This window comes from Scyliorhinus torazame, chromosome 15, assembly GCF_047496885.1.
Source record: "Scyliorhinus torazame isolate Kashiwa2021f chromosome 15, sScyTor2.1, whole genome shotgun sequence".
Classification (NCBI taxonomy): domain Eukaryota; kingdom Metazoa; phylum Chordata; class Chondrichthyes; order Carcharhiniformes; family Scyliorhinidae; genus Scyliorhinus; species Scyliorhinus torazame.
Window position 1 is genome coordinate 162,872,591 of NC_092721.1, and position 1,133,449 is coordinate 164,006,039.

A 1,133,449-nucleotide genomic window follows, 5' to 3' on the forward strand; every position below is an offset into this window, starting at 1 on the left:
ATATACTCGTGTCGTGAGTGCATCTAAGAGTGTGTGTGTGTTGTGTACAGCATGTGCATATGACGTAACTATTCACATGGGGTGATGTCGGGTGCGTCACATGAACAAGGTTGTACCATAACAGAACATGAATGTGAACGAGAAAAAAAAACTTGAACAGTGGTCCAGTCAGATGATATCTGGAACGATAAACAACAACAGGTTATCATACAGAATTGTGTAACTTGTTAGACATATGAACGGTGTTATAAGTCCAGTCTAATGGGCTTGCGACGAGTTCGGGTTGACCGTCTCAAGGGTAGGTCAAGAACCACCGGCTGATGTGCAAGCATGGCCATGGGTGGCGATGGAGAGGGCGTGATCTGCGGCAGCTCCACAAAGTCATCCTCGGAAGCCTGTTGAGGATCTGGCGTGTGCGTACTGTGTGGCTGCGAGCGTGGAAGTCGGCGAAGGGCGCGCCGATTGCGGCGACGCACTGAACCACCCGGCATGCGAACCAGGAACGAGCGGGGAGCCACACGTCGGAGGACTTCGGCCGGTGCTGACCAGCCACCATACGGTTGATAGACGCGTACTTTGTCTCCAGAGGACAGTGGGGGGCAGGTCCGTCGCTCGTGTGTCGTACTGACTTTTCTGGCGATCACGCTGCATTTGCATGTTTCGAAGAACCGTCTCATGGTCCGTTGTTGGTGCCAGGATGGATGGTACCGTCGTCCTGAGGGAACGACCCATTAGGAGCTGCGCTGGCGAGAGACCCGTGGATAGCGGGGCCGATCGCTAGGCCAGCAAGGCGAGGTTAAAGTCCGATCCGGCAGCAGCCGCCTTGCACAGGAGCCGCTTGGCAATGTGGACGCCCTTTTCAGCCTTCCCGTTCGACTGTGGATGTAGAGGGCTGGATGTCACATGAGTGAAACCATATGCTGCGGCAAAGGACGACCATTCACGGCTGGCGAAGCAGGGTCCATTGTCTGACATGACAGTCCTTGGAATGCCATGGTGAGCAAATGTTTCCTTGCAGGCCCCAATGACTGCGGACGACGTCAGATCATGTAGAGGCATGACTTCCGGGTAGTTTGAGAAGTAGTCTATAATAACGGTGTGATCTCTGCCGCGCGCGTGAAATAGGTCAACACCCACCTCCGCCCAGGGGGACGTCACCAACTCGTGTGGTAGAAGCGTCTCCGGAGGTTGCGCTGGCTGAAACCTCTGACAGGTTGTGCAATTGAGCACCATGTTGGCTATGTCTTCATTAATACCCGGCCAATATACCGCCTCTCGGGCCCTTCGTCTGCATTTTTCGACGCCCAAGTGGCCTTCGTGTAGTTCATTAAGAATCATCTGGCGCATGCTGTGCGGAATAACAATCCTGTCTAATTTCATAAGGACCCCGTCTATGTTGGTAAGGTCATCTCGCACATTACAAAACTGGGGGCACTGCCCTTTGAGCCACCCTTCCGCCATGTGGCGCATCACTCGCTGTAGAAGGGGGTCAGTCACCGTCTCTGCGTGTATGTGGGCCAGACTTGGGTCATCAGCTGGCAGATTTGCTGCTGTCAGAGTCACGTGTGCCTCAATTTGACGCACGAACCCCTCCGCATCTGGTGGTGTGCTCACTGCTCGGGAGAGCGTGTCCGCCACGATGAGATCCTTCCCCAGAGTGTAGATCAGTTCGAAATCATACCTCCTGAGTTTAAGTAAGATGCGCTGAAGGCGAGGGGTCATGTCGTTCAGGTCTTTGTTAATGATGTTGACCAGGGGGCGGTGGTCAGTTTCAACCGTAAATCGTGGCAGACCATACACATAGTCGTGGAACTTGTCCAGTCCAGTTAACAAGCCCAGGCATTCTTTTTCTATTTGCACGTAGCGCTGTTCGGTAGGGGTCATGGCTCGTGAGGCATATGCAACCGGACCCATGACGACGTGCTGTCTTTTTGCAGGAGTACTGCTCCAATACCAGATTGGCTGGCATCTGTTGAGATCTTTGTAGGGCGAGTCATGTCAAAGAACGCCAGCACTGGTGCCGTGACCAGTTTGTGCTTGAGCTCCTCCCATTCCAGCTGATGCGATTGCTGCCAGTGGAATTCTGTTGATTTTTTCACGAGATGGCGCATATTCGTTGTATGAGAAGCCAGGTTGGGAATGAACTTCCCAAGGAAGTTGACCATGCCCAAGAATCTTAGGACAGCCTTCTTGTCAGCCGGCCGTGGCATGGCTGTGATGGCGCTAACTTTGTCTGCATCGGGACGGACCCCTGATCGTGAGATGTGGTCCTCGAGGAATTTCAGCTCCGTCTGGCCGAAGGCACACTTCGCACGGTTGAGACATAGAACATAGAAAATACAGCACAGAACAGGCCCTTCGGCCCACGATGTTGTGCCGAACCTTTGTCTTAGATTAATCATAGATTATCATTGAATTTACAGTGCAGAAGGAGGCCATTCGGCCCTTTGAGTCTGCACCAGCTCTTGGAAAGAGCACCCTACCCAAACTCAACATCTCCACCCAACACCAAGGGCAATTTGGACATTAAGGGCAATTTATCATTGGCCAATTCACCCAACCCGCACATCTTTGGACTGTGGGAGGAAACCGGAGCACCCGGAGGAAACCCACGCAGACACGGGGAGGACGTGCAGACTCCGCACAGACAATGACCCAAGCCGGAATCGAACCTGGGACCATGGATCTGTGAAGCAATTGTGCTATCCACAATGCTACCGTGCTGCCCTTAAGAACAAATAAATCTACACTATATCATTTTCCCGTAATCCATGTACCTATCCAACAGCTGCTTGAAGGTCCCTAATGTTTCCGACTCAGCTACTTCCACAGGCAGTGCATTCCATGCCCCCACCACTCTCTGGGTAAAGAACATACCTCTGATATCCCTCCTATATCTTCCACCTTTCACCTTAAATTTATGTCCCCTTGTAATGGTGTGTTCCACACCATTTTGGCCATTTTGTCGTATGCGGGTGAAGACACGTCGTAGACGATGCATGTGTTCCTGCGGAGTGGTGGACCAAATGATGATATCGTCCACGTATACACGTACCCCTTCGATGCCTTCCATCATCTGCTCCATAATGCGGTGGAAAACTTCAGATGCTGAAATGATGCCGAATGGCATCCGGTTGTAGCAGAATCTGCCAAAAGGGGTGTTGAACGTGCATAGCCTTCGGCTGGCCGGGTCCAATTGGATCTGCCAAAATCCTTTGGACGCATCCAATTCGGTAAATATTTTGGCTTGCGCCATCTCGCTGGTGAGTTCCTCTCGTTTCGGGATGGGATAGTGTTCCCGCATGATGTTGTTATTCAGATCTTTAGGATCTATACATATGCGGAGCTCGCCAGAGGGCTTCTTTACACAGACCATGGAGCTGACCCATGGCGTGGGCTCCGTGACCCTGGATAGGACCCCTTGGTCCTGAAGAGCCTGCAGCTGCAACTTGAGGCGGTCTTTGAGTGGCGCAGGAACCCTGCGAGGTACGTGAACGACAGGGATGGCGTCCGGTTTGATTTGAATCTTGTACGTGTATGGCAATGTCCCCATGCCTTCAAAAACCTCCTGGTTGTGAGCAAGGAGGGAATGGAGATTTGCGTGGAACTCAGCATCCGGGAAGTCGGAAATCTCATCTGGAGAGAGAGACATAATGCGCTGTACCAGGTGAAGGACCTTACACGCCTGTGCGCCCAGTAACGAGTCTTTTGATGAGCCGACAACTTCGAAGGGGAGTGTGGCCATGTGCATCTTGTGAGTTATCTGTAGCTGGCAAGATCCTATGGACGGGATGACGTTCCCGTTATAATCAACCATCTTGAGCCAGGATGGCGTGATGGATGGTTTGACCTTCATGGCCTGGAATTCAGAATATGCAATCAGGTTGGCGGATGCGCCGGTGTCCAGACGGAAGGTGACGCGCGATCGGTTGACCTTCAGGGTGGCACACCACTCATCGGCTGGATTGATGGTATTGACCTTGTTGACATCGATGACGGAAACGCGGAAGGCATCCTGGTCATCTGCATCACTTAACTGGAAGTCTTGATGCGTGGGCTGGACGGTCCTGACTTGTCTGCGAGATTGTCGGGGATGTGCAGGATCCATGGGTTGAGCAGTACGACAGTGGGCAGCATAGTGGCCCATCTTGCCACATCTGAGGCACTGTCGGTTTTTAGCAGGACATTGCCCTTTTAAGTGTACAGCTCCACAATTGCCGCACGTCATGATGTCACGGCGTTCGTTGCGCCACTGCGCATGCGCAGTGCGATCTTACGGTGGGCGCGCCTGCGCAGTGCGTCCCTCGATGTGGCCGTTATTTTTGGCGCGCACCAGCGCGGGAGACCGCGAAAAGCGCGGGAAGCGGCCGCTGTCGTCGGGGCCGCAGGTCGGGAAGTAATCGACGGCCTGGATGCGTTCGGCGTTGTGGGCGGCCTGGCTTGCCGATTCGACGGCTGGGGACCCCCTCCGTGCCAACTCGGACGCCTGAAATCGGGCAAAACGGCAGGTTGCATTTTCGTGGAGGACACAGGCTTCCACAGCAGACGCTAAGGTGAGGCTTTTTATTCTAAGAAGCTGCTGGCATAGGCCACTGGAGGCAACGCCAAAAACAATCTGGTCCCTGATCATGGACTCTGTGGTGCTGCCGTAACCGCAGGACTGCGCTAGAATTCGGAGGTGCGTCAAAAAGGGTTGAAAAAGCTCCTACTTACCTTGCAGGCGTTGCTGAAAGAGGTATCTTTCAAAACTTTCATTCACTTCAACATTAAAGTGCTGGTCCAGTTTGAGGATGACCGTGTCATACTTGGATTGGTTTTCCCCTTCTTCGAACACCAGTGAGTTGAAGACGTTGAGGGCGTGCTCCCCTGCGTAGAAGAGGAGCAGTGCAATCTTCGTTTCATCCGAGGCACCCTGTTTCTCGTTGGCTCGGATGTACAGGTCAAATCGCTGCCTGAAGAGCTTCCAATTGGTACCTAGGTTCCCCGCGACTTGCAACGGCTGCGGTTTGTCGGTGCGGTCCATGTCCAGAATGGCAGGCTAGTTGGCAGGTATCGATCCACTCCTGTACCATGTGGTGTTGGGCGTTCTGACACACAGATGAGCCAACACGGTTGTATATGGTACAACGCTATTTTATTTAAAATTTCTATGTACAGTTTTGTCTTGATACTCTGCACGTGGGGATTCCCTGTTTGTGATGTTGAAACAGGTCGTGTCCGTGTCCTTGTCCCCAGACCTACTGTCCACTAGGTGTCGTGTTCGTGCTTTTATGTGGTTCCTGTCTTTGTGTGTGATTGGTTGTGGTGTTGTGTGCTCTGATTTGTCTGTTGGTGTGTCCATCATGATGTGTGTGTTTGAATATCATGACACAGGGCAGGTGAAGTGACTTCCAAGAAGTTGGCAGTTGCCTACCAAGCACTCTCTGAGAAGATGGCCTCTCATTTGCTCATGGCTGCAGGACCTGAGTTTTATTGAACAAATGGAAACAGGCCTAGATTTTAGATTGTATTTTAGTAGAATTTAGGTTGCTTGCTGAACTTGACTATTTTTCAAGGATTTTAAAACATGCAATAGGCTAACAGGGTCAAGCTGCTATTTTATACTCTTTATCTAAAACAATTTTGTGATTTAAACACCTACTGCCAAACTAGGCAACATTTTAGGATACCAACCACTAGTATGGTAAAGTAACAACCTGTTATATGGTGTTGGTTATAGTCCGGCAGGCCTAAAGAGGTCTTTGTGATTATACGTATGTTAATTCTAATTCTTTATTGACTCCGACAACTATTTACAAATACGCAGTAAAGGCCTCAAGCTTGCAGCTGTCTCCATGTTTGCTGGTACACATGGCTCTGTCCAACATTAGACTGACCCTGGATGTGGATCCCGTGCTCTCTTACACAACTGTGCACGGTACTGTATTCAGTCCCACATTAAGCCTAACCCTAAATGTGCCATACCCTTATATTATAACTACCCCAAGTCTTTATCTAATATAGTTTAAGTGATTACATCAATTGTTTCTGAGAATCTTCATGCGTTTTTGTGACAAATTCAATTTGCTTTTGCCATTCTGGGTCTTAATTTTCAACTCTTCACATCTATCTTCGGAAATTAAATGTTTTCTTCCAAATGTCTAACCATTTTCTTCTGCTCTATAGTTTCTTTCTTATACCTCTTAGCTTCCTTCTGGAATGTAAAACATTCCTCGGTCTTCGCTGTCAATTGGTTCTTCAGTTCTTCGAAGGCCGCAACTTTTTTGGGTGCATTTACTGCCGTATGTTGTAACTGGCTGTATTTTGTTGTTGCGTTTTCCAAACTCCAACTTACCAACAATGGAATTTTGATTTGTTATTTCTTCCTGGTACCTTTGTGACACCTCAGAAATTTGTTTGTTCTGATTTCAAAAGGTTTGACTCATTGAAGACTTTAGTTTATTGTTTGCAAAGGTATATACTCAGCTTGAATTTTGTGTTTCTAATCTTCCAATTCAGCTTTGATGCAAACATTTTACAACCTTATTTTATTGACTTTTTGCACGGTTTGTGAATTTTGGACTTCATCAGTTGGCTTCCTTTCATTCACAGTCAGCTGCTCACTCTGTACTGCCACCTGCTGTCGCGGTTCGTGTAATGTGTCAGCATTTCCAAAAATATATACTGGTAATTTCTTTGCCTCTCAGTTGTCCTCATGTGGCTTTCTTGGGTAATGTCATTACCTTTTTCATTTGCTTTACTGAGGTTTTTTTTTGTCCCTCATTTTAAGCTCTGTGTGCTCCACAACGTGAAGATTAAAACATTCTTCAACTACTTTTAATATTTTATCAAAGCTGGTTGAGGATTCATTAATGCCTAGCATTAGGATTACTTCATCAACAAGTGCACCAGACAGCTTAAAAAGGTAACAATCTGGAAATTTCCTGATTTTCTACTTAAGACTGATTTACTCGGGTAACTTAAACACTCTCTCCCTGAGGATACCACATTTCCCATTAGGTTTGGCCCTTGGATAAGTCCAAATTGTCCTGGATGAGTGGAAGTCTGATCCAGGGTTACATTTTTAATAGTGTAAGTTCTGCTTTTAAGAGCTTTTTGAATTGCAAGACGATGTTGCCGTTTACCTGGAGATAACGGGATTTCTCGTGTTTGCTATTTTTGATGGGCTCCGCGAAAGTGAGGCGTTTGCTCAGTTTGAAAAACAGAATTTCACCAATGGCTGCCTGGATTAACAGCTTGCTGAGTCTTTTTGCTTAGCGTTTCACTTTAAAGTCACAAATTTGTCAAATCCTGGCTTTCTCTTTCTCTCAGCAGAGTTTAGAAGTTGCAATTCTCCAGGATTGTTTAATGGATTATTTTTTTCTCTTTCAGACTGAACTCGAATGCCACACCCACTTGGGGATTGGGTTTTAGCGATGATTTTCTTTAAAACTGTACTTCTGACTGAATTATTTGAAGATTTCTCAGAACATGTTGTAGCCTGGAGTGCCATTGTAGCCTGGAGTGCCGACTGGGCAGCACAGTAGCACAGTGGTTAGCACTGTTACTTCACAGCGCCAGGGACCCGGGTTCGATTCCCGGCTTGGGTCTCTGTCTGTGCAGCGTCTGCACGTTCTCCCCGTGTCTGTATTGATTTCCTCCGGGTGCTCCGGTTTCCTCTCACAAGTCCCGAAATACGTGCTTGTTAGGTCAATTGGACATTTTGAATTCTCCCTCAGTGTACCCGTACAGGCGCCGGAGTGTGGCGACTAGCGGATTTTCACAGTAGCTTGGTTGTAATGTTAATGTAAGCCTACTTGTGACACTAATGAAGATTATAAAATATTTAGTTCACCCTGCTATCTCTACACTCTGGGATTAGAAGCTGGACTGCCAAAGGAGATTCATGGGGTCTTCTGCTGCATTTCTGCCTCGAGCTTCCAAGACTTTCTTTGGAGCTTTTCCCTGGTGATTTTGTTCCTGTGCGTCCCTGCTTCTGGAGTTTCTTTTCAGATCAGACTACATTGCTGATTTTTTTTCTCAGTCTTCCAGCTTTGAGTTTTCCTCTGCATTTTCCATGAGGTCTTGTGTTTTCCATAAGTTGCCGCGCTGTTGTAAGATGTTGATTACAGTTCAGTGGAAGAACTCTTTGTAGTCATATGTGGGTTAATTGTAAGTTTTGCTAACTTTTGGAACTAGTTACAAATATACAGTAAAAGGTTTCAAGCTCGGAGCTGTGGCCATGCTTGCTGGCACACACATCTCTGTTCAACACTCGACTGACCCTGGGTGCGGGCCATATGCTCTCTTACGTTACTGTGTGGGTGATACGGTGCTCAGTCTCACATTAACCCAAAACTAAAAGCAAAATACTCTGAATGCTGGAAATCTGAAATAAAAGCTGAAAGTGCTGGAAAAAATAAGCAGGTTTGGCAGCATCGGTGGAGAGAGAAACAGTTAACATATGCCAGGCCCTTATACTTCTAACAGAAGAAGTACACTAAGTAATTAACCTGGTAGTAATATTTATTTCTGTTTTTTTATTAACATTTCTATCCAAATTTTAAACATGCTGTGAGAGTATTTGTAGGAAGCAATTGCATTATTTCGCTAAGGCCTCTATCAAAACAAACTGTCGTCGACTAGTCTGGTAAGTGCCCCTAATGAATAAGATGTCTGTCCAGTTTAAGATAAAGATTATAACTTGAAATAATCCATTGTCTTATGTTTAAGGCAATTGTTGCAATTGATCAGATCCAATGAAATTAAACTGTACAACATTACTGACCAATTGGCGATTCACAACAATTTTGAATCAAGGTGGAGTGTTACAGAATTTGCTATAAGAGAGGGTTACAGAGACCACCTTGTTTGTGTACACCAAGGGGAGGGTAACTGGTTGTGTTGTATGTTCTGGGGGGGTAGGGCGGGTTGGGAGGGGGGGTGGGGGGGGGGGCGAGAGGAAGAGGCAGCATTCTTGTCAGCATGGGAATTGGATAAAGCTGTATATTAGTGAATCACTGTTCCTGGGGGCAGAGGCAAAATTCCTGTCAGTGCAGGAATCGGATAGTGTTGTGTGTTTTCGGACAGAGGCAGAATTCCTGTCCGCACGATCGCCTTGAAGTCGTGAGGTCTGCTATGTATTCTCGCTAAGTTTTATTTTCTCTTCTCCTCAATAAACTTTGACAATATTTGCAATTTCAGTGTCTTGAGTCTTTGTCGAAATAAAGGAGGTCAAAGGTTTAATTTGAGATCCAGTAATTATGTCGTGCAGAGCTAAATGAAATTAAGTCTAAATTTGTCAAAACACCCCTTTGTAAACTTACACAAAGACATCCCCACTGTCAGCTTCACTGAGGAAGCCTCCCCACTGTGCACTCGCCTCAACTTGGCGAGTTGCTGACAGCTCATAGGAAGTAGGTCCATTGGCTATTCAATCTGGAATCCTTGGTTAAAGAAGAACTTAATGATCTATTTACCTGGACCAAGAGCAGCAGGGGTGTTCCGTATTTGCATTCAAACCCACTCGAGTGAATCTGGAAGTGGGCAGGATGGTATTGGGATCTCGATTGGGCAATACTTTTAGGGGATTGAGTTCCCCCCATGCACCAAAAACAATCTCCCCTTGCCAGTAAAAAAAATTCCTTCCCATCCAATTGTAATAAATAGGTGCTGGACATAAAAAGGCAATGATGACAATAGGCTTCTACTGAAACATATGGGCCGGGATTCTTCAATCCTCCGTGCCAAATTTGCGGTCGGTGCGGGGGCGGAGAATGGGGCATCAGACCTACGATCGGGTCAGATGCCTTCCCACGATTCTACGCGGACTGAAGAGTCACCGCCAGACGTGCGAGCGAGGTCGACGGCGCCGAACGGGGGCCACCGGTTGGTGGGCGTGCGCGATCTGGGGGGTGGCCTATATTGTTGGGGCCAGCTTGCTGTGTGGGTTCGCCATGTTGCGCGGACCCACGGCTGGAAGTGCAGGGCCCCGTATCGGCAGCCGGAGCTGCGTGGAGCACTCCGGCACTCCCTTCAGCTAAGTGAATCGCTGGGCCGCTGAGGCCGGCGTGAAACGCTCCGGTGTTTACGCCGGCATCAACACTTAGCCACCATTTCAGAGAATCCCGCCCATGCTTTTCTGTTTAAACCTGGTGGTGCTCTTAAGTTTTAATGTCTCACATACCTCACTTTTGGAGCATGTAAGGCAGTAATGTACCAAAATGATACCTTTAACTGATTTTTTTTAATGCTGGATATTTTATTGTTTCTTAGATCTGAGAACATATTTCACCCTTGCATGTACCTAATGATAGTAATGCTTGGTCGAAGAGCATCAAAATGAAATTTGGAAATTGTAAGCTTGATAATGCAGTCTCAATGCAGTATCCCTGAGCATGATGGGTTGTTATCTGGACCCGGGAGGAAGAGTGGGGGGGGGTAAGAAAGACAGGAAATCTCCAGCCTTTGGAAAGGCGAGTAATGTTTTTATCGTGATATTTGTTAGTGTAAAGGATTTACAGCAGAAACACATAATGCTGATGCAACATCATATGATTAACAGAGAGCAGGAGGGAGGAGAAGTTCCAACCTCCATCTCAGCCTCCTCCGGAGGACCCAGCATCAGAGGTGCAAGTCTTTATCTAATCCCATTTACTCCAATATCATGAAAATGACTCAAGGTGCTAGATACTGCAAAAGGCTATGGGCCCTGACAATATTCTGGCAATAGTACTGAAGACTTGTGCACCAGAACGTACCGCACCCCTAGCCAAGCAGTACAGCTACAACACCGGCAGCAACCCAGCAACGTGGAAAATAGCCCAGGAGGTCCTGTACATAATAAGAAGGACACACAGTTAGTGCTCCATTTGTCCACACTTGATCATTAGTAAAGTGATGGAAGGGGGCATCAATGGCGCTATCAAGAGATACTTGCTTAGCAATAACCTGCTCACTGGCACATAGTTTTGGTTGCACCAGGGTGAGTCAGCTCCTGATCTCAGTACAGCCTTGATTCAAACATGGACTAAAGAGCTCAACTCCAGAAGTGAGATAAGAGTGACTATCCTTGACATTAAGGCAGCACTAAACTCGTCCGGCCATATAAATACTGAAGCTACAAGGGCAGGTTAAAAGCCAGGAATTCTGAAATGGAAAATTCACCTCCTGACTCCTCAAAGCATGTCCATCATCTGCAAGGTGCAAGTCAGGAGTGAAATGGAATACTCTGCAATTGCCTGGATGAGTGCAGCTCCAAAACACTCAAGAGGCACGACACAATAGAATCCATATAATCTCTATATAGCAGAAGGAGGCCATTTGACCCATTGAGTCTGCACTGACCCTCTGAAAGAGCACCCTACCTAGGTCCACTGCTTGGACACTAAGGAGCAAATTTAGCATGACCAATCGACCTAAACTGCACATCTTTGGACTGTGGGAGGAAAACAGAGAACCCCGAGGAAATCCATCCAGACATAGGAGGGATGTGCAAACTCCACACACAGAGCCACACAAGGCTGGAATCGAACCTGGAACCCCGAGGCAGCAGTGCTAACCACTGTGCCACCATGCCACCCTCCAGGACTCTCCAGGCCAAAGCAGCCCACTTAATGCTACCCCATTCACAAACATTCAATCCTTCCACCACCGACGAACAGTGGCAGCCCTGTGTACCATCTGAAAGGTGCACTGCAGGAACTCACCAAGTCTCTTTAAACAGCAACTTCCAAACCCTCGGCCACTACCATCTAGAAAGACAAGGGCAACAGACGTAAGGGAACATCATCCACTTGAAGTTCTCCACCAAGCCGCTCACCACCGTTCATTCATTGTCGCTGGGGCAAAATCCTGGAACTCCCTCCCTAACAGCACTGTGGGTGTACCTACACCTCAGGACTTCAACAATGCCACTCACCACCACCTTCTCAAGGGCAATTAGGGATGGGCAATAAGCGTCTCCCACATCCCATGAATGGATTTTAAAAAAAAATTGCATGAGTTCCCTAAATGTAGATGGTGGGCGAAATTCTCCCCCAACGGCGCGATGTCCGCCGACTGGCGCCAAAGATGGCGCCAATCAGACGGGCATCGCGCCGGCCCAACATTGAGGGGCTAGGCCGACGACGGAGGGATTTCCGCCCCGCCAGCTGGCGGAAATGGCGTTTGTTTCCCCGCCAGCTGGCGCGGAAATGCGGCGCATGCGCGGGAGCATCAGCGGCCGCTGACAGTTTCCCGGCGCATGCGCGGGAGCGTCAGCGGCTGCTGAAAGTTTCCCGCGCATGCGCAGTGGGGAGAGTCTCTTCCGCCTCCGCCATGGTGGAGGCCGTAGCGGAGGCGGAAGGGAAAGAGTGCCCCCATGGCACAGGCCCGCCCGCGGATCGGTGGGCCCCCGATCGTGGGCCAGGCCACCGTGGGGGCAGCCCCCGGGGTCAGATCGCCCCGCGCCCCCCCCCCAAGACCCCGGAGCCCGCCCACGCCGCCTGGTCCCGCCGGTAAATACCAGGTTTGATTTACGCCAGCGGGACAGGCAATTTCTGGGCGGGACTTCGGCCCATCCGGGCCGGAGAATTGAACGGGGGGTCCCGCCAACCGGCGCGGCCCGATTCCCTCCCCCGCCCAATCTCCGGTACCGGAGACTTCGGCGGGGGCGGGGGCGGGATTCACGGTGGCCAACGGCCATTCTCCGACCCGGCGGGGGGTCGGAGAATGACGCCCGGTGGCTGTAAAATGTCTCGAGCAGCTTACTTTGGGAGAATAGACGTGCCCCAATGAACCCGGACCAGACAATTAAACGTTTCTCCTTTCCAAATGTTTCTTGGGGTTTGTAGTAATATCATAATTATGAGAACTGCAAGGGTTAATGAAATGTCTAGAGTAACCAATAGAGGGAGCTACAGATTCAAGTATATAAGGCATTGATGCTAAGCCTTGGGAGTGAGAGTAGTTCAGGAGTTAGCTAGAGACAGTCAGAAGTATTATTAGTGTGAGTTACAGCAGATCATAGTTTATACCAGTATTAAGACTAGTTGTAGATGAATGTAGTTTATATGTTAACAATCAACTATGTATTGTTTAGAAGTACGTGTCAAATCCAAGTTAGTAATGGTTTAAAAAAAAAATTTAGAGTACCCAATTTTTTTTTTTCCGATTAAGGGGCAATCCACCGAATCAGCACATCTCAAGTTAGTAGTATTAATAAATTTATAGCTTTGTTTAAGTTCAAGCTATTTTTTGGTCTTTGTGAACACTACGCCAACCACCCTGAATTAGGCAACTCAAAGAACACCACAGAGTTGTTGGTGACACAATGGCAGAAGACATTGAGGTTGGAGGCCAAATGCAGACTGGTGAACCCAATAATGAGCAATGAAAAGAAACTTAAGGGTGAGTGGCAGAATCGTTCAGGCTCCTTTTTCGTGTTACTTTCTGAAAAGGATGTGTGATTCTTGGAGAAGAAACACTACCTTACAAGAAAGCAGTGCAATATGCCCAGAAGATGTCAGACTGTGTACAATATTTGCAGAAGCTGGAAACAGATGATGGCAAAGGCAATGTACTATAGTGAACCCTGGTTAGGTAAAACGACATAATGGTATCAAATACCAAATAAATGTACTTCGCAAAATGTTGCCTATCAACCTGTCCCATTTTTAATATTTTCCCATGCCATATAACCTTTAAATGAAAGCAGACCCATATTTCAGCAAGGTGCCCAATAAATTGCAAATAACATTGGGGGGAGCCTTGTCATATGTATGTCTTTTAAGAGTTTTACACATCAAGTGTTGTAACACAAATGTAGCCACTTACTGATAACCTATGATGAAAACCAGATTGTGTATATGGAATTTGTCATGATATCCATATTAACATATCATGGTGCAATCACACACACACACTGATGGACAGGTAGATGGGCCAATCAACACACACACACAACATCACAGCCAATCGCCAGTGAGAGCACACGCACTATAAAACAGGGAACACCGCGGTTCCCGCTCATTCTACCAGGAGATAGCTCAGAGCACAGAGCTCACAGCGTGCCACTCAGACATACACCATGTGCTGAGTGCCTCTCTAAGATAGTGCTAGGGCTGGGTCCACAGGTTAGCTGGTGAAGTACGAACCACAGCCAGAAGTTAATAGTTATTATTGTACAGAATAATAAAACAGAGTTGTACCATTTACAACCGTGTTGGTTCGTTTGTGTATCGGAACACCCAACACGACATGATACCAGGACTGGAAACTCGCCAGCGACTGTGAGACCTACCTGCACCTCTTCAGAGATCCGCCATCCTGCGCCATGGACATCATCAGCCCGCCGCAGCCGCTCCAAATCGCTGGGAATCTCGGCGTCAACTGGAAGCTGTTTAAACAGCGCTTCCAGCTGTTCTTAGAAGCCACAGACAGGGAAAATGCATCGGACACCAGGAAGATCGCCCTCCTCCTCTCTACTGTGGGGCAACACGCCATCCACATCTACAACTCCCTGGCATTCGCGGAAGGCGAGGACAAGACGAAGTACAAAACGGTCCTTCTAAAACTTGAGGAACACTTCAGCGTCAAAGTGAATGAGAGCTTCGAGAGGTACCTCTTCCAGCAGCGCCTGCAGGGTAAGGGTGAGCCTTTTCAATCTTATTTGACACACCTCCGTATCCTCGCGCAGTCCTGCGGCTATGAGGCCACCTCCGATTCCATGATTCGGGATCAGATCGTTTTTGGGGCCACCTCGGACACCCTACGCCAGCAGCTCCTCAAAATAAAGCACCTCATCCTAGCCACCGCCATCGAAACCTGCGTCCTCAACGAAAACGCGACCAGCCAGTACTCCCAACTCCAGGCGGCCAAATCGGCACGGCAGGGGTCCTACGAGGCCGAGCGGGTCCAGTCAATCGAGTTCCTCCCGGCCCGCGGCCCAGACGAGGGCGGCCATTTTGCGCGCTTTACGAGGCCTCCTGTGCTTGTATGCGCCAAAAGAGGGGACATCAACGCAGAGGGACGTGATGCACAGGCGCGCTCTATGCAGGACCACACCGCGCATGCGCGGTGGCGCAACGAACGCCATGATGTCACGACGTGTGGCAACTGTGGATCCGCACACTTAAAGCGGCAATGTCCAGCTAAAACTCGACAATGCCTCCGCTGTGGTAGGATGGGCCAATACGCTGCCTGCTGCCGAGCAGCTCAACCCGCCAATGCTCCGCAATTCCGCCAACCTTGCAGGGACATGCGGGCCATTCAGCCTCCATACACCGAGTCATACCCTGACGACGTACAGACCGGTGATACCGACGACCGGGAACCGTTCCGCGTTGTGGTAATAGACAGGAATTGGGGGCAAAATTCTCCGGTATCGGCGCGATGTCCACCGACCGGTGCCAAAAACGGCGCAAATCAGTCGGGCCCACGCCGGACTAATTTCCACCCCGCCAGCTGGCGGAAAAGGCCTTTGGTGCCCCGCCAGCTGGTGCGGAAATGACATCTCCGGGCGGCGCATGCGCGGGAGCGTTTGTGGCCGCTCACGGCATCCCCGCGCATGCGCTGTGGAGGGAGTCTCTTCCGCCTCCGCCATGGTGGAGACCGTGGCGAAGACGGAAGGAAAAGAGTGCCCCCACGGCACAGGCCCGCCCGCGGATCGGTGGGCCCCGATCGCGGGGCAGGCCACCGTGGGGGCACCTCCCGGGGCCAGATCGCCCCGCGCCCCCCCCAGGACCCCGGAGCCAGCCCGCGCCGCCTTGTCCCGCCGGTAAGGTAGGTGGTTCAATCCACGCCGGCGGGACAGGCATCCTAGCAGCGGGACTTCGGCCCATCCGGGCCGGAGAATCGCAGGTGGGGGCCTGCCAACCGGCGCGGCGCGATTCCTGCCACCGCCGAATCTCCAGTGCCGGAGAATTCGGCAACCGGCGGGGGTGGGATTCACGCCAGCCCCCGGCGATTCTCCGACCCGGCGGGGGGTCGGAGAATCTCGCCCCGGATGTCCCCAAGTAGGACCCACCAGCAGATGCCAGTGTACAGTGTTAATCCGGCCGATGAATGGTGTGCCACCCAAACGGTCAACCGATCACCAATCACATTCCGCTTAGACACTGGTGCCTCCGCCAATTTCATTGCATGGTCAGCCTTCCACACCTTGAAGGTAAAACCACCGATTCGGCCATCCCACTGTCAGTTGGTCGATTTCAACGGTAATGTTATCCCGGCCATGGGGTCCTGCCAGCTCGAGGTTGCACACAATTCATACACAGCCACACTGTCTTTTGAGATAGTTGGATCCTCGAAGGACTCTCTGTTAGGCGCACAGGCATGCAAGATCCTCCACCTCGTTCAGCAGGTACACACTCTGTCTCCAGAAGGCACGTCCGATTTCCCGGATGCAGACTTTAGGGCGCAGCTCCACTCGCTCCTCGCCCACAACCAGGAGGTTTTCGAGGGCATGGGCACACTACACTTACAGAATACGGCTCAAACCGGACGCCACCCCGGTCATTCACGCACCTCGTAGAGTCCCAGCACCACTCAAGGACTGCCTCAAGCAGCAGCTGCAGGATCTGCAGGACCAAGGAGTGCTTTCCCGGGTCACGGAGCCAACGCCATGGGTCAGCTCCATGGTGTGTGTAAAAAAGCTCTCTGCCGAGCTCCGGATCTGCATCGACCCGAAAGACCTGAACAATAACATCATGAGGGAACACTACCCCATACCCAAATGGGAAGAAAATATATTTATTAAAGTTTTTAACACAATTTTTCTCCCTTACAAACAATAACCCTCCCCCCCCCCCCCGTAACAAAAAAAAAAACGAGAAATCGCGCAGAGCAAGATATATACATGGCAAAATGATATATTTACACAGCTTTGTACACTGGCCCTCACCTGTACGTGCCAGTTTCCCCAACCCTTCATGTTTTCTCTTGCTCATCCACCCTCCCAGGCAGTCCCCCCTGAAAGTTGCCACCCAGGTTGAGAGGGTTGTTAAGCAGGCGTACGGTGTGTTAGCTTTTATTGGTAGAGGGATTGAGTTTCGGAGCCATGAGGTCATGTTGCAGCTGAATAAAACTCTGGTGCGGCCGCATTTGGAGTATTGCGTGCAATTCTGGCCGCCGCATTATAGGAAGGATGTGGAAGCATTGGAAAGGGTGCAGAGGAGATTTACCAGAATGTTGCCTGGTATGGAGGTAAGATCTTATGAGGAAAGGCTGACCAGCCTGTCACGTGGAACTTTGTCAATTGCCTTTTAAAAAATTCACTTATGGGCTTTGGGCATCGCTGGTTAGGCCGGCATTTATTGTCCATCACTAGTTGCCCATCAGAAAGTGGCGATGAGTTGCCGCCTTGAGCCGCTGCAGTCCTTGAGGTGTAGGTACACCCACTGTGCTAATAGGGAAGGAGTTACAGGATGCTGCCCCAGCGACAGTGAAGAAACGGCGGTATATTTCCAAATTGGAGTGGTAAGTGACTTGGTGGGCAGTATGGTAGCGTAGTTGTTAGCACTATCGCTTCACAGTGCCAGGGTCCCAGGTACCCGAACAGGCGCCGGAATGTGGCGACTATGTGCTTTTCCCCACCCCTCATCCCTTAACAAAGAACTGTAAACTAGCCTAACCCCAAAAGAAACAGAAAAAAAAAAAAAAAAAAAAAACCCGAACACCAAAAACTCAAGGTTTTTCACAGTACAGAACATGCGCTCCACTCCTCCTCCATCAAAGTTCAAGGTCCTCCTTCTCCTGCCAGTCCATTCGCTTTCATGACGTCCACTGCCTCCTTCGCCAAACCAAAGTACAACTCCCGGTCCATATAGGTCACCCATAGGCGAGCCAGGTATAGTAGTCTGAACTTTACGTCCTTCTTGTACAGGGCCGGCTTGATCTTATTAAAGTTCACCCTCTTCTTCGCCAGCTCTGCCCCCAGGTCCAGATACACACAAATCTCAATGCCTTCCCAGTTGCAACACCTCGTCTGCCTCGGCCACCTCATGATACGTTCCTTATCCAGGAGCCGATGCAACCGTACTACCATCGCCCTCGGTGGTTCTCCCCCCTGGGGCTTGCGCATCAGCGCCCTGTGGCCTTGATCCACCTCCAACGGCCGGTCAAACGTACCTTCCCTATTTCTAAATGGGGAAATGCTTAGGAAATCAGATGCACAAAGGGACTTGGGAGTCTTTGTTCATGATTCTCTTAAGGTTAATGTGCAGGTACAGTCGGCAGTTAAGAAGGCAAACGCAATGTTAGCATTCTTGTCAAGAGGGCTAGAAGACAAGACCAGGGATGTATTTCTGAGGCTGTATAAGGCTCTGGTCAGACCCCATTTGGAGTATTCTGAGCAGTTTTGGGCTCCGTATCGAAGGAAGGTTGTGCTGGCCTTGGAAAGGGTCCAGAGGAGGTTCACAATAATGATCCCTGGAATGAAGAACTTGTCCTACGAAGAACGGTCGAGGACTCTGGGTCTGTACTCGTTGGAGTTTAGAAGGATGAGGCGGGATTTTATTGAAACTTACAGGATACTGCGAGGCCTGGATCGAGTGGACGTGGAGAAGATGTTTCCACTTGTAGGAAAAACTAGAACCAGAGGACACCATCGCAGACTAAAGGGACAATCCTTTAAAACTGAGAGGAGGAGGAATTTCTTCAGTCAGAGGGTGGTGAATCTGTGGAACTCTTTACCTTATAAGGCTGTGGAGGCCAATTCACTGAGTGTCTTTAAGACAGAGATAGATAGGTTTTTGATTAATAAGGGGATCAGGGGTTATGGGAAGAGGCCAGGAGAATGGGGATTGAGAAAATATCAGACATGATTGAATGACGGAGCAGACTCGATGGGCCAAGTGGCCTAATTCTGCTCCTATGTCTTATGATCTTCCCCAAGCAGCTTCTCCAGAACCTTCCCAACGTACGCACCAGCATCCGTTCCTTCGCTCCCTTCAGGTCCATGATCTGGATGTTCTGCCTACGAGAACAGTTCTCCAGGTCCTCCACTTTCTCCTGCAGTCGCTTCTGCTGGTCTTGCATCAGTTTATCTCCGCTGCTATCGAGGTAGACTGTTCCTCATGCTCCCCCGCCAGCTCCTCCAACATCTGGATCACCTGTCCCTGGGCTGCCAGTCTCGTCTCCACGCGGTCAACCGGTCCGTTTGTTCCTAGAGGAGCATGGCTAAATTTTCATCTGAAAAAGCCAAAAAGCTCCAAATTGCATGGTCTTCAGCAAACCAAGAGAGAATCTTTCAGGCCTGCAGTCTTTCAACCGCCATTTTAAGGACCATTTAAAGAAGTGACCTGTTTTCTTTTACTTAAGTAATTTAAGTGCATGTTACATCTTTGGAAATCATCATTTCTTGTGTGTGCTCGTATCTCTAATTTGAGAAGTGTTTGTTTTGATTAGATTTTAGCTGTTGTGATACATAAACATTTATCCTTTCATCAGTTACAAGAAAGCCTGTTTTGTGTCTGTTCTGTAAAGTCACAGAACCCAAGGGGTTATAAAACACTCAAAAATACATCTTGTTGCCGTAAGCCAAGAGGTGAGAGAAGGGGAAAGGTATCTCACATCTCCTGCCTTCCTGAATAGTTTGAGAGGCCAGAATAAATAGAGTTGCAATTGTTCATAACTAACCACCATTACTTAATTGTTCCTCGCCAGAAGAATTGATGTAATTCAGCGTTATGAATCCCAGGGCTCTGTGAGGGCAAAAAGTTTCTTCCTGCCTGAGGTGGAGCATACAACTTGACATTTGCCGAGTGTTTTGATAATCAATAAGTTATATTTTTGCTGTGGTTGCCAACTTCACTAACGCAATATTTATGTTAATGATTAATGATAGTAATGGAAAACCATTTTTTCAATGATACGGTTTCCTCTGTATTGAGAAGTCAAGACGTAAGTCCCAAAACGATTAATGTTTGCAGGGGTCCTGCCACAGAAATGTAGAACAATGCTCCAAAGCTATTAATTCAACTCTCTCTCTCTACACCCCACCCCGTCCCCCCTCCCACCCCCATCCTGTTAATTTGGCAGTTTCACCAATTATCTTTGTGCAGTTATGTCATCAAACCTCTTTTTCTCAAAACAAAAATGGAAAACATATGGAATATAAGATGTCTGGAATGAACTTAAATGAAAAAGGCTAATTTCACCATTAATTAATACCTTCAAAAGGTACAATGAAAATGTACTTTTTTTTTCAATCATTTTTTTTCCCCCAATTAAGGGGCAATTTAGCGTGGCCAATCCACCTAATCTGTACATCTTTGGGCTGTGGGGTGAAACCCACTCAGACACGGGGAGAATGTGCAAACTCCACACGGACAGTGACCCAGGGCCGGGATTCGAACGCTACAATGAAAATGTACTTAAGAATAAGTAGGAATGTTGGAAGGATAATCATAGAAATGCTTGACCAAATACCATTATGGGACCACAGAAATGTCATCTGTGGAATGTGAATGGTCAGGTTTCAGTGATGTAAATCGTAATTTGAGACTGATGTACAGAGTTTTACTTTATTACCTTTGGATGGTCAGGGAGAAATCTCACTGAAATTTATATGCTTTAAGGTTTTACCTATGGCTGGCCTTCTTCCTTGGGAGATTAAATAAATAAGAGATTGAAACCATGATAGGGCTAATAGTATGTTCTCTGTTGGAGGTATCAGTGACTAAATTCTAGATTCCCATTTCCTATGTTTTCAAAGACTTTTTTTAAATACCTACAGAAATGAATTGTTTCCTGAGAAATAATAGGTAGCTATTTATCAATAGTTGGTAAATCTATTTAATCTTTTTATATGTGCAAAGGGAATTACAGTCGCCAACATCTGCAAAAAATCATACTAGAATCTAGTAAAAGGCTATTTTCTTCACAGCAGCTTGTCTGGGCGAGCGCTAGTGCTTTCAAGCTCGGTCTCTGCTGAGTTCATTATCTCTCAAATGGACGGCTTGTAGCAAACAAGTTTGAGATTTAGTGCTATACTTTTGCTTTTATTTTTCTGAATGCTTTATCAAAATCAAAATACATTAATTTTAACACATTTGTTTTTGATATTTACACATACAGTTCCTCACATGTTCAACGTTCTGTTTGTTCTCTACAGTTTAACAGAATAGTTTATTTTGATGGAATCATACAAAAAGACCAACACATAATCACATCATGTTCATGTCAGCTCTCTGGAAGAGCTATTTAGTCCCATTTCGCTGACCTTGGCTCTTGGCATTTATATTGTTTCATATTTGAATATTTAGCTACTTTACTATGGCTCTTGCTTCGCCATTATTTCTGGTAGGTCATGTTATTTTCTTGGCACACTATATGTAAAAGATCTGGGGGTGCATTCACTGTTTGGGAGACTATAGGACTGGATTCTCGGCATCCATCGCCAAAATCGTGTTCGGCGATTGGCCGGAGATTCAAAGTTCCTGACCAAATCATGGGCGGTGTCGCTTTCACGATGCTCCGCCCCCTCCAAAGTGGTGTACTAGAAGAGTACACCGTGCAATGCATCGATGGCCTCAGGACGTTGCCTGAGGCCCGCCCCCGATGCTCCGCCCCCGATTGGCTGAATCCTGACGACGTAGGTCTCTCATCTGTCGGGAACTCAGCGTGGCGGCTGAAGACTCAGTCCATCGCCGCCACAGTTGGGGGAGGGCCGGGGGTCTTTGCCAGGGGCTGGGGGCACTGTTGAGGGGTGGTCTGGGGCGTATGAGATGACCAAAGGGTGGGCACTATTTTGCAGGTCGGGTCCACGAGTGATCGGTGCCATGTTGAACGGCACGGCCGCTGCAGGCCGCCGCCATGTACATACGCGGCCACAGACCCGGCAATTCTCGGGGCCGTATTGGTAGCTAGAGCCGGGTGCTCTACGCCACCTTGCTGCTAGCCCCCAGCCAAACGGAGGATCGGTGGCCGTTTTACGCTATTCTTTCTGTCGTAAAACGCCACCGTTCCCACGCCGGCGTGTGGACATAGCCTCAAAATCGGAGAATCCAGCCCTATGTTCTCCCGCTGGAGCTTAATTGCACCAGTTTTACGATCCCCATGCAGTCATACGACGGGAAGCAATTCAGTGTTCCAGGTCATGCAAATTTATACATGGCGTGGAATACGATGGATGCCCAGGGAATTCCACTATCGGGCTGTCATCTTGAGTGGGCAGTCCAATAGCAAGGTCCCGTATCCGGTACCCCCCACACCATAAATCGGGCACAAACTCCACTGCATGGCAGCCCCCTCACCCCCGGGTTGCATGTGTGCCCCCCCCACCCCCACATATGCTGTTGACCTGGTCCCACCCCGGGATCCCTGTAATGGGGACCCCTAAGGATCCCTGTAAAAGGGGGACTGCCCACAGGAACCCATGTAATGGGGGGTGCCCCACAGGGACCCCTGTAATAGGAGGACATCCCCACAGTGACCTCCTACCTAATAGAACGCCCTCCAAAGATTCCCTCGCTCAAACACAGACCCCCCCCCCTCCCCCCCTCCTCCCACACAGACACCCCGCACACCACAGATGCCCACAGAAATGGGAGCCCTGTCTGGAAGCAGGAGCAGTCCATATGGGACAGAGGAAGCATTATAACTGTAATACTTACCTTGTAGGTCCATGTGTCCATTCCTCAAAGGAGCGCAGCTGTGCCTGCGTCGGTGCCCACAGATCCACTATCTACAGGTTATTCAAAGCTTAGATTTAGTGGTCTGTGATTGACAGCTCATAAAAACCATCTGCAGCTTTGATCCATTCATATCCTTTTGTTTAAGTGGCCTAAGTGGTGAAACCCCATTGTTTGCAAACATTAACCACATCAAAGAGAGGTAAGTATGGTGAAATCATAGGCTTGAGTGATTGGAATGCACTTAGTGCACTTTCATCTCTTTGATGTTTACAAACATTGGGGTTTCACAACTTCCTCCACTGAAGCGCGAAAGGATATAAATGGATCAAAACTGCAGCTGTTTTTTATGAGCTGTCAATCACAGACCGCTATGCTAAAGCAATGAATAGTTTGCAGATAGCAGACACAGGTCACAGGCACATTCCTTCGAGGAATAAACACGTGGAGCTGAAAGATAAGTATTACAGCTATCATGCTTCGCACTACACCCGACTAAACTGCTCGCTAGCTTCCAGACAGGGGTTCCTTTTCTGGAGGAGGGGGGTTCTGTGTGGTGGGGGGTGGTCTGTGTGTGTGTGTGGGGGGGGGGGGGTGGTCTGTGGAGGGTGTTCCTTTAGGCAAGGGGTCCCTGTGGTGGTCCCCCTATTACAGAGGTCCCGGGGGTTTTCCCCATGTGGCCCACTGCAAGGTCCACCACACCAGGACTACGATTGTAGTGATCACAAGTGAACCGTGCCCATGCGATTCTCGGCTGCGGAGGCTAGAGAATCACGGGAGGCCAGAACATAGGGTGCCAGGCCCGCTAAATAGTCATTGCGACCCATTTGCATTTATTTCCATGCTCCCCCTGGCAAGTAGCGTGGAACCTGTTCACGCCGCCAGCGGGGATGGGAGCATCGTGTTTGGGTCGGCGCCTGCTGCCGATCCCGATTTTGCCCCAATGTTCAATTCTGCTTCCCATCGGGTAAAGCATTCCAGGCGCCCCGGGAGGGAGAATCCTGCACCTCATGTTGTCCCTCATTCTATTTGTAACAATTTAAAATTTATATGTCCTCTAGTTACTGACTCACAGTAACTAGTTACTGACTCACCACTTAACTTAAAATTTTCATAAATCTGAACACTGCTCATTCAATTGCCCCTTATGTTCTAGTTGAAAGTTTTTCGAACATTGTCACATAGCATCCTGGTAAATCTTAACTGTACCTTTAAATTACATTTTCCCCATTGTTGAGCATCTGAAATTGGAAATTATGAGCAGGTCATTGTAGAAATCACTCATTTCTCTTTTCCATTGAAATCAAGGAAAGGAGAATTTGTTCATTGGTAGAGTATCCACAATACCAACATTTATGTCTATGCGAAAGTTCAAACAGGGCTAATTTCTCTGCTTAGGTTCAAAACTGTCTTACACATGGCACATTTGGCTGGTGTTGCAGTAAACATACATGATTCAGGGAAAAGAAGGTTAAGCTATCATGTTGCTTTGGGTTGAGTGGAGTATATGCTCAGTAAGATCATAGTAAGATCATTATAATTCTTGTACCCTATGTTTCTAAGAATAACTGTTGACATGGAGGCTCAGGAACTGAATCATAGAATCATGGAATGGTTATAGCACTGAATCTGTGCCGGTGTCGTCAAGCGCCATGCTCAAAACAAATGAGCGAACCCGCCCTTTGCGAGATTCAAAATACATTTCTGAAAAATGGGACCACAGGATGATTCCATGGCAATCTGGTAAAAATCACTGCCTGCTGGAAATCATGATGTGGAGGTGCCGGCGTTGGACTGGGGTGGGCACAGTAAGAAGTCTTACAGCACCAGGTTAAAGTCCAACAGGGTTTGTTTCGAATCACAAGCTTGACCCCCCTCGAAACAAACCTGTTGGACTTTAACCTGGTGTTGTAAGGCTTCTTACTGTGCTGGAAATCATGCAGGGACAAACAATTGCTCCATCATAAGAAGGGGACTTCACCTGTAAGTTTACACTATGCTTTGCTCGGTAAAGAGCAGCCTGCATACCAGCAATCATTTCACGGGGAGATATTCATCAGTACCCTTGTTCGTGTATAAAGAAAGAAAGAGTAAGCAAAAAAAAAAAAGCCAGCAAACCTGAATTAAGCAAATGACTGATTTCTACCCCTTTGTATTTTAATTTTTGAAAATCTATTAACTCATTTGCCATATATCAGCTTTGGAAATTATAACTAAACATACATCTTCAATTTGGATCTCTGTCACTGCTCATGTCGGATCTCCATTAGTGTTTAGTCCTAGGTTGCTATCTCTGGATTGGTTACCAGTAATTTTGCTCCCAGTTTAACAGCACAAGCAGATTTTGATTGACAAGGTAATCAAGGATTATGGGGCACAGGCAGCAAAGTGGATTTAAGACACAATAAGATCAACTATGATCGTACTGAGTGGTGGAGCAGGCTATACAGGCCGAATGACCTACTTCCCTGTTTCTATTTTTTGTGATCTTAATGGCTGACAAACAATGGCTGTAAGAAGCGCCAACAACAATTCTCAGTCTAACACATTCTAATACTCATCAGAACGATCAAAGGAAATAAGTCACAAATTTGTAAGTAAGTATCCTCAAGCCCGACTATCAAAGTCACAAAAAAATATGTATTTTACTGCACAATATCCTTTGCCTGATGGATAAGAAACAACAAATTAACCACCATACATTGTCCTGGTTATCAATAAATCATTTATTCACAGATTTGGCTTGTTTATTAATTGTAGTATGCACCACACTTAGTCACATGATGACTACTGTAAAGCAATGACATTTCACATGAGTTAACTTCCACCTCTTGCTACAAAATAGTCTGTAGATAAGATCTTTGTGACCTCAGGTGTTGTCTGATACACAGAATAAATTATTTTAAAATTGTAAAAGTTTATCCATGTGAAAGTTATTTCATCTTCAAGAATGTTTTACACAGTTGATACAAGTATTCTAACATAAATTTTAGGTACTTCTCTAATGAACTAAATATCAAACTGTGGAGCGTTACTTCAGTTTTGTCATATCATACAATACTGCTGTTCAGTGATTGTTGATGGTACACACAGATACGATCCTAGTCACCTATCTCACCATTCTATGCTCTGTGTAAAGTACTGTTCAAGCAGAGTTTCGCCATACTAGATTTTGGAATAATTGAGTTGTTTATCAATGATTTACAATAATATTGATTAGCTGCTACAACTTAATTTTAAAACCAAGTGAAAGATAAAAGTCGTTGAAGGAAACGCAATGCTCGCTGATTACATTGTAGAATTCAGGAATCAAAAACTGGCAAATATTTCTCTGTCGCAGAGATTCAGAATCCTGTAAATGACAGTAGCATTTTTGCACCATAACAAACGGATTTTTTTTTAAAATAGAGAGGTGGTCAGAGACAGAGAACGTCAGTGTGTCTCATGATGCAAGGAAAACACAGTGCCTAAATGGGTAAGAATACAGACAATGGCTGAATTGCAAAGCAGCTGGATTCACCTACACCGTCACATGCCTTGTGCTTTTCCATTAAACCATGCTAGAATCAATACTGTTCATATATCAGTGCAACATTGTCCTAGCTTGACTAACTAAACATTCATTATTTCTTAAGAAATGATTTATAAAATTGCACTAAGCAATCAGAGCTTGGTAACGTGAACAGGTTTCATTAAAAGGGAGAATTTGGTGAGCGAACAGTCTCAGAAGAGCTTGGTGAGTAATCTTCAGATTCAGAGTTGTGTTCTGGTGCATTAGTTTGTACCACGTAGCCTCTCCTTACATCCTGGTTGCATCTTCTTCGGAAAACCTGCCTCTCCTTATCAAGAGCGGTGGTCTGTCAGGGTCATAAAATAGTAAATGAGAAAAAAATCAAGTTTGGGACAAAGATAGGAACATAACCTAACATTAAACAATATTACAATCAATACTTAATATACATTTCATTGGTATGCTTCATTCGTGGCTATTTCATCATTTTTTGCTCTGCTCTTTTAACTTGTGATTTTAGCAGCATTCCAGTATTGGCATCGGTCACATTGCACAATACATCATTTATTGTAAATTCATGCCTGCAGGACATATTTGTTCAATTTAGCTTTCTACTACACAGAAAAATCATTTTGTTACACTCACGCTGAAATGGGAAATTCTTACAAAAGTAAATCCAACCACATGATAAGATTTTTTTTATTGACAGCCCTCCATATAGTGTAAGATTTTAAGATCAAGATTTTTAAAAACTCAAGGTCTTTTCCAAGTTTTGGAATGGATGCCTAAAATGCGGGAATACTAGGACCTCTGTTAGAGCAAGGCTGGGGATGGCTTAAAATCTTTAATTTGCCCTCTTCGAAGGGAGAAAGGGATTCATTTTCTCAGTTCATCTTTGCAGCCCTCATCACACCCAGCTCTCTTTCTTATAAATGTACACTGCTTCCTAAGGTTATGGTGTGTATTACCCTTCAGCACTCTGGTCAAATGGTCTTCATTTGCATTTCAGGTTCAAAGTAGTTCTAGACTTTCTTTTCAAATTATAGTCACAAACATTGACTTGCAGATTTTCCATACTGTGATCCCTAAAACAACAGTAAAATCCTAGAATTCCATGTAATAAAAATAGAGTTTACTTATTTGGTCACTATAAGCCAATGGCCCTGATTATATGAACAATATAGACAAGGTCCTTCACCGGGGGGGGGGCCTCCGATGGGTTCTGGCCCGCGATCCTCTCTCCCCCCCCCCCCCCCCCCCCCGGGCCTACCTCCTTCCGCGGCTGGCCCGAGAACCCCGGCGCCATGTTGGTGAGGGGCCGGCGCAAAAAGAAGTTCCCCACGCATGCGCAGGATGGTGCTGCCCAACTGCACATGCGCAGGAATGAGCTGCCCCACCTGCGCATGCTGGAGCGGCGTGAACCGCTCCAGCGCCGTGCTGGCCCTGTGGGGGCCAGAATAGGTCGTGCCCAGGCCCTGTTCGCGCCGTCGTGAAACGCGGCGGCGTTCATGACGGCACAGGCACTTAGTCCCGGGAGCGGACAATTTTGCCCTTTATGTTTCAATGAGGCCACTTCGCATTCTCCTAAAGTGCAGAGCAGATAGGCCCAATTTAGTCAGCTTCTGATTATTGGACAACCCTTTCATCCCAGGAACCAATCTGTTGCACCTTTGTTGAACTAGCATATCCTCTTCCTTAAACTTGGACACCAAAATTGTGCACTGCACCTCATGTGTGGTCTCACCAAAGCCATGTACGATTGGAGAAAGACTTCCTCATTCCTGTACTGCAGTCCCATTGCAATGGCCAACATGCCATTTGCCTTCCTAATTTCTTGCTGTACGCCCAAGCTTCTCTGAACATCAGCATTTACAAGTTTCACGGGCGTCATTCGGGGGGTCGGAGAATGGCCGTTGGCCGCCGTGAATCCCGCCCCGCCGAAGACTCCGGTACCGGACATTGGGCGGGGGCGGGAATCGGGCCGCGCCGGTTAGCGGGACCCCCCGCTGGATTCTCCGGCCCGGATGGGCCGAAGTCCCGCCCAGAAATTGCCAGTCCCGCCGGCGTAAATCAAACCTGGTATTTACCGGCGGGACCAGACGGCGTGGGCAGGCTCCGGGGTCCTGGGGGGGGGCGCGGGGCGATCTGACCTCGGGGGGTGCCCCCACGGTGGCCTGGCCCGCGATCGGGGCCCACCGATCCGTGGGCGGGCCTGTGCCGTGGGGGCACTCTTTCCCTTCCGCCTCCGCCACGGCCTCCACCATGTCGGAGGCGGAAGAGACTCTCCCCACTGCGCATGCGCGGGAAACTGACAGCGGCCGCTGACGCTCCCGCGCATGCGCCGGGAAACTGACAGCGGCCGCTGACGCTCCCCCGCATACGCCGCATTTCCGCGCCAGCTGGCGGGGCAACAAACGCCATTTCCGCCAGCTGGCGGAGCATTCCGCACCTTTGGGCCGGCGCGATGCCCGTCTGATTGGCGCCGTCTTTGGCGCCAGTCGGCAGACATCGCGCCATTGGGGGAGAATTTCTCCCCACATCTTTCAAAAAATATTCTGCTTTCTATCCTATTTCTACTCTTACTACCAAAGAATAACTTCACACTTGCCCACATTAACTCCATCTGCCGCCTTGTTGTCTAATCACTTAACCTGTCTTTATCTCTTTTTGTATCATCCTCAGTTTATATCCCTACCTAGCTTTGTATCATCAGCAAACATAGATACATTATTCTCAGCATTTTGTCTCAGTTAATATAGATTGTAAATAGCCGTGGCCCCAGCACTGATCCTTACAATGTTCCACTAGACAGTGTCTGAAACTTACATCTGTAGGGAGAGAAAAGAGCTAATGTTTCGAGCCTGATGACTCTTTGTCAAGGCTAACAGATAGAGAAAGTGGGAAATATTTATACTAAGAATGAAAGATGAGTCATTGCCACAGAAACCCACGGAAACTGGGTGCTTACCCGCAGAAACCAAGGGGAAAGTATGCTAATGGCAGTCCCCAGAGAGAACAAAAGATGTGAAAGGCCAAACAGCAAAAGAAGAGAAAGGTTAAGGAAAGGTGGATAAGACTGGGGGGGGGGTTAATATATATTAAGAAAGAAAGAAATGGTAAAAGACCGTTAAAATGAAATGGGATGAAAACAAATGGGTCGAGGTGGGGTAGAGCTGATCATCTGAAGTTGTTGAATTCGATGTTGAAACTCTTTGCTTCCTGTCTGTTAAACAGTTTTTTATTCATGCTAATTATTACAACCAACTCCATGAGCCACTTATCTTGCGGATTAATCTTAAGCGTGACACCTTATTGAATGCCTTTTGGAATCCAAGTATACAACGCCTACTGGTTCTCTTTTATCTGCCCTACTTACATCTTCAAAAAATTCTAATAAATTTGTCAAAGATTTCCCTTTTGTAAAACCATGTTGACTAATCAAATTGTACAATATTATAAGAGCATTATTAAGACTTTAGCATTTTCCAGCACTTTCCAAATGTCTCATGTCAGGTTAACTGGCTTATAGTTCCTTGTTATCCCTCTCCCTCCTTTATTGAATAGCAGTTACGTTTTCTAATTTGCAATCTGCTGGAAAAAGTCTAGAATTCAGAACATTTTGGAAAATTACATAAAGGGCATCCACTATCTCTGTTGATGCCTCTTTTAACAGCATAAGATGTAGGCCATCAGGGCCTGATGATTTGTCAGCTTTAGTCCCTTAAGTTTCTCCAATATGTTTCTTTGCTTTATTATTAATTACCTTGTCCTCTTTTGTATCCATACAGAATCCCTACAGTGCAGAAGGAAGCCATTCGGTCCATCGAGACTGCACCGACTCACCGAAAGAGCACCCTACCTAGGATCACGCCCTTGCCCTATCCCCGTAATCCCGCACATTGATTGTGACTAATCCACCTAACCCACAAATCTTTAGACACTAAGGAGAAATTTAGCAGGGCTAATCCAAAGACCTGTACATCTTTGAACTGTGGGATGAAGCCAGAGCATCCAGAGGAGACTCTTGCAGACACAGGAAGACGGTGCAAACTCCACATAGTCACCCAGGGTTGGAATCGAACCTGAGTCCCTGATGCTGTGAGGCAGCAGTGCTAACCATTGTTATCACTCTTTTTAGCACCTTGGTTATCCCTATTTTATTCATGCAATTTGTGTCTTCTGCTATGAAAACAGACACAAAATATTTATTCATGTAGTAGCCATTTCCTTGTTCTCTATGGTAATGTCACATCTCTCTGCCTCAATGGGACCAACATTTATTTTAGTTTCTCTCCTTTTTATACATTTGGAAAAGTGCTTACCTGGCAGTCTGTTTATATATTCAGGGCTAATTTTCCCCCTTTTTAACAACTTTCTGGTGGGCCATTAATCCTCAGGCTTACTGCTATTCTGTGCAACATTATAACCCACTTCAAACACTATCCTTAACTTCCATGAGCCATGGATTGGTATTTCTTATTGAGTTTTTGTTTTTAATGGAATGTACTTTTGTTGGATATTTTTAATTGCCTCTTTAACTGTTTTCCCACTGTTTATTTAATGCCATGTGTTTACTCAATCAGCTTTAGCCAGCTCTCCCTCATACCTATATAATTGGTTTTGTTTAGAATTCTTGTTTGGGACTGGAGCATGTTTTTTTCAAACTTAATATGGGTATTCAATTGGATTATAATCAATTTTTCCCAAGATGACCTTTTATTATGAGATTAATTGCTAACCCTACCTCAATGCACAATATTAGATCTAAATTAGCTTCCAGGAAACCGTCACAAAAATGTTTGCAAAGGCATCTTCCAGATTACCTCTTCCAATTCGATTGGTCCAGCCTATATGAAAATTAAAGACCCTCAGAATTATTACATTGCCTTTATTACGAACTCCAATTAGTTCTTGCTCAATCCACTGATTAGGGAATGTATAAACTACTGCCGTCAGTGTTTTCTATTTCTTGATATCCCTAATCTCCACTCAAATCTCCATCGACAATGTGGCACAGTGGCTAGCACTGCTGCCTCACAGCATCAGGGATCCAGATTCATTTCTGGCCTCGGGTGACTGTCTGTGTGGAGTTTGCACTTTTTCCCAGTGTCTGCGTGGGTTTCCTCCGGGTATTCCAGTTTTCTCCCATAGTTTAGGTGGATTGGCCATTTTAAATTGTCCCTTAGTGTCCAAGGATATGCAGGTTATGTGGGGAGTTAACCTAGGTAGGATGCTTTTTCAGAGGGTCAGTGCAGCCTCGATGGGCTGAATGGCCTCCTTCAACACGGTTGGAATTCCATGAAATTGGTTCTGCTTCCTGATTTTCTGGGCCTTTCTCACTATTGTCCTGATGTCATCCTTTAGTATCAGGCCTGCTCCAAATCCTTTTGCATTATGCCTGACTTTTTGAAATGTTGTGTATCCTGGATTACTTATTTTCCAACATTGGCCACCGGTCTCTGTAATGGCCATTACACAAAGTCATTTATCTCTAACTGTACTACTAGTTATTACTGTGAATGTTTCGCACATTTAGACAAGAGCCTTTCATTTTTGTTTACTTATTACTTTCATGGACTTTATTCACTGATTGACTATTACCGTTGAACTCTCTCCGTTGCTGTGCCACATGGCTTGTCCCCAAATTGCTGCTCTATTCTATTGTCCCTACTTTTCTCTTTAGGTTTCTAAAACAATATCTACTCACTTGTTACACGATTCACCAGGGCTTTGATCCCAGCCTGGTTTATATGGAGCCTATCCCAATGAAATAACTCCCTCTTTCCCAAATACTGGTGCCAGTGCTCTATGAATCAAGCTGCTGGACCCTATTCCAATTGTCATGTGCCTCAGGGAACAATCCAGAGATTATTACATTTGATGTTCTGCATTTTAATTTGGACCCTAACGCCTCGAAATCTCTCAGCAGAACATCAATTTCTATATTGCTAGTTCCTATGTGGACCACGGCAACTGGATCCACCCCTTCCACACTAAGTTCACTTCTGGCAGCGAGGAGATGTCTTCACCCTGGCATCAGGCATGTAACACAACCGTTGGAACTCTTGATGTGACTGAAATGAACAATATCAGGCCTGCTGACTATACTGTCCCCGCTAACTACCAAATTCCCTTTCACTCCCCCACTTGATATCTGCTCACACACACACGCACACACACTAATATTCAATAACTCTGTATAGTGAGGCATTTACTTCCATAAGTCAGGTTGACTGGACTGTTGCTTGTGAGGTATAATCAGCTTCAAAAGTGGAAATAGAAAACAATTTAACAAGGAAAGCAGTGAGCATTCTAGTTACGATATTTGAATATTTTATGGATTCTCAGGTTTTTTTCTGATAGTTGGGAAGATCAGAATAAACTAATGCTGCCATTGAGCCACTGTCACCTTGCTGGTCTGGAACATTCAACATTCTGAAAGTCATTAAGAATATAGATTAGGCACATGCTGAAAATAAGTTTGACATATCAACATACTGCTAATCTTAAGACTTTGTTCTTGGAGCGTGGTGGCACAGCTTCTACTGAAAAGTTAGTTAAGATTTTCTATATATGCATAAACTTCAGAAAGGTGTCATCAAACATGTTGTGCACCTATGTTTCATAGTGGCTTGAGCTGCTGTTATACTACATCTACCCATCTGAGACTAATATGTGTTGAGTGCAATGCTGCAGCAGAAATAGAGTTATGTCGTAGACCGCACAGAACTGAGTGACAAAAGAGACTGCACAAACATAAATATGCACCACCAAGATAGATATAGAAATTGCATCACTGGAAATTCCACATCAGGAAAAATGTCATAGCCTCTGTATTACAATGTAACAAGCGAAATATGAAAGTCTTTTTCGTAAAGGCAATGAATGCGGAATTCATTGTTTTCCGTCAAGGTACAGATCTGCCATGATCTCACTGAATGGTGGAACAAATTCGAAGAGCTGAATGACCTACTCCTGTTCCTATGACTCAAGTTTCAGATGATCTAAGTTGAACTGCTCACCATACCTGTACAGAAACATTTCTTTGTATTGGAGTCGATGATAGTAATGTTAAAACCCAATTCCAATATCATTTGCTGCTGTAGAGAGCACAAACTTCAATTTACCAGGGATTGTCTAGTCTGAATCTAGCACCTTTCTGGCTTCACTGATGGCCTTCTCTGTGCTACATAATTACTGCAAAATTGTGGCGCATACATTAGATAACAATTTTAGAGATCCTGGCTAAACCCCCATTTGCATTCATCATAGAGAGGTGAAGATGCCAATATAGATCAGTGATCATCCTGGTCGGTATACAGACTTTATCGTATCTAAGTTCTGCTCCTGTCTCCGGATAATGCAAGGGTGCTATTATCTAGGGCTGATAGTCTTGGTCTTCAAAGAGATATCCTTTCTGTTTAGTTTTGCCTTCAAGTAAGTCTGTAACAGATCATTGTTTTAAAATGGAAGCATTGTGACTGAGGCCTGTAGGCTGTCATTATCCCGTATGATGCATTGTTCCTGGGTCCCGATCTACTGCAAATTGATGGTGTTAAACCCCTTTTGGTTTGAACCGTGGCAGATGAATGCCTAAATCTATGCCCTCCTGGAAGATCCAGTGGTGAAGTGAAATTGGGCACTATCATGCTGCTGTTAGTGGGAATGCAGGTGAATGTTGAATAATACATCATTTATCCCATACAGCTGTGGAAAGCAAATTAGCTGTTACAACAATGTCCCCATCTCTGTCTTAAGACCATAAGATATAGGAGCAGAATTAGGCCACTCGGCCCATCGGGTTTGCTCCGCCATTCAATCATGGCTGATATTTTTCTTATCCCCATTCTCCTGCCTTCTCCACATAACCTCTGACACCCTTATTAAACAAGAACCTATCCATCTCTGTCTTAAAGACACTCAATGACTTGGCCTCCTGAGCCTTCTGCGGCAAAGAGTTCCACAGATTCATCACCCTCTGGCTGAGGAAATTGCTCCTCATCTCTGTTACAAAGGATCGTCCCTTTAGTCTGAGATTGTGTCTTCTGGTTCTAGTTTTTCCGACAAGTGGAAACATCCTCTCCACGTCCACTCTATCCAGGCCTTGCAATATCCTGTAAGTTTCAATAAGATTCCCCCTCATCCTTCTAAACTCCAACGAGCACAGACCCAGAATCCTCAACCGTTCCTCATACGACAAGCTCTTCATTCCAGGGATTCTTGTGAACCTCCTCTGGATCCTTTCCAAGGCCAGCAAGTCCTTGAAGGAGCCAGGCTAGAGAAGAAATATCACTAACTTCAGCAAATTTGACAGTGGTAGTGCCATTGGCGTGACAGAATATGGCTCCAAATCCTGTAACAGGTGGCACAGCTCTATAGCTGCCCTGTTCCTGAATTAATGTTTGTGGTGTCAGGTTTTCTCCATAATTGCCAAGTAGCTGTGCTTCAGACTGTAGGTACAAGTAAATGATGTTATGGGGATGCGGCCAGTCTATGTCTGGTGCTCTCTGATATCCCTGGCATTCTTTCACCGCTTTCTTCATACTTTTCCATTAAAGCCAGTGACACTTGAGAACTGAAAGCAATCTCTAAAGTACACCAGTGTGGCAATAAAAGAAGTGAATAGTGCAGCTTTAAGAGGTCAGTCTGGACACGTATGAAACTAGCTGGCCTTTAGCCTGAAATGGATGAGACTATCACAACGTACATGTAACCAGGAAAATTACAATATTTTTAAAAAATCAATATTTAGAATCGTATATGAATTATAATGAATATCACAGACAGCATGTTGCCATTTGGCAATGAAATCAGGAATTTAAAATGTGGTAGAGAACATGCAGGAAGCAAGTGAGTTAAAGATCTCATGATTTTTCCACTCTCATGTTCGCATCTCCTGCTGAGATGAGCACTAGCACCACCATTCATACTTTATGACTTCTAATTACTTTGAAAAATTGAAATGCATTAACCTTTATGACAAAAAAAAGGTTAGCAAAACAACACAAACACCCAAAAAATAATTTAACATCAAAAAGTAGATTATTCGAATCTTAGGTATTGCATTGATTGAGCAGAGATTAATGTGTGGTCAAAAACATACATTCTGAGAGCAAATGCAGCTATCTGAGTTCAATAACTATGTTGATATAGTAATGATCAGAGTAAATGTTTCTGAATGTTTTATGCTGGAATAGGGGCCTTTGAGCTGATTAAAACCCTCTGTTGGTCTTGATTTAAAAAAAAAAAGTTTTTTGCCCTTATTCCAGTACAAAAATGTTAGTACAGCCAAAATAACTATGTAATATATTTAGAAAAATAACCTCACAATTGTGGTACAATCAATATTTTGGGGAGAATCTAGTTAATGCTTAATAAAATGGATTTAAGAGTCTTTCAGGTTGTGATAATGAGTCACTGATGGTATGTTAGAATTTTACAATACTGAAATTGGAAGCAGAAATCCCATTACTGCAACCTGTTTTAATCGAAGCCCGAGATCAAATAGCCATGAAGAGTATTAGTTTTCATGTTAATATGCTTCTCTAAACTGCAACAGCAACATACACAGTGCAAGAGATAAATTGTTATGACATTTCCCATCATTCTCAGCTCTTGAGCTTACACTCGAGAACAATCTCTCCATTTAATGTTTCTAATTTTTTTTTTACAGACATGTTCTGGGAAAGGGGATACTTTCTTATTTTGGGAACCCAGTGTTACTATTCAGCATTCTCCTCTTCCCTTTATTTTGACCAAATGGTAATGTGCCTTGATTTTTAATCTCTGTAGAGTGCCCTTAATTAAATTAGAGTCATTTTTCATTTCGCACAGCAGTTAACACAGGATTTCTCTATGCAGGTCTGCCAATTCAGCACCAAATTGTGGGGAATTTTCAGCTTTAGACCTATGCGGAATAGAAATTGGGTTACAACAGCTCACATTCAGTTCATGCAGGATCTATGCAACTAAAATAAGGGAAGCGACTCTCATACCATCAGACTGGACTGGAATCACATCCAAGGCACCAGGGGTGAAATACTCTGCTCTTACCCCCTCAATCTCAAACCTGAATTAATCAACATTCTATACTTATCTTTTAGTGATCAGGGAATGATGTGGATGTTGTTGGCTACGCCAGCATTTGTTGTCCATCCTTAATTGCCCTCAGGAAAGTGGTGCTGAGCCACCTTCTAGAACCGCTGAAGTTCATGTGGTTATAGATACACCCGCTCAGAATTTTGACCCAGTGACAGTGAAAAAAATGGCAATATAGTTCCAAGCCAGGATGGTGTGTGTCTTGAAGGGGAATTTGAAGGTATTGATGTTCCAATGGATCTGCTGCACTTTCCCTCCCAGATGGTAGAGTTGCAAGTTTTGGAGGTGCAATCAAAAGAGCCCTGGTGCGTTGCTACAGTGTATCTTATGGATGGTAAACACTGCTGCTCCATCAGTGGTGGAAGGAGTGAATGATTAAGGTGGTGAAAGGGGTGCCAATCCAGCGGGCTGCTTTGTCCTGGATGGTGCCAAGCTTCTTGGGTGTTGTTCGGGCTGCACTCATCCAGGCCGGTTTAGCTTAGTTGGCTGGACAACTAGTTTGTGATGCAGCGCACGGCCAACAGTGTGGGTTCAATTCCCGTCTTGGCTGAGGTTATTCGTGAAGGCCCCGCCTTTTCACCTTGCCCCTTTGCCTGAGTTGTGGTGATCCTCAGGTTAAATCACCACAAGTCAACTCTCCCCCTCAAAGGGCAAAGCAGCCTATTGTCATCTGGACCTATGGTGACTTTACTTACTTTACTCGTCCAGGCAAGTGAAGATTAGATACAACTATTGCATTGTAAATATTTGTTGAAAGCAGCTGTAATTTCACATTCTCCCAGTGGTAAAGCCGAATTTAAATCTTGGTTATAATTTGTAATTATGCACAGTTTGCTTTGCAATGTGAGTGCAATTTTTATAGAATGATCTTGGTGGGGAGAAATTGTATCTTGATGCATTGTTCCAGGTGAAGTATTTTTCCAATACAGATATTTTGGACTGAAATGTACTTTGAAAAGGGGAGGAACTAATGTTGGGAGAGAAGAATAACATGGTAGGCAGGCATCACTGGCAAGGCCAGCATTTATTGCCCATCCCTAATTGTCCTTGAACTGAGTGGCTAGCTCGGCCATTTCAGACGGTAGTTAAAAGTCAATCACATAACTGCGGGTCTGGAGTCACACATAGGTAGACCAAAAGGACATTAGATGATAGTTGCCAAGGTCACAAATACTGAGACTAGATTTACATTCCAAATTTATTAGCGGAATTTAAATTCCACCAGCCGTAATGGTGGGATTTGAACCCATATTCCCAGAGCATTAGCCTGGGCCACTAGTCCAGTTGCATTTTCACTGTGCCACCATCTCCCCTGCAGACTGAACTGGAGATGCACACAATTGCCCTTGCTCGAATGATTCCCTGTAAATTTATTAATTTCTGACATTTTGAATAATGTGAAGAAAACCACCTGGACTCATATCCATTTTCCCAGACAACCCACCATGTTTTTAATAAGATGGTTGACTATCATTTAGGGAACAATTACAGAGATCAGCGATTCTGACATATACAGAGGCAAAATTAATTCTAGTCATGGTTCTGTGGGTCCTTTAGGTGTGCTTTTTCTTTTGTCAAATTTAAAATGCACAGAGTGTGGTAGATTGCATTGCCTGGATGTGACCAATGGAATGAAAATCAGGTAGGTTCTCTAATGGCTGTGCATCCAGCTGCCAGGCGGTGAAGTCAAAATATATACTACAGTTTAAAGTGCGTGGATATGCAGGGGACCAAAGGTCTGCCAGAATTTGTGGGATCAGCCAGGACACTTCAGCACCTGAATGTGATTTTGGAAGTGCATACCAATTTTCCGAGTCTGGTAGGGGAGTCAATAAGAGGCCCTCCAGCAATGACACATCGGTCACCCCAACATCAGGGGCGGGATTATCCCCTACCCGACGGGGCGGGGGGGACCGGTGGGATGGAGGGGCGGGAACCACTCCGGCGTTGGGCCACCCCAAAGGTACATTTCTCCGCACCTTTACGGGCCAAGCCCTCACCTTGAGGGGCTAGGCCCGCACCGGAGTGGTTGCCGCTCTGCCGGCCAGCGGGAAACACCTTTGGCGCCACGCCAGCCAGGGCCGAAAGGTCTTCGCTGGCCGGCGGAAGTCCGCGCATACGCGGGGGCGTCACTGGCTGCCTACGTCATCCCCGCGCATGCGCGGGGGGGTGTCCCTTCCGCATCGGCCGTGGTGAAACCTGTGGCCGAGGCGGAGGGAAAAGAGTGCCCCTACGGCACAGGCCCGCCCGCGGATCGGCGGGCCCTGATCGCGGGCCTGGCCACCGCGGGGGCACCCCCCGGGGCCAGACCACCCCCCCCACCCCCCCCCAGGACCCCGGAACCCGCTCCCGCTGCCTTGTCCCGCCGGTAAGAAAGGTGGTTTATTCCACGCCGGCGGGACAGGCATTCCAGCAGCGGGACTTCGGCCCGTCGCGGGCTGGAGAATCGTCGGGGGGGGGGGGGGGGGGCGGCGCCGACCGTTGCAGCGCGATTCCTGCCCCTACCGAATATCCGGTGCCAGAGAATTCGGCAACCGGCGGGGGAGGGATTCACGCCAGCCCCCGCCGATTCTCTGAACCGGCGGGGGTCGGAGAATCCTGCCCCAGAGGTGGGTGCTGCTGACACAGATAGCTGAAAAAGAGGGCATCTCAAGGTGGAAAGGACTTTTAAAGAATGGCCACAGGCACAGCCACCGGGGTAAAATGTTAGATGGAACACTGGCCCCTGCCCTCCACCCCACCTCCCACCCAGTGTGTCACGGGCAAGCAGTCTCCATTCGTTGGCCAGGATTCATCCTTACTGCTGACTGGGGAATGCTCATCAGCACCCGCAACAAAGCCTTAATAGGCTCATTAACGGGCTTAATTGACTATCTGTCGCTTGGAGTCTACTATCTTTCTGATTTTCCTCAGACTCTCTTACAGGCCAGCATGTAATTATTCCCCTGCACAGTTGTTTTGGTTGATTTACAATGCCCTGAAATCCCCCCACAATATAAATGAAGAAAACAGAAGTTAAAGCAAAATTTTAGAGTTAATAAAACATGTTATAGTCAGGGAAAGGAAACTGGTCTTGACTGGTCTTATTTTCCTTTCCTCGTATTTACCTTTTGCCATGCACTGAGTACTCAGGCGAATAGACAACTTGGCGCTTAACCACAGAAGATACAAAGGGGCAGCCAAGTTGGCTAGTCCTTTGAATTCTTTGTGGATTAATTCTCACTCTTGAGCTTCATCAGGCTATATTTAGTATGTCTGAATGGTGGATTTCAGACAAACTCAGTCTCATTTGAAAAGTTTCTTTGATGTTAGGTAAACTCATTATGCGAGAGGTTAGCGTGTGCACTGAATAACCCAATTACAGCTGGAAACGTTATAATCTGAAGCTAGAAGCAAACAACAGACACATCATTGGCCTGCCAGTGAATGATGCCTGTGCTGAAATGGCTAGGCCTGAAGTTCATGCAATATTGGGCCTTATTTCAATCAGATCTGCATACTGCTAACATCTGACTCGATGTGCCGAATAGCCTCCTTCTGCACTGTCGGGATTCTATGGATGTTTTTGTCTATCATTTGAAATAGTCTTTGCCTACAAAGTGCATACAAATTTTCAGCCGCTGTCCCAAGAGGATGCTGAGAAGGATGGAGGAGGACAATGATCAGGAGGTGAGCGACATCAGCCTTCTGGAGAGCTGTGAAGCTGGGAGATGAACCTCTGCTCCTTCCTGCTCAATTCAGATATATTTTAAACAAACTCACCTTTTTAGTGATGACCTCAGTGGTCCTTTCTAGGTTGCCGGCCAGGCCGCATTTAGATTTGGTTACCCGAAGGCAAATGGCCTGGCACTGGTAATGTTTGGGAGAGGTCAGTTTAAACAGTTGTCAGGCTTACTGCTTATAGATGCAAAAAGGTTGATGTCTGTTTTAGATGCAGGATCCTGGATGCTTAATCTGGACTGTTTACCAATATAGTGAATGGCATATTTTCAGCACAGAATGTGCATATACATGCCATCCACCAAACTGAATGCTTATGCACCCAGTAAAGGTCATTACAGACCATTTGAGCAGTCCCAATATCCACTGTAATCATTGTAGTTCGTGCAACTCAAGAACCGCAAGACCTCTTCTCAATTTTAGATTGGTTCAAACAATCGCGCAACCTCAAACGAACCATTGTTTGCAGCAAACTACCCAGTCTTCAGAACAGTGACCACGACACCACACAACCCTGTCATGGCAATCTCTGCAAGACGTGCCAGATCATTGACATGGATACCACTATTACACGTGAGAACACCACCCACCAGGTACGCGGTACATACTCGTGCGACTCGGCCAACGTTGTCTACCCCATACGCTGCAGGAAAGGATGTCCCGAAGCGTGGTACATTGGCGAGACCATGCAGACGCTGCGACAACGAATGAACGGACATCGCGCAACAATCACCAGGCAGGAATGTTCCCTTCCAGTCGGGGAACACTTCAGCAGTCAAGGGCATTCAGCCTCTGATCTCCGGCTAAGCGTTCTCCAAGGCGGCCTTCAGGACCCGCGACAACGCAGAATCGCCGAGCAGAAACTTATAGCCAAGTTCCGCACACATGAGTGCGGCCTCAACCGGGACCTGGGATTCATGTCGCATTACATTCATCCCCCACCATCTGGCCTGCAAAATCCTACCAACTGTCCTGGCTTGATACAATTCACACCTCTTTAACCTGGGGTTACCCCATCTCTGGATCTGTAAAGATTTAATCACCTGCTAATGCTCGCATTCCTAGCATTGTTTGGCATCTTTGAATTTGTCTATATATGTGTTTCTGGAACAGACCTCTGCATTCACCTGAGGAAGGAGCAGCGCTCCGAAAGCTAGTGACATCGAAACAAACCTGTTGGACTTTAACCTGGTGTTGTAAGACTTCGTACTGTGCTCACCCCAGTCCAACGCCGGCATCTCCACATCAATTTTAGATGCAGAGAAAGAAGTATAGGACTGAGATTAGCTAGAAGCTCTCCCACATGCTGGACTGATTTCATACACAAAATCCTGCACCCTTTTCTACAGAGTAGAATCAGACCTAAAGATAAGAATGAAATCAGAGCCAAAAGTAGCAAAGTAAATGGCAAGGTAACTTCCAACTTAATTTCCCCACACATTTCCTGATGTTTTCTTGCAGATTTCTTCTTCGGCGTACAGTTTTCACCACAATATCAGAACATTTCATTTTTCAGTTGTACGCTTGGTGCACTTTTACATCTCCATGTACCCATTAAAATAAATCCCAATGAGAGCTCAAAGGCAACACCGGGAAAATACAAGGAATGCCTCGAGGGAACATAGGGTTACCATGGGAGAATCACAGGAAGAATACAGGGATAGCATCATGAAAATACAAGAAAAATTGAACTGAACCAAGAGAAGGCAGCTATACATACATGCAAATAAAGCATGCAGCAGGAATACAGGTAAAATGAAACACAGCAAGGAAGCACAGGGAAATACACCACAAAAATCAATAATTGCATGAATTCAGTGGAATCTTGAAATTATGTGCATTTAAATTTAAAGATTTAAGTACAAAATTTCAGAGCAAATTTAGTTTAAAGTCTTTGTCAAAAATTACAGATCACTGTGTGGTAGTCACCACTGATGTATATATTAAGTGCTTTGTGGTAAGGCCCTGTACAGGTACGGGGGTAGTTCCCTGCCTGCTGGCTCCACCTAGTAGGTGGAGTATAAATATGTGTGCTCCTCGTACAGCAGCCATTTTGGCAGCTGCTGTGGGAGGCCACACATCTTACTGTAATAAAGCCTCGATTGCATCCAATTCTCGTCTTTGTGTAATTGATCGTGCATCAATTTATTACACTAAAGTTTTCAGAAGATGGACCTCCACATCAAGCGGGATCGCCTGTAGCTGGATCCGCAATCAGGCAACGCCAAAAAGGACTTTGAACATTGGCTAGCCTGCTTCGAAGCTTACATCAGGTCTGCACCAGACCCAATTCCGGAAGCTCAGAAGATTCTGATCCTCTACGTCTCCAACGTCTTTCCACTCATCCAGGACGCGCCGACCTATGAAGACGCCATGGCGCTACTGATGGAAAACTACGCTCAGCGGACTAACACGCTCTACGCCAGACACATCCTCTCCACTCGTAGTCAACTTCCTGGTGAGTCAGTGGAAGATTTCTGGCGTGCTCTAATTCCCCTAGTCAAAGACTGTGACTGTCAGGCCGTCACGGCCACGGAACACTCGAACCTGCTCAAGAGAGACGCTTTTGTTACGGGGATAGGGTCGGATTACATCCGCCAGAGCCTCTTAGAGGGGGCCAGGCTCGACCTTGCGGCAACCAAAAAGTTAGCGCTCTCACTGACGGTCGCTTCGCTCAATATCCAGGCCTACACCCCCGGCCGCGCGGCCCACCCCTCCTATGCATCGTGGACTCCGCAGGCGGCCGCCCCATCGGGGACCCCACTCAGCCAACCAACCCCGGGGGCCCCAAATGTTACTTCTGTGGGCAGCAAAACACCCCGACAACGCTGCAAGGCCTGCGGCAAGAAGGGACACTTTGCTGCGGTGTGCCAGGCCCGCGCTATTGTTCTGATCCCCCCCCACGTACGGCCAGTGGGCGCCGCCATCTTCCCCTCCCCGGACCACGTGTGGCCCGTGGGCGCCGCCATCTTGTTCGACCCCCTCCATGTGCAGCCCGTGGGCGCGCCATCGTGTCCTCCCCAGGATCATCAGGCGCCGCCATCTTGTTTCCCCCACGACATGTGCGGCCCATGGGCGCCGCTATCGTACCAGGACCCATGCCCCCCGGGCACCCCATCGTCTGCCACCATCGACGACCAGCCGCGTCTCGCCTCGGTCACGATTGACCAGTCCCGCCCATGCAACCTAACAACGGCCTCTATCAATGTGGTCGATGAATATTCCAGATTCACCTTCGCCATCCCATGCCCCGACATGACGTCTGCCACCGTCATCAACGCCCTCAACACCATCTTCGCTGTGTTCGGCTTCCCCGCCTACGTCCACAGTGACAGGGGATCCTCATTCATGAGCGATGAGCTGCGTCAGTTCCTGCTCAACAAGGGTATCGCCTCGAGCAGGACGACTAGCTATAACCCCCGGGGAAACAGGCAGGTGGCGAGGGAGAATGGGACAGTCTAGAGGGCCGTCCAGCTGGCCCTACGGTCCAGAAATCTCCCGGCCTCCTGCTGGCAGGGGGTCCCCCCCCCCAATACGCTGCACTCCAATCAGTCGCTCCTATGCACTGCGACTAATGACACACCCCATGAACGTCTCTTTGCCTTCCCCAGGAAGTCCACCTCCGGGGTGTCGCTCCTGACTTGGCTCGCAGTTCTAGGGCCCGTACTCCTCCGTAAGCACGTACGACTCCACAAGGTGGACCTGTTGGTTGAGAGGGTACAGCTACTCCACGTCAACCCACAGTATGCCTACGTAGCGTACCCCAATGACCGCCAAGATACTGTCTCCCTCAGGGACCTGGCACCAGCTGGTTCCACACACACCCCCGGCCCGGTGCCACCCTCCCCTCGCCCGGCGCACCCAGCCACAACCCCCGCCCCAGGACAATCCGTCCTCCCCCTGCCCATGCCCGAGGATGAAGAGGATTTCGGCACACTCCCGGAGTCACCGAAGACCAGACCGACACCGGAATCGCCACCATCAATGCGGTGCTCCCAACGGCAGATCAAGGCTCCGGACCGACTGAACCTGTAACTTGATCGGGACTCTTAAAATAAACATCATCCTTCTGTATAACTCTCCTCCACCTCCGCTGGACTCAATTTTTTTCTGTACTTTAAAACATCTACTTGTATATAGTTCTCCACCATCGCCGCCGGACTCAATTTTAACAGAGGGAGAATGTGGTAGTCCCCATTGATGTACATATTAGGTGCTTTGTGGTAAGGCCCTGTACTACAGGTAAGGGGGTAGTTCCCTACCTGCTGGCTCCACCCAGTAAGCGGAGTATAAATATGTGTGCTCCTCGTACAACAGTCATATCGTCAGCTGCTGTGGGAGCCTAATTGGATGACCCGGCAATGGGAAAGATCTGTGCAGGGTTTGAGGGCCACACCCTTGCCCTGCCACCACCCCCTCCTCGCTATCAGTTACTTGTACCTCGGTCCCTCCTCAGTCCAAGGCCTCAGCAGCTATGGCCGACAGCAGCTATGGCCTCCCCAGTGGTGCTGCTTAATACAGAAGAGCTGTCAGTCTCTAATTGGCCAATGCTTTATGCAGGCAAGGCCTCTGCCCTTTGGTCCTTCTATCATCATGATAGGCGAAGAAAGAGACATGTCAAAGCTTTTTATCTTACATTCATCAAGACACTTGCAAGAACACCAGTATAAGGAGAAAACAATAATTTATACTGGATGAGAAGAAAATGCTGATTGGTTGGAAAATGGACTCTGATTGATAAAGGCATTGCATAGAGAATGCACCAGCAGATGGTGATTGATGGTTAACTGACAAGCATAGTTTGAAATTTAAACCAGGCAGCTTGATTCTGCATTATTGCCCTGTGCTTGAATCAGTGAATCACTGTCACTTATTTTGTTCAGGTGAAACAGGCACAATGTGTGTACATGTTCTTTCTGTCAGCAAAGAACAGATCTTCTGTATTAATATATTTAGCTTCCAATAGACACAAATGCACCACACTGCAAGCCCGACTAACAATCAGCATTCTCTTCTCATACAGTATAAATTGTTGTTTTCCTCTCGTACTGGTATTCTTGTGAAATATCCTGATGTGTGCAAGACACAAAACTTCAACATATCTTTTTTCCAGCAATACTCAAGTTCTGTACTACCAAATGATTATTTGTCATGATAAGGTTCATTGGTTCTGTACAGTGTCTAGGCAGGGCTCAATGGGCATGGAAGTGCCATGGCTTGGTATAGGTGCATGACGGGCCATTCAGGGATGGGTGGAGTGCCATAGATTGGAAAAGGGGGTATGAAGGTCCATGGGGGCTTGGATGGGAATACAGTTTGGTATGGGAGCATGAGGCAGCACGGATGGGGCATGTGGAGTGTGTGGCAGTGAGGGGATGTGAGGGCTGAGGACCGCAGGGCCTTTGCATTTCTATATTATTTGGGATTAAGTCCCGTATCACTGAAGCAGGCCTTTCAAACAACCTACATCGCACCCGGCATATTGTGACTGCCTCCGAACTTCTTCCCAAGTCAGCGGGCCTGACTCCAGCCTGCACCCAGTCCTCGTCTCCCGGCAATGATGAACCCATATTCATGGGCAATTTCTCACAAGGCAGGGGGGCCAGGTGTTTTCTCAACTCCTGCTACCTGCCGTGATGATGAAAATTCGGGTCATGGACACTAAATGCTGCTGCCAGTTTACATTTATGGCAGTATTAGCTCAGGTGATAAATTTCACTATATAGCTGTACATCTGCTAGCCATGTGCTTCCCTTAAATCATCTTAATTCAGAAGCTATGAAAATAAAACTGGCCAATTATGCTCATGAATTTTCTTCATAGTGCTTCAACACAGTAAGTAAAGCATTTAGATGAATTTGATGTCCAGCTGTATCTTGAAAGACACATATTAAAGAAATGAGCAACTCTGCCAAGCAGCCATAGGATTAATACTTGCTCATTGATTCCAACCCAGATGGGTTGGTAACATCTGTGGTATCAAAATTTCTTTTTCAACTGGTGACAGTGTGTGCACCAAAAGAAAGAAGATAATGTGAAGAAATGTTTTGGCAGGAATTTGTCTGATGCCATAGTTTGCAAAATAAGTGAATTGTGCAACTGGAAGATTCCCTTTCACCCTCCCAGAGTTAATGCTTGCTGGCATCACACCACACCACACTCCCCCCCCCCCCCCCCCCCCACACACACAAAAAAGTCCTTTTGCTTTACAGTGAAGAATTAAGAGACTTTGCTTATCAAATGTGTGAAATGTGCTTTTAAAAATAAGTCCTGTTGTGCAAAATTAAACTCAATGATGATTCCTGATATCCACTATGATACCAGTGAATTTTCATTCACAAAATAAGTATCCTTGCAAAAATGTAACAAAAACAATATTATTTAATTGGACAATTGCACTATGGTTGGTACTCCCAAAGAGCATTGGAAACTGCAGCAGCTACTAAGGATAAGCGAGTAAATTCATTTTAGATGTAAAATAGCAAAAAGGGCATTTAATTTTACCCAGGAAGCCCACAGCTGTCCCTACTCATATTGATTTCACTGTGTGCACAGCTCTGCCAGAAATAAATGCATCTTGCTCAGTTAGAATGAATAAGAGTCCCTCTATACTTCTCTTCCTGTCACATCACTGTGATGAATACCGACTGAAATAACAAGTGACATGCCAAGTGGCCACAACTGTGGAATGAAAGTTCTTTTTATTTTTCATCACTGAGCAGGGCGGGTGGCTGGTGCAAGGGGTGCTGTTTGATTAGTGATGTTAGTTTCTGCCTCTGATCTATATCAGCGACTAATTATCTAAATCCCTGAAAAGGAGTAGTGCAAGTGTGCATCATTATTCCTGATGGTGTAGGGAGCCTTGTGTGCACTGAAACTCCAAGATATCAGAATATGAACGAATGCACACATTATAACTGGACTGCAGTCCTGTGAGAGTGACTTTAAATGAAAAGGATGCTGGAGTTAAATTGTGAACTCACATTTTACTGCCAGTGGGTTGTTCTGGCATAAGGACCACCTTGAATAAATGTTCTTTCCTCTTGAATCATTTATAGTTGCAGTATTCGCGAAAGAACTGAGCCCCCTTGAATTGTGTCTTATTTGGATACACTGAAGGAATGCTACAATGTTGGAACTGCCATCTTTCAAATGAGAACTTCGTTCATTCGATTCATTCCTGGGTTGAATAGATACCAGGAGAATGTTTCCACTTGTGGGGGAGATTAGAACCAAGGGGCACAGTTTAAGAGTAAGAGTTTGCCCTTTTTTGATGGATATGAGGAGAATTTGTTTCTCTCAGATGTTGTCAGGAGGGCAGTGAATCTGGGTCATTGAATTGGTCAAGGCTGAATTAAGCAAAGTTTTGATAGATAAGAGTTGACTCAACAGTTATGGGAAGCAGACAGTAAAGTGAAATTCAGACATAACCAGATCAGCCATGATCTTATTGAATGGTGGAGCAAGTAGAAGGACCAAAGGATCGACTCCGCTCTTTTGCCCTATGTTCCTAAATTAAACTGAGGCCCCATCTGCCACTTAAGATGGATGTAAAAACTCCCCTGGCACTTTTTGAGGGAGAGCAAAGGAGATCTCCTGGTGTCCTGGCCAATAGTTATGCCTCAACTAATATCACTAAGGTAAACAGATTTACTGGTTACCGGTTGGGACCTTGTTGTGTGAAAAGTAGCTGCCACACTTTATACATTACAACAGTGACTTCCCTTCAACAAAGTAATTCTTTAGCTATTAAGTGTTTCAGGGCATCCATGGTTCATGAATGAACCTTTGTGAATGCAAATCCCTCTCTCCCCTTTTACAACACTGTGGTGGTTACTTACAACACCAGAACAGCATGTATGCTTGCTTTATGCCATAATGAGGAGTGGTAGGATTTTGAGGAAAATGTGTTATCCTGCCAGTCCTGCTCCAAGCCTGGCACCATGATGGCGTATAGAGAACATGGAAGGAGTTTCTGTTGGGATTCAGCAATTCAGCTCAAAAGAGGTGGAAATGAGTTCCATTTAGCTTTCTTGCCCTACTATAAGTACATTAGGATGGAAATGTCTTGCAGTGTTTTTTTTATTATAGAGCAATAATTGTTTAATATTTAATTTTCCAAATATTTCAGTGCAAACACTAAAACCGATTCAGAGTGGGTGGTCAGAGGTGTAAACCAAGTAGAATGTGTCCAAATGTTGACAGTCAGTATAAACATAATGCTTTAGTTGTATTATTTAGTCCTTGCCTTTATGAAACTATTATTTTTCTTTCAGAGTATAGGAATGTGTGAGATGACTTCCGGGTGCGGCTATGCAGAGCTAGGTTGCATATTCGGTAGCTCACGCTTGGAACGGACTTTTGGGCTCCTTTACAGGGCCCCCACGGCATTTGTTTGACATTTCCCAGTGTGGCAAGAGGACTGCAACACTCCCCTGACGGTGTCCCCCAGGAGTGTTGTGTCTTTTGGCTGCCAGGTAATGAGGATGCTTAGGGAATTCGGGGACTTTTCGGGGTACAAGCTCAATATGGGGAAGAGCGAGCTGTTCGTAGTTCAGCTAGGGGACCAGGAGAGGGGGATTGGCGAGCTCCCACTAAAAAGGGCGGAGAGGAGTTTCAGATATTTGGGGGTCCAGGTGGCCAGGAGCTGGGGGGCCCTGCATAGGCTTAACTTTACAAGGCTTGTGGAGCAAATGGAGGAGGAGTTCAAGAGGTGGGATGCGTTGCCGCTGTCCCTGGCGGGTAGGATGCAGTCAATCAAAATGACGGTGCTCCCAAGGTTTTTGTTCCTGTTCCAGTGCCTCCCCGTTTATCCCGAAGGCTTTTTTCAGGCGGGTTAACAGGACTATAATGGGGCTTGTGTGGGCGCGAGGGACTCCGAGGGTGAGAAGGGTGTTCCTGGAGCGGAGTAGAGATAGGGGGGGGCTGGCGCTGCCCAACCTCTGTGGGTACTACTGGGCCGCCAATGCGACAATGGTGCGCAAGTGGGTGATGGAGGGGGAGGGGGCTGCATGGAAGAGGCTGGAGACGGCGTCCTGTGTGGGTACGAGTCTGGGGGCGCTGGCAACGGCGCCGCTGCCGCTCCCTCCAAGGAGGTATACCACGAGCCCGGTGGTGGTGGCGTCCCTCAAAATTTGGGGGCAGTGGAGGCGGCATAGGGGGGGAAGTTAGGGCCTCGGCGTGGACCTCATTACGGGGGAACCACCGGTTCACCCCAGGAAGAACAGGTGGAGGGTTTTCGGGGTGGCACAGGGCAGGCATACGAAAGTTAGGGGACCTGTTTGTGGACGGGAAGTTTGCGAGCTTGGGTGAGCTGGAGGAGAAGTACGGGCTCCCCCCGGGAAACACCTTCAGGTACTTACAAGTAAGGGCGTTTGCCAGACGGCAGGTGGTGGAATTCCCACGGCTACTGCCACACAGTACAGGACAGGGTGCTCTCGGGGGGGTGGGTGGGATTGGGGAAGATCTCGGAAACTTACCAGGTGATGCAGGAGGAGGAGGAGGCCTTGGTGGTGGAGTTGAAAGGTAAGTGGGAGGAGGAGTTGGGAGAGGAGATCGAAGAGGGGACGTGGGCAGATGCCCTAGGGAGGGTGAACTCTTCCTCTTCATGCGCGAGGCTCAGCCTCATACAGTTTAAGGTGCTGCACAGGGCACACATGACCGGGACAAGGATGAGCAGGTTCTTTGGGGGTGAGGACAGGTGTGTTAGGTGCTCAGGGAGACCAGCAAATCACACCCATATGTTCTGGGCATGCCCAGCGCTGGAGGAATTTTGGAAGGGCGTAGCGAGGACGGTGTCGAGGGTGGTAGGATCCAGGGTCAAACCGGGCTGGGGGCTCGCAATATTTGGGGTGGCAGATGAGCCGGGAGTGCAGGAGGCGAAAGAGGCTGGAATTCTGGCCTTTGCGTCCCTGGTAGCCCGGCGGAGGATTCTCCTTCAGTGGAAAGATACGAGGCCCCCAAGTGTGGAATCCTGGATCAGCGATATGGCAGGGTTCATTAAATTGGAGAGGGTGAAATTCACCTTGAGAGGGTCGGTACAAGGGTTCTTTAGGCGGTGGCAACCGTTCTTAGACTTTCTGGCAGAACGCTAGACATTGGTCAATGGCAGCAGCAGCTCGGGGGGTGGGGGGGGAGGGGGGTTTACTTTATTTTTGTTTATGTTATTTACACTGGAAGGGTCTGAGGGGGTGTATACACCTGTTGTCTTAAGTCGGGGTGTTAATGTTAATTTATTATTTAGGTACGGCGGGGAGGGGTTTGGGGGGTTGCTTTTTTAGATTGTGTTTTGTACTTACTCCTGTTGGGTTCTTTTTTCTTTCTCATTTTGTTATTGATATTTTATGAAAACCTTTAATAAAAATTATTTTTTAAAAAAAGGAATGTGTGAGATGACATTAGAACTATTCTGTTCTTGATTATTTCCTAGTTTGTTGGACACAAACTATGATAACTCTCTTAGATGACCTGTGAAGGAACTTCAATGACAAGACAGTAAACTATCATCAGAAAGACCCAAAGAAAATCCAGTTTGATCTATTGGTGATGGGATTCTTCTCAGCATAATGGTTGAACAGTCCAAAACAAAGACTCCATAGTTTACTTATTATAAGCGACTCCTGGAAAGGCTACTATCACCGGAGGGACATGGCCATGTTGGATTATCAGTAGCATTATTCTTGCATAAATCAGTAGATATAATTGCCAGCTATTAGTTGCCTGGAAAGCAATTTAAAATCTGTGAGTGCCTTCATCAGATTTTTCACATGGGATATAAAAATGTCTTGCAGAGTATAGATTATTGACTTTGTGAATTTGATTTTGAAGTATCAATTGAAATTATAATTTAATCAGTGCAATTTAGCAACCATTTTTATACAGTGAATGAGTGAAATTCATGAGCAGAATGACTTGATCAGAGTACATTAGAAGACATTTTTGCAAAATAATCCCAGTTTGTGGATGATGTTTATTGGGATTCAACCCAGAGAAAATATTTTGTTAAGATTTACCAATGGGCTGAAGTGCAAATGTTGACATGAACTTTTGCAGGCTATCGGAAGGACTTTTAGCAGAAGATCTTCTCTTTTGCTAAAGAAGGATTAGGAACCACAGATGTTTCCATCTGAACAGTATCATGCCTTAGTTAGAAGCATCTTTCCCCAAATATGTGGCAGTCAAACAAAGGAAATACTTCCGATGGATATACTTGAATTAATAAGCAAGAAGATCGTTATAAAAGGGGCCAGTAGGTCTTTAAAGACAATGAGGTTGAAACCGCAAATAAATTGCAGTAGAATCATAGGGACACAGCCAAGTTGAGGTTGGGGAATATAAAAGTTGTTTTCGGAACTCACCTTGGCATTCATCAGAACAAGAAGGAAAATAACTCGAAGCAAAAAGAGGTATGTTTTCAGTAATACTAAAAAAATCCTAATTGTATTCAACAGGACATGCTAACTGGTAATTTGACTTATTTACTGTGGGAGAACGTGTGTAGAAAATGGCTGCTGTATTTGCCCCAAAACAGAACCAGACTAAAAGATCTTTAAAAATGGGACAATTTTCTTGACTTACAGATTTTAAGTCACTACATTTCAAATAGTAATTAATTGGCTGTGAAGGACTTTGGGCCATGCCTAGGACATAATGAGCCACTAGATAAATGCAGATGTTTTCTTCCTTTGTTTTTTTATGTGCATCATAAATGATTGAGTCTGTGCCCATGCATAAAGAAAAGGCTCCTGCTGCCTCCAATCATCAGAACTTATTTTAGGATTGCAAGCAGGCACTGAGAACATGGATAGGCCAATCTTCTTTCTATGTAGACTGTTAACTACTTGACGACAGTACAGAATGCTGTTGTGCACAATATTGGTGCTAAACATTGTTGACATCTGTTGGAACTGTCATTGTTTTGAATGCAGCTTTAAAGTAAAATGAAATTTAGTTCTTAATGGTAATTCATGCCCTGTAGAATGAACAGGAACTCTCCGCAGTTAGGACAACAAATATTTAACAAAGCAACATCTACACTGCAACAACATGTATATGGAAGTAAAACACAAGATGCTATTGTGATTGTGATACATGGCATGCAGCTATTGACTGATAGTGAACAATACAAAAGTAGAAAAAGCAGTAGGTTAAAATCGAAGCTTACCAAAATGTACAATATTTACACTTACTGGAGTAATGTGTACTCTTATTAAGTACTGGTACTAAATTCATTGTCTTATTGGTCTGGACATTGTGGTGAAACCGTCAGCATTTACTGCCATTACTCTGTGAATTGGACAGCAACTCCTGATTTCCAAACATGTGCAATTAAACGCAGATGTCAAGAAAGTTGCTGTCAATGATTCTCCACTCCTCCAGAAGATGCACTACCAATATACCCTTGCAGATGAAAATCAATTAGATATTACAGATTTCATGTGAGTTCCCAATTATTGTGCTATTAGTATTGGTACAAAAATATGAGTAAATATTATGCCTCATTGAATAAGGCGTAATGGGCTTTTAACAATATACGAGTTCATAATTACTGAATAACTTCTCTGGCCCTGAGAAACTCATTTGAATAACGGGCAAGAGGAAGAAAAATAAACTATGGCCCAGATATTTCGTTACCTGAAGGGTCATACCTCGGGAGACCTCTTGGAAGTACTCAGGTAAGGACTGCATGGGCATTGCCTGGGAGGTTTCAACTTCTGTTGGGCAATTTCCCTGTGTCTGGAACCCTCTAAAACTCTGACTTAAAGTCTGTGACTTTGGATGGTCCGGACTCTCAGCAGAATAGTTATCGATGAAAGGTTAGGAGGTGTAAAACCAGTTCTAACACCGGGGTAACTGTGCTACTGACCCTCCAACCCCCCCCCCCCACCCCTCCCTCTCCCATGAGCTGTCAATCAATCTGTTTGACCACTCAACTACCCTCCTGACCCCCAGCATCTCCCACCCCTAGCTACATCCCACCCCTACAAATACCCCCGGCAACCAACTATCCTCCCACCACACCCCCGACCTCCCCTCCATCCCACGACTATTCCATATACCTGACTAGCTCCCCAGCCATCCCTCTGACGCTCCTGGACTAATCCCCAAACCCCTGACTACCTCCCCCCACCCCACTGTCCCCAACAGCCCAATGATTCCCTGACCACCCTCCCGTCCCCTAACTTTCTGGCCATCTGATTACCCTCCTGGCCCCACATGATTGCCCTGCTGCACCCCCCCCCCCCCCCCCCCCCCCCGGGACACCCAATTACCTTTCCGACTCCCTTAACCACCCTGACCACCCAGACTGCCCTTAAACCCCCAAACACCCATCTCTCCTAACCTGATATGCATAAGATTCCTGGATAATTGCTATACAATCCTGAAACCAATTCTGGAAGAGTCACATCCTCCCTCTCTACCGTATGGTTGAGAATGAATGGAACTATGACAAATTTGATTCTAAACTACAGAACATGGGTTTGGAAGGAGACTGTAGAGTCTAAAAACATAGAAAAGCAAAATACAAAATTATTCCATATTTAAAATAGAGTACAAGCCAATTACCAAATGGGCCATTCTACAAATTAACTGATGCAAGCCAGCTGGCTAAGTGTGAGCCAGGATTGGCAATGAAACTAAGTCTCTGGTTTAGTGGTTCACCCTACTACAATCTTAAAGAGGGTGTGGGGAGATAGACACGTAAAAGACAAAGCTATGATAGAGGTAACTTGAGGATTTAGTTTTCTACTAATTTGGCCTCTTTCAAACAGAAATATGTGAGAGGTGGAGCAGATTAACAAATGTTGAGGCTTAAAAATAGAAAAGGAAATGTCTTCCGCGAGTGACTGAATCAGCTCACGTTTGATCTGCTCAAATAGATCTTGGGCATGAAATTGGTTTTCACTGGTAGGCATGGAACGGGCTCATTGCCAATCGGCAGACCTCTTTATACCATGGCTGATTTTCTATTCCGTTGATTGCAGTGCAAAATAAAATGGGCCTTGTAAAGCAGGCTGCCAATTCACTATCAGGCTGCTTGGCACCACTTGGCGAGGCCCAATTTCAATGCCAATGCCCACCCCACCCCATCCTCCCAACCTATGTCTACTTCCAGTATATGCAAAATACTGCAATAAACAGACTGTCTTTATTTAATCTGATTACGGTTGTGTTACTTTCAGGTCTAAATGTAAAATGATGAAAATTTAAGTTAACCATAAATAAGCTTGCAATGTCAGCGTGACTCATGAGTGGAAAATAAAATGAGAGGCTTGGTGTTTGTACATTGAAATGAGACTGATAAAGCAGCATATGGACTTGATAAATCAAAGGCACAGTTTTAGTTGCATAAACTGACAGCTGAAGTAAGGTTAATGGAGACTGCCAGCACGTTGTCATGGAAACACTGACTGTTGGCACTGCACCATTTCATACCTTATCCAATACATTCCTGGTTGCTGGTAGTAGTCCAATGACTCTGATCGGTTGATGGAAAACCCCTGGTCCAGCTGAGCAGAGAGAAATCGGCAACTCAGTGGATTGCCATTGTGTCCCCATACCCAACAGACCCATGACGAGAGCAGCCTGCTACTTACTGGTACTGAGCTACAGATATCAGTCTGGTAGCATTTTGCCAACAAGCAAATTAACAAATATGGTCAAATTGCAGGTTTGGACAATCTCAATGTTGCATTACACACGTATAAATAACATGCAAATTTCACATGGCATACAGTCTCGATAATGCTGTAACAAGTTGCAGTTTTAAAGTGTTAAAACAATTGCAACCAAAGTCAATCACAACCATCAGACTGATTTGGCAGATTGCATACTTCACACCATCTTAATTTGATTCACCTGATTTCAGGCAAAACAATACCCATCAATCTGGTTCTGTTTAATTTAGCTTAACCCGAGTACGGTAAATAAGAGGGTTTTTAAAAAATACAAATAGTGGTCACAGTTTGATGTGTGGTAATGTGCTGCCTGATAAGTTATTTAGCTTCTTATACCAGCGTGCTGTTTAATGTTAAGCCATAATTCTGTTTACAGTTACTTTAAAAAAAAAGACATCTATGCACAGCATGCTGTTCCTTATATTTTAATCATCTCATAATATCTTTATTCTTGTGGTCATAAACCATCCTTCCCTGCATTGACTGCCTGGAGTGCATTGAACTAGTGCTTAAAGAGTTAAGGTACTTGTATCAAGTACAAACCTCTCATTGTTAGCACAACAGTGGGCCTCTCACTTCCTAACTTGCTGACCATGGCTTTGAGGTTCCAAAGCTATTTGTCACTCTAACTCACTTGCCACACTTGGGATTTGTTACACCAGTTCAAATATCAATGGTTAGGCAAAGAACATGCTTTTTCTATCATTAATTTTTCTTTAAGAGGGAATGCAAGAGATGATTGGACATAATTTTCTTGTCTCATTATAAGCATTTTTCTTACTGGTTAAATGCCCAGAACCTGCAGCCTAGGAAGTGTCACGCTATCAGCTTAAGAGAAATATACACCAAGTCCTGTAGTTCACTTGGGATGAGGATGTGGAAGACACCTCCAGTATATATTTCAACTTACTTTAAAGGTTGTTCAAAGCTTGATTATAATATCTAGTCAGTGACTTTAAAATATTCACAAAAATCTTAATTCATTTAACCATTCTGAACATTAAAAGATGATCTGTCAACTAAATAAATATTCTTGGATATAAATGAGCTGGGAAAATATATAACATAATAGAGAAAAATGGCAATGCACAACATGATTGGCATATTTTTTAGTCTTTAAATTTCAGGAATTCATATTATTTTGAAAAAATTATGATGCCCAATTTTGATCTGATTCATTGAGAAATAGTTAATATTTTGTAATATTACACATAATATTTCTGAGTCATTTTTGTTATCCTTTATGGCTCTTAAAAGCCTAAGACACAGAATGAGTTTATTTTGTTACTTTTCACTTATCACAAATGCAGGTCAGTTAGTAATTCCGAATAAAATGAGATCTTGTTGAATATCTTTAACCAGATACTTTACTCTAGTTTTATTTATTTGTTCTTACTGTTGCCGACACTTCCTGAAGTAGTCAATCACAATAAGAGGGCAAAATTATGACTACACCCACATGACTAAAATCCTTTGTTGCTTGGCTATTTATTCCAGACTGAAAATATCAGTTTAAGCCAAGACATTTGCAGGGTTTTGTTCATCTGCAAGAATGTTTTCATAGATTTATAAATGAAAAAAGGCATTTCTGATCATATGAAGATTTTCTGTATAAAATGTAATGCAATATGTTTTGTTGTACTTTGGTACATCTTACACATTACCAAAACAACCATTTTTTAATTCTGAGAAACTGCCCCAAGCTAAACCCATGCTCTGCATTTGATTGCCTTTCTTAACAGATGGAAGCCATTTCCTCTTGTCCACAGATGCCATCTGGTGGCAGTTTGGTTTGTGCAAGTGCTTTTTTAATAACTCCTCAAATGGCTATTAATGAATTTCGCAGTTAAATCTCCAGCAATTGGTTAATTCCCATTTGTCTTCCATATACTATTTAAAAGTTCCCACTTTTTAATGATCATCTAGAATAACCCTTTCAAATTTCACACTGGTGGTTTGGAAACAAAAGCTACAATTTTTTTTCTACGCTACTCGTGCTATTACTATTCCTGCACTAAATGATAAGGTGATATAACACATTGATTTAGAGCTATTCATGGCACATTTGTTTTGACAAATTCCATCCAAAAGGATAATCTAACTTTGATTTACAAATTGAGAGTTTAACATAGAAACCTTGTCATTTCACAAATTTGGAAAATTGTAAGTACAATAGCAGTTTCAGACAACTACAATTTTGAAGGTCTCATTTCTGCTATGTTAATTAATTCCATGAACTGTGCAGGGATTTTTTTCTGTCTTCGGTTGAGTGTGGCAAGACACAAAAAAAGTGTAATTTAGTATCTTTGTTTCAACCAATATCAGTAAATTATTACTTGAATGCTGTATTTGTCCTTTAAAACATTCTGACTGTAATTATTGTAACCAAGTTGTCAGATTTTTGGAGATACATTTAACATTGAATATCAAAACATATGAAATAATTATTTAAATTCTGAACTAGGTAAAAATCAATCATAATTTAGAAAGTGTAACCTAGCCCATAAGTTGGCTTGGAGGATCCAGAAGGCATGTACGTGAGAAAACAACTCCACACAACCAGGCATATCCTGTTAGAAACCTTAGCCATTGAGTGCCTGACCCCAAAAGAAATGACTGGCCTCACAGGATATGTTAGGGGTTAGAGGTTACTCTCAACTCGTAGAACATGTCGAAGAGTTGAACAAAGAAGATACATCTGATTGAAGTCCTATGGTCACCCTGGGGTCAAAAACAAAGCGCGCGCAGAAATGTATTTTGTAATAGTGAATTACATCAGGATCAAAATTCTAAACTGAAATAGCCTATTTTCATGAAAAGTCAATTTCCTGGAGGTTTCCTTTGACAGATACAACTTAGACTATATTGCTTAGCAGCTAATCCTCCCATTTGATGCAGAAGAGTTTTTTTAAATGTTCATGAAAAAATTTAAACTTAACAGTTGTTATAAATATTCTTCCGTTCATTTTAATTGTGGAAGGTGCACTTTGTGAGTTAAAAAAAACAGCTTCCAAGACACATCTGTAAAAGGGACTAGCAACGGGCACAAACGAACAGTAAAGGGTTAACATTGGCAGCTTCCATACATTACCTTGTAACTGACCAGCGCAGAAGCCATTACTTAATAGAACATTTTCTATAAAATGGACATAAAAATCAATCACTTTGAATTTTTAACCAAGTTAAAACTAACTAGCCATCAGAAGTATCATACTCCAGTACCAGAAATTTGATAAACATTGAAATAGGAAACTGTTCCATTTCTGTCAGAAGCTCCTGTATAGTGTTTAAAACATTCACTTCTTTTTCCTCTCCACATTTTATATCTTAGCAGCATTGTCAGATGACCAACGCAGTAAAGCTCAGCTTTGTCCTCATTTGACATTCACACACACACACACACACACACACACACACACAATTCCAGCAAGGATTAACGGAGGAATCCTCGCCATTTTGTTCTACATAGGTCAAGGACGCCGGCCACTGCTGTCATCCTAGCTGAGATCATCTAACCTAGCGCAAATCAGGTAGCAAATCTGGGACCATACAACACGACGCACTTTCTCAGTCATTTGAATAATCTGGCATTAATTAAATACTTAAATTATGAAGCCTGTAATATTGTTGCATCAGGGGTCGAATTTATTTAATTGAGGCTGAGCTGGAACAGCAAATTCGGCCTATATTTTGGACTTCACAATTCAAGCAGCTTGCATTTATAATAATAATGTAGAATTATACTAATTTTGGGTGGGAGCATTTAAAATAAAGGAATGTAATTTTCAATATCAAAAATAATTTGGGATATTAAAATGCTACAAAAATATCAGATTTCTACTCTTTTTATGGGCTCTTCCCATTTAGTTCTTCCTCCCCCATATCACACATCATTGTCTAAGCTGCTGGGCAAGCTGGTTACTCGCTCATGGTCCGAGTTGTTTCACCAGTCAAATTTTCCTTCTCTCACTGTGGCGAAGAATTTGCACCCCCTCCATCCTGCTGACAGACTGTGTTGGAAAATTATTGCGCAACCCATACCTTGTACCAAATGTGATGCAGTAGTTAACACCATAAACTAACTACAATTATAGAGTATTTGCCTGATTGCTTGAGGCGCACCTGGTCAAATCAGATGAGCAAAAGCAAAATACTGTGGATGCTAGAAACCTTGAGCTGGGCTCTTCCACAGGCGGGACGCGGACCATGTAAAGGTCCATTGACCTGGGTGGTGGGGGGGGAGTGGTTTGCCAGGCGGGCTCGGCCACAGAATCCCGCCCTTGATATAACAAAAAATAATTCTGGAAAGCCCCGGCAAGTGACCTGCTGAGCATTTCCAGTTGTTCTAATCACGTGACAATCCAGTTTTTAATAGTTATTGATGGTCAAATCGAGTAAACAAAAGCAAAATACCAGAACTAACTTAAAGAGAAGACTTGGCATTTTCTGTTACTGTTCAAATCATGTGACAGTCTCATTTTTGTAGCTGTTAATCAGCGAACATCTTCAATGCACAATATTCCAAAAGATCATTTCATACCTATTGGGAATTTTGCCAGACCGTATAAATTTGCATTTTGCTGAGAAGGGGGATAGATAGGATTTGTTTTGGAGTTCTCCAGCTGTTTGCTGGCGGCGGGAGGTGGGTTTCTCTGGTCCTGCTGGCAGTGCACCCCTGCGTGGCTTCAATGGGAAATCCCAATGACAGCAGTGGGTACAGAGAATTCCACCGTCAGCGAACAGCATGCCACCTCCCACCGCCGAGAAACATGGGGCTGGGAGGTTGGACAATCCCTCCCTAAATGTCAAAATATGCACATAATCAATACTATTTTAAACATCATGCCAATAGACCCAGATGATGAAATCAACAACATTCAATAAAAAAAGTTTGGAATTAAAACCATTTATGACTAGTAAATCATTGTCAATTGTCAGAAAAAACCACTTGGTTCCCTTTAGCGAAGGAAATCTACCATGATTATTTGGGCTGGCTTACAAGTGACAGCAATGTGGTTGACTCAAATGCCCTCTGAAATAGTATAGTAAGCTACTCAGTTCAAGGGCAATTAGAGATGGGCAATAAATGCCACAGTGGTGCTCTCATCCCATGAATGAGTAAAACAAAGTTTAAAAATCATCAAAATTATGTATTTTTAGGAACTTTACTGGTGTTTGGGTGATCATATTCTACAGATGCTAGAAATTATTATTAGATGTGTGGTGATGGAATAATTCAAATTCCATTTTTATGGTATAGAATTACAGGATTTTCACAAATGCTTTAGAAATTATACTCTGTTATTTTGCTGTTGAAATCTCAAGCTGGTGACCTTGCCTATAATCAAACTGTTCTAATACAGCACCGATTGGAATTTCCAAATTTTAGCATTTCTGACAGCTGGAATCATTAATCATTTAGATAAACAATTGTTTTATTATTTTATTTCTGATTACTACAGAACAAAGCGATCAGCAGTCAGAGCTCTAAAAAAACTGGCCACATCAAAGTAATGTAAATATAATTAGTTGTTTGGTAGCACAGAATTTGAATATTGCTGAAAAGGAGACTTTGCTGTTGTCGCTTTTCATCTTGCACTCATGGTGACAGCACAGTAGCATAGTGGTTAGCACAGTTGCTTCACAGCTCCAGGATCTCAGGTTTGATTCCCGGCTGGGTCACTGTCTGTACGGTGTCTGCACATTCTCCCCGTGCCTGCGTGGGTTTCCTCCGGGTGCTCCGGTTTCCTTCCACAGTCCAAAGATGTGCGGGTTAGGTGGATTGGCCATGCTAAAATTGCCCTTATTGTCCAAAAAAAAGGTTCAGTGGGGGTTACTGGGTTAGAGGGATAGGGTAGATACGGGGATAGGGTAGATATTGAGTAGAGTGCTCTTTGTAAGGGCCGGTGCAGATTCAATGGGCCGAATGGCCTCCTTCTGCACTGTAAATTGTATGATTCTATGATGACAATTCGCAAGAATACCAATGTCAGGGGAAACAACAAATTTATACTGTATGAGAAGAGAGTACTCATTGGCAGAGGCATTTCCATGGAGAATGCACAAGCTGATGGTGACTGATGGTTAACTTACAAGCATTGTTTGAAACTTAAACCAGGCAGCTTGACTCTGATTGGTCAAGGCATTGCTGTGAGGAATGAACTAGTGAATGGTTGTCATTTATTTTGGTTAGCTGAAAAAAGGAATTGTGGGTACATGCTCTTTCTGTCTGCATCCTGCAGTATAATGACTACCCTGATCAGAAAATATCACGCTGCATATCACACAAAGTCATGAACAGGCCAAAGGCCTTTCAGCCCTGAAAAGTGCCCAGTTGATCTCAGATTACCTTAGAAGGGCAAGGTATTTCAAAAACCTGAGCAATAGATGAAGCTAGCTATTTCTTGCTGCTACTATGCAATAGTAAGAACTGGTATTTGGCACTAACAGAATGCTGTCATTAAGCTCAAAATAGACATTCTGCCTATCACACAAATGAGTAATGTGGCATATGAAAATCAGTGCCAGTTTGATGCTAGATATGTAGGCCGTACATCCCAAGTACTGGCAAATTGCATCAAAACACATGTCCCTTCCACTGTTTGCAATGGGCAAGGTACAAACCTCACCCAACCAGCCTGAGCTTTCAAAATTCAAACCACAGTGCTCAACATTCATTGCAATTCTGCGATTGGATAACAGTTGCTAAATAATCTTCAGTGTGCTAAGAATTGTGCTTACAACCAATCAGGCTCACAGTGTGATGCATTCATATGATCTGGAAACTATATACATTAATACACAAGGCCATGTGCTTTGCAGACAGAAATAACATGTTACACACATTGAGCCTGTTTCAGCTAAACAAAGAAAGTGACAGCCATTCCCCAGGCTTTTCCCCAGGGTAGAGGGGTCAATTACTAGGGGGCATAGGTTTAAGGTGAGAGGGGCAAAGTTTAGAGTAGATGTACGAGGCAAGTTTTTTACGCAGAGGGTAGTGGGTGCCTGGAACTCACTACCGGAGGAGGTAGTGGAGGCAGGGACGATAGGGACATTTAAGGGGCATCTTGACAAATATATGAATAGGATGGGAATAGAAGGATACGGACCCAGGAAGTGTAGAAGATTGTAGTTTAGTCGGGCAGTATGGTCGGCACGGGCTTGGAGGGCCGAAGGGCCTGTTCCTGTGCTGTACATTTCTTTGTTCTTTGTTCTTTGTTCATTCACTAGTTCATTCCTCAGGATAATGTTTGGCTAATCAGAGTCAAGTTGCCTGGTTTAAATTTCAAACAATGATTTTCAGTTAACTGACAATAATCTTCAACTAATGCATTCTCTATGGCAATGCACCTGCCATAGTCCAATTGGCAACCAACCAGCATTCTCTTCTCATACAGCATAATTTTTTTGTTTCCCCTGACTTTGATATTCTTCGGACTTGTCCTGACGAGTGCAAGATAAAAAGCTTTGGCAAAAAAGTCTGCTTTCTCATCTGTAAATATAATTTTGAATACAGGTTAAATAGGCTATTTCTATTTAGTGAAGTAGTATTTGATAAAGTGCAAATGTTATCAACAACATGTGGCAAAGTTTTTAACATATGAAATGACAAATGGAAGACACTTCCATAAAATATATTAAATTCTTACTGTTTCTAGGGTATTTATTTAATCCTTTGCCCTCAATTATTTTATAACCTCTGTCAAAAAACCTCTATCGGTACAAAAATGTTGACAAAAGGAAAGTTTCAATGATAATACTGCCCCCTGCAGATCAGCAATTTTTTGACAATGTTTTGTGTGTGGAAATAAAAACAATGTTTAATCAAAAGGGCCAAGAATGGAAGTAAGTAGCTTTCAAAAACCTAATTAGAAGCAAAATGGAAATACATTTATGGCTATGGTCAATCCTTCCAATCAACACCACAAATACCCGTGCAAAATTAATTGGGAGACTGTCGAAGGAAAATAAAGCTTTCCATTTATAGATCATCCTTACCACAGCATTCCAAAACACTCTCAGCCTATTTGTTATTTTTGAAGTGTATTCACTGTTGTATTGTAGGAAAATGCAATGGCTAATTTGTGCACAGACAGCTCCCATAACCAGCAATGAATAAAACGCAAAATATTGTGGACGCTGACAATCTGGACGAACAGAAAATGTTGGAAAAACTTAGCATCTGTGGAACGAACCAGCTCCAGGGTCCCAGGTTTGATTCCCGGCTTGGGTCACTGTCTGTGCGGAGTCTGCACATTTTCCCCCTGTCTGCGTGGATTTCCTGTGTGTGCGTGGGTTTCCTCCGGGTGCTCCGGTTTCCTCCCACAGTTCAAAAATGTGCAGGTTAGGTGGATTGGCCATGCTAAATTGCACTTAGTGTCCAAAACGTTTAGGTTGGGTTACTGGGTTACGCGGATAGGGTGGAGGTGTGGGCTTAGGTAGGGTGTTCTTTCCCAGGGCTGGTGCAAACTCGATGGGCTGAATGGCCTCCTTCTGCACTGTAAATTCTATTCTATTCTACTTTTAATTCCCTTAGCACCCAAAAATCTTGCAATCCAGGTCTTGAATATACTCAACAACTGAGCATTCTCTCTAAGGCAGAGAATTTCAATGTCTTCCTTATCTCAGTGCTAAATGGCTGGCTCCTTTTTCTAAGACTGAACCCCTGTTCCACATTCCCCACCTCGGGGAATATTTTAAACGCGCTGAAAAAGGGGCTCTGTTTTTGTCCCGTTAAACCACGCCCTATATATTTCAATTAGATCATCTCACATTGTTCTAAATTCCAGTGCCTCTAGAAGCCTAGTCTTCACAATCTCTCCTCCTTGGACAAACATCTCATCTTACGAACCAGCCTAGTGAGCCTTTGTTGCATGTCCTCAAGGGCAAGTATGGCCTTCCTTCAGTAAAGAGACAACAAATATATACAGTACTCCAGGTGTGGTCTCAGCATTGCCCTGTGAAATTGTAATTAGACTTACGTACTCTTATCTCTTCTTAACAAAGGCTAACATAGGCCCAGATTTTAATTCCTGGGTGGTAGTTGTCAAGTCGGGTGATTTCCTGGCTTGGCGAACCAGACCTTTAAAAATATTTGCCCGCAGATCAGATTTTCAATTGTTGGGGTGGTTGACCCTGGGACGACTGCGCAGGCAGCTGGGTGCGGAGGTGGGCTGGGTGCAAGGCCTTCCTCTTGTGCCCCGACATCTTGTTTGCATCAATAAAAAATAAAACAAAAAATATTGCTTCAGCGCTCACCACTTAGCCCCCTCAACTCCACCCCCCCACTCCCTATGTCCCTATGTCTCACCTATGCCACCATATGCCAACCCATGCCCCACGCATCCCATGGGACCAATACCCTTTATGCCAGGCCACCACCCACCCCCATAGCCCCATACCCTCTTTACCAACTATGTGTCCCTCTAACCACCACTATACTCCCTATGCATATTTAGTGTCAACTCATGCCAACCCTTGGACGCACCCAGAACCCCTTGTCACGACCCTCTCCACGTCAATTCACCTGATATCCTTGGCAATTCTCCCGAACAGTTTTCTCAACTGTTCCTTGACAGCTGAAATTTCCTTGACAGCTGTACAGTGGTGACTGCTGAATAGCTCTTTAATAGTCCCTTGACAGTTTGACAGTTCCTTGACAGTTGGAAAGCTCTGATTGCTCTGATGATTTTATGCATAAAAACTGTATAACCATTTCCACTTTTAATAATCGCGAAGGGTGCCTTACTACTTCCAAAGGTGTGCCGGGATCCTAAGCAAAGGGGTGTCTTACCTTTCTATCCAAACACATTCACAAAGTTCAAACCTCTACTTAACTATTCTAATCTGCACACTCCAGATACCACATTTCTGATCTTCCAAAATTCTATTTCAGTATTGCCAGCATGCTCCATGAATTATGCATGTGTGAACCCTAGAGTGCCTCCAGATCTTGTCCCTCAAAGGTGGGAAATGCCTGGTTTGGGAATTAGAAGGTTTGGCATTTCTTTTTTTTTAATTTAGAGTGCCCAATTCATTTTTTTCCAGTTAAGGGACAATTTAGCGTGTTCAACCCAGCTACCTTGCACATCTTTGTGTTGTGGGGGCGAAACCCACGCAAACACGGGGAGAATGTGCAAACTCCATACGGACAGTAACCCAGAGCCGGGATCGAACCTGGGACCTCGGCGCCGTGAGACTGCAATGCTAACCACTGAGCCACCGTGCTGCCCTAGATTTGGCATTTCTGGGATTTTCACCACAAGAGAGAACCTCTCTGTCATGACGAAAATCTGGGCCTTGCAATCTGCCTTCCTAATTGCGTGCTGAAACTGCATGTTAAAATTCTGTGATTAATGTACGAGGCTCTCAATTCAAATATTTCCCACTCTCTTGCTATTCAAAACATGTTTTGCTTTTTTATTTTTTCTACCAAAACAGATTACTTCACCACACTGTATTTTTTTTTGCCATGTTCTTGCGATCTCACTCAACCTGTCTACATCTCCAACAGCTTCTATGTATCAACCTCACCACTTTCTTTCCCGCCTCGCTGTGTTTTCAGCAAACTTACATACATTGTGCTCTGTCCCTCATCTAAGTTGTATAGCTGAGATCCAAGTACGGATCCTTGCCGTACCCTACTTGTTACCACATGCCAACCCCAATATGTCTCCTTTACGTCTACCTTTTCCTGTTCTTGACTTACGTAAACCAAAATATAAATATTTTACAATGTTTCATAGAATTGGTTTTTTTTCATATTTATTTTTATTTTAACCAATCTAAAACGGTGTCAAGATTTATGGAGGAATGGAGATACAAAATTGGCTCCGCCAACCTTTTTGCTGGTCTTATTTCTGCTACTGTTCTGTATGTCCATATGCTGGTATTGTGCTGGTAGCTTTTACTAATAGCAGAATATCACATCATGCAGCTCCCTGAATGGCAGCATTAACAGTGGTGCTTCAAGGGTGCATTATTAAAAAATCCAAGTGTGGTACTACTACATTTAAAAAAATGCCACATTTAAGATCTTCCTGCGGCAGTGTATTTGCAAATTTTTACATGCACAGATGGAACCTTGCACACCAGTCAACATGGTTATTTACTGATGTCATTCGAGCCACTATTTTGATAAAGGGTGGGAAACGGAGTTAGACTACACTGGGCAGCAAATGGTTCAAAATAAAATGAGGCCAGCAAAACGTTATGCCATACAAAACCACCTGTATATTAAAATGAAAGAATAGTCAGATTTATAAAAAGTAGTTTGGTAATTGCAACCTTTCCAACTCACACTGTCCGTATGAATGGGTGTTAGATGAGTGGAGTGAAATATAATATAATGACAGAACCATGGGGCTAAAGATTATCATCAAGATTATGCCAAGACCGTCTCGAGTCCCTTTTTAGGATGGCTCATCTTCTTGTAAGCTTCTGCACCTCACCGTCTTTCTCCCGTCTACTCTGGAATTCTTATTAAAGCTAATCATGAAGTTAGATTGTGGTGAAACTATTAATGCATTACTTGTTCCATTCATTGAGTAACCTGCAAGAAAAATCTGAGCATTTGTATTTAAGGGCTAAATATCACCAAAGTTGTCCAAATTACAGTATCCATTTTGCTTTGCTGACAGAAATCGAATTAAACTATGAAATCACTACTTGCTGTATATGTCTCTTTGCACAAAGTTCGGTCTTTAAAAAAACAAACAGCAGAGCAGAGCTTTTACAGTTCCCATGGATCCTACATATTATAATGTTTGTGTCCTTTGGAGGGGGTTGAGGCAAGTGGCAGATAGGGAAAGAGGAAAATTGGCACTTTTATGAAATGACAGCAGAAAGGGAAAATGATGTTCTCTTGAATGTTAACCATGCCAACTACAAAATGGGTACTGTCTTTTCATGGGAATAGCATGAATTATTAATAATTATTGATGCTTACTGCTAACACAGACACTCCGGCTGTGGTGTTGCTAGCTTTGGGGCCTGTGTTGAAGTGTTTCTGTAACTTTCCAGCCACCGATAGTTGATATTCATTCTCTGGCAACCCATCATCCTACAAGAGGGGAAAGAAGTAAAAATAAGTGGAAATCAGTCATGAAGAATATTTTTAAAATAGTCTTTGCATTCCTCTGAAAATTTCAAACAAACATCATGCTGAAAAGGGGGGTAGTGGGATTTCTACTTTTCCTTCGTGTTCATCTAGGTAATGAATGTAGATTTGGGGAATTAAATACTTTCCTCTTTCAGGCATTCATTGTCAATAGCAAGCATCCCCAGGTCAAGTGCAGCATGGCGTAGGGAAGTTTACTCAAAATACAAATCCCGACTAAAGGGGCGTGACCAAACAGCATGCACCTAAGTAGGTTTTAAATCTACGTAGGCAAGCTTGCCTGGGATCTACCGGCCTCCCGGGATCTACCAGTCTCCCCAGTGAGGCTGCAGCTGGGTGCCATTCAGTACTGGTCCACGCAAAGGAGGACCATGTGGAATAGCATCCGTGAGTCTCTGGGTCTATCGGAGGCCCCTGGGTGACCAGAGATGGGGCAGGGTGGCTCCCTGGCCCTCCCCATGGAACATGGGCACATTGACATTGCTAGACAGTCAGTGCCAAGGTGCCAGGGTGGCATTGCCAAGGGACAGGGCCAGAGGCGGCCATGCCTATAAAAGGTGGACAGGGGGTATGAAGGTAGGGGTGCAGGGCAGGTAAGTAGGAGCCTCTGGGAGGTTTTGGGGGGGGAAGGGGAGGGTGACGGGTGAGATTCCTGGAAGGGGTGCCTGTAAGGGGGCATCGGGGGGGCCTAAAGAGGGGGGACCCCATCGACCCCAAAGCAGGGTGTCCTCACTTGGGGTGTGTGGGGTAATGCCCATGGGGGGTGGGGTGGGGTGGTGGGGGGGGGAGCCACAAATGCACTTAGAGATTGGTGCACCCTTTCAAAATGGCGGCCCGAACTCTAGCTCCTCAGTGTTGAACAAAATTCCAAGTATGGGCTAAACTGGAGAGAAACTCCCCAGGGCCCAAAAAAGTGACTAAGTGTCGTTTGATAGCAGTCGGGAACTCGCCGGCGGAGCTTGTGGGAAACCCCCTGCAAAACCTGCCACACACAAACTTCAAAATTTTTTCGTGAAATTCCACCTAATGTGACATTTCTCATTCTCTTTTTGAGCACCTTGTAGCCAACTAATTCTAAAATAGGGGCATTCTTTCCTTTGAAGGGGGAATATTTCCTTTTTGTTTTCAGTTGAGACAACTGCCCAAATTAACACTAGCCTCAGTGCTACAATATTAGCCTTTGGCTTCATCCATTTGGACTAGATTCACACCTAACTCGTAAATGGGAACTTCAACACTTCCCATTACTTCTAAGATTGTAACTCTTAACCTTTCAGCTCATAGCACGGCTATTTAATTTATTGCTTTTAAATATACATGTGTTAATAGTTTTTCCTGCAATCATTATCATGGTTTTTCTAGCCGGAGTACTCAAGCCTTCCATCAGCATTCTAATATTGACTTGGAAAAAGTCATTGCTTCTTTTTGGAGTCAGGTTTGTTATGAAATCTCATAATAAAAAATCCTGAGATAAGAGTGTTATTTCAGGTGATATTTCCCTTTTAGTTTTCAAGACTTGAAGCCTGGGTAATTCCACTAGGTTGCGCTGGTATTCCAAAATCAGCCAAACAGGCACAAATGATTTAGGAATTCCAAGCACAAATTATATCCAGTGCAAATTATCCTGGCAGAAGGTGGTCCCGCCCACAAAACTGGCAATGCCCCAAATTTGAATCAATCACTGTGGCACGTTTCTATTAATTGCACCTGCTTGTGGGCCTTTGAAGAGGCTGTTTGTCCTTTTTTAGGTGCAACTTTTAAAAAAATTACGATCTGAAATTATGTCCAGTTGCACTGATCTGAGGGTGATTTCATGTTTAGTGACGTGCAAATGAATTTGAACAAAAACCTGGACAAAAAATTCACATCACAAAATTAGCTTTATTGTGTCTGCAATTTGTGCCCGGGGTTGCTGATTGTACCCAAAGTGTAAACTCTTAACCCTATTCTGTCGGACCTGTGAGAGGTGAATGCAGCCCAGCCCTTGCAGGCCTCCTGGCAACAAATCTGGGAATTTCTGATGCCAATACTGGGAGCAATGTCCCACAGACTGGTCACGCAACAACTGACATTTATATACTCCTATCTTTCAGCCAAGCCCCAGACTCCCCAATCATCCTTGCTGAGTATTTCCTGCCCCACAACAGGGCAAACCCAGAGGTGGTATCACCATAGTATACAGTCAGGGGGACGTACCTCTGGGACTCCGCAACATTGGCATCGGGTCCAACATGGGCAAGGAAACTTCTGATTGATTTCCACTACCACCTTCCCTTAGCTAATGAATCTGTACTCCTCTATACTTGGAAGAGGTACTGTAGGAATCAGGGGAAATCATTCCATTGCCTGGAGTGATGTCTAGCAAAAAGGAAGATGGTTGTTTTAATAAGGGCACAGAGAGTCCTCATCGAGTAAGAATAAAGAACTTTGGTTTATTTACAGTTCGACCAGGTCTCTCCATGGTCGGCAGGAAAGTGGACTTACTTAGTGATTGTTAGATCAGGACAGCATGGTGGCACAGTGGTTAGCAATGCTGTCTCATAGCGCCAAGGACCCGGGTTCAATTCTGGCCTTGGGTGACTGTGTGAAGTTTGCACTTTCTCCTTGTGTCTGCGTGGGTTTCCTCTGGGTGTTCTGGTTCCCTCCCAAGTCCAAAGATGTGCATGTTAGGTTCAGTGGATTGATGGATTGGCCATGCTAAATCTCCCTTTTAGGTTGGGTTACGGCGATAGGGCGGGGGAGTGGGCATAGATTGGATGCTCTTTTGGAGGGTTGGTGCAGACTTGATGGACCAAATGGCCTCCTTCTGCTCTGAGAAGACATTCCTCCTCATTTCTGTCTTAAATGGACCCCTTACTCTGAGATGATGCCCTCTCGCCCTAAACTCTCTCACAAGCGGAAACATCTTCTAAACGTCTACCCTGTCAAGCCTGAAAATCCATTCTGTCTCAATAAGATAACTTCGCATTCTTCTAAATTCCATTGAGTACAGGCCTAATGTACTCAACCTCTCCTCATCAGAAAATCTCTTCATACCTGGGATCAACCTAGTAAACCTTCTCTGAATTGCCACCAATGTCAGTGTATCTTTCCTTAGATAAGGGACCCAAAATACTGTTCACAGTATTCTAGGTGTGGTCTAATTAGCGACTTGCATTGTTTTAGCAGTATTTCTCTTTTTGTACTCCGTTCCCTTCGAAATAAAGGCCAACATTTAATTTATCTTCCCAATTATCTGTTGAACTTGCATGCTAGCTTTTTTGTGATTTATGCTTCTGTAATCCTTCACAAATCCTTCTGTACTGCAGTTTCTGCAATCTTTCTCCATTGAAATAATATTTAGCTCCTTTATTATTCCTACCAAAGTGCATAACTTCACATTCTCCTACATTACATTCCATCTGCCAAGTTTTGCTCATTTACCTAACCTGTCTATATCCTTCTGTAGACACTTTGTGTTACATCACCATTTGCCTTCCCACCTATTTTTGTGTCATCCACAAACTTGGCAATAATGCATTCACTTCCCTCATCAAAGTCATTGATATACATTGTAAATAGTTGTGGCCCCAGCACAGATCCCTGTGGCATTCCACTAGTTACAGGTTTCCATCCTGAAAATGCTCCTCTTATCCCAATTCTCTGACTCTCCCAGTTAGTCAACTCTCTATCCATGCTAATGTACTACCTCCAACACCATGGGCTCTTACCTTATTAAGTAGCCTTTTGTGTGGTACTTTATTAAAAGCTTTTTGGAAATCCAAGTATATTATATCTACTGGTTCCCCTTCATCTATCCTGCTCATTACACCCTCAAGGAATTCTAATAAATTTGTCAGGCATTATTTCCCCCTTCATGAAGCCACGCTGCTGTTGCTTGGTTATAGAATGCATTTCTAACTGCACTGCTATTACATCCTTTAAAATTGACTCTATCACTTTCCCAATGACAGAAGTTAAGCTAATTGATCTATAGTTACTTGTTTTTTGTCTCCCTCTTTTTTTGAGTCAACGTGTTACACTGATAATTTTCCAATCCTCTGGGACTTTTCCAGAATTTAAGGATTCTTGGAAGATTACTAACAGTGCATCCACTATCTCTGTAGCTACTTCCTTTAATCTCCTGGGATGCAACCCATCTGGTTCAGGGGACTTATTGGCCTTTAGCCCCATTAGGTTTCCTAGTACTTTTCCCCTAGTGCTTGTTATTGTATTCATTTCCTTCCCCCCACCCCTTCTGCCCTTGATTATTTATTTTGGAATGTTATTAGTGCCTGCCATCCTGAAGACTGACACAAAGAATTTGTTTAACTCCTTTGCTATTTCCTGGTTCCCATTATTCTTTCCTCAGGCTCATTCTCTAAGGGGACTATGATCACTTTAGCCTCTTTCTTCCTTTTTATATATTATAGAAACTCATGTTGTCCATTTTTATATTACTTCCTAGTTTACCCGCATAGTTTATCTTTTCCTTTGTTTCTTTTTTTGGGTCACCTTTTGTTGTTTTTTAAAACTTTCCCAATCCGCGGGCTTACCACTAATCTTTGCCACATTATATTCAGTTTAATACTATCCTTCACTTCCTTGGTTAACCGTGGTTGATTTATCCCTTTCCTAGAATCCTTCTTTCTCACTGGGATACATTTTCGTTGTAAGTCAGAAACTATTTTCATGATCAGCCATTGCTGATCAATTGTCTTTCCTGCTAACTCCTTTCCCAATCTGCTCCAGCCAACACTTCCTTCACTCCTTATTTAAGTGTAGTACAGTTGTTTCTGACCCAAGTTTCTCACCCACAAATTGAATACTAAATTCTACCATAATATGATCACTGCTTCCTTTGGGAATATTTTACTCACTACACATTGCCAAATTCAAGACAGCCTGATCCCTGGGGCGTCATTCTCCGACCCCCCAGCGGGTCGGAGAATGGCTGTTGGCCGCCGTGAATCCCGCCCCCGCCGGTTGCCGAAGTCTCCGGTACCGGATATTCGGCGGGGGCAGGAATCGGGCCCCGCCGGTTGGGGGGCCCCCCCGCTCGATTCTCCGGCCCGGATGGGCCGAAGTCCCGCCGAGAAATTGCCTGTCCCGCCGGCGTAAATTAGAGTACCTATTTACTGGCGGGACAAGGCGGCGTGGGCGGGCTCCGGGGTCCTGGGGGGGGCGCAGGGCGATCTGGCCCCGGGGGGTACCCCCACGGTGGCCTGGCCCGCGATTGGGGCCCACCGATCTGCGGGCGGGCCTGTGCCGTGGGGCATTCTTTCCCTTCCGCCTCCGCAATGGTCTCCACCATGGCGGAGGTGGAAGAGACTCTCCCCACTGCGCATGCGCGGGAAACTGTCAGCGGCCGCTGACGCTCCCGCGCATGCGCCGCCCAGAGATGTCATTTCCGCACCAGCTGGCGGGGCAACAAATGCCGTTTCCGCCAGCTGGCGGGGCGGAAATCCCTCCGGCGCCGGCCTAGCCCCTCAATGTTGGGGCTCAGCCCCCAAAGATGCGGAGCATTCCGCACCTTTGGGGCAGCGCGATGCCCGTCTGATTGGCGCCGTTTTGGGCGCCAGTCGGCGGACATCGCGCCGTTTGGGGAGAATTTCGCCCCTGAAAGTGTTTTACAGCCTATGAATTATTTTTGAGGTGTAGGTATTGTTATAATGTAAGAAATGCAGTAGCCAATTAGTGCATAGCAAGCATCCGTAAACAGGAGTCTGATAAAGGCCATATAATCTGTTTTGTGTGATGTTGCTTGAGGGATAAATATTGACCAGGACCCCATGTATATCTCCCTTGCTCTGCTTTGAAGTAGAGCCATAGGATCTTTTACAATTGCTCCAGCCAGCAAATAGCACCTTGTTTAACATCTCATCTGAAAGGTGGCATCTCCACTAAGGCACACTTCTTCAGTAATGCACTGGAGCGTCAGAGTAACTTTTTGTGCTCAAGCCTGGAGTGGGACTTGAACCTGGAACCTTCTGAATCCAAGGCAAGGGTGCTACCAACTGAGTTATGGCTGACACACTAAAATGCAGTTTAAATACTCTCAGAATAATTTACTGTGGGAAAAAGAACACATTTTGGTTTGTTAAATACTGGAATGTTTGCAAAGTTCTTAAAAGTTTCCTCATGAATAAAAAAGGGACAAAATAATATTTACAGACCAGGGGCGAGATTCTCCGACCCCCCGCTGGGTCGGAGAATCGCCGGAGGCTGGCGTGAATCCCGCCCCCGCCGGTTGCCGAAGGCTCCGGCACCGGAGATTCGGCAGGGGTGGGAATCGCGCCGCGCCGGTTGGCAGGCCCCCCCGCTCGATTCTCCGGCCCGGATGGGCCGAAGTCCCGCCGCTAAAATGCCTGTCCCGCCGGCGTAAATTAAACCACCTACCTTACTAGCGGGACAAGGCGGCGCAGGCGGGCTCCGGGGTCCTGGGGGGGGGCGCGGGGCGATCTGGCCCCAGGGGGGTGCCCCCACGGTGGCCTGGCCCGCGATCGGGGCCCACCGATCCGCGGGCGGGCCTGTGCCGTGGGGGCACTCTTTCCCTTCCACCTCCGCCACGGTCTCCACCATGGCGGAGGCAGAAGAGACTCCCTCCACTGCGCATGCGTGGGAATGCTGTCAGCGGCCGCTGACGCTCCCGCGCATGCGCCGCCCGGAGATGTCATTTCCGCGCCAGCTGGCGGGGCACCAAAGGCCTTTTCCGGCAGCTGGCGGGGCGGAAATTCATCCGGCGCGGGCCTAGCCCCTCAAGGTTGGGGCTCGGCCCCCAAAGATGCGGAGAATTCCGCACCTTTGTGGCGGCGGGATGCCTGTCTGATTTGCGCCGTTTTGGGCGCCAGTCGGCGGACATCGCGCCGTTTCTGGAGAATTTCACCCCTGATTTTGCCAGACTATTAGATTCAAGTTGGCAGTTTTTAGTTCAGCCATAGCTGTCTGCTTTCTGTTTCCTGGGGCATGGGAGTGGTTTTGAACAATTCATAAGCAGCTGGTCCACATAGTTACATTATCGGGCTGGATTCACCGGTCCTCCAGCTGCGTGTTAAACGGTGGGACGCCAGTCACTGGTGCCGTGGTACTCGACTACCGCCGCTTGTCAATGGGATTTCCCATTGAAGCCACCCTAAGCCTCCAGAAAACCCACGGGCAGGGGTGCACTGTTGGCAGGAAAAGAGAATCCCAACAGCCGGAGTATTCCGGCCATAGCCTGGTTTTACATGGTCAGTCTCTTAAAATCTTACATAGATTTTAAAGTATAACTTTTCTTCAAAATATTGGAAATACAAAAAGAAACAAGCAAAGCAATTAAATAAAGATTTCTTTTAAAATTGGCACTATGGAAAGAAATCAGACTCAGGGTGGCTGTACTCCCAAAATCCTTTCAATTAAAAAGATATGATTGCTCTAAGATACCATGGATACCTGAAACTGCTTTTAAGCAAACAAGGACACTTGCGACCCTACCAGGATACTGTTTTTAATATGGACATTGAACAAACTGCAATTAAACAGTTCTGTTCACTATTGCATGATATGCCAGAAATACAATTTTCCATTATGGATTTTAATTGGAATTTCTTTTATAGCAGATCCACAATATTAACATACAAATTTACAGCGGTGTGAATAAAAGTTTTTGCAGGTTTGCAAAAGCTAGGAAGCACCAGCATTGCTTAACAGCATTATCTGATTCAATGCAAATGCAGGTTTTTCCTAAGCTCTTCACTGCTTATGCACTTTCCCTTCACTTTACATCTGCAGCATTTATGTGGCACAATGCTCAACACAATAACCGGGCCACATATTAATCACCTCAGATGATCTGAAGAAATGTGTTAAACCAACTTTAGAGATAAAAGAATAGTATAGACCCATGCAAAGCCTAAAACCGAAATGAAGCATTCAGCCAAAGCCATCTGTAATGTGTCCCAGCAGTCCGTAGTAGTACGCTCATTAAACAAGACTTACATTCACCCAGGGGTGGTCCAACAACTGCTGTGCAGAATATCGTTGCTCTATATCAACCTGAAGCATCATGGTGATAAGTTCCTATAAAAGAAAAGGGCAGAAGAATTGCTATTTGAGTGTAGGGATAGACTTGAAGGATAATTATTCACCTCAACCAAAAAGGGAGACATTTAGCAAGTGATTGTTCACTATTTTAGCATAACAGTATAAATGTGGGTTTTGGATTATTGTAATTAGATATAATAAATTTCAAAAGTATCGCTATTTTTATTCGTCAATGGCATAACCTGCATTCTACTGACCACACTGTTTACTACTGCTTTGGCACACTATGCTAATTGTCAGAACTAACTGCCAACTGTTCTTAATTTCTTAGTTGCACGTTCAATGATCCTTTTACTAATATAAATAAACTCGTAGATAAATAACAACATGTAAGACCGTCCCCAACATGCCTCCTTTTCATCTCTGTTCGGATGTTTGAAATGGCAAAGCATATAGCAGAGTTGAAAAATGTAAACGGTATAGAAAATTGCATGGCATTCGCGAAGCTTTCTTACATAAATCTTACATAAATGACTTTGATCACTACTTTTCATTGAATCTGTGCATGTTACTTAAATCTTTGATTGTTTCAACATCACTAATCCCTGCAATTAATGTCTTTGATAACAGCACAGTGACATTTTCAGAATGTATCCACAGAATGTTACTGTTGCCAATTTTTTCCAGTGATTCTGGAAGATTCACCAGAACAGTGCAACCATGAGGCAGCACGGTGGTGCAGTGAGTAGCACTGCAGCCTTATGGCGCTGAGGTCGTAGGTTCGATCCCGCCTCTGGGTCACTGTCCATGTGGAGTTTGCACATTCTCCCCATGTTTAGGTGGGTTTCGCCCACACAACCCAAAGATGTGCAGGGTAGGTGGATTGGCCACGCTAAATTGCCCCATAATTGGAAAAATTAATTGGGTACTCTAAATTCAAAAAAAAGAACAGTGTAATCATTCACTAGATGATTAAAGATCATGGGCGGGATTCTCTGATCACCCCCGCCGGGTCAGAGAATTGCTGGGGGGGGGGGGGGGGGGATGAAACCTGCCCCGCTGCTCCGATGCTGGCTGCCGAATTCTCTGGCGCCGGTTTTTTGACGGGGGCGGGGCGCCGCGCCAGTCGTGGGCCGTTGGCAGTGGCCCCCCCGGCGATTCGCCGGGCCCCGATGGGCCAAGCGGCCGCCCGTTTGCGGCCAGTCCCGCCGGCGTGAAATACACAAGGTCCATACCGGCGGGACCTGGCTCTGAGGGTGGCCTGCAGAGTCCTCGGGGAGACGCGGAGGGGATTCGGCCCCGGGGGGGCCCCACACGGTGGCCTGTCCCGTGATCGGGGCCCACCGATCTGCGGCGGGCCTGTGCCGTGGCGGCACTCTTTCCCTCCGCGCCGGCCTCTGTAAAGCTCCGCCATGGCCGGCGCAGAGAAGAAACCCCCTGCGCATGCGCCAGAACACGCTGATGCTGCCGTGCATGCGCCAACTCGCGCCGGCCGGCAGAGGCCCTTCGGCGCGGCACCAACCACTCCAGCACCGGCCTAGCCCCTGGAAGTGCAGAGGACAACCTCCAGGCGGCCTGACGCCGGAGTGGTTCACGCCACTCTTTGGCGCCGGTATGGCCCGCCCACCGGTTGGGGGAGAATCCTGGCCGTAGGCTAAAAAGCTAAGCCGTTCTGCATGTGTGACACAGGCTTGTGTTACACTGAGCTGTGTTTAGCATAAGGGCTGAGATGCTGCAACTTGTGCTTCGGTAAATATGCCCAGTTCTTTAAAAGTGGAATTAAATTAAATCAGTCATTTTTCCTTTCACTGTATGTATCAAATTAAGAAAAATGACAATTTATAATAGAAAATTGCTGAGTTTTGTAAGTAACCTGGCTGTTAAGTAATTCTGCAGAGTAGCAAACACGTTTATCTGAGATCAGATTCAAAGGCGATGGTAACCTACTGTTATGCTCCATGAACCTTGAAATGGCACCAGCTGAGATGCTTTTTTTCCCTGTCACACAGAAATCGTGCCACCACAGGCACATCCGGGAAGGAGCAGGAAAGTGGATATGAGGAAAGTCGGTCGGATCAGCACAATCCTATCAAATGGCGGAGCAGGCTCGAGGGGCCGAATGGCCTATTCCTGTTCCTATTTCTTATGGTCTCATAATCCCTTATACCTTGGATCTTAACTTTTCTAACTTAAATTTAAATTAATGTCGCAATCGGTGTCCTACGTTACTAAATTATTACTTTGTGAGATTTTAAGCTAATTGAAAATTTTGTCTGCCTGGCTCTCTTGACGACTCATCATTATGATACAATATATTTTGCTGAGTCAATGAAAAATTATCTTATTCTGTTTGCTAAGAATTAAGTATTGGCCAAATGCACTCATCTCAACTAGTCAAATTTGACACAATTACTAACAGCAATATATTATACTAATTATACCTACAACCATTCTAATGCAGTTACGTCCTGCCCTTCATTACATATAAACATTCCAGACATCAATATTAAATTGAGTCAGGCCATAAGGGAAGTCGAGAATTTGTATCCAGGTAAATGAGCTCAATTAAATTAATGATTGATTTATGATCCCATCAGTGTCATCTCTGGGATCAGTAATCATCCATAATAGCATGGAAACAGCCATATTATCTGCATACTCTCTTTATTCTCTGCACTCACTTAAATCAATGATGTTTATACTGAATTCTTTCATTCATTATTAAAGGGTTGCAATATATTCAGTAAAGTATTGAGCAAGAAGCAATGTGATATTCATCTACAATAACAGTATTTCTAAAACATTGGTTTGGGAACATACTTGTACTGTACCTTGCTGTGGTGTGAAAGTCCCATTTTGCAGTTTTTGAAACAAATCACATATTCTAATTTGATACCATACCAAAGGCCACAATATCAACCCTGTTTGCCCACTGCAAAGGGAAGCCACATTAACATTGTCAGCTGTGGAGATGAGAAGATCAGCGCTGTACAAATGCATTCGAACATACATCTGGAGCACTGCCCCCTGGATTACAGTTGCTGGTGACACCATAGATTGCCGACTGATTGTTCCTTTCTGCACCCATGCAAAGGATCCGGGCTTCTTCTCATGCAGCAGATTGGTTGAGATTATAACTCAACTAAGGCAGATTTACTCTGCACTCGTTACTCAGCAGCATTGCGCATTGGTGTCCAATATGCTGCATCTGTGCATCACCCAGTCTCAAGACTGTTCTGGAGGGCGCATTGCTAGCTGCGTCCAACACTATTCACAGACATCACCACACACCTCTTAAAGGGGAAGTGCATTGTAGTTGGAGCAGATGCTGGTAGTTTTGCAGGAAGAGAATCTGACCTAGGAAACATTGAATAGTGGCACAACAGGAGAAAGAAGGTTCCTTGCACCACACCTCACCTACCAACAAGCTCCATCAATCAGGACTCATACCTGACATTCATATGCTCCACCACACCCTCACATACTTTGGACAGCTGCAAACGCCACACCCCATCTCACTGCTTTCACACACTGTCCGGTATTCAAACATGACAGCCACACCTAAATAGAAAGTGCAAAACTCACTGATACACTTCTCTCTCTTAAAGTAAAAGGCAGCATACAACAAGGGGGCAGAAGGAACTAAGAGACAGTTGGGCATTCATGTCCTGAGCCCCGTGGTGGAGATGATGCTGACCATTATTGGGATGCTGATTTCTGAAGCTGAGGCTAGAGGAGTGGCTGAAACCATCAATGATGACAGTGTCCTCAAACCTAATCCTCCCCACATCCCACCTCCCATCATCCCACACTCTTTTGATTTTGCAAGCTGCAGATGGTGTAAATATATACCTCCTCCTTTTGTCCTCTCTCCACACCACAGCCTTACTCTTGTACCGTTTACCTTGCAGTAGCCCAAAAAGTGCAACCTGGCCAGGGAGTGGATAAACAACGAGAAGAGAGTGATGTGAAGACACAAAGTAGATGATTTTACACTTATGGTCACCATCTTCGATATTGACACGGCGTTTAATTAAAAGGACAGCGCAGAAGGAGAAAAGCTTGTGCTGCAGCAGGGCAAAGACTGCAAGTGTTAGCTCCCAAAAAAGTTCAGCAGCAGAAGACTTAGCTGAGCATTTCACTGGAGCCATTTACACAAGGCCACAGATGAATATGCACAACAAATTGTATTGGGAAGCCTACCAGAAGACCTGTAGCCAATGTCAATGTCGTGGCCAACTCCATCAATGCATTTGGGTACCCAAGCACAATGTGGCTTGTAATGGCCAATGTCTCAGTTTCAATTGCAGCTCAAAGAAGCTTCTACCGGAAATCAGAATACTACAGTCAAAGCTCAGACTGAAACCATGTAAGGTCAGCTTGTTGCCATCACGGCTGTGACTTACAGTGGGTTTGTAGGGTGTCAGAGTAGTCCAGCAATCTATTCTCCAACAGATTAGCAGAATTACTGAGTGTAATTGGCCCTGCTGTAGTAATGTAATCAAGGAATTGATGTAATGCATGAAGAGCAGGTTTTGCGCCGAATATTCATAGAGAACATACTATAATAAAGTTTTCTTTCCTTCGTTTGTTTTATCGAGTGTTCCTGGGTATCATTCTCTAAATACACAATGAAACTGGTGACAAGGATAACAGATGTGCGCTTGCTAAACCACTTGGAAGAAGTTAAGTAAAGAAAAGTCAGAGAAAGGGAAACTTTTAACATGTGCATGTCACATTACTGTTTCCGAAGAAAATATGTTGGCTTGCATGCACGGGAGCAAAAGATACTCTGAAAATAGATTGTAGAGCTGGCTGTAGTAAACGACACACCAATGTTCAAATGAATGCCTTGTATAAATAGGAAAACTGAAGTAGCTATTGGAAAAGTGGAAAATACGGGAAACCTGCATGAGTAAAATAACAGAGTTTTCAGCAATGTTGGAGCTTTGGATGAGAATGTGAAGCAGTGGTCCACTTATACCCAGCATTTTGATTATTTTGTGCTGGCGAATAAAATAGATGACAAAATTATGGTGCCCACTTTTCTGCGCAATATGGGAGAAAATTTTTTAACCTCCTCCGCATTATTGTGCAACCTGATAAGCCAGACCCTGAAACATACAAGCAAATTATGGAAATTTTGCAAGCACACTTTTCACCTAAACCCCTGGTGATTTCATAAAAGAAACCGAGTGGAGGGGGAGTCAATCGCACAATTTGTTATAGTGTTTAAAAGACTTGCAGAATACTGTAAATTTGGAGATGTGCTTAATGACTGACTTGTTTATGGTCTATGCATTGAAAGAATACAAAAACATCTGTTAACTGAGAGTCTATCGCACCCTGCAGAAAGCCATCGAACTTGCTGTTGCAATTGAGTTCACCCACTCGGGTGCACAGAATGTCTGCTGAATCGACACTCAAAACCACCAGAGCCCATACATGTTACCGGTGTGCAAAACCAGGCCATTTTGCTGCTGAAAGCTGTTGTAAAGACATGGGGCTGGATTCTCCGGCTTTCAGGCTATGTCCTGACGCCGGCGTGGGAACGGTGGCGATTTACGACCGAATATTCGGCGCAAAATGGTCACCGATCCTCCGTTTGGTGGGGGGCTAGTCGACAGGCAGCGTAGAGAACCCAGCTCCAGCTGCCGTTACGGCTGGAGAGTTGCCGGGTTTGTGTCGGCGAATGCACACGGTGATGGCCTGCGGCGGCCCACCGTGCAACATGGCACCAGCCGCACGCGGATCCGGCCTGCCAAATAGTGCTCCCCCTTTGGCCAGGCTCGCCACCCCAAGATCACCCCCCACCAGTGCCGCCAGCCCCTACCAAAGCCCTCCCTACCCACGGATCGGCTCTCCCCTGACTGTGGCGGCGCTGGACTGAGTCCGCAGCCGCTACGTCGAGTTCCCGAAAAGAAAAAGCATGAGAGACCCACGCCATCGGGAACTCGGCCAGTCGGAGGCGGAGCATCGGGAGGTGGGCCTCAGGTAACGTCCTGAGGCCATCGATACGGTGTGCGGCGTACCCCTCCGCTTTGGAGAGGGAGGAGCATCGCAAAAGCGGCACCGCCCCTGATTTCGGCGCAAACAGTGATTCTCCGGCCGATCGCCAAACCCGATTTCGGCGTTGGAGACCGGAGAATCCTGCCCATGGTATACCAAAGCTGTGGGAAAAAAGACACAGGACATGATCTAATGGCCGAAAGGCAGTGTGGCACAGTCGGTAAATGCCAGGAAATCCCGCTTCCTGGGATCTACCCGCCCGCTATGCCTCTCGAGACCTAACATGGCCTCGTGAAACGTCGTGATCTGAATCCTGCAGGATCAGTATTTGACGAATATGCACATTAGGGTGAGGCAGCTGGTCTCATTCTAATTTGCTCTCCCATGATCTACCCGAGGCATGGGATCTAACCCCCTCGCCCCCAAGATCTCGGGTGAGCCCCGATCAATGCTGGTCTCTAGAAACAGGGACCAGACGGAATTGTAATTGTGGGGGTCTCCCAGGGGATTTGAGGCTTGTCCTCTGGGAAGGGTGGCACCCTGGCATTACCAGCATGGTGGTGCCACCTGGGTGCCAGCCTGGCATTGTCCAGGTAGCACTGCCAGTGTCAGGCTGGCATTTTTCCTGCGCTGGGGATCGAGCCCAGGGGTGCTCTGCGTGGGTGCGGTCGGGGGTGGGGGGGGGGGGAGCTTGGGGAGCTATTGGTGAGTTGGGGCTTGGGGGGAGGTTCATAGGTTGCATTGGGGTGTCGAGAGATCGCGCCACTATTTAAAAATGGCAGCCCGATCTTCTCCTGCACTGAGGAGTTCCGGCAAGTGGAGCTCCACAGTGCAGGAAACAGGACTAGGTGTGGCCTCGTGGGAGAGTTCCCCGCTGAGGCACCGAATAAACCAGAGTCCCGGCAGATAGCATGGAGGTTCTCGGCACTGTGAGTGCTGGGTAACACCCGGCTAAATGCACTCATTACGGAAATCTGTTCCCATTCAGGTAGTTAATGCCCAAAGAGTATGTTTGCAGGAATAAAAAGCAAACAAAATAAAAATAAAATGGTGGAACAAACCAAGACAACATTTAAACAACGTAAAAGGAGAAATGGTCTATGCTGTACAACAGGGTCGAGATGAGCGAAATAACGCACAGTAAGAGAAGGAGCGTGTTACACGTGTTAGCCATTGCTGGTGCACACAGATACTGGGTCACTCCACTGCTGGAAGGTCATCCAGTAAGGATGAAGGTTGGCACTTGGACAGCGGCCTTGTTGATGCCAGAGGTTATCTAAATGGGAAATTCCAACACATTCCTTTAAGACCATCAAGGCTAGTGCTGAAGACATACACATAGACATAGAACATAGAATTTACAATGCAGAAGGAGGCCATTCGGCCCATCGAGTCTGCACCGGCCCTTGGAAAGAGCACCCTACCTAAGCCCACACCTCCACCCTATCCACGTAACCCAGTAACCCCACCTAACCTTTTTGGACACTGAGGGCAATTTAGCGTGGCCACTCCACCTAACCAGCACATCTTTGGATTGTGGGAACAAACCAGAGCACCCGGTGGATACCCACGCAGACACGGGGAGAACGTGCAGACTCTACAAAGGCAGTGACCCAAGCCGGGAATCGAACCTGGGACCTTGGAGCTGTGAAGCAACTGTGCTAATCACTGTGCTACTGTGATGCCCCCACTGTGCTACCATGCCATCCCCTACTGTGCTACTGTGCCGCCCCCCACTGTGCTATCGTGCTGCCACCCACTGTGCTACTGTGCCATCCCCCACTGTGCTACTGTGTCGCCCCCTCACTGTGCTATTGTGCTGCCACCCACTGTGCTACCGTGCCACCCCCCACTGTGCTACTGTGCCAGCCCCACTGTGCTGCCACCCACTGTGCTACTGTGCCACCCCCCACTGTGCTACCGTGCCGCCCCCCCTGTGCTACCGTGCCGCCCCCCACTGTGCTACCGTGCCGCCCCCACTGTGCTACCGTGCCGCCCCCCACTGTGCTACCGTTCCACCCCCCACTGTGCTACTGTGCCGGCCCCACTGTGCTACCGTGCCATCCCCCACTGTGCTACTGTGCCACCCCCACTGTGCCAACCCCCACTGTGCTACTGTGCCGCCCCCCACTGTGCTACCATGCCACCCCCCACTGTGCTACCGTGCCACCCCCACTGTGCTACCGTGCCATCCCCCACTGTGCTACTGTGCCGGCTCCACTGTGCTACCGTGCTGCCACCCACTGTGCTGCCACCCACTGTGCTACTGTGCCACCCCCCACTGTGCTACTGTGCCACCCCCCACTGTGCTACCGTGCCATCCCCCACTGTGCTACTGTGCCGGCTCCACTGTGCTACCGTGCTGCCACCCACTGTGCTACTGTGCCGCCTCCCACTGTGCTACTGTGCCGCCTCCCACTGTGCTACTGTGCTGCCACCCACTGTGCTACCATGCCATCCCCCACTGTGCTACTGTGCCACCCCCCACTGTGCTACCGTGCTGCCACCCACTGTGCTACCATGCCATCCCCCACTGTGCTACTGTGCCACCCCCCACTGTGCTACTGTGCCACCCCCCACTGTGCTACTGTGCCGCCTCCCACTGTGCTACTGTGCCACCTCCCACTGTGCTACTGTGCCGCCCCCCACTGTGCTACCGTGCTGCCACCCACTGTGCTACCGTGCCACCCCCTACTGTGCTACCGTGCCGGACCCCACTGTGCTACCGTGCCACCCCCCATTGTGCTACCGTTCCACCCCCCACTGTGCTACCGTTCCACCCCCCACTGTGCTACCGTGCCGACCCCCCACTGTGCTACCGTGCCATCCCCCACTGTGCTACTGTGCCGCCCCCCCACTGTTCTATTGTGCTGCCACCACTGTGCTGCCGTGCCGGCCCCTACTGTGCCACTCCCCACTGTGCTACTGTGCTGCCACCCACTGTGCTACCGTGCCATCCCCCACTGTGCTACCGTGCCATCCCCCACTGTGCTACTGTGCCACCCTCCACTGTGCTATCGTGCCGGCCCCTACTGTGCTACTGTGCCATCCCCCACTGTGCTATCGTGCTGCCAACTACTGTGCTACCGTGCCACCCCCCACTGTGCTACCGTGCCGGCCCCACTGTACTATTGTGCTGCCACCCACTGTACTACCGTGCCATCCCCCACTGTACTACTGTGCCACCCCCCACTGTGCTACTGTGCCGCCCCCACACTGTGCTATCGTGCTGCCACCCACTGTGCTGCCGTGCCACCCCCTACTGTGCTATCGTGCTGCCCCCCACTGTGCTACCGTGCCACCCCTACTGTGCTACCGTGCCATCCCCCACTGTACTACTGTGCCACCCCCCACTGTGCTGCAGTGCCACCCCCTGTGCTGCCCTCCACTGTGCTACCGTGCCACCCCCCCACTGTGCTACTGTGCCGGCCCCACTGTGCTACCGTGCCATCCCCCCCTGTGCTACTGTGCCGCCCCCCCACTGTGCTACCATGCTGCCTCCACTGTGCTACTGTGCCGCCCCCCACTGTGCCGCCTCCACTGTGCTACTGTGCCGCCCCCCACTGTGCTACCGTACTTCCCCCCACTGTGTTACCGTGCCACCCCCCACTGTGCTACCGTACCTCCCCCCACTGTGCTACCGTACGTCCCCCCCACTGTGCTACCGTACTTCCCTCCACTGTGCTATCGTGCTGCCACCCACTGTGCTACCATGCCGCCTCCACTGTGCTACTGTGCCGCCCCCCACTGTGCTACTGTGCCGCCCCCCACTGTGCTACCGTACTGCCACCCACTGTGCTACCGTACTTCCCCCCCCACTGTGCTATTGTACCGTCTCCACTGTGCTACCGTACTTCCCCCCACTGTGCTACTGTGCCGCCTCCACTGTGCCACCCCCCCACTGTGCTACCGTACTGCCACCCACTGTGCTACCGTACTTCCCCCCCCCACTGTGCTATTGTACCGTCTCCACTGTGCTACCGTACTTCCCCCCACTGTGCTACTGTGCCGCCCCCCACTGTGCTACTGTGCCGCCCCCCACTGTGCTACCGTGCCACAGGAGAAGTGATTCCCCTTGAGGGCTGCATTGAAGTGGCTGTGCAACTTAATGGACAATGGCAGATTTGCCTCTACACATAGTGAAGGGAATCACCCTGCGTCGAAGGGTCGTGCATGGCTGGAGAAGTATCGACTGAATTGTGCTGAAGTCCAATATAATGACCAATGGAAAAGCAGGCCTCACCAGCATTTAAAAAAAGCATACTGTTGTTTTTAATGGAGAATAAAGGAGCATGAAGGACATTATCGTCAAACTAAAAATAAATGTTGGAAGTTAAGCTCAATGTTTGAAAGCACAGCCTGTACAATGTGCTATTAGGCCGAAGGTGGAGGCTGACTTGGAGTGACTTGTAAAAACTGGAGTTTTGGAACTTGTCAGAAAATGGGCTATGCCAATGGGCTCCGTGATTATTTGTGGGGACTTTAAGGTCACTGCAAATCCAGTGTTATGTGCTGAACAGTACCCATGACCTCACATTGCGGATCTGTTTGTGGGAATGGTGGGAGGCCAAAATTTCATCAAAATTGACCTGAACCTATTTGCAGGGGAAGGTGGACAAGAAATCATTGGAACCTCTGACAATCATGAAATAAAAGGGCTTGTTCCGGTACCAAAGATTGCCGTTTGGCATCACATCTGCTCCTGCATTATATCAAAGGATAATGGTCCAGAACCTCAGTGGACTAAGCAGAGTCCAGTGTTATCTGGAAGACATCCCAGTCATTGGAAGAAATGAAGAGGAGCACCTTCGAAACCTGGAGGTCACTCTCCAGAGATTGGAAGACTAGGGTCTGCGAGTCCGTAAGAACAAGTGTGAGTTCTGCCACTTCTCCGTTGTCCCCAAGCCTGGGACATGTGATTGACACCAATGGCCTTCACAAATCTCTTTCTAAGGTTAACGTCATCACAGAGGCACCTGCACCTCAGAATATAAGCCAGTTATGTTCCTTCATGGGATTGTTGAATTATCATGGAAACTTGTCCCAAACATGGCAACAATTCTGAAACTGTTACACAACCTCTTGTTCCGGAAAAAGACATGGAAGTGGTCACATCAATGCAATAATCAATAAAGGCAAAGAGTCTAAAGCTCTCAAGCACTTTGATCCTATTTTATCTTCAGTTAGTTTGTGATACACCTCCTTATGGTGTAGGAGCGGTAGTCTCCCACATCATGCCATCGGGTGAAAAAAGATTCATTGCTTTTGGTTCTTGAACCTTCAGCAAAGCTGAGAGCAACTATGCCAAGATTGAACAAGATGTATTGAGAAGCATCTTTGGCGTCAAAAAATTCCATCAATTCCAGTATGGGAGAGAGTTTACACTGCTGATAGACCATCGTCCAATGACCACCATTATTGGACCACATAGGGGAATTCCGTCACTCACTGCAAGTAAGATGCAAAGAAGAGCATTGCTCCTGCCTGCGCACACTTACACCGTCTATCACCAGTCTAGTTTGCATGGTAACATAGTGGATTTTCAAGTTTGCCATTACCTATCTTCAGACTGCTCGAAAGGGAGCATAATAATAATAGTATTTTCTACTTTCAACAAGTAAACAATACTTCTATGCAAGTGAAAAAACAAATTCGGAATGACCCTGTGCTCCCAGGAGTGATGGACATGGTTTCATAAAGAAAGACATCAGGACTAACATCTAGCCTGAAAAGCTCCTGATCCAGGAAAATGGAGCTGGCAGTTCAGTCAGGGTGATTATTCCACCACCTTTGAGGAAATGGATGTCAGCGAAGTTACATGACGGCCACTGCAAAGTCATCCGCATGAAGGAAGTAGCGAGAAGTTTTTTCTGGTGGCCTGGATTTGATGCTGAGATTGAAGAAAAAGCTGGAACATGTTCTTCTTGTGCTGAGGTAAGAAACCTGTCACCCTCAGCACCCCTGCATCCATGGGAATGGCCTGCAGAGGCTTGGCAACTTGTGCATGTGGAGTTTGCAGGACCTTTCGAAGGATACATGTTTTTAATGACTGTTGACGCTCACACCAAATGGCCAGAGATTCTTAGGTTGACATCTATCTCATCAGAAGCTGGGAGAAGTGTTCAGTTGCTTCGTATTTTCAGAACAGCTGGTGAATGACAGCAGACCTCAATTCATTTCATAGGAATTTGAGAATTTCCTACAAGTGGCATTCAACACGTTTTATCCATGCCATATCACCCTGCCACATGCTTTTCAACATGCTTTGAAACCAACAAAAGAACAGGTTCACTTATCCAACGCCTCAACAAATTCTTACTGGTTTATCGGAACACCAAACCAAGACCTCTCCTGTATGATTCATGATGAAAAGGCAGCTGTATTCTGCACATGATCTTCTAAAATCTCCAACAACCAAGCAGATCGCATGAGAACCATAACAAGCACAAGTGGAGTAGCTTGAAAGCAAGGCAAACCACAGAGTTTTCCACCAGGGACAAGGATGTTTGGCTTGTAATTACTCCTCAGGGGAGAAATATGTTCCTGCCACAGTCCTTGCGCAAATTGGACCTGTCCAGACCTCAGTTGAGGGAATAACATTGTAACAAATGGGCGACACGGTGGCACAGTAGTTAGCACTGCTGCCTCACAACACCAGGGACCCAGGTTCAATTCTGACCTTGGGTGACTGTCTGTGAGGGGTTTGCACATTCTCCCCAGAAAGTTGATGGGGACCTGATATTTTAAAAATGAAATTTACAGGATGTGGGCTTCGCTGGCTAGGCGTTTGTTGCCCATCCTAATTGCCCTTGAGAAGGTGGTGGAGAGATGCTTTCCTGAACCAATGCAGTCCATTTGGTGTAGGTACACCTACTGTGCTATTAAGGAGGGAGTTCCAGGATTTTGACCCAGCGAAAGTGAAGAAACGGCCAAGTATTTCCAATTCAGGATGGTGAGTGATTTGGAGGGGAAACTTCAGGCGGTGGTGTTCCCATGTCTCTGCTGCCCTTATCCTTCTAGATGATAGCAGTCTTGGGTTTGGAAGGTTTTGCCTAAGGAGTTTTGGTAAGTTCCTGCAGTGCATCTTGTAGATGGTACACACTGCTGCTACTCTGCGTCAGTGGTGGATGGATTGAATGTTTGTGGAAGGGGTACTAATCAAGTGGGCTGCTTTGTCCTGGATGGTATTGAGCATCTTAAGTGTTGTTGCAGCTGCATTCATCCAGGCAATTGGAGAGTATTCCATTACACTCCTGACTTGTGCCTTGTCGATGGTGGACGGGCTTTGGGGAGTTTGGAGGTGATTAATTGGCACAGGATTCCTCACCTCTGACCTGCTGTTTTAGCCATAGTGTTTATATGGCTAGTCCAGTTCAGTTTCTGATCAATGGTGACCCCCAGGATGTTGATAGTGGGGGTGTCAATGATGTTAATGCCACTGAATGTTATGGGACAATGGTTTGATTCTCTCTTAGTCGAGATGGTCATTGTCTGGTACTACTGTATCATGTGAATGTAACTTGCCACTTGTCAGCCCAAGTCTGGGTAATGTCTAGGCCTCGCTGCATTTGCACGTGGACTGCTTCAGTGTCTGCGGAGTCGTGTATGGTGCTGAACATTGTGCAATCATCAGCGAACATCTATGCATCTGACCTTATGTTGGAAGGAAGGTCATTGATGAAAGAGCTGAAGATGGTTGGGCCTAGGAAACATAAGAACATAAGAACTAGGAGCAGGAGTAGGCCATCTGGCCCCTCGAGCCTGCTCCACCATTCAATGAGATCATGGCTGATCTTTTGTGGACTCAGCTCTACTTTCTGGCCCGAACACCATAACCCTTAATCCCTTTATTCTTCAAAAAACTATCTATCTTTATCTTAAAAACATTTAATGAAGGAGCCTCTACTGCTTCACTGGGCAAGGAATTCCATAGATTCACAACCCTTTGGGTGAAGAAGTTCCTCCTAAACTCAGTCCTAAATCTACTTCCCCTTATTTTGAGGCTATGCCCCCTAGTTCTGCTTTCACCCGCCAGTGGAAACAACCTGCCCGCATCTATCCTATCTATTCCCTTCATAATCAAACCACCTTCATAACCACTCTGAGGAACTCATGCAGTGATGTCCTGGAGCTGAGCTGACTGACCTCTAACAACCAAAACCCTGCTCCTTTGTGCTAGGTATGAATCCAACTAGTGGAGAGTTTTCCCCCCGATTCCCACTGATTCCAGTTTTGCGAGAGCTCCTTGATGCCACACTCCATAAAATGCTGCCTTCATGTCAAAGCTATTTGCTCCATCTCACCTTTTGAGGTGTACAAAATAATGAAGGACATAGATAGGGTAGATAGGAACAAACATTTCCCTTATTTGAGGGGTCAATAACCAGAGGCCATAAATTTAAGGTAATGGGCTGGCGGTTTAGAGGGGATTTGAGGAAAAACGTTTTCACCCGTCTGGAACTCACTGCCTGAAAGGGTGGTAGAGGCGGGAACCCTCACAACATTTAAGAAGCATGTAGATGAACTGTTGAAACGCCGCAGCATACAAGGTTACGGACCAAGTGCTGGAAAATGGGCTTAGAATAGATAGGTGCTTGGTGACCGGCACAGACATGATGTGTTGTAAAACTCTCTGACTCTTCATCTGCTTGCTGTATACCTGATGGCAAGGGCTGTTTCCACGTGGCAATGTATAGTAAATCTTGACATCTGCTCTGCCAAATATTCCTGGGCTCCTCCAAGCAACACAAGCTGCAGAAGTATTATTACAGCACGCCAGTGGTCTGCTTTGCCACATTTCACGTGGGAGCATGGCTTTCATTGTATGCTCTACCGACCCCAATTACGCACCATAAAACATTGAGTTTGTATGCAAGTCCTTAATCTCAAATTTTTTTTTTGCTAATATTACCAGGTACTCACTTTTGCAGAGTCTGAAATATTGTCCCAATATGGTGCTGGAAATTCCTGATGCCCCATCAGTATCTGGTCAAAAAGGACATCCTGATCATTGCTGTGCCTGTAAATAACATCATCTCTCATTTTAATTACTGACACATTTTCATAACCTCTGTGAAAGATATTAAGCAATGTATTTAATAAAATAGGTAATAGTACATTTTAATCACTTTGGAATACTCACTAGTGTCAAAATTAAACCTCCAAATTAGCAATTCAATGACCTGGTGGGTAGAGAATATCCTCAGTGATGTAATTTTTGCTGGTTCTACACAAAATGCGCTTCTAATTTGCAAATACTGCATGATCGTCCATTTTAGAAGCAATCTAATGCTCAACTATTCGATCAATCTATTTTCTTCTCATCCTCACATAAACTAAAATAGTTCTTTAGCTACAAAACAATCATTAAGGTAGCACAGCACAAGGCAAGACCTTTTAGGGCAAAGGAAAATAAACCCCAATCACAAGGGGGAAGAGACTGAGAAAGGATGAAGAGGTCGGAAGCCAAAACAACAGTTGAAGAAAAATAAGTTTTTAGGAGCCATTTGAGAGGAAGGGAGGAGAGGTATTAGGATAGGAGCAGCTGGTTATAATGGTGATTACTGATAGTGGAATTAACGGTGAATTGGTGCCCACAAGTGGGGAGTGTGCGAGGAGATATGGTTGGAGATAATTGAATTGAATGTGTCAAGGCCTGGTCAGACTTGTAGATGTGGACTGTCATGATATTCAAACACACACATCATGATAGACACACCAACAGACAAATCAGAACACACACCACCACAACCAATCACAGAAAGATATAAAAGCACAAACACGACACCTGGTGGTCAGTATTAGCTGGAGAGGAGGACCAGGACAGACCTGCTACACGACACCCTCAGGGAGACAGCACGTGCAGAGTATCCAGAACGAACTGTATTATAAGAGTTAAAATAAAATAGAGTTCTACCACATACAACTGTGTTGGCTCATCTGTGCACCAGAGCACCCAACACCACATGGTACAGGAGTGGATCGATACCTGCCGGCATACCTCAGTGTACACAGACAACCAGCAGTGTCCAGGCAAAATGATAGAGCTCCCGGTTCCGCAGCCGCTCCAGTGCTATGGCGATCTCCGCGAAAACTGGCGGCGATTCCGGCAAGTGTTCGAATTGTTCCTGGTGGCAGCTGAACTCCAAGACCTGGATGATAGCGAAAAAATTGAATTTCTCCTCACCATCGCCGGTGCAAGGGCAAGAGAAATATTCACAAGGTTCAGGTTCTTCAGGAGGCAGCAAAGGTACGATTACCAGGCAGTCCTGGACAAATTCTCCAAGTACTGTGAAGAAAACGCAATCCAATCGGCAAGTAAAGGTAAGAAAAGCGGCAGTACTCATCTCGTGGCTGGGATCCCGGAGCCCAAATTCCCAGAGGCTGAAATCCCGGGCCTGAGAGAGGGCTGGGTCGAGGTCGGCGGCCATCTTGCTAAAGGTATCACGCTAGCACAGTTGCGCGAGCAGTGCGCAGAACCGGAAGTTTCGTTTGCGCATGCGCGAGATGCTGCGCATGCGCAGTCAAGAAAACGACCATCGGTAAAGGAACAGCGATCTGAGCATGCACAGTCGCTTCCTACGTGCTACATACCGAGCGTCAGGATGTCAGAGGCCCCAGACCGCACCAATATAAAGGGGAAACGTCCCAAATCCAATTTAAAAGGGAAACGTCCCAAATCAAAAAAACAAAAATCTGTTAAAGCTGTAAAACAACCTTCCCTCACCTGGAATGACAGCACATTGCCGCAAATTGACCCAGGAGATGAATTTGACCTCCGAAGAACCCTCCGACAAGCAGTTACCTACGCAAAGGCCGATGATTCCGACCTTGAATACTTCGATGACGATCTTTACAGTGTTTCCGGACCTCGCGAGCCCAATGAAAGCTCCGTGGTCCTATACGACTATGACTCGGACGAACCTTTCGTGGTGCACATTGGCGGCCCCCACATTGAATCCGACGCAGATGCGGATTCATTTTTCGGATTTGAGGATCTTCAATCCAGCAGATATGACGTCCCAGCTTATCAGTACCGGATGATGCTGCAGCCTGACATTAACAGACAGGGAGCGCTGCAAGCACACGGAGAGCGCCCTGCTGCCACACAGAGCGTGGTCCACGTCCCGCTCAACGTTCCCGACTCTATGAAAGGAGACATGCAAGACTCCAGAGCGCAGTCCTCGCATGAACCAGAAGTGACTCCAGTGTCACAAGCCCCCACAGCAAGATTGTGGACAGACTCCACAATTGCAGAAACGCAAGACTCCAGAGCGCAGTCCTTGCACGAACAAGAAGTGACTCCAGTGTCACAAGCCTCCACAGAGAGCTCGTGGACAGCCTCCACGGTAGAAGCAACGCAAGACTCCAGAGCGCAGTCCTTGCATGAACAAGAAGTGACTCCAGAGTCACAAGCCTCCACAGGGAGCTCGTGGACAACCTCCACGATAGAAGCAACGCAAGACTCCAGAGCGCAGTCCTTGCACGAACAAGAAGTGACTCCAGTGTCACAAGCCTCCACAGAGAGCTCGTGGACAGCCTCCACGATAGAAGCAACGCAAGACTCCAATGTGTGGTCCTTGCAGGAACAAGACCATGAGGGTCTAGCAACCTCTCCTGACCAACCAGCGGCAGACGATGCAAGTCTGCCATGCTCACGTGAACAGCAAGAAGGCTATAACAGCCTACCATGCTCCACTACACAGCAGCGTGACCATGACGGTCTCTCATGCTACAATGAAGGGCACAGCGCTGAAGACTGTTCAAGCCCAACTGAAGACAGGCCAAAGGAATCGCCTCTTCCAAGCCCGAAGAAAAAAGGTTTATGCGCTGACCTTCAGGATCATTATAGCCGAACAGAGATTAATAATGCTGCACGGTCACAGAAGGATGCTGAGGATTTGCTAAAGAAATTAATTGAATGTTTAACTTGCAAGGAGCAGACTGAGAATTGCCAGTGTTTTAGTACGGATCGAAAAAATGGACAAGACATTGATCCTCAGGTAATGGAAATAACACAACCTTAATCATATCTACAGCAGGGACAAATGTCTCCCTTAAACACAACGCCGCAAAGTCCCAACTTCGGAGACCAGCAGTTAGTCAGTAATGACTCTTCAAACCTTGAGGGGAACATTAATTGCATTGAACCTATACACACTCCACTGATAAATGAGCAGAACATTGGAGCAAGAATCCTAAGGACACCGACATCGAGTAGCCAGATAACGAATTTAAAACCCGCAGTAGTTTCAAGTGAACCAAGTGTGCTTTCCACTAATGGTGAAGATGCAGATAAGGTCGACCCGATTATCCATTGTACCATACTAACCCCAGTGATTAAGCAGTTATGTATGGGGAGTATAATGTGGGCAATTGAGAACAGTAAAAGAGAGACTGTGACCATGCCAGTCCCAGCAAAATCAGACCCAGAGACCATGAAGGCATGTACATTAGACAAAGATACATATGAGGTACCTGAGAAGAAAAGTGAAATGGAATGTTCTTTGGAAAATAGTACAATGTCGATAGAAACATTGGATCCTATATTCGAGACCATACATATGGGAGAATTTGGGGGTAATAAACAAGGTTCTGCAATGTCTGGGGGAAGATTTAAAATTCCAAAGAAGAAAAGCCCAAATGAAGGACAACGGCAAGACAATGACAGTCCACCGACATGGTGTGCACCACCAGATGAAAACTCTTGACAATTTACCCAACCCTAGTGAACAGCAAGCTGCTAATGAGGATCTATCCACGGGATGTGAGACGAGTGATGACAGCATCCCACTTCCGATGCAAAAGGTGCAAGGTGACAGACCTCGCCTAGTGCGTACCGAGGCACTCGACAATCACGGTGGGACCACTGACGACTGCGGTGGCGGCGCACCGCTTCCACCCTCGATGGCTCGAGCCTCTCCACTGGTTGGTGCATTCCTGCATGTTCCGACTCCAGAAGTGCAGCTTCAGGGAATCTCGGCTGCCTCCAGTGAACCTGTTGGGACTCCGGACGGGGAGCATCGACGGAAGGCAGCCCGGACTCCAGATGGGGAGCAGCCAAGCGCCGACTCTGATTCGCGCACGCCAGACCTTGCTCCGGACGGGCGGTGTCGCGGCCTCGGTGATGGCACGCTCAGGGTGACGGCGGATGCCACGGCGACAGGGAATTGATCGCGTGGCAGTCCCACTGGGTCGGCAGTGGCGACCAGCACCGGCGGTCCAAGATGGACACACCAATTCGCGCCATCGCCAGACGTTGATGCGAGCAACAATTCTCTCTCCAAGGCGACATGCTTCGACGTTTCTCTGCGGAGTCGCCCTTCTGGCACAGCAGGTGGCCGGAACCAGCGTGCACGGTCTCGGCCAACTTCCACATCTGGCACAGTCATCGCCTTGCATGATATTAGTGATGGTGCTACTTCGATGGCAACGACCTATCAGCTACAAGGTGCCGTCCACCACAAACATAAAAAGAAAAAAGACTCCACCTTGTTCTTGGCATGCAGGGCGGATGGATTGGTGCGTAGGCGCAATCAGCGAGCTTTGCGCCGCCTTCCACGCTCGCAACTGAACCGTACGCACACGCCGGATCCTCCACTGGTTCCCAAGGATGACTTTGTGGAGATGCCACGGATCATGCCCCTTCCATCGCCACCAGAACCAAACCACAGCCAAGGCAACACTAACAAAGATGTTGAATGTTATATTTGCACGAATGAAAAACCAAGCACTGCACGAAGTACAACAAATGGAAAAGTAGAGACTTCGGCAACAGCATCACCTCCAACAGTCCAAGGTGAACCAGTGTGAACCCAAATCTCCACAGCTGAACCGGCTTGAGGACCAGCCTATTCTTGAGGCGGTCACCCATTAGACTGGACTTATAACGCTGTTCATACGTTCAAAAAGTCAAACACTTCTGTATTATAACCTGTTGTTGTTTATCGTTCCAGATATCGTCTGACCGGACCACTGTTCAAGTTTTTTTTTTTTTCTCGCATTCATGTTTTGTTATGGTACAACCTTGTTAGTGTGACGCACCCGACATTGCCCCATGTAAATAGTTACGTCATATACACATGCTGTACACAACACACGCACACACTCTTAGATGAACTCACAACACGATTATATTTATAACCACGTAGGCGCATATCTTTGTAAAAAGGGGGGATGTCATGATATTCAAACACACACATCATGATAGACACACCAACAGACAAATCAGAACACACACCACCACAACCAATCACAGAAAGATATAAAAGCACAAACACGACACCTGGTGGTCAGTATTAGCTGGAGAGGAGGACCAGGACAGACCTGCTACACGACACCCTCAGGGAGACAGCACGTGCAGAGTATCCAGAACGAACTGTATTATAAGAGTTAAAATAAAATAGAGTTGTACCACATACAACTGTGTTGGCTCATCTGTGCACCAGAGCACCCAACACCACATGGACAAAAACTCTTGAAATCAATTTGTTTGTGCCTGAGGGGCTAGTGGAGTTTGGGATAAATAGGGGTGAGAAGGAGCAGAAGGTGTGTTATGGGTAAGGGGACTTTGAAGCCGGAAGAGGACAGAGATAAATGAAGTTCAAAGAGGCTGTTAAAGTAAACGAGCTGCAAAGTGATATCAGCAACAATGCAGGAAAGGCTATGGCAGTGACTTTAATGCTTCATTGATGCTATTTTTAGCAGCCTGTTAGAAATAAAAGGAAACATGGATCTGTACAGCTCATTTCAAACTGCAATCTACTTTAGTTTTCAAACATGCCAGGGAAGGCTCAGTAAAATAATTAGAAAAGTATGCTATGCAAATATGAGTTATACTGAGATAGTGAGAGATTTATTTATTTAAATACTTCCAATTATATTTTGGATGAATTCCGAGTCAGTTGATCTTCCCAAGAAATTGCAACTTCAGGGCTTAAGTATTGCAACATGAAGGAAACAAATCTGGATTTGAATATTTAGCTTTGAAAATGACTGTTTTTATCTCTATACATAACAGCTTCTGGCTCTTTGGTGCAGTCATGAAACAGGACACAAAGGTATTCCAGCAGTCACTTTTCTTCTTTGATTCACTTCCTTAATTCATAGCATATTTTGCTACCAGGATTTCAATGTGTTTCTACTAGAGAAAAGAGAGCCTTCAATAATTATTTGGTTGCCAGCCTCTTTCCTAAAAAGAGTCAAATAAAATTTGTAAGATTAATCATTTTTAAACGTAAGTTTCAAAACTACACAAAGGCCATTTTATTCAGAAGGGATAGACTGATCCAGATGCCACTGCTGCCTTGGTGCATTAGTGTGCGTAATGCAACAGTCAGACACACCATGAAAGCTTTTGGGTTTGATCTCTGATGAGTTTGCTGATCTCTGCTGGAGTCGTAGTGGGTTCTACTATTGGAACTCAATGATCCCATGCTTAAAAAAAGGGAGAGTTACGCAAGGAGATTACTGGAAAATGTGCGTGTCAGGTTTGAGCTTGATTAGGTTAAAATGTGATGACCACATAAACTAAAAGCATGCATTGTCTAGGTTCGCATAAATAATAGCTGCTAGTGTTCAAGAAATTCCCAGGCAACAGTGTGAGGCCTTAGTAAAAGAGGAGATTCTGCTGTACAATTGATTGACAGTCACAAATGATGTGTTTAAGCTGGAATCAATGGGGTGTAATGACGACCAGCGTTAGGAATAAAAAATAAATGGTACTTTACAACAAAGAACCATTTTCAATTGCAGCCATTGTTGTTATTTAGGCAAGCACAGTCGCCAATTTGCGCAGTGCAAGGTCTCTCAAAGGGCAATAAGGCAAAATGGCCAGTTAAGCTGTCCCTGCTACAATTGATTGAGTGATAAATGTTGGCTAGGTCTCAATTGAACGATAAATGTTGGTCAGGACTGTCTCCGTTTAACATCTAATCTGCAAACAGCGCCTCTGGCTGTACATGAGTATTATCCTTGAATTTGTCTATGTATCTGGAGATCAGCTTGACCCCATAACACTGACTTTAGGCCAATGGTTCCATTAGGAGCAAAGTTGGCACTAGTTGCCAGGCACTAACAGAAATAGCATGCATTTAACCTTTCCATATCGATATCAATGTTTGATTTTTAACAAATTCCTGTTGCCAAAACTGTAAAAGTTTGAGACTGCACTTATTAATGATCACAGTATCACAACTATATCATTTTGAGTATGTTTAATATTGGAAACAAATCAAATTATGGTATGTGGGGGTTGCTGGCTAGGCCAGCGTTTCTTGCTCATCCCTAATTACCCTTAAGTAGGTGGTGGTGAGCTGCTCTCTTGAACCACTGCAGTCCATATAGTGTAGGTACACCTACTGTGCTATTAAGGAGGGAGTTCCAGGATTTTGACCCAGCGACAGTGAAGGAACGGCTATACATTTCCAAGTCAGGATAGTGACAGCCTTGGAGGGAAACTTCTAGGTGGTGGTGGTTTGATTCTTTCTTATTGGATGTAGTCATTGCCTGGCACTTGTGTGGCGCAAAATATGCCTCTAGGAATAGTAATTAGAACTGAAAAGTGCTTGGACATAAATATAACCAAAGTTTCACAAAACAATGTTCACTAAAAGCCATTATTTAAAAAAAGTACACAAATAAATTGTTTTTAAGGATGTACTCTTAGGTATTTACTAAAAAAAACAGTAAAACATAGAATCATAGAGTGCTAAAGCCTAGGAAGCAGCCATTCATTCCTGGGCCGGAAGATTGTTCAAAATAATATGGCCAATTAATTTGCCCAAGGTGTAATGCATAAACTGGTCAAAGTAATTAGCTTTAGATGACTATATAGAAGATTATACTAAGACAAGTGAAAAATTCCATTAAGTATGTGCAATACATTTTTGAGGATAAAAGTCTTTTTCATAGATTTGCTTTTCTGATATTTTGTTTTTGTTATACTCTGCCCAATACATTGCAGCACCAGCTGAGCTTAACACAGCAGGGGGAGATTTGTTCCCAGATCTCCGCCAATGCCACTTCAAAATCATTCAGTGCAAGGTGCCTTTGCAGTGGTCCAGTTGATTCTCTTGCTGACTGTCTATTCTTTCCTAAAAGGAATGGTTTGGTTCCTGTTTTCTTCAAAGACGCTACTCAGGTATTCCCAGCATCTCCTGGGTTTTCTTTGATGAGATTAGGAGCTTTTACTCGATTAGCCCTTAGCTCTACTCCGAGCTCCATAATGGAAAGCAGTCACTAGGAGGACAGAGGAAACACTACAAGGACACTCTGAAAGTCTCCCTAAATAACTGCAACATCACCACACGCACGTGGGAATCGCTTGCATTAGAACGCACAAACTGGAGAAGAAGCATTCGTGAAGGCACCAATCACTTCGAGCATCACAGGGTGGAGCACACGGAGGTCAAGTGTAAACAGCGGAAAGAGAGTGTAGAATCCAGAGCGTCCCACCCACCCAGTTCATCAAGCACCACCAGCTAAACCTGTGGCAGAGTCTGCGGATCCAGGATTGGACTATTCAGCCATCGCAGAACCCACTTCCTTGGAGGGGAGGCAAGTCATCCTCGTGCCTTAGGGACTGCCCGAGAAGAAGAAGCCTTTAGCTGCAGAATGCCAGAATGCCTTTGAATAAAATCTAGTATATCATCATAAATGTATAAACTGAAGAACCAAATAGCTTGCAAACAGTCTGAGGTGGCGACGCACTGGTGAACTGAAGTTTTTCAACACACTGAAAGGTAATTGAAGCCAAACATCTTAAGAATTATGTGAAAGTCAAACATCAGACTTAACCATGCAGAAAAGTCTACTTGTTCTAAACTCCATTTGCATAAGAAAATTTAAGACAGTGCCAAATTCAGTTAACTAATGAGTCCAAGTATAGGATTTTGATATCAGACTGCTGGAATATAGGGTTTTATGCTTAAGTGACTGCAATGGTCACATGACTGTAACAGAAGGTGTTACAGATATTTGATAGCAATAGATTATCACTTTCAACTCATCAATTATAATACTATTTATCTCATCATCAGCCAATCCCAATTGACCTTTACTCATATGAACTTTAGTTGAACCTGGGAATAATTATTTGAAGATGATGAATAATCACCCAGCATTAAGTGATTATTCATAAATGTTCCAGAAAGGATTCGGGGAGCAATCAGGCCAAGTGAGAGAGATAAATTCATACTTGACTTGAGATAATAAGACATTGATAGTATGTCCACAAATGCCCATAACTTGATATATTCTCTGCCTCATCTGAAACCTAAATCACTCCAATATACATTATTGTTGAAAGAGAATTTTAAATGTATTTAGTCTACATAAGCACATGCACAGATGTTTGGGATGAACTTGCCCAGAAAACTGACCATGCCCAGGAAGCGCAATACCGCCTTCTTGTCTTCTGGGGTCTTCATGGCTGCGATGGCCTTGACCTTGTCTGTGTCGGGGCATACGCCCTGCTGAGAGATCATGGGCGCGATTCTACGACCCCCCACCGGGTCGGAGAATCGTCGGGGGCCGGCGTGATTCCCGCCCCTGCCGTGTCACGAATTCCCTGCCACCGGAGATTCGGCAGGGGCGGGAATCGCGCCGCGCCGTTCGGCGGACATCGCGCCGGTCGGCGGGCCCACCCCCGGCGATTCTCCGGTCCACGATGGGCCGAAGTCCCGCCGCTGTCAACCCACGCCAGCCGGCGTGGATTAAACCACCTTTCGAATGGCGGGACAAGGTGGCGCGGGCGGGCTCCGGGGTCCTGGGGGGTGGGCGCGGGGCGATCTGGCCCCGGGGTGTGCCCCCACGGTAGCCTGGCCCGCGATCGTGGCCCACCGATCCGCGGGCGGGCCTGTGCCGTGGGGGCACTCTTTTCCTTCTGCCTTCGCCATGGTCTTCACTATGGCGGAGGCGGAAGAGACCCCCTCCATTGCGCATGCGCGGGGATGCCGTGAGCGGCCGCTGACGCTCCCGCGCATGCATCGCACGGCAAAGTCATTTCCGTGCCAGCTGGCGGGGCGCCAAAGGCCTTTCCCGCCAGCCGGTGGGGCGGAAATCACTCCGGTGCGGGCCTAGCTCCTCAAGGTGGGGGCTCGGCCCCTCAAGATGCGGAGGATTCCGCACCTTTGGGGCGGTGCATTGCCGGACTGATTCGCGCCATTTTTGGCGCTGGTCGGCGGTCATCGCACCGATTGCGGAGAATCCCGCCCCATGTCTCCGAGGAACTTGAGTGTCAACATGCCAAAGCAACATTTGGCCCTGTTCAGCTTCAGGCCATTGGACACGGCGGAATACCTGCTGGAGACGGGACACATGCTCCTCAGGGGTCGTGGACCATATGATGACGTCGCCAAGTACACACGAACCCCTTCGATGCCCTCCATCATCTGCTCCATGATGCGATGAAATATCTCCGATGCCGAGACGATGCCGAACGGCATACGGTTATAGCAGTACCTGCCAAGGTGTGTTGAAGGTGCAGAGCCTTCTGCTGGACTCATCCAGCTGGATTTGCCAGAATCCATATGACGCATCTAACTTCGTGAAAAACCGTGCATGTGCCATCTCACTGGTGAGTTCCTCCCACGTCGGGATGGGGTAGTGTTCACGCATTATATTCTGGTTGAGATCCTTGGGATTAATGCGGATGCACAGGTCTCCAGAGGGATTTTAAACACCACTATCGAGTTGACCCAGTCAGTTGGTTCGGTTACCCTGGAAATGATCCAGCTGCAGCTCCTTGAGCTGTTCCTTCAGGCGCTCCTTCAGCGGAGACGGGACCCGGCGTGGTGCATGGACCACTGGCTTGGCATCAGGTCACAGTAGGATCTTGTACTGATATGGCAAAGTGCCCATCCCGTCAAACACATCTGGACACTGAGCGAGGATGTCGTCAATGCCAGCTTGAAGATCCACATTGGAGGATGTCGTTGAATAAACCCGCTGCACCAGGTTTAGCTTTTTGCAGGCATGCGCGCCAAGTAGGGATGCCCTGTCCAGCTTGACAATTTCAAACCTTAGCCATGCATGGGTACTCCAGTTGGAGACGAGTAGATGGCAGGACCCCAGTGCTGTGATGACATTACCTTTATAGTCCAGGAGCTGGCAGGCTGCTGGGAGGACCTTGGGGGGCTTCTTGATGCGTTTGAAGTCTGCCTGTGAGAGGAGGTTGGCAGAAGCACCTGTGTCCAGCTTGAACTGGATGGAGCAGCGGTTGACCTGCATCACCGCACGCCATTCGTCCTCCGAATCCACAGCGAGGATGGACCGAATGCGAGATGAGTTAGGTGTGGCATGTTCACGTGTGGTAATGATGCCCACTCAGTAGGCGGACTCCAGGCACTCGTCCTCTGGATCCGTTGTACTGCCAGGATCAGAATCCTGTCATCGTCGTTGCACATTCTGTTTGCGCCGTCGTCGGAATTGGGAGCGCTGGCCTCTGACTGGTGGTGCAGACCTGCACAAGGCTGCATAGCGTCCAGGCTTCCCGCAGTTTAAACATCGCCTGCTTCTTGCAGGGCAGTGCCCCTTTAAGTGGGCATTGCCACAGTTCAGGCACGTCATGACGTCGGCGTCGTGACGCGGTGTACGTCGTCGCACATGCACAGTGCGGTCGGCAGACGTCTGCATCTGTGCAGTGTGGGGGTCGGCCGCTTCATTAACCTGTTCGCATCGTGCATGCGTGGGGCTCCGGGAAAAGCGAGCGAGATGGCCGCTGTCTTCAATGCTGAGGCACTGCATCCGGGAGATGGCCTGCATACTCAATGCCTCATGGGATGCAAGTTTCTCATTTTCAGCCGATTTGTATTGGGAATACCGATTTTTTGCGTGCTCATGCACTGTACATGTTTCAATCATGACTGGCATGGTCATATGCTTGATTTTTCAGAGCTGCTCTCTCAGAGGATCAGAGTGAACTCCAAAAACGATTTGGTCTCTGATCATGGAGACAACAACATCACCAAAGTTGCAGGACAGCGCTAGCAGGCGGAGGCTAGTTAAGAAGGCACTGAAAGGTTCATCTTTACCTTGAAGGCGTTGTTTGAATATGTGGCGCTCGAAGATTTCATTGGTGTCCACTTCACAGTGACTATCGAACATATCCAGGATGGTCTGAAACTTTGTCTTGTTATGGCCTTCGGTGAAGTTAAACGAGTTGAAGAGTTTGATGGCTTGATCACCCGCTGTTGAGAGGAGAAGCGCGATCTTTCTTGCATCAGACGCACCCTCGAGGTCTGAGGCTTCGATGTACAGCAGAAACTTTTGCTTGAATATCCGCCAGTTGGCACTGAGATTGCCGGAGGTCCTGAGCTGGTGAGGAGCCTGAATCTTCTCCATGGTGCCGGGATACATTTGCTGGTCATCACGGAATGGGCTGAGGTAAGCCACCTTAAATTAGTAGTCTCCTGGTATCATGTTGTGTTAGATACATTGGTCTAACACTGGCAGCAACTGTATGCAGTTTAGATCAGAAAGATACTCCAGACCTTGAAGTTAGTTCAATCAGGTTTATTGAACTAATAGCACAGTTAGCACAGTTCTCTGTGAGTTTGACTCTCTGCTAACTTAAGTGTGGTTACTCTGTCTGACTGAACCAGACTAGCTCTTAGCCACGTGGTGGAGGTGTGAGATTGTAACAACACCCTTGACTGACTCTTTAGATGTTCATCAGGGGAAAGAGGCGGAGTGTGAGTGCCTTGTGTCTTTTATAGTCAGATCCCACCCCTGAGTGTCCTGCCTGCTTATTGGTCCTGTCCTGTTCTCTGTGTCCATTAGCTACTTGTCTGCATATCATTATGTGTGTGTCTGTATATCATGACATCCAGTACTGGAAGAGCCACTATTTCATCCAATTAAACACGAGGAAGTCTGAAGCCATTGTCTTTGACCTTCTGTCACAATCTATCACCACCAATTCCATCTCTCTTCTGGCTGAACCACACTGTTTGTTGTCTCAGCATCATATTTAACCCTAAACAGAGTTTCCAATCTTTTAACCTTTTGTTATATATTGTTGTATCATCTGTAAATAGTTGGGAACTAATTATTAGGAACTAATTGTTATGATTAAAGCAAAATACTGTGGATGCTGGAGATGTGAAATAAAAAAATAGGAAGTGCTGGAAAAACTCAGCATCTGGCAGCATCTGTGGAGAGAGAAACAGAGTTAATATTATTGGACTTGAAACATTAACTCAGTTTCTCTCCCGACTAATTGTTCGGTGTCAGGGTTCCAGGAAGCTGCACTAGAGTCATGTGACATGCAACAGAACCCAGTTCAAACCAGCCTTCTATTGTAGAAGGCAACATGGCAAATATGGAACATAAAGAGCCCTCATCTTTCCAAGCTTAAAATGCGATCAACACCTGGAAACTAAAATACAAGAACACACAGCATGTTGACAGCGAGTGTCTGCGAGTAAACTCAAAGCATTCTAAATTAATTCAGTACTGATTTGGGAAATCTACCCATATTAGTGCCGGAAGAAAATCGGAGTGAATTGTGTGAAAACAAATAATGAATGCACAGCTATAGCCCATTATGGTTTGGCAAGCTGATATTGTAGAGGCATTTGCAAAGTTTAAACATGAGTGCAGGTTGGCATTCAGTAGTTTCATAAAAGGCACCAGCAGTGAATTAGTCAAGCTTACTGATAGCTTAGTAACAAGATTTTTTTTTAATGCAGCCAGAAAATTTAAGTTTAAGGGCACAGATAAAAGGCTGATAGATCAACTAATTTGAAGTTCTGCACACCCTGAAACATAGAAAGCGCTAATTGGGAAGGACGAATTCACAACATCGCAGGCTGTCGACACTGTCTGAGTACATGAAGCCACAGGCAGGCAGATGAAGACGCAGTCTACCCAAATGGCTAGCCTTCAGTTAAGCCAAGCAAAAGGCAGCGGGGTTGATGCAGTGCAGGAGAATCAAAAGACTAGAAAAAACAGAGAGAAAGACGTGCAAGAACTGCGGATGGCCACATGAATTCACAGACAGAAGGAGATTTCAAGAATATGAATCAATCTGCAGAGCTTCTGGAAAGGTCAATCACTGGGAAAGATGTGCAGAGCAAAAAGAGAAGGTGGCAGATGAGGCATTAGAGCCAGAGCAACAGGGCAATTGGACAGGAAAAGAAACCATAAATCTATACCCTGGATGAATTTCAGAACACAATAGGCATAGAAACCATACTACTGCACAAAATGGCTGGCTGTGACAGATCACAGAGAAAATAAATTCACACAATCATTCAGATCAGGAGGGGGGTGAGGGAAAAGCCCACAGCAATAAATCTGGAGGTGCAGATTGATACTGGAGCATAGAATATCATCATCCCACTCATATTGTAACAGCAGACCTTTCCTGAAAAGTTTGAAAAATGGTTACTCAAAGAGAAGTATACAATGCCATGCTAAAGGCATACAGGGGAACTGAGATTCAACAGTTGGACCAACCCAAATCAGAGGTACACACAAAATAAACAATGCACACTGTATGTTCGAAATCACTGAAATGGATGCTATCCTCGGAGTGAGCAGCTGTGAAGAGCTGCAGATTATCTTGGTAAACTATGAGGTGGAGGTGACACTAAAGGTTGAAGTGAAGAGCGTACACCCATTGAAAAGCACCCTCCAATCATATATAAAGATGACCTGATGTAGAAGTGCCAAGAGTGTTTTGAAGAAATGGCTGGTAACTTTGAAGATTTTGAGTATCATTTAACTATTGATTGAGAGAAGAAACCAGTGATTCATCAACCACATAAAGTACAAGAACTTCAAGGAAAGCTTGAAAAAGAGCCCCAAGTAATGGAAGACAAGAAAGTGATTTCCAGCATCACAGAGCCTACAGTTTGGGTAAATCCCATCACGGTGACAGAGAAGACAAATGATGGCTAAGAATCTGCCTGGATCCCAAAAATCTTAATTAGGCCATGAAATGGGATCACTGCCCAATTCCAACACTGGAAGAGATCATGCCAGCACTGGCAGGGGCAAAGGATTTCAGTAAGCTCGTGCCACAAATGGCTCCTGAATGTGAAACTAGACGTGGAATCATTGGCTTGACAACATCCAACACACTATATGCATGGTACTAATTCCTGTGTCTATCTTTTGGTCTTTGTTATGGGCCAGGGTTTAGAGAACCCCAAAGTGTATCATGGAGTTCATCTGACCCACCGCTTTTAATAGATTGTGGTATGGGGAGCACACGGCCCACTCTACAGGTGTGGTACAGCAGAAATGGAAAAGTATTTTTTTTAAAGCAAAACAATGTTTATTCTATGAACTCAAGTTAACCTTTTTAAAACATATCGTGAATATCTTAGCAACTATGAATTCAAATACAACCCCCAAAGAATACAACATTAAGTAATGCTTAAGCTGTCCTTTTAACATCCATAAGACTTGAAAAACCTTTAAAACAGAAATGCATCAGGCTTACCTTCACTACTGAGAGCAGTTATTAGTTTTAAATCACCAAAGGATCGATTTACAGTCTTTAGAATACAGAGGGAGAAACTCATACACCTTCTGGCTGTGACTGTAGCTATCCAGCTCTGAAAACGAAACTAAAACACACGCTGCAGCAAACAGCCTAAAACGAAAATAAAAAGCTGACAGACAACCCAGCCCCACCCACACTCTGACATCACTGATAAACACCCATTTCTTAAAGGTACATTTCTTAAACACCCATTTCTTAAAGGTACTCTCACATGACAGTCTTAAAGTGGTAAGAAAATAGATGAGTCATACAGGGGATGCAAAGGAACAGATGATATCCAGCCATGTGTTGTGGATGAAAAAAGATCATGACAACCATCTACATGAAGCCATAGAGAGAGCCGGGAAAGTGAATCAAGATAAGTGTGGATAAATGCATTGTGAAGGTGATGGAATGCAGTTCTTCAGAATGGTGTAGACTCCTAAAAGAATCATGGCTATCTCTGGGGTGGAAGCCACAAGAGGTAAAGGGAGCTGAGAAGTTTCCTTGGCTTGATCCAAAATATGTGCCCCCTCATACCTCTTATGTCAAAGCACACAGTAAACCTGCGAGAACTGATGAAAAGAGAATGTAGTGTACCAGTAGTCAGAGTCACACGACAGGAGTTCCAGCAAACTCAACAAAGGGATATACCAGTAGACAAGTCTGTCATATAATGACAGCAATAAACCTGTCACTCTGCAAGTAGATGCTTTGACATAAAGGACTGGGGGCAGCCTGGTACAAGAAACAAGCTCTAACCCCAACTGAGACCAGATATGCCAACATAGAAAGTGAGCAGTGGTGTACGGATGTGAGAGGTTCCATGCATATCTCTACAGGAGAAAGTTTATAGCAGAGAGTGATCATCATCCACTGGACCAGATCTACAAGAAGAATCTGCGTAAAACACTAGTAAGACTGCAGAGGTTACGCTTGAGGCTTCAGAGTTACAATTTCACTCTGAAACACAAGCCAGGAAGAGAAATGTTAGCAGATAGCCTGGGCGGGATTCTCCGTCCCACCACACCCATTTTCTGATGTGGCGCGCCCCCGCCGGCTGCAGGATTCTCCGTCCTGGCAGCTGGCCACTGGGTTTTCCCATTATGGGCACCCCCCACGCCGTCGGGAAATCCGCGGGCGAGAGTGCACTGCCGGTGAAACAGAGTATCCCGCTGACAGAAAATTCAGCCCCTTATCTCAGTTGTCCCTACAGGAGAAACACAAGGTAAAAGGTGTCAATACAAAGATTCATCACCTAGTGAATGTAACACCACCAAATCTGAGTCAAATTAGAGATGAGACAATCAATTTACCGCTAAGAGCAACAGATGTCAAACCTACAAGGCAGGTGCACAACATCTTATCACCAAAGAGCTACCATGAATAATATTTTTCAAAAAGAATACACACTGTAATACACTCTAAAAAAGGGGTTACATTCATTTCCAAAAGTCGACTGATAATCTGCCTTAGTTTAGGAAAGTTGTTGACTGGAACAGTTACACTGATAGGGGCATTACGTTTTCAAGAGGGATGTTGTATTGTAAATATCTGCGAAGAGTTAGAAAAACTAATTGTTATGTGTAAGTGTTCCAGGGAGTCATTGTTCACGGCTGCACTAGAGTCAGGTGATGTGTAACAGAACCAGTTCAACCTGGTTTTCTATTGTACAATGGAGCTTGGCAAATATTAAACATAAAGCGCTCTCATCTTTCCAAGCTTAGTGTGCGATTACTACCAGCATCTGAAAATTAAAAGAACACATAGCACCTCTCCATCATAAAGACATCATAAAGACATCTATCTTTGTAACATTGCCCATTTCCAGCCTCAGCCCTTAGCTTATCTACCGCCAACCTTGACCTTCTAAACGCTATCCTGGCTGGCCTCCCACGATTCCAACCTCCATAAATGAACTGAACTAAAACTCTGCACCCCGTATCCTAACTTGCAGCAACCCTGTGCTCACTGACGTGCATTATCTCCTGATCCACCAATACCTCAAATCCTCATCCTCATGTTTAAATCCTCCCTGACCTAGACCCTCCCCCAATCTTAACCTCTTACAGCCCTACAATCCTCTTTAAAAAGAAAATCTGCATTCCTCCAACGCTGGACTCAGTCTACCCCATGTCCTTTGTCCCAACATTGGTAGCTGTGCCTTCAGCCATCTCGGTACTAAACTGTAAAATTCCTTGCTTAATCTCTCTGTCTCTCCAAATTTTTCTCCTTTTAGGCCCTTCCTTAAAATGTACCTGTTTGACCAAGCTATTAGAAACTAATCCTAATTGATCCTCATTTGTTTCACTGTCGATTTCCATCTAATTACACTGGTGTGGGGCACTACATTAAAGGCACAGTATAAATGTAAGTTTTTTGTTGTTAATCCATTAAAATAAACAAGTTAATGTCTCAGAGAGTGGATTACTATGACTGCGTCAAGCATTCATCTGGCAATATTGACAAAGTTAAACAAAAATGCTGAAACCAAAAAGGAATGTGCACTGTACATACCCACGGAATGGAGGGAAACCACAAAGCAGAATATAAGTAATCACACCAGCAGCCCAGATGTCCACCTTCAGACCATAGCTATAAAGAAAAAGTGCTCATTAGAAATGTGTGTGTAAAGTACAACCAAGCCCTGAACTCAATTTGTGTAAAATGGATTACTATAAGGTTCATGCATTATTCATTACATAGAAGACGCTGGCACTGTAATTAATTGAAACTACATAGTATCCTAATGGATAGTGGGGCCTTTGTCTCGCAGCTAGAGAGCTATTACTCAAAGTATTGTATTAGGGTTGTTATGCTGGCTCGGAGGGTGCTTCATTAGCTTCCAATTGGGTGAATATGTAGCATTGGGCGAATATGTAACATTCTGAATAAATGTGATGCAGACTGCTCACTTGAAAGAAGAAACACTAACAGTTGTGAATTAGGCAACATCTCCAAAATAACAATAAGGCACAAGGAGCAATACAATGAGTTAAGGGAATTCTCCTTTCACTTTTGAGGTCTAGGCCTGAATTAACGAAGATAGGTTACTTCTCTCCTTGAAGTTACATGAGCTCTAAACGAAATGAGCTCTGCTGCCTTAATACTGAACGCAAATCTCTCTTTAATGTGGCAATAAAGTTGCCACACAAATTGTTTTTCTGTACAATAGAGATGTCCCACTAATGCATAAGGGAATGCTTTTATGAGGATGGAGTAGGAAGACCGTTTAAGTATACTCTGACCTGAGAGCTCACAGCTGCTTAAAAAAAACAAATATTCCACAAAATATATTTGTTCAGCACAGAAAATTTCAAAGATTTTGTTTCTGACCGAGCAGCAATGTAAATTACGAGTGGACTTGCACCAAGCATGTATAAATCAAACTAAATATCCACAAACATGAATCACGTCTGCAACTGTTGAAGAATGTTCTTGAACCAAATTGGAAATACATTTCTGCCACAGTTGTATCAAGGGCTACGTCTTCCACAAATAATGAGGATATCTATGGATACACTGTATTTTGGTGGGCAGAATTCTCCATTTGAGAGACTAAGGGATGGATTCTCTGTTTGGGAGAGTATGGGCGGGATTCTCTGTCCTGGGATACCTGGAGAGCGTTCACCAATGGGACGGAGGATCAGGCATCAGAGGAAAAGCCGCGATGCTCCGATACCCCACTGGTGGCGTGAATGAGATCCACAATGCGCGCCGGCAGAGGGGTGTAGATAAATGCAAATGGCTCTTAATGACCCATTTGCATCTATTTATCCGTAATGGATTTGTGGGGTTGAAACACAGATCATAGCTGTTCTCCTTTGAGAAATGGACAGGTGGAGACTTCAGGTTAAATGTTACAGCTGTAATTTATTTCACTGCCCTTGTCTGGACTGCTCTCTAGTTCCCAGACAGGGGTCTCTTTTCTGTGGTAAACGGGGGTCCCTTTAGTTAGAGGGTCCCTGTGAGGGTCCCCTTTAGTTAAGTGGTCTCTATGGGGGGGTTCCTGCAGTTACGGACTCCTGGAGGGGGGGGGGGGTCTCCCTACTGACACTGGCGCATCTGATGGGCAGTGAGCAGAACTGGGTTGCACCTCATCACCTGTGACACCTGGTGGGCTTGATCCAGACTGAAGTTTATGTAGTCTGCCCGGGCGCATAGGGCATCCATCACGGCGTGGAAGCACCTATGTGCCAATGTCTGAGATATCTCAGACAGGCCGCCGCTCGGCCCCTGGAAAGACCCCGAGGCAAAACCGTTCAGGGTGACCATCACCTTGACGAGCACCGGGAGTGGGTGTCCACCCCCTCCCCCACGGTTCTAGGTGTGCCATCATATGGCACAGATGTTGCTCGGTCTCTCTGGTTATCCCTAGAAGCCCTCATAAGTGCGGTCCGGCGGGTCCTCGAAGGACAGGAGCTGACGGTATGAACACGGCTTGATGTCACGCATCCTTCGCACCTCCCCCTTAATTTATTGGACTGCTGATTCTCCAGCCTCAACCCTTGCCCATCCAAATACAACAAGCTAACTGGTGACCCTGAGTTGCATTTCAGCTCCACCCTCCATGTGTACTCCTGCCCCCAAACCCACCACCACTCCTCAGTCATCCCCCCCCCAACAATATGTTGCCTATGACACTGCACCCCTGACCCCATCAGCGAAGCATGATGTGGAAATGCTGTGTTGGACTGGGGTGGGCAGAGTAAGAAGTCTCACAACATCAGGTTAGTGTCCACAGTGATGAAAGAGCAGCGCTCCAAAAGCTTGTGATGTCAATTATAAACCTGTTGGACTGTAACATGGTGTTGTGAGACTTCTTTCTGTGCCCATCAGTGAGTGTCACTGGGAAGCCTCTATCCTCACCACCCATCCCTATCATCAGGGGTATCGGTGCCTGCAGCAACCCATGTCAGCGGTAGGCTCTGCGGCCCCTTTCCTGTCTCTCTAGTGGGGTCTACTGCGGGTGTCGTCACTGGGTGGGCCATGTGTTATCCCGCCAGCCGGGTGGCACCTGGTTATGCGGTGGAGAGGGTCATGGTGTGCCACCAATCACCTCTATGCTTAGAGGCTTGTGTGCAGGCAGGACCCACAGAGGGGGTTGAGAAATGGGGGGTGGGCTTCTGCTGGGGACCTAATTGCAATGTGATGTGGGTCAGGGGTGTGACACACAGGCTGTGACAACCTGTCTGGAGGCAGGATGGAGGGGAGCTGAGGCACAGTTGACAGGCTTGGAGACAGCTGGTGATCCTGGGGAGTGAATGAGCTGATCGTGTGACTGGTGATGCCTCTGCCCTGAGAGGGGCAGTGTGCCAGGGAGGATGCAAAGGCCACGGTCCATTTGTCCTTTGTTTGGGCTGAGCTCTGCTATTCCTCTGCTTCCCCTGCAGTTGGGCCTGTGCTTCTGATGAGTGCGCTGAGGAGTGGCAGCACCTGGTGTGACACTGATTGACCTTGGCCAGGCCCATCCCATTGGTGAGTCAGCTGGAGTGTTTAGGTTTCCAGAGGGGTGGCCTGGGTGGGCTCCCAAATGACGAGAGACCCTATGAACTTTACAAGACACAATGAGCATTCAGCAGAATGAGCAGGCAGGGGCCTGCAACTTGTACCTAATGGTAGCTTCTAAAACGAATACCGCAGCAATGGCGATCAGTGCCCAGCCATCACGATCCCGAGGGTGACACCCCAAATCCACTGATATGTTAACAAGTCACTCCCAGTACTCCCCCCAGCCCTGTCAGCCACCCCCCCCCACAAGCGCTACAATTTTTAACAATTTGTTTTCCTACCTTCTCTCTCTACCTCAGCAGCCATGACGCCCAGTCCCTGTTTGTAATCACCTGTGGTAAACCGCGCCTGCATGACTTCTGCTTGACAGGGGCGGAGCATTGCGGAGGCCAGGGGCACACTGGGTCAAACCTGGTAATGGTTTGTTAATGCATGCAAATGCTTATTTTGCATGCCGCTGCCGACGCAAATCGCATTGCCACCACCAGCGGGGCCCTGGAGCATGGCTTTCGGTTCGGCACCTCGATTTTCGGCGGACACACGATTCTCCGCCCAATTGCGATTCACATTTGCGCCGTTGCGGGGGAAGAGAATCCAGGCCGATGTCTATTCTGCCATGCAGAAGACCCTTATAACTGATTTGCAGATTACGGGACATGTGCACACATCAAAGAACTACCACTGACACCAGTGAAATGTCCTTTATATTTATCTTAAATTTCAAGTAGAACCTTTCTGAAGGCCTTAGGAGGTAAATGCCCCATTTGATGTATCACCAAAATATATATTATATTATATTGTATGAGGCCATTGGTGGAACAGATAGTTACCTAATTGTATGTCTCCCACAGCCAACTGCAAGCTAAATGTCAAACGGCTGGGAATCTGCCTATGAGACCCTTTATTAGTGGGTCTTTGGTGTCCTTGGTCACACCCTGTCAGCAATTTCTTTTGGTTTTGTTTGGTATGTGAAGTCTGTACTTCAGGAACCTGGCAGCATTAGCACAATACAATGGCACCTTGTTACAAAGCACAAGGTCGAGGCTCAATTCTTAATCTGTGCTGAGTTAATCAATCCCAGGGGGACTACTAGAATTGGATTCCCCCCCTCTGGACTAAGGAAAATAAAAGGTACAGGCTTGAGTGTTCTGTTCTTCCTGATTGCACGGCTCGCCAACAATCATTTTCTAGGTTTATGCATAAAATTTGCTCACTTGGTTAAATGGACAGAGGACAACCAGAAAGAGTCAGTGACATCATGAAAGAACAGGGGGAGAAAGAAAAGAATGGAATTGGCAAAAGAAAATGCAAACAATACTAATAGAAGAAAGTATTTGTATTGAGAGAACATATAAACAGGGTGAGCATATATGGTGGTACAATACCCAGTTTCAGCAATTATTTCCGGAGCCACATATGTAGGGGTCCCACAGACAGTGTACAAAGGCCCATCAACCACTGTAGCAAGGCCAAAGTCCCCGAGTTTCAGAGATTTACTTCCATCTTGATGTTCATATACCTGTTATGATAAAACGCAAAGAATTTTGGTTATTGAAAACATTAGACAGTTTGTTGCTATAGTAATTGCTCTTCCCTGCACACCAGTTGATAACGGATTAATGAAAACATTGGACAGGTCCCAGATAGGGAAAGCAAAGCAGGCAAGGGAACCTAATTGAGTGGGAGGCCAAAAAAATCAGCTTCCCAAATGGTGGGATGAACTTTTGCAATTAAGCTCAGGGAACGTTGAAGGCATGCCGAGCTGCTTGATGGCAAAGGTCGGGTTGCACATTTGTGTACATCTGCATATCATGCATGCTCATTAAAAGGACAACTCACCAGAATTAAGTACCCCTTCTCAATTCAGTTGTCAGCGAGCAAGCAATACATGCCTTCATATTCGAGATAGTCAACTTGCTGGAATGGAGTGAGCAGCCAGTTTTTTCCCTCTTTTGGGAGTGTTGTTCAATGAGGGATTCTAAGGATAAGTAACTATTCACTTATTCTCTGGAGGTGACGATCAGGTGATGATAGTCTAAGGGGCATGGGGTAGCGGCGTCTTAGGCACGGATGGAGCCAGGGAAGGAAGGCAAGGGTACAGGGAGTTGGAAGTGAGGCAAGGGCCTTGTATGTTTTGTGTTGGGGTCCTGAGAATGTGTGGGGGAGGTGGATTTTCAGGCAGGAATGGTGGGAGAGAAATGGTCCTAAAGGGAATGGAATTGATGCTGTCTGTTGTGGGGTCCTTGGGTTGCACTGAGGGTACTGGGCAGCACAGGGAACAGTCACAATGAGAGGGAGGAGTGGGCTGCTGTAGGGTGGCTGGTCCAGGGTTATGGTCAGGCAGTAGAAGGTCTCATGGAGGGGTGGGGTGGGTGGGTGTGAAACAATAGCGGCGACTGAACGGGCCTGGCACACCGCCGCAAAGTGCCCCTTCTTGCCACAGGCCTTGCAAAGGGCGCTCCGGGCCGGGCAGCATTGTCGGGGGGTGTTTTGGCTGCCCACAGAAGTAACATTTGGGGTCCCCAGTGTTGGTTCGCTGCCGCACGGCACAGGCGTGGGATTGGCTGACTGGGGTCCCCGATGGAGCGGCGTCTACGGAGTCCACGATGCGTAGGAGGGGTGGACCACGCAGCCAGGGGTGTGCTGATTTTAAACCTTGAGAGCTCTGAGTAGATGGCCATGGTCGATGATGGTTGACAGATTGAGGGGGGGGGGGGGGGGAAAGAGTACATCTCTGATGCCAAGGCAGGTGTCTCTATAATGTGCCTTGGCAGCATTGAAGGGATGCCCAATAGTATTGGGAGGATGCCCAGACATGGCTTTCATTACCCTGGTCAATCCATACAAGTGGAGGAATGAAGGAGAGGAGAGCTCATCTGTGGTCCTCCATGTTGTGCTGCACCATGGGGTGATGGTGGGGAGGCCAGGGATTGACCAATGCTAGGTATGAGGTTTTGAAATGGCTGAAATGCTCAGGGTTCGAGGGACAGGGTCAAAGAATGTGCTGACTAGATGGATCACTGCAATTTGTTCACAAGAATACATGTGCTCACAGAATGGGGGCAGCACAATAGCATAGTGGTCAGCACAATTGCTTCACAGCTCCAGGGTCCCAGGTTTGATTCCTGGCTTGGATCACTGTCTGTGCGGAGTCTGCACGTTTTCCCTGTGTGTGCGTGGGTTTCCTCCGGGTGCTCCGGTTTCCTCCCACAGTCCAGAGATGTGCAGGTTAGGTGGATTGGCCATGCTAAATTGCCCTTAGTGTCCAAAATTGCCTTTTGTGCTGTGTGGGGTTACTGGGTGATGGGGATTGGGTGGAGGTGTTGTCTTGGGTAGGGTGCTCTTTCCAAGAGCTGGTGCAGACTCGATGGGCCGAATGGCCTCCTTCTGCACTGTAAATTCTATGAATCCCTACAGTGCAGAAGAAGGCCATTCAGTCCATTAAGTCTGCACCGACCCTCTGAAAGAGCACTTCACCCTAGCCCGTTTCCCCGCCCTATCCTAATAAACCCTTAACCTAACCTACACATCCCTGGACATGAAGGGGCAATGTAGCATGACCACTCCACCTAACCTGCACATCTTTGGACTGTGGGAGGAAACCGGAGCACCGGGAGAAAACTCATGCAGAAACGGGGAGAAAGTGCAACTCCACACAGACAGTCACTCATGGCCGGAATTGAACCCGGGTCCCTGGAGCTGTGAGGCAGCAGTGCTAACCGCTGTGCCAATGTGTCATCCTTTTAAAATGTCTACAGACAATTTTAGAATCCATAGAGTGTAGAAAGTCACCATTCGGCCCATCGAGTGTGCACCAACTCTCCGAAAGACGTACTTCACCCCCCCCCACCCAACCCCCCAATCATTGGCCATGACCCATCTACCCAGGGCTCTCAAGGTTCTAAATCAGCACATTGTGAGGGCTCCAGGAAACATTACTCTTCCACTAGCCACGTTCCAACTGGGGAGGAAACAGAGGGGGTGTTGATTTTCTGCCTGCTCTGTCACAAGATTGGCTGTGCTCCTCAGACATGTAAATCTAATGAGCTGCCCAGCGAGAGACTGTGCGTGGCGAGCTGTCCCAGCCCCCAGCACAAATGCTTCTCGCCTCCCAACTTCAATTCCCGATCAGACCATTCCACCTATTAATTCAATGGGTGCATTTAACTAGATGTGAATTAATTGCCCTTGCATTACAAATTTTGGGTCAATGGTCCAAACCAGGTAAAGATTACATTGGATTGTATGCAAGACATTTTGATACAGAATCTGCTGCTAGTGCATCAGCATTCAACGCATGCATTCAGTTAAGCGTTTCATAATTGTCCTTAATGTCTTCACATATTTGCTTTGTGAGTTACTGCACTGTTCTTTATTATTGTACTACACTTGGCACAGAATAATATTAGTAGTGGGGTAATCCTCTATTCTATGGCTCAGAAGAACAACCTAACAAAAACACACTGAAAATGCATACTTTAAAAAAAAGTTATTAAAAAAATCAGGCCAACTGTGAACTGTAAAACCATTTTCAGGTATCATTAAATCACATTCCACTTTGAACAACTATCTTGCTTAATTGTTCCCTGGTGTTAAGAGAAATAAGAAGCATTTGTTATCCTAACAACTAATTTGAGACTTCATTACCCAATAATTAGTTACTGTTCAAAATACTGCCTCACTCTATTTCCTTTGTGCTTAAAGGAGTCATCAGTTCCAAGGATGCACATGACTGAGCAGAAAGGTCAAAGACGCAAATTGCCAAAGCAGTACATCCTTGCAAAAATGAGCACATAAATTAAGAAGCGAGAAAACAAGGCATTGATGTACTTATTTTATTGTAAATGCTTACATTCACTGGACTAGAAAATGCAGATTGTGGATATTGGGTGGAAGTGACCGTTGTGAGTTCGCTCCGTGACCACTGCTGGCGGGGCATGGAATTTGGTATTAGGCCAAATCTCCCATTCCCTGCAGCAGGTGGTGTGGAGGAACGAAGAATCAAACTCATGCTGCGGGATTCTCTGTCAGCGGGATCCTCCGCTTCGCCGACAGCCTCAGGTTTCCTGGCAACGTGGGGTAGCCACAATGGGAAACCCCACTGGCCGGCTGCAGGAACGGAGAATCGCCCTGCCAGTGGCGACGCGCTGCGCCAGAAAACGGGGCTGTGGGACGGAAAATCCTACTCATGGTCTCTTCTTTATATAGGTATGGAAAATATTTTTCAAGGCAGACTCCAATGTTTGACGTTGGTAATATAACAATTGACACTTCTATACCTCTGTTGGTGCGTCAAAATGCCCGGAGATTCTTCACAAAAAAGACCCCAGATAGGAGCGAGAAGAATTACCAGAAATTGAAGAAATGGGACCTGATTTAAACCCTGAGGTTTGATTGAATTAAAATTAGGTCCATAGATTTTGGGTAGGGTTAAGAATCATAGAATCACTACAGTGCAGAACGAGGCCATTCAGCCCATCAAGTCTGCACCGACCCTCTGAAAGAGCACTCTACCCAGGTCCACGTCTCCACCCTATCCCCATAACCCCTCCGAACGTTTTGGACACTAATGGACAATTAGCATAGGCAATCCACCTCATTTGCACATCTTTGGACTGTGGGTGGAAATCTTCGCAGACACAAGGAGAACGTGCAAACTCCACACACCCAAGATCAGAATCGAACCCGGGTCTCTGGACAGTGAGACAGCAGTGCTAACCACTGTGCCATCATGCTGCGGTTAGAATGAGAAAAATCTCACATTAAAAGCAATGTATATTACTATATAAGCTTTATTGTCACAAGTAGGCTTACATTAACACTGCAATGAAGATACTGTGAAAAGTAGGAACTAAAGTGGTATTCTTGATTAATATTTTAAAATAAATTTAAACAGTTTTCTATCCTAAAATCAATGATCAATCATAAACTGCTGGACATCCAAAATTAAAACAGATAATTCAAGAAATACTCAAGTTCAGGCAGCATCTAGGGACTTTTGGATGATGGACAGTTTTGTAGGAAAGTCTACACCTGAATCGGATTTGTTCCCTTTGCAAATTCTGCCTGTGCTGCTGGATTTTCCAACACTTTCTGTGCTTCATCGCCTGTTGATGGATGTTGTTCAGAACTGATCAGAGATGTGAATTGAGTAGTTCAGCAAGGCATGCAACAAGAGCTAGGAGCAAATCAGTCAGGCAAAAAGTCAGTGAGGGCATATAGCAGGACAAATTAAAAAACAAAATTGAAGTACCCAATTCAATTTCTTTTCCAATTAAGGGGCAATTTAGCATGGCCAATCCACCTACCCTGCACGTCTTTGGGTTGTGGGGGTGAAACCTACGCAGATACGGGGAGAATGTGCAAACTCCACACGGACAGCGACCCAGAGCCGGGATTGAACCTGGGTTCTCGCCACCATGAGGCAGCAGTTCTAACCACTGTGTCACCATGCCGCCCTTACCAAATTTAAACAAATACAAAGCAAAGTGGATTTCCAGTTAACTGGCAACTGAAAGCAGCAAAGTCAAATGCCTGAGGTTGGGAGATGCAATTTTAGTGCTGAGGTCAGGAGTGGTGTGTTCTGCTGTCTTGTCAAGAGGAAAAAGGAAGAGTATGTAAGGATGAGAAAACAAGGTTCAGTAGGGTCGCTTGAGGGTTACAAGGTGGCAAGGAATGAGCTGAAAAAAGGGCTTAGGAGAGCTAGGAGGGGGCATGAGAAGTCCTTGGCGGGTCGGATCAAGGAAAACCCCAAGGCTTTTTACTCTCATGTGAGAAATAAAAGAATGACCAGGGTGAGGGTAGGGCCGATCAAGGACAGCAGTGGGAACTTGTGCATGGAGCCAGAAGAAATAGGGGAGGCGTTGAATGAATACTTTTCTTCAGTGTTCACAAAGGAGAGGGGCCATGTTTTTGAGGATGAGAGTGTGATTCAGGCGGGTAGGCTGGAGGAAGTAGATGTTCTGAGGAAGGATGTATTAGCAATTTTGAAAAACCTGAGGGTCGACAATTCCCCTGGGCCAGATGGGATATACCCAAGGATTCATTGGGAAGCAAGGGATGAGATTGCAGAGCCTTTGGCTTTGATCTTTGGGTCCTCGCTGTCCACGGGGATAGTGCCAGATGATTGGAGAATGGCGAATGTAGTTCCTCTGTTCAAGAAAAGGAATAGGAATGACCCTGGTAGTTATAGGCCAGTTAGTCTTACTTCGTTGGTCGGGAAGATAATGGAAAAGGTCCCGAAGCATAGGATTTATGACCATTTGGAAAGCTGCAGCTTAATCCGGGATAGTCAACACGGATTCGTGAAGGGTAGGTCTTGCCTTACAAATTTGATTGAATTCTTTGAGGAGGTAACTAAGTGTGTAGATGAAGGTAGAGCAGTTGATGTCATATACATGGATTTTAGTAAGGCGTTTGGTAAGGTTCCCCATGGTCGGCTCATGAAGAAAGTAAGGAGATGTGGTATAGAGGGAAATTTGGCCAATTGGATAAGTAATTGGCTATCACATAGAAGACAGAGGGTGGTGGTGGATGGAAAAGTTTCAGACTGGAGACCAGTTACCAGCAGTGTACCACAGGGATCAGTGCTGGGTCCTCTGCTATTTGTGATTTTTATCAATGACTTGGAGGAGGGGGCTGAAGGGTGGGTCAGTAAATTTGCTGATGACACCAAGATTGGTGGAGTAGTGGATGAGGTGGAGGGCTGTTGGAGGCTGCAAAGAGACATTGATAGGATGCAGAGCTGGGCCGAAAAATGGCAGATGGAATTTAACCCTGATAAGTGCGAGGTGATTCATTTTGGTAGAAAAAATTTGAATGCGTATTACAGGGTCAACGGCAGGGTTCTGAGGAATGTGGAGGAACAGAGAGATCTTGGGGTTCATGTCCACAGATCTCTGAAGGTTGCCACTCAAGTGGATAGAGCCGTGAAGAAGGCTTATAGTGTGTTAGAGTTTATTAACAGGGGGCTTGAGTTTAAGTGCCGCGGGGTTATGCTGCAACTATACATGACTCTGGTAAGATCACATTTGGAGTATTGTGTGCAGTTCTGGTTACCTCATTATAGGAAGAATGTGGAAGCATTGGAATGGGTGCAAAGGAGATTTACCAGGATGCTGCCTGGTTTGCAGGATAGGTCTTATGAGGAAAGGTTGAGGGAGCTAGGGCTTTTCTCTTTGGAGCGGAGGAGGATGAGAGGCGACTTAATAGAGGTTTATAAGATAATGAGGGGGATAGATAGAGTGGACGTTCAGAGACTATTTCCTTGGGTGGATGTAGCTGTTACAAGGGGGCATAACTATAAGATTCAGGGTGGGAGATAGAGGAGGGATGTCCGAGATTGGTTCTTTACTCGGAGAGTGGTTAGGGTGTGGAATGGACTGCCTGCTGTAATAGTGGAGTCGGACACTTTAGGAACTTTCAAGTGGTTATTGGATAGGCACACGGAGCACACCAGAATGATAGGGAGTGGGATAGCTTGATCTTGGTTTCGGACAATGCTCGGCATGACATCGAGGGCCGAAGGGCCTGTTCTGTGCTGTACTGTTCTATGTTCTATGATCTGGTCCTGCAGTTGATTCTGGTGCAGAGACGTTCCCAGGGCTGACACCTGTGCAGAGGTATTCCTGAGGTGGACTAGAACTTACAAACATCAAGACCCAGCAGGTATGATCAATCTTGCAAATTCTCAAACACTGTTTTCATATGTTATCTTTCCTCGTGTATATAGGAGGCAGTCTTAAACTGAATTTTGGAAAAAGGTTTGATTTTTGTTGTTAATTATGCATTTTTGCTAGAAATCTATTTTTAGAACATATTTTCTTGCAAAGCGAGAGAGCAGCCTAAAGGGCTTTACAAGCTCATTAGCTTCCTTTTTCCTCAAAGATAGCTGGTTCCTGTTTTCCTACCTGCTGATTCTCCATTTTAATATCTCCTAGCTAAACTGTCACCAGTAATTTTCATAACCTACTTGCTGGAGTGTCAGCCTTGGCTCGGTAGTCTGTACGTGCTCACCTTTCAATTAGAAAGACTTCTCAAACCACTAAATCAAGGCTGACAAATCATTGCAGGACAGAAGGAGCGCCACACTGTTGGGGGATACACTTTTAGGTGTGTTGCAAAGCATCTGATGACACTACACAAAGAACAGCTGAGTAGTTCACCCAGTATCCTGGCCAATATGTATCTCTAAAACACAACATCTGGTCAGAGTGCCACTGTTCCTTTGGGCAACTTTGCTGTGCTCAAATTAGCTGCTGCTATATTATACCAGTGATGGCACTTCATGTAATATTATGTAATAAACTCTTTCTTTCTTCCTTGATGGGTTTATTGCATGTCAGTTGTGAACTTTCTTTGTTTATGTTTGTGTCAATTAGGTACATACCTTTATTTATTAAAATAATTTACTAGTGGAGCAAACTCGATGGGCCGAATGGCCTAATTCTGCTCCTATATCTTATGAACTTATGAAATGGAACAATGGGCGGGATCTTCCAGCCCGGCCATGGAAGGCCCCCTTGTGTGGCTTGTGGTAGGCGAGCCAAAAGTCCATTGACTTTCAACAGAACCGGATGATCCTGGCAGTGGGCGGGGCTGGAAAATCCCACTCCATGTTTTGATTTTTAAGAACAGTTTACATCAGAAGAACCCAGCATTTATCATTCTGAATTTGATATGTTAGACAGAAGCTGCAGTTAAGATGGCCAATAGCATACGACAATGTAGTATTAACTATGAGCAATAGCAGAAACCTCCTCCAGCATGACTTTTAGCTGAAACTGATGCTGATCTGTAAATATGCAATTTGCAATCCATCAAATCTAGCATGCTATAGATGCAGATCTAGGTTTGTAATTAGCATATTACCTCATGATAATCTATCTCCAAGCCTTTGGACCCATTTGCTTCCTTAGCACATTAATTTTCCTATCTTTCTCTAATCATTAATATTTCTCATCGAATTAAACTGTTAGGTGACATTAGACAACACTATCTAGGGAGAAAAAGGCCTTGAGCATATTTTAGAAAATGTCAAATGAATTCCTTTGAAATACGAATGCAGCAAGTATATGGCTAATGATATGCACAGTAGTAACCATTTAAAAGAAAAGTGATGGTATAGAAAATAAAGGTTGTAACTGCAGCTAGATAAGAAGCACTACAGAATGGCAAATTCAATCTTCAAAGCATTTTGTGATGGTGTGAAAATATATGCAACTGAGAGTTTTCAGCAAATCAGTAATCAAGCTGGATTATTTTCAAAGTTTTTGATCAGACCTCAAGCAAATACCAATTTCAATCCTGTCACAAGTCCAGAGATAAGATAAAAGTGGCTGTTCCATTGTCGTAAAGCCAGTGGAAATGTAAATGATGAAGGGAATAGTATTCTGACATTTCTAGGTGATGCTGAAAAAGGAACTAGAATTTATTCATCATTTTCCATATTACTGGGACTTTGCAGCTAATTAATTACTTTTGAAGTATCGTAACTTTTACTTGATATACAAATGTAGCAGTTAATTTGTGCACAGCAAGGTCGCACAATACATAATCATAAAATGATGCAACATAGAAGCAGGACATTTGGCTCATTATGCCTGTCCTAGCTCTTTGAAAGAACTACTCAATTAGTCCCAATCCCTTGCTCTAACCCCATATCACTGCAGCATTTCCACTTTCATGCATTTATCTAACTACCTTCTGGAAGTTATTGTTGAATCTGCTTCCACCACCTTTCAAGGCACTGGATTACAAATCTCTGCAGAAAAAAAGAATTTTCGTGTATCACTGCTGGCTTGTTTGACAATTGTCTTAAATCTGTGCCCTTTGGTACTTGGAGCAGTTTCTACTTATTTGCTTTATCAAAACCCTTCATGATTTTGAACATCTCTATTAAATTACCCCTCGACCTTCACCGCTGTAAGGAGTGCAATTCCAGTTTCTCCAATCTCTTGACGTAGTTGATGTCCTGCATCTCTGGCACTATTCCAGCAATCTCTTCTGCACTCTCTCCAAGGCTTTTACGTCCATCCTAAAGTGCCTTCACAGAATTTGGCATAAACATCCAAGAGGGCCTAAACAACAATTTATAAATATTGATCACAACCCCCTTGCTTCTTTTTACTCTAACTTCCTTCTTCTTGTATTCCAATGAGATGAATAGTGTGGTTTTCTTTAAGTGGTTTAGGAATAAATATTACCTGTACACCAGTGGCTGGATTTTCATCTTGGAGATAGGACTAATCTTGCCATCATGAATCCCCCCCCCACCCCCCCCCCCCCACCCCCATTTCGCTAAAGGCTACCGGGAGGTGGGATCCTTCAGAGGTCCAAACCTTATATGACCAAAATGGAGCAGGCTGAATCTAGGGCAAATGGGTTGCAAGGCCCACCTATATTCACAAATAAACCTTGGACTGATGCTTCCAATGCAACCAATGGCTCATCTAAGTATGGTTGAACATTCTGACCACTCTAAACCCCCTCATCCTACCCCTTATCTATTATATATTTTGTGATCAGAACAAGTATATTGTGGTGAATGTATTATACCAATAATCCACCATTGTATCAGTATCATGCTTTGTCTTTGTATTTGCATCTATGCTATGCTGTTGCCCTTGTGGGCTCTACCTATGGGCCATTGTATGGCATCATCCAGAGGGGAACATGTTGGGACACGTACGGGCTCTGCCCATGGCTCCTCCCCTTGAGGGGGGTATAAAGAGCAGGCGACCAGTAGGCGGTGCACAGTATTGTATCAGTCGCAGGCACGGTTCTAAGTTGATTAAAGCCATGGTTTACTTTTACTCGTGTCTCGAGTGAATTGATGGTGGCATCAATTTAATCAACTTAAACGCAACGATGGAATCGGCTCTCAAACCTGACCGACTGGAACTCGATCTGCAGGCGCGAAGGCGAAATACATTTTTTTTGCACTGGCTTTGATGCTTCAAGGCTTATCTCGCAGCCGCCTCCACGCCTTCCGTCACTGATGAACAGAAGCTGAGCCTCCGCCACGCACGGGTGAGCCATCGAATCTCTGTTCAACTCGACGAGGCCTCCTCCTACGCAGATGTCCTCGCAATGCTCGAACGCCTCTATCTACGGCCCGTGAACGAGGTCTACACGCGTCACATCCTCACCACTCACCGCCAACGTCCCGGGGAGTCGCTAGATGACTACCTACGCGACCTCAAAGCCCTCGCACGCAACTGCAATTACCAGGCTGTTTGGGCCACTCAGCATATGGAAGTCGCCATCCGAGACGTCTACGTGGCGGGAGTCCGGTCTAATTACGTGAGACAGCGCCTACTCGAAAAGGGGGCCCTGGATCTGGATGAGACGGTAAGGTTAGCCTCCTCTCTGGAAGTGGCATTCCAGAGCCTTACCGCTTTCCCGGCTGACCTCATGACCCCCTCGTGGACCCCCGACCACAGACTACCCCAGGCCTGTGCCGCACGGCCACCCGCCTATCATGGGGGGCTACCCTGCTATTTCTGCGGCCAGTCCCAACACCCCCGGCAGCACTGCCCGGCCCGCAACGCGAACTGCAGCAGGTGCGGGAGAAAAGGACATTTCGCCAAAGTCTGCCTGGCCAGGTCTAGGGACTCTAACTCACAGGCCCGATCCTCAGACTCACAGGCCTGCAGACCCCGCAGCGTGGCAGTGCGTCTGCCGACTCCGCCCCCCTCATCAGCCTCGTGCTATCAGTGGGAGCAGCCATCTTCCAGTCCTCACAGCACGTGCGACTCACGGGGGCTGCCATCTTGGCCATCCTCCCCCACGCTGCCAGCTACGTGCGATCCATGGGGGCTGCCATCTTGGACGCCATCTTCCTCGCCGCCTGCCACGCTCGACCAACGGGGGCCGCAACATTGGCCGCCATCTGCTACGCCGCTCGACGCGTACGATCGACATGGGCAACATCACGGAGCCGACCCAGCACCTCCGACCACGCCGGCTACACGCAACTCAGCGCAGTCACCCTGGACCAGTCGCGACCCAAGCACCTCCAGAGCTCCATGATGACCATCCGGGTTAACGGGCCCGAGACGCCTTGCCTCTTCGACTCCGGGAGCACAGAGAACTTCATTCACCCGGACATGGTAAGACGCTGCTCGCTCCCAATTTTCCCGGCGCACCAAACCATCTCCCTCACCTCTGGGTCGCACTCGGTGCAAATCCAAGGGTGCACTACCGCAACCCTAGTAATACAGGGTGCCGAGTATGCAAACTTTAAATTATATGTGCTCCCAGACCTCTGCGCTCCTCTCCTATTGGGACTCGATTTCCAATGCAACCTCAGGAGCCTAACCCTGAAGTTCGGGGGGCCCGTGCCCCCATTCACCATATGCAGCCTTGCGACCCTAAAAGTCGACCCTCCCTCACTCTTCGTAAACCTCACCGCCGACTGCAAACCAGTCGCCACCAGAAGCAGGCGGTATAGCATACAGGACAGGGCTTTTATCAGGTCCAGCGACTCTTGCGGGAGGGAGTCATCGAGGTCAGCAATAGCCCCTGGAGAGCTCAGGTGGTGGTCGTCAAGACCGGGGAAAAATTCCGGATGGTTGTTGATTGCATCCAAACCTTAAACCGGTACACGCAACTCGATGCGTCCCCCCTTCCCCGGATTGCAGACATGGTAAACCAGATCGCACACAACCGGGTGTTCTCCACGGTGGAGCTGAAGTCTGTATATCACCAGCTCCCAATCCACCCGGAGACAGCTTTTGAGGCAGACGGCCGCCTTTTCCACTTCCTCCGGGTCCCCTTTGGCGTCACGAACGGGGTTATCATAGAATTCATAGAATTTACAGTGCAGAAGGAGGCCATTCGGCCCATCGAGTCTGCACCAGCTCTTGGAAAGAGCACCCTACCCAAGGTCCACACCTCCACCCTATCCCCATAACCCAGTAACCCCACCCAACACTAAGGGCAATCTTGGACACTAAGGGCAATTTAGCATGGCCAATCCACTTAACCTGCACATCTTTGGACTGTGGGAGGAAACCGGAGCACCCGGAGGAAACCCACGCACATACGGGGAGGATGTGCAGACTCCGCACAGACAGTGACCCAACCCGGAATTGAACCTGTGACCCTGGAGCTGTGAAGCAATTGTGCTATCCACAATGCTACCGTGCTGTGGTGTTTCGGTGTTCCAAAGAACAATGGTCCGAACGGTGGGCCAGTATGGGCTGCGGGCCACATTTCCGTACTTGGATAATGTCACCATCTGCAGCCATGATCAGCAGGCCCATGACGCCAACCTCCACCGATTTCTCCAAACCGCCCAAACCCTCAACCTCACCTGCAACAAGGAGAAATGCGTTTTCCGCACGACCAGACTAGCCATCCTCGGCTACGTCGTGGAGAACGGGGCCCTAGGGCCCGACCCTGACTCTATGCGCCCCCTCCTGCAACTCCCTCTCTCTCACTGTCTCAAGGCCCTTAAGAGGTGCCTCGGGTTCTTTTCGTATGATGCCAAGTGGGTCCCCAACTATGCGGACAAAGCCCGCCCACTAATCAAGGCCAACATCTTTCCACTGGCAACTGAGGCCAGGCCTTCAGCTGCATCAAGGCGGGCATCGCCAAAGCCGTGATGTGTGCGGTGGACGAGTCCGTCCCCTTCCAGGTGGAGAGCGACGCATCAGAGGTTGCTCTCGTCGCTACCCTCAATCAAGCAGGCAGACCGGTGGCGTTTCTTTCGCACACCCTCACCACCTCTGAAATTCGACACTCCTCGGTCGAAAAAGAAGCCCAAGCCATCATGGAAGCCGTACGGCACTGGAGGCACTACCTCGCTGGTAGGAGGTTTACCCTCGTCACCGACCAATGATTGGTAGCCTTCATGTTCGACAATACGCAGCGGGGCAAAATCAAGAACGATAAGATTTTGAGGTGGAGAATCGAACTCTCCACCTATAACTACGATATAGTATATCGTCCTGGGAAGCTCAACGAGCCCCCAGATGCCCTGTCCTGCGGCACATGCACCGGCGCGCAAGATTACCGACTACGGGCTATCCACGATGACCTCTGCCACCCGGGGGTCACCCGGCTTATCCATTATATCAAGGCCCGGAACCTGCCCTACTCCCCTGAGGAGGTCAGAGCCATGACCAGGGACTGCCAAATCTGTGCGGAGTGTAAGCCGCACTTCTATCGACCAGATAAGGCCCACCTGGTAAAGGCATCCTGGCCCTTTGAGCTCCTCAGTATCGATTTCAAAGGGCCCCTCCCCTCCAATAACCGCAATACCCATTTCCTCAATATTATTGATGAGTTCTTCCCCTTCCCCTTTGCAATTCCTTGCCTCGATATGACCACATCCACCGTCATTAAAGCCCTACATAGTGTCTTCACCCTGTTTGGTTTCCCCAATTATGTCCACAGTGACCGGGGCTTGTCGTTCGTGAGCGACGAACTGCGTCACTACCTGCTCAGTCAGGGCATTGCCTCGAGCAGGATGACCAGTTATAACCCCAGGAGAAACGAGCAGGTAGAGAGGGAGAACGCAACGGTCTGGAAGACCGTCTTACTGACCCTGCGGTCCAGGAATCTCCCAATTTCTCACTGGCAGGAGGTTCTCCCCGATGCGCTCCACTCTATTAGGTCCCTATTTTACACAGCCACTAACGAGACCTCTCATGACCGCCTATTTGTTTTCCCTAGGAAATCCACCTCAGGGGCCTCGCTTCCGTCCTGGGTGAAGACACCGGGGCCAGTCCTACTCAGAAAACACGTCAGGAGCCATAAGGCCGATCCTCTGGTAGAAAGGGTCCAGCTCCTACACTCAAACCCCCAGTACGCTTATATCAAACACCCCGATGGCCGACGAGATACGGTCTCCCTCCGGGACCTGGCACCTGCCGGTTCCACCACCACCACCACTACCACCACCACCGCCCCTCCACTATATCCCGCCCAACCTACCATGATCAGCGCCCCGTCCCTTTATGGCTCCCGCCCACCATTCCCCCTTCACCTATGAACCCGTCACCCCCGCCGGACTTCATTTTTTTAACATGTGATGAATGTATTATACCAATAATCCACCACTGTATCAGTATCATGCTTTGCCTTTGTATTTGCATCTATGCTATGCTGTTGCCCTTGTGGGCTTCACCTATGGGCCACTGTATGGCATCATCCATAGGGGAACATGTTGGGACACGTATGGGCTCCGCCCATGGCTCCTCCCCTTGAGGGGGGGTATAAAGAGCAGTCGACCTGTAGGCGGCGCACATTATTGTTTCAGTCGCAGGCAGGCACTGTTCTAAGTTGATTAAAGCCACGGTTTACTTTTACTCTTGACTCAAGTGAATTGATGGTCACATCAACTATAATGGTTCAAAACCATTGGACAACCTATAAAATGCCCCAAGTAAACAAATAGACTCTTCAAACCAGCTCTGTAAACAAAGTCAAACACTTGTCAAACAATTAGGCAGTTGGATTGCAGTCACAATTCCATAAAGCTCCTCAAGTAAACAAAGAACTACTATCACAACGGATATCTAGATTGAATACGTAAAGGCAATGAGAAAAGCTTAAACATTTACACATTGTAATCATGCGAGGCTACTTTTTCAATAATGTGAAATTTACTTTACCTTTCGATTCATTAAATGAACTTCTTAAAAAGTCATCTGAATACCTTTCCATATTTACAATGTTGACCTTTTACTTGACAACTTGCTGGTTGGCAGAAATATAGTCTTGCAAACGTGTTGGGCGGGATTCTCCGTCCTCAGTATGCCCAGAATGCGTTCCCTGATGGGACAGGGAATCGGGTGTTGGGGGAAAATTGAGATCGATGCTGGGTGCCGACCTGAACGCTATGCTCCAACCCCTCACTGGCAGCGTGAACGGGTTCCTTGCCGCATACCAGTGAGAGCATGGAAATAATTGTGAATGGGTCGCAATGGCTCATTTGCATCAATTAACAGACCCGGCGCCCTGTGCTCAACCCTCCCGTGATTCTCCAGTCCCTGCAGCAGGGAATCACGTGGGCGAGGTTCACTTGTCCTCTCAGCAATTGTGAACCCGACGGTGTGGAACTTGTGGTGGGCCAAGAGGGCAACCACAGGTCCACCTCACCAGGTTCATGATGGTAGAGACCTTCTGAGCCCATCAGCGTCCCCCCCTCGCACTGTAAATCAGCCCTGAACCCTCCTGCCCCATATAAACCATCTGCAGCTTTGATCCATTCATATCCCTTCATGCTTCAGTGGCCCAAGTGGTGAAATCCCAATGTTTGTAGACACTGACCACATCAAAAAGAAATAAGTGCAGTGGAATCACACGCTTGAGTGATTGGAGTGGCTTTCACCTCTTTGATGTGGGCAATGTTTACAAACATTAGGGTTTCACCACTTAGGCCATTGAAGTGTGAAGGCACATGACTAGATCAAACCTGCAAATGTTTTTTTATGAGCTGTTAATCACCAATCACTACTCGAAAACCATGAATGGATTGCAGACAGTGGATCCATGGGAACCTGACGCAGGCAAAACTGTTCTCCTTTGATAAATGGACATGTGGAGCAGGAAGGTGAGTATTACAGCTATAATGCTTTCCACAACCCCTGTCTGGACTACTCTCTAGCTTCCAGATAGGGCTGTTTTTCTGGGGGAGGGGTGTCTGTGTGGGGGAGGTGTCTGTGTGTGTGTGTGGGGGGGGGGGTGTCTGTGGAGGGTTAGGGTTCAAAGTTATTTCTAACATTGTTTCATAGTGTTGAGCAGTATGTTTGTTTGCTCATGTTGTCATTATTGTAAGTAATTATTTAAGAATACTTATTTCAAAGTTCATAACTTACCAACAGATTCTCTGGTTTGATGTCCCTGTGTACAATGTTAAGGCTATGCAGGTATTTGATAGCACTGGCCAGATTGTACAGCATCCCACTAGCATCGCGTTCTGTGTACTTGTTGGTGGAAGTAATTGCATCAAAAAGATCTCCACCCTGAAGAATAAATGACACTGTATGACTAAATTTGTGATGTACATTTCCTACCAAATGTTTCAATGGAAACTGTTTCTGCAACTTTCAAGTTTCCATATATGAATATATTATTCATTGCAGTTAAGATGCTTTTGGTAATTTTGAGAACCTTTTCACAAAACAAACTTAAATACAACTAAATCAGAATGCTTGCCCAATCAACTAACAAGTCAATCAATCGCACATCTCACAAAGGTTGTTAAAGTATAAACATGTCTTACTCATCTGAGGATAGAACTCCATGAAATACAATTGGAATAACATGTCATTTTTCTTCTTATAAGCTATATTTCTATCTATGACTCAATTCTCAACAAATTGGTCATACCTTGACAAGTTCCATGACTAGATAAAGCTCACTTGGTGTATCCATCTCTTCAATTAAAAGAACAATGTTTGGATGTTTAACTCTCCGTAAAATCGACACCTCATTTTGGATCATGTGCTCCTGTCAGGGGCAAAAGAAGCATTTTCTTAATCCAACTTTCTTACACAGACATGCATTTCCTGACAAAATCAAAACAATGAAAAATGTTGTTTTGGATGTTGGGATTAGTCTTCAGAGCACAGAGGAATATAAAGGCAAAGAACTATTATCCACAGGTGTACTGTGCACTGCTTAAACCTTAATTAACATTTTATTTTCTGAAATTTCCACCATAGGAAGGATTTACTGGCCTAAGCAAAAGTCCAGAATGGCAATCGGTTTGCAGAGACTGACCAACCACAATAATTCCCTACGTACTGGGATTCATGGGCTGACTTGTTTAAGGATTTTAAAATACGAATAATAATAATATTTATTGTCACAAGTAGGCTTACATTAACACTGCAATGAAGTTACTGTGAAAATCCCCTAGGCACCACAAGACGGCACCTGTTCGGGTACACAGAGGGAGAATTCACAATGTCCAATTCACCTAACAGCACATCTTTGGGGACTTGTGGGAGGAAACCAGAGCACCCGGAGGAAACCCACGCAGACACGGAGAGAACGTGCAGACTCCGCACATACAGTGACCCAAGCCGGGAATCAAACCTGGGACCCTGGCGCTGTGAAGCAACAGTGCTAACCACTGTGTAACCGTGCCGCCCATATGAAGTAAGGACAGAGATTTGAGATGAAAATGACAGAGTTACCATGGCTGACAACACTTCCTAAGAGTGCTGTATGTAGAAAAACAAAGGTAGTTTAAAGGGTTTTATATTTGCATTGGCAAACTTTAGAAATAACGTATAGTTTTAAGAGGGTTTAATTTAATGTTTCTGTACCAGGGAGGGTAAAACCTATAGGGCATGATCTTCCCAAAAGGGAACAAAGTCCCGAACGAGTGCATTTAGTCTCGTATTTCCAGCACTCGCAATGCCAAGAAACACATGGCTATTCAACATGGCTCGCTTTGAATATGGGGCCTGAACGGGGAACGCACGGCCGAGGCTGCACATAGCCCAGTTTTTAACAATGGAGAGGTCCGTTCACCAGAACTCCTCGTTGTAGCGCGAGATCAGGACGCCATTTTAAAATGGCGAACCAATCTCTGAGTCCCCCAAAAGAATCCCCGACCTTCCCCCCCTAGCCTGAACGCAAAATAGGAGGGTCCCCCGGCCCCCAGCACTTCTCCAACGCCCACGCTCGGCTACCCGGGCGCGATCACTTGCACAAAAAATGCCAGCTTGGCACCTTGGCAGCGCCAACCTGGCACCTTGGCACTGCCCATACCAGCTGGCAGTGCCACGCTGGCACAGCCAAGGTGTCAGGCTGGCATCAGCAGTGCCAGGGCACCACCCTGCAGCTGGAGGCCTCCGATCCCTGGGTGACCCCCACGAGTGCCGTTCCATCTGGTTCCTGTTTGTGGGGACCAGTAACAAACGACACACGCCCAATATCCCCGAGGCAAAGGGATTGAACCCCAAAGCCTCAGATACCTCGGGAATCTGCACATTAGAGGAAGGCCTACTGCCTCGCTCTAATGTGCAGATTTGCCAAAAAGTGATCCCACCCATTGTGGACGGGATTCACTTTGCAACGTCTCGCAAGGTGGCGTTGAATCCCACGAGATGCTGCGAGCCGGGTCAATCCCAGGAGTGGAGTCTCCCAGCTCTCAACGGCCATACTGTGCTGCGGAGAGCTGCTTTTCCAGTGCAGCGTGGCCGGAGGATCGTGCCCATTGTTAGATTCATGCTGGAAAAAGGTGTTTGCATGTGTAGGGGTTGGTTTCAATTCCAACTGTAATTCTATTGTGCTTAGAGAGGGCTAAGAGTAAATAAATCAGCAGTGGTTGCTTAGCAACTGGGGTCTTGTAAGGTAGAGAAACTTTTAAGTTTTAGTTTAGCTAATTTGATTGCTGCTGGAGAAAGCTAATGAGAGATAAAGCAGCTCTCACAGCTCTGCTAGAAGCAGTTAGTTTTAGAAGGCTAAAGAGGGCACAGCTCCCTCAGCCTTGCAAATACATACTATGGAGTAATGGTTAAGAAAACACATGCCAGGGACAGTACAGCGGCACAGTGTTTAGCACTGCTGTTTCAGGGCGCTGAGGGCCCGGGTCGATCCTGGCCCCGGGTCACTGTCCGTGTGCAGTTTGCACATTCTCCCTGTGTCTGTGTGGGTCTCACCCCCAGAACCCAAAAAAGATGTTCAGGGTAGGTGAATTGGCCATGCTAAATTGCCCTTAAACTTGGAAAAAAAAGAATTGGGTGCTCTAAATTTATCAAAAAAAAGAAAATAGATGCAGAAAACCTGAAGTCCAACAAGTTAAAGAAACTAGAGAAATGAAGAGAAGTTTCCAAGAAGATTGCCGTTAACAGAACAGAGGAAACTGGGAATCAGAACAGATTACTGTTCAGTAAAGTCACAGAGTTGAAACGGTATTGGGTCGTGAGAGGTCAGAAGGAGACCTGCAGTAGTGCTCAGGTTTGTACGAAATTACTGAAGTTTGGGAGACATAGAACAAAGAACAAAAAAAGATAGGGCACAGGAACAGGCCCTTCGGCCCTCCAAGCCTGCGCCGACCATGCTGCCCGTCTAAACTAAAATCTACTACACGTCAGGGGTCCGTATCCCTCTATTCCCATCCTTTTCATGTATTTGTCAAGATGCCCCTTAAATGTCACTATCGTCCCTGCTTCCACCAGCACCTCCGGCAGCGAGTGAGTTCCAGGCACCCACTACCCTCTGTGTAAAAACCTTGCCTCGTACATCTCCTCTAAACTTTGCCCCTCGCACCTTAAACCTATGCCCTCTAGTAATTGACCCCTCTACCCTGGGAAAAAGCCTCTGACTATCCACTCTGTCTATGCCCCTCATACTTTTGTAGACCTCTATCAGGTTGCCCCTCAACCTTCTTCGTTCCAGTGAGAACAAACCAAGTTTATTCAACCTCTCCTCATAGCTAATGCCCTCCATACCAGGCAACATTCTGGTAAATCTCTTCTGCACCTTCTCTAAAGCCTCCACATCCTTCTGGTAGTGTGGATTCTCCGATTCTCAAGCTAAGTCCTGACGCCGGCGTGGGAATGGTGGCCTCTACGGCCAAAAATCCGGCGCAAAACGACCACCGATCCTCCATTTGGCTGGGGGCCTAGCATGCAGGCAGCGTAGAGCACCAGGCTTTAGCTGCCGATACGGCTGGAGAATTGCCGGGTCAGTGGCCGCGCATGCGCACGATGGCGGCCTGCAGCGGCCGTGCCGTGCAACATGGTGCCGGCCGCGTGCGGACCCGGCTTGCCAAATACTGTCTCCCCTTTGGCTGGCTCCCGGGCGACCCCCGGACCACCCCCCAACAGTGCCCCTAGTCCCTGCCAAACTCCCCCCTGCTCGCGGATCGGCCCTCCCCCGACTGTGGCGGCGCTGGACTGAGTCCGTAGCCGCCACGCCGAGCACCTGACAAGTAATACCATGAGAGACCCATGCCGTCGGGAACTCTGCCGATCCGGAGCGGAGAAGCGAGGAGGAGGGCCTCAGGCAACATCCTGAGGCCGATGTTATAGCATGCGGCATACTGCAGGAGTATGCCCCTTTGGAGGGGGTGGAGCATCGTGAAAGCAGCGCTTCCCCCGATTTTGGAGCAAGCTTTGATTCTCCGGCCAATCACCGAACGTTATTTTGGCGTCGGCGACTGGATTATCCCTCCCAAGATTTGAAATAATTGTGGAAAGCTGTGGCTGGACCTCAGAGTTTGTATAAAAGGAAATCTGACAAAGGAAATCTGAAGTGAGAGGTGTAAAACCTGAAAGTGAAACCTTGATGGAAGCAGCAGAGGGAGAGCATAATTTAAAAGAAGATTTGAAAGCGTGACTTTTGAAAGCGGAAGTGAAATCACTTGTGTGGAAGCCGGAGGTCAGTGAGACAAGATGGTGCATGGTATAAGAGTCACCTGGGGGGATTTTGAGGAGAAATCCACAGACATTCACTTGGGTGCAGAGAGGAGTGTGTCTTACCACAGTCATCTTATGCGCTTAAAGGGGCCTTGTTAATGAGGCCATTGCATTTTAAGATGTACTTTGTAATCCATGTTAATCTTAAAATTTATGTGTAATTGTTAAACTAAAGTAAAGGAGTATTGTATCATAATTTGATATTTTTTATGTTTAATTAATGTTTCGTTCTTGTTGTTTGAACTAATTAGCGGTCCTGTTCCTCCATGTTGTATAAGTAAATGTCACGGTCTTTTCAGCCATGGTTCCATCTGGAATGTTCCCGTCCAGTTATAACACCAGCTGGGATCGTAACATGTGGGTGTTGTCATGTTCTGTAGACTGGCCGAAGTGAATGATGAACTACAGAACATCTAGTTTAAATAATTTATTATGAAACAACTGCATTATAAAGGTAACTAGGATAAATAAAATAATAAACTACTAACACTAATTAACTATTGTAGAGCTACTGCAAAATACGTCTAGCCTCCAACACGACCTACTCCCAACTCCCCTGCCACATGGTCACATAGTGGGTTTACACTTCCACCTAGTGGTCGGAGGTCATGCATAACATTCTGTACAAAATTGCTTTATGCATATCATCACAGGTGTTGCTACACACAGGCTGATGTGATTCAAAAAAGCAGCACACCACTGCCTTCTCAAGGACAATTAGGGATGGGCAATAAATGCTGGTTTAGCCAACAATGCCCACATCCCATGAACAATAAAAAAAGAGTAAATTCAATAGTTTAAATGGCATATTCTTCTCTTAATTTCTGAGAATCCATTATTTTGCCCTGTACAGTTACCAATTTGAACTTACTTATCTGATCTATGATAGGTCAGTTTTACCTTTTGAAGAGAAAAGAAAATGCCATGCATCACTAAAAGACATTGTAGGGAAGTCCATGTTTAATAAATTTAATTATTTTAGTTTATTTATGTGCAACCTTGAAGGAATTAAAGTGTAATGATCATTTAGCCGAGTGTGGAAGGCCTTGATTTTAGGTGCATTCCTACTTGACAAGTGATTTGTGCCAAATTGCCTTAGGCTAAAGTAGCGTTGGGTCTTATCGTTTTACCACAGGACAATTTTTTGAAGAGAATCATTGTTACATTTTATGGCTTGATTAGAGGATACATGTGGGGTAGAATTTTAAGGTTGGAGAGCACTCAGTGCTTGCCATCCTGAGAGTTGGTGCGCAACTGCTGATTTGCGGAAGCCTGCTGCCATTTAACACTCACTTTAAGCGTTGATTGGTAGCAGGTGGAATTTCTGTCCACCCTTGGAGGTACTCTTTCAGAGGGTCGGTGCAGACTCAATGGGCCGAATGGCCTCCTTCTGCACTGTAGGGATTCTATGATCAACTCCTGCTTGTGAGGGGTGTCAGCAGCTCTCCAAACTGGCCAGGCACAGTGCTGCAGTGGCCAGAAGCGGTACTGCAGAGCTCTGCCTGGATCCAAGTCCCGCGGCCTTTGTAAAAGTAAGACCTGGAGGTCCCGCGTTTGGGAGGGTGGTGATAACGGTTTTGAGGTGTTGGCCTGGGCTGAGGGGGCAGAGCCCCAAAATCCCAGATTGGAGGGTGCCCCAAAGCTGAAGGGGCCTTCGGACTGGGATGCTCCTCCCCCATTCGCACCCGCGATGGAGAAAAGTTTTTTTTCTCTGGTTCCAACCTTACTCACACCTGATCCCGCGAGCCTACAAATTGAGGCTGGGCAGGAAATTGCCATTAATTGATCATTGAGTGGCTATTTAAGGGCCTTAATAGGTGAAAGGGTGGGTTGACCTCCCGAGATTCTGTTCACCCAAGTGTGAAGTTCCGTCTGGGTTTGTTTGGGCAAGCAGGTTCCCAGGGGGAATTTTATGCTCCCGCCACCTCAGGACCCACCTTGGGGAGCGGGTGTAAAACTCTACCCGTGAAGTATCTTAATGTTTAACAATGAAAGAAAATACTGCAGAAATGTAAATAAATAAATAAATAACCTTTATTGGCACAAGTAGGCTTACATTAACACTGCAATGAAGTTACTGTGAAAAGCCCTTTGTCGATACATTCTGGCACCTGTTCGGTACACAGAGGAAACATTCAGAATTTTCAGCTGGTCTGGGAATTGAACCTGCACTGCTGGCCTTATTCTGCATCACAAACCAGCAGTCTAGCCCACAGAGCTAAAGCAGCAATTAGACTTTGGGAAGGGGTTGATACTTATGCTGTATTACCATCAAAAATATGCCGTGTGAAGTAAAATAGCTTTAGGTTTCAAACTACACTTCTATGTCTTAAATTGTCTTGGCTTATTAACTTAAAGTGCCTGAAAAAGAAATTGTTATTTTCCTTCAAAGAATACATTAAATGTTATGCAGGGGCTGGTTTAGCTCAGTGGGCTAAATCGCTGGCTTTTAAAGCAGACCAAGGCAGGCCAGCAGCAAGGTTCAATTCCTGTACCAACCTCCCCGAACAGGTGCCGGAATGTGGCGACTAGGGGCTTTAACAGTAACTTCACTGAAGCCTACTCGTGACAATAAGCGATTTTCATTTCATGCATTACTTCGGTTTTTATCACTTTCTGTAATGGAGTTGTAGTTATGTAGCTTTGCGACTATTATTTCTTATGAACATGCAATGTATTAGTAGAATATGGTATTTTGTAATGTGTATGTTGCTACTAACCATCTTTATGTATTCATTTCAGATGTACTGCAGTAATTTTGTAATTGCCCTATTAATTTGAGATTGTGTACCTCTTGGACTGTTAGTTATTTGTTTTTAAGTAACTTGCCACAGGCATCAGCCTGTCAGTAAGAAGTTACATATAGGTGTTTGAACTTTCCAGAACACCTAAGGTTGTGTCTTTTGGGTCAATGAGCTCTAAAGGAAATCAATTTCAAGGAAAATCAAAGAAGGCAGGAGTTAATGGGAAGATGACCATCACCCTTCAGAGAGCAATTAGTCATTGACCATGCACCATTTAACCAATCAAGGACTGATCATATGCTGTTTAGGCCAATCAGAACCAAAGGATGCTACTGGCCATGCATAGAGGTAGTTGCTGGCAAGAGTTAATAGGCAACAAGTTTTACGTTTCTAGATATACAGCAAGAAGAAAGAAGATAGACTTTGGTGAATAGGGCAAGAGAAAAGAGCCGCAGCCAACCGAAGTTGAGAGCTGGTGTTCCAGAGTGAGTGGACAGATCCACTGCCTTGTTAAATATCATAATTTTGTACTTATTACAATTCACATAATAAATTCTGTGAAGTTTGTGGTGAGGGGTGGCATGGTGATGCAGTGGTTAGCACTGCCGCCTCACAGTGCCAGGGATCCGGGTCCAATTCCAGCTTTGGGTGACTGTCTGTGTGGAGTTTGCACGTTCTCCCAGTCTCCGCGTGGGTTTCCTCTGGGTGCTCTAGTTTCCTCCCACATTCAAAGGATGTGTAGTTTTGGTCAATTGGCCATCCTAAATTTCCCCTTAGTGTCCAAAAGGTTAGCTGCGATTGCAGGGATAGGGTGGGGTCTTAGGCCTAGGTAGGGTGCTCTTTCAGAGGGTCAGTGCAGACCTGATGGGCCGAATGGCCTCCTTCTGCACTGTAGAGATTCTATGATCCTATGATTAAATGTAGGGATTCTACAATTTTATGATATACATATCCGGACTGGTCTGTAGCTAGCCAGGAACTGCAATTTCTTTTAAATAACTTTTCAAACTCATCCAGTTGCAATTGTCTTGACTATTACAATTAGGATTAGAGAGATCCCCGCATCTTAGACAACATTTTACTTTGAATTTATTTCTTTCAAGTTTTGGATCCCGAGTGTATCTTTCCCATATTTTTCATCAGGGAGAGTGCAGAAGGCATCAGCATTTTCCAAGAGTAGACAGTAGAAGCCATATTATCTGTCCCGTGCTTGTGGTTTGACATGTTTTGCTTCATCCTGAGATGGAGCACTCCACTGCTTTCCACACAATGATTACCCATCCAAGAAACACCATAAATTATCCAGTAAGGATATGCATGAATATGGGTTAATCAATACTGAGCTTCAAACCGCAAGGCCACGAACAGACATAGCAAACTTCTCCTATACAGGAACACTGGGCAGGATACTCCGGCCACATTCGCCTGTCGAACGGAGAATCCCGGCAGAGATCAATGGATTTTTCCATTGTCGCCGTCTTGCCCGTGACGTTCTTGCGGGAGGTGGGGCAGGAGAATCCAGCCCAATGCTTCAATACTACAAGGATATAATATTCCAACTATTCCCAGCATTTGAGTAAAATAATTATTTCAGTACTCACTTTGCCTCTACACTTGCTTTTATTAATAATTTTCAAAGCATATTCTCTACTGGTTGACCTGATGGAAGGAAAATAAAGCATTAAAAATAGAGCACAGCACAAGTATAAATTAGAAAAGTTATTTTGATTTGCTGCAAAGAGTTTCTTAAAATTAATAGAAATTATAATCTGCAGATGATACAGATGATACAAGTATTTGATAAATATATTGACTTCCGTCATACAACAATTTTTGAGTTAAAATGAATGCGGGAGATTTTCCTGTGTGGTTTCTATTTGCATGGCTCAGGTGCATTCCAATCACACTCCTATCCAAGGCTATGCCTTGTGTACCAGCATCGGGGAGGAAATTGTCAAGCAATTCAGATGTCTCAAGCCTGCATCAGCACTCCCAGCACCAAGCTTCAAATCTCTGACTATTGCCAGAAGGTCCATGTACTTCAATTCATCCATGGGGAAAGGGGGGTACATGTCAACATTCATGCTCACCCTCCAATTCATGTGGCCAAAGCCACCTTTGTGGTCCCCTACAATCACCCATCTGTTGGATGAAGCAGGGTCTCATTCACCTGCGTCACCTTATTATAAAAAGAACATTTGGACATGCCGACAAGAGGTGGGAGAACTGATTGAACTGGATTCTTTGACTGCATTGTGCCCGGAGATCACTGATTCCCTAAATGCAGCTTTGAGGAAAATCTACCCTTAACACTTCTGCTCAAACAGCCAATGTCTGCTTTAACGTTGTTACATACAAACCTTTCTATACATTCTTTAACAATTGCAAAATTTCCATCCCCGATAGTCCTTCCAACTTTGTAACGTTCAGCTATGGATGCTGGTACTTGGAACATTTCCTCGGCAACATCTGCAAGAATGAGTACTTGTTAAACTTACGGCCATGTCACAAAAACTAGGCTTTTATGTAAAGATAACGGCTTGTAAATTATCACCGGCTACATTTGTGGAAAAATACTTGATACCCTTCCCTTTAACGTAGGTTTTAAATGGTTCACGTTAAATGGGTTAATGTGTTTGATGGAATAACCACAAGGGTGAATCATAGAATCTACTGATCCACCAGTTTTGCCAACAATAATTTCAAGGCTAAACTGTTTTAAAATGCCAAATGTTCAGTTTCGGTGAGCAGTAAGTATTTACTTTGGTACTGTCTCTCTGCCAAGGAGATGCAGATGAGTCACCATTCTTCCTGAAAACAATTGTGCACTTTTATTATAAATGGTTTATTTATTGAAATGCAACTTTATTATTTTAACACAAAGTTTGAAAGTCTGTATGAAAAATATAGAACTACAGCATTTTACAAATCAGGATAGAAATATATGCGATATATTGGGGAAAAAATTAGAGAAAACAGAATATAGGAATCATCATAAAGAGGATGATCAAAACAAGAACTGTCATGTAAATTGTAGTCGATGTGCGAACCCTCTTATTTTAAGTCGGGGACCCTAAGACACAGGTGTCTTATCATTTTAACACCCAGAAGGAGATCCCTCTCAATTCAAGATGATAAAGTGCACAATTCAAAACAAATAGCAAACATCATCCAACATTTACGCTAAATATTCCAGATATATTTGCATGCTGGAACATTAGGAATAAACAAAAGGTGGTCGAACTTGTTACTAATTGTGCCTTTTATGATAGAGTGAATATTCTGTTGTAAAGAGTCCTATCGATGTGTATACACAAAGCTCCGTATAAAAATGAAAGGAGGGAGCTTTAGTCCCCTAAACAAGCAGGCTTTGGTCAGGTCGATGTAGAAATGTTAAAAATCTGAAGCACAGCCCAAATATTGAAGATCCATATTAAGGACCTGGATGAAGAGACTGAATATATTGGGCTGGATTCTGCGGCTACGCTCACCCAGCGACCAGAAATCCCCGGCTGATGTCAATGGACCTTTACATGGTCCGCGTCCCGCCCTTGGCGATCTTGCGACAGGCACGGCCAAAGAATCTAGCCCATTGTAACCAGTTTTCTGAAGATACAAAGTTAGATAGGAAAGCAAGTTGTAAGGAGGACACACAGAGAGTCTGCAAAGGGGGAAAGATAGGTTTAGGCCAAAATTCTCTTTTGGGATTGGGATTCTCTTTTCCCGCTGGCAGCACACCCCAACCATGGGTTTCCCAACAGCATGCGGTGACTTCAATGGGAAATCCCATTGACAAGCAGTGGGAAGAGAGAATTCCAAGGCCAGCGAAGGGTGCGCCACCAAGAATCACGCAGCTGGAGGACCAGAGAATCCCGCCCTTAGTGAATGGACAAAAATTTGGCAGATGGAATATAATGTGGCAAAATGTGAGCTTGCCCACTTTGGCAGGAAGGATAGAAAAGTGGAATATTGTTTAAGTTGAGAGAAATGCAGAATTCTGCAGTGCAGAGGAACTGGGTGTCCATGTATATGAATCATAAAAGGTTAGCATGCAGGGACAGCATGTAATTAGGAAAGTAAATGGAATGTTGACTTTTATTGTAAAGGGTATGGAGTATAAAGGTAGGGAAGATGGTGGCATAGTGGTAAATGTCAGTGGACCAGTAATTGAGAGGCCCAGACTATACCTTAGGGATATGGGTTCAATGCTCACCATGGCTGCTGTTGGAATTTGAATTCAATTAATAAAATCTGAAATGGAAATCACGAGCGTGAATCAACCTAAAAAGTTCATTTTGGGTGAGTTTGGGGGGTTTCTCACTGGCTTTTTGGGCGAAATCCACACCGCTATCTACCTACACTTAGGGCACGATTTACCAGCATGGTAGCACAGTGGTTAGCACAGTTGCTTCACAGCTCCAGGGTCCCAGGTTCGATTCCCGGCTTGGGTCACTGTCTATGCGGAGTCTGCATGTTCTCCCCGTGTCTGCGTGGGTTTCCTCCGGGTGCTCTGGTTTCCTCCCACAGTCCAAAGATGTGCAGGTTAGGTGGATTGGCCATGATAAATTGCCCTTCGTGTCCAAAAAAGGTTAGGTGGGGTTACGGGGATAGGGTGGAGGTGTGGGCTTATGTAGGGTGCTCTTTCCAAGGGCCAATGCAGACTCGATTGCCCGAATAGCCTCCTTCTGCACTGTAAAGTCTATGATTCCATGATACCAGCCTCATTGTACCTGAAAAGCAGTGCATCGTGACGCAACGTGGCTGGAAAATGAAGTGAGAACCCACTCCCGGTATCTTACCCGGCTTGCCAAGCCTTGCGAGACAGCATTGGATCTCGCAAGGCATGGTAATGTTAAGCCCGCCCATTATGGATGGGATTACCTTTTGGCAAATTGCATATTTGAGCCAGACAGCTAGACTCACCTCAGTTCCTTGAGGTAACCAAGGCGTTGGGATCTATCCCTTTTGCCTTGGAGACACTCTGGCGAGTGTCGTTCAGTACTAGTCTCCACAAACGGGCACCAGATAGAGTGGCTTGTGGAGATCTCCCAGGGGATTGGAGGCCCCTACGTGCATGCCTTCTGGGCAGGGTAGTAGCCTGGCACTGCACATGCCATCCAAGCTTCTTGGCACAGCCTACCTGGAATGCCAGCAGTGCCAGCCAAGCATCTTGGCACTGTCAATGTGCCAAGCTGCAATTTTTGGCACAGCGGTGATCAGGCAGGATGTGCCCTGCATGGGTGAGGGGAGCTCCAGGTGCCTCCTTACAGTGAGTTGGGACTTGGGGGGGGGGGGATGGGATCGAGGGTCACGTCAGGGGCCCCGAGAGATCAGGATGCCATTTTTAAATGGTGCCCCGATCTCTCCCTGTACTGAGAAGTTTCAGCGAGCGGGGCTCCTCAGTGCAGGGAACGGGACTAAGTGCAGCCTCAGCCGCATGTTCCCTGCTGAGGCCCCGTATCCAACTTGAGTCACATTAGATAGCCACCTGGGTAACTCACACCCTTAGTCATTTTCTTGAGTCTTGGGGAGTTTCTCCCTGCTCAAGCCCACACTTGGAAATGTTTTCAACACTGAGGAGCTGAACGCGACCGATGAGACGCAAAGATCGTGGCGCCATTTTGAAAGGAGGCCCGGATCTCTAACGGAGCATGAGGAACCCCTACATCCCCCACCCATGAGCAATGTCAACCCCTCCACCTCCCCCCCCCGCACATATGGGGACTAACCCACACCCCTCCAAGTGAGGATTACCTGTTATCGGGTCACTTAGGGACACCTCCCTTTTCAGACCTTTTGGACCTTCCCCTTTCAGGACCCCCACCCTTCACCCCCCAACCTTTATTAGGCCCCTTCATACCTGCCCCTCTCCCCCTTTTAAGGGCATAGCCCTCCTCGGGCCTAGACCCTTGACAGTACCAATTGGGCACCCTGGCAATGCCCCTGCCAGCTCGGAAGTGCTATGAAATGAGCCTAAATATGTATATCTGGATCAGCGTGACGATGCTAGTAAATTGCACCTCTATTCTCAGTTAAAGTGACCATGTGGTTATCCATCTGGTTCACTGATGGAAGGAAATCTGCCATCCTTACCCAGTCTGGCCTTCATTTGACTGCAGACCCACAAGAATGTGAATGACTCTTAACAGCCCTCTGATGTGGCCTAGAAAGCCAAACAATTCACGGGCAATTAGGGACGGTCAGTAAATGCTGGCTTTGTCAGCAACATCCACTTCCCAGGAAAGATTAAGGAAAAAAAAACAGCAATTTGGTGAAACCACACCAAAAATACAGTGTACAGATTTGGTCACCTTCCTAAAGGAGGGATATACTTACATTGGAAGCAGTTGAGAGAAGGTTCATGAGGCTTATTCCCGGGTTGTAGGGTTTGTCTTTTGAGGAAAGGTTGGAGTTTGGAAAATGAGAGGTGATCTGATTGAAACATACAAAATTATGATGGGGCTTGTGAGGGTAGATGCTGAGAGAATGTTACCCCTCATGGGGATATCGAGGATTAAGGGGCACAGTTTTAAAAATTAGGGATCACCCATTTTCTTCTCTCAGAAGGTTGTTAGTGTTTGCAATTCTCTTGCATAGAGAATGGTGGAGGCTGGGTCATTAAACATGTACAAAGCTGAGTTACAAAGATTTTCAATCTACAAGACAAGGGTGATGAGGCCAATCATGAATGTGGAGTTAAAGCCACAATTTCATTTATTCTTTCATGGAGTGTGGGCGTCGCTGGCTCGGCCAGCATTTATTGCTCATCCAAAAATGCCCTTGAGAGGGTGGTGGTGAGCTGCCTTCTTGAACTGCTGCAGTCCACCCACAGTGTTCTTACGGAGGGAGTTCCGGGATTTTGACTGACGATCAGATCAGTCATGACGTTATTGATGAACGCAGCAGGCTCAATAGGTGGTGGCATAATGGTGTTATCATTGGACTAGTTAACTAGAGACTCAGAGCAATGCTCTGAGGACCCAGGTTCAAATCCCAGCACTGCAGATGGTGAATTTGAATTCAATAAAATCTGGGATTAAAAGTCTAATGATGACTATGAAACCATTGTAGATTGTCGTAAAAACCCATCTGGTTCACTAGTGTCCTTTTGGGAAGGAAATTTGCCACCCTTACCTGGTCTGGCCTACATGTGACTCCAGATCCACAGCAATGTGGTTGACTCTTAAATGCCCCCTCAAGGGCAATTAGGGATGGGCAATAAATGCTGGCACAGCCAGCGACGCCCATGTCCCATAAACAAAAAAAAAGGCATACTGCGGCTCCTATTTCCTGTGAACTTATGAACGCAGCACAAGAGGCAGGTTGGCAATTTAAGTATCATGCTGTGCGTCTCATATATATGAACCAATTTAAATTTATCCCTGACTGGGTGAGTTTTCCAAGCCTCAGAAAAGAAACTGTTGGCTTAATGGGAGCGAAGACTACTGCACCAGGAGGTAATGCCTTTCCACTTACCTGCTGGATCCATATATACCAGTGCCCCTATGATCAGCCAATCCATGGCTCTTCTAATTTCCTCAGCACACCCAATCTACCTCATGACTTTTATGATCTCTCCCAGACCTAAATCTTCCCGGTTCCAGTCTCTCAAATTCCTTATCCACCCACACCAACTCTGGGTTTCCCAACCCCAAAGCCATCTCGTCAACTCCCGCTCCTTCCCTTCCTCAGAGTTAGAATCCAACCTCACCTTCCTCCCATCTCTGATGCAGTATCTCCCCTCTAACTAAACTGGAAGATTCACGGGTGACAGCACAATCAGCATTAATAATAAGTTAGAAATAAGCAGCTCCGCAATGGTAGCAATATCATAACACCACTTGTTCAAAGAATGTTGGTTCACTGGTTTGATCTTTACCTTCACAACCAGGCCCATCATTGTCATCCATGGAGCTGCAAACTTTGGTTGATGCCAGAGATGTTGAGGATCCACCATGCTGAGAACTCTAGCAGAAAAAAGAAATGTATTTGCAGTGGGTGAATAGCAAGAAAGTCATATTAAAGCTCATCTGTCCTTATTTATGTACAGTACGAAGTCTTACAACACCAGGTTAAAGTCCAACAGGTTTGTTTCGATGTCACTAGCTTTCGGAGCGCTGCTCCTTCCTCAGGTGAATGAAGAGGTATGTTCCAGAAACACATATATAGACAAATTCAAAGATGCCAAACAATGCTTGGAATGCGACCATTAGCAGGTGATTAAATCTTTACAGATCCAGAGATGGGGTAACCCCAGGTTAAAGAGGTGTGAATTGTACCAAGCCAGGACAGTTGGTAGGATTTTGCAGGCCAGATGGTGGGGGATGTACTTATTTATGTAGTGCATTACCCTGAGAACGTACATCAATCAGCTGCTGTATGCTTCTCTCCTAAAGAAAAGGTCAACTTCAGTAATATTGAATGGTATGTGTGAACGTTTGCTAATATTATCTTTGGGAAATTATTCACCTCTGTTTTGAAAGGAAAACATGCATTATTTATTATGAGCATGTGTGATTACAGTCAAAAAGCAAAGTCTTATATTTTAAATCAGATTATGACATGAATTAGATCGCTTCTATTTAATGCTATAAACAAATTGCCAAATGCAGAATTCTGGTCCATTCCCTCCAATGGTGCTGGAAGTCTGAAAGTTTTAACCATCTTAATATACCCAGAAGCAGTCAGATTTTCACTGAAAATTGTGTCACAGCGCTCCAGGAAGCTCAGGTATAATACCACAAAAACATTCTCTTCAAGCAACAGAACATTTACATTATTCATCCAGAGTAGTAAAAAATGAACAGTGTAGCTCCAAGACATATAAATAATGTGTCCGTTAGTGTAAACAGCAATTGTAAAATATTTGCATCTCTCTCGCACCTTTTGTGATCACTGGATATTTCAAAATACAGCCAATCAAATGAAGTGTAGTCGCTGTTACAATTGAGGAAACATGACAGCTAAGTGATGCAGAGAAAGCTCCCACAAGCAGCTATGCGATAAAGATTAGATGCTCTGTTTCCGTCAATGTTAATTTAAATACTGGTCAGGACACAGGGGAGTATTCCTCTAACTTCTTCCAAATAATGCAACGGGATGGTTTGCGTCCACTTGAGAGGCCAGGCAGGCCTCCGTTTAATATCTCATCCAAAAGACAGAATATCCGACAGTGCAGCACTCCACTCCATCAGTACTGTGAAAAGAATGTCAACCTGGAGTGCAACTTGAATCCATAACCTTGTGAATTGAAGGCAAGAGTAACCAGCTAGGTCATGGCTGATACAGTACATTAAACATGCATAATTGCATATAGACATGTGTATGTGCATACAAACATTGTGAAGAATTATATATTAAACAGCCTCGTCTTACAGATTACAAAGGTAGCTAATGACCTGGACTGTAATTAGTAGGAGTATTTATTTTATGACAAGAGCCAAAATTTTCTGGATGGAGTTTGGGACATGGTGGGGTTGGGCAGTGGGACGCAATGGGGTTGATGGTGAATTGTCAGTGTTCATCGCCATTACCCCCAAAACTGATTGCAATTTCTAAACGTTGGGCATATGTAGATTAGTCGGGAATTCCCAAATTCTATTACTCAGGGTTCCGCCATGGATTGTGTTGCTTAAAAGCCAACAATCACTGGAATCAGCTAGAATGTCCTGCTCCCACACTGCTGTCCGAAACCCCATAAAAAGTTGCACCTTGTCCATGCACCTTGTTCATGCACCTTGTTCAATCAGGTGTAACAGTTTTTTTTTAAAATAGCGATGCAGTTATTAAAATTTGTTGAATAACAGAACATGCGCTGAAGAAAATTGGAACCGTGAACATTTGTTAAGCGATTTAATTAGTTGATTTTTAAGCTCAGTTTTTAATATTAAAAATATTGCAGACTATTTCAGCTTCTACCTTCACCCAGTGTACTGCAATTTTACTTCAGTACTTTTTATTTCCCGTTTGGCTGTCTGTGAAAATATTCTAATATGATTGGTCGCTTGGATAGCCTAATGATATTTCTGTTGCTCCACACTGATTCTCCAATCCTGCGGCCAAGTTCTGTCGCCGGTGTGAAAACTGGCACGAGTCACTCCGGCGTCAATGGGCCTTACCTGGCAGCTATCCACCCCTTCCTAGGGGGCTAGTACGGCACCGGAGTGGTCTCCGCGGCTCCGGTGCCCGAAAGCAGGCTGGCGCGAGTCCGTGCATGCGCGCCACGGCCGGTACGAGTTCGCGCATGCGCCTGGGTTCCCATCTCTGTGCCGGCCCCCGGGCAATATGGCGGAGACCTACATAGGCCCCCATGGAACTAGCCTGCCTGCCGATCGGGAGGCCCCGATTGCGGGCCAGGCCACCGTGGAGACCCCCCCATGGTCAGATTCCACCGCCCCCCCACCAGAATGGAACCGCAGACAGAACTCCGAGGTCCCGCCGGGTGGGACAATACGTAACCCACGCCGGCGGGACTCAGCCAAACTCGGCGGGCACTCAGCCTGTTGAGGCCCGGAGAATCGCCAGGGGGGCCGCTTTCAACGACCCCCGACTGGCATGGCAGCGATCCCGTGGGCGCCCGAAAATCGGCGCCGGAGAATCGGCGAGCCGGCGTTGGGGCGGCGTGGCGCGATTCTCGCGCTCCCCGACGATTGTCCGGCGTGGGGTCGGAGAATCCCGGCCTGAATGTCAGGTAAAGAACACTACATTCAATTGCAGTATCACTGCACGGTGACAAAGATGAAATTCTCTCTCGAGAAATGACAGGGGACGGGATTCTCCGAGTCTCCGCGCTGAAATTGTGATCGACGCGGGAGCGGAGAATGGGCGTCAAACCCGAGATCGGGTCCGACGTGGCTCCCGCGGTTCTCCGGTCCCCGGAGAATCGTCGCGAATCGCGCGCGCGGTCTACGTGGCGCTGGTCGGGGGCCATTGAAAGAAGGTCTTTGTAGAATGGTGCGACATTTCCAGAAAATTAGGGCATGGCATCCATAGTGGTATAAGGAACTCACAGCAAAATAGTGAAACATCAGCTCCATAATAATGCCATCTACCACAGACACGGCAGTAGCATGGCGCAGGTTATCAGCAAATTCTGGCCGGGTTTCAAATTCTTTACTTATTGAATGCAATTGTGGAATAGTAAGGAAGCCAATAAAAAATCAAATGCTTATGAACAAGCCAGAAGTGTAATAAAAGATTGACTACAGATTCAGATGGTTGAAGTTGCAAAGGCTCAACGACATTCAGGAAAGAGCAATTTGATTGTTTGCAAGTCTATATAAGCAGGAAAAGTCCAATCTAGCCAAATATCATCCAGCAGTCTACTCTCAATCAATAGCTTAGCTATGGAAAGTGTCATCAAATGCGCAATCAAGTGGCATATACTCAGCAACAACATGCTCAGTGATGTTCAGTTTGGGTTCTGCCAGAAGCACTCGGCTCCTGACTTCATTACTGCCTGAGTCCAAACAAGAGCAAAGAGCTGAACATCAGTGAAGTGAGAATGGCTGCCATTGGCATCAAGGAAGCATTTGATTTGATTTGATTTATTATTGTCACATGTATTAGTATACAGTGAAAAGTATTGTTTCTTGCATGACAGACAGCGCATACCGCACAGAGGGAAGGAAGGAGAGATTACAGAATGTAATGTTACAGTCATAGCTAGGGTGTAGAGAAAAGATCAACTTAATACGAGATAGGTCCATTCAAAAGTCTGATGGCAGCAGGGAAGAAGCTGTTCTTGAGTCAGTTGGAACGTGACCTCAAACATTTGTATCTTTTTCCTGACGGAAGAAGGTGGAAGAGAGTATGTCCGGGTGCGTGGGGTCCTTAATTATGCTGGTTGCCGTACCAAGGCAGTGGGAATTATAGGCAGAGTCAATGGATGGAAGGCTGGTTTGCGTGATGGGCTGGGCTACATTCCCGACCTTTTGTAGTTTCCAGCGGTCTTGGGCAGAGCAGGCTCCGTACCAAGCTGTGATACAACCAGAAAGAATGCTTTCCATGGTGCATCTGTAGAAGTTGGTGACATAGCAAATTTCCTTAGTCTTCTGAGAAAGTAGCCGTTGGTGGGATGTCTTAACTATAGTGTCGGCATGGGGGGACCAGGACAGGTTGTTGGTAATCTGGACACCTAAAAACCTGAAGCTCTCGACCCTTTCAACTTCATTCATGTAGACAGGGGCATGTCCTCCTCTACGCTTCCTGAAGTCAATGCCAATCTCCTTCGTTTTGTTGACATTGAGGGAGAGATTATTGTCGTCGTACCAGTTCACCAGATTCTCTATCTCATTCCTGTACTCCGTCTCATCATTGTTTGAAATCCAACCCACTACGCTGGTGTCATCAGCAAATTTGAAAATCGAGTTGGAAGGGAATTTAGCCACACAGTCATAGGTGTATAAGGAGTATAGTAGGGGGCTGAGAACAAAGTCTTGTGGGGCACCGGTGTTGAGGATGATCGTGGAGGAGGTGTTGTTGTCTATTCTTACTGATCGTGGTCTGTGCGTTAGGAAGTTCAGGATCCAGTTGCAGAGGGAGGAGCCGAGGCCCAGGCCATGGAGTTTGGAAATGAGTTTCGTAGGAATAATAGTGTTGAAGGCGGAGCTGTAGTCAATAAATAGGAGACTGACATAGGTGTCTTTGTTATCTAGGTGTTCCAGGGTAGAGTGCAGGGCCATGGAGATGGCGTCTGCTGTGGACCTGTTGCAGCGGTAGGTGAACTGTAGTGAATCAAGGCAATCCAGGAGGCTGGAGTTGATTTGTGTCATGACTAACCTTTCGAAGCACTTCATAATGATGGATGTCAGAGCCACTGGACGATAAGTCATTAAGGCACGCTGCTTGGCTTTTCTTTGGTACAGGGATGATGGTCATCTTGTTGAAGCAGATAGGAACCTTAGTTTGTTGTAAAGATAGGTTGAAGATGTCTGCAAATATCCCAGCCAGCTGATCCGCGCAAGACCTGAGAGCTTGTCTGTGGACCCCATCCGGGCCAGTGGCTTTCCGTGGGTTGACCTAGTTTGAATTAGTGTAGCATTAAGGAGCCTGTAGAATCCAACGGAAGAGACCAGGAACGCAGGGTAGGGTAGGAATGAACAAAGGTTTATTACGGTATACACAATAATTATAAAAACAGCAACACCTCTGCCCGAAGGATCATCCTCCCTGACCAGGTCAGGGTTTTTATATTGAGGTTCCCCTTGTTAAGGGGGAAACCCCGCCCCAATTACCAGGAGACTTCATACTCTCTGGTAAAGGCGGGGAACCTTATAGAACATAGTCCTTGGTCCATGAGGGGGGTCAAGTTTTGTGAACGTCGTTCTCCCACTGAGTTTGGAGTACAGATCCTCGATGCAAGGGACCAGGTAACGGTTGTGGTAGTATGCATTAGGGGTCATGTGGGACTGTGAAGCCATGATGTCATTGGCTGACAGATCCCGGGTCCTGGTTGGACGTTGACCTCTAGCTCCGCCCTGAAGGCGGAGTATAAGTACCTGGAGTCCTCCCCCGCAGGCAGTCTACTACTGAACTGCGGGGGAAACAGTCACGCTTAATAAAGCCTCATCGACTTCACTCTATTCGTCTCTCGGAGTCTTTGTGCGCTACAACGGTCGAGGCGAGGAACCTGCTCACTGTCATCTTGTAGTCCCCGCATAGACACACGGACCCATTGGGATTTACACCGGGACCACTGGCACAGCCCGATTGGTGAAATGGATGGGGTGGATGATGCCCAAGTGCTCCAGTTCTGCATTGACTTTGGTGTGTCGTGCGTATGGTACTGGGCGGGCATGGAAATTTGGGGTTGTGCATTTTCATCCACACTGATTTGGCCACTGTGCCTTTTATTATGCCGAGGCCTTCGGCGAAGGCTCCAGGAAATTTTGTGCACTCCTTACGAGCCATGGGGTACATACAGCAAATGAGTTACTAATCCAATGTTAAATAGCACAGACAGTCACAGCCCAGTAAGCTGGGCCCTCCACCACGGACTGCCACCAAGGACAAATATGCTGAGTGGTCCCCATATGCCACGGTCACTGTGTTGCCCTCAATGGCCAAGGTCTCTCCTGTGTATGTAGCCAACTGGGCATCTCAGTTCTGAAGGTCCAAGATCTGGAGACCGCCCAGATCATGGCGAATGTCTGGTGGCTGATCACCGAGACTGCTGCTCTGGTGTCGAGCTCCATGTCAACGGCGTGTCCATTTACCTTCAATGCAATCCAGATGGATGTGAACCTGGGGGTTGTAACGTACTGCCACTGCTGGTATGCGTCCTCTTGTTCCTCTACATAATATGCCTGGCCTCTAGAGGGCTGGCGGTTTGGGGGGGGAATGGTGCCTTCACGGGCCGATCTGGCATCCCGGCCCTGGTCTTGGTGCCCAGCCTGCTGCCTTCGGCTGCCATCTTGGAGCTCCGGCTGAGGGAAGTTATCTTGGTTGCACCCTGGTGCGTCGTGGCAATGGCCTTGGTCCTGCTTCGTGAAAGCTGGCGTCTCTCGGATCTGGTCGCGGTCACTCCAGGGACTGAGGTTCAGGACCGGCAGGCCCTGCAACTCTTGGACATCGCGCTTTGCACTCTCCCAGGAAATGGTGGTTTCTGTCGCCTGTTGGAAGTTTAAGTGGGCCTCTGCAAGGAGTTTCCTCTGGGTGTCGGCGTCTCAGAGTCCACAGACAAACCGGTCCCATAGTGATTCGGACAGTGCGGCCCCAAAGGCACATCAGGTGGCGAGCATCCTCAAGTGCGCTAAAAGAATCGCCATTAGATTCCTCTCGGGCCTGCAAGGGCATTTGGAAATGGAATCGGCGGATCATTATTGGGGGCTGTGAGGTACAATGTGCCTCGGTCAGGGCCACCAACGCGGCAAAAGACTTGGAGTCCAGCCTGTCCAGGTGGGTGAGGCTTTGATAAGCGCATAGGTGAGTCCTCCAACTGCAGTCGGTAGGATAACGGTTTCTCGTTCGTCCCCAACAATTGTGATAGAACAAAATAAATATTGTACCCGCTCAATGTACTAGATCCAATCATTGGTACCAGCATCGAATTGTTCAAGCTTTCTGATGTGCGGCAGCTCTCCATTCGGAGTGGAGGTCTCTCTGGGCCTGGACAAAGTGGGTTGGTGGTATAATGCACAACGGCTGTGGCAGCTCCACTTCACCCTCCTCGCCAGTGTAGAATCCAACGGAAGAGACACAGGAACACACAGTCGGATAGGAATGAACAAAGATAGAATATAGTCCTTAGCCCATGAGGGGGTCGTAACAGACCATTAGCAAAATTGAAATCAATGGAAATCAGGAAGAAAAGTCTCCATTGGTTGGAGTCATTCTGTAATGATGCACTTCTGCAGACTTCACCAGTTAAACAAGAAGGAATTTATTTACAAAACAGTGATAGAAGCTGCATGCTTGCAGCTCGTCCAAAGTATCTCTGCACTAGAATAACTCTGCACTGGGTCGTGATTGGTCATCCAGACCACATGACACTTACTCGGTTCTGTTGCCGTTAAAGGGACGATGACCACACATACATAGCACAAAAAAAGATGGGTGTGGCTGTTGGAAACCAACCATCTGAAAACTAGGCCATCTCAGAATTCCTCAGGTAATGTTCCAGGCCCAAATATCTTCAACTGCTTCATTAGTGACCTCTCCTTTATCTTAGTGGAAATTTTTGCTGATGATTGCACGAAGGCTGAATATTCTGTGCTAATTGAATCACCTCCAGACTAGAAGCCTTTCCACTGTCTATATCATAGAATTTAGAGATTTATAGGGCGGGATTCTTCGACCCCCTGCCGGGTCGGGGAATCCCTGGGGGGGGGCGGCGTGAATCCTGCCCCACCACTCCGACGCTGGCTTCCGTATTTTCCGGTGCTGGATTTTGGGCAGGAGTGGGGTTTACGCCACGCTGGTCAGGGGCCATTACCAGCGGCCCCCCCCGGCAATATTCCGGGCCCCGATGGGCCAATCGGCCATCGGTTCCTGGCCAGTCCCACATGACGGGATCTGGCTGGTAGGCTGTCTAGTGGAGTCCTTGGGGGGGCGCGGGGGGATCTGGCCCCGGGGGGGGGGGGGGGGGGGGGGGCCACGGTGGCCCAGCCCGCGGTCGGGGCCCACTGATCTGCGGGGGGCCTGTATCGTGGGGGCACTCCTTCCTTCTGCGCCGGTCTCTGTCGGGCTCCGCCATGGCCAGCGCGGAGAGGAACGCCTTAGCGCATGCGCAGGAACACGCCAGTCTGTGCATGCACGGAACCACGCCGGTGGTTCTGCACATGCGCCAACTCACGCCAGCCCTTCGGCGCCGGTTGGCACGGCGCCAACTCCTCCACCGCCGGCCTAGTCCCTGGAAGTGCGGAGGTTTCCGCAACTTCCGGTTGGCCCGACGCCGGAGTGGTTCGCACCGTTCTTGACACCGGCGTCGGGCCATCCCGCCAATTACGGGAGAATCCTGCCCATAGAATTTACAGAGCAGAAGGAGGCCACTCAGCCCATTAAGTCTGCACCGGCCCTTGGAAAGAGCACCCTACTTAAACCCACAGCTCCACCTTATCCTCGTAACCCAGTAACTACACCTAACCTCTTGGACACTAAGGGACAATTTAGCATGGCCAATCCACCTAACCTGCATATCTTTGGACTGTGGGAGGAAACCCACGCAGTCACGGGGAGAAAGTGCAGACTATCCAGAGACATTCACCCAAGGCAGGAATTGAACCTGGAGCTGTGAGCCAGCAGTGCTAGCCACTGTGCCACCCAAGTCATACAGGACAAGTCAGAAATGCATGGAATACATGGCGTGGGGGGATCTGGCCCCGGGGGGATGCCCCCATGGTGGCCTGGCCCGCGATCGGGGCCCACCGATCCACGGGCGGGCCTGTGCCATGGGGGCACTCTTTCCCTCCGCACCAGCCGCTGTCAACCTCTGCCATGGCCGGTGGGGAAAAGCACCCCCCTGCGCATGCGCTGGGATGACACCAGCAAACGCTGGTGCTCCCGTGTATGCGCCAACTCGCACCAGCTGGCAGAGGCCCTTCGGCGTCGGTTGGCGTGGTGCCAAGCCCTTCCGCGCTGGCTGGCGGGCGTCAAACATTCCTAGCCCCTGAAGGTGCGGAGGATTCCGCACCTTTGGGGCGGCCCGACGCCGGAGTGGTTCATGCCACGCCTCGACGCCAGAGTGGCCCGTCCCGCCGGTTCGCGGAGAATCCCGCCCCAGACTTGCGGTACTGTTTTCAAATCAGATTTTATGTGGAGAATTTACATACCTACTAGGAATCACCAGCCACTGAGCAGCCAATTACAACGTAAAAGAATTGCATAATCTGACTACTAATGGTTATTAATTGAAAAAACACACTATTGTGCTTATGGATTTTTTAATATTTCAAATCTGAGTGGGTAATTTACAAGTAGACGACCTCTGCACACAAATAACTTCATTTCTCTCATCGTGAGGAGAATGGAATCAAAACTACTGAAGATTTTTACTATAATAAGAACATATGAACAATAATCTATTTCATTGTAAAGAATTTCCTTGGGCCAGATTTTGCTCTCAAATTACCTGTGAGGCTAATGGTGTTTGTTATTTTCATGAATAAATGGTCCAGTGAATTAGGGAAATAGCAGGTGTGCATTTAAATTTCAGTATCATATTGCCATCAGAGCTGAACCATTCCACCATTAGCTGAACAAAAACAATTCGCTATCTGTCTCACCAGGAGGTTGCTGTATTGTGCAATAGATAAGCTACATTTTATTCCTTCAAGAGTCTTTATAATAAAATGATAAATGTTAATTACTGCCAATCAACTTCCCAATCAGGGGGCCTAGGCCATGGAACAATAGCGCAAAGCTGCCTTACTTCAGCTGGCAGCTAAGTAAAATGGCCCTCAGTTTGCAAGTGGCCAAACCGCTGCCTTTCTTGCTGCTAGTAAAATGGCCCAGTGGTGAGCAAGTATGAGGGAGTTCTTCTGCAGTGGTCCCATGGCATTTTACTGGACCCTGTCTCCTTGTCTGCCACCCAATTGGGTGGTAAAACCTCACCTTTGCTATTCCCAATTCTCAGTTCCCGATTCTAAGATTGTTTCCTATTCATATATCGATGAATTCTAGTTACATTACTATATGAAGAATAAGAGTCATTAACAAGAAACCATCTTTTGTTATTTTCCATTCATTCTTAGAGAGTGGATACTCCTGGCAAGGCTGCAGATTTTCCCCATCGCTAGTTGGCCGAAGAAGGCGGTGGTGGCCTTCTTCTTGAACTGCTTTGACGCAATTGACACAACTGAATGGCCACTAAATATGGCACTTAACAGTCAACCACAATGTTGTGGAACTGGAATCCCATAGAAGCCAGATTGAGAAAGAATGGCACGTTTCTTCCCTAAAGGACATTTGTGGACCAATTTGGCGTCTACAACAATCAAACTTTTATTGATACCAACTCTTTATTTCCAAATTATGTGGCCATCACCTAATTGAAAGGGGCATGTTTAATAGGTTGAACTTTAAATGCAATCCTTTTTTTCCAGCTTCAATTTATTTTCAGTAACAGCTGAGGAACAAAAAAAATCTGAAAATGGTAAAATATCGCAATAGTTAAATGTTATTCTCTTACATAACAAACACCTGACATTTTGCACCATTGTCTCTCAACATTGAGTCTCCCACAGAATCTGAATCCTCCCTAGAGAGGGGGGGGGGGGGTACACACCCTGTGAGATGGAATGTAGTACAGTTTGCATACAGTCTTTTAAATTATTTCTTTAGCTGCAGCATGATGTAGAATAACATACTCCATTCTATTAACCCTCAACTTACCTTTTAAAAAAAATGAGAACTCATTAACCATTGCGTGGGGCAGCATTTCCCTAAAGTGAAGCATATATCAGTAAAAAAAACAGTATGAAGCCTACTGATCGGCTTTGATGCCGGGCAGCTGGATATCTGTCTTCAGGCTCAACGTCAGTATTCCCTTTGATACTGGGTCAGGCTACAAGTGATTCTAATTCTTTTAATTGGGCTCAATTTCTATTTCTTCTGACCTAAAGATGTGATATACACATCTACCCTTTTTATTAGAAACAGTGAAGAGAGGAATGATGACTGCCAAATGACTGGGTTGTCAAAACCTCTTCTCCAACTTAAATAACCATCAGCAAAAATTTCATTTGTCTCAACATCCGGGCTGGGATTCTCCGCTATCCGGCGGGGCGGGTTGTACCGGCGCCGAGGAGCGGCGTGAACCACTCCTGCGTCGGGCCACCCGGAGGGTGCGGAATCCTCTGCACCTTCAGGGGCTAGGCTGGCGCCGGCGGGGTTTGCGCCTCGCCAGCCGGCGCCGGAGGGGTTGGCGCCGCGCCAACCGGTGCCGAAGGGCCTCCGCCGGCCAGCGCGAGTTGGCACATGCGCGGGAGCGCCAGCGTGTTCTGATCCCAGCGCATGCGCAGGGGGGTTCTTCTCCGCACCGGTCATGGCGTGGAGGGAAAGAGTGCCCCCATGGTACAGGCCTGCCCGCAGATAGGTGGGCCCTGATCGCGGGCCTGGCCACCGTCCCCCCCGGGGCCAGATCCCCCCGTGCCCTCCCCCGAGAACTCAACAGGCCGCCTGCAGAGCCAGGTCCCGCCGGTAAGAACCTTGTTTGATTTACGCCGGCGGGACAGGCCGAAAATGGGCAACCGCTCGCCCCATTGTGGAGCGGAGAATCGCCAGGGGGGCTACTGCCAACGGCCCCCAGCCGGCGCAATGCAATTCCCACCCCCGCCAAAAAACCTACATCGGAGAATCCGGCAGACGGCGTCGGGGCAGCGGGGCGGGATTCACACCGACCCCCGGGGATTCTCCGGGTCGGCGGGGGGGTCGGAGAATCCAGTCCCTGGTCTGGAAAAATTGACAAACCTGGCCTTTTGCAGCACCATATCCATTTTTAAAAAAAATTGGTTACAATGACTACAAATATATAAATATTATAATACAATAAACAGTTGTACCCCTAGCATTTAGAAAATTTATAAATGGTTGATGAAAGAAAAATGTTGTCCATATGAGAATGATTGCAATGGAATTTCAGTTGGGCTTGCATAATATTTTTGTGAATTCATTCATGTTTAGAACGATGGTGCAGTTGAATGTGTTACCAGGCAACATACCGGAACTATGACAAAAGGCAGATGTATCAAAAGAATGCACAATGATTTTTTGTTTAGGTATAAAATCAAATTAAGCTTATACCAAATATCTGCATTTGTTTGATCCTTCTGGTTACAATGCCAAAATTATTCATACCTGTAAAGGTACAATAATAATCAGTAAAATTGTAATTCAAACCATTACACTTATCTACAGGGCTTTGAGGAACACTGTGCCTTTTCTTTTAGCATAACCAATTTGCATTGTTGTACTTATGGCTGAGGCTTTAATGTTTTATGATGCACAACTACAAAGCTGCTTTTTCTCTGTTACTGAAAGGTCTTGCTTTTCATTTGACACAAATGTCACCGTGCTTTTAATACCAAAGAGTGTGAAGAGCTGTTTTCTTTCTCCCCTAGAGCAGTTCACTTGCAGTTAATGAGTCCCTCTGAAATCTCTGTCACACTTCTTCGGTATTGTTACTTTTTTTTTGATGATTAATTGCTTTGACCAGTCAAACCTCTCTGTGTGTAATTTGAAGATCTCACCTTCTGTTTGCGTAGGCTGCCTGGGCTGGTTGGCGATGGGCTTGGTGTCTTGGCAGACCGTGGAGTGGAAAGCTGGCTACCAGGAGTCCCGTTCACTAAAAGAAGAAATATCTGTAAGGTGACGATCATTTAGCAATCTGTGCACTAGACAAGCTTTGTGGACTGATTGTCAGTACAAGGGCCAGCGGCTATGGAGAAGCATGGCCATCTCTCAGAGTCAGTGGCATTCTAAATATATGAGTTTTACTTAAACTGTACTGCATTCTGCAAGTTCTTTAAATCTAAGGTTGACATTTTTTATGTTTCTATCTTATTTCATGATTTACTTGTTATATTTAGATTCGTCATGCAACAATTATTTAATTCAGATGAATGCAGGTGGCTTGCTTCTTCCAATGTTGCTAATAGAGAAGCCACAAGAAGATTGATGTCTTTTGGGTGCAAGAGGCCTTTCTGATCGTTTAGATAGCTACTTTCCACTTCGTTGTTCACTGGTTCATTTGGGTGGAGAAGTTCAAATACCTACCACCTCTCCCGACACAGCACGTGCCTGCATTGCCACTACTTGTGTTCTTCGTTATAAAAATTAGGACAACATTTGTAAATAATCAGTGCGGGAAATTTTCCTTATATTTCACATGTAGCCTTGTGGATTCTTATTTTATCAAGAACGTTTCGTATAATTAAACACAACCATCCACAGAAATTCACCTACTTCATTTCCTTTGCTACAAGGTGCCTTTTACTCCTCAAATTTCTTATAATAATATTCAAGATAAACTTTGCTGCTGTAGAACTGACCTCTGATAATAGACTGACGAATTGAATAGGGCTGGATTCTCCATTTCAGCGGCTAAGTGCCAGCTCGAACAGAGAATTTGTGGGCGTTTTACGACAAAAAAAACAGCACTGACCCCTCACTGCTTCTGGGACCGGTGAGGGTCTCGCAGCGGCGCCGGGTGAAACTCCCAGCTCCCGTGCCGAAAATGGCCGGAGAATAGCCAGCTCCCTGGCCGCGCATACGCACAGCGACGACCTGCAGCGGTCGCACTGTACATGGCGCCGGTCATGCGCAGACCCATCACACCATCCGCGACCCCACAGGTCACCGCCTGGTCACCCTCTGTCCACTACGTCGGGCAACGGAGTATCCCGCCCATAATGTCTGGACTGAACTCCTAAGGGAGGCGGTGGGGCTTTTTTCCCTTTATTCTTCCATGGATATGGGCATCACTGGCAAGGCCAGCATTTGTTCTCCCTCCCCAGCTGCTGTTGAGCTTAGTGGCTTGCGAGGCCATTTCAGAGGGCTGTGGGTCTGGAGTCGCATGTAGGCCAGACCAGGTAAGGGTGGAAGATTTCCTTTTGTGAATCAGCAGGGCAAGAATTGATGATAGTTGTCATGGTCACTATTCCCGAGATTATCTTTATATTCCAGATTTATTAATTGAATTTAAATTCCACCAGCTGCCATCAGCATTAGTCTGGGCCTCCGGATTACTGGTCTAGTGACATTACCATTACGCCATCTGTCCATGCAGCAAAATAATTGTGGGAGCACTGGAGAAGTATCTTGAAATAAATTGAATCATCATTGTCAGCTGTCCCTTGACTTGAGGATGATGTCTACTCAGGGTCATCATTTTCTGCCATGGGTCCTCATGTGAGTGAATAGGTTGATTCTTGAACTGTAGATTGTTGGGCACACAGGCAAGATGTCCCATGAGGTAGTGGGAATGCAAGGCAGGATTTGTTTCCTTTTCTTTACTACCCCGTTGCCTCTTCCTTGAGGCATTTGGACTCAAAGCTTGATGGACAAGTTGACACCATTTTGAATGATTGGCAGCAAGCTCCTCCCATCATTAATGGCAATGTTGCATGTTTCGAGGAGATCTTCAAAGTGGCTTTGTTGCATTTTTTTTGTCATCTCCTGGTACGCTGGCCATTTGAGAGTTGAAAAAACAGGGCATGGCAGGGAAGATGATTTTTGGCCATCCAAACACAGTGTGTGGTCCATTTTAGTTGATTTTGAAGGAGTTTTGCCTGAATGCTTGTCAAATTGACTTCAAGAAGAATACTAGCATTTGATCGATGGTCTGGAGGATGTGATGGGGCATTGCTGTTCAAAACTCTCTAGTGCTCTTATGTGCCACTGATACATGGTCCAGGTCTCACTGCGGTGCAGTAAGTATGGTGACAAAAACTGGGACTTTTGTTGACTTACAGAGATTTTTGTTGTCAAACACTTGCTGCCACAGTTCATAGAAGGCTAAGCTGGTGCAACTGATTCAATATTGGATCTCTTCGTCAATGGTGGCCGTTTGAAAGAGTCACTGTCAAGATGTAGGGAGGGCTCAATATTTTCCAGAGTCTCTCCTTAAAGTTATATGATGTGGAGATGCCGGCGTTGGACTGGGGTGAGCATAGTAAGAAGTCTTACAACACCAGGCTAAAGTCCAACAGGTTTGTTTCAAATCACTAGCTTTCGGTGTACTGCTTCTTCCTCAGGTGAATGACCTGAGGAAGGAGCAGTGCTCCGAAAGCTAGTGATTTGAAACAAACCTGTTGGACTTTAATCTGGTGTTGTAAGACCTCTTACTGTAAAGATATATGGGAAGTGGAATATTTAGCTGATCGTCAGTTTTGGCAACATTTAGAGACAGGTCACATCTTTTATATGAAGAATTGGAAGAGATCAAGAATGGCTTGAAAATCTGGTGCAGAGTTGGCAATGGCACTGCAGTCATCTACAAACTGTAGATCATGTATAGGAACAGGAGTAGGCCATTCAGTCCCTCAAGCCTGTCCCACCAATCAATGAGATCATGGTTGATCTGTGGCCTAACTCCATGTACCTTGCCTTTGACCCATATCCCTTAATATTGCTTAATAGTATCTCAGTAGTGGTCAGCTTAGTTCTGGCATGGAGGCAACTGAGGTTAAAGAGTTTTCCATCTAGGCAGTATTTAATACATACACCAGGGGGCAGTTGATCTTTGATGAAGTGATTAGCCTCAGTCAGGTAGATTATAAATAGTATGGGGGCTATCACATATCTTTACTGATCCACCTGATGAAGGAGCTGCACTCCGAAAGCTAGTGATTCGAAACAAACCTGTTGGACTTTAACCTGGTGTTATAAGACTTCTTACTGTGCCCACTCCATTCCAATGCCGGCATTACCACATCATCTTTATTTGAGATGAGTCTGGATAATGAAGGAACTGATTCAAATCTCCCACACAAAATAGTTTCAATCATATTATCATGAAGCAGTAGCAGGATTGTGAAAATGATTTTTGGACCACCAAAGGCACTGCTGCCTCACAGCGCCAGGGACCTGAGTTTGATTCCAACCTCGGGTTACTGGCTGTGCGGAGTCTGCACGTTCTCCCCTTATCTGCATGGGTTTCCTCCAGGTGCTCCGGTTTCCTCCCACAGTCCAAAGGTGTGCATGCTAAATTGCCCCTAAGTGTCCAAAGGTTTGGTGGAGTTACAGGGAAAGGGTGAGGGATTGGGCCTAGGTATGGTGGTCTTTCGAAGGATCAGTGCAGACTCAATGGGGAGCATGGTAGCACAGTGGTTAGCACAGTTGTGTCACTGCTCCAGGGTCCCAGGTTCGATTCCCGGCTTGGGTCACTGTCTGTGCGGAGTTTGCACTTTCTCCCTGTGTCTGCATGGGTTTCCTCCGGGTGCTCCGGTTTCTTCCCACTGTCCAAAGATGTGCAGGTTAGGTGGATTGGCCATGCTAAATTGCTATTAGTGTCCAAAAAAAAAGAAAGCTTGGGTGGAGTTACTGGGTTACGAGGATAGGGTGGGGTGCGGGCTTAGGTAGGGTGCTCTCTCAAAGGGCCGGTGCAGATTCGATGGGCCGAATGGCCTCCTTCTGCACTGTAGGGATTCTATTCTAATAATTGCTGGAGCACAATCCACACAGGTTCACAATTTACTGAGTCAAATGCTTTGATGAGGTCAATGATGCAATGAAGAGTTCCTGGTTTTTCTTGGATTTGTCTGGCAACAAAGACCATGTCAGAAGTTCCTCTGGAAGGTCGAAAGCCACATTATGTGTCTGGGAGGATTTCTGCAGCCACAGGACGTAGGCGATGTCCCTGCCACGGGAAAAGGGAAAATAACTCAATAGTTCCTGGGCATGATTTATCTCTCTTCTTGAAGATAATTACAATTGTCACATTCCTGAAGTTGGGGGGTGGGAGGCGAGTTCTTTTTCCTCTCAAATCTGAGGGATGATGCATGATCTTGACGTTAGGAAAAGCTCACCAGCTTTTATGACCTCAGCTGGAATACCATTGCAGCCACAAGTTTTGTTCTTATTCCTCCATTTGATTGTTTATTTAGAGTATGACACTATCATAGAATAGATTTCCTAAAGATTGAGACAGACCATATGGACCTTTTTTATCTTTTATCTGCCTAATAGGTTCCCCTCTCAAACTGTTGGACATAATCTTGTTGAGGCATCAAGTGTCTTGCCTGTTAGCTGGCAAGAGACCTATGCTGCCTCAGATTCTTAGCTATCGAGAGCTATCAGCCAATCAGAAGCCACCAGCACTTGTGCTCAGCAGCACCACAGGGGAGGCAGTGGCTGCTGCTGGAAAAGCACCTACTGGGGCCCCAGGATCATAGAGCCACCCAGTCTAGAGGTAAGAAATGGGGATAGGGAGGGCATAGGGATTCTCAGCGAGCCCCTCCTTCCCAATGCCAAGTGCAATCAGGCACTTAAATGCCATTGTGTAAAACATGGGCCTTGATTTGATTTGATTGATTTATTGTCACATGTACCGAGGTACAGTGAAAAGTATTGTACTGCTTACAGTCCAGGCAGATCGCCCCATACCTGAAAACATGGAACATACTCTTAATAACAGTAATAAAAGATGTAGGAAGAGGATCTGTCGGGGAACAGTTGTCATGCTCCAGTGCTATCTTGGGGGAAAAAAATGTAATTAAAAATCCAGCTGAGTCTATTGTTGTTTATCCCCTTTTTTGCATCACTGCCTTTGTATCATAGAATTTACAGTGCAAAATGAGGCCATTCGGCAATCTGCATCCGCCCTTGGAAAGAGCACCCTAACTGTACAGAACTGTGTACAGTTCTGGTCGCCTCATTTTAGGAAGGATGTGGAAGCTTTGGAAAAGGTGCAAAGAAGATTTACCAGGATGTTGCCTGGAATGGAGAGTAGGTCTTACGAGGAAAGGTTGAGGGTGCTAGGCCTTTTCTCATTAGAACGGAGAAGGATGAGGGGCGACTTGATAGAGGTTTATAAGATGATCAGGGGAATAGATAGAGTAGACAGTCAGAGACTTTTTCCCCGGGTGGAACAAACCATTACAAGGGGACATAAATTTAAGGTGAAAGGTGGAAGATATAGGAGGGATATCAGAGGTAGGTTCTTTACCCAGAGAGTAGTGGGGGCATGGAATGCACTGCCTGTGGAAGTAGTTGAGTCGGAAACATTAGGGACCTTCAAGCAGCTATTGGATAGGTACATGGATTACGGTTAAATGATATAGTGTAGATTTATTTGTTCTCAAGGGCAGCACGGTAGCATTGTGGATAGCACAATTGCTTCACAGCTCCAGGGTCCCAGGTTCGATTCCGGCTTGGGTCACTGACTGTGCAGAGTCTGCACGTCCTCCCCGTGTCTGCGTGGGTTTCCTCCCACAATACAAAGATGTGCGGGTTAGGTGAATTGGCCAATGATAAATTGCCCTTAATGTCCAAATTGCCCTTGGTGTTGGGTGAAGGTGTTGAGTTTGGGTAGGGTGCTCTTTCCAAGAGCCGGTGCAGACTCAAAGGGCCGAATGGCCTCCTTCTGCACTGTAAATTCTATGATAATCTATGATTAATCTAGGACAAAGGTTCGGCACAACATCGTGGGCCGAAGGGCCTGTTCTGTGCTGTATTTTCTATGTTCTATGTTCTATGTAATCCCACACCTCTACCCTATCCCCATAACCCAGTAACCCCACCTAACCTTTTTGGACACTAAGGGCAATTTAGCATGACCAAACCAGTTAATCTGCACATCTTTGGACTGTCGGAGGAAACCAGAGTGCCCGGAGGAAACCCACGCAGAGATAGGGAGAACATGCAGACGCCACACAGTCACCCAAGCCGGGAATTGAACCTGGGACCCTGGAGCTGTGAAGCAACAATGCTAACCATTGTGCTACCGTTGACTTCTCCTTTCTCTTGTTTCTCCTCCTCTGCTCCTCCAGCCACTGCTGTTGGACATCTCCAGGGGCTTTCTCCCTGTCCCTGGCTCCTCCGGCCCCCATGCCTGGCTGGCTGCTGCTGGGGGAAGTTGTGCTGTCTCCATGGTAGTGAAGATGTTACAGGTGGGCTCACTGCCCCTAGCTGCTGTGTCTCGCTTCCTACCATTGTGACGTGGGCCTGCTGTTGCCCCATCCCTGGCCTTTCCAAGAGCATTTGCCACGAATCCCGCTCTAGCCGGCCAGAACTTAATTCTTGCGGAGGTCGGAAGGCGGCAGGGTTTCTGTCTAATTTTAAGCCCTACCTGCCTCCAAGCTCACCATTAGCAAGAGCACAAGAGTCCACCTGTTCCCCTCTACACAGATGCTGCCAGACAACAAAGAACAAAGAAAAATTCAGCACAGGAACAGGCTCTTCGGCCCTCCAAGCCTGCGCCGACCATACTGCCCGACTAAACTAAAATCTTCCACACTTCCGGGGTCCATATCCCTCTATTCTCATCCTATTCATGTATTTGTCAAGATGCCCCTCAAACGTCACTATTGTCCCTGCTTCCATCACCTGCTCTGGCACCCACTACCCTCTGTGTAAAAAACTTGCCTCGTACATCTCCTCTAAACCTTGCCCCTCACACCTTAAACCAATGTCCCCTAGTAATTGACCCCTCTATCCTGGGAAAAAGCTCTGACTATCCATTCTGTCTATGCCCCTCATAATTTTATAGACCTCTATCAGGTCGCCCAAAGAACAAAAGACCTCCTGAATTTTGCCAGCACTTTTTACTTTAATTTCAGGTTTTCAACATCTGTTGTAGTTTGCTTTTATTATTATACCTGATGTCAGGGCATGCTAATGAATCATTGTTTACCAGAGCATAATCTGCTAATTTGGCTGATAACACTTTTTACAAATTAGAATTGAAGTATATCATGGGAGTTTATTGACTTTAAGTGTTTGGAGATGTTAAAATATTTGCAAGATGTGTAGAACTTACTGTCAAGGCAAAAATATTTATTTCAAGGATTTGTGGAGCATATAAAGTGTATATTAGGTTATTACTGTTTCTGTCTTTGAAGGTTGGTTCAATTGATAGTTTGCCGATAAAGGGTGTGATTTTAAGGAACAGTTCACATGACTTAATAGAACATTGCCAGCTTACCGAGGAAGGCAGAAGAAGGGAAATTATAGGCCAGTTAGCCTGACTTCAGTTATTGGTAAGATTTTAGAATCCATTATTAAGGTTGAGATTGCAGAGTACTTGGAAGTGCATGGTAAAATAGGGCTGATTTAGCACATCTTCGCCAAGGGGAAGTCATGCCTGACAAATCTGTTAGAATTATTTGAAGAGGTAATGAAGAAGTTAAATAAAGGAGAGCCAATGGATGTGATCTATTTGGATTTCCAGAAGGTCTTTGACAAGGTGCTGCATAGTAGGCTTCTAAATAAGAGCCCATGGTATTGGAGGTTTAGCTGACTGGCAGAAGGTGAGAGTGGGGATATAGCGGCCTTTTTCAGGATGGCAGCCGATGACTAATGGTGTTCCACATGGGTCAGTGTTGCGACAATAACTATTCACGGTATACACTAATGATCTGGAAGAAGGAACTGAGGGCATTGTTGCTAAGTGTGCAGATGATACAAAGGTATGTACAGGGACAGGTAGTGTTGAGGAAATGGGGAGGCTGCAGAAGGCCTTGGACAGGCTAGGAGAGTGGGAAATGAAGTGAAATATGGAATACAATGTGAAAAATTGTGAGGTTATGCACTTTGGTAGGGAGAATAGAGGGATAGACTATTATCTAAATGGGAAAGTCTTTGGAAATCAGAATCCCAAAAGGAGTTAGGAATCCTAGTTCCGGATTCCCTTAAGGTTAACATGCAGGTTCAGTTGGGAGTTAGGACAACAAATGCAGTGTAAGTATTCATTTCGAGAGGGCTAGAATATAATAGCAGGGATGTACTGCTGAGGCTGTATAGGGCTCTAGTCAGACCCCATAATGCATTGAGGCCCCATTTCGAAGGATAGATGCGCTCGACTTGGAGAGGGACCAGAGGAGATTCACAAAATTTATTCCAGGAATGAAAGGCTTGTCATATGAGGAGAGGTTAAGGTCTCTGGGTTTGTACTCAATGGAGTTTAGAAGGATGAGCAGGGATCTTATTGATACTTACAGAACACTGAGAGGCCTAGAATGGACATGGAGAAGATGTTTTAACTAGTAGGAGAAGCTAAAACCTGAGGGCACAGCCTCAGTTTGAAGCGATGATCTTTAAAACTGAGATGAGGAAGAATTTCTTCAACCTGAGGGTGGTGAACCTGTGGAACTCATTTCTGTAGAAGGCTGTGGAGGCCAAATCACTGAATGTCTTTAAAACAGAGATAATCAGGTTCTTGATTAATAAGGGGATCCGGGGTTATGGGAAAAAGGCAGGAAAATGGGGATAGAAACATCAGCCATGATTGAGTGGCAGAGTAGACTGGATGGGCCGAATAGCCTAATTCTGCTCCTATATTATGATCTATATATCTTTAGTACAGAAAATATCTCATGGTGGATCAGCAATAAGGCATATTAAAATGTATTCTAAGTTATGAAGGAAGCAATTAGGGATGGTGACTGAAGGCTCGTTTGAAGAGATGGGTTTTGAAAAGATTTTTTACACAGTGGAAAGAGAAGTGCACAAGTTCATAGCGAAAGTTTCAATGAGCATAACTGAGGTGGTTGAAAAGTTGCTGAAGGGCAGCATGTTGATAAAGAAACGGAGGAGGGAACCCTGGAGGCCCACTATAGAGAAGGTTGTATTGCCAAAGGTGTTGCGTTCCAGGTGAACTTTTAAACAAATGTCCTGTTTAGGTGAAAGATCTTGGTAAGATTTTGAGAATTTGCAGGGAGCTCCCATGTGTCTTTTCCATTAGTCATTTCTCGACCAACATCTCCTTTAGTAACATCTTGTTGCTTGTCTCTATTATCTTTTGCAGCATAAATGGTGGTTGTATTTCCAATCAAAATCTCTCTCTCCATGTTGATATTTCTGAGATATGCCATACAATTGCAGGTTTTACCACCATTAACAGTGTGAGAAATTGCAGACACTGCATTTGAAACAGATAAAATTATGTAAATATTGTCAAACACCACCTGCTGCCCAAGCTGTCAGCTGAGCTTCAATATTGGAGTTACAAATGCAAGACACTTAATCTTATTCACCAATTTAATTCACCAAAACAAACGTGAGCACACCAATGGATGCAATTGATCGGTAATGGAAGATAATTCCTGCCACTGTTTCTGGTGGGAATATTCCATGTCTTAACAACACCTCAATTAAGTTCAATAGGCATTGTATCATCATATTTAATTTGGTTGAGAAAATTATTATTGCAGCCAACCTGTTGCACCTGCTGTAAGAATGGATTCAATTTTCAGATATAAGTTTTCAAAAATGGAGATCGGTGTGTGATGGATGATAGAAATAAGTTCTGGATAAGAAAGGTATGGGGCTAGATTCTCCGCCGACAGCGAAATCGCGTTTGGCGATGGGGCGGAGAATTCGTTTTCATGGATGAAATCTGGACCGACGGCGGTTTCGCTATTCTCCGCCCCCAAAAAAGTAGCAGACTCGTGGAGTACACCGCTCCGAGTATCCACCGCTTCAGGCCATTGCCTGAGGCCCGCCCTGCTATTCTCCATCCCCAACCAGCCAAATTCCCGACGGCGTGGTTCTAACATGGTCCTGCCATTCAGGAACCTCGCGTGGCAGCTGCGGACTCAGTCCGGGCCTCCACAGTCGGGGAGGCAAGGGGGCTTCATTCAGGACTGGGGGCTACGTATATGGGCGGTCCAGGGCGGGCGAGCGGCCGATGCGGAGCATTATTTTGGCAGTCTAAGTCCATGGGCTGAGTCTGCCATGGAGCACGGCGGGACCGCTGGAGACCGCTGCTTGCGCGGCCTCTGACCCGGAAGTGCGGGGCGCCATATCGGCAGCTAGTGCTGCGAGCTCTACGACAGCTGCCTGCTAGCCCCCTGAAAGACGGTGAATTGGTGGCCTTTTGATGCCAGTTTTTTGGGCGTAAAAGACAACAGTTTTCATGATGGTGTGGGGACATAGTCCCAAAAATGGAGATCCAGCCCTAAGTTATTTACATAAATGACCAGAAAGTAGCCTCAAAAATAATTGTTTCACAAAGTATTAAAAATTTGCAAGATTACAACAGATACACCTGAGGTTAAAGCCACAATTGAATGCCAAAAATTTACTGGGAAAAAACTGATAAGGTGACTGTTATATACGGAGGGTGTTGTTGTGTTGTTGCATGGTCACTTTAAGAGTTTAGCGACGTGATAGTCCATTACATCATTGTCTACTTCACGGACTTTCTCTCAGTCTAGATTAAGCTTTTGTACAGTTTGCAACGATCTAATAAACATCTGTTGATTATTGCGTTCAACCCACATGTTTCAGCATTTCCATTCATTTATCCCACAAGTACAACAAACAACAGGATAAAGAGAAAACTGGTGATGAGGATGGGATTAGGAAAAAGATTATTTTCCAAAGAGAAAAGGTAAATTGAAGCCTTTGATGGTCAATATTGAGGCAGATCAACAAAACGTCCGTGATTGCATCCCACACATGGCATCAGACCAGCAAGGTTGTTGGGCATAAATTAATAAGGAAAGGGCAGCACGGTGGCACAGGGGGTTAGCACTGTGGCCTCACTGCCCCGAGGTCCCAGGTTCGATCCCGGCTCTGGGGCACTGTCCGTGTGGAGTTTGCACATTCTCCCCGTGTTTGCATGGGTTTCGCCCCCACAATCCAAAAATGTGCAAGCTAGGTAGATTGGCCACACTAAATTGCCTCTTGATTGGAAAAAATGAATTGGGTACTCTAAATTTTTATTAAAAATAAATTAAAAAGTAAAGGCCCATTTTTAAAAGTTAACCTGGCACTCCGAGGAGTTCAGGCTGCTGAGCTCGCCACGTGCAGTAGGGTAAGACAAAGAGGCAGAGCGGGGCAAAGAGAAAACATTCCTAGCATTGCAAGCTGCAACAATTGGCTAATTCAACATTATTAACTAGACCATTTTTAGTAGGGAAGTTGTGAGAGCATTCCGGTATCACTGCAAAATTGGGGGGGGGGGGGGAGATTTGTTTTTGATTGATGGGCCCATTTGAGGAAGACTCAGAAAACTGGAATTCATATGCAGAAAAATTCCACTATTATATCCTCGCCGATAAGATTTGAGAAGATATTATGGTCCCTGTTTCTCTTAGTGCCATTGGCTGTGAAACTTTTAATTTACTCCGAAGTCTGGTCCAACCCGAGAAACCCAGGTGACAAAACTTATCTAGAATGGTTAAAATATCAGAAGACCATTAAGGACCAAAGCCATTGACCATTATGGAGCGGTTTTGATTTCACCGTAGGAATCAGCTAGAAGGGGAGAATATAATAGTATGTTGTGATTCTAAAGCTTCTCGCAGAGTATTGAGAATTTGGTGACTCGCGAGATGATACAATTAGAGACCGCATGGTTTTTGGGTTGAAAAGTTAGGCCATTCAGAGAAGATTATTAATGAAACAAAATTTAAGTCTGCAAACAGCTTTAGATGTAGCTGTCTGAATGGAGTTGGCTGCGAAGGAGGCTTCTCAGCTCAGAGCAGGCTTGAGGATCCATGAACTGGCTGTGGCCCAGAGAAAGTCTGGGATCCAGCAGCAGGCATATCATCATTCTGCAAAAACAAGCCATTCACAGGTCGATTGCTGGAGCAAGGATAGCCAATGCAAAAATTGTGGAAGAATTGACCATACAGCAAGAGCTTGCTGGAGTAAATCGGTTTCTCCAGAGAAGAACGTTCAAAGAAAAACACAGAACACACCAAAAGAAATAAATAAAATAATTTCAACCAAGAAAATCTACATGTTGGAAGAAAATAAGATTAACAATGAAAATACAGCACATTATTTTGATGAGGAATTAAGTTAAATGTACTTTCAGTTCAAGGTGAATCTCATTGGTTCTGGGTAGTTCCAAAATTGAATGGACGTCCTATAAAAATGGTGGTCAATACTGGGGCCGCAGTCTCCCTAATTCTGGAGACCATCTATGAACACAAATTGGATCACCCACCATTAAAGCTAACAGATATCATCCTGAGGACCTACATCAAAGAAACAGTTCCTCTAAGAGAATGCAAGGGAATGTGTGTGTGAGGGATGGAGGAAGAGAGTGTGTGTGCGCGAGGGGTGGTCTTCGGCCTTCAAATCCCGGGGTGGAGGGAGCCCTGAAAATGAACCTGAGCACGATTCCCATGAACTGTAAATCGGTCTCTGTACTAGTGTGCATGACTCACATACTAAGGTCTGCCACTGCGCAATTATTAAATGTCAATTTGCTGAAACTAAGATATATGCTATGCACATTTAGTTTGAGGTAAAATAATCAAATCAGCTAAATAAAAATGTTTGCATTCTTGACATTGATTTAAATGATGATCAATCCAAAATGTGCTGAAAGTGAATCCAGCATCTGCAAAAAATAAAATTGGTCATCCCAGGATTGACTCTCTTCTGTCGAAAAACTGAAATTTATTTCTTCCCAATTTTGATCAAGAGAACCGGTTACTGCCCTGAGATGAGGCATTTATTTATATAACGTAAAAGATTTCCTTTATGCGCCATGTCTAACAAAAGAGAAAAGAATTATAAACATGTTTACAGTTTTGTTGCACATTGTTCACAGAGGAAGTCTTCCGGATTAGACCTCAGATAGTTAATAAGACACAGTGGCCTATTGAGCCTGGGCTGAATAATGGAAGATAATTTCACATAATTCCAATGTAGACTGATAAATGAATAATAGTTTCATTCCAACAAGAGCTTTAATCGATTCATTAATATATTAGGCACACTGGTACATGGGATCTATTTCATTATGTTGTGAAGGGACGAGTGAATTCTGAGCAGATACCAGAAAAATATTTTCCTCATAATAAAGTAGTAATATTATTCATTCTACCTTATTAAAATAAAATAATCAGCGACTCCGTTCAGTAACGACGTTCTCACATAGAACCATTCGCACTGCTTTCCCTAGACACTTGCAGTATGCGGTTACTGAAATAGAGTATGAAGCTGCTGTTGCATGGTGGTACCAGAGTAAATGTGGGCATCTCCAAGTACTGGTTTTGCTTTGTTGTTGCACCACACTGTACAAGATACTGTGCAAAAACCACTATTTAATTTAGCGGTTTTAATATCTAACTGCCTAGGCTTTGGCCCTCCACACATCGTGATACCGGTCCAGCTGTCAATTTGTTCCATCCCTTCCTCCTCCCCATCTTTTATACATTAATCTCTTGTGAAGCCAAAAGGTTGTAAAATCTGATAAGTTCTGAAAGCGAGCATGGGGATGGTTATCATGCAATTAACTTGCGAATGCAAGGAGCCCACTGACTTCTTTTATCATGAAGATTGAGACCGTCCATTCAGCTGTCACTATCACATCACACTTCCTCTTGACCACAAAGCCAGAGCTCCACGAAGGCTCCCACTGTGCTCGAACCATGAACCTGTATCTCTTTTGAGTTTCTGTCCCATCTTTACCTGTCTTTGAGCTGATCTTTCCCAGGAGACTCACCACCTACTCCCTTGATCCCCATTCGCACCATGTTGCTGACTATCCTTCCCTTCTTGGCTGGCATGCCAGTTGATGTTGCAAAGTAGTCCCTCAAGCACTGATCCTTTCCTATCAAAGCAACCATCATCCCAACTCTAAAAATAAAATCCTACCCCGCTGTCATTAAAAATTGCTGCCTCAACTCAAGCTTTCTTTCCACTCCAAAATTCTCTGGAGCCCCCAAAGATCTGTTTTTGCCCCCTCCTCCCTGCCCTTCATAGCTCTGCAGCCCATTGGTGACAACATCCAAAGGCATGGGTCCTTTTTCCACATTTACGCTGCCAACCATTTAGCTATACCATTCTACCTGCTCTTGCAACTATCCCTGGTTTCTGTATTCAGACTTCTCATCAGATAATCATCACCATCGACGCTCAATGTGTACCATCTAAAGGATGCACCGTAGCAACTCACCAAGGCACCTTTGACAGTACAAAAGGCGACAGGTGCATGGGAACACCATCACTTGCAAGTTTCTCTCCAACCCAAACACCATCGTGACTTAAACTATGTCGCTGTTACTTCACTGCTGCTGGGTCAAAATCTTGGAACTCCCTCCCGAACAGCACTGTGGGTGCCCCCACACCTCATGGACTGCAGCGGTTCAAGGAGGTGGCTCACCATCACCTTCTCAAGGGGAATTAGGGATGGGCCATAAAAATGTTGACCGAGCCAGCAACACCATGTCTTATGAAAATAATTTTTTTAATAAATATCCTGAATAAAGGAGCAATTTTCTTCAGTATTTCATTGGGAAGACCGAAGTAGTATCTTCCGGTCATTCCATAAATCATTTATCCTCACCACAGTTTTGTATGTGTATGTGCCTCTCTCCCTCTCTCAAGTTGAACCAAATTGTTTGCATCCTCACTGTCATAGGGGAGATGATGGTGTAGTGGCAACGTCACTGGACTAATAATCCAACTAATGCTCTGGGGACAATGGCTCAAATCTCACCATGGCAGCTGGCTGAATTTAAATTCAGCTAATACATCTATATAAAGCTCATCTCAGTAATAGTGAAACTATCAATTGTTGTGGAAACCCAACTAGTTCACTCATTTCCTTTAGGGGAGGAAATCTGCCATCCTGACCTGGTCTGGCCTACATGTGACTCCAGATCCACAGAAATATGGTTGACTCTTAACTGCCTAGCAAGCCACTCAGTTCAAGGTCAATTAGGGATGGGCAACAAATGCTGCTTTGCCAGTGACACCCACATCCCATGAAAGAATGAAAAACAAATCGTATTTGACTTGATTGGCACTCTCAACTCCATGTGACAAAGGATTTTAACTTCCATCTTTGTAACTTCTCTCAGTTTATTTGTAACAAATCCCCCACCTGTCACCTCCAGACTCAACTATTCCAAAGCTATTCTGAGCAGACCTCCCAGTCATCATTCTCTGTAAACTTTAGCTCATACAAAACTCTGCAGTTTTAAAACTGTTTTAGCTTTTACTAATTGAAAATAATTGACTCCCATCAACTTGTCTGAATCAAGGTACAAAGAACAAAGAACAAAGAACAAAGAAATGTACAGCACAGGAACAGGCCCTTCGGCCCTCCAAGCCCGTGCCGACCATACTGCCCGACTAAACTACAATCTTCTACACTTCCTGGGTCCGTATCCTTCTATTCCCATCCTATTCATATATTTGTCAAGATGCCCCTTAAATGTCCCTATCGTCCCTGCTTCCACTACCTCCTCCGGTAGCGAGTTCCAGGTACCCACTACCCTCTGCGTAAAAAACTTGCCTCGTACATCTACTCTAAACCTTGCCCCTCTCACCTTAAACCTATGCCCCCTAGTAATTGACCCCTCTACCCTGGGGAAAAGCCTCTGACTATCCACTCTGTCTATGCCCCTCATAATTTTGTATACCTCTATCAGGTCGCCCCTCAACCTCCTTCGTTCCAGTGAGAACAAACCGAGTTTATTCAACCGCTCCTCATAGCTTATGCCCTCCATACCAGGCAACATTCTGGTAAATCTCTTCTGCACCCTCTCTAAAGCCTCCACATCCTTCTGGTAGTGTGGCGACCAGAATTGAACACTATACTCCAAGTGTGGCCTAACTAAGGTTCTATACAGCTGCAACATGACTTGCCAATTCTTATACTCAATGCCCCGGCCAATGAAGGCCAGCATGCCGTATGCCTTCTTGACTACCTTCTCCACCTGCGTTGCCCCTTTCAATGACCTGTGGACCTGTACTCCTAAATCTCTTTGACTTTCAATACTCTTGAGGGTTCTACCATTCACTGTATATTCCCTACCTGCATTAGACCTTCCAAAATGCATTACCTCACATTTGTCCGGATTAAACTCCATCTGCCATCTCTCCGCCCAAGTCTCCAGACAATCTAAATCCTGCTGTATCCTCAGACAGTCCTCATCGCTATCCGCAATTCCACCAACCTTTGTGTCGTCTGCAAACTTACTAATCAGACCAGTTACATTTTCCTCCAAATCATTTATATATACTACAAAGAGCAAAGGTCCCAGCACTGATCCCTGTGGAACACCACTGGTCACAGCCCTCCAATTAGAAAAGCATCCCTCCATTGCTACCCTCTGCCTTCTATGGCCTAGCCAGTTCTGTATCCACCTTGCCAGTTCACCCCTGATCCCGTGTGACTTCACCTTGATTTGTCTGAGCAATGCAAGTGGACAGTTTAACAGCAGCTCTCTCTCTTTGTGGTAATGCAATAACGTCGTCAGAACTACAGTAAACAGTGCAGTTTAAAGACATCATATAAATTGCAAAATATTTAAACCATCTAGCAGCATTTGCTAAAACTGTGAAATCATAATGATTTGTTGAAAGGGAAACATACATTTTCGGATACCAGCTTGTATGCAATGACGTATAGTTTTACTGTTACCTAACCCGTAAAATTGCAACAAACACTTTGATTATATTCAGTAGAGAATACTTTGTTAGGAAAGTTCAATCTCTTTGCAGTTTAAGCATAAGGTTGCAAAGACCCAGAAGAATTTGAGAACATAGAAAATAGCATTCATGAAAGTTGATTTAACTTGGCTTCGTTTACTTTAAACTGTACAGCTACAATAACACAAAGGAGTATTCCAATACTATAGTATTAAATATAACATTTACTAAGCTTAGTAACTTATCACCTATGCCTTTACAACTTTTATAATGGTAACTTTACAATGGTCATACATACCTTCTATGTACTTCATAATGAGAGAAATATTTCAGACACAAAAATTCTTCCCATGTAATTCATAAACACTCAGTGCTGATTGTACATGTAGCTTCAAGTAGAGGAATAATGAAATGAAGCAAAAAGAAAACAGAGATGCAGACCCAAAGACAAAATACCTGCTAGTAAGGACAGCTGAGTAAGAAGCAGCTATCATAAGCAAAGGCTTTACTGCGTAAGACTGACGTCTGTGATTCAGGAGTGGGTGGTTCAGGTGGTTTCTTAAGGCTGCATCATAGATGTCAATTAAACCAACTGCAAGTACCCATGAACATTAAACAACTCTGCCCCTTTGACAAAATAAAAAATGAATAATTTAGAATGTGAATACATGATTCAACTTACAATCAGACACCAAATAGCAAATGACTCATCCAGTGTCCTACATAAAATCACTTGTTGGAAGCTTTCAAGTAAGTTTGTTTTTGACGTATAGCCGCAGTCTATATTGCACTTGAAGCACCCAGTTTCAGATTATTTAGGCTATGGCACATTCTTGAACAAATTAAAAATAACCTACGCTATCTAACAGATGCCACAGCTGTGTGACTGTAAAGGGAAAATCCAAAATCTAGCCCATCTAAGTACCATACACCAATTAACCAAGCACTGCGATTTTTAGGCATTATTTAAAAATCATGCATTTCAGTGCAGGGGTAAAGAATTCTTTCTATCACTGTTATTGAACAATTGCATTCGTCAAGAGAAACTCTGAGCTACATACGATTGGGATTATTTTAAAACTTTCATGATATCATGATATTAATTATTAGATAATGAAAATCATGGGCGGGATTCTCCCCAACTTTTTCCTCGAAAGTCCGGGTGATTCTCCGTTTTCCAGGGGGCAAGCAGGGCCCCAGCTTGCATCCCGCAACTCTGGCTGCCAGCAGAGCCCTGCTGTCCAGACCGTGTGGCTGCACATGCACACGCCGGCCGCAAGCGGGTCTGCGCATGCGCGCGGCGGCCCACCTCGGCGCGGCCGCTGCAGACATGGCGGAGTCACACAGCACGCCCACGTGGAATAAGGCAGGTCCCCCCCGAATCGCGATGGCCCACCAATTGGTGGCCCCCGATCGCATGCCTGGCCACCGCTGAGGCCCCTCCCGGAGTCAGATTCTCCCTGCCCCCCACCAGGAGCGCTACCGCGGCCGCGGGTCCAAGCTACCGCCGGGTGGGACCAGATGTGAATCAGGTCGGCGGGTGTTCGGCCGGTCGACAGTGGAGAATCGCCAGGGGGGGCCTCTTCCAACGGCCCCCGACCGGTGCCGCGTCGACCCGCCGAACTCCCGCCGGTGTGATTCACATCTGGTATCACCCAGCGGGAGCTCGGACCCGCTGCCGCGGTGGCGATCCTGGTGGTAGAATCCCGCCCCTTGTCTTACAAACTACCGGTTTATCTCAAAATCATTTATATTGTATTTTCTGTTCAATGCAATATTAATAATTGAGCAATGCCATACCCAGTTGTTTTTCTGTGCACATACATACAATCTATAGACAAGCAAGTGGGTAGGTTTTCGTCAGTGACTAATGCATAATTATTTCGGCTGGCATAGAAAAACCTGAATTTTTTTCAATGAGATTTTTATTAATGTAACGACTAGAGAACACCTTGTGTGCTACAGAAGGGTCATTTTTAATCCAAGACTTCCGATTCCCATTGACTAAAACCCCAACAGTATTCAAATTTTCAGAATTGATTGTCCCTCTATTTTTCAAATTGTAAATTAGAGATCATTACATCATTCAGATGAACATGGGAATTCTGAAATGCTCATGATGCAACAGCAATCAGATCCACATTTCCAGCCTTTTGAAAGTAGTCAATTGTTCTCATTGCCAAACGCAAATCAAAATGATGACTATACATGATAGAATTGTCGGTGAAAAGAAACTCAGCTGAGCTTACCACATTGGCAATTCACTCCTTTTCATATAACTCAATAGTAAACTTCTAACACATAGAATTGCAATTCAGTGGCCTAAAAATTTGCAAAAAGGCTCAATAAAATTTTAGAAACGGAAACAGGGAATGCTGCAAAAGCTCAGCAGGCCTGGCAACGTCTGTGGAGAGAGAAAATAAAGTTAATGCTTCGAGTCCGTATGACTCTTCTTCAGAGCTTTCTCTCTACACAGACGCTGCTAGACCAGCTGAGCTTTTCCAGCATTTTCTGTTGTGTTTCAGATTCCAGCATCCGCAGTATTTTGCTTTTGTTTTATTAAAATTTTACGAAAGCCCATTTCCATGTATGTCACAGACTAGATCAATATCGCACTGACACCCTCCCCGTGTGTGCATGGGTTTCCTCCGGGTGCTCCGGTTTCCTCCCACAGTCCAAAGATGTGCAGGTTAGGTGGATTGCCCATGATAAATTGCCCTTAGTGTTGGGTGGGGTTACTGTGTTATGGGAATAGGGTGGAGGTGTTGACCTTGGGTAGGGTGCTCTTTCCAAGAGCCGGTGCAGACTCGATGGGACGAATGGCCTCCTTCTGCACTGTAAATTCTATGATAATCTATGATGACAAAAGTTGTCCTTCCCTGTAATGGAGACGTGCAATTTCTAATGCTTTGACACCTATCAACCTAACCAGCAGTGAGGCCATTAGATCATGCCCAATATGTTTGGGTAGAGTCATCATGGATTTATGAAAGGGAAATCATGTGTGACAAACCTGTTGGAGTTTTTGAGGATGTTACTTGGAGAATGGTTAAAGGAGAATGAGCGGATGTGGCGTATTTGGATTTTTATAGAATCATAGTATTTACAGTGCAGAAGGAGGCCAATCAGCTCATCGAGTCTGCAACGGCTTTTGTAAAGAGCACCCTACTTAAGCCCACGCCGCCACCTTATCTCAGTAACCCCACCTAACCTTTTACACCAAGGGGCAATTTAGCACAGTCAATCCACCTAACCTGCACATCTTTAGACTGTGGGAGGAAACCGGAGCACCCAGAGGAAACCTACGCAGACATGGGAAGAACGTGCAGACTCCGCACAGTCAGTGACCCAAGCCGGGAATCGAACCTGGGACCCTGGAGCTGTGAAGCAACTGTGCTAACCACTATGCCGCCGTGCCACCCTTTTCAGAAGGCTTTTGTTAAAGATGCACATAAATGGTTCGTAAACAAAATTAGAGCACATGGGATAGATAGGTAATATACTGGTATGGATTGAGAAATGATCAACTGACAGAAAGCAGAGATAGGAACAAGTAGATCATTTCTTGAATGGCAAGCTGTGACAAATCGGGCGGAATTCTCCCGAATCCCCCGATGGCCCGACACCGCGTAACAAAATGGCACGATCCACTCTGGCGTCGGGCCATCTGGAAGTTGTGGAATCCTTCACACTTCCGGGGGCTAGGCCGGCGGCGGAGGGGTTGGCACCGAAGGGTCGTCGCTAGTTAGCGCATGCGCAGACCGGCCGGCGTATTCTTGCGCATACGTAGGGGGTGTCTTCTCCGCGTGGGCCATAGCAGAGCCTTACAGAGGCCGGCGCGGAAGGAAGGAGTGCCCCCACGGCACAGGCCCGCCCGCTGATCGGTGGGCCCTGATCACCGGCCAGTCTACCAGCCAGGTACTGCCGTGTGGGACCATGTCCATTTCACGCCGGCGGGACTGGCCAGAAACCGACGGCTGCTCGGCCCATCGGGGTCTGGAGAATTGTTGGGGGGGCTCTGCCAACGGCCCCCGACCGGCGCGGCGTGATCCCCGCCCGAAAACCGGCGCCGAGAATACGGCAGCCGGCGCTGGAGCGGCGGGGTGGAATTCACATCGCCCCCCGGGGTTTCTCCGACCCGGCGGGGGGGGGGGGGGGGTGGAGAATCCCACTGCCGGTGTATTACAAGGATCAGTATTGGGGTCGCAGCTGTTCAGAGTCCATAGAAATGATTTGGGTGTTGGAAACAAATGTAACATTTCCAAAATTGCTGATAACTCAAAACTAAGTGAGACTATAACTTGTGAGGAGGTTTCAAGGCGACTTGGACAGACTAAGTAAATGGGCAAGAAAATGGCAGTGAACAATTTCGCATTAGAAAACACATTTTTTGTGGGAATAATTAAAAGTTAGGAACTTAATGCTAGAACAAACACTCTTCAACCAGTAAACATGATCAACTCCGGCAGTGAATGGAATTCTATAGTGCAAGTTAACAATTTTCCCATATTGTTCAAGCTTGACACAGGAGCTTCAGCCAATCTACTGACAAGCAAGGATCTCAATACGATTCCAGGAGAACATGAGATGCTAGCTGCTGTACGTAGGCTGAAGGACTACAATGGTAATCAGGTTGCTTCAATGGGATCATGCCATCTCAAAGTCACAAACAAGAAAATAAAGAAGACATTACAAATTGAGATTGTGGCGAATGAAAAATCATCACTGTTAGGCGCTCAGGCTTGCAAAGACTTGCAGCTTGTTCAAAGAATCCATATGACTACTCAGGACACATTACGCATGGAAGATGAAATCCAGCATTTCCTTCAACAGTACCCTAATGTATTTAAAGGTAGGGGCACTTTACCTTACCAGTACAAGATCTTATTTTTAAAAGATTCAATACCTGTAATTCATCCGCCGAGGAGGGTTCCTGCTCCTTTGTGAGAAAGGTTGAAACTAGAATGTGACCGACTACAATCACAAGGAATCATCTCTTGAGTCACGCCAGCGACTGACTGGGTCAGCCCTCCAGTATGTGTTAAAAAAACATCTGGAGATCTTCGAATCTGCATAGATCCGAAGGACTTAAATAAAAATATTTGTAGGGAACACTATCCCATCTCTAAACGTGAAGAAATCACATTGAGATGGCAAATGCTCGTATCTTCACAAAACTCGACGCTTCGCAGCGATTCTGGCAGATGCAGCTCGATGACTCGAGCAGATTATTATGCACTTTCAATACTCCATTTGGACGCTTCTGCTTCAACCGCATGCCTTTTGGAATAATATCCGCTTCCGAGATTTTCCATAGGATAATGGACCAGATGACTGAGGGTATCGATGGTGCAAGGGTGTATGCCGATGACATAATCATTTGGTCCCCGACCGAAGAAGCACATTTTTGTTGTTTAAAGAAGGTTGATTTAAATTAAACCAGGCAAAGTGCACATTTGCACAATCCTCATTAAACTTCCTGGGAGATACCATATCCTCTCCAGGTGTCAGACCTGACAATACTAAAATCTCCACAATCCAAAATATGAAAACGGCAGAAGATAAGATAGCTGTTCTAAGATTTCCATGTTTTGTAAATTTCTTGGGCAAGTTTATCTCAAACCTGTCATCGAGAACGTCTGCATTAATAAATCTGGGGAGGGATTCTGCGGGAATCGGCGGGGAGGTCAACTCCGGCGCCGTGGAGTAGCGTGAACCACTCCGGCGTCGGGCTGCCCCAAAGGTGTGGAATCCTCTGCACCTTCAAGGGCTAGGCCGGCGCCAAAGTGGTTTGCGCCGCGCCGGCCGGCGGGGAAGGGGCTTGGCGCCACACCAACCGGCGCCAAAGGGCCTAAGCCAGCTGGCGCGAGTTGGCCCAATGTGGGCCGGAGAATCGCCGGGGGGGGGGGCCGCGGATGCCCCTGCCAAATCCCCAGTGCCGGAGAATTCGGCAGCCGGCGGGGGCGGGATTCACGCCGGCCCCGGCGATTCTCCGACCCGGTGGGGGGTCGGAGAACCCCGCCCAAGATCAGAAAGTCCACCACTTTTGAATGGACACAAAGTCATCAAAATGATTGGGTGAATCTTAAACGACAACTAATGACCACACCAATACTTGCTTTCTTCGACCCGAAAAGAGCAACCAAGATATCCACTGGTGCAAGTCAGGATGGAATAGGCGCAGTTCTTTTACAGCAGGATGATCACTCTGATTGTGTTCCTGGTGCATATGCTTCAAGGGCTATGACTGCAACAGAGTGCAGATATGCACAGACAGAAAAAGAATGTCTCGGATTACTCACGGGAATGTTTAAATTCCATGACTATATGTATGGGCTTCCAACCTTTATCGTGGAAACGGATCATAGGCCGTTGGTTCACATCATTGAGAAGAACTTAAACGACATGACGTCTCCAGCGTATCACGAAGGTATGACTTTAACTTGATATACACGCCTGGAAAAGGTCTCATCATTGCAGGTACATTATCCAGATCTATTGCCATGATGTGGAGGTGCCAACGTTGGACGAGGGTGAGCACAGTAAGAAGTCTTACAACACCAGGTTAAAGTCCAACAGGCTTTTTTCAAATCACTAGCTTTCGGAGCACTGCTCCTTCCTCAGGTGAATGGAGAGGTATGTTCCAGAAACATATATATAGACAAAGTCAAAAATGCAACACAATGCTTTGAATGCGAGCATTTGCAGGTAATTAAGTCTTTACCGAGCCGGAGATGGGGGAAATCCCAAGTTAAAGAGGTGTGAATTGTCTCAAGCCAGGACAGTTGGTAGGATTTTGCAAGCCCAGGCCAGATTGGGGGGGGTGGGGGGGGGAATGTAATGCGACATGAATCCAAGGTCCCGGTTGAGGCCGTACCTATGTGTGCGGAACTTGGCCATAAATCTATTGCTACAGAGAGCACACCACTAGAATTCATCAGAGACATAGAAGCTCAAACTCAGTTATGTACAGAAAACCTTCCAGCATCTGATGAGAAACTACAGTACTTATATCAAGCAAGAAATGAAGAAAGATGCAACTTTGCGAAGGGTGATGCATCATCTACAGCATGGTTGGCCAAAAGGGCGATGTTCACAATATCGCAATATTCAAACCGAGTTAACAGTAGTTAATGGGCTATTGTTACGAAATGATCAAATTGTGATCCACAAAGTCTATGCTCTGAAATGCTACACAAAATTCACGAGGGACATCTCGGAATTGAGAAATGTAAAATGAGAGCACAACAGGCAGTTTACTGGCCTGGCATCAACAAAGATATCACTGACATTGTCATGTGAAACCTGTCAGAAGCACCAACCTGCACAGTGTAAAGAAACACTTCAACAACATGAACTAATCACATCACCATGGACAAAAGTGGGGATCGACCATTTCCATGCAACTGGTCGTGACTACGTTCTCATCATGGATTACTATCCGGAGTTTATGAAACTTCCTGATCTTACGTCTTCATCCATCATCGAGGCATGTAACGAAACATGTTCGCGACATGGGATTCCACAAACGGCAATGTCAGATAATGGTCCTTGTTTCCCTAGTTGGGAATGGACAGAGTTTTCAAATAACTACAATTTTCGACATGTGACATTTAGTCCACACTACCCATAATCCAATGGAAAGGTAGAAAAAGATGTTCACATCTTAAAACAACTTATCAGTAAAGCGAATGATTCACAATCTGACATACATTTGGCTTTATTATCGTAGAGAGCAACTCCATTAGTTTCAGGACTATCACCAGTACAAATGCTTTTTAATAGAGACGTCAGGACCACTTTACCAACAATACAATTTCAAGATCCTAATCACATACCAGGTCTCAAAAAAAATCACTGAACAACTTTCAAAACAGAGGCTATACTATGATCAGCACGCAATCAAACTAGACCCACTGACAAAAGATAACACTGTCAGACTAAAGAATCCAGAAGGAGGATGGTCTGCTCCAGCCACTGTACTCAGGCAGGAAGCACCGCGATCCTACATCATCAAATCTGCTGATGTTCGAGCAATGTTTCGACACAACAGACGAAATTTACTGCAGATTTAACTCCAACCACAGATTTTTCTTCCATTAAGTTTTTGAGTATATGACCACCTTGGAAGAAAGCAAATGAGAAATAAGATATTACACAACGCAATACAACACTTTGTTCCCATGTTGATGTAGGGACTTGAATGCACTTGTACAAGGAACACAAAGTTAGCATACAAGTACATCAAGCGATTCGGAAGGTAAATAAGATGTTGGCCGTTATTGCAAGGAAATTGGAGTGCAGGGATAAAGAAGTCTTGCTACAATTGTACAGGGCTTCAGTGAGCCCACACCTGTGTGTGGTTTTGGTCTCCCTTTATAAGGAAGCCATGATGTAGAGATGCCGGCGTTGGACTGGGGTGGGCACGGTAAGAAGTCTTACAACACCAGGTTAAAGTCCAACAGGTTTGTTTCGAATCACTAGCTTTCGGAGCGCAGCTCCTTTATTAGGTGAATGTATAAGGAAGAGTATACTTGCATTGGAGGCAGTACAGTGTAGGTTTACGAGATTGGCTCCTAGGATGAGAGAGTTGTGGTATGATGGTAGACAAGTAAATTTGGTAAATTCTCTTCAGTTTAGGAGAATGAGGTGATCTCATTGAACATAAAAGATACCCTTCACAGGGTAGACACTGATAGGTTATTTTCCCTGGCTGGGGAATTTAGTGCACAGGAGCACAGTCTCAGAATCAGGGGACAATCGTTTCAGACTGAGGAGGAAGAAGATTTTTCACTCAAAGGGTTGTCTACATTTAAAATCATTTACCCCAGAGGGTTGTGGATGCTTTATTGGAGAATATACTTAAGGCTGGGATAGGCAGATTTCTGGTCCCTCAGGGGATCAAATGATGTAGGGAGCAGGTAGGAAAGTGGAATTGGAACCCAAGATCAGCCAAGTTTGTATTGTGTAGTGTTGCTGCTCGATGAGCCATTTGGTTTGCTCCAGCTCTTATTTCTTAACAGCATCTCAATTTTAAAATTCTCATCCTTGTTTTCAAATTCCTTCATGGCCTCACCCCTTCCCATCTCTGCAATGTCTGCCAGCCCCACACCCTCCGAGATATTTGTGCTCCTTAATTCTGGCCTCATGATTGTCATGATATGCAGACATGCAGATAATGATATACAGACAGGCACAGAAATACAGCTAATGAACACAGAGAACAGGACATGACCAATGAGCAGGCAGGACACTCGGGTGGTATCTCACTATAAAAGGCACTCGGCACTCACACTCCACCTCTTTCCATTGATGAACATCTACAGAGTGAGTCAGGGTGTATTTACAGTATCACACCTCCAGCACGTGACTAAGAGCTAGTCTGGTTCAATCAGACAGAGTAACCAGACTTAGGTTAGCAGAGAGTCGAATTCATAGAGAACTGTGCTAACTGTGCTACTGGTTCAATAAATCAGATTGAACTAACTTCAACATCTGGAGTAACTTTTGGTTAAAGCTGCATCCAGTTGCAGCCTTTGTTATTCCAGAGTACATAACACAACAATGATCATTCCTAATTTAAATCACTCCACTGCTGGCAGGCATGGCTTCAGCTGCCTAGACCTGAAGCTCCACAATTTCCATCCTAAATCTCTTCACTTTTCCTCTCTTTCCTCCTTTAAGAAGCTCTGTAAAACCAACCTCACTGGCCAAGCTTTTGGTCATCTGTCCGACTCTCTTATGTGGCTTAGTGTCAAACCTACCTATCACGAGTCCCCAAAGGATATATCCTTAACCCCAACCTCTCCTTAATCAAGATGCTGCCCATAGGCAACATCATCCACAGACATGGGGTCAGCTTCCAAATGACGTACAGAACACCCAGATTTACTTTCCGCCATGCCTCCCTCGCCTCTGTTGCCAGATTACTTATCCAACATCGTCTTATATCCAGCCAGATTGACTTTCAGTTTAAACAGAGGGAGAATTAAAGCCATAGTCTTCAACCGCCATCACAAACTTTAGCCCATAGTTACTGTTTACATGACCAGGATTTCTAGGATTGTGGGGCTTCCCTTCCCACATCGGAGTCAGTGGATAACACCCCCCCCCCACCCCCTATTTAATCCTAAACTGAGCTTCTCACTCCATATTCTCTCCATCACAAAGACTACCTACTTCCCCGCCACAAGAATTCTCATCTTTACTCCTCTTGTCAGCCCATATGATTCAAATCTCATCCAGTCTGTGGCACCTCCAGACTTAATTATTTTGATGCTCTTCAGGTCAGCCTCTCTCTCCTCACCACAAAGCATGAACGTCAGTTCAAATTAAAGCTCTGATGCTCAGATCTTCGTCCACTCATCCATCACCCCGTCCTACATTAGTTCTCAAGTCTACCAACATTTTCAACTTAAAATTCTCATTATTTTGTTTAAAACCTACCATGACCATGCCCTGCCCTATTCTGTTACCTCCTCCAGCCCTACAACCACAAACCACACACCAAATTGTGTGTTACCCTGTCTCTGCCCTTTTTTGCATTCCATCCTCCTTCTCCCCACTATCTGCAGTCAGCCAAGCCCCTTGCCCCAGAATTCCATCTCTAAACTTCTCCACATCCCTCTTCTACTTTAGAAAGCTTGCTTTTGAACCGATCGCTTGAGCAAACTTTTTCCCACCCCAATTGCCTTCTGTGTCTCAACATCCAACTTGCCTAATTATGCCTCTGTGAAGCTTGGGATGTTTTTACTTATTAAATGCATCAGAAGGCTGCACAGCAACTGGATCCTGTGACGTCCTCTAATGGTGCTGCGATGGACTCTGTATAATAACAATTGACGGCACTGTTAACCTTCACTGCTACTGGCTGCACACATCACTGCCAGCTTACAAAGTCCCCTGAGGGTGGGGAACGTACAGGGGTAGTTATTTGTGCCACGACCAAGGTTTGCATAGATTTTATCCTTGTTGCAAATGGCTCAGCCTTTTTGCTGAAGTATTCACAACTTGAAATGTCACACTTTTTAAGGGAGCAAGGTGAAACTACTCAAGGATATCAATTCTTGGGGTTTGTCACACCTTGTTATACTGGGTACTAACAGCACGGTCTCCCAATTTCTGTTTTCCTGTGATGGTGACTCAAATGTATCCCTTTGAAGTGATGACATTGCTCAAATCAGTCATCAAAGATGTTAGTCAGTTGGTTACATGTTCTATGCACTAAATAAAATGCTCTCTGTGATTATGTATTCGTACATTATACAATAATGAGACATCACTCCGAAGGAGTTTTTTTTAAATGAAGTAACCATTCACAATAAAGGGTTAAATCAGAAAAGTGCAAATTTAGCAAGAGATTTATGTCTTTCCAGAGAAACTGTTAGGATTTTTCCACATCAACTAAGGTGACCAATATTGCAGAGGTAAATTTCAAGTCAACCTTTCAAGTTAACAAATATAAAGCTTATAAGAAACATTTTTATCTTCATTGATATTTTGGGATCTATGGATTATTAAAACATTGAGAGAGTGCGATTGTATTTGTAACTGTATGGAAATATGCAGGAATAAAGCGGAAAACCCATAAAAGACTTATTGATTCAAAATCATTTGTTGGTCTCACATTATTGCATAAAACACTTTCCTCCCATGGCTTTAGACCACACTACTAGTTTCCATAGCAACGGTGACGTAGGTAAACCTGCACAGACTCCTACTTTTCTCTGCTGCACCATTGTATCAGTCGAGTGAACTGCGTCAGACAGTTTCTCTGCACTTATACTTAAAGCGAGGTGCCAAGCTGTAAAATATGATACCTGGAATCATGTACACTCTGTGCTATTCACATTCCTCCTGTAGGACTTGGGAATAGGTCACTAAGAGCAGTCTTTCCACACGCCAATATTAAATATGCACCGCTATAAAAAAACTGAAATACTTGAGAAGCTGTCTTCCAAGGGCTGGCTTGCTTTGTTCGATGGAAAACCTCTTCAGTTTTTAAAAATATCTGCTGCATTATTATGCCATTTGAAAATATATTTTTCTACTCACCTTAAGGTTCCCCACCTGCAATCTGTTCCCAGAGCTTTACTAATGCCTTGCCGCAAACTTCTGTTCGGGGATGAATTAATATAGTCTCGGGTGGTCAACTCTCTCTTTTGGGATGGCGCTATGGTCGCTTAATGATCTATCAAAGGCTGATGTGAGAAGTCAGCAAGTGTACCGATACCACCCAACTTCATGATGCAGTGCAGCATGATGATACATATTGAATGTACATATTGGCTCATTATTAATGTATGAGCACCAGGTAACTCAAATCTTCCAAAAACATTTGCAATCTAAAATAAAAAGTCCAAGATTCCAAAGACCTTGTCAGGGTAAAGCAGTGAGGCGGGTCAGGATTTCCAACCTTTCAGCTTTTCCAAATCTTGTAGATGGAGTCATTTTAATCCTGGCAGGCAGTTTGCTCCAGGTGGGCCATACGATATAGACTCCTGTTCCGCAGTGCTGATAGAAATTGGCAGTGGAATCCTGGGCGGGATACTACGAGCCTCCGTGCCGAAATAGCGATCGACACGGGGGCGGAGAATGGGCGTTGACGCCAAAATCTGGCGTGATGCCGCTCCCGCGAATCGCCGGTCCCTGGAGAATCGGGCACGCACGGTCTACGCGGCGCGGGTCGGGGGCCATTGACAGAGGTCCCGCGGCGATTCTCCAAGTCTAACTGGCCGAGTTCCCAATGGCGTGCGTCTTTCATGGTGCCACCCGTCAGGAACTCGGCGTAGCGGCTGCGGACTCAGTCCGCGGCCGCCCTGGTGGCGGGCGGGGGATCCTTCACGGGGGGGGGGGGGCCCTCACAGACGGCCAGGCTATCGATCGGGGGCCACCGATCCACGGGCATGCGTGACCTCGGTGGGGGGGGGCCTATCTTTTTGGTGCTGGTCCGCGGTGTGGGGCCGACATGTCGTGCGGGGCGGCCGACGCAGGCCGCCGCTGTGCGCATGCGCGGACCCCCGACTGGAAGTGCAGGGGCCCGTATCGGCAGCCAGAGCTGCGAAGACTACTCCGGGACCCTGCTAGCCCCCTCCAGGTAGGAGAATCACTCTGGACTTTCTTCAGGAATGTCCAGAGTGATTCGCCCGCGTTTTGACGCTGGAGTGGGGACATAGCCCTGAGGCACGATCAATTTGGCTGAGACAAAGTTGAATTCAAACTGCGGCTTTGTTAGTATCAGAAGTGTGGCCTCCTACAGCAGCTGACGAAATGACTGCGAGCTGAAGGCCACGCATATTTATAACCCGGCTCCTGGGCAGAGCTAGCATGCAGGGGCCCAGGTGAACCTGTAGTGCAGGTTCTACCGTACAACCCTTAATATAGGGACACAGTGGTTTACCACATTCACCCCCTTTTAAAATTGAGTCCGGCGGGGGTGGTGGATCACTATATACAATTCGCAATCTTTAATATTTACAGAACAGTAAAAGAAATGTCTCTGATCATCCGGTGGGCCAGTCAGAGGTTCAGCCGGTCCGGTGCCTTGATCGTCCTCTGAGATCGACAAAGTGGAGCCGGCGATGTTGGTGCTGTCGTGGTCGAAGTTGACTCCAGGAGCGTGCCAAAATCCTCATCATCAATGGGGGTGGGCAGGGGGAGGACGGACAGTCCTAGGGGGGGTGATGGGGGCGGCGGGGGAGGGGAGGGTGGTGCCGGGGGCGGTCCGGGGTGGAACCTGCTGGTGCCAGGTCCTGAGGGAGACGGTATCCTGGCGGCCGTCGGGGAACGCCACGTAGGGGTACTGTGGGTTTGCGTGGAGCAGGTGCACCCTTTCCACCAACGGATCCGCCTTGTGGAGCCGCACATGTTTATGGAGAAGCACGGTTCCCGGAGCTGTGAGCCAAGTTGGGAGTGATACCCCGGATGTGGACTTCCTGGGGAAGGCAAAAAGGCGTTCATGTGGTGTACTGTTAGTAGCAGTGCAGAGTAATGAGCGAATGGAATGTAGTGCATCAGGGAGGACCTCTCGTCAGCAGAAGGCCGGGAGATTTCTGGACCGCAGGGCCAGCTGGATGGCCCTCCATACCGTACCATTCTCCCTTACTACCTGTCCGTTTCCCCGGGGGTTGTAGCTCGTCATTCTGCTGGAGGCGATACCCCTGCTGAGCAGGAACTGGCGTAGCTCATCACTCATGAATGAGGATCCCCTGTCACTGTGGATGTAGGCGGGGAAGCCGAACAGAGTGAAGATAGAATTAAGGGCTTTAATGACGGTGGCAGACGTCATGTCAGGGCATGGGATGGCGAAGGGAAAACGGGAGTATTCATCGATCACACTGAGGAAATACGTGTGTCGGTCGGAGGAGGGGTGGGGGCCTTTGAAATCCACGCTGAGGCGTTCAAACGGACGGGAGGCCTTCACCAGGTGCGCGCGGTCCGGAGGGTAGAAGTGCGGTTTGCACCCAGCACAGACCTGGCAGTCCTTGGTGATTGTCCTTACTTCCTCGACGGAGTAGGGCACATTTTGTGCCTTAATGAAGTGGTACAACCGAGTGCCCCTGGGTGATAAAGGCTGTCGTGCAGGGTCCGGAGTCGGTCTACCTGTGCGCTGGCACATGTACCTCGGGATAGGGCGTCTGGGGGCTCGTTGAGTTTGCCAGGGCGATACTTAATCTCGTAGTTATAGGTGGAGAGCTCGATTCTCCACCGCAAGATTTTGTCATTTTTGATCTTGCCCCGCTGTGCGTTAATTAAACATGAAGGCAACCGACCGTTGGTCAGTGAGGAGAGTAAATCTCCTGCCGGCCAGGTAATGCCTCCAATGTCACACAGTCTCAACGGTAGCCTGGGCCTCCTTTTCGACGGATGAGTGCCGAATTTCGGAGGCATGGAAGGTGCGGGAAAAGAATGCCACGGGCCTGCCCGTCTGGTAGAGGGTGGCGGCAAGGGTGACGTCCGATGCGTCGCTTTCTACTTGGAAAGGAAGTGTTTCGTCTACAGCGTGCATTCCAGCTTTGGCAATATCAGCTCTGATCCGGGCGAAAGCCTGTTGGGCCTCGGCCGTCAGGGGGAAATGAGTGGATTGTATGAGTGGGCGGGCCTTGTCCGCATAGTTTGGGACCCACTGAGCGTAATACGAGTGTGGTGGTTAGTATTAGGGGTAGTACGGTACCAAGTGATGCCGAGAGGCTATTGGTTGACAGACACTGGATCCGGATTGGATCTGCCGCCTGCTGGCTCCACACAGTAAGGCGGAGTATAAGAACCCGGGTTCTCCCAGCAGCCGCATTCTGTAACCGAGCTGCTGGGGAACAAGTCTGTGTAATAAAGCCATCAATTGACTTTATCTCTTCTCGCCTCGTGAGTGATTGATTGTGCTACAACGAGAAGAACCCCTCGCGTTTGATGGCCTTGGGGCAGTGGGGGAGGGGAAGCTCCATGAGGGGGCGCATGCAGTCAGGATCGGGCCCCAGAACTCCATTCTGGACCACGTAGCCGAGGATGGCTAAGCGGTTTGTACGGAACACACACTTCTCCTTGTTATATGTGAGGTTGAGGAGAGTGGCGGTGTGGAGAAATTTAGTGAGGTTGGTGTCATGGTCCTGCTGATCATGGCCGCAGATGGTCACATTGTCTAGGTACGGAAACGTGGCTCGCAAGCTGTACCTGTCGACCATTCGGTCCATCTCCCTTTGGAAGACCGAAACCCCATTGGTGAGGCCGAAGGGGTCCCTAAGGAAGTGATATAACCGGCCATCTGCCTCGAAGGCGGTGTATGGCCGGTCTGATTTACGGATGGGGAGCTGGTGGTAAGCGGATTTCAGGTCCATCGTTGAGAAGACCCGGTACTGTGCAATCTGGTTAACCATGTCAGATATGCGTGGGAGGGGGTACACGTCGAGCTGCGTGTACCTGTTGATGGTCTGGCTGTCGTCCACGACCATTCGGTTTTTCTCCCCAGACTTAACCACTACCACTTGAGCTCTCCAGGGGCTGTTGCTGGCCTCTATGCCTCCCTCCCGAAGCAACCGCTGGACCTCGGACCTGATGAAGGCCTTATCCTGGGTGCTGTACCGTCTGCTCCTGGTGGCGACGGATTTGCAATCTGGAGTTAGATTGGCAAAGAGGGAAGGAGGGTCGACCTTTAGGGTCGCGAGGCCGCACACAGTGAGGGGTGGTAAGGGTCCGCCGAATTTAAGGGTCAGGCTCTGGAGGTTGCACTTAAAATCCAGGCCAAGGATAAGTGCAGCGCAGAGGTTAGGGAGGACGTAGAGGCGAAAACAGTGGAACTCTACGCCTTGGACTGTGAGCGTGACCGTGCAGTACCCCCGGATCGCTACGCGATGGGATCCGGAGGCCAGGGAGATACTTTGATTGGTAGGGTGTACCTTAAGGGAGCAGCGCCTTACCGTATTTGGATGTATAAAGCTCTCGGTGCTCCCGGAGTCCAGTAGGCAGGAGGTCACATGGCCGTTGACTTTCACGCTGGTGGATGCGTTGGTCCGAGTGTGTGGTCGGGACCGGTCGATTGCCATGGATGCGAGTCGTGGTTGATCGTCGTATAGTGAGGCGGCCGCTGAGTTGGGGTCCTGAAACGTTGTTGGTCTCCATGTGCTGCAGGGTGGATAAGATGGCGGCTCCCGGAGGGCCTGGGGATCACAAAATGGCAGCGCCCATAGAACGCACATTGAGAGGGTGGAGCAAGATGGCGGCGTCCATGAAACGCACGTGTTGTACGGGGGGAGAAGATGGCGGCGCCCATTGCTCGCACATGGCCTGGGGAGGAGGGGAGGATAGCGGCGCCCTTGTCCGTGACCGGGGGGTGTGGGGGCGACCGCTGCCGCTGAGCGGTCCTGGCACACCACTGCGTAGTGGCCCTTCTTCCCGCAGGCCTTACAAAGGGCAGCGCGGGCCGGGCAGCGTTGGCGGGGGTGGCTTTGTTGGCCGCAAAAATAGCATCGGGGCCCTCCGGATATCACTGGCTGGCACGTAGCGCAGGCGTATTGGGTGGGTAGCGCCCCCACTGGGGCGGCTGCCTGTGGGGCCCATGAAGCATAGGAGGAGTGGGCCGCGCGGCTGGGGGCGTAGGACTGTACATTGCGCAGGGTGACCGTCATGGAAAGCGCTAGTGTTTTAGTGTCTGCGAGGTCGCGCGTGGCCCCTTCTAGGAGCCGCTGCCTGATAACATCGGACCCAATCCCAGTTACAAAAGCGTCCCTCATAAGGTGGTCTGAGTGCTCCTTAGCTGTAACGTCCTGGCAGTCACAGTCCCGAACTAGTGGGATCAGGGCCCTCCAGAAGTTCTCGATTGACTCACCAGGTAGTTGAGTACGCGTTGTGAGAGCGTGTTCGTCTTCTGCTCATAATTTTCTTTCAGTCGAGTCATAGCATCAGCGTAATTGGGCGCATCCTGGATCAGCGGGAAGACTTTGGAGCTGAGTCTGGAGTACAAAATTTGAATCTACTGAGCCTCTGGAACAAGGGTCGGCGCCGCGTTGATATACGCTTCAAAACAAGCTAGCCAGTGCTGGAAGTCCTTTCTGGCGTCGCTTGCGGGTGTATCCAGCTGCAGTCGATCTGGTTTAATCCAGAAATCCATCTTCTGAATCTGATACTAATAAATTGAGGCACAATCAATTCGGCTGAGACGAAGTTGAATTCAAACTGAGGCTTTATTAGTATCAGATGTGTGGCCTCCTACAGCAGCTGACGAAATGGCTGCGAGCTGAAGGCCACGCATATTTATAACCCGGCTCCTGGGCAGAGCTAGCATGCAGGGGCCCAGGTGAACCTGTAGTGCAGGTTCTACCGTACAACCCTTAATATAAGAGCACAGTGGTTTACCACAAGCCCCCTTATTGGAGCATCCCGCCCCCTTTTCCTGGGGCTCCTAGGCTTTAAAGGTGATACTGAAGTTAAAAGATTCTGGGCGCGATTCTCCGCTCCTGCGCCGGTTGGGAGAATCGGCTGGCGCGCTATTTTTCCCCGCGACGCCGGTCCGACGCCCTCCCGCGATTCACCCAAGCGGCAAGAACAGCCCCGTTGAGTTCCGCACGGCGCAGGCCGGAGAATCGCCCGAGACACCCAAAATGGCGATTCTCCGCCACCCCCGCTATTCTCAGGCCCAGATGGGCCGAAGTCCCGACGGCGTGACCCTAGTTCACGCCATCGCCGTTCACACCTGCTATTTCAAGTCATCAGCCAATCGTGCTGACAGCACTGACAGCGGTGCCAACCTCACGCCAACCACGCCTCACCGCGCTGGATGCCTGGCGATGCCCGCGTCTTGGGCAGAGGGTGTCCCTTCTGTGCTCCACCTCATCCAGCAGCGTGTCCAGGACCGTGTCCTGGAACCTCGGTGCGGCTCATCGGGGCCCAGCCATCTCTTCCTCTTTCTTCTCCTCCGGGTCCTCTGTGCGCGGATCGCGCCATTTATTACGCAGTGCCGCGTCATTCTGCGTCGCGCGGTGACGACGCAGCTTTCGTGACACGCCCCCCTGAGTTTCTAGCGGCCCCGATCCTAGCCCATTTTCGGGCCCTGAATCGGTCGGGATTGGGACCGTTTCGCGTTCACGACGGAGTGCGCACTTAGTTGCGGGAGTGGAGAATCGCGCCCTCTATTTCCCTGCAGGGATTATGGGTCTTCAGTTAAATTGCAATCTGAAGGAGTTGGGATAGCTCTCCTTTGAGCAGAGATGATTGAAGAGGGTGCAGGCTAGGTGGATTGGCCATGAGAAATTGCCCTTAGTGTCCAAAATTGCCCTTAGTGTTGGGTGGGGTTACTGGGTTATGGGGATAGGTTGGAGGTGTTGACCTTGGGTAGGGTGCTCTTTCCAAGAGCCGGTGCAGACTCGACGGACCGAATGGCCTCCTTCTGCACTGTAAATTCTATGATAATCTATGAGAGATTGTGGTAGTACCAGGTATTGCGGTACCTGAGAGGCTGATGACCATTGGTTAGACCCAGGAGTCTACCGTTGGCTGTATTACGTAGCTCCGCCCTGAAGGTGAGGTATAAGAGTTGGTGCCGTCCCAGCAGCCTTCACTTTCTGTATCGAAGCTGCTGGGGAAAAGGTTCTAGTAGATTAAAGCCTTCAGTTATGAAATCACTTTGTCTTGAGTGTAATTGATTGCGCATCAGAGATATAATAGGACACGTTCAAAATTATGAGGGTTGCAGTGGCAGAAGGCTTGGTAACAAGATGACACAGATAATTGGTAGGAAACAAAGAGTAGCTGAGGAGATTTTTTTCTCAATAGAATGGGATTGTTATGGTCTGGAATGGCGATGGAAGCAAATTCAACGCTAACTTTCAGAATTGAATTCTATATACTTAATTGGAAAAATTAAGCTGGGGCTGGTTTAGCAAACTGGGCTAAATAGCTGGCTTTTAAAGCAGACCAAGGCAGCCCAGCAGCATGGTTCAATTCCCGTACCAGCCTCCCCGAACAGGTGCCGGAATGTGCGATTAGAGGCTTTTCACAGTAACTTCATTGAAGCCTACTTGTGACAATAAGCGATTTTCATTTCATTTCATTTCAAAAAGATGGAAGCACTGTGGAGATAGGACAGCAGAATGAGATTAATTGTTTGGCCCTTTCAAAGAACCAGTGCAGGCATGATGGGTGTTATGGCCTCCTACTGTGCTCGACTGTTCAATGACCCTATAATCCTGTCAGCCCTTTGGTTAATTCCATACAAACAGCTGTTGATATTAAGAGCTCAAATGTTTAACTAGCTTAAGGCATTGCTGTAGCGTGAGGTAAGACGATGAGGCAGTGTAAAATCACAACAGTGAAATATTAGCAAAGGAAGAACTTTATATTTACAGATCAACACGACACCAACACAGGACTAGTTCACTCGACTCCCAGGCTTACTCTCAAGGCTCCTCCGCTACCTGGGTCTGCGCCCTGGTACCCGTTAGGTGCAGATTTGCTCCATCCCCATAGATTCTGGGTGGGTCTCGTGGCCCGTGAAGGATTGCCCCTTAAAGGGGCCCCACTACCAAAGGCGTCAAAAGTCACATGTGGTGGCAGTGGAGTTCTATTACATCTCATATAAAATCATATCAAAAAAAATGTTTAAATTCATGAAGCATTTCAGTTTTGTTCATGTCGTGCGGCTGCACCCATTTTTGGGTGTGTGGTGGTTGCAGCGCTCAAATTCCCAAACCCAAACAATGTGGCCTGACACACACCTGACATTCAAGCTCAGGTCTCATTATCGTCAAACCAGTGAACTATGAATTCAGACAGCTCACTGGCAAAGTAGAATGGATGACTAGGCTGCTGCAATGACAGCAACAATAACCGGGTAAGCGGTTAAAGGGGAACTGGGACGGAGAAGGCGATTGGGTGGAATGGTAGCTGTGGCGACTGGAGCAGAGGAGGCAGTATCAGCTGGATGAATGCTTTTCCTGGCTGCACATTCAATAAGCGTATTTTAAAATCTTGCCTTTTTCATTGCAAAACAGCAGGCTGTTTTTTTAAATGTAATGATTGCTTTTTAGCCACCATATTACCTCCTGAGAAACAGACATGGTCTTACTGAATTACTGTCCACAACTTTACTTAGTTATAATAATGAAATTTTAATTTTGGCTTCAGACAGGTGTGCTTGGCTAGCTACTCCTAGTTTTAAGATGGTATTGTATGCAAGCTTGCACATTGAAAACTGAGGAATATGTCACTGGGGATAATTCTCCCGTGTACATGCTAGTGACAGCAAATTATTACCTGCTGCCAGGATAAATTGAAAATTGGAGGTTTGTTGTCCATGATTTTCCATTATGCACTGGTGGCAAGCAAGGCTTCCTGCTGTCTATTTATACCTGAAAATGGACTCCCTTTCTATTCAAGTTACATACTATAGAAATGTGTATGTGATTTATTTTAAAGGTTTAAAATGGATTTTTCAATGAAAGGTCATGGATACAAAGAGATTATGAAATCCAAAGATACTTAGTGCAGGACAGTAAGTTAATTGAGATCAGCAGGTGGTGGGCAATCTTCACCCTACACGTTATCAAATCAATAAAATAATTATTACTCATCATCCACTTCTGAAAATGAAATCAATATCTGTCATTGAACTATAACTACTTTGCTATCAGGTCTGAGATTGATTGATGCCCGTTGATCAGATCAAGTAACAGGAATTGACTTGATTGTAATTACCCGGGTCTGACTCTGAGCTTCATGGATTGAATCTGCTAATATAGGAACCATCAAGTGATACAGCAAAATGTATCATAGGCTTTGCTGAAATTGTGATGGAGCAGGTAACTGGCAAGTATATTTAATCAGATATTCACCTGGGCATGACTGAAAGCCCCTAGATTGCAATGCAATGAAACCACAGACCCAGATACAGCTGTGACCTTAGAATAGTGTTAAGGTGAAAAGATTTATGAAGGTTTGTGGTGGACAATAATTGATGCATCTTATAGCTGGTGCTGTTTATCAGTTTGAATAACCTTAGCCTCTTGATACAATTGAAACCAAATTCTGCAACAAAATTAGAAATGCTAGTTTACTATTACATTCAGTTTAGTGATGACGATAATTGGTCCACAGATTCTTTAATCAGAAAAAAATACTGGATTAAATGAGTAAAGCATATCAGATTTGAAAGGTAATTGTCGGTACCTGTACAATTCATCTAAAAAGATGCTTTTAAAGAGCTTGAAAAATAAAAATTGGGAGGATTCCCTATTAGATTGGGTAGATAAATAATTCAACACAGTGCCATATCTGTTTCAGCAGCTTTCTCGTTGGCTCAGATCCTAGGACAGCTAATGTTCCAGAAAAACTGATAGACTAGTCGATGCAATCTGCTGTATTGTTACTTTTTCCTAGTGTCTCTTCACAATAATTCAATCCTTTATTTATCAATATATAATTTCCTGAATAGCATGCATATGGATCGGTTTTCAGAGGTTTACCATGACTTTTCTCTGAATCGCTGGGTTATGGAAGGAGGCCCTGCGGAGGATTAACGTGTCCTTGTCGTGTGCCAGGCTCAGCCTGATCCAATTCAAGGTGGTCCACAGAGCTCATATGACTGTGGCCCGGATGAACAGGTTCTGTGAGGAGGTGGAGGACAGGTGTGGGTGATATGGGGGAAGTCCTGCGAATCATGTACACATGTTCTGGGCGTGGCCGAGGCTGAGGGGCTTTTGACAGGGATTTGTGAACGTCATGTCAGAGGTCCTGCAAGGGAGGGTGGCTCCGAGTCCAGAGGTGGCAATCTTTGGAGTGTCGGAAGACCCGGGAGCCCAGCGGGGGGGGGGAGAGCAAGTCTGACGTCTTGGCCTTTGCTTCCTTGGTGACCCGGAGACGGATTTTACTGGGGTGGAGGGACCCGGAGCCCCGGAGTCGGGGGTTTGGGTTAGCAGCATGGCGGGGTTTCTCAGGCTTGGGAAAATTAAATTCGCCTTGAGGGATTCAATACAAGGGTTCGCTCGGAGGTGACAGCCGTTCATCGAATTCTCCGAGAAAGATTAGACTGTCAGCAGGGGGGAATGGGAGGCAAGGAAGTGACAAATAAGGGTAGGAAAAACCAATGGCGGAAGGGACGGGAAGGGCTGGCAGTGTGTTTTTATAAGACATGTTGGTTGGGGTTGGTATTGGGGGGGGGGAACGATGGTTATTTTGTTGTGGGTTCTGTCTCTGTTGGATGTTGTTGTTGGAAAATGTTAAAATTATGAATGCCTCAATAAAATATTTTCTGAAAAAAAAACTTTTCTCTGCAGTCACGGGCTTCTTATGTAGTCCTCCCCAACCATCCACCAGACATTCAAAAAACTGAAGATATTCCTGCACGATCTCCCCGTGTCTGCGTGGATTTCCTCCGGGTGTTCCGGTTCCCTCACTCAAGTCCTGAAAGACATGCTGTTAAGTAATTTGGACATCCTGAATTCTCCCTCTGTGTACCCAAACAGGTGCCGGAATGTGGCGACTAGGGGCCTTTCACAGTAACTTCATTGCAGTGTTAATTTAAGCCTACTTGTGACAATAAAGATTATTATTATTATGTAACTTGGTTACCAAGGAGATCGGGGTCTCAAGTTGAGACTTGTTGAGAGCAAGGTGCAAAATACTCACAAAGGCAGGAAGAACAGGACTGTGGACAGACTTTGTGTCACTGGTTTTGAACAGAAAAAGATAGCGACAGAGAGGCCTCACAGAGACAAAGGCTGCAGCTGGTGTTGTCAGCAGAGGGGAGAAGCCTGCTGATCCCCTATGCTTGCTAGCAGGCCGAACTGCGGGAGGGACGCCGGTCTCTGGTCGAAGAAATACATCCCGCGGCAATCTAATGATCCTGGAATATTTTCTCGGTCGAGTCCCGGAGGAGAACGTAAGAACATCAGAACAGGAGTAGGCCATTCAGCTCCTCTAGCCTGTCCCATTATTCAATGAGATCATGGCGTATCTGTGACCGAACTCCATATAGATGCCTTTGGCCTATATCCCTTCATATCTTTGCTTAACAAAACCTATTCATCTCATATTTAAAATTAACAACTGATCTAGTTTCAAATCCTGTTTGTGGGAGAGAACTCCAAACCTCTTGCACCTTTGAGTGAAGAAGTTGTTCCTAACATCTCTCATGAACAGTCTAGCCATAATGTCTAGATTATGCTCCCTAGTTTTAGAATCTCCAACCAGTGGAAATAGTTTATCTTTATCTACTCTGTCTTTCCCTGTTAATATCTTGAATATTTTGATGAGATCACCATTTAAACATCTAGATTCTAGCGAAAACAGGTCTAATTTGAGTAATCTCCCCTCGTAACTCACCCCCTGTAGCCCACGTTGCACTCCCTCCAAAGCCAAAATATCCTTCCTCAGGTGTGGTGCCCAGAACTGCTCACAGTACTCCAAGTGGGGTTTAACCAGGGATTTGATTAGCTGCAGCATAACCCCTGTGTCTTTGTTACTTCTCGACTTGGTTATTCTAGCACTTACTAAATTTGTATACTTCAGGTCATCCAAAATGTTGCCAGTGTCCTAACTTGCACCAGATCCTGTTCAACCATCACCCTGTTCTTAGTCACTTACAAGGGTTCCAGTTCAAACAATACATCAATTTTAAAACTGTCTCCCTATGTCTGTAATCTCCTCCAGTCCTACAATCTTTTGAGTTAACTTCACTCATTCAAATATGGTCCCTTGAGCATCCCCTATTTTAACCACTCCATCATAGGCTACCATGCCTACAACTCAGTTTTTTCGAAGCTCTGGAATTGCCTCCCTAAACCTTTCCACTTCTCTGTCTCACTTTCCTCCTTTAATACACTCCTGGAATGGGCTTCACGGAGGCGCAGTGATTAGCACTGCTGTCTCACAGGGCTGAGGACCCGGGTTCGATCCCGGTCCCGGGGTCACTGCCCGTGTGGAATTTGCACATGCTTCCTGTGTCTGCGGGGGTCTCCCCCCCACGACCCAAAAGATGTGCAGGGTACGAGGATTGGGCACGCTAAATTGCCCCTTAATTGGAATTTTTTTTTTTTTTAAATGCACTCCTGGAAACCCGCCTACTTGACCAAGCTTTAGCTTTTGGCGATGCCCTCAATATCTCCTTATATTGCTCAGGGCCATATTTTGTTTTATAATGCCCCTGTGAAGCGCCTTGGAACATTTTATTCTATTAAAGATGCAATATAAATACAATGTTGGACACAATTTTGTTGCGGTATCGAGTGTCCTGATGGCGAGACCGTAAACGGGCCCATAGGAAAGAGGGGCAGCCATTATGGCCAGCCGGTTAGATATTCATAGACGAAGTGTCTGCCAATAGAGCGGCAGGGGCAGGCAGGAGGTCGATGATCACAGGATTAAATGTCTGTGCATCGCATTTAAAGGGCACTCAGACAGACATTAATTTCCTGCAATCCAGCAGCAGTCTGGCTGTGAGTAGATGTCTTGAGATTACAGATGCTGCTAAAACCTTCTGATCTTTTTGCCGCTGGATAACCACCAAATGCTATTCTGCGACGATGTCTCAGAGCAGAGAATAAGTGGCCCCACAGTTCAGCAATACCTCCCCGCTGGTTCTCCTCCAGCTTGTCAAGGGATGGTGGAAGGCCCCAGTAATGGCAACAGGAAGCCCTACACTCTGACCTGAGGACTTGTGACCAATACAGAGCACTATACTTTGCATTGGCCACATCCTGGTCTCCACCCCTCCATGGACATCTCCATCCTGTACTCTGGAGACCTCTGCGTGCGTTTCCTCCGCGTGCTCCGGTCTCCGTCCACAGTCCAAAGATGTGCAGGTTAGGTGAACTGGCCATGCTAAATTGCCCATTAGTGTCCAAAGATGAGCAGGTTAGGTGGGGTTACAGGGATTGGATGGAGGGGGGGTGGGGGGATGGGCCTAGGTAGGGTCGGTGCAGACTCAATGGGCTGAATGGCCTCCTTCCGCACTGTAGAAGTTCTATCACTCAATCACTTGTTGACCCTCGAACTTCTCACCACTACCTGCTCAACTTTTATTCATGCAAGAGTTGCCCCACATCACCAATCTGCCTCTGCCCCTGTTACTCTTTCCCTGCTCTCTGTTACCCTGGATCTTTCCACAACCGTGCTTCACCTCCCATCTGTAGATATTGCCCTTCCCTGTGTAATTTTGCTTCCTCCCTTTGACCCCACAAGCTCTTGTAAGTCTGTCTGAGATGCACCATTCCTCCCTTTGTCAGTTATAAGTCCATCCCTCTGGCAGAGCCAGCACCCTACCTCTTTTCCTCGATCATCCTTGCCCCAAGCTCCTGCAGACTGCCACCGCCTAATCTAAATACACCAAGGCCAACCCTCCTGTGGTCCAGTAAAGCTCCCCAGGAAACTCGATCCCGCTTTCAATCTGCCACAGCCTTAACTCCCTTTCATCCTGCTGTCGTTAACATTTAATCTGTGGCACAATTAAGTGTGTCCGCCTGCCTCACTTCCCTGTGCCATTAGCAGACAAGATCTCAGATTTTACAGTTTGTTGCAGCTGGGGAATCCAGGGCAGAATCACAGAATTGTTACACATGGAAGAAGGCCATTCGGCCCATTGTGGCTGCACAGCCTGTCCAAATGAGCATTATGACTCAGTGCCATTCCCCTCCCTTTTCCCTGTACCCTTGCACATCATCTAATGCAGACCCCAGCCACTCGCTGTGTGAAAAAGCTTTTTCTCACCTCACATTTGCTTCTTTGGCAAATCATTTTAAACCTGTAAACTATGAGAATTGGGACCAGGCATTTCAGGAGTGATGTTAGGTACATTTCTTTGCACAAAAGGATGATAGAATTTTGAAAGAGTCTCCTGCAAACCCTCAACACTCCAAAATCCAGATCATTAGTCAAGAGCGTCCCAGCAGTCAGGATCTGAACAGATTGCCTTAAATCTCTGCTCAAGGCATCAGGTTTACGCCATGTAGGAGTGGAAGGAAAAGGAACAGGAAGGGAGGGATTCTCCGGCCATGTCCGCCCGGCGACCAAAGAATAGAACATAGAATATTACAGCGCAGTACAGGCCCTTCAGCCCTCGATGTTGCGCCGACCTGTGAAACCACTCTAAAGCCCATTTACACTATTCCCTTATCGTCCATATGTCTATCCAATGACCATTTGAATACCCTTAGTGTTGGCGAGTCCACTACTGTTGCAGGCAGGGCATTCCACACCCTTACTACTCTCTGAGTAAAGAACCTACCTCTGACGTCTGTCTTATATCTATCTCCCCTCAATTTAAAGCTATGTCCCCTCGTGCTAGACATCACCATCCGAGGAAAAAGGCTCTCACTGTCCACCCTATCCAATCCTCTGATCATCTTGTATGCCTCAATTAAGTTACCTCTTAACCTTCTTCTCTCGAACGAAAACAGCCTCAAGTCCCTCAGCCTTTCCTCATAAGATCTTCCCTCCATACCAGGCAACATTCTGGTAAATCTCCTCTGCACCCTTTTCAATGCTTCCACATCCTTCCTATAATGCGGTGACCAGAATTGCATGCAATACTCTAAATGCGGCCGCACCAGAGTTTTGTACAGGTGCAACATGACCTCATGGCTCCGAAACTCAATCCCTCTACCAATAAAAGCTAACACACCGTACGCCTTCTTAACAACCCTCTCAACCGGAGTGGCAACTTTCAGGGATCTATGTACATGGACACCGAGATCTCTCTGCTCATCCACACTGCCAAGAATCTTACCATTAGCCCAGTACTCTGTCTTCCTGTTATTCCTTCCAAAATGAATCACATCACACTTTTCTGCATTAAACTCCATTTGCCACCTCTCAGCCCAGCGCTGCAGCTTATCTATGTCCCGCTGTAACTTGGAACATCCTTCCGCACTGTCCACAACTCCACTGACTTTAGTGTCATCTGCAAATTTACTCACCCATCCTTCTACGCCCTCCTCCAGGTCATTTATAAAAATGACAAACAGCAGTGGCCCCAAAACAGATCCTTGTGGTACACCACTAGTAACTGGACTCCAGTCTGAACACTTCCCATCAACTACCACCCTTTGTCTTCTTCCAGCTAGCCAATTTCTGATCTAAACTGCTAAATCTGCCTTAATCCCATGCTTCCGTATTTTCTGCAGTAGCCTACCGTGGGGAACCTTATCAAACGCTTTACTGAAATCCATATACACCACATCAACTGCTTTACCCTCATCCACCTGTTTGGTCCCCTTCTCAAAGAACTCAATAAGGTTTGTGAGGCACGACCTACCCTTCATGAAACCGTGTTGACTATGTCTAATCAAATGATTCCTTTCCAGATGATTATACACCCTATCTCTTATAAACCTTCCCAAGATTTTGCCCACAACAGAAGTAAGGCTCACTGGTCTATAGTTACCGGGGTTGTCTCTACTCCCCTTGTTGAACAAGGGGACAACATTTGCTATTCTCCAGTCTTCTGGCACTATTCCTGTTGACAAAGATGACTTAAAGATCAAAGCCAAAGGCTCAGCAATCTCCTCCCTAGCTTCCCATAGAATCCTAGGATAAATCTCATCCGGCCCAGGGGACTTATCTATTTTCACCCTTTCCAGAATTGTTAACACCTCCTCCTTATGAACCTCAAGCCCTTCTAGTCTAGTAGCCTGAATCTCAGTATTCCTCGACAACATTGTCTCAACAATCCCGCCCAACGTCAATGGACTTCTCCATTGTCCGCATTGAGCCCGTGGCGTTCTTGCGGCAGATGGGGCAGAAGAATCCAGCCCTAAATCTTTGTAATTGTACATAGTACGCACAAAGGTGCATGAGAATTGTAATGTCAAGTTTCTGTTATTTCGCTAAAGCATGAATTTTATTCTTTTGCACCACGTTCCTGGCTTGTTGGTTAATAAGTCACCTTAAAAAAAAAGAGGAAAGTTGGCTAAATCATGGTTGACTAAAGAAATTATGGATAATATTAAATCCAAAGATGAAACACAAAATTGTCAGAAAAGGCAGCAAGTCTGGGAATGGGAACGTTTTAGAAATCAGCCAAAAATCTCAAGAGGGGGAAAATAGAGCATGAGAATAAAATTGCAGGGAACATAGAAACTGACCATAAAAGCTTCTACAAATAGGTGAAGAGAAAAAGATTAGTAAAGATAAATGCAAGTCCCTTACAGTTAGAAGCCAGGGAAAATATAATGGTGAACAAAGAAATGGCAGAAGAATTGAACTGATACTTTGATTCTGTCTTCACAAAAGAAGACGCAAATAATCTCCCAGAAATGTTAGGGAACCAAGGGCCTAGTAAGAGTGTGGAGTTGAAGGAAACTAGTATCAGTAAGAAAATGGTGCTGGGAAATTAATGGGGTTAAAGGTTGACAAATTAATCTACATCCCAGAGTATCAAAGGAAGTAGCCCTGGACATATTGGCTATATTGGTGGTCACCTTCCAAAATTCTATGGACCCTGGAGCAGTTCCTACAATTGGAAGGAGACAAATGTAACCCCACTATTTAAAAAGGGAGGGAGAGGAAAAAGGGAGAATTACAGCCCAGTTAGGCTGATATCATGGGCGAAATTCTCCTACCCGCCCCGCCACATTTCTGCGTCGACCGGCCGGCGGGAGTCTCCGTAACACCGGCCGGTCAATGGGGTTTCCCATTATGGGGCAGCCCCACGCCGTCGGGAAACCCCCCGGTGCCGGCAGAACGAATGCTCCCGCCGGCGGAGAATGACGCCCCAGTAGTGGAGAAGATGCTGGAGTCTATTGTAAAAAAACATGATGACAGAAGATTTGGAAAGCATTAACAGGATTGGAGAAAGCATGGATTTATGAAAGGCAAATCATGCTTAACAAGTCTACTGCCGTTTTTTGAGGATGTAACTAGTAGTATAGATCAAGGAAATCAGGGAGAAGCAGTGGATCTGGCATAACTGGACTTTCAGAAGGCTTTTGATAAGGTCCTTCATAAGAGATAAGTGAGCAAAATTAAGGCACATGGGATAAGGAGTAATGTATTGGAATGGATGGAAAATTAGTTTACAGACAGGAAACAGACAGTGGGAATAAATGGGTCTTTTTCCAATTGGCAGGCAGTAACTAGTGGGATACCGCAGAGATCAGTGCTTGGGCCCCACCTGTTCACTATGTTAATTTTAAATAAAAATAAATATATATGTATAAAAATAAATATATATAAATAAATATGTATCAACATATATGTAAATAAATATACATAAATAAATATATATGTAAATAAAAATAAATAAATATATAAATAAATAAAAAAAAAAAAATTGATAATATAGAGATATATCATTTCCAAGTTTGCTGACAGTACAAAACGTGGCAGAATTGTGAGGAGGTTGCAAGAAGGCTTCAAAGTGATTCAGATAAGTTGAGTGAGTGGGCAAACACATGGCAGAGACAGTACAACATGTGAAATTATACACTTCGGTGTGGAAAAACAGAAAGGAAAAGTCTTATTTAAATGGTGGTATAGAGAGAAGTGTGGATGTACAAAGGGATCTGGGTGTCCTTGTACACCAATCAATAAAAGTGGAGAGACAGGTGCAGCAAGCAATTAGGAAGGCAATAGCAAAAAAAATTGAATTCAGAAGTAGGGATGTCTTACTGCAGTTATACAGGGTCTTGGGGAGGCCCTGGAGTATTGTATGCAGTTTTGGGCCCCCTGCCTAAGAAAGAATACGTGCCATGGAGGGAGTGCAGCAAAGATTCACTAGGTTGATACCGTGATTAGAGGGACTATACTATGCAGAGAGATTGGTTTGACTGGGCCTGTATTCACTGGAATTTAGAAGGATGAGAGGAGGTTGAATTGAAATATATAAAATTCTAACAGATGCAGGGAGGATGTTTTCCCTGGTTGAGGAATCTAGAACCAGTGTCAGGATACAGGTGGACCATTTAGGACAGAGATGAGGAAAGATGTCTTCACTTCAAGGGTAGTAAACGGGTGGAATTCTCTACCACAAAAGGCTAAGGAGGCCAAGTCACTGAATGTATCCAAGAAAGAGATAGATCATCTTTTAGATTTGAATGGCATCAAGGGGCATGACATTGAGATAGAGGATCAGCCATGATCATATTGAATGGCTGAGCAGGCTTGAAGGGCTGAATGGCCTACTCTTGCTCCTAATTTCTATGCTTTAACCTGCTTGGTGGTGGCTGGTTGTTTTCAGAACTGCTTTGTGTCAATGGTTTTAAAGGCAGGAAGATTAATAGATCAAGCACCTAAAAGTTTTTGGAAGTTGAAAGCCTCTGCGGAAGTCAAAGAATTCCTCAAATCCAAGTGAGTCAAACCCAAAATGAACTGTTAGGATTGTTGCCCACATGTATTTTGTGGTTGGTGTAGGCCAATTTCTCCAGTTCTGCTGGTGTGAAATATTATCTGCAGTTGTGGGGGTGTTAGTGGCCTCTGTTTTCACTCTTGTTGCTGCTTTCAGCATCTTTCTGACATCTATTTGATGGCTTTAAATTTCTAACATTAGTCTATGGTGTAACTGAGTGAACCTTGCATTAATAAAGGCAGACCTATCTACCCTCACATATCACCTTCATCTGAGCGTTGCGTACTGATCCTCCGACAGGACAAAACCTTGCTGCTGCGATATGTTCTGCACAATGCAGCCTACGTGACCATTCTGGAGGCCCTGACAGGCACACCCTGAAGGGAACCTCCAGATCTGACTAGGTGCACTTTCAGCATGCTGATGGTTTGTTGAATCACACGACTGATGGTTATATGGCACCCACAGATCTGCTTTCTGACAGGCATCATCAGCCAAGATTAAAGTGGCTTTCCCTCATCTTAGAGCAGCTAACCCTTTAAATCTGCTTTTAGGTCCAAACACATCAGAGGACCTGTATTGCGCAGATTATAAGCATCACAGCAGCTCCTCAAATATTTGGCACAGATCATTATAAACATATTTTTGTAGTTATACATCAGTTGCACATTGATGTAATAGAAGTCCTTGCAGATGATCATACTATTGGTTTATTTGGGGTGCATCAATTGCCACATCTGCACAGTCAACAAGACCTTGCACCTGTGAGCAGTCAACTAGGTCCACAGGTCTGAAAGTCAAATCATTTTCACAGGTGTCTTCATAAGTGAAGCTCATGTAACTACCAGCTCTGCCAAACAAACCATCAGTTACCAGTGTTATACATCTGTGGGTTGTACACCTGGAAGATCCTAGATATCTCTCTGGCAGGGCACGGAAGGATCAGAAGGCTAACGATTTGAAGGCAGTGGTACCTTTGACAGCTACAGGTAATGCACGGCTACTAGGTTTTCGTCCAGGAGGCTGCAGTCACTTGCACCAACTCCTGTAATAGCTTGAGCCTCCTGAAACACTGCTGTTTGGAGAAGTGAAGAAAACTTAGCCTCTGCTTATCCACCCTGTGTCGCAGATAGTGAGCTGCCCGCACCTTAGCAGTTCCCCTCTTTGCTGCTTCCCAGGTACAGATTTCTCAAGAACAGGCTGCTGGTTATACTGGACCTTGAATGAGGGTCAATCTAAGGTAGTAACCATGCTGATGACATACATTAATAGGAAACCTCATTCTTCTGAAGGGATTGTGTACAAGCAGTCTAACACACTGGAGTTCAACACAGAAGTTGGCCATTTGGAGCTAGACTCCCAAGGATCACATTTTGCTGCTTTTAGCCCTTCATCTGCTGCTCTAGGTTAAAATCCCCACCCCAGTGCACCCACCCCTAACCCCCGCACATCCGAGTCAAGGTGGTATGTGAATTGGAGGAAAATTTGGAAGTGGTACAGCCCCATGATATTGCAGTCATAACGCAGTGTACGCAGATGGAGATCTTAAGCCCAATGATAGGAGCTCTAATTATGTATTTTCTCGATCATAGATGATGCTAAGCTTGATTGTAGTGGTTGCAACCACCCGGTTGAGCACTCCATCACACTCCAAACTCATGCATTATAAGTGGTGGACCAGCTTTTATTATTCAGGATGAAGCCATGCATCACCGTGTGCCCTGTTTCTGCTCTAATGATGCAAAATCCACCCACTGGATGCTTTCAAGTCTTTGACTGATTGGGGTAACTATGTGGATCACAGAAGGATGGCTGGGTTTTCTCTTGCTCGATGTGCCTATTGGCCAACAAATATGTGATCCAAATGTGACGTCCCATATGTCATCCAATGACAATAAAGCTGTGAATGTCGTTCAACACTGAAATAACAAGCGAAGAGCCCTACTCTAGATTATCAGAATAGGTGAGAAATAAAGGAAACTTCAAACACTACAGAAAAGAAATGACAGAGATAGATGCATGGTAGGGTCACCCATCCTCTGAATCAGCATCAATTGTGGGGCAGATGTGGTCTTTAAAAAAAAGAGCTGTGTCAGATTTAAAGACCACCTCAAAACTTCTCTTAAAGAAAGACACCAACAATTATTCCTGAAATGCTGCCTTTAAGATCCACTGGGAGCCTAATCTGCCATATATAAATAACCTCAGGGTGTGTGTGAGCCATTGAAGGTTCATTTCCTTCAACGTTTGTCAAAACGCTGGCAAAAAAATAGAAAATGCTGGAAAGACTCAGCAGGTCAAGCAACATCTGTGGAGAAAGAAACAGAGTTAACAGCAGGAATTTTCCAAAAAGCTTGGGCGGGATTCTCCGACCACCCGCCGGGTCAGAGAATCCCCGGGGGGGACGGTGTGAATCCCGCCCTGCCGCTCCGACGACGGGTGCCATATTCTCCCGTGCTGGTTTTCGGGCGGGGGTGGGGTTTATGCCACGCCGGTCGCCGGCCGTTGGCAGGCCCCCCCCCAGCAATTCTCCAGGCCACGATGGGCCGAGCGACTGTCAGTTCCTGGCCAGTCCCGCCGGCATGAAATGGACATGGTCCCACATGGCGGGACCTGGCTGGAAGGCCGTCTAGTGGAGTACTCGGGGGGGGGGGGGGGGGGGGGGGGGGGGGGGCACGGGGGGATCCGGCCCTGGGGGGATCCGGCACCACGGTGGCCTGGCCCGCGATCGGGGCCCACCGATCTGCTGGTGGGCCTGTACTGTGGGGGCACTCCTTTCTTCCACGCTGGCCTCTGTAGGGCTCCACCATGGCCGGCGCAGAGACAAACCCCCTGCGCATGCGCAGGAACACGCCGGCCGGTCTGCGCATGCGCGGAACCACATCAGCGGTTCTGCGCATGCGCCAACTCGCGCTGGCCTTTCGCCGCCGGTTGGCACGGCGCCAACCTCTCTGCTGCCGGCCTAACCCCCGGAAGTGCAGAGGATTCTGCAATTTCCGATTGGCTCGATGCCGGAGTGGTTCGTGCCGTTATTGGAGCCGGCGCCGGGCCATCCCGCCAATTGCGTGAGAATCCCACTCCTTATGTGGTATTATCATAACTATCAGCATTACACGGGTTAATGTAGTGTCGAGAGTAGCTACTAGAGGGAGCTAAAGATAGAACTATATAAAGTAGTGATGCTAGACCTTAGGGGAGGAGTGTATGCAGGCGATAGCTAGTGAAGGTCACAAGAGCAGTTAGTTGAGAAGGTTAGATTATAGTTTACACCAGTAGTGGGATTAGTAGTAGATGAGTGTAGTTAGATGTTATTGATCCATTCTGTATTCTTCAGGACTAAGTGTCGAAACCTAGTTTAATAGTCTAAATAAAATCTGGGGCGGGATTCTCCTTTCCGGGGACTAAGTCCCCACGCCGGCGGGAAAACCGGCGCAAACCACTCAGGCGTCAGCAGCCCCCGAAAGGGGGCTAGGTGGACACCTGAGGGGTTGGCGCTGCGCCAACCGGAGGTGAGGGGCTACACGAGTTCGCGCATGCGCCAAAGGGCCGGCGTGATCTCGCTTTTGCGCAGAACCGCCAGCGTGTTCTCTTCCCCGCGCCGCCATGGCGGAGCCCTTCAGGGGCCGGCGAGGAAGGAAGGAGTGCCCCCACAGCACAGCACCCGCCCGCAGAACGGTGGGCCCCGATCCCCCCCCGCACCCCCCACCCAAGGACCGCCCCCGCCGACTTACCTGCCAGGTCCCGCCGTGTGGGACCATGTCTAACCCACGCCGGCGGGACTGACCAAAAGCGGACGGCCGCTCGGACTATCCGGGCCTGGAGAATTGCCGGGGAGTGGGGGGGTCGCTGCCAACGGCCCCCGACGACGTGGCGTGAACCCCGCCCCCGCCCGAAAAACGCTGCCGGAGAATATGCCGACCGGCGTCGGGGCGGGATTCGCTCCGCCCCCCGAGGATTCTCCGACCAATCCCGCTGCATAGCTTTGTTTAAATAAAAGTTATATTGTGTTCTTTGTGGAACACTACGCCAACCATCCTAAATAACAACACAAAGTACATGGTACCAGGAGTCTATTCGTTTAAAGAAACAGTAATTAGATTAGTTTAGAATAACATTGTAGAAAGGTGAAGTTCGGACTGTTGTATCCGGCCTGTCTCTGGGTCACTTTTGAGGAACAGCACTTTTATTTCAAGTCGCCTAAGGACACGCTGGACTTCGTGAAAACGAAAGGACTGGTGGTGAACGGAGAACTTTTCAACTTTGCTGCAACATTCATGTTTTTTTTTTATTTATAAAAGGTTCTCGTTTTTCATTTTGTGGAAGCTGTCTCTAATGCCTTCTGTATTGATTCGGGACCACTGGCAGAGCTGAGTGAGTTAAGGTTTACATTTGCACTTTTTATGTCTTCCTGTTTTTCTGTCGGGCAATTGTGTTGGGATTGTTTGTTCTTGGAGTATGTATGTACGAGTGGGGGAGGGTTGGGAGGGAACAATAGGTGGGAGACTTTTCGCCGCCAGGGATGGGGGCCACCAAGCTAGCTGGGCGGGCTAACTCACGGAAGCATAGTCGGGGGTGTGCATATGTTAGATTTATTAAAGGGGCTGGGTTACATTGTGTTGTCACTAGGGGAGGGGCAAGGGGGGAAAAATGTTCTGCTGACGAGGGAGGGACTTGTGCTAAGTGACAGAGAGGAGGTTGGGGGCAGAGGGTGCCTCGGGGCGGACCGGTGGAGGCGCGGAGCATGGGCTGGAGGCTGGTCCAAAAATGGGGATGGCTGATCGGCGAAGGGGGAGGGCAATGAGCCCCCCAACTAGGCTGATCACCTGGAATGTTCGAGGGCTAAATGGGCCGGTCAAGAGGGCACGCGTGTTCGCGCATCTGAGGGGACTGAAGGCAGACGTGGTAATGTTGCAGGAGACGCACCTTAGAGTAACTGACCAGATTAGATCGAGGAAAGGCTGGGTCAGTCAGGTCTTTCACTCGGAACTGGATTCAAAGACTAGAGGGGTCGCGATCCAAATCACTAAGCGGGTGATGTTTGAGGCATGTAGAATAGTCTCGGACGTGGGAGGTCAGTACATTATGGTCAGTGGGAAACTGGAGGGGGTGCAGGTGGTATTAGTAAATGTGTATGTGCTAAATTGGGATGATGTGGTGTTTATAAAGTGGATGCTGGGGAAGATACCGGACCTGGACTCGCATAAGTTGGTCATGGGAGGGGATTTCAATACAGTTACTGACCCTGACTTAGACCGGTCAAGCTCAAAAACGGGCAGGGTGCCAGCAATGGCAAAATAACTAAAAGTGTTCATGGAGCAGATGGGGGGGTAGGATCCATGGACATTTGGGCAGCCGAGGGTGAAGGAGTTCTCCTTCTACTCACACGTGCATAAAGTGTACTTCCGTATTGATTTCTTTATTCTGAGCAGGGCTTTACTGACGGGGGTGGTGGACACGGGGTACTCAGCACTGGGTTGACCTGCTGGTTTGTAAAGACAGTAACCAGCGCCCGCACTGGAGGTTGGATGTGGGACTTTTAGCTGACGAAGGGGTGTACGAGTGGCTGAGGAAATGTGTTCAGAACTACCTGCAGGTCAACGACACAGGGGAAATTCCAGCAGCGGTGGTCTGGGACCGTTGTTGATGAGGATGTTCAATGAGGCAAGGGAGAGAGGGGTCCTGCCCCCGTTGATGTCACAGGCCATGATTTCACTGATCCTGAAGCGGGACAAGAACCCGGAGCTGTGTGGGTCCTACAGACCAATATCCTTGTTGAATGTGGATGCCAAACTGCTGGCCAAGATTTTGTCCTCCAGGATTGAGGATTGTGTTTGGACGTTATTGGGGAGGGCCAGACGGGGTTTGTTAAGGGTAGGCAGTTGGTGGCCAATATAAGGCTATTAAACGTGATCATGATGCCCTCGGAAGGTAGGGGTCGCAATGGACGCAGAGAAGGCTTTTGATCGGTGTCATAATATACACCAGTATATCATGGTGCAGACACACATTGATGGACACACAGTGGGACCAATCAACATACACAACACCGCAGCCAATCACCAGTGAGAGCACACGCACTACAAAGACAGGGGACATCAGAGTTCCCGCTCATTCGAGTAGAAGCTAGCTAGGAGCACAGAGCTCACATCCTGCAACACAGATATTCACCATGTGCTGAGTGCATCAACTGGTTAGGACAAGGCCAAGGTCTTTAGTTAAAGCTGGTATCGTATTTACCCACAGTTCAAGTATGTTTAAAGAGTTAACCTTTTAATAAAATAGTGTTCCATTCACGGTGGAGAAAGGCATGGATGTTAGGAAACTAAGGGAAATAAATAGTGATGTCTTGAGAAGTGTGCATATTACAGAGGAGGAGGTGCTGGAAGTCTTAAAGCGCATCAAGGTAGATAAATCCCCGGGACCTGATGAAATGTATCCCAGGATGTTGTGTGAGGCTAGGGAGGAAATTGCGGGTCCCCTAACAGAGATATTTGAATCATCGGCAGCCACAGGTGAGGTGCCTGAAGATTGGAGAGTGGCGAATGTTGTGCCCTTGTTTAAGAAGGGCAGCAGGGAAAAGCCTGGGAACTACAGACCGGTGAGCCTAACGTCTGTAGTAGGTAAGTTGCTAGAAGGTATTCTGAGAGACTGGATCTACAAGCATTTAGAGAGGCAAGGACTGATTCGGGGCAGTCAGCATGGCTTTGTGCGTGGAAAATCATGTCTCACAAATTTGATTGAGTTTTTTGAGGGGGTGACCAAGAAGGTAGATATATAGAACATAGAACAATACAGCGCAGTACAGGCCCTTCGGCCCACGAAGTTGCACCGAAACAAAAGCCATCCAACCTACACTATGCCATTATCATCCATATGTTTATCCAATAAACTTTTAAATGCCCTCAATGTTGGCGAGTTCACCACTGGAGCAGGTAGGGCATTCCACGGCCTCACTACTCTTTGCGTAAAGAACCTACCTCTGACCTCTGTCCTATATCTATTACCCCTCAGTTTAAAGTTATGTCCCCTCGTGCCAGCCATATCCATCCGCGGGAGAAGGCTCTCACTGTCCACCCTATCCAACCCCCTGATCATTTTGTATGCCTCTATTAAGTCTCCTCTTAACCTTCTTCTCTCCAACGAAAACAACCTCAAGTCCATCAGCCTTTCCTCATAAGATTTTCCCTCCATACCAGGCAACATCCTGGTAAATCTCCTCTGCACCCGCTCCAAAGCCTCCACGTCCTTCCTATAATGCGGTGACCAGAACTGTACGCAATACTCCAAATGCGGCCGTACCAGAGTTCTGTACAGCTGCAACATGACCTCCCGACTCCGGAACTCAATCCCTCTACCAATAAAGGCCAACACTCCATAGGCCTTCTTCACAACCCTATCAACCTGGGTGGCAACTTTCAGGGATCTATGTACATGGACACCTAGATCCCTCTGCTCATCCACACTTTCAAGAACTTTACCATTAGCCAAATATTCCGCATTCCTGTTATTCCTTCCAAAGTGAATCACCTCACACTTCTCTACATTAAACTCCATTTGCCACCTCTCGGCCCAGCTCTGCAGCTTATCTATATCCCTCTGTAACCTGCTACATCCTTCCACACTATCGACAACACCACCGACTTTAGTATCGTCTGCAAATTTACTCACCCACCCTTCTGCGCCTTCCTCTAGGTCATTGATAAAAATGACAAACAGCAACGGCCCCAGAACAGATCCTTGTGGTACTCCACTTGTGACTGTACTCCATTCTGAACATTTCCCATCAACCACCACCCTCTGTCTTCTTTCAGCTAGCCAATTTCTGATCCACATCTCTAAATCACCCTCAATCCCCAGCCTCCGTATTTTTTGCAATAGCCTACCGTGGGGAACCTTATCAAACGCTTTGCTGAAATCCATATACACCACATCAACTGCTCTACCCTCGTCTACCTGTTCAGTCACCTTCTCAAAGAACTCAATAAGGTTTGTGAGGCATGACCTACCCTTCACAAAGCCATGCTGACTATCCCTGATCATATTATTCCTATCTAGATGATTATAAATCTTGTCTCTTATAATCCCCTCCAAGACTTTACCCACTACAGACGTGAGGCTCACCGGCCTATAGTTGCCGGGGTTGATGAGGGCAGTGCAGTAGACGTTGTCTACATGGACTTTAGCAAAGCCTTTGACAAGGTACCGCATGGTAGGTTGTTGCAGAAGGTTAAAGCTCACGGGATCCAGGGTGAGGTTGCCAATTGGATTCAAAATTGGCTGGACGACAGAAGGCAGAGGGTGGTTGTAGAGGGTTGTTTTTCAAACTGGAGGCCTGTGACCAGTGGTGTGCCTCAGGGATCGGTGCTGGGTCCACTGTTATTTGTGATTTATATTAATGATTTGGATGAGAATTTAGGAGGCATGGTTAGTAAGTTTGCAGATGACACCAAGATTGGTGGCACAGTGGATAGTGAAGAAGGTTATCTAGGATTGCAACGGGATCTTGATCAATTAGGCCAGTGGGCCGACGAATGGCAGATGGAGTTTAATTTAGATAAATGGGAGGTGATGCATTTTGGCAGATCGAATCAGGCCAGGAACTACTCAGTTAATGGTATGGCGTTGGGGAGAGTTATAGAACAAAGAGATCTAGGAGTACAGGTTCATAGCTCCTTGAAGGTGGAGTCGCAGGTGGACAGGGTGGTGAAGAAGGCATTCGGCATGCTTGGTTTCATTGGTCAGAACATTGAATACAGGAGTTGGGACGTCTTGTTGAAGTTGTACAAGACATTGGTACGACCACACTTGGAATACTGTGTGCAGTTCTGGTCACCCTATTATAGAAAGGATATTATTAAACTGGAAAGAGTGCAGAAAAGATTTACTAGGATGTTGCCGGGATTTGATGGTTTGAGTTATAAGGAGAGGCTGGATAGACTGGGACTTTTTTCCCTGGAGCGTAGGAGGCTTAGGGGTGATCTTATAGAGGTCTATAAAATAATGAGGGGCATAGATAAGGTAGATAGTCAACATCTTTTCCCAAAGGTAGGGGAGTCTAAAACTAGAGGGCATAGGTTTAAGGTGAGAGGGGAGAGATTCAGAAGGGCCCAGAGGGGCAATTTCTTCACTCAGAGGGTAGTGAGTGTCTGGAATGGGCTGCCAGAGGTAGTAGTAGAGGCGGGTACAATTGTGTCTTTTAAAAAACATTTAGATAGTTACATGGGTAAGATGGGTATAGAGGGTTATGGGCCAAGTGCGGGCAACTGGGACTAGCTTAATGGTAAAAACTGGGCGGCATGGACTGGTTGGGCCGAAGGGCCTGTTTCCATGCTGTAAACTTCTATGATTCTATGTTGCACTACTTCAAGTGTTGGTGACCTGTATATGATCCAGAACACCCAACACATCAATCGGGTAAAATGGGAATATCTGTGGGAGGTACTGGGACGGTTCGGATTTGGGCGGGGCTTTATTGACTGGGTCAGGTTGCTGTATCAGGCTCCTGTGGCGAGCATACGGACGAATAGGACAACATCGGACTACTTTAGATTGCACCGGGGGACGAGACACGGCTGCCCCCTCTCCCCACTGTTGTTCGTGCTAGCTATAGAACCATTGGCAATTGCTCTGAGAGCCTCAAGGGGCTGGAAGGGGTGGTCTGGGGGTGTGTGGAGCACACAGTCTCGCTCTATGCAGACGACCTGCTTCTGTATGTATATGACCCAATAGAGGGGATGGAAGAAATCATGAGGATTCTAGGGGAATTTGGCCGGTTTTTGGGGTATAAGCTAAATATGGGGAAAAGTGAGATGTTTGCGGTCCAGGCGAATGGACAGGAGAGGCGATTGGGGGAACTGCCGTTTAGGTTAGTAGAGGGAAGCTTTAGGTATCTAGGCATCCAAGTGGCGCGGGAATGGGACTGGCTGCATAAATTAAATCTGGCCCGACTAGTAGACCAAATGAAGGACGATTTTCGGGGGTGGGACGCCCTCCCGTTGTCACTGGCTCGGAGGGTGCAGACGGTGAAGGTGACGGTCCTCCCGAGATTTCTGTTTGTATTTCAGTGTCTCCCCATTTTTGTTCCGCAGTCCTTTTTTGAACGGGTCAACAAAGTGATCACTGGCTTTGCTTGGGCGGGCAAGACCCCATGAGTAAGGAAGGTAATGCTTGAGCGGAGTCGGGGAGAGGGTAGGTTGGCGCTGCTAGATTTTTAGTAACTATTACTGGGCGGCGAATATAGCCATGATCAGGAAGTGGGTGGTGGGGGGAGAGTCGGCATGGGAGCATATGGAGGCGGCTTCATGTAAGGTCACCAGTCTGGGGGCATTGGTAACTGCGCCTCTGCCGTTCCCGCCGGCACGGTACTCCACCAGCCCCATAGTGGTGGCGGCCCTGAGAGTCTGGGGGCAATGGAGGAGACATGTGGCAGCAGATGGAGCATCGGTCTGGTCCCCAATCTGTAATAATCACCGGTTTGCCCCGGGAAGTATGGATCCAGATATAACGGAGAGCAGGGATTGAGAGAAGGGGGGATATATCTATAGAGGGGATCTTTCTGAGTATGAGGGTGCTGGAGGAGAAGTTTGGGTTGGCGAGGGGAAACAAATTCAGGTACCTGCAGGTGCGGGACTTCCTACGTAGACAGGTGTCAACCTTCCCACTCCTACCACCAAGGGGGATTCAGGACAGGGTAGTTTCCAGAGGGTGGGTGGGAGAGGGGAGCGTCTCTGACATTTATAAGGAACTTGTGGGGTCAGAGGAGATGCAGACCGAGTGGGAAGTGCAAGTGGGAAGAGGAGTTAGGAAGAGAGACAGAGGATGGTCTCTGGGCGGACGCGTTGAGTAGAGTCAACATGTGCCAGGCTCAGCCTGATACAATTCGAGATCATTCATCGGGCTCACATGAGAGTGGCCTGGATGAGCGGGTTCTTTGGGGTGGAAGACAAGTGTGCAAAGTGTGTGGGAGGACCAGCGAACCATGTCCACATGTTCTGGGCATGTCCGAAGCTTAGGGGATTTTGGCAGGGGTTTGCAGATGTCATGTCCACGGTGTTAAAAACAAGGGTGGCACCGAGTCCAGAGGTGGCGATTTTCAGGGTGTCAGAAGATCCAGGAATCCAGGAGGAGAAAGAGGCAGACGTTCTGGCCTTTGCTTTCCTAGTAGCCCGGGGACAGATATTATTAGCTTGGAGAGACTCAAAGCCCCCAAAGTCGGAGACCTGGCTATCGGACATGGCTAGCTTTCTCTGTCTGGAGAAAATTAAGTTCGCCTTGAGAGGGTCAATGTTAGGGTTCGCCCGGAGGTGGCAACCGTTCGTCGACTTCTTTGCGGAAAATTAATCGTCAGCAGAAGGAGGAGGGGTTAGTTTAGATTAAATTAGGGGGTTAATAAAGGTGGGACCTGTAAGGGAGGGAGACGTCTTTTGCACTATGTTTATAGATTCATGTACATTGTTTATTTTGTTGTTGTAATGCCAAAAATACCTCAATAAAATGTTTATTTATAAAAAAGAATAGCATTGTAGATTGAAGAAGCAATCCAGAAGCTACAATTCAGAAAAAATCTACGGTACAGACTGATCAGAAGATGGAAGGTCTCAAGAACCTAACCACTTCAAGACACACGGTAAACTATGCCAGAACTGTGCTTTCTTTAGTTTGAAGCCTTAATTTCTGCCTCTGCGCTTGAAAATGCATCAGACCAACGTAAAATAGCACTCCGACTAAATTTGGACTGCAAGGACTGGAGCTATTCAATTCATTTGAATTCAGTACAGAGGAGGATAAAAATAAGTACAGCATGGTGCTGCAGAGATTAACAATAATGAAAACATTCTGAATGCTACATGTTAAACAGATGGCTGCAGTTCAGAGGAGAGTCTGTAGATTCAGTCATCACAGCTCTAAATCTGCGAGCACAGTCCGATAACATTTCTTCAGTCTCTGAGTCTAAAGATAAAGATAAAGATAAAGCTGCGAGATAAAGTTGTGTTCAGAATAAACGGTGAACGGGTGTGCGAGAAAAAATTAAGAAGACCGATGTTATCGATTGAAGACGCTATAAATAGGTGTAAGGCCGGCAAACAGGCATCGAGCAAAGTTACCGAATTTGTGGCTAAGGAAAAGAGCGCAAAAATCGATAAACGGGGCTGACGCCATTAATGCTGTGTCGCAGCAAAGAAAACTGCGTACAACGGCCGGTGGCCATTTTGAAAGTGACATCACAAGCGAGATGACGTGCACATGCTGTGGACACTCCCAAAGTCGAAAAAACTGTCTGCTGTGGGGGGAAACATTGTTCTAAATGTGGCAAACTGAACCACTTTGCAGCACAGTGTCTTTATCAGTAACTGCTCCAGTGACCAAATTTAAACAGTCGTATAATGATTGCAGACAGATCCAAAGTGTGCAATGTGCTGAAAAGAAATCCAAAATCATAGCGGATAGAGGGGATGTTCACCATATTCACTTTCGGATACCTTCATGATAGAAGCTATCACTAGGATTGATTTACTGGATCGAGAAGAAAGACCAGTAAAGGCACTCTCGAAGACAATAAAGGAGTGGACTGTCTCACTAGAAATAAATGGATAATTAATCCCATTTAAGATTGATACAGGAGCGCACCCAAATATTATCACGTACCGATCCTTAAAGCAAGCAATCGTAAAGCCTCTGATAAAGCAGTCCGCCTGTAAGCTCACAAAGTACAATGGTAGCCCGATAGCCACAAAGAGGTCATGCTGTCTTGTCATGAAGAATGGGAAAATTGAGATACCCATCGACTTCGAGGTGATAGAGGGTGAGAAATCGTCATTGATTGGTGTTGATGCTTGTGAAAGATTGCAGCTAATTGAAAGGATTCACTCAACCAGTACTTCAGATGACCAAGATGAAGAGTCCAGGGAAGACTTGGGTCTCTCCAAAGTTACCACTGATGCTGACACATGAGAAAACAGAGCAACCGTGGTCGGGGTGGGGGTTCCCCGTCTGGGGGACGGGAGGGTGCGGGAGGCGCAGGCATGGGACTGGCCTAAAATAGGAGATGGGGGGGGGGGTGTTGCCCCCCAATCCGGCTGATCACGTGGAATGTGAGGGGCCTAAATGGGCCGGTTAAGAGGGCCCGAATGTTCGCGCACTTAAAGGGTCTGAGGGCAGACGTGGTCATGCTTCAGGAGACACATCTGAAGGTGGCAGATCAGGTCAGGTTAAGAAAGGGATGGGTAGGGCAGGTATTCCATTCGGGGCTGGATGCGAAGAATAGAGGGGTGGCAATACTGGTGGGGAAGCGGGTGTCGTTTGAGGCCAAGAACATAGTAGCGGACAATGGAGGTCGACATGTGATGGTGAGTGGTAGGTTGCAGGGGACGTGGGTGGTATTGGTAAATGTATACGCCCCGAACTGGGACAATGCTGGATTCATGAAGCGTATGTTGGGGCATATTCCAGACCTGGAGGTAGGAAGCTTGATAATGGGTGGGGATTTCAACACGGTGTTGGACCCAGCACTGGATCACTTCAGATCCAGGACCGGAAAGAGGCCGGCTGCGGCCAAGGTGCTTGGGGGGTTTATGGACCAGATTGGGGGAGTAGATCCGTGGAGATTTGCCAGGCCTTTGGACAGAAAATTTTGTTTTATCTCCCATGTACACAAGGCGTACTCCCGGATAAATGTTTTTGTTCTGGGCAGGGCATTGATCCCGAAAGTGGAGGGAACGGACTATTCGGCCATAGCCATTTCAGACCACGCCCCGCACTGGGTGGAATTAGAGTTGGGGGAGGAGAGGGACCAACGCCCGCTGTGGCGGTTGGATGTGGGACTGCTGGCAGACGAGGAAGTGTGTGGGAGGGTGCGGGGGTGTATTGAAAGGTATTTGGAGGCCAACGACAACGGGGAGGTGCAGGTGGGAGTAGTATGAGAGGCGCTGAAGGCGGTGGTCAGGGGAGAGTTAATCTCCATCAGGGCTCATAGGGAGAAGAGAGAGGGCAGGGAAAGGGAGAGGTTAGTGGGGGAGATTTTAAGAGTGGACAGGAGATATGCAGAGGCCCCTGATGAGGGACTACTCAGGGAGAGGCGAAGTCTCCAGACGGAGTTCGACCTGTTGACCATAGGGAAGGCAGAGGCACAGTGGAGGAAGGCACAGGGGGCGACGTATGAGTATGGGGAGAAGGCGAGCCGGATGCTGGCACATCAGCTCCGCAAGAGAATGGCAGCGAGGGAGATAGGTGGAGTCAAGGATGGAAGGGGAACTACGGTGCGGAGTGCGGTGAAAGTAAATGAGGCATTCAAGGCCTTCTATGAGGGGCTGTACAGATCCCAGCCCCCAGTGGGAAAAGAGGGGATGCGATGATTCTTGGACCAACTGAGGTTCTCGAGGGTGGAAGAGCAGGAGGTGGCTGGTTTGGGGGCGCCAGTTGGGTTGGAGGAGCTGATTAGAGGACTGGGGAGCATGCAGGCAGGGAAGGCCCCGGGACCGGATGGGTTCCCGGTGGAGTTCTATCGGAAGTATGTAGACCTGCTAGCCCCGTTGCTGGTGAGGACTTTCAATGAGGCAAGGGAGGGGGGGGACCCTGCCCCCGACAATGTCGGAGGCGATGATCTCTTTGATCCTGAAGCGAGATAAGGACCCACTGCAATGTGGGTCGTACAGGCCGATCTCGCTCCTCAACGTAGATGCTAAGTTGCTGGCAAAAGTGCTGGCTACAAGGATCGAGGACTGTGTCCCGGGGGTGATTCATGAGGACCAGACGGGATTTGTAAAGGGCAGGCAGCTAAACAACAATGTGCGGAGTCTCCAAAATGTGACTATGATGCCATCGGTGGAGGGAGAGGCGGAGATAGTGGCAGCTATGGACGCGGAGAAGGCCTTTGACCGAGTAGAGTGGGAGTATCTCTGGGACGTGTTGCGGAGGTTTGGGTTCGGGGGAGGGTTTATTAGCTGGGTTAAGCTCCTATATAGAGCCCCGGTGGCGAGTGTGGTTACGAATCGGCGGAGGTCGGAGTACTTTCGGCTGTATCGAGGGACGAGGCAGGGGTGCCCCGTCCCCCCTGTTGTTTGCATTAGCAATTGAACCTTTGGCCATGGCATTAAGGGAGTCCAGGAAATGGAGGGGGGTGGTCCGAGGGGGAGAGGAGCATCGAGTGTTGCTATACGCAGATGACCTGTTGCTGTATGTGGCGGATCCAGTGGAGGGGATGGCGGAGGTCATGCAAATTCTAAGGGAGTTTGGGGACTTTTCGGGCTATAAGCTTAATGTAGGGAAAAGTGAGCTCTTCGTGGTGCAACCAGGGGACCAGGGAAGAGGGATAGACGATCTACCGTTGAGGAGGTCGGAAAGGAGCTTTCGATACGTTGGGATCCAGGTAGCTAGGAGCTGAGGCGCCCTGCACAAACTTAATTTGACGCGGCTGGTGGAACAGATGGAGGAGGACTTCAAGCGATGGGACATGTTGCCACTCTCGCTAGCGGGCAGAGTACAGTTGATTAAAATGGTGGTCCTCCCGAGGTTTCTTTTTGTATACCAGTGCCTTCCAATTGTGATCACCAAGGCCTTTTTTAAGAGGGTAGGCAGGAGCATTATGGGTTTCGTGTGGGCAAGCAAGACCCCGAGGGTAAGGAGGGGGGTTCCTGGAGCGTAGTAGAGATAGAGGAGGGCTGGCGTTGCCGAATCTGGGTGGCTACTACTGGGCAGCCAACGTGGCGATGATCCATAAGTGGGTGATGGAGGGAGAGGGGGCGGCATGGAAGAGGTTGGAGATGGCGTCCTGCAAAGGAACGAGCCTGGGGGCGCTGGTGACAGCACCCCTACCGCTCTCGCCGACAAGGTACATCACGAGTCCGGTGGTGGCGGCAACGCTAAAGATCTGGGGGCAGTGGAGACAACACAGGGGTGCGATGGGAGCCTCGGTGTGGTCCCCGATCAGAGATAACCATCGGTTTGTCCCAGGAAGGATGGACGGGGGGTTTCAGAGCTGGCATCGGACAGGCATTAGAAGAATGGGGGACCTGTTCATTGATGGGACGTTTGCGAGCTTAGGGGCGCTGGAGGAGAAGTTTGGGCTACCCCCGGGAAACGCGTTCAAGTACATGCAAGTGAGGGTGTTTGTGAGGCGGCAGGTGAGGGAATTTCCGCTGCTCCCGGCACAAGGGATTCAAGACAGGGTGATTTCGGGCATATGGGTCGGAGTGGCAAGGTGTCGGCGATATACCAGGAGATGAAAGAAGAGGGGGAGGCTTTGGTAGAGGAGCTGAAGGGTAAATGGGAGGAGGAGCTGGGGGAGGAGATTGAAGAGGGGTTGTGGGCTGATGCCCTGAGTAGGGTTAATTCCTCTTCCTCGTGTGCCAGGCTCAGCCTGATACAGTTTAAGGTTATTCACAGAGCGCATATGACGGGGGCGAGGCTGAGTAGGTTCTTTGGGGTGGAGGACAGATGTGGGAGGTGCTCAGGAAGCCCGGAGAACCATGCCCATATGTTCTGGTCGTGCCCGGCACTGGATGGGTTCTGGAGGGGAGTTGCGAGAACAGTATCTAAGGTGGTGAAATTCCAGGTCAAGCCAAGTTGGGGGCGAGCACTATTTGCAGTGGCGGACGGGCCGGGAGTGCAGGAGGCGAAAGAGGCTGGCATTCTGGCCTTTGCGTCCCTGGTAGCCCGGCGAAGGATCTTGTTAATGTGGAAAGATGCGAAGCCCCCCAGTGTGGAAGACTGGATAAATGACATGGCAGGGTTTATCAAGTTGGAGAGGATAAAGTTTGCCTTGAGAGGGTTTGTGCAGGGGTTCTCCAGGCGGTGGCAACCGTTCCTAGACTATCTTGCGGAGCCTTAGATGTAGTTTGGTCAGCAGCAGCAGCAACCCAGGGGGGGAGGGGGGACATCTCTTTCGGGGGGTGGGAAGAAGGGTGGACTGGGAAGGGGGTTTTTCCTGGGGGCACTTGAGCAAGAAAATACATAAATGTTCAGGAAAGTTGATATGTGCGGGAGGAATCCAATGTACAAAGTTCTGTATTGTGTTGATTTGATATGGTGTATGTCATGCTATACGACTTTTCTTTTCTTTTTGTTACGGGGTGGGGTGGGGGGGGTTTGTATGGTTGAAAATTTTGTTGAAAAATTCTTCATAAACATATTTAAAAAAAAAAAAGAGAACAGAGCAACCACTGATGCTGAATTATCAGAAGCCGAGTTAGTCCAAAGAGTGGAATCGCAAGCTTGTTTAATTTCTGATATACTACCAGTATCAGGGGTGAGATTCTCCCATCCCGTGGCAGAGTGTCCACGCCATCGTAAACACCATCGCATTTTACAACGGCGTGAACGGGCCGCTGCCAGGAGTAATTCTGGCCCCTAGAGGAGGCCAGCACGGCGATGGAGTGGTTCGTGCCTCTGCAGCTGCCGATCCCGGCGCGGACTGTGCGCCATGGGATCCGCGCAGGCACAGTGGGGCTGGCGCCAACGCGCACATGCGCAGTGGCCTCCTTCAACACGCTGGCCCCGATGCAACATGGTGCAGGGCTACAGCGTAGGAAAGGAGGCCCCCCAGCTAGAGATGCCAGCCCGCCGATCGGTAGGCCCCAATCGCGGGCCAGGCCACATCGGAGGCCCCCCCCCGGGGTTGGAACCCCCCCCCCCCCCCCCCACAGGCCGCCACCCGACCCTTCAACGCCGAAGTCCCGCCAGCTCAGAGCAAGTTTGAACGGCGCCGGCGGAACTCGGTTCTTTTCTTACGGCCGCTTGGCCCATTCGGGCCGGAGAATCGGCGGGCTGGCCATGTAGAGCAGCCCGCGACCGGCGCCATGCCAACCACGCTGGCGCCAATGGCGGCGATTCTCCGATCTGCGGAGAGTCGTGTGCCGGCATCGGGGCGGCATGGCCCGGTCGCGGGGATTCTCCGGCCCGCCCGCGGGGATTCTCCGGCCCGGCCCAGGGCTGGGAGAATCCCGCCCCTGATCGTAAACTACAGACCATAAAAGCTGAAACTGAAAAGGACTTGACGCTCCAGAAGGTGCAACAATACCTCAGAGAAGGATGGCCTGCTGGATGCAAATCACCCTTTCTAGATATAAGAGATGATCTTGTTACAATTGATGGTGTCCTACTCGAGAGAGACAGGATAGTGATACCTGCCATTTTACGTTTAGGGATTCAGCAGCAGATTCACGAGGGTCATCAAGGCATTGAAAAGTGTCATAGTTGAGCCAGAATAAATAGAGATATTGATCAGTATGTTCAAGCATGTCCAATTTGATTTTGATTTGATTTGATTTATTGTCACATGTACCAAAGTACAGTGAAAATTATTTTACTGCAGCCGAGGAACGTACAAAGTACATACATAGTGTACACAAGAATAATCAACAGGGAACATTGACAAATGGTACATCGACAGAACAGTGATTGATTACAGTGTGGAACAAGAGGCCAAACAAAGCAAATACATGAGCAAGAGCAGCATAGGGCGTTGTGAATAGTGTTCTTACAGGGAACAGATCAGTCCGAGGGGGAGTTGTTGAGGAGTCTTGTAGCTGTGGGGAAGAAGCTGTTCCTATGTCTGGATGTGTGAGTCTTCAGACTTCTGTACCTTCTGCCTGATGGAAGGGTCTGGAAGAAGGCAATGCCTGGGTGGGAAGGGTCTCTGATAATGCTGTCTGCCTTCCTGAGGCAGCAAGAGGTGTACAGAATCAATGTGGGGGTGGCAAGTTTGTGTGATGCGTTGGGCTGAGTTCACCACACTGCAGTTTCTTGCGATCTTGGACCGAGTAGTTGCCATATCAGGTTGTGATGCAGCCGGATAGGATGCTCTCTATCGCACATCTGTAGAAGTACGTGAGAGTCGATGCAGACATGCCAAATTTCTTTAGCTTCCGCAGGGAGTAGAGACGTTGTTGGACTTTCTTGACTGACCAGGACAGACTGTTAGTGATGGTGACCCCCCAGGAACTTAATGCTATCGACCATCTCCTCTTCGGGGCCATTGATGCAGACGGGAGTGGGTGTCGTGCTACGCTTCCTGAAGTCGATGATCAGTTCCTTGGTCTTTCCAACATTTAGAGAGAGGTTGTTTCGGTACACCATGCAACCAAGTGATTTATCTTCCTCCTGTAGTCTGATTCGTCGTTGTTTGAGATGCGGCCCACCACAGTCGTATCATCCGCAAACTTATAGATTGAGTTGGAGTTAAATCTTGCCTCACAGTCATGTGTGTATAGGGAGTACAGTGGAGGACTGAGCACACATCCTTGCGGGGCTCCGGTGTTGAGGACTATTGTGGAGGAGGTGCTGTTGCCAATCCTGACAGATTGCGGTCTGTTGGTGAGGAAGTCGAGGATCCAGCTGCAAAGGGAGGAGTCAAGTCCAAGATTGCGGAGTTTTGTTATTAGTCTTGTCGGGATAATGGTGTTGAAGGCAGAACTGTAGTCTATGAACAGCGATCTTACGTAGGTGTCCTTGTTGTTGAGGTGTTTGAGTGTTGATTGCAGAGCCAGTGAGATAGTGTCTGCTGTGGACCGGTTGCGGTGATAGGCAAACTGCAGTGGATCGAGACTGTCTGGGAGGCTGGCAGTGATCTGTCTCATGACAAGCCACTCAAAGCATTTCATGATAACAGACGACAGGGCCACCGGTCGGTAGTCGTTGAGACATGCTACCTTGTCTTCTTTGGTACTGGTATTATGGTGGCCTTCTTGAAGGAGGTGGGGACCTCAGAGCGGAGGAGTGAGGTGTTGAAGATATCTGCGAATACACTCGCCAGCTGGTTTGCGCAGGCTCTGAGTGCTCGGCCACGGACTCCGTCGGGGCCCGTCGCTTTCCGCGAATTCACTTTCAAGAAGGCAGCTCTTACCTTTGAGGCTGTAATAGTCAGTATGGGTGTGTCCAGGGCTGCTGGGGCGGGTGGCACTGATACATTGGCTGACTGCTCAAAGCGGGCATAGAACTTGTTCAGATCATCGGGTAGGGATGCTCCAGCCCCAGATATTCCGCCTGGCCTTGCTTTATAGCCTGTGATCTTGTGTAGGCCCTGCCATAGTCATTGTGGGTTAGTGTCGTTGCCCTGGGACTCTAGTTTGATGCGGTATTGTCTTTTTGCATCCCTGGTGGCTTTCCATACGTCGTCCCTGGATTTCTTATATAGGTCAGGGTCGTCAGACTTGAGCGCCTGTGTCCGGAACTACAGCAGGGAGTGAACATTTTGGTTGAGCCAGGGTTTCCGATTGGGGAATACCTGTATTGTCATCTTCATTACACAGTCCCCGACACACTTATTGATGAAGTCTGTGACGGTGGTTGCGTACCATTTGCCAGATGCATCAGCCTGAACAGAGCAATATAACTGTACAACAGATGGAGATTGTGACCAGTTCATGGAACAAAGTGGGCATGGACTTATTCTATTTCTAGAGTCATGACTACTTGATAGTCATAGACTATTATTCCAACTTTCCAGAGGTGATGTTGTTGAAAGATTCGACTGCCAGATCAGTGATAAAGGCAACAACATTGATTTTTCCACACCATGGGATACCTCTTAACGTTGTCTCTGACAATGGTCCGTGTTTCTCGAGTTGGGAGTGGACACAGTTTGCGGAGCAATATAATTTCACCCATGTATTTTCTTTTCTTCCCTTTTCTTCCCATGTATTTAATGATCTGTTGAGCTGCTTGCAGAAAAATACTTTTCGCTGTGCCTTGGTACACGTGACAATAAACAAATCCAATCCATTCCAATGTGATGTCTTTCCCATGTTATTCTCAGTCTAATGGGAAAGCAGAGAAAGGAGTATGGTAATTAAGAAGTTATTCCGCAAAGCGAGTGAAGTTGGTTAAGACGTATCATTAGCGTTGTTAGTATACCGGGCAACATCGTTATCGACGGGTTTCTCACCTGCTCAAGAAGACTAAGAACCACTTTACCAGAGATCATCAGTCCAGAAGCTGATAATAAGAAGATATGTGAAAGTATCACAAGCACAAAAAAGAAGCAACACAAGACCTACAATAGAACCTATTGCAAACCTCTGGCTGAACTTCAAGAAGGTGACTTTGTGAGAATTCAGTATCCAGAAGGCGGCTGGCAAAATGTTGCAAAGGTTCTGAAACAGGTAGCACCGAGGTCCTACTTAGTACAAACAGTACAGGGATCGTTCAGGAGAGCCAGACCAGCATTGCTACGTGTCAAACTCAACGTGCAAAGGTTGTACCACGTGATGACATATTCAAGGACATTGCCTTTCCAGATCCATACTTAGCGCAGGCACAGCTGGAAGATGAGGCAGAGCAATCAAACACCTTGAACATTCCACTGAGGCGTTCTACAAGAAGACCACCTCCAGAGAGACTGAACTTGTGATTGTGTAATGAACCTATACTCATCTAAGTACACCAACCTAAATAAGCAAAACAAAGAACACCACATACACCTTGGAGTTGGGTTTTGTGGGGGTTGAGGTGGGGGGGGGGGGGCAGGAAAGTTTATTTATTTTCAAAGTCTGACAAAATACGTCCAGCTGTCTGCCTGACATCTTTCCGCCTCTGTGAGCTTTTGTCAGGGGCGCACTGACTGGTTTGGCCACAACCCATCCAGTAGCTGCTGATGTTAACTGCATGCTTCCCTATTGCTTGCGACTCAGCAGCCCTGGTCACATAGCGAAGACAGCTGGCTTGCTTTGCAGTGGGTTGCTCTGTTATGACCTCCTGCCTCCGTAACCCACTTGACGTCCCCATATTGGACAGAGAATTGGCCACTCCCATAAAATTTAAGACATTGAGTGAGGCCGGGATGCAGAATACAGTCCCGATGTCAGGTTCCCAATGCTCATGACAAAATTCAGCCCAGACTTTCTGGCCAATGATCTTTAAAATTGGAACTGACCAAAGTTAGAGCCGTAATAGTTTTCAAGTAAGTGAAGGGGGGGGGGGGAGAGAACGAAGGGAGGGGGGGGATTAATGGGAAAAAGAACATAAGGGTGTGGTGATATGCATCACTGTAAATATACACGGGGTTAATATAAATATGCTACGACTAAGTAAACACTAGAGGGAGCAGCAGAGACGTCATGACAGGCAGACATACAGCTAATGAACACATAGAATAGGACACAAACCCCTGGAGATTTATTAGGCCTAGGAGTAAGGAGTTTTCATTTTTCTCCCATGTTCACAAGGTATATTCACGGCTAGACTTTTTTGTCCTGGGAAGGGCACTGATTCCGAAGGTGACAGGGATGGAGTACATGGCCACAGCTATTTCGGACCACGCTCCACATTGGGTAGATCTGGAGATAGGAGAGGAAAAGGAGCAGCATCCACTCTGGAGAATGGATATGGGGTTGTTGGCAGATGAGGGGGTATGTCTAAGGGTGAGGGGGTGTATCAAAAGGTACCTGGAGCTTAATGATAACGGAGAGGTCCAGGTGGGAGTGGTCTGGGAGGCGCTGAAGGCGGTGGTCAGAGGGGAACTGATATCCATAGGGGCCCATAAAGGGAAGCAAGAGAGCAAAGAAAGGGAGCGACTGTTGAGAGAACTTCTGAGGGTAGACAGGCACTGTGCAGAGGCTCCGGAGGAGGGACTGTACAGGGAAAGACAAAGGCTACATATGGAATTTGACCTGCTGACCACGGGCAAGGCAGAAGCACAGTGGAGGAGGGCACAGGGAGTACAATATGAGTATGGAGAGAAGGCGAGCCGGTTACTGGCCCAACAACTGAGGAAGAGGGGAGCGGCGAGGGAGATAGGTGGGGTGAGGGATGAGGAAGGTGAGATGGAACGGGGAGCGGAGAGGGAGAACGGGGTGTTTAAGGCATTCTACGAGAGGCTGTATAAGGCTCAGCCCCCGGAAGGGAAGGAGGGAATGATGCATTTCCTAGGTCGGCTGGAATTCCCGAAGGTGGAGGAGCAGGAGAGGGGGGGACTGGGAGCACGGATTGAGGTGGAGGAGGTGGTAAAGGGGATTGGGAGCATGCAGGCGGGGAAGGCCCCGGGACCGGATGGGTTCCCGGTGGAATTTTATAGGAAATACATGGACCTACTGGCCCCGCTTTTGACAAGAACCTTTAATGAGGCCAGGGAAAGGGGGAAGTTGCCCCTGACTATGTCGGAGGCGACGATATCGTTACTCTTAAAGAAGGAAAAAGACCCGCTGCAGTGCGGGTCTTACAGGCCTATTTCCCTCCTGAACGTGGATGCTAAGCTCCTGGCCAAGGTGATGGCGACAAGGATAGAGGATTGTGTCCCGGGGGTGGTTCACGAGGATCAAACTGGGTTCGTTAAGGGGAGACAGCTGAACACAAATATACGGAGGCTGCTAGGGGTGATGATGATGCCCCCGCCGGAGGGGGAGGCGGGGATAGTGGTGGCGATAGACGCTGAGAAAGCATTTGACAGAGTGGAGTGGGACTACTTATGGGAAGTGTTGAGGAGATTTGGTTTTGGAGAGGGGTTTATTGGATGGGTACAGCTGCTATATAGGGCCCCGGTGGCAAGTGTGATCACGAACAGGCAGAGGTCCGACTACTTCCATCTTTATAGAGGGACAAGACAGGGGTGTCCCCTGTCCCCGTTACTGTTTGCATTGGCAATTGAGCCGCTGGCCATAGCACTGAGGGGCTCTAGGAAGTGGAGGGGAGTACTCAGGGGAGGAGAAGAACACCGGGTATCATTATATGCAGATGATCTATTGCTGTATGTTGCGGACCCAGTGGAGGGGATGCCTGAGATAATGCAGACACTCAGGGAGTTTGGGGAATTTTCGGGGTACAAATTGAATATGAGGAAGAGTAAGTTGTTTGTGGTGCATCCGGGGGAGCAGAGCAGGGGAATAGATGATTTACCGCTGAGGAGGGTATTAAGAGATTTCCGGTACTTAGCGATCCAGATAGCCAGGAGCTGGGGAACCCTACATAGGCTTAATTTAACACGATTGGTGGAACAGATGGAGAAGGATTTTAAGAGATGGGACATGGTGTCCCTGTCACTGGTGGGTAGGGTGCAGGCAGTCAAAATGGTAGTCCTCCCGAGATTTCTTTTTGTGTTCCAGTGCCTCCCGGTGATGGTTACGAGGGCTTTTTTCAAAAAAATTGAGAAGAGTGTTATGAGCTTTGTGTGGGCTGGGAAGACCCCGAGAGTGAGGAGGGGTTTTTTGCAGCATAGCAGGGATAGTGGGGGACTGGCTCTGCCGAGCTTAAGTGATTATTATTGGGCCGCCAATATCTCAATGGTGTGTAAGTGGATGGGAGAAGGGGAGGGAGCGGCATGGAAGAGACTGGAGATGGCGTCCTGTAAAGGAACCAGCCTACAAGCATTGACGACGCCGCCGTTTCCGTTCTCCCCGAAGAAATACACCACATGTCCAGTGGTGGTGGCAACGCTGAAAATTTGGGGGCAGTGGAGACGGCATAAGGGAATGGCGGGTGCCTCGGTGCGGTCCCCGATAAGGAATAATCATAGGTTTGTCCCGGGGAGAATAGATGGGGGATTTAGAACATGGCAGAGAGCAGGGATTGTGCAACTGAGGGATCTGTTCCTAGATGGGACGTTTGCGAGTCTGGGAGCACTGACGGAAAAATACGGGTTGCCCCTGGGGAATGCATTTCGGTATATGCAATTGAGGGCTTTTGCGAGGCAACAGGTGAGGGAATTTCCGCAGCTCCCGACGCAGGAGATTCAGGATAGAGTGATCTCGGGGACATGGGTGGGGGATGGTAGGGTGTCAGATATATACAGGGGAATGAGAGACGAGGGGGAGATCATGGTGGATGAGCTGAAGGGAAAATGGGAAGAAGAGCTGGGGGAAGAGATCGAAGAGGGGCTGTGGGCAGATGCCCTACGCAGGGTAAACTCTTCGTCCTCGTGTGCCAGGCTTAGCCTGATACAATTCAAGGTCTTGCACAGGGCGCACATGCCTGGAGCAAGGCTCAGTAAATTTTTGGGGGTAGAGGATAGGTGCGGGAGATGCGCGAGAAGCCCAGCGAACCACACCCACATGTTTTGGTCATGCTCGGCACTGCATGGGTTCTGGGTGGGGGTGGCAAATGTGCTTTCGAAGGTGGTGGGGGTCTGGGTCAGGCCAAGCTGGGGGTTGGCTATATTCAGGGTTGCAGAAGAGCCGGGAGTGCAGGAGGCGAGAGAGGCTGATGTTCTGGCCTTTGCGTCCCTAGTAGCCAGGCGAAGGATATTGTTAATGTGGAAGGAAGCTAAACCCCCGGGCGTGGAGGCCTGGATAAACGACATGGCAGGGTTTATAAAACTGGAACGGATAAAGTTCGCACTAAGAGGTTCGGCTCAAGGGTTCACCAGGCGGTGGCAACCGTTCACTGACTATCTCGCAGAACGATAAAGGAACTGGGAAAGTAGCAGCAGCAACCCGGGGGGGGGGGGGGCTCGGGTGGGTCCTCAGGGGTGTTTTTGTATGGATATTTTTACTTGGATATGTATATTGGCTTGTTTGACTTTATTATTTGGGAGAGTTAATATTTTGTTGTGGCAATTGCCATTTAGTTTATATATTATTTATTTATTTGTTTAAAAACGGTCATTATTATTTATATTGTTTTATTGTTGTAAAAAGGGAAAGATTTTTGTACTGTTTTGTTTGGCCGAAAAAAATTTGAATAAAATATATATTTTTTAAAAAGAATAGGACACAACCAATGGGCAGTCAAGACACCCAGAGGTGACACTACCACAAGGCCGCATTACACAACTCATATATAAGGACAGGGCACACATTTTCTGTCTCTTTCTACAGACAGACATCTAGAGAGTAGGACAGGGGCAGATCAGAAGCATCACACCCATCACGTTGCTTAGAGCAGACTGGTTAGTTAGACTGAGTTACTATAACAGGATTAGCAGGAGAGTCGAACTCAGAGAACTGTGCTAATGGTTCAATAAATCACATTGACCTTACTTCAACGTCTGGAGTATCTTTTGGTCAAAGCTGCATCGAGTTGCAGCCTGTATTATCCCAGAGTACATAACACAACATGGTACCAGTAGTGCCTGTTACATCTATATAGTTCAACTCAGCAAGATCCGTGACTACCAGCAACAACACCCAGGCAAGATGATTGAGATTCCGGTTCCTCAGCAGCTCAGGTAACACGGCAATCTCAGAGCAAACTGGCGTGCATTCAAGCAGAGATTTGAGATTTACATGGTAGCATCTGACCTAGATGGCGTGGCCGATGCTGAGAAGATAGATCTTCTACTCACCATTGCGGGTGAAAGTGCAACAGAAATCTTCAACTCCTTCAAGTACTCCAAAGGGCAGGACAAGAAAGACTTCCAGACAGTCCTGGACAAGTTTGAAAACTACTGCGAGGTGAACACAACAGAAATCGGTAAAACTGCCTATACTCCCCACGAGGCAAAGGTAGGCTTGCAACAGAAGCAAACGGCAATTTTGATTGACAGCCATCTTGCGCAAGGAGCCCACGCGCAGTTCCCGAGAAGACGCGAACCGGCGAAACAGAGTTTTGCGCATGCGCGAGAAGCCGCGCATGCGTAGTTGCGAAAAGAGCGCACAGTGAAGGAAAAGCGATCTGCGCATCCACAATCCATTCCTACGCTCTACGTCACAAGCGTCATGACGTCAGACCCCCTGGACTATGCCCACTTAAAGGGGAAATGTTTGAAAATAGGGAGAAAAAAAATTTGACGCAAGAAAACATAATTCTTTCACCTGGAACGACAGCACAATGCCTGAACTTCGACCAGTAGCTGAAAGTAACCTCTGCAGAACCCTGCACAAGCAGTTAGCACTGCCCTAAGAGATGATTTAGTCCTTGAAGACTACGACGCAGACGATGATTTCATCATTGGACGTGGCGACCTCAGTACCAAATCCGAACCGCAACGAGATGTGTTGTACATTGAAGCATCCGACACAGTCATGGACGAGTTCTTCGGATTTGATAATCCTCAGCCCAGCATAGACGACATCCCGACCCATGAGTACAGGATTCTGCTGCGGCCTGACACCAAGAGAGTGGTCCACGCACCACGAAGAGTCCCCGACTCCACACAGAAAGCGATGACAGACTCCACAGCGAGACCACTGCACGTCTCCACACAGTGAACACAGAAAGACTCCACAGCGAGACCACTGCATGACTCCACACAGGGAGCGATGCCAGACTCCACAGAGAGAGCGATACAAGCCTCCACAGCGAGCTCGTTGACAGACTCCACGATGGAAGCAACGCAAGACTCCAGAGCGCAGTCCTTGCATGAACAAGACCATGACGGTCTAGCAACTTTATCTGAGCAACCAGCAGCAGACGATGCCATGCTCAAGTGCACAGCAAGACGACTATGGCAGTCCACCACGCTCACGTGAACAACAACAAGATTATGACAGTCTACCCAGATTATTAGAGCCACCAGAAGAAGACTCTGACAGTCTACCCAGCTCATCTAACCGACAAGAAGACACTGAAGGTCTACCCACTGTATGTGCGACAAGTGACAAGGGCTTCACAATTCCCATACAAGATGTGCAACATCTCAGCGAGACTGACAGATCTCAGCTAGTATGTACAGAGGCACTCGACAATCAAAGTGAGGCTACTAGTGACTCCAGTGACACCACTTTAATTCAAACCTCATCTACTCGAGCCTCTCCACAAGAACCTGAAATGACTCCAGACTGGGAGCATCAAGAAACCAAAGGTGATTCAGGTGAACCAGAAAGGGTCCAGACAGGGAGCATTGACAAACCAAAGATGATTCAAGTGAACCGGACGTGACTCCAGACGGGGAGCGCCGAGGAATCAGAGACAGCACGCTCAATGAAACAGCAGATGCCACAAAGGACACTGACACAAGTAACTTTGTGAAGGACTCGAATTCTCCACTCGGTGTGGTCATTGAGCGCAACAAACACGACAACAAAACCTACAAAAACAACAACAACAAGAAGCGTACCAGAGGCAACAAACACAACAACAAGCATGTCAATAACAACAATGACAACAATAGAACAACAACTGGTACGACATGGTACAACTCTGCCCATGAAGGACAATGTTACTCCTCAGCCCAGACCAATGGCGAGAGTGCAAACATACCATGGCATGTCAACGCATCTTACCAATTCACGTTTGCTACACTACGAACAAGCAAACCAGCTTTCAGGAAAGATGTCATCAAGAATTGCTACCACAAGCATAAAAAAAAAGAGTCCACCTCAGACAATGAAGTGATTTGACCATTTGAACACCTCCTGATGACTTCTTGGTTACGTAAACACCAGGACACTGACAGCGTTCACAAGGGAATGACAACATCGACATCGACACTTCCATAACAGCACAAGAAAGCCACTCGACCGTGTAAATTCATGAACTTTGGACTCATAACTATTATTTGGTATTGTATAATCCTCAACTTCATCATAACTATTATTTGGTATTGGATAATCCTCAATGTCATCAGAACTATTCTTTGATCTTGTATCGTCATCAGAGTCATCATAACTTGTACATGTCATCACGTATTTACGTGTTTTTGTTCAATTCTTCTTTAACACTGTACAGAAAATATGTAACGCAAACAAAGATGGGATATGGTGAAATGCATCACTGTAAATACACAAGTCATTACTGTAAATACACTATGACTAAGTTAACACTAGAGGGAGCACCAGAGATGTCCTGACATGCAGACATACAGCTAATGAACACATAGAATAGGACACGACCAATGGGCAGTCAAGACACCCAGAGGTGACACTCCCAAAAGGGGGCATTACACAACCCATATATAAGGACAGGGCACACATGCTCGGTCTCTTTCCACAGACAGACATCTAGAGAGTAGGACAGGGGCAGATCAGAAGCATCACACCCACCATGTGGCTTAGAGCAGACTGGTTAGTTAGACTGAGTTACTATAGCAAGATTAGCAGGAGAGTCAAACTCATAGAGAGCTGTGCTAATGTTTCAAAAAATCACATTGAACTTACTTCAATGTCTGGAGCATCTTTTAGCCAAAGCTGCATTTAGTTGCAGCCTGTTTTATCCCAGAGAACATAACACAACAAAGGGAAGGTCAGTGACAAGGTGTAATGTCCCTAGGTAACAATATGAACGGCAAGAAGGTCTTCTTCGCCAATCAATGACAAACGGGTATGATAGTCCACCTAAGAAATTCCGTGTTACAAGTCCTAGGTTCTTTCTCTCTTTTTCTGTTCCGGGAGAAATTTTTATTTATTAGTGTCGCAAGTAGGCTTACATTAACACTGCAATGAAGTTACTGTGAAAATCCCCTAGTCGCCACACTCCGGCGACTGTTAGGGTACACCGAGGGAGAATTCAGAATGTCCAATTGACCTAATTGAGCATGTCTTTTGGGACTTGTGGGAGGAAACTGGAGCATCCAGAGGAAACCCACGCAGACATGGGAGAACGTGCAGACGCTGCACAGACAGTGACCCAAGTGGGAATCGAACCTGGGACTCTGGCCCTGTGAAGCAACAGTGCCGCCCATGTGGGTTCTTGCACGGCCGATGAGTCAGATGCGAAAGCCACATCTTCGACAGCACGCTTGGCAGGTGTTTCTGGGAGATTGATTCGATACTTGGACTGTAGCTCGTTGGTATTCCTTTCTCAGGCTCCTTTTCTCTTGCCGTTGGGTGTCCTCGAAGAATTGTGTCCCTTCAATCAGGAGGTTCCTCCAAGTAGGTCTCTTCTGAGAAATGGTCTCCCAGGCATTGACGTCTATCAGTGCAGTGGATAATACATTGAGGAAGCAATTTTATATCTTCTACTTGACAGTTGGTAGTATTTTACCTGCAAATTGATCTCTTTAGTATTGAGGAAGTAAAGTCAAATATTTTGGCTGTTAGGTTTGGTCAACTTCTCTTAAAATAATGGACTTCCCAACGGGAACCCCTTGTCTACTATAAATAGAAAGACAAGAAGAATGGAAAAGATTGGAATAAACATTCATAGAACATTGAACATTACAGCGCAGTACAGGCCCTTCGGCCCTCGATGTTGCACCGACCTGTGAAACCACTCTAAAGCCCATCTACACTATTCCCTTATCGTCCATATGTCTATCCAATGACCATTTGAATGCCCTTAGTGTTGGCGAGTCCACTACTGTTGCAGGCAGGGCATTCCACGCCCTTACTACTCTCGGAGTAAAGAACCTACCTCTGACATCTGTCCTATATCGATCTCCCCTCAATTTAAAGCTATGGCCCTCGTGCTAGACATCGCCATCCGAGGAAAAAGGCTCTCACTGTCCACCCTATCCAATCCTCTGATCAGCTTGTATGCCTCAATTACGTCACCTCCTAATATTCTTCTCTCGAACGAAAACAGCCTCAAGTCCCTCAGCCTTTCCTCAAAAGATCTTCCCGCTATACCAGGCAACATTCTGGTAAATCTCCTCTGCACCCTTTCCAATGCTTCCACATCCTTCCTATAATGCGGCGACCAGAAATGCACGCAATACTCCAAATGCGGCCGCACCAGAGTTTTGTACAGCTGCAAGATGACCTCATGGCTCCGAAACTCAATCCCTCTACCAATAAAAGCGAACATACCGCACGCCTTCTTAACAACCCTCTCAACCTGGGTGGCAACTTTCAGGGATCTATGTACATGGACACCGAGATCTCTCTGCTCATCTACACTGCCAAGAATCTTACCATTAGCCCAGTACTCTGTCTTCCTGTTATTCCTTCCAAAATGAATCACCTCACACTTTTCTGCATTAAACTCCATTTGCCACCTCTCAGCCCATCGCTGCAGCTTATCTATGTCCCTCTGTAACTTGTAACATCATTCCGCACTGTCCACAACTCCACCGACTTTAGTGTCATCTGCAAATTTACTCACCCATCCTTCTACGCCCTCCTCCAGTTCATTTATAAAAATGACAAACAGCAGTGGTCCCCAAACAGATTCTTGTAGTACACCACTACTAACTGGACTCCAGTCTGAACATTTTCCATCTACCACCACCCTTTGTCTTCTTCCAGCTAGCCAATTTCTGATCCAAACTGCTAAATCACCCTGAATCCCAGGATTCGTATTTTCTGCAGTAGCCTACCGTGGGGAACGTTATCAAATGCTTCACTGAAATCCATATACACCACATCAACTGCTTTACCCTCCATCCACCTGTTTGGTCACCTTCTCAAAGAACTCAATAAGGTTTGTGAGGCACGACCTACTCTTCACAAAACCGTGTTGACTATCTCTAATCAAATTATTCCTTTCAAGATGATTATACACCCTATCTCTTATAAACCTTTCCAAGATTTTTCCCACAACAGAAGTAAGGCTCACTGGTCTATAGTTACCAGGGTGGTCTCTACTCCCCTTCTTGAACAAGGGGGCAACATTTGCTATCCTCCAGCCTTCTGGCACTATTCCTGTAGACAAAGATGACTTAAAGATCAAAGCCAAATGCTCAGCAATCTCCTCCCTAACTTTCCAGAGAATCCTAGGATACATCCCATCCGGCCCAGGGGACTTATCTCTTTTCACACTTTCCAGAATTGCTAACACCTCCTCCTTATGAACCTCAAGCCCTTCTAGTCTAGTAGCCTGAATCTCAGTATTCTCCTCGACAACATTGTCTTTTTCCTGTGTGATTACTGACGGAAAATATTCATTTAGCACCTCTCCTATCTCCTCGGACTCCACGCACAACTTCCCACTACTGTCCTTGACTGGCCCTACTCTTACCCTAGTCATTCTTTTACTCCTGACATATCTATAGAAAGCTTTAGGGTTATCCTTGATCCTACCTGCCAAAGACTTCTCATGTCCCCTCCTGGCTCTTCATAGCTCTCTCTTTAGGTCCTTCCTAGCTAATTTGTAACTCTCGAGCGCCCTAACTGAACCTTCGTATCTCATCTTTACATAAGCCTCCTTCTTCCTCTTGACAAGTGTTTTGACTGCTTTAGTAAACCACGGTTCCCTCGCTCGACCACTTCCTCCCTGCCTGACAGGTACATACTTATCAAGGACACGCAGTAGCTGTTCCTTGAACAAGCTCCACATTTCCATTGTGCCCATCCCCTGCAGTTTTCCTCTCCATCCGATGCATCCTAAGTGTTGCCTCATCGCTTCATAATTGCCTTTCCCCCAGATATAACTCTTGCCCTGCCGTTTATGCCTATCCTTTTCCATCACTAAAGTAAACGTAATCAAATTGTGGTCACTATCATCAAAGTGCTCACCTACCTCCAAATCTAACAGCTGTACTGGTTCATTACCCAGTACCAAATCCAATATGGCCTCGCCTCTCATTGGCCTATCTACATACTGTGTCAGGAAACCTTCCTGCACACATTGGACAAAAACGGACCCATCTAAAGTACTCGAACTGTAGCGTTTCCAGTCAATATTTGGAAAGTTAAAGTTCCCCTTCACAACTACCCTGTTGCTTTCGCTCCTATCCAGAATCATCTTTGCAATCCTTTCCTCTGTATCTCTGGAACTTTTCGGAGGGCTATAGAAAACCCCTAACAGGGTGACCTCCCCTTTCCTGTTTCTAACCTCAGCCCTTACTACCTCAGTAGACGAGTTCTCATCAAACATCCTTTCTGCCACCGTAATACTGTCCTTGATTAACAATGCAACCCCTCCCCCTCTTTTACCACCTTCCCTGAGCTTACTGAAATATCTAAACCCCGGCACCTGCAACAACCATTCCTGTCCCTGCTCTATCCATGTCTCCGAAATGTCCACAACATCGAAGTCCCAGGTACCAACCCATGCCGCAAGTTCACCCGCCTTATCCCGGATGCTCCTGGCATTGAAGACACACTTTAAACCACCTTCCTGCCTGCCGGTACACTCCTGTAATGTTGAAACCTTACTCATGACCTCACTACTCTCAATCTACTGTATACTGGAGCTACAATTCAGGTTCTCTAGCCCCTGCTGAACTAGTTTAAACCCTCCCGAAGAGCATTAGCAAATTTCCCCCCCGGATATTGGTACCCCTCTGGTAAAGGTGTAGACCATCCGTTTTTTGAGGTCCCACCGACCCCAGAATGAGCCCCAATTATCCAGAAATCTGAAACCCTCCCTCCTGCACCATCCCTGTAGCCACGTGTTCAACTCCTCTCTCTCTCTATTCCTCGTATCGCTAGCACGTGGCACAGGTAACAACCCAGAGATAATAATTCTGTTTGTCCTAGATCTAAGTTTCCACCCTAGCTCCCTGAATTCCTGCCTTACATCCCTATCCCTTTTCCTACCTATGTCGTTGGTACCTATGTGGACCACGACTTGGGGCTGCTCCCCCTCCCCCTTAAGGAGCCCGAAAACACGATCCGAGACATCACGTATCCTGGCACCTGGGAGGCAACACACCAACCACGAGTCTCTCTCGTTCCCACAGAATCTCCTGTCTATCCCCCTAACTATGGTGTCTCCAATGACTAATGCTCTACTCCTCTCCCCCTTCCCTTCTGAACAACAGGGACAGACCTGTACCAGAGACCTGTACGCCATGGCTTACCCCTGGTAAGTCGTCCCCTCCAACAGTACCCAAAGCAGTATACTTGTTACTAAGGGGAAACGACCACAGGGGGATCCCTGCACTGACTGCTTCCTCCCAGCCGCTCTCACTGTCACCCATCTATCTTTATTCTTCGGAGTAACTACATCCCTGAAGCTTCTAGCTATGACCACCTCTGCCTCCCGAATGATCCAAAGTTCATCCAGCTCCAGTTCCCTAACGCAGTTTCTGAGGAGCTGGAGATGGGTGCACTTCCCACAGATGAAATCAGCAAGGCATTCTTTTTTAGAATCAATTGGAAAAGCTTCAAAGATGAAATGTAGCTTATAACATCTTACCCAGATTAGACTCAAAAGCATGGAACTATTTATTTTTATATAGATACCAGGGAGGATGAGATAGCCGTATTACGATTCTTCCATTAGGTGACAATGCACCATATTCTCCCTTGTGTCTCAGCACCATGCATCAGTATAGTCAAGTAGCGATCAAGGCCATCACAAGTTGATTATTCCAGTAAGGCTTAACAGACAGAGGGGACAATAGATACAATGCCACGAAAGAACTGTGTTGGAGCAGCAAGTCTGAAGTATTATTTTGAGATGATCAGATAAGTCCTTCAATTCACCCCAGCAAGGGTTCCAGGAATTCCTGCAGCATTGTAAACTGCATATCATCATGCTGTTTCTACAAGTTGAAGGTGTTCTCAATGAGGGTACATAAGGATGGTACAAAGGGACGATATACAGAACTGGATATGTAGCAACTGGAGATTATCTGAAAGGCTGTTTCTCCACAGAGTCTGTAAAAATAATCACCATCCTCAACCAAGGAATCTAAAGGCCCAGAACTCCGATTGGAGAATATTTATCTCCCCTGGCAACAGTGGAGAGGATCCCGTGAATATGGTTGAGAATGATGCGCAGGTGGTATTTTCCCATGAGTAGGAACTCAAATAAAGGGTAAATTTTTTTTTTTAAAAAGTCAAAACCAGGTCGCAAGGATCTAGCTGCATATCCAGACAAATTAAGGCTTGGGTCTTCTTAACAGCAATGAGGATTCACAGATAGGAAAAGACACGCTAAAATCACTGCACAAAAGCATATCTTTTCTCATATCAGGAAGTCCGTACAATGGAGGAATTGGTAAGGAAACCATACTTGGCTAGGATCTGCTACAACATGTTATGATCTTAAAAACAAACACCTGACAAGAAATTATCACAAAAAATTGTATGCTTGGGCTTTCCTTGAATCAGTGATGCCCATCAACATTATATAAATCTTGACTTCCGGTAGCGTATGCGAGCGGGATGGCCGCATCAAGAAGAGCTCCCGCTGGTGGCCACGATTTGCAGCGCTTTCGGGGATTTCACGATTTTTTGATCACCCCCCAACTATCGTCGGCCTTTGGGGCCGTCACGGGCAGCTAGCGAGGCCGGTTTGAAAACCGGCGAGGAACCCCGCGCGGGTGTCGGGCGGCGGGGGCTGAGGCGCTGGGCCCAGCGCGCTCAAAGGCCAGAGCAGTGGGGGCGGAGCCAAACGGAGGCCGAGGCGGCAGGCCCGAGGCCAGGGCATGATGTAGGTGGGGTGTCCCACATCGGATGGCTCCCACCTAGAATGTAATAAGAAGGCTGAAGTCTGGTCCCAGGGGAACTCTGGGGGAATGTAAAAGAGAAGTGAAAGAAGTTAAGACATTTATTTTCTCCCTTTTTTTTGTGTGAAGGAAGAAAAATTGTTTTTTTTTTTTTAAAAACCCAGATTGATGAAGGACAGAAGGGTCAAAAGGGCAAAAAAGAAAAGAAAGGAAAAACAATAAGCCGCTAAAGGGTGCGAAGAGCAGCGTCGAAGAAAGGAGGAAACGTGGGCTCGCCGCTGAATGAGAGGACGAGCAAAAGTGCTGACAAGATGGCGGAAGCCGAACCGCATGGTGGGGCCGCACTACTTACGGTGGAGAAGGTGACCGAGGTGATGGCAGTGGAGCTGGAAAAACAGTTTGCGAGGCACATGGAGACCTTGAGGAAGGAGACGGCGGTCGCATTGAAGTCATTAGTGGAGGAGATAATTGCCCCTGTGAGAGTAGCTGTGGCAAAGACATCGGCCGAGGTGAGAGAGCAGGGCGAGAAGATGAAGGAAGTGGAGGAGGCCGTGTCACAGCACAGCGTCCAGTTCACCTCGATGGGGGACGAGCTGCGGAGGGTGGTGGAGGTCAACAGAGGACTCCGAGCAAAGCTCGAGGACTTGGAGAACCGCTCAAGGCGGCACAATTTGAGAATTGTGGGCTTGCCCGAAGGGACAGAGGACCAAAGGCCAACAGAGTACTTCGCTAAGAGGTTGGCGGAGTTGATGGCGGAGGGTGAGAACCCCTCCCGGTACGAGCTAGACCGAGCTCATCGGTCATTAAGGCCGAAGCCCAAAGTGAATGAGCCGCCAAGAGTAGTAATTATCTGCTTCCATAAGTACTGCATGAATGAGAAGGTGAGAAGGTGTTAAGCTGGGCGAAGCAGAAGCGTGAGGTGCAGTGGGATGGTGCTGGAGTTCGGATCTACCAGGACTTGACGGTGGAGTTGGCAAAAAGAAGAGTGGCGTTCGGGCGAGTTAAGGCAGCACTGTACAAAAAGAGGGTGCGATTTGGTATGGTGTACCCGGCAAAGCTGAGGGTAACGCATAATGCCAAAGACTTTTATTTCGAGACAGCGGAGGCGGCTGAGGCGTTCGTGAGGGCAGAAGGCTTGGGACAGACATGAGGAGCGGGTCTGGAAGAGAGACTGTGGACTATGTTTGGACAGCTGGAAAATGTATTAAAAAATGTATAAATGCTACAACTTTCTTTTTACTGATGTGTATTGTAATTTGCTTCTCTTTGCATTGTTACAGAGTTCAAGTTAATGGTTGGATTGATTGGCGTTATGTGTTGCGACGGTTATATCTTATTTTAGTGAATTGGATGGGTTGGATTGCTGTTTTTGTTTTGTCTTTCTCTGGGAATGGGTGGGAGGGAACGATATATCTTGGCGGGGGGAGCCACCCGCGCTAGCTAACTAAAGTCGGCTAGTGAACGGAGGTGAGGTGAGAGGAGGGCTGCGGACATTGGAGCATGGTTAGCAGGTTTCAATGGGCCTACGAGGTGAGCGAGAGTGGGGGGGAAGGGATTGATGCTGGGTGATGTTTTTTCAAGGGGAAATGTAGGGGGGGTTTTGGGAGGGGAGGGAAGGGGTTTGATGTTAATAATGATGGTGGATAAGAAGGGGGGGGCTGAGGGACCCCCAGTTAGGATAGTAACGTGGAGTGTTGAGAGAGTTAGGAGGTCCGGACAAAAGGTCAAGGGTGCTTGCGCATCTTAAAAGTTTGAAAGCTGATGTGGCAATGCTGCAGGAGACTCACTTGAGAGTGAAGGACCAGGTGAGACTTAAAAAGGGCTGGGTTAGTCAAGTTCACTCTGGATTTGACAGAAGGGCTCGAGGGGTAGCGGTACTGGTCAGCAAAAGGGTACGCTTCCAGGTGGAGAAGGCGGTGGCAGTTCAGGGGGGTAGATATGTGATTGTAACAGGGGTGCTAGAGGGGAGATTAGTGGCACTGTTAAGTGTATACGGTCCCAATTGGGAAGATGTGGGATTCGCCACGGAGGTGTTTGGGGCCATCCCCGACTTGGACACACACAAACTACTTGTGGGGGAGGACTGGAACTTGGTGCAGGAGCCAAGGTTGGACAGATCACAGCCGCGCTCGCTGGTCCCATCAGGGGGGGCGAAGGCGCTGGCTGGGCTAATGGTGGAAATGGGAGGGGTGGACCCTTGGAGTTTTCTGCACGCAAGGGAACGGGAGTGTTGTAGTCTGTGTAGAGGTATTATGGTACCTGGTAATGCTGGAACACCATTGGTAGATATTGTACGTTTCCTATTGGTCAAGCTGTATGGTAGCTCCGCCCTGCAAGGCAGGGTATAAGAGCCCGTGCCGCCCCAGCAGCCATCATTCTGTACCTGAGCTGCTGGGGGAAACATCTAGCTTGTTAAAGCCTTCAGTTGGACTACAACCTCGCTTTAGTGGTCATTGATCGTGCATCAATTTAATAAGCTAGATTTAAAAGGATGGAGCTCCGAATCAAGCCGGAGTGTCTGCAACTCAGCCCCCACGCGGCAAACTCAGCGGCAACCTTCAAGCACTGGCTGGCGTGTTTTAAAGGGTATCTCGTAACGGCCGAAAACACACCCACGGGAGAACAGAAATTGCAAGTCCTGCACTCGAGGGTGAGCCCAGAAATTTACACCCTCATCGAGGATGCGGACGACTTCGATGCAGCAATGGAGCTGCTAAAAGGACATTATATTCGCCCGGTAAACCAGGTCTACGCCCGACATCTGCTAGCAACGAGGCGACACATCCCTGGGGAAATCGCTGGAAGAATTCTATCGTGCGCTCCTGGTGTTGGGGAGAAACTGCAGCTGCCCACAAGTTTCGGCGAGCGACCACACAGAACTCTTGATCCGGGACGCTTTCGTGGCAGGCTGTCCTCCCAAATCCGCCAGCGATTGCTGGAAAAAGACACCCTAGGCCTCAAGGAGTCACGGGCCCTTGCAGGCTCCCTGGATGTGGCCTCCAGAAACGCCCGCGCTTACGTTCCCGACCGTGTGGCTGCCCCCTGGGCAACGTGGAACCCCCGGCAGCCGACCCTGAGATATCCCCCCACAAGCTTGTGTGGCAAGGCAGCCTGGCAACCCCAGGGGGCCCCGCTGCTACTTTTGCAGGCAGGCCAAGCATCCCCAGCAGCGCTGCCCGACCCGCGCATCCACCTGCAAGGGATGCGGTAAAAAGGGCCATTTCGTGGTGGTATGCCAGGCCCGTGCGGTCGCAGTGGCCTCTGGCGGCGAATGCAGACCGCCACCACAAACCTCCCACGGTCCCCGTGCGGCCAGCGGGCGCCGCGATCTTCCTCCTCCTGGTCCACGTGCGGCCCCCGGGCGCCGCCATCTTGTCCCACGGACGCCATGTTCGATGGATGGGCACCGCCATTTTGTGCACCCCAGCCATGTGCACCAATGGGAGCCGCCATCTTGGATGGACTCCCAGGACCCCAGCGTGGCTGACTGCACACCGCCCGAAGAGAACACTCAACTGCTGCGATTAGCCTCGGTGACCCTGGACCAGTCCCGGCCTCGAACACTCTCAACTGCTACAACAACAGTACTAATCAATGGGCACGTGACGTCCTGCTTAATCGACTCTGGGAGTACGGACAGCTTCATACACCCCAACACGGTAAGGCACTGTTCTACATACATACAATTTACAGTGCAGAAGGAGGCCATTCGGCCCATCGAGTCTGCACCGGCTCTTGGAAAGAGCACCCTACCCAAGCTCACACCTCCACCCTATCCCCATAACCCAGTAACCCCCACCCAACACTAAGGGCAATTTTGGACACTAAGGGCAATTTATCATGGCCAATCCACCTAACCTGCACATCTTTGGACTGTGGGAGGAAACCGGAGCACCCGGAGGAAACCCACGCACACACGGGGAGGACGTGCCGACTCCGCACAGACAGTGACCCAAGCCGGAATCAAACCAGGGACCCTGGAGCTGTGAAGCAATTGTGCTATCCACTATGCTACCGTTCTCTCCTCGTCCACCCCATTAGAGATAAGGGGGTTTTCTGTAGCAAACCTCACAGTCCAGGGACGAGTTTTAAAAATTACCGGCTCTACATCCTTCCCCACCTCTGCGCGGCCACACTCCTAGGTTTAGACTTCCAGTGTAATCTCCAAAGTCTAACTTTCAAATTTGCAGTCCTATACCCCCCCTCACTGTCTGTGGCCTTGCGACCCTCAAGGTCGATCCGCCATCCCTGTTTGCGAACCTCACCCAGGATTGCAAAACCGTCGCCACCAGAAGCAGACGGTACAGTGCCCAGGATCAGATCTTTATTAGGTCAGAGGTCCAAAGGCAGCTGAGGGAAGGAATCATTGAAGCTAGCAACAGTTCCTGGAGAGCTCAAGTAGTGGTGGTAAAGACCGGGAAGAAGCATAGGATGGTCATCGACAACAGTCAGACCATCAACAGGTTTACGCAGCTGTATACGTACCCTCTCCACCGCATATCCGACCTGGTAAACAGGATCGCGCATTACAAGGTCTTCTCCACGGTGGATCTTAAGTCCGCCTACCACCAGCTCCCCATCCGCACTAGTGACCGCAAATACACTGCCATCGAGGCAGATGGGCGGCTCTACCACTTCTTAAGGGTGCTCTTCGGTGTCACCAATGGGGTCTCGGTCTTCCAGCATGGTATGGACCGAAAGGTTGACCGGTACGGTTTACGGGCAACATTCCCGTATCTCGATAATGTCACCATCTGCGGCCACAACCAGCAGGAACATGACACCAACCTCCGAAAATTCCTCCAGACCGCAAAGATCCTTAACCTTACATACAATAAGGATTTAGCACCAACCGCCTAGCCATCCTCGGCTACGTAGTGCGAAATGGAGTTATAGGCCCCGACCCTGAATGCATGCATCCCCTTATGGAGTTGCCCCTCCCTCACTGCTCCAAGGCCCTGACGCGCTGCCTAGGGTTTTTCTCTTACTATGCCCAGTGGGTCCCCAACTATGCGGACAAGGCCCGTCCCCTGATCCAATCACAATTTTTCCCCTGTCGATAGAGGCCAGCCAGGCCTTCAGCTGCATCAAAGTAGACATTGCAAAGGCCACGGTGCACGCCATCGACGGGTCCCTCCCCTTCCAGGTCAAGAGCGACGCATCTGACGTAGTTCTGGCGGCCACCCTCAACCAAGCGGGCAGATCCGTGGCCTTCTTCTCACGTACCCTCCATGCTTCCGAAATCCGCCACTCCTCAGTCGAAAAGGAGGCCCAGGCCTAATAGAAGCTGTGCGACACTGGAGGCATTATCTGGCCGGCAGGAGATTCACGCTCCTCACTGACCAATGGTCGGTTGCTTTCATGTTCGATAATGCACAGCAGGGCAAGATAAAAAAAAAAAAGATCTTGTGGCGGAGAATCAAACTCTCCACCTACAACTACGAGATCTTGTATCGTCCCGGGAACGAGCCTCCTGATGCCCTGTCACGCGGCACATATGCCAACGCACAAGTGGACCGCTTCCGAGCCCTCCATGAAGACCTCTGCCACCAGGGGTTAACTCGCCTTTTCCACTTTATCAAGACCCACAACCTGCTCTACTCCATCGAGGAGGTCAGGACAGCCACCAGGGACTGCCAAATCTGCGCGGAGTGCAAACCGCACTTCGACCGGCCAGAGAAAGCGCACCTGATAAAGGCTTCCTGTCCCTTTGAACGCCTCAGCATGGACTTCAAAGGCCCCCTCCCCTCCACCGACCGCAACACGTACTTCCTGAAGGTGATTGACGAGTACGTCCGGTTCCCATTCGCCATCCCCTGCCCCGACATGACCGCAACCACCGTCATCAAGGCCCTCCATAGCATTTATGCACTGTTCGGGTTCCCCGCTTACATACATAGTGATAGGGGGTCCTCCTTTATGGGCGACGAACTGTGTCAATTCCTGCTCAGCAAGGGCATCGCCTCGAGCAGGACGACCAGTTACAACCCCCGGGGTAACGGACAGGTGGAGAGGGAGAACGGAACTGTCTGGAAGACCGTCCTACTGGCCCTATGGTCCAGAAATCTCCCAGTCTCCCGCTGGCAGGAAGTCCTCCCGGATGCCCTCCACTCCATCCGGTCACTGCTTTGTACCACGACCAACCAAACACCTCAAGAACGTCTCCTGGTCTTCCCCAGGAAGTTCTCCTCTGGGACCTCGCTCCCGACTTGGCTGGCAGCTCCCGGACCCATCCTGCTCTGAAAACACGTGTGGGCGCACAAGTCGGACCCGTTGGTCGAGAGGGTCCATCTTCTCCACGCTAACTCCCAGTACGCCTATGTGGCGTACCCCGACAGCCGATAAGATACAGTCTTCCTGCGAGACCTGGCGCCTGTCGGATCCCCACGCACACCCCAGCCACCAGTCCCACCCTCCCTCCCACCAGGGCACCTTCCAGGAGGATCGGTCCTTCCGCCCTCCCTGTCTAGGCCCCCCCACCCACCGACGCACCCCGCAGACGCTCACTTCCTAGGTCAACCGTTTTCCCCACCAGCGCCATCTAGGGGTGTTGAAGCTGCCACAGAGATCGAGGCCACGCTCTTGGAGTCACAGACGCCCGAGCCTCCACCGGAGTCACCATCGAAGCTTCGATGTTCACAGAGGATGACCAGGGCCCCCTATCGACTGATTGCTTCATTTTAAAGTGTATAGTTAATTATGATTCTGTAAATAGTTACAAAATGCTGTACGGAGATATTATGGTACCTCCATAATTATAATTTCTACCATGTTACCATGTTGTAATATCAAGCCACCACCCCCGCCGGACTCTTTTTTAACAGGGGGTGAATGTGGTAGTCTGTGTAGAAGTATTACGGTACCTGGTAATGCTGGAACACCATTGGTAGATATTGTAAGTTTCCTATTGGTTAAGCTGTATGGTAGCTCCGCCCTGCAAGGCGGGGTATAAGAAACCGTGCCGCCCCAGCAGCCTTCATTCTGTACCTGAGCTGCTGGGGGAAACATCTAGCTTATTAAAGCCTTCAGTTGGACTACAACCTCACTTTAGTGGTCATTGATCGTGCATCAGGGAGTACTAGTTGTTCTCAGCAGTCCATAAGGTATACTCACGGATCGACTTTTTTGTGGTGGGAAAGGCTTTGCTGGCTGGGGTTAAGGGGTCAGAATACAATTGCAGTGTCAGATCATGCTCCGCACTGGGTGGATATGGTACTGGAGAAGGGGGTAGCGCAGAGGCCGGGTTGGAAATTGGATGTGGGACTTTTGGGGAACCAAGTGTTCTGTGAGATAATTGAAAAGGTAATTGAGGAATATGTAGGTTTCAACTGTATGGGTGAGGTGTCGAAGGCAGATGGCTGGGAGGCTCTAAAGGCGGTGGTGAGGGGTGAGGTAATTTTGTTTAAGGCCAGGGTAGACAAAGAGGAGAGGTTGGAGCGGCAGCGGGTAATAGATGAGATGTTGGAGGTAGATAGGAGTTATGCAGCGGATGGGGACCCAGCGAAGCTGGAAAACAGGAAGGAACTACAGGCGAGCTTCGACCGACTGTCTACCAGGAAGGCAGTGCGCCAACTGAGAAGAGCAAGGGGTGCAGTTTATGAACATGGAGATAAGGCTGATATGTTAGGCTGACATGGAGATATGTTAACAGGTCAGCTCTGGAGGGAAGCAGTGGCAAGGGAAATTCTGCAGGTGAGGGATAGAGCAGGGAAGTTGGTGGTGGCTCCGGATCTGATTAACAAGGTTTTTGAGGAGTTTTATGAGAGGTTGTACAGGTCAGAGCCACCTGGGGAGACGGTGAGATGCAGGAATTTCTAGATGGGTTGGAGTACCCGAGGTTAGGGGAGGGGGACAGGGCTACATTACAAGGAGCAATAGTGGAGCAGGAGATAAAGGATGCGATTGGGAGGATGCAGTCGGGGAAGGTGGCAGGGCCGGATGGGTTTCTGGTGGAATATTATAAAAAATTCAAGGATAAGCTGGTACCCCTGACGGTGGGGATGTTTGAGGAGGCGATAGGGGAGGGGGTGTTGCCGCAAACCTTGGGCAGGCATCGATTTCACTGTTGGTAAAAAAAAAAGATAAGGATCTGACGGAGTGTGGGTCGTATAGGCTCATATCACTTCTGAATGTGGACGCAAAAGTATTGGCGAAGGTACATTAGAAGGGTATTGAACGTCGTTATGGCACCGGCAGCGGGGAAGGAAACAGAGGTGGTTGTGGCATTGGACACTGAGAAGTCGTTTGACCGGGTAGAATGGGGGTACTTGACGGCAGTTCTGGAGCGGTTTGGGATTGGACCAAGATTTGTGAACTGGATAAAGCTACTATATAAGGAGCCGAGGGCGAGTGTCCGCACAAACAACATCAGCTTGAGATAATTTTCTCTCCGCCGTGGGACGAGGCAGGGATGTCCTATGTCCCCCCTGCTGTTTGCACTCACGATTGAGCCATTGGCCATCACATTAAGAAGTTCGGGAGCATGGAAAGGAATAGTGCAGGGGGGGATAGAGCATAGGGTGTCCTTATATGCCGATGACTTGCCGTTATACGTGTCGGAACCGAGTGTGTCGATCGGGGGAATACTGGAGCTACTTCGAGTATTTGGGTCTTTCTCTGGGTACAAGTGAGTATTTTGTGGTGTCTCGGCTGGGGGTGGGGGCAGGGGTGGGGGGGGGGGGCTGCTATTCCGTAGGGCAGATACTTTAGGTATCTGGGGTGCAGGTTGCCCATGAGTGGGGGGGGGCCTTCGCAAATACACCATCTCTAGTTTGGTGGGGAGAATGAAAGCTGATCTGGCAAGGTGGGATGGTCTCCCTCTGTCACTGGCGGGCCGGGTACAGGCGATTAAAGTGAATGTGTTGCCGCGATTTCTGTTTATTTTTCAATGCCTACTGATTTTCCTGCCAAAGGCTTTTTTCAGAGAGATTGAGGGAAGGATTACCTCGTTCATATGGGGAGGGAAGGTGGCCAGAGTGAGAAAGGTGCTGCTACAGAGGGGAAGGCAGGCAGGGGGTTTGAGTCTTCCGAACCTGATGTACTACTACTGGGCGGCGAATGTGGAGAAGGTGCGTAGCTGGGTCAGACAGGTTGATTCCCAGTGGGTCAGAATGAAGGAGAGTTTGTGCAGGGGGTCGGGATTGAAAGCATTAGCAACAGTGCCGCTCCTGATAGCCCCGGGGAAGTATTCAGGGAGTCCAGTAATAACAGCTTCATTGAGAATTTGGAGGCAGTTTCGCCAACACTTTGGGTTGGGGGCAGGGTCAAGGGAAATGCCGATTCGGGGGAACCACAGATTTGAGCCAGGGAGGTGGGATGGAAATTTTCGGAAATGGGAGGAGAAGGGGATTAAGACGCTAAAAGATTTGTTTCTTAGGGGTCGGTTTGCAGGACTGAAGGAGCTGGAAGCGAAGTATGGGCTGGAGCAGGGGGAATTGTTTAGATACATGCAGGTTCGAGACTTTGCCAGAAAGGAGATACAGAGCTTCCCGCAGGAACCGGCCTCCACATTGCTATGGACGTGCTAACGAAAGGGGGACTGGAGAAGGGGGTAGTGTCAGCGGTTTACGGAGCTATTTTGGAAGAGGATAAGGCACCACTGGAAGGGATCAAAGCAAAGTGGGAGGAAGAATTGGGAGAGGTTATAGAGGAGGAGTTCTGGTGTGAGGTGCTCTGGAGAGTAAATGCCTCCACCCCGTGTGCGAGGTCGGGGCTGATACCCCGCTAATCACGTTTATATGTTTTGGTCCTGTCAAAAGCTAGAGGATTACTGGAAGGAGGTTTTTCAGGTAATTTCCAAGGTGGTGCACGTGAAACTGGACCCGGGCCCCCGGGAGGCCGTATTCGGGGTGGCAGACCAGCCAGGGTTGGAAACGGGGGCGGAGGCAGATATCGTAGCCTTCGCCTCGTTGATCGCCCGAAGGCGGATCCTGTTGGGATGGAGAGCAGCCTCTCCACCCACTGCCCTGGCGTGACGGGGCGACCTGTTGGAATTCTTGACTCTTGAGAAGGTTAAGTTTGAACTGAGGGGAAAGACGGAGGGGTTCTACAATTCATGGGCATTATTCATTATGCACTTTCAAGAACTGGATAACATCGAACATTAGTTGGGGGGGGATGGGTGGGAGGGGTGCTGTGTGTATTGAGGGTGACTATGGGCGATCCCTGATTCCTTTTTGTCATTTGTTTATGTAAACATGCGGGCTAATGTTTGGGGTTTGGTGGGAGGATGGGATCGTTGTTATTGTTCTGGGGATTGGCATTTGTTGCTGATTATTGTTTATTGTTGGTGGGTGTAAATTTGGGAGAAAATGTGAAAAAGGAGAATAAAAATATTTTTTTAAAAAGCAATATTATATAAATCTTCTTAGGATAAGAGAAGGCTGTCTTTCAGGAGAAATTATCAGTGATCAAAACAAATTTGGAAAATGAATAAGAGGAACCTAATTACAATTAGGATACCGCTATATGTAAGAAGTTAGTTCTTTTTTAAAATTGTCACAAGTAGGCTTACATTAACACTGCAATTAAGATACCTTGAAAATCCCCTAGTCGCCACATTCCGGCACCTGTTCGGGTACACAGTGGGAGAATTCAGAATGTCCAAATTACTTAACAGCACGTCTTTAGGGACTTGTGGGAGGAAACTGGAGCACCCGGAGGGAACCCACGCAGACACAGGGAGAACGTGCAGACTCCGCACAGACAGTGACCCAAGCCGGGAATCGAACCTGGGATTCTGGTGCTGTGAAGCTACTGTGCTAACCATTGTGCTACCATGTAGTTCAAGCCATACAAGAAGTATTGACAGCATTCATAAAACTTTTATATCGTTTAACTTCCGTAGCCATCTCTCTCTCATCTGGGGATTAAGGTAAATGTTAGTATTTCATGTTGCAATTTACTGTTCCCACCTAGGCTTTAATTGCATGTTTTGTTCTTTAAGAAAATTGTATATATTGGAATACATATTACGTCACAGTTTTCTAGATTGAGAAGTCAATTCCATATTCCCTGTCATGAAGGAGTATGTTACCGAAGAGTTATAACCCAGACACTTATCACGTCTGGAAAATTATAGGACGCGATCGAACAGCCACGCTTCGGCGGAAAAGCAGCAGGTCGCGGTGCAGCATGGGCACTGAAAGCTGGGAGACCCCACTCCGCGGATCTACCTGGCTCACAACGCTTTGGGAGATTCAACTTAACATTTTTCCCCCTGCATTTGGTATTGTGCACTTCTAACTCATTCATAATTCTTGCCAGCAAGAATCAGCTTTGCAAACGAGCGAGTGAATGCTGGTCTTGCCAGCTTCACTCAAATCTCATGAAAAAAAAAACAAAAAAAAAAACACTGTGACTAAATTGTGAATGAAGTGGCAGGGTTTGGATGAGGTAAATCTCTCATGTCTGGGAGAACCTGAGCGACACCGTCTGCACGTCCAAGACACCCCGATAATGTGACAACAGCAGCTTGTTTAGTTATGTTCACAATGACATTTCTTCTTGAAACAATTGTTGCTGCAACTTATGGAATTACAATACCTCAAAAGGTAAATGATGCTGAGATGTTTACAATGAATCTTTCCCAGCCGTTACTAGCCCTGCCATTTTCAGCTTCCAACCCTGATATGTCACATAATCTTGTTTACCTGCCTGTATGTTTCAAGCTTCCCCTTCCTGAGGACTCAGTTATGACTGGCGGTGCTCCTCGCCCAGTTCCTTCTCAAGCATTGGTTATGGGAGCCTTTTTCTTTAGTGGGCAAAGGAATGTTCAGTGCTTGTGAGTAGCATAGATTCTTGGCTCATGTACGAGTGTATGCATCCCATGATGTCGGAAAGGGTGTATGCATTGTTTTCTTTAAATTAAATGTGCATGAAAACTACCAGAAGTCCTTGTGGCAGGCAATGTAAATTAACACACTGATTGTTGTTGGTTAAAGTTGTACTTGGGTGTTTAGAGTTTCCTCTTCATTACTGGAGATTTCCTTGACACCCAGATGCTGAAGTCTGGCACCCTTCCAACTGCTTACACCCAAATGGCTGCTGCACTTTCAAACATTTTTCCCACTGTTGTCTGCTGCTCTGGGGCTGGCAGTTGTACACCAGAGATATGGCACAAAATTCTACACCCCTGCCATGGCATGTGTCCCCCGGCAGTTGCAGTGGGCCATGAAAATTGACATTTAATTCAGTAGAGCCCTAATATCCCATTGGGTGGGAGGGGCCATAAAATCCTGGCCATGTTTCATTTACGTTTGCTCTGTTAGACACCCTCTGATAACTCTTGCTGTTGTAATTGTTTTCTATTGTGTGTTCTTGGCAGAGAGCCGAGACATCTATGAGATTGCTAAAACACATGAGTCCCTCTGACCTATGCTGTCAATTGCACAATGTTCATTTGCAAAAGATGAAGAGGGTTTAAGTGCTTATAATTTCTGCTATTGATACGGTAAATGGTCTGGATAATTGATACATTAATTGGCCTGTAGTAGTCAAGTGGCAAGTTGTCAATGAAAGGCTGTTTTCTAAAAAAATCTTTTAACACATTCATACTGTCGCTATAGTGCTCACTGCCTCTATTCATTGTACAGTTGATGAATGGGATGGAAGCTCCATATATTGATATGGGGCATGAGGTGACGTCAATGTAACACGGAGAGCGTGTCTGGGATGAGAGAGTGTTGAGGGGTAAGAGTTGGAGGGCCTTATGTTTTTCATTATAACTGGGATGAAGTCCCACAGCACCAAGGCAGGCCTTTTAAACAGCCTGCTTTGGCACCCGGCTGCCACTACGGCTGCCTCTGAACACTTTCCCAGGTTGGTTGGCCCGACATCAGCCTGCAACTACCACCCTCTGCCTCCTCAATTAAAATTCCATCTTTGCCAGCACTTAATCCTGAAGTGGTGGGCCGAGCCAGGAAATGCTCCGACTCATGCTACCCACCTCAAGGACAGGAATTCAGCCCAAAGTCTGTGAGAGGAGGGAGGAGAAAGACAAATAATGACTTACACAAAGGGGGAGAGAGTGTCAAGGACTCATGGATAAGACAGGTGGGCCATAAATGCTGGCCTTGCCAGTGATGCCCACATCCCATAAATAAATTTAATAAAAAACAATTGAAAAATGTAAAAGGCTAGAGAGACAGAGGAGAGAGAAAGATTAGAACAACAATAGAGTGAGTCAAAAACAGAGTGGGAAACAGGCAATGCTACGGTTAGATGAAGATACGACTAGAAATGGTTTTACCTTGGTAACCCCAAATTAAACTAATTTTGTATAATATAAATAACAAAGAAGCAATTTCAAGTCTATAATCTAAAAGTTGAAATGATATTCAAGAAGCAAATGAGTTCTGCTCTCAACTTATCATCAAAATGCACTTTCTACTGTGGAGGTACAGTGAGAATGCAGAATGCAGGAAGCTGGGTTCACATCAATCACAAAATGGTGCAGCTTGATGGACGGATAGACTTTTTCCTGTTCCAACCTTCTCCATGTTTCATATTAAATTGCAATTTCTTACTTAATTGCATTTGTGAAAGTATTGATTTAATCACAGGGGTGAGCTTTCGTGGACAATAATATAATGTAATGTAGTAATGTTCTTTTGATTACCTGAGCCAGTCGAAGCTGGGGACTTGCTACGTCGGGAAGGCCCAGGGCTCTTTGTGGTAATGTTTCGTCCTGTAGCACCACCACCTGCACCAGGAACTTTAGTGTATGAAGTGGACTTAACCACTCGACATTCTGTGGGCGCAAAATAAAGAAGATATTTTTAAAGGTTAAGCAAGCACATGCAAAAGTATGTCTTACATCTGGAATTTAAAATATACCTTAACAACAGTTTACACTTCCAGAGTACTTCTCATCCCAGAAAGGTGAGCTGAACAGTTGAATTGCTAATACAAGGAGGGAGTCAAGAATACGTAATGGACTGAAGGGATAGGGACAAAAGCATGGTTGAGAATTAACGATGTGATTCTCCTGAAAGATTTCTAAGTGTGGTAGCGAGCGGGATTGCCGCGAGCTTCCCGGTGCTCGGCCCAGTGAGGCAGGCAACGCTATTCAATGTTAACTGGTCCACTTAACGAGGCCCCACAGGCTTCCCTCTGCAAATGCCGGCTCGCCAGCTGATTTGCCAGCACTGTGCTCACCAGCCCCCCGCTAACAAGGTTGAGCAGCACTTAAGCTGCACTTGCTCAGCCAACCCCAGCCAGCTCGCAACAATGGTGCCCAGAAGACCAGCCCCAAGATTCGGCGACGCTGACCTGGGGAGGCTGCTGGATGCCATGGAGGCCAGGAGGGATGTCCTGTTCCCCGAGGGTCCCAGAGGGTTAGCCATAGGACAGCCAGTGCTGCCTGGGATGATGTGGCAGCAGCTGTGAGCACCGGGAGTGTGACCAGGAGGACTGGCCTCCAGTGCCGAAGAAAGGTCAACAACCTACATCGGGCAGCTTGAGTGAGTAGACAGAAGTGCCCCCCCCCCCCACCGAGACCTGTCCACCCCAATTGAAGCACCCACCCCTCAACTATCCATGCAACCCCAAACCCTCACTCCACCTCCCACCCCTTCAACCTCCCCAACACTCCCTTCACACACACCCTCCGACCACTGTGAACTCCCACCACTGTGAACCACGTGTGTGGCTAATGAAGCCCTCTCTGTGTCTCCTCAGGAAAAGCTCCCCTGTAATCGCCGGGAGAAGGCCCAGACTGGCCATGTGCCAGACCGAAGAATCCTCACCACCTTTGAGGAGCATTCACTGGAGGTGATGGTGGGGCCGAGTGCAGAGTGATCACCCACGGATACCACAGAGGTGAGGAAGGCTCCACCATGGGGACCTGTCAAACGTGAGTTGTTATTGTCTTACTGATTGATCCATCCCTCCCACTGACCACATGTCCATTCACCCACAGGTCCATCCCGGGCAGCACCTTCTCCAGTCTCCCAGGACACCACCTCGGAGGAGAGCTCTGAGGATGCCACCAAAATAGTCATGGCACAGCTGCCACCCCCACCCTCCAGCAGCGCAGATACAGGCACCTCAGTTGGATATGTTAGCGGACAGGCTTCGGGGGCACAATCTCGTGAGCACCACCGTGTACATCAGGTGCAGGTAGCAGCCCCCACGTTCAACAGCAGTCGGAGGGCTGCTGGATCCCAGGACACAACTAGGTCCCAGCTTGATGCTGAGCCTAATATTCTGACATTTGCTGCTTGTATGAATATGCTATGCTCCTGAATTAATGACAAATATCCCTCTATCCATAACTGGTGGACGATGATTATGGAATGCACCCCCATGGAATCTTTGACATCTGTTCTCTGCTCTAAATCTGCTGCATTCCGTAAAGCATGGAACCCTACCTTAAATTAATTGGCTCCACCTTAGCTGACTTGCTTTTGCTGCCCTTTCCATTAGTGAATCATGTTATTTCACCTCAAACTAACTCATCTTATGTTGTTAGACTGAATTACTATAGTTTGGGGCATGTGTCCTGTTATCCCTCTGTATTAATATGACCTTGCCCTCTTTTCCCCACTCACTGGAGTATCTCGTTGGATTATCTGGCATTTAAGGTAGAGGCTCTGGTTCCTCGATTGACCTGTTCCAAATCTATTCTCTACAGTTTTGCTTGTATTTATGCTGGCAATAACTGTTGTTCTGTCTGTACCCATTTTTCATCAGTTTTTCTGGGGCAGCACGGTAGCACAGTGGTTAGCACAGTTGCTTCACAGCTCCAGGGTCCCAGGTTCGATTCCCGGCTTGGGTTACTGTCTGTGTGGCATCTGCACGTTCTCCCCGTGTCTGCGTGGGTTTCATCAGGTCCGAGGTCCAAAGACTGCTGAAGGCAGGGGTCATCGAAGCAAGTAACAGCCCCTGGATGGCTCAAGTAGTGGTGGTAAAGACCGGGGAGAAACATAGGATGGTCATCGACTATAGCCAGACCATCAACAGGTTTACGCAACTGGACGCGTACCCTCTCCCCCGTATAGCTGACCTGGTAAACAGGATTGTGTAGTACAAGGTTTTCTCCACGGTGGATCTCAAGTCTGCCTACCACCAGCTACCCCTCCGTCATGGTGACCGCCAGTACACTTCCTTTGAAGCAGATGGGCGGCTCTGTCACTTTTTAAGTGTTCCCTTCGGTGTCACGAACGGGGTCTCGGTCTTCCAACGTGAGATGGATCGAATGGTTGACCAGTACGGCTTACGCGCAACGTTCCCGTATCTTGATAACGTCACCATCTGCGGCCATGACCAGCAGGACCACGACACCAAACTCCGAAAATTTCTCCAGACTGCGAATATCCTTAATCTGACCTACAATAAGGATAAATGCGTTTTTAGCACCGACCGTCTAGCCATCCTAGGCTACGTAGTGCGAAATGGAGTCATATACCCCGACCCTGAACGCATGCGCCCCCACATGGAGTTCCCCCTCCCTCACTGCCCCAAGGCCCTAAAGCGCTGCCTCGGCTTCTTTAGTTATTATGCACAGTGGGTCCCTAATTACGCAGACAAGGCTCGACCCCTGATCCAGTCCACAACCTTCCCCCTGTTGACGGAGGCCTGCCAGACCTTCTGCCGCATCAAAGCGGACATCGCAAAAGCCACGACGCGTGCCATCGACGAGTCCCTCCCCTTCCAGGTCGAGAGCGATGCGTCCGACGTAGCTCTGGCAGCCAGCCTCAACCAAGCGGGCAGACCCGTGGCTTTCTCCTCCCGCACTCTCCATGCTTCCGAAATTCGCCACTCCTCGGTCGAAAAAGAGGCCCAGGCCATAGTAGAAGCTGTGCGACACTGGAGGCATTACCTGGCCGACAGGAGATTCACTCCCTCACGGACAAACGGTCGGTGGCCTTCATGTTCGATAATGCGCAGCGGGGCAAGATTAAGAACGACAAGATCTTGCGGTGGAGGATAGAACTCTCCACCTACAATTACAAGATCTTGTACCGTCCGGGGACTGAACGAGCCTCCTGATGCCCTGTCCCGCAGCACTTGTGCCACCGCGCAAGTGGACCGCCTCCGAGCCCTCCACGAGGACCTCTGCCTCCTGGGGGTTACTCGTTTCTTTCATTTCATTAAGACCCGCAACCTGCCCTACTCCATCGAGGAGGTCAGGACAGTCACCAAGGACTGCTGAATCTGCGCGGAGTGCAAACCGCACTTCTACCGGCCAGAGAGAGCGCATCTGATAAAGACTTCCCGTCCCTTTGAACGCCTCAGTATGGATTTCAAAGGCCCCCCCCCCCCTCCACCGACCGCAACACGTACTTCCTGAACGTAATTGACGAGTGCTCCCGGTTCCCATTCGCCATGCCTGCCCAGACATGACAACGACTGCCGTCATCAAGGACCTCCAGGGTATTTTTACACTGTTCGGTTTCCCCGCATACATTCACAGTGATAGTGGGTCCTCCTTTATGAGTGACGAACTGCGTCAATTCCTGCTCAGCAAAGGCATCGCCTCCAGCAGGACGGCCAGTTACAACCCCCGGGGAAACGGGCAGGTAGAAAGGGAGAACGGAACGGTCTGGAAGACCGTCCTGCTGGCCCTTCGGTCCGGGAATCTCCCAGTCTCCCGATGGGAAGAAATCCTCCCAGTGGCCCTTCACTCCATCCGGTCGCTGCTCTGTACTACCACAAACCAGACACCTCACGAACGTCTCCTTGCTTTCCCCAGGATGTCCTCCTCTGGGACCTCGCTCCCAACCTGGCTAGCGACACCCGGACCCGTCCTGCTGCGGAAACAGGTGAGTATGCACAAGTCGGACTCGTTGGTCGAGAGGGTCCAACTGCTGCATGCCAACCCCCAGTACGCCTACGTAGCGTTCCCCGAAGGCCGCCAAGACACGGTCCCCCTTCGGGACCTGGCACCCGCCGGAGCCCCACGCGCACCCGCACCATTGCCCCCACCCCCACCCTCACCGCAGCACCTGACCGGAGGGTCAGTACTGCCACCGCCGCTACCCAGCGCCAAACAGGCACCGACGCCCCCTACAGGCACCCCTCCTCCCTGCCCACTTTTTGCCCCAACAGCGTCGCCTAGGAGTGACGAAGCTGCCTGGGAGGAAGACACCACGTTCCCGGAGCCACAACCGCCGGGGTCCCCACCAGGATCATCGCCGAAGCCCAGACGCTCCAGAAGGACGACCAGCCCACCCGATCGTCTGATTGCTGCACCATAGACACTTCTTCTGTTACCCTCGACATCACGGTACCTCCATACCTGATCCTACTATGCAAAAGGCGACAGTTACGCTGGCCATCTCCTCGCTGGGTTCTTTTTTAACAGGGGGTGAATGTGATAATACCAGGTATTGCAGTACCTGTGAGGTGGATGACCATTGGCTAGACCTAGGAGTCTACCATTGGCTAACGTACATAGCTCCGCCCTGAGAGGCGGGGTATAAGAACCAATGCCGTCCCAGCAGCCTTCACTTTCTGTATCGAAGCTGCTGGGTACAGTTCTAGCTGATTAAAGCCTATTAGTTATGACTCACCTTGTCTCGAGAGTAATTGATTGTGCATCATGGAGTCTGCACATTCTTCCTGTGTCTGCGTGGGTTTCCTCCTGGTGCTCCAGTTTCCTCCTACAAGTCCCGAAAGACATGCTTGTTAGGTGAATTGAACATTCTGAATTCTCCCTTAGTGTACCCAGACAGACACCGGAGTGTGGTGACTAGGGGCTTTTCACAGTAACTTCATTGCAGTGTTAATGTAAACCTACTTGTGACACTAATAAAGATTATTATTACAATGCTAATTTACTGCATCATGACTGAATGTGCTCTGTACCCTCTTCTAATCATTCCATCAGTTAACCTTATCTACTAATTACTTGCATACTTGTAATAAGTCCAACAGTTGAACAACCATGAGCATCCAGTCTGCTGTCTACACCGGGAATGCAGAGGATCTGACACTCCCTGTTATATACACAGAAAGGGGTTCCCTGATTGGGCCACTAATCAGGGAACTCTTATTCTAATTGGCCAATATCAAAAGCCTGGCCTAAGTCATTACACCCCTCCCCCCCCCCCCCCAAAGTCCAAGGAGCCCCCATGGTCCTCGTGACTCATGGGTCTCCTGCTTTGTTTTTGCACCGGGTCCGACTCCACCACTTCGGCCTCCGACGTAGGGGGGGTGTAACGGCTAGGCGCCCGTCTTTTCCGATGTGAGCGCCTGAGGGGCGGTTCGCCCCTTTCCTCCGGCGGCAGGGGTACAGCTGCGGCATCATCCATGGTGTCCATATCAGAGTAAGATGTCTTCATCGGCGGGCATGTCTTGGGCAGCATGGTAGCATTGTGGATAGCACAATTGCTTCACAGCTCCAGGGTCCCAGGTTCGATTCCGGCTTGGGTCACTGTCTGTGCGGAGTCTGCACATCCTCCCCGTGTGTGCGTGGGTTTCCTCTGGGTGCTCCGGTTTCCTCCCACAGTCCAAAGATGTGCAGGTTAGCTGGATTGGCCATGATAAATTTGCCCTTAGTGTCCAAAATTGCCCTTAGTGTTGGGTGGGGTTACTGGGTTATGGGGATAGGGTGGAGGTGTTGACCTTGGGTAGGGTGCTCTTTCCAAGAGCCGGTGCAGACTCGATGGGCCGAATGGCCTCCTTCTGCACTGTAAATTCTATGATCAGTGGTGTTGGAGGGGCATGAATAGTTTGTCGGGGAGGACTCTCCACGTTCTTTGGTATGCTGGTCTGAGTCAGCTCCGGAGGAGGAAATGAGGCCCGCACCTGGTCCAGGTGTTTCTTTATTACATGTTTTCCCACACGTATCTCATACAACACAGGTCCTGTCCTAGCCTTGACTGTTCCTGCTACCCATTCGCATAATTTCTGACCCATACATTTTCACCCGTGTTGAACTGCCTTTCTCAGCGAGTGTTGTCGTGGCCCCTGCATTGGGCCTCTTGGTGTCGCTCTATTCTGCCACCTAAATTCGGGAATAGTAGACTCAGCCGGGATTGGAGTCGGCTGCCCATGAGTAGCTCCGCCGGTGCTATTCCTGTTGTGGGGTGTGGGGTTGTTCTGTAGTCAAATAGCCAGTGCGACAGTTTGGTGTCCAATGACGCTTCTGACTGTTTCTTCAACCCAACTTTTAAGGTCTGGACGGCTCTCTCCGCCAAACCATTCGATGCCGGGTGGCATGGTGCCATCCTTAGGTGCAGAATGCCTTTCGACTTCATAAATTTTATGAAGTCCTGGCTGGTGAGAACTGATCCATTATCCCAATCCAACACCTCCAGGATACCATGAGTTGCGAAAGAGGTGCAAAGTTTTTCAATGCTAGTTGTTGAATTTGCAGAGTTCATTTTGTAGACGTCCAGCCATTTGGAATGGGCATCTACTATTATAAAAAACATTGAACCCATAAACGGGCCTGAAAAATTGACGAAGTCGCGACCATGGTCTACCTGGCCATTCCCATGGGTGCAGCGGGGCTGCCGGTGGCACCTTCTGACCTTGTTGGCATTCTTGGCACCGACCTGCCAATGCCGCTCTGTCTGTGTCCAGGCCCAGCCACCAGACATAGATCCGGGCCAGCATCTTCATTTTTAAGACTCCAGGGTGCCTACGATGTCGTTCAGCCAGTGTGGCTCGACGGCCTCGACTTGGAACTATTACTCGAGCCCCCCTAGCAGGATCCAGTCTTCCACGATGATCTGCTCTCTTCTGCTCCAGTAAGAGTGGAATTCCGCCTGGACCGGTCTTTCCATCTCCCCAGTTAGCACCGTGTGTTTTATTTTTGATTAAACCGTGTCCCTTTGGGTCCATAAATGAATGTTTTGTGTGGCCACTGGAAGGGTGTCCAGGAAATGTAACGTCATTACCGTTTCCTCTATTTTGGGTACTAATGGAGGGGCGTCAGGTAATGCCAGCCTGCTTTGGCGTTTGCCACCCGGGTTCCTGGCCGATGCTCCAGTTGATACTGGCGACGTACCAGTATCAACTGGGGCATCGGCCAGGAATCCTGCCAATTGCGGGAGAATCCCGCCCAATGTCTTTTTTAGGATCTGGGCCGAAGCTATTGGTGGTATTGCTTTGTCTTCTTTCAACAAACTCAGCAATGGGTTGCGCTCTGTAATTATAGTGAAATTCCACCTGTACAAGTACCGGTGAAATTTCTTCACCGCGAAGATCACAGCCAGTCCTTCCTTTTCGATTTGGGCATACTTTCGTTCTGCTGCTGCCAACGTCCTGGAAGCAAACGCTATAGGTCGTTCTGTCTATTATGCCCTCTGTGTGCCAAAACTGCAGCAACGCCATATGGAGACACGTTGCACGTGAGCACCAACTCTTTCCTGGGGTTGTAGTGTGCCAAGACGTTCTCTGAGGAAAGCTGTTCTTCTATCTTCTTGAAAGCCCTGTCTTGGCGGGCGGACCATTCCAAGGCTTGCCCCTTTTTTAGTAATTGGTGGAGATCCAAGAATGAAGCTTTGTTCTGTATGAACTTTCTATTATATGTCACCAGTCCTAAAAAAGGCATTGGGCGGGATTCTCCCGCAATTGGCAGGATGGCCTGACGACGGCGGCAAGAACGGCGCGAACCACTCCGGCGTCGGGCCAACTGGAATTTGCGGAATCCTTCGGCGCCAACTGGCGCCAAAGGGCCGTTGCGAGTTGGCGCATGCACAGAACCGCTGGCGTGGTTCCACGCATGCGCAGACCGACCGGCGTGTTCCTGCGCATGCGCAGGGAGGTTCTTCTCCGCTCCGGCCATGGCGGAGCCCTACAGAGGCCAGCGCGAAAGGAAGGAATGCCCCATGGTACAGGCCTGCCCGCAGATCAGTGGGCCCCGAACGCGGGCCAGGCCACCATGGGGCGCCCCCCCCCCCCCCCCCCCCCCGCCGGGGGCCAGATCCTCCTGCGCCCCCCCGAGGACTCCACTAGACGGCCTACCAGGCAGGTTCCGCCATGTGGCACCATGTCCATTTCACGCCGGCGGGACTGGCCAGGAACTGACGCCCGCTTGGCCCATCGGGGCCAGGAGAATTGCCGGCGGGGCCGCTGCCAATGGCCCCCAACCAGCGTGGCATAAACCCCGCCGCCGCCCAAAAACTGGCGTAGGAGAATACGGCAGCCCATGTCGGAGCAGCGGGGCGGAATTCATGCTGCCCCCCGGGGATTCTCCGACACAGCGGGGGGGGGCGGAGAATCCCGCCCCTTAACTCCTGGATTGTGGTGGGCGCCGGGGCATCTTTAATCGCCCTCACCCGATCCTCCAAAGGGTGTAGCCCTGATTTGTCAACCTTGTATCCCAGATGGGTTTCTTGAGGTGCTAGAAAAACAAATTTCCCCTTCTTTAGGTGCACACCTGCTGCTGAAAACCTCCTAAGGACTGCCTCCAGGTTTTGCAGGTGCTCTGCCTTTGTTTTTCCTGTAATGAGGACGTCATCCAGGTAAATGGCGACTTGTGGTAACCCTTGCAATATATTCTCAATTGTCCTCTGGAATATTGCACAAGCTGACGATACCCCGAAGGGTAATCTTGTATACTGAAAAAGGCCCTTCAGGGTGTTTATCGCCTTTCGATCGACGCCTTCATTGGCGCCAGCATTTCTGCTCTCAGCTCCGCAAAGCAGTTTTTAAGGAACTCTTGCTGCTCCCGCGACCACTGCGCCCACGCTGCTTGATCTCCACACACCGCCGTCTTGCTTTTCCTCCCCCGCTCTCTTTGCTGCTCCAAAACCACTTTTTTGATCGCTCCACTCCTGGTCCACTCCATACAGTGCTGGGGGAACCTTACTATCACCTTCCCACACTGGGAACCGTCGTACAAGTGCCGCTGGGGCTCCTGAAAAGGGCACAAAAGTCCGTTCTTGGCGGGAGCTGCCGAACGTGCGACCTACCTAGGCATAGCCGCAACCGGAAGTCCAACTTCAAGCTAAACTAATAATAATCTTTATTATTGTCACAAGTAGGCTTACATTAACACAAGCTGGGAATCAAACCTGGGACCCTGATGTTGTGAAACAACCGTGCTAACCACTGTGCTACCATGCTGCTAGGGGTTGCACTAGGCAATATGGGTTCAAATCAGCAAAAGGTAATTTTAGGATTGTTATCATCATTATTCAAACACTGATCATAATGTTCCAGGTATGAGCAGTGAAGGCAAATGCTCTGGATGGATGCTACAATGCAGGTATATAATAGGATCTCTGGCTGGATGAATTCAGATGGGCTGAATGGCTGTCTACGATCATCTCGGACTTGATACTGGACATATTGTTGAATAAAACAGGAACAACGGAACAAAAGTAGTGACATAAAGGTAAGAGTTGCTGTACATATGAAAGCTAGACACATTTTGGTGGATAATATTGCAAAGGCACTGTATTGTATACATGGCAACAGATTACATTTCTGCTGTGCTGAATGCAGGATTGAACGGTAGCCAGAGAATTTCAGTAATGAAATATTGATGACCAATGGTGTTAACTGTTTCTGAAATCCTATTCACACCCATAGAAATAATGGCTCAGGATGACAGGTCCTGTAAGATTTTCCTGCCACATGGAAATTGTGGTCTATAATTAAATTCCCCAGTGTCACAGCTCTGCTTGTTGCAACCTCCTTTGTTTCAAGGTGATAATCACACACAAGTTGGGATCTGATTAGTCTCCCACAACTCAGATTTTTGCTGTAGAAACAAAATATCAAATAATGCCATTGACCCTAACTTGAATATGCTATTAACCGACTGACCTTCAAGCCTTCCACTGAATGTGTGCAAGTGGTTGAGTCTACAGCCTGCCTTCAAAACGAATAACTTGCTTGGGATCTCTACCACTGATTATTTTGTGCACTCAGAACTCAATTCCTTTGTCCTGATACAAAAATTATTAGAACCCACGGAGGCATTTGTCAGCCAAACCCCACATTATTGACATTTAAAACACCAGGACCTTTTAAAACAGATTCAAATATTTTCCTTCAGGGTGGAAACTTCAAAATTATGGTGGTTATGTTCAGGTTGATGGGATACATTCAAGAAAATTGATCACTGATTAGATGATTGCCTTGGCTACAGCACGTATGCGTCCTGTGACATTGCTGTTTGTTAGGAGAAGCAATCATTTTGTGCTCACCTATTTTAGTTAAGTTGTGAGCAAAATGGTGGGACAGTAATGACCCTTCCTTCATCATGCTTATGCAGGCAATTCTTCAGTAAATAGGCACCAAAACGAGGACAGGCAAAAATTTGTGGCAGTTACATGGTAAATGTGTTAACTCTTTGAATGGTTGCAATCTTATGAAGTGTACTGACTAGCTTGAAAATTACTGGGTGAGTAAAAGAGAAAACTGAAGAGTAAACAAAAATGGCAGCAGTAAATATTTCAATCCCACCTCCAGTATCAGTGGATGGTGATATATCGCAGAACTGGCAGTTTTTCCACTTACAATGGCAAGACTATGAGATTTAAGGAACAAGCCTAAAATGATAAGAGATAGACTGTTAACACTGCTGGAGCAAGGTGAAAGCTTGGACTGGTACCCCTTATTGTGTCAAAAGGCAAAGGGTAACAAAAGACTCCAGAGTGAAGGAGACAGAAGACTCCAGAGAGGCAGACAATGCTCAAGTAAACCACCAGATGGTTGCAGACCACATCAGTGCAATGAACAGCATGAGCTGAAGGCAAATGTCTCAGTTCTACAGGAAAATGTCCACATCAGAACTATAATATTTGAAGGGCAATATTCCAGCTGAATATATACCAGTGAAAATGTACAAAAAACTGAAGTCTTCAGTGAATCAAGCTGTGTGAGATCAGAACAAACAAATTTCAGACACAACACAAAGATACGAGGAGAAAGAATGACCCACAATTCAACAGTTGGCAACTCAAAGCAGGAGTTGAAAAAGCTCAACCAGATATACAACTGCAGGCATACACACCTAACTAACAAAACTGCTCCTTCACCATATTGGCTTTTCTGGGAGATAGGATCTCACCAGTTATACTCAGTACAGAACTATCACCAATCCCAGAGGTTCACGTGTCCCCAACAACTGCAATGGAACAAAAATCACCAAGTCAACAATCGCCATGGGATTGACATTCTCCAGACAATGGACATCACCCAGACATACAGCCAAAGTCAACGTGCACATGGGCCATCAAGAGACCTGCACACTTTAAAGACTGTGTGTGCAATGCCTGTGCAGTGACTGAACAGTGGGCGTTCAGTGGAAAACCCGGATAGAATCATAGAATTTATAGTGCAGAAGGAGGCCATTCAGCCCATCGAGTATACACCAGCTCTTGGAAAGAACACCCTACTTAAGCCCACGCCTCCACCCTATCCCCTAACCCAGTAACACCAGCTAACCTTTTTGGACACTAAGGGCAATTTATTATGGCCAATCCACCTCACCTGCCAATCTGTGAACTGTGGGAGGAAACCGGAGCACCCGGAAGAAACCCACGCAGACACGGGGAGTACGTGCCGACTCTGCACAGACAGTGACCCAAGATGGGAATCGAACCTGGGACCCTGGAGCTGTGGAGCAACTGTGCTAACCACTGTGCTACCGTGTTGCCCACTTGACAGTCACATAGGATCATGCATTTAAAGTTTTTTTGTTCAAGAGGGCGATGTTTGTGACTTCTGTTCGATATGAAAATGTGGATGTTTGGGTTTTTAAAATGCAATCTTACTGAGTGTATTACCTAGCTTGCCATAGCCATGTGACTCTGCCATGAGGCAAGCAGACTGTAGGCTGCCATTTTTACCCAGTTCAATACAACCTCTCACAGAGACAAGAAACCGATGAAGACTGCTGTCCTTATGCAATAGTAACAGAGAAAAACACCCCCCGGTGTTCACAGAGCATAATTCAAAAAAAGCTAGGAGGGGAATATTAGGAATTATAATGAAAAGCTTGTTCAGAGCTATGTTTGAGGGAACATCTGAAAGGTGGTGATGGGCAAATGGGTTTGAGGGAGGGAATTACAGAGCTCAGGACATAGATAACTAAAGACACAGCCATAAATGAAATGAATGAATGAACGAAATGAATGAATGAATGAATGAAAATCGCTTATTGTCACAAGTAGGCTTCAAATGAAGTTACTGTGAAAAGCCCCTAGTCGCCACATTCCGGCGCCTGTTCGGGGAGGCTGTTACGGGAATCGAACCGTGCTGCTGGCCTGCCTTGGTCTGCTTTCAAAGCCAGCGATTTAGCCCTGTGCTAAACAGTGGCAGAGGAAAGGCAGTAAACAATGTGCACAACATCCTAGAGTCAAGAAAATTGATAAGGTGGGGCTGGAGGATATTACAAAGATTTAAGGTGATTGGCAAAAGAAGAAGACACGAGGAAAATCTTATTTAAGCAGCGAGCTATGAAGGCAGATTCAATCGCAACTTGCAAAAGAGACTTGGATCATAATCTGACGAGGAAAGATTTGCAGGGTGTGATGAATGATATCTTTATACACATGTACCTTTAATGCCTAGGCCCCTTTAAGACCGGCTTTGGAACCCTGGGGGACTCCGGCTCCGCCCTCAGGGAACTGTATATAAGGTTACGTTTAGTAGGCAGCGTGCAGTGAGCACACTTCTCGGCAGCTGTCTGGTTCTCTGGTAATTAAAGCCTTTAAATCATCAATCTTCTCTCCTGAGTCGTAATTGAGGGTATCTCAATTTAATTACCAGACTACATCAAGATGGACAGCGGTCTAAAGCTGGAGAAGCTCAATTTGGACGCTCGGTCGCCGGAGGCCACTGAAATTTTTAAATACTGGCTCCGGTGCTTTGAGGCCTATATGAATTCCTCAGAGACTGAAGTTGACGGACCTCGCAAGCTGAGCTTACTACATGCCCGGGTGGGCCACCGACTATCCTCCGTGATCGAGAAAGCTACAACGTACGAAACGGCGGTCGAAATCCTACGGAAACGCTTCGTAAAACCGATAAACGAGGTACACGTCAGACATTTGCTCTCGGCCTGCCGCCAGCGCTCCGGGGAAACGCTAGATGAATACTTGGAGAGACTCACCGCGCTCGCCAGGAACTGCGACCATAAAGAGGTGACGGCAGAAGTCCACATGAACTTACATATTCGTGATGTTTTCTTGTCCGGTATCCGATCCACGTACATCTGGCAGCGGCTCCTAGAAGACGGAGCGAAGGACCTCCAAGCCACGGTAACGCTCGCCCCTTCCCTAGAAGCGGCCCACCATAATCTCCGCACGTACTCCGCGGACCTTGCGAGCCCCTTTCGATCCCCTCCAGACTCGGCCATGCTACAGGCCTGCGCCGCTCGGTGACCCGCTCACACCGGGGGCCCTCCATGCTATTTCTGTGGGCAAGGCCAGCACTCACGCCAGCGTTGCCCCGCCTGCTCCGCTATCTGCAATGAATGCGGAAAGAAGGGGCACTTCGCAAAGGTCTGCCTGGCTGGGCCCAAAGGCCAGAAACAAAAGTCTCATCGGGCCCAGAAATCGAACTCCCGGGACCACAGGCCCCGCAACGCGGCCGCGCGGTGGCCGGACACGCCTACTTCCGATGCGTCATCAGCCTCGTGCAAGTCATGGAGGTGGCCATCTTGGCGGCGGCCATCTTCAAAACCCAAAATATGCGACCGACGGCGGCGGCCATTTTGCGAGTCCGATTCAACCGAGGACTCTGACTGCCCGCAACTAGGAGCGATCACGCTCGATCAATCTCGGTCGAAGAACCTGCGGAACTCAATGATGCATGTTCAAATCAACGGCCGCGACACCCCCTGCCTTTTTGACTCCGGGAGCAGGGAGAGTTTTATCCATCCAGACACAGTAAGACGCTGCTCCCTGCGCACCTATCCCGCCTCCCAAACTATCGCCCTCGCATCTGGGTCTCATTCGGTCCAAATTACGGGGTGTTGTGTCACATACCTCGCTATTCAAGGCGCCAAATACACCCGTTTTAAACTTTATGTCCTCCCTCACCTCTGCGCCCCCCTGCTGCTCGGTCTGGACTTTCAGTGCAGCCACTGAAGCCTGACACTGAAGTTCGGCGGACCCCTGCCCCCACTCACGGTATGTAGCCTGGCGACACTCAAAGTTGCACCACCCCCCTCTTCGCGAACCTCACTCCCGACTGTAAGCCCGTCGCCACCAGGAGTCGGCAGTACAGTGCCCAAGACATGACTTTCATCAAATCAGAGGTTCAGCAGCTACTAAAAGAAGGGGTCATAGAGGTTAGCAACAGCCCTTGGAGGGCACAAGTACTGGTAGTCCGCTCCGGAGAAAAGCAACGTATGGTGGTGGATTATAGCCAGACCATAAACCGCTTTATGCAACTCAATGCGTACCCACTTCCCCGCATAGCAGAAATGGTGGACCAAATCACCCAGTATCGAGTATTCTCCACGGTCGACCTAAAATCTGCCTATCATCAACTCCCTATCCGCCCAGAGGACCGCCCCTATATGGCCTTCGAAGCCTTCCATTTCCTCAGGGTCCCTTTCAGTGTCACAAACGGAGTCTCTGTTTTCCAAAGGGCGATGGATCAAATGGTGGATCAGTACGGCTTACGGGCTACATATCCGTACTTGGACAATGTCACCATCTGCGACCATGACCAGCAGGACCATGACGAAAACCTGAGGAAGTTCCTCCAGACCACCCGGGCCCTCAATCTGACATACAATAAAGAGAAATGCATGTTCCACACAACCCGGCTAGCCATCCTCGGCTACGTCGTGGAAAACGGGGTCCAAGGCCCAGACCCCGACCGCATGCGCCCCCTTAAGGAACTTCCCCTCCCCCGTAGCCTCAAGGCACTCAAACGGTGCCTGGGGCTCTTTTCCTATTATGCCCAGTGGGTCCCCAGATATGCAGACAAAGCCCGTTCACTCATTCCCCGCCTGGTCAAACACGGTTTTTCCCCTGGCGGCTGAGGCTCAGTCGGCCTTCAGTCGTATCAAGGCCAATATCATCAAGGCTGACATGCACGCGGTGGACGAAACCATTCATTTCCAGGTAGAAAGCGAGGCATCAGACGTCGCCCTGGCTGCTACCCTCAACCAGGCGGGCAGACCAGTAGCGTTCTTCTCCCGAACCCTCACCACCTCGGAAATTCGACACTCTGCAGTCGAGAAGGAGGCACAAGCCATAGTGGAGGCCATGCGGCACTGGAGGCACTACCTAGCCGGTAGGAGGTTCGCCCTCATCACTGACCAACAGTCGGTCGCCTTTATGTTCGCACAATGGGGCAAAATAAAGAATGATAAAATTCTGAGGTGGAGGATCGAACTCTCCACCTACACGTATGATATTACATATCGTCCGGGGAAGCTCAACGAGTCCCCAGATACCCTGTACGCCAATGCGGAAAAAGACCGCCTGAGGGCCATCCACGATGACCTCTGCCACCCGGGGGTCACCCGGCTTGCCCATTTCATCAAGTCCCGCAATCTACCTCACTCCACCGAGGAGGTCAAGGCCATGACCAAGGCTTGCCAGATCTGTGCGGAGTGCAAACCGCAATTCTATCGACCAGACAAGGCTCGCCTGGTAAAGGCCTCTGGGCCCTTTGAGGGACTAAGCGTGGACTTCAAAGGGCCCCTCCTGTCCACCAACCGCAACAGTTATTTCCTCACTGTCATCGATGAATTCTCCCGCATCCCCTTCGCTGTCTGATGCGCGATCAATTACACTCAAGGCGAAGTGATTTCATAACTGAAGGCTTTAATCTGCTAGAACTTGTTCCCCAGCAACTTCGGTACAGAAAGTGAAGGCTGCTGGAACAACACCATCTCTTATACTCCGCCTGTCAGGGCGGAGCTACGTAACAACAGCCTTTGTAGACTCCTGGGTCTAACCAATGGTCATCAGCCTCTTAGGTCTGGTACTATCACATTCACCCCCTGTTAAAAAAGAGTCCAGCGGGGGTGGTGGGCAGTGGTATCAGTCGCCTTTAACATGGTATGATCAGGTATGGAGGTACCGTGCAGTCGAGGATATTTACAACAGATAAAGTCACAGCGAAGCAATCAGTCGATCGGGTGGCCTGGTCGTCCTTCTGGAATGTCTGGGCTTCGGTTGTGATTCTGGTGGGAATCCCGGTGGTTGCGACTCTGGGAGCGTGGTTTCAGCCTCCTTACTCGGTACTCCCTTCGGCGGGCCAAGGCAGGAGCGGCGGGAGTACTGACCCCTCCCACTGCTGTGGGGAGGGGGGGGGGAGGGGTAATGGTTCGGGAGCACGTGGGATTCCGGCGGGCGCCAAGTCCCGAAGGGAGACTGTATCTTGCCGACCGTCAGGGAATGCCACGTAGGCATACTGGGGGTTAGCGTGCAGCAGGTGGACCCTCTCGACCAACGGGTCCGACTTGTGCGCCCGCACGTGCTTCCGAAGCAGGATGGGTCCGGGTGTCGCTAGTCAGGTTGGGAGTGAGGTCCCGGAGGAGGACTTCCTGGGGAAAACAAGGAGACGTTCATGAGGTGTCTGATTTGTGGTTGTACAGAGCAGCGGCCGGATGGCGTGGAGGGCCATCGGGAGGACTTCTTGTCGGCGGGAGACTGGGAGATTCCTAGACCGTAGGGCCAGCTGGACGGTCTTCCAGACCGTTCCGTTCTCCCTCTCCACCTGTCCGTTTCCCCAGGGGTTGTAACTGGTCGTCCTGCTCGAGGCGATGCCCTTACTGAGCAGGAATTGACGCAGTTCGTCACTCATAAAGGAGGACCCCCTATCACTGTGTATGTACGCGGGGAAACCGAACAGTATAAAGATACCCTGGAGGGCCTTGATGACGGCGGTTGTGGTCATGTCTGGGCAGGGGATGGCGAATGGGAACCGTGAGTACTCGTCAATCACATTCAGGAAATAAGTGTTGCGGTCGGTGGAGGGGAAGGGGCCTTTGAAATCCATGCTGAGGCGCTCAAAGGGACGGGAAGCCTTTATCAGGTGCGCCCTCTCTGGCCGGTAGAATTGCAGTTTGCACTCCCCGCAGATTTGGCAGTCCCTGGTGACTGTCCTGACCTCCTCGATGGAGTAGGGCAGGTTGCGGGTCTTGATGAAGTGGAAGAAACGAGTGACCCCCGGGTGGCAGAGGTCCTCGTGGAGGGCTCGGAGGCGGTCCACTTGTGCAGTGGCACAAGTGCCGCGGGACAGGGCATCAGGAGGCTAGTTTAGCTTCCCGGATGGTACAAGATCTCGTAGTTGAAGGTGGAGAGTTCTATCATCCACCGCAAGATCTTGTCGTTTTTAATCTTGCCCCGCTGTGCATTATCGAACATGAAGGCAACCGACCGTTGGTCAGTGAGGAGAGTGAATCTCCTGCCGGCCAGGTAATGCCTCCAATGTCTCACAGCTTCTACTATGGCTTGTGCCTCTTTTCCGACCGAGGAGTGGTGAATTTCGGAAGCATGGAGAGTGCGGGAGAGGAAAGACACGGGCCTGCCCGCTTGGTTGAGGGTGGCCGCCAGAGCTACGTCGGACGCATCGCTCTTGACCTGGAAGGGGAGGGACTCGTCGATGGCGCGCATCGTGACCCTTGCAATGTCTGCTTTGATGCGGCTGAAAGCCTGGCGGGCCTCCGTCAACAGGGGGAAGGTTGTGGACTGGATTAGGGGTCGGGCTTTGTCTGCGTAATTGGGGACCCACTGTGCGTAATAGCTGAAAAACCCGAGGCAGCGCTTCAGGGCCTTGGGGCAGTGAGGGAGGGGGAACTCCAGAAGGGGGCGCATGCGTTCGGGGCCGGGGCCTATAACTCCATTTCGCACTACGCAGCCTAGAATGGCTAGACGGTCGGTGCTAAACACGCATTTATCCTTATTGTATGTCAGGTTAAGGTCTTTCGCAGTCTGGAGGAATTTGTGGAGGTTGGTGTCGTGGTCCTGCTGGTCATGGCCGCAGATGGTGACGTTATCCAGATACGGGAACCTTGCATGTACGCCGTACCGGTCAACCATTCGGTCCATCTCTCACTGGAAGACCGAGACCCCATTAGTGACACCAAAGGGAACCCTTAAAAATTGATAGAGCCGCCCATCTGCATCAAAGGCAGTGTACTTGCGGTCACTATTACGGAGGGGTAGCTGGTGGTAGGCGGACTTGAGATCCACCGTGGAGAAGACCTTGCATTGTGCGATCCTGTTTACCAGGTCGGCTATACGGGGAGAGGGTACGCGTCCAGCTGCGTAAACCTGTTGATGGTCTGGCTGTAGTCAATGACCATCCTATGCTTCTCCCCGGTCTTTACCACCACTACTAGAGCTCTCCAGGGACTGTTACTCACTTCGATGACCCCTTCCCCCAGCAGCCTTTGGACCTCTGACCTGATGAAGGTCCGGTCCTGGGCACTGTACCGCCTGCTCCTGGTGGTGACGGGTTTGCAATCCGGGGTGAGGTTCGCAAACAGGGAAGGCGGGTCGACCTTAAGGATCGCGAGGCCGCAGACAGTATGGGGAGGTATAGGGCCGCCGAATTTAAAGGTCAGGCTTTGCAAGTGGCATTGGAAGTCCAACCCCAGGAGGGTAGCCGCACAGAGGTGTGGCAGGACATACAGGCGGAAATTGTCGAATTTCCTGCCTTGGACAGTGAGGTTCGCTCGGCAGAACCCCTTTATCTCCACCGAGTGTGACCCGGAGGCCAGGGAGATCCTTTGGTTTACAGGGTGGGTTACAAGTGAACAGCGCCTTACCGTGTCAGGGTGAACAAAGCTTTCCGTGCTCCCAAAGTCAATCAGGCAAGACGTCTCGTGGCCGTTGATGAAGACCGTCGTTGTAGCCGTTGCGAGTGTCCGAGGTCGACTTTGGTCCAGTGTCACCGAGGCCAGATGAAGCAGTTGCGAGTTCTGATTGGGCAGCATGTAGTCGGCTGAGCTGGTGGCCTGGGGCCCCATCCAAGATGGCGTCACCCATGGGTCGCACATGGTGTCTGGGGATGAACAAGATGGCGGCGGGGATGGACAGAATGGCAGCGCCCACCCATCCAGCGTGGTGTCCCGGGGGTAAAATGGCTGCGCCCGAGGGTCGGGGATACGGGGGTGGCGGTGAGCGCTGGCTGGTCGGGGCCAGAAGGGGGGGTTGCCGCGGCGGTCCAGAGTTGCTGGAGACCGCGGCCACGGCACGGGCCTGGCAGACCCCCACAAAGTGGCCCTTCTTGCCGCACCCTTTGCAGGTGGCGGTCCGGGCCGGGCAGCGCGGGCGGGGATGATTCGCCTGCCCGCAGAAGGAACAGCGGGCCCGGCGGCGTTAGCGGGCCTTCTCGTAGCGCAGGCCTGCAGGGTCAGGGGGAAGGTCTGTGGGGCTGCCGCTGCGGGATGCCATGCAGCCCAGGGGGCCGCCGCGCGGTTGGGCGCATAGGACTGCGCGTTTTTATAGGCAACGTCCATGGACCCAGCCAGGGCCCGTGCTTCTCTAAGTCCCAGGGTGTCCCTTTCTAGGAGACATCGGCGGATATCTGAGGAGCTCATACCTGCTACGAAAGCATCCCTGTTTAAAAGTTCCATGTTTTTGCTCCCCGAAACTTGCGGGCAGCCATAGTTTCGGCCCAGCACCAGTAGCGCCCGGTAGAAATCTTCCAACAATTCCCCGGGGCTTTGCCATCTCGTAGCAAGCAGGTGATGTGTGTAGACCTGATTTACAGGGCGGATATAATGTCCTTCCAACAGTTCGATCGCGGCATCATAGTCCTCCGCCTCCTCGATAAGGGTGTAGATCCCAGGGCTGATCCTTGAGCGCAGGAGATGCATTTTCTGTCCTTCTGTGGGGGTGCCTCCGGCCGTCTCCAGGTAGCCTTTAATGCACGACAGCCAGTGTTTAAATATTGCAGCCGAGTTCTCCGCGTGGGGGCTGAGTTGAAGGCACTCCGGTTTGATTCGGAGATCCATCCTTCCAGCTTAAATCTAGTAGATTAAATTGATGCGCGATCAATTACACTCAAAACGAAGTGATTTCATAACTGAAGGCTTTAATCTGCTAGAACTTATTCCCCAGCAGCTTCGGTACAGAAAGTGAAGGCTGCTGGGACGGCACCATCTCTTATACTCCGCCTGTCAGGGCGGAGCTACGTAACAACAGCCAATGGTAGACTCCTGGGTCTAACCAATGGTCATCAGCCTCTTAGGTACCGCAATACCTGGTACTACCACACTGTCCCCTGCCCCGATATGACCTCGGCCTCCGTAATCAAGGCACTGCACAGCATCTTCATGCTGTTTGGGTTCCCCGCTTATATCCACAGCGACCGGGTACATCGTTCATGAGCGATGAGCTGCGTCGATATCTGCTCAACAAGGGCATCGCCTCAAGCAGAACGACCAGCTATAACCTGCGGGGAAATGGGCAGGTGGAGAGGGAGAACGCAACAGTTTAGAAGGCTGTCCTTCTAGCCCTATGGTCACAAAGTCTCCCAATTGCCCGCTGGCAAGAGGTCCAACCCGATGCCCTACACTCCATTAGGTCGCTCCTCTGTACGGCCACGAACGAGACCCCTCAGAACCGTTTGTTTGTCTTCCCCAGGAAATCCACCTCTGGGGTCTCGCTTCCAGCTTGGCTGACAACTCTGGGACCAGTTCTACTCCAGAGGCACGTGAGGAGCCATAAGACAGACCCAGTGGTCGAGAGGGTCCAACTACTACACGTAAACCCTCAATACGCCTACGTCGAGCACCCAACGGCAGGCAGGACACCGTTTCCCTGCGAGACCTGGCACCCGCTGGCTCGCCCAATGATGTCCCCCCTTCTACCGACGCTCCCCTCCCCACACCAGCTGTCGACTCCGACAGCGCCCCCCCTATAGCGCCCCCCTCCCCCCAGCCGGCGCTGGCACCAATCACCTTAGTCACCCCGGATCCCCCCCTTGCTCCAACACGGGCAAAGGCTCAGACAACCGTGCCCCTGGATATACCACCACTGAGGATGACCGTATCCACCGCACCACCACCGGAGCTGAGAAGGTCGACACGGGCAATCAGACCACCCAAAAGACTGAACTTGTAATTCCACTTCACCCCTGACGGACTATGCGTTTTTTTTTAAACAGGGAGTGACTGTGATGAATAATATCTGTATACACATGTACCTTTAATACCTAGGCCCCTTTGGTTTGGAACCCTGAGGGACTCCGCCTCCGGCTCCGCCCCCAGGGAACTGTTTGTAAGGATACGTTCAGTAGGCAGCGTGCAGTGAGCACACTTCTCGGCAGCTGTCTGGTTCTCTGGTAATTAAAGCCTTTAAATCATCAATCTTCTCTCCTGAGTCGTAATTGAGGGTATCTCACAGGGCTTTAGGGGAAAGGCAGGGGCGTGACGCTAGGCACATTACTATTGCAAAGAGCCAGCACTTAAATGGCAGGCCAAATGGCCTCCTCTGTGCTGTAACCATTCTATATCAGGATAGGAAGAGACAAGGCCTTGAAGAGATTTCTCCATGACGCTAATATCTTTGTCAGCACGAGGAGCAGCAGGCTTTAATGCATGGCGTGTTACGGTTAGCAGATTTTTTAAAAAAGGTGAAATTTATGAAAGCTTGAGAATGCAAGGCCAGCCAGGAGACAATTGAATAAAGGTTTCAGGAACAGACAGGCTGAGGCAGGAGCAGAGACAGCTGATGGTATGGAGATAAAAGAGCACCGTCTCTGAAACGGATGGATCCAGGTCACACTCCGAAAAATGTGATCAGTCTGAATCCACTTGAGACAATAGAGGTGACGGTACAGAATTTGCGGTTGGGATAAAAGTGGAATGGAGTTCCACATAGAGAAGTAAATTGTTCCACTGGATGACCATCTAGGCAGCGAAGACAAAAATTTAATCCATGCAATCTTGCCTCTAAGCTGAACGTGTGCACGGCCACACAGCAACACAGGCTGCAGACAACATTCCCTTTAAGCTCTGCAGCAATCTTAAAGGGATCACGTAGTGCAGCAAACAGGCTGAGAATAACAAAGAAAATTGATCGTCCCCATGATGTCAAATGTCAGTGCTGCGCCCCCGATATTCATAGATAAATTTGAACAGCACAGACCTCTCCTTTGAGCAGTGTCAGAATGAACGCCACCTACACACTCTCATTCAAATCTTGGCATGAAAGTAAATTTTGAACCTCATTAACCAAACAACAACAGCTTGCATTTGTACAATACCTTTCATGTAGAAACTGGCTTCAAGGCGTTTACTATCCAGACAAATTGTCACCAGCCCAAAGAGAGAGATATATTTGGCACTGTGACTGAATCAGTTAACTGGAGCAATTATGTGCATAAAATTCTCAATAATGTTTCAATTCAAATGCGAATTTCTGTTCCAAGGCCAAGAAAACGGTGTGCCAAGGGGATGGTGTGCAACAGAGCAACAACCCACAAACTATATTCTGAAAATGTTTGATCAGGTGCACACGGTTACACAGTGGGCAGTGGGGGGGGAGCGGGGTGGGGGGGTGGTTGGAAGCTGCCGTTGGAAAGTTGATTTGCATCATAATAATGTAGAGTCTTGTGGTGAATGTATTACTGCTACCATTCACCATTGTATTGCATTACATTACATTGTATTATGTTGATGCCCTTGTGGGCTCCGCCTGTGGCTCCGCCCCCTCAGGGAAGGTATATAGATCTGCAGCCTGTAGGCGGCACTCAGTACAGAGCAGTCGCAGGCAGCCACAGATCTAGCTGATTAAAACCACTGTTCACTTCAACTCTTCGTCTCGTGTGAATTGATGGTCGCATCAATTTAATCAGCTAAGATATCGCTATGGAAGCTGCCCTCAAACCTGATCGACTGGAACTCGACCCACAGGCAGCTGATGCCCAAAGGAATCTTTTTGCACTGGCTCCGCTGTTTTGAGGCCTACCTCGCCGCCTCCTCCTCGCCCACCGTCACAGAGGCACAGAAACTGAGTCTCCTCCATGCTGGGTTGAGCCACCGAATCTCCGTATTTATCGAGGAAGCGACTACGTACGCAGATGCGGTCGCGATCCTGAAAAGACACTACGTGAGCCCAGTGAACGAAGTGTTCGCGCGGCATCTCCTCACCACTCGTCATCAACGCCCCGGGGAATTGCTGGAGGAATACCGACGGGACCCGAGGGTACTCGCTCGAAACTGCAATTACAAGGACGTCACGACCTCGCAGCATATGGAACTCGCCATCCGGGACACCTATGTGGCTGGAGTCCGGTCCAACTATGTCAGACAGCGCCTGCTTGAACAGGGCACCCTCGACCTAGAAGAGACAGTAAAACTATCCACCTCCTTAGAAGTAGCTTTTCCGAGCCTCAATGCTTTTCCCTCCGACCACGCGATCCCCTCGTGGACACCCGACCAGAGGGTGCCCCAGGCCTGTGCCACGCGGCTGCCCGCCCAACCCGGGGGGCTGCCCTGCTATTTCTGTGGCCAGAACCAGCACCTCAGACAGCGTTGCCCGGCTCGGAACGCGACCTGTAGAGACTGCGGCAAGAAAGGACACTTTGCCAAAGTCTGCCTGGCCAGATCCAAAGCTCCTAAATCGCAGGCCCTGCTCACAGGCCCGCAGACCCGGCAGCGTGGCTCCATGCCTGCCGGTACCGCCCCTTGAATGAGTCATCAGCCTCGTGCTATCCGTGGGGGCCGCCATCTTTAACCCTACCCGACACGTGCGACTCATGGGGGCCGCCATCTTCAACGCCACCCGACACGTGCGACCGACGGGGGCCGCCATCTTGGCCGCCATCTTCAACGCGGCCTGACACGTGTTACCGACGGTGGCCGCCACCTTGGGACCACTCCGCTACCTCCGACCACGCCGGCTACCCGCAGCTCGGCGCTGTCACCCTCGACAAGTCACGGTCCAAGCACCTCAGGAACTCGATGATGACCGTCCGGGTCAATTGGCACGAAACACCCTGTCTGTTTGACTGTGGGAGCACGGAGAGCTTCATACACCCAGACATGGTAATGCGCTGTTCACTCCAGATTTCCCCCGCATCCCAAACAATCTCCCTTGCTTCCGGTGCAGATGCGGGCATACTGTGTCACGAACCTTGCGATACAGGGCACCGAGTACATCAATTTTAAACTATATGTCCTCCCCCATCTCTTCGCTCTTCTCCTGTTAGGACTGGACTTCCAGTGCAACCTCAGGAGCCTGACCCTGAAGTTCGGCGGGCCCCTACCCCCTCTCACCGTATGTAGCCTCGCGATCCTTAAGGTCACCCCTCCCTCGCTCTTCGCGAACCTCACCGCCGACTGTAAACCCGTCGCCACCAAGAGCAGGCGCTGCAGTGTCCAGGACAGGACTTTTATCAAGTCAGAGGTCCAGCGGCTCCTGAGGGAGGGGATCATCGAGGCCAGTAATAGCCCCTGGAGAGCCCAAGTGGTGGTCGTCAGGACCGGGAAAAGAACCAGATGGTTGTAGACTACAGCCAGACCATAAATTGGTACACGCAACTCGATGGGTACCCCCTTCCCCGGATAGCGGACATGGTGAATCAGATCGCACACTACCGGGTTTTCTCCACGGCAGATCTGAATTTCACATACCACCAGCTCCCAATCTGCCCGGAGGATCGCCACTACACTGCCTTTGAGGCAGACGGCCGCGTCTTCCACTTCCTCAGGGTTCCCTTCGGCATCACCTACGGGGTCTCGGTCTTCCAAAGAACGATGGACCGAATGGTGGACCAGTACGGGCTGCAGGCCATCTTCCCGTACTTGGATAACTTCACCAATGGGGCCATGATCAGCAGGACCACGACGCTAACCTTCAGAAGTTCCTCCAAACCGCCCAAGCCCTCAGTCTCACCTTCAACAAGGAGAAATGCATTTTCCGCACAACCCGACTAGCCATCCTCGGCTATGTCGTGGAAAACGGAGTCCTAGGGCCCGACCCCGACCGCATATGCCCCCTCCTGAAACTCCCCCTCCCCCACTGCCCCAAGGCCCTGAAAAGATGCCTCGGGTTCTTTTCATACTATGCACAGTGGGTCCCCAACGATGCGGACAAAGCCCGCCCACTTATCAAAGCCACCATCTTCCCCCTGATGACTGAGGCCCGCCTGGCCTTCAGCTGCATCAAGGCAGACATTCAGACATTACCAAGGCCGCGATGCACGCGGTGGACGAGTCCAGCCCTTTCCAGGTGGAGAGCGACACGTCAGATGTCGCCCTGGCCGTTACCCTTAACCAGGCAGGCAGGCCCGTGGCCTTTTATTCCCGTACCCTCAACGCCTCCGAGATTCGACACTCCTCAGTCGAAAAAGAAGCTCAAGCCATTGTGGAAGCCGTGCGGCATTGGGGCCACGACCTGGCTGGTAGGAGGTTCACCCTCGTCACCGACCAACAATCGGTAGCCTTTATGTTCAACAACGCACAGCGGGGCAAGGTCAGGAATGATAAAATCTTGAGGTGGAGAATCGAACTCTCCACCTATAAATACGATATTGTGTATCGTCCAGGGAAGCTCAACGAGCCCCCAGATGCCCTGTCCCGCGGCACATGCGCCAGCGCGCAAGGTGACCGACTCCGGGCCGTCCACAATGACCTCTGTCACCCGGGGGTCACTCGGCTTCTCCACTTCATCAAGGCCCGCAACCTGCCCTACTCCACCGAGGAGGTTAGGGCCATGACCAGGGACTGTCAAGTCTGTGCGGAGTGCAAACCGCACTTCTATCGGCCAGACAAGGCCCACCTGGTGAAGGCATCCCGCCCCTTTGAACGCCTCAGCGTTGATTTCAAAGGGCCCCTCCCCTCCACTGACCGCAACGTGTATTTTCTTAACGTCGTTGACGAGTAGTCCCGTTTCCCCTTTGCCATCTCATGCCCCGACATGACCGCGGCCACTGTCATTAAGGCCCTACATAGCATCTTCATCCTGTTTGGTTTCCCCACTTACGTCCACAGTGACCGGAGCTCCTCGTTTATGAGCGCCGAACTGCGTCAGCACCTGCTCGGTAAGGGCATTGTCTCGAGCAGGACTACCAGTTACAACCCCCGGGGATACGGACAGGTGGAGAGGGAGAACACAACGGTATGGAAGGCCATCCTTCTGGCTCTACGGTCTAGAAGTCTCCCAGTTTCCTGCTGGCAGAAAGTCCTCCCCGACGCGCTCCACTCCTTTAGGTCACTCCTCTGCACAGCCACGAACGAGACCCCTCATGACCGCCTCTTTGTCTTCCCCAGGAAATCCACCTCCGGGGTCTCGCTTCCGTCCTGGCTGACAACGCCGGGGCCTGTCCTCCTCCGAAAGCACATGAGGAACCATAAGTCCGACCCCCTGGTCGAGGGGGTCCAGCTCCTTCACGCCAACCCTCAGTAAGCCTACGTGGCGCACCACGACGGCCGACAGGATACAGTCTCCCTCCGGGATCTGGCACCCGCCGGTTCCCCTGCGACTATCACCTACCCCACCCACCCAACACTGCCCCCACATGGCCTACACCTCCCCTCCCCCCAACGCCGACCTACAGTGGTGAAGCTCCAGACGACACGCTCCCAGAGTCAACGAGCCCAACACCCATGCCCGCAGCGACGAGTTCAACACCCGTGCCCGCAGCGAAGCCAGAGCTCAGACGATTGCAGTGAACGATCAAGGCGCCGGACAGACTCAATCTGTGAGCCCACTTCACCCCCGCTGGACTTCAATTTTTTAACAGGGGGTGAATGTGGTGAATGTATTATTGCTGCCATTCACCATTGTATTGTATCATGTTGATGCCCTTGTGGGCTCCGCCTATGGCTCCGCCCCCTCAGGGGAGGTATATAGATCTGCAGCCTGTAGGCGGCACTCAGTACAGAGCAGTCGCAGGCTGGCACAGATCTAGCTGATTAAAACCACTGTTCACTTCAACTCTTCGTCTCGTGTGAATTAATGGTCGCATCAAGTCTTAACTGCTGAATGGAGAGACATGGGAACCACATGGTCAGCTTCTCATCTAGTGACAGAGTGGGTCATTCTGTGGCATACCTGCCAGCCTGTGCTAGAATCTGGGAGAATTGCTCAGCTCCCATCCCAATGTGAAGCCGTCCACACAAACAATTTGTGGGGGGGGTGGTTGTAGCACAGGCGTCCTGCCAAACAGCATCCAAAACTCGAGTTGGCACAAGAGGAAAGAGGCATCCTACACTGGAGTTGCACTTACATGTCTTGGTTAGGTTTTCCTGCAGCTCCTGGAGTATTGAGTTATGGGGAAGGATTAGTTCACCTTGCAAGGAATGTGTGGTCTTCATGACAATCCAAAGGGCTAAAATGCAAGAGACGTAACGCCCTTAAACCACTTATGGGTCAAATGAGAACCGCTGAATCAGAAAAAATATCTAAAATAGGAACCTAAAGCATCTAAGAAGATTTTAGAATGATTTTGCTGTAAAAATAACAGCGAGTTAACAGCTCTCAAGTGCAACTGTACAACTAATTCAGAAATCTGAAGCGGCTGATGAGATATCCTCCTCCTTTAAAAATAGGATCTCACCATCTGCCTTATTAATTTAGTGTATTGAACGGCATAAAGTTCCTTTATAGCGTTGTGTTTCTGAAACACGCGGCTAAACGAGCTCGCTGCGGGACTTTGTTTCCATTTAGTTAAATCTACCCTATATTTTGTTCATCTATCATCCTGCCTCTCTTAATACAATCTTTCTTTCCTTTCTCACCTGATTTGATACTGAATTCACTATTCTAACTGACACTCCCCTGGTTCAGACTCTTTGCTACTCATTAATGATGCTTCAATCTGATTGGCGACTTGCCTTGTTCCGCCAGGCCCCTATGCCCCTTTTAGAATGGTTGGCTGAGCTTCAACTTTCTGCCACTCTCTGATGTTGCAGAACAATTTACTGAAATTATTTCAATATTTCAACTCACCTTCACCTTTTTAAGAAATGAATAAAATTTATAACCCGGCTAGTAGAATCACTTCCTTTAGGAGCGACACCATCATAGATATGTTTACAACAGGACAGGTGTGAAATCCTTGAAACTGAAAACTCCCATCACAACATAATTTATAGGTATAACTGTTGTACTGGGCTTTGCTCAAGGAAGGAAGGCGAAAAGTTACCATGAAAGTTTCCATTGAAATGTGTACCCACGCACCAAAATGAATACATAATAGTTGAACTGTTACAAGAAGATACATTCTTTCTCAGCCTTGTCTTTCTCCCTCCCAACTCAGGTCTCCTGCTCTAAAGCTTACTGAACAGGAGGGATGTCCTGTTCCCCAGAGAGTTCCGGTGGGTCAGCCATAGGGCAACCAGTGCTGCCTGGGACAAGGTGGTAGCAGCTGTGAGCGCTGGGGGGTTGCTGGGAGTGTGACTGGCCTCCAGTGCCAGAAAAAGGTCAACAATCTACACCAAGCAGACAAATGAGTAGACACCAAGGCCACCCCTGCTGCCCACCCCCAAAGACCTTTCTGCCCCCAAGTGAGCATCCACCCTGTGGTAGTCACCACTGTTGTATTATATTGTATATATGGGTATTACGGTAAGTCCCCTGTACTACAGGTACGGGGTAGATCCATGCCAGCTGGCTCCGCCCAGTAGGCGGAGTATAAATGTGCATGCTCTCCGAACAGCAGCCATTTTGCCAGCTGCTGTAGGAGGCCACACATCTGTGTAATAAAGCCTCGAATACATTCTTCTCTCATCTCGCCGTAATTGATAGTGCATCCATTTATTACACAGAGATTTTTCCGAGATGGTTGGTTCTCCTGCAGCTGCCTCCTCAAGCAGGCAACGCCAAAAAGGACTTCAAACATTGGCTAGCTTGCTTTGAAGCATACATCGGGTCTGCGCCAGACCCAATCTCAGAAGCACAGAAGCTCCAGATTCTGTACAGGTGGCTGAGCTCCAACGTTTTTCCCCTTGTCCAGGACGCGCCTACCTACGCAGAGGCCATGGCGCTACTGAAAGAGAATTACACTCAGCAGACCAACAAGATCTACACCAGGCACCTCCTGTCCACACGGCACCAACTTCCCGGTGAGTCTGTGTAAGATTTCTGGCATGCCCTGCTCGCCCTGGTGAGAGACTGTGACTGCCAGGCCATTTCGGCCACAGAACATTCGAACCTGCTCATGAGAGACGCGTTTGTTACGGGCATAGGGTCTGACTACAACTGCAAGCGCCTCTTAGAAGAGGCCACGCTTGACCTCGCGGTGACAAAGAAACTAGCGCACTCGCTCACGGTCGCCTTGCGCAATGTACAGCTTTATGCCCCCGACCGCATGGCCCACCCCCCCTGTGCATCGTGGACCCTGCCAGCGGCCACTCCATCGTGGACCCCATCAGCGACCGCCCTCAGCCAACCCCACACCTGCTCCGCACTGCAGCCAACCAACCCTGCGGGACCCAAGTGCTACTTCTGCGGACAGACAAAACACCCCCGGCAGCGCTGCCCAGCGCGGAGCGTGCTATACAAGGCCTGTGGCAAGAAGGGACATTTCGCTGCAGTGTGCCAGGCCCGCTCAATCGCCGCTATTGTCCCAGCACCCCCCACGTACGGCCAGTGGGCGCCGCCATCATCCTCTCCTCAGACCACGTGCGGCCCATGGACGCCGCCATCTTGCTCCACTCACAACACGTGCGGCCAGTGGGCGCCGCCATCTTGCTTGCCTCAGAACCAATGGGCGCCGCCATCTTTCCTGCCCCAGGACACGTGCGGCCCGTGGGCGCCGCCATCTTACCCGCCTCAGGACCCCTGCTCGTCGGGCACCTCGTTGGGCCACTCATCGCCTGCAACCGCTGACAACCAGCCGCGCCTCGCCTCAGTTACGATCGACCAGTCTCGACCGCACAACCTCGCGACCGCTTCGACAAAGGTGAAGGTCGACGGGCATGAGATATCCAGCCTTCTGGACTCCGGGAGCACTGAGAGCTTCATCCACCCCGATACGGTAAGGCGCTGCTCCCTCGCGGTACACCCCGCTAACCAAAGAATCTCCCTGGCCTCCGGATCCCACTCCGTGGCGATCCGGGAGTGCTGCATCGCCACCCTCACCGTCCAGGGCGTAGAGTTAAGCAGCTTCCGGCTCTACATCCTCCCCAACCTCTGCGTTGCCTTGCTACTTGGCCTGGACTTCCAGTGCAACCTCCAGAGCCGAACCCTGAAATTTGGCGGGCCCCTACCACCCCTTATGTTTGTGGCCTCGCGACCCTTAAGGTCGATCCGCCTTCCCTTTTTGCAAACCTCACCCCGGATTGCAAACCCGTCGCCACCAGGAGCAGACGGTACAGTGCCCAGGACAGGACCTTCATCAGGTCTGAGGTCCAGCGGCTGCTGCGGGAAGATATCATCGAGGCCAGCAACAGCCCCTGGAGAGCCCAAGTGGTAGTGGTGAAAACCGGGGAGAAAAACAGGATGGTCGTTGACTACAGTCAGACCATCAATTGGTACACGCAGCTCGACACATACCCCCCACCACGCATACCTGATATGGTCAATCAGATTGCACAGTACTGGGTCTTCTCAACAGTGGACCTGAAATCTGCCTACCACCAGCTCCCCATCCGTAAGGCGGACCGGCCGTACACCGCGTTTGAAGCAGATGGCCACCTTTACCATTTCCTTAGGGTTCCCTTCGGCGTCACCAACGGGGTCTCGGTCTTCCGATGGGAGATAGACCGAATAGTTGACCGGTACGGGCTGCGGGCCACTTTCCCGTACCTGGATAACGTCACCATCTGCAGCCACGACCAGCAGGACCACAATGCTACCCTTTTCAAATTTCTCCACACCGCCACACTCCTCAACCTAAACTACAACTAGGAGAAGTGTGTGTTCAGCACGAACCGATTAGCCATCTTCGGTTATGTGGGTCAGAATGGAGTTCTAGGGCCCGACCCCGACCGCATGCACCCCCTCATGGAACTCCCCCTCCCCCACTGCCCCAAGGCCCTCAAACGATGCCTGGGGTTCTTTTCGTATTACGCCCAGTGGGTCCCTAACTATGCGGACAAGGCGTTCAATCCACTCATTCCACTCAACCCATTCATTCAATCCACCGCTTTCCCACTGACGGCCGAGGCTCACCAGGCCTTCGACCGTATCAAGGCCGACATCACCAAGGCCGCGATGCACGCGGTCGACGAGACGCTCCCCTCCCAAGTCGAGAGCGATGCATCAGACGTCGCTCTGGCCGCCACCCCCAAACAGGCAGGCAGGCAGGCCCGTGGCATTCTTTTCCCGCACCCTCCATGCCTCCTAAATTCGGCACTCCGACGACGAAAAGGAGGCCCAAGCAATCGTTGAAGCTGTGCGACAATCGAGGCATTACCTGGCCGGCAGGAGATTCACTCTCCTCACTGACCAACGGTCGGTTGCCTTCACGTTTAACAACACACAGCGGGGTAAGATCAAAAATGATAAAATCTTGAGGTGGATGATCGAGCTCTCCATCTACAATTACGAGATTTTGTATCGCGGGAATAAAACGAGCCCCCTGATGCCCTGTCCCGAGGTACATGTGCCAGCGCACAAGTGGACCGACTCCAGACCCTGCACGATGATCTCTGTCTCCCAGGAGTCACCCGCTTGTACCACTTCATTAAGGCCCGCAATCTGCCCTACTCCATCGAGGAAGTCAGGGCGATCACCAGAGACTGCCAGGTCTGCGCGGAGTGTACGTGCGCGCCTGGTGAAGGCCTCCTGCCTCTTTGAACGCCTCAGCGTGGACTTCAAAGGGCCCCCCCCTCCACCGACCACAACACGTACTTTCTTCATGTGATCGACGTGTATTCCCGATTCCCTTCCGCCATCCCATGCCCTGATATGACGTTTGCTACCGTCATCAAGGCCCTCAACACCATCTTCGCTCTGTCCGATTTCCCCGCCAACATCCACAGTGACCGGGGATCCTCATTTATGAGCGATGAGCTGCGCCAGTTCCTGCTCAACAGGGGCATTGCCTTGAGCAGGACGACCAGCTACAACCCCAGGGGAAACGGGCAGGTGGAGCGGGAGAATGGGACGGGCTGGAGGGCCGTCCAGCTGGCCCTACAGTCCAGAAATCTCCCGGCCTCCCGCTGGCAGGAGGTCCTCCCCGACGCACTTCACTCCATTCGGTCACTCCTGTGCACCGCAACTAATGAAACCCCCCATGAACGTCTCTTTGCCTTCCCCAGGAAGTCCACCTCCGGGGTTTCGCTCCCAATGTGACTGGTGAAGTGTTGGGTGCTCTGAGATACAGACGAACCAACACGGTTGCGATTGGTACAACGCAGTTTTATTCCTTTAAACTATTTATATAACAAACTTGGTACTCAGCACGTGGTGACTGTGTGAGTGTCTGACTTTGAGGGCCTTGCCCTGTGCCGTCTCCTAATGGACTGCCCAAGAAATGTTGTGTTTCTTGTTTTGTACTGTGTATGCTCTTGTCTGTGATTGGCTGTCGTGTTATGTGTGCTAATTGGTCCGTTGCTCTGTCTATCATTATGTATGTATGTGCTGTGATGTTCACTTGAATATCATGACATCCCCCCTTTTTTTACAAGATTATGTGCCTAATAAATAGAAGTGTGTACTGAGTGCAGCTAAATGTGTGTGTGTGTAATATTTACAGCATGTACATGGGGCTTAACTATATACAAGGGGCGATGTTGGGTGTGACATACTAACGAGGTGACACCATAACAAAAAAAAAATGTGGAAATGTGGAATGATAAAACGAATGCCTGTAACAAGAAGAACATAGACATGTTAAAATAGTGGTTGCATGAGTTCAACGTGTAAACAGTCTCATCTGTCCAGTCTAGTAGGTGGGCGACGAATTCGGGTTGACCATCAGGGTGGCACACCATTCATCACCCGGATTGATTGTGTTGACCCGGTTCCCATCAATGACCGCAACCCGGAAGGCGTCTTGGTCATCTGTGACATCGGTTTGGATGTCGTAATGTGGAGGCTGAATGGTCCGCACGTTCCTGCGAGGTTGTCGGAGATGCGGGATGCGGAAGATCAACAGGTTGAGCCGCTCGACAGTAAGCAGCGTAGTGGCCCACCTTGCCACAGCGTAGGCATTGTCGGGTTTTTGCGGTACATTACCCTTTTAAATGTGCAGCTCCACAGTTGCCGCACGTCGTGACGTCATGGCGTTCGTTACGCCACTGCGCATGCGCAGTTCGGTCTTTCGTCGAGCGCGCCTGCGCATCACGTCCCTCAGTGTTGCCGTAGGTTTTGGCACGCACAAACGCGGGAGGCCTTGAAAAGCGCGCAAAACGGCCGCCCTCGTCCGGGCCGCGGGCCGGGAGAAACTCGATTGCCTGGACCCATTCGGCCTCGTGGGGCACCTGGCTCGCTGATCCGGTCACGTAGGACCCCCTCCGTGCCGATTCGGTCGCCTGAAATTGGGCATAGCGGCTAGTCGTGTTCTCGTGCAGGACGCAGGCTTCAACTGCAGATGCTAAGGTCAGGCCTTTTATTTTTAGAAGCTGCTGGCGTAGGCTGCTGGAGGCAGCCCCAAAAACAATCTGGTCCTGGATTATGGACTCTGAGGTGGTGTCGTAACAGCAGGACTGCGCGAGTATGCGGAGATGTATCAGGAAGGACTGAAAGAGCTCATCCTTACCTTACAGGCGCTGCTGGAAGACATATCTCTCAAAGCTCTCGTTGACCTTAACGTTGAAGTATTGGTTGAGCTTGAGGAGGACCGTGTCATATTTAGATTTGTCCTCGCCTTCCGCGAATACCAGGGAGTTGTATACATGGATGGCATGCTGACCTGCGGTGGTGAGGAGGATGTCGATCTTCCTTTTGTCCGAGGCGCCCTGTTTTTCGTTGGCTTTCACAAAGAGTTCGAAGCGCTGCTTGAACAGCGTCCGATTTATGCCAAGGTTCTCAGGGACCTGCAACGGCTGCGGTGTGTTGACGGTGTCCATGGCGCAGGATGGCAGATTTGTGGGTAGATTTTGATTCACCTCCGGTACCATGAAGTGTTGGGTGCTCTGAGATACAGACTAACCAACACGGTTGCGATTGGTACAACGCAGATTTATTCCTTTAAACTATTTATATAACAAACTTGGTACTCAGCACATGGTGACTGTGTGAGTGTCTGGCTTTGAGGTCCTTGCCCTGTGCCGTCTCCTGATGGACTTCCCAGGAAGTGTTGTGTTTCTTGTTTTGTACTGTGTATGCTCTTGTCTGTGATTGGCTGTCGTGTTATGTGTGCTAATTGGTCCGTTGCTCTGTCTATCATTATGTATATGTGTATGTGCTGTGATGTTCACTTGAATATCATGACAGCTGGCAGCTCCAGGACCCGTTTTCCACCACAAGCACATGCGGCTTCACAAGACGGACCCGTTGGTTGAGAGGGTACAGCTACTCCACGCAAACCCACAGTATGCCTACGTAGCGTACCCCGACGGCGCCAAGGCACAGTTTCCCTCAGGAACCTGGCACCAGCTGGGTCCCGACACACTGGCCCGGCGCCACCTCCCTCCCCCCAGCGCACCCCACTGCAGCCCCCGCTCCAGGACAATCCGTCCTCCCCTTACTCCCACCCGGGGATGAAGAGGATTTCGACACGCTCCTGGAGTCACCGAAGACCAAGCCGACGCCTGAGTCGCCACCAGCACTGCGGCGCTCTCAACGACAAAACAAGGCGCCCGACCGTCTAAATTTGTAACCTTCTCTGTAATTTTAAAACCAATCTGTATGTATATACTTTTCCACCACCCCCGCTGGACTCATTTTTAACAGGGGGTGAATGTGGTAGTCACCACTGTTGTATTATGTTGTATATATGGGTATTACGGTAAGGCCCTGTACTACAGGTACGGGGGTAGATCCCTGCTTGCTGTCTCTGGCCAGTAGGCGGAGTATAAATGTGTGTGCTCTCCGAGCAGCAGCCATTTCGTCAGCTGCTGTAGGAGGCCACACATCTGTGTAATAAAGTCTCGAATACATTCTTCTCTCGTCTCTCGTAATTGATAGTGCATCACACCCCTAACTCTCCATGTGATCCCCAAGCCTCCCTCCCCCCCTTCAACCCCCCAAACCTTCCTTCACCTCCCCCCCCCCCTCACCCCGACCACTGTGAACCATGCGTGTGGGCTAATAATGCCCTCTCTGTGACTCCTCCGGAAAAGCTCTCCCACAATCGGCGGGAGAGGACCCAGACTGGAGCTGGTGTGCCGGACTTCAGGGCTGGGATTCTCCGATATCCCAAACCAGTGTTGACAGCGGGGTAAAAACTGGAGCGACCCATGCCGGCATCGTGCGCCTATTCTGCGCAACGGAAGGGGCCAGCACGGACGTCACGGGAAACGTGACGGCGCGGCCCAGAACGGCGTTACAGATGCACACGGCGTAATCGACGCTGCGCCACGTCGCAGTCAAAAAGACGCCACCCGCACACATACAGGCCAACGCTTCAAGATGATCGCCCGCCGCACAGCGCCGAGGTTCCAGGACCGGGATATGGAGACGCTCCTGGACAGCGTGGAGCAGAGAAGGGAGGCCCTGTGCCCCGGACACGGCCGCAGAGTCGCAGCCAACACCGCCCGGCGTCTGTGGAGGGAGGTGGGCGAAGCAATCAGCACCGTAGGGATTAAGCCCAAGACAGGCAGCCAGTGCCACAAAAAGCTCAGCAACCTAGTCAGGGAAGCCAAGGTGAGTACCCAGCACTGTGCCCATGGCACCAACCCCCCTAACCCCCACACATGTGGCACCGCACTCCCTCTGCATGGGGGACGGTACAACCCCAGCTGTGACCCACATGGCTGCACCCACCCATGCACGCTGCATTGGCATGATGGCATGTGAACCTTTTCCAACATAGACCTAACCGCTGGGCTGTCCGCCTAAGACTGGTGATCCTTTTGTGCCCCTCGACAGGAGAAGTGCGCCCATAACAACCGGGAGCGTGCCAGAACCGGAGGGGGTCCACCTGAATTGCGCCCCCTCACCGTGCATGAACAGAGGGCACTGGACATTGCAGGCGAACCCACGGACCGGGAGGTTGGCGATGCCGAGATCGTGGGCGTGCCACCAAGTGAGACCCCCCCCTGCCTAGCCCCCACCTCCTCCCCCCACCCCTTTCCCCCACGCCTTCCCCCACCTCCTCCCCCACCTCCTCCCCCCACCTCCTCTCCCCACCTCTTCCCCCACCCCTTCCCCAACCTCCTCCCCCCACCCCTTCCCCAGCCTCCCCCCACCGCTCACCCCACCTTCCCCCCCACCCCTTTCCACACCTCCTCCCCTCCCCCAGCCCCTCACCCCTCCTCTCCCCACTTCCCCCACCCCCACCCCCTCGGCCCACCCCTTCAGCCCCGTCTGCATGTTTAAATATGCATGCTGTATTGTGTCTTGCAGGACCACACGCTGATCGACCCGGCCCAGTGGATGCAGCCCGTCCCCAGCCAGTGCCAGAGCGGCAATGCCCCAGGGGCCGACCCGGGCCACCAGGCGTAGCCCGCCCCAGCCAGTGCCTGGGCGGCAACGCCCCAGGGACCGACCCGGACCATCAGGCGTAGCCCGCCCCCAGCCAGTGCCAGGGTGGTAACGCCCCAGGGACTCATCCAGCGACGGGGAGGGCAGCCACAGCAACAGCCCTGCGGCCCAGTCGAGTCACGACACTACATCTCAGGGGACGGAGACACGGGGACCTACAGCGAGGACACGGACAGACAGGACACACCAATCCAGCACACCAGCACACAGTGGCCAGACAGTCAGGACACAACCAGGTGCCATGGGCTACATGGTCGCAACTGTTGCTAGCTGGCGCCGAGCATCGCATAACCCCCCTTGACCCTTTTCCTCCCCCCGCAACACTGCCCCCCCCCCCAGCCTGGAACCCCCCCCAACACTCCCCCTCCCACCCCCCCACCCCCCCCCCCGACACTCACCACCACCCCCCCACCTCCCCGGCCCCACCCCGACACTAGGACTCCAGTGACCAACACATCATCTAAAGATACCGTCACATGTGGCAGCCTTTGCAGGATGTTCTACATTATGCACTGAAATATTGCACAGGCAGAGGTCACTCATATAAGCCCCTGTGCATATTGATGGTAACATATTTGCAGGAGGCGTTATCCAACTCGAGCAGCAAATATGCTTGGCTCCTATTGAGTTTCGTGAACGAATGCCACCCTGCAAGCTTCACGTAGAGATCCTCACTGCAGGGCATGGAGTAACGGCCCAGCTGCGAACGGTCTTTACTGACAATCTGTAATCCCTGCATAAACGGACCTTTTTGTCCAGCTTTATTAGTGGTACCACCTGCGCTGCCCAGTCAGCGAATCATACGGGCTGGATAACACCCAAGGTCTTCAATCGACGGAGCTCGGTTTCGACATTTTCCAGAAAGGCATAGGGGACCGGGCGAGCCCCGAAATACCATGGCAGGAATTCCAGATCGATCTGCATGTGGGCTATGGTCCCTTTTATCGTTCCTAGTCCTGGTTGAAACACTTCAGGGTACTTGCCCAGCACCTCAACCAGGCCTTCGGACCACATTGGATTGGATTTGTTTATTGTCACGAGTATCGAGGTACAGTGAGAAGTATTTTTCTGCATGCAGCTCAAACAGATCATTTAGTACATGAAAAGTAAATACATAATAGGGCAACACAAGGTACACAATGTAATTACATAGACACCGGCATCGGGTGAAGCATACAGGGTGTAGTTTTAATCAGGTCAGTCCATAAGAGGGTCATTTAGGAGTCTGTTAACAGCGGGGAAGAAGCTGTTTTTGAATCTGTTCGTGTGTGTTCTCAGACTTTTGTGTCCCTTACCCGAAGTTGGAAGAGTAGGCCGGGTGGGAGGGGTCTTTGATTATGCTGCCCGCTTTCCCCAGGCAGCGGGAGGTGTAGGTGGAGTCAATGGATATGCTGCCAATGCTGCTGTAGATGACGCAATCAATCACAGCCCAACAGGCTGAGGCCTTAGCCCATTACCACAATAAGCGGGAGGAGCACCGACAAGTTTCCATAAACCACCGGGGTCATAGTAGGACCAGCGATATCCAACGGTTCGCCTGTGTGGGTTACCACCCTGGTCTGGGTGTCTGTCAGATCCAAAGTCTGAATACCCTGCTTAATTCAATCAAATGTTTTCTGTCCGTCCACGGAGACTGCTGCTCCAGTGTCCAATTCTACATCGAGCAAATGCCCGTTGGCTTGCACTGCAATCTTTATGGGGGCCACGAAGGGGGCTGCCACCCAACCAACTGCATGCAGTCATCCTCCTCTTCCAGTTCCTCCAGATGGAAAGTCCGGGCCCTGGGCTGATGTCTACCGGGGCATCTGGGCCTCTGGGTCACTTGTGGCCTGTGCGCACACCGGGGCTGGGGACCACAAGCCCCACATGAACCAGGCTCCCCTTCGACGGGCTCCGAGGAAGTCTCCTACTAGATAAGCTCTTCCTTCAGCCCACCGGTCGGGCCTTTACGTCGCCCGGTTCAGGTCAGAGTGGTGGTCTGGGGAGGGGCCCCTTGGTGGGAGGGGGCGCACCTTAGAGCCTTCACCTCCATCCCCTGTTTCTCCTGCACCCTCGCTCCGTGTTTTCCCAGGACAGCGCAGTCTGAATGGCTAGCTGCAGGGTCAGGGAAGGGTCAGCTAGCAATTTCATTTGAGAGGTCACATTGTTAATGCCACAGACCAAGCTGTCATGCAGCATTTAAGAGATAGGACGGTGCAGTAGTCACAGAATTATGCAATTTTCCACAACCTCAACAAAAACACGGTGATGGACTCCCCGGTGTCCTTCCTGCAGTGTTAAAACGATACCAGTGAGCTATAATGGACGAGTTCAGATTAAAGTGCTGGCCTACTAAGGTTACAAGCTCATCAAAAGGTTTAGTGTCCGGGGTCACTGGGTATGTAAGGTTCCATGTCACTCCGAATGTTTGTGCGCCATAGGCAGTGAGCAATATGACTACCTGGCGGTCATTCTCTGTGATATAGTTGGCCCTGAAAAAATATTGCATCCTGTGCATACTGATTCCAATCTTCTAATCTGGCATCAAACACATCCAACCATCTGAAAAGAGGCATGATGAAAGGAAATTTCAAATCTGTATCCGATAGAGACTGTGAGGTCACTCAACAACATCAATAGCTATCAGTTTTTATCCTTTCACCAGCTTTATAACACCACGAAGATTCCTCACCGAGTTTCTCGAAACAAAAAACATTATTTTACAACTACTATTATATACAACTCAAGTAGCTTCCTACTGGGTCTCCACTAGTCAGTGCCTTATTGACCGACTCTATGCAAAAGCCAGATGTTATTAAAGGTCCCCCATCCCCTAATTGGAGGAGCTTGTATTCTGCAAGGTCATTAATCATTCCCATCCCATTGGACCCATGCAGTTATAACACTATACTTTCCAGAAACATCGGTTGGCAGGAAAACCACAGCAACATCCCACTCCTGCTTTTTGTTAAAATTGCAGTTGTGTCCCAAAGACATCATAAAGAAGGATACTGTTCCCCCCGCCCTCCCCACCACCACCACATCCCAACCACTGTCATCTTCTGTCCCCGCTACCACCCCATTAACTCCATGTCCAGGGGCTGGATTCTCCGCACCTCAACGCTGAAATCTCATTCGGCGACGGGGCGGAGAATCCGTGTTCCTGGCGTAAAAGACCACAGTTTTCACGACGATGTAGGGACATAATCCCAAAAACGGAGAATCCAGCCCCAGGCTTTTAGAAGAGATTGATACCTTCAAGTAAGAACATTACTTAAATGTTAATTCTTCAGATATGAGCAGTGGTGCCATGCTGACATTTATTGCTCCCCTTAGTTCATTGAGAAGGTGGTTTCAGCATTATTTTTGCTCTACTACAATCGCAGTCTTGGTATTCCCTGCATCAGTTTGACACCATTAAGAGACTCATTAGGCCACTTTGGATGGTAGTTTAGAGTCAAGCACGCTCTTGCAGGCTAACTTCTTTAAAAGACAATGAATCAATCGAATTTTTATGACAACCTGCAGCTTGATGATGACTTACCAATATCGGTTTTGATTTACAGATTTTTAAAATTGAATTCAAATTCTCTACCGAGCGTGGTAGAATTTGAACCAGCATTCTCTGGATTATTAGTTTAGCCTTCCAGATTACCAGTATGAATGAAATTATCTAAAAGCTCAGAAGATATTAGTAAATGAGTTATGGAGGAAATACCATCAGCGTAGGAATCTCAATTCACAAAGCCCCCATACGGTTCAACAAATGGAGTCAGCACACATCTTTATACTGCCTCCTTATTTACATCATTTCCACATGCAGCCAGCACTTACAAAAGAACAAAGAACAATACAGCACAGGAACAGGCCCTTCGGCCCTCCAAGCCTGTACTGGTCATGATACCAACCTTTGCCAAAATCCTCTGCACTTCCTTGTGCCATATTCCTCTATACCCATCCTATCCATGTGTTTGTCAAGATGCCTTTTGAACGCCGTTAATGTATGTGCTTCCACAACCTCCCCTGGCAACGCGTTCCAGGCACTCACCATCCTCTGCATAGAAAACCTGTCTCACACATCTCCTCTAAACTTTGCCCCACGGACCTTAAACCTATGCCCCCTGGTGACTAACCCCTCCACCCTGGAAAGAGTGCTTGCCCATCCACTCTATCCATGCTCCTCATAATCTTGTAGGCCTCTATCAGGTCACCCTTCAACCTCCATCTTGCAGGACAGCACGGTGGCGCAGTGGTTAGCACTATTGGCTCACGCGCTGAGGTCCCAGGTTCGATCCCGGCTCTGGGTCACCGTCCGGGTGGAGTTTGTACATTCTCCCCGTGTCTGCGTGGGTTTCGCCCCCACAACCCAAAGATGTGCAGGGTGGGTTGTTTGGACGCGCTAAATTATTTGGGTACTCTAAATTTTTTTTTTTTTAAACCTCCGTCTTTCTAATGAAAACAGTCTGAGTCTATTCAGTCTCTCCACATAGCTAACACCCTCCAGACCAGCAACATCCTGGTAAACCGCCTCTCCAAAGCCTCCACATCCTTCTGGTAATGTGGTGACCAGAATGTGTGCAATATTCCAAATGCGGACTTCCATACAACTGTAGGATGACTTGCCAGTTTTTATACTCGATGCCCCGTCCAATGAAGGCAAGCATTCCATATGCTTTCTTGACTACCTTGTCCACTTGTGTTGCCACCTTCAAAGATCTGTGGACCTGCATGCCCAGATTTCTCTGCCTTTCTATATTCCTAAGAGTTTTACCATTTATGGTACATTTCACCTCTATGTTAGACCTGCCAAAATGCATTACCTCACATTTGTCTGGATTAAACTCCATTTACCATTTCTCTGCCCAAGTCTCCAACCTATCTATGTCCTGCTGTATCTTATGACAACCCTCAACACTATCTACCACTCCACCAACCTTGGTATCATCCGCGCACTTACTAATCAGACAGGCTACATTTTCCTCCAAATCGTTTATGTACACCACAAACAACAGAGGCCCAAGCACCAATGCCTGTGGAACACCACTAGTCACAGCCTTCCATTCAGAAAACACCGTTCTACTGCTACCCTCTGCCTTCTGTAACCGAACAAGTTCTGTATCCAGCTTACCACCTCACCTCTGATCGCGTGTGACTTTACCTTTCGTACCAGTCTGCCATGAGGCACCTTGTCAAAGGCTTTACTGAAGTCCATGTAAACAACATCCACCGCCCTCTCCTCATCAATCATTTTTGTCACCTCCTCAAAAAACACGATCAGGTTAATGAGGCTCCCTCCCCTTCACAAAACCATGTTGTTTATCGCTTATGAGTCCATTTGTTTCCAAATGGGTATAAATCCCGTCCCTGAGAATTCTCTCTAATAATTTACCTAGTACCAACGTGAGGCTCACCAGCCTATAGTTTCCAGGATCATCCCTGCTATCTTTTTAAACAGCGGTGCCACATTAGCTATTCTCCAGTCCTCCGGAATCTCACCTGTAGCCAATGAGGATACAAAGATGTCAGTCAAGGCCCCAGCAATTTCCTCCCTTGCTTCCCTCAGTATTCTGAGATAAATCCCATCCGGCCCAGGAGACTTATCTACCTTAATATATTTTAAAAGACCCAATATCTCCTTTTCAATGTTAATATGATCCAGACGGTCTACACATCCTACCCAAGAATCATCTTCCACAAAATCCTTTTCTTTGGTGAACACTAATACTCATTTAGTACCGCGCCCAATTCCTCTGTCTCAACACATAGATTCCCCCCACTGTCCTTCAATGGTCCAATCCTTTCCCTGGCCACCCTCTTGCTTTTTACATATGTTATGGGCCAGGGTTTAGAAAACTCCAAAGTATATCATGGAGTTCACCTGACCCATGACTTTTAATAGATTGTGGTTATGGGGAGCACAAGGGCCTTCTTTACAGGTGTGATGCACCAGAGATCTAAAGTACTTTTAAAACAAAACCATGTTTATTTATGAATCCAGTTTACACTTTATAAACACACCGTAAACACCTTAATAACTATCAACACCAATAATCCCCACAGATACAATATTCTGCAAGTAGCCCTTCATACCTTTCCTCACAACATCCATAAGCCCAAAAGACCCTTTTTACAGAAAGACAGCAGGTTTAAATTCTCTACAGAAACAGGTATTACTTTGAAATCACCCAAATGAGCATTCTTTAGCTTGTAGCTATATCCATACACATCTGCTTGCTTTCACTGCAGCTCTCCACTCTGAAAACGAAACTAAAACACACAGACATACACCAGCTTTTTGCTCAAAGCGAAAGCAAAAGCAGAGTCAAGCTCAGCTCCACCCACACATTGACATCACTGCAACTTTTTGATAAACACCCATTTCTTAAAGGTACATCCACAACAGCTATTTGATAAACATCCATTTCTTAAAGGTACTCTCACATGACACATATAAATAAAAAGCTTTGAGATTCACCTTAATCCTACTTGCCAAGGACTTTTCATCACCCCCTCCTAGCCCTCCTAATTTCCCGCTTCAGTATCTTCCTACTTTCTTTATACTCCTCAAGGGTTTTGATTGTTCCCACCCTTCTAGACCGTACATAAGTCTCCTTTTTCTTTTTTTGACGAGGTTCACAATATCCCTCGTTGTCCAAGGCTCCCTAAACTTCCCAAACTGTTGATTAGATGGATGCAATCAGCCAAGGATCCAAAACCAATACAGTTAAGCACTATATAAAGCTAGCCTGCACCTTTTAAAGGGAGGTGTATTGTGGCTGGTTCAGGTGTTGTGAGTCCTATGCAAGTTGAATGACTGAGCTAGTAACACTCTTGTCTCTGTGTCACAAGGTTCCAGGTTTAAGTCTAACTTCCACGGCTAGAGCAGTAAAATGAAGACTGACACTGCAATGAGGTACAAAATGAATGTGCACTGCCAGAGCATTGCCTTCCGGATGAGCCAGTAAACCGAGGCCCTACCTGCCTGTGAAAGATCCCATTGCACTACTTTGAAGAAAACAGAAGAGTTAATGTCCGAGAACAATATTCATGTGACAATAAGTGATTATTATTATTATCCCTCAGTCAATATAACTAAATAGATTATCTGATTATTATCACATTTCTGTTTGTGGCTTTTATTGACACAAACTGGCTGCCACTTTTCCTACATTACAATAATAATAATCTTTATTGTCACAAGTAGGCTTACATTAACACTGCAATGAAGTTACTGTGGAAATCCCATAGTCGCCACACTCCAGCGTCTGTTCGGGTACACTGAGGGAAAATTCAAGATGTCCAATTCACCTAACAAGTACGTCTTTCGGGACTTTTGGGAGGAAACCGGAGCAAACCCACACAGACACGGGGAGAACGTGGTGACTCTGTACAAGACAGTGACACGAGCCGGGAATCGAACCCAGGTCCCTGGCGCGGTGAAGCAACAGTGCCAACCATCGTGCTACCGTGTTGCCCATCTTTAAATTGTGAGATCTTGTTTGTTTTCTGGAAAATTCGCAACTCTTTTTCAAAGTTATTTGTCTTTACAGGAATAATAATGTTGAAGTCACTATGATCCATGTAAAGACAAATAGCTTTAAAAAAGAAGTGCGAATTTTCCAGGAAACAAACAAGATTTCACAATTTAAGTCTTTTACAGTAACTAACTAAACATATCAACTGAACATTACTTAGTAGTCAACTAATGCATTAAACTACAGAAAAGATACAGTCCATTAACTGAACACACCAAAGGCCCCATGCCATATTTATACATTACACTGCACTCTCAGCAGAAATGTTGTCATGTGTTTAAAGTCCCAAACTCCTTTTGGCTTTAACATAATCTCGTCTCCCTGTCCCACCTAGATACATCTTCCACTGTCCTTGGAAATCAAGTTCCCTTCACTCAATCTTCTGGGCGTAATCAAATGGACTTCTCATTGGAAGACGCCCTTTGGTGAATCCATGGTCTCTAACTCTCCACAAGCCTCATTTATTCAAACAGTTGATCCATCCCCACCAGCACACAGGTGGCTAACCCGAAAATAGTCACATTATCTGCTTGCAAATTGCCATCTTTGGGCCCATGCAGTATCAGGCAGCCTGGTAAAAGTAGGCCTGGCCTGCAATCACCATGTGGGAGCCGCTCAGCCTCCATTATTCATGCAAAGTGTGGAGGAGCACTCTTGTTCCTTCCTGAACCACAAAAGTAAACAACATAGACTTAGCTTTGTAGCCTCTTCTGATCTACTATCAGGTTTTACTGAAGAGGAAGGCAAAAAAAGTGATCAAAGGTCATTGACCTGAAACACTTGTTTCTCGCTCCACAAGATGCTGCCTAGTCTGCTGAATATTTCCAATGCATATATCATTAATTTACTGATGATGTTCCAATTCTAATACCAGGAAATGTGAAGAGGCAGCAACTGAGCTACGCTTAGGGCTAGATGTCACCATTTGAAATGGAGCAGTGAGATTGCTGTAAGTAGCAGTAGGATGCCCCCATAAGCAGGCTAGCAACCAAAACTGTTAATGAATGTTGACATTAAAGGGTGCAGGGCTTTCTTTTGCTTTTGTTCATTCTTCTGCTGATGAGGGCAAAATATCTTAGCAAGAGGTAATGTAACAGCTTCTCCTTTCATGCATGCTATGTCAACGTCATTTGTCTTGTAAAGGTCAGATGGAGGTTATATCCCTTGTGAGACAAAAAGAGGAAACTGGGAAAAACAGGTTTTCGCTGTTCTTCTTGCATTTCCTCCAGTCTTTTGCCATAGTTACGGTGGCAGAGCTCCCACTGAATTTCAGCTCGCGAGAAGTATGAAGATATTCCTGAAATTTCATAAACTGACACTGAAAAACACAGAACAGAAAAGTCCTCGGTCTCTGCACTAGTACAGGCTTGGACAGCTCGAGTTTAGTCAGGTTAGTACTCTGGGTTCCATTCTATCTTGGCATTCCCTGATTAGGGGAGAATAAAAACAACCCCTGCCTCCAATTGCTATTCAGTAATCCCTGCTGGAAAGTGGACAGAAGGAGGATTGGTAATATAGCCTCATTATTCTTTGTGTATGTGTAAGTGTAAATAGTCACTTGGGCAGAGCGTTTATATGTGAGGGTTGTCAGTTCCTGTGAGATTCTCTATCAGAAGCAGGCAGCATCTTTAGACTGGGAGACAACTGGAGAGAGAAAAAAAAAATCACCGTGGAGGCATGATGGCTTAATCATGGCAAATTGATTGTGTTTCCAGACATGAAAAATATTTCAGAAAATCAAAATTTAGTAAATGCTGCGGAAATAATCATGAACTGACTTAGATGGCGAAGGCTTATTTAAAAGAGAAGGCAAGAATTCAATTGGAGCTTATGAGTTAGGACTTGAAAACTATGTTATACTGTACAGCTCACTGGAATGAGTTGCAATTGTATCCAGTGTGAAGAAATAAAGGTGCCATTGAATTTGGGTAATTAATGGGTGGCACGGTAGCACAGTGGTTAGCACTGTTGCTTCACAGCGCCGGGACCCAGGTTCGATTCCCGGCTTGGGTCACTGTCTGTGCGGAATCTGCACTTTCTCCCTGTGTCTGTGTGTGTTTCTTCTGAATGCTCCGCTTTCCTCCCACAAGCCCCGAAAGACGTGCTTGTTAGGTGAACTGGACATTCTGAATTCTCCCTCTGTGTACCCGAACAGGCGCCGGAGTGTGGCGACTAGGGGATTTTCATAGTAATCTCATTGCAGTGTTAATGTAAGCCTACTTGTGACGCTGCTAAAGATTATTATTATAAATAAATGCTATTGAATAAATAGCTCTGGTTCTTCCATTCTACCTTCGCTCTACCCGTTCAAAGGGATATAGAAATATTGTTTGGGGGGGGGGAGATATAGTTGAGAGTATTATGCCCAGCTACAAACACAATTTTTACTTTTCAGAAAATGTAACCAAACATTTTGCTTACTTTTGTCAAGCTTCAAGTTACATGCCAAAATAAACTTACCATTTTCATCCAGCGAGAAGTCATCCTGGGCGTAGCGGAACTTCTCAGGACCACAGGCAACAAATATATCATCGTCACCAAAAAAATCCTGAAGGCACATCACCTGTAACAGGAAAAGGATAAATGGTCAGAAAGATTCCATCAGAGTCATAGGGACAACAGGTGACCAATAGATTTTCCTTCCTGTTGATGTCAGTGTAAAGGAAAAATCAGCCTGTGGAATAGCAAATTGAACATTGTGGTTTCACCACTATATTCAACTTCCCCTGCACTTAAATCTTCCTGTTGCTAACTCCTGTCTTTCAACATCACTGCCACATGACCTCAGTAAAAAACAGAACTTGAGATTTCTCCACTGCACCATAGATAATGCAAATCCCTGAACAAGCAGCATTGATTCTATTCAGCATAAATGAGCAATCTGTTCCAGTCCCCATCTGATGCCAGATTGTCTTTGTGTTCACAATTTTAATGAAATGCTATCAAAACACTTTAACTGACTTCTTTATTACTTTTTTTTCCTAATCATCATGAACAATATTCCCCTGCCATTTTGTACACTGGTGCGGTATTTTTAACATTCAGTATATAAGCAGAGGAAGCTTATGGTTGCTGCACTAAATATACATTAAACATCATTCTTAAGGCGATTTCATTTTGTTTTAAGACATTGAAAGCTTACATTCAAAAGAGAAAGTAACAATGATAAGCAATTCTAACAAAAGGTTTTTACACCTGAAACGTTTAATTAATAATAATAATAATAATCACTTATTGTCACAAGTAGACTTCAATGAAGTTACTGTGAAAAGCCCCTAGTTGCCACATTCCGGCACCTGTTCAGGGAGGCTGGTATGGGAATTGAACCCTTGCTGCTGGCCTTGTTCTGTATTACAAGTCAGCTGTTAATTGCTGTCTGCACAGATACTGGCTCACTTGCTACCTTTTCTACTATTTTCTATTTTTCGTTCAGATCTTCAGCATATTTTTTATTGTTTTAATGGTGATACATGTACAGCAGATATTGCAATTCAGCACTCATGGCACATGCCTGCAAGCACATCAAGAAATTATCAGGCGTCCACCAGCGATTCTTCATCCATAAAAAAACAGGCTAGATTTCCATATTCCTCATTATGTATGCCGAACATGTAGAACACTTCCCTTCTTTATCTACAGGCCACTACCATGGCTGTATGTGTGTTTTTAAAACTTGCTATGCACTCTGTAATTGTTTGTGTCTGAGAAATTTCACTTTCTAGAAATTAATTCCAAATGTCCAGACCTCCTCTTTTCTTCTGAAGATTCCATTTATGTCATCAGCTCCCGAATGCCACAACCTGTCGTTATTTTCATGTGAACTAAAATTCCTAGGTACTCGATATTGATAGACAATTCAAGTGTGGTTACATCATAGCTAAAGTTGATCTTGTTCTCACCAGATAGTGAGCAAAGGTCACCAGATATGATCAGGAGAAGGAATCCTCACTTAGCCTGATGACAACTATGCCTGCTGCCATACCAAAAATCAATTGATCTGGGAATATTTTCTCCCCAGTTTCTATTAAGCTGTACTTCATGAAAGCAACCAATCTTATTAACATCAATGACATAGAGCAGGCGAAATTATCCCAATATGCTTGTTTATTAATGAGAGATGAAATACAGAGGGTACCATCAAAAAGTGCAATGCTGAAAATTAAACTTAACCCGGGAGGTGATCCATTTGAATTATTATCTTCAATGCAACATTTTGAAGGATGAAAGAAGAAGATTCAATAATCGTTTCCAAAAGGGAATTGGCATAACCTTGAAAAAGGAAAGAAACTGCAGGGCTATGGGGGAATCTACTAAATGGATAAGCTCTCTCAAAGAGCTGGCATAGATACGATAAGCCAAAAAGTCTCCTTTGCTGTTTGATTCATTAATTTTTAATTCTATGGTACACCCAAGTAGTTATTACTGATTGTACTTAGGCATCAACTGGTTTTTAAATATCACTGTACCATCCTGAATGAACATAATGTAAACATTGGCCCAATCATTCCTGTAACTGGATAAATGGTGTTTGCCATTACTTTACTTTAAATTTGAGTTTGTTTACATGATCTATATGATATTAGGTTGACAAATTGCTGGGAGCGAGAGATGGAAATGGTGCAATGATCACTGTAGGGAATCTGGGATTGGAGTTAACAGGGTATTACTGAGTATTTTGTTAACTAAATTGAAGGATTGCAAAATGCATGTGCAAGGACTGAGGAGGAAGCATAAGAAGCATGGTGAATTCAATGTCAAATTAGGTACAGAACGAGAAGCAGAGAGAATTAAAGATTGCATTAAAAGACTTACACAAAATAAACTTAAAATAAATTCTACTTTGAAATTTCATACAATTAAAACCTGAAAGAATGAAACTACACACATACAATAGTTAACTTGCAGTGCCAGAGAGATTGACTAGCAGTTATTAGTACTTGACATGTCACTAAATGGGCACTTCCACTTGAAATTATTTGATTTAACTTTCTGTGGCAAATTGAGTTCTGATCAACAGCGCAAGTACAGCAACCTCATGCCATTCAACACATTTGAAGTGGGAGTCAGACAGTGAGATGCTGTTTTTGCAAACTTAATGCTGGAGCGACACCTCTCCAACAACAACTTTGCGACTTCCACGTTTATCACACATTTTCCCTTGCCTGACGTTGCTGTGGTATATGTAGTTAAATAAAGGTGGGCACTATTAGCCTCACCATTACTTTGACGTCAATTTTTGAATCCTAAAATAGAATGTGGTTATTCTACGATTATTTTCATATATACTCTAAATATCTGCAAATAACTTTCAATTTAGCTCAATGGCAGCAATCTTGTCTTTGAGTCAGAATGTCATGGGGTTAAGCACCACTCCAGAGATGGAAGCACGTAATCAAAGTTGACTCTTGAAGGAAAACTTTAACCAAAACTACCCATTGGAAATGGGTTGGGTGAGCAGGAATGTTCTAACGCCCATGGGGATGGCCCAATTAATCTCCCTTTGAGCCTTGAGGAGTGCGAGCTCCCCCACTGACAAGTGGAGGTCTATCAGCGAGCTTGTCAATTCATTGCCATAAAAGCTAGCCCATATAGGAGTCGAGCTGCAGAGTAATCCCGCTGGGACTTGGTCTGTTGCATGTAACTACTTTCCTTTTGGATATAAACCATTGTTTGACTCTCCTTTCCAGCGCCTCCTTGACTGCTAAAAGGAAACATTTTTTTAAATAACTTTCTCCCCCATTTGTATTGGAATCTGCCAATTCTCACTTTTAATGTAATAGAACAAAGAACAAAGAAAAGTGCAGCACAGGAACAGGCCCTTTGGCCTCCAAGCCTGTGCCGACCATGCTGCCCGTCTAAACTAAACTCTTCTACACTTCCGGGGTCCGTATCCCTCTATTCCCATCCTATTCATATATTTGTCAAGATGCCCCTTAAACGTCACTATCGTCCCTGCTTCCACCACCTCCTCCGGCAGAGAGTTCCAGGCACCCACTACTCTGTGTAAAATACTTGTCTCGTACATCTCCTCTAAACCTTGCCCCTCGCACCTTAAACCTATGCCACCTAGTAATTGACCCCTCTACCCTGGGAAAAAGTCTCTGACTATCCAATGATGACTCGGGTTGTAAATGCATCCTGCTGGGACATGCCAATGAAACATTTGTACCTCACCCAGATGTCTGGCCACGTGGAAAATGCTCCAGGCATGTGGTTTCATAAACTGAATGGGAGATGCATCCAAAGGTACATTCACCTTCACATTCTTGCATCACTAGCTACTGCCTGCAATTGGGAGTGGTTTATTTCCAAACCATTAATCCATTTCCAACTGAATGTTTGCTTCCTACCTACGCTTGTTAAATACTCACTGCTCATAGAGTCACGGAGTCATAGAGTACAGAAGAGGCCCTTCAGCCCACCGAGACTGAACCGAAAAAACTACACTAAATCTACACTAATTCCACATGACAATAAACAAAAGCCAATCCAACTGAATGTTTGCTCCCTGAGGGAAGAAATTAATGTTTGTGGATGGGTGCCAATCAAGCAGGCTGACTTGTTATGGATGGTGTCGAGCCTCTTGAGTGTTGTTGGAGCTGCACTCATCCAGGCAAGTGGGGAGTATTCCATCACACTCCTGACTTGTGCTTTGAAGGTGTGGGCTGACTTTAGGGGGTCAGGTGGTGAGTTGCTCACCACAGGATCCCTAGCCTCTGCCCTGCTCTTGTAGCCACAGTATTAATATGGCTAGTCCAATTCAATTTCTGGTCAATGCTAACCCTCAGGATGTTGATATTGGGTGATTCAGTAATAGTAATGCCACTGAATGTCAAGGGCTGATGGTTTAATTCTCTCTTAGATGGTCATTGCCTGGCAAATAGCCTTCTGCCACTGCCTCCTCCCACTAAGTCAGTTCTGGATCCAACTTGCCAAGTTATCCCATTTGCTTTTACCTTTACCGGTCTCCCATGTGGAACTTTGTCAAACACTTTGCTGAATTCCATAGTAACTACATTAATTGATCACCACCTCGAAAATTTCAATCAAATTCATTGGGCATGACCTCCCTCTGCCAGCCATGCTGACTATCCCTGATCAAACCTTGGGCTGAATTCTCCACCGTCGGGATTCTCTGTTTTTCCGGCAGCTCGGGGGTTTCCCGACAACCTGGGGCTGCCCCACAATGGGACGTTCCATTGGTCAGCTGGCAAAACGGAGAATTCCGAGGATGGAGAAACCTGCCCCTTGTCTCTCAAATTGGAGATTAATTTTCTCGTTCAAATTTTCTCCAATAGTTTCCCTACCACTGTGTGAGACACACTGGTCTGTAATTCCCTGGTTTATCTCAACTACCCTTCTTGAAAAGTGGAACCTCATTAGCTGTCCTCCAGTCCTCTGGCACCTCCCCTGTCACCAGAGAGGAATTTAAAAATTGAGTCAGAGCCCCTGTAATTTCCTCCCTTGCCTCCCATAGCAGCCTGGGATACAATTCACCTGGACATGGGGATTCATCGACTTTTAAGCCTGCCAAAATCTCCAATGCCCCTTCACTCCATATGTCAATCTGCTCAAGATCCACTCAGTCCCTCTCCCCGAATTCTGTACCTGCACCCTCCTTCTCCCAAGTGTCATCGCTGCTGTTTTGGCTTCATATCTTTGTATGGGTGAACCACTGGAGGAAGAGGAGCAGCAGCATCAGTAAGACGAGCCTGAAGAATGAGGAGCATTAACACTGCCCATTAGAAGATAGCAGATGAGGGGATTTGCTCATAGAAGGCCTTACCCTCAGCCTGCAGTATGTACAGGCTAGAGTTACTGTTTTTTGAGTAGCACCACAGGCGAAGGCTGTGTTGGCCTATGACGACTGAGATGGGACCTGATGCCAGCTGGAGCAGGGGACTGTTGTCCTGTGTTATTGAGAGAGTTGAAGAAACAAAGAGTTGAACTCATCTTTGCTACTCCTGTGAGATTACTGAAGTGTTTACTGAACGGGATCTAGGTCTTGGGGATAGTTCCCCAGAGTAGACAATTTAATCAATTTCTCTTCCGGCCGGATGATTCCAAGACTTTGCTGTGCCCACAATGTTATATTTCCCTACATCACAACAAGTGACTACAATTTAAAAGTGCTTCATTGGTTATAAGCACTGTGGGGCATCGTGAGGTAATTGAAGGCTCTGTACAAATAAAAATGCTTTCTTTTTAAGTTGTTGTGACATTCTTTTGCGAGGTTGTACAGGCACTGATTGGAAATAAAGCTTCTGTCCTCATCTCACCCTTTTCCAGACAGCCTCCTTGGAGGCCGCGGAGAACCCTGGAACTTGTTTGTGGCCCATGTTGAATCAAAAAAGTGTAAACCACTTTAAAAAGATAATTTCCACATTAGAAAGGTGATTTGTCAACCCAGTGAACTGTGTTCTGGAAGCTAGCATGTTCATCAGTCAAATGGGTGGAAAATGAGGCCCAGGTCCCTTCTTTGGGTAGCATTCAACCAACTATTCAAAACTTGCCCAGACTAAAGTCAGAGCTATCCCTGTGTAATAGCACCATCTTGTGGCCATTTACGTATGTATGTATAAGCAACCCTGAATAAACCATTTTAGTTGGGTATTTGGCTTCCATGTGACACTATTTTTTTTTTGTCCTGCAAAACCATCAGTCTAACGTTGCTTATTCCCTATCCAAACAAATTTACATTGGACGAGTTTCTAAAAAAACAGAAAGGAACTGACATTTTTTTTGCTGAGAAACAGGCTTAAAGATAATGATCTTTGAGGAAAGACTGTTTGTATAAGTAGATGGATGGACCTTCAAATATGGTTACATCAACAGATATCATTGGCTGTCTGGGCATGTCTATGGACTGGCTAGAGATGTTTTCACTTTTGCTAATATCCCCAAAGATCCTGATAACTCAGCTGAGAATCAGGCAATGGGGGAAAAGGAAAGCAAAAGGGAATATTTTGAAATGGAAGCAGATCCAGAAGTGTATGAAACGCAGTGTTTTAAGGGTGGTACGCAGCACAGTGGTTAGCACTGCTGCCTACGGCACTGAGGACCCGGGTTCGAATCCCGACCCTGGGTCACTGTCCGTGTGCAGTTTGGACATTCTCCTAGTGTCTGTGTGGGTTTCACCCCCACAACCCAAAGTTGTGCTGGTTAGGTGGATTGGTCATGCTTAATTGCCCCTTAATTGGAAAAAGAAATGATTGGGTACTCTAAATTTATTTTTTTGAAATGAAAGGCAGTGTTTCAGATATTTTCTAATTTTTTTAAAAATTTAGAGTGTCCAATTATTTTTTTCCAATTAAGAGGCAATTTAGTGAGGCCAATCCACCTACCCTACACATCTTTGGGTTGTGGGGGTGAGACCCACACAGACACGGGGAGAATGTGCAAACTCCACACTGACAGTGACCCAGGGTCGGGATCGAACCCGGGTCCTCAGCACCTTAGGTAGAAGAGCTAACCACAGTGCACTGTGCCGCCCTTACATTTTCAAACCTTAATGGGTCACATAGCCCCCAAAAAGCAGGACATTACTAGGTTCCCCCAGGTTTGTGCTACACCAGGCACTACTTTTCTGTAATTGAACTTTTCATTAAGCCAATCTTGGGCGATCAGTGTGAGCATTCCTTTTAATTCACCAACACTGGCTAAAAACAAAGGGAGGCAAAGGATCAGGAGAATAGCATTTCACTTTGATTTTAATCCGATGAGACGGATGGGATGAAAATCTTCTCTATCTGCTGACTATAATAACTATCACATTGTGCCAAGTTGAAAACCAGGTGGCATTAGAAAAAGCGTACCTGTGCAAAAGAGTCATGTAAAAATGATGCTCACATGTGCAAACATGATATATGCACATTCAACATGCATTGGTGTGCCAATGTTTTACACAATTGGTTCCTGTTTTGTGGTGCATATGTTATCACACCATTTCAGGAACACTATAACCTGCTGTCGACTTCAAGCCAAGTATGCACTTGCGTACTCGCCCAACAACTGAAGTGAAATGCCTCCATGCACACTCGCGACATAGTCCATCCACCCCTGCTTTCATAATTTTCCCCGTTGGTTGGGCATACTGTATTAATCTGACCCTGCCTCCCAATGGCCGTGTTACCACTGTTGAGCCGCTCAATGCCATTGGTTGTCATTCTCAGGGTCACCAGGCCAGGAAGTCGTGGATGGGCCCCGGGAAGATCATCATCACCGCCCCAGATGAGGGGCCTGATGAGATCCAGCTGCCGTTCCCTTCCTCAGTCAGTGTGACCAGTATTCGCAGCTCCTGGTTCAGTGTTGACGGCTCCAAGGTGAGGTCGGCTGAGTTCCCGGTCACTGTTCCCCAGGACTGTATTCCCTGTGGTCAAAATCGGAGCCTCTGCTGCTCAGCCTGTCGGCATTGAGATTCCAAGGCTGGCGATTAAACATAATTCATGTTTTGGGTTGGAAAGAAATTATTGAAGATTAAGCATTGTGTACAATATGTGGTAAATTAAGATACCGAGCTATGCATTTAATACAGGCACGAATTTTGGCGGTATCACCAAATACAGCATTTCAGTAAACATTGTTCGTTTTTAAACTTTCATTACAGGATTTTAACATGTATTAACTCATCGGCCATATTGTTGTTGACCGGTGGCCAGTTTAGCTCAGTTGGCTAGACAGCTGGTTCGTGGTGCGTAGCGAGACCAGCAGCACGGTTTCAATTCCCGTATCGGCTTCTCAACTTTGCCCCTGAATTGGAAAAAATTGGAGGTCCCCAGGTTAAATTACCACCAGTAAGCTCTCCCCCCTCAAAGGGGAAAGCAGCCTATGGTCACCTAGGACTATGGTGACTTTACCTTACCTGTTTGCCATATCTTATGAGTTGCTATTGCAAGGGAAAAGTAGGGAGCCTATTTGGCCATTTAATTGATTTGGAAAGGAAGATTTTCTGGTTAGCTCATGAGACAATTAGGAGTTTTGATCATTATGGACATTCCACATCTTTGATACAAAAACATCAGGCAAAGACTTATTATGGAGTCTTGGAGCACAGCAGGAGATCATTTGGCCTATCCAGCCTGAAAATCCAAGATTTTGAGCCACTGATGAGGGAACAATAATTTAATGTACTGGTCAGGATGGTGTATGATTTGTAGGACAACTTGAATGCAATGGTGATTCCATGCATCAGCTCCAATTTTCCTGCTGGGTGGTCAAGGTTCTGCCAAAGAAGCCTTGGTAAGTTACTGGAGAACATTCTATAGATGGTACACATTGTATCCATGACATGCCAGTGAGGTTATGGTAATACTATCAGTTACGATAATGCTATCAATATGAATGAAAGGTTGTTACACTGCTTCTTTTTGAAGATGGTCAATGCCTGCCAATTGTGTGATATGAATGTTACTTGCCACTTCTCAGCCCAAGTTCAGATATTATCCAAGTCTTATTGCAAATGGCTCCTTCAACTGTGGAATCGCAAATGGAACTGAACTTTGTGCATTCAGCAGGGAATAGCCTCACTTCAGACACAATTATCATGCAGGATAGGTCCTTGATGAAGCAGAAGACGGGTGGGTCTAGGTCATTGACCTGAGGAACTCCTGCAGGAATGTCTTGAGAGCCGAGATGATTGGCCTCCAACAACAACTATTGTTCTTTATGCCAGACATGACTCCAGCCACTTAAGAGATACCCCTGCTCCCCAATTGTCTTCAGTTTTACCAGGACCCACATCCAATCAAATGCTGCCTTGAAATCAAGGACAGTCACATTCATCTCACCTCTAGAATTCTGCTGTTATTTCCATGTTTGGACCAATAAATATATTTTAAAATATAGTTATCCACTTCCCTTTTAAAGGCTATTGATTTTGTTTCCACCCATGACTAAGGTAATTGGTCAAGCAACCTTCTGAGTAAAGTCTCATTCATTTTGCGATCTTAATTTATCGCTATAGTTACCAACTCACTGGCCAGTAGAAATAGCCTCCATCTTAAAAATGTCAAAACCTCACCTAATTTAGAGGCCTCCTCTTAACATTTTATTCCCTGGAGGAAAAGAGCATCAGACTTTAAAGATTCTGCTTATAACAAAACGTCACATCCTTGTTGTTATATTTCCATGCTGTACGCTTCCACAATATTAGGCCGGAGCTCTCTGGCCATTCACGCCAGTGGGATCTTCCACCCCATCGGTGGTGCCGGTGTCTAGGTATTTACATTGTATACCTTGTGTTGCCCTATTATGTATTTTCTTTTGTTTTCATGTACTAAATGATCTGTTTGAGCTGCACGCAGAAAAATACTTTTCACTGTACCTCTGTACACGTGACAATAAACAAATCCAATGAAATCCAATAATCTAACTGCTACACAGCCAGTGACTTGTAAGGTGGAACAAGCCATTAACTGGGTTCCGAAGAAGAGCCATATTGGACATGAAACATTAACTCAGTTTCTCTCTCCACAGATGCTGTCAGACCAAAGTTTATCCTGCACTTTCTGTTTTCATTTTAACAAGAGTTGGTTGCTTATGTGCTTTGTGCCCTTATTATAAAACCTATGCTTCAATTTTTTTGTTCCAATACAGCTTTATCAACTTGATCTACTTCAATAGTTTAGTGCACCTGAATCCCTTGTTGGATCTTTGGGCGAATAGTACAAAAGGATTAGATTGGTGATGCTTGTGGGTTGAATGCAAGATCAACAGAAGTTTATTGAACAGGTCTTCACTGTATAAGGGTTGGTACTAGACTAAGGGCAAAAGCCAATGATGTCATAGATACACAGAGGATAGGAGCAGGTGGAGGCCTTTTGGCCCTTTGAGCCTGCTCTGCCCTTCATCACGATCATGGCTGATCATCCAACTCAATAGCCTAATCCTGCTTTCTCCCCATAACCTTTAATCCCATTCTCCCCAAGTGCTATATCCAGCCTCCTCTTGAATATATTCAAAGTTTTAGCATCAACTACTTCCTGTGGTAATGAATTCCACAGGCTCACCACTCTGTTGTGAAGAAGTGTCTCCTTATGTCTGTCCGAAATGGTTTACCCTGAATCCTCAGGCTGTGACCCCTGGTTCTGGACACACCCACCATCAGGAACATCCTCCCTGCATCTACCTTGTCTAGTCCTGTTAGAATTTTATAAGTCTCTATGAGATCCCCCCTCATTCTTCTGAACTCCAGCGAGAAGTCCCAACCTAGTCAATCTCTCCTCATAGGACAGTCCCGCCATCCCTGGAATCAGTCTGGTAAACCTTCGCAGCACTCCCTCGAGAGCAAGAACATCCTTCCTCAGAGAAGGAGACCAAAACTGCATACAATACTCCAAGTGTGGCTTCACCAAGGCATTGTACAATTGCAGCAACACATCCCTGCTTCTATACGCGAAACCTCATGCAATGAAGGCCAACATACCATTACCCTTCTTTACCGGCTGCTGCACCTGCATGCTTACCTTCAGCGAATGGTGCACAAGGACACCCAGGTCCCCCTGCACACTCCCCTCTCCCAATTTACAACAATTCCGGTAGTAATCTGCCTTCCTGTTTTTGCTTCCAAAATGAATAACCTCACACTTATCCAAATTATACTGCATTGCCATTGGTTTTGCCCACTCACCCAACGTGTCCAGATCTTGCTGTAAGATCCCTGCATCCTCGTCACAATTCACCCTCCCACCTGTCATGAGAATGTCGCTTTAAGAAATGGTTAGCTGCTCATGTTACTGCAGTGATGTCAGAGTGTGGGTGGAGCTGAGCTCTGGTTCTGCTTTTTAGTTTCACTTTGAGAAAAGCTTGGGTGTGTCTGTCTTTTTTGGTTTCGTTTTTCAGTGTGTTGAAGCTGAAGTCAGCCAAAGCAGCTGTATTGCTGTTCTCTCTGCCATGAAGCTCTATCTCTTGATCGTTTGGTGAATTCAGAAGAATTATAAATGTTTTCAGTAGTGACTGTAAACTCTGACGTGCTTATGTTTAAAGGTTTGTTAAGTCTTCTGGGTGTTAAAAGAACAGTTTAAAGGATTCCTTAGTGTTGTATTCTTTGGGGGTTATCTTTGAATTAATGGTTGCTAAGATATTCACTGTTTGTTTTAAAAAGGTGAACTTGAGTTCATAGAATAAACATTGTTATGCTTTATAAAATATTTTTCCATTTCTGTTGTACCACACCTGTAGAGTGGGCCATGTGCTCCCTGTACCACAATCTATTAAAGGTTGTGGATCAGGTGAACTCCATGATACACTTTGGGGTCCTCCAAACACAGGCCCATAACACACCTAATTTGATATCATCTGCAAACTATGTGATGTTACATTTTGTTCCTTCATCCAAATCATTAGCATATATTGTGAATAGCTGGGGTCCCAGCACCGATCCCTGTGGTACCCACTGATTACTGCCTGCCAATTTGAAAAGGACCCATTAATCCCTACTCTTAGTTTCCTCTCTGCCAACCAGTTTTCTGTCCACCTCAATATATTTCCCCAAATCCCATGCGCTTTAATTTTGCACAATAATCTCTTATGCGGGACTTTGTCAAATGCCTTCTGCAAGTCCAACTATACCACATTGACTGGCTCCTCCTTGTCTACTGTACTGGTTACCTCTTCAAAGAATTCCAACAGATTTGTCAAGCATGATTTTCCCTTCATAAATCCATGCTGACTCTGACTGATCCTGCCACTGCTTTCCAAATGTTCCACTATAAAGTCCTTGATAATAGATTCAAGAATTTTCCCCACTACCGATGTTAGGCTTACAGGTCTACAATTCCCTGCTTTCTCTCAACCTCCCTTTTTGAATATCGGAGTGACATGAGCTACCGTCCAATCTGCAGGGACAGTTCCAGAGTCTATAGAATCCTGGAAGATGACCACCAGTGCATCACTATTTCCAGAGCCACCTCCTTAAGCACTCTGGGATGCAGATTCTCAGGCGCTGGGGATTTATCCGCCTTCAATCCCATCACCAATCAGTTTTCCCAGCACCATCTCTCTACCAATGTTGATCTCCCTCAGTTCTCCCCTCTCGCTAAACCTTTCATTCTCCAACATTTCTGGGATCTGTTTTGTGTCCTCATTTGTGAAGACAGAGCCAAAGTATGTATTTAATTGCTCAGCCATTTCTTTGTCCCTTATTATGCATTCCCCTGTTTCTGTCTGCAGTGGGCCTACATTTCTCTTTACCAATCTCTTTAACATCTCATGCATGTTACAAGACTCCCTTCTTAAAGAGACATTGCACACAACTACAATAATCCACATATATAATATCCCTCCCCCTTTATTTCTCAGGCCCAACACAACAATTAACTAGTATTTTAACATAGGCATTTACAATATATATATCTATATACACACACACAAACAAGTGCAGGCATCACATTATTACATTGTAATGACACAGTCAATGAGATAGCTGATCAGGTGGGCATCTGTTTCTCACTGGTTGCCTGCGCACTTCTGGGGCTTGGTTCTTCTCGACCTCAGATGTATTTTCAGGTTCTCCCGCAAATGTCTCTAACCTGGAAGGTGTTACAGTGTCTTTTTCTGAGCGAATACTAGTAATAGCAGGTACCTCTGGTGCAGTCTCTTCTTCTGTAGATGAACTCGAAGTTACACGAATCAGATGTAACAGAGACTGTTACGTCTTGAGGTAGTTCTGACACTGGCACACTAATGCGTATTGACAATAATTGATCCATGTGGCTTATCCACACGAGTTCATCTGTTGTTTAGACCATATAGGATATTGAACCAATTGAGCCAATACCATCGCAAAGACTCACTTCTCGCTAGTGGTGTGGCTGCGTGCTAATAATTGTTCTCCTTGTCGAAATTAACACTTCCTTGAATTACTTCCTCTTCTCAAGATCTGTGACTGTTGGTTTCACTCTACCTAGTGGTACCCCAACTAGGCCTGCCAACCTGCCCACTCTTCCTACCTCCTGTTTTCTGTCTGTTAACCAATTCTCAGTCCATGCCAGTATATTCTCCCAATCCCACATATTCTAATTGTGTATACTAACCTCTTGTGTGGGACCTTATCAAAAGTTTTCTCAAATTCTAAGTATACCACATTCACCAGTTCCCCCTCATCTATTCTGCTAGTTACATCTTCAAAAAACTCCAACAGGTTTGTTAAACATGATGTTCCTTTCATAAATCTATGTTCACTCTACCGAATCCCATCATTATTTTTGAAGTATTGTGTTATCACATCATTTATTATAGATTCTAGAATTTCCCCTACAACTGGTGTTTGGCTAATAGGTCTGCATTTCCATATTTTCTCTCTCTCCCTCTCAAATAATATAGTTACATTTGCCACCTTTCAATCTGCAGGAACCATTCCAGAATCTATAGAATTTTGAAAGATTACCACCAATGTATCCACTATCTCGAAGGCCACCTCTTTGAACACTCTGGGATGCATTTGCTAATCTTTTCCTTTTTACATACCTATAGAAGCTTTTACAGTCTATTTTTATGTTTCTCACCAGTTTACTCATATTCTCTTTTCTCTTTCTTAATCTTTTTCTTTGTCCTCCTTTGCAGAATCTGCAAATGCTCCCAATCCTCGAGCTTACAATTTTTTTTTGTGCCTTCCTTATTGGTTGCTGTTCCCACATGCTAACTTTGTGTTTGTTGTCTCTCCTAACATCAACACCAAACTGAGAGTTGACCAAGCCTGCATCTGAAGCGCATTCCTCTACAGTGATGAGGTCTGGATAACATATGCTTGGCAGGAGGAAAAGCTAAACAGTTTCCACCTTTGCTGATTCAGGCGTGTACTCGACATCTAGCAGAACAAGATCACCAACTCACAGATCCTGGAGTGTGCTAATTCAATCAGCATAGACTCATTGCTAAGACAACTGTGATTGTGCTGGCCTGGCCACATTCATTGGATGGATGACAGCCATATGCCCAAAAGAGTGAACAGTGAACCTGCTACTGGGTTACACCCCTTGGGGTGTCCATATCTCTGGTACAAGGACACCTTCAGATGAGATATGAAGATGGCGGACATTGATACTGACAACTGGGAGACAGTCAATGATGGTCTTGACCTGGAGGCTGACTGTTTTAGAAGAGGTAAGCAGAAACTAGAAACTTAGCTGGTCAAGAAGAAGGCCCAGAGAAAACAGAGACTAATGAATTGTGCAGTCTCTTAACCCCCAGTCTTCCTCTACAGTAAATGAAGCAGAGCCTGCCATTCCAGACTAGAGCTCCTAAACCACATCAGGTGACCATTAGCACAGAGTTGACCATCATGGTGCAACATAGCTATATAAGAGATGGAAGGCTGCCACCAAATGTTTCAAGTAACCGTCCCAAAACATTTTACAAGCTCATCTTCAAGACGACAACAATGACTACGCTTCAAAAAAAGTACTTCACTCACTATAAAGCACTTTGGAGCATCATGTGGCTGTGATAATGCATTACACGTTTTGAAAAAAAAAACATTTCCCACATTTTATAAAAATAAATTTAGAGTACGCAATTCATTTTTTCCAATTAAGGGGCAATTTAGCGTGGCCAATTCATCTCCCTGCACATCTTTGGGTTGTGGGGATAAAACGCCATATGGACAGTGACCCAGGGCCGGGATCGAATCTGGGACCTCGATGCCGTGAGGCAGTAGTGCTAACCACTGCACCACCGTGCTGCCCCTCTTTTTTCCATTTTGAACATTTCCAAATGTTTTGCTGTAGTCAGAATGGTCTTTATACCTTTCCAATTTTAGTTTATTTTATTATTTCATGAGATGTTTGGCGTCGCTGGATAGGTCAGCAATTTTATTGCCCATTCCTAATTGCCATTGAGAAGGTGGTGGTAAACCATCTTCTTCAGCCATCGTCTTCACTGTACACTCACAGGGAGCTCTTAAGATTTTGACCTCGTGACAGTGAGGGAATGACAATATAGTTTCATAGAATTTACAGTGCAGAAGGAGGCCATTCGGCCCATCGAGTCTGCACCGGCTCTTGGAAAGAGCACCCTACCCAAGGTCAACACCTCCACCCTATCCCCATAACCCAGTATCCCCACCCAACACTAAGGGCAATTTTGGACACAAAGGGCAATTTATCATGGCCAATCCACCTAACCTGCACATCTTTGGACTGTGGGAGGAAACCGGAGCACCCAGAGGAAACCCACGCACACACGGGGAGGACGTGCAGATTCTGCACAGACAGCAACCCAAGCCGGGAATCGAACCTGAGACCCTGGAGCTGTGAAGCAATTGTGCTATCCACAATGCTACCGTGCTGCCCATGTCAGGATATTGTGTGGTGTGGATGGGAACTTGTAGGTATTACTATTACCATGCATCTGCTGCTTTGCCCTTCAAGGTGATAGAGGTCATAGGTTTGTAAGGTGCTGTTGAAGGAGCCTTGGTGAGTCGCAGTAGTGCATTTTATAGATGGTACACACTGCTGCCACTGTGCGATGGTGGTGGACGGTGTTATGCTGAACGTGGCTTTCGGGGTGACAGTCAAGCGGGCTGCTTTGTCCTGGACGGTGTCGAGCTTCTTGAGTGTTGTTGAAGCTGCACGCGTACAGGAAAATGGAGAGTATTCCATCACGCTCCTGACTTGTAACTTTAGGTGGTGGACAAACTTTAGGGAGTCAGCAGGAAAGTTACTCACTGCAGAATTCCCAGCCTCTGACCTGCTCTTGTAGCCACAGTTTTTATATGACTGGTCTAATTCAGTTTATTTTCAATGGTGATCCCCAGGATGCTGATAGTGGGAGATTCAGTGATGGCAATGCCGCTGAATGCCATGGGGAGATGATTGGATTCTCTCATGTTGGAGATGGTCATTGCCTGGCACTTGTGTGGCGCATTTAGATTTGTCATGTGTACCGAGATACAGGAAAAAGTATTGTTCTGCATACAGTCCAGTCAGATCGTTCCATACATGAAAAACATACGACATACGATAGATACACAATGTAAATACATAGACATCGGGTGAAACATACGGAGTGTAGTGCTACACAGCAGAGAAGATGGGTGGATAGATCAGTTCAGTCCATAAGAGGGTCATTCAGGAGTCTGGTAGCAGTGGGCAAGAAGCTGTTTTTGAATCTGTTAGTGCATGTTCTCAGACTATTGTATCTTCTGCCTGATGGAAGAGGTTGGAACAGGGAATACCCCGGATGGGAGGAGTCTTTGATTATGCTGCCTGCTTTCGAGGCAGCGGGAGATATAGACAGAGTCAATGGATGGAAGGGGGTTCACGAGATGGGACTGGGCTGTGTTTGTGACTCTCTGCAGTTTCTTACGGTCTTGGGCCGAGCAGTACCCATACCAGGCTGGCATGCAGCCGGAGAGGAAGCTTTCTATGATGCATCTGTAAAAATTGGTAAGAGTCAATGTGGACATGCCAAATGTCCTTAATTTCCTGAGAAGTATGGGTGTTGCTGTGCTTTCTTGGTCGTAGCATCGATGTGGGTGGACCAGGACAGATTGTTGGTCATGAGGAAACCTAGAAATTTGAAGCTGTCAACCATCTCCACCTCAGCACCATTAATGCAGACAGGGGTGTGTACGACACTTCGCTTCTTGAAGTCGATGACCAACTCCTTAGTTTTACTTATTTTACTTGCATATTTTACCTGCCACTTATCAACCCAAGCCTGAATGTTGTCCAGGTGTTACTGCATATGAACATGGACTGCTTCAGCAAGTGTGTTGCCGCAAATGTTGACTATAAGCGAACTTACCCATTCTGACCTTATGCAGAGGGAAGTTCACTGAGAAGCAGCTGAAGATGGCTGGGCCGAGGACACTACCCCGAGGCATTCCTGCAGTGATGCCATGGGACTGAAATAATTTATCTCCAACAACCACAACCTTCTCCTTTGTGATAGTTTCGATTCAAAATCAGTGGAGAGTCTTCCCCTTATTCCCATTAAGTCCAGTTTTGCTCGGGCTCCTTGACGCCACGCTCAGAAAAATGTTGCTTTGATGTCAATGACAGTCACTCACACCTCACCTCTCGAGTTCACCTCTTTTGTGCCTATTTGGATCAAGACTGCAATGAGGTCATGAGCTGAGTGACCTTGGTGGAACCCTTACTGAAAGAAGGGGCAGCACCGTAGCATCGTGGTTAGCACTATGGCTTCACAGCGCCAGGGTCCCAGGTTCGATTCCCACCTGGGCCACTGTCTGTGCGGTGTCTGCACGTTCTCCCCGTGTCTGTGTGGGTTTCCTCCGGGTGCCCGGCTTCCTCCCACAGTCCAAAGATATGCAGGTTAGGTGGATTGGCCATGCTAAATTGCCCTTAGGTTAGATGGGGTTGCAGGGTTACGGGCATAAGATGGACATGTGGGCTTAAGAAGGGTGCTCTTTCCAAGAGCTGGTGCACATTTGATGGGCCGAATGGCCTCCTTCTGCACTGTAACTTCTATGAAAGGGCTTTCTGAGTTGGAGATGGCTGGGCATCATGGAAAACCTTACACATCAAAGAAATCCTGGAAACCTAGGATGGAATGTAACTGTACCTGGGTTTGACGGCTTGTAATATGTACCATCTACCTGCACCTGACCAGTTTTCCATTTTACAGGGCATGGTGGAAGCATGAGGCGGCCTTCCTGCACTAAAGTCAATTGAGGCCCTTAAGTGGCCAATTAATGGCCACTTAAGAGCTTCATTGCATCCTACCACTATTTTACCCACGGAAAGGGGAGGCAGAGGTCCCCACTTCTCCAAGGTCGTACCTCCCTTTAATCATATATGCTGCCTGACATCTCAAACCTGGTCTCAACACTCTTAATCCTCTCATTGAAGCCTGCCAGCTAGATCCCGCTAAAGCCCCAGACTTAGCTCCCATCTGGCCTCGATTAGCTCATCTTCTTCAGAGACTGGCTGTAGTCACTACTCAAACCTGGTGCTGCTGGAACTACAGAGCAGTTGGCACCCCATTGGCTGGCAACTCTCTAAGGCAGGACTTCCTCCCCATGGGGGCAGAATGTCGCCCTTAAGAGACAATGCCCCACCGAATGTTAAATGGCTGCATTCTCTGCCGCCTTTTCATCTCCAGCTCTAAGACAAATTCAAAACTTAAAATGTAATTCCATAATAACCCTTCAGATGCTTAGATTCACATTTATCAATAAGCTATCACTAAACATTGCCTTCATGCATTTTACAGATTGAAAAGCAGCTCGAAAGGATACTTTAATCTCTTTTACTAATGTCATTGTTAGAAAGTTTCATTTTGAAACAATCATTTCACATGAGCATATTCCCACCAAAAGGACTTTATTGTCACATAGATGTACGAGGTCTACACCCCACCTCAAATTTGTTCATGATCTTTTTTCCATATATCATATTTATACAGTAGAATTGTGTTTGAAGGAAATATCCATAAATGTAGAAAAAGATTTGCTTTTATAACTCCAAAACGGCACCCTGGTCAGCCCAGGGCGGATGTCACTTCTGGGTTAGGCATCGCTTGTTGCGGCTGCAGGGGTCTATTTGAGAGTTACAACCCCTCTGCATCTGGCACAGCGGAATAGCGTTGGCCTGAGGTAGACTTTTTTTTTGTCCTGACAGGCTCCCTTTTCATTTATGTTGGCTTTTCTCTTGTGCTCTGCCTTTTCCACACCCTTTCTTGACGGCTTGTCTCCAGGCACCCTGGTCAGCAACAAGGATTTCCCATGAACCAACTCCAATCTCGCCTGCAGACATCTTTGTATTGCAGATGTGGACGACCGGCTGGTCTGATCGTCGAGCATGTCTTTGGGGATGTGTCCGTCACAGTCCGCTCACATGACCCAGCCAGGCAGCTCCACAATAGTGTGATTTAAGGACAATAGTAAAGTGAAGGCGGAAACTTTTCCCGTGTAATACTGAAAAATAATTTAAAATGCGAGACTGTAATAGAAGGAATGCACTCAGTTTGTACTATCTAGAAATAGTTTTGTGTCAAAATACAATTGCTCAGTAAGCAGCGATGTGTGTGTGTGGCTTTGAAAGACTTCCTAATATAGCTGCCTGGAGACAACTACGCACCCACTGCAGTGCAAGGCTTTGCAGAATACATAGCCATACTTCCGGTGTGTGCAGAACAAAACTCAAGTGAACAGGGGCAAACATCTTGTTGCATTACTTAAGCATCAAGCCGTATTAGACGATACCTAAGCTTTAAGGGCTTTGCTGAGATAAGTATATTTTTTAAACCCATTTGAAATAATTACAAGTTGTTCGGGAAGGTAGTTATATAACCATTATGTTCATCACATCACCATGTGTAAATATTAATGAGGCTTCAGAAGTTTTGTTTCCTGTTTCTGCTAAATAGGCAATGCTGATCTCTGAAATATGGTCCAGTTAGGGCCCATTTCCTGAATATCTAACAGACATAGCTGCAGAGGATGGCCTTGGCTTTCTGGACAGTGCCCAAAAATTTAATTTTCTAGGTCAGAGACGTTGCATTTGGACTGCCTTAACATAAAGACATAGCCACAGCTCTCAGGGGAGTGAGGATTCACTTATTCTGCAGCCCTGTCGGTTACAAGTGAGCAGTGTGCGGATCAAGCGATTAAAACCCTTTCCTGCTGAGATAAGTGATGGCATTGGACAAGCCTCCTTAAACCTTCAATGTGGCCATTCTACAAAGTCACAGTGCCTTGCAATTGCTCCTGCTGGCTATCTGTGGGGAAGAACGTGAAATTTCTCTCACTCGCAAAAAGAAATGCATTCACAGCTTGCTACATACTCGAATGCCAAATTTCTGCAAAAGTAATTAAAAATTATAGGAGATGTATTAAAGAACAGGATCTTAAAGGAAACAATTTCAGGATTATTGCGACTGTTAATGCGAATGCTAAATTGGAACAGCTAAGTTAATGGAGATGAGATGGTAACTCGAGACAGATTGTCCTGGGGTCAGCTCTGCAACAGGACGGACGAACAACAAACAAAGAACAAAGAAAAGTACAGCACAGGAACAGGCCCTTCGGCCCTCCAAGCCCGTGCCGACCATGCTGCCCGACTAAACTACAATCTTCTACACTTCCTGGGTCCGTATCCCTCTATTCCCATCCTATTCATGTATTTGTCAAGATGCCCCTTGAATGTCACTATCGTCCCTGCTTCCACTACCTCCTCCGGTAGCGAGTTCCAGGCACCCACTACCCTCTGTGTAAAAAAAACTTGCCAGGTACATCTACTCTAAACCTTGCCCCTCACACCTTAAACCTCTGCCCACTAGTAATTGACCCCTCTATCCTGGGGAAAAGCCTCGACTATCCACTCTGTCTATGCCCCTCATAATTTTGTATACCTCTATCAGGTCGCCCCTCAACCTCCGTCGTTCCAGTGAGAACAAACCGAGTTTATTCAACCGCTCCTCATAGCTAATGCTCTCCATACCAGGCAACATTCTGGTAAATCTCTTCTGCACCCTCTCTAAAGCCTCCACATCCTTCTGGTAGTGTGGCGACCAGAATTGAACATAATACTCCAAGTGTGACCTAACTAAGGTTCTATACAGTTGCAACATGACTTGCCAATTCTTATACTCAATGCCCCGGCCAATGAAGGCAAACATGCCGTATGCCTTCTTGACTACCTTCTCCACCTGTGTTGCCCTTTCAGTGACCTGTGGACCTGTACACCTAGATCTCTCTGACTTTCAATACTGTTGAGGGTTCTACCATTCACTGTATATTCCCTACCTGCATTAGACCTTCCAAAATGCATTACCTCACATTTGTCCGGATTAAACTCCACCTGCCATCTCTCCGCCCAAGTCTCCAAACAATCTACATCCTGCTGTATCCTCTGATAGTCCTCATCGCTATCCGCAATTCCACCAACCTTTGTGTCGTCTGCAAATTTACTTATCAGACCAGTTACATTTTCCTCCAAATCATTTATATATACTACAAACAGCAAAGGTCCCAGCACTGATCCCTGTGGAACACCACTAGTCACAGCCCTCCAATTAGAAAAGCATCCTTCCATTACTACTCTCTGCCTTCTATGACCTAGCCAGTTCTGTATCCACCTTGCCAGCTCACCCCTGATCCCGTGTGACTTCACCTTTTGTACTAGTCTACCATGAGGGACCTTGTCAAAGGCCTTACTGAAGTCCATATAGACAACATCCACTGCCCTACCTGCATCAATCATCTTTGTGTCCTCTTCGAAAAACTCTACCAAGTTAGTGAGGATGATCTCCCCTTCACAAAACCATGCTGCCCCTCACTAATACGCCCATTTGCTTCCAAATGGGAGTAGATTTTGTCTCGAAGAATTCTCTCCAGTAATTTCCCTACCACTGGCGTAAGGCTCACCAGCCTGTAGTTCCCTGGATTATCCTTGCTACCCTTCTTAAACAGAGGAACAACACTGGCTATTCTCCAGTCCTCCGGGCCATCACCTGAAGACAGTGAGGATCCAAAGATTTCTGTCAAGGCCTCAGCAATTTCCTCTCTAGCCTCCTTCAGTATTCTGGGGTAGATCCCATCAGGCCCTGCGGACTTATCTACCTTAATATTTTTCAAGACGCCCAACGCCTCGTCTTTTTGGATCTCAATGTGACCCAGGCTATTTACACACCCTTATCCAGACTCAACATCTACCAATTCCTTCTCTTTGGTGAATACTGATGCAAAGTATTCATTTAGTACCTCGCCCATTTCCTCTGGCTCCACACATAAGATTCCCTTGCCTATCCTTCAGTGGGCCAACCCTTTCCCTGGCTACCCTCTTGATTTTTAATGTACGTGTAAAAAGCCTTGGGATTTTCCTTAACCCTATTTGCCAATGACTTTTCGTGACCCCTTCTAGCCCTCCTGACTCCTTGCTTAAGTTCCTTCCTACTTTCCTTATATTCCACACAGACTTCGTCTGTTCCCAGCCTTTTAGCCCTGACAAATGCCTCCTTTTTCTTTTTGACGAGGCCTACAATATCTTTCGTTATCCAAGGTTCCCGAAAATTGTCGTATTTATCCTTCTTCCTCACAGGAAGGTCCTGAATTCCTTTCAACTGACACTGGAAAGCCTCCCACATGTCAGATGTTGATTTACCCTCAAACATCCACCCCCAATCTAGGTTCTTCAGTTCCCGCCTAATATTGTTATAATTAGCCTTCCCCCAATTTAGCACATTCACCTTAGGACCATTCTTATCCTTGTCCACCAGCACTTTAAAACTTACTGAATTGTGGTCACTGATCCCGAAATGATCCCCTACTGAAACATCTACCACCTGGCTTGATCTGAGCAGGGCTGGAACTCGTCTCCGCGGAGGAACCATAATTCGGGAAATGATGGAAGATTTGAAGTAAAAGAGCAGGGGGAGGATAAAAATAAGACGAGGAAGCAAATGGAAAAGCAGAGGGAACAGGGGTGCGGAACAACTGGAAGAGAGAAAACGGGGTTTGGTTGGAATGGTAGCACAGTGGTTAGCACTGTTGCTTCACAGATCCAGGGTTTCGGGTTTGATTCCTGGATTGCGTTACTGTCTATGTGGAGTCTGCACGTTCGGGGGGAACGGGGGGTATCTCGTAGGTTTCCTCCCCGTGCTCCGGTTTCCTCCCACAGTCCAAAGATGTGAAGGTTGGGTGGATTGCCCATGCTAAATTGCCCTCAGTGTCCAAAAAGGTTAGGTGGGGTTACTGTGTTACAGGAATAGAATGGAAATGTGAGCTTAAGTAGGGTGCTGCTTCCAAGAGCCGGTGTAGACTCGATGAGCCAAATGGCCTCCTTCTGCACTGTAAATTCTATGATGCTGTGAGAGTCAGGAAGATCTGATCGGGAGAGGAAATGAAAAAAGAGTAGCATTGCTGAAAAGTGGGTTTGAATTTTATGTAAGTGCACTGAACATTCAAAATAAAATCAATACTTTAGATCATATTTCTCTGGAGTTATGATATAGTATTATTAATAGGGACATTGCTTGTGCTAGGGCAGCACTGGGGCTAAGCATTTTTTGTTAGAAAATATTCAGAAAGCATAGCGTGTATATTACAGCAACAAAAAAAAAAGAATGCTGTTGTGTTTGTTTCAGATTCCAGCATCCGCAGTATTTTGCTTTTATTTAGATATTACAGGATTTGGATGCAAGGAATTGGTGCAAATGCCAATTTTATTTGTTTCAAATTAAGCAATTGGACAGGAGCTGTTAATTCAGTGAACATTTATTACAGACCACTAGATAGAGGATGAGATACATGGAGGGTGACCTACCGGCCGTGTCCCGCCGGAACTGGGACTCAACGCAGCCGATGCATCCCAGGAGAGGCCTTCCCCAGGATTCCCGATGGCCTCGTGAGACCGAACCAGATCCCGTGAGACATTGCGATCTGGATCCCGCCCACTAAGTGAGTTTAAGAACTCACTTAGCCATGCTGTCACCAGATCTAATGGCCACCCAGCATCTACTGGCCTCTCTGAGGAGACCCCAGGCGGGCGCTGTCCAGTACTTGTCCCCACAAACGGAATTTGGAGTGATTACATGATTTAAGCACAGTAAGAAGTCTCACAACACCAGGTTAAAGTCCAACAGGTTTATTTGAAATCACAAGCTTTCGGAGCACTGCTCCTTCATCAGGTGAAGTGGAGGCAGGTTCACACTCACAGCATATATTGGAGAGACAAAATTGCAAGGTAATTACAGATTGGAATGTGAAGAATGGTTGGAATGTGTGTTTTTACAGGAACAAACCGTGAGTGGAGTGAGTGATAATCGCTGATAATTGAGATGTGAATTGTCTCAAGCCAGGACAGTTAGTAGGATTCTGCAAACCCGGGCAGTATGGTGGGGGTTAGATGTAATGTGACATGAACCCGAGATCTCGGTCAAGGCCATTGTCATGTGTGCAGAACATGGCTACCAGTTTCTGCTCGGCGATTCTGCGTTGTTGTGTGTCTTGAAAGCCACCTTGAAAAAGGTTTACCCGAAGATCGGATGCTTAATGTCCCTGACTGGAAGGGAACACTCCTGCCAGCCGATTGTTACATGGTGTCCATTGTCGTAGTGTCTGCGTGGTCCAGCTGATGTACCATGCCTTGGAACATCCTTTACTGCAGCATATGAGGTAGACAACATTGGCCAAGTTGCATGAGTACGTGCCATGTACATGGTGGGTGGTGTTCTCACATGTGATGGTAGTATCCATGTCATTGATCCGGCATGTCTTGCAGAGGTTGCCGTGGCAGAGTTGTGTCGTGTCGTGATTGCTGTTCTCCTGAAGGTTAGGTAGTTTGCTGCAAACAATGGTCTGTTTGAGGTTAGGCGGTTGTTTGAAGGCAAGTAGTGGAGGTTTGGGGTTGGCCTTGGCGAGATGTTCGTCGTCATCGATGACATGCTGAAGGCGCCGAGGAAGATGTCGTAGTTTCTCCACTCCGGGGAAGTACTTGATGACGAAGGGTACTCTGTCGGTTGCGTCGCATGTTCGTCTTCTGAGGACGTCAGTGCAGTTTTTCGCTGTGGCACGTTGGAATTGTCATTCGATGAGTCAAGCGGCATATCTAGTTCTGACGAGGGCATCTTTCAATGTCTGTAGGTGTCTGTAGCATTCCCCCTCGTTCGAGCAGATCCTGTGTATACGGAGGGCTTGCCTGTAGGGGATGGCTTCTTTAATGTATTAAAGGTGGAAGCTGGAGAAGTGGAGTATCGTGAGGTTACCCGTGGGCTTGCGTAGAGTGAAGTGCTAAGGTGTCCATCCTTGATGGAGATGCGTGTGTCCAAGAATGCAACCGATTCTGGAGAGTAGTCCATGGTGAGTCTGATGATAGGATGGAACTTGTTGATGTCATCGTGTAGTCATTTCAGTGATTCTTCGCCGTGAGTCCAAAGGAAGAAAATGTCATTGATGTATCCAGTGTATAGAGTCAGTTGAAGGTCCAGTGTGGTGAAGAGGTCTTGCTCCAACTTGTGCATGAAGATGTTGGCGTATTGAGGTGCGAACGTGGTCCCCATGGCTGTTCCATTTGTCTGGATGAAGAACTGGTTGTCAATGGTGAAGATGTTGCAGTCCAGGATGAAGCGGATGAGCTGTAGGATTGCATCTGGAGATTGGCAGTTGTCGGTGTACCGAGGTTGTTGCAGCAATGCCGTCATCGTGGAGGATGCTGGTGTAGAGTGCCGAGACGTCCGTTGTGACGAGAAATGTTCCTGGTTCAACTGGTGCTGAGTTTCTGTAAGAAGTCCGTAGTGTCACGATGAAGCTGGGGGTTCCTTGTATGATCGGTTTCTGGATGCCCTCAACGCAGCCACAGAGGTTCTCACACAGGGTCCCATTGCCTGATACGATGGGACGGCCGGGTATGCTGGCTTTGTGTATCTTTGGGAAGCAGTAGAGATCTCCAACGCAGGGAGTACGCAGGATGAGAGCACGTAGGATGCTCTGAAAGTCTGGATCAAAGGTTTTGATCAGCCTGTTGAGTTGCCGGGTGTGTTCTTTGGTATGATCGGCGGGCAACTGTCTGTAGTGTTCCTGGTTGTTCCGTTCTCGGTACACTTCTTTGCAGTAGTCCGTTCTGTTCAGTATGGCGGTGGCTCCTCCTTTGTCTGCTGGTTTGATGACAATGTTGTGGTTGGTCTTGAGTGCGCAGATGGCTTGGGTGACATTCAAGGCTGTCTTGTGAGCACGGCTGATGAATCTGGCATTGTCGCATCTCCTGACGGCTACATGATTTGAGAGATGGAATAGCAGACACCACAAAGACTATGAGTAAGTTTTAGTTTATGATTTGCTGGTCAATTTAGGTTTAATTTCTGTTCATTCTGATTATTGTTGAAATAAATGTCACAAAAAGTGAAATCTTGTTCCGTAAATTTCTTCATTTGGCAGTAGTGCAGTAATTTTGTTTCTTTTGGTATACAGATTCCCATGGAGATTGTAGCAACACAAAATCCCTTTTCCAAAATGTAATCCTTCCTTTAGGGAACAACTTATTCTTCAATTTTCTCTTATCATACATCCCATTTAAAGACTCTCAAAAATTAATTACTACTTACACCACTTGGTAGCTTTGAGTTATTAAATATACATTTGCATACTCATATTCCATACACTTGCACTGATTAATTTTATTCCCTCCGAGATTGTGACTACAATTTTTGAACTATCCACATATAATATAAAGTCAGAAGATGCTGGAAATACTCAGATCAGGCAACAACATCTGTGGTAAATGCGAAAACTGAGAGCGAAGGTTTCCAACATGACTCATTTATTGAACCAAGGGAGAAATTGATAATCAGGGGTAACTATAGATTAGTCCAGCTAATATCAGATAAACCTTCAGAGGTCACAAAAGAACAAAATAATACATACTTGGAAAGAATTTGGTTAATAAGATCAGTCAACATAGATTTCTAAAAGGCAAGTTGGGAAAGTAGGGATTCATGAAGAAAATGCTATGTGCATGAATTTTTTAAAAGCCATTTCACGAGGTGCTGCATAAGGGGTTTGTTGATAAAATTAAAGCACATACTATGAAGAGAATGCTGCAGGATCATTTTATTGGATGACGGAGCATGTTCAAGAGGCCAAATAGCCACTCCTGCTCCTTTTTTTAAGGTTTGTTTGAACTTGATTTAAGGTCAAATAAAAGATAGTAGCAGTTAATAGATATCTTCTTAATCGGCAGGTTGTACAATGGTGTCCCTCACAGGGGCTATTTTTGTGATCACTGCACTTATATATTAGATATGGACCTGGGGGAAGAATAAGGTGAAAGAAATATAGATGACATTTTAAATGGAGTAGAAAATCAAAGACTTGAGAGTTTAGATTTTGTTCTTTTTAAGTTTGTTGAAGGGATGTGCTCGTCATCAGTAAGGCTAACATTTTATGCCCATCCCAACTGCCCTTAGAATTTTATAGAATTCATAGAATTTACACCTTGAGACATCTTTTTTGAACTATTCTATTTTGTGTGTTCCAGATACATCCACGGTGCTGTTAGGAAGGGAGGTCCAGGAGTTCGACCGAGCCAGAGTTGAGGAACATTGAGAAAGTTCCAAGTTAGGATGGTGTGTGGCTTGGACAGAAACTTGAAGGTGGTGGTGTTCCCATCCTTGCTGGGAGTAAACATTTTAAGGTGGTGGATGGGATGCCAATCAAGCGGACTGCATTGTCTTGGATGGTGTTGAACTTCTTGAGAATTGTTGGACTTACAAGTACTGTGACTTGTAGATGATGAACAGACTTTAGGAAGTCAGGAAATCAGTTACTCATAATAGGATTTCATGTAAGATTCCCAACTTGCTCTTGTAGCACATACCAAACCCACAACCTCTATCACTGAGATGGACTGAACAGCAAATATGTGAGAAAACCACCATCTACAAGATCCCCTCCAAGCCACACACCATCCTGACTTGAAACTATATCGCCATTCCTTCACTGTCACTGAGTCAATATCCTGAAACTCCCTAACAGCGCTGTGGTGCTCCTGCAACACACAGACTGCAGACTTCAAAAAGGCAGCTCACCAAGGGCAGTTAGGGTTGGGCAATAAATACTGGGCTAGCCAACAATGTCCACATCTCATGAACAAATTTTAAAAAAAAGCTACAGCATTTATAATAGTTCGTCCAGTTAAGATTCCGGTCAATGATAACCCCCCAAGATGTGGGGGGTGGGAGATTCCTCAGTGGTAGACTTGTTGAACATCAAAAGGAGATGCTTAAATTCTCTATTATTTTTAAAAATAAATTTAGAGTACCCAATTCATTTTTTCCAATTAAGGGGCAATTTAGTGAGGTCAATCCACCTACCCTGCACATCTTTGGGTTGCGGGGGTGAAACCCACGCAAACAAGGGGAGAATGTGCAAACTCCTCACGGACGGTGACCCAGAGCTGGGAGCGAACCTGGGACCTCAGCACCGTGAGGCAGCAATGCTAACCACTGCGCCATCGTGCTGCCTAAATTCTCTATTATTTGAGATGTTCATTACCTATCACTCGTGTGACCCAAATGTTACTTGCCACTTGTCATTTCTAGCCTGAATGTACTCCAAATCTACATGCAGGAATGGCCTGCTTCATTACGAGGAATCATGGTATTAAACACTGTACAATCATCGGGTAACATCTCCCCTTCTGATTTTTTGGATGGAGGAAAAGTCATTGATGAAGCAGCTGAAGATAGTTGGTCCTATGCACTGAGGAACTGTGATATTTTGTGTTGAAATGATTGGCTTCCAAAAAAAACATATTTGTGCCAAATATGATTCAAACCATTAGAGAGATTTTTTCTGAGATTTCTATTGACTTCAGCTTTGCTCAGCTTCAGGTAGCCACATTTGGTCCAAGAAAGCTTGATGTCACCCACCACTTGAATTCAGAATTTAATGGGGTCTCGAGCAGAGTAGTCCTGGAAAACCTAAACGGAGCATTGTTTAGCAGGTTATTGTTAAACAAGTCCCAGTTGTCAGCAATGTCGATGTGTTCCATCACATGTGATGATCGGGAATAGACTGATGGGGCAGTATTTGGGCATATTGGCATTATCCTGCTTTTTGTGGACAAGATGTAGCTGGGCTATTTTCCATACTGTAGGGTACATGCCAGTGTTGTAGCAATATTGGAACAGCTTGGCCAGAGGCACAACTCATTCAAGAACACAAGTCTTCAATGCTGAGTGTTGTCAGGACCCAGAGCCTTGATTGTAACCAGTGCTTTCAGCGGGTACTTGCTATCACACAGAGCAAATTGGACTGGCGTCAGTGATGCTGGTGACCTGAAGAGGCTGTGATGGATTATCCACTTGCACTTCTGGCTAAAGATGGTTGCAAATGCCTTAGCCTTGTCGCAGGGATATCATTGAGGCTGGGATATTTATGGAGCCAGCTCCACATCCTGTTAGCTGTTTAATTGCCCACACCATTCACAACTAGATGTGGCAGGACTTCAAAGCTTTTATCTGATCTGTCGATTGTAGGTGGACAAATGTTTAAAAACTAAGGTATTAAGTAGTAAAATAAATAAATCATGCGGGATTTAAATTTTATAAATACAAACACAGACAAAAGGAAAAAGAGATAATACTGAAGCAACGCAAATATTTGTTGGGCACAGTATGTATATTGTGGGCAATAAAGGAGTTACAATTGAGATGACTGACTTCCTGCTAAGATAATACCAAGGTTGAGGAGAGACTAGAAAAACTGAGGTCTCCCCCAACCCCTAACAATGCTCCCGTACTCTTAACCTACTCTCACCATGGTGGGGTAAGAGAAGATTGGACAGATGTGCACCTTACCTCCTGAAAATTATCCATAAACTTGGAGATAATCTACAGAACAGACAGGAAACAGTTAACCTAAACCGCCTTCAAATCAAAACCATTTCAGCCTTAATTCATAGAGCTTCAGTATGTGCGCTCATTCAGAGATTGAGCTCTAGGTCATTGTCGACTCTTTTTCCAAAGTATATGAGAAAACGTGTTTTTCAATAAACATCCAGAAAGCTAAGGTACTCTTCCCTTGAGTATTGTGTGCAGTTTTGGTCTACTTGTTTGAGGACAGACATTCTTGCTATTGAGGACGTCCAGCGAAGGTTCACCAGACTAATTCCCAGGATGGCAGGACTGACATATGAAGAAAGACTGGATTGACTAGGCTTGTGTAATAATCTTTATTAGCATCACAAGTAGGTTTATATTAACTTTGCAGCGAAGTTACTGTGAAAATCCCCTAGTCGCCACACTACGTCGCCTGTTCGGGTACACAGAGGGAGAATTATGTCCAATTCAACTAACAAACACTTTCGGGACTTGTGGGAGGAAACCGGAGCACCCGGAGGAAACCCACGAAGACATGGGGAGAATGTGCAGATTCCCCACAGACAGTGACCCAAGCCAGGAATCAAGCCCAGGTCCCTGGTGCTGTGAAGCAACAGTGCTAACCACTGTGCTACCGTGCCGCCCGACTCGGAGTTAGAAGAATGAGAGGGGATCTCATAGAAACATATAAAATCCTGATGGGACTAGACAGAATAGATGCAGGAGGAATGTTCCCGATGTTGGGGCGGTCCAGAACTATGGTCATAGCCTAAGAATAAAGATGAGGAAGAACTTCCTTCTTTAGAGGAGTTGTGAACTGTGGAATTCTCTACCACAAAAAGCTGTCGGGATCAGTTTGTTGGATATATTCAAGAGGGAGCTGGACGTGGCCCTTGTGGCTAAAGGGATTAAGGGGTATGGAGAGAAAGCGGGAATGGGATACTGAATTTGCATGATCATATTGAATGGTGGTGCAGGCTCAAAGGGTCGAATGGTCTATTTCTGCATCAATTTTCTATGTTTCTAAATGAAAATCCCTTTTCCCATTTATTAAATCAATGGTGAGTCCTGGGGAAGGTGGACCATTTTACATATGTTGGGAGCCACCTTTCGGCATAGACAAACATAGGCAATGAAATTCAACATCACTTCCAACGTGCCAGCTCAGCCTTCACCCGACTGAGGAAAAGAGTATTTGAGGACTAGGGTTTTGGATTGTGGTTTACTGGAGAGCAGTGACCACCATGCTCCATGTACTTTGGAGAACTGTACAACCTGCAGCAGGTACCTCAAAGCACTGGAGAATATCACCAGTGGAGCCTTCACAAGATCCACCAACTCCGGTGGCAGGTAAGGTGCTCAAACAACAGCACCCCCTTCCAAACCACCTTACTCAGCATTGAGGTGTTAATCATTCAAAGCTAGCTCTGCTGGGTGGGATATATCATTCATATGACTGGTATTGGCTCCCAGAGCAACTGCTCCACTGGGTACTCGGTCGTCATCGCAGGAGACCTCCGGGAGGACAGTAAAAATGCTTTAGGGATGTCCTCAGGTCACCCCTGAAAAAGTCAAACATTCCCTCTGACTCACGGGAGAACACTGGCTTGTGACCAACCAAGATGGGGAAGGCTCTTACGGGAAGCCACGGAACACCTTCAGAAGCTTTGTCGGGAATGTACTGAGGCGAAGTTGGAGGGAATGCATAAACCTCGAAACAAATCATCTGTGAAACCCTTCCACCACCACCTGTCCCACACATGTGGCAGAGTCTGCAGATCACGCAATGGACTTATCAGCTATTTCAGAAGATTGGCTGCAATATCTATTTGCTCCATTATTGGCGCTGTAAATCTCCCCTCAACAATCACAGGCTGATTCCTGACTCTGCTCTCTCCAAAATTCAGGCATTGCCCGCTAACAATTCCAGCTTCCGGGTATCTTCAATATTTTTAAATTCAAATGTGTTCGGTTCAGTTCAAAAGCAAATTGTTTGCTTTCAGGCCTGTACCTGTACAGCATAAATTCCACTTTGTAAGCAGTCAAGGAGTCCTGAACTGCCCACTGCGATATTGAGATAAATAGAGATAAATCAAAAGTCAATTAAAAGGATCTCATCTCCCCAGGTTGCTGGAATGTGGAATGCCCATTTTCTGCATCTAATCCCTCGTGAACCCTTGGCTTCCTTTGATGGTTAGATAAATGAGTGAATAGACAGACAAATTGCTCTCTTATGGGGAGAGAAGGCTCAGAATGACTACCCTTGAATTTCTCTTCACTGTGTCAGCACTCTGCTTGGCATCTACCTCAAGTAACAAGGTTCAGATCAGGATGCTACAGTGTATGAAAATCAAAGATGCAGATGTTTCCTAGCACTCCATGATCCAGTGTGTTGCAGGTCCAACATGCTGTGCCATGGTGCCAGCATGCGCCACAGAGCACTCATTTATTCACCATTTCCAATGAATAATAGAGTCTTCAAAGGATCATGAAATTATAAATCAGAATCCCTGCTTTGCATCACATATCCATCAAGTCTCCTAGGTAGAAGATCTTTATATAAAACAGGTACAACTTGTGCATCATGCAGTTATTTAAAAAATTCTCATTAAAATGCCGAACAGACCAAATCAATTTTAGTTTGAAAAACTGAGCCAATTCAATAACAAGAGATTCTTCCACAGTACAATTTGACTTCAGAAAATCTTTGGTAATCCATTGCAAATGTGGTTTGGAAGAAATCAATTATTACAATTCACGTCACTTCAGTTCAACTCTTAACCATCTGATCTCAACAAGACCATTCTTAATTTCAAATATTTTCATGGGCATATTTGAATGAAAAACAGCGAGCAATAGGTTAATTAAATGCAAAGCAACAGAAATCAAGATTGCGCAACTAGTTTAGTAACGTAAGAGGCAATTTTTATCTCCTTTCAACCCACTGTTTCTACCTCCCTCCAATCCGCTACTGCTGATTATCCACCCGCTTAATACCATGTGTGACATTTTAAATTATAATTCAGCTCTGATATTTTGTAGATAATTACATGGCCAGAGTCCACACATGCTGCTTCACCCATGGGAGCATCACCCTAATCAGTATAGAAGATAAACCTGATTATTAACTTTACAAATCTACATGTTAGGGTTATACTAGGGGCTTTTCACAATATCTTCATTGCAGTGTTAATGTAAGCCTACTTGTGACAATAAAGATTATTATTATATCTTGAAATATTCATCTCAAAGCATATTTATGTAATACACTTTAGCTCTCTGAGCACAATATTATTTTTCTTGCAAAGTCAGCAATATACTTCTTAATACATATTCTATCGGAACATATGTTGTAATGAAGGCCTGGATTTTCACTGAGTTCAGATGACTTGCGAACCCTTTAAAAATGGTAGACAAGTAAGTTTCCTGATACCCGGGGCGTCATTCTCCGACCCCCCAGAGGGTTGGAGAATGGCCGTTGGCCGCCGTGAATCCCGCCCCCGGCCCCGCCAAAGTCTCCGAAGGGAGAAAAGTCGGCGGGGCGTTAATGGCGCCGCTGCCGCGGAGAATGTCACGGGTCTGCGCAAGGCAGCCGATTTTCGGCCTGCCGATATTCTCCCTTCCGGATGGGCCGAAGTCCCATCGACGTGATGACTGTTCACGTCGACGTGAATTAAACCTTTTCATCGGCGTGACCCGGTGCTCCAGGCTCACGCCGACCAGCGAGGAGGTGAGTGACGGCCTGGGGGGTTGGCTCTGGGCAGGAAATGGCGTGGCCGCAGACTGATTGCGTGAGGAGAGGTGTGTCTCGGCTTGTGTGTGTGTGTGTGTGCGGCGGGGGGGGGGGGTGGTTAGAGTAGGCTGGGCTCCGGGGGAGTGCCGGGAGGGGGTCCGTGCTGGGGTGGAGGTTGGGGGTTGGAGGGGGTCCGTGCCGGGGTGGAGGTTGGGGGGGGGGTCCGTGCTGGGGTGGAGGTTGGGGAGGGGGTCCGTGCAGGGGTGGAGGTTGGGGGTTGGAGGGGGTCCGTGCTGGGGTGGAGGTTGGGGGTTGGAGGGGGTCCGTGCTGGGGTGGAGGTTGGGGGTTGGAGGGGGTCCGTGCTGGGGTGGAGGTTGGGGGTTGGAGGGGGTCCGTGCTGGGGTGGAGGTTGGGGGTTGGAGGGGGTCCGTGCCGGGGTGGAGGTTGGGGGGGGGGTCCGTGCTGGGGTGGAGGTTGGGGAGGGGGTCCGTGCAGGGGTGGAGGTTAGGGGTTGGAGGGGGTCCGTGCTGGGGTGGAGGTTGGGGGTTGGAGGGGGTCCGTGCTGGGGTGGAGGTTGGGGGTTGGAGGGGGTCCGTGCTGGGGTGGAGGTTGGGGGTTGGAGGGGGTCCGTGCTGGGGTGGAGGTTGGGGGTTGGAGGGGGTCCGTGCTGGGGTGGAGGTTGGGGGTTGGAGGGGGTCCGTGCTGGGGTGGAGGTTGGGGGTTGGAGGGGGTCCGTGCTGGGGTGGAGGTTGGGGGGGGGTCCGTGCTGGGGTGGAGGTTGGGGAGGGGGTCCGTGCTGGGGTGGAGGTTGGGGGTGGGGTCCGTGCTGGGGTGGAGGTTGGGGGTGGGGTCCGTGCTGGGGTGGAGGTTGGGGGGGGGGGGTCCGTGCTGGGGTGGAGGTTGGGGGGGGTCCGTGCTGGGGTGGAGGTTGGAGGGGGTCTGTGCTGGGGTGGAGGTTGGGGAGGGGGTCCGTGCCGAGGAGGGTGATGGGAGGGCAAATGAGTTGGTCCACCTGGCCAGGTGCCAGCCTCTAACAGTTGGACCCATGCGGTCCATGCCACCTGGCTGGGGGGGGGAGGGGATATGGGGGAGGGGGGGATATGGGGGAGGGGGGGATATGGGGGAGGGGGGGATATGGGGGAGGGGGGATATGGGGGAGGCTCACCCTGCCTGCTCTGACGAGGTCGTTCACCTTCTTGTGGCACTGGGTGCCTGTCCGTGGTGTCAGGGCCACAGCGGTGACGGCCTCTGCCACTTCCCTCCACAGACGCCGGCTGTGGCGTGGGGCAACTCTGCGGCCGTGCCCGGGATACAGGGCGTCCGTCCTCTGCTCCACCGCGTCCAGGAGCGCCTCCACATCGCGTGACTCGAACCTCGGGGCTGAGCGATGGCCAGCCATCCAGTCGGGTGTTGCGGTCGGGTGTTCCGCGGAGTCGGTTGGGGGGGAGCTGCGCGGCCTTATGAGCCGTCACGCCGTGCAGCGCGTATGACGCTGCACGGCGTGAACCACTGCGCAAGCGCGGATCCCGTTACGTCGCTGCTAGCCAATTTCGGGCCGGAGACTATCGTCCCATTTTTATGACGTGACGCAAGTGGGATTTGCGCCGTTTTTTGCGCCGATCGGCGGACTTTCCGCCGATAACGGAGAATTTCGCCCCCGATCTTTCCAATTTTCACCATGGCCGTCTAAGATTGTAGACTGGTTCACTCTGCTAACACTGCACTCCTGACCTGGCCGGCTTCATTGTGGGGACCTGACCGGCTTCAATGTGGGGATAGGCGTGCCCTACTTCTCTGCAATTTTCATGGTGTTAGGCTAGCTTTTTAAAGAGTTGTGGTTCACAGCACCTTAGGGGTGTCATGAACCATAGTCTGCATGTGGGCACCTCTTGAATGGTTAAGTTCAAAAGATCCTCCTCATGCCCTTTATGTCAAGCTATGCCCCTTTACTCACCCCCATACCTCATGCCCCCATGCAAAAATATGCCCCTCTGATCTCTGCTGTCAATTGCACAATGTTTATGTACACATAATTAAGAGATTTTAATTTTCAGCCACTGACACTTTTATTGGAGAAAAAAAGGATTTTTTTTAGTGGAAAATTACGAGCGTTTTACACACTATTGTCACTGTATGTTTAATCCGTTCTATAAGGTGTATCGTGGTTAAATAGGCATGGAAGTGCCGCAGCTTGATAAAGGGGTATTGGTGGAGTAGCATATGGTGGTATGGGTGGGGAATGGGGAGTGTGGGGGAGGTGAAGGGGCCGAAGGAATGAGGGCCTTGATGTTTTTCACTATAGTACCAAGGCAGGCCTTTTAAACTGCCTGCCATGTTATCTAGCAGCCCATGGCCGCCTCTGACCTCTTTCCTTGGTTAGCTGGCCTGACTGCAGTCCGTAGCCATATCCCATCAATGAAGCTTCTCGGCGGGATTCTCCGTTTCTGAAACTAAGTGTTGGCACCGGGGCAGGAATTGTGGGCTTTCACGACAGCAAAACTGGTGCCGAACCTGGAGCGATTCAGCGAATATGGACGGGCTAGCACCTGTGCCACATGGCACACAATAGATTCCAATGAGAAACGGTGCAGGAATCGCCAGGTCCGTGATTGACACCCGGGAGGCTGACAAGCTGCAGCCTCACATACACATTACACTCCGCACACACACTCATCCCAGCTGACAAGATGCCACTGGTTGTGCTGGAACACGCCCGTACAGCTGATGGGTCGGCTGGGGCCAGAGGGCACCTAGGAAGATGGCCTGGGGAGATACCTTTATGACCCGTGACCCTAAGTTCACAGTGGACAGTCAGCAGCGTGTGCAGCCGCATGGCTGCCTTGCAGGGCACGGCAATGGAATTCCGTGCCCGTCCATCCCGACCACACTGCTCCCCACCCCTGTCAGAAGCCCTACCCGGCCAGCAGCACAACAGTCAGCAAAGTATGGCGATATTGGACAATTTCCGTACCCCCTCTCTCTCCCTCAGCAGCCACGATGCCAGCTTCACGGTTTTTAAAAGCACATGCGAACCGCGCCATCGGGAACTCGGCCCATCGGAGGCGGAGAATCGCAGAGGCCCCGGAGAATACTGGGTCAGGCCCACTAATGATATGCAATGTGGACGGAAAATTGCGATTTGGTGTCAAATCGGCCCCCAGCGAGATTTTGGCTTGGAACGTCTTGTCTGCTCAATTGCATTTCGCTATTTCGGAGTCAATCCCACCCTCCGTCTTTGTTGGATCTCCCGAGGTGTGCAAAGCTGGAAATTTTCCAGACTCCTGCTATTACCCTCATAGATGAAACTCTAGCTATAGTGCCTGCTATAATTGTAACCATATAAATAAATATTTAATGAAGATTGAAGAGTTGTTTGTTTCAGTTCCGTGACCATAAAAGATGGGTAACCTTTTACTTCTACAGTTTGCATCTGTGCTATTGTCAGTATTACCAGACGTAGTCACAAGCACCATGTTGCTATAGATATATACTTAACATTGTGAAACAAAGGTTAAATACGCACTCAGCTTATAATTCATTGCTATTTTAAAGTTCAAGTTAATTCCAGATGCATTTGTCCTTGTGTGTGAGCTTGGGTGAGCCTGGTATGAACTGAAATGTGAATTTATACATGAAGTAATTTGGGAGAACGATATGAACAATTGATTCTATTACAATGGGATAAGCACTGCAAATAGTAGGCAATATCACCTTACCTTCAGGATTGATAGAAAATACCTGAGTGCCAGACAAGACGACTTAAGTACTACCATGCAAGTTTAATAAGCAAACCAAATGGACAGAAGATTAAAAATGGCAGATTTGGCTACATTATAATATCACATCTAATTCGCAAGCCTGGATTTTAGAATTGGCATTTTTAAAACACTAAAAAAGCCTTTTAGGTCAATGGCAATTGCAAAATCCAGGCCACAGTGAAAAGAATTGCTCAGCATTTCCCTGCAAAATCTTAGGCCTGTAAGAGCTGAGAAAGGTTTTACATGAAAGGTGAACTCTCTGAGTCAGTTGCTACTGATTAACTGCTATATAGCAGCAGACCAAGAAGCGAAGAACATAGGACACCCATTATAACCCTCACGAGACGAAAGAGGACTTGTAGAGTGCAAGCTTCCCCACTAGTGGGCAGAGGCCTGCCCAGCTGGGGCTCGTAAACACGCCCTTTAAAAACCAGCACAGACTGGGACCAGGACTGACGGTAGACCCGACTGGGACCTTTCAATTGTAAGCCGCATTGCGGCTTTTACTTTGTGTTGACTAATTAAATTTTGTTTAACTTACCTATTCGGGCCTCCTGAGCTTTTTAACCTGGCAAAGAGGAAAAAAATAACAGCAGCCGTGACTGAATGTCTGGTCCGCACTGGAATACCCCAGCACAGGAGTGAGGGTCAGTGCGATTTTGAAAATGCTACTTTTCGGTAAGCTAGAGGTCTTCGATGCTGGAGTAGAAGGCTGGCCCCAGTATACTGAACGGATGCTGAGGACGGGATTCTCTGATCTTGAGGCTAAGTGTTGACGCCGTTGGAAACGCCGTGGCCTCAGGATGTAGGGGCCAGCATGGCACTGGAGCGACCCACGCCGCTCCAGCTGCTGATCCCGGCTTCAACTAGGCGCCGCGGGGTCCGCGCATGCGCAGTGGCACCGGCACCATCACACACATGCGCAGTGATACCGGCGCCAACTCCCGCATGCGCAATTGCTCCCTTCTCCTCGCCGGCCCCAACGCAACATGGCGTAGGGCTACAGGGGCTGGCACGGAAGAAAGGAGGCTCCCAGCCCGCCGATCGGTGGGCCCCCATCGCGGGCCAGGCCACAACGGAGGCCCCCCTGGGGTCGGACCCCCCTGTCCCCCACAGGCCACCCCCAGACCCTTCCATGCCAAGATCCCGCCAGCTAAGAGCAGATTAGAACGGCGCCGGCAGGACTCAGGTTTTTTGTTACTGCCGCTCAGCCCACCCCGTGCCGAGAATCGCCAGGGGACCCCGTAGAGCGGCCCCCGGTCGGTGCCGCGCTGGCGCCAATGGCGCCAATTCTATGCTCTGCGGAGAATCGCGTCCCGGCGTCGGGGCTCGATTCGCGCCGGCCGCGGCGATTCTCCGGCCTGGCCCCGGGCTAAGAGAATCCCGCCCTGTATTTCTTCCAGGCAAATGGTATTGGAGATGACCCACAGAAATTAGTACTCCTGTTGGCCCCGACATTCAACGCAATCAAGAGCCTCACCTACCCGTGGCCCTGGACTCAAAGTCTTTCAGTGAGCTTGTGGGACTTGTATCAAACCATTACAACCCCAAGCTGTCTGTAATAATGTATAGGTACTGGTTCAATACGGCTGGATAAACCTTTTGGTGTTCAGAGATGGAGTATGCAATCCAATGGTCACGATGTACCTGAAAAGCAGCTTGCTTTTTTATATCTATAATTTATAAATCTCTTTTTTGAGATTGGTTGGTGGCAGGATTAATTGATAAAGGTGTTAAAAAATAACTTATAGGAACCTGTGATTTATCAATAGAGGCACAGATTGCAAAAGCAAGGAACTTACGCCAGAATTTTCCTCATCACTGGAGTATTGTTCCAGGGGGACATTGGTGAATCTAATCCCAAAGGTGATTTCAGCATGGTGCTGTCCAATGATGGGGAATCTTTGGGCGCTGGGAGAAAGCACAACCACTCCTCCAGGGAGTAAAGGCCCTTCCCCAAGGATGCCCTCTCTTTGCTGCAGCTGCCATGTTTCCCGAGGTCACACTTAAACCTGTAAAGCAGATTAAATTCACGGCACCCAACATAATTAACATATTGTAGATGCCAATAACCCATCTCCTGGGAGTAGAGTATCCAACTGCCCTTTGTCTTGCCTGTGTTAAGGTTGTGGATGGTGGGGGCCCACATCCTATATATTCCATTTTTAGCCTATTCAATCTGTACCCCAACTCACCCGTTAAAATTATTTCCCATAAGTCAGTACACAAGAAGCAGATAGGACCAGCAAGTCTCTTGGTAGTATTACTTATTACACATTGCGCACATCAAAATACAGCACTGGTACGTAGAAACAACATAAGAAACCCTCATTAATATCTATAGCAGATTCAAAGGCCTGGATCTTCACTCCCAAGGTGGGTGAGCAGACTGGGAAATTGAAACATAAAGGGACCTGAGGGATTTGATAGGGTGGATAGTAGAAAGATGCTTCCACTTGTGCGGGAGACTAAAACGAGGGCTCATACTTCAAGAAGAAATAAAAGGTCCTCTTTTTAAGACAGATTAGGAGAAATTCTCTCTCTCATGGCGTTGTTAGTCTGTGGGTAGGGGTGGGGGGTGGGGAAAAGAGAGGAAAGTGCAATTAAGACCACAAACAGACCATCCATGATCTTATAGAATGACAGAGCAGAAGTCCGGTAGTAATAGCTTCATAGACCGGTGGTAATAGCTTCATAGTCCGGTAGTAATAGCTTCATAGACCGGTAGTAATAGCTTCATAGTCCGGTAGTAATAGCTTCATAGACCGGTGGTAATAGCTTCATAGACCGGTGGTAATAGCTTCATAGTCCGGTAGTAATAGCTTCATAGACCGGTGGTAATAGCTTCATAGACCGGTGGTAATAGCTTCATAGTCCGGTAGTAATAGCTTCATAGACCGGTGGTAATAGCTTCATAGTCCGGTAGTAATAGCTTCATAGACCGGTGGTAATAGCTTCATAGACCAGTGGTAATAGCTTAATAGTCCGGTAGTAATAGCTTCGTTGAGAATTTGGAGGCAGTTTTGACAGCACTTCGTGTTGGGGGCAGGGTCAAGGGAAATGCCGATTTGGGGGAACCATAGATTTGAGCCAGGGAATTGCGATGGACATTTTCGAAGATGGGAGGAGAAAGGAATTAGGACACTAAAAGATTTGTTTCTTGGGGGTTGTTTTGCGGGATTGAAGGAACTGGGAGTGAAGTATGGGCTGGAGCAGGGGGAAATATTTAGGTAGATGCAGGTTCGAGACTTTGCCAGAAAGGAGATACAGAGCTTCCCAGTAGAGCCGGCTTCCACATTGCTGGCGGAGATGCTGACGACAGGGGGACTGGAGAAGGGGGTAGTATTGGCTGTTTTCGGAGCTATTTTGGAGGAGGAGAAGTCGCTGATGGAAGGGATCAAGGCAAAGTGGAAGGAAGAGTTGGGAGTGGATATGGAGGAGGGGTTCTGGTGTGAGGTGCTGAGGAGGATGAACGCCTCCATCTCGTGTGCGAGGTTGGGGCTGATACAGCTGAAGGTGGTGTATAGAGCACACCTTACAAGGGCGAGGATGAGCCGACTCTTTGAGGGGGTAGAAGATGTATGTGAACGTTGCGGGGGGGGGGCCCCCCGCAAACCACGTTCATATGTTTTGGTCCTGTCCAAAACTGGAGGATTACTGGAAGGAGGTGTTTAGGGTAATCTCTAAAGTGGTGCACGTGAAACTGGATCCGGGCCCTCGGGAGGCCATATTCGGGGTGTCGGACCAGCTGGGGTTGGAAACGGGCGAGGAGGCAGATGTTGTAGCTTTCGCCTCGTTGATCACCCAAAGGCGGATCCTGTTAGGGTGGAGATCAACCTCTCCACCCTGTACCCTGGTGTGGCAGGGGGACCTGCTGGAATTCTTGACGCTTGAAAAGGTCAAATTTTAACTGAGGGCAAGGATGGAGGGATTCTACAATTCATGGGCGTTATTCATTATGCACTTTTAAGAATTGGTTCACATCGAACATTAGGGGGGTTGGGGGCTGGGCGGGTTGGAGGAGGGGGACTGTATGTGATAATGGTGACTATGGGTGATTCCTGATTCATAGAACATAGAACATAGAACATTACAGCGCAGTACAGGCCCTTCGGCCCTCGATGTTGCGCCGACCCTGTGTTCCCCTTTGTCATTTGTTTATGTTAACATGCAGGCTAATGTTTGGGGGTTTGATGGGAGGATGGGATCGTTGTTATTGATATGGGGATTGACATTACATTTGTTACTGATTATTGTTTATTGTTGGGTGTAAATTTGGAAGAAAATGTGAAAAAGGAAGAGATTAAAAAAATATTTTTTAAAAAAAGAATGACAGAGCAGGCTTGAAGGACGCAACATTCTACTTTTGCTCCTGAGTCCTGTGCTCCTGCCTCACGCTACCCGTCTCAGGAAAAACAGCGAGTCAGGCCCACCAGCCCTCTGTACACAGATCGGAGACTGACACAGGGACTGCTGAATGCCGAAGCAGGCAGTTTAAAAGGCCGGTCTTGGTTCTCTGGAAATTTGTCACAGTTTTCTGAAGCACCTCACCCTCTTGGTATCGCCCTCTACCCAGGGCCATACAGGGCAACTCATGACCCCACCCACCGCCATAGTCCATTATAACTTCTGGAACAGTTTAGTGAAAACTCATGCCCACCTCTTACCCTTATATTCGTCATGCCAACTCACCCAGTATCCACCATCTCAGAAACCCGCCGAGATTAAATAAAGCTCTAAATATCTATTACAAGCTTCATTATATGAAAAGACACTCTCAATCATGAAAGCCCATTCAATACATTTAAAGCCCCAGAAGTACTTAATCTCTAATAAAGCAAACATTTGGAACCACAATTCTACATTGACATGTCAATCAAACTGTGAATTTACAGCATCCACTCCCCACTGTGACAACAACAGGTTGTGGAAGCAGTCAAGCAGCAATAATGCTCTGTTTCTAGAACTGCAGGCTATATTAACAATCAGCTATTAAAACTGTGAAAACAGATATTTTTCAAGCTCAGGTAGACTGCTTTTTCCACAATTTTTAAAGGTAAGGCTATTTAAATAACTTAGTTCTATAAATCTTATTCACCCTTCACAAGCATTTATGTCAACTCCAAAAATGTATAAGTCACACTGCTCGATGAGCTCTTGCACCAGCAAATATGGGGTGTGTTTGACCTCAGCATTCAATTACCATGGCCCTGCTGAGTAGGGTTTCCTCACGTGTGAGTCAAGATCCATCCCAATTACCCTCAGCAAAAATCTGTCAGAAATTAGGACGGGGCTTTGGGTTCCATGTCCTGCTCACCATTTTTTAAGTCTCCATGACTCCAGAAAAAACTAGGCCAATGAGCATAGACACCACCACAGCTAAACACTACTGACCATTAAAAGTTGGGGTAACAATTCACCTGGGGCCCATTGTTGGAGTAAGCTGCCACAGCTCATCATGCTTCCACAGGCAGCTTGCAGCTGGTTTTAAAAACAATTTGAAAAACAAACATCCCTTTGGTTGGTAGCTGCCACTTTATCTTTAGTATGATCGACCTAAGCGGACTTGGTGTATTTGGTGACAACATTTTTGCCCTTGGAGGTGGTGTGTTTGACCAGTTCCCCTGGCAGCATGAGATGGGCAGCGCTCTGCAATTCCAAGGCCGTGATGATGTGGTGCTTGTAGCAAATGTGAGGCCTGCGAGGCGATGTGCTCCAAAACGCCGACCACAAAGGACTTCATGATGCTCATGGCCTTGGATGAGATCCGGGTGGAAGTGTGGACCTGGGTCAGCACCCGGTGCACGTAGTTGGAGCAGCTCTGCTTGTGGATTTTCACCCGCTTCTTGGGTGACCTCTTGGTCACTTTAGTCAGCGACTGCTTGGATGCCTTGCGGGACGACCCACTCTTACCCCATGCACCAGCTCAGGAGTTCTGCTCCACCTCGACCAACCCTTGGGCACAGCAAGCACCAAATAATGCTGAGTGATCCCAGCTGATACCAGGTTTTTTGCTCGTATGGCTACCATCTGGTACCGAAAGCTTCATATCTGGTATTTTGAACTGTTGACCAATTATCTTCGTCAAGTTTCAACAGGGGCCAGTGCTCATCCCTTATCCCTTCTTCAGAGGGAAACACAAGTCAGGTTTGTTTAGATTTTTTTGTCCACCTGTACTCTTTCGTTTAAATAGTGTGGAATATCACACCAATCCCTTATGACATTACCCAAGATGCGTCACAAAGGAAGTTTGGTTTTGGTGGCATCCACTGCTGCCCACCTATCAGCAGAGCCGACCTGACAACTGTCCCCATTATCGTTACCCAATTTCTGTGTGATTACCTTAAACAGGTATTCAGCCCTTCATTTACACATGCAAGGGGCCTAATTCCCATTTAGTGCAGTTGTCAGAGATGGCGGTAAAAAGAAGGCCTGAGCAAATTTCACTTTGGACATTTCTCGTGCATCCTTGGGGGTGTCAAGAACATTGTTCTCCGAAATTGGTCCCATTTTATGCCCATAGGAACGGGCGTAAGAAGGGCGAATTTCTGTCCCACCCTCTTTCTCCAGTTTTGTTCCATTTTATTCCCCAGTTGGCAGCTGAATCCCACAAAGAGCATTTACCTGGGAACAGTTGAGCTGTGTTGGTATTAAGTAAAGATCCACATGAGGCATTGATTCCGTTCAAAAAATTAAACAGTTTTCCTCTGCAGTGGAGTTTTATAACGGTCTGGATGCTGTCAGTGGCACCTCATGAGCACACTTGAACACACATGATGGGATGTATTTTATGTCGATCCCACCATCAGTCCTGCAAGTAGAAAGTTTATATGTAGATGTATTCAGTACCCCAAACCTGTATTCAATTATCCTAAACTCACAAAATTTGACATTTAATGCCTTGCATACAAGTACAGTTATGGATCAGGAAATAGGTGACAGGAGTAGGAATGTGAAGAAAATGTGTAGACAGCCATTTGGTAGATATTATGCAATTCATGTGTATTCTTAAAGTCACATTAGAAGATTGCAGTTTATATTCAGCTGGGAAATGTCAGTGCCACTGGAACTCCATACTTAACAACACTGTGGGTGCACCGACACCATATGGACTGCAAGGGTGCAAGAAGGCTGCTCACCACCACCATCTCAAGGGCAATTAGGGAGGGCAATAAATGCTGGTCTAGCCAGCGATGCTCAGATTCCATGAAATACTACATTTTTTAAAAAAACGTAACAACTATTAAACCAGCAGTTTCACAAACTTACTATAACTTGAAATCTATTTAGTGTTAATAGAAACAGACATACATCAATTCAAACATATCATGTGTGATTATTTTATTAATTTCCATGCCATTACCCCGTCAACTTCAAAAACAAAATGTTGTTTTGCTCTTGTTTAGCCCATCAATCCATCGAGTACGTGTAAGCTTTTTGAAAGAGTGATCCGGCTTCACCCCACGTCCCCACATCTCGTCCATAATCCCACAAATTCCTCATCCCCAAGTATCTGTCCAACTCCTTTCTAAAATTATTTCTGCAATCAGCTTCCACCACCTTTTCAGGTCGAACATTTCAAATTCTGACAACTCAAGTGAAAAGATTTCTCTTCATTCACTACCTCGATCTTTTTCCAGTGATTTTGAATTCACGACTTCTAGCTATTGACACTCGCCCAAGGGAATGTTTTTTATCCTAATTACTTTAAGAAATACCTTCAACGGGTTACCTCTCAACTTTCTCCGCACCTTCAGGGACTAAACCGGCGCCAGTGGAGATGGCGCCGCGCCAGCCAGCACCGGCGGGGTTGTCGCCGCGCCAATTGCCGCCAAAGGGCCTCCGCCGGCCGGCACCAGTTGGCGCATGCGCGGGAGCGCCAGCGTGTTCTGGAGTGATCCCAGTGCATGACCAGGGGGGTTCTTCTCCGCGCCGGCCATGGCGGACTGCAACAGCGGCCGACGCGGAGGGAAAGAGTGCCCCCACGGCACAGGCCCGCCCGATCAGCCAGGCCACTGTGGGGGCCCCCGGGCCAGATCCCCCCACGCACCCCCCCCCCCCCGAGGACTCCGCAGGCCACCCGCAGAGCCAGGTCCCGCCGGTAAGGGCCTCGTTTAATTTACGTCAATGGGACTGGCCGAAAACTGGCGGCCACTCGGCCCATCGCGGAGCATAGAATCGCTGGGGGGTCCACTGCCAATGGCCCCCAACCGGCGCGACGCGATTCCCACCCCCGCCGAAAAACCGGTGCCGGAGAATCCGGCAGCTGGTGTCGAGGCGGGATTCATGCCAATTCTCCAGCCCGGCGTGGGGTCGGAGAATCACGCCCAGGGAGTTGGTTCGGTGCAGTCTTACCTAGCTGGTCAATAGTGGAGGGGCACTGGAGGAGAATGGGGTCAAAACAATTGAATGGCAGATCTGGCTCAAAGGACCAAATGTTTATTCCATTTCCCATATTCCTATATTCTTCCTAGGGGAGTCCATAGATTTCCTACAGTGTAGAAGGAGGCTATTCAGCCTATGGAGTCTGCATTTACCCTCTGAAAGAGCACCTACCTACGCCCACTCCCCCGCTATATCCCCGTAACCCCAGTTAACCTGCACATCTTTGTGAAACAAAGGCACAATTTTTCATTGCCACTCCACCTAACCTGCACACTTTTGGACTGTGGGAGGAAACTGGAGCATGGAGGAAATCCATGCAGACACGGGGAGAAAAAGCGAACTCCACAAGTCACCCAAGGCCAGAATCGAGCCAGGTCCCTAGCTCTGTGAGGTCGCAGTGCTAACCACGGTGTCACCGTGCCACTCAGCATTGGGAATTTGGTTCTGGAAAAGTTAGTGGAACCCCAGATGGATGAATCATCAGGCACTGATTGTGCATTCTATGCTGTTGAAGGAATTAGAGGAAATAAAAACATCTCTGGTCATAATTATCAAATGCTCCATATTTAAATTGTGTTTTGGACTGGAGGGTATAAATTGTGTTTTGGACTGGAGGGTAATTAATATGCCACCTCTATTCAGAAGGACCTACTGGGTAGTCACTGAACTGGACTAGCCACATTAATACTGTGGCTACGAGAGCAGGTCAAAGGCGAGGAATCCGACGGCAAGTAACTCACCTCCTGACCCCCCCCAAAGCCTGTCAACCATCTACAAGGCACAAGTCAGGAGCGTACTTGCCTGGATGAGTGCAGCTGCAACAACACCCAAGAAGCTCGACACCATCCAGGACAAAGCAGCCCGCTTGATTTCTTCTCCTTCCACAAATCCTCCACCACCGACGAACAGTGGCAGCCATGTGTACCATCTACAAGATGCACTGCAGTAACTCACCAAGGTTCCTTAGACAACACCTTCCAAACCCACGACCACTACCATCTAGAAGGACAAGAGCAGCAGATACCTGGGAACCCCACCACCTGAAGGTTCCCCTCCAAGTCACTCACCACCCTGACTTGGAAATATATCGCCGTTCCTCACCACCCTGACTTGGAACTTCCTCCCTAACATCACAGTGGGTGTACCTACATCTGAAGGACTGCAGTGGTTCAAGAAGGCAACTCACCACCACCTTCTGAAGGGCAATAGGGATGGGCAATAAATGCTGGCCTAACCAGTGACGCCCACATCCCGTAAATGAATTTTTAAAAAGTCACAGACCAGTTAGCCTAATGTCAGCTGTCATGTTTCACCTGTGGAGTGCTCTCTCAGGTAGTCACTTTTTTTCCCTCAGTAAGAGAGTTATTTTTCAGTGATGCAGCTCTACCTTTTCTTTGACATTAACTTTTGATACCGGCTTGAATCCACTGAACTTTTGATACTGGCTTGAATCCATTGAACAGTTTTCTGGACCCCATGTCATGGAAATTCTATTTTTCTTTAGCGAGCTTTAGGCCAAACATTTCGATGCCTTTTGCTCCAAATTGAGGGGCCGAGAGCAAGGATTAGCTCTTTCCAATGGACGAACTCCTTCATTAAAATCTGAAATTCACTCTCCTCAGTGTGGCTTACACGTTAGTGCAGCTTCATATGCAATGGTGTTTGTTACTGCATTAATTAACTCAAGTTATTAACAAAGGGTCACATGGTTCATCTCTGGTTGTTAAGCTGTTTGATTTGTGTGTTTCAATCAATCAAACACTCAACTGGGTGGCTTTAATTTACTGCCTGCAGTAAAAATGCTAAACTGCACATTATCATTTGGTTGGTAACTGCAGGTAATTATCTCACATGTAATGCCCAAATGGCCTTAGCTGCAGACAGGAGAATCACACATATCTACTGATGTTAGTTTAGCTCCCTCATGCTGTCAAAGAAAGTAACTTCTGAAAAATGATTGTCAAGATACATCAGCATATGCTTCGAGCAAGAATTATCAAAAACATCCACATAAAAAATGCCCAGTTTATTTGTTTGGTTCTTCCTGGCTGCTTTCCTAAATGATCAGATGGAATATTTAAGGTTAGAAAAAGCTGGTCACAGTACATTATTAAATGCAGGTTCAAATATTGAAAATCTTTTCATTGAAACTATTTTTTCAAATATTCAACTCCCAATCTAAAGAATTTTTACATCAGCAGAATGGTAACATGTGACTGACTTCAGGGTCTTATCTTTTCTTCTTTCTCCCTTCCTCTCCTGGTGGTGTAGAAGACTCGTTGTTAACGTAACGTTCCACAGCCGGTAGTCACCCTCTAGCACCTATTTTATCCCTAGATGTAATCCTGCAAAGTGAGAGTCAGAAGACTGTTCAACAGTAGTGAAACGTCATAATTTGACTACTTACATCTTCACCAGCTGGAGTAGATGGACAAAGGCTAGAAGTTGGCACCCGGGTGATTTTCACTCCTAAAGGTACTCGGGCTAAGGGCAGCTAACTCGATATGGGCTCAGGATCAAACATGAGGGGCTGGATTCTCCGTTTCGGAGTCTACGTGCCGACATCAACGGAGAATCCGTGAAGTTACATGTCAGAAAAATCGGCGCACACTCGAACCGATTCTGCTACCGGTGGTGGGCTAGCACGGCGCCGCGTGGAACACCATCAGAAGCCACGAAAAACAGTGCGGGAATCGGCAGGTCCGTGATTGGCAATCGCAGTGCTGACAAAGTGCAGCCGCACTTAAACTGCACCCCCGCCCACACACACACACTGATCGCGGCCGAAAAGATGGGACAGGTTGTGCTGGAGCGCCCATACAGCTGATGGGTCAGCTGGGGCCAGAGGGCACCCAGGAGAGTGCCCCAGAGGGTCACCTATATGACCCAGGGCACCAGGTTTATAGCGGGCTGTCAGCGGCATTTGCAGCCGCATGGCTGCCTTGCCCGCTGCGGTAATGGTATTGCGTACCCGTCCACCCTGCCCCACATCTCACCTCCTGGCCACCAGCCACTACTCCCCCCGGCCCTGGCAGAAGCTTCCTGGCCAGCGGCACGGCTGTCGGCGAAGTATGGCGGTGCTGGACACTGTCCGTATGCCCTCTGTCTCTCAGCAGCTACCACGCCAAGTTCACGATTTGTGAGAGCACACGTGAACCGTGCCGTCGGGAACTCTGTTCATGGGAGGCGGAGAATCGCGGGCGTGCCCACTAATGATATGCAAACAAAGTTGTAACTACACATGTGCACCGAATTGACTCCGTTTTCAGGGAGGAGGAGCATCGCGATTCAGCGTCTAACTGACATCGGCCAACGGAGAATCCCACCCGAGATCTTTCTCTTTTCTAGTTCTTCCACCCACTAGTTTGAGCGGCTAACTGGCAGAGAATTGACTGTTGATATATATAATTTTTAATTGGAAATTTCTTGCTACAATCCAATTAGCTGTATGCATTTGTACGGTGTTTGCAACTATAACACAGGCCGGTTTATTTATTTATTTTTTTGAATAAATTTAGAATACCCAATTCATTTTTTCCAATTAAGAGGCAATTTAGTGTGGCCAATCCACCAACCCTGCACATCTTTGGGTTGTGGGGGCAAAAACCATGCAAACACGGGGAGAATGTGCAAACTCCACACGGACAGTGACCCAGAGCCGGGATCGAACCTGGGACCTCGGTGCCGTGAGACAGCAGTGCTAACCACTGCGCCACCGTGCTGCCCACAGACCAGTTTATTAGTCCAAACAAGTTATATCCGAATTCTAACTTGGCACCTCGCTCTCATGCCCATATGTCCGCCCTTGGCCTGCTGCAATGCTCAAGTGAAGCCCGGCGCAAGCTGGAGGAGCAACATCTCAACTTTCAGTTCGACACATTGCAGCCCTCGGGATTCAACGTTGAATTTGCAGCTTTAGCTTGCCACCGCTCTTCTCCATCTTAAATCCCCTTTTTTTTGTAATATTCCAAACATATATTGCTTCAGTGCAAACCACCCTGACCCCTCCCCCTGTCACACCAGGCCATCTGTCTTTTGTTCTTAAAGTTGCTGCTTTTTGTTGCAATTTCTTCAGCTCTAACACAGTCGCCCTCACTTCAGTTCTGATGAAGTGTCAAAGGACTCTAAACGTTAACTCGCTTTACCTCCTATTAAATGCTGGCAGACCCGCAGAGTCTTTTCTGCGTCTCTGTTCTTGTTTTAGATTCCAGCATCCGCAGTATTTAGCTTATTGTATCAGTATTTTACTCCACATGAGTTACCTACTCTAATTTTACTCTCTTGCTCATCAAGAAACATTTTTAAAAAATGTTTCAAGCAACTATACAAGTCCCTAGAATATATGAACTCTTTCAGCAACGTTTTGTACAGGGGACTTCAAATACAGGGTACAAGAATTATTCTATAACCAGACATTCACGTTGCAATCCTCTAACACTGGGCTATTCAATTCCCATTGGTCCATCATTGGCTTTGCTCATTCAGTCACCAAGCTCAAGTCCTCAGCCACCTATTTTTCTTTGAAAGATTTCTGAATCGATACGCTATTTCAAATATAATTGTATACTAACCAAATATTCAGCGTGCACAAATAACTATGGGTTGAATGTGATAAACACTTCACTAAATATAATGATAAATGTGTAGGCAGTAGATGGAGCAACACAGTAAAAACAGTGAATGAATAACCACCCCCATTGGATGTCACAGCCATTGAGAATTGTTTCGCTGCAGCTTGAATATAAAACAGGTACAGTAGCTGTATGTCAATCATTCTTCTCTGAAAAGCTGAATGTTATAACCAAACGGACAATTTAATAATATGCATGTTACTGGCATTGCAATGTGGCCTTAGGGGAATTAATCGTGTCATGGGGAGCATGACAAACGATGTGATTAGGGGCCAGTTAATGGGGAAAAAATTGTCGACCCTGTATTTATGAAAGATTATTTCTTCAGGAACACCTGACCCTCAACAAAGCATTAGTGGCTACATAACAAATTGAAGCTGCCATTAGCAATGCCAAATCTATTAGCGAGGAAACCAACATCTGGTTAATTGTTCTCATTCAAAGGCAGCAGCATCAAAACAATGGTGCATCAGGCCTACATCTTTCTAAAAAGGTATAGTTCCCGGTGTAACATCCTGCAAATAGTAACCAAATAAAGACTCAGGAAACTCTGTTATTTTTCTTCAAATCCAATTTAATGCTGAATTTAATGTGTGCAGTATTTTCACCAGTACATCCAGTGTAGGATATGCTGTGCATTATAACTATTTCAGTACTCCCATGGAACAGATTAGGTTCTGTGAGTTTCCTATTCATGGGTTTGTCACTTCAACAGGGCCTGGGAGAGGAAGGTGCTCAAGTTGCAAAATGCTGGGGCCCGTGCTCTACGGAGGCCCCATCTTATTGGCCAGGTTGCTTGTCAACTGGATCGTCTGCCTGACAGAATCTAAAGCAGCCAATCTGGTGCGCAAACCAGTGTTTCTCAAACTTTTTTTCCCAGGACTCACTTTTACCAACCAGCTGACCTTCGCGACCCACGCCGGCCGACCTTCACGAACCAAACAGGCTGACCTTCGCAACATACCATTATTGCTTACCTTTAGTGCCAATGTTAAGCCTGCTTGGTCCTCACAATCTCATTGCTTTGTCATTCAGTGTTACATTTCTGCTAAGGACTTCAGCTGATAATTTAAGTTCTTGCTGCATCCTTTGAAAAAATTCAAGAGGTTTGCCCTCAAACTTGCAAGCTTAATCTTCAAATGCCTTTGAAGTTTTGAGGATTTTAAACTTTAATTTGTCAGTTCCCTGAATATAACACACATCAGCTTTGCATCCTGATTTGCATTAGCAAAATTAACAATGCCATATCTCAATAAATCATCTTAATGCTGCTTAATGGGTTGTTCACCAGAGGCCCTGGAGTTTTGGATACAGCTCTGCTTTGTCCTACCGTGGACTCTCTTGTGAAGCTCTCTCCATCAGATTCAATTGTGAGATCCTGGCCTGTTTGTGTCTCTGGCTTTCTTTTCTTTATTACAAAATGATCCATCTTCAGTTCTTCACACAGTCCTGTTGCTTGCTTGCTGGCAGATACAAAATGGAGGAATCTTTCTTGCATGATTTCATACCCAAAGCACAGACCTACAGGGCACGTGACGTCAGTGTACATGCCGGGCGCGTGACCTTCTCTCTGCTGCTGCTTCTGGCGGGAAGACTCCACTTAAAAGGCCAGTCTCAGCCGACATTCTGAAAAGCCGGTTGAGTGCTTCCCCCGCAATTGGGAACGCCGTGACCGATCACTCGGTGACCCTCTCGACACCTGCCCGTGACTCACCCGCGGGTTATGAACCTGAGTTTGAAAAACCCTGGCCTGGACCATCCCAATTGACGGGGTATTTGACCAATGATTACTGTCACTCTGAACTTCAGTCATACAGGGAATTGGTGAGACCACATCTCCAATACTGTGGTCTCCTTATTTAAGGAAGGATGTAAATGCGTTACGAGCAGCTCAGGGAAGGTTTAATAGATTATTATCAGGAATGGATGGACTGCCTTATGAGGATAGGTTGGGCAGGCTGGATGAGTTCCCACTGGAGTTTAGACGAGTGAGGGGTGAAGTGATTGAAGTAAATAAGATCGTGAGTGGTATTGACAAGATAGATGTGGAGAGTATGATTCCTCTAGTGGATGAGATCAGAACCTGGGGACACTATTTTTAAATCAGGGATCACACTTATAGATGAGGGGCGGGATTCTCCGACCCCACGCCGGATCGGAGAATTGCCCGGGGGGGAATTCACGCGCTGCCGCCCCGACGCCGGTTGAGCGGAGAATCGCCGCCATTGGTGCCAGCGTGGTCGGCGCGGCGCCGGTCGTGGGCCGCTCCACGCGGCCTCCCCAGCGATTCTCCGCGCGCAATGGGCCAAAAAGTTATATGTAATCATTTGATAAAACTACAGCTGTAAAGTTCATCATACTGAATCTTTAGATAAGCTTTCGAGATAGGGACATAACCTTATAGATAGCGACAGAACAATACAGAAGCCAAGTTTTGTTAAACCTATATAAAACATTTGGACCCCACTGTGACTATGGTTCCCAATTCTGTGCACCAGAAGGATTGGTGGCAGGTGGGGATTAGGGACCCAGGAAGAGGAGAAGCACCAGGGTGCAGGATTTCTTTCCTTGACCCCTTTCCTTTTACTTCACTAATTATATTCTTACAGCATACAAATGCAGAATTTGTGCATATATTTGTTTTCAGTTATGAACCATCAATATAACGTTGAACTTCTAATTTCAATTGGGGTTCATGACAGACAATATTGGATCAGCTACCTGTTATACACATCACCTGGCTTTCCTGTCAACGATGTGGAGGTGCCGGCGTTGGACTAGGGTGGGCACAGAAAGAAGTCTTACAACACCAGGTTAAAGTCCAACAAGTATGTTTCGAATCACTAGCTTTCAGAATGCATGATTCACCTGAGGAAGGGGCTGCGCTCTGAAAGCTAGTGATCCGAAACAAACTTCTTTCTGTTGCTGTCAATAGTTACCATTCCAGATATCACCCATTACAGAACTCTTCAAAATACCAAAGATAGCTTACATTGCACAGGTGGAATTCTAAATTGTGAATTCTGTTATGTCTATTCGAAGGAGTTCACTCAAAAGAAATATTTCAGGTATGAGCTTGAAACTCAAAGGCTAAGGGCAGAGTTCAACATGTCAACTCAATACAAAACAGCAGCTGAGCTGCCTAAGCTAACAGCACACTAGAGCAGGCATTGTCAAACACGGGGGCACGACCCATGGGTGGGAGGGTCGCGGAGCTGTCCGTCGCTGCGCTCCAGATTGCGCAAATCTGCGCGCAACAGCTGCAGCAGACGGCTGTTAAGAACGCCGGCTACAAGCAGCCTTCAAAATGGCCACAAACATGTATAAAAAAATGCGGTCGCACTGCGCATGCGTGACAGATCATCGGCGTGCATGCGCAAAACTATGCACGTGCGCGCCAATGATCGGGCACGCATGCGCAGTGCGGCCGCATTATTTTTAAACGGTCACAGCTTTTTGTTTTACAAGTTCGGGGGTGTTTTATTCATTTTATTGATTTATTTTATTCATTTAATTTTTATTTTTTTTCATTTATTTTATTCATTTTTTTTTTTACAAGTTCGGGGGGGTTTTATTTGATAAAATTTTACAGGAAAAAAATGCAGATCTTTGGACAGTTGGAGACTCCATTCTTTCCGACACCGGAAGGCTTCACCTTCATCCAACAGTTTCCATAGGAGGAGCGTGTATGAGGGCCTAAGGGACCCAAAACCATTTCCTCCATTTTTGTCAGGAGCAAACAAGTTAAGAGAAAATGGTGGGTCGCGAAGGTCGGCCGGCGTGGGTCGCGCAGGTCGGCCAGGTTGGGTCCCGAAGGTTGGCCAGTTGGTAAAAATGGGTCCCCGGAAAAAAAGTTTGAAGAACACTGCACTTGAGCACAGAAGATATCATGTCGCGCTGAAGTATCAGCTTGCATTTACGTAGAATCTCTAACATAGTAAAACATCCCCAGGTGCTTTACAGAAGTGCTATCATAAGAATTGGATACATGCAAGTTGTTAGGACAGATGGCCAAACTTGGGAAACAAAGTATGTTTAAATGAGCATCTTGAAAGGAGAAAAGAAAGAGAGAGAGAGAGACACGATAGCGACGATGAAGTTCACAGAGGGAATTTCAAACCTTTGTGTCTATAGTTGAAGGTATGACTGTCATTGAGACAACAATAAAAATCAGGAATGCAAAACAGAAGAAATAAAAGCTGGAGTATTCCATACACGCCCCAGGGAGCAGGCCTGCTCCACCACTCAATAAGGTCATGGCTGATCTGATCTCGGCTTCAATTCTACTCGTACACTCTCTTGGCTTAAAATATGTTCAATGATTCAGTTTCCACTGTTCTCTGGGGTAGAGAATTCCAAAGATTTGTGACATTCTGATAGAAGAAATTCCTCACATCTCTATCTTAAATGGGCGATACCCTACCCTGAAACTGTGCCTCCTCACTCTAAAAATATGGAAAAAATAGTAACCCGACAAACCCCCAACTATGGGAAGGTCCTGTAACATCCAGGACATTTTGCTAGCCTGCCTCAGGATCTTATATGGTTAAATAAGATTACCGCTCTCATTCTTCTGTATGCCAATAAGTCTAGGCCCAACCTGTTCAACCTTTTCTCTTAAGGCAACCCCTTCATCCCAGTAATCAATTTAGTGAATCTTCTCTAAACTGCCTCTAATGCAAGTTATGCGCCACCTTAAATAACGTGATCAAAGCTGTACACAGTACTTTAGATGTGGTCCCACCAGCACCCTGTTCAGTTGCAGCCAGACCTCCTTACTTTTAAACATCTGGAAAAAGCAGCCTGTTTGATTGGCACCCCATCCATCAGGTTAAACATTCACTCCCTCCATCACTAATGTACAGTGGGCTCAGTGCTTATCATGTTCAAAAGTGCACTGCTGCAACTCACCAAGGATCCTTCAACGGTACTTTCCAAACCTCAGACCTCTGCCACCTAGAAGGAAAAAGGCAGCAGATGTTTGGGAAAACCATCACCTGCAAGTTCCTCTCCAAGCCTCACACCATCCTGACTTGGAAATATACTGCCTTTCCTTCACTGTTGTGTTGAATGTAGGAATCTCAGATGTATTGGTGCAGTAAGGATTAAAAGCCTGGGCTAGAGTGTGTTTGACTGCTGCAGTCATGTTTTAAAATAAATCCTAGTTTGAAAGATAATGGGCGCGATTCTCTGAAATGGAGGCAGAGTGTTCGCGCTGTCGTGAACACTGTCGAGGTACAAACGGCGCGAAACGGCCCCTATCCCGACCGATTCAGGGCCTGAAAATGGGCTAGGAGCGGCGCCGCGTCATTTACGCATGCCAGGCCTTGGCGCCACGTAGAGGCGGAGCCACATACATGACGCAGCCGGCAGCGCATAACTGGCATCACCCGTGCATGCGCGGGTTGGCTGGCGCCAATCCGCGCATGCGTGGTTACCATCCTCCCCGAGTCCACCCCGCAAGAAGATGTCAGACGGATCTTGCGGGACTGCGGAAGAAAGGAGGTCCTCCTTCAGAGAGGCCGGCCCAACGATCGGTGGGCACCGATCGCGGGCCAGACCCCATTTGAGGGCCCCCCCGGTGCAGGATCCCCCCTCACCCACCCCCGCAGGCCGCCCCCCCCAGCGATCCCGCGCTGTTCCCGCCGGCAGCGACCAGGTGTGGACGGTGCCGGGTGGGAACCCGCCGTTTTGGGCAGGCCGCTCGGCCCATCCGGCACTGAGAATCGCGGGGGTACCGGTGAATCACCATTTTGGCTGTCTCGGGCAATTCACTGGACCGTGCCACGCAAAACGCGATTGTGCCGATCTGGCCGCTTCCGTGAATCGCGGGAGGGCGTCGGACCGGTGTCACGGGAAAATTTGGCGATTCTCCAAACCGACGCGGGAGCGGAGAATCCTGCCCAATATATTTTGGGAGCCAGGGGTGCAATTAAAGTATTGTAAAAAAAAAACTTGGCCAATGGAATTTTAAGGAGAGTCCCTGCAGAGTTAATTAGGTTTCAGCTTGGTAAGATGATGTCATTACTGGATGGAGCTCAGGCATCAGGCTTTTTCAGAAAGCAAGTCAGTTCTCTTCTGGATGAGGATTTTGCTCTCTGCAGTTTAGTTAAAATAGATTAACAGTCTTTAAAGCAGTGCAGATTTGTCCGAGAGCAAGCGGCAGCTGAAACAAGCTGAGAAGCATCTTCTGAAGACATACAGCCACAGTTTCTGCATGGATCTGACAGGAGTCAGATCTTTTTTGTAAAGCCGTATCAAGAGATCTCTCTTTCTCAAAGAGCAACTCTGTAAAGCAAGTATTCTTCTGTGCCATTGGTATTTAATATGGATTGAGAGCGGAGATGTTTTTTTCCTTGTTAAGTGGCAATAAAGATATCAATTAAGGGTATTGTATTCACTGTATTGAGTACCCATTGTATAGCGTAGTCTTGTTTAAGGGGTAATAGTAAGTTATTTTCTGGTGTGATGATAAAGATATTCCAATACTGTGTTAGTAATAAAGTTTATTTCAATATACTATATCTCTATTTCATTGTGACATCACTCCTGGAGTGAAGTATCCTTTCGTCAGAGTCCTACAAAATTAAAATTAAATATTGGGATTTCTGTCCAGAATCCTAGCCACTGTTGGGGTCTGGTCTGGGATCGGAATACTTTAGTCGGTCAAATCCTGGAACTCCCTTCCTAATAGCACTGTGGGTTTACCTACAAAACATGGACTGCAGCGGTTCAAGAAAACAGCTCACAACTGCCTTCTGAAGGGCCAATAGAGATGGGAAGCAAATGCTGTCCTAGCTAGAAATGCCCACCTCCTGTTAAAGAATAAGGAAAACCCCACAAAAGCACTATAGGGGTGTCCATATGTGGAGGGAACCATGTTGGATAGGTCACCAAGCGAGTCACTGTGCTGTGTTATAGATGTTGTCTGGAAATATAAAGTTTGGCTCACAGGTCTGGATTTTATGCTCCCTGTCAGCAGCTTTGAAGGTAGAGGGCTTGTTAAATCTACCGTGTGACCTGTCAGCTGTCTACTTGCTTGCCCTCTTCCACACCACAATTATACCAGCAGCAGCCTGGCAGCAGGTGGCCTGTCTGCTTATGGGCCTAATGAGGCTCAAAGTGGGTCACTAATGCTCACGTAAGGGCCTCATTCCACCGTCACCAAAATCTATCCAAAGAAGCGGGAGGCACAAGCCACATGGCCATCTCGGCAGGTTTCTCTGCTTGGTCAGGTGGCGAGCTCCCTCCTTCCTGGGGCCTCTGGGACAATCGGAGGGTCCCGATGTACCATCCCCCCTTCCTAGGCTGCGCTCCCTTTATTCCCAAACACCCCCTTGCCAGAGCCAGCCACCTTGGCACCCAGCAAGACCTCCAAACACTTCTGAATCCTGATTCAATGCCGCACGCCACTTTCCTGAAGTGCTGAAGAACTGCCAGCCTCAAATTTGGCCAGCCGCTCTCCAGAGGTGGGACGTCTTGTTCCTGAGGGGTGGAAATCCTGCCTCCAGCCTAATAAAAGGGTCATTAAATAGCTGGTGTTTCCCTCGACAGGCTCCCCCACCTGACCTTTAGCTGGCCATGGGGAATGGGAGGGGAAGAATCTGGCAATTCCGATAATTGAGCCCACAATGTAAATAAATCACTCTTGTTACAAAGTGTGTATTGTCATTATCAACTGTGTGTAAACAAAACAATACCTTCTCACCAGTGACATTAGAGATTGCAGGCAGCAGTCCATCTCTCTGGATTTTACCACTCTCGCTGGCCTGCGTTTTGGTAGGGAGGCTTCCTACTGACATTTTATTGGAGGGGGTGGGAGGTTGGGGTAAGAACGGAGGATATAGCACCCAGTAAAATCTAGTCCATTGTAAAGGCTGGGTACGCAGTTGTTTTTCCTGTGCCAGTGCATGCTTGCTGTATTCAAAGCCACATGGCTAGTCCCACAGGCTTCAGAGTTCATCCCCTGAACCTTTTCTGGATCAGGTCGTCTCGAAAAAAAATAATGGCTACCTGGACAGACAGCATCGCGATCCATCAGGCCCGGGCAACTCCATGGTCACCCAGACTACTTCCGGCAGCAGGCGATTTCTCCTCTCTGTCCCGTCTCACCTTCTCCCAAGTCCTGCTCATTGTGTTCCTCCGAGTACATCACATCTTCCTCTCTATCCACCTCTTCCCCTTTGCTGAGCTATATTATGCAGCACCCCACGATCATGTGATAAACGCCTGGCAACCGAGTATAGCAGAGTGCCATCTCAGCCATCCAGGTAACGAAAGCACATCTTCAGCAGTCCAAACGACTTCCGGAATGAGAACGGTAGAATGTTGGCATGCTTATTTTCCACCTGAGCATCAGGAAAGAGTTAAATTTCCTCTCTGAGGGCCAGCAGGAATTGGGAATATAAGTCAGCAGGCATGGAAGAGGGCCAACCAAGTGTGTAAATGCTCCCCAGGTATCTGGCTACATGCAGGAAAAGAAATAATGATCTGACCAGTACCCACCCCTAGCAAAATACATCCTCTCCCCCAAAATACCAACATGCTGATGTGTTAGACAGGTCGGTTCGGTGTGGACTGCATTTGATGCAGCGATGCGAGAAACAGACCTCTAACACTGTAGAAGATCCAACGCGGTTTTATTGAACGATAGAACTAACATACATATTTAACTGTGGGTCGACACTATACTGAACTGACTGGAGACCTTGTACTAGCCTGACCAGACTTACTAGCTACCGCATGGTGTTTGCACTGTGCTAGCTCGTGGACTCACTGTCTCAGTGACTGGGTCCAGAGAGAGCGGGAAACCTAGTGCCTTTATAGTGGTGGTGTCCTGTCTGATGATTGGCTGCACTTTGCTGGCTGCTTACTGGTCATCCTGTGTGTCAATCACTGCCTGTCTGCACTTCATTATATACATAAGTGGATATTCTGACACATGCTTGTAGCGTCTGTTCCCTTGATGTCAAGCGGCTTTCTTTTCTTCTGAAGGCACCAGATGTTTCTCCACTTTCTTATCTCAACCTTTCATTATTTTAATCCCGATTAATAGGTTGGTTAACAGTTAGCCACGACTAAAGCTGCAGGTTCATGCTTCTCTAATGGTTTGAACACAAAATTCTCGACTGACATTGTACTGAAGGAAGGTGACATTGTCAGAAGTGCTGCCTCTCGAATGAGAGGTTAAACCACCCAAGGCATCATCTGTTCTCCTAAGGTGTTAAAAAGCAACCTATTTGCACCGTCGCTGGCGCTCTGATCTTTCCATTGTCTGTATGACTAAAAACGTTGCATTGTTGCAGCTTGGCCATCATCCTGCAGTTTCATCATTTGCACACAGGGTGGTGCTGTTATCATTTAGCAGAGTCACTCTATTCACCAGTTGATGGTATGGATGCTGTGTTCTCATTTTAGCAGAAAAGCCAATATGACATAAGGCAAGGAACGTTAGTTTACAGTCACGATATTCTTTTGCTAAAACTTGCCAAGAAAGGAAAATATACTGAAGAACGTACTCCATCTGGGAGCCGTATGGGTGGGCAGGTTCATTTAAAATAGCCAGACCTTAATAACAGCCCATCAATCTTTTGCCTACCCAAAAGTGGTGTTCAGAGCCAGATTGTAAACATTGAACCCCAGGAAGCTTGTGGGACTGGAGGTCGCCAGGATGGTTGTCAGGTAAACGATGGCAAGGGGAAGAGGACAAAGGATTTCTCAAGAGGGTAAGCCTGAACAGGAGCAGCTCAAGCTATTTGTGGAGCACTCCACCCTGTTTCCATCGAGTTGGGAGAGTTAACATTTCCCCTCGTGTTTAATTTTGTGTGCCCTACTTCAGGAAGGATGTCAAGGCCACAGTGTGAAGGAAAAATTCATTCAGGAGATTAGAAACTGTAGTTTGAGAAAAATTCACAGTTGTAATGGACGGAGTAGTTTCCTTCACGAGTGCCGCGGGTCGATGCAAATCTTCAATCATTCCCGTCCCCCACCGCCACGCATCCCCACCACACACCCCCGGTCCTTGATGTTCTGGAGATCAGACTATTTGGTCCAATATGTACTTCAAATATGCCTGTAATATTGGAATGAGGTATTGGTTTGAAACTTTACCATTTTAATGGAACATCATCCTTTCCTTTCATATCCTATCCACTATCTTACCTGCCGTGTTTTATTGTTACTGCGCGATTGTTATATGTTTGCACATTTTTAACATGATTACTTGGTTTATATATTAATTTTTCGATGCAAGTCACGAAGCCTGCAGACTGTGAATGCATTTCTTGAACAAAATACCATGATTATTTTACTACGATGAGGTTGAGTTGCTTTTGCACCAGAATGCCCAATGACCGTGCCACTTTTCCGTCCTTAGAGGGATGCAGAATGGGTATATCAAGTGGATGGGTGGGAGGGGTAAAACCACTATGCCAAAGGAAAGAAGATTATGTTTACTTTATCAAAGCAGACTGAAGGTACAAACTCAGCAAATGAATTATGTAACATACAGAAATTTCATTGAAAATACAGAAGTATAGCTGGCACAATCATACAATTACAAACCACAATTATATTATTATGCTTATTCAGTTTCTGCAGCCACTAAATCATATCAGCTTCCTGATTCACATATTCAATCCAGATTGTTTGACATCTATCGCCCATAGCAAAGCCTGCCCTCTGTAATTACATTTCTTCCCTTATGCGGTCGAACTCCACCTTGGCAAACTGACATTGAATTCAGTAAACCTGCTGACCAGCACGAGAGAGATAGCTGCAACATTTCTAGATTGTTTCAAAACATTTAGCCGGTTGGTTAATGTCCTACAGACTAAGGAGCCTCCTATCCTCTACCTGGTCCAGCTCACCTGTGACTCCAGTTCCATACCATGCAGTTGACTTTTAATCCCCCTCAAGGCAACTCAAGATGGACAATAAAAACTGCCTCGTTGGTTTTGCCTAAGGTCGTCACGGTAGCACAGTGGGTAGCACTGTTTCTTCACAGCTCCAGCGTCCCAGTTTCGATTCCCGGCTTGGGTCTCTGTCTGTGTGGAATCTACACATTCTCCCTATGTCTGCGTCGGTTTCCTCCGGGTGCTCCAGTTTCCTCCCACAAGTCCCGAAAGACGTTTGGGGAGAGTTACAGAACAAAAAGATCTAGGGGTACAGATGTTCCTTGAAGGAGGAGTCGCAGGTGGACAGGGTAATGAAGAAGACATTCAGCATGCTTGGTTTTATTGGTCAGAATATTGAGTACAGGAGTTGAGACGTCTTGTTGAAGTTGTACAAGACATTGGTAAGACCACACGTGGAATACTGTGTTCAGTTTTGGTCACCTTATTATAGGAAGGATATTGTTAAACTAGAAACAGTGCAGAAGAGATTTAGGAGGACGCTGCCAGGACTTAATGGTCTGAGTTATAAGGAGAGGCTGGTTAGGCTGGGACTTTTTCCCTGGAGCGTAGAAGACTGAGGGGTGATCTTATAGAGGTCCATAAAATAATGAGTATAGATAAAGTCAACATCTTTTCCCAAAGATAGAGAAGTCTAGAACCAGAGGGCATAGGTTTAAGGTGAGAGGGGAGAGATAGAAAAGAGGCCAGAAGGGACATTTTTTCACAGAGTGGGGTGAGCATCTGGAACGAGCTGCCAGAGGCAGTGGTAGAGGCAGGTACAATTGTTTCCTTTAAAAAACAGTTAGACAGCTACATGGGCAGGGTGGGTATAGAGGGGTATGGGTCAAATGTGGGCTAATGGAACTAGCTTAGTGATAGAAACTGGGCGGCATTGAGAAGCTGGGCCGAAGGGCCTGTTTCCATGTTGTAAACATCTATGACTCTATGACATGCTGTTAGGTGAATTGGACATTCTGAATTCTCCCTCTGTGTACCCGAACAGGCGCCGGAATGTGGCGACTAGGGGCTTTTCACAGTAACTTCATTGCAGTGTTAATGTATGCCTACTTGTGACAATAAAGATTATTAAATTAAAGTCAGTGTAAGAGGAGGCAAGACGAGGGTGACAATTCATTATGTTGAGAGCTCATGGGACACAATGTGTAGTCAGCATAAGTACACTTGGTCAGATCAGGTGGCATTCACTCACCAGTGTGGAAGTGAGGTCCACCAGGTGTTAAGGCTGGGGCTGGGACTGAGGAATGGATACCTCTCTTCCAAAAAAAACTTGCATCCCGCTCCCTTCACAATGGGGAACCTGAGGAGCTTCAAATCAGAGAACCTCCCACTAGCCCTGGAAAATCTGTCAGAGGTGCCCAGTGGGTGTAAACAAAGTTGTGTGCAACTTTGGATTTTCCAGGTAATTAATTTTACTGTTGTTGAAAATCGAGATGGTTGCATGAAATCAACAGAGTGAAGTTTAAATGGATGAATGGTTGGTCATTTTCTCGAAGCTAGCATGCAATTATGGCACTACTTTTGTTAAATGGGTTGCTTTTTGAGAAACAAACCAGCAGCCCAACAAAAAAAGATCTGCTCCGAACAAGTTAAACCTTTTGAGAAGCTCGACAGCTAAATGAAAAATAAAGTGAGTGGCAATTTCTTCCTCTGCTGGAGAAAATTGGGAGGACCACCAATTTTTAAATTGAAATTCACCACATAGTACTGGAGAAGAGACAGGATCCAAGAGGGACGAGCAGCTTAGTTCCTGTATTTCCTCCTCCCTTCTGTGCTGTTAATGAAGCAAAAGTGCTCTTGAAATAAGAAGTCGTTCAGGATTTTCTTTAGCCTGACTTCATTTTGTTGGCTAGTATCAATCAAAGCATAATTTAAAAAAAATGTTTTTATTGAGTTTTTGGTTTACAAAGCAGATGTATAATTATGAATAACATTAGGCGATAAAACAAAAACAAAGAGAGAAAGCAAAAAAAAAACGAAACTAAAACTATTGACACATGTATCAGCTTCACCGATTTACATACAGACATCATGGTTCCCTTCTTTCCTGCAGTATTAGCAGTGGCAGTTGTGGCCCCCTGTGTTTTGCTTCCCATTGGTTTTCTCGTTGTCTTTTCCTCCTCCCTGCTTCGGTTCAGGTTGTTGCACTCCCAATCCCTGCTCCAACTTTAACTATTATTTATCTTTGAACTTCATTACCAATCAAAGAAAGGTCAGACTGCAATTCCAAGCTTTGTCCATTTATTTCAGCAATGCAAGAGAGAAATGTTATCAGATGGAGAAATGGTAACTTCCTATTCGTCATCAACTAGAAGTGGGGGTGCACTATGGGTGGCACGGTGGTTAGCACTGCTGCCTCACAGTGCCATGGACCCGGATTCAATTGCAGCCTTGGGTATCAGTCTGTGTGGAGTTTGTACTTTCTCCCCGTGTCTGCGTGGGTTTCCTCTGGGTGCTCGGGTTTCCTCCCACAGTCCAAAGATGTGCATGTTAGGTGGATTGTCCATGCTAAATTGCCCCTTAATGCTCAAAAGATTAGGTGGGGTTACTGGGTTATGGGGATAGGGTGGGGTGTGAGCCTAGGTAGGATGCTCTTTCGGAGGGTGGGTGCAGACTCAATGGGCCATATGGCCCCCTTCTGCACAATAGCGAATCTATGACTTTCTATGCTCTCTAGCTGAAAAACATGTCAAGAAAAGCTACTCTAATAATGGAGCAAAATTCAATCCCTTCACTTATTATTTTTTAAAAATTATTTATTTTGTTAAACATTAAAAGTGCCTCCATCGATTACAGGTTACAATTACCCGTGTACTTCCTACCTATCCTGATAACATAGGCTATGTGTCTCTCTACATGTATTACACGACTATCATCCTCGCTTGAAGAATGGGAGTTTTCCCAATATGGAATAGTATTGGCCTGGATGTTGTGGTTGCAATGACAAGGAAACAGCCAACATTTGCCATCATTACAATTGTGAAACTTTGCAACTTGATGTCTGCATGCATACAATTGAGCATGGAGTCCAGGAGTTATGATTTCTTGCTCCTCTACAAGTTGCATGATTGAAGTCCCCACAAATGGAAATCTTTCGAAATCACTTGAAGTGCTGTGAACCTCCCATTTTATGCTGTCTTGCTGAAAAACCCTTGAATACCTCTTGAATGAGGCATAACTGAAACAGGACACTAACTTCATAATAATTGCTGAAAAGCCTCTATGACTCAGAAAAATTAATTTTATGTAAGTGGAATGTCAAATAGAATTTGATGAAATTTCAGCTTCTATCTTCATCCCATGTGTATGTGTCAATCTTTATTTTGCCCTCTGGAAAAAAAAGTGAAGCCTCGTGGGTGCATTTTATTTCCTGGTTTGCTACCTGTGAGCATTTTATAATATGATTGGCTGCTTGGCTTCTCAGTTACATCATTATTGGTGAATGCCAGGTATCCTTGAGAGTTGGTGCCAGAATCAAATTAATGTAAGGAAATCCACACCACAATGATTGCTAGAGATTGTCAGATAAGCAACCCACCAAGTATTTTATATACCGATTGTGGTAGCATACATAATTTATACTGAATGTAATATCAATTAAATTTTAAAATCAGCCATTCCCCAGTGTGCCAAGCCCTTTGAAATAACATTTTGGCATCCGTTCCATAGAGGTTGATATCACAATTATTCAATCAGAAAGAATGTGATCCACTCCTTTCCTAACCACTCTCTCCATTATATCCTGCAATCCTCTATGCTCATGAACCCCAAGGTCCCTCCATCTCTGTGCCATTAAGCCTATATTGCTTCTTCCCATTACTGCCACAAAAACGCATCACCGCTCACTTATCTTGAGTCAATTCCACCTGCTACTTCCTGCCCATTCAGCTAACCTATCTATGTCCTGTTGTAGTTGACTGATATCCAACTTTGTAATTTTCCCACCTTCAAGTCTGGTATCATTGGCAAATTTTGAAATGTTACTCTCTATTCCAAGTTTCAAGTCTTTCATATATGTATACTAAAAAAAGTGGTCCGAACACTGACCCTTGAAGTACACAACTGTCTACCATCCTCCTATCTGATAAACAACTACTTACTATGACTCGCTGCTTTCTGCCTTTAAGCCATTTTTTTTTTTAATACAAGCCGACACTGACTTTTCTATTCCATAGGCCTCAATTTTGTTCACCCGCCTTTTATCTGGTAGTTTGTCAAACACTTTCTTAAAATCCTCATGGACAACGTCTATTGCACGAACATTTTCAGTTATTTCATCAAAACATTAGTCAAACACAATCTTCCTTTTACAAATGTGTGCTGCATACTGACCACGGGGTGTTGAACCGACAGGCCTGCAGTTACTAGGACAACCCTTTTTTTTATTCATTCATGGGATGTGGACGTCACTGGCTGGTCCAGCATTTGTGTCTGAACTGAGTGGCTTAACATAGAACATAGAACTGTACAGCACAGTACAGGCCCTTCGGCCCACGATGTTGTGCCGAACTAGTCTGAAACTAAGATCAAATCAACCTACTCCCAATCATTCTAGTGCACTCTATATGCCTATCCAATAACCGCTTGAAAGTTCCTAAAGTGTCCGACTCCACTACCATAGCTAGGAGTGCGTTCCACGCCCCTACCATTCTCTGAGTAAAGAACCTACCTCTGACATCCCTCCTATATCTTCCACCCTGAATCTTATAGTTATGCCCCCTTGTAACAGCTACATCCACCCGAGGAAAAGTCGCTGAACGTCCACTCTATCTATCCCTCTCATCATCTTATACACCTCAATTAAGTCACCTCTCATCCTCCTTCGCTCCAATGAGAAAAGCCCTAGCTCCTTCAACCTTTCCTCACAAGACCTACCCTCCAATCCAGGCAGCATCCTGGTAAATCTCCTTTGCACCCTTTCCAATGCTTCCACATCCTTCCTATAATGAGGTGACCAGAACTGCACACAATGCTCCAAATGTGGTCTAACCAAGGTCTTGTACAGCTGCAGCATAACCTCTCGGCTCTTAAACTCAATCCCCCTGTTAATAAATGCTAACACACGGCTTTCTTCACGGCTCTATCCACTTGGGTGGCAACTTTCAGAGATCTATGGACATGAACTCCGAGATCTCTCTGCTCCTCCACATTCCTCAGAACCCTGCCGTTAACCCTGTAATCCGCATTCAAATTTGTCCTACCAAAATGAATCACCTCACACTTATCAGGGTTAAAATCCATCTGCAACTTTTCAGCCCAGCTCTGCATCCTATCAATGTCTCTTTGCAGCCTACAACAGCCCCCCACATTATCCACTACTCCACCAATCTTGGTGTCATCAGCAAATTTACTAACCCAAACTTCAACACCATCATCCAAGTCATTGATAAAAATCACAAATAGCAGAGAACCCAGCACTGATCCCTGTGGTACCCCACTGGTGACTGGGCTCCAGGATGAAAATTTACCATCTACCACCACCCTCTGTCTTCTATGTGATAGCCAGTCACTGATCCAATCGGCCAAATTTCCCTCTATGCCATGCCTCCTTACTTTCTGCATGAGCCGACCATGGGGCACCTTATCAAACGCCTTACTAAAATCCATGTATACGACATCAACTGCTCTACCTTCATCTATGTACTCAGTTACCTCCTCAAAGAGTACAATCAAACTTGTGAGGCAAGATTTACCCCCCACAAATCCGTGCTGACTATCCTGGATTCAGCTGTATCTTTCCAAATGATCATAAATCCTATCCCTCAGGACCCTTTCCAATAATTTACCTATGACCGAAGTGAGAGTAACTGGCCTATAATTCCCAAGGTTATACCTCTTCCCTTTCTTGAACAAGGGTACAACATTCACCTCTCTCCAGTCTTCTGGCACTATTCCTGTAGACAGTGAGGACATAAAGATCAAAGCCAAAAGCTCTGCAATCTCATCCCTCACCTCCCAAAGAATCCTAGGATATATCCCATCAGTCCCAGGGGACTTATCTATCCTCAGGCTTCTCAAAATTTCTAACACATCTTCCTTCCGAATATCTAGTTCCTCCAGCCTACCATCCTGTATCGCACTATCCTCCTCAACAACATGGCCCCTCTCCTTTGTGAACACTGAAGAGGCAGGGTCACATTCATTTAGGGCCTCTCCTTTATCTTCAGACTCCATGCACACATTCCCACTACTGTCCTTGACTGGCCCTAACTTCACCTTGGTCATTCTTTTATTCCTCACATAAGTGTAAAAAGCCTTGGGGTTTTCCTTGATCCTACCCGCCAAGGACTTCTCATGCCCCCTCCTAGCTCTCCTAAGCCCTTTCTTGAGCTCCTTCCTAGCTATCTTGTATCCCTCAAGTGCCCTAACTGAACCTTGTTTTCTTATCCTTACACAAGCCCCCTTCTTCCTCTTGACAAGTCACTCAACCTCTTTTGTAAACCATGGTTCCCTCACTCGACCATTTCCTCCCTGCCTAACAGGGACATACATATCAAGGACACGCAGTATTTGCTCGTTGAACAAGCTCGACATCTCAATTGTGCCTATCCCCGACAGTTCCTGTTTCCATCTTATGTTCCCCAATTCTTGCCGAATCGCATCGTAATTACCCTTCCCCCAGTTATAAACCTTGCCCTGCCGTATGTTCCTATCCCTCTCCATTGCTATAGTGAAAGTCACCGAATTGTGGTCACTAACTCCAAAGTTCTCTCCCACAACCAAATCTGACACTTGGCCCAGTTCATTACCCAGTACCAAATCCAATGTGGCCCTGCCTCTTGTCGGTCTATCCACATATTGTGCGAGGAAACCCTCCTGCACACACTGGATAAAAACAGCCCCATCCAAACTATTCGAATTATAGTGGTTCCAATCAATATTTGGAAAGCTGAAGTCGCCCATGACAACTACCCTGTGACTACCGAACCTATCCGAAATCTGCATTGCAATCTTTTCCTCTACATCTCTGTTACTGTTTGGGAGCCAATAGAAAACTCCTAACAAAGTGACCGCTCCTTTCCTACTTCTAACTTCAGTCCACACTACCTCAGTGGACAGAACCTCCTCAAACTGCCTTTCTGCAGCCATTATACTATCCTTGATTAACAATGCTACTCCTCCACCTCTTTTACCACCTTCCCTCATCTTACTGAAACATCTAAACCCCGGAACCTCCAACAACCATTCCTGTCCCTGTTCTATCCACGTCTCCGTAATAGCCACAACATCGTAGTCCCAGGTACCAACCCATGCTTCAAGCTCACCAACCTTATTCCTGATGCTCCTCGCATTGAAGTAGACACACTTCAAACCACCTTCATGCCTGCAGGTCCACTCTTGTGACCTTGGTACCTTCCTCAGTACTGCACTACCCTCAACTTCCTGAACTCCAGCAACACTATCTCCTGGACTACAAATCAGTTTCCCATCCCCCTGCCAAATTAGTTTAAACCCCACGAAGAGCTGTAGCAAATTTCCCTCCCAGGATATTGGTGCCCCTCTGGTTCAGGTGTAACCCATCCTGTTATACAAGTCCTACCTTCCCCAGAATGTGCTCCAATTATCCAAGTTACTGAAACCCTCCCTCCTACACCATCCCTGTATCCACGTGTTTAACTGCACTCTCTCCCTGTACCTCACCTCGCTAGCACATGGCACTGGCAGCAAACCAGATATGACAACACGGTCTGTCCTGGCTCAGCTTCCACCTTAGCTCCCTGAATTCCTGTTTTACATCCCCGTCCCTTTTCCTACCCATGTCGTTGGTATCGATGTGTACCACAACTTGTGGCTGCCAGCCCTCCCCCTTAAGGATCCTGAATAAACGATCAGAGACGTCACGGACCTTGGCACCCGGGAGGCAACACACCAACCGTGAGCCTCTATCGTTGCCACAAAACCGCCTATCTGTACCTTCTAACTATAGAGTCTCCAATAATGAATGCTCTCCTGCTCTCCCCCCTTCCCTTCTGAGCCACAGGGACAGATTCAGTGCCAGAGACCTGGTCACCGTGGCTTACCTCTGGTAGGTCCTGTAGCAACTATCTATAACCGACTCTGCCTCCCGAATGATCCTCAGTTCATCCAGCTCCAGTTCCCTAACACGGTCTTTGCGGAGCTGGAGATGGGTGCACTTCCCACAGATAAACTCAGCAGGGCCACTGACGGTGTCCCTCACCTCGAACATCCTGCAGGAGGAACATTGCACTGTCCTCTCTGCCATCCCTTCCATTTATCCACTTGACAATTACAGAGAGAAAAAAAAAACTTACCTGATTTTCACACTTTATGGATCATTTCAGAGGACTTCCGGTTGCGGCGATGCCTAGGTAAGTCACACGTTCGGCAGCTCCCGTCGAGAACGGACGTTTGGGCTCTCTAGAGGAGCCCCAACGGCAATTGTTTGACGGCTTCCAGTGTGGGAAGGTGACAGCAAGGTCCCCCCGGCAGTAGATGGATTGGACCAGGAGTGGAGCGGTGAAAAAAGTGATCTTGGAGCAGCGAAAAGTGAGGGGGAGGAAAAACAAGATGGCGGCGGGTGGAGACCAAGCAGCATGGGCGCAGTGGTCACAGGAGCAGCAGGAGTTTCTTAGACGCTGCTTTGAGGAGCTGAAGACAGAAATGCTGGCGCCAATGAAGGCGGCGATTGAGAAGCTAGTGGAGACCCAGAAGGCCCAAGGGGCGGCGATTCGAGAGGTGCGGCAAAAAGCCTCGGAGAACGAAGACGAGATCTTGGGCCTGGCAGTGAAGGTGGAGGCGCACGAGGCGCTGCACAAGAGGTGGGCGGAAATATTTGAGGACCTGGAGAATAGGTCGAGGAGGAAGAATTTTCGGATTCTGGGTCTCCCTGAGGGAGTGGAGGGGCCCGATGTCGGGGCATACGTGAGCACGATGCTCAATTCGCTGATGGGCGCGGGAGACTTCCCGAGGCCTCTGGAGCTAGATGGGGCTCACCGGGTCCTAGCAAGGAGACCCAAGGCCAAGAGCCGCCAAGGGCTGTAGTGGTGAGGTTTCACCGCTTTATGGACAGAGAGTGTGTCCTGAGATGGGCCAAGGAAGAGTGGAGCAGTAGGTGGGAGAATACGGAGATCCGAATCTACCAGGACTGGAGTGCAGAGGTGGCTAAGAAAAGAGCTGGTTTTAATCGGGCCAAGGCGGTGCTCCATCGAAAGGGGGTGAAGTTCGGTATGCTGCAGCCAGCGCGATTGTGGGTCACGTTCCAGGATCGGCACAACTACTTCGAAACGCCTGATGAGGCATGGAGCTTCATACGGACTGAAAAGTTGGACTCAGATTGAAGGTTTGTCGTGGGGGGAATGGCTTTCACAGTAACTTCATTGAAGCCTACTTGTGACAATAAGCGATTTTCATTTTCATTTCATTTCATTTCATGTATACGCTCCGAATTGGGATGATGCCGGATTTATGAAGCGCATGCTGGGTCGGATTCCGGACCTGGAGGTAGGAAGCTTGATAATGGGGGGATTTCAACACGGTGCTGGACCCAGCATTGGATCGCTCTAGGTCCAGGACGGGTAAGAGGCCGGCTGCGGCCAAGGTGCTTAGGGGATTTATGGACCAGATGGGAGGGGTGGACCCATGGAGGTTTGTCAGGCCCCAAGCCAGGGAATTTTCATTCTTTTCCCTCATCCATAGAGCCTACTCCCGGATAGATTTTTTATTCTGAGCAGGGCACTAATCCCGAAAGTGGAGGGAACGGAGTACTCGGCCATAGCCATCTCAGACCATGCCCCGCACTGGGTGGAGCTGGAGTTGGGGGAGGAGAGCGCCCGTTGTGGCGCCTGGATGTGGGACTGTTGGCGGATGAGGTGTGTGGGCGGGTGCGGGGGTGCATTGAAAGATATTTGGAGGTCACGACAACGGGGAGGTGCAGGGGGGGATAGTCTGGGAAGCGCTGAAGGCGGTGGTTAGGGGAGAGCTAATCTCCATTAGGGCCCACAGGGAGAAGAGAGAGGGGAGGGAGAGGTTGGTGGGGGAGATTTTAAGGGTGGACAGGAGGTATGCAGAGGCCCCTGAGGAGGGGCTACTCAGGGAGCGACGGAATCTCCAGATGGAGTTCGACCTGTTGACCACAGGGAAAGCAGAGGCACAGTGGAGGAAAGCGAAGGGGGCGATGTATGAGTATGGGGGGAAGGCGAGTCGGATGCTGGCACATCAGCTTCGTAAGAGGGAGGCAGCGAGGGAGATAGGTGGAATTAAGGATAGCGGAGGGAATACGGTGCGGAGTGCGGTGAGAATAAATGAGGTATTTAGGGACTTTTATGGGGATTTGTACAGATCTGAGCCCCCAGCGGGTGGAAGAGGGGATGCGACGATTCTTGGATCAGCTCAGGTTCCCGAGGGTGGAGGAGCAGGAGGTGGCTGGTTTAGGGGCGCCAATAGGGCTGGAGGAGCTGGTTAAAGGATTGGGGAGCATGCAGGCAGGGAAGGCCCCGGGGCCGGACGGGTTCCCGGTCGAGTTTTATAGGAAGTACGCGGATCTGCTAGGCCCGTTGCTAGTGAGGACTTTCAATAAGGCTAGGGAGGGAGGGACCTTGCCCCCGACAATGTCCGGGGCGCTGATCTCTCTGATCCTGAAGCGGGACAAGGACCCACTGCAGTGTGGGTCGTATAGACCGATCTTCCTCCTTAATGTGGATGCTAAGTTGCTGGCAAAAGTGCTGGCTACGAGAATTGAGGACTGTGTCCCGGGGCTGATTCATGAGGACCAGACGGGGTTCGTAAAGGGCAGGCAGCTAAATACTAACGTGCGGAGGCTCCTCAACGTGATTATGATGCCCTCGGTGGAGGGAGAAGCGGAGGTAGTGGCAGCTATGGACGCGGAGAAGGCTTTTGACCGGGTGGAGTGGGAGTATCTTTGGGAAGTGTTGCGGAGGTTTGGGTTCGGGGAGGGGTTTATCGGCTGGGTCAGATTGTTATATAGAGCCCCGGTGGCAAGCGTGGCTACGAATCGGCGGAAGTCGGAGTACTTTCGGCTGTACCGAGGGACGAGGCAGGGGTGCCCCCTGTCCCCCTTGCTGTTTGCACTGGCAATTGAGCCCTTGGCCATGGCACTAAGGGAGTCCAGGAAATGGAGCGGACTGGTCCGTGGGGGAGAGGAACATCGGGTGTCGCTATATGCGGACGACCTGTAGCTGTATGTGGCAGACCCAGTGGAGTGGATGGTGGAGGTCATGCGGATCCTAAGGGAGTTTGGGGACTTCTCGGGGTATAAGTTGAATGTAGGGAAAAGTGAGCGCTTTGTCGTGCATCCAGAGGACCAGAGAAGGGGGATAGACGACCTGCCGCTGAAAAGGACGGAAAGGAGCTTTCGGTACTTGGGGATCCAGGTGGCTGGGAGTTGGGAGACCCTGCACAAACTCAATTTGGCATGGTTGGTGGAGCAGATGGAGGAGGATTTTAAAAGATGGGATATGCTGCCACTCTCGCTGGCGGGCAGGGTGCAGTCGGTTAAAATGATGGTCCTCCCGAGGTTTCTCTTTGTGTTCCAGTGCCTTCCCATTATGATTCCCAAGGCCTTTTTCAAACGGGTAAGCAGGAGCATCATGGGTTTTGTGTGGGCAAATAAGATCCCGAGAGTAAAGAGGATGTTTCTGGAGCGGGGTAGGGACAGGGGGGGGACTGGCTCTGCCGAATTTGTGCGGATACTATTGGGCAGCCAATGTGGCGATGATCCGTAAGTGGGTAATGGAGGGAGAGGGGGTGGCGTGGAAGAGGTTGGAGATGGCGTCCTGTGTGGGCACGAGCCTGAGGGCGCTGGTGACAGCACCGCTGCCACTCTCGCCGACAAGGTACACCACGAGTCCGGTGGTGGCGGCAACGCTGAAGATCTGGGGGCAGTGGAGGCGACACAGGGGCGAGGTGGGAGCCTCGGTTGGGTCCCCAAATCGGGAGAATCATCGGTTCGTCCCGGGAAGGATGAATGGGGGATTTCGGAGCTGGCATCGGGCAGGGATTAGGAGAATAGGGGACCTGTTCATAGACGGGACGTTTGCGAGCCTAGGGGCGCTGGAGAAGTTTGGGTTACCCCTGGGAAATGCTTTTAGGTATATGCAAGTGAGGGCGTTTGTGAGACGGCAAGTGAAGGAATTCCCGCTGCTCCCGGGACAGAGGACCAAGGACAGATTGATTTTGGGTGTATGGGTTGGAGAGGGCAGGGTCTCGGCGTTCTACCGGGAGCTGAAAGAAGAGGAGGAGGCCACGGTAGAGGTGTTAAAGGGCAAGTGGGTGGAGCAGCTTGGGGAGGAGATAGATGAGGGTCTGTGGGCTGATGCCCTGAGTAGGGTTAATTCTTCCTCCTCTTGCGCCAGGCTCAGCCTAATACAATTCAAGGTTGTTCATAGAGCGCATATGACAGGGGTGAGGATGAGTAGGTTCTTTGGAGTGGAGGACAGGTGTGGGAGGCACTCGGGGAGTCTGGCAAATCACGTCCACATGTTCTGGTCGTGCCCAGCACTGGAGGGGTTTTGGAGGGGTCTTGCGAGGACTATGTCCAAGGTGGTGAAAGTCCAGGTCAAGCCGAGTTGGGGGTTGGCATTATTTGGGGTAACGGATGAGCCGGGAGTGCAGGAGGCGAAAGAGGCCGGTATCCTGGCCTTTGCGTCCCTGGTAGCCCGCCGGAGGATCTTGTTATTATGGAAGGACGCGAAGCCCCCCAGTGTGGAAGCCTGGATAAATGACATGGCAGAGTTCATTAAGCTGGAGGGGATAAAGTTTGCCTTACGAAGGTCTGTGCAGGGGTTCTCCAGGCAGTGGCAACCGTTCCTGGACTATCACGCGGAGCGTTAGGAGGAGGTCAGCAGCAGCAGCAACCCTGGGGGGGGGGGGGGGGGGGCTTCCCTACGAGTACCTTTAAATGTCATATGGGGGGGCTATTGTATATGGGGAAACCCAATGTAAATGTTTTGTACAATGTACAATGTTTAATTGTTGTGTTTGCGTTCCTTTTATCTTCTGTTATTGGGGGGGGGGGCGGGTTTTTTTTTGTCAAAAACGTTGTTGGAAAACTTGAATAAACATATATATTTTTTTTAAATGGATCATTTCAGAGTCAACCACATTGCTGGATAGAGAATTGGCTAATGGGCAGGAAACAGCGAGTGGGGATAAGGGGTTCTTTTCCAGGTTGGTGACCTGTAACCAGTGCGGTTCCACGGGACTGACAATTTATACAAATTATACAATTTATATTAATGACTTGAAGAAAGGAAGCAAATGTACTGTAGCCAAATTTACAGACGAGACAAAAATAGGTGGAGAGGCAAGTTGTGAGTGTGATACAGACAGTTCGCAAACAGATATTGATAGGTTAAGTGGGCAAAAAGGTTGGCAAATGGAGTATAATGTGGGAAAATGTGGAGCGAAATTCTCCGGTATCGGCGCGATGTCCGCCGACTGGCGCCCAAAACGGCGCAAATCAGTCGGGCATTGCGCCGCCCCAAAGGTGCGGAATGCTCCGCATCTTGGGGGGCCGAGTCCCAACCTTAAGGGGCTAGGCCCGCGCCGGATGAATTTCCGCCCCGCCAGCTGGCGGAAAAGGCCTTTGGTGCCCCGCCAGCTGGCGCGGAAATGACATTGGCGGGCGGCGCATGCGCGGGAGCGTTAGCGGCCGCTGACGGCATTCCCGCGCATGCGCAGTGGAGGGAGTCTCTTCCGCCTCTGCCATGGTGGAGACTGTGGCGAAGGCGGAAGGAAAAGAGTGCCCCCACGGCACAGGCCCGCCCGCGGATTGGTGGGCCCTGATCGCGGGCCAGGTCACCGTGGGGGCAGTCCCTGGGGCCAGATGGCCCCCCCCAGGACCCCGGAGCCCGCCCGCGCCGCCTTGTCCCGCCGGTAAATTAGGCGGTTTAATCTACGCCGGCGGGACAGGCATTTTAGCAGCGGAACTTCGGCCCATGCGGGCCGGAGAATCGCGGGGGGTGGCCCGCCAACCGGCGCGGCGCGCTTCCCGCCCCCGCCGAATATCCGGTGCCGGAGAATTCGGCAACCGGGGGGGGGGCGGGATTCACGCCAGCTCCCGGCAGGGGGTCGGAGAATCTCGCCCGTGAAGTTCATTTTGGAAGGGAGAACAAAAGATCAGAGTATTATTTAAATGGAGAAAAACTGTAGAAATCTGTAACACAAAGGGACTTGGGGGTACTTGTGCATGAAACACTGAAAGCTAGCACACAGGTGCAGCAGGTAAGCAGGACAGCGAACAAAATGTTGGCCCTTGTTTCAAGGGAGTTGAGTTGGGAAGTCTTGCGGCAACTGTACAAGGTATTGATGAGACCACATCTGGAGTACTGTGAGCACTTTTGGTCCCCTAAGGGTTCAGAGAAGGTTCACTAGGATGATCCCCGGTATGGAGGGATTGTCTTTTGAGCAAGATTTAAACAGGTTGGGACTCTATTTGTTGGAATTTAGAAGAATGAGAAACATATTGAAACATATAGAATTCTTAAGGGGCTTAACAAGGTAAATGCTGAGAGGATGTTTCCCCTAATGGAAGAGTCTAGGACCAGAGGGCATAGTCTCAAAATAAAGTGATGCCTATTTAAGACTGAGATGAGGAGGAATTTCTTCTCTCAGAGGGTTGTGAGTTTTTGGAATTCCTTACCACAGAGAGCTGTGGGGGCAGAGTCCTTGTGTATATTTAAGGCTGAGATAGATAGATTCTTGATGAGCAAGGCAAACATAGGTTATGGAAAAAGGACAAGAAAGTGGATGTGAAGAATGTCTGAACAGCCATGATACTATTGAATGACGGTGCAGGCTCGAGGGGCTGGATCTGGAGTCACATGTAGGCTAGACCGGGTAAGAATAGCAGATTTCCTTCCCTAAGGGGCATTAATGAACCGGATGAGTTTTTACAACAATTGACAATGATTTCAGGGTCACCAGACTTTTATTTCCAGGTATTTATTGAATTAGATTTTCAGCATCTGGACTTCCGGTGACGGTGATATGTTGAGTGGATGCACATCAGGTGGCTCTCCTCCAGACTAGAACCAAATAGGCACTTTTAAGCAAATTTTGCCCAAAAATGCGAAAGCAACTTAACCTCAACTGAGAAAAGAATAGAACCAGAATGCCAGTGAACGGGAGCTTGAGGGGTGGAAGGGAAGGCAGAAGTGGCGCAAAATGCCACGAATAGCAGGCGGCCGAGCCGGCGGCTCCACTAGGCGAGGGGGCCCTGACCACCCAAGAGAGAGGTAGACCGACAACCCGAGCTTCAGCCCCCCACCAGTACCACCACCTGGAGACAGGTGGAAGACACTCCTCATGAAGGAAATGACCGCCATGAAAGCGGCAATTAAGGTCAAAATCCAGGTGCCGGTCAAGGTGGCAGTGACAAAGCTGATGGTCACCATGCAAAAAACAATCGACAGATTGGGGAAGTAGGTGGAAGCACAGGAAAAAACAAGCCACAAATTTGATAAAGCCTCGATGAGATCGTGGCCCTGGAGGCAGAAGTTAAGAGGTTGGTGGTGGCGGCCCAAGGGAACGTATAAGGGAAAGTCGAGGACCAAATAAAACAGGTCTCACGCCAGAATATTCAGATCGTGGGCCTGCCTGAAGGTATTGAGGACAGGGACCAATGGGCTACATCGCCCAAATGCTGGCCAACCAAGTTGGGAGAGACAGTTTCCTCAACCCCTCCAGAGATCAACAGAGCGCACAGGCCACTCAGGCCTAAACCCAAGGTGGGGGAACAACCAAGGGCAGTCATCGTGAAGCTACACCGTGGATCCTGTGGTGGGCGAGACAGACAAAGACGAATATCTGGGAAGGACACAAAATATGGGTATATCAGGACATTGAGGCAGACTTGGCAAAACACAGGGCTGAATTTAATCAGGTAAAATCGGCCCTGTACAAGAACGGAGTAAGATTCGGAATGCTGATCCCAGCCAGGCTCTGGGTCGCGTTCCAGGACAAGGAACATTCCTTTAATACCCCGGTGGAGGTGAACCAATTTTTGTGGACAAACGGCCTGGACAAAGGGCAGGCGAGGCAGCGATGAAGGCGGAACAGAGGAGAGAGGAGACAGAGACTTCTTCGACACTTGATATGTTTGCGCGAGACTGTGCTGCCTCGCTCTGATCCAAAAGACCGGGTTACAGGGAAGGGCGAGGACAGGGAAATGCAGGCGAGGGTACAGGCAGAAGGAGCAGATAGTCAGCGGGCATAAGTCAGGGATAAGATCAGCCCTGGGAGAGGAGCCACCACACTAGCCAGGATAGCTAGCACAGGAATACAGAAAGCAAGGGGGGGGCCAAGCTGCACCTCCCAGCAGGGAGGGAGGGCATGGCTGGGGCGGGGCGGGGGAGATGGGAAGAGACACAGGGTCAGGGGGGGGAAACACAGGGTTAGGGAGGGAGAACGCATAGGGGGAAATGGGGAGGTGGCGACGCAGGGGGGGGGTAGGATGTTGGGGGGTGGGGGGGGTGAAAGAGAAAGAACACAAAAGGAACACCTTGGGAAGAAAGGGTTGGGTTTCGGATTGGCTTCGGCAGGTGAGGTGCAGGCCGAGGGAAGAAGATGGCGCCATAAGCAGCCACTTTGGAGGGTCCCTAAACAAAGGGAAACCCCAGAGGCAAGGGCGAATCCATGTGGCGTACACACATGGATTGTGTGTACTCGCTGGCCATGTTGGGTGCCCCCTGGGCAAAGGGAAATCCCGGAGTGCAGAGGCCCAGCCTCATGGTGAGAACAGCAACCATGGCCAATTTGGATGGTCCCCTCACAAAGGGAAACCCTGCAGTGCGGGTGCGCATCCACCAGGTAAGTATGGTTGAACCCACAGGTATGTGGGGGGGACTAAAACCTCCCAGCAGGATTATCACCTGGAATGTCAGGGGACGTAACGGCCCAGTGAAACGATCCAGAGTCTTTGCCCATTTGAGAAGTTTGAAAGCCGCCATGGTTTTCCTGCAAGAGGCACGCCTGAGGGAAAAGGTGATGTCCAAGGTTGTGGAGGTGAGGGTGGAGTCCTGCCCGAGGGTGGCAGTCTTCGGGGTATCAGACCAGCCAGAACTACATATGGGGAAGAGGGTCGATGCCTTGCTTTTGCCGATCAGCAGCACCACCCACAGCTGCAGACTGGCTAGCTGACCTGTCGGAATTTCTCCACCTGGAGAAGATCCGAGGGTCGGGCGAGGGCATCCACAAAGTGTGGTGGCTAGAGGCGAGGTAAAAGTGACTGCCCTTGACATCAAGGCTGCATTTGACTGAGTATGGTATCAATGAACCCTGGAAAAACAAGAGTCAATGGGAATCGAGGCAAAACTCTCTGCTGGTTGGAGTCATACCTGACACAAAGGAAGATGGTTGCAGGTCAACTCCAAGGCATCACTGCAGAGGTTCCTCAGGGTAGTGTCCCAACCATCTTCAGCTGCTTCATCAATGACCTCCCTTTCATCATAAGGTCAGAAGTGGGGATGTTTGCAGATGACTGCACAAATGTTCAGCACCATTTGTGACTCCTCCGATAATGAAGCCATCCATGCCCAAATGAGCAAGACCTGGACAATATCCAGGATTGGGCTGACAAACGGCAAGTTACATTCTACCACACAAGTGGCAGGCAATGACCATCTCCTACACGAGGGGATTTTCCATTGCCCTTTGACATTCAGTGGCATTACCATCACTGAATCCCACACAATTACCATCCTGGGGGTTACCATTGATCAGAAACTGAACTGAAGCAGCCATATTAATACTGTGGCTACCAAAACAGGTCAAAGGCTAAGAATCCTATGGCGAATAACTCACCTCCTGACTCGCCAAAACCTGTCCATCATCTACAAGGCACAAGTCAGGACAGGAACGTAATGGAATACTGTCCACTTGTCTGGATGAGTACAGCTCCGATATTACTCAAGAAGCTTCACTCCTTCCAGGACAAAGCAAGATCACTTGATTGCTATCCCTTCCACAAACATTCAATCCCTCCACCATCGACGAAGTTGCTGGATCTGTACGAAGTCTATCCCATTTAGCATGGTGGTAGTGCCACACAACACAATGGAGGGTATTCTCAACGTGAAGACAGGACTTGTGACTCCACACAGACAAGGTCACTTCTACCGATACTGTCATGGACAGATGCATCTGCAACAGGCAGATTGGTACGGTTGAGGTCCAAGTATGTTTTTCCCTCTTGTTGGTTCCCTCACCACCTGCTGCAGTCCCAGTCTAGCAGTAATGTCTTTAGGACCCGGCCAGCGTGGTCTGTGATGGTACTCCCGAGCCACTCTTGATGATGGACATTTAAGTCCCCCACCCAGAGTATATTCTGAACCCTTTCCACCCTGAATGCTTCCTCCAAGTGGTGTTCAACATGGAGGAGTACTGATTTATCAGCTGATGGTGGATGGTGGTAACTCAGCAGGAGGTTTCCTTGCCCATGTTTAACCTGAAGCCATGAGACTTCATGAGGTCCAGAGTCGTTTTTGAGGACTCTCAGGGAACTCCCTCCCGACTTATACTACTGTGCCATCACTCTGCTGGGCCTGTCTTGCCGGTGAGACAGGATATAACCAGGAATGGTGATAGTGGTGTCTGGGACATAGTCATTCTCAAGAACTATACCTTAGAGTCAATGTCAGGCTATTGCTTGACTAGTCTGTGAGACAGCTCTCCCAACTTTGACACAAGTCCCCAGATGTTAGTGTGGAGAACTTTGCAGGGTTGATCAGGCTGGGCTTGCTGTTGTCGTTTCCGGTGCCTGGGTCGATGCCGGGTGGTCTGTCCGGTTTCATTCCTTTTTCATGTTTTTGTAGCAGTTGAGTGGCTTGCGAGGCCATTTCAGAGGGCATTGAAGAGTCAACCACATTGCTGTGGGTCTGGAGTGACGTGTAGGCCAGATCAGGTAAGGATGGCAGATTTCCTTCCCTAATGGACATTAGTGAACCAGATGGGTTTTTGTAACAATCGACAATGGTTTCATGGTCATCGTTTCATGGTCATCGTTAGACTTCTAATTCCAGATTTTTTTTTTGTTGAGTTTACCTTCCACCACCTGCTGTGGTGGGATTGGAACCTGGGTCCCCAGTTCATTACCCTGGGTCTTTGGATTACTAGTCCAGCGAAATTAATACTACACCACCGCCTTCCTCATCTCGTATGACTTATTATTTATATGCTGGGGAAGACTTTTGCATTCCCTCTCATGTTCATTGTCATTCGATTCTCATTCTCTCTCTGCAAGTCTGTTCTCTTCACTTTAAATTTGGCCTGGTTCTAGCTTGAAGCGTATCACACATCATCTTTGTCTGTTTCATTGTATTCCTCATCTCTCTCATCATCCAAAGAGCCCCGGCATTGGTTCCCGTACCTTTGTGCCCTTGTTGGAATGTACCCGGCCTGTACATCTCCTCCTTAAAGGTCATCCATTATTCAGATGCCATATCTATCAGTTTTCCGTTCCATTTTCACTTGGCTAGGTTCCCTCTTATCGCATGTAAGTTCGCTACCCCCTTCCAAATTAAAAACTCTCCTTTAGATTGTTCCTGGTTCTCCCCCATTACGAATCTAAATCTTATGATGTGATGATCACTCTATGTTTGACATTAGCGCTATGACTTTGATCTTGATGGCAGATATGTGAAAGTATAGTCCCCTGATTAATAAATTTCAATTCACAATTCTAACGAAACAGTCATAACCATAAATTTGATATTTTGAATCTAAAATAGTGGCTCTCCATGGCTGGGTAAAGGGTGAATGAGCAATAAAATAGACAACGATTCCGGTTTACAAACACTATTATCCATTGGTATGATACGATGGGTATGGATAAAAAGCTATTCTGAAATTCAGCCGACCCAACATGATCCAAATGCTGCTAAACACATCTTCTCATTCATTTGTTATCTCTGACATTTTCACAACAGCCAATACAAGCAGATGGGTACGCACAGTCACCTCCTTCAAATGAGGCGCAGTTGAAATAGTGATGTCATTGTACAGTCTGCAACTCTTGGCACTGACCCAGATTTCAGTGCTTCATTTACTTCATGAACCATTAACTTTCCAAGTGGGCTGATGAATTATTTATTCACAGTGAGGAAACAGCCGGGACTTGAAATATTAAAACACTGTCTGGAAAATGCACCATCTCACCAACAGGAGGCTGATAAGGGGACCAGAGCATGAACTACCTGCGCACTCGGTATTTTCTCACTGTGGTAATAAGCTCAAAAATAATCTTAACACAAAATGAAGACTGGTAAACTTAAACAAAAAATCAAAAGGCTACAATTCCCTTCTTGAAAATATGTTTGTCTTTAAAGATGAGTTATTGCAATCAATTGAGGAAAATAAAAGGAGCTGCATATCATACTTTGTCATGAGAAAAATCACATAAAAGTAACACTTGTGCATCATAATTATTGACTCCAATTCAAACTATAACATGGTCACATTCTGCAGCAGCAGCAAACAAAAGATTTACAACTTGCTTCTCCACGATAGTAATGCATTCTAATCAGCATACAGTTCACAAACTGAATGACGCCAAATGCAGGATCAATGATTCATAATAATTTTAGAAACAAAGGGATTTTGCTAAAATTAGAATTTCTGTCGTGGGTTGTGGGCTAGGCCAGCATTTTTATTGCCCTCGAGAAGGTGGTGGTGAGCGACCTTCTTGAACTGCTGCAGTCCATTTGATGTACAGTGCTGTTGGGAAGGGAGTTCCAGGATTTTGACCCAGCGACACGAGGGTCAGGATGGGGAGTGGCTCGGAGGGAAACTGGCAGGTGGCGTTCCCACGCATTTGTTTCCCTCGTCTTTCTAGGTGGCAGAGGCTGCCTGTTTGGACAGTGCTGTTGGAGGAGCCTTGATGAGTTGCTGTAGTGCATCTTGTAGACGGTGCACACTGCTGCAACCGTGCTTCGGTGGCGGAGGGAGCGGATGTTGAAGGGTGGATGGGATGCTAATCACGTGGGCTGCTTTGTATTGGACAAAGTTGAGCTTCTTGAGTGTTAATGGAGCTGCACTCATCCAGGCAAATGGAAAGTATTCCTTTACACCCCTGACTTTTGCCTTGTAGATTGTAGACAGGATATGGGAGTGAAGTGCTGAGTTACTTGCTGTACAGTTCCCAGCTTCTGACATGGTCTGGTAACCACAGTGTTCATGGGCTGGTTCAGTTCAGTCTCTGGTCAATGGTAACCTGTAGCATGTTGATAGTGGGAATTCTTTTCTTTTTGTTTTTTTTTGTTATTTAAAATAAATTTAGAGTACCCGGTCATGTGAGGGTACTTTTAAGACATGGATGTTTAAGCAATGTACCTTTAAGAAAACTGATGTCAGAGAGTGGGTGGAGCTGAGGTCAGATCAGCCATTTTGCAGTTTAGTTTTTAATTTCAGTTTTGAAAAGAGCTGGGTGTGTGTCTGTGTTTTGCAGTAAACTGGATATCTGCCATGAAAGACTATCTCGGGATCATTTGGGTGATTTAAACTTATAATAGTGAAGCCTTTAACCTGATGTGATTTTGTTTAAAGGTGTTAAGTCTCTTGGAAGTTTGAAGGAACATTTTAAGGAGTTATTTACTGTTGCAATATTTTCTGAGTTATCTTTGAAGTAAGGGGTGTTAAGAGATCCAATGTTTATTTAAGATGTTAAGTTGAGTTCATGGAATAAACAGTGTTTTGTGTTTAAGAATCCACGTGTCATAATTGTAATCCCACACCTAGGAAAAAAGCCGTGTGCTAGGAAAAGCAGCAAATCCATTAAAGGGAGAGGTTGGTTGAACTCCGTGATATATTTTGGGGTTCTGAAAATGCCTTGCCCATAACAACCCATTCTTTTTTCCAATTAAGGGGCAGTTTAGCGAGGCCAATCCACCTACCATGCACATCTTTGGGTTGTAGGAGCGAAACCCACGCAAACATGGGGCGAACGTGCAAACTCCACATGGACAGTGACCCAGAGCCGGGATCGAACCTGGGACCTCGGCCCCATGAGGCAGCTGTGCTACCACTGCGCCACCAAGCTGCCTGTGATAATGGGAAATTCAATGATGGTAATGCCAATGAATGTCAAAGGAGGTTAGATTTTCTCTTGTTGAAGATGACCATTATCTGGCACTTGTGTGGAGTGAATCTTACTTGCCAATTATCAGCCCTAGCCTGAATGTTGTCCAGGTCTTGCTTCAAGCATGGATTCTTTCATTGCCATTTGTGACTCCTCAGATACTGAATGCAATCACGAGTTCTTCTGGTTTTATGACGGAAGAAAGGTAATTGATTGAAGCAGCTGAAGATGGTTGGGCCTAGGACACTACCCTGAGGAACTACTGCAGCTGAGATGATTGACCTCCATCTTCCTGTGCGTTGTGTTGACTCCAACCTGTGGAGAGTTTGTTTCAACTGATTCCCACTGATGTCAGTTTTGCTAGGGTTCCTTGACGCCACGCTCAGTCAAACGCTGCCTTAATATCAAGAGCAGTCACTCTCCTTTCACGTCTGTTCAGTTCCGTTGTCCATGTTTGGACAATGGCTGTAATGAGGTCAAGGACTGAGTGGCCCTGACAAAACCCAAACCAGTCAGTGAGCAGGTTCTTGCTAATCAAGTGCCATTTAATGATCCCTTCCATCATTTTACTGATGATCGAGTGTAAACCGATGGATAATTGGCTGGGTTGGATTTATTCACTTTTTGTGAACAGGACATACCTGGGCAATTTTCCACATTGCTGGGTAGATGCCAGTCTTGCAGCTGCACTGAAACAGTTGGGCTCAGGGCATGGGAAGCTCTGGAGCACAGATCTTCAGTCTGCTGGTAGTGCCCATAAAACATGGCGGGTATCCTCAATGTGAAGATGGGGCTTCATCTACGCAAGGACTGCACACCCGGTGGTCACACCTACCAGTAGTGTTGGGATAGATGCATCTGCAACAGGTAGAGGAGGAGGTCAAGGAGGCTTGTCCCTCTTGTTGATTCCCTCACCATCTGCAAACCCAGTCTAGCATATGACATTTAGGACTTGGCCAGCTCAGTCATTATTGGTGCTACCGAGTCACACTTGGTGACTGACACTGAAGACCCCACCCAGAGTACAGGACTTCTATGTCCTAGCCTCCCTCAGTGCTTTCTCCAAGTGGTGTTCGACATGAAAGAGTATTTATTCATCAGGTAAGGGGGTCGGTAGGTTGTAACCAGCAGGAGGTTTCCTTGCCCATGTTTGATCTGATGCCATGAGACCTCATGGGATCCAGAGTAAGTGTGTGAGAACATCCAGGACAACTTCCTCCCAACTGTATACCACTGTGCTGCCACCACTTCCAGTGGATATATCCTATCCCAATGACGGAAACAGTGATGGTGGTTTCTGGGACATTATCGGTCATGTAGGATATCAGCCATGTATGATATCAGTCATGTATGATTTCGTGAATATGACTATGTCAGGCTATTGCTCGACTAGTCTGTGGGACAGCTCTCCTAATTTTGGAACAAGCCCCTAGATGGTAATGAGGAGAACTTTGCAGAGTCGACAGTGTTGGGTTTGCTGTTGTTGTTTCCAGTTCCCAAGTCGATGCCAAGTGATACATCCAGTTTCATTACTTTTTGTAGGCACTGTAGCAGTTTTATGGATGGCCTGATTTACATTACAAGAACACTTGTAGATAAAGCTATAAACAATTTATTAACATTAACTGTGGGTCAACTATATGTATAACAACAGATGAATAACAGTATGAACATGCACACGCAACCTCTCTCTTCCAGCTCTCCAGTCAGTCTGAGGTAACCTGACTCTAACATTCATGTATATATTGATGAGACTCCTAATGGTCAGTCAGTGAATTATAACACAACAATAATATCACTACAAGGATGTTGGGTAGACCATTTAGGACATTAGAGATGAGAAGAAATGTCTTCACTCAGAGTGGTCAGCCTGTGGAATTCGTTACCACAGGAAGTAGCTGAGGCCAAAACATTGTATGTTTTCAAGAAGCAGTTAGATATAGCACTTGGGGGTCAAGGGGATCAAAGGACATGGGGAGAAGGTGGGATCAGGCTATTGAGTTGGATGATCAGCCATGATCACAATGAACGGCGGAGCAGGCTCAAAGGGCCAAATGGCCTCCTCCTGCTCCTATTTTCTATGTTTCTATCCTATAGTGATAGGGCACAATTATTCTTCCACAGATGGAGAAACAAAGTGAAAAACTTCAATACTTATGAAATAATACTTCATAAAAGGTGCCCTCTATTTACCTATCGTTAGTCCCAAGTACATGAACTGAATCATTTTTTAAAAAAGGTTATTACTAAACTGGGAAGCAATAACATATTAACTGTGTGCAATTACATGCTATAGCTTCAACATTCTGTAACTATGTAGGTCATATTACCATAACAAAGTAAAATGTCACAGAATATGCTGGGGAAATAATAGAGTTGAATGGGCACTGCATTAAAAAACACAGCACTTTGCGGCAAGGAAGAGATACATCATGAACGTCAAATTGTCACTAATTATTGAACAATTTGCACCACTCAGACATTAACCTTCCAGAACCATTGTTTGCCATCAAATGAGTTTCAAGAATTTGCGTATTTTCTGTTAAAACAAATTAAAGAAGCTGTAGATAGTTGGGGTGGGTATTCAACGATCGAAGCCCCTGTTTACTGATGAGACATTGGTTCATGCAGCTGAACACTGTACAGTCTTACTCTGTTGGGAATTAAATTGTTCCTTTTCTTTGAAGACTTGTCTTTTATCTCTTTCTTTCTATTTTCATCCAATCTTTTCTTCTCTTTGGCCCCAATATTAACACAGTGTTGAGCTGGGAGCAAAGGGATCATAGAGCATTTGGAAAACCCTAAATTCATTCTGTTGTGATGAATATCAAGTTCATGTTAATATCTTAAGAGGCAATGTTTAGTTTTAGGAATATTAAAGTTTATCCGGAAAATGGGATAAATGCAAATAATGCAGCTCGGAGTCTATTACACTTAAAAGGTTGTGACCATGTCGACTCAAGGGGTTAACAACCAGAAGAGGTGGAACCATGAAAATTGCAGGTAAAGCAATTGGGACAAAGTCCCAGAGAACCAAGACATAGCCTTCTAACCAGCCTGCCTCGCTCAGCACTTGCTTGCTCCCCAGACGCGTATTGCTCTACTTCCAAGGCTGAATATATTCCACCTCAAATCCCTAGTTGAAAAAATTACATATGTCGGGGCACTTTAACGCAGGCGGGTCTGGTGAAACAGGAAATTTTCCAACTCAATAATGAAAATCTGGCCCCTCACTTTTACAAATGCATGGTCCATTATCCTAGCATTTTAAATTTAACAAATAATTTACCACTATGCTTAATTTATGCATTGCCAGTGACCTTTAAAAGTCATTTTGCTCCTGATTGTTACATTTTAATGTATTGTAAGGAGCAGGGTATAAATGATGGGAGTCTGCTGCCAGACCCACAGATGCAGCAGTCATGATTATATTGTGCTTTAGAGAAATTAATTTCTTTTCACATTACCATCTCAATGAATCCAGAGACACTGATGCTCAGGAATGTAATCTGTAGCCTCCATTCTTTACAAGCACCGACATTCATTCTGCAGTTACCCTCAACAAACCTTCACCTCTGGGATCAAGGACAAAGAGATGGATCCTGAATGTTACATGCACACATTTACATATTGTCCACAAGTTTATAAATGTCAGCTAAGCCAAAGTAGTTCCCTTTGGTTGGAATCGTTTGCATTTTAGAAAGTCTTATTAGATGAAAAAGATTGTGTCACAGTTCTGTTTGATATCATGCCTTGAATAACTTATTGACTATTGCAACCAATCTACAAAACTCAACTGCTGTGCACTGGATGAGACGTTTTGCTTGTTGAATACAATTAAAACAATGAGAAGAGCTCCTCCTCCAGTACTAAACCTCGGAATGAATTTGACAAGGTATTTTGCTTTTATTGGTATACACATTTATTATACATAGCATATAAAATATACATAGAAAATCTTAAATATTTTTATTAGGGGCACGATTTAACGGAAATGTTTCTAAGTATGGTAGCGAAGGAGAGTTGCCGGGTGCTTCCCAATGGCTGACCCGGTGAGACTGCCACCAGTATCTAACGCTAATTAGGGATGGCAATGATGCCCCACGGGCTTCACATCGGAAATTACTGTGCCGCCAAATGATTCGCCGGGACCGTGCCCAGCAGCTCCCCGCTAATGAGGGGCAGCAATTCTTAAACCGATCCTGCAGAGCAAACCCCAGGCAGCCGCGTCACTGCGCAGACCTGCTCCACGATTCGGTGATGCCAACCTGGCCAGACTGTTGGATGCGATGGAATCCAGGTGGGATACCCTGTTCCCCTGAGCGGATCGGAGGATCAGTCACAGGTCAACCAGTGCTGCAAAGAGAACATCTCGGAGGAGAGCTCAGAGGATGCCACCATTGCGGCGTCACGGCTGTCATCCCCACATTCCACCAGCGCAGAGACACAAACCTCGGTGTGTGAAAATAGTGGACAGGCTTCCGGGGCACAACCTGGTGAGCACCAAACAGTTGCTGATGCACGTCAGGTGGAGGCAGGAACATCCGGGGTGGGACAGTATTTGGAGGTTTGCTGCATCCCAGGACCCAGCTGGATCCCAGTCCGATGGCGAGCCTCTGGACCAGGTTATCCCGGCGCTCCAGAGCATGTACAATCGCTGAGGTACATGTCCCAGGCGCAGGTGGACATTGGCGAGGCACTGCAGAGCATGGCTCAGTCACAGAGGCGCATCACTGAGGCCTCAACACCATGGTGCAGGAAAATGGGGAGCCGCCAGGGCTAGCAGAGCCAGATGACTCAGAGTCCTCTGGAGCAAACTCCACTCACCCCTCTGTCCAAAGATGGCCCCGAGGGCCCGATGGACACCAACCGGGAGGAGCAAGCACTGGAGGCCAACCCGGCGCCTCCCTTCAGGACCAACTCTACTGAGTCTCTCCCCGCGCCTCCCCATCCCCCGGCAACAGTGCGTCTCGGGGTCAGTGGGCAGAACAGGGTGGCACAGAACGTCGGCCAGGGCCCTCCTGTCCCAGGCCTTCCAAAGAACGCCCACCAGGGGCATCAAAGGACACTGGGCATGGTAAGTAGCGGGCTGCTTCCACTTCTGATGTGCATCCTGGGACACACCTAGACGTAGTGGCAGAGCACGGAGGACTAATCAGACAGAGGATCCCCGAGAGGGCGGGGGTGGGGCACCATTGGTAGCTAGCGTCAGTTAGGGTCACCATTGTCCACCATCAAAATACGTTACACCCGAAACATGTGAAACCTCTGTCGCATTATTCCGCATTGCGGTCTGGCCTGCGCCCCCCATCCCCCAGTCCCACCCCCCCCCCCCACTCCCCTTGTTGCCCTGGATCTGGGGCCCCTTCGAAGCATGCCACGTGTAGGTGATGGGTGTGAGCGTGCTGTCAGCTGACAGACAGGAGTCAAACTATGGCATAGATTGAGGAGCACCAGAGCTGCCCTTACAGCGGGTTACCACCACCTTCCTGCCTTGTATATTGACCCACACAGTGCCGACATGGACCCATCACCCTGGGGTGATGGTACAAAGATCCTGGGAGGGTGGAACAGGGCGATTAGGTGTGGTGGGGCAGCAAGGAATTGGTGGGGGGGGGGGTGAAGGAAAAGGGAAAGGTGGACCCTGGATGGGGGACAATGCAAGGACAAGGCACAGGTGCCGCACTGTCTCCTGCGGCACATGCTGTCTGACACCTCCTCGAATGACCAGTAATGCCTGTACACCTTGGGCCATCACCAGCCTCCCCCTCTGGGTCTCTCCCTGGCCTTGGGGTTGGGCCAGGTCCTCGGGGTGTGGGGCGGCCTCTGCAAATGGGCTGCTGCCTCAAGCCTCTGTCAACGCTGCTGCCGCCTTCACCCATGTCTGCCCACCTGGCATGCCACCAGCACAGCGAAGGCAGCTGCGAGGGGTCCACACTTTCATCCATCATGTGACCCCTGTAAGGAATTGGGGAGGGTGAGAGATTGACAATCCATCAGTTATGGCTGCCACCCAGGACCCTCGGATCCCCCAAGCTTCCCCCACCCTGACTTTCCCTGCCATCTCTAAGGGATCCATTCAACGAGCTGGCTGTGCTGGGGTACCAGTCTGCACACGCAGCTCCGGCCATAGTAGGGGCCCCCGGGCACTGGACATCAGACCCCAGACATCTGCCGAGTATATTACTTGGACTGGGTGCAGGTTCCGTCCCCAATCCACATGCCCACCCTCTCGTTGCTGGAATGTCCCCAGTGCTGAGGCCCAGCTCCTGGGTGTTTGATTGTTGACTCCTGCCTCTGAGTTGTCAATACCTCCAGTGTTCAGGCAAAGTGTCCAGGCATCTCAGTCCGATTGGGATGCTAGACGGTAACACCCACCTTCCACATGGCACGTCTACCCATGGGAATCCACTTGGGAGATGTGGAGTGCTCACATAACCAACATTGCCAATTCCCAATTGGCAAAAGCCTTCAACTGTGCAGTCAAAGGCTGCCATGGTCAATGAGAGTTAAAGTGACCTCCACCATATTACCACAGACAGGGCTCTGTCCTGGGGGTGTTCCTGGGACGGACAGGCAGCAGCTGAAGTTGCCCCTGGTATGGGTATTTACGATCCTGCGGGTGGCATGTCAGACCCGTGGGCACTGAGCCCATCACCCTCCCCCCCCCAGCCCAGGGGCAACCCTCCACCAATGGTGGCTGACCCCCCTGACCAGGCCGTTCCCCTCTTGGGGCAGCAAATTCCAGACTCTCACTACCCTCAGCGTAAAAAAACATTTCCTCATGTCTCTACACCTGCTGCCAGTTAACTTGAATCTTTGTCCCCTGGTTCTAGAATTCTCCACCAAGGGAAACAACTTTCCCCTGTCGCCCCCAGTCTTCAGTAATTCTCCGAATGATTGTCAGTGTCGCCCTGATTTCTTTCATCACTCTAATATTGTGCAATATATCTGGGGGTTTCATGGTTTTGATTCCCTTTATAGCCTGCCTAGGACTTCCATCTCATTGATATCAAAGTCATTAATTTTACCGAGGTTAACTGTTTGGAAAGGACATATTGCTCACACTTTCCCTTGTGAACACTTGAAGGATTGATTCGTTTAGAGTATTTATTATTTTGTGTTCATTTTCAAGCTGCCCCAATTGCTCAGCACCGCTATCCGCTGAATAGCTGAGACAGAGGTTAGAAGTTCAACCTTCAGTGCTGAATTGTCATGGCTTCTCGAAGACAGGGGCAGAGGTGGAGGGGGCCTGAAAATAAAGGTGTTGGCATCATGTCCCTCAAGAGAGCAGGACAGGAATCCTATTCTTATCCATTAACGCTGGTTAAAAAGCCTGCTTAGAGTTCATGGAAGGGGAAGAGTGGGACATTTAAAGAGGCAGAGAAGTTTTAGCTATCCTGAAACTGACAGCTTTTAAGGGGAGGCGGGTGCACAGTGAGGAGCCAGTCATTAATTGTGCGGGCAACCCCTCAGCAAAACCCATAGGGAATCAGACGCAAAATGGGTGACTGAGCTTTTGGTAAGGGGATGCTCTTGACGCTGCACAGGTGGTAGGCAAAGTGGGCACTCAGTGTCTGAGCTTCAAATGTGGTCAGCAACCCCTGGGTTCACAGGGGTAGACAAGCAGGGCGCACAGCTGCCAGAGTCATTTGGATGGCCACCTGCCCAGAAGAGAGACTCCAGCTATCAATGGGGCACGACGCTCAGATTTTAGGCCCTGGGGTGAAATACCCTTCTCAGGAAGGGCAGAGCCCTTGGTAGCAGGAGGACATGGGATGGAAAAGAAAGGCAGGCAGGCAATGGAGGCAAACTCACAACTCAATATTGCTCCTGAAGACAGTGCTATCTAGAGGTGACTGAATGCCAATGCCGCTGCAATGTTCCAGGCAAATGGTCACAATCATCTGTACCCTCACCGCCCAGAACCTCACAGCACTGATCATCATGCCCTGCTGAGAGCCAACCAATTCACTGTGACCTTGAATGTCTTCGCTTCTGCATCCTTCCAAGAATTGTGTGGGCCTTGGTGACATATCAAAAATGGATGCACACCATTCCATTTCACTGGTCATTGATGCTCTCTTTGCCGGAGATGCACATGGACACAGGTTCAGCCTTGCAGGGACAGAGGCCATTGAGTTTTATTCTAATCTATTGATTTCCCCAGGTGTAGGGCAGCAACAGTTACACTCATGTGGCCATCAAGGCACCAGTGACTGGCCAATGAGATCCAGCAACAGGAAGGGCTACCACTCTCTCAACATCCAACTGGCCTATGACTACAGGGGCATCCTCCATAATAAGAACAGGAAATGCTGGATCGACCCAGCTCTGGCAGCAAGAGTTACCTCCATATGGGTGCACTCACTTTCCTGGCAGCCGTCATGTCTTTTTCATCCTCCGGCAGTTCAGGTTGCCTCAGATCTTCACACCAATCCATAAAATGCACAGGTGGGTCCAAAAGGACAAGGAAACAGCTATAAAGAGAGAGCTACTGACCCCTCCAACCGAACCCCAGAGAAAAGCCACACAACCAATTCCACCTGCTCAGCAGGACAACTCTGAACAGGCCATAAGGTTTACAAAGATATTATCCTGTTGCCTGGACCAGCCAGATGGTGCTCCCTCAGATACGCTTCTGCAAGTATCTGGGTCATTGTGATGGTGTAGTTGTGCTCTTCATAACATCGTCCTCCAGAGAAACCCTTATCTCTCTTACCTTTTGCTTCCCCCGTTAGGAGGTGTCTTTTGCCAGAGTCCCTGGTAAGGGACAGCTCATCATGGGAGAAGCAGCTAAGAGAGGAGGAACAATCGCAGGTGAATAAATGATGTAAACAGACACCTGCCACCCTCCAGAAAGAAGACATCCCTCTTCTCCCTCATGGCCTCCCCACATTAGATCCAGGTCAACATCATTGAAACACAGGTCTGCCCTGCCCTGGGTATCAGGGCTCTGGCTCCCTTGTGACATTTGCATTCTCTCTGGTGCAGTAGAAGACTTTGCAAATTAAAAAAATTTCTTCCTTAGGACAAGCAGCTGCCTCAGGTGATTGCTGCCAAGAATTTCAAATGAATTTCACACTTCATCTGACCTGGCTCCATTCCTGCCCCACAGGCTCTAAGTAGACAAGAAACCTGGGCGGGATTTTCCCCTACCGAGCGGGGCGGGCGGTCCCAGCGCCGAAGAGTGGCGTGAACCACTCCGGCGTCGGGGAGTCTTTCCCTCCGCACCTTCAGGGACAAGGCCGGCGCCGGCGGGTTTGGCACCGCGCCAACCGGCGCTGAAAGGGCTTGGCACCGCACCAACCACCACCGAAGGGCCTCTGCCGGCCGGCGCAAGATGGTGCATGCACGGGAGTGCCAGCGGGTGCTGGCGTCATCCCAGCGCATGCGTGGGGCGTTCGTCTCCGCACCGGCCATGGCGGAGGTCCACAGCAGCCGGTGCGGAGGGAAAGACTGCCCCCACGGCACAGGCCTGCCCGCGGATCAGTGGGCTCTGATCGCGGGCCAGGCCACCGTGGGGGCACCCCCCGGGGGCCAGATCCCTCTGCGCCCCTCCCAAGGACCCCGGTGGCCGCCAGCAGAGCCAGGTCCCGCCGATAAGTACCAGGTCTAATTTACGCCGGCGGGACTGGCCTAAAACAGGCAGCCGCTCAGCCCATCGCGGGCCGTAGAATCGTCCGGGGGGGGGGGGCCGCTGCTAGCGGCCGCCGACTTGCGCGCCGCGATTCCCGCCCCTGCCAAAACCCCGCCGCGGAGAATTCGGCAGCCGGCGGGGGCGGGATTCACACCGTCCCCCGGCGATTCTCCGACCCGGCGGGGGGGTCAGAGAATCCCGTCCACCTGTCTCCATGTCAATTAAAGGCTCATACCAGTTTACATACATTTTGTAGCCTGGAGTGATGGTAGAGGCCCCAATTTCTTTAGTCTCGATTATATAGGTGAAATGGTGAAATGAGCAACTCTCGAGCAACATTTGTCAGTCAGTTTGCTCAGGAATCTGGATCAGAAACCCATTTTAAGTACCGCAAAGCTTTCAAACATTCTGGTATGATGAATGGAGGATTTTTTATATTATTGATAGTTGGTGCAGTAAGGGTTAAAAGCCAGAGTTAGTGTGTGACTGTTGCAGTCAATAAATCACGACGGAGAACAACCTTTTTCTAAATGTTGGAAAGACCAAGGAACTGATCATCGACTTCAGGAAGCGTAGTGCGGCACACACCCCTGTCCACATTAATGGCTCCAAAGTGGAGATGGTTGATAGCTTTAAGTTCCTGGGGGTCACCATCACCAACAGTCTGTCCTGGTCTACTCACGTCTCTACTTCCCTCAGAAGCGAAAGAAATTTAGCATGTCTGCACCGACTCTCACAAACTTCTACAAATGTGCCATTGAGAGCATCCTATCTGGCTACATCACAGCTTGGTATGGCAACTGCTTGGTCCTAGATCGCAAGAAACTGCAGAGTGTGGTGAACTCAGCCCAACGCATCACACAAGCTTGCCAACCTCACATTCATTCTGTCTACACCTCCCGTGCCTCAGGAAGGAAGACAGCATTGTCAGCGACCCCTCCCACCCAGATTTTGCCCTCTTCCAGACCCTTCCATCGAGACAGAAGATACAGAAGTCTGAAGACCCGTACATCCAGACATAGGAACAGCTACTCCTCCACAGTTACTGGACTCCTCAACGACTCTTCCTCGGACTGATCTGTTCCATGTAAGAACACTATTTACGACGCCCGATGCTGCTCTCCAATCACTATTAGTTGACGTACCATTTGTCAATGTACTTTGTCAATTATTCTTTTGTCTACAATGTACGAAATGTGTACATTCCCTTGGCACAGAAAAATACTTTTCATTGTACTTCGGTACATGTGACAACAAATATCAATCAATCAATCAGTCTTTTTTTTTAAATCCTGGTTTGAAAGGCAGTTAGGCCTTTTGGAGACAGAAGTGCAATTAAAGGATCGTAAAGGTTTGGCCCGATGGTCTTTTGTTTCTATTAAGAGGACTCCCCGGGGAGTAGATAACTAGAGACATTGGGTGGGTTTCTGAGACTAAGTTTGACGCCAACCCAGTGGACTTTCACAACAGAAAAACTGGCACCACACCTGGACCGATTCCGCTACCGTTAAAGGGCTAGCATCGGCGCCACGTGGAACACAATCAATTCCAGTGAGAAATGGTGCCGGATTCGCCGGTTCCGCAATTGATACTCAGAAGGCTGACAAGCTGCAGCTGCATATACACACTTCACTCCCACACACACCATCCCAGCCAACAAGCTGGCAGAAAGGAGAGCAGCCCTGAGGTTTACCAATGCTGAACTAAAGACCCTCCTGGACGCCGTGGAGGAGAGGAGGGTGACCCTGTACCCTGGCCTAGGAAGGAGGCTGCCAGCTGCTGTCATTTGATGTGCCTAGGTGCAGATGGCAGAGGCGGTCAGCGCCACCAGCAACACCGGACTGGACAGCAATGCCAGAAAAAACACCATGATCTCCTCAGGGCGGCCAGTGAGAGTGGGCAACACTGTGCCCCTGGCAGTAACCCACGTCCTACACACCTGTAACCCTACCCACCCCCTCCACCCAGAGGGCGGCAGAACTCCCACCCTGCACCACAGGCTAACACCCGTACTGGCCACAGTACCCAGGTGCCCTGGCAACTGAGGCCACCAGCTGTCCACCCACTGTGTTGCATATGTCGGACTGTCTAACACTGTTGTCTTCTATTTCCCCCCCCTTCCCCAGAAGGACGCTCACAACCACCAGACAGGAGGGGGACCGCTAGACCTGCGACTCCTCACTATGGCCGAGCAGAGGGTCCTGGAAGTGGTTGGTGGGCACTGAAGAAAGGGAGGTCGCAGAGGTAGAGCTTGGCTGCGGGCGGGGTAGTGAGATACCGCTTAGTTTTTGCTCCCATGAGATATGTGCCAACTCCCCCCCACCACTCCCACTACACCACTCGCACCGTTACCCTCACCCCACACCACCCTCACCCCCATATCACCCTCAACCCCACATCACCCCCCCATCACCACCTAAACTCACCCCCCTGCTCCACCCCTGCACCACTCTTCCCGCCCACTGCACCAACACCCCCCCTGCAGCCCCTCCCCCTGCACCCCCCCTGCACTCCTCCCACCCTGCACCCCCCTCCCCCCTGCACCCCACCGCCTCACATCCCCTCCCCCCCCCCCTGCACCCACCCCCAGTCTAACCATATGTCTTTCCTTCTTTCCTTGCGTCTTACATGACCTGCTGGAGATGGGGCATGTCCAACTGGTGTCCCCCCAGCCAGTGCCACAGCTGGAGCCCCCCCTCCCTCCATACACGTGAGCTGAGCAGTGACACTGAGAGTAGCTCGGACACCAGCCCTCCGCCCGAGACTCAGGACACTCCGAACCCGGGTCGGAGGATGACAGTGATTTTTCGGCACAGCCGTCTCCAACATTTTACACCATCCCAGAGGCACTCACCTCGGTTGGACACTTTAGTGAAGAGGCTCCTGGGACACTATCTGATGCGCACTTCACAGCTGATCCAGTACAGCAGGTGGAGGCAGGAACTCCTGAATGGGCGGACGGTCGGAGGGCAGGCCGACCCGAGGAACTAGCTGCCATCCAGAAGAGTCTCGACCTTCTGGAACAGACAGTTCCATCCATAGTGGAGATGCAGTCGCAGAGCCAGGGACCACATGAGGGATTGTCGGCGAACATGCAGCACCTTCAGGTGCAATTGGAGGAGTCCAACCACGTGCAGCAGCAGGAGGTGGTGCCAACAATGCGTGCAAACCAGATCAGCACTGAACGGGTGCCGTCCGCTATGGAGGCATTTTTGACTATGGATCATCATTACCAATGTTTGGGGCATTCTGTGCAGGAGCTGGCCGAGGCCCAGGACAGGGTTGCCACCTCACAGGCAACCATGTCCCTGAGCCATCTGGAGCTCCTGAGCGTGGCCCAGTCACAGCAGGTCACGGCTGGGAATGTCGGCGGCATTGCCCGGGCGTTGACCGATGTGGCGCAGACACAGAGGGAGGTGGCCCAGTCCCAGAGGGAGATGGTGCAGTCATTGGCTGATGTGACACAAACCCATAAGATAGTGGCACAGCGTGATGTGGTGCAGTCCCAGACGCCGATGGTTCACCCCCTGTGCTCGATAGCCGCCTGCATGCAGATCCTGGTCGATACCGGAGTCGGCTTTCAGGACTGGCAGTGCCAGGTGGTGGGGGAGCCTCAGGGGACAGCTCCGCTCACACCCCCATCCTATGGAGTAACCCGCAGGCCATCGGGCAGCCCAAAGGAGTATGAGGTGATGGGGCCCGTGGTGTGGCGCAGGGGAGGTGCCGGAACACTGCAGCACCTCGGACACCCTCCCCCATCACAGCCAGTGTAAGGCCCAGTAGCCCACAGTCGTGCCTCTCTGTGTCCTACCTCCTGTCTCTCCCCCTCATCAGCCATGAGGCTGGTTTCACAAATTTTAAAAGCACAAGTGAACTGCGCCGTCGGGAACTCAGCCCATCGGAGGAGGAGAATCGAGGAGGCTCCGGAGAATACCAGGTCTGGACTGCTAATAATATGCAAACAGTGTTTAATGTATGTGCGTTCCGTTACGCATTGATGTCACTGTCAAGGTGACAGCGAATCGCGATTTGGCGACAAATTGAGACCCGCTGCGATTTAGGCATCGGAACCTATTCCCCGGCCAATCGCGTTTCGCGATTTCGCCGTCGGCAAACGGAGAATCACGCCCATTGTGTTTAGCTTAGTAAGATTATGTAGCTAATGTCAGGAGCCAGGGGTGGAATTTAGTTTTAGATGGGGATGTGAACAGACAAGAATCTGCACCCTCGGTAGAGTGAGGTTAGGCCGGTCTGTGGACAGACTAGCAACTCTTTCAAATCAGTTCAGTTATAGATTTGACTGGGGACAAACCAGAATCAGCTGATCTCGAGACAGTGAGTTAAAGATTTGCCTGTGAACAGGATAGGAACAATTTCAAAGGCTGGTAGTTAGTTGAGACAGGCAAGAATCTGCAAGCTGGTTCCTGAAGGATATCGCTTTCGCAAAGTGGCTTATCCAAGACATCTCTTTACAGCAAGTATTCCTGAGTCTGCTAACTGTATTTAGTAGTGGATTGAGATGTGTGTTGTTTGAGTCGAAATGAAGATAGAAGTTAAGGGTTATTGTGTCATTGCATTGATAAGCATTGTTAACTGATAATTGAAAGCTATTTGTCTTTATGTTAAAGTTAGCAAGTTTGTTTTAATATACCATATCCCTATTTGTGTGAAATCACTCCTGGAGCAAGGTATCCTTTCCTCACACTTAAAAAATTTAAATAAAATATTGGGGTTTCTGTCCGGTTTCCTAGCAACTGTTAAGACCATAAGATCACAAGACATAGGAGCAGAATTAGGCCACTCGGCCCATCAAGTCTCCTCCACCATTCAATCATGGCTGATACGTTTCTCACCCCCATTCTCCCACCTTCTCTCCATAACCCCTGACCCCCTTGATCATGATACTGGAAAGACATGGGCCAGTCCCCAGGGCCTATTCTTTTCGTTTTTAAATATGAAGGAGATTGATTTTTTGATCTTTCTTATCTTGCATTTAAAATGTTTATAGTATTCAAGCACAAATCAACACCACTTCAAAAGTTACACTCCCAGTACAGGTAGACAGAAGTTCACAATAGGGTTAATTTGCCAATCGAATGTCATGACTTCTAAATCTCACGTTCACTGTCCCAAGAGACCAGTAGAAAAAAAAGGTAATAATACCCTCCACACTTAAAAGCCAATTGAAACTGGCTAACAGCTTCTCCCCGGTACTTCACTGTAATTACTGAAATATTCAGCAGCACTTTAACCACCATTTTATATTCCTTGTGTGGAACTAATAGTTTCACTGGAATGAAACGAAAATCAACAATTTGCTGAAGTGATCATTAAATTGATCCAATCAACAAGACACAATCAGAATTCCATTAAAAGTATGGTACCACTGACAGCTTGTTCGTTATTTCTTCATGAAAATACAGACAACTTACTTGGAGTTATTTGGTCCATTTGGCTCTTTGGTGATCATCAATGAATGTCAGTAAAAGGTCACCATTGATATAACAGCCCGAATTAATATGGCACGATACATTATTTACTGAGTTATATATTTTTCCAGTTTTAAAGACTCTAATGTCGCAAATGTGGAGCATCAGCAAGACGAGAATTGCAATAACATTTGGTCCCACCAATGCCAACAACCTGCTCACCGAAAATAGCCTCCTGTGCAAAATACAATTCATCAATCACAGCTGGTTTAAATGACATTTTTTTTTAAAACTTTGGAGTATCCAATTAATTTTTTCCAATTAAGGGGCAATTTAGCATGGCCAACCCACCTACCCTGCACATGTTTGGTTTGTGAGGGCGAAACCCACGCAAACACGGGGAGAATGTGCAAACTCCACACGGACAGTGACCCACGGTTGCCATTCTGAGTCTCCTTGGCTTGTGCGATATTCCAGAGGGTTATGAAGAACAACTTGTGAGGGTTGCCATGGGTGACGATGTACCTGGATGATGTTCTCATCACCAGGACCTCGCATCAGGAACACGCGAGTACCTAACCAAGGTCCTTGAGCGGTTTGCTCAGGTTGGGGTCCGCCTCCAGGTGGAGATGGTCACGTATCTCAGTTACGGAGTGGACAGCAGAGGCCGCCATCCAGTGGAGGAAATGGTGCGGGCGATTCGCCAGGCCTGCATCCCTCGTGGGCTAGCCGTACGAGCAGTACAGACATTCAAGAGAGCCATGAGAAAGATGACCTCAGGCCATGGGAAACGCGTTTTGCACTGTTTCTTTTCAGTTATCATACGATGCCGCACGTCACAACCGATATTGCAGAGTTATCCATGGGGTACCGATATCGGATGCGCCTCAGCCTCATCCTCCCCGATGTCGGGGCACGGGGTCCGTCGGCAGCAGGACCACTCAGAGACGGATTCTCACTGCCATCTACGAGTACATACCTTCACAGCAGGTGACGGGGTTTATCTGAGGAACTTTGGAACCGGAGCCACATGGATCCCTGCAACAATCTTCCATCCGACGGGGCCAGCCTCCTACGCAATTAAGGTATGGAGCGCTGAGACACACCTCCAACTGGACCACATAAGACAAACGTGATCAGGAACCACCAGCATGTGGCCCAGAGTCCCATGCAGGACCCAGACTCCGTCCCTTTTACGGCCAAGGAGGAGCCCCAGGTCCACAGGGTAACCAGTGCCTCACCCACCCGTTCTGTCTCCTTTTCAATGTCAAGGCGCCGGGGAACCTGTGGGGCATGTGGACCCGGCTAGCGATGGTGTAGACAGCAAGTCGGATTCCAACATGGACATTGGATCACCCGGCGACAATACGCCAGCACCATTTGTACCAGCAGCCTTACTGGCTTGCCGTACCAGCTATGGCATTCATCGCAGGAGCGGCGGTCCCCGGTACGCCACACACCTCCCGGGCTGGCTGTACCATCCCTGGAACTCTACCCATAACCCAAGCGGCCACGGGACCCTCCACCTGAGGCCATGGACATTTTTCCGGACTTTGAGGGTGGGGTGGTGGGGGGGGAAGGGGGGTATCGCATCCGCTTCCCAGTATCGCATCCGCTTCCCCACCTGCACCTCAGAGTACGAGCCACTCAGGTGATTAGGGGGCAGAGCTTCATCTCAATTGGAGTACTGGAAAGGAGTGATCTTTGTGACTAGTGTGGAATAAAGTGAGTTGTACCCATTTGCAATGCTCGGAACACCTCACGAGTTGTACCCAGTCAGCCTCTTTACCTCTGTCTCAAATACCATACAAATCAAATAGAAAATACTCCATGATGTCTTCATACTTTAAAATGGTGTGTGAGCCATTATAAATCATAGAAACGTACACCACATGAGATAAACCTGTGGCCCATGCTGCATCTTTGAGGGAGGAGTGCTGCTTATCCCACAGATACACTGTTTATCTGTAAACCCACACAATCCTCAGTCCCAAAACATCTGTACAATTTCCTTTTTAAATTATTGTTGCAATTGGAAGATAAGGGGTTAATGCTAACTGTGATATGTTAATGAGACGCAGCATACGTCATCCCAGGAAGTGATGCAATATCTCATGATCCTGCTCTCTTGTAGGCCTCATGGCAAGGAAGGCACAGTTAATGTTCCAATACAGTGAACATTTTGACTACCTCAGCAGACTCTGCAAATATTCTGTGTTAGCACAACGAGACCAAGAATATTATAGGAATCAACTTCCATCACCTTTTCAGACGGAGCATTCCAGATCCATTTCGATCTTTGCTAATAATTTTATATCTATGACCTTTAGTTGTTGGCTCACTCATCAGAGGAAATTGGGTTTTGTTTCCCCCTCCCCCATCAAAGCTCTCATCACCTTGTAATAAACCTGGATAAACATTTAGCAGGTTACCCCTTAAACTTCCGTAACAACCTATATTTCCAACTTCTCCTCACAACTAATTTCATTCCTGGTAACAGGTAAACCTCCTCGGTACGTTTTCCAAGGCCTTACATCTTTTCTGAAACAGGAAGTCCAGAACTGTCCACATTACTCCTTTCAAGCCTGATCTCTTACAACCTTATTCATTTGCCCTGCCATCTGGATTTGTGCATATAGACAAGGGATGCGATCAAATGATCTTACACACTAACTCAGTGACGTGACAAAGTCATTAAATATCGCTAGATGCCCCTTGTGAGATTTGCAATGCTTGGAACACCTCACGAGATCTCGCGAGACGTCACAATCTGGATCTCACCCTTGCTGGGCAAGATCGAGATTAACATGTCTGTATCCAATTATCCCGGGATTGAATGCCCGCACCTGGGAGACCGTGTCACGGCGCCGTTTAACACTGGTCCTCACAAACGTGGACCAGGCATAACGGCATCTTGGGGGTTGGGTCTCCCAGGCATTTGGAGGCCCCTGGTCAGGCTCTGGCAGGGTGGTACCCTGGCAGCCCTGCTGCCACCCATCGGGGTATCATGGTGCCCTGGCAGTGCCACCTGGGCACCACTGCCAGGCTGGCAGGCGCACAGCCAGAGTACCAGGTTGGCAGTGTCAAGGTGTCCAGGTGCCAGGTTGCCTGTGCCAGGGATTGGGCCTGGGGGTGCCCTTCCCTGAAGAGCTGGGGTGAGAAGTGGCTCAAGGACTCACTAAGAGGTAGGTTTGGGGAGTCCATAAACTACAGTGGGGTGGCTGAGGGATTTGAGAGATTGGGGCGGCATTTAAAAATGGCACCCCAATCTCTTCCTGCACTGACAAGCTCAGCTTAGCTCGTCTGTCCAGGAAATGAGATAAGTGCGGCCTTGGCTGGGCATTCCCGACCAAGGCCCCCCAATAAACGAAACCCCGTTTGATAGCGGGGTCATTCTCGGCACTGCAGGCTGCGAGAAACACCCAGCTATTTGCTCCCAAAACAGGACTCTGCTTTTTTTTTTGTTATATCGCGCCCAAGGTCTCTCTGCTCATCCATATTTTTAAGAATTGTGCCATTTATAGGATACGGACTTTCTACTTAGACCTCTCAAAGTGCATCACTTCACGGTTCTCCACAGTGAACCCCAGTTGTCACATTTCTGCCTCTTTAACTGCCATGTCTATGCCATCCTGAAACCTACAATTATTCTCACCCCTACTACTTTGTCAGGTTTTGTGTCATTTACAAACTTTATACACCTGAGTGTATTTACAAAAATTGAAAAATATAGACTCAAAGCTGTCCCTTGGGGAACTGCAAACTATTGTGTCTGAACAAAATCCATCCAACTCTTGTTGAATGCCTCCGAACAGTACCTATATACATTTACCACACTACCTTGATCAACCATTTCTGTTACTCAAAGAATTCAATACATTAGTCAAATAGGATTTACCTTAAACAAATCCATGTTGCCCCTCCATGAATACCCCATGCCCTTTTAAATACAACTTTATTTTGCCAGCAAAATGGTTTGGGTTTTCAATATCTTCCCTGCGTAATGTTCACACATTTTATTAACAGGGCCCATAACAAATATTACAAGAAATAAATATGAATTTTAACAGAGCCCAATTCATTTATAATATGATGCTATTTTTGGTCTTCCCGTACACAGGCTAGACTCAGCATTAACTTTGAATCTTACATCGAAGAGCATTCAGACGTTTTGCTTTGTCCCTGTCTCTGGGTCTCGGGCAGGTCAGTGGGATAAGAGAACAAACCAAGCAGATTTCCAGCAAAATAGTTCAAGGAGAAGTTTGAGCAGGATTCATGAGTAGCGCCATCCTGTCCTCTTATTTGAGGATAACAGATGATTGAATGCAGAAGGAGTACAGCATGATATTTCTTTTGGGAGCTGATTGTTTGGTAAAGTTTCTGATCACCAAGCAGGATCTTAGTGATTCTCGTACTATTTTAATCATTCACAATCTGAAATTTATAATAACATTATTTATATATTGCCTTGATATTCTTGTAATAAATATGTAAAATGTTAAACTTGCATTATAAAGCCTGCAAAGTCAAAGAATCATGTAATCTGCTCAGAAAAAGCAAACAGAACAAGTAACTCCACACAAAGCACGAGAAATAGCTAATAGGGTTGCAATTTTTATGAGTGGTGTCCAAGTTCTCCTAATGAACCATTACATTCATCTCAGCGGAAACCCTTTGACTATCCCATTAATCTTTGGAAAATTGGAGCTGGGAGCTTCTTTCCTTCCCAGTATTCTTGATTATATTTCAGTGCATATTATTTCATGTAAAAATAATTCTGGTGTGAAAAATGGTCCTTCATGAAAATTAAAATATTCAGTCGTAAAAGATATGCTCCAACGGTTAATTACAACTGGAATTGGAATCCCACTCTCAATGCACAATCCTATGCAAGCCCAACATGTAACGGCACACCAATCTACAAGTATTACTAGACTATTCTGTCAGGGGCAATTCTATACTATCCTGCAGCATACGTAGCCGCACAATCCCATGATGATAAAACTACATGTAGAACTGCGTGTTGAGAATAGAAATAACTAGTAGTTGTACAGGAATACAGTGTCCCGTGGAGTAACTGCTCATGGTCTTGTTGGCCCGTGTTCACATTGTGACCTTGTCACATCATCAGAGAGAACCTGCAAAGCCACAAGCCAAGGCTAAGCATTTTTTTATTTTTTTTAAACACAGAGGAAGGTAAAATTGAAGGCAAGTAACCCACACCACTTATTCAAACATCCCAGGGGCCAAGTTGATGCATGACATTAGCAAAGTGATAGAGGATGTCGGCTGCTCTACTTTTATGAGCTGGAAAGTAGCACATGGGCAAATCAAAGTTTTAAAAAACAGGTTAGTAAAAAGAAAACCTTGATGTAGTCTGTGTAAGAGGTTCAAATTCTGCCACATACGTTACATTCTATATTTTAGGTTAACAATCGTTTCCATTATTCCCTCTTTCCAATCCAGAAAACAAATGAACTTTTATTGATATAGGGCCTTTCACAATCTTACGGCATTCCAAATGGAATAGCTCTGGGTCAATGGGGATATCTGGATGTTCTAGGATGATTGGGGAAGTTGCAGAGTAATGTTAGGGTAGTGGAGGGAGATGGGAAGAAGTTCAAGGGTGGCAGAGGGAGAGTGGAGGTGGATGGCTTCAATGTTGGTATCCATCGATATGGATGCGAAGAAACTGCTACCTTGCTGGAGAACAGGTGCTGCTAGGAAACGTTTACCTCTCAGTAGATCAGATGGTTGCGGAAGGAGTCACTGTGGGATGGGAGGAGTTCTGAGTGTGGCTCTTAGGAGGGCCATTCCCATTGGTCAACTGCAGCTGATGTAGGAATGAACACCCCTTTCTCAACAGGGGTGCCTGCCTTCTTTACACAGTTCACTTTGTGGATTTGCAGTGAGTCTCATGCACAAAATCCTTTTGCAACCTCTGGTTTTGCAGGAGAGGATTCGCCAGAGGAAGCCCTTGCTTGCAATTTAGCAAAGGCCACAAGGCCACCAGCCTGCACCAGCTGAAGGGGGAGGGAGGTCAGAAGGAACTGAACCAGGGCCGTCTTCATTGCTGAAGAGGATTGAGGTGCACGGGGTGTGTCCGAGCACTCAAGACATCTGTAGGTGGGTGGTGCAACGCAATGTTGGAGTCGGCCAAGGCTTTCTTGGGATGCAGTTACTGACCTGTGCATGTCCCTACAACACCTGTAGCCCAGGGAAACCCATGCTCCTTGCCCTCAAGTTAACTATGGCCCAAAAATTCTATGCCAGTGGCTCATTTCAGGGTTCCTTTGGGAACATGTATGGCATTTCCCAAGCTGCAATACACAGGTGCAAACAGGAGGTGACAAATGCCCTGTTCAGAAAGGTGAACAAATCCATCTGATTCTCAAAAGATACTGATAGCCAGGCCACTAGAGTAATTGGCTTTGGTGCCATTGTGTGGTTCCCACAGGTACAGGGTGTAACTGACTGCACACACATGGCAATTAGAATTCCAGAGAACAACCAGATGCATTTCTAAACCAAAATGAGTTTCACTCCCTTAAACTTCATGTTGTCCATGACCACAGGAAAATAATTATGTAGATGTGTGCTCCTTTCCCAGGGAGCTCTCATGAGATAGATATCTTAAGGGAACTCCCAGGTGCCACAGCTTTGTGAGGCCCCTGTCCAAGTGCAGGGTTGGATCCTGGGTGACAAGGCCGGTCCCCTCCGAACATGGCTCATGAAGCAGTGCATCATCGCCAAAGCCCTGTGGAGGAGCATTACAATGCTGCACACTGCTCAACAAGAGCAATCCCAGAACACACCATATGATAGCTCAAAATGAGTTTTGATCCTTGACTGGTCTGGCAGAGATTTACAAGACATGTCGCAGAGGGTGACCAGGATTGTTGTCATCTCCAATGCCATGCATAACGAGCATTACAAAGGGGAGAAGAATTGCAAATCAAACATATGGAGGAGCTGCTAACTTTCTCAGATGAGGATGACAAGGAGTAATATGAGGAGGAGGAGGATGACAGGAGACCACACGCAGCCCTCCCAGATATCACAGCCAAAGAGAGAAATGGCAGGGCTGTTCCCATTCAGACCACTGCTTCATGTTCGGCAGCCATGCTGAATGACGGTGAGTGAGAGACTTCTACCTTGTGTAGGCAATGTTGTGGTATGTTAGAGGTCAGGCATTATTATGTGCGTGATGTGATTTATGTCCCCAAAGTAATGTGACTTGGCTGCTGGCCTTTCCATAAATGACTAGGAGGTTGGCTGAGGTCACTGACAAATGCAAGAAGTGAAACAACATGCAGTTCACACAACCATGGCCTTAACAATGTGGGCAAGGAGCAGACAGATATGCTCCTGATAGCTTCATTGACTCGAGTGTCAATGCCAAGTCAATATCCTTGGTGAGGGGGGTGGGTGAAGAGAGAGTACAAAATAACAGGTGCATCTTAGCTCAACTCAAGTCTCATCTTCACCCAACATACCCAAAAGAGCACCTTCAACCAGAGACCACCGGGTGGCAGTCAGGAGTGGAAATGTTGCCTTGGATTCTTACCTCTTCCTCATCTTACTGTAACGAGACCGAGGGCTAAGCTGCCCTGATGAAACCTGAATACATGTTATCAAACAGGCTTAATCAGTGAGCCATGGCACTTCTAATGGCTGCTTCCATCACTTTGCTACTGATTGGGAGGTGTTGGATGGAACGGCAGTTGGATGGGTATAGCTATCTGCTTTTTGCAGATTGGACATACCGGAAATCATCAAATGGATGCCAACATCATTGCTGCACCGGAGTAGCTTGACTTTGGGCACGAGAATGCTGTATAGATCTTCAGTATCTCAGCATTTGCGGTCTCCAGTTCATGCAGTCATTCGTTTAATTTTAGGAGTTAATTAATTGTCTGAAAACTGGTATCTATGATAATGAGAACTTGCGGCTGGAAACATTGGCATCATTGCTGTCCTCTCTCTTGCACTCGCATGTTGTGCTTGGGCATAGTAGAGGACAGAACTTCCCCCTCCTATTAGTTCCAGACTGTCCACCATCATTCTCAACTAGATTGGAGAGGGCTGACAAGCTTTGCACTGATTTATTCATTCCTGAACTGCGTAGCTCTCTCCAAAGGCAACTGTTTTTTGCATTTGACATGCAGGCTGTCATATATGAGAACTCATTACGTTGATGCCTCATTCTAAGATGTGGGAGCTGTCACTCCACAATAGTGATGGACAAATGATGTGTTAGGCCATGAGGTTACAAATGGCATACAAATCTGCTGTTGCTAGTTCACAGCACCTGTTTCCATCGGCTTTCTTTTCCCTTCTTAATCCTTTAATTCAGCAGAATTGTTGTGCTGCGCTTATTGAAAAAGGATATTCCTACTGGGAATCTCTCCTTCCGGTAGTCACTCCCATCAATGCCACCCTGGACGGACATCGCGGTGAAAGATGAATTATTGAAGAGTTATCCCCTGTTGCAGGAGGTCAGGTAAAGACAGGGATCCAAGGACGTCGAGAGGGGGAGGGAAGAGGGGAAACCAAAAGGCAAGCGAACTGTTCACAAAGATGAAATCAGAAGTGGAAAGAACTTTTGACTGCACCAATAACGAACTGTAACGTTCTGACATTACACTGCTCATACACTGCTCGCTAATAGTAATGCTGGTAAGAGTCTGGTTCCCATCATCATGAACAGTAATAAAGTAACTCAGGTAGTCCCTATGTAACTGGCCTGGTATTTTACCTGCAATTTATAAGGACCCGTAACTTGTTAATTTTTGATGTCAATGTTAATATTAGATGGACGGCACGGTAGCACAGTGGTTAGCACTGTTGCTTCACAGCACCCGGGACCTGGGTTCGATTTCGGCTTGGTTCATTATTTGTGTGGAGTCTGCACATTCTCCTTATGTCTGCGTGGGTTTCCTCCGGGTGCTCCGTGTTCCTCCCAAAAGTCCCAAAAGTGCTGTTGGGTGAATTGGATATTATAAATTCTCCCTCGGTGTACCCAAGAAGGTGCCGGAGTGTGGTGACGAGGGAATTTTCACAGGAACTTCATTGCAGTATTAATGTAAGCCTACTTGTGACAATAAAGATTATTATTCTTATTTACCCTCAAACTAAAACCAGAAAGTCCAGTCAGGCTCCTCTGTCGGCCTCTTTTAATCATCTTTCTGCCCATCTCTGTGTACTTTGGTTTTGACTCAGTTGCGTTTGAAGGTGGAAACTCTGAAGTGGAAAGCTTAATCAAAGCTGATCTCTATTCGGACTTCACACATCAAAGCTGGATGGTACAGACCAATCTGAACCCCCCCCCGCCCCCCAAAAAACACAAACACACACACACACACACAAAGGCAGCTGCCCTCAGTGTTTCGGGTATTACTCACAGAACACATCACATTAAAGGCGGCTCAACACCAACATTTCTAAAGCAATCTGGTGAGCTTTCATTCAATCAAGAAAACTCCTTCAGCAGAACCTACCAAACCAATTACTTCCAAGGGCATTGGGTATGGGTCTGTAATGAGACCAACTGTCAGCTGCTCCAATCATTTGCTCATCAGCAGTGGACTGCATGGAGTGAATGCAGGTGGCTTTGTTTCTCCAGAAGACAGGAGTCACCTCAAGTCTAAGGAAACATTCCAGCCACTCACTACTCACGTTCAAACCACTCAGTAGCAGTAGACTGGGACTTGAGTGATTAAACTGTCACAAAGCAGAGTCACAGTGTTAGGAAGCAGTTGCAGAAAAATAAAATACATTTTGTCGGCACTTAATGTTGAATGTTATTGTTTCAAACAAAAATAGGCTGATCACAAAGTTGGGAATTCATTTTGATACAGGTTAATTTCAGGGGAAATATAGACTTGTGTTAGGTAGGCTGGCCACGGAATGGGAGGGTGTCAGGGCTGAACAGGCAGATATGAAGTAACGTCCTTATTAATTTACTCACTGGAAGCTATGGGTCTGGATTCTCTGATCTTGAGGCTATGTCTCCACGCCGGTGTGGGAACGGTGGCATTTTATGACAGAAACTATGGCGTAAAACGGCCACCGATCCTCCGCTTGGCTGGGGGCTAGCATCAAGGCAGCGTAGAGCACCCAGCTCTCGCTGCCGATACGGCCCAGAGAATTGCAGGGTCCATGGCAGCAGCAATAGTGCCCCACTTTAGCGGAATCTCGTGCCCCGGACCACCCCCCCAACAGTGCCCCCAGACCCTGGCAAAGTCCACCCTGCCCATGGATCGTACCTCCCCTGACTGTGGCGACGGATGCCGTCGGGAACTCGGCCGGTCGGGGACGGAGCATCGGGGAGTGGGCCTCAGGCAATGTTCTAAGGCCTTTGATACGTCACGCGGCATACTCAGAGAGTGTGCCGCTTTGGAGGGGGCAGAGCATCACGGAAGAGGCGCCGCCCCATTCGGTCGTGAACGGAGATTCTGCGGCCGATCGCCGAACACAATTTCAATGTCGGCGACCTGAGAATCCCGCCCCCGGGCTCTCATTTGTGCTCTCCTTGTGAAAATTTGTACTTGTATTCCACTCTTCCTGAGCACCATTGTCGTGTTGAGGATACCTAATTACTACTCACTTTATATGTAGATCCGAAGGAAGGCGTGCGGGGAAGAAATACCAGGGATACCAGACCCAGAGTCCTGAACAGATTCTCTTCCATTATCCATTCATAACATCAAAATAAAGGTATTCCCACTGAAAAATGTATATCTAGAACGCAAAGCAGTACTTAGAATAAAGCCAAGTAAAAGTAGTAACAAAAGGCCTGACTCAATACCCCCAAGATATGAAAAAGATCAGGGTGCAGACAAAGAAGCACCAACTTTCGATAGGCTGCAAGGGTCATCTACCTTAGGGATTCCTTACAGTGAATGGAGCTGGTCAGGGGGGCTGGTGGGGCACTAACTATTTGCGGTGGATGAGGAAGAAGGAAATGAGGTGGGAGGATTAAAATAACTGAATTCTAGCTATTTGATTACCACATAATTGTCTTGTATCATTAACCAAACCATGAATTGGCTGAACAGTCTTTGGGTGGCAGATCTATTTACTTGTTTTCCACAGATACTTATAGAGACAGAAGAACGAGTAGTTCTGGTAGACGCACCTTATGAATTTGTTAAATGTTCGTTGTGAAGAATGTGTGAAATGCTGCCACATTTGATAGCAAGGTATGGGATAATTATGGGCTGTTATTGGTTCAATATCACCTTCTAAACACTTACACCAATCAGTGAAGGTTTGGTTCACTTCAATATTCTGGCATTTCTCTAGAAATTGGATGTGACATTGATGGATCTGACCTACATTTCAATGCCCTTATGGCCTGGTCACGATTTGTCCACAGAGACCATTTTGTGCAGCTTGAAACCATAGTTTTAAAATCATTCTTATGACATTCGAAATGCTTGAAAGTGCAGTTCGTCAAACTGCGCCAATTTGCCTCGAAAATTAGCTACTTTTTACTGATTAATGTTTCAACTGTGCTAAAATTAGTAGCAATAGAATCTGGATATTATTATGAGGTGCATACAAGATAAAACACACCAAAAATATAGAATAAATTTAATATGAAAGTATCTGAAGCCAAGGCAATTATCGGGAATTGTGTTTTAGGATAACTCCAATAATAAATATAGATTCCTTTGCTTTATAGCTCCAAGTGATCATGTTGAGGAAACATTTGATGCTGCACTAACAATGTAATCTCCATGTCTGGCTGTAATACTGGACAGTTACTGCAAGAGGAAGGCTTCAATCTAAAAGAAACAACATCACCAATAACTTCCATCAATTTGAAAAACATCTTTGGCTATTCTTAATGGCTTCCTTGTCTTGTACTTCAGGGATACAATGGCACATGTGGTGAAATTAACAACTGATCTGTGCTGGAGTAGCATTTATGATGGCGTGTCAAAAGATCCCTTAAGAACAGACAACTCGAGCTACTTGCTAGATTGAGATTAGTTTTGCACGGCCTTCATTCAAACTCCACTGGGACTAGGATCCTGCCAAAATGTATAACAAGTCTATGGAGAAAGGGCTTTAAACTAAATCGGCTGTTTAGGGGTGGAGGAAGCAGCAATACCGGAGGGGAGCTTTGGAAAGTTATCGAGAAAGGTCAATAGTTAAGATTGTGATATGTGTGATGATCAAAGTTTGAGATGAAGAGACAGGGCATACGAGGAGTTCCACAGGGTGCTATCCTCAGGCTAACCATCTTCAGCTGTTTCATGAATGTCTTTTTCACCATTATAAGCTTCGAAATGGGAATGGTCGCTGGCAGTATAATTTGTGATTCCTCAGATACTGAAGCAGTCCAGGGCCCATAGGCAGCACAAGCTGGACAATATTCAGACTTGTGCTGAAAAGGAGTAGGGAACATTCATGCCAAACAAATGCCAAACAATGCTCATCTCCAACAAGAGAACCCAACCATCCCCCCTTCACATTCAATGGCATTATCATCACTGAATCCCCCCCCCCCCCCCCGCCCCACCCCCCGACTCCCAAACAACATCCTGGGGGTTGCCATTGGCCAAAAGGTAAACTGGTCCAGCCATATATTTGGATTTGTTTATTGTCACGTGTACCGAGGTAGAGTGAAAAGTATTTTTCTGCCTGCAGCTAAAATAGATCATTTAGTACATGAAAAGAAAAGAAAATACACAATAGGGCAACACAAGGTACACAATGTAAATACCTGGACACCAGCATCGGGTGACGCATATAGGAGTGTAGTATTAATCAGGTCAGTCAATAAGAGGGTCGATAGGATTCTGGTAACAGCAGGGAAGAAAGTGTTTTTGAATCTGTTTGTGCGTGTTCTCAGACTTTTGTATCTCCTGTTGATGGAAGAAGTTGGAAGAGTGAGTAAGCCGGGTGTTATAACCTGCCTGCTTACCATTGGCTGGGGACTAATGACAATCCCACAATCCTGTGGGAGTATGAGCTTCCCCAATGAGGGGGGGGCGGAGAAATCATTAGCAGACTCCCTGTATAAATAAAGCTGGCCAGTTTGGAACCAGCCAGGAAGGAGTGAGCAGCAAGCGAAGTTGCTGCTGCTGTTGTGTATGTATATGTTATTGGAAATAAATGTTATTTCTTTGTATCCTTAAAACTCGTGCTGGATTCTTCGTGGCCCTCACAAAACCGGGTGAGAGGGGTCTTTGATTATGCTCCAAGACAACGGATGTGTAGACAGAGTCAATGGATGGGAGGCGAATTTGTGTGATGGACTGGGCGGTGTTCACAACTCTCTTAAGTTTCTTGCGGTCTTGGGCCGAGCAGTTGCCATACCAGGCTATGATGCAGCCAGATAAGATGCTTTCTATGGTGCACCTGTAAAAGTTGGCAAGAGTCAATGTGGACCTGCCGAATTTCCTTAGTTTCCTGAGAAAATATAGGCGCTGTTGTGCTTTCATGGTGGTAGCGTTGATGTGGGTGGGCCAGGACAGATTTTTGGTGATGTGCACACCTAGGAATTTGAAGCTGTCAACCATCTCCACCTCAGCCCCGTTGATGCAGACAGGGGGGTGTACAGTACATTGCTTCCGGAAGTCAATGAACAGCTCTTTAGTTTTGCTGGCATTGACGGAGAGTTGTTGTCATTACACCACTCCACTAGGTGAACCACTAGCTCCCTCCTGTATTCTGACTCGTCATTGTTCGATATCCGTCCCACTATGTGTCATCAGCAAACTTGTAGATGGAATTGGAACCAAATGTTGCCACGCAGTTGTGTGTGTTTAGGGAGTATAGTAGGGGGCTAAGTACGCAGCCTTGCGGGGCCCCGGTATTGTGGAGGAGGTGTTGTTGTTTATTCTTACTGATTGTTGTCTATGGGTCAGGAAGTCGAGGATCCAGTTGCAGAGTGAGGAACCAAATCCTAGGTTTTGGAGCTTTGATATTAGCTTGGCGGGAATTATGGTTTTGAAAGCAGAGCTGCAGTCAATAAATAGGAGCCTGATGTAGGATATAAACACAATGGTGACAAGAACAGGCCAGAGGCTGGGAATTCTGCGGAGAGTAATTAACCTTCTGCCTCCCCAATAACCTAGAAGGCATAAGTCAGGAGTGTGATGGAATATTGTCCACTTACATGGATGAGTACAGCTCCAACAACACCAGGGGCGAAATTCTCCGTTATCGGCGGAAAGTCCGCCGATCGGCGCAAAAAACGGCACAAATCCCACTTGCGTCACGTCATAAAAATGGGCCGATAGTCTGCGGCCCGAAATGGGCTAGCAGCGACGTAACGGGATCCGCGCTTGCGCAGTGGTTCACGCCGTGCAGCGTCATACGCGCTGCACGGCGTGACGGCTCATAAGGCCGCGCAGCTCCCCCCCACCCGACCGGAACAGCCGACCGCAACACCCGACTTGATGGCTGGCCGTCGCTTAGCCCCGAGGTTCGAGTCACGCGATGTGGAGGCGCTCCTGGACGCGGTGGAGCAGAGGAGGGACGCCCTGTATCCCGGGCACGGCCGCAGAGTTGCCCCACGCCACAGCCGGCGTCTGTGGAGGGAGGTGGCAGAGGCCGTCACCGCTGTCGCCCTAACACCACGGACAGGCACCCAGTGCCACAAGGTGAACGACCTCGTCAGAGCAGGCAGGGTGAGCCTCCCCCATATCCCCCATACCCCCCTCCCCCATATCCCCCCATATAGTCCCCCATACCCCCCTCCCCCATATCCCCCCATATAGTCCCCCATATCCCCCCCTCCCCCCATATCCCCCCCTCCCCCCATATCCCCCCCTCCCCCCATATCCCCCCATATCCCCCCTCCCCCATATCCCCCCTCCCCCATATCCCCCCCTCCCCCATATCCCCCCATATCCCCCCCTCCCCCATATCCCCCCCTCCCCCATATCCCCCCTCCCCCATATCCCCCCCTCCCCCATATCCCCCCCCTCCCCCATATCCCCCCCTCCCCCATATCCCCCCCTCCCCCATATCCCCCCCTCCCCCATATCCCCCATATCCCCCCTCCCCATATCCCCAAGTGAATCCAGCCCTAACCTTAACCTCTGCAATGCACGCGCAACCGATGGCGTGCATTCATATACCTGCCTAACACATTTGCCTTTTACCCCTGCCACCACCCCCCCCCCCCGCCCCCCCCCCGCCCCCCCCACAGGAGAAGCGCGCACACAACAATAGGGAGCATGTGAGGACTGGAGGAGGGCCCGCTGATGAGAGGCCACTGACCGTACACGAGGAAAGGGCCCTGGAACTGGCTGGCGGACCTGGGGACCGGGAGGTTGCTGATGCAGAGGTCGGGGCCCCACGAGCAAGTGAGCCACCAACAGCCCGTCCCCATATCCCCCCTCCCCTATATCCCCCTCCCCGTATCACCTGATCACTGCCTGATGTCTAACCATGCATGCTTCATTGTGTATCGCAGGACCAAACGTCCAGGCACCCATCCCCGCAGATGCAGACCGCCCACAGGATGCCCCTCGGAGACCACGGGAGACGGAGAGACCCGCACCCTCCAGCATGCGACGCCCGCAGGATGCCCCTCGGAGACCACGGGAGACGGAGAGACCCGCACCCTCCAGCATGCGACGCCCGCAGGATGCCCCTCGGAGACCACGGGAGACGGAGAGACCCGCACCCTCCAGCATGCGACGCCCGCAGGATGCCCCTCGGAGACCACGGGAGACGGAGAGACCCGAACCCTCCAGCATGCGACGCCCGCAGGATGCCCCTCGCACACCACGGGAGACGGAGAGACCTGGAGCAACAGGGAGACGACGCCCCCGTCACGTGCGGGAGCGACCACCCAGCGATGAGGGGGGCAGCCACAGGCCCCCGTCACATCCGAGCCAGGACACCACTACCCAGGACACCACTATCCAGGACACCCCTACCCGGGACACCACTACCCAGGACACCCCTACCCGGGACACCACTACCCGGGACACCACTACCCGGGACACCACTACCCGGGACACCACTACCCGGGACACCACTACCCGGGACACCACTACCCGGGACACCACTACCCGGGACACCCCTACCCGGGAAGACGAAATACCGGACAGTGACTCAGAGTGGATGGGTGGAGACGAACCCCCACCCCAAAGTGCCATGGACTCAGAGTGGGACGAAGAGCATGACACAACGCCACTGCTGTCACCAACACCCTCCACCATCGCAGAAACACTCACCACGGTTGGGCACTTTAGTGATGAGGCGTCTGGTACACTCACTGGTGCGCACAACACAGCCGTCCCGGTACAGCAGGTGGAGGTAGGAGCAGCAGAGGGACCGGGCGGTCGGAGGGCAGCCCAGGCCAAGCGAACATCTGCCGCCCAGATGGATCCCGGGTTCCTGCAGTTACCACACCCACACATAGATCCGATGCAACCACCGACACGGAGACGAGCGAATAGGGTGACGGGTGGCTTGCGGCGGCTGCGGTCGCAGGTGGAGGAGTCCACCCGCGTCCAGGAGCTGGGAGTGGTCCCGGTCATGCGTGCCACCCAGGCTGACACCGCACGGGTGGCGTCCGCGGTGGAGGCAATGGGTGCGACGGTGTCAGACATGGGGAACGGTTTGCGAGGCCTGGGGCCTTCCGTGCAGGCGGCGTCTGTGGCCCAGGAAATGGCTGCCCTCTCACAGGAGGCCATGAGCCAGTGCCAGCGCCAGATGGCAGAGGCGCTCAACGCCATAGCCCAGTCTCAGCAGGCCATGGCCCAGTCTCAGCAGGCCATGGCCCAGTCTCAGCAGGCCATGGCCCAGTCTCAGCAGGCCATAGCCCAGTCTCTGCAGGCCATGGCCCAGTCTCTGCAGGCCATGGCCCAGTCTCTGCAGGCCATGGCCCAGTCTCAGCAGGCCATGGCCCAGTCTCAGCAGGCCATCGCTGAGGGCATCGGCGCCAGTGGCCATGTGCGAGCTGGCGTCGCACTGTCGCAGACAGGGTTCGACAACCCCCTGGGCTCCATGGCTGCAAACCTGCAGACCCCTGTCGATACCAGCACGGGCCTCCAGGACTGGCAGCGCCAGATGTCGGGGGCGCGTCGGATGGCCAGTCCGTTCGCATCCCCCACCCATGTAGAGGCCTGGGGGCCATCGGGCACCCCGAGGGAGGAGGAGGTGGTGTGGTCCGTCCCGGCTCCCTCTGTAGGGGAGGTCCCGGTACACCGCGACACCTCGGACTCCCCCCCCTTCCGTCCCAGGTGCATCGGGTGGGCAACGGGCAGGACAGGCTGGCAGCTCGCCATCCCAGTCGCCCGGGCCGCAGCCTGGCCCATCTAGGCCAGGACGCCCCAGGAAACGGCCGCCAAAGGGATCCAGTGTCAGAGGGCAGGAATCACAGGAGTCCACCTCCAGTTCTGCTGTACCGTCTGGGGAACCACGTAGACGTAGTCAAAGGGCCCGTAAGGCCAAATAATTAGACACTGAGTAAGTTGGCACGGGTGCAGGGCACAGATGAGTTTTAGGGGCTAGGGCACGTGCATGAACTCCTTTGGTTATTAAAGTCAATGTTACACCTACCGAAGCTGCCTTTGTGCTCTGTCCAAAGTGTGCGGGGGTGTCATGTACGTTGAGCGCAAGTGTGTGTGTGAGGGGTGGTCTTACCTCAGCCCCAGGTGAGTCTGCCCCCTTCCCCCTGGGCCGCCATCAACATCCCCCGGGCAGAGGACGGGACCGTGCGCTGCAGTGTCACAGCCGCATGCAGGGATGGTCCGGGTGGATGGTGGTACTGTGGCCATGGGTCAGACATAGTCCAACGATGTAGAGCCAGGAGCTCATCGGAGGCGGGTTGTCATCATTCTCCATGGCCTGCGATAGACACGCGTCCACCCGCAACTGGGTGAGCCCGGCCCGTTGTGCCGCCGGTGGATCGGCAATTGGGGGTGGGGGGGTGGTGTGCATGCGGGTGGGGTGTGTGGGGTTGGGGAGGGGGGTGAGGGTGCTGGGTGGGTGGATGGGTGGGGGGTGTGGGTGGTCGGCTGTTGTCATGGTGTGCGGTCTGTGGCCATACTACCCGATTCCCACGCCCATCTAGTCAGTGAAGCGGGCGTCTATCAGTCTGTCCCGTGCCCGCTGGGCCAGCCGGTAACGGTGGACAGCCACCCGCCTGTGTCTACCCCGTCTGCCCTGACCATTGCCCCCATCCCCCTCATCTGGGGAGGACTGGGCCTCTTCCTGCTGCTCCTCCACTCCGCCCTCCTCTGCCTGCGGCACATCGCCCCTCTGCTGGGCTATGTTGTGCAGGACGCAGCACACCACAATGATGCGGCCGACCCTATCTGACCGATACTGGAGGGCGCCCCCAGAGAGGTCCAGGCACCTGAAACGCATCTTCAGCACGCCAAAGCACCTCTCGATCACTCCCCTTGTCGCTACATGGGCATCATTGTAGCGGTTCTCCGCCTCATTGCGTGGCCTCCGTATAGGCGTCATCAGCCACGATCGCAATGGGTAGCCCCTGTCGCCCAGCAACCAGCCCCTCAGCCGGGGATGGCGTCCCTCGTACATGCCGGGGATGGATGACCGCGACAACACGAATGAGTCGTGTACACTGCCTGGGTGACGGGCGCAGACGTGCAGGATCATCATGCGGTGGTCGCAGACCACCTGTACGTTCATTGAATAGGTCCCCTTCCTATTAGTCAACACGGCCCTGTTCTCTGCAGGTGGCCGCACGGCGACGTGCATCCCATCGATCGCGCCCTGGACCATGGGGAACCCGGCAACGGCAGAGAAGCCCACGGCCGGGCATCTTGGCTGGCCCGGTCCACGGGGAAGCGGATGTAGCGGTGCGCCATGGCATAAAGGGCATCTGTCACTGCCCGGATGCACCGATGTCTGCGATATGCCGGACAGGTCCCCACTCGGTGCCTGGAATGACCCTTTTGCATAAAAGTTCAGGGCCACCGTAACCTTGACGGACACGGGGAGAGGGTGTCCCCCGCCAGTGCCACGCGGTGACAGGTGTGCCAGCAGGTGGCAGATGTGTGCCACGGTTTCCCGGCTCATCCGGAGTCTCCTCCTGCATTCCCGGTCCGTGAGGTCTTGGTATGACTGCCGGGGCCGGTACACACGGGGCGCCCTCGGGTGCCTCCGTTGCCGTGGGGCCGCGACGTCCTCCTCCCCCTCCTCGTCCTGTCGGTCAGGTGTCCCTCCAGCCTGGGCGGCTGCCGCCTGCCCCTCTGCGGCAGCCTGCGCCGCCTCTCTGGCACGCTCCTCCTCCTCCTCCTCCTCCTCATCCAGGGCAACATAGACATGAGCGGCTGCCACCACGGCGGCCAACATCGCTGGATGGTCTGAAAACATGACGGCCTGGTGGGGGGGGGAGGGGAACGACGACATATCATCATTGCCCATATCCCCTCCTCCCCCCAGCCAGGTGGCATGGACCGCATGGGTCCAACTGTTGGAGGCTGGCACCTGGCCAGGTGGACCAACTCATTTGCCCTCCCATCACCCACCCCGGCACGGACCCCCTCCCCAACCTCCACCCCAGCACGGACCCCCCCCCCAACCTCCACCCCGGCACGGACCCCCTCCCCAACCTCCACCCCGGCACGGACCCCCCCCCCCCCAACCTCCACCCCGGCACGGACCCCCTCCCCAACCTCCACCCCAGCACGGACCCCCCCCCCCAACCTCCACCCTGGCACGGACCCCCTCCCCAACCTCCACCCCAGCACGGACCCCCCCCCAACCCCCAACCTCCACCCCGGCACGGACCCCCCCCCCCAACCTCCACCCCGGCACGGACCCCCTCCCCAACCTCCACCCCGGCACGGACCCCCTCCCCAACCTCCACCCCAGCACGGACCCCCCCCCAACCCCCAACCTCCACCCCGGCACGGACCCCCTCCCCAACCTCCACCCCGGCACGGACCCCCTCCCCAACCCCCAACCTCCACCCCGGCACGGACCCCCCCCCCAACCTCCACCCCGGCACCGACCCCCCCCCCAACCTCCACCCCGGCACCGACCCCCCCCAACCCCCAACCTCCACCCCGGCACGGACCCCCTCCCGGCACTCCCCCGGAGCCCAGCCTACTCTAACCACCCCCCCCCCCCCCGCCGCACACACACACAAGCCGAGACACACCTCTCCTCACGCAATCAGTCTGCGGCCACGCCATTTCCTGCCCAGAGCCAACCCCCCAGGCCGTCACTCACCTCCTCGCTGGTCGGCGTGAGCCTGGAGCACCGGGTCACGCCGATGAAAAGGAGGTTTGATTCACGTCGACGTGAACGGTCATCACGTCGACGGGACTTCGGCCCAACCGGAAGGGAGAATATCGGCAGGCCGAAAATCGGCTGCCTTGCGCAGACCCGTGACATTCTCCGCGGCAGCGGCGCCATTAACGCCCCGCCGACTTTTCTCCCTTCGGAGACTTCGGCGGGGGCGGGGGCGGGATTCACGGCGGCCAACGGCCATTCTCCGACCCGGCGGGGGGTCGGAGAATGACGCCCAAGATACTCAACACCATTCGGGACAAAGCAGCGCGCGTGATTAGTACCACATCCACAAACGTTCACTCCCTCCACCACCAATGCACAGTGGCAACAGTATGCACTGTCTACAAGATGTAATGCAGTAACTTACCAAAGCTCCTTAGGCAGCACCTTCCAAACCCCTGACCTCGACCACCTAGAAGGACAAGGGGGCAGCAGATGCTTGGAGGCAACACCACCTGGAGGCTCCCCTCCAAGTCACTTACCATCCTGACTTGGAAATATATTGCTGTTCCTTCACAATCAATGGGTAAAATCATAAGAACATAAGAACTAGGAGCAGGAGTAGGCCATCTGGCCCCTCGAGCCTGCTCCACCATTCAATGAGATTATGGCTGATCTTTTGTGGACTCAGCTCCACTTTCCGGCCCGAACACCATAACCCTTAATCCCTTTATTCTTCAAAAAACTATCTATCTTTATCTTAAAAACATTTAATGAAGGAGCCTCTACTGCATCACTGGGCAAGGAATTCCATAGATTCACATCCTTCCCTAACAGCACTGTGGATGTACTCAAATTACTGCAGCGGTCCATGAAGATGGCTCACCAGCACCTTCTCAAGGGTAATAAGGACAGCAAATGCTGGCCTAAGCCAGCGATGCCCACGAACAATAAAATAATTTTTTAAAAGGTCAGAGTAGGGAAAAGTTGACAAAATGATGGAATTCAAGGCTCTTTGTCTGAATGCATGCTACATTCATAATCAGATTTGTGAATTGATAGCACAAATGAACATAAATGAGTACGATATGACTGCAAATACAGACTTGCGGTAGCTCGGTGGAAAAAGCTGTGAGCTGAATATTCAAGTGTACTTTATATTTTTCAAGGATAGCGAGAGAAAGGAAAAAGAGGTGAGGTTGCCCTGTTAATAAAGGATGATTATTTTCTACTTATAAAATAATCATTTTATTATACTAGTATGTTGCTTAGTAGTGAGAAGTGATCTTCATTTGGAAGATCAAGATGTAGGATCAGTTTGGTTGGAGACAAGTAATAGCAATCAAAGTAAGTTACTGGTGGAAACAGTTAATGGGCCCACTAACAGTAGCCACACTGTAGGAACAGAGTATACATCAAGAAATAATGGAGGCTTGTAAGAAAAGTGAACGTTTCAACATCTGGAAGTTGCCATATCTCTATTTGAATAGCATGAACCCAACATTGAACGCAGTGCATCAGTGAATAGGGGCATGGGTGGCACAGTGGTTAGCACTGCTGCCTCACAGCACCAGGGACCCGGGTTCAATTCCGGCCTCGGATGACTGTCTGTGTGGAGTTTGGACATTCTCCCCGTGTCTGCGTGGGTTTCCTCTAGGTGCTCTGGTTTCCTCCCACAGTCCAAAGATGTGCAGTCAATAATAAATGAGTAATATATTAACATTTATTGAAATAAGCCAAATGAATAATGGGGAAAGAGTAGATGAGTTGATAAAATGGCACATAAAAGGTTACTACACAAGAGCTCATTGTGATGGAGGTAATATATTAGTGTGAATCGAAGATTGTCTAACAGGAAATAGAAGGTGAGGTGAAATGGGTCATTTTCAGGTTGGCAAACTAACTAGTGGCATGCCATCAATGCTGGTCCTCATTGATTTATGATCTTGTGGTGGCTTGAGACAATACACTGGAGACTTCCAGTAACAACAAAAGGGGGTTTATTAACAGTAGGCAAAGACAGCTATATACAGGCACAGAGCAACGATAGTTAGGTCTTGACTCTCGAGCTCCGGGGTCCACACAGCCTGGTCCCTACTCCCAGAGCCTCATGGTCTCTCTCTGTCTATTGGTCAGGGTTCATACTCTCCCACGCAACCAGTCACATGCACTGCAAAGCATGCCCCCTTAAAGGGGCCGTGCTACCCTTATGTCCTGTGGTAGTATGCATTAGGGGTCATGTGGGACTGTGAAGCCGTGATGTCATTGACTGACAGATCCCGGGTCCTGGTTGGCTGTTGACCTCTAGCTCCGCCCTGAAGGCAGAGTATAAGAACCAGGAGTTCTCCCCCGCAGGCCAGTCTGTTGATGAACTGCGGGGAACAAGTCACGCTTATAAAGCCTCATCGACTTCATCTCTATTCGTCTCTCGTGAGTCTTTGTGCGTTACATGTCCCAAATTACATTTTACAAAATAGGCTACAGACAAGGTCAAGACAAGGGTTAAGAGTTCATCACAGCGCCAGTCTGTTCAGGGACCTACAAGCCCTCGCGAACCTCAATAGTCCCCCAGCCGGCTCCACTGTCTCCAAAGTAGTTTTTTTGTCTGCAGAAGACGCCACCTCTTCTATCAGACTGCTGGCCTCGTCACCTCCCAGATGGATTCCTGGTGGGGCTGACTCTGAAATTCACAGCCCCCTCCACTCTGCTTGTATCATTTGTTTCACCTTGGACAATACCGGATCTCGCAGGATCCAATTTTGTATGTGTCCAAAACATTGGCGGTAGCGCCAAATTCTTTGCCAAGGGGAGTCGCCTCAATGCACGGAAGATTTGACTGCCAGGCCTGTGTTGGAAAGTATAGTTCTGAGCCGTGAACATTAAGGCCCAACGTTGCACCCTGGTGGAAGCAATTGGAGGCATTGGCTTGTCCTCTCTCAAAAGACCCAATAGTGTCTTATGGTTTGTTATTACAAATCAACGTCTGTAAATGTATTGGGGGAACTTTTTAAAACGCACGAGATGAAGGCTAGTTTCTCCTTTTCGATTTGGGCGCAATTTCCCTCCAATTCAGATAGAGTCCTTGAGGCACAGGCTATTGGCTTTTCTGATCCATCCTCCATCTTGGATAGAATTGCCCCTATCCTATATGGCAACACATTGCATGCGAGAACAGTTGGCTTCCTTGGGTCGAAATGAACTCAAAGGTTTGAAGATTGCAGGGTTTATTTTACCAAGTAGAAAGCTTCCTCTTGCTGCTCCTTCCATTGCCAACTTTGTGTTTCCTTAGCAACTAGTATAGTGGCACCAATGTCGTAGCCAGGTTTGCCATGATAGTTTCCCATTCCCAGGAAGGATTTCAACACGGCTATGTTCTTGGGTGCATAGCTTTGACTTTTTCTTCAGGTGGATGTAGACCTGATGCATCCAAGTAAGTGACTTCTGTAGTTGGAAGGTGCATTTCTCACGTTTAAGGTGGACTCCCACATCTCTGAATCGCTTCAATACCTCTTCCAAACTTGACATGTGTTCTTAGTGTGAGATTCCAGTGACTAAAGCATCATCTAGGTAGACTATCACTTTGGGATACCCTGAAGGAGGGTTTCCATGGAATGTTGGAAAATAGCACAGGCTGAGGAAATGCCAAAAGGTAGCCTCATGTACTGAAATAGGCCCTTCAGTGCATTGATCATAGCAAATGTTTGAAGAATTTCGTCTAATTCCACCTGCAGGTATGCGTGGCTGAGGTCCAGCTTGAAGTAGGGGAGACCTCCTGCCTGCTTGGCATAGGAGGTCCTCTATTCAGGTGATCCGGTACTTATCCAGCCTAGTTGATTGTGAGCTTATTGTCCCCGCATATTCTTAGTGATCGGTCTGGCTTCAACACAGGGACTATGAGGGCTGCCCACTCAGAAAATTGCATTGATTGAATTATTCCCGGTTCCTCTAATCACTTCAACTCAACTTCAGCCTTTTGGTGCAGGGGGTAAGGGACTGGTCTGGCCCAAAAAACCTTGGGTGTTAAGTCTGGATTAATTTTGGCTTTCACGCTCTTGATCTGGCCTAACTCATTGTGGGATCCGTCCCCGTATCTTCGCAGGATGTCTTGAAAAACACAATTTAAAATTTTAACGGTTTCCAGCCAATATAATTCAATTTGTTGTAACCTGTCCCTTCCTATCAGGCTTTGTCTGTGCCACTCTGCGACAGTCAAAGGCAGGTGGGCCTCTTGTTCTTTGTAAGCTACTGGTGTACTGGGGGTCCCAAAAGTTTTTAGGGTTTTGCCTGTGTAGGTTGACAGCTTGGCCGACATGCTACTCAAATTCAGGGTTTGAGTCCCTTCGCAATTGTAATCAAACGTTTGCTCCCCTGCAACCCTAATTGATGCCCTGGTAGTGACCTCCATCTTCAAAGGTCTTCCATTCACTTGCAGAATTATTTCAACTGGGGCTGTCTGCAGACGATACATTTCATGCTCCTTCTCAGAGCTTTTCTCCACTTGGTTCAGTGGTGTCCTGGCTGCTGCTACATTTTCTGCATTGCCGCAGTCTGCAACAGGCTTTGCTATGGCCTCTTCAATTGCAATGAAAGCACACAAACTTGTGGCAATGGTAAGCTTCCTGGGGTGGTCGCCCTCACATTGATAGCAATCCACCTCTGAATGGGTGACACAGTAACTAGCACTGTTGTTTCACAGCGGCAACGACCTGGGTTCGATTCCTGGCTTTGGTCACTGTTTGCATGTGCGGAGTCTGCACATTGTCCCCGTGTCTACGTGGGTTTCCTCCGGGTGCTCCGGTTTCCTTCCACATAGTACCAAAAGATGTGCTTGTTAGGTGAATTGGACATTCTGAATTCTCCCTCAGTGTACCCAAACAGGCGCCGGATTTTGGCGACTAGGGGATTTTCACAGTAACTTCATTGCAGTGTTAATGTAAGCCAACTTGTGACAATAATAATAATAATAATTATTATTATTATTATTAAGACCCATTCTTTTCCATGCTCCCAAGGTATAAAAATAGGCAAGTCTTGTTACAACCATACAGTGCATTGGTAGGTCCACACCTGGAGTATTGTGTACAAAATTCAAAAAAACGAAGGTGATTTTATTGAAAGACAAACTTTTGTGGGGGATTGGCAGGGTCGATGTTGAGAAGATATTTCCCCTTGTGGAGGAATCTAGAACCAGGGAGCGCCATTTTAAAATTAGCTGTATCCCATTTAAGTGGGAGACGAGGAGGAATTTTGTCTCTAACATAAATGTTAATCTTTGGAAATCGCTATCATAGACACTGTGGAGGTTGGGTCACTGAATATATTCAACACGGAGTTAGACAGATTGTCAATCTACAAGGGACTTGAAAGGTTGTAAAAAGCAGCCAAGAAAGTGAAGTTAAGAGTACAATCAGATCATCCACTATCTTATTGAATGCCCAAGTAGGCTCGAAATGCAGAAGGGCCGACGCCTGCACAGGAGGGTCGACTCCTGCTCCCATTATGTTCTCATATTATGCTTTCACATTGTGCATGTCAAGGGGGCAGCTCGGTGGCACAGTGGACAATGTCCAGCACCGCCATACTTCACCGACATTCGTGCCGCCGGCTGGGGGGCTTCTGCCAGGGCTGGGGGGGGGGGGGGGTGGAGTGGGTGGTGGCCAGGAGATGGGCTGTGGGGTTGGGGTGAACTAGAACATACAGTGCAGAAGGAGGCCATTCGGCCCATCGAGTCTGCACCGACCCACTTAAGCCCTCACTTCCACCCTATCCCCGTAACCCAATAACCCCTCCTAACCTTTTTTGGTCACTAAGGGAAATTTATCATGGCCAATCCACCTAACCTGCACGTCTTTGGACTGTGGGAGGAAACCAGAGCACCCGGAGGAAACCCACGCAGACACGGGGAGAACGTGCAGACTCCGCACAGACAGTGACCCAGCGGGGAATCGAACCTGGGACCCTGGCGCTGTGAAGCCACAGTGCTATCCACTTGTGCTACTGTGCTGCCCAGATAGGGATGTGGGGACGTGGTCCAGCAAACCCAGGACTATCTTTTCGGATGCTATTGGTGCGTGTGTGGGGGGTGTATAGTCTACCCACGGCTGCAGCTTGTCAGCCCTGCGCATGTCCATCACGGACCCGGCGATCCCCTCATTATTTTTTGCATGTTTTGCAGATGTTCCATGTGGTGCCGGCGCTAGCCTTCACCGGTAGCAGAATTGGTGCGAGTGTGGTGCCAAGTTTTCCGACATGGAACTGCCCGGATCCTCCGTTGGCATCAGGACTTAGGCTCGGGAATGCGGAATCCAGCCCGCGACTTTTGTCACCACAATTGGTGTAATCTTACACACTGGGTCGACCTCTACACCACAATTTACAGTATAATTCATATTAACAGAGGGAAGGATCCAGACAGACGGGGAGGCCATAGTAAGCAGCAACCCAACCTCAGCTACAGGAGAAAATTATTTTAATTAGAGCCTTTTCTGTATCTCCACAGTTCCCCTTCCCCCCCCCTCCAACCTCCCGTCAGCTGCCAGCCTGAAACCAGTGGCAAACGGTACCTCCAGCAGGCAGGAACAGACAGGGGGTGAGGTGACAGAATGCTGCTGGAGGGAACTGAAAGAACAGTCCCCTCAAGTGCTGCACAGGGAGGCGGTTTTGGAAGGGTATTTGTTAAAAAGAGGAGGTTAATTCTGAAAATTGTGTGAAGAGAGTAGGTGTTGGTGGGATTATTGATTTTAAATACTTGCCCACTCATTTTCTACAGGGCAAACAGAGTTATAATCAGCCTTATTAATTCTCATTTATGACTGCAGGTTACAGAACGGTATGACATGCTACTGCTTTCTAAATGAAACTTGCTTGGTTCTGCTCCTCTTAATTAACCTGATATGGCTGGATTTAGTGAATCATTTTATATTGCTGCACATAGGTAGCAGTGTTAAATTTAGATAGCTATTAAAACAAAAAGGAAGCGACTCTGAAGCTAAAACTAAAAGAAGCCAAACACAACACATATATAACAGTTTATCGAATATGAAGAAACATAATGCAGGCACTGAGAAACAAAAGAAATGTAATCAAGAAACAGATGCAAAACTGAAAATACAAAATATGATAAAAATTAACAACATTCGAGACAGATCTACTCCCATTTGGAAGCAAATGGACGTACTAGCGAGAGGCAGCACGGTTTTGTGAAGGGGAGGTCATGTCTCACTAACTTATTAGAGTTTTTCGAGGAGGTCACAAAGCTGATTGATGCAGGTAGGGCAGTGGATGTTGTCTATATGGACTTCAGTAAGGCCTTTGACAAGGTCCCTCAAGGCAGAATGGCACAAAAGGTGAAGTCACACGGGATCAGGGGTGAGCTGGCAAGGTGGATACAGAACTGGCTAGGTCATAGAAGGCAGAGAGTAGCAATGGAAGGGTACTTATCTGATAGGAGGGCTGTGACTCGTGGTGTTATAAGACCATAAGACATAGGAGCAGAATTAGGCCACTTGGCCCATCGGGCCTGCTCCGCCATTCAATCATGGCTGATATTTTCTCATCCCCATTCTCCTGCCTTCTCCCTTAACCCCTGATCCCCTTATTAATCAAGAAATGTGAACAATCCTGGTTCTGTCCGCAGGGATCAGTGCTGGGACCTTTGCTGTTCGTAGTATATATAAATGATTTGGAGGAAATGTAACTGGTCTGATTAGTAAGTTTGCAGATGACACAAAGGTTGGTGGGATTGCGGATAGCAATGAGGACTGTCAGAGGATACAGCAGGATTTAGGTCGTTTGGAGACTTGGGCGGAGAGATGGCAGATAGATTTTAATCCGGACAAATGTGAGGTAATGCATTTTGGAAGGTCTATTGCAGGTAGGGAATATACAGTGAATGGTAGAACCCTCAAGAGTATTGACAGTCAGAGAGATCGAGGTGTACAGGTCCACAGGTCACTGAAAGGGGCAACACAGGTGGAGAAGGTAGTCAATACGGCATATGGCATGCTTGCCTTCATTGGCCGGAGGATTGAGTATAGAAATTGGCAAGTCATGTTGCAGCTGTATAGAACCTTAGTTAGGCCACACTTGGAGTATAATGTTCAATTCTGGTTGCCACACTACCAGAAGGATGTGGGGGCTTTAGAGAGGGTGCAGAAGAGATTTACCAGGATGTTGCCTGGTATGGAGGGCATTAGCTATGAGGAGAGGTTGAATAAACCCGGTTTGTTCTCACTGGAATGACGGAGGTTGAGGAGCGACCTGATAGAGGTCTACAAAATTATGAGGGGCATAGACAGAGTGTGGTGATCCACTGTAATTGGGGATGTAAAGTAGGACCTGCACTACAGCTTCGCCGGTAGCTCCTGTCGGCTGGCTCCGCCCAGGGAGAACTGTATAAATATGCATGACCTCCAGTGCCCTGCCATTTCGCCAGCTGCAGCAGGAAGCCTCGCATCTGAATGTAATAAAGCCACAGTTATGCCCAACTTTAGTCTTTGTGCAATTGATTGTGCATCAATTTATTACAGTCAGATTTTCCACAGAATGGATATCCGAATTAAGCCCGATCGCCTGCAGCTGGATCCTCACTCGCCCGATACCAGGAAAGACTTTATTCACTGGCTAGCACGTTTCGAGGCTTACATCAACGCGGCGGACCCCGCGCCAACGGAGGCTCAGAAGATAAACGTCCTGTACTCCAGACTGAGCTCCAGCGTGTTCCCGTTGATCCAAGACACCACGACTTACACAAAAGCGGTGGAACTCCTCAAAGAACACTACACAGAGAAGGCGAACACGCTCTTCGCCAGGCATGTACTTGCCACCCGCTCGCAACGACCTGTTGAGTCCATCGAAGACTTCTGGCGGGCCCTAATTCCACTTGTCCGAGACTGTGACTGTCAGGCCGTTACGCCGCCAAACTCGCGAATCTCCTCATGCGCGATGCCTTCGTGACGGGGATTGCGTCGGACCGCATCCGAGAACGATTGCTGGAAGGGGCCACGATCGAACTGGCGGAGATAAAAACCTTGGCACTCTCCATGACAGTCGCATCCCGTAACGTACAATCGTACCTCTCCCGCCGTGCTGCCCACCCTTCTACCCCTTCCTACCCCTCCTGGACCCTGCCAAAAACCTCCTCAGCCGGGGCCCTGCCTTAGTAATACGCCTGCGCCACACGCCGATCCGCGCACCCCGGGGGTCCCCGCTGCTACTTCTGCGGTCAGCAGAAGCACCCCCGCCAACACTGCCCGGCCTGCACTGCAGTTTGTAAAGCCTGCAGTAAAAAGGGCCACCTCACGGCTGTGTGCCAGGTCCGCGCAGTCGCTGCGATTGCGCCCGCTATCGCCCCCTCCCCCACGCCAGACGCACAATGGGAGCCGCCATCTTCTCCTCCCGGGTCCGTGTGCGACCAATGGGTGCCGCCATCTTGTCCCGACCCCACAATGTGCGCACCATGGGCGCCGCCATCTTGTTCCCCACAGGGTCCCTGGACATCTCGACATCGGAACCGCACTCGCTCGCCACCCGAAGCATCCGATGGCTACCCGCAGCTCGCTTCGATGACGCTGGACCAATCTCACCCACACAACCTGGCCACCGCGTCAACGATGGTTAAATTCAACGGCCACGCGACCTCGTGCCTGCTGGACTCCAGAGGGCACCGAAAGCTTCGTTCACCCAGATACGGTAAGGCGCTGCTCCCTCGCGGTCCACCCTGCCAATCAAAGGATCTCTCTAGCCTCCGGATCCAACTCCGTCCCAATCCGAGGCTTTTGTACAGTCACCTTCACGGTCCAGGGCATAGAATTTAGGAACTTCCGCCTCTATGTCCTTCTTAATCTCTGCGTTGCATTCCTGTTGGGCCTGGACTTCCAGTGTAACCTCCAGAGCCTCACCCTCAAATTCAGCGGGCCCTTACCCCTCCTTACCGTTTGCAGCCTCGCGACCCTCAAGGTCAATCCCCCCTCCCTTTTTGCAAACCTAACTGCGGATTGCAAGCCCGTTGCCACGAGGAGCAGACGGTACAGCACCCAGGACAAGACCTTCATCAGGTCCGAAGTCCAGCGGCTGCTTAAGGAGGGTATTATCAAAGCCAGCAACAGCTCCTGGAGAGCCCAGGTGGTAGTGGTTAAAATTGGGCAGAAACACAGGATGGTCGTGGACTACAGCCAGACCATCAATCGGTACACGCAGCTCGACTCGTACCCTCTCCCACACATATCTGATATGGTCAATCAGATTGCGCAGTACCGGGTCTTCTCAACAATTGACCTGAAATCCGCCTACCACCAGCTCCCCATCCGGAAGTCGGACCGTCCATACACTGCCTTCGAGGCGGACGGTCGCCTCTACCACGTCCCCAGGGTCCCTTTCGTTGCCACAAATGGGGTCTCGGTCTTCCAAAGAGAGATGGACCGAATGGTCGACCAGTACAGTTTGCGGGCCACCTTTCCATACTGAGATAATGTCACCATCTGTGGCCATGACAAGCAGGACCACGATGCCAACCTCGATAAATTCCTCCGCACTGCCACCCTTCTCAACCTGACCTACAACAAAGAGAAGTGTGTGTTCAGTACGACCCGGTTAGCCATTCTCGGCTATATAGTCCAAAATGGCCTTCTCGGGCCTGTCCCCGAGCGTATGCGCCCCCTCATGGAACTTCCCCTCCCCCACTGCCCCAAGGCCCTCAAACGCTGCCTGGGGTTCTTTTCCTACTATGCCCAGTGGGTCCCAAACTATGCGGACAAGGCCCACCCACTCATTCAGTCCACCCAATTCCCCCTTGCGGCCGAGACACAACATGCTTTCGCCCGCATCAGAGTAGACGTCGCCCTTGCCGCCACCCTAAAGCAGGCAGGGAGACCCGTGGCATTCTTTTCCCGCACCCTTCATGCCTCTGAAATTCGACACTCATCCGTCAAGAAGGAGGCTCAAGCTATCGTTGAAGCTGTGCAGCATTGGAGGCATTAACTGGCCGGTAAGAGATTCACTCTCCTTACGGACCAACAGTCGGTAGCCTTCATGTTCAATAACACACAGCGGGGCAAGATCAAAAATGATAAAATCTTGCGGTGGAGAATTGAGCTCTCCACTTATAATTACGAGATCTTGTATCTCCCCGGTAAACTCAATGAGCCCCCAGACGCCCTCTCCCGAGGTACATGTGCCAGCGCACAAGTGGACCAACCGTCCGGGCCCTACACGACAGCCTTTGTCACCCGGGGGTTACTCGATTGTACTATCTGGTCAAAGCTCGCAATCTGTCCTACTCTGTCGAGGAAGGAAGGACAGTCACCAGGGACTGCCAGGTCTGTGTGGAGTGCAAGCCGCACTTCTACCGGCCAGACCGTGCATGCCTGGTGAAGGCTTCCCACCCCTTTGAACGCTTCAGCGTGGATTTCAAAGGGCCCCTCCCCTCCACCGACCGTAACACGTATATTCTCGGTGTGGTCGATGCGTACCCCAGATTCCCCTTTGCCATCCCATGCCTCGATATGACGTCTGCCACCGTCATCAAGGACCTCAGCACCATCTTCGATCTGTTCGGTTTCCCCGCCTACATCCACAGTGACAGGGGATCCTCATTCATGAGCGATGAGCTGCGTCAGTTCCTGCTCAGCAGGGATATAGCCTCCAGCAGAACGACCAGCTACAGCCCCCGGGGAAACGGGCAAGTAGAACGGGAGAATGGGACGGTTTGGAGGGCCGTCCAGCTGGCCCTAAGGTCCAGGAACCTCCCAGCCTCTTGCTGGCAGGAGGTCCTCCCTGACGCTCTGCACTCCATCCAGTCACTATTGTGCACCACCACTAATACCACACCCCATGAACGTGTTTTTACCTTCCCCAGGAAGTCCACATCCGGTGTGTCGCTCCCTACTTGGCTCGCGGCTCCAGGACCGGTCCTTCTCCGTAGGCACGTCCGACTCCACAAGGCGGACCCCTTGGTGGACAGGGTTCACCTGCTCCACGCCAACCCTCAATATGCCTACGTTGAGTTCCCCGACGGCCGGCAAGATGATACTGTCTCACTCAGGGACTTGGCACCGTCAGGTTCCACCCCAACACGCACCCCCACCAATGCGCACCCCCCCCCCCCCCCCCCCCCCACCACCTCGCCGCCAATATTGACCCCACCAGACCAACTTTTCCACACAAGAGGATGAAGAGGACTTCTGCACGCTCCCAGAGTTCCTCGATGACTGGCCAGCATCAGAACCGCCACCACTGCCATCGGGGCCACCTCCACCACTGCCAGCACCAACTTCGCCGGCACCGTTACGCTGATCCCAACGAAGCACCAAAGCACCGGACCGGCTGAACCTTTGACAGACTCCGGACCATCAACATGGACTTTTCTTTCCCTACCACTGTACATAATTCCACTAATTGTAATATAGTTTCACGTCACCCCCGCCGGACTCATTTTTAACAGGGGGTGAATGTGGTGATCCACTGTAATTGGAGATGTAAGGTAAGACCTGCACTACAGGTTCGCCGGTAGCTCCTGCCGGCTGGCTCCGCCCAGGGAGAACTGTATAAATATGCATGACCTCCTGTGCCCTGCCATTTCACCAGCTGCAGCAGGAGGCCTCGCATCTGACTGTAATAAAGCCACAGTTGTACCCAACTTTAGTCTTTGTGCAATTGATCGTGCATCACAGAGTGGATAGTCAGAGGCTTTTTCCCCAGGATAGAGGGGTCAATTACTTGGGGGCATAGGTTTACGGTGCGAGGGGCAAGGTTTAGAGGAAATGTACGAGGCAAGTTTTTTTTAACACAGAGGGTAGTGGGTGCCTGGAACTCGATGCCGGAGGAGGTGGTGGAAGCAGGGACGATAGTGACGTTTAAGGGGCATCTTGACAAATACATGAATAGGATGGGAATAGAGGGATACGGACCCAGGAAGTGCAGAAGATTTTAGTTTAGACGGGCAGCATGGTCGGCACAGGCTTGGAGGGCCGAAGGGCCTGTTCCTGTGCTGTACGTTTCTTTGTTCTTTGTTCTTATTACTAGGCAACATTTTAAACACCTTCATCTGAAATGTTAACACAGACATTAGCCTACTTACTTTAAATGAGCTAATGCCTGCAACTAAAATATTAGACAAAGGATTGCCATAGAAGTAAACCCTGTTGCAGTTACCACTATCGGTAATATTTCTATGCTGCAGTGTCTGACAATTGGAAAAGATTCAATCAATGAACAAAAGGAAGCAATAATAAATTGGTTTCATACAGTGTGTGTAAAATAACATTCAATTGAGCAAAGGGAAGAATAGTAGGAATATAAAGAGTCCTTTTGTGCATCTTTTAACACACAAAACACCATCTATTTGGTTAAGTATTGGGAAAGGAAATATGCAAGTTCTGAGATATCGCTCTCTCTCTCCAGAGGTAGATTTAACTACATAATGAAATGGCCATAGAAATAGCTTGGTTTCAATAGAAACGAATATCAGACACTTTCTATAATCGGCACCTAATTTGCAATTCCGGTTTTAGGTCTGGGTGCCAAGTTGATAACTACACCCAACAGTCTCGTCAGCAGGTTCAGAGCAAGAAGAAAGTTGCCCCTGAAGTTCTAAGGGTCAGATTTTCAGCTTCGTAACAGGTAGCCCAGTCAGGATATTTCCCAGATTAGTGCATCCGCCTCAGGGAAAAGGAGCCCCCAATTGCGCTGGTGAGATTTTCATTCTGGGGGTGGGATAGAACTCCACCTCCGTTAAAACTCCACCTCTGTTCTCTGGGTCTTCTCCCCAGGTTGTGTTAAATATTTGACCCTCTAGCTCTCAGCCCTCAATCCTATCACCCTGCACCCTCTCCCCCCCCGCCCCCCCCACCCCCAATTGTCACTTACACCTCCATGCCAATCTATGATAATTTAATGCACATTATATACTCTATGCAGAACCCTATAGCAGCAACCCCATGGCTAAGGTGATAGCCTAGATTTATTCTTAGATTTGTTTTGTCAATGGTTCAATGTTTATTTATTCAAGGTAGAGAGCTGTCAAGTGCTTATAGATTTAGCTTTTGATACTTTAAAGAACAGGTTTATTGACCCTTTTATAGGGAATTTGAAGCAGCATTTTTTAATGAAGTTATGATTGGCTTTTTTATGTTTTTCCACACATGCCATTGTTACCTTAAGGTTCATTGTTTCTGCACAGAGTGTAAACTGGGCGAATGGACATGGATCTGCAATGAATTAGGTGGATGGGCATGGAGCATTATGAATTGGTATGGAGGGTGTAAGGGCCATGGGGGTGGATGGGGACATGTGTTGGCATGGGGGCATGGATATGATCCTTTGAAGATAAATTTCAAAAGTTTCCTGCATCCAAACTATGATTCAAGGCTCCGCTGAGGGGTCGTGAACCACAAGTCCCTGAGAAGCTGCCCCGACTCCATGAAAATCGTGGGGACTAGGAGATGCCCACTCTGCACCACCAAGGCAGCTGGTCAGGTCAGGATTGCAGGGAGCAGGCTCATTGCCTGCGCTGTTCTCTCACGCTAGTGAATATTGAGGGCAACAGGCATGGGAGTGGGAATCCATTGGGTCCAGTCCACTATAGTCTGCAGAAGCTCCCTTACTTCTGCAAAATATAGCACTAAATGTCAGGATTAGTCTAAAAAAGGCTTTTGTGTTATTATTGCTTCTCCCAAGTGATATTTTTATCCTATAGTATTAAAAATTGATTGAATGGATCAGAGACATCAGGGGGCATTTTGAATAACTGGAAGATTAGGACAAGTGGAGGTGATTCAGTCCCTCAAGCCTGTCTCACCATTCGGTTACATTATGACTAATCTGTAACTTTCTCCATATCGAATCATAATCTTACAAGAACCTTGCACTTATTCTCAAGTTTGTGTGAATGCACTGAAAGTAATAGATTTTCTGTGAAATAGCCATTACATGGAAAAGCTGCTCAAGAGATCCTGAAACATGAAGCATTTGCATTCTACAGCCTGAGACAAGTCTGGGGGTCAAGCAATGTGCAAGAGTGGGTCAGTTTTTATGATGAGCTAATGAGGCTGCGTGCTGCAGGTTTTAGTCGCTAATTTAATTGATCAGTTGTGGGCGAGATTTTGCAGGGCTCAGAAAACCCAACAGCTATAAGGAGACAAAAACAGTCAGCTCCAGCAGATACGTGCTTTTACAGCGCTGCTCGTGGGCCAGGATCAATAGAAATGCATCCTCCCAACCTCTCAACCAAACTTCCTATGGTTTGCAACTCTACAAAAGATCTCCAGTTTCCCCCCACCACCCTCCATGACTCAATCTTCAGATGCAACTCCCAATATCCCCCCCAACCGCCAACCAATGATTAAATCCTCCAGATTGTACCCAGAATACAATTTCCCAATGACCCCTACAATCCAACCTCCACAGCTTCACACTGGAACAGTGGCTGCTGAGACTGACAGACAACTCTTAGAATTGCAATAATACAGACAGTTTTATACATAGTAGGTGAAACTAAATATTTTGAGTTATTAGTTAAAGTTGACTGCTTCCCAATTTGTGATTGGTAACATTGGGCGAGGATGAAGGAAATGAGTGATTTCACTGAAATCTAAATGAGAAATGTGAATAGTAGAGAAAACAGTGGAGTCACATTTTAAATCTATTGCAATCTCACTTTCACAGGACTTCATGCAATTGCCCTCATGTACCAGTGCCTATTTCATCATCATCTCTGTTCCCTAGAGGAGAATAATGAGGATTGGGGAGAGTTGGAGGCGTGCAGGGAACATATTTGAACTGGACAATTATGAGATTGAAAGAAACCCGCGGGTAGCCCACCAAAGGTGACGTAACATTGTCCTGGATGGCGCATAGCTCCTAGCAACTAACAATTATGTAACAAAGATTGGCGACAAGAAAAAGGTACAGATTCCTGGCTGGACTTCTACATATTCAAAGTTTCACCAATACTTGGCCAAACCGGTGTGGAATTAATGGGGTTTTTCACAATAAGGAATGTATCCTTTTACATTCTGTATCAGGGGGAAGCCAGACAAACCCCCCGCAGTGCCTCTCACCATTGCTGGGATTGAGTGGTTAGGATCCAAGAAGCAGTAGGATTTCCATATCATTTGGAGGACAGTATTTAATGAAGGCTGCAGAATTGTTTGTGGGGAAGGATCAGTGTTACAAAAAGCCAGATCCAGTGTGGTTAGTTTGCCTTTAGCTGGCTCAGCTATTCCAAGAGACGGTGATGAATCTGGGTGAACAAGGAGAACCCCTCTTGGAAGCTGCGTAATTTGTCAACCATGTGCCAGGTGAACAGGATTTGATCATCATGAAATAAATTTCCTGTTTTGATGATTTTCCCAGGCCATGCTTCGAAGTAGCTTGGAGCAAGGGCATCTGGAAGGTTGAAACTGTGTCACACAGAAATTAGAGCCAACAGGCATTCAGTATCTTAAGTAAACACCCTCCCAATAGTTAATATTCCCAAAAGAAAACCTGGGCCAATGGTGAGGCTTTGTTATAACCTTAATTATGGAGTACAGCAGCTTCCAGAATTTGCATATACTGAGCTAAATACAGAGATCAGGGAGTTGCTGTCGGAGTTTCCCTGCATTTGCACAAGTTTTGCTACACTGGTAATCTCACAAGAGATTCAGAAATAAAATCTATGAAGAGTGTGCAGTAAGCACTTACCCACTAAACATACCAAACAAGTTAAGGCTTGTCCATTGAAGTACAAGTGAATATTTTTTTTAAACGGCTTGATAACTCGCTGCCAAAACAACTCCTCTGGTATTGAAACATGGACGAGTGTGTTTTACTCCAGCGTCGGCACCCGTTCCGGGGCTGCATTCTCCGGCCCACAGGGGGCTAGCACCACGTTGCTCCAGCTGCTGATCCCGGCGTGAACCCGGCGCCGCAGGGTCCGCGCATACGTGCGCCGGCCCCGACGCAAAATGGCGCAGGGCTACAGGAACCGGCGCGGAGGAAAGGAGGCCCCCAGCCAGAGAGGCCGGCCCGCCGATCGTTGGGTCCCGATCGCAGGCCAGGCCACTACAAAGCCCCCCCCCCCCCCCCCGCCACTGGCCGCCCCCGGACTCTTCAACGCCGAGGTCCCGCTGGCTCGGAGGATGTTAGAACGGCGCCTGCGGGACTCGGATTTTTTGTGACGGCCGCTCGGCCCATCCAGGCCAGAGAATCGGCCCGCCAGCCCATGCCAGCCTGGGCCAGAGAGTCATCGCATACCCCGACCGGCGCAACGCCAGCCTCGCCGGCGCCGATGGCGCCGATTCTCCGCTCTGCGGAGAATTGCGTCCCGGCATTGGGGCAGCATGGCACGATTCGCGTGGCGCCGCGCCAATTCTCCGACCCGGTGGGGGGGGGGGGGGTCGGAGAATTCCACCCGGAGTCTCTATCCTTCAGATTTGAATGATTGCTGGTGATATAAAAGAATAAAACTTATTTTCATTTTTCTTTCTCACTTTTAATTCCATCTTTCCCTTTCTATTTCACTTTCTGCATGTGATTTTACATTTAATGCAATATACTAATTTACATTTCCTGGTTTAGACTTTGTGGGGGCTAAATTGAACAGGCCCTGAAAATGGAACCGGTGCTGCAATGTACGATTCCCCCCCACCGTCTGTTCATCACGGCTACCTGCCCATTCGCAAGATTTCCACACTGGTTGAACATGGGGGGGGGGGGGGGGGGGTTGGGGGGGGGGGGGTTGGGGGGGTTGGGGGGGGGGGGGGTTGGGGGGGTTGGGGGGGGGGGGTTGGGGGGGGGGGGTTGGGGGGGGGGACTGTGTTGTTGGTGACTATGTATGGGTGGATGGTGGATTCCTGAATCCTTTTCTTTGATGTTTGTATTTAAAATGTTGAGGGTTGTTTGGGGGTTGGTGGGAGGGAGGAATTGTTGGCCAGGGGATTGACATTGTATTTGATATTGTTGATTGTTTGTTGGTGGGTATAAATTTGGATGAAAATGTAAAAATGGAGAATAAAAATATTTTTTAAAAAACTTTAATAATGACATCCGCTCCGAGTAAAGAACTGGATTTATTTAGAGTACGATATATACAGTTCCCGGTAGATCCATACCGGGTCTCTTTCTGGTCGGTGCCTTACTGGCCGGCCTTTTATACATTGGTTAATTAAGTTCTCCTGCCTCTAGTGGGGGAGCTCATACTCTTCAAGGACCACAGAGAAGATAATCATTCCCACCCTATAGGTCTCATATGGGATATTACACTAACATTGTGAGAGACTAGCAAAAAGATAAAAATAGCCTGAACCTCTTAAAGGAGAGATGTATCATGATGTTAACACTGTGGTTAGCACTGTTGCTTCACAGTGCCAGGGTCCCAGGTTCGATTCCCAACTTGGGTCACTGTCTGTGCGGAGTCTGCACCTTCTCCCCGTGTCTGTGTTCAATTCCTCCGGGTGCTCCAGTTTCCACCCACAAGTCCTAAAAGTTGTGCTGTTAAGTAATTTGGAAATTTTGAATTCTCCCTCAATATACCCGAACAGGCACTGGAGTGTGTGGCGACCAGGGGATTTTCACAGTAACTTCAGTGCAGTGTTAATGTAAGCCTACTTGTGACAATCATAAAGATTATTATTACGAGAGCTGCTGGTGGAAGTCCCTGTATAAATCACTCCGACATGGAAAAAGATTCAATTTGGCACAACGTGGCAGAGAATGCGTTCCAAGGTTCTCCAACAGTGCACTGAGAGCCTTGGTGGAGGAGATGCAAAGGTGGAGTGAAATGGAGCACCTCTTCAAATGCCATTTCCCACCAACTATACCATAAGCCTCACCCAACAGTCACTTACTGTTAGCTTCTGGCTGCTGTTCAGTGAAGAATCAAGAGTCCTGCTCCTTTCCCAAGACACCTTTATTTTCCTTGAACACACACTATACAAAACTCTATCACCACACCAAACAAGTGCCACCTGCAACCTCTTTACATATCAGTGTCAATTATTGGATACTTAACATCAATGAGACATCTAATTGGAATGTCTCTTAACCCATTCCTTAACACTTACCAACCAATCACGACTCTTAACATTCGTAGCTGCACCTCATCATCACAGACTTAGCACTGATCCAAGCTTCACACCAACATCTCACAGTTTTCACAATGACAATGATTCAACTGTGAGACACGTCACCGAAACATGGGCTGTGAGTTCAAGTACCACTCCAGGATATGGGCACAAAAATTTCTAGACTGACACTCCGGCGCAGTGTGATATGAATTAGTTCAATGACGCTTTTGAAGGACAGAAACGTGAAACAGCCAAGTTTCTAGATTTAGGTAATGCTGGCTTCAATGGAACAAGTCAGAGACTGTCGCCTATAAAATTAGAAAATCTGTTCATGGATAAAACAGAAGATCAGGGGGTGGTGTTCAAAATAGAATTCAGCATGATACAGAACCATCTTATACCCAGAAAAAGCAAGAGTTCTACTTGCAAAAAAAGACATATGGACAACCAAAGCGGTAAGAGACAGCATAAAACATAGTATACAAAAATGGCAACAATAGCACAGGTCCTGGTAAATGAGAAAGATACCGACTAGCAAAGGGTGTCAAAAAGCTACAGTGGGGCGTATGGAAAGAAACATGCAGGGGTTAACAAAAATCAACACAAACATGTTTCCAATGATTCTGGATTGTCAGCTCTGGCTCAGTTGGTAGCACTGTCACCTCTGAGTCACAATGTTTTAGGTTCAAAACCTATTCCAGGGCTGGAGCACAAAAATGAAGCTCACGATCAGAGCCAGTACCAAGGAAGTGCTGCAAAGTCAGAGAGGTTCTGTCTTCCAGATGAGACATTAAACCAAGGTCCAATCTGGCTGCTCGGGTAGATGTCGAAGATCCCATGGTACTCTTTCAAAGAAGAGCAGGGGAATTCTCCCCAATGTCTTGGCCCTAGAAGGACAAGAGCAGCAGATACATGGGAACATTACCACCTAGAAGTTCCCCTCCAAGCCATTCACCATCCTGACTTGGAAATATATCACCATTCCTTCACTGCCGCTGGGTCAAAAGCCTGGGACACCCTCCCTACTGCATTGTGGATGTACCTACACCATATGGACTGCAGCGGTTCAAGAAAGCAGCTCACCATCACCTTCTCAAGAGCAATTATGGATGGAAAATAAATGCTGACCTAGCCAGTGACAACCATATCCCATAAATGAATAATTAAAAAGAAAATAATGGAATTCCTTTCAGTTAGCGTACATCCCAAGACCTGACATATAACACTCATGGATCTGCCTAATAACAGCAGTAAAACAAATTTAACAAGGCATGATAGGATGTGATCCGGCCAGCAACAGGTAGGAATCTGCCTAGCAACAGCAGTAGACAGCATTTAAAAGGCTGCGACTTTCCCAGTCTCAAGATTAGCAGCGTCTAGACAGAATCAGGTGTAAATTGCCCTATTAGTAGAAACAGCTTACCTAGATCAGTGGAGGTAAATACATGTTAATTCAGGAATTTGAGAGAGGCAGACAGCCAAATACACAGAATGAAGAATCAAAAAAATGGTTTAATTGCCAGCACCCTCAGAAGCAGGGAGACCAGTTTACATCTAACGGCCTGAGAATCAAGTCTTCGAGCCAAGGCCATGCAGAAATCTTCGTAAAGGCAGTTTAAATATCCTCTATGGACCAGGAAAAGATGTTTCCGATGATGAAATCTGTACTGTGTCGTAACTGAAATCTGTATTTCACTTATAGATTTATTTAACTTGGATGTTGTTTGGGAATAGGGAAGTCTTAAGGACTGCAGGGATCTTAAATATATGTTGTATCGATTCTACATGAACTGTGGGTGTGTGTTTATTGATTTGTAAACTAGAGTATTATAGTCCTGTTCATTCGTAGTAGTCTTTTCTTTAATTAAATAGTCTTTCATTGTTACATGATGACTGGGCTGGTTGTTCTCACTGAGGTATCACGTGACTCCTCACACCATTCCAAAAACAAAACTAAACATCCCCACGCACCAGTGTTTCAAGTGAGATACCCTCGCAGATACCATCAGCGTGGTTCGTGACAAACACCCACAAAGTGACATGAATGCACTCAATGGCACCCTGCCTCAATGGGAAATCCTACAATCCTCACAAAGTCACGTGCATACTCCCCCATCAGAGAATCAAATGCTTTCAATGCTCTTTGAATATACCTTCCTTATGGAGATGATAAACTACAAAATGTTGCAAATAACTTCAGATCCAACTTGGAGGGGGCCAGATGCGTAAAAATGCTTTGCTACAGTTACCTTCACAGCCATTGCCAGTGCTGTTGAACGCTGCTCAGAGGCTTCAGTTGAGGCTAACACAGGTGGCAGATTTCCGGGAGGACCTTCTTACTGAAATGCAGGCATCTCACATGCTATTTCTTCTTGAGGCTCAGATATATCATTTGGTCACTGCACACTCTGGGCGGATCTAACTTCCTGTTGTGAACCTTCCTTCCACTCTTACTCCTCCCTCTTCCAGCAGCTTGCCACACTTGATGTGACAAAAGAACAAAGAACAAAGAAATGTACAGTACAGGAACAGGCCCTTCGGCCCTCCAAGCCCGTGCCGACCATGCTGCCCGACTAAACTACAATCTTCTACACTTCCTGGGGCCGTATCCCTCTATTCCCATCCTATTCATGTATTTGTCAAGATGACCTCTAAACATTCTCCAGATCTTGTATTCCAAGTGAACTACTTATTAGTGCACTTATGTCTGAGAGCAACCTGTTTGTGCAAGAGACATGAAGCCAGAACAAAGTCCTTCAAGCACCTATCACACACCTTTGTAGACTTCAGCATCTTCAAAGAATTCCTCAAAACACCTAACACTTGTACAATTGGCACAATAGGTAATAGAAAATCAACACATTTTCAGCCACGCGTGATGAAATGACGTTAATTAGGGTGGTGAGTTCAGAAATGACACCAGTGGTAATAAAAAAAATTAACATTAAATGTCATGACCTTCCTACTCTGCAAACTTCTAGTGGATGCTCACTGCATGCACACTAATGCCCTTCCCAAGATCCTGTCCAGCACAACTTGCACTTAGTGGGAGAGTGCCCGCTGCAGATATATCTTGGACTGTAATGGCACCAGTAGTGCCAAACAAAATGGATACCGTGGATCCAGATTTTGCACAATGCATGACTCAGTAAGGATTATTCAATTTGTTATTGAAAGGACATGCTGTTGCTCGCCTTGTTCACAAATGCCACAGATAGAACATAGAACAATACAGCACAGAACAGGCCCTTCGGCCCACGATGTTGTGCCGGACCTTTGTCCTAGATTAATCATAGAATTTACAGTGCAGAAGGAGACCACTCGGCCCATCGGGTCTGCACCGGCTCCTGGAAAGAGCACCTTACCCAAGGTCAACACCTCCACCCTATCCCCACAACCCAGCAACCCCACCCAACACTAAGGGAAATTTTGGACACTAAGGGCAATTTAACACAGCCAATCCACCTAACCTGCACATCTTTGGACTGTGGGAGGAAACCGGAGCACCCGGAGGAAACCCACGCACACACGGGGAGGATGTGCAGACTCCACACAGACAGTGACCCAAGCCGGAATCGAACCTGGGACCCTGGAGCTGTGAAGCAATTGTGCTATCCACAATGCTACCGTGCTGCCCTTAAGAACAAATTAATCGACACTATATCATTCTACCGTAATACATGTACCTATCCAATAGCTGCTTGAAGGTCCCTACTGTTTCCGACTCAACTACTTCCACAGACGGTGCATTCCATGCCCCCACTACTCTCTGGGTAAATAACCTACCTCTGACAACCCCCCTATATCTTCCACCATTCACCTTAAATTTATGTCCCCTTGTAATGGTTTGTTCCACCCGGGGAAAAAGTCTCTGACTGTCTACTCTATCTATTCCCCTGATCATCTTATAAACCTCTATCAAGTCGCCCCTCATCCTTCTCCGTTCTAATGAGAAAAGGCCTAGCACCCTCAACCTTTCCTCATAAGACCTACTCTCCATTCCAGGCAACATCCTGGTAAATCTCCTTTGCACCTTTTCCAAAGCTTCCACATCCTTGCTAAAATGAGGCGACCAGAACTGTACACAGTACTCCAAATGTGGCCTTACCAAAGTTTTGTACAGCTGCATCATCACCTCACGGCTCTTAAATTCAATCCCTCTGTTAACGAACGCTAGCACACCATAAGCCTTCTTCACAGCTCTATCCACTTGAGTGGCAACTTTCAAAGATGTATGAACATAGACCCCAAGATCTCTCTGCTCCTCCACATTGCCAAGAACTCTACCGTTAACCCTGTATTCCACATTCATATTTGTCCTTCCAAAATGGACAACCTCACACTTTTCAGGGTTAAACTCCATCTGCCACGTCTCAGCCCAGCTCTGCATCCTATCTATGTCTCTTTGCAGCCGACAACAGCCCTTCTCACTATCCACAACTCCACCAATCTTCGTATCGTCTGCAAATTTACTGACCCACCCTTCAACTCCCTCATCCAAGTCATTAATGAAAATCACAAACAGCAGAGGACCCAGAACTGATCCCTGCGGTACCCCACTGGTAACTGGGCTCCAGGCTGAATATTTGCGATCCACCACCACTCTCTGACTTATATCGGTTAGCCAGTTCGTTATCCAACTAGCCAAATTTCCCACTATCCCATGCCTCCTTACTTTCTGCATAAGCCTACCATGGGGAACCTTATCAAATGCCTTACTAAAATCCATGTACACTACATCCACTGCTTTACCTTCATCCACATGCTTGGTCACCTCCTCAAAGAATTCAATAAGATTTGTAAGGCTAGACCTACCCCTCACAAATCCGTGCTGACTATCCCTAATCAAGCAGTGTCTTTCCAGATGCTCAGAAATCCTTTCCTTCAGTACCCTTTCCATTACTTTGCCTACCACCGAAGTAAGACTAACTGGCCTGTAATTCCCAGGGTTATCCCTAGTCCCTTTTTTGAACAGGGGCACGACATTTGCCACTCTCCAATCCCCTGGTCTACCCCTGTTGACAGTGAGGACGAAAAGATCATTGCCAACGGCTCTGCAATTTCATCTCTTGCTTTCCATAGAATCCTTGGATATATCCCGTCAGGCCCGGGGGACTTGTCTATCCTCAAGTTTTTCAAAATGCCCAACACATCTTCCTTCCTAACAAGTATTTCCTCGAGCTTACCAGTCTGTTTCACATTGTCCTCTCCAACAATATGGCCCCTCTCATTTGTAAATACTGAAGAAAAGTACACGTTCAAGACCTCTCCTATCTCTTCAGACTCAATACACAATCTCCCGCTACTGTCCTTGATCGGACCTACCCTCGCTCTAGTCATTCTCATATTTCTTACATATGTGTAAAAGGCCTTGGGGTTTTCCTTGATCCTACCTGCCAAAGATTGTTCATGCCCTCTCTTAGCTCTCCTAATCCCTTTCTTCAGTTCCCTCCTGGCTATCTTGCATCCTTCCAGCGCCCTGTCTGAACCTTGTGTCCTCAGCCTTACATAAGTATCCTTCTTCCTCTTAACAAGACATTCAACCTCTCTTGTCAACCATGGTTCCCTCACTCGACCATCTCTTCCCTGCCTGACAGGACATACATATCAAGGACACGTAGTACCTGTTTCTTGAACAAGTTCCACATTTCACTTGTGTCCTTCCCTGACAGCCTATGTTCCCAACTTATGCACTTGTCTGACAACATCATATTTACCCTTCCCCCAATTGTAAACCTTGCCCTGTTGCACGCACCTATCCCTCTCCATTACTAAAGTGAAAGTCACAGAATTGTGGTCACTATCTCCAAAATGCTCCCCCACTAACAAATTTATCACTTGCCCTGGTTCATTACCAAGTACCAAATCCAATATGGCCTCCCCTCTGGTCGGACTATCTACATACTGTGTTAGAAAAGCTTCCTGGACACACTGCACAAACACCACGCCATCCAAACTATTTGATCTAAAGAGTTTCCACTCAATGTTTGGGAAGTTGAGTCACCCATGACTACTACCCTGTGACTTCTGCACCTTTCCAAAATCTGTTTCCCAATCTGTTCCTCCACATCTCTGCTACTATTGGGGGGCCTAGAGAAAACTCCTAACAAGGTGACTGCTCCTTTCCTATTTCTGACTTCAACCCATACTACCTCAGTAGGCAGCTACTCCTCTAACTGCCTTTCTGCAGCTGTTATACTATCTCTAATTAACAACGCCACCCCCCACCTCTTTTACCACCCTCCCTAATCTTATTGAAACATCTATAACCAGGGGCCTCCAACAACCATTTCTGCCCCTCTTCTATCCAAATTTCCGTGATGGCCACCACATCGTAGTTCCAAGTACTGATCCATGCCTTACGTTCACCTACCTTATTCCTGATGCTTCTTGCGTTGAAGTATCCACATTTCAACCCATCTCCGTGCCTGCAAGTACTCTCCTTTGTCAGTGTTCCCTTCCCCACTGCCTCACTACACGCTTTGGCATCCTGAATATCGGCTACATTAGTTGCTGGACTACAAATCCGGTTCCCATTCCCCTGCCAAATTAGTTTAAACCCTCCCGAAGAGTACTAGAAAATCTCCCTCCCAGGATATTGGTGCCCCTCTGGTTCGGATGCAACCCGTCCTGCTTGTACAGGTCCCACCTTCCCCAGAATGCGCTCCAATTATCCAAATACCTGAAGCCCTCCCTCCTACACCATTCCTGCAGCCACGTGTTCAACTGCACTCTCTCCCTATTCCTAGCCTCGCTATCACATGGCACCAGCAATAAACCAGAGATGACAACTCTGTCTGTCCTGGCTTTTAACTTACAGCCTAACTCCCTAAACTCGTTTATTACCTCCGCACCCCTTTTCCTACCTACGTCGTTGGTACCAATGTGCACCATGACTTCTGGCTGCTCCCCCTCCCCCTTAAGGATCCTGAAGACACGATCAGAGACATCCCTGGCCCTGGCACCCGGGAGGCAACATACCTTCCGGGAGTCTCGCTCGCAACCACAGAATCTCCTATCTATTCCCCTAACCATTGAATCTCCTACTACTATTGCTTTTCTATTCTACCCCCTTCCCTTCTGAGCCCCAGAGCCAGACTCAGTGCCAGAGACCTGGCCGCTAGAGCCTTCCCCCGGTAGGTCATCCCCCCCACCCAACAGATCTCCTGTGGGGTGGGGCACTGTGCTGATGTGGGTTTCTAAAAACTGTATAGTACCACACAAAAAACTAAAAGTCTGAGGGCAGCCTGAAACGTAATGAATAGTGAATGCCAGTTCACTATTGACAGCGAAATCAAAAAAATTGCCTCCGAGTAAATCGGGTTTGATTCTTGTCGACCAAAATGATGCTAACCGAGAGCCATAATAGGTTACTCTTATCAATTATATTGACTAGCAGCTTTGCAACAAGCTGAGCCCAGCCACGTTGAGTGTTCAGCAACAGAACACTTTAACAAAGACGAGCGAATTGGACGAGATATTAGTGTCTTGAGGGCTTAGGCTCTGGAAGGCAGTTTGGTTGAACTCATCTTTGAGTGCACAACGAGAGACTGGTCCTTGTGCCAGAATTTTGTGCCTGCCATGGGAATATACAATTGGAATCCTGTAGGCAGCACAAGCTGGGTTGAAAATCTATTGATTAACTCAGCTAAATCATTGCAGACATGTGCAGAAAAATCCAGGTTCATAACAACGCTCATAAAATACATAGAATAAAACACACCCAAGAAGATGCGGCAGCCTATTAACATTCTAAACTTGTTTTACTTTACATAAGCAAAGATCCACAAGCTTATCTCAGAAATCACGCCAAGTTTCGGTGGAGCCTCTTTGCTGTGTGCAGAACTGAAAATCTGTGCAGGTGATTATTTCTTCAACTATCAATGTCCATGATTACAGAAGCAAATTGAAAACGCATTGGAGGATCACAAATCCAGTGGGGTTTTGCACTTGGCAGAAATACTGGAAGCAATATTGACTAAATTCAGACGCTGATGAAACCAAGAGGTGCTAGTATCCAACTAAAGGTTCAAACAGGAATGGTCATAAAAAGAGTACATTTTGTCATGTATTTAATAATTATGTAGTTTGCGGAATTATATTTTTCTATATTTTACCCCATAGTTTGAGAAGCATGGGAGTAGAGAGCAGATTTTACAAAGCGTTATCAGGGAGTTCCATTTTAGGAGTTCTGGTATTTTAATTTATTCTCAGGATGTGGTGATGACATTTATCGTCCAATGAAAGTGTCATGATTTAAATATAGACTTGCACAGCAAATGCACAAAGGGTGCATTGCAAGAAAGATACAAAATGAATATTTAAGTTACAAAAAATAAAATTATTGAAAAGATATTTTGCTATTTGCCACATTATTATTTTGAAGTAAATTTTAGGTTGCTGCCTGGAAGGTTTTAGACACAGAATATTTTCTTTTTAAAATATTCTTCTGCACAAGGATCTCAGTAATAGAATAGTGGATTAGTTTCCATGAGGAATTTCATGCTGGGCAGCTATAATTTAGACAAGCTACCTATTGTACCTTGATTTTCCTTTCTCTGGATTCTACAATCTTCCTTTTCAGCTACATATACTGTTCCACACAAGGTAGAGAATTTTGTTTCCTAAAAGCGTTCTTTGTGAAGACATTGTCAGTTTCCCAGGAGTTTCCTGTCCTCATTTCTGAAAGGCAACTGGGTCAAAATTCTGTGGGGGTTCCACCGTCTCCTGCATCAAGTCTGATAGAATAGCAGTGATACCCGAGAAATATGTCATTTATAGAGCTGTAAAACCAAGCAGGTGATAGTTTCAATTAGCAATGTTCAGATCAATTGCAATGTTCAGCTAAATTGCATGATTACAGAAGCAATGGTTTGCGAGGGCATAGGAGAATCACAATCTATTGGGATTGTGAAGCTAGTAGAAAGATTGTTAGCAATATCCAGTGAAGTCAGACATTTTGTGATGAAAGCATTCAAGGAGAGCAAGTATTATTCAACTCAGATTTTGCATGTAATTGTTGTGAAGAGTAAATATTTACTTTTCTAGTGTGTTCAATATACATTTTGTATTTTACTCATCGGAAATAATCAGCAGCACCCAAGGTTTTGGCATTTGGGGGAATTTTCTCTTTTTGTATATCCCTTATTTGATAAATTAGGGAGATCAGCTATGCCAACACATTGGGAGTTTCTGCTTCTGATTCTATTAAGAGGCCTGGACTCCATCAATGGAGCTTTGGTTGTAGTAGTCAATGATTTGGTTGCGTTAGTCAGTTCACTGTGCTTGATTGTTCAAGCTATGATTCTAGATGTACTTTAAACCTGCTGTAGATTTAGATCTAGGGCTTGCTGCAGTTAGTGGAGTTACCAATGAGGCGGAGAGTCCCGCATCGGGTAGAAAACAGGATTGGTGCCCTTTACAATGCTCCGGGGCCCCCGGCATCTGGATCGAGGTTCGCTCCCCGCGACAGAGGGAGGATGCAAATGGGTCATTAAGACCCATTTGCACCACCTAACGGGTCAGGCACCATATTCTCCAGTCCTCCGGGCCAGGAATCAAGTGGGCGAGAATTACTACAGGTCCTGACAAACCAGGACATGGTGGTTCCTGGGCATTACTCTTTAAGGGAATTACCCCCAAAGCCCATCGCAGGCCCCCCCCCACCTCCCCGCACAATGCAAGACCTGTCCCCCCCCGTCGTCGTCCCCCTGCCCCACCAAAGAGACCTCACACACACAGACACCACCATCAGGAAGCCCCCCAAAATAAAGAGACCACTGTCAGGAAGCCCCCCTAGATGAGAGACACCCATCAGGAAGCCCCCCTAGAAGAGAGACCCCTGTCAGGAAGTCCCACAGAAGAGAGACCCCCATCCAGACAGAGGTAGTGAAAAGAATCACTGCTTTAACACACACCTTATAAACATCAAGCTTTGATTGACAGATCCTGGAGCACTTCAAACATTGCAGTTTGACCACTTCAAATTTACTCAACAGTGAAGGATGAAGAATGCAACAATGTTGACAGCTGGGTGTGTGTGTGGAAGCTGTCAATCACAGCCCAGTAAAGTCAATATCAAAGAGAAATGAATGAAGGGCTTGCAGATCAAAGATCTAAAGGGGTTGAAACATAGCTGACTGCGTTTTCTCTTTCCAGGAATTGACAGGTGGTGCTTTCTGTGTTTGGGACAGCAGGTATCATCACTGTTTTGTTTGAGATTAATCAGATAGACAAGATATACAGCAAGCATATAATATAGGTCATCATCATCTGAAGAATTTAACATTAAGTTTTTTTTTGAATGGCCAAATTACTCATGGGGCTAATCTGTATATCAGTGGCATAACTACTGGGCTCATAACCAAAGGAACATTCTCTCCAATACAAGATGATCAAAAATGTAGACGCTAAAACTATTAGCGGGCTGTATCTCAGCGACTGTAGCACTACGGTTGCTCTTGGATTGAGCCACCATTTTGACTGACAGACCTGACCAAAGCCGGCGCCAATCAGACGGGCATCGCGCCGGCCCAAAGGTGCGGAAGGCTCCGCATCTTTGGCGGCCTAGCCCCAACATTGAGGAGCTAGGCCGACGCCGGAGGGATTTCCGCCCCGCCAGCTGGCGGAAATGGCGTTTGTTTCCCCACCAGCTGGCGCGGAAATGCGGCGCATGCACAGGAGCGTCAGCGGCCGCGGTCAGTTTCCCAGCGCATGCGCGGGAGCGTCAGCGGCCGCTGTCAGTTTCCCGCGCATGCGCAGTGGGGAGAGTCTCTTCCGCCTCCGCCATGGTGGAGGCCGTAGCGGAGGCGGAAGGGAAAGAGTGCCCCCAAGGCACAGGCCCGCCCGCGGATCGGTGGGCCCCGATCGCGGGCATGGCCACCGTGGGGGCACCCCCCGGGGTCAGATCGCCCCGCGCCCCCCCCCAGGACCCCGGAGCCCGCCCACGCCGCCTGGTCCCGCCGGTAAATATCAGGTTTGATTTACGTCGGCGGGACAGGCAATTCCTGGGCGGGACTTCGGCTCATCCGGGCCGGAGAATCCAGCGGGGGGTCCCGCCAACCAGCGCGGCCCGATTCCCGCCCCCGCCCAATCTCCGGTACTGGAGACTTCGGCAGGGGCGGGATTCACGGCGGCCAACGGCCATTCTCCGACCCGGCGGGGGGTCGGAGAATGACGCCCTAGATCTCCCCCCCCTCCTGCCCCTAACCTTATCAAGGACCCTGAGAACCGCCTCCCTCACATTGGCAAGGACCCCCCCCCCAGCAGTGTCAACCTGACACTGCCCCAGCACCCTGGCAATGCCAGGGAAAGTGCCAGGGTACCACCCTGCCTGTCCAAGATCACCTCGGGATCTCCAATGATATGCGTGACCCTCCCCCCTCTCCGAAATACCCTTACACCTGGTCCACGTTTGTGTAGGCCAATACTAAACTGTGCCTGGTCAAGGTCTCGCATGCACGGCCAATGAGCTATTAGGCTCATTTAAATATGCATATCTGGATCTCATTCAGATCGATACGGACGGAACAAATTAGGTGACATGATAGGTGCAGAGCCTGATTTGAAACCCTCATGTGAATTACCCATTGTGCCCGGATCTGCGCTGGACGCATTGGGATCGCTGAATCGTGCCCATTAAGTCCTGAAACATGTTACGCAATACACAGTATTCTTGCTACCAGATCAACAGGAAGTGGAGAATATTACGAATCTTACCCAAATTCCCTTGGCAACCCTCATGTTCGCAAATCCCATTGAAAAAGTGAAATACTGAATCAAACAGATTTTAAAGAGAAAGGTCAAAATGCATTTGATTATTCCCATAATAATTTCCCAGAGTGGTGGATGAAAAAATGCTTCCCAGTTTTATATTCTTCATCTAATATAATTTACCGGCCGAAAATCAACTAAAGGATCTAATTTCAATTATGCTGTCAGTACTGTGATCAATTAGAGAGCGAGACCTATTTTCAGAATCAAGGACAGTGTCTGTAACAATGCTGGCAATCTTCTCAGCAGAATATCTTAATGAGCGTCGCTGCACTGTTCTCCATAATCACATTGCCAACAAAGCTACAGAGACAAAAGGATATCAATTCATAGAATCGTAAAATTTACAGTGTAGAAAGAGGCCATTCAGTCCATTGAGTATGCACCGTGATGCACGATCAATGACCACTAAAACGAGGTTGTAGTCCAACTGAAGGCTTTAATAAGCTAGATGTTTCCCTCAGCAGCTCAGGTACAGAAAGAAGGCTGCTGGGGCGGCACAGGCTCTTATACCCCTCCTGCAGGGCAGAGATACCATACAGCTTGACCAATAGGAAACATACAATATCTACCAATGGTGTTCCAGCATTACCAGGTACCATAATACCTCTACATAGACTACCACATTCACCACCTGTTAAGAAAAAGTGTCCGGCGGGGGTGGTGGCTTGATATTACAACATGGTAACGTGGTAGAAATTATAAGAACATAAGAACTAGGAACAGGAGTAGGCCATCTGGCCCCTTGAGCCTGCTCCGCCATTCAATGAGATCATGGCTGATCTTTGTGGACTCAGCTCCACTCTCCGGCCCGTACACCTTATCCCCGAATCCCTTTATAGTTATGGAGGTACCGTAATACCTCCGTACAGCGTTTTGTAACTATTTACAGATTCACAATTAACTATATACACTTTAAAATGAAGCAATCAGTCGATCGGGGGCCCTGGTCATCCTCTGTAATCATCGAAGCTTTGGTGGTGACTCCGGTGGAGGCTCGGGCGTCTGTGACTCCAAGAGCGTGACCTCGATCTCTGTGGCAGCTTCAACACCCCTAGATGGCGCTGGTGGGGAAAACGGTTGACCTGGGAAGGGAGCGTCTGCGGGGTGCGTCGGTGGGTGGGGGGGGGGCTAGACAGGGCCGGCGGAGGGACCGATCCTCCTGTGAGGTGCACCGGTGGGAGGGAGTGTGGGACTGATGGCTGGGGTGTGCGTGGGGATCCGGCGGGCGCCAGATCTCGTAGGGAGACCGTATCTTGTCGGCCGTCGGGGTACGGCACGTAGGCGTACTGGGGGTTAGCGTGGAGAAGATGGAACCTCTCGACCAACGGGTCTGACTTGTGCGCCCGCACGTGTTTTCGGAGCAGATTGGGTCCGGGAGCTGCCAGCCAGGTCGGGAGCAAGCTCCCAGAGGAGGACTTCCTGGGGAAGACCAGGAGACGTTTGTGAGGTGTTTGGTTGGTCGTGGTACAAAGCAGTGACCGGATGGAGTGGAGGGCATCCGGGAGGACTTCCTGCCTGCGGGAGACTGGGAGATTCCTGGACTGTAGGGCCAGTAGGACGGTCTTCCAGACCATTCCGTTCTCCCTCTCTACCTGTCCGTTACCCCGGGGGTTGTAACTGGTCGTCCTGCTCAAGGTGATGCCCTTGCTGAGCAGGAATTGACGCAGTTCATCGCTCATAAAGGAGGACCCCCTATCACTGTGTATGTCAGCGGGGAAACCGCAAAGATGCTATGGAGGGCCTTGATGACAGTGGTTCCAGTCAAGTCGGGGCAGGGGATGGCGAATCGGAACCGGGAGTACTCATCAATCACGTTCAGGAAGTATGTGTTGCGGTCGGTGGAGGGGAGGGGGCCTTTGAAGTCCATGCTGAGGCATTCAAAGGGACGGGAAGCCTTTATCAGGTGTGCTTTCTCTGGCCGGAGACATGCAGTTTGCACTCCACACAGATATGGCACTCCCTGGTGGCTGTCCTGACCTCCTCGATGGAGTAGGGCAGGTTGCGGGTCTTCATAAAGTGGAAAAAGCGAGTGACCCCCGGGTGGCAGAGGTCCTCGTGGAGGGCTCGGAGGCGGTCCACTTGTGCGTTGGCACATGTGCCGCGGAACAGGGCATCAGGAGGCTCGTTTAGCTTCCCGGGACGATACAAGATCTCGTAGTTGTAGGTGGAGAGTTCGATCCTCCACCGCAAGATCTTATCGTTTTTTATCTTGCCCCGCTGTGCATTATCGAACATGAAAGCAACCGACCGTTGGTCAGTGAGGAGAGTGAATCTCCTGCTGGCCAGGTAATGCCTCCAATGTCACACAGCTTCTACTATGGCCTGGGCCTCCTTTTCAACGGAGGAGTGGCGGATTTCGGAAGCATGGAGGGTACGTGAGAAGAAGGCCACGGGTCTGCCCGCTTGGTTGAGGGTGGTCGCCAGAGCGACGTCAGACGCGTCGCTCTCGACCTGGAAGGGGAGGGGCTCGTCGATGGCGTCCATCGTGGCCTTTGCAATGTCTGCTTTGATGCGGCTGAAGGCCTGGCGGGCCTCTATCAACAGGGGAAAAACAGTGGATTGGATCAGGGGACGGGCCTTGTCCGCACAGTTGGGGACCACTGGGCATAGTAAGAGAAAAACCCTAGGCAGCGCTTCAGGGCCTTGGAGCAGTGAGGGAGGGGGAACTCCATAAGGGGGCGCATGCATTCAGGGTCTGGGCCTGTGTAGCGCACAAAGACTCACGAGAGACGAATAGAGATGAAGTCGATGAGGCTTTATTAAGCGTGACTTGTTCCCCGCAGTTCAGTAACAGACTGGCCTGCGGGGGATAACTCCTGGTTCTTATACTCCGCCTTCAGGGCGGAGCTAGAGGTCAACAGCCAACCAGGACCCGGGATCTGTCAGCCAATGACATCACGGCTTCACAGTCCCACATGACCCCTAATGCATACTACCACATTCACCCCTTGTTAAAAATGAACCCGGCGGGGTGGTGCTTCGCATGGTGGTAGAGGTTTACAAGGCTGGTCCTGGGAGGAAAAACTTTTGCATGTCATCACAGTATGTACAGGGTTTTTTTTTGTTTTGAACTATTTACAGTATTCATAAGAGGGAAAAAGGGGAAAAAAATTCTCGTTAAAGTCCACAACATTCTAGTGTTACACCGATGCCACAAGTCGGTCGGGCGGTCTGGTCGTCCTTGTCGATCGCCTCAGCCCCGGTGGTGGTGGTGCTTGTTCCAGTGTTGTCGCCTCCGGGAGCTTTACGGATTCTGCATCAGCTTCACTTCTGGTCGGACCTGGGAGGACCGATCCTCCCGGGAAGGGGGCTGTCTCGGGGTGCGCCGGTGGCAGGGAGGGGGTGATTGGTGTCGGGGGGGTGTGCGTGTTGCCGGCGGGCGCCAGATCTCACAGGGAGACCGTGTCCTGTCGGCCGTCGGGGTACTCCACGTAGGCGTACTGCGGGTTCGCGTGGAGGGGGTGAACCCTCTCGACCAACGGGTCCGACTTGTACGCCCGCACATGTTTCCGGAGCAAGATGGGTCCTGGGGCCGCCAGCCAGGTCAGCAGCGACGTTCCAGAGGAGGACTTCCTGGGGAAGACAAGGAGGCGCTCATGAGGCGTTTGGTTAGTAGTGGTACACAGTAGCGACCGGATGGAGTGGAGGGCGTCCGGGAGGACGTCCTGCCACCGTGAAACTGGGAGATCCCTGGACCTTAGGGCCAGTAGGACGGTCTTCCAGACCGTGCCGTTCTCCCTCTCTACTTGCCCGTTCCCCCGGGTGATGTAGCTGGTCGTCCTGCTCGAGGCTATACCCTTGCTGAGCAGGAACTGGCGCAGCTCATCACTCATGAAGGAGGACCCCCTGTCGCTATGGACGTATGCGGGGCAACCGAACAGTGTGAATATGGTGTTAAGGGCTTTAATGACTGTGGCCGCTGTCATGTCAGGGCAGGGGATGGCGAAGGGGAAACGGGAGTACACGTCCACCACGTTCAGGAAGTACGTGTTGCGGTCGGTGGAGGGGAGGGGCCCTTTGAAATCCAGACTGAGGCGTTCAAAGGGACGGGAGGCCTTGATCAGATGCACACTATCCGGCCTGAAAAAATGCGGTTTGCGCAGATGTGGCAGTTCCTTGTGACTGTACGGACCTCCTCCACGGAGTAGGGGAGGTTGCGGGACTTTATAAAATGGTAGAACCGAGTGACCCCCGGGTGGTAGAGGTCCTCGTGGAGGGTTTGGAGACGGTTAATTTGTGCGTTGGCACATGTGCCGCGGGATAGGGCATCGGACGGCTCGTTCAGCTTTCCGGGACGGTACAAGATCTCATAGTTGAAGGTGGAGAGTTCGATCCTCCACCTTAAGATCTTGTCATTTTAAATTTTGCCCTGCTGTGCATTATCGAACATGAAAGCTACTGACCGTTGGTCAGTGAGGAGAGTGAATCTCCTGCCGGCCAGGTAATGCCTCCAATGTCGCACAGCTTCCACTATGGCTTGGGCTTCCTTTTCCACTGAGGAGTGGCGGATTTCTGAGGCGTGGAGGGTTCGGGAGAAAAAGGCCACGGGTCTGCCCGCTTGGTTAAGGGTGGCCGCTAGAGCTACATCGGAGGCGTCGCTCTCGACCTGGAAGGGGAGGGACTCATCGATGGCGCGTATCGTGGCCTTTGCGATATCCGCTTTGATGCGGCTGAAGGCCTGGCAAGCCTCTGTCGACAGAGGGAAGGTCGTGGTCTGTTTTAGGGGGCGGGCCTTGTCTGCGTACTGGGGGACCCACTGGGCGTAATATGAAAAGAACCCCAGGCAGCGTTTTAGGGCTTTTGAGCAGTGAGGGAGGGGAAATTCCATGAGGGGGCTCATACGTTCGGGGTCGGGGCCTATTATCCCATTGCGCACTACATATCCCAAGATGGCTAGCCGGTTTGTGCTAAAAACGCACTTGTCCTCGTTGTATGTGAGGTTCAAGGCTTTAGCGGTCTGGAGGAATTTTTGGAGGTTGGCGTCGTGGATCTGCTGATCGTGGCCGCAGATGGTTACATTGTCGAGATACGGGAACGTGGCCTGCAACCCGTGTTGATCAACCATTCAGTCCATCTCTCGTTGGAAGACCGAGACCCCGTTTGTGACGCCAAATGGGACCCTTAGGAAGTGGTATAATCGCCCGTCTGCCTCGAAGGCTGTGTACTTGCGGTCACTTGGGCGGATGGGGAGCTGATGGTAGGCGGACTTGAGGTCCACGGTGGAGAAGACCTTATATTGGGCAATCCGATTGACCATGTCGGATATGCGGGGGATAGGGTACGCATCTAGCTGTGTGTACCTGTTGATGGTCTGGCTATAGTCTATGACCATCCTTTGCTTCTCCCCTGTCTTTACTACTACCACCTGTGCTCTCCAGGGACTATTGCTGGCCTGGATTATGCATTCCTTCAGTAGCCGCTGGACTTCGGACCGAATGAATGTCCGGTCCTGGGCGCTGTACCGTCTGCTCCTAGTGGCGACGGGTTTGCAATCCGGGGTGAGGTTTGCAAACAAGGATGGGGGCTCAACCTTGAGGGTTGCGAGGCCGCAGATAGTGAGTGGGGGTATTGGGCCGCCGAATTTGAAAGTTAGGCTCTGCAGATTGCACTGGAAGTCTAATCCCAGTAATGTGGGCGCGCAGAGTTGGGGGAAGGACGTAGAGCCTTTAGTTTTTAAACTCCCTCCCTTGCACCGTTTGGGTCACTATGCAGAAGCCTTTGATCTGTACGGAGTGGGATCCTGCAGCTAGGGAAATCTTTTGCGCACTGGGACGGATGGTCAAAGAACAGCGTCTTACCGTGTCGGGGTGGATGAAGCTTTCTGTGCTCCCGGAGTCGACCAGGCATGGTGTCTCGTGCCCGTTGATCAGCACCGTTGTTGTCGTCGTCTGGAGCGTCCGGGGCCGTGCTTGGTCCAGCGTCATTGAGGCTAGACGTGGTCGTAGTGCTTCAGCGTCTTCTTTGAACCCCGTGGAGCCGTCGATGCTGGGGTCCATTGTTGCCGTCCAAGATGGCGGCGGGGTGAACAAAATGGCCGCCCCCATGCATCGCACATGGCTGGGGGGTCACAAGATGGCGGCGGGGGTGGACAAAATGGCCACCCCCATGCGTCGCACAGGGCTGGGGGGTCCCAAGATGGCGGCGCCCCTCCTCCCCTCGTGGTGGCCGGGACCCAAAATGGCGGCGCCTGCGGGTCGCACATGGGGCGCTGGGGGGGTTGGGAGCGTTAGAAACGCGCAGGACTCCTTCTTCTCCGGGGACAGCAGCGAACTCCCGGGACTGGCACACAGCCGCGAAATGGCCCTTTTTCCCGCAGCTCTTGCAAATCGCTGCGCGGGCCGGGCAGCGCTGCCGGGGGTGTTTCGCCTGGCCGCAGAAATAGCAGCGGGCTCCCCCGGGACGACTTGGCGTCTGAACCGCGCAAGTCTGTGGGGTGGGGGGGGGGGCTTGTCGCGACGGGGGTCCACGGAGCCCAAGGGGCTGCCGCGCGGTCGGGGCTGCCGCGCGGCCGGGGCCGTACGCGCGGGCGTTTCGCGCGGCCACATCTAGTGAGGCTGCAAGGGCCCGTGCCTCTGAGAGTCCTAGCGACTCTTTTTCTAAAAGTCTTTGGCGGATTTGGGGAGAGTTCATACCAGCCACAAACGCATCGCGAATTAACATGTCCGTGTGTTCAATCGCGTTTACCGGCGGGCAGCTGCAGGCCCGTCCCAAAATTAGCAGCGCGACGTAGAATTCGTCTAGCGATTCTCCGGGACTTTGCCATCTCGTTGCGAGTTGGTAGCGTGCGTAGATCTGGTTCACTGGGCGAACATAGATGCTTTTTAGTGCTGCGAACGCCATCTGGAAATCCTCTGCGTCTTCTATGAGAGGGAAAATTTCCGGGCTTACCCTCGAGTGCAGGACCTGTAGTTTCTGGTCTTCTGTGACCTGGCCGGGGGCCGTTCGGAGGTATGCTTCGAAACAAGTCTGCCAGTGTTTAAAAACTGCTGCTGAGTTCACTGCGTGGGGGCTGATCCTCAGGCATTCCGGGATGATCCTGAGCTCCATAGTCCTTTAAGCACGCTTAATAAATTGTAGCGCACAAAGACTCACGAGAGACGAATAGAGATGAAGTCGATGAGGCTTTATTAAGCGTGACTTGTTCCCCGCAGTTCAGTAACAGACTGGCCTGCGGGGGAGAACTCCTGGTTCTTATACTCCGCCTTCAGGGCGGAGCTAGAGGTCAACAGCCAACCAGGACCCGGGATCTGTCAGCCAATGACATCACGGCTTCACAGTCCCACATGACCCCTAATGCATACTACCACAGCCTGTAACTCCATTTCGCACTACGTAGCCGAGGATGGCTAGGCGGTCGGTGCTAAACACGCATTTATCCTTGTTATACGTAAGGTTAAGGATCTTTGCGGTCTGGAGGAATTTTTGGAGGTTGGTGTCGTGGTCCTGCTTGTCATGGCCGCAGAGGGTGACATTATCGAGATACGGGAATGTTGTCCGTAAACCGTACCGGTCAACCATTCGGTCCATCTCATGCTGGAAGACTGAGTGACAACGAAGGGAATTCTTAAGAAGTGGTAGAGCCGCCCATCTGCCTCGAAGGCAGTGTATTTGCGGTCACTAGTGCGGATGGGGAGCTGGTGGGAGGCGGACTTGAGATCCACCGTGGAGAAGACCTTGTAATGAGTGATCCTGTTTACCAGGTCGTATATGCGAGGGAGAGCTCACGCGTCCAGCTGCGTAAACCTGTTGATGGTCTGACTGTAGTCGATGACCATCCTATGCTTCTCCCCGGTCTTTACCACCACCACTTGAGCTCTCCAGGGACTGTTGCTAGCTTCAATGACCCCTTCCCTCAGTAGCCTTTGGATCTCTGACCTAATAAAGATCCGATCCTGGGCACTGTACCATCTGCTCCTGGTGGCGACGGGTTTGCAATCCGGGGTGAGGTTCGCAAACAGGGAAGGCGGATCGACCTTGAGGGTCGCGAGGCCGTAGACAGTGAGAGGGGGGTATTTGGCCGCCGAATTTGAAAGTTAGACTTTGGAGATTACACTGGAAGTCTAAACCTAGGAGTGTGGCCGCGCAGAGGTGGGGAAGGACGTAGAGCCGGTAATTTTTAAACTCCATTCCCGGACCGTGAGGTTTGCTACACAAAACCCCTTTATCTCTACTGAGTGGGAACCGGAGGCCAGGGAGATTTTTTGATTAACGGGGTGGACGAGGAGAGAACAGCGCCTTACCGTGTCGGGGTGTATGAAGCTCTCCGTGCTCCCAGAGTCGATTAAGCAGGACTTCTCGTGCCCGTTGATTAGTACTGTTGTTGTAGCAGTTGAGAGTGTTCGAGGCCGGAACTGGTCCTGGGTCACCGAGGCTAACCGGAGCAGTTGAGTGTTCTCTTCGGGCGGTGTGCGGTCTGCCAAGCTGGGGTCCTGGGAGTCGATCCAAGATGGCGGCTCCTATTGGTCGCACATGGCAGGGGGTGCCCAAAATGGCGGCACCCATCCATCGAACGTGGCGTCCGCGGGACAAGATGGCAGAGCCCAGGGGCCGCATGTGGCCCTGGAGGAGGAAGATGGCAGTGCCCGCTGGCTGCACGGGGACCGTGGAGGGGTTTGTGGTGGCGGTCCGCATTCGCCACTGGAGACCGCGGCGACCGCACTGGCCTGGCATACCACCACAAAGTGGCCCTTTTTACCTCATCCCTTGCAGGTGGATGCGCGGGCCGGGCAGCGCTGCCGGGGGTGCTTGGCCTGCCCCCGGGCCGCCCGGGGTTGCCAGGCCGCCTTGCAGCACAAGCATGTGGGGGAATGGGAGATGTCTCGGGGTCGGCTGGGGAAGGGTTCCACTCTGCCCAGGGGGCTGCCGTGCGGTCGGGAACGTAAGCGCGGGCGTTTCGGGAAGCCACATCCAGGGAGCTTGCAAGGGCCCGTGCCTCCTCGAGGCCTCGGGTGTCTTAATCGCTGGCGGATTTGGGACCTGCCACAAAAGCGTCCCGGATCAAGAGTTGTGTGTGGTCGCTCGCTGAAACTTGCAGGCAGCTGCAGTTTCCCCAACACCAGGAGCGCACGATAGAATTCTTCCAGCTATTCCCCAGGGATTTGTCTCCTCGTTGCTAACAGATGTCGGGGGTAGACCTGGTTTACCGGGGGAATATAATGTCCTTTTAGCAGCTCCATTTCTGCATCAAAGTCGTCCGTGTCCTCGATGAGGGTGTAAATTTCCAGGCTCACCCTTGAGTGCAGGACTTCCAATTTCTGTTCTCCCGTGGGTGTGTTTTCGGCCGTTCCGAGATATCCTTCAAAACACGCCAGCCAGTGCTTGAAGGTTGCCGCTGAGTTCGCCGCGTGGGGACTGAGTTGCAGACACTCCGGCTTGATTTGGAGCTCCATCCTTTCAAATCTAGCTTATTAAATTGATGCACGATCAATGACCACTAAAGCGAGGTTGTAGTCGACACTGAAGGCTTTAATAAGCTAGATGTATCCCCCAGCAGCTCAGGTACAGAAAGAAGGCTGCTGGGGCTTTACCCCGCCTTGCAGGGCGGAGCTACCATGCAGCTTGACCAATAGGAAACATACAATATCTACCAATGGTGTTCCAGCATTACCAGGTACCGTAATACCTCTACACAGACTACCACACACCGGCCCTTGGAAAGAGTACCCTACTTAAGCCCACACCTCCACCCTATCCCTGTAACCCAGTAACCCCAGCTTTTGGACTAAGGGGCAATTTAGCATGGCCAATCCACCTAACCTGCACATGTTTGGACTGAGAGAGGAAACCGGAGCACCCGAAGGAAACCCACGCAGACACAGGGAGAAAGTGCAAGCTCCACACAAACAGTCACCCAAGGCCGGAACTGAACCCGGGACCCTAGAGCTGTGAGGCAGCAGCGCTAACCACTGTGCCACCATGCCACCCTCGTCAGTAAGTGTATGTGACCTACAACAGCTAATATTGATGCCCCCAGAGTTCTCAAAATAGCAATCATTTTTATCTTTTTAAAAATGGGGGAAAATCCAAGCACATCACAATTTTATATTTACACATTTAAAGAAAAATACAGAAAAATGTATTTAGTGCTTATAACAAAAAAACATTAAAATGAATACTGTAAAAGGAAAGAACGTCTACTTTTTAAAGAGGATTCAACTTTTACAATTATCCTAGAGGATTGTGTTATCAGCGCTAATTGATCTCTCAGAGCATTATTCAATGCAGCTTGGAGGTTAGACTATTGAAAGATAACTGTATTGGAATGGAGAGGAGGGGTCAGAATCTCCATTGGAAGGATTTAGATGTTTAAGTCAGCTGTTTAAGAAAATTAAGCAAATGTTTTCTGATTTATTCTCATCTACCTCCAGTAGTCAAGAAATATTTGTTCTCATCGCAAACAGAAGACTAATGGACAAATTCGAGTGTATTTTAAACGAGGAAACAGTTCTATCACTTTTCTCTGTGTATCTGGCACCTAGCATTGTGTTTCTGTTGCAAATTTATCATTTTTAATAACGGAATTGCCCTTGGCACAGGGAAATAGTCCAGTGTGAATAAAATGATGGTTTCAAAAACAAAATTGATGGTTGTTCCAATTGTATCCCACCATAACACTAGTGGGAGATTAGCAGATAGAAACATTTTTAAAAAACACAGGTGTTGCCATATTTCTAATGTTTCCAGAATGTTCCTGCCAGCCTTTTAAAGCACAGAGCCTGTGCTGTGCCTTGCAGAACAAACGTTGCCTGGGAGGTTATTGCTCCCCTAGCTGATTCAGCATGTGGCTTCATATTGAAGGCTGATATGTTCAATGAGATGAAGTGTCATATCAGGCCGATGTGCATAAGTGAGCTCTTTCTTTGGCTGATTGTGGGGGCGTAGGGTGGGTGCACTGAGATTCAGCTGGTGGTGTGGGAAACCTAGGCCAGGAAAGTGACATGACTACAGAAGGACTGGTACCTCAAATGTTTTGACAGGTTCTTACACAGCCAGCCAAAGCTGGGGTGTGGACAACATGGGCAGCAGTGTAGCACAGTGGTTAGCACTGCTGCCTCACAGCTCCAGGGACCGGGGTTCAATTCCCAGTTTGGGTCACTGTCTGTGCGGAGTCTGCACGTTCTCTCGCTGTCAGCATGGATTTCCTCCGGGTGCTCCGGTTTCCTCCCACAGTCCAAAAATGTGCAGGTTAGGTGGATTGGCCATGATAAATTGCCCCTTGGTGTCCAAAAGATTAAGTGGGGTTACAGGCATAGGGTGGAGACATGAGCTTAAGTAGGGTGCTCTTTCCAAGGGCCGATGCAGACTTGATGGGTCAAATGGCCTCTTTCTGCACTATAAATTCTATGATTCTATGAAATAGCCAGGCATTAGATTTTCTGGCTGAGTGGGAAGTCCTGCACTAGGGAGGCACTCACATCCACAGCTACCCATCCCATGAAATTTAGTTGCCCTCCTAGTGATTCCACAAAGTCCATGGGCTCAGCACTGGGACGAGTTAGCGGGCATGATCCCAGTGTAACTAACTTCCGCTGAGTAACTGGGAGACTGTCTTTAAGCAGCAGCCAGGCTCTTCTTCATAGAAGGAATAGAAAATTGGAGGACGAGTCAGCCAGAGCTATTTTTGCACATCTGATGACAGCTCGTCACAAGTCGGAACTGAAAGAGGCTTTGTAGCAAGTCATCCAAATGGCCTCAAAGCTGAGGGCGGGGGAGAAAATAACTTTAAAATCAATTAAAAAGGAACAAAATTTCCCCGAGGGGTAAACAAAAAGTAGATAGCTGATTGTGGCAATTCATCACACTGTCTCCAGCCTAGGCAGCTTATATTGATACTGCTTACATCAACAAACCAATTTCACGCGTGTGATCTGGGCTGCACAGACTTTTTCTATTTTGAAAAATTCAGAACCTGCACTCACTGGAAAACCTAGGACCAAATAGTTGATGCTCATACTGAATCATATTTCCTTTTCTCAGTTAAATACGTGTACACAACGTCCGTTTACATTGCACGTTTATTACTCTCTATCCAATGCCATGTCCCTGTATCGTCAAGTTACAGTAATCCCAAACTCCTAAAAGCTATGCTAAAGAAAATTCTCATTTTAATACTCAGGACGAGAGACAATAAAGTTTGCCAATGCAAGCACAGTATAACAAAACCACTTGTCAATCCACGTAACTGCACACATGCGATCATAGATGTATGTCATACTCTTCGCTCATGGTCCCTATAGAAAACCATATTGAGATGGTGATTAGGTTTAACAGAGGACATGAGGATAAGCAGATGTTGGTCACCAAATTGGGATGTGGCAATCCAGGTAGGAGGGTGAATTTAAAGTATGACAAGTTTACATATAGTTTCCACTATGGAAATAGGAATTGCCAGACAAAATCTAAAAATATGGAGAGAATATACATGACATTACAAGGGCAGTGAATCACATCGGTATGCCTTGACTCAATAAATCCTCCAATCTTTAACTCCACTTCACTCAAATACTCAAAGTCTTGACTTCCCCTAATGCAAGTTACAAGATCATCTAGAGAATTTTAATTGGAGGTATCCAGCTTATTACAGTTGATAAACCCTCAAAAATACATGGATATCCAGCAATTGCCTACCCTTTATAAAACACAAAAAGGAAGTTTAATAAAGGGCACACAATCCATCCATTCGGCAGGGTTTTTACATGCAACCCGCCCAAGTGTTTCGGGACGGTGGAGGCAGCCCAACATCTTCTAGTCCCACCATTGTCAATGGGGTTTGCTGTTGATGGGGCTTACTGCTGGGAAACCCGTGGCAGAGGTGTGCCGTCGGCAGGACTGGGAGATCTTGGCTGGGTGAACATCCGGAAAATTCCGGCCATTGAATTTCTGCCCAACTGGAAAATGAAAATCTTATTCTAAAATACTACAACAACCCACAAGACTGAGACAGCATACAAGCTCAGGCTGGTGCCATGCTCAGTTCAGTCGTGAAGCGATTACAAATTTTAAGGCTATATTTTGAAAAGTGAAACACACTAACGGTCAAGGAAGCTGCAACATACCATGTGACCTTTGGCATTTGAACTGTAGACAATGAGAGACTACGGCCAATAACTGATTAAATATGAGCCAAAACCTATAGACAATTTGTCTCCATGTTGCACCAGGGGCATTAGAACACCATGGGTCTTCAGCAAATGTGAAGTGGATTCCATCAACCTTTGATTGTGTTTGGATGAGCGATCCACCACAATGTAAAGGCCTTGGCTGTCTCAAACCCCTGGATGTGTGAAAAGCCACAACATAGGATGTTTACTGGTCCAATACATCACTGTGTTTGGAAAAGAACTTGGAATTGTACAGGTTACATGGCTGAGACAGCCATGTTTGTTGCCTGCTTTTGACACAGCAAGTCTCAGCTCCAAGGGACCATCAGAATGTCATTGTCATAATATGCACCCCTGCACATCATGAGGTAAAAACAGGCAGTGACAGACACCCAGGTCAGCCAATCAACATACAGGACAGAACACAACCAATCACCAGACAGAACACAACCAATCACCAGACAGAACACCAGAGGGGGGCTTCCAACTATACACATGAGGCATCAGCACTCTGCCGCTTTCCACTGGTGACAACTGTAGTGACAGTCAGGGTGTATATATCAGTCAGCACCTTCTACACATGGATCAGAGCTAGCCTGGTCTAGTAAGTTAGAGTTAGTACACTTAGAGTAGTAGAGTGTCAACCCACAGCCAGCTGTGTGCATTGTTACAGAAGTTCAATAAATCCTATTGAACCAACGCCTATGTTTGGTGTATGCTTCACAGTTCATCTGCCACCTATAGTAGTCCGTGTTATCCCAGGGTGAATAACACGACAGTCATCAAACTAGCAGCAGCCACCTAAGTGGCTGATATAATAACCAGCAATACCTTGGAAATGGGAAAAGGACCCTCTCCAACCTCAGCTGCAACTGAGAACTAACCTCCTGGCAATTCAACTCCAAGAAGCTTCTCGGCTTACTGCGAATCCTGTTTTCAATACCTTCACTCCGGCCAAAGCAGCAATGTGAAACTATAGGCCTGCTACAAGAGACTGTAATAATCCAGAGTTGTAATGGTGCTTTTTTTCCTTCATCTTTAATCTTTGTGCAAGTGATAGTGTATGTGAGACATCATGAGCGGGATTCTCCAGTCCACCAGCTGAGCTTTCCTGGGCGGTGCGCCTCGCCAGCACAAGGCGGAATTCTGCATGCAGAGAATCCCGCTGAATGTTTTTAAATCCAGGGTTCAGTGTTGGACAATGAATAACATTCCTTATTTTACAACTCTCAAAAAGAAAGATTGCTGCTGGAATTGTTTAAAATTGGACAACCACACGCAAAATTCCTTGATCACAAACAGTAAGAAAATACAAACCCTGTCTGAAACCCTGGTTAAGTGGCAACAAATATACATGTCACACAAGTGTCAGGTAATGACCATCTAGAACAAGAGCAAGCCTGTTGTCAGCTTGAGCTCAGTTCAAAACACTCTCGCCTTTGAGTCACAAGATTGTGGATCGAAATTCTCTAATTGTTGCGATTCACATTTCCCGTCGGCAGCCCACCTGCCTGCGGAGCTCCCGGAAGCGTGGGGTGGGTGCAATGGGAAATCCAATCGACAAGCGGCGGGAAGATAGAATCCTGTGGTTTCAAGTTGCACTCCAGAATGTGAGCACGATAATCAAGGTGGACGGAGGTGCCATCTTTCGGCGATGGATGGCCCTGTCTGTCCTCTCAGGTGGATATAAAATATTCCATGGTCCTATATCAAGAAAAAGGCAATGGCGTTCTCCCTGGGGTCCTGGAAAATATTTGTGCCTCAGTCAATATCACGACAACTTTTTTTGCCACATTTCCTGCATTACACTCATGCATTAATTTTTTTTAAATTTAGACGACCCAATTTTTTTTTTTCCCAATTAAGGGGCAATTTAGCATGGCCAGTCCACCTACCCTGCACATCTTTTGGGTTGTGGGGGTGAGACCCACGCAGACACGGGAAGAATGTGCAAACTCTACACAGACAGTGACCCAGGGCCGAGATCGAACCCGGGTCCTCGGCGCCGTGAGGCAGCAGTGCTAACCACTGCACCACCGTGCCGCTCTACATTTCCTGTATTGCAACTGTGACATAATTCATCGACTGCAAAGCACTTTGGGACGTCCAGTGATTATAAAAGGCACTATATAAATGCAAGTTTTTCTTCAGCCACCCTTGATATTCAGTGGTATTACTATTGAACACTATTCCATTACCAACATCCAGACAGTCACCAATAACAAGGAACTCAGCTGGGCCTGTTCAATAAAATATAACTATTAAAGCAAGTCAGAAACTGGGTATATTTTGGCCAAATGATTCACTTCTTGGCTTCTCAAAGCCTCGGGACTGGAGTTTCCCAAAATGAGACTGTGTCCCCACATTGGCGTAAAAACGGTGGTGTTTTACGAGATTCCTTGAAAAAAGTTAGACAAATTCATAGCCCTGCAGGGGGCTAGCAGGGACCCGGAGTGAATCTCGCAGCTTTTGCTACAGATACAGGCCCCCTCACTTCTGGGTCAGAGGCCACACATGCGCACGGTGGCGACCTCCAGCGGCTGCGCCGTGCTCTATGAGGCTCCCCCTGATCTGAGTCTGCAGTCGCCACGCGAGCATCCCAACCGGCAATAGGTGGTTAGTTCCACACCGTCGGGAACTCGGCTGGTCGGGAGCGGAGGTTTGCCGAGCGGGCCCCTGGCAATGGGCCCCCAGCCACATGGCGTACTCCATGGTGACACCGATTTTCGGTGCCCAGAGAATTGCTGGACTGGCGCCCGGCCTGATTACGGTGTCAAACTGGATTCTCCGCCCCGGGGCCGGCCACGATTAGGGAGTAGGGCTGCGGATAATCCAGCCCTCTGTATCTGCAAGGTTCAAATCAAAAAAGTGTGGTGGAAGAATTCTGGAAGAGAATGCTTTGGCCACCAGCCTCTCACTTGGCCATGGCTGGAGCTCTTCAGCTTCACTGTTCAAAGTCTTCCCAATCCAGTGACAGGAAATAGGTGCACTGGTTAAAGGTTGGTTAAACAGCAGTTAATGACATATTTGCAATTGACAATTACTTACCTTTCAGATTCAATAAGGTTTCCCACTCATCTGGAAACCCACCCAGGTGTAACCCAGAAAAGGACAGGATGTGTCAGGATCCCAACATCACTTTTAGGGGATGTAAATTCTTCCACCCAAGCTCTCCTCCACTCATCTGTTAAAATTGCCTTTAATGTGTACATAGGCACTTTTCAAAATTCTTTGCTAATATGGAGACCTCCAAGCTAAATAATTCTGGAAGAGAATGCATTGACCTAATTGGGACATATTTCACACCTTGATATTGTTAAATCCAAATTGTGTGTCTGAAATGTCATTTATTTTGGGTGCAATTTAACCACAGGGTGCTCAGTGCCGCCTGGGAGGAGATAGCAGTGGCCATCAGCTTGGGGAGTGTAACCAGGGGGACCAGCACCCAGTGCCGTAGGAAGATCAACGACCTCCGCCGGGCCGCAGAGGTGAGTTGGCACAGGACCCCTCCACCCATGAGTTGGCGACTGACACCACCCCAGCCCAGAACGGTTCTGTGCCCCAGCCCACCCATGTACAGCAATGCCGCAGATGCCATCTCCCCAACCCATACGGGCCGTCTCCTCAACCCCCCCACCCTCCATGATGAACAACGCTTGCGACCAAAAATATTCCCCGTGTCCCCACAGGAGAAGTTGGCCGGCAACAGACAAGAGGGCCCAGGTGGGCTGCAGGGTGCCAGACATCAGAGTCCTCATCCACTACGTGTAATGGGCCCCAGAGGTTGCGAGGGTGGCCAAGGACAGATCTGTAACCAACGTACCCCCCACTCCACTCCACCCCCCCACTCCCCCCCATTCCCACTCCTCCCCCAAACCCACCCCTCCTCCTCGCCCCCCCCTCCCCCACCCCACCCCTCCTCCTCGCCCCCCCCTCCTCCTCGCCCCCCTCCCCCTCACTGCCACTGCCTCCCATGGGAACACCTCAGAGGATAGCCCCTCGGATGCCACTGTTGAAGCATCATGGCTTTCATCCCCACCCGCCATGGACCATTTCTAGCCTCCCTCACTGGCCTGATGGGCAACCATGTCCTCAGGGTATGAGGCGGGGCTCTGCACATGGCCCGCCACATCGAGCCTTTGTCGACACTTCTGCCACCGCCTCCTCGGGCGTCTGGCTGCCTGACCTGCCAGCAGCACCACTTGGGTAGCTTCCGCAGGGTCCAAGATATCGTCCATACTGTTTAATTTCTGTATGGGATTGGGAGGTGTGAGACTGACAACCAGCGGTATCTTCCACCCCAGGACCCTCCAGTCCCCCATTGCTTCCCGCCCCCACCCGACACGCCCTTCCCATGCACCTCCGGCCACAGCAGGACCCCTGGTCACCAGACTTCAAACCCTGTACTACAGACACCCGCATGTAACGTTACCTGGACCAGCCGCTGATCCGCTGCCTGGTTCAGACACTCACCCTCTGGTCACCAAAATCTACCCAGTGCTGAGGCTCAGCACCTGGGTGTTTGAATGTTGGCCACTACATCTATGGTGTTGCCTCCCGCAGTGATCAGGCACAGTGTTGAGACTTCACGGTCTGATTGGGATGCGAGGAAATAACGCCCACATGTAGTTGGCACACCTATCCACAGGGATCCACTTGGGATGTGCGAAGTGCTCACTTAACTACGATTGGCAATTCCCTTTTAGCAATAGCCTGCAGCCTTGATGCCAGCGGCCTCCATGGTCAGTGGGAGTTATGGGTGGCTGGTGGTGCAGGCGGGCAGGGGTTGCCCCCGGAACAGGACCACACGAGACAGGGGTTTGCATGGCAGACCCACGGGTGCTCAGATGCCCATGTCCTCCCACATCAGCCCAGCCCAGGCCATGGATGGCCACCCCCCTCCTTTGTGCAACCCCCCCCCCGCCCCCCGCACTGATGGCGGACTCACCCAACCGAGGCTAGACCTCCGGGGGCTCCCCCACACCGTCCTCCAAGGACCAGGGCAGCTAACTCCAGTGCCCCCGGGCTCATTGCCCGGGATTGAAGATGGCTACTCACCTCCTCAGCAGCCCTTCCACCAGCTTCACGTTTTAAAAAAAGGAGTACTAATCGGCACACACGTGACCACTTACTGGGAAGGCAGTTAGATCATGTGGGCCGTTAGATAGGGGGGTCGTCGTTCCCATTAATTGTCTAGAGATTGGGTTTAAGTGGTGATTATTGGTTACTCGCCAAGCTGAGGCGGAGTGCTGATTTCGCCAAAGGGAGCGGGCCAGTTAGATTGCCAACAGATCGGCGTCTGTCTCTGTTCTTGATTTTGGCTTCTCCCTTGATTTAAGCTTAAGCGCAACGGGGCCATTAAAGGGCACCCTTTGACTTCATGTTTAGTCAGGTCATTGTCCAAAAGAATGATCAGAAAAATGGACAAGAATATCCGATGAATGTTTATTAATATATATTTAGTTATTTGTAGGATTTCAAATGAAATATGGATTTAAACAAGACGCTAATATTTTGTTTCTCTTCATTACTGTTTCACCAACAAAATAAGTTTATCAATACTGTGACTGTAATTGATGCTCATTTAAAACATAATATTTTGTTAATTTTGAATTTTCTTTATCCACGGCTCAGAAAGAGAAAATTTAATCCATCATGCCTGGCTGACTTTTTGCTGGAGCAGTCCAAAAGTAATCTCATTAGCCCATTTTCACCCCATAGCATTGCATTTTCCTCCTCTTCAAATATTTAGAAGATATTTCCCATAGTATCCCCCTCTGCCTCGATGTCTCTGTGTGGAAAAGCACACCATTCTCACAGATATTTATCTTTTTCTTCACCTCCCTTCACATTCTGTTGGTGACAATTTAAATTGATGGCACGTTGCCACGGACATTCTAACTGGAAGAAATGGTCTTTTCCATAGCCACTATCAAATCCCACCATGCTTCCGTGTGTGTTCCAATGGTAATGGTTCCAGTATTTCGTCTCTCCGGCAATTGTAGTTTCTCACCCAGATATCATTGGATTAATATTATACGTTGTCAATGCTATGGATTCTCTTTGGCATTAAAATCCTTTTATAAATAGTGCATGTAGAACTATGCACAGCACCAACTGTGACCTTCCCAGAGGACTGCATCTTGAAGTGTTAGCAAATGTTGGATGGTCCCATGATCCTGAGAACTATGCTGGCAGGTGTGTTACTTAATAATAATCGCTTATTGTTACAAGTAGGCTTCAATGCAGTTACTGTGAAAAGCCCCTAGTCGCCACATTCCGGCGCCTGTTCGGGGAGGCTGGTACAGGAATTGAAGCCGCGCTGCTGGCATTGTTCTGCATTACAGGCCAGCTGGGTAGCCCACTGTGCTAAACCAGCCCCTACTTTTGGGTCACCCAGGCTAGACAAGTCGAGAAGAAAAAGCCAGACTGAAATCAATCTGCCAGGCCTCTGGGTAGCAGCTTGAGAGTTAAACTAACCACCTATAAAAATGTTTTCCATTACAGACACAATCCAGAAACAAGATTTGCCTTTACAGACTTGCAACGAGAAGCATTAAGTGGGGGAAACCACAATCTGCTGGATGTAAGGCAAGATGATGCTCTGATGGAGTCAAATACCCTGTTCTTGACATAAACCTGTTGCTTCATGTGCCACTTGACACTCCAAATAACTAGATATCCATTTCTGGAACTTGTGAAATATTTAAAAGTAATAGACCAATACTCATGTGAGATTTCAACTATTCACGGATAAACTGGAAGGAAGAGATAAGAAAAGGTAATGGAGTTTTTATTGTGTGCTTAGGATTCCTTGTTCACACAGTGAGAAGCCCAAGCAGAGAGGTATCACTGTTGGATCTTGTAATGAGCAATGAACCAGAACACATAACAAATGCAGGAGAACATCTAGGGAATAACAATGATAGCTTAATAAGGTTTGAAATGATTGAGAAAAACATAAGAAAGACAAACATCAAAGAAATAGATTGGGAAAAATGTATTATGAAGAAAAAAGAATAGAGATCGGGAAAATATTGATGAAAGAGATAGGGCAGCTGTTGGAGATATTTAATAAGGTGAAATAGAGTTTCAGGAGAAATGCTTTCTGCTGGAAACAAGAAGAATAAAGCGGAAACTAATGAAAACGGCATACACCAAGTACATAGGCAATAAAAGAGTGGATGATAAAAGGGAATAGTCACTTGGTAATACGAATATTGCTGAAAAAAGAGATGCTTTGAAGCTTTTTTCCTTGCACTCATCAGGACAGATTCGCAAAAATGCCAAATGTAAGGGAACAACAATTTATACAGCATGGGAAGGTGGTGTCGATTGGTTAGTAAAAGGACTCTGATTGGTAGAAGCATTGTATTTGGGAAGCACGTGCTAAACATTTGATCACAAACGGGGCCCTGTCCATTGCAAGCAGAAGGATCATGTCCACATATTGCACCTTTTTCAACTAAAAAAAAAGCTTGGGTGACAACCATTTCCTGGTTCCTTCCCCATGGCAATGAGTTGACCTGCCTGGTTTGAATTCTCCATGGCAATTCGCCTCAAATTATCAGAATCCATTTGCCAAACAATCAGCACCCTCTTCTTATGCAAAATAAATTGTTGTTCGCTTTAGATTTGGTATTCTTGTGAATCTGTCCTGATGACTGCCAGCTGAAAAGCTTCAACAGCAAGTCTCTTCTTTCAGAAATTCAAAGAGAAGAGATTAGGAAAGAAGTAAAAACAAAACAATTTGAAACAAAACAGAAGCCAAAAACTACCAAGGAATAGACAAAGTAATAGCAATCTATTCTACTGGCATAAATAACAGAAGAAACATTAGAATAGGAACACAGCCATTAGGAATTTCATAGGGTCATAACCATGAAATGCAAAAATGTTGAACAGTTACCAGGAAGTCTAACAAGATGGATAAAATATTAGGCAAATAGTTTTAACCACCTTCTCCCACAAACCCAAGATAGATGGGCCAGGCTCAGTGCCAATTGCCAAATTTGCAATTTCCACAAACACATCCTTTTCATTATAACTGTGGCAGTTTCCACAAAGCCCCCTCTGGCACGGTCAGTAATCATTAAAGGTAAATGAAATTTCCTTCCTGAAAGTTCAGTTAAAAAATTTGAATTCAACACCACCTATATAGATTTCCAGGGGTTTCAGGAAATCTGGAAGCTATAAAGTGGCTGGAGCTGCCAGATTCAAAAGTAAAGCGCTTTTTCTCGCACTGCTGGTGGGTCAAGAGCTTAAATGTCCTCTCAGATTCCTTAAGTAACTCTTCTGCCTCGTGGCAGAAGAGTGGCAGGAGGTGGTTCAGGTGAAGCATAAGCTGAATGGGCTGTTTTTTGTGCTGCAAACTCTTTGTGATCCTATGTAAAATCCAAAGTTTCAATAGGTCAAATCTTTGAATATCAAAGATTGTGTATACAAGAAAAAACACATTTAAAATATTTATTGATAGTTCAAACATATAAAACTGTTTGGATACGTGTCAAATGCATCTTAGCAACTTTATAGTGTATGGCAATGTATAGATACTTTAGCACCAAAGGAGGGATCAATACCAAGATGATAATTATTTACCATACTCTTATTTACCGTGCTTCTGCTCACACCTCAGTACATCAGAATTTTCCTCGCTCTTCCATGCCAATTGTTTTCTGTCTTTGTAAGTTCAAGTTTTCTGATGTAATACCACCACCAAGCAGTAGAATTAGTCGAGGAATTATCATCATTGGTATTGACAGATGAACACTGAGCTCTTGATTTATTTATTAATGCAGCTTGATGCCAAATTTCATTTGAGAATGGATCATGTAAAGTGCTTTGGAATGTTATATTAAAGGTGCAATTCAAATACATGTGATCTTGTGGTTGAGATATACAAGGCCTTTGGCATACAACTAACATCAATCTTTTCTCATAGAAAAGATTTAATCCCTTATAAAATAAGGCCTTTTTTGTCCACAGACACTGGCCGTGTTAGATATAAGGTCAACTCTGCAATCAGGCAAGATTGCAAACTACCATGCGTGAGAGGCTTGCAACCACGGGGGAATAGCAGCTGCTGCCCACCAGACTGCGCACAAATACCACAATGTCACTGAGGGACAACTAGAAGATACAAACGACCCTGCACAGCCTGGATGTGACATCAGCTGTCAAAACAGTAACTTATCTAGATCAGCAGTCATTGAAGTTTATGGCCCAGATAAAGGTTATTGGTCCCATTGTGCCTGCAATGGACCGTCACCAGACAAGTCTGAAACTTTTATACCCGTCGTGCATAAAATATTTATCCAATCACTCTTAAAAGATACGATGGTCAACTATTACCCGTCACAAAATGTTTCAAGCTTCAACAACCCACTGTATAAAAATCTTAATTTCTCTTCTCACTTGGAGACCCAAAATTGCAATATTCTAACTATGGCCTGAACAATGGCAAAAGATTTTATACTTAAACGCCCTGCATTTAAAATCTAGCATTTACTTGTGTTTTATTATGGTTCAATCAACGTATCCTCTGACTTATAAAAATGTGCATTGGAACATCATGCCCACTTTTGTCCTCTAATCCATTTAAAGTTTTACTATTGGTGTATATTTCCTCTCATTTTACTTCCTTTTAAATCGACTACTTCATATTTCTCTGCATTAAATTGCACTTGACATCCACCTCCCTAATCTACTAACCTGTTTATATTTTATCAATATTATGTTGTCACTATTTTCTGAGCTCCAAGTATGACACTTGACAGGTCTTCCTCTATCCTACATTGTTACTGCACTGAAATAAGGATTTGCACAATCTTTTATTCCAACCTACATTTTTCCAAGGACCTCTACTTCATGCAATCTCTCATTTCTTTTAAAATCTTCAGGCTTATAAAACACAAATTTTGTATAATCTCATCATATCTTCCAGAATTACTTAACTTTTTTCCCGTTTTTCTTATTATTCAGCGATTTTTCACAATTTAAAAATTTCTGTTAGATTTTGCCTTCTTTATTCCAGTCAAAAAACCATAACCTTCTTCATAACTAAAGCTTTTCTTCCTGGTATCAAGATAGCAAATCATCACTATTCTCTGTCCATGGTTCTGAAATGCTCTGAACATTGTGACACCCGGATACTCTAACTGTGCCAATCTGTACAAACTAAATATCCCTTCCTCACTGTTGTATCCAATATCTCTATATATAAAAAATACCCATTTTCTTTTTCAATTACATTTTCTCCTGCAATCTCACCTTTAAAAGCCTTTTTAAAATTTGTTCACAGGATGCAAGTCTTATTAGCAAGGACAGTATGTATTGCCCACCTTTAAGTACTCTTCAGAAGGTAGTGGTGAGCTGACTTCTTAAACCATTACAGCCGCTCCAGTTTAGGTAAACCCACAGAGGATATAAGGAGAGTTCCAGGATGTTGGCCCAGTGATAGTAAAAGTTCCAAGTCAAGATGTTGAGTAACCTGGAGGGGAACTGGCAGGTGATGGTGTCCCCAGAGTTTGCTGCACTTGTTCTTCTAGGTGCTAGGTGGTAGAGTTCATGGGCGAGATCCTCCGTTGCCCGACGCCGAAATCGGGAATAGCGATCGGGGAGAGAATAGCTCCCGATGCCGAAATCATGGCAGGTGCCAATTTGTCACCGGGTCGCAATGTTAGCCACTCACTGGTTGCAGAATCGGTGTGGGGGTGGTGGCGATTTTTCCGTCATGGAACTCCACGGATCCTCAGTTGGCATCAGCACTTAGACTCGGGAACAGAGAATCCATGTGTTTGAACGTGGCTGTTAAAAAGGAGAGTTGCTGCAGTGCATCTTGCAGATGGTACATACTGCTGCCACTGTGTGCTGGTGGTGATGGAAGGAAGGGGGTAATGTTGAGGTGATAGAAGGGGTGCCAATCAAATGGGCTACTCTGCCCAGGATGGTGTCAAGCTAGTTATTCCAGGCAAGTGGGGAGAAATACATCAAACTCCTGATTTGTGCCTTTGGAGAGTCAGATGGAGACTTACTTGCTGCATCTAGGCTGGTCGCATTAACTTTCTGGTTAACCACTTCCGGTTGCGGCGATGCCTTGCTAGCCGCACGTTTCGGCGGCTCCAGCTCCGATGGACCTTCGGGCTCTTTTAAGAGCCCCAACGGGAAATTTTTGGGCGACGCAACCCGGTGTGGGGTGAGTGAGTAGGGAGTTCCCCCCCCCCCCCAACGAAGGAGGAAAATATCGGCGGCGGCTGCAGCGCGAGGAATCGTCGACGAAAGGGACAGAAAGGGAGAAGACACAAGATGGCGGCGGAGAAAGCTCAGGCGACATGGGGGCCCGAGCAAGACGAATTTTTGAGACGGTGTGTGGAGCTACTAAAGAGGGAGGTGTTGACCCCGATGCTACAGGCAATTGAGGGGCTCAAGGAGGCACAAAGGACCCAGGAGACAGAGCTCCGCGTGGTGGAGCAGAAGGTGACGGATAATGAGGACGAGATCCTGGGCCTGGCGGTCAAAACACAGACGCACGAGGCACTCCATAAAAAGTGTATTGAAAGGATCGAGGCCCTAGAAAACAGAGCGCGAAGGAAGAACCTTCGGATACTGGGTCTCCCTGAGGGAGTGGAAGGAGCGGACTGTGGAGCTTATGTAAGTACGATGCTAAGCTCATTGATGGGAGCTGAGGCCCCTGCGGGCCCCTTGGAGGTGGAGTGGGCACATCGGATCCCGGCGAGAAGACCAAAAGCGGGAGAACCACCCAGGGCGACAATCGTGCGATTTCACCGCCTTAAAGACAGAGAAGAGGTCCTGAGATGGGCTAAAAAGGTGCAGAGTAGCAGATGGGAGAATGCAGTGGTACGGGTGTACCAGGATTGGAGTGCGGAGGCGGCGAGAAGGAGGGCGAGTTTTAACCGAGCCAAGGAGGTGTTACACAAAAAGAAGGTGAAGTTCGGGATGCTGCAGCCGGCACGACTATGGGTCACGTACCAGGAGAGACACCATTATTTCGATACGGTGGAAGAAGCATGGACCTTTATTAAAGAGGAGAAATTGGATCGGAACTGAGGGACTGATACTGTAGGGAATGTTATTGTTATTGTTATGGTTGATGTAAATAGAGAAGTAAATTGGGATGGGGGGAGACACTCGGAAATGTGGGCGCCGGTGAGGGGGGAAAAGAAGGGACATAGGCGGAGAATGAGGAATGGGAGGGGGAGAGGAAAGGGAGCTGCGCCACAAGAGGTGGGTCAGATAAAGGGATGTTCCCGCGCCAGAAAGATTATGGCGGGAAGACAGGCGCAAGGCGGATGGGAGTTCCTCACACGGGGGGGTCCAGGAGTGAGCAGGAGTAGCCGGGGTCAGTTGAAGTCAGCTGACTTGCGGAAGTAATATGGGGGGAGCAATCACGCTAGAAAGGGATCTAGCGGGGGGGGGGGGGGGACAACTGGGTTGCTGCTGCGGAAATCAAAAAGGAAATGGCTAAAGAGTGGGTGGACGGGGATGGAATGCGACGCCTGGGGAGCGAGTGGGAGCGCGGAGGCGGGATATGGGACTGGCCTAGAGAAGGTGATGGCTAGTCGACACGGGAGGGGGGCAGGTAGCCCCCTAGTGAGGCTGATCACGTGGAACGTGAGAGGCCTGAACGGACCGATTAAAAGGGCCCGAGTGCTCGCGCATTTGAAAGGACTAAGGGCAGACGTGGCTATGCTCCAAGAGACGCACCTGAAGGTGGCGGACCAAGTTAGGTTAAGGAAAGGATGGGTGGGACAGGTGTTCCACTCAGGACTAGATGCAAAGAATAGAGGGGTGGCCATATTGGTGGGGAAACGGGTAGCATTTGAAGCAAAGAACATCGTAGCAGATAGCGGAGGTAGATATGTAATGGTGAGTGGCAGGCTGGAGTGAATGGAGGTCGTGTTGGTTAATGTATATGCCCCGAATTGGGACGATGCGGGATTTATGAGACGGGTGCTGGGTCGTATACCGGACCTGGAGGTAGGAAACTTGATATTGGGAGGTAACTTCAATACCGTGTTGGACCCAGGGTTAGATAGATCTAGATCTAGGACCAGAAGAAGGCCGGCAGCGGCCAAGGTGCTCAAGGGGTTTATGGACCAAATGGGGGGAGTGGATCCATGGCGATTTCTTAGACCGAGGGCCAGGGAGTTCTCCTTCTTCTCCCATGTCCATAAAGTGTACTCCAGGATAGATTTTTTTGTTTTGGGAAGGTCGTTGATCTCAAGGTGGAAGAAGCTGAGTATTCAGCCATAGCGGTTTCGGACCATGCCCCACACTGGGTGGACCTGGAACTAGGAGAGGAAAGGGAGCAGAGAGCACTCTGGCGATTAGATGTGGGATTGATGGCGGACAAGGGAGTGTGTGGAAGAGTGCGGGGGTGTATTGAGAGATACCTGGAGGTCAATGACGACGGGGAGGTCCGTGTGGAAGTGGTATGGGAAACACTAAAAGCGGTGGTCAGAGGAGAGCTGATCTCCATTGGGGCCCACAAAGGGAAAACAGAGGCCAAGGAAAGGGAAAGGTTACTGGGGGAGATTTTAAGGGTGGATCGGGAATTTGCAGAGACCCCGGAGGAGGGACTGTACAGGGAGAGGAGACGACTCCAGACGGAGTTTGACCTCCTGACCACCAGAAAGGCGGAGGTGCTGTGGAGGAAGGCACAGGGGAGGAGGTATGAATATGGGGAAAAGGCTAGTCGCCTGCTGGCTCATCAGTTGCGAAAGAGGACAGCGGCGAGGGAGATAGGGGGAATTAGAGACGAAAAGGGAGCCACGGTGCGAAGAGCAGGGAAGATAAATGAGGTGTTCAAGACCTTTTATGAGGGACTGTATAGGTCCCAACCCCCAGAGGGAGAGGTGGGGATGCGGCAGTTCCTGGATCAATTGAGGTTCCCGAGGGTGGAGGAGCAGGAGGTGGAAGGCCTGGAGGCACCGATTGGGGTGGATGAGGTTATTAAGGGGCTGGGGAACATGCAAGCAGGGAAGGCTCCGGGACCAGACGGATTCCCGGTGGAATTTTATAGAAAATATGTGGACTTGTTGGCCCCTTTGATGGTGAGGACGTTCAATGAGGCCAGGGAAGGAGGGACTTTACCCCCGACAATGTCGGAGGCGACGATATCGCTAATTTTGAAGAGGGATAAAGATCCGTTGTAGTGCGGGTCCTATAGACCTATTTCATTATTGAATGTGGACGCCAAATTGCTGGCAAATGTACTGGCATCGAGAATAGAGGACTGTGTCCCGGGGGTGGTGCACGAAGACCAGACAGGGTTCGTAAAAGGGAGGCAACTGAATGTTAACGTGCGACGACTATTAGGGGTGATAATGATGCCCCCAGTGGAGGGGGAGGCAGAGATAGTGGCGGCAATGGATGCAGAGAAGGCATTTGATAGGGTGGAGTGGGAGTATTTATGGGAGGTGTTAAGGAGGTTTGGGTTCGGGAACGGGTTTATTAGCTGGGTCAAACTTCTTTATGGGGCCCCAACGGCAAGTGTAGTCACGGGTCGGCAAAGATCGGAGTATTTCCGATTATATAGGGGAACAAGACAGGGATGCCCGCTGTCTCCACTGTTGTTCGCGTTGGCAATTGAACCTCTGGCCATGGCGTTGAGAGACTCCAGGAAATGGAGAGGGGTGATTAGAAGGGGAGAAGAACACCGAGTCTCGCTATACGCGGATGACCTACTGTTGTATGTGTCGGACCCAGCAGGGGGGATGATAGAGGTTATGCGGATGTTGAGGGAGTTCGGAGATTTCTCGGGATATAGGCTCAACATGGGGAAGAGTGAACTATTTGTGATACACCCAGGGGACCAGAGTAGAGAGATAGAAGGCCTGCCTCCAAGGAAAGTGGAAAGAAACTTCCGATACCTGGGGATTCAGATCGCTAGGAGCTGGGGAACCTTGCACAGACTTAATCTGACACGATTGGTAGAACAAATGGAGGAGGACGTCAAGAGGTGGGACATGCAGCCTCTGTCGTTGGCGGGCAGAGTGCAGGCAATTAAGATGATGGTCCTCCCGAGGTTCTTATTTGTATTTCAATGTCTCCCTATACTAATCACTAAGACCTTTTTCAAAAAAATAGACAGGAGCATCACGAGCTTCGTGTGGGCAGGGAAAGTCCCGAGGGTAAGGAGGGGGTTCCTACAACGTAGCAGGGACAGAGGAGGATTGGCGCTACCGAATTTGGGCGACTACTATTGGGCCGCCAATGTGGCGATGATTCGTAAATGGATGATGGAGGGAGAGGGAGCGGCGTGGAAAAGACTGGAGAGAAAGTCCTGTAAAGGGACGAGTTTAGAGGCACTGGTGACGGCGCCGCTACCGTTCTCACCAAAAAAGTTTACCACGAACCCGGTGGTGGCTGCAACATTGAATATCTGGGGACAATGGAGGCGACAGAGAGGTGTGCGGGGAGCCCTGGTGAGGTCCCCAATCAGGAACAACCATAGGTTTGCCCCAGGTAGAATGGATGGAGGATTTCAGAGCTGGCACCAGTTGGGAATTAGGAGGGTGGGAGATTTATTTATAGATGGGACGTTTGCGAGCTTGGGAGCATTGGAGGAAAAGTATAAGTTGCCCCGGGGAAACTTCCTTAGATATATGCAGGTGAGGGCGTTCACTAGACAACAGGTGAGGGAATTTCCGCTGCTCCCGGTACAGGGGATTCAGGACAGAGTGCTTTCGGGGGTGTGGGTCGGAGAGGGCAAGGTGTCAGAGATATACCGAGAGATGAGGGAAGAGGGGGAGGAGTTGGTGGGCGAACTAAAGGGAAAGTGGGAAGAAGAGCTAGGGGAGGAGATAGAGGAGGGTATGTGGGCTGATGCCCTAAGCAGGGTAAATTCCTCTTCCTCATGCGCCAGGCTTAGCCTGATTCAATTCAAGGTGCTACATAGAGCACACATAACTGGAGCAAGACTGAGCAGGTTCTTTGGAGTGGAGGACAAGTGTGGGAGGTGCGGCGGAAGCCCGGCAAACCACGCACATATGTTTTGGTCGTGTCTGGCACTGGAGGGGTATTGGAAGGGAGTGACGGGAGTGATTTCTAAGGTGGTGAAGGCCCAGGTCAAACCAGGCTGGGGGCTAGCTCTATTTGGAGTTACGGATGAGCCGGGAGTGCAGGAGGCGAAAGAGGCCGACGTTGTGGCCTTTGCGTCCCTAGTAGCCCGGCGTAGGATTCTACTCATGTGGAAGGAGGCGAAACCCCCCGGACTGGAGGCCTGGGTAAACGATATGGCGGGGTTCATAAAACTGGAGCGGTTAAAGTTTGCCCTGAGAGGATCGGCTCAAGGGTTCACCAGGCGGTGGCAACCATTCCTCGACTACCTAGAGGAACGTTAGAGGGAAGACAGATGACCAGCAGCAGCAACCAGGGGGGAGGGGGGGGGGGGGGGGGGGGGTGGAAGTTTTAGTTCATGTTAAATGATTAGATTACCATGTTGATTAGCCATTTGTTTATTGTTAAACTTTCTTTACTGTTATGTTTGTTCTGTAAGGTTAAAAAAATTTGATCAAAAAAATTTCAATAAAACATTTTTAAAAAAAAAACTTTCTGGTTAATGGTAACAGCTGAGATGCTGATGGTGAGCGATTCAGTGATGGTAATGCTGTTGAATGTTGAGGGCAGATCATTAAGATTCTCTCTTGTTGGAGACAGTCATTGCCATTGTTATGGGCGAGGCCTTTTCAGAACCCCAAAATGTATCATGGAGTTAAACCAACCTCTCTCGTTTATGGATTTGTTGGTTTTCCGAGCACACGGCTTTTCCCTAGGTGTGGGATTACAATTCTGGACACTGGGTTTTTAAACACAAACACTGTTTATTCCATGAACTCAACTTAACATCTTAAATAAACGTTGGCTCTCTTAACACCCCTTACTTCAAAGATAACTCAGAAAATATTGCAACAGTAAATAACTCCTTAAAATGTTCCTTCAAACTTCAAAGAGACTTAACACCTTCAAACAAAATCACATCAGGTTAAAGGATATATATATTTTCTGTAGAATGGCAGAGATATATTAGCTTGGGTGACTTCAGCTCCAGCACCTTGCTTTCTTCATGCAGCTCTCTGGAAACCCACAGACACACACACTGCTTTTAAACTGAAACTAAAAACCTGCAAAATGGCTGACCTAAAGCCCAGCCCCACCCACTCTCTGACATCACTGTTTTCTTAAAGATACATTGCTTAAACATCCATGTCTTAAAAGTACTCTCACATGACACCAGGCACCTCTGTGGCATGTTACTTGCCACTTATCATACCAAGTCTGAATGTTGTCCAGGTCATTCTGCTGCAGACCCTGACTGTTTCAGTACCTGAGGAGTTCCAAATGGGAATGAACTGTGTGTGAACACCCTCATTTCTGACATTATACTGGATGGAAGATTAATGAGAAAACAGCTGAATATGGTTGGGCCTCGGACACTAGCCTGAGGAACCCTTTGTGGAATGTCTTAGTGAGGAGATGATTGGCCTCCAACAACGAAAATCTTGTTTTATTTTTATAAATTTAGAGTGCCCAATTATTTTTTTTCCAATTAAGGGACAATTTAGCGTGGCCAATTCAGCTACCGTGAACATCTTTTTGAGTTATGGGGGTGAGATCCAAGCAGACATGGGGAGAATGTGCAGATTCCACATGGACAGTGACCCAGGGCTGGGATCAAACCTGGGTCCTCAATGCCATGAGGCAGCAGTGCTAACCACTGTGCTACCGTGCTGTCTCCAACCATCTTCACCCTTTGTGGTAGGTATGACTCCAACCAGTGGAGAGACTTCCCCCTGATCCACATCAGCTTCAATTTTGTTTGAGCTTCAGGGGCTGGTTTAGCACACTCGGCTAAATCACTGGCTTTGAAAGCAGACCAAGGCAGGCCAGCAGCACGGTTCGATTCCTGTACCAGCCTCCCCGAACAGGCGCCGGAATGTGGCGACTAGGGGATTTTCACAGTAACTTCATTGAAGCCTACTTGTGACAATAAGCGATTTTCATTTCATTTCCTCAATGCCACACTTGGTCAAATGCTACCTTTGATGTCAAGGGCAGTCACTCTCACCTATCTTCTGGAGTTTTGCCCATATTTGGACCAAGGCTGGAATGAGGTCAGGAGCCTAGTGGTTCTGGCAGAACCCAAGCTGAGTCTAATTGAACATGCAATTGCTAAGTAAATGTCACTTTCTATCACTTTGCTGCTGATTGAGAGTATACTGATGGGACTTGTAGTTTTCCCACTTTTTATACAGGACATAGCTGGGCAATTTTCCACATTGTTAGGTGAATGCCAGCATTACAACTGTACAGTAACAATTTGGCTAGCGACGCAGCTAGTTCTGGAGCATGAAAATGAAAAATGAAAATCGCTTATTGTCACAAGTAGGCTTCAATGAAGTTACTGTGAAAAGCCCCTAGTCGCCACATTCCCGTGCCTGTTCGGGGAGGCTGGTACGGGAATTGAACCCGCGCTGCTGGCCCTGGTCTGCTTTACAAGCCAGCTATTTAGCCCACTGAGCTAAACCAGCCCCTGGCCATGTCTTCAGTACTGCAGTCAGATGTTCTCATGACCTGTTGACTTTGCTGTATCCAGTGCCTTCAACTGCTTATTGACGTAAGTGTGACTCAAGTAGGCTGAAGTTTGGCATCTGTGATCCTGGGGACCTCAGAAGGAGGCTCAAGATGGGTCATGCACTTGGCACTACTGGCTGAAGATGGTGACAAATGCTTCAGCTTTTTCTTTTGCACTGATGTGCTGGCCTCTGCCACCATTGAGGATGGAGATTCCGGACCTGTTTGTGGATGGGAAGTTTGCGAGCCGGGATGAGCTGGAGGAGAAGTATGGGCTCCCCCCGGGGAACACCTTTAGATACTTACAGGTAAGGGCGTTTGCCAGGCGGCAAGTGGTGGAATTCCCGCGGCTGCTGCCACACACGGTACAGGACAGGGTGCTCTCGGGGGGGTGGGTTGGAGATGGGAAGATCTCGGCAACGTACCAGGTGATGCAGGAGGAGGAGGAGGCCTCGGTGGTGGAGTTGAAAGGTAAGTGGGAGGAGGAGTTGGGGGAGGAGATCGAGGAAGGGACGTGGGCAGATGCCCTTGGGAGGGTGAACTCTTCCTCTTCGTGCGTGAGGCTCAGCCTCAGACAGTTTAAGGTGCTGCACAGGGCACACATGACCGGGACAAGGATGAGCCGGTTCTTTGGGGGGTGAGGACAGGTGTGTTAGGTGTTCAGGGAGCCCAGCAAATCACACCCATATGTTCTGGGCATGCCCAGTGCTGGAGGAATTTTGGAAGGGCGTAGCGAGGACGGTGTCAAGGGTGGTAAGATCCAGGGTCAAATCGGGCTGGGGGCCCGCAATATTTGGGGTGGCAGAGGAGCCGGAAGTGCAGGAGGCGAAAGAGCCTGGTATTATGGCCTTTGCGTCCCTGGTAGCCCAGCGAAGGATTTTTCTTCAGTGGAAAGATGCGAGGCCCCCAAGCGTGGAATCCTGGATCAACGATATGGCAGGGTTTATTAAATTGGAGAGGGTGAAATTTGCCTTAAAGGGATCGGTACAAAGGTTCTTCAGGCGGTGGCAACTGTTCTTGGACTTCCTGGCAGAACTGTAGACAATGGTCAGCAGCAGCAGCAACCGGGGGGGGGGGGTCTATTTTATTTTTGTTTGTTTACACTGGGGGATCTGAGGGGGTGTATATATCTGCTATGTTTGCTTTGTGTTAATTCGGGGTGTTAATTTATTATTTATGTATAAGGGGGAGGGGGGCACGAGGATTGTTTTATTTTGTTCTGTATTTAATTCTATTGGGTTCCTTTTTCATTCTGTTGTTGATATTTTGTGAAAACCTCAATAAAAATTATTTTCTTGAAAAAAAGAGGATGGAGATTCCTCCCAATAAATATTTAAATATGCACCACCATTGATGACCAGATGCAACAGTAATAATCTGATCCATATACTCTGTCCATCAATTGTTGCTTCTACTATCTAGCTTCACCAGGCTGGTATCACATTTTTAGGTATGCCTGGATATGCTCCAGGCATGCTCTCTGAACCCTCCTCATTCAACCAGTGTTGGTACCCTCGTTTGATGGTGATGGTAAATTTCATAGAATTTACAGTGCAGAAGGAGGCCATTCGGCCCATCGAGTCTGCACCAGCTCTTGGAAAGAGCACCCCACCCAACGTCCACACCTCCATCCTATCCCCATAACCCAGTAACCCCACCCGACACTAAAGACAATTTTGGACACTAAGGGCAATTTAGCATGGCCAATCCACCTAGCCCGCACATCTTTGGACTGTGGGAGGAAACCGGAGCACCCGGAGGAAACCCACGCACACACGGGTAGAATGTGCAGACTCCGCAAGACAGTGACCCAAGCCGGGAATCGAACCTGGGACCCTGGAGCTGTGAAGCAATTGTGCTATCCACAATGCTACCGTGCTGCCCATTGAAATGAAATGAAAATCGCTTATTGTCACATGTAGGCTTCAAATGAAGTTACTGTGAAAAGCCCCTAGTCACCACATTCCCGCGCCTGTTCAGGGAGGCCGTTACGGGAATCGAACCGTGCTGCTGGCCTGCCTTCAAAGCCAGGGATTTAGCCCTGTGCTAAACATTGAGGGATATGCTGGGCCAGGGGGTTATAGATGATGATTGAATAAAATTCTGCTACTATTTTGATATTTGTTTAGCTACTCTAGCAACATTCTCCAATGAAAGAGTCTTCTGGAACAATTTCATGACTTTTTTTTTTAAAGAAGTGCTTACAGACAGCAAAATTGGAATCTCAAATGGCTTATGTCCAGCTTTGAGCTGCTGTTCTGAACAGGGTGTACCTTTGTTATTTCTAGTGCCATGGCCGAGTGGTTCAGTTGGTTTTATCCTTATTTGACTTTCCTATTGTTGTTTGATACTTGGCTTCCTCGGGCATTTCAGAGCGCAGTGAAGAAGCAAGCTCATTTCTGGAGTTATAAATAGGCCAGACTGGGTCAGGACTGTAGACTTCCTTCCCTGAAGGACATGAGGTTTTTACTAAATCCAGTAGTTTTATAATCATTTCTGAGACTGGCTACTTATTCCATATTTGTTAAATAATTCAAGTTAAATTTGCCAAAGATTTTCCCAAAGCTTTTCTCAGTGTGGTCTCTGGCGGAAACAAGGTGTGATTCCCAACAGGTAGTTTACCATGATCCAGATCACAATCTAAATTATTTTGGAGGTTGGGGTGAACTGTGCTGTAATGAGGTGTGAGGCACCTGAAGATGCTGGTAGATCCATCTCCTCCGATATCGGGGTGCCTTTTTGAAGTGGCACCGCAATCTGAGACTAACGTTCCGATACCCCATCTTCTCACCAGCATCAGGCCCCCTCCAATCACCAGCGCCACTATCCCCAACCAGGTGAATGACACCCCAAGATGGGTTCTCCAAATACCTCCCTTCATACCCCACCCCCTCCGGGCCCTGTCCCCTGGAACCCAGGCAGTTCCATTGCCAGGGTACTGCCTTGCCATATCCCCAACGACCCAGGGGCTACAATGGCTTCCGAGCTCCCCTGGTCATTACGTCTGGTCTCCGTTTGTGGAGATCAGAAGCGTGTAAGCTTTACACTGTGACGGTGGGTGGGAGAATTGTAGGAGCCGGGAGAACCCACCGATCCGCGGGCGGGCCTGTGCCGTGGGGACACTCTTTCCCTTCCGCCTCCGCCACGGTCTCCACCATGGCGGAGGTGGAAGAGACTCCCTCCACTGCGCATGCGCGGGAAACTCTCAGCGGCCGCTGACACTCCCGCGCATGCGCCGCCCGAAGATGACATTTCCGCGCCAGCTGGCGGGGCAACAAAGGCCGTTGCCGCCAGCTGGCGGGGCGGAAATTCCTCCAGCGTCGGCCTAGCCCCTCAATGTTGGGGCTCAGCCCCCAAAGATCTGGAGCATTCCGCACCTTTGGGGCGGCGCGATGCCCGTCTGATTGGCGCCGTTTTGGGCGCCAGTCGGCGGACATCGCGCCGTTTCCGGAGAATTTCGCCCCAGATCACTCATCAGCTGGAACGGGCCGGGAGTGTCAGAAACTGTTTGCCGCCGGGCGCAATCCTCCTTTCGGGCCTCTCCCAGAATTCTCCTGACATAGCAGGATTTGCGTCAGGCACAGCATGGCCGGAAAATCACCCCCTAAATCTCCAGGAGATTAGTCCATGCCATTGGATTATTAGCCCGGTAATACTACCATTATACTACCGTTCTGCATTACTCTGCTTATATCTCTGCATCCTCCAATCTGTTAAGCATCTTCAAATTTAGGATATGCTTCTTTTCAGCTTGCCACATTTACTTTGGTATCAGCAGCATGCTCACATCAATCCTGTCCCCTCACTCTGAAAAATATCTATGTACGCTTTTGTTTTGATCTTCCAGACAACTTTCTATTCATGCAGTTGTGTTACCTTTAACACAGAGTGCCTTAATTTTTATAACCAGACTATTAGGTGGCACGTTACCAAATGCCATCTGAAAACCGATTGCTTTCATCTGTACTCCATGAAAAATCAAAAACTTACAATTAACTTAGTCAAACGCAACCTGCCAAAATTATAAACCAATGGTGGTTGTCCCTGGTTCATCTGTGTCTATATTCGCTAATTTAGCCTATTAGAAACATTGGTAACATAAATTATCCTGCGTTATCCCTAACACCCCCTTGTGCAGGGTTGAAACAAGTGTTGTTCTCCACACTTCAGCACAATTTCTCTTTCCAAAGATTTCTGGGAAATTACTGTTTTCCCCTCCAACTTCCTTCAGTATTCTGGCTGGCATACCATCTGGGCCGCCTTAATCTTCAATTAGAGGCTAAATAGATAGTTAAAATAAGAACTGGATAACTTAACCATCAATGTCCCCCCTAGGTCTCACTAGCTTCCACTTTAACCTGCCATCTAAATAGGCAAAGGCGCTCACTGAAGACGGTGGGGTCTTTCTTTAACCATGTCGTGTGTGTCCATACTGTTCATTTAACTATGACTGGAGCAGGAAAGTGGTGTGGTTTTCTCACCAGGTAAGCTAAAGTCATAGAAGCAAGAGATAACATTCACGGTAAATGTTTCATCATGGAAGCCGTTATCAGAAAATTGCAAGCACAATCTTTTCAACTTGCCTTGCATTAACGTTAAGCTGGCAGGATGATAAAGGTGATGTAATACTTTCCACAAACAACATGATGTAATCTCATTGTCTAGCATCACACATGGAGACTGACCACTCTTGATAAGGTTCCTGAAGGATCATTGCAGGTGAAAGCAAACTCCTACCAGGAGCTGAAGCCTTCAAGAGAGGAAAGAGGAAAAACTGGTGGATAAATGGTCAAAATGTCGCAAGAAACATATGTATTCTTATATCTCCATTCATGTGAAGTGTACATATTTCCAAGATGAATTATTTGATGTTATGTTCATTTGCTGAAAAGTTTCAGTGGCATCCAATTGTAATTTAATTTTGCAGCTGCTAGATTTTAAACAGCACGATGACTAATGTTTAATTTAACAACCGTGATACAATGCTTCTTTCCAGTCCAAAAGTGTTCCCAATTTAGTGTTAATCCGTTAATTCTTGAAGGGTCATAACTACTAAGGTGATCATAATTAGGCATCTCCAACATCATTCTGACCCCAAACATTATGATACACCTCTTAATAGAACTAAAATGTTGTTTATTTAGGTATTTGCCACGTTAAGACCATAAGGAGCAGAATTAGGCCATTCGGCCCATTGAGTCTGCTCCACCATTTGATCATGGCTGATGTGTTTCTCATTCCTATTATATGTATGCTATATAATAGGCCCATACAAGTTTACCAACAAAAAGTTACTTTTGCTATTACAATATTTTTTTGAATAAAACATATACTGTCCATGACATAATTCAAAAAGAATGGATTAACAAAACAAATCCTCAAATAAAAATTCTTTATCTCGGAATATAAAGGCAAAGCCAACATTGTGCAAACAGCACATGCCCCAATCTAGCCTGAACCCAAAGGGAAATTGGTGCTCAAGCATCATCATGGTTTGAACAAGAAACCTGCCTCACTTGTGCCTCCCTAAAGATGAATGACAGGCCATTTGCCCCATCAAATAAAAGTCCCAGGCGTGGTTATTTGTGAGTGTTTATGGAATCAGGTAAGCATTCCAGCTCCTCCTTGTTCCACAGGAAATTTTCTAAATTAAAACAAACTTGCCATTTTTGAGGATGAACAAGTAGGCCCAGCTCCTGCAAACCAATTTTGGCAAGTTAATCAAAAGCAGATGATAAGTGCCAATTTACACATATTAAAATAGGCATTAGGTTTCTAAGGGATGCCCTGACCTTCCTAAAAACAGACCCAAATTCACACATGGATCAGCTGCAGACCATCTCACTATTAACTATGTGATGGATCTGGTCATTTTACCCCCAAGGGTGTACTAACTAAAACTGATTATTCCTGATGGCATTTTCTTCTATCAATTGACCATCTAAATCAAAGTGACCAAGGCTTATGAAATAAAATGAGAGACATTTGACTGGATTGGGTTGGGGGGGGTGGCGCAAGGGAGCAAGGAGGGGTAACTTGCTCACAAAAAACGTCAAGACAGGATTCCCAGGCTCAGTCACCACATGCTATCCTAAAAACAAGGCGAAAGAAGAATCTCTTAAGGGACAAGCCAGTGAAAATAACTGACAATCCCTTAAATTACAGGTCATCCCACATCTATTATGTCCTCTCCTAAGTAGCTGCTAACAAGGTAATTGCAAAATTCAGAGGATTTGTTAATCCAGTGGCATTTCTCAACCTTTAATCTATGGATCACAAATTCCGCGGCCGCCCATCACTGCCCGGAATGACATCACTGAGTTACACAGTCCTGCAGCTTTATTGCTGCAGATGCTGTTGCCTAGCAACAAGCTTTGTCAATTATTTTACCATGGAGACACAAATCAAACTAATTTGTGATCTGTGAAAACGCTGCAACTGTAAAGACAACGTTGAAGGAAAGTAGTTACGTAAATGGGACATGCCCTATATTTTAAATAAAATGTCTTCTCTTCACAGACCCCAGGAAGGAATAACGCTCATGATTTTATAGGTAGATGGAAGGAATTACACTTACTTTCCAATTTGTTATTTCATGCTGTTACTGGAAGAGCTATACATGTGAATAAATACCACACAGCAGTCATTTTAACATCCAAATCAGTTTTGCCAAAGAGAGTGGTTGTCAAATAATGCTTGCTAAATAAAACGTGTGGGACACAGTTGACCAGGGCTCTCACACCACTGTGTCATAATATCCGTGTGCCTCAGCTGGCAGACTGCTTTTAGTAACCTAATTCCTGTCGTTCTCCATTTGGCAGCCTTCATGTCGTTACAACACAAATGTTTCCACTGAAAGTTGTACTCAAATTTATCATTTTATGGGTTCGTGGAGAATCAGGATAAAGCACTAGGGGACGAGGAAAACGGAGAAGTCTGGGAGAAAGGGAAGCAACATTAGAATTAAATGTATTCCAAAAAGAGGAAGATTTGCTCAGGAGAGAAACACATGGGAGACTAAAGCAGGTTTGTATTTACATGTGTCAATGCCTGGAACGTGACTAATAAAGGTTGGCGAGCTGCAGACATGCTGCCACATGGGGATAGTGGGAATGAGGAGGCGCCTGGCTGAAACAAGGGTAGGAATAGGAATTTAACATTGCTTCCTACAATTTTTTCAGGAGGGATGAGGAAGGGAAATAAATGGGGCTGGTGCTCCCAAATATACTGGGGGGTAATTTTTCCAAAGGATTTCTAAGTGTGGTCTCCGGGTGGATCAGCTCAAACTAGATCACAATCCACCCGGATTTAGAAAATCTTTGCAGCTTGAGGCGATTCGCACTGTAAGACCCGAAGAAGTCAGCAAGGCCAGATCCTTGGAGATCAGAAAGGACGCCCTGATCTCAGAATAACACTACAGTGCACCCCCCCCCCCCCCCCCCCCCCCACGAGTTAGCGACAGCCCAATATGGGTTCACCAAAGGCCCCCTCCCTTTCATGCACCCCTATTCCCCAGCACTGCCAGGAACCAGTGCCAGATTGTCACTGCCAGGGTACCAGGAGCCAGCACTCCATGCACCTTGTCTTTCTAGGAAGTATTTCAGAACAAAGAAAGAGCCTCTGGAAAAATCTGCGGTTATGAACAATACCTGCACAGAAGACAAAGCACTTCAGAGTTAATGGACTGTGAAGAGCTATAAAAACAAACAAAGCTATTCCCTCCTTTGTAATATGAATAAATACCACAACAGCAGTCATTTTAACATCCAAATCAGTTCTGCCGTAGGTCCTTTGGACCTGTCAATTTAGAGGTTTGTAAATGGCAATGGACCGTGAAATTAAATGTAAATAATGCAGTTCAAAGCTTTTAGGCATCTCAGCTAGCCTAGAGGCTTGAAAAAGTTAAACGGGAATGCAATTTAATGTGAAAAAACCACTTCAAAAGTATCCAACACATCAGAGGGACGGCATTTACCATCATCTGAGAAATATTTGAACTTGACATGCTGGGATAGACATCAAACGTTTTCAAAGCTAGAGGGAAAACTTTCACATGGATGCCCATCCTGGGAAACACTCTCGACCGGAGGCCCTCCACCCAACCCAAGATCCCTGACCCCTACCTCTCCTGAAGGACCCCCCTCGGCACCCTGAAGGTTAAGTGCAAGAAAGAGTACTCACCCCCATTTTGTGTCCCTGACGCCTGGTCCCAGATATTAGGGAACAGTTGTATTTAGCGCCCAGGAGACCACCTGCTTGGGTGGGGTGTGAATAGCGGAAGGCCACGGCATTCAATACTAATTAGATTAAAATGAATGCAAATAGTTGTGATCAGGATCTCGCCCTGGAACACCTGCTGGAACTGGCCAGGTCAGACATTTGCGACCGCTGCCTCCCATTTTGGGGCACTCCTGCAATTTTCCCAACTTAGAAGTATTTGCACCGGGTGCAACACAGGTGGAGAATCACCCCCATTCCCTGGATAGGGAAGATGTACTCGAATGTTCAAAGACAATGGGGGAGGGGGGGATTTCCGCAGGCCCCCACTGCGTGTTTCCTGCCGGGGGGAGGAGGTTCACCGTTGGCCAGAGGCGGGATTTACTGGTCCCACCACTGTCAATGAGATTTACCATTGAATCCACACACACCCGCACCCACCCTCCCCCCCCCCCCTCCGCCGCCGCCACCAGGAAACCCACAATGGGGGGTTGCTGTCAGCTGGAACAGAAGTTCCAGGGCGGGAACATCAGGAAAATCCCCCCATCTATTTGGTTAAATTTAAGGAGCAAAGAGAAGTTCTTACATTGCTGGATGCAAAACAAAGACTTTATCATTGGGGGCACTGTCAGACTATTGTATTGTTGAACAAAATACATGTTGTTGAAGCTTTTCATCTTGCAAGAATTACAAATGTAAAGGGAACAACAATTTATGCTCCCCGAGAAGGGAGTGATATTGGTTGGCAAGTGAACTCTGATTGGTAGAGGCATTGCCATGGAGAATGCACCAGTTAACCAATGACTGGGGTTAACTGCCAAGCTTTGTTTAAATTCAAACCAGACAGGTTGACTCTGATTAGTCACGACATTGCCTTGGGGAATGAACCAGATAATGGCTGCCACCTATTTTATTTAGTTGAAACAGGCACAATTTGTGTACATGTTCTTTCTATCTGCAAAAAAATAGGCCACTTCAAAGGCATCCTGCAATGGTGACTCCAATCAGATTATTGCTCACTCTATATCATGCAAACCGAGGAATGGGCCCAAGACTGCCTCCTTTCCATCCTGAAAAGTTCCTAGTCTATCTCAGATTACCCTGACAGGTGAAGCTAACCATTTCACACTGATAATCTGCAGTAGCAACATGAGTGGTGTTCGCCCCTTTCAAAAAGGCAACTCATCACCACCTTCTGAAGGGCAACGAGGGATGGGCAATAAATGTTGGCCTAAGCAGCGACCCCCACCCAGTTCTTTTTTAAAAGGTGAAACATTTTGACAATGTCTTTTCTCAGCAATACTCAAAATATGGATTATTTTGTGACGAGAAATCTGCAGACAAATTTTGGAAGAACTAAGCAAAAAAGGAGATACTTCAGTGACCAGGGGCGTCATTCTCCGACCCCCCAGCGGGTCAATTCTCCGGCCCGGGTGGGCCGAAGTCCCGCCGAGAAATTGCCTGTCCCGCCGGCGTAAATTAAAGTTGGTATTTACCGGCGGGACAAGGCGGCGTGGGCAGGCTCCGGGGTCCTGGGGGGGGGGGGCGCGGGGCGATCTGACCCCGGGGGGTGCCCCCACGGTGGCCTGGCCCGCGATCGGGGCCCACCGATCCGCGGGCGGGCCTGTGCCGTGGGGGCACTCTTTCCCTTCCGCCTCCGCAACGGCCTCCACCATGGCGGAGGCGGAAGAGACTCTCCCCACTGCGCATGCGCGGGAAACTGTCAGCGCCCGCTGACACTCCCGCACATGCGCCGCCCGGGGATGTAATTTCCGCGCCAGCTGGCGGGGCAACAAACGCCGTTTCCGCCAGCTGGCGGGGCGGAAATCCCTCCGGCGCCGGCCTAGTCCCTCAATGTCGGGGCTCGGCCCCCAAAGATGCGGAGCATTCCGCACCTTTGGGGCGGCGCGATGCCCGTCTGATTGGCACCATTTTGGGCGCCAGTCGGCGGACATCGCGCCGTTGGGGGAGAATTTCGCCCCTTAATATTGATTGGGGAAGAAAATGTAAAAGAAAGGAGGGGAAGGAATTCTTCAAATGCTTGCATGAGAACGTTCTTGCTTCGTGCCCTTCCACCCGAAATAGAAAGGGAGCAATGCCAGATCTGGTTCTGGATTTGAAAGTATAGAACATGTTTCAGTGGGACAGCATCTGGGAAATGATCACAATATCAAAATTTCCCATTTTGTACACCACCAAAATCATAGGTAAGGCATATCACTCCCTAAATTAACAATCCCAATCAAAAAAGTTAATTAGGAGATCGGAAGCGACACGGTTTGCTGCAAAAGGTACGCTGTAAGATTTGCTCTGTTATTATGCCAGAATAAAGCTCGAGTTGGGAATTCTGCAGGCTTCCTGATTTTACTGGAATTATTTCAAGACACTGGCCCAGCAAATGCCAGAAAAATAACGGTGGTGAATTAAAATGCACTGCTGTCATTATAGTCAGTAAAATGAAAATCCAGACAGAGACAGACCATGATTCCATCCCTAAGTAAGTGAGCCTCGGCACTGAGTTGGAAGGGTGGGGGGGGGGGGGGGGGGGGGGGAAGATACTAGCAGGAGCCAGGCCTGTGACACCACAACGGCATCTGCTGTAGAGCAGGGTCGGGCCAAATCCAAGCAAGTGATAGTAGTAGGAGACTCGATAGTCAGGGGCACAGACAGGGGTTTCTGTAGCTGCAAAAGGCACTCTAGGATGGTGCGTTGACCTCCTGGTGCCAGGGTCCTGGATGTCTCTGAACAGCCACAAGGAATTCTGAAACAGGAGGGTAAACAGACAGATGTCATTGTCCACATTGGTACTAATGACATAGACAGGAAGAGGGAAGAGGTGCTGCAAAGACAAATCAGTGAGTTAGGTCGGCAGCTAAAAAGCAGGACCACTGGGGTAGTAATCTCAGGATTACTCCGTGTCATGTGCTACTGGGGCTTGGAACAGGGAGATAGTACAGTTGAGTACGTGGCGAAACAGCTGGTGTAGGAGGTGGGCTTTAGATATATGGATCACTGAGATGTCTTCTGGGCAAGATAGGACCTGCACAAGAAGGACAGGTTACGCGTGAACTGGAGACACACCAATATCCTGGGCGGGAGGTTTGCTAGCACCGTTCGGGACAATTTAAACCAATGTGGCAGGAGGGTGGGAACTGGAACAGCGGGCCAGTAAGTGTAGAGACTGGGGAAAAAAGTGAGACTGAGATAAACATAGCGCAGAGTAAGATTAGGCAGAAGGAAGCCGCAGGGCTCAGCGGGATTGTAGGTCTAGAGTGCAGTTGCTTCAGTGCAAGAAGTATAACAGGTAAGACAGATGAACTGAGAGCCTGGATTATTGCATGGAACTATGAAGTAATTGCAATTATGGTTAAAGGAAGGACAGGACTGGCAGCTTAACATTCCAGGATATCGTTGTTTTAGACGGGACAGAGGGAGAAACAAAAGAGGTGAGGGAGTTACATTGCTGGGGAGTAGATCTCAGCTGTGTTGAGGGAGGACACATTGGAGGGATTTTATAGTGAGGCATTATGGGTGGAGCTCAGGAATAAGAAGGGTAAAATCACAATGTTGGGAATGTACTATAGACCTCCCAAAAACCATGCAGGAGACAGAGGAGCAATTGTGTGGGCAGATACTGAAAGAGTGTGAAAAAAGCAGGGAATTAGGAGGGCTTAAAGGGGCCATGAAATATCTTTAACAAACCTGATCAAGGTGAAGCCCAAGGTTTTGTATGCACATATTGTGAGCAAGAGAAAGAGTGGGCCCACTCAAGAACAATGGTGGGAAGTTAAGCGTGGACCCACAGGAAGTGGGTGAAATCCTGAATGAGTACTATGTATCGGTATTCCCCAGGGAGAAGAACATGACGGATGTTGGGGTCAGGGATAGGTGTGTGTGAATGCTCTTGAGAGCGTCAATATATCAAAGGAGGATGCTAAATTGCATTAAGAGAGACAAGTCCCCAGGGCTGGATGGGATCTAGCCCAGATTACTACCGGAGGCAAGGGCAGAAATAGCTGGGGCCTTAACAGATATCACACATCCTCTTTGACCACAGGCAAGGTTCCAGAGGACTGGAGAGTAGCCAATTTTGTTCCCTTGTTTAAGAAAGGAAGCAGGGATAATCCAGCAAATTATAGGGCAGTGAGCCTGACATTAATGGTGGGGAAGCTTTTGGAAAAAGTACTGAGGGACAGGATATATGCACATTTGTAGGAAAATGGACTAGTTAATGACAGGCGGCATGGTTTTGTATGGGGAAGATCATTTCTCACCAATTTGACTGAGTTTTCGTTTTAAAGAGGTGACAAAGAAAATTGATGAGGGAAGAGCTGTGGATGTAGTTTATATGGACTTTAGTAAGGCATTTGAAAAGATCCCAAATGGCAGACTGGCATAAAAACTAAAATCACATGGGATTCGGGGTAGGTTGGCGAAATGGGTACAGAACTGGCTCGGTTATAGAAGCCAGAAAGTATTGGTGGAAGGGTGTTTTTCTGAATGGAGATCTGTAGTTAGTGGTGTTCCGCAGTGTTCAGTGCTGGGACCTCAGTTGTTTGTAGTATATATAAATGATCTGGAGGAAAATGTGGGTTGTCTGATTAATAAGTTTGTGGATAACACGAAGATTGGCGGAGTTGCTAACAGTGCCGAGGATTGTCAGATGATACAACAGGATATAGATAGATTGGAGACTTGGGCACAGAAATGGCAGATGGAGTTTAACCTGGAAAAATGCGAGGTGATGCATTTTGGAGGATCAAATCTAGACATGCATTATACTATAAATGGTGGAATAAATTAAGATTGTTTTCACTGGAAAGACGGAGGCTGAGGGAGACCTGATGGAGGTCTACAAAATAGACAGGGTGGAGAGTCAATAGCTTTTTCCAAGGGTGGAAGTGTCAATTACAAGGGGCACAAGTAGGTTTTTCACGCAGAGAAAGTGGTGAGTGCCTGGAACGCGCTGTCGGAGGATGTGGTGGAAGCAGGCACATTAGCAACATTTAGGAGGCACCTGATAGGTACATGAATAAGGAGGAAATAGAGGGATACGGACCGAGTAAGGGCAGAAGGTTTTTGTTTTAGTTAGGGCATCATGATCGGCACAGGCTTGGAGGGCTGAAGGGTCTGTTCCTGTGCTGTTCTTTTCTTTGTTCTAATTTCATAACAGCCATATTACATACAGAAGTCAAATAATCGTCCTTATACAATCCTATAATGACTATCTGATTTGTTCCTTTACCTGCCCTAGTTTTACCACACCACGGATCTTGTTAAAGGCATAATTTACTTGTCCTGATAAGGGATCCAATATTTGGAGGCCTAGAAAAGGAACAATTAAGCCATGGGGATTCAGTCAGTGGACAGTGAATTGTTCCTAGAGATTTTTTTTTTAATAAAACATTTTAATCTGTCTTGGCAGTATTTTCATGCCAGTTTTGCCATCCAAACCCCTATTGAGTGTCAGCAAGCACGAATTTTTAGAATACATAGCCGTTTCAACACTTCATTTTCTGAAATAAATCTATTTTGGCTCATGGCACATGAGTAATTTGAGACATGAGATGTGGCAAATGTACTATGCTTTGGTGGAGAAAGGTGACCTCCGACCTCCGATTCCCCGACCTCTTCACCACTAGAGTTTCCTTCATGTCTGGGTCTGTTGCAGCGTAATTGATGGGGATTGATTACAATACTTAGTCGACACCTCAATTATCATTGCATCATTCAATTTCTGGGGGTAGTCAGCCCAAGGCCAGCTGCTGTCTCTGCCACTGAAAGTCAACATTCTTCCACCAGCCATGCTGCAGCAACTAGTGTAGCACAACATGGTAATACTAGGACAGGTAAGGAACAAAGCCAGCAGGCACTATAGGATTGTATAGGGGCGATTAGTTGACTACTGTATGCCCATAGTACGGCACATTTTGATTTAGTTTGGCATTTTTGTATTTGGTTTGGAATTTTTATTTTGTGGTGGCTTTATTTTTGTATCATGACCAAGGAGACACTGTTAAATTCAATGACAGAGGGAAGGGAAGGTTTGGGAATGTTGGTGATTAGGGCTGTAGGATTGCAGTTAAGCTGTATTGCACTTGGGACAAGGGATGAGTTCACCAAGGTCAGCCCAGCAAGAAAAGGTTTGGACAGGCTGCATTGCTTCTTCCTCCTCCTCTTCAGCTGCTTGGGATTAGGGAGAACCAGGGTTGTCCACTCAAGTTATTGAGGTTGTGCTGTGTACAGCAGACAACCACAAATCTTGACAGCAGCTCTGCTGAAAACCGTAGGCCTCAAGGCAGCAGAAGTGTTGTTTCAGCGCACTACTGAACAGCTCCATCACATTGTGCGTGGCAAGTAGTGGCATTTATTTTATGCATGCTGTGCAGTTGTTTATGGGTTGCACACTGGAGTCATCAACCATGTTGGCAGAAGACATCCCTCATCATCTAGTACCTTTTCGTTTGCTGGTTCAAATGCAGCTCGCAAAGTGGACTGCCACAGATTGGAGGCATCATCACTATTGTTAGGATGTTGGACCTGTTGCAATCACAGTCAAACAACAGTGACGAGACTAGATACAGCCTCCTCCCTCTTCCAGCAGCTTGTCTTGCTCTGCCTAGTCTCTGTGCATTCCCCGAGTTATACTGTAATCCAAAGGGGGAAGACCTACATTCAACCATGACTTTTACAAGCTAGTTGCGCCCAGACATCAAAAGAATCCATGAGCACTAGCCACACCACTTTCTCTAGACTTTAGCTACTTTAACCTACTATAGAAGAACCTAAGCAACAGTCAGAAGCAACTAACCTGTGAGTAGTTGATGCCCCCTTTAAACAATATTGATTGGGCATCCTTCCTGCTGGTGAACGCATGTTCAGCTGTGTAAAGTTGGGAGAGGACGTTCGCTGGAGCGTTGATCTCCAAATCAGCCATACGCACTGATGGGCATGATGCACCACCTGTTCCACATAATCCTGGTGGCTCACTGTAACAAGTCTGCAACACCCTCACCAACATGGCATCCAAACAATGTGTACGCGCACACACCACAGATACTATTAGGATTTCATGTGGCATCTGCTGCACCAAAACCATGGACGTTATTGACAAAACTTACAGCAGCATGGAACAAATGTTTTAGTCAATGGAAAAGAAGCACAGTCATCTTGCACATTAGGAGACCAATGGCCAACACTTTCCACCTGGCTGGTTTGTCACTGATCCTGCTGAGTTCTGAGACTGCATGTGGATGCTAGCAGACAGCTTTAACTAGAAATACAAATATGCATGGGAGAGATTCTCCGACCCCCGCCGTGTCGGAGAATCGCCGGGGGCTGGCGTGAATCCCGCCCCCGCCGGTTGCCGAAGTCTCCGGCACCTGAGATTCGGCAGGGGCGGGAATCGCGCCGCGCCGGTTGGCGGGCCCCCCACCGCGATTCTCCGGCCCGGATGGGCCGAACTCCCGCCGCTAAAATTAAACCACCTACCTTACCGGCGGGACAAGGCGGCGCGGGCGGGCTCTGGGGTCCTGGGGGGGGCGCGGGGCCATCTGGCCCCGGGGGGTGCCCCCACGGTGGCCTGGCCCGCGATCGGGGCCCACCGATCCGCGGGCAGGCCTGTGCCGTGGGGGCACTCTTTCCCTTCCGCCTCCGCCACGGTCTCCACCGTGGCGGAGGCAGAAGAGACTCCCTCCACTGCGCATGCGTGGGAATGCTGTCAGCGGCCGCTGACGCTCCCGCGCATGCGCCGCCCGGAGATGTCATTTCTGCGCCAGCTGGCGGGGCACCAAAGGCCTTTTTCGCCAGCTGGCGGGGTGGAAATTCGTCCGGCGCCGACCTAGCCCCTCAAGGTTGGGGCTCGGCCCCCATAGATGCGGAGCATTCCGCACCTTTGGGGCGGCGCGATGCCCGTCTGATTTGCGCCGTTTTGGGCGCCAGTCGGCGGACATCGCGCCGTTTCCGGAGAATTTCGCCCATGATGTTTTAACTAATGTTATGCTGAAGTCTTCAACACATAATTAAAACTATAACTGTGGTATTGTCAATTATTACCAGCAGTCAGCAACTATTTAACTCTGTTAAGCACACAAACACCAGTGGGATATAAACCTTAATGGACTCTCAAACTATTGGATACAATTGGTGAATGGCACAGGAAAATTAAAAGGGCAAAAAATGGACGGGAAAAACAAATAGATGCATTGACGTTTCAATCCATAATCGTTTTTGTAAGCTAGTTTAATTTCTTTTCATTAATTGTCTCAGGTTTTAACCAAATTTTATTGAAATAAAATCTTGTCCTTTTCCTGGTATATCAATAATACAGAACAAAACTGGCATAAAAGCCATTTGTTTACAAAAAAATTTAATTTTATGACATTAATGCAAAGAACATTATTCTCCTGTTCATTTGGGAATTAATCTGTTGCAAACTATATTTTCAAATGTCAAAACAAGCAGATTATTTTTCAATATCGTAAAATGCGTATTGATCTTTTGGACTTGATTTATGACACTCACTTGTATCAATATCACTGACTCCATCTGCAAAAAGTGCTCACTAACTTCCACACAAATTTCTCATTAATATTAATGGCCACAAACAATTATAGAAAAATATTTTTCAAAAACTGCTCAAGTAGATTGAAAGCTATAATATTTGATTGGGAAAAGGTCGCGAAGTATAAAACTTTTTCTTAAAACAGTGAATGAAATTGCTCATATGACCATTAGACATAGGAGCAGAATTAGGACAAATCGGCCCATCGAGTCTGCTTCATTCATTCAATCATGGCTGATATGTTTCTCATCACCATACTCATGCCATCTCTCCATAACCCTGATCCCCTTATTAATCAAGAACCTATCTATCTCTGTCTTAAAGACACCCAATGATTTGGCTTCCACAGCCTTCTGCGGCAAAGAGTTCCACAGATTCACCACCCTCTGGCTGAAGTAATTCCTCCTCATCTCAGTTTTAAAGGATCATCCCTTCAGTCTGAGGCTGTGCCCTCGGTTTCTAGATTTTCCTACTAGTGGGAACATACTCTCCACGCCCACTCTACCTAGGCCTCTCAGTATCCTGTAAGTTTCAATAAGATCCCCCCTCATCCTTCTAAACTCCAATGAGTACAGACCCAGAGTCCTCAACCGCTCCTCATATGACAAGCCCACCGTTGTGCTTCACTAACAAAAGGGATGCTGTGAAATGATTGGCAATTGCTAGCATAGTTGGACAGATATTAGAATGGTATCATCTTCCCACTGTAACGAAGGGGCACATCGAAATTAAATCCAGATTTTCTGGAGTGGGGCCTCATGGGGCATGCCCTAGACTAGCGTCACAGACTCTCGGCGGTTGTGGCAAGGCCTAAACAACATAACAGAATACAAAGCGAAGCCGAGCAGTATCTCCAGCAGCAGCGCATCCCTCCCCAATGAACTCAATGCATTCTATGCTCAGTTCGAGCAGGAAACCAACAATCCGCTGGCGAGTGCCCCAGCAGCCCATAACACACCTGTACCCACCGTCACAGCTTCCGAAGTCAGATCGGCCTTCCTGAAACTGAACCCTCGGAAGGCAACGGGTCCGGACGGATCCCTGGTCGTGCACTCAGAGCCTGCGCGGACCAGCTGATAGATGTATTCGCGAGCATCTTTAACCTGTCCCTACTCCACTCCGAGGTCCCTACCTACTTCAAGAAGACCACCATCTACAAAAGAAGAACAAGGCAGCGTGCCTCAATGGCTACCGTCCAGTGGCCCTGACTTCAGTCGTAATGAAGTGCTTCGAGAGGTTGGTCACGAAGAGCATCACCTCCATACTCCCAGAACGTCTTGATCCACTGCAATTCGCATCCCGCCACAACTGGTTCACAGCAGACGCCATCTCCCTGGCCCTACACTCATCCCTAGAGCATCTCGACAACAAGGCCTCCTACATCGGACTCCTATTTATTGACTACAGCTCCGCCTTCAATACCATAATCCCAGCCAAGCTCATATCAAAGCTCCAAAACCTAGGACTTGGCCCGTCACTCTGCAACTGATTCCTCGACTTTCTGACCCACAAACCACTATCAGTAAGAATAAACAACAACATCTCCTCCACAATAGTCCTCAACACCGGGGCCCCGCAAGGCTGCGTACTTAGCCCCCTACTCTACTCTCTGTACACACACAACTGTGTGGCAAAATTTGGTTCCAACTTCATCTACAAGTTTGCTGATGATACGACCATAGTGGGCCCGATCTCGAATAACGACGAGTCAGAATACAGGAGGGAGATAGAGAACCTAGTGTAGTGGTGCAGCGACAACAATCTCTCCCTCAATGCCAGCAAAACTAAAGAGCTGGTCATTGACTTCAGGAAGCAAAGTACTGTACACACCCCTGTCAGCATCAACGGGGCTGAGGTGGAGATGGTTAGCAGTGTCAAATTCCTAGGGGTGCACATCTCCAAAAATCTGTCCTGGTCCATCCACGACGACGCTACCACCAAGAAAGCACAACAGCGCCTATACTTCCTCAGGAAACTAAGGAAATCCGGCATGTCCACATTAACCCTTACCAACTTTTACAGATGCACCATAGAAAGCATCCTATCGGGCTGCATCACAGCCTGGTATGACAACTGCTTGGCCCAGGACCGCAAGAAACTTCAGAGAGTCGTGATCACCGTCCAGTCCATCACACAAACCTGCCTCCCATCCATTGACTCCATCTACACCTCCTGGAGAAAGCGGGCAGCATAATCAAAGACCCCTCCCACCCGGCTTACTCACTCTTCCAACTTCTTCCATCAGGCAGAAGATACAGAACTCTGAGAACACGCACGAACAGACTCAAAAACAGCTTCTTCCCTGCTGTTACCAGACTCCTAAATGACCCTCTTATGGACTGATCTCATTAATACTACATCCTGTATGCTTCACCCAATGCTGATGTTATGTAGATACATTGTGTACCTTGTGTTGCCCTATTATGTATTTTTTCTTTTCTTTTCATGTACTTAATGATCCGTTGAGCTGCTCGCAGAAAAATACTTTTCACTGTACCTCGGTACACGTGACAATAAACAAAAATCCAAATCCATTAATTAGACATGCTTAGGCACATATAGCTTTTTGATTTCCCCACAAAATTTCTAGAATGAAAGTTGATAATGGCATAGCAAGGGCAATGATATGTGATGAACAACAGGACTCCGTGCATTGCCTCTCAATCCATAAATCTCTGGTTAAGTGATAACTGGAGGAAGAATTGAGAAGGAATAATTAGGAGTTGTGAATTCATTGCCACATCAGGCACAGAATGATTTTTTATAAAATCTCCTACAATGCATGACCCAAGGGAATAAGACTCCAAACTTGAGATTTATGACAGCCATTAATAACAGTCACATTTGGGCAGTTGTCAAACATAACTTTATGGCGAGTTTAATGAGGAATTAATGTGCAAATGAAACAAACTTGGGAAAATCACAAGTTAAATGCAAAATGCTATTTTACTGAAGCTAAAGGAAAGCGATGGGGGTCAGCCAGCAATTTAGTGATTTACAATTCACCGGGTGTCTCTTCCTCACTGCTGATCAATTTGCACATAACAGCATGCATCATTTAGACTTTATTTTTCAGTGTAATTTGGCTCATTATTTCATCATCCTCTATCAAATCTGTGCACCCTGGTAGGTCAACAGATTTCAGGTTGGTATCAAAATCAAATCTCACCAAGTTCTTTTTCAAACCCCTGAACAAGGCACTATTTTCCACTTGAATGTTGGCAGCCACGGTTCAAAGATAATGCTCTTGCCTCAGAGTCAGAAGATATTGCGTTAAAATTCTACTCCAAAGCCTTGAGCAGGAAAGCTGGATCTGCTCCCCAGTGCTATATTGAGCTGCCACCTTTGATAGGAGACACCAAACTGAGGCCCCATCTGCCATCTCAGATGAATACAATGATCCTATGGTACTGCATAAGAGAATTCTCAACATTGTTCCATTCCTCAGCTAACATCACATCATCAAGCCACTGTTTATGAAATGTTCTGGTGTATGAATGTTGTCAGTATTATATCTCTTTCATTTTAAGGGTACAGTTGCACATCCAGGTCATGAAAGACACGATATGAATGCAAATCACACATTTATTCAAAGTGTATACGATATATACAAGTTATTCCTTTGCTATCAATCAAATTGACCTCAATTTCCACACAATGATTTTCATTCTTGATATGTGCTCTTGAGAAGATGGTATTGAGCTGCCTCCTTGAACCGCTAAAGTCTATCTGGCATAGATACACCCAGAGTGCCATTAAGGAGGAGTTCCAGCATTTTAATCCAGCGACGGGTATATAGTTCCATACCAGACTGGTAACTGACTTAAGGGAAACATTTGGTGGTGATGTTCCCAAGCACCTGCTGCTGTGGTTCTTCTAGGTAGCAGAGATCACACGTTTGGAAGGGGCTGTCAAAGGAGGTTCAGTGAGTTACTGCAGTGCATCTTGTAAATTGCACAGTAGCAGCTGTGCGCACATCAGTAATGGAGGGAGTGACGGTTTAAGGTGGCCGATGGGCCAGTCAAACTGCCGGCTTTGTCCTGGATGGGATTGAGCTTCTTGAAAGTTATTGGGCCTGCACTCATCCAGGCAAGTCACATCAAATCATAGGTTACAATATAAATTGTTGGTCAACAGTAGGAAATCTGCTAGCGAGCCCCAAATCTAAATAGAGCAAGTTATAGTTAAACCTGCATATATTAAAGAACAAAATTCTGTGGAATCTATTCCACAGCAACAAGCCTCTTGGGAGGGATTGCGAACAAAACCACCATTAGCTCAAACTCTCCAAGTGCCCTTGGAGATCCAAAATGGCTTCAACGGTGTGTACACACTTGTGAGATGAATCAAGCCTACACCATATTGTCCGCCGGACATATGAGGAACAGACAAATCTTGGTAATCAGCCTACAACAATGATTTGATGACAATTGTGGAGCCCAATGCTTCAGCAAACATTAGCTCTTATCCTTGCACAGCCGATCATCCCTTCCGCAGTATGAAGTATTCCTGCTAATTTAAAAGGGATCATCAACTGCTTAACGGTTAGTTGCTGATTTATTTTGGTTGTTGCTTCAATTCTACGACTATTTGGTGCTTTCCATAGTTGTTTCAGGTTATAATTCCCGAGAATGATGTGTCAGGTGCTAAAGGACCTTTTATTGACTTCAAGGCGTCTGCACAAACCAGTTGTTCCCATACACTGTTGCTCATGTAGGCAGTGCCCAAATTAGAGAAAAAATATAGTCGCACACAAGAGGACAAACTGCTGGGAAAAGGAAGGAAGGAGTGAAGAGACCTCCACAGAAAGCCAAACAAGCCCATGGTCTAAGGGAGCAATTCTTCCACCCAAACCTCAGCAAGGAACAGCATGTGAGAGGTCTGTGGTTCAGCAAGGACGCCTTGACTGAAATTTGCCACTTTCAGCAGCCACAACTGCAACCTCGGAGCAGGGCAAGGACAGCATTGCCAGTGCTGTGAAGGCAGCCACACCCATGATCCTTTATGCTTCTGGAGATATTTGCAACATTTTACAGTTGAGGTAAGTTTTATTCTCTCTTGACAGAGACAAATAGGCATAGCAAGCATACGAGTTTGCTAGGATTCCAGGCTTCTTCGTGACAGAATGCCATTGACTCACAGTGGCCACACATCTATTCTGTCTGATACCAACAAAAAAAACGAGGGATTTCATTCCAGCAATATCCAGTTAGTATATGACAACAGGCAACAAATCATACAGGTCAATGTTCACTATTTTGGCAACATTCATGAGACCTTCATTGTGCAGTAGTCCACATTTGCAGCATTTGGGCCACCACAGTAAACAAAAGGATGGATATTGGCAAGACAGACCCAGCAGAGGTGGTGGCACAAGGGTTACAGTCTGGAGAGAGTTACCCTGGGAGTCCTCAAAATCGACTCTGGACCCCATGAAGTCTCACGGCTTCAGGCTAAACATGGACAAGGGAACTTCCTACTGATTAACATGTACTGTCCACTATCAGCTGATCGATTAGTGCTCCTCGATGTCGAACACCACATGGAGAAAGCACTGCGGGTGGCAGGGTGCAAAATATATTCTGGGTGGGGGGACTTCAATGTCCATCGCCAAGAGCGACTCCTTAGTACCACAGGCCGAGCTGGCCGGGTCCCAAAGGACATAGCTGCTAGACTGGGACTGCAACAGGTGGTGAGGGAACCAACAAGGGGGGAAAACATACTTTACCTCATCCTCACCAACCTGCCTGCTGTAGATGCATCTGTCCATGACAGTATCGAGAGGAGTTACAGCTCTTGTGGAGGCAAAGTCTCGTCTTCACATTGAGGAAATCCTCCATCATGTGTGGCACTACCACTGTGCTAAATGGGATAGACTTCGAACAGATCCAGCATCTAAGGCTCAGCCATGAGGCGCTGTAGGCCATTAACAGCAGGAGAACTGTACTCAACCACAATCTACAACAGATGGCCTGACATACCACCAAGCCAGAGGATCTACCCTGGTTCAATGAACAGTGCAGGAGAGCATGCCAGGATCAACACCAGACAGACCTAAAAATGAGGTGTCAACCTGACAAAGCTATAACACAGGACTACTTGCGTACCAAACAGCAAATAATAGACAGAGCTAAGTGATTCCACAACAAATCCATCAGATCGAAGCTCTGCAGTCCTGCCACATCCAGCCGTGAATGGTGGTGGACAATTATACAACTCACTGGAGGAGGAGGCTCCACAAATATCCCCATCCTCAATGATGGAGGAGCTCAGCACACCTGAGCAAAATACAAGGTTCACAACAATTTCAGCCAGAAGTGCAAAGTGGATGATCCATCTCGATCTCCTCCAGAGGTCTCCAGTATCACAGATGTCAGTCTTCAGACTCCATGTGATATCAAGAAATGGCTGAAGGCAGTGATACTGCAACAATTATGGGCCTTGACAGGTTTCTGGCAATAGTATTGAAGATTTGTGCTCCAGAACTTGCCATAACCCCAGTCAAGCTGTTCCAGTACCGCTACAACACTGGCACCTAACCGACAATGTACAAAATTTCCCAGGTGATGGAAGGAGCCATCAACAGTGTTATCAAAAACATAAGAACATAAGAATTAGGAGCAGCAGTAGGCCATCTGGTCCCTCAAGCCCGCTCCACCATTCAATAAAGTCATGGCTAATCTTTTTGTGGACTCAGCTCCACTTACCCGCCCGCTCACCTTAATTCCTTTACTGTTCAAAAATCTATCTTTGCCTTAAAAACATCCAACGAGGTAACTTCAACTGCTTCACTGGCCAGAGAATGCCACAGATTTACAACCCTTTGGGTGAAGAAGTTCCTCCTCAACTCAGTCCTAAATCTGCTCCCCCCTTATTTTGAGGCAGTGCGCCCTAGTTCTAGTTTCACCCGCCAGTGGAAACATCCTCCCTGCTTCTATCTTAACTATTCCATTCATAATTCTATATGTTTAGCAGCACTTACTTAGCAATAACCTGCCCATGGACGGGTGGTTCAAACATGGTCAAAAAGAGCTGAATGTGAGAAGTGAGGTGTGTGACTGCCCTTGTCATCAAGGCAGCATTTGTCCGCGCATAGCACCAAGGAGCCCTCGCTAAATTGGATTCAATGGGAATCAGGGGGGAAACTCTCCGCTGGTTGGAGTCTGGAGTCATACCTGGCACAAGGAAGATGGTTGTGGTAGTTGCAGGTCAATCATCCCAGCTGCAGGACATCACTGCAGGAGTTCCTCAGGGTAGTGTCCTAGGCCCAACCATCTTCAGCTGCTTCATCAATGACCTCCCTTCCATCATAAGGTCAAAAGTGGGGATGTTCACAGATAACTGCACAATATTCAGCACTATTTGTGCCTTCTCAGATAATGAAGAAGTCCATGTCCAAATGCAGAAGATCTGGACAACATCAACGTTTGGACTGACGTGGTAAATTACATTCATGCCACACAAGTGGCAGGCAACAACTACCTCCGATAAGAGAGGATTTAACCATCGCCCCTTGGTATTCCATGGCATTGCCATCGCTGAATCCCCCACAATCAACATACTGGGGGTTACCATTGATTAGAAACTGGACTGGACTAGCCATATTAATACTTTGGCTACCAGAACGGGTCAAAGGCTAGGAATCCTACGGCGAGTAACTCCCCCAAAGCCTGTCCACCATCTACACATCACAAATCAGGAGTGTGACAGAATACTCTATTCGCCTGGATGAGTGCAGCTCCAAAAACACTCAAGGAGGTTGACAGCACCCAGGACAAAGCAGCCGTGTAATTGTTCCCCTTTCCACAAACATTCAATCCCTGCACCATCGATGAACAGGGCAGCCGTGTGTACCATCAAAAAGATGTACTGCAGGAACTCGCCAAGGTTCCTTAGGCAGCACCTTCCAAACCCACCACCACTACCATCTAAAAGGACAGGAGCCACAGATACCTGGGAACCCCATCACCTGGTGGTTCCCTTCCAAGACACTTACCATCCCATTATATAGCCATTCCTTCACTGTTGTGGGGTCAAGAAGGAAACACAGCCCACTTTCTGAAGGGCAACTCGAGATAGGTAATAAATACTGGCCTAACCAGTGATGCCTATATCCTGTAAATTAATTTTACCAAAATGTGATCAGATTTATAGTGATCTGCTGCATGCTGCACAACATTTCTATTATGAGGGGCAGTACCTGCCACCAGTAATTCTGCAAGTTGCTGAGGAGTAGGGGCATAAGCAAGAGGAACAGGAAAAAGGAAAGGTGAAAGGAGGTGGCAACCTATTCAGTCTCTTGTTGCCTGCACTATCAATGAAGGACGCATCACAAGTGTCAGCAGCATGGCTGGTGGAAGGTTGCTGACTTTCAGTGAAGGGAACAGGGAACCCCTGATGGTCTTGCAGGATGACGTCAAGCAGCTTTGGGCTTAGAAGACTGGTTACAGAAGCAACATTTTGTGCAGCATGGTAGCAGTGGTTAGCACAGTTGCTTCATAGCTTTAGGGTCCCAGGTTCGATTCCCGGCTTGGGTCACTGTCTGTGCGGAGTCTGCACGTTCTCCCGTGTCTGCATGAGTTTCCTCCAGCTGCTCCGGTTTCCTCCCACAGTCCAAAGATGTGCAGGTTAGGTGGATTGGCCATGTTAAATTTCCCTTAGGTTAGGTGGGGTTACTGGTTTACGGGGATAGTGTGGAGGTGAGGGCTTAAGTGGGGTGCTCTTTCCAAGAGCCGGTGCAGACCCAATGGGCCAAATAGCCTCCTTCTGCACTGTAAATTCTATTCTATAGATATGGTTGGCCGCAGTCTTCATTGGCTAGCTCACAGATAAGGGCACTTGTGGAGTGACAGGCATTGGAAGGATGATTGTGGTCATCCTGAGAAATGTCAGGTTTCTACCCCTCGGAGTCACTGCCATTCTCATTGGATGGGGAGGGTTACTCAGTAATCCCAGTAATCTGTTGGAAGACCAATTTGCTGGACTATTGTGATGCCCTGTCCTTTTAAGCTCTGTGATCCACAGTCATGTTCACAGCATGATAACCTTGCAGCACCAGTTTGAGCTTCTACTGTTGCAATGGAAGGTTCAATATCAACCATCAGATGGGGCATCATGGTTGGGTCCACCATTGTACTAATGGAGTTGGCCATCACTTCCATTCTGGAAAGGATGGGCTCCACAGCTCTGTGCCAAGTTGGTGCTGGACTCCTCCATATTGGCCACAGGCTTTCTGACAGGTTTCCAAAGCATCAAGCATTTCATCGGGGTACTTCTGGAGACTTTCACTCTTGAAGGACTGGGTTTTCTACAGCAGATGCCATGGATGAAATTTTCCGGTCATTTCCATCTTCAGGTGGAAAATCCCATCTGATCCTCCATCAAACTGGCACCAGTTTTATCCTTGCCCCCTGTTCTATCCTTGTCCCCTACTCCGACTGCAGCCCATTTGCTCTCAATATCTTATATTTAGATCCTGCCTCTAATCTAATCTGTCATCTAGGGTAAACCTGGTGTCAGTATCAGAGCCGGTGAATATTGGCTGCGTGGTTAACAGTGAGATTGAGTATCTTGGGTTAGAGGAAGATATAGCTGGGATGATCAAATGGGCAGAAAAGTGGCAGATGGAATTTAACTCTGAAAAGTGTGAGATGATACACTTTGGAAGGAGTAATGTGACAAGGAAGTATTCAGTGAATGGCATGACACAGGGAAGTTCAGAGGCGTGTTTGTCCATATATCTCTGAGGGCAGAAGGGCAGGTTAATAGGGTGGTGAAAAAGGGCATATAGGACACTTGCCTTTATCTATCGAGACATGCATTACAAAAGCAGGAAGGTCATGTTGGAATTGTATGGAACTTTGTATAGGCCACAGCTGAAGTACTGTGTGCAATTCTGGTTGCCACATTAACGGAAGGATGTGATTGCACTGGAGGGGAATGCAGAGGCAATTCACCAAGATGCTGCCTGGGATGGAACATTTAAATTATAAAGAGACGTTGAATAGGCATGGGTTATTCTCACTGGAGCAGAGAAGACGGAGGGGCGACCTGATCGAGATGTTCAAGATTATGAGGGGCATGGACAGGGTGGCTAGGGAGCAGCTGTTTCCCTTCGCTGAAGGGCCAGTTACGAGGGGACACATGCGCAAGGTCAGGGGCAGGAGGTTTAGAGGGGATTTGAGGAAAAACGTTTCTACGCAGAGGGTAGTGACGGTCTGGAATGCACTGGCTGAGATGGTGGTGACGGAGGGTTGCCTCACATTTAAAAAAAAATATCTGGTTGAGCACTTGGCACGCTATGGCATTCAATGCTATGGGCCAAGTGCTGGCAAATGGAATTAGGTAGGCAGGTCAGGTGTTTTTCATGCATCGATGCAGGCTCGATGGGTCGAAGGGCGGCTTCTGCACTGTATTATTCTGTAATTCTGTGAATATGAAGTTAATTGATGGTGCCTTGTCTTCATCTCTTCTTGATGTTTCCCCATTCAGGTTGAACCTCTGGGTAGTTTAAAAGAAAAAAAGGCACAAGGGGAACAAGAGGTTTACCAGGATGTTGCCTGATCTGGATAGTATTGGCTATGAGGAGAGGTGGATAAACTCGGATTGTTTTCACTGGAATTACAGAGGTTGAAGGGACACCTGATAGAAGTTTACAAAATTATGAGTGGCATGGACAGAGTGGATAGTCAGAAGCTTTTTCCCAGGGTGGAAAAGTCAATGACTAGGGGACATGGTTTTAAGGTGAGAGGGGCAAAATTTAGAGGAGATGTGCAAGGCAAGATTTTTTTTTAAAACAGTGGGTGGTGAGTGCCTGGAACTTGCTGCCGGAGGTGGTGGAAGCAGGTACAATAGCGACGTGCAAGAGGCACCTTGAGGCTGTGGCCAGCTACAGGTCTGAAACCATCAAAACTGATGGCATCATCATAACTAAACATCCTCCTTGCATCACAATTGACCCCACACCCTCCCATGATGTGACATTCTTTTGTCTTTCTCAAATCAGACACTTTCCACGCGAGTGCCAGTCCCAGCCAGAACTGGCGCTAGATATTCAGGGCATGGATTGCACATATCAGGGGACCAATGATTTGCATTGTTAATGCAGAAGAAACAAGCAATCATTCAAGAAAGAGGCAGCAGAAAGTTAGCATGTTGCCTACTTAACACTAAATAGACACAGGTTAATCATGCATTGCAATCCCCACACCCTATCAAATTTACCCCTCAACTTCTTTAATAAACTGATGACTGTGCATTAACCTGCAAGTGTTTTCTGTATTCTGTCCAAAGGATATACAAGATGAGCAGTCACACAGTTAAGGTCATAGTAAATGAATTCAATGTTTAGTACCAGAGGATTATTTTGGGGGTGAGAATGACATGGCAAAGGGCATCGAGGGTCACTTTGCATTGCTTAATAATCTAATTCACGATCAGATTCGAAATTACAACACGGATTCTTTTTCCGGATTGGAGCTGTCTAAATGTCCAATTAGATTTAATTAAGCAATAACGGTTGAATGCTTGCAATGGGCTTATAAATTAAAGATAAGTAGGTTTACCACCAGAGAAAAAGACAGTTGTATCTGTGGTGAATGGAGCATTCTAACTGCACTTTCAAAACCGATTGACTGATACCTCAGCCAAATACTAGAGTGATTAGTTTGATAAACAGACCCATGACAAAAATGGCCCTGAATCACCAGTGAAGCAAGATGGCTTCTGGCAGAAGGAATTGAGTGTAAAACAACAGATGGCCTTGGGAGGAGACTGAGGAAAGAAGTTCAAGGAAATACATTTTAAATTAAAAGCAGACAGCCAAGGAAACATACATTAACTTGAAATATCCATTAAATTAATTGTAAAATGACAGGCAACCCTAGGCAACTTGGGCACAGTATCAACTGATAGAAGGCCTCCAGCAATAGCATGATAGGATTTTTATATTATGTTGAAGCGTTGATATGTGTTCAATAATTTTATATCAGAAATTCCTAATGCTCAAAAATCACGACATAAGACTAATGTGGACAGGAAGATTTTTAATAAAACTACGTAAATTATATATTGCTTGTGCGTATAGATAGAAGGATATACATATAACCATTATTCTAAGTAATACTGTTACGTCAACTTCAGCCTTTACTTCAGTGATTGTTAGTCTCAGTGCTAGAATCTAAAATTATTTGATTAAGCTATTCTTAAATTTTCAACAAGTTACATTCACATTATTAATAACCATAAATACAATCTTTCAATGCAAGATGTTCTAGAATCTAGTTAAAACATCCTAGAATAACAGTTTAATCAAAAATTTTCACTCATGTGTAAACTTCACCCTAGCCTATTGGTTTAGCCTTCTCCAGGCTTACTGTGACAATTGGAAGATTTTAGGAAAATTGGAGTATACATGTAGTGGGCAATTTAAGGGTTAAAAGCCTGGGGTTAGTGTGTGTTCGACTGCAGTCGTCATAATTTTTATTAATTCTGTTTGCAGAGATTGGGTGTTTTTAGCAGCCAGAAGATTAATTGATGAAAGAATGTGTTTATCAGTCTGAGTTAGTGCACAGTGGATTGACTGGGAAGGTCCCTGTGGAGTTAATATGCTTTTGCAGCCTGCAGAGATCATTTGTTTTTTTTAGCTTGGGGAGATGGTGTCAGTGCTGGGTGGAGCTCAGAGAGAGACTGAGTTTTGGAGAAAGGCTTTTGGAAGTGAAGTCTGATCTGAGAACCCTGGTTTGTTTGACCACAAGTAAAGGCGGATAGTTTAAGAAAAGAGAGTAATGATATTTTAAAAGCAGAGCAGTCTTATCTGAAGACAAGGAAAAGGCTGAAACAACCCAGTTGAAGCAGCTATTTGAAGATATTCAGCCAGAGTCTGAAGAGTTTCTAACAAGAGCTGGAATCTGTTCCATACCACAAGTATTATTATATGCCCTGCTGATTTTTAAGCTGGATTGAGAGCCATGTGTTTCGTTTTTTGTTGTTTAATGGGAAATTGAGTAGTGGTGTTAAGGGGTAATTGTAAGCTGTTCTCTTTTGGGTGTGAACTTAAAAGTTTATATTGTATTTTGTTTTAGAAATACCAAAGTACTATTTTTTTTCCATGCAATCAACTCCTGGAGCGAATCATTCTTTCCACACAGTCTTCAATAAACTAAAATATTGGGGTTTCGGTCCAGTACCCTAACCACTGTTGCAATCTAGTCTGGGATCGTAACATTACAAACGCCTTCCCAGAAATCTAGCTTTTTATGCCTCAAGCCTCTCTTCACCCTCGCATTAGGGCTGTTTAGCACAGGGCTAAATCACTGGCTTTGAAAGCAGACCAAGGCAGGCCAGCAGAACGGTTCAATTCCCGTATCAGCCTACCCGAACAGGTGCCGGAATGTGACGACTAGGGGCTTTTCACAGTAACTTCATTTGAAGCCTACTTGTGACAACAAGCGATTTTCATTTCATTTTTCATTGCTAACAATTATAAAAACTGAAAATGCTGAATAAACTTAGCAGGTCTGGCAGAATCTTTGGAGAGAAACAGTATTATGTTTTGAGTCCAATATAGCTCTTCTACAGAACTGTACATAAGACCATAAGACATAGGAGCAGAATTAGGCCATTCGGCCCATCGGGTCTGCTCCGCCATTCAATCATGCCTGATGATGTTTCTCATCCCCATTCTCTTGCCTTCTCTCCATAACCCCTGATCCTTTTATTAATCAAGAACATATCTATCTCTGTCTTGAAGACATTCAGTGATTTAGTCTCCATAGCCTTCTGCGGCAAAGAGTTCCACAGATTCACCATCCTCTGGCTGAAGAAATTCCTCCTCATCTCAGTTTTAAAGGATCGTCCTTTCAGTCTGAGGCTGTGCCCTTGGGTTCTAGTTTCTCCTACTAGTGGAAACATCCTCTCCACGTTCACTCTATCCAGGCCTCTTAGTATTCTGTAAGTATTATTCCGTAGAAGAGTCATATGGACTTGAAATGGGAATTATTATACTGATTAAGTTGGGTTTCTGCTAAAGTCAATATTTTCCCGCTTCTGTAGTAGAAAGATTCAACACACTCATTAAGCCAAAATAACAAAGCTTTATTTTCGAAAAGACTGCATGCAATACTGGCTGAAACTTGAAGTCAGAGAGCAGTCAACAAAACTGCTGAGTCTTTTGCAAGTTCCGCGCTTTCGCAAAGAATTAGCTCAATATTTATACATTATCTTATCAAGATTGCGTGACAACAGTATAGTCAGGAATTTGATCGGAAATACAAACGGAAACATAGAACAGACCTTTTTTGGTCACATCACTCATACCATTATCTTAACCTTGGAGGGAACATTGAAAGGTCGGAATAGAATTATTTCTTCCTGAACTTATCTTGTTTAATTCCTACGACCCTGGGTTATGACGAGTTAGTTTTATCAGGAGTTGTCAAGTTCCGGTGTTTTGGAATGGCTCGACGTTCGCTGATCTTTTCCAGACTTCATGTTATGCAGAGTCAGCCTCATCAGTCTTACAGTCTAAAATGGTTAGGGCAGCATTTCTTACAGGGGTCTGGTGAACTGTGAGCATTCTTTACATGGGCCTGGTGAGCCGGAATGAGTAGTTCAGCCTTTCTTACATTGTATCAAACATTTTGACCAGTCTTCCCATTGACCAGTTTTCCCCTCATGCCATTACTTAATTCGTACCATATCACATTTCTTTTGGGGTTCTGTTTTAGTTACAGTTCCCCATCAGGGGTGCCAGCCCCTCTCATTTTTGTTTAATTTATCGATCAATTGTTAATTTAAGTAGAGTATACTGGTTACCTTCAACCCTCTGCAAAACAAGATAATTCTCCATAAAGGAAGGCAATATCAGCAACTGTGGCCACAATTTCTGTGCTTGATGAGGGACTGTAGGTTCAAATGTTATGATTATTCAAGACTGATACCAGTTAAGCAGCTCCCATTAGAAATTAAAAAATGTACCTCAAGAATGTGGATGATTTTTAAATATTATCATTGGATTGGGAGTGCACCCATATCAAAAATGCGATATAGCCTATATAAGATTTCAACTTTGAGAGATTCTATTTTTACTGAGTAGTATACTGGAAGAACTATAATTGGGAGATTAAAACAAAATGCTAGAAATATTTTATTCCTTCACAGGATGTGGAAGACGTTAGCTAGGCCAGCATTTATTGCCCATCTCAAACTGTCATTCAGAAGGTGATGAGCCACCCTCCTGAACTATTGCATCCATCCTTCACATATCTGTCGGTAAGAGAGTTTCAGGATCTTTACAGAGCGATGTAGTAAATACTCAGCAGATGTGGCAACATCTGTAGAGAGAGAAACAGTCAACAGGTTGGATTTTCCCCTCGGGCTTCATAGCCCAATCGCAGGACTTCACAGGAGCGAGACTGGAGGAGGCAGTCTCCTAATTGGCCGCCTCTAAGCTTGCGGTCCAATTAAAGATGGGGTTTCAAAGTGGGCACTGCTGAGACAGGTTGAAGACCATGAGGGCACTTTAACATGGAGGCGCTCTCACTGGCCTGAACTTCACACAATAAAAAGGCTGTCAGTCAGTTAAGCGTGGTGGAGGCGAAACCCCTTCACTCGGTATTGTTGCTAATTTTCTCCTTGGTTCAATTGCTCTGTTTTATTACCTTTGCTCTCGAGTCGCCAGGTATCTTTATGATACCGCCACAAGGTTCAAGTCCGAGTAATGATCAATAATCCATTAGTAAGATTTAAATCAAAGCACATTATACACAGTAATCGCTACTCATGCACAAATTCTATGTCTAAGCTCCTTCTACAACTAACAGGCCTATACTTAACTTTGAACTGGCCCGCCAGGTCAGGGGAACAAATGGCCTTTCATTCGGGTTCTGAGTCTGCGGGATTCGAAGTTGGTACGGATTGGTAGCTAGGAGCGCCTATCTCGTAGCGAGCGTTGAATTAAGACTTACGAGTTCGATGATCACTGGAGTCACTGCACCGGTCAATGTTGGTTCCTTTTGCTGGGTGACCCGGGCAGGAAGAAGAGAGCAAAGAGGTGAAGAAGAGAGCGATTTGAACTTGGGGCTCAATTCTTATAGTCCCCAGGGGCTTCCCGCCTTTCGGGGCGGACCCTGTACCTGGTCCCAAGTGATTGGGCTTTGTCCCAATCGCTTAGTTCAATTTTCTCCAATACTGGAGCGGTTCCCTGATCGATGGGCGGTCTTGAGGTGCTCGTTCACCTCCTTTGTTTTGGCTCCCACTGGCGCCGAGGAGTCTGGCTTTGCTTTGTGTGTCAAAATGTTACTTATTGTTCCCGGGGATTGCTGATCAGTATGCAGGTGGCTGTTCACTTTGTTATGCGGATGGTCGCTGGTATCGATGTTGTCTGGTTTTTGCAGAGGTAAATACACAGCAAACCTACAGCTGCTGGTTTTTGTCTTGTTGGCTGACTTTCCCATCAGCCTTTGCCATTCGCCATTTTGAATCAGGAGTTGGCCAATTTAAGTGGCTACAGTATGTCTCAGCCACAACTGCAAACAATTATAAACAAAAGACCTTCTTTGGGTCATGGAGCCTCTGAATGCAATGGACTCTCCTCCCCCCCACAAACTGCCACAAGGAATCCACCGCCATTGGGTGTGTGGCCTCCACATGCAGAGGGGGGGGGGGGGGGGCTGCTACACTGCCAATTAAATGATGGCAACCACAAAATTGGTCCTAATTTTAACTATATAAAGATCCCTTTCACATCCCACCACAGAATGATTCCTGACAGCTTTGTTGGAGTGCTGTTCCAATGTGCTCCCCCCTCCTCTCCCCTCCCCCCACCCACCACACACACACACACTATTTTCTTCACTTACCTCCAAGTCTTCCAGCATGGGGCTGGAAGAATTCTGACCTGGAACTATGGGTTCATGAAAAGCTGATCAACCAAAAACGTTAACATGAGTATATTTCCAGCATTTTCTGTTTTATTTCAGATTTCCATTATCTGCTTTTGTATTCTGTTGGGTACCTTAATAGCATTAACTTCACTAAACTATAAAATCATGGCTTCCTAATTAGAATATAGCTACAACAGGAGTAAAATATTGCAGCATATTTACCCCAAAAAACAGTTTCAGTCCTTACAAGCGACTATAACCACAAGATGTGCTTCCTGTACAATGAGCTGACATTACTTTGTCAGGTGACCTTAAGACTTTTAAGCCTTCTGTCTTACATAATATTATCGATGAATTCTGCTCCAGGTGACACTGACCTATGCTTTTATTTGTAATCCCATGTTTATTTTTTGCCTAAACAATTAAACATTTCCACCTGTTTGACTGTGAAATAGTCGCATCAGAAACGAGACATAAGTTTTCGCCAATTTTAAAGATCCAAAGATAACACTTGCGAAACTAAAATGCTGGACCACACAGAAAGCATAACCACAAATGATGGTGAATGAGAAGTCTGATTCACCAGAGGTCAGATGTTAGCCAATTAGTGTTAACAAACTCCTATCCATTTAAATCACTCGCTTGGCTGTAGTATTATCACAGCTAATACTTTATTCAAAACAGTTGGAAATGAAGCATTACTATACCTGTTTCCCATCCAGCGTGTACAAACGCTTAACTGCACCTGAATCCAACTTGATGGCATCAGTGATATCAGTAAGAACCTGGTCAAATGAATGTGCAGTCTTCTTATTGAGCAGAATCCTAACAGCTTTCCGTGGCTTCACTCCACTCCTAATGATGGTCACCAGCTTGGGTCGAATGAAATCTTTGCTTTCTTTCGTATCAATAGGGCCTGCTTTGGCAGTACTGATAGATGTTGGTGTGCGTCCCGTTGCAGTTGCCTTGACATTCACTGACCAGTTAGGGTTTACATTCTTTGTGTAGTCCACTTTCCGAAATGTTTCAAAAGATGCACAGACATAACTTTCCCCTATCGAAAGACAATAGATTCAATTTAATATCCGGGGCACTGTGTATTTACAACTTCAATTATTTGTAGCAATAGCATTTTTATATTTAAATGCAATTTTTACTGTATAAAGTGTACTCTGAGTAATATTCATTAACCATTATACCTCAAGCTATTTCTCTGAATTCGCGGCCCTCCAGTCTGGAAGTACCTCATTGTTTCGGGGCACAATTCCACGGACATTCGCACCTCTTCACTCTATTAGTGATTCTTCATGTATTGGCCTGAACTGTGGTGGGTGGGGGTAGTGGCTACAATCCAGATACATCTTTAGCTGAATTCCACATGTTAATGTAATGGCTCTGATATCAGACGAACAGTAACAAAACACCATAAGACCGTAAGACATAGGAGCAGAATTAGACCACTCGGCCCATCGTGTCTGCTCTGCCATTCAATCATGGCTGATATTTTCTCATCCCCATTCTCCTGCTTCTCCCCATAACCCCTGACCCCCTTATTAATCAAGCATGGAGGTCATCTGCGCAAATTCCAACATCGAATGCAACAATTCTGGTCATATCTCGGCTAGGGAAACTAATCACAATGATTTATTATTGTTTTTTTCACCCAACTACACTATTGACATCCAGTTGAGGCAAACACAGCCCAAAGTTCTTCTCACCAACATTTAGGTACCGCTTCTCAGGTTAAGGGAGCTGTCCAACAAATATTTCAAGAAACAGTTGCTCATCGTCATAATCACCATTACAAGCAATAAGGATTCTCCTTTCGTCACTATTTCTGGTTTGGCATTTCATGTCCAGTTTTTGAACAATAAATCCTACTTTCCATTTTCATTCTTTTATTGATGAGTTTAAAAAGACCTTAACATTAAACAGCATTACAATGGACAGGAGGTGATCAGGCAAAGAATCTGACCTCAACTTCCATCCTTTTTATTGCTGTGTAACGTTTCTAATGTCCGACAATGGAGAGATGGATGCTTCCCATATATCAGACTGCTACAGTGCAAGTGAGAACACAGTGTGAGAACAAAGCTGCTGCAGGGTTTCCCAGGGGAGAAGGAAACTAGCAGTGAACTGGGACAGGAGCTGCTACCTACCCAAGTTTCAGCACTCTTTGTGGGCCAGGAAGAGCTGTAGTGCTCTCCCCAGAAACCACAAGGAAGCCTTCAACCTCTCTAACCTGGCCAACCAGTCTACTCGTTTCTCCACCACTGCACCCCCTAAAAAAATGACTGCCAGAATCTAACCTCTTCCTGGTCCAATCTCTGACCTCTTCCAAGCTCTCTTGATTTGACCACAGAACTTTCCTCTCATTGTCACTTACTGGACATCCATATGGATTGGTATGGGAAAGGAGGTGCCATTTCACAGGATACCAACACTGATGCTAGGACAGGATGAAGTGACGATAGGCCCAGAACTGGGCTGGGAGCAGCTACCTAGCCCAAAGGATAAATAGGGCGGTATAAATAACTAAGGCTGCCATATTTGTGTGGACCAGTACTAATTGACGACCACATGACCTCTCACTGGCGAGCCGGTTAGATCACGGGAGACCATCTCGCTTATTAGATGAAGATTTCCCTTAATTGGCATCACTTAATTTTGCGCCGTGTCCAGGCGGGATTCTGATCCCGCCAACAGGAGCAGGCGGTTAGATCGCAAATCGCTTGACGCGGTTCCCGATTTGGGCCTCTCCCGCGATCAAACTGGGCCGCACGGAACCTCACCGGGAGCCCTTAATCTCGCCTGTCTTCCACCCTATTACCAAGTAAGAGGTGAAATTTAATACAGAAAAGTGTGGGGTGATGCATTAACAAAGTAATAGCAGAGAATTTAGAGAATAATAAAATCAAGCAAAGTTAACATGGTATTATGAAAGGGATATCAAGTTTGAAAAATGTATTGGACTCCTTTGAATCTCTGACAAATAGGGTTGATAAAGGGGAACCAATAGAGGTGCTGTATTTGATAAGTGCCACCTTAAAGGTGACTTCACAAGATCATGGTGTGAAGGTAATATATTAGCATTACTGAGGATTGGCTATTGAACAGGAAACAGATATTCAGGATAAATGGGCAGACAAGGGGAAGTTGTTCCCATTAGCTGATGATGAAAACACCTTGGGACACAGGTTTGTGATTTTGGACAAGAAATGCAGTGGGGGATAGGAGGAAGGACTTTGTGATTGTTAATGACCTGGAACCCACTGCCTGTGATTGTGGTGAAAGCAGATGCGATTAACGATTTCAAAAGTAAATTGGGAAGGGCACTTGGAAGCAAATAACATCACCTTGGACAGACAAGGAGAGTGGGAAAAGAAGTGGCAGGTGGAATACAATGTGGAAAAGTGTGAGGTTGTACACTTTGGAAGGAAAAACAGAGGCATGGACAATGGGACTTAGGTCCTAGTTCAGGGTTCTCTTGCAGGTTCCGTCAGCAGTTAGGAAAACAAATGCAATGTTAGCATTCATGCCGAGAGGGCTAGAATACAAGAGTAGGGATGTAATTCTGAGGCTGTATAAGGCTCTGGTCAGACCCCATTTGGAGTATTATGAGCAGTTTCGGGCCCCGTATCGAAGGAAGGATTGTGCTGGCCTTCGAAAGGTCCAGAGGAGGTTCACAAGAATGATCCCGAGGAGGTTCACAAGAATGATCCCAGGAATTAAGAGCTTGTCATATGAGGAGCAGTTGAGGACTCTGGGTCTGTACTCAATGGAGTTCAGAAAGATAAGGAGTAAATCTTTTAGGACCGAGGTAAGGAGAAATTTCTTCACTCAGAGAGAGGTGAATCTGTGGAATTCACTACGACAAAAAGTAGTGGAGGTTAAAAAATTGTGTAATTTCAAGAAAGGAATTAGATATTGCTCTTGGAGCTCAAGGGATATGGGGGAAAGGTGGGATCAGAGTATTGAACTTGATGATCAGCCATGATCATAATGAATGGCAGAGAAGGCTTGAAGGGTCAAATGGCCTCCTACTGCTTCTATTTTCTATGTTTGTTTCTATGATCTCATTGAAACTTACAGAATACTAAGAGGCCTATAGAAAGTGGATGTGGAGAGGATGTTTCCACTTGTAGGAAAAACTAGAACCTGCGGCCACAGCCTCAGATTGAAGGGACAATCCTTTAAAACTGAGAGGAGGAGGAATTTCTTCAGCTACGGGGTGGTGAATCTGCGGAACCTTTTGCCGCAGAAAACTAGAGGCCAAGTCACTGAGTGCCTTTAAGACAGAGATAGATATGTTTGTGATTAATAAGGGGATTTGGAATTAAGGGGAGAAAGCAGGAGAAGGGTGATGAGAAACATATCTGCCATGATCGAACCGTGGCGCAGACTCAATGGGCCGAATGGCTTAATTCTGTTCCTATATCTTATGGTCTAAATAAACTTATAAGGATAGACCTGGGAAAGTGGGACTGATAAATAGAGAGTTAGCATTGACTGGAGTGGCCAAATGTTACATTTGTGATGTAACAACTCTATCACAGAGTTCTGTAAAAAGACCACAATTTGAAACGTTAAGCTGCCAAACCTGCTGAGTATTTCCAGCATTTTGCGTTTTTATTTCAGATTTCCAGCTTTTGGCTTTTCCTTTTTGTTCTTTTTCTCAAACTCCTCCCTTTCTCTTGGCTTAACAATTTCACAACTTTTTCCAGTTCTAATTAAAGGCCATCTTCCACAGCTGGAGTGTGGCCTATGGAGTGTTCACAGCATTTTTGGGTTGCTATTTATGAAGACACATTGCATTGGTAGCAATTTGTCATCAGCAGCAATTTGTCATTGTAGTGACTTGGTTAGGAAACAGTAATTAGGGATAACTGGCGTACTCAAATTAGCAGGTTGTGACTAGTAGTGTCAACCACGGATTCTGTACTGGGGCCTCCACTTGCACTATATTTATAAGTGATTCGATAAGGGAATAGTGGGGCGTACATCTAAATTTGCTGACGGATCTTGGGTTGCATAATAAAGTGTAGATAGAAGCAGAAACAGAAAGTTGTTGAGGGACACTAATGAATTAACTGAATGGGTAAAACCATGGCAGATGAACTTCAATGCAGAAAGTTAGCAGTCTTTCACTTTAGATCTAAGAAAGATAGATCAGAGTATTTTCTAAATAGCAACAAGCTAGATTTCTAGACTATAAAAGATGTCAAGGGGAGAGCACAGGAGTATGGCGCTGAGCTAAATGATCAGTCATGATCATATGCAATGGTGGAGCAGGTTCGAAGGACCGAATGGCTTATTCCTGCTTCTACGTTTCTATGTTCTGTGGATGAGCATACAGAGCTAGGAGTCCAAGTATTGATGTTACTAGTGAACAGGCACAAGGCAAATTGAGTGTTGATCTTTATCTGTTAAAGCTGCAAAGAACTTTGGCGAGACTCAATCTGGAATATTGCTTTCAGTTCTGGGCATTGCATATCAAGGATCTATTGGTCGAGCTGGTGGAGTGCAGATTCACCAAAATTCATGCAATCCCTAGAGGTTAGAAGGAGGCCATTCAGCCCATCAGGTCTGCACCAAACCTCCAAAAGAGCACTCTACCTTGGCACATTCCCTCACCCTTTTCCCACATTTACCATGGCGAATCCAGCTAACATACACATCCTTGGACTGTGGGAGGAAACCGAAGCACCTGGAGGAAACCCACAGAGACACGGGAAAAACATGCAAACTCCCCACATTCACCCAAGGCCGGAATCGAAACCGGATTCCTGGCACGGTGAGACAGCAGTGCTAACCACCTTGCCACCCAGTGTATGACACTGGGGTTAAAAGGGTTAAATGAGAACAGGTTGCATAGACTCAGTTTGAATTGTCTTGAATATAGGGGATTAAGGTGTGGTTTCATTCAGATTATTCAGATGTTGAAAGTGATTAATAGGAGTGGAGAGTAAAGATAGAAGAAAACTAGTAGGAGAGTTCTGATCAAGGGGGCGTAGCCTTAAAATCAGAGCTAAGGCATTCAGGGATAATGTCAGAAAGCATCTCTTCACACAAAAATGTACTAAAAATGTCAGTCTGACACCACCTCCATTAGCTTCATACCTATTTTTGGTGAATGTCAAATTTCCCTGCCCATTAACTGAGCCTCCTTGCTCCTTATAAAGTTTAACCATGTTTTCTCCTTGTTCCTCCCACCCATATGTTCATTCAGACATTTGTCTGCCCAATCTGCTAACATGTCCATGCCCTCTTAAAGTAACATATTCTTCTTCACCGTTAGCCACACCCAAAGTCTTGTGTCATTTGTAGTATGCCTTCTACACCCTGGGCTAAACTATTTAAGATCAATAGACCCAAAACCCATCTCTAGGTTTGCCACCATCCTTAGAAATTGTAAAGCACCATTTGGCATTACTAGGTTTTCTGTCCTTCAACCAATTTCCTGTACATGCTAACACATTTGTTGCTCATTTCCAGGTTCCTGAGCACATTTCCTGCCCCTTTGTAAATATCATGGTCTATGTTTGGGCCCAAATGAAGAATCTAAGCTGCAGTTGTCCATATTAACTCTTTACTAAAAAACGCAAGTGAATTTATCTCAAATTATAAAAATCCATAAATATCAAAATATTGTGTGTGTCCATCTGCTCTTTGTAAATAGTAAGACGATTACTTCAAATTAGGGATATTAGCAGCCAGGATTTAAGATTATGCACAGAAATGTAAAATGCTCTTTATCATCCTTTCCTATGTATATATATTCCTCTCCTAATATTTACAGAATTGGTGGATAATGGTCTGTGTATTACTTCAGAGATTGCTTAAAATATTAAGTAGTGCCTTTATTTGAATTGTTGTTCATGTTGTTCTTCTCAAAAGTTGCTTCTCTCCATTACTATTTAAAGGAAAGTTACAGTCATGTGAGAGTACCTTTAAGAAATGGGTGTTTGTAAATGGGTGTGTATATAAATATCTGTAGTGAGAGTACCTTTAAGAAATGGGTGTTTATTACTACAGTGATGTCAGAGAGTGGGTGGAGCTGGGCTGTCTGTCGGCTTTTTACTTTTGTTTTAGGCTGTTTGCTGCAGGGTGTGTTTTAGTTTTGTTTTCAGAGCTGGATAGCTGCAGTCACAGCCAGAAGGTGTATTAGAGTCTCTCTCTGTAATTAAGACTGTAAATCGATCCTGTTGATTTAAAATTAATAACAGTAGTGACTTTAACCTGATGTGCTTCTGGTAAAAGGTGTTTTAAGTCATATGGATGTTAAAAGGAAAGCTGAAAGGATTACTTAGTGTTGTATTCTTTGGGGGTTGTATTTGAATTAATGGTTGCTAAGATGTTCACTGTATGTTTTAAAAAGATTAACTTGAGTTCATAGAATAAATATATGTTTTGCTTTAAAAAATACTTTTCCATTTCTGCTCTACCACACCTGTAGAGTGGGCCGTGTGCTCCCCATACCACAATCTAGTAAAGGTTCTGGGTCAGGTGAACTCCAGGATACACTTTGGGGTTCTCTAAACTCTGGCCATAACAAATTGGGGGCTCAAGGGGGATAAAAGTCTATCTATTGGATTGGCTTAGTGAACATAAAGACAGTGAGGGGTGAGCATATTGTGGTTGGTTTTCAGGTGTGATATTTTAGTTTAAGTAGGGAGTGTGTTGTGGACAATGGCTCTTTCAGAGGCTCTGAAGTTTTTGGGGGTGGAGACGGTCACACGCAGTACCTTACGGACAGAGACTAAAAGCAGATTGTTAGATTTGGCAAAAACATTGCAGTTAACATTACCTGACAAAATGCGAAAAGACGAGGTAATTATGGCAGTGGCTTAGCATTTAAAGTTGCCTGAGATACAGTTTCACTCATTGGAAATGGCAAAAATTCAGTTACAAATTAAACAAATGGAACATGAGAAAGAATTAAAGCAGCTTGAATACGAAAGAGAGCGAAAGGAAAGAGAAAGAGAGAGAGAGGAACAAGAGAGAGAAGAAAGGAAAACAGAAAGAATAGCCCTAGCAGAACAAAAAGAGAAAGGGAGATACAGATCAGGGAAAAAGATAAAGAGAGCGAGTTTGACCTTCAGAAAATGGCCATGAAACATGACAGTCAGTTAAAATTGGCAGAAGTAAAGGGAAATGTACAGTTGGTTGATAATGATGAGGACAGTTAGAAAGAGTGTCAAAGTCGAAGGCTTGGTGGGGATCTATTTAAATATGTCCACGCAGTTGCTCCTTAATTGGAAAAAATGAATTGGGTACTCTAATTTCTTTTTAAAATGTCCAAGCATTGCCAAGGTTTGACGAGAAGGAGGTAGAAGCCTTTTCATTTCATTTGAGAAGGTATCTAAACAAATGAAATGGCCACAGGACATGTGGATATTACTGATTCAAACAAAGCTGGTAGGTAGGGCTAGTGAAGTGTTTGCATCACTACCGGAGGAGGTATCTGGGACGTATGAGGAGGTGAAAAAATCCATCTTAGGTGTATATGAACTAGTGCCAGAAGCCTACAGACAAAGGTTGAGAAATTTAAGGAAAGAATTTGGTCAAACATGCATGGAGTTTGAAAGGATCAGAGTAATTTTGATAGGTGGAGAAGGGCTTTGAAACTAGACCAAACGTATGAAGCTCTCAGAGAAATTGTACTTTTGGAGGAGTTAAAAATTCAATTTCTGATGCAGTGAGAACTCATGTGGAAGAGCAGAGGGTTAAAACGGCGAGATTAGTAGCAGAAATGGCAGATGATTATGAATTAGTTCATCAATCAAAGCTTGCTTTCCGACATAGAAATTCCGGGATAGAAACTGGGGGCATGAGAAATACTCAAGTGGTAAAGGTAAAGGTGATCTGATGGGAGATAATAAGGAGAGTGTACCTCAGATTAAAAAAGAAATCCAGGAGGGTGGAAAAGAAATGAAAAATTTCAAATGTTTTCACTGTAATAAACTAGGCCATGTAAAGTCACACTGTTGGTGGTTGAAGAAAAGCACTGGGAAGGCTGCTGTGGTAAAACAGAATAAGACAGTAGGGTTTGTTAAAGTGGTAAAGTAAAGTCCAAGTGAAGTGAAGGAGGTGCAAAAGATTGTACAGCCTGATCAAGAGGTGTTCACGGTGCCAGATGTCTTTAAAGAATGTACTTGTGTGGATAAAGTTTACTCATGTGTATCAGGAGGAGCAGGTAAAGAAGTCACAATTTTAAGAGATACGGGAGCTAGTCAATCTTTAATGGTAAGAGATGAGGAGTTATGTAGTTTGGGAAGAATGTTGCCAAAAAGGTGGTAATATGTGGAATTCAGGGTGAGAGGAGTAGTGTTCCATTATATAAGGTAAGGTTGGAAAGTCCAGTGAAGAGTGGTGAAGTGGTAGTAGGAGTAATAGATAAACTATCTTGTCCAGGAATACAATTATCTTGGGTAATGATATAGCTGGATCGCAGGTGGGAGTGATGCCTACTTTGGTTGATAAACCAGTGGAAAATCAGACAACTGAAGTGTTGAAGGACGAATATCCTGGGATTTTTCCGGATTGTGTAGTGACAAGGTCGCAAAGTCACAGGTTAAAACAAGAGGAGAAATCAAAGAGTGAAGATAAAGGTGAAGTGCAATTATCAGAAACGATTTTTGATCAGAGGGTTAAAAAGAACAAGAACAGGTGGAAGATGAGGCGGATATTTTTAGTTCAGGAAAATTGGCGGAGTTACAACAGAAAGATATAGAAATAAAACGGATGTATCAGAAATCATACACAGAAGAGGGATCTGAGTGTATACCAGAGTGTTATTACCGTAAAAATGTCTTGATGAGAAAATGGAGACCTGTACATATGCAGGCGGATTAAAAGTGGGCAGAAGTTCATCAAGTAGTATTGCCGGTAGGGTATAGAAAGGAGGTGTTGCGAGTTGCACATGAGGTACCAGTGGGAGGTCATTTGGGAATAAGGAAAACTCCAGCTAACATCCAGAAACATTTTTATTGGCCTGGACTACGTAAAGATGTAGTTAAATCTTGTCAATCATGTCACACATGTCAAGTGATAGGGAAAGCTGAAGCAGTGATAAAACCAGCGCCTTTAATAACCATTCCAGCATTTGAGGAACCTTAAACAAGGGTCCTAGTTGATTGCGTAGGACCGCTTCCAAAAATGAAAAGTGGGAATCAATATTTTTTGAAATGCAATGAAAATCGCGTATTGTCACAAGTAGGCTTCAATGAAGTTACTGTGAAAAGCCTCTAGTCACTACATTCGGCGCCTGTTCGGGGAGGCTGGTATGGGAATTGAACCATGCTGCTGGCCTGCCTTAGTCTGCTTTAGCCCTGTGCTAATGTGTCTACTAGGTTTCCAGAGGCCATTCCAGTACATAATATTACAGCTAAAAAGATTGTGGAGAAGTTACTTAAATTCTTTACTAGATATGGATTACCCACAGAAATACAATCGGATCAAGGATCGAATTTTACCTCAAGGTTATACAAAGAAGTTATGGATAGCTTAGGAATGAAACAATTTAAATCAACTGCGTACCATGCAGAATCGCAGAGAGCGTTAGAAAGGTGGCATCAGACATTAAAGACAATGCGGAGGGCTTATTGTCACGATTATCCCGAGGATTGGGATAAAGGAATTCTATTCGTACTGTTTGCAATTAGGGATGCACCTAATGAGTCAACCAAATTTAGTCCTTTTGAACTAAGTTTTGGTCATGAGGTAAGAGGGCCACTTAAATTGATTAAGGAAAAATTGGTGGGTGAGAAATCGGAAATTACATTATTGTATTACGTGTCAAATTTTAGGGAACGATTAAAGAGAGCAGGTGAATTGGCGCGACAACATTTGAAAGTTGCACAAAATGTGATGAAACGGGTCGCGGACAAGAAATCCAAAGTTTGTAGTTTTCATAGAATTTACAGTGCAGAAGGAGGCCATTCGGCCCATCGAGTCTGCACCAGCTCTTGGAAAGTGGAGATAAAGTTTTAGTGTTGTTACCAGTGGTAGGTGAACCTTTTATCATGTGAGAGTACTTTTAAGACATGGATGTTTAAGCAATGTACCTTTAAGAAAACAGTGATGTCAGAGAGTGGGTGGGGCTGAGGTCAGGTCAGCCATTTTGCAGTTTAGTTTTGCAGGTTTTTAGTTTCAGTTTTAAAAGAGAGCTGGGTGTGTGTCTGTGTTTTGCAAGGAGCTGTGATGTCTGCCATGAAACACTATGTCTGGATCATTTGGATGATTTAAACTTATAATAGTGAAGCCTTTAACCTGATGTGATTTTGTTTAAAGGTGTTAAGTCTCTTGGAAGTTTGAAGGAACATTTTAAGGAATTATTTACTGTTGCAATATTTTCTGAGTTATCTTTGAAGTAAGGGGTGTTAAGAGATCCAACGTTTATTTAAGATGTTAAGTTGAGTTCATGGAATAAACAGTGTTTTGTGTTTAAAAACCCATGTGTCCATAATTGTGATCCAACACCTAGGGAAAAAGCCGTGTGCTAGGAAAAGCAACAAATACATTAAAGGGAGAGGTTGGTTGAACTCCATGGTACATTTTGGGGTTCTGAAAACACCTCGCCCATAACAATTGGGGGCTCGAGGGGGATAAAAGTCTATCTATTGGATTGGCTTTTGTGAACTTAAAGACAGTGAAGGATTGTTGTTTTTCCGGTGTGGTATTTTAGTTTAAGTGGGGAGAGTGTTGTGAACAATGGCTCTTTCAGAGGCTCAGAAGTTTTTGGTGGTGGAGAATGTCACACGTAGTACTTTACGGACAGAAACGAAAAGCAGACTATTAGATTTGGCAAGAACATTGCAGTTAACATTACCTGACAAAATGCGAAAAGGTGAGGTAATTATGGCGGTGGTTAAGCATTTAAAGTTGCCTGAGATAGAGTTTGACTAATTGGAAATGGCAAAAATTCAGTTGCAAATTAAACAAATGGAACATGAGAAAGAATTAAAGCGGCTGGCATACAAGAGTGAGAGAGAGGAAAAAGAGAAAGAGAGAGAGAGGAAAAAGAGAAAGAGAGAGAGGAAAAAGAAAGCGAAAGAGAGAGGAAAAAGAAAAGGAGAGAGAAGAAAGGAGAAAAGAAAGAATAGCCCTAGCAGAACAAAAAGAAAAAGAAAGGGAGACACAGATCAGGGAAAAAGATAAAGAGAGGGTGTTTGAACTTCAGAAAATGGCCATGAAACATGACAATCAGTTAAAATTGGCAGACGTAAAGGGAAACGTACAGTTGGATGATAGTGATGAGGATAGTGAGAAAGAGCGTCATAGTCGAAGGCTTGGTGGGAATCTATTTAAATATGTCCAAGCATTGCCAAGGTTTGATGAGAAGGAACTGGAAGTCTTTTTCATTTCATTTGAGAAGGTAGCTAAGCAAATGAAATGGCCACAGGACATGTGGGTGTTACTGATTCAAACAAAGCTGGTAGGTAGAGCTGGTGACGTGTTTGCATCACTACCGGAGGAGGTATCTGGAACGTATGAGGAGGTGAAGAAATCCATCTTAAGTGCATATGAGCTAGTGCCTGAAGCTTACAGACAAAGGTTTAGAAATTTGAAGAAAGAATTTGGTCAAACATACATGGAGTTTGAAAGGCACAAACAGAGTAATTTTGATAGGTGGATAAGGGCTTTGAAAATAGACCAAACATATGAAGCTCTCAGAGAAATTATACTTTTGGAAGAGTTTAAAAATTCAATTCCTGATGTAGTGAGAACTCGTGTGGAAGAACAGAGGGTTAAAACTGCAAGATTAGCAGCGGAAATGGCAGATGATTATGAATCAGTTCAACAATCAAAGATTGGTTTCTGACATCAGTTTCAGCCGGTGAGGGATAGAAACTGGGGACATGAGAAATACTCAAGTGGTAAAGATAAAGGTGATCTGATGGGAGACAATAAAGAGAGTGTACCTCAGATTAAAAAAGAAATCCAGGAGGGTGGAAAAGAAATGAAATGTTTCAAATGTTTTCACTGTAATAAACTAGGCCATGTAAAGTCACAGTGTTGGTGGTTGAAGAAAAGCACTGGGAAGGCTGATGTGGTAAAACAGGATAAGACAGTGGGGTTTGTTAGAGTGGTAAAGGATATCCCAAGGGAAGCGAAGGAGGTGCCCACGATTGTACAGCCTGTTCAAGAAGTAATTGTTAAGAAGGTGCCAGATGTCTTTAAAGAATTTACTTGTGTGGGTAAAGTTTACTCATGTGTATCAGGAGGAGCAGGTAAAGAAGTCACAATTTTAAGAGATACAGGAGCTAGTCAATCTTTCATGGGAAGAGATGAGGAATTATGTAGTTTGGGAAGAATGTTGCCAGAAAAGGTGGTGATATGTGGAATTCAGGGTGAGAGGAGTAGCGTTCCATTATATAAGGTAAGATTGGAAAGTCCAGTGAAGAGTGGTGAAGTGGTAGTAGGAGTAATAGATAAACTATCTTGTCCAGGAATACAGTTTATGTTGGATAATTATACAGCTGGATCGCAGGTGGGAGTGATGCCTACTGGGGTTCATAAGCCAGTGGAAAATCAGTCAACTGAAGTGTTGAAGGACGAATATCCTGGGATTTTTCCGGATTTTGTAGTAACAAGGTTGCAAAGACACAGGTTAAGACAAGAAGAGAAAATCAAGGTGTGAAGATGAAGTTGAAGTGCAATAATCAGAAACGATTTTTGATCAGATGGTTGAAAAAGAACAAGAACAAGTGGAGGATGAGGTGGATATTTTTAGTTCAGGACAATTGGCGGAGTTACAACAGAAAGATGTAGAAATAAAATGGATATATCAGAAAGCATATATGGAAGAGGAATCTGAGAGTATTCCAGAGTGTTATTACCGTCAAAATTATGTGTTGATGAGAAAATGGAGACCTGTACATATGCAGGCGGACAAAAGTAGAAGTTCATCAAGTAGTATTGCTGGTAGGGTATAGAAAGGAGGTGTTGCAAGTTGCACATGAGGTACCAGTGGGAGGTCATTTGGGAATAAGGACAACTCAAGCTAAAATCCAGAAACATTTTTATTGGCCTGGACTACATAAAGATGTAGTTAAATTTTGTCAAATCATGTCACATATGTGATAGGGAAACCTCGAGCAGTGATAAAACCAGCACCCTTAATACCCATTGCAGCATTTGAGGAACCTTTTACAAGGGTCCTATTAGATTGTGTAGGACCGCTTCCTAAAACAAAAAGTGGGAATCAATATCTTTTGACTGTAATGGATGTGTCTACTAGGTTTCCAGAGGCCATACCAGTACGTAATATTACAGCTAAAAGGATTGTGGAGGAGTTACTTAAGTTCTTTACTAGATATGGACTACCCACAGAAATTCAATCGGATCAAGGAACAAATTTAACTTCAAAGTTATTCAAAGAAATTATGGATAGCTTAGGAATAAAACAATTTAAATCAACTGCGTACCATGCAGAATCGCAGGGAGCGGTAGAAAGGTGGCATCGGACATTAAAGACAATGTTGAGGGCGTTTTGTCAAGATTATCCAGAGGATTGGGATAAAGGAATCCCATCCGTATTGTTTGCAATTACGGATGCACCTAATGAGTCTACCAAATTTAGTCCTTTTGAACTAATTTTTGGTCATGAGGTAAGAGGACAACTTAAATTGATTAAGGAAAAATTGGTGGGTGAGAAATCAGAAATTACACTATTGGATTACTTGTCAAATTTTAGGGAACGATTAAATAGAGCAGGTGAATTGGCTAGACAACATTTGAAAGTTGCACAAAATGTGATGAAACGGGTAGCGGACAAGAAATCCAAAGTTCGTAGTTTTGCAGTGGGGATAAAGTGTTAGTGTTGTTACCAGTGGTAAGTGAACCTTTAAAAGCTAGGTTGTGTGGACCGTATCAGATTGAAAGGAAATTAAGTGAGGTGAATTATGTGGTTAAAAACACCAGATAGAAGGAAGACTCACCGAGTGTGTCATGTGAATATGCTTAAAAGGTACTTTGAAAGGGAAGGAGAGAAAAAGGAGGTTTTAATGATTCTAACTCAAAGTGGCAAACCAAATCCAGATGACTGTGAATTTGACAGACCTCAAATTAAATTGGAAAATGAGGATGTTCTTAAAAATTGGGTTAAATTGTTGCTACCTTCCAGAGGAAAAGCAAACTGACCTGAAAGAGTTATTGATATCACATGGGCAAGTTTGTAGAGATAAATTGGGAAGTACTAAAATGGCTAAACATGATGTAGATGTGGGAAATGCTGTTCCTATCAAACAACATCCATATAGACTTAACCCTTTAAAATTGGCACAGGTTAACAGATAGATTGAGAGTATGCTGAAGAATGGCATAATTGAAGTGGGTTGCAGCCAATGGAGCTCACCCATAGTGATGGTACATAAACCAGATGGTACCCAACGGTTGTGTGTGGACTATAGAAAGGTTAATGCAGTTACAAGAACAGACTCTTATTCTATCCCACGTTTGGAGGATTGCATTGAGAAAGTGGGACAATCAGGTTTTATTTCCAAACTGGATTTACTTAAAGGTTACTGGCAGGTACCTTTATCCGAAAGGGCGAAGGAGATTTCAGCTTTTGTGACTCCAGATGGTAGATACCAATTCAAAGTTATGCCATTAGGCATGAAAAACGCCCCAGCCACATTTCAACGGTTAACTAACAACGTTGTTTCAGGATTACCCAATTGTGCGATATACATCGATCATCTGGTCATTTTCAGCCAGACATGGAAAGAACATTTAAAACATCTGATGGAGTTATTCGATCGACTTCAGGAGGCGGGTTTGGTGATAAACCTAGCCGAAAGTGAATTTAGAAAAGCCCAAGTCACTTTCCTTGGCCATACAATCGGACAGGGTCGAATGGTCACACGGGATGTGAAACCAACAGTTAGTGAGGAGTTTCCGATACCTTCGACATGACGGGAAATGATGCGATTTCTTGGCATGAGTGGATTTGATTGAACATTGGTGAACATTTTTTGTAGCGTGGTTGCTCCACTAATGGACTTTCTGAAGAAACGTCGAAAATTTCAGTGGACAGCGGACATTCAACAGGCATTTGATGGCCTGAAAGCAGTGCTAGCCAATGCTCCTGTGTTGGAGAATTACAAGGGACTCTGTGATCAGATTGAACTAAAGTATCTGACTTTAAAGAGAAATGCCGAATCATAGAGCAATGGACAGATCGTGCAGAGACCTTCTTGGTCAAAGAGACTGTCAATCAAGAAGGATTTCAGTTGGAGGAAGAAAAACGAAAATAAAATGGACTATATTATTATAGCTGTTTTTTGTAACAAAAAAGTATATTTACTGTGTGCATTTCTTAAAGGATAGTGAAAAGGTGAAAAATGAAACCATCTTCAACTTGATGGTTTATTTTTGTTTCTTGGGGGGAGGTGTCATGTGAGAGTACCTTTAAGGAATGGGTATTTGTAAATCAGTGTGTATAAATATCTGTAGTGAGAGGACATTTAAGAAATGGGCATTTATTACTGCAGTGATGTAAGAGAGCAGGTGGAGCTGGGCTGTCTGTCAGCTTTTTACTTTCATTTTAGGCTGTTTGCTGCAGGGTGTGTTTTAGTTTTGTTTTCAGAGCGGATAGCTGCAGTCACAGCCAGAAGGTGTATTAGAGTCTCTCTCTGTAATCTAAAGACTGTAAATCGATCCTGTTGATTTAAAATTAATAACAGTAGTGACTTTAACCTGATGTGCTTCTGGTAAAAGGTGTTTTAAGTCTTATGGATGTTAAAAGGAAAGCTTAAAGGATTACTTAATGTTGTATACTTTGGGGGTTGTATTTGAATTAATGGTTGCTAAGGTGTTCACTGTATGTTTTAAAAAGGTTAACTTGCGTTCATAGAATAAACATTATTTTGCTTTAAAATATACTTTTCCATTTCTGCTCTACCACACCTGTAGAGTGGGCCGTGTGCTCCCCATACCACAATCTAATAAAAGTTCTGGGTCAGGTGGACTCCATGATACTGACAAACTTCCATATTGAAAACTATTATTAAAGATCAAACATTTAGGAATTGAAGCTAAAGCTAGGGAATAGGTAATAAATTGAGAGATAGACAAGAGTTAGAAAAAATGTCAGGACCGAGTGGCAGGACTTAATGGCAAATTCCAAAGTTTGCTGTGTCCACTTTATTACTTGGAATCAAAAATCTAAACCAAGTTGGGTCAAACATTGCAGAAAATATTAAACTAGAATAGGCAATGAAACTGCAGGAGACAACTCAAATCTGCAGACACTGTTAGACATGTGTCTGGGAAGAACAATGGCAAATTAAATTTAATCAGTACTGTATATGGAAAAGAAAATAATGATGAATGGTACACAATAGACAAGAATGAAGTTAAAAGTGGTCTTAGTAGACTGGAAACTCAACATGTCCCCAACTGATGTAATGTGCAGTAATCCCGTAACAGCCTCCCCGAATAGGCGCCGGAATGTGGCGACTAGGGGCTTTTCACAGTAACTTCATTTGAAGCCTACTTGTGACAATAAGCGATTTTCATTTTTCATTTTCAACATGACCAGTAGAATACTGAATTAACAAGTTGTGGTGAATTATATATTCTGTCATTTATATTCTGTCAACCTTCACAATACTTTTTTCCCCCTCAAAGAGTTCCTCAGTAAAGCCCCAGGATCTTCAGACAGACAGATCAAAACAGTGGATTACATGTTTTCTGTTGATTATTCAACAATTAATTACAGTCCAGTTTTTAATTTAAAAAAAGACAGCGCAACAAAAACATCTTCAATTTACATTTCCCTGGGGAAGGGAAGACGGAGACCCCAACTAACCCCAAAATGGCTCACGTTTCTTGATCACTTATGTTGTGTGGGCAAATTGTTGACACAGCCACTTTCCGGTCACTGCAGGATCTAGGGAGGGTAACCTCCCTCTTTTGACATCGATGATCCCTCCATCAATAAGCTGTCCTTACTAAATCCCATTTACCGCAGCACAGCACCAATAGTCGCCAACGGCAACCGCATCCCCAAATATTCTAGCACAAGAGTCGGGGTTAAAGGTGGCGTAAGGTTCCTTGGCATATTTAGGTTTGAATAAATTATTCTCTGTCGCACAAACTACTTTACAGCTAAAAAATGAATGAAATGAAAATCGCTTATTGTCACAAGTCGGCTTCAAATGAAGTTACTGTGAAACGCCTCTCGTCGCCACATTCCGGCGCCTGTTCGGGGAGGCTGGTACAGGAATCGAACCGTGCTGCTGGCCTGCCTTGGTCTGCTTTAAAAGCCAGCTATTTAGCCCTGTGCTAAACCAGCCCCATTCCAAATTAAAAGGAAATATCAATTTCCAGAAATAAATCAGGTAAACCGTGAAGACCCCTTTCAATTCTGACCACTCAAGTGCATCCATCATCATTAGAAAATTGAAAGCTAATTATTCAAAATGGCGACATTTTAAATCATTAAATAAATGTGCGAGGTGTATGCCACATCAATAATAACGTTGCACTTTCCGAATATAATGCCACCAGCAATTCACCATCTAATTCACTTGTGACAATTCCAATGTTTTTTCTTCAATTTGGCGATTTGAGCTTAAGACAACAGCAAATGAAAATTGTGGCCAGACACATCTTTCAAATCGACTAAAAAAAGAAAGCAGGCTGACTCCACCCAGATATCCTCTTTGTGTCAATGCAGATATTCTGTGTATCTCTATCTTCCCCTGTATTACCTTTATTTAACAAATCAAAAGTGCACGTGTATATGTATGTGTGTCAGTGTATCAGATATGTGTTTGCTATCGCTGAGAGCAATTTTAAAAAATCACAGGGCCAGCTCATTATATCTGTTGCATCTTAATTGAGTTATATCATCGCTGTTTTTAAAAAAGGAGCACGGTTAAAATGACCCAGGTGCGGATTTCTGGTTTATTTTAGGTTTTCCCCTCACTCAAGTCAAAATGTCATTACTGTTATAATCATAACCCGGCATCAGCGAGGGGTTTAATATTCTCTACGGATAAATATCAGCCAACCCAACCCTCTACTTATTCTGACAGTTCACCCCTCCCCTGGATTTGCTGCGGTGAACTCGAAATAAGAAGCAGCTCTTGGTACCACGATTCAGCAATGATTCATTTCCTTCATTACTACAAAACGAGAGATTGTGTGGGTGCTGAGGAAATCCGCTGACTTCTCCAGTTCACTGACTAAAGTTATTTGTTTTTTTCTTCGAGGGGAGACCCTACAAGCAATGGACGTGCCTGTGAGAAGGGGAATTGGAATTGTAAACCATTACATGCTTGGACTCAAAGTTGGTATTTTTTATCTTCTCCCCGTGAATAGTTTATAGGGAAAAGCCATTAAATTTGAACAGATTCAAGAGAAAAAGTGGAACGAATCTTATTTGCTTGACGATTTTCAATCGAGACGTTTTGCTTTTTTCAATTCACATCAGTTTTAAGGAGTCACAAAGTGTAAGTTTGGGTTTTATGTTGATCGACAGTGGAAGGCTTGTGTTGTTGGAGAGAGAAGGATTAGGGGAGGGGGGTTTAGGGGCGAGAGGGGGGTTTAGGGGCGAGAGGGGGGTTTAGGGGCGAGAGGGGGGTTTAGGGGCGAGAGGGGGGTTTAGGGGCGAGAGGGGGGTTTAGGGGCGAGAGGGGGGTTTAGGGGCGAGAGGGGGGTTTAGGGGCGAGAGGGGGGTTTAGGGGCGAGAGGGGGGTTTAGGGGCGAGAGGGGGGTTTAGGGGCGAGAGGGGGGTTTAGGGGCGAGAGGGGGGTTTAGGGGCGAGAGGGGGGTTTAGGGGCGAGAGGGGGGTTTAGGGGCGAGAGGGGGGTTTAGGGGCGAGAGGGGGGTTTAGGGGCGAGAGGGGGGTTTAGGGGCGAGAGGGGGGTTTAGGGGCGAGAGGGGGGTTTAGGGGCGAGAGGGGGGTTTAGGGGCGAGAGGGGGGTTTAGGGGCGAGAGGGGGGTTTAGGGGCGAGAGGGGGGTTTAGGGGCGAGAGGGGGGTTTAGGGGCGAGAGGGGGGTTTAGGGGCGAGAGGGGGGTTTAGGGGCGAGAGGGGGGTTAGGGGCGAGAGGGGGGGTTAGGGGCGAGAGGGGGGGTTAGGGGCGAGAGGGGGGGTTAGGGGCGAGAGGGGGGGTTAGGGGCGAGAGGGGGGGTTAGGGGCGAGAGGGGGGGTTAGGGGCGAGAGGGGGGGTTAGGGGCGAGAGGGGGGGTTAGGGGCGAGAGGGGGGGTTAGGGGCGAGAGGGGGGGTTAGGGGCGAGAGGGGGGGTTAGGGGCGAGAGGGGGGGTTAGGGGCGAGAGGGGGGGTTAGGGGCGAGAGGGGGGGTTAGGGGCGAGAGGGGGGGTTAGGGGCGAGAGGGGGGGTTAGGGGCGAGAGGGGGGGTTAGGGGCGAGAGGGGGGGTTAGGGGCGAGAGGGGGGGTTAGGGGCGAGAGGGGGGGTTAGGGGCGAGAGGGGGGGTTAGGGGCCAGAGGGGGGGTTAGGGGCCAGAGGGGGGGTTAGGGGCGAGAGGGGGGGTTAGGGGCGAGAGGGGGGGTTAGGGGCCAGAGGGGGGGTTAGGGGCCAGAGGGGGGGTTAGGGGCCAGAGGGGGGGTTAGGGGCCAGAGGGGGGGTTAGGGGCCAGAGGGGGGGTTAGGGGCCAGAGGGGGGGTTAGGGGCCAGAGGGGGGGTTAGGGGCCAGAGGGGGGGTTAGGGGCCAGAGGGGGGGTTAGGGGCCAGAGGGGGGGTTAGGGGCCAGAGGGGGGGTTAGGGGCCAGAGGGGGGGTTAGGGGCCAGAGGGGGGGTTAGGGGCCAGAGGGGGGGTTAGGGGCCAGAGGGGGGGTTAGGGGCCAGAGGGGGGGTTAGGGGCCAGAGGGGGGGTTAGGGGCCAGAGGGGGGGTTAGGGGCCAGAGGGGGGGTTAGGGGCCAGAGGGGGGGTTAGGGGCCAGAGGGGGGGTTAGGGGCCAGAGGGGGGGTTAGGGGCCAGAGGGGGGGTTAGGGGCCAGAGGGGGGGTTAGGGGCCAGAGGGGGGGTTAGGGGCCAGAGGGGGGGTTAGGGGCCAGAGGGGGGGTTAGGGGCCAGAGGGGGGGTTAGGGGCCAGAGGGGGGGTTAGGGGAGAGAGAGAGAGGGGGTTAGGGGAGAGAGAGAGAGGGGGTTAGGGGAGAGAGAGAGGGGGTTAGGGGAGAGAGAGAGAGGGGGTTAGGGGAGAGAGAGAGAGGGGGTTAGGGGAGAGAGAGAGGGGGTTAGGGGAGAGAGAGAGAGGGGGTTAGGGGAGAGAGACAGGGGGTTAGGAGAGAGAGAGGGGGGGTTAGGGGAGAGAGAGGGGGGTCAGGGGAGAGGGGGTAGAGGTGGGTGAGTGGGGGGATGAGGTGGGAGAAAGGGGTGGGAGTGAGGTTAGGGATGGGAGAGAGAGGGGTTATGGGTTGAGGGGTTATTGGTTGAGGGGTTATTGAGGTACAGGGATAGGGTGGAAGAGAGGGGTGTTAGGGGAGAGAGAGGGGGGTTCGGGGAGAGAGAGGGGGGTTCGGGGAGAGAGAGGTAGGTTCGGGGAGAGAGAGGTGGGTTCGGGGAGAGAGAGGTGGGTTCGGGGAGAGAGAGGTGGGTTCGGGGAGAGAGAGGTGGGTTCGGGGAGAGAGAGGTGGGTTCGGGGAGAGAGAGGTGGGTTCGGGGAGAGAGAGGTGGGTTCGGGGAGAGAGAGGTGGGTTCGGGGAGAGAGAGGTGGGTTCAGGGAGAGAGAGGTGGGTTCGGCGAGAGAGAGGTGGGTTCGGGGAGAGAGAGGTGGGTTCGGGGAGAGAGAGGTGGGTTCGGGGAGAGAGAGGTGGGTTCGGGGAGAGAGAGGTGGGTTCGGGGAGAGAGAGGTGGGTTCGGGGAGAGAGAGGTGGGTTCGGGGAGAGAGAGGTGGGTTCGGGGAGAGAGAGGTGGGTTCGGGGAGAGAGAGGTGGGTTCGGGGAGAGAGAGGTGGGTTCGGGGAGAGAGAGGTGGGTTCGGGGAGAGAGAGGTGGGTTCGGGGAGAGAGAGGTGGGTTCGGGGAGAGAGAGGTGGGTTCGGGGAGAGAGAGGTGGGTTCGGGGAGAGAGAGGTGGGTTCGGGGAGAGAGAGGTGGGTTCGGGGAGAGAGAGGTGGGTTCGGGGAGAGAGAGGTGGGTTCGGGGAGAGAGAGGTGGGTTCGGGGAGAGAGAGGTGGGTTCGGGGAGAGAGAGGTGGGTTCGGGGAGAGAGAGGTGGGTTCGGGGAGAGAGAGGGGGGTTCGGGGAGAGAGAGGGGGGTTCGGGGAGAGAGAGGGGGGTTCGGGGAGAGAGAGGGGGGTTCGGGGAGAGAGAGGGGGGTTCGGGGAGAGAGAGGGGGGTTCGGGGAGAGAGAGGGGGGTTCGGGGAGAGAGAGGGGGGTTCGGGGGGAGAGAGAGGGGGGTTCGGGGAGAGAGAGGGGGGTTCGGGGAGAGAGAGGGGGGTCCGGGGAGAGAGAGGGGGGTCCGGGGAGAGAGAGGGGGGTCCGGGGAGAGAGGGGGGGTTCGGGGAGAGAGAGGGGGGTTAGAGGAGAGCGGGGGTAGAGGTGGAAGAGAGGGGGGGATGAGGTGGGAGAAAGTGGGGTTAGGGATGGGAGAGAGTGGGGTTAGGGATGAGAGAGAGTGGGGTTATGGGTTGAGGGATTATTGGTTGAGGGGTTATTGGGTTACGGGGATAGGGTGGAAGTGAGGGGTTACGTGGGTTGGTGCAAACTCGATGTGCCGAATGGCCTCCTTCTGCACTGTATGTTCTGTTCTATGTGGGAGAGAGATGGGGTTAGAGGTGTGAGAGAGAGAGGGGGTTTGGGATGGGGGTGAGAGGGGGGGGTTAGGGGTGGGAGAAGGGGTTAGGGGTGGGGGAAGGGGGTTAGGGGTGGGAGAAGGGGGACGAATATGTGGGAGAGAGGGGGTTAGGGGTGGGAGAGAGGGTTAGGGGTGGGAGAGAGGGGGTTCGGGGTGGGAGAGAGGGGGTTCGGGGTGGGAGAGAAGTGGGTTAGGGGTGGGAGTGAGATGGGGTTAGTGTGGGGGAGAGGGGGTTAGTGTGGGGGAGAGAGAGGGGGGTAAGTATGGGGGAGAGAGAGGGGGGTAAGTATGGGGGAGAGAGAGGGGGGTAAGTATGGGGGAGAGAGAGGGGGATAGTATGGGGGAGAAAGAGGGGGTTAGGGGTCAGAGAGAGAGGGGGGTTAGGTGTCAGAGAGGGGGGTTAGTGGTGGCGGAGAGGGAGAGAGGGGGTTGGGGAGAAGGGGGTTAGGGGTGGGGGAGAGGGGGGGTTAGGGGTGGGGGAGAGGGGGGGTTAGGGGTGGGGGAGAGGGGGGTTAGGGGTGGGGGAGAGGGGGGGTTAGGGGTGGGGGAGAGGGGGGGTTAGGGGTGGGGGAGAGGGGGGGTTAGGGGTGGGGGAGAGGGGGGTTAGGGATGGGGGGAGGGGGGTTAGGGGTGGGGGGAGGGGGGTTAGGGGTGGGGGGAGGGGGGTTAGGGGTGGGGGGGAGGGGGGGTTAGGGGTGGGGGAGAGGGGGGGTTAGGGGTGGGGGAGAGGGGGGGTTAGGGGTGGGGGAGAGGGGGGGTTAGGGGTGGGGGAGAGGGGGGGTTAGGGGTGGGGGAGAGGGGGGGTTAGGGGTGGGGGAGAGGGGGGGTTAGGGGTGGGGGAGAGGGGGGGTTAGGGGTGGGGGAGAGGGGGGGTTAGGGGTGGGGGAGAGGGGGGGTTAGGGGTGGGGGAGAGGGGGGTTAGGGGTGGGGGAGAGGGGGGTTAGGGGTGGGGGAGAGGGGGGTTAGGGGTGGGGGAGAGGGGGGTTAGGGGTGGGGGAGAGGGGGGTTAGGGGTGGGGGAGAGGGGGGTTAGGGGTGGGGGAGAGGGGGGTTAGGGGTGGGGGAGAGGGGGGTTAGGGGTGGGGGAGAGGGGGGTTAGGGGTGGGGGAGAGGGGGGTTAGGGGTGGGGGAGAGGGGGGTTAGGGGTGGGGGAGAGGTGGGTTAGGGGTGGGGGAGAGGGGGGTTAGGGGTGGGGGAGAGGGGAGTTAGGGGTGGGGGAGAGGTGGGTTAGGGGTGGGGGAGAGGGGGGTTAGGGGTGGGGGAGAGGGGGAGGGGGGTTAGGGGTGGGGGAGAGGGGGGTTAGAGGTGGGGGAGAGGGGGGGTTAGGGGTGGGGAGAGGGGGGTTAGGGATGGGGAGATGGGGGGGCTAGGGGTGGGGGGGAGATGGGGGGGGCTAGGGGTGGGGGGGAGATGGGGGGGCTAGGGGTGGGGGAGATGGGGGGGCTAGGGGTGGGGGAGAATGGGGGGGTTAGGTGTGGGGGAGATGGGGGGTTAGGGGTGTGGGAGATGGGGGGAGTTAGGGTGGGGGAGATGGGGGGGTAGGGGGGGTTAGGGTTGGGTGATGGGGGGTTAGGGGTTTGGGAGATGGGGGTTAGGGGTGGGGAAGATGGGGGTTAGGGGTGGGGGAGATGGGGGGTTAGGGGTGGGGGAGATGGGGGGTTAGGGGTGGGGGAGAGGGGGGTTAGGGGTGGGGGAGAGGGGGGTTAGGGGTGGGGGAGAGGGGGGGTTAGGGGTGGGGGAGAGGGGGGGTTCGGGTGGGGGGGGGTGGGGGAGAGGGGGGGATGGGGTGGGGGAGAGGGGGGGATGGGGTGGGGGAGAGGGGAGGTTAGGGGTGGGGGAGAGGGGAGGTTAGGGGTGGGGGAGAGGGGAGGTTAGGGGTGGGGGAGAGGGGTTTTAGGGGTGGGAGGGAGGGGGCTTTACCCTGAACTATCCCCTTGCACCTAAACGACTGCTTACAGATTCTGCTCTGCCACCCAGTGACGCTCCTGGTGGTGCTGACCTTCTGCTCAAATTGTCCATACTATTTTGGTTTGCTGGCCATACACACCTGCCACTAGCTCCTCGAGACTGGTGATTTTCTTGAAGCCATCGATGGTGTAGAGGACCCTGACTCCCTGGGGCAGGTTGACGTTATCCGAGAGAGTCCGGGTCAGGTCCGCCAGCAACGCCTCGAAGGAGCGGAAGCGGTCCTGGGACACAGCGTACACGATGCCCTTAAAGTAGCGGTCCCCGTTGCGGTAAAAACGCACTTTCTTGGCTTTTTTCTCCGAGCTGAGAGTCTGCAGGGTGCGGGTCCGGTAGAAGCTGCAGTGGGCGCTGTGTGTTGGGCTGGGCAAGCCATTGAGCCGGGACGCTCTGCCGTACCTCATCCCCTTGTCTCGTTCATCAAAATGTTCAAACTCTAAATCCCTATCCATGTCGAGTTGATCTAGAATTATCATGTTTTTAAAAAGAAGACAAATAACACCTCGCTTTAGAATTCGCCTCTAGTCTCCCAAACGGAGGTTAGCTTACAACAAAGGAAATCACTGTAATTTTTGTTAAACCCCACATGCCCCATCCCTGTCAGCATCAAATGTAAGCAAAATAGAAGGTGCATCTCCTAATCGTCAATTAGAAAAATATTTATTAAGCAATGCACCTTTGATAGCAAAATCTGGTCCTGTTACACCCAGTGTTCTCAGTGAATTAGATTACAGGCAACGTAATATAATACATACCAATGTTTGGAGGTGAATGTGGATACCCAGACGCTTTTATTTCCAGCAGGTTCTCTTCCTGATGTTTTACGTGGCCTGGATGAGAGAGACAGAGGGAGAGTTGCTGAGTGCCTTTGTTGTGTCTCCGGACCTGTGCGTCTGTCTATGTTATGTGTGTTAGAGACAGGGCTGCAGCTGCTGTGAACTGTGATTTGCATTGGCCCGTCCCTCATTTCAATTCATCCTTCACGCCAGTCACACGCGCGTTTTAATTCTCCCCAGAGAAACTGATAACGGATTGCAAATCCGCGCATCTTGCTTGGCCGGCACATCCCACCCCACGTCCGCTTCGTGGACAAACGAGTTAATTAAAGTTGTTTAATTTGTGCAAGATAACAGCTCTGGTCAGCATGCAATATGCCCTGTTTCATCTACAGCTCAGATAATGGAAAGGGGCAGAGCAGGAAGTCCACTGCAATATATGAGTGTTGTAATGCTAATCGTATTATTCCACATCTGTAAGTAGAGACCTGTTCACGTTCTTGTGATGCATACTGCCTATCGATGGATCTAAAGGGCCTCATATGCCCACATTATTATTGTGCTTGTGAGCTAGTGCATTTTGCAGGAGGGATCTGGAAAATCAATCCAGCAGTGGAAACACATTCAAACCTCATGTGAACTGTCGAGATCCTAATTTTTTTAATAATCTTGATTTAAAACAATCTCAGTCGAACGATTCTTCAAAACAGGTTACTGAAAATCCTGAAGATCCAAATATTTTTCACCAGGGCAACTATTTTTTAAAATTGGAAACAATTTGCAATGCATCCAGATCATATACCCTATATTGTTAAGTCATTAACATTGAACAATCGCACAAATAATTTAAATTTATTCCGATGTTCCATGTGATCCTGATTTTTTTAACATAATGTAAAACATTACTTTAGCAGACTATTTGAGAGAATTATGCACAGCTGTCTCCTGGGATAGTCGGGGGGGGGGGGGGGCTGCGTGATGATTTATTAAACATTTGGCAATGGGAAAGATCTAATAGCAGTTAACACCTACATTTTAAATAACAAAGAGTTATGTTGTATGATAAATAGTCTCTGCTTGGACCCCATGGCATGTTCAGAGTCTTTAATCCACTTGATTTATATTTGGCAAATTCGAGAGAAAGACAATGGCCAGAATGGAAGGCATCACCAAAATGAAAAATAATATTTTAAAAATGGGCAGATATGTAATTGGTGATTAGATGTTGCCAAACCTGAGTTTTAAAAATGTTACGGTTGTGGAAGGACAGAAAGCTTTATGACTTATGTTTTGTCATTTTAGCGAAGGAGTGGAGGGAATGAGGGGAGAGTAGGAGATCATTTAGAGCTTAGAAGGGAATCTGAAGATAACAATGATAAAATACAGAAAAGGAAAAAAGTTGTGATGGAAATAGTTATCTAAGATAAGAGGTGGAACTGGCTGGCTCGACTATGAAGCATAATTGTTACCGTGACGTGGGCTGACTCAGAGCATTCAGTTAAGTCTGGATGGAGAAGACCTGAGGATATAACTTTAGTCGCAGTTATCCATTCATGAATCAGACAGGGGCTGTGCACGTGTATACTGCATTGAGACAATCAGATGGCATACTTGTGTCAGCGAGTTAAGAAGACGTCAACAGCATATCATTCAAAAATAGTGGGAGCAGAGGAATTATTAGTGACTAATGCACAGAAAGGATGAGACAAAGAACTGAGGTTGGTCTTGAAAGTCAGTTTCAGGCGGAATTGAAATTGTGATTCATTAGAAAATGCACGAAGGAACAAAAAGTTCAAGCACGCTATGTTATCTTTTTACCATGACGGATTCTATAATTCTAGAGCAGAATTCTAAATAATATTACAAGTATTCCAATCCTGCATATTTTGAGGATCCATTTTACATGATGGAGCAGTCTGAAGTGGGCGATGATTTAAGTGTCAGCCTTGTCTCAGTGGTGGCATTCCGGCTTCTAAGTCATATGGTCATAGGTTCAAACTCCACTTTAGTAAGTTGAGCATGTAATCCAGGCTGACACATCAGTGCAGTATAAAATAAGAGTCACATTGTCGAAGGTTCCTTTTTCAGATGAGATATTGAAATGCTGCCCTGTCTCCCTATTTAGCTAAATGCATAGGTCCCGTGGCAGTGTTCAACAAAGAGCAGGAGAGTTCTCCTGGTGACCTGGCCAACATTTATTCTTCAAACACCAATACTGAAAAAAAAAACCCAGATCATCGCAGACTAGTTAGGCCAAAAAGCCTGTTTCTGTGCTGTAAGTTCCATTTAGTCTGTTCATTTACCTCATTGCTCTTTCATATTTTCCTTGATCCAAATTATAACTGATCTTTTTGGGAGTGTTAAGGCTGTTGGTGGGGTGCCAATAAAGCGGATTGTTTTGTCTTGGGTAGGGGTTGAGCTTTTTGAGTGTTGCTGGAGCCACATTCATCCAGGCAAGTGGAACATATTCCATTACTCTCCTGCCTTGAGGATGGTGAACAAGTTTTGGAGAGTCAGGAGGTGAGTTACTCACATCTGGATTCACAGCCACTGACCTGCTCTTGTAGCCACAGTATTTATATGATGAGTCCAGGTCAGTTTCTGGTCAATGAAAACCCCCAAGATGTTTGCGGGATTCAGCAAATGTAATGTCATTTAACATCAGGGGGAGATGGTTAGATCCTATCTTGTTGGAGATGGGCATTTCCCGGCACGGATATGGAACAAATGTAAATTTCCACTTTACAGCCCCATGCTGAATATTTTCCAGGACTCGCTGCATTGGTACATGGGCTGCTTTAGTATCTAAAGAGTTTTGTTGATCAGTGAACATCTTCACTTCTGACCTTATAAATGAAACAAAGTCACTGATGAAGCAGCTGAAAATGATTGAGCCTGTAACACTACCCTGAGGAACTCCTGTAGAAATGTCCCGGGACCATCTTGGTTTGTACTTTCTATGACTCAAACAGGTTTCCACTGATTTTCATTGATTTCAATTTTGTTAAGGCACCTTGATGCCATACTTGGTCAAATGCTGCCTTGATGTCAAGGGCAGTCACTCTCACCTAACTTCTAGAGTTCAGGGGTGAAATTCTCCCGAAACGGCGCGATGTCCGCCGACTGGCGCCCAAAACGGCGCCAATCAGATGGGCATTGCGCCGCGCCAAAGGTGCAGAATGCTCCGCATCTTTGGGGGCCGAGCCCCAACATTGAGGGGCTAGGCCGACGCCGGAGGAATTTCCGCCTCGCCAGCTGGCGGAAACGGCCTTTGTTGCCCCGCCAGCTGGCGCGGAAATGACATCCCCGGGCGGCGCATTCGCGGGAGCGTCAGCGGCCGCTGACAGTTTCCCACGCATGCGCAGTGGAGGGAGTCTCTTCCGCCTCCGCCATGTATGAGACCTTGGCGGAGGCGGAAGGGAGAGAGTGCCCCCACGGCACAGGCCCGCCCGCGGATCGGTGGGCCCCGATCGCGGGCCAGGCCACCGTGGAGGCACCCCCCAGGGCCAGATCACCCTGTGCCCCCCCCCAGGACCCCGGTGCCCGCCCACGCCGTCTTGTCCCGCCGTTCAAAAGGTGGTTTAATCCACGCCGGCGGGACAGGCAATTTATCGGTGGGACTTCGGCCCATGCGGGCCAGAGAATCAAGCGGGGGGGGGGGGCCGCCAACCGGCGCGGCCCGATTCCCGCCCCCGCCGAATATCCGGTGCCGGAGACTTCGGCGACCAGCGGGGGCGGGATTCACGGCAGCCCCCGGCGATTCTCCAACCCGGCGGGGGGTCGGAGAATGACGCCCCACATCTTTATGTTCATGTTTGGATCTAGGCTTTAATGAGTTCAGGAGCCAAATGGTTCTGGTGGAATCCAAACTAAACATCAGTGAGCAGATTATTGCTGTTTAAGTGCTGCTTGGTAGAACTGTGGATTACAGCTTCCATCATTTTGCTGATGATTGATGTAGTTGACCAGGTTGGATTTGTCCTGATTTTCGTGGTGAGGATGTACCTGAGCAATTTTCCACATTGCCGGGTAGATGCCAGTGTTGCAGCTGTACTAGAACTGCTTGGCTAAGAGTGCGGCTAGTTCTGAGGCACACGTCTTCAGCACTATTGCCAGGATGTTGTCAGGTCTGTAGAATCCAGTACCTTCAGCTGTTCTTTGGAATTACGTGGAATGAATAAAATTGGCAGAAAACTGGCAGCCGTGATGCTGGGGACCTCAGGAAAAGGCCAACGTAAATCATGCACTTCTGGCTGAGGTGGTTGCAAATGGTTTAGCCTTGTCTTTTGCACAGATGTGTTGGGCTCCTCCTCCTGCTGGTTGTTTAATTAACCTCCACCATTTACAGGAGGATGTGGAGGTCTGGAGAACTTCGATTTGATCCATTGGTTGTGAGATTGCATAGCTCTTCGCATGCCACTTACTTTGTTTTGCATGTATTATAGTCTCATCAGGTTGACACCAGGGGCTGGATTCTCAGAATCTGGGGCTATGTCCCTATGCCGATGTGGGAACGGTGGCATTTTACACCAGAAGAACTGGCGCAAAACGGCCACCGATTCCCCGTTTTGCTGGGGGCTAGCAGGACAGCAGCATAGAGCTCCCGGCTCAAGCTGCTGATAAGCCCCGGAAAATTGCGGGATCCGTGGCCACACATGCGCATGGCGGTGGTCACTCGCAGTCCCGGCCTGCGAAATAGTCCCCCCTTTTGGCTGGCTCACGTGCCCCGGACCATCCCCCCACAGTGCCCCCAGCCCGAATAATGTCCCCCCCAGGCCCTCCCCCGACTGTGGCAGCACTGGACTCAGTCCGCAGCTGCCACGCCGAGTTCTGGATGGGTGAGACCATGAGAGGCCCACGCCGTCGGAAACTTGGTCGGTCGGGGCGGAGCATCGGGGGGGCGGGCCTCAGGCAATGGCCTGAAGCCGTCGATATGTGGTGCGGCCTTTTATTTGTACTCACAGAGTATGCCGCTTTGGAGGGGGCGGAGTGTCACGAAATCGGCACCGGCCCGTTTTCGGCAGAAACTTGGATTCTCCAGCCGGTCATCAAACTCGATTTCAGCGTCAGCAACCGTAGAATCCAGCCCCACATTTTTAGGTATGCCTGGTATTGCTTCTGGCATGTTCTCCCTGCATTCCTCAGTGACATAGGGTTGATGCCCTGGCCTGATGGTTGAGTTTTTAAAAATTCATTCAAGAAATGTGGGCTTTGCTGGCTAAACCATTATTTATCGCACATCCCTAATTACCCTTGAGAAGGCGGTGGTGAGCTGCAGTCCATGTGGTGTGGGTACACACAGTGCTATTAGGTTGGGATTTCCAGGATATTGACCCAGCGACAGTGAAGGAACAGAGATATATTTCTGAGTTAGGATGGTGAGTGGCTTGGAAGGGAACTTCCGGGTCTTGGTTATCCCATGTATCTGCTGCCCTTGTCCTTCAAGGTGGTGGCGGCCATAGGTTTGGAAGGTGCTTCTTAAGGCGCCTTTGTTAGTGATAAGCTGGGCTATGAGGTTACGGATTGTGGTTGAGTACAATCCTGCTGCTGATAGCCTGCACCACCTCATGGAAATCACTAAATCTAGCACTAAAACCATCCATTATGGGTTAGAAATGCCCACCTTACAGAAATATCTCTGTAGTTTGAGTTTGACTCCTTTCCCAAAGTTTGCATTCTTTGCCATGGCCTTCCCTACTTAAATTCATTGTGCCTCTTCATGTATGATGCCAATAGCACAATTGGGAATTCTGCATTGAAGTAAGATTTCAATCCTCCACAATTATGGTTTGTACATGTATGATCTCAATGTCTTTTGGTGCTGTTTGTATTGAATATTATTGCGCCTCACAGAAACACTCAATTTTAAGTTTATTTACAAAAAATCCTCATTTATATTACATGCAAGTTAGAAGATGAGGAATGTGATAGGACTCTAGTTATTGTGAAAGGGTCACATACTGAAGGAAGAAATAAAAGACATAAATTATAAAGTGATTGTGCAATAAAAGACTGAAGGAAAACACTGTAGAATAATGAAAAAATGTGGGGAGAGGACTGAAATAATTAAGGAACTAAAAAAAGAAAACAAGAGACGAAACCAACAGGAAAGAAGTAGCCTTGCAAAAGGCAGTGCACAACAGAAACTATGGCACTGATTACAAAAGTAGCCCAGAGCCCAAGGGATAACAGTGGTAGATGTACCTGCACACCAGACAAATAATCTACTTTAAAAAAAAATCTTTCATGGAATATGAACATTGCCAGCAAGGCCAACATTTGTTGCCTATTCCTAATTGCCCTTGAGAAGAACTTAAGTAAATTTGGGTCAAAACCTACAGTGCCAGATGTATATTCACTGCTTGTGTGAACCAATGCTCAGCCCTCTTTATTACCAACAGGAGTGCTCTTGGTGTGTCCCTACTCTATCTATTGTTACTTGCACTTCGAAGCCCACTCCTCTCCCCGCCCCAAACCTTGACTGTGCTCTGAGCTTTCATCTCTCTTGATTAGAAACCACAGTTCCCCATTGCACCTGATTGGGCACCATCACCAAGCCCACCACAGCACACGCTGCTGTGTTTTGCTGAGTAACCATAGAAGCTGCTCATCGCTCTCTTTCAGAAGTTACCTCATCTGTTTCTCTCCTTCAGCAGTCAATTTCTCTAACTTTCTCCCAGTTCTCTTTCTACACTTTCATAACCTCACCAGGACCCCACATATGCCTCCACATATCTATCCCTTCAATAATTCACTGCAATTGTCTCCTCTCGTACAAATTGTAGTCATAGAGTCGTACAGCACAGAAAAGCTTCTTTGGCCCATCGAGTTCTGTGCCGGTCAAAAGCAAACACCTAAGTATTCTAACCCCACTTCCCAGCACTTGGCCCATAGCCTTGTATGCCTTGGAACCACAAGTGCACATCTAAATACTTCATATTTGATCTTATTAAAATTGGCCTTCCCCCAGTTTAGAACTTTGATCTCAGGCCCTTTCCAATAACATTATTGAACCTAATGGAGTTATGATTACTGTCTGCAAAATGATCCTCCACTGATACTTCAAACACTTACCGAGCTTTGTTACCGAAAATTAAGTCCAGGACCTCCCCCTCTCTCATAGGTCCTTCTACACACTGGCTTAAACAGATTTCCTGGATGTATTTTAAGAATTCCGCTCCCTCTAAACCTTTCACACTATAGCTACCTCAGTTAATATTGGGGAAGTTGAAACCCCCATTATCACTACCCTATTACTTTTACACTTTTCTGAAGTTTGCCAACATATTTGCTCTTCTATTTCTCTCGGACTGTTAGGGGGCCGATAGAACACTCCCACATTGTGATTGCTCCTTTTTGGTTTTTAAGTTCTATCCTTATGGCTTCAGTTGAAGAGCCTTCCAAGATGTCATCCCTCCTTACTGCTGTAATTCCCTGATCAAAATTGCGATATCCTCTCCTCTTTTGTCTCCTTCCCACATTCTCATCCTCAAACAAATTTCAGCATGTGTTCAGTAAGGCTATCAGTAATGGTTTTCCTTTTTCTTTGAATCACTTTGTTGCACATTTCATCAGATTTCCTGCCCAAACTGCCAAGGAGTTAATGGCACTTATCGCCAACTGACAACTTGTCTACCACCATAGTTTTGAGAATCTTGGGCGAGATTCTCCGACACCCTGCCAGGTCGGAGAATCGCCGGGGGCGGGCGTGAATTCCACCCCCGCTGGTTGCCGAATTCTCCGGCACCGGATATTCCCGCCCCCGCCGGTTGGCGGGCCCCCCCCCCCCCCGCAATTCTCCGGCCCGGATGGGCCGAAGTCCCGCCGCTAAAATGCCTGTCCCGCCAGCGTAGATTAAACCACCTACCTTACCGGCGGGACAAGGCGGCGCGGGCGGGCTCCAGGGTCCTGGTGGGGCGATCTGGCCCCGGGGGGTGCCCCCAAGGTGGCCTGGCCCACGATCGGGGCCCACCGATCCGCGGGCGGGCCTGTGCTGTGGGGGCACTATTTCCCTTCCGCCTTCGCCACGGTCTCCACCATGGCGGAGGCGGAAGAGACTCCCTCCACTGTGCATGCGCGGGAATGCCGTCGGCGGCCGCTAACGCTCCCGCGCATGCGCCGCCCGGAGATGTCATTTCCGCGCCAGCTGGCGGGGCACCAAAGGCATTTTCCGCCAGCTGACGGGGCGGAAATTCGTCCGGCGCTGACCTAGCCCCTTAAGGTCGGGGCTCGGCCCCCAAAGATGCGGAGCATTCGGCACCTTTGGGGCGGCGCGATGCCCGACTGATTTGCGCTGTTTTGGGCGCGAGTCGGCGGACATCGTGCCGATACCGGAGAATTTCGCCCCTTATTCCTCACTTGAAAACTTCCATCCCCTCCACACTTCTCACAGTCTGCCCACAACCCAAGATACTGCAGCATATTTCTTTATCAAAATTCTTTCCTTCTATATGTAGTCAGCTTTTATATTAAGTGTTTTTTAAAGTGTCTTTTTAAGTACCATCAACACTAGCTTGCACCCATCTTCTACTTTTCTTTTCCTATCTTTTTCTCTCTCAAATTCAATTATCTCATTGGCATGCACGGCCATCCCTTTGACCTGGTGTGCATATTAGGCCTTGCCACCTCGTGGTAAATTAATTTGCAGTCATTTAGAACACATGTCCATTGTATTCCTTTACTTTCTCCATCTTTCTATCCCTGAAATATATACACCTTAAACCCTCAATGGCATCCTGGTGATTCCAAATTCTTCATCCTTCAGTTTGCTACCCATGGTATGAGACAGGATTGATTCAGGATCTCATAATTAGGGATCCTCTCGGAAGGAGCGATCACAAAATGGTGGAATTTAAAATACAGATGGAGGGTGAGAAGGTAAAATCAAGCACTCGTGTTTTGTGCTTAAACAAAGGAGATTACAATGGGATGAGAGAAGAACTAGCTAAGGTAGACTGGGAGCAAAGACTTGATGGTGAAGCAGTTGAGGAACAGTGGAGAACCTTCCAAGCAATTTTTCACAGTGCTCAGCAAAGGTTTATACCAACAAAAAGGAAGGACGGTAGAAAGAGGGAAAATCGACCATGGATATCTAAGGAAATAAGGGAGAGTATCAAATTGAAGGAAAAAGCATACAAAGTAGCAAAGATTAGTGGGAGACTAGAGGACTGGGAAATCTTTAGGGGGCAACAGAAAGCTATTAAAAAAGCTATAAAGGAGAGTAAGATAGATTATGAGAGTAAACTTGCTCAGAATATAAAAACAGATAGTAAAAGTTTCTACAAATATATAAAACAAAAAAGAGTGGCTAAGGTAAATATTGGTCCTTTAGAGGATGAGAAGGGAGATTTAATAATGGGAGATGAGGAAATGGCTGAGGAACTGAACAGGTTTTTTGGGTCGGTCTTCACAGTGGAAGACACAAATAACATGCCAGTGACTAATGGAAATGAGGCTATGACAGTTGAGGACCTTGAGAGGATTGTTATCACCAAGGAGGTAGTGATCGGCAAGCTAATGGGGCTAAAGGTAGACAAGTCTCCTGGCCCTGATGGAATGCATCCCAGAGTGTTAAAAGAGATGGCTAGGGAAATTGCAAATGCAGTAGTGATAATTTACCAAAATTCACTAGACTCTGGGGTGGTCCTGGCGGATTGGAAATGTGACACCACTGTTTAAAAAAGGAGGTAGGCAGAAAGTGGGTAATTATAGGCCAGTGAGCTTAACTTCGGTAGTAGGGAAGATGCTGGAATCTATCATCAGGAGAGTGCAAAATCATGAACCGCCTGCGTGATGCCCAGCCACCACACAGATTGCAATGCCCGTGCTCTGCACTTTGCAATCCCTAGGGAGCTTGCTCGTGTCTGTGAAGTACCTCTGCTCACATTGACTTAAGTGATCACCCACTATGGTTAAGTGTCTGTGTTGCTTGTGGTATCTATGGAGAAGCTGATCTACAATACCATATTTAGATCAACCTCTTGGGCAGAAACCTTGGCTGGGATTCTCCAACATCCTGGCCAAGTGTTGAGGCCAGCGTCAAAACCGGCGCGAGCGACACTGGCGTCAACGGGCCTCCAGGCCCAGGTATTCACCCCTTCCTAGGGGGCTAGTACGGCGGCGGAGTGCTGTGCGCTCGAAAGCTGGCGTGATACAACCGGCACGGGCCCGCGCATGCGTGTGGGTTGCCGCCTCCGCGCCGGCCCCCGGGCAATATGGCGGAGCACTACAGGGGCCGGCGCGCAGGAACAAAGCCCCCCCCTCCCCCGAGTTAGCCCGCCCACCGTTCGGTGGGCCCCGATCGCGTGCCTGGCCACCGTGGAGACCCCCCCCTCCGGAGTCAGATCCCCCCATCAGGACGGCTCCCGCAGCTGGAACTCCGAGGTCCTGCCGGGTAGGACCATACGTAACCCACGCCGGCGGGACTCAGCGGAACTCGGCCCGTTGAGCTTGGAGAATTGCTGTTGAGGCCCGGCCCTTATACTTGGGCACATTCTGCGTCCTCTTTCCATGCTCTCCAGAAGCCATGGAGCTTTGGGGCGGATATGGGGAATATGTTCATTACAGTCAAAGAGAATGCTTCCACTCTGAGACAATTGTGAAATTCAAGGCAATAGCTTGATCTCCTTTGGCTCTGAAGACAATATCAGCCATGGATTGCAACTTTGTTGCTACATAGATGGCTGTGTATTCATAAAGCATCAAGCAGAGGCAAAACCGTTAAAGCATAGGGGCATTTTAACCATCTCTGTGGAATTCAAGGGGGCAATGAGGGGTTCGTGGTCTGTCGCTAAGTAGAAGGGCAAACTCATCAGATAGTCTGAGAACTTCTCGATGGCCCATGTGACAGCCAGTGCTTCCTTCCTGAGCCAGTGCTTCCCTCTTGATGGTGGCGTCATGTCATTCTATTTCTACAAATGCTTTGGAGGCAAAGTATACAGGCTTCCTGTTGCCATTCTTCTGGAGTTGGACAAGAACAACACCAAGGCCAGTTGAAGAAGCATTGGCAGCTGTTAGAGTGGGCAATGTTAGATTGTAGTGTGCCAGTGCACATTAAGAGATAGCCTGCCTTTAATATATTAAGAGGTTAAGCTTTATAAATATTTTCTGGAATTGAAGGAACAAAAAACAAAATGTAGCTGATGCTGGCAATCTGAAATAAAAACAGAAAATGCGAGAAACTGTCAGCAGGTCAGAAACATTCTGTGGAGAAAGGAAGGCAACGTTGATGTTTCAGGTCTATGATTCCACCTTCCGACCTTTCAGGCTAACCGGCCTGTTGAGTGTTTCCAGCATTTTCTGTTTTTATGGAGGAATTCAGGCAATTCCCTTTTGAATATTGTAGGAAGCAAAAATTGCTCCCTAATTTTAGTTGATGACTTCTTCAGGCTGTAATCAAGTCCATCAGTTTCTCTAATCGGGGGCGAGATTCTCCGACCCCCCGCCGGGTCGGTTGGCGGGCCCCCCCGCGCGATTCTCCGGCCCGGATGGGCCGAAGTCCCGCCGCTACAATGCCTGTCCCGCCGGCGTAGATTAAACCACCTACCTTACCCGCGGGACAAGGCGGCGCGGGCGTGCTCCGGGGTCCTGGGGGGGGCGCGGGGCGATCTGGCCCCGGGGGTGCCCCCACGGTGGCCTGGCCCGCGATCGGGGCCCATCGATCCGTGGGCAGGCCTGTGCCGTGGGGGCACTCTTTCCCTTCCGCCTCCACCACGGTCTCCACCATGGCGGAGGCAGAAGAGACTCCCTCCACTGCGCATGCGCGGGAATGCTGTCAGCGGCCGCTGACGCTCCCGCGCATGCGCCGCCCGGAGATGTCATTTCCGCGCCAGCTGGCGGGGCACCAAAGGCCTTTTCCGCCAGCTGGCGGGGCGGAAATTCGTCCGGCGCCGACCTAACCCCTTAAGGTTGGGGCTCGGCCCCCAAAGATGCGGAGCATTCCGCACCTTTGGGGCGGCGCGATGCCCGACTGATTTGCGGACATCGGCGGACATCGCGCCGTTTCCGGAGAATTTCGCCCCTGGTTTTGTGCTGAATAGCTTCTTGCAGCCATATATTCAATTCAACCTACCATTTTCAAAGCTTGATCAGATGCACTGAAAATGTCTTTTTTCTTCCCCAAGGTGAATAGGTTTATTTTCTCTTGAGCCTCGATTATTTTGTTATTCTTTTAATTTACCAGCAGAAAAAAAAATTTGCATGAGAAAATAGTTATATATCCAACATTTTGAGCACTATGTGCATGATGCAGCAGTGCTTAAACAAGCCATCCAATCTCTATCTCTGAAGACCAAGTGTTGTCTAATCCACTGTCTGGATACAGAATTGGCTGGCCGAAAGAAGACAGCAAGAGGTAGTGGACGGAAAGTATTCCGCCTGGAGGTCGGTGACCAGTGGTGTCCCGCAGGAATCTGTACTGGGACATCTGCTCTTTATGGTTTTTATAAATGACTTGGATGAGAAAGTGGAAGGGTGGGTTAGTAAGTTTGCCGATGACACGAAGGTTGGGGGAGATGCAAATAGTGTTGAGAGCTGTTGCAGGTTACAACAGGACATTGACAGGATGCAGAGCTGGTCTGAGAAGTGGCAGATGGAGTTCAACCTAGATAAATGTGAAGTGATTCATTTTGGAAGGTTGAATTTGAATGCTGAATACAGGGTTAAAGGCAGGATTCTTGGAAGTGTGGAGGAACAGAGGGATCTTGGGGTCCACATAAATAAATCCCTCAAAGTTGCCACCCATAGAAGATAGAACATTACAGCGCAGTACAGGCCCTTCGGCCCTCAATGTTGCGCCGACCTGTGAAACCACTCTAAAGCCCATCTACACTATTCCCAGGTTGATAGGGTTGTTAAGAAGGCGTATGGTGTGGTGGCTTTCATTAACAATGGGATTGAGTTTAAGAGCCACGAGGTTTTGCTGCAGTTGCATAAAATCCTAGTTAGACTACACTTGGAATATTGTGTCCAGTTCTGGTCGCCTCATTATTGAAAGGATGTGGATGGTTGAGAGAGGGTACAGGGGAGATTTACCAGGATGCTGCCTGGAATGGAGGGCATGTCTTATGAAGAAAGATTGAGGGAGCTAGGGCTTTGCTCACTGGAGCGAAGAGGGTAAAGAGGTGTACAAGGTGATGAGGGGCATGGATAGAGTGGATAGCCAGAGACTTTTCCCCAGGACGGAAATGGCTGTCTTGAGGGGACATAGTTTTAAGGTGATTGGAGGAAGGTATAGGGGAGATGTCAGAGGTAGGTTCTTTACGCAGAGAGTGATGGGTGCATGGAATGCACTGCCAGAAGAGGTGGTGGAGTCTGAGTTATTAGGGACATTTAAGTGACTGTGGACAGGCACATGGAAAGCAGTAAATTGAAGGGGTGTAGGTTAGGTTGACCTTAGATTAGGATAAATGGTCGGCACAACATCGTGGGCCAAAGGGCCTGCACTGTGCTGTACTGTTCTATGCTCTATCCCTTATTAAGCCGCTCTGGGCAGCTTCTAAATTTATGTGCAAGAGATTTAAAATCCACAAAGATTTTGATCTCATTAAACTATATTCAAAAATGTGTCTGCTCTCTACTACCATCCAGGAGCACAGTGTCTTTCCTTCTGGCTAAAATAGCCAAACATATAAGACTTACCTGGGGTGAAATTCTCCCGAAACGGTGCGATGTCCACGAACTGGCGCCCAAAACGGCGCCAATCAGACGGGCATCGCGCCGCCCCAAAGGTGCGGAATGCTCCGCATCTTTGGGGGCCGAGCCCCAACATTGAGGGGCTAGGCCGGCGCCGGACGAATTTCCGCCCCGCCAGCTGGCGGAAAAGGCCTTTGGTGCCCCGCCAGCTGGCGCGGAAATGACATCTCCGGCGGCGCATGCGCGGGAAACTGTCAGTGCCCCCACGGCACAGGCCCGCCCGCGGATCGGTGAGCCCCGATCGCGGGCCAGGCCACCGTGGGGGCACCCCCCCCCGGGGCCAGATCGCCCCGCGCCCCCCCCAGGACCCCGGAGCCCGCCCACGCCACCTTGTCCCGCCTTACAAAAGGTGGTTTAATCCACGCCGGCGGGACTGGCAATTAATCGGCGGGACTTCGGCCCATCCAGGCCGGAGAATCGAGCGGGGGGGCCCGCCAACCGGCGCGGCGCGATTCCCGCCCCCGCCGAATCTCCGGTGCCGGAGACTTCGGCAACCAGCGGGGGCAGGATTCATGCCAGCCCCTGGCGATTCTCCGACCCGGCGGGGGGTCGGAGAATGACGCCCCTTATGATTAAATAAAAGTGATAGAACAACCAGAATACTTAAGGCAGGATTTAATTGTATTCTGGTTCTTAAAAATTTCTGGAGAAATTTAACATACCATACTCATGTCAAAACTGTTGAACTTTGGAATATTGCCAAAACAGATGGATTCACATTATGCTTCTTCACAATGGTAGCAATGGCAACTAAGTGGTTCTTTTTGTACTAAATTCGCTTGCAACCTATTAATGAACCTTAATTAGATAAGAAACTGGCAGACATTACAGGCCAACCTCCTCAGGGAGGACCTATTTACATGTAGCAGTCCATATTTATCATTATTCTAAGAGCAAAAGCTCTGAAAACTTGCTGTCACTGAGAAAGAAGTCACCCGCAGCCTAAGCATACATATTATCCTTTGCGTTCGTAGATTTGATCAGATTGTCAGAAACATCTCAGCACAAATCACTGTGGTATTAATCCCATATTGAGGTAACTGCTGAGCTTTAGAGTATAATATGGTTTTGATATTCCCACAGAATGACCAAATAAACCTTTTTACTGGTCTTATTAAAGGGAAAAATGTTGACCAAGATACTGGAAAACTCCCCTGTTCGTCTTCAAGTAGTGCTTTGGGATCTTTTCACGTCTGCTAAGAGGGCAGATGAGATCTCAATTTGGTGTGTCATCTGAATGGTGGAACTTCTGACACTGTAGCATTCCCTCAGTACTGCACTGGAGTGCCAGCCAAAATTGCTTAAACCAGGGGGTAGTGTCAGTCCTCACTCACACCCTCTTGATTGTTTTCATCTATCCCCAGTTGCTGACAAGCTGACTCTGGGTACGAGTGGCGCTTGTAACTTACTAATGAGGTGGTTGGATTAATTCTTCTAGCCGTTAAAATACAAGATTTATGGACCGTAAATAAGTATCAAGTTTCCTTACTGCAATGGTATTTCTTTTCATACAGTAGTCAAATTTAATGGACTAAATAAGCCAGCTTCTCTCTTTGGGATGTATAAGGGTAGTCAAAGAGATTTAGTTGGTGTTGACTAAATCTTTGATGAAGATTATCATGTAACACAACACATCTCATGTTTAATGTCCCAATCTATTATTTTAACAAATTACTACCCCCTTAATGTTGTTGAGATGTTAAAAACATGCTTGTGTTTTGCACCAATTTTTCTGTGGCAAAATAGTTTTGGAAAGTAGAGACAATAGGAGTAACAAAGAGGCTTAGTAAATTCTTCTGTGGACCAGTGAATAGGCAAAGCATTTTTGAATTAATAGTTTTATAAAAGTCATATTAATAGAATTTTAGTAAGTCAGCTGAAACGTTGCAATGTGTGATGGAAACAACTGGTTTTAGAAGAAAAATGGAAGTCAACATCACATCAGGAGGCTCCTACTGTTGAGATGATCGAGGTGCCTATTCGATTAATGGTCCTTACACATGAACCCAGTAGGGCACTGGCCCGATCTGCCGAATGATAGTGCCTGGAACCCGCTTGGCCAGTCTCCGAAGTTGTGCACATGGACCTGGTTGCCCAGTCTGAACCCTCGAGGTGAGACTCACTCGACAGGGCAATATCCCAGTGGCTCCTGCCCATGGCGTACCTTCCGACCAATGTCAGGCAAAGACAACCTGAGATGAATTTGAAGCCGACGTCCCATGAGAAGTTCTACCAGTGCCATGCCGGTGGCGGCATGCGGTGTGGAGTAGTAGCAGAAAAGGAAGTGTGTCAAGTGGCCGTTTGTTCATGCCACACTTGGATGCCTGGGCCACTCTTTCAGCCAAACCATTTGAAGCGGGGCAATATGGGGCAGTGCGTACATGGCGCACTCCATTCGTCCGCATGACATTTCTGAACTCTGCACTAGTAAACGGTGTCCCGTTGCCAGAGATTTGTACCTTCGGGATACCATGTGAGCTGAATGAGAGCCTGAGCTTCTCGACCGTCGCTCTCGAAATTGCCGATGACACTATTGAACGTCCAGCCGTTTGGAGTGTGCGCGATGAGGAGGAGGAACATCGGCCCCTGAAAAGAGCAGGCAAAACCTACATGGAGATGCACCCATGGCCGACCCGGCCACTCCTAGGGGTGAAGCAGTGCCGCAGGTGGGAGCTTTTACTGCTCCTGGCACACTTTGCCCTGTTGGACGAGTTGCTCAATCTCCGTGTCCGACCTAACCACCACATGTAACCTTTCACCCCAGCGAACATCATTTCCCACAGCACCCCCCCTTCCCCCGCCCCCCTTCCCCCTCCACCCCCCTACCCCTCCCCCTCCACCCCCCCTACCCCTCCCCCCTCCACCCCCCCTACCCCTCCCCCCTCCACCCCCCCTATCCCTCCCGCCGCTCACGTTCTGTTTTTCTTTTGAGTAAATTGTGCAGGGCAGCCCAACATAGTCACAAGGCCCGGGATGAATTCTCCATAGTAATTTACGAGCCCAGGAACGAACGGAGCTCTGTTGCGCTTCCTGGCCTATTGGATGGGCCGCACTTTGTCTTCAACCAAGTGGAGGCCCTCCTGGTCTACGCGATAACCCAGATATGTCACCTCTCGGGTGTGGAAAACAAACTTCTCTCTGCTGAGGCGATCACCGGACTCTTCAAAGCAACAGAGCACTTCATCCAGGTGATTCACATGGTCCTGGTCGGAGGTTCCCATCACCAAGACATCATCCAGATTGACCAACGCGTACGGCATCCCCCATAGAATATTCTCCAACACCTGCCGGAAAATGGCATAGGCCATAATAATAATAATAAATGTTATTAGTGTCACATGTAGGCTTGCATTAACACTGCAATGAAGTTACAGTGTAAATCCCCAAGTCGCCATCCGAAAGCTCCTGTTCGGATACACCGAGGGAGAATTCAGAATGTCCAATTCACCTCACAATCATGTCTTTCGTCCCAGGGTCTACCTCATCTAGATCAGGTGAGGGGCCCCAACCAGTCATCAGGGTCCGAGTCCACCAGCCCAACCCCCAGTAGGCTGCTGCCCAGGATGGAGAACCAAGCTGACAAAGGGGGTGCCATGCCCTGGTGAGGGGCGCGTCCTAAGCTGAGGACTTCCATCCCTTGCAATTTCTGTAGACCCTGCCCTGCACTTTCCCATGACGGGGCAATTTCCACAGTCCGTTTGAGATCCAGCTGAGGCTCGGCGAGCAGTTTCTGCTGGGTCATCACGTTATGCATGCCATAGATCAATCTATCCCGCAACATCTCGGAGAGGACGGTGCCATATTCGCAAAATTCTGCAAGCATCCGGAGAAGCACCAAGAATTCAGTTATGGACTCCGCAGGGATCCGCTCAGCTGTATTGAAGTGGCAGTGTTAGACAATGACTGATGGCTTGGGGTTAAAATGATCTGCCACAAGCTCTACTAGGTCCGCGAACGACTTTGTATCTTGAGGAGCGGGGTATGTTAGGTTCTAAATCACATTAAAGGTGGATGTTCCACACGCTGTCAAGAGGATCATGGTCTGATTCATGGCCTGAAAAAGATACCGCATCCGCTCGACATATTGTGACCAATCTTCAATACCTGCATCAAACGTGTCTAGCTTCCCGAAGTGCAGCATCGCTATGACGGGTGAACTGACTTCCAGAGTTTTGCGGCGAGGCGACCGGGGAAAGCGAAAATGGCGCTGTCTGCAGCTCCACTTAATCCTTGTCGCCTGTGTTGAGTTCACAGAAGCAGCCACACGGGAATCATTGGGAACTAAAGTTTTATTTACAGTGGTGTGGCAATATTATGTACCCAGGTCTCCGAAGTGACTACCCGTGCTCTGCTCACATTTAAGCCAGGTTTTTAATAGTCTGGTTTCCTCTCCTGCTAATAAGGGGGCTCCATCCCTTAGCAGGAAAGCTCATAATCAACGAGACTCATGGGGAACCTAACCGGCTTGGTCCGTGGGTCTCGTATAGGTTACAACATTTAAGATAACTGAAGTATTCAAACCAGCAGTGCACAAGTTGTCCAGCAAATTCTCCAACACTTCACATGAGCAACAGTAACAGCCACAGTGAGAATAATGGTCGATGTAATTTTGTGTACAATTGCTCTGAAGAATAGAATGTTGGGGCCTCTTAGCCAGAAATAATAAGTTATTTAATTGTACTTGATGCCAACATATTCAAAAAATAGATTCTTCCGCTAAATATGTTGGGCGGGTTTCTCCGTCCCACCGTGCCAGATTTCTGGTTCAGCATGCCATCGGGAGTCTCCATTTCACCGGTTGGTCAATGGGGTTTTACATTGTGGGGCAGCCCCAACCCTCGGGCTGCCGGCAAAACAGAGCATCCCGACGGCGGAGAATTCTGCCCCTTATATTTCAGTAAGCCTGTAAATGTTGAGCTCTAACCAGTTTGTTCTCTATTAGTGTGTTAAATCGCTATATTATTAAAAATTGTCTGTAGCATTCACATACATGGTCTACAATTTTTTTCCTTGCTTTTTTGTCATCAGTTACCATTTTAAATTATTTTGAGAATTATTCCCATTCAATTTTGCTGTGTCAACTGTCATGAAGTACCTGCAATGCTCAACCACTAGTTGGCTCTGTGGAGCCAAGTTTCTGAAGTCTCTGTATCCTCATTCCTCTCGATTACAAAGAACAAAGAAATGTACAGCACAGGAACAGGCCCTTCGGCCCTCCAAGCCCGTGCCGACCATGCTGCCCGACTAAACTACAATCTTCTACACTTCCTGGGTCCGTATCCCTCTATTCCCATCCTATTCATGTATTTGTCAAGATGCCCCTTAAATGTCACTATCGTCCCTGCTTCCACCACCTCCTCCGGTAGCGAGTTCCAGGCACCCACTACCCTCTGCGTAAAAAACTTGCCTCGTACATCTACTCTAAACCTTGCCCCTCTCACCTTAAACCTATGCCCCCTAGTAATTGACCCCTCTACCCTGGGGAAAAGCCTCTGACTATCCACTGTCTATGCCCCTCATAATTTTGTAGACCTCTATCAGGTCTCCCCTCAACCTCCTTCGTTCCAGTGAGAACAAACCAAGTTTATTCAACCGCTCCTCATAGCTAATGCCCTTCATACCAGGCAACATTCTGGTAAATCTCTTCTGCACCCTCTCTAAAGCCTCCACATCCTTCTGGTAGTGTGGCGACCAGAATTGAACACTATACTCCAAGTGTGGCCTAACTAAGGTTCTATACAGCTGCAACATGACTTGCCAATTCTTATACTCAATGCCCCGGCCAATGAAGGCAAGCATGCCGTATGCCTTCTTGACTACCTTCTCCACCTGTGTTGCCCCTTTCAGTGACCTGTTGACCTGTACTCCTAGATCTCTTTGACTTTCAATACTCTTGAGGGTTCTACCATTCACCGTATATTCCCTACCTGCATTAGACCTTCCAAAATGCATTACCTCACATTTGTCCGGATTAAACTCCATCTGCCATCTCTCCGCCCAAGTCTCCAAACAATCTAAATCCTGCTGTATCCTCCGACAGTCCTCATCGCTATCCGCAATTCCACCAACCTTTGTGTCGTCTGCAAACTTACTAATCAGACCAGTTACATTTTCCTCCAAATCATTTATATATACTACAAAGAGCAAAGGCCCCAGCACTGATCCCTGTGGAACACCACTGGTCACAGCCCTCCAATTAGAAAAGCATCCTTCCATTGCTACTCTCTGCCTTCTATGGCCTAGCCAGTTCTGTATCCACCTTGCCAGCTCACCCCTGATCCCGTGTGACTTCACCTTTTGTACTAGTCTACCATGAGGGACCTTGTCAAAAGCCTTACTGAAGTCCATATAGACAACATCCACTGCCCTACCTGCATCAATCATCTTAGTGGCCTCCTCGAAAAACTCTATCAAGTTAGTGAGACACGACCTCCCCTTCACAAAACCGTGCTGCCTCTCACTAATACATCCATTTGCTTCCAAATGGGAGTAGATCCTGTCTCGAAGAATTCTCTCCAGTAATTTCCCTACCACTGAAGTAAGGCTCACCGGCCTGTAGTTCCCGGGATTATCCTTGCTACCCTTCTTAAACAGAGGAACAACATTGGCTATTCTCCAGTCCTCCGGGACATCCCCTGAAGACAGCGAGGATCCAAAGATTTCCGTCAAGGCCTCAGCAATTTCCACTCCAGCCTCCTTCAGTATTCTGGGGTAGATCCCATCAGGCCCTGGGGACTTATCTACCTTAATATTTTTTAAGACACCCAACACCTCTTCTTTTTGGATCTCAATGTGACCCAGGCTATCTACACACCCTTCTCCAGACTCAACATCTACCAATTCCTTCTCTTTGGTGAATACTGATGCAAAGTATTCATTTAGTACCTCGCCCATTTCCTCTGGCTCCACACATAGATTCCCTTGCCTATCCTTCAGTGGGCCAACCCTTTCCCTGGCTACCCTTTTGCTTTTTATGTACGTGTAAAAAGCCTTGGGATCTTCCTTAACCCTATTTGCCAATGACTTTTTGTGACCCCCTTCTAGCCCTCCTGACTCCTTGCTTAAGTTCCTTCCTACTTTCCTTATATTCCACGCAGGCTTCGTCTGTTCCCAGCCTTTTAGCCCTGATAAATGCCTCCTTTTTCTTTTTGACGAGGCCTACAATATCTCTCGTCATCCAAGGTTCCCGAAAATTGCCGTATTTATCCTTCTTCCTCACAGGAACATGCCGGTCCTGAATTCCTTTCAACTGCCACTTGAAAGCCTCCCACATGTCAGATGTTGATTTGCCCTCAAACATCCGCCCCCAATCTATGTTCTTCAGTTCCCGCCTAATATTGTTATAATTAGCCTTCCCCCAATTTAGCACATTCATCCTAGGACCACTCTTATCCTTGTCCACCAGTACTTTAAAACTTACTGAATTGTGGTCACTGTTGCCGAAATGCTCCCCTACTGAAACATCTACCACCTGGTCGGGCTCATTCCCCAATACCAGGTCCAGTACCGCCCCTTCCCTAGTTGGACTGTCTACATATTGTTTTAAGAAGCCCTCCTGGATGCTCCTTACAAACTCCGCCCCGTCTAAGCCCCTGGCACTAAGTGAGTCCCAGTCAATACTGGGGAAGTTGAAGACTCCCATCACCACAACCCTGTTGTTTTTACTCTTTTCCAAAATCTGTCTACCTATCTGCTCCTCTATCTCCCGCTGGCTGTTGGGAGGCCTGTAGTAAACCCCCAACATTGTGACTGCACCCTTCTTATTCCTGATCTCTACCCATATAGCCTCACTGCCCTCTGAGGTGTCCTCTCGCAGTACAGCTGTGATATTCTCCCGAACCAGTAGCGCAACTCCGCCTCCCCTTTTACATCCCCCTCTATCCCGCCTGAAACATCTAAATCCTGGAACGTTTAGCTGCCAATCCTGCCCTTCCCTCAACCAGGTCTCTGTAATGGCAACAACATCATAGTTCCAAGTACTAATCCAAGCTCTAAGTTCATCTGCCTTACCCGTAATACTTCTTGCATTAAAACATACGCACTTCAGGCCACCAGACCCGCTGTGTTCAGCAACTTCTCCCTGTCTGCTCTGCCTCAGAGCCACACTGTCCCTATTCCCTAGTTCTCCCTCAATGCTCTCACCTTCTGACCTATTGCTCCCGTGCCCACCCCCCCTGCCATACTAGTTTAAACCCTCCCATGTGACACTAGCAAACTTTGCGGCCAGGATATTTATGCCTCTCCGGTTTAGATGCAACCCGTCCTTCTTATACAGGTAACACCTGCCCCGGAAGAGCTCCCAGTGGTCCAGATAATGGAAACCCTCCCTCCTACACCAGCTGTTTAGCCACGTGTTTAGCTGCTCTATCTTCCTATTTCTAGCCTCACTGGCACGTGGCACAGGGAGTAATCCCGAGATTACAACCCTCGAGGTCCTGCCTTTTAACTTTCTGCCTAGCTCCCTGAACTCCTGCTGCAGGACCTCATGTCCCTTCCTGCCTATGTCGTTAGTACCAATATGTACAACGACCTCTGCCTGTTTGCCCTCCCCCTTCAGGATGCCCTCTACCCGTTCGGAGACATCCTGGACCCTGGCACCAGGGAGGCAACATACCATCCTGGAGTCTCTTTCACGTCCACAGAAGCGCCTATCTGTGCCCCTGACTATAGAGTCCCCTAATACTATTACTCTTCTGCGCTTTGACCCTCCCTTCTGAACATCAGAGCCAGCCGTGGTGCCACTGCTCTGGCTGCTGCTGTTTTCCCCGATAGGCTATCAGGGGAAAACAGCAGCAGCCATCTTGTCCATTTAAAAAAAAACTATCAACTGGCCTAGGACAACATTTGAAAAAAATACAATGCTATCAAGTTTAGTTTTCAATTTTAAGGGTTTTGTAAAACTGTAATTAACAAATCTGTTTCAAAGTGTTGTACAATAGTTTGTTTCTAAGGTGCAACTATTTGAAACTCTAGAACAAAAGAATTAAAAAAAACCAGTACAAGAATTTTATGGCACAGGGTGCTTTCAGTATTTTCAATGACACATTAATATTTTGCTTCAGTGTTCACTAGAGAGAGGGACCTTGTTGCCCATGAGAACAGTGTGAACCAGGTTAATAGACTTGAACCGGTTGATATTAAGAAGCAGGATGTGCTGGAAATTTTGAAAGGCATCAGGATAGATAAGTCCCCTGGGCCTGACGGGATATACCCAAGGTTACTATGAGAAGTGAGGGAGAAGATTGCTGCACCGTTGGTGATGATCTTTGCGTCCTCACTCTCCACTGGAGTAGTGCCGGATGATTGGAGGGAGGCAAATGTTGTTCCCCTGTTTAAGAAAAGGAATAAGGAAATCTCTGGGAATTACAGACCAGTCAGTCTTACGTCTGTGGTGAGCAAAATATTGGAAAGGATTCTGAGACATAGGATTTATGATTTTTTTCGAAAAACATAGTTTAATTAAAGGTAGTCAGCATGGCTTTGTGAGGGGCAGGTTATGCCTCACAAGCCTCATTGAATTCTTTGAGGATGTGACGAGACACATTGATGAAGGTCGGACAGTGGATGTGGTGTATATGGATTTCAGTAAAGCTTTTGGTAAGGTTTCCCATGGTAGGCTCATTCAGAAAGTCAGGGGGCATGGGATACAGGGAAATTTGGCTGGCTGGATACAGAATTGGTTGACCAAAAGAAGACAGCAAGAGGTAGTGGATGGAAAGTATTCCGCCTGGAGGTCGGTGACCAGTGGTGTCCCGCAGGGATCTGTTCTGGGACATCTGCTCGTTGTGGTTTTTATAAATGACTTGAATGAGGAAGTGGAAGGGTGGATTAGTAAGTTTGCCGATGACACAAAGGTCGGTGGAGTTGTAGATAGTGTTGAGGGCTGTAGCAGGTTACAACAGGACATTGACAGGATGCAGAGCTGGGCTGACAAGTGGCAGATGGAGTTCAACCTAGATAAATGTGAAGTGATTCATTTTGGAAGGTCGAATTTAAATGCTGAATACAGGGTTAAAGACAGGGGGCGAGATTCTTCGACCCCCCCGCCGGGTCGGAGAATCGCCGGGGGCTGGCGTGAATCCCGCCCCCGCCAGTTGCCGAATTCTCCGGCACCGGATATTCGGCGGGGGCGGGAATCGCGCCGCGCCAGTTGGCGGCTCCCCCCCCCCCCGCGATTCACTGGCCTGGAATGGGCCGAAGTCCCGCTGCTAAAATGCCTGTTCCGCCGGCGTAGATTAAACCACCTACCTTACCGGCGGGACAAGGCGGCGCGGGCAGGCTGCGGGGTCCTGGGGGGGGCGCGGGGCGATCTGGCCCCGGGGGGGGCCCCCACGGTGGCATGGCCCGCGATCGGGGCCCACCGATCCGCGGGCGGGCCTGTGCTGCGGGGGCACTATTTCCCTTCCGCCTTCGCCACGGTCTCCACCATGGCGGAGGCGGAAGAGACTCCCTCCACTGCGCATGCGCGGGAATGCCGTCAGCGGCTGCTAACGCTCCCACGCATGCGCCGCCCGGAGATGTCATTTCCGCGCCAGCTGGCGGGGCGGAAATTCGTCTGGCGCGGGCCTAGCCCCTTAAGGTTGGGGCTCGGCCCCCCCCAAGATGTGGAGCATTCCGCACCTTTGGGGCGGCGTGATGCCCGACTGATTTGTGCCATTTTGGGCGCCAGTCGGCGGACATCGCGCCGATACCAGAGAATTTCGCCCAGGATTCTTGGAAGTGTGGAGGAACAGAGGGATCATGGGGTCCACGTACATAGATCCCTCAAAGTTGCCACCCAGGTTGATAGGGTAGTTAAGAAGGTGTATGGTGTGTTGGCTTTCATTAACAGGGGGATTGAGTTTAAGAGCTGCGAGGTTTTGCTGTAGCTTTCTGGTTAGACCACACTTGGAATATTATGTCCAGTTCTTGGTCGCCTCATTATAGGAAGGATATGGATGCTTTGGAGAGAGTGCAGAGGAGATTTACCAGGATGCTGCCTGGATTGGAGAGCATGTCTTATGAAGAAAGGTTGAGGGAGCTAAGGCTTTTCTCACTGGAGCGAAGAAGGAAGAGAGGTGACTTGATCGAGGTGTATAAGGTGTGAGAGGCATGGATAGAGTGGATAGCCAGAGACTTTTCCCCAGGATGGAAATGGCTGTCACGAGGGGACATAATTTTAAGGTGATTGGAGAAAAGTATAGGGGAGATGTCGGAGGTAGGTTCTTTCCACAGTGTGTGGTGGGTGCGTGGAATGCATTGCCAGCAGAGGTGGTGGAGTCAAAATTATTAGGGACATTTAAGCGACTCTTGGACAGGCACATGGACAGGAGTAAATTCTAGGTTAGGTTGAACTTAGATTAGGATAAATGGTTGGCACAACACCGTGGGCTGAAGGGCCTGTACTGTGCTGTATTGTTCTATGTTCCTTGTTTTATTAATTTTTGAAGGTCAGTATATACTGCTCATCTCTAATTGCTCGAGGAAATGGTGAGCCCTTGCATATACCTTAAACCTCTTGGTGATAGCGGGTGGATTTGGGAGGTTCTGTTGAAGAAGCTACATCATATAAATCTACCAAATATTTTTGAAATATTATATTTTATTTCAAACTTTGCTTCAAAATCCCATATGTTGCATTCAGAGTATTATTTTCAATCATTAGAATATTACACCTTGCTTGAATGTTAAACATTAGTTTAATGTGAATACTTAAACAAGTGTTACAAGTTCAATCATTATAGTATTTGTCTGGACATCTAAATCATTGCCTTAACCATGACCATGTATTTTGCTCATCAGAAAAATATTCAGGAATATAAAGTATAAACAAAATGCTCCATTCATTGTTGTTCTGTCCAAATAATGTTAAATCCTCACCTGAAAGCACATTCGTTTATCCATTATATAAGTGATCAAGGAATAGAAATGATGAATATGCCAAATATGACCAAAAAAAACAAAGCAACAAATAGCAGGCAAATAAACTTATCAACGGAACAATTTATAACTTTCATCAAGACTTTGACTTTCATTTTCGGAGTGAGTGTCAAATTGTGATGCATTTTATTAGTACAATTATTAATAACTACAAGAAGTTTATTTGTTTGAATAATCAAACTTTTCAATTTGTGATACTTAATTCCAAAGTAAAATCATGACTTTTTATAAGTTCCTTTGTGCTCACTCTATTATTCCAGCTAAGCAAAGTAGGGCAACAAAATTAAATTGGCAAATTATGCAACAGATCTTGGAAATTGCTTACACGCAAGATATTGTTAGCTTTGTTTGCATTACTAATATCAAATGATATACTTCAGGGAAATTAAATCTAACAAGAAAAAGCTGGCTATTAAAGACATGAGACCGGGTGGAGCTTTGAAGCTCTCTAATGGACCCTAATTTGAAATGGAAAACACCAAAATATATTTTCAAACTTTTGTTTCCATAATAAATGGGAGCCTGGTGATTAATAATACAGCAGTAATGGTAATTATCAAGTTCTATTCCACCCCGCCTTTGTAAAAACAATTAAAGCTACCAACAAGATTTGAGGAAGGAGTTGCTCAGCGATATCAAGGCCAAGATAACGGAACATTTTATTCAATAACTCATTATAAATTGGTAGTCCATCTATTAAGCAGGAGTGAAGTTGTCTGCTGGTATAAGTTAAAGCAATTCACTAAGTAAGATGTAAATGCATTGGAAATGTGGAAACCCCAATCCAAAAATAAATAGTAATTAACAATATCCTCTTTGATATTATTCAAAATTTCTTGCATTTACTTTCTCAACCAAGTTTCTCTGAACGTAAATTTCTCACTCAATAACTTAACATAAACATGCTTAGTCAAACAACTGTCAAAACTAATACTTTCCACAAAGGAGGTGATTTTAATCTAAACAACCCAGCAGAAACAGGGTGGATTTGGATCAAGCATCCAGTCCTTAGCCTGCCCGATTTCATGATGACGGTAATGCATCCTACGATTGGGCACATTGAAAACAGGCATCGGCCCCAAAACAAGAGCACTTCTGCAGGAGGTCAGGTTAAAATTACCCTTCTGGTCTCAAAATAACTTCCAGAAAACTTCAAAGTTATTGTTCTATTTATTCTGGTTGACTCAATTCAAATACTTTTGTCTATTTATTGAGATAACACCATTGTAACGGCACTTTTAGATTGTATGACAAAATTCAACAGAAAGCTATTCATCTCATGCTACAGGAGATTACGCTTGAGGCAGAAAATGTGCTTCTTTCACCAACAAAGCAGTGCCTTTAATCCGGGTGGAGCTTCCAGTTATCAACTATGATGGAGATAGGTGCAACTCCGATCATGGTTCTGAACATTGGCTAACGCAGTCAGAGCCATTTCTGCAGGGTTATTCATAATAATCAATTGTGGGATAATTAAAAGTGGCCAATGGCACGGTCATTATGCAATTCCTCCACTGTCATGACCCGAACTGGGTGTGTGCCAAGATTTTTTTCCGAAATTGTTTTAGGTTTCCAGCCATCCTTTAATTTCTCTCTTCCTCTTTTCATTCCATGGTTACACTTAGTTGGTTTATTTCCCTAGATATATAAATACACAAAAATAAAAATCAACAGATCGTACTCGTCTATGGCTGGTGCTATTTGTAATCATTTGGCCCTGCAAAATAACAGAAAAGCATTCAGTGAGATCACCAGCTTTTGTACTTTAACATGTTGCAATCAGGGAGGGGGGTATGGATGGTTGCTTTACTAGACTGTGTTTTGTACTTAACCCTGTTGGGTTCTTATTTCATTTTGTTATTGATATTTTATGAAAACCTTAATAAAAATTATTTTTTTCAAAAAACATGTTGCAATCAGAACATATGGTACAAAGAGGTGGGGAATGTGTCACAATGTGATCACTAGACCTACGCTGCTAAGCACACATCAGTTAGTTCCCATAAAAATTTACACAACTTATTTTAAAACTATGTGATATAAAGCGGTACGGGAAGCAATCTGCCCGAAAAATTCAACTCCTTGTCATCTGTTTTGTTCAGTGTTATGAATGTAATTTTGACTCCAAAATGGCATCCACGCATGTACACTTTTGGGGAGAAATTCTCCCCAAATGGCGCGATGTCCGCCGACTGGCGCCCAAAACGGCGCCAATCAGACGGGCATCACGCCGCCCCAAAGGTGCGGAATGTTCCGCATCTTTGGGGGCCGAGCTCCAACATTGAGGGGCTAGGCTAGGATTTCCGCCCCGCCAGCTGGCGGGAACGGCCTTTGTTGCCCCGCCAGCTTGCGCGGAAATGACATTTCAGGGCGGCGCATGCGCGGGAGCGTTAGCGGCCGCTGACAGTTTCCCGTGCATGCGCAGTGGAGGGAGTCTCTTCCGCCTCCGCCATGGTGGAGACCGTGGCGGAGGCGGAAGGGAAAGAGTGCCCCCACAGCACAGGCCCGCCCGCGGTTCGGTGGGCCCCGATCGCGGGCCAGGCCACCGTGGGGGCACCCCCCGGGGTCAGATCGCCCCGCAGGACCCCGGAGCCCACCCATGCCGCCTTGTCCTGCCGTTCAAAAGGTGGTTTAATCCACGCTGGCGGGACAGGCAATTTATCGGCGGGACTTCGGCCCATCCGGGCCGGAGAATCCAGCGGGGGGGCCCGCCAACCGGCGCGGCCCGATTCCCGCCCCCGCCGAATATCCGGTACCGGAGACTTCGGCAACCAGCGGGGGCGGGATTCACGGCAGCCCCCGGCGATTCTCCAATCCGGCGGGGGGTCGAAGAATGACGCCCCTGATGTAAGTTGTAACAGCTCAGGGTGAGGGTAGCATGTTAGCATGCAAGCAGTGTGTATCTGCTGGAAGTATGCAAAGAAGAAAGATTGTGATGTAAATCAAAGTGTAATGCCAATTTTGCTTTGTTCATTTACAGTATGTGGGCATTGTTGGTACAGCTACCATCCCTCACAGCCCTTCAGAAGGTGGTGAGCTTCTCCCGCGTCGCTTGCTGGCCATTTCAAAAGGGCAAATGTGAGTCAACCACTTTGCCACATAGCAGCCAAACTGGACAAGGGTAACACATTTCCTTCCACAAAGGGCATTACTGAATGTTCACCAATACTGATTTGAACTCATTGTGGTGATATACATCACTGTAAATACACAAAGGGTTAATGTACATACACTACACCTAGCTAGACACTAGAGGGAACACCAGAGACATGACACACAGCCAGTCAACCAATAGGTCAGTAAGATAGAACACAACCAATGGGCAGTCACGATACACACAGAGGTGACACTACCACAGGAGGGCATTACACCAACCCATATAAACGGACACATCACACATGCTCAGTCTCTTTCCAGTGGAGACTCTCAGTGAGCACAGACACAGGGTTGATTGAACATCACTCCCACCTCATGGATTGTAGCAGACTGGTTAGTCAGTCTGAGTAGCAGGATTAACAGTAGCGTCGAATCCAAGTAGGAGAATTGTTAATAGTTCAATAAACGTGTTGAAGCTATCTCCAAGTCTGAACCTTCCTTTGTCAGAGTGCACATCAAGGAAGCAGCTTATGCTACATCAAGAGCATAACAAAACACTCATGTCTCCAGATCATTTGTGCATGGTTGGTCCATTAACTGAACCACCATACAACTCGGGGCAAGACCAGGTAATGGCCCAGACTTTGTATGAAAAACAATGGTGATGCTACTAAAGCATACTGATATTACTGGAGAAGTCAGACACAAATGTGCTGTTAAATGCAGAAATTGTAGTAGAAGGGTATTTTGCACAGGAAGGGTGAATATGAGACTCAGGAAACAGCACCACCCACATTGCAATGTAGAGCAGACTTCTCCAACTTATGGCCCGTGGGGCCAGAAGCCCCTATTTTCATCCCCCAGAGCCAATTTTCAAAATCCTGCTTAAACAGGTAAGTTTAAATTGGAGATTCTGCATGGAGCTGCTCCTCTAATCACAGGCCCTTTATCTCCAATGGTGGGAGAACATGAGAAAAACAATTTGTGATTGGAGAAGCAACAAAGACCAGCTAAGATGTGTTCAGGGCCCAGGGAGCCAGGAGAGGGCAGCCCACAAGCAGGGAACCAAGGAGCAGAAATACCAGAAAGCTAAGTGGAGCCCACTGGTGTCTGAATAGGTGAGTGACTGGAGATTGTGTGAGAGGGTGAGAGAGTGGCTGAGGGGTAGAGCGAGTATATGTGGGTGGAGAGGGTGGAGAGAGAGAGTGTGAATGGGTGGGGGAAAGTGTTGGGGGAGAGAGGGTGGTGTGGAAGGGGAGGAGGAAAAGGTATGGGTGTGTGGAGGGGGCAATGGGTGTGTGGAGGGGGCAATGAGTGTAGGTAGGATCTGCCGGTCGCATTGAAATGAAATGAAAATCGCATTATTGTCACAAGTAGGCTTCAAATGAAGTTACTGTGAAAAGCCCCCAGTCACCCAAAAAGTAGTGGAGAGAGGCGCAATGCAACCAGTACATGCTGGAGATCCCTCTTCTGGGATCTACCAGGCTCGCCATGCATCACAAGATTTAACGCGATCTCGCGAGCCGTCTCGATGTGAATCCCGCCCATTATGGGCGGGATCACTTTCTGGAAAATCTGCATATTAGGTGGCAACAAAACTCACTCTAATATGCATTCTCACAGTCTACCAAGGCGTGGGTTCTAACTCCCTCGCCTTGGACATCTCGGGCGAGCTCCGTTCAGTGCTGGTCTCTACAAATCGGGACCATATGGAACGGCACCCGTTGGGTCTCCCAGGGGATTGGTTGCCCCCAGGTGCATGCCGTCTGGGCAGGTTGGTACACTGGACTTGCTGGTGCCACCTGGGCCTGGGTGCCAGGCTGGCACTGCCAAGGTGCCAAGCTTGCATTTTGTACGTGGTGGTGATCAGGCCTGGGGTACTCTGCGCAGGTGTGGGAGGGTGCAGGGGCGGAGGCCCATGGACCCCCTTACAGTGAGTAGGGGCTTGGGGGTCGCGTTGAGGGTTTGAGAGATTGGGACGTCGTTTAAAAATGGTATCCCAATCTCTCGCTGCACAGAGAAGTTCCAGCGAGCAGAGCTCCTCAGTGCAGAAAACAGGCGTGAAAGAGCGGTGTGTTTCACGGAAGTGAAAGGAGGAAGTACGAGGAGCAGAGGGTGTGAGGGAGGAGGAGAGGGTGTGAGGGAGGAGAGAAGAGAGAGATAGTGTTGGGGAGAGAGGGGAAGTGAGAGAGTGTGGGGACAGATTGTGTAAGGGGAGAGAGGGACAATGCGTGTGAAGGGGAGACGATGGCAGCACGGTAATACAGTAGTTGGCACAGCTGCTTCACAGCGCCAGGATCCCAGGTTCGATTCCCGACTTGGGTCACTGTCTGTGTGGAGCCTGTACGTTCTCCCCGTGCCTGCATGGGTTTGTTCGGGTGCTCCGGTTTATCCAACAAGTCCTGAAAGACGTGCTGTTAGGTAATTCTTTTTAAAATTTAGAGTACCCAATTGTTTTTATTCCAATTAAGGGGCAATTTAGCATGGCCAGTCCACCTAACCTGCACATCTTTGGGTTGTGGGGGTGAAACCCACGCAGATATGGGGTGAATGTGTAAACTCCACACGGACAGTGACCCAGGGCCGGGATTCGAACCCGGGTCCTCAGAGCTGTAGTCCCAGTGCTAACCAGGGTGCCACATGCCGCCCTCTTGTCAGGTTATTTGGACATTCTGAATTCTCCCTCTGTGTACCCGAACAGGCGCCGGAATGTGGCGACTAGGGGCTTTTCACAGTAACTTCATTGCAGTGTTAATATAAGCCTACTTGTGACAACAAAGATTATTATTATTTGAGGGGGAGAAGTTGCGGGGGGGGAGAGAGTTTGTGGGTGGAGAGAGGGTATGATGGGGAGACAGGGAGGATGTGAGGGAGAAAGTGTGTGCGGTGGAGGAAAGAGCGAGAGAGTGAATGTGGGTGAGAGGGTGTGAGGGCGAGAGTTTGGGGGAGGAGATAGAGAGTGGGAGTGTGGAGGAGAAGTGTGAGTGGGGAGTCTGGAAGAGAGTGCCTGGGGGAAGAGGGTGCGAGAGGGGAGGGAGGGTGTGACTGGCTCCCTCCCAGTATTAGGATTTTCATCTATCTTCACCCATACACACCAGCATGTACTCTCATCTACTCTCACGGGGTGAAGGTGAGAGTGAGCTCCTGAGGCTGGGAGTGAACCAGATACACATGCTCACCCTGTTATACTCTAATACTCGCCTTTATTTATTTTTGGTTCAGCAAGCTATTTCATTTCATAACATTTTTGGATTCATGTGTAATGTTGCGCCCCCCCCCCCACACTCCTCAAGTTGAAAATTTTGGACAACCCTGATGTAGAGAGTTGTATGATGGACAAGGTATGAGCGCAGTAGTGCACAGAGAGTCTGATGGAACTCAGCATGATGACAGTACCTAGGCAGGACTGTACCTATGTGTTACCAATAAACAGTTTCATTTCCCCAGATTGTAACTATTGTTGAAGATTTATTTTTAATTGTATTTGTTACTTTTTCTTTTAGTCCATTTTATCTCTAACTCATCTTTCTGTCCCTCTCTTTATTTTACTTTCTATACATGATTTGTCAATGACATACACACACTTTCTCCCTCACATCCTCCCGCTCTCCCAATACACTTGCTGGTTCAGACTCTGCGAGGTAGATTCTCCGATTTGAAGTCTAAATGCTGACGCCAGCGTGGGAACAATGGCGTTTTACGCCCAAATGAATGGCGCGAAAGCTGCACCGATCCTCCGGCTGGTGGGGGGCTAGCAGGCACGCAGCGTAGAGCTCCCGGCTTTAGCTGCAGATACGGCCGGAGAATTGCTGGGTCCCTAGGCGCGCATGCGCACGGCGGCGGCCTGTAATCAGGTCTGAACACGAGACCATTGACTCAAAAATTAAAGTATTATCACTGACAAGCTCTCATAATAGGGGAGTTTTTCTCTGAATCTATACAACACCCAGTGAGATCAGGGTGGATGAAGTTGGAACATTTGGGGCCAGCATGGTCCACCAATAGGAAGTTTAATTCCACCACCTATCGGAAACACCAATGGCTGCACATTTCCCACATGCCACATGTAGATTTTTCATCTGTCCGTCACAGTTACCATCACTTCCTAGGGACTAAGTGTCACAGGAAGTAACAGTGAAGGCCCCTTTGTTCCCCCACTGATTGGAGAAACTTTGGAATGGCCTCCTTTCTCTATAGTCAGCCCAGAGACTTACTGAAGGTCAATGTCTCATCCAATGTTTTCCAGTGAGAGCCTTTCTATGGATCCTTGATGTACTTCTGCCATTTAAAGTCTTTTACTGTAGATGCAGCCAGGATTCTGTACAGGAGGGATACACCTTAATACTAGCAATGCCGCAGGGTGCCAATTGTGCCCATGAAATGAATCCCAACCCAGGAAGTGGGTTACAGCTGGGGAGGATAAGGAAGGGGTGTCAGAGGCCTTGCTCTGTCAACAAGAGTGCTCCCCCTCACTCCTCCCCCTCCCCATTGCCCCTCAACCACCACCAATATATTATTCTGTGCAACAAGTTTATCAAAATTTGCATCCAATAAATATTTACATCTGGAGTTTATAATAACAAATAAATGTATTGAGGGTTACCTTTTAGCGATGTTTAATGTTGCTCTTTCTTCTGTTCCTGGTTGTTCCCCATTGTTTGTCCAAACTGCTAAAAGAGGCTTCGCTGGACATACAGCTGAGAAACTAGTTGGTGCCTGATTTGTGCCATTGAACGCATTTACTAAGGAAGAGGGTGTGTCAATGGTACTGAGTTGAACATTTCTTCCGACAGTCTGTGCAGCAGGGGTAGAAATGATAGAAAAGGGGTTGACAGAATAATCTGAAGGAAATGTGGATGAAGAACCCAGGCAATCACAAGAAGATAGCAAAGAAGGTGGCCCAATATTAGGTCTAGCGATACTAGAGGACCATAGCCTTCCACTGGAATCTGTAAATATCGGATATGAACTGTTAGGGTCAGTTGAAGGGAACATTGAGACGTTAGCTAGGTTAGGGAAGCAAACATTTTGAACGTCATGTGGAGTAGGAAAGAGAAACAAAGGAGGAACGCTTGGAGGCAAAGTATTAGTCTGAATGTGTGGAACTAATGTTTCTGTAGTTGGAATGCAGTATTGATTGGGCCCCAAAGCAGCTTCGTGATGTACAGTAGCATAGTTCATGTGACTGGCAGCTGGAGAAAAAAAAATCAAAGTTTTACCATATATATACTCAACTATTCAATACTTAACCGAGAAAGCTTGCATTCATATCCTGCCTTCCTGACATTGAAAATGCCCCACAAGCAGTGAATGACTGTTAAAGTTAAACATATCAATCAATTTGCATAGAACAGGTTGAATTTTATGCAGAGGCACTGGCCTTGTCCATTGGCTGAAAAGTCAGTGGAGAGCCTGCCTCTGCCGGCCTAGGTAGCCACGATCAGTCATCAGGTAGTTTATTGCCCGAGGTTGTGGCTTCCACCTACAAGAGCTGCCAGAGCAGTGGCAGCTGCTGCAGTCGGTCCCCGACCAGCACATCACTGGAGATCGGACTTGAAGACAAATGAGGTGGTCTTACTCGGACCTGCCTCACTGGTCCGAGAGAAGCAGTGGTTGGGGATGGAGGAGAAATCAGAAGGCCATGAGGTAATCCTCCAGCAGGAATAGTTTTTTCTGCTCAGAAGACTCTTAAGAACATAAGAACTAGGAACAGGAGTAGGCCATCTGGCCCCTCGAGCCTGCTCCGCCATTTAATGAGATCATGGCTGATCTTTGTGGACTCAGCTCCACTCTCCGGCCCGTACACCATATCCCCGAATCCCTTTATTCTTTGGAAAGGTATCTATCTTTTTCTTAAAAACGTTTAAAGAAGGAGCCTCAACTGCTTCACTGGGCAAGGAATTCCAGAGATTCACAACCCTTTGGGTGAAGAAGTTCCTCCTATATCCCGTCCTAAATCTACTTCCCCTTATTTTGAGGCTATGCCTCCTAGTTCTGCTTTCCCCGACCAGTAGAAACCTGCCCGCATCTATCCTATCCATTCCCTTCATAATTTTATACGTTTCAATAAGATCCCCCCGCATCCTTCTAAACTCCAATGAGTACAGTCCCAGTCTACTCAACCTCTCGTCATAATCTAATCCCCTCAACTCTGGGATCAACCTAGTGAATCTCCTCTGCACTCCCTCCAGTGCCAATATGTCCTTTCTCCGGTAAGGAGACCAAAACTGAACACAATACTCCAGATGCGGCCTCGCCAACACCCTATACAATTGCAGCATTACCTCCCTAGTCTTGAACTCCATCCCTCTAGCAACGAAAGACAAAACACGATTAGCCTTCTTAATCACCTGTTGCACCTGCACACCAACTTTTTGCAACTCGTGCACCAGCACACCCAGGTCCCTCTGCACATGTTTTAACATCTTACCGTTTAAATAATAATCCATTCTGCTGTTATTCCTCCCAAAATGGATAGCCTCACACTTGGCAACATTGGATTCCATCTGCCAGACCCTAGCCCATTCACCTAACCTATCCAAATCCTTCTGCAGACTTCCGGTATCCTCTGCACTTTTTGCTTTACCACTCATCTTAGTGTCGTCTGCAAACTTTGACACATTGCACTTGGTCCCCAACTCCAAATCATCTATGTAAATTGTGAACAACTGCGGGCCCAACACTGATCCTTGAGGGAGCCCACTAGTTACAGGTTGCCAACCAGAGAAACACCCATTTATCCCCACTCTCTGCTTTCTGTTAGTTAACCAATCCTCTACCCATGCTACCACTTTACCCTCAATGCCATGCATCTTTAGTTTATGCAGCAACCTTTTGTGTGGCACCTTGTCAAAAGCTTTCTGGAAATCCAGATATACCACATCCATTGGCTCCCCGTTATCTACTGCACTGGTAACGTCCTCAAAAAATTCTACCAAATTAGTCAGACACAACCTACCCTTTGTGAACCCATGCTGCGTCTGCCCAATGGGACAATTTCCCTCCAGGTGCCCCGCTATTTCCTCCTTAATGATAGATTCCAGCATTTTCCCTACAACCGAAGTTAAGCTTACCGGCCTATAATTACCTTCTTTCTGCCGACCTCCTTTTTTAAACAGTGGAGTCACGTTTGCTACTTTCCAATCCTCTGGGACCACCCCAGAGTCTAGTGAATTTTGATAAATTATCACTAGTGCGTTTACAATTTCCCTAGCCATCTCTTTTAACACTCTGGGATGCATCCCATCAGGGCCAGGAGACTTGTCTACCTTTAGCCCCATTAGCTTGCCCAATACTGCCTCCTTAGTGATTACAATCATCTCAAGGTCCTCACCTATCATATCTTTATTTGCGACTCGGCCAACGTTGTCTACCTCATATGCTGCAGGAAAGGATGTCCCGAAGCGTGGTACATTGGCGAGACCATGCAGACGCTGCGACAACGAATGAACGGACATCGTGCGACAATCACCAGGCAGGAATGTTCCCTTCCAGTCGGGGAACACTTCAGCAGTCAAGGGCATTCAGCCTCTGATCTCCGGGTAAGCGTTCTCCAAGGCGGCCTTCAGGACGCGCGACAACGCAGAATCGCCGAGCAGAAGCTTATAGCCAAGTTCCGCACACGAGTGCGGCCTCAACCGGGACCTGGGATTCATGTCGCATTACATTCATCCCCCACCATCTGGCCTGCAAAATCCTACCAACTGTCCTGGCTTGACACAATTCACACCTCTTTAACCTGGGGTTACCCCATCTCTCGATCTGTAAAGATTTAATCACCTGCTGATGCTAGCATTCCAAGCATTGTCTGGCATCTTCAAATCTGTCTATATATATGTTTCTGGAACATACCTCTTCATTCACCTGAGGAAGGAGCAGCACTCCGAAAGCTAGTGACATCGATACAAACCTGTTGGACTTTAACCTGGTGTTGTAAAACTTCTTACTATCTTTTTTTCCATCAGTCACTGGCATGTTATTTGTGTCCTCCACTGTGAAGACTGACCCAAAAACCCTGTTCAGCTCCTCAGCCATTTCCTCGTCTCCTATTATTAAATCTCCCTTCTCATCTTCCAAAGGACCAATATTTACCTTAGCCACTCTTTTTTGTCTTATATATTTGTAGAAGCTTTTACTATCTGCTTTTATGTTCTGAGCCAGTTTACTTTCATAGTCTACCTTACTCTTCTTTATAGCTTTTTAGTAGCTTTCTGTTGTCCCCTAAAGACTTCCCAGTCCTCTAGTCTCCCACTAATTTTTGCCACTTTGTATGTTTTTTCCTTCAATTTCATACTCTCCCTCACCTCCTTAGATATCCACGGTCGATTTTTCCCCTTTCTACCGTCTTTCTTTTTCGTCGGTATGAACCTTTTCTGAACACTGTGAAAGATCGCTCGGAAGGTTCTCCACTGTTCCTCAACTGCTTCACCATGAAGTCTTTGCTCCCAGTCTACCTTAGCTAGTTCTTCTCTCATCCCATTGCAATCGCCTTTGTTTAAGCACAAAACACTAGTGTTTGATTTTACCTTGTCATCCTCCAACTGTATTTTAAATTCCACCATATTGTGGTCACTCCTTCCAAGAGGATCCCGAACTATGAGATCATTAATCAATCCTGCCTCATTACACAGGACCAGATCTAGGACTGCTTGTTTCCTTGTAGGTTCTATTACATACTGTTCCAGGAAATTATCCCGGGCACATTCTATAAACTCCTCCTCAAGGCTGCCTTTACCAACCTGGTTAAACCAATTGATATGCAGATTAAAATCTCCCATGATAACCGCTGTACCATTTCTACATGCATCCATTATTTCTTTGCTTATTGCCTGCCCTACCATCCTGTTACTATTTGGTGGCCTATAGACTACTCCTATCAGTTACCTTTTCGCCTTACTATTCCTGATTTCCACCCAAATTGATTCAACCTTGTCCTCCATAGCACCAATATCATCCCTTACTATTGCCCTGATGCCATCCTTAAACAACAAAGCTACACCACCGCCCTTACCGTCCATTCTATCCTTTCGTATAGTCTGATACCCTTGGCTATTTAACTCCCAGTTGTGACCATCTTTTAACCATGTTTCAGTAATGGCCACTAAATCATAGTCATTCACGATGATTTGCGCCATCAACTCATTTACCTTATTTCGTATACTACGAGCATTCAGGTAAAGTACACTTATGCTGTTTTTTATGTCTTTGTTATGAATCCTAACACCTTGATCAGTAAATTTTTGCAAATTATTTTTCCTCTTACCCTTTCTCCTAATTTTCCTTGTCTTTGAACCCATATCTCTACATAATAACCTGTCACGTAACCTGCTGCCTTGATCTCCATTAACCATTATACTGTCCATAGCTTTACACTTCCCTTCCCCCATGGATAAGACCATGGAGTGCCAGAATAGGCCCCACCCAATCTCCCTTCAATGAGACAGCAACCTGACCACCAGGGTTCATCTGGTCACCTCATCACGTGTGGCGGGCACCCCCGCCACTCCTAAAATGCCAGCAGCGGCAGGAGGTGGTCCGTAAGTGGCCATTAATTGGTCTGGCAGCCCACACCTGCGGTGGGCGTTGGATGGATAGATTTCCACACATTGCAAATGATACACAGGGCTTAAATATGGAACTTCAGCAACATGTTTTTTTGTATTATATGGAAAGGACATGTAAGTCGCTTAAGCTTACAATGATTGAGCACTTTTTAACATTACTTCACTTGTGAGTTTAAATTAGAGAATCAAATTTGTAGATGATGTTACCAATAAGAAGTAAATCAAGCACAGTGAGGTTACCACTGAGTGAATACTTTTGGCATTTTCTCAGTCATGGACCTACAAAGTACTGGGCGACTTTTTTCCTTGTATATTACATTCAAAAAAAATTAATCCTTTTGTGTAATTTAGTGTGAATTTGATTATTACTTGTGAGTCTACAGCAAAGCAACAGGCCATGGTACACACAAGCCTCCTCCTGCCTTTCTTCATCCAACTTTATCTGGATATCCAGAACAATTTCACCCTCGTGTATTTATCTGGCTTCCCCATAAATGCACCTATGCCAGTTGCCTCAACTCCTTGTAGTAGTGTGTTTCAGATTCTTTCCACTCTTTGGGTGAGGAGTTTTCTCTTGAATTCCCCGAGTGCCTTTCTGGTATTTACAACTTTCGCAAGTACATATACATCTGTCCTATCAAACCTTTTCATTAACTAGGCATCCTTCTCGTGTCCAGCCTAATCAGACCTTCCTGATAAGTAAATGCTCTCACTTTCAGTATTGGCTTGGTGAATCATTTTTTGCAACTTGTCAATGCCTTGATATCCTTTTTATTAATGAAGTTGTGCACAGTACTCCCAAGTGTGGCCTCACTGCGGTTCAGATAGATTTAACATACGGGGTCCGATCGAAGGGCAGCACGGTAGCATAGTGGTTAGCACAAATGCTTCACAGCTCCAGGGTCCCAGGTTCGATTCCGGCTTGGGTCACTGTCTGTGCGGAGTCTGCACATCCTCCCCGTGTGTGTGTGGGTTTCCTCCGGGTTCTCCGGTTTCCTCCCACAGTCCAAAGATGTGCGGGTTAGGTGGATTGGTCATGCTAAACTGCCCATAGTGTCCAAAATTGCCCTTAGTGTAGGGTGGGGTTACTGGGTTATGGGGATAGGGTGGAGGTGTGGACCTTGGGTAGGGTGCTCTTTCCAAGAGCCGGTGCAGACTCGATGGGCCGAATGGCCTCCTTCTGCACTGTAAATTCTGTAAAAAAAATAAAATAAATAAAAAAATAAAAAAAAGAAGAGCCTTGTCGCACCCGACCCAGTGACGCGATGAGGCCGTTAAATCTCACAAAGGCCTCTTGCGAGATTTGTGACGCTCGGGACGCCTCACAAGATCTAATGAGATTTCCCGAGACGTTGCGATCTGGACCTGCAGTTAATCTCACTTAAATATGTCTACCCTGGAGTCTCCGACGGCCCAGGATAGAACGCCTACACCTGGGAGACCTCGCTGTGTCACCGTTTAGCACTGGTCCTCACAAACGTGGACCAGGCGCAATGGCATTTGGGGTTCGCCCAGACCATCGGAGACACCCAGCTGGGCGGGCTCTGGGCAGGGTGGTATCCTGAAACTCCCACTGCCACTCGGGCACCTTGCCACTGCTGGGGATCGGAACTGGGGGTGCCCTGACTTTTTAAGGTGGGCTGAGGGGGGCTCGAGGACAGCCTGACAAGTATGTTGGGACATTATGGGGGCGGGGGGGGGGGGGGGGGGGTCAGGAGACCGTGGTGTGAGTTAAGAACGCGGGGTGGCATTTACGAATGGTGTCCAATCTCTTCCTGCACTGATCAGCTCAGCCTGTCAGTGCAGGAAGTGAAGGTAAGGGCAACCTTGGCGAGGCGTTCCTCACTGAGGCCAGAAGAAAATGAGGCCCGTTTGATAGTGGGATTGTTTTTGGTGCTGCTGGTGCTGAGAAACACCCCGCTAAACGGACCCAAAACGGTCCTCTGTTTTTATCCCACTGAATCATGCCCACGGTCTTTGAATTTCAGTGCCAACCCACTAGATATGAACCTCAGTGCTTGATATGCTTTTTTTTTTAATGACCTTATTAACTTGCATCATTAATTTTAGTGATTGTGCATCTATAACCATAAATACCTTTGTTCTTCCACCTCAGTCAGATTCTTAGGCTCGGATTTTCACAGTTGAGGCGGGTAGATTTAATCAGGTAATTTCCTAGCTCGCTGCACCCGACTCAGTAGAAAGGCCCCAAATGGCGCGATCTTCACTAGCAAGGTGGAGGTGGTGGGTGGCAGTTGCAAGATAGAGTCAGACCTGCTAGCCTCAAAAGCAGATTGGGACAGCCACATGCTGAGGAGGGCAGGTTTCAAGGACCACCATGGTTCTCTAGGAATTTGTCCCAGTTTTTAAATTACATTTTAAGCCTTCTAGTCCTCACGCCTCTCACACCCCAGCATCGACCCCCAGCAACTCCCCATCTGCTCCCCACAGCTCCTCCACGCCCCCATAGCAACTTGCCCCTCCATCCACTCCAATAGCCCCCATGCCAACACAGAAGATTTAAACACTTCATATCTCATTAATCTTGTGTAAATAAACATTGAGGCATTGACAAAGATCACAGAAATATATAATTATGACCACATAAAAATGTCAATCAAGCAAAGTCATCAGTTCTCTCCATCTGTGTAAAGCTGAAAAGAAAATGTTAAGTTTGCTTGATTGACATCTTGATGTGATCATATTGGTATGGGCCTTTCTCGTCAGCGGCAATTCTGGGAGACATTGCCACTGCCCACAAAGCCTCCTCTGGCTTGTCTATGTTACCTATTTTCAGCAATATCTTCCCATCCCAGCTGAAGCAGAAATGGACCAGTGAAGCCCTTCACGCAGAAGACCAACGACCATTGGAGAATCAAGGGAAGGAGAGAACATGCCCCCTTTTAACAACAGTAGATAACATTTTCAGTTAAGTTAATGAATGAGTGAGTGGACGAGGTGGATTTTTGAGGGGATGGTTGGGTGAATGGATAGTTGGGTGGTCGGAGGGAGTGGCAGTTGGGTCTGGTCAGAAGGAGGTGGTCAGTTGTGATGTACACTAATGCTGGTCAATCTCGGAGTTCGACCAGGTATTAAAGCATGTAACATTTCCAAGGAAAGTATTCAGGTAAATCCTATGTATCTAGCCCAAGTCTCTGCCCTGGGACAGAGGCAGACTTACACTTTTGGGGGCCCTGCACTCTTCTTTGCGGGGGTCCACACATCATGCCGCGACCCCTGGTGACATGGCGGCAAGCCCCCAATGATGTTGAGCCCCACCCCAATGACATAAAGCCCTGCCTCCAATGATGTCGAGCTCACACAATGCAACGCACAGAAACCCAAAATCACTTTTGACAGTGCTCCTGGCTGGCTGCTGCTGCTGGCTAGTTCTTCACAAAACCAGTGGACACTATCTTGAAAAGGCATTGCAGAAAACAATAGTAAAGTCAGAAATTCTTTGCACAATAGAATATTGCCTCAAGTAAGAATATCAGTTTAAATGAATAGTATCAGTACAGCATCAGTTCCAATCCCTCATCCACAGAGATCTGGTCTGGTCTGGCCAGCGCTCTCTCTCGCCCTTGCGTCCTGGCCGGTTGCTGCCCGGCCCAGCTTAGCCCTTTTACTCTCAGCCCTGATGCCTGGCTAGCTTCTGGCTCTGGTCGAGTTGCCCTGCTCCCACTGGTCGCTGCTCCCAGATTCCCTGAGACACAGTGCCGGCACTTGCCTGGCCTTCTTCGCACCTCCCAACTGATGCTCTGCAAACCTCGGTTCTTGCTCGGGTGTCTGGGCCTCGAGCCTCGATGACTACATGTGCTTTTGAGTGGCTGTCTGGCTGCTGCTGCTGGCTACCTGGCCTTATGGCCTCTGTTGTGTTTGGTTTGTTGTCCAGCTACACCCACCCCCCCTCAATCGAAACAGATTGATCTATGGGCAGCTGGTTGGGAGACTCCATGCAGGTCCCCTTGGAATGATCTGGATGCATAAAAATTGAGGGCTACTGTGACCTTCAAAGCCACTGGCATTGGGTGCCCACCCGCACAATTGGAGGTGATTTCTGGCCCAATCATCGGCGCAATTCTGTCACGGTGTCTCTCGAGAGGCACTGTGGACTGGACCTCTGACATGTTGAAGTAGCTGGAACACTCGCTAATGCTCTGGCAGCAGGAAAGTGGCATCTTCTGTGGTGCCGCCTGCCTTGAACCCCCTGCTGGCCCTGCACACCCACTGTTAGCACCTGGCATCCCAGGGGTCTCTCCCTCTGATGCTTCCTGTGGACAACTGGCCTCCTATCGCTTTGGCTCCTCTCTTCCTCAGAGAAGGAGGTGCTCCCAGAAGAATTCACAAAGCCCATCTGCTGAAATGCAGTGGGCACTGTCCCCTGCCATGGGCAGAAATCCTCCAACACAGTTGACAAAACAATGAGCCCTCACAGCGAGGCTAACAAAGCAAATACTCCAAGAAAACAAAGGAAAAAGTCTCAAATTTCAAGACTAATGCAGCAACCTGAAGCCAATGTTCCAGCCTACCTGTCCTTGGGTGCGAAAAGTAAAAACACAGGATGGCTGCCTGCTCGCGTTGCCCTTGTGCTGACCTGACATAAAATTCTGGTCAATTTCACTTTGAATGGCCTGAACAAGCTTTCAATTGTCGGTAGGTGTGCTTCTGACTCCCAGGTGTGCCCAGTGACATGCAAGGATGCGTGATGACGTCAAGACACGTGCCTAATGTTTTCTTGCACGATTTTACCCTCTTCCGCATCTGAAGCATGCCCAAAAATATCTCAAAAACATCTGGCCTAAATGTTTATTTGCATACAGTTAAAGATGTGTGAAGTGCTTCAACCTTCTATTATTAATACATCAATTAGTTGTTTGAATTAAACTTTGAAAGGATTGTAGGAACACCAGTTACTGTGCCCCTCAAGAAATTATGAATGGGTGTTTTTTTTCTGAGCAGTTTCACACATGCTATGGTTACTACAGGGTTCATTGGTTCTGTACATGGTGTACACTGTATAAATGGACAATAGAAGGGCCATGAGTTGGCATGAGAGACCACTGTGGGTGGATGGGGCATGATATGGCATTGATTTCGCATGGATAAGACATTTTTAAGTTGCCTTTCAAAAGATTCTGAAACCCAGACTACTGTCATGACTCCTCTGAGATCTGTGAACCACAAGTCAGGGAGAAGCTGGCAAATCTTCACTAAACATGCCAGGCACTAGGAAATGCCTAACCGTGCAATGGAGCTTGCCAGATTGGGGGTGCAGAATGTGGAACACTCTACCAGGACCCTTATCCCGCACCAGGATGGGAGCAAGAGTCCTGGAACCTTATCCCAACCACCATTTTAAATGGCTCTGGAGTCCTTCCAACTATGCGAATATCAAGGCTCCAATATTAAAGCAGTTTGTGACCTCCTTATTCATCCTACCAAATTGTATCTAACCCCTGCTTGCCTGTCTTGAAATTCATTTACCAATTAACCAATTAACTGCTCACTCTGCAAGTTTATTAATACTTTTTTTTTTTACATACTTCTTTTTATTAACCACAACTCGCAATTTGGTGTTACCCAAAAATTTTGAAATTTTACTTCTGATTTCCAGTCCAAATCACTAATATAAATTGTAAACAACAATAATCCCAGCATCAGTCCTTGTGGAACCTACCCTTAACCTTTACTCGCACTTTTGTTTAGACAGCTTCCTATTCACTCTGCTGCCTCTATCCCGACTACACCTTAGTTATAAATCAACTAACTGGTACATTATGGAAGGCCAAATATATTACATCCACTACATTCCCCTGAATTTTCACAGAATTAAATAAGAATGACCTTGACTTTTGAAATTCATGTTAAGTATTCATTATACTTTAGGTTTCTACATGTTTTCCTATTACATTTTTGTGCAAAGTAACAGGCCGAAAATATATTTTCCAGGAGGCACATCGATTAACATCGACTGCTTCCATGACACACTTAGACACAACGCTTCCTCATCCCTTCATTACAATATGTTCAAATTAGAAAGCATTCATACCAACTGCTTTACGATTGTTGAAATATTCATTTTCTGTATATTGGTGTGAAGCAAACTGAACATTTGGTTTCACTTTTTCTGAAGTATCGCCCATAAAGGCACTCATCCTGTAAAATAAAACCAGAACACTATGATTCAAACCTTCTATTCTATACCTTATTATACTCTCTTTAGTAGCACACACTGTTCTGAAATCAATTATTAAATACTAAAATTAGCATACAGTAGGATAGTGTCCTAAAGCTGCTCTTCATTACCAGCATGACCCCAATCTCCTAATGATTTATTTCATGAAATCAGCCCACATCCATTTAATTTTAACCTTCTATAACAATCCAATGAAACTTCAGCTAATTGTGCATCAAACTGTCCACAGAAACTACAACTTTGAATAAATAATAAGTAATGTCACTCCAAGTGTTTTGCAACTGATAACTAAAAACCTTACTAGCAATTCCCATTCCCTCCAGGGGCAATCATGATCGTGCAAAATTATTTGGCTGGGCTGGCTAAATAGCCTCAAAGTAGACCTTTTGTTAACTACAATAAGTAGAACAGATTTGGACTTCACCAAAAGCATATTGTTACAAATATTACAGTATGTAGTGCCACAACTAAGCTGATACTAGTGCAAAGGATAGTTTTCAATCATAATATACAGAATAAATCTAAAGAACTGATGTAGAATCACAGAATCCCTGCAATACAGAAGGAGACCATTCAGCCCATCGAGTCTGCACCAACCGTTCAAATGAGCACCCTACCTATGTCTACCACGCCCTATCCCCATAACCTAACCTGCACATCCCTGGACTCTAAGGGGCAATTTAGCATGGCCAATCCACCTAACCCGCACATCTTTGGACTGTGGGAGGAAACCGGAGCACCCGGAGGAAAACCACGGAGGCACGGGGAGAACGTACAAACTCCAAACAGACAGTGACCCAAGGCCGGAATTGAATCCAGGTCCCTGGCGCTGTGATGCAGCAATGCTAACTACTGTGCCACAGTGCCGCCCAATAAACAATGTCCCAATAAACAACTGCTCCAATAAACAATGTCTCAATTTTATTACCTGGGTGTCAAACCAATTCTTTGTTTTGGAGGATCATTTGGCTTCCATACATATTTGCAATATCTTGTATTTGTCTGAAATATTTCAATAATCTGAAAAATTCAAACAATCCAATAAGTTAATGTGCTATTTTGAAGACTGATATGCATTTAGGTGATTTTCAATTTCAGGTAATAAATTCCATTTATTTTCCAGGCAAAAAAAATGTTAAATCCAAAACCTAGAAATCCCTTTGAATGATGTAATCTCATGAATGCCTACTGCATTTATATGAAAATCTGCTCTGCAGTATTTAACTGGGAACATTAACCTGTTCATTTTAAAGGGGCCAGCGCATCCTTTGAAAAAATAGGGATGTGAATTTAATACAAAAATATATTAAAGCTTTCAAAGATTGACATTGATCATAACAACATTCAGGTTTTAAATGCAAGAATAAAGCCTCAAGGGCATTTCATTGCAAGTCAAATGAAGTTATACTGACCGTGTATTCATTATTGGTATGGCCAAATGTGGGATAATGTCAGCAATTTTGGCATCCTTCTTTCTAAAGGACACTGATGCACTTGAAATAATTCAGAAGAGTGGCAAGCTTAATTTAGGGATTCTCAATTATGGGAAAATGGTAAATAATGATGGCAGAAAACTTTGAAAATAAGTATGATTTTTTTGGTCTTTGTAAGCTTGCATTTCGGATTCAAAATGTAATTGCATTTTCTATTTGTATGTACATTTTTATGATGACCATTTCTTCTCAGGCAGTCCCTTGGGATTAAGGATGACCTGCTTCTCCAGCTCACTGGATTCGGAGATGGCTGACAAGTTCAATGCATGAACTGTAGACTCTGCCACATTCAGGGCAGGTGGTGCTTGAAGGGCTGGGTATATAGATGTTTTAGAGGGTTGTGCACTGCTGAATATAAATATTTCACATTTTTATTACACAGTACTTTCAAGAGTGCTTTGCTATTTTAAAGTGTCTTGGCTTGATATTTTGAAAGCTTTTGAAAGCTTTTGAAATAAGTGAGGAGGGAACTAATAATCTCAAAACCAACTAGCTTCAATTGAGATAAGATGAAGAGGAATGCATTCCATAGAGTTGTGTACATGTGATTCAACTCCAATAACAGCTGCTGATGCAATTCTAATTCATACCTTCGGAAAGCAATTGGACTAATAAATCAATAAGCATTAATAAATATGAACAAAAGGTTATTAGAATGTGTATGTACTGAGATGATCATCAATTCCAGAGGATTGCTATGATCCTGGACCAGGCCCCAAGTTTAAGGACCAATGATATTTTGTTTAATGCAGACGATGTTTGAGATTCCAGGCACTTGCTAAGTGAATAAAGCCACAATAATAATAATCATCTTTATTGTCAAAAGTAGGCTTACATTAACACTGCAATGAAAAGTCCCTAGCACCACATTCCGGTGCCTGTTTGGGTACATAGATTGAGAATTCAGAATGTCCAAATTACCGAATAGCATGTCTTTCGGGACTTGTGGGAGGAAACCGGAGCACCCGGAGGAAACCCACGCAGACACAGAATGTGCAGAGTCAGCACAGACAGTGACCCAAGCCGGGAATCGAAACAGGGACCCTGCTGCTGTGAAGTCATGGTGCTAACCACTATGCTACCGTGCTCCACAGGTTTTGAATAAACAAAAATAAACTTTAGAACACAAGATTTTTATTATTATTTAAGATCAGAAAGACAAAAGAATTTGCAATACCTATCTTATACCCTAACATCCCAGGTTAATATGAGGTACATGTGAATTAACAGGCAAACTGCGGTTGAATATACCACACTGCACAATAAGTGGCAAAAGCGACCAAGACAGATTTTTAACAACCTACTCAGATGTCAACAAACACTGCGAGTCAACTTATCTCATTGGAACTATGTGTCTCTCATGAAGGATTCCAATCTTCAATTTCAAAGATCTCACCTTTTAATACTCTACAAAAGTCGCTCAGACTCCGGTGACCTCAATCGCAGGATTTCAGTCTCATCTGCGGAGACTCCATTCCCCTGGATTCCTAAGTCTGCTCTCGAGCACTAACACACAAGCACAACTTCAGCTCTTTGTTCTGATCGACTACTGTTCCAAAGAGTGACCTTTCACCTTGCAGCATGGAATCACCAAGCTTCTGCCGACTGCTCTGATCTCCGGGGCATCTCCTGAACCCTCTTCAATTGTCAGGACTTCTCAAGATCCCTCCTTAATTTTTATGGCGTCTCCTGGACCCACTTAAGGTCCACCAACTTACCCACTTAAGGTCTACCAACCGCAGCTCTTTTTCGGCTTGAAAACTCTCTGCTCCTCATTCTTCTTTAATGGGCCATCTTCCGGTCTCCTGCCTGGCACTCCTTCCAATTATGGCATTCCAGTCCCAATCATATGATCGGGATTTTCACAGCATTTTCTTTTTACACAGGGGCAATGTACCTACCCTGAGCCCAAAGAGCTCATGCATTACCCGTAATGCCATGCACCTTTATCTTATGGAGCAGCCTTTTGTGCGGCATCTTGTCGAATACCTTCTGGAAATCCAGATACACCACATCAACAGGTTCTCCGTTTTCCACCCCGTTCATAGTGTCCTCAAAGAATTCCAGTAGATTAGTTAAACAGGACCTGCCTTTCATGAAGCCATACTGTGTCTGCCCAATGGGACAATTTCTATCCAGATGTCTCGCTATTTCTTCCTTGATGATAGATTCAAGCAGTTTCTCCTCTACAGAAATTAAGCGAACTGGCCTAAATTTACTCGCCTTTTGTCTACCTCCTTTTTTAAACAGTGGTACCTTTTTTATGATGTGGAGATGCCGGCGTTGGACTGGGGTGAGCACAGTAAGAAGTCTTACAACACCAGGACTTTAACCTGGTGTTGTAAGACTTCTTACTGTACCTTTTTTAAACAGTGGTATCAAGTTTGCTGTTTTCCAATCTGCCGGAACCATCCTAGAGTCCAGCGAATTTTGGTAAATTGCCACAAGCATATTTGCTATTTCCCCAGCCATCTCTTTTAGTACCCTGGGATTCCATCAGTGCCAGGAGACTTGTCTACCTTTAGCCCCATTAGCTTGCCCAACACTACCTCTTTAGTGATAATGACCGTTTCTAGGTCCTCACCTGCCATAATCTTCTTGCCATCAATTATTGGCATGTTATTTGTGAATTCCACTGTGAAGACTGACACAAAATATTTGTTCAATGCCTCGGCCATTACCTCATTTAAATCCCCTTCTCATCCTTTGATGATCCTTAGCCTCTCTTTTTCATTTTATGTATTTGTGGAAACTTTTGTTATCTGTTTTTGTATTCTGAGTTAGTTTAGTCTCATAATCTATCTTACTTTTCTTTATCGCTTTTTTGTGGCTTTCTGTTGATCGTTAAAGATTTCCCAATCCTCCAGTTTCCCACTAATCTTTGCCATTTTGTATGCATTTTCTTTCAATTTGATACCCACCTTTATTTCCCGAGATATCCATGGCTCACCATCCCTTTTCCTATAATCCTTCTTTTTCACTGGTATACACTTTTGCTGAGCACTGTGAAAAATCACTTTGAAAGTCCTCTATGTTTTGTGCCAACATAAAGTCTTTGCCACCAGTCTACCTTAGCCAACTCCTCCTTCATCCCATTGTAGTCTCCTTTGTTTAAGCACAAGACACTGGATTTTACTTTCTCACCCTCCATCTGTATTTTAAATTCAACCACACTGTGATCCCTCCATCCAAGAGGATCTCTAACTATGATTTTGAATTGGATTTGTTTATTGTCACGTGTACCGAGTTACAGTGAAAAGTATTTTTCTGCGAGCAGCTCAACAGATCATTAAGTACATGAGAAGAAAAGAGAATAAAAGAAAATACATAATAGGGCAACACAACATATACAATGTAACAACATAAGCACTGGCATCGGATGAAGCATACAGGGTGTAGTGTTAATGAAGTCAGTCCATAAGAGGGTTATTTAGGAGTCTGATAACAGTGGGGAAGAAGCTGTTTTTGAGTCTGTTCGTGCGTGTTCTCAGACTTCTGTATCTCCTGCCCAATGGAAGAAGTTGGAAGAGTGAGTAAGCCGGGTGGGAGGGATCTTTGATTATACCACCCGCTTTCCCCAGGCAGCGGGAGGTGTAGATGGAGTCAATGGATGGGAGGCAGGTTCGTGTGATGGACTGGGCGGTGTTCACGACTCTCTGAAGTTTCTTGCGGTCCTGGGCCGAGCAGTTGCCATACCAGGCTGTGATGCAGCCCGATAGGATGCTTTCTATGGTGCATCTGTAAAAGTTAGTAAGAGTCAATGTGGACATGCCGAATTTCCTTAGTTTCCTGAGGAAGTATAGGCCCTGTTGTGCTTTCTTGGTGGTAGCATTGACGTGGGTGGACCAGGACAGATTTTTGGAGATGTGCACCCCTAGGGATTTGAAACTGCTAACCATCTCCACCTCGGCCCCATTGATGCTGACAGGGGGTGTACAGAACTTTGCTTCCTGAAGTCAATTACCAGCTCTTTAGTTTTGCTGGCATTGAGGGAGAGATTGTTGTCGCTACACCACTCCACTAGGTTCTCTATCTCCCTCCTGTATTCGGACTCGTCGTTATTCGAGATCCGGCCCACTATGGTCGTATCGTCAGCAAACCTGTAGATGGAGTTGGAACCAAGTTTTGCCACGCAGTCATGTGTGTACAGGGAGTAGAGTAGGGGGCTAAGTACGCAGCCTTGCGGGGCGCCGGTGTTGAGGACTATTGTGGAGGAGGTGTTGTTGTTCATTCTTACTGATTGTGGTCTGTTGGTCAGAAAATCGAGGATCCAGTTGCAGAGTGGGGAGCCAAGTCCTAGGTTTTGGAGCTTTGATATGAGATTGGCTGGGATTATGGTGTTGAAGGCGGAGCTGTGGTCAATAAATAGGAGTCTAATGTAGGAGTCCTTGTTTGCAAGATGCTCTAGGGATGAGTGTAGGGCCAGGGAAATGGCATCTGATGTGGACCGGTTGCAGCGGTATTGCAGTGGATCAAGGCGTTCTGGGAGTATGGAGGTGATGCGCTTCATGATCAACCTCTCGAAGCACTTCATTACGACTGAAGTCAGGGCCACTGGTCGGTAGTTATTGAGGCATGTTGCCTGGTTCTTCTTTGGTACCGGTATGATGGTGGTCTTCTTGAAGCAGGTGGGGACCTCGGAGTGGAGTAGGGACAGGTGAAAGATGTCCGTGAATACCTCTGCCAGCTGGTCCGCGCAGGCTCTGAGTGCACGACCAGGGATCCTGTCTGGGCCCGTCGCCTTCCGAGGGTTCACTTTGAGGAAGGCCAATCTGACTTCAGAAGCTGTGATGGTGGGTATGGGTGAATTATGGGCTGCTGGGGCACTCGACGGCGGATTGTTGGTTACCTGCTCGAACCGAGCATAGAATGCATTGAGTTCATCGGGGAGTGGTGCGCTGCTGCCAGAGATACTGTTCGGCTTCGCTTTGTAGCCCGTTATGTTGTTTAGTCCTTGCCACAACCGCCGAGAGTCTGATCATTAATCAATCATGTCTCATTACACAGGACCAGATCTAGGATAGCTTGCTCCCTCGTAGGTTCCATTACATACTGTTCGAGGAAACTATCGCGGATACATTCTATGAATTCTTCCTCAAGGCTGCCTTGGCTGACCTGGTTCTTCAACCGATGTTATACACCAGATACATCGATGACATTTTTTTCCTTTGGACCCACGGCGAAGAACCACTGAAACGACTACACGATGACATTAATAAGTTCCATCCAACCATCAGACTCACCATGGACTACTCTCCAAAATCAGTTGCATTCTTGGACACACTGGTCTCCATCAAGGACGGTCACCTCAGCACTTCGCTTTACCGCAAACCTACGGATAACCTCATGATGCTCCACTTCTCCAGCTTCCACCCTAAACACATTAAAGAAGCCATCCCCTATGGACAAGCACTCCGTATACACGGGATCTGCTCAGACGAGGAGGAGCGTAACAGACATCTACAGACGTTGAAAGATGCCCTCGTACGAACGGGATATGGCACTCGACTCATCGATCGACAGTTCCAACGCGCCACAGCGAAAAACCGGACCGACCTCCTCAGAAGACAAACATGGGACACAACCGACAGAATACCCTTCGTCGTCCAGTACTTCCCCGGAGCGGAGAAACTACGTCATCTTCTTCACAGCCTTCAACATGTCATTGATGACGATGAACATCTTGCCAAGGTCATCCCCACACCCCCACTACTTGCCTTCAAACAACCGCGCAACCTCAAACGAACCATTGTTTGCAGCAAACTACCCAGTCTTCAGGACAGCGACCACGACACCACACAACCCTGTCATGGCAATCTCTGCAAGACGTGCAAGATCATCGACATGGATATCACTATTACACGTGAGAACACCACCCACCAGGTACGCGGTACATACTCGTGCGACTCGGCCAACGTTGTCTACCTCATACGCTGCAGGAAAGGATGTCCCGAAGCGTGGTACATTGGCGAGACCATGCAGACGCTGCGACAACGAATGAACGGACATCGCACAACAATCACCAGGCAGGAATGTTCCCTTCCAGTCGGGGAACTGTCAAGGGCATTCAGCCTCTGATCTCCGGGTAAGCGTTCTCCAAGGCGGCATTCTGGACCCGCGACAACGCAGAATCGCCGAGCAGAAACTTATAGCCAAGTTCCGCACACATGAGTGCGGCCTCAACCGGGACCTGGGATTCATGTCGCATTACATTCATCCCCCACCATCTGGCCTGCGAAATCCTCCCAACTGTCCTGGCTTGAGACAATTCACACCTCTTTAACCTGGGGTTACCCCATCTCTGGATCTGTAAAGATTTAATCACCTGCTGATGCTCGCATTCCAAGCATTGTTTGGCATCTTTGAATTTGTCTATATATGTGTTTCTGGAACAGACCTCTTCATTCACCTGAGGAAGGAGCAGCGCTCCGAATGCTAGTGACATCGAAACAAACCTGTTGGACTTTAACCTGGTGTTGTAAGACTTCGTACTTGACTGACCTGGTTTGACCAATCAACATGTAGATTAAAATCCCCCATGATAATTGCAGTACCATTTTTACCTACACCTGTTATTTCTATGTTTATTGCCCGCCCCACCATGATATTATTTGGTGACCTATAGACTACACCTATCAGTGATCTTTCCTCCATACTATTCTTAATTTCACCCAAATGGAAGTTTGGATCTTATATCATTATACACTAGCTTTTATGGGGCTGGAGAAATAGATGATAAGAAATGTCTACATTAGGGGTATCTGTAGTAGACAATGGTCCTGTCAGTTCACTGGTTTGATAACGTATGACAATTTGGAAATAATCAGATGAACCATCAAGGACCAAGAGTAGACCATTCAGCCCCTTGAGCTGCTCTACCATTTAATAAGATCATGGCTAATGTGATAGTAACCTCAAATCTGCATTCCCGATAACTTATCACCTCCTTGCTCACCAAGAATCTAATCCAACTTTGCCTTAAAAATATTCAAAGACTCTGCTTCCACGCCATTTTCGGAGTTCCAAAAACTCACGACTCTCTGAGTGAAGAAATTTTGCCTCATCTCCATTTTCACTTTCTATAGGACCAATGCACATTTTGCTAACTTTTAAAAAAAATATTTGTAAAAACTCTTATTTCTGGTTATTTTTCTCTTATACTCTAATTTTTCTCTCCATATTCATCTTTTAGCCATCCTTTGCTGTCCTTATATTCTGTCCAATCTTTTGACCTGCCACCTGTCTTTGCACAATTATATGCTTTTCCTATAAGGTTCATATTATCTTTAACCTTTCGAATTAACAGATAGTGGGTCTGTCCCTTGGACTTCTTCTCATTAGAATGAATTTATTCCCTGCATTCTGAAATATTCCCGCAAATATTTGCCACTGCATTTCTGTTGACCTATCCTTAACCTGCTTTGCCAATTCACTTTAGCCAGCTCTGCTTTATTGCCCTTATAATTGCCCTTGTTTAAGTTTAAAACACAGTCCCGGACCCACTCCTCTCTCCCTCAAACTGAATGTAAAATTCAATCATACTATGGTCGCTGTTACCAGGAGATACCTACTCTATGAGATCATTAAAACTGAGATGAGGAGGAAATGTCTTCAGCCAGAGGGTGGTGAATCTGTGGAACTCTTTGCCGCAAAAGGCTGTTGAGGCGAAATCATTGAGTGCCTTTAAGACAGAGATAGGTTCTTGACCAATCGGTTCTTGATTAATAGGGGGATCAGGGTTTATGGGAAGAAGGCAAGAGAATGGGGATGAGAAACATATCAGCCATGATTGAATGGCGGAGCAGACTTGATGGGCCAAATGGCCTAATTCTGCTCCTATGTTTTATGATCTTATTAATTACTCCCATCTTGTAATAGAATACCAGGTCTAGTATGTCTGCCTGCTAGTTGGCTGCAGAACATGGTGCTATAAGAAACTATCTCAAAAACATTCCACAAACTCATCAGGCTACGTTTACCCACTTGACTTTTCTACTCTAGATGTAGATTTAAATCTCCCATTGTTATCGGCGTACCTTTCTGATAAGCTTCAATTATATCATCCTTTATACTCCACCCTATGTGGTTACTGTTAGGAAGCGTGTACACAACTCCCACAAGTGAGTTCTTGCCTTTACCATATCTCATCTCTACCCAAACTGCTTCCACTACCAGGTATCCTGAACTTAGGTCATCCATGTCTATTGTGCTGATAATCACCATTACCTAACAGATTCGCCCCTCCAGCTTTTCCTCACTTCCTGTCCATCTAAATATCCTGTACCCTTCAATATTCAGATCATAGTCCATCTCCTCCTGCAGCTATGTCTCCGAAATGGCTATCAAATGATACTTAGTTATTTCTATGTGCGCTCTCAGTTCATCTGATTTGTTCCAAATGCTGCGTACATTCAGATTTAGAACTTTTAACTTTACCCTTTGTGGTAGTCTGTGTAGAGGTATTACGGTACCTGGTAATGCTGGAACACCATTGGTAGATATTGTATGTTCCCTATTGGTCAAGCTGTATGGTAGCTCCGCCCTGCAAGGCGGGGTATAAGGGCCCGGGCCACCCCAGCAGCCTTCTTTCTGTACCTGAGCTGCTGGGGGAAACATCTAGCTTATTAAAGCCTTCAGTTGGACTACAACCTCGCCTTAATAGTCATTGACCGTGTATCAATTCAAGAAGCTAGATTTAAAAGGATGGAGCTCCGAATCAAGCCGGAGTGTCTGCAACTCAGCCCCCACGCGGCAAATTCAGCGGCAACCTTCAAGCACTGGCTGGCGCGTTTCAACGGATATCTTGGAACGGCTGAAAACACACCCACGGGTGAACAGAAATTTCAAGTCCTGCACTCGAGGGTGAGCCCAGAAATTTACACCCTCATCGAGGACGCGGAGGACTTCGATGCAGCAATGGAGCTGCTAAAAGGACATTACATTCGCCCGGTAAACCAGGTCTATGCCCGACATCTGCTAGCGACGAGGCGACAAATCCCTGGGGAAATCGCTGGAAGAATTCTACTGTGCTCTCCTAGTGTTGGGGAGAAACTGCAGCTGCCCGCAAGTTTCGGCGAGCGACCACACAGAACATTCGATCCGGGATGCTCTCATCGCAGGTATGCGGTCCTCCCAAATCCGCCAGCGATTGCTGGAGAAAGACACCCTAGGCCTCAAGGAGGCACGGGCCCTTGCCGGCTCCCTGGATGTGGCCCCCCGAAACACCCGCGCTTACGTCCCCGACCACGCGGCAGCCCACTGGGCAGCGTGGAAACCCCCCCCCCCCGCGGTCGACCCCGAGACATTGCCCATCCCCCCACAAGTTTGTGCTGCAAGACGGCCTGTCAACCCCGGGGGGCCCCGCTGCTATTTTTGCGGGCAGGCCAAGCACCCCCGGCAGCGCTGTCCGGCCCGCCCATCCACCTGCAAGGGATGCGGTAAAAAGGGCCACTTCGCGGTGGTATGCCAGACCCGGGCGGTCGCTGTGGTCTCTGGTGGCGAATGCGGACCGCCATCACAATCCTCTCCACGGTCCCTGTGCGGCCAGCGGGCGCCGCCATCTTCCTCCTCCAGGGCCACGTGCGGCGCCATCTTGTCCAGCGGACGCCACGGATGATGGATGGGCGCCGCCATTTTGTGCACCCCCAGCCATGTGCGACCAATGGGCGCCGCGATCTTGGATGGACCCCCAGGACCCCAGCTCGGCTGACCACACACCGCCCGAAGAGAACACTCAACTGCTGCGATTAGCCTCGGTGACGCTGGATCAGTCCCGGCCTCGAACACTCTCAACTGCTACAACAACGGTACTAACCAACGGGCACGAGGCGTCCTGCTTTATCGACTCTGGGAGCATGGAGAGCTTCATACACCCCAACACGGTAAGGCGCTGTTCTCTCCTCGTCCACCCCGTTAATCAAAAAATCTCCGTGGCCTCCGGTTCCCACTCAGTAGGGATAAAGGGGTTTTGTGTAGCAAACCTAATGGTCCAGGGAAGGAAGTTTAAAAATTACCGGCTCGATGTCCTTCCCCACCTCTGCGCGGCCACACTCCTAGGGTTAGACTTCCAGTGCAACCTCCAAAGTCTAACTTTCAAATTCGGCGGCCCTATACCCCCTCTCACTGTCGCGACCCTCAAGGTCGATCCGCCTTCCCAGTTTGCGAACCTCACCCCGGATTGCAAACCCATCGCCACCAGGAGCAGACGGTACAGTGCCCAGGATCGGATCTTTATTAGGTCAGAGGTCCAACGGCTACTGAGGGAAGGAGTCACTGAAGCCAGCAACAGTCCCTGGAGAGCTCAAGTAGTGGTGGTAAAGACCGGGGAGAAGCATAGGATTGTCATCGACTACAGTCAGACCATCAACAGGTTTACGCAGCTGGACGCGTACCCTCTCCCCCGCATATCCGACCTGGTAAACAGGATCGCGCATTACAAGGTCTTCTCCACGGTGGATCTTTAGTCCGCCTACCACCAGCTCCCCATCCGCACTAGTGACCGCAAGTACACTGCCTTTGAGGCAGATGGGCGGCTCTACCACTTCTTAAGGGTTCCCTTCGGTGTCACTAACGGGGTCTCGGTCTTCCAGCGTGAGATGGACCGAATGGTTGACCGGCACGGTTTACGGGCAACATTCCCGTATCTCGATAATGTCACTATCTGCGGCCACGACGAGCAGGACCACGACACCAACCTCCGAAAATTCCTCCAGACCGCAAAGATCCTTAACCTTACGTATAACACGGATATATGCGTGTTTAGCACCGACTGCCTAGCCATCCTCGGCTACATAGTGCAAAATGGAGTTATAGGCCCGACCCTGAACACATGCGCACCCTTATGGAGTTCCCCGTTCCTCACTGCTCCAAGGCCCTGAAGCGCTGCCTAGGGTTTTTCTCTTACTATGCCCAGTGGGTCCCCAACTATGCGGACAAGGCCCGTCCCCTGATCCAACCCACAGTTTTTCCCCTGTCGATAGAGGCCCGCCAGGCCTTCAGCCGCATCAAAGCAGACATTGCAAAGGCCACGATGCACGCCATCGACGAGTCCCTCCCCTTCCAGGTCGAGAGCGATGCGTCCGATGTAGCTCTGGTGGCCACCCTCGACCAAGCGGGCAGACCCATGGCCTTCTTCTCACGTACCCTCCATGCTTCCGAAATCCGCCACTCCTCAGTTGAAAAGGAGGCCCTGGCCATAGTAGAAGCTGTGCGACATTGGAGGCATTATCTGGCTGGCAGGAGAGTCGCTCTCCTCACTGACCAACGGTCGGTCGCCTTCATGTTCGATAATGCACAGCGGGGCAAGATAAAAACAACAAGATCTTGCGGTGGAGGATCGAACTCTCCACCTATAACTACGAGATCTTGTATCGTCCGGGTATCGTCCCGGGAAGCTAAACGAGTCTCCTGATGCCCTGTTCTGCGGCACATGTGCCAACGCACAAGTGGACTGCCTCCGAGCCCTCCATGAGGACCTCTGCCACCCGGGGGTCACTCACTTCTTCCACTTTATCAAGACCCACAACCTGCCCTACTCCCTCGAGGAGGTCAGGACAGCCACCATAGAACATAGAACATAGGACAATACAGCGCAGTACAGGCCCTTCGGCCCACGATGTTGCACCGAAACAAAAGCCATCTAACCTACACTATGCCATTATCATCCATATGTTTATCCAATAAACTTTTAAATGCCCTCAATGTTGGCGAGTTCACTACTGTAGCAGGTAGGGCATTCCACGGCCTCACTACTCTTTGCGTAAAGAACCTACCTCTGACCTATATCTATTACCCCTCAGTTTAAAGTTATGTCCCCTCGTGCCAGCCATTTCCATCCGCGGGAGAAGGCTCTCACTGTCCACCTTATCTAACCCCCTGATCATTTTGTATGCCTCTATTAAGTCTCTTCTTAACCTTCTTCTCTCCAACGAAAACAACCTCAACTCCATCAGCCTTTCCTCATAAGATTTTCCCTCCATACCAGGCAACATCCTGGTAAATCTCCTCTGCACCCGCTCCAAAGCCTCCACATCCTTCCTATAATGCGGTGACCAGAACTGTACGCAATACTCCAAATGCGGCCGTACCAGAGTTCTGTACAGCTGCAACATGACCTCCTGACTCCGGAACTCAATCCCTCTACCAATAAAGGCCAACACTCCATAGGCCTTCTTCACAACCCTATCAACCTGGGTGGCAACTTTCAGGGATCTATGTACATGGACACCTAGATCCCTCTGCTCATCCACACTTTCAAGAACTTTACCATTAGCCAAATATTCCGCATTCCTGTTATTCCTTCCAAAGTGAATCACCTCACACTTCTCTACATTAAACTCCATTTGCCACCTCTCAGCCCAGCTCTGCAGCTTATCTATATCCCTCTGTAACCTGCTACATCCTTCCACACTATCGACAACACCACCGACTTTAGTATCGTCTGCAAATTTACTCACCCACCCTTCTGCGCCTTCCTCTAGGTCATTGATAAAAATGACAAACAGCAACGGCCCCAGAACAGATCCTTGTGGTACTCCACTTGTGACTGTACTCCATTCTGAACATTTCCCATCAACCACCACCCTCTGTCTTCTTTCAGCTAGCCAATTTCTGATCCACATCTCTAAATCACCCTCAATCCCCAGCCTCCGTATTTTCTGCAATAGCCTACCGTGGGGAACCTTATCAAACGCTTTGCTGAAATCCATATACACCACATCAACTGCTCTACCCTCATCTACCTGTTCAGTCACCTTCTCAAAGAACTCAATAAGGTTTGTGAGGCATGACCTACCCTTCACAAAGCCATGCTGACTATCCCTGATTATATTATTCCTATCTAGATGATTATAAATCTTGTCTCTTATAATCCCCTCCAAGACTTTACCCACTACAGACGTGAGGCTCACCGGTCTATAGTTGCCGGGGTTGTCTCTGCTCCCCTTTTTGAACAAAGGGACCACATTTGCTGTCCTCCAGTCCTCTGGCACTATTCCTGTAGCCAATCATGACATAAAAATCAAAGCCAATGGTCCAGCAATCTCTTCCCTGGCCTCCCAGGAACTGCCAAATCTGCATGGAGTGCAAACCGCACTTCTACAGGCCAGGGAAAGCACACCTGATAAAGGCTTCCGGTCCCTTTCAACGCCTCAGTATGGACTTCAAAGGCCCCCTCCCCTCCACCGACCGCAACACGTACTTCCTGAACGTGATTGGCGAGTACTCCCGGTTCCCATTCGCCATTCCCTGCCCCGACATGACCGCAACCACCGTCATCAAGGCCCTCCATAGCACCATTACGCTGTTCGGGTTCCCAGCTTACATACATAGTGATGGGGGTCCTCCTGCGTCAATTCCTGCTCAGCAAGGGCATTGCCTCGAGCAGGACGACCAGTTACAGCCCCCGGGGTAACGGACAGGTAGAGAGGGAGAACGGAACGGTCTGGAAGACCGTCCTACAGTCCCTACGGTCCAGGAACCTCCCAGTCTCCCGCTGGCAGGAAGTCCTCCCGGATGCCTTCCACTCCATCCGGTCACTGCTTTGTACCACGACCAACCAAACACCTCACAAACGTCTCCTGGTCTTCCCCAGGAAGTCCTCCTCTGGGACCTCGCTCCCGACCTGGCTGGCAGCTCCCGGACCCATCCTGCTTCGAAAACACGTGCGGGCGCACAAGTCAGACCCGTTGGTCGAGAGGGTCCATCTTCTCCACGCTAACCCCCAGTACGCTTATGTGGCGTACCCGGACGGCCGGCAAGATACGGTCTCCGTACGAGACCTGGTGCCCGCTGGATCCTCACGCACACCCCAGCCACCAGTCCCACCCTCCCTCCTACCGGTGCACCTTACAGCCATCCCCTTCCCAGGAGGATCAGTTCTTCCGCCGGCCCCGTCTAGGCCTCCCCGCCCACTGACGCACCCCACATACGCTCCCTTTCCAGGTCAGCCGGCTTCCCCACCAGCGCCGTCTAGGGGTATTGAAGCTGCCACAGAGATCGAGGCCACGCTCCCGGAGTCACAGACGCCCGAGCCTCCACCGGCGTCGCCACCAGAGTTTCGACGATCACAGAGGACGACCAGGGCCCCCGATCAACTGATTGCTTCATTTTAAAGTGTACATAGTTAACTGTGAAATTGTAAATAGTTACGTCAATAAGACAAAACGCTGTACGGAGGTATTACGGTACCTCCATAACTATAACTTCTACCACATTACCATGTTGTAATATCAAGCCACAACCCCCGCCGGCCTCTTTTTTAACTGGGGGTGAATGTGGTAGTCTGTAGAGGTATTACGGTACCTGGTAATGCTGGAACAACATTGGTAGATATTGTGTTCCCTATTGGTCAAGCTGTATGCTGGCTCCGCCCAGCAAGGCGGGGTATAAGAGCCCGTGACGCCCCAGCAGCCTTCTTTCTGTACCTGAGCTGCTGGGGGAAACATCTAGCTTATTAAAGCCTTCAGTTGGACTACAACCTCGCCTTAGTAGTCATTGATTGTGTATCACCCTTTAATTCTTTTTATAACCTCTAGTCTCATATTTTGATTTACTGTTAGATTTCTGCTCTCTATCCCCTCCCTGTCCTGGTCTGTTTATCATTTCCCTTTATCTTTTATATTGTCTCTGCTTTTTGATTTAAAAAATATATATTTTTATTGGTATTTTGCACTTAGTATCCAAACTCTGCAGAATAATACATAAACAACCATAATAATCAACATATCACAGGCTGTCCCTATGTCCAAAATGGTGGCCCCATTCTATCCTTTCCTTACTTTATTTACAAAGGTGTGTATCTCATCATTTTCTTTTCAAAAGTGTTCTTATCGGGACTCTTAACATTTAGTGATACGGGTTACACACATCTTTAGATATATATTTACAACTATTACCAGGGCTCTTTACATCGTTTAGAATTTATAAATACCCTTACATTAGTTGTGCTGGAGAGGGAGATCCTGTCCCCCCTTGAATTCTCGAGGGACGGGGGTAGACAGGTCCGTTGTCCCGGTTTGGCCCATGTGGGAGGGATCCAAGTTCCCCCCTGCGAATAGCATCCCTCCCGGCTCTTTTTCCTCTGTCTGCAGGTGTCCTTTCATCCTGGTGGCGTTCCCTGCCCTCCTCTCCGCTCCATCTCGACCCCCAACACCCTAGACATGGCCTCAAAAATGGCCGTCCAGAACTCCCTGAGTTTGGGGCAGGACCAGAACATGTAGGTGTGGTTGGCCGGGCCCCTCTGACACCGCTCATACTTATCCTCTACCTTCGGGAAGAACCCGCTCATGCATATCTTAGTTAAGCTGAGCTTAGCACAGAGCAGGAAGAGTTTATCCTATGCCGTGCCTCGATCCAGACTCCTCCCCCTATCTCCATGCCCAACTCTTCCTCCCATTTCCATCTGGTCTCGTTCAATGGGGCCCTGTCATTTTCCATAAGTCACCTGTAGATGTCACCACACTTATCATCTCCTAACTAGTCCAGGCCTACCATTGTGTCCACAAATGTGTGCCCGGGTTTCTGGGGAATGTTTTTGTCTCCACGAGAAGAAGGTCGCGCAGTTGCAGGTACCTGAGCCCAGGGCCGCCAGTCTATCGTCCCTGTACAAGGTCATGATTAACTTGCTGGCCCTATTGAATAAGAATTTAGGGATGGAGATCGGGTGGGATCCGAATATGGCGAGGAACCTAGGGAGCACGTTGACATTGACCGTTTGTACCCATGGACCATGACCAATGGATCCTTCCCTTCCCACTGCAAGTTCCTCTCCAACCCCGGGCAGATGTCCTGAACCCTGCCGCAGGGCAGGCAACATAGCCATCTTGACTCGTGCTCTTTGCTACCGAGAATGGTCTCAATCCCTCTGACTATGTTATCCCCTATTACCAGTACATTCTTATTGCTTCCCCGACTTGAATAGCTTCTGTACCAAGGTGCCATAACCAGTTAATTCGTCATCCTGCAGCACCCACTCATTCAGGCAAGCTGAAAAAACCTCAAACCTCTTGGGTCAGGGGCTGGTTTAGCACAGGGCTAAATCACTGGCTTTGAAAGCAGCCCAAGGCAGGCCAGCAGCACGGTTCCATTCCCGCACCAGTCTCCCCGAACAGGCGCCGGAATGTGGCGACTAGAGGCTTTTCACTTCATTTAAAGCCTACTTGTGACAATAAGCGATTTTCATTCATTTCAATTGTAAAGGCTGAGGTTCTTGTCCTCCTGCCCTTTGAGTCCTTTTAACTGCCTCATTTGCAGTGCTCTGCACTGTCCCTGACCAAATGTCCGAAGAGGTGTGACTGCCTCCTGGTCCCAAAAAGATCAAGTAACTATCCCCCGCCCTGTGCATTGCAGTGTCTCTAGTTCCCCCTCCAGCTCAAACTCACAGCCGAAGCTGCTCGGACTTTAAATACTTGCTGCAGTTGTGTTTCCCCAGGATGAAACAAGCATCCAAGAGCTCCCACATGTTGCAACTGTGACACGTCACCTGTTCTGCCATCCTTAATATGTTCTGATTAACTATTTAATTATTTTATTCAATTGTATATTTTACTTCTGTTCGTATATACTTTGTTCACCTTACCACCAGTTGACAGATTATTTTGAACCTTAGGAATAGAATAAACACTAGTCACTACCAGGTACTCACCAAATACTAGCTTCTCCTCCTGTAGCAGAGTAAGACCACTTCCTGAAGGCTGAGACAGTTAGAAAGCAAAAGCAAAGAGCACCACTTTCCCTTCCTTCCCCAACTCCCTTAATTACCCAACTCCCAGCAATCCATTCTCAGTCGCACTTCTTGCAGTAAACCTCACCTAAAGCACATCTTTCCCCCCTATGTATGCAATCTAAGCTCTGCAGTCCTGCCAAATCCAGCCGTGAATGGTGGTGGACAATAAAACAACTCACTCGAGGAGGAGGCTCCACAAATATCCCCTTCCTCAATGATGGAGGAGCCTAGCACACATGTGCAAAAGACAAGGCTGAGGCATTCGCAACAATCTTCAGCCAGAAGTGCCGAGTGGATGATCCATCTCGGTCTCCTCCAGAGATCCTCAGCATCACAGATGTCAGTCTTCAGCCATAATGATTCACTCCACCTGATATCAAAAAATGACTGAAGGCACTGGATACTGCAAAGGCTATGGGCCCTGACAATATTTCGGCAATAGTACTGAAGACTTGTGCTCCAGAACTTGCCGCACCCCTTGCCAAGCTGTTCCAGTACAGCAACAACACTGGCATTTACCCGGCAATGTGGAAAATTGCCCAGCTGTGTCCTGTACACAAGAAACAGCACAAATCCAAACCAGCCAATTACCACCCTATCACTCTACTCTCCATCATCAGCAAAGTGATGGAAGAAGTCATCAAAAGTGCTATCATGTGGCACTTACTCAGCAATAACCTGCTCACGGACACTCAACGTGGGTTCCACCAGAGTCAAACAACTCCTGACCTCATTACAGCCTTGGTTCAAATATGGACAAAAGTGTTGAATACCAGAGGTGAGGCGAGAGTGATTGCCCTTGGATCAAGGCAGCATTTGACCGAGTATGGCATTAAGGAGCTCTAGCTAAACTGGAGTCAATGGGAATCTGGGGGAAAGCTCTTCGCTGGTTGGAGTCATACCTGGCACAAAGGATGATGGTTGTGGTGGTTGGAGGTCAATCATCTCAGCTCCAGGACATCACTGCAGGAGTTCCTCAGCGTAGTGTCCTAGGCCCAACCATCTTCAGCTGCTTCCATCATAAGGTTAGAAATGGGATGTTTGCAGATGACTGCACAATGCTCAGCACCATTCGTGACTCCTCAGATAATGAATCAGTTCATGTCCAAATCCAGGCTTGGGATGACAAGTGGCAAGTTACATTCATGCCACAAAAGTGCCAGGCAATGATCATCTCCTACAAGAGAGGATCTAACCATCACCCTTTGAAATTCAATGGCATTACCATCACTGAATCCCCCACAGTCAACATCCTGGGGGATTACCATTGATCAGAAACTGAACTGGACTAGCCATATTAATAGTGTGGCTACCAGGACAGGTCAAAGGCTAGGAATCCTATGACGAGTAACTCACCTCCTGACCCCCCCCAAAGCCTGTCCACCATCTACAAGGCACAGGTCAGGAGTGTAATGGAATACTCATCACATGCCTGGATGAGTGCAGCTCCAACAACACTCAAGAAGCTTGACGCCATCCAGGACAAAGCAGCGCGCTTGATTGGTCCTCCTTCCACAAACATTCAAACCCTCCACCACCGACGAACAGTGGCAGCCGTGTGTACCATTTACAAGATGCATTGCAGGAACTCACCAAGGTTCCTTAGACAGCACCTTCCAAACCCACGGCCACTACCATCTAGAAGGACAAGAGCAGCAGATACCTGGGAACCCCGCCACCTGAAGGTTCCCCTCCACGTCACTCACCACCCTGACTTGGAAATATATCATCGTTCCTTCACTGTCGCCGGGGGAATTCCTGGAACACCCTCCCTAACAGCACAGTGGGTGTACCTACACCTCCAAGGACTGCAGCGGTTCAAGAAGGCAGCTCACCTCCACCTTCTGAAAGGCAACTAGGGATGGGCAATAAATGCTGGCCTAACCAGCGACGGCCACATCCCGTAAATGAATAAAAAATAATTAAAAATAAATTCACATTTTGGACCAAATTCCCAAATATACTCTCACAGTCTCTGTCTCACTCAGGCCAAAGTCTCCTCTCATTGATTCTCTTACTGATCCAATCTCTTACTCTGCAATCTCCCCACATGAAATCAATAATTTGCCTCAAGTTTGTTCCAGCAGTAACCTCACCATGGTCTGCCAAAGCAGCGGGACTCATGAGCTGAATTACCCTTTCTCATTCTGATTCATTTTTACCCTTCTTTTCAGTTTAAAGCATAACCTAATCAAGTTTGAATAAGGTGACTATTTTGCTCTAAGAAGGTGTCATTTTAAGTCATGATTACAGTGGATATTGTGATGTGCTATGTTTGAGCACTAGGCCATCAATGTTCTCTCTGTGAACACTTCCAAACAAATACTTCTCAGAAACAGAGGAAACCGAGAAAGCAGCTGTGAATTTCGGGCATCTATTCATATTGGGACTCCAATATTTAACCAGCCCCACTGAAGTGTTGGTAAATTTTGCTCTTGTTTATTTGATGACCCAGGAAATGCGTGCAGGAGGCATTTATTTCAAATTATATTTCTTGACTTGCCTCGTTTTCTTTTATTCTTTTCAACATTGGCCAGGCCCTGGTCTTTCAACTTGATCCTCAGTGAAGAAAGAAATGGACAGAAAAACAGAAGGACTAAGCTCCCAGCAGAAAGAAACAGATCATCTCTGTAAGAAGCAGTTGCAATGACATGAAAGTGCATTTGTACATGAGAATCATAGCAGCAGAATTCCACAACTCCCACTTACTTTTCAAATGCTTTAGAAAAACTACAAAAAAGCCTTCCTAGTGGAAGAAAAGTCTTGAAAGCACTTTTGTGAAAAAAGGTTTTGAGAATACAGACAGTTGGTGTATTCCAGAGATGCATTGCTTCTGTGTTAAGCTTTTCTTATTTGTCAGAAATCTAGGTAAAATGCTGCAACTAATTATGTGTGTACGCAAATGTGTAATTGATCCCTTTTGCAAAAATCGAAATGCACTCATACAAAAACAGGAAGGTTTCTTCAGCTTCAACCTATAAACTGAACAAATACTGCTGGAAAACATGCTGTAGAACAGTGCAATATCAATGAAATATGTTGATTGGTCAAGTGCGAAAGTCAATTATACAATTGACTGTTTTGAACTGCAATTGAGTATTACCCAAGAAATATTGGCCCAGGCCTTCCGCGAAGCTGCACTCACCATCGGATTGTCAGTCCGCTCTGTTTATCTGTGGCCCAACTTTGCCAGCTTTCCAAAGCCGGTTTCTTCAGTCCCACAAACAGCTTCACCCTGGCACTGTAGCATTGCGGGGGTGGGGGCGGAGAGACAAGCCACATCCTCTGTTTAGGGCAACAACTTCCGAAAGGTAAGTAAATATTCAGTGTGCATGTTAATGAATGGGTGACTGGATGGAAAGGGGGTGTAGGGGGTAGGTGGCTAGGGTGGCAGGTAGTAGCTGGCTAAGGTGGAAGGTAGGTATGTCAGGGGTAGTTGGGGTGGGGAGAGGTTACTCATATGGTTACCCAGTTGTTAGACTAGCATTTGTTGATCATCATTTCCTGGGTAACTATCCAGGTAGGTACACTGGAACTGTCTCAAGTCTCCGACTCAAACTCAGAATTGGAGATGTTTTCGGAGTGTCCTGGGGAGTAGCGGAATTGATGTCAGATGATCAGACTTCCAGGGCAATTCCCATAGAGATCAGCATGCCGTGACATCGCAGGATCCTAATGCACATCATGGGTCATTCATCTAGTGTTACAATCCCAGCTGATGCTAATACAGCCAAGTCAGATCGCAGGGTGAAATATGGCTTGTTAAATCCTAAATATTATTTCCATTCAGAATACATGGAGGAAAGTCACTGAACAAATTAACAGGTGTCTGCTGATGAACATTAACACAAAGAATAAAATATTTATTAAACCAGAAAAATGAACTATACTACACCAGACAAAAGTGCTGAAAATAATTCAAAATAAACATCAGAAAATGATTCAGATATTCACTAGTCTTTCACCCCAGCTACATCTTTATGGAGACATACAAATTCAGAAAAATGAAACAATTTACCATGTCTACCTTGTACTTTAATATACAGGGTATGTATGTGGTACATGTAAATTAATAGGCGAACTATGGTCAAACACAGCATACTATAGAATAACTGACAGGTGCGACCAAAGCAGATTCCATGGATCTCTTAACAACCGAACCAGACGTTGTCACACCTCTTTTCTTATCTTACCATAGTGTGTTTGGTAGCACTACTGTGCGTAACATGTGTTACTCAATCCAGTTGCTGAAGAGGCTTTCCGTCCCTTGATGAAGAAGACTCAAAGTCATCCCAAGGTATTGAAAGGTTTATTGAGGAACTAAGTTAACAACTGCGCGAGTTCTTTACTTTAAGATCAATACCAGTAGAAAGGTTACAAAGTCTATATACAGTAGCTATGTCCGACCACACTAGTCACCCTGAGCTAAATCAATGCTCCTGCTCTCGTCACAGTCTAATCACTAAGAGAGGGAGGAACTGCTTGCGTCTGGCTTGTATACCCGCCAGTGCTGCCCTTTAGTGATCTTCCTATTTCCCATTAACCTCTTATGTACATGCACATACAAAGATCACTACAACACCGTAAGCCAACCAGTCTCACTAAAATTCTGGCTTTCTCATGAGGGCTTCCAATTTCTACATTTTAAGAACTCACTTTGGAATTCTCTCCAAATGTTCCTCTCACTCGGATGGCTTCAACAGGGATCCACCTCCAGGGTTTGAATCTCATTGTCCAAGGACAATTTCAGATCTTCAGCCATGCCAAGTAGAACACCACTGTTTTGAAAGGATACGTTGTTTCACTTTTTCCTTTTGCACAGGCATGCAGGACTGACTTTAAAGACATAAAATAAACAATCTGTGCATGTGTGACCATTCTTCGGCCCGTATTTGTGCAGTAGACCGCAGATGTAAGGAATCCCAGGCTGCACATGAATGAATGGTCGTTTCCCGGCCGATGCACATGTAGAAGGCTCCAGCCTCTGACTGCCCACTTAAAACAAAGGTAAGTATCGTGCTTTGTTACATTGAGGTCCAATGAGCAAGCGACCAGAAGGACTGGGGCATTACATTTTAAATAAAGCACTCCAATGTAACTATTAAAATTTTAGACAGGTTAACTGAATAGTATTTTCAGGAGACTGCTTTGCAAAAGATGTTATAACAAGGATAATTAAGCATAACACTAAAATATAATGTATGTTATTTCCAACACACAGGATATACATAAATGTGTCCTCAAGAAAGGCAACCAAATAATTCACAAGTGCTTTATAGTTAGTCTCATTGTAGAAGTATGTTCCACCATTGGTCATGATTAGAGATACTATTCAAAAAGAAAATCTTGCTTATTCTCATAGTTCTAAATACCTTTTGTTATTAGTTTTAAATACCTTTTGTTAACAATTTTGTCGTATTACCACTGGATACTTTGCTTTAAATAGCAGATGAAAAACCTGAACTTACAAATCTGCACATTCTTATTGTTTTTTACGATAATTTGGATTTTGTTTTTTACCTGTGATATAACATTGTTTGGTATTCTACCATAAATGTATCTCAAATATTCCACGGCCATTTCCAGAATGGATGCCACGTCAGTTCGCCTGCCTTTCACATAAGGCAGCAGCACTCGTAACCGGTCACAGCAATCTTTAATGCGTTCTCTAATTGTAAAGTTTTAAAATAAGATAATTAATTGCTTCTTAATTCTAATAAAAACACAAGGATATAAGAAACATTGAAATATGAGGAGAGGCCATTTGCTGGGACCTTCTAATGTTCTACAGCCTGTTATGTAACCGTGTTTGGAATTTTACACATTTAATTTTACATCTGTAGCTAGCAAGTTATTCCAAATGATTCTTCAAATAAAGTTTTGTTTTAATATTCTGATAGTTCAATGTTTATTTTTTATTAAGTTGAAATTTGTCTTTTGGTCCCATTGTCTTGGCATAAGTAACATTCTGGTTTCATTTCAAATCTGGGACATGTTGCAATCTATTTTTAACACCCTCAAAGAAGTTGCAAAACAGGGTCTAACTTTTCTAAATCTGTGATTAAGCTATGGGTAATAATCAAGTAAACTCAGATGTTCTCCACTATTTTGTACACTGATGGTATTACAGTCATGGGGTGTTTGTCCAGTCAGATTTTATCCCTTTTCAAAGATCTGCAAAGTCACCATGCCAGCTGTGCTTAACTCCAGACATCCACAATCCTATTGTAAAAGACTGCACTGACAGTCTGCCTTTGACTAAAACTTGACTCATAGATGGTGACACCTTGCTCCTTATTGAAACTATCCTCGAATTCCTTCCTCATTCTCCATGCTAACTATACAAAGCATTGGAGAGAACCCACCTGGAGTATTGTGCCCAGTTTCGGCCCCTTTATTTGAGGAAAGATGTAATGGCATTGGAAAAAGTTCAGAGGAAGGTTCACTAGCTTGATTCCAGAGATGAGGGTTTTTTCGTACAATCAGAGATTGAACAGCTTAGGCCTATTAGAGTTTAGAAGAATGAGGGAAGATCAAATTGAGATTTACAAGATGATAAATGGTATGGATAAAGTAGACCTGGAACTTTCTCTTGTGGGGCATTCTAGAACGAGATGTCATAGTCTTAGGAGAAGAGATAGCAAATTTAAAACTGAGTTGATGAAAACTAGTTCTCCCAAAGGGTTGTGAATCTGTGGAATTCGCTATCCCAGAGTGCAGAGGATGCTGAGACAGTGAGTAAATGCAAGTAAGAGTTAGACAGATTTTTAAATTGGTAATGGGTTGAAGGGTTATGGAGAGCAAGCAGGATGGTGCAATTAAGGCCAGGATGATCATGGCGGAGCAGACTTGATGGGCCAAATGGCCTAATTCTGCTCCTATATCTTATGAACTAATGTAGTCATCCCATTCTTTTACAGTTACAATATTGACAATTGAAGTTTTCATTATTGTGCCCTTACATTCTTTGCTATGTCCTCCTCCAGTACCATCTTTGCACGAATATCATTTTAGCATTTCCCTATACTCCTCAAAAATTTATTATCTTATCATTTCCTATAACTGACCCTAATTATTAATCCTGTTCTCTACATCAGCGTTTATCAAACTTTTTTTTCACTGGGATCCACTTTTACCAACCGGCCGGCCTTCGGGACCCACGCCGGCTGACCTTCTCAACAAATGCCCCGTTTGCATACCTTAATGTGAAAGGGGTGTCTGCTTGGTCCTTACGATCTCATTTGAATCAGGTGCAAAGGAAGAGAGGACAATGCACATATCAGGCGCAGATGTCAGCAAGTTCCTTTGTGCCGTCTTCATCGTACGAAAACAAAAAAATACCTCGCACATGTAGGTCCTTATGAAGGGTAAACGATACCTCAAGAAATTATCTTTATACTGCTTTGTTCCCGAGTAAAGTTTCTTCTTTGTAGGCTGTTAACCAAAGGCCCTGGAGCTGTGTGCAAAGCGAACACTAGCACTGCTCTGTCCTGCCCTGGACTCTCCTGTGCAGCTTTCACCAGCAGATTCTGTTGTGAGATCCTGTCCAATAGGTAAACTACCTATCTGAGTCTCTGGCCGTCTCTTACTTTTAAGAAAACCATTCATCTTCATTGTTCACTTGCCTTGCTTGCCAGCAGCTTGAAAATGGAAGCTATACTGATCTGTAATTTAGTGCAAAAAGCACATACCTGGAGGGCGCTTAATGTCAAGTGTGCGTGCAGGGTGCGTGACCTAATTTCTGCTGCCGCTTCTTTCTGGAAAACTTCAGACAGCCTAATTTATTTTCATTTAAGAGGCAGCAGCGGCTGCCATTCTCTTTTTCATTTGTTTTGTTTACAATAAGTATTTTATTTTGGACAGATAGGCATTAGCGATGACAACATAACCAGTAGCAAAGGGCATTATTTCAGCTGGTATCACAATCTAGCTTTAAAAATTCATTATTTTTTCAGAATGCAATTTCATTATAATTCACATCAAAATGCAAAATGTTCTTCAGGATAGCAATTTTGAGTCGTGACACAGAATTTTAATGCTCAAGAAGGTACAACACTGAAGCCTGCAATCTCCAAACATTGTGTTCTCATGCGTGAATACCAAAATGGTATTCATGTCATTTTACACCAATGTTTGGTTTATATCACAAGAGGGGTGTCCTTCTTACTAGATATGGAGATGCCGGCGTTGGACTGGGGTGAGCACAGTACGAAGTCTTACAACACCAGGTTAAAGTCCAACAGGTTTGTTTCGATGTCACTAGCTTTATGAGCGCTGCTCCTTCCTCAGGTGAATGAAGAGGTATGTTCCAGAAACACATATATAGACAAATTCAAAGATGCCAGACAATGCTTGGAATGCGAGCATTTGCAGGTGATTAAATCTTTACAGATCCAGAGATGGGGTAACCTCAGGTTAAAGAGGTGTGAATTGTATCAAGCCAGGACAGTTGGTAGGATTTCGCAGGCCAGATGGTGGGGGATGAATGTAATGTGACATGAATTCCAGGTCCCGGTTGAGGCCGCACTCATGTGTGCGGAACCTGGCTATAAGTTTCTGCTCGGCGATTCTGCGCTGTCGCGCGTCCTGAAGGCCGCCTTGGAGAACGCTTACCCGGAGATCAGAGGCTGAATGTCCTTGATTGCTGAAGTGTTCCCCGACTGGAAGGGAACATTCCTGCCTGGTGATTGTCACGCGATGTCCATTCATTCATTGTCGCAGCGTCAACACTTCAGCAATCAAGGGCATTCAGCCTCTGATCTCCGGGTAAGCGTTCTCCAAGGCGGCCTTCAGGACGCGCGACAACGCAGAATCGCCGAGCAGAAACTTATAGCCAGGTTCCGCACACATGAGTTCGGCCTCAACCGGGACCTGGGATTCATGTCGCATTACATTCATCCCCCACCATCTGGCCTGCGAAATCCTACCAACTGTCCTGGCTTGATACAATTCACACCTCTTTAACCTGAGGTTACCCCATCTCTGGATCTGTAAAGATTTAATCACCTGCAAATGCTCGCATTCCAAGCATTGTCTGGCATCTTTGAATTTGTCTATATATGTGTTTCTGGAACATACCTCTTCATTCACCTGAGGAAGGAGCAGCGCTCCGAAAGCTAGTGACATCGAAACAAACCTGTTGGACTTTAACCTGGTGTTGTAAGACTTCGTACTTACTAGAGACAGGGACTTAAAACCTGGTGCCCAGTAACCCAATAAAACCAAATCACAAACCAGGGCTGGGCCTCATCCCGAACAGGGAGCCGTGGGGTAAAGGGGGGGGGGGGAGCTCAGTCACCAGGGCCTGCGTCAGCAATGAACTCTCGGGCCTGCACAAGTCTTATTTCACCGGGCACAGGTGCACCGGGAATCTGATCAAAATACTCAAAAGGGGGAGATCTTCTCCTGACCATGGGATGAAGTGGCCTCACCTTCCCTTCAAGTGCCAGCTTTCACTCACCCAGGGGGCTCAGCACAAAACCTCCTGAACACCAGCTGACATTTCCACACAAGCTGGGGGTGGTGAGCCCCGAGCCACCGACCTGACCCTGACTTTGAAAAACCCTGCTCTACATGCTTGTGAGTTCAAGCAGATATTTTGCCTTCCCAAGATACAATTTTGATGTTCCCGGGGTTCAAGTTAAACTAAATATTTTTAAAACTACCCCTCCCATTATCTGTCTTTCTCAGACAACATTTCTAGGATATGTAGAGTCACAAAATGACTCGGTTACTGGACCGGTATAAAGAAGATTCTTTAAGGTATGGCTTTATTAATTGTGCCAAAGCAAATCAGGATGAGAAGCCCATGTGTGTTATATGCAGGGAAGTACTGTAAAATGAAAGTTTAAAATCGTCAAAACTTAAAAGGCATTTGAAGATTATGCATGGCGAGCCAGAGGACAAACCTCTTGATTTTTTTTCAACGGATGCAGTGAGAACTTAAATGTCAGTTGAAATCCTTAGCAGAAATGTAACACTGAATGACAAGGCAAGTGAGATCGTAAGGCCCAAGCAGGCTCACCCGTCACATGAAATGAAAATCGCTTATTGTCACAAGTAGGCTTCAAATGAAGTTACTGTGAAAAGCCCCTAGTCGCCACATTCCGGCGCCTGTTCGGGGAGGCTGTTACGGGAATCGAACCGTGCTGCTGGCCTGCCTTGGTCTGCTTTCAAAGCCAGCGATTTAGCCCTGTGCTAAACAGCCCCAAGAAGGTAAGCGAAAATGGTGGGTCGCGTAGTCTGGGCGGCGTGGGTGGCAAAGATCGGCTGGCGTGGGTGGCGAAGGATGGAACCAGGACAAAAGAAAGTTTGAAAAACACTGCTCTAGATCCATTGCAATGTGGTTGACTCATAATTGCCCTTTGAAATGGCTGAGCAAGCCATTCAGTTGTACTAAGCCGCTTGCAGCGGTTGAAGGAGGCGGCTCATCAACACCTTCTCAAGGACAATTAGGGACAGGCAATAAATGCTGGCCTTGTCGGTGACACTAACGCCCTGAGAATGAATGAAAAATAGGCATCACAGTTTCTTTCTGGTGCACTCACATCAATTCATTTTCATTTAGTCTGACATTCAAAGAGGAATCCAACTCTTACCTTCTCATCCGTTCCATGTCGCTATGTAGTAATGCATCTTCGCAGAGTTTCTTGCAGGTAGGTTCTGAGCAAGGGGATTCTGGCAATTCTGATTCATGTGATGCACCATTTTCTTCAGATTCTGAGCTAATGTCATTGGATAATATGTTAAAATTCACCCCTTTTGCACCCTTAATACTGCTCTGAAAACAGACTATATTATTTAATTAAAATACTCTCAACCAAGTTGGAATTAAGAGATGACGGGGTAGATTTTTAAAAGTTAATATTTCTAACACGGATCTTCTGAAATGAAATGAAAATCGCTTATTGTCACAAGTAGGCTTCAAATGAAGTTACTGTGAAAAGCCCCTAGTCGCCACATTCCGGCACCTGTTCGTGGAGGCTGTTACGGGAATTGAACCGTGCTACTGGCCTGCCTTGGTCTGCTTTCAAAGCCAGCAATTTAGCCCTGTGCTACACAGCCCCTATTTTGATGAGAATACGTTCCAGAAATTCTTCTGGAGAGGGCAATGATCCTTCTTCGTAGCTTGCATAATGTTTTTAAAAATCACACACACACCTCAAAGCAGAAAGGGTATTCTCAAGATCCGAATTTATTTAATTATACTAAAGTATTATTCCACACATAAAAGAGTTCATCTAATGGAAAGTCATGGTTCTGAGTGTTCAAAGCAGAAATACCAGAAATAACCTACATTTAAGACCTTAGAAGGGAACATTTTTTTAATATGTGGACTTGTTCCACAAAATACATTTCTGATTGGAATTAACTCTTCTTAGATCAGGGGCGGCACAGTGGTTAGCACTGCTGCCTCACGGTGCCGAGGACCCAGGTTCGATCCCAGCCTTGTGTCACTGTCCGTGTGGAGTTTGCATATTCTCCCAATGTCTGCGTGGGTCTCACCCCCACAAACTCAAAGATGTTCCGGGTAGGTGGACTGGCCACGCTAAATTGCCCCTTAATTGGAAAAAAAATGAATTGGGTACTCTTAAATTTTATTTTTTTTAACTCTTCTTAGATCAAAACATGATCTCAATAAAGTTTCAAAATTTAGCTGAAACTTCAATAATCAAAATGAACCATAAATGATTGTGAAGATCTGAACGTTCAAAGAATTTCAAGCAATATTTTTTGGCCTTGACCTTCAACTCTGAATCCCTTGCATGCATGGCCACTGCTAAGTTAATTTTACTACTAAATTAGACATCTGATCCTGTAATATGAAGACAGAATAAATTTACCTTCCAATTGCTGTTGCGATTAAATTATGACTTTTCAACACAGTCTCGTTCAATGAATCCATTGGCTCCAATTCCACAAACGTTTGCTGTAAGGTTATAGAGCATAGTATTCCAGATGACATTTCAAGACACTGGAGCCCTTAAATTATGTTCTTAAGACAGGCCAATTTCATTTAAAGAAGTCTGGTGTTCTAACTTATTGTAAACATAAGAGCAGGAATCGTCCATTCAGCCCACCGAGCCTACTCGGCTATTCAATACAATCATGGCTGATCATCCACTTCAATGCCTTTTTCCCCACATTATTCCCATATCCCTTTATTTCATTGGTATTTAGAAATCTGTCAATCTCTTCTTCAAAACATATTCAATGATTGAGTTTCCACAACCCACTAGAGTGGAGAATTCCAAAAATTCACAACCACCCGAAGTGAAAAGATTCTCCTCATCTCCCACCACCCTCTGGGTGAAAATGATTTCCTCAAATTCCCTCTAAACCCCCTGCCCCTGACCTTAAATCTCTGCTCCCGATTATTGACCTATTTATCCCTCTACGAAGGGAGAAAGTTTCTTCCTATCTACCCCATCTATTTCCCTCAAAGTTTTGTACACTTCAATCAGGTTCCCCCTCAGCCTTCTCTGCATTAAAGAAACCAACCCCAACCAGCTTTGCTTCTTGGCTGAAATGCTCCAGCCCAGGCAACAACCTGGTGAATCTCCTCTGCATCCTTTTAAGTATAATCACATTCTTCCTATAGTGTAGCAACCAGAACTGCACACCGTACTCTAGCTGTGGCCTAACAAGCGTTTTATACAGCTCCACCATAACCTCCCTGCTCTTATATGCTATGCCTTGGCTAATAAAGGCAAATATCTCAAATGTCTTCTTAACCATCTTTTCTATCTGCCTGGCTGCTTCAGGGATCTTTGGGCAGGCACACCAAGATTCCTCTGGTCCTCCGAGTATCCTACCATTCACTGTGTATTCCTTTCCCTTGTTAGTCTTCCCAAAATGCTTCACCTCACACTTTTCAGGGTTAAATTCCATTTGCCACTGTCCTACCCATCGGACTTGCCCAGCTATATCACCCTGTAAGCTAAGGCTTTCCTCCTCGCTACTTATCACATCAATTTTCGCGTCATCTAAACATTTACTGATCATACTCTCCATATTCACACCTACATCATTAATTTACACTACAAACAGCAAGGGACCCAGCACCAGTACCTGCAGTACACCACTGGACACAGGCTTCCAGTTAATAATCTTCGACCTTTTCCTCCTGCACCTAAGCCAGTTTTGGATCCAATGTTTTGAATTGCCCTGGATCCCATGGCTCTTACCTTCTTGATCATTCTCCCATGCGGGACCTTGTCAAAATCCTTACTGAAGGTCCAAGTAGACTAGATCAGCTGCTCTACCCTCATCTATACATCTAATCACCTCCTTGAAAAATTCAGTGACTTATGGACAAGGACACCCAGATCCCGTTGTACATCTACACTTTCTAATCTCTCACCATTTGATAAATATTCTGCACATCTGTTCCTCCTACCAAAGTGGGTAACCTCACATTGTTCCACATTCTATTCATAGAATTTACAGTGCAGAAGGAGGTCATTCAGCCCATCATGTCTGCACCCTACTTAAACCCATACCTCCACCCGATCCCCGTAACCTTGCAGCCCCATCTAACCTAAGGGCAATTTAGCATGGCCAATCCACCTAACCTGCACATCTTTGGACTGTGGGAGGAAACCGGAGCACCCGGAGGAAACCCACGCAGATACGGGGAGAACAGGCAGACTCCGCACAGACAGTGACCCAAGTGGGAATCGAACCTGGGACCCTGGCACTGTGAAGCTATAATGTTAACCACTATGCTACCGTGCTGCTCCATCTACGATGTTCTTGGCCACTCACTAAGTCTGGCCAAATACTATTGAAGTTGCTTTGCATCTTCCTTGTTAAAAACATATTTTCCAACCCAGCTTTGTTTCATCTGCAAACTTGGAAATATTAATTTTGGCCCCACATCCAAATCATTCATATATATTGTGAACAGCTAGGTCCCAAGTACTGATCCTTTCTGTACCCCACTAGTCACAGCCTGTCAATATGAGAATGACCCATTTATTCCTAACCTCTGTTCTCTACCTGTTAATGAATCCTTATATTACCCGCTGTCTCATTTGCTTTAATTTTGCTAACTAACCTTGTGTAGGGGACTTTATCGAAACCCTTCTGAAGATCCAAGTCCATTTAGTGATTCTATTAGTAATATCCTCAAAAACCTCCAACAGGTTTGTCAAATGGGATTTTCCATTCATAAATCCAGGTTGTTAATGCCCAGTCGGATCGTTATTATTTACGTGCACATTTATCACATCCTTCATAACAGATGCCCTCCTGCTAATACAAGGCTAACAGTCTGTTGTTCCACGCTTTCTCTCTCCCTCCTTTTTCAATAGTGGGGTGATATTTTCTACCTTCCAATCTGCCAGAACCATTCCAGAATCTATAGAACTTTGCATCCACTATCTGACACAACACTTTCTGAAAAGAAAAACATAAGAAACAGACTGGCGCTTGGAGAGGTTGTGTGTGTGTGTGGGGGGGGGGGGGGTTCATAAAGGAGCACAGGTTTCATGGTCGAAAGTTGTTGAACACAATATTGAGTCAGAAAAACTGTTAAATGCCTAATCCTGCTTTTAGATAGCACTGACCTTTCCTCGGTCATTAGCACATTCTGCTACTTTTGCTTTCAGACAGAGCTGACCTTTATTCTGCTGTTAACACGTACTCTGGACAAAAAATTTTGATTTTAATATCATCATTACCACTACCTTTGTCGTGTTCCATGACATCTTTGGTATTTAATCTCCCCGACCTTTAACCTATCCCTGGCTACTTATTTTGCTCCACCTACTCCTTCCTCCTTTTCAACAGCATGAAGCCAGTCACACCTCTACTATCTTTAGTTCCAAAGAAGAGTCATATTGGACTCAAAATTTTAACAACGTTTCTGTCTCCACAGATGCCACCAGATGCTGAGTTTTTCCAGCATTTTCTGTTTCTATTTCAGATTTTCAGTATCCGCAATATTTGCTTTTATTTTAGAGAGGTCCTTCAATTTTCCTAGGTAGGCATGGTGTGCTGTTCTCGTAGTGGGGGGAAATTATCCCAGAGAGTTGGCAACACGCAGAAGGGAACATTTCTACGGATTGTCACTGCAGGGAACAATATTGGATTTGGCAACATGGGGAGAAGAAAACTTTGTTAACAATGTGGTGAACTGAAAATTTCCAGAAACAACAATGGGGCGGAACAGTAGCACACTGCTGCCTCACAGTGCCAGGGATCCGGGTTCAGTACTGGCCTTGGGTCACCATCTGTGCAGAGTTTGTACCCTTTCCCCGTGTCTGCATGGGTTTCCTCTGGATGTTCTGGTTTCCTCCAAAGTCCAAAGATTGGTAGATTGGCCATGCTAAATTGCCCCTTAGTGTGCAGGGATGTGAAGGTTAGGTTATGGGGTTGCAGGGATAGAGTGGGTCATCAATCGGTGCAGACTTGATGGGCCAAATGGCCTCCTTCTGCACTGTAGGGATTCTATGATTACAGTAATTATGCAGACTGATCCTGGCTGTTTATATATTCATACGTGCACATTTAATATTGTTAATCAGTGACAAGTACTTAATAATATAATAATAATCACTTATTGTTACAAGTAGGCTTCAATGAAGTTACTGTGAAAACCCCCTAGTCGCCACATTCCGGCGCCTGTTTGGGGAGGCCGGTACGGGAATTGAACCCACGCTGCTGGCCTTGTTCTGCATTACAAGCCAGCTGTTTAACCCACTGTGCTAAACCAGCCCCTACTTCTCAAACAGGATCATTGTTACATTGCTACATCAGCATGATAGTTCTTTTATTATAGGAAAGCACAGATTTACATTTATTCCTCAAATGGTAATCAGTTTACAACATGAAGATTCTTACCATAGCCACTTTCAATCCTCTTTATACAGGACTTGCTACAACATGAATGAGAAAGATAGCTGGGGCTGGAGAAGAGTGAGAAAGCAGCCATTACCAAGCTAATGAATAAGAAAGTGGCCAAAACCATTGTTCAAAATCATGAAAGGTTTTGATAAGAGTAGCCCATGGTGTTGGGGGCAGGTTACTGGCATGGATAGAGGATTGGCTGACTGGCAAAAGGCAGAGAGTGGGGATAAAGGGATCTTTTTCAGGGTGGCAGCCGGTGACTAGTGATGTTCGCAGGGGTCAGAGTTGGGACCACAATTATTCACATTAAGCATTAATGATCTGGAAGAAGGAACTGAGGGCATTGTTGCTAAGTTTGTAGGTGATATGTAGAGGGGCAGGTAGTGTTATAGAAGTGGGGAGGCTGCAGAAGGACTTGGACAGGCTGGGAGAGTGGGCAAAGAAGTGGCAGATGGAATATAATGTGGAAAAATAGTGAGGTTATGCACACTGGCAGAAGAATTGAGTGCAGAAGTTACTTATGGGAGGCCGCTAGTCGCCCTTATCGCAGCTGAACACATCAGGATGGTGTCCAGCAGGATTTTGACTGGCGCAGATCGGATGGTGGAGCAAACTCAATGGATCGAATGGCCTAAGTCTGCTCCAAGGTATTATGGTATAAATCAGTCACATCATTCGTACTTCAGAGCCACAGCTGGATCTGACGCAGAACCACCCAATCAAATTCAAATCTTAAATCAGATGAAAAATGCCAGGAGGTCTGCAATTGGCTGAGACCTTTGATGGGCTGTGATTGGTGGCATTTGGATTTCACTGAAGGACATTGCCCTGCTTTGAGCTTCAGTCTGCTGGGTCACACTTGATGCCACCCTGCATTCTCAGGTAAGAAATTCTCTCCAACTGACAAGGAAATAACAACCCCTCAAAAAAGAATGGATTTCACCTTTGTAGTGGCAGTAAAATATTGATCAGTCTGATTGAACTAGGGAATAGGGACAGTGTGGCTCTGAGGCAGAGCAGACGGGGAGAGGTTGCTGAACACAGCGGGTCTGGTGGCCTGAAGTGCATATGTTTTAATGCAAGGAGCATTAAGGTAAGGCAGATGAACTTAGAGCTTGGATTACTACTTGGAACTATGATGTTGTTGCCATTACAGAGACCTGGTTGAGGGAAGGGCAGGATTGGCAGCTAAACGTTCCAGGATTTAGATGTTTCAGGCGGGATAGAGGGGGATGTAAAAGGGGAGGCGGAGTTACGCTACTTGTTCGGGAGAATATCACAGCTATACTGCGAGAGGACACCTCAGAGGGCAGTGAGGCTATATGGGTAGAGATCAGGAATAAGAAGGGTGCAGTCACAATGTTGGGGGTATACTACAGGCCTCCCAACAGCCAGCGGGAGATAGAGGAGCAGATAGGTAGACAGATTTTGGAAAAGAGTAAAAACAACAGGGTTGTGGTGATGGGAGACTTCAACTTCCCCAATATTGACTGGGACTCACTTAGTGCCAGGGGCTTAGACGGGGCGGAGTTTGTAAGGAGCATCCAGGAGGGCTTCTTAAAACAATATGTAAACAGTCCAACTAGGGAAGGGGCGGTACTGGACCTGGTATTGGGGAATGAGCCCGGCCAGGTGGTAGATGTTTCAGTAGGGGAGCATTTTGGTAACAGTGACCACAATTCAGTAAGTTTTAAAGTACTGGTGGACAAGGATAAGAGTGGTCCGAGGATGAATGTGCTAAATTGGGAGAAGGCTAATTATAACAATATTAGGCGGGAACTGAAGAACATAGATTGGGGGCGGATGTTTGAGGGCAAATCAACATCTGACATGTGGGAGGCTTTCAAGTGTCAGTTGAAAGGAATACAGGACAGGCATGTTCCTGTGAGGAAGAAAGATAAATACGGCAATTTTCGGGAACCTTGGATGACGAGTGATATTGTAGGCCTCGTCAAAAAGAAAAAGGAGGCATTTGTCAGGGCTAAAAGGCTGGGAACAGACGAAGCCTGTGTGGCATATAAGGAAAGTAGGAAGGAACTTAAGCAAGGAGTCAGGAGGGCTAGAAGGGGTCATGAAAAGTCATTGGCAAATAGGGTTAAGGAAAATCCCAAGGCTTTTTACACGTACATAAAAAGCAAGAGGGTAGCCAGGGAAAGGGTTGGCCCACTGAAGGATAGGCAAGGGAATCTATGTGCGGAGCCAGAGGAAATGGGCGAGGTACTAAATGAATACTTTGCATCAGTATTCACCAAAGAGAAGGAATTGGTAGATGTTGAGTCTGGAGAAGGGGGTGTAGATAGCCTGGGTCACATTGTGATCCAAAAAGACGAAGTGTTGGGTGTATTAAAAAATATTAAGGTAGATAAGTCCCCAGGGCCTGATGGGATCTACCCCAGAATACTGAAGGAGGCTGGAGAGGAAATTGCTGAGGCCTTGACAGAAATCTTTGGATCCTCGCTGTCTTCAGGGGATGTCCCGGAGGACTGGAGAATAGCCAATGTTGTTCCTCTGTTTAAGAAGGGTAGCAAGGATAATCCCGGGAACTACAGGCCGGTGAGCCTTACTTCAGTGGTAGGGAAATTACTGGAGAGAATTCTTCGAGACAGGATCTACTCCCATTTGGAAGCAAATGGACGTATTAGTGAGAGGCAGCACGGTTTTGTGAAGGGGAGGTCGTGTCTCACTTACTTGATAGAGTTTTTCGAGGAGGGCACTAAGATGATTGATGCAGGTAGGGCAGTAGATGTTGTCTATATGGACTTCAGTAAGGCCTTTGACAAGGTCCCTCATGGTAGACTAGTACAAAAGGTGAAGTCACACGGGATCAGGGGTGAACTGGCAAGGTGGATACAGAACTGGCTAGGCCATAGAAGGCAGAGGGTAGCAATGGAGAGATGCTTTTCTAATTGGTGGGCTGTGACCAGTGGTGTTCCACAGGGATCAGTGTTGGAACCTTTGCTGTTTGTAGTATATATAAATGATTTGGAGGAAAATGTAACTGGTCTGATTAGTAAGTTTGCAGACGACACAAAGGTTGGTGGAATTGCGGATAGCGATGAGGACTGTCTGAGGATACAGCAGGATGTAGATTGTTTGGAGACTTGGGCGGAGAGATGGCAGATGGAGTTTAATCCGGACAAATGTGAGGTAATGCATTTTGGAAGGGCTAATGCAGGTAGGGAATATACAGTGAATGGTAGAACCCTCAAGAGTATTGAAAGTCAAAGAGATCTAGGAGTACAGGTCCACAGGTCATTGAAAGGGGCAACACAGGTGGAGAAGGTAGTCAAGAAGGCATACGGCATGCTTGCCTTCATTGGCCGGGGCATTGAGTATAAGAATTGGCAAGTCATGTTGCAGCTGCATAGAACCTTAGTTAGGCCACACTTGGAGTATAGTGTTCAATTCTGGTCGCCACACTACCAGAAGGATGTGGAGGCTTTAGAGAGGGTGCAGAAGAGATTTACCAGAATGTTGCCTGGTATGGAGGGCATAAGCTATGAGGAGCGATTGAATAAACTCGGTTTGTTCTCACTGGAACGAAGGAGGTTGAGGGGCGACCTGATAGAGGTATACAAAATTATGAGGGGCATAGACAGAGTGGATAGTCAGAGGCTTTTCCCCAGGGTAGAGGGGTCAATTACTAGGGGGCATAGGTTTAAGGTGAGAGGGGCAAGGTTTAGAGTAGATGTACGAGGCAAGTTTTTTACGCAGAGGGTAGTGGGTGCCTGGAACTCGCTACCGGAGGAGGTAGTGGAAGCAGGGACGATAGGGACATTTAAGGGGCATCTTGACAAATATATGAATAGGATGGGAATAGAAGGATACGGACCCAGGAAGTGTAGAAGATTGTAGTTTAGTCAGGCAGTATGGTCGGCACGGGCTTGGAGGGCCGAAGGGCCTGTTCCTGTGCTGTACATTTCTTTGTTCTTTGTTCTTTGTTATTAATTTCAGTATCCATTAACAGCGATAGACAAGTGTAGAGAAATTTGTGTCGTGTTTATGAACTTTTATGATAGGGAATGATCAGGTCATATGTAATGGAGTAAACATGCAGCAATGTGTCACCCACCATGCGAGGGAAAGGGACAGTGAGCAGAAGGTTGTGCCTGTCTATCTACCAATGCACACAAGCAGAAGAATTGAGTCCAGATGTTACTGATGGGAGGCCCCGAATCGCCCTTATCACAGCTGAACACATCGGGATGGTTTCCAGCAGGATTTTGATCAGCACATATGCTGAGCCGGAATTCCCCATGGGAGTGCAAGTGCTTGGAGGGAACTGCCGGCTCCACTGCCCTGGCCCCAGATCCTGCTGCACCAAATGGAGGTTGCCGAGCAGTGGGAGAAAGGCATATCCCCAGGGATCAGAAGGCCAGTCTCATCCATTCCCGGGCAGTGGCCAAGAGTGAGACCCGCTTCACTTCCATGGCCAAGAGATATGACTGCACCACTGTGAAGCTGCGGCTGGTGATTCTGAGGAGGAGAGGCAGAGGAGGAATCTGTGTCCAAACCCTCTGGCTCCAGATCAAAAACTGGCATTGAATCACCCAGGTGATTAAAATAAATAAGGCAAAGTCTCGCACCCGTGATGATCTGCTAAATTCTATTCACATTTTCTTCAAAATTCTTGCTGTAAAATAATCCGTTTCACTCGGAAATCCTTCAGTGATGTCACTTCCACCATCATTTCCCAAAATATGACCAGCCAAGTTGGCAGAGTTCCTAATATAGGAAGCGACTGCCGGGAGGCATGGTAACCAGAGGGCACAGGGTCGACGAGAGCCCTGCATCGCATCATAGAATTGACAGTACAGAAGGAGGCCCATCGAGTCGAGGAGGCCCATCTTAGACAGAGCACCCTACCTAAGACCACACTTCACCCTGTCCCCATAACCCAGTAAATCTACCTAACCTGCACATCTTTGGACTGTGGGAGGAAACGGTAGCACCCGGAGGAAACCCACGCAGACACGGGGAGAAAGAACAAACTCCACACATGGTGTGGAGATGCCGGCGTTGGACTGGGGTGAGCACAGTACGAAGTCTTACAACACCAGGTTAAAGTCCAACAGGTTTGTTTCGATGTCACTAGCTTTCGGAGCGCTGCTCCTTCCTCAGGTGAATGAAGAGGTCTGTTCCAGAAACACAGAAACAGCCGCCCTTGGGAAGGCCCGTCAAATTAAGTGCCAATAACGGCAGAACTTCTACCTGCTTATTGCTGTTGGCCAATCAGAGGCCCACAACTCTTCATTGCTCAGCAAAGCCACTGGGAGGTGATGGCCACTGCCAGTGCTACATCCATATAGTGCTGTTGATGTTGCACTGCTTGTTGGTGACGTTGTTGATGTTATGCTGCTTGTTGGTGACGTTGTTGATGACTCGGGAAGGGGCCATATTAGACCTGATACAGGGAAATGAGCCCGCCTAGGTGATCAAAGTTTCAGTAGGAGATCATTTCAGGAACAGTGATCATAATTCTGTAAGTTTTAAGCTGCTAATGGAAAAGGACAAGAGTGGTCCTCAGGGGAAGGTATTAGACTGAGGGAAGGCTAATTACAACAGCATTAGGCAGGATCTGGAGAGTGTTGACTGGGCGAGGCTGTTTGAGGGGAAATCAACATCCAGCATCTAGACAAATATATGAATAGGGTGGGAATGGAAGGACATGGACTCCGTAAGTGCAGACGGTTTTAGTTTAGGCAGGTACCATGGTCGGCGCAGCCTTGGCGGGCCGAAGGGCCTGTTCCTGTGCTGTATTGTTCTTTGGCTGCTTGTTGGTGACATGGCGCTGCTTGCTGGTGACGCTGTTGATGTTGGGCTGCTTGTTGCTGTCGTGCTGCTTGTTGGTGACCTTGTTGATGTTGTTTTGCTGGTTAGTGATGCTGTCTCACTGGTTATTGATGCTATGGATGTTGTCTCCCTGGTTAGTGAGGCTGTTGATGTTGTCTCACTGGTTAGTGATGCGGTGGATGTTGTCTCACTGGTTAGCGATGCTGTTGATGTTGTCTTGCTGGTTAGTGATGCATGCCTCGCTGGTTAGTGATGCTGTTGATGATGTCTCGCTGGTTAGTGATGCTGTTGATGTTGTCTCACTGGTTAGAGATGCAGTGGATGTTGTCTCACTGGTTAGTGATGCTGTTGACTCGCTGGTTAGTGATGCTGTTGATGTTGGCTCACTGGTTAGTGATGCTGTTGATGTTGGCTCACTGGTTAGTGATGCTGTTGATGTTGTCTTGCTGGTTAGTGATGCATGCCTCGCTGGTTAGTGATGCTGTTGATGATGTCTCGCTGGTTAGTGATGCTGTTGATGTTGTCTCACTGGTTAGAGATGCAGTGGATGTTGTCTCACTGGTTAGTGATGCTGTTGACTCGCTGGTTAGTGATGCTGTTGATGTTGTCTCACTGGTTAGTGATGCAGTGGATGTTGCCTTGCTGATTAGTGATGCTGTGGATGTTGTCTCACTGGTTAGTGATGCGGTGGATGTTGTCTCACTGGTTAGCGATGCTGTTGATGTCTCGCTGGTTAGTGATGCTGTTGATGTTGTCTTGCTGGTTAGTGATGCATGCCTTGCTGGTTAGTGATGCTGTTGATGATGTCTCGCTGGTTAGTGATGCTGTTGATGTTGTCTCACTGGTTAGTGATGCAGTGGATGTTGCCTTGCTGGTTAGTGATGCTGTTGATGTTGTCTCGCTGGTTAGTGATGCTGTTGATGTCTCGCTGGTTAGTGATGCTGTCTCGCTGGTTAGTGATGCGGTGGACGTTGTCTCACTGGTTAGTGATGCTGTTGGTGCTGTCTCGCTGGTTAGTGCTGCGGTGCATGGTGTCTCGCTGGTTAGTGATGCTGTGGATGTTGTCTCACTGGTTAGTGATGCTGTTGATGATGTCTCACTGGTTAAGGATGCTGTTGACCTGCTGGTTAGTGCTGCTGTTAATGTTGTCTCACTGGTTAGTGATGCTGTTGATGTTGTCTCACTGGTTAATGATACGGTGGATGTTGTCTCACTGGTTAGTGATACTGTTGATGTTGTCTTGCTGGTTAGTGATGCTGTGGATGTTGTCTCACTGGTTAGTGATGCTGTTGATGTTGTCACGCTGGTTAGTGATGCTGTTGATGTTGTCTCACTGGTTAATGATGTGGTGGATGTTGTCTCACTGGTTAGTGATGCTGTTGACTCGCTGGTTAGTGATGCTGTTGATGTTGGCTCACTGGTTAGTGATGCTGTTGATGTTGGCTCACTGGTTAGTGATGCTGTTGATGTTGTGTTGCTGGTTAGTGATGCTGTTGATGTTGTCTCACTGGTCAGTGATGCTGTTGATGTTGTCTCACTGGTTAGTGATGCTGTTGACTCGCTGGTTAGTGGTGCTGTTGATGTTGTCTCACTGGTTAATGATGCTGTTGATGTTGTCTCACTGGTTAGTGATGCTGTTGATGTTGGCTCACTGGTTAGTGATGCTGGCTCACTGGTTAGTGATGCTGTTGATGTTGTCTCACTGGTTAGTGATGCTGTTGACTCGCTGGTTAGTGGTGCTGTTGATGTTGAGTTGCTGGTTAGTGATGCTGTTGATGTTGTCTCACTGGTTAGTGATGCTGTTGACTCGCTGGTTAGTGGTGCTGTTGATGTTGTCTTACTGGTTAATGATGCTGTTGATGTTGTCTCACTGGTTAGTGATGCTGTTGATGTGTTCTCACTGGTTAGTGATATTACTCATGTTGTTGATCTTTTCTTTTCAGCTCTGAAACAGGTCAAATATGGACTCAGTTTCTTCTAATTTCTCAATGAGGTATGAGCTTGGAGTCTCAGCTTCACCAACAATTTTGCTTGCACTCTATTTTGATCTTTGTCACATAGGTGCACGTATGGAATTTCTTACATTCGTACAAAATTGATAAAACTTTCTTTCAAGTTGGCAAATCTGGTGTCAGCATTCACATTCAAAGCTCCAATATCAGGTGTCAGTTTTCCCTCTTGTACCAGGACTACTCTCATTCCATTCATAGAAGCATCAATATGCAGAGTGACAGGTTCCTCTGTTGTAGTTGACAGACTGGCCTCCTCGCACATTTCTTCTTTGGGTCCTCTCATGTGACTCTGACCACTGATACTCAACATCCTCTCTCATCAAGTCTCTTGGTTTGTTGTGGGTTGTGACATGTGTGATATAAAAGAACCCATGTATTGGATCACGCCAAGGAACTTCACAACTTTTTCTATACTCTTGTACCTTCCATCTCAGAGATAACTGTGGCTTTATCAGGATTTGGCTTGATCCCCATAGCTGTTTTAAGAAACCCAAACTTACCTCAGAGACCAAGAATGCCCGATGAACCTTGAGATTGCCGTGCATGCACTGGCCGGGCCCTGGATGCACATGCGTAGATCGGATATTTCAAGTTCCCCAGGGCCATGACTGACCCTGTGCACCTGCAGATAGGGAGAAAAGGGTGTGAAAACCCAGGTTAGGTGACTGAGTGGGCAGCACCACAGCTTTGCAGGGAGAGGTACTGAACAAGGGACGGGGACAGGGTGAGATCTCAAAAGTGCCCCAGAGGCAGAGCCAAGAGAAAAGGGACCGGATTAGATCGCAGTTGAGATAAGACATGGAGAAACAGATTCCAGTTAGAAAAAGGGCTGCAGGGATCAGAATATTAAGTGAAATGGGCTCTGGAGAATGCTTTGTGAACCAGAGTTTTAGTGAGATTGGTTGGTCACAATATGACAAATGTCTGAGTGGGTTGTTGAGAAATCCATGGAACTGGGTTCGGTCACATCTGTCATTTATTCAGTAGAGTGGTGTGTTGACCGCAATTTGCCTGTTAATTTGCATACTCTAGGTATAAGATTGGTATTGAAAATTATTTTATCTTTCTGAACTTGTAAAGTTTCTTTTTGTTTATTCAAAATCCATGGCAGTTTGTGGCTATATTGATTTAGTAAGCATCTTAAAACTCAAACTTTGTCTACCATAAAACATAATTAGTCCCCAAGAGGATCTCATCAACAACCTAAGCCAAGGATCATAAACAGGTGTGTGCACCATTCCAAAGAACTGACACTTTGTCACCTTCACAAGACAATGCATTTTGTTTGCATTTAACTTGATCCCAGCTTTCCTGGTTAATGTAATTGCTTCATGTAGAATAGATGGTCATCATGATCTTTTTCAGCTGCACCATAGATCTTGATATCATCAGTTGTGCCATCTGCTCCTTTACATCCTCGGTACCCTCTATTTTCTGCTGGGACACATCATGACTCATGTTAAAGGTCAAATGGGGCAATCAATCATTGTCAATCCACCTGACCCCTACGCATCTTTGGACTCTGAGAGGAAACTGGAGCACCCGAAGGAAACCCGGACAGACATGGGGAAAACATGCAAACTCCACCAATAGTCATCAAAGGCCAGAATTGAACCTGGATCCCTGGTGTGTGAGGCAGCAGTGCTAACCACTGTGCCACCATGCCTCTCCTCTTCACACTTCTCAACCCAGGATAGCAGGACCATCCATTTCAGTGATGCAGAACATACAGTGAACATCTTCTCCACACTGAGTCTCTCTGATTTGGGTTGTTAAATCTCAGTTCCCCATATGCCTTTAGCAGGATGTTCCTCAGTTTCAGACCCCTATCCTTAGGCATCCATTCAAAAAAAAATTCAGGTGTTAAGAACTCTACTGGTATTAAATGCAAGGGTATCCCGAAACCCAGAAGGGTAACTTAGAACACCGATTCTTAGTGGTGTAGATATTCAATTTGGTATACTGTGATGAAAAATATGCGAACCAGTGAGGAACTAGTCATTGTGTGAACCATTAATAAAGCATACTATTCATTTAAAAGGGAAAAAAAATCACATGACAATAAGCACTATAATACAGTACAACACATTTGTACCCTGATGGTTATACATGCACAGTATTACATGACGTAACCCTTGGTTCCCAACTACCATGTTCCCTGAACTCTGAGACACCGCTTTGTTCCCAAACAACATCCAATATTATATAACTCTATGAGCTAAATCCAGCAGATAGTTACCACACAGATAACCACACAGGTTATTTGCCACGTTTGGGGCAAACAGTCTTCCGTTTCAGCGAAGGCAAAATCTGCTCGATTCAAGTTCTGATATTAACCAACTGCCTGTTTAGCAATAATGTATTTTTGAGAGACTGTTTCTGTAACTAGGTGTGGCTGTGATGGTGGTTGTGACTGTGTCTCATTTCCCCAGTTATTGTACTGCAACTGTGTCCCCTTTCCCCAGATATTGTGCTATGAATATATAATTTTTTCCTTTTGATGTTACCCACATTAATGGATTTATGGATCCAGATTTTCATATATACGTGCCAATTTCCTTGTCTCTCTCTTCTATACCCCATTGTTTTCCTCTAGTCACATATGTAAACACTCGCTTTGCTCACGGATATGCTAAATCGCATCTCAAACTCTCTTCATACAGCTGCCCTCATCAACTCCCTGAGTTATTTTATTCCAATTTAATTTCCTTCATCTTAATTTTCCCCAATTCTCAACACAGGATCTTCTGTTACAGTCTGAGTGGCATGATGTTACGTTGCACTCTGGTATCAATCTTCAGCTTCAGCTTTAAGGTTGTGGGCTTATTTCTCACCCTCATCCTGGTCTGAATGGTCGAGTGATTTTTTTTTCTCTGGGAACTATTGCAACAGCCATTTAATCCTGTTTTATAGTTCTTATGCCTATTGTGTTCTCAAACACATCATCTCCCAGCATATGGATGTTTTGGTTTCTTTTCTTACTCATTCACCCTGTTGCTCTGTCTCTGATGAGTTATTTAGCATCTTCCTTCCTTCTTTTGCACATCTTTTCTCAGTGATTGGGCCTACCATGAGTTCTGCAGTTTAATCCACATGTCGGGCATTTCCTTCTCTCTGACAACTAGTGGTTATCCACGGCTCTTCCACATCTTTCTTTGTTTGGTGTGCTGTTGGTGTTTCACTGTAGCAACCATGCTGCCTTGCCCTTGAATTAACTGAAGTAGCCTTTTGGGTAGTGAGCGTCTTCAGCTTTCTATTCATGACTTCATGTGCTCTGGTCATGTCTAAAGCCTGCAATATTGTAAGCTTGTCCTTCCCAATATTCAGGGCGTGCAGAGCCCAAATGAGCTGATCTATTCGCCTTTCACCTGTTTCCTTGAATTTACACTTTATGGCTGCATTTTTCAATTGTAATAAGGAATTTTTAACAAACTCACCTGGTTCTTGCCTCAGGCTTTGAAACTTTTATTGATAGATCTGATGACTTGACTTTGGCTGGAGATGTGCACTGAAGTTTTCAAAACCTTTGCTTGGGGGTTTTAGTATCACCCTCACTCATCTCCCAGCTATTAAACTTAACTCTTTCCCTTCTGCTCACAATAGGATGTAGCTGACCCTTTCCTTTATGCTACTGCCGTTTAGAATGCTACTGAGTAATAGTCCGCAATATTGTTCAAATCTTTGCAGCGGTAGCAATTTCATTTTTTGCGTGATTCATGCGTTTCTTCTTTCTCGGGCACAAATTCAGGTTGATTATTTTCAATCTAATGCAGCTGGGGTCGTGAGTCTTTGGAATTCCCTTCCTCAGAGTGTGGTGGAGGCATGATCAATTGTTGTTCTTTTTTGTTAAGGCAGAGGTAGATATGATTCTTGACTAACAAGGGAGTCAAAGGTCAGAGCGGTAGGAAATGTGGATTTAAGGTCACAATCAGATCAGTCCTGATCTTATTGAATGGCAGAACAGGCTCAAGGAACAAAATGGACTACTTCTGCTCAGAGCTCACATGTACATATGTTCACCTGCCACCCTCCTGTCCAAATAAATGTCCCCGTCACCAAACCCACCGCTGGGAAGGGCACTAAATTCCACGCACAGATTTCAGGCAATTGGCAAGAAGGCCAGGGGGATTAGGAGATTTTTGAAGCTTCAACTTATTATGATGTGAAATGCACTGTCTGAAAGGGTGGGGGGAGCAAATTCCAACAGTAACTTTCAAAGAGAATTAGATATATACTTGAAAAGGAGAAATTTACAGGGCGTTGGGTCAAGAGTTTGGGCTAATTGAACAATTCTTTCCAAGATCTAGTACTGGCTTGATGGACGGGATGACCTCCTGCTGTATTACACGATTTGACAAGTCTAAGGCCAAAACCAAAATATCAAAATGCAGATTAGGTGTATAATTCTAACGAGGTTTCTAATTACATGGTGAGTCATGTAGCCTTCGGGTGAAGCAGGCTGAGAAGGTTGGGGATAATTAGATCACGGAGGGTGGGTATCATTCAGTCTATTTTAAAATCAACGGTTCTTTCTTTGCCTTGTAAAATATACAAATTTATAGTCGGCAGCAAAAGTGACAACAATTTGAGAAGCAGTTTGTTGGAGCATTAGAAGTTTCTCTGCCGGGCAAGGAGATCACTATTTGCCACCTTAAGATAAATAAAACCCCAAGGAACTTCACTGAGACATAAAGAAAGACGGAAGCCAAGCCAAAGAAGAAATGATTAGGAAGATACAGGTGGTAGAAAGCTGGGATGCTACGGTGTCATTGCTACACCGGCAGGATATGTAATTACAGCATAAGTTTACATAGGCAATTCCCATGATAAATGCACTCGAGACAGAAATACATCAAGGGGGAAAAGGTTTTCGAGACAAGAGCTACGTGTAGACAAGAGCTAAGTGCAGACACAAGGCTTTCAGTTTATTATAAAGATGCAACGTCGGGATTCTCCGGTATCCGGCGGGGCGGGCCGTACCGGCGCCAAAGAGTGGCGTAAACCGATCTGGCATCGGGCCGTCCAGAAGGTGCGGAATCCTCTGCACTTCCGGGGGCTAGGCCGGCACTGGAGTGGTTGGCGCCGCGTGAAGGCCTTCCGCTGGACAGCGTATGCGCAGGAGCACCAGCGTGTTCCCAGAGCTTGATTCCTGCGCATGCGCAAGGGGTTTCTTCTCTGTGCCAGCCGTTGCGGAGCTTTACACAGGCCGGTGCGGAGGGAAAGAGTGCCCCCATGGCACAGACCTGCCCACAGATCAGTGGGCCTCGATCGCGGGCCAGGCCACCATGGGGACTCCCCAAGGGTCCGGATCCCCCTGCGTCCCCCCCCCCCCCCCAAGGACTCCGCAGGCCACCCTCAAAGCCAGGTCCCGCCGGTACGGACCTGGTCTAATCCACGCCAGCGGGACTGGCCGAAAACGGGTGGCCACTTGGCCCATCGTGGACCAGAGAATTGTTGGGGGGGGGGGGGGCACTGCCAATGGCTCCCGACTGGCGCGGCGTGATCTCCGCCCCCGCCAAAGAACCGGCGCCGGAGAATTCGGTAGCCGGCGTCGGGGCAGGATCCACGCCGCCCCTCGGCGATTCTCCGACCTGGCGGGGGGGTCGTACAATCCCACCCCTCGTCTTTAATTAAAGAGTGGAAGCCATACTCGTTGGCTGACCAGTAACTGAAAAAGCCAAAATGGTATTTTGGGTATTCTTTGTCTAATGTTTCTGGGATCAAATTCCATGATTCTGTCCTCTTCCCCAAACTAGAAATAAATGGCCTGCATTTTTTCTCAATTTTACCTTACATTTAATATCAGATAATTCCGGATGAGTCAGGCTATTGGTACGTATCAGACATTTGGAGGATAGGCGACATTGAACTTTGGTAGGGGTGGGTAGTGAGAGGGAAAGAAGGGCGATTGTCCTGGATTTAGGCAAAACAGGGAGGGGTTTTGTGGAGCTTTGCTCTATTCTGGTGACAAGGTTTGGTATTCTATGTAAGTGTATAGTGGGTTTAGCAGCATTGGGGGGCGGGGGGTGGGGGGGGGGAAGAAAGGAAAGATTTAGATCATTGGGTTTAACAGACTATGACTGTGGTGAGGGTCTTGGGTTTTCTATTCCAAAGGACAGGGAGGCCGTGGTGGAACCTGTGATCCAACGTACTAAATGATTTTGGGATTTCACTGTAATTTATTGGCAAAGTACCCCAAATCACTCCCCAACCACCCCCTGCCTATAACTTTGTCTCTGTCCCATTTCCAGTTTCTTAACCTAAAGAATTAACAACGGAATAGTTTTCAGCACGATAAAACATTTTACTGCTGTAATCAGGAAATACAGTATAAACTTGTCCTATAAGGTTGCCAATGAGTCAGAGGTGGATAAAATCAGCTTGAAGTGGGTCAGACTAGAGCTCAGGGTGGGAATAGCACACAACAGGCCACAAATAATCTCAACACATTCTTTGAATAATATTACAATTGCATCTCCAGCATTGTTTATTCAACAAGAATATTGTACCTTGCAATGTCAGTGTTACGATGTTGTAACTGGATGAGAAGATTCCAGAATGCAACCTTGATTCAAAAGACCTTAGGCAGGATTTTCCAGTTCAGAGACTAAGTGATGACGCGGGACTGAATCGAAGGTGTTTTAAGGTCTATGTACTCGTATTTTCTGGTCTGTATTTTCTTTTGCTTTTATGTGCTTGCTGATCTGTTGAGCTTCTCGCAGAAAAATACTTTTCACTGTACCTCGGTACACGTGACAATAAACAAAATCCAAATCCAAATTCAGGTCCCGATGACGGCGCTGCTCCTGGAACCATTCAAGACATGTTAATGGGCCAGCACCGGTGCCTTGTGGAACGAGAGCGAATCTAACGCACGCTGGCATGTGATTCGCCGGGGACTGGATTGGCACTCGAGAGCCTTACAAGCTGCAGCCGAATATAAGCACCCCACACACTCTCATTCCAGCCGCAAAGATGCCACCCCGAAGAGCAGCACCGAAGTTCGGCGATGCAGAGCTGGAGACACTGCTGTATGGCATGGAGGAGAGGCTGGACATCCTGTTCCCTGGGGTGGGAAGGAGCAGCCAACTGCTGACGTCAACTGGGCCTGGAAGCAGGTGGCGGAGGCCGTGAGCCCCACCACCAGGACCGGCCAACAGTGCAGGAAGAAGCTGCATAACCTCCTCAAGGCAGCCAGGGTGAGTCACCACCACCGTACCCCGGGCACCAGCCCTGTCCCACACCCTATCTCCACCCCCCTCCCCTCCCCCCCGTCCCCCCAGCGGTGCCCCCAGGCAGACTGGTAGGCAGTGCTGGGCGAGGATAGGGAACCCCCCCAGACCAGCCAGGGTGAGGCCCACCACCACTGTGCCCCTGGCACCAACCCCCTATCCCATACATCCAACACTCCTCCCTCCGCGCCCCGCCCCCACCCCACTCCGTACCACATCCCAGCACCCATACCACCTGCCGCGGCTGCATCACAGCCTGGTATGGCAACTGCTCGGCCCAGGACCGCAAGAAACTTCAGAGAGTCGTGAACACAGCCCAGTCCATCACACAAACCTGCCTCCCATCCATTGACTCCATCTATACCTCCCGCTGCCTGGGGAAAGCGGGCAGCATAATCAAAGACCCCTCACACCCACAGGCCACTGGCTGCGGACCCCCTGCATTGCCTGCGTCCGAGTGTCTCACACTGTGGATTATCTGTGCCCTAAGGAGAAAGCGGCCCACAACCGCAGGGAGTGGGAGAAGATCGGAAGGGGACCGACGAACCTGTGGCCCTTCATCATCGCAGAGCAGAGGGTAATGAACCAGGTCGGTGGTTGGAGAGTGGGCAGTTGCCAAGGCGGAGGTCGGCATCGAATTGCAATCTCCCGATGGTATGTGTGGCAACCCTCCCCTCCGCTCCACAACACTCCTATCCACGATCTAACCATGCATTGTGTCTTCCAGGATCACCTGGCGACAAGGTGGGGCAATCTGGGGTACCTCACTCGCCTGGGGATGAGACAGGACCTGCAGGTGCCCCTCATACCCAGCCACAACCCGCGCACATGTGCAGGGAAGACACTGAATTCTGGTCATTGCACCCTCCACCACCCCAGAGACACTCACCTCAGTTGGGTATGTTAGTCAAGAGGCTCCTGGGGAACTCTCTGGTGCTCACCACACTCACATGCAGTGGTACGGGAGGTCGGAACCCCTGAAGGGGCGGACAGTCGGAGAGCTGCCCAAATCCAGGGATTAGCTGCCACCCAGACGGGTCTCGGGCCTCTGGAAAGGGTGGTCCCACCAATGTTGGAGATGCAGGCGCAGAGAAGGAAACTACATGAGCGGGTGTCAGCAAGAGGTGGGGGGGCTCGGGTGTTGGAGACGGACATGGGCCAGGGCCCAAGGGCAGTTGAAGGTTACCCCTGGGGTCGCCCTCAGAAGCGACAGGGAATGGGGCCAGATATGTGGAAGGGCCTACTCGGTGCGTGACCCAGCACTGCACAGCGCCCCGAAAACCAATCCCGCCACCTCCCCAAACCCGGACCCTGTTCCCACCCCTGCCACCCCAGGGGTTCGATGGGACTGTGAGATGGAATGGCCAGCACACATGCAGGGATTACACGGGCACACGGTGGAAAGTGTTACCGAGAGCAGGAGCCAGACTTCGTCAAATGATGTGGTGTACGAGAGCGTATTGTGGAGAGGTTCATCATCATCCTCCATTCCATGGACCTGGCCCACTGATACTGCCAACCCAGGGCCAGCACCCTGAAGTGAAGCACGGGAGCGGTGCAGATGTTGGGTAGGGGGTGTGGGGGGCGTTGTGTGTGTGTGTGGGAGGGGACGTTTGGCCTGCCAGTGGGCAACCGCCTAGTCGGTGAACCTGGAAGCGGAAGCCCTGATGCACACATTATGCGGTCTCCTGTGGCTGCACGGGCCCCATGCTCTGCCAATCCTGGCCCTCCTCTGCATCCTCATCATCGTCGAGGCCTGGCATTCACACTCCTCCCCAGCATGTTGCCCCTCTACTGCGCGATGTGGAGGATGCAAGAGGCCACCACAATGTGGGAGACCCTCCGAGGGCCCCTTCTGAGCGGTCCAGGCATCTGATTGCATTTTGAGGACGCCGATGCACCGCACGATGACACTCCTTGTCGCTGCAGTGTCACTGCATCGGCATCGTTATGGTGGTTCTCCACATCAGTCTGAGGCCTCCGGATAAGCGTCACTAGCCACGACCGCAGTGGATAACCCGTCACCCAGGAGCCAACCCCTCACCTGGGGGAATGCCTCGAAGGTGCGCCAAGCACTCGGCAAGGGGGTTGGCCACATGTTGGACCCGTAGCTACGGTGTGCTGTGGGTCCTTTGTGCAACGCACCACTTGTGCCTACTTGTCTAGGAGAAGGATGGAAGGGGGCAGGGGGGCACTAAACAGGTAGGGCTTGGTGTCAGCCGGTGGTGCTGCGGGGTGGCTACTTGATCATGTCACTGGCGGGGCATCTGCCCTGTGAGGGGCAGTGTGCCAGGGAGGGTGCCGACACCCTTTGTGCATTCATACGCTGTTTGAGGTGCGCTCCGCGACTCTGCTGCTGTCCCTGCAGAGGGGCAATGGAATACAGAATACAGGAGGGAGATAGAGAACCTAGTGGAGTGGTGCAGTGACAACAATGTCTCCCTCAATGCCAGCAAAACTAAAGAGCTGGTCATTGACTTCAGGAAGCAAAGTACTGTACACACCCCTGTCAGCATCAACGGGGCTGAGGTGGAGATGGTTAGCAGTTTCAAATTCCTAGGGGTGCACATCTCCAAAAATCTGTCCTGGTCCACCCACGTCGACGCTACCACCAAGAAAGCACAACATCGCCTATACTTCCTCAGGAAACTAAGGAAATTCGGCATGTCGACATTAACTCTTACCAACTTTTACAGATGCACCATAGAAAGCATCCTATCAGGCTGCATTACAGCCTGGTATGGCAACTGCTCGGCCCAGGACCGCAAGAAACTTCAGAGAGTCGTGAACACCGCCCAGTCCATCACACAAACCTGCCTCCCATCCATTGACTCCATCTACACCTCCCGCTGCCTGGGGAAAGCGGGCAGCATAATCAAAGGCCCCTCCCACCCGGCTTACTCACTCTTCCAATTTCTTCCATCAGGCAGGAGATACAGAAGTCTGAGAACACGCACAAGCAGACTCAAAAACAGCTTCTTCCCCACTGTTACCAGACTCCTAAACGACCCTCTTATGGACTGACCTCATTAACACTACACCCTGTATGCTTCATCCGATGCCGGTGCTTATGCAGTTATATTATAAACCTTGTGTTGCCCTATTATGTATTTTCTTTTATTTCCTTTTCATTTCATGTACTTAATGATCTGTTGAGCTCTCGCAGAAAAAATACTTTTCACTGTACCTCGGTACACGTGACAATAAACAAATCCAATGCCTCGTATGAGTACACTGGTGTGTGCCAATAACTGGTGCGCCAAGCGCTGCGCTGGCTCCGCCCACTAAGATCTGTATAAATATGCGTGACTTCCATCGCCCTGCCATTTCGCCAGCTGCAGCAGGAGGCCACGCAGCTGACTGTAATAAAGCCACAGTTGTACCCAATCTGCGTCTTTGTGCAATTGATTGCGCATCAATTTATTGCAGTCAGATTTTTCCACAGAATGGATATCAGAATTAAGCCCGATCACCTGCAGCTGGATCCGCACTCTCCCGACGCCAGAAAAGACTTTACTCACTGGCTAGCCTGTTTTGAGACCTACATCAACGCTGCGGGGCCCGCGCCAAAGGAGCCTCAGAAGATAAACGTCCTGTACTCCAGACTGACCTCCAGCGTGTTCCCGTTGATCCAAGACGCCTCGAATTACGGGAAAGCAATGGCACGCCTTAAAGAACACTACGCGCAGAAGGCGAACACGCTCTTCGCCAGGCATGTACCCGCCACCCACTCACAATTACCTGGTGAGTCCATCGAAGACTTCTGGCGCACCCTAATTCCACTCGTCCGGGACTGTGACTGTCAGGCCGTTACGGCCGCTGAACACGCTAATCTCCTCATGCGCGATGCTGTCGTGACAGGGATCGCGTCGGGCCGCATCCGAGAACGATTACTGGAAGGGGCCACGCTTGAACTAGCGGAGACGAAAACCTGGCGCTCTCCATGACGGTCGCATCCCAAAATGTACAGTCTTATCTGGCTGCATTACAGTCTGGTATGGCAACTGCTCGGCCCAGGACCGCAAGGAACTTCAGAGAGTCGTGAACACAGCCCAGTCCATCACACAAACCTGCCTCCCATTCATTGACTCCATCTACACCTCCCGCTGCCTGGGGAAAGCGGGCAGCATTATCAAAGGCCCCTCCCACCCGGCTTACTCACTCTTCCAACTTCTTCCATCAGGCAGGAGATACAGAAGTCTGAGAACACGCACAAGCAGACTCAAAAACAGCTTCTTCCCCACTGTTACCAGACTCCTAAACGACCCTATTATGGACTGACCTCATTAACACTACACCCTGTATGCTTCATCCGATGCCGGTGCTTATGCAGTTACATTATAAACCTTGTGTTGCCCTATTATGTATTTTTTTTATTTCCTTTCCATTTCATGTACTTAATGAACCATATACACCCTCCCGCGGCGCTGCCCACCCTTCTACCCCTTCCTACCCCTCCTGGACCCCGCCGACGACTTCCTCAGCCGGGAATGGGGAAGAGGGATATGGGGAAAGGGGGTATATGGGGGGGGAAGGTGGATATGGGGGGAAGGTGGATATGGGGGGGGGGGGGAAGGTGGATATGGGGGGGGGGGGGGAAAGGTGGATATGGGGGGGGGGGGAAGGTGGATATGGGGGGGGGAGGTGGATATGGGGGGGGGGAAGGTGGATATGGGGGGGGAAGGTGGATATGGGGGGGGGGGAAGGTGGATATGGGGGGGGGGAAGGTGGATATGGGGGGGATATGGGGGAAAGGGGATAATGAGGGAAGGGGATAATGAGGGAAGGGGATAATGAGGGAAGGGGATAATGAGGGAAGGGGATAATGAGGGAAGGGGATAATGAGGGAAGGGGATAATGAGGGAAGGGGATAATGAGGGAAGGGGATAATGAGGGAAGGGGATAATGAGGGAAGGGGATAATGAGGGAAGGGGATGATGGGGAAGGAGAGAGATGGGGGAAGGAGGAATATGGGGGAAGGGGGGGATATGGGGGAAGGATGGATGTGGGGCAAGGGGGGATATGGGGGAAAAGGGGGAAGGCAGTGGGGGATCTCACTTGGCGCTGCGCGGCGGGCGGACATTTTGCCGGGTCTCCAGGGGGGGCCGTCTTTTGTGCAGTGGCGCCGCGTGGCGTCAATGGCAGCACGCGCGTCCGTGTCGGGTGACACCATCGTGAATGGCATCATGCCACTACTAGCCCATTCCCGACCGGAGAATTTGCGACGTTATGGGGGGCCCGACACCGGAGTGATTTGCGCCGTTGTTGCCGCCGGATTCGGGCCATTGCGCCGATTCACGGAGAATCCCACCCCACAAGTGAACCGCGCCATCGTCACATCCTCTTTCAAAATGGCTGAGGAGCCAGTCTGGCCAGTGGGTTTAGCTCCCCACTGCAGAAAATAGTTCGAAGTCTGTTTGTTCCCCCCCCAGTGTTCGAAAAGACCCTATCATGAATACAGTCTGCTAAATTGAAAGATGTATAAGTAAATTACTGTTCAACCTTGAATGAGTGTTTGGAGACTTGGATAGTGAGAAGGGAGGTGGTAAAAGTGGTGTTGCATTGCCCTTGTTTATATGAACTGACACAAAGGGAAAGGGAGTGGGTATCATAGATGGAATTGTCCCTTCGGAATGCTGAAAGGGGAGGAGAGGGGAAGATGTGATTGATGATGGCATCATGCTGAAGGTGATGGAAAATGATCTACTGAATTCAGAGGCTGGTGGAGCGCAAGGTGAAGACAAGGAACTCCCTATCATGCTTCTTGGAGCGAGGCAAAGGGGTGAGATTGGAAGTGCTTAAAATTGAACGGGTAAACTGGATGGTCTGGTCAATCACAGTGAGGGTTGGGGGTTAGTCCTGGGTTAAGGAAAATAAGACATATTGGAAGCGCTTTATGGTAGGTTGCATCATCTCAAATAATGCTTCAGAGATGCAGACATTGGGGGATAGGAAGAGAGTTCACAGGAAACAGGGTGTGAGGAAGCGTAGTTGAGGTATCTGAGGGAGTCTGGGCTTTTAGCAAATATTAGTCCATAGCTTACCCCCAGAAATAGAGACAGATGTCAAAAAAGGAAGGGAAAGAGTCAGACATAGATTTCCTAAAGATGCTTCCTGTTAAAGATTGACCATGCTTTAAAGCATGGGCAGCACTGTAGCACAGTGACTAGCACTGTGGCTTCACAATGCCAGCCAGGTTCGATTCCCCGCTGGGTCACTGTCTGTGCGGAGTCTGCACGTCATCTCCGTGTCCGCGTGGGTTTCCTCCCACAGTCCAAAGACATGCAGGTTAGGTGGATTGGCCATGATAAATTGCCCTTAGTGTCCAAAAATGTTAGGAGGGGTTATTGGGTTACAGGGATAGGGTGGAAATGAGGGCTTAAGTGGGTCGGTGCAGACTCGATGGGCCGAATGGCTTCCTTCTACACTGCATGTTCTATAAAGGTGAGGAGAATTTGGACTTTGTTAAAACTTAATGTATTCGGTGTTTTCCCAGACAGTATTATCAACTTGAACAAAGCCAGTTCAGAGACAAAACATCTGTATTTGAAATGAATGTACAAGCCATGAGCATTAATGAGTTTTTATAAGGCTTTACTATTAGCTGGTGGGCCAAAGACACAAACTCGTTTTAAAGAATACCAACATAATCGAGTCCAGCTGAATATCCAAGAGTATGGGCCCATCCCCAAACACTCCCCAACTGATGGAAAATTACTGAAGGAAGTTTAAAGATGATTGACGATACTAAAGTGGACTTTTTCCAATCAAAGGGATCAGCATGTGATAGGGCATTTTGACCTAAGACAAATACCACTTGGGCTCGAAGCCATTGTCAATTTACTATCCTGTCCGATACTAAATGAACACACAAACGATGTAAAGTTAGAATGATTTGGAAACTGCCCCGAATGAGTCTCCCTCATACGTTGAGCAAGCTCGGAGAATAAAATAGTCTTTACAGAGTTGCTGTCTCCGTGAGTCTCTGTATGAACTAAGCCAGTTTAATACTTCTCCTCCAAAAAACACTCCGAGAAAAGGGAGAACACTGGAATAAGGAATGCTGAGGAGACCTCTGTAGTTGTTGGTGGATCTGAATCATAGAATCCTGACAGTGCAGGAGGAGGCCATTCGGCCTATCAAGTCTGCACCAACCCTCTGAAAGAACACCCCAACCTAGGCCCAATCCCCCACCCTATCTCTGTAACTCCACCGTGGGACAATTTAGCATCTCCAATCCACCTAACTTGCACATTCTTTGAACCGTGGGAGGAAACCGGAGCACCCGGAGGAAACCCACACAGACACAAGAAGAATGTGCAAACTCCACACTGTGCAAACTCCACACAGACAATGGGCCGAGGTCAGAATTGAACCCGGGTCCCTGGCACTGTGAGGCAGCAGTGCTAACCACTGTGCCACCGTGCCGTTCTAATTGACAGATAGAATGTCAATTGGAATCCATGTGGGATAGGTCAGGGCTACAGATTATAACCAAGGAAGGGATGGGATCATAGAATAAAATCCTACAATGGCTGTGGCACAGAAGGAGGGCATTTGGCCCACCAAGTCCATCTGGCCCGTTGCAAGAGCAATTCAACTTGTGCCATTTCCCGCTTTTTCCCCCGTAGTTTTGCACATTTGTACCTTTCAAATCATGATCCAATTCCCATTTTAAAGTATCAGTTGGCCCTGCGACCACCCCTCACAGGCACTGCATTCCATATCTTATCCACTCGCTGTAGTTTTTTTTCCCCCCACTTTGCCATTCTTTAGCCAATTATCTTAAATCTGTGCCCTTTGGTTCTCCATCTTTTCACCAACGGGATCAGTTTCACCCCAGGAGAGAAGTCGGTTTTCCTCAGAAAGGCTGTGTTTCTGAACTGGCAGAGAATCTGGATGAATTTATTTACCAGAGGACCATTACAAGCTGTGCAAGCAAAGTCCAGACTCGGTTAACTCTCTCCAGAAATGGTTGATGTGAGCCGACCAACTCTCTCCAGAAAGCCTTTGGGTGCTGTTTTCCTGGAACTGCAGAGGCCTGAAGACAAACCATGAACTGAAAGCACAGTTTGAGGAGAAATAAGGTGCCTCCCCAGGCAAAGCTGTGTGTAAAGCATTTTTAAATTACAGAGCACCTGAACGAATGAATCTACAAAGAAGATCGATGCAGGCTGCGAGCTAACATCTTTAATCTGCAAGCTTGCTGTGAAGAAAAGTGAGCTAAGACCATCATCTGAAACAAAGACTCTTTCTTCCCTCCACTTACGATTGTACTCTTTTGATAGATGGATAGGGTGGGGGGCAAGTTAAAGAGGTATTAGGCTGTTGTTAACCAGTTGTACTTACTGCATATTCTACATATTTCATAATAGTTCTTGTTATAAATAAACAGTAATTGTGTTTATATTTACAAACCTGGTGACTATGATGATTGGGCAGCCAAGGGCCAAAGACTGGGTATTTTTCTAACAATTATTGGCTAATTCACTTGTGTTGTGACTCTGGGGCATGTGGGGCTGGAATTGGCCGCACACTCGCCCAGGGTACCGTAACACACTGGGAATGTTAGAAATCCAAACTGCAAACGGAAACTTGGAAATACTCAGCAGGACTGGCAGCATGTGAAGAGAGAAACAGACTTAATGTTTCAGATCTGCGACCTCTTCAGTTCAGAGGATGTTCTATAATTGGAGAACTTGGAAGCAGATTTCAACTTTTTTTCCCGATTTGTCTCTCTCACATCCTTGCAGTGTGAATTAAATTTCAATCAGTTGGTGCATAAACAGCAGGAAGAATACATAAAAGAAAGCATCTATAATGGTCTGTATTTTGCAGCAAGGGTTGATGGCAAACTGTCAGCATTTGCCATCCTTCGCCCCCCACCCTCCCAAACCAACCCTAACTTCAGGATGTCAGGAATAATGGTATGTATTGTCACTAGACTAGGAATCCTAGGATAATGCTCAGGGGACCTGGGTTCGAATCCCATCATGACAGATGATAGAGTTGAAGGATAGAAAGAAATAACATTTATTTACAATAACATGTGTGTGTGTATATATATATATATATATATATATATATATATATATATATATATATATATATAAGCAGCAGCAACTCCTTTGCTGCTCACTCTTCTAGCCGGTTCCAAACTGGCCTGCATTATTTATGCAGAGAATCTGCTAATGATTTCTCCACCCCCCTCATTAGGGAAGCTCATACTCCCAAAGGATTGTGGGATTGCCATTAGTCCCCAGCCAGTGATAAGCAGGCAGGTTATAACATCCCTCCCCACCAAAGTCCAAGGAATCCACCGAAGATCTGGCGAAGGAGGGCGTTAGACTCGTTTTGCCGCAGGCCGGACACCATTTGCACGAGGCGCTGGATCGGGCGGCATGTAACGAGACGGAGACCGGCGCTTCCGTGATGAACGTCGTAACGGTTGTACATCCACGGCCCGTGGGCCCGAGGATTCCCCCTCTGAGGAGTCCTGTGTCTCCAACTCGGAGTCGGAGTCCGCTGCCTCCGTCTCTCGGTGTCTCTATCTCTGCAACGACCTGCGCAGGCTTTGAGTGAGGCACCAGAGGAAGATTGTGAGGAATACTTTCCGATGTGTCTGGTCTCTGTGGCTGTAGAAATGAGCTCCGGGGGCGGGGAATCTTTGGAAGGGATGGTCTTCTGGACCGAACGTGGTATACATGCTTGCGCTGGAGACGACCCCGGGCTTGCAACTGGTAAGAGATAGGGCCTGTTCGGTGAACGATAACGCCAGGGACCCACTGGGCACCACCAGCAAAATTCCAAACGAACACTGGGTCACCAGGCGCAAACTGACGAATCGGCCGATGCCGAGAAAAACCATGTCCCTGCTGTTCTTGTGTGCAGCGACTTTTCCGCCAATGTCCGGGAAAACCATGCTAAGGCGGGTGCGAAGTCTCCGGCCCATTAGGAGTTCCGCGGGAGCTACCCCAGTCACCGCATGTGGGGTGGTCCTATATGAAAACAAAAAACGAGCCAGTCTGGTGTCCTTCGACCCGGAAGACTGCTTCTTTAGGCCTCGTTTGAATGTCTGCATTGCGCGCTCCGCCAACCCATTTGAAGCCGGGTGGTAAAGGGCGGTGCGGATATGGCGTATGCTGTTCACCTTCATGAACCTCGCAGACTCCTCACTTGTGAACGGAGTGCCGATGTCCGTGACCAGTACCTCGGGGAGGCCATGCGTACTGAAAGACAAACGCATCTTCTCGATTGTTGCACAGGACGTTGTGCCTACCATCTTATGCACCTCTAACCATTTAGACTGGGCATCGATTAATAGAAGTAACATGGATCCCTGAAAAGGGCCGGCGAAATCCACATGCATGTGCGCCCAAGGCCACCCTGGCCATTCCCAGTGATGTAGGGGCGCGGCCGAGGGACGCTTCTGATGCTCCTGGCAAATGGAACAGTTTTGGGCCACCTTCTCAATGTCGATGTCGAGGCCTGGCCACCAGACATTACTCCGGGCCAACATTTTAATTTTGGTCACACCTGGATGCCCATTGTGCAAGTCTCTTAGTATCAACTCCTGTCCTTTTTCCGGGACAATCACACACGTCCCCCACAAGAGGATGCCGTCTTCAACGCTAAATTCTGACAGCTTGGAGGAAAATGCCCGCAACTCGCCTGGGAGCTGTCTATGCTGCCCACCATACAGGACCTTTGACAGGACTGGCTCCGTCTGGGTCCACTCACAGATCTGCGATGCCGTGACAGGCAAAGTGTCCATAAAATTTAGGGTTGCAACCACCTCACTGGTCGTGGGGGTCGACATGGGGCCGGTCGACAAAGGCAATCGGCTCAGTGCGTCGGCATTTGCTATCTGCGTACCTGGTTTGTGCTCCAGAGAATACTCGTATGCAGCGAGCAACAAAGCCCAGCGCTGGATCCGTGCAGAAGCAATGGGCGGTATTGGCTTATCCTCTCTGAAAAGTCCCAGCAGAGGCTTATGATCAGTCACGCTAGTGAAGTAGCAGCCATACACGTACTGGTGGAAGCGTTTCACCGCAAGGACCACCGCCAGGCCCTCCTTCTCGATCTGCGCGTACTTCTTTTCTGCTGCAGTCAATGTGCGTGAGGTGAAAGCTATCGGCCGCTCAGCCCCGTTCTCCATCTTGTGGGACAGGATGGCCCCAATACCATACGGGGATGCATCACATGTGATGAGCAAAGGTTTTCCAGGATCATAGTGGGTTAGTAACCCAGACGACGACAATTGTTGCTTTACCCGCCGGAAAGCGGTTTCTTGCGGCTGATCCCAAACCCAGGTGTGATTCTTCTTTAGCAGAAGGTGCAATGGGGCCAGCGTAGTTGCCAGATTGGGGAGGAACTTCCCGTAATAGTTTACGAGGCCAAGAAAAGAACGAAGATGCGAAGTGTCAGTTGGGGCGGGGGCCTATTGAATTGCACGGACCTTCTCTGCGACGGGGTGCAAACCTTCACGGTCCACCCGATAACCCAGGTAGACTACTTCCCAGGTAGACTACTTCCTTCGCCTGAAAGACGCACTTTGTGCGATGTAAACGGACCCCAGCCTCCGAAAAGCGTCTAAGGACAGCCTCCAAATTTTCCAAATGTTCCTGCTCCGACGTCCTTGTAATCAAAATGTCGTCCAAGTAGACAGCGACATGCAGTAAACCTCTCAAAATGCCCTCCATGACGCGTTGAAAAATAGCGCAGGCAAAGGATACCCCAAAGGGCAACTGGGTATATTCATACAGGCCCCGGTGTGCATTAATCGTTACATAGGGCAGCACGGTAGCATAGTGGTTAGCACAATTGCTTCACAGCTCCAGGGTCCCAGGTTCGATACCCGGCTTGGGTCACTGTCTGTGCGGAGTCTGCACGTTCTCCTCGTGTATGCGTGGGTTTTCTCTGGGTGCCCCGGTTTCCTCCCACAGTCCAAAGATGTGCAGATTAGGTGGATTGGCCATGCTAAATTGCCCTTTGTGTCCAAGATTGCCCTTAGCGTTGGGTGGGGTTACTGGGTTATGGGGATAGGGTGGAGGTGGGGGCTTGGGTAGGGTGCTCTTTCAAAGAGCCGGTGCAGACTCGATGGGCTGAATGACTCCTTCTGCACTGTAAATTCTATATGGCCGGGAGGCAGGGTCCAGCTCCAACTGTAGGTAGGCGTGACTCATATCTAATTTCATGAACGAGTGTCCGCCTGCAAGCTTCGCGTAGAGGTCCTCTATGTGAGGCATTGGATATCGGTAGAGCCGGGAAGCTGTATTCACTGTAAGGTTATAGTCGCCGCACAAGCCAACTGTGGCATCTGGCTTCATTACAGGTACAATTGGTGCTGCCCCGTCAGCGAAACAGACGGGCCTGATAATACTCAAAGTCTCCAAACGAGTGAGCTCCCCTTCTACCTTCTCGAGTAAGACGTAAAGCACTGGGCGCGCCCGGAAATAGCGCGGCGTGGCTCCTGGTTCGACTTGGGCCAAACCGGGCTGGAATACATCTGGGTATCGTCCGAGCACCTCAGTCAACCCTCCAGAAACTGTTTGGAGGATGTGCTGCCACTGCAACTGCAAATGGCGCAACCAGTCCCGACCCAACAGGCTGGGCCCGGGGCCGCGCACCACGATAAGTGGGAAACGCCCCTCCTGGCGTCCATAAACAACAGGGGTCATCGCAGTTCCTGCAATGTCCAATGTTTCCCCCATGTAGGTGGCCAACCTGGCTTGGGTGTCGGTTAATGTGAGGGTCTGTATACCCTGCTTGATGCGGTCGAATGTCTTCTGGGCGATCACGGAGACTGCTGCGCCAGTGTCCAACTCCATCTCAAGCGGGTGACCATTGACCCGTACTGTCACCTTAATGGGGGCCACACGGGGAGCTGCCACACAATGCAGCTGCAGGCAGTCGTCCTCCGTCTCCACGTCCTCAGGAGTAGTCGCCGCAGGTTCATCCACATGGAAGGTACGGCCCCTGGGCTGGCCCTAGTTTCGGTCGGAACGATGGCGCCTCTGCCGCTTCCAGGACCGGCGTCCACGACGGGGTCGGCACCTACAAGTCTGACACGGACATGGCTCCTCATCCATTGGTTCTGGAGAAGGCTCCCTTCGGGGAGGAATGTCCGACGGCCACTGGCGTCGATCCGGACATCGCCTCGCCCATGGTACCGTAGGGGTGCGGGGGAATGCTTTCGGACGGAAGGGGTTCGCCCCAAGGCATGCACCTCCATTTCCTGTAGCTCCTGCACTCCACGTTCTGCGCTCTCTCGGGACAATACTATTTGAATGCCCTGTTGAAAAGTCAATGTTGGTTCAGCTAACAACTTTCTCTGGGTGGCCGCATTGTTAATACCACAAACCAAACGGTCGAGTAACATTTCTGGTAAGGTCTCACCATAGTCACAGTACTCCGCAATCCTGCGTAGCCTGGATAGAAACTCTGCAAGGGATTCTCCTGGGTCCTCTCAGCGGTATTAAACCGGTAACGCTGGACTATCGTGGACGGGGTTGGGTTAAAAAGTTGCCCCACTAAGTTCACAAGTTCATCAAATATTTTGGTGTCCGGCGCAGCTGGGTACGTAAGGCTCCTAATCACCCCAAACATATGCGGGCCGCAGGCGGTGAGCAATATGACCACCTGATGCTCGTTTTCAGTGATGTTGTTTGGCCGGAAATAGTAACACATCCGTTGTGCGTACTGGTTCCAGCTTTCCAGCGCAGCGTCAAAAACATCCAAACGTCCATACAGAGGCATTGTATAATAGAAAACAACTTCCAACCTGTAAAATCCAGGGAGGTGGCTTCAGCAGTACACACACACACACACACACACACACACGCACGCACACACGCAACTCCTTTGCTGCTCACTCTTCTCTAGCCAGTTCCAAACTGGCCAGCATTATTTATGCAGGGAATCTGCTAATGATTTCTCCGCCCCCCTCATTGGGGAAGGTCATACTCCCAAGGGATTGTGGGATTGCCATTAGTCCCCAGCCAGTGCTAAGCAGGTAGGTTATAACGCAATAAAAATATGGAATTAAAAGTCTCATGATAACTACAAAAGCATTGTTCCAAAAATAAAGCACTTGGTTCACTAATACCCTTTAGGGAAGGAAATCTGCTCATCTGGCCTACATGCGACCCCAGATCCAAGTAATGTGTTTGACTCTTGGATGACCTCTAAAATGGCCTACCAAGCCAGTCAGTCCATGGGCAATTATAGATGGGCAATAAATGCTGGCCTAGATAGTGATAGATCCTGCAAATGAACAAAAAGAAAATACTGCAGTAAATTTGAACAGGGTTCTGACACAGGCTGCGCTCAGGCTTAAATCAACAAGAATTTCAACCCTCCTCTTCCCACATCACCGATTCAACCCCTTAAAATCTGCACCTTGTTTAATCAGGTGTAACTGGTGATGTCATTTAAAATTAGGCAAACAGCAGTACTGGGCCCGAAATAGCAGTCTGATTAACTAGTTTGATTTTCAAACTGAATTTTTAGAAACAGAATATTTTAGTTTTCATCTCCATCCTGTGTACACGTCCCAATCTTCAATTTGGTCCATGTAACGGTGATTTTATTTTAAGGCTTTTGGTTCCCTGTTTGTGTCTGAAAACCTTTTTTAATGTGACTAGCTGCTTGGACAGACTGATGGCAATACTCCTGGGACGCTCAATAAAGAACGCAGCAATCAGTCGCGACACCACTGGAGATAAAAACCTCAGCAAAATTGACTTCATGGTCAGCAGTGAATCTCCTTGCTTCGTCACTGACTGCAAACTCCAGAACAATATTATGCTGTTCCAGGACTTACTGCTTTACAAGGACAGATATATTGGTGCCTTGAGAGACCAGCTGACTGCCGTGGCACTGTAATTGGTTCCTGCTGCTCTACAGTAATAACTAAGGCTGGCACATTAATTTTCAGTGCCGGTCTCAATCGACAGATGCGCACCTTGGGGTTCAGTAGTGACGTAGACGTGAATCAACATCTATTCGGGCAAAGTTAAATGTGAAGTAAAACTGGAAAATAATTTTACACACGTGAATTAAGATGTTATTTTAATGGTATCTGCAGCAAGTGATGTCACTAATTTTGTACGTTCAAAATTAATGCCTTTGATTATACATTTTGGGGGGTAAAAGTAAAGTCGCCATAGTCCCAGATGACTGTAGGCTACTTTCCCCATTGAGGGGAAGAGCTGACTGGTGGTGATTTAAACCTGAAGGTCACCGCTCTTCAGATGAGGGGAAAGGTTGAGAAGGTGGAGCCTTCATGAATAACTTCAGCCTATACGGGGCAATTTAGCGTGGCCAATCCACCTACCTTGCACATCTTTTGGGTTGTGGGGATGAGACGCGCGCAGACACGGGGAAAATGTGCAAACTCCACACAAACAGTGACCCGGGACCGGGATCGAACCTGGATCCTAGCCATTGCGCCACTGTGCCGCTTGGGCCCATATTGAAATTGAACCCATGTGACTGGCCTCGCTCTGCATCACAACTTAGCCAACTGAGCTAAACTAGTAGGAAGTGTGCACATGTATAAATATCTCTCACAGAATAAGCAGGCAGGCAGAATTCAAAAGCCAAGTAACCGCTTAAAACAAACATATTGTGCACCAAATTTTGTGAATTCGCATGTCATGCAAAATACTGACACCCACACTGCATCTGTCCCTTTCAGCGAATTGATAAATAGATTTTTCTCTCCTCCCTCCAGTGCTCTCAAGCTCCAACCATAGGCCTCCCAAAGTATCCGTAGGAACCTTTGTAGCCAATTCTTCCAATTCATCAACAGTGAATCCCACCTACTCCTGCTTCTTCCCAGGCTACAATCTCCATTCTCAATCCCTCCCAGCCAAATCCCCTCATTGCACCTACGGCATGCAGATATTCTGCCATGAGTTGACTTGCCTATCCTTATCTAATCTTGGTACAATCTTCTTGTAATTTTTCCAAGAATGTTAGCATTTTATTTGGCAGTGTTAAACAGTATCCTTATTTTCCCACATTAATGACTCATTTAGGATAATATTGGCATTATGGGGCAAAGTTTTACTAATAGAAAATATCATGTGAATTGTTTATATATCAAATGGCAGTCACACTGAACATAAACATAACATGTCAGTCACTTGACTGTTCAATTTTCAGAAACTATGGGCTCGATTGACCAGCCTCATCATGCCCGACTTGGTGCGTGGCAAGGCCGGTGAACCTCGTGGGAGGCCTCTCGCGAGATTTGCACCCCTGAGACATCCCACAAGATTCATCCGAACCTCGTGAGACGTCGGGATCTGGATCTTGCCCACGCCGGGCGAGGTCCAGATCTACATAATTTAAATATTTCTGTGCCGGATTCCCCCGACACCCAGGAACTACCGGCCTCCCCAGCGAGGCCTGGACCAGGCACAGTTTAGTACTGGTCCACACAAACATGGACAGGGCATCCATGGGGTTTCCCAGGCCATTGGAGACCCATGGGTGGTCTGGAACAGGACAGGGTGGCCCCCTGGCTCTCCCTCTGGCACCAGATGGCACTTTAAGGTGGGCAGGGTTACTGTCAGGGCACCAGGATGGTAGTGCCGGAGTGCCTGGATAAGGGTATGAGGGAGGCCATGCTGATGAAAGCGGGGGTGAGGGAATGTATGAAGGATGGAGAGGGTGATGGGTGGATATGGTGACCTCATAAAGGTTGGGGGTTAAAGGTGGGTGTCCTGAAGGGGGGGGGGGGCTGAAAGGGGGTTGGGGAGGCCTCCAAAGGGGGGGCCCGGAGCGACCCCAGAGCAGGGTGTTCTCACTTGGGGGGGGGGGGGCAATGCCCATGTATGTAGGGTGACATTGCCCATAGTTGGGGGCGTGTGAGAGGACCCTCAAGCCATCTTAGAGATCGGGGCGTAGTGACAGCCCGATATCTAAGGAGACAGTCTGGCCTTTGAGTTCAGCTCCCCAGTGTTGAAAAAATTTCCAAGTGAGGACTTGACTGGGGAGAAACATAAAAATTATGTGTTTGAATAGCGGTGTGGGTCTCACCCAAAGGGCTGGTGCAAAACACCCTACCAAACTCGCTCAAAATTACACTTAGAAATCTTTTGGTTGAATCGTGCTCTATAACAATGAATTTTGTAGCCTGGACTTTCCAATTTTTTCTCCTGTATATAAATAGAAGATGATTTAAAAAGATGCATATTAACATATATAAGTCTGTCCCCGACAGTTAAAAGGTAATAGGTATCACAACTCCGAGTAAACTCTCCCATTTGTAGTTTGAGCGCGATATAAATCGGTCTTGGACTGGAGGGCTAAACAGGCAGTATGGTATTAGACCCCTCTTATCCACTTCACTTCTACTGAAGGCAATGGTACTGTATATTACTCAGGGAGCATATCGGATGGATAACTGAACATCCCCCAGCCATTTCATGCAAACCTGTACTCTGTAATCACTTGGGAGGTGCAAAGAAGATTGGGGGAAACCCTAAACTACTTTGTGGAGAAATAAAAAAATCTGGAAAACTTCTCTCCAAGCCTCCAAAGGAAACAGAAAGAGTCCCAGAGCATCAGAGTAACCATGAAGCACATGTTCAACTTCCTAGCTAACTTGTGTAAACAATGATTTAAGCCACAGCAAGGAACATTTGGCTCCCTATTGTACAGCTAGCAGATTGCACTCATTATATAAGCATGTACCTTGATCCAAGTGTCGACAACACTCTGCAAAAGACAAAACTTTTTCAAATCAAGTATAATGCTATGTTTGTACATAATTCCTCTTTTTCCACACTCCCGTACTGCAGTGAAACTGTGTATCTGCAACACGTAAGAGTGGGAGAGAAACTCTATCAGTAATGCCTCTGCTGCATCCTCCATAGAATAAATGCAAGTGTCCTTCTTGAAACCAACTCCACAAGCATTCAGGCAGATTGCCCGAAAAATGAACTACAATGGATCAGGTACTGTGTCCAGATGGCCAAACAGCACCTCCCTTGCCAGTTCCTGTTTTCTCAACTCTCCGTAAAATCCCTACATTACAGAAGGTGGTCGTTTGGCCGATTGACTCTGCCCCGACCCTCTGAAAGAGCATTCTACCTAGGCCCATTCCCCTGCCCTATCCCCATAACCCCATCTAACCTACACATCTTTGGACACTAAGGGGCAATTTAGCATGGTCAATTCAACTAACCTGCACATCTTTGGACTGTGTGAGGAAACTGCCGCACCCAAAGGAAACCCACACAGACACGGGAAGAACATGCAAACCCCACAACTGGCCAATGTTCTGGGGAGGATAAAGAAAAATTTCAAAGACATTCTGAAGCTCTCCATGAAGTGTGGTAGCATTGACATTAATGACTGCTATCATTCAAAATGGCAACTACTGGTCCATCAAGTTGCATCATGCTTTGAGTCACAACATCTTAATGATCAGACAGAGCAGCAGCAGAGAAGAAGAAAATCTTGCACTCCAGATCCCACTACAGTCCTGCCCATGTGCCCAAAGATCTATAGGTCAAGAATCGGCCCACTCAATCACATGATAATACATGGCAGAAACCTGCAACCCCAAGTAGCTGAATTGAAGGACAACCAACAATGAATAATGTTGTGCCCTTATTTGAAAGGGCATAGGTTAAAAGTAACCACAGATGGACCCTTCTTTCCAGTTATGTAAAATAATGCAGTCATCAGGTGAAAACATGAGGGAGATGTTTCAACAACAACCTTTATTTATCTAACACATTTAATATAGTGGAAGGTGTTTCACAGGTAAATATTTACACAATTTTATTAAAGTTCCCATGTCTCTAACAAGGTTGTGGCAGATAAATGGAAATTCACCCCTAATGTGGTCGGCCAAGAATAAGCAAAAGGTTTTGTGTTCCTGAACAAGATGCAACATTCCATTCACTAACCAAATCTGACAGCTTGAAAAAACGTCATGATGATTTTAGCTTTATTTAGTCCACCCGATGAACAGTCTTGGCAGTTGGAGTACAACTAGTAGGGCAAATGAAAAGATGAAAGCCAGGATAGATAATGTTGTTCTGGCCTAATGAATATATATGGCATTAAGAATATGGATGTCCTGATGCCTGGAATTTATGACATGGTGCTTGTGGTATTGAAACTCAGAAGGCCCTCCCTCAAATTTTTGAACACCAGATGGTAATGATGATTTCCACCCTCTTCCAACCCAAACATTTCAGGACCAAATATTGTTTCTACTTCCCCAAAACTCAAATGTCAACAAGCAGCAATTAAAAACCTTCATAATGTCTGATGTCTAGGAATTGGAATTAATTAGCATTTGGCAAGGAACCATTAATTCAATTATCACCTGAAGTGAGGATTCTGCATCCGTGTCGACTTGCACAGTCAAAACAATTTAACGGCAGTCACAAAGATAACTTGTCTTATTGAACATGCAGATGATCAGGACAGTTCTATTTAGTTGTTAGGACAGCACAAATTACTTTGCATGATGAACGTATTTAGCATTTCTGAAAGGATGCCTTCAGAATTCCTGCAACACCATCTCTAGCCTGGAAGAGTAAGCGAAAAAACAGGGATCTTATAACAAATATGAAGTAAAATATTAAAGTGGAAGGAGCCATCAGCAGTGCTATCAAGCAGCACTTACTTAGCAATAACCTGCTCATACGCACTCAGTTTGGATTCTGCCAAGGTCACTCAGCTCATTACAGCCTTGGTTCAAACATGGATGAAAAAGCTGAACGCCAAGGGTTAGGTTAGAGTGATGTGAAGGCAGCATTTGATCGAGTATGGCATCAAGGAGCCCTAGCACTACTGGAGTCAATGGGAATCAGGGAGAAACTCTCCACTGGTTGGAGTCATACCTGGCACAAAGGAAGATGGTTGTGGTTTGGGGGGATCAATCATCTCAGTCCTGTGACATCACTGCAGGAGCTCCTCAGGGTAGTGTCCTAGGCTCAACCATTTCAGCTGCTTCCTTCCAACATAAGGTTAGATGTGAGAATGTTCGCTGATGATTGCACAACGTTCAGCACCATTCACGGCTCCTCGGAATCTGCAGCAGTCCACATGCAAATGCAGCAAGACCTGGAATGTATCCAAGCTTGAGCTGACAAGTGGCAAGTAACATTCATGCCACACAAGTGTCGGGCAATGACCATCTCCAATAAGAGAGAATTAAATCAATGCCCCTTGACATTCAATGGCATAACCTTCACTGAACCAAACACAATCAACATCCTGGGGGGTTACTGAACTGGGCTAGACATATAAATACTGCGGCCACAATAGCAAGTCAGAGGTTAGGAATCCTTCGGCCAGTAACTCGCCTCCTGACTCCCCAGAACCTGTCCATCATCTACAAGGCACAAACCTCCAATAACACTTCAGAAGCTCAATACCATCCATGACAAAACAACCCTCTTGATTGACACCCCTTCCACAAACATTCACTCCCTTCACCACCGACACACAATAGCAGCAGTGTGTGCCATCCACAAGGTGCAACACCTTCCAAACCCACTATCCCAACCATCTAGAAGACAAGGGCAGCAGATACATGGGAAAACCATCAGCTGGAAGTTTCCAAGTCACTGACCATTGTGATTTGGAAATATATCGCCAGTATATATAGTACTGTCACTGGGTCAAAATCCTGGAACTGCCTCCCTAATAGCACAGTGGGTGTACCTACACTATGTGGACAGCAGCGGTTCAAGAAGGCAGCTCACCACCACCTTCTCAAGGGCAGTTGAGGATGGGCAACAAATACTGGCCAAGCATCCGAAGCCCACATCCCGGAAAAATGAATTGAAAAATCAATAAATACATAATAGACATGGCAGGAGGCCCAACATTAACGGGGTAGGCAGTGGCATAGTGGTATTGTCACTTTACTAGTAATACAGAGACCCAGGGTGATGATCTGGGGACATGGGTTTGAATCCCACCACGCCAGGTGACGGAATTTAAACTCAGTAAAAGTTTCTGGAATTAAAAGGTCTAATGATGAAACCATTGTAGATTGTCGTAAAAAAAAACCATCAGGTTCACTAATGTCCTTTAGGAAAGGAAATCTGCCGTCCTTACCTGGTCTGACCTAAATGTGACTCCAGATCCACAGCTATGTGGTTGACTGTTAACTACCCCCTCAAGGGCAATGAGGGATGGGCAACAAATGCTGGCACAGCCTGCAATGCCCATGTCCCATGAAATAATTTTTAAAAGAACAACCCCCAGGACTAAGCCAACCCCTTTCAGGGCAGAGAAAAGATGGAAGAAGTAGAAAATATGTTTAATTTAAAGATCCATCTATATCGGGGAATATTTTGTACCCCTGCGTCACACAAGTGTGTAGTTGAAATATTAATTTTCATTCATTGCTATGGATTTGTGGAACATACGCAGCAATGATGTTTTCCTCAAGTCCCTGGCATATGTAAAACATTTGGATATTATAGTAAATATGTTTGGGACTTCATAATATTGCAGAAAAAGAAAAGGTACTGCCTACAATAATTATTTTTATTGTACATTTGTAAGGAAGACTCAGGTATATTATTTTTAATTGCTTATGGAGATATGGCCACAAGATAAGACTGGAAGATTCACAAGAAAGCACAGCTTGAGGTACCAGGGTACTCATAATGCCTACTATTCAGAACTAAAAATTTTAACACCAGAGAGCATTTGAGGATTAAAGATAACAAAATTAGTTTAAATAAAAAAGTCTTGCATTTTACATGCCGTTTATTACAACCACTGGACATCTCAAAGCACTTACTTCATGGCCAATAAAGTACTTTTGATGTTTTGTCATTTGTAATGTAGGAAGCACCGCTGTCAATTTGCACGTGGAACTCCTAGAAATATCAATGTGTTATTGTCCAGATAATCTGATAGTGATACATAAACAGAAAATGCTGGAAATACTCAGGAGGTCAGGCAGAATCAGAGGAGAGAAAACCCAAGTTAACGTTTCAGTTGATGACCTTCCATTAGAACTCTTCTGTGTCCACAGATGCTGCTGACTTGCTGGGTATTTCCAGAATTTCTTTTGGTTTTAAATTCAGATTTCCAGCCTGATCAGTAATTTGCTTTTAAGACCTTGCCTTCTCAACCTTGCCCCTCCACCTGAAGTGTAGTGACCCTCACGTTAAATCACCACAGGTCAGTTCCCCTCCTCAAAAGGGGAAAACAGCCTACGGTCATCTGGGACTATGGTGATATTACTGTTTTTGCAATGTTGATTGGGGGTGAGGTGTTGGTCAGGACAACTGGCAGAAATTCCCCTGCTTTTCTTTGAATTAGTCCCAAGGGATCTTTTATGCCCACAAGAGGGCATCAAACCTCAGTTTAAAGCCACATCTGAAAGACAGCTCCCAACAGTGCAGCACTCCCTCAATACTGCACTATGGTTGTGTGTGTGTGTGTGTGTGTCTTGATTTGTGTGTACACGTCCTGTAGTGAGACTTGAATCCACTTCCTTCTGACTCTGAGAGAGTGCCAACAACTCAGCCACCTGAACAATACAAGGCACACTAACCGGGAGAAATAATTGCTACTGTAGGTTGTGGCTGCAAACTTCACCGAGCTGGCATTAATTTTGCACCCAACAGCAAAACGTGATATATCTAATACTGAAAAAAATCCCAAAGCTTTAACACACACCGCTTGGGGGGTGGACAATCAACTTGGCCACAGCACTTTCACGTGGAAAACATAACCTTCTTGCCTGTTTTCAGTGATATCAGACGGCATCACGAATTCCCGCGGGAGTTAAAAAGTCATTTCACTTGGTTAGCACTCAAAAAACGAGGAAATGAAACCGAGAGAATCAAAACTACGAACCCGAAAGTCACCAAAGTGCGTTAGCTGACAGGATTACCGTGCAGAATGCTCACCCCCCTCTGCTCTCACGCTTCTCCCACTGGATTTGTGTTAATATCAGTGAACTACAAGCAGCTGGAGATTTCTGGGATGCTAAGTAGATTGGGTAGAGGTCCCTTTAATGTTAAACACTCTCCACCAAAATAATGAACGTTTAGTATCTCGAGGAGGAGGGGGGCGTGAATGGACTACCCGAGTTTCGGGAGGGATATACATTTATTATAAATCAGAGTACCCCAATCAAGTAAGTGCTAGAGCTCTTTAAACCTTTCAGAGATCAACAGAGGGAACTCACAGGGAGAGTAGGAGGTAAGAGTATGAAATCAATTAGGACTAAAGTTGTAAAATTCAGAATGATTCTTGTACAAATTTAGATCTAGAAATTGTAGTGATCTCTGTATATGTTAATACATGATTAATTAATGTGCAGTCTGTACAGAGAAATGATCACTAGATAGCAGCACTAACAGGACCTATATAAGGAGTTTTCTGCTCTTTTTGTAGGTTAGTGTGTGTGTAGTGTGGCTAGAGTAAAGAGGTGACAGATCAGAGTGCAGTGTATTTCTAATCTTAGTTAATTATATTACTAGTCAAAGTATTAAAGTGAATGGAAGGCTTTGACTGTTTATCATCAAAGTTAAATACAACTCGAGACAATGAGTAACATTTATATTACATGTCTGCAATATAACAGAAATTGTCAAAAAATGATTTATATGAGCACTAGATACAATGTAACTGTGTGTTTCTTGATGATTATAGGGTTAGAATTCCAGTATGTTTTATGTACCAACATTAATAATTCCACTTTTAGGAAGCACCTTACTTAAATTCAGATGTGGTTCAGTGAGTAACATTCCAGCCTATGAGTTAGCAGGCTGTGAGGTTTATATCCCACTCTAGTGAGGAGAGCACAAAATCTAGGATGGTCCATAGAATCCTGACCATGCAGAAAGGTGGCCATTCAGTCCATCTAATCTACACTGACCCTCTGAAAGAGCACCCTACATAGGCCTACTCCCCACCCTATCCCCCTAACCACATATTTTGGGCACTTGAGGAGCAATTTATCATGGCCCAATCTACCGACGCTGCACATTTTTGGACTGTGGAAAAACCTGAGGAAACCCACACAGACACAGGGAGAATGTGCAAACTCCACACACAGACAGTCACCCCAAACTGAACCCAGGTCCCTGGCACTGTGAGGCTAACCACTATGCCAAGGAGGTACTGTATTGTTGGAGGTGCTGAGATGCTGCTGCTCTGTAATGTGAATGCAAAAGATCCCACGGTACTTTTTGAAAAGTGGACTTATCCCCTGACCAATATTTATTTCTTAATTAACATCACAAAAATAGATTCGCTGCTTAATGGTTGAGGGAGCTTGCTGGGGTGTAAATTGGCTGTTGTTTCCTTCATCCCAATGAGCGAGTCCACTTCAAACGGTATTTTATGAGCTGAGAAACACTGGATGTCCTGAGATTGTGAAGGGTACTGTGTTACTTTTATGATCTTTGCTAGTAGCTAAGAAATTTAAACTTATTGCTTTAAAATGGCTTTCGCTAGCTTTGAAACTAATTCATGGCGAGCGCAATTAAGAGTATATATAGCAGGATGAATTTATCTTGATTGAAGCAAATTACTGCGGATGCTGGAACCTGAAACACAAACCGAAAATACTGGACTAATCTCAGCAGGTCTGACAACATCTGTGGAGTGAAAAGGGAGCTAATGTTTCGAGTCTGGATGACTTTGACAAAGAGTTATCCAGACTCAAAATGTTAGCTCCATTTTCTCTCCACATGTGTTGCCAGACCTGCTGACGTTGTCCATTATTTTCTGTTTTTGTTATCTTGATTGAATGGCAATTATAAATGAGGGGTGGAATTTTCTGTAGTGGCATACTTAAAATTAGACCAAATTATATGCCCGGTTCTACCGATCATTAAGCATTCAGATGGCTGGTTTGTGATGCCAGCAACATTGCGTAGGTTCAATTCCCGTACCAGCTGAGGTTCTCCATGAATGCCATGCCTTCTCAACCTTGCCCCTCGCCTGAGATGTGGTGACACTCTGGTTAAATCACCACCAGTCAATTCTCACTGAAGAAGGAGGGAGCAGCCTATGGTCCACAAGGACTATGGTAACTTTCACTTTCGTGCTGCAAATCTCAAATAGAAAAAAATATTATGTGGGGTGGCATCTGTGGAGAGAAACCGAGATAACGGAAGCAATTTAACGGAAACATTTCTTAAGTGCCATTTTGGATGCGATTGGCGGGTTGATTCTCGACAGCCGCGTTGACAAGGTCACGGCCCATATTTAACGGCACTCAGTACTGGAAATGCGCCCCCACAATTTTCTTGTCAATACTGGCTGTCTCACTGTGATTCGCCAGACTCGCATTTCAGCATCTCGTCGCTAACAAGCGGGAGCTGCTTTTAATCACTCCCTCAGCACTCTGAGTCAACACACAAGCATGGCTGCACAGACCTGCTCCTCGCAGTGGGGATGATAATAATAATAATCACTTATTGTCACACGTAGGCTTCAGTGAACCTCATAAGGCTTCTCGACGCCATTGATGTGAGACGGGACATTTGTTCCCCTGAGGGGGGGTCAGAGGACCAGCAGCATGGTCAGCAATATTGCCTGGGAGGCAGTGGCAGTGGCTCTCATTGCGGGCAGAATGATCAGGAGTACCGCTGTACAATGTAGGAATACCAACGATCTCCACCGAGCTGCAAGGGTGAGTCACCACTTCTCTCCTGGCATCAGTTCTGCCGCCCCCCCCTCCCCCACTCATAATCCACTGACTGACACCTCGCACCCTCCCCACATCCGATTTTCATGCTTGCTCCTCGGAACCCAATAGCACAACCCCTTCATGTCCCGGTGCGGTGCCCACACATACCACCTGCTATAGATCCCCCTGACCCATCAAGCATGCAACTCACAATGCCGTCTCTTTGACCCCGTAGGAGAAGATAGCCCATAATAAATGGGAAAGGGCCAAGACCCGAGGGGGGGGGGGGGGGGCGTTGGAGTACCAGAGATTGGAGTCCTCATCCCCGATGAGCAAGGGGCCCTGGAAATCGTGGGGGTTCTCCGAGGTGAGGGAAGTCACCAACAGTGAGGTTGGCCTGCACCACAGAGGTGAGGATCCACTGCCCCTTCACCCAGATGACCTGTCTCAAGCGAGTTCACGTCAGACAAAATTATCCTTCCCTCTCACTGACCACATGTCCATTGTCTCGGAGGATCTCCATCTGATGGAGCCAGAGCATCCGGAGTCCTTCCCCCCCCCCCCCCCCCCCCCAACCCCTACCACCCAAGAGACCACTTCAGAAGAGGCCCGAGATGACCATCATCGGCGCATCACACAGCTATCTCCCGCACCCTCCAGCACAGAGACGCCCACCTAGGTGAGCGACATTAGTGGACAGGTTTCTGGGGCACAATCTGGTGAGCACCACACAGATGCTGATGTACAGCAGGTGGAGGCAGGGACATCCAAGGCAGTCGGAGATCTGCTGGATCCCAGGACTCAGCTGAGTCCCAGTTAGATACCGAGCCTCTGGACAAGGTTTTCCCAGAGGTGATGCAGATGAAAGGCCTGAACCATGAGATTCAGGGGGGTATGCCAGCAACATTGCAGTGAGTACATAACCGATTTGAGGTGTCTCAAAGGCTACGGGTGCTGGAGATGCCAACAATGCGTGGCACCAAGGCCAACACAGCTAGGGTGGTGACCTTCATGGAGATGCTGGAGCATGATGTCAGCGTCGCGTGGTGATGCCCAAGGCATGGCTCAGACTGTAACGACCATGGTCAAGGGTCTCGACATCATGTTCCAGTCGCTGAGGGACGTGACCCAGACGAGACACTGCAGAGCATAGTCCAGTCAATAAGGACAGCCTGTTATGGGCGGCAAGGTAGCACAGTGGTTAGCACTGTTGCTTCACAGCGCCAGAGACCTGGGTTCGATTTCCAGCTTGGGTCATTGTCTATGTGGCGTCTGTACGTTCTTCCCACGTCTGCTTGGGTTTCCTCCGGGTGCTCCGGTTTCCTCCACAAGTCCAGAAAGACGTGTTTGTTAGGTGAATTGGACATGTGTCGCCATCTAAAATGGCCACCTGCAAAGGACCATGGCAATTGTGGTCAACTTGGACACAGACAAGTACACAGCCCCTGTGTATTGTGCAAAGAAGCCAGACCTGACAGAAACTTACACCCATTAAAGGTCAATCACCACTTCCCCCAGGACAATAGAACTCGGATCAAGGAACGGCAACAGTAGCAGACTAACTGCCGCCACTTCCCCTTCTTTGGAAAGGCCTACGTTCCTGGGACAATGACAGTTAGGACCCCCAGCCACTGAGGTATCCACCCCCTAATTGGCCAGGATCAATGAGGGTGATCAAAACCCTATCGATCCATTGGATCAGGAGTTAGGACTGCCCAAAAGGGCATGAAAGAGAAGGATAAGAAGCCAGCGCCCTAGGGATCGGCCTCTTTTGGACCAGCCTGTGTGCGTCCAATTGCATATCAACCAGCCAAGTTCAAGGACCTGCGACCGCTACCTGAAGGACGAGCCCAGCCGAGACAAACCTGACGACTTCCAACCAACCCACGTGGACACAGATAAAGGCCTCGTCTCCCGCACAGAGCCGGTCACCCCGAAGTTAAGTAAAGGTCATCTTGGTTATTAGGTCTAATTTAGTACGTAGCCGCGTGTATCATTGCATATAGAAATAAGTCTTGTGTCTGTTAATAAACTTACTGGTTGTGTGGTCATTCAGTCAATATAAGAAACAGCTTGTGGTTCACATAGAAATAAAGAAGGCAACAACATTCTGAATTATCCATCTGTGTACGCGAACAGGCGGCAGAGTGTGGCAACTAGGGGATTTTCACAGTCATTGCAGTGTTAATGTAAGCCTCCTTGTGACACTAATAATGATTATTCTGTTCTGGACCTATGGGTCACCTTTTAATGCCCCATGGGCTCTTGTGGCCCTGGTCTCGGACAGGGTGGTGATGGAAGATCTGATGCTGATACTGCAGGAGAGGAGGAGTGACGGCCCGGCTCGACTGCGGAGCCTGGAGGTTGCGTGGGGACACTGTCATGGATTACCAGTGACGTTTTGTGTTCAGTAGCCATCTGCTGCTCCCGTTATAGGAACCCAGCAGGTCGGTAATGTTCCTCGCTTTCCTTTTGTACTGTGTTTGGTCCATGTTTGTCGGGGGGGGGACATTGCATTTTTTTTACCAATTGCAGCCCCTCCTGCGTCTTGTGGTCTGGGAGTCACTACTGTCGTGCTGGAAAGGGGGGAGGTGGTTTTCACCCTCTCTCTCCCTCCTCTGCTATGCTCTATGTCAGTGAGACCTTCTGGTGGTTGGCTTAACTAAGCAGCTTTCCACTGCTGCAGGTCGACTGTAGGGACTGCGGGAATGGGGGGGGGGGGGGGGGATTAGTTGTTTTTGCACCCTTGGCAGTGTATTGCTTCTTTTGTCTTGTCTGCTGCGACCCCTTTTGCTTCTATGGCCTGGACCCCAGCAAATTACTAGCGCTGGAGAAAGGATGGGGTATTCTCTCTCTCCTTCCACTGTACCCCACATTGGCGTAACCTTTTCCGGTGGTCTGTGCTGCTCGATACCACGCACTTTACACCGAGAGTGGTGGGTGCTTGGAATGCACTGCCAGCAGAAGTGGTGGAGTCAGTCATTAGGAACATTTAAGCGACTCTTGGACAGGCACATGGACAGCAGTAAATTGAAGGGGTGTAGGTTAGGCTGACCTTCGATTAGGATTAATGGTCGGCACAACATCGTGGGCAGAAGGGCCTGTACTGTTCTATGTTCTATACCATTGATGTGCACTCTAACAGGCCTCTGAGTCATCTGGCTCTGCTAGTCCTGGTGGATCCTCATTGTCTGCACAAAGACCCTCAGTGAAAGTCTTTAAAAACATCCACAGACTACTCGAACAAGCCCTCCTGCATCCTCAGCCCAGTAGTAGATTTGCCAAAATCCTCCCTTCGCAGCAGTCCAGTTAAAAGACTGAAAGTCAATTACCTTCTTTCTTCCTTCCCTTCATCCAGAAAGCAGTAAGTAAGCCCAAGGGGTAGAGGCAGCAGGCAAAAGGCAGCAAACAATCTCTCAGCTACAGCAGCCTCCATGAATCTTCAGCTACCAGCAACAGCAAACACAGCCTGCAGGTGGGACGTGTTCTCACAACTAACAAGGCAATTCCGTATTAGCAATAGCCTTCAGCTGTGCAGCTAGAGGCTGCTCACAGTCAAAGGGATGGCAGCTAGAGGCTGCTCACAGTCAAAGGGATGGCCTTCAGCATAGAACCAAGAGCAGGGATCTGTCCTGGGTGTGTTTGGCAGGACAGACAGACAGCAGCTGTAGTTGCCCCTTTTATGGGTCTCGACAATATTTAAAGATGGCTTGAAGGCCTCACAAGTGCAAAGTCCCTCACTTCCCCACCCTCCACCTCCCAACTCCAGACCAAGGGCAACCCCCTGACCTGGAATGCTTCAGTCCCCCTTAAGCATTGGGTCAACAAGTGAAGTGCCCTTGAGCTACATGTTGTAAAATAAAAATGGCTACCAGCCTCCCCAGTTCTCCTCAGCAGCCATTGCTCCATAGCAACAAATCTGGTTGCATCCAGCCTGGTATGGCAACTGCTCGGCCCAAGACCGCAAGAAACTTCAGAGAGTCATGAACACAGCCCAGTCCATCTCACAAACCTGCCTCCCATCCATTGACTCCATTTACACCTCCCGCTGCCTGGGGAAAGCGGGCAGCATAATCAAAGACCCCTCCCACCTGGCTTACTCACTCTTCCAACTTATTCCATCGGGCAGGAGATACAGAAGTCTGAGAACACACACAAACATATTCAAAAACAGCTTCTTCCCCACTGTTACCAGACTCCTAAACGACCCTCTTATGGACTGACCTGATTAACACTACACCCCTGTATGCTTCACCCAACGCTGGTGTTATCTAGTTACCTTGTGTTGCCCTATTATGTATTTTCTTGTATTTCCCTTTCTTTTCTTGTACTTAATGATCTGTTGAGCTGCTCGCAGAAAAATACTTTTCACTGTACCTCGGTATATGTGACAATAAACAAATCGGATCCAATTTGGAAGAGGTCTGGAACTTGCCATCAGGACCGGTTAGATAGCAAACTGATTCATGCCTGCCGCTATTCTTGATTTTGGCCTTTCCCACTATTTAACCGGCGCACCCAGATCCGCGCCGGGCACAATGCAGTGGTTCAATCGCACCCAACGTTTCAGGTCGATGTCAGAACTGAAGGAAGATATAATTGAAGAGTTTTCAATCCTGTAGATGGGGGGGGGGGAGGAGGGGGCAATGAGCACAAGGGAAGGCCTAGGGTGGAGGGCAGGAGAGATAGCTATCAAAATATTTCATGATGCAAAAACCAAGGAGAGTGGTAATGGGTATAATACAATGGCTGTGTCCATATCGTGCATGAGTGGCTGTACAGGAGACCATCTGACTGCAACATGAAGGAATTAGAGAAAGAAGCCAGAAATAAAAAATGAGAAATCAGAAGATCAAGATGCCATGACCTAAAGTTGTTGACTAATGGTCATGACTGGGAGTTAAATATCCAAGGGTATCAAACTATTCGGAAGGACAGAGTGGATGGTAAGGGAGGTGGTGTAGCTCTGTTATTTAAGGATGACATCCGGGCAACAGTAAGGGATGACGTCGGTGCTATGGAGGATAAGGTTGAATCCATTTGGGTGGAAATCAGGAATAGTAAGGTGAAAAAGTCACTGATAGGAGTAGTCTATAGGCCACCAAATAGTAACATTATGGTGGGGCAGGCAATAAACAAAGAAATAACTGATGCATGTAGAAATGGTACAGCAGTTATCATGGGGGATTTTAATCTACATGTCGATTGGTTTAACCAGGTTGGTCAAGGCAGCCTTGAGGAGGAGTTTATAGAATGTATCCGCGATAGTTTCCTAGAACAGTATGTAATGGAACCTACAAGGGAACAAGCGGTCCTAGATCTGGTCCTGTGTAATGAGACCGGATTGATTCAGGATCTCGTAGTTAGGGATCCTCTCGGAAGGAGCGATCCTCTCGGAAGGAGCGATCACAATATGGTGGAATTTAAAATACAGATGGAGGGTGAGAAGGTAAAATCAAGCACTAGTGTTTTGTGCTTAAACAAAGGAGATTACAATGGGATGAGAGAAGAACTAGCTAAGGTAGACTGGAAGCAAAGACTTTATGGTGAAACAGTGGAGAACCTTCCAAGCGATTTTTCACAGTGCTCAGCAAAGGTTTATACCAACAAAAAGGAAGGACGGTAGAAAGAGGGAAAATCGACCATGGATATCTAAGGAAATAAGGGAGAGTATCAAATTGAAGAAAAAAGCAGACAAAGTCACAAAGATTAGTGAGAGACTAAAGGACTGGGAAATCTTTAGGGGGCAACAGAAAGCTACTAAAAAAGCTATAAAGAAGAGTAAGATAGATTATGAGAGTAAACTTGCTCAGAATATAAAAACAGATAGTAAAAATTTCTACAAATATATAAAACAAAAAAGAGTGGCTAAGGTAAATGTTGGTCCTTCAGAGGATGAGAAGGGAGATTTAATAATGGGAGATGAGGAAATGGCTGAGGAACTGAACAGGCTTTTTGCGTCGGTCTTCACAGTGGAAGACACAAATAACATGCCAGTGACTGATGGAAATGAGGCTATGACAGGTGAGGACCTTGAGAAGATTGTTATCACCAAGGAGGTAGTGATGGGCAAGCTAATGGGGCTAAAGGTAGACAAGTCTCCTGGCCCTGATGGAATGCATCCCAGAGTGCTAAAAGAGATGGCTAGGGAAATTGCAAATGCACTAGTGATAATTTACTAAAATTCACTAGACTCTGGGGTGGTCCCGGCGGATTGGAAATTAGCAAACGTGACACCACTGTTTAAAAAAGGAGGTAGGCAGAAAGCAGGTTGTTATAGGCCAGTGAGCTTAACTTCGGTAGTAGGGAAAATGCTGGAATCTATCATCAAGGAAGAAATAGCGAGGTATCTGGATGGAAATTATCCCATTGGGCAGACGCGTCATGGGTTCATAAAGGGCAGGTCGTGCCTAACTAATTTAGTGGAATTTTTTGAGGACATTACTAGTGCGGTAGATAACGGGATGTGTTATATCTGGATTTCCATAAAGCCTTTGACAAGGTGCCACACAAAAGGTTGCTGCATAAGATAAAGATACATGGCATTAAGGGGAAAGTAGTAGCATGGATAGAGGATTGGTTAATTAATAGAAAGCAAAGAGTGGGGATTAATGGGTGTTTCTCTATTTGGCAATCAGTAGCTAGTGGTGTCCCTCGGGGATCAGTGTTGGGCCCACAACTGTTCACAATTTACATAGATGATTTGGAGTTGGGGACCAAGGGCAATGTGTCCAAGTTTGCAGACAACACTAAAATAAGTGGTAAAGCAAAAAGTGCAGAGGATACTTGAAGTGAATGGGCTAGGGTCTGGCAGATGGAATACAATGTTGACAAATGTGAGGTTATCCATTTTGGTAGGAATAACAGCAAAAGAGATTATTATTTAAATGATAAAATATTAAAACATGCTGCTGTGCAGAGAGACCTGGGTGTGCTAGTGCATGAGTCGCAAAAAGTTGGTTTACAGGTGGAACAGGTGAATAAGAAGGCGAATGGAATTTTGTCCTTCATTGCTAGAGGGACGGAGTTTAAGACTAGGGAGGTTTTGCTGCAATTGTATAAGGTGTTAGTGAGGTCACACCTGGAGTATTGTGTTCAGTTTTGGTCTCCTTACTTGAGAAAGGACGTACTGGCACTGGAGGGTGTGCAGAGGAGATTCACTAGGTTAATCCCAGAGCTGAAGGGGTTGGATTACGAGGAGAGGTTGAGCAGACTGGGACTGTACTCCTTGGAATTTAGAAGGATGAGGGGGGATCTTATAGAAACATATAAAATTATGAAGGGAATAGATAGGATAGATGCGGGCAGGTTGTTTCCACTGGTGGGTGAAAGCAGAACTAGGGGGCATAGCCTCAAAATAAGGGGAAGTAGATTTAGGACTGAGTTTAGGAGGAACTTCTTCACCCAAAGGGTTGTGTATCTATGGAATTCCTTGCCCAATGAAGCAGTCGAGGCTCCTTCTGTAAATGTTTTTAAGATAAAGGTAGATAGTTTTTTGAAGAATAAAGGGATTAAGGGTTATGGTGTTTGGGCCGGAAAGTGGAGCTGAGTCCACAAAAGATCAGCCATGATCTCGTTGAATGGTGGAGCAGGCTCGAGGGGCCAGATGGCCTACTCCTGCTTCTAATTTTTATATTCTAATAATAAGTCCAGAAGGCTGTCGAGTGCCGAGATGATACTGCCTGCATCGTTGCCAATGGCATTTAGTGCAGATCTTTTTGAATTGCTGCCAAGGATGAAGCACAGCTGCACCAGCTCCTGTATCTTAACTGAGTTCTAACTATAAATGTGGTGATTTATCTCTAGTACCAGCAAGACTTCCTGGAGGACTAATGGCCTGATGGCTACTCCAACTGCCTGCAAAACTCTCCCAGTTTAATTCTTTGGAACTCTTGCCCTCTGCATACAGGAATTTAATTGCAAACTTAACCATTAAAATGATTAAATCTCTCTCAGAATTTTCTGATGGGAATCCAGAACAAGGGCTGCATATTACGGGGGGTGAGGGGGGTAGAGGGCAGATGGCCCACCCGTGACTCACTCGATGCCAGCCCGCCACACAGCGGGCAGGCTGAATTGCCTTCCAGTGAGACTTCCACCCCTCACTGGGGAAGAAGACCATAGCTAAGAGCTGTCTACTGGGCCCTGCTGGGACTGCAACCAGTCCCAAGAGGAAGACCCAATGAATTCCAGAGTAAGGGAAGTCTAGGATATTCGGCAAGGAGAGTTCAGCCTGTCAGAAAAAAGAGAGGGGCTCCCATTGCACAGTGGGGCAGCTCCCTCAATCTATTACCACTCTTCTTGCCCTTTTAAAAACATTTTTTAAAATAGCCTGGCTACTTTCACCAATCATGTTATGGTGTGGGCAGCATATTATTGATTGATTGGTTTGTGAGCAATGTTTGTTGACCCTTATTTATTTAAATATGGCAGGTGGGCTGCTGCCCATATGTCGCGTTGTGGTGTCGAGTTTGGGGTGGGTGGGAATATGGTGTGGTGGGGATCCACACTATTTTACATGTCCTGCCTGCCGAACACATGCCCGGGGTCGGGGGGGGCGGGGGGCGCGGCGGGGGGGGGCGGGGGTCATGCAAGTAAAATCCAGCCCCAAATGTAGGCATCCAATGAAGTCAAGTCAGAGGGTAATTTGCATTAGGGCATTCAGTCACATTTTTGATTTAATTTTTAAGTCACATTATGCCCTTTGTTCGATACGTTGGGTTTCCAAAATAATTTTTAAAATGGCTAATCTTACGGGAATCTGAAAGATTTGGTTGAAGTATATAGAACCATTGAGAGTGAACTGAAATGAAATAGCCCATTTTTTTTAATGGTCCTGAAAACTCTGGGGTCCTAATTCATTACCATATACATGACAAGAGTGGGACTTGCACCCAGTGAGTCACTATGCCTTTGATTCTACTCAAGTTCATGGGATCAAGGTATTTGCATAAAATAGGTGGGCATCTATGCAATTGGTAGCACAGCTTTGGCATCAGCAAAGTGCGCCAGAAATCTGCTAACTGCAGCAGAAATGTGAAGTGTAATCCGGCCGTTGAGGAAGTGCGTTTGTAGGTTCAACAAAAATGTGCTAGTCGGAGGGCAAAAGGGAATCCAATTTTTCAAACAATTGTGGGGGGGGGGGGGAGCATTTCTTCTAGTCCTGGCTAATATTGTACCATACTGAAGATATTTTTTAATTAGGTGCAAATGCAATGGTACTGCCAGAAATTCTGGTGTGACATTAAATTGCCACGGCAGCCTCTTTGATTGGAGAGGGCATATGTAAGATGCCGAGGTCCCACTGCCTGATGAAACACCAGTGCAGTCCAAAAAGAAAGACAGCTTGGTGTGGTGTGTTCTCCCTCAGGAAGATCTTGAATTTTCAACCATCTGCTTAAAGAATTGACTTGATAGCTGGGAGGGTAATGCAAGAAATTTAGATTTCAATGCCTTTACAATTTTTTGTAGAGGAATCAGACGAGCCTTTAATTTTCTCTTTAAACCTCATACTAAAAATATTGTTTGGGGGTTTTACCTCCCATCTTAACCTGTCCACTATCTAGAAGGCATAGGTCAGGAGTGTGATTGAATACTCACAGTCGAAGCTCAACACCATCCAGGACAAAGCAGTCCGCTTGATTGGTGCCCCTTTCACAAGCATTCAGTCCCTCCACCACCGACAGTGTGCACCATTTACAAGATGCACTGCAGGAACTCAAAGGTTCCTTAGACGGCACCTTCCAAACCAATGATTGCCACCTTCCTAGAAGGACAAGAGCAGCACCTGGAGTTCCTCTCCAAGTCACTCACCAACTTGACTTGGAAATATATCGCCGTTCCTTCACTGTCGCTGGATCGCAGCGGTTCAAGAAAGCAGCTCATCATCACCTTCTCCAAAAGCAACGAGGGATGGGCAAGAATTCTGGCCTGGCCAGTGATGCCCGTATCCCATAAAATTTTTTTTTAAATGTTACCAACTCCAATCAATATTAATCTGATTTACGAACTTTTCGTCAGGATACACTCGTGATGTTAATGTGAATTAATTTTTTCTTGCTAACTCAAAGAGGATGCCAAGCCACAAATCATGCATTCATTATACACTATTTATTGGCAAAAAATCTCAACTTCACATTCAAGTTGGGCACACGAGTACTTCATAAACGTGCATAAGTCTAGCCAGAGCAATCCAGCATTGAACTGCAATCCTTGATGAGCCAAGTCATGTAACAAAATATGTAGAGGAAGTGCTACACTGAAATTTCATTTTATCATTATAAATCAACATAGTCTGTGGTCACTGCCACAGTTAGAGGTTATGAATTATCATAGAATCATAGAAGTTTACAGCATGGAAACAGGCCCTTCGGCCCAACCAGCCCATGCCACCCAGTTTTTACCATTAAGCTAGTCCCAGTTGCCCGCACTTGGCCCATAACCCTCTATACCCATCTTACCCATGTAACTATCTAAATGCTTTTTAAAAGACACAATTGTATCCGCCTCTACTACTACCTCTGGCAGCCCATTCCAGACACTCGCTACCCTCTGAGTGAAGAAATTGCCCCTCTGGGCCCTTCTGAATCTCTCCCCTCTCACCTTAAACCTATGCCCTCTAGTTTTAGACTCCCCTACCTTTGGGAAAAGATGTTGACCATCTACCTTATCTATGCCCCTCATTATTTTATAGACCTCTATAAGATCACCCCTAAGCCTCCTACGCTCCAGGGAAAAAAGTCCCAGTCTATCCAGCCTCTCCTTATAACTCAAACCATCAAGTCCCGGCAACATCCTAGTAAATCTTTTCTGCACTCTTTCTAGTTTAATAATATCCTTTCTATAATAGGGTGACCAGAACTGCACACAGTATTCCAAGTGTGGCCGTACCAATGTCTTGTACAACTTCAACAAGACGTCCCAACTCCTGTATTCAATGTTCTGACCAATGAAACCAAGCATGCCGAATGCCTTCTTCACCACCCTGTCCACCTGCGACTCCACCTTCAAGGCGCTATGAACCTGTACTCCTAGATCTTTTTGTTCTATAACTCTCCCCAACGCCATACCATTAACTGAGTAGGTCCTGGCCTGATTCGATCTGCCAAAATGCATCACCTCACATTTATCTAAATTAAACTCCATCTGCCATTCGTCGGCCCACTGGCCTAATTGATCAAGATCCCGTTGCAATCCTAGATAACCTTCTTCACTATCCACTGTGCCACCAATCTTGGTGTCATCTGCAAACTTACTAACCATGCCTCCTAAATTCTCATCCAAATCATTAATATAAATCACAAATAACAGTGGACCCAGCACTGATCCCTGAGGCACACCACTGGTCACAGGCCTCCAGTTTGAAAAACAACCCTCTACAACCACCCTCTGTCTTCTGTCGTCCAGCCAATTTTGAATCCAATTGGCAACCTCACCCTGGATCCCGTGAGCTTTAACCTTCTGCAACAACCTACCATGCGGTACCTTGTCAAAGGCTTTGCTAAAGTCCATGTAGACAACGTCTACTGCACTGCCCTCATCTACCTTCTTGGTCACCCCCCTCAAAAAACTCAATCAAATTTGTGAGACATGATTTTCCATGCACAAAGCCATGCTGACTGCCCCGAATCAGTCCTTGTCTCTCTAAATGCTTGTAGATCCTGTCTCTCAGAATACCTTCTAGCAACTTACCTACTACAGACGTTAGGCTCACCGGTCTGTAGTTCCCAGGCTTTTCCCTGCTGCCCTTCTTAAACAAGGGCACAACATTCGCCACTCTCCAATATTCAGGCACCTCACCTGTGGCTGCCGATGATTCAAATATCTCTGTTAGGGGACCCGCAATTTCCTCCCTAGCCTCCCACAACATCCTGGGATACATTTCATCAGGTCCCGGGGATTTATCTACCTTGATGCGCTTTAAGACTTCGAGCACCTCCTCCTCTGTATTATGCACACTTCTCAAGACATCATTATTTATTTCCCTTAGTTTCCTAACATCCATACCTTTCTCCACCGTGAATACCGATGAGAAATATTCATTCAGGATCTCACCCAACTCTTGTGGCTCTGCACATAGATGTCCTTTTTGATCCTTAAGAGGCCATACTCTGTCCCTAGTTACTCTTTTCCCCTTTATGTATCTGTAGAATCTCTTTGGATTCTCCTTTGCATTATTTGCCAAAGCAATTTCATGTCCCCTTTTTGCCCTCCTGATTTCCCTCTTAACTCTATTTCGACAATCTCTATACTCTTCAAGGGATCCACTTGATCCCAGTTGTTTATGTACGTCATATGCCTCCTTCTTCTTTTTGACCAGAGTCTCAATATCTCGAGTCATCCAGGGTTCCCTACTTCTACCAGCCTTGCCCTTCACTCTAAAGGGAATGTGCTTACCCTGCACCCTGGTTAACACATTTTTAAAACCCTCCCATTTACCAGCCGTCCCTTTGCCTGCCAACAGTCTCCCCCAATCTACCTCTGAAAGTTCCTGTCTGATACCATCAAAATTTGCCTTGCCCCAATTAAGAATTTTAACTCTTGGGCCAGACCTATCATTCTCCATAGCTATCTTAAAACTAATGGAGTTATGGTCACTTGTCCCAAAGTGATCCCTCACTAACACTTCTGTTTCTTCCTTATTTTCCAAGACAAGGTCAAATTTTGCCCCCTCTCTAGTCGGTCCATCCACATACTGAATGAGAAATTCCTCCTGAATACACTCAACAAATTTCCCTCCATCCAAGCCCCTAATGCTATGGCTGTCCCAGTCAATGTTGGGAAAGTTAAAGTCCCCTACTATTACCACCCTATTTTTCTTGCAGCTATCTGTAATCTCCTTACATATTTGCTCCTCAATTTCCCGCTGACTATTTGGGGGCCTGTAGTACAGTCATATCAAGGTGATCTCTCCCTTCTTATTTTTCAGTTCCACCCATATAGACTCAGTGGGCGAACCCTCGGATATATCCCCTCTAAGTACTGCCGTAATGTTCTCCCTAATCAAAAACGCCACTCCCCCTCCTCTCTTACCTCCTGTTCTATCCTTTCTATAGCATCTGTACCCCGGAACATTGAGCTGCCAGTCCTGCCCCTCCCTTAGCCATGTTTCAGTCATAGCTATAATATCCCAGTCCCATGTGCCCATCCATGCCCTGAGTTCATCCGCTTTGCCCGTCAGGCCCCTTGCATTGAAATAAATGCAGTTTAATGTAGACTTTCCTTGCTCTCTGCCCTGCTTTCTCTGGTCATGCTTTACACACTCTCCCTTCCTGCCTTTTGTTTCCGTCCCCACTGACTTCCTACATCGGTTCCCATCCCCCTGCCACATTAGTTTAAACCCTCCCCAACTGCACTAGCAAACACACCCCCGAGAACATTGGTTGCGGTCCCACCCAGATGCAGACCGTCCGATTTGTATAGGTCCCACCTCCCCCAGAACCGGTCCCAATGTCCCAGGAATTTGAAACCCTCCCTCTTGCACCATCTCTCAAGCCACGTATTCATCCTAGCTATCCTGTCATTCCTACTCTGACTATCACGTGGCACTGGTAGCAATCCTGAGATTACTACCTTTTGAGGTCCTACTTTTTAGTTTAAGGCCTAACTCCCTAAATTCAGCTTGTAGGACCTCATCCCGTTTTTTACCTATATCGTTGGTACCTATATGCACCACGACAGCTGGCTGTTCACCCTCCCCCTCCAGAGTGCCCTGCAGTCGCTCCGAGACATCCTTGACCCTTGCACCAGGGAGGCAACATACCAACCTGGATTCTCGTTTGCGTCCACAGAAACGCCTGTCTATTCCCCTTACAATTGAATCCCCTATCACTATAGCTCTGCCACTCTTTTTCCCGCCCTTCTGTGCAGCAGAGCCAGCCACGGTGCCATGAACCTGGCTGCTGCCACCTTCCCCTGGTGAGCCATCTCCCCCAACAGTTTCCAAAACGGTAAATCTGTTTTGGAGGGAGATGACCGCAGGGGATCCCTGCACTGCCTTCCTACTCTTCCTGCCTGTTGGTCACCCATTCCCTATCTGCCTCAGTAATGTTAATCTGCGGTGTGACCAACTCACTGAATGTGCTATCCATAACTTCCTCAGCATCGCGGATGCTCCAAAGTGAATCCATCCGCAGCTCCAGAGCCGTCAAGCGGTCTAACAGGAGCTGCAGTTGGACACACTTCTTGCAGATGAAGGAGTCAGGGACACCAGAAGGGTCCCTGACTTGCCACATCTCACAAGAGGAGCATGACACGGGTCTGAGCTCTCCTGCCATGACTTAAACCTGAAGTTAAATTTGAACTACACTACACAGCTAAGAGAAAGTCAAAGAGAGAAATCACTTACCAGTCACAAGCCAATCACTTACCTGCTGGCTGTGATGTAATTGCTCCCGAGACTCCTTCACAGGTCTGCTTCTCTGCACCTCCTTAAGATGAGCACCAAATTCCCTTAACTAGTTAATTAATTTACTTAATTAATTGGATTTTTTGAAACTCACCCCCAAACACCAAAAAACACAGCCCTCACTCACCTCTTACCCGAACTCAGCCTTACCCAAACTCAGATACACTCTGTTTGCTTCCAGCACTCTGTTTCCAAAGGCACTTCAGCCACACCCTTTGTATCCTTCCTGATTTACAGTCAGCCAATAGGCCTGCTCCCGAAACTGATCTCCTGAAACTAACAGCTGACCTGCAAGGTAAGGAAGTTGTTAAGCAGTACTTACCTCACCCAGGCCACGACCTTTTAAACTGTCCGCTCTGCCTCACAGCTCCCGCGCTTTTTCAATCTCCCGCGCTGTTTCCAAAGTCCCGGCTCTCTCTCTCCCGCTCCCAGCTGACCTGCAAGGTAAGGAGGTTGTTAAGCAGTACTTACCTCACCCAGGCCGCGACCTTTTAAACTGTCCGCTCTGCCTCGCAGCTCCCGCGCTTTTTCAATCTCCCGCGCTGTTTCCAAAGTCCCGGCTCTCTCTCTCTCCCGCTCCCAGCTGACCTGCAAGGTAAGGAGGTTGTTAAGCAGTTGAATTGTTGAATTACTTTCAGAATAATCCCTTAAATAGATCACAAGCTTGAATAGCCAACCTATTAAATAGCGGAAGTCTACAGGTGAGATTCTCTGGCCTTCCCAGGGCGTGTTTTTCAGATTTTCTAATCCCGCTGCTGACAATGGGATTTCCCGCAGCGGGTGTGTACCATCAACGGGACAGGAAGATAGCGCTGGCGTGAACACCTGGAAGATCTTGCCCATATGTGTTTGATTATCATTAGCAATAGCAGCATTTATTCACCACACCCTGCGGACGCGGGCAAAGTTGTCCTGGTAAAGGGATAGAGAAACAGCAACAGAGATAGCGGCTAAAAGATCACCCAAAGGGAATCTAATCAACTAGAGAGATAGTTTGCGCGGGACTGCATTGCCTTGCTTTGAAGACGGGAACTAAAATGGTGCAGCGGAAAACAGGAGAAGGGCAGGAGGGTAAACCAGGTAAGGGTAGACACATAGCGGACTCCGGAAGGGGGACCACCATGCCAGCAGGAAAGCTAGCACCAGGAGGTATGAGTGAAAGGGGGGCCATGGCATGTTTCCCATAGAGGAGAGAGAGCACCTGGCAATGTGGGGGGAGGGGGGGGGGGGGGTATGCAACACCAATGGTGGGAACAGGCAGGGGAGAAAATGGGGGTAGGGGAGCAAGTGGGGGGGACCGTAACGAGGGGAGGGGGTGTCATAGGGACGAGGGTGGTAAGGGCATTAGGCGGCTACAACAGGCCACAGCTGGCGACTTGAAACACAAAGGCACCACAAGCAGCCACTTTGCAGGGTCCCTCAACAAAGGGAAACCCCCGGAGTGCAGGGGCTCACCCACATGGCATACACAGTTGGTGGCCAGGTTGGATGGCCCCTGGACCAAGGGAAATTGTGGAACACGGGCCCGGCTTCATGGTGAGAACGGTGACCATGGCCATTTTGAACAGCCCCTTAACAAAAGGAAACCCCGGAATGCAGGGATGCATCCTCGAGGTAAGTCTCTGGTTGATCTTGCAGGGGGGAGGGGAGCAAAAACTCCCCATCAGAATAGTCACCTGGAACATCAGGGGACTTAACGGCCCAGAGAAAAGATCCAGAGTATTCGCCCATCTGCAAAGTATGAAAGCCATCATAGTCTTCCTGCAAGAGACTCGCCTTCCTCCAAGAGACTCACCTGAGCGAAGGCTGGGTGGACAGACTTATCATCCCTGCTACAGGACAAGAGCAAGGGGGGTAACCATACTGTTAAATAAGAGGATGATGTTTACTCCGACGGGGATGGTACGTCATACTCAGCAGTGTCCTGGACGGGGCACCAGTGGCACTGATAAACATGCACGCTCCCAACATGGACAACACTGAGTTTATAAAGAAGACCATGGCAGAAATCCCCGATGTTGATACACAACGACTTATCCTGGGAGGGGACTTTAACCGTGTACAGGACCTACTGACTGACAGGTCGAACCCCAAAACAGAGAAGATGTCTAATATGGCTTGAGAGCTCAGCACATTCATGAAGATGGCGGCAGTGGACCCATGGTGGTTCACCCACCCAGGGAAGAAGGAGTTCTCCTTCTCCTCGGTAAATAACGTATACACAAGGATTGACTTCTTTGAGGTGGGAAATCGGTGCTTCCAAGTTAAGTCCCGAAAGTGCTGTTAGGTGAATTGGTCATTCTGAATTCTCCTTCCGTGTACCCGAACAGGTGCCGGAATGTGGCGGCTAGTATCTTCATTGCAATGTAAGCCTACTTGTGACAATAAAGATTATTATTATAAAAATAGTGCAGTTAGGAGAGCTAATGAATAGTTTGTTAAAAGAATTGAGCTTCAAGGAAGGGACAGTGAACAGAGTTCTAAGAAACTCTTCAAAAGATAAATCAACCGCTTTTGATAAATCATTGTGACCACAGCCGATGTTATTTCAAATATAAACCGAATCATCAATGTTTTTCTGTAACATCGTCCTATCCAAGTTCTTCTGCTATTATTTTAACAGCTGCTGAGCCGATCAACATTTTCATTGAAGTATCAAACAAAGGAACATCATACAAAGAAACCGAATGAACAGGTTTCATAGTAATGTAACAGTGTGATTTCAGCCCAAAGGTATTACTCTTTCTGGGATCTCATAGATATGAGTAGTAATTCCCCCTCACTTTCATAGCATTTTACACCTTCTATTTAGTAGTGAACAATCAGTTAATTATGGTGGGTGGAGTATTCAGTGAGATCTATTTTAAAATGTTCTGTCTGAAGTACTTGAAAATCGCTTATTGTCACAAGTGGGCTTCAAATGAAGTTACTGTGAAAAGTACTTCAGTGTAGAAACAATATTTAAACAGCATTGAATGTTCCAACATCAGAAATCCTTTTTTATGTAAGCTTTCATTAAATATGTCAGTTATCAATTGCTTTGTTTAGTCACCGTTGCCTTTTTTAAATTTAAGGGATTGAATGTAAATCAGTTATTTAACTTGAGAGGACTCATGTTGAAGAGTGGTACACAGACCCAAGGATTAAAGTAACTTTAACAGTAACTTTATTGCAGTGTAAATGTAAGCCTACTTGTGACAAAGATTATTATTATTAATAAGAGCGGAATACTCCACAATCGCGATCTCCGACCACGCTCCACACTACATGAACGTGAGATTGAAGATGGGCGGTGCCCAGCAGCGCCCCCCTACCTCCATAGAGGTTGGTCACGACCCTCCTGGCCAACAAGGCTTGCTGAGACAGGCCTTAGACAAGTATATTACTCGTAACCGGAATGGGAAGTTTCACTCTCTATGCTCTGGGAGGTGCTGAAGTCTGTGATCAGGGGTGAAACTATTGCTTACAAAGCACGAAGAGATGGGGAAGAGAGAGCAGCTAGGAACAGCTAGTCGACTCCATACTGGAGGTGGACCGGCGATACTCCAAGGCCCGCCCTTGAGCTCATAGCGGAGAGGAAAAAGCTACAAATGGACTTTGACCTGCTCTCAGGAGGAAAGCGGTGCACCAACTCCACCAGGTATGGGGGACTGTGTACGAACATGAAAATAAAGCCAGCCGCCTGCTGGCTCACCAGCTGAGAAAGCAGGCAGCCACGAGGGAAATAGCACAGATTAGAGACAGCAGACACAAACTAGTAACAGAGCTAGAAAAGGTCAACAAGGCATTCGAGGCCTTCTACTGGGGCTGTACACCTCCGAGTACCCTGCAGGGGTCTTGGGGATGAAACAGTACCTCGATGGACTGGACATACCAGTTGTAGGGGAGGATAGGAAACGGGGGCTAGAAGCAGCATTAGAACTGGGAGAAGTCATGGGGCATCAACTCCATGAAGGCAGGGACCAGATGGATTTCTGCCGGACATCTGTAAAAGATTTGGGAAAGCAATGGTCCTGCACTTGCGGGAGATGTTCACGGACTCGCTGGCAAGGGGCACCCTGCCATCTATGCTAGCAAAGGCTTCAATCTCACTGATACTGAAAGAGGCCAAAGACCTAACAGAATGCAGGTCCTACAGACCCATTTCGCTGCTAAACGTAGACATGAAAATAATGGCCAAGATCTTAGCCAAGTAACTGGAGAACTGTGTAACAGAGGTGGTCGCAGAAGACTAGACAGGCTTTATCAAGAGTAGACATCAGGCACCTGCTAAACGTGATCATGACCCTATCTGGGGAGAGAACACCCGTGGTGATTGTCCCCTGGAAGCTGAAAAGGCCTTTCGAGTCGAGTGGAGATACCCACTGGAGCGGTTTGGGCTTGGAACGGGGTTCACTCCGTGGGTGAAGCTCCTGTACTGCACTCCCCTGGCGACATATGGACGAACACCACCAACTCTATGTACTTCCAGCTGCACAGAGGCACAAGGCAGGGATGCCCGCTGTTCCACTGCTGTTCTCCCACAATCGAACCACGAGCAATCACGCTCAGGGCGGAGACAAACTTGAAGGGGATCCGGAGAGGAGGAGACAGAGAGCACAGAGTCTCGCTCTATGCGGATGTCCTGCGCCATGTTGCAGACCCACAAAGCAGCATGGAGGGAATCATGACGCTCGAGTTTGGAGCTGTCTCAGGTTACAAACTCACCTGAGCAAAAGTAAGATCTTTCCAGTGAACCTGCAAAGGGGAGGGGCTGATTTTCAGACACTTAACATTTAAATAGATTATCATAGAATTTACAGTGAAGAAGGAGGCCATTCGGCCCATCGAGTCTGCACCGGCTCTTGGGAAGAGCACCCTACCCAAGGTCAACACCTCCACCCTATCCCCGTAACCCAGTAACCCCACCCAACACGAAGGGCAATTTTGGACACTAAGGGCAATTTAGCATGGCCAATACACCTAACCTGCACATCTTTGAACTGTGGGAGGAAACCGGAGCACCCGGAGGAAACCCACGCACACACTGGGAGGATGTGCAGACTCCACACAGACAGTGACCTAAGCCGCAATCGAACCTGGGACCCTGGAGCTGTGAAGCAATTGTGCTATCCACAATGCTACCGTGCTGCCCCTAAATAGGACCGAAACAAATTCTACTACCTGGGGATCCAAATCGTCCATGACTAGACATGGATCCACAAGTGGAACCTGACCAGCCTGATGGAGGAAATCAAAAAGGACCTGCAGAGGTGGGACACACTTCCACTCTCCCTGGTAGGGAGAGTGCCGATGATCAAGAGGAAATTACTGCTCAGTTTCCTCCTTTTTCAGTTCAGATCCATCCCGATCTGCATCCCCAAGACCTTCTTCAACTCAGTGGAAAAATTGATCATGGTGTTTATGCGGCGGGGGGGGGGGGGGGGCAGAGCAGATCCCAAAAAAAGTCCTGCAGAGAACCAGAAGCATGGGGGGCCTAGCCCTCCCACACCTGCAATATTATCCCTGGGCAGCAACAGCGGAAAGGATAAAGGGGGGGATAAAGGAGCTGGAGGCCGAATGGGCAAAAATGGAGGAATGCTCCTGCACGGGGACATTCCCTCCCCCGGCCCTGACCATGGCAACGCTCCCATCCCCACAAACCAGGCACTCAACGATCCCAGTGGTGAAGGCTTTCTTCACTCCCAGGAGAACAGTCCCAAGCTCTCCAATTTATCCTCAAAACTGAAGTTTCTCATCCCTGGAACCATTCTTGTCAATCTCTTCTGCACTCTTTCCTTGGAGAGAAGAAGGTTAAGAGGAGATTTGATCGAGATGTTCAAAATCATGAGGGGGGCTGACATAGTAGATGGGGAGAAACTGATTCAAAATTATTTGCAAAAGAAGCAAATTTGATGTGAGAAAAACATTTTCACACAAGTTTTTCGGTCTGGAATGCACTGCCTGGAAGTGTGGTGGAGGCAGGTTCAATCGAGGCATTCAAGAGGGCATTAGATGATTACTAATGTGCAGGGGTATGGCACAAAGTCATGATGCTCGTTTGGAGAGCCGGTGCCAATACGACGGGTGTACGGGCCCTTCATGTTGACATGTGAGAGTACCTTTAAGAAATGGGCATTTATCAAATAGCTGCAGTGATGTCAGAGTGTGGGTGAAGCTGGGTTGTCTGTCTTTCACTTTCGATTTTGAGCAGGCAGCTACAGTGTGTTTTTAGTTTCGTTTTGAGAGCTGGATATCTGTAGGAAAAGCAAGCAGCTGTATAAGGATAGCTCTGCAATCTAAAGACTGTCCCCAGATTATTTGGGTGATTTCAAAGTGATAACTGCTCTCAGTAGAGAATGTAAACCTGATCTCTGTGTTAAAAAGGGTTTTTTGTCTCCTGGATGTTGCAAGGAAAGATTAAGGGTTACTTATAGAATTTTGTATCTTCATAGAATTTACAGTGCAGAAGGAGGCCATTCAGCCCATCGAGTCTGCACGAGTCTGTCTTGGAAAGAGCACCCCACCCAAGCCCACACCACCCTATCCCCATAACCCAGTAACTCCACTCAACTCAACCAACACTAAGGGCAATTTTGGACACTAAGGGCAATTTTAGCATGGCCAATCCATCTAACCTGCACATCTTTGGACTGTGGGAGGAAACCGGAGCACCCAGAGGAAACCCACGCACACACTGGGAGAACTTGCAGACTCCACACAGACAGTGACCCAGCCGGGAATCGAACCTGGGACCCTGGAGCTGTGAAGCAATTGCGCTAACCACTATGCTACCGTGCTGCCCCTGTATCTGTGGGGATTATTGGTGCTGATAGTTAAGATGTTTACTGTGGGTTTATAAAGTGTTAACTTGTTTCATAAATAAACATTGTTTTAATTTAAAGTACTTTAGCTCTCTGTTGCATCACACCTGTAAAGTAGGCCCGTGTGCTCCCCATAACCACAATCTATCAAACGTTGTGGGTCAGGTGAACTCCATGATACACTTTGGGGTTCTCTAAACCCTGGCCCATAACAATGTTGATTCCCTTATTTCCCATTTATTTTACTTTGTTGTCGTCATCATTTTGATCCATGAATATTTAATGGGCAAAATACCTTTTAGGTCGAGCACAGGAAGTGAGGAACTCAAAAGTTGCAAAACCATGCACTAGGAAAAGGTGGAGCGATCGCTCTAATATAAATTATGCTTCCAGCAAATTAGAGAGGGATGACCTAAGTTCAGGAAACCAGAATGTAGAAGCAATTTGGATCGAGATGAAAAATTATAAAGGAAGAGTCACATGTGGGAGTGGTGTACAAACTCCCTAACAGTAGTATCATGGCATGATGAAATATACAGGAAGAGATAATGGGAGGTCGTCAGAAAGGTATGGCAGTAAATAAGGGAGAAATTTACACATGGACTGGAAATATCAGATGGACAAAGTGGCCTTGATGAGGAGTTTAGAGACTGCATTTTGGATAGTTTCTTAGAACAGCCATGTTCTGGAGCCAACCAGAGAGCAGGCTATCCTAGACCAAGTAGTGTGCAACAAGATAGGATTAATTAATGGATTCATATTGAAGATGCCCCTAGATAGCAGCAATCTTAATATTGAATTCTACATTCAGTTTGAAGATGAGCAGAGTGGTTCCAAGACTAGAATTATAAACCTAAATAAGGGCAATTGAGGGCATGAAAGCAGAGCTAGTTAAACTGAAATGGCAAATTGGGTTAGAAATAGAACATAGAAAAATACAGCACAGAACAGGCCCTTTGGCCCACGATGTTGTGTCAAACTTTTGTCCTAGATTAAGAACAAATTAATCTACACCTCATCATTCTACCGTAATCCATGTACCTATCCAATAGCCGCTTGAAGGTCCCTAATGTTTCCGACTCAACTACTTCCACAGGTAGTGCATTCCATGCCCCCACTACTCTTTGGGTAAAGAACCTACCTCTGACATCCCCCCCTATATCTTCCACCATTCACCTTAAATTTCTGTCCCCTTGTAATGGTTTGTTCTACCTGGGGAAAAAGTCTCTGACTGTCTACTCTATCTATTCTCCTGATCATCTTATAAACCTCTATCAAGTCGCCCCCTCATCCTTCTCTGTTCGAATGAGAAAAGGCCAGCATCCTCAACCTTTCCTCGTAAGACCTACTCTCCATTCCAGGCAACATCCTGGTAAATCTCCTTTGCACCTTTTCCGAAGCTGCCACATCTTCCTAAAATGAGGTGACCAGAACTGCACACCGTACTCCAAATGTGGCCTTACCAAGGTTTTGTACAGCTGCATCATCACCTCGCGGCTCTTAAATTCAATCCCTCTGCTAATGAACCCTGAACCCTAGCACACCATAGGCCTTCTTCACAGCTCTATCCACTTGAGTGGCAACTTTCAAAGATCTAAGAACATAGACCCCAGATCTCTCAGCTCCTCCACATTGCCAAGAACCCTACCGTTAATCCTGTATTCCGCATTCATATTTGTCCTTCCAAAATGGACAACCTCACACTTTTCAGGGTTAAACTCCATCTGTCACTTCTCAGCCCAGCTCTGCGTCCTATCTATGTCTCTTTGCAGCCGACAACAGCCCTCCTCACTATCCACAACTCCACCAATCTTCATATCGTCTGCAAATTTACTGACCCACCCTTCAACTCCCTCATCCAAGTCATTAATGAAAATCACAAACAGCAGAGGGCCCAGAACTGATCCCTGCGGTACACCACTGGTAACTGGCCTCCAGGCTGAATATCTGCCATCCACCACCACTCTCTGACTTCTATCGGTTAGCCAGTTCGTTATCCAACTGGCCAAATTTCCCACTATCCCATGCCTCCTTACTTTCTGCATAAGCCTACCATGGGGATCCTTATCAAATGCCTTACTAAAATCCATGTACACCACATCCACTGCTTTACCTTCATCCACGTGCTTGGTCACCTCCTCAAAGAATTCAATAAGACTTGTGAGGCAAGACTACCCCTCACAAATCCGTGCTGACTATCCCTAATCAAGCAGTGTCTTTCCAGATGCTCAGAAATCCTATCCCTCAGTACCCTTTCCATTACTTTGCCTACCACCGAAGTAAGACTAACTGGCCTGTAATTCCCAGGGTTATCCCTATTCCCTTTTTTGAAAAGGGGCACGACATTCGCTGCTCTCCAATCCCCTGGTATCACCCTGTTGACCGTGAGGATGAAATGATCATTGCCAACGGCTCTGCAATTTCATCTCTTGCTTCCCATAGAATCCTTGGATATATCCCGTCAGGCCCGGGGGACTTGTCTATCCTCAAGTTTTTCAAAATGCCCAACACATCTTCCTTCCTAACAAGTATTTCCTCGAGCTTACCAGTCTGTTTCACACTGTCCTCTCCAATAATATGCCCCCTCTCATTCGTAAATGCTGAAGAAAAGTACTCGTTCAAGACCTCTCCTATCTCTTCAAACTCAGTACACAAGCTCCCGCTACTGTCCTTGATCGGACCTACCCTCGCTCTAGTCATTCTCATATTTCTCACATATGTGTAAAAGGCCTTGGGGGTTTTCCTTGATTCTACCCGCCAAAGATTTTTCATGCCCTCTCTTAGCTCTCCTAATCCCTTTCTTCAGTTCCCTTCTGGCTATCTTGTATCCCTCCAGCGCCCTGTCTGAACCTTGTTTCCTCAGCCTTACATAAGTATCCTTCTTCCTCTTAAGACATTCAACCTCTCTTGTCAACCATGATTCCCTCACTCGACCATTTCTTCCCTGCCTGACAGGGACACACTTATCAAGGACACATAATATCTGTTCCTTGAACAAGTTCCACATTTCAATTGTGTCCTTCCCTGACAGCCTGGGTTCCCAACTTATGCACTTCAGTTCTTGTCTGACAGTATCGTATTTACCCTTCCCCCAGTTGTAAACTTTGCCCTGTTGCACGCACCTATCCCTCTCCATTACTAAAGTGAAAGTCACAGAATTATGGTCACTATCTCCAAAATGCTCCCCCACTAACAAATCTATCACTTGCCTGGTTCATTACCAAGTACCAAATCCAATATGGCCTCCCCTCTGGTCGGACAATCTACATAACTGTGTGAGAAAAGCTTCCTGGATACACTGCACAAACACCACGCCATCCAAACTATTTGATCTAAAGAGTTTCCACTCCATGTTTGGGAAGTTGAAGTCACCCATGACTATTACCCTGTGACTTCTGTACCTTTCCAAAATCTGTTTCCCAATCTGTTCTTCCACATCTCTGCTGCTATTGGGGGGCCTTTAGAAAACTCCCAACAAGGTGACTGCTCCTTTCCTATTTCTGACTTCAACCCATACTACCTCAGTAGGCAGATCCTCCTCGAACTGCCTTTCTGCAGCTGTTATACTATCTCTAATTAACAATGCAACCCCCTCACCTCTTTTACCACCCTCCCTAATCTTATTGAAACATCTATAACCAGGAACCTCCAACAACCATTTCTGCCCCTCTTCTATCCAAGTTTCCGTGATGGCCACCACATCGTAGTCCCAAGTACCGATCCATGCCTTAAGTTCACCCACCTTATTCCTGATGCTTCTTGCGTTGAAGTATACACACTTCAACCCATCTCCATGCCTGCAAGTACTCTCCTTTGTCAGTGTACCCTTCCCCACTGCCTCACTACACGCTTTGACGTCCTGAACATCGGCTACCTTAGTTGCTGGACTACAAATCCGGTTCCCATTCCCCTGCCAAATTAGTTTCAACCCTCCCGAAGAGTACTGGAAAACTCCCTCCCAGGATATTGGTGCCCCTCTGGTTCGGATGCAACCCGTCCTGCTTGTACAGGTCCCACCTTCCCCAGAATGCGCTCCAATTATCCAAATACCTGAAGCCCTCCCTCCTACACCATTCCTGCAGCCACGTGTTCAACTGCACTCTCTCCCTATTCCTAGCCTCGCTATCACGTGGCACCGGCAACAAACCGGAGATGACAACTCCGTCTGTCCTGGCTTTTAACTTCCAGCCTAACTCCCTAAACTCGTTTATTACATCCACACCCCTCTACCTACGTCGTTGGTACCAATGTGCACCACGACTTCTGGCTGCTCACCCTCCTCCATGCGGATCCTGAAGACACGATCCGAGACATCCCTGGCACCCGGGAGGCAACATACCTTCCGGGAGTCTCGCTCGCGACCTCAGAATCTCCCTCGCGACTACAGAATCTCCTATCTGTTCCCCGAACCATTGAGTCTCCTATTTCTATTGCTTTTCTATTCTCCCCCTTCCCTTCTGAGCCCCAGACTCGGTGCCAGAGACCTGGTCGCTAGGGCCTTCCCACGGTAGGTCATCCCCCCCCCCCCTGCCAACAGCATCCAAAACAGTATACTTGTTTTGAAGGGGAACGGCCACGAGGGATCCCTGCACTGTCTGCCCGTTCATTTTCTTTCATCTGACTGTACCCCAGCTACTCTTGTCCTGTACCTTGGGTGTGGCTACCTCCCTGTAACTCTTCTCTATAACCCCCTCTGCCTCCTGGATGACCCGAAGTTCATCCAGCTCCAGTTCCCTAACACGGTCTCTGAGGAGCTGGAGTTGGGTGCACTTCCCGCAGGTATAGTCAGCGGGGACACCGGTGGTATCCCTCACCACCCACATCCTACAGGAGGAGCATGCAACTGCCCTAGCCTCCATCCATCCTCTCTTCCCTTATAGAATAAGGTAAGGTTAAGGGATAGGTCAAAGAGATGCAGTGGCAGGCATTTAAAGGGATGTTTACCATGGGCAGCACGGTAGCATTGTGGATAGCACAATTGCTTCACAGCTCCAGGGTCCCAGGTTTGATTCCCGGCTTGGGTCACTGTCTTTGCGGAGTCTGCACATCCTCCCCGTGTGTGCGTAGGTTTCCTCCGGGTGCTCCAGTTTCCTACCACAGTCCAAAGATGTGCAAGTTAGTTGGATTAGCCATGCTAAAATTGCCCTTAGTGTTGAGTGGGGTTACTGGGTTATGGGGATAGGGTGGATGTGTGGACCTTGGGTAGGGTGCTCTTTCCAAGAGCCAGTGCAGACTCGATGGGCCGAATGGCCTCCTTCTGCACTGTAAATTCTGCACTGTAAATTCTATGTTTCAGAATAGACCCATTCCAAAGAGAGAGAAAAACAGAGGACTCTACATTCGTGGTGAACTAAAAAAAAATGAAAGGTAGTATTAAACGTAAAACATATAATTGTCGCAAGAATGGGTGGCTAATCAGAAGATTGAACAGCATATAAAAAAACAGTAAAGGTAACTGAAGAATTTTCTACTGAAGGAGAAATTAGTGTACGAGATAAGGCTAGCTAGAAAATAAAAACCAATTTGGAGTTCCTTTAGACATTTAAAAAAGAAAAAAAGAGTTAAATTGAGCTTTGGTCCTAAAAAGTGATTCTTGGGAATTAATAAGGGAAAATAAGGAGATGGCAGATGAATTGAGCAGGTATTTTCCTTCAGTCCCACTATAGAGTGCACGAGTAACATCCCAGAAATAGCTTTAAATCAGGAAATGGGAGGGAGGAACTCCAGAAAATTACTAGTGAAGTGGTACTGAGCAAGTTGCAGGTTGACCAAGTCCCGGATCCTGGGTCCTAAAAGAAGTGGGTTTTAATTTTCCAAAATTCACAGGATTCTGGGAAGATTCCAATAGATTGGAAAAAAGCAAATGTAACTCCTTTATTCAAAAAAAAAAGAGGAGACCGAAAGCGGAAACAACAAGCCAGTTAGATTAATATCCGTCATAGATAAAATGTTAGAAGCTATTACTAAAGACATTGGGCGGGATTCTCTCCCCCCCCCCCCCACCCCCACGCCGGGTGGGAGAATCGCCAGGGCGCCGCGTGAATCGCGCCACACCACCCCGACCCCCGCACGCGATTCTGCCACTCCCCCCCCCCCCCCCCCCCCCCCCCCCCCCCCCGAAACCAGCGGCGCGCGATTCGCACCGGGCTGCTCGGCGAATCGCCGCAAACGGCCGAGCGGCCGCTACGACACAACAGGTTCCCGCCGGCGCCGTCCACCCCTGGTCGCTGGGAACGCTGGGGGTGGGGGCGGCCTGTTGCGGGGGGGGGGGAGGGGGCTCCTTCACCGGGGGGGGAGGGGGGGGGCATCCGATGGGGTCTGGCCCGCGATCTGTGCCCACCGATCGTTGGGCCGGCCTCTCCCTCCCCGGGCCTACCTCCTTCCGCGCGCAGCCCCAGAACACCGGCGCCATGTTGGTGAGGGGCCGGCATGTGTAAAAAGTTCCCCACATGTGGGTTGGCACGGCGCCCATTTGGCGTGAACCGATCCAGCGCCGTGCTGGCCCCCTGTGGGGGCCAGAATATGTCCTGCCCGGGCCCTGTTCGCGCCGTTGTGAAACGCGACGGTGTTCACGATGGCGCAGGTACTTATTCCCGGGAATGGAGAATCCCGCCCATAATAGCAGGGTTCTTGGAAAAAATCAAGGTAATTAAGGAGTTAATATGGTTTGTGAATGGGAAGTTGTGTAACTAATTTATTAAAGTTCTTTGAAGAAGTAACGTACTTTCTATAAAGGGGAACTGGGGGCGGCATGGTGGCTCAGTGGTTAGCACTGCTGTCTCATGGCTCCGAGGACCCGGGTTTGATCCCGGCCCTGAGTCCCTGTCTGTGTGGAGTTTGCACATTCTCCCCATGTCTGGGTGGGCCTCACCCCCACAACCCAAAGATGTGCAGGGTAGGTGGATTGGCCACGCTAAATTATCCCTGAATTTGAAAAAAATTCCGTACTCTAAATTCTTTTTTTTTTAAATAAAGGGGAACTGGTAGATGTACTCTACTTGGATATCCAGAAGGCATTTGATAAGGGCCCTGGAGGAAACGCACGCAGACACTGGGAGAATGTGCAGACTTCGCACAAGTGACCCAAGCCAGTAATCAAACCTGGGACCTTGGCGCTGTGAAGTAATTGTGCTAATCACTGTGCTGCCCTTGTCATTCAATGAGATAATGTCTGATATGATCCTTAACCCCACTTTCCCTCCTTATCCCAATAACCCTTGATTCTATACTGATTAAAAATTTGTCTATCTCCGCCTTGAACATACTTAATGACCCAGCACCCACCGCTCTCTGGAAAAAAGTATTCCAGATTCACAACCCTCCGAGGAGAAATTCCTCCTCATAACGGTCTTAAATGGGTGACCCATTACTCTGAGATTATGCCCTCTGGTCCTAGACTTTCCCACAAGAAGAAACAGCAACTACCTTGTCAAGCCCCCTGAGAATCATATTTGTCTCCTTTTAAACTCTAGTGAGTACAGTCCAACCCTCTCCTCATAAGAAAATCTCTCCATACCTGGGATCAATCTAGTGAACATTCTCTGGACTGCCTCCAATGCATATCTTTCCTTAGATAAGGGAACCAAAACTGTCCACAGTATTTCAGAGCTCTACAGTGCAGAGTGATCTGAGTGTCCTACTGCATGCATCACAAAAGGTTAATAAACAGGTTCAGCAAGTATTTGGGGAAGCTAATAGAATGTTACCGTACATTGCAAGGGAAATCAAATATAAAAGGATAGGTTGGCTTCAGTTATACAGACGATTGTTGAAAGCTTATCTGGAGTATTGGTCTCCTTTATTTAAAGAAGGATATAAATGTGTTGGAAGCTGTTTAGAAAAGGTTTAGTAGATTAATACCTGGAATGGCATGGTTGTCTTATGAGGAAAGATTGGATAGGCTGGTGTCATGGGAGTAAATGCTTTTGGCTTATCACATGGCTTCAGTGATGTCATTGTATGGGTGGAGCTGGGCTGTGGGTTTTTACTTTAGTTTCTGAATTGGTTTTACTTTCGCTTTGAGTTTGAACTGGTTTGTACAGCACAGGTTGAAAAGGAAAGGTTTTTTTTCTCTATCTGTGTCCAGACTGCTTGTTAACTTGATTAGAAATAATTGTTTTCTGGAAGAAATTCAAGCAAGTTATTTTGGAAAGGACACCAGAGCATCCAAACAAGGTCTGGAGTGCTACATGACGGGCTACACCGTTGAAAATAGTTTTCTGGGCTATGCTTGGGTAGGTCACACGTTCGGCAGCTCCCGCCGTGAACGGACTTTTGGGCCCTTCTAAGGAGCCCCAGTGGCACTTGGACGACGATTCCCGGTGTGGGAAGGCAGCAGTGAGGTTCACCCAGCACTGTATGGAGTGGACCAGGAACGGAGCGGTCAAAAAAGTGGCATTAGAGAAGAGAGGAGAACGGGTGTGAAAAAGCAAGATGGCGGCGGGCGGAGACCAGGCAACGTGGGCTCAGTGGTCGCGGGAGCAGCAGGCGTTTTTGAGAAGCTGCTTTGCGGAATTGAAGGTGGAGATGTTGGCCCCTATGAAGGCGTCGATTGAAAGGCTGGTGGAGACCCAAAGGATGCAGGGGACAGCGATTTAAGGAGGTGCAGCAGAAGGCCTCTGATAATGAGGACGAGACCCTGGGCCTGGCAGTGAAAGTGGAGGCGCACGAGTCACTGCATTAAAAATGGCAGGAGAAATTAGAGGATCTGGAGAACCGGTCGAGCAGGAAGAATCTGCGGATTCTGGATCTCCCTGAAGGTGTGTAGGGGTTGGATTCTGGGGCGTATGTGGCTACGATGCTGGGTACGCTGATGGGCGCGGGAGCCTTCCCGAGGCCCCTAGAGCTGGATGGGGCGCACAGAGTCCTGGCGAGGAGGCCGAAGGCGAATGAGCCGCCGAGGGCTGTGGTGGTGAGGTTTCACCGTTTCACCGACAGGGAGTGTGTCTTGAGATGGGCAAAGAAGGAGCGGAGCAGCAGGTGGGAGAATGCTGAAATGCGCATTTACCAGGACTGGAGTGCAGAGCTGGCCAAGAAGAGTGCAGGATTCAACCGGGCCAAGGCGGTTCTCCACGGAAAGGGGGTGAAGTTCGGGCTGTTGCAGCCAGCGCGGCTGTGGGTCACTTATCAGGACCGTCACCACTACTTTGCTACTCCGGACGAGGCGTGGACCTTTATCAAAAATGGGAAGCTGGACTCAAATTAGTGATTTGTAGCATGCTATGGGGGATGTTGGGGAGTGGGAGGGGGTGATATTTGTGTTTTCTCTGTATTGTGTGCTGGCTTTGGAGGGGTTGTTCCCCACGTTCGATGGGGGGAGTGTGGGCCGGAGGCCCTGGGCCTTTGGGGAATGGGGCAAGGTTGCAGGAGAAAGGAGCCGCGCCATAGGGGGCAGGGTCGGCCCAGGCAGGGAGCGCGGGCTTTTTCCCGTGGAAGGGGGGCAGGGCTTGACATGGGGGGGCGGGGGGGGGGGGGGGCGGTACTGGATTGGAGCACTCATTGGTTAGTGGGGGGATTTGGGCCACCCCACTATGGTGGGGGGAGGGTGGGGACCTTGAGGGGGAATCCAACAGGAGGATCGGTGGCAGAGGCGGGAGCGGCCGGGGTCAGCAGGAGTCAGCTGACTTACGGGAGTGCAATGGGGGGAGCAGGGGGGGTTAAGCAATTGCTTGGCCCGGGGGGGGGGGGACTGGGTTGCTGCTGTACTGACTTGAGGGGGAGCTGGAGGCAAGAGGGAGTCGGGGCGGGAGCCTCCGTCTGGGGGGCTGGAGAGTGCAGGAGGCGTGGCACGTGGCTGGCCTAAAAGAGGAGATGGCTAGTCGGCAAGGGGGTGGGGTGCGGGTAGTCCCCCGATCCGGCTGATCACGTGGAACGTGAGAGGCTTGAATGGGCCGGTCAAGAGGGCTCGGGTGTTTGCGCACTTCAAGGGACTAAAGGCAGACTTAAAGGAGACTCATCTGAAGGTTGTGGATCAGACCAGGCTGAGGAAGGGATTGGTGGGGCAGGTCTTTCATTCTGGGCTGGACGCGAAGAACGGGGGTCGCAATATTGGTGAGCAAACGGGTGAGTTTTGAGGCGGCGAGTATTGTGGCGGATAAGGGGAGCCAATATGTGATGGTGAGTGGTAGGCTGCAGGGGGCCCGGTGTTGGTGAATGTATATGCCCCAAATTCGGACGATGCAGGGTTCATGAAGCGGATGTTAAAGCCGGATCCCGGATCTGGAGGCAGGGAATCTGATAATGGGGGGGGGCGGGGGGGGACTTTAACACGGTACTGGACCCGGCACTGGATCGGTCTAGGTAGAGGTCGGGTAAGAGGCCAGCTGCGGCCAAGGTCCTGAGAGGGTTTATGGATCAGATGGGGGGAGTGGATCCGTGGAGGTTTGCTAGGCTAAGGGTGAGGGAGTTCTCCTCCTTCTCCCACGTGCACAAGGCCTACTCACGGATAGACTTTTTCGTGGTGAGCAGGGCGCTGATTCCGAGAGTGGCGGGGACGGAGTATTCGGCCATTGCGATTTCGGATCACGCCCCGCACTGGGTGGAGCTGGAGTTGGGGGAAGAGAGGGGCCAGCGCCTGCTGTGGTGCATGGACATGGGATCGTTGGCAGATGAGGAGGTCTGTGGGGGGGTCCGGGGGTGCATTCAAACGTATATGGAGGCCAATGACAACGGGGAGGTGCCGGTGAGTGTGGTCTGGGAGGTGCTGAAGGTGGCGGTCAGAGGGGAGCTAATTTCAATCAGGGCTCAGAGAAAAGAGGGAGAGGACGGAGAGAGAGATTGGTGGGGGAGATACTGAGGGTGGACAGGAGATACGCGGAATCCCCTGAAGAGTGGCTGCTGAAGGAGCACCGGAGCCTCCAAACGGAGTTTGATTTGCTGACTATGGGGAAAGCTGAGGCCCAGTGGAGGAGGGTACAGGGAGCAGTGTATGAATATGGGGAGAAGGCGAGTCGGATGTTGGCGCATCAACTGCGAAGGAAGGAGGCAGCTAGGGAAATTGGGGGAATCGGGGACGGGGGGGTGGGTGGGGGGATCACTGTGTGGAGTCCAGCCAAAATAAATGAGGTCTTTAGGGACTTCTATAGGAACTTGTACAAGTCAGAACGCCCAAAAGGGGGGGGGGGGGGGGGGGGTGGGGGATGCGGGAGTTGCTAGACCAATTGAGGTTTCCGAGGGGGCAGGTAGAAGGTTTGGAGGCACCGGTTGGGATGGAAGAGTTGGTTAAGGGGTTGGGGAGCATGCAGGCGGGCAAGGCCCCGGGACCGGATGGGTTCCCGGTTGAGTTCTACAGGAAGTTCTCGGAACTGTTGGGCCCGTTGCTGTTGAGAACCTTTAACGAGGCGAAAGAGAAAGGAATTCTTCCCCCGACGATGTCGCAGGCTCTGATCTCGCTTATCCTCAAGCGGGACAAGCGCTGCTGTGTGGCTCGTATAGGCCGATTTCGCTTCTCAATGTGGACGCCAAGTTGTTGGCAAAGGTCCTGGCCACTAGGATTGAGGATTGTGTCCCGGGAGTGATACATGAGGATCAGACGGGGTTTGTGAAGGGCAGGCAGCTGAATGCAAATGTGACTCCTGAATGTGATTATGATGCCCTCGGAGGGTGGGGAGGCAGAAGTGGTGGCGGCAATGGACGCGGAGAAGGCCGTTGACCGGGTGGAGTGGGGGTACCTGTGGGAGGTGCTGGGCAGGTTTGGGTTCGGGGAGGGGTTCATAGGGTGGGTTAAATTGTTGTACCAGGCTCCGGTGGCGAGTGTATCGACGAACCGGCTGAGGTCAGAGTACTTTAGACTGTACCGTGGAACGAGGCAGGGGTGCCCTCTGTCCCCCCTGCTGTTTGCCCTGGCGATTGAGCCGCTGGCCATGGCGCTGAGGGAGTCCAGAAGCTGGAGGGGTTTGGGCCGGGGGCGGGAGGAGCACCGGGTCTCTCTATACGCGGATGACCTGCTTCTGTACATCGCGGATCCGGTGGAGAGGATGGGGGAGGTCATGCAGACCCTTGGGGAGTTTGGAGACTTCTCCAGATACAAGCTCAACGTTGGGAAGAGCGAGCTCTTTGAGTGCATGCGAGGGGCCAGGAAAAGAGGTTGGAGGAGCTGCCGCTTAAGATGGTGGAATGGAGTTTTCGGTATTTGGGTATCCAGGTGGCCAAGAGTTGGGGGGGATCTTGCATAAGCTCAATCTGACGCGGTTGGTGGACCAGATGGAGGAAGGCTTCAGGAGGTGGGACATGCTGCAACTCTCCCTGGCGGGCAGGGTGCAGTCCGTTAAGATGACGGTCCTCCCTAGGTTCTTGTTCGTGTTTCAGTGCCTGCCTATTCTCATCCCTAAGGCCTTTTTCAATCGGGTGTGCATAGTATTATGGGTTTTGTGTGGGCAAATAAGACCCCGAGGGTTAAGAGACTGTTCTTGGAGCGCAGTCGGGGGGTGGCTGGCGCTGCCGAACCTGTGCAGCTACTACAGGGCAGCAAACATGTCGATGATTCAGAAATGGGTAATGGAGGGAGAGGGGGCGGCGTGGAAAAGACTAGAGGCGGCGTCCTGTGTAGGTACTAGCCTGGGGGCACTGGTGACTGCACAGTTGCCGCTTCCGCCGACGGTATACCACGAGCCCGGGGGGATCTGGGGGCGGTGGAGACGGCACAGGGGGGAGGTGGGGGCCTCAGTCTGGTCCCCGATACGGTACAATCATAGGTTTGCTCTGGGCAGGATAGAGGGTGGGTTCCTAAGCTGGCACCGGGCAGGAATTAGAAGGATGGGGGAATTAATCCATCAACGGGACTTTTGCCAGTCTGAGGGCGCTGGAGGAGAAATTTGGGTTACCCCCAGGAAATGCCTTTGGGTATATGCAGGTTTGGGTGTTCATGAGGCAGGTAAGGGAATTCCTGCTGCTGCCTGCCCGGAGGATACAGGACGGGGTGATTTTGTGCGCATTGTTCGGAGAGGGTAAGGTCTCGGAGATATACCAGTAGCTGCAGGAGGCCTCGGAAGCCTCAGTGGAAGAGCTGAAGGGCAAGTGGGAGGAGGAGATGGGTGAGGAGCTGGATGAGTGCCTGTGGGCTGACGCCCTGGGCAGGGTCAATTCCTCCTCCTCTTGCGCCAGGCTCAGCCTGATCCAGTGGAAAGTGGTACACAGGGCGCATATGACAGGGGCGAGGATGAGTACGTTTTTTGGGGTGGAGGACAGGTGTGTGAGGTATTCGGGGAGCCCAGCAAACCACGCCCATATGTTCTAGGCGTGCCCGGCACTTGCGGAGTTTTGGAAGGGCTTTGCAAAGACTATGTCCAAGGTCTTGGATGCGCGGGTAAAACCGAGCTGTGGGATAGCGATATTTGGGGTATCCGATGATCCAGGAGTGCAGGAGTTGAAAGAGGCCAGAGTCCTGGCCTTTGCCTCCTTGGTAGCCCGGAGAAGGCTCTTGTTAATGTGGGGGGGACGCGAAGCCCCCAAGCGTAGAGGCTTGGATCAACGACATGGCGGGGTTTCTCAGGCTGGGAGAAGATAACATTTGCCTTGCGAGGTTCTTTGCAGGGGTTCTCCAGGCGATGGCAACCGTTCCTTCACTTTCTTGCGGAACGTTAGGTGGTCAACAGCAGCAGCAACCCGGGGGAGGGGGGCTGATTTATTTTCCTTTTGGTAAGGGATGCATGCCCCAGTTCGTTTTGAGTTGGGTGTTAGTTTGTTAAACTGTTTATCGTTCAGAGGGTGAAGTTGTTTTATTTTGTTGGCATGTTGCCCTTTCTTTGTATTATTTTCCTTTTTGGAGTGTTTTGTAAATTTATTGAAAAACTTTGAATAAATACATTTTTTCAACAAAAAAAAAGTAAATAGTTTTCTGTTTTATGGGATCTTGTTATTAAATTGGAACAGCTTCAGGAGGAAATTTAGGTTTTACAGAGTACTGTAGCTGTGTGGGGTATTTTTAAAAAATATATATTTTATTCAAATTTTTTGGCCAAACAAAACAATACAAAGGTTTTCCTTTTTACAACAGTAAAACAGTATAAATAACAGTGGCCGTTTTTAACAAATAAATAAATAATATATAAACTAAATGGCAACTGCCATATCAAAAATAATAACTCTCCAAAAATAAAATCAAACAATCCAATATACATAGCCTAATACAAACATCTATACAAAAACACCCCTGAGGACTCCCCCCTGGGTTGCTGCTGTTACCTTCCCATTTCCTTTATCGTTCTGCGAGGTAGTCAATGAACGGTTGCCACCGCCTGGTGAACCCTTGAGCCGAACCCCTTAGTGCGAACTTTATCCGTTCTAGTTTTATAAACCCTGCCATGTCATTTATCCAGGTCTCCACACCCGGGGGTTTGGCTTCCTTCCACATAAGCAATATCCTTCGCCGGGCTACTAGGGATGCAAAGGCCAAGACATCAGCCTCTTTCGCCTCCTGCACTCCCGGCTCTTCTGCAACCCCGAATATAGCCAACCCCCAGCCTGGCTCGACCCGGACCCTCACCACCTTCGAAAGCACCTTTGCCACCCCCACCCAGAACCCCTGTAGTGCCGGACATGACCAAAACATGTGTGGGTGGTTTGCTGGGCTTCTCGAGCATCTCCCACACCTATCCTCTACCCCGAAAAATTTACTGAGCCGTGCTCCGGTCATATGCGCCCTGTGTAAAACCTTGAATTGTATCAGGCTCAGCCTGGCGCATGAGGACAACGAGTTTATCCTACGTAGGGCATCAGCCCACAGCCCCTCCTCAATCTCTTCCCCCAGCTCTTATTCCCATTTCCCCTTCAGCTCATCCACCATGATCTCCCCCTCGTTCCTCATTTCCCTGTATATATCTGACACCCTACCATCCCCCACCCATGTCCCTGAGATCACTCTATCCTGAACCTCCTGCGTCGGGAGCTGCGGGAATTCCCTCACCTGTTGCCTCGCAAAAGCCCTCAGTTGCATGTACCGAAATGCATTCCCTTGGGACAACCCATATTTCTCCGTCCGCGCTCCCAGACTCCCGTCTACGAACAGATCTCTCAGTTGCACAACCCCAGCTCTCTGCCATGCTCCAAATCCCCCATCCATTCTCCCCGGGACAAACCTATGGTTATTTATTATCGGGGACCGCACCGAGGCTCCCGTCCTTCCCCTATGTCGTCTCCACTGCCCCCAAATTTTTAGTGTTGCCACCACCACTGGACTTGTGGTGTATTTCTTCTGGGAGAACGGCAATGGCACCGTCACCATTGCTTGTAGGCTGGTTCCCTTGCAGGACGCCATCTCCAATCTCTTCCACGCCGCTCCCTCCCCTTCTCCCATCCACTTACACACCATTGAGATATTGGCGGCCCAGTAGTATTCACTTAGGCTCGGTAGTGCCAGCCCCCCCCTATCCCTGCTACGCTGCAAGAACCCCCTCCTCACTCTCGGGGTCTTCCCAGCCCACACAAAACTCATGACACTTTTCTCAATTCTCTTGAAAAAAGCCTTCGTGACCATCACCGGAAGGCACTGAAACACAAAGAGGAATCTCGGGAGGACTACCATTTTGACCGCTTGCACCCTACCCACCAGTGACGGGGGCACCATGTCCCATCTCTTAAAATCCTCCTCCATCTGTTCCACCAATCTTGTTAAATTAAGCCGGTGTAAGGTTCCCCAACTCCTGGCTATCTGAATCTCTAAGTACCGGAAATCTCTTTGTTACCTTCCTCAGCGGTAAGTCATCTATTCCCCTGCTCTGCTCCCCCGGATGCACCACAAACAACTCACTCTTACCCATATTCAATTTGTACCCCGAAAATTCCCCAAACTCCCTGAGTGTCTGCATTATCTCAGGCATCCCCTCCACTGGGTCCGCAACATACAGCAATAAATCATCTGCATACAAGGATACCCGATGTTCTTCTCCTCCCCTCCACTTCCTGGAGCCCCTCAGTGCTATGGCCAGGGGCTCAATCGCCAATGCAAACAGTAACGGAGACAGGGGACACCCCTGCCTCGTCCCTCTATGAAGACGGAAGTAATCAGACCTCTGACTGTTCATGACCACGCTCGCCACCGGGGCCCTATACAGCAGCTGTACCCATCCGATATACCCTTCTCCAAAACCAAATCTCCTCAGCACCTCCCACAGATAATCCCACTCCACTCTGTCGAATGCTTTCTCGGCGTCCATCGCCACCACTATCACCGCCTCCCCCTCTGGTGGGGGCATCATCATTACCCCTAGCAACCTCCGTATGTTCGTGTTCAGCTGTCTCCCCTTAACGAACCCAGTTTGATCCTCGTGGACCACCCCCGGGACACAGTCCTCTATCCTCGTCGCCATCACCTTGGCCAGGAGCTTAGCATCTACATTTAAAAGGGAAATGGGCCTGTAGGACCCACACTGCAGCGGGTCTTTTTCCTTCTTCAAAAGGAGCGATATCGTTGCCTCCGACATAGTCGGGGGCAGCTGCCCCCTTTCCCTAGCCTCATTAAAGGTTCTAGTCAAAAGCGGGGCCAGTAAGTCCATATACTTCCTATAAAATTCCACCGGGAATCCGTCCGGTCCCGGGGCCTTCCCTGCCTGCATGCTCCCAATCCCTTTTACCACCTCCTCCATCTCAATCTGTGCTCCCAGTCCCACCCTCTCCTGCTCCTCCACCTTAGGGAATTCCAGCTGATCCAAGAAACACATCATTCCCTCCTTCCCTTCCGGGGGCTGAGCCTTATATAACCTCTCATAAAATGCCTTGAACACCCCGTTCACTCTCTCCGCTCCCCGTTCCATCTCTCCCTCCTCATCTCTCACCCCACCTATCTCCCTCGCTGCTCCTCTCTTCCTCAATTGGTGGGCCAGTAGCCGACTCGCCTTCTCTCCATACTCATACTGTACACCCTGTGCCCTCCTCCACTGTGCCTCTGCCTTACTCGTGGTCAGCAGGTCAAATTCCACATGTAGCCTTTGTCTTTCCCTGTACAGTCCCTCCTCCGGTGTCTCCGCATATTGCCTGTCCACCCTCAGAAGTTCTTTCAGCAATCGCTCCCTTTCTTTACCCTCTTGCTTCCCTTTATGTGCCCTTATGGATATCAGTTCCCCTCTAACCACCGCCTTCAACGCCTCCCAGACCACTCCCACCTGAACCTCTCCATTGTCATTAAGCTCCAAGTACCTTTCGATGCACCCCCTCACCCTTAAACATACCCCCTCATCTGCCAATAAGCCCATATCCATTCTCCAGAGTGGGTGCTGTTCTTTTTCCTCTCCTACCTCCAGGTCTACCCAATGTGGAGCGTGGTCCGAAATAGCTACGGCCGTATATTCCGTCCCTGTCACCTTCGGAATCAGTGCCCTTCCCAAGACAAAAAAGTCTATCCGTGAGTATACTTTGTGGACATGGGAGAAAAATGAGAACTCCTTACTCCTAGGCCTACTAAATCTCCAGGGGTCTACCCCTCCCATCTGCTCCATGAAGTCCTTGAGCACCCTGGCCGCTGCCGGCCTCCTCCCGGTCCTGGACCTCGATCGGTCCAGCCCTGGATCAAGCACCGTATTGAAGTCTCCCCCCATTACCAACTTTCCCGCTTCCAGGTCCGGGATACGTCCCAACATACGCCTCATAAAATTTGCATCATCCCAGTTCGGGGCATATACGTTCACCAGAACCACCGCCTCCCCTTGCAATCTGCCACTTACCATCACATCTACCCCCACTATCCGCCACTATGGTCTTTGCCTCAAATAGTACCCGTTTCCCCACTAAGATAGCCACCCCCCCCTGTTCTTCGCATCCAAACCCGAATGAAACACCTGCCCCACCCATCCTTTACGTAGTCTGACCTGGTCTGTCAGTTTCAGATGCGTCTCCTGCAACATAACCACATCTGCCTTTAATTTCTTTAGGTGTGCGAGTACCCGTGCCCTTTTAATCGGCCCGTTCAGCCCTCTCACGTTCCACGTGATCAGCCGGGCTGGGGGGCTCTTCACCACCCCCCCCCCCCCCCTTGTCGACTAGCCATCCCCTTTTTTAACCCAGCTCCTCACCCGGTTCCCACGTACCCGTGTATCCCCCCGACGGCGCCCTCCCGCCTCGACCACCCCATCCCATAACAGCTCCCCCTTCTCCTTAGCAGCAGCAACCCAGTTAACCCCCCCACTTCGCTAGATCCCTTTCTAGCGTAGTTGCACCCCCCATGTTGCTCCCAGAAGTCAGCGAACTCTGGCTGACCTCTGCTTCCCCCCTTGTCCTCGGCCCCCACTGTGCGAGGCCCCATCCTTCCTGCATCCCTGTTCCCGCCATAATTACCATAGCGCGGGAACAAAGCCCGCGTTTCCCACTCGGCCCCGCCCCTAATGACCGGCGCCCACAGTTCCTCATACTCCTCCCCCCCCCCCCCCCCCCCAACATGGGGAAGAGAGAAAAGTTACAGGATCGCAAGATTAACAAATTGAAAAATCATCCCCCCCCCCCCCTTTTCCTCGCCCCACATAATCACCCCACCACTTTGTCCCAAAAGTTCTTTCTCTCGCCAGACTATTCCAGCTTCTCGTCCACAATGAATGTCCACACCTCTTCTGCCGTCTCAAAGTAGTGGTGCTTCCCTTGGTGTGCGTGACCCACAATCTCGCCCGTTGTAACATTCCAAACTGGATCTTCTTTTTGTGAAGCACCGCCTTAGCCCGATTAAAACTTGCCCTCCTTCTCGCCACCTCCGCACTCCAATCCTGGTATACGCAGATCACCGCGTTCTCCCACCTACAGCTCCGAGTTTTCTTCGCCCATCTGAGGACCGTCTCTCTGTCATTATAGCGGAGAAACCTCACCACTATAGCTCGAGGTATTTCTCCAGCCCTCGGTCTTCGCGCCAAAACTCGATAAGCTCCTTCCACCTCCAAAGGGCCCGTCGGGGCCTCCGATCCCATTAGCGAGTGAAGCATCGTGCTCACATATGTCCCGACGTCTGCGCCTTCGGGAAGACCCGGAACCCTTAAATTCTTCCTCCTCGAATTATTCTCCAGTACTTCCAGCCTTTCCACACACCTTTTGTGCTGTGCCTCGTGCGTCTCTGTCTTCACCACCAGGCCCTGTATTTCGTCTTCATTTTCAGCAGCCTTTGCCTTCACGACCCGAAGCTCCTGCTCTTGGGTCTTCTGCTCCTCCTTTAGCCCTTCAATCGCCTGTAATATCAGGGCCAACAGCTCCTTCTTCAACTCCTTTTTCAGCTCTTCCACACAGCGCCGCAGGAACTCTTGTTGGTCCGGGCCCCATAACAAACGGCCACCTTCCGACGCCATCTTGCTTTGAGCTTCCATTCCTTGCCGCTGCTCCAGAGGATCCTCCGCAATCCGGCCGCTATCCTCTCCCTTTTCCATGCGTGTCCGGGGGGATTCCCTTCTGGTTTACCGCACAGTGTTTTTGGCCGTTTAAATTGCCGTTGGGGCTCCTATTAAGAGCCCAAAAGTCCGTTCCACCGGGAGCTGCCGAAACGTGCGACTTAGCTGGTCATCGCCGCACCCGGAAGTCTCGTGTGGGGTATTTATGTTGGTAGTTGATAAAATGCTTAACTGTGTGTGTTTATAAAACTTGAACTAAATTTGTCGAATAAACCTTGCTTTTGATTAAAAGTGCTTAAGGCCTCTGTTGAATAACACCTGAAAGGAAGGCCCTTGTGCTCATCGAAACCAAAATTAATGAACAGTTGTAGGTCAGGGGAACTCCATGGTATACTTTGGCGTTTTCTAAATCTGGCCCATAATACTAGGCTTACATCTGGAGTTTAGAAGAGTAAGGGGCAATTTAATTGAGACATAGGATTCTGAGGGGTCTTGTCAGGGTGGATGTAGAGAGGACGTTTCCTCTTGTGGGAGAATCTTTAGAACTCTTTTCTTTAAATGGTGGTGGAAGCAGAATCTTTTAATATTTTAAAGACATGGGCGTGTTTTAACGGGGAAAGAAAGAGTACCGTTTTGGGCTCGTTTAGCGGAGTGTTTCTCGGCATCTGCAGGACTGAGAATGACCCCGCTATCAAACAGGACTCTGGGGAATTTCTTGGCCTTGGTGAGGAAGGCCCTATTGAGGCCACACTTACCTTCATTTCCTGCAGGAACAGATTGGAACGCAATTTTTAAATGTCGCCCCGATCTCTGGGTGTCCCCACCGCAGCTTCCGGAACCCCCCAATGCCCCAACTTACCTGTTAGGGAGTCTCCATGCCCCGCTCACTGCACCTCCTGAAGGACGGGGCACTTCTGAACCCAATCCATGGCAGTGCCAATCTGGCACCTGGGCACTGCTAGCCTGGCAGTGCCCCTACCAGCTTGAAAATGCCACTCGGGCACCCTGGCAGTGCCAAATGGCAGAGTACCACCTTGCCCACAGCCCAACCAATGGCCTGGGAGAGCCCCACCCTCCCGTTTGGTGTGGACCAGTACTAAATGGCGCTTTGGCGAGGTCTCCCAGGCGATATCCTGTGCCTTGCAAGAACCCGGTGCAGACATATTTAAGTGAGCCGAATGTTCACTTATATATGCAAATCTGGATCCCCCCAGTGAGGGCAAGATCCAGATCACGACATCTCACGAGGCGTCCCGAGAGGCCTCTTGCGAGATTTAACGGCATTGTTGCGTCTTGAGTCAGGCGTGATGAGGATGTTCGATCGGGCCCGAGAGTTGGGTAGATTCTTGATGAGCAAGGGAGTGAAAGGTGGGCGGAAATGTGGAGTTTGAGGTTACAATCCAATCAACCATGAACTTATCGAATGGCGGAGCAGGCTCGAGGGGCTGAGTGGCCTACTCCTGCTCCTAATTCGTATGATCATATAAGTTGTTGCTCAAGAGCCTACGTTTAGCATATGGGCAGTTATAGGTGTGATGTACAGTGGATGCCGGCAGGGCGCTGCAGTTACGTCCATGAATGCGCGCGGTGGCCGTCTTCGCACCGGCCCCCGCGCAACATGGCGGAGCCCTACAGGGGCCCGGCATGGAGGAGGAACATAGCCCCCCCCCCCGCCCCCCCCCCCCCCCCCGGAATGAGCACGCCCACCGATCGGTAGCCCCCTATCGCGGGCCTGGCCACCATGGAGGCTCTCCCCGGAGTCGGATCCCCCCCCCCAATCAGGACGGCCCCTTCAGCCAGAACACCAAGGGCCTGCTGGGTGGGACCACGTGTGAACAATGCCGGCGGAACGCGCCTGGCACTCGGCCCGTCGAGTGCGGAGAATCGCCGCGGGGGCCGCTTTCAACGGATCCCGTGCGCACCTGGCAGGTCCGTGGAGAATCGTGGAAGTGCCGTCGTGCCGGATTTCTGGCGTGAACGGCTATTCTCCGCCCCCTCGCCGGGCGCGGTTCCGGCGCGGAGGGTCGGAGAATCCCCCCCCCCCCCCCCCAAGGTTTCTCATCTCTAAAAGGGAGGCCTCTCATTTTCAATTCCACTAGTTTTAGTATACCCCACAAAAGGAAACTATGTAAATCCAGTGAAACCTACCTGAACTTCTGAAGCAATAATATCCTTTATTTTAAAGGAGACCAAGACTGTACATAGTACTCTAGATGTGGTTTCACCAAGATCCTGTATAACTGGAATCAAACTTCCCTACTCTTCTATTCCATTCCTTTTGCAATAAACAACAACATTCCATTTGTCTTCCTCATCACTTGCTGTATCTGCATACTAACTTTGTGATTCATGTACTAGTACCCTCTGCACCACCAAGCTCTGCAATTACCTGAGGGGTAGGAAAATAATGTTATCATTCCATTTTTTCTGCAGGGTTGTCTTCTTCCATATTCGGGCAAATAGCCTGTGGAAGGTATTGGCTTGATCAGTCGAATGGACCTTTCCCATTTCATGATTTCTTGTATCTTTACATTAACTTAGTCCTTTTTGTCAAGTAGATTTTGATACAAGAACTATTTATTGTACCTTTTGTATTTGCCCTTTTCAATGTTTGCTCTAATTTCCCCATGTCCCTGCGGGAACAAGGATCATATCATATATGATCTTGCCTTTCCATGCAAGTACGGTTTATGGCGACAAAGCCAAGGTGAGTTCCACTTGATCAAAAGTACAATAGCTGTGAAGAGCACATATCGATCGTTTCATAAACCTTTACTTTTAGGATTCATAATTGTGGAATTTATATAATTTCTAATAACCCTTTGCTAATAATACTATTAAGCCCTTTAATTGTACATTAAATTCAGTTTAACTGAAAGTTGGTTTTTTTAAAGTCCCTTTATGTTAACTTGAACAGCTTGGTAATTTCTCCTGATACTGATCAGGAATTGTTTGACTGGCAGACCCATCCTTTCCTGTGAACCTGAAATGATGCTGAGTCTGCAGAGAAGGTAGACGGTCTTGCCAGAGAAAACCATCAAAACTAAAGCTGAACTTCAGAAAGACACTAACTACAAGTCATCCCAGTACGTCAAAGATCCTTTTATTTTTATGGGTATTTTCTTTCCCTTTCCACCACCCTTTTCCTTCTGTGTTGTTTGGCTGTGTGTGCTTGCGAATAGAAAGAGGGGTGGGGGTTGGTTTAGCTGGGGGTTGGTTTAGCTCAGTTGGCTAGACAGCTGGTGATGCAGAGCAAAGCCAGAAGTGTGGGTTCAATTCCCGTACTGTCTCAGGTTATTCATGAAGGTCCGCCTTCTCAACCTTGCCCCTCGCCTGAGGTGTGGTAACCCTCCGGTTAAATCACCACCACGCTAGTCAGCTCCTCACCCCCCTCCCCTCCCCTGCCTCAAAGGGGAAAGCAGCCTAAGGTCATCTGGGACACTGGCAACTTTACACTTTGAACTATAGAGAGCGGGGGTAGAGTGGGAGGTTGAGAAAGGGGTATTGGTTAGTTACATTTTCTGTCAGTTTAATTAAAATACTGTACATAGTAAAATTTTACTTGTGTTAAAGCTACAAACCTGGTGTGCCGATAATTGGGCTCAACCAAAGACCTTGGGTATTTTAAATAAAATCTTATTTCACCCGTGTTGCGATTCTGGGTCAAGTGGGGCTGGGATTGACCACACACTGGCCCAGGACGTCCTGACAAAATATAAAATCAAAGCACCAGGCAGAGTACAATGGAAACTGGAGAACCTACAATAGCTCGGGAGATAGCAAAACATCCTATGATGTTAGTGCTGGCTGTCTTGACATAGACATAGAATTTACAGTGCAGAAGGAGGCCATTTGGCCCATCGAGTCTGCGGCGGCTCTTGGAAAGAGCACCCCACTTAAGCTCCACCCTATCCCCGTAACCCAGTAACCCCACCTAACCTTTTTTTGGGACACATAAGGGCAATTTAGCATGGCCAATCCACCTAACCTGCACATTTTTGAACTGTGGGAGGAAACCGGAGCACCCGGAGGAAACCCACGTGGACACGGAGAGAATGTGCAGAGTCAGCACAGACAGTAACCCAAGCCGAGAATCGAACCTGGAGATGTGAAGCAACCGTGCTAACCACTGTGCTACTGTGCTGCCCTTCCAAGTGCAAAGTTAACTGTCCATATTGGAGTGAAATTCCATCATGCTGACGCCATTACATATTTTGTATGACTAGCTATTATCTTGGATTCAGCACTACTGGTCTCTCATTGACATGCTGCTCATGTCCAGTCATACGGTGGTTTAGCCTGAGGGGTCAAAACAGTGAGATTCCATTTGTGAGTTTGCATATGATCCCCCAAACGCATATCTCTTCTGAAAGTTCTCTAGGGAGATGAAGTCAAAGATTTATTTTGTGACCATATGCTATCGTAAACTATAAAACAATATGGTTTGCAGTAAATTTCAATCTATTTCATTTTATGTTTCTTGCAATATAGAAATTAACAAGGTATATATCAAACTAACCTGTTTAATTAGCTAAAGTTTCTTGGCTGACTCGCAAAACTATTTGACTGTAACCATAAATAGGAAAGTTCCTTGTGTGTCTTTACCAAATTTTTTTACAATTTAAAGTATCCAATAAATTTTTTTCCAATTAAGGGGCAATTTAGCATGGCCAACTCACCTACCCTGCACATCTTTGGGTTTTGGGATGAGACTCTCGCAGACACGGGGACAATGTGGAAACACCACACGTGGAGGGATCAAATCTGGGTCTGCAGCAGTGCTAACCACTGCGCCACCATGCCACCCACGTCTTTACTAGATTTCTACACTTGTCTTCTGTTGTCCCAGCTGGACAGGAAATGTGAGAGGCTTGCCACCCTACTCCCTCCAGTTCTCCAAATACAGGGATTGGTCGGCTGAGCTGCCAATCCAAATTATGAACAACACTGCAAACCTTTTCCATTGATTTAAGGGCCAAAGCAAACAAATTGGCCAGCTAAAACTTTTGCTGAGTTCTAACAAATGAACTCATTCAAATAGATTACAGGGGCAAAATTCTCCCGAAACGACGCGATGTACGCCGACTGGCGCCCAAAACGGCGCCAATCAGACGGGCATCGCGCCGCCCCAAAGGTGCGGAATGCTCCGCATCTTTGGGGGCCGAGCCCCAACATTGAGGGGCTAGGCCGACGCCGGAGGAATTTCCGCCCTGCCAGCTGGCGGAAACAGCCTTTGTTGCCCCGCCAGCTGGCGCGGAAATGACATGTCGGGGCGGCGCATGCGCGGGAGCGTCAGCGGCCGCTGACAGTTTCCCGCGCATGCGCAGTGGAGGGAGTCTCTTCCGCCTCCGCCATGGTGGAGACCGTGGCGGAGGCGGAAGGGAAAGAGTGCCCCCACGGCACAGGCCCGCCCGCGGATCGGTGGGCCCCGATCGCAGGCCAGGCCACTGTGGGGGCACCCCCCGGGGCCAGATCGCCCCGCGCCCCCCCCAGGACCCCGGAGCCCGCCCGCGCCGCCTTGTCCCGCCGGTAAATAGGTGCTTTAATTTACGCCGGCGGGACAGGCAATTTATCGGCGGGACTTCGGCCCATCCGGGCCGGAGAATCGAGCGGGGGGGCCCGCCAACCGGCGCGGCCCGATTCCCACCCCCGCCGAATCTCCGGTGCCGGAGACTTAGGCAACCGGCGGGGGCGGGATTCATGGCAGCCCCCGGCGATTCTCCGACCCGGCGGGAGGTCGGAGAATGACGCCCCATATCGGGAATATGTGAACAAACTTAATTGTTTCAAACTTGCTTTGACTGGTTGTAATTCACATTCTTTTATTAAGTGTATTCTGAGGATTTCCACTCTTGTGAACAAAACTTAACTTACGTGCAACATCTTAAAATTACCCTATGGTTGCATGGCGGCACAGTGGTTAGCACTGCTGCTTCACGGCTTTGAAGACCTGGTTTCGCTCACAGCCCCGGGTCACTGTCCGTGTGGAGTTTGCATATTCTCCCCATGTCTGCGTGGCTTTCACCCCCACAACCCAAAGATATGCAGGGTGGGTGGATTGGCCACACTAAATTGCCCCTTAATTGGAAAAAAAAAATTGGGTACTCTAAATTTTTTTTTTTTTTAAACACTGCACCAAAGTACTTGAGTATGCACTTGAAACTGCAGGCTACGGGCCAAGAGCTAAAAAAATTGAATTAGACTGAATGGCTACTTGTTGGCCAGCACAGACAGAGATGGAAAAGCCTCCTTCTGTGCTGTAATTGTTTATGATTATATGAAACGAGTTTTATTATTTTTCCATCGGCCAAATGGTTTGTCTGAGATTGACAGGCTGTTGCTGCTTATACAGAGGATCAACATACAGATAATCATACACACTGATATTGCCATATTACAGCTCTCCTGCTTTATTCATTGGTTTTAATATGTTCCTAACCATTGATGCTGATTTTACATAGCCTGAGGTTGGACTGAGATGTGTTGTTGACTTTGTTTCCCCAAAGCAGTAGTAAATCAAAGTAATCCAAACAAACTGATGAGGGAAATAGCAGTAAAAGCGCACCTCAAAGCTGACAAAAGGCTAAGGGAGTAAGGTCAGTACTCTTTATTTTAGAAATAACACCTAATACTTGTAGCGTACTGAAATTTGCATTGTCCATTATGTCCACTTGAAGGTACCATGCACACATGTACCAGCAGAAAGAATCGGCTAGGGAGAAATAATGAAGTATCGATGTTTAACAGTTCATGCAGATCTAATTCTAAGTGTCTAGAGTTGAATACCTGTCCCAGAAATTTCAATGTCGGCGCAACATTGAGGGCTGAAGGGCCTGTACTGCGCTGTAATGTTCTCTCTCATCAATTTCTGTCTGCATTTAGCAGCTGCCAGCTCATTAGCAACAACCATTGTTTACTTCATCCTTTTTTGCTAAATTAGGTTTAGATTTGTGATGTTTGGAATTTCATTATGCGCCAGTACTAATTGCATTGTCCTGTTCCAGATAGAAGAATTGCACAAAATAAAGATTCAAGATCGTTATATCTTGAAATGTGAATATCTCTCCCATGTTAAGATGGTAACTGAAGCTTTGCCTACACTTTTCTACTCCGAACAAGGATCAATGGTCATGCTAAGTGGATGTCTCACAAATTAGATACCTGTAAAAGTGATAAACCTAATATGCTTTAGAAAGGTGCCATCATACATGACAGGATGTTAAATGGGAAGAAACCATATATCTGCCATTTTGGTAATAGTAAAATTCTTGAAAATGCCAATTGGTATAAGGTATAAGATTAACAGGCCCAAAATTGATTTAAGCTAATTTCAATGAATTGAGTTGCATTCTAACAAAAAGTGAGCTGTGCCAACACTAACATCACTGCTTCAAAAGTGTACTTTTGTCCTTGCAGCACATAGCACAGAATCACCAACCTTCTCAGATCTTCTGGGCTTCTCTCAAGCCCACTTCGCTTCATGTCTGTTCCTCACAGCTCTTTCTTTAACTCAATGCCCTTTTCCCTGTTCCTGTCATTTACCTTGACTCAGTGGGGTCTATTTCTGATCCTTGTCAAGGAATTTCTTCCAGGACCTCTTCCTGTTCTACTCCCTGGTTTGGGGCCTCCTTCCATGTTTGGAGCCTTCTCGCAGTCCCCCGCCCTTTGTCCTGCTTCATGGCTCATCTTCTCTAAGAGTGGCACATTGGTTCAGGTCATTTGACCTTCAGTTTCGCGCATGGGGCGCAGCCGGTAGGAAAGTGGAGTTGAGGCCACAATTGGATCAGCCACCACCTTATTGAATGGTGGACAGACCCAAAGGGCCAAATGGCCTAACTCCTGCTCCTAATTCACAAGTTCGTATCCACATGTTTGTGAAGGCTGCTAACAGAAAAGCAAATAGGCTCGAGCAGTTTACCTAAAGAACGGAGTGAACGAGGCTCAGCGCAAATATTGGTTTGACTTATTGCTTAAAAACTCCAGTATCTTTAACTCAAGGCATTACTGTAATGGGGGTATTATTTTATTTTAAAATGGGTTGATATGCCCATTAAAATACATGGGGAAAAAATTGTAAAAATCTGTTAAATCCTCAAAGGCCCCTCCCGAGAACAAAGCTAGAAATTTGCACTGTGCAGATAAAACAAGACATTCTCCTGAAATAAATCCAGAAAATAATGACTCAGCAGGAATATTACCACAATAAACATTCCTTAGTGTGAAACCTACAATTATTTTTAACAGGAAGTAAAGTTGAAATTGATTTGCGTTTATTTGGATCTCAGGATGTCCCAATGCACTATGTCCCATAGCCTTTGAAATGTTTAAGGGGTACTGTCAAAACGTAGGGAAAGACTGCTGCCAATTTTCACACCAGTAACAGGTAATCAGTCAGTTTTTGGTATGTGGGTTGAGAGATAAGTGTAGGTCAGAATACAATGCCAAGAAAAAATCGTCAGTTCTCTGAATAATGCACTATCTTGTAAACACCCAAGAGGAAAAACGCTGCCGGAGTTTGATGTCTCCGGTGAAGGATGGCAGGTGTGCCAGTGCTGCACTCCCATGGCACTGAATGGCTCGAACCTTTGCAGTGAGACTTAAACCCATGACCTTCTAACTGGTACTGAGTCCTGCCGCAGTGCTAAATCTGTTACTTATTCATCCAACATCCCAACAGCCTATCCAGGGATACAATGAAGGGAGAGATTTTAATAGAAATTTAGTAAAAATTTCAAGTAAAAATACAATCATTAAAAACACTACACTGTCAACCTATTGAATTTTAACAATGCACAAACCATTATTACCGCTTCAAGAAATCAAATACACCTCTAATTCAGATTAACAACAATTAAATGAATCCTTCTAAAAATAGGACATACTGTAAATAACAGGTTTCTCTGACACGTATAACACCATGTTTGTTCCATAATATTCCAACGTCAGTGCTTCAATTTTGGAAGCTGTTTCAACGTTGCAGTCTTTTTAATTGGTCCTTTCTTGAGATCTAAAATCCGTTGAGCAGTTGGCACATTGTGCTTTTCTCTGAAAGAAACATAATTGTCTGTTAGTTATTTGTCTGGAAAAATGTCACTGCGTTCAACAGCTGTAACAATTTAAGACCATTAGATTATGCAAAGCTCACTTCAATAAATCATCCTTTACATTTCAAACAAAAGAACCACGTAAAACTTAGAAAATTGTGATATCCATCTGGGGTGCTATTTTATATTTGGTTTTAGCTCTACACCCATGCTATACTTCGGAGGGGAAATTTTCTTTTTTGTTGCTCCTGGGACTGTTATGAACCCCAGACCTATCTCATCGGAAAGCCAGAGGTCCGGGGCTCCAAATTCCCGGACAGACTTTGGAATTTTTCCACATGCACAAACCGGGAGCAGGCTGCACATGCGGAATTCAGCAGCGTAAATTCCAAGAACCAAGGAATGAATCTCAAACATTGTCTACTTTAATAATAATAATAGAATAATAATCGCTTATTGCCACAAGTAGGCTTCAATTAAGTTACTGTGAAAAGCCCCTAGTCGCCATAAACAAAATGTTATTGATCCCTTACCAAATCTTACCAAGAAACCGGGGGTTATCAAGAATCATAATTTAAATTGGAGGCTCCTGCAGGATTTTGAGTCCACAGACAAAAACAAATCCTGATTTTTGCTTCGATGAAGGTTGATAAGATTTCTGTGGTGAACTCCTCCATTCTTATTGAAAGCAGAATGGCTTGAGTTTGCAACAATTGACCAAGGTTAATCATGCTAGTCTCATTTAGTAGAAGAGATAAAGGTGAAAGCAGACATTATTGTGGGACTGGAAGAAGAAAGTGATAACCCAGATAGCAATTTAGTTGAATTAGTTGGAATGTATTTGTATGAAGCAGCTTCAGATAGAGAGCAGCAGAATTTTGAACTTGAAAAAGCTTGAATTGGATGAAAAATAAAGAGCAAAAGAAACGGAAATGTGAAAGCTTGAAGTTGAACTCCAGGGGAGAAAGAAATCAGACAGCATGAACTGGCGAGTGAAAAGCTTAGATTATTGGGTGAAAGGGAGACTAGTAGTTTGAATGAGGAATCAAGTCCTACTTCGTGTTTTGATAGAACAAAGAAATCTTTCCCAATACCTAAATTCACGGAAGTTGAAATGAAGAGATATTTTATCGTGTTTGAAAGATGGCTCAGGATGGACTCTCATTTTGCAAAGTGTTTTGGTCGGGATGGCGAAGGTATTTGATTCTTACAAGCTCGTACCTGAGGCACATTGGTTCAAATTTTAATTCTTAATGAAACCATTGTAGAATTTGCTAGGGAGAAATAAATATTGTGAGACTGGTGATTTTGAATACTGAAGTTTAAAAAAAATAAAAAAAATTTAGAGTACCCAATTCATTTTTTCCAATTAAAGGGGCAATTTAGCTTGGCCAATCCACCTAGCCTGCACATCTTTGGGTTGTGGGGCAAAATCCACACAAACACAGGGAGAAAGTGCAAACTCCACACAGACAGTGACCCAGAGCCGGGATCGAACCTGGGACCTCGGTGCCGTGAGGCAGCAGGGCTAACCCACTGCGCCACCGTGCTGCCCTAGGCTCAACTATTCCAACACCATCCTGACTAGTCTCCAATAATCTATCATATCAAAATTCTGCTGCCCATGTCATAACACTCACCTAACAACTCGATGAAGTACTTTAGCTCCCAGTCAAGTAACATTTTCATCATTGAATTCTCATTCTTTTTCAAATTCGTCCATGGCCTTGCCGCTCCCTATCCATGTAATCTTTCCAATCCCACCACCCTCCGAGATAGCCACCACCCTCTATTTCTTCTTTTTGCATATTCCCAATTATAATTTCTCCAACATCGGTACTCATGCCTTCATCTGGAATCTCCTCCCTATACTTCACCTCCCCAACTCACTTTCCTCTTCATGCCATGTCTTAAAACATGCTTCTTTGACCAAACCTTTAGTTATTTAACCTCATCCCCTTAAGTGTCTCAATATCATATTTTGTTTTATAATGATCCTGCGACGAGCCTTGGAACAATTGATTACATTAAAGGCACTACAGAAATATAATTTTTGTTGTGGTTATTGATGATGGATAGCACTAAAGCAAAGGCTATAGGATTTGATGTGACCTCTTCATTGGCTGCCGCCAGTTTAAAAAAGGCCAACCAGGATCCCACTGCTCGGCCACTAAGGACTGGGCCCCACTTTTGATCCTGCCACCCTACCTTTGATAAAATTCAAGCTGTGCTTCCCTTAGCATCAGCACGTTCGAACTGCTATTGCATTCAGTAAGCACCAAGTGGCACTAATTGTTGGAATTGATTTGACCTGCATCTTATCCTTTCACAATTTTCAATGTAAACCTAGTGATAATATTCACCACATCCTAATTGCTCTCCTACCTCAGGTCAACTATTTATTACCCAGAACCGTCCAGCGTACTGCACCTTTCCTTGTTGGTCATTACTTTTAACTCTTCCGCTACTGTTTGGCATTCCAAATATCTTGAAGCACTGTTTGTGATTTATTATATTAAGGGTGCTATGTAATGCACCTTCTTGAGCCCAAAATAGTATATTTACTGTTATCTAGGAATAAGTGGCAAGACAAATAAATAAAATACTTACTTCAAAACATTATTTTCTCTTGACCACATTGCCTTCTGCTTCTTCACTGTTTCAATCAATAAGGTTGCCTAAGGGTCATTAATTAGAAAAAAAATCCAAGGTTTTGTTCCAAAAATCCAAGAAAGTAATTGAAAACTCAAGGTAACGATTGGATGACAATATTTATCCTCTTGAGACCTCTACTTAATCCTATAACAAAGTTTTACCTTTTAAACTTGTGTTTTGGGCTCAGAGTCAGGACCAACAATAAGAACATCGACATTCACTGAGCTGGTAGCCTGGATTTTCAGAGTCTGGAGCCTATAAAGATGGAGGAAAAACCTGGATTCGAAAGTCCCGCCACCGTTTCCAACAGATCCCATTTTCGCCAGTAGGGGAAAGGGATGTGATTCCCACATGTGGGAAATCCAAACTCAGTAAGTTCATTTGAACTCGTTGCTGAGTTCAAACAGACCCCATTTCACTGGAGAAAGTGCCTGAACCCAGTGTGGAACTCATGAATTTTAAAGCAGACATAAATTCTCTTGAAGGACAGATAAGGTCTCAGAACAGAGATAATATGGAAGTTATTTAAATCCCAGCTCTTTAAAAATTAAAATCAGATTGTCCATGTCAGCACTAGCTTAAAAATCCCTATTCTAGCAATTACAATAAAGAGAAATGCCTTCATGCAAAGGGTTGTGGATGTTTGGAATTCTGTATCCCAGAGAGCAGGAATGCTCATTTTTAACTTTATTTAAGACTAAGATAGACATGAGGCTTTGGTCTCTCGGGAATTAGGCAACATGGGAGCAGGCAGGAATGTGGAGTTAAGGCAGCAGATTAGCCGTGGTCATACTGAGTGGCAAAACAGGCTCAAGGCAGTATGAACTCCTCCTGCTTCTATTTTCTGTGTTCTGTCCACAGGACCTCAGTATTTTCATATCGAATATTGCAGGATAATGGGGACTGCTTATAATTTATAATAGTCAGAAAATCCAGGCAGCTACTCCACAGCCACAGTAATCTCGTATGCATTGAGTGGATGAGAGTCTGTCCTAGTTGGTATCAAATGAATCACTAACTGAACAATCACTCAATTTAAATCCAACTTAGTTCTTGAAGTATCAAACGCAGAATCTCAACTGCCAAATGTCGGGTTTGGGTGTGGTCCGAGATCCCTGAAAGGTGGCATCAGGCCTGGAACCCCACATGACCTTTTCCACTCTAGATTTAACCCGCTTTTTGAGTTTTCAGGCGAGCAGGCAACCCCACAAAGCTGTTTGGTATGTAATTAAAATATGAAGCTAGGCAATTAACTGAGGATTTAACAGCCAGAGCGTGGGCTTCCTGGGCTGTGCAGAACACACCAGGATCAACAAGGCAAGAACACAGCGAGCACTTATTGTTCAATGAAACTGATAATGCAGGGGGGTGTCTTGAAAGTGTAAAACTGCAAAGCTTGTGGCCAGCCTCCGTGAAAGGCTTGCGCTCACAGGTGTTGTTCTGAGAACTGCGTTTCACTGCTTTGAAGGTGATTTTGCCTCCGTTGATGTACACTTACTCTGCTCTCCCTGCTGCCAGCCTTCACTGCATAATGGGAGCATCTTGAGCAAGTCGCATGGACATCTGATGAGGAGCAACAGGAGCCAAGGACGATAACATGAACATCGGCAGGGGCCATCCCAACATCAGCACCACCACCAGCCGACCCAGCTGCAGCAGGAGCAGTGACAAGTCAACATCAGCTGCCTTCTCCTCGGCCGTCTGTTGCACCACAGGATAGAGGGGATGGACACAGACAGAGCCCTAGCTTGCAGGAGGTGCTATTCCCAGCACGGTATACAGAGGATGAGTTTCTCTGACATGATAGAGTAACAGTGCCTCCGGACGCTCAGGCTTTCAAAGCAGATCATTGCTGATATCTGCAGCTTCCTGGAAGAAGGCCTCCATCTGAGAGGCCCTGGTGGGTGTTCATTGCCAGTGATCATTAGAGTCTCCACAGCTCTGAATATCTTTACCTCCTGGCTCTTTCCAGGAATCTGCTGGTGACATCTCCAAGCCCTCAATCTGTTGCCCATAAGTGCATCTCCAAGGACACTGATGTCTTTGTTCTCCAGACTGCCACTTGTGTCCATTTTGTCACGGATGAGACCAGTCAAACAGAAGAGGATTCACTCAGTAGCACGGCTCCCAGATGTGCAGGCTGTCACTGATTACACACATGCTGCAATCAAGGCACCCTCCTCTCACAGCAGCCTAGAGTCTTCCATCAATCACAAGGGATTCCACTCCCTCAATATTCAGATCATTTGTGACACCACAAAGTCATCATGAATATCTGCACAAGATAGCTTGGAAGCTGCCATGATTCAGTCATTTTACAGCAGTCACATCTTCCACGGGTTTTTGTTCTTCCACAAAGCATCAGCGGCTGGCTCCTTGGGGATAAGGGCTGTCATATGAGGACATGGATGGACCATGCCAGTAAACCAGAGGAGAGATACAACAAGGGCCACATGAACACAATGCTAATATTAGAGCAAGCCACTGTTACTGAAGGTGCACTTTGGCAGATCTGGAGGCATTCTTCAATATGCCCCATTATGGAGCTCCAGAATTATTGTCTGCTGTGCCCCACACAACATTGCACTGTCGAGAGGAGGGTGTATCTGCAGGGAGAAAAGTGCAGGCCGAATGTCGGAAGAGGAAGGGATGGGGTGGGGGAGGAGGACAAACCAATTGTTCCATGTGCCTGCAGCTGCTCATTTAGCTACCAGAGAAACCCATGATAGCCTCAGTCAGGCACATTGAGTGTGTGGGGGCAGCCGACAACCATCAGGAACCATCTGCCTTTGCACCACCACCAATCTCCCACTTCCACACCCTCTATTAAACACAATCCAACTGTCATGTCTTACCACATCATATAACCTGATCAGACCATTCCCCTGAAAGCTACTGTCCAGGGTGAATAGTGGAAAAGTAGCAAATATGTAAGGGGAAAATGGGAAATTCAAATAGAGTATTTAATTCAATGAGAAAAATTAATACCATAATTATTGCAAAGCACACCGAAGTGAACCCCCTTTGGGCAACCAGTAAGTCGTTCTCATCTGCTTCCTATTACTCCTGCATGGTGCAACCCCTGTGGTGTTAGCAAAGCCAGAGGTAGTCTGCTCTTTCCCCTCCCCTGACAGATGAGATGTCCGTGGCAAACGTCCTCTGGGTTTTGGAGCCCTTGAACCCCTACCAAAGACTGCCCCACCCCTAACTTTGCAGGGGCAGATTTGGCCATTGGGGCAGGAGGCAGCCTCTGGGGCTCGATCTGGGTGGAGAAGTGGATGCAAAGGATGAGAAGCCTTGAGAAGAGATCCCAATGCCACGTGCCCTTTCTCCACCTTCCCTCTCATGGCCGATCTGCACTTCCCTGCTAATCAAGAGCTGGAGAGCATTTGGTTGCATCCCAGCAACCTCCATCCTTTGTAAAGTAGCAGTCAAGAGTGTGCAGGCTATAGGTCTGGGCCAGCATTCACTCAGTTGCCTGTTCAATTGAATTTTCCATGGAGGTGGCCACACTTTCCATGGTGGTACAAATGCCTGAGTCATCATGGTCTTCATGCTGCAGATGAACTCCCCCAGGATGTACCTCGGCCTCTGGAAATGCTGACAATAGCACTAATATTTCTCACTGCTGCTTCACATGTTCTCTTTACATGGGTAACCTCTGAGGTTAAACATCTATGTCCTGCTCAGCAGGAGATTCAACACCTGCTCATGCTTACATGTGATCTACTCCTCACTATGTGACATAATTAGCTATCTACAATGTTGGACGCACTGTGGTGTGTTCCTGTACTGGTGAAGGTTATACATGAGTTATGGCACCAAGTGGGTTCTGAGTGGTCAGTTGCAACTGTTCCTGTGTGGTGGTAGGTTTTACAGGCTTGTGTTTGCTCCAGTGTCAATGCCGGTGACATCCAGGTAGCTGCCGGCATCAAAGACGATGCAGCTCAAAGACGGACAGAAAAGAACACAACACTGTTCTGGCTCCCACCTATTCTCCTTGCTCTCTTTGCCACTCCCTCCCTCTCCCTATGCCACTTTTTCCCCAGCTCCTTCCCACGCTCTTCACCGCTTCCTGATTTCTTTCCACTCTTTTTGCCGCTTCTCTCCCCCCACCCCATCTTTGTCACCTCCCCTTTATTGCCCCCTCCACACTGCCTATTTCCCTTCACCGTTCCCTCCTGCTCAAGCACAATGGATGGCAGGGATCAGGGGGTAAGTGGTAGGAGGGAGTGGGGAGCAGTGGAAAGGGCAGCAGGGAGTGGGCAGCAGACAATGAGACAGAATGACATCCAGCCAAGAATGGGAAGGTTTCGGACAATGGTGCAATGTAATGACGCAAGTGGCTAGAGAAGCCATGTCTGTGTCCGCATACAGAATGGTAGCCGGTTTTGTGGTTTCCTTTCTCTGTTCAGCAGTGACTAGAGTCACAGTGCTTATTCTAAACTGGTTGACATCTCTGCAGTTTTTGAAAGGATAGGGTGGAATTTTATCAACATGACAATGGCCTCGGCAATAGGCCTGAAAACCACTGACCTCTGGCATCCAATTGGAGGGTGAGACGCTCAGCAGTGCCATCAAGAGTGTTGGCTGCTGCTGGGATTGCAGCTGGAAGAAGAGGATGCCAGGGAAGGAAGGGTGGCTCCAGCAAGGTGAGGGGAGGGCGATGATTGGTGAGTGCAGATGGTGACATTGTTGCTGGATGGCCCCTTCATGGGCAAAAGTGTGCCCAAATAGGCGGGTCCACGAAGCCCAACTGAGAGGCAGCAAGGGTCCAATATGATGGAAGGCACATACGCCTCTGACGGAGGGCACATACGCCTCCAAGTCCTTAACTGTCAATTGGCCTGTGAACAGTATGGCTGTCCTCCACCTTCCCCATTCCTGGAAAAACGATTCTGGCTTTAAATGCCAGTGGACCTGTTTCCTGAGCAGTTGGCAACTCTCCAAGGTCACTGAGGCAAGTACAGTCGAGAATGGTTTTTCAGTGAAACTTACAGGGACAGCCTTCTGCAGCAAAGAATTCCACAGATTCACCACCCTCTGGCTGAAGAAATTCCTCCACATCAAGAGCTACAGCCAAGGCCAGGTGGGAGGCTGTTGCTCATTGTGCACCTTCTTTCAGAGCGCTACCAACTTTTGACAGATGATTGCCAATTTCTCAAAAGCCATTTCCTCTGTCTCGCACTCCCCTGCTGCCAGCAGTCACTGTGGCATTGGAGCAGGTTATGCAGCTCCACTTTTCACACCTGATGAAGTACAAGGAAAGCAGTAACTCCAGCGGGAGAAACACCAGAATCAAGGTTCCTCAGACACATGCTTCTCCTCAGGCCGGGGGGATAGATACCGATCTGGGTTGAAAGTTAAAATCATGCATGACCATAGCTGGATGACTTGCGACTATAGCTGTGCTGCTGCATCCCAGTAGGTCAGTGATGGTTTGATTGAGGAGGCATTGATGGCCTTTAGGTCGACTGGCAGAATACTAACTCCAGTTACCTGAGGGGCTCCAGCCTCAGCAGGTGCATATTGTTGCTAACTTTTGGTTGGCTCTTAAATGTTGCCCGTTGTAGCTTTACTTAATTTGCTCTGTTTCTATAACCTTTGCTCTAGAGTCGCCAGGTATCTTTGTGATACCGCCACGAGGTTCAAGTTCAAGTACTGATCAATAACTCGACACGCCAATTAGTAAGATACAAATCAAAACACATTTATTATACACAGTCAATCAGTACTCATGCATAAAACTCTACTTACTAGGCTATCTCTATCACTAAAAGGCCTGTACTTAACTTGGAACTGGCCCACCAGGTCAGGGCAACAAAATGGCCTTTTGTTCGGGTTCTGAATCTGCAGGCTTCAAAGCTGGTACGGACTAGTAGCTAGGAGCGCCTATCTTGTAGCGTGCGTTGGCTGGAGACTTACTTGGTTGGTGCGGCAGCTCAGGCAGTTCACTGTCAAGGGTTGGTTCGCTGCTGAGTGACCCTGCCAAGAAGGACGATTTGAACTTGGGGACTCTATTTTATAGTCCCCAGGGGCTTCCCTCCCCTTTGGGCAGACCCCGTACCTGGTTCCAAGTGATTGGACTACGTTCCGATCACTTGGATCGATTTCTCCAATACTGGAGCCGTTCCCTGATCGCTGGGCGGTCCCTAAGTGTCTGTTGGCCTTCCTTTGTCTTGGCTCCTGCTGGCGCCGAGGGGTCTGGCTTGGCCTTATTCACCTTAAATGTTTCAATTGTTCCCGGGATTGCTCATTAATATGCAGATGGCTGCTGGTTTCAGTGATGTCTGGGTTTCTGCAAAGTCTAATACACAGGAGACTTTTCACCTGCTAGTTTTTGCCTGTGTTGGCTGAATTTCCCTGTAGTCTTTGCGGATCTCCATTTTAAGTCGGGAAGTGGCCAACCCAGGTGGCTACACTCCCTCCTTGTGATCCCTAAAGCGAAGTGTGAAGGATCACATAACTGCGTTGTCTTCACTCTCTGGCCCAGCGAGCACTCTTCCATGGCCTCTACACTGACCATAACTATGTATGAAAATTATTAACTAACAATTCTAAGTGGCGCTATGTCACAACATTAAAAAAAACAGTACCTCTAACTATCCTCAATAAACTATCCTCACTCAAACAATCAAAAATAATCTACTACAATTTAAATGTACAAATAGCAGCAACACAAGTTTCTCTTGCTTGGCAGTCAAGCACAGAGGTTTACATTCTCTCAGTTGTCTTTATTCACAAAAATGACGCCAAATGAATGTCCTTTATTGTAGATAAAAGGGTTCGGGGGCCTGGTGAAAACCAAAAATAGGGGATCTCATCCTGTATACCGGGGGTGCTAGAGCGGTAGGCTCTCCTTCGCCATTTTCTCATGCGGATAGTCTGCACGATGCTGCAGAATATCGCCAAAACTAAAAGGGATTCAATTACGTATGAAAGGGAGTACCATGTTGTAAACGTATCACACCATGATGGTGTGTTGTTACTTGTCACTGGGCTCTGGGTGCTATGGGGAAGTGAATCATTGACGGCCGGGGGGGGGGGGGGGGGGGGGGGGTTGGGGTCAGGGGGTTCGCATTCGCGCGGAACCGGATGCAAATTGCAATAACGACGAAAAACACGTATGACGTCTTCATTGTTGTCTTCTTTCCTTTCTTCTCTTCCTCTTTTTCTTCCTCTGGAGTCCCTGAGGTTCCGGAGTTCTATGGACACAAGCATAATACCTGTTACTATCTGGTGTAATATCTTGAATGTTAGCATGTCTGTCTTTTAGTGCCAATTTCTCTTTATAATTTGTCACCATGTGTGACTCCCTCATTGTTTTATTTTTTTAAACCGAATATTTGGACAAGATATCTAAGAAAAATACTGCCGTACTGTGAGCCACTTTGCAGCCTGTGCAATATACCATCCTAGTGTTTGAGGATGTAAATAGCAGAGGGAAGCAACCATAGGTTGCCAAAACGAAACAAAAGAATTTTGAACATAATGAGCCAAAAATGGGGGGCGTACGGGCCGCGACGGGTAAGTTTTGGATGGAATCCCGGGATAGGACGGTGATCAATGCCGTATCTGCTCTACCCGAGCATAGCTGACCAGAGGGGGGTCCTCAGGCAGGGCAGGGATCAATGCCGTTTCTCCACTGCCTGAGCAACCGGCAAGAACGGGCAAAAATGTAGTCATTGTGGGGGGTTGCTGTAAAGGTTCTACCGTCGAACCAGAAGAGCAGTTATGAACGGGGGCTGGCAAGCTCTCAGCGGTTTCTGCCGATAAGCTTGCTGGCAAGTTTTCACAGGTTTCTGCCGACAAATATGGCGTGTGGCCGTGGAAGCGGTTTAAACTGAAACAAAGAACATTAGGCAAACATAAACAAACAAACATGCAACGAATATCGTGCAGGTTCCATCAGAAAGGACACCGTTTCTCCCAAGCGGTTCCTTTTAAAACATCATCTGGACACCTCAGTTATCAGTTGCGAACAGGGTCGCAAAGGGGTTCTCGTTTTGGGAGTCCGACTCAATGTCATCATCTTCTCCCGGATGCCATACTCGTGGATGGATGAGGGTTGCCAAAGCTGCATGGTGTGACTTAGGGGCCATCTCGTCGTTTCGGACGAGCCTGTACGAATTATCACGATGCCAAAAAGTGGTGTCTAATTCTGTGGGGACGGGGTCGTCATCGTGTGGCGGTGGTCTTTGGTGAGGTTTGTTGAGGAATGTGGTCAGGAAGGGATCACTCGAATCGTGTTCAGATTCGCTGGGTGTGGGTCCTGTTGCATGGGGATAGTAGGGAGACGTGCTGTGGCTATTGTCTGTGTCACAGTCGCTGTCTATGGGCGGGGTGTGGTCTGCTGCGTCGAGCATGACGTGGTGTGCGTGGTTAGACTGCGAGCCATATGCCTTGAGCTGGTTAATATGGAACCACGCGGTCTTCCCGTTGGGGTACTTAATTTTATACACGGAGGGGCTTACTTTGTTCGCAATTGAGTACGGACCCGAATACTTCGGTGACAGGAATGTGCTGGGGTTGTAAATGGAGAGCATGACCTGCTGTCCTACTTCAAACTCCGTCGCATGCACTGTCTTGTCGAAACAGGCCTTGCTCTGATTCTTCCTGGTGCCTCATTTTACTGCACTTGCTAGCTGAGCCGTTTTTACATTTTCAACCAATTACTTGACTGCGTTCTCATGTGTGAGGGCCGTCACTTGGGGGCTGGTCAAGTCAAGTCCTAAGGAAAATTCTGTGCCTTTCATGGGGCGTCCGGTCATGAGAGTGTGTGGGGTGTATCCTGTGGATGTGGAAACAGTGTTACATAAAAACATTAGTGCAAGAGGGAGGACTGAATCCCAAGTGGTGCTGTTTTGTTGGACCATTTTCCTGAGGGTTGCTTGTAGGGTCCGATTCATTCGCTCCACAAAACCACTTGACTGGGGGTGGTATGCGATGTGGAATTTTTAGGTAATGCCAAATATCGTGTGGACGTTCTTCATAACACGTCCTGTAAAATAGGAACCTTGGTCGGATTCAATGCTGCGGGGGAGTCCCCATCTCATAAAGATGGGGTGGATTAAAATCTTTGCGGTGGTCTTTGCCGTGTTCGTTCTAGATGGGAATGGTTCTACCCATTTTGTGACTGTGTCTATAACGACTAAGACATACTTTTAACCATTCCTGGAAGGGGGCAATGGTCCTATAAAATCAATCTGGAGGTTAATCCAGGGGCCATTAACGGGGCAGGTGTGGCTAAGCTGAGCTTTCTTTGCATATCTGTCCAGATTGTTTTGGGCACAGATAAGGCAATTTTCCACATAGTGCGTGGCGTCTTCTTTTAAATTCGGCCACCAACAGAGCTGCCTGAGGTGGGCTGTAGTGGGGTCAATTCCCTGATGCCCAAGACTATCATGGAACAAACAAATAAGCTGATTCCTGTCCTGTTCAGGAACCACATAAAGGGTGTCTTTTAGGATCACACCATCATGTGTGGTCAGTGCATTTTTAAACCTATTGTATGGGGCTGGAAAGCTTCCTTTTAAAATCTCCCTGATATTACTATCTTGCCTCTGGGCCTGCACTAAATCCTCGATATTAGTCTGTGAGACCTGAACTGCATTCACTCGGGCGCTTACGGGGGGGGTTCCAAAAATGTCCATGTCTGGAACCTGCTTTAGCCAGTGTGTCAGCTTTTACATTTCCAGGTGGGGAGGAACGGTGATGACTGCGAACTTTAACAATACCGACTGTCCTGTCCTGTGCTTTGTCTAAAATGTGCCGGAGCAATGGGGCTGAAGGGAGGGGTTTTCCGTCCGTGGAAACAAATTTTCTTGCTTTCCACAGGGGTAGGAATTCTGTGAGGCTGTCACAGACATAGAGGCTGTCCGAGTTGCTGGGCTGGGGAAGGAATCTGGGTGATCCACAATGTACGCAACGGCTGCTAGTTCTGCCACCTGCGCGCCCAAGTGTCCTGGTAGTTTCAACTAGATCTCTTCTAGGTCCCTGCGCATCCTCAACATATATGCCGCATCCTGTAATGCGCTTCCCGTTTAATATGGTGGAAGAACCATCCACATATATTCTCAAAGGTGCGCACGTGTCTGTGTGCTGAGGGCTCTGGGGTGAACTACCTATCTTTTTGGGGGGTGTTTTCGCGATAAAGGGGCCTGTGTTGTGGTGCAGTGAGATGATTTCACATTCATGGGGGGTGCCTGGGTACTGAAGGTTGTCGGCTAGGAAAGTGTGGGTCTTGGTCCTTTTAACAGTGATGTCCCGTCCATGCAAAAGAAGGGTCCATCTGGCTGCTCTGATCTGGCTGCTCTGATCTGGCTTAGGTCGTCCTTAGGTCGTCCGTCTAGTAAAAGTTGTGTGGGGGTGTGTTCCGTGAGGATTGTGATGGGGTTTAGTACGGTGATGTACAAAAAGTATTGCACTGCCCAGAAAACTGCGAGCAGGCACATTTCACAGGCCGAAAATCCCTGCTCCACAGGATCTAAAACTCTGGAGGCGTAAGCCACGGGTCTTAACTGTTCGTGCCGTTCCTGGAGGAGCACGGCCGAAAGGGTACGATCTGTGCTAGCTATCTCTATAGCATAGGGGGAAAGCGGGTCTGGAACCTGTAGTGCAGGGGTTGCAATGAGTACGTGCTTTAAAACATCTACGGCATCCATGTGCTGTGGAAGAAATTCCCAAGGGGCTCCTTTCTTTAGGAGTTCCGAGAGGGGTGTTGCTTTGGTGGCAAAACCGTCAATATGGTTTCGGCAGTAGCCAACCAGTCCTAAAAATGACCGGAGGGCTGAAACATTCTGGGGAAGGGGCAATTTGACAATCGAGTCAATTCTTTTGTGCTCGATCTCGCATTTACCATGCGTGATTATCGTTCCCAAATATACCACTTTGTTTTCCAAAATCTGGGCCTTCTTGGGGTTTACTTTGCATCCAATTTGCTGTAGGAGTTCCAGGAGTTCGGACAGAAGCTTGATGTGCTCTGCCTTGGTGTCTGTCTGCAGTAATAGGTCGTCTACATACTGGACCAGACATTCGGGGCGAGAAAATTTTGATAAACCATTTGCCAGCAGTCGGTGGAAAATAGAGGGGGAGTTGTGGAATCCTTGTGGAAGGCATATCCACGTGTACTGCTGACCTTTAAAAGTGAAGGCAAATTTGTATTGGCCCGCTTTTGCCAATGGAATGGACCAGAATCCGTTATTGATGTCCAAAACCGTAAAATATCGTGAGTTGAGTCCCTGTTTGAGCATGGTCTCGGGACTTGTGGCTATTGTGGGGGCTGCTGCGGGGGTGACTTTGTTGAGTTCCCGGTAATCGATGGTCAGTCGCCATGATACATCGGGCTTTCTCACTGGCCAAATCGGGGCATTATTAGTAGAGGCTACCGATCTAAGTACGCCTTGTTCTAATAAGCTGTCAATAACTTTTGAGATTTCTCCCTCTGCCTCTTGTGGAAATCCATATTGCTTCTGGGGTCTAGGGTCAGGTCCTGTTATTTGAACCGAACCAGCCATCCTGCCACAGTCATGTTTATGGCTTGCAAATGTGGTCCTGTTCTTTTGGAGAACTGCCCTAACCTGTTTGTCTGCGTTAATTGTGGTCGGATCAAACCAAAATTCGCCAACTGCGCTAATGCTATTAGCATACTCACCTACTGTGAGCGTTGCGGGGGCTCTTGCTGACTATGTCATTTTCCAGACACATTGCTTTACTGGGTCAAAAGACAGGTTGTGGGAATATATGAAATCAATGCCCAAAATGTGTTCTGCTGTGTGGGGCAGATCGACTATGGGGTGTCTTGTAATATTTCCAATTTGAATGGGTGCAGGGGCTGTGATGTGTCCCTGTTGTGAGTGGCCTGTGAAGCCGCTGAGGGTGATTGTGGCTGTAGTGGGCCACGTGTCTTTTTGGAACATGGTGGAGGAATTAATTGTGGTGCGGGACCCTCCTGTGTCCCAGAGAAATTCAATGGGCTGTCCCCGTATTTTCACTGCAACTACTGGTCGGCCGGACCTATCCCAAAGGGTGTCACAGACCCAGGTGGGGAAGCCCGAACACAGTCAGTCTGTTCCGTTCATGTCTGTCTGGTCTGAACGGGCGCTTACAATATGTATGGGCTTTGTCCTGTTATTATTCAGAGTGCCTGTCTGCTGGGCTTTCTGTGGCTTTCGTGGGGCATTGCACTCTCGTGCAAAGTGACCTAATTGTCCACAGTTGTAACACTCCTGTGGTTTCTGTGGGGGGCTGTTCCTGCCTTCGTTCACCCAGGCAGGGTTCTGGTGTGCTTTAACTGCGTGGATATCTGCCTCTGCCTGCTGTTCCTCGGGTTTCCTAATTATGGGTTTGTTGTGGACAGATTGCTCCCAGGTGCGGGACAATCTTTATAAAACCCACTTTTTGTTGTGCGCTTCTTCCGAGGGGTCATAGTTGGTACAGGCTTTTTGTCCTGCCTCTGTGGCATGGGAGATAAGGGTGCGGGTCCATTTGGCCATATCGTCTGGGGACAAATGGGCGCGGTCTACGTTGCCGAAAACGGCTGTAAAATGGATCCACAGACGTCCAGCAAATGCTGTGGGGTGTTCTGTCTTCTTCTGCCTGCACTTATTCAGGCCTTCTACTGGGTCACCTCTGTTATAGCCGATCTCATGGGTCAGGAAGGGCTGCTACAACCGAAGGGTCTAAACTCAAAACTGTGAGCTTCACTTGCTCACGCTCATCCAGGCCGTACATGGTCACCTGCTGCTTTACTCTAGCAAAGAAGTGGTGGGGGTCTGAGGTGGGGAGGAACGGTGTGATCTTTTCTCATGCGTCCCGTAATTGGGTCACGGTTAAGGGGGTGGTGTAAAGGAATTCTGCGTGTCCTTCCGATGTGACTGTGCGGTGGGTGGTTACTGGATTCATAGGTGCCTGATCTATCTGTTCTGTGGGGGGTTGGGGTGCTTTTCTTTTTTGGGGCTTTCCTTGCGCACATGTTCCCTGAACATATCTATGCGCGGTTTTGTTTAATTCTTGCCAATCAGGGCCGTCTTCCTCATCTAATTGGGATCCACAGGTGCTCTGAAACCCATTTTACACGGAAAGCAAAGACTGCAGTTCTGCAATCTGCTTCCGGCATTTTGCATGATCCACTGAGCTTTGTCTGTGCTCCGTGGTGGCAGCATGGAGTGCTCTTAACGCTGCTTTTAGATTGCTGCAATGCCTGTACCTGTTTCTCTGTCTCTTCTCTTACCAGGACTGCACGTTGCGTGTCCTGATAGGCCTTTTCATATTGGGTTTGGAAGCTGCCCAGATGCGCTAGACAAGACTGGTGTGCCCTCTTGGCATCATCCACCTCTCTGTCCTTTGCTGCCAACTTCCTTCTTAACTCTACGTTCACTCTCTCGATTTCACTAACATCGACCTTGCTCATTCGATGTCTCTCTTCTATCTCTTTGCGGAGCGTCCGAACGACCTCCTCTGTGCCTCGCAATTGTGCCAGACAGGACACGATTGCCATCGCCTTGTGAGCTTTCCCTAGGCTCTTCTTGTGGTTCTCCCACCAAGTATATCCTATACTCCCGGGACCTGTTTCCTCATTATCACAGAATTCACTCCAAAGGGGCCATCCTTTCCCTTTGAGGTATTTCCTGATCTCTTCTTCCCAAACGGGACACTGTCCTACTCTGCTGCTGGTCGCTGCAACCACAAATTCTTGAGGGTTCATGAGGTGTTCCATTGCCTTCATTGCCATTTTTCCTATCTGAATGCTCTCTTTTAAAATTTGGAACGAGGGGTACTAAGGCGGTGCTGTAAACACGGGTACGGCGTACGCTATTTTCCAGAATACAAACTCCCGACAGTTTTTCACAACAAAAATCTATCAATTTTACCTTATAGCCCTGTTAGTTACGCATGCATTAACACACTGCCGAATCATGAGGATTGATCAGAACTGCTTGAACACTTGTGACTGTTTCTGTTCCCAATTGGATTCTCAGTTCAAATTTTGGGTTCTCCCGGAGTGGTTAGGCCACTTCTAAGTCGGATCCCGTCAGATGTCGCCACTAAATGTTGCTAACTTTTGGTTGGCTCTTAAATGTTGCCCGTTGTATCTTTACTTAATTTGCTCTGTTTCTATAACCTTTGCTCTAGAGTCGCCAGGTATCTTTGTGATACCGCCACGAGATTCAAGTTCAAGTACTGATCAATAACTCAACACACCAATTAGTAAGATTCAAATCAAAACACATTTATTATACACAGTCAATCACTACTCATGCATAAAACTCTACTTACTAGGCTATCTCTATCACTAAAAGGTCTATACTTAGCTTCGGAACTGGCCCACCAGGTCAGGGGAACAAATGGCCTTTCGTTCAGGTTCTGAAGCTGCAGGCTTCAAAGTTGGTACGGACTAGTAGCTAGGAGCGCCTGTCTCTTAGCGTGCGTTGGCTGGAGACTTACTTGGTTGGTGCGGCAGCTCAGGCAGTTCACTGTCAAGGGTTGGTTTGCTGCTGAATGACCCTGCCAAGAAGGACGATTTGAACTTGGGGACTCTATTTTATAGTCCCCAGGGGCTTCCCTCCCCTTTGGGCGGACCCCGTACCTGGTTCCAAGTGATTGGACTACGTTTCGATCACTTGGATCGATTTCTCCAATACTGGAGCCGTTCCCTGATCGCTGGGCGGTCCCTAAGTGTCCGTTGGCCTTCCTTTGTCTTGGCTCCTGCTGGTGCCGAGGAGTCTGGCTTGGCCTTATTCACCTTAAATGTTTCAATTGTTCCCGGGGATCGCTCATTAATATGCAGATGGCTACTGGTTTCGATGCTGTCTGGGTTTCTGCAAAGTCTAATACACAGGAGACTTTGCACCTGCTAGTTTTTGCCTGTGTTGGCTGAATTTCCCTGTAGTCTTTGCGGATCTCCATTTTAAGTCGGGAAGTGGCCAACCCAGGTAGCTACAATATCCACGATCAGGAAGATCCTGGCGGCACCATCAACTTTAAAATATTTGTCCCATTAATGGGTAGCATCTGCCACATTGGCCCCACCTACAACAATATTGCAGGAACATGTTGAGAAACCTCCTGGTACAGGAACTCCTTCCCAGTGTTCCTTCCCAGGTGGACATGCATTTCAAAGAATTTACAGTGCAGAAGGAGGCCATTCGGCCCATCGAGTCTGTACCGGCTCTTGGAAAGAGGACCCACTTAAGCCCACACCACCACCCCATCCCCATAATCCAGTAACCCCACCTAACCAAAGGGCAATTTAGCATAGCCAATCCACCTAACCCGCACATCTTTGGACTGTGGGGGGAAACCAGAGCACCCGGAGGAAACCCACACAGACACGGGGAGAACGTGCAGACTGTGCACAGACGGTGACCCAAGCCGTGAATCGAACCTGGGACGCTGGAGCTGTGAAGCAACTCTGCTAACCACTGTGCTACCGTGCCGCCCGCATTGCCAGTGGCCATAGGTTGCCCATCACTGAGGGAACCTCCCCCACCCAGGACTCTGCCTCACCCCAAGATTGTCTGCTGTCTTCTGCTGTCGGCAGAGAAAGCAGAGTTATAGTGTTATGAGGGCAATGGGATATGGGGGAGTTGAATGTTCAGATGGGAATGTGAGGTGTCTGGAGAGAGAGCGGAGCTGGAAGTAAGATTCATGAGAATGATCCCAGGGATGAAGAACTTCAGTTACATAGACTGATTAGAGAAGTTGGGACTGTTTCTTGGAGAAGAGAATATTGAGAGGGGATTGATGAGGTGTATTTAAAATCATGAGGGGTCTGGACGGGGTAGGTGGGGAACAAAAATCTTCCCATTCGTGAGAACGAAGGGTACAGATTTAAGGTAATTGGCCAAAGAAGCAAAGGTGAAGAACTTCAGCAGCAAGTGATTAGGGTTTGAATGCACTGCTGGAGAGTGTGATGGGAGCAGGTTAAATTGAGACATTGAACAGGGAATCAGATTGTTATCTGAAGAGGAAGAATGTTCAAGGCTATCGGGAGAAGGAGCGGGAGTGGCACTAGGTAAATTGCTGCTATGGGGAGCTGGTACAGGTGCCATCTGAATGGCCTGCTTCTATGCTGTAATCATTCTGTGATTTGTGATGTTGCTGAAGCAAGATATGGTCAAAACAAACCTAATTCAAAAATTATTCCATGCATGACTATCTTTATTTTTTTTTCATTATTGGGAAGGGGAGGGTATATCTGTACTAAATAGGTTGTTCCCCCAATTGGACTACTCTTCCTATTTATGTCTGACCTGAGGTTAATATTGTTCCATTTTACTCGTGCACCATATTTTAAAATGAGTCTGATCAGTGTGATCAGTAAGAAATAGAAGTTTGATCTGTTGAAAGATCAATCTATAAACTGGTTCACAAAGAGCAAAGAAAAGTACAGCACGGGAACAGGCCCTTCGATCCTCCAAGCCTATGCCGTTCATGACACCCTAACTAAACACAAAAACCTTCTGTCCTTACTTGGTCCGTATCCCTCTATATCCTCCCTATTCATGTACCCATCCAGACGCCTCTTAAATGTTGCTAATGTTCCTGCTTCCACCACATCTTCTGGCAGCGCGTTCCAGGCACCCACCACTCTGTGTAAAAAAAGAAAAAAAACCCTGCACATCTCCCTTAGACTTTCCTCCTCTCACCTTGAACCTGTGCCCCCTTGTAATTGACACTTCCACCCTTGGAAAAAGCCTCTGACTATCCACCTGTCTATTTTGTAGACCTCTATCAGGTCTCCCCTCAGCCTCTGTCTTTCCAGTGGAAACAATCCTAGTTTATTCAACTTCTCCTCATAGCCAACACCCTCAAGAACAGGGAACATCCTGGTGAACCTTCTTTGCACTCTCTCTCCTAAGCTTCCACGTCCTTCTGATTAATGTGGTGACCAGAACTGCATGCAATACTCCAAATGCGGCCTAACCAAGGATTTATATAGCTGCAACATGATTTCTCAACTCATGTACTCAATGCCCCGGCTGATGAAGGTAAGCATGCCATATGCCTTCTTAATCACCTTGGCTACTTATGTTGCCACTTTTAGGGAACTGTGTACCTGCACACCCAGATCCCTCTGTATGTTAATATTCCTAAGGGTTCTGCCATTTACAGTATAATTCATACCCAAATTTGATCCTCCAAAATGCACCACCTCGCATTTGTCCGGATTAAACTCCATCTGCCATTTCTGTGCCCAAGTCTCCAACCTTTCTATATCCTGTTATATCCTTTGACAATCCACGGCATTATCAACAACTCCGCCAATCTTCGTGTCATCCGCAAACTTACTAATCAGACCACCCACATTTTCCTCCAGATCATTTGCAAATACTACAAACAATGGAGGTCCTGGTGCTGATCCCTGCAGAACACCACTAGCTACAGATCTCCATTATGAAAAACACCCTTCCACCGCTACTGTCTTCTATAACCAAGCCAGTTCTGGATCCATCTAGCCAGCCCACTCCAAATCCCATGTGATTTTAGTTTTGTACCAGTCTGCCATGTGGGACCTTGTCAAATGCCTTACTCCAGTCCATATAAACTACACCCACAGCCCTTCCCTCATCAATTTTCTTTGTCACTGTCATGATATTCAGATAAACATCATGGTGCAAACACACATACACACTGATGGACAGATCAACGGACCAATCAATACACACGCAACATCACAGCCAATCCCAAGCAAGAGCAGACACACTATAAAACGGGGAACACGACACTTCCGAAGCAATACAGCAGGAGCCAGCTCAGGGCACAGGGCTCACAGCAAACCACTCAGACATTCACCATGTGCCGAGTGCCTCTCCAAGATAGTGTTAGAGCTGGGTCCACAGGTTAGAGGGTAATGAACGAACCACAGCAACCAGCTTACAAATGTTAATAATTGTTAGTAATAAAACTGAGTTGTACCTTCCGCAACCATGTTGGTTCGTCTGTGTAGAAGAGCACCCAACACAACAGGATTGGAACCCAGTACCTGTGAGACCTACCTACGCATACTCAGGAATCCGCCATCCTGCGCCATGGACACTATCAGCCCGCCGCAGCCGCTCCAAATCGCTGGAAACCTCAGCGTTAACTGGAAGTTGTTTAAACAGCGCTTCCAGTTCTTCCTAGAAGCCACAAAGGGAGAATGCTTCGGACACCAGGAAAATCGCCCTCCTCCTCTCCACGGCAGGGCAAGACGCCATCCATATCTACAACTCCCTGGTGTTCGCGGAAGGTGAGGACAAGACTAAGTACAAGACTGTCCTTCTCAAACTCGAGCAACACTTCAGCGTCGAGGTAAATGAGAGCCTTTTCAATCTTTCCTTACACACCTCCGTATCCTTGCGCAGTCCTGCGGTTACGAGGCCACCTCCGATTCCATGATTCGGGACCAGATATTTTTTGGGGTCCCCTCGGGCACCCTACGCCAGCAGCTCCTCAAGATAAAAAGTCTCACCCTAGCCACAGCCATCGAAGCCTGCGTCCTCCATGAAAACGCGACCAGCTGCTACTCCCAATTCCAAGCGGCCGAATCGGCAGGGCAGGGGTCCTACGAGGCCGAGCGGGTCCAGTCCATCTTGTTCCTCCCGGCCCGCGGCCCAGACGAGGGTGGCCATTTTGTGCGCTTTTCACGGCCTCCCGCGCTTGTACGTGCCAAAAGAGACGTCGATGCAGAGGGACGTGACGTGCAGGCGTGCTCTACGCAGGACCGAACTGCGCATGCGCGATGGTGCAACGAACGCCATGACGTCACGACATGCGGCAACTGTGGATCCGCACATTTAAAGTGGCAATGTCTAGCAAAGAACTGACAATGCCTCCGCTGTGGCAAGATGGGCCACTACGCTGCCTGCTGCCGAGCAGCTCAACCTGCCAACGCTCCCCAATTCCGACAGCCTCGCAGGGACGTGTGGACCATTCAGCCTCCATATTCCGAATCATACCCGGACGATATACAGACTGGCGATACAGACGACCGGGAAGCCTTCCGCGTTGCGGTCATCGACAGGAACCGGATGTCTCCAAGCAGGACCCACCAGCCGATGCCAGTGAACAGTGTCAATCCGGGTGATGAAAGGTGTGCCACCCTAACGGTCAACCCGAATTCGTCGCCCACCCACTGGACTTATGAACCTGTTTGAACATTGGACTCACTCACTAAAAGTTTTATGCCACTATGTTAATAAGTTTCTCTTTTGTCGTTACAGGAGTTTGTTTTGATGGTTGATGTTTACACTTGTTTTGTTGATGGTACAACCTCGTTGCTTTGTTGCACCTGACACCTTCCTATGTATATAGTTTAGCCTCATGTACATGTTGTAGATATTGCGCACACACACACATTCAGCTGCACTCCGTACACATCTGTATTTATTACCACATAGGCACATATTCTTGTAAAAAAAGGAGGGATGTCATGATATTCAGATAAACATCATGGTGCAAACACACATACACACTGATGGATAGATCAACGGACCAATCAATACACACGCAACATCACAGCCAATCACAAGCAAGAGCAGACACACTATAAAACGGGGAACACGACACTTCCGAAGCATTCCAGCAGGAGACAGCTCAGGGCACCGAGCTCACAGCAAGCCACTCAGACATTCACCATGTGCTGAGTGCCTCTCCAAGATATAGTGTTAGGGTTGGGTCCACAGGTTAGAGGGTAATGAACGAACCACAGCAACCAGCTTACAAATGTTAATAATTGTTAGTAATAAAACTGAGTTGTACCTTCCGCAACCGTGTTGGTTCGTCTGTGTAGCAGAGCACCCAACACGACAGTCACATCTTCAAAAAACTCAATCAAGTTGGTGAGACATGACCTTCCCTGTACAAAACCATGCTGCCTGTCAATAACTAGTCCATTTTCCTCCAAATTTGCATATATCCTGTCCCTCAGTATCTTTTACAAAAGCTTCCCCACCACTGATGTCAGGTTCGTTGGCCGATAATTTGCTGGATTATCCCTGCTTCCTTTCTTAAACAAGGCTATTCTCCAGTCCACTGGAACCTGGTCTATGGTCAAAGAGATTACATTTCAGAGTGTTGTAAATTATGGATATAAGAGTCCAGAAGTAGGTTTGTGTTTTGTTTTTTGATTAGCGAGATGTCTGAAACTTATCACCATTCTTAAGAGTTCCCAACCAGTTGATGAAAACTCCACACAGATCGAATATGCTACACGCATTTCCTCCGAATAAAGACACCCTACTTGCCTAATCCCAGAAAGCAAAGCCACAAGTTGATAAAAGCCCAGGCTCAAAAACTTCAAAGTGTGTGCAGGGATTTAACCAGCTAATAACCATGGGATATACCAGCATAGATCACAGGTAAGTTCCCTGCTGCTTGTCCACCCAATAGGTTTATCTGAAGAGGAAATATAAAGATGTCACCTGCAGTGATCAGTGTCTTGCAGAGCCGGCTTACTCACGCCTGTCATGAAAAATTGGTTCAGCTCCAAATTTTCATTGTCCGTTATCTCACACTGGAAACATCTCGGTCACTAAAATATATTTTAAAAATTCATTCACGGGATGTGGACATTGCCGACGGGAAGAATTTATTGCTCCCAATTGCGCATGAGGAAAGAAGGCAAAGCTTGTTTTCCACAGGGGAAATTGCAGAAGATTGTCATATCAATCTATTTAATCATTTACATTCTTATATAAAGGCATAAGATGCTTAGTGAAATTTGGTTTTGGTGCATAAAAATTATTATATTGTGCAGACAACAAAAATTATAAATAAGATGAGGAAAATTCTGTTGTACATAAACATGGAACACGATTGTACGAAACTAGCAAATTTCTACCAGTTATGATCAGTCCTCACGGTACAAATAGTTTTTTATGCAATTTTAAAAACGTAACTACAGTATTGATTGACACATAGATTATTTTTAACAGACTGAGCTTATAAAGTCAAAGGGCTGTGGAGCACGTAGCTTTAATTATTAAGCCAGTACATGTGGAAGGTACTAATTAAGTTCAGTCCCGTTGCTACAGTATTTAATTGTAGAAATTACAAGGAGATTGGCTCCCTATTAACTCCTTCCTACCCAAAGGGGGCAAACAAAGCAGAAAGTTCTTTTTGAAAATAATGGGAACTCCTATGAAGTTCTCGGTGCAAAATAGTTAACGTAATACAGACTGGCAACTTTTTTTATTTGCTACAGCTAAGTACAGAGAGTGAAATGAGGTAATGGAACTGAATACAAATGAGATTACCAATGGCAATTTCCACCTCGAAAATATAATCTCGCACAAAAGGATGGATTAAGTAATTGCTCACCTTAAAATCATCAATTTTAGAAAATGTAATCCAAGTATGAAATGTTGCCCTTCTATTTTGATCTCTTTAGGAATTAATCAACTAATCACAAATAAGAATTACTGTGTAATTTCAGTGCCAATTAACCTTTCCAGCCTTTATAAGGATATAAATTTTACCAAAAGCAATAATAATTTTAGGGGCAGGCAAACGGGGAAAGGCAGCATGCATTGGTACCAAAGTAAATGCTGAAGAGAAATCATTTAATTCTGGAAAGATTTCAGAACATTGTAATTCAAGAACATACCTACTGCGGGAATTGTTTTTAATGGCCCGCATTTCTCACCCGAGGATGGCAGGGCTTCTGGATCTCGTTCCAGATGCTCCTCTATCCCATAGAGGACCACATGAGCGACTGGGCACCCAAAGAGAAGAGGATCGGCAGGAATGCAGCCCAGGGCCATCCACCAAGGGACCCAACATATCATCTGGCACCCCCACTTCCTGTGAGCGACAGCCCCCCAGCTCAGCGCACCATGGAGGATAGCGCTGCAACATCCATGCTGCCTGAAATTAGACCCAGACTCTCAAGATCTAGGCCCCCCCCAGGGGTCGCCAGGCAATTTCAACCCAGGCAACAGGGTATGGAAGACAGCAGGCAGTCTCAACCTCAGCTGTGGATCCTGAGGATACACCGAGATGTAACTGGAGGATGAGGGAGAGTAAGAAACAATAGGAACATAGTGGCAAAGGTGAACACAGACACGAGTTAAGATAGTACGAAGTCTTACAACACCAGGTTAAAGTCCAACAGGTTTGTTTCGATGTCACTAGCTTTCGGAGCGCTGCTCCTTCCTCAGGTGAATGCAGAGGTCTGTTCCAGAAACACATATATAGACAAATTCAAAGATGCCAAACAATGCTAGGAATGCGAGCATTAGCAGGTGATTAAATCTTTACAGATCCAGAGATGGGGTAACCCCAGGTTAAAGAGGTGTGAATTGTATCAAGCCAGGACAATTGGTAGGATTTTGCAGGCCAGATGGTGGGGGATGAATGTAATGCGACATGAATCCCAGGTCCCGGTTGAGGCCGCACTCATGTGTGCGGAACTTGGCTATAAGTTTCTGCTCGGCGATTCTGCGTTGTCGCGGGTCCTGAAGGCCGCCTTGGAGAACGCTTACCCGGAGATCAGAGGCTGAATGCCCTTGACTGCTGAAGTGTTCCCCAACTGGAAGGGAACATTCCTGCCTGGTGATTGTTGCGCGATGTCCGTTCATTCGTTGTCACAGCGTCTGCATGGTCTCGCCAATGTACCACGCTTCGGGACATCCTTTCCTGCAGCGTATGAGGTAGACGTTGGCCGAGTCGCACGAGTATGTACCGCGTACCTGGTGGGTGGTGTTCTCACGTGTAATAGTGGTATCCATGTCAATGATCTGGCACGTCTTGCAGAGATTGCCATGACAGGGTTGTGTGGTGTCGTGGTCACTGTTCTGAAGACTGGGTAGTTTGCTGCAAACAATGGTTCGTTTGAGGTTGCACGGTTGTTTGAAGGCAAGTAGTGGGGGTGTGGGGATGACCTTGGCAAGATGTTCATCGTCATCAATGACGTGTTGAAGGCTGTGAAGAAGATGACGTAGTTTCTCTGCTCGGGGAAGTACTGGACGATGAAGGGTATTCTGTCGGTTGTGTCCCATGTTTGTCTTCTGAGGAGGTCGGTCCGGTTTTTCGCTGTGGCGCGTTGGAACTGTCGATCGATGAGTCGAGTGCCATATACCGTTCGTACGAGGGCATCTTTCAACGTCTGTAGATGTCTGTTACGCTCCTCCTCGTCTGAGCAGATCCTGTGTATACGGAGCGCTTGTCCATAGGGGATGGCTTCTTTAATGTGTTTAGGCTGTCATCGTCATCGTCATCAAACCAGCAGACAAAGGTGGGGCCACTGTCGTACTGAACAGAACGGACTACTGCAAAGAAGTATACCGACAACTGAACAACCAAGAACACTACAGACAGTTACCCGCAGATCCGACCAAGGAACACATCCGCCAACTTAACAGACTGATCAAGACCTTGGATCCAGATCTTCAGAGCACCCTACGTGCTCTCATCCCACGTACTCCCCGCATTGGAGATCTCCACTGCCTCCCGAAAATACTTAAGGCCAACACACCAGGCCGCCCTATCGTTTCAGGCAATGGGACCCTGTGTGAGAACCTCTCTGGCTACATCGAGGGCATCTTGAAACCCATCGTACCAGGTACACCCAGCTTCTGTCACGACACGACGGACTTCCTACAGAAACTCAGCACCCATGGACCAGTTGAACCAGGAACATTCCTCGTCACAATGGACGTCTCGGCACTCTACACCAGCATCCCCCATGACGACGGCATTGCTGCAACAGCCTCAGTACTCAACACCGACAACTGCCAATCTCCAGACGCAATTCTGCAACTCATCCGCTTCATTCTGGATCACAACGTCTTCACCTTCGACAACAAGTTCTTCATCCAGACGCACGGAACAGCCATGGGGACCAAATTCGCACCCCAATACGCCAACATCTTCATGCACAAGTTTGAACAGGACCTACTCACCGCACAGGACCTTCAACCGACGTTATACACCAGATACATCGATGACATTTTTTTCCTTTGGACCCACGGCGAAGAATCACTGAAACGACTACACGATGACATTAATAAGTTCCATCCAACCATCAGACTCACCATGGACTACTCTCCAAAATCAGTTGCATTCTTGGACACGCTCGTCTCCATCAAGGACGGTCACCTCAGCACGTCGCTTTACCGCAAACCCACGGATAACCTCATGATGCTCCACTTCTCCAGCTTCCACCCTAAACACATTAAAGAAGCCATCCCCTATGGACAAGCGCTCCGTATACACAGGATCTGCTCAGACGAGGAGGAGCGTAACAGACATCTACAGACGTTGAAAGATGCCCTCGTACGAATGGGATATGGCACTCGACTCATCGATCGACAGTTCCAACGCGCCACAGCGAAAAACCGGACCGACCTCCTCAGAAGACAAACGTGGGACACAACCGACAGAATACCCTTCGTCGTCCAGTACTTCCCCGGAGCGGAGAAACTACGTCATCTTCTTCACAGCCTTCAACACGTCATTGATGACGATGAACATCTTGCCAAGGTCAACCCCACACCCCCACTACTTGCCTTCAAACAACCGCGCAACCTCAAACGAACCATTGTTTGCAGCAAACTACCCAGTCTTCAGAACAGTGACCACGACACCACACAACCCTGTCATGGCAATCTCTGCAAGACGTGCCAGATCATTGACATGGATACCACTATTACACGTGAGAACACCACCCACCAGGTACGCGGTACATACTCGTGCGACTCGGCCAACGTTGTCTACCTCATACGCTGCAGGAAAGGATGTCCCGAAGCATGGTACATTGGCGAGACCATGCAGACGCTGCGACAACGAATGAACGGACATCGCGCAACAATCACCAGGCAGGAATGTTCCCTTCCAGTCAGGGAACACTTCAGCAGTCAAGGGCATTCAGCCTCTGATCTCCGGGTAAGCGTTCTCCAAGGCGGCCTTCAGGACCCGCGACAACGCAGAATCGCCGAGCAGAAACTTATAGCCAAGTTCCACACACATGAGTGCGGCCTCAACCGGGACCTGGGATTCATGTCGCATTACATTCATCCCCCACCATCTGGCCTGCAAAATCCTACCAACTGTCCTGGCTTGATACAATTCACACCTCTTTAACCTGGGGTTACCCCATCTCTGGATCTGTAAAGATTTAATCACCTGCTAATGCTCGCATTCCTAGCATTGTTTGGCATCTTTGAATTTGTCTATATATGTGTTTCTGGAACAGACCTCTGCATTCACCTGAGGAAGGAGCAGCGCTCCGAAAGCTAGTGACATTGAAACAAACCTGTTGGACTTTAACCTGGTGTTGTAAGACTTCGTACTGTGCTCACCCCAGTCCAACGCCGGCATCTCCACATCCTAGTTAAGATAGGTCACCACTGCAATATAGCTCTTCTATTCGACACCACTTTGTTCACCAACGGATCCTCCACCCTGTCATTTCATGGCACAATGCTCCACAAACCCCTGCACACACTCGGCGCTTCATCCTTGAGGAGGAGTTTAGAGAATGTATCCGCGATAGTTTCCTAGAACAATATGTAATGGAACCTACGAGGGAACAAGCGATCCTAGGTCTGGTCCTGTGTAATGAGACAGGATTGATTAATGATCTCATCGTTAGGGATCCTCTCGGAAGGAGCAATCGCAATATGGTGGAATTTAAAATACAGATGGAGGGTGAGAAGGTAAAATCAAACACTAGTGTTTTGTGCTTAAAAAAGGAGATTACAATGGGATGAGAGAAGAGCTAGCTAAGGTAGACTGGGAGCAAAGACTTTATAGTGAAACAGTGGAGAACCTTCCAAGCGATTTTTCACAGTGCTCAGCAAAGGTTTATACCAAAAAAAAGGAAGAACGGTAGAAAGAGGGAAAATCGACCGTGGACATCTAAGGAAGTAAGGGAGAGTATCAAATTGAAGGAAAAAGCATACAAAGTCGCAAAGATTAGTGAGAGACTAAAGGTCTGGGAAATCTTTAGGGGGCAACAGAAAGCTACTAAAAAAGCTATAAAGAAGAGTAAAATAGATTATGAGAGTAAACTTGCTCAGAATATAAAAACAGATAGTAAAGATTTCTACAAATATATAAAACAAAAAAGAGTGGCTCAGGTAAATATTGGTCCTTTAGAGGATGAAAAGGGAGATAATGGGAGATGAGGAAACGGCTGAGGAACTGAACAGGTTTTTTGGGTCTGTGTTCACAGTGGAAGACACAAATAACATGCCAGTGACTGATGGAAATGAGGCTATGACAGGTGAGGACCTTGAGAGGATTGTTATCACTAAGGAAGTAGTGATGGGCAAGCTAATGTGGCTAAAGGTAGACACGTGTCCTGGCCCTGATGGAATGCATCCCAGAGTGCTAAAAGAGATGGCTAGAGAAATTGCAAATGCACTAGTGATAATATACCAAATTCACTAGACTCTGGGGCGGTCCCGGCGGATTGGAAATTAGCAAACGTGACACCACTGTTTAAAAAAGGAGGTAGGCAGAAAGTGGGTAATTATAGGCCAGTTAGCTGAATTTTGGTAGTAGGGAAGATGCTGGAATCTATCATCAAGGAAGAAATAGCAAGGCATCTGGGTGGAAATTGTCCCATTGGGCAGACGCAGCATGGGTTCATAAAGGGCAGGTCGTGCCTAACTAATTTAGTGGAATTTTTTGAGGACGTTACCAATACGGTAGACAACGGGGAGCCAATGGATGTGGTATATCTGGATTTCCAGAAAGCTTTTGACAAGGTGTCAGACAAAAGATTGCAGCATAAGATAAAGATGCAGAGCATTAAGGGTAAAATAGTAGCATGGATAGAGGATTGGTTAATTAATAGAAAGCAAAGAGTGGGGATTAATGGGTGTTTCTCTGGTTGGCAATCAGTAGCTAGTGGTGTCCCTCATGCCCACAATTGTTCAGAATTTACATAGATGATTTGGAGTTGGGGACCAAGTGCACTTGTGTCCAAGTTTGCAGACGACACTAAGGTAAGTGGTAAAGCAAAAAATGCAGAGGATACCGGAAGTCTGCAGAGGGATTTGGATAGGTTAAGTGAATGGTCTAGGGTCTGGCAGATGGAATACAATGTTGACAAATGTGAGGTATCCATTTTGGTAGGAATAATAGCAAAAGGGATTATTATTTAAATGATAAAATATTAAAACATGCTGCTGTGCAGAGAGACCTGGGTGTGCTAGTGCATGAGTCGCAAAAAGTTGGTTTACAGGTGCAACAGGTGATTAAGAAGGCAAATGGAGTTTTGTCCTTCATTGCTAGAGGGATGGCGTTTAAGGCTAGGGAGGTTATGCTGCAATTGTATAAGTTGTTAGTGAGGCCACACCTGGAGTATTGTGTTCAGTTTTGGTCTCCTTACCTGAGGAAAGGACATACTGGCACTGGAGGGTGTGCAGAGGAGAATCACAAGGTTAATCCCGGAGCTGAAGGGGTTGGATTACGAGAGAGGTTGAGTAGACTGGGACTGTACTCGTTGGAATTTAGAAGGATGTGGGGGGGGGGGTACTTATAGAAACATATAAAACTATGAAGGGAACAGATAGGATAGATGCGGGCAGGTTGTTTCCACTGGCGGGTGAAAGCAGAACTAGGGGGCATAGACTCAAAATATGGGGAAGTAGATTTAGGACTGAGCTGAGGAGGAAGTTCTTCACCCAAAGGGTTGTGAATCTATGGAATTCCTTGCCCAATGAAACAGTTGAGGCTCCTTCATTAAATGTTTTTAAGATAAAGATAGATAACTTTTTGAAGAATAAAGGGATTAAGGGTTATGGTGTTCGGGCTGGAAAGTGGAGCGGAGTCCAAAAAAGATCAGCAATGATCTCATTGAATGGCGGAGCAGGCTTGAGGGGCCAGATGGCCTACTTGTGTTCTTATCCCTGCGCAGTGCACGAGTGGCAGTGCAATCTCTCTTCCACTTCCGACAATAATGACTCCGTACAACTGCTCATCCCCCCCCCCCCCCCCTCCCCCCACAGCATAAGCTCCCAGGCCTCTCATTTCTGCCACTCTTCTCCAGTGATGAGGAGTCCATGGGCTGACAAAGTATAGGGAGGCTGACCCACCTCACAGGAACACATCAGGACCCCGGACCTCTCAGGGGCTGCAGGAGGTGAGAGGACATCCAGTGTCTCAAGACCCCATGATAAGCCCATTCATTGGCAGGACGATTCGGCTCTGGCATGCAGGAGTCCAACACATCGCTAAAAATAAGAGGAGCATCGCTCTGCCCTCGTTGCAAGTAATCATCATTCTCTCGTAGAGCCCAGCTAATGGCTTTAGCGCCCTGCCCATGAATCTGGGCACCATTACAAAAATCTACCACTGGCACCAGTAATGATGAGATGTCACAGCCCACGATGGGAGAACCTCTCACTCCCTAGTCCTGTTAGTCCCCAAGCCAAGAGGCTATGAGAGCATCCCTAGCTCTTCGGCCCATGTGGGCAGTGGCTATAGCCCAACGTCCTTTCGCCTTCTCTGCGGGTAGTGCCTCATGCTCTTCTCAATCTCCTCCTCATCTGGGGAGATGTGATGTTCCTCCATCTCCTCCTGGTCCAACTGATCTCCCCTCTGCAGCGTTAGGTTGTGGGGAGCGCAGCAGGCCACAGTAATGTGGGACACCCTCTGGGGGCTGTGTTGGAGGGAACCTCCCACCCGGTCTAGGTACCGGAACCGCATCTTGAGAAGTCTAATCTCGTGCTCAACCAGCAGTTGCATTGATGCATGAGACTCATTGTAGCGAGTGTCCGCAGGTGTTGTGATATTCGTACTGACGGCATCAGCCACCTCCTGAGTGGGTGCCCCTTATCCCTGAGGAGCCACCCCTCCAACCACTGCTTTCCTGCAAAAACATCTGGGATCTGAATGTGTCCCAAGGTGTAATTGTCATGGATACTTCCCAGGAAACGGACATATTCCTGCATTATACGCATTGTGTGGTCACAAACGAGTTGGATATTGAGGGTGGAATTCCCTGCAGTCACTGAATGGTGCCGCACGATGCTATGGAGACCAAAGGGCCATGTGGGTGCAGTATATCACGTCTTGCACCTGGGACATGCCTGCTAGGCAGGTGAAGACAATCATCCTGGCTGTCCTGGTCCAAGTTCAAGTTTTTATGGATGTGGGCCCTCGCTAAAGGGTGTCTGTTACCTCCCAAGTGCATTTACGTGTGGCTGGCTGGGAGGTGCCACACAGGTTACCGGTACCGGCTTGAAACAATCCGCATAGAAGTTCAGAGCGGTGGTAACTTTAAGGGACTCAACAGTGGGTGTCCTCCCATTCCATGTGGTGCCAGATCTTGCAGGAAATGGCAAAGATGGTCCATCAGGACAGATGCAGTCTTCTCCGGCACTGAAACTTTGACATATGTAGGTAGGATATCCCTCTACTGGTAGTTTCTCCTACGGGGCTGTACTTTCTGTGGTGCAGCTCCCGGAACAGCTATGGGCCCAGCCTCATCTCTGTAGGGCACTGGTCCTGGCCATATGCAACGACACGTCACTGTCTGTGCTGCTGCTCAATCACTAGGAGTAAAAAGGCTAACTCGGCGGATCCCATGATTCTCCAGAAACTATGCACTGATATGAAGAGAACTTCAAAGTGAATAGTGAGGATTCCGGACAGAGCCCAGAGCCCTGTCCCTCAGGCCTCCATTCCTCTGGAACCTTCACTGGTGCACTCCCAATAGTGAGTGCCACTCCAATATAATAATAATAATCTTTATTATTGTCACAAGTAGGATTGCATTAACACTGCAATGAAGTTACCGTGAAAATGTCCCAGTCGTCACACTCCGGCGCCTGTTCGGGTACACTGAGGGAGAATTCAGAATGTCAAATTCACCTAACAGCACGTCTTCCGGGACTTGTGGGAGGAAACCGGAGCACCGGAAGGAAATCCATGCAGACACTGGGAGAACGTGCAGACTCCACACAGACAGTGACCCAAGCAGGAATCGAACCCGGGACCCTGGCGTTGTGAAGCAACGGTGCTAACCACTGTGCTACCTCAGACCCTCCCCTTATCACACTGGCAAATCCCCACAGCTGTCCCTCTCAACGCCACCAGGATTAGGGGCCTGGACCCTGTAGAGTCTCAGTGGCACCTTTCCCAAACTGCCACCCTCCCCATAACCTTCAGGGTATTTGAGTGGATGCATGGGACCAGAGTCTGCATCTTCACGGGGCACCTCCAAGACCACCCGTCATGACCTAGAATGTGGTGAGTGATGTTAGACTTAACCATGAAGCCTTGCATTGGAATACATATCAGTGTTATCTGTGTGACGTTGACTCTTGTATGATCATTGGAGTTCAACCATTTTGTATAAAACAATTAAACTAAATTAAATAAACTGGGGGAAAAATTAAAAAGGAAAACTCCTTAAGGGATTCCTGCCTTAAACAAAAAGAAATCAGAAATAAAGCTTCAAACATCAAACTAAAATAGGATTAAAGGCACCAGTCCCTGAGGTGCCCAGCGGGAATGCAAGACCTCGATTGTGTCAGTGGACACCACATTCTCCCTCTCTCCAATGACACCTGTGAAGGTAGCTGTGGTGGATGGGCAGACCCTTGGTCATCCACTGCCTAGACCTGTTTCTGGCAAGTTTTGCCAGGCCCAGGAGCAGGTTCACAAGGAAGTCCTCCTCCCTCCTTGCCCCTCTGCACCAGGTGCATGCAGATCAGGAGTGTGGGGCTGAAGTGCAAACAAAACTGTGACAAAAGGTTTTTCAAATAACTGAAAAGGGATTGCAATCTAAAGCAACTTATATGCGCATGTTCCACAGACTCCACAAGGCCGCAAAATAAGCAGGCATCTTGGGAGTGCTTGGGAATCAAATCAGTGGCAGCGAACCTTGGCTCTTCTATATTTCATTGGCACAATTAACTTGTCAATGAAGCGTGAAATTGCATATCAAGCAAATGAATCTCTTGTGACAGACAAGGCACAACTGTTTGGAATATAGCCTACAAGTAGCATGAAAAGCATACATCTGGAGGGCACCCTCATTCTCCCATTTCCCACCCCTACAAACTTATTTCCAGACAAGTGGAATTAATATTCAAAAGAGCCTGACATATTGGTCCTCAGTGTTCTGCCTGAGTGTAGGGTTGTACTCATAGTTTAGGTATACTTCCCCAAGGGATGTAACCCATTCCTGAGAACCTCGCTCTGCTATTGCAGTCTGGCCACTCGTGGGACCTCCACCCAGGAACCTCACAATTGCCCCCAGCGCTGACCCTCAGTATTCACCTCCTTCCACACACTTTCAAGCTCTCACCAAGAATAGACACTCCCTCAGAGGTGATTTGACCACAAGCCCAGCAAGGAAGACACGAGCGATGCAGGGTCCTCAAAGTGAATGGATAGTAGGGCATGCTAGAGACCCCTCCCCCCTGACAATGAGTGACTGACCCCCCAGCTCAGAGTTGAACTTATCTGTGCCCCCATGTCTTCTCCGGTGCACCCTGAGCAGTGAAGAGCCTGGGGAATCATGGCTGTCTGAGCGTTCACCTCCGATATCCCCCTCAGCGGTGAGGCTGCCAGGTTCACACTTTTTGTAACTGACACCAGCATGATGTCATGCTGGCATCTGGTGACTAATATTCTGTGAATGGGGGGGGGGGGGGGGGGGGGAAGTGAAGGTCTTGAAGAGAGTGCTCACTAATGACATGCTACTATATTCAAATGAGGTTCCCGGGCTCCCTCGGTGCATTTTGCGCTACTCCACCGGTGTGTGGGGGGGACACAAATTTGCAAAACCCAATCGCTCCGGAGAAAATTGCTTTTTTCAGTTCTCTCTGGAATTTGACCCTATGCCGGAAACTGTGGGCTCAAAATCGCCCTCGAGAACTGTCGGACACAGTTTAAGAATAAGGGTCTCCCATTTAAGACAGAGATGAGAAGAATTTTTTTCTCTCTGAGTCATGAGTCCATGGAATTCTCTTCCCTGGAGAATGCTGGAGGCAGAATCATCGAATAGTTTCAGGGCAGAGGTAGATAGATTCTTGACTAACAAGGAATAAGGGTAGGCAGAAAAATGGAGTTGAGGCCACTATCAGATATCAGATCAGCCTTTACGAAATGGTGGAGCAGGACTGACGGGCCTCCTGCTCCTAATTGTATGTGGCATTGATGACGGATTTAGAATGTGCTGTTGAAAGAGGCTTGGTGAGTTACTGCAGTGTATCTTGTATGTGGTACACACTGCTGCACTGCATTAGTGGTAAAGGGAGTGAATGTGATAGAGGGGTGCTGATCCAGCTGGCTGCTTTGTCCTGAATTGTGTCAAGCGTCTTGAGTGTTGTTGGAGCCACACTCACCTAGGCAATTGGAGCGTATTCCATCACTCACCTGACTTCTGCCTTGTATGGTGATGGTGTGCAGGCTTTGTGACTCAGGAAGTGAGCTACTTGCTGCAGAGTTTCCAGCCTCTGACCTGCTCTTATTGTTTTTGGTCAGCAGTAATCACAAGGTTGTTGATAGTAGGGGATTCAGCGATAATAATGCTTTTGAATGTCACGTGGAATTGGTTAGATTTTCTCTTGTTGGAGATGATCATTGCCTGGCACCCATCTGGTGGGAATGTTATTTGCCACGAGTCAGCCCAAGCCTGATTGTCATCCAGGTCTTGCTGCATTTGCACTTGGACTGTTTCAGTGTCTGAGGCTTTGTGAATGGTGCTGAACATGGTGAAATCATCAGTGAATATCCTCCTTCTGATGTTATGATGAAAGGAAGGTCATTGATGAAGCATCTGTCGATGGTTCAGCTGAGGGCACTACCCTGATGAACTCTGTAGCAATGCTCCAGGGACTGAGATGATTGGCCTTCAACAACCACAACCACCTCCCTTTTATTTAAAAAATATATATTTTTTATTCTCCTTTTTCACATTTTCTCCCAAATTTTCACCCAACAATAAACAATAATCAGTAATGTCAATCCCCATATCAATAACAATGGTCCCATCCTCCCAGCAAACCCCAGACATTAGCCCGCATTTAACATAAACAAATGACAAAAAGGAATCCGGAATTACCCATTGTCACCATTAACACAGAAAGTCCTCCACACCCCCACCCCTAATGTTCGATGTGATCCAATTCTTGGAAGTGCATAATGAATAACGCCCATGAATTGTAGAACCCCTCCATCCTTCCCCTCAGTTCAAATTTGACCTTTTCTTTTTTTTTTATAAACATTTTATTGAGGTATTTTTGGTATAAACAACAACAAAATAAACAATATACATGAAACCATAAACATAGTGCAAAAGCCATTTACCTTTCGTACAGGTCCCACCCTTATTGACCCCCGACTCTAATCTAAACTACTCCCCCACCCCGTCTGCTGACGATTAATTTTCCGCAAAGAAGTCGACGAACGGTTGCCACCTCCGGGTGAACCCTAACAGTGACCCTCTCAAGGCGAACTTGATTTTATCCAAACAGAGAAAGCTAGCCATGTCCGATAGCCAGGTCTCCGACTTCGGGGGCTTTGAGTCCCTCCATGCTAATAGTATCCATCTCCGGGCTACCAGGGAAGCAAAGGCCAGAACGTCTGCCTCTTTCTCCTCCTGGATTCCCGGGTCTTCCGACACCCTGAAAATCGCCACCTCTGGACTCAGCGCCACCCTTGTTTTCAACACTGTGGACATGACGTCCGCAAACCCCTGTCAGAATCCCCTAATCGTTGGACATGTCCAAAACATATGGACATGGTTCGCCCGTCCTCCCGCACATTTTGCGTACCTGTCCTCCACCCCAAAGAATCTGCTCATCCGGGTCACTGTCATGTGAGCCCGGTGAACAACCTTAAATTGTATCAGCCTGAGCCTGGCACATGTTGCGGATGCGTTGACTCTACTCAACGTGTCTGCCCATAGACCATCCTCTATCTCACCTCCCAGCTCCTCCTCCCACTTGCGCTTCAGCTCCTCGGTCTGCGTCTCCTCCGACCCCATAAGCTCCTTATAAATGTCCGAGACGCTCCCTTCTCCTACTCTTCCTCTGAAAACTACCCTGTCCTGAATCCCCCTTAACGGTAGGAGCGGGAAGGTTGACACCTGTTTACGAAGGAAGTCCTGCACCTGCAGATATCTGAATTTGTTCCCCCTTGCCAACCCAAACATTTCCTCCAATGCCCTCATACTCAGAAAGCTCCCCTCTATGAACATATCCCCCATCCTCTCAATCCCCGCTCTCTGCCATAACCGGAACCCCCCCCCGCCCATACTCCCTGGGGCAAACCGGTGATTATCACAGATTGGGGCCCAGCCCGATGCTCCCACATGCCTCCTCCATTTCCCCCAGACTCTCAGGGCCGCCACCACCACTGGACTGGTGGAGTACCGTGCCGGCGGGAACGGCAGTGGCGCAGTTACCAACGCCCCCAGACTGGTGCCCTTACAAGAAGCCGCCTCCATATGCTCCCATGCCAACCCCTCCCCCACCACCCACTTCCTGATCATGGCTATATTAGCCGCCCAGTAATAGTTGCTAAAATTTGGCAGCGCCAGCCCGCCCTCTCCCCGACTCCGCTCAAGCATTACCTTCCTTACTCGCGGGGTCTTGCCCGCCCAGACAAAGCCCGTGATCACTCTGTTAACCCGCTTAAAAAAGGACTGCGGAATAAAGATGGGGAGACACTGAAATACAAATAGGAATCTCGGGAGGACCGTCATCTTCAAATTTGACCTTTTCAAGAGTCAAGAATTGCAGCAGGTCCCCCCCCCCCCGCCACACCAGGGCACAGGGTGGAGAGGTTGATCTCTACCCTAACAGGATCCACCTTTGGGCGATCAACAAGGCGAAGGCTACAACATCTGCTTCCGCGCCCATTTCCAACCCTGGTTGATCCGACACCCTGAATATGGCCTCCCGAGGGCCCGGGTCCAGTTTCACATGCCCTACTTTAGAGATTACCCTAAACACCTCCTTTCAGTAATCCTCCAGCTTTGGACAGGGCCAAAACATATGAACGTGGTTTGCGCTCTCTCTCTTCCCCCCCCCCTCCCCACCACACACACATCTTCTACCCCCTCAAAGAGCCGGATCATCCTCGCCCTTGTAAGGTGCGCTCACCACCTTCAGCTGTATCAGCCCCAACCTCGCACACGAGGTGGAGGCGTTCACCCCCCGGAGCACCTCACACCAGAACCCCTCCTCCATACCCTCTCCCAACTCTTCCTCCCACTTTGCCTTGATCACTTCTCCTCCTCCAAAATAGCTCCGTAAACCACCGATACAACCCCCTTCTCCAGTCCCCCTGACGTCAGCAGCACCTCCAGCAATGTGGAAGCCGGCTCTACTGGGAAGCTCTGTATCTCCTTTCTGGCAAAGTCTCAAACCTGCATGTATCTAAATATTTCCCCCTGCGCCTGCCCATAATTCTCTCCCAGCTCCTTCAATCCCGCAAAACGACCCCCGAGAAACAAATCTTTAGTGTCCTAATTCCTTTCTCCTCCCATCTCCGATATTTCGATCTCACTTCCCTGGACCACCTTCCTTTTATGATAGGTATGACCCCAACCAGTGGAGAGTTTCCTCCCTGCTTCGCATTGACTTCAATTTTGCCAGGGTTCCTTCATGCCACATCCAGTCAAATGCTGCCTTCATGTCAAGTGCAGTTAGTCTCAACTCACCGTATGCCTACCATGCAGCAGTTCTATATTAATTTGATCATGGATTGGGAATACTGTGATCAAGTATGGGTAATACAAAGTTTCAAGGGTAGATACTCATTATTTTCATAGTAACTTCATTGCAGTGTTAATGTAAGCCGACTTGTGACAATAAAGATTATTATTATTATTACACTTCTAACATCAAGCTGTAAACTACAGCCACTAGGGCAAATCAAAGTCTACAAAATATCTGAAAAGGAATCACATATAAATTACATTGTAATATGCTAGAAAATATCCCAAAAATGTTGCTGAATAGACTTGGACAGTTACCCTGTAAAATTACACCATGGTGGTATTACGTATATGTAGACTGGGGTGGCGAACGCAAGGGGAATTTAACCCATCTGTAATGGTGTCAGCCATGGATCAGTGGATAACACTTCCTCCTTTGAGTAAGGAGATTGTGGGTTTAAGCCATAATCCAGATGTCAGTACTGGACTGCCTTTTTCAAGGCCATGTCCAAGGATGTGGAGATGAGGGTGGAGCCATGCCCACTAGTGGCAGTCTTCGGGGTAGGCAGGGAAACCGAACAATGTGAAGATGCTGTGCAGTGCCTTTATTACACTGGCCGAGGTCATGTCGGGGCAGGGGACAGCAAAGGGGAAGCGGGAGTACTCGTCGATGACGGTGAGAAAATATATATTACGGTTGGTGGAGGGGAGGGGCCCTTTGAAATCGATACTTAGGCGTTCAAAGGGCCGGGAGGCCTTTACGAGGCGGGCCTTGCTTGGCCGTTAGAAACGCGGTTTGCACTCTGCGCAGACTTGGCAGTCTTGCCTTGACCTCCTCGGTGGAGAAGGACAGATTGCGGGCCTTAATGAAGTGGGTAAGCCGGGTGACAGAGGTCATTGCGGATAGCCCGAAGTCGGTCATCTTGCGCGCTGGCGCATGTGCCACGGGACAGGGCATCTGTGGGCTCGTTGAACTTCCCAGGACGATACTTGATATCGTAATTGTAGGTGGAGAGTTCGATCCTCCACCTCAGGATTTTATTTTGCCCCGTTGTGCGTTGTCGAACATGAAGGCGACCGACCGTTGGTCGGTGACGAGGGTGAACCTCCTACCGGCGAGGTAGTGCCTCCAATGTCGCACGGCTTCCACTATGGCTTGTGCTTCCTTCTCGACCGAGAGTGTCGGATTTTGGAATCGTGGAGGGTCCTAGAGAAGAATGCTACTGGCCTGCCCGCCTGGTTGAGGGTGGCGGTCAGGGCGACGTCTGACGCATCGCTCTCTACCTGGAAGGGGACGGACTCGTCCACCGCGTGCATTGCGGCCTTGGTGATGTTGGCCTTGATGCGGCTGAAGGCCGAGCGGGCTTCATCCGTCAGGGGGAAACTGGTGGTTTGAATAAATGGGTGGTCTTTGTCTGCGTAGTTGGGGACCCACTGGGCGTAGTAGGAGAACAGCCCCAGGCATCGTTTTAGGGCCTTGAGGCTGTGGAGAGGGGTGAGTTCTGTGAGGGGGCGCATACGGTCGGAGTCGGGCCATCGGACTCCGTTCTCCACGACGTAGCCTAAGGATGGCCAGTCGGGTAGTACGGAAGACACACTTTTCTTTGTTGTATGAAAGATTGAGGGATTGGGCGGCCTGGAGGAACCTCTGAAGGTTGGCGTCATGGTCCTGCTGATCATGGCCACAGATGGTCACGTTGTCCAGGTACGGGTATGTCGCCCGCAAACCATACTGGTCCACCATTCGGTCCGTCGTTCTCTGAAAGACCGAGACCCCATTAGTGATGCCGAAGGGAACTCTGAGGAAGTGGAAGAGTCGGGCGGCTGCTTCAAAGGCAGTGTAGTGACGTTCTTCCGGGCGGATTGGGAGCTGGTGGTAGGCCGACTTCAGATCGACCATGGAGAACACACGGTACTGCACGATCTGGTTGGCCATCTCCGCTATGCGGGGAAGGTGTTACACATCCAGTTGCGTGAACCGGTTAATTGTCTGGCTGTAGTCCACAATCATCCGGTTCTTTTCCCGGTCCGGACGACCACCACTTGCGCTCTCCAGGAGCTGTTGCTGGCCTCTATGATCCCTTCACTCAACAGTCGTTGGACCTCCGACTTGATAAATACCATGTCTAGCGAGCTGTACCGCCTGCTCCTGGTGGCAATGGGCTTACAGTCAGGAGTGAGATTCGCAAAGGGGGGGGGACCTTGAGGGTCGCGAGGCTGCATACTGTGAGGGGGGGCAAGGGTCCGCCGAACTGTAGGGTCAGGCTTCGGTGATTACACTGAAAATCCAATCAGAGCAGTAATGGGGGCGCAGAGGTGGGAGAGGACGTAGAGCTTAAAGCGGGTATACTCCACGCCCTGCATAGTGTGATTGGCGATACAGTACCCCCGTATCTGGACCGAATAAGACCCGGAGGCAAGGGAGATTGTTTGTGAGGCGGGGTAGGTTTGGAGGGAGCAGCACCTTACCATGTCGGGGTGGACAAAGCTCTCCGTGCTCCCGGAGTCGAAGAGGCGGGGGTCTCGTGCCCGTTGACCCGGACGACCTTCATGGAGTTCTTTAGCGGTTTCGGCTGCGACTGATCGAGGGTCACCGTGCCCAGCTGCGGGTAGCCTGCGTGGTCGGTGGAGTCACAAGATGGCGGCTCCCATGTGTCGCACATGTTGGACGGGATGGACGATGGCGACCAAGATGGCCGCCCCCATCCGTCGCACGTGTCGGTCGGTGTTGTGGCCGGCGGCCTAGATGGCGGCCCCCACGATTCGCACGATGTCGATGACGCATCTGGAGGGGGCGTTCCGGGCAGGCATGCAGCCACATTGCGGGGTTTGTAGGGCTGCGAATCCATAGGTCGGGCCTGGTGCGTTTTCGATTTCTGGGCCTTAGGTCGGCCCAGATAGACTCTCGCTTAGTGTCACTTTTTCACGCAGTCGCTGCATGTCGCTGAGCAGGCTGGGCTAAGCTGCTGGGGGTGTTGGCCCTGGCCGCAGAAGTAGCATTGCATTTCTCCGGGCTGGGCTGGCAGACGCACGGCGCAGGCCTGCGATGTAGGCGGGTCCGATGGGGGCCACGACGATAGTGTCCACGAGGGGTTGTCCAGGCCCGCGGGGAATGCGCGCTAAGGTTCTGGTAGGCCACCTCTAGCGAGGTAGCTAGCTTTACCCTGTCCCGCAGGTCCGAGGTCCCGTTTTCCAGCAGGCGCTGCCTGATATAGTTCAAGCGGACCCACGCCACGTAGATGTCCCGGATCTGTGAGTTCATATGCTCCTCCGCTGTCACATCTTGATAGTTGCAGTTCCTCACGAGTAGAGTCAGGGTTTCCAGATACTCGTCCAGTGATTCTCCGGCACGTTGACGACGAGTAGTGAGGAGGTGTCGAGCGAACACCTCGTTTATGGGCTTCACGAAGTGCGCCTTGAAGGTTGCGACCGCCTCCTCGTACGTGGCCGCTTTCTTAATCATTACCGAGATTCGATGGCTCACCCGAGCGTGGAGGAGTCGCAGTTTGGTTCTCCAAGGGAGTCGTTGTGGAGGAGTCAATGTAGGTCTCGAAGCATTGAAGCCAATGTTCAAATATTTCCTTTGTTTCCCCATTTTCGTTTAGTTTCACACTGTTTTCTTTGGATCTTCTGTTTTCTTTTCTTTTGTATTTAAATCTTTATTCAACAACGTTGTTACAAGCAAAATCAATTGAAACATGTTTCAAAAATATAAACAGCAACAGTTCACTGGGGAAAAAAAACCCTAAATCAGTGACAACCATTTTATAATGGTTCCAGAGTAATCCTTATCCATATATCTTGACTTACTTTCTTATAGTTAAACTTTTTTAATTACACAGATCTTGTTTTTTTTACTTTAATTACACAGATCTTGTTTTTTTACTTTCTTGTTGTTTGATTACAGATCTTTCTATTTATCAGTTAAATTGAGTGAGTCAGGAGCACAGTGCAGCAGGTGAGAATAGCATTAAAAGCACAGAGCTAGAATTTCCACTTTGGGTGCAATCAGCCTCCCCGAACAGGCGCCGGAATGTGGCGACTAGGGGCTTTTCACAGTAACTTCATTTGAAGCCTACTTGTGACAATAAGCGATTTTCATTTCATTTCATCAGTGATTCAGGAGCAAATTGTGTCAAACAAAAGTGCAAGTTTTGAAAAAGCTTTTTCAGGCTGAAACATCATTTGCATATTTATTCTTTCATAGGGTATGGGCGTCGCTGGCAAGGTCAGCATTTAATGCCCATCCCAAATTGTCCTTGAACTGTGTGGTTTGTTACACCACTTCAGAGGGCAGTTAACCACCTTACTGTCCGGAGTCACAAGTAGGCCAGACAAGATAAGGATGGCAGGTGTCCTTCCCAAAAGGACATTAATGAGCCAGATGGGTTTTTACAACAAGATATGATAGTTTATGGTCACCGTCACTGAGACTAGCCTTCAATTCTAGATTTTATTAAATTAATTCAAATTCCATCAGCTACCATGGTGGGATTTGAACCTGTGTCCCCTGGATATTAGCCTGGCCTCTGGATTATTACTCTAGTGACATTACCACTACCTCACGGAACATAAAATCTGCCCTGAACCAGCTCAATTTGGCAACATTTTAAGATGTATTTTTCATAAATTCTGCTTGAAAACTGTTCCTTAATATATTGAAAATACAGCTGAAAATGTGTTTACCACAAAAATAATTAACATTTTGATCACCGTGTACACCTAACGTTTTACAGCCTTTTCTTAAGAAAATCGGTCCAAAGTCTATGGCAGCCATTACTGCCTCAGAACTCGTCGCCCCCAAAATCTCATGGAGGTCATGACCCACAATTTGGGAGGCGCTGCTGTACAGAGAAATGAAGCAGCATGAAAAAAGTTACAAATACTGATAATAGGGTAAAGTCCTAATTTAGCATTTTGGCAAATTTGGGAAGTTCCCGCCTTAGCAACCCCCTTGACTTTTTCGAGCAAATGGTATCATTCATGTGAAAAACGGAAATCAACACACTGTGGTGCACCTAAACTTCTACAAGACATTTGATAAAGTTCCATTCAGCAAGTTATTAATGATGATTAAATGTGTAGGGGTTTCAGTGTAAATCTTGGAAATGGATAAGAAATGGGCTCACAGATTAACAGCAATGGATAGTTGTTAAAAGGTATGGGGAGTCACAAAAGCAAGCCCTGGAGATCAAACCATTTTTAACCTGCATCAATGAATTGGGTTCAAAAGCTAATGCAAGTTGGTCTAATTTATAGACTTAAAAATTTTTTTTAGAGCACCTAATTCCTTTTTTTTCCAATTAAGGGGCAATTTAAGCATGGCCAATCCACCTACCGTGCACATCTTTGGGTTGTGGGGGTTGAGACCCATGTAAACATGGGGAGAATGTACAAACTCCACACGGACAGTGACCTGGGGCCTGGATCGTACTGGGGTCCTCAGTGCCTTGAGGCAGCACAGTGCTAACCACTGCGCCCTGTGCCGCCCACTGGTCAAATTTATAGATGATTCTTAACTACAAACACCAGATTGACAGGCGGGTTTGGAGAAACTACAAAATCAGAAGTGGGGATGTTTGTGGATGACTGCACAGTGTTCAGCACCATTTGCGACTCCTCAGATAATGAAGGAGCCCCTGTCCAAATGTAGCAAGACCTGGACAAGACAGGCTTGGGCTGACAAGTGGCAAGTTATATTCGTGCCACACAAGTGTCAGGCAATGACCATCTCCTACAAGAGAGGATCTAACCATCACCCCTTGGCATTACCATCGCTGAATCCCCCACAATCAACATCCTGGGGGTTACCACTGATCAGAAACTGAACTGGACTAGCCCCACTAATACTGTGGCTACCAGGGCAGGTCAAAGGCTAGGAATCCTACGGTGAGTAACTTACCTCCTGACCCCCAAAGCCTGTCAACCATCTACAAGGCACAAGTCAGAAGTAATGGAATACTCTCCACCTGCCTGGATGAGTGCAGCTCCAACAACACTCAAGAAACGTGACACCATTCAGGACAAAGCACCCCGCTTGATTGCTCCTCCTTCCACAAACATTCAAACCCTCCACCACCGCCGAACAGTGGCAGCCTTGTGTACCATCTACACAATGCACCGCAGTGACTCGCCAAGGTTCCTCCGATAGCACCTTCCAAACCCATGACCACTACCATCTAGAAGGACAAGAGCAGCAGATACCTGGGAACCCCATCACCTGGAGGTTCCCCTCCAAGTCACTCACTACCCTGACTTGGAAATATATTGCCGTTCTTTCAGTCGCTGGGGCAAAATCCTGGAACTCCCTACCTAACAGCACAGTGGGTGTACCTACTCCTGAAGGACTGCAGCAGCTCAAGAAAGCAACTCACCACCACCTTCTGAAGGGCAACTAAGGATGGGCAATAAATGCTGGCCTAACCAGCGACACCAAATCTCATAAATTAATTTTTTTTTTAAAAGAATCTCAAATCTTGGGTCCAGTGAGTATGAGGAGAAATATTCTCCACGAGAAGGGCAGAGCCCCGTATATGAGAAAGGTAGCGGAGAGTGTCGAGGGGCAGGAAGGACATGGGGGCCACACCCTCAGCATGAATCGAGCTATCTGGAGATGAACAAGGGCCAAAGCAGCAGGAGACTGTGACTCTCCAGGCAGATGGAGATTGTGCCTTGGCCACCAGTGCCTGTAAAAACCTTTGTCCCTGGCTCCTTCCATGGATCAGTTTTGGACGAGGGTTGCATCTTGCAAGTGGCTGCTCACTACTGCATCATAGGTAATAAATGCCATATTTGGGAGAGCCGGACAGATTCAGCAGGTGAGGGCGTAATGGATTCTGCCTCAATCATTAATTTCTCTCCAGTTACAGGCCACAATCTCAGGCAGTCATGTGGCCACCAGGGCACCCAGGAGGACAGCATGGTCTGGAGCTCACTTTGAGCTGCTGTGAGAACGTATCCACTTTTAATACCAATGAAGATTTCACATCTATCCAGAAGATTCAGTCCTCTTACAAGGACCCTCGCTCCCCTTCACCACTTCTTCGCTCTTCTCTTCCATTAAAAAATTGAAGCTGACATGTCTTGCATCACCTGTCAATATTTACACAGTGTTCAATAAGAGAAAAAGTGCACATGTACAGGTGAACTAAACTCCAATGACCCGCTCAGCATTCTGCCCATGCAGTCGTCTCTGCTCTCGGCCACTTGTACCCAGTGCTCTCCTTGTGGCCTTGGATGAGGTAGAGAGAACTTGCTCACTTATCTTAGCTTTCACCTGAGATTCACGTGATCGTTGTCCTCGGCATGGAGGCACGGGGAGGCGGAGGGGCATCTCCGGAGGCTGCTGCATGGGGTAGATTCCATCGTTGGGCCTTGCTGCGCAGATGGTCCCTCAGTCAGAGAGGCCAGCAAGGAAGCCAATGATGCACTGTGAGGAATGGCACCCTCAATCTCTCTGGTGACGGCCTCAGCCTCTAGCTGGCACAGATGGCTGGAGGGGAGCACCAGCTGGGACACAGCTGCCAGTTCCTCCAGCATCACTGGCCAGTTAAGGCTGCAGCATGCATTCTGTGAATATCAAAGTGCAGTTCCTGCATGCATTCAGAGTGCTGCTGCATATGGCTTTCAATGAGATTGGTCACTCTCAATGCAGAAGCTCATGCATTCAAAACCTTGAGTTATGGTGGTGCACATCCACTGAATTGATTCCTCCTCTCTCAGCCCATGACTGTGCGTTGCCTCGGGGAACTCTGACATGTGGGAACACATCTGGTTTGCTGGTCTCATACAGCCTCTCTTCTTGTGATTCCTAACCCCTAAACCTGTGCCAGCTGATCAGGGCTGTATTTGTCCTCCATCCTTCAAGTGGGACTTTCCATAGTAGTCTCTATCTCGGTCACCCTCTCCTGCCCACTTGTGATGTGTTCATCACCCAATCTATGCACATGCGAGGACCCACCAAAATGATTGTATCTGAGCTGGTCGAGGATGCGTGTGAAAGGAGGCATGGTGATTGCTCTGAGGTATCGTCTTGCAGCACTTAGTCTGATAAAGATACAACAATCTGTCTTTCTTCCTCAATGTTTGAACCTGTGGAAAACACATAAAGAGATCATAAGAGCTAGTCTTAGAGAGCAGAGGTCTCTGTAGTTCCGAGGCTTCCCAATGCAGCTGTGGCTTTGGCATGTTGTCAGATGTCACGTGCACTGCACTCCCTTAATCTATGTATTGCCGTTTCTATTCACCCTGTCCACCAGGGGTGCCCACTTCACCTTCTCCAACTTGCTTGTGGTCAGCCACCTTGATGCTCTCTATCCGGGTCTCTTGCATGGTGGTGATAATATGACAGGGAACCCTGTCTCCAATCTGCACCTTTTCTTGGGCAGCATGTGCCCAATGCTCCTGCAAGAGCAAAAGAGAGAGAGATAAAGTACTGCTGGTCTCAATGGCCATGCCATTTGTTCACGGAGATAGGGAGCCGCCGTATCAATGCTAACCAGTCCTCAGCTGTACTAGGGCTCTGAGCCCTCCTGAGGGGCCAGTAAATACACTGGGAACATATTACTCCCATGATCAGGAGCAGTATGCACCCTCGGGCTCCTCAGAAGGACTGGCTGCTTGAGGTTGAATACCCAAGGGGACCATCTTGAGGGTCTGGCATTGCATTCAGTTTCAGAGAGAAAAAGGTAATTGAACCGTTTTTTCTGCACTTCAAACAGTTCATCCTTACCACACTCTGTCTGTTTATAGTCTCAGCCACCCCTATCCAGGCCTGCTTGGTTTGAGAGGGTGGCCTTCTCATGCCACCCTCCATAAAAAGAACCTCCTGCTTTCTCTCACTGTCTTAAGGAGAATCTTTAGGTCTGTATTGCAGCCCTGCCTTGGATTTCAGCCCTCTATCCCTCCTGCTCCATGCGTACAGCAATTGATTCAGTAAAATGGTAACCATAGTAATTGCTGTTTAAATTGGGCCTGTGCTCATTCAAACCCACCTCCATTCGTGCCCCTGAGGTTGCTGATTGGTCACCCAATATGCCCTCCAGCCAATTACCAGATGCCCCCATGAAAATTGGGCCTGTGACTTCACTTCCACCAGGGCAGGAAGAGGACCCGAATAGAACCCCCTTGTCCATTTCCAGACCCCAGAAGGAGGATCAGGCCCAACAGGCAAGCCACACTACAATGCACCAGTTATTAATGACTGATAGCAATCCTGATGAGTGCAAGCCAAAAAGCTTTTTCAGCAATACTCAAGTTCTGTATGACCAAACGACTATTTGTATATCTGAGAGATATTACAAAGACCAAATTCAGGATAGCAGTAACATGGTTTGACTTACGGGTAAGCTATCTATTGAATTTCTCCAAGCGTGTATTAAACCCAAGGTTGTGCCCCTTTTTATTTCCAGACGTGTCAAAAATGCTAAAGTGAGACACAGTCCGATGATTCAGCGAGTGTTTGTGCAAGATCATATTGAACAGATTGGTCATGGGGTTACTCATTTATGCTGTGCCCCACACTGCGCATTGTCTCAGGTGCACAAATGTCTTTCACTTTTTGATTTGATCCATTTATGTCACTACTTTGCTTTAAACTGAATATACTTCGAAATCTGTGATTGTTAAAGAATATAACAGTTAAAATGCTTTCTGGTGGCAGCAAATAAGATACTGCTTAATAGTCAAGAGATCTATTACTGACCTTGGAGGTAACCTCAAACATATTTCCAAGATTGGAAGGACAGATCAAAATTTACCTGTTGTAAGCAGATAAACATTTACAACAGCACACACTCACACTGTAAGTATATTGAAGCATATTTGTTTTGTTAGCGTGTCCTTTCAAATTTATGGTAAGATGGGACATTTTACATCTAAAGTTATTTGACCTTCAGACTATGCAGTGGGGTGAATCCTCCACCAGCAGGATTCTCCGTTCCGCCTGCACCGTACCCCTGCCCACGGGTTTCCAGGCGGCATGGGGTGGCTACAATGGGAAATTTCATTTGCCAGAGGCAGGAATGGAGAATCCCGCTGCCAGCGACAGCTCGCCGCTGAGAAACACGTGACAGGGGAGGCGGAGAATTAACCACAGTATTTTTCAACTTGCTTTCAATAGTCTAGATTATAAATGATGAAATATGAAAAAGGCATCACATCTTCTTTTCTGTTAAGTAGATGCAAAAACTATGAGTAAAATAACATTGTTCAGCTGAAGTTAGACCACTTACGATTTGACCAATTTTTGCTTGAACACGGAGTGCTGACTTAAATGAGCTATTAAAGAGCCAAAGTTCCATTAGCAGGAGATGGTCATAAACCAAAGGAAGTTTAAACATCAATTTTGTATCCGAACACAGCTGCATTATACTTTTGAGCTCATAAATCTACCCAGGCAGTATTGCAAAGATTTCATCATTAATCAATATTTTTCTTTTTAAAGTAAATGAAATGAAAAAAAAAAAAAGCCAAAAACCGGTTAATGCGGATCAGAATTCTCTGCAACATTTTTGAGCCCTGATGATGATTTTCTCGTGCGACTTTTTAACAAGTTTGTGAAGGATTGCTTTAACAAGACACAAACAGTGCTGCACATTACTGAGGAGGGTCTTGCCTAGGGGCTAAGTGGTAGACTCATGAGGAGGCCGTGGCTTGGCTACGAGGATTTGCATTCGCTCAATAAATAATAAATAATAAGGTTGTAAATTAGTTTACAAAATCATTGAAAATAATGCCAGGGAACATATTGGAATTTCTTGGTTAAGTACTGCATGGTTCCAGATTGTTGACAAACGCAATAAAACTTACTTGTGCAATTTCCATCAGGTACGTGCGACGTTCATCATTGGCCTTATGATAAGCCTGAAGAAAAAGATTGTTCAACGAAGAATGGCAATTAGCTAACTGATTGAATTATGTAATGAAAATTGTATTACTTCAGCCTAAGTTTTGTCCAACAAAAGACCATTTCCCACGCACTGTATGGGTAAATGTACTTAGCGTATGTATACGTAATTTTTAAAAAAATTTATAGTACCCAATTCATTTTTTTCCAATTCGGGGGCAATTTTAGCGTGGCCAATCCACCTAGCCTGCACATCTTTGGGCTGTGGGGGCGAAACCCACGCAAACACGGGGAAAATGTGCAAACTCCACACAGACAATGGCCCAGAGCCAGGATTGAACCTGGGATCTCGGCGCCGTGAGGCGGAAGTGCTAACCACTGCACCACCATGCTGCCCTTGTGTATACTGATTAACAAACATCTACTATCATTCATAAACCAAGAAAGCAAAGAACATAAAATCATTAAATACTTGCACTCGCTTTTCGTGGAAAAACTGTTTTAATTACCAATATTTTGCAGCTCAGGAGAAATGATCTAGAAATCAGTTGCTTATTGTTTAGAATAATGTATACATTATATCATTTTATAGATTTATATATATATAATGCAGTCCATACCATTTAACAGATACTTGTTAATGAGCACAATCAAGCTCTGCTAGATTGATTGATGCATTATATTTTTTAGTCAGAAGTTATATTACTTTATTGTAGCAGTTTAAATTGGGAGTGGGTGGGTGGCTCCTTTGCTGGCACTTCATAGACAAGAATTCACATTACAACAATTAAGAGAAAATGCTGGAAAATCTCAGCAGATCTGGCAGCATCTGTAGGGAGAGAAAAGAGCTAACGTTTCGAGTCCAAATGACCCTTTGTCAAAAGCTTTTGAGAGGAGGCTTTTGACAAAGGGTCATTTGGACTTAAAACTTTAACTCTTTTCTCTCCCTACAGATGCTGCCAGACCTGTTGAGATTTTCCAGCATTTTCTCTTTGGTTTCAAATTCCAGCATCCGCAGTAATTTGCTTTTATTACAACAATTAAATTTGGATGCAGTTTTGAAGAACATACTAAAAGAAATAGTTATGTATTTGGACTTCATTTTTTAAAATGAGAATCACCAATGTTGCATCAGATGTTTCAATATTAAGCCTCTGGATTGGGGACCAGCAATTTCAAGTCTCTTGGAAGAGACTGGCTTGGAAGAATAAAGCATAACATTTCCATTACATAGGGCGCGATCTAATGAAAAACGTTTCTAAGTGTCATTTGTAGCGGGTTTTGCTGGAGGTTTTCCGTCGGCCACTGATCCCCTGGGAGACTCCACAAATGCCGTTCCGTCTGGTTTGTGGAGACTAGTACTGAACAGCGCTCATCCGAAGTCTCCAAAGTGAAGGAGATAGACCCCATGCCTCGGGTACCTCAGGAATCTGCACATTGAAGTGAGACTAGCTGTCTTGTTTTAATATGCAGATTTGCTCAAAAGTGATTCCGCTGACAATGGGTGGGATTTACATTGCAACGTCTCATGTGATATCATTAGATCTTGTGAGGCATTGCGAGCCTGGTAGATCCCAGGAGCGGAGTCTCCCGGCTTCTATCGGCCACGCTGCGTCACGGCAAGCTGCCTTTCGGGTGCAGCACGGCTGTAAAATTTTCATCACTGAGGAGCTGAACTCACCTGGCCAGACCGGCTCCTTCGATATCGGGCTGCCATTTTGAAAGGCTCTCCACACACCCCACCCATGGGCAATGTCATCCTCACAACTGGACGGTAACCCACACCCTTCTCCCCAAATAAGAACACCTTGCTATGGAGTCACTGAGGGCACCCCTCTTCAGCAACCCCCCCTCTTCCAGGACCCCCACCCTTCACTCCCCCCAACCATCATTCCCCCCACTTCCACTCTCCTTTCATGGGCATGGCCCCTCAGGCCCTGATCCTTGGCAGTGCCATCCAGACCATGGCACTGCCAGCCTGGCACCCTGGGAGTGCTCCTGCTGGCTATGTGGTGCCACCTGGCCAGTGCCAGGGTGGCAGTGCCAAGGCACCAGCTGGGCAGTGCTGAGGTGCCCGTGTTCTTGGGGGAGGAGGAGAGGACCACCCTGCACTATCCCTGATTACCCAATAGCCTCCGAGGACCATCGAGAATTGTTACTTTTAGAGAGTGGGTAATTGAAAGAGGAGGTGTATTGGAATGGGAGCTGCAAAGGTAGAATCAGGCTGGGAAAGTCAATCTGAATTGGAGCTGGGAGACTCCAGAGCTGTTGAGCATCCTACGTTTTTCCTGCTGAAAAGAGCTCTATGACCACCCAGTGCAGAGGCTTTGCATTGAACCCACAAAGCTGAGAGGTGGCAGGGCCCGGTGCTGAAGCCACAGGCGACCTGCACTGTTTTTTTTACATCAAGGAAAATTTGTTTCAGGGGAAAACCTTGGGAAAGATAATTTTTGAAAAGCAAGAAATATTGACACTATGTCAATTTCGGATCTAATTACGGATTGGAAGGCTCTGGATGTCCTCAGCGAATTCAAATTGTTTAGATAGCTTATGGAGCTGTGCCTCTTGTGTCTTGCAGTTGTGAAAGAAATACATGAGTAATGGATCGAATTCATATGTATTTAGGACACCATATTGTAGAATTGAGAAAATGGACACAGCTTCATGGACAGCCCTCTTTTCCTAGAAGCCTTCAAATATCAGCAGCACTGGCTTGACAGCTCTGGACAGTCGACAGACCTTGTCTGTACCACGCACAAGGTATCACGAGGGTCTCTCTTAATTACTTTTAAAGTTAGCAAAGGATTTTAGGGAAGATAAATTATAGCTCTTAACTACTTTATTCATTTACAAAGGAATCTTAAGTGAATCCATGATGGTATGGCTTGGTACCCATTTCTCCTTACACAGACATTCCTAAAGCTCAGCTCAGCAAATCAGAATCAGACATTATAATAGGAACGTTATTGCAAACTTAGAAACAGACTATGGAAGTCCCTATTTCTCTGCAAAAGGTTTAAAATCACTTTTAGGGAGAAAAGTAGAAATAATTGGAGGAAAAACAGGAAAGACGTTAAGAATGTGTTATGAGTACATGATGACCTGTTGTGACGCTCACAGTGTAAGGCATGATAAAATAATTTTAACAATTAAATAATAGTGCATAATAAGAACACATCTAAAGGGAGGACTTTAATCATGTACGCAGCACCCATTAAAGCAGAGGTAACCTGCTTTTGCAAGGTATAAACATTCCAGTGGCGATCGGACCTATTGCAGAAGAGGGGCAGAATGCCCACTCGATATTTCTCTGGTTGTCGAGGGGTTGGATATCGGAAAGCATACAGCTTTTCTGTCGAACTGTCCCAACAACTGATACTCGGAATTCAGGTATCACTACTTTCAATATTGATGGATGTCCATAACTGATGTTACCTGTAACATTGTACTTTTAAAATATTTTATTAGGATCCTCTTTTGGAGCTATGTTTTTTTTATCTCTTCCAGTCATTAACGTTGCGATGTTCATATCAACTTTAAAGTGTATTATGGGTTAAATAGTTCTGTAATAAATTTGTAAATGAATTATTAAGATAGGGTGTGATTTAATGGAAACAAAACAGAGTCCCATGTTGGGCGTGTTTAACCGGGTGTTTCCTGGTGCTTGCAGCACCGAGAACAACCCCACTATTAAACAGGACTCTGCTTCATTTCTGGGCCTCAGCGAGGAACGCTCCGCCAAGGCCGCACTTAGTCCCATTTCCTGCACTAATGGGCTCAGCTCGCCAGTTCAGGAAGAGATTATCGATCTCTGAAACCCCCACCGCGGCCTCCGGAAGCCCCCAACTTACCACTGAGGGGTCGCCGAGCCCCTCGCATCCCAACTCGTCAGGGTAGGGCACCCGTGGGCCCGATCTGTGGCATGGGCAAAATGGCACCCAGACATCTTGACACTGTCAGGGTGGCACCCACATGGTGCTGTCAGGGTGCCCAGGTGGCAATGCCCGGATGACATTGGGGTGCCAGGGTACGGCTCTGCCCAATGTCCAACCACCCATGGGCCCCCAGTTGCCTTGGAGGACCTTCCCCTCCCAAGTGGCAGTGCACCTCGTATACGCTGGTGGAGCCCAGTGCTAAACGGCATTCGCTCAGGGTCTCCGCGGCACGGGGGTTAGATCCCACACCTTGGTTAACTCCGGCAAGGAATGCGACCCAGGGACTACATGAGGGGTTGTCGGCGAGCATCCAGCACCTGCAGGTGCAGGTGGAAGAGTCCAGCTGTGTGCAGAAGCAGGAGGTGGTGCCGACCATGCATGCCATCCAGGCCAACATCGCACAGGTGGCGTCACTGTCGGATATGGATCAGCATGTCCAAGGCCTAGGGAATTCAGTGCAGGTGCTGGCCGAGGCCCAGGACAGGGTTGCTGCCTCTTAGGCAGCCATATGCCAGAGCCACCTGGAAATTGCAGTGGCGCCTCTGAGCGTGGCCCAGTCACCAGAGGCCATGGCTGGGAACGTCGGGACTCTGGCCCTGGCGCCCATCCCTGATGCCAGCTGTACCATAGGAGAACATTGCCCTTGCCAGCAGTGCACTCCGCCCACCCACCCGGTGCCCCCGTAGGGGCTACAGTGGGAGTTGCCCTTGAATGGGCCTCGTAATGCCCTGCCGGTGGGTGATGGCCGGGTGGGGAGGGTACAGCAGAGGGTGGGGTGCAGGGGTGGGGGCACCCATATGGCAGGTGCGACTCTGCAGAGTGTGACTCTGCAGAACTAGGGGCCAAGGTAGATGGTCAGTAGGGTACGTGGCAGATGGCTGCCTTGCAGGCCTCGGTGATGGCGGTCCATGCCTGGACACCGCCCCAGTCCCATGGCGGGGTCATCCCCTCTCCCGTGGCCCTGGCAGGGCCCCCCCACACCAGCCAACCCGCTCATCAGAGGTGGAGAATCACAGAGGCTCCCGAGAATACCGGGTCGGGCCCGCTAATGATTTGCAAACAGTATTTACTGTACATGCATTCTGCTGTCGAGGGGACGGAGAATTGTGATTTGCCGTCAAATCGGCGCCTGCCACAATTTCGGCGCCAGATTGCGATTCCACCCAATTGCGATTCCCGATTCCAGCGTCAACCAATGGAGAATCCCACCCACAATTTTTGAAGAGAGCCACTAGATCCTTATAATATCCGGGTAGTTGTAACTTAGCCTGTTAAATAATTTACTGGCCATCTGGAAGAAGGTAATGTCGCCTAATAGTTGCCTTCCTTGGGGAAGGAGTGGTTTACTTTCTCAGACCCAGAATAAGTGGATGTGTGATGTGATACCTTGAACTGAAGTGAGAGTGATTGTTGAGGAAGTTGCTCCCCATCCATGGTAGTCTCCATTGGGGTTAGAGTTCTAACCACTTCACAGTCACAGAGCCCAACAAGCTGGCAGTAAATATAAAATAGTGATTGGCAATGAAGATCTCCATCGCACCAGCACTTCTAGACTGTCAGAAGCAGACCAGAGAGACCCCTCTAATCATTGGACAACACTGGAGGATCAGTTCAGGTCACTTCAGAATATAGTGACTCACACTGACAGCAGTCCAAAGAAACTATTGACCAGTTCATTACTAGATGTTGGAACAAAGACAGATATTACAATTTTTCAGATGCAGAACTCTGAAAGAAAACGGAGCTGGTAATCATGTCAGCTGCTATAGAGGCGTTCCAAAAGGATCCGCTTGATACAGAAAAGGGGCATGACTTTGACATTCTTCTTAAAGATGGGACAAAATATGAGGTTACAGTTACGGGCAGGCAATATCTCAAATGCTTGGAGCAACAACAACCATGGGCAAGGCACCTAGACAAGGCAAAGTGCAGTCTACTGCACCAGCCACATAATTATTATTCATTTGGAGTTTTATGCAAAGGGTGTAGTCTAAAGGAATGTTGGGCAAGATTGTGTAGAAATTCTAGCAGCGAGGAAGTGGTCAGAAGCTACAGCTCAGCCAAAAGCAGTGGCAAGAGTAAGAAATAGTTTACCAAATACCAGTTCAAGCAAAGGTATGCCCACGAGTTAGGCAGTGACGTAGATGGCAAATAAGGCACTGAGAGAGACAAACGCGAGTTTGAAAGTGAACAAAGTTTTCCATGTAGTGTGTCACATAGCATGTGTACTAAATCTCCCAACTGGAAACTTTCAACACCATTGTGACCATATATCCTGGTACAAATGGCAAGCACAAGCTACAACTGAAGATTGATGCTGAGCAAGTGCCATCATTGTACCACTGTGGATCCTCAGACATGTACCTGGCGAAGTGGAGTCTGTTACAGCCAACACGATTGAGACTCATCACATATGACGGTTCACCAATATACGGAGTTGAAGTGCAGATATGGAAGTTCTGTATGGTCATCACATGTCTTCTATTATTCACACCAATGCATCAGACAGCATGCAATGAACTCCCAATTGTGATGATTCACAACATCAGTAAAGCACCAATGCTAGATAGTCAAGGCAAACATGACCCAATTGAGTCCATTCAAGATCTGCAACAGAATTACCCAGATAGGATTTACACTCTGGGGGGAGGAGAAGCCTTTCTTCATCTAAGAGACAACCCAGTTCCCTTCATGGATTCACCACCAAAGTGCAGTGTCCATATAAAGTACAAATTAAAGGCTTGACATCATGGAATGGCAAGGGATTATTCATCGTGTTCAGCATCACAGATTGGTGTAACACAATAACCACTGTGACTAAGAAAGACAGTACCATTAGATTATGCTTGGATCCCAGAAGTTTAAGTTGAATAATCAAGAGTTTCCCTCAGCAGATGCCTACTCTGGAGGAGCACAACCCAAGGTTTGCTAGAACCAAGTTTTTCCTTAAATAGGTTGCGAAGCATGGATATTGGTCAGTGCACCTGTCCGAGCAGGAATGAAAAAGATTCAGGATGTTGATTATAACGTATTATTTTCTACAGTTCCCATTTGGCCTGTCATTGAGCCAGGGCTTGTTTCAACAATAGATGGATTGCATTAATGAATATGTTCCTGGCTGTGTTTGTATTGCAGATGACATAGAAGTCATGGTGAGTACCAAAGAAGAACTTAACAAAAATGTTAACATTCTAATGGCGATAGCTAGAAAAGAATGTCTCCTGGGTAATAGAAAAAAAATGTGAACCATATTACTTTCCTCGATTCAATTTACTCTGATTCTGGAATACGACCAGATTCCAGTAAGGTTGAGGATGTGCAATCAATGCCTACTCCTCAGGAAGAAGAAGATTTATAGAGGTATTTGGGCCTATTGAATTTCTTAGCACCACATAACTTGATTTTTTTTCCTGAGAAGGCAGTATCACTGTTTGAACCTCTCAAGAAAGATACCCTTGGGGGCAGCATGGTGGTGCAGTGGTTAGCACTGGGACTACGTCGCTGAGGACCCGGGTTTGAATCCCGGCCCTGGGTCACTGTCCGTGTGGAGTTTGCACATTCTCCCCGTGTCTGCGTAGGTTTCACCCCCACAACCCAAAGATGTGCTGGTTAGGTGGATTGGCCACGCTAAATTGCCCCTTAATTGGAAAGAAAATAATTGGGTACTCTAAATGTATATAAAAAGAAAAGGAAAATCTTTTAAAAAGAAAAAAAAAGATACTCGTGTGGTATGACGATAATCATCATGTGTTTGATTCATTAAAACATTCTCTTTCTGCTGAAGCAGATCCAAGAAAAGCAAAGTAGACACTTCATAAAAGAATCTTGGAGAATGTCTGCCAGAGGAAGGCAGACCAGTTGCTTTCAGTTCCAAGAGTCCATCACCTACCCAGGTGAACAATTCAATCATCGAAAAAGCTTCATTGGCATTGGGGTTCAGGCGTCACCAGATTCATACATATCCATTCGGCAAACACTTTGTTGTTGAGGGTGATGGCAAGTCACTAAAGATGATTTGGAGAAAGCCGCTCACCAGCGCGCCACTTCTCCTCCAAAGATTGTTAATCAAAGTGGAAAAGCTATGCTTGGGAGGTCAGGTACAAACATGGAAATCTCACGGTTGTGTCTGATACATTGAGCAGGCTACCCAACCCCAGAAGACAGGAGATATATACTGTTGGATGTCCAAAGGAATGGAAGGAGATATGGAATTTGATGTGTACAGCATTGACCTAATGCAATTTGGACGATATAAATATGAGAAGATCCGGAGAGAGACTTGCAGAGATTTTGGGCGGGATTCTCCGACCCCCCACCGGATCGGAGAATCGCCGGGGGTTGGCGTGTATCCCACCCCGCCGTCCTCCGAATTCTCCGGCCCCCCAAAAATTGCCCCGGCTTGAATCGTGCTGCCCGCCTCAGAGAATGGCGGGGACCAGCGGGACGCAATGGGCCACGGGGCCGCCCAAATTCTCCGGGCCGCGATGGGCCGAAGTCCCGCCTGTATAACGAGGGTCCCGCCGGCATAAATCAAGGTTGGACCCTACCGGCGGGATCCAGCTCAGTGGGCGGCCTCCGGGGTCCACGGGGGGATCTGGCCCGGGGGGTTCTCCCACGGTGGCCTGGCCCGCGATCGGGGCACACCGATCTGCGGGCGGGCCTGTGCCGTGGGGGCACTCTATTCCTCCGCGTCAGCCTTGTACCGATCCGCGATGGCCGACGCGGAGATGAACCGCTCCCATGCATGCGCCAACTCGCGGCGGCCGGCGGAGGCCCTTCGGCGCTGGTTGGCAAAGCGCCAAGCCCCTTCCCACCGGCCGCGTGGCGCAAACCACTCCAGCGGCGTCCTAGCCCCCGAAGGTGTGGAGGATTCCGCATCTTTGGGGCGGCTCGACGCCGGAGTGGTTCCCGCCAGGGTTTGTGCCGTTTTTTCCCACCCCGACAATTTGCGCAGAATCCCGCCCCTCGTCTTCAGGGCATTAAGACATCATCAGGGGATGGCGAGACACAGTGCAAGAGATTCCCACAGATCCGAGAATCTTTCAGCCCCTTTGTGATGAATTGGGCATTTCAAGTGGAGTTATTTTCATGGGCAGACAAGTGCTGATGTTAAGTAATGGGTTAAGAGTTAAGTAATGCATTAAGAGACATTGCAATTAGTTGTCTCATTTAGTTTAAGTATCCAATGATTGACACTGATATGTAAAGTGGCTTCAGGTGGCCCTTGTGTCAGGTGGTGTGTTGCTAAGAGTTTTGTGCAGAGGCTGTGGAAGTGAAATAAGTGTTTGGTGAAAAGGAACAAGACTATTGACTCTTCATGCAACGGTAACTAAAACGTATAACAATGGTAGCAGAGGATGGTTGCTGTGCAAATGTGAAGGTTTGAAAGATACAACTTTTCCTGATCAAACCAAGAAGTGAGTGAGAAGAAAAAAAAAAGATACATGGCTGAACCCAGGATAAAGATGGCTGAATATGACTATCCCCCCTTATTTTCTGAAAGGGAATCGTACGACCAATGGAGAAGTGCAGTAGTTATGTGTACTAAGGTAACTGCCTTGGGAAAGAGAAACCAAGGTGTGGCATTGGCTCTTTCTCTACCATATGGCAGTAAAATCCGAAACAAAGTGCTTTCTGAGCTGGAATTGGAAGAATTAGACTCCGAAGAAGGTCTGGAGACTCTATTACAATATATGGATAAGATTTACAAGAAAGATGACTTGTTAAGTGTGTATGAAGCATGGTCGGAATTTGATAAGTTCCGGAAAATAGAGGAATTCTCCATGGAAGACTATATAATGTAATTTGGCAGATTATATAAAAGGCTGCAGAAACACAACCTGGAATTTCCACAGTCTGTGTTGGTCTTTAAATTACTTGACTGTGTTAGAGTGAGCAACATGGATAGGCTCCTGGTTTTGACAGGAGTGAGGATACCTTATTCGATCAGATGACAAAAGCTTTAAAGAAGTTTCTGGGGAAACATTCGATTCCGATGGCTCTGATGACTCAAATAGGTCAGTCTGCTATAAAGCAGAATATGGAAGATACACTACTAACAGGATGGCAAAATTGAACGGCTACGAATAGGGCTCAAGACTATAGAAGGAGATCGAGACACGTAAATTATTAAGACAGAAACCCAGTTAGAACTTACAGTAGGAAGATGAACCCCAGAAATGCACGGGGCATGATAAATCGATGTTTTCGATGTGACTCTCAATACCATTATGTCTTCAACTGTCCAAAACGTTATGATAGAGTGTTTGATGCAACACATGACACGGAAGAGTCAGAAGAGGAAAAAGATAGTGTTCAGAGAGAAGACATTGTCCTATTAACAAGCAGTTTTACACCAGTAATGAGGGTGTTGGTTGCAGAATCCTTCAATTGTGCTGTATTGGACAGTGGCTGCACATCTACTGTGTGTGGAATTGACTGGTTTAAATGTTACCTGGACTCCTTGAATGCTGAAAGTCGTAACAAGGTTAAGGAATTTGAAAGTTCCACAAGTTTCAGGTTTGGGGATGATAATACTCTGAAGTCGCTGAAAAGAGTGGTGATCCCTTGCAATATTGCCAGAGTGAATCATTTCATTAGCACGGATGTTGTATCAAGTGAGATACCTTTGCTTCTGAGCAGACCGTCGATGAAGAAAGCACACAAACGGGATAAGGCAACAGTTTTTGGGAAGACAGTGGACTTACAATTTACACAGTCAGGACACTATTGTATTCCATTACTGACAAATAATATTTCAAGTGGAGTGGTTAAGGATGTGTTAATGGCAGTTGAAAATGGGACTTTAGCTGATAAAAAGCTTGTTGTATTAAAACTGCATAGGCAATTTGCACATCCGTCTACTCGGAGGCCTGAAAAATGTATCAAAGGATGCAGGGGTTAGGGATGAAGACTATACTAAACTGATAGAACAGGTTAGTGATTGCTGTGAAGTTTGTAGGAAGTACAGAAGGACACCAGCACGACCGATAGTAACCCTACCTTTGGCCAGGGATTTTAACAACATTGTGGCTGTGGACCTTAAGATCTGGGATAAGGCCATTTTTTCGAAAGGACAACTACCAAAAGTTGGTACAAAGGTGACATACTTGCCTGAAGGATCTAGTCAATGGAAGGATGCAATTGTTATTAGAGCAGGGAAGGCCACTGGAAAGTATAAACATTGGTTGAATGGACAGCATTCAGGGGAGGGAGTTAAGACAATGGATTGGGAACACAAAGTTCAAAAATGGAGGTCACAGGAACGCAGTGCCAGTTCAGATAGTACATCGGTTAGTGAACAGGTCCGCAGAAAAGGGTCGAGAATTTTGAAAGGACATCCCACAGCAGATCGGAAAGATCAAGCAGTAGCAGTATAGAACAAGTTACCAGGCGGGAGAGGGGGCGTAGTTTATCAAGGTCTCGGAACATGAGTAAGACTACGAATACTAATAGGAGTGGAAGCCCACATGCACGTGAGATTTTGGTGGCTTCCAATAAATTATATGAAAAGTTATCAAAGATGCTAAACAGCAAGAACTGCATAGTTGGAGTGAATTTGGGGTATACACGGAAGTACCGGATAGGGGGCAAAGAGCTCTGTCCCACAGATGGATTTGCATGGAAAAGGTTCTTCCGGATGGAACTTATTAGGCAAAGGCCAGGCTTGTGGCAAGGGGATTTGAAGAAAGATTAGAAGATCAGGATTTAAGGGTAGATTCACCTACAGCAGGAAAGGTTCATTTTAAAGATCTTCTTTTAGCCACAAAGGCATGGGAATGCAAATCTATAGATATGAAAGCTGCCTTCTTGCAGGGGCGTCAGCTCCAGAGAGACATTTTCCTCCGTCCTCCTAAAGAAGCAGCTAACACAGAAGGGGTATTCTGGAAGTTGAACAAATGTGTATGTGGTTTAAATGTTGCATCTAGAGTCTGGTATTTTTCGGTAAGGTCAGTTTTGTTAAAGTTAGGCTGTTAGCAGTTGAAAGTAGATCCGGTAATGTTTTACTGGCACTATAAAGGGAACCTTTCTGGCATCTTTATGATGTCAAATAATTTTTGTGGGGTGGGACTAATGATTTTGAAGCTTTTGTAATCTCTGGTTTGAGGAAAGAATTCAGGGTCGGAAGTCAGGCTTCCGGTGCATTTAAATATATTGGACTGGAAATCGGACAGACTATGTTAGGGGCAACTTTACATCAGCAATCTTATTTGGAAAGCATCAGCCCAATAGCAATTAGTCGTGGTTGAGTTTCACAAAAAGACGCAATGGTTTCAAAGATAGAAAAAGAGCAGCTGTGAAGTTTAATTGGGCAAGTGAACTGGTTAGGTAGACAGACTAGACCGGACGCGAGTTTTGATGTACTTTATGTCAGCAATCTTATTTGGAAAGCATCAGCCCAATAGCAATTAGTCGTGGCCGGGTTTTCACAAAAAGATGCAAGGTTTCAAAGATGGAAAAAGAGCAACTGCAAAGTTTAATTGGACAACTGAATTGGTTAGGTAGACAGACTAGACCGGGCGTGAGTTTTGATGTCTTAGAGTTGAGTACAAAAATGAATGATCCCAAAGTGGAAGTCATAATAAGAGCAAATAAATCGTTTGGCCAAACTAAAAATGCATGAGTGTGTTTTGAGGTTCCTGGTTTTAGGTGACCTTAGGCACTTGAAACTCATAGTTTATAGTGATGCATCCTATACAAATCAAGCACAGGAGGTTTTATAATTTTCCTCTTGGGGAACAATGGTAAATGTTGTCCTCGTGTGGGAAAAGAAAATAAGGAAAGTGATCGAAAGCACTTTGGCTGCTGAGACGTTAAGCTTTGTAGAGGCGGTGGATATGGCCTTTTATATATCTCAGATATTGACAGAAATTTAACTTTTGGATATTGTTAATGAAGGGTGCCTGTTTCTGTGATTTCTTTTTATTTAAAAAAAAAAGGGGGGGAATTGCGTGTGTGTTTTTGAGTTTCTTTAAATTTTGTTTTCACCTAATTATTTTTTTCTCCAAGGAAGGGGAGATTGTTAAGTAATGGGTTAAAAGTTAAGTAATGCATTAAGAGACATTGCAATTAGTTGTCTCATTTAGTTTAAGTATCCAATGATTGACACTGATATGTAAAGGGGCTTCAGGTGGCCCTTGTGTCAGGTGGTGTGTTGTTAAGAGTTTTGTGCAGAGGCTGTGGAAGTGAAATAAATGGTGTTTGGTGAAAAGGAACAGGACTATTGACTCTTCATACAACGGTAACTAAAACGTATAACAGCTGATACCAGAACTTCATCAAGATATCCTTACCCAGTTACATCATGGGCATTAAAGAAACAAGCCAACTTACTCGCAAGACCATTTTTTTTAGCCAGTGATCAATAATAGCATATGTCTGGTTGAGGTGGGAAGAAAAATAAATACATATCTACGTCAACCAGACTACTCTGTAAAAAATATCACTTTTATTTTAAAAATGGACAAGGTTTTACCCTGATTAGTCATGGCTCATACCAGAAACCATTCTGTCATATGACTGAAACTTGAGCTGTCAAAATACTTATAATTAATAAGGTGTTGGATCTTATCTTCAGTCCCTGTTTGACCTTTGAAGAGAGCAGGCCTCCAGGCAGCAGCCTGTGTCTGTCTACCATCTTACCATCAAACAGGTAGCAGCAGAAGTCCAGGTACAATCACCTGGCCCTGATCATAGAATCATAGAATTTACAGTGCAGATGGAGGCCATTAGGGCCATCGAGTCTGCACCGGCTCTTGGAAAGAGCACCCTACCCAAGGTCAACACCTCCACCCTATCCCCATAACCCAATAACCCCACCCAACACTAAGGGCAATTTTGGACACTAAGGGCAATTTATCATGGCCAATCCACCTAACCTGCGCATCTTTGGACTGTGGGAGGAAACCGGAGGAAACCCACGCAGACACGATGTGCAGACTCCGCACAGACAGTGACCCAAGCCGGAATCAAACCTGGGACCCTGGAGCTGTGGAGCAATTGTGCTATCCACAATGCTACCGTGCTGATGCACACTATTAACTACTGGAACTTCGGAAGTGGGGCCTAGATGCCTAATTCAACTCTCCCCTTGTGGAAGTCTCACCTCTGGAAAGATGGATCACCCTGCGACAGTCAACAAACCTACCGTCTGGAGAAACCCTCCATTAGACTTTTGATTCTGGACTCTGGACACATGTAAAACCATAAACGGTATTGTTGTTGTGGTCTTGCCCTGAACCCCTTTCTTTCCCTTTTATTGTATGAGTCCAAAACGGGTGGACATTTCGAAACCCCTTTCCTACAATTTGTGTGCATGTGAAATAAACCAACCTCTTTTATTTTACCTTATCTCGGGTTTATTGTGCTAGTTATTCATAGAAGATTGGAACGCTCCAGATTTAAGGGTTGGGGAAAATACCACACCACTAATAAAGGGAGAAATCCTTCTGTTTACAGACAGGTAGTGAGCGGAGAAATAGGAGTTACTTAAATTAACCCCGTCCTGTTTGCAACACACAGAACGAGCTGCAAGGATGTGTGATGCATGTCAACAGCATCAGCCGAGTCAACATAAAAGAGCCATTCCGACCTCATGACAATCAGTTACATCATGGTCAAGAGTAGCTTATTTACTGTCAGAGGTGACGACTTCTCACATGTTCTGGATTACGTCTGCAAATTTCTTACTTTTTATCGATAACTTTCCTATTGTTAGCCAACTGAGGGATACGTTAGTTGCATTGGTGGCAAACACAATGAGCGCAATTTTCAGTCATTTTGGTTCCCCGGGAAGAGATAGTGTTGAACCACAGTACAGGGGTAAACCCTTCCAAGATGCGTGCAAAGTGGACAGTAAACCACATTAAGTCACTCTCACACTATCCATGGTCAAATGGGCAAGCAGAAAGGGTGGTGCAGAGAGTAAAGTGACTGGTTTTGAAATGTAAGGAGGCCAGTATTTCAAACACAAGCAACACCACTAGATATATTGATCCACCCGCAAGAGAGGACATGGTACCCTGGGGAAATATCAAAATCTAGACTGGGATATAATCATATGAGTGACTGTCCCAAATGGAGCAACATTGAGGAGGAATAGGTGTCCATCGTGAGACTTATCCAATAGCATTATACCTAATACTCCTGTAGCATCAAGAATAAATGCACATTCAAGTTCTGAGAGTGGAGTTAAGGGAGATAACAAACACAACATTCAAGTGCAAGATAATTGTCAGTCTATACCAAGGAGTCAAGCGAAAAGCATTGACAATTCTAGGTCTCAGCAACGTTTCACTGTTGCCAGATAGTACCATATAATCTGTAATTTACCACAGCCAAAGAAAATATGTAAACATTCCACAGTTCAAATTTGAAAAAAAAACTAAATTCCCATAAATTGTAAAGTTGGAGCCTCCAATCCTATCATCTATTGCAAATCTGCTGTTTGGAATTGGTTAATGCTTTCAGGCTCAGGTGGGTACAAGCTATGTTTAGGATAAATTGACTGATCCCACACTTCTAAGAACTCCGCTTAAACAATATGTGAGTTGGACAGAGAACTACAAAACCATGGTGTGATTCCCCAGAGAAAGCAGGATGAGTAAATTTATCCAATTATTTTCACATGAGGTAGACCGATATAGTGTTAACCATGAAGCTTCCAAACTGCTGAACAAAAGGTGGGAGACAAACCTTTGCTTCTTGCTCTATTCTCCACTCGTAGTTTTTCAGCTGGTTTTCAAAGCTTTTCTTCTCTTTCTCCAGTTGCTTTATCAGTTGTTTTAGTACACCCTGCAAAAGTTCAGCATTATTATTTTGGAGATACGGGACCTGTTGCTGCTGCTTCGTGCAAAAATAATTCAGTAATATTTGCCTCTAGTGAGAAGTTTTCAGTACTCGTACTTTATTCTATTACATAATTGTACATTTGAAATTTGGGAAATCGGCAAGATCCTAAGTCAGAATTTACCACAAACAAAATATTTCAAGGTTTTGTTGAATGAAAGTGTGAATAGTCAAGCCTTGAAAGGGAAATACTACAGATGCGTAGAGGAATTATTTTGATGCCAAATACTTTCTCCCTATTATGTTTTATATTATAGAAGGAATCTTCATTTGAATTAGACTCATCACAACATTGTAAGTCTGAGTCATCAAGCATTAGCTCACTGATGCTGATTGCCTGTAAGTCAGCAAATTACTCCACACTCATCAAAAAAAAAGCAAATGAGAAATTGGGCATGGGGACAGGCTTGCACCCATTGAGACTGAGGTGGATAAGACGCAAATTGGTCTACCCATCTCTTCCTAATGATCTCAGTGACAGAATTTGGATGTCCGGTGTTGGTCTTCTCTTCACAACGCTGCCAGCATGGTCTGCACATAGTGCCAGCAGTGATGTTTCACAACCACGTGGTGCAGGCTTTTCCTTAAAGGCTGTTGCTTAAAGGCAAGGTGGGAAAAAAGATTGCCGCAGTGGAAATTCATGAAAAATGGGCACCACTATAATCTGAAGGATCCAGACTGCTGGCTGCTGGAGGCATGTGCTGCAGGTGGGCAGGAGGAGGGACATCAGTGGTCCCGCAAGAGGCCAGGGACCCTCGGAACATACTCAGAATAGAGTGGGAGCAAGTGGCTATGAAGGTCAAGTCTGAGAATGTCGATCTTAGCACCAGTGCATCAGGATCCCAATGAGGTTACATGGGTGGTCAACACTAGTGAATTCATTTTATCTCCTACCCACCGCAGCACCAACCTGTCATGCTGCTCACTGCATCACACCTCCGTCACTTACCAACACCAGTCCCTGGAACTCTGGACTTATGTCTAACAGGCAGAAATTTTGGGCGCGATTTACCAGCCTCCTCGCGCCCAACTTGGTGTCGTGACATGGCCATTGAGGCAACAGGCCTCTCGTGAGATTCGCAATGCTCGAGAGGTCTCGCGAGATTCAACCGAACCTGGGCAAGATCCAGATCAGCATATTTGAATGACCCATTAGGTTCATTTAAATATGCATGTGCATGATTCATGATTCTCCTGGTGCCCCTGAGAACTAACGACCTCCCCAGTGAGGCCTCGACCGGGTGCTGTTTAGTACTGGCATAATGGCACCTGGCAGGTCTCCCATGCCATAGGAGACCCCTGGGAGGTTGGGGACAAGGCAGGGTGGTATCCTGGCTCTCCCTCTGTCACTGGGCATCTTGGCACTGCCAGCCTGGCACCTGGACACTGCCACCCTGGCACTGCCAAAGTGCCTGGATGGCAGTGCCATGGTGCCCGGGTGTCAGGGTGGTACTGCCAAGGATCGGGACCTGAGGGGGACCATGACCATGCAAGGGGTGTTAGGGGGGGGTTTGAAGGGTGGATGAAAGGCAGGTATGGAGGGGTCTTATCAATGGGGGGGGGGGGGGGGGGGGGGGGGGGGAGGGGAGAGAGTGAAGGTTGGGGATTCTGAAAGGGGAGAGGCCTGAAAAGGGGGGGGGGGGGAGAGAGAGTGAAGGTTGGGGATTCTGAAAGGGGAGAGGCCTGAAAAGGGGGGGGGGGGGGGGGAGAGAGAGTGAAGGTTGGGGATTCTGAAAGGGGAGAGGCCTGAAAAGGGGGGGGGGGGGGAGGAAAGGGGGGCCCTCAGTGATCCCATAGCGGGGTGTCCTCACTTGGGGGGATGTGGGGTAAGGCCCATGTGTGCGAGGAACGACATTGCCTGTGGGCGTGGGAGACCCTCATTTAGAAATATTGTCACCCTTTCAAAATAGCGCCCCGATCTCTGAGGAGTCGGTCTCGCCGGTGAGTTCAGCTCCCCATTGCTGACAGAAATTTCTAAGTGTGGGCTTAGAAACTCCCCAAGGCCCCAAAAAACGACTAATTGTGCGTGAATACTGGTACGGATCTCACCCAACAAGCTGGCAGAAAACAGCCTGTCAAACCTACACAAAATACTCAGCAGCCTTTTGGTTGAATCATGCCCTTTACCCTCATCCTTACAGACCTATCAATGCTGACAGCTTCACACCCACCTCACACTGCCTCCACATAACTCCAGCAATTCAGCTATGGCAGGCACATCATCCAAACACAGTACTACACAATCACTGACTGATGCGACCATCAATTTACTCGAAGACACGTGGAGAAGTAAACCGTGGTTTTAATCAGCTTAGAACTGAGCCTGCCTGTGACCGGTACTACACTGAAGGCAGCCCCGCAGGTCAGCAGCTCTGAAACTTCCTGTAAAGGGGGTGGAGCCATGGGCGGACCCGTACATGCCCCAACATATCCCCTGTGGGTGAAGCCACACAATGGCCCATAGGTAGAGCCCACAGGGTTAATAACATAACACAGTGCACTGGTCAATTATCAGTAATTATACATTCACCACATTCACCCCCTGTTTACAAATGAAGTCCGGCGGGGGTGACGGGCTCATAGATTCAGTCAGTCCGGTGCCCGGATCGTACGTTGCGACCGCCGAAGCACTGGTGTTGCAGCCGCTTGGGTGGCTGTGGAAGTGGGTCCGGAGCAGGCACAGGCGTGGACTCCGGGAGCGGCTCTTCCGGAGCTTCATTCCTGTGGACCGGTGCGGCGGGTGGGAGGGAGCGCGGGAACCATATTGGGGTGGGGGCACTGAACATGGGAGGTTGGACGAGACATAGTGTGGGGGATGCAGTAGTGGGAGTGGTGTTGGAGCCTGCGGGCGCAAGGTCCCGGAGGGAGACGGTGTCTTGCCAGCCATCGGGGTGTTCGACGTACGCATAGTGTGGGTTGGAGTGCAGGAGCTGGACCCTCTCTACCAGGGGGTCGGTCTTATGGCTCCAAACATATTTTCGGAGGAGGACTGGATCCGGTGTCATCAGCCAGGGCGGAAGCGAGGCCCCTGGGGTAGCTCCCCTAGGGAAAACAAACAAATGGTCATGAGGAGTCTGGTTTGTGGCCGTGCAAAGAAGGGACCTAATAGAGTGGAGCGCATCGGGGAGGACCTCCTGCCAGTGAGAAACTGGGAGATTCCTGGACCGCAGGGTCAGTAGGACGGTCTTCCAGACCGTCGCATTCTCCCTCTCCACCTGCCCGTTTCCCCTGGGGTTATAACTGGTAGTCCTGCTCGAGACGATGCCCTTACTGAGCAGGTACTGACGCAGTTCGTCGCTCATGAACGACGAGCCCCTGTCGCAGTGGACATAACTGGGGAAACCAAACAGGGTGAAGACACTATGCAGGGCTTTAATGACAGTGGGGATAGGCATATCAGGGCAGAGGATGGCAAGCGGGAGAACTCATCTATGATGTTAAGGAAGTTCGGTGTTGTGGTTATTGGAGGGGAGGGGCCCTTTGAAATCGATACTGAGGCGTTCAAAGGGCCGGGATGCCATTACCAGGTGGGCCTTATCCGGTCGATAGAAGTGCAGTTTACACTCCGTACAGATTTGGCAGTCTCTGGTTATAGCTCTGACCTCCTCGGTGGAGTAGGGCAGGTTGCGGGCCTTGATGTAATGGGCGAGCCGGGTGAGCCCCGGGTGGCAGAGGTCATTGTGGATAGCCCGTAGTCGGTCATCTTGCGCGCTGGCGCATGTGCCGCGGGACAGGGCATCTGGGGGCTCGTTCAGCTTCCCAGGACGATATTCTGTATCGTACTTATAGGTGGAGAGTTCGATTCTCTACCTCGAGATCTTATCATTCTTGATCTTGCCCCGCTGCGTATTGTCAAACATGAAGGCAACCGATCATTGGTCGGTGACGAGGGTAAACCTCCTACCCGCGAGGTAGTGCCTCCAGTGCCGCACGGCTTCCACAATGGCTTGGGCTTCTTTTTCAACCGAGGAGTGTCGAATTTCGGAGGTGGTGAGGGTGCGTGAAAAAAACGCTACCGGTCTGCCTGCTTGGTTGAAGGTGGCGGCGAGAGCGGCCTCTGAGGCGTCGCTCTCCACCTGGAAGGGGACGGACTCGTCCACCGCGCGCATCGCAGCTTTGGCGATGTACGCCTTGATGCAGTTGAAGGCCTGGCGGGCCTCGGCTGCCAGTGGAAAGAGGGTGGCCTTAAATAGTGGGCGGGCTTTGTCCGCATACTGGGGGACCCACTGGGTGTAATAGGAGAAAAATCCAAGGCACCTCTTCAGGGCCTTGGGACAGTGAGGGAGAGGGAGTTGTAGGAGGGGGTGCATACGGTCAGGGTCGGGCCCTAGGACCCCGTTTTCCACGACGTAGCCGAGGATGGCTAGCCTGGTTGTGCGGAAAACGCATTTCTCCTTGTTGTAGGTGAGGTTGAGTTTTTGGGCGGTTTGGAGAAATCGGTGGAGGTTGGCGTCGTGGTCCTGCTGATCATGACCGCAGATGGTGACATTGTCCAAGTATGGAAACGTGGCCCGCAGCCCGTACTGGCCCACCATTCGGTCCATCGCTCGTTGGAACACCGAAACCCCGTTCGTGACGCCAAAGGGGACCCGGAGGAAATGGAAAAGGCGGCCGTCTGCCTCAAACGCCGTGTAGTGGCGATCCTCCAGGCGGATTGGGAGCTGGTGGTATGCAGACTTCAGATCCACCGTGGAGAACACACGGCAGTGCGCGATCTGATTTACCATGTCTGCAATCCGGGGAAGGGGGTACGCATCGAGTTGCGTAAACCGGTTAATGGGCTGGCTTTTCCCCGGTCTTGACGACCACCACCTGAGCTCTCCAGGGGCTATTGCTGGCCTCTATGACCCCCTCCCGCAAGAGACGCTGGACCTCGGACCTAATGAACGTCCTGTCCTGCATGCTATACCGCCTGCTTCTGGTGGCTACTGGCTTGCAATCGGCGGTGAGGTTTGCGAAGGGGGGGTGGGGGGGGGGGGGGGGGTCGATTTTTAGGGTCGTGAGGCTGCATATGGTGAGCGGGGGCAGGGGCCCCCCGAACTTAAGAGTTAGGCTCCTGGAATTCGAGTCCCAAAAGGAGAGGAGCGCAGAGGTCTGGGAGCACATATAGTTGAAAATTAGCGTATCAGTGCACCCTTGGATTTGCACCGAGTGCGACCCAGAGGCGAGGGATATGGTTTGTTGCGTCAGGAATATTGGTAGCGAGCAGCGACTTACCATGTCCGGGTGAATGAAGCTCTCTGTGCTCCCGGAGTCGAAAAGGCAAGGTGTCGCGTACCCGTTAACCCGGACGGCCATCATGGAGCTCCGGAGGTGCTTAGGTCCAGGGTGACCACGCTGAGGTGTGGGTAGCCGGCGGCGTGATCGGAGGTGCTGGGGCGGCCCCGCGATGGCTGTCCGTGTAGGTCATACGCGTTGAGCGGCGTAGCAGATGGCGGCCAAGATGGCAACCCCCGTTGGTCGAGCGTGGCGGGCGGCGAGGAAGATGGCGTCCAAGATGGCAGCCCCCATGGGTCGCATGTGGCCGGCCGCGTGGGGGAGGATGGCCAAGATGGCGGCCCCCATGAGTCGTACATGTTATGCGGAGGCGGAGTCGGCAGACACGATGCCACCTTGCGGGGTCTGCGGGCCTGTGAGTCTGTGGATCAGGTCTGTGAGTTTGAGTTCTTAGACCTGGCCAGGCTGACCTTGGCGAAGTGTCCTTTTCGCCCGCAGCTGCTGCAGTTCGCGTTGCGGGCTGGACAGTGCAGTCGGGGGTGTTGGGACTGGCCGCAAAAGTAGCAGGGTAGCCCCCCATGATGGGCGGGCGGCTGCACGGCACAGGCATGGGACGTCTCGGGTCGGCGGCCCACGAGGGGGTCGCGTGATCAGCCGGGAACGCAGTAAGGCTCTGAAAAGCGGCTTCCAGAGAGGTATCCAGTTTTACCGTGTCGTCCAGGTCCTGGGCCCCTTTTTCGAGCAGGCGCTGTCTCACATAGTTCAATCGGACCCCTGCCACGTAAACGTCTTGGACGGCGAGCTCCATGTGCTGAGTGGCCGTAACGGCCTGGTAGTTATAGTTGCGCGCGAGGGCTTTGAGGTCGCGTCGGTAATCATTTAGCAACTCCCCGGGGCGCTGGCGGTGAGTGGTGAAGATGTGTCGCGCGTATACCTCGTTCACAGGCCGCACATAGAGGCGTTCGAGTAGTGCGAGGGCCTCTGTATAGGAAGCGGCTTCGTCGAGCTGGACAGAAATGCGATGGCTCACCCGTGCGTGGAGGAGGCTCAGCTTCTGTTCGTCAGTGACGGATGGCGTAGACGACACGGCGAGATAGGCCTTGAAGTATCGAAGCCAATGTGAAAAAATTTATTTCGCCTCCACGTGTTAAGTAATGGGTTAAGAGACATTGCAATTATTGTCTCATTTATGTTAAGTGTCCATTAATTGACACTGATATGTAAAGGGGCTTCAGGTGGTCTCTGTCAGGTGGTGTGTTGTTAAGAGTTTTGTGCAGAGGCTGTGGAAGTGAAATAAATGGTGTTTGGTGAAAAGGAACAGGACTATTGACTCTTCATACAACGGTAACTAAAACGTATAACAGCTGATACCAGAACTTTAAGAAACAAGTACTTTAGACTCTTCATTTCACAGCTACTAAAACGTCTAACACCACGGCCTGTGGATCGAGTTCCAGTCTGTCAGGTTTGAGGGCTGATTCCATAGTAGTATTTTAAGCTGATTAAATTGATGTGACCATCAATTCACTCGAAGATACGTGGAGAAGTAAACCGTGGTTTTAATCAGCTTAGAACTGAGCCTGCCTGTGACCGGTACAACACTGAAGGCGGCCCCGCAGGTCAGCAGCTCTTATACTTCCCGTACATGCCCCAACATATCCCCTGTGGGTGAAGCCACACAGTGACCCATAGGTAGAGCCCACAGGGTTAATAACATAACACAGTGCACTGGTCAATTATCAGTAATTATACATTCACCACACTGACATTCTATCCTCTCTGTTGCAGGACAACATCGCACACAATAGGAGGGTGCAGTGCAAAACTGGGGTCTATGTCCCCTGAGCTCTGCGAAGGAGATGACCCTTAGCATCTTGGAGCTGACTGCAACAGAGCCTGCGGTGCAAGATCCGGACCGCATATTTCAGACACTTTGAAAAAAATTAGCCAAATTAAAAATTTGATTCACCTACCCCGGCCGGGGGTGGGGGAAAGAAGAGTCATCTGAGCACATCTATCAAGGGGGCACTGCATTTAAGCAGCGCCACAGCACTTGCTCACAGTCAAGCCAGGAGGATGGCAGCAAAGAAGCCAGCTCCTCGCTTCACGAAAGGGACACTCAACCGTCTGCTTGATGCCGAAGAGGAGAGAAGGGAAACAGTCAACTCTCGAGCTGGCAGGAGACCCTCCAGTAAGATCACAAATCCAACACGGGAGACGGTGGCATCATTGGTCAACTTAGAGAGCGAAGTGGACCTGCGGGAGAAAAGGGAGGAGCTATTGCACATTCATCCAGATGATCCTGGGCAGCACGGTAGCACAAGTGGATAGCACTGTGGCTTCACAGCGCCAGGGTCCCAGGTTTCATTCCCCACTGGGTCACTGTCTGTGCGGAGTCTGCACGTTCTCCCCGTATCTGCATGGGTTTCCGCTGGGTGCTCCGGTTTCCTCCCACAGTTCAAAGACGTGCAGGTCAGGTGGATTGGCCATGATAAATTGCCCGTCGAGACCAAAAAGCTTAGGGGTTATTGGGTAGCGGGGATAGGGTGGAAGTGAGGGCTTGGGGGGTCGGCGGTGCTGAATGGCCTCCTTCTGCACTGTATGTTCTATTTTCTATGTTCGAAATGTTCTATGACCCGACTCAAGCGAGTTCTGTGTATCCCAGACCATTGCCCTGGCCATCTACTAATACCATGTCCCATTCCTTGCAGGAACATCATCTGCTCAGCCTGGCCCATCCACTAGCAGGGTCCCACTGCCCACCCTTGACACCACCTTGGAGGGGATATCAGAGGAGGTCAGCGAAGATACATCGCAGATATCATCTGCACCATCCACCAGCACAGAGACACATATCTTGATAGCCGTCTTAGCAGATTGGCTTTTAGGTCACTATCTGGTTAGCATCATACTGCTTCTGATGTACATCAGTTGGAAGCACAAACATCCCAGGGATCAGACAATCGGAGGTCTGCTTGATCCCAGGACTCAGTTTTGCCCCAGCCAGTTGCTGTGCCTCTGGACACATTGGTCTCTCAACTGCTTGAGATGCAAACGCAGAGCCGGGAATACTAGGAGGGGTGTTAACCACCGACTGCAAGACCAAATGGAGGATTCGCAAAGCCGGCTGGTGCAGACTCATGGGCCGAGTTGTCTCCGTCTGCACTGTAGGGTCTCTATGGATTCTACGGTTCTGTTGCAGGAGATGATGCCGTCAATGCGTGGCACCCAGGCCAGCACTGCAAGGGTGGTGTCTGCAGTGGAAAGCCTGGGGCTTCAAGTCAGATCCATGTGGGAGATGACCGTGGCATGGCTCAGTTCCTGAGGAACGTGACTGAGGGCTTCAACTGCATGGTGCAGACAATGGTGGGCCTCCAGGACTGGGTGCGCCAGATGATGGTGAGGCTTCTGTAGCTCAGTCCAGCCACCCCTCCATCCCATGGAGTAACCCAGGGGCCCACAAGCATCTTAAGGGAGGAGGATCAACTGGAGCACAGCCCGGGGTAGTCCACCCAGGGACCCTGGGAATGCCCAGCCAATCTGAATCCCCCCCCCCCCCTTCCTTTTTTAAAAATAAATTTAGAGTACCCAATAATTTTTTTCCAATCAAGGGGCATTTTAGCATGACCAATTCACATCTTTTTGGGTTGTGGGGTGAGACCCACGCAGACACGGAGAGAATGTGCAAACTCCACAAGGACTGTGACCCAGGGTCGGGATCAAACCATGGTCCTTGGTGCCGTGAGGCAACAATGGTAACCACCGCGCCACCTTGCTGTCCGGAATCCCCCCTTCCTGAGACCGGCTAAGTCTAGCACAGCGGGCAGAACAGGATGACGCAACAGCACCAGTGCTACCCTCTAGCTCTCAGCCTTCCAAAGGGCGCCCACCAAGGGGATCTCGGGCAACAGGGCGTGGAAAGCAGCAGACCACCTCCACCTCTGATGTGCATCCTGGGGACACACCTAGACGAGTTTGGAAGTCGAAGGAATTGTCGGGTCACAGCATGGCCAGAGGTGAAGTCGGGCACCAGCAATGGTCACCTGTAAATGTTTGAAATCTCACTAAATTAAATGTTATTGTTGGTCACCACTTTAGCGCCTCAGAATCTTTAATCCGCCTCCCAGTGGCATGGCACTTCTCCCCATCGGAACACAGCTGATATCACTGGACCTCCATACCCACTATACAGTTAGGCCCTCTCAGTGCAAATGTTTCACTCGTACTGATATGACTCAGGCATGATTCAGTGTACCCTAGACCCTCACCCTTAATCCCCCTCTAGAGCAAAAGGACAGAGGAATGTAGCGCACAACTTTGCTGGGCAGCAGGCACTCTAGGACACTCCAACCCCAGCTCCCTGATGATTGAAATCCCGACCACCTTCACCCCCCGGTTACAGAGGGATCACAATGTCCCTTCCCCTCCACTGGCCTCCACCAACAGGCTGCTCAGCAGTCCTCTTTTTCCGATGACCCGTGCCATTCCTGAAGATCATCCTCAGGAAGCTCCTTACCCCACTGCCGAGTCAGGTTGTGGAAGGTACAGCGTGCCACAACAATGTGGGGGCTGTATTGAAGGGCCCCAGCGGACCTCTGAAGGCAACAGAACTGGGCCTTTTACAGGCCGATGCACCGCTCAATGACAGATCAGGTTGCACTGTGAGCCTCATTGTACCTGGTCTCCGCACTGGCGCCATTAGCCACGACCTGAGGGGATATCTCTTGGCCCCAAGGAGCCATCCCTCGAAGACTCCAGGGATCTGCAACTGGCTGAGGATGAAGTTGTCATGCATGCTCCCTGGAAAACGGGCACACACGTGCATGACCTGCATCTGTGTGGAATTTGCACTTTCTCCCTGTGTCTGCATGGGTTTCCTCCAAGTACTCCGGTTTCCTCCCACAGTTCAAACATATGCAGGTTAGGTGGATTGGCCATGCTAATATTGCCCAAAAATGTAAGGTGGGGTTACGGGGATAGGGGTGGGTGTTGGGACTAGGTAGGGTACTCTATCAGAGCAAGGGCCGGTGCAGACTTGATGGGCCGAATGGCCTCCTTCTGCACTGTAAGGATTCTATGATGGTTGCACACCAGCTGGACATTGAGGGATTGGAACCTCTTCCGGTTGATGAAGGGAAATCCCTGGTGTCACAGGGCATGGAGAGCAACATGGGTGCAGTCTATCGCCCCCTGAAGCTGTGGCAGACTAGGCCGATCTAGCCGGGCCTGTTCTAGGCTAAAGTAGATTTAGTTGACACCCCTTGTATGCAGTGTCACCTCACCGATGCACTTATGGGTGAACGCCTGTCCTATATACAAAGGTCCTTGGTGGGGCCCTGGAAGGACCCAGTGGTAAGAAGTTCACGGCTCCAGTGACCTTGACGGCCTCAGGGAGCGGATGGCCTCCGCCGCCAAGTCCACAAGGGCGTGGCCCAGGTGCTGCACTGCCTCCTTAGTTAGGTGGCGTCTTCATTGGCACATGGTGTCGGACAGCGCCAGGAAGGACACTCGTGTCCAGTATACCCTTGGTCTTCTTCGGTGCCTTCTTGCTCCCTAAACAGCTGGTGCGACTTTCTGCCCCTGATCTTGCCCTGCGGTGCCCTGGTCTTGTTCTGCAGGGTCTCCCTTCAGAGCCACCGCACGTTGTTGTTGGAGTCTGTGTTCCTCCAGTGCAGTGATTAGTAAGGTAGCCGGCTCCACTGGCTCTATCTGATAGCGCTCGGAACCCAGCATGGTATGAGAGAGAGGAGAGAGAGAGTCAGTGCGGTGTTGCACCTGCTGCCCATCATTATCTCCCCTGACCTATTGGCCTTCCTGACCAGGAAGTAGCCAGTCCCAGAGCATTGCTGGCAGCCTTTGCACGCTCACATCTCTGGTGCCCTCCCATCTCCAGAACAGGGCTACCCCTCACATATGCCTCACTCATTTAGACTCCCTTTAGCTTGCTATCACTGGGATTTCTTTCAGAAGGTTAATGTGCTCGTTCATCCCGACTAGCTGAGGTCAACTGGTCAGATATATCCTCCTTAGATGGATCCTGTGTGGCAAGTGTTGGGGACCTTGCAGCGAAGTGACCCCCTTACCTCTTGATTCCGTGCCACCAAGCTTTTAGAGGCCTCAAAACTGAGGATTAATGTCATTCCATGACTTTGAGACTGTAGGGAGCTGATGTAGTGATGAGTTAACTCTTGACGACCAATTAGTGTCACGAGCATGAGTTTCAGGAATGAAACAGGGCACAATTGCTTTCTCCATCAGGAAGAGGCAGAGCTAACAGGCACCCTGCTTAGTCAGGCTGGATAATTCAGAGAACACAGTGTGGTCATCCCTGAATGCTTAAGCCTCCTAGACAACTGATCCATAGGTTAACGGTGTGTTCTCCCCCCCCCCCCCCCCCCCACCCTCCCCGCGCCCCAAATGAGATGCATACCGGGCTGCTTTCTCTTTCAGGATCGCATCTACCCGGCCATCTGGCACGGCGCCATGGCTTTCATCACATCCCACCCACCCACCTCATGTGCCCCACAGACACTCTGGCACCCCGACTCCAGACTCTTGCCTCCCATGCCACAGACTGCATACTCACACAGCACTGAAAGCAGAATTACACATCACAGACAGCAGACTCCAAAGACCACCGACACCAACTTCAACCCACACCCCCTCCGCGAGTAAAGCCTTCTGCCTCCGACAGCTGATCTTCTCTTTCTCTCATTTCCCCAACGCCCCACCACTTGTGAGCTATCCAGCAGCTTCTGTTCCCTGGAGACAGTGGTGCTCACCTCTTTCCTCCCTCTCTGAGGTCATGACGGCGTGACATCACGGCCAATGGGTGGTAAGATTTGATGAGGGCTGAAGGTACAACTTAGCATCAACTTAGAAGCCTGCTAAATTAATGCTGATGCATTCAAATTTACATTAATCAGGTTTGTGTCCTTCCTGGGTATGAATATGATCTCGTCATCATGGGGGGGGGAGGGGCGGAGAATATCGTGTTCTGAAATCTCGACGGCGCAAATCCTGTTTTTGACCTCTCATGGTATTTAGCGCCCATGACGGGATTTGCGCCCGCGGCTACTGGGCCCGCTAAATTACGGCCAACATCCTTTTCAGTTCTGATGCTGATCCTGAATGAACTATTTTATGAAACGGCCATCAGGTGGAGATTTTAAAATCATGGAAGGCTTGAATTCCACACTCCCAAAATAATTCAAAACCAAATTTTTCTTAACAAGCTGGGAGAAACTTGAAACGCCTCTGGGGCTAAATTATAATTGTAGCAGGAGATTTTCATATTCAGACACATGCTCATTACAGTACCTCTTTAAATAAGAAGCCCTTATTTAAATCAAGAAATTTCACTTAAAATTTCTTTACAAACTTTTATCGTTTTTGAATGATGTTCACATTTGCATATTTGCTCTAAATTACTGTTAATATCTTTCAAAGTGATTTATGCAGCGCGAGAATGAACAGCTGTCTCAGCAAATACAGCATCCTAATTCGCATGCACCCAGCTTCCATCTGGTCCCCTACAGTCATCAAACATTTACAAGACAATCCCCAAATGTATGGATTTGCTGAAAACTTGTCTAGTTCTTGTCCATGAGAAAATCCCATTAAAAACAATCAACTAGTTTAATATTACAATTTGTTCCTGTAAATATGTAAAGTTGCTGGCTCTGTGCTGCTTTGGAATTTTAGACACTAGTTTGTTGTTTCTTTGCTTGAGCCATTGATGAGAAATCGGCACTTTAATCATCCCATTGTACAGACTTCCTGTGTAAAGTTAACTGCATCAAGCTAAACTTTCAAACTTCTTCAAATAGTGTCCGTGAACATTGTGAGTTGCATTTCTCGGTGCAATTTAGTAAGGTTTTAGTAAGGTGGTTTGGTCACGCTAAGTTGCCCTAGTGTCCAAACGTTAGGTGGGGTTGCCTGGGTAGGTGGAGGTGTGGGCTTAAGCAGGGTACTCTTTCAAGGCCGGTGTAGACTTGATGGGCCGAATGGCCTCCTTCTGCACTATAAAGTCTATGATTCTAAGCCGGGAATCGAACTCGGATCCCTGTCGCTCTGACGCAACAGTACAAACCATTGTGCTACCGTGCCACCCCCACTGTCAGTACACACAAGGTCTCATGCTGTGCCTCCTTTGCATTTCCACTTCCTCCTCGGCCTGTTCGACGGCCAGCTCTTCATCCTGAGCGGCTGCCTCCTGCTCTGCTGCTGCACGCTCCGCTACTGCAGCTTCCTCCTCCTCCTCGAGTTGCTCCAGCTCATATAGCTGCAGGGCACCCACCAGGGCTGCGGTGATGAGGAGGATGACCACGGTTGCTGGTTGTATTCCAATATCAATGTCTGCAGGGCTTGACATGTTAGCAGGATGCGTATCCTCATGCCCTACTACATCCAAGGGGCTACATGGTGCCCCCAGTTGGCACTGCGGACCATGTTCCTGCATGTCCCCCCCCCCCCCCCCAACGTCATCCTTGCACCCCTGGCCCCGTTGGTGCCTGGCACTGTGGGGGCCTCTGACCCTGGCGCCCATCCCTATTGCCTGAGGTACCGTTGGTTGGCGCTGCCCTTGCCAGAGATACACTCTGCAAAACCCTTCCATTGCCCCTCCATAGGGGCTACTGGCTGATGCCCCACTGGCGGGTGGAGGCTGGTTGGGGGGAAGGATGTGGTATGGCGGAGGGTGGATGCGAGGGCAGGGGCTAGAGTGCGGGGGTGGTAGGGTGGGCGCGTATTCCCCGCTGAGGCCCCTATCTAACCCGGGTGGTGTTTTATAGCGTTGTGTTTCTTGGCGCTGCTAAATGAGCTCGCTATGGGAATTTGGTCCCATTTAGTTAAATCCTGCCCAGAATCTCCAAAACACTGGTAAAGATCTCCAAATCCTAATGGAAAAATAAGAATGGAATATGACTTATATCACTGCAACCCAGTGGCTTAATCAACAGTGTTAAATATAGCAACGGAGAGAGCTAGTGTGAGCAGTTACCAAAGCAACAGGAGCCACTGCAGACTGTAATTAACAGACTGTCAGCGTCAACCAGTTTCTAAAAAAATGTTTCATTCCTAAGAGTCACATTAAATTTGCTATTATTTGTATCATTTGAATAGTTGAACCTGTCTAAACTCATTTCTCCCCATGATTCTAGGCAAGTCTATTTTTACATTATTTTTAAATCTTTGTGCAACCATGCATATTCACAAAGCACTTGTGGGCCGGATTTTGCAGAGCGGCAGATATGTCGCCCCTCCAGGAAGGGAACTCAGACGTCACGTCAACACACCTGGAAGAAGCCCACTGTGGTACATCGACCCCGCAGTACACAGGAAAAGCACCCCCCCCCCCTCTCGAAGGCTGGCACTCAATCAGATTGGCCGGCAGCTCTAGCAGTTCCGGGCAGCGGAAGAGCTTTGAAGTGAGCGTTGCCGGGCCTGCAAGAGGAAGCAGGAAGAAGAGCGATGGCTGCCGGGGGCTGATAAACGCCGGGCTCTCAGAGCAGGGAATGATCTGTGAGCCCAGGGAGGGGGAGGAGAGGCCAATCTTCAAAAAAGTTATTCAAGTGAAGATGTTCAGGTGGATAATTTAGCAGATGCTATTTCTGGTTAAGTCACAGTAGGCAATCTGTAACGTTGTAAAGGTTATGTAGACTAGTACAAATAAGTGCTTCCAAAAGAAAAGCTAAACAAATGTGGAGCTGGCCATCCTATTTTTTTTGAAAAATATTTTATTGAGGCATTTATATTTTAAATTTGAACACATTGGACAGAAACACAACCCCAAACCAGACAACATGGCTGTACATTAGCAGCACAACAAAAAATACCCCCCCCCCAACCAACCCCCACCTTATCCAATTCCCCCTGCCTCCCCCTTTTAATCCCCCCCCCCCCCCCCCCAGCTCATATTTCCCCAAAAAGTCGATAAACGGCTGCCTCCTCCGGGGCAAACTTTATTTTCTCTAGCCTACGAAACCTTGCGAGGTCGCTCACCCACACCTCCGACTTCAGGCGGCTCGAGTCCCTCCATTCTAACCAGATCCGTCTCCGAGCTACCAAGGAGGCAAATGCCAAGACATCGGCCTCTCTCGCCCCCTGGACTCCCGAGTCTTCTGACACACCAAAAATCGACATCTCTGGACTCGGGACCACCCTCACTTTCAGAACCTCCGACTTGACATCGGCAAACCCTTGCCAGAATTCCCCAAGCTTTGGACATGCACAGAACATGTGGACATGGTTCGCGGGCCCACCCGTGCACTGCCCACATCCATCCTCCACCCCTTCAACGAACCTGCTCGTCTGAGCCACAGTCATATGTGGACCACCTTAATAAGCTGGATAAGGCTAAGCCTAGTGCACAACAAGGACGCATTAACTCTCTTCAGGGCATCCTCCTACAGCCCAGCCTCCAACTCCCTACACAACTCTTCCTCCCACTTACGCGCCACCTCCCCTATTGGGGCTCCCTCCCAGTCCATCAGATCTTTAAAAAATCGGGAGACTCTGAAACACAAACAAAAACCTTGGGAGGACCGTCATCTTTTAAAAAAAAACCATTTAGAGTACCCAATTTATTTTTTCCAATGAAGGGGAAATTTAGTGTGGCCAATCCACCTACCCTGCATAACTTTGGATTGTGGGGGCAAATTCCACGCAAACAAGGGGAGAATGTGCAAATTCCACACAGACACTGATCCAGAGCCGGGATCGAACCTGGAACCTCGGCGCCGTGAGGCAGCAGTGCTAACCACAGCACGACCGTGCTGTCCTAGGACCGTCATCTTAACCGTTTGAGCCCACCCCGCCTGTGATGAACGGTTACTGCCTTATCATCATGTAAGGTGATGTCCCCTTTAAGACCAGGCTTGGAACCCTGGGGACTCCGCCTCTGGCTCCGCCCATCTGGGAGCCATACATAAAGGCCTGCCTCATGGTCTGTATAGCAGTCAGCTCTCGTCCAAATCTGTAGCATAGTTATTAGCCGAATAAAGCCTTCTTTACAGTTTAATCTCTAAGCATCATTATTGAGGGTACCTCAATTTATTAGGCTAAACTAGATTCAGGATGGACGCAGGCCTAAAACCAGAGAAGCTCAATCTGGAAGCACGAACGCCGGAGGCAAAGGAAATTTTTAAATACTGGCTGCGGTGCTTCGAGGCCTACCTGGACTCCGCAGCGACTCCCATCCTGGGGCCACGCAAGCTGCGTCTACTCCACGCCCGGGTGAGTCACAGAATCTCCGCCACGCTCGAAAAGGCGACGATTTATGAGGAAGCGATTGAGTTGCTCCGCAAGCGGTTTGTCAAACCCGTTAATGAGGTGCACGCCCGGCATCTGCTCTCTACCTGCCGGCAGCGCTCGGGGGAATCGTTCGACGAGTTTGTTGAGAAACTCACCGCGCTGGCCAGGGACTGTGACCATCAGGATGTGACAGGGGAAGTCCATATGAACCTGCACATCAGAGATTCTTTCGTGTCCGGCATCCGCTCGACCTACATCCCGCGGACTCTGCCAGCCCCCCCGGACTTCCTCAGACTCGCCCGTATTACAGGCCTGCGCCACGCGGCGACCCGCTCACCATGGGGGCACACCTTGCTACTTCTGCGGGCAGGGCCAGCACCCACGCCCACGCTGCCCAGCCCGCTCCGCGATCTGCAGCGACTGCGGGAAGAAAGGGCACTTTGCGAGGGTCTGCCTGGCCAGACCCAGGGGCCAGAAAAACAAAGAACAGCCGGCCCGAAAATCAGGCTCTCAGGCCCGCAGGCCTCGCAATGCTGCTGCGCACCCACCCGACACGTCCTCTTCTGACGCGTCATCAGCCTCGTGCGAATCATGGGAGCGGCCATCTGGTCGGCGGCCATCTTCTCGACCCGACACGTGCGACCAACGGCAGCGGCCATTTTACGACTCCGACTACCCGCGACTGGGTGCGATCACCCTCGATCAAACTCGGCCAAAACACCTGCAGAACTCCATGATGCAGGTCCAGGTCAACGGGCACGACACTGCATGCCTCTTCGACTCCGGGAGCACGGAGAGCTTTATCCACCCTGAAACGGTAAGGCGCTGCTCCCTACGCACCCATCCCACATCCCAAACCATAGCCCTCGCATCTGGGTCCCACTCGGTACAAATCACGGGGTACTGTATTGCGGATCTCTCGATCCAGGGTGCCAAATACACCCGTTTCAAATTTTATACCCTCCCTCACCTCTGTGCCCCCCTGCTGCTCGGACTGGATTTCCAGTGCAGCCACCGAAGCCTGACACTGATGTTCGGCGGACCCTTGCCCCCCCTCACGGTGTGCTGCCTTGCGACACTGAAAGTCGCACCCCCCTCGCTATTCGCTAACCTCACTCCCGACTGTAAGCCCGTCGCCACCAGGAGCCGGCGCTACAGTGCCCAAGATATGGCTTTTATCAAGTCAGAGGTCCAGCGTTTACTGGGAGAGGGGGTCATCGAGGCTAGCAACAGCCCTTGGAGAGCGCAAATGGTGGTAATCCGGTCCGGGGAGAAGAAACGGATGGTCGTGGATTATAGCCAGACCATAAACCGTTTACGCAGCTTGATGCGTACCCCCTTCCTCGCATCGCGGAAATGGTAAATCGGATCGCCCAATACCGAGTCTTTTCCACGGTCGACCTCAAATCTGCCTACCACCAGCTCCCCATCCGACCAAAAGACCGCCCCTATACTGCCTTCGAAGCAGCCGGCCGGCTCTTCCACTTCCTCAGGGTCCCCTTTGGTGTCACAAATGGGGTCTCCGTCTTTCAAAGGGCGATGGACCAAATGGTGGACCAGTACGGTTTGCGGGCTACATACCCGTACTTGGACAATGTCACCATCTGCGGCCATGATCAGCAGGACCATGACGCTAACCTCAAAAAGTTCCTCCAGACCGCCCGAGCCCTTAACCTGACCTATAACGAGGGCAAATGCGTTTTCCACACCACCCGGCTGGCCATCCTCGGCTATGTCGTGGAAGACGGGGTCCTAGGTCCCGACCCCGACCGCATGCGCCCCCTTAAGGAACTCCCTCTCCCCCGCAGGCTCAAGGCCCTCAAACAGTGCTTGGGGCTTTTCTCCTATTACGCCCAGTGGGTCCCCAAGTATGCGGACAAAGCCCGCCCACTCCTAAAGACCACCACTTTTCCCCTCTCGGCTGAGGCTCAATTGGCCTTCAACCGCATCAAGGCCGACATCATCAAGGCCGCCATGCACGCGGTGGACGAAACCATCCCTTTCCAGGTAGAGAGCGATGCAGCAGACATCGCCCTGGCTGCTACCCTCAATCAAGGAGGCAGACCAGTAGCGTTCTTCTCCCAAACCCTCACCGCCTCCGAGATTCGACACTCTGCAGTCGAAAAGGAGGCACAAGCCATTGTGGAGGCTGTGCGGCGCTGGAGACACTACCTCGCCGGTAGGAGGTTTACCCTCGTCACCGACCAACGGTCGGTCGCCTATATGTTCGATAACACGCAACGGGGCAAAATAAAAACGATAAAATTTTGAGGTGGAGGATCGAACTCTCCACCTACTCGTACGATATCAAGTATCGTCCAGGGGAGCTCAACGAGCCCCCAGATGCCCTGTCCCGCGGCACATGCGCCAACGCGCAGGAGGACCGCCTGCAAGCCATCCACAATGACCTCTGCCACCCGGGGGTTACCCGGCTCGTCCATTTCATCAAGTCCCGCAACCTACCTTACTCAACCAAGGAGGTCAAGGCCATGGTCAGGGCCTGCCAGGTCTGTGCGGAGTGCAAACCGCACTTCTATCGGCCAGACAAGGTTCGGCTCGTGAAGGCCTCGGGCCCCTTTGAGCGACTGAGCGTGGACTTCAAGGGGCCCCTCCCGTCCACCAACCGTTATGCCTATTTCCTCACCGTGATCCATGAGTTCTCCCGTTTCCCATTCGCCATTCCCTGCACCGACATGACCTCAGCCACGGTGATTAAGGCACTGCACAGCATCTTCACCCTGTTCGGTTTCCCTGCTTATATCCACAGCGACCGGGGTACATCGTTCATGAGCGATGAACTGCGTCAGTATCTGCTCAGCAAAGGCATCGCCTCGAGCAGAACGACCAGCTATAACCCACGGGGAAACGGGCAGGTGGAGAGGGAGAACGCGACCGTGTGGAAGGCTGTCCTTCTGGCCCTGCGGTCGAGAAATCTCCCAACCACCCGCTGGCAGGAGGTCCTACCCGATGCCCTACACTCCATTAGGTCACTCCTCTGCACGGCCACAAATGAGACCCCTCATGAGCGATTGTTTCTCTTCCCCAGGAAGTCTACCTCCGGGGTCTCGCTTCCACCTTGGCTGACGGCTCCGGGGCCTGTTCTTCTCCGGAGGCACGCGACGAGCCATAAAACGGACCCCCTAGTTGAAAAGGTCCGACTGCTCCACGCCAACCCCAGTTACGCCTACGTGGAGTACTCCGACGGCAGGCAAGATACGGTTTCCCTCCGGGATCTGGCACCCGCTGGATCCTCCACCACAGACGCCCCTTCCCGCGCCGCTCCCCTGCAGGACCCGTCGCCCCCATATAACACACCCCCTTCCGGCCCTACCACCCGTTGGTGAGCTCCTACCGTGCACCCCCCCTTGCGCCCCCCCTTTACACACCCCGCCGGCTCCGCTACCCCCGGCCCTGCCTAGTTCCTCTGCCCCGACCCGGACCGAAGCTCCGACCGCTGTGCTCCCAGATGTGCCCTCAACCGGGACGTCCGTGCCCGCCGCACCACCTCCCGAACTGAGGAGATCGAGGAGGACGATCCGGCCGCCGAGACGGATGGACCTATGATGGCACTTCACCCCCGCCGGACTCCTTTTTAAACAGGGGGTGAATGTGATGAACGGTTACTGCCTTATCATCATGTAAGGTGATGTCCCCTTTAAGACCAGGCTTGGAACCCTGGGGACTCCGCCTCTGGCTCCGCCCATCTGGGAGCCATACATAAAGGCCTGCCTCATGGTCTGTATAGCAGTCAGCTCTCGTCCAAATCTGTAGCATAGTTATTAGCCTAATAAAGCCTTCTTTACAGTTTAATCTCTAAGCATCATTATTGAGGGTACCTCACCGCCAATGACAACGGGTGTGCATCCCACCTCCTAAAGTCCTTCTTCAAATGCTCTACCTACCGAGCCAAATTCAACTTATGCAGTTGCTCCCACTCCCGCGCCACCTGAATGCCCAAGTACCAAAAGCTCCCCAACCACCACCTTAAATGACATCTTCCCCAATCTCTTCACCTGCCCCCTCGCCACTTGGATCGGAAAGATCTCGCTGTTCCTCATGTTCAATTTACACCCCAAAAACTGTCCGAATTCCTCCAAGATCCCCATAATTCCCCCAATACCTCCCAGCGGGTCTGAAATGTACAGCAACAAGTCATCCACATAAAGCAAGACGGCGCTCCACACCACCCCACACCCTTTACTATCCTCTGCCAGTCCCTCAATATGCTCTCAGTGCCATCACATGTGGCTCTATAGCCAAGGCAAAGAGCAATGGGGAGAGTGGACATCCACTGTTTAAAAACATTGGAAGAAAAATTTATTTGCTCCTAGTGAAAAGCTAGCGACAAAGAGTGGGATTCTCTGTTCCCTTCGCCCCATGTTTCTCGGCGGCACGCAGGTCACTGGTGGCGGGATTCTGTCTTCCTGCCGCTTGTCAGTGAGATTTCCCATTGAAACCACCCCACACCGCCGGGAAACCTGCAGGCGTTGGTACGCTGCCGTCGAGGAGAGTGAATATTGACAGCCAGAGAATTCCAGCCAAAGATGGCCTTGATCGCCAACATTAAACAGAGAATGATGTAAACCAAAATCTTATGTCAGAAATCAACATTGATACAATCATGTCAATGGAAGATATCAATTGCCTTAAAAAGTGCATTGGAAAGCTGCTCGTCCCATGCCTCACTATCAGCGTCCACCTGAACGATGTTACTGGGCTGAGAGTTTTTCTTGTTTGTATTTGTTTTGCAATGTCTAGAACTGTAGCTCCATAGCAAGCTAGAAATATTCAGCAATAAACAAATAAAGAATGCGACAGAAGCTTATGAATATTAAAAATATCATTCATTGATTATTTTTTCCAGACAATTAAGTATCGAGTTCAATTTTACTCCAATTTCAGATATAATTCTGGGCCCATCAGAAATGACCCACTCTTAATTTACTGGAGTAATGAGATTCGTGTTAATTATTGTTCATCCTGTTATTTGCCAATTTCAAATTATCCTGCTGGTACTCTATAATCAAGACACCTATTAGGTTTAACCAAGACAAACTTGTCATTTATTTGTGACATAAAAATATCCATTTAAACTAATTTCCCTGTGATAGGGTTCCTTTAGCTTTCAGCTCAGCTAAACACTGGAACAACATGAAGTGACATTCAGCTACCTCAGAAGAACAAGAACTAATAAGGCTCAATAAGATTCCTTTCCTTGGGAGACCCCAAGGATACTTTGAGCGGCTTGTGGGATGCTGACCTAACCCAGGACCCACTTCTAAACCCACAGCAATGTGGTTGACTCTTAAGTGCCCTCTGAAATGGCCTAGCAAGCCACTCAGTTGTACCCAACCAAAATAAAGTCTACAAAAAGGAATGAAACGGGAAGGACCACCCGGCATTGACCGGGACACCACATGCAACAACAGTAAACCCAGCCCTGTCGACTCTGCAAAATCCTCCTTCCTAACATGAAGACAAAAATCTTGCCAAGGCCATCCCCTCACCCCCACTACTTGCCTTCAAACAACCATGCAACCTGAAACAGACCATTGTTTGCAGCAAACTACCCAGCCTTCAGGAGAACTGCGACCATGACACCACACAATCCTGCCATGGCAACCTCTGCAAGACGTGCCAGATCATCGACATGGGTACCACCATTACGCATGAGAACACCACCCACGAGGTACGCGGCGCATACACGTGCGACTTGGCCAACATTGTCTACCTCCATGTCCTGAGGCATGGTACATTGGTGAGACCATGCAGATGCTGCGACAACGGATGAATGGACATTGCGTGACAATCGCCAGGCAGGAATTTCCCTTCCAGTCGAGGGACACTTCAGCAGTCAAGGGCATTCAGCCTTTGATCTTCGGATAAGCGTTCTCCAAGGCGGCCTTCAGTATGCGCGACAACGCAGAATTGCCGAGCAGAAACTGATAGCCAAGTTCTGCACGCATGAGTACGGCCTCAACCAGGACCATCTGCTCAGATGGAAAACTGGTAATCAGTGAGATCCCTCATTGTGAGATTGCAGCACATAAACCTGCCAGTTCCATGAGTATGACAGCATGTTGAGAGGACCAACGCTGGGTCAGCTCAATCGGGAAAGGTGAGTGACCTAGGTGTGGGCAGAAGTGATAGTGAACAAGGTGGAGTCAAAAACAAAAAACAAGAATTGCGATTGCAATGGGTGACATCGGAGTTGCTGAAATATAAATTGAAAAAATGGACACACCTTTACTCCTTGGTGTTTTACCACCGAACCTGGTCTTCGTGGGCGGAGCTCAGAAAAACACACAAAAGCGGCTCCGGCAACATTCATCCTAAGTACTGCAGAAGGAAGGTCAAAGGGATATTGCAAGGAAGTCTACAAACATCCCCGGTTTCAATTGGAATGCAGCTGACCTATTATCCAAGTACAAAATGTTTAACAGTGTACAGAGTTATGGTTTCTTGATTCAGGTGAGTCTGTAGCAGAGAAGCAAGCCATACAGATTTACCTTGCAATAGGGAATGAAGGTCTACACAGGCTGAACACACCAGGATTAGCAAAACGATCCCCAAAGTATATAGATTGCATTGGAAGACCGGTTTAGAATCGGGTTAACCGCCGTCAATTCTTGCTATGTCACCAGCTGCCTGAAAAACCCATCACCGCTCTGTCAGCAGATGGAGCGAAAAGGCTGCTGAAGGTAATTTTTCATTCACAGAGCCAGCGGACAGAATTGTTGAGTTAGTGATCGCATCTGCTCCTGTGGAAGTGTTCCAGAAAGATCTGCTAGCAAGCCCAAAACGTATAGCATCAAAGAGCTACTCAAGGAAGTCTGAAGCAATCATCGCTGGTCGACAGAGCTAACAGTTCCTCTGGACAACCCCAATTGTTGGCACACTTGCTAGAACACACAAATCATGCAACACATGTGGCAGTTGCGGACTCCCATATGCACCAGGGAAATCCAATCAGTTTTGCAAGGCATGTGGAAGAAAAGGCCATTGGCAGTGCACTAGAGCAAAGGCTGATGTGGCTACAAAGTGCCCAGGAACATATACAACAGGTGATTGGCAAGCCAGAAAATGTCAATGATATGCACTACGAGATGAAGAGTGGTGAGCACATGTTTCACATCATTAATCACACGCAACATGTAGATGCCACCACACCATTAAAATGTTTGCTAAGGGAGACTTCCGGTGATGGCGGGCAGGAGGCAGCCGCATAATGGAGGGCTCCCGTTCGGGAACGGCATTTTCGGGGCTTTAAGCCCGGTCCCAGGGTCCTCGGAGGTGGCAAAAGCAGGGAGAAGGCACAGTGAAGGCACAGTAAAGGAAAATGTCAAGGGTGAGCAAAAAAACGGCCGTAAAAAAAACAGGTCACCGCGGGGTCACCAAGGAAAATGGAGGCAGGAGCACCAGGGGAGGCCGCATTGCTTACGGCTGAAGAAATAACTACGGTGATGGCTGCGGAATTCGAAAGGCAGTTTACAAAATACATGGAGACAATGAGGAAGGAGATGAGGGAGGTTTTGAGTGTGCTGGTGGAGGAGGCAATTTCCCCGGTGGCGAGCGCAGTGGCGGAGGTACGGGAGCAAAGGGAGGCGCTGAAGGAAGTGGAGGAGACATTATTGCAGCACGGTGATCAACTTACCTCGATGGGGAAGGAGATGCGGAAGGTGATGGAGATTAACAAGGATCTGAGAGGAAAAATGGAAGACCTGGAAAACAGATCCAGGCGATAGAACTTGAGGATTGTGGGGCTGCCCAAAGGAGTTGAAGGACCGAAGCCGACTGAGTATTTTGCCACGATGCTGGCAAAACTATTGGGGGAGGGGGAGGACCCCTCCCGATATGAACTGGATCGGGCTCATCGGTCGTGGAGGCCTGTACCAAAGGCGAGTGAGCCGCCAAGGGCAGTGATTCTGTGCTTCCGGAGGTACAGTGTGAAGGAGAAGGTCCTGTGCTGGGCCAAGCAGAAGCGGGTGGTGCACTGGGCTGGAGCTGGTATACATGTATACCAGGACTTTACGGTGGAGCTGGTGAGGAGGCGGGCTGCCTTCAACCGGGTGAAGAGGGCACTGTACATTAGCAAGGTGCAGTGCGGCATTGTATATCCAGTGAAGCTGAGGGTGACTTACAAGCTCAAGGTCTTTTATTTTGGAACGGCGGAAGCAGCGGAGGAGTTTGTGAAGGCAGAAGGACTGTGGCAGAACTGAGAAATTGAGAAATGGCCATGTGCCGATGTAACCTCATGACTGTATTTTCTTCTTTTTTGTTTCACTGCGTGCGGGTGTATGGGCTAATGGAGCCAATGTTGTATGTATTTGGACAAGGGAAGTGATGGGACTTTCACTCGAAATGAGGGCTCTTTGGGGTGTAGGTGGATATGCGGGGTTTGTGTGCTAAAATGTGGATTTTTGGGCTTTCCTAGGGCCGGGCAAGGGGGAAAGGGACCCGGGTGGGGGCCTCCACGCTGGCCGGTTTAAGCCGGCCAGTGAACAGGAGTGAGGTGGGGGGAGGGGCTGCGGCCATCGGAGCCTGGCAGAACAGGGTCCGAGTGAATATTTTTCGTCAGTATTCACACAGGAAAAAGACAATGTTGTCGAGGAGAATACTGAGATTCAGGCTACTAGACTAGAAGGGCTTGAGGTTCATAAGGAGGAGGTGTTAACAATTCTGGAAAGGGTAAAAATAGATAAGTCCCCTGGGCCGGATGGGATTTATCCTAGGATTCTTTGGGAAGCTAGGGGGAAGATTGCTGAGCCTTTGGCTTTGATCTTTAAGTCATCTTTGTCAACAGGAATAGTGCCAGAAGACTGGAAGATAGCAAATGTTGTCCCCTTGTTCAAGAAGGGGAGTAGAGACAACCCCGCTAACTATAGACCAGTGAGCCTTACTTCTGTTGTGGGCAAAATCTTGGAAAGGTATATAAGAGATAGGGTGTATAATCATCTGGAAAGGAATAATTTGATTAGACATAGTCAACACGGTTTCGTGAAGGGTAGGTCATGCCTCACAAACCTTATTGAGTTCTTTGAGAAGGTGACCAAACAGGTGGATGAGGGTAAAGCAGTTGATGTGGTGTATATGGATTTCAGTAAAGCGTTTCATAAGGTTCCCCACGGTAGGCTACTGCAGAAAATACGGAAGCATGGGATTCGGGGAGATTTAGCAGTTTGGATCAGAAATTGGCCAGCTGGAAGAAGACAAAGGGTGGTGGTTGATGGGAAGTGTTCAGACTGGAGTCCAGTTACTAGTGGTGTACCACAAGGATCTGTTTTGGGGCCACTGCTGTTTGTCATTTTTATAAATGACCTGGAGGAGGGCGTAGAAGGTGGGTGAGTAAATTTGCAGATGACACTAAAGTCGGTGGAGTTGTGGACAGTGCGAAAGGATGTTACAAGTTACAGAGGGACATAGATAAGCTGCAGCGCTGGGCTGAGAAGTGGCAAATGGAGTTTAATGCAGAAAAGTGTGAGGTGATTCATTTTGGAAGGAATAACAGGAAGACAGAGTACTGGGCTAATGGTAAGATTCTTGGCAGTGTGGATGAGCAGAGAGATCTTGGTGTCCATGTACATAGGTCCCTTAAAGTTGCCACTCAGGTTGAGAGGGTTGTTAAGAAGGCGTACGGTGTGTTAGCTTATATTGGTAGAGGGATTGAGTTTCGGAGCCATGAGGTCATGTTGCAGCTGTACAAAACTCTGGTGCGGCCGCATTTGGAGTATTGCGTGCAATTCTGTTCACCGCATTATAGGAAGGATGTGGAAGCATTGGAAAGGGGCAGAGGAGATTTACCAGAATGTTGCCTGGTATGGAGGAAGATCTTATGAGGAAAGGCTGAGGGACTTGAGGCTGTTTTCGTTAGAGAGAAGAAGGTTAAGAGGTGACTTAATTGAGGCATACAAGATGATCAGAGGATTGGATAGGGTGGACAGTGAGAGCCTTTTTCCTCGGATGGTGATGTCTAGCACGAGGGGACATAGCTTTAAATTGAGGGGAGATAGATATAAGACAGATGTCAGAGGTAGATTCTTTACTCAGAGAGTAGTAAGGGTGTGGAATGCTCTGCCTGCAACAGTAGTGGACTCGCCAACACTAAGGGTATTCAAATGGTCATTGGATAGACATATGGACGATAAGGGAATAGTGTAGATGGGCTTTAGAGTGGTTTCACAGGTCGGCGCAACATCGAGGGCCGAAGGGCCTGTACTGCACTGTAATGTTCTATGTTCTAGCTGGGGTGGAAAGTTGGGGGGAAGGAACCGAGGGGGAAGGAGTTTTACAAGAGGCAGTGGACGGAAGGAGTTGGAGGGGTGGCGGCGCGATGTTTACAACTCTTGGGTATCATGTACGGTACTCTTTCAGAGGTTGAATGGCGTTGAATGTGTGGTGGGCAGTGGGGGGGAGGGGAGTGGACTCTATAGGTTAATGGTGACCATGGGTGGTCCCGGACTCCTTTTTCTTTTTCTCCTTTTTTTTTTGTTTCCACCGTGGGAAGGTTTGTTTTATATTGACAGGTGGCCCGTTGTTTGGGGTGGTGGGAGGATGGGATCATTGTTATTGTTAAGGGGATTGATTTTGTATTTGTTACCGTTTACTGTCTGTGAGTGGGGTGTAAATTTTGAAGGAAAATGTGAAAATGGAGAATAAAAACATTTTTAAAAAATAAATGTTTGCTAAGATTCAACTCATATATCCTCAGAAAGTTGGTAACTATTCATCAGTAGCCAAGATAGACCCAAGGCAGGTGCTAACATACCACCTCTCAGATTTCTAAAAGACGTACCCACAGGCGCGGAAGGTCATGGAAAAACTACCACCATGAAACTTTCAACATACATAAGTTCACTAATTCTACACAATGTCCATAGTGTTGGAGTGCAAGTACAATCAATCCTCATCGGTTGTAACAGATATTCTAAATCATGGAAGCTAACGGCCCAGCATTTTCAGGTTTATCAACATATTGAGATCGCACATTGGTAACAATCCATGGAACCAGTCAGAAATTACAAGGCAGAGCAACGTCAGAAGTTACTTGTATCACCTCAGTTCACAATCTAACATTAAATATTCAGAATGTTTCCACAAGATTGGCAGTTTCCAGAATGTTGCAACACTACATTTGCAGGAGAATGCAAGTCTGTCAATTGATCTGCTACCAATGTAGTATCCACATACATGCCAAACTGAAGATAGAAACAGACCAAATGGAGAAAGATGGAATCATTAGGAAAGAACAAGAGCATCCAGATTGGTACAGTTTGCTCATGTGTGTTAAAAAGAAAGATGGATCACTGAGAGTATGCCTCAATTCACGTAGTTTAAACGTAGCTTTGAAATGTTGTCCTTACAAAAGAGCCACATTAGAAGAGTTAAATCTGAGATTTGCGGGTGCAAAATTCTTCTTGAAACGTGATGCCAAACATGTTTATTGGTAAATACATCCCACAAGGAAGTCGCAAGCGTTTACTACATTCAGACGATATTGCTTTCAACAACTTCCTTTCGGACTCTCAGTTTGCCAGGATCTCTTTCAAGCTCGTATGGACTGATTTATATGCACCATACCAAGAGGCAGATGTATGGCTGATGATATAGCTGTTGTAGAATGAACAATGCAGGAACATGGTCATAATTTACATTTACTGATGTAAGAGGCATGTGTCAAAGAATTGGTGTGTAACAGGTTTAAATGTGGCATCACCGTGCAGCAGATCACTTTCTTTGGTTCTATTTATTCAAGTGCTGGTATTTGTCTCGATTCAAGTAGATTAGAGGATATTCAAACTATGCTTAGCCCCAAATAAGAAAGATCTTTAAGATCTCTTTAATTTAATCGGTCTCTTTAATTTCTTATCTCCATGCAGTCCCAATTTTGCTCAAAAATCTTCATCAGTAAAGGAATTGTTGAGAAAGGAAGTGCCTCTCCTGTGACACGAAGATCACAAATACCTCTTTGAAGCACTGAAACAGTCATAATCAAAAGGATCGGCATTGCAATTTTATGACCCGAGGGAGACAACAACCCAGAAGCATCAAGGAAAAGGTCTGGAGCCTGCCTACTACAAAAAGGCAAACAGATTTCAGTTGTTTCAAAATCTCTCTCTGCTTGAGAGATATAGAGGAAACACACATTGTGTTTCATCAGATGATATTTTATAAATTGATTTTCACTGCGCCAATATATTTTTTTATTTGCTCCCACAAAACTAACCAAATCACTCAGGTACCAAGGTTACCCAAATATACCTAAAGCGTACAGGTGGGAAATAAAATCAAATAAGGACGCGCCTGCTGAGACGACTTCATTTAAGATGGCGACCAGTCCCCCACACGTTTGACGACCGAAAGTCTGAGCAAAAATCTTGTTGCTGAGCTTGACAAATCCCAATGAAGTTTGGCTTTGGAATTGAAAAGTTCTTTGGAAGAGTCATTGGGTCCAATACGCTCCTCGCTCGACACCATTTGCCTAGCTGTTGATTCTCGCGCCAACACCCTTACCAACAACCCTCTCGGGCCACAACAACAGGGTCTGTACACCCAAATCCAAGCTGATGGTGTGATTAAGGAAAGTATGTCACTGCAGGTCAAAGTCGATGACTTGGAATACCGGTCAAGACGACAAACTCTACGCATAGTTGGCCCCCATGGAGATTTAATACATCCCTAGTATCTGACAAAGATGTTTGTAAATTCTTATCCGCTGGTATAGACAATTTTATTAAAACTAATAAATCTGATTCCACCACCCCATCTGTACTGTGGGAAACCCTCAAAGCAGTTCTCCGGGGAAACATAATTTCTTACCTGCATATATTATCTAGCAAAAGAAATTAAAAGAACAACAATTGATCGATTCAATTTTGGAAACTGACCGTCAATATTCCATTACCCCCACTCCTGAGCTATATGCAGACAGGCTAAAGCTTCAGACTTAATTTGACTTACTTTCCACAAATAAAGCTGAACATATGTTACAACTGTCAAGGGGGGCATTTTATGAATAAGGGGACAAAGTGAGCCGCCTTCTGGCTCACCAACCCCGACACCAGTCTGCTTCTCAGTTTATCTCCCAGGTTTACGACTCCTCTCACAACCTTACTACTGACCCCTCTGATATTAACTCGATCTTTGTTTCTTTTTACTGCAACCTTTATAAATCAGAATCCTCCCCCTCAGATAGCACCGCAATGGATGACTTCCAAAGTAATTTGGAGATTCTTTCTGCAGATGCGGACTTGAGCAGAGACTTGGAGGTCCTTTGCATCTGAATGAGGTAACAAACTGCATTAAATTGATCAAAGTGGCAAGGCCCCAGGTCCTGATGGCATTCCTAATAATAATAATAATCGTTTGTCACAAATAGGCTTCAATGAAGCTACTGTGAAAAGCCTCGAGTCGCCACATTCCGGCGCCTGTTCGGGGAGGCCGGTATGGGAATTGAACCCGCACTGCTGGCCTTGTTCTGCATTACAAGCCAGCTGTTTAGCCCACTGTGCTAAACCAGCCCCTATTGACTTTTATAAAAAGGTATCTGCGGGACACGCTTATTACTAGATATGTTCAATGACTCATTATCTCAGGACTCTCTGCCCCCAACACTGATTCAAGCTTCCATCTCGCTTATACGCAAAAAGACAAGAGACCCTGCGGAATATGGCCCATACCAGCATATTTCTCTTTGAAATGCGGATGCAAAACTGTTGGCATGCCGTCTAGAGTGTTGTATTCCTGATATAATATCTGATGATCAAAGATGTGCAGGTTAGGTGGATTGGCCATGCTAGGTTGTCCTTTAGTGTCCAAAAAGGTTAGGTGGGGTTATGGGGATAGGGTGGAGGTGTGGGCTGAAGTAAGGCGTTCTTTCCAAGGCCAGTGCAGATTCAATGGGCCGAAAGGTCTCTTTCTGCACTGTAAAGACTATGATTCCATGATTCAAACTGGCTTTGTGAAGGGATCCAATTATTCTCAGTCGCCTTCTTGACATATTTTCCCCAACGGCTGCAACCGACCGAGGTTATCTCTCTGGATGTGGAGAGGGCTTTTGGCCGGGTGGAATGGGATTATTTGTTTACAATTTTGGATAAATTTGGGTTTGACATAAAATGTATTTCTGGATTCACCTTCTCTAAACCTCCCTTGCTGCAAGTTTGCACATTAACTCTCCATACTCACATGACCGTCTAGTGAGCGAGATAGTAGAGATGGACAGGGAATATTCGAGGGTGCCCACCGTGGAGGGATTGGCGTAGAGGAAAAAGTTGCAGGGGCAATTTGACAGGCTGACAACGTGGAGGGCGGTAGGGAAACTGCGTAGGGCAAGAGGGGTGCAATACAAGGAGAAGGCAAGCCGCATGCTGGCGCACCAGCTGCGGAGGCAGGCTGCGTCCAGGGAAATATTGAAGATCCGGACTGGGGCTGGGGATGTGGTGTCAGAGCCAGGGAAGATAAATGAGGCATTTAGAGAGTATTACCAGGGACTTTATGAGGTAGACCCAGGAGGAGAGGAGGGGGACATGGGCGGTTTCTGGACGAGCTGGAATTTCCCCAGGTGGAGGAAGCAAAGAGACAGCCATTGGAGGAGCCCCTGGGGCTGAGGGAGGTGCTGGATAGTATCAGGGGTATGAAGTCAGGGAAGGCCCCTGGCCGGATGGGTACCCGGCAGAATTTTATAAGGAATTTGCAGTGGGCCTGGCACCACATCTGTTGGGGTCGTTTAATGAAGCACTGGAGAAGGGGGAGTTGCTGGAGATGATGAAGCAGGCAGTAATCACACTAATCCCAAAAAAAGGGAAGGATCCGGTGGAATGTGGGTCGTATAGACCCATATCACTATTGAACACGGATGTGAAAGTATTGGCTAAGTTGTTGGTGGGGAGGATTGTGTCCCAGGGGTGGTTGCAGAAGATCAAACAGGCTTCGTGAAGGGCAGGCAGCTCGTGAGTAATATACGACGGCTGTTGAATGTGGTGATGAATCCGTCGAGAGCTCTGGTACCAGATGTGGTGGTGTCCATGGACGCGGAGAAAGTATTTGATCGGGTGGAGTGGCGGTACTTGTTCAAAGTTTTGGGAAGGTTTGGGTTTGGGCCGAGACTTGTGGCATGGGTGCAGTTGCTGTATGTGGGGCCAAGAGTGAGGATGAGGACGAATGATATGAGCTCACGAAGCTTTGACTTACACAGGGGTACGAGGCAGGGGTGCCCGCTGTCGCTGCTGCTGTTTGCGCTGGCCATAGAGCCGTTGGCGATGGCTCTCAGGGGGTCGGCAGAGTGGCAGGGGATAATGAGGGTACAGAGGGAGCATCAGGTGTCACTCTATGCCGATGACCTCTTGCTGTATGTTTCGGATCCGTTGGCGAGTATGGGAAGGATTATGGGCCTGTTGGGAGGTTTGGAGGGTTCTCGGGATACAAGCTGAATGTAGGGAAAAGCGAGGTATTCCCGGTGAATGAGCTGGCACAGCGGGCTAATTTAGGGGGGATGCCATTTACGGTAGCGAGGGATAGGTTTAGGTACTTGGGGATTCAGGTAGCGAGGGAATGGACGGGGCTTTATAAGTGGATCTTAACGAAGCTGGTGGAGGAGGCCAGGGAGGATCTTAAGAGGTGGGTTACACTGCACTTAACGTTGGTGGGGAGGGTCCAAGTGGTGAAAATGAATATTCTGCCGAGGTTCTTGTTTATCTTTCAGGCACACCCGATCTTTATACCAAAGGCCTTTTTTCGGAAAGTGGACACAATCATCTCTGACTTTGTATGGGCGGAGAAGGTGCCGAGGGTGGGGAGGACCCTGCTATAGAGGCAGAGGCAGCAGGGGGGTTGGCGTTGCCAAACTTGCTTCATTATTATGGGTGGCGAATGTGGACAAGGTGCGGCGGTGGTGGGTAGGAGAAGGAGTAGAGTGGGTTAGGATGGAGGACGAATCTTGTAAGGGGTCTAGTTTGAGGGCTATGGTGATGGCAGCATTGCCAATGGCTCTGAGTAGGTATTCAGGGAGCCCCAGGTACTTATCCAATTTCCTTTTGAAACTACAATTGAATCTGCCCTCATCACCAATCCAGATTCTAACCACTTGATGCATACAAGTTTTTCCTCCTTTCACAAATGGTTCATTGGCCAATCACCTTTGATGTCATCTGGTTCTCAATATTTTCACCAATGGGAACAGTTTCTCTTTATCGAATTGCTCAAGGCCCGTCATGAAGTTTGGAATTGTACTCTTTATTTTGTATCATCTCTCTTTGTTCTCTCTTTCAAGATGTATCACTTCCCATTTCTCAACGTTAAACTTCATCTGCCCGTTCCATCCATGTACCTGCCCATTCCACCAAACTGTCCATCAATGTCCTCTTCACAGTTCACAATATTTCAAAGTTTTGCTTCATCTGCAAATTTTGAAATTGTGCCCTGTACACCCAAGTCTAGCTGATTAGTGTACATCAAGATAAGCACCTAGTACCAATCTCTGGCGAACTGCACTGTATACCTTCCTCCAGTCTGAAAAGAAATAACGATTCACCATTACTCTGTTTCCTGTCACTTAGCAAACTGTGGCTCTATTGTGCCTCTTTCCCTTTAATTCCATAGGCTTCAACTTTGCTATAGAGACTGCCATGCTGCACTTTATCAGACACTTCTAATTTTGTGAAGTGACCTTTGATGTGGCATTTTATTGATTGCCTTTTGGAAATCTAAGTATACCACATCTATATATACCAAAACAGAATTTAGGGGTGGAAAGAGGGAGGCTGAACATGAGGGAGATGGGAACATGAGGATTTGTTGATGTGGTAGATGAAGTAGGATTGGTGGAACACTGTGTTCGCTGCTGGCATTTGAACCAGTGTCCCCAGAGCATTAGCCTGGGCCTCTGGATTACTAGTTCAGTGATGCTACTGCTAAGCCACCATCTCCCAGGGGAGGATGGGGAATCAGGACATGGTGAAGCTCCGGGCACAAAGAGGGCTGCAGCCAGGCATGGTGGTGGGTGAATCAATTAGCTCTCTGGAGGGCAAAGTCACAGAGGCGTTCTGTTGCAAGAGGACACTGATAGGGCAAGATAGGGCAAGAGAGCACGAGCGGTCACAAGATCGTGTGAAGGGAGATGTGATATAACATAGAGGTGATGTTTTTAGAAAACAAACAACTTCATCAAGGGAATAAATTTGCACTGGTGCAAAGGGGAAATAATCAAACAAAAAGAAAGGAGAAAAATGAAAACCAATACTGTGAAGTCTAATGTAGCTGTCACATACTCAAAGGAGAGGTCTAGGGTCACTGACCTTACTGAAAACATTATTGCAGAAAATATGGAAGTGTTGTCTGTGATTGATGGGTGTGGGTTCAGAGAAGCATTTTCTAATCTGTTGCCAGGTTACAAAATGCCATTAAAGAAGTACTCTATAAATAATTTGCCAGACGTATGCGTCAATGAGAAAGAGAAACAATCAAACAATATCTAACAAAGATGAACAAATCAAGTTTTGACCATTGACATGTAGGCCAGTATTGCAGAGACCCTCACTGCAGTGTGTGTCAATTGCCACTGATGAAATTTGCGGCAATTTGGCCACAGAGGATATCAGAGTAATAACATAGCAGAAAATTTCATGACATTCATGCAATAAATAGTAAACAATGAGGTAGTTAAGGAAAAAAGGTCAAGTTTTGTGCTTGACAATCCAATTGATGGAAATCCTGTCCATTTTGCTAACCATTCTCTTGCTTTCTGACAATCTGCCTACAAAATTACAGCCATATAAAGGACACCATAAGCAGCTAAAAAAGGGGATTAGGCATTTTAAACACAATAACCAGCTACAGCCATGCAGCGAGCAAAAATCAATCATGTGTCTCAACGTACTTTGATTAAGGACGTTAAAATCAAATAAAACAGGATGCCGAATGCATGATATAATGGTTACAGGAATAAATATAAACAGTATTGAACAAGCTGATGGTCGCAGTGACTAAAGATCTTCACTTAGATTTGAAAATTGAATAATGGACACTTTAAGGAGTAATTAATACTTGAGCTTCAGCCTTTTTTTTGTTGGTTTTGGAGGGCTTGAATCTTCAGCCACCTTATTCATAGTGAGGCCCAGAATGATTTTATCTCCTCAGCTCTCAGCAGGGGCAGGATCATGGGGACAAAGTGAAAGCAGAATTAATTTAAAATAAATCAGAAAAGATGCACTAGTGGTTCAATCGAGTCTTCAGATCTAATAATGTAACCTTATCAAAACAGCACACTTACATGGGCCAATGGTTTAGAAAACAAGAATTATTCTGTCTGCAGTAATGTTACTGCCTAATTACGGTGTATGGATGATTTCTTTCTCTGCTTTTAGTGTGATTACCACAGTTCACACTGAATTAAACACAGCCATAAATAGAGTAATTCACAATGACTCCAATTATTAGAGAATGGACCTGACCAAATTAAGGCAGTTGTTTTCTGCATTAAATGTTCTTTTAATCTACATGTCCTACATTATTTCATTTTAAATGCTAATAGCATACAAAAACTTCTTTAGCCTTATTGCTAAATTCAACAAAGTATCACATTGCTTCTGTTCATGGTGTTTCACAAAAGAAGGAAAATAAAATTCTGAAGGGCAAAATCGTACTTTATTCAGATAATTTACCAAGGAAAATAATGTGTATTTTTCCTTCATAATGTGGGCATTCCTTCTGTCTCAGTAATGATATACACATTAACAGTTTCAATTATTTTGGCCTTTTCTTTGATAGCTATTGTGCTGTGTCACTGTGAAGGGAACAGCTGCCTGAGTTTCTGTATTATAGGTTCTTAGCAGACACTGAATATGGTTATACAAGAATTTCACAGACCTATAATACCCAAGTACATTGAGAAGATAATGAGAACATCAAGACCCACTTATTTTCAGGGATCGAAAGAACATATAACTTACAGAAGTACAATTTTATTTAACCACAGGATTTCTCCAGCTTCAGAGCATAGTAGAGATGACCTATTGGAAAATACTTTCCACCACCAGACAATGCCATACATAGCACATGCAATTCACATATTTGACAGCATTTAATACACAAAGCACTAATTAAGATTTTGCAGTTGTTGCTGAGTCAACACCACGATATTCATTTTGAGACTCTATGTTTAAGAGCTGTCAGACACTCTCATGGCCATGTTGACTGAACATACCAATTTAGAATCCACAGGTCCTACAGAATATCAATAGAACAAAGCTCCTACATGAAGGAAGCAAACTACAAGCATATTGGGTGAAATTGATACTGAGTGGCTTTATTCCTGAAGCACACATCTCGAAGATATGCAAAATCACTGGCAGGGAGGGTGCAGACCGTGAAAATGACTGTCCTCCCCAGATTTTTGTTTGTCTTTCAGTGCCTCCCCATCTTCATCCCTAAGGCCTTTTTTAAACGGGCGAGTAGGATTATTTCGGGCTTTGTGTGGGCGAATAAGACCCCGCGAGTAAGGAGATCGCTGTTGGAGCGCAGTCGGGGGGTGGGGAAGGGGGGGGGTTGGCGCTGCCAAACTTTCGCAACTATTACTGGGCGGCCAATATAGCTATGATTAGGAAGTGGGTAATTGGCCGGGGGGGGGGGGGGGGGGAGCAGCTGGAGGCGGCGTCATGTGGGAGCTTTGATAACGGCTCCTTTGCCGTTCTCGCTGACCCGTTACTCCACATGTCCGGTGGTGGTGGCGACACCGCGGATCTGGGGACAGTGGAGGAGGTACAAGAAGGTGGAGGGAGCGTCGGTCTGGACTCCGATATGTAACAACCACAGGTTTGTCCCGGGTAGGATGGATGGTGAGTTCCAGAGCTCGCAGAGGGCAGGCATCAGAAGGATGGGAGATCTGTTCATAGACGGAAGCTTTCCCAGTTTCAAGGTGCTAGAGGACAAATTTAATCTGCCGCCAGGAAATGCCTTTAAATATCTGCAAGTACATAGAAAATACAGCACAGAACAGGCCCTTCGGCCCACGATGTTGTGCCGAACGTTTGTCCTAGATTAATAACAAATTAATCTACACCCCATCATTCTACCGTAATCCATGTACCTATCCAATAGCCGCTTGAAGGTCCCTAATGTTTCTGACTCAACTACTTCCACAGGCAGTGCATTCCATGCCCCCACTACTCTCTGGGTAAAGAACCTACCTCTGACATGCCCCCTATATCTTCCATCATTCACCTTAAATTTATGTCCCCTTGTAATGGTTTGTTCCACCCGGGGAACAAGTCTCTGACTGTCTACTCTATCTAGTCCCCTAATCATCTTATAAACCTCTATCAAGTCTCCCCTCATCCTTCTCCGTTCTAATGAGCAAAGGCCTAGCACCCTCAACCTTTCCTCCTAAGACCTACTCTCCATTCCAGGCAACATCCTGGTAAATCTCCTTTGCACCTTTTCCAAAGCTTCCACATCCTTCCTAAAATGAGGCGACCAGAACTGTATGAGCCTTCCTGAAAAAACAGGTAGTGGCCTTTCCGACGCTGCCGCCAGGACAAGGGTGGTCTCCGGCACCTGGGTGGGGGAAGGGAAGGTGTCGGATATCTACCAGGAACTACAGGAGGCAGAGGAAACCCCAGTGGAGGAGCTCAAGGGCAAGTGGGAGGAGGAGCTAGGTGAGGAGTTGGAAGTGGGTCTGTGGGCAGAGGTCCTGGGCAGGGTTAATTCCTCCTCATCATGTGCCAGGCTCAGTCTAATTCAATTTAAGGTGGTCCACCGGGCACACATGCCGGCAGCGAGAATGAGCAAGTTTTTTGGGGTTGAAGGTTGTATGAGGTGCAAGGGCAGCCCTGCAAACTATATCCACATGTTTTGGGCCTGCCCGGAGCTTAGAGAGTTCTGACAAAGGTTCGCGAGGGCAATGTCCAAGGTGCTTAACACACGGGTGGTGCCGAGTACAGAGATAGCGATCTTTGGAGTGTCAGAAGACCCAGGAGTTCAGGGGGCGAAAGAAGCCGACGTCTTGGCCTTTGCCTCCCTAGTAGCCCGGAGGCGGATTTTATTAATGTGGAGGGACTCGAAGCCCCCCGAGTGTAGAGACTTGGGTTAATGACATGGCTGGGTTTCTCAGCCTTGAGAAAATAAAGTTTGCCTTAAGAGGGTCTACGCTAGGGTTCTCTCGGAGGTGGCAGCCGTTCGTTGACTTTCTCGGGGAAAATTAAAATGTCAGCAGCAGCAGCAATCCGTAGGGGGGGGGGGCGTTGAGTGCTTCATTGGGATGGTATGGGAAGACTGAGTCGCGTGGGGTAATGTCTATTTAATTGTTATTGTATATTCTTTTTTTGAACTATGTTCACTCTAGTTTGTTTTGCTATTATTGTTATTACTGCTTTATTATGAAAAATTCTGCAAAACCTTAATAAAAATACTTTTTAAAAAAAGAAGATATGCAAGATCTTTGTTGTACATTATATCGCACAATTAAATCATTCAGAGGCGCATCATTGTCTATGTAGGCCATATAAGTGCCCTCCCTAAGGTACATAGAAACACCAGATCAGCTGGTCATTCAAGCCTATCCACACTGGCTGCCTGGAGCATTATAATTAGAAACGTTTTGCCCCTACAGCTATGTAATTTCTTGGGAGGGACAACAAAGAGAAAAATCCAACTCCTTCATTATTTTATAGACCATTATTAGGACTCCTCTAAGTCCATGATATTTTAAAATAAATGGATCCAGAGCTTCAAATCTACCTGAGTAATTAATGTATTTTAAGTTGGGAATAATTTTTGCAACTTTCATTAGCACATTTTTTCCAAGGCTTTGACAAAGAGGCATCCAGACGCGAAACGTTAGCTCCCTTCTCTCTCTCTCTCCACAGTTTCTGTCAGACCTCCTGAGGTTGACCAGTATTTTCTGTCTTAGTTTGATTGAATGGAGTTCTGGTAAGAATTCCACCATTTTTCAAGTCAATTCTGCCACATCTGGTAGGTCAATGGCTTACAGGGCACATTGAAGCTCTATATCTACACATTTAGAAGTAGTTAGTTTTGGGGACTTTTAAGTATCAAGCATGCAGCTGAGCAAAACAAAACTGCATCCGCCCAAAGCTTCCAATTAGTGATTCTGGGATGCACTGGTTGTTGTTATAGTTTGGATAGTGTAACACAATTCATTTATTGATAAGCAGCATTGTAGACCGATATATATCATGAGGTACTTATCGTCAACATATGCCATTGGTTGCATTTGAGGCCTCTTCATACTATCAGTAGTTGAATTCTAAAGGCAGGAGCAGACAAATCCAACTGCACATGAAAATGAAATGAAAATCGCTTATTTTCACAAGTCGGCTTCAAATGAAGTTACTGTGAAAAGCCCCGAGTCGCCACATTCCGGCGCCTGTTCGGGGAGGCTGGTACGGGAATTGAACCGTGCTGTTGGCCTGCCTTGGTCTGCTTTCAAAGCCAGCGATTTAGCCCTGTGCTAAACCAGCCCCTGGAGAGATTATTAACTGGGCTGAAACGTTACACAGTGCCTTTGACTGATGCCTCTGCCTTAATGGCACTCTGCCTTCAGCTGTCAGCTGTCAGACAGAGAGGCATTGTTATTACTCGTTTTGTGGCTGAGACTGCCTCATGCACAACATTAATAATGTACAGTTATCAGGCCTAAGATGATCTAAGCTCAACTGCAAGGTGGTAGTCATCTAACTGGCTGAAACCACTTTGGATAACGATTCAAATATTTGATGCTTCCCTATGCAACACAGATGGAAAGGCAAATCTATTTCTAGTAGCAGCAAAGGATCATGCAGGCAGACTATAATACACATTCAGCATATCTGCCTGTATGATGAACTGAAGCCCAATGGTGAATTCTATTACACTGTTAAACCATCTACACAGCCTTACAAACCTCGAATGGTTCAATGTAGATTGATTGCGAAACATGGTAAATTCAGACCCCATAGGTTTTCTTGAATTGAAGTCAACGGGGAAAAACTTGGATAAGTCCCAAAAATCAGTACATGGATTGCGATTAACCACACAAACATAAAATTGGTCTATTGGAATTGGCTCAAAGGACATTCTGAGCAGGAAGGGGAGTGAAAATGGGGCAATAGGGCAGACAGTGTGCTCCAAAGTTCTCTGAAAGACGACTGGAGGCTTGGTGTATGAAATGGACACAAACAGTGATGCCCAGTACCCAGATAGGACCAGGAGGTCAATCAAATAGACACTGAGAAGGCAGTGGGAGCAGATGACCATCACCGTCATTGACAGCAGTCTAGCACTGAGAACCAGAATGCAACAACACAGGACTAAGTTTACTGACCTCACACAAGCAATCAAAGGTCAGTGAATGCATCTTCAATTCCCTCCTTGATAGTGTGCCCTGGCAACGTATTTTTTCCACCAGTTGCACGGCCTGAACTATGATGTGCAGCTCCTGTTCATAGGCCTGACAGGTCTTCATAACTCCTTGTAGGAGCTGCCCATCTTTTACCAGGACCTACTCAAAGTCTGAAACATGGTCACCTGGCACTGCAGCTCTCCTCCGTCTGGAGTAGCGGCTGTCACCAGGGAGCCACTGCTCAGGAATCAACACCTCCACCACACCATTTCAGGTGGCTGGTGGAGGGATAGGCTGTGGCTGCCAGGATAACCAGGATCAGGGACTGTCTGGGTGGCAGACGTGTGGGCTGGTTGACACCCCACGAGTTGGCCCATCACGCGGCGGTGGGTAACCAGCTCATGGTCAATGCCATAAGTTACCTTAAAACGGTTGCGCTCAGACCTAATGTCACTAATGGTTTCGATGGTTAGCATTGCTGCCTCACGCCGCCAAGGTCCCAGGTTCGACCCCGGCTCTGGGTCACTGTCTGTGTGGAGTCTGCACATTCTCCCCGTGTTTGCGTGGGTTTCGCCCCCACAACCCAAAGATATGCAGAGTATGTGGATTGGCCACGCTAAAATTGCCCCTTAATTGGAAAAATTGAATTGGGTACTCTAAATTTATTTTTTTTAAACTAATGGTCGCAAGGTGGCGCAGGTGTGCAGTGTACCAGTCTGAGCGCACTCCTGCTCAGATGGAATTTCACATAGGCCCCAAGACCCGAAACCCCCTCTGGAGCCAGAAACTCACAGCCCGAGCACCTTTTGTAAATGCCCTTTCAGGTGGGCAGCACGGTAGCATAGTGGTTAGCACAGTTGCTTCACAGCTCCAGGGTCCCAGGTTTGATTCCTGACTTGGGCCCCTGTCTGTGCGGAGTCTGCATGTTCTCCCGTGTCTGCGTGGGTTTCCTCCGGGTGCTCCGATTTCCTCCCACAGTCCAACAATGTGCAGATTAGGTGGATTGGCCATGATAAATTGCCCTTAGTGTCCTAAAGGTTAGCTGGAGTTACTGGGTTACGGGGCTAGGGATGTGTGGGCTTACATGGGGTGCTCTTTCCAAGGGTCGGTGCAGACTCGATGGGCCAAATGGCCTCCTTCTGCACTCTAAATTCTAAGATTCACACTGCGTGGAGAGGTTTCCTTTATGGGCTGCTGCTGCACACCTTTCACTTCCTTGCCCTTGACCGTTGCCCGGACACTCCTTGGCTTGCCTTGTTGCCATCCGGGTGAAAGATTCCCAGTGGAGGTCCCTCTACGGAGGAGTCGTCCTCCTTAACATCAGGGACCTGGTCTGGAGGGTGTTACATGCAGCAGTCCTGTTAGGCCGCATCGGTTCATGGATTCCCAAGATGCCTGCCCTTTGTGCGACCTATGGAGTCCGAGAACCATGCGTACAAAGTTTGCTTTTGAATGCACTCCTTTTTCAGTTATTTAAGAAACCTTCTGTTACAATTTTGGTTGCACTTCAGCCCCACGCTCCTGACCTATGGGCATTCAGTGGGGAGAGAGGCAAGGAAGGAGAAGGACCTCATCGTGAACCTGCTCCTGGGTCTGACCAAACCAGCCATCAACAGGTCCAGGCATTGAGTGACCAAGGGTCATCCAACACAACTGTCTGCCCCTTCCTCATCTACTTTTACTGCCGTGTGTCCTTGTAGAGGGACCATTCAGGCCTTCCATGCTAGCTGGGTCCGCAGAGACTGGGGTGCTTTATCCACCCCTTTAATCATATTTTGGTTTGATGTTTTAAGTTTCATTCGTGACTTGTTTCTGTTTAAGGCAGTATCCCTTTAAGGGGCTGTCCCTTTAATTTGTCCCTCAGGTTATTTGATTTAGTTTACTTGGTTTCAACCAAAATTTTCAAATGTCTTACTGTTATAAATTAATGACTAGGTTCGCACACAGTTCCATTCACGATCTCCTGCTTCACTCACCTAGCAACATTCTCTATCAACCACAACTCATACCTAATATCTATAGACCCTCCTCACTGTCACACAAAGCACTACAAGCCTCACACTTAATCTGTCAGCTTGCACATAGAGTCATATATTCAACTCCAACAGGCACATCACCTAACCAAATTGTACTACGCTCACACACTTCCATCTCTCTTGAAGGACAAGGTGGTGCATAACTAGAAGCAGAAGCATCTGTCTGACAGTGGACAGGCACTACTGCATGTTCTCACCCCCATGGAGGAAGGGGTGCTTGTAATCATTGGCGCAGCTACAACTGAGGTCATGATCAGTAGAGGGTTGAAACCATAGAAGCTCACAGTATGTTCCTACCTAATTCATCTCACTTTCCATTCAACCCATAAACTCTTTTGAATTATCAGCTGCAGATTCTCTGAGCATGCAACTCACACTTCCCTTACTTTTCGCTCACCGCAACATGGCCCTTGTGCCCTTTTCATTTCTGCCACTTAAGTATTGCCAACTGTCTATGTGGAGTTTGCACGTTCTCCCAGTGTCTGCCTGGGTCTCACCCCCACAACCCAAAGATGTGCAGGGTAGGTGGATTGGCCACACAAAATTGCCCTTTTAAAAAAAAGTATTGCCAACTGGCCAGGCTGTGACAGGGGAGTTAAGTCCAAAAGAAGCAGGACACTGATGGTGATGCAATACCAATCTCACACTCTCAGTCACCAGCTCGGATACTGGCACTGTGTGTTCATTACATAGGAGCATAGAAGTGGGACATGCAAGTGACGAGTCAGAGGGCAAAAATTGCCTGCAACCAAGGCAGGGGGAAATAGTTGCATAGGGCATGGTCACACACAAGTTCTGCTACAAAGGACTCAGATGGTGAGTGTAATGGGACAAGGCACATGGGCATGCAACAACAAAAAATGCTTGATACGTTGGTAAGCCTGTCAGAAAGCCTGGTGTCACTGGCAAGGACCATTGAGGAATCTGGCACCAACTTGGTGCAGAGCTCCAAAATCCATTTTTCCAGTGCAGACATGGTGGCAAACTCCATGAAAACATTTGCAGACTCATCCATGATGCACCATCATGTAAATGCAAAGAAGACAGTTCAGAGGAGGTTTATTTGAAAAGGCTTGGTTTGTTTCCATGAGTTTAGAAGCGCGAGGGGTGACTTGATTGAAGTTTATAAGATCCTGAATGGATCAATTTGGACGCTGAAACGTTGTTTCCTCTTGTGGGTGAGTCCAGAACTCGGGGGCACTGCTTTAAAATTAGGGGTCGCCCTTATAGGGTTAGCACAGTTAGCACTGCTGCCTCACAGCTCTAGAGTCCTGGGTTCAATTCCAGCCTTGGGTGATTGTCTGTATGGAGTTTGCACTTTCTCCCCGTGTCAGCGTGGGTTTCCTCCGGGTGCTCTGGTTTCTCCCCACAGTTTAAAGATGTGCAGGTTAGGTGGATTGGCCATGCGAAATTGCCACTTAGTGTCAAAAAGGTTAGGTGGGTTACTGGGTTATGGGGATAGGGTGGAGGTGTGGGCTTAATTAGCGAGCTCTTTCCAAGAACTGGTGCAGACTCGATGGGCCGAATGACCTCCTTCTGCACTGTAAATTCTATGACAGAGATGAGAATTCTTTTCTCCTAGAGGGTTGTACAACTTTGGGACTCTCTGCCTCAGAAGGCAGTGGAAGCGGAGTCATTGAATATTTTCAAAGCAGGGGTAGATAGATTCTTTTTGGACAAGGGAATCATAGGTTAGCAGCCGTAAATGGGGAATGTAGAATTCAAGACAAACAGATCTGTGATAATCTTATTGAACGGTGGAGCAGACTTGAGGCACTGAATAACCTACTTCTGTTCCTATTTCATATGTTTGTATGTATCTGATAATTGATTTCTCAGCTTCTATTATAACACTGTAAATTCTATGAAATCCACACACTAAGCTACTCAAAGTATGAGTGCTGCAGCGGAAGCTGCTACCCCAGTCACACACTTCAGTTTGGTGTCATGCAGACTCAGACAGCTGCCATTATGGGTCGAAGGGTCTTGCAGGGTGTCACAACAGTCCAACAATCAAATCCTCCAAAAGATTATTAGGTCTTTGAGGTGCTATCCTGGAGGAGGAGCAGTCACTCCATGGAACACAATCCCACAGTTCTTTCTCAGAATGGCAACACTCATCCTCCCAATGCTACCACTTCACCAGTGGCCCGTCAGTCAGCCAGCCTGGACTGCTGTCATATTGTGCAGAGGTGGTGCTGTTTGAAGTCAGGGCTTTCAGGGCCATAGCAGCTCGAGGTTATTCTGCAAGGCCATGTGCAGTCTCCCCCAGTGAAAATCAGCAATCTTCCACCAACTACGCTGCAATCACTGGGATAGTATTATGTAGAAGCACCAAGTCAGGAAAAGGCCCCCACCAGACAGGCAATAAGGGAACATACAAGGGTCATGAATATACTTTTGTGCAGAATGCTAGATGGTTTGTTTAATAACTCTAATTATTTTGTGGTGGCTTTTATTTGAGCATTGTGGCCAAAAGGACACTGCGATGGTCAGTGACAGAGGAAAGGTAAGATGTGTGACTGTTATAGAATGGGAATTTGGGGTTATGAGCACACAAACTATAGTTGAATGAGACGATCAGAGACAATTGGTCAGAAGGAGGATTGTTAGTTGCCTCCTCCCTCTCCTCCTCGTCCTCAGCAATTTGCTGTGTCCCGGGTGACAAAGGCAGTGCCCTCAAGTGAGCGAAACTTTGTATGCAGAAGATTACGACAAATTGTGGCAAATGCTCTTGCGAGAACTGCGGAGCTCTTCCAGAGCGGTCAAGGCAGTGAGACTATTTCTGGGGTGCCTCAATCGTCTGTTTGGTGATGTTTCGGATAGCAACATATGTGGTTGTGTTATGCACCAGAGTCATTTAGCCAGTGGTCAAACGATAGCCCTCATTGCCCAGACAGAATTTAATGTGCTCCTCTCTGCTGGCATAGAAGGCATCAGTCACCTCCTTTATGCAGCAGCTAACAGAAAACTGGGCAATGTTACAGATGCTACCTCCTGCCAAGAAATTCATGGCCATAGTCATCTCCAAAGCCATTGATAACACTGTCCTTGCCCTGTTCTGTGGTTGCAAGTTTACTTGCAAGCTGGCAAATTTCCTCGAGCACTTCCTTCATAGAACAGGGAAGATGCACAGGTTGTTCCTGGCTTAGGCTGAGGTCAGTGAAATGTTCCTTGAAGACCCTAGATGGATAAGGTTTCCTGATGAGAACCCTTCCTCAGCCTCTGAGTAACTTGTCTCTTCAGTTTTGCCTCTCCCTCTCATGCTGCAGGCCAAGGAGGAATGATAAGTACAGCACCCATGCCTGAGAGTGAGGTCCTTAGAATCAAAACCAAGGCCTTTTCCATGTCATTCACCATGCACTGTCAACTTCACCAACCCTTAAAAGCAGTAGAAAATTCAGATCATTTCTACAAACTCAGACAGAGCCAGTAGAAATCAATCAATGATTAACCTGAAAATAATTGATGATCCCTTTTAAATGCCAACACTAGTGGCTCCTGCTACTTAATGTATGTTGAGCTATATGTATTTAAGAGGCGGCATTAGCTGAAATGGTGAGGTCATAAATAGCAGCACAAGGGCAGCACGGTGGCGCAGTGGGTTAGCGCTGATGCCTCATGGCGCCGAGGTCCCAGGTTCGATCCCAGCTGTGGGTCACTCTCCATGTGGAGTTTGCACATTCTCCCCGTGTTAGCGTGGGTTTCGCCCCCACAACCTAAAGATGTGCAAGGTAGGTGGATTGGCCAACCTAAAATTGCCCCTTAATTGGAAGAAATTAATTGGGTACACTAAATTTATTTTAAAAATTAAAAAAATAAAAAATAAAAAAATAGCAGCACTGGCATCAAATCAGTATTATATACTGACTGACATTAACGTCTGCTCACTTTCAGCATACCTGTTTTTACCTCCAGCTGAGTCACCTTTTCATACTGCATCAGATAAAGGGCCTAATTTTGATGGAATCGATTAGACCATAAGACCATAAAATATAGGAGCAGAATTAGGCCACTCGGTCCATCGAGCCTGCTCCGCCATTCAAACATGGCTGATATTTTTCTCGTCCCCATTCTCTTGCCTTCTCCACAAAACCCCTGATCCCCTTATTAATCAGGAACCTATCTATTTCTGTCTTAAAGACGCTCAGTGATTTGGCCTCCACAGCCTTCTGCGGCAGAGGTTTCCACAGATTCACCACCCCCTGGCTGAAGAAATTTCTCCTTATCTCAGTTTTGACGGATTGGTCCTTTAGTCTGAAATTGTAGCCTCTGATTCTAGTTTTTCCAACAAGTGGAAACATCCTCTCCACGTCCATTCTATCCAGGCCTCGCAGTATCCTGTAAATTTCAATAAGATCCCCTCTCATCCTTCTAAACTCCAACGAGTACAGACCCAGAGTCCTCAACTGTTCCTCATACGACAAGCTTTTCATTCAGTGTTAAAGGATAGGTTTTAGTACAAATTTTCATTGTGGTGACGAGTATTAAAGTGATAGATTTGGTATACCTGTAGTTATAGTTTGAGATTTTGAAATTTGCAATGTCTTTTTCTTCTTAGTAAGAAGTCTTACAACACCAGGTTAAAGTCCAACAGGTTTGTTTTGAATCATTAGCTTTCGGAGCACTACTCCTTTGCTCAGGTGAATGAAGAGGTGGGTTCCAGAAACATATATATAGACAAAGTCAAAGGTACAATACGATACTTTGAATGTGAGTCTTTGCAGGTAATTAATTCTAAAGGTCCAGACGGAGCAACTGGAGAGAGGGATAATCACAGGTTAATGAGGTGTGAATTGTCTCAAGCCAGGACAGTTGGTAGGATTTCACAAGCCCAGGCCAGATAGTGGGGGGGTGAATGTAATGCGACTTGAATCCAAGGTACGGCCTCAACCAGGACCTTGGATTCATGTCGCATTACATTCACCCACCCACCATCTGGCCTGGGCTTGCAAAATCCTACCAACTGTCCTGGCTTGCGACAATTCACACCTCATTAACCTGTGATTATCCCTCTCTCCAGTTGCTCCGTCTGGACCTGGAAAGACTTAATTACTTGCAAAGACTCGCATTCAAAGTATCGTATTGCATCTTTGACTTTGTCTATCTATATATATGCAGCGGGTTTCTCCCTTCTGGGGACTAAGTCCCCACGCCGGCGGGAGAACCGGCGCCAACCACTCCGGCGTCAACAGCCCCCGAAAGTGCGGAATTCTCCGCACTTCCGGGGGCTAGGTTGACGATAGAGGGGTCGGCGCAGCTTCAACCGGCGCCGAGTTCGCGCATGCGCCGAAGGGCCAGCGTGATCTTGTGCATGTGCAGAACCGCCGGCGTGGTTCCGCGCATGCGCAGATCGGCTGGTGCATTCTGGCGCATATACAGGGGGTTGTCTTCTCCGCGCCAGCCATGGCGGAGCCCTACAGGGGCCGGCGCAGAAGGAAGGAGTGCCCCCACAGCACAGGCCCGCCCGCAGATCAGTGGGCCCCAATAGCGGGCCAGGCCACCGTGGCCCCCCCCCCCCCAGGTCGGATCCCCCCCGTGCCCCCCCACCCCCGAGAACCACCCCAGCCGACTTACCTGCCAGGTCCCGCCGTGTGGGACCATGTCTAACCCACGCCGGCGGGACTGGCTAAAAACAGACAGCCGCTCGGCCTATCGGGACCTGGAGAATTGCTGGGGGGGGCCACTGCTAACGGCCCCCGACCGGCGTGGTGTGAACCCCAACCCCGTCTGAAAACCGGTGCCAGAGAATACGGCAGCTGGAGTCGGGGTGGGATTCGCACCGCCCCCCAGGGATTCTCCGACCCAGTGGGGGGTCGGGGGTCCCGCCCATGTTTCTGGAACCCACCTCTTCATTCACCTGTGAAAGGAGCAGCACTCCGAAAGCTAGTGATTCAAAACAAACCTGTTGGACTTTAACCTGATGTTGTAAGACTTCTTACTGTGCTCACCCCAGTCCAACGCCGGTATCTCCACAGCATGGCTTTTTCTTCTTAAGCAGTCCCTCAGGATTGAGGATGATTTACTACCACTCTAATTCAATGGGTTCTGAGATGGTTGATTAGTCCAATGGACAATCTGCAGATTCTGCCATTTGCGGGGCAGGTTTGCATCGACTCTCACAAACTTCTACAGATCTGCCATAGAGAGCATCCTATACGGCTTATACAGCTTGGTATAGCAACTGCTCGGCCCAAGATCGCAAGAAACTAGAGTGTGTTGAGGTCAGCCCAACGCATCACACAAGCTTACCATCCATTGATTCTCCTGCTGCCTCAGAAAGGCAGACAGCATTGTCAGAGACCCCTCACACCCAGGTTTTGCCCTCTTCCAGACCCTTCCATCAGGCAGAAGATACAGAAGTCTGAAAACCCGCACATTCAGACATAGGAACAGCTTCTTCCCCACAGTTACTAGACTCCTCAACGACTCTCCCTTGGACTAATCTGTTCCCTGTAAGAACACTATTCATGACGCCCTATGCTGCTCTTGTTTGGCCTTGTTCCACACTGTAACCAATCACCATTTGTTGATGCACCACTGTCAATGTACTCTGTCGATTGTTCTTTTGTCCACTATGTACGTACTGTGTACGTTCCCTTGGCCGCAGGAAAATACTTTTCACCGTACTTCGGTACATGTCACAATAAATATCAATCAATCAATCAGGTAGTGCTTGGATGATTGGGTAGATGAGTATTTGAAATGTTTATGCACTCTCTCCAACACCTCAACTTTGTCTCTGTATTCCTGACGAGGTCACCTGGTGCCTTCCCAAATGAACCTCCATTTTGTGCAGTCACAAGCCATGAGAAAGTGGGGATGTTTGGCTTCTACAGGGGTGCTTTGAGGACATTGCTAGCTTGTTTCCAGTGACAACTGGGTTCTGAGAAGAGCAGATACATCGGTAGTCTGGTGTCAGGCATACAAACAGCATGTCCTACCCAGCAGAGCTGGTTTTTAGTGATTAACACCTTGATGCTGGGCATGCATGTTGGTTTGGGAGAGGACACTGCTGTTGTACTGCCTTTCTTGCCACTGGATTCAGTGGATCTTGCAAAGATGGTACTTCAAAGCAGTGCTTTGAGGTGCCTGCTGTAGCTTGCAAAAGTCTTAAGGAATGTAGGAGTCACTGCTGCCCGGTAAACTATGACCTTAGGCTTGGGTTTGAGATCCTGGTCCTCAAATTCTCTTTTCCTCAGTCACCCAAAGGCTGTGGGGTTTTTGTGAGTTTGTTGACGTCCATATCTGCCTTCATCGAGAGGAGGTTTCCAAAATATGGAAAATAGTCCCCGGTGACTCATTTGTCATTACTGCAAACATCAGCGCATACGCTGCTGCACTTGAGGCAACACATGAGGCCAAAAAGGTATTTTACTGCAACCTTGAACAATCCCTAGCCCAAGTCCCAACAGATGACAAATTGATCCTCTTCAGAGATTTCAATACCAGAGTTGGGAAGGGTGCAAATCTCTAGATGGGCATGATTGGCAACGAAGGAATAGAGAAAGCAAACTCCAACAGAGTGCTCCTCTTGATGAACATGACCTTGTCATAACCAACACACTGTTCCGCCAATGAGACAAGTACAAGACCTCATGGCAACACCCATGATACAAAGACTGGCATCATTGACTACATCGTTGTTTGAACAAGGGACCGCATGAAGTCCACATCACCCCAGCCATGACAGAACGGATTGTCGAACTGATCACTATCTTATCTGATCAACCACCTCCATAGGCTGGCCCACAAACAACAGAGGCACCAGAAGCAATGCCACAAGAAAATAAACATTGAAGGCCTCAAAAATCCTACCATCATGGCCCGTCTCAGGCAGCGTCTCACTACCAACCTCTCAACTTGCAGCCACCTGGAGCTACAGTGTGCATGACGTGTTCACCAAAACAAGCACTTGCGAGGAGGTCCTTAGCTTCTCATGTATTTGATAGTCCCGAGTGGGTAATGGAATTAAAATATTTTGCAGACACAAATGAGTGTAGCAAAAGCAGCATTAGAGGTAGGTGGACAGGGAGTTTCAGAAAGTTGAGCGCTGGGTCATCTGCCCAGCACATTCTTTCCTCTCAGCGATCTTGCAGCCATATTACAGCATTGAAATAGACCCTTCAGCCCACCGCTACCATGCTGACCATAAAGCACCTAACTATTATAATCCCATTTTCCAGCACTTACAGAGTCATTAGTATTTGTCAGAGGCCGAGCCTAATCGGCACTGACTACATGTGTGGCAGCAGCAGAAGTGGATAGACCTTACACGGAGACTAAATTCTCCCAGCAGATTCTTATCAGTGGTTATCCTGGGGGGCATTGAGGCCTCCTTTAATTCACCCCTATCTGAACCACAAGTGTCAAAGGGCTAAAGCTGTGACTGTAGGCCATCCTGTGGAGGGATTCCACATCCACAATGATGGCATGGAAGCTGTAGCCAAATTTATATTTATCATTTCTTGCGTCTTCAAAGGGCACCTCCATCCACGACCAACCACCACAACCACGGGAGCTCCCATTGACCTTCCTGCCTGTGAAGCCCGCCTGCTGTTCCCAATTGGACATGGCTCCCAGATGTGGCTTGTGGGACTCTGATACCACTGGGGTCAGGATCCGTATGTGGTCCTGACACCTGTGAATCTTCTAAATTGAGGAGATTCAGCCCATAGTGTCCAAATGAAAAGGCTATAGAAAATGTTGTACCATGTTTCTCCCTCTTTATAATAATCGTTATTGTCACAAGTAGGCTTACATTTACACCGCAATGAAGTTACTGTGAAAAGCCCATAGTCGCCACATTCCGGCACCTGTTCGAGTACACAGAGGGAGAATTCAGAATGTCCAAACTACCTAACAGCACGTCTTTCGGGACTTGTGGGAGAAAACCGTAGTACCCGGAGGAAACCCATGCAGACACAGGGAGAACATGCAGACTTCGCACAGACAGTGGCCCAAGTCGGGAATTGAACCTGGGGCCCTGGCGCTGTGAAGCATCAATGCTAACCACTGTGCTACCATGCCATCCACCTTGGGTCTTATGGAATTACTTGGGCAAGTCAATATCTTCAGAAATGAGGGAAGAGAAGGGGAGAGGCTTAGCCATGTAGCAGATCACCAAACCACCCCTGTCCTGAGGAAATGACCTCAACTGGAACAATACACCATAATAGCTAGCCTAAGGATATTTTCATTGCGAATATGGATAAGAATCATCCAAGACATTCATTACGGATCTACCACTCAAAGGGTGGTAGATGTTTGAAACTCTCCCACAAACAGCAGATGAAGCTAGAACAGTTGTTAATTTTAAACCTGACATACATTTTTGTTCAGCAAAGATATTAAGGAATATGGTCCAAAGGCAGGTATATGGAGTAAGGCCACAGATCAGCCATGATCTCATTGAATGGTAGGACAGGCTCAATGGGTTAGCCTACTCCTGTTCTTATGTTCCTATTTCTGCTGAAAAGTGCCTGCGTGCGGAGGCTGGTGAAGATAGAACCAAGATTGGCTGTTACTCTCCTCTCTTCCCCATTCTCAATCAACTTTTGTTTCTTTACGTTTATCTTTGAATTAAGCCCCCCTTGGGCAATATGCTAATGCCTGTATTTCAGCAAGAGGCAACATCTACAGGAGGGAGGGGAAGGGGAGAAAATCAGCATGGAATTTCTTTACAACACCTCTTCCTGTTGGCAGAAATTACCATTCAAGAACACAGAAAATGGTTCAGGAGTTAATAGTAACTCTGCATGGTTAGTACACTTACTGCCAAAGGATGCTTTTACACCCACGCACAGGTCTGCAGGAAAGATTGATATGCAAATTGTGTCTAATTACTTTCTCATGAAATGGTAATTCTGGATCTCCAGCTGTCCTCACACAAAAGTGACTCAAATACACAAAAAGATCACACCCAAAGATTCTAAAATAACACTGGAAATGATTTTAAAATTAGTTAACCTTTACCTTACTGTGGGGTCACTAAGGAGTTTGGGTGATGTAATTTCTTTTACTTAAGATTTTATTTACCTACTGAATGTCGCAATTATCAATGAAATCTTAACAATAAGGCACTCTGAGGTGCTTCAATTCAGTTAGGAGAATATTACAAACATTTCAATATTTTCGTACGAACGGGATATGGCACTCGACTCATCGATCGACAGTTCCAACGCGCCACAGCGAAAAACCGCACCGACCTCCTCAGAAGACAAACATGGGACACAACCGACAGAATACCCTTTGTCGCCCAGTACTTCCCCGGAGCGGAGAAACTACGTCATCTTCTTCACAGCCTTCAACACATCATTGATGACGATGAACATCTTGCCAAGGTCATCCCCACACCCCCACTACTTGCCTTCAAACAACCGCGCAACCTCAAACAAACCATTGTTTGCAGCAAACTACCCAGTCTTCAGAACAGTGACCACGACACCACACAACCCTGCCATGGCAATCTCTGCAAGACGTGCCAGATCATCGACATGGATACCACTATTACACGTGAGAACACCACCCACCAGGTACGCGGTACATACTCGTGCGACTCGGCCAACGTTGTCTACCTCATACGCTGCAGGAAAGGATGTCCCGAAGCGTGGTACATTGGCGAGACCATGCAGACGCTGCGGCAACGAATGAACGGACATCGCGCGACAATCACCAGGCAGGAATGTTCCCTTCCAGTCGGGGAACACTTCAGCAGTCAAGGGCATTCAGCCTCTGATCTCCGGGTAAGCGTTCTCCAAGGCGGCCTTCAGGACGCGTGACAACGCAGAATCGCCGAGCAGAAACTTATAGCCAAGTTCCGCACACATGAGTGCGGCCTCAACCGGGACCTGGGATTCATGTCGCATTACATTCATCCCCCACCATCTGGCGTGCAAAATCCTACCAACTGTCCTGGCTTGACACAATTCACCCCTCTTTAACCTGGGGTTACCCCATCTCTGGATCTGTAAAGATTTAATCACCTGCTAATGGTCGCAGTCCAAGCATTGTCTGGCATCTTTGAATTTGTCTATATATATATGTTTCTGGAACATACCTCTGCATTCACCTGAGGAAGGAGCAGCGCTCCGAAAGCTAGTGACATTGAAACAAACCTGTTGGACTTTAACTTGGTGTTGTAAGACTTCGTACTGCGCTCACCCCAGTCCAACGCCGGCATCTCCACAATATTTTCATGACAGAGAGTACAATTCTGTTCGAACGACAGACATTGGTCATGTTGCACTCTGAATGCTTTGATAGTTACATATGGTTAGGGTTAAGCACACAGTCAGAGGGGTGTTACACAGTTACTAGCCCCTCAGTCTATATTGGCTGAAAGGCCTTATTATACAGAGGCCTTTCCTATTGTGGTTTGGCAGCGGCTGCCCCAAGCTTGAGTGTGTCACTTACCTTGGAATGCAACACTCGGGTTGGGACAATTCTTTGCACTCGAAGATCAGTAAGTTTTGGGCAGACTAAAGAGCATCTTTCACCAAGTTGATGACCTCTAACAACAGTTTACGTTTGGCTTGATGTGTGTCCCTGGGAACAGCTGTAGAGCACAGAGTCCTGCGTCACAGAGCAGCTCATCGACAAATACCACTGCATCTCTTTCCAGACCTTCTTTGCAAATGGCACATTACACAAGGAGGTGGGTGATCATCTCTTCAACCCCTCCTCCCCCACCCCTTCCACCCCCACAGCCACTTCGAGGACAACGTCTGGTGGCACTGAGACTTTGGGTGCGCATGAAGGATGTGACAGGGAGTGCCCTTCTCACCACCAGCCAAGCAAGGTTTTGGTGCTTGTTTGAAAGTTCTGGCAATGAGGCAGTGTGTTAAATGACTCCAACATGATCCACCATCTTCTTTTCTTAAGGCTTCTAGGACCTTATGTGCTCAGGAAACGATCCAACATGATCCACCATCTCTTTTTCTTAAGGCTTCTAGGACCTTATGTGCAGACCACTGTTTGATCACCTTGTGGTCAAAGGGGTTATCTTGCACAGATCTTTCCATAAGGGATAGTTGATACGGCATAGTCGAACTACTTTGAACGCGACAATGTGGTTGGACCCATCCTTCACAATACTGGGGACACATAGAACCTGAGTACATAGTGAAACTTGGAGTTTGTGTACTGAGGGTCCATTGAGGGTCCACGTATAGTTTGATGCAGCAACACACAAAGGTAGCCATGAGGATGAGGGTGACGTTGTGTAAGTTCTTCCCTCCTCTATCTGGAGATTTGCACATGGTGTCCACTCGGGCATATTGCATCTTTGATCTCCAGATGAAATTGAAGATGGCTCGGGTGACCGCTGTGGTGCAGGATCCCCATTTTGGAGAGCACATCCATCGTGTATGTGTGGGATTTTTGGTAAAAAGCCTTCTCCTGGTCCAGGCTGATGAGGCAGGTGTCCACCTTATGTCCTGCACATAGGCAATCATACCCCTGTGTAGAGTGGGGCTATCAAAGATCTTCCTGCCGGGTACAGCAAAACCGAGAGTATCTCACACCTGATGACCAGGTTCTGGCCCACAATGGAGAGGGAGCATCTCTCCCACATGGCCAGTCTCTGCCTCACCTTGGCAATACGCTCCTCCCAGGTTATGGCCACACAACACAGCCACTCTGAACCAGATCCCTTGCACCTTCAGGTAGTCCGACATGATGGCGAAGGGGAACGAGGATCAGTCAGCCCAGTTCCCAAACAACATGGCCTCATTCTTGCCACAGTTTATCTTGGCTCCCGAGGCCAGTTCGAAATGGTCACAGACGTTCAGGGAGCCGGCGCACCAACATCAAGTCCAAGCAGAAGATGGCTACATCTTCCATGTGCAGGGAGGCTTTGAGTGGAGTGTCTCCGCTACCAGGGATCATTACTCCTCTTATGCCCAAATCCTTCCGGATGTATTTAGCAAAAGGTTCAATGCAACAACTCACAGAGCCAGGGACCCAGGTGCGATTGCGACCTTGGGTGATTGTGGAATTTTCATGTTCTCCCTGTGTCTCATGGGTTTCCTCCGGGTGCTCGTTTCCCCTCTCAGTCCACAGGTTAGGTGGACTGGCCATGCTAAATTGCCCCCTAGTGTCCAAAGGTTAGATGGGGTTATGGGGATGCTCTTTCAGAGGGTCAGTGCAGCCTCAATGGGCCGAATGACCTCCTTTTGCACTGTAGGGATCCTACGATTCTAGGATAGAACACACAAACAGGACAGAGGAGAGACAAGAGGACTTAGATACGTAGAAGATAGGAGCAGGAGAAGGCCTTTTCACCCTTAGAGCCTGCTCCGCCATTCATCACGATCATGGCTGATCGTCCAACTCAATAGCCTAATCCTGCTTTCTCCCCATAGCCTTTGATCCCATTCTCCCCAAGTGCTATATCCAGTTGCCTCTTGAATATATTCAAGGTTTTAGCATCAACTACTTCCTGGGATAATGAATTCCACAGGCTCACCACTCTTTGTGTGAAGAAGTGTCTACTTATCTCTGTCCAAAATGGTTTACCCTGAATCCTCAGGCTGTGACACTTGGTTCTGGACACACCCATCATTGCTAACATCTTCCCTGCATCTACCTTGTCTAGTCCTGTTAGAATTTTATAAGTCTCTATGAGATCCACCTCATTCTTCTGAACTCCAGCGAGAACAATCCCAACCTAGTCAATCTCTCCTCATAGGACAGTCCCGCCATCCCCGGAATCAGTCTGGTAAACCTTCGCTGCACTCCCTGGAGAGCAAGAACATCCTTCCTCCGAGAAGGAGACCAAAACTGCACACAATACTCCAGGTGTGGCCTCACCATTGCAGCAACACATCCCTGCTTCTATACTCGAAACCTCTCGCAATGAAGGCCAAAATACCATTAGCCTTCCTTACGGCCTGCTGCCCTTGCATGCTTACCTTCAGCGACTGGTGCACAAGGGCACCCAGGTCCTGCTGCACACTCCCCTCTCCCAATTTACAACCATTCAGGTAGTAATCTGCCTTCCTGTTTTTGCTTCCAAAGTACATAACCTCACACTTATCCAAATTATACTGCACCTGCCATTGATTTGCCCACTCGCCTAACCTGTCCAGATCTTGCTGTGGGATCCCTGCATCCTCGTCACAATTCACCCTCCCACCTAACTTGGTGTCATCTGCAAACTTTGAGATGTTGCATTTTGTTCCCTCATCCAAATCATTAATATATATTGTGAATAGCTGGGGTCCCAGCACCGATCCCCGTGGTACCCCACTAGTTACTGCCTGCCAATTTGAAAAGGACCCATTAATCCCTACTCTTTGTTTCCTCTCTGCCAACCAGTTTTCTATCCACCTCAATACATTTCCCCCAATCCCAAGCACTTTAACTTTGCACAATAATCTCCTATGCGGGACTTTGTCAAACGCCTTCTGAAAGTCAGCCCTACCTGACTCCAGATTTGATATGAAAGTTTTCTGATTCCCACCCATTGGTTGAAAATGCACTAATGTGTTTGTGTAGAGCAGTGGGGTCCAATTGTGGATTCCCTCCCCAAGGCCCTTTTTGGAGAGCATATCCATCATGTAGGTGTGAGATATTCTATCAAGCACCTTCTCCTGGTCCACGCTGATGATGCAGGTGTACCCTCCGGTCCTGCACATGGGCCATCGTATCCCTGAGTAGCGTGAGGCCATCTGAGACCTTCCTGGTGGGTACAGTACACACCTGATCTGGGTGGATCACCAACTCCAAAGCAGACTTGGCCCAATTAGCAATGACCTTGGCTAGAATATTATAGTCCACATTCAACAGTGAAATGGGTCACCAATTTCTAATTTCTTCCCTTTCCCCTTCTGCTTCTAGATGAGGGTGTTGATGCCTTTCCTCTTGGATTCAGGCCTGCTGCTGTCCAGAAGCATACTGTCGTACACCTCCAGCAGGTCTGGGCCAATCCGGTGCCACAGAGCAAAATAAAACTCAGCCAGTAAGCTGCCGCTTCCGAGAGTTCTACTCATCTCAAAGGACTTGATGGCCTTTGTCAGCTCATCCCAAGTTAACTGTTTATTCAGGCCCTCCCGCTCGCTGCTGTCTAAGACCTCTGTGATAGACGATCGGAAGGACAGAGAGGCCCTGCTGTCTGTTGACTTATGGTCATAGAGTCCTGCGTAAAAGGATTTGCTGATCCTCAAAATTTCAGACTGCGATGAATTTACCAAGCCATCTTCTTCCTTCAGGCTGCTGATCACAGAGGTGCACCTTTTGGAAGATGATGCGACCATCAATTCACACAAGACGATGAGTAGAAGTGAACAGTGGTTTTAATCAGCTAGAACTGTGCCTGCCTGCGACTGCTCTGTACTGAGTGCCGCCTACAGGCTGCAGATCTATATACCTCCTGAGGGGGCGGAGCCACAGGAAGAGCCATAGGCGGAGCCCACAAGGGCATCAACATAATACAATACAATGTAATGCAATACAATGGTGAATGGTAGCAGTAATACGTTCACCACATTCACCCCCTGTTAAAAATTGAAGTCCAGCGGGGGTGAAGTGGACTCACAGATCGAGTCTGTCCGGCGCCTTGATCGTTCGCTGCGATCGTCTGAGCTCTGGCTTCGCTGCGGGCACGGTTATTGAACTCGTCGCTGCGGGCACGGGTGTTGGGCTCGTTGACTCCGGGAGCGTGTCGTCTGGAGCTTCATCACTGTAGGTCGTCGATGGGGGGAGGGGGGTGTGTAGGCCATGTAGGGGCGGGGGCGGTGTTCGGTGTAGGGTGGGGAAACCAAACAGGGTGAAGATGCTATGCAGGGCCTTAATGACAGTGGCCGCGGTCATGTCGGGGCATGGGATGGCAAAGGGGAAACGGGAGTACTCGTCAACGACGTTAAGAAAATACACGTTGTGGTTGGTGGAGGGGAGGGGCCCTTTGAAATCGACGCTGAGGCGTTCAAAGGAGCGGGATGCCTTCATCAGGTGGGCCTTGTCTGGCCGATTGAAGTGCGGCTTGCACTCCGCACAGACTTGGCAGTCCCTGGTCATGGCCCTGACCTCCTCGGTGGAGTAGGGCAGGTTGCGGGCTTTGATGAAGTGGAGAAGCCGGGTGACCCCCGGGTGACAGAGGTCATTGTGGACGGCCCGGAGTCGGTCATCTTGCACGCTGGCGCATGTGCCGCGGGACAGGGCATCAGGGGGCTCGTTGAGCTCCCCCGGACGATACACAATATCGTAATTAAAGGTGGAGAGTTTGATTCTCCACCTCAAAATTTTATCATTCTTGATCTTGCCCCGCTGTGTTGTTGTTGAACATAAAGGCGACCAACCGTTGGTCGGTGACGAGGGTGAACCTCCTACCAGCCAGGTAATGCCTCCAATGCCTCACAGCTTCCACAATGGCTTGAGCTTTTTTTCGACTGAGGAGTGTCGAATCTCAGAGGCGTTGAGGGTACAGGAAAAAAAGGTCACGGGCTTGCTTGCCTGATTAAGGGTAGAGGCCGGGCGAAATCAATCGCATCGCTCTCCACCTGGAAGGGGATGGACTCGTCCACAGTGTGCATCGCAGCTTTGAGGCCAGGCAGGCCTCAGTCGTCAGGGGGAAGATGTTGGCTTTGATAAGTGGGCGAGCTTTGTCCGCATAGTTGGGGACCCATTGGACAGAATAGGAAAAGAACCCGAGGCATCTCTTCAGGGCCTTGGGGCAGTGGAGAAGGGGGAGTTGCAGGAGGAGGCGCATGCGGTCGGGGTCCAGCCCTAGGACACCCTTTTCCACGACATAGCCGAGGAAGGCTAGTCGGGTTGTGTGGAAAATGCATTTCTCCTTGTTGTAGGTGAGATTGAGGGCTTGGGCGGTTTGGAGAAACTTCTGGAGGTTAGCGCTGTGGTCCTGCTGATCATGGCCGCAGATGGTGACGTTATCCAAGTACGGGAACATGGCCCGCAGTCCGTACTGGTTAACCATTCGGTCCATCGTTCTTTGGAACACCGAGACCCCATTGGTGACCCGAAGGAGACCCTGAGGAAGTGGAAGAGGCGGCCGTCTGCCTCAAAGGCAGTGTAGTGGCGGTCTTCCGGGCGGATCGGGAGCTGATGGTATGCGGACTTCAGGTCTACCATGGAGAAAACTCGGTAGTGTGCGATCTGATTCAGCATGTCCGCTATCCGGGGAAGGGGGTATCCATCGAGTTGTGTGTAACAATTTATGGTCTGGCTGTAGTCTACAACCATCCCGATTCTTTTCCCCGGACCTGACGACCACCACTTGGGCTCTCCAGGGGCTATTACTGGCCTTGATAATCCCCTCCCTCAAGAGCCGCTGGACCTCCGAATTGATAAAAGTCCTGTCCTGGACACTGCAGCGCCTGCTCCTGGTGGCGACGGGTTTACAGTCGGAGGTGAGGTTCGCGAAGAGCGAGGGAGGGGCGACCTTAAGGGTCGCGAGGCTACATACGGTGAGAGGGGGTAGGGGTCCGCCGAACTTTAGGGTCAGGCTTCGGACGTTGCACTGGAAATCCAGTCCTAACAAGAGGGGAGCGCAGAGATGGGGGAGGCCATAGAGTTTAAAATCGGCATACTCGGCGCCCTGTATCGCGAGGTTCGTGACACAGTACCCCCGGATCTGCACTGAATGTGATCCGGAAGCGAGGGAGATTGTTTGGGATGTGGGGGAAATCTGGAGAGAACAGCGCCTTACCGTATCTGGATGTATGAAGCTCTCCGTGCTCCCAGAGTCAAACAGACAGGGCGTTTCGTGCCCATTGACCCGGACGGTAATCATAGAGTTCCTGAGGTGCTTGGGCCGTGACTGGTTGAGGGTGACAGCGCCGAGCTGCGGGTAGCCGGCGTGGTCGGAGGTAGCGGAGTGGTCCGAAGATGGCGGCCCCCGTCGGTCGCACGTGTCGGGTGGCGGCCAAGATGGCGGCCTCCATGAGTCGTACGTGTCGGGCGGGGTTAAAGATGGCGGCCCCCATGGATAGCATGAGGCGGATTACGCGTCGGAGGGGGGGCTGTACCGGCAGGAACGCAGCCTCGCAGCGGGGTCTGCGGGCCTGTGATTCGGGCCTGCGATTTAGGAGCTTTGAGTCGGGCCAAGCAGACTTTGGCAAAATGTCCTTTCTTGCCGCAGTCGCCGCAGGTCGCGTTTTGGGCCGGGGAACGCTGCCTGAGGTGCTGGTTCCGGCCGCAAAAATAGCAGGGCGGTGCCCCGGGTTGGGCGGGCAGCCGCGCGGCACAGGCCTGCGACACCCTCGGGTCGGGTGACCACGAGGGACTCATGTGGTCGGAGGGGAAAGCATTTCGGCTCTGGAAAGCTACTACTAAGGAGGTGGATAGTTTTACCGTCTCTTCTAGGTCGAGGGGCCCCTTTTCGAGCAGGCGCTGTCTGACATAGTTGGACCGGACTCCAGCCACATAGGTGTGATGGCGAGTTCCATCTGTTGCGAGGCCGTGACGTCCTTGTAGTTGCAGTTTCGAGCGAGTACCCTCAGGTTGCGTAGTTATTCCTCCAGCAATTCCCCGGGGCGTTGACGACGAGTGGCGAGGAGATGCCGCGCAAACACTTCATTCACCGGCCTCACGTAATGTCTTTTCAGGATCGCGACTGCGTATGTGGTCGCTTCCTCGATTAATACGGAGATTCAGTGGCTCACCCGGGCATGGTGGAGACTCAGCTTCTGTGCCTCGGTGACGTCAGGCGAGGAGGAGGCGGTGAGGTAGGCGTCAAAGCAGCGGAGCCATTGTGAAAAGATTCCTTTGGCTTCAGCTGCCTGTGGGTCGAGTTGCAGTCGATCAGGTTTGAGGGCGGCTTCCAAAGCGATATCTTCGCTGATTAAATTGATGCGACCATCAATTCACACGAGACGATGAGTAGAAGTGAACAGTGGTTTTAATCAGCTTGGACTGTGCCTGCCTGCGACTGCTCTGTACTGAGTGCCGCCTACAGGCTGCAGATCTATATACCCCCCCCCCCCCCCGAGGGGGCAGAGCCATAGGCGGAGCCCACAAAGGCATCAACATAATACAATACAATGTAATGCAATACAATGGTGAATGGTAGCAGTAATACCTTCACCACAGAAGAAGAAGCGGGAGCATGTCTCATCCTGCTCCATGGAGTGGACTCTGGACTGGAAGATGACCTTGGAGACCTCCGAGGTGAAGAGTGAGGCTTGCTGGCTCTTCATCTTTTGGAGATCCTCCTTGACATCAACCCCCATCAACTGCAGTCAGAGTAGATTCTGCATGCTTTTCTGCGGTGGCAGAGTAAACAGAGGCTCCGCAGTCAGGATGGAAAGGAACCTCTGGTTGCCTTTCCCCTTGAATACCTTCAGAAGCTTGATGCATCCAACAATGCTTTTGAAGTGACATCGAAGTATTCCCCATTGGGGAAGTCTTGGAAGCAGAAGATGTCTGCCTCTTCAAACCCGCAACACCAGAAGAGCACCCGCTTCACGAAGTAGGTTCAATCCATGGGCGAGTCTTGTCCCGACGTCTTCACTGTTACTCTGACAGTATTCCACACCCCTCGGCCTGGTGCTCAAGATGCAGCCGCAGCTCAAACGTTGAGTCATGCTGTACCAACCAGTGTTAGGTCCAATCCAGAGGTTTAAACCAGTGTGAAGATCCACCAATAGCAGCAGAACTCAAACCTTGTCTTAGTTCCCATTGTCTTCTTCAGTACACGATCCCCATTAAAATCAACTAGCTCGTTGCAAAAACCGATAAGGACAGATACTACACTTGATCTTTTTTTTAAATTTAGAGTACCCAATTATTTCTTTTTTCCAATTTTAGGGGGCAATTTAGCTTGGCCAATCCATCTAATCTGCACATCTTTGGGTTGTGGGGCTGACACCCACGCAGGCATGGGGAGAATGTACAAACTCCACACAGACAGTAACCCGGGACTACACTTGATCTTAGCCAAAAGGCCGGATTGCATCTCGATCTCTGGAGAAAATGTGAATATCATTGCACTTTACTGTTACGACAATTTGAAATGTTTTGCAATAATTCTCACAGATATTTTGTGAATAAAGTATATTTTTGAAAAAAAAAAATCTTAACAGCAAGGCTAAATTTTCAGATTTGTTTCATTTCCTTCCCCAAACAATAGTCTACTTTCTATTTTTGAAAGTAGCATTGCTTGAAAAGTTGTTTATTCTTTATATCTGAATACAGAGTTCAGGTGGCGTTCTTGTAGTGAAGTGGGTAACGTCCCTGCCTCTGATGTCAACAGCACAGGGGTCCGTCCCCATTCCAGTTGGGGTGGATTCAGGATCTACCTCTTTGACCCACCTGTGGTGGAAGTCGTGGCACTGTGGGTCAGATCTGCCTTTGGGCAGAGCACAGAAGAAGATGACTTCAGGTGTGAGCAGATCTTTTCCAGTGAATAGCAAAACCATAGAATAATTAAATAATCAGGTGAAGGGGTCATGGAAACATAGGTCTTCGGACCAGAAGTAGGCTAGTCGGCCCTTCAAGCCTGCTCCACCAGTCCCTCGGCTATCAAAATTCAGACCTGAATAAATTTAATGACCCAGCCTCTACTGCTTTGAACGGAATAGAATTCCACATGTTAATGACCATCTGAGGGAACATTTTTTTCCTCATCTCTGTCTTGAAAGGGAGATCACTTATTCTTAAACTATGCCCACTAGTTTTAGTCTGTAGATGAATGGCAAAGATGCTTTTAAGGGGAAGCTAGATACAGGCATGAGGGAGAAAGGAATATGTCATGTTGATGGGGTGAGACAAAGTAAGGGGGGAGAAAACTTGTGCGGAGAATAAGTACCAGAACATACATGGCTGGAAGGAAGGGGAAGGAGATTTTAATTGAGTTCCAACAACTGGCATATCTCGGTCATGGTACCAGAAGAAAAAGCAGCCTTCTCTGACACTGCCTGTAAAAAAAAAATCTCCTGTAGTCAGTACACCCTATTGTGTGGATGCTCTCAAGTTGGGTGCTTCTTTTTTGCATGAAGCTGCAGTCTCCTGGCACTCATCCATGCCTTTATCACCCTCCTCCTCAAAGCACAGGAACAATGGAATCCCCAGAGGGAAATCCATTATTCACTATGTAGAAGCCTGTTGAATTCTCAGTAAGTTTCACACAGGACCTTCAAATAATCAGAAACTGCTGTGGCAATGTGGAGGAAGTGAATCCCTGAGTTGTAGAATCACACTCCAGTGTGACCTTGTCGATCGAATCCTGTCCATGGGCCACCATATAGGTTAAGTACTGCCACCTTTACAGTGGCAGTGATTTACATAGGAACATAGGAATTGGGAGCAGAAGTAGGCAATTCAGCCCTGAGCCCACTCCGCCATTCAATCAGATCATGGCTGGTCTCTTCCTGGTCTCAAATTCACCTCCCTACCCATTGCTCATATCCCTTCAACCTGTTTTTCATCAAAAAATATATCTCTTTCTTGGAAACATTTAATAACTCAGATTCAAAAAAAAATTTTTTATTCACCTTTTCTAATTTTAACATTTTAACAATTTTTTTAACACGTTTTCCAATTAAGGGGCAATTTAGCATAGCCAATCTGCCTACCCTGCACATCTTTTGGGTTGTGGGGGGTGATCCACGCAGACACAAGAACAATGTGCAAACTCCACACGGACTGTGTGGAGCCAGGGCCGGGATCGAAGCCGGGTCCTCGGTGCCGTGAGGCAGCAGTGCTAACTACTGCGCCGCCATGCCACACATTGGGCAATAAGTAGGCAGAAACACACAGAAATCATGGTGGCACATAGCTACACTCCATTTCTCATTCCACCGCAGAAGAGGGTTGGACAATTGTGCTGCACCTGTCCACAAGGAGTGTACAAATCAGAGGTAAAATTCCACATTTGCCATGAAGTACGTTTAAAAAAAAATTGATTTCTACTTCTCGACCGTGATTCAACAAGAACCATTAGTACTTATGTAGCAATTTTAAAAGAATAAAATGGGCCAATGCACTTCAGGGGAGCACAATAAAGCAAAATATGACACAGAGTCGCATAAGGACATATTGAGGCAGATGACCAAAAGTTTGGTCAACAAGGTAGGATTTAAACTGCAGCTTAAAAGAGTAAAAGGGAAGTGGAGAGGCAGGGAGGGAATTCCAGAGCTTGGGGCCCAGCCAGCTGAAGGCACAGCCACCAATAATAGTATTTAAATCAGGGATGCTCAAGTGCCCGAATTAGATGAGTAAGGAGGTGATAGGGATAGGGAGAAGTGAGGATGCGGAGGGAGTGAAAATAAAGATGACAACATTGAAAGAATAATAAAAATCAGGACATTGCTTAGCCAGGAACCAATACAGGTTAGTGAGCTCTGGGGTAATGGGTGGATAGACTTTGAGGTGAACGGTGGCACAGGCAGCAACATTTTACATGAGCTCAGGTTTACAGAGAATAGAATGTTAGAAACCAGCCAGCAGTGCATTGGAATAGTCAAGTCTCGAGGTAATAAACGTATGGATGAGGGCTTCAGCCGCAGATGACCTGAGGTGTGGCCAAGTCAGCAATGTTATGGAGGTGAGTCTTAGTGATGGCTCGGATAACGGAAGTCAATCTCGGGTTAAATATGACTGGTCCAGCCTCAAACAGCTGCCAGGGAGGGCATGGAGTCAAGGGCTAGGTAGTGGAACTTGTGGCAGGGACCAAAGCCAATGGTTTCAGTGTTCCCACTATTCGGTTGAAGGGAATTAATGTTGAAACAGCACCGGGGGCGGGATTCTCTCATCCCGCAGCAGAATGTCCACGCCGTCGTAAACGCCGTTGTGTTTTACGACGGCGTGAACTGGCCGCTGCCAGGACTAATTCTGGCCCCTACATGGGGCCAGCACGGCGCTGGAGCGGTTCACGCTGCTCCAGCTGCCGGTCCCGGCACGAACTGGGCGCCACGGGATCCGCGCATGCGGTGTGGTGCCAACGCGTGCATGCGCAGTGGCCTCCTTCAATGCGCCGGCCCCGACGCAACATGGCGCAGGACTTCAGGGGCCGGCGCGTGGGAAAGGAGGCCCCCAGCCAGAAAGGCCGGCCCGCCGATCAGTGGGGCCCGATCGTGGGCCAGGCCGCATTGGAGCCGCATTGGAGGCCCCCCACCCCCCCCCTCCCCTCCCCCACACAGGCCGCCACCCGACCCTTCCACGCTGAGTTCCCACCGGCTGCGAGCAGGTGTGGACGGCGTCAGCGGGACTCAGCGTTTCCACGATGGCCGCTCGGCCCATCCCGACCCGAGAATCGGCGGGCCGGCCGTGTAGAGCGGCCCGCGACTGGCGCCGAGCCAAACACGCCGGTGCCAATGGCGCCAATTCTCCGCTCTGCGGAGAATCGCGTGCCGGCTTCAGGGCGGCGTGACCCGGTCGCGGGGATTCTCCGGCCCGGGGCTGAGAGAATCCCGCTCCGGGTGTCAGAGAAAGAATCTGACAATTGCGAAACGGTGAAGATAATGAGGCAGGTGGTGGTGAGGGAGAGCTAGATCACTGTATATATATTTTCAAATGATGTCGCGAAGCCGCAGCATGTGGTTGAGAAATACGAAGGGGCCAAAAATAAATTCTTGGGGAATGCCAAAGGTAACACTGCAGGAGTGGAAAGAGAATCCAAAAAGCATTAAAACAAATGCTGGTTTATTGGCAGGAAATGGCATTGTTCAGATAATGATTATTTAAAGCTTTACCTTAAGTTATAATCTTCAGAATGTCATTTTGTATCGTGGCAACTTACAAATGTAAAACCATTTTATTTTTTATTCATTCGTGGAATGTGAGCATCAATGGCTACACCGGTATTTATTGCCCATTCCTACTTGCCCTTAAGAAGGTAGAGATGAGCTGCCTTCTTGAACTGCATGTCGTATAGCTATACCTACAGTGCTGTTGAGAAAGGAGATCCAGGATATTCATCCACTGACACTGAATAAACAGCAATATGTTTCCAATTCAGAGTGGTATGTGACTTGGAGGGGAACTTGAGTTCCCATGCATGTGATGCCTTTGTTCCTCTTAGGTGGTAGAGGCCCCAGGTTTGGAAGTTGTGTCAAAAAGGCCTTGACATGTTGTTGCAGTGCACGCTGTAGATGGTACACACTGCAGCCACAGAGAATCTGTGGTGCAGGGAGGGAATGTTAAAGTGGTGGATAGCAAATGGGCTTCTTCGTCCTGGATGGTGTTGAACTTTGTGAGTAATGGAACTGTACTCAGCCAGCCAAGTCGGGAATATTCCATCACATTCCTGACTTGTGCCTTATATATGGTGGACAGGCTGTGGGGAGTAAGTAGGCTGCTCCATACTCATTGGAGGTCCAAAGTAGAGCTGCACAGGTGTCCTCATGCTGCTGCGAGTGCTGACCAAATCCAAAAAAACTCCAAGTTACTCACCACTGGCATCTCCTCATATGAACGCACAGAAGACAGTCTGTCTGCAAAGGGGGACAAAAGAATTTGTGATAGCAAAAATACAAGTAAAATGTTTTCTGAGTTTTGTGAGAATGCAAACAAAACAGGATTGTAAAATAATTTAAAGCAAAATAATTCAGTGTAATAAATGATCAACTCATATAGTTTTGTTTTAAATAATTCTTAACATTGACGCTTTCTTCTGTGCTTCCAACTCTTAAAAGAATCTGGCCTCTTTTCAATGTAATGGATTTTACTTTGAATCAATGTTCATTCTTGTGTTAAATTAAATTGACCCAAGAATATTTGATGTTATTTGCAGAAAATAAACTGCATGATGCAAAAAAGAAATGAAAGTGCTTGTATTGTGCAAATATTTACCTGCTGGATTGCCACGAATATACTCCACTTTCTCTTCTAAAAGTCTAATTTGTCTCTCTAGTTGGGTATTCAGCTCCTGTTGTGTTTCATACCGAGTTTTCCATTCATTCCCTGATGAAGGATGTACACAGGAAACAGGACATTAAAAAAAAAACTTCAGAGCCCGAGTTTGGGATCGAGGTGTATTGTTGGGCAATGCATGGAGTCCTTTATACAGCTTACCCAAAACAAATAGTGACACTACGGGCCCAAAATGGAATTTTGTATTGCTCAGTACTCATGCCTTAATGAGCATAAACTTCACATACAAACCTTTTTTGTTTAAAGTACATTTTAGGAAACCAGCACACATTTTAAATGGTCAATACCTTTTCTATGAAAACATATATTTCTCTGCCATTTATCAACCTTTCCACTGCCAGATTGCTGGTCTCACATCCAGTCCTCGATGACATGCAGTTTCCACCACTTAAACATTGGCAGAACAAAGCCGACCGTTTTGGACTTCGGGTAAAACCTCATTTGGCTAGACATTATTTTCACAGGTGAGGCTTTTAAGTGCTTTGGAACATTTTTCTATGTTAAAGGGAATAAATGCAAGTTGTACTAATCAAAATCTTGCAGGCGGCAGATGATATTCCACTGGGGAATATCCAGCAGGGGGAAAAGTTCTTCTCCGCTTAAATTCTTGGCCTGATCTGGTCTTGGGCTTGTTACCCTGAAGAGGTGGACCCTGAAGAGGCGGATCAGATTTTTCACTGGCATCAGAGGGCTAGCCTCTCTGTAGAATATGAAGTTACAAAAAACTAATGATCGTCCAATAAAATATTTATTACAGTGTGTTATAAAGTGTGTTTTTAGCCCTGAGAAAAGAATACTGCTCAACCAAATCTTTTCTTCTTATGTACCTTCATCTTCCATGCTGTCCAATCGCCTTTCCAATTGAGCCACCATGTTTTGCAAATTAGAAGCAGATTGATCAAGCATGTCTCTGTGTTCAAAAACAAAAGATAGTGCACTGAAATCATCAGGTACTGCAGCAAAAAACTGCTTCTGCATGCTTTTAGAGAAAATAAATCCCGAGGAATTTTTGACAAGACAATTTTATTATTATATTAAAACATACCACACAAGCTACAAATAGCAAGTGTTTGAGAGGACCTTACAAAATTTAGATAAGCTGGTGTGGTAAGAATTACTGCTGTTTTTGTGCATACATAAGTGATTCATATTAACACTCACTAGGGAGAAAGTTTTTAAGCATATGATGCTGCTACCCATTCTCATAACATTTGCTAAAATGCTTTATACTAATTTCAAAAAGGGAGTAGATTGCACAGTTCTTCCATCTGTGCTCCATCTTTGTAACCTGGAGTTGAACTGAGTGGATGAAATTTTCCATATGAAATGAATTCTGCAACCCCAGTCTAACCGTGGCGATGCACAAACGTGAAAATTCTTCAGAGCTAAATTGCTAATCTCTCTCACAAAGACAGCAGGTATGGGAAATTAACTAGTGATCACCTAAAGCTGGAGCAAGTATACAATCGCAGGGCAGCCTACTTGGAGTTTTGATCTCTATTTAACCCCAATTATAGCCATCAACCACATTAAACATTCATTTCCTCCACTTGCGGAGCATGTGACATTGGTGTGCATCATCTACATTCTAAAAGATGCACTACAGCAACTCACCAAAGCTCCATTGACAGCATCTTCCAAACTCACAGCATCTACGTCTTAGAAGTACAAAGACAGCCAGCATGTGGGAATATCAGCACCTGCAACTGCCCCTTCAAGTCACGCATTATCCTGTCTTGGAAATACATCACTGTTCTTTAACTGCCACTAGGGGGCGACATGGTGGCACAGTGGTTAGCACCGCTGTCTCAGTGCCAGGGCCTGGGTTCAATTCCAGCCTTGGGTGACTGTCTGTGTGGAGTTTGTACATTCTCCCCGTGTCTGCGTGGGATTCCTCTGGGTGCTCGGGTTTTCTTCCACAGTCCAAAAATGTGCAGGTTAGATGGATTGGCTATGCTAAACTGGCCCTTAGTTTCCAAAGCTTTTCCAGGATAGATGAAGTTACAGGGGATAGGGCAGGAGAATGGGCCTAGATAGGGTGCTCTTTCAGAGAATTGGTGCAGAGTCGATGGGCCAAATGGCCTCCTCCTGCACTGTGGGGATTCTATGAAAATCCTGGGACTGTTAAAATTCTAACAGCACTGTACATGCACTTACACCACAGGTACTGAAGCGGTTCACCACCACCTTCTCAAGAACCAATTAGGGATGAAGCTACCCGTATCCCATGAATGAAAAAAAAGGCAAGATGCAATGAAATGTTTTCAAATCATTTTTTAAAAAAAATCAAAACTCTCATTAAAGCTGAAGGAAAGGCATGATTCACAATGCCCACTAGAGTTGCATCGTTGCATGCTTGGAAATCCTGCACACAGCATGCTTCAAAGATGTAACTTGTCAATCCCTTTAGTTGGCAGGGTGATATATTTGGTTCACTGATCATAGTTACAGAATTTTGATTTCCAGCATGATGAGTGTTTGCTTTATACGGTGCGTGATATGTCATGTGTGATGGACACTGAAGTGTGACAGACAAAACTTGGAGTAGACGCAGCAGTTTTATTATAAAACTAGCAAATCTCTCATGTTATTATTCATGTTAAATCAGAGGATGCATCATTATTTTAAGGGCAGGATCATTTATAGCATGTAAAGCACAACCCACTGTTCGGCTGCTAAAATGTAAATGTGTCTGTCTCTGTTCCTTCCTCAAAGTGTTACTTGAAAATTTGCATGAAACACTGTACCACCTGAAGTGATTAAAAAAATCTGAAGTGTGACAGAAAGTGTGACTAGATAAGGTTTTATCATCTGCATATGTGCACAAGGATTTGTTTTATGTAAAAGAGAACTATCTAGGTTCATAGTGAATACCAGTTTACAATAATAGACCTTTACCCAATGATCAAGCAGTTAAAGCAATCAAAAGTGGTTTGCAAGATCAGAGCCTATCTCATACTATTGTTTATTTTGTACTGTGATTGGGTACGGGGAGAGAGCCAAATGTGTCACTCCCTGGTATTTAGTTGTGGATAGCGTAGATGGTCTTCCCGTCATTTACTGCAGTATCGCGTTTAGTATTCCACACAAGTAAAGTGGCGAATGGCATTTTAGTGCCTATGTGGAAGGGAGTACCCAGTGGAAGGAAATTGTTAAAATATGGTCTTCCCGGCTGCTAGTCTTTAAAAATCCATCAAGTTTATCTTGATTTTGCAGCCAGCCACACAGGGCCCATTCTATGGGTGGGTGGGTGGGTGGGGTGGGGGGGGGGGGGGGGGGGGGCGGCATTGACTAAAATGTAGAACCGTTCAAGGTATTTTAATTATTTATAGTAATCTACTGTTTAGTTATAATGATCACTCTAGCATGTGAATGGATGATGAAGTTACTAATGGGCTGCTAATTATCCTTAGCTGGTTAATTTGAAGGATCCAGGAAATGATTCAATACCTACAGTTCTGAATAGGGCTGCTCAGGCACTCACACTTGGATAACAGCTGAGGGGTACTCCAATCGGATACCAGCTTCTGACCGAGAGAAATGTATTGAATGATATAAAAGTATTAACATGCTAAGCAGCACATCTGTCTCTTAAAGAGATAGTGAGTGCTTGAGTGTGGCTACTCAACAGTGCAATACACATTTTAAATCATGGACTCAACAGTACACACCAAGGATTGCTACTTGATGAGATACTGATCTGTCAGATCGTGATCATTTGTCAACTGGTCAATATATGGTCATTATCAGAGAATTCTATTGTATTTCATTATTGTACAAATTACAATACTACTGCTTTCAGAGTAAGATAATTCGGTAACCAGAAATTGTTCTGTGTGGGTCCACGGTCATTGTCATTTCCTCGCATTCAGTGAATTACACATTTGAACCCCTAGGAACAGGGTATGTATTCATCCCACATCCTTTAGTATCTTATCATTAAGTGTATACTCCTATTACCTCAAATTTGTTCACATTAAATCATACCTGCCACAATTCTACCCAATTAAATAACCTAAAGTCTTACAGTTCTGCCTACCACTTGTCAAACCTCCCTCTCGGGGCTGGTTTAGCACAGTGGGCTAAACAGCTGGCTTGTAATGCAGAACAAGGCCAGCAGCGCGGGTTCAATTCCCGTACTGGCCTCCCCGAACAGGCGCCGGAATGTGGCGACTAGGGGCTTTTCACAGTAACTTCATTGAAGCCTACTTGTGACAATAAGCAATTATTATTATTATTTTGTGTCATCAATAAACATTTTCCAAGTCCAAATAAGTTACAAGAGTAACCCAGTATTGACCGCTGGGGTACATTGCTTCCATCGCTTTTCCAATTTGAACAATACCATTTATCCTATCCCAGTGTCTTCACTGTCAACCAACGCTCCCTTCAAGCTGCTTCAAGTCACCTTACCAGATGTTCTGCCAATGTATCTAAATATACATCTACTACATTCTCTTATCGATCCAATTGGTCAGTTCTTCAGAAAGAAATCTATTAAATTTGCCAAATGTGACTTGTCTTTGACAATTACCATAAAACCATAAGACATAGGAGCAGAATTAGGCCACTCGACCCATCGAGTCTGCTCCGCCTTCAATCATGGCTGACACTTTTCTCATCCCCATTCTCCTGCCTTCTCCCCATAACCCCTGATCCCCTTATTAATTAAGATCCTATCTATCTCTGTCTCAAAGACACTCAGTCATTTGGCCTCAACAGCCTTCTGCGGCAAGGAGTTCCACAGATTCACTACCATCTGGCTGAAGAAATTCCTCCTCATCTCTGTTTGAAAGGATCGTCCCTTTAGTCTGAGATTGTGTCCTCTAGTTCTAGTTTTTCCTACAAGTGGAAACATCCTCTCCACATCCACTGTATCCAGGCTCGCAGTACCTGTAAGTTTCAATAAGATCCCCCCCTCATCCTTCTAAACTCCAACGAGTACAGACCCAGAGTCCTCAACCGTTCCTCATACGACAAGCTCTTCATTCCACGGATCATTCTTGTGAACCTCCTCTGGTCCTTTTCCAAGGCCAGCACATCCTCCTTAGATACGGGGTCCAAAATTGCTCACAATCCTCCAAATGGGGTCCGACCAGATCCTTAAATAGCCTCAGGAGTATATACCTGGTCTTGTATTCTAGCCCTCTCGATATGAATGCTAACATTGCATTTGCCTTCCTAACTGCCGACTGAACCTGCATGTTAACCTCAAGAGAATCTTGAACAAGGACTCCCAAGTCCCTTTGTGCTTCTGATTTCCTAAGCATTTCCCCATTTAGAATATAGTCTATGCCTCCATTCCTCCTTCCAAAGTGCATAGCCTCACACTTTTCCACATTGTATTCCATCTGCTACTTCTTTGCCCACTCTCTAAGCCTGTCCAAGTCTTTCTGCAGCCCTCCTGCTTCCTCAATACTACCTGTCCCTCTACAGACCTTTGCATCATCTGCAAACTGAGCAATAGTGCCTTCAGTTCCTTCTTCCAGGTCATTAATGTATATTGTGAAAAAAAAAAATTTTGTTTTAAAATTTTTTTAATTTTTATTTTTTAAAGAGTGCCCAATTAATTTTTTCCAATTAAGGGGCAATTTAGCGTGGCCAATGCACCTACCCTGCACATTTTTAGGTTCTGGGGGTGAAACCCACACAAACACAGGGAGAATGTGCAAACTCCACACGGACAGTGATCCAGAGCCGGGTTCGAACCTGGGACCTCAGCGGCCGCAGTGCTAACTCACTGCACCACCTTATTGCCCCTATTGTGAAAAGTTGTGGTCCCAGCACCGACCCCTGAGGCACACCACTAGTCACCGGCTGCCATCCTGAAAAAGGCCCCTTTATCCCCACTCTCTGCCTTCTGCCAGTCAGCCAATCCTCTATCCATGCCAGGATCTTACCCTTAAAGCCATGGGCTTTTAACCTATTTAACAGTCTCCTATGCGGCATCTTGTCATAGGCCTTCTGGAAATCTAAATAAATCACGTCCACTCGTTCTCCTTTGTCTAACTTCTTTGTTACCTCCTCAAAGAACTCTACTAGATTTGTCAGATATGAACTCCCCTTGATGAAGCCGTACGGACTCAGCCTTATTTTACCTTTCACTGGATGTGGGTTTCCTCCGGGTGTTCCGGTTTCCTCCCACAAGTCCTGAAAGGTGTGCTTGTCAGGTGAATCGGACATTCTTAATTCTCCCTCAGTGTACCCGAACAGGCGCCTGAGTGTGGCAACTTAGGGATTTTCACAGTCACTTCATTGCAGTGTTAATGCAAGCCTACTTGTGACACTAATAAAGATTATTATTATTGATAAATCTATACATTTCTAAATGCTGATTAATTTAATTTTGGATTCTAAGAGTTTATCCACAACTGCCAAATTCACATATCTATAGTTACCATTTCTATTAATCTGATAAGAACAAAATAGGAGCAGGAATAAGCACCAACATCCCTTCAAGCCTCTTGATCTGTCACATTGTAGGTAGCAGATGAGGAACATATCAGCCATGATAGAATGGTGGAGCAGACCCGATGGGCCAAATGGCCTAATTCTGCTCCTATATCTTAACTTATGTAAAATTCTACCATGACTTTCTTACCCTTGCACTTAACCCCCTTGCAATAAAGAGTAATATACTATTTGCCATGCAATAAGAATTTGACTAAACTGCAATATCATCTCCACTTTCCTGCATGATCCCCATGTCCCTTGATTTCTTCCCTTAGTGCCCAAAGATCCATCAACTTCAATTTTGAATATACTCAATAATTGAGCATCGGTCCCTTATTTTGATATTATGACCCCGATTTCTAGACTCTTTAGCCAAGGATAACAGTCACTTGGCATCCATCCTGCCAAGCCCTCTAAGAATTGGATATGTTTCAATGAGGTCAACATTCATTCTTCTAAACTCTAGGGAATGTTGGCACATTCTACTCAAACTAAATCATTTCTGTCTCTCTTCTGTTCCGAAGAAGTCATATTGGACTCAAAACGTTAACTCTGTTTCTCTCTCCAAAGATGTCGCCAGACCTGCTGAGTTTTTCCAACACTTTGTTTTTATTTCACATTCTACTCAATCTTCCCTCACTGACCAACCATCCCATTCCAGGAATTAATTCGGCAAACATTTGTTGCACTCACCTCTAAGGCAAGTATATCCTTCTTTAGTTACAAAAAGCAAAGTTCTCTTGTTATGGTCTCAGAATCGTCATGTGGAAATCTGTAGAATTCGCTACTCCAGAGTGCGGTGGATGTAAGAACAGTGAATAAATTTAAGGAGGAGTTGGACAGATTTTAAATTGGTCATGGGTTGAGAGGTTATGGAGAGCGGGCAGGACGGTGGAGTTGAGGCTAGGATGGGATCAGCCATGATCACATTGAGGGTGTTAGGCTCAGGAGGCTAAATTGCCTACTCCTGCTCCTAGGTCATGTGTTCTAGGGAGGAGATGCTCTGGCTAATTTCGCAATCCAGTCTGCACATTCTCCCGTGTCTGCGTTGGTTTCCTCCGGGTGTTCCGGTTTTCTCCCAGAGTCCAAAGATGTGCAAGTTAGGTGGATTGGCCATGCTAAATTGCCCTTAGTGTCCAAAAAGGTTAGATGGGGTTACTGGGTAACGGGGATAGGTTGGAAGTTGGGCTTAAGTGGGTTGCTCTTTCCAAGGGCTGGTGCAGACTCGATGGGCTGAATGGCCTCCTTCTGCACTGTAAATTATATGATTCCCAATTATTTTTGTTCCAATTAAGGGCAATTTAGTGTGGCCAATCCACCTAACCAGCACATCTTTGGGTTGTGGGGTGAAACCCACGCAGACACGAGGAGAATGTGCAAACTCCACACGGAAAGTGACCCAGGGCGGGGATTTGAACCCGGATCCTCAGCACCGTAGTCTCAGTGCTAACCACTGTGCCATCATGCCGACCCCCATGATTCTATTCTAATCCAGCTCTTGATCTGTCACATTGTAGGTAGCAGATGAGGAACATATCAGCCATGATAGAATGGCGGAGCAGACCCGATGGGCCAAATGGCCTAATTCTGCTCCTATATCTTAACTTATGTAAAATTCTACCATGACTTTCTTACCCTTGCACTTAACCCCCTTGCAATAAAGAGTAATATACTATTTGCCTTCTATGCTGCAATGTTAGCTTTCTGTCTTTTGAATACCAGGGCTCTCAAACTCCTTTTGCATCTTTAAAAACATTCTGCTGAGGTGACTGCAGAGATAGAGGATGCATTAAATTGTGATCTTTCAAAATTCCTTAGAGTCTGGAATGGTCCCAGTTGATTTGAAAGAATAAAACCCTCTTATTCAAGAAAAGAGGCAGAGAGAAAATGGAAATATAGATCAGTTAGTCTGACATCAGGAGTAGAGTAAATGCGAGAATCTATTATTCAGGATGCTGTAACAGGACGGTTGAATAATCAACACAGTTTTACGAACGGGAAATTGTGTTTGTCAAATCTATTAGTTTATTAATGGTATAATTAACAGGTAAACAAGAGGGAAAACAGTGGTATATTTGGATTTTCAGAAGGCTTTTGATAAGGTGCCACACAAGAGGTTGCTGCATAAAATTAGGCCTGTGAGACTCGGGGAAAGATATGACCATGACTTGCGGATTTGTTAACAATCAGAAAACAGGAAGTGGGAATAAACAGCTCATTTTTAGGATACCAGGGTGTAACTAGTGCAATAAATAATGCAAGGATAAGTGCTTGGACCTCAGATAGTTACAACCTATATTATTAATTTAGGTGAGTGGCCAGAGGTAATATATCCAAGTTTGCTGCGATACAGAGCTAGGTGGGAAAGTAAACTGAGGAAGATGGAAAAAAATCAGTTTTTAAAAACTCGAATTCTCCAAATTCAATGTGAATTAATTATACTGCAATGCAGAGGCAGTATACTGCCTGATCAGGGTATTGCTTGAGCTATGAGCAATGTTCATCAAAGAGCTTGCCAGAAATTGAAACCTGCAAGAGATAAATGATATGGCAAGTTCAAAGGTCTAGACATTATCCTTAATAATGCCTCTATGTAAAATTATTCTTTGAACATTCCCCACAAACCACTTTCAAAATCTTCAAAGTAATTCATTTTACTTTAAGTGCTTTGAGATTCTTCCAAAGATGTGCAAAGGCACAGTATAAATAACTACAAGCCCTGAGCAATTGTTCAGCTTATTAATAAAATTTGCAATTCCTAACGCAGAACAAAGATCAATACAGCACAGGAACAGGCCCTTCGGCCCTCCAAGCCTGTACCGGTCATGATATCAACCTTTGCCAAAAAACCCTCAGCACTTCCTTGTGCCGTATCCCTTTATACTCATCCTATCCTATTGCATAGGATATACAGCGCAGAAACTGGCCATTCGTCCCAACCAGTCCATGTTGGTGTTTGTGGTCCACTCCAGCCTCCTCCCATTCATCCTCATCTAAATATACCACCATAACCGTCTATTCTCTGCTCCCTTAAATGCTTATTTAACTTTCCCTTAAAAGCAGCAAGAATATGTATTTCAACCACTGGTAGCCAGATCCATATTCTCACCACTCTTTGGGTAAAGAAGATTTTCGTGAATTTATTGGTGACTATCTTACAGCTCTTCCCCTCAACAAAGAATATCCAAAATCCTTCCATAAATTTTAAAGCCACCCCTCAGCCTTTTTGTTGCAAGAGAAAAGAGGCCGAGCCTATCTAGCCTTTCTGGACGCATTTCTGGTATCATCCTTGTAAATCTCTCCACCTTCTCCCTTGTGCCTCGATATCCGTTTCATATATAACCATAACAGCAGCACAAAACTCACATCCACCTAACAACACAGCCCCGCAAACTTTGCACATTTGCAATGAAACGTTTACAAGTTAGAAACGATCTGGCGGGGATCTTTTTTGCGACCAAATGCGTGCTTCCGCATTTGCAAAGGTCTTTCACCAGAAAGCTTTTCTTTTAAAAGTCGGGTGATGGCCTAAAAGTCACCCCGGCTTTCGAAGCGCACCCCTAACTATTACTGAACACAGGCAAACCGAGAGCCCTGGAAAATAGTTGCCTTTGTGCATATTGCCGGCAGATAGCGGTGGCACGGATACACTGATGCTGCAAAATAAAATGTGAAGGATATAGTGGGAGGCTCCTGTTGGTCAATAGCCCCGAGGTGAGGAGCACCTTCTACCAGCGCGGCCCCCCTCACCGCATTTGTCTCTCCTGCTCGAGCTCGCTGCTCAGCTGCTCGGTGTCCATGGAGCCGGCCGCGCGCAGTCTCTTTGTTACAGCCGTCTCCAGGACAACGCGCCCATGCGTCACCGGGACTCCCGGAAGTCTCCCCGCTCAAAAGATCCCGCGCGATTTTCCGTCAGGCGAGTGGGAGCCCCGACTCTCGGACGATGGACTGGGAGCGATTGCCGGAGTCCGCCAAAGAGTACGAGCGGATGAAAGGCAACATCGGTAATAACGGACATTGACTTGGCGGTAGTTTATCGACAAGCTCCACATGAGGGGGTTCAGACTTAAAAATGTGTCCTGCTTCCTGCATGCGCAAGGAACAGGACACATCCAGTTTTGTTTTTTAAGTTTAAACTTCTTGTTTGCACCAATCGTGTTGTTTGCAAGTCAAGGCACCAGGCCTTTCATGTGATTTATTTTGCCAGTATCACAGTTAAAGGTGCAGAAGTCACATTGGGTGTGATTTCCCCCAAACTTAGTTACTTTGTTGGGCCCTGGGGAGTTTCTCACCGGTTTAGCACACACTTAGAATTTTTTTTTTAGCACTGGGGAACTGAACTCTTGGGCTGCCATTTTAAAAGGGTGCCCCGATCTCTAAGTGAGCGCGTGGACCCCCCCACCCCCCACACCACACATACACACACATACACATGGCCATTACCCCCACCCCAAGTGAGGACACCCTGCTTATGGGGTCCCCCCTCTTCAGGCACCCCATGCCCACTAACAGGCTCCTCCCTTCCAGGACCCCTCCCCACCTGTCACCTCCCTGACCTCCCAGAGGCCCCTACTTACCTGCCCTGCACCCCCCCCCCATCCTTCAACCCCCCCCCCCCAAACCTCCTATGGGCATGCCCCTTTGGGCCCTTGCCCTTGGCTGTGCCACCCTAGCACCTGGGCACCTTTGCACCTGCACACTGGCACCTGGGCAGTGCTGCTGCCAGCTTGGCAGTGTCACCTGGGCACCTTGGCAGTGCTAAGGTGGCAGTGCCAGGGGGCCACCCTGGGTTTTTTTTCAGGGAGACCACACAGGGGTCTCTGATGGCCCAAGAGACCTCCCCCCACGGGTGCTGGTCCATGTTTGTGTGGACCACTGCTGATTGGTGCCTGACTGCGGCCTCACTGGGGAGGCTGGTGGATCCTGCAAGGCTGGTGGCTTCCAGGTATGTTTGGCAAAGATGGTTTAAAACTGGTTTTGGTGTGTGTCAAAGAGCGGGACCCTGACTTGGATGCCTCGTGGGACTTGGGTGAATCCCGTGAGGCGTGGAGACTTCTGGGAAGCTCACGAGAGGGCTTTCCTGGGCACACTATGTGAGCGAGATCGCAATGCGGCTGGTGGATCATGCTGATTGAATGACAAAGTGATTAAAAGTTGGAAAATTATTTGAGGTGAAAATTATTATTTAAAAATAAATAAATTTAGAGTACCCAATTCATTTTTTTTTTTCCAATTAAGGGGCAATTTAGCGTGTTCAATCCACCTACCTTGCACATCTTTGGGTTGTGGGGGCGAAACCCCACGTAAACACAAGGAGAATGCAAACTCCACACTGACAGTGACCCAGAGCCGGGATCAAACTTGGGACCTTGGCGCCGTGAGACTGCAGTGTTACCACTCCGCCACCGTGCTGCCCCGAGTTGAAAATTTTTGTAGGGATCTTTAGCATCTTGCTTTATTTTTTATAAATTGAATTATTGCCTATAATGGTTTTGTCACTATGCCAGCATTTTAGTATGAATTAATGGTCACTTTTACATCAACTTGTATATTGTTTTTAATATGATATAGTGTCCCACGACGCTTCATGGAAGCAAGGGCAGCATGGTAGCATTGTGGATAGCACAATTGCTTCACAGCTCCAGGGTCCCAGGTTCGATTTCCGGCTTGGGTCACTGTCTGTGCGGAGTCTGCACATCCTCCCTGTGTGTGCTCCGGTTTCCTCCCACAGTCCAAAGATGTGCGGGTTAGGTGGATTGGCCATGCTAAATTGCCCTTAGTGTCCAAAATTGCCCTTAGTGTTGGATGGGGTTACTGGGTTATAGGGATAGGGTGGAGGTGTGGACCTTGGGTAGGGTGCTCTTTCCAAGAGCCGGTGCAGACTCGATGGGCCGAATGGCCTCCTTCTGTACTGCAAATTCTATGATACATTGTTTTTTTTCCCAATTAAGGGACATTTTAGCATGGCCAATTCACCTACCCTACACATTTTGAAAAAAGGGTAAACATTTTAAAATAAGCATCAGGGAAAATCGTGACTAATAATTTTATTAGAATTCTGAGGCGGTAACAAGCCGGATAGATAAAGGGAGCCAGTAGATGCAATATATAGGGATTTCCAAAAGTGTTTGATAAGATACTGCACAAAAGGTTACTTAATAAGATAAGAGCCCATTGTGTTGGGGATAGTATATTAGCATGGATAGAGGATTGACTAATTAATTGAAGACAGAGTTGAGAGAAGTGTCATTTTCAGGAGTGCCACAGGGATCAGTGCTGGAGTGACAATTATTTACAAGATTGTAAGCTTAAAGGCACATTCCGATTATGGGTTCATGGACCAAAATGATAAAGTAACAAAAGAAACGGGAACAAAGGAAATAAACCAGAAGTACTCTTGCATACCTGTGGGCTCGTCCAGGATGTCAAGATATTGTGACATTGTACGTCAGCAACTGGGCTACCGTCATCCATTAGATCAAGAGATTCCTGGTTCAAATCCAGGTTTTCATCTTTCTGAAAAGAGCGCAGAAGAGGTTTACAAGAATGGTTCCAGGGATGCAAAATTTCAGTTATGAGAATAGTTTGGAGAGGTCGGGACTGTTCTCCTTGGAGAGAAGAAGGCTAAGGGGAAATTTGATAGATGCTCAACGAGGGGCTGGACCGAGCCAATGAAGAGAAACTGTTCCTGCACATAAAATGATCAAGAATGCGAGGGCACAGGTTTAAAGTGATTTTTAAAAAAAAGCAAATGTGATGTGAAGAAAAGCCTTTTTCACACATGGTTCGGGTCCAGAATGTGTTTTCTGGAAATGTGGTGGCAGGTTCAATCGAGGCATTCTCGGGCATGAGATGATTTGTTTCTCTTTTTTTTAAATTTTAAAAATAAATTTAGAGTGCCCGATTCATTTTTTTACAAGGAGCAATTTAGCATGGCCATCCACCTAACCTGCACATCTTGGGTTGTGGGGAGACAATTTGTTTCTATTCGGGTATGCAAGGGATCAGGAAAAAGGCAGAGGAATGGCACTAAGTCGTGATGCTTGTTTGGAGAGCAGGTGCAAACACAATGGGATAAATGGCCTCCTTCTGCGCCTCAACAATTTGTGATTCTGTGATTAACCTACTAACTTGACCAAAAAATGTAACCAGTTTGGTGGGACATAGCCACCTTTTCTGGAAGTCACATTCTGCTTTCTTTTAGTTTTCCCCATGTTGACATTTAGTCCACAATGCTGGTTGATCACAATCTCCATTTATATCAAACATCACTTTTTGGGGGGGATTTGCAAGTGGTTTTACAGCCGGGTGCCCTTTCTGTTACTAATCTTCCCTATTTATCAGGGCTGAGGTCAGCACTAATACATGTTGGCTTGCCTGCACCAGTGAATGGGTTCGTTCTGTGGCCAACAAGTCCTGGAGTGCTATTAAAACCTGGAGCATTCTCGCTTGGAGGCAGGGACGCTCAGCCTAAGCATTTTTAAATTCATTCAAAGGGCATTGCTGCTGGATGGGCCAGCATTTATTTCCCACCCCTACTTGCTCTTGAGAAGGTTCATGGTGAGCTGTCTTTGTGAACTGCTGCTGTAGCTACGCCACTGTGCTTTTGAGAGTGAGTTCCAGGATTTTCACCCAGCGACAGTGAAGGAATAGTTGTTAGACGTTTTAGTTGCTGTGATACGAAGAGTCTAAAGTTCTGTCCCTTATTCACAAACACACATTTATTTCATTCCAACAGCCTTTGCACAAAACTCTAACTATACATCACCTGACAGAGGCCACCTGAAGCCCCTTTACATATCAGTGTCAATTAATGGATACTTAACATAAATGAGACAACTAATTGCAATGTCTCTTAACCCATTACTTAACAATGGTGATATATTTCCAGGTCAGGATCATTAGTGTCTTGGGAGGGGAATTTCCGAGTGGTGGTGTACCCATGTATCTGCTGCCTTTATCCTTTTTTAGAGGGTAGTAGTCATGGATTTGAAAGGTGCTGTCTGAGGCACCTTGGTGAGTTCCTGCAGTACATCTTGTAGATGGTACACACTGCTGCTCTGTGAGTCGGTGGTGGAGGGAGTCAAGTGTTTGTGGATGTGATGCATATCAAACTTTGGCCTGGATGGTATCTAGCTTCTTGAGTGTTGTTGGAGCTGCATTCATCCAGGCAAGGGGAGAGTATACCATCACACTCCTGATTTGTACGATGTAGATAGTCAGCAGGGTTTGGGAGTCAGGCGGTGAGTTATTCGCCGCAGGATTCCTAGCCTCTGACATGATCCTGTAGCCACGGTATTTATATTGCAAGTCCCATTCAGTTTTGTTGATAGTGGGGTTTAGTGAAGACAATGCCATTGAATGTCAAGGGGCGATAGTTAAATTCGCTGTTATTGATCATTGCCTGGCACTTGTGTGGCACAAACGTTACTTGTCGGGACACTGCCCTGAAGATCTCCTGGAGCTGAGATGGCTGACTAACAACCACAACCATTTTCCTTTTGTGCTAGGTATGACTCCAACCAGTGGAGAGTTTTCCCCTTTATTCCCATTGACTCCAGTTTTGTGGGCCTCTGTTTAAAAATTGTTTTCTGCCCAGGTTCAGACAGATTGAAGTATCCCTTCTGGCAACCTTCTTATTACTGAAAACATGCTAATGGGGCTATAACTTTCCAATTCCGACCCATTGTCCTTGTTGAATATTAGCATGAGCCTCCCTCCAGTTGATGGGACCAAACTCTTGACTCTCTCGAACTGTTCGATATATAATAAGCAATTGGCTAACCTGCTGACCACTGAATTAAACACTGGTGAAAAATAGCATTTATTTATTTTTAAATTTGGAGTACCCAATCCATTTTTTCCAATTAAGGGGCAATTTAGTGTGGCCAATCCACCTGCCCTGCACATCTTTGGGTTGTGGGGGCGAAACCCACGCAAACACTGGGAGAATGTGCAAACCCCACACGGACAGTGACCCAGAGCCGGGATCGAACCTGGGACCTCGGCGCCGTGAGGCAGCAGGGCTAACCCACTGCGCCACCGTGCTGTCCAGAAAAATAGCATTTATAACCACCATTTATACCCTGAGGAGTTAACCTGATTCTGGCTTGAGGAACATTTTAATGGCCATATGCGGTTGGTCTTTCTCCTACCTCCTGTAAGCCTTTTCTCCACCTCTCTTCCCTGATCCTCAGTTCAGTGATTGCTCTTCCTCTCCTCCTTAAAACCTACCCGAGAGCCAGCTTTAAGTCACCTTTCCTAATATCTCTTGAATTTTGCGGCTATTCTGCCGGACTGCACCCATGTGAGTACCTTGGGGTATTTCTCTTCATTAGCATCCTCTATATACGTGCAAATTGTTATTGTTCCCCCTCTTGCTCCTGACAAGAGCTTCTGAAAAAAATGAAATTATTGCAGCTGCAGTTGTCAACCAGTTCTTCTTCAGTTCTCTGCTTGAAAGTGATCCAACCCAGAGTGCCACAATGACCACCATGGGTAGGGCAAGGAGGTGCATTCCAAATCCACCCCAGAAGGAATGAGGATCAAATCCCATGCTGTAAGCACCAATCTGATCCACACGGTCAACTGAGTCGAACCCAGAGCTTTTGCTCATAGGCAGGGATGCTACTTACTGCGCTACAAGACCTCCTGTTTGACCCCCACTGCCTTCTTGAATTAGATTTTGGATAATCTAATGGCTTTAGTTGCAGTTAGCTGAGCTTAATACGAATCCCTGTTTTCCAACTCTAACCTACTTTTCCCGTTATTTGGCTTTGCACCTTACTAGTGAGCTACTTCGGCATTATTCTAGCATGTCCCCTTTCAATTCAATAGCAATGCCATGACAGGGGGGTGGGTACCAGAGCAATAGGTCGGAAGGTGAAAAAATTGAGGGAGAACTAGGGAATAGGGCCAGTTTGGCTCTTAGGAAGAGCAGACAGGGAGATGTTGCTGAAAACAGTGGGACTGGTGGACTGAAGTGCATATGTTTTAATGCAAGAAGTATAACGGGTAAGGCAGATGAACTTAGAGCTTGGATTAGTACTTGGAACTATGATTGATGTTGTTGCCATTACAGAGACCTGGTTGAGGGAAGGACAGGATTGGCAGCTAAATGTTCCAGGATTTGGATGTTTCAGGAGGGATAGAGGGGGATGTAAAAGGGGTGGAGGAGTAGTGCTATTGGTTAGGGAGAATATCACAGCTGTACTGCAGGAGGACATCTCCGAGGGATTCAACGCTATATGTGTAGAGATCAGGAATAAGAAGAGTGCAGTCACAATGTTGGGGGTTTACTACAGGCCTCCCAACAGCCACCGGGAGATTGAAGAGCAAATAGGTAGACAGATTTTGGAAAGGAGTAAAAGCAACAGGGTTATTGTGATGGGAGACTTTAACTTCCCCAATATTGACTGGGACTCACTTAGTGCTAGGGGCTTGGACGGGTCAGAGTTTCTAAGGAGCATCCAGGAAGGCTTCTTGAAACAATATGTAGATAGTCAATTAGGGAAGGGGCAGTACTGGACCTGGTACTAGGGAAGAGCCCGGCCAGGTGGTAGAAGTTTCAGTAGAGGAGCATTTCGGGAACAGTGACCACAATTCAATAAGTTTTAAAATGCTGGTGGACAAGGATAAGAGTGGTCCTAGGGTGAATGTGCTAAATTGGGGGAAGGCTAATTATAACCGTATTAGGCGGGAACTGAAGAACCTAGATTGGGGGTGGATGTTTGAGGGTAATTCAACATCTGACATGTGGGAAACTTTCAGATGTCAGTTGAAAGGAATTCAGGACAGGCATGTTCCTGCGAGCAAGGAGGAAAAATATGGCAAATTTCGGGAACCTTGGATAACGAGAGATATTGTAGGCCTCGTCAAAAAGAAAAAGGAGGCATTTGTCAGGGCTAGAAGGCTGGGAACAGACGAAGCCTGTGTGGAATCTAAGGAAAGTAGGAAGGAACTTAAGCTAGGAGTCAGGAGGCTAAAAGGGGTCACGAAACATCATTGGCAAATAGGGTTAAGGAAAATCCTAAGGCTTTTTACATGTAGATAAGGAGCAAGAGGGTAGCCAGGGAAAGGGTTGGCCCACTGAAGGACTTGGGAAGGATGTGTGGAGCCAGAGGAAATGGGCGAAGTACTAAATGAATACTTTGCATCAGTATTCACCAAAGAGAAGGAATTGGTGGATGTTGAGTCTGGAGAAGGGTGTGTAGATAGCCTGGGTCACATTGAGATCCAAAAAGACGAGGTGTTGGGCACCTTGAAAAATATTACGGTGGATAAGTCCCCAAGGCCTGATAGGATCTACCCCAGAATACTGAAGGAGGCAAGAGAGGAAATTACTGAGGCCTTGACAGAAATCTTTAGATCCTCACTGTCTTCAGGTGATGTCCCAGAGGACTGGAGAATAGCCAGTGTTGTTCCTTTGTTTAAGAAGGGTAGCAAGGATAATCCAAGGAACTACAGGCCAGTGAGCCTTACGTCAGTGGTAGAGAAATTATTGGAGAGAATTCTTCAAGACTGGATCTACTCCCATTTGGAAGCAAGTGGACGTATTAGCACGAGGCAGCACAGTTTTGTGAAGGGGAGGTCATGTGAACTCTAACTTGATAGAGTTTTTCGAGGAGGTCACAAAGATGATTGATGCAGGTAGGGCAGTGGATGTTGTCTAAACTGACTTCAGTAAGGCCTTTGACAAGGTCCCTCATGGCAGACTGGTACAAAAGGTGAAGTCACACTGGGTCAGACATGAACTGGCAAGATGGATACAGAACTGGCTAGGTCATAGAAGGCAGAGAGTAGCAATGGAAGGGTGCTTTTCTGATTGGAGGGCTGTGACCAGTGGTGTTCCACAGGGATCAGTGCTGGGACCTTTGTTGTTCGTAGTATATATAAATGATTTGGAGGAAAATGTAACTGGTCTGATTAGTAAGTTTGCGGGCGACACAAAGGTTGGTGGAATTGCGGATAGCAATGAGGACTGTCAGAGGATACAGCAGGATTTAGATCGTTTGGAGACTTGGGCGGAAAGATGGCAGCTGGAGTTTAATCCGGACAAATGTGAGGTAATGCATTTTGGAAGGTCAGATAAGGAATATACAGTGAATGGTAGAACCCACAAAGAGTATTGACAGTCAGAGAAATCTAGGTGTACAAGTCGCTGAAAGTGGCAACATACTGGAGAAGGGTGTCAAGAAGGCATACGGCATGCTTGCCTTCATTGGCCGGGGCATTGTGTATAAAAATTGGCAAGTCATGTTGCAGCTGTATAGAACCTTAGTTAGGCCACACTTGGAGTATAGTGTTCAATTCTGGTCGCCTCACTACTAGAAGGATGTGGAGGCTTTGGAGAGGGTGCAGAAGAGGTTTCCCAGGATGTTGTCTGGTATGGAGGGCAATAGCTGGGAGGAGAGGTTGAAGAAACTCGGTTTGTTCTCACTGGAATGATGGAGGTTGAGGGGGTGACCTGATAGAATTCTACAAAATTATGAGGGGCATAGACAGAGTAGATAGTCAGAGTCTTTTTCCCAGGGTAGAGAGGTCAATTACTAGGGGGCATAGGTTTAAGGTGCGAGGGGCAAGGTTTAGAGGAGATGTACGAGGAAAGTTTTTTTACACAGAGGGTAGTAGATGCCTGAAACTCGCTGCCGGAGGTGGCGGGAGCAGGGACGATAGTGATGTTTAAGGGGCATCTTGACAAATACATGAATAGGATGGGAATAGAGGTATACGGACCCCGGAAGTGTAGAAGATTTTCGTTTAGATGGGCAGCATGGTCGGCGCAGGCTTGCAGGGCCGAAAGGCCTGTTCCTGTGCTGTACTTTTATTTGTTGTTTGACTTCCTTTTGCATTAGGGAGTTTTCCCCACTTAATAGGGTTGACCTGATTAATGTATAAATCTTGCCTGCATGGCAACTGAAACTGGCATAAAATCTTGTCGACTGATTTGATTAATCCATTTTATTCTCATTATATGGTGGCAGATGGGAGTGAGTGGAAAAGGAAAACTTTCGCTTTTCTCAGCACTCCAATTATTCTAACAGGAGAGTCTTGAATCCAATTATTTCAAGCAGTAAAAACGCACTCCAGCATTGCAGGGTTCTATTAAGGCTTCATCTCCCTCTAACTGCAAGACACAGGAGGGTGTTGCTAACAGCCAGAGATCATGCTTTACTTTTTCACTTGATGAAAGCAGTAATCCTACTTTTTTTACTGGGTCATGTTGCCATTACCAGATGCTGGAGAGTCTGGCTGGAGTATTGTCTGCACCAGAGCAGGAGATTAAATCCAGTTGTAGAGTAGATGCTCAATACAATTCTCTTGTGGCCATTGACTATCCCATCGGGGTCATTTCACCTTTGATAATTGCATTTGTACCGATGATGTATTAATCAGAAAGTAAAATAAATTGAGAGTACCCAATCCATTTTTTTTCCAATTAAGGGTCAATTTAGCGTGGCCAATCCACCTGACGCGCACACCTTTGGGTTGTGGGGTGAGACCCACACAGACACACTGAGAATGTGTAAATTCCACATGGGCAGTGATTCGGGGCTGGAATCGAACCCGGTGTTGTGTGCCAGAAAATAAATTTAAATTGAAGCATGATCTGATTACATAGACAGCAAATCATTTTTTTAAAAATATTTTTTTATTCTCCTTTTTCACATTTTCTCCCAAATTTACACCCAAGAGTAAACAATAATCAGTAACAAATATAATGTCAATCCCCATATCAATAACAACGATCCCATCCTCCCACCAAACCCCCAAACACTAGCCTGCATGTTAACATAAACAAATGACAAAAAGGAATCCGGAATCACCCAGTCACCATTATCACATACAGTCCCAGCCCCCCCTAATGTTCGATGTGATCTAATTCTTGAAAGTGCATAATGAATAACGCCCATGAATTGTAGAACCCCTCCATCCTTCCCCTCAGCTCAAATTTGACTTTTCATGCGTCAAGAATTCCAGCAGGTCCCCCCGCCATGCCAGGGCACAGGGTGGAGAGATTGATCTCCACCCTAACAGGATCCGCCTTCGGGCGATCAACGAGGCGAAGGCTACAACACCTGCCTCCGCGCCCGTTTCCAATCCTGGTTGATCCAACACCCTGAATATGGCCTCCCAAGGGTCCCGGGTCCAGTTTCACGTGCACCACTTTAGAGATTACCCTAAACACCTCCTTCCAGTAATCCTCCAGCATTGGACAGGGCCAAAACATATGAACGTGGTTTGTGCCCCCCACCACCAACGTTCACATACATCATCTATCCCCTCAAAGAGCCGGCTCACCTTCGCCCTTGTAAGGTGTGCTCTATACACCACCTTCAGCTGTATCAGCCCCAACCTCGCACACTAGGTGGAGGCGTTCACCCTCCAGCGCACCTCACACCAGAACCCCTCCTCCATACCCTCTCCCAACTCTTCCTCCCACTTTGCCTTGATCCCTTCTAGCGGTGCCTTCTCCTCCTCCAAAATAGCCCCAGTAAACTGCCGATACAATCCCCTTCTCCAGTCCCCCTGTTGTCAGCACCTCCTCCGGCAATGTGGAAGCCGGCTCTACTGGGAAGCTCTGTATCTCCTTTCTGGCAAAGTCTCAAACCTGCATGTATCTAAATATTTCCCCCTGCTCCAGCCCATACTTCGCTCCCAGCTCCTTCAATCCTGCAAAACGACCCCCAAGAAACAAATCTTTTAGTGTCCTAATTCCTTTCTCCTCCCATCTCCGAAAATTTCCATCCCACTTCCCTGGCTCAAATCAATGGTTCCCCCGAATCGGCATTTCCCTTGACCCTGCCCCCAACCCGAAGTGCTGTCGAAACTGCCTCCAAAATCTCAACAAAGCTATTACTACCGGACTCAGAGTATCTCCCCGGAGCCGTAGGGAGCAGCCCTATCGCTAGCGCCTTCAATCCCGACCCCTACCCAAACTCTCCTCCATTCTGACCCATTGGGAGTTGATGTTTCTGACCCAACTCCGTACCTTCTCCACATTCGCCGCCCAGTAATAATTCATCAGGTTCGGAAGACCCAAAACCCCTGCCTGCCTTCCTCTCTGTAGTAGCACCTTTTTAATTCTGGCCACCTTCCCTCCCCATATGAACAAGGTAATCAATCATCCCTTCAATCTCTCTAAAATATGCCTTTGGCAGGAAAATTGGCAGGCATTGAAAAATAAATAGGAATCGCGGCAGCACATTTATTTTAACCGCCTGTACCCGACCCGCCAGTGACAGAGGGAGACCATCCCACCTTGCCAGATCAGCTTTCACCCTCCTCATCAAATTAGAAATGTTGTAACTACGGAGCCCCCACCAATCTCGAGCAACCTGCACCCCCAGGTATCTAAAGTGAGTCCCTGTCTTAAGGAGTGGCAAACCCCCCATCCCTGCCCAACCCCGGCTGAGACACCACAAAATATTCACTCGTCTAGATTTAATTTGTACCCTGAGAAAGACCCAAACACCCGAAGCAGCTCCAGTATTCCCCCTATTGACACACTTGGTTCCGGCACGCATAACAAGTCATCGGCATATAAGGACACCCTATAAGACATAGGAGCGGAACTAAGGCCATTCGGCCCATCGAGTCCACTCCACCATTCAATCATGGCTGATTTCAACTCCATTTACCCGCTCTCTCTCCATAGCCCTTAATTCTGCGAGAAATCAAGAATTTATCAACTTCTGTCTTCAAGACACTCAACATCCCGGCCTCCACCGCCCTCTGTGGCAATGAATTCCACAGACCCACCACTCTCTGGCTGAAGAAATTTCTCCTCATCTCTGTTCTAAAGTGACTCCCTTTTATTCTAAGGCTGTGCCCCAGGGTCCTAGTCTCCCCTGCTAATGGAAACAACTTCCCTACATCCACCCTATCTAAGCCATTCATTATCTTGTAAGTTTCTATTAGATCTCCCCTCAACCTCCTAAACTCCAATGAATATAATCCCAGGATCCTCAGACGTTCATCGTATGTTAGGCCTACCATTCCTGGGATCATCCGTGTGAATCTCCGCTGGACCCGCTCCACTGCCAGTATGTCCTTCCTGAGGTGTGGGGCCCAAAATTGCTCACAGTATTCTAAATGGGGCCTAACTAATGCTTCATAAAGCTTCAGAAGTACATCCCTGCTTTTATATTCCAAGCCTGTTGAGATAAATGACAACATTGCATTTGCTTTCTTAATTACGGACTCAACCTGCAAGTTTACCTTTAGAGAATCCTGGACGAGGACTCCCAAGTCCCTTTGCACTTCAGCATTATGAATTTTGTCACCGTTTAGAAAATAGTCCATGCCTCTATTCTTTTTTCCAAAGTGCAAGACCTCGCACTTGCCCACGTTGAATTTCATCAGCCATTTCTTGGACCACTCTCCTAAACTGTCTAAATCTTTCTGCAGCCTCCCCACACTACCTGCCCCTCCACCTATCTTTGTATCATCGGCAAACTTAGCCAGAGTGCCCCCAGTCCCGTCATCTAGATCGTTAATATATAAAGAGAACATCTGTGGCCCCAACACTGAACCCTGCGGGACACCACTCGTCACCGGTTGCCATTCCAAAAAAGAACTTTTTATCCCAACTCTCCGCCTTCTGCTTGACAGCCAATCGTCAATCCATGTTAGTACCTTGCCTCGAATACCATGGGCCCTTATTTTACTCAGCAGTCTCCCGTGAGGCACCCTTCTTGAACAGAGGGGTTACAACAGCGATTTTTCCAATCCTCTGGGACTTTCCCTGACTCCAGTGACTTTTGAAAGATCATAACTAACGCCTCCACTATTTCTTCAGCTATCTCCTTTAGAACTCTAGGATGTAGCCCATCTGGGCCCAGAGATTTATCAATTTTTAGACCTCTTAGTTTCTCCAGCACTTTCTCCTTTGTGATGGCTACCATATTCAACTCTGCCCCCTGACTCTCCGGAATTGTTGGGATATTACTCATGTCTTCTACTGTGAAGACTGACGCAAAGTACTTATTTAGTTCCTCAGCTATTTCCTTGTCTCCCATCACTAGATTACCAGCGTCATTTTGGAGCGGCCCAATGTCTACTTTTGCCTCCCGTTTGTTTTTAATGTATTTAAAGAAACTTTTACTATCATTCCTAATGTTACTGGCTAGCCTACCTTCATAATTCATCCTCTCTTTCCTTATTTCTCTCTCTGTTATCCTCTGTTTGTTTTTGTAGCCTTCCCAATCTTCTGACATCCCACTACTCTTTGCCACATTATAGGCTTTCTCTTTTGCTTTGATGCATTCCCTAACTTCCTTTGTCAGCCATGGCTGCCTAATCCCCCCTCTGATAACCTTTCTTTTCTTTGGGATGAACCTCTGTACTGTGTCCTCAATTACTCCCAGAAACTCCTGCCATTGCTGTTCTACTGCCTTTCCCACTAGGCTCTGCTCCCAGTCGATGTTCGTCAGTTCCTCCCTCATGCCCCTGTAGTTACCTTTATTTAACTGTAACACCTTTACATCTGATTCTGCCGCCTTTCTTTCAAATTGGAGATTGAATTCTACCATATTATGATCACTGCCTCCCAAGTGTTCCCTTACTTTAAGATATTTAATCAAGTCTGGCTCATTACATAACACTAAGTCCAGAAAAGCCTGTCCCCTCGTGGGCTCCATCACAAGCTGTTCCAAAAAGCCCTCCTGTAAACATTCAATGAATTCCCTTTCCTTGGGTCCACTGGCAGTATTATTTACCCAGTCCACCTGCATATTAAAGTCCCCCATGATCACTGTGACCTTGCCTTTCTGACATGCACTTTCTATTTCGTGGTGCATTTTGTGCCCCTGGTCCTGACCACTGTTAGGAGGCCAGTACATAACTCCCATTATGGTTTTTTTGCCTTTGTGGTTCCTCAACTCTACCCACACAGACTCCACATCATCTGACCCTATGTCGTTTAGTGCTATTGATTTAATTTCATTCCTAATTAACAAGGCAACCCCGCCCCCTCTGCCCACCTCCCTGTCTTTTCGATAGGTTGTGAATCCCTGGATGTTTAAATGCCAGTCCTGAACCCCCTGCAACCATGTCTCTGTGATGCCTACCACATCATACCTTCCAGTCACAATCTGGGTCACAAGCTCATCTACCTTGTTCCGTACACTGCGCGCATTTAAATATAGCACCTTTAATTCTCTATTGACCGTCCCTTTTTGTTTTCTTAGTGTGGTGGACCTTGGTTTACTGAGCCTTTCCATACACTGTCATATTTTGTGGGATGGGGACTATTATAACCTCTCCTGAGTTCTGTCTTTTCGTGCTTTTTTGTATTCCTAAGCATCCACGCTTCCTACTGATTTCTTCACCTCTTGGTTCCCTGACTTCCCCCAAATCTCTAGTTTAAAGTCCCATTGACCACCCTATTTACTCTTTTTGCCAGAACACTGGTCCCAGCTCGGTTCAGGAGGAGACCATCCCAACGGCATAGGTCCCCTTGTCCCAAAACTGATGCCAGTGTCCCATGAAAAGGAACCCCTCTTTCCCACACCACTCTTTCAGCCACGTGTTAACTTCCCTTATTCTTGCCTCCCTATGCCAATTTGCACGTGGCTCGGGCAGTAATCCGGCGATTATGACCCTTGAGGACCTGTTTTTTTTTATTTGAATCCTAGCTCTTTATAATCTCTAAACAGGTCCTCTTTTCTAGACTTGCCTATGTTGTTGGTACCGACATGGACCACAACAACTGGATCCTCCCCCTCCCTCTCCAGTATCCTTTCAAGCCGATCAGAGATGTCCTGCACCCTAGCAGCGGGCAGGCAACATACCATGCGGGACTCTTTATCCTGCTCACAAAGGATACTATCTATCCCCCTGATAATAGAATCCCCGACAACTACAACTTGCCTACTTACTCCCTCCCCTTGAATGGCCTGCTGAACCATGGTGCCTTGGTCAGCTGACTCATCCTTCCTGCAGCCCTGTTCACCATCCACACAAGGAGCAAGTGCCTCATACCTGTTGGGCAGGGTCAAGGGCTGAGGCTCCTGAGTTCCTGACTGCTGGTTCCCTTTACCTGCCTGACTTGCAGTCACACCCTGCTGTCCCTGGCCACTGGCAGGATTTAAACTACTTACCCTGACAGGTGTGACTGCCTCCTGAAACACAGTGTCCAGGTAAGTCTTCCCCCCCCCCCCCCCCCCCCCCAGATGTGCCTCAGTGTTTGAAGCTCAGACTCCAGCTCATCAACTCTATCCCCCCCCGCACTATCCCTTTCCATACCCCAAAACCTCTTAATGCGATGGACAATGGCTCAATGGTGAGTGCAAACAGCAGGGAGGTCATAGGACATACCTGCCTAGTCACAGTGGAAAGTATTCTGAGCTGATGTTATTTGTGTGGGCACTGGCCCTCGCCTCCTTACATAATAGCTTCACCCAGTCCACAAATCTGGGTCCAATTCCAAACTGCTCTCGAACTGCCATCAAGTACCCCCATTCTACCCGGTCAAACACTTTCCTGGCGTCCAATACCACAACCACCTGTTTCCTTCCCCTCTGCCGGTACCATAACCACGTTCAATACCCTCGTAATGTTCAAAAAGAGCTGCCTCCCTCTCACAAACCCCGTCAGATCTTCACCTATGGGGCACTCCTCTAGCCTACCTGCCAGTACCTTCGCCAATATCTTTGCGTCCACTTTTAAAAGTGATATGGTCCTATATGACCCACACTCCATCGGATCCTTATCTTTCTTAAGTAACAGGGAAATCGATGCCTGCCCCAAAGTTTGTGGTCACACCTCCTTCCCTATCGCCTTCTCAAAATCCCCACCATCAGCGGTACCAGTTTATTTTTGAATTTATTATAATCCACCGGAAACCCATCCGGCCCTGCCACCTTCCCCGACTGCATCCTTCCAATCGCATCTTTTATCTCCTGCTCCACTATCACCCCCTCTAACGTAGCCCTGTCCTCCCCTAACCTAGAGTACTCCAGCCCATCTCGAAATTCCTGCATCTCCTGGCCTCCCCCAGTTGGCTCTGACCTGTACAATCTCTCATAAAATTCCTTAAAGACATTGTTAATCTGATCTGGAGCTACCACCAACTTCCCTGTCCTGACCTGGACAATTTGCAAATCATTTTTTAAATCAATGTTATTTAATTTGTGCACGAAGTTCACAAAGGACAAAAATGTAGATTTTTGTAAGATTTAAGAGTGAGAACCATGGGCTGGATTCTCCAATTTGAAGACTACGTGCTGATGCCGGCGTGGGAACAGTGGCGTTTTGTGCCAGAAAACACAGCTCAAAAGCTGCACCAGTCTGGTGGGGGGCTAACAGGCACACGGCGTAAAGGCGCGCATATACATGGCGCCAACTGCACGTGGATCCGGCCTGCCACATACTGTCCCCCAGTAACCCTCCTGCCTGTGGAACGGAACGGACCCCCTCCCCTCGGCGCCATTGCACTCAGTCCGCAGCCGGCCCGCCTGATACGGGAAAAAATAGCATAAGTGACCCACGCCGTCGTGAACTCAGCCCATCGGGGTGGAGCATAGGGGGAGTGCCTCAAGTTACATCTTGAGGCCGTCTAAATGGCATGCGGCACTCTTGAGGGGGCGGAGCATCGCAAAAGGGACACCACCCACGGTTTTGGTGCAAACGGGGATTCTCCAGCTGATCAGAGAATCCCACCCCATAAGTTCTCTTGAACCACCCATGTCAGGCCAAGTTCAAAAGCCACAGTTCATGGTGAGATAAAAGCAAGCACTGGGTTAAATTTCTAGAGGAATAGCATTGAAAAGTAGAGAATTGTGTTCAGCTTGTATAGAATCTTGGTTAGCCCACTTAACATTATCACCTAGTTCTGGTCTCCATATTATAAAAAGGATACAGTGGTATTGGAGAAGGTGCAAGAAGATTTGCATGACTAATACCATAACTGTATTTTCAGAAAAGGCTGAATGGGTCAGGACTCCCTTTTTCTCTCTAGAAAACAGAATACTTGAGCGGTGCCCTGAAAGGGGGATTTGATGGCGTAGATGCTGAAATTGAGAATTCCAAAGAAGTCATAATTACAAGATCACATCACAATTAAACACAATGGAGAATTCGGTAGAAAGCTCTTTATCCATAAGTGTAAGATGTAGAACTTGCTACCTACCACAAGGAGAAGCTGAGGCGAATGCATTTCAGGATAAGCTAGAAAAGCATGAGGCGGAAAGGAGTAGCAGGGTATGTTGATTGAGTTAAAGTAGTGGGGAGGCTTGCGTGGATCATAAGTCCTGACGTACACCAGTTGGGTGAAATGGTCTGTTTCAGTGAAGTATATTTTGTGTATAACACTGAATAATGATTAATTTAGATCAACAGTTGTGGCTTTTCTTGAATATGAAAATGTTCCAAATGTTGTCAGGAAGTTCAAGGGGAAACAACATTTATGGAGAATCCCTTTTAAGTAATGCTTAATTTCTGCAGATAACGTTGTAATATCCTCAGCCTGGATCTATAAGATGAACAACTTACCTTTGCTCATGTAGATTTAATAACACTGAACTCTTTTACAGACGTTAACCTTCCTCCCACTGAAAGCAAATAGACTTTGTTCTGTGCATGAAGCATTGATGCAATTGTAATGCACAAAATATTTTGAGATTCTAAGTGAATGGAATATAGTTGGTGCTTTATTGCACTGTGCATATGATTATAGAAGTGTGTTTTATGATATGCATTTGCACCCTGCCTAGAATTACATTGCAGGTACTTACCAAATAATTAATTTCTTCTTTATTTACTGCCCAAAATATTAACTGGGCTATATGCTCGGTGTGTTTGTTATATTGATAATTTCCAATACACTTTGGTACAATATCGACCTTTGCCAAGTTGCTCTTCCAACAATCTAAAACCTTGTCTGGCACCTAGCAAGTAACAATCCTGTCAAGTAACACTTACTTTCTTTTTCTTTTAAAATCCTGAGATGGAAGCCTCTTCACAGTTAACACGAGGATAGCCCTCTCTAGGGTTTGTAATTAATATAGAATTGGAGTAAAATGTGGTCTAAGATGTTAAAATGAATTACTCCTGTGTACCCTGACCAAATTATTCTCCTGACTTCATCACTGCACTTCACCTGCAAACAACACCACAGGAGATCAATTCTATATGAAAGATTTTATGCTAACTTTTTAAAATGTCAGTCTTCACATTTGTATGGAACTGCCCATGTAAAAATGTTCTGTAATTACACGCTCCTAGTAGTAGGGGTGCTCAAAGCCTGCTGCCCTTCAAGATTACATTTGGGCTTAATTGTGAGCAACACCATGGAATACTAGGATTCCAGTTTCAAAGAAAATAATTAGACAATCAGTTTAATGGGTTATATTATTTATATTGCAGAAAAACTTACTGGTGAATCTTCTCAGCTAGCTATGTACCAGAAGAAAATGGTGGAACACAATGCAGTGCTTACAAGGCTCAGCCAGAATTTCAATCAGGTAACTTGAAACTGCAAATGGCTTTGTTTGGGCAACCTTTCCCTTTTGAGGCAGTGAGTGTTAGCCACAAGTGATCCTGGTCAGCTGCAGATTAAATCTCTCTTGACTTGTCCAACCGATGAGCAATAGCCACCATCTTTTCTTTTGTTCCTCATAACAGACATCCTGGAGGTATTTAGGAAATAAATGATCAATCTAGCTTTTCCTACCTTCCCCAGTTTCAATACAAATTTTAAAAGCCCTTCTGAATTTATTTTTAAACACCTGAACCACTGAATGAACATTTATATTTCTGCATCTCATTTTGTTGGTCATCAATTTACCACTGGTGCGACTCAGTCCCTTGCTCTTCCTCAGCTGAATGCAAAAGGATCACTTCTCTTTTTAAATCTTTTTGCTATAATGCTTGCGATTCATATCGCATCCCTCCCTCCTTTTTTCTTCCTGATCTATTGCTCCTCAATTTTTTATATCGAATTGCCAAATTTGATCCTTCAGATGAGTTACTTATTTTGATTTTCTATTTTAATAATTTATTCAATTTCCAGGAATTTAACTTCCCATGAGCATTATATGGGCTCATTAGGATACTGTAATTCCATGTTGAATACGACAGGGGTAGTGTACAGTATTGAACATGTTGCTTTGATCACAATTTATTGATGGTCTTGGCAATAAACTAGGTTTTAAACAATATTTAAAAAAACTTTTCCAATTAAGGGGCAATTTGGTGTGGCCAATCCCCCTACCCTGCAAATCTTGTGGCTATGGAGGTGAGACCGACACAGACATGGGGACAATAAGCAAACTCCACACTATGGACAATGACCCAGGGCCGGGTACAAACTCCATGAGGCAGCAACTCCACTAAACCAGCTCTCGTGTTTTCTCAGACATTTCAAACCATTTACTTAAATTCCAGCTTGCTTATTAAAGTTAATTTATTCACCATATTTTGAAACTTTAAGTAGACTTTTTTTTAAATGGTACACATTGTTCACATTTTTCAGATAAATATCAATACTTTGCATCAATTTCTCTCCACCTCAGCAATTTTGCTATTTTTCTAAACCTGACCTATTTTAATTTGATGCTTCTGTGCTGTTACACATTTACTCCAAGCCACATCTGCTTGATTATTTTATCACATATGAATGTTACAATCCCAGCTGCTACTACTGGACAAGATAGATCCTAGGCTGGAACCTGGCATGATGATCCTAACTCTTTTTTGTTTTGATATTTGGATAAACAGAATCACAGGACTGCTGATAATTGTATTGAAAGTTAACGTTTATTAAACAAGATTAACTATAATACACTACTTCACCTCAGCTAGACCTTTGCAAATATATACAGAATTGTATGGATAACACAACTTAAAATTTATCTTGTATTCTAATATTTTCAGTAAGTACACAGTTCATGTAACAAGAATTTTGTTCAAATACCTGTTTTTCCCCTTTTTGACTTTACTCGTCACTTTTACCATTCCCTGCTTTCTGGGACTTTTGTTCTTTTGGGAAATCTGCTTTCTGCAATTCCCAGTCTTGTGTCCAGCTCCTCCAGGACAAGTTTACAACTAATTCAAGTTCTTGCTGTACTACAACCTTGGGGAATGGTTCAGTTGGTAGTAGTTTTGTGGGTTCAAGTTCCTCTTTGAACACAAATTTTGGTTGATACTGTGCAAGGTACTAACTCAAGACATTAGGCAAGGCCCCATTTACCCTCTCCTGGACGTAAAAGAACAACATTGTTCTTCCACAAAGCAGCAAATGTGTTGTCCAGTACTTTTATCCTTTTACCATCACCCCTCTGTTGGTTTCTTTTCCCCATGGGGTCGCCACAGTGCTGGTTGATGACCCTTCATAACCAACCATATTTAGATTGGCAGGTGGTTTTACAGCTGGATGCCTTTCCTGCTACTAACGTTCCCATTTTATCTGAGCTGGAGTACAGGATTGATAGAGACACATACTAAATTGTCTACCCAGCTGGCTGGGTTCTTCCGTAGCCAAAAAGTGGGCTTGAACCTGGAGCATTCTGGATCTGGGCTGGAGTACAGCACTGATAGACACACAGCTGGGTTCTTCCACAGCAAACAAGTGGAACTTGAGCATAAGAGCATTCTGGATCAGAAGCAGACATCTGCCTGAGCCACAGTGGTTCTTCCTCAGTCAACAAAACAACATTCTAGTCATTTATTTTGTTGCTGTTTGTAGGAGTGTGCTGTGCAATAATTAACTTTTTCCTACAAGCAATACTTGTACTTTATTGGATATAGTGGGCACATTTTAAGCTGGCAGTAATATTTGTATCTTTGACCTTCAACCATCACTCCACAATGTGAACCATTTTTCATCTCGTGTAGCATTGTGTTTATTGCCTGGTCACGTTGACTAGTTATCCCAGATCAGATGAGGTTATTCATGAATTCTTCTCAACCTTGCCCCTCACCCAAGGTATGGTGATCCTCCGGTTAAATCACCACCTGTCAGCTCTGGGACTATAGCTAATCTACTGTTATCAAGATTTTTTTTTTTTAAACTGAGGTCACAGGCAGCAAGTGTGTATCCTGGTCAGCTACGCTTTATATGGAGTGGCACAGTTGAGCTATAAGCCTCTGACAACAGACTAGTAATTTGCTCCAGGCTAAACTATTAAATCAAAATGAAAGCAAATACATTGTCTGTGCCATGTGGCTCTAGGAAGAGAATCAAGAGGTTATTTTTCACTTTGTTGCTAGTTATTAACCTCTCCAGCTAGTAACAAGGATTAATTGTACTGAGCATTTTTACATGATTGACTAAATTTTGTGTCATTTAACAACGGAAACTTTTATCCCTTTGTAGGTTCAGTCACGATTGGAACGGGTAGCAGCAGTGAAGCCTGGTAGCACTTTACTAAACCAGTAGCTTTCATGGGAAAATACATTCCTGATGCAATGAAAAAAATTCAAGATTGTAGTTTTCCAGTTTTATTGATATTATGTAACTTTTCTAAAAAAATAAATAAAACTGGTGTTGATTTAAATGGCTTCTGAAGGAATTAACTATGCTATGTAAAAACAACTGATTTCAAGCATTTTAAAAATAAATTTAGAGTCCCCAATTCATTATTTTCCCAATTACGGGGCAATTTAGGGTGACCAATCCATCTACCCTGGACATCTTTGGGTTGTGGGGGTGAAACCCATGCAAACACAAGGAGAATATGCAGACTCCACACGGACAGTGAATCAGAGCCGGGATCAACCTGGGACCTCGGTGCCATGAGGCAGCGGTGCTAACCACTGCGCTACCGTGCTGCCCCCTGATTTCAAGCATAACAAATACCAAGTGGTTTCAATTATTTCCTGGGGAAGTGGATGGCACAGGCCAATCCCCAGTTGCTCTTGATACGATGATGATATGTTCTATAAGCTGTCATCTTAACTGCCACGGTCCATGTGGTTACACCTACAGCATTGTTGGAGTTCAAGGATTTTGATCTGGCATGCTTCAAATCAACTGGTCACTTCTAACTGAACTCTTGACCAAGATGCTGCTGTACCTAACTCAGCCACCTACCTGAGCTCAAGATAGATCAGAAGTGGAAGATAACTACAGTCTGGTAGAAAAACTGACGTATTCCTTAAACAAATCTCTTAAGGTGCTAAAGTTGTACAGTAGTTACATATGGTTTCTCCTTCTCTCCCTCCCTTTTAGTCTCCTCCTCCCCCGCCCTCCCTTTCTTTTTGTCTCCTCCCCGCCCTCCCCATACCACAGTGTAAGGGGAGGTTTGGTTATGCAGGGGAGAAAGGTATGAAATAAATATTACGTTTGAGGCAAAGTAGGGGAAACAGAATAGCCAACCAATCTTATATATGCAACTAAGGATTAGTCAAACATTCTACAGCCATATGCCTGGTTGGTTGAAGTTGGTCATTTTGGTTTAAAAAAGCTACGCTAAAAGGGCAGAATTTAAACTTGCTCAAGGTCAGGTTTTTTTTGGGAGATTGTAACTTTACTATAAAATGTAAAAATTAGGGGTGATCTAATGGTCACATCAAGCTTTCTGCAATTTTATATCAGCTGCACAAAAGCAACCATTCTGGGATATCTGCCATTATTTACACAAACTATTGATAACTGTTTAGTAAGCTGGTTATATTTTAATACTTTTCATTGAGGCACTTAAGAAAAGGGAGTTGAATATTTTATTAATTCAAGTAAAGTTAGTGCTACAACTGTTCTAGTTTAAAATCAGTATCCTTGGGATGGAAGCAAACATTTGTTCAGACTTGATCCTTTTCTAGGTAAATTACCAAACAAAAATTATATGTGCTTTATGCAAGAATTATTTTACCGATTACAAATCTGAGCCATTGAATTTCACCACTTCAAACTGAAATTGCATGAACTTTTCAAAGTTGAAAAGTTTTTCCATTTATAGATTAGCTTTATAAACGTCCAATAATTGGACATGTGCCAACTCTTAGGCTGAACCTACCACCCCTTTTGTCTTAATGTTTGACTGGTTTTGGTCAATGGTATTACATCCTGAAGGGCAATAGTCATTTTAGGTGTCGAAACATCTTGCTTTATTTTACAATGCAAACTAAATGTTTGCAGCCAAAAATTAGGTACCGTATTCTTACTTTCACTTTACTACACCGTTTGCAATACACAGTCAAATAAATGTACACTGACACCCTTTAGATACCACGCCTATATTTTTTGAGTTGTATATTTGGCTTGCTTAATATTACATAGCGCTGCAGCAGTTTTTAAAAATTGCATCAAATGTAGATTTAAGTTGTTAATTTTTCTCTGTACTGCTCCAAAATAAATGACCTCTTCTTGATTATGAAAAACAGCTGCTTATATCCAGAATTAAAAACCTTAAAGCACAAATATGTATTATCCATAAGAGAGAGGGGGGGGGGGTCTGAAATCAACAGATTTCCATTTAAAATTGACACTGTGCAGTAACTATAGTTAATGTTGTATGCACAAAGTATAAATCCAATCCAATGAAGTAAGCATTACTCTACCTTATACTCTGGTGTGCTGTTACAAATGGCAATTCTGCTTTACAACCAATTCATTTAGGATATAAAGCAAAGACTAAGGAGAAAAGATAGAAGAAACACCCTTTTAGAGTGCCAAAATATATATATTTTTTTAAACTCATGTGAAAATGCTCTATTCTTAGTACATTAATGTCCATCCCAACATCTGAAAATAAATTCAAAGTGACAGTTGCAAAATCAATTAAGCATATTTGACAAAGTGCAATAGGTATTTCATTTTGCAAGTTGAACTGTTGCTTGTTAGTCAAAAATGGAATTCTGAAAAACTATTCATATCAGGCAGTTACATGTTAACACTTAAAATTCCATCATATGAATTCTTCAAGGCGTTCCAAAGCTGAAAATATTCATTTTTTTTCTTGTTTCTCTGGTTTTTCTTGCAATTTGTAATCAACCAGAATAGCATTTCCAGTTTCCTTTGCGGTGCGTCGAGCCACAGCCTTGATACCCAGGTTATCAATGTTAAAAGCTGTCACACCAACATTGATGGCAGAGTTCACAGCATTGTCTGTAGCTTTCCCAGCAGCAGAGCCATACCTTTATCAGAAAGGAGCATTTTGATCATTTCAAACAGCAGAGCAGCCAGAAAAAAAAATAAAGGGTGCCAATGCTAACAAGCTGTGAAGAATTGAATTCAAATTTTAGGGGTTCTCTTTCCTTCCCTCCAGTCTTCTTCTGAAAATTTGAATTTAACTTCAGATTACAAGTCCATTATCATAGCCACAACGTTACCCAATACCCAGAATGTTAACAGGTGAAAATAAAGTTGACATTTCAACTGATATAGATAGAAATATCCAGAATCCTTCCAGTACAGGAGGCCGCCATTCATCCCATCAAGTCTGCACTGATCCTCCGAAAGAGCACCCTACCCAGGCCCACTCCTTGGCCCTATCCCCGCAACCCCACCTAACCTGCACATCGTTAGATTGTGGGAAGAAACCAAAGCCCCAAGGAAACCCATAGACAGGGAGAACGTGAAAACTCCACACCATCAACCAAGGCCGGACTCAAACCATGGTCCTTGGCATTGAGGTAGCAGTGCTAACCACTGTGCTACCCCACGAGCAAACTTAATTCACTACAGCAAAAAAGAGTGAAGGATTGGGCATTGTTGAGTCTGAGGCTGTCTACCTGTGTGTGTGTGTGTGTGGAACAAAAGGGTGAAAGGGGTTGTCAACTGGCAGAGAAATGCAAACAAGGAGCTCAGTCATGAGGGGTCAGGAATAATTTGGATTTAATTACAAACCAATTGCAAATTTAAAAAAAGGATATTGATGGGTTTATTCAAGCATGATTTTACATCAATGGGCCACTGACATGGGTGCATCATTTCACAACTTCTAAATGATAAAACTCTCACTGGATTCTCTTGTCGATCAGCAGGAAGGGCGAATTACGATGTTATAAAACATACTTCCATTGATACGTATAATTTAACACCTGCTTAGAGACATTTGGAAGATTTGGGTACAGGTTAAAAATATAAGCAACTATCTTGGTCTTTTACGATGCAACATTTCGGAGAGTTCCAGACAATTAAAAAATATGGCTACTTGATTATAAGCAGCTAAACAAATGAGGCAATCATTTCATGGCCCAGTACACCATCCTGAACATGGGAAATCAGAATGCGTCAGGAGTTCAGCCCATATGAAGTGTGTATAAAATGAGGCCACATCAGAGGTTGGGGAAAACAAAAAAAAAGTATTTTAAATATGAGCAAGTGAGCACATAGCCAAGCTTTGCTCATCTTTCAGAAACCCGAGAACATAATCCAGTAGATCATAAATTGGTTATGCAATGGTGGATGTTCCTTCCAAGATACAGCAGCTCCTTCAGATGAAGGATTACACTATGCAAAGGGCCAAGTTACTCACATTGAAATAAAAAAAGGAGATACATCAGTGGCAGAGATTTAGCTGAAATATCTCAATTATGTGGGGATGAGAGAATCTCAGTAAAACCTTTGATTGGAACAGACACAGATAGTAAGGGATCATCAGTGCCATTGGAGGGGGTCCACAGGGGGGGTGGAGGTAATGAGCATAAAACAAAGCAGGCTTGGCCAGTCCAATATAATTTGTTAGTGACTTCTGCGGCCAAAGATTAGAGGCATTCTGATTTCAGGTGGAGAACTTGTTGAGTTGGCTTTCAGCACTGTAGATGCATGCGGAGCATTTGTAAGTTAAGGCACCGCGATTTAATGGATGAGTGTCTAAGGGGACCTTTTAAAGGAGAGTGAAGGAAGTGCAGCTAGACACCACACCAAGGGTTTAGCTTAAAAAAAACTCACTGTACTTCATTATCTGAATTTTAAAAAGCATGCTTCCAGTCATAAGGAGCGACCAAGTGGTTAAGAAGCTGGTCAAATTACAGTGCATTCAGAATGGGTTAGTCTTAGGTTTGTTGCTTGTTCAGGGAAAAGACACAGGAGATCAAGTGATTCACCTGGCTGGAAGCAGAGCAACTTTATTGGGCATCATTACATAAATTATGTGGCAAGTGAAATAGCAAGGTTAGCACCCCAGCAAAATTAAAGTAGATTACCCAGTTACGGGGTAGCACTGGGTATCACCAGTTTACGCACAAAAGCTAACCGCAGGCCTGCAGTGGTCATGGTTGAAGGACAGTATAACATTAAGAGATTAATAATAAATCCCAAGGAATGCTACTGTGATATCCATATTATATCCTACAAAGTGCAAAGGGGGGTTCCTTGGAGACTCCATATATCACACCAAGATACAGGATTGAAAGGAGGTCAGAAGTCTAGAACTACAGTTTAGATAGGAAATAGTTGACATTCAATGAGGAATGTGGACTACTAAATGTTAGATGAATGGAGAAGACCGGAGCTGGGGGAAAAGAAATGGGATTGAGAGCAGACCCAGCATAAGATAAAAACCTGATTACCAAAATCAGTTTGGAAAATAAACTACAGTCTGAGGAGCTAAATGAATATATTTATAATGTATGTATTTCTGAACGAGGGAAGATAGCAGTGCTGGAAGTTTCCTATTTTCAAGAGCCCTGCATTGCGCAAGGTTCTTCAAGCATTATCCCCACGTGCAGTCATGGTCTTTCTAGGACATTAGAAGGGAATTCCTTTAAGTAAATGGACAATACTCGCAGTTGCTAAACTTTAAGCCACATGTTAATTTTCCCATCTGGCAAAGTATAATTCTAAACAGATTCAAACAATTATGGTGCAGGAAAAGACACTATTGCTGAAGATGTACTGGCTAAGTTTGGATACATAAGAATGTAGCTATGTAAAGTTACTCCCAGAGCTGAACATAAAAACTCACTTGCAGGGTCACTTATCTCTGGCAAGGAGCAGAAACCACAACTAATTTATTTTTCTCCTCCTCTCTCTTGCCAGGTAGTACTATGGGTAGCTCAGCATTACCATGCTGCCCTGGAGAGATTAGTTAACTCAGCACAGGAACAAAACCTGGGATTATTCTGGTTTGTAAAACTAGGTATCACACAAGTCAGTGCGAGTCATCTATAATGACACTTTTCAGTTGGCAGAATGCTAAACTGAGAATGGCAATAGTGGTCAAATAAAAATAGAAGACTTGATTAACCTCTCCTCCAAACCCATGAGAAAGTGGAGTACAATGTTCCCAATAATGGGGGAAAAGACCAAATCGCAGAAATACACCAAACACAATTTTATACTGTCGGCAAGAGAATGGAGGTCAATGGAAAGCTGGAATTCTGTTCATTATTAAATTAGATCAGCAACGATGTGGATGGACTGAATTCCCACTGAATATAGAGTCAAAGGAAAGAGAACCATGTTTATATTAATAGGATATTGAAAAAATAAAATCAATCAGCATAAAATCACCTGAAATGATTCACAAAATACTGATCTTGACGCACTGTGCCAAAAAGAAAGCCAATTTAAAGCAATTAATTTCAAATAAATTAAGTGGTTTGAATCAATTTGTTTTTGAAATGCAAACCGTCGTGTTTCGGTATCTGAAAGTATAAAGCGTGGTTAAGAACAAAATATGTACTGTTTTTGTAACCTGAATTTCAAATAAAGTATGCTTTAAAAAAAACAGCTACTTACTTATGTTTCACAGTGTGGACAGTCTCTGCTGCAACATTCTTGGCTATACATTTTGCTGCACACTCTAAACCATTCCAGACAGTTGCAAATCCTGCAAATTAAAACCAACCAGTTACAACTTACATTGATTAATTATTCACCTATGGAATCACAATAGCTCGAGGAGGTTAACTTTGTTTGAGACTGCATAGTTACCAATGGTCAAGTAAGACAAATAGAAAATTAAAAACAGACCAATGTTAAAAGAAGGTACGAGTAGGGCTATGTTCATCTGCTGGTTCACCTGTATTGCTCAAGTGGTTATAAGATTGATAAACAAGCTTGTAGAGTCGTATAACCTCACCCCGGATGATAATAACGATGTCAATTGATTATTACTGATTCACAAGGCACAGATTACAAGGACTCTAAACTTCAATGAACAAATTACATATTTTATTTGTCACTAATGTAGGATGGAGAAAAGATAACGCTGACACTCGAAGACTAGGACAAGGATTATGAAGTTGGTTCAGAGGAGTAAGTCTGGCATAGCTGTTGGAAATACAGAGGTTTCAATGAACAAGAGACACTCAAGTAGCATTCTGACAAAGTTGCAGTTTATTAAGGTTAAAATGAGAGGCCCAGTGAGAGAAACAGAACCTCAATGTATTAAAATGCAAGGTCAACAATTTTTGTAGTAATAGTTGAATGAGGAAACATATCTTTATACAAAGGATGGAAGAAACAGGGACGTCTCTAATACGAAAAAATGAATAGATTTTTTAAAAATAAATTTAGAGTACAGAATTTTTTTTACAATTAAGGGGCAATTTAGTGTCGCCAGACCCTCTGTCCCAACCGCCGTCTTCGGGCACCTCTGCCACCATCCCGGACCGGTTTCCGGAGCCTTCCGGTGACCAGGCGGCGGGGACAGAGCAGGCAGCTGCACCACTGGCCCGGGACCCCGGGAGGAGGCTGAGGAGATCCCGCCTGTCGATGATCCCGGTGTCAGGATCAAGGCAGGTCCTGGGTGGTTGGTGGGCCCGTGTTGCCCGCAACACTAAGTGTGGTAGAGGATTTGGGCCCAGAGGGTGACTGTCCGAAGGCTGTCAGCCACCTAGTGTCGGGAGAGGAGGGTGTACACGAGGCTCTCTGCAGTGGGGTGCAGGGCTCACTCATGCCTGAAATTGTCGCCCCTCACCCCCTCTGTTGGACTCCCGGAATCTGGCCCCCCCCCCTGCCCCGACTTTGTCCCTCCCCACCACCCTCCTTTACCCTCTCTCCCCACCACCCCTCTTCCTTTCCCTTCTGTTGGTACAGAGGCAAGGGTATCTGGTCTCACCAGCGCACGGTTTAGTTGCTTGTACCATTTGTTTGTTTTTTGTACAAATGTGTTGTGATCTGTTTTACTAATCAGATTTCCCCCCCCCCCCGCCGTACGTTGGTTCATAGGGGGGAGGGTACTCTGTTTCTCCAACACAAAATTATTGTTTGTATAGTTTGGCCTTGTATTTATTTTTTTACTGTTTTAATAAAAAGATATGGCCAATCCACTTAACATCTTTTGGTTGTGGGGGTGAAACCCACATAGACACAGGGAGAATGTGCAAACTCCACACAGACAGTGACCCGGGGCCAAGATCGAACCCGGGTCCTCGAGCGCCCTAGGCAGCAGTGCTAACCACTGCGCTACCATGCTGCCCTAAAAGCAGTAATAGATACTAGCTCAATTAATAATTTTTTAAAGTTGAAATTAGATGACATTTTATTCGTCAAAGGTAGTAAGGGATTATAGGTGGGTAAATGGAGTTAGGATACAAATTTCAGCCACAATTTCATAAAATTATGTAATTGGTCCAAGGGGTTGACTAGCCTGCTCCTGTTATCAGGTGGTAACACAATTCCAAATAACTCATGCTCTTTGCTTTTAGGCGTGTTTCAGCTTACATACAAATTACATTATGTTCAGTTGCATTGAAATGTATTGCCACCTACTGGTCCAGTAATCCAATAGATCTAAATCTAGCTGCACTGTTCCTTATTTGTCCTGCTTAACGGTCAAGGAGACCTCATCTGGAATACTGTCTGCTGTTCGGATAACCAAAATAGGGCATATTTTACTCCTGAGAATACACACACACAAAAACAATTCTAGGTCATCAGGAAGAGTTAAGGAATTTCAGCTCTTTCTTGGGAAAGCAGATTGCCAGATGATCCAAGCGATTAGTACCTTTTAATTATTTGGTCAATCAAGATAAATTATATAAATCCGAGACAAGTCAAAATTAAGGCGTTAAATCTAGGAGAATAATAAGACTATGTTAGGGAAGGATATTGAAACAAAGAATCCAGATAGGATCCAAGGCAAATAGGCTCAGATAGAAATAGAGGGTAGTGGGCGATGTTGTGACCACAACACTGTTCCCAATAGCATCCTGCAGGACTCGTTACAAAGTCCCTTAGTTTTTATGCTACAGAAAAATGATGTGGACATGTAAGAGCGATGATAAGTTTTCAGACAGTACAAAAATTGATAATGGAAAGTTTTTGATTGCAAGATAATATCAATGGACTGGTAAGGTGGATGGAACAGTGGTAAATGGGAGCTCAGATGTGGATAAGTATGAGTCAATGCATTTGGGTAACGCCACAAAAACAAGAGAATATATATTTTTAAAATAAATTTAGAGTACCCAATTCATTTTTTCCAATTAAGGGGCAATTTAGCGTGGCCTACACATCTTTGGGTTGTGGGGGTGAAACCCACGCAAACACGGGGAGAATGTGTAAACTCCACACGGACAGTGACCCAGAGCCGGGATCGAACCCGAGACCTCGGCGCAGTGAGACTGCAGTGCTACCACTGCGCCACCATGCTGCCCTAAACAAGGGAATATATAATAAATGGTAGGGTACTTAAGTGTAGAGGAGCAGCGAGAGCTTGGGAGTGCATATCCACATCCCTGAAGGTGGCTATATAGGGAGGAGACAAGATTATATGGTATACTTGTCTTTATTAGGGCAGCACAGAATAAGAGCTGGAAAGTTATGCTGGAACTGTATAAATCACAAGTTAAGCCACAGCTGGAATACTGGGTACTGTTTATGGTCACCACATTATAGGAAAAATGTGATTACACAAGAGAGGATAGAAAAGAAATTTACAAGAAGGTTGCCTGGACTGGAATATTTTAGTAATGAGGAAAGATTGGATTGACCAGGGTTGTTTTCTTTGGAACAGAAGAGACCGAGTGGAGACCTAACAGAAGTGTACAAAATTATGAAGATCTAGATAAAGTGGCTCTATTTCCTTGGTTGCAGGACTAATCTCTTACGGCAGCATGAACTTATAAGAGGCTTAGTAGGAATTCAAGGGAACTTCTTCCACTTAAAGGTGGTGGGAATCTGGAACTCGTTGCCTGAAAATGCTGGTAGAGGCAAAAACCCTCAATATTTAACAAATACTTGGACATAGTTCTGGATATGTATTTGAAACGCCACAACCTACAAGACTACAGACCAAGAGGTGGAGAGTGGGATTAGACTGGTTGGCTACTTATTGAATGGTGTGGATATAATGGGCCAAGTGACCTCCTTGTGTACTGTACGTTTCTATGGATTTAGAGAGTTAGGGGCTGGTTTAGCACACTGGGCTAAATCGCTGGCTTTTAAAGCAGACCAAGCAGGCCAGCAGCACGGTTCAATTCCCGTACCAGCCTCCCTGAACAGGCGCCGGAATGTGGCGACTAGGGGCTTTTCACAGTAACTTCATTGAAGCCGACTTGTGACAATAAGCGATTTTCATTTAATTTCATTTTCATTTATGCATTTCTGGAAAGAGTACAAGATGGCAAGTAGTCTGGTTAATGAAAAGTGTTTTGACAATACCACTGTGCCATTGCCTCCCCATAAAATTATTCAGTAATCCAATTAATGCCCCTCTAAACTATTGTAAATTGCATCAGTTTTCCTATTATTTCTACAAGTTTAACAAAAAGGAATTTAACAAAAAGTAATGAATTTAAAGAGACATTAAATCTTACATTTGTAAATACTTATGGAAGTTAAATGGAAACAAAACAGATCAATGTGTACCTTGAACTCCACTTGCTGCCACCACCAGGGCTCCATCTAGATTGGCTTTTGAATTATTATCTTTCTTTATGGCCTCTGGAATCAGTTTACTTCCATGTTTCTTTACATGCGGAGCCAGCTCTCTTCCAACAGTACTAGCAACAGCGCAAAGTCCATCAACTGAGAAATTTTTAAAATTCTAAATTTAACTGGTGTTTCAGACAAATGCAACTACTCAGTAAACTTGAACTAAGAACATAGAAAAGGTAAAACTCATTGATTTAGGGCACACAGTAATTCACAATCAAATATTAAGCAGCAAACCAAAGTGGTAGTTGTGATCTTCCCTTCTTTTGCCATTCATCATGTATCGCTGCTGTGAGGTAGCCATTAGATAATTCTCTTTTATTTAGCCTGAGCTCCAGTTGAGGAAAACGTGTCTTTTGCTTATGGTTCATATCATTTACAAGATAACTGCAATTGGCACACTCTTGACATATTTAATTACTCTCTTGAGACTCTACCTCATGTCCTATTGCTGTAGTTGACAACAGACCAGCAGCCAATTCTATTTGCTAAAAAATGGCCCGGATCTTGTGGCCAGCAGCAAATAAGAGGCATTTGCCACTGCGGTGCTTGCAACAATATGTTTATCTTTCTCAGAGGCTCCAGTGACAATTTGCTCCCCCAGTTGTAGTATGGATCCATCAGCTCTCCCAGTTGTAGCATGGATCCATCAACAAGGAAACTAATGGTGAGCCTAATTTCAGCATCATGGATATCTCGAGGTGAAGGCAGATCTCAAGGAGCATGCCTTCAGCCTGAAGTATCAACGGTGCTGAAAATATGCGAATTATAAAAGCTTTCTTTGTTATACTTTTAATTCTAGCTCCCCCCAGCACTGCTGTTATCCCCCCCCAGCTCCTATCTCTGCTCATCTCGCACACCCTTCCCAGCTCTGCTCAAGAAACCCTCCCACTTCATGCCTAGTTCCTACCCTTCATACAGTCAATATAATTTTGTGCACCTGCTTGCAGAAACAAATAGTGCAACAATAGGAGTCCTGTTAAAAAAAGTACAGAAGGAAGATATTTTCACTAAACTAAACCCCTTTGGAACAGACCAGCTTTTTATAATGTCAAAATAGATATCTGCCACCTTGTGCAGAGAGGACATGACTTTGCCAATAGGCTGTAATGAGGAAGCATTCATAGGATTTCTGGCCAAAATGTTGCTCCTTGCTATACATGTGTCTTTAGTCCAGTTTGTCTGTAAAACCCGTATATCAACCAAAACCAGTTCCCGCATACATTACTATCTATGGATTGGAATACATCAGTGACAAACAGGAAACAATCACAGTAGATTAGAAAATGCTATTGTTTATGTCAGCCAGAGACTTCAACATTGTAAATAATAAATTCTGATGAAAGGTGACGCTAGAATCAAGAGGTTGATCAACTTTCTAACTAAATGGTAAAGTAGTGTTTTAGGGGAGATTAAAATTTCTTAAATTATATAGAGATGCTGTGGAACATTTTTTTTTCTAACCAGACTTGTTGGAACGTTTCTATATTTGAAAGAATTTACTTAGGGCATTGCAAGCAGAAGTGAACAAGATCACAACCAGCCCTTTTTCTTTGTGAAGTAAAACAGACTATACTTTTCTGAAAGTGGTGGAAAACTGGACAATGCATATTTGTTAACATTATAAATCACAATCTGTTCCATCCTGGAGGATGAGCAGCTCAATTTGAGCATGAAAGAAAGACAAAACACTGCAGGATATTGGAAAGAGATGGAAAATGCTGGAAATACTCAGGTCAGGCAGCATCCGTGGAGAAAGAAACGTATTCTTCCCCACGGATGCTGCCAGACTTAGAGTATTTTCAGCATTTTCATTTTTTTTTTTAAATAAATATTTTATTGAAAATTTTTGGTCAACCAACACAGTACATTGTGCATCCTTTACACAATATTATAACAACACAAATAACAATGACCTATTTTATAAACAAAAACAAAAAATGAATAAATAACAAAAATGAAAACTAACCCTAATTGGCAACTGCCTTATCACAAGTAACACTCTCCAAAAATATAATTTAACAGTCCAATATATAATTATCTGTAGCAACGACCTATACATATTATACAGTATATATTAACAACCCTGAGAGTCCTTCTGGTTCCCCCCCACCCCCCCCCCGATCCTGGGCTGCGGCTGCTGCCTTCTTTTTTCCATTCCGTCTATCTTTCTGCGAGGTATTCGACGAACGGTTGCCACCGCCTGGTGAACCCTTGAGCCGACCCCCTTAGAACGAACTTAATCCGCTCTAGCTTTATAAACCCTGCCATGTCATTTATCCAGGTCTCCACCCCCGGGGGCTTGGCTTCTTTCCACATTAACAATATCCTGCGCCGGGCTACTAGGGACGCAAAGGCCAAAACATCGGCCTCTCTCGCCTCCTGCACTCCCGGCTCTTGTGCAACCCCAAATATAGCCAACCCCCAGCTTGGTTCGACCCGGACCCCCACTACTTTTGAAAGCACCTTTGTCACCCCCATCCAAAACCCCTGTAGTGCCGGGCATGACTAAAACATATGGGTATGATTCGCTGGGCTTCTCGAGCACCTCGCACACCTATCCTCCACCCCAAAAAATTTACTGAGCCGTGCTCCAGTCATATGCGCCCTGTGTAATACCTTAAACTGAATCAGGCTTAGCCTGGCACACGAGGACGACGAGTTTACCCTGCTTAGGGCATCTGCCCACAGCCCCTCCTCGATCTCCTCCCCCAGCTCTTCTTCCCATTTCCCTTTTAGTTCATCTACCATAGTCTCCCCTTCGTCCCTCATTTCCCTATATATATCTGACACCTTACCATCCCCCACCCATGTCTTTGAGATCACTCTGTCCTGCACCTCGTGTCGGGAGCTGCGGGAATTCCCTCACCTGTTGCCTCGCAAAAGCCCTCAGTTGCATATACCTGAATGCATTCCCTTGGGGCAACCCATATTTCTCGGTCAGCGCTCCCAGACTCGCGAACTTCCCATCCACAAACAGATCTTTCAGTTGCGTTATTCCTGCTCTTTGCCACATTCCATATCCCCCATCCATTCCCCCCGGGACAAACCTATGGTTGTTTCTTATCAGGGACCCCCCCAAGGCTCCAGTCTTTCCCCTATGCCGTCTCCACTGTCCCCAAATCTTCAGTGTAGCCACCACCACCGGGCTTGTGGTGTAGTTCCTCGGTGAGAACGGCAATGGGGCCGTCACCATAGCCTGTAGGCTAGTCCCCCTACAGTATTATTGGGCCGCTAATATTTCAATGGTGAGTAAGTGGATGGGAGAGGAGGAGGGAGCGGCGTGGAAGAGATTAGAGAGGGCAAGAGATTAAACTATGTCTGAAGCAACGATATCGCTTCTCTTAAAGAAGGAAAAGGACCCGCTACAATGCGGGTCCTATAGACCTATTTCCCTCCTAAATGTAGACGCCAAGATTCTGGCCAAGGTAATGGCAATGAGAATAGAGGAATGTGTCCCGGGGTGGTCCACGAGGACCAAACTGGGTTTGTGAAGGGGAGACAGCTGAACACGAATATACGGAGGCTGTTGGGGGTAATGATGATGGCCCCACCAGAGGGGGAAACGGAGATAGTAGTGGCGATGGATGCCGAGAAAGCATTTGATAGAGTGGAGTGGGATTATTTGTGGGAGGTGTTGAGCAGATTTGGTTTTGGAGAGGGGTATGTTAGATGGGTGCAGCTGTTGTATAGGGCCCCGATGGCGAGCGTGGTCACGAATGGACGGGGATCTGCATATTTTCGGCTCCATAGAGGGACAAGGCAGGGATGCCCTCTGTCCCCATTTAAATTTAACCTATGCAATGTGCCCCAATTCTTGGCTATCTGGATCCCCAGGTAACAAAAGTCCCTTGTTACCTTCCTCAACGGTACGTCCTCTATTTCTCTACTCTGCTCCCCTGGATGCACCACAAACAACTCACTTTTCCCCATGTTCTATTTATACCCTGAAAAATCCCCAAACTCCCCAAGTATCCGCATTATTTCTGGCATCCCCTCACCCGGGTCTGCCACGTATAGTAGCAAATCGTCCGCATACAAAGATACCCGGTGTTCTTCTCCTCCTCTAAGTACTCCCCTCCACTTCTTGGAACCCCTCAACGCTATCGCCAGGGGCTCAATCGCCAGTGCAAACAATAATGGGGACAGAGGGCATCCCTGCCTTGTCCCTCTATGGAGCCGAAAATATGCAGATCCCCGTCCATTCATGACCACGCTCGCCATCGGGGCCCTATAAACAGCTGCACCCATCTAACATGCCCCTCTCCAAAACCAAATCTCCTCAACACCTCCCACAAATAATCCCACTCCACTCTATCAAATGCTTTCTCGGCATCCATCGCCACTACTATCTCCGTTTCCCCCTCTGGTGGAGCCATCATCATTACCCCCAACAGCCTCTGTATATTCGTGTTCAGCTGTCTCCCCTTCACAAACCCAGTTTGGTCCTCGTGGACCACCCCCGGGACACATTCCTCTATTCTCATTGCCATTACCTTGGCCAGGATCTTGGCATCTACATTTAGGAGGGAAATAGGTCTATAGGACCCGCATTGTAGCGGGTCCTTTTCCTTCTTTAAGACAAGCGATATCGTTGCTTCAGACATAGTCGGGGGCAGTTGTCCCCTTTCCTTTGCCTCATTAAAGGTCCTCGTCAATACCGGGGCGAGCAAGTCCACATATTTTCTATAGAATTCGACTGGGAATCCATCCGGTCCCGGGGCCTTTCCCACCTGCATGCTCCTAATTCCTTTCACCACTTCTTCTACCTCGATCTGTGCTCCCAGTCCCACCCTTTCCTGCTCTTCCACCTTGGGAAATTCCAGCCGATCCAAGAAGCCCATCATTCTCTCCCTCCCATCCGGGGGTTGAGCTTCATATAATTTTTTATAAAATGTCTTGAACACTCCATTCACTCTCTCCGCTCCCCGCTCCATCTCTCCTTCCTCATCCCTCACTCCCCCTATTTCCCTCGCTGCTCCCCTTTTCCTCAATTGGTGTGCCAGCAACCTGCTCGCCTTCTCCCCATATTCGTACTGTACACCCTGTGCCTTCCTCCATTGTGCCTCTGCAGTGCCCGTAGTCAGCAAGTCAAATTCTACATGTAGCCTTTGCCTTTCCCTGTACAATCCCTCCTCCGGTGCTTCCGCATATTGTCTGTCCACCCTCAAAAGTTCTTGCAGCAACCGCTCCCGTTCCTTACTCTCCTGCTTCCCTTTATGTGCCCTTATTGATATCAACTCCCCTCTAACCACCGCCTTCAGTGCCTCCCAGACCACTCCCACATGGTACTCCCCATTATCATTGAGTTCCAAGTACTTTTCAATGCACCCCCTCACCCTTAGACACACCCCCTCATCTGCCATTAGTCCCATGTCCATTCTCCAGGGTGGGCGCCCTCCTGTTTCCTCCCCTCTCTACAAGTCCACCCAATGTGGAGCGTGATCCGAAATGGCTATAGCCGTATACTCCGTTCCCCTCACCTTCGGGATCAACGCCCTTCCCAGCACAAAAAAGTCTATTCGCGAGTAGACTTTATGGACATAGGAGAAAAACGAGAACTCCTTACTCCTAGGTCTGCTAAATCTCCACGGGTCTACACCTCCCATCTGCTCCATAAAATCTTTAAGTACCTTGGCTGCTGCCGGCCTCCTTCCAGTCCTGGACTTCGACCTATCCAGCCCTGGTTCCAACACCGTATTAAAATCTCCACCCATTATCAGCCTTCCCACCTCTAGGTCCGGGATACGTCCTAACATGCGCCTCATAAAGTTGGCATCATCCTAGTTCGGGGCATATACGTTCACTAAGACCACCGCCTCCCCCTGTAATTTGCCACTCACCATCACGTATCTGCCCCCACTATCCGCCACTATGGTCTTTGCCTCGAACATTACCCGCTTCCCCACTAATATAGCCACCCCCCTGTTTTTCGCATCTAGCCCCGAATGGAACACCTGCCTCACCCATCCTTTGCATAGCCTAACCTGGTCTATCAGTTTCAAGTGCGTTTCCTGTAACATAACCACATCTGCCTTCAGTTTCTTAAGGTGTGCGAGTACCCGTGCCCTCTTTATCGGCCCGTGCAGCCCTCTCACGTTCCACGTGATCAGCCGGGTTGGGGGGCTTCCTACCCCCCTCCCTTGTCGATTAGCCATCCCCTTTTTCCAGCTCCTCACCTGGTTCCCACGCAGCTGTATCTCCCCCAGGCGGTGCCCCCCCCCGCCCATCCCCTCCCATACCAGCTCCCCCCTCTCCTCAGCAGCAGCAACCCAGTAATTCCCCCCTCCCACCCCCCCAGCTAGATCCCCCGCTAGCGTAATTACTCCCCCCATGTTGCTCCCAGAAGTCAGCAAACTCTGGCCGACCTCGGCTTCCCCCCGTGACCTCGGCTCGCACCGTGCGACGCCCCCTCCTTCCTGCTTGCATTTTCATTTTTAGCTCAAATTTAGGTCTGGGTATGCATCTCATTGTAATTAAATATTCAAAAATGTACTACTAACTATATTGCTTTATAGCAGACAGAGCACCAAAAGCAGTTACATAGAAGGTACAGCGCAGAAGGAGGCCATTCAGCCCATCGAGTCTGCACCGACCCACTTAAGCCCTCACTTTCACCCTATCCCCGTAACCCAATAACCCCATCTAACCTTTTTGGACACCAAGGGCAATTTAGCATGGCCAATCCACCTAACCTGCACGTCTTTGGACTGTGGGGGGAAACCGGAGCACCCGGAGGAAACCCACACAGACACGGGGAAAACGTGCAGACTCCGCACAGACAGTGACCCAGCAGGGAATCGAACCTGGGACCCTGGCGCTGTGAAGCCACAGTGCTATCCACTTGTACTACCATGCTGCCCAAATGGTGAAATGAATCCTCATGATAAGACTGCTTCCAGGAAAAGGAGGGGGAAATTAAATGCAGAGTAAGGAAAATGCCCTGAAAATTACCAGAGCTCTGCTCAAAGTTTCAGTTTAAAAATATCCACACAAAATGGAGTCAGTATTAAATGGAATACTGGGAAACGGAAATTAATTAAGATCAAGATCTTTATTTAAACAAACATCCTTTACTAGTGCTAAACAGTAGAGGAATGGTTGGTTTGTTGGGACACTATGCCCACTGGTTGTTAGATTTGGAGAATTAGATTTTTGCATTAATGCTGCTCAGACGACATTTTCTCAAATTCAACTGCTGCATTAAGAATTTTTATTCCTTAAATTTCAAACGTTAACAATTTGCATTGGAAATGCACATAGAGAGAGCAGGAATCCTTTATAGAAGTGGTCAAAAAAGACATTTCCAAATGTCAACATCAACTATTTAACCATTTTCAGTTTCCTAAGAAATCCCTTCTGGAAGCAAGTGTTGTATACTGGTTATCAACTTACCCAGGAACTGGCTGACTTTTACAGCGCCTCCAGTTGCTTGTCTTGCAACACTGAGTCCTTTTTCCACTGTTGGACTGACTGTTGCAGGCTTATCTTCGGGCTGAATGTGTGTTCTCAGTTTAGAAGCTCCCTTCTGGATCACTTTACCAGTGAATTCAGCTCCTTTAACCAAACCCCAGCTCAACCAAGAGGCTCCTGAAATTTTTATTTTAAAAATTGTTTTATAAAATTAGATTTCCCATCACATTGCTCATGAATGAGTCAGAATACTATTAACATGCAACCAAAGTAATTGTAGCACTTGCATAAAGTGGATAATGCAACAGTCTTCATTGGATAATTATTTACATATAAATATGTGGGATTCAAAAGCAGTATCCAAACATTTCCAGTCTGATTATAAAGATCTGCATACTCAAACCAGCTGGAACCACCACTGCGCCAAATAAGTGGACATTTGGCTAGCAATAAGGTAATTTCATAAGAGTAAAATAGCAACTGAAAAGATGTGAACACTTTCAAAATGAATGACAAATTATTTCAAGGGTCAGAGCTATTCAAGTATTAACCCCAATAGTAAATTTTACAACATAGAAAGGTTAAGACTGCTTTGAACAACTGATTTAAGGAAATTATGGTTACCAGAATCATCTGGCATTATATGGCTGTACATTTTCAGGGAGGAGGATTTGTGCATTGCAATTAAGGCAATGTATCTTTCAATTCTGAAGACATCACCATTCCCTATATTCTAATTAGGAAGTTAGCATACATTTAGGCAGGTCCACATTAAAAGTCTGCCAACTCACAGAAGTCACACACCTCAATAGCATTACAGATCCAGAGAGAAACAAAAAAAATGACTTGTTCAAATGCCAAATAAATGTTAGATTAACTACAAGGCTTTACTCAACTATTGCAATCAAAAAAGAAAATTAGATGGATTAAACAGGAGTGAGATTGTTCATTTACAGCATTGCATCATTATGGCTAGTTAATAAATACACTCCGGACATCCGGTGGCGGCTATGAAGGCACATTTGGTGGCTCCCACTCTGGTCAGACTTTTGGACCTTTCCCCCGTTTTTCTACCGGACTTGAATTGTAAAACGGATGTTAGTGCCAATTGTTTACTGAATTCCCACTTCGGTGCATGGAGAGAAGGACTAGAAGTGTTTGTATGGGCAGAAACAAAAAAGGATAGAGAAGGCTTGGGCTGTAGCTGCAACAGAAGACAGCATGGCGGAGGTTCGGACCTCTGACTTGTCGACCCAGCAGTCTATGGAGCAGCTGATGCAAGTCATTCAGGAAGGCTTTGCTATGCAGAAACGGGACTGCTTGGACCAGATAAAAGAGTCGATTGAGCAGTTGGAGCATAGATTGGAAGCCCAGGATCGGGCGATCCAGAAGGTGGAGAAGGCGCTGGCTGAGCAGGAGGAACATCAGACTGCGGTAGAGCTGGAGGTGAAGATGCTGAGGAACCAGCAGAAGAAGCTCCTGGAGGAAGTGGAGGACCTAGAGAATAGGTCCCGCCGACAGAACCTAAGAATCGTCGGGCTCCCAGAGGGGTCTGAAGGAACGGACGCTGGGGCATTCACCGCAGGCATGTTTGTGAAGCTGTTGGGAGATGCGGCATTCTCCCGGCCCTTGGAGGTGGATAGGGCTCACATACCACTCGCAAGGAAGCCGCAAATGGGAGCCCCCTCCCCCCCCCCTCGCCCCGCCCGAGGGCAATGGTGGTGAGATTCCACAGGTTCTTGGATAAGGAGCGCATTCTACAGTGGGCCAAGCAGACACGGAGCTGTAAATGGGACAATAGCATCCTGAGGGTTTAACATAAGAAGCAGGAGTAGGCCATCTGGCCCCTCGAGCCTGCTCCGCCATTCAATGAGATCATGGCTGATCTTTTGTGGACTCAGCTCCACTTTCCGGCCCGAACACCATAACCCTTAATCCCTTTATTCTTCAAAGAACTATCTATCATTATCTTTATCCTGGGTTTACCAGGACCTGAATGTAGAGGTGGCCAGGAGGAGAGCAGGCTTCAACCAGATCAGATCGATCCTTTAAGAAAAAGGTGAAGTTTGGATGTTATACCCAGCCAGTCTCTGGGTCGCGTACGAGGATCAGCACTTCTACTTCGAGTTGCCTGAAGACGTGTTGGATTTTGCGAAAAAGGGCTGGTGATGGAGTGAGAACTTTTGAACTTGGCTGCAACGTTCATGTTTGTTTTTTCTTTTTTGTTTCTCTGGTTTTGTAAAAAGTTTCTCGTTTCATGGAAGATGCTTGTGATGCCGTTTGCATTTATTTGGAACCAGCGGTAGAGCTGAGTGAGTTAAGGTTTTCATTTGCACTGTTGGGAGATGGAGGTGTGCTTGTTTTGATCTTGATGTTTTTCTGTTGGGCAATTGTTTGATGTTGGAGTTTGTTGTATGAGCCGGGGGGGGGGGGGGGGGGGGGGGAGTGAACGATAGGTGGGAGACTATCTGGCGCCGGGGATGGGGGCCACCAAGCCAGCTGGGCCCAGCTCTCGGAAGTGCTAAGGGGGGGGTGTGCATATGTTTGGTTTAGTAAAGGGGTTGGGCTACAGGGTGTTGTTACTAAGGGGGGGGGGGGGAGAAAAGAGAGAGCAGGGGTGAATGTTCTGCTGACGAGGGAGGGACTTGGGCTGAGGGACAGTGAGGAGGTTGGGGGCGGGGGCTGACTGGGGATGGACGTGCGGAGCATGGGCTGGAGGCGGGCCTAAAAAAGGGGATGGCTGATCGGCGGAGGGTGGGGGGCGGGATGAGCCCCCCAACTAGGCTGATCACCTGGAATGTTCGAGGGTTAAATGGGCCGGTCAAAAGGGCACGTGTGTTCACGCCTCTTAGGGGATTGAAGGCGGAAGTGGTAATGTTGCAGGAGTTGCAAGTAATGTACCAGGTTAGACTGAGGAAAGGCTAGGTCAGTCAGGTCTTTCACTCGGGACTAGATTCAAAGACTAGAGGGGTCGCGATCCTGATCAACAAGCGGGTGGTGTTTGAGGCGGGTAGAATAGTCTCGGACGTGGGAGGCCTGTACATTATGGTCAGTGGGAAGCTAGAGGGGGTGCAGGTGGTATTAGTAAATGTGTATGCGCCAAATTGGGATGATGTGGAGTTTATAAAGAGGATGCTGGGGAAGATACTGGACCTGGACTCGCACAGGTTGGTCATGGGAGGGGACTTCAACAGAGTTATGGACACTGGCTTGGACCGGTCAAGTTTGAAAACGGGCAGGGTGCCAGCAATGGCAAAGGAACCAAGAGGGTCCATGGAGCTGATGGGGGGGGGGGGGGTTGAATCCATGGAGATTTGGGCAGCCGAGGGTGAAGGAGTTCTCCTTCTACTCACACGTGCATAAAGTATATTTCCGGATTGATTTCTATATTTTGAGCAGGGCCTTGCTGGCTGGGGTGGTGGACATGGGGTACTCTGCGATTACAATCTCAGACCATGCTCCGCACTGGGTTGACCTGCAGGTTAGTAAAGACAGTAACCAGCACCCGCACTGGAGGTTGGATGTGGGACTTTTGGCAGATGAAGGGGTGTGCGAGCAACTGAGGAAATGTATTCAGAACTACCTGCAGGTCAATGACATGGGGGAAATTTCAGCAGCGGTAGTGTGGGAAGCACTGAAGGCAGTGGTCAGGGGGGGTGGGGGCCCACAGGGAGAAGGTGGACAGGGCAGAGACGTACCGACTGGAAAAGGATATACTACAGATTGATAGGAGGTATGCGGAGACCCCAGAGACAGGGCTTTTAAGGGAACGGCGGAGGTTACAGGCGGAGTTTAGCTTGCTGACCACAGGGAGGGCGATGGAGCAGCTGAGAAAGGCGAGGGGGGGCGATCTATGAACATGGAGAGAAGGCCAGCAGAATGCTTGCACAGCAGCTTAGGAAGAGGGAGGCAGCTCGGGAGATAGGGAAAGTAAAGGACGGAGATGGGAACCTGGTTGGTGATTCAGTAGGGGTGAATAAGGCGTTTAGGGATTTCTACAGCAGGCTGTACAGGTCGGAACCCCCTACAGAGCCGGAGGGGATGAGGCACTTCTTGGAGGGGCTGAATTTCCCAAAGGTGGGCAGGGAGCTGATAGAAGGGTTGGGGGCCCCAATCGGGCTGGAAGAGATAGTGGAGGGCTTGAAGGCCATGCAGATGGGTAAGGCCCCGGGTCCGGATGGGTACCCAGTGGAGTTTTATAAAACGTTCTCGGGGATATTGGGGCTGGTGTTGTTGAGGATGTTCAATGAGGCAAGGGAAAGAGGGGTGTTGCCCCCGACGATGTCACAGGCAATGATTTCGCTGATTCTTAAGCGGGACAAGAACCCGGAGCTGTGTGGGTCCTACAGGCCGATCTCCCTTTTGAATGTGGATGCCAAGTTGCTGGTCAAAATCTTGTCCTCCAGGATAGAGGATTGTGTTCCGGACGTGATTGGGGAGGACCAGACGGGGTTTGTTAAGGGAATGCAGTTGGTGGCCAATGTAAGAAAGTTGTTAAATGTGACCATGATGCCCCCAGAAGGTATGGAGGTGGAGGCAGTGGTCGCAATGGGCGCAGAGAAGGCCTTTGATCGAGTAGAATGGGAATATCTGTGAGAGGTACTGGGACGGTTCGGCTTTGGGCAATGCTTTATTGACTGGGTCAGGTTGCTGTATCAGGCTCCTGTGGCGAATGTACGGACGAATAGGACAACATCGGACTATTTTAGGCTGCATCGGGGGACGAGACAGGGATGCCCCCTCTCGCCACTGTTGTTCGCGTTAGCCATAGAGCCGTTGGCAATTGCTTTGAGAGCTTCAAGGGGCTGGTCCAGGGGCGGAGTGGAGCACAGGGTTTCGCTCTATGCGGATGACCTGCTTCTGTATATTTCGGACCCAATAGAGGGGATGGAAGAAATCATGAGGACTAGAGGGGAATTTGGCCGGTTTTCCGGACATAAGCTTAATATGGCAAAGAGTGAGATGTTTGTGGTCCAGGCGAGGGGACAAGAGAGGCGACTGGGAGAGCTGCCGTTTAAGTTAGTAGAAGGAAGCTTTAGGTACCTAGGCATCCAGGTGGCACGGGAATGGGACTGGCTGCATAAATTGAATCTGGCCCGGCTGGTGGACCAAATGAAGGACAATTTTCGGAGATGGGACACGCTTCTGTTGTCTCTGGCTGGGAGGGTGCAAACGGTGAAGATGACGGTCCTTCCGAGATTCCTGTTCGTGTTTCAGTGTCTCCCCATCTTTATGCCGCGGTCCTTTTTTTTTTTTTTTTTATAAATAAATCGGGTCAACAGAGTGATCACGGGCTTCGTCTGAGCGGGCAAGACCGCGCGAGTAAGGAAGGCAATGCTCGAGCGGAGTCGGGGAGAGGGCAGGCTGGCACTGCCAAATTTTAGCAACTATTACTGGGCGGCTAATATAGCCATGATCAGGAAGTGGGTGGTGTGGGAGGGGTTGGCATGGGTGCGAATGGAGGCAGTTTTATGTGAGGACACCAGTTTAGGGGCATTGGTAACTGCACCTCTGCCGTTCCTGGCGGCACAGTACTCCACCAGTCCAGTGGTGGGGCCGGCCCTGAGAGTTTGGGGCCAGTGGAGGCGGCATGTGGGAGGCGGTCTGAGCCCCAATCTGTGATAATCACCGGTTTGCTCCGGGGAGCATGGACTGGGGGGGGGGGGGTTCCGATTATGACGGAGAGTGGGGATTGAGAGAATATGTTCATAGAGGGGAGCTTTCAGAGTATGAGGGCATTGGAGGAAAAGTTTGGGTTGACATGGGGAAACTAATTCAGGTATCTGCAGGTGTGGGACTTCCTTCGTAAACAGGTGTCAACCTTCCCGCTCCTACTGCTAAGGGGGATTCAGGACAGGATAGTTTCCAGAGGGTGGGTAGGAGAAGGGAGCATCTCGGACATTTATAAGGTGCTTATGGGGTCGGAGGAGACGCAGCCCGAGTAGCTGAAGCGCAAGTGGGAGGAGGAGCTGGGAGGTGAGATAGAGGATGGTCTATGGGCAGATGCGTGGAGTAGAGTCAACACGTCCGCAACATGTGCCAGACTCAGCCTGATACAATTTAAGGTTGTTCACCGGGCTCACATGACAGTGGCCCGTGAGCAGATTCTTTGGGGTGGAGGACAGGTGCGCAAAATGGGCGGGAGGACCGGCGAACCATGTCCACAGGTTTTGAACATGTCCAAAACGTAGGAGATTTGGGCAGGGGTTTGCGGACGTCATGTCCACGGTGTTAAAAACAAGGGTGGCGCAGATACCAGAGGTGGCGATTTTCTGGGTATCAGAAGATCCAGGAATCCAGGAGGAGAAAGAGACAGACGTTCTGGCCTTTGCTTCCCTGGTAGCCCGGAGACAGATACTATTAGCATGGAGGGACTCAAAACCCCCAAAGTCGGAGACCTGTGTTATGGGCCAGGGTTTAGAGAACCCCAAAGTGTATCATGGAGTTCACCTGACCCACAACGTTTAATAGACTGTGGTATGGGGAGCACACAGCCAACTCCACAGGTGTGGTAAAGCAGAAATGGAAAAGTAATTTTTAAAGCAAAACAATGTTTATTCTATGAACTCAAGTTAACCTTTTTGAAACCTAGTGAACATAAGACCATAAGACATAGGAGCAGAAGGCCATTCGGCCCATCGAGTCCACTCCACCATTCAATCATGGCTGATTTCAACTCCATTTACCCGCTCTCTCTCCATAGCCCTTAATTCCTCGAGAAATCAAGAATTTATCAACTTCTGTCTTCAAGACACTCAACATCCCGGCCTCCACCGCCCTCTGTGGCAATGAATTCCACAGACCCACCACTCTCTAGCTGAAGAAATTTCTCCTCATCTCTGTTCTAAAGTGACTCTCTTTTATTCTAAGGCTGTGCCCCAGGGTCCTAGTCTCCCCTGCTAATGGAAACAACTTCCCTACATCCACCCTATCTAAGCCATTCATTATCTTGTAAGTTTCTATTAGATCTCCCCTCAACCTCCTAAACTCCAATGAATATAATCCCAGGATCCTCAGACGTTCATCGTATGTTAGGCCTACCATTCCTGGGATCATCCGTGTGAATCTCCGCTGGACCCGCTCCAGTGCCAGTATCATAGAATTTACAGTGCAGGAGGCCATTCAGCCCATCGAGTCTGCACCGGCTCTTGGAAAGAGCACCCTACCCAAGGTCAGCACCTCCCCCTATTCCCATAACCCAGTAACCTCACCCAACACTAAGGGCAATTTTGGACACTAAGGGCAATTTAGCATGGCCAATCCACCTAACCTGCACATCTTTGGACTGTGGGAGGAAACCGGAGCACCCGGAGGAAACCCACGCACACACTGGGAGGATGTGCAGACTCCGCACAGACAGTGACCCAAGCCGGAATCGAACCAGGGACCCTGGAGCTGTGAAGCAATTGTGCTATCCACAATGCTACCGTGCTGCCCCAGTATGTCCTTCCTGAGGTGTGGGGCCCAAAATTGCTCACAGTATTCTAAATGGGGCCTAACTAATGCTTTATAAAGCTTCAGAAGTACATCCCTGCTTTTATATTCCAAGCCTCTTGAGATGAATGACAACATTGCATTTGCTTTCTTAGTTACGGACTCGACCTGCAAGTTTACCTTTAGAGAATCCTGGACGAGGACTCCCAAGTCCCTTTGCACTTCAGCATTATGAATTTTGTCACCGTTTAGAAAATAGTAATGCCTCTATTCTTTTTTCCAAAGTGCAAGACCTCGCACTTGCCCACGTTGAATTTCATCAGCCATTTCTTGGACCACTCTCCTAAACTGTCTAAATCTTTCTGCAGCCTCCCACCTCCTCTGGGACTTTCCCTGACTCCAGTGACTTTTGAAAGATCATAACCAACGCCTCCACTATTTCTTCAGCTATCTCCTTTAGAACTCTAGGATGTAGCCCATCTGGGCCCAGAGATTTATCAATTTTTAGACCTCTTAGTTTCTCTAGCACTTTCTCCTTTGTGATGGCTACCATATTCAACTCTGCCCCCTGACTCTCCGGAATTGTTGGGATATTACTCATGTCTTCTACTGTGAAGACTGACGCAAAGTACTTATTTAGTTCCTCAGCTATTTCCTTGTCTCCCATCACAAAATTACCAGCGTCATTTTGGAGCGGCCCAATGTCAACTTTTGCCTCCCGTTTGTTTTTAATGTATTTAAAGAAACTTTTACTATCATTCCTAATGTTACTGGCTAGCCTACCTTCATAATTCATCCTCTCTTTCCTTATTTCTCTCTTTGTTATCCTCTGTTTGTTTTTGTAGCCTTCCCAATCTTCTGACATCCCACTACTCTTTGCCACATTATAGGCTTTCTCTTTTGCTTTGATGCATTCCCTAACTTCCTTTGTCAGCCATGGCTGCCTAATCCCCCCTCTGATAACCTTTCTTTTCTTTGGGACGAACCTCTGTACTGTGTCCTCAATTACTCCCAGAAACTCCTGCCATTGCTGTTCTACTGTCTTTCCCACTAGGCTCTGCTCCCAGTCGATTTTCGTCAGTTCCTCCCTCATGCCCCTGTAGTTACCTTTATTTAACTGTAACACCTTTACATCTGATTCTACCTTCTTTCTTTCAAATTGGAGAATGAATTCGACCATATTATGATCACTGCCTCCTAAGTACTCCCTTACTTTAAGATCTTTAATCAAGTCTGGCTCATTACATAACATTAAGTCCAGAATGGCCTGTCCCCTCGTGAACTCCATCACAAGCTGTTCCAAAAAGCCCTCCTGTAAACATTCAATGAATTCCCGTTCCTTGGGTCCACTGGCAGTATTATTTACCCAGTCCACCTGCATATTAAAGTCCCCCATGATCACTGTGACCTTGCCTTTCTGACATGCACTTTCTATTTCGTGGTGCATTTTGTGCCCCTGGTCCTGACCACTGTTAGGAGGCCAGTACATAACTCCCATTATGTTTTTTTTGCCTTTGTGGTTCCTCAACTCTACCCACACAGACTCCACATCATCCGACCATTATGTCGTTTAGTGCTATTGATTTAATTTCATTCCTAATTAACAAGGCAACCCCGCCCCCTCTGCCCACTTCTCTGTCTTTTCAATAGGTTGTGAATCCCTGGATGTTTAAATGCCAGTCCTGAACCCCCTGCAACCATGTCTCGGTGATGCCTACCACATCATACCTGCCAGTCACAATCTGGGCCACAAGCTCATCTACCTTGTTCCGTATACTGCACGCATTTAAATATAGCACCTTTAATTCTCTGTTGACAGTCCCTTTTTGTTTTCTTAGTGTGGTGGACCTTGGTTTACTGAGCCTTTCCATACACTGTGTCATATTTTGTGGGATGGGGACAATCGTAACCACTCTTGAGTTTTGTCTGTTCGTGTTTTTTTTTTATTCCTAAGCAGCTACGCTCCCCGCTGATTACTTCACCTCTTGGTTCCCTGACTTTCCCTTCCCCCCCCAATCTTTAGTTTAAAGTCCTATTGACCACCCTATTTACTCTTTTCGCCAGAACACTGGTCCCAGCTTGGTTCAGGTGGAGACCATCCCAACGGTATAGGTCCCCCCCTGTCCCAAAACTGATGCCAGTGTCCCATGAAAAGGAACCCCTCATTCCCACACCATTCTTTCAGCCACGTGTTAACTTCCCTTATTCTTGCCTCCCTATGCCAATTTGCATGTGGCTCGGGCAGTAATCCGGAGATTATGACCCTTGAGGACCTGTTTTTTTTAAATTTGAATCCTAGCTCTTTATAATCTCTAAACAGGTCCTTTTTCCTAGACTTGCCTATGTTGTTGGTACCGACATGGACCACAACAACTGGATCCTCCCCCTCTCTCTGAGTATCCTTTCAAGCCGGTCAGAGATGTCCCGCACCCTAGCACCGGGCAGGCAACATACCATGCGGGACTCTTTATCCTGCTCACAAAGGATACTGTCTATCCCCCTGATAATAGAATCCCCTACAACTACAACTTGCCTATTTACTCCCTCGCCTTGAATGGCCTGCTGAACCATGGTGCCTTGGTCAGTTGACTCATCCTTCCTGCAACCCTGTTCGCCATCCACACAGGGAGCAAGTGCCTCATACCTCAACATCTTAGCAACCATCAATTCAAATACAACCCCCAAAGAATACAACACTAAGTAATGATTAAGCTGTCCTTTTAACATCCATAAGACTCACAAAACCTTCAAAACAGAAAGACATCAGGCTTAACTTCACTACTGAGAATATTTATAGTTCTGAATTCACGAAATGATCCAGAGATAGTCTGTTGATGGCAGAGAGAACAGCAGTACACCTGCTTGGTCTGGCTTCAGCTGCAACACTGAAAACGAAACTAAAACACAACCTGCAGCAAACAGCCTAAAACGAAAGTTAAAAGCTGACAGACAGCCCAGCTCCACCAACTCTCTGACATCACTGCAGTAGTAAACACCCATTTCTTCAAGGTACTCCCGCATGACACCTGGCTATCGGACACGGCTAGCTTTCTCTGTTTGGAGAAAATCAAGTTCGCCTCGAGAGAGTCACTGTTAGGGTTTACCCGGAGGTGCCAAACGTTCGTCAACTTCTTTGCGGGAAATTAATCATCGGCAGACGGGCGGGGAGGGGAGGGAGAGTAGTTTAGATTAGAGTAGGGGATCAATAAGGGTGGGACCTGTACGAGAGGTAAATGGCTTTTGCACTATGTTTATGGTTTCATGTATATTGTTTATTTTGTTGTTGTTACTATACCAAAAGTACCTCAACAAAATGTTTATTAAAAAATAAATAAATACACTCCATTTACATGCAGAACAAGGTTTGACATCTTCCAGACAAATCTGCATTGGGTGCCTGTGGGTCTTCACAAACCATGATAAATCCAAAAACAAATTTCTTTACACATTTAACCCAGAAGGTAGAAAAAGATCCTATCAACAAGTTCTGCATACGAGAGAAGATACAAATTAAAAGGACAGTATTTTTCACATCTCTCCGGTTGAATAATACGTGCGTACTTTGACAAACTGTACCAAATGATAGCCAGATAAGATGCATGAAACTGAGGCACGAGGAACAGAAAAAGTCAAAAATAAAATTTGAGCTATTTCTCCCACCAATATTATGTGCTAAATAAGTGCACGCTGATAAGAATTGTGCGCTAAGAATATTATTTTAGGCAAGTTTTTTTAATGTCACTGAGGGCCATTTAAAAGGCAATTTGCTTTGATGTTGAAATCAGACAGTGGTTGGAATCATTCAACTTAAATAGCTAGGTCAAGATCATGACAAACAACAACCTGTTCATGCTGATCACCATAGTGGACAATATGGGAAAGTCTGTGACGTAGTAATCTAGCGAACACAGCAATTTCATTAAGGCAGAAAATAAAAATAACATTTTAGAATTAAAATTGAGGTTATGGCCATTGATGATCAACATCTTAAATTTTACAAAATATGTTAATATTACAACTTTAACGAAGATAACAGTACGATCTAATAGTTTCATCAGTCTCATACTGATGGGTTAAATCAGAAATCACATTCCAGGTCCTGAAGTAATTCTGCCGGAGATCTTCTTGTATATATGCACATTCCTGATAGTGAAATTAATGTTTTCTAAACTTTCTCTCACTTATGTACATCAACGACTCACCCGTTAGAATTCCACGGGCCATTTTGTCACTCCACTCTGGTAGAATATTCTCTTGGGTACTAGGTTGTCGTTCATGGTCAATCGGAACAGTCTGGCTCAAATTAATTTCACCAGCAGAAGCTTCTGGATCCTAAGAAATAAATAATTAATACAATACAACTATTTTCATAGCATAAGATAAACTGTTTGCTAGCATTCACTTTTAAAAACTGCTATTCCAATCCTTAGTTTTCTTTCAGGATTATACAGTCCTCTAAGAAAGCATAGATCAGAGATTTCAATGAACTAGGAATTAAATACACCTGGAAGCCACAAGAATCTTACCCCTTTGTCATCAACCTTTCTATTTTATTGATATTAAAGTCCTTGGGAGAGTTAGATTGTTAAAACTGTTTTTGATTTGTGACAAAATAATCCATATTTTTTACAGGTAGTGAGATGCTCAGTCTTTAAGGTAATTGCTTCAACCAGTCACCCCAACAGTATTTTATCATTTCAGACTTATGACATAACGTTGTAGACTTGGGGACTACAGTGTGTATGGTTATTGCAAAAATCGGAGCTATCAGTCTGCATTTCAAAATTGGGTGCATTGTAAAGTATCTGTGGAACCCTGAAGCAAAAGAACAAAGAACAAAGAAAAGTACCAGTAAGGAACAGGCCCTTCGACCCTCCATGCTGCCCATCTAAACTAAAATATTCCACACTTCCGGGGTCCGTATCCCTCTATTCCCATCCTATTCATGTATTTGTCAAGATGCCCCTTAAACGTCACTATCGTCCCTGCTTCCACCACCTCTTCCTGCAGGGAGTTCCAGGCACCCGCTGTGTAAAAAAAACTTACACAGTTGGAAAAGCAGTCGGAATTCAGGAGAGATCACCCACAATGCTGTACCTAATGGTATGATAGACCAGGAACGTTAACATCACTCCATGATCTGGACTTGATAAAACCATTGCAATTAAAGAAAATAAAACACGTGTGCACACACTTACATGTTCATTTTATTCTTCTCCTTTCTGAAGTTGAAACCTCTTTTGACTTTGAAATGCATCATCGATTGATGTCCTTACATTGATGCATTACAATGTAAATTATTTACACATCCAATTGTGAACAACACACTCCTGAATAAATAGAACTTGTCCAGTCTAGATTTCGATCAAACTTACCAGAGTATGATCTCTATGCATCCCCAGTAAAAACTAAAGGAGCCTGCTCCGGGGATTCTTATTACGCTTTGACAAAGAGTCATCGGACTCGAAACGTTAGCTCTTCTCTCCCTATAGATGCTGCCAGACCGGCTGAGATTTTCCAGCATTTTCTTTCGATTCTTATTACACAGAATCCCCATTCTCTCTATCACCTGCTTGATAATCTAGGACTTCTCTCCTTTCACATTTTCCCCCACTTTCTATTATCTTGCTTCAAATGAAACCCTTCTATTTCATTTCAGCATGTGTGTCTGTTGCTAACCTGACCTACATATCATAAAGCAATAATCACATCCACACATTATTTTAACAAAGGATTCTTTGAGCTATTATGTAAATAATAGCTATAAAGTTCAACCATCTCCTTTGTTTATTGCCACCATATTACAGAATAAACTGCATACTACATATTACAGGATAAACTGCATACTAATTTAATTGGTTAATAATTTTGTACTGTTCACATAAATCACCAATGAATTTACTAGAAGGGATAGACTAGAAAAATTACCATAAATGAGACAGCTGGACAGCTCATTCATAAAAACAGTAAGCTTGCAAAAATATTACATGTACTAAACTTTTCAGGCTTCACATTATATTTCCATACCTTTTTAAGAATTCTTCTCAAGTCTTCAAATTTGCCTGTGCTCTGCAAATACATCATCATGATTCTTGTATAATCTCTTATGTATTCCATTATTTCTTACAATAAAATATGTTTTTTGAAGGAGACCAAAGAGTGGATGAAATTAATCATTATTTTCCTAGTTTGTGTTTAGAAGAGTGTACTAACTTAATTATGGTAAGTCTTCCTTTTGTGTGATATGTATTACTACTCCACCCCCCAAAAAAGAAAAGGAATTTCTCCCCTGTACTCACTTCCAAACTAATATTGGAGCCAAAAATGAATGATCTATTTGTGAAACCAACAAATAATTTCCCCTCAAATTCTGCTCTGCCCTTTTAAAAATATTGAGTCTTCAGAAAAGACCAAGCATCAGCTGATACCCAATTCAAATAGCCATTCACATGCCCAAGTGTTGCCAAGTAATAAAGCAACATCATGGTCAAATCTGGTCCTGTACTCACCTCATATTGAAGTCAATTTTACATAGGTTACTGGATAACAATCAGGAATGGAAACATTTTCTTCTCTAGTCTATATGGCCAAGTTTCTTTGTATCCTAACCAATGAATTACTGTAGAGTCCTTTTTATATATTTGATCAATTCAGTAGCAAGTCTACATAAGTCAGTTTATACATATGATATTCTTTACCTATTTTATTTGCTCAGTAATAACAAAACATCATCTTCCCACCTCTTTCCCCCACAATCAAATGGCAGTTTTAAACTGGTTATGACATATATGAGCAAATGACAATTGGAAGCATTCTCCAAACTCTGGCCATCTTGTTTAGAAATTAACTGAAAATTCACTGTAATTTAGTCAAGTGCTTGAAAATTTACATTGCATTTCCACTGCAGTTCAGTCAATTCTTTGAATCCCTGAAAGTTACCTGGACCTTTAAATAAGTCATTTGTTTCAGCAGGTCTTCAAAGTGCTCTCTGTCAGATGCTGGCAGCTCAGATGATAGCACTACTCCAACATAGACACCAGGATCTTGAGACATTACATCAGGAAACATGTAGACTCCATTGTTACACTGCAGCACAGGAGACTGGCTAGGTATAAGCGGGTACAGCCAATCACAAACCTAGACAATGAATACAATACAGAAAAAGGTGAAAATTGTGTAACTTTTATGTCTATCCACAACTGGCCCTCGAATGATAACATCATAATAATTCCAATATCCCCTCAATTTGTCCTTGGATCACAGTCTGTACATGAAAGACAATTATACCAGATTAATTACATCAGCCAGTCAAGCTCTAATGCCGACTTTCTATAAAACCTGTATCAAATGAATTCTTTTCATGACTCAAGGACATCCCAAAGATCTTTACAGCCAATTAAGTACTTTTGAAGTGTAGTCTTTGTTGGCATGTAGGAAAACACCGCATCTAGTTTGTGCATGGCAAGCTCTCAAACAGCAACAAAATGGCCAGATCATCTGTTTTCCAGCATTGGTCAAGGGACAAATTTGGGGAAAGACACAGGAAGAATTACCCTGCTCTGCTTCAAATAACACCATGGAATCTTATACATCCACCCAAGATGACAAATGGTCCCCAATTTAATGTTTCATCTGAAAGATATACGTTTGACAGTGCGGCACCCTTCAGTCTAGATTATATACTTAAGAATCTGGAGTGGGACTCGAATCCACAACATTAGTACTGCTACTAAGCCACGACTAAGTATTAAGACATTCAATAAGATGCATTTGTACCATAGGAAAAATTAATTTGTCGTGCAACTTTCAGGTGGCAAATTGCCTCACAGTGTTACACAAAGAGTTAGGAAAGAGAAGGGAGTGTGGGGAGCAAAGGGAAATGACCAAACACATGGCTAGAGAAGTAGGCTTTGAAGATAGAGAGAGAGATGTAGCAAGGCATTTAGGAAAGCAACTGCAATATGCAGGGAAAATAGTTAGAGGCTCTGCCACGAATGGGAGATTTCCTAATCGGACTAAAAACAAAGCAACGTCCTCAACGCAATGGCCAACGGCTCAATTGCCAGGGCAAATAGCAGAGGGGACAGGGGGCACCCCTGCCTCAACCCTCGGTGCAGCCGGAAATACTCCAACCTCAGTTCGTGGACACACTTGCTACGAGGGCCTGGTACAATAGTTTGACCCACCCCATGTATTCCTCACCAAATCCAAATCTACATAACGCTTCCCACAGGTACTCCCACTCCACCCGATCAAAGGCTTGCTCCGCATCCATTGCAGCCACTACTTCTGCGTCCCCTCCTTCTGAGGGCATCATAATAATGTTTAGGAGCCTCTGCACGTTCATGTTCAATTGCCTGCCCTTGACGCACCCGGTCTGATCCTCGTCAATCACCCCCGGGACACAGTCCTCTATTCTGGTGGCCAAGATCTTAGCCAGCAGTTTGGCATCTACATTTAGCAGCAATATCAGCCTGTAGGATCTACACTGCAACGGATCCTTGTCCCGCTTAAGGATGCGCGAGATCGAAGCCTGCAACATCGAGGGGGGGGGGGGGGGGATCCCTCTCCTTGGCCTCGTTAAAAGTTCTTAGCAGGAGTGGGCTCAGCAGCCCAGAGAATTTCTTGTAGAATTCTACAGGGTAACCGTCCGGTCCTGGGGCCTTGCCCGACTGCATATTCTCCAAGCCCTTATCTATCTCCTCCAACTCAATCGGAGTCCCCAATCCCTCCACCAGCTCCTCGTCCACCCTTGGGAACTTCAATTGGTCCATAAATTGCTTCATCCCTTCCCTCCCCTCCGGGGGCTCAGACTCATACAGCTTGCAGTAGAACTCCTTGAAGACTTCATTGATCTCTTCCGGGCTCAGGACCATGTTACCCCCCTTATCCCTAACTCCCCCAATTTCCCTGGCCGCCTCCCTCCATCGAAGTTGGTGCGCCAGCATCCTACTCGCTTTCTCCCCATACTCATATATTGCCCCTTTCACCTTCCTCAGCTGTGCCTCTGCTTTCCCTGTGGTAAGCAGGTCAAACTCCGCCTGCAAACTCCGGCGCTCCTTTAGCAGTCCCTCCTCGGGGGTCTCCGCGTACCTCCCGTCTACCCAGAGTATCTCTCCCACTAACCTCTCCCTCTCCGCCCGATCCTTCTTCTCTCTGTGGGACCTGATAGAGATTAACTCCCCTCTAATAACTGCCTTCAAGCCTCCCAGACCATAGTCACGGTTACCTCTCCCGTATCGTTTGTTGTCACATAGTTTTGGATGCCTCTCCTAATCCACCCACAGACCTACTCATCCGCCAACAGTCCCACGTCCAATCTCCAGAGGGCGCTGTCCCCTCTCCGCCCCCAGTCTCAAGTCCGCCCAGTGCGGAGCATGGTCCGAGACTGCAATGGCCGAGTACTCTACCCCCTCAACCCCCGAGATTAGCACCTCAACCCCTGGGATTAGCACCCTGCTCAACACGAAAAAAATCAATCCGAGAGTACACTTTATGCACGTGGGAGATGAAAGAGAACTCCTTCGCCCTTGGCCGAGCGAATCTCCACGGATCCCCCCATCTGGTCCATGAAACCCCTCAGGACCCTAGCCGCTGCCGGCCTCCTCCCCGACCTGGACTTAGACCAGTAGAGAGCCGAGTCCAAGATTGTGTTGAAGTCCCCCTCCATTATCAAATTGTTTGGTCAGTGAGTTTTAACTGCGTCTCCTGTAGCATGGCACCGTCTGCCTTTAATCCCTTCAAGTGCGAGAACACGCGGGCCCCTTTGACCGGCCCGTCTCTTTCTCCCCTCCCCCCCCCCCCCGCCGACTAGCCATCGCCTTTTTTCACCCAGCCATGTGCCCACACCCCCCACTCACTCAAGCCCTCCCGCCGGAGGCTCTCCGTCCCGATTCTCCGTCTGGTCCCGAAAGTTGGCTCCCCTTCAGCCAGCAAAGCAGCATCCCGTCCACCCCCCACCCCACCCCTCAATCCCAAATGTCAAGCCCCCGCTTAACACTAACTCCCCCATTGCACTTCCGTAAGTCAGCTGACCCATGCTGATCCCGGCCGCTCCCACCTCTACCTCCAATCCAACTGTTGTCTCTTTCTTTGGGCCGCCAACCTCCCCTCCCCCACAGGGTAAGAGAGAGAGAGAGAGAGAGAGCGAGAGAGCCACCCCATTCTTCCCGTGTAACAAGGAGAAAAAAAGAAAGAAAAGAAAATGAACACATTCCAGGCGTTGCCCCGAACGAACGACCCCCCCCCCCCCCACCTGGCAAGCTGCCCTAACTGACAGGCCCATCTCCCCCTTCTGCGGCATGGCTCCGTGAAAGCAGAGAGCTGGCAAAGGACACCGAGGGCAAAACAAAGAGAGAACGGGGCAAACCAACATAACATAGCCCCCTCCAGCCGCCTCCCCAGCCCCCATACAACTTACACTCTGCTTCCAATCTTACATTAGGACAGCACCCGGTTACACCTCTTCACCCGGGCATTCCAACAACATGCAGCTGCCCATTAGTTCAAGTCCAACTTCTCATTTTTAATAAATGTCCACGCCTCGTCCGGCGTATCAAAGTAGTGGTGCCGGCCTTGGTACGTGAACCACAGCCTCGCCGGATGTAAAAGCCCGAACTTCACCCCTTTGTTGTGGAGGACAGTCTTGGCCCGGTTGAATCCCGCACGCCTCTTAGCCAGATCTGCTCCCCAGTCCTGGTAAATTCGAATCTCACAGTTCTCCCATTTACTGCTTCGCTCCTTCTTTGCCCACCGCAGGACACGGTCCTCGTCTGTGAAGCGGTGGAATCTTATCACCATAGCCCTCGGCCTCCTTGCCAGGACTCTTGTGCGCCCCTTCCAGTTCCAGGGGCCACAGGAAGGCCCTCGCGACCATCAGCGACCCCAGCATCGTGGTCACAAATGCGCTCGCAGCCGACCCCTCTGCACCTTCGGGGAGGCCCAGGATTCGTAGGTTCTGCCTCCTCGACCTATTTTCAAGGTCTTCCAGTTTCTCCAATCTTTTGTGCAGGGCCTCGTGCGCCTCCACCCTGACCGCCAGGCCCAAGATCTCATCCTCATTGTCAGAGACCTTTTTTTCCACCTCTTTGATCGCCTTCGCCTGCATCTTCTGAGTCTCCACCATCCTTTCCATGGAAACCTTCATGGGGGCCAGCATCTCCCTCTTGAGCTCTGTGCAGCAGCTTCTCAAGGACTCCTGCTGCTCCCGCGACAACTGTGCCCACGCCTCCTGGTCTGCGCCGGCCACCATTTTGTCGTTTCGCACCCATTCCCCTCATTTCACCGATCCAGACTTCTTTACTGCGGCACTCCTGGTCCACTCCATACAGCGCTGGGGGGAGCCTCATCAGCGTTTACTGCCCCACCGGGGATCGCCGCCAAAGTGCCGCTAAAGGTCCGTTAACGGGCCCAAATGTCCAATCTTGGCGGGAGCTGCCGAACATGCAACCTACATGGCCGCAACCGGAAGCCGTGACCAGCAATGTTACAAACACGAAAGACGGGAGCTGAAGATTTTTTGTTTTAATCCCAGCAAGCAATAATTCAGGAGGATGATCTAAGGCTAAGATATGGTAGTTCTGCCAGGGCTCCAAATCAGTGATGTTGAATTGAAGGAAGTTTGACTCATGCATTATTTAATGTCATACTGGCAGCCAAAAAGATATTGATAGTTATGGAGACGAGGATGACAGCGAAGAAAGCAAGCATATATCTAGAAGCTGACCTCATAACTAATAATTTCACTGAAAAACAAGAGTTAAGGACGGGAGGGCTCCAAGAAAATAATCTTGCAGTATATCACAGATGCCCATGGAAATATCTGGGAAGAAATATATTGAGCACATTGGAACAGGCAGGAGTGGAACCACAAGAGGGCAATACACACGAGAGAGGTGCGAGACAAGGATGGAATGTTTCACATCCATGGAGCTCCTGGAAACAATGCACAATATACTGCATCAAAAAGCCTACTTGGCAACCCTGACCAGAAATTAGGCCGAATAGGTTTAACTGTATATGTTGGCAAGATGTGGAGAAGAGCAGTCTATGGTTCAACATAACCTACAAGATAGGAAGGAATATAGCTGTGCTTAAAAGGGCTGACGATATAACTTTGAGATCATTGTAACAAAAGCAAAGTATTGCCCAGGATGCATTTTTTCTTTATTCTGATTATGTGGTTTAAGGAGGTGTTTAATATACCACATTCAAAATTAATCAAAAAACAAATGCCTCACAGCACCAAGGTCCCAGGTTCGATCCCGGCTCTGTTAAATACTGGATGGGATTTTCCATTCCCACCAAAGGTGAACCCCTGCACCGGGTTCCCCAGCAGTGTGGCCGCCGAGCAACGCAAATGGCCATTGACTACAGCTGGCAACCAATGGCGAGCCTCCTCAACTCCAAAAAATCACAGCCACTTTATTCACACTGTAATTCTCTTTGAAGCAAACTGCTTTTAGACCAATTAATGTATTAATATTTCTAGCTTTTGGTGTAGTTATGTCAAATCGTGGGTGTGTAGACAAGTACCAATCACATATCTTGATATAACCACTGAACTTGAAAACCTATCCATTGGTCTGTTATGAAAGTACTGAATATGATGGCTGATATCAACTATTTTCCAAAGCAAAGAAAGATGTGGTGGAATTCCCATGTGTTACTGGGTAATAAATGGCTGGTTTGTTCACTTAGGAGGAACACTACCCCTTCTCAAGGGCAATTAGGGATGCGAGCAAAGTTCACATCCCATGAAATAATTGTTTTTTAAATCCCAGATTAGTTTGTACATGAGCGTTACACTTTGGTTAGTACGCCTTTTGATTTATTTCTCATGATACACATCATCTAAAAATATTCCAAAAATCCAAACTACTCATGGCACAAGACTTCCAATCCTTTCAATTATTATGCAAAAATCATTTCAAAGTATAAAAAAAAACTTGATATACTGTAGGCGTTTAAAGTTAATAAATATGCTTTCTGCAATTAACTAAACAAAAATCATACCTGCAGAAAGGAAGGTGGCCTGTTTTGCGCTGCACCAGCTTCTGTACCAGAAAACGTCACAATGCGGAGATAGCCTGGATATGATGGTGCACTCACTTGCCCATCAGGTGTTACATAGAACATCTGAACTCCTTGTTCAATTAAAATTAGTTCATATGCATCTACACCAAGTGATTCCATTGGCGGAGGGTGTGTTCTTTGTCCAAAGATTTCATCACCAACAACAGCAAACTCGCCTGATTCAGTTCCATAGGAAATGGTCATATGTCCTTCCACAGCCTCAGGTGTATACAGAGGGGGCAGCTCAGTCGATATAGATGGAGCATCCAATGACAAGTTAGCAGCTGTCCTGGGGGAGCTTCCATTAGTTGTTGGGCTCACATTCATGGCAGAAGACAGAGGGTCAGATCGAGCCTTTGATAACGTTGATGGTTTCTCTTCACATTTCGGGACAACAGGATATAGCCTCGTCTCAGCTTTAGGGTTATCAGATGTCAGAGTTTCAGAAGATTGGTTTGGTTGACTAGATGCCATTGAGTCATCTCCAAGCTCCAAAATAGACAATCTTGTTTGTATATTATTTAAAGTTGCGCTCATTTTATTTTGCATTTTACGTGCGGTGTCCCACTGGGAGCCTGTACATTCTGGACTATTTGATGGAATATGCAATCCTTTAATTAAATGCTTCTCTCCTTGCCTGTAATACTGCTTCGCAGCTTCTTTTTGACCATATTCATCTGCAGAGAGTCCTTTATTAACAAAGGTAAATGCTCGTTTATATTCCTCTTTGATGTAATTAAGGCTTTCAGCTGTATTTGTAATTGCAAGGTTGCGGTGGTCCATATCTAATAGAAATAAAGTAACACATAAAAGAAAGGTTTAGTCAGATGCACGCATCGTTCCACTTATTTGGGCTAGAAGTACAATTTGAAACAAATGCAAGTCTCCCATTTTGTTGATGGAATTACTTATTGTAGTTTGTACCATTATAGTTCACAAGTATTCAATGCATTTCAAATACGCAATGATATTCAGGTCAATTTGAAACGTACTGCATATAATTCAACATGCAAATCTCAACATTCGCACCCTCCACCACTGACACACAATGGCAGCATTTACATGATGCACTGCAGCAACTCATCATGATTCCTTCAGCAGCACCATTCTAACCCGCCATCTCTACCAGCTAGAAGGACAAGAGCAGCAGATGCATGGGAACACCACCACCTGCAAGTTCCCCTCCAAGCCATGCACCATCCTAAGTTAAGTTGAGTTACAACCCTGGAACCGCCTTCCTAACAGCACTGTGGATGAACCTACACCACCTGCTCTGCAGCAGCTCACCATCCCCTTCTCAAAGGCAATTAGGGATGAGAAATAAATGCTGGCCTGGCCAGCAAAGCCCACATTCTGTGAAAGAGCAAAATATCACAAACATAGAGAGAGTCCTGTACAGTCCAAGTCCCAATATCCTAACACTCAAAGTCAAATGAATGACTGATTTATCAGAACACCAGTCTCTCACCACATGCTACTAGGGGTGTCTATGGAAGTTATTTATATGGACTTTTGGAAGGCACCGAACAGAGAATTGGAAATTACTGCGCAAAAATTATACGTAACACATTGGCTTAGATATGAAATTTGTTAAGGGGTGAAAGACAAGGAGGAGAGATAATAGTTACTCACTGGCAGAATATGATTAGTTGTACCCCCATAGCCCTGTACTTAGGCTGCAGCTTTTCATTACGTTTATAAATGACTTGGATGAATGAAGAGAGCATTGTATACGTTTTCTGGAGACACTAAGTTAGGTAGCACAGCAAATAGTGTAGATGGGAGCAGATAGTGTAGGTGGGAGCAGAATGTTGCAATGGATCACTGCTAGATTAACTGATTGAAATGAAATGAAAATCGCTTGTCACAAGTAGGCTCCAAATGAAGTTACTGTGAAAAGCCCCTAGTCACCACATTCCGGCGCAAATCTGTCTGCTACAGTTTTGCCAAATGTGGAACCATACTAGTTCATCGTGGAACCCAAGATAGACAGATCAAAAAATATTTTAAATGGCAAGAAGCCAGAAAACTATGAGTGAGCAGTGAGATTTAAGGGTTCCACTAAAGCGACAACTTAATACAAATGGGCAGATACAAATAAAAATGTAAACATTCTAATAGACTGTTGGCCTTTTTCTAAATAGGGCTGGAAAAAAAAAGGATGGAAGATATATTACAACAAAACAGAAGTACTCTGTTCAGTTTTGGCCAACATTCTTCCAGCAGGATAAATTGGCCTTTAATAGGATGTAATGCCGATTCACAAGAATGAAACTGGGGATAAAGGGTTAATTTGAGGACAGATTTCAAATTAGTTGTACTGCAAATATAGAAAGTTAAGGGGCGATCTAATGGAGATCTTTAAGGAATTACTTGCTTTCAAGAAAGGGTAATTAGATTTGTTGGAATGATTTCTAGGTAAGGGGACTGTCCAATGAAAAGAGGTTATGGTCTATATTCTCTGTAGTAACGGATAACGAGAGCTGATCTCATTGAGACAAAATGTTTTAAAAGGATGGACAAGATACAACAAATGCTGCGAAACTTTTCCCTAACCTCTGGAATTAAGAGTCATAGGGCACAATCGGGCAACACGGTAGCACAGTGGTGAGCACAGTTGCTTCACAGCTCCAGGGTCCCAGGTTCGATTCTGGCTTGGGTCACTGTCTGTGCGGAGTCAAAACATTTTCCCAGTGTCTGCATGGGTTTCCTCCGGGGGTGCTCCGGTTTCCTCCCACAGAGGGATGTGCAGGTTAGGTGGATTGGCCATGGTAAATTACCCTCAAGTGTCCAAAAAGATTGGGTAGGGTTACAGGTTGGGTGGAGGGCTCAAGTGGGGTGCTCTTTCCAAGGGCCAGTGCAGACTTGATGGGCCGAATGGCCTCCTTCTGCACTGTAAATCCATGATCCTGTGATTCTCCAGCCACGTTGCACTCAAGCGAGAGCACAACGCAGTCGGAAAATGCCAGGAAAGGCTTCCAGCGAGCCTCCCAACAGGCTGCGCGCCTAGTGAGATTCTCCAAAGTCCCTCGAAACGGTGGAGTCAGAATTCCGCCCCAAATGGGCGGGACCGAATGACACTTGCAGAAGTAGGCCAGGCCTCCCTCGATTCTTCGGCCTCTCCAGGGAGGCTGCAGCAGGGCACTGATCAGTGCTGGTACACACAAATGTGGACCAGGCAGAACGGCACCCGGGGGCCTCATGGGCCATCGGAGAACCCTGGGTGGTCAGGTAAGCGCAGGGTGGCCTCCTAGCCCTCCCCCTGGAACGCAGGCACCTTGGCGCTGCCTAGCTGGCACCACCACCTGGCACTACCAATATGCCCAGATGACACTGCCAATCCAGCAGGAGCACTGCCTGAGTGCCAGTGCAAGAGTGCACAAGTGCCAGGGTGGTGATGCCAAGCGCCAGGGGACGAGAGGGGCCTTGCTAAAAAATGAGGGGGGTTTGAAGGGTGGGAGAGTGCAGAGCAGGTAAATTGGTGCATCTGGGAGGTTGGAGGGGTGATGGGTGGGGGTCTGGGAATTGAGGGTTTCTGTCAGGGGGCTTGGAGGTGCATGAAGAGGGGGACCCCAGGGATCCCACAGCAGGGTGTGGGGTCGGTGTCCATGTGTATGGGGGTGTGGGGGCCCCACAATGCACTTAGAGATTAGGGCACCCTTTCAAAATGGCAGCCCGATCTTCGAGTCAGCTCCCCAGTGCTAAAAAACTTCAAAGTCTGGGCTAACCGGTGATAAACTCCCCAGGGCCCAAAAAAGTGTCACTGAATAGCGGTGGGCTACTCACCGGCAGAGCCAACAGGAAACTCCCTGAAAAACCCACGACAAATTAACCTAGAAACATATTGGGAGAATCGCGCCCATAGTCTTGGAAAAAGCAGTCAGCCATTTCGGACTGAGATGGGGAGAATGTTCTTCACTCAAAGGGTTATTGGAGTTCTGTTCGTGAACATTGTGTACACTCAAAGAGTATATTCAAGAGAATATCCAAAAAAAATGTACTGATCTCCAAGGAATCAGGACATTTGGGGATAGTGTGGGAAGATGGAGGTAGTAGAGCCACAATCTTACTGAATGAGAGAGCAACCTCAAAAGGTTGTTTGGGTACTTCTGGTCCTATATGTTCTAATATTAAGCTAGTCAAATGAGTTAGCGTCAGAGTCCTACAGAAAAGGACATTCGGCCCACCGCATCTGCGAAAAAAAAACATCTAACTATTCGAATCTCATTTTCCAGCACTTGGCTCATAAGCCTTGTATGCTTGGGGACTCAAGTTCACATCTAGATACTTCTTTAAAATGTTATGAGGGTCTCTGCCTTCACCACCCTTTCAGGCAGCGAGTTCCACGCTCCTATGCCCTCTGGTCATCCCTCCATCAAGATGAGTGATTTTTTTCCCTGCCTACTCTATGTCCCTAATAATTTTATACGTCTCAAATCATGTCCCACCTCAGTCTCCTCTGCTCCAAGGAAAACACCCAGAGTCTATCCAATCTCTCTTCATAGCCAAAACTCTCCAGTCCAGGCAACATCTCCTCTGCAGCCTTGCTCGTAGCCTGGTAAATCTCTGGATTCCAGCCTAACCAAAGTTTTATACAGTTCCAGCATAACCTCAGCCCTTTTAAATGCTATGCCTCAACTAATAAAGGCAAGTATACCATATGCCTTCTTAACCACTGTATCCACCTGCTCTGCTACTTTATGGCACCGGTCTACATGCACACCAAGGTCCCTCTGGTCCTCGGTGCTTCCCAGGATTCTGCTATTTATCATGTATTCCCTTGCCTCGATTGTCCTGCTCAAATGCATCACCTCACACTTATCCAGATTGAATTCCATTTGCCACTGATCAGCCCATCTGACCAGCCCAACTATATCCTCTTGTAATCCAACGCTACCCTCCTCACTATTTACCACCACAAATTTGTGTTTCATCCACAAACTTACTGATCAACCTCCCTGCATTGAATGGGTAGATAGAAATAAACAATGATGGGGGCATACAGTACAAAGGGGGTTAAACCTTAAATTGAAGGGACTCATTCAAGGTGATATCAGAAAGTACTTCCTCACACAAAGAAACAGAAATATGAACTATTATTCCCCTTTCCTCCACTCCAAAATAGCTGTTGATGTAAAGCTAATTGAAAATTTCAAAACTGAAATTGGTAGGAATTTTTGTTAGGCAAGGATATGAAAATAGGGCGAGTTGATGGAGTTGAGATACTGATCAGCTACGATCTCACTAAATAGTAGAAAGGCTCGAGAGACTGAATGGCTTACTCCTGTTCCTACCCATACGTCCTGTGTACTTTTAAGACAAGTTCTTTTGTGCATAAATGGATTACATTTATTGTTACTCAAGTACATACTGCATACCCCTTCTCTAAAATGAATCTTTGTAGATCGCATATGAATTAGTAGAACAAGGGCAATCACGACATAATTCAACACTGTTCAACATCTTTGCAGCCTACTTCAATCACTAAAATGACATCATTAGTGTTGTATAATTCAGTGGCTGTACTGTCAGTCAGGTGGCTATGGATTTAATTTCCACAAACACTATAATCTAGGCTGACGCCTACTGTGGTAGTGAGGGAATATTGCATTATCAGAACTTCCATTTGTCACATGAACTATTAAATTGAAGACTCATATGTCTGTTCAGATGGACATAATAAATCTCACGCACCTTTGCTAAGAGGCATAGAGATCGCGCAGCGTCTTGCCAAAATATATTCCCCAACCGTCACTACCAAAACAGATTTACTACCTCGTTGCTCACTTCTGAAACTTTCTATGCATACATTTTGCCTAAATAACAGTAATCATTATCCATAATTAGCCCGAGGATATGAAAATACATTATAGCTACGACTTCTCTGGTGCCTGGCCTTTTTTGGGGCAAGGAACTTTTGTTTCATGCTCAATATGTCCAACTACAATTCATCAATAATTATACTGAATAGTCTCTTGATAGTACGGAACTTGAATATTGCTGAAAAAAGAGGGACATGCTATTTAGTTTTTCACTGTGCACTCAATGGAGGACAGATTCACAAGTGTACTAAATCTCAAAGGGAACAACGATTTATACTGCATGAGAAGGTGGTGCGGTTTGGTTGGCATGTGGAGTTTGATTGGTCGAGGGGTTGCCATGAAGAATGCACCAGGGAACTGTTAACGGCCAAGCTTTTGTTTAAATTCAAACCAGGCAGGTCGACGAATACGTAAACTTGCTAACCGATCCATGCAGTAAAAATTGTTGTTGAATTAAGATTTGGTATTCTTGCAAATCTGTTGAGTGCAGCAAGCTTCGACAGCACATCTCTTTTTCAAACATCAATATTTCCTCTCAACTACCAGTTAATCCTCTAGTATTATATCACCTCTAGTATTATATCATCTAGTTTATCCCAGACTAACAATATCTATAAGAACAGAAACCGTTAGAAGTGCATAGCAGTCAGCACTTGAAAGTAAATCATAGGTTTTGGATGGGGGCCTATTGAGCATTTGTGTGAAATATGAACGCAACATAAATGAAGGTCTAGAGGCCTGTACTAGCCATGCCACATTTTCTAGAGGCGGAATAACTCACTTGGAGAAAAGGTCAATATAAAAACAGTTTTGGCTTTCAAATGCTGACTGATTTCTAGCAATCTCGAGGGCACATCTTGTGGCACTGTAGTAACATCACCAACTCTGGGCCAGAAGCTCCAGGTTCAAGTCCAGTTTGATTTTCAACCTGCAAATCCTTCCAATAGGTCTTTGGCAGGCAGTAAAATGTGACTTCTGACATGAAACTTACTTCCAAATCATGCTTCTCTGCTTTCTTTAAATATTTTATAAACACCAAATTATTCAGTCAGTGTGTTAAGCAGTACTGCTCACTGAATCGTAAGATAGAATCATAGAACCCCCTACAGTGCAGAAGGAGGCCATTCAGCCCATCGGGTCTGCACCAACCTTCTAAAAGAACACACCATCCAAGACCACTCCCCACCCTATCCCAATATCCCCTCTATCTAACCTACACATCTTTGGACACCAAGGAGCAATTTAGCATGGCCAATCCACCTAACCCACATCTTTGGACTGTAGGAGGAAACCAGAGCAGTATTCTAGATGTGGTTGCACCAAAAACATCTTACTGCTTATACTCCAATCCCCTTGTAATAAAAGTGACATGCAAGCTGCCTTCCTAATTGCTTGCTGTGCCTGCCTGTCAACTTTGTGTTCCTTGTACCAGCATACTCAAGTCTTTTTGAACATCAATATCTACAAGTTTCACACCTTGAAATTCTGCTTTTTTATTCTTACGGCAGCGTGAATAACTTTACATTTCCTTACATTGTAGTCCATCTGCCATCTTGGTGCCAACTGACTTAACCGGTCTACATCTCTTGGCAACCTCTCTGTACGCCCCAAAGCTTACCTTTCCCCTTGCTTGGTATCATCAGCTAACTTTGATACATTACTGTCTCTTCATCCAAGTCATTAAAATGAATTGTAAATAGCTGAAGCCCCAGCAATCATACTTGCGGCACTCCACTATTTACTACTTGTCAAATGGTTAAAGCCGTTCTTATGCTTTCCATCTGTTAACCAATCCTCTATCCATGCTAAAATACTACCCCCAACTCAATGAGCTCTTATGTTACCCACTAACCTTTTGTGTGGCATCTTATCAAATGCCTTTTGGAAATCCAGGTATGCTACATCTACTGGTCCCCCTTTAATTACCCTACCAGTTACATCCTCAAAAAAACTAATAAATTTGTCAAACAGGATTTCCCCTTCGTAAAACTACATTCACTTAATGTTCGGACTTCCTTAATAATAGAAATCAGCTTAACTGTAGATGGCTTTATGGCGGCAATAAACAAACTGATGTGACACTTGGGTGAAATAAAATTATGTCCATTTGTGCCATTAAAGGGAGTTCTTAAAAAATGATCTGTTTTGAAGATTCCTATAGTTATTACTTTGTTCATGTTTACAACTTGGTAATAAGTGCTGAGTACAAGCTGACAACTTTTATATAGAATTATTGCCCTTTATTTTTTTAGAATATCTGACAATTAGTGGCTTCTTTCAGTGTATATAATGTTCATGTTTTTCCCAACGAACATGAGAATCTAATGTTTACTTTGTACGTACCACCTAAAGGAGTTACTTTGTGTAACTTGGCATTCAGTTCAATGTAACCTTAATATTTACCATTCTCCGACTACAGCTATTTCCCTTTACACAGTAAATATGGTCAAGTTCACTGCAATAAAAAAACATTAGACATTTGTTGGCAACCTAAAAAATGTAATCATTTAAGAGATGAATGATAAATATGCATGTGACAGAATATTTTCCTCAGCATTTACTCACCCTTTCTAACACAAAGTTTGAGTTAATATGGTGCTTGAAAGTATTAAATTGTACAATAGAAATCAGCATTTTCCCCAACAATTTTGATGTTAGGCTAACTGGCCTGACGTTCACGGCTTTCTCTCTTCCTCCTTTCTCGAAACGCGGTGTAACATTTGCCAAATTCCAATCTAATGGGACTATTCCAAAATCTGAGGAATTTTGAAACATCATAGTCCTTCAAATTTCATCAATAAACCCAGGGCTAATTCTGGTGTGAAATTGGTGTCTTCTGTGAAGACAAGACCAAATATTTGTTTAATGCCTCGGCTATTTCCTCATTCCCCCATGATAGTTTCTCCTATCTCTGCTTCTAAGGGGCCAATGTTTACCTTAGCTACTCCTTTCCTTTTTCCTGGCTAGTTTACTCTCATTCTACTTTTCATCAACTTTTTGGTGGCACTGTAATAAAATGGAAGAAATGCAGGATACAGTAGAAGAAGATGATGTCAAACTGTGTCAAAGACAAATCGAGAAGGATGAGGGACAGTTTACCATGGTAATAGTCAGATGGGATGTCATTTGTAATATTCAGAGTCATTTCAGTAGAATGGCAAGGGCAGTAACCTGCTTAGAGGACCAAAAATGGAATCCTGGAAAAGATGAGCATGGGTTTGGGAGGCAACGTCATGTTCCAATATCTCACTGAAAGGAATCGACAAGCCACTTAATAACTCGACACCCACCTATAAATAGATATCTGCATATAGCAAGACCACTGGGATTGTGACTGTTCCATCTGTTGATGTAAAGCTGCTTATAAATACAAGAGTTAAATGACTTCCAGAATTGTATTATTGCAGTACAAATAGAACTTTCACAAGTCCAATTCATCAAAATAGCCAGTATAAAAATAATGTGCTGGTTTGTAACCCACAAGCTCTAATCAGCTGACAAAGCATAACAACAGTAAAAGCATGAATTGTATCGTTTAGAAGACAAAACCATTTTTACAAGAAGCTCCGATGGTGGTATTTCCTCTAAGGCAGCACGTTTATTTAACAATATTTGGGGGTGGAGAGGCTAATTGATATTATAACTCGACGGTGAGGAATAACTGGGGGAAAAAGCACAATAGTAGATTGTAATATCTTGTGAACAAAACATCATGTGATTAGGATTACTGTGAAAGGCCACTATCCACAATGACTATATTTGTTCTCCATGTAACACACTGTCCCTGAAACTACAAAAGCAGCTTAGCTCTATTCATCATTAAGCTATTTTAAGAGAACATCTCCTCCTCAGAAACACTTCAATTTCAGTTTGGTCTTTTCAAAAAATTACAAGATGCCTAGGTTTCCAACCTAGCAAGTCAACTTCTTGGCAGTTGAAGCAGGTGTAGAAATATATTTAAGTTCTTAATCTCAGCTCCCCACTGAATTGTACTATCATTGATTTTGACCTTAGAAATAAGGGATAAAAGTTCCAATCAGAAATTACTCAATTAACTGTTTAATGGTTGAATTATCTGTGGGCATTATTTTTTTGGAAGGACATAAGAAAGAAATAGGAGCAAGAGTAGATCATACGGCCCCTGGAGCGTGCTCCGCCATTTAATATGATCATGATTCATCTTCAGCCTGAACTCCACTTTCCCACCCACTCCCTATATCTCTCAATTCTGAGACAGCTGTCTGTATCAGATTCAAATATATCCAATGAGGGAACATCAACAACCCTCTGGGGCAGAGAATGCCCTTCTGAATAAGAAATTTCTCCTAACCTCAGTCTGAAATGATAGCCCTTACCCTAAAGCTGAGAGCAGGTATTCTAGATTCCTCAGCAAGGAAAACAACATGTGTCAACCTATGTCAAGTCCCTTCAAAATCTTGTATGCTTCAATTAGATCATCTCTCATTCTTCTAAATTCCAGAGCCAATAGCCACAATTTACGCAGCCTCTCACAATTGCACAATCCTCTCATCCCAAGAACCAATCTAGTGAACCTTTGCTGCACCACTTCCAATCCTAATATATCCTTCTTTAAATATGGAAATCAAAACTACACAGTCTCACAAAAGTATTCCAGTCTCACCAAGGTGATTCCCCTTATCTACACTACTAGTTACATTCTCAAAAAACAAAGACATTTGGCAAACATATCCCTTTTGTAAAACCATAGTGAACTTGCCTGATCATACTATGATTTTCTACTTGCTCAACACGAGATTCTAACAATTTCCCAGCGACTGATATCAAGCTAACTGGAGTATAGTTATCCAGTTTTCTCTGTCTCCTTTCTTGGGAGTAGTGGAGTTACATTTTCTAACTTCAAATTCACTCTGACTGTTCTAGAATTTTGGAAGATCATAACCAGCACCTCCACTGTTTGCTCAGCTACCTCTTTAGAACCCTAGGACAGAGGCCAAGAAGTCCTGGAGCTGGCTTTTAGTCCCGCAAGTTTCTCTTACTGTGCTGGTATTATTTACTTTAAGTTCCTCACTGTTTTAGCCACTTGCTTCCCCTCTATTTTTGGAATGTAACTGTGTACTCTATGGCGAAGAGACACAAAATATTTGTCCAATGTCTCTGCCATTTCCTCATAATAACGTCTCCTGTTTCTACCTCCAAGGAACCAACAATTATTTTTCCCATCTATTTTTATATTCCTAGCCTGTTACTCTCTGGGTCAATTTTTTCCCTTTTTAAATCAAACTTTTACTGGCCCTTTGCCGATTTCTAAAGCACTCCCAATCCTCAAGCTTCTTGTCATTCTTTACTACCTTATAAGCCTTCTTTGAATCCTCAACTTCTTTAGTATGCCACAGATGGATCTTCCTCAGAGCTTGTGTTTTCTAGTGGAATGTATTTTTGTTTAACATTTTTTAAAGTTTCTTGTTTATTTAAAATTGCCAAACATTTTTAGTTTATTTACCCGAACAACAGTAGCCAGCTTTCCTATAATACCTATGAAATTAATTTTGTTTAGGTTTAAGATTCTTGTTTGTGTCTGGACTTTGTCACTTTCAAACACAGTATCGAATTCAACTACTGCGATCTCTTTTTCCGAGCGGATGTTACTTTGAGATAACTAATTAATCCTATCAAATTGCACAGTACCAGATTTAAAATAGCTTTATCCCTAGTCGATTCCACAATGTATTGTTCTAGGAAACTGCCTTGAAAATATTATACAAAATCATCACCTTTGTCAATTTGACTGGTCCAGTCTCTACAAAGATTAAAGTCTCCCATAATAATTTTCGTACAAATTTCAATTATTTCTTGCATAATGCTTTGTCAATGATATAAATACTTTTAGGTCTATAAACTACTCCCACCAGTGTTTTATGGCCCTTGTTACTGTTACTCTCCACCCATACTGATTCTATTTTCTGATCTTCAGAGTCAAGATTCTCTCAATGCTGTCCTTGCCATCCTTTATTATACAAGCTACTACTCCTTTTCCGCTTTGTCTCTTTTCGACACAAATGTGTGGCCGAGGATACAGAAATCCATCAGATCAATCAACGGACCCCTTACCCTTGATGCCCTAAATTAACACTGATCTAATCTTCCACCAGTACATGTTTATCATAAAGTCTACCTACTCACCTCAGAAACATCTCCTATCGCCTTGATCCATTTACCAGTGAAATTTGTCACTGACAGATTCAACTGTTCATCTACTCTCCTGGCTAGTTGTGCTTTGGGACATACAACATTAAAAAGCAAGTTTGTTCTTTCTCCATCTTCCCTCCGGCATGACAACCCTGCTCCCATCCCCTCTTCAGAAATACAGTCGCTCTGACTCCAGCCTTTTGCATATCCATTGATGAACGGGTCTGCAGTTGCCTCTACCATTCTGGAATTCCTTCCCTAAATCCTCCCATGACCACAAGACCCTCCTCAAAGCCAAGTTTTTGGTCACCCTGTGCTACTCTCTCCCCAACCATTTTTGACCCTAGACCTCTACTTTGGGAAAGATACATCACAAAAAGGATTACATAAATGCAAGTAGTTGCTGGAGAGACTACAAACCTTCCACTATGCTCATCGATTACTAGCAATGCTAAATTCTTGAAGGACTCAGATGGGCATATTTTTTTTAACAGAAGCACAAACAGGAAAGTTTCTTTCCCCATACAGAACGTAGTGGGAATCTGAAAACTCTTCCCACAAACGGGGGGGGGGGGGGGGGGGAAGAGATTGGGGTCAATAGAAACTTTCCAAGACGAGGATTGATTTTTTTTTAAGTTAAAGGTATGGAGAAAAGTGAGGCAAATTGAATTGAGGCAGATCAGCAGCAGGTTCGGGAGAGCGGAGCTGAGCATCCAGCTCCCGTTCCTGTTATAGGCAGAATATATTTCTGCCCGTCCAGATCTGTCCCAAAAGATACCGCAATAAATTCGACCTCGCACTGTACTCACCAGACAGTCCGGAATCCCTCGGGCAGGGTCGAAATATTGCGAGGGAAAAAACGAAAGATTAAAGGATTGATTTACCACCTTGGTCCCGAGAGTGAACCCAACTTCGCGAGTTAAACGATGGAAGCCGGCCGGCCCGGACTTGCAGCGCGTTGGAGGAGGTTCCCTGGGGAGGGAGGCAGGGGGTGAAGGTCTCCAATGGCGACTGCGCGTCCCCGACTGACCCCGTGACCTATGACCGACCGCCTCGGTCACGTGCGGGAGGGGAACGGCCACATCCGGGCGCCTTGCCGCGAGCGAAGAAGCGTTTCCCCGGGGAGGGGCGGCAATGTGAGGGTGAACTTGCGGAGCGCCTGATTTTTATCGTAAATTATTGTCGTTGTGACACCGCTGCGTGAAATATTTTAGGCCCCCATCGACTTAATAGATTAACAGAGACAAACTCGGGGACAAATTCAAAGAGACGATGCCGCTGTGGCTGCGTGAGGTTCCAGGTGTTGATCAGCCTGTTCACAGCACCCGTCCATCAAAGCAGCTGCTGACTGCACCACAACCAACAAGGTGGCGTTTCGGCAAAGTCAGAAGTAAAGGGGAGAGAGAGAAGCAAAAAAAAAAGGACTCGCTGACTGATGGATGGATGGTGCGGGATTGGGGGGGAAACACTTGACACAAGAACAGAAAATACTGGGCAATCTCAGCAGGACTGACAGCATCTGTGGAGATAGAATGAACATAGAACATTACAGCGCAGTACAGGCCCTTTGGCCCTCGATGTTGTGCCGACCTGTGAAACAACTCTAAAGCCCATCTACACTATTCCCTTATCGTCCATATGTCTATCCAATGACCATTTGAATGTCCTCAGTGTTGGCGAGTCCATGACTGTTGCAGGCAGGGCATTCCATGCCCTTACTACTCTGAGTAAAGGACCTACCTCTGACATCTGTCCTATATCTATCTCCCCTCAATTTAAAGCTATGTCCCCTCGTGCTAGACATCACCATCCGAGGAAAAAGCTCTCACTGTCCATCCTATCCAATCCTCTGATCATCTTGTATGCCTCAATTAAGTCACCTTTTAACCTCTGTAACGAAAACAGCCTCATGCCCCTCAGCCTTTCCTCATAAGATCTTCCCTCCGTACCAGGTAACATTCTGGTAAATCTCTGCACCCTTTCCAATGCTTCCACATCCTTCCTATAATGCGGCGACCAGAATTGCATGCAATACTCCAAATGCGGCCGCACCAGAGTTTTGTACAGCTGCAACATGACCTCATGGCTCCGAAACTCAATCCCTCTACCAATAAAAGCTAACACACCGTACGCCTTCTTAACAACCCTCTCAACCTGGGTGGCAACTTTCAGGGATCTATGTACATGGACACCGAGATCTCTCTGCTCATCCACACGGCCAAGAATCTTATCATTAGCCCAGTACTCCTGTCTTCCTGTTATTCCTTCCAAAATCAATCACCTCACACTTTTCTGCATTAAACTCCATTTGCCACCTCTCAGCCCAGCGCTGCAGCTTATCTATGTCCCTCTGTAACTTGTAATATTCTTCTGCACTGTCCACAACTCCACTGACTTTAGTGTAATCTGCAAATTTACTCACCCATCCTTTTACGCCCTCCTCCAGGTCATTTGTAAAAATGACAAACAGCAGTGGCCCCAAAACAGATCCTTGTGGTACACCACTAGTAACGACTCCAGTCTGAACATTTCCCATCAACCACCACCCTTTGTCTTCTTCCAGCTTTGTCAAACTTTTGCGTTTTTCACCTCCACTCATCTCTTCCTCCCCCTCCCTCTAAAACACCTTGCCCACACCCCAATGCACCACCTACCCACCCCCTATGCACCGCCCGCTTGCCCTCCCTGCCTGCCAAAACATATAAAAACCAGACCTAAACCGAACTAAGGCATGAAAGACAAAGTGCAGCTTTGTCACTATTATGGAGTGGTTGTGTAAGTTTATGTAGAAAATGTGAAACATGCAATTTGTAGGTGTGATGAAGCTATCTTTGCTGAACTTTAAGATTACTTTCACTGATTTGCCAAACTATTCCCAAATTTTTGGGTGATCAATTTCCAAAAAAATTGGTTTTTGAGGAAACCAAAAATCCTAAAATGTCTCTTTGTTTACTACACAAAAATCAGATCCAGGCATCAAAATGCATTATATCTGTAATGTCAGATGTACATTATAATGTCTTGATAATTATATTAAACAAGTGTATGTTAAACAACGTATACAATAATCACAATATGGTATAATTCACAGCACATTATTCACAGCTTATTTACAAGAATGTTGAAGCTACACAAAGACAGGCATTATGATTCTCGCAGTTTCAGTCATGGAAGAGCCTTGTTAAGCTATTCCTTGGACATGTTCCAAAATTGTTATCAGCAGATTCTGGAAAAGCGTTCTGTTTGTTACAAAATGGTGGCTTTAACATAAAATGGCTCCTTTAATACACCCTTTCCTTCCAGCATACTGACACACTTGTCGACCAGCAGCCAACCCATCTAATTTAGCACCTCGCTGGGATTATGCACTGAGAAGAACACTAGGCTGTTTTACAAACCTACATTACAACAGTGACTACACTTCATTAGCGCAAAACATTTGGTGGGATGTCCAGAGGTAATGAAAATCAATAAGTTTTGTATTTCTTTAAACATACATACTCTTGTCACCAAGGGGAAGCACCAGGAAAAAACTGATGGGACATCATGATCATTTGTATAAATTGGGTGTCAGCAGATTAAATAATAGGCATTCATGATAGTTGAGGTAATGGTGGATTGCTTTTGCATGATTGAATCTTGACTGTTATCAGAGATCACACCAAATCCTATTGACCCCTGTGTTTGCTGACTTGGCACCTGGTCCAACAATCCTTCAATTTTAAAATACCTATCCTGGTCTTCAAATCCGCCCATGGTCTCACCATCACTATCTCTGTGACCACACCCAGCATTACAATTCTTCAAGATCTCTGTGCTCTTCCAATCCCAGCCTCATGTGCATCTCCAATTTTAATTGCTGAATGATTGGCAGTTAGGCTTGCAGCTGCCTCGGCCCTAAGATTTAGAATTCCATCCTTAAAATTCTACCTTCCCTTTAAGGCATTCCCTAAAACATACCTCTTTGTTTTGGTCATCTTTCCAAATATTCCTCATGTAAAATCTGGTTGATAATAATCCGGTGAAATGCATTAGGATATTTGACTACATTAAAGATGCTATATAATTACAAGTTGTTGCTGTTACTCTTGATGGGAGAAACAGCTTCTTCATTAACCAAATAGCATTTGATTGCCATCAGTAATCGATCATCAGCAAAGAGATGGAAGGTGCCATGAACAGTGCTGACAAGCGGCACTTGCACAAATATAACCTGCTCACTGACCAGGCATCCTGATGCTCCACTAGGGACACTCAGTTCCTGACCTCATTACAGTTGTGATCCTAATATGGACAAAAGAGCGGTAAGGCGAGAGTGACTGCCCTTGTTATCAAGGCAGCATTTGGTTGATTGTGACATCAAGCAACCCTAGCAAATTGAAATCAATAGAAAAGTCTCTTCATTGGTTGAAATCGTACCAACATTTCCGGTTGCGGCGATGCGGAGCTAAGCCGCACGATTCGGCAGCTCCCGCGATCACGGACTTTCGGGCCCTCTAGAGGAGCCCAACGGGAATTTTTTGAAGACGTTCCGTGTGGGAAGAGAAGAGTGAGGTCCCCCTTCACCGTTTATGGACCGGACTAGAAGCGAAACGGCCAAAAAAGCGGCGTTGGAGCAGCGGGTGAAGCGAGGGAAGAAAAACAAAATGGCGGCGGCCGGGGATGAAGTGGAATGCGGGCCGGAGCTGCAAGAGTTCATTAAGCACTGTTTCGAGGAGCTGCGGAAAGAGATGCTGGCGCCTATGCTGTCGGCGATTGAAGGACAAGGGATGACCCAGAAGGCCCACGAGGTAAAGATCCAGGAGGTGCAGAAAAAAGTCAATGAGAACGAGGATGAGATCTTGGGCCTGGCGGTGAGGGTGGAGGAGCACGAGGCGCTGCACAAGAGGTGGGCGGGAAGATTCGAAGACCTGGAGAACAGGTCGAGGAGAAAGAATCTTCGGATCCTGGGTCTCCCTGAAGGAGTGGAGGGGGCCGATGCCGGGGCATATGCGAGCACGATGCTCGAGTCGATGATGGGCGCGGAGGCCCCTTCGAGGCCTTTGGAGCTGGATGGGGCACACCGGGTGCTGGCGAGGAGGCCCAAGGCTAATGAGCTGCCAAGGGCGATTGTGGTGAGGTTTCACCGTTTCATGGACAGAGAGAGGGTCTTGAAATGGGCCAAGAAAGAGCGGAGCAGCAGCTGGGAGAATGCGGAGATCCGAATATACCCGGACTGGAGCACGGAGGTTGCAAAGAGGAGAGCGGCTTTCAACCGGGCCAAGGCGGTGCTGCACCGGAAAGGAGTGAGATTCGGAATGCTGCAGCCAGCGCGATTGTGGGTCACATACAAGGATCAACACCACTATTTTGAAACGCCTGAGGAGGCTTGGACCTTTATTCAAACTGAAAAGTTGGACTCAAACTGAGGGTTTGTGAGGGTGGGGGGAGGATGTTTGATGTTTGTTGTACATAGGGTGAGAAGACCGGACCAGACGGTGGGCGCTGGTGCTGGAGGGAGAGGAGGCTCGGGGATGGGGGAAATGAGACAAGGCCGCGACAGGAGCTGCGCCAGAGGGGGCGGGGCAGGCTTAGGAAAGCGCAGGTTTTTTCCTGCACTAGGGAAGAAAGGAGGGGGGGAAGAGAGGAGCGCACACTGGTAGATTCCCACACGGGGGGGTCAATGGGACGGCGGGGGAAGCCGGGGTCAGCTGACTTACGGGAATGCTATGGGGGGGAGCAAAAAAGCTAGACACGGGTCTAGCGGGGAGGGGGGGAAAAAAGGGTTGCTGCTGCCCTGGCCGAAGGTGACTGGGACACAGAAGAGGTGGTTGGGGCGGGGGTCTCCCGTCTGGGGGACTGGAGGGTAAGGGCGGCGCAGGCACGGGACTGGCCTAGAAAAGGAGATGGCTAATTGGCGGGGGGGGGGGGGGGGGAGGCCCCCCAATCCGGCTGATAACGTGGAATGTGAGGGGCCTGAATGGGCCGGTAAAGAGGGCCCGAGTGTTTGCGCACTTAAAGGGACTGAAGGCAGACGTGGTCATGCTCCAGGAGACACATTTGAAGGTGGCGGATCAGGTCAGGTTAAGAAAGGGATGGGTAGGACAGGTATTCCATTCGGGGCTGGACGCGAAGAACAGAGGGGTGGCAATATTGGTGGGGAAGCGGGTGTCGTTTGAGGCCAAGAATATCGTAGTGGACAATGGAGGTTGATACGTGATGGTGAGCGGTAAGTTGCAGGGGACATGGGTGGTATTGGTAAATGTATACGCCCCGAACTGGGATGATGCCAGATTCATGAAGCGCATGTTGGGGCGCATTCCGGACCTGGAGGTAGGAAGCTTGATAATGGGTGGGGATTTTAATACGGTGTTGGACCCAGCACTGGATCGCTCCAGATCTAGGACCGGAAAGAGGCCGGCGGCGGCCAAGGTGCTTAGGGGGTTTATGGATCAGATGGGGGGAGTGGACCCGTGGAGGTTTGCCAGGCCGCAGGCCAGGGAATTTTCATTTTTCTCCCACGTGCACAAAGCCTACTCCCGGATAGATTTTTTTGTTCTGGGCAGGGCATTCCCGAAAGTGGAGGGAATGGAGTATTCGGCCATAGCCATTTCGGATCACGCCCCGCACTGGGTGGAACTGGAGTTGGGAGAGGAGAGGGACCAACGTCCGTTGTGGCGGTTGGATGTGGGACTGCTGGCAGATGAGGCGGTGTGTGGGAGGGTGAGAGGGTGTATCGAAAGGTACTTGGAGGCCAACGACAAAGGGGAGGTGTGGGTGGGGGTGGTATGGGAGGCGCTGAAGGCGGTGATCAGGGGAGAGCTAATCTCCATCAGGGCTCATAGGGAGAAGATAGAGGGCATGGAAAGGGAGAGGTTAGTGGGGGAGATTTTAAGAGTGGACAGGAGATACGCAGAGGCCCCTGAAGAGGGATTACTTAGGGAAAGGCGATGCCTCCAGACGGAGTTTGACCTGTTGACCACAGGGAAGGCAGAGGCACAGTGGCGGAAAGCGCAGGGGACGACGTATGAGTATGGGGAGAAGGCGAGTCGGATGCTGGCACACCAGCTCCGTAAGAGGATGGCAGCGAGAGAAATAGGTGGAGTCAAGGATGGAAGGGGAGCTACGGTGCAGAGTGCGACGAAAGTAAATGAGGCATTCAAGGCCTTCTATGAGGAGCTGTACAGATCCTAGCCCCCAGCGGGGGAAGAGGGGATGAGACGATTCCTGGACCAACTGAGGTTCCCGAGGGTGGAGGAGCAGGAGGTGGCTGGTTTGGGGGCACCAATTGGGTTGGAGGAGCTGAGCAAAGGTTTGGGGAGTATGCAGGCAGGGAAGGCCCCAGGACCGGACGGGTTCCCGGTTGAGTTCTACAGGAAGTACGTAGACCTGTTGGCCCCGCTGCTAGTGAGGACTTTTAATGAGGCAAGGGAGGGAGGGACCCTGCCCCCGACAATGTCGGAGGCGACGATCTCTTTGATCCTGAAGCGGGACAAGGACCCACTGCAATGTGGGTCGTACAGGCCGATCTCGCTCCTCAACGTGGATGCTAAGTTGCTGGCTACGAGGATCGAGGACTGTGATCCTGGGGTGATTCACGAGGACCAGGCGGGATTTGTAAAGGGCAGGCAGCTAAACACCAATGTGCGGCGGCTCCTAAACGTGATAATGATGCCATCGGTGGAGGGAAAGGCGGAGATAGTGGCAGCTATGGACGCGGAGAAGGCCTTTGACCGAGTAGAGTGGGAGTACCTCTGGGAAGTGCTGCGTAGGTTTGAGTTCGGGGGAGGGTTTATTAGTTGCGTTAAGCTCCTTTACAGAGCCCCGGTGGCGAGTGTGGTTACGAATCGGCGGAGGTCGGAGTATTTTCATCTGTACCGTGGGACGAGGCAGGGGTGCCCCCTGTCCCCCCTGTTGTTTGCATTAGCAATTGAACCCTTGGCCGTGTCATTAAGGGAGTCTAGGAAATGGAGGGGGATGGTCCGAGGGGGAGAGGAGCATCGAGTGTCGCTTTATGCAGATGACCTGTTGCTGTATGTGGCAGATCCAGTGGAGGGGATGGTGGAGGTCATGCAGCTCTAAGGGAGTTTGGGGATTTTTCGGGCTATAAGCTTAATGTAGGGAAGAGTGAGCTCTTTGTAGTACAGGCAGGAGACCAGGAAAGGGGATAGACGATCTACCGCTGAGGAGGGCGGAAAGGAGCTTTCGGTACCTGGGGATCCAAAGAGCTAGGAGTTGGGGGGCCCTACATAAACTCAATCTGACGAGGCTGGTGGAGCAGATGGAGGAGGACTTCAAAAGATGGGACATGTTGCCGCTCTCGCTAGCGGATAGAGTGCAGTCGGTCAAAATGGTGGTCCTCCCGAGGTTTCTTTTTGTGTTTCAGTGCATTCCCATCGTGATCACCAAGGCCTTTTTTAAGAGGGTAGGCAGGAGCATTATGGGGTTTGTGTGGGCGAATAAGACCCCGAGGGTAAGGAGAGGGTTTCTGGAGCGCAGTAGGGACAGAGGAGGGTTGGCGTTGCTGAATCTGGGTGGCTACTACTGGGCAGCCAATGTGGCGATGATCCGTAAGTGGGTGATGGAGGGAGAGGGGGCGGCATGGAAGAGGTTGGAGATGGCGCCCTGCAAAGGAACGAGCCTGGGGGCGCTGGTGACGGCACCGCTGCCGCTCTCGCCGACAAGGTACACCACGAGTCCGGTGGTGGCGGCAACGCTAAAGATTTGGGGCCAGTGGAGACGGCACAGGGGTGCAATGGTAGCCTCGGTGTAGTCCCCGATCAGGGGTAACCATCGGTTTGTCCCGGGGAGGATGGACGGGGGGTTTCAGAGCTGGCATCGGGCGGGGATTAGAAGAATGGGGGACCTGTTCATTGATGGGACGTTTGCGAGCCTAGGGGCACTAGAGGAGAAGTTTGGGCTACCCCCGGGAAATGCTTTCAGATACATGCAGGTGAGGGCGTTTGTGAGGCGGCAGGTGAGGGAATTCCCGTTGCTCCCGGCACAGGAAATTCAAGACAGGGTGATCTCGGGCGTATGGGTTGGAGAGGGCAAGGTGTCGGTGATATACCAGGAGATGAAAGAAGAGGGGGAGGCGTTAGTAGAGGAGCTGAAGGGCAAATGGGAGGAGGAGCTGGGGGAGGAGATTGAGGAGGGGCTATGGGCTGATGCCCGAGGTAGGGTTAATTCCTCTTCCTCATGTGCCAGGCTTAGCCTGATACAATTTAAGGTGGTTCACAGAGCGCACATGACGGGGGCGAGGCTGAGTAGGTTCTTTGGGGTAGAGGACAGATGTGGGAGGTGCTCAGGAAGTCTGGCGAACCATGTCCATATGTTTTGGTCATGCCCGGCTCTGGAGGGGAGTGGCGGGAACAATATCTAAGGTGGTGAAAGCCCGGGTCAAGCCAAGCTGGGGGCTAGCAATATTTGGAGTAGTGGACGAGCCGGGAGTGCAGGAGGTGAAAGAGGCCGGCATTCTGGCCTTTGCGTCCCTAGTAGCCCGGCGAAGGATCTTGCTAATGTGGAAGGAGGCGAAGCCCCCTAGCCTGGAGGCCTGAATAAATGATATGGCAGGGTTTATCAAGCTAGAGAGGATAAAGTTTGCCTTGAGAGGGTCTGCGCAGGGGTTCTACAGGCGGTGGCAACTGTTCCTAGACTATCTCGCGGAGCGTTAGATGAAGGTCGGTCAGCAGCAGCAGCATCCCAGGGGAGGGGGAAGGGGGGTCTGTCTGGGTGGGTATTTGAGCAAGATGATACATGAAGGATCTGGAAAACTGGCATGTACGGGAGGAATCCAATGTACAAATTTCTGTAACATATCATTTTACCATGTGTATGTCTTGCTATGTGCGTTTTCTTTCTATTTGTTACAAGGGGGGGGGGTTTGTTTGTAAGGGTGAAAAATTGTGTTAAAAATTTTAATAAATATATATATTTTTAAAAGAAATCGTACCAAAGAAGCAGAAAGCTGGTTGTAGTTGTTAGAGGTCAATCATCTACGTTCCAGGCCATTGCTGCAGCAGTGCCACAGAGTAGTGTCCTAGGCCCAGCCATCTTTACCTGCTTCATCAATGACCTTCCACCCATCACAAATCAGAAATGGGGATGTTCTGTACCATTTTCCATTCCTAAAATACTGAAGTAGTCCATATGAAAATGAAATGAAAAGCACTTATTGTCACAAGTAGGCTTCAAATGAAGTTACTGTGAAAAGCCCCTAGTCGCCACATTCCGGCGCCTGTTCGGGGAGTCTGGTACGAGAATTGAACCGTGCTGCTGTCCTGCCTTGGTCTGCTTTCAAAGCCAGCGATTTAGCCCTGTGCTAAACCAGCCCTGTATGCAGCAAGACTTGGACAGCATTCAGGCTCGGACTTACAGGTGACATTTACACCACACAAGTGCTGAGGAATGATAATCTCAAACAAGAAAGAACCCAACCATCTTCCCATGCCATTCAATAACATTACCATCGCTGAATCCATCAACAGCACCTCCCGTCTACCACCTAGAAAGACATTGGTAGCAGATGCAAGTTCACTTCCAAGTCACTCACTGTGTCATCATTCCTTCACTGTCACTGGATTTAAATCCTGGAACTTCCTAACAGCATTGTGGGTATACCAACACCACATGGATTGCCGCGGTTCAAGAAGGAGGCTCACCTCCATCTTCTCTAGAGCAATCAGGGATGGACAACAAATGCAGGCCTTGCCAGTGATGCCCACATCCTGTGAAATAATTTTTTTTTAAAATTGTGACTTCTGGTGGCGACCATGGAGTGAATGGTCGCACATAAAGTGGCTCTTGCCTGAGGTTGAATTATTTGGCCCTTTTTACGGGGTTTTGGCAGGTGGAAAAAGTGAGATTAGCAAAGATTAAGGTATTCTTCTTCAGTGGGTAATGTCAAGTTACCAAACGAGTGCGACAAATAGGGGCAACATTCGAACCAAGATGACTTGCGTGACGCAGCAGGAGAAAAGATGGCGGAGGGATCTGTGGTGCAGATGCCCGCACAATGGTCAACAGAGCCATTGGTGGCCTGGGACTGAGTTCAAGCAACAAACGAAGGCAGCCTCAGAGGATTCGGCGAAGGTGGCAGAGCTGATTTGAGTTGCCCTGGAGAGAGTGGAGGAGGAGCTGGCGGCATAGAAGGTGGAGGAGGTGGCCTCCATGAGGATTATTTATCCTCATTGGAGGCTGAAATCCTGATGATGGGGGAAGGTCAGAAAAAGTTGAGGGAGAAGGTTGATGATCTGGAGAATTGTTTGAGGAGGCAGAACCTGAGGATTGTGGGGCTAACTGTAAGGATCGAGGGAATGCAGGCCACAAAGTATGTGCCCAAGATGTTTGAGCAATTGGTGGGGAAGGAGTCTTTGCTCGCCCTCCTGAAGTGGATCAGGCACACAGGGGTCGCTGTGGAGGAGGCCAAAAGCGGGAAGGCTGCCGAAAGCAATCATCGTGAGGGTGCATTGGTACTTGGATAAGGAGAAGATTCTGAAGTGGGCGAAGGAGACGGAGTACACCTGGAAAGCCATATGGTTCATATCTACCAGGACTTGGGAGCGGAGTGGGCTAAGCAGCAGGCCGGGTTTAACAGGGTCAAGGTGGCCCTCTACAGGAACACGGTACAGTTTAGGGTGCTATACCCAGATTCTTGGTGGGTCATGCATGGAAGACAGGAGCAAGGGCGGCACAATAGCACAGTGGCTAGCACTGTTGCTGCACAGCACAAGGGACCTGGATTTGATTCCAGGCTTGGGTCACTGTCTGTTCAGAGTCTGCACATTCCCCCGTGTCTGCATGGGTTTCTTCCGGGTGCTCCGGTTTCCTCCCACAAGTCCCAAAAGAAGTGTTAGGTAATTTGGACATTCTGAATTCTCCCTCCGTGTACCCGAACAGGCGCTGGAATGTGGCGACTGGGGATTTTCATAGTAACTTCATTGCAGTGTTAATGTAAGTCTACTTGTGACCGTAAAGATTATTCATATGAAAGATTATTATTATGCACCCGAGCATTCACCAGTCACACCTCATTCTTTCCCACATTGAGCTTATAACCTGAGAAGGACCCAAACTCTGTCAATATCCCCATAACCCTTTCAATACTCTCCACTGGGTCCGTAATGTAGAACAACAGATCGTCCGCATACAGGGAGACCATATGCTTCATTCCCCCACCCCCCCCTCACCCCCCAACTACACCATTACATCCACCCCCGAAGCCCTAAGGACCATTGCCAAAGGCTTGATCACCAACGCAGAAAACAATGGAGCCAGTGGACATACCTGCCTCTTTCCACGATACAAATGAAAATACTTTGAACCAACATTGTTGTGTGAACACTTGCCATAGGGTCCTTAAATAACAATCTGATCCAATCCACAATTCCCTGCCCAAACCCAAATATTCCCAACATTTCAAACAAATATTCCCACTCAACCAGTCAAACGCCTCCTCCGTGTCCATCAACACTGTCACCTCCGTGTCCATCAACACTATTGCCTGACCCTTCGAGGGCACCATAATCACATTTTTAAAAAATATATTAAAGTTTTTTAACACAATTTTTCTCCCTTACAAACAATAACCCCCCGCCCCCCCTCGTAACAAAGAAAAAAACGGGAAATCGCGCAGAGCAAGATATATACATGGCAAAATGATATATTTACACAGCTTTGTACACTGGCTCTCACCCGTACGTGCCAGCTTCCCCAACCCTTCATGTTATCTCTTGCTCATCCACCCTCCCAGGCAGTCCCCCCTTTCCCTCCCCCCTCCCCCCCCCTCCCAGGACGTCCCCTCCACCCCCCCCCCAAGGTTGCTGCTGCTGCTGACCGACCTTCCTCTAACGCTCCGCGAGATAGTCTAGGAACGGTTGCCACTGCCTGTAGAACCCCTGCGCAGACCCTCTCAAGGCGAACTTAATCCTCTCCAACTTTATGAACCCAGCCATATCATTTATCCAGGCTGGGGGGCTTCGCCTCCTTCCACATTAGCAAGATCCTTCGCCGGGCTACTAGGGACGCAAAGGCCAGAATGCCGGCCTCTTTCGCCTCCTGCACTCCCGGCTCGTCCACTACTCCAAATATTGCTAGCCCCCGGCTTGGCTTGACCCGGACTTTCACCACCTGAGATATTGCTCCCGCCACTCCTCTCCAGAACCCCTGAACACTCGAGTCCTCTTCACCAGCCCATTCAGGCCCCTCACATTCCACGTTCTCAGCCGGATTGGAGGGGCTCTCACCTCCCCCCACGCCCCGCCGACTAGCCATCTCCTTTTCTGGGCCAGTCCCGTGTCCACGCCTCCCTCACCCTCCAGTCCCCCAGAGGGGGGACCCCCGTCCCGACCACCTCTTCTGTGTCCCATTCCCTTTCGGCCAGTGCAGCAGCAACCCTTTCCCCCCCCCCCGCTCTTCCCCCCCTCCCCTCCCCCCCGCTAGACCCCTGTCTAGCTTTTTTGCTCCCCCCATGTCACTCCCGTAAGTCAGCTGACGCCTGCTGACCCCGGCTTCCCCCGCCGTCCCATTGACCTCCCGGCGTGGGAGTCTCCCAATCCATATGCATTCCTTCGTTCCCCTTCCCGCCTTTCTTCCTGCGCGCGGGAAAAAACCCCGTGCTTTCCAAAGCCCGCTCAGCCCCCTCTGGCGCAGCTCCTGTCGCGGCCTTGTCTCTCTCCCCCAGCCCATGTAACATTTCCTGCGCGTAATTGACCCCCTATATACAACAACCATCACACATCAAACCCCAAAACATCCCCCCCACCCTCACAAACCCTCAGTTAGAGTCCAACTTTTCGGCTTGTACAAAGGTCCACGCCTCCTCAGGCGTTTCAAAGTAATAGTGTTGGCCCTTTTATGTGACCCACAGTCGTGCTGGCTGCAGCATTCCGAATTTCACTTCTTTCCGGTACAACGCCGCTTTGGCCCGGTTGAAACCCGCTCTCCGCTTTGCAACCTCCGTGCTCCAGTCCAGGTATATTCGGATCTCTGCATTGTCCCACTTACTGTTCCGCTCCTTCTTGGCCCATCTCAGGACCCACTCTCTGTCCGTGAACCGGTGGAACCTCACCACCATCGCCCTTGGCGGCTCATTTGCCTGGGGCTTCTTCGCCAGCACCCGATGTGCCCCGTCCAACTCCAGCGGCCTCGAAGGGGCCTTCGTGCCCATCATCGTCTCGAGCATCGTGCTCGCGTATGCCCCGGCATCAGCCCCCTCCACTCCCTCAGGGAGACCCAGGATTCGCAGATTCTTTCTCCTCGACCTGTTCTCCAGGTCTTCGAGTCTTCCCGCCCACCTCTTGTGTAGCGCCTCGTTCTGCTCCACTCTCACCGCCAGGCCCACGAGCTCGTTCTCGTTCTGACTGACTCTTTTCTGTACCTCCTGGATCTTAGCTTCGTGGGCCTTCTGCGTGATCCCAAGTCCTTCAATTGCCGAAAGCATAGGCGCCAACATCTCTTTGCGCATCTCCTCGCGCTGCTCCTCGAAGCAGGGCTTGATGAACTCCTGCAGCTCCCCTTTGTCCCTGGCCGCCGCCATTTTGTTTTCTTTCCCTCGCTTCTCCCGTTGCTCCAGTGCCGCTCCTTTGGCTGTTACACTTCGGGTCCGTTTCATAGAAGTTGGCAGTGTTTGCTTCACCAGTCTGCCCCAAAAAGTCTATGGAAACTCCTGAAAAAGGTCTGAGAGTCGGCTCCAGACGGGAGCTGCCGAATGCGCGACCTACTCCTCCATGGCCGCCACCAGAAGCCTCGTCCCCGCATCTTCAATGCCCTTGGTAGATCCTTTCACAGTTGTTCCCTCTGCTGCTAGAATTCACCTTTGATAGAGTCGAGTCAGATTGCAGCTTTAAGCTTGCCCTTCCCCCGCCTGCATGCTGGAAGAGGCCTCTGTCCATTGCTGCAGATCAAGCCAAATCCTTCACTGTTTCTGCCGGGTATGGCAGCCAAAAGACACAACATTCCTGGGGGACACCGTCAGGGGAATGCTGCAGTCTTCTTCCCACACCGGGAAATGTCAAACAAATGCCGTGGGGGCCCTGTAAAAGAGCCCAAAAGTCCGTTCCAAGCGGGAGCTGCCGAATATGCGACCTAGCTCTGCATAGCCGCACCCGGAAGTCCCACCATAATCACATTTAACAGCCTCCTAATGTTAGCTGACAACCTCCGCCCCTTCACAAACCCTGTTTGTTCCTCATCTATCACCGCGGCACACAACCCTCCATGCGTGTCACCAGCACATTTGCCAATAACCGAACCTGGGACCCTGTCGCTGTGAAACAACAGTGCCTAGCCACTGTGCTACCATGCCACCCACAGGGGAGGGGCTTGGCGGAATTGTCGTTTAGGCTGGTCAAGTTGAGTTTTTGATGCATAGTTGGGCCCAACTGCACAAGTTAAATTTGGTTAACTTGGTGGAGAGGGTGAAGGAGGACTTTAAGAAGTGGGCAAGGCAGACAAAGCTGGGAAGGACACATAATCCGGAGGTCAACCAGGACATTGGGGCATGCCTGGCAAAGCGCAGGACTGAATTCAACCAGGCGAAATCGGCCCTGTGCAAGAGCGGAGTTAAGTTTGGAATGTTGTTCCCAGCCTCACTCTGGGTAAAGAACATTATTTCAACAAAACGAGCGGCAGAGGCAGATGAGTTTGTGTGGACGAATGGCCTGGACAAGGGGTAGGCAAGACAGCGCTGAGGGTGAAACAGAGGAAGGAAAAAGTGGAGAAAGAAAAACTATTCTGGACTCATACCATGTTTGCACAGAACAGTACAGCCTCGCTCTGAACAGAAATATTAAAATACAGGAAAGGGCGAGGGCAGCGGAGCACAGGAGAGGGTGAAGAGGGAACAGCAATCTAACGAGCATAGGAAAGGGGTAAGATCAGCCCCGGGAAGAGGGCCACCACACTAGCGGAGAAAGCTAGTGCAGGAAATATGAAAACACTTAGCGTCAGGGAGGGAGTGTCTGGTGGCGGGGGAGGGGGGACGGACCATAAGGGTATGGATGGGGAATGCAGGGAGATAGGGAAGAGGGGACATAGGGGTGGGGGTGAGTAGGTAGCAGGGGGATAGAGGGGGGAAGGGGGAACAAAAGGGAAACAAAGATAAGATTGGCTTCAGCAGGTTGAGGGAACAAGAAAGCGCCGCAAGCTGCCACTTTGGAGGGTCCCTGGGCAAAGGGAAACCCCAGAGTGCAGAGCGCACCCACGTGCCGTACACATAGTTGGCAGCCATGTTGGGTGCCCCTGGACAAAGGGCAACATCGAACGGAGTGAAGGGGCCTGGCCTCATGGTGAGAAAGGCAACCGTGGACATTTTGGACAGCCCGCTAACAAAGGGAAACTCCGGAATGCAGAGGCGCGTCCACCAGGGTGACCCTGCAGGAAGGGGGGGGGGAGAAAAAAATCCCACCAGGATTATCACCAGGGACGTCAGGGACCTAACGGTCCAGTGAAAAGATCCAGAGTCTTCGCCCATTTCAGAAGTTTGAAAGCCAACATAGTCTTCCTTCAAGAGACGCACCTGAGGGTGAAGGACCAGCTGCGGGTAAGGAAGGGCTAGGTGGGACAGATGTATCATTCATGTTATGGGGCGAGGGCCGGCCGGTGGGGGTGGGGGGTAGCTATCCTGATTAGTAAGAGGACAGTGTTTACGGCGGCAAAGACGGTTACGGTCCCAGGGGGACGGTACGTCATGGTCAGCAGTGTCCTGGAAGGGGCACTGGTAGTCCTGGTAAACGTGTACGCGCCCAACTGGGATGACACGGATTTCATAAAGAAGACCATGGCAGAAATCCCCAACATCGACACACACTGATTGATCATGGGGGGGGGGGGGGGGACTTTAACTGTTTACAGGACCCATTGACAGACAAATCAAACCCCAGAACGGCAATAAAAAAGGCATGACCAGGTAATTGGGAGAATTCATGGGACAGATGGGGGGAGTGGACCCATGGTGGTTCCTACACCCCGGTGTGAAGGAATTCTCGTTCTTCTCACCGGTGCACAAGGTATACACCCGTATCGACTTCTTTGCAGTGAGGAAATCGGTGCTTCCAAAAATAGAGCAGAATACTCCACGATAGTCATCTCCGACCACAGATGTGAGGTTGGAGACTGTCTGTGCCCAATGCCCCGCATGGAGGTTGCACACGGACCTCTTGGCCGACAAGGTCTTCTGCCAGAAAACATCACTGGCCATAGGCGAGTACATCACTAACAACCAGAATGGGGAAGTCTCACCTTCCATGTTCTGGGAGGCACTGAAGGTGTCGAAGGGAGAGATTATAGCGTACAATGTAGAGGCAGGAAAGTGAGAGCGGCCAGACAGTAACTGATCAACTCCGTCCTGAAGGTCGACAGAAAATACTCAGAGGCCCCGAACATAGAGCTTCTGGTGGAGAGGAAAAAGCTACAAATGGACTTCAACCTGCGATCCACCAGGAAAGCAGTGCACCAACTCCGCCAGACACGGAGGACCTTTTACGAGCACGGAGAGAAGGCTAACCGCCTGTTGACTCACCAGCTGAGAAAGCAGAGACGGTCTGGTAGCTGAACCAAAAAAGGTAACCAAGCATTTGAGGCCCTCTACTAGGGTCTGTTCACCTCTGAGCCCCCCGACAGGGACTCAAGGATGAAACGGTTTCTCGATGGAATGGACATGCCAGTCACGGGGGATGATAGATGGAGAGAGTTGGAAGCACCCAATAGGACTGGGAGAGGTCATGGAGAGCATCAGCTCCATGCAGGTGGGGAAGGCGCCGAGACCCAATGGGTTCCCGGCAGACTTCTTTAAAAAATTCGTACCAGCCCTGGCCCTGCACCTACGGGAGATGTTCACAGATTCGCGAGCGAAGGGCACCTTGCTTCCAACAATAACACAGACCACTATATCACTGATACCCAAGAAAGACAAAGACCCGACAGAATGCGGATCATATAGACCCATTTCGCTGCTCAACATAGACGCAAAAATACTCGCAAAAGCCCTGGCCAAGAGACTGGATAATTGTGCACCAGAAGTGGTCATAGAGGACCAGACGGACTTTGTCAAGGGTAGACAGCTAACTGCGATCATCAGATGGCTGCTGAATGTGATACTGACCCCATCTGGGGAGAGAACACAAGAGGTGATTGATGCACGATCAATAACTGCAAAGACGAGGTTAAAGCATAACTGAAAGCTTTAATAGACTAGAACTGTTCCCCAGCAGCTCAGGTACAGAATGAGGGCTGCTGGGACGGCACCGACTCTTATACATCTATCAGGGCAGGGCTACATACTATACAGCCAATGGTAAACCCCCAGGTTTAACCAATGGACTTCAGCCTCTCGGGTGCTGCAATACCTGATAACACCACAGTGATCATCTCCCTGGACGCAGAAAAGGCCTTCGACAGAGTTGAATGGAAGTACCTCATAGAGATTCCGGAGTGGTTTGCGCTAGGCAACGTCCCCAAGGCAAGCGTTCGGACCAACACCACCAGCTCTGAATACTTTGAGGTACACAGAGGCACCAGGCAGGCATGCCCTTGTCCCCACTCCTGTTCGCCCTGGCATTTGAATCCCTGGCGATCGCTCTGCGAAACACGAGAGGCTGAAAGGGCCTCCGAAAAGGATTCAGAGAGCACACCGTCTCGATCTATGCAGATGACTAACTCCTCTACAAAATGGACCAGCAGAACAGCCTGAAAGTAGTCATGAAGCTCCTGGAAGATTTTGGGGTCTTCTCAGGCTACAAACTTCACCTGGGCAAATGCGCAGCATTCCTGGCGACCCCAAACAGGGGAGGGACAATGTTGGAAGGTCTACCATTCTGCACATTCCGCTACCTGGGGATCCAGGTAGCCCACAACTGGACAAGGATTCACAGGTGGAATCTGACAAGTCTGGCGGTGGAAGTCAAAAAGGACCTACAGAAGGGCAGCATGGTGGCACAATGGCTAGCACTGATGCCTCCGAGCACCGAGATCCCAGGTTCGATCCCTGCCCTGGGTCACTGTCCGTGTGGAGTTTGCACATTCTCCCTGTGTCTGCGTAGGTTTTGCCCCCACAACCCAAAGATGTGCAGGATAGGTAGATTGGCCACGCTAAATTGTCCCTTAATTGGAAAAATGAATTGGGTACTCTAAATTTATTTTTAAATAAGGACCTTCAGAGATGGGATGCACTTCCGTTCTCCCTGGCGGGGAGGATGCAGGCGATCAAGACGAACGTACTGCCAAGGTTCTTCTTCCTATTTAGATCCATACCGATCTTCATCCCCAAGGCCTTTTTCCAGGGAATAGATAAAATGATCATGGAGTTTGTGTGTGTGTGTGTTCGGGGGGAGGCAGAATCCAAGAATCCCCAAGTCTACACTATAGAGGAGAAGAAACATGGGCGGCCTGGGCCTTCCAAACTTGCAATACTACCACTAGGCAGCCAAATCCGAGAGAGTGAGGGGATGTGTAAGGGAACCTACTATGGCATGGGTGAGGCTGGAGGAATCCTCCTGTTAGGGATCGATCCTCCAAACCCTCACCACACCAGCGTTCCCATCCCCCCAGCAAAATATGCATCTAGCCCAGTGGTGGAAGCCACGTTGAAAACATGGAACCGGATGAGACAACACTTCGGCTTAACCAAGATGCGGTCACCACAAATTCCCACCAGCCATGCTAGATGCCACTTTTAGGAAGTGGAGACAGGACAGGGAGGGAACGCTAGTGATCAGGGACTTTTACATGGGGGACAGGCTCGAAACCCTAGATAAGCTAACGGAAAGACTGGAGCTACCAAACGGTCAGGAGCTCCGACACTTACAAATCAAAAACTCCACAAGGAGACAACGAGGTACCCTAGGGCCCCGAGAAATACATTGCTGGAAGAACTGCTGGACGCAGACAGGGGAAGGGGAACTGTGGGGACATTTACGGACGACTTTTAGAAAGGACGAGAACACCATTAGACAGAGCAAGATAGAAATGGGAGGACAAACCTGGGACTGAAGTAGGGTGGGGACACTGGAATGAAGCACAAAGCAGGGCCAACTCCACCTCCTCCTGCACAAGGCCTCATGTAGTTTAAAGTGGTGCACAGAGCGCACCTAACCAGAACCCAAATGAACAGTTTCTTCCCCGAGGTGGAGGATAAATGTGAACGGTGCCAGGGAGGCCTGGCCAACCACACCCGCATGCTCTGGGCCTGCCCCAGACTTGTCGGGTTTTCAACGGCCTTCTTTGAGGCGATATCCAAGGTTGTGGGGATGAGGGTAGAGCTGTGCCCGAGAATAGCAGTCTTCGGAGTGTCAGACCAGCCAGAAGTACATATGGGGAGCAGGGACGGTGCCCTTGCATCATTCCTGTGGCTACTGCACACATTGGCTCCCAGTCGAGCAATGCCTCAAATTAATATTATTTATTCATTTTTGACTCACCTTATCTCTGTACTGTTCTCCAGCTCTACAATCCTCCAAGAGTTCTGTGTTTCTCCAATTCCAGCTTTTTGAGCACCCCAATTTCAAATGCTCCACCATTTGCAGCCATGCCTTCAACTACCTAGTCTGCTCTAGAACTCCCTCCCTAAACCACTCTACATTTCTACCTTTCCTCTTCTTTAAAATAAATTTAGTGTACCCAATTCATTTTTTCCAATTAAGGGGCAATTTAGCATGGGCAATCTACCTACTCTGCACATCTTTGGGTTGTGGGGGCGAAACCCACGCAAACACGGGGAGAATGTGCAAACTCCACATGGACAGTGACCCAGAGCCGGGATCGAACCTGGTACCTCGGCGCTGTGAGACAGCAATGCTAACCACTGCATCACCGAGTTGCCCTTACCTTTCCTCTTTTAAGATGCTCCTTCAAACCTACCTCTTTGGCAAAGCTTTTGGTCACGTATTCTTGTGTTATTCATTGTCATACTTTGTCTGGTGTAACACTCCTGTAAAGTGCCCTGGGAGGTTTTACTATATTAAAGCTGTAATATAAATGCAAGTTATTGTTGTTCATTTTTAGAAACAGATAAGAAAGGTCAGACAGAAAAAATTAATTGCAGGTAAAGAGTCGATATGAGTCCCAAACCCAAGCACAAAGGTAGGATTTTGGGAGAAATATTGTGGGAAAATAAAATAACATATATACTGTACAGGTAATTTTTACCATTCCCCTGCAAACCGTTAACTCTTTTACATGTTTCCTATATTATTTATATGCTTTTATATTCAGATTAGTCAAAAATAATGACAGCTGAAACCACTTAGAAGAATAAAATCAGCAATGTGAGTGGTTGAATTTGCAACTTTTCAAATTGGAGCTTTTTAGTGGATCTTTGTTGATCTCAATTAATGAATTCGTTTGGCCTACTAAAGCAGTGGGAGACTTGTTTTTACTGCTAAAAAAGGTTGATGTATTTAATTTTTGACATACTATACAAAAAGCTTAATTATACACTAGCATTTCTCTTGTGATGATGGTGTGTCAGAGGATAGGCTAATCCAAAATGTGACAGGAAGTGAATTTGATGCCTGCATGAGCTCTTTTGATATGTTAATATGGGAAGATGTCCTCTATGTGCTTGATGTAGAACAATCATTAACATGCTTGGAACAAACTTATTTGCAATTTTGTTACAACAAAATGGAAATTAGGTCATCTTTGCACAGGAAGGTTTCTTTTGCATTCCAGTAGAGGGCAGTTAAGCCACGCAATGCAAAGTGAATAATACCTGACAATTTAGACAGATCTTGCATTATACAGATTATATGGTGTCAATAAAATATTGATTATTGGCCACGGAGGCCTGAGCTGAGCTGATGAGGGGGAATGTGAGCCCAGACAGCCCTGCTGTGTATTTCCAGCGGTTTGTTTTTCATACAGATTTCCAGCATCCACAGTATTTCCTTTTGCGTCAAGTTTAGTTCACTGCCACTTCTCTTCCAGGAATGTCCATCTTGAAGAAGTTCTGCTCTTCTCCAGGGTTTCCATTTGTCTCCTCTACCTTCTTCTATCTCCTTACCCTCCTTTCGCTTGCTTCAAAACCTGTTACATCTCTAACTTTTCCCAACCCTGATGAAAGATCATCAATCTTGCTTACCATGGATACTACCATAGCAGCTGTTTGTTATTTCAGATTTCAAACAACTACAGTATTTTGTTTTTGCATTGAAGAGAGGTGCTGGAGAGAATAATGCAAAATAACAAAATGGCAAGCTTATTAAATCAGACATTTTCACAATGGATACAGAACAAAAAATACCAACGCCACAATGGAACCTATAAGTAAGTCAAAGGAAGGGTTTGATATAAATGAAATAAATAATGGAACTTTGGCGGACAAGTCTTCACCGCGGAGTGCTTAAAGGTACGAATGAGAACATTATAGGTCTGTTATAGTCATAATGTTACAAAGTTCTCCAAAATTGATTAGATTTCCAAATGGAGGGAGGAACTGGTCAGTTGTGGAGAAGCCACTGAAATCTTTCATGAGGGACAGAGCAACTGAGCACTTGGACAAGTATGGATTAATCAAAGAAAGTCGGTATCGATTTGTAAAAGTTAGTTTTACGCCACTGCCCAACATGAATTTATACCCCCATGTATATGAAACTAATTGTCCTACACCAGCAGAGGCATTTTGTTAGCTGCAACAGAAATATGTTTTGTAAAGATTCTATAGAACATGTAGCGGCTTGATGCAACCGAGTGGCCTGCTAGCCATTTCAGAGGGCATTTCAGAGTCAACCACATTGCTGTAATGCAAAAATCTCAAATTTGAGTGACAAATGTTCAGACAGGGTTATTCAATAAAGCATTGCAAAAAAGGCTAAAGGCAGGGTAAGGGTTCATAGAGTTGGGGATCCAATTTTAGCCTCTTTAGAGGATTGATTAATGGGCAGTAACAGGGAATTTTCAAGTTGACAGGGTGATATGAGTGGAGTGCCACAAGGATCAGTTCTGAAGCCTCAGCTGTTTGCAATCTAATTAGACTTAGATGAAGAAACAAGAGAGTGGAATCATAGCATCATACAATCATAGAATTTACAGTGCAGAAGGAGGCCATTCGGCCCATTGAGTCTGCACCCTACAGAAGTCCACACGTTCACCCTACCCCGTAACCCCACACATTCACCCTATCTCCGTAACCCAGCAACCCCACCCACCCTTTTTGGAATATAAGGGCAATTTAGCATGGCCAATTCACCAAACCTGCACATCTTTGGACTGTTGGAGGAAACCGGAGCACCCGGAGGAAACCCACGCAGACATGTGGAGACTCCGCACAGACAGCGACCCAAGCCAGGAATCGAACCTGGGACCCTGGTGCTGTGAAGCAACTACTAACCACTGTGCTACCGTGCTGTCTCCCATGTACCTAGGTTTGCTGATGATGCAAAGCTAGGTGGAAAGTTAAACTGTGGGGAGGAATCAGAGAGGATGCAAACAGATTGAGGCAGGTTAAGTGAGTGGGCAACATGATGGCAGATGGAGTAAATGTAGGGAGATGTAAAGTTATTCACTGGTTGTAACAATAGAAAAGGGGATTGATTCGATTGGTTGGCTGGACAGTTGGTTTGTGATGTGGAGTGATGCCAACAGCACGGGTTAAATCCCCATACCTGCTGAGGTTAGTCATGAAGCCCCTGCTTTCTCAACCGTGCGTCTGAGGTGTGGTGACCCACAGTTTAATTCGCCACCAGTCAGCTCTCAAAGGGGAGAGCAGCTTATGGTTCTCTGGGACTGTGGCGTCATTTACATTTAACAAAACATTTAAGAAAAGTAGAATTTTTTTTACAAGGTATGAAACTTGTTGATGTTCAAGGAGTCTTGGGTGTGCTTGTACAAGGAATGCAGAAAAGATGCGGAAAGGGCGGTGCAGTGGTTAGTACTGCTGCCTCACAGAGCCAAAGACCTGGGTTCAAATCTGGCCTTTTCAGTCACTGTCTGTGTGAGGTTTGCACTTTCTCCCTGTCTCTGCGTGGGTCTCCTCTGGGTGCTCCGGTTTCCTCCCACAGTCTAAAGATGTGCAGGTTAGGTGGATTGGCCATGCTAAATTGCTCCTTAGTGTACAAAGATGTGCAGGTTAGGTGGGAATAGGGCGGGGACTGGGCTTAGGTAGGGCACTCTTTCAGAGGGTAGGTGCAGACTCGATAGGCCGAATGGCCTCCTGCACTGTCGAATTCTATTTTAAAAAATTCTATTACCATGCAAGTGCAGCAAGCAATTAGAAAGGCAGGTAGCATATTGACGTATATTACATGGGGATTGGAGTAGAGGAATTAAAATGTCTTGCTACAATTTTACAGGGTTTTGGTGAAACCACATAGAACCATAGAACCCCTACAGTGCAGAAGGAGGCCATTTGGCCCATCTAGCCTGTACCAACCCACTGAAAGAGCAGCCCACCCTATCCCCTTAACCCAGTAACCCCACTTAGCCTTTTGGATACTAAGGGACAATTTAGCATAAGCAATCCACCTAACCTGTACATCTTTAGACTGTGGGAGGAAACCAGAGCACCTGGAGGAAACCCACACAGTCACGAGGAGAACATACAAACTTCACATAGACTGTCACTGAAGCTGGAATTGAACCCAGGTCCCTGGCACTATGAGGCAGCAGTGCTTGCCACCATGCCGCATTTGGAATACTGTGCGCAGTTTTAGTCTCCATACTTAAGGAAGGATATACTTGCATTGGGGGCGGGACAGTAAACGTTTACTAAATTGGACCCTGAGATGGCAGCCTTGTCCTATGATGAGAGGCTGAGTAAATGGGGCCTATATTCTCTGGAGATTAGAAGAATGCGATGCAATCTCATTGGAACATTCTGAAGGGGCCTGATAGATTGTTTCCGCTGGTCAGGGAATCCAAAACACATGGGCACAGTCTCAGGATAAAGGGCTGATCATTTAGGACTGAGATGAGGGGAAATTACTTCACTCAAAAGGTTGTCACTCTTCCCTCTGTCCCGCAGGGTTGTGGATGTTCCATCATTGAATACGTTTAAGGTTGGGTTGGACAGATTTTATTTCTGTCAGGGAATCAAGAGATATGAGGAACCGGCAGGAACGTGTAGTTGAAACCCAAGATCAGCTTTGATAGTATTGAACTGTGGAACAGTCTAGAAGGGCCTTTTGGTCTATTCCTGATCCTATTTCCGGTGTTCTTGTTGTCTTTATTAGACACGGTCAAAAGGCAGAATTAATTTCTATAGTTTTTGATGAAAGACCCATGGTGGGCCTTCTCTTCCAATGTAACTAACCAAATGGCCAACAATTACAGTACTTGCTCACCTTGACTGCTGAAAGTCATCTTCTCAAACAAACCAGCAAAACTCCAAGTTTCCTCCCTCTCAGCAGGAACTGTGTCCTGGGACGCCCTTTACATTAGGCCCGGGTTGTGATCCATCCTCCTTGCCTTCAGGGCCTGCCTCCTTCTCCGTTCCACTTCCGGGTTTGGCGAGCCTGACTCCATCCCCCCCCCCAACACCCCCCCCCCACCAACCCCACCCTTTTCTGGACTGAAAATCACACATTCTGGGCCACTTTTACTGAGCGGGGTCTGGCAAGTCAGAAAATATCCCACCTCAAGCTACCTGCCTCAGACTCAGCCCGCTGTCTTTCATTCTCGTATGTGGTAGCATGTTTATGGATCGAACGTAACGTATCCTTACTACCAAATGATTATGCTTATGTTTAAGAGTATGTAAGTGATTGGCTTTAACTTTAATGCAGCATTGTTGTGACATGTTGTAATATTAAACAAACATGTCACAGCATGTCCTATGTTTGCACAACAGCAACTGACAACCAGCTCCAAATAAGCAAAAAAATAATCATTTCTTTGCTAGCCCATTTTGTTCGGGGCCGAATTCTAAACTGTGTCCTGATTGTTTTAACCTCAATGTAAATTTAAAAAATTTGCTCCATTTAAATGTATACATATTTGTTCCACAAACTAATTTGCAGGATAGTTACATAAGCACAGAAAGTTTGATGAATAAGTTAAGTATGAATGCACACTATTTATACAGAATGCTTTTTCCTGTCCTTTGTAGCAAGTGGTTGGCAAAAAGGCTTTAGCGATGTCCTCAAAGTGTCCTTGGAGAGGTCCAACATCCCCCATGGGAGGCTCTGGCTTGTGAACAACCAAACAGAGAAAGATTATTCAGGAAGGCGCATGAGCGACCTTCTCGGGAACACGCGCAGGCAAATAATGAGCGTACAAGCGTCCCTTCATCTACCCAACCGCCCAAGTACCCTGGCCTGCATGTGGCAGTCTGTAGATGGCACATTGGACCTATCAGCCACCTCAGAATTCAACAAACCTGAGTGGAAGCAATAATAATAATAATAATCTTTATTAGTGTCACAAGTAGGCTTAGATCCAGCAGAGGGCAGTAGAGCGGAGCTGCTGATTGGCCGTTGCAGGGGCAATTTGCATACGTCCGTGTGCTCACCCTAACTTGGAGGTGGTTTGTGGAGGAGCTCTTGTCAAGTGACACTTAAACCCGAAACACTTCTTCAGTGTTTCCCTCCCTATCCCCTCCTCTAACCAAAAAAAAACAACCGCTGTAAGGATCAAGAGGAAGGCTCGAGGGCAGGTAGAAGTGGAAAGTTGAACCGTGACGTCACAGCCTGCAGGTAAGGGATTGGCTGGTGACTGGTAAGTAGTTTTTATTTATTTTCCCTCAGGTGTTATCGTGCGGGGCGCAGAGGTTGCTGAGTGAGTGCTTGCTGAGAAGGGGAGTGAATAACAGGTAAGCTCTTTCTTTTTTTTTATCTAGAGGGGATGACAGGGAAGGTAGTGCAATGTTCCTCCTGCAGAATGTTTGAGGTGAGGGACGCCGTCAGTGTCCCTGCTGATTTCATCTGTGGGAAGTGCACCCATCTCCAGCTCCTCAGAAACCGCGTTAGGGAACTGGAGCTGGAGTTGGATGAACTTCGGATCATTCGGGAGGCAGAGTTGGTCATAGATAGAAGCTTCAGGGATGTAGTTACTCCGAAGAATAAAGATAGATGGGTGACGGTGAGAGGGGCTGGGAAGAAGCAGTCAGTACAGGGATCCCCTGTGGCCGTTCCCCTTAGTAACAAGTATACCGCTTTGGATACTGTTGGGGGGGGGACTTACCAGGGCTAAGCCATGGGGTACAAGTCTCTGGCACAGAGTCTGTCCCTGTTGCTCAGAAGGGAAGGGGGGAGAGGAGTAGAGCATTAGTCATTGGAGACGCCATAGTTAGGGGGATAGATAGGAGATTCTGTGGGAACGAGAGAGACTCACGGTTGGTGTGTTGCCTCCCAGGTGCCAGGGTGCGTGATGTCTCGGATCGTGTTTTCGGGATCCTTAAGGGGGAGGGGGAGCAGCCCCAAGTCGTGATCCACATATGTACCAACGACATAGGTAGGAAAAGGGATGGGGATGTAAGGCAGGAATTCAGGGAGTTAGGGTGGAAACTTAGATCTAGGACAAACAGAGTTATTATCTCTGGGTTGTTACCCGTGCCACGTGATAGCGAGACGAGGAATAGGGAGAGAGAGGAGTTGAACACATGGCTACAGGGATGGTGCAGGAGGGAGGGTTTCAGATTTCTGGATAATTGGGGCTCATTCTGGGGTCGGTGGGACCTCTACAAACGGGATGGTCTGCACCTGGACCAGAGGGGTACCAATATTCTGGGGGGGAAATTTGCTAATGCTCTTCGGGAGGGTTTAAACTAGTTCAGCAGGGGCTTGGGAACCTGAATTGTAGCTCCAGTATACAGGAGGTTGAGAGTAGTGAGGTCATGAGTAGGGTTTCAAAGTTGCAGGAGTGTACCTGCAGGCAGGAAGGTGGTTTAAAGTGTGTCTTCTTCAATGCCAGGAGCATCCGGAATAAGGTGGGTGAACTTGCGGCATGGGTTGGTACCTGGGACTTCGACGTTGCGGCCATTTCGGAGACATGGATAGAGCAGGGACAGGAATGGTTGCTGCAGGTGCCAGGATTTAGATATTTCAGTAAGCTCAGGGAACTAACCCAAGTCAACCTCAATATATAAGTCTCCCATAATATATAAATCCAAAAGATTTTTACACATATCACAATAGCTTTCTGTGTTATTTTAGATAGGTATTAATCTCTACATTTCCACGCATCTGTTTCTAGCTATGATTTATTTTCTTTCCATCTTACATAAAGGTGCCAAAGCTTCAAAATTCAGCATGACTTTCATTGGGCAACCAGTGACCCTTCGTTCATCCTATGGATAGCAGCAAAGATCAAAAGGGGTAACGACCTCCTCAGAAAACCTGTTGGCTTTCATGGGATGCGGACGCACAAACCTTAAGAGCCTCAGCTCTTGCCATCGTCTACACAACTGCAGAGTATCGTGCACCAGTATGGTACAACTCATCCCACACCAGTATTGTGGCTACCCAACTCAACTTCCCTGGCTCCCAGTCCTGAGAAACATCCCACCCCCTCACATAAGGAAGGAGATTACAACAACATAGCTCCTGAAGAAGGTTTACATCAACCCAAACCTGACGCTACACAAGGACTTTACCAAGCCACCTGCTGCTCGCTTCGCAACAAGCCAGCCTTCATGGCGAAGACCACTGTGCTAAGGAACAACGGCAGAAACTCAATGGCAGGAGGAATTGAACCAGCACGGCACCAGTAAAAAACACTTTCTTATCACAGATCCGGCTGCCCATCCGTCTGGCTTCAGCCTGCCACAAAACATTAGGCACTCAACCATTTCTGCACTGTCCAAGACCTTTGTGCAGCAAATCGGCACAAGTGGGGCCTTACTGGGACCCTGGACTGCAGCTCTGGTGCAACCATGTGGAAACTGAGAATTAAGAGCCCCAACTGGGGTGAGGGTGGGTGGGCCACATTATGGCTTACCTGCCCCATCTCCCCTGTCCATGGAAATCTGACACACTGATGCATTACTACTTTTAAGAATTATTGAGAGGTAGTTAAGTTGTCACTCAGAAGTCACAGCAGATGAACCAATGCAAATTACAAAGCAAACAAAGGATTTTTTTTTGTTAGTGTGTGCAGTGATAGCCAAGCCAGGCAATAGCGTCCATGGTGTATACATGGAGCTCTCTGAGCCATCCGCTGAATTTTGCCAGGGGGCAGTCATCAATGACCTCACATTAATTCTTAAAAGCAGAAATGCGTCAGTGTATCAGATGTGCATGAAGACATTTACAAATTTAATATAAATACATTTCTGCTGTTTTATTCCGTCAAAATTTATTCCAAACTTATTAGGGTGAATATTCTTGCCAAAAGCTCTCAGGGTAGAATTGGGAGAGCTGGGTTGAGATCTGGGAGCACAGAGCATACCAGGTCATGGAACAATTTGCCAGCCAACAGACCCTGACTCTCATCTAATTGATCTGTGCTTTTCATTAGTGCAGCACTTCTAAAAACAATTAAATATACACTGTTGAAGGCTAAAGATAAACATTTCAGCTGACAAAATACATCCACATGTATTTGATACGCAAAGGAGTATATGTTGCAAAGCTGAACATGGTATTGTGGGTAGCAGGGTATTCACTTTGGGACTAAAGAGAAGAAAGAGGAACATAAATAAATATAAAATAGAGTGAATGGTGGAGAAACAAGATTGAAATTAGTATTTTTGAAAAAGAAATATGATAGGTTTGCAGGCTGGGAGCCTATAAAATTCCCCAAGGGGCCTTCTCAGCACTATCCCGCTTGCCGTAACCTGTCTGTAATTTGATGGTGGGAGGTGGGCCTTAATGTGGCCCACTCACCCTTACCACAGCTGAGGCCCTTAAATCGACAGGAATGGAACAAATTGGAGTTCAAATACATTTACTATGAAATACAATATTAAAATGTAATGCCTGTGTGTCTATATATACATCTGTACAGAGCAATTATTTATATAATGGGGGCGATTCTCCAATATGGAGCCCAAGTGTTTCACGACGGCGCAAACCGGGCCCGGGTACGACCGATTCTGGCCCCCACAGCAGCACGGTGCTGGAGCGGTTCACGCCGCTCCAGCCTCCTTTCGCGGCGCCAAATGTGCACCGCGCCAACTCGCGCATGTGCAGTTGGGCCGCGCCAACCTGCGCATGCGCGGGGGACTTCTTTAGCGTGCCGGCCCCGACTCAACATGGCGTCGGTGTTTAGGGGCCGGCCGCGCCAGAAAGTAGGCCCAGGGGGGAATAGGCTGGCCTGCCGATCGATGGGCCCCGATTGTGGGCCAGACCCCATCGGAGGCCCCTCCAGTGAAGGAGCCCCCCCACAGGCCGCCTCCCGACCGTTCGCGCAGATTTCCCGCCGGCAGTGACCAGGGGTGAACGGCGCCGGCGGGACTCTGTCGTTTCGGCGCAGCCACTCGGCTCATCCAGGCCGGAGAATCGGCGGCACAGCCTCGTAGAGCGGCCCGCGACCGGCACCGCGCCAAACGCAACGGCGCAAATGGCGCCGATTCTCCGTACCTCAGAGAATTGCGCGCCGGCATCGTGGCGTCGTGGCGCGGTTGCGACAATTCTCCGGCCCGGCTCGGAGAATCGCCCCCAATGTGTTTGAAGTAATTATATAGAACATTTTTGTAATAGTGATATGTATTGAAAAACGTATATGGATTCTTTTGATATGTTATTTTCTTTGCCTTGCAGTAGGTTGTGTTTATTTTAGTGAGTGTGAAATGTTAATGAAATTGGGTATTAGGAGCAGATAATATTTGAAATCCCTGCAGTAAAAATTCAAAAAAGATTATAACAAAGCAACAGCTCTTTTCCAACCCCAATTACTGAGTAAAATAGAAAGAAGCTTGGGAGAGAGAGCCCCCAAAAAGCCCCAATATTGACTCTCATTTACCTTAGTGAATAGAGAGGGGTTGATTTTTAATCCCGGTGCATTGGTTTAAACAGACACAGTATAGCAACTTTGTCTGGCTGTGAGCTCATAGAATTGGTTCATGGCGTTGGGTGACTGTATTTTGGAAGACATGACAAAAGGTTAGATGGAGGGTGGCACGGTGGCGCAGTGGTTAGCACTGCTGCCTCACGGTGCCGAGGACCCAGGTTCAATCCCGGCCCCGGGTCACTGTTTTGTGTGGTGTTTGCACATTCTCCCCGTGTTTGCGTGGGTCACCCCCACAAGCCAAAGAGTGCTGGGTAGCTGGATTGGCTACGCTAAATTGCCGCTTAATAAGCCTACTCTCTCACCTTAGCCCCATAACCCTGCGCATTGATAATGGCTAATCCACCTATCCTGCACACTTTTGGATTGTGGGAGGAAACTGGAGCACCCGGATGAAACCCACGCAGACATAGGGAGAATGTGCAAACACTACACAGACACCCAAGGCCAGAATCGAACCTGGGCCCCTGGCGCTGTAAGGCAACAGTGCTAATCACTGTGCTGCTTAAACTGTAAACCATAAATCAATGTCTTGAATGGTGATAAATAAATATTACCTTAATCTTATTTTGACTAGCCCCATGTATTTTTGTTAATAACTGTGTTCAAGTAATAAGTCTTACATTCACATTCATTACACTTACATCCAAATCCATATGTGCAGTCATCAATACTGTTGGGAGCTCATTACCAGAAATTTAAATTAGCAGTAGCAGCATTGGGAGTCTAGAGATCCCATGACATACACTGCCATTGTATTAAGATTAACAGAAATAAATAATAGAGGCAAGTCTGTTAACCGTGTTAGTTGATAATGCAAAGTACTTTAATTTGGAGTCTGCAGCCAAACAAAACTTTTAAGAGAGATTTCTGGACTTTGCTTTGCACTATGATTAAGTAGGAATTGCCTCTGAGACCCTTAAAAAGAACTGGGAATTTTTTCTCCTCACCCACAGTCGGTGGAGTTGAGTATAAATTATGGGATTCTGCATAGCTATTTCGTAGTATGTACTTTTAATAGATGAGGAACAATGCATTCTGGAGGAACTGAGAGTGAAGAAAGCATTTGGGAAACATTGTTGTGCAGGATATTGCCGCTGCCCTCAGCAATTTATAGGCTAAACAGATCCTATGAATCATTTAGCGATAAACTCTGTAATAGACAAACATACTTTAGCAAAAGGTCAACAGGGGAATGATGCTTTGGGCGGCACAGTGGTTAGCACTGCGACCTCACAGCGCCAGGGAACCGGGTTCGATGCGACCTTGGGTGACTGTGGAGTTTACACCTTCTCTCTGTGTCTGTGTGGGTTTCCTCCGGGTGCTCCGGTTTCCTCCCACAGAACAAAGATGTGCAGGTTAGGTGGATTGGCCATGATAAATTTGTTAGTGTCCAACGGTTAGGTGGGGTTATGGGGATAGGGCGGGGGTCTGGGCCTAGTTAGGGTGCTCGTTCAGAGGATCAGTTCAGACTCAATGGGCAGAATGGCCTCCTTCTGCACTGTAGGGATTTTATGGTTCCATGACAACTTTACAACCCGCAGCTAAGATCCTTTGCCTGGAGAGTTCTGCCTATGACATTAGCTATCATAACCACACTCGATTTTAATGCCATTTCAGTCAATCTTGGGAGTTTTGTACAATGTCACCTCGGGGATTTTCCAAACATGCAGACAAGTGACTCACTTTTTAAGAAGCTGAACAATTCATCCTGGTGGTATGACCATGTGTCTCCTCCTCACAGAAAGTATGAAGGCAAGATTTTCTGTATTTTGTCATATGCATGCACCCTCTCAAGTTATGCCCTCCTTGAGTGCTTTAAAAAATAGTCAAATGAACAGTTAGCTTTGTGGTGACAAAATGTTCTCCCAGATAATGATCTCCCAGAATTGAAAGAACAGCAGCTAAGGAGTACCACAACAACGCACATTCCTCTATCAACATTGTCAAACAGGGATTTCTCCCAGATTAACTGTGGTGAACCACTGTAATAGGAGATGTAAGGTAGGACCTGCACTACAGGTTCGCCGGTAGCTCCTGTCGGCTGGCTCCGCCCACGGAGAACTGTATAAATATGCATGACCTCCAGTGCCCTGCCATTTCGCCAGCTGCAGCAAGAGGCCACGCATCTGACTGTAATAAAGCCATAGTTGTACCCAACTTTAGTCTTTGTGCAATTGATTGTGCATCAATTTATTACAGTCAGAGTTTCCACAGAATGGATATCAGAATTAAGCCCGATCGCCTGCAGCTGGATCCGCACTCGCCCGACTCCAGAAAAGACTTTACTCACTGGCTAGCATGTTTTGAGGCCTACATCAAGGCTGCGGACTCCGAGCCAACGGAGGCTCAGAAGATAAACGTCCTGTACTCCAGACTGAGCTCCAGCGTGTTCCCGTTGATCCAAGACGCCTCGAATTACACAAAAGCAATGGAACTCCTTAAGGAACACTACGCGCAGAAGGCGGACACGCTCTTCGCCAGGCATGTTGACGCCAGGGGCTGTTTAGCACAGGGCTAAACCGCTGGCTTTGAAAGCAGACCAAGGCAGGCCAGCAGCACGGTTTGATTCCCGTAACAGCCTCCCCGAACAGGCGCCGGAATGTGGCGACCAGGGGCTTTTCACAGTAACTTCATTTGAAGCCTACTTGTGACAATAAGCGATTTTCATTTCATTCATTTCAGTTCATGTACTCGCCACCCGCTCGCAACTACCTGGTGAGTCCATCGAAGAATTCTGGCGGGCCCTAATTCCACTCGTCCAGGACTGTGACTGTCAGGCCGTTACGGCCGCCGAACATGCAAATCTCCTCATGCGCGATGCCTTCGTGACGGGGATTGCATCGGACCGCATCCTAGAACGATTACTGGAAGGGACCACACTTGAACTGGCGGAGATGAAAACCTTGGCGCTCTCCATGACGGTCGCATCCCGTAACGTACAATTGTACCCCTCCCGCCGCGCTGCCCACCCTTCTACTCCTTCATACCCCTCCTGGACCCCGCCGACGACCTCCTAAGCCGGGGCCCTGCCTTCCCAATATGCCTGCGCCGCACACCGATCCGCGCATTCCGGGGGTCCCCGGTGCTACTTCTGCGGTCAGCAGAAGCACCCCCGCCAACACTGCCGGCCCGCACTGCAGTTTGTAAAGCCTGCAGTAAAAAGGGCCACTTCACGTCTGTGTGCCAGGCCCGCGCAGTCACTGCGATCGCGCCCGCTATCGCCCCCTCCCCCACGCCAGACGCACAATGGGAGCCGCCAGGGTCCATGTACGATGAATGAGCGCCGCCATCTTGTCCCCATTCGGCCACGTGCACCCCATGGACCCCGCAATGTGCGCACCATGGGCGGCGCCATCTTGTCCCGACCCCGCAATGTGCGCACCATGGGTGCCGCCATCTTGTCCCCCACAGGGTCTCCGGACATCCCGACATCGGAACCGCACACGCTCGCCACCCGAAGCATCCGATGGCTACTCGCAGCTCGCTTCGATGACGTTGGACCAATCCCGCCCACACAACCTGGCCATCGCGTTGCCGACGGTTAAAATCAACGGCCACGTGACCTCGTGCCTGCTGGACTCCGGGAGCACCGAAAGCTTCGTTCACCAAGATACGGTAAGGCGCTGCTCCCTCGCGGTCCACCCTGCCAATCAAAGGATCTCCCTAGCATCCGGATCCCACTCCGTCCCGATCCGAGGCTTTTGTACAGTCACCCTCATGGTCCAGGGCGTAGAATTGAGTAACTTCCGCCTCTATGTCCTTCCTAATCTCTGCGCTGCACTCCTGTTGGGCCTGGACTTCCAGCGTAACCTCCAGAGCCTCACCCTCAAATTCGGCGGGCCCTTACCCCCCCTTACCGTTTGCGGCCTCGCGACCCTCAAGGTCGATCACCCCTCCCTTTTTGCCAATCTAACTGCAGATTGCAAGCCTGTTGCCATAGGAGCAGACGGTACAGCACCCAGGACAAGACCTTCATTAGGTCCGAAGTCCAGCGGCTTCTTAAGGAGGGTATTATCGAGGCCAGCAACAGCCCCTGGAGAGCCCAAGTGGTAGTGGTTAAAACTGGGGAGAAACACAGGATGGTCGTGGACTACAGCCAGACCATCAATCGGTACACGCAGCTCGACGCGTACCCTCTCCAACGCATATCTGATATGGTCAATCAGATTGCGCAGTACCGGGTCGGACCGGCCATACACTGCCTGCGAGGCGGACGGTCGCCTCTACCACTTCCTTACGGTCCCTTTCGGTGTCACAAATGGGGTCTCGGTCTTCCAAAGAGAGATGGACTGAATGGTTGACCAGTACGGTTTGCGGGCCTCCTTGCCGTACTTAGATAATGTCACCATCTGCGGCAATGACCAGCAGGACCACGATGCCAACCTCGATAAATTCCTCCGCACTGCCACTATTCTCAACCTGACCTACAACAAAGAGAAGTGTGTGTTCAGCACAACCCGGTTAGTCATTCTCATCTATATAGTCCAAAACGGACTTCTCGGGCCCGACCCCGACCGCATGCGCCCCCTCATGGAACTTCCCCTCCCCCACTGCCCCAAGTCCCTCAAACGCTGCCTGGGGTTCTTTTCCTTCTACGCTCAGTGGGTCCCAAACTATGCGGACAAGGCCCGCCCACTCATTCAGTCCACCCAATTCCCACTCGCGGCAGAGGCACAACACGCTTTCACCCGCATCAGAGCAGACATCGCCAAGTCCGGGATGCGCGCAGTGGACGAGTCACTGCCTTTCCAAGTAGAAAGCGACGCTTCAGACGTCGCCCTTGCCGCCACTCTAAACCAGGCAGCCAGACCCGTGGCATTCTTTTCCCACACCCTTCATGCCTCTGAAATTCGACACTCATCCGTCGAAAAGGAGGCCCAAGCTATCGTTGAAGCTGTGCGGCATTGGAGGCATTACCTGGCCGGTAAGAGATTCACTCTCCTTACGGACCAAAGGTCGGTAGCCTTCATGTTCAATAACACGCAGCGGGGCAAGATCAAAAATGATAAAATCTTGCGGTGGAGAATCAAGCTCTCCACCTATAATTACAAGATCTTTAATCGCCCCGATAAACTCAACGAGCCCCCAGACGCCCTCTCCCGAGGTACATGTGCCAGCGCACAAGTGGACCAACTCCGGGCCCTACACGACAGCCTTTGTCACCCGGGGGTCACTCGATTGTACCATCTGGTCAAAGCTCGCAATCTGCCCAACTCCGTCGAGGAAGTAAGGATAGTCACCAGGGACTGCCAAGTCTGTGCGGAGTGCAAGCCGCACTTCTACCGGCCAGACCATGCGCGCCTGGTGAAGGCTTCCCGCCCCTTTGAACGCCTCAGTGTGGATTTCAAAGGGCCCCTCCCCTCCACCGATTGTAACACGTACATTCTCAGTGTGGTCGATGAGTACTCCAGATTCCCCTTCGCCGTCCCATGCCCCAATATGATGTCTGCCACCATCATCAAGGCCCTCAACACCATCTTCGCTCTGCACAGTTTCCCCGCCTACATCCACAGTGACAGGGGATCCTCATTCATGAGCGATGAGCTGCGTCAGTTCCTGCTCAGCAGGGGTATAGCCTCCAGCTACAACCCCCGGGGAAACGGGCAAGTAAAACGGGAGAATGGAACGGTTTGGAGGGCTGTCCAGCTGGCCCTATGGTCCAGGAACCACCCAGCCTCTCGCTGGCAGGAGGTCCTCCCTGATGCTCTACACTCCATCCGGTCACTATTGTGCACCGCCACTAATAACACACCCCTTGAACGTGTTTTTACCTTCCCCAGGAAGTCCACATCTGGGGTGTCGCTCCCAACTTGGCTCGCTGCTCCAGGACCGGTCCTTCTCCGTAGGCATGTCCGACTCCACAAGGTGGACCCCTTGGTGGACAGGGTTCACCTGCTCCACGCCAACCCTCAATATGCCTACGTTGAGTTCCCCGACGGCCGCCAAGATACTGTCTCACTCAGGGACCTGGCACCGTCAGGTTCCACCCTAACACCCCCTCCCCCACCAATGCGCCGCACCCCCCACATCCCAACGCGCCGCCAATATTGACCCCACCAGAGCACCCCCCCCCTCCCTTTTCCGCACAAGAGGACGAAGAAGACTTCTGCATGCTCCCGGAGTTCCCCGATGACTGCCAGCATCAGCACCGCCACCACCGCCATTGGTGCCACCTCCACCACCGCCAGCATCGACTTTGCCGCCACCGTTACGCCACTCCCAACAAAGCACCATTCTGATGTATGAATGGTACCACAAAACCAATAGCTCATACACATACAACAATATGGTGTTGTGACAGTCTAAGACCTATCGAACATATATCGTTATAGTAATTGGTATAATATGGTGCTACTTTCCAGTTGCGCTTAAATACAAAGATGCACTGCAAGGTCATCGAGTTATCTGAGCAAGGAAGCAGCCCATTACTGCTAGAATTGATCTCAAATTAGTGGAAAGGCTCCCAACAGCATACTTGCAAGCAACTGAAGCAAAGCCTCAGAACATTTGCAAGCTGTAATTATTGCAAGGAACATGATAGTATCAGTCTAAATGAAATTGGGAAGCAAAATGCCCTTGGGTCAAACTTAGGTTTCCTTCCGAGCTGTAGTAAATTGAAGGAAGCTTTTGTTAACTGCCAGCATAGAAAACAAAGAGCATGCAATCAAATGGTAGCTGAGAAACAGCTGTCACATTATTAATCCAACACTGGTCAAACAATCTACCTTCCTGGGCAATAATGCCGGTTGACATTGATACAATACTAGCCTCTAGATTGGTGGTGTTATGCTTCATGCAAGCAGCTAACAAACTATTTTGGCCCATTAGCGTCATGAAATTAGGTAACCAAATACATTAGGAACAAACAACACAAGCATCTGTGTTACAAATAACGCAATGAAAAATATGTTTCAAGAGAGCCATGTAGAAACAAACAAATTAAATTAACTCCCCATTCCAAACTGCAGCCTGAAACTTGCATGGATGGATTTTGAGGCGTTGTGTTCCCTGTATGACAGGGAACTGTATTTTAAATTATTTAACCATCTTAAAATTATTAAATATTGCATGCACATAATCCATGTTAGGGAGGTCTTGTGGCATAATGCTTAGTCCCTTGCCTCTGAGCCAGAAACTCTGTGTTTGAGTCACACTCCAGGACTTGCTGGCTGCGGAAGGTTCAACCTGCCCAAACAGGTGGATTATCAACCTGTAAACCATCCCAATATGCACACAATAGGGTATCTTGAGTGCAACTGGAGAGGTGTACCATACCTTATCAATTATGAGAACTAGGTAGAACTATGATAGATCTCAGCCAAGTCACCAACTGCCAGAGGAGAGTTTCCTGGTCAGCCATCCTTGGCATGGAGTGTACCCCCCCCCCCCCAAGCTATAGCCTCTGGTGAAAGGTTAGTGGCTTGTTCCTGGAGAAACTAGCAACAGAACCAGGAGCGGGATTCTCCGAACCCCCGCCGGGTTGAAGAATCGGCGGGGGGCAGCGTGAATCCGCCCCCGCTGGCTGCCGAATTCTCCGGCACCGTGGAATCATGCCGTGCCGGTTGGCGGTCGCTAGCAGCGCCCCCCACTCCCCCCCCGGCGATTCTCCGGCCCGCGATGGGCCGAATGGCCACCCGTTTTAGGCCGGTCCCGCCAGCGTAAATTACAACAGGTACTTACTGGCGGGACCTGGTTGCGCGGGCGGCCTCCGGGGTCCTCGGGGGGGGGGGGGGGGCGCGGGGGGATCTGGCCCCGGGAGGTGCCCCCATGGTGGCCTGGCCCGCGATCAGGGCCCACCAATCCATAGGCGGGCCTGTGCCGTGGGGACACTCTATTCCTCCGCATCGGCTGCTGTGGACCTCCGCGATGGCCGACGCAGAGATGAACCGCACTCGCTGGCGCTCCCGCGCATGCGCCAACTTGCGCTGGCCGGCGGAGGCCCTTCAGCGCCAGTTGGCGTGGCGCCAAGCCCCTTCCGCGCCGGCTAGCGTGGCGCAAACCACTCCGCCGCCGGCCTAGCCCCTGAAGGTGCGGAGGATTCCGCATCTTCGGGACGGCCCGACACCGGAGTGGTTCACGCCACTCCTTCGCGGCGGAGTTACCCGCCCCGTCGATTCCAGCAGAATCCCGCCCCAGATGTAGAGCATGTGTTTAGTCTGCCTCATGTACCTCAAGGTGTGAGGAAACAATGAAAAAGAAGGATATAACCAGTGAAAAATAACCATTTTGTTGGGTTGAAGACATGGGTTTTTATACTTAAATAAAGGGCATTTATTAGGGCATGAGGACAGAACTACTTAAAATGAATTGGGAAATTAGGTTAAGGGGTAGATCAGTAGAAATTTAGTGGCAGACATTTAAGGAGATATTTCATAACACTCTGCAAGGATACATTCCAGTGAGGAGGAAAGGGCGGGATTTTCCACTCTGCAGACGAAAGTGCAGTGGAGGGAAGGAAAAACATCATCATTCCCACTGACCAGTTTGGGGGGGGCAACAAGAAATAAACCCTCAGTACCCAAATTCAGTGACAAGTGCCCAGAGAGACTGCTCTGGCAGTCCAGAACAGGCAGGATGTACCCTCCCCAGAGATGGCGACAGAAGGTCCTTGAACCTCACCACGTCGGCTTGAGAGGAGGTCGCCAGGGGCGTCAACGCATATGGACCTCAAAAGAGGACTGTTCCTCAGTGCAGGGGGCGAATGAATTATCTCATCCACTCAGCCAAGGTAAGTCAACCTTTTCTTCACTCTCAACTCACTCTCATAGGCCATCAGGCATTCATAGGGTTACAGTGCACAGGAATCTCACACACTACCAGCAGAAGAAACATCACCACTGATTCTCTCACACACTTTAACATCATCATCTCCTGTGACATCTTGCATAAGTCGCATTTTCAGCCCTTACATTGGACCAATTGGCACACAGAACAGGTATGCAAGCTTATTATCTGCTTTTGCAATCATTCTGTTCACATTCTATCCAATGTTCAGAATTGGAGAAATTTAAAATGAAATTGGAGACAAATAAAATTAAAAGGGGAATTGATAAGGGCAGCTGTCTGAAGGGACGTTTTGACATGCAAATTAGCATACCAATGAGAAAAGCAAGTGTTTACCTGAGTGACTAGGGAAGAACAATGGGGTAGAGAAGAGTAACTTCAAAGTGAAGAAATAAGGGAATTGGCAATTATATGCTAAAAGTCGGGTCCACGGGGTGGGTAACATCAAAGGGAAAGAATGATATATCCATAGCACAATAACTGGAGAAAGGGATTCAGGCGAGGCAGCTCCCATCACAGCCACACCCAGCTTCAGAAAACAGTCTCCCCGAAAACAAGTTAATGCTGAAAAGTCAGCCGGTTAAAATCCAAAACTTGAACCGAGAAAATTACGCCTTCACTGAAAATGAAGATGGTTTTCCCATATATGGACAAATAACCTATGCATAGTAATTATCTGCTGGATTTTGCTCATAGAGGTATATAATATTGGATGTTGTTTGGGAACAAGGGGCATCTCAGAGTGCAGGGAACATAGGCAATTGGGAACAAAGGGATTAAGTCATGTAATGCTGTGTGTGTATAGCCATCAGTGTAGTTCAGTGTACTGATGTAGCGTATTATAGTCCATCTTGTCATGTGTTTTTCTTTTAAGTTAATAAATATTCATTATTAATTGATCACAGAATGACTGGACTATTCCTCCCTGATTTGCATATCTATTCTCACAGTTTACCAAATTGAAAATATACACTGCTAAGAACTGGGGCGGGATTCTCTGATCCTGAGGCTAAGTGTTGACGCCGTCGGAAACGCCGTTGCGTTTCTCGACGGCATCAACATGGCCTCAGGATCAGCAATTCTGATCCCTACAGGGGGCCAGCATGGCACTGGAGCAACCCACGCCGCTCCAGCTGCTGATCCCGGCGTCAACTGTGCGCCGCGGGGTCCGCGCATGCGCAGTGGCACCCTTCTCCGCGCCGACCTCAAGGCAACATGGCGTGGGGCTAAAGGGGCCAGCGCGGAAGAAAGGAGGCCCCCAGCCCGAGAGGCCGGCCCGCCGATCGGTGGGCCCTGATCACTGGCCAGGCCACAGTGGAGGCCCCCCCCCCCGGGGTCGGACACCCCACCTCTCCCCCACAGGCCGCTCCCCGGAACCTTCCATGCCGCGGTCGCGCCGGGTAAGACCACACGTGGACAGCACCGGTGGGACTCGGGTTTTTTGCTATGGCTGCTCAGCCCATCCCGGGCCAAGAATCAGTGTGGGGGCCGCATAGAGCAGCCCCCGACCAGCGGCGCACCGACCATGCCAGTGCCAATGGCACTGATTCTCCGCTCTGCAGAGAATCGTGTCAGGACGGCGTGGCGCGATCCGCGCCGGTCGCGGCGATTCTCCGGCCCAGCCCCGGGCTGAGAGAATCCCGCCCCTGGTGTTTCAAGTTCCCCTTCTGGGTTTTGGGATATCCTCAGATTTAACATCCATGAGATTCTTAACAAAATGGGGACTCTTTGGTGGGATTTGAAAAGCATAATTCCTTGGGTAAAGGGAGACAAGTGTGAGGAAAGTTTGAAACTCAGTGAGGTGGTTTGTGATTTAAAATAAGGTGACGGAAACATGACTCTTGCAATGGCTAAAACGTGTTTGGGAGTCGACAATATAAACTTGGAAAGTATGAAAAGTGTACCTAAAGCTAAATTCATGGAATTGTATCATGCGTTACAATTAGGATTAACTGCAGGGACTAAGAAAGATGAGGTAATTGAAAGAATAACAAAGCATTTAAATGTGTAAGAGTTGTCAGATATACTAAGTCGAAAAGTGAGGAAATTGATTTAGCTAAAATTCAATTACCAATGAAACATTTAGAAATGCAGGAAAAAAGGGCAGCACGGTTGCGCAGTAGTTAGCACTGCTGCCTCACAGCGCCGAGGTCTCAGGTTCAATCCCGGCCCTGGGTCGCTGTCCGTGTGGATTTGGCACATTCTCCCCGTGTTTGCGTAGGTTTCGCCCCCACAACCCAAATAAAGATGTGCTGGGTCGATGGCTTGGCCATGCTAAATTGCCCCTCAATGGAAAAAATTAATTGGATACTCTAAAATTAAAAAAAAAAGAAATGCAGGAAAAATAAATAAATAAAAATGAAAAAACTTGAACTAGAGATTCAGGAAAAGCAAAAAGAAAGAGAGAGCTTTTAAAAGCAAATTGGAAATGAGAAGTTCGCAATGGCAGAAAGGGTAAAGGAGAAAGAGAGAGCATTTCAACTTAAAATACTGGAAGTTAAAGCAGAGACATGGGGCGAAATTCTCCCCCAACGGCGGGATGCCCGCCGACTGGTGCCAAAGCCGGCGCAAATCAGACGGGCATCGCGCCGGCAAAAAGGTGCGGACGTCTCCGCATCTTTGGCGGCCTAGCCCCAACATTGAGGGGCTAGGCCGACGCCGGAGGGATTTCCGCCCCGCCAGCTGGCGGAAATGGCGTTTGTTGCCCCGCCAGCTGGCGCGGAAATGCGGCGCATGCGCGGGAGCGTCAGCGGCCGCTGTCAGTTTCCCCGCGCATGCGCGGGAGCGTCAGCGGCCGCCGAAAGTTTCCCGCGCATGCGCAGTGGGGAGAGTCTCTTCCGCCTCCGCCATGGTGGAGGCCGTAGCGGAGGCGGAAGGGAAAGAGTGCCCCCACGGCACAGGCCCGCCCGCGGATCGGTGGGCCCCGATCGCGGGCCAGGCCACCGTGGGGGCACCCCCCGGGGTCAGATCGCCCCACGCCCCCCCCCAGGACCCCGGAGCCCGCCCACGCTGCCTGGTCCCGCCGGTAAATACCAGGTTTGATTTACGTCGGCGGGACAGGCAATTCCTGGGCGGGACTTCGGCCCATCCGGGCCGGAGAATCCAGCGGGGGGTCCCGCCAACCGGCGCGGCTGGATTCCCGCCCCCGCCCAATCTCCGGGAGCGGAGACTTCGGCGGGGGCGGGGGCGGGATTCACGGCGGCCAACGGCCATTCTCCGACCCGGCGGGGGGTCGGAGAATGACGCCCATGAGATCAGGTTGAGGAAGGACGTAATTCTAGACATAACCTAGTGGGAAGATATTTTGATTCGTACAGGCACTTCCAAAATTTGATGGAAAGGATGTGGAGGCATTTTTAAATTCATTTGAGAAAATAGCAAGATATTTGGATGCTGTTGTTACAGAGTAAGCCGTAGGTAGGGTAATTGAAGTCTATGCATCTTTGTCAGAGGAAAGGTCTGTGAAAAAAGCTATATTGAGTGCTTATGAGTTAGTCCCAGAGCTTACACACAAAAGTTTTGAAATGTAAGAAAACAGTCTGGACAGATCTATATTAAATTAGAATTTTGAGAGGTGGGTAAGAGAATGAAAAATAGAAGGAACCTATGAAGCTCTTTGAGATGTAATTCTGTTGGAAGAATTCAAAGATTCATTGCCTGTAGTGGTACGATGGAGGAACAAAGAGTTAAAACTGTGAGGCAAGCTTGCTGTTGACTATGAATTGGTTCATACGTCAAAGCCTTTTTTCGACAGACTATTAAGTCTGAGAAAGATAGAAATGGGATGGTACGGGAAAAGACACTCAAGCAAGAGAGTGAGTGGCTGAAAATTCCATGGAGACTTCACCTCAAAGTAAAAAAAGATGGTGCTGAGGGAATGAGGATATAAGGAAAGTTAGATTCTTTCATTGTAATAAACTAGGCCATAAAAAATCATTATGCTGGCTGTTAAACAATAATAATATAATAATCACTTATTGTCACAAGTAGGCTTCAATGAAGTTACTGTGAAAAGCCTCTAGTCCCGGCGCCTGTTCGGGGAGGCTGGTATGGGAATTGAACCCGCGCGGCTGGTCTTGTTATTACAAGCCAGCTGTTTAGCCCATTGTACTAAACCAGCCCCTATGGCAAGCCAGTTGGAGTTTTAAGTCTTAAGAAAGGAAATATTAAATCAGAGACTGGAGAACAAGAGAAACTGGTAGGGCTTATACACAGAGAAGAACAAACAATAGGGGTGAAAATGTGTGCAAAGATTTTACAAGGGCAGAGTGAACAGCAGGTGGTTGATGTGTTTAAGGATTTTATATGTGACGGGAAAGATTTTTCATGTGTACAAAATGGATTGGGGAAAGATTATAACATTTTAAGTGATACAGGAGTGAGTCAATCCCTAATTTTGTGGGATAAAGATATTTGCTGTTCACAAGGGATATTGAAGGAAAGAGATTCTGGTTAGCAGTCTTCATGGAGAGACTACAAAAATTCCTCTGGTGAAAGTAAACTTAAAGAGTAGTTTGAATATGGGAGAAGTGATTGTCGGAGTGGGAGTTGCCCATTGCAGGGACTCAATGCATTCAAGGGAATGATTGAGCAAGGTCACAGATAACGGTGATGCCGACTGTGGTTGAACAGCTGGTAGAAAATCAAGCTACAGAAAAATTGAAAATGGATCTTCTGGGGTGTTACCTGATTATGTGGCAATGAGATTGCAGGCACCTAAGGATGGACAAGAGAAGGAAGAGTTAGAATCATAGAATCCCTACAGTGCAGAAGAAGGCCATTCAGCCCATCAGGTCTGCACCGACCCTCTGAAAGAGTACTCAACCCAAGCTCGCTTCCCCGCATTATTCCTATAACCCTTTCACCTAACCTACACATCCCTGAACACTAAGGGACAATTTAGCATGGTCAATCCACGTAACCTGCACATCTTTGGACTGTGGGAGGAAACCGGAGCACCTGGAGGAAACCCACGCAGACAAGGGGAGATTGGTTGGATGCCTGGTTTATATTGTGAAGCGATGCCAACAGCATGTGTTCAATTCCTGTACCAGCTGAGGTTATCCATGACGGCCCCACCTTCTCAACCTTGCCCCTCGCCTGAGGTGTGGTGACCCTCAGGTCAAATCACCGCCAGGCAGCTCTCTCTCTCAAAAGGGGAGAGCAGCCTTTGGTCCTCAAGGACTGAAGTAACTTTCAATCATTCAGATTGAAAAATGGGCAGAAATGCATCAAATTGTATTACCTCCTGAGTATAAGAAAGAAATTCTCAGGTCAGCTCATGAAATTAGGGGGACATCTAGGAATAACAAAAGCGCAAACAAAGATACAGAAAAGGTTTGCTGGTGGGATTACATTCTTCCAACAATTACATTTTGTTGAACATGCCACACATGTCAATCGGAAAACTACAAGCTGCAATAAACCAAGCACCTTTGATCCCTATTCCAGACTGTGTTGGACCACCTTCAAAAACATGAAGTGGAAATCAATACGAGTGAATTATTATGGATATATCCACGAGATTTCCTGAAGCCACGCAATTAAGAAACATTACAGCCAAAAGAGTGGTCAAGGAATTAACCACGTTCTTTACTGCATATGGCTTACCAAAAGAGACACAATCAGGTCAAGGGTCAAATTTCATGTCAGGATTATTCAAAGAAGTCATGAATAGCTTGGAAATGAAACAGTATAAATCATTGGTGTATCATCTAGAGTCACAGGGAGAATTAGGGAAGTGGTATCAAACTTTGAAAACAATGATGAGAGCGTATAGTCAAGTTTACCCTCATGATTGCAACAAAGGAATTCTATTCATATTTGCCATGAGGGATGCACCAAATGATTCCACAAGATTTAGTCCTTTTGAATTGGTCTAGGGACATGAAGTTAGAGACCACTGAAATTAATCCAAGAAAAGTTATTGAGTAAGAAATCAGAGACTAAATTTTTGAACGATGTATCAAATTTCAGAGTAAGACTTAATGGGATTTGTGAGGTGGCAAGGAAGCATTTAAAGATAGCACAGCAAGAAATGAAAGCAATGACTAAAAGCCAAGCGAGCACAGACTTGTAGTTTTGTAGCAGGGGAGAAAGTTATAGGCCAGGATTCTCTATTCCAGATTCTAAGTGCTCCCGCCAATGGCGAATTGGGACTGTGGCCCGTTGACTCTAGGAGGGATGTCAGAGTGGTATTCTTATGGCTTGATGATGCAAAAATAAGCATTGCACCAAACTTGCTGGTTTCCCTGCAATTACTGGGGTCGGGTCCCCATTTTGAAAGGGTTCCCCAAATGTAGCATCCAGGGACAGGCCCCATCCCCCCTATAATGCAAATGTTGACCGCTGCCGTCCCCCCCCCTCGATAAGGGGGGGGGGGGTCATTCTCCCCCACCACGGAATAACAACCCCTGAAATCCAGGTGTCATTCTTGTAAATTTACATTCCCTCCAAGACCAAAATATTCTTCCTAAGGTGTGGTGCCAAGAACTGCTCACCACCGACGCACAGTAACATCAGTATGCACTATCTACAAGATGCATTCTGGAACTCACCAAGGTTCCTTCGACGCCTTCCTTCCAAACCTGTGACCCCTATCACTGATGACAAGCAGACACATGGGAACACCACCACCTGGAAATTCCCCTGCAAGTCACGTACCATCCAGACCTGGAAGTATATCACTGTTCCTTCACTGTCGCCAGGTTAAAATCCTGGGACTTCCTTCCTAACTGTGGGTGTACCTATACCACATGGACTGCCAAGGATCAAGAAGGCAGCTCACCACCACCTTCTCAAGGGCAATTATGAATAAGCAATAAATACTAGCCTAGCCACAACCCATTAATCAACTTTAAAAAATCCAAACATAAAAGCATGTTTGTCTTAAAATCGTTACACTGGTTTGACAAAGAAACTTGTTAAGTAATTTGATGAAATAACAGAGCCATCAATGTTGCATGTAGGAAATGGAGCTTATTAAAAATACATTTTCATATCTTTCTATCGGGGCACACAGCCTCGTATTGTCTGACAGCTGCTTAGGCAACTCAAGGTGAACTGAAAACAGGTTGCAAATGATTTTGCCCCACTGCTGATTCCCACCTGTAGACTGTCCCAAAGGATATCAGTCCCATTCCCTTGCTTCTGATATGGGCTCATGGCCTTACCATTTCTTTCAACTTTTCCTACTGTAACCTCTGCTTGCTCCTCCTTCCACCATTTGTGTTTCAGCCAGTTCTGGATGATATACGATGGCAAAACCTTTTATTTCTAATGCTCTCCATGATTTGGGGGCAGATACAGCGCATGCCAGTTTCTCAAGCCTGATGGTTAGCTTAATTTAATGACACTGTTCCAGTGCTGGTTCTCTGACAAAGATTGCGGCCAGCCTTGATCTCTTAGTAGAGCCACACCTGGAAGATGTGAGCAATTGGCAGAATGGTTCAGCACCTGAGCCATGAGAGCAATTCCCCATCTCTGACTATCTCCTCAGCATACAGTGATTTTCATTCTATAGCATCTTCGTGGTTAGCCGATCTAGAATTCTGTACATGAACAATCGATCCCTTGCTAACATAATTTGGACTAGTGTCCAAAATGATGCCATGCAGTTTCTGTGGAATAAAAATGGGCTAGAAAAGGGGGCATTGTGTACTCAGGAAATAACCTCTGAGGTTGCACCAAAGGGAGAGATACAGGGGTAGTTATCATTCTGATAAAAGACCATCAGCCTGAAACATTAACTGTGTTTCTGTGCTCAGATGCTGCCTAACCTGCTGAGTGTTTCCAGCATTTGCTAATTTTTCATTTCAGATTTTCAGCATCTGCAGTATTTTATTTTTGTACATTGGGGTCATGCTTTTTAATGAAGGAATTGTGGGAATATACGTAAAAGTGAGGACAATTAGCTTGATATTTGTTTGATGGAGCTAATGGATCAGAATTCTGCAGTCCTGCCACATCCATTTGTGAATGGTGGTGAACAATTAAACAACTAACAGGACAGGAAGGCTCCACAAACATCCGCACCCTTAATGATGGTGGATTTTAGCTGATAATTACACAATGTTCAGTACCATTATGACTCTTCAGAAACAGAATCAGTCCGTGCCTACATGCATCAAAACCTGGACAACATTTAGGCTTGGGCTGATCAGTGGCAAGAAACATTCATGCCAGACTGGTGCCTGGCAATGACCATCTCCTGCAAAAGGGAGTTAATCATTTCCCTTGGCATCAATGACATGGCCATCACTGAAACCCCTACCATCATTTTCTTGGGAATTACCATTGACCAGGAACTTAACTAAACCTGCCACATAATTACAGTAACTGTGAGACAACCTTAGAGGCTGGGAATTCACCACCTGACTCCACAAAACCAGTCCACTTGCCTGGATGAGTGCAGTTTCAATGATGCTCAAGAAGCTCAACATGATCCAGGACAAAGCAGCCCACTTGATCGGCATTCCATGCACTACCTTAAACATTCTTTCCCTCCACTACCTTGCAATGTGGCAGCAGTTTTCACCATCTGCAAGATGCGCTGCAAGTCTGTAAGTCTCCTTTTACCGAACCCATGACCTTTACCACCTAAAATGGCAAGGGCAGCAGACACATGGGAATGCCAACATCTGCAAGTTCCCCTCCAAATCACACACCATCCTAACTTGGAACTATGTCATTGTTTCATCCCTGTAGCAGGTCAAACCCCAGGAACATTCTTCCTAACTGCTCTGTGGGTATACCTACAACACATGGACTACAGCATTTCAAGAAGGCAGCTTCTTGTCACCTTTTGAAGGCAATTAGGAACAGGCAACAAATGCCGGCCTTGCTAGTGATGCTGTCATGAGCAATTAAAAATGTCACTGAACGTATTTGGCCAAACTCCATTGTCATGTTACCTGCATTTTCCTCCAAAATGTCATGTCGACAAATTGGAGTCACAATTTTAATCTAAACTGTCTGGTGGGAACAAGATGATTTCATATCACATAACCAATTTATACTCCAATCAGTTTTATACTTCACTGAAGTCAATAGAGTATAGAATAAGGTCAAAACGGGCATCTAACTCAAATCTGTCCCGTTTCCACTGGGTGAGTGCTTGGGTCTTTCCCTTCACCATCACTGTCGAAATGTCTTCAATCTTCTATCTTCTGCTGGATGCAGTGCTCCTTTTTTACTCTGTAACGGTGAGCAAAAACTTTCTGACGTTGTCAGATTGTCATAAAAGCCCAAATAGTTCCCCATTGTCATAGAGTCCTTACAGCACTGAAAAGGCCATTGCGTCCATGATAGCTCTCTGCAGAGCAAGTCAGCCAGTCCCAATCCCCGCTCTATCCCCTTGAAGTTTAGTTTACTCAAGTGCCCATCCAATTTCCCTTCAAAATCATTGATCGTCTGTGCTTCCACCACCCTCACAGTTAGTGAGCTCATTATCACTAGCAGTGTAAAAACATTCTTCCACACATCCTTCCGCCACTTCTTGACAAAATCTTAAATCTGTGGCCCCAAGTCCTGTGTCATCGGCTTAATGAGAACAGCTTTTATTTGTCTACCATTTCTAAACCTGTCATAACCTTGTACACCTCTTATCAGATTTCCCCTCAACCTACGATGCTCTAAGAAGAACAACTCCACCTTCTCTATCCTAACCTTGTAGCTAAATTCCCTCATCCCTGGAACATCTGGTGAATCTCCTCTGCACCCTCTCAAAGACCTTATTTCCTTCCTAATTTGTGGTAACCTGAACTGAATACAATACTCTAATCATAGCCTACATGGTTCAGCATAACTTCCCTGTTTTTGTATTCAATACCCCTATTTCTGGAGTTGAAAATTACATTTGTGTTGTTAACTACTCTCTCAATCTATGGACATGAACTAACAGATCCCTCTGTTCCTGCACATTATTTATAACTGGTACATTAAGTGTCAAAATACATTACCGTACACTATTCTTGTGCTAAATTCAATCTAACACTTGTCTGCCTATTTAGCTTATGTCCTGTTGTGGGTGATTGGTATCATCCTCACTGTTTGCCACACCTCCAAGTTTGGTATCGACAGCAAGTTTTGAAATTTTACTCTGTATTCCAATATTGGAGTCCTTTATATTTATGAAAGAAAGTAGTGGTCCTTGCACTGACCCATGGGAACACCACTGTCTACAATCCTCCGGTCTGAAAATTAATAATTTACCACAACTGTCTCTTTCTATCCTGAGGCCAACTTTTTATCCAAGTCAACACTGACCCTCCTTTTCCATCAGCCTTAATGTTGTTAACCAGCCATTTATGTGGTACTTTGGCAAATGGTTTCTGAAAATCCATATACAAAACATTCATTGTATTCCCTTCATCAACTTTTTCTGATACTTCATCAAACATTTCAATTAGATTTGTCAAATATGTGATCTGCACTTTACAAATTTGTACCGGCTTTCCTTAATTAACTCAAACGTCAAGCACCTGTTCATTTTCACTTGGTAATTGTTTTGAAAAGCTAAAACCTTATGTTAAACTGATCGGATTGTGGTTACCAGGAATGTACTTATATCTTTTCTTGAACAATGGTGTCACATTGGCCACTTTCTAATCCTCTGCTGTACCAGGAATATTGAAATAGTTATAGCAAGCCTTGTGTTATCTCCATGCCCTTCCCTTAGCAGCCTGGGATGCAAGCCATCTGGACCTGGCAACTTATCGATTCTCAGCATAACCAGCCTTTCCAGTAAATCCTACCTAGAAATTTTCACTCCATCCATTTTGTTATGATATGGCAGGTTGTAATTGGCAGGCTGCCCAAATACCAAAGAGAAACTTGAACAAACTATCACAATGATTTGCAATGTGTATTTTAATAACAAAAAGGTGTTTGCACTGAAATCAGGAGCAACAATTTCAAACTATTTTTGGATATTTTAGATATGAATTTTAAGCATTTATTTTAAAAATAGAAAAAAGCTTTAGCACAAATGTTAACAGTAGTTCTCCAAATATTTCACACAGATTTCTCCTTAAACTCAGAGCTATACAACCCCCCTTTTTAGGCAACAGTCGTCATGGATTTTGATCTGTAAAAAGCCAGTAAAATTGCCACAAACATCAACTGTTGTTACAGGGTCCCTGAGGGTGGGTGGCTGCTAGCTGCATCTTCACAGGTCTATTCCAGCATACATGCTCTTAGGATCTCAAGGCCATACCCCTACCATTCAGCCTTCCAACACTTTATTAAAAAAATATTTTTATTCTCCTCCTTTTTCACATTTTCTTCCAAATTTAAACCCACCAACAATAAACAATAAGCAGTAACGAATATAATGTCAATCCCCATATCAATAACAATGATCCCGTCCTCCCACCAGACCTCTAAATAGCAGGCCGCATGTTAACATAAACAAATAACAAAAAGGAATCAGGAATCACCCATATTCACCATTAACAATACAGTCTCCACCCCCCCACCCCCCCCCCCCCCACCCCCGCCCCACAATGTTCAATGTAATCCAATTCTCGATAGTGCATAATGAATAAAGCCCATGAATTGTAGAACCCCTCCATCCTTCCCCTCAGTTCAATCTTGACCTTCTCAAGAGTCAAGAATTCTAGCAGGTCGACGATAACAAACTTGGCATCTACAGGAACAGAGAACAAGGAGAATACAGGCGAAAGACAGGAGGAACGGCTGAAGCAGAGGTGAGCGCGAGACGACAACAGCAGCGAAATCTGTCTGGGAGAAGCAAATGACAACACCAATATCAGATCTATTCGAGTATTGCCCTTTGTAATTGTTTCTCCTGCACCCAAATGTATATCTACCTCCCCAGTCTCCCCCCACCCCCCACCCCCACACACACACACACACAAACAGATGCCTACTTATGTGTTGTAAATAATTTTACCAATTGTACAGAGTTGCTGCTGTTGAGCTGGTGCATAATACCTTACCAGTTATTTAATTTAATTTATTTTTTATTATTACTTTTTTTTTGGTATGTTTGTGTGTGCCCTTCTCGTCCATATATATAAGTATGTATATCTTATTCTGTGTACATAACGGGTAAATGTACTTTGTTCAAAAACCCAATAAAAAACATTTATTAAAAAAAGACTTCCAGCAGGTCACCCTGCCACGCCAGGGCACAGGGTGGAGAGGTTGATCTCCATCCAAACAGGATCCACTTTCGGGCGATCAACGAGGCGAAAGCTACAACATCTGCCTCTGCACCCGTTTCCAACCCCGACTGGTCCAATCCCAAGGGCCCGGAGTCAGTTTCACGTGCACCACTCTTGACTGGGCCTCCCAACCCCCTCATGTTCACATGCCCCCCCCCCACCACCACCACCAAAGCATACCGTCCTCTCCCACCCAGTCCCAGAAGAAAAAGGGAAAAGAAATAATCCAACCCATACAATTTAATAAAATAACATATAACGGTCGCAACAAAAAATGTCAATCAAACCACCAAAAACCTAAACTCTATAACAATGTGAAGTTATGTAAGTTACAATACAGGTCAATGAAAAGGAAGTTAAAGCATTTATACACTTTCCAGCTCCCCAATCACAGACCACGATCTCTCTTCCAGCTCCACTCCTCACTTCTGTCCCAAGCCTTCTGCCTTCATGAATGCCTCAGCCGCCTCCATCGTTTCTAAATAAAAATCTTTGGTGTAGTACGTCACCCTCAGCTTCGCCGGGTATACCATACCAAATCGCAGTCCCTTGTTGTACTGTGTCGCCTTTACTCAGCGGCCAAACGCCGTTCGTCTCTTCGCCAACTCCACCGTCAAGTCCTGGTATATCTGAACTGTAGCACCAGCCCACTGCACATCCTGCTTCTGCTTCGCCCAGCTTAACACTCTCTCCTTCACATTGTATTTATGGAAGCAGATAATTACTGCTCTTGGTGGCTCATTTACTTTGGGTTTTGGCCTTAACGACCAATGAGCTTGGTCCAGTTCATACCGGGAGGGGTCCTCACCCTCCACCATCAACTCTGCCAACTTCTTCGCAAAGTATTCTGTTGGCCTCAAGCTCTCTGTCCCTTCGGGCAAGCCCACAATTCTCAGATTGTGCCACCACGAGCAGTTCTCCAAATCCTCAAGCTTTGCTAGGAACCCTCTGTTGACCTTCACCACCCTCCGCAGCTCGTTCCCTATCGAGGTGAGCTGGTCGCTGTGCTGCGACAGGGCCTCCTCCATTTCCTTAATTTTTCACCTTGTTCTCTCACCTCGGCCGATGTCTTTGTCACAGCTACCCTCACCGGATAGATTGCCTCCTCCACCAATGATTTCAGTGCGACTGCCATCTCCTTCCTCAACATCTCCATGTGCCTCTCCAGCTCCACAGCCATCACCTCGGTTATCTTTTCCACCGTAAGTAGTACGGCCCTACCATGCGATCCGACATCCGCCATCTTGTCAGCGCTTTTGCTGGCCCTCTCATTTGACGGCGAACCCGCGTTTCCTCCCTTCTTCACAGCTGCTTTTTGCATCCTTTAACGACTTATTATTTTTCTTTTTTTCTTCAATCTTCTAAACAAAAAATCAAAAAATCAACAAAAAAATTCAAAAGGAAAAAACTCTTCCCCTGGGACTGGAGTTCAAACTTTTTAAAAAACAACATTTTAAGCGGGAGCCGCCCGATGTGCATCTTCCCCTCTACATGTCGTGTCCTGGGTTCGGGCCTGCCGCCGCTACTGCCTCATGTTCAGCTCCGCCCCCGCTGCACCAACTGCCACGCAACCGGGCTCGGGGTGCCCGACACTCCCATCGGGTTCTTCATCGGTTTTTAAATCGGCTTGGTTTGGCGCCCGGGACGACCTTAAAGGCCGGGGAAAAAATTGGGTGGAGAAAAAAAAAACAGGGGAACCCCCGAAAGCGGCGAAAATAGCGGACAGCGGTGGGAACCTCGTCTTTATGCGGCCGCTCCACTCACGAGCGCCACCGGAAGCCCCTCAGATTCTATTTTTCCTTCCGACACGCTTTAAATATGTTTTACCCCTGTCATCTTTAAATCTATTGTTTCTCCACCCCTTTAGAAGTTCCTTGCCCAGAATATACAATTCTCTCATGTTGTTTTAATGGTAACTTTAAGGTAAAAATAAACATAACACTTTGCTTTATTCATTTATGATCTTTGCCGATTTTGCACTTTCCTTTGAAATGCAATAGTTAAACATCAAGTCACCTTCCTTATCTTCCTAATGCAAATTTCCAATCAGACTGCTCACTGTTCCTATCTTAGCCCTGCACAGCTCCACATAAAAATACTTGCTTTAACATCTAACGTCTTTTGATGTTTTGGAACTTGCAATCTAACTGTCTTCAGTATAATCAAATTAGTTGCACCGATGTACAGACACACAAGCCCAATTCACAGTGATTCGGGGAAAATATTGAAAAATATAGGGCGCTATTCTCCCCGCCCACGCCCCGACCCCCGCACGCGATTCTCCCATCCCCCAGAAACCAGCGGCGCGCGATTCGCACCGGGCCACTCGGAGAACCGGCGAGCGGCGATTCTCCGGCCGGATGGGCCAAGCGGCCGCTACGACATGAAAGGTTACCGCCGGCGCCGTCCACCCCTGGTCGCTGCCGGCGGGGCCAGAATAGGTCGTGTCTGGGCCCTGATTGCGCCGTCGTGAAACACGACGGCGTTCACGACGGCACAAACACTTGGCCTCAATATAGGAGAATCACCCCCATAATACTTTCATCACAATTTCTACTGAGATAGTGTCAACATCCTCTCCCTTAATAAACTCCAATACAAAGTACTGATTCAATATCCTAATCTTGCATTGCACCTCTAAGCATATTCTTAATAGTTCTTACTACCTGCTTACTATTTACATGCCATTAGCTGATTTTGTGGCTCTTCTTTTATGTTAACTACCTTTCTATTCTCATAGTTTCTCTTTGCCAATCTTGTTTTCCTCATCCTTTCCCCTTTCAATGTATTGAATTTGCCTGCTCCAAGCTTGAAGAGTTCACCTGACACGCATTGAACACAAAGGGGCAATTTAGCATGGCCAATCCACCTAACCTGCACATCTTTGGACTGTGGGAGGAAACCGGAGCACCTGGAGGAAACCCACGCAGACACAGGGAGAACATGCAGATTCCGCACAGACAGTGACCCAAGCCGAGAATCGAACCTGGGTCCCTGAAGCTGTGAAGCAACTGTGCTAACCACTGTGCTACCATGCTGCCCACCAAGTGGGATTAAATAGACAGATATGCAATACCCAGGGGAGTGTGAAAGACACCCTCCCCCCCAAACCACCCCCGTTGGCTTCACACCATCCAGACAGTTTTCAAATGTTTCTGAGAAGAGAAATCAAAATGTAATTACCTGTTCTGTACCAATAACTGCAGCAGACATGAACAAATAGAATTTCTCTGGAACATGCAGCCAGCAAGGTACTTTCAGGGAGTGTTAACTAAGCAGGAGAGAGAGAATAAAAGACAATGCTGTACTGAACACAGGCCGCTGATGCTGTGTGCCCTCCCTGTCTTTTTTCTCTCAGGACTGCTGTCCAGTTTTGCAAAGTAATCATCATCATCCTGAGAAGAGACATGGGCAGCACAGTAGTATAGTGCGGGCCTGCCCACTGTGGAGGCACCCCCTGGGGCCGGATACCTCTGCCCCCCCACCGGGACGGCCCCCGCAGACAGAACTCCGAGATCCCGCAAAGTGGGACCATACGTAACCCACACCGGCGGGACTCGGCCGAACTTGGCGGGCACTCTGCCCATCGAGGCCCGGAGAATCGCCGGGGGGGGGCGCTATCAACGGCCCCCGGCAGGCGCAGCGGCGATCCCGCGAGTGCCCGAAAATCGGTGCCGGAGAATCGGTGAGCCGGCGCGGGGTGGCGTGGTGGGATTCTCGCGCCCCTCCTGGCGATTCTCCGACCCGGTGCGGTGTCGGAGAATCCCGGCCATGATGTCACCATCAGGTGCACATAATCCAATTTTGTCAATGTCAAAAACCTTGAGTTGTGTTGAATGAAATTAAAGAGATCTTTTGCCTGCCCTTTTTGTGTTATGCATAGTTACTCAAATATATGCTCATGGGAAAATTGATCAATTATTTATTGATCTGGGGAGCAACATTTTTTAATTACCTACAAGTCAGGTTGGAAGAATTCATTAGTAATAAATGATTGGGATCGGGAATATTTGTAAATTATTCACTGGTCAGGGTTGTGAGACTTCATTAATCATTTACAAGTTAGGGTCAGTAGAATTGTTCAGAAGTCGTGACCCCTCTGATTTACATATTTTGGGAGAATTTGTCAATTATTTGCATGTTAAGGTTTGGAAAGCTCATCAATTATTTACAGATTGGTTTTGCTGAATTCATTACTTTTTCCGGGTCAGATTTGAAGCAGTTCCATCATTGTTACAGAGTCATTGGACTCTCAACGTTAGCTCTTTTCTCTCCCTACAGATGCTGCCAGACCTGCTGAGATATTCCAGCATTTTCCCTTTCGTTTCGGGGCAGCACGGTAGCGTTGTGGATAGCACAATCACTTCACAGCTCCAGGGTCCTAGGTTCGATTCCGGCTTGGGTCACTGTCTGTGTGAAGTCTGCACATCCTCCCCGTGTGTGCGTTGGTTTCCTCCGGGTGCTCCGGTTTCCTCGCACAGTCCAAAGATGTGCAGGTTAGGTGGACTGGCCATGATCAATTGCCCTTAGTGTCCAAAATTGCCCTTGGTGTTGGGTGGGGTTACTGGGTTATGGGGATAGGAGGTGTTGACCTTGGGTGTGGTGCTCTTTCCAAGAGCCGGTGCAGACTCGATGGGCCGAATGGCCTCCTTCTGCACTGTAAATTCTATGATAATGCTTCTATGTTTCAGATTCCAGCATCCGCAGTAATTTGCTTTTATCCATCATTTTTAGTCACAGATTTGCTCTCCATTGTTTTGCAGTATTCATTCAAATAGTAAAATGCCCATTGCAAATAGTAATTCCGGATTGTGGTATATTAAACAGCACTGCATATTGTATGTTAATTTTACCTTGTATCGCAGCATTGTTTGGGGGGGGTTTCTTGCTGACACTTCCACTATACTTAAACAAATGTCAGCTTCAGTGCACCCGAAAGTTTTGAATCCCTCCTTACAAATTCAGAAGACATTGCAGTTGGAATACATTTCCAATGGGTATACACCTCTTTTGCACACTAACTGAAGAGTAAGAGGAGCAACAGAGAAATAAGAGTGAGACACCAGAGAAGCCTACTCATTCATAGCACTATTTGTGATGTTGCATTTACACTGTTTTTACAGCAGCTTTTATGTTCTGATGCAAATAACCTTTGATGGAAATTGGGAAATAAGTTTCCGCCAGCATGATCGCAGCGGAAACTGTTTTAAACTTTGGCTAAATCTCTGCATAAATACAACCCAGAAAATTCTGGGCCAAAGCGAAGACCGACTTTGCATTGTGAGTGTTAACTGGCATATTTGTGAATTTCATTATATTTTCACAGCATTAACAATTTTAATCCACGAGTTAAGGGTCTATAATCTATTTTGCCTAATTTTCCCAGAGTACCAACTCTTGGACAGGGTACAACGGAAGAAATATATAGGGTGTGAAAGAAAGGTACTGCAATAATCATGGGTGGCCTTTATCTTCATGAAGATTGGGCGATTCAGATTGGCAAAGATACCCTGGATAATTAGTTCATAGAGTGTACTCAGGACAATTTCTTTGAGCAGTACATTCTCGAGCCAACCAAGGAGCAGGCTATTCTCAACTTGGTCATGTGCAATCAGGCAGGATTAATCTCACAGTTAAGGAGCCTCTATGCAACAGCAATCATAACATGGTAGAATTTGACATTTTGTTTGAAGGTGAGAAATGTGGGTCAAAGGAATCAAGGGGTATGGGGATAAGGCGGAAAAGTGGAGTTGAGAATTACATCAGAACAGCCAAGGCTCATTGAATGGTGGAGCAGACTCGATGGGCCGAGTGGCCTACTTCTGCTCGCATGTCTTGTGGTCTTATGGTCTTACTGGTGTTTTAAACCTAAATAAACGTAATTATAAGGAAATGAAGGCAGAGTTGGCTAAAATGAATATGGAAACAAGATTAAAATGTAGGACAGTAGAAATGCAGTGGCAAACTTTTCAGGAGATATTTTATTTTGTATATATTTTTATTAGAGTATTTCCATTTTTACACAACAAACCCTCAATCTAGTACAGTACAGCATAAATGCTCCTGTGTACATGAACACAGAAGAAGAGAGAAGAACACCAATACAGTTGGTTCAGCTTAATCATTAAACTTGGTGACTCTGTTCATACAAGGAAGAACAATGAGCGGATAAGCTAGCGGATGGGGGAGACAAGGATAAAGCCACAAAAAATCTTAAAATGATGCATACCTTAATGTGTAACAAGTTCAAGGCTGTGTTACATAATTTATGATAACCTTGTAGGAGCAAATCAGATATTATGGAACCTATAGATTTGAGACAGGAGTCCCATACTTTTCGGAATGCATCCAATTTAGAACAGAATATGCAAGTTAGGAACTCCGTTGGGATACATTCCATAATTTGATGCCAATGTTGAATTGAAGAATTCTTATCACTAATCCAGGAGCCAAGGATGTTCTTTTGTGTGGCAAAAGTTAGGATATAATCCAGCCACTTTCCCTTAGTGACAATGGGCGCGATTCTCCCCCCCCCCACGCCGGGAGGGAGAATCGGCGGGGTGCCACGGCGAATCGCACCACGCCGCCCCGACCCCCTCACGTGATTCTCACACACCCCGGAAACCAGCGGCGCGCAATTCGCACCGGGCCACTCGGAGAACCGGTGAGCGGCGATTCTCCGGCCCGGATGGGCCGAACAGTAGCTACGACATTACAGGTTCCCGCCGGCGCCGTCCACCCCTGGTCGCTGCCGGCGGGAACTCTGCGGGAACGCTGGGGGAGGCGGCCTGTGCGGCAGGGAGAGGGGCTCCTTCACTGGGGTGGCCTCTGATGGGGTCTGGCCCGCGATCGGGGCCCACCGATCGGCGGGCCGGCCTCTACCCCCCGGGCCTATCTCCTTCCGCGTGTGGCCCCAGAACACCGGCGCCTTGTTGGTGAGGGGCCGGCGTGCATAAGACATTCCCTGCGCATGCGCAGGATGGTGCAGCCCAACTGCGCATGCGCAGGATTGGGCTGCCACAACTGCGCATGCGCGGGTCGGCGCGGCGCCCATTTGGCGCCACATAAGGACGCTGGAGCGGCATGAACCACTCCAGTGCCGTGCTGGCCCTCTGTGGGGGCCAGAATAGGTCGTGCCCGGGCACTTGGTCCGCGCCGTGGAGAATCGCACCCAATAATTCTCCTATCTGGGAGCCCCTAAATTAGGAACAAAGGTAGTACTGATTATTTTTTCAATCGCTTTTAGTACGGCAGACCAATCGGATTTAATTTTGATAGAGGACCACACACAGTATATGTAGTCCCTCGACTACCTTGCACCTTTGGCACAACAAGGATATAGAAGGATCAAACTTGTGTCTCAAGCTTCATGTGATATGCCAACAGTGTAATATTTTGAACTGAGCCTCCTCCGTTCTATTGTAGACTGAAATTTTAATTGGCGTTTTCCCATATATTACCCCTGTTCTCCTCATCAACACTGACTGCGAAGTCCTTTTCCCAAGACCGAAGGGTTTTGAATATACTCACACAGGATCTAGAACATAAAGTGTCATAAATGCTGCTGATTAATTGTTTAAACTCCATAGAGATCAGGATTTTTCCACCAGTGAGACAGGAACATCAAAGTGCATAGTTGCCTTACTAAGGATAAAGTCTCTGAGTTGCAGATATTTGAAAAAGGAGTATCTTGGGATATCAAATTGTTTGCATAACTGCTCAAAAGATGACAAGGAAGCACCACTGAACATGTCTCTCAGTCTACAAATATCTCTGTCCCTCCAGATATCGAATACATGGTCCATAAGACCTGGGAAACCTGGGTTGCTCAGAATGGGAGAGAGCAGAAGTTAATTTTGATCACTCTTTCAGCTGACAGACTAACAGACCCAGCCTTGAAATCACTGAGAAACAACAAGAGTTGCTTAATGTCAAGCCAAATGGAGGAGGGATCCTCTCTCACCCATTTCCTTATCAATCTGAGATGAGAGGCTAACTGATACATTTTAATATTCGACACTCCTAAGCCACCTCTTTGAGCCAGGGAGCTGCAGTTTAGTTAATTTCAAGCGAGGTTTCTTTTTGTTACATATAAATGAACTGGGCATCCCATTGATTTCCTTTAGGACCAGAAAGACAACAAGATTGTCAGCAACTGTAAAGGATGCAACAACATAGGAAACCTATTCGTCTTAATCAGCGCTATTCTGCCCAACCATGATATCAGCAACCATGATAACAGTGCAGGTCCTACTTAATAGAAATGAGTAACGGGGAAAGTTTGTTCCATACAAATGATTAACGGAGAGGGCAACCATATGCCCAAATAAGTGAACCCTGAAGGGAACCACCTAAATGGGAAATTAGCTAAGAGGGAGGTCTCCCCCTAAACCATCCCATTGACATAGCCTCAGACTTTGTAAAATTGATTTTAGAACGTGAGAAAAAGATAAATCTACCCCCACATCAGTAATAGCAGGACTAGAAATGTCCAGCTTACATACAAATAGCAACACGTCATCCGTGTATAGCTTCCCTCCACTGTGTAGCCCAAGAACCAAGAGATCCTGCCTAATTGCCTACGCCAGGGGCTCTATCACCATTGCAGTAATGGGGATAACGGGCAACCCTGCTTAGTCTCTCACTGGAGACAAACATTCTCAGCCCTGTAACTGTTGGTAAAAACTGCGGCCAGAATCCTTTTATAAAGCCACTAAACATACTCCCCTCCCAACCCAAACTTATGCAGCGTATAAAATAAATAATTCCATTCCATCCGGTCAAAAGCTTTCTCTGCATCCAAGGAGATTACCAACCCTTCTAACGCCTGTTTTGAAAGACCCTGAATGACATTTAATAATCCCCTGACATTGTTCCATGAATTTCAGCCCTTTGTGAAGCCAGTTTGATCACCCAGATAATCATAGGGAGATTTCCTTCCAGGTGCCGTGCACACCTGAGACAACAATTTCAAATCTTCATTCAGGAGTGAATTTGGCCTGCAGGATGCACACTCTTCAGGATACTTGCCTGCCTTTAGAATTAAGGAAATCTTTACTTCCTGGAGTGTCTGCGGCTGCAGACATGCTTCAAATTGGGGACTATACATGTCAAGCAGCGAATCCATTAGCAAGTCTTTAAATTCCTTATAAAATTCATATTCAAAAGCATTGGGCCCTGGGGTCTTACCAGATTGAAGCTCCTTCAGGACAAGAGTCACCTCTCCTCTGGAAATGGGAGCACTCAGTACCAACCTTTGGTCCTTGGAGATCGTTGGGAATTTAAGGGAGGAGGAAAAAAAATGCACCATAAGTATCAATGCATTCACTGGGTGGCAAAGTGGGGCAGTGGTTAGCACTGCTGCCTCAGGACGCCGAGGACCCAGGTTCGATCCCAGCCCCGGGTCACTGTCCATGTGGAGTTTGCACATTCTCCCCCTGTCTGCGTGGGCCTCACCCCCACAACCCAATGATGTGCAGGGTAGTTGGATTGCCCTTAATTGGGAAAAGATTTTTTTAAATAAATAAAATGAGTAACAGTGCATCCATAAACTGGTCTGTTTTATATAAATCAGCATATAAACCATTAAATGCCTTGTTGATCGCCTCCGTTTTAATCATTCAATATGGCTGCATCACAGCTTGGTATGGCACCTGGTCGGACCAAGACCATAAGAAACTACAGAGAGTTGTGAACTCCCATTCATTGACTCTGTCTACACCTCCCGCTGTCTTGGGAAAGCAGGCAGCATAATCAAAAAACCCTCCCACTCGGGCTATTCTCTCTTCCAATCTCTTCCATCGGGCAGAAGATACACAAGTTTGGGAACACGCACCAATTGATTCAAAAATAGCTTCTCCCCGCTGTTACCAGACCCCTGAATGGCCCTCTTAGGGTCTGAACTGATCTTATGGACTGAACTGACCTTTCTACGAATCTTCTCTACAGATGTAGCACGATATATTGTATACTTCACCCAGAGGGTCGATTCTCTGAGCCCCGCGCCGGGCCGGTGAATCGCCGCAACCTCGCCACGACGCCCCGACGCCGGCGCGCGATTCTCCGAGTTGCGGAGAATCGGCGCCATTTGTGCCGGCATGTTTGGCGCCGGCCGTTGGAATCGGCGGGGCCGCCAGTTCTCCGGCCCAGATGGACCGAGCGGCCGCGCCGATACGACAGAGTTACGCCGGCGCCGTTCACCCCTGGTCGCTGCCGGCGGGAACTTTGCGGGATCGGTCGGTGGGTGGCCTGTGGGGACGGTGAGAGGGGACTCCTTCACTGGGGGGGCCTCCGATGGGGTCTGGCCCGCAATCGGGGTCCAGGCGGGCCGGCATCTCCCCTCCCCGGGCCTACTTTCTGGCCCGGCCGGCCCCTGAACATCGACTCCATCTTGAGTCGGAGCCGGCACGTTAAAGAAGTCCCCCACGAATGCGCAGGATGGCGCGGCCCAATTGCACATGCACGGGTTGGCGCGGCGCCCATTTGGCACCACGAAAGGAGGCTGGAGCAGAGTGAACCACTCCAGCGCCGTGCTGGCCCCCTGTGGGGGCCAGAATCGTACGTAACCGAGCCCGGTTCGCACCGTCGTGAAACGCAACGGCGTTCACAACAGCTCGAACTCTTGGGCCCAATATTGGAGAATCGCTCCCAATGTCTATGTTTATGTCTTTTCATTATGTATCCTCATGTATTTATCGTATGTTCTATGTTTTCAGTATGGGGCAATCTGCCTGGACTGTACGCAGAACAATTCTTTTCACTGTACCTTGGCACATGTGACAATAAATCTAAATCTAAATTCTATTACCATTGGAGTCTAGCACAGAGGGAATAGCCATAGAGTCAGCACTCTTCCTCATGAGAAAAGCTAGGTACCTACTGTAGCGCACAAAGACTCCGTGAGACGAATAGAGTGAAGTCGATGAGGCTTTATTAAGTGTGTCTGTTCCCCCGCAGCTCGATAGTAAACTGGCCTGCGGGGGAAGACTCCGGCTTCTTATACTCCGCCTTCAGGGCGGAGCTTGAGGTCAACGGCCAACCAGGACCCGGGATCTGTCAGCCAATGACATTAGGGCTTCCAGTCCCACATGACCCCCAATACATACTACCACATTCACCCCTTGTCAAAAATGAACCCGGCGGGGTGATGCTTCGTATGGTGGTAAGGGTTTACAGGGCTGGTCCTGGGAGGACAAAACATTCACATGGCAATACAGTATTGGACAATTTCGTCCTGTTGCAACTATTTACAGAGGGTATAGGAAGAAAAGCAAAATGTTCTTGTGAACAGTCCATATTTGTTTTACATCGACGCCACGAGTCGGTCGGGCGGTCTGGTCGTCCGTGTCGATCGCCTCGGCCCCGGCGGTGGTGGTGGTGCTTGTACCAGTGTTGTCGCCTCCAGGAGCCGTACGGTTTCAGCTCGGGCTTGATTCTTGGTCGGTGCTGAGGGAGGGGAACCGATCCTCCTGGGAAGGGGGCGGTCGCAGGGTGCGGCGGGGCAGGAAGGGGGGGGGTTGGGTTGATGGTGTCGGGGGGGTGTGCGTGTTGCCGGCGGGCGCCAGATCCCGCAGGGAGACCGTGTCCTGTCGGCCGTCGGGGTACTCCCGTCCTGCTTGAGGCTATGCCCTTGCTGAGCAGGAACTGGCGCAGCTCGTCACTCATGAAAGAGGACCCCCTGTCGCTGTGGACGTATGCGGGGTAACCGAACAGTGTGAAGATGCTGTTCAGGGCTTTAATGACTGTGGCCGCAGTCATGTCAGAACAGGGAATGGCAAAAGGGAAGCGGGAGTATTCGTCCACTACATTAAGAAAATATGCGTTGCGGTCGGTGGAGGGGAGGGGCCCTTTGAAATCGAGACTGAGGCGTTCAAAAGGGCGGGAAGCCTTAATCAAGTGCGCTCCATCTGGCCTGAAAAAATGCGGCTTGCATTCCGCGCAGATGTGGCAGTCCCTTGTGACTGTACGGACCTCCTCTAAAGAGTATGGGGGATTGCGGGACTTGATGAAGTGGTAAAACCGAGTGACCCCCGGGTGGCAGAGGTCCTCGTGGAGGGTTTGGAGGCGGTTAATTTGTGCGTTGGCACATGTGCCGCGGGATAGGGCATCGGACGGCTCGTTCAGCTTTCCGGGACGATACAAAATCTCATAGTTGAAGGTGGAGAGCTCGATCCTCCACCTTAAGATTTTGTCGTTTTTGATTTTGCCCCGCTGTGCACTATCGAACATGAAGGCTACCGACCGTTGGTCCGTGAGGAGAGTGAATCTCCTGCCGGCCAGGTAATGCCTCCAATGTCGCACACCTTCCACTATGGCTTGGGCTTCCTTTTCTACTGAAGAGTGGCGGATTTCTGAGGCGTGGAGGGTCCGGGAGAAAAAGGCCACGGGTCTGCCCGCTTGGTTAAGGGTGGCCGCTAGAGCTACGTCGGAGGCGTCGCTCTCGACCTGGAAGGGGAGGGACTCGTCGATGGCGCGCATCGTGGCCTTTGCGATATCCGCTTTGATGCGGCTGAAGGCCTGGCAAGCCTCTGTCGACAGAGGGAAGGTCGTGGTCTGTATTAGGGGGCGGGCCTTGTCTGCGTACTGGGGGACCCACTGGGCGTAGTACGAAAAGAACCCAAGCAGCGTTTCAGCGCTTTTGGGCAGTGCGGGAGGGGAAATTCCATGAGTGCGCGCATACGTTCAGGGTCGGGGCCTATTATCCCATTGCGCACTACATAGCCCAGAATGGCTAGCCGGTCGGTGCTAAAAACGCACTTGTCCTCGTTGTACGTGAGGTTCAAGGCTTTGGCGGTCTGGAGGAATTTTTGGAGGTTGGCGTCGTGGTCCTGCTGATCGTGGCCGCAGATGGTTACATTGTCGAGATATGGGAACGTGGCCCGCAACCCATGTTGATCAACCATTCGGTCCATCTCCCGTTGGAAGACCGAGACCCCGTTTGTGACACCAAAAGGGACCCGTAGGAAATGGTATAATCGCCCGTCTGCCTCGAAGGCTGTGTACTTGCGGTCACTTGGGCGGATGGGGAGCTGATGGTAGGCGGACTTGAGGTCCACGGTGGAGAAGACTTTATATTGGGCAATCCGATTGACCATGTCGGATATGCGGGGGAGAGGGTACGCGTCTAGTTGTGTGTACCTGTTGATGGTCTGGCTATAGTCAATGACCATCCTTTGTTTCTCCCCTGTCTTCACTACTACCACCTGCGCTCTCCAGGGACTATTGCTGGCCTGGATTATGCCCTCCTTTAGTAGCCGCTGGACTTCGGACCGAATGAAGGTCCGGTCCTGGGCGCTGTACCGTCTGCTCCTAGTGGCGACGGGTTTGCAATCCGGGGTGAGGTTCGCAAACAAGGACGGGGGTTGCACCTTGAGGGTTGCGAGGCCGCAGATAGTGAGTGGGGGTATGGGGCCGCCGAATTTGAACGTAAGGCTCTGTAGATTGCATTGGAAATCTAATCCCAGCAAGGTGGGGGCACAGAGTTGGGGAAGGACGTTTAGTTTGTAGTTTTTGAACTCCCTCCCCTGCACCGTTAGGGTACCTATGCAGAATCCCTGGATCTGTACGGAGTGGGATCCTGCAGCTAGGCAAATCTTTTGTGCGCTGGGATAGGTGGTCAAGGAACAGCGTCTTACCGTGTCGGGGTGTATAAAGCTTTCCGTGCTCCCGGAGTCGACTAGGCATGGCGTCTCGTGGCCGTTTATTAGGACCGTTGTCGTCGTCGTCTGGAGTGTCCGGGGCCGAGCTTGATCGAGCGTAATCGAAGCGAGCCGTGGTTGTAGTAGTGGAGTGGGGTCCGTTGTTGCCGTCCAAGATGGCGTCGGGGATGAACAAAGTGGCCGCCCCCATACATCGCACGTGGCTGGGGGGTCACAAGATGGCGGCGGGGGTGGACAAAATGGCCGCCCCCATGCGTCGTACAGGTCTGGGGCGGTCCAAGATGGCGGCGCCCCTCCTCCCCTCGTGGTGGCCGGGACTCAAAATGGCGGCGTCTGCGGGTCGCACATCGGCGCCCCTCCTCCCCTCGTGGTGGCCGGGACCCAAAATGGCGGCGTCTGCGGGTCGCACATGGTGTGCTGGGGGGGGCTGGGGAGCGCTAGGACCGCGAGCGCTAGGACCGCGAGCACTAGGACCGCGCGGAGCTCCCTCACCGGGGACAGCGGTGGTCGGGGCCCAAGTCGGCGGCGCCGGCGGGTCAGGCGTGGGGCCGCGAGCGCTAGGACCGCGCGGAGCTCCCTCACCGGGGACAACGGTGGTCGGGGCCCAAGTAGGTGGCGCCGGCGGGTCAGGCGTGGGGCGCGGGGTGGGGGTTAGGGTGGCGTTAGGGACGCGGAAAACTCCCTCCTCTCCGTGGAGAGTGTTGGCCGGGACCCAAAGCGGTAGCGCCGGCGGCGGGTCATACATGGGCTGCGGGGAGGGGGGTTGGGGAGCGTAGGTGGCGTGCAGGGCTCCCAGTTCTCCCGGGACCGCGGTGGTCAGGACCCAGAGCGGCTCCGCCTGCGGGTCGTACATGGCGTGCTGGGGGGGTTGGGGCACGTAAACTGCTTGCAGGGCTCCCTGTGCTCCCGGGACGGCGGCGACCTCGCGGGACCGGCACACAACCGCATAATGGCCCTTTTTCCCGCAGCTTTTGCAGATAGCTGCGCGGGTCGGGCAGCGCTGTCGGGGGTGTTTCGCCTGGCCGCAGAAATAACAGCGGGCGCCCCCGGTGCGACTCGGCGTTTGGACCACGCAAGCCTGTGGGGTGTCCGGGGGGGTGGTCGGGGGTTTGCCGCGACGGGTACGTACGGGGCCCAATGGGTTGCCGCGCGGTCGGGGCCGTAGGCGCGGGTATTACGCGCGACCACGTCTAGGGAGGCTGCTAAGGCCCGTGCCTCTGAGAGTCCTAGCGACTCTTTTTCTAGAAGTCTTTGGCGGATTTGGGAGGATTGCATACCTGCCACAAAAGCGTCGCGCATTAACATGTCCGTGTGTTCGTTTGCGTTTACCGACGGGCAGCTGCAGGCTCGTCCCAAAATCAGCAGCGCGGCGTAGAACTTGTCCATCGATTCTCCGGGAGCTTGCCGTCTCGTCGCGAGCTGGTAGCGAGCGTAGATTTGGTTAACTGGGCGAACGTAGAGACTTTTCAGTGCTGCGAACGCCGTCTGGAAATCGTCCGAGTCTTCGATGAGGGAGAAAATCTCCGCACTCACCCTCGAGTGCAGGACCTGCAGTTTTTGGTCTTCTGAGACTCGGCCGGTGGTCGTTCTGAGGTAGGCCTCGAAGCAAGTCTGCCAGTGCTTGAAGGCTGCTGCCGCGTTCACTGCGTGGGGGCTGATCCTCAGGCATTCCGGAATGATCCTGAGCTCCATAGTCCTTTTTAGGCACGCTTAATAAATTGTAGCGCACAAAGACTCCGTGAGACGAATAGAGTGAAGTCGATGAGGCTTTATTAAGCGTGTCTGTTCCCCCGCAGCTCGATAGTAAACTGGCCTGCGGGGGAAGACTCCCTCTTCTTATACTCCGCCTTCAGGGCGGAGCTTGAGGTCAACGGCCAGCCAGGACCCGGGATCTGTCAGCCAATGACATTAGGGCTTCCAGTCCCACATGACCCCCAATACATACTACCACACCTACTCAGTTTGTTTCCAAACTTTTGTTTGGCAAACTTTAATCTCCTCGCAGCACATTGATTCGACAAGGAGTCCAGCGTTATTTGAATTGCATTAATTTATTTCAACAACGAGCAGTTAGGACTCCTGCTATACTCCCGCTCTGGTTCAGCCACTTTTACTTCCAACCAGCATTTTATCCCTTTTCATGGCCATATATGAAATGATTAGCCCCTAGCATAACACTTACAGTTTTCCCACAGGATAGAGGGGCTTGCATAAGAGAGGGGGTTGACTGAGTAAAAGAGATAAAATCAGTCTTAAAGTACAAAGTAAAGGTATTATCCCTGAGCAAGTCAATTGTAGTACAACGTTGTTGGAGACCAGAAAAAAAGTGAATTATTTTTCCTTGGGCTGCAATGTTCTCAACGCATCCAAATACCCCACCTCCTCACAAACCAATGCTAGAGCCCTTGCCTGTTGGGTGGGGGGATTTCTGGGAGTTTGTCCACCAAAGAGTTAAGGTATCAATTGAAGTCCCCTGCAATCAAGGAATTCGCCAACACCAAATCAGTAAAGTCTTTGAAGACTTTATTAACAATATCAGGGTAATAATTTGGTGGACCGTATATTGATTGATTGATTTATTGTCACATGTACCGAAGTACAGTGAAAGGTATTTTTCTGCGGCTAAGGGAACATACATTAATTATCAAGATACATTCCCCATATAAAAGTCCCATGACAATCACATACCTAAACCCCTTGTCCTTCAAAGAGCCCTCCATTTTGAAAGGCACATTTTCATTGACTAACACTGTCAATACCACCCTCAGTGAAGAAAGATAAAGCAGGGCATAATTCACTCCAACTGCCTTAGTTCATTTTTAAAAATTCATTGAAGCCTCTATGCTTCTGTTGCATCGCTGCTGAGAAATCTTGGAAGAAAGAGACCTTCTCCCCCTTATAGGGCAAGGCCTCACCACGCCTCATCATTCCCAATACTCTTTGGTGATATCTGAAGTAATGAAAATGAATAATTATGGGGCAGGGATGCTGATTGTCCCTAGGCCTCAAAAACAGGATACGATGTGCCCATACTAACTTAATAGTTTCATGTCCAGTTTACGAAAATGTGGCAGCCAGCTCTCAAAGAATAGAGAGCTAATCCTCCACCCCTTCTGACAAACCAGTGACCCGGACATTTTTATTCCGACCTTGGTTCTCCAAATCATCCAGGAATTCTGACATACCACGCAGCTGATTTTCCTAGGATTGCAAGCAGGCCTCAACTGAGGAAGTTACATTTTCGACACGGGTTCTCTTCTCCGTTTCATCGAGCCTCTTACTAGTATTCTGCAGTTCTATCTCATGAACACTGATATTCTGCACCAACAAGCCAAGCTTTTCGTCAATGACTTTAATGATATCAGCAGTCATCAGCTGTCATGCCTTTGAGAGTGTTGGATAGGGAGCCCATTCGAGGATCAAGTCGTCATGTTGAGGAGTCACCTCAACCCCGGTTGCTTCTGACTGCTCTCTTTTGTTGACAATTTTCCTAGGATTCCATGGCATTTTGTCATCAACGCTTAGCCAGAAATATTCCAGGGACATAATATGGAGTATTCACTCCCAGATTAGGTATATATGGGATGTGTAAGCATGATAAATGAAAGGATGAGTGGTACCGGAGCCCACAGAAATGCTGCTATTCCTGCGCTTGCATCACATGACCCCCTTAAGGAGATATTAATAACTTTCAGCATAGATAGAAGATTAGTTAGCTAACAGGAAGCTGAGCGTAGGGATGAATAGGTCATTTTTGGAATGGCAAGCTATAACCAGCAAAGTGCTAGAGAGACACTACAATCTATAACAATGACTTTGATGTACCATCAGTGACGACAGACGAGAGTCGGAAGAGTAAACTGTGGCTTTAATCAGCTAAAAGATACCTTCTGGCAGCTGGTCCCAGAATGAGGGCAGGGCTGGAGGTTAGCCACCTTTATACTTGAGCCCAAGGGGCGGAGCCAGCAGGGACAAACCCAGACATGTAACAAACAGTAAGAACAGTAAGTACAATAAGTAAGAACAGTAAGTACAATATAATACAGTGGTTTACCACATTCACCCCCTGTTAAAAGAGTCCAGCGGGGGTGAAGTGGACGGGTTGAATTAGAGATCGAGTCTGTCGGGGACTTTGACCTTCCGCTGTGATCGCCTCAGTCCCGGCTGTGGTGAGGACACTGGGGTCGGATTAAGTGTTGCGGCCTGCATGTCCAGGAACGTGTTGTCTTCCGGATAAGTAGCAATGGAGGAAGACGGTATAGAGTCATGAGTCGCAACGGAGGGAGACAGTGTAGAGTTGGGGGTAGTGGTGTTGGTCGCTGGGGAACCTGCGGGTGCCAAGTCCCGAAGGGAGATTGTGTCCTCCCACACGTCATGGTGTGCCACGTAGGCATATTGGGAATTAGCATGGAGGAGAAGGATCCGTTCGACCAGGGGATCCGACTTGTGACTCCTCGCATGCTTCTGGAGGAGGACGGGCCCTGGAACGGTCAGCCAGGATGGAAGCGAGACCCCTTAGGTGGACTTCCTGGGGAAGACAAACATTCTCTCGTGAGGTGTCGCATTGGTGGCGGTACACAGGAGCGACCGGATGGAGTGGAGCGCATCGGGAAGGACCTCCTGCCAGCGGGAGACAGGGAGACTTCTAGACCGTAGGGGAAGAAGGACGGCCTTCCAGACCATCGCGTTCTCCCTCTCCACCTGTCCGTTTCCCCAGGGGTTGTAGCTAGTCGTCCTGCTTGAGGCGATGCCCTTGCTAAACAGGAACTGACACAGTTCATCACTCATGAAAGAGGAACCCCGATCACTATGGATGTAAGTGGGGAAACCGAACAAGGTGAAGAGGCCGTGCAGGGTCTTGATGTCTGTGGCAGAGGTCACGTCAGGGCATGGGATGGCGAAAGGGAAACGTGAGTACTCATCAACGATGTTGAGAAAGTACACATTACGGTCAGTCGAGGGGAGGGGCCCTTTGTAATCGATGCTGAGGCGCTCAAAGGGGCGGGAGGCCTTTACCAGGTGTGTTCTGTCCGGCTGATAGAAGTGCAGTTTGCACTCCGCTCAGACCTGGCAGTCCCTGGTCATGGTCCTGACCTCCTCGATGGAGTAAGGCAGGTTGTTTTGATAAAATTAAAAAAACGGGTGACCCCCCCGGGTGACAGAGGCCATTGTGGAGGGCCCGAAGTCGGTCTACTTGTGCACTGGCATCTCTTCAGGGCCTTGGGGCAGTGGGGGAATGGAAGCTCCAGGAGGGGGCGCATGTGGTCGGGATCGGGCCCTAGGACTCCGTTTTCCACAACATAGCCAAGGATGGCTAGGCGGGTTGTGCGGAAAACGCATTTTGCCTTATTGCATGTGAGGTTAAGGAGCTTGGCGGTGTGGAGGAAATGTTGGAGGTTAGCGTCATGGTCCTGCTGGTCCTGGCCGCAGCTGGTGACATTATCCAGATACGGGAACGTGGCCCGCAGCCCGTACTGGTCAACCATTCGGTCCATCTCCCGTTGGAAGGCCGAGACCCCATTGGTGACACCGAAGGGGACCCTGAGGAAGTGCTGGAGGCGGCCATGTGCCTCGAAAGGAGTGTATTGGCGGTCCTCCGGGCGGATAGGGGGCTTGTGGTACACGGACTCCAAGTCAGTAGTGGAGAAGACTCGGTACTGCGTAATCTGATTGACATTGTCAGATATGCGGGAGAGAGGGTACGCCTCAAGCTGCGTGTACCGGTTGATGGTCTGATTGTAGTCGATGACCATCCGGTGCTTCTCCCCAGTTTTGACGACCACCACTTGGGCTCTCCAGAGGCTAGTACTGGCCTCTATGATCCCTTCCCGCAGGAGTCGCTGGAACTCCGACCTGATAAAGGCCTTGTCCCGAGCACTATATCGTCTGCTCCTAGTGGCGACTGGCTTACAGTCTGGGGTGAGGTTAGCAAAGAGCGGGGGTGGGGCGACCTTAAGGGTCGAGAGGCTACAGATGGTGAGAGGGGGCAGGGGTCCATCGAACTCCAAGGTAAGACTTTTGAGGTGGCATTGGAAATCCAGACCTAGTAGTAGGGCAGCGCAGAGTTGGGGGAGGCGTAGAGCTTGAAATTTTTGTACTCGACGCCCCGTACTGTAAGGGTTGCGACACAGTACTCATGGACATCCACGGAATGTGATTCGGAAGCCAGGGAGATTTTCTGGGTCACGGGTAAAATTGGGAGGGAGCAGCGCCGTACCGTATCTGGGTGAATGAAACTCTCCGTGCTCCCGGAGTCAAAGAGGCAGGTCGTCCCGTGGCCGTTGATCCGGACGGCCATCATGGATTTAGTGAGGTGATGAGGTTGAGATTGGTCGAGGGTGATGGAGGCGAGCTTCGGAAGGTGGGTGGGCTGATCGAGGGTACCAGAGGCCAGCATACGATCTGGTAAGCAGCGGTTCTGGGAGCCGGCGGGGTGATTCCAAGATGGCGGCCCCCACGGGTCGCACATGGCGGGTGGCGTCGAAGATGGTGGCCCCCACGGATCACACTTGCCGGGTAGCGTCGAAGATGGCGGCCAAGATGGCGATCCCCACGGGTCGCACGTGGTGGGTGGCGGCAAAGATGGAGGCGGTCCCTGCGGGCTACACGCAGCGCTGCTGGGTTTAGAAACAGGTCGGGCCTGGCAGACTTTAGAGAAGTGGCCCTTCTTTCCGCACCCGTTACAGATCGCGCTCCTCGCTGGACAGCGTTGTCTGGGGTGCTTACCCTGGCCACAGAAGTAACATTTCGAGCCTCCGGAGTTGGCGGGTCGCTGCGCGGCACAGGCTTGCGGCGCCCCTGGGTCAGGTGATGGCGACGTCCACGAGGGTGCCACGTGGTCGGAGGTGTAGGCATCCATGCTATGGAAGGCCACTTCCAATGGGTCCGAGAGCTGTACTGTGTCTTGGAGGTCGAGTGTACTCCCTTCTAGTAGGCGCTGACGGATGTAATTAGATTTTATGCCTGCAACATAGGCATCCCGGATCAGCAATTCGGTGTGCTTGACAGCCGATACCGCCTTACAGCTGCAGTTCTGGCCAAGTACCCGCAAAGCGCGCAGAAATTCAGCTTGCGATTCTCCGGGGTGCTGTTGCCTCCTGGCAAGGAGATGCCCAGCGTACACCACATTGACTTCCTTAACATACTGCCCCTTCAACAGCGTTATTGCATCCTCGTACGAGGTAGCGTCCCTGATAAGAAAGAAAACTTGCTGTGTAAAGTTTTGGCCTCATTAGAAAAAGGATATAAATACATTAGAAGCAGTTCAAAGAATGTTCATGTGACTAATTTCTGGGATGAAGGGCTTATCTTGAGAACAAAGGTTGTGCCTTCAGCCATTGGAGTTTAAAAGATTGAGATGTGATCTTACTGAAATGTATAAGATCTTGAGGGGACTCAACAGGGTGGATACCGGGAGGATGTTCTCTCTTGTGGGGGAAAGTTGAACTAGGGGACATCATTTAATAATAAGAGGTTTTCCTTTTAAGACAGAGACAAGGAGATTTTTTTTTCTCCCTCAGATGGTTGTTAGACTGTGGAATTCCCTTCCCCACAAAGCAGTGGAAGCTGGATCATTGAATATATTCAAAGCTGAGTTGGTTGGTTTTTGGATAGACAAGAGGGTTTATGGGGACGCAGACAGGAAAATAGAGTTGAGACCACATTCAGATCAGCCATGATATTATCGAATGGCGGAGCAGGCGCAAAATGCATACTGGCTTACTCCAGTTTCTAAGTCCTATGCTCCTATATTCCTAATCCAACTGTCTTTCCAATACAGTATCTAGGGTTTCAAAAGAATCCAGTGTCTTGACTGCAACATTCTTTCTGGCAACCATTTCCAGCTGTTGATAAATGCTTCCTGAAATTGGTTGTACTGAATGTAAATTGAAAGGTTTAATGTTTATTCTTGATCGGAAATACATCATGCGATTCTAATTCCCTACATTACAACAGTGCTTCAAATGTTTTTATTGGTTGTGTGGTCGATGGTCATGGAAGCCGGCATAAACCCAAGCCCTTCTTTTTTCTAGTTGGCTTCTATGTCCTTGACCTCGGGAGAGAAAATTCTACTGTGGTCCCCACTTCAACTTACTGTTTAATGCCCCTGCTGAAAAGTGTATGCAGGCTGATACGGAGAAAGGAGGTAAGGGTTTGGCAGTGGGGTGGGAGGGGCTTGTGGGGTGGCCTGTCAGGTAGTTGCAATGGCGATGTTGGACAAAAGATTACCTATATGCACAAGGTATAAAAAACTGTACACATGCTTATAATATATAAATGCATCATGAGGACAGAATCCCTCTCTGCCCTGATGCACGCATAAGTTATGTTGCCTGTCATCACTTATTACCTAGCCTGGTATCCAGCTGAGTGGTCGTTGGATATCAAAATCAACTTTAAAATATTTTTCAATTAAATAAGAAAAAAGATGGTTGTCGGGAGCCAAATGGGCCCCTTGAAAAATCAATGATGGTATTGTCAATGAAATGGTACTATATAGCGAATTTACAGTGCAGAAGGAGGCCATTCGACACATCGAGTCTGCACCGGCCCTTGGAAAGAGCACCCTCCACCCTATCCCCGTAATCCAGTAATCCCACCTAACCTTTTTGGACACTAAGAAAAATTTAGCATGGCCAATCCATCTACCCTGCACATCTTTGTACTGTGGGAGGAAACCAAAGCATCTAGAGGAAACCCACACAGACAGTGAACTGCCGGGAATCGAATCTGGGACCCTGGAGCTGTGAAGCAACTATGCTAACCACTGTGCTACCGTGCTGCCCATAGGTATGTTGAATCATTATTTTGCGTCAATATTTACAGTAGATGTTGCATGTCAATTTTAAAAATAATTTTTAGGTTGAAGTATGAAGAATTTATTTATTTATTTATTTTTATTTTAGAGTACCCAATTCATTTTTTCCAATTAAGGAGCAATTTAGCATTGCCAATCCACCTAGCCTGCACATCTTTGTGTTGTGGGGGCGAAACCCATGCAAACACGGGGAGAATGTGCAAACGCCACACGGACAGTGACCCAGAGCTGGGATCGACCTGCGACCTCGGCGCCGTGAGGCAACAGGGCTAACCCACTGTACCACCGTGCTGCCCAATGTTGCATATCCTAAGGGAATTAATGCTGAATCAGGACTGTGGACTCACCAAAATTAACATGCGCAAAATAGCAATAGTGAAGAAAATAATGACATTAAGGTGTGACAAATCCCCAGGGTAAGATGATTCCCATTTTTGAAGGAAGTAAGTGAGAGCCTTTGAAAATGCCCTAACTGAAATCTTCCAAGTTCTCTCCATTCAGGAATTGTTCCATTAGATTGGAAAATTGGACATCGCATTTCAATTTCCAGGAAGGTGAGAGAGGGAAATCAGAGAAATGTAGACTGTTTGGTCCAACATCTGTGCCAGAAAAATTGAGAGTCTATAATTATAGAGTGACTAAACATCTTGAAAACTTTCAGTTGAGCAGGGGATAAAGAGTAAATCATGCCTGATGAACTTGATTAATTGAATTTTTTGAAGAGGAGATGAAAATAATGGATGGGGGGATGTCTATGGATGCTATTCATATGGACTTCCAGAAGGCATTTGTTAAAGAGATTAATAGATAAAGATGAAGTTAATGGAATTGAAGGTAAATTGTTGACCTGGTTATTAAATTGGCTCAGCCAATTTAATAACCAGAGAGTGGGGACAATGGTCAAATTTGTAATTCAAAGAATGTGACTAGTGGTGCCCCATAGGGAACTGTGTTGGGATCTCAAATATCCATCCTATTTATTAATGGCTTAGATTACAGAACTCAGAGATACAGAGGGAATCTCAGTGTCCTGGTACATGAATCACAAAATGTTAGTCTGCAGCTACAGCATGTGATTAGGAAGGTAAATGGAATGTTGTTGTTTATTGCAAGGTGAATAGAATATAAAAGTAGGAAACCTTTGCTAAGGTTGTACAGGGCATTGGTGAAACCATATCTAGAATATACTATGATCTTACTGAATATGCTGTGATCTTATTGAATGGCAGAGCAGGCGGCAGGGGTCGAATGGCCTACGCCTGCTCCTATTTTGTATGTTTATATAGGATAAAGTGCTACATGTACAAGTTACCAGGAAACCCAGATCACTCTCTACCTCAGAGTTCAGCAACCTCCCCCTATTTAGATGATATGCTGATTTTATCTTCTTCCCGTCCAAGTGAATAACTTCACATTTTCCTTCATTTTATTCCATCTGCCAAATTTTTACCCACTCGCTTAACCTATCTTACATCCCTTAGCAGGTCCCCAGTTTTCACAATTTACTCTCTTACCTATCTTTGTGTCATCAGCAAATTTAGAATCTATTGTCATGTGAGAATACCTTTAAGAAATGGGTGTTTATAAATGGGTGTGTATATAAATATCTGTAGCGAGAGTACCTTTAAGAAATGGGTGTTTACTACTGCAGTGATGTCAGAGAGTGGGTGGAGCTGGGCTGTCTGTCAGCGTTTTACTTTCGTTTTAGGCTCTTTGCTGCAGGGTGTGTTTTAGTTTCGTTTTCAGAGCTGGATAGCTGCAGTCACAGCCAGAAGGTTGGGGGGTGGTGGTGGTGGGGGGGGGGGGGGGGGGGGGTAGAATAGTGTAGAGTAGGAGGGAAGAATAGGCAGGTCTATTTGCGAGAGAGGAACTGTTATTTGCACTATGATTTGGAATTGATATTTGCACACTAATGTATATTGTTACTGTTTACAATGTCAAGAAAATTATTTGATAAAAAAAGAAAACAGAATAAGACAGCGGGGTTTGTTAAAGTGGTAAAGGAAAGTCCAAGTGAAACGAAGGAGGCGCAAAGGATTGTACAGCCTGATCAAAAGGTGATTGATGAGAAGGTGCCAGATCTCTTTAAAGAATTTACTTGTGTGGGTGAAGTTTACTCATGTGTATCAGGAGGAGCAGGTAAAGAAGTCACAATTTTAAGAGATACGGGAGCTAGTCAATCTTTAATGGTAAGAGATGAGGAGTTATGTAGTTTGGGAAGAATGTTGCCAGAAAAGGTGGTAATAGGTGGAATTCAGGGTGAGAGGAGTCGTGTTCCATTATATAAGGTAAGGTTGGAAAGTCCAGTGAAGAGTGGTGAAGTGGTAGTAGGAGTAATAGAGAAACTATCTTATCCAGGAATACAGTTTATCTTGGATAATGATATAGCTGGATCGCAGGTGGGAGTGATGCCTACTGTGGTTGATAAGCCAGTGGAAAATCAGACAACTGAAGTGTTGAAGGACGAATATCCTGGAATTTTTCCGCATTGTGTAGTAACAAGGTCGCAAAGTCACAGGTTAAGACAAGAGGAGAAATCAAAGAGTGAAGATGAAGTTGAAGTGCAATTATCAGAAATGATTTTTGATCAGATGGTTGAAAAAGAACAAGAACAGGTGGAAGATGAGGCGGATATGTTTAGTTCAGGAAAATTGGTGGAGTTACAACAGAAAGATGTAGAAATAAAACGGATGTATCAGAAAGCATACGCGGAAGAGGAATCTGAGTGTATACCAGAGTGTTATTACCGTAAAAGTGATGTCTTGATGAGAAAATGGAGACCTTTACATATGCAGGTGGATGAAAAGTGGGCAGAAGTTCATCACGTTGTATTGCCGGTAGGGTATAGAAAGGAGGTGTTGCGGGTTGCACATGAGGTACCAGTGGGTGGTCATTTGGGAATAAGGAAAACTCAAGCTAAAATCCAAAAACATTTTTTTTGGCCTGGACTACATAAAGATTTAGTTAAATTTTGTCAATCATGTCACACATGTCAAGCGATAGGGAAACCTCAAGCAGTGATAAAACCAGCACTCTTAATACCCATTCCAGCATTTGAAGAACCTTTTACAAGGGTCCTAATTGATTGCGTAGGACCGCTTCCTAAAACAAAAAGTAGGAATCAAGATCTTTTGACTATAATGGATGAGTCTACTAGGTTTCCAGAGGCCATTCCAGTACGTAATATTACAGCTAAAAAGATTGTGGAGGAATTACTTAAATTCTTTACTATATATGGACTACCGACAGAAATACAATCGGATCAAGGATCACATTTTACCTCAAGGTTATTCAAAGAAGTTATGGATAGCTTAGGAATAAAACAATTTAAATCAACTGCATACCATCCAGAATCACACGGAGCATTGGAAAGGTGGCATCAGACATTAAAGACAATGTTATTTGCCATGATTATCCAGAGGATTGGGACAAAGAAATTCCATTCGTGCTGTTTGCAATTAGGGATGCGCCTAATGAGTCAACCAAATTTAGTTCTTTTGAACTAATTTTTGGTCATGAGGTAAGAGGACCACTTAAATTGATTAAGGAAATATTGGTGAGTGAGAAATCAGACATTACATTATTGGATTACGTGTCAAATTCTAGGGAACGATTAAATAGAGCAGGTGAATTGGCTAGACAACATTTGAAAGTTGCACAAAATGTGATGAAACGGGTCGCAGACCAGGGGCTGGTTTAGCACACTGGGCTAAATAGCTGGCTTTTAAAGCAGACCAAGGCAGGCCAGCAGCACGGTTCAATTCCCATACCAGCCTCCCCGAACAGGCGCCGCAATGTGGTGACTAGGGGCTTTTCACAGTAACTTCATTTGAAGCCTACTTGTGACAATAAGCGATTTTCAATTTTTCATTTCACAAGAAATCCAAAGCCGTAGTTTTGCCAGTGGAGATAAAGTTTTAGTATAGTTACCAGTGGTAGGTGAACCTTTAAAAGCTAGGTTTTGTGGGCCTTATCAGATTGAAAGGAAATTAAGTGAGGTGATTTATGTGGTAAAAACACCAGATGGAAGGAAGACTCACCGAATGTGTCATGTGAATATGCTTGAAAGGTACTTTTGAAAGGGAAGGAGAGAAAAAGGAGGTTTTAATGATTCTAACTCAAAGTGATGAACCAAATCCAGATTACTGTTAATTTGACAGACCTCAAATTAAATTGGAAAATGAGGATGTTCTTAAAAATTGGGATAAATTGTTGAGTTACCATCCAGAGGAAAAACAAACTGACCTGAAAGAGTTATTGATATGACGTGGGCAAGTTTGTGGAAATAAATTGGGAAGTACTAAAATGGCTATATATGATGTAGATGTGGGAAATGCTGTTCCAATCAAACAACATCCATACAGACTTAACCCTTTAAAATTGGCACAGATTAATAAAGAGATTGAGAGTATGCTTACAAATGGCATAATTGAAGTGGGTTGCCGCCAATGGAGCTCACCCATCGTGATGGTACCTAAACCAGATGGTACCCAACGGTTGTGTGTGGACTATAGAAAGTTTAATGCAGTTACAAGAACGGACTCTTATCCTATCCCATGTTTGGAGGATTGCATTGAGAAAGTGGGGCAATCAGCTTTTATTTCCAAACTAGATTTACTTAAAGGTTACTGGCAAGTACCTTTATCCGAAAGGGTGAAGAGATTTCAGCTTTTGTGACTCCAGCTGGTATATACCAATTCAAAGTTATGCCATTTGGTATGAAAAACGCACCAGCCACATTTCAACGGTTAACTAACAAAGTTGTCTCAGGATTACCCAATTGTGCGGTATTTCACAGTAACTTCATTGAAACCTACTTGTGACAATAAACGATTATTATTATGGTCATTTCATAGCACAGGGCTAAATCGCTGGCTTTGAAAGCAGACCCAGGCAGGCCAGCAGCACGGTTCAATTCCCGTACCAGCCTCGCCGAACAGGCGCCGGAATGTGGCGACTAGGGGCTTTTCACAGTAACTTCATTTGAAGCCTACTTGTGGCAATAAGTGAATTATTTAAGGGGCTGTTTAGCACAGGGCTAAATCACTGGCTTTGAAAGCAGACCAAGGCAGGCCAGCAGCACAGTTCAATTCCCGTACCAGCCTCCCTGAACAGGCGCCGAAATGTGGCGACTAGGGGCTTTTCACAGTAACTTCATTTGAAGCCTACTTGTGACAATAAACGATTTTCATTTCATTTTCACATCGATGATCTGGTAATTTTCAGCCAGACATGGAAAGAACATTTAAAACATCTGATGGAGTTATTCGATCGACTTCAGGGGGCGGGTTTGGTGATAAACCTAGCCAAAAGTGAATTTGGAAAAGCCCAAGTCACTTTCCTTGGCCATATAATTGGACAGGGTCGAATGGTCACACGGGATGTGAAAACAAAAGTTATTGGGGAGTTTCCGATACCCTCAAGACGAAGGGAAATAATCCGATTTCTTGGCATGAGTGGATTTGTTCGAACATTGGTGAAAAATTTTTGTAGCTTGATTGCTCCACTGAGGGACTTGCTCAAGAAGCGTAACAAATTCCAGTGGACAGCGGAGTTTCAACAGACATTTGACTGCCTGAAAGCTGTGATGACCGATGCTCCTGTGTTAGAGAATTACAAGGGACTCTGTGATTAGATTGAACTAAAGTATCTGACTTTAAAGAGAAATGCCGAGGTGTAGAGAAATGTACGGATCGTGCAGAGACCTTCTTGTTCAAAGAGACTGTCAATCAAGAAGGATTTCAGTTGGAGGAAGAAGAACGAAAAAAATGGACTATATTTTTGTACCTGTTTGCGTGTGTTGTTTTTTTTAAACGATAAAGTATATTTACTGTGTGCATTTCTTAAAGGATGGTGAAAAGGTGAAAAATGAAACCATCTTGAAGTTGATGATTTATTTTATTTTCTTGGGGGGAGGTGTCACGTGAGAGTACCTTTAAGAAATGGGTGTTTCTCAATGGGTGTGAATATAAATATCTGTAGTGAGAGTACCTTTAAGAAATGGGTGTTTACTGCTGCACTGATGTCAGAGAGTGGGTGGAGCTGGGCTGTCTGTCAGCTTTTTACTTTTGTTTTAGGCTCTTTGCTGCAGGGTGTGTTTTAGTTTTGTTTTCAGAGCTGGATAGCTGCAGGCGCAGCCAGAAGGTGTATTAGAATCTCTCTCTGTAATCTAAAGACTGTAAATCGATCCTGGTGATTTAAAACTAATAACAGTAGTGACTTTAACCTGAAGTGCTTCTGATAAAAGGTGTTTTAAGTCTTCTGGATGTTAAAAGGAATGCTTGAAGGATTACTTAGTGTTGTGTTCTTTGGGGGTTGTATTTGAATTGATGGTTGCTAAGATGTTCACTGTACGTTTTAAAAAGGTTAACTTGAGTTCATAGAATAAACATTGTTTTGCTTTTAAAAAATACTTTTCCATTTCTGCTGTACCACACCTGTAGAGTGGGCCGTGTGCTCCCCATACCCACAATCTATTAAAAGTTGTGGGTCAGGTGAACTCCATGATACACTTTGGGGTTCTCTAAACCCTGGCCCATAACACTATACATTTGGTCCCTTCATCCAAATCATTGGTATAGATTGTAAATAGTTGAGGCCCCACCACTGATCCTTGTGGCACTCCACTCGTTACATCTTGCCAACCTGAAAATGACCCATTTATGCCCACTCTGTGTTTCCTGTCAGGTAACCAATCCTCTCTCTGTGCAAATTTGTTATTCCCTACACCGATCCCCCTCCGACTATCCCCTGACCAAGCGGCTGCACCGCTGGCCACACCTGATACCACCACCTACCTGGCAATCCATTGACCTCCCTACCCACCTTCCCATTCACTCATTCACCCATTCACTAACCCACACTCATTCATTAAAAGATGACACTGTTAAAGATTTGCCTGAATAGAGCAGCTTTTGTCCTCTACATCTCCCGACTCTCCTACGATCACTGGATTTACCTTGGAGTGCCTGCGTTGCCCATCTCTATATAAACATGGTTTGGAAGATCCCAGCAGAAATAGGGAATGTCATCAGGTCAGAAAAAACCTTGTGGGCAGCAGCACTGTGCCCAGAATAGGGGTGTAGTAGCGCCAGGGGGTGGTGGTCAGTGGGGTGGTGGGAGGAGTTGGATGGTGTGGGTTCAGGAGGGGGTCTCAGTTGTGATGCTCAGTTCAGTTATGCAGCTGTTAGGCTAGGCATTAAAGAGTCGAACATTCCCTTGCTAAGTATCCAGGTAATATATATGTACCTGGTCCAAGTCTCTGCTCTGAGCTCAGGGTGGGAGACATTGACGGACAGCCCCGGGCAGCAGGGAATCAGCGACTTAAACAGCATAATTTCTGTGCAAGTTCATAGCGTCAGTACTTCTGCAAGACCTGGAGGAGCATCTCCCAACGTACACCTCCGACCATCTGGAAAGCGGAAGGTTTGGGGCATTTGTCTCGTGTGTTTCTTAGCTATCTAGTCAGATCAGGAAGATCCCAGCCAGATTTAATCTCTGGGCTAAATTAAATCTGCAAGACATCAGTGGGGGCATCACAACAGATCAGACAGATTGGGGGGATCAACTGAGGTTTCATTTGCAATTTCGGTTCTATGAGAAGGCAGTGTGACCAGAAATCCTCAAATCTTTCCGAGTATATTGACTAGAAACAATAATCTTGAGTGTGTGTGTGTTTCTGCGGTTGTCTCGTTTAGACAGATACCCCAGCGGAAAACCCCAGCTGGCTCGGCTGATGTAGCTCTCCAGGGATCTGGGGGGGAAATGCTGTGTAAGTTGTGGCTCCATAGTAACTGGGCCACGCGGAGATGGGAAAGCGTGAGGTATTCCGCGTCCTTAGAAATAAAATGCAATCGGTTGGTGACTAATTATAGAACTCGGGCCCCAGAGTCAAGCAAACGATCAGCCTGACAAACGTAACAGCCCGAGACGGGATTATGCTGCGGACTTGTTGCGCAGTAATTTCGCCGCTCTGGTTCTGTGTTTGACTATTCTCACTCAGTTTAAACAGAGAATTTATTACATCCGCCAATTATTTGTGGACAAAATAATTTGCACGAACATCAAAGCAAAATTTAGCAGGTTTTGATGATTTAATAGAAAATTAAGCATGACAGATATAATTTAGGTGACTTCACTGGGAATGCGCCAAGCAATCATTACATTTTTTAAAATTCGTTCACTGTGCCAGCATTTATTGCTCATCCCTAATTGCCCTTGAGGGGCAGTTAAGAGTCAGCCACATTGCTATGTGGTGTGGAGTCACAGCTAGACCAGATAAGAACGACAATTGACAATGGTTTCATGGCCATCACTAGACCTGTAATTCCAGATTTTTATTGAATTCGAATTTCACGATCAGCAGTGGCGGGATTTGAACCTGTGACCCCAGAGTACTCTGGGTCTCTAGATTACTGGTCCAGTGACAATACCACTATGCCACCGCCTCCCCATATTGGGTTTTCAACAACAACCATTTCACTGTCATCATTTGACTTCAGATTTTGACTGAATTCAAATTTCATGGGCCGTGGTGGGATTTGAGCCTGTAACCCTAAAGCATTTAGCCTGAGTGGCTGGATTACTAGTGCAGCGACAGTACCACTGTGCCACCGTCTCCCCTCATCCTGCCATCCTTACAGGACCACCTTTCTGTTGTTACATTGCAGTATGCGGTGGAGGGAAATGTTAATGGGATGTAAAGCATAAACCAACAGTCATTTTAATTTAAATTTCGAGGTTCTTTGAAAATAAATATTTTGATGTGGTAAAGGAAAATGTAATCTACAGAAAGGCAAGTGAAAATGATGCCCATGCACATTGCCATTTAAAAAAAATCTTCTGATTAGGCATTTATGTATAAATGTATAGTTGGCATTTATGTACAAATGTATAGTCGGTAGGGAGCGGAGTTGGCGCAAATCCGGGCAGCTTCAGACCAGTAAGTATAAATAACTTACTTTGGGATCGGAGTTTTCAGAACAAAATGTAAAGTGCCATCACAGGAAAGCTGTGACCTGATTGGCTGGTAGGGAATCTGCACTAAATTAAAAAATTAAACATTGTTAAACTAATTAAACAAAATTAATTAATTACTTAATCACAATTTAGAGGGTATCTAAGCCACAGACCGGGGAGTACTGTATTTAGCATTTACATTTATAGTAGAAATCTAGTGCTAGGAAACATATAAGTTAACAGTAACTTTTTTTAAATTTATTTTTAAATTTAATTTATTAATTAATTAACGCAATGTCAATCACAGGGGTGCAGTGCTCTGACTGTGAGATGTGGCAGGTTTCCAGCGTCCCGGATGGCTACATCTGCAGAAAGTGCACTCAACTGGGGCTCCTCACAGACCGCATTGTTTGGTTGGAGCAGCAGTTGGATGCACTTAGGAGCATGCAGGTGGCGGAAAGCGTCATAGATAGCAGTTATTTGGATGTGGTCACACCCAAGGTGCAGGCAGAGAGATGGGTGCCCACCAGAAGGGGCAGGCAGTCTGTGCAGGAATCCCCTGTAGTTGTCCCCCTCTCGAACAGATATATCATTTTGGATACTGTTGGGGGGGAATAGCCTATCGGGAAAACAGCAGCAGCCAGAGCCGTGGCACCATGGCACAACGGCTGGCTCTGATGTTCAGCAGGGAGGGTCATAGGGGACTCTATAGTCAGGGTCACAGATAGGCACTTCTATGGACGTGAAAGAGACTCCAGGGTGGTATGTTGCCTCCCTGGTGCCAGGGTCCAGGGTGTCTCAGAACGGGTAGCAAGCATCCTGAAGGAGGAGGGCAAACAGGCAGAGGTCGTGGTACATACTGGTACTCACGACATAGGCAGGAAGGGGGATGAGGTCCTGCAGCAGGAGTTCAGGGAGCTAGGCGGAAAGTTAAAAGACAGGACCTCTAGGATTGTAATCTCGGGATTACTCCCTGTGCCACGTGCCAGTGAGGCCAGAAATAGGAAGATAGAGCAGCTAAACATTTGGCTAAACAGCTGGTGTAGGAATGAGGGTATCAGTTATCTGGATGACTGGGAGCTCTTCCGGGGCAGGTGTGACCTGTATAAGAAGAATGGGTTGCATCTAAACTGGAGAGGCATAAATATCCTGGCCGCGAGGTTTGCTAGTGTCTCACGGGGAGGGTTTAAACTGGCAGTGTGGTGGATACCGGAACAATAGGTCGGAAGGTGAAGAAATTGAGGGAGAACTATAGAATAGGGCCAGTATGGCTCTGAGGAAGAGCTTTCAGGGAGATGCTGCTGAAAATAGTGAGACTGGTGGCCTGAAGTGCATATGTTTTAATGCAAGAATTATAACAGGTAAAGCAGATGAACTTTGAGCTTGGATTAGTACTTGGAACTATGATGTTGTTGCCATTACAGAGACCTGGATGAGGGAAGGACAGGATTAGCAGCTAAACATTCCAGGATTTAGATGTTTCAGGCAGGATAGAGGGGGATGTAAAAGGGGTAGAGGAGTTGCGCTACTGGTTAAGGAGAATAGCACTGCTGGAGGACACTTCAGAGGGCGGCGAGGCTATATGGGTACAGATCAGGAATAAGAAGGGTGCAGTCACAATGTTGGGGGTTTACTACAGGCCTCCCAACAGCCAGCAGGAGATAGAGGAGCAGATAGGTAGACAGATTTTGGAAAGGAGTAAAAACAACAGGGTTGTTGTGATGGGAGACTTTAACTTCCCCAATATTGACTGGGACTCACTTAGTGCTAGGGTCTTGGACGGGTCAGAGTTTGTAAGGAGCATTCAGGAGGGCGTCTTAAACCAATATGTAGATAGTCCAACTAGGGAAGGGGCTGTACTGGACCTGGTATTGGGGAATGAGCCCAGCCAGGTGGTAGAAGTTTCAGTAGGGGGAGCATTTCGGGAACAGTGATCACAATTCGGTAAGTTTTAAAGTGCTGGTGGACAAGGATAAGAGTGGTCCTAGGGTTAATGTGCTAAATTGGGGGAAGGCTAATTATAACAATATTAGGCAGGAACTGAAGAACCTAGATTGGGGGTGGATGTTTGAGGGTAAATCAACATCTGACATGTGGGAGGCTTTCAAATATCAGTTGAAAGGAATTCAGGGCCGGCATGTTCCTGTGAGGAAGAAGGATAAATATGGCAAATTTCGGGAACCTTGGATAACGAGAGATATTGTAAGCCTCGTCAAAAAGAAAAAGGAAGCATTTGTCAGGGCTAGAAGGCTGGGAACAGACAAAGCCTGTGTGGAATATAAGGAAAGTAGGAAGGAACTTAAGCAAGGAGTCAGGAGGGCTAAAAGGGGTCACGAAAAGTCATTGGCAAATAGGGTTAAAGAAAATCACAAGGCTTTTTACACGTATATAAAAAACTAGAGGGTAACCAGGGAAAGGGTTGGCCAACTGAAAGACAGGGGAGGGAATCTATGTCTGAAACCAGAGGAAAAGGGTGAGGTACTAAATGAGTACTTTGCATCAGCATTCACCAAAGAGAAGGAATTGGTGGATGTTGAGTCTGGAGAAGGGTGTGTAGATAGCCTGGGTCACATTGACATCCAAAAAGACGAGGTGTTGGGCGTCTTGAAAAATGTTAAGGTGGGTAAGTCCCCAGGGCCAGATAGGATCTACCCAAGAATACTGAAGGAGGCAAGAGAGGGAATTGCTGATGCCTTGACAGAAATCTTTGGATCCTCATTGTCTTCAGGTGATGTCCCAGAGGACTGGAGAATAGCCAATGTTGTTCCTTTGTTCAAGAAGGGAAGCAAGGATAATCCAAGGAACTACAGGCCGATGAGTCTTACGTCAGTGGTAGGGAAACTGCTGGAGAGGATCCTTCGAGACAGGATCTACTCCCATTTGGAAGCAAGTGGATATATTAGTGAGAGGCAGCATGGTTTTATGAAGGGGAGGTCGTGTCTCACTAACTTGATAGAGTTTTTCGAGGAGGTCACAAAGATGATTGATGCAGGTAGGGCAGTGGATATTGTCTATATGGATTTCAGTAAGGTCTTTGACAAGTGATGGAAGAGCATGAAACACTGATGATGAGACACCGTATTCACTCTCACAGCCACCAGGCCAGATACCTGACACTGTGTATGCATCAGAGAATAGCTTAGAGAGAGGCCATGAATATGGTGAGGTATCAGACATGAGAGGCCTGCAGCAAGGGAAAAGTTAGCCAGGCTATAAAAGAAGGCTATGGTTCATGCCCAACGAAATGCTTAATGCATCGGCAGACCTGTCAAAAAGCCTACTTGCAATGTCAAGGAGCATGGAGGAGTCCGGCACCAACTTTGCATGGGGCTTTGCACAGAGCTTGTGGTGCAGGACAAGCAGAAGGCACCAAACATTATGGTGCTTCAGTGGAAGCTCAGAGTACTGCTATCATGGCTATGGATACCAGTGTTTAAAGGGACTAGAAGAATGGCACAGTAGTCCAGCAACCTGTCCACCAACTAGAATTACTAAGAATATCGATGTGCTGACCTATGGGACTGGCAGTGCCTCCAATATCTCTGAGGATGGCAGCATTCATGCTTGACCTCCACTCTTCCAGTGCCCTTGCTGTTGCCTGTGCAAGTGCCAGTGCAAACTGACGCTACCCATGCAGGGATGGTGCAGTCCAAGGCAAGGTGTACCAATTGTTTATGGACAATGTAGTCAGAAAGTGGCATTCTAAATTCCCTTTTTCCTCCTCGACTGCTCGTTATATAGGTGGTGGTAAGGGTTGTGCCATCATTGTTGTGCAGCATACACCAAATCATCATGGATCTTGACATCCACTCTGTTGGGATCTGCAGAGTTCCGATAGAGTGGTGCAGGCAGCGGAAGTTCTGTTTCAGCAAGCCAAAGCTCTATTTTCAATGTTTGTGTGACAGCATAATTTTCATTGAATGCATGTTGTGTAAGGTGGGCGGTGGTTGAGCACTGAGTCAACAGCATTTGTAGCCCAATAGCCACCCTTTCATTACTCATGGTGCTCAAATGCAGCTAACACAATGAAAGGCAGCATTGTTGCTGCCATGACACTCAACATTAATCTGCATGAGTGGCTGCGTATAGTTTTGCACCAGCTTGACATTGAGGGAGTGCAATCCCTTTTAGTTGACCTATATCTCAGTGTTTACATATGCTGTGCCCAAAGCAATGTGGGATGGGGGTTAGGGGGGCGGGGGGGCTGAGGTCCTTCCTGCTGAATGCATGTTCAGCCATATGTGATTAAGAGGATAGATTGAGCGGAGCTTTGAGCTCCCGGTTACAACCTGATTGGCATCATGATTGACCTACCTCTGGCAGACACTCATTGCCCCAACACTCCAATGCATCTTCCCCAATAGTTCCTCAGGCGTGATTCACATTGGAAATGTGCAGTGTAATTTTGAACCTTGAATGCCCTCTGAAGCACCCCTCTCCAAAAAGAACGAGGACTATGCATCCAAATTTTGCGGCAAATGGATTGCATAATCTGATGGCAATTATCTTTTGCAGGTTGTTTTCCCAAATACCTGTGAAATTAATGTAGCCCTGGGATAATATTTGTAAACAGTCAATTTAAATTGAAATTATTTGGGGGGAGGGTACGGAAATTTGTATCTGGTGTCTTATGCTCTGGGAAAGATGTTCTGATTGTCGTCCCAGGAATAAAATCTCACTCATGTCAAAATCTCCCTCATGTCAGGATAACGTTTGCCTGAATCTGCAGATGTCATCATAATTAGTAACCCCATCTTCATCCTCTGAGGAGACTCTGCAGTTGTCATCGTCATTAACAAGCCCATCCCCATCCTCAGAGGAGAATCTGCAGTTGTCATCATTCTAATAATTTTTATTATTGTCACAAGTAGGCTTACATTAACACTGCAATGAAATTACTGTGAAAATCCCTTAGTCGCCACACTCTGGCACCTGCTCGGGTACAGAGGGAGAATTCAGAATGTCCAATTCACCTAACAGCGCGTCTTTCGGGACTTTTGAGAGGAAACCGGAGCGCCCGGAGGAAACCCACACAGACACCTGAAGAACGTGCCGACTCCGCACAGACAGTGACCCAAGCCGGGAATCGAACCCAGGTCCCTGGCGCTGTGAAGCAACAGTGCTGACCACTGTGCTACTAACAAGACAATCCCCATCCACTGAGCTGAACCTTAGTTGTCAACATCATTAACAACCCAATGACGACTTTCTCAAAGATGCTACTTCTCGGTCACCCTGGAAACACGCAGCCGCAGAAACAGATGCGGAAGTCAGGTGCGACCCGGGTGGCGTGCCGCGTTGCCATGGAACTGCCAATTCGAAGCTCACGTGCGCCGATAACGGAAGGTGATTGGTGGGATTTAATAGACGCGGGCTGATTGAAAGTAATTTGCTACACGATGGAACCGGAGTGAGCTGCCCTGTGCTCGGAGCCCAATTAAAACCACTCCAATATAGAGCTGCCTTCACCCTACCGCTCACGCTCGCTTTTACTAGGGGGGTGAGGAAGGGGATTTGTTCTGAGCAGGCGAAGGTTCAAACAAACGAAATTTTATTGTGTGTCTCTCTCGCCAGTGAAGTCTTCTTTGTATTTAACTAACAGCAGCATCATGTACAGGAGTAATCCTGCTGCTTTGAAGCGCAATGCTGATCAAGAAAATATTTATTTAGTCCCACAAGTGGGTCCAGTTAGTCAAAAACAGAGGACCGTTTTAGGGGTTCTGAATGAAAATGATCAGCAGAGGCGTTCGCTTTGTCAGGTAATCTGTATTCAGTAAATCCGTTACTTCTGAGGATAGCTTTTTTCGCTTGTTTTAATATATATATATATATATATATATATATATAATTTCTCAACAGTCTGGCTACACCGGCGTTCTTGCGTATTTATTTCGGTGGGTTTGCAAACTGATCCTTTGATTCCTCCTCCTTTCTTGCCCATTCCCGGACAGGTTTCTCTAAAACCGTGTGGCACCGCTGCACTGGGTCCAGACAATGGCTTCACTTCGGCTAAGAGCTGCAGCGGCACTGAGTGTCCGGCTGCTTTCATCTCCAGCTCCAGCTTCAACATCTACATGGAGGATGAAGTCCAGGATGAAGTCGAAGTCTCCGAATGTAACCTGACCTCCGAGCTGGAGACGAAGCTTGGGGAGGTAGGTAACAGCTCCAAGCCAGCGGAGGACTATTGTCTGTTCTTGGATCTTAGTGAAGGTAAGGCTCGATATGGAATCCAGCTCTCTCCCCACACACCCTGCAGGTTATCGCATCCTTTTTTTTTGTCACGACGAACAGAATTGGGTTTGAAGTGTTTAAATCGTTCCTGTTCCCGTTTTTAGTTTTTGCATTGTTCGCTCGTTTCGAAACGCCTGTTAAATGTGCTTCTGTTACATCCCCGCAGTTTCGCCTATGCTAGTGGACTCTTCAATGCGCTCGCTGCGTTCCCATCATGAGGATTCCCATGTACATGTGGATTATCTCGCTGTGGAAGGCTATGCAGAAGACATTTACCAATACCTTCGAGAGGCCGAAGTGAGTGGTTGCACTGCAACAATCTATCTAGAGGGCGTTTTCGCGACTGTTCAATAGCATTGTTTCCCCGAGGGAGCTACTGGCCCGGGTTTGGTCACAGCACTGTCTTTGGCAGCTCGCTCAACTTGCCCACCTTTAAAGCTTGTGTCCCATGTTGTGAAAATCACTTGTAAGCTCTTGCACTAAATGACCCCACCGGCGAAGGGGACAGGCAGTCTGATGCCGGGTTTTCTAGTCTGCTTCAAAAGTTGACGTTTATTTTTGCCTCCAGATTTATCGAAATAAAGCCGGCCGTAAAACCTCACCAAGCTTTATCCAAAGCGCATTGGATTAAATCCTACCTCCATAAACATTTGTCCAACTTTACAAACTCGCACTTGTATTTGAGACGACTGGAGTTCTGATATTGGGGCTTTCCCTACTCTCTCTTCTCCCCCCCCCCCCCCCCCCCCCATTTCGTATGTGTGTAGTGTGAGTCAGACACCGCAAGACTAACAGACACGGCAGCTGATTTCTGCCATGGTTTTTTTTCCCCCAGCCTTCATTCTTCTGTGCAATTTTCTGTTTCAGGAAAAAAGTAGACCGAAGTTTGGCTACATGAAAAAGCAGCCAGACATAACGCCCAGTATGCGATCCATCCTTGTGGATTGGCTTGTCGAAGTCAGCGAGGAGTACAGTTTGCAAACGGAAACCTTGTACTTAGCGATAAACTACTTGGACCGGTTCCTGTCATGCATGTCGGTCCTACGAGGGAAGCTGCAACTTGTAGGGACAGCAGCCATGCTTGTGGCATCGTAAGTTGTTTTTTGGATTTAAGATGGCGAATTGCGGTGAGGTTGGTCCCTCCTTTAGCTAAAAATTGATCATCTCTAGGATTTTGTTCTGTTGTTGGTTCCGGGGATGGGGGGGCATCGCTAGCTAAGACCATATTTATGCCAATTTCTGATTATCCTTGAGTCAACATCATTCTTGAAGCCCATGTGGTGTAGTTGCACCGCACAGTGCTGTCGGGGAAGGAATTCTAGGATTTTGATCCAGACTCCGTAAGGGACAACCATCTAAGGTTTCCTACAGTGCAGAAAGAGGCTATTTGGCTCATCAAGTCTACACCGACACTTTGACAGACAACCCCACCCAAGGAGCAATTTGTCATGGACAATCTACCTAACCTGCACATCTTTAGAATGTGGGAGGAAACCCACGCAGACATGGGGAGACTGTGCAAACTCCACACCGAGGTCAGAATCTGGGTCCCTGGTGTTGAGTCAGCAGTGCTAACCATTGTGCCACCTTGCAGTCAGAATGGTATGTGGCTTGTCATGATATGCAGGCATGCAGATAATGATATACAGACAGACCCCCTCTTGCATTAAATCGAGACCTTCCCATGGTCCAAGGTTGGCATTGACCTCTTCGTGCCAATGGTCGTGACTACGTGTTGATTAACTATTTCTCCAATTTCCCTGAAGTCGTGAAGCTCTGAGACCTCCCATCTCGGACCGTCATCAAAGCCTGTAAGGAGACATTCTCCAGGCATGGTATCCCACTCACTGTCATGAGTGACAATGGCCCGTGCTTCAACAGCCACGAGTGGTCTGTTTGCCAAGTCATAACATGTCACTTCCAACCCACACTATCTGCAGTCCAATGGGAAGGTTGAAAAAGAAGTACACATTGTGAAACAGCTCATCTGCAAGGCCATGGATTCTGCTTCTGACATCTACCTCCTGCTGCTTGCGTACAGGGTGACCCCACTGTCCACTGGCATGTCGCCGGCTCAACTCCTGGTGAACAGGGACCTGCAGACGACACTTCCAGCCATACACTTGCCCAACCTGGACCAGCTCCCGGTGTTGCAGAAAGTGCAGTAGCTCTGAAACCAGCAAAAGCAGGACTATGATGCTCATGCCACCGATTTGCTCGTGTTATCCCCGGCAGACACTCTGGATCATGATACCGGATGGTGGCTGGTCTGCTCCAGCTGTCGTTGTTCGACAGGCTGCGACCCGCTTGTATGTTGTACGTATGGCTGATGGTTCTGTTGTGCGACGAAACAGATGGGCACTGTGCAAAGTTGCCTGCCCGCAACCGTTTTCTTCTCCGTTTCTGTCTGTTTTGCCACCTCCTGATACCTCTAACTACGAGGCCACCAGTCAGGCTTCCATCCTGCCTGTCAAGGCACCATCGTCCCCACCACCATCTCTGGCGGTCGACAAGGATCAGACGCAAGCCCCAGAGACTGGACTTGTGAACATTTATTTTGTTTGCTGTGTTCTGTTTTCTCACATTAGACAGCTGTCTTCACATGTAAATAAGTTCACGTATGTCACCGATTCACGTATGTCACAGAATGTTCCCATAGGCCAACAAAAAAAAGTCATTATATGCAGATAATGATATACAGGCAGCTAATGAATGGAGAGCAGGACATGACAATGAGCAGGCAGGACACTTGGTGGTGGTATCTCACTATAAAAGGCACGAGGCACTCACACTCTGCCTCTTTCCACTGATTAACACCTACAGTGAGTCAGGGTGTATGTACCGTATCACACCACCAGCACGTGGCTAAGCTAGTCTGGTTCAGTCAGACAGTAACCACACTTGGGTTAGCAGAGAGTTGAACTCAGAACTGTGCTACTGGTTCAATAAATCAGATTGAACTAACTTCCCAGGTCTGGAGTATCTTTTGGTTAAAGCTGCATCCAGTTGCAGCCTGTTATCCCAGAGTACATAACACAACAGCTTGGAGGGGAACTTGCAGGTGGTGCATCTGCTGGCTGCCTTGTTCTTCTAAGTGGTAGAGGTTGAGTTTGGAAGTTGTTGAAGCCTTGGCAAGCTGCTGGAGTGCATCTTGTACCTGGTGCACACTACTGCCACTCTGCACCCCATGGTGATTGGAGTGATTATTGTGGTAGATGGGGGGCTTTGACCTGGATTGAATCTTTGGACTGTGGGAGGAAACCGGAGCACCCGGAGGAAACCCACGCACTGGGAGAGTGCAGACTCTGCACAGACAGTGAACCAAGCCGGGAATCAAACCTGGGACCCTGGAGCTGTGAAGCAATTGTGCTAACCACCATGCTACAGTGCTGCCCAGGTCTGAATATTATCCATGTCTTGCTGCATATGGGCACAAGACTGCTTCAGTGCCTGAAGAATCATGAATGCTGCAGAATATTGTGCAATCATTAAAAAAAACCACTTCTGCCCATCTGGTGCAGGGAAGGTCCTTAATGAAGCATCCGATGGCTGGGCTTGGACACTGACCTGAGGACCTCTTGCAGCAATGTCTTGATGAAGATGATTGAGCTCCCACCACCATCTCAGTGGGGAGTTTCCCTCTTATTGACCTCTGCTTTGCTAGGTCTTTGATGCTACACTGTCAGATGCTCCTCTCCTATGTCCATGTTTGGATCAAGAATGTAATGAGGTCAGGTACTGAGTGGCCCAGGCATCAATGAGTAGGCTATTGCTGGAAAGTGCTGTCCCGTGTGATAGAGTATTGTTGACAATTTCTCATCACTTTGCTGACTTGAGAGTTAATTGGTTGGCTTCAATTTGTCTGCCCTTTGTGGACAAAACATACCTAAGCAATTTTCCACACCTGGTAGATGCCAGTTGCAGTTGTACGAGCCATACTTAGCCAGGGGAGCAGCTAGTTATGAAGACAGGTGCTTCAGAACTATGGCTGGAATGTGGTCTGGTATCATAGCCTTTTGAAATGGGCTCTTAAAATACATATCTATTTTTTTAAAGGAACAATTGTGTATATTTTCCCACCTAGGAAATATGAAGAAATCTATCCCCCAGAAATAGATGAATTTGTCTACATAACAGATGACACCTATACAAAAAAGCAACTCTTGCGCATGGAGCATCTCCTACTCAAGGTTTTGAGTTTTGACATGACTGTTCCAACAGTCAACCAGTTCCTAACACAGTTTTTGAAGGAGGAAGGGATTGGTGGACAAATGGGAACTCTAGCTATGGTATGTATATCTAATTTCTGGATGTCTAAATCCCTGAAGTTCAACGTGAATAGAGGAACTGGTTCTGAATATGCAATAGAAATGACTCTTGGATGAAGGTAATTTAACTTCTGTGACACCTGGGTATGATTAAATTAGCTACTGCAGCATGATGTCAATTCAAATAATAAAAAGTGGGGTGTGTATCATGGATTTGAAGTAATGCCACTGGACCAATAAAAGCAAATGGGAAATCCCAAAATCATTTTTCCCTTTTTCTTTGCCTCCCATAAGTGAGAGATCTAAAATGTACACTATACAAACGTTTTACTGAAATTCAAAAGGGTGAAAAAAACGTTTGTAAAATTATGGAGGGACAGTGCAGCTTGTTCACTCGCAAATCTAAAAATGAGGTTTTATCTGTTAGTGGCAACTGTTCAAAACAAGTCAGCCCATGTCTATACTGGCCACAAGAGAAAACAATATAGTTGCTCACTTTAATGCCACTTTTCCTACTTCAGATCCACATCCAGGTCTGCCTCAACCACTCCCAGATACCCTCTGGGTTAAAATATTTTCCTCATCGCCTCCAATCCTTCTACCAATCACCTTAAATTACTAGAACTGTACGCAACTGCAGCTTTGGCCTAGCCAGTGTTTTATACAATTCCGTCATTACATACCTGCTTTTGTATTCATCCAATAAAGGAAAGCATTCCATGTACTTTCCACCTGTCGACATTGTCTGCAAATTTCTCATCATGCCATCCCATTTTATAAAAATAAAGCAAACAACCAAAGGACAAATTCAGGACTAACTATTACTTGATAGGTAGTAAGTGTTCATTGCTGTTTTTGGATCCAGTGAAACTGATAAGTGGCACGTTTTTATTTTTATTGTCTGAAGCAAAATCTCAATTCAAAGGGGAAAATTTGACCTGTTACTGTCCACTAATCCCATTGGCTTTATGGAAGTGGCCTTCTTGCGCCTAGTTGCTTGTCTGAACTTCCATTCTGGAATTGGCAAGCCTCAATATTCTAATTTTGAGTCATCAGATTCTGTTGGCTAATAAAAGCTGGCAAAATAAATTCTCTGGGTATTAAATTTATTCTATGCTAAGGTAACAGGAGGGCTATATTTGCTGTGAATTAAAATTTGCTGGGCATCAACTGTTCATTTTTGTAGCTACATGCCTTGTTCAAACAAATAACAAAAATCCCCAATGGTTAATTTATTGGCCCATCGTCACTATGCTAATATCAAACCCGAAGGGAGGAAGGCCACTGGTTGTCTGAACTGATTCAAAGCTGACCTCCTGGGGGCAGGGGGTCAGTAGTGATCTTGAATATGCATCCTTAACTATTGTAGACCCTGGACCCTGTGCCAGTCAGTATGTTACTCTAGATGTCAAGTTCATGTCCACTCTGCACTAGGTGCATGACCTAAGTAAAGGACTAAGTGTCCAGGTGAAATGCTTTTAACCAATCCTGTATACCCTTCGGGTGGACCGAACTTTCCAATGCTGTTTGGGGGTACATCCAAGAGTTCTCGCATTCAGCATTTATCCCTAACCAAGCTAGGTAATTATGTTATCCCTAATCATGTTAATAGACATGGGTTCTTATCACTTCATGTTTGTCTCCAGGAGCACTTGAGCTTTGCTAATTTTATTTAGCAAACAATTTCTAATCCTATTTCTCCAAATTTGAATAGAAATGCCCCATGGCCAGGTTAAATGAGGGGATGTTATAATTACAGTAGAACATTCTCAAATTGATAACCTCACTATGGTGAAATGAGTCAAATAATTCCAACTGAAAGATTTAAAGCTAGTTTTGTCCTTGTTGCAAAGCTACACATTGTGCCAGTTGTATGAAAGTTGGGGCTTTTCCTACTGAGAATTCTGACCATTTAAGTAGCACCAGGTCTAACATGTGACTGCCAACTCCTTGTCTCTAATTCCTGGCAAAATAAAATGATTGTTGCACACCTGATGAGAATTCTGTGTTCTATGCCTCTTGGATAGCTAACTCTACAAGTCAACCAATTTCACGTTGCTGGATGGGGGTGTACCAAGTAAATTATGTTGACTGTAGGTTTGAGTCTTGACATGTTCATAGTGTCATAAAGCACAGACGAGGCCCATAGAGTCTGCACTGGTCAAAACAACCACCTAACCATTCTAATCCTATTTCCCAGTACTTGGGACCATAGCCTTGTATGCCTTGGGATTGCAATTTATTCTGTGAGCAAATGTCTGCAGTGCATGAAACAGAATTATAATTAAGAATGCAACTGATGAGAAATCCTGGAAGCTTGTGGTAGACTTTGTGGCCTAAATTTTTTTTTGTATAGGCCTGTCTCCTTTTCTCCAATTAAGTATGAGTAATAATGGCAGCAGTGCCTGTCATTGTGGATTTGGATTCCAATATCTGTCCATTAATGGCATTTTCATTGACCAGTGTTAATATTTGACAAGACTAAATTCCCCATCTTTACTGAGGCTCTCTATATCTAAGTTGAACCATCAATGAAGTAAGAGGCAAACATATTAAAACCTGGTTGATTAATTGTGAAGTTAATTCTCTGCAATAGTTCTTCAAGAAGCAAGTGGGCAAGCTGAAACAGTCAACGGATATGAAAATGGACATTGAAGATGTGAAACTTGTGCAGAAGTGAACATCTTTCTAAAATGGGGCACTGGGGGGGGATTTGCACCCAAGTCCAGATTGAGGGGCTAGCTAGGGAGTGATTGAACTTGATGATGCTGTGGAATTGTTAGTGGATGTCATTGGTTTCTAGGTTAACAATGTGCATTAGTTTTCAAATTGGAGCTGTCTCCATGCTTTGTAACCTGCTCTGTCCAACACAAGACTGACCCCTGGGTGATTGTTGTGCCAGACCTTTGGGTTCCTCAAAATTAAGTACTTGATTGCACAGTAAACTTGGCCATTCAATTTGTGCAATCTTTTTAGGAAACATTTAAGAAGCTCTCTTTGCCAAAGGTCACCTGAAAGTTGTTTCAGAGAAACCAGTCGTACTGATTTAGCTAACAATCTCTCTCCAATCCACAGTACATAGCTGAGTTGAGTTTACTAGAAGCTGATGTATGTCTGAAGTATGCACCCTCTCTGATGGCAGCAGCTGCATATTGCTTGGCAAACTACACAATCAACAATGCTTTTTGGGTAAGCTTTTGTGCCAATAACAAACTACAGCATTTAACATCAGTTCTGGAAATACACTACAGGCCAATATCCACCTTCCATTGGAGTTAATCCAAGGGGGGGGGGGTCCCCGTTCTCCCCCCCCCCCCCCCCCCCCCCCCCCCCCCCCCCGGGGGGGGGGTCCCCGTTCTCCCCCGGGGGGGGGGGGGGGTCCCCGTTTCCCCCCCCCCCCCCCCCCAGACAAAAATGGGATCTGACTCTTGCCTGAAGAGAAGACAAGGCAAGGATTGAAAATGCTGTATGCTGCTGCCAGGCTGCCACACTGGCGGCGTATCCAACCTTTAATTAAACATGACCCTTCACCGGGCAATCTGAGGCGAAGGCTACAACATTGGCCCCCTTCCCCTCCAGTTCTGGCTCCTCCGAGACCCCCAAAGATTGCCACCATAGTTTCTGGCCTACTCCCCCCCCCCCCCCCCCCCAATCCCCACTAACTTAGATAACGTCCCAAACATTCCCAAATTCCTGCAGCCCCAGAACATGTGAGCATGATTCATTGGTGCAATTCCCTCACCCATCAGCCACCCTCTGGAGGAACCCACTCATCTCACCCAAGTTATGTGCACCATCTTAACTGAATCAAGCTCCTCCTCGTGCAGTAGGTTCAGTTCACCCACCACATCGCCGCAAACCATAGTCCCCAACCGATTTCCCTCCCAACTCCTGCCACTTGCGCTTTATCCTCACCACCTGTCCTGCCCTCCCCCAAGTCGTCAGGATGCAGCAGTTGCATGAACGTTTACTCTGGTAGCTTGGGGAAAATCCACCACTCCTTTGCACAAAGTCCCACACCTGTATATACTTAAACTCACTGCCCCACAGCCCATCCAGTCCCACAAACTTGTCTTGGACCCTATCTCAAACTGCTCTAGCTCTGCCTCCCTCCACTTCCCGTACATCCATTACCACAGGAAGTAGTTATGCTAAAACTGTGAATATATTCAAGAGGCGGCTGGATATAGCACTTGGGGAGAATGGGATCAAAGGCTATGGGGAGAACTGGATTAGGCTATTGAGTTGGATGATCAGCCATGATCGTGATGCATGGCGGAGCAGGCTCGAAGGGCCAAAAGGCCCCCTCCTGCTCCATCTTCTACCTTTTCTGTATATTCCCCCCCCGACACACGGTAGTATCACCACAAACGCTCTTTCCAGCTTGAAATGTCTCCTCAACTGGTTCCATATCCTGATTGTTGACTGCACCATCAGACTCTCCTGTACAGAGCCAATAACAATGGGGCCATCACCAGGGCCCACCCTCCAGACTAAACCCCCAACAGGACTCTCCTCTCCAGCCTGATCCACTCTTCATATTTTTATTAGAATTTTTCAGTTTTAACATTAGACATATAAAAACACAATATTTACAGAATGAGATGTTTCATGCACCCCTTTCCTCTGCCTCCTCTCTGGCTCCATCTTAGTGCTGCCTTCTGCCATGGGTGTTGTATTCTTTTTGTGACTTGTTGCTGTTGCCCCTATGGCTTTGCTGGAGGGTGCTCTCTGCATCTAACCAACCCCCTGCCACTCTTTCCTCATGCCCCTTCCTGATGCTTCACTGGCTTTCTTCCTTACTGCCCCCCCCCCCACCCCACTTCTTCCTATCTGTTCTGTGCGACCCTGTCTGCATTCATTTGCCGCCCCCCCCCCCTTTCTTCTGAATCACTATTGGCTTTGAGCAGGCTGATGAATAGCTTTGTGGAAGCCCCCTGGTGTATTTGATCTTCTCCAGGTGGAGAAATCCCGACATGTTCTCCAGTGTGCAATTAAGGAAGCAAGGGCATTGGCCTTCTTCCCTATGTGTAGTTCGAGAAGACTGCCACACTCCGGCACAGCTCCACCCTCACCCCCACAACCGTGGGACATTGTCTTGAAGAAGGCTATCCGGAACCTGACCAGTCTGGAGCAGGCCCAGAGTCTGTGGGTGTGGTTGGCCAGGCCTCCCTGGCACTGTTCACACTTCTCCTCCACCCCTGGGAAGAAGCTATTCATTCAAGTTCTGGTTAGGTGTTCTGTGTGTGCACCACTTTAGACTGCATGTGCAGGCAGAGGTGGAGTTGACCCTACTTGGTGATTTGCTCCAGAGTCCCTGCTCTACTTCAGTCCCACACATGCTTCCATTTCTGTCTTGCTCCATCTAATGGTGTAAATGTCCCCACAGTTCCCCTTCTCCCTATCTTCCATCTCCAGCAGTTCCTCCAGCCATGTCTCTTGGGCCCCTAGGGTAGCTCATCGTCTCATTGTGGAGAATATTTGTAAATGTCGCAGCTCCAGTCTCTCGAGTCTGTCCCCCATGTAAACGTCCCAGGCTGTTAACATCTGCTGCTCTTCTCTCTTTTTCTCTCTTCTCTCTTCCCTCTCTTTCTTCCCCCCCCCCCCCCCCCCCCCCCCCCCACACACACACACACCCCATTCCTTGTTCAGCTCCAGCCTCACCCATTCCGTACTCTATTCCCTTTCCCATCCCCTCACTCTTTCGGCTGTGGCTGCCCAGTGGTAGTATTGCAAGTTTGGGCGGGCCAGACTGTCCATGTTTCTTCTCCTCTGCGGATTCTCTCCTTCCCCCACCACACAAGCCACGATCATTTTCGGCCTTGAGGCTGAAGATCGTTCGGGATCTAAACAGGAAGAGGAACCTTTGTGTCCTGACCTTTGGTTCCCCAGGTAGCGGAATTTGCTTTGGGATAGTTTGGATGGTAGACCCTCCAGTTCTGTCACTCGCCTGTCTGGATTCACCAGGAATGCCTCGCTCTTGCCCAGGTTGGGTTTGTAGTCCAAGAAGGCCCAAACTCTTCCTGGAGCTTCATGATTACCTTCAAGCCATTCTGCAGTCCTGAGATGTGGAGGTTCATAGAATTTACAGTGCAGAAGAAGGCCTTTCAGCCGATGAGTCTGCACCGGCCCTTGGAAAGAGCACCCTACTCAAGCCCACTCCATCACTCTCTCCTGGTATCCCAATAACCCCATCCAACCTTTTTGGACATGGGCAATTTAGCATAGCCAATCCACCTAACCTGCACATCTTTGGAGTGTGGGTTTAATTGCCAGGGTGAACAGGAGTGGGGACACTGGCATCCCTGCCATGTGCCGCTGTGCAACTGGGAAGTATTCAGTGCTGGTGGTGATGGTCCAAATGCTCTCCTTGGGGGTGTTGTACAGGAGTTACCACCCAGGAGGTGAACCCCACCCCTAGCCCAAACTGCTCCAGTCCCTCCAGGCCTTTTCTGCACCCAGGGAGACTATCATCTCTGGGGTTCTGTCCTCAGATGGGGTCAGTATCGCATTCAGCAGCTGTCTGATGTTCACAGTTAGCAGTCTACCCTTGGGTTACGCCTATCTGGTCCTCTGCGACCATCTCTGGTATGCAGTTCTCCAGTCGAAGTATTTTCGCATCAACGTTGCACAGCAAAATGGGTCTATTATCTGCTTTGTCGGGTTATTGTCTTTATTGGGTATCAATGATATAGTGGCCTGTGTAAGCATTAGAGGCAGGGTACCCCTCTCTAGCAAGTCTACGAGCATCTCCCATGGGTGCAGAGCCAGGGCTGGTGCAAGCTTTTTCTAGAATCCTGCCAGGAACCCATCCTGGCACCTTCCCTGCCTGCATGAAGTTGATGCTCTCCATGACCTTTCCCAGTCTTGTTGGTGCTTCCAGCTCCCTCCGTCTATTGTCCCCCACTAGTAGTCCATCGAGGAACCGTTTTATCCAGAGCCCCTGTTGGGGGGGCTTAGAGGTGTACAGTCACTGAAAGAAGGCCTCAAATGCTTGGTTGACCTTTTTTGGTTATCAGTTTGCCTCTGCTGTCCTTTTCCTGTGCTATTTCCCTTGTGACTGCCAACTTTCTCAGCTGGTGAGCCAACCGGTGGCTAGCCTTTTCCGTGCTCCTAAAGGGTCCCCAGTGTCTGGCGGAGTTGGTGCACTGCCTTCCTGCTAGATAGCTGGTCTCCAGTCCATTTGTAGATTTTCTCTCCTCCAAACGTTTTGGAGTATTTTCTGTTGACCTCCAGCTGCCTAGCTGTCCCCTCTTTCCCTGTGTCCCCTCTTTCCCTGTCTATGTTCTTTGTAGGCTATAATCTCTCCCCTAATCGCCGCCTTCAGCACCTCCCAAAACCACCCCCCCCCGGCCTGTCTTTTTCCATGTTCTGGGGTTTGATCGGTCTATCAATGGGTCCTGTACACAGTTAAAAGTCTCCCCCACCATGATTAGTCAGGTGTGTCAATGTTGGGGATTTCTGCCATGGTCTTCTTTATAAAATCCATGCCATCCCAGTTGGGTACCAGACTTACCAGTGCCCCATCCAGGACACCTCTGACCATGACCTACTGTCCCACTGGGTCCATAACCATCTTTGGTGCCCAAAACACCATTCTCTTAATCAAGATACCTACTCCCCAAGCCCTCGTCCCATAATATGAATGATGCATCTGTCCCACCCAGCCCCCTGCAGTCGGTCCTTCTCCCTCGCGTGTCTCTCTTTGGAGGAAGACTATCAATTTTCTCACTGGGCTGTTGAGCACCCTGACATTCCAGCTGATAATCCTGGTGGGGTTTTGTCCCTGTTTCTCTCTCCCCGCCCCCTTTTCCGCAGGGTCAACCATACTTACCTGGTGGACGTGACCCTGCACTGCGGGGTTTGTCTTTGTTCGGGGGCTGTCCAAAATGGCAACGGTCACTGTTCTCACCGAGGCTGGGCCCCTGCAATCTCTGTGGGGTGAGAGGCACCCCCAACATGGCCACGAACTGTGTGTACGGCATATGGGTGTGCCCCTGCACTCCAGAGTTTCCCTTTGTCCCAGGACCCTCCTCCCCTCCAAAGCATCTGTTCGTGGTGCCATCTCGTTCCATCAACCTGCACCTTGCCCATCCCTGCCCCTGTGGTTCCCCCCCCCCCCCCCCCCGATCGTGTGGGAGGGAGGCGGAGGCCGTTCGAGTTGTCAGTCTCTGAGGGCCCTGCATCTCGTCCACCCGCTGCTCTTGGTCTTTCTCTTCGGTCCTGCCATTGCTACGCCTTCGAGCCCTGTTCACTGGCATGTTGTGGTGATGCTCCAAACCCCTCCAGCAGACCCATGATTCTGCCCATGCACTCCAGAAGACCTGATATGAATAACAGCAGGTCGTCTGTGTGACACCTGGTACTCCCTGCTCCCCTCAATCCCTCGCCATGCAGTTGACCCCAGAAGGCTGCACCAGTGCAAATAACAATGCAACAACGGGCACCCCTGTCTCATTTCCCTGTGCAACCTGAAACACGCTCATCTCTTCTCATTGTACAGAGGCTTGCCACCAGGGATGCATACCAAAGGTGCACCCACAACACAAACTAATTCAACAGCCTCCCAATATTGCTGGAGTGCTGCCTACCCTTCACATAACCTGTTTGATCAGTGGAGACCAGCTCGGACATCCCTCCATCCTACCTACCAACTCCTTCGCCAATACTGTCACATCTGTGTTTAACCGAGATGGGCCTGTATGACACACGCTCCAGTGGATTGATGCTTGTGACAGTGTTGTTGGCAACTCTCCACTCCTCTTTGCTCCCTCCCCCCCCCCCCCGCCCCTTCCTCCTCCTCTCCTCCTCCTCCACCCTCACTGAACACCCCCATCAGGTGGGGGGCCAAAGGTTGCAAACAGCTCATAAAACTCCACTGGAAAGCTGTTAGGCCCTGGTGCCTTCCCCAACTGCATTCCCCGATTCTATCTATCACCTCCCCCAGCGGCTCTTCCAATGCCTGCCTCTTCCCCTCCACCAAGCTCAGCCTTGTAAACTTCTCTTAGTATCCCCTGAGCACTCTTATCTTTTCTGGCTCTGACACCGCCTCTCCCTTTTCTGCCCTCTCCTTTTTAAAATCTCCCTAGAAGCTGCCTGATTCCACAATTTGGGCCAATATACGACTTGCCTTCTCTCTATATTCATCCTGCACCTCCACAGCTGTCCCACTGCCTTGCCCATTGGCAGCATGTCAAACTGCCCCTGCAATCTCTTCCCCTCTGCCAGCAACTCCTTTGTGGGGGCCCCTGAGTAACTCCTCCACCTTGCATCTTGTCCAACAGTCACCTGTGTTCCTTCCTTCCTCTTCCTATGAACCTAAACCAAATCTCCCCTCCAGTCACTACCTTCAACACTTCCCAGAACGTGGCCGCCAACCTCCGCCTTCTGATTAAGCTCCACATAGTTCCTAATCGCCAGTCTCGCCTTTCCATAAAATGCCTTGTCCGCCAGAAGTCTTGAATCCAACATCCATCTTGGCCTTTGCACCTGCCCCAAACTAAGCCTGACATCTAGCCAATGTGGCTCATGGTCCGAAATCACAGTTCCTGCAGATTCTGCCCCCATCACCGCTGCCCAACTCACCACAACATGCGAGAAGGAGTACTCCCTCCATGGATCCACCAAGCCCATAAATTCCGCCAGCTCCTTCAACATCCTCTACCTTCCCATTGACTTGGGGCTCCACTTGACCACCCTCTGCTCTATTATGCAGTTGAAAACCCTGCCCCAAATCCCTGCCTATCCAAGTCTGGAATCTCCTCCGGTATTGTCTTTTTACTGTCCATCTCTCTCAACCAGTCACTGCCTCTGCTGTCAAAATTGCTCCACCTGAGGTTTTCCTGCAGATGACCCTTCTCCCTCCACCATACTCACAATTGGTGATGTGTCACAGGTGTCTTCCAACTCCTTAGCCATGTCCTTCTGTCTCTGCCAGGTCTGATAGCCAGTAGACATGCCAATCCAGGGCCGAACCTCTTCTCCACCTCCACTCTACTTTTCTGCCGAATATACATTGATAACTGGTTAAATGCCAAAACCATTGCCTTCCAGCCAGAGCTGCCCTGTGTGATCACTCACTCCATGGCTACCACTGGAAGTCCCTGTAATAAGGATCTCTACCTAATATTGATCAATCGCCTGCCATGAAAGAACACTTTGCACCACCAATCACAGTGCCCAGCAGGGAGACTGACGAACTGTTCCTGGAACTTGCAGCATAGTCTTTTCCTTAGCCATGATTTGAGGATAATACCAGAGGATATCCAGTTTCTGCTGCTTAATTAGGCATTCCATCACTTACAATTTTCCCACTTAGGGCAACACCGTGGTAGCACTGCAGTCTCACGGTGCCGAGGTTCCAGCTTCAATCCCGGCCCTGGGTCACTGGCCATGTGGAGTTTGCACATTCTCCGTATTTACGTGGGTTTCGCCCCCACAACCCAAAGATGTGCAGGGTAGGTGGATTGGCCACGCTAAATTGTCCCTTAATTGGAAAAAATGAATTGGGTACTCAAATTTTTTATTTTAAAAAAAATAATAAAAATCCCACTTGCTGCTGCTGCCCTGCATGCTAACATTGGCTAGTTCAACTAAGGAATATATTGAATTCTTGACCGTGCTCAAACTAAGCATATTTTGGAAACTTATAATAACATCTTTGTCTGTTTGACAGCCTGAACCACTTGCTACATTTACTGGTTACTCATTGGTTGATATTGTACCTTGTCTGAATGATATGCATAAGACCTTCCTTCAAGCCAAATTCCAGCCACAACAAGCCATTAAGGAAAAATACAGGAGCTCCAAGTAAGTCAGATTTTTAAATCCATAGGAAGTTTTTCTGTAAAACAATCTTTTTTTTAAAAAAAAAAAAAAAACCTTTCTCCCCAGGTATCTGAGAATTTCTCTCATTGAGCCTCCAGCAACATTGCCTCTGCATGCACTTAAAGACAATTGAAGGATGAACACTCTTGTAGGATTAAACTGGAGCACTGACTTTTATTAAATGACTGAACTGGTCATAAACACTTGAGGACTGCTGCTAATCAACTCCATGGCTGACTGCTGTTGGATTGTGACCTTGGTTTTATAGAATATTTTAAGGTGCAATTTTTAAACCAGTATTAAATTTTTAATCTTTTATTTATAAGGGAACTCTTGGATTCAGTGAGAAATTGTTAATAGTGACTGTTCAAATGTCGTACTGCTTCATGAACAGTTGTAAATGCAAATAGCATTTCTCACTTGCATTAGACAGGTGGCTGGAATGAGTGTTTGTACTTTGTATTTGGACAAACAATAAAGCATTTTTAAAAAAACAAAGAAAAAAAAAACCTTGTAATATGGTGTCCTTGGATGACATGAGGGGCCAAGGATTATGCATAAGGCCCAAGATTGAAGCAAGCTTCAGGGAGAGATGTACTTAAACTTGCAAATTTCCTTCATCTAACAGTACCAAATTTCTAAACTTTAATCTGCTCGTGATCTATTCCATACATTCATTTTGAGGCTTTTTTGAAGTGGATCAGTAATTGAGGGTTCAATGCAGCCTCTGATCCATGCCTTCATTCTTTCAATGGGTTGAAGGTGTGTTGCTAGGCTACTGTTCAAATTGATATCTAACCATTGGTGCACAAATTGTAATCCTGTAAATTACTTGACTCGTAACATCTATTTTCCCAGTTGTTTGCTGTCCCCTGATAGGATTTTGATTCCTTGGGCTCCAGTTTCCAAGTGATGACCACATTTGTAAATTTGAGTGGCCACGCACTGTTTGGCACAGCCAATTTCTTTACTAATTCCCTAAGAAGGGATCTTGCAGTTCTTGCCAGGTTTATTGTGACGCCTACCAAAATTCAGTTGACTAAACTGCCCTTAAAGTAGCCTGGCAAGAAGCTTCCATCAGACTACTGCAAAGAACAACATCCATATCAACTGCAGTAGATCAAAAACTATGTTTACTCTAACCATGGATGGGTATTACCTGGCCTTGCAAATATTACCCAGGTACCATAGCCAGCATAAGGAGGCTAGGAGATTTCACTGAGTTTTTGATGCAAGGAAAATATTAGAGAACTTGCAACTAGATGAGACCTTTTATTAATGGCATTTCAACAATTCAACAGGACGCAGGATGCAGGTCTCAAAGAGCAATCCATTGCTCATTCCTTGGGAATGTGTTCCTGTGAGCTGGCACAATTTAACATTCTCTTTGCAAATAAGAGTATGAAAGTGGGGAACTATTGGTGAGACCTCACCTGGAGTACTAACAGTTTGGGTCCCTTTTTGAGGATGGATGTATTTGCACTAGATGAGGTTCACTTGATTGCAGAGATAAGTGGTTTGTCTAGAGATTTTGAGTTCAGGCCTATACTCAGTTAAAAAGAATGAGGGAGATCTAATTAAGAGAAGATATTGACAAAGTATAGTGAATGCTTCTTGTGGGGCAATCTAGGGGGTAGCCAGTTTCAAACGGATGAGAAATTACTTTTCTCAAAGGGTAGTGAATCTGGAATTCACCCCCACCCCCACACCCCCCCAAGAGTGCAGTGGATGCCAGGACATAGAGCAAACTCTGTTAGGTTATGGAGAGGAGTTGAGGCAGATGAGAGAATCCATTATCATATGAATGGAGGAGCAGACTCTTAAGGGTTGATTGCATACTCTTAATTCTTATGACTCCCTTGAGTAAATGTGCTTGCTCCCTGGTGATCATGTGATGTGTAAAAGGTATTTCCTGTATAATACTCAACCAATTAACCAAATAGTTATATTGACTATTAAAGAACAAAGAACAATACAGCACAGGAATGGGCCACTTTGGCCCTCCAGTCATGATACCAACCTTTGCCAAAACCCTCAGCACTTCTTTGTGCCGTATCCCTCTATACCCACTATATCCATTGTCCATATGCATCTGCTTATACAACCTCCCCTGGCAACACATTCCAGGCACTCGTCATTCTCTGTTTATTTTATTTTTTTAAACCTACCCCTCACATCTCCTCTAAACCTTGCCCCAGACCTTAAACCTATGCCCCCTGGTGACTGACCCCTCTTCCACCCTGGGAAAGGGTGTCTGCCCATCCACTGTATCCATGTTCCTCAATCTTGTAGACCTCTTATCAGGTCGCCCCTCAACCTCTGGCTTTCTCGTGAAAGCAGTCAAGAGTCTATTCAGCCTCTCCACATAGCTAACACCCTCCAGACCAGGCAACATCCTGGTGAACCTCCTCTGCACCCTCTCCAAAGCCTCTCATCCTTCTGGTAGTGTGGCGACCAGAATTGTGTGCAATATTCCAAGTGTGGCCTTACCAAGGTTCTATACAACTGTAGCATGGCTCGCCAGTTTTTATACCCTCTGCCTGTCCAATGAAGGCAAGCATTCCGTATGCTCGACTACCTTGTCCACTTGTGTTACCACCTTCAAATATCTGGGGACCTGTGTGCCCAGATCTCCAACTTTCTATATTCAAGAGTTTTGCCATTTGCGGTATTTCCATTTTGTTCGAGCTACTAAAATGCATTGCCTCACATTTTGTCCAGATTAAACTCCGTTTGCCATTTCTCGGCCCAAGTCTCCAACCTATGTCCTGCTGCATCTTCTGACAATCCTCAACACATTGTTCTTATCTTATTCTTCAATACCAGTCAGAATTCTTTCTGCTGTTATTGAAATTTGCACATGGTTCCATTTTCTTATTGGTGATAGCAAAGTAATTGAAATACAATGTTAGATATCTCCATGTTTAACTTTCTGCATAATTTCAAAAATGCATCCAAAGAATGGTAGCACTGTGGTTAGTGCTGTTGTTTCGCAGCACCAGGATTCCAGGTTTGATTCCTGGCTTGGTTCACTGTCTGCATGTTCTCCCTATGTCTGCATGAGTTTCCTCCGGGTGCTCTGGTTCCTCGTACAAGTCCTGGGGTGAATTGGACATGCTGAGTTCTCCCTGTGTACTTGGATCAGGCACTGGAGTGAGTCGGTTATTTTCAGTAACTTCATTGCAGTGTAATGTAAGCCTACTTGTGACGATAATAATGATTATTAAGACCCATGATATTTCCTGCACATAGCCAAAGATGTATTTTTCAGTGTAGTCACTGTTGTAATGCAAGATGCATGACTGCCTATTTGCCCACAACAAGCTTTTAAAACTGCAATGTGCTGAGACCCTAGACTGGAGGTATTGGTCAGAACAAAGAGAACTCCCTTGCTGTCCTGTGAATAGTCCTGTGAAATAGTTGTGTAATTTTCTATAACCTGAGAGAGGCAGGCCAGGCCTCCACTTAATATCTTACCTGAAAAACTGTACCTGAAAAACTTTACCTTCAACTTGGATGCCAGTTTTGGCTTTTCTGCTCAAGTCCTGGAGTGGGACTTGAACACAATTTCTGAAGTGAGTTTACCAAATGCACCACAACTGAAATATTAGCTTAAACATGTATCTTAATTTTAGCTTAAATATGGATCTTATTTTGTATAGAAGATTTGCAGCAGTGGTTCATGTGCTCTTGGGATGTGTTCCAACTTCAAAAACACAAGTGAGACTTTCTGTAGATTTGTGTTGAAATTGCGACCTCTGTAAAGATGCTTGATGGGAATGATTAATGCAATTTATGCAATTTCAATCTTCCTTGTCAGCTGCTCAATTGCACTCCATTGAGGACTCTTCTGTTATGAAGCAGTTAATCTTGTGCTCAAGATTGATGTTCGACAACTCTCCCCTCCCATTGTTATCCTGTTTATCGTCTCTTTTTCCCCGTGAGGGAAGATGGCGGAAGGATGCTCTGGCCAATTATTCCATTACACTGTCACAAATGCTCCTATTTTAAACAAAGTCCTGGTGTGGTACTTGAACCCAAAGGTAGGGACGCTGCCACTGTACTATTAGATATCCTATCCAGATCAAGCTGATAACTACAGGCTAAGGAAGAGGCGGCAGCAATATTTTATCAACTCTTCTGACTCTCCGATTCCCTGGCCTCTGTGGCGAGTCTCTCGGAGGCGGCAGGATCTTCTGGTTCCACCACTGTGAATGCATTTCCCACTGCATCCACCCCACACCTCCGGAAACCCCTGATGAGAGGGTCAGGGCTTGCGCTGTCGGTGGGGCTGACCCTGCTGATGTGAATGGCCAGAAGATCTCGCCACAAGTATCTGTCACTTGCAAGAAGTGTATATGGATATATTGTAATTATAGGCCAGCCAGTCTAACATAACAATGGAAAAATTACTTGTTCATGGATGTAATTCATTCTCATTGTAATAAGCATTTTCTAAAGGCAAAGCAAATCATCTGACTAATATTATTTGATTAAATAACAGTGGCTTATATATGTAACTGAGCAGATATATGTATGGGCTATGCAAATGCACCCCATTACAGCAGATGATGACATTTGAATTCCATAACCATCTAGAATGAAATGGTCACCATTAGACTTTAAGTCATTGTTGATTTTTGTCAAAACCCACCTGGTTCACTCATGTTCTTTAAGTGAAGGGAATCTGCCATCCTTACCCAGTCTGGCCTACACGTGACTCCAGACCCACAGCAATGTGGTTGACTCTTAAATGCCCTCTGAAATTGCTGAGCGCTCAGTTCAAGGACAATTGGAGATGGGCAATAAATGCTGGCCTAGCCAGCAAGCCCACATCACCTGAATGAATGGGGAAAATAGACCTTTGCTAAAGTGCTGCACAATCCGCTTACTTTAGAAAATCAAAGCACATGGGGTTAAAGCGATGACACTAACTTGGGTATGTAATTGGGTGAGAATTGATATTTTCCTGACTGGCGAGAATGCAGTGGGTTTCCTGGGGAATTAGTATTATTATTACATTTCTTGTTATATATAAATGACCTGGACTTGGGTACTGGGAGAACAATGTTGAGGTTTATAGATGCAGTGATGCAGTAAACAATGAGGAAGATGGGAACAGACCACTTAAAGGACCTAGATAGACTGATGAAATGGACATAAATGGTGGTTATTACTTTTGGAAGAAACAACTTGGAGAAGCAGTATAATCTAAAGGGTACTAATTTGAAGTGAATTACAAGAACCGAGGAACTTGGGAACTCTGATTGCTCTTTGCTTTGTGATTTGGTGATGTCTGCTGACAATCACTGCCATCCTTGCATGACAGAGAATTCAAGAAAGGGAAAAAATTGTTCTGATATCCAAGAAAGATCTTAACGTTTCCTTCAATAACCTCCCATTTCATGTTTAGTTTGCATCCTCTAACGGAAAAGATACTTGTAATGTTGAACTAAGATTCTAATTATGCAGTAAGATGGTGCCATGGACCAAAATTGTGCATTTTATTGTTGTCCATGATTGAAGTGTTTTAAAGTGTGAGGTTAGTGTGCTTTCTTACCTTCAGAGTAGTTTGACCCAATTTAAACGATTCCAGCAGCAACTATTGAATTTAAAAATGATGGGGATTATTTATTATCACACACTTGCCCTGGAAGCTTAAACACTATGTCTCTCACATACTTACCTCACACACACATTTCAGATACAGATGAAGAATAAAACAATATGATTACAATCTGGAATTATGATATCCGAGAGTTAATACTCAGTAGTATGTCCCTAGAAGATTTTTGGATATGCACTGGAGAGAAAATGCTGTGGAATTGAAAAACTTCCAGTGCCACAAGTGAGCAGTCGGATGCGATGGGGGTGAGAAATAATAAATTCTTTACCCGTCAGTCTGGCCTTCATAAAACTCGAGATGGATTTGTAGGCATAGCATTAGTTATTTTTATTTGACTTGCAAATCTGACTCGTTTCACACAAACACAGAACGCAAGCTGCCTCCTGGGTCTCCAGAATTGAGTGATTCTGTAGAACAAAGAAATCTCTACTAACACATTCAAATGGCATCAAGTTTCACATACACGATTCCCATAGGTCATCCTATACCCCTCCTCACCTGGCCATACATCCTAATTGGCTCACTTCTCATCCCTTCCCAGTCTCTTATTACCCAGGATCCTTTTCTCCTCATACTCTAAACACCCCATCTCCCCCCTCCTTTGCCATGTTCTCTGAAATCCTTTGTGAACTAACATGAATTATGATGTGGAGATGCCGGCGTTGGACTGGGGTGAGCACAGTATGAAGTCTTACAACACCAGGTTAAAGTCCAACAGGTTTGTTTCGATGTCACTAGCTTTCACCTGAGGAAGGAGCAGCGCTCCGAAAGTTAGTGACATCGAAACAAACCTGTTGGACTTTAACCTGGTGTTGTAAGACTTCGTACTGTAACATGAATTAGACCAGCCTATATTGACATTACAGTAACTAATATCTTTAAAGTACCTATTTTATATCACATTCGTCATTCCCTCCTTTTATCACTTCATGATAACCTAGCTATTCAATCCGTTGTAGCCCCCCCTCATCCGCTGCACCCTTGTGGATCATAAGAACTAGGAACAGGAGTAGGCCATCTGGCCCCTCGAGCCTGCTCCGCCATTCAATGAGATCATGGTTGATCTTTGTGGACTCAGCTCCACTCTCCGGCTCATACACCATATCCCCGAGTCCCTTTATTCTTTAGAAAGGTATCTATCTTTTTCTTAAAAACGTTTAAAGGAGCCTCAACTGCTTCACTGGGCAAAGAATTCCAGAGATTCACAACTCTTTGGGTGAAGAAGTTCCTCCTAAACTCGGTCCTAAATCTACTTCCCCTTATTTTGAGGCTATGCCCCTTAGTTCTGCTTTCCCCGACCAGTGGAAACAACCTGCCTGCATCTATCCTATCTATTCCCTTCACAATTTTATATGTTTCAATAAGATCCCCCCCGCATCCTTCTAAACTCCAATGAGTACAGTCCCAGTCTACTCAACCTCTCGTCATAATCTAATCCCCTAACAGCCAAGATTCTAGGGGCGTCTATCCAGTCCTTCCAACCTCCAAATCCCAGGTTTCCATCACAATTAGTATATCGGTTGCGTAGGGATCCCCCCAGTAGCCCAGTTTATCCAGCTTTGGAACGTCCATTCGGGCCTCCTAGCAATACGGAAAGCCCTAGTCCCAACAGTGATATGAGAGACATTCGCCCACCCACAAAGGAGCTGGAGGCCGGCGTTCAATGGAACGCAGGTGGCGTTGTAACAGACGCATTGGCCAGACGCTTGGGTGATATGACACCTCCTGTCCGTACAGGTGGGGAACAGACATGTTATATTCGTTTCCACCTCTACCAGCAAACAGCCATACCCGTCACTGCTGAAACAATTCTCGTACGACCGGTAGTCCCTATTGGGAGTGAAGTGGCTAGGTATGTACGCCCTCCACCCTTGCAGCCTATCATACTGTGAGTGGGAATTATCCCAAGGAAGGGGAAGACAAATAGCCGGTGGTGCTGAACCCGGATTGTAAGGAAGAGTGACTTGCTCGGGCGGTGGCTCGGAACGCTGACAATGAACCACCATTTGGGGAGTGCCCCAAAGCGGTGAAACAGAAAATAACCTAGACACCGCTGTGGGGTTCGGGTAGCAGACAACCCGTCCCTGGCCATACAAGTGGTGGTAAATCTGGTAGAAGAGATTCATACTACCCGGGTTTTCCTCAGTCTGGGCCCTAAATGAATTAAGTGTATCACCTGATAATCTACGTTCTAGTTGTACTCCCCTCCTTACACGCCCCGTCCTCTCTCTAGTCCCCCTCTCTCTCACAACCTCTTCCTACCCTCTCCTGACGGTCTGATTTTACCTTTATGGCACCAATCTTAACACATCCAAAATCAAATTTACATGTACTCCAGAAACAAGGCAATGTCCATGTAATGTTCCCTTCCCATCGCCGGGACCGGTGCAATTGCTTCATGAGTCCTGCATTGTCCGTTAATTTGATGACCTTCCATGAGTCTATACCATGCCCTCGTATATGGGGGCATCGAAGAACATCACCGCTGCATAAACAAAATGTCCTTGTAGTTTGGTTGGGGTTACAAATGTAGATAATATGTCCCTTTTCCATGTCCGTCGCCGATGTCACTCCAAGCAAGGAGGCCGAAGATCACACAGGCGGTGCATAGCCACCCCATCATGCTCCAAACCTGTAAAATAGCGCTGGGGAAGGGAGGCAGGTTAATCTGTCCAAGAAAATGAGGCCCGTTATCAGAACTCAACTGAGCTGGTATGCCGTACTGGGGAATGGTTTCCCGCCTCAGAACCTTAACCACAGTAGCAGCTTTATTATCGGTAGTTGGATGCACCTCGCCCATCTGCTGAACACATCCACAGTAACCAAAACATATTTATAACATTGACACCTTTCTAACTCAATGTAATCCATTTGGAGCATCTCAAAGGGACCACTGGGCAATGGGGTTTGCCCCATACCACAAGGGATATCTTTGCAAGTGTTATATTGGTGACAGAGTAAACACTGATTACTGATACTCTGGGCCAACCCCTGCATTTTAGGGTGCCACCAAGTGTCCAGCAACAAATCACTAGTCCCCCGAGCCCCACAATGAGTTGCAAAGTGTACACATTCAACGACCTATAAAGCCAGTACATCAGACATACAAGTCTGATGTGCTGGCGTGGTCCATAAAGAGGAAACAGAATCATATGTACAACCTAACCGTTTCCACATTTGTTTATCACTCTCAGGGGCGTCCTCCTGGCACCTTATGACATCTTGGATGGTTGGAATTGACTTGTCAGAAGCAGACACATTCATAGTAGATCGTTTAGTCTGACTTAACATTTTAGGCACCATCACTTGCTGAATTTGCGCGGCTGTCCGCGCTGCACAATCTGCTTGTTCATTACCAACGTCAACTGGGGTCTTACCGTTTGTATGGGCAGCGCATTTAATGACGGAAATCTGCGTGGGCATAAGGAGGGCCTGTAGTAGGTCATTAACTAAACCCCGGTGGGATATTTGACCATACATAATCATGTCAGGTTGTTCTAACGGAATATCACTCAGATCGTCCCTTATTGTGGTAGTTTCCTGAATCAAGGCTAAACAGTCGTGGCCAGGTGTGTCTTCATGGACAGGGGGACCACTAAGAAAACAGGCTGGATTGATAGTGGCACAGTGTTTAAATGTCAGACGTGGATTGTTCAAAAGGTATATCTCATACCTATTCTGACGAGCTGCGGTAAGATGCTGAGTCTGCAATTGCCTCAGTAGTGCGATGACCGAGTGGGAGCTATACACCGTAATATCCTGTTAGAGAGTGAGAGCATGTAACAGCTGTGCGATGGCATTGATTGAACGTAAATCCTGTACTAATCGGTACTGGTCTGGCTTGGCTGGTTTAGGCACCGCAAGTATGGGGGTGTTACATTCTGATTGGCAAGGGACCAAAATACCCTGTTGCAACAGCTCTCGGATTAATTTGTCTTTTGACGGGGCAACTTGGGGTTTCAGTGGGTATTGCCGAATGGAAGGCAGCTTTACATGGTCCTTAATTGTTACCTTAATAGGTGTAACATTTGTCTTTCCCACTTGTAATGGGTATTCCGCCCAGACCTGTGGATTGACATATTCCAAAACATCACTTCCCCGGTGATGCAGCAGTCGAGTGTTAATCGTTTCAGGGACCTCAAAATATTTTATGGCAGTGCCATCTGGCATGACTTGAAGTGCGTACTCTGTTGGATCCGAATGATCCACTGCCCTCCTTACCATAGGCCCCATATCCTGGGCATGGTACTGGTCGTGGACCTGACATGTGATATGAGGGCTTAACGAAGCTGACTGTGGCCATAAATGTGGTGGTATTGTAACAAAATCGGCTATACCTTCTTTTCCCGTGACTGTGGCTGTAACCTTGACTGGCCATTCGGTCCTAATTAACAGCCGGTATTTGTCCTCCAACACCCTGTTTTGTCCGGTTCTGTCATAGGCCAGGGTAACGTGATGCAGTGAATGTTCAATGTCTAACGTCCACCACTGGGGAGTGATAGAAATATAGCACTGTTGTCTCATCCTCCATGATTGAACCATTACCCCTTCGTCTCCACACTCTAGCTGTAGCTGGAAGATACACAGTAAATCTCGGGCCAACAAGTTACAGTCCAATCCAGTAGTCACTACAAACTGATGATCCGCAGACTTATTCTCGTAAGTGACTGTCACAGGTTCAGAAACAAGATACTCACACACCTGTCTTTGGAACCCCGACAAATGCTGGGTGTGGTCGGATAGTGGTAGTTGATGTTCTGATTGCACCGAAGACATGGCTGCTCCAGTGTCGATTACAAATGGGTGATGTTGATCTCCTGTCTGCAGCGAGATAATAGGTTCCCTGTCTGACTGGAGAGTCCTTATGACTAAATTAGCTAGTCAATCTTGTGTTGGGAAAGGGTTTGCTTGGGAGACGTCGGTGTACCTCATCTGTCCTCCCCTTGGTGGGTCCCCCTCCTTTTGGGTCGGGTAGTCTCCTTCTGCTGCCCATCTTTTAAAGGGGCATTCCTGTTGCCCGTGATCTGCACGGCCGCAATTAAAACATGCATTGAATTGGATTGGATTTGTTTATTGTCACGTGTACCGAGGTACAGTGAAAAGTATTTTTCTGCGAGCAGCTCAACAGATCATTAAGTACATGAGAAGAAAAGGGAATAAAAGAAAATACATAATAGGGCAACACAACATATACAATGTAACTACAAAAGCACTGGCATCGGATGAAGCACACAGGGGTGTAGTGTTAATGAGGTCAGTCCATAAGAGGGTCATTTAGGAGTCTGGTGACAGTGGGGAAGAAGCTGTTTTTGAGTCTGTTCGTGCGTGTTCTCAGACTTCTGTATCTCCTGCCCAATGGAAGAAGTTGGAAGAGTGAGTAAGCCGGGTGGGAGGGATCTTTGATTATACTGCCCGCTTTCCCCAGGCAGCGGGAGGTGTAGATGGAGTCAATGGATGGGAGGCAGGTTTGTGTGATGGACTGGGCGGTGTTCACGACTCTCTGAAGTTTCTTGCGGTCCTGGGCCGAGCAGTTGCCATACCAGGCTGTGATACAGCCAGATAGGATGCTTTCTATGGTGCATCTGTAAAAGTTGGTAAGAGTCAATGTGGACATGCCGAATTTCCTTAGTTTCCTGACGAAGTATAGGCGCTGTTGTGCTTTCTTGGCGGTAGCGTCGACGTGGGTGGACCAGGACAGATTTTTGGAGTTGTGCACCCCTAGGAATTTGAAACTGCTAACCATCTCCACCTCGGCCCCGTTGATGCTGACAGGGGTGTGTACAGTACTTTGCTTCCTGGAGTCAATTACCAGCTCTTTAGTTTTGCTGGCATTGAGGGAGAGATTGTTGTCGCTACACCACTCCACTAGGTTCTCTATCTCCCTCCTGTATTCGGACTCATCGTTATTCGAGATCCAGCCCACTATGGTGTATTCCCTCTATATCTGCCCCGTCCTCTTTTCCCAGTAGACCAATGGCCCCTCAGAGGGGGCGGCAGTTGTAAAGCTGTTGGTGCATACGCTGGGCCATAAAGAGGAGCTGAGGGTCCATTTGGGTGGGTTTGATATCCTCCCCCGTGTTGATCCTGTGCTGATGTGCATCACTGTAAATACATGTAAGATAGCCAGACACTAGAGGGAGCACCAGAAACATCACACACACACACACACTCAACCAATAGATAAGTTAGATAGGAGGCGACCAATGGACATTCACGATACACAAGGAGGTGACACGACCACAGGGGGGCATTATACCAACCCATATATAAAGGACACCACACACATGATCTGCCCCTTTGGCCAGTGGAGACAGTCAGTGAGGAGAGGCACAGGGTTGATTCAATATTACATCCACCACGTGGAAGACAACAACAGGTCAGTCAGTTTAGGTAGCTATAATAGGATTAGCAGTAGTGTCGAACACAAGTTATAAAAGTGTACATAGTGTAAATAAATGTGTTGAAGTTATCTACACGTCTGGACCTTCCTTTGACAAATGCAACACAAGGAAGCCGCTTATGTTACAAAGGAAACATAACAAAACATGATACCAGTAGTGAACTGTTTAAATCCAGATAGCCATACCTCAGCGTACAGAGACAACCAGCAATACCCAGGCAAGATGTTCGAGCTCCCGGTTCCGCAGCTGCTCCAGTGCCACGGCGATCTCCGCGAAAACTGGCAGATATTCCGGCAAACGTTTGAATTCTTCCTGGTGGCAGCCGAACTTAAAGACCTGGCCGATGATGAAAAAACAGAACTTCTCCTCACCATCGCCAGTGCCAGAGCAGAAGAAATCTTCTAAAAATTCAAGTTTTCCAAGAAGCAAAACAGGTGCGACTTCCAGGCAGTCCTGGACAAATTCGGCAAATACTGTGAGGAAAACACATTCCAATCGGCAAGAAAAGGTAAGAGAAGTGCCAGTACTCACCTCGAGGCCGAAATCCCGGACCAGAGAACGATTTGGGTCGGGGTCGACGGCCATCTTGCTAAAGGGACTACACTAGCGCAGTTGCGCGAGAAGTGCGCAGAACCGGAAGGTTCGTTTGCGCGTGCGCGAGACGCCGTGCATGCGCAATCAAGAAAATGGCCATCGATAAAGGAACAGCGATCTGCGCATGCGCAATCGCTTCCGACGTGCTACGCACGCGCGTCATGACGTCAGAGGCCCCAGACCGCACCAATTTAAAGTGGAAACGTCCCAAATCAAAGAAAAAAATCTTTTAAAGCTGTAAAACAACCTTCCTTCACCTGGAATGACAGCACAATGCCTCAAATTGAACCAGGAAATGAATGTAACCTCTGAAGAACCCTGCAACAAGCAGTCACCTACGCACAAACCGATGATTCCGACCTTGAATACTTCGATACCGACCTTTATATTTTCTCTGGACCTCGCGAGCCCAATGACAGCTCCATGGTCCTAGACGACTACGACTCGGACAAACCTTTCACCTTGAGAGGCTACCCCAGTACCAAATCCGAACCGCAACTGGACGTGTTGCAGATTGGCGACTTCCGCATTGAATCCGACGCAGATGCGGATTCATTCTTCGGATTTGAGGATCTTCAACCCAGCAGATATGACCTCCCAACTCATCAGTGCAGGATGATGCTGCAGCCTGAAATTAAGAGACAGAGAGCGGTACAAGCCCACAGAGAGCAGCCTGCTGCCACACAGAGCGTGGTCCATGCCCCGCTCAGGGTTCCCGACTCTACGAAAGAAGACATGCAAGACTCCACACCGCAGTCCTTGCATGCACAAGAAGTGACTCCAGTATCACAAGACTCCACAGCAAGCTCGTGGACAGAATCCACAATGGAAGAAATGCATGACTCCGATGTGCAGTCCTTGCAGGAACAAGACCATGAGGGTCTACCTACCTCCTCTGACCAACTAGCGGCAGACGATGCAAGTCTGCCATGCTCACGTAAACAGCAAGAAGGCTATAACAGTCTACCACACTCCACTGCACAGCAGGACGACCATGACGGTCTATCATACTACAATGAAAGACAAAGCGATGATGACTGTTCAAGCCCAAATGAAGGACAACGGCAAGACAATGACAGTCCACCCACATTGTTTGAACCACCAGATGAAAACTCTGACAATTTACCCAACCCTAGTGAACAGCAAGCAGCTACTGAGGATCTACCCACGGTATGTGAAACGAGTGACGATAACATCCCACTTCCCATGCAAGAGGTACAAAGTGACAGACCTCAGCTAGTGTGTACAGAGGTACTCGATGATCACTGTGAGACCACTGGTGACTCCGGTGACACCACACTACTTCCACCCTCAATTACTCGAACCTCTCCACTAGTCAATGCATTCCTGCATGTTCCGACTCCAGACGTGCAGTTTCAAGAAATCTCAACTGACTCCAGTGAACCTGCTAAGACTCCGGACGGGGAGCATCAACAAAAAACAGACCAGACTCCAGATGGGGAGCAACCAAACGGCGACTCTGATTCACGTAAGCCGGACTTTACTCCAGACAGGCAGTGCCGCAACCTCAGTGATGGCACGCTCAGGGTGACAGCAGATGCCACAATGACAGGAGATGGATCACGTAACAATTACACTGGGTCATCAATAACAAGCAGCGGCCACAGTCCAGGAGGAATACACCAATTTTCACCACAGCTACGTCCACACATTTGTTCCACACCGGCAGTGCGGCCAATGAAAGCTCCTTCTGGACAAACCCAGTATTCAAACCTGCAGCAGCCAGCAGTCTATGCAGCATATTCTCAAACAGGCCAGCACTACGGATTGCCCACTAATGGAATGAAGACCGAAGGAGGACTACCACAAGCGCAATCTGCACTACAGACTGGATGCCTTAGTTACAGCCCAGGATTTGCTGCACCACAGCCTGGCCAGACAGCATATTCCTATCAGATGCAAGGTTCTAGTTTCACACCATCACCAGACATTGATGCGAGCAGCAATTCTGTCTCCAAATCGACAAGCTTCAACGCTTCTCAGCAGAATCACCCTTCCAGCACAGCATGTGGCCAGAACCAGTATGCACAGTCTTATCCAGCTTCAGCATATGGCACATCCATGACCTCGAATGATACTGTTGATGGTACCTCTTCAATGTCAACGACCTATCAGCTACAAGATGCCATCCGACAGCACCTCCACAAACATAAAAAAAGAAAATCACTCCAAATCAGACAGCGAAGTGATTTGACCACTTCTTGGTTCCTGTGGCTCGGAAACGTTGATGGCGTTCATAACCAAGAGAGACATTTGACCATGATGATTGATGGTTTATGGACTCACATGAAGGATTTGGACTTATTGTTTAATCACCGTTCCCATGACTTGTATATACCTTACCTTATCTACCTGTTCTTTGTTCAGTTTTTCTTAAAGTGTACAGAAAACATGAACATATAAAAAAGGGAGGATGTGGTGATGTGCATCACTGTAAATACATGTAAGCTAGCCAGACACTAGAGGGAGCACCAGAAACATCACACACACACACTCAACCAATAGATAAGTTAGATAGGAGGCGACCAATGGACATTCACGATACACAAGGAGGTGACACGACCACAGGGGGGCATTACACCAACCCATATATAAAGGACACCACACACATGATCTGCCCCTTTGGCCAGTGGAGACAGTCAGTGAGGAGAGGCACAGGGTTGATTCAATATTACACCCACCACGTGGAAGACAGCAGCTGGTCAGTCAGTTTAGGTAGCTATAATAGGATTAGCAGTAGTGTCGAACTCAAGTTATAAAAGTGTGCATAGTGTAAATAAATGTGTTGAAGTTATCTACACGTCTCGACCTTCCTTTGACAAATGCAACACAAGGAAGCCGCTTATGTTACAAAGGAAACAAAACAAAACAGATCCACCCATCCAAAGTCACAATATTGGGGTTCCAGCTGGTAAGCCACCGTTTCTGCCGCTGGTTGGGGTCTCAGATCATCCTTTTTCATTACATACTCAGTCTTAATCTTTGTAACTGAGCCTCCTTCCTGGCCTACCCCCTCCTTCCAATAAAATCTGACTGCCCTGGCCATTCGGGAAGGGTCGTTCTCTGTCCAATTCATGTTATTACATTTCACGGCAGTAGCCACGGAAGGTGGTAGGCAATGCATTAACATAGCACAATATTGAGGGGAATTCTGACCATTTTGGTACAGCAAGTCGCCTGACTGCCCACAGTAGATTTCATTAAAACGTTCCAGAAATTCCTCTGGCTCTTCAGTCTTTTGAGGTTGAGGTCTAATATAGCAGAAATGTTTATGGGCTTTTGAAATGTGTTATTCAACGCATTCAGGATTTGTGTCCGTCTATCATCTTCCAACGCATGGGCTTGCTGGAGTGCGGTGTGGCTAGCATAATTCAAGTGATTGAGATGATTGTGGTACTCTGCTGGGGTTAAAACCTGCTGGACTAGGGCCCAGAGGTCCCTAGAATCAGCTTGATAAACTGAGATGGTAGTTCTCAGATAACCAACGAAAGCAGCAGGAGATTTCTTCCTGTCTGGGATTGCAGCCATAATAGCCATCATCTCACTGGGTCTCCATGGGAAATAAACGTCTATCTTGGGCTGGGCCGCCGCCGTCACAGCGTCAGGGTTTGGTATTTTCCTAATCGGCAACTGTCTCAGAGTCTCACTAGGGGGCGCTCTAGCTGATTCCTCTGGCTCTTCCAAGACTTCGACGTCCTTCCCTGTCACTAGAGGGAGCTCCAGCTCCTCAGAACGATCCCTATCCTCTTCCTTTGTTCTCGTACTTTTTCGTCCTACTATATCAGTCTGAAGGGATTTAGGTGGTATTCGTGATTGTTTCTGGATAGGATCAGGCCCTTCTCTCGCTGTCCAAGATCGGGTCCTAGAGATAACTGGGCATGTGGAACAGAGCTCCCCTTCTCTTGCAGACAGTGAAGATGGTAAAATAGGACCCACGCTATCAACCAAAGGGGCTGGAGAGGCTGGCATGATTTGAATCTGGGGAGCAGTGACTGGATATAAATTATGATACTCTGGTGGTTCCGGAATTAGTGCAGACAATGCTACCGGTGCAGTCAGTCCAATTCTCTAGTTCATCCTCTGTCTCTGTCAATGCAAGGCCAGCCATTGAACTACGTAGCCCATTGGTTTTTTTTTTCCTACCCTCTCTTTACTTGCGCGTTTTTTTGAATGCACACTCCTTTTTCAAGATCTCTCTCGTTTTCTGGTTTCCCCCTTCACTAATTGGAATCCCCATTTTAAGGGCATTTTCTTGCCAACTTAATAACATGATCTTATCCCTCTCATGTTGACAATATTGTCTCCATAATCTAATTAACTCTTTAGCTTTCATACTTTGGCTCTCTTTTTTTTAAATTATTATTTTTTATTTTTTATTTGCCTATTTATAACCAATGGCAATTTTTGCTACTTGGCAAAATTATTGAAAAGGTTTTAACAGTGTTCTTTTAAAACTTAAAATGTTTGAAAATTCAAATTGAATTACTGCAACCTGCAAACTTAGCTCTGATCTCAACTCATAACTAAATTTATGATTTGCTTAACACAAACTTGTATAACTTTTACAACTTAATTAATTCTTTATCTTATCAATTTTTCTTTTAACAAGTTTTTCTTACATTCACAAAAATGTTGGCTGCTATCAATGAGGGAGCAGTTAGCTGCGGTGATTTATACCAGAGCAAAGTCAACTGTCGTTTCCAGATTTACACTTTTTAAAATGGTGTCAGTGTGTTTCTTTAAGTTTTGATTAATTCACAAATAAAATGAGAGAAACATTATTTCAAGTAATTAAAACTGAAGATTCTGGCAATTTCAATCAATTGCTTGCGAAAATAATAAACTTTTATCAAAGAGGTGGAGAAACCCACTGGTTTCCTTTAATTAAATCAAAACGTAACTTTGCTGGAGTTTCACTGACTCGAAAGAAAGATATCCAATTACACCACAAGCTGCCTGTTATCGTAAGCTGCTGTTAACCCTTTGAGAGACTTCTGCTTTAACTAACATGCAGCATCCAGTTTGTTTTAAAATTTATTGTTTCTCGCCACTACAGTCCAAGGATACAATTTTAGCTTAATCAACTATAGATTTAAAAACACTCATTGAACTAAACACTCATCCTGAGGTCGCATCAGTTCTTCAAAAACACTCACACATGGAATTAAACCATCTTTTTTTATGTCCCATTAATTCCAAAACCTAACCCAAAACTGAATCAGCAATTATGAAATCCCATCAGTTAAATTTCTAATCCCCAGACTGACTTTTGATTTCGTCGAGAGGATCTTTCCGTACCAACCGCGAGTGACCAGACTAATCAGACCATAAGAAGAGGGGAAAAATCAATGCGCGGTCATTTTCCAGCTATACATTGTGGGCCCTTTTCCACTCTCCTTGTCCAAAATCAGTCTAGTTCTGATTTCGCGGTTGGTCAGAACATTCTTGAGAAATCCCGGGTTTCCGGCACCAAATGAGAAATAATAAATTCTTTACCCGTCAGTCTGGCGTCAATAAAACTCGAGATGGATTTGGAGGCATAGCATTAGTTATTTTTATTCGACTTGCAAGTCTGACTCGTTTCTCACAAACCCAGAATGCAAGCTGCCTCCTGGGTCTCCAGAATCGAGTGATTCTGTAGAACAAAGAAATCTCTACCAACACATTCAAATGGCATCAAGTTTCACATACACGGATTGACTTCCGGGTGCGGCGATGACCAGCTGAGTCGCACGTTTCGGCAGCTCCCGGTGAAACGGACTTCTGGGCTCTTGATAGGAGCCCCAACGGCAATTTTAACGGCTAAAAACACCGTGCGGTAAACCAGAAGGGAATTCCCCCTGGACACGGATGGAAAAAGGAGAGGAAAGTGGCCGGATTGCAGCGGATCCTTTGGAACAGCGGCAAGGAAGGCAAGCAAAAACCAAGATGGCATCGGAAGGTGGCAGTTTCACATGGGGCCCTGAACAACAAGAGTTCTTGAAATGCTGCGTGGAAGAGATAAAAAAGGAAATGAAGAAAGAGCTGTTGGCCCCGATACTACAGGCGATTGAAGGGCTAAAGGAGGAACAAAAGACCCAGGAGCGGGAGCTTCGGGTCGTGAAGGCGAAGGCAGCCGAGAATGAGGACGATATACAGGGCCTGGTGGTGAAGACGGAGATACAGGAGGCACATCAGAAACGATGTGTGGAGAGGTTGGAGGCACTGGAAAACAACGCAAGGAGGAACAACCTGAGGATTCTTGGTCTTCCTGAAGGTGTGGAGGGTGCGGACGTCGGGGCATATGTGAGCACGATGCTGCACTCGTTAATGGGAGCGGAGGCCCCGGTGGGTCCGTTGGAGGTGGAGGGAGCATACCGAGTTATGGCGCGAGGACCGAGAGCAGGAGAAACTCCCAGAGCCATAATGGTGAGATTCCTCCGTTTTAAGGATAGAGAAATGGTCCTTAGATGGGCGAAGAAAACTCGGAGCAGTAAATGGGAGAACGCGGTGATCCGCGTTTATCAAGACTGGAGTGCGGAGGTGGCGAGAAGGAGGGCGAGCTTTAATCGGGCCAAGGCGGTGCTTCATAAAAGGAAGATAAAATTTGGAATGCTGCAACCGGCAAGACTGTGGGTCACATATCAAGGGAGGCACCACTACTTTGAGACGGCGGATGAAGCGTGGACTTTTATTGTAGAAGAAAAACTGGAATGAGTGGATTATTAAAAAGAACGTTTGGACAAAGTGGTGGGGCGAATGGGGGGGGCGAAGAGGGGTTTTATGTTCTAATCCTGCGGTGTGGTAACTTTTCTCTCTCCCACAGGGGGTGATGGGGGGAGGTGGGGAGGGAGAGGAGATGGGGCGTTGGCCATGGGGGGCGGGGCCAAGGGAGAAGCGCGGGCTTGGCTCCCGCGCTATGATAATTATGGCGGGAATAGAGAAGCAGGAAGGAGGGGGCGTCGCACGGTGCGAGCCGTGGTCACGGGGGGAAGCCGAGGTCAGCCAGAGTTTGCTGACTTCTGGGAGCAACATGGGGGGAGTAATTACGCTAGCGGGGGGTCTAGCGGGGGGGGGGTGGGAGGGGGGAATTACTGGGTTGCTGCTGCTGGGGAAAGGGGGGAGCGGGTACGGGAGAGGATGGGCGGGGGGGCACCGCCTGGGGGAGATACAGCTGCGTGGGAACTGGGTGAGAAGCTGGAAAAAGATGATGGCTAATCGGCAAGGGGGGGGTGGGAAGCCCCCCAACTCGGCTGATCACGTGGAACGTGAGAGGGCTCAACGGGCCGATAAAGAGGGCACGGGTACTCGCACACCTTAAGAAACTTAAAGCAGATGTGGTTATGTTACAGGAAACGCACCTGAAACTGATAGACCAGGTTAGGCTGCGCAAAGGATGGGTGGGGCAGGTGTTCCATTCGGGGCTAGATGCGAAAAACAGGGGGGTGGCTATATTAGTGGGGAAGCGGGTAATGTTCGAGGCAAAGACTATAGTGGCGGATAACGGGGGCAGATACGTGATGGTGAGTGGCAAACTACAGGGAGAGACGGTGGTTTTGGTAAACGTGTATGCCCCGAACTGGGATGATGCCAATTTTATGAGGCGGATGCTAGGACGCATTCGGACCTGGAGACGGGAAAGCTGATAATGGGGGGAGACTTTAACACGGTGTTGGAACCAGGGCTGGATAGGTCGAAGTCCAGGACTGGAAGGAGGCCGGCAGCAGCCAAGGTGGTTAAAGATTTTATGGAGCAGATGGGAGGTGTGGACCCGTGGAGATTCAGTAGACCTAGGAGTAAGGAGTTCTGGTTTTTCTCCTATGTCCATAAAGTCTATTCGCGCATAGACTTTTTCGTGCTGGGTAGGGCATTGATCCCGAAGGTGAGGGGAACGGAGTATACGGCTATAGCCATTTCGGATCACGCCCCACACTGGGTGGACTTGGAGATAGGGGAGGAAACAGGAGGGCGCCCACCCTGGAGAATGGACATGGGACTAATGGCGGATGAGGGGGTGTGTCTAAGGGTGAGGGGATGTATTGAAAAGTACTTGGAACTCAATGACAATGGGGAGGTCCAGGTGGGAGTGGTCTGGGAGGCGTTGAAGGCGGTGGTTAGGGGGGAGCTGATATCAATAAGGGCACATAAAGGGAAGCAGGAGAGTAAGGAACGGGAGCGGTTGCTGCAAGAACTTTTGAGGGTGGACAGACAATATGCGGAAGCACCGGAGGAGGGATTGTACAGGGAAAGGCAAAGGCTGCATGTGGAATTTGACTTGCTGACTACAGGCACTGCAGAGGCACAATGGAGGAAGGCACAGGGTGTACAGTATGAATATGGGGAGAAGGCGAGCAGGTTGCTGGCACACCAATTGAGGAAAAGGGGAGCAGCGAGGGAAATAGGGGGACTGAGGGACGAGGAAGGAGAGATGGAGCGGGGAGCGGAGAGAGTGAATGAAGTGTTCAAGACATTTTATAAAAAATTATATGAAGCTCAACCCCCGGATGGGAGGGAGAGAATGATGGACTTTTTGGATCGGCTGGAAATTCCCAAGGTGAAAGAGCAGGAAAGGGTGGGACTGGGAGCACAGATCGAGGTAGAAGAAGTGGTGAAAGGAATTAGGAGCATGCAGACGGGAAAGGCCCCGGGACCGGACGGATTCCCAGTCGAATTTTATAGAAAATATTTGGACTTGCTCGCCCCGGTACTGACGAGGACCTTTAATGAGGCAAAGGAAAGGGGACAACTGCCCCCGACTATGTCTGAAGCAACGATATCGCTTCTCTTAAAGAAGGAAAAGGACCTGCTGCAATGCGGGTCCTACAGACCAATTTCCCTCCTAAATGTGGATGCCAAGGTCCTGGCCAAGGTAATGGCAATGAGAATAGAGGAATGTGTCCCGGGGGTGGTTCACGAGGACCAAACTGGGTTTGTGAAGGGGAGACAGCTGAACACGAATATACGGAGGCTGTTAGGGGTAATGATGATGGCCCCACCAGAGGGTGAAACAGAGATAGTAGTGGCGATGGATGCCGAGAAAGCATTTGATAGAGTGGAATGGGATTATTTGTGGGAGGTGTTGAGGAGATTTGGTTTTGGAGAGGGGTATGTTAGATGGGTGCAGCTATTGTATAGGGCCCCAGTGGCGAGTGTGGTCACGAATGGACGGGGATCGGCATATTTTCGGCTCCATAGAGGGACAAGGCAGGGATGCCCTCTGTCCCCATTACTGTTTGCACTGGCGATTGAGCCCCTGGCGATAGCGCTGAGGGGTTCCAAGAAGTGGAGGGGAGTACTTAGGGGAGGAGAAGAACACCGGGTATCTTTGTATGTGGACGATTTGCTACTATATGTGGCGGATCCGGCGGAGGGGATGCCAGAAATAATGCGGATACTTGGGGAGTTTGGGGATTTTTCAGGGTATAAATTGAACATGGGGAAGAGTGAGCTGTTTGTGGTGCATCCTGGGGAGCAGAGTAGAGAAATAGAGGACCTACCGTTGAGGAAGGTAACAAGAGACTTTCGTTACCTGGGGATCCAGATAGCTAAGAATTGGGGCACACTGCACAGGTTAAATTTAACGCGGTTGGTGGAACAGATGGAGGAAGATTTCAAGAGATGGGATATGGTAGCCCTGTCAATGGCAGGGAGGGTGCAGGCGGTTAAGATGGTGGTCCTCCCGAGATTCCTCTTTGTGTTTCAGTGCCTCCCGGTGGTGATCACGAAGGCTTTTTTAAAAAGGATTGAAAAGAGCATCATGGGTTTTGTTTGGGCCGGGAAGACCCCGAGAGTGAGGAAGGGATTCTTACAGCGTAGCAGGGATATGGGGGGGCTGGCACTACCGAGCCTAAGTGAGTACTATTGGGCCGCTAATATTTCAATGGTGAGTAAGTGGATGGGAGAGGAGGAGGGAGCGGCGTGGAAGAGATTAGAGAGGGCGTCCTGTAGGGGGACTAGCCTGCAGGCTATGGTGACAGCCCCATTGCCGTTCTCACCGAGGAACTACACCACAAGCCCGGTGGTGGTAGCTACACTGAAGATTTGGGGACAGTGGAGACGGCATAGGGGAAAGACTGGAGCTTTGGGGGGGGTCCCCGATAAGAAACAACCATAGGTTTGCCCCGGGGGGAATGGATGGGGGATATGGAATGTGGCAAAGAGCAGGAATAACGCAACTGAAAGATCTATTTGTGGATGGGAAGTTCGCGAGTCTGGGAGCGCTGACCGAGAAATATGGGTTGCCCCAAGGGAATGCATTCAGGTATATGCAACTGAGGGCTTTTGCGAGGCAACAGGTGAGGGATTTTCCGCAGCTCCCGACACAAGAGGTGCAGGACAGAGTGATCTCAAAGACATGGGTGGGGGATGGTAAGGTGTCAGATATATATAGGGAAATGAGGGACGAAGGGGAGACTATGGTAGATGAACTAAAAGGGAAATGGGAAGAAGAGCTGGGGGAGGAGATCGAGGAGGGGCTGTGGGCGGATGCCCTAAGTAGGGTAAACTCGTCGTCCTCGTGTGCCAGGCTAAGCCTGATTCAGTTTAAGGTATTACACAGGGCGCATATGACTGGAGCGCGGCTCAGTAAATTTTTTGGGGTGGAGGATAGGTGTGCGAGGTGCTCGAGAAGCCCAACGAATCATACCCATATGTTTTGGTCATGCCCGGCACTACGGGGGTTTTGGATGGGGGTGACAAAGGTGCTTTCAAAAGTAGTGGGGGTCCGGGTCGAACCAAGCTGGGGGTTGGCTATATTTGGGGTAGCACAAGAGCCGGGAGTGCAGGAGGCGAGAGAGGCCGATGTTTTGGCCTTTGCGTCCCTAGTAGCCCGGCGCAGGATATTGCTAATGTGGAAGGAAGCCAAGCCCCCGGGGGTGGAGACCTGGATAAATGACATGGCGGGGTTTATAAAGCTAGAGCGGATTAAGTTCGTCCTAAGGGGGTCGGCTCAAGGGTTCACCAGGCGGTGGCAACCGTTCGTCGAATACCTTGCAGATAGATAGATGGAAGGGGAAAAAGAAGGCAGCAGCAGCAGCCCAGGATTTGGGGGTGGGGAGGGGTGGGGGGGGGTGGGCGGGGGGGGGTGTAACTTGTGACAAGGCAGTTGCCAATTAGGGCTAGTTTTCATTTTTGTTATTTAATATTTATTCATTTTTTGTCTTTTGCATATATAAAATAGGTCATTGTTATTTGTGCTGTTATAATATTGTGTAAAGGATGCACAATGTACTGTGTTGGTTGACCAAAAATTTTCAATAAAATATTTATTAAAAAAAAAGTTTCACATACACGATTCCCATAGGTCATCCTATACCCCTCCTGACCTGGCCATACATCCTAATTGGCTCACTTCTCATCCCTTCCCCATGCCACTTATTACCCAGCAGCCTTTTCTCCTCATACTCTAAACACCCCATCCCCCCCTCCTTTGCCATGCTCTCTGAAATCCTTTGTCTGTGAACTAACATGAATTAGACCAGCCTATATCTACATTACAGTAACTAATATCTTTAAAGTAACTATTTTATATCACATTCATCAGGGGTGGTGCTGCCTTTTCAATATGGCAACTTGATTGTTGAGCGGTCTGTCAACCCGACGCTTTTGAAGGCATTGCAAATGATGAATGCGAACCATATCAGAGTAATAGATGACAGGCTCAGCATGTTGACGCAGAATGTGAGTGCTCATGAGACTGAGCTGCGGAATGCTGACAAAAGGCTTAATCAAATGGAGCGAGAATCCTGAACGTCGAAATGATGTTTCATCAACTGAAGCTCACCATCAATCCTCGGAAAACCAGTTATGTGGTTTGTCAGTGTGGTACCCTCAATAACGACGCTTAGAGTGTAAACGGTAAAGAAGGCTTCAATAAACGAAGAACTAGACTGGTGTTGAGACGTGTGCTAACAGCTACGCCGCCCACAAGGCGGCCCCTTATATACGACTCCCAGATGGGTGGAGCCGGAGGCGGAGTTCCCCAGGGTTCCAAGCCCGGTCTTAAAGGGGTCATCACTTACATGATAACAAGGGTACAGTGTTACAGTAACCGTTCATCACATTCACCCCCTGTTTAAAAAACAGTCCGGCGGGGGTGAAGTGCCATCATAAGTCCATCCGTCTCGGTGGCCGGATCGTCCTCATCGACTTCCTCAGTTTGGGCGGTGGTGCAGCGTACACTGACATCTTGGTTGAGAGTACGTCCGGGAGCACGGCGGTCGGAGCTTCGGGTCGGGGCAGGTGAATGGGGCGCAGGGCGAATAGACGGGGCCGGGGGTAGCGGTGCCGGCGGGGTGTGTAAAGGGGGGCACGTGCAGTAGGTACTCACCAACGGGGAGTGGGGTCGGGAGGGGGGTGTTGTAGGGGGTGCCGGGTCCTGCAGGGGTGCGGTGCGGGAAGGGGCGTCTGAAGTGGAGAATCCAGCGGGTACCAGATCCCGGAGGGAAACCGTATCTTGCCTGCCGTCGGGGTACTCGACGTAGGCATAACTGGGGTTGGCGTGGAGTAATCGGACCTTTTCGACCAGGGGGTGCGTTTTATGGCTCCTCGTGTGCCTCCGGAGAAGAACAGGTCACGGAGCCGTCAGCCAAGGTGGAAGCGAGACCCCGGAGGTAGAATTCCTGGGGAAGACAAACAATCGGTTGTGAGGGGTCTCATTCGTGGCCGTGCAGAGGAGTGACCTAATGGAATGTAAGGCATCGGGCAGGACTTCCTGCCAGCGGATAGTTGGGCTAAATCTTGACCGTAGGGCCTGAAGGACAGCCTTCCACACTGTTGCGTTCTCCCTCTCCACTTGCCTGTTTCCCCGCGGGTTATAACTGGTCGTTCTGCTCGAAACGATGCCTTTGCTGAGCAGTTACTGACGCAGTTCAGCGCTCATGAACGATGTACCCCGGTCGCTGTGGATATAAGCGGGGAAACCGAACAGAGTGAAGATGCTGTGCAGTGCCTTAATCACGGTGGCTGAGGTCATGTCGGGGCAGGGAATGGCGAATGGGAAGCGGGAGAACTCATCGATAACGGTGAGCAAATAAACATTACGATTGGTGGACGAGAGGGGCCCCTTGAAGTCCACGCTCAGTCGCTCAAAGGGCCCTGAGGCCTTCACGAGCCGAACCTTGTCTGGCTGGTAGAAGTGCGGTTTGTACTCCGCACAGATCTGACAGGCCCTGATCATGGCCTTGACCTCCTTGGTTGAGTAAAGTAGTTTGCAGGACTTGATAAAATGGACGAGTCGGGTAACCCCTGGGTGGCAGAGGTCATTGTGGATGGTCATCCTGTGCGTTGGCGCAGGTGCCGCGGGACAGGGCATCTGGGGGCTCGTTGAGCTCCCCTGGACGATACTTGATATCGCACGTGTAGGTGGAGTGTTCGGTCCTCCACCTCAAAATGTTATCGTTTTTTATTTTGCCCCGTTGCGTGTTATCGAACATATAGGTGACCGACCGTTGGTCGGTGACAAGGGTGAACCTCCTACCGGCTAGGTAGTGCCTCCAGCGCCGCACAGCCTCCACAATGGCTTGTGCCTCCTTCTCGACTGCAGGAGTGTCGAACTTCGGAGGCGGTGAGGGTCCGGGAGAAGAACGCTACTGGTCTGCCTGCCTGATTGAGGGTAGCAACCAGGGCGATGTCCGATGCATCGCTGTCTACCTGGAAGGGAATAGTTTTGTCCACCGCGCGCATAGAGGCCTTGACGATATCGGCCTTGATGACATCGGCCTTGATGCGGTTGAAGGCCAATCGAGCCTCAGCCGAGAAGGGAAAAGTGGTGGTCTTTATGAGTGGACGGGCTTTGTCCGCATAGTTGGGGACCCACTGGGCGTAGTAGGAGAAGAGCCCCAAGCACCGTTTGAGGGCCTTGAGGCTGCGGGGGAGGGGGAGTTCCTTAAGGGGGTGCATGGGATCGGGACCTAAGACGCCGTTTTCCACGACATAGCCGAGGATGGCTAGCCGGGTTGTGTGGAAACCCATTTTTCCTCATTATAGGTCAGGTTAAGGGCTTGGGCGGTCTCGAGGAACTTTTTGAGGTTTGTGTCATGGTCCTGCTGGTCGTGGCTGCAGATGGTGACATTGTCCAAGTACGGGTATGTAGCGCGCAAACTGTACTGGTCCACCATTTGATCCATCGCCCTTTGAAAGACGGAGACCCCATTTGTGACGCCGAAGGGGACCCTGAGGAAGTGGAAGAGCCGGTCGGCTGCTTCGAAGGCAGTATAGGGGCGGTCTTTTGGTCGGATGGGGAGCTGGTGGTAGGCGGATTTGAGGTCGACCTTGGAAAATACTCGGTATTGGGCAGTCCGATTTACCATTTCCACGATGCGAGGAAGGGGGTATGCATCAAGCTGCGTGAATCGGTTTATGGTCTGGCTATAATCCACGACCATCCGTTTCTTATCCCCGGACCGGACTACCACCACTTGTGCTCTCCAAGGGCTGTTGCTAGCCTCAATGACCCCCTCTCCCAGTAAATGCTGGACCTCTGACTTGATAAAAGTCATGTCTTGGGCACTGTACCGCCGGCTCCTGGTGGCAACGGGCTTACAGTTGGGAATTGAGGTTCGCAAATAGCGAGGGGGGTGCGACTTTCAGTGTTGCAAGGCAGCATACCGTGAGGGAGGGCAAGGGTCCGCCGAACTTCAGTGTCAGGCTTCGGTGGCTGCATTGGAAATCCAGTCCGAGCAGCAGGGGGGCACAGAGGTGGGGAAGGATATAAAATTTGAAACGGGTGTACTTGTCGCCCTGGATCGAGTGATCCGCGATACAGTACCCCTTGATTTGTACCGAGTGGGACCCGGATGTGAGGGCTATGGTTTGGGACGCGGGATGGGTGCGCAGGGAGCAGCGCCTTACCGTTTTAGGATGGATGAAGCTCTCCGTGCTCCAGGAGTCGAAGAGGCATGCAGTGTCGCGCCCGTTGACCTGGACCTGCATCATAGAGTTCTGCAGGTGTTTTGGCCGAGTTTGGTCGAGGGTGATCGCTCCCACTCGCGGGTAGTCGGAGTCCTCAGCCGAGTCGGACTCGTAAAATGGCCGCCGCCGTCGGCTGCGCGTGTTGGGTCGAGAAGCTGGCCGCCGACAAGATGGCCACTCCCATGATTCGCACAAGGCTGATGATGCGTCAGAAGGGGTCGGGTTGGTGCGCAGCCACATTGCGAGGCCTGCGGACCTGAGACCCTGATTTTCGGGCCGGCTGTTCTTTGTTCTTCTGGCCCCTGGGTCTGGTCAGGCAGACTCTTGCAAAATGCCCTTCTTCCCGCAGTCGCTGCAGATCGCGGAGCGGGCTGGGCAGCATGGGCGTGGGTGCTGGACTTGCCCACAGATGTAGCACGGTGTGCCCCCATGATGAGCGGGTCACCGTGTGGCGCAGGCCTGTAATATTGCTGAGTCTGGGAAGTCCGGTGGGGGGCTCGCAGAGTCCGCGGGGTACGTACCCAAGCTATGTCGGGCCACCTCCAGCGAGGAGGCGAGTGTTAGCGTGTCCTGGAGGTTTTTTGTCCCGTTTTCGAGCAGCCGCTGCCGGATGCAGGTTGAGCGGATGCCGGACACGAAAGCGTCTCTGATGTGCAGGCTCATATGGATTTCCCCTGTCACATCCTGGTGGTCACAGTCCCTGGCAAGTGCGGTGAGTTTTTCGACAAATTCGTCTAGCGATTTCCCCGAGCGCTGCCGGCAGGTAGAGAGCAGCTGCCTGGCGTGCACCTCGTTGATAGACTTGACGAACCACTTGCGGAGTAGCTCGACCGCCTCTTCATAAATCGTCGCCTTTTCGAGCGTGGCGGAGATTCTGTGACTCACCCGGACGTGGAGTAGACGCAGCTTGCGCGGCCCCAGGATGGGCGTCTCTGAGGAGTCCAGGTAAGCCTCGAAGCATCGGAGCCAGTATTAAAAAATTTCCTTTGCCTCCGGTGTCCATGCTTCCAGGTTGAGCTTCTCTGGTTTTAGGCCTGCGTCCATCCTGATGTAGTTTAATTTATTAAATTGTGGTACCCTCAATAACGACGCTGAGAGTGTAAACGGTAAAGAAGGCTTTAATAAACTAAGAACTAGACCGGTGCCGAGACATGTGCTAACAACTACGCCGCCCACAAGGCAGCCCCTTATATACGGCTCCCAGATGGGTGGAGGCGGAGTTCCCCAGGGTTCCAAGCCCGGTCTTAAAGAGGACCTCACCTTAACCGTGGCTGGAGAAAGAATGTCCGGTCATCGGTGTGCCTAAAGGAGTGGAGGGTAAGACACCTGCTAAGTTCTTTGAGAGTTGGCTACCATGTTTCCTTAAGCTGGATGTGCAGGCTGGGCATTTCAAATTAGAAAGAGCACATCCCATATCCTGTGTTTGAGGCCTAGGGACAATTGACATCCAAGGCCTATAGTCATTCGAGTCCACAACTTCAAAGATCGGCAGAAGGTTCTGGAGGCATGGCGGGACCTGGCTCCATGAAGGAGCATGGATCTCCTTTTTTCTGAAGTTTTAGGTGGCGACACAGCCGAAGAGTAGAGGCTTCGACGAAGTTCGGAAACATCTCCAGGCAGCTGGAATGAATTATGCCCAGTATTATTCTGCGACCCTGAGAGTGATATCCAATGATTCTGTAAAGTCCTTCGATAATCCGACTAGTAACTTGACCTTCATTAAGTCCATAGGTGCGAGGGCTTGGACTGACAGCTCGTGAAATTTGAAATTCAGACTTTCTCTCTGTTATATTGTTTTTTTTTTGTCTGGTTTTATTTTTTTGTCTGGTTTTGTATTGTCACATGTCCTGTTTATTGAGAGGTGTTAAAATTTGTGCACTGTAATGAATGCCTGATTTTTAAGAATCTCAGGGTTTTTCATTCATGGTAGCTGTGCCATGTGCTAATTACCACCATTTTCTTATCCGTATCTTTATGATGGTAATATTGGCTGTTTTGTATCCTCTCTTTAATCATGACAAATGCAAGTGGCACCATTGCCGGGAGCTGGGTGAAAGGTCTTCACTGGTTAGTTCAAAATATGGGCGAGGCATTTGGTGTTAGGGAAGAGTTCCCCAGTGCTTACGTTAGAATTGGAGCTTTGATTGTTTATTAGACCACATTTATTGTTCAATAGACTGCACATATATATAACGGGGATACAGATGGCACAGTGGAGTTGGAGAAGAAATTATTTTTAAAACACAATAAAGTTGAAGTTTAAGAAGTCCATCTGTGTTCTAGTTCTTATTACAGTGATACCATTGGAGCTTAACATTTGGCTCCCATTCCCCTGTTTGCATTTTTCTTCTTTCTGTTGTGGAGTTTGCCTTCTGATGCTAATTATAATTGGTCTATAGGGTTAATCTTATGGGTCCTCACCCTTGTTGAGGAGTATCCCCTTTTGACTATTGTGGTTGTGATTCTTTTATATTTTTGTTCTATTGGATTTGATATGTTGTTGACTAAATTTGGATTGATTTATTGTCACGTGTACCAAGGTACAGTGAAAAGTATTGTTTTGTGTACAGTCCAAACAGATCGTTCCATGCATGAAAAAAGATAGGACATGCATAAGTACACTGTAAATACATAGACACAGGCATTGGGTGAAGCGTATGGAGTGTAGTACTACTCAGTAGAGAAAATGTGTAAAGAGATCAGTTCAGTCCATCAGAGCAGTGTTTTTCAAACTTTTTTTCCAGGGACCCATTTTTACCAACCGGCTGACCTTCGCGACCCACGGTGGCTGACCTTCGCGACCCACCATTTTCTCTTACCTTGTTTGCTGCTGACAAAATGGAGGAATCATAATCATGCCCAAAGTACGTGATGTCACTGTTCGGGGGGGAGGGGCGGGGGGGGGGGGTGGCGTGACCTGCTCTCTGCCTCCCTTCAGGCAGGAAGATTACATAGAATTTAAAAAATCTTCTGCATCTCCGATTGCGCAAATTTGCGGGCAACAGCCGCAGCAGTCGTTTTTTTTTTTTACAAGTTCCAGGGGGTTGGGGGGGGGGGGGGTTTGTTTGACAAAGTTTAACAGGAAAAAAATACAGAAACTGAATGTTTTCATCCTCTAGAAATTGGAGGTTCACCACATTTCACCTAAACATTACAATTAAAAATGTAAAAAAATAAAAGACACTTAAAAATCAATTAATTGATAAAGCTTCCAAATGACCTGCAAGCACTTTGTTTTGGAATGTTTAAAAATCAAGATTTAAAAAGTTGACATCTCTTGGTTGAAGTTACAGCTGCACTGAAACCATCGTTGGATCAACCGCCATTCTTGGAATAAGAGACTTCCACTTCATCAGCATCAAAGTTCAGAAAGCAACCAACCACATCATTCTCCCCCAAATTTATGCAGAAGGCTTTTAACAATGCCGGCTGCGAATAGCCTTCAAAAAGGCTGCAACCATATTTTTTTTAATGTGGCCGCACTGGCATGCGCACCGCTGAACTGGCTGTTTTATATGTTCGTGGCCATTTTGAATGCCACTTGCAGCCAGCATTATTAAAAGCTGTCTGCTGCAGCTGTTGCGCGTGGATTTGAGCGATTGGGAGCACCGCGACGGCTGGCTCCGCGACACAACCGACTTTGACAATGCCTGCATAAGAGGGTCATTCAGGAGTCTGGTAACAGCGGGGAAGAAGCTGTCTTTGAACCTGTTAGTGCGTGTTCTCGGACTTTTGTATCTCCTGCCCAATGAAAGTGGTTGGAAGAGAGAATAACCTGGTAGGGGTCTTTGATTTATGCTGCCCGCTTTCCCAAGGCAGCGGGAGGTGCAGAGTCAATGGATGGGAGGCGGGGTCGCATGATGGGACTAGGCGCTGTTCACGATTGTCTGTAGTTTCCTACAGTCTTGGGCCAAGCAGTTGCCATACCATCGGTGATGCAGCCAGATAGGAACCTTTCTATGGTGCATCTGTACAAATTGGTAAGAGTCAATGTGGACGCGCCAAATTCCCTTAATTTCCTCGGGAAGTATAGGCGCTGTTGTGCTTTCTTGGTCATAGCATCGACGTGGGTGGACCAGGCCAGGTCGTTGGTGATGTGGACACCTAGCAATTTTGAGCTGTCAACCATCTCCAACTCGGCACCATTGATGCAGACAGGGGTGTGTACGATACTTTGCTTTCTGAAGTCAATGACCAGCTCCTTACTTTTGCTGATGTTGAGGGAGAGATTGTTGTCGTTACACTAGGCTCTCTATCTCCCTCCTGTACTCTGACACATCACTGTTCATGTCATTAGAAAACTTGGTACAGACAGGTCTTTTATCCAAGAGAAGAATGGTCTAGGGGTGTTCCCGTGCCCCTGGTATAACATGAGATAGGGGTGGTGTGTTGTGTTGCATGGCTGAATGTGGCGCAAAAATTGTATCCTATTTTTCTTGTGTGTTGTGCTATGGCAGTGACTAATTTTAAACTATGTTCCTGGAATTCATCATCCTACCAAAAGAAAAAAGATTCTGTATTTCCTTAAGAAAGAGAAATTGGACAAAGCCTTGTAGCAGGAGACATATTTTGACGACAAGAAGTGTAGTGATATGCATCACTGTGTATACACAAGGGGTGAATGTAAATACACTACAACTAAATAACCACTAGAGGGAGCACCAGAGATGTCATGACATGCAGACACACAACCAATGGGTAATCAGGACACCCAGAGGTGGCAGTACCACAAGGGGGCACTGCACAACCCATATGAAAGGTCAGGGCACACAGTCTCATCCACAGACAGACACCTAGAGAGTAGGACAGGGTTGATCATCAGCATTACACCCTAGCACGTGGCTTAGAGCAAGCTGGTATAGTTAGACTGAGTTACTAGAGAGGTAGATTAGCAGAGTGTCAAACTCATTTAAGAACTGTGTGTTGAACTCATTTTGTAGTCTGGAGCATCCTTTCGTAGAGACTATATCAAGGAAGCAGCTTAGTTACACAAAGTAACAACACAACATGGTACAGGAGTGACTGTTCAATCTCCCTAGATCAACTCAGCAAGGTTAGAGACAACCAGCAACCGAACCCAGGCACGATGAACAAGATTAAGGCTCCTCATCCACTCAGGTACAATGGCAATCTTAGTGCTAGCTGGCGTTCGTTCAAACGAAAATTCCTACTATATGTGGAAGCATCCGGCCTACATGGCACGGCCAATGCTCGGAAGATAGCTCTTCTATTCACCATTGCGGGTGAACATGCAATAGAGATCTTCAACTCCTTCAAATACTCCGAAGGGCAGGACAGAACGAAATTCCAGACCATCCTGGACAAATTCGAAAGCCACTGCGAGGTAGAGACGAAAGAAATAGGTAAGAATGGCACGAATACTCACCACGAGGCAGAGGCAGGGTTGAAGAAGAAGCAGACGACAGTTTTGATTGGCAGCCATCTTGCGCGTATGCAGCCCGACCAGTCCGCACATGCGCACTTCCCTACAAATCGCAAACCGGCAAAACAGTGTTTTGCGCATGCGGGAGAAGCCGCGCATGCGCAGTTGCGAAAAGAGTACACAGTAAAGGCACCTCGGCGTGCGCATGCGCAATTGAGTCCTACGCATGACGTCACGAGCGTCATGACATCAGAGGCCCCGGACCATGCCCACTTAAAGGGGAAATGTCCAAAAATAAAAAAGAAGTGTTTTAAAGCCACAAAACACAATTCTTTCACCTCGAAAGACAGAACAATGCCTGAACTTCTACCAGCAGTTGAAAACAACTCCCGCCGCACCCTGGAACAAGCAGTTAGCACCACCCAAAGAGGACAGCACAATAACAAATCCGAAACAAAAAGAGATAATTTGTTCATTGAAGAATACTACTCAGAAGATGATTTCATCATTGGACATAGAGAGCACAATAACAAATCCGAAACAAAAAGAGATGATTTGTACATTGAAGAATACTACTCAGACATGGATGAGTTCTTAAGATTTGATGATCATTGCATCAGCAACGAGGTTGCAAAGCTCAACGCGATTCTACTCTTAGACAAATCCAATACTATGATGCCATGGCAGATCGTCGATACATTGGATGATAGCAACCTGTCAAATACCCAAGAAGAAGACGAAGCCCACAGAGAATAGCCTGACGCCAAACCAGTGGTCCGCGCACCACAAAGAGTGCTCCGCGCACCACAAAGAGTGGTCCATGCACCACGAAGAACCCCTGACTCCACACAGAAAGCGATGAAAGACTCCACAGCGAGACCACTGCACGACTCCGTTGAGAGTGCACAGATCGACTCCACAACGAGACCACTGCACGACTCCACACATGGAACGATGCAAGACTCCACAGAGAGAGCGATACACGCCTCCACAGAGAGCTTGTTGACAAACTCCACAATGGAAGCAACTCAAGACTCCATAACGCAGTCCATGCATGAACAAGACTATGGAAGTCGACCCAGCTCATTTAACCAACAAGAAGACACTAAATGTCTACCCACTGTATGTGAGACAAGTGACAAAGAAATCACAATTCCCATACAAGATGTGCAAGATCACGGCGAGACTGACAGATCTCAGCTTGTATGTACGGAGGAACTCAACAATCAAAGTGAAACTACTCGTGAGTCCAGTGAGACCACGTCAATTAAAACCTCATCCACTCAAGCCTCTCCACAAGAAAATGAAATCTTGAAGATTTTGACTCCAGATGAGGAGCATCAAGAAACCAAAGATGATTCAAATGAACCAGAAATGACTCCAGAAGGGGAGCACCACGGAATCAAAGAAGAAACACTCAATAAAGCAGCAGATACCACAAAGGACACTGACACAAGTAACTTTGAGAATGACTCGACTTAACCACTCGGAACGGTCATTGAGCGCAACCAGCACAACAAAAACATCAACAAGAAGCATAACAAAGGCTACAACAGCAACAACAAGCATGACAAAAACAACAACTTGCACGACATGGTACAACTCTGCACATGAAGGACAATTGTGACAGCACAGCTCAAGACAATGGCAAGAGTGCAGACATACCATGGCATGACACCGAATCTCACCGATTCACATTTGCTCCACTACAAACAAGCAAACCGGCTTTCAGGAAAGATGACATACAGAATCGCTACCACAAGCATTAAAAAAAAGAGTCCAAATCCGACAACGAAGTGAATCGACCATTCGAACACCTCATGATGACTTCTTGGTTATCTCAACACAAGAACACTGATGACATTCACAAAGAAATGACAACTTCGACAACAAAAGAAAGCCACTCGGCCATACAAATTCATGACGTTTGGACTCCTAAATAATAATTGGTATTGTATAATCATCAATATCATCACAACTTGTACATGTCATCAATTATCTACCAGTTTTGTACAATTTTCTTTAACAAAGTACAGAAAATATGTAACACGAAAAAAGGGGGGATGTAGTGATATGCATCACTGTATATACACAAGGGGTTAATGTAAATGCACTACCTCCCTGTTGAATGTGAATGTCAAGTTGCTGGCCAAAATCTTGTCCCCCAGGATTGAGGATTGTGTTCCGGACGTTATTGGGGAGGACCTGATGGGGTTTGTTAAGGGTAGGCAGTTGGTGGCCAATGTAAGAAGGCTGTTAAATGTGATCACGGTGCCCCGGGAAGGTAGGGAGGTGGAGGTAGTGATCGCAATGGATGCAGAAAAGGCTTTTGATCGGGTAGAATGGGATTATCTGTGGGAGGTACTGGGACGGTTCGGATTTGGGCGGGGCTTTATTGACTGGGTCAGGTTACTGTCTCAGGCTCCTGTGGCAAGTGTACAGATGAATAGGACAACTTCGGACTATGTTAGACTGCACCGGGGGACGAGACAGGGATGCCCCCTCTCCCCACTGTTGTTTGCGCTGGCTATAGAGCCGTTGGCAATTGCTCTGAGAGCCTCAAGGAGCTGGAGAGGAGTCCGGGGGGGGGGGGGGTGGCGTGGAGCACAGGGTTCCACTCTATGCGGATGACCTGCTTCTGTATGTTTCGGACCCAGTAGAGGGCATGGAAGAAATCACAAAGTTTCTAGGGGACAAGCTAAATATGGATAAGAGTGAGATGTTTGTGGTTCAGGGAAGGGGACAAGAGGGGCGACTGGGAGAGCTGCCATTTAGGTCAGGTAGAGGGAGGTTTTAGGTGCCTGGGCATCCAAGTGGCGCGGGAATGGGACCGGCTGCATAAATTGAATCTGGCCCAGCTAGTGGGCCAAATGAAGGATGATTTTCAGAGATGGGACGCGCTTCCGTTGTCTCTGACTGGGAGGGTGCAAATGGTGAAAATGACGGTCCTCCCGAGATTCCTATTTGTATTTCAGTGTCTCCCCATCTTTATTCCTTTTTTAAGCGGGTCAGCAGAGTGATCACAGGCTTCGTCTGTGCGGGTAAGACCCCGTGGGTAAAGAAGGTAATGCTTGAGCGGAGTCGGGGAGAGGGCGGGCTGGTGCTGCCAAATTTTAGCAACTATTACTGGGCGGCTAATATAGCCATGATCAGGAAGTGGGTGGGGGGGCGTCGGCATGGGTGCATATGGAGGCGGCTTCTTGTAAGGGCACCAGTCTGGCTGCATTGGTAACTGCGGCTCTGCCGCTCCCACCGGCACGGTACTCCACCAGCCCCGTGGTGGTGGCGGCCCTGAGAGTTTGGGGCCAGTGTAGGCGGCATGTGGGAGCAGTGGGAGCATCGGTCTGGGCCCGATAATCACCAGTTTGCTCCGGGGAGTATGGATGGGGGGTTCCGGTTATGGCGGAGAGCGGGGATTGAGAGGATGGGGATGTGTTCATAGAGGGGAGCTGTCCGAGTATGAGGGCGTTGGAGGAAAAGTTTGGGCTGGCGAGGGGAAACAAATTCAGGTACCTGCAGGTGCGTGACTTCCTTTGTAAACAGGTGTCAACCTTCCCGCTCCTACCGCTGAGGGGGAATTCAGAACAGGGTAATTTCCAGAGGGTGGGTAGGGGATGGGAGTGTCTCAGACATCTATAAGGAGCTTGTGGGGTCAGAGGAGATGCAGACCGAGGAGCTGAAGCACAAGTGGGAGGAGGAGCTGGGAGGTGAGATAGAGGATGGTCTATGGGCAGACGCGTTGAGTAGAGTCAACGCGTCCGCAACATCTGCCAGGTTAAGCCTGATACAATTTAAGGTTGTTCACCGGGCTCACATGACTGGCCCGGATGAGCAGATTCTTTGGGGTGGAGGACAGGTGCGCAAAATGTGCGGGAGGACCAGCGAACCATGTCCACATGTTTTGGACGTGTCCAAAGCTTAGGGGATTTTGGCAGGGGTTTGCAAATGTCATGTCCAAGGTTTTAAAAACAAGGGTGGCGCTGAGTCCAGAGGTGGCGATTTTCGGGGTGTCAGAAGATCCGGGAATCCAGGAGGAGAAAGAGGCAGATGTTCTGGCCTTTGCTTCCCTGGTAGCCCGGAGATGGATACTATTGGCATAGAGGGACTCCAAGCCCCCGAAGTTGAAGACCTGGCTATCAGACATAGCTAGCTTTCTTTGTATGGAGAAAATCAAGTTCACCTTGAGAGGTTCACTGTTAGGGTTCACCCGGAGGTGGCAACCGTTCGTCGACGTCTTTGTGGAAAATTAATCAGGGGGGGGGGGGGGGGGGGGGAGTAGTTTAGGTTAGAGTAGGGGGGGTAATAAGGGTGGGACCTGTACGAAAGGTAAACGGCTTTTGGACTATGTTTATGGTTTCATGTATATTGTTTATTTTGTTGTTGTTACTGTACCAAAAATACCTCAATAAAATGTTTATTAAAAAAAAATGTAAATACACTACAACTAAGTAACCACTAGAGGGAGCACCAGAGATGTCATAACATGCAGACACGCAACCAATGGATCATTAGAACATGACACAACCAATGGGTAAGCAGGACACCCAGAGGTGGCAGTACCACAAGGGGGCACTGCACAACCCATATAAAAAAGGACAGGGCACACAGGCTCTGCCTCTTCCACAGACAGACATCTAGAGAGTAGGACAGGATTGATCAGCAGCATCACACCCTAGCACGTGGCTTAGAGCAAGCTGGTATAGTTCGACTGAGTTACTGGAGAGGTAGATTAGCAGAGTGTCACTCATTTAAGAACTGTGTTAATAGTTCAATAAACACGTTGAACTAATTTCATAGTCTGGAGCACCCTTTCGTAGAGACTACATCAAGGAAGCAGCTTATGTTACACGAAGTAACATAACACAACAAGAGGCAGTTAAGTTAAAGCGGGAATGGATGGGGCAGGTCTTTTTGCCTCGTTTTCAATGAGCAGCACGGGAGTTGCAATTTTTGTCAACAGAAATGTTCCCTTCAAGGTAGAGAATTGTGCAAAGTACAATGGGGATTGATATGTGATTGTTAAGGGCTTGTACATGGAGAACCTGTCTGAGTAATGAATGTGTATGGCCCGCCGAATAACTCCCCGATTTTGTCCCTAAACTCTTTATGGGCTTTACGGATTGGATTCAGCCAATTTTAATTGTCATGTGAATCCCTTGATGGACAAGCTCCCAGTAACTAGAAAGTGGCTGACTCCACAGACTGGGGCATTGGCATCAGTATGTGAGGAGCTGGGATACCTGGATGTGTGGAGGGCCTTACATGGGGACAAAGATTTTACATTTTTCTCAGCCCCTCATTAGTGACATATGGAATTGGCTGACTTTTGTTTTTGTGCCTGGGCAATCCTACATTTGGTATCCCCCTGTCCCATAGGTAACATTATGATCTCTGACTGTGCTGTTGTATTTTTGGAGTTTTGCTCGAGATGTTTCGATGCCTCCCTGCTTAGCGATAAATCATTTGTTACATATTTTAAGGAGTTCAAGCTTTTTTACTTGGCAATTCCCCATTGGATGTTGCCCCCACTATTCTGTGGGAGACTTGCAAGGGATTTGGTTATTTCTTCTTCAGTCAACAAAAGGCGGGGAATGCTGGAAAACAAGCGCCGGTTGGAGGTTAGATTGGCTGTAGTGAAGGAGGAATATAGGCGTATTCCCAGCAGTCAGTTATTGAGGGAGGTCAATGCTCTTGAATCCTTGTTGACATAACGGGCCGAGAAGAGTCTAAAGTTCATGAAGCAAAAATTGTATGAGTTTGGGAAATACTTGGCTTATTTGACCAAGGTGAGGGCTGACTCTAGGGCTAGCCCCTCTGTACACATCTCTATGGGCTATGAGGAATGTAAGAGGGCATTTGGGGATTTTTATGCTGAGTTGTATAAATTAGGTCAGTCTGGTGATGTGTTGACATGTATGCAGTGCACCTCCCTCTAACTCCCTGGGGCTTCAGAGGATCAATGTTCAGTCCTTAATGCCCTTATCTGTAAAAGTGAACTAGCAGTGGCCATTGGAGAGCTTCAGCCAGGCAAAGCCCCTGGGCCAGATGGTTTTGGGTGTGGTGTTTTACAGGGAATTTAACGACTTGTTAATAGACCCATTAGATGGAATATATTGTCAATTCTTTTGAGACCGCTTTGCTACTACCGAAAGCAAAAACTTGAAGGCAGGCAAAAACCCATTTTAAATGTTGATTTGAAATTGTTGTCTAAGGTGTTAGCACAATGGTTAGAGGACCAGACTGGGTTCATAAAGAGTCAGTTTTCTAACAATAATGTCAGACAGTTACTGAATGTGATCCAAGTTTTCCTGAAGCGGGTGTTGGATGGGTTAATGATCTCCCTGGATGTAGAGGAAACTTTTGACAGGGTGGAGTGGAATTACTTAATTTATACATTGTGGAGATTTTAAGCTGCGTGAGGAATATATTAAATTAATTCAGGTATTGTACCAAAGGCCTTTGGCGACAGTGCTCATGAATGCTTATAGGTCTAAGAATTTTGGTCTTCAGAGAGGGGCTGGGCAGGTCTCTCCCTGTCCTCATTGTTGTTCGCACTGGCCATAGAATCTTTAATGGAGTCTTTTAGGTAAGACCCCTTTATATCTGGGCTGTGCTGTGGGAGAAGCAGCATAGGATCACGTTTTATGCAGATGACGTTCTGCTGTTTGTGTCGAAAGCGGATGTTTCAGTTCCCGCTCTCATTGACGTGGTGGATAGATAATAATCTTTTATTGTCACAAGTATGAAGCTACTGTGAAAAGCCCCTAGTCGCCACGTACCGGTGCCTGTTCGGGTAAGCTGGTACGGGAATTGAACCCGCGCTGCTGCCTTATTCTGCATCACAAACCAGCTGTCTAGCCCACTGATTTAGTGCCGTCTCCAGTTGTAAGATTAATTTTACAAGTTGGAAACTATGCAGGTGGGAGAGTTGAGTGGTAAACTCCCCCCTTGCTAATTTTTCTTTTAGATGGTCTCCATCGGGGTTCACTTACTTGGGTGTTACAATTACCCCCTTTTTTAAACAACTGTATGGGGTCAAATTTCCTCACTTGCATCTATTATTAGGTGGGACTTGACTCATTGGCCCTCCCTGCTAGTATCGTGACTGGGTAGGATTGCTTTGATTAAGATGAATATTCTGCCTAGATTACTGTATCCTTTGCAGATGTTGCCAATCTTGTTGTCAGCCAGAGTTTTAAAGGAGATTAATGGAATGATTAGCTTGTTTATTTGCAATAAAAAGGAGCCTCGTCTAAAGTTCACCAAGCTGCAGGTCCAAGGGGCATCTGGGGACGGCGGAGTCCCGAATATTAGACTGTACCAATTAGCCCCTCATTTTGGGTTTATACGGGGCTGGATTAGGAAGGACCCTATCTCCATTTGGTTCAATACTGAAGCAGACCAGTTGGCGTACCCTTTGTAGGTCCTGTTATTTTATGGGGATTTTAAATTGGATTTTGCTAGGTGTGAACATCCTATTATTATTATTAACACTCTTAGAGCATGGAGGATGATCCGTCCACTAGAAGGGAGATCTAAACTGACTCCCACTCTTTCTCCCATCCAGTCCGGACATCCCACCAGGTCCGATGGACCATATTTGTAGGCTGGAAAATATGCTCTGTGTTGCTTCCTGTCATCCTTTGACAAGACAAATTTGTGTCTTGATTCTTCTATTTCTCCTGGGGAGAAAGTCCAGGGCGGGATTTTCCGGCCTCCGACACCAAAATCGTGTTCGGCAATCGACCAGAGAATCCCCGTTGGCGTCGAAATGGGGGGCGGCGAAGCTTTTGCGATGCTCGCGCCCCCCCCCCCCAAACGGTGTACTAGGCCGAACGCCATTAGGACGGCCTCAGGATGTCACCTGAGGCCCTTCCCCGATACTCCGCCCACGATGGGCCGAGTCCCCAATGGTGTCGGTCACTCATGCTCTTTGTTTTCGGGAACCCCGCATGGCGGCTGCGGACTGAGTCCAGCGCCGCCACAGTTGGGGGGGAGCTGTTCAGCGGGCAGGGGGGACATTGGCGGGGGCTGTGGGCACTGGTGGGGGGTGGTCCGGGGGTGGCAAGCCTGGTCAAAGGGGGGCATTATTTAGCAGGCCAGGTCCGCGTGCAGCGGGTGCCAGGTTGCATGGCGTGGCTGCTGCCGGCCGCTGCCGTGCGCCGGGGGCTTTACACTGCGTGCCTGCTAGCCCCCCACCAGATGGAGGTTCGGTGGAGGTTTTGCACCGTTTGTTCGGGCGTAAAACGCCACTGTTCCCACGCCGTCGTTAGCACTTAGTCTTCAAATCGGAGAATCCAGATTTCTGCAGAGACTAAACAGTTAATTAGCAAGCTTTGTAATAATTTAGGATCGATTCTCCACTGCCCCCTGCTGGTAGCGGGATTCCTGATCCAGTGGAGAATCCAGCATCGGGCTAAAAACGGGATCGGTGCTCTGATGTTCCGGTCCCGTTGCCAGGAGCAGCGAGCCACACACCCTGTACCGGCGGGAAGATACAAATGGGTCAGTTGCATCCAATTAACGGGCTGGAAGCCCACTTCAGGCCCACATGATGCTCCAGGCCTCTCAGCCGGATTTCACATTGGCGTGGATTAGTGCAGGTATTTGCAAGCATAGCCCTGGCACGGTGGACCCTGCAGTGAGTCGAGGTGGTAAGTATGTAACGTAGGTGCCCCTCAAAATCTATCGGAGGGAAATTGTGCAAATAGGTGGATTGGCCATCCTAAATTGCCCCTCAATTAGAAAAAAAAGAATTGGGCACTTTAAATTTATTTATTTTTAAAATCTCCACCAAGCAAATCCAGCCTCTTCCCCCCCCCGGCCCCCCATCAGATCCGCCCGTCAGAAGCCCCAACAGAGGACCCACCCCATCAGAGTCTCCCCCCCCCCACCCCATCAGACCTATCCGTCAGACCTCCCTTCCATCATGCCTATCCGTCAGACCCCCCCTCCCCATCACCCCCCTCCATTAGAGACCCTTACCTAAAAGTTGAAGAGCAGTCCAGGTTGAAAAATATCTGCATTTTCACTTACCCTTTCTAAGATCTGCTGCCTCTGACAGAAATATTCAAAGCAACAGCTGTTCCAAGTATCAGAGGTTTCCTGGAAAGCCCAGTATGCTTCAAATGGCTTGAAATTCCTTGACAGCCTTTGAAATGCACATCTTCCATTCAATTTCACACAGTAATACATTGCATTAGCCAGTGATTGACAGTTTTATTACTCCAGAGACAGCTGCTTGGTGGATAGTTCTGTTGCTCCTCTTGGAAGAGGGCCACAACTGACATGTCACAAAACTACTTCCACAAGTATTCTTGAATCAAGTTTACTTTATTCAGACCAAATGCGTCACACAGACTCTTATGCAGTTAATTATTGTCACACAGACTAATACTTAACCCTTAATTCAAAACCATCACACAGACTTGAACTCGATAAGTGCCACACAGACTTTAACTCAGTAGGTGATATCTTGACTCGGGGTAATCTTCTGCGATGGTTGGTCCCAGGGCTTTTGCTGATGAAGCTTTGAATCTCTGCTTCTTTATATGATTTCTTCCAGCTTTTCAAAGTTCAATGTTGTCAGCTTTATGGCCCTCTGGTTGCTGATGTTGTGTTTCACAGATCCAGTAAACAAAATCAATTTGTTCAGACAGATTCCAATTTGTTCAGACAGATCCCATAAAATATTGATATTTGGTCATACCATAGCAACTGCTATGTCATGTTTTATGGCCTGCTATTCTTCACACTTCTTTATCGCTCATCCTGTCTCTGCCTTTTTCCCAGACCTTGTTCCTCTGGTTCCCTCGGCTGATAACAATCTCCTTTTGAGGCTAGGGCCTCCTGCTGTCCTGCATCCTATTGTGGAAACTGCATTTCTAGAAAGTCTCCAGAGAACATCTGTGATTTATTTCGAATCCTTCATATTTGGCCACATTTCCCTGAAGGCTACAGTGTCTCTTATAACTTGACCATATTTCCCAGAAAGCTTAGGGACAGGGCTGCAGTTCATTGATCTTTCCCTTCACTCTTGAATTACCCTGCTTTGATGCTCACCACAATGTTTATAAACACTCTTGCTATGATTGACAGACCCTCACCACATCAAAGGCAGCCAAGCGCTTCCTGCTGTGAAAAAGAGCACTTAGCTGCCTTTAATGTAGTGAGGGGATGGGGGGGGGGGGGGGCTCTGTTGGGGGTCTTATGGGGTGGTCTCTGTTGGGGATCTGATGGGGGCTCTGATACAGGTTGGTGAGGGGGTCTGATGGAGGGTCGTGGGGGGTACGGTCACTCTTTTGAATGCGTGCTGTGGAGCGGTGACCCGTTATTCTGGTGCTGATAGGGGGAGAAGATGTGCCTACTTGTCAGCGGAGGGGGGGAGGATTTGTGTTGTCGGGGAGGGTGCCCACCACCAGACCACGGTATTGGGCCACCTGTTTAATACGGAATCTCGCGAGCTCCCCGCCATGCATAAATTTGCATGGCAAAGAAGGCGAAATTGCAACCTACACCCGCTCCTAGTGCCAGTGGAGACCTGGGGCGGAATTCTCCGGAAACGGCGCGATGTCTGCCGACTGGCGCCCAAAACGGCGCCAATCAGATGGGCCTCGCGCCACCCCAAAGGTGCGGAATGCTCCGCATCTTTGGGGGCCGAGCCCCAACATTGAGGGGCTAGGCCGACGCCGGAGGAATTTCCGCCACGCCAGCTGGCGGAAAAGGCCTTTGGTGCCCCGCCAGCTGGCGCGGAAATGACAACTCGGGGCGACGCATGCGCGGGAGCGTCAGCGGCCGCTGACAGTTTCCCACGCATGCGCAGTGGAGGGAGTCTCTTCCGCCTCCGCCATGGTGGAGACCGTGGCGGAGGCGGAAGGGAAAGAGTGCCCCCACGGCACAGGCCCGCCAGCGGATCGGTAGGCCCCGATCACGGGCCAGGCCACCGTGGGGGCACCCCCCAGGGCCAGATCGCCCCGCGCCCCCCCCAGGACCCCAGAGCCCGCCCACGCTGCCGGTAAGCTAGGTGGTTTAATTTACGCCGGCGGGACAGACAATTTATCGGCGGGACTTCGGCCCATCCGGGCCGGAGAATCGAGCGGGGGGGGGGCCGCCAACCGGCGCGGCGCGATTCCCGCCCCCGCCGAATCTCCGGTGCCGGAGACTTCGGCAACCGGCGGGGGCAGGATTCACGCCAGCCCCCGGCGATTCTCCGACCCGGCGGGGGGTCGGAGAATGTCGCCCCTGGAGTGACTACTCTGGTGGGAGAACTTACTCTCCTGAATGGAGAACCCTGCACCTTGTGGTCTAGATCCTGTGTTCGTACCTTGCAGTCTTGGGAAAGAGACTTGGCAACTAATACTGATGGGGAGACATGGGGTAGTATATGGGATTATGTCAATAAAATTTTGGTCTGCACTGGTTGCATAGCACATCGAGTGAATTTGAGACACAGATTTGATCCTGCTATATCCCCAATATGCCTAAAGTGCCTGATAGTCGTAGGTGATTATATACACTGTGTAAGGACCTGTGTCAAGACTCAATCCTATTAGTTTGGAGTAGTTAAGGAGGTTGAGAGGATATTTCACAGGGCCTTAGAATTTGATCCTTTGTTCCTAATCCTGGGTCTTCCAGACAGGAGAATTATTGATGTTAATCATAAAAGGCAGTATAACACCCTAACATTTGCAGTTTGTAAAAATATCCTCTGCTCCTGGATCAGTGACAAGTATCCTTCAATTCAAGACTGGCATAAAATAGTCGTGGAATGTGTCCCTATGGAATTCCTGATGTCTGTGCTCTGTTCTAAGCCTGATACATTCCGTAAAGCGTGGGACCAGCCCCCCTATTCCAAATTTAAAGGCTCTGCTTTGTCTGACCTGCACCTGCAAGGTTCCCATGAACCACATTGCAAGTCACGATCCCGCTATACATAATGTTGTGCAGCTTGATAGATTATCCTATCTTGATATCGAAATCCCTTTGGATTTCGGCGGCAGCGGTGCGCAGGGGCCTTCTTGGAGGTGAGTAGTGTGTTTAAAAACCTTACCTTTACAGGAGCAGCCCTTTGGATTTCGGCGGCAGCGGTGCGCAGGGGCCTTCTGGGAGGTGAGTAGTTAGTTTAAAAGCTCTTACCTTTACAGGAGCAGCCCTTTGGATTTCGGCGGCAGCGGTGCGCAGGGGTCTTCTTGGAGGTGAGTAGTGTGTTTAAAAACCTTACCTTTACAGGAGCAGCCCTTTGGATTTCGGCGGCAGCGGTGCGCAGGGGCCTTCTGGGAGGTGAGTAGTTAGTTTAAAGCTCTTACCTTTACAGGAGCAGCCCTTTGGATTTCGGCGGCAGCGGTGCGCAGGGGCCTTCTTGGAGGTGAGTAGTGTGTTTAAAAACCTTACCTTTACAGGAGCAGCCCTTTGGATTTCGGCGGGAACCGGAAGTTCGACCTCTGGCAAGTTTCCCCCCCCCCCCAACCAATAAATTCTGGTGGAGAGGAAACCCGAGACACTACACGTGTAGTGTCTCCCACCCACCCTCCTCCTCTAACCTAATAATAAGACCCATTGGTGTAAGGTAAGTGCCATATTATATTATTATATTATTAGCATTGTGCAGGTCAAGGATTGGAGGTGGAGGAGCAGTCTCTGTCAGCGAGAGAACCTGAGAACATCTCAGAAGGTAAGCAAGTGATTTTTACTTTTATACCTTTTTTTCAAATTGTGTGTGTCGGGGGGAAACTGAAGTGACATCACAGAAAAGCTGTGACCTGAGTGGCTGGTTGGGATTCTAACCTAAATTTTTTTGAGTATTTGGGAACTAATTAAACATAATAACTTAATTATAATTTAGAGGATATCTAAGCCAGAGATCGGAGAATATTATAGTTAGCTATCGCATTTCTATTAGAAATCTAGTGCTAGGAAACAGATAGTTGACAGTAACTTTGTAATTTAAAAAAAAAAAGTATTTAAAAAAAAAAAGACAAATTTTAATTTTAATTAATTGACGCAATGTCAGTTAGAGGGGTGCTGTGCTCTGACTGTGAGATGTGGCAGGTCCGGGAGGCTTCCAGCGTCCCGGATGGCTTCATCTGCAGAAAGTGCACCCAACTGCAGCTCCTCACAGACCGCATGGTTCGGTTGGAGCAGCAATTGGATGCACTTAGGAGCATGCAGGTGGCGGAAAGCGTCATAGATCGCAGTTATGTAAGTGTGGTCACACCCAAGGTGCAGGCAGAGAAATGGGTGACCACCAGAAAGGGCAGGCAGTCAGTGCAGGAATCCCCTGTGGTTGTCCCCCTCTCGAACAGATATACCCCTTTGGATACTGTCGGGGGGGATAGCCTATCAGGGGAAAACAGCAGCAGCCAGAGCAGTGGCACCACGGCTGGCTCTGATGTTCAGAAGGGAGGGTCAAAGCGCAGAAGAGTAATAGTTATAGGGGACTCTATAGTCAGGGGCACAGATAGGCGCTTCTGTGGACGTGAAAGAGACTCCAGGATGGTATGTTGCCTCCCTGGTGCCAGGGTCCAGGATGTCTCCGAACGGGTAGAGGGAATCCTGAAGGGGGAGGGCAAACAGGCAGAGGTCGTTGTACATATTGGTACTAACGACATAGGCAGGAAGGGGCATGGGGTCCTGCAGCAGGAGTTCAGGGAGCTAGGCAGAAAGTTAAAAGACAGGACCTCGAGGGTTGTAATCTCGGGATTACTCCCTGTGCCACGTGCCAGTGAGGCTAGAAATAGGAAGATAGAGCAGACAAACACGTGGCTAAACAGCTGGTGTAGGAGGGAGGGTTTCTGTTATCTGGACCACTGGGAGCTCTTCCGGGGCAGGTGTGACCTGTATAAGATGGACGGGTTGCATCTAAACCGGAGAGGCATAAATATCCTGGCCGCGAGATTTGCTAGTGTCACACGGGAGGGTTTAAACTAGTATGGCAGGGGGGTGGGCACGGGAGCAATAGGTCAGAAGGTGAGAGCGTTGAGGGAGAACTAGGGAATAGGGACAGTGTGGCTCTGAGGCAGAGCAGACGGGGAGAAGTTGCTGAACACAGCGGGGCTGGTGGCCTGAAGTGCATATGTTTTAATGCAAGGAGCATTACGGGTAAGGCAGATGAACTTAGAGCTTGGATTACTACTTGGAACTATGGTGTTGTTGCCATTACAGAGACCTGGTTGAGGGAAGGGCAGGATTGGCAGCTAAACGTTCCAGGATTTAGATGTTTCAGGCGGGATAGAGGGGGATGTAAAAGGGGAGGCGGAGTTGCGTTACTTGTTCAGGAGAGTATCACAGCTATACAGCGAGAGGACACCTCAGAGGGCAGTGAGGCTATATGGGTAGAGATCAGGAACAAGAAGGGTGCAGTCACAATGTTGGGGGTATACTACAGGCCTCCCAACAGCCAGCGGGAGATAGAGGAGCAGATAGGTAGACAGATTTTGGAAAAGAGTAAAAACAACAAGGTTGTGGTGATGGGAGACTTCAACTTCCCCAATATTGACTGGGACTCACTTAGTGCCAGGGGCTTAGACGGGGCAGAGTTTGTAAGGAGCATCCAGGAGGGCTTCTTAAAACAATATGTAAACAGTCCAACTAGGGAAGGGGCGGTACTGGACCTGGTATTGGGGAATGAGCCCGGCCAGGTGGTAGATGTTTCAGTAGGGGAGCATTTCGGTAACAGTGACCACAATTCAGTAAGTTTTAAAGTACTGGTGGACAAGGATAAGAGTGGTCCGAGGATGAATGTGCTAAATTGGGGGAAGGCTAATTATAACAATATTAGGCGGGACCTGAAGAACATAGATTGGGGGCGGATGTTTGAGGGCAAATCAACATCTGACATGTGGGAGGCTTTCAAGTGTCAGTTGAAAGGAATACAGGACAGGCATGTTCCTGTGAGGAAGAAAGATAAATACGGCAATTTTCGGGAACCTTGGATGACGAATGATATTGTAGGCCTCGTCAAAAAGAAAAAGGAGGCATTTGTCAGGGCTAAAAGGCTGGGAACAGACGAAGCCTGTGTGGAATATAAGGAAAGTAGGAAGGAACTTAAGCAAGGAGTCAGGAGGGCTAGAAGGGGTCATGAAAAGTCATTGGCAAATAGGGTTAAGGAAAATCCCAAGGCTTTTTACACTTACATAAAAAGCAAGAGGGTAGCCAGGGAAAGGGTTGGCCCACTGAAGGATAGGCAAGGGAATCTATGTGTGGAGCCAGAGGAAATGGGCGAGGTACTAAATGAATACTTTGCATCAGTATTCACCAAAGAGAAGGAATTGGTAGATGTTGAGTCTGGAGAAGGGGGTGTAGATAGCCTGGGTCACATTGTGATCCAAAAAGACGAGGTGTTGGGTGTCTTAAAAAATATTAAGGTAGATAAGTCCCCAGGGCCGGATGGGATCTACCCCAGAATACTGAAGGAGGCTGGAGAGGAAATTGCTGAGGCCTTGACAGAAATCTTTGGATCCTCGCTGTCTTCAGGGGATGTCCCGGAGGACTGGAGAATAGCCAATGTTGTTCCTCTGTTTAAGAAGGGTGGCAGGGATAATCCCGGGAACTACAGGCCGGTGAGCCTTACTTCAGTGGTAGGGAAATTACTGGAGAGAATTCTTCGAGACAGGATCTACTCCCATTTGGAAGCAAATGGACGTATTAGTGAGAGGCAGCACGGTTTTGTGAAGGGGAGGTCGTGTCTCACTAACTTGATAGAGTTTTTCGAGGAGGTCACTAAGATGATTGATGCAGGTAGGGCAGTAGATGTTGTCTATATGGACTTCAGTAAGGCCTTTGACAAGGTCCCTCATGGTAGACTAGTACAAAAGGTGAAGTCACACGGGATCAGGGGTGAACTGGCAAGGTGGATACAGAACTGGCTAGGCCATAGAAGGCAGAGGGTAGCAATGGAGGGATGCTTTTCTAATTGGAGGGCTGTGACCAGTGGTGTTCCACAGGGATCAGTGCTGGGACCTTTGCTCTTTGTAGTATATATAAATGATTTGGAGGAAAATGTAACTGGTCTGATTAGTAAGTTTGCAGACGACACAAAGGTTGGTGGAATTGCGGATAGCGATGAGGACTGTCTGAGGATACAGCAGGATTTAGATTGTCTGGAGACTTGGGCGGAGAGATGGCAGATGGAGTTTAACCTGGACAAATGTGAGGTAATGCATTTTGGAAGGGCTAATGCAGGTAGGGAATATACGGTGAATGGTAGAACCCTCAAGAGTATTGAAAGTCAAAGAGATCTAGGAGTACAGGTCCACAGATCACTGAAAGGGGCTACACAGGTGGAGAAGGTAGTCAAGAAGGCATACGGCATGCTTGCCTTCATTGGCCGGGGCATTGAGTATAAGAATTGGCAAGTCATGTTGCAGCTGTATAGAACCTTAGTTAGGCCACACTTGGAGTATAGTGTTCAATTCTGGTCGCCACACTACCAGAAGGATGTGGAGGCTTTAGAGAGGGTGCAGAAGAGATTTACCAGAATGTTGCCTGGTATGGAGGGCATAAGCTATGAGGAGCGATTGAATAAACTCGGTTTGTTCTCACTGGAACGAAGGAGGTTGAGGGGCGACCTGATAGAGGTATACAAAATTATGAGGGGCATAGACAGAGTGGATAGTCAGAGGCTTTTCCCCAGGGTAGAGGGGTCAATTACTAGGGGGCATAGGTTTAAGGTGAGAGGGGCAAAGTTTAGAGTAGATGTACGAGGCAAGTTTTTTACGCAGAGGGTAGTGGGTGCCTGGAACTCACTACCGGAGGAGGTAGTGGAAGCAGGGACGATAGGGACATTTAAGGGGCATCTTGACAAATATATGAATAGGATGGGAATAGAAGGATACGGACCCAGGAAGTGTAGAAGATTGTAGTTTAGTCGGGCAGTATGGTCGGCACGGGCTTGGAGGGCCGAAGGGCCTGTTCCTGTGCTGTACATTTCTTTGTTCTTTGTTGTTTATATGACCTTATCCTCTTTTTCTGATTGATCCGGTGTTAAAATTGGAGGTACTAGTTCTTAAGGACTGTTGTTCTGAATTTATCCTGCCTTGCTTGTTCTTACATTTGCAGAAATATTTGTTCCCCATTGTACCAGTTGTGCTTTCGATACGTTGTCACATTGCTTGTAAAAATTTATAAAAATATATATTTAAAAAAGTATCCAAAAAATGTAGAGAAGCATATTCTTCAGATGTTTCAATATAGTTATATATAAGGCATTTTTTAAAAACTTATTTTTGATAGAATCAGCAGAGAGAGAGGCCATTCAGCCCATATTGCCTGGCCTGGCTCTTTGAACGAACAATCCAATTAGTCTCATTCTCCCGCCCTCCCCCCAAATTTGTTTTGCCTTTCAAGTATTTCTCAAACTCCCTTCGAAAGTTATTATTGAATCAGCTTCCACCACCCTTTCAGGGCATTTCAGATCACAGCTCATCATTGTATTATACAAAAAACAATGGCTTAACACACATTGGAAAATAGCACTGCATGCGTTGAGTCTTTTTTGTGTGCAGCATGATGTGCAAGAACACCTGTCTTGTTTCACACCAGAAAGGGGCTTAACTACATTTAAGTGAATAAAATATTCTGATAAGCAGGGAATTACACCTAACCAAGGAATTACAAATCAACATACGCACAAAGATGGATGTATTTGGAAGATTCCTTTACATTTGACTACATTATTTTGTGAATATTATTATTTTTGTCTTCAATTTGGTCATGTTTTATGTTAAACTCTATTTTAAAAATTGCAATTCTTAAGCAATTATAAGTGTCAGGGGTGGCTGAATGGATAACGTTCACATATTTATATTTTCCAAATCTTTGTTGAGTCAGCATAGTTCTAAATATTTTGCACAAGAACAGAAGAGTTTTTGGTAATTATTTGTTTACTTTAAAAATGATTCTTACTTAACCTGAGAGAGCTGAGAGTCCAGATGTCCTTGATGAAAGGCTACACACTTCCAGATTGGCGATAGGACTCTCTGTGTTGTCTGTGTATTCAGGACCGGAGGAACTGGAAGCAATGACATTCTTAAGCCTCTGCAACGCAATTAACAGCAGTAATAACAAAAAAAACAGCAAACTAAAGAAAATTGACACATACACAAAGACATTAGATAGGTGGCTGGTGGGTGACGAATCCCTGGCAGTGCTGAATGACGTTGGGTATGGTCCATCAATTGTCTGATTTCCAGAGTTCCCACTGAATAAATCAATAGCTGTTTCAGCAGTAGACATTTCCAATATTTATGACTAAAGGCACCCAGCAGTCTTCAGAATACCTACAGGTTATGTAGACTGTTTGACAGCAATTAATGCTTTAACATTTGTACACCGAACCACGGAAGAAGCCACATCCAGAATGAAATAACCCGTGTGTCCAGGGGCAGCAGCGAGGAAAGAAAAAAGAATAAAACAAAACCACATTAAATCAATAAAACAGCATACAAGACAATTTTGATGAAAATTAAACAATTAAACAATCAGCTAGTGCTGCTGCTAAAACATAACAAAAGACGAGTTAAGAGTACCAGAGTAAGTCAAAGGATTTGTCTTCTTTAATTACCTTGGTTCTGAGTGATTGGGTTCTTTAGGACTGTGTGCTGCCCTTGTTTTAGTCCCAGGAAGAAAAAGCTCACTGCGTGATAATGGAGCATTGCAGATACAGGACTTTCTCTCCAGAAAGAATGTAGCTGCAGTAGCTTAAAAGTGACACTGGAAGTGACGGTTTTACGTCAAAGTGTGTTCGCCAGCCCTTCTGATCCTTTGGGAGCACATTGGCACATTGTAAATAACTCCAGGCCTAATTGTGATTATCTGATGTACAAAGGTATTCTTGCCTGTGAGCATCAATATTGTCAAAATATTTGAGACAAATACAGAATCAAAATGTGAAAGATCTGTAGCACATCAATTCTAATTGGTCATTTATTTAAACTGAAAGACACTTCAAATTAAAAGGCAAACCAAATTATATCAACAAAATGGAAGTTTTAATAAAATGTCTGGTTTTGTAAGTCAAAGTCAAACAATCCAGACCTGTTTATTTCTGTCGCTGAATATATAAGAACATAAGAAATAGGAACAGGAGTAGACCATTCAACCCTTCGACTCGACTCTGTTAATTGCTTAGCAATTGAGAACTTAATTGTTTTCAGTGCTGGACATTAACTGGGGATTTACATGTGCTCCTGTACGTAGGAACAGACTGAAACTTTATTTTTGGGGGTTTGGAGGTGCGTAGCTGAAATACATATTTCTATTAATAAAAAGTTATAGAGTGAGTGAAGATTAGGCTTCTATCTTTTACTGCCTGTCTTTTTGGATTAGAACATGCTCCACATTTCAAAAGATCATGGCTGATCATCTACCTCCACTCCACTTTCCCGTGCTATCCCTATACCCTTTGATTTTCCCGGCATCCAAAATCTATCGATTTATGTCTTTAATATACTCAACAACTGAGCTAGAGAATTCCAGAGATTCACAAACATTTGACTGAAGACATTTCTTCTCACCCCAGTCCTAAAATGGCTAACTCCTTATTCAGAGACGGTGACCCCCTATTTGCAGACTTCCTAACTGGGGGAAATATCTTCAGTATCAAGCCCCATATAAATATTTCTATATTTCTAGAAGACCAACTCTCATTCTTCAACAGTCCACAGGCCTAGTCAACTAACTCTCTCCTCATAGTTCAATCCTTTCATTCCAGTACAGTAAGAAGTCTTACAACACCAGGTTAAAGTCCAACAGGTTTGTTTCAAACACTAGCTTTCGGAGCACTGCTCCTTCGTGCCACCCTAAAAATAAAAATGGCCTGCCCGCTCCCGCCAACTACCCACACCAACCGTATTATGATGTGGGCAGCGTATTGTCAGGATCAATCGCTTGTTACTAAGCTTAATTGACTCTTGATTATTTATTTACATATGGCAGGCGGGCTACAAATTTTAGCGCCCGTTCCCCCACTATGCTTTGGAGGTGAGCTCGGGGGTGGGCGAGAAGGTGGTGGAGTGGGCACCCGGTGGGATCCTATTTTACGTGCACCTCCCTCACCACCCCCGACCAAAATTATGCCTGGTGGGGACATAATCCAGCCTTAAGACAATAAAATCTTAAGTAAGGAGATCAAAACTACATACACTACTCAAGGTGTGGTCTCTCCAAGACCCTTTGGAATAAAATTGTTCTGAGACATATTTACTCTAATACTCCAATCCTAATTTCTTCTGCGTATTAACATTCTGTGATTCATGTACAAGGATAGACAGATCCCTCTGAAAACCAACATATCCCTGTCTCTCACCAATTACAAAAATTAAGCTTTTCCTACAATGTGGATAACCTCACACTTACCCGTACAATATTCCATCTTCCCATTTCTTGTCCAAAACTCAACTTGCCTATTACCCGTTGCAACCTCTTTGTGTCCTCCTCACAGCTTACTGTCTACCTAACTTTGTATTGTCAACAAACCTGGATACATAACACTTAGTCCTCTCATTGAAGTGGTTGATAGAGATTATAAATAGTTGAGGCCCAGAAACACTGATCCTTGGGACAGAACCGTTGTTGTTCCAGTAAAAAACATATTTTATTGATTGTTGTGAAAGTGAAAAAATATATTTTATTACAAGAAATTTGGAAAAGTTATGGTAGCTCAGCTGCTAATGTTAAATGTTAAGTTAAATGGTAACATGGTATCAAAGTTTTGTATTTAGAACTATGGCCGGGATTCTCTGAAATCCCGGCCAAGTGTTGACACCGGCGTCAAAACCGGGGCGAGTGACTCCTGCTTCAACGGGCTTCCAGGCTCAGGCATTCACCCCTTCCTAGGGGGCTAGTACGGCGCCCAGAGTGGTGTTCGCTGCTCCGGCGCTTGAACGCTGAGGCGCCATGGCCGACGTGGGTTCGCGCCTGCGCGCCATGGCTGGCACGGGTCTGCACATGCGCGCCACGGCCAGCGTGGGACATGCGTGTGTGTTGCCATCTCCGCGCCGGCCCCCGGGCAATATGATGGAACCCTACAGGGGCCCGGAGCGGAGGAACATAGCCCCCCCTCCCCCCGGAATTAGCCCGCCTGCCAATTGGTAGGCCCCAATCGCGGGCCTGAACATTTTGGAGATCCCCCCCCGGAGTTAGATCCTCCAGCCCACCCACCAGGATGGCCCCCGCCTCCAGAACTCCGAGATCCCACCGGGTAGGATCATACGTAACCCACTGCAGTGGGACTCGACCCGAACTCGGTGGGCACTCGGGCCGTCGAGGCACGGAGAATTGGCGGGGGGGCGCTTTCAACAGCCCCCGACCGGCGCGATTGACGCCGATTCTCCGGTCGCACCCCCCCTGCCGATCAGAGAATCCCGGCCATTATTTTTGTTCATAAATGTTTTCCATTAAACTTTCCAAGCTTCTACAAATGTTTTGTTGAAACATCAAAACACAACATTTAATCATGAGATAATTAATAATGAATAATATAATTGAAGGAAGCAAGACAGAAATATAATAATGATAAACACAAATTTTTTAAAATATCAGGGGCATCATTCTCCGACCCCCCGCCGGGCCGGAGAATGGCTGTTGGCCGCCGTGAATCCCGCCCCCGCCGAAGCCTCCGGTACCAGAGATTGGGCGGGGGCGGGAATCGGGCTGCGCCGGTTGGCGGGACCCCCCGCTCAATTCTCCGGCCCGAATGGGCCGAAGTCCCGCCCAGAAATTGCCTGTCCCGCTGGCGTAAATCAAAGCTGGTATTTACCCGCGCGACCAGGCGGCGTGGGTGGGCTCCAGGGTCCTGGGGAGGGCGTGGGGCGACCTGACCCCGAGGGGTGCCCCCACGGTGGCCTGGCCCGCGATCGGGGCCCACCGATCCGCGGGCGGGCCTGTGGCGTGGGGGCACTCTTTCCCTTCCGCCTCCGCCACGGTCTCCACCATGGCGGAGGCGGAAGAGACTCTCCCCACTGTGCATGTGCGGGAAACTGTCGGCGGCCGCTGACGCTCCCGCGCATGCGCCGCATTTCCGGCGCCGCATTTCCGGCGGCGTGGGCGGGCTCCGGGGTCCTGGGGGGGGCGTGGGGTGATCTGACCCCGAGGGGTGCCCCCACGGTGACCTGGCCCGCGATCGGGGCCCACCGATCCACAGGCGGGCCTGTACCGTGGGGGCACTCTTTCCCTTCCGCCTCCGCCACGGCCTCCACCATGGCGGAGGCGGAAGAGACTCTCCCCACTGCGCATGTGCGGGAAACTGTCGGCGGCCGCTGACGCTCCCGCGCATGCGCCGCATTTCCGCGCCAGCTGGCGGGGCAACAAACGCCATTTCCGCCAGCTGGCGGGGCAACAAACGCCATTTCCACCAGCTGGCGGGGCGGAAATCCCTCCGGCGCCGGCCTAGCCCCTCAATGTTGGGGCTCGGCACCCAAAGATGCGGAGCATTCCGCACCTTTGGGCCGGCGCGATGCCCGTCTGATTGGCGCCGTATTTGGCGCCAGTCGGCGGACATCGTGCCGTTGGGGGAGAATTCCGCCCCAGATGTTTTAAGGACAGTGACCGCTAAAAGGAAAAGCCCTAGGGGCCACTTTTTAAACTAATGACAGGTCAGAACCATGTTGTAACAACATTTTATGACCTGTTCTTAAGGACTGTACGGTGACGGTGTTATTTACATTTTGGCCTGCTTCAAGAATCACCATTGTTTGTGGTCTGAGAAGTTCTGACTTCTGTTCTGCCCAAATACATTCTTAAGTTGTCATAATCTAAATTAAAACATACAAACACTTTTAAACATAGCAAACTTAAAGTTATATAATACTATAGTGCAGGTTTAAATAGTAGTTTCACAGATAAAAAACAAATAACAAAACCATGTTCACTTATAAATATTAAATTCATTGAGGGAGTCTAATAAATGGAGGGGGTGGTCCGAGGGGGAGAAGAGCATCGAGTGTCGCTATATGCGGATGACCTGTTGCTGTACATGGCGGATCCAATGGAGGGGATGGTGGAGGTCATGCAGACTCTAAGGGAGTTTGGGGAGTTTTCGGGCTATAAGCTCAATGTAGGGAAGAGTGAGCTCTTTGTATTACAGGCGGGGGACCAAGAAAGAGGGATAGGGGACCTACCGCTGAGGAGGGCGGAGGGGAGCTTTCGGTATCTGGGGATCCAGATAGCCAGGAGTTGGGGGACCCTACATAAACTGAATCTGACGAGGTTGGTGGAGCAAATGGAGGAGGATTTCAAAAGATGGGACATGTTACCGCTCTCGCTGGCGGGTAGAGTGCAGTCGGTCAAAATGGTGGTCCTTCCGAAGTTTCTGTTTGTGTTTCAGTGCCTTCCCATCGTGATCACTGAGGCCTTTTTTAAGAGAGTAGGCAGGAGTATTAAGGGGTTTGTGTGGGCGAATAAGACCCCGAGAGTAAGGAGAGGGTTCCTGGAATGCAGTAGGGACCGAGGAGGGTTGGCACTGCCAAACCTGGGGAGCTACTACTGGGCAGCAAATGTGGCGATGATCCGCAAGTGGGTTATGGAGGGAGTGGGGGCGGCATGGAAGAGGATGGAGATGGCGTCCTGTAAAGGAACGAGCCTGGGGGTGTTGGTGACGGCACCGCTGCCGCTCTCTCCGACAAAATATACCACGAGTCTGGTGGTGGCAGCAACGCTAAGGATCTGGGGCCAGTGGAGACGGCACCGGGGTGTAATGGGAGCATCGGTGTGGTCCCCGATCAGGGGTAACCACCGGTTTGTCCCGGGGAAGATGGACGGGAGGTTCCAGAGCTGGCATCGGGCGGGGATTGGAAGAATGGGGGACCTGTTCATCGACAGGACGTTTGTGAGCCTAGGGGCACTGGAGGAGAAGTTCGAGTTACCCCCGGGAAGTGTCTTTAGATATATGCAGGTGAGGGCTTTTGTGAGGCGACAGGTGAGGGAATTCCCGTTGCTCCCGGCACAAGAAGTTCAAGATAGGGTGATCTCGGGTGTATGGGTCGGGGAGGGCAAGGTGTCGGAAATACACCAGGAGTTGAAAGAAGAGGGGGAAGCGCTGGTAGAAGAGTTGAAGGGTAAATGGGAGGAGGAGCTGGGGGAGGAGATCGAGGAAGGTCTGTGGGCTGATGCCCTAGGTAGGGTTAATTCCTCCTCCTCGTGCGCCAGGCTCAGCCTGATACAATTTAAGGTGGTCCACAGAGCGCACTTGACGGGGACGAGGTTGAGTAGGTTCTTTGGGGTAGAGGACAGATGTGGAAGGTGCTCAGGGAGCCCGGCGAACCATGTCCATATGTTTTGGTCATGCCCGGCACTGGAGGGGTTCTGGATAGGAGTGGTGGGAGCAATATCTCAGGTGGTGAAAGTCCGGGTCAAGCCAAGCTGGGGGCTAGCAATATTTGGAGTAGTGGACGAACCGGGAGTGCAGGAGGTGAAAGAGGCTGGCATTCTGGCCTTTGTGTCCCTAGTAGCCCGGCGAAGGATCTTGCTAATGTGGAAGGAGGCAAAGCCCCCCGAGCCTGGAGGCCTGGATAAATGATATGGCTGGGTTCATAAAGTTGGAGAGGATTAAGTTCGCCTTGAGAGGGTCTGCGCAGGGGTTCTACAGGCGGTGGCAATCGTTCCTAGACTATCTCGCAGAGCGTTAGAGGAAGGTCGGTCAGCAGCAGCAACCTTGGGGGGGAGGAGGGGGGGAGGGGACATCCTGGGAGGGGGGGGGGGAAGGGGGGGACTGCCTGGGAGGGTGGATGAGCAAGAGATAACATGAAGGGTTGGGGAAACTGGCACGTACGGGTGAGGGCCAGTGTACAAAGCTGTGTAAATATATCATTTTGCCATGTATATATCTTGCTCTGCGCGATTTCTCGTTTTTTTTGTTACGGGGGGGGGTTATTGTTTGTAAGGGAGAAAAATTGTGTTAAAAAACTTTAATAAATATATATTTTTTAAAATAAATAAATATTAAATAATAATCATCTTCAATCAGAAAATAAAATTCAAAATGACTTTTAAAAAACCAATAACAATAGCATTGCCTGTATAAAAGAAAGAGAAAAAAATTGTTTAAAAACTTCAACATAGATTAGAGGCAGTGACATAGTGGTATTGTCACTGGAATGGTGATCCAGAGACCCCAGGGTGGTACTCTGGGAACCCGGGTTCAAATCCCGCCACGGCAGATGGTGGGAATTGACTCCAATAGCTAACTGGAATTAAAAGTCGAATGATGACCACGACACCATTGTTGTTGGTCATAAAGAAAGCCCCCAGCTGATTCACTAATGTCCTTTTTAGCCTGGCAAGTTGGCACAGTGGTTAGGACTGCTGCCTCACAGCACCATGGATCCAGGTTCAATTCTGGCCTTTGTTAACTGTGTGGAGTTTGTACGTTCTCCCTGTGCCTCTGCAAGCATTTTCTCCAGGTGCTCCGGTTTCCTCCCACAGTCCAAAGATGTGAAGGTTAGGTGGGTTATGGGGATAGGGAAGACAAGTGGGTCTTGGGACGGTGCTGTTTCAGAGAGTTGGCAGATTCAATGGGCTAAATGGCCTCCTTCTGCACTATATGGACTCTAATGTAGATTTATTTCTCTGGGGTGGCACGATGGCACAGTGATTATCACTGTTGCCTCACAGCAAGAACCTGGGTTCAATTCCGGCCTTGGGTAACTGCATGGAGTTTGCACACCCAAAGATGTGTAGATTAGGTGGTTGGCCATCACAAATTGTCCCTTAGTGTTCAAAGATTAGGTGGAGTTACAGGGATAGGTTGGCGATTGGGCCTCGAGAGGATGCTCTTTCAGAGGGTCAGTGCAGACTCAATGGGCCGAATGGCCTCCTTCTGCACTGTAGGGATTCTATTCTTCGATGAATATCTTTAAAACAGCTGTGAAACCTGTTGCTTGTTGTCTTCAATACAAACCTGCAGTTTAAATCCCTGACCTCAATGGGAGTTCCCTTCATTCCCCCATCACAAACGGGGATGGCTGCATACAAATTGTGCCTCGCTCCTGCCTGCACAGAGTGTCCCGACGCGGGCCCAAGGCTGCTTCTGGAGTCAGACAGTTTGCCGGGATAAGTGGGAAGGTTTCTACCTCGGTAACGGCACGCCAAGATTACCCACCGATACACGTATGTTATGGACCGACATCTCTAATGCTTTTGTGAGAATGGATGTTAATTTTAAAAATATTTTTGGGAAATATTGTGTTATTCTGTGAAGAAGGGTGTGTGTGCACGTGCCTAAATGACTTAATTACGGTGTGAAAAGATTAATCAAGACTTTTTGTCTGGATGAGTTGAGAGAAAAGGATTAAAAGTGCTAGCTACGTGCAATTGTAATCATGCTAGCCTAAAGAAGTGGTTTTATAAGTAAATAGGCTAAGTTTAGATATTTGTAATTGGGGGATACATAGGGGATCATGTGTTTTCAGCTGTTAAATTTCAAAGTAAGAGGCTTTTACAGCTTGCAAAAGTTTCAAAAGTAAACATGGAAATGTTATTAAATTTTATTTGATCAGGAAATGCAGGCTACAGGAAAACATGAAAGGTTTTATATTTTGGAAATGTAAAGTTCAAAGAAGTACTGAGAACAATGAAACCTGAGACGAAAGAAGGGAAATGGTATTTTAGAGTTCCGGTGGAGAGTTTCGGGGTGGCTGTGTAAGAATGACCTGCTGCAAACAGCTCTGGGCTGGGACAATGTACAGTTTGAATCAGCCATCCTGTCAAGCCAAAAAGCCCCGGAGGCAGCAAAAAGAATTCTTGTCATGAAGTCTTGGTTTTCCACAGCAGAGTGGAAGCGAGCTTTGCCTTGGTGTAATATTACTGGAGTTTTATAGTTAAACATCTGGGGCGAGATTCTCCGACCCCCCGCCGGGTCGGAGAATCGCCGGGGGCTGGCGTGAATCCCACCCCCACCGGTTGCCGAAGTCTCCGGCACCCGAGATTCAGCGGGGGTGGGAATCGCACCGCGCCGGTTGGCGGGCCCCCCCGCGCGATTCTCCGGCCCGGGTGGATCAAAGTCCCGCCGCTAAAATGCCTGTCCCGCCGGCGTAAATTAAACCACCTACCTTACCGGCGTGACAAGGCGGCGCGGGCAGGCTCCGGGGTCCTGGGGGGGGCACGGGATCGGGGCCCACCGATCCGCGGACGGGCCTCTGCCCTGGGGGCACTCTTTCCCTACCGCCTTCGCCATGGTCTCCACCATGGCAGAGGCGGAAGAGACCCCCTCCACTGCGCATGCGTGGGAAGCTGTCAGCGGCCGCTGACGCTACTGCACATGCGCCGCCCGGAGATGTCATTTCTGCGCCAGCTGGCGGGGCACCAAAGGCCTTTTCCGCCAGCTGGCGGGGCGGAAATTCGTCCGGCGCCGACCTAGCCCCTCAAGGTTGGGGCTCGGCCCCCAAAGATGCGGAGCATTCTGCACCTTTGGGGCGGCGCATTGCCCATCTGATTTGCGCCGTTTTGGGCGCCAGTCGGCGGACATCGCGCCGTTTCCGGAGAATTTCGCCCCTGTAAGGGATTGGTGCCGGAGTGGCTTTTATTTGTGGGTCTGACAAAGTCTTTTTAGGGGATGGTTTTGTAAGACTAATTTTAACTGTATAATTATAATCTTGTGTGCTTAAGTGTTTTTCTTCATGTTAATATACCATTTACCTTTAAAACCCAAAGTATTTCTTGATTTTGTGCTGCTGAGTTTAATATGTTTTCAGAATACAAATAAAAGGCTATGGCCAAGTCCATTCCCCACTCAGTAGTTACTCTCACCCCTCTCTCTTGGTTGTCACTCTCTCTCCCCATTCCCTGAAAATCTCCCTTCTTCGCTCCCTAATAGACTTACTGCTGCCATTGTGCCATTTTATTCAGGCATTCAAAATGTTTGTTCTTGTTTGTATGTCCCTCCATTGCTTCATGTTGCCAATTTGCACCGGAGACGCCAATAATGTTGCTCTTTTTAACTGGATACTGATATGACAGTTATTAATGATGATATTGCTTTTCAGAGTCGCCAGGTATCAAGTGATACCACCACAAGGTTTTACCGGATATCGATCAAAGACCAAACAACCAGTTAGTTAGTTCAAGTTCAATGATAGTTTATTTACACACAAGAATTACTTCGACATGCAACATAAAACACTACAAGCTAAATTACACATAACACTACAACAACCTGTACTTAACTTCAGGCAACTGGCTTTATGCAGAGGAACAAGGTCTTTGTTTGGATCTTGTGTGGCTGGGTCTGGAGAAGTGACTTTGTTTCTGCTAGGCTCATCTGCCTGGTAGCGATCTTTGGTCTTGAACTTGTCTTCTGGTCGTGATGCTGCACATGGTTTTTGGCATAGGTAGAGGCCAAGAGAGACCGAGCGCCGGGGCCAAGAGAGACCGAACACATGGCAGTGTCTCTCTTTTATCCTTCTGGGGTTTTGCGCTCTTTTGGGCGGTCCTTAGCTTTGGACCCAATAACTTGGCAGGCTTCGATTACAGCCTTTTATTTTGGCCAATAATGGGGCGGGTGCCTTGATGGCGGGGCGTGTCCTGAGCAGTCATTGACCTAGACTTTTGGGGCTCCCTGAGCAAAGAGAGTGTCGCCGATGTGTCTGTTTCTGTATCTGTTACCTGGGGCAAAATTCTCCGGAAACGGCGCGATGTCTGCCGACTGGCGCCAAAAACGGTGCAAATCAGTCGGGCATCGCGCCGCCCCAAAGGTGCGGAATGCTCCGCATCTTGGGGGGCCGAGCCCCAACCTTAAGGGGCTAGGTCGGCGCCGGACGAATTTCCGCCCCGCCAGCTGGCGGAAAAGGCCTTTGGTGCTCCGCCAGCTGGCGCGGAAATGACATCTCCGGGCGGCGCATGCGCGGGAGCGTCAGCGGCCGCTGACGGCATTCCCGCGCATGCGCAGTTGAGGGGGTCTCTTCCGCCTCCGCCATGGCGGAGACCGTGGCGAAGGCGGAAGGAAAAGAGTGCCCCCACGGCACAGGCCTGCCCGCGGATCGGTGGGCCCCAATCGCGGGCCAGGCCACCGTGGGGGCACCCCCCGGGGCCAGATCGCCTCGCGCCACCCCCAGGACCCCGGAGCCCGCCAGCGCCGTCTTGTCCCGTCGGTAAGGTAAGTGGTTTAATCTACGCCGGCGGGACAGGCATTTTAGCGGCGGGACTTCGGCCCATCCGGGCCGGAGAATCGCACGGGGGGGGGGGGCCCGCCAACCGGCGCGCCGCGATTCCTGCCCCCGCCGAATATCCGGTGCCGGAGACTTCGGCAACCGGCGGGGGCGGGATTCACGCTAGCCCCCAGCGATTCTCCGACCCAGCGGGGGGTCGGAGAATCTCGCCCCTGATCTTTTGTTCTGGAGAAATGGGCCATTAGAATGCAAAGTAGCTGGGGGTTTCGATCGCGTCTAGTTATCTGAGTTGCCAATATACATAAGCTCTGAGTCCTGGGTTGACCATATTTCCCATGGTCCTTTGCAGGTGGCCAGATTTCCCGGGATCCTTTGTAAGTGGCCAGATGGCTACATTCACCCCCACCTTACTCATGCAATCTCTTTTGGAACTGGGTGCAGTCTGGTCTCCTTTGTAATCTGACTTTGAACCACCCCTCTCCGTGCTCTACCATTGAAAGTAGAACCTTCATTTATCTTTGATCTACTCTCTGAAACTTCCTTTGTAAACCTCTTCTGCCTTGTTTTTTAAAAGCCACCTCAAAAACTATGGGCAGGATTCTCTGTCAACTAAAGCCAGAATCGGGAAACGTGATTGGGCGGAGAATTGGTCTTAATGCCGGAAACATGGTGGGCGCCGGTTTCATGCCAAATCGCAATTCTCCGGTGCCTCAATAGTGGTGTCAATGCGTTCCACTCCGCATGCACAGTAAATACCCTTGGCATATCATTAGTGGGCCTGACCTGATATTCTCCAGGGCCTCCACAGTTCTCCGCCTCCACCAGAGGAAATTCCCGGGTGCGAGGTTCACTTGTTCTTTTAAAAATTGTGAAACAGGCGCCATGGCTGATGAGGGAGAGAGAGGGGATACGGAAAGTGTCCAACATCACCATAGGTTGCTGACAGTTGTACCGCTGGCCTGGGGGTGGCCGGGAGGTGGGCTGTGGGGTTGGGGTGGATGGGAACACCATTGCTGCAGCCGACAAGGCAGCCATGCACGCTGCTGACTGTCCACTGTGAATTTAGGGTCACGGGGCGTATGGGTGTCCCCCAGGCCACCCCCCGAGGTGCCCTCTGGCTCCAGCTGGCCTACCAGCAGGATGGGAGTGCTCCAGCACAACCAGTGCCATCTTGTTGGTTGGGATGAGTGTGCGTGGGGAGTGGAGTGCTAATATATGGCTGCAGCTTGTCAGCCTCTCGAGTGTCAATCCCGACCCCAGCGAATCCAACACCGTTTTTCATCAGAATCGATCGTGTTCCACGTTGCGCCGGTGCTAGCCCCTCAACCGTCGCTGAATCGGTCCAGGTGTGGCGCCAGTTTTGCTGTTGTAGAAGTCTACGAATCCTGCCCCGCTGTCAACACTTAGTCTCAGGAACGGAGAATCCTGCCGTTTATTTTCAACTATATATATTCAATCTTCTCTCTAGCTACTCACCCTCTCCACTTCAAATCAACATTCAAAATGTAAAACATAATTCCAATTGTTCTTTCTGTATTTCTCTCTTGTGGTGTTATACAAAATGAGAGCATTAGCACCTGAGCATAGAAGAAGGCTCATTAAACCATAACTGATGTGTTTTAAATTGCTGCTTAAATGTATAACATCCATGATCCTTCAAAATCCCTCAAAGGGCTGTTAACAGCAAGTTACTGCTAACAGCACTCAGAGACATCTAGACATTTTGCCTAATTGTGTTCAAGTACATATAGGAGAGTGATAAAAAAAATTCAGTAACCTACACTAAAATCTTTCATTCGCATCAGTCACATATTGACTAGGAGATTGCAATAGGCAAGACTGTCCACATTCTGGCACCCGGACATGGACAGTTAAATGCAGGAAGCTAAAGGTTGCTGTCAATGAATCCTTGCTTCTCCACAGGGTGTGCTGTTGACGTCCTCACCAGTGACAATCAATTAGAACAGTACGAAGTCTTACAACACCAGGTTAAAGTCCAACAGGTTTGTTTCGATGACATCGAAACAAACCTGTTGGACTTTAACCTGGTGTTGTAAGACTTCGTACTGTGCTCACCCCAGTCCAACGCCGGCATCTCCACATCATGGCTACATTCAATTAGAAATCACTGAATTGGATTTCCGGCGGCGCAATGTAGGGGGATGACGCGCACAAACGATGTGACTCCCGCTGGAAAGCTGATATTTTTCACCCTTTTTTCTGGCACCACAGACCTTTAACATCTCAGGACCTCTTGTAATTTAGCAGAATAGAGTTTTCCTTTCTCTGAGATGCCCAAGGGAGACAAAGCCGGGAATGATCCGAGCCGAAATCCGTCAACTGAATCTGAAGCCTCTAAGGGTTCTTCTGGAGGTAAGCTGGCGGGTTCACTCCAAACCTTCCACTCCATTCTTCCACTCCAACCTCTCCACTAACGGCCAAGACTCTCAGCAGCATTTTGGCGAGCGAGCTGGATAAACACCGACAAAACTTGTTGTTAGATCTTAAAATACAAATTGAACAGGCCTTGGCCCTCATTCATTTGGCCCTTGATAACACAAGTAAGCTCATGGAACTACAATTAAGAACATGGAAGCGGCATTATCGGGTCACAGTGATCTGAGGCTCTCTGGAAGCTGGTCTGACTTTGGGTGGTTGAAATCAACAAGTCATTAAAAACCAAACTGAATGACCTGGAGAATAGATGCCGGAGGCATAACATTCGTATTGTGGGGTTACCGGAGGGGACTGAGGGCCGCACCACTCCTGAATATTCCTCGGGCATGTTTTCCAAGATGGTGGATGAGGGTGTATTTACATACCCCCCAGAATTAGACCGGGCCCATCGCTCACTCCGAGCGAAGCCTCATGTGGTGATTGTCAAGTTTCATAGTTTTAAAGAAAAGGAACAAGTTTTTCGATGGGGCAAGAAAACATCGTGATCATAAGTGGGAAGCCCATTCCATTAGGCTGTACCAGAGTGTGAGTGTGGACTGAGCAAAAAAAGCTGCTTTATAAAAAAAATTTGGAGTACCCAATTATTTTTTCCAATTAAGGGCAATTTAGCATGGCCAATCCACCTAAACTGCACATCTTTGGTTAGTGGGTGTGAAACCCACACAGACGCGGGGCGAATTGCAAACTCAATACGGACAGTGACCCAGGGCCTCAGCGCTGTAGACAGCTGTGCACCACTGGGCTGCCCCAAAGAACTGCTTTTTTTTTTTAAATTAAATATTTTATTGAAAATTTTTGGTCAACCAACACAGTACATTGTGCATCCTTTACACAATATTATAACAACACAAATAACAATGACCTATTTTATAAACAAAAAATGAATAAATAATAAATAACAAAAATGAAAACTAGCCCTAATTGGCAACTGCCTTGTCACAAGTAACACTCTCCAAAAATATAATTTAACAGTCCAATATATAATTATCTGTAGCAACGACCTATACATACTATACAGTATATATTAACAACCCTGAGAGTCCTTCTGGTTCCTCCCCCCCCCCCCCCCCCCCCCCACACCCCTCCTCTCCCCCCCCCCCCCCGACGAACGGTTGCCACCGCCTGGTGAACCCTTGAGCCGACCCCCTTAGGACAAACTTAATCCGCTCTAGCTTTATAAACCCCGCCATGTCATTTATCCAGGTCTCCACCCCCGGGGGCTTGGCTTCTTTCCACATGAGCAATATCCTGCGCCGGGCTACTAGGGACGCAAAGGCCAAAACATCGGCCTCTCTCGCCTCCTGCACTCCCGGCTCTTGTGCAACCCCAAATATAGCCAACCCCCAGCTTGGTTCGACCCGGACTCCTACTACTTTTGAAAGCACCTTTGTCACCCCCATCCAAAACCTCTGTAGTGCCGGGCATGACCAAAACATATGGGTATGATTCGCTGGGCTTCTCGGGCACCTCGCACACCTATCCTCCACCCCAAAAAATTTACTGAGCCGTGCTCCAGTCATATGTGCCCTGTGTAATACCTTAAACTGAATCAGGCTTAGCCTGGCACACGAGGACGACGAGTTTACCCTGCTTAGGGCATCTGCCCACAGCCCCTCCTCGATCTCCTCCCCCAGCTCTTCTTCCCATTTCCCTTTTAGTTCATCTACCATAGTCTCCCCTTCGTCCCTCATTTCCCTATATATATCTGACACCTTACCATCCCCCACCCATGTCTTTGAGATCACTCTGTCCTGCACCTCTTGTGTCGGGAGCTGCGGGAATTCCCTCACCTGTTGCCTCGCAAAAGCCCTCAGTTGCATATACCTGAATGCATTCCCTTGGGGCAACCCATATTTCTCGGTCAGCGCTCCCAGACTCGCGAACTTCCCATCCACAAACAGATCTTTCAGTTGCGTTATTCCTGCTCTTTGCCACATTCCATATCCCCCATCCATTCCCCCCGGGGCAAACCTATGGTTGTTTCTTATCGGGGACCCCCCCAAGGCTCCAGTCTTTCCCCTATGCCGTCTCCACTGTCCCCAAATCTTCAGTGTAGCCACCACCACCGGGCTTGTGGTGTAGTTCCTCGGTGAGAACGGCAATGGGGCTGTCACCATAGCCTGTAGGCTAGTCCCCCTACAGGACGCCCTCTCTAATCTCTTCCACGCCGCTCCCTCCTCCTCTCCCATCCACTTACTCACCATTGAAATATTAGCGGCCCAATAATACTCACTTAGGCTCGGTAGTGCCAGCCCCCCCCCCCTATCCCTGCTACGCTGCAAGAATCCCTTCCTCACTCTCGGGGTCTTCCCGGCCCACACAAAACCCATGATGCTCTTTTCAATCCTTTTAAAAAAAGCCTTCGTGATCACCACCGGGAGGCACTGAAACACAAAGAGGAATCTCGGGAGGACCACCATCTTAACCGCCTGCACCCTCCCTGCCATTGACAGGGATACCATATCCCATCTCTTGAAATCCTCCTCCATCTGTTCCACCAACCGCGTTAAATTTAACCGATGCAATGTGCCCCGATTCTTAGCTATCTGGATCCCCAGGTAACGAAAGTCCCTTGTTACCTTCCTCAACGGTAGGTCCTCTATTTCTCTACTCTGCTCCCCTGGATGCACCACAAACAACTCACTTTTCCCCATGTTCAATTTATACCCTGAAAAATCCCCAAACTCCCCAAGTATCCGCATTATTTCTGGCATCCCCTCCGCCGGGTCCGCCACGTATAGTAGCAAATCGTCCGCATACAAAGATACCCGGTGCTCTTCTCCTCCCCTAAGTACTCCCCTCCACTTCTTGGAACCCCTCAACGCTATCGCCAGGGGCTCAATCGCCAGTGCAAACAATAATGGGGACAGAGGGCATCCCTGCCTTGTCCCTCTATGGAGCCGAAAATATGCAGATCCCCGTCCATTCGTGACCACGCTCGCCACTGGGGCCCTATACAACAGCTGCACCCATCTAACATACCCCTCTCCAAAACCAAATCTCCTCAACACCTCCCACAAATAATCCCACTCCACTCTATCAAATGCTTTCTCGGCATCCATCGCCACTACTATCTCCGTTTCTCCCTCTGGTGGGGCCATCATCATTACCCCTAACAACCTCCGTATATTCGTGTTCAGCTGTCTCCCCTTCACAAACCCAGTTTGGTCCTCGTGGACCACCCCCGGGACACATTCCTCTATTCTCATTGCCATTACCTTGGCCAGGACCTTGGCATCTACATTTAGGAGGGAAATAGGTCTATAGGACCCGCATTGTAGCGGGTCCTTTTCCTTCTTTAAGAGAAGCGATATCGTTGCTTCAGACATAGTCGGGGGCAGTTGTCCCCTTTCCTTTGCCTCATTAAAGGTCCTCGTCAGTACCGGGGCGAGCGAGTCCACATATTTTCTATAGAATTCGACTGGGAATCCATCCGGTCCCGGGGCCTTTCCCGCCTGCATGCTCCTAATTCCTTTCACCACTTCTTCTACCTCGATCTGTGCTCCCAGTCCCACCCTTTCCTGCTCTTCCACCTTGGGAAATTCCAGCCGATCCAAGAAGCCCATCATTCTCTCCCTCCCATCTGGGGGTTGAGCTTCATATAATTTTTTATAAAATGTCTTGAATACTCCATTCACTCTCTCCGCTCCCCGCTCCATCTCTCCTTCCTCATCCCTCACTCCCCCTATTTCCCTCGCTGCTCCCCTTTTCCTCAATTGGTGTGCCAGCAACCTGCTCGCCTTCTCCCCATATTCGTACTGTACACCCTGTGCCTTCCTCCATTGTGCCTCTGCAGTGCCTGTAGTCAGCAAGTCAAATTCTACATGTAGCCTTTGCCTTTCCCTGTACAGTCCCTCCTCCGGTGCTTCCGCATATTGTCTGTCCACCCTCAAAAGTTCTTGCAGCAACCGCTCCCGTTCCTTACTCTCCTGCTTCCCTTTATGTGCCCTTATTGATATCAGCTCCCCTCTAACCACCGTCTTCAACGCCTCCCAGACCACTCCCACCTGGACCTCCCCATTATCATTGAGTTCCAAGTACTTTTCAATGCACCCCCTCAACCTTAGACACACCCCCTCATCTGCCATCAGTCCCATGTCCATTCTCCAGGGTGGGCGCCCTCCTGTTTCCTCCCCTATCTCCAAGTCCACCCAGTGTGGAGCGTGATCCGAAATGGCTATAGCCGTATACTCCGTTCCCCTCACCTTCGGGATCAATGCCCTACCCAGCACAAAAAAGTCTATTCGCGAGTAGACTTTATGGACATAGGAGAAAAACGAGAACTCCTTACTCCTAGGTCTGCTAAATCTCCACGGGTCTACACCTCCCATCTGCTCCATAAAATCTTTAAGTACCTTGGCTGCTGCCGGCCTCCTTCCAGTCCTGGACTTCGACCTATCCAGCCCTGGTTCCAACACCGTATTAAAATCTCCCCCCATTATCAGCTTTCCCATCTCTAGGTCCGGAATGCGTCCTAGCATCCGCCTCATAAAATTGGCATCATCCCAGTTCGGGGCATATACGTTTACCAAAACCACCGTCTCCCCCTGTAGTTTGCCACTCACCATCACGTATCTGCCCCCGTTATCCGCCACTATGGTCTTTGCCTCGAACATTACCCGCTTCCCCACTAATATAGCCACCCCCCTGTTTTTCGCATCTAGCCCCGAATGGAACACCTGCCCCACCCATCCTTTGCGTAGCCTAACCTGGTCTATCAGTTTCAGGTGCGTTTCCTGTAACATAACCACATCTGCCTTAAGTTTCTTAAGGTGTGCGAGTACCCATGCCCTCTTTATCGGCCCGTTCAGCCCTCTCACGTTCCACGTGATCAGCCGAGTTGGGGGGCTTCCTACCCCCCCCCCCTTGTCGATTAGCCATCACCTTTTTCCAGCTCCTCACCCGGTTCCCACGCAGCTGTATCTCCCCCAGGCGGTGCCCCCCCGCCCATCCTCTCCCATACCAGCTCCCCCCTCTCCCCAGCAGCAGCAACCCAGTAATTCCCCCCTCCCACCCCCCCCGCTAGATCCCCCGCTAGCGTAATTACTCCCCCCATGTTGCTCCCAGAAGTCAGCAAACTCTGGCTGACCTCGGCTTCCCCCCGTGACCTCGGCTCGCACCGTGCGACGCCCCCTCCTTCCTGCTTCTCTATTCCCGCCATGATTATCATAGCGCGGGAACCAAGCCCGCGCTTCTCCCTTGGCCCCGCCCCCAATGGCCAACGCCCCATCTCCTCCACCTCCCCTCCTCCCCCCATCACCACCTGTGGGAGAGAGAAAAGTTACCACATTGCAGGATTAGTACATAAAACCCCTCTTTGCCCCCCACATTCGCCCCACCACTTTGTTCGAACGTTCTTTTTAATAACCCGCTCATTCCAGTTTTTCTTCCACAATAAAAGTCCACGCTTCATCCGCCGTCTCAAAGTAGTGGTGCCTCCCTCGATATGTGACCCACAGTCTTGCCGGTTGCAGCATTCCAAATTTTATCTTCTTTTTATGAAGCACCGCCTTGGCCCGATTAAAGCTCGCCCTCCTTCTCGCCACCTCCGCACTCCAGTCTTGATAAACGCGGATCACCGCGTTCTCCCATTTACTGCTCCGAGTTTTCTTCGCCCATCTAAGGACCATTTCTCTATCCTTAAAACGGAGCAATCTCACCACTATGGCTCTGGGAATTTCTCCTGCTCTCGGTCCTCGCGCCATCACTCGGTATGCTCCCTCCACCTCCAACGGACCCGCCGGGGCCTCCGCTCCCATTAACGAGTGCAGCATCGTGCTCACATATGCCCCGACGTCCGCTTCCTCCACACCTTCAGGAAGACCAAGAATCCTCAGGTTGTTCCTCCTTGCGTTGTTTTCCAGTGCCTCCAACCTTTCCACACATCGTTTCTGATGTGCCTCCTGCGTCTCCGTCTTCACCACCAGGCCCTGTATATCGTCCTCATTCTCGGCTGCCTTTGCCTTCACGACCCGAAGCTCCCGCTCCTGGGTCTTTTGTTCCTCCTTTAGCCCTTCGATCGCCTGTAGTATCGGGGCCAACAGCTCTTTCTTCATTTCCTTTTTGATCTCTTCCACACAGCATTTCAAGAACTCTTGTTGTTCAGGGCCCCATGTTAAACTGCCACCTTCCGACGCCATCTTGGTTTTTGCTTGCCTTCCTTGCCGCTGTTCTAAAGGATCCACTGCAATCTGGCCACTCTCTCCTCCTTTTTCCATCCGTATCCAGGGGGATTCCCTTCTGGTTTACCGCACAGTGTTTTTAGCTGTCAAAATTGCCGTTGGGGCTCCTATCAAGAGCCCAAAAGTCCGTTTCACAGGGAGCTGCCGAAACGTGCGACTCAGCTGGTCATCGCCGCACCCGGAAGTCCAAAGAACTGCTTTTAATGGAATGAAAGCCATCTTGTATAAGAATGGAACCAACTTCGGGATGGTCTGTCCAGCTCACCTTCGAGTGACGTTTGGGCAAAAAAGACCACAGGCTGGATTCTCCACCATCGGGATTCTCCATTTTGCCAGCAGCTCAGGGGGTTCCCGACAGCGTGGGGCTGGCCCACAATGAGAAACCCCATTGACCAGCTGGCGAAACGGAGAATCCCGATGGTGTGCTGGTGCGACAGGACAGAGAAACTCGCCCATCTTTTTGACATGCTGGAAGATGCGGACTCCTTGGTTCGAAAGCTCAATTTGGATGCTGTTTAATCTGTTTTGTGGCTCTGTGATTGGGTCTTTTCTATTTTGTCTTTTCATGTACAGTGTTTGAGTCTGCTCCGAATGCCTTTGCTTAGACTTGAGGATCTCTGCTATTTGTTTTTGACATCAATTTATTGTTCCTTTACTGTTTTCATTATTGTCGTTGGGCATAATAATTAAGCACCAGTGTGGCGTTATAAGTTAAATAAGGTCTTATTTTCAGTTGGGAGTCTTCCTGCTAACAAAAGGGTTAGAGGGTTTGCTGCAGCTCATTGCAATCGTTTTTTAAAAAGAGCTTCGAGCTTGTGTTTAGTTGTGTTGTGTTAACTGTAGGCTTTAGGATAAGGTATTGTTTGTCACTGTTTCAATATGGTGTATTTGGGTTGGGGGGAGGTTTTAGTGTTAGTTTGCTGACAGTGTCTGTTGGTTTTCCTTTGTCGAGTCAGCTAACTTGGCTTAGTGGCCACCTTGGGTGGATCTATTTACTTTATCATTTCAGTGTCCCTTGTTTGGTATCTCTCTTTGGGAATGGCTGACTCCAGATTAAGGGGTGGTGGGAGACCTCCAATCCGTTTGGTTACCTGGATTGTTAGGAGTTTGAATGGCCCAGTAAAATGGCAAGGGCATTCGCCCATCTTAAGAGCCGAAACTCTTGATGTTGTTTTCTTGCAGGAAACCCACTTGTGTGTCAAGGGTCAGACCCGGGTTGGGTTGGGCATGTTTCTCGCCCCAGTTTCAATGGCAGGGCCAGGGGTACGGCAATTTTAATTAATAAGAGAGTTCAGTTCTCAACCGCTCAGATTATAGCTGACCCAAATGGTCGATATTTTATTGTTTGTGGCTCCCTATCGAACATTCCAGTAGTCATAGGCCTCTAACTGAGGTGACACAAATTTTATCAACCCTCTCTTAGCTTCTCTCCCCAACCTTTACTCACACAAGCTGATTTTAGGAGGCAACCAGAGGTTTTGGACCCTAATTTGGATCATCCCAAATCTAAATCTCTGTTTCATCTGGATGGCCAGGGATTTGTCTTTTATGGCACAGATGTGAGGTGGATCCCTGGTGCTACTGACACCCGAATGACAGGGGTTTTTCCTTTTTTTCACATGTCCATCATCTGTATTCCTGCACTGATTATTTTTATTCTGGAGAGAAATCTCTTCCTTTCAGTAATGACAACTGATTACTCAGCAATTGTTCATTCTGACCAAAGCCCACATTTTGTTGATACATTGCTGGAGTCTGGCCCCGCCCAACGCCCACCCTGGAGATTAGATACGACTCTGCTGGCAGATAAAAACATTTGTGAGCATTTATCTACCTCCATAAATGGTTGTATTAAACAAGTCCAACTCAATCTCTCCCTCCATGCTATGGAAGGCTCTTAAGGCTGCTCTTAAGGTTGTCCTTAGGGGATTGGGGGAATTATTTCTTATACAGCGTGCATGCTGAGGATGGCAAGGTTGGAGCAGCAGAAGCGGGTGGATTCCAGATTAGAGATGGATCACCAATATTCATTTGATCTTACTCCGGAGCTACTGGAAAGCAGGAAGGAATTACAGACCCAGTTCGAGCTACTATCCATTAACAAGGCTGTACATCCCAGATGTACGTTTTATGAATACAGGGAGAGGCCAATCGTCTTCTGGCCACCAACTCAAAGGAGAAGCGGTCTCCCGTGAGATCCCTTGGACACTCAATTTGGGCGTTAACCTCGTTTCCGCCCCTCTCCAGGTCAATGCGGCTTTTAAATCCTATTACTGCGACCTGTATAAATCAGAGCCCCGTGCAGATAACTCAATCATGTCTGAATGTCTGGATGGTCTGCCCATCCCAAATGTTGAGCTGGGCAAGTGCTATGAGTTGGATTCCCTGAAAACATTTTAAATTGTTTTGGGTTGATGTCGTCTGGCAAGGCCCCAGGCCCGGATTGGCTTTTCGGTCGAGTTTTACAAGAGGTTCTCTGAACAGCTCGTACCTTTGTTATTTGATCTGTTTAATGACTCCCTGTCTCGGGGTTCATTGCCTCCGACCCTCACTCAAGGCTCTATTTCATTGCTCCTTAAGTGCGACAAGTACTCGACCGAGTATGGTTCATACCTATCTATTTTTCTTTTAAACACGGATGTTAAGCTGCTTGCTAAGTTTTGGCGCTCTGGTTGGAACCTTGCCTCCCAAATATAATTCCAAAGGATCAAACAGGCTTTGTAAAACGAACAACTATCGGCCAATGTATGTTGCCTTTTAAATGTCATTCATTTCCCCTTCCCCGGCACCCGAACCTGAGGTGATTGTATCTCTTGACACTGAAAAAGCATTTGATAGGAAGGAATAGGGATTTTTATTTGAGATTCTCGGGAGTTTTGAATTTGGCCATACATTTGCCTCTTGGATTTGCTTGTTATATAATGCCCTTACAGCCAGTGTTCGCAGAAACACTCTACACTCAGATTACTTCTCCTCAAATAGGGGCACTAGATAAGGTTGCCCTTGTTCCCCACTTTTATTACCTTGGCAATAGAACCGCACTCTGTAGTGTTGAGGGTCTCTAATCAATGGAGGGGTATTTGCCGTGATGGGGTGGAGCATCGGGTATTCCTTTATGCAGATGACCTACTTCTGTATATTACCAACTCAACTCTCTCCAGAGATGGCATAATGAAGATGTTTAATACCTTTGGCTGCTTCTCTGGCTATAAATTGAATCTAGGCAAGAGTGAATGTTTTCTGGTTAGCCCACTGGAAGGCGAGCCCAATTGGGAGCATTACCTTTCCGCCTCTGTAATACAGGTTTCTGCTATTTGGAGGTGCGGGTGACCCATAATTGGGCTTCACTCCATAAGTTAAATTACTCAAATCTGGCCAATAATGTTAAAGCGGATCTACAGCGGTGGACCAACTTTCCTCTGTCTCTGGTGGATAGGATTCAAATAAATAAAATGAACATACTTCCTAAGGTTTTCTTTTTCTTTCAATGTCTCCACCTTTTTCTGCCCAAATCCTTTTCTCTTAAGGTTAACAAATTTATTTCTACTTTTATTTGGGTGGGTAAGAATCCAAAGGGACAGTCATACAGGAGGCTTGGCTCTCCCAAATGTATTGCTTTGTTACTGGGCTGCTAACATCCAAAAAGCTTTGATGTGGATTAGTGACCTTGATTGTATTTGGGGCCAAATGGAGGCTCGCGCTTGCACTGCCATAATTACTGAACCATTTCCCTTTTCTCCCACTAGATTTTCCTCAAATGCAGTGGTGGTCTCCTCTCTTAGGATTTAGAAACAGTTCCAGCAGCGCAGCAGCACTTTAAGCTCCTTTCCCTGTTATCACTGGCCCCTATTTGTAACAATCACCTTTTCTTACCTTCTGGATTGGATCCATCATTTAAATCTGGGCAAGCAAAGGGATTTGAGCATTTTGGGCACCCATTTGTAGAGAGGAGGCTTTAGAAGCTGACTGACAAATTTCAGTTTCCCAATTCTAGCCTTTCCGTTATTTAAAAAAAAATTTAGAGTACCCATTTCAGTTTTTCCAATTAAGGGGCAATTTAGCGTGGCCAATCTACCTACCCTGCACATCGTTGGATTGTGCCGGTGAAACCCACGCAGACATGGAGAGAATGTGCAAACTCCACACGGACAGTGACCCAGAGCCGGGATGGAACCTGGGACCTTGGTGCCGTGAGGCAGCTGTGGACTGCTTTTTAATAGTGCACCAAATCATAATTACTCCTGGTCCCAAAAAGATCATTTTATATTTATGGGATTTCAAATGTCAGTCCATGATAAAAATGCCACAGATTTTTTTAAACAATAAAATATATTTATTTCAAATTTATTAATGATATTTCAGTTTGTACCTTAATCTCAATCATATGCTCCCATCTTGATTTCATTTCCCTTAAAGTTATTAAAAGAGAATTAGAAAAAAACTTGTTACTTCCTGGTATTCTGTCGATGAGAATTCTTCATTGTGATTGGTTGTTTAGCCTACTTGATGATATCACTGATGCTAGACCTCACAGATCCCCTATAGCTGGCACCAGAATGAAATTGAAATCAAGAAAGAATCTCCTAGAAATTCAACTTCAAGAAGTCTCATGGATTACTGAGAATCCTCTGCTTAAAAGACACTCACTTCAACAAAAAATATCAATGCATCTGAGAAACTGACATGAAAGGGAGATTGAGACAAATGTACATTTTGGTATTTTGGTTGTATCGTGTTTCCTCCATCTGTATCAAATCTTTGTTTGAGTGTTAGCAGGTGTGCATCGAATGAGTGAGATATCATGGGCGGGATTCTCCATTTCTGAGACTATGTGCTGACGCCAACGGAGAATCTGTGGACTTTTACAACAGAAAAACTGGCGCCGCACCTGGACTGATTCCGCTACTGTTCGGGGGCTAGTACCGGTGTCGCGTGGAACACACTCGATTCCACTGGAAAATGGTGCGGGATACGCTGGATCCGTGATCGACACTCGGGATGCTGACAAGCTGCAGCAGCGTATGCACATTACAATCCCCACACACACTCATCCCAGCAACAAGATGGCACTGGTTGTGCAGGAGCCCATACAGCTGATGGGTCGTCTGGTGCTGGAGGGCACCCTGGGGGGACAACTATACCCGTGGCACTAAGTTCAAAGTGGGATGTTAGCGGTGTGCGCAGCTGCATGGCTGCCTTGCCAACTGCGACAATGGTGCCTCGTGTTCATCCACCCTGACCCCACAGCCCACCTCCTGGCCACCCTCCATTACTCCCCCAGCCCTGGCAGAAGCCCCTCCCGGCCAGCGGCACAACTATCAGCACATTATGGCCATGTTGGATACTTTCCGTACGCTCTCTCTCTCCCTCAGCTGCAGCCACGCTGGTTTCATGATTTTTAAAAGCACAAGTGAACTGCGCCATCGGGAACTCGGTCCATCGGAGGTGGAGAAACACGGAGGCCCGAGAGTACCAGGTTGGGCCCGCTAATGATATGTAACATGTGCCTACTGTATGTCCGGTGTGAAATGCATTGATGCCGTTTTCGAGGTGATGGAGAATCGCGATGTGGCGTCAAATCGGCGTCTGCCGCGATTTTGCCATCGGAAGCTATTCTCCGCTGAATTGTATTTGCCAATTTCGGCGTCAGCTAACGGAGAATCCCGCCCCGTATTTTAAACCTTTGGGGCAAATGTGAGACAAAAAATAACCTTCTTTATTTTAAAACTCACAAAATGGCTTGCCGCTATGATTATTTAAATAGGGACAACCACTCAGAGGGTAAAAGTACACACAACACATACAAAATCACATTAATCACAGAGAGTAACAAAACAAATAAATTCTGTCCATGACACAGTGGGGGTTTGACCTCGATTGATTTCATTGTAAACAAACCAAATCTGATTTTTAAAGGATTTGGAAGTTGAAGGTGAAATTAACATTGTCAAAATGGTTGAAACATAAAACAAAATAGGTTGCAGCAGTAAGCTTTCTAAGTACAAAGAATAGAAAATAAGAAGTCTACTTTCAATGTGAAAGCATTTCTGCAAGAGCGGGACGTAGCTTGGCAAACATTAGCGTCTCTAAACGTAAAACAGCTAAAAGCCACAGTTCAGCAGGAAGAACTTAATATATGCAATATGCACGGAGATCCAAAGTAGCAAAGATGCTACCCAATGAAGATTTTGGCCTCACTCCAGATTCGGAACAGGTAGAAGTGACAGAATCTGAAACAGACTACATTACCTTATCCAAAATTTGCCTAGAGGAGCAAAGGTTAGAGTTAGAGTTACAGGCAAGAGAGAGGATTCCAGCAAAAAGAGAAAGAAAATGAATTGCAACAGAGACAGGAGGAGAATGCTTTTGAGCTGGAGAAGTTTGAGGGAGTGGCAGGCACAGAAAGAATCAGAGTAGCTAGGAAGAACCTGACTTTACCTAATGGTAACTTAAAAACCCTTAGCCCATGTGGTGATCTTTGTGAGGTTGACTTCAGGATGGAATCATACTGTTCACAAAGACACTTGAAGCAATGTTCATCAACAAAGCTACATTTATTTACATTACTAAAATTAAAGTTCAATATTTATTCCTACAGTAAACAAATAGATTATATTAAACTACACTCACTCACACTATCTCTATACTCTAACTGGAACTATATTCTATCCTCTCTAGCTCTACTATGCAATTCACTCCAGTCTCCTCTCCTCTACTCCACTCTTTCCCAGAAGCCCAAGAGTCAGTGCCTTTTATAATACTGCCTCTAGCTCCATCTGGTGGCTAATTGTAACATGGCATTAACTCTTCACATGCTGTACATTTCTATAATGTCACATCCCCCTTTCTTTGAAAAAAATGTTTGAATCTTTTCTGGAATTTGTTACATACAAGGTGTTAACTGTGCATACATTTCCTATATAAAGTTATCACACATCATGTTTACAATTACAGAGGTGTATTTGTGAAATATTTACAAATTTAAATAATTTGGCGGTTTTCTATGCCTTGTGGACCTTCTCAATGGCATAGTATTGTCATTTGAATTGTCTTGTACATTTGACAACAAACTTTAGGAAAGTTAATAGTTCTTGACTTGTGGTTGGTTCGGGGAATTGCACTGGTTGTTTAACTTTTAATAATGTTCTTCTGTTCCTGTGAAAAATTTGGCCAGGTGCAGTCCTTACCACAAATGATCTAGGTGCTACTTACTTTAGTACCTTAGTTATTTCTACCAATCCACCATCAGAATTGCAAATTCTGACATAATCACCTTCAATTGGTGGCAGAAATGGTTTTGCATTTTTGTTGTAATATCTTTGCTGTTTGTTTATTAATTGGTGAATTCTTGTATGCACTACATGGTCATCCATGTTCTGAACTATTAATTCTGGTAATGTTGTATGTAGTTTTCTTCCCATTAGCAATTGTGCTGGCGAGAAGACTGATGATAAAGGTATAGCCCTGTAACTCAACAATGCTGGTGTAAAGTCTTTCTTATCATCCCATGCTTCCTTAAATAAATGTTTCACGATCCCAACTCCCTTTTCAGCTCTTTTATTTGCTTGTGGATACAATGGACTCGAGGTAATGTGTTTAAAGTTGAATGCTTCAACAAATTTCAATCATTCCAAGCTACCAAAGCATGGGCCATTATCCGTAACAACTGTTATCGGTATTCCATGTCTAGCAAACACTGATTTAGCTGCTCTCACAACTGAATGTGCAGTTAGGTCTGATGACCTCGGGAAAATTGGAATAATAATCCATTATGATTAAGTAATCATGCCCTTTGAAGCAAAATAAGCCCTTAGCAACTTTTGGTTGCGAGATGAGTTCACTTTGCACACTGTACACTGTGCCAGTTGTTGCATTTGACACACACGACATTCCTACACGTAGTTGTCCACATCTGGATTTATCCCCGGCCTGTATACTGATGGTTTTGCTCTGTGTCTACACTTCTCGATTCCCTGATGTCCTTCGTGTATTTGTTCTTAAATGTTCTGTTTCAGGCAGGAAGGAACCATGATTCGGTCCCCTTTTATCAGGAATCCGTTCACTGTCAGGTCATCCTTTACACTGCGATAGTTGTTACACCTACCTTTAGGCCATCAGTCACTTAGGTTTTGGATCACTTTCTGAAGTGTAGCGTCTTTGTCAGTTTCATAGAATCATAGAATTTACAGTGCAGAAGGAGGCCATTCCGCCCATCGATTCTTCACCGGCCCTTGGAAAGAGCACCCTACTCAAGCCCACGCCTTCACCCTATCCCCGTAACCCCACTTAACCTTTATGGACACTAAGGACAATTTAGCATGGTCAATCCACCTAACCCGCACATCTTTGGACTGTGGGAGGAAACCGGAGCACCTGGAAGAAACCCACGCAGACACAGGGAGAACGTGCAGACGCCGCACAGACAGTGACCTAAGCCGGGAATCGAATCTAGGGCCCTTTGAGCTGTGAAGCAACTGTGCTACCCACTGTGCTTCCGTGTTTCATCCTAAATCAACTTTAACTTGGCGTCTGTTACAGGTAGCATGTGAGCAATAAAGTTTGCTTGTGCTTCAACATTTTTAAAAAATATATATTTTATTCAAATTTTTCAGCCAAACAAAACAATACAAAGGTTTTTCCCTTTTTACAACAATAAAACAATATAAATAATAGTGACCGTTTTTAACAAATAAATAAATAATATATAAACCAAATGGCAACTGCCATAACAAAAATAATAACTCTCCCAGATAATAAAATCAAACAGTCCAATATACATAGCCAAGTACAAATATCTATACAAAAACACCCCTGAGGACCCTCCCGAGCCCTCCCTCCACCACCCCCCCACCCCTCCTCCCTGGATTGCTGCTGTTACCTTCCCATTTCCTTTATCGTTCTGCGAGGTAGTTAATGAACGGTTGCCACCGCCTGGTGAACCCTTGAGCCGAACCCCTTAATACAAACTTTATCCGTTCTAGTTTTATAAACCCTGCCATGTCGTTTATCCAGGTTTCCACGCCCGGGGGTTTGGCTTCCTTCCACAAAAGCAATATCCTTCGCCGGGCTACTAGGGACGCAAAGGCCAAAACATCAGCCTCTCTCGCCTCCTGCACTCCCGGCTCTTCTGCAACCCCAAATATAGCCAACCCCCAGCTTGGCTCGACCCGGACCCCCACCACCTTCGAAAGCACATTCGCCACCCCCACCCAGAACCCCTGCAGTGCCGGGCATGACCACAACATGTGGGTGTGGTTTGCTGGGCCTCTCGCGCATCTCCCACACCTATCCTCTACCCCAGAAAATGTACTGAGCCTTGTTCCGGTCATATGCGCCCTGTGCAAAACTTTGAATTGTATCAGGCTTAGCCTGGCGCACGAGGACGAAGAGTTTACCCTATGTAGGGCATCTGCCCACAGCCCCTCTTCAATCTCTTCCCCCAGCTCTTCCCATTTTCCCTTCAGCTCATCCACCATGATCTCCCCCTCGTCCCTCATTTCCCTGTATATATCCAACACCCTACCATCCCCCACCCATGTCCCTGAGATCACTCTATCCTGAATCTCCTGCGTCGGGAGCTGCGGGAATTCCCTCACCTGTTGCCTCGCAAAAGCCCTCAGTTGCATGTACCGAAATGCATTCCCTTGGGGCAACCCATATTTTTCCGTCAGCGCTCCCAGACTCGCAAACGTCCCGTCTAAGAACAGATCTCTCAGTTGCACAATCCCAGCTCTCTGCCATGCTCCAAATCCTCCGTCTATTCTCCCCGGGACAAACCTATGATTATTTCTTATCAGGGACCGCACCGAGGCTCCCGTCCTTCCCCTATGCCGTCTCCACTGCCCCCAAATTTTCAGTGTTGCCACCACTACTGGACTTGTGGTGTATTTCTTCGGGGAGAACAACGGCGCCGTCACCAGTGCTTGTAGGCTGGTTCCTTTGGAGGACGCCATCTCCAATCTCTTCCACGCCGCTCCCTCCCCTTCTCCCATCCACTTACACACCATTGAGATATTGGCGGCCTAGTAGTACTCACTTAAGCTCGGTAGTGCCAGTCCCCCCCTATCCCTGCTACGCTGCAAAAAACCCCTCCTCACTCTCGGGGTATTCCCAGCCCACACAAAACTCATGACACTTTTCTCGATTTTCTTGACAAAAGCCTTCGTGACCATCACCGGGAGGCACTGAAACACAAAAAGGAATCTCGGGAGGACTACCATTTTGACCGCCTGCACCCTACCCACCAGTGACAGGGGCACCATGTCCCATCTCTTAAAATCCTCCTCCATCTGTTCCACCAATCGTGTTAGGTTAAGCCTATGTAAGGTTCCCCAACTCCTGGCTATCTGAATCCCTAAGTACCGGAAATCTCTTGTTACCTTCCTCAGCGGTAAATCATCTATTCCCCTGCTCTGCTCCCCCGGATGCACCACAAACAACTCACTCTTCCCCATATTCAATTTGTACCCCAAGAATTCCCCAAACTCCCTGAGTGTCTGCACTATCTCAGGCATCCCCTCCACTGGGTCCGCAACATACAGCAATAAATCATCTGCATACAATGAGACCCGGTGTTCTTCTCCTCCCCTGAGTACTCCCCTCCACTTCCTGGAGCCCCTCAGTGCTATGGCCAGGGGCTCAATTGCCAATGCAAACAGTAACAGAGACTGGGGACACCCCTGCCTCGTCCCTCTATAAAGACGGAAGTAGTAGCCTGTTCGTGATCACACTTGCCACCGGGGCCCTATATAGCAGCTGTACCCATCCAATAAACCCTTCTCCAAAACCAAATCTCCTCAACACGTCCCACAGATAGTCCCACTCCACTCTGTTGAATGCTTTCTCGGCGTCCATCGCCACCATTATCTCCGCCTCCCCCTCTGGTGGGGGCATCATCATCACCCCTAGCAGCCTCCGTATGTTCGTGTTCAGCTGTCTCCCCTTAACGAACCCAGTTTGATCCTCGTGGACCACCCCCGGGACACAGTCCTCTATCCTCGTCACCATCACCTTGGCCAGGAGCTTAGCATCTACGTTTAAAAGGCAAATGGGCCTGTAGGACCCACACTGCAGCGGGTCTTTTTCCTTCTTCAAAAGTAGCGATATCGTCGCCTCCGACATAGTCGGGGGCAACTTCCCCCTTTCCCTGGCCTCATTAAAGGTTCTCGTCAAAAGCGGGGCCAGTAGGTCCATATATTTCCTATAAAATTCCACCGGAAATCCATCTGGTCCCGGGGCCTTCCCCGCCTGCATGCTCCCAATCCCCTTTACCACCTCCTCCATCTCAATCTGTGCTCCCAGTCCTGCCCTCTCCTGCTCCTCCACCTTCGGGAATTCCAGCTGATCCAGGAAACACATCATTCCCTCCTTCCCTTCCGAGGGCTGAGCCTTATATAACCTCTCATAGAATGCCTTGAACACCCCGTTCACTCTCTCCGCTCCCCGTTCCATCTCTCCCTCCTCATCTCTCACCCCACCTATCTCCCTCGCTGCTCCCCTCTTCCTCAATTGGTGGGCCAGTAGCCGACTCGCCTTCTCTCCATACTCATCCTGTACACCCTGTGCCCTCCTCCACTGTGCCTCTGCCTTACCCGTGGTCAGGAGGTCAAATTCCACATGTAACCTTTGACTTTCCCTGTACAGTCCCTCCTCCGGTGCCTCTGCATATTGCCTGTCCACCCTCAGAAGTTCTCTCAACAATCGCTCCCTTCCTTTACCCTCTTGCTTCCCTTTATGTGCCCTTATGGATATCAGTTCCCCTCTAACCACCGCCTTCAACGCCTCCCAGACCACTCCCACCTGAACCACTCCATTGTCATTAAGCTCCAAGTACCTTTCGATATACCCCTTCACCCTTAGGCATACCCCCTCATCCACCAATAAGCCCATATCCATTCTCCAGAGTGGGTGCTGTTCTTTTTCCTCTCCTACCTCCAGGTCTACCCAATGTGGAGCGTGGCCCGAAATGGCTATGGCCGTATACTCCGTCCCTGTCACCTTCGGAATTGGTGCCCTTCCCAAGGCAAAAAAGTCTATCCGTGAGTATACCTTGTGAACATGGGAGAAAAATGAGAACTCCTTACTCCTAGGCCTAATAAATCTCCAGGGGTCTACTCCTCCCATCTGCTCCATGAAGTCCTTGAGTACCCTGGCCGCTGCCGGCCTCCTCCCGGTCCTGGACCTCGACCGGTCCAGCCCTGGATCAAGCACCGTATTGAAGTCTCCCCCCATTACCAACTTTCCCGCCTCCAGGTCCGGGATACGCCCCAACATACGCCTCATAAAATTTGCATCATCCCAGTTCGGGGCGTATACGTTCACCAGAACCACTGCCTCCCCTTGCAATCTGCCACTCACCATCACATATCTACCCCCACTATCCGCCACTATGGTCTTTGCCTCAAACAGTACCCGTTTCCCCACTAAGATAGCCACCCCCCTATTCTTCGCATCTAAACCCGAATGAAACACCTGCCCCACCCGTCCTTTACGTAGTCTGACCTGGTCTGTCAGTTTCAGATGCGTCTCCTGCAACATAACCACATCTGCCTTTAATTTCTTTAGGTGTGCGAGTACCCGTGCCCTTTTAATCGGCCCGTTCAGCCCTCTCACGTTCCACGTGATCAGCCGGGTTGGGGGGCTCTTTACCCCCCCCCCCCCCTCCCTCCTTGTCGACTAGCCATCCCCTTTTTTAACCCAGCTCCTCACCCGGTTCCCACGTACCTGTATATCCCACCGACGGTGCCCCCCCGTCTCGAACACCTCGTCCCATAACAGCTCCCCCTTCTCCTTAGCAGCAGCAACCCAGTTAACCCCCCCCCCCCCGCTAGATCCCCCTCTAGCGTAGTTGCACCCCCCATGTTGCTCCCAGAAGTCCGCGAAATCTGGCTGACCTTGGCATCCCCCCTTGCCCTCGGCCCCCACTGTGCGAGGCCCCCTCCTTCCTGTTTCCCTGTTCCCGCCACAATTACCATAGCGCGGAAGCAAAGCCCGCATTGCCCACTCGGCCCCGCCCCTAATGGCGCATTTCCCTTCTCCTTCCCCTTTCCGTCCCACCGGCGCCCACAGTTCCTCATACTCCCCCCCCCCCAACATGGGGAAGAGAGAAAAGTTACAGGATCATAGAATTAACAAATTGAAAAATCATCCCCGCCCCCCCCCTTTCCCCTTCCTCGCCCCACATAATCACCCCACCACTTTGTCCCAGAAGCTCTTTCTCTCGCCAGACTATTCCAGCTTCTCGTCCACAATGAATGTCCACGCCTCTTCTGCCGTCTCAAAGTAGTGGTGCTTCCCTTGGTGTGTGACCCACAGTCTCGCCGGTTGCAACATTCCAAATTGAACCTTCTTTTTGTGAAGCACCGCCTTAGCCCGATTGAAACTTGCCCTCCTTCTCGCCACCTCCGCACTCCAATCCTGGTATACGCGGATCACCGCGTTCTCCCACCTACAGCTCCGAGTTTTCTTCGCCCATCTGAGGACCGTCTCTCTGTCATTGTAGCGGAGAAACCTCACCACTATAGCTCGAGGTATTTCTCCAGCCTTTGGTCTTCGCGCCAGAACTCGATAGGCTCCCTCCACCTCCAAAGGGCCCGTCGGGGCCTCCGATCCCATTAGCGAATGAAGCATCGTGCTCATATATGTCCTGACGTCCGCCCCCTCTGCGCCTTCGGGAAGACCCAGGACTCTTAAATTCTTCCTCCTCGAGTTATTCTCCAGTACTTCCAACCTCTCCACACACCTTTTGTGCTGTGCCTCGTGCGTCTCTGCCTTCACCACCAGACCCTGTATTTCATCCTCGTTTTCAGCAGTCTTTGCCTTCACGACCCGAAGCTCCAGCTCCTGGGTCCTCTGCTCTTCCTTTAACCCTTCAATCGCCTGTAATATCGGGGCCAACACTTCCTTCTTCAACTCCTTCTTCAGCTCTTCCACACAGCGCCGCAGGAACTCTTGTTGCTCCGGGCCCCATAACAAACGGCCACCTTCCGACGCCATCTTGCGTCGAGCTTCCCTTCCTTGCCGCTGCTCCAGAGGATCTTCTGCAATCCGGCCGCTATCCTCTCCTTTTTCCATGCGTGTCCGGGGGGATTCCCTTCTGGTTTACCGCACAGTGTTTTTGGCCGTTTAAATTGCCGTTGGGGCTCCTATTAAGAGCCCAAAAGTCCGTTCCAACGGGAGCTGCCGAAACGTGCGACATAGCTCGTCATCGCCGCACCCGGAAGTCCTTGTGCTTCAACATTGAGTACAACTTCAACTGCTTTTTTGTTACTGTACACCGTGGCTCTGGATAGTGCATCAGTGAGGTCTAACTCTTTGCCTGCCTCTTCATGCTGAGATGCTTTGACATGTTTATTCCTTTTCACCAGATTTAATTTAAGGTATGCCTTTGCCCCAATGAGTGATGATTTCTTATCATCCACAATTTCGAAGTCTACTGGCATGCAGATGTCACCATACTGCACCCTGAGGCAGCAGGGACAATTGTCGCTATTTCATTGCCACTGGAGTCAGTTAATCTACAATTCGCTTTTTTAAGTTTTGGAAACTTGTCCACTTTTTTCAAATCTGATTCCGTTATCAGATTAGCGTGTGCACCTGTGTCCAATTTTAACTGCGCATCTGATCCATTTATTGTTAATGTTTCAGTCCAATCCTTATTCACATCGGAGAGTTACATAATTTGTTTATCAGTAGTGTCCATATCATTATCTTTCGTTATTGCTTCAATTATAAAAATGTCCTGTGAAGGAAGCTTAGCGGAGTCAATTTGTGACTTAAAAAATGTTTTTTCATCCGCCTTCTTTTGTATGTTGTGAACCTTTTTATTTGGTTGAAACAACATTTTAAAGTTGTTTTGCAGTACCGCTGTATTAAATCGGTATTGTGCGACACATTAAACATCTTTTCCCAAATGCTGGGCAATGTTGCCTTAAATGGGCGTGGCCACAGTGTTGACACATCATCACGCTTGCGACATCATGTGCAAACCTCTCATGCGCATGCACAGAATGGCCAACTTCCGGTTTGCATCGTTTCTCAAAGTGCACATGTGCGAACTAGTCCTGCATGTCGTGTTATTCACCCTGGGGTAACACGGACTGCAACACGATGCAGTTAAATGATCAAGCATACACCAAACAGAGGCGTTGGTTCAATAAGATTTATTGAACTACAGTTACGAAGCACACAGCTGCCTATGGGTTGACTCTTTACTACTCTAAGTAAACTAACATTAACTTTCTCAACCAGGCTAGCTCTGATGGTGTGTAGAAGGTGTTGAATGATTTGTACACCCTGACTGTCACTACAGTTGTCACCAGTGGAAAGAGGCAGAGTGCTGATGCCTCGTATGTTTTATAGTTGGAAGCCCTCCTCTGGTGTTCTGTCTGGTGATTGGACGTGTTCTGTTCTGTATATTGATTGGCTCACCTGGGTGTCTGTCACTGCCTGCTTTTACCTCATGATGTGCATGGGTGCATATTATGACATCCCCCTTTTAAAAAAAAATTGTTGGCTGCTTAGAGCATATACGACATATTTACAAACGTAACTATATACAGCAATTGGTGAGTGAATGGATATGTACATGTAAGGTGTCTAGCGTGCAGAAACATAACAGTATATATACAAAGGAACTATTTATAAGTCCAGTCGTTGGGGCTGTCATCGGATTCTTGTGGACCGCCTGAGAAGTGGAGGCGGGATGATGGTGTTTTGACAGGTTGGCATGCAGCCAGATTGGTGGCCTCGTGGAGCGAGGTGTCCGGATAAGGCAGAACGACATCTGGGAACGTGAGATCCGGTGGTGGGCAGGCAAGTTTGCGTAGTGCCCGTCTGTTGCACCGGACAATAGATCCATTAGCCATGCGAACCACAAACGACCTGGGAACAGCCTGTCGAACAACAACAGCTGGAGCTGACCAGCCTCCACCAGGCAACTTGACGTGAACAGCGTCCTTCGGAGAGAGCACGGGCAGATCAGTAGCATGAGCATCATATGTCAGCTTTTGCCGGGTTCTGATCTGCTGCATCTTTTGCAGCACTGGAAGGTGATCCAGGTCAGGTACATAAATGGCTGGACCAGCCTTCCGCAGGTTACGATTCATAAGGAGCTGTGCCGGATACATACCGTTGGACAGAGGGGTTGCCCTGTACGCCAGAAGAGCAAAATTAAAGTCCGAAGCTGAGTCCGTAGCCTTACAGAGCATCTGCTTCACGATATGGACCCCTTTTTCGACCTTCCCATTAGATTGTGGGTAATGCGGGCTCGAGGTGATGTGCTGGATGTGGTATTGCTTTGCGAAGTTGGACCATTCTTGACTATAAAAACAGACCGTTGTCGCTCATAACCGTGAGCGGGATCCCATGCCTGGCAAATGCCTCCTTGCAGGCCTTTATGACAGTCCTGGATGTTAGGTCAGACAGTTTCACTACCTCGGGGTAACTGGAGAAGTAATCAATTATCAGGACGTAGTCACGCCCGTTGGCGTGAAAAAGGTCAACTCCGACCTTAGACCACGGAGAGGTCACGATCTCGTGCTGCTGGAGCATTTCTTTGGGCTGAGCAGGCTGGAAGCGCTGGCAGGTCGCGCAATTGAGGACCATGTTTGATATATCCTCATTGATGCCGGGCCAATAGACAGCTTGCCGGGCCCTGTGCCTGCACTTCTCAATACCGAGGTGTCCCTCGTGTATCTGCGTGAGCACCAAGCTCTGGAGGCTGTGCGGAATGACGATGCGATCCAATTTCAGGAGGATCCCCTCGACAACAGTTAGGTCATCCTTTACATTATACTATTGGGGGCATTGCCCTTTCTGCCAGCCATTCGTGAGGTGATGTATGACCCACTGCAGAAGAGGGTCCTTGGCAGTCTCTTCTCGAATGATGACGAGTCGTTCGTCGGATGTCGGGAGGGTACTGGCACACAGTTACACCTGTGCCTCAATGTCGTGTATGAAGTCTACCTGCTCACATGGCGAGTTGATGGCACGCAATGATTAGCTCCTTTCCAGGTGTGTAAACCAGTTCAAAATCATACCTGCGGAGTCGAAGGAGAATGCGCTGGAGCCTGGGTGTCATGTCATTTAAGTCCTTGTGTATAATGTGCACTAGGGGTCTGTGGGCCGTCTCTACTGTAAAGGTCGGGAGACCATAGACATAATCATGGAATTTCACGGTGCCAGTGAGAAGGCCCAGGCATTCTTTCTCTATCTGAGCATATCGTTGCTCAGTGGGGATCATGGCCCTTGACGTGTAGGCCACTGGAGCCCAGGACGAGGTGGCGTCCTTCTGGAGGAGCACCGCCTCGCTGGGTCAAAAAAAGCTAGAACAGGAACGGTGGTTAGCTTCACTTTCAACTCAAGCCATTCTGCCTGATGTGCGGGTAGCCACTGGAAAGTGGTGGACTTCTTCACCAGGTGTCTGAGGGCCGTGGTGTGTGACGTGAGGTTGGGAATGAACTTCCCCAAATAATTTACCATCCCCAGGAAGCGGAGGACCGCCTTCTTGTCCTCTGGGATCTTCATTGTGTTGATGGCCTTGACTTTGTCCGAGTCTGGTTGTACGCCCTGCTGGGATATCTGATCACCCAGAAACTTAATTGACGACATGCCAAAGGAGCATTTGGTTGTATTTAATTTCAGGCCGTTGGCATGTATGCGCCTGAAGACTTGTTGCATGCGAGAAATATGTTCCTCCGGGGTGGTGGACCATATGATGACGCTGTCAACATAAACCCGCACACCGTCAATGCCCTCTAGCGTTCGCTCCATTATTCGATGAAAGATTTCAGAGGCCGAAACAATACCAAATGGCATGAGGTTGTAGGAATATCTGCCAAAGGGTGTATTAAATGTGCAGAACTTCCTGCTAGACTCGTCCAGTTGTATCTGCCAGAAGCCACGCGATGCACCCAGCTTTGTAAAGAATTTGGCATGTGCCATCTCACTCGTCAGCTCCTCCCGCTTCGGGATCGGGTAGTGTTCCCTCATAATGTTGCGGTTCAGATCCTTGGGATCAATACAAATGCGCAGTTCTCCAGAGGGCTTCTTGACACAGACCATTGAGCTGACCCAGTCAGTTGGTTCCGTCACCTTGGATATTATTCCCTGATCTTGGAGCTCCTGCAGCTGCGCCTTTAGATGGTCTTTTAGGGGCGCCAGCACCCAGCGTGGCGCATGGATGACAGGCGTGGCATCAGGCCTGAGCAGAATTTTATAGTGGTAGGGCAGCATACCCATCCCACTGAACACATCCGGGTATTGCAATAGGAGCTCCTCAATGTCGGCCTGAAGAGTGCTGTTGGCAGAGGACATGACATGTACACGTTGGACGAGATGGAGTAGCTTGCATGCATGGGCACCAAGCAGAGAAGCCTTGCCGGGCTTGACGATCTCAAACCGCAAAGTGGCCTTGATGGCCTTGTTGGATACATGCAGGTAACAGGACCCTAACGCAGTGATGGCATTTCCATTGTAGTCGAGCAACTGGCAGGCTGGCGGAAGAATTGTTGGCTGCCTTTGGATACGAGCAAGATCTGCTTGAGATACTAGATTGGCCGATGTACCGGTGTCCAGCTGAACCGGATGCTACAATCATTGACTTGTACTGTGGCACGCCACTCGTCCGCATAATCCACATTGAGGATGGGTGTGTGTGTTGCCGAATGCGAGGAGGCCTTGTCATGCATGGTGATGATGCCCACTCAATATGGGGACTCCGGGCAGTCATCCTCTGGATCCGTGACGGGATCAGGTTCCAAATCCAGCTGCCCTTGCTGCACACTTCGAACGCGTCTGCGTTGGAACTGGGATCGCTGGCCCCCTATCGGAGGTGCAGACCTGCACAAAGCCGCATAATAGCCAAGCTTCTTGCAGTTGGGACATCGCCTGCCTCTTGCCGGGCATTGGCGCTTTAAATGGGTGGTGCTGCAGTTGGGGCACATCATCACGTCGACGTCGTGACATTTGGTGCGTCGTCGCACATGCGCAGTGAGGTCAGCCGCCGCTCGCACCTGCGCAGTGTAGTTTTCGGCTGCTTCGTTCTCCCGACCATGGTGCGCATGCGTGGGACCCCTGGAAAAGCGCGCGAAATGGCCGTCTTCATCGATGCTCAGGCGCCACATTCGGGCGATGGCCTGTACACTCTCAGCTTCGTGGGAGGCAAGTTGGTCCTGCTTTGCCGACTTCAGGCGGGAATAGCGACTTTTCGCCTGTATTTTTCACCATAATAGTTGCGGCACGCTATCATCCCCACCCTCCACCAGCACAGATACACACACCTCGGTGGTCAGGCTTCTGGGGCACAACACCACACTGCTGCTGATGTACTGCTGCAGGAACCCTCTGGCGAGAGCCTGATGCTGAGCCTGTGGCACAGAAGTACTCGGAGCTAATCGCGATGTTAGGGCGGGGCCGGCACATTCAGAGTGAGATGTCAGCAACACTTCAGCAGATCCTAGCCGATTTGAGGATTCCCAGAGGCGACAGCGCAGGAGATGTCTCTGGCAATGCGTTGCACCGAGGGCAACACTCTAGGGTGGCGATCGCAGTGGAAACGCTGGTGCACGTCGACAGCAGCATGAGTGAAAATGTCCAAGGCACCGCGCAGTCGGTGATGGCCATGCCTGAGAGTCTCGACAGAATATCTGCCTCACTGGGGATGTCATGCGGGATATGTCCCGCTCTCAGATGGGAATGGCCGAGGCGCTGCAGGTCATGTCCCAGTCACTGAGGTGCATCGCTGATGGCGTCGAAACGATGATGCGGACTTCCCCTCTGGCCTCCACTGCATCGAGCAGCTTCCCCAGCTCAGTATCCCCGAATGGGGTTGATCTCCTCAGCGCCATTGTTGCGAGCTGGCTGCGGTTGGCTGAACAAGTGCAGCTTAAGTGCTGCGGACCATGGGGAACCACCAGGGCTGGCAGAGCCAGATGTTGCAGGGGTGGCCGGGGCTCAAACCAACTGCCCTTCCATCCCAAGGTGAACACCGGGGCCTTATGGGCACCGACCGGGAGAAGGGGGCGCTGAGTGTCAACCTGGACCCGTCCCATGAAGTGGGGAGGGTGCCCATCAGCTCCCCTGAGTTCCACCTCTCTGACGAGCCCGCAACTCACAGCCAGCACACGTACAGGGCGGCAAGGCTATGCATGTGCCACTGACAAGTGAGCCGGGGCCCTCTAGCCCCAGAACCCCCAGAGGATGCCCGTGAGGGGCATCGAAGGCCACGGAGCGAGGTAAGCAGCTGGCTGCCTCCACTTCAGACATGGATCCTGGGGACACACCTAGTCAAAGTGGTAAAGCTGGGAGGGCAAAGCACATCGAGGATAACTGAGAGTACCGGCAGAGGGGGGAGAGGGTGAAAGGGTGTGTAGGGGGTGAGAGGGCTGGAGGTGGGGATGGGGAGGGGCAGCACAATTGGGAGTGTGGGGAATTGTTGAACGCAATAAACATCTTTGTGCACAACCAATATGATGCCTCCGTCACCTTCTTATGCAATGTGGCGGGACCTCTGAACCCTTCGCCCATCTCTCCAGGCATCTTCCCCTCCCCATGGCACCCACCCACCCTCCGACCCCGGTCACGTCCCCGGAGCTGTGCCCATCCCCTAGGTGTACAGATGTTGGTTGTGTGTGTGGTGTTGCCTCCCGCAGTGTTCAAGCACAGTGTTCATGCATCAAGGTATGATTGGGATGCTAGGCAATGATTCCCGCATGCCACATGGCCTGCCCAGCCATGGGAATCCACTTGGGTTTGTGTGAAATGCTCACTTAACCATGATTGCCAATTCCCTATTAGCAATAGCCTTCAGCCGTGTGGCCAGAGGCCTCAGTAGTCGGTGGGGGTTATGGGTGGTCGGTGGGGCAGACCGGCAGGAACAAGGGTTGCCTCAGGAACGGGTACACACGATCCAGGGTTGGCATGGTGATGCCATGAGCGGTTCCCCCCATTTGCCGCCCAGTGCACCCCCCACCCTCCCATGGCAGCCCACCCCTGTGGAGGGTCTCCCACCCCACATCGAGCACTGGGTGGCAAGCCCAGCACACCCGGCTCTTTGCCTGTGAGCAAAGATGGCTCCTCCCCTCTTCGGCTCCCCACAGAAGCCCTTCCGCTAGGTTGACGTTTTTCAAAAGGAGTACTAATCGGCGCCAGCGTGACCACTTGCTGGGGAGGCAGCTGATTGACGGGAGGCCGTTGGATATGGGGTATCTCTTGTTAATTGTATGGCAATGGGATTCAGTAGTAATAATTGGTTTCTCACCACGCTGATTTAGCCTACGGGAGCGGGCCGGTTGCATCGCAAGCTGTTTGGCACCTGACATGGTTCTCGTTTTTGGCCTCTCCCGTTATCCACCGGCCTTGTTTCGCTTGAGTGAGAGTGTAACAAGGTCAGAGAATCGCTCCCATTGTATATTTTCAAGAAACAGTTAGATGTAGCGCTTGGGGCGAAGGGGATCAAAGGATATGGGGGGGGGGAACGGGATTAGGCTATTGAGTTGGTGATCAGCCATGATCATAATGAGCAGGCTCGCAGGGCCAAATGGCCTCCTCCTGTTCCTATTTTCTATGTTTGTATGCTGAGAGGATGGGCATTAATCTGGGTGACAAGGATGAGAGCCCCAATTAACAAGGCGTTCAGGGCATAGGTCACAGGCGAGTGAGAGCAGGATGGAAATTGCAGGAGGAGTTTGGTAGCAAGGCGTGGGGGCTCTCAGCAGTCCTTCCACTGATCAGGCTCTGAGTACATTTGAATGTCCCCCATCACCCTGCAATGTGAACTCGTAAGCAAACATGACCCAGTTTGCTTGTCGTGTTCCCTCCATGGTGACTCCCCACCCACTGGTGGTTGAATACCAGTAGTGGTGGAATAAGGGGACGGGCCCTTAAATGGCATTAATTGGCCACTTAAAGGCCTCAAGATGGTGGCAGGGAGAGGGAGGGGGAGGGATGAGCCACCACATCAGGGCATAGGCAGAGGTAGAAAGGTGGCAGGGTCACTACCTAGCACCCTCCCGCCCGATTAAGTGAATTCCTCACCTCCACACGAGTATTAAATTCTGCACATTGTTTCACCACATGGGGGAATCTAGAGGTAAGGCACATAGTTTCAGATTAAGGCAGCTCCTATTTAAGACTGAGATTAGGAGAACTTTCTTCTTACAAGGGGTCTTTCATCTTTGCCTTTCTCCACCCAGCAAGCAGTGGAGGCTGGGCCATTGAATATGTTCCAACCTGACTTAGATTTTTCTTATCAACAAAGGAATCAAGGGTTATCGGGGTATGCAGCAAAGTGGAGTTGGGGCCATAATCAAATCAGCCATGGTCTTATTGGGTTGCAGAGTCACTCATAAGGCCAAAAGGCCTACTCCAGCTCTTATTTCTTATTTCTTATGGTTTTATGTTCTTCTGTCAGCATTATTCCCTTAGCTTATTTCATAGATGATTTGAGACTGTAGTGCAGTAAGTGTATATTTGAAAGTCTATTCAAACAAAGCTGGTAGAATGTGTAATTTTATCGAGCAGACTTTCAAACTGCATGAATTTTTCAGATGAAATGGAATTTCCAGCAGCATTCAAGCAGAATTAATTATAGATGCTTCCTTTTGTAGCGGCAGAATATTTTTTTAAAATGCTGATGCAATAAATAAATGCTTGACGTTTGAAAACACGACTTTGCATTTCAATATATGTTAATTTGTAAATAATGATCATTGGCCCTGAGCAACGCACCAGCTGCTTTACAAAACAATGTGAACTCCATAAATTAATGTTCTGTCATTACTGACAGAGGAAAATATAATCAGATTCATTCACATAAAAAGCAAAGTAAAAATACATTTTTTCTAGTATCTGATTATGTTTTTATTTTATAGATGACATCAGTGGTTAATTCAGTCAGAATATGTCACATAACAAGATTTTGAAGAGGGTTAATAAATGTCTAACATACTGAGTATTGCCAGGCTTTGACAGTCGGTGAGGGACTAGATGAAAATGTGAGTGAACCTGTCCAAAACAGCTTCAAAGAGAAATTAGAAGGTATGCTTAAGGTCCTGCCAATGCGAATTAGCCAGAATTGTGCACAATGAAAGATTGATTTTGTTGTATTTTTTTCAATTCCTTTTGGATATCTTTCCTCAAGCATGAGAGGTATCTGTGTTATGCTTGGAATATGTTTGAAAGGCCAGAAGCACAGAATTGTTACAGCACAGAATAAGGCCATTTGGCCCATCATGTCTGCATTGACTCTCCGAATGATCAGTTAACCTAGTGTCACTCCCTCGCTTTCTCGCCATAATTCTGCACATGCTTCTTTTTCTGATGATAATCCAATTCCCTCTTCAATGACTCAATTGACCCTGCTTTCGCCACATGCCCAGGCAGCGCATTCCAGATCCTAACCATATGTGAGACTGATAGCGAAGTTAAGAGCACATGGGATCCAAGGAAATTTGTCAAATTGGATCCAGAATTAGCTGAGTGTCAGGAAGCAAAGGTGATGGTCGACGGTTGTTTTTCTGACTGGAAGCCCATGTCCACTGGGGTCCCACAGATTTCAGTGTTGGGGCCCTTGCTGTTTATCGGAGGGTTGATCAGTACGTTCATGGATGATACCAAATGACTTCTTAACCACTGTATCCACAAACCCTGCTACCATAAGGGACCGTGTGTACATGCACACCAAGGTGTGGTGAAATTGGTGAAATTGGTGGGGTGGTAAATAGTGAGGAGGAAAGCCTTGGATTAACATAACATAGAATTTACAGTGCAGAAGGAGACTGCACCGGCTCGTGGAAAGAGCACCCTACCCAAGGTCAACACCTCCATCCGATCCCCATAACCCAGTAACCCCACCCAACACTAAGGGCAATTTTGAACACTAAGGGCAATTTATCATGGCCAATCCACCTAACCTGCACATCCTTGGACTGTGGGAGGAAACCGGAGCACCCGAGGGAACCCACGCACACACGGTAGGATTGCAGGAGGATATAGACGGGCTGGTCAGATGGGCTAATCGGTGGCAAATGGAATTCAATCTGGATAAGCGTGAGGTGATGCACTTGGGCAGGACAAACAAGGCAAGGGAATACATGATGAATGACAGGACCCTGGGACGGTGACCCTGGGAAGCACCGAGGATCAGAGGGACCTTGGTGTGCATGTATACCAGTCCCTTAAGTTAGCAACACAATACTCAGTATGCTAGACATTTATTAACGCTCTTTAAAATCTTGTTACTTGGCATATTCTGACAGAATTAACCATTGATGTCATCTATAAAATAAAAACAGATAATCAGATACTACAGTGGTTAAGAAGGCAAATGATATACTTGCCTTTATTGGCCAAGGCATAGAGTTTAAGAGCAGGGAGGTTATGCGGGAACTGTATAAAACATTTGTTAGGTCACAGCTAGGGTAGTGTGTGCAGTTCTGGAATCCACATTAGTGATGAAGAGAGATTATAGAGTAGACAGAAAGAAACCTTTCCCCTTGGTGGAGGAATCAATGACCAGGGGGCATAGATTTAAGGTAAGGGGCAGGAGGTTTAGAGGGGATGTGATGAAAAGTGTTTTCACCCAGAAGGTGGTTGAAGTTTGGAACTTGCTGCTTGAAAGGCTGGTGGAGGGAGAGACCCTCATAACATTTAAGAAATATTTAGATGTGCACTTGCAATGCCAAGGCAGACAAGACTATGGGTGCTGGAAAATGGGAAAATGTGGTTGTTTTTGACAGGGGAAGACATGATGGGCCAAATAGCTTTTTCTGCGCTGTAGACCTCTATGATTCTGCGTGAAAATATTTCTTCTCAGGGTCTCTATTGCTGCTTTTGCCAATTACCTTAAATTTGTGCCTGCAGGGCAGCACGGTGGCGCAGTGGGTTAGCCCTGCTGCCTCACGGCATCGAGGTCCCAGGTTCGATCCCGGCTCTGGGTCACTGTCCGTGTGGAGTTTGCACATTCTCCCCGTGTTTGCGTGGGTTTCGCCCCCACAACCCAAAGTTGTGCAGGGTAGGTGAATTGGCCACACTAAATTGCCCCTTAATTTAAAATGTTTTTTAAAAATTTAAAATAAAAAAAATGAAAATCTGTGCCTGCTCATCCCTGATCCTACCACCAGTAGAAACAGTGTTTCCCTAAAGCATACATAAAGATGCTTATTTTTGTGGAGCCAGAGAAGCACTCCTGCTCTTTTGGTCGCACAAAAATAATTTTAATTGTACCGTTCATTAAACTAGCCAAAGTAAGCGCAGCACTCCATATACCCAATAGTCGTTGAAAACCTATGTACAACATAGGAAATTCTAACTGGACCCCAATGAAATTTGCCTTGTAACGGGCAGAAGGAGTTTCTGCCCCTTACAGGTATGGCAAGAAGTCCTAGAAATAGCAGAGACTGCCACAGTGCAGTATGGCTCCAACTCTTTTCTCAGTGAGCTTTGATTAGGGTTGACAACTGGGATTAAATGCATTTCTGGAGGTTTCATCACATGACTTGCCGCCAAGCTCCAGCCATTAGCCAGCCAACACATCCATCTTTATGACACACTGTCTTCCGATGGCAATTGGAAAGCAAAAGACTTGTTACCCAATTGGATGACGCTCGAGTGCAAGCCTATTTTTCTCCCATTTTCAACATTTGGTGAAGAGAAATGTACAAAGTAAACGTTTCAAAAACAATCTTTTTCAGTGCCCCGATGATTTTTCTCTCGGGATTGAACCTAGCAGTGATCAGCATCAATCTTCAATTCCTGGAGACTCCACGCTAGTCCTGGAGAGTTGGTAGTTCCGCTGGTCTCCCGCTTTTGGAATCTACCAATTTAAAAACTCTACCAGCCAGAGATAAACAAATAGGTCAGTGTATCTGGTGTATACAAGAGTTACGTTTCTGAGTAATGTCATCGAAAGGAATACTAAAATGAAAGACAATAGTTTAATTCATTATTTTTTTTTTTTAATTCCAATTAAGGGGCAATTTAGCATGGCCAATCCACCTACCCTGCGTATCTTTGGGTTGTGGGGGTGAGACCCACACAGACATGGGGAGAATGTGCAAACACCACATGGACAGTGACCCGGGGCCAGGATCGAACCCGTGAGGCAGCAGTGCTAATCACTGTGCTTCCCCAACAAGAGTTTAATCTACAATTTTACACCTCTGTCTCTACACCTTGGACATTTTCATATTTCTTTCTTGAAATTTCCGGTTTCATCTTATCCAGATCATTCAAACTATTAATTTGTTTTTTGGTTGCAAATTTGTTTGTTTGCTGTTGTTATCCCTCCTGTTGTTTTCTGGTTTAGCCTTTAGAGTTTATCTTTCAGTTTTCAATTTCTACTTAAACGTTAACTTGTCTTCCTTTTTTATGAGATGCCAACTGTAGCCATTTAAAATGGCCACCTGCAAAGATCTATGGGAATTATGGTCAATTTGGGACACAGTTACAGACAGGTACACAGCCTCTGTGTATTGTGCAAGGAAACCAGACGTGGTAAGAAACCCCAAGTTCATTAAAGATCGATCACCATTTTCCCCAAGACAATAACATCCGCATTAAGGACCATCAACGAAAGCAGTCTAACTGGCACCAACCCCCTTATTTGGAAAGGCCAACGTGCCTGGAACAATGATAGCTAGGAACCGCCCAGCCATCAAGGCATCCACCCCCTAATTGTCTAAGATCGATGAAGGTGATCGAAATCCTATTGATCCATTGGACCTGGAGTAAGGGCCTCCCAAAAGGGCGTGAAAGAGACGCAGGATAAAAAGCCCTGCGCACTAGGGATCGGCCTCTTTTGGGACTGGCCTGTGCGCGACCAACTGTAGCAGAACAACCAAGTTCAAGGACCCACAACCATTCCTGAAGGACGAGCCCAGCTGAGACCAACCCAACAACTTCCAACCGACCACGTGGACCCGGATAAAGGCCTTATCTGTCACAGTGCCGGTCACTCGAAGTTAAGTAAAGGTCATTTTAGTTGTTAGGTGTAGTTTAGTACGGAGCTTCGTGTATTATTGCATAGAGATAGAAGTCCTGTGTTATTAATAAACTGTGTTTATGAGCTAACATACTGGTTGTGTGGTCATTTGGTCAATATAAGAAACAGCTTGTGGTTCACCTAAAGGGTAAAGACAAAGGCAACAAACTGACCTGCTGTGTATTTCAAGTATTTCTATTTTTGACCCTTTTATAATCCTTCTGATGCATGTGATCTTTACACCCACTTCTTGGCGAGGGTTAAATTCTATTGAACGCTCAGCAGGAGATTCTGGGGTAAACATTAGTATGCAGAATATTTGGCCAAAACAAGCTTTGTTTCATGAAAGAATAGATTAACACCTGGTTCGGTCGGCAAACAATATGGTGCCAAAGGAATTCAGTGAAATTAGATAAATTAAGTGTGAAGTATTGATGAAAAATGTGTTTTAGGATTAATAGAGGCAACTGAGAATAAAGAATGCCTGCATTTGGCCTGATACATAGTTTATACAAAATCAGTTCATACTGCCGGTAATTAAAGATTTGATGCAGCCAAAAGAAAGATTCACTTAGACATCTTACTAGCATTCAGGGAAATAATTCGAAGGAAGTATAATTTTCTAGAGTCATTTTATTACAAATCAAACTCTAGATAATATTTTGAAATATTTTTACTGTTTTATAATTGATTGATCGGATCTTTATTAAAAGATTGCACTGGGCTTTGGTAGAAAATATTCTATGTGAACAGGTTGGATAATCATTTCATGGCTTTCAGCAGTGCATCACATGGTCATCTGCGGATCGGATCATAATCAATTTTTGTTTGTTCACAAATTGGCTTTTAACTACAGTATATTCACCTCTAATGTTCAGAATCTGCAAATAAAATGTCCATGGAATAGAAAATACCTTATTAATAACATAAGAATTCTCATGACAATTTGGCCTGCAATGAAAGCCATGTCACCATTAGAAATAGCACTGAGAAAACTGTCAGCATACAAATGTATTCTCGCTGAGAATTGCTCTGTATTTTCTGCTTCTTCTAATGCATCTTTAGGGCATAAGTGAAAGTTATGTTACAAATAAAGTGTTCTTTGGGATGGGTGCCACTTTAATTAGGCTAAGAACAATGTTCTGGGAATGAAATAACTAGAGTGATAGATAGGGCTTTAAACAAATAAGGGGGCGGAAGTGATCATGTGAAGGTTAATCTGTAAATCTGACGAGAAAAGTCAAGTCTGTAGATCAGATAGTGGCGTGGGTAAAATCAATGAGTGCATCAGAACCATAGAATGCCTACTGGGCAGAAGTAGGCCATTCAGCCCATTGGGTCTGCACTGACCCTCTGAAAGAGCACCCTACCTAGGCCCACTCACCCGCCCTATCCACATAACCTCAACTAACCTGCACAGCTTTTGACACTAAGGGACAATTTAGCATGGCCAATCCACCTAACGTGCACATCTTTGAACTGTGGGAAACCGGAGCACCCAGAGGAAACCCATGGAGACAGGGCGCGAAAGTACTAACTCCACACAGTCATCTAATGCTGGAATTGAACCAGGTCCCTGGTGCTAGGAGGCAGCAGTGCTAACCATTGTGCCTCCGTGCCAAAAGGATGACTGGAAATGAAATTCGGCTTTGTAACGTCTGTTCTTTCAGCTCTAAAGATGTGGCTTTTTCTCCAAAACGTGATGCACAGTACATGTGCACTCTTCAGGTGCTAGCAGTGCCAGATGCCATTTTGGTAACACGAACAGGCACCGAAATGTGGCGACGAGAAGCTTTTCACAGTAACTTCATACTTGTGACGATAAAAGATTATTATTATTAGTAGTAGTATTAATGTGCGCAAGGAGATCCCACCAATGTAGATAGATCATGAATTCAAACAGCATGTAACACTGATTTGATGCCAGGTTGTCATTTTGCCAGCTTACTCCTTCTCGTAACCTCACATAGATACATAGAAGACAGGAGCAGGAGGAGGCCTTTTGGCCCCTGGAGCCTCCTCCACCATTCATCGCGATCATGGCTGATCATCCAACTCAATAGCCAAATCCTGCTTTCTCCCCATAGCCTTTGATCCCATTCTCCCCAAGTGCTGTATCCAGCCGCCTCTTGAGTATATTCAAAGTTTTAGCATCAACTACTTCCTGTGGTAATGAATTCCACAGGCTCACCACTCTGTTGTGAAGAAGTGTCTCCTTATCTCTGTCCGAAATGGTTTACCCTGAATCCTCAGGCTGTGACCCCTGGTTCTGGACACACCTATCATTGGTAACATCTTCCCTGCATCTACCCTGTCTAGTCCTGTTAGAGTCTCTATGAGATCCTCCCTCATTCTTCTGAACTCCAGCGAGAACAATCACAACCTTGTCAATCTCTCCTCATATTACAGTTGCGCCATCCCTGGAATTAGTCTGGTAAACCTTCGCTGCACTCCCTCGAGAGCAAGAACACCCTTCCTCAGAGAAGGAGACCAAAACTGCACACAATAGTCCAAGTGTGGCCTCACCAAGGCACTGTACAATTGCAGCAACACATCCCTGCTTCTATACTCGAAACTTCTTGCAATGAAGGCCAACATACCATTAGCCTTCTTTACCGCCTGCTGCACCTGCACAGGAAAAAGAAAGGAGAATACTGAGATGCAGGCTACTAGACTAGACGGGATTGAGGTTCATAAGGAGGAGGTGCTCGCAATTCTGGAAAGTGTGAAAATAGATAAGCCCCTGGGCCGGAAAAACAGGAAGGTAGATTACTACCTGAATGGTTGTAAATTGGGAGAGGTGAGTGTGCAGCGGGACCTGGGTGTCCTTGTGCACCATTTACTGAAGGTAAGCATACCTTCAGTAAATGGTGCACAAGGACACCCAGGTCCCGCTGCACACTCACCTCTCCCAATTTACAACCATTCAGGTAGTAATCTGCCTTCCTGTTTTTCCGGCCCAGGGGCTTATCTATTTTCACACTTTCCAGAATTGCTAGCACCTCCTCCTTATGAACCTCAATCCCGTCTAGTCTAGTAGCCTGCATCTCAGTATTCTCCTTTCTTTTTCCTGTGTGAATACTGACGAATAATATTCATTTAGCGCCTCTCCTACCTCCTCGGACTCCACGCACAACTTCCCACTACTGTCCTTGACTGGCCCTACTCTTACCCTAGTCATTCTTTTATTCCTGACATACCTATAGAAAGCTTTAGGGTTTTCCTTGATCCTACCTGCCAAGGACTTCTCATGTCCCCTCCTGGCTCTTCTTAGCTCTCTCTTTAGGTCCTTCCTGGCTAACTTGTAACTCTCAAGTGCCCTAACTGAATCTTCACGTCTCATCTTTACATAAGCCACCTTCTTCCTCTTGACAAGTGATTCAACTACTTTAGTAAACCACGGATCCCTCGCTCGACCACTTCCTCCCTGCCTGACAGGTACATACTTATCAAGGACACGCAGTAGCTGTTCCTTGAACAAGCTCCACATTTCAATTGTGCCCATCCCCTGCAGTTTCTTTCCCCATCCTATACATCCTAAGTCTTGCCTAATCGCATCATAATTGCCTTTCCCCCAGCTATAACTCTTGCCCTGCGGTGTATACCTATCCCTTTCCATCGCTAAAGTAAACGTAACCGAATTGTGGTCACTATCACCAAAGTGCTCACCTACCTCCAAATCTAACACCTGGGCTGGTTCATTACCCAGTACCAAATCCAATGTGTCCTCGCCACTTGTTGGCCTATCTACATGCTGTGTCAGGAAACCCTCCTGCACACATTGGACAAAAACTGACCCATCTAAAGTATTCGAACTATAGCGTTTCCAGTCAATATTTGGAAAGTTAAAGTCCCCCATAACAATTATCCTGTTACTTTCGCTCCTATCCAGAATCATCTTTGCAATCCTTCCTCTACATATCTGGAACTTTTCGGAGGCCTGAAGAAAACTCCCAACAGGGTGACCTCTCCTTTCCTGTTTCTAACCTCAGCCCATACTACCTCAGTAGATGAGTCCTTATCAAACGTCCTTTCTGCCACCGTAATACTGTCCTTGGCTAACAATGCTACACCTGCCCATTTTTACCACCTTCCGTGAGCTTACTGAAACATCTGAACCCCGGAACCTGCAACAACCATTCCTGTCCCTGCTCTATCCATGTCTCCGAAATGGCCACAACATCGAAGTCCCAGGTACCAATCCATGCTGCAAATTCACCCACCTGATTCCGGATGCTCCTGGCGTTGAAGTAGACACACTTTACACCACCTTCCTGCCTGCCGGTACACTCCTGCAACCTTGAAACCTTACTCATGATTTCACTACTCACAACCTCCTGCACACTGGAGCTACAATTCAGGTTCCCATCCCCCTGCTGAATTAGTTTAAATCCTCCCAAAGAGCATTAGCAAATTTACCCCCCAGGATATTGGTACAACCTCTGGTTCAAGTGTAGACCATCCCATTTGTAGAGGTCCCACCTACCTAGAATGAGCCCCAATTATCCAGGTACCTGAATCCCTCCCTCCTGCACCATCCCTGTAGCCACGTGTTCAACTGTTCTGTCTCCCTATTCCTCGTCTCGCTAGCACGTGGCACGGGTAACAACCCAGAGATAATAACTCTGTTTGTTCTAGCTCTAAGATTCCACCCTAGCTCCCTGAATACCTGCATTACGTCCCCATCCCTTTTCCTACCTATGTCGTTGGTGCCTATGTGGACCACGACTTGGGGCTGCTCCCCCTCCCCCTTAAGGATCCCGAGAACACAATCCCAGACATCACGGACCCTGGCACCTGGGAGGCAACACACCAACCGCGAGTCTCTCTCATTCCCACAGAATTTCCTATCTGTCCCCTAACTATGGAGTCCCCAATGACTAATGCTCTACTCCTCTCCCCCCTTCCCTTCTGAGCAACAGGGACAGACTCTGTGCCAGAGACCTGTACCCCATGGCTTACCCCTGGTAAGTCAGCTCCCCCACCAGTATCCAAAGCGGTATATTTGTTGCTAAGGGGAACGACCACAGGGGATCCCTGTACTGACTGCTTCCTCCCAGCCCCTCTCACCGTCACCCATCTTTCTTCATTCTTCGGAGTAACTACATCCCTGAAGCTTCTATCTATGACCGCCTCTGCCTCCCGAATGATCCGAAGTTCATCCAGCTCCAGCTCCAGTTCCCTAACGCGGTTTATGAGAAGCTGGAGATGGGTGCATTTCTCACAAGTTAAATCAGCAGGGACACTGACAGTGTCCCTCACCTCAAACATTCTGCAGGAGGAACATTGCACTGCCTTCCCTGCCATCCCCTTGTGATAACTTACAGATAAAACAAGAAAAAGAAAGAAAGAGCTTACCAGATATTCACTCAACCCCTTAGGTGGCTCCTCTCCTGTGCTTTTAAATCTCCGGCTTCCCTCCCGCTTTTAAATCTCCTGCTCCTCTCCCGCTTTTTGACATGGCCCGGTCCGTCAATGCTACCCTCCCCATCACCCCCTCCCCCCATTTTCCACCGTCCCAGAGTCTTTATTACATCAATCCAGGGTGCTGGGGCTGTGTCGGCACTGTCGAGGGCAGGGGGGTGATGGTAACTCGCTGAGCGCTGGACCCCCCCCCCCCATGCAAGGGGAGATTGAGCAAGGGTTTAGAGGTCGGCCCGCATAGCAAAGGTAAGACAGCGGTGTCATGCTGGTTGTGGTGAAGAGTTTTTAATTTTTCACAAGTGTCCAACACTGTCCCACCCTCCCAATGGTGCCACCCCACTCTCCCCACAACCTGCTCACTCCTGCCCTAACCCCCTACTCACCCCCCTTTCCCTCAGTGATCCTTGATGTGCTTAGCCTTCCTTGCTCTACCGCTGCATCTAGGTGTATCCCCAGCTAGCTGCTTACCACATTGATGCCTCTGACTGGCGTCCTCTGGGGCTGTGCCACCCTGTTCCGCGTGCTGACTGTGAGACGCCACGTCGTCCATGGGTTGGGACACGGGGGGAACTGGTGGCCATCACCCCCACTGCATGGGATGCGTCCGGTTTGGCACCCAGTGCCCCCTCAGTCACTGCCCACAGGGCCCTGGGGTTCGCCTCGGGATGGTTGGACTGAGCCCCGGCTGACCCAGCCCTGGCAGCTCCCAGTGTCTGCACCATGGTGTTGATGCCCTCTGTGATGCTCCTGAGTACACTCCTCAGTGATTGGGACAAGCTCCGTAGCGCCTCGGCCATTCCCATCTGAGACCGGGACATGTCCCGCAGTGCCTCATCAAGGTCCGCCTGGCACTGGGTCACGTTCCTCATCGAGTCAGAGAGTCTATGAGGCCCTCAGCTATGGCTGTCCTCAGCTGCGCCACGCCTTGGACACCTTCAATAATGCTGCTGACGTTGTGCACCAGCTTCTCCACTGCAGTCGCCACCCTAGCAGTGTTGGCTTTGGTGCCACGCATTCCCAGTGACATCTCCTGCACCCGTAGCCTTTGGGACTCCTCCAAACGGCTATGGACCTGCTGGAGTGTCGCTGACATCTCTCTCATCCTGGCCACATCCTAACGAAAGGTGCAGGCTCATGGGGTTGGGCGGTGCCAACTCACCCTTGCAGCCTGGTGTAGGTCATTGACCTTCTTGCAGCACTGGGTGCCGGTCTGACCGAACTGACAGCCACTGCCACTTCATCCCAGGACACACTGGCTGCCCTGTGGCGCACACTCCGGGGCCCTCGATTCAACTAAATAGGAACAAAGTCCAATAGCAAGCATGTTTAGCCGCGTGTTTCCTGGCACTCGCAGTGTTGTATAAGTGGCCTCAGCAGGGAAAGCTCAGCCGAGGCCTCACATAGTCACTTGTGTACACTGGTACCTCCTCACTCCGGAACTCCAAAATGTAGCGAGAGATTGAGACGCCATTTTTAAATGGCATCCCGATCCCCAACACCCTCCCCCCCCCCCCCCCCAAAAGCCCGAATGCACTATGGAAGTGATCTCTGGTTTCCCACCCACCCCCTCCCTGTACACGCCAACACCCACACAGGGTAAGCCCGGCCCGATCACATGGTGCAAAAAAATGCCAGCGTGGCACCTTGGCAGTGCCAACCTGACACCCAATCACCTCGGAGACCTCATGCAAGCGCCATTTGGTACTGGTCACAAACAGGGACCAGACGGAACGGCATTCATGGGGGTCTCCCAAGATATCGGAGGCCCCTAGCTGCATACCCTTTGGGCACCTTGGCAGTGCCAGGCAGGCACTACCAAGGTGCTCAGGTAGCACTGCCAACCAGCAAGGGCACTGCCAGAGTGCCAGTTTGACACTGTCAAAGTGCCAAGCTGACATTTTGTGCTTGTGCATGATCGGACCAGGGGTGCCCCTCATGGGCGTTGGGGAGGGTGCGGGGGGCTGGGGGGCACGGACCCTCCCATAAGTACTCTGGCTGGGGGAGTGTCTTCTTTTCAACAGTGCTTAAATGCCAGGTTGAATGGCCAATCTCTGAATCCATGTTGGACATGGGACTTCTCTGACTGATTGATGGCCTGAAGACTTTTATTGGCTCGTTCAGCCTTATAACTGAATTTTTGCTCACCCTTGCTAGGTCCATTTTTCTGCAATCGATGGAGATTCACAATGAGCCACCATGTGCTGTGGTAGAGCCCTTTAGCTGCGCTGTAGATTTTATTTCTGCCGTTCAGCCTCCATTTCTGCAATGGAGCATCTTTTTAGGTGATTTCCAGCTGTGCCTTTGGTTCAGGTACACCAGACATTTTCAAACTCATGGTCGCGACCCGTGGGTGGGTCGCGGGTGTTGGGAGGTCACGGAGCTATTGGTCGCCATTCCTAATTGCAGGAAGAAGTACCCAACGGCCGCAACCTGCTTTTAAACATACCAGCTGCGACCGGCTTGCAAGAACGCCTGCGCATGCATGCTCCCTCAGCTGGATCTAGCAGTGCAAAGGCCTAGAGCCCAGAGGGGCAAACTGTCTCCTCCTGACATCAGCCTTCTGTCCCAGGACTAGAGTTTTTTAAAAAATCAATGGGGTCTTCCCACCAGCAGTAGAGAGAGCAGATTATGCATCCCATGCACTGCCATAACATATTTTGGGCACAAAATCAGAGAGATTTCTCTGTTTTGTAGCTGCCAACAGTTCTTCACACAGGATTGGATCATTTTGTAATTAACAAAGAGAGGGCCAGAGACACAAACAGGCCAGGGTCCCACAATTGAATCTGCTGGAGAGAGCTTAGCAGGAGAGTCAACGGCAGGACAAAGCAGTGCTGGTGTGAGCTGTATCCATAGCTCCTGGGCCTTTGGTGAACCAACAATTAAGAAGAAACTGAAATTGCGAAAGCAGGAGGAAGATGATTTCTTGAGATATGACATTGTTAATTTTGACCAATGCAAATCAGGATGCAAAGCCCATGTGTGTTACATGCAGGGAAGTACTGGCAAATGAAGGTTTAAAACCCTCAAAACTTCAAATGCATTTGAAGAATAAGCCTGGCAAGTTCAAGGACAAACCTCCTGAGTTTTTTCAAAGGATACAGCGAGAACTTAAATCGTCAGCTGAAGTCCTTACCAGAAGAGTAACATTGAATGCCAAAGTAAGTGAGATCATGAGGACCAAGCAGGCTCACCTGTCGCATTAAGGGAAGCAATAATCGTGTGTCACGAAGGTTGGTCGACGTGGGTCATAAAAGTTGGCATGGGTCCCGGGAAATAAATTTGAAAAACACTGAAGTACACTTCAACCGGGTTTGGGTGTAGTTCCCTTAGTTTTTCAGACTCCAGGATCCTTCGTCAGCTCTTTGGTCTGGGCTCATTCAACAGCTCCACCATGTTGTAAGGGTTCGTTCAATAGATCTCACAAAAGGGTTTAAAGGCTGATACGGTTGAATATAATGTTTATTGTAACACATAACTGTTCATATATATATATATATGTGTACACACACACATGGTATAGCCCAGACTATTAGCTAACTCCATGCTTACTTCCATACAGG

General features: G+C 47.5%; 5 protein-coding genes and 1 long non-coding RNA gene across 18 annotated transcripts; 2 read left to right on the top strand and 4 right to left on the bottom strand.

Annotated features, from left to right (window-relative positions):
- Positions 1 to 25,303: 25,303 nt before the first annotated feature.
- Positions 25,304 to 540,007, bottom strand: dclk1a (doublecortin-like kinase 1a). 6 transcript variants are annotated; one of them, XM_072477022.1, is made up of 19 exons: positions 539,761 to 539,985; positions 539,088 to 539,468; positions 514,980 to 515,326; positions 299,553 to 299,655; positions 257,722 to 257,811; positions 252,825 to 252,956; positions 156,551 to 156,645; positions 143,743 to 143,830; positions 138,224 to 138,332; positions 137,465 to 137,522; positions 129,074 to 129,193; positions 128,560 to 128,706; positions 112,117 to 112,250; positions 107,738 to 107,815; positions 89,650 to 89,746; positions 74,674 to 74,754; positions 66,547 to 66,660; positions 54,358 to 54,431; positions 25,304 to 26,449 (listed from the first exon to the last, which is right to left on the bottom strand). In XM_072477022.1, the coding sequence occupies exons 2-19, from the start codon at positions 539,455 to 539,457 to the stop codon at positions 26,392 to 26,394; spliced, it is 2,295 nt and encodes a 764-aa protein (XP_072333123.1). In that variant the 5' UTR covers positions 539,458 to 539,468; positions 539,761 to 539,985; the 3' UTR covers positions 25,304 to 26,391. The 6 variants fall into 6 exon arrangements, with proteins under 6 accessions (XP_072333123.1, XP_072333122.1, XP_072333124.1 ...); XM_072477021.1 differs by lacking the exon at positions 54,358 to 54,431 and having other exon boundaries at positions 539,761 to 539,981; XM_072477023.1 differs by lacking the exons at positions 54,358 to 54,431; positions 257,722 to 257,811 and having other exon boundaries at positions 539,761 to 539,980.
- Positions 540,008 to 705,891: 165,884 nt separating this feature from the next.
- Positions 705,892 to 850,397, bottom strand: ccdc169 (coiled-coil domain containing 169). Of its 3 annotated transcripts, XR_011935219.1 has the most exons (9): positions 850,313 to 850,397; positions 840,937 to 841,019; positions 840,029 to 840,139; positions 839,630 to 839,670; positions 773,291 to 773,389; positions 757,625 to 757,678; positions 755,089 to 755,218; positions 711,160 to 711,227; positions 705,892 to 708,550 (listed from the first exon to the last, which is right to left on the bottom strand). XR_011935219.1 is itself a non-coding variant. In XM_072477034.1 (8 exons), the coding sequence occupies exons 1-8, from the start codon at positions 850,360 to 850,362 to the stop codon at positions 708,448 to 708,450; spliced, it is 609 nt and encodes a 202-aa protein (XP_072333135.1). In that variant the 5' UTR covers positions 850,363 to 850,397; the 3' UTR covers positions 705,892 to 708,447. The 3 variants fall into 3 exon arrangements, 2 of the variants coding, with proteins under 2 accessions (XP_072333135.1, XP_072333136.1); XM_072477034.1 differs by lacking the exon at positions 755,089 to 755,218; XM_072477035.1 differs by lacking the exons at positions 711,160 to 711,227; positions 755,089 to 755,218.
- A 17-nt stretch (positions 850,398 to 850,414) lies between these two features.
- Positions 850,415 to 872,061, top strand: LOC140391952 (uncharacterized). Its single transcript, XR_011935220.1, has 3 exons — positions 850,415 to 850,566; positions 868,931 to 869,028; positions 871,881 to 872,061. It is a non-coding gene; the product is annotated as an uncharacterized lncRNA (long non-coding RNA).
- On the bottom strand, positions 869,024 to 926,277 carry sparta (spartin a). Of its 6 annotated transcripts, none has more exons than XM_072477031.1 (9): positions 923,053 to 923,273; positions 910,194 to 911,038; positions 904,119 to 904,316; positions 903,207 to 903,248; positions 901,382 to 901,511; positions 889,728 to 889,922; positions 882,267 to 882,425; positions 878,190 to 878,280; positions 869,024 to 869,193 (listed from the first exon to the last, which is right to left on the bottom strand). In XM_072477031.1, exons 2-9 carry the CDS (start codon positions 911,034 to 911,036, stop codon positions 869,109 to 869,111), a joined length of 1,743 nt encoding a protein of 580 aa, XP_072333132.1. In that variant the 5' UTR covers positions 911,037 to 911,038; positions 923,053 to 923,273; the 3' UTR covers positions 869,024 to 869,108. The 6 variants fall into 6 exon arrangements, with proteins under 6 accessions (XP_072333132.1, XP_072333129.1, XP_072333128.1 ...); XM_072477028.1 differs by lacking the exons at positions 869,024 to 869,193; positions 923,053 to 923,273 and adding exons at positions 870,304 to 874,639; positions 926,204 to 926,277; XM_072477027.1 differs by lacking the exon at positions 869,024 to 869,193 and adding an exon at positions 870,304 to 874,639 and having other exon boundaries at positions 923,053 to 923,272.
- Positions 926,278 to 1,010,916: 84,639 nt separating this feature from the next.
- ccna1 (cyclin A1) lies at positions 1,010,917 to 1,027,309 on the top strand. The gene is made up of 8 exons (XM_072475964.1): positions 1,010,917 to 1,011,266; positions 1,011,459 to 1,011,717; positions 1,011,905 to 1,012,035; positions 1,012,606 to 1,012,829; positions 1,015,823 to 1,016,027; positions 1,019,082 to 1,019,195; positions 1,026,682 to 1,026,815; positions 1,026,900 to 1,027,309. Exons 1-8 carry the CDS (start codon positions 1,011,117 to 1,011,119, stop codon positions 1,026,964 to 1,026,966), a joined length of 1,284 nt encoding a protein of 427 aa, XP_072332065.1. The 5' UTR covers positions 1,010,917 to 1,011,116; the 3' UTR covers positions 1,026,967 to 1,027,309.
- Positions 1,027,310 to 1,077,648: 50,339 nt separating this feature from the next.
- On the bottom strand, positions 1,077,649 to 1,077,978 carry LOC140391334 (serine-rich and transmembrane domain-containing protein 1). The gene has a single exon (XM_072475917.1). The coding sequence runs from the start codon at positions 1,077,976 to 1,077,978 to the stop codon at positions 1,077,649 to 1,077,651; it is 330 nt and encodes a 109-aa protein (XP_072332018.1).
- Positions 1,077,979 to 1,133,449: the final 55,471 nt, after the last annotated feature.

What these genes read in the sequence shown, in the direction of transcription:
- LOC140391334 (XM_072475917.1), bottom strand. Translation starts at nt 1,077,978, where the DNA reads ATGTCTACTGCTGAAACAGCTATTGATTTATTCAGTGGGAACTCTGGA.
- sparta (XM_072477028.1), bottom strand. Translation starts at nt 911,036, where the DNA reads ATGGACCACCGCAACCTTGCAATTACAAATACAGCTGAAAGCCTTAAT. An exon ending in GGCCACCTTCCTTTCTGCAG is followed by an intron (nt 904,317 to 910,193) that starts GTATGATTTTTG and finishes TTCATTGTCTAG; the next exon opens with GTTTGTGATTGGCTGTACCC. An exon ending in TGACTTATTTAAAGGTCCAG is followed by an intron (nt 903,249 to 904,118) that starts GTAACTTTCAGG and finishes ATGTATTTGCAG; the next exon opens with AGCACAGGCAAATTTGAAGA.
- dclk1a (XM_072477021.1), bottom strand. Translation starts at nt 539,457, where the DNA reads ATGGATAGGGATTTAGAGTTTGAACATTTTGATGAACGAGACAAGGGG. An exon ending in TCAATTACTCTCGAGACAAG is followed by an intron (nt 252,957 to 257,721) that starts GTGAGTCATAAC and finishes TTGCGCCCACAG; the next exon opens with AATGTCGAGTGGTTAAGTCC. An exon ending in GCAGCCTACGCAAACAGAAG is followed by an intron (nt 143,831 to 156,550) that starts GTGAGATCTTCA and finishes TTTTTCTGCTAG; the next exon opens with AGTTCTCAGCATGGTGGATC.
- ccdc169 (XM_072477034.1), bottom strand. Translation starts at nt 850,362, where the DNA reads ATGGACACCGAGCAGCTGAGCAGCGAGCTCGAGCAGGAGAGACAAATG. An exon ending in CATATGAGGAGATGCCAGTG is followed by an intron (nt 773,390 to 839,629) that starts GTGAGTAACTTG and finishes GAACTTTTGCAG; the next exon opens with GGTGTACTAAAACAACTGAT. An exon ending in ACCTGATGGAAATTGCACAA is followed by an intron (nt 711,228 to 757,624) that starts GTAAGTTTTATT and finishes AATGACCCTTAG; the next exon opens with GCAACCTTATTGATTGAAAC.
- ccna1 (XM_072475964.1), top strand. Translation starts at nt 1,011,117, where the DNA reads ATGTACAGGAGTAATCCTGCTGCTTTGAAGCGCAATGCTGATCAAGAA. An exon ending in AATACCTTCGAGAGGCCGAA is followed by an intron (nt 1,012,036 to 1,012,605) that starts GTGAGTGGTTGC and finishes TTTCTGTTTCAG; the next exon opens with GAAAAAAGTAGACCGAAGTT. An exon ending in CAATCAACAATGCTTTTTGG is followed by an intron (nt 1,019,196 to 1,026,681) that starts GTAAGCTTTTGT and finishes TCTGTTTGACAG; the next exon opens with CCTGAACCACTTGCTACATT.